At 36.7% G+C, this 1,153,433-nt stretch overlaps 2 protein-coding genes and 2 long non-coding RNA genes across 7 annotated transcripts; 2 read left to right on the forward strand and 2 right to left on the reverse strand.

Annotated features, from left to right (window-relative positions):
• Positions 1-1,772: 1,772 nt before the first annotated feature.
• PAWR (pro-apoptotic WT1 regulator) lies at positions 1,773-112,935 on the forward strand. Its single transcript, XM_087449144.1, has 6 exons — positions 1,773-2,505; positions 71,584-71,715; positions 81,690-81,724; positions 99,922-100,069; positions 102,126-102,230; positions 104,423-112,935. The coding sequence occupies exons 1-6, from the start codon at positions 1,984-1,986 to the stop codon at positions 104,507-104,509; spliced, it is 1,029 nt and encodes a 342-aa protein (XP_087305270.1). The 5' UTR covers positions 1,773-1,983; the 3' UTR covers positions 104,510-112,935.
• Positions 112,936-178,238: 65,303 nt separating this feature from the next.
• On the reverse strand, positions 178,239-701,756 carry SYT1 (synaptotagmin 1). Of its 3 annotated transcripts, XM_087449145.1 has the most exons (12): positions 701,630-701,756; positions 701,385-701,495; positions 591,653-591,765; positions 528,054-528,109; positions 372,390-372,572; positions 324,401-324,585; positions 318,337-318,459; positions 314,021-314,188; positions 310,892-311,059; positions 267,615-267,732; positions 183,792-183,925; positions 178,239-179,303 (listed from the first exon to the last, which is right to left on the reverse strand). In XM_087449145.1, the coding sequence occupies exons 5-12, from the start codon at positions 372,553-372,555 to the stop codon at positions 179,097-179,099; spliced, it is 1,269 nt and encodes a 422-aa protein (XP_087305271.1). In that variant the 5' UTR covers positions 372,556-372,572; positions 528,054-528,109; positions 591,653-591,765; positions 701,385-701,495; positions 701,630-701,756; the 3' UTR covers positions 178,239-179,096. The 3 variants fall into 3 exon arrangements, with proteins under 3 accessions (XP_087305271.1, XP_087305274.1, XP_087305275.1); XM_087449148.1 differs by lacking the exon at positions 591,653-591,765; XM_087449149.1 differs by lacking the exons at positions 178,239-179,303; positions 183,792-183,925 and adding an exon at positions 267,074-267,510 and having other exon boundaries at positions 701,385-701,756.
• Positions 701,757-702,726: 970 nt separating this feature from the next.
• Positions 702,727-708,127, forward strand: LOC147913778 (uncharacterized). Its single transcript, XR_015556400.1, has 3 exons — positions 702,727-702,830; positions 703,043-703,220; positions 705,897-708,127. It is a non-coding gene; the product is annotated as an uncharacterized LOC147913778 (long non-coding RNA).
• A 199,980-nt stretch (positions 708,128-908,107) lies between these two features.
• Positions 908,108-1,012,765, reverse strand: LOC147913779 (uncharacterized). 2 transcript variants are annotated; one of them, XR_015556309.1, is made up of 3 exons: positions 1,012,639-1,012,765; positions 977,547-977,654; positions 908,108-908,166 (listed from the first exon to the last, which is right to left on the reverse strand). It is a non-coding gene; the product is annotated as an uncharacterized LOC147913779 (long non-coding RNA). The 2 variants fall into 2 exon arrangements; XR_015556310.1 differs by lacking the exon at positions 908,108-908,166 and adding an exon at positions 970,549-970,601.
• Between the last annotated feature and the right edge of the window lie 140,668 nt (positions 1,012,766-1,153,433).

The following is a 1,153,433-nucleotide window of genomic DNA, read 5'->3' on the forward strand; positions in this document are numbered from 1 at the left end:
ATTTTTCCAGAGCTCTCTCTGTTACCCACACATGTTCACCCCAACAGCCAGACCAAAGACCAGAACTGCACGACTTCCCCTCTGAGAAATAAAGAGCATGTGAAGCACTTTCTCCTGTTCTCATTCCTGTCACAGGCACACACTGACTGCACACCCACCATGTGCCACCTGGGCGAATACTAAGTAGGAACAAAGATTTGTTAGGTAAGAGTGTGACTCAGGGCTCGCCTACTTTTCACAAAACAGTGACCTGGCATTTGTACATGTGTGCCCTACAATGATGTGCATGGCATTACTCGGATAGAGGGAGGTCAATCTCCTCAGGTGCCTGTCAGTGGCAGCCCACCCAGCCCTGATCTAGAAATCTCAGATGACTTGCAGCTGAGGGTAAGATTTTCCCTATGGTGTGTTAAGGATGGGAAAAGAGTCAGCGCCCCAGCTCATATCAGATGAGCATCAGGGCAGCTTTAGTACTTTGGGAGGGAGCTTTGCTGCTAAATTCACTATCTGTAAAGAGTGGTGTAGAGACAGGGTTAAGAGGAAAACTCCAAATTCATTGGGATCGCCAATACAATACACTGTCGAAATGTTAATTTTTTCGTGCAAGCCTAAGATAATAGTAACCCGGTGATAATTCACTGATAATTTAAGCCTCTCCTTTTAGCTGACGCTTTCACCAGAAGACCACAGACTTTTCTTAGAAGGAGGATGCTGGGTTTGTTTCAATTCCTTCTGCTCTCCTGCCTGCCACCCTAGTGCATCTGAAGAGGGCACAGCGACGAGGAAAAGGGACGCGCGAGCGTTTTCCCATCCTGGCTACTCCGGCCCTGAATCATCGCAAGTTGATGGTACTTTCCCCTCAGCCAGCAGCATTCGAGACTTTCCCTCGAAGAATGTGTCTTGTACTTAAAAGGAAGAGTGGTGGGAGCCGCGAGAGGCGGAGAGGAGGACGGGGTGAGGGCGTGCAGGGCCGCTCCCGCCCCGGAGCCGGCGGCGTCGGGAGGCCGGCCGCCGCGAGGCCGCGAGGCCAGAAACGCGCGGTGCGGCCCGCGGGCGCGGGGCGGGCGGCGGCGCCGCGCACCTGAGCGCCGGGGGCGGGGCGTCGGCGGACCCGACCTCCCCCCGCGCGCCGCGCCCCTCGCGCCCGGCTCGGCCCTTTCCGCCCGCGCTTCGGCGCCGCTCGGCTCCCCTCCGCCCCTCGTTCCCTCCCTCCCTCCCTCCCTCCCAGCCCGGAGAGCCGCGAGCTCCGGCCGGCGGGTTGCTGCCGCTCGTTCCTTGCGCGCGGCCGCCTCGGCTCACCTGGGCGCCCGCGCCTCGTCCCCCCAGCTCCTCCCAGGTAAGCGGCTGCCCCGGCCGCCCGCGCTCCACGCGCGCACTGTCCCTCCCCACTCGGCCGGACGGCTGGTGTCTCCCCGCGTCCCGCCTCCTCCGCGGGCAGCCTGGGGGCTCCGCGCCTCGACCCGGGCGTGGGGTGTCGGGGCGGGGACCCCGGGCCGGCGGCGGCCGGAGCGAGGGGCGGGAGCTGCGACGGGCCAACAGGTGCGGGGTCTGGCCCTGGTCCCCCGACCGCCGCGGGCGCTGACCCGGGTGGGGATGGGGCGGGCGGGCCGGGGGTGGGGACAACCCCTCTCTCCTCCCCTCGAGGGGCGGCGATCGCCGGGCCCGCCGTGTAGGTGCGTCGGAGAAACTTTGCAGGGTGGGGACTCGGCGGCCGCGGCTGGCAGGGGCGAGTGGGCGCGCTCTGGGGGGCTCGGAGGGGCGCGGCCGCGGGCAGACCCTCGGGCCGGGCGAGGACCTGACGCCTCCCTTCCCCGCCCCCTTTTGTGTTTCCCCCCAGACCGGCCGGCCGCTGGGGGAGCCGCGGCCGCCCCCGCGTCGGGGGTCGTTGCCTCCCATCCTCCGGGCCGCGGGAAGGAAGAGGCGGCGGCGGCTGCAGCCGGGGCGGGCGGCGTGAGGTGAGCGCCGGCCGGCCCCGCTGGGAATATGGCGACCGGTGGCTACCGGGCTGGCAGCGGCGGCAGCGGCAGCACCACCGACTTCCTGGAGGAGTGGAAGGCGAAGCGCGAGAAGATGCGCGCCAAGCAGAACCCCCCGGGCCCGGCCGCCCCGGGCGGGGGCAGCGGCGACGCGGCCGGGAAGCCCGCGGCGGGGGCTCTGGGCCCCTCGGCGGCTGCCGTGGCCAACGAGCTCAACAACAACCTCGCGGGCGGCGCGGCCGCCCCTGCCGGGCCCGGGCCCGGGGGCGTGAACTGCGCCGGGGGCCCCGCGGCGCCCAGCCGGGCCGCCCCGGTCCCGCGGCGCCCCGAGGACGAGCCCCCCGCCGCCGCCGCCGCCGCCGCCTCGGGGTCCCCGCCGGCCCGGGGCGACCAGGAGGAGCGGGACGGCTCCCCGGAGAAGGGCAAGAGCTCGGGCCCCAGCGCCAGGAAAGGCAAGGGCCAGATCGAGAAGAGGAAGCTGCGGGAGAAGCGGCGCTCCACCGGCGTGGTCAACATCCCCGCCGCGGAGGTGAGCGGGCGGGCCGCGCCGGACCTGGGGGCGGCCGCCTTGTGAGCCGGAGCTCCCCGTCCCCGGGCCCAGGGGTCCCCCTCCGGCTCGTACTACTTCTCCTTTCGCCGAGTTAGGCGGGCAGAGGGTGATGGAGTTTTCCTCTGGACAAATGCTTCCTGGGAAAAGTTCCCCAAACCCAATAGGACACGTGCTTTTTAGGCTTCTTGGCGAAGGTCTCAGCCCCAGGGTCCTTCTTCAGAGTGGTGGGAAGACCACTCGTAGCTCCGGAACTTGTCCCCCTAGACTTGTTTATGCTTGATCAGTTAGAAAAATTGATCAGTGGTGATGACGACATACTGTAGCTTCCCACGTGACGGTCTGAAGTTATCAGATTGTTTATCTCCTCTTTTCTCTTAATAGTGGTTAGTAGCACCTGTGAAGAAAACGTGGCCTTAGCACTATCCAGGACAGCTTTATCTTTTTATCTTTCTTTGAACCCAAGATGGGTATATCCAAATGAGTATATGCACTATTTTATGTATAAACTAGCTTTTGTAGATGGCAGTCTCCCACACGCACACACACACACTCCGTCTCTTTCTGAGTGATGTTTAGGACAATAGGAACGCTGTAGCAACCCACAGTTCTTTTTGCTAAGATGATCGCCTATTTAAATATTTGGCTGTGTGTATTCTGGAAAACATTTGCGGTAGGGTTGGTTTTTTTTTTTTTTTTTGGTATTTTGAGGAATCTCAAAACATTTCTGCAGGCAGCAGCATCTTCCCATTAGAGTGACTGGTGAAACATTTTTCCTTAGCATATAGCCGCACCTTTCTCTACCTTCAACAAAACAAAACAATCCTAAACAAGTTTTGATTACCTTAATAGCAGCTCACCGGTTTGGGGAAGTAATTCAACAACCTTGTTTCACCCAAAGTAGTTGCATCTTTTTCTCATTGGCTCTTTAGGTTTTAATTTTTTTTTTTTTTTGCTTTTGACCTTTTAATTTATTCAACTTTGACACCCAGTAAGTAATTAATAAGAATTTACTAATTTTAATTGTGGTTTAAGTAAAAGCATTTGCAATAAGTTAGGGTGTGTATATCAAACATACCCAAGTTTTTAAGTCTTAACATGAGTTCCATACCTGGAAAATCAGTGTTTGTCTTTGAGGGGTATATTTTTACATGAATGTTTCAGAGAGATTTTTATCAGCCAGCAAAACTGTCCTCTGCGGTTTGCTACTTGCACAAAAGATCTGTTATTCATTAAATTGCTTTAAAAGGAATTCATAAGAGTGGTAATCAAATTTCTAGGATTTTTTTTTTTAGTTAAAAATAGGAAGGTTGAGGGAAAACTGAAGACACGGCTTTGGAAAAGCTACATTCCTGAACTTTATTTTTAAAAGGAGCTGATGGTCCAAATAAAAGAATTTGTCATTTTCAATCTTTTCCTCATTGTTCATCTGTCAGGGGTCTTATTTTGGGAAATATCTTGGCAGATGTTAAACTTCATTTTTTGTTTGGCTGCTTGTGCTAAAATTGTTGTTTCTCAAGTACCTTTTTTTGTTTCTGTTTTTTAACAAGGGTAATGTTTACTGGGGGAAATAAGTATGGCGTATTTTGTGAGATCCTAAGAAACATCCTTTGTTAATACTCCTGCTTTGGGTAAGGGAACATACTGCTGAGAATGTAGATGACTCCTCAGTACAATTGAGTCTAATACTCTGGAATGTTTTCCGTTTGGGTGTTGGCAACTCCTAAATTTAATCTTCCTTAAAAACAAACAACCCAGGGTACCATTTTTTTGTCTGTGGAATTTGACCCTTTTTTATTGAATAGGGAATTGAGGATTGCTTTCTTTTTGTGGTAACTTTGGCTCTATCGATTTCATGCTGTAGGACCCAACAAAACATGGTAATATTTTACCAGTGTGTAATTAACAGGCTTACTTCTTGAGTGCCTCCTCCCTGTATTTTCAGTTTTTTAAAAACAACTTAAGACTTTCAGATTACTTTAATAGTGGTAAAACATGTGACGCAAAATTTACAGGTGAACCATTTTCATATCTTTAGGTGGTTGCTTTTTTAGAATTGTGTGTCATTCACTTTTCTTAGTAGTTTCAACATTGTAATGCTAGTTGCTGTGGGGTTTATTGTGTAATACAACTTAGTGCTTCTGTTGTAAAAAGTCATATAGTATTTTACCAAGTTTTCAGGTATGAAAATATTATAAAAGCAGAAAATCACCAATCTGTCATCAAAAGTAGACTTGTATTATGTATAATGTTGAATAAGACTTATTTTCAGACAGTATTCCCAACCAAGTTTATATTAGTAGATTAGTATGTATTTTGTATGCAAAGAGCCTATTTTAGTGGTTGATATAACATTAAGTTGCTTCAAGAAATATTTATTAAACTTCATTGAGACTTTCATTAACTTATTTTACTAATTACGGAGTATTATAAAATTGTTATAAAGGTACCTGACAGCAGCTAAAGATATCAAAAGCAACTAGAAGATAGTTTTAGCAAGGAAGAAGGTCAGAAACTGAAAGTGTTGGATGGAAATGGAATACTGGGTATGTTTACTGTAATAAGAATTGGGGATATACAGATCCTCATTAGTGAGAGAAACTTTAGTTCTCATTTACTAAGAGATTTTTTTAAAAGCTTTTTTCTAAATTTTTACTTTTTCTATTTTTTTTGGCATAATAGCCCAAATTGGATAATTGGTGACATACTTCCTGCCAGTAATTTTTGTATATGTTTATTAGATCAAATGTTTATTACATGTCTGTGTTCAAGGCACTATCATAAGCACTGTGGAGGAAACAAGAAGAATAAGGCAGTGTATATTCTCAAGGAGCAAGACTGTGATCTAGGAAGGAGAATAAGGCAAAATTACGTGAGAAAACTTAAGTACTGAGTTAACAGTTTAAAAGTTATCTTAATGCAGTGTAGCTAATTGTTTATTAGAAACATTGTGTGTTTAAAGGGCAGAGGTGATTGGGCTGAGAGAAGCTGTTGAGGATGAGCATCTTGAGCTGACACTTATATTTCTGTACCTATGTATTTATATATATATTCACACGTACGTGTATACATACCTGTTTGTATAGTGTTTTAAATGTCAGAGTGCAGTGGTTCTTACTGTGGCAGCACATTAATATCATGTGAGGATCTTAAAAACATGCTCCTTCATGCTGATTACTTGCCCTCTGCCTGCTTGACCCCTTTCTGATTTAATGGGTCTGGGGTGGATCCCAGGCGTTAGTATTTTGATAAGCTCCCCATGTGATTCTAATGCAAGTCAGGGTTAAGAACTACTGAGCTGTGGTCTGGAGATACAGAAATGAATAGGACACGGGCCTTGCCCACAAGGGGCTTTCAAGTAATATAAGTAAACGTGGTATGTATGGTGTTAAATACAGTGTATTTCCTGAGCAGGATACCTAGCTCAAGGAGGAAAGGGATGGTTGAGGAAGGCTTCCTTTGACAGTTAGAGGCCTGTTTTCAGAGTGCTTGTGAAGTTATTGCCATTGAGTAGGTTTGCATGAAAGGATTAACAGAGATGGTTACCGTAGGAAATATAATCTTTCAATAGGTAGATGTCAAATGACACTGAAGTTTTGATTTAAATATAAAAGTTAACACATATTGAAGCTTACTATTTTCATAGTGGTTGGCTAAAGTGCTTTATGCAAAGCTGTTTTAATTAATGCTCTCAGCAATCCTGTGTGGTGGTTACGGTTACTCTTTATCCCCATTTCCAGAGGAGAAAATGGAGGCTTAGGGAGTGTGAGTGACTCAAGATCACACGGAAAGTGAATAATTGGTAGAGCAATATTTTTAACGTTTTTGTGTTTTATTGTGTATTTCTGCATCTAAGGAGAGGGGAGTTTTTAAGAATTAACCTACTTTGCATTATTTAGTTTATTTCCCTAGATTTTTTTCCCCTAACTTTTTATTAGAGGTTATCTTAAATAGTTTAAACATCTGAATAGGGAAAACAGTTGAAGGTATGGAATTGAATAGAAATTAAGATCAAATTTATAGGCTCGGAGATTGCTGCTGACCCTCTCGTCTATAGTTTGCTTGGCAAAATTTTGAGAACCAGGCCATCAAAATATAAATCTGTTTTTGGCTATCAGTCAAAAAATGTGGATCTTTGGTTTTACTGAAGTGATGTGTTGTTTTTCTGTCACAATGGGTTATAACAAACATAGTTTGAAGGAGTATTTAATATATAAAAAGCACTTTTAAGTGAACACAATTTGTCATAATTATTCAGCATATTTATTGAACATTATATAGGACAAGTTCCACTTAGTGAATCTTATAAATCCAGGTAGATTAAGAAATGCCTTTTGGCATGCCCATTATATTCCAGACTGTCTACCTTTCTATGTGATGAGTCAGGAGAGGAGCTAACAGTGACTCAGAGTTGGAGAAAATTGGACTTGTGAATAGGGTAGATATAGCATAAGCACTGAGGCTGCTTAATAAGATATTAAGCCCAACTTTCCTAAATGTTTGAGCTCTTTGGTAAAGTAAATCGAAATTTTAGTATCAGGATTTTTAATGAGTTGTGTAAGCTGAGATGCTTTTTTCCATAAAAATAATAATTATGTAATTAAAGTAGATGACATGTATGGTGTGCTTATTAAGGGCCAGGCGCTATTCTAAGCACTTTACGTTGGTGCATTTAATTCTCACCACATCCCTATGAAAAAATAGGGCGGAGAGGGTAAGTTGCTTTCTTGCTTGAGGTCATGTATGTGGTAAGAAGCAGAGTAGACGTAGTTTGCCTTCAAAGCCTGGTGCTTATAACCATCTTGTTATATTTCAGTATATTATATACTATATATCTAGTTTAAGAAATACGAAGATTATTTTAGTAGTAAAATATAAGTGCTAATATATTACTAAAGAATTTGAAAATAACACCATTATAGAAGGCAGATGAAGTGGGACTTAGTGGAAAAATTTGAGAGCAAATAAACATATAAACAGTGATTTTTATTTTTTATTTATTTATTTTTTTTGTGAGGAAGATTAGCCCTGAGCTAACATCCATGCTAATCCTCCTCTTTTTGCTGAGGAAGACCGGCTCTGAGCTAACATCTATTGCCAATCCTCCTCTTTTTTTTTTTCCCCCAAAGCCCCAGTAGATAGTTGTACGTCATAGCTGCACATCCTTCTAGTTGCTGTATGTGGGACGCGGGCCTCAGCATGGCCGCAGAAGCGGTGCGTTGGTGCGAGCCCGGGATCCGAACCCGGGCCGCCAGTAGCGGAGCGCGCGCACTTAACCACTAAGCCACGGGGCCGGCCCAACAGTGATATTTAAATTCTTATTTAGAATCATTATCAAGTTAGTGGCCTTATTTATTCTCTTTATTATTTCTACATTGGTCTTTAGTACCTATGATGTAGGCCAGAAAGTAAGCATGCTATTTAATAGTAATGCGGATGTAATGTTTTAGAAGTTTAAAATTGTTGGCAAATATTAGTGTTTGAAATTGTTTAAGTGCTTTTTTTCCGTTTTAAAAATTGAGATATAATTCACATACCATAAAATTCACCCTTTTAAAGTGTATAGTTCAGTGGTTTTTAGTATATTCACAAAATTGTACTCTAAGTGCTTTTGAATTTTCTTTTTAATTTTTCATTATGTTCCTAGAATGTGTAGCACCTAAGTTTTAACTCGGTGTTCAGTAAGATACAACGGTATTCAAACCATGAGAAGCTAGTAAGATAATTTGATATCATCTTTTCTGGCATTTCACGGACAAAATGAAATTATGGTAGAATCTCCTCAGTTTTAAGTTTCTTACAACTTGGATGTGTGCTACCATTTGTTTGTACTGGAGTTTAGTTTAAGAGGTATTTAACTGAATGTAACATTTTCAATTTATTTAAAATTTTATGTATCTTTCATGGAGATCTGCAAAGCTCTACCATCTAAACATTTGGAAACTTTGATTCAGAGTAAAAATGGAGTTGTAGACCACTTACCACCTTAGTAGGTTACTTAAATCAGTGTCCTAAAAGATGTGGCTGGGTCTGGGGGGGACCATCTGTACCAGTATCACCTGTGTTGTTTATTTAAAATGCAGATTCCTGGGCTCCACCTCAGTCTGGGGTGGGGAAAGGTTACCTGAATCTGCATTTTAATGTGTTCTTGAGTGATTGTTGTACACACTAAAGTTAGGGAAGAACTGACTTAAATGCCCTGCACTGTTTACTAATCAGCCAAATGAAATTGATACTGATTATCTAACAAGATTGTTATATGAATCAAATAAAATAATGCTTGTGAAAATGTTCTAAAAATGACCAAATGGTAAATTATAGTTATTTTATAGGTTACATTGATAACTGGTTGTTGATGTCTAATGGAAATTTCTTATTGGGATGTTAAACATTCTCATTTTTTTTCTTTTTTTTTTTTAAAGATTTTATTTATTTATTTTTCCCCCCAAAGCCCCAGTAGATAGTTGTGTGTCACAGCTGCACATCCTTCTAGTTGCTGCATGTGGGACGCGGCCTCAGCATGGCCGGAGAAGCAGTGCGTCGGTGTGAGCCCGGGATCCGAACCCGGGTCGCCAGCAGTCAGCAGTGGAGCGCGCTCACCCAACCACCAAGCCACGGGGCCGGCCCTCTCATTTTTTTTCTAATTAAAAACTATAGATATTTTAACAGAGACAAGTTGAGCTACTTGGAAATTCAAAGCACCTTAAACATGTATGTAATGTCATACATTTAGTGCCAAATGTTGTATCTATCTTGCTTTGTTTTTTTTTTTATAATTTTATTTATTTATTTTTCCCCCAAAGCCCCAGTAGATAGTTGTATGTGATAGCTGCACATCCTTCTAGTTGCTGTATGTGGGACGCGGCCTCAGCATGGCTGGAGAAGCGGTGCATTGGTGCGCGCCCGGGATCCGAACCCCGGGCCGCCAGCAGCAGAGCGCACACACTTAACCGCTAAGCCATGGGGCCGGCCCTGCCTTGCTTCTTGTCCAGAAGTTGTTAGAAGCCTATACTATAGAACAAAACCCTCTAACACTTAATGTGTAATTTGAACTTTACTTTCACTCATTTTTTGTTTTTACATATCTTTAAGGAAAAGTGTGTAATTATGTTTATAAATGTATTTAATAATTAGCAGTTCAAACTCTTAAAACAGGTTTTGTCCATCTTATCAAAATATTCTCAAGTGCAAGACTTTCTTCCTTTTGTTTACTATCACATATTAGACCTGTTGGCGTCCTTGGCTAGCTAATTAGTTCTTAATACATTTGGTTATTGCTGAGGCACCTTTCAGTTGAAATCTTAGGCATTTGTGTTTATAGCCATATACCTACTGGTAAAGAATTGAGCCTCAGTCATCTAATACTTTCTCGTTAGGTTAATATACTAGGCACCATGTCTGAATGAAATTGTGAGAATATTTAATTTCTAAAAGCAGCAAAATTATATACTTCAAAGGTAGAAACAGCTCCAGTGAGTTCAAAACTTAGCGTGTGAATTGGCTAATAAATATTTATTCTGTGATAGTCTTTAGAAATTTCCTTTACCAAATTTTTATGGTCACAGTGTAGTTTTCAATAATAGTCTCATTCATTTTATACAGTTGAATTTAAAGAAAAAGAGTTTTCTGAAAGTCAGTATTTTGTTAGGGTTTTCCTGAAATGAGCATGAAGGACAGAATTTATGTCATAGATTACCATCCTGTGACAGCTAAAAAATTTTGTGCAGTCTCTTTATATAAACTCTAGGGGACTAACTGAATAAGATAAATAAAAGTAATAAAATACTGTTTGAAATACAGAGTGAAAACAGGCTTTGTAATAAAATTAACTTTAAAAAATACCATTTAATATTAAGCTTATCTATGGGTATATAAGTGAACTACTTAACTTATTTGTTTGAGAAATTTGTAGGTTATATAAAGTATGAAATAATTTTCTATTACTTTTGGAATTTCTTGCAGAATATTTTTAGTCGTATTTAAAAAGAATGGAAATCTCAGTTATGAAGAACAAAATTAATATTCAGAAGATGGTACTTGAGGAATATGAATAAAAAGTAACATTATATTAGCTGAAGCATTCAAAGAAGTTACTTTAGGTTTCAAATTCTTGACTTCTTGATATCCTATAATGCAAGCAAAAGTTGATCCAAACCAAATTTATATAATCTTAATTTTTTTCTGCTGGTAAAAGTAATGTGTTAAAAAAAAAAAGTAACATGTTCATTGTAGTTCCCTTGTGGAAATAAAAGAAAAGATAGAGAAAATTATCACCTTTTATCTTATACATATTAATATTGGTTTCTAATCCTTTTTCTTTGTAGCTACACAAAAAAATGGAACCACGCTGTACAGATTTGTATGTGTATTTAGTCATTTATCATGAGTATTTTTTTTTTTTTTGTGAGGGAGATCAGCCCTGAGCTAACATCCGATGCTGATCCACCTCTTTTTTGCCGAGGAAGACTGGCCCTGAGCTACAACCTGCGCCCATCTTCCTCCACGTTATATAGGATGCCACCACAGCATGGCCTGACAAGTGGTGCGTCAGTGCATGCCTGGGATCCGAACCTGCGGACCCCGGGCCTCCAAGCAGAGCGCGCGCACTTAACTGCTTGCGCCACCAGGCCAGCCCCATCATGAGTATTTTTATGGTGTTAGTCTTACTTCAAAAATAAGGATGGATTTTTTTTTTATTGTGGTAAAATACACATAACATAAAATTTAACATCGTAACCTTTTTTTGTTTGTCTGTTGTTTTGCTGAGGAAGATTTGCCCTGAGCTGACATCTGTTGCCAATCTTCCTCTTTTTTTGCTTGAGGAAGATTATCCCTGAGCTAACATCTGTGCCAGTCTTCCTCTATTTTGTGTGTGGGTCGCCCCCACAGCATGACTTGATGAGTGGTGTAAGTCCACACCAGGGATCCGAACCTGTGAACTCAGCCTGCTGAAGCAGAGTTTGTGGAACTTGAACCACTTGGCCACATGGCCAGCCCCTCATCTTAACCGTTTTTAAGTGTACAGTTCAGTGGTATTGAATGCATTTGCATTGTTGTGCAACCATCACCACTATCTATCCCCATCACTCTTTTCATCTTGTAAAACTGAAGCTCTAGGGGCTGGCCCAGTGGCCTAGCGGTTAAGTTCCACGTTCCACTTCAGTGGCCGGAGTTTGCTGGTTCGGATCCCGGGCACAGACCTATGCATCGCTCATCAAGCCATACTGTGGCAGCATCCCACATAGAGCAACTAGAAGGATGTACAGCTATGACATATAACTATCTACTGGGGCTTTCTTTGGGGAGGCAAAAAAAAAAGAAAAAAAAGGAGGAAGATTGACAAGAGATGTCAGCTCAGGGCCAATCTTCCTCAAAAAATAAAAACTGAAACTATATACCTGTTAAACAGTAACTCCCCATTCTCCCCTGCCCCCAGCCCCTGACAACCTCCATTATACCTTCTGTCTTTAGGGATGGATATGCTTGTGTTGTTTGGTATTAAAATACTTCAGCATTACTTCATTGGGAAAGGACCCTACTGCTTCTCTGCCCTATTATGTAGCTTTCTGATTGGTAGATAAGTAAGTTGTCTGAAGATAAACAGCTATTTATTTCTTTTTGTATATTGTGTTTCCTGAAACAGTCTTTTTTTTTTTTTTTAAAGATTTTATTTATTCAGTTTTTTCCCCCCAAAGCCCCAGTAGATAGCCGTATGTCATAGGTTCACATCCTTCTAGTTGCTGTACGTGGGACTCGGCCTCACGTTGGACGGAGAAGTGGTGCCTCGGGGCGCTCCCGGGATCCGAACCCGGGCCGCCAGCATCAGAGCACGCGCGCACTTAACCGCCAAGCCACGGAGCCGGCCCCCCTGAAACAGTCTTCAAGAAAAGTGTTGGGTCTTTCAAAGAGTCTCTTAGGTACTAGGACGTTCACATAATTGTGAATGATGCCTAGAGTTTTGTTTTTTTGTTTTTTTACTCCTATAGCTTTTGATTTTGGTGGGAAATTGGTAATCAGAGCTGTAGTAATTATAAGTGTGTGTAAGCTATAACTTAACATACAACTTATTAAAACTCAGCATGGTGTGCAAAATCAGAAAATAAGAACCACAGGGCAGGGGCCAGCCCTGTGGCTTAGCGGTTAAGTGTGTGCGCTCCGCTGCTGGCGGCCCAGGTTCGGATCCCGGGCGCACACCGATGCACCGCTTGTCCGGCCATGCTGAGGCCGCGTCCCACATGCAGCAACTATAGGGATGTGCAGCTATGATGTGCAACTATCTACTGGGGCCGGGGGGGGGGGGGAAATTAAAAAAAAAAAAAAAAAGAACCACAGGGCATATGAAAAAATGGAGTTGAGGGGGATAACACTCAAAAACTCTGTCAGTGACATGTAGAAAGATAGAAACCTGATAAAGACTAGTACGAGACCTCACATGTTAAATGGTTAAGAAATACATAAGTGCTGCAATAAATATGACACTTTACTTTGAAAAAGACCTGAAGTTTGCTTATGGAAGTGGGTGTTAGAGTGTTGTAAACTTGTAAAGTAGTGGAAGAAGGGGTATTTGAAATTGGACTGAAAGTGTAACAGCAGATGTGGATGGGTGTGGCTTATAACACATGCAGTGTTACCTGGCGGGTGTTTGAGGTGTGTGCATTCTGTGCATTTCTGTGTGGCTGGGTTCCATTTTCTGTGCTTGCTTAAGTGTTTCTTGCGGTTACACATAAACAAATGCGAAATTTGTGTTATGCTCAGCTTGCTCCCTAACATATCAGTTAACTGCACTGGAACAAATGCAGTTTTCTAAACAAATGTTACAGCGTGTGTGTATATACCCATACATATCTATCTATCTTTATATCTGTATGTGTATCCACATCCATCTATCCAAAATATGTAAAACAGTGTCGCAGGAAGATCAAGTAATGAGATGGAGAAAGGGCTAAGGAGCAGACAGTGACTAGAGATGAGAATGCTCCTTTAAGAGTGTACTAATATTGACTGCTAGGGTAGTGGCAGTAGAAAAAGAAAGGAATGGATGGATTTGAGAGGTATTTTGTTGGTATTAAAAAATTACACAACTGGATGTTTTGAGCTGGAAGTCTTTTGAGATCATCTAGTCTGTTATAAAAAAGTATTACCTTGGTTTTCCCAGACTACTTTTATCTCAAAACTTAAGTTGTATTTCAACCTCAGTCTTCTTACCTCTAGCTGAGTATAGTGGTCTTTCCCTCCCCCTCCATCCCCAGGGCTAACTACCCTGAATCCTATCTAGAATCTTGCTTATTTTATTCCTTCTTTCTTAAACACTCAGCCTTTCCCTCTTGGTTCATCTTGCCATGAAGAGATGTTCCCTTATTCTGCTTGACCTTCAGTGTACTTTTGTTTTCCTTAATTGCTCAACTTAAAGGCTTTGTTTTCACCTGGTAACTCTCATTTCACTCTTCAGTTCTACTTTATTGAAATTGATCTCTCCAAGATTGCTTGTGACCTGCTAATTGCCTGATGTCACAGTGTCACAGCTTCTTTTCTATTTTCATCCTGTTTGACCTCTCTGTAGCATTTGCCCTTGTTGAGCGTCTCCCTTGGATGGTACAGCATTTTTGTTAGGTTATTTTTCAGTTGTTTTACTCAGAAACATTTGAGTGCCTGCTTTGTGCCCAAGGTTCGGTGCTAAATACAAAGTGCTAGATACAAAGATAAGTTACATACTCACCAGTCTTTAAGGAACTTCCAGTCTTCTCTCAGGGAAAAAGATAGTGTCTTAGTTCAGGCTGCTGTAATAGAATACCATAGACTGGGTGGTTTATAAACAACAGAAATTTATTTTGCACAGTCCTGGAGTCTGGGAAGTTCAGGATCAAGGTGGCAGCAGAATCAGTGTCTGGTGAGGGCCCGCTTCCTGGTTTACTGTGTTCTCACATGGTGAAAAGGATGAGCGAGATCTCTGGGGTCTCTTTTATCAGGGCACTAATCCCATTCACGAGGGGTCCACCCTCATGACCTGATTTCCTCCCAAAGGCGCCACCTTCTAATACTGTTACACTGGGGGCTAGGATCTCAACATAGGAATTTGGAGGAGACACAAATATTCAGTCCATAACAGATAACAACTCATTACTATTTGACGTAATAAGAACTATGATGGAGAAAAGAAGAAAGAATAGAACTAGCTCTGAAAAGGGAGCCACCAATTACATAAGAGAGTCAAGGAGGGCTTTACATAAGATGAAGTGGTATTAAGTCCTGGGCTACCTTGTGGGCTAGTGGTTAAGATTTGGCGCTCTCACTGCAGCAGCCCAGGTTCACTTCCTGGTCAGGGAACCATGCTACCCATTGGTTGTCATACTGTGGTGGCTGCATGTTGCTGTGATGCTAAAAGTTATGATGCTGGTATTTCAAATGCCAGCAGGCTCACCTATGGTGGACAGGTTTCAGCAGAGCCTCCAGACCAAGACAGACTAGGAAGAAGGACCTGGCCATCCACTACCAAAAAAATTGGCCATGAAAACCCTATGAATAGCAGTTACATCGTCTGATGTAATGCCAGAAGGTAAGAGGATGGTGCGAAAAGACTGGGCAGGGTTCTGCTCTGCTGTACACAGGGTTGCTAGAGTTGGAATTGACTGGGTGGCACTAACAACAGATAAGAAGGATTTCCCCAGGAGGGACAGGGACATACTAACATTCTGGGTAGATCGAACAGCATGTGTGAAGGCACAGAGCCAGGAAATGATAGCATTATGTTGCATGTCTGCTGTATGTATGCCCATCACTATGCTGGGGGCTTTCTATGTGTTATTTCTAATCTTCACATTAACTTGCAAGATAGATTTTTTTATATTCCTCATTTTACAAGATGAGGAAGTTTAGCCTCTAAGAAGTTGTGACTTGCCCAAAGGCCATACTGGCAGAGCTTGGATTTGACCCCGGGTTTGTTTGCGTGCCAGTACCCACACATTGGTTTTCATTGTTGGAAAGAGGGAGGGCTATGTTCTAACAGAGGAAATGTTGATGTGCAGAGAATTCATGGTGGGGAGTAAATGGAGAACAGCTAAAGAGGACTGATATGGACCAATTGTGATGGATCCGAATGTCATGCCAAGGAATTCAGACTTTGTTCTGCTGTTCTTTCTTAGTATTGTTGGCTGGGTGTTTCCTTCCTCTGTCCATACCTGTTTATACAATAACTCTGACAGCTTCTGGAATGGAAGAAGTTTTGCCTGCATGATTTGAAGTCATTAAGAGGATTTTCTTGTTCAGAGACAGGTATCTATTCAAGAAGAGTAAACAATACAAAATCCTGTAAAAATAATGTGCATATAATAGAATAAATAAATCCAAATTTCCACATGCGTTAAAAAGAAACAAGAGGATAGGCTCTAAACAAAGTCGTACCAAGTGATTCTTTTTATTTAAAAAATAATTCTGTATTGAAGATAGATTTGGGAATGCCTTTTTTGGGGAGCAGGATGGAGTGGAGATGGGGGGGCTCTGGTGATATTACATTGCCAGATTCTGTTCTGCGTGTAACCATGGAGAAGTTTATAGCTTAATATTGTCCCTAGGTTTAGACTTTGCCTTGTACTTGATGTAAAAGCAGGTGTTTGTTCCATTCCCAGATTCTTCCAGTTCATCTTGGAGTACAGATGCTTGGAATACAGGTGCTAGAGGATGGACATTGCCTTGAATCTTTCCCCACACGTTATTCGTTCAATTTCTACAAATGTTCCCTCCCTCCCTGCCCCCCTCTATTATCTTAGGGGAAGTCAGGTGCTTCTCCAAACCACCTTTTAGGAATAGTGTTTACTTATTTTTGATGATGTGAGGGTAATGCCTTGTTATTGTAGAAAATTTGAAATAAAACTGTAAAAACAGGATTGTGGAAAGGTCAACAATAAATTACTGTTATCAATTTGACATATTCTTCCATTTTTATGTTTATGCATTTGGATTATATTCTATGTACATTTTTATAACCTACCTTTAAACTTGACGTTGTATCATTAATATTATTTCCCTTTAAACTTTCTGAAAGCACATATGTTAATTGCTGCATAGTTTTTATTTCATGAACATAATTCCCAGTATCCAATAGCTATTACTTTATAGTTTTGGTATATAATTTTTGAGATATTTTTAGGTATCCACATAAATATATTTATATATTCAGAAATTTAATCATTCTACAAATACTATTATAACTTTTTTATAAGTATTTTATGAACATCTTTATGTATTAGTAAATACATAGCTGTGTTGTTATTCTTAATGGGTACAGAATATTCCATAATTTGGATGTTCTAATAAAGCTACCATACATATACTACCTTCTTAGTACATATTACATGTTAGACAGTGAGCTAGGCCTTGTGGGCATGTGAGTCGCTGTATCTGTTCTGTTACCAGCTCTGCCAGGATTTGAACTAACTCTAATTCATGGTTTTGTCCTTGAGGAATTTATAATCTAATTTGGAGAAATAAGATTATACAAGACAATTTTGGAACACTAAAAATATATATAATAAAGTGTTAAATGTTATGCCATACTTTGATACAGAGAAGCGAGAGATCCCTAGAGGACTGGATGGTCCAGGAAGTTTCGTGGAGGGAGTGTGAGATTTGTTCTAACAGAGGAAACGTCCACTGATAAGAAATGGACACATGAAGAGGAGAGTCATATTTCAGACTGAGAGCAGAGTGGGCAGTGGTACACAGGTGAGAGGTAGCAACCTGGTTGGAATAGAGGGTTTATATTAGGAAATAGTAATAGTAGGTGAAATTGGGGAGCAGAATTGTGAAGAACCTTAAAAATTAGGCTGAAAATTTTAGGCTTTGTGTGTCAGCCTATAGGAGAACTTGAGCAGGACATTTGTAAGAGCAGGATTTTAACAAGATGAGCTGTTAGGCAGTGGTGTGCAGAATAGGTTAGAGGAAGGAAAGAACAGAGACAAGGAGATGAGTTGGGAGGTGGTTGTCATACACCAGTTGGGGAGACATATGTGAACCCATTAGAACACTGTGGTAGAATATAGTTCATGAGCATGTTCTCAGTTTAAAGTCTTGTTTAATTGACTTGTTAGTGTCCTCAATTGTCGTGGTTAGGGGAGCTTATTGTTATCTGAGTCACATGATAATTTCAAAGACAATAATTAAAAATCACTTGCAATAAGCTGGCTTTTAGAATATTTTAGTATTTTGATTATGGGTGAAGAAGGGAATTTGTCTTTCAGGAAAAGCAAGCCATATTAATAAGTAGGTAACATTTGCATGTTTACTGGCCCTGGCACTATTCTAACCCTTTATGGGTATCAACTCATTAAATTTTTAGAAAACTGCTAGGGAGGTCAGTGCTATTACTCTTGCAGATGGAAGGGGAGGCACAGAGAGGATAAGCCATAATGGGTTTCCGATTTGAGGAATTAGTTGCCAACTTTGCCCTTGCCTCTCGATGTTTTTTCTCTCCTGTACTCCCAACTTCACAGTGGGGTCAGTGTCACCTTTTAGAGCAGTCTGAGCAAAGCTGACATTTTATACTTAGCTTGCTTTCAGGTTCTTAATTAGGTATTTTGTTTTAAGAGTCTTTTTCTCTTTCCTGCTTATTCTGAGATAAAAGCCACGTGCGAGAGAAGAGTTAAGTCAGAGGCATAGTAGAAGGTTTGGAAAGATATCCATAGTTTGGTTGACAGTGGTTATCTCTGGATGGTAGAATTAAGGAGATTTTTGTCGTTGGAATGTTCTTTGTGGAATCTTTCTTGTTGAAATTTTCTTCATGACCTAATGCATGGGAAGTTTCTATAGATGTCCCAGGGGTGTTTGAAAAGATTGTGTATTTTCTGGGTATAAAATTCTAAATATTTTCTATTAAGCCAGTGTCCCAAATTATGTTATTCAAATCCTCTAACCTTTCTTATTTCTGGTCTGTTTGATCTGTTGTTTTCTTAGAAGATATACTAATGTTTACTATGGTTGGGTGGTTAATTTCTCCTTGAACTTTCGACAGAATTACATCTTATAAGCAGAAGAAAGTTATTAATTGAAAAACAAATTACATACTATAAAATGTCAACTTTCATACACATAGTAGAGGGATGCAGGTATTATAGTTGGTAGTTTGGTTCCATGTTACCTTTGGAGCTCCATTCTGTGGATCATCTGAAGCACTCAGTTCATAGTAACATTTCTTTTTTCTTTTAAAATTAATAGACTTGGTTAGAGCAGTTTTAGGTTTATAGAGAAATTGAGCAGAAAGTAGAGAATTCCCATATACTCCCCCACTCCCCACAGTTTTCCCTACTAACATCTTGCATTGGTGTGGTACATTTGTTACAATTGATGAACTAATATTAACTAAAGTCCATAGTTTACATTAGGGTTCACTCTTTGTGTTGTACAGTTTTTTGGGGTTTTGTTGAATGAATAATGTCATGTATCTACCATTACAGTATCATAGGGAATAGTTTCACTGCCCTAAAAACCCCCTATGTTCTACCTATTCATACCTCCTCCCCTCCCTCTGGCAACCACTGATTTTTTTTACTGTCTCTGTAGTTTTGCCTTTTCTAAAATGTCATATAGTTGGAATCATACAGCAGACAGCTTTTTCAAACTGGATTCTTCCCTTTTAGCAACATGTGTTTAAGGTTCTAATATTTCATTTTTTAAATCACATAATAATTGCTTAATCTAATCACCCGAGTTACCCCAGATGACCTGGGTGATTTAAAAAAAAAAAAAAAAGTCATATTTACCCTCGAATACAAATATTTGTTCCCATTAAGGAGTTATAGCACAAATGAGGTGATAAATTAATGTTTATCAAATGAACAGTTGTTCAGAAGAATATGCTAAAGTTCTAATGTAAATTCCAAAAGAGGAACACCAAAAACATTTTGGTTAATGGTAGTATTTTTATAAAATGTGTACAACTTCAGAAGGTGTTTATAAAGCTTTGAGAAGGTACTATTTTTTATTTGATTGTGTCAATTAGAATGTTTATATTAAGGTATTAATCACATTACTTTTTAGTGTAGATTTATAGTTTTTTATGTGGTTTTTCACTAAATATCTGATCAGATGTTTTCACAAAGAAACAAATCAAAATCTATCCCAGAGAAAAGGATGTTCATTTTTTATTGATTCAGTGAAATGTCAGAAAGGTAAACATATAGAGCTTAAGTGCTTTCTTTCTGCCTGGCTTCATTTCTAGGTGGCAATATGTTTGAATTCAGAGAAGCTGCGTCTACCTTCAGTACATAGAACATAAGGCCTGTATTTCTAGCATATTGATTAAAACCTTTCCTGTGTCAATGAAATCAATCCACATGATTCTCCCAGAGAAAGGATTCAGTCTTGAGATTGGTGGAATATTTTAGCTGGTAAATAGAGAAAAGGGACTTCAATGATATTCTTCCACACTTCTCATTTTGTTGAATTCAATTAAAAGAGTGAACACAAAACGACTTTTTTATTTTTTTTTATTTTTTTTGTGAGGAAGATCAGCCCTGAGCTAACATCCATGCTAATCCTCCTCCTTTTGCTGAGGAAGACTGGCTCTGAACTAACATCTATTGCCAATCCTCCTCCTTTTTTTCCCCAAAGCCCCAGTAGATAGTTGTATGTCATAGTTGCACATCCTTCTAGTTGCTGTATGTGGGACGCGGCCTCAGCGTGGCCGGAGAAGCGGTGCGTCAGTGAGCGCCCGGGATGTGAACCCGGGCCGCCAGTAGCGGAGCGCGCACACTTAACTGCTAAGCCACGGGGCCAGCCCAAAACAACTTTAAGCTAAGGTTCTGAAATGAATATTTGAATGTAACGTTTTCCTTTTTTAAGCTAAGTCTTCCTTGAGAGCCTACTTATCTTAGTATCTTCAGCACTTAGCACATTGCTTGCTATGCAGAATTGAGAATGTTTAAGAATGTGGCAAATATCTGTGGATGGAAAAGGGATTTCATTTACAAATTGTATTTTCTCCTAAATTCCTGCTCTAACATCACAAAATCTTGAAGTAGACTTAACATTTGGAGTTTAACTTGTGATAGTCCCTTTTTATTGTGAACTACAGTTTTTTTGTGTGCGTGTGTGTGGAAGATCAGCCCTGAGCTAACATCCATGCTAATCCTCCTCTTTTTGCTGAGGAAGACCAGCCCTGAGCTAACATCTATTGTCAATCCTCCTTCCCCGCCCCCCCCAAAACCCTAGTAGATAGTTGTATGTCATAGTTGCACATCCTTGTAGTTGCTGTATGTGGGACGTGGCCTCAGCATGGCGGGGGAAGCAGTGCGTTTGTGCGCGCCCGGGATCCGAACCCGGGCCGCCAGTAGTGGAGCGCGTGCACTTAACCGCTAAGCCACAGGCCGGCCCCTGAACTACAGTTTTTAATATTATTATCCATTCCAATGAATAGTTGAACATGACAAATACTAGAAAATATCTGCCAAAAAATTTTTGTGGGCATAAAAGTCAGTTATAGTATTGTTGTTATCTTGATATTTTGTAAAATTATTCCCTTTGCAACATTTGCTGTCTCAGGAAACCTCATTTTTTAAGTCAAATGGAATTTTTCAGAGTGAAACTGAATAAGAGGTATTTTTAGCATATTGAAACCCACTGATTGGTCTCTGAAGAATTTTCACTCTTAATTGAAATATTTTTGTTCAAGAAAAAAATTGTAATAACAACACACAAGATGGGCATTCTAATGGTAGAATGTTTTACTCCTTTAATTTTGTTTTGGTTCTAGGAGCAGATTTGATAGTTTTGTTTTTAATAGACTTTATTTTTTAGAGTAATTTTAGGTTCACAGCAAAATTGAGCAAAAGATACAGAGATTTCCCATATATCTGCTGCCCTTGCTGGTGCACGGTCTCCTGGATTATCAACATCCCGTACCAGAGTGGTAACATTTGTTACAACTGATGAACCTACACTGACACATCATAATTACCCAAAGTCCATAGTTTACATTATGGTTCATCCTTGATGTTGTATATTCTGTGGGTTTGAACAAATGAGCAATGACATGTATCCACCATTATAGTATCATACAGGGTAGTTTGACCTAAAAATCCTGTGTTCCGCCTTTTCATCCCTCTCTCCCCCCAACCCCTGGCACCCACTGATGTTTTTACTATCTCCATAGTTTTGCCTTTTACTCAATGTCATATAATTGGAATCATACAGTATGTAGTCTTTTCAGTTTGGTTTCTTTCACTTAGTAAAATGCATTTAAGTTTCCTCCATGTGTTTTAATGGTTTGGTAGCTCATTTCTTTTTAGCACTGAATAACACTCCATTGTCTGGATGTACCACAGTTTATTACTGAAGGACATTTTGGTAGCTTCCAGGTTTTGGCATTATGACCAAAGCTGCTATAAACATCACTTGTAGGTTTTTCTGTGGACGTAAGTTTTCATCTCCTTTGAGTAAATACCAAGGAGCATGATTGCTAGATCATATGGTAAGAGTATGTTTAGTTTTTTAAGAAACCACCAAACTGTCTTGCAAAGTGGCTGTGCTATTTTGTATTCCTATCAGCAGTGAATGAGAGTTCCTGTTACTCTGCATCTTTACCAGCCTTTGGGATTGTCAGTGTTCCTGATTTTGGCCATTCTAATAGATGTGTAATGGTGTCTCGTTTTAATTTGCATTTCCCTGATGAGAAATGATGTGGAGCATCTTTTCATGTGCTTATTTGTCATCTCTATAACATCTTTGATGAAGTGTCTGTTAAGGTCCTTGTCCCATTTTTTAATTGGGTTGTTTGTTTTCTTGTTGAGTTGTAAGAGTTCTTTGTATATTTTGGATAACAGTCCTTTTTCAGATGTATCTTTTGTAAATATTTTCTCCCAGTCTGTGACTTATCTTCTCATTCTCTTGACAGTGTCTTTTCGCAGAGCAGAAATTTCTAATTTTAATGAAGTACTATAGCTTATCAAGTATTTCTTTCATGGATTGTACCTTTGGTGTTGTATCTAAAAAGTCATCACCATACCTAAGTTCATGTAGGTTTTCTCTTATGTTATCTTCCAGGAGTTTTATAGTTTTATGTTTTACATTTAAGTCTGTGATCCATTTTGAGTTAATTTTTGTGAAGGGTATAAGGTCTGTGTCTGGATAGATTTTTTTTTTGCGTGTGGATGTCCAGTTATTCCAGCACCGTTGGTTGAAAAGACTGTCTTTTCTCCATTGTATTGCCTTCGCTCTTTCATCAAACATCAGTTGACTATATTTGTGTGGGTCTATTTCTGTGCTCTCTTATCTGTTCCTTTGCTGTTTGTCTATTGTTTTGCCAGTACCACACTGTCTTATTGTAGTTTTATAGTAAGTATTGAAGTTGGGTAGCTTCTGTCCTCCAACTTTGTCCCTCTCCTTCAATATTGTGTTGGCTATTGTGGTTTTTTTTGTCTCTTCATATGAACTTAGAATTAGTTTATGAATATCCACAAGCTTAACTGGCTGGGATTTTGATTGGGCTTCTATTGAATCCATAGATCAAGTTGGGAAGAACTGACATCTTGCCAGTATTGAGTTGTCTTAACCGTGAACAGGGACTCTCTCTCCATTTATTTAGTTCTTCTTGGATATCATTCATCAGGATTTTGTAGTTTTCCTTAGCTAGATCTTGTACGTATTTTGTTACATTTATACCTAAGTATTTCATTTTTTGGGTGCTAATGTACATATATTGTGTTTTTAATTTCAAATTCTACTTGTTCATTGCTAGTATAGAGGAAAACTGTTGACTTTTAAAAATTAATCTTGTATTCTGCAACCTTGCCACAATCACTTATTAATCCCGGGAGTTTTTTTGTCAGTTCTTTTGGGTTTTCTCATAGATAATCATGTCATCTTTGAACAAAGACAGTTTTATTTTTCCTTCCCAATCTGTATACATTTTATTTCCTTTTCTTATTTCATTAATTAGGATGATACTTCTGTTTTTTAAGTTTAAATTATCTGATTCCCTGGTAATCTTTGAGAATACCATTTTAAAAACAAAAAAAGCCCTTTTTTAATTTAGTAATTTTCCCTGCATTTTTCTTTTTTTTTTTTTTTTTTTAAGATTTTATTTATTTATTTTTTCCCCCCAAAGCCCCAGTAGATAGTTGTATGTCATAGCTGCACATCCTTCTAGTTGCTGTATGTGGGACTCGGCCTCAGGATGGACGGAGAAGTGGTGCCTCGGTGCGCGCCCGAGATCCGAACCCGGGCCACCAGCATCGGAGCGCGCGCACTTAACCACCAAGCCACGGGGCCGGCCTCCCTGCATTTTTCTTTTAGAATTTTCTTGTATACTATCAATTAGTTCTTTAAAACTTTTTTTTGTTGTTAAAACTGTTTATGTTGTTAGAATGGGAAAAAACTAATAGAAATTTTCTCTGGTGTAAGGGATGAAGTAGTGTGATTAACAGCTTGATTTCTTTCCTATTTCAAACAAACTCCTATCTTGAGCATTTGGTGCCTCCCTAGGTTAAAAATATTGACATTTTTTTCTGTGAAAAGTAACCCATTAAAAACAAAGAATAACTGCTACCTGTGTAGAAATAACTTAAACAGTTTCAGTATATTTTTTTGCATTTATTATCTGATTTTTTTTTAAAGAACACTTGATTACTCAACTGAGGATAGATTATCCAGATATTTGTTAGAATTGCTTTCCTTGGAGGACTTGAAAATGAAGCATAATTTAAGATGGTTATTAGATGGGGAGATATTATTTAAATATGTTTCTTAGTTACTTAAGTTCTGTGGATATGATGACTGTATTTCCCAAATCAATAAACAGGATATAAGAGCTGATGACAAGATAGGATATTTGAAATTTGGATGATCCTGGAAGAATAGACACGGCCCTACTCTGTGATAAGGCTTACCCTTTCCTGCCATGCAGGGAAGTTCTGAGGCCTCTGTGATTCCTAAATTTATTACGAAATTACTTGGGCCGGCCCTGTGGCTTAGCGGTTAAGTGCATGCGCTCCGCCGCTGGCAGCCCAGGTTCGGATCCCGGCCACACACCGACGCACCGCTTCTCCAGCCATGCTGGGGCCGCGTCCCACATGCAGCAACTAGAGGGATGTGCAACTATGACATACAACTATCTGCTGGGGCTTTGGGGGGAAAACAAATAAATAAAATCTTTATTACGAAATTACTTTAAAAAATTCTATTAAGATCATCATGGAAGAAACCCTCAATTTAAGATTAATGTTCTTATATCCTTAATCTTTACATAGCCTTCGTTGGATAGGGAATCCTATATGTAGCTCAAGTCAATAACTTTTAGGGCTAGGCTTTCAGTATCTCCAGGACTAAAGACTCACGCCAAAGTGTAGAGACTAATCAAAGTCTTTTGACATATCTGAAATAGAAAAAGACAGAAGTGAGATTATTTTAACATGCACTCCTTCCTTCCTTCCTTCCACTGGCTCTGTTTTGAACTATTCCTTCATTTCAGGGTCTGGGCCATATGACACAATCAGAAGTGCACGTGTGTAAGCATGCTGCTATTTGTTCTTTTGGGATGAGACTATTTCCTTCTAGTGTCGAGTCCCCAACTTGCTCTCCTGATCTCTCTGCTTATGTTTGTCCCCTCTATAACCTTCTTTTCTTACCAGTTGTTTTTCTTTTTTTCTTTTTGGTGAGGACACTTGGCCCTAAGCTAACATCTGTCGCCATTCTTCCTCTTTTTGCTTGAGGAAGATTGTCTCCTGACCTAACATCTGAGCCAGTCTTCCTCTATTTTGTATGTGGGACACTGCCACAGCATGGCTTGATGAGCGGTGTGTAGGTCCACGCCTGGGATCCAAACCCACAAACCCTGGACCGCCAAAGCTGAGCATGCCAACTTAACCACTACACCACGAGGCCAGCCCCTCTTTTTGTTTTTGTTTTAATGTTTTTGGAGGTGAAGGGTTCAGAAGATACTGGAAGGCCAAAGACAAACTACTCAGGGCTGCCTTATGAAGCAGAAACAACACATCATTAGGCAGCATAATGGGAGGAAACACTGGTTATAATACCCTTCAGCTTAAGAGTAAATGATTCAACTTTATACAGAAATAAGTTTTCTCCTAACTTGAAACATTAAAAAACAAGATCTTTTGTTATAGAAAATCAGACGAACAAGATAAACAAAAAAGTATAATGAACCCTATATATAAACGTATTACCCTGCTTCAAAAGTTATCAACTGTGGCCAATTTTATTTCATCTATTTTCCCCAATCCCTATTTTTTTAAAGCAATCCTAGACATCATTTCATTTGTAAATAGTATGAATTTATAAAAGATAAGGACTCTTTTTTTGGTGAGGAAGACTGGCTCTGAGCTAACATTCATTGCGAATCCTCTTCTTTTTGCTGAGGAAGATGAGCCCTGAGCTAGCATCTGTGCCCATCTTCCTCCATTTTTTGTATATGGGACGCCACCACAGCATGGCTTGATGAGCAGTGTGTAGATCTGTGCCCGGGATCTGAATTCGTGAACCCTGGGCCATTGGAGCGAAGTGTGTGAAATTAACCACTGTACCACTGGGCCAGCCCCAGATAAGGACTCTTTTTGATGTTTACCACAATACTGCTATTACATGTAAATAATAATTCCTTCATATCAAATATCCAGTGTTTAGATTTCCATGGTTGTCTCATACATGTTTTTTATATTTTGCCCAAATAAGGTCTGTGTACTACAATTGGTTGCTCTGTCTCTTGACTTTCTTTTAATCTTTACAATCTCTCTTTTTTTTATTCTTTGGCAGTTTATTTGTTGAATAAAGCTGATTGTTCTGTATTGTTTCCTATAGTCTGGATTTTGCTGATTGCATCCCCATGGTGGTGTGTAATATAATCCTCTGAACCCTGCATTTCCTATAAATTTGTAGATTTTGATTTAAACTAGAAGTTTGATCAGATTCATGTTCAATTTTTTTTTTTTTTGGCAAGAATAACTTCATAGGGGATATTTCATACTTCATCAAGAGGAATAAAAGTCTGGTCAGCTCTCTTTCTATGATGTTAGCAGTAATTGATGAATTGCCTAGATCAGCTGTTGTCTAACTTTTTAGTCTCAAGACTCCTTTTTTTTTTTTTTTTAAATTTTATAATTTTATTTATTTCTTTTCCCCCCAAAGCCCCAGTAGATAGTTGTATGTCATAGTTGCACATCCTTCTAGTTGCTGTATGTGGGATGCGGCCTCAGCATGGCCGGGGAAGCGGTGCGTCGGTGTGCGCCCGGGATCCGAACCCGGGCCACCAGCAGCAGAACGCACGCACTTAACCTCTAAGCCACGGGGCCGGCCTGTCAGGACTCCTTTATAGTCTTAAAAATTATTGAGGACCCTAAAAGGTTTTTGCTTATATGTAAGTATCATTATATCTATTGGTGTTTACCTTATTAGAAATTAAAACTAAGAAATTTTAGAAATGTCTGTTATTTACTTAAAAATAACAATAATAAACCGATTGTATGTTTACATAAATAACATTTTTGTGAAAACTATTTTCCAAAACAAAAACTTAATGAGAAGAGTGGCATTGTTTTACATTTTTTGTAAATCTCTCTATTGTCTAGCTTAAAAGAAGACAATTGGATTCTCATCTGCTTTATCATTTAGTTTGCTGCAATATCACATACATGTAACCTCTGGAAACTTCATGTACACTCACAAGAGCATGAGAAGGGAAAACAAACAGGTAACATCTTAGTATTATTGTAAAATAATTTTGACCTTGCAGACCCTCTGAAAGGGTTTTGGGACCCCCAGGGGTGCCCGGACCATGCTTTGGGGACTACTGGTCTAGATCCATTTTATTAAGGGTTGCATTTAGTGATATTCTAACTCTGTCATTCCCTTGTAATTTATTAGCTAGAGTATTTTATAAAGAGAACTTTTCTTCTATCAACTAGTCAGTTACCCTGAGATATGGTTTATATAAATAAGGTAAGCTAAATGCTTGATTCTTTCCCTTTAGGGAGATAGAAGCTTTATTGTGTTTGTTTTACCATATGAGAAAGACCGAGGACTGTTGAGCCTTATTTGTACTAATTGAAACCACTTCCAGTTAGGGACTCCTACGAGGGAAAGGAAGCCTCTGCTGATCCGTTTGAGTTGCCTTCTTAAATTATTAAGATGCAGTTTGTATCTTATAGGTTGCTTATTTTAGTAGTATCTCAAATAACATAATCTCTTTAAGAAACTGCTGGAGGAGTCTAAAAAGGATTGGAAGCTTCCAAGTTATCTGATGCTTTTCTTTCACCTGTCTGCTTCCTTGTAGAAATGTTGTAAAGACTAACAAGACAGTGTCTGTTAATAGTTTAAAGCTCTTGTATATGTGAGATATGTTACTGTTAACTCCATAGAAGGAAAAATATAGGCTCTCTTATGGGATGTTAAGTTTTGCTGCAGTTGGTTTTAGAAAACTGAACTGTCTAATCTGCTTCCAGAATTGCTTCCAAAATTTGAGCACTCTTGAAGCAAGACTGGGAGTTGTAAGCTGTCATAAATGATAAAACCCAGAGACTAAGACTTGGAATGGAATGAAGTCTGGAGAGAGGAGATGTATGTCAGAGTACTGTAAGCAGTAGATTAATTAGGCATAATAAAATTTCAATTCTTGTTCTTAAACACAAATAAAAGGAGGAGGTCTTCTTATTTCCTTACTTGTGTATACTTGAGATGAAATGTGGAATCAGTTTTCCTGTACTTAACAATTTTTATTTTAATCGACTTTTGGAATTTTTATGATACAATAGAAATATGTTGAGACGAGTTTATTGAACCAAGTATCTATAGATCTTAGAATATTTGGCAGTTTAAAGAGTTATTTAATGTGGGTTAGAAGTGCGAAGGATGTGAGCTGAAGGATGGCAGGAAGCTGAGCCAAATAGAATAATCTGTCAGCAAAATAAATCTTTTCCAGTTAGACTTAATCTCTTGTTGTTTTTGGACCTGATGAAAATTATTTTAGAGATTAGACTTTGGTAAGATATTTATGGTTTGAAGGTATCTGTTTTAATTTTATATTTGTAGACTATAAGAAAAATTAAAAAGTTTAATTTTTGCGTTTATAAAATTTCTTAGAAAAATCACATTTTTTTGAGAATCTTATGAGTAACCACCATCATTACATGGAAACATACCTCAGTTTGGAAATGAAGTTAAATCTTTTCTTTCATTGTTTTAATCTGTTTTTTTTCATATTTATTGGGGTATATATCCAACTTCCTCACAGTCAAACCCTAAAGTATAAGTATTGTTGACTTTGGTAAAAATATTTGGTGAACTGTCCCTCCTTCCAAGCTGAAAATTGAGGACGAGTTGTCCAGTTGTACATGATGAATGCAGTGACTAAATGTTCACTACTAAGTTTAAAAAATTTTTGGCTTACTTCAGTGGTGGTAGATGCATATTGACTGTGCTTACACAATTATCAGTGTGTTTTCTGTTTCCTTTTTTTTTTTAAGTATAAACTTGCAGCTTTAAGAAAAAAATGTTTAATTGGACCTTGAAATAATTTGGTATCACATTTAGGACTTCTTTTTTATGGTTACATTTAAAAGTGTTGACTTTCTAAAAAACAATATATGACCTGGAACAAGCTAATGCCATGGGTTTAAAAATGTAAACAAAAAATGTACATTCAGGACATGTAAATATAGGTTTAGTGTAAAAACTTGTTAATTGTAGTTTATGGTAACTAACGATCTAAAAGCATGTCATGATCCTAAAGGGCCAAAAATTAGAGAAGACTAAAACAGTAAAGAACCCTTTTTGAGTGTTCATTATATAATTTTTTTTAATTGAAGGAGGATTTTGCACAGATGTAGTGAAAGAAGAGTATCATTCTGATCCTCCTCTTTTATCTCCAAATCCTTTTGAGTGATGAAAACTTATTTCAAAAAAGAAAGTTGGAGGCTAGTTGCAGCCTCCAACCCCTAAAGTGGCGACCTCTGGTGACTATTTTAAGGAGATTTGTTTTGTCCAGTTCTTATGAAAATAGTCCTTTATGAAAAGTAGGTAAATAGTCCTAAATTTCTCACTAGATCTGTTTTTTTTTAATGGGCAAATTTTTGTTTAGAATGTAAAATGGACTACTTTATTATAAGTCCCTGTAGACTGAAAGTTTATGCACGCCCTGCCCCCTCCCAAATTTGTATGTTGAAACCTAATCCACAATGTGTTTGTATTTGGAGGTGGAGTCTTGGGGAGGTGATTAGGTCATGAAGGCAGAGCCCTTATGAATGGGATTAATGCCTTTATAAGCTCCTTTGCCCCTTCCACCATGTGAGGAGAGCAGAGACCGCAGTCTACGAACCAGGAAGCGGACTCTCACCAGACACCCAATCTGCCAGTGCCTTGATGTTGGACTCCCCAGCCTCCAGAACTGTGAGAAATAGATATGTGTTGTTTATAAGCCACCCAATCTATGGTATTTTGTTATAGCAGCCCTGAGGATCTAAGGCATAAACTGTTACTCCCTTTGACAATTTCATATTTGCCAACACTTAGTACTTTTCCTGGAATGTGTGTTTGCATATGTTTTGTAGTTGGATTTATTTTGTCATATTATTACATTATAACACATAGCCTAGTTAATCATATCATTCTTAAGTTAATTGGGATATTAGTAAATCACTACATATAATAAAACTTTTAATTCATTTCTCTTGTAAGTTGTTGTGTCAGAAGTTCACACTAAGCTATTTTAAACAAATATTTAATTAAACTTTAGTTTCCAAAGAATCCCTAATGGAGATTTAATGTCTAAGATAGGACCCAGGAATCTGTATTTTAAAGATCTCACCAGATAATTATGATGAAAGTGGACCATCACCAATACCTTTGAGAAAAATTGTGTTACAGAATTTATTAATAGCTTCGTGTTAGCTAAAACAGATTACTGTACTCAATTCGTCTGGTTTATTTTTCTTGACTTTCATTTTAAAAATTCTACTTTTTCTGATTTCTTAGAGTTATTAAACTCTTGGCATTTGGCGTGTGAAGGTGATGTAAGGAAGCATCGAGAAAATGCTGTTTAAAAAATGCTAATCATTAATCATAAGGAAAATGATACTGTGTTATCATTGTAAATAAAAATTGCTACCACTTGTTTGAGAACTGGCACAGGCAGGTATTTTGAGTAAGTACTTTTATTTAATCCTAAATCTAAAGATAGGTGAGTGAATCTCCATTTTACCAATGGAAAACCTGTGCACCTGTCCAGTTTTCTATAACTAATAACTGATGGTGCTGAGACTGAAGTTCAGGTTTATCTTATTCCCATGTCTATCCTTCTTAATAATTAACATCATTAATAATTAACAGTATTCAATAATAATTACTAATAATTAGTATGAATAAATAATAAGAATTAATAATTCTTAATAATTAACATCAAATTAACAATAATTTGTGTGATGGGAAGATGGTGAGGGAGTAGGTGTTCAGTATTGTGAGGCTTGCTTCCTTGATGTTGCCATGGGATCTCAGTCACTTACTCTGTATTTACTATGTTTTTCACATGGGGTATGGAGATCTGCTGAGATTTTTGTTGGTGCTTTGCCCATTTTTCCTATCTTTCTTATGGTTTTAAGTGTTGATTCACACATTTTATTATTATTATTATTTTTAATTTTTTAAAAATTTTATTTATTTATTTTTTCCCCCAAAGCCCCAGTAGGTAGTTGTATGTCATGGTTGCACATCCTTCTAGTTGCTGTATGTGGGACGCAGCCTCAGCATGGCCAGAGAAGCGGTACGTCGGTGCGCCCCCGGGATCTGAACCCGGGCTGCCAGTAGCGGAGCACGCGCACTTAACCGCTAAGCCACGGGGCCGGTCCGATTCACACATTTTGGAACTATTTCTGTACTTATCCTCTCTTCTCTGTCCTCTAGGAATAGACCTGTTGGGAATGGGTGCCATTTTATGACTTACACTTTGCAGAGGCGTGAATGGACTTGATGTGATTTGGTTTAAGCCTTTGTGCGTATCTTACTCTGGAATTTATAAGAGCTGGGCTCCTACTTTGGTCTTTGTGTGTGAATGATGCTTTTGCCTTGAAGAGGGGTTATAGGGAAGCAAGTTGAACTGAATTCTAGTTCAGCTTGGTGATGTGGTCCGTTAGTGAATGGGCCAGAACAAAGATGTGAATGGAAGCAAGAGATTAGTAATCCTAGGTTATCTAGATTTCTACTGTATGGCAGATACAGTAGAAAGTCACAGGCTGAGGGCTAAAAGATTTTTGACTTTTCTGTAGCTGTATAACTCTTAGCAGTTACCTAATTTCTCTGATCTTCGATTTTCTTTGTTAGAATACATCATAACCTAGTTATTCTGATATTGCAACCTGTTTACAGGGTTGTGAGAATCAAATGAGATATCTGTAAAAACTGTTTTGTCAAATATAATGTATTAGCCCTACAAATGATTTTTATTAATATTTCCTGTTCCAAATGTCTGGATCTTTTAAGCTCTACTATACTTACTGACTGAGATTTTTCTGTAATTCAGGTACCATTTCCTGCATTCCACTAGGACTTTTTTGAAAAGATTGGTTTTTAGTTGGAGAATCTTTTCTAGCATTTTTTGTGTGTGTGGCAACATCTGGATTGTCATTTGAGGTGCTTTTATGTTTACTTTTTATTGCTTTTCCATTTTACTTTCTAAATATGATTATCCTAGACTGTAACCCTCCTATATGCACTGAACCCTATAGTCTCTTAGCCCTGCTTAAAGTATGGCCCTAAACCATCATATTATCTTTTGCTGATGACATATGGGCTTTTCATAGGTGCTTACTGAAGTAAGTGTTTAAGGGGATAAGGGGAGCATGGTGGGGGAAAGAGGCTTTGGTTTAATGTACATAATGATGCAAAGGCAGGATCAAACTTTGTAGTTAACAAATTTCCCAGTTTTAATAGGGCTTTAAATTAAGGTGTTACTAATATACATTTTTTTTAAGAAAGTAAATGAGAAAACTATCTTCTTATAGCTAAAAGTGAAATATTACCTTTAATGTAATATATTAATTCCACAGCATGGCTGCTGACGAGTACTATAGGTCCGAGGCCAGGAGCTGAACCCCGGCCCCTGAAGAGGAGTGTGCCCAACTTAACCACTAGGTCATGGGGCCAGCCCCCTGTAATATATTAGTGTTTAAAAGAGTTGTGTGCCCATGATAAAATTTGAAATGATGTAGGCAACCACTGTTGTCATTTTCTTGTGTATCCTTCCAGAGATATTCTCTACTTTTACAACAAATATGTCTGGATATCTCCAGAGATTCATTTTTTCAAGGCTAATAATGAATATCATAATGAATTTGAAATCTTTTCTTGTAAGTTTTCTAGTTAGAAGTATTATGGTTAAGAATTTGAAATATAGGGCCGGCCCTGTGGCTTGGTGGTTAAGTGCGCGCGCTGCGATGCTGGTGGCCCGGGTTCGGATCCCGGGTGCGCATCGAGGCACCGCTTCTCCGTTCATCCTGAGGCCGAGTCCCACATACAGCAACTAGAAGGATGTGCAGCTACGACATTCAACTATCCACTGGGGCTTTGGGGCGAAAAAAAATAAAATAAATAAAATCTTTAAAAAAAAAAAAAAAAGAATTAGAAATATAAATTCTTAAGGGCAGATTTTTTCCTTAGCTGTAAGTGTATATATTTATGTTAGTTCTCTAGTTTGTATGATTCCATCTTTTTTAAAGTACAATAAAATGCTTTTTGGCCATCTTACTAGGTAGGCTGAGTCTGGATTTTAGGGAGAAGGTCTGGCCTAGAGATAATAGTTTGGAGCTGGTCGGTCTGTCTGTGGCAGTGCTTCTCAAACTTGAGCGTACTTCAGCATCAATCACTTGGAGAGCTTGTTAGAACACACATTGCTGGGTCCACCCAAACAGTTTGTGTTCAGTAGGTCTGGGTTGATGTCCGAGAATTTGAATTTCCAACGTGTTCCCAAGTGATGCTGATGCTACTCCGGGGACCGCACTTGGAACACTAATGATCTGTGCTGTTTAAACCACGTGAGACTAGATAGATCACCTAGGCAAGTAGCGTAGATACGAAAGCAGAGTTCTGAAGTCTGAGCACATTTACCTAATGGAGGCAAAGGGTGGGGTGAGGTGGGCTGAGATCCTGGTCAGGAGGAGGAGAAAAACTTCAGCTAGTCAAGTAAATTGGAAAATCCTTTTATAGCGTTCTTTCGGAAGTTCAGAATATACATAGACCTGGTAAAGGGTTTAAGAAGTTCCTGGGGAAAGAAATATGTTTTCAAGAAAAGTTCTAAACATGGATGGACCTTGAGGGTATTATGTTAAGTGAAGTAAGCCAGACAGAGAAAGAAAAACACCATATGATTTCATTCATATGTGGAAGATAAACTAACATGCGGACAGAGAGAACAGTTTAGTGGTTACCAGGGGAAAGGGGGTTGGGGGGTGGGACAAGGGGCTGCATTTATATGGTGACTGACAAATAATAATATACAACTGAAATTTAAATAATGTTATAAACTCTTATGACCTCAATAAAAAAGAAAAGTTCTGTGTGCCTGCCTTGAGGGCAGAAGTAGAGATTGTTCCATTTTCAGGCTGGCCAGGGGAGGTGGGTGTGGTATGGCGGGAAGGTCAGGGCTAGGGGGCGTTGGGAGAAGAGAAGAGGTATTGGCAGTTACCAAAGGGAAGGTCATCTGGGTTTGTGACAGAAAGAACGTAGTACCAGCACAAAGGTCCTGGTGGAGTTTCCTCATCTGAAGTCAGTTTGCCTGTATTTGAATTCCAGCTATGTTTAAGAATCACTGACTGATACTTGTATTTGTATTTTTTATAGATTAATGTTAGACACGGTAGGAACCTCATTAATGAATTTTCACTTTCACCAAATGGTCTTTTTTGATATCTCAATTGTTGATGTACCACTGAATCTTATTAATTTTGCTAGTGCAGAGGTTTATCCTTTTTGTATTTATGTTGTATGTATGTTTGTATGTATGTATGTTGAATTACTGATATCTTTTTACGTTCGGTTTCATGGTTTTACACACTGTAAAAGGAAAGGGAGTAAATAAAGAAAATAAAGGGAGAAAAAAAGGACAGGGAGTAAATAAAGGACTGTCAGGAATTTGTAGCCTTCAGGACAGTGAAACTCTTATATGTGTCACTATATAGGGTTTCCCCATCTAGCAGGTCGTCACTAATCACATGTGGCTGTTGAGCACCTGAAATATGACTATTCTGAGTTGAGATGTGCTGTAACTGTAAAATACACACTGGTTTTTGAAGGTTTTGTTTGAAAAAATATTAATATTAAACTATTAAAACATTAATGTTAAATTATTAGACATTCATATATTTTATATGAATTACATTTTGAAATGATACTTTTGATCTATTGGGTTAAATAAAATACATTATTAAAGTTAAAATTTTGCCTATTTTACTTTTTTTTTTTGTGAGGAGATCAGCCGTGTGCTAACATCTGCCAATCCTCCTCTTTTTTTACTGTGGAAGACTGGCCCTGGGCTAACATCCCTGCCCATCTTCCTCCACTTTATATGGGACGCCGCCACAGCATGACTTGCCAAGCAGGGTGTCGGTGCGTGCCTGGGATCTGAACCGGCGAACCCCGGGCCGCTGCAGCGGAGCGCGCCCACTTAACTGCTTGTGCCACCTGGCCGGCCCCCTATTTTACTTATTATTTTTTTTTCATAATTTTATTTATTTATTTTTTCCCCCAAAGCCCCAGTAGATAGTTGTATGTCATAGCTGCACATCCTTCTAGTTGCTGTATGTGGGACGTGGCCTCAGCATGGCCAGAGAAGCGGTGCGTCGGTGCATGCCCGGGATCCCAACCTGGGCCACCAGCAGCAGAGCGTGTGCACTTAACTGCTAAGCCACGGGGCCGGCCCTATTTTACTTTTTTTAATGTGGCTACTAGAACATTTAAAATTGCATGTGTGGCTTACAGTTGATTTCCATTAGACAGCATGGATCTGGAGGGAAGAAAATCACAATAGAAACATGCAACTTTTAATACTCTGGCATTTGTCAGTAGATGAAAAACCTGTGTGGAAGGAAAGGTGAACTAAATAATGAATCATATAGTTATGAAAAGATTAACACATCTCTTATCTTTAAATTGCTTGGCAACAACAATTTGCATGGGTATTCTAAAGATATAGTGGTAGAGAATCTTCTATAAATGTTAATTATAAAAATGACTTTGGAGAGAAAAGCGTCTATGTGTTACATGAGTCCTTTCCTCAAGGTGAGTCAGTTTTTACAAAACAAAGCAAACATTTATACTAATTTATGTAGATGAGTCTTGGCAATTTGAAGAAAATGTATGTGCATTATTTGATTTGGTCATATTGACCTCATTTTTGGTAATTGTAGAAAAAGATTTAGTGTTATCCCACTGACAGGTTTCTTATACAAACCAGTGCTTCTCCAGCTGCCACCAAATGACTCCTGGGCAGGAGAGGATGTTGTTCTATGGCCCAGGGTCCCACGGTGTACTGGCTGCTCGGTTCTTTGAAGTCTCTTGTTCTGCGCTGCCCCCCGAGTCTTTGAATACATTTGATGCTCTAGGGATAGGTCACATATGTACTGTTTGTCTGCACACCAGGGTGTCATGGTGTGTTTCCGCGAAGGGTATATGTACCCTAAAATGAGAAATATAGCTTCTGAGAAAGTAGAAATAGATCAGATCAAGTATATCTGGAAGGCCTATTTTATGAGTTCTGGACATACCGTAGGAGAAAATAATGTTGCCACCCCTCCCCCCATCACATACACAAAATCTTTTTTGGTAAGTGAGAAGACTCAATACTCTAAGCTTTATAAATTGCAACTTTTTTAAACAAAATTTTAATTAACAGCACTTTGAGTATAGATAAAATAATAAAATTCAACAAACACTTAAATTGAATAGCTATAGTAATTACAAATCCCAAACCCTAATCTCTTTTAGCCTCAATTTCCTCACTTGTAGAATTGGACTAATATTCCTCTCTGTGTTGATATATGGATTAATAGTAATAATGGTGATGATGATAATAGAAGCTAGGTTTTATTGCTAGACACTTTTCTAAGCCCTATGTGTTTGGTATTATTATTATTCCCATTTTTATAAATGAAGAAATTGGCTTCATTTGGAATTCAGGCCCACGCACTACTGTGTTCATTGAGTGTACACCTTAACCCCCCTAACCACCATGTTATTTAGCGCGCAGGGTACTCATTAAATTGTAGGTTAAAAATGAACACAACAAAACAAAACAACGATGGTAAAAACACTGACTTAATGGAAAGATTAACAGTTAAGCAGTAGGTTAAAGGCTAAACTATTTGCCCAAGGCCATTATACTAGGAGATGAGGTAGGAAAAACTGGGATTCAAGCCTCATGCATCTGAGTCTAACAGCAGATGATTTCATCGCTTGTACCCCAGTTTACTTATCTGTGAAAGGTAGAGAATAACTGTCCGGAGGGCTGGATTAAATGTAACTGCTTAATGTAGCATCTGACTCATAGATACTCGATGATGATGATGATTAGGATCATAGATCTAACTAATGGTAGTATATCCATAACAAATTCTCTTCTCCACTTTAATTCACCACTCTTTTTGTTTAAAAATATTATCTTTTTAATAATGTAAAATACTCCCTGATTTTTCTTCTTTTACTTGTAGCTTTTTTGCTCTTTCTGCCTCATTGTCACATACATTTCTCTGGCATATGATCTCCCTATGAAGTTAATGTCCAGTTACTGCCATTTTCATTAAGACTTGGGCAGTTCTCATTGTAAATACTTGTGAATTTATATTGTGCTTTCACTTTCTATGTCTTTGTACTTTTATTTCTCTTTTTAGTGCCTCCCCCACCCCACATTCACTTCTGTTTACATTCCACATTTTCCACAGTGGTCTTTATTCAGTAAATAATATTTGGAGACTATGAATAGGCACTGTGCTAGGTGTTCGGCATACAGTGATGAATTAACGGTCTTGTCTCCTTCCAGACGATAGACATTAAATGAGTGGTTGTGAGTGGGCTGAGTGTTATAAAAGGGTAAGTACAGAGCAGTGCTTCTTAAAGTGGCGTTCTGGGTCTAGCAGTATCATGACCTAGCACCCTGTTAAAAACGCAAATTCTCGGGCTTCACCCAAGACCTGCTGTTTTAACAATCATTCCAGGCAATGCTGACGCATGCTGGAGCTTGAGAACCTCTGGGATAGGCTGTTGGGAAGATATTCTTGTTTTGTGAGGTGATGGTGCTGGTGGTTGTGGTGTGTGTGTATGAAGGTTATCCCAGGGAAGTGATTTTTAAGCTCGGCTTTTTTTCATTCTCTTCCTCTTTTCTCAAACTTCTGTCAGGGCATCCTGCTAGCACTTCTACTGCTTGTTTCTATCTCTGTCATCTTGAATTGTCCTGTGGTACTTAATAACTGTTTTCATTAGTTGATTAGGAAAGGACCAGATTCCTGTTAATGCTACTTTGAAGTTTACCCTAGGAAAGAGCATTTTATCTGTGCTGTTTCCTGTTTCCCTCATTTCATTTCCCTGGCTACCCCTGACCAGGGTCGTAAGTTCATCAGAGACTTGAGCCTGCTCACGTAGCTTGTTGCAGAGCTCCAAGTACTTGGCATTTATAACCCACTATGTCTGTGGTAGATTTGTTTTTAATGCTTTTTAATGGCTGGTTGTCTCTCAAACTGTTAACATGGGCCTAGCACTAAACATAGTGAGGGATGTATTGTTTTCAGCATTTTCTTTTTACTATTATTTCTTGCAGTCTTGTCTAATGAAATTGTTGGTTAAGAAGAGTGAATCTTTTCTTTCTATGTGTCCCGTCCCCCCTTAATTTCTCTTCTTTTGGACAATTTGTAAAACTGCTTTCAAGGAGTATGTAGTCTTTTAAACCCAAATATTTTCTTTTGTTAAATATCAGAAAAGAAAAAAAATGGAAACAAGATAGGCCACAGACAAAATCTGTTCTAAATATCACAGAAGACTTTCTAAGACTTTTGATATTCTGTCTTTATCATTGATAAGTTTTTAATTAATGTCTAGTCTCAAGCTACTATAGCTTGTTTTCCTCTTAAGTTATTTAAGAATGCAGTAAATGTCCTAAATGATTGCAGGTAGAAATGCGCATAGTTGTAAAATAGGATTTACTTTGAAAAATTTTTTTAACATTTTAGTCTCCTTTAGGGATTGGTTGGTCTGGACAATATGTGAACTAGTGGGCTTTCTCCAGTCATGTGTTACTACTGTACACATGGAGATGCCGCTACTAAGAGGAGGTGGAGAGCAGGGGCAGTGATTTAATGACAAGCAAATGAAGCCTGTCCATGTCTGTGAAGGTATGTGGCTGTGTGTGGCCTTCTGCACTGGCTTATTCAATATCTGTAATGCTCCTGCTACAAAATATTACAGAGATTTTAGCTTGAGTTTAGATTAAAACGAAAAAAGGGTCAAGAGACTTAACAGAATCCATTTCATAGCTTTTTTTTTTTCATTTTGAAATACTTAGTAAATTGAATCTGTGTAAACATTTAAAAGAAGCAATTAAACATAACTACTTTTTGGTATTATTTACTTTGAAGGATGAGTAGTTTATTCTCTTGGAATTTTAGTGTTATATAACATAGATAAATCTGCATTTGTTTTGAAGATTGTTCACTAAATTTAATTTACTGAATTAAATTCGTGTGTGTACTGATGATGTGCATCTGTGTATAAACATAAATTTTTATTCTAACGTGAGGCAAAAAAATCTTGTTCTGCTTGGTTGGCTGATAGGAAGAACATAAATAACCCTATTACTTACTAAACAAGAAAAAGTGGAAGAATTTCAAGTATTTAGTTTTCTATTAAATTTAGATGGGAAGATAGACCTCCAAGTTGGACTTTTCCTCATGCTTAGTAGTATATGCATTAATAACTCTTAGCTTGATTCTGATTTAATTTCCTTTAAAGACTCAAGGACAATTAATTACTGTTGTTTATGTTGAATATAGTGTATTAGTTAGGAGGGTGCCAGTGCCAGATGCAAGAATCTGTTGGCATCTGGGATTCGTGGTTTTTCTTAACTGTCAAACCTAAAATAAAAATTTCCCTATATTTCTTAGTCTTTCCAGTTAAAATGACACAAATTCTTGGGTAAAGAATGACAAGGTACTCTTTCTCCTATACCATGTTGCCTGCCTCTTAATCTTCCTCTTTTGTACCTTGCGTGTTTTTTAGGCCTTATCTTACATTTGACATTAGATTGCTCTTTCCTTGAGAAACTCGCTGAGAGAAAACTCTTTTTCCTTTGCTTCAGTGATGCCACACTCTCCAGGTTTCTCCTCTAATTCTTTGGACACTCCTTCACATTCTCTTTCTTTATTACTTCTTTACATGTTAGTATTCCTTATGGTTCTATCCTAGACCTTCTTCTGAATCTATATATGATTGTTTAGCAATCTCAGCCACTCCCATAGCTTCAGTTTCTGTGTATATGCTGATAGTTTTTTTATTTTATTGAGTATAATTGACATACAATAAGCCACATAAATTTAAAGTGTACAATTTGAACAGTTTTGACATGTGTATGCATCCATGAAACCATCAGTACAATCAAGAACATATCCATCGTGAACATATCCATCACCCCCAAAAGTTTACCCATGCTCCTTTGTAATTTCTCCACCCATCCCAGGCAACCACCGATCCGCTTTCTGTCACAATAAATCACTTGGCATTTTCTCGAATTTTATATAAATGTATCTTACAGTATGTATATTTCTTTAAATCTGGCTCGCTTCATTCAGCAGAGTTGTGTTGCCTCGGTCAGCTTTGTTTAGATTTGTTCCCTCTAGTCCTTTCAGATGGTTCTCGCCTCAGCCTTGGGCTGCTTCCTCATGTGTGTGCTCTGGTCACTACTTAGCTTAAATCTAGAGAAGGGACTCTTTCAGCTCTCTAGGATCTCTTTGCAGCTCTCTCTTCACAATTCTGCCCTGCAAACTCTGGCTACTTTGGCCTTCCTGGACTCCCACCTCCATTTCTTCAATTCAGGGAGATTACTGGGCTCTGCCTATGTTCTTCCTTACTGTGCCGCAGTCTTGAAACTCTCTCTAGGCAGTAATCGTAGAGCTTGTCTTGTTAGTTTTCTGTCTCTCGGGGATCATTATTGTGCACTGTCTTATGTTCACTGTCTGAAGCCCATTATTTCACGTATTTGATCTAATTTTTTGTTGTTGTTTCAGGCAGGAAGATAAATCTGGTCCCTATTACTCCAACTTGGCCAGAAGTGGATGTTATTACTGTTAATTTAGGAATCTGTATTTCTAGTGCTTATTTTCCTCTTGAACTTGAGACTCGTGTGCCAGTATGCCTACTGAAAATTTCTGCTTTTTTTCTAAAAATTTATTATCATCTCCTGTTAAACTTTATTGTTCTTGTGTTCCCTAACTTGTGAGTAGTATGAACATGTATCTAGTTTTTCCAAGTTATTGATAGGAATGTTCCGAATTAACATGTGTATCTCCCATATCTCCCTGCCCCACCTCCATATCACATCCATTCATTTACCGTATATTGTCAACTTTAGTTCCTAGCTGTCGCTCAGATTCATCTACTTCTCTCCCACCCTGATTACTACTACACGAGTTCAGGCCACCCATTATCCTTCACTTGGATCACTGTAGTAGCTCCTAATTAATTTATCTGCCTCCTCCAGTCTGTTCTCCATCTTGCAGTCAGAGCTAGACTTCAAAACCAAATCTATTGATACAATTTTCCTGTTGGAAAAGGAGCCAGGAAAAGTCCAAACTTTTTAAGGTAGTTTATAAGATTCTTCATGTTTCGGCCTTTGCTCACTTTCTCCCTAAGAAATACCATCTGTTAGATCCTCTATCCTTCACGTTGTGGACTTCAGAAATAATGAGTAAATGGTTCTTCAGATGTGGCCTGCTCTCCCTTGCCTTCAGACCTTCACAGGTGCTGCCCTCTGCCCTTGAAGGAATTCCATCCCAAATGTGCTCATCTTTTCTATATGTTACTTAAGAAATCTTCCTCTATCCCAGGTCTGGGTTAGGTATCTCCATTAGCGCTCTGATTGCTTGTCTCTTTCACATATTAGACTATGTGCTCCATGAGGGTAGGAGTTTTATGTGTCTTGTTAATTTTTGTATTGGCTTTGTCTAAAACAGTATCTGCCACATATGTGAATATTCTGAATTGGAGACCATATTCACACTTGACTATTGAGAAAAAAAAGTTGAGAGCAAAAACTTGAAATCTTTGGTTTTGACAACCTGTTCCTGAGTTCTTAGACCACATGGACATAGGCCAAGCTGTTCCTTCTCAGAATCTTCTTAGAAATGCAGTATCTTAGGCCTTAATTCAGACCTACTGAATTAGAATCTGCATTTTTACAGACCCACAGATGATGAATGGGTGCATTAAAGCGTGAGAAGCCAAGCTCTAGTTGGTCGGTTATCTGTCCTTTTAGCAGCATGTTAAAATCACCTGGGGTACTGATGCTTAGTATTGAATCCTGTGGGGTGGGTCCTGGGCATCCATATTGTTGTAATGCTCCCTGGAAGATACTAAAGAGAGCCAGGAATAAGAACCTCATTGTCCTTCGAGTCCTCTCGTTTTAGTCTGATGTTGGAGAAGGTGTCAGTTCACGTTCAGATTTTGAGCTGCTTTTACACTTCCATTCTGAAGCTCACAGATGTTTGGAGAGTGGTGATTTATAATGAGGCCTAAGTGCTAATTGGGGATGTCGGGTTGGCAGACGTGGCCACTTGAGACCAGTACAGTACATCTCAGACGTTAATGTGCATATGAATCACCTGAGGCTTTTGTAAAATGCAGATTTTGTTGAAAGAATCAGAGGTGAGGCCTGAGATTCTGCATTTTTAGCAAGCTTAAATGTGTTAGAAAACTAATAGAGATAGTAGGTGACGTTAATAAAAACAAACTTGTACTTCCTTCTACTTCCTTAGTTTTTCCCTCAGAGTACAGTGGCAATACTTCACAAGCTGAAGGGGTTCCTTGATTTTACTGAAGAGAAGAAAGGGCATTTAAGTGCTGGCAGTCCCCAGTACCTGAGTGGTAACTTCCCCTCCCATGGGGTGGTAAAGCACCTCGAGAATTAGGCGTTTTGAGCAGCTTTCCATGTTAAGAGAGGAAACAAACTCTCCCAGAGCCTTCCTTGGTCAGTTGATTTATGGGAAGGAAGAACACATTGCTTTTGCACAGAGGGACAAGAGGGCTATATTTTGAGCCATTGTCTTAGAACTGATGCGAAGACTTGTCTGTTATATGGGAGGGTATCCTTTCTTTTTAACATATTGATCACAGGTCCTACCTGATGATGATGATGATTATTTTTTGTCACACCCATTGGATTGAGTAGTCCATGTCTTCTCTCCCTACATACACATACTTTGCTGGTGTTTTAGTGGAATAGTATTTGTAATTAAGATAAATTTTAAATGTGGTCATATTTAACCAAACATTATTTATGCAAATGCTGGGTTCTGCCATTGTAGGTAGACTTTCATCCATTATTCTAATCACTGTTGTTGTGCCAGTAAGGATGCTATTTCCCTGAGTCATAAGACTGGAATATTTTTCCAGTATTATCATAAGGATCTTTTGGTTTTCTCCCCTATCTATTCTTTAAGGACTGTCAATTCATTTTTGTTAAATCTGTTCATCTTGTTCCCTCAGGTTTACAGCAGCTGTTTTAACATGTTTGTCTATGTACATTAAGCTGATCTGACAATTTGGCTCTTATGAGAAGATTTCATATCATTCTGATAGTACCTCTAGTCGCAGGTGATTTTCTATAATTTACCACATTACAAATAAGGATTCTTTAAAGCAATTTGAGATTTTAGGCCTAAACTAAAAGTTGCAGAATTAAATGAGTGCCTGTTTTCTACAATTAGCCTGTCAAACTAACATTTTTTAAAAAACAAGAATTTGAAATTAAAAATAGAGTGAATTTTTTTTAATAAGCACTGATTATTCAAGTTAAAAGTATTTAAGGAGATTGGAATTGCATCAATTAAAAAAATTATCCTGCTTTCTAGTAAAGAACTCTTGTTCTTCAAAAGTAGATTAGTTAAGAATTTTTAAATTATGCAGTTGAAACAGGATTTCCTGTCATTGGAATATTTAATTTAGTTCTTTTTTGCTAAAAGTAGAAATGTGATTTCAAATACTATATTTTAGACAGATAATGCTAGCACAATACTGTGTAGAAAACTACCAAAAGATAATTTTAATTGAAATTCTATATTGTTTCTTTACTAATGATGGAGAACATAAATGTGAAAACTCATGATAGAATATTTTAAGTTCTTCAGAAAAGAAACTCTTTGTCAAATCCTAAATCCCATTCTTTGCTTTTAAGCCAGGTTTCAGTCCCTTACAAACTAATTTAAATCCTCCCAGGAATGCACAATGTCCCTGCCAAAGGTTTTCACATGGTGATTGATGAAAAGATTTGCTGCAGAATATGCATTCTTTGTAAATACATTTCAGGAACAGGTTAATATAGAGGTTGAAAAATGAAATAAGTGCACGATGGTCCATAGTTTTATCTTATTTTATGATTGAACTCTTTCCAAAGAGCTTTTGAAAAGACCTTCCCAGCAAAATCATCAATCTGAAGCTTTTTCATATAAAAGATTTAAAGTGACTTGTGTTGAAAGCCTTTCTGTAATCAGCTCAAATCCTCACTTTCATCAGGTTGTGGTCTGTATTACAAGTTATATTTAGCCAATGAGTAACTTTGTATTACTTAGCGAATTAAGTGAATTTCACTAATGCTGTTGAAAGTCTTTCAAGGTATTTGCAGTTGTGAGCTTAATTGCTTTTATCTTTCCTTTCTCTTTTTTTTTATTGTGGTAAAATATACATAACATAAAATTGACCATTTTAACTATTTTAAGGTGTACAGTTCAATGGCATTAAGTACATTTACATTGTTATGCAACCATCACTACCATCCATCTCCAGAACTTTCTTATCTTCCCAAAACTGAAACTCCTTTAAACGTAACTCCCCATCTCCCTTTCCTCCCCGCCCCCCACTCCTAGCAACCACCATTCTGTTTTCTGTCTCTATGAATTTGACTACTTTAGGTACTTGACAGAAGTGGAATCATACTATATTTGTCCTTTTGTTACTGGCTGATTTTATTTAGCATAATGCTTTCAAAGGTTCATCCATGTTGTAGCATGTGTCAGAATTTCCTTATTAAGGCTGAATAATATTCCATTGTATGTATATACCACTTTTTGTTTATCCTTTCATTGGTCGAATGACACCAGGTTGCTTCCTTTCCTTTCGTTTTGCAGCATAAGTTTAAAATACTGATCATATCAGTCCCTTCTGGTGTTTTACAAATGGTTCAGAAATCCACTGTAGAACGGAGTGAGGGATTTAAGCCTTGGGACTATTCCTTTCCTCCTTGGTTTTCTCAGTGTCACTTGAGTTCTTTGTTTTGCTGGTCCTGCCTGGATATGCGAATAGCCTGATCCTGTGGCCAGATCTAAGCTGATACACTACATGAGGCAGCTATGTTGAGAGATTGAGCCAAGGTCTGGAAGACTAAGATTTGGGATCTAGGAGTCAGGCTTGTACAGGAAAGCTTCCAATGCAAATTATGTGCCATAATTTCTTTAACCAGTTCTCTCTTTTTTGGTTGTAATTTGCTTTTTTTTGAGATTGTACATGTTTATACTCACTGGGTGTTTGTATTTCTTTTCTGAATTGTTTGTTCATGTTTATGGTGTATTTTCTATTCAGTCATTTACAGTAAAAATTTGTGTGATAAAAAAATACTTTAAATTTAAAAAATGTAATCCCTTGCTTAATTTTAAAATGTGTGTATGTCATGTGATTATGCTTTATGCATTTTCTAGGCACCCAGTTCTTTCTGTTCATGATCATTTACTTCAGCATCCAAGTAGATCGACTGGATTGCGGATTTATTACTGTAGAATGTGTCTGTGTAGGATTATTTCTTCCCATCATGCTGGCCTTATTCACACCGCTGTGCTGTAATACAACGAAGAATTGCCATGTCAGTAAAGTTTTGGATTGGGTCTCACAAGTTGTTCTTCCCTTACAGCACTTGTATTGTACTGTAACTTGCAAATTGAATGTTGGCATAATCAAAATGGAAGGCATGGAGTACAAAAATCAGCTTGTTGGAGTACCCAAACTAGAGAACTAACATCTAATAAGCCTGTTGACTTGTTTAGCTAAATTTTACCTCTGGGTATGGACTCAGTTGGAAACAGTAAAAAGGAATGGATGTTGATAATGTTTAAAGTATTAGTTCAACCCTTAAGTTTTATGTGAAGGGATAATTGAGATAATACGATCTCTTGTTGCTCTACGTACCAAGGAGATTTTTAAAGTTAAATTGTCATTGGCTTCCAGTTAGGGAAGAATGTTCGTCTAGAACCAGTGGTATTTACCAGCTGCGCCTGTGAAAACATTCCTTTTTACCCTCAGATGCTCACTCAGCCTTCTGTTTTCCAAGTGACATTATTATAGCCTTTAGTAGTCAGAAAAATTAAAAGCACATTTTTCAAGCATGAATAGCAAAGTCTCCCTTCAGTTTCACAAAGTTATTACTTTTTATGATAATGCAGATACAGGAGGATTTCTAAAAATTTAGAGAATTTAAGTGTAACTGCTAAACATTTTTTGACATTATAAGGATGCAAATCATAGAAGTGTAAAGCATACGGCCAGATTTGTTTTGTTTTGTTTTGTTAGGCTGTTCAATAACTTCTGACTTTGTTTAATTGGAAAGTGGAAATGTGACCATTTAAGAAATGTTGGGCATTCTTTTTGCTGTGACTCTTCATTGGCTGAACCAGCAATGTAATTAAGTCCTCAGCTAGGATATGAATCTATTCTATCAAACTGAAGGTTTGATACCTTCAGTTGGAATACCTCCTTGGAATGCTGAATGCAGCAAATCTAATTTATTGGCCATTTGTTTACATACTAGTCTTTAGTCATTTACTTTATGGAATTTTATGAGGATTTTCGAAAGTTAGAAAACTATGTTGGGAATTTAATTGTGATACTTATTTGATTGTCAAAGACTTTTTTCCCTTATGTCACACTCTTGTCCCCATCAGCTTTCCCCTCCCCTGCAACTGGGACCACAAGTAAATTAGTTAACTTTTGAGTTTTAGATTTTTAATCTATAAAAGGGAGTTGCATAAAGACTACTTAGTGCCTAGTACATAGTAGAAGCTCAATAAATGGTAGTTTCTATTAATGTAACTTCTAGTTCTCCTCTATCTTATCTAAGTGATTTATTGTTTCTTCACCTAATCTCTTATTCCGTTTTTAGAACTTTAAATTACTATAGTTCAAAGAATAAATTTTATCTAATGTTACATCCTGTTTTGGGAAAATGTCTCTGAAAAATCATCTCTTTGGTCAACCTACGTTATGTCAATATATATCCAGAAAACATTTGCCTCCTGAAGTATGTGTATTGAAAATTACCTAGAATCATATTTGAGGGAATCCTTGGAGTTTGAAGAATTTTACTTGATTTGGCCTTTACTTTACCACCCAGTTTAGTCGTCTCTGCAGTAGTGTGCCTCAAAGTTTAGACATTTACATTCTACTGCCATTTCTGCAGAGTGCTTGTTAGTATTTGCTTAATACTTTTTAAACTTAGCCTTGGCTAAGCAATAACATCTGTGAAATTACAGGTTCAGTATACTAGGTATATTTTTTCTAATGTATTTTAAAATAACTGCAACCGTTTTGTATATTATTTGAAATGGCATTGAATTGCCTCTTTATTCATTGTCTAAAGGATCCCTGGCAAGATTATCATCTAGTCTCTGAAAATAGTTCCCTTTCTTTCTCCTTTTTCTATGTAAACTTGAACATAATAAATCTTTTTTTTTTTTTTTTTTGGTGAGGAAGATTTCCCTGAGCCGGTCTTTCTCTATTTTACATGTGGGATGCTACCACAGCATGGCTTGATGAGTGGTGTGTAGGTCCACGCCTGGGATCTGAACCTGCGAACCCTGGGCCACTGAAGCATAGCACACAAACTCAACCACTAGGCCACTGGGCTGGCCGGATAAATCTTTTTTTTTGATAGTGAACTATGACTTTTTGGTGAACAGGAACCATTATAAGTACTTATTGTATATAGCAAATATGATAAGTTTGAAAATATGGGGAATATTTATTATTTGTTTCATTTTAATATTTTGAGCTCTGTGTGGGGAGGGGCCTGGAAATGCCAGTGTATTATGTGTAGACTTCCCCTCCTCATTGCAGTGTGCTCCTCGCCTCCACCCTTGGGTATCACTGGTGTCTCCGAGTCAGGCACCTCTTTGGTTCAGTATTTGTAGAGAGTAAACCATGTCTGTGGGGATGAGATGCTTGCCTGACTGAGGAGAGTAGGCGGTGGGGTATCCTAACTTCCTCATTATATGGACGTTTTCACTATTCCTCCTGTTTTTGCCCACTCCTCCTCTTTGCTTTTAGGGGCTTCTGATACTTTCAGTTCCTGAGCTTTTTCTGTAATTCCTTGGTATAAATTTTTTTTTCCTGTTTTTAGTTGACAAATAGATTTCAGTTTTCTCTGCTCTGCTAAATCAATAATTGTCCATCTGCTTTCCATATCCCAAAATTTAGCTATCTCTCATTCTGTTGCCTATAGTTTTTTGCAATTATGTGCTAATATCTTTTTAATATTTCTTCCTTGTCATGTTAGTGGTAGCGAACTGAGATTAAATATATTATTTCCCCTGCTAGAATCTAAGTTCCATGAGGAGAGGGTTTATTTCTGTCTTGTTTGTTGCTCTATTCTCATTTGCTAACAAAGTGCCTTGCATATAAATATTTGAAGGAATGATATATCCATGAGGTTGTTTGTGTAACATAACATTTTATGAAGTATTTTAATAAGCATAATTTCGTTTGAACATCACTAAATGTGGTTGTATGAAAATGACCCTTTTATTTTATTTTTCTGAGGAAGATTAGCCCTGAGCTAACATCTGTTGCCAGTCCTCCTCTTTTTTTGCTGAGGAAGATTGGCCCTGGGCTAACATCCATGCCCATCTTCCTCTACTTTCTTTTTTCTTTTCTTTTCTTTCTTTCTTTTTTTTTGTGAGGAAGATTGGCCCTGAGCTAACATCTGCCAATCCTCCTCTTTTTGCTGAGGAAGACTGGCCCTGGGCTAACATCCATGCCCATCTTCCTCTACTTTATATGGGATGCTGCCACAGTATGGCCTGACAAGCAGTGCGTCGGTGCGCGCCCGGGATCCGAAGCAGCGAACCCCGGGCTGCCGCAGTGGAGCGCACGCACCCAACCGCCTGCGCCACCGGGCTGGCCCATCTTCCTCTAGTTTATATGGGACGCCGCCACAGGATGGGTTGATGAGCAGTGTGTAGGTCTGCACCCAGGATCTGAATCTGCGAACCCCAGGCCGCCAAAGTGGAGCGCACGCACTTAACCGCTTTGCCACTGGGCCGGCCCCCAAAATGACCCTTTTAATGATTGAGGAGACTGGAACTCAGATGGTAGAGGGACTTGCTTAAGGTTGCATGGTAGCAGAACCTATTGCAACCTGCTTGTTATTAATTGAGATCCTGGGCTTGGTACTGAAAGCTGCTGCGTCTTTGAATTGCTGTAACCAGATCAATATTGAGCTGGCTCTGTGGGCCTTCAAATTGTGCAAAGAAACACTATAGTTGATATAATGAGGACATTGATATTGCAGGATGTAGCTCTGAAAGTGTTTTGGAGAAGTTCTGTATAATATTAATATTGTTACTAAAACATTGTGTATGTTGTTACTAAGACCTCTGTTAATTTGTTGAAGAATTTTGTTCCTTATCATAAGAATACTAGTTTTTTCCTAAATACCGAAAGAGGAAGATGAATTTGTGTAAGCCCAAATGAGGACAGATGAGTATTCCCCCCAGGGGGAGTTGCAGAGGAGCTGGACTCCTTAGGCAAGAGCTGGACTTCAGTTAAGGCAAGCGGGAGGGGTGGAGAATGTTTTTTGAAAAGGTGAGGACTTCATATATTTTTATATAGAGTATTATTAGCCATATATTTGTATATAGAGTATTATTAGAGCTCACACAGTATCTTCTATATATGGTCTTTTGATGATGATATAAACTAGTCAGTTAATGCTTCATTAAGTTAGTGACAGCTCCAATGGTACTTCAGTTTATACTCATATCAAAAGGTTCCCAAACTTGTTCAATTCACCATACCCTTGGTATGCCAGTAATTTTTTCATGATGCCCTTAGATCCAAAGAAATACCAAATAATTCCATTTCCTTAGTAGTTAAGTCCAAACAACTTAAGTATTTATGTTCTAACAACTTGAATAAATAATGAATATGAATTCTTTGACTTTCTTCTTTAAAAAAATAGCTTTGTTTCGTTCTTAACTAACTAAAATTTTTTTCTAATGGGATATGTGCGTCTCTTGGGTACTACACAATTTCTTAAACCTTGGAATCAGATTGGAACTTCTGTTCTCATTTCCTATTCCATATTGATTTTTTTTTTGGCCATTTTTTTTAAATTACAGAGACTCAGTTTTGCAAAGATATGATCGCATAGAAAGGAATGCAGCAGGATCTAATTTTGAGGTTGAACTACCTTGAGCTAGTGGTTCACTCCGTGTTCCGCAGGTATCAAAATGACTTGTTTCCCTAGGAGGGGCCTGTGAGTTCACTGCATCTTGGTGTACTGTTTGGGAAACATCATCCTTATTTAAGAATTATTAGAGATAGAATGTGTAAACTCAAATCTATTTGAAATCTAAGAGAACTTTAAATTTTAGTTTCACTTTAGACCTCAAGTAAGTTGTCTTTTCTTTACTTTGGGTTTTTAGTCTTTTAAAGTGAAAATATTTTTACAAACAGAATGCAAAGCTTCCTCTCTCTCTCTCTCTTTTTTTTTCTTGTGAGGAAGATCAGCCCTGAGCTGACATCTGTTGCCTATCCTCCTCTTTTTTTGCTGAGGAAGATTGGCTCTGGGCTAACCTCTATGACCATCTTCCTCTACTTTATATGAGATGCTGCCACAGCATGGCTTGACAAGTGGTGCATTGGTGTGAGCCCGGGATCCGAACCAGTGAACCCTGGGCTGCTGAAGTGGAGCGTGCGAACTTAACTCATGCGCCACCGGGCCGGCCCCCAAAGCTTCCTCTTTGTTAATTGACTTTTAAAAAGTGAATCATTGATAGAAGTAAAACCTTTCTTTTTTTTAAACTTTCTGAAGGAAGGGATTATTTAAATACCAGTTATTTGATAAAGGGAATAAGAAAACAAGTGAAGGATGGAGAAATGGAATTTTGTTACCTAGGGTCCTATTTAAATCTTTAACATAAATGATTTGGTTAACAGTAAACATGTTCTGAACACTGAAGGAAGGTATGTAAATGAATACTTCATGCTTGTAATTGTTAGGCATATAATTTGATCTGAACTATGTAATGGGAAAGGCATATTATTATCATTCTTTAAAAGGCTTTGAAAAGTATGCTACATAAGAGCATTTTTCAGTAAATGTCAGAATTAAGACAAAATGAACTTATCATTTTCTGTAGACATTTTGTTTTCTCTCTCATTATAAAAGTCTTGTTCAGTTCTGACATATGAGAGCAAGAACTTGGGATCCTTTTAAAATAAACTAAAACCTAATGATAGGGGATTTTGGCAATTTAAACAAACCTTAAATTTCAATTACAAAGAAAAGAAACCACATAATAAGCACATTTGTACTGAAGGAATGTTTTCCTTTCTAAATAACTGTTGTGTGTTAATGTTCATTGATTCAGATGTGTCAAATCAAAGTAGTGTTATTTTACCATTTGCTTTCCTGCTAAATTGTCTAAATCTATAGAGAAGCCTGGACACAAATCAAATGGTAGACCAAAAATGGTTCACTTTGTTCATGTATCTGTTATTCAGTCCACTGCCACTGAAATATTTTTTATGTGGTTAAGACCCCAACCAAACATTTAGCTATTGCTTTATTTTTGCTGTGTACATTCTTATATTCCTTGACAGCTGAAAAAACCATTCAAGCCTATTTCTTTTCATGTAGCTCTAGCTTACTCTGTGCTTCTACATTTTTTCCCTTTATAGATTGGAGCCACAAAGATAATAAACCAGGGCTGCTGTGCTGACTACTTAGTGGATGGTTTCTGAGTATGTAGGGTTTAGAGTACATATTATATGTAAATGCTTTGTTTTGTGAAGGCTTTTGGGGGGAGAAGAGATAAATTTTTGTAAAAATTTCTTTTTCTTTTTTTTTTTGTGAGGAAGACCGGCTCTGAGCTAACATCTGTGCCAGTCATCCTCTGTTTTTTTCCCCAAAGCCCCAGTAGATAGTTGTATGTCGTAGTTGCGCATCCTTCTAGTTGCTGTCTGTGGGACGTTGCCTCAGCATGGCCGGAGAAGTGGTGGGTGGGTGCGTGCCGGGGATCCGAACCCGGGTCGCCAGCAGCGTAGCGCATGCACTTAACCACTAAGCCACGGGGCCAGCCCCTGTAAAAATTTCTTGTTGAAACAGCTGGCTTCAAAAGCCAGCTTTTGGACTAGTAGACTTCCTAGCAATTATATAGGCCTATAAACTTTCAAAAGTCTTTAAACTGTTTCTGTTTCTGCTTTCAAATAGCATTTAAATGCTCACTGGGGGGAGCTGTACATTTTGTTCATAAGATCTTCTTGCTTTCTACTTTTGTGAACTGTGACATGAAGCTAAGAACCAGCTGAAGTCTGTGTTAGACCTTAAACTTGCTGTATGTATCGTTATACCTTCTTTGAATAAGTATTGTGGTTCAAGTAATCTGCAGGGTACCAGACTAAAAGCAGATAAGAATTAAGAGTGCTGTACCCTAAATTGATAAATATCTAACTAACTTCCTTCTTCTCTCCTTCCACTCTTCTTCCCTCTGATATTTATTGAGCGGCTACTATAAGCCATGCACTTCGTGAGGTGCTCGTGAATCAAAGGTAAGTAGTGGTTCTTATTCTTAAGTAATGTAGAAAATAATGTGTGAAAATTGCCTGAAAGCATGATTTGCCTTTGTAATATAAAATATGAATTGAGGGGCCGGCCCCGTGGCTTAGTGGTTAAGTGTGCCCGCTCTGCTGCTGGCGGCCCGGGTTCGGATCCTGGGCACGCACCGACGCACTGCTTCTCCGGCCATGTTGAGGCCGCGTCCCACATACAGCAACTAGAAGGATGTGCGACTATGACATACAACTATCTACTGGGGCTTTGCGGGGGGAGGAAAAAAAGGAGGAGGATTGGCAGTAGATGTTAGCTCAGAGCCGGTCTTCCTCAGCAAAAAGAGGAGGATTAGCATGGATGTTAGCTCAGGGCTGATCTTCCTCACAAAAAAAAAAAAAAAATATATATATATATATATATATATATATGAATTGATTCTAGTGTAAAGAATATAGCAAGAACCAAAAATAAGGATACTTTCTTGAGGCTTAAACAATTTTTTAAAATTCCAAATTTTTAAAATTCTAATTTATTTTAGTCTCAAATGAAGAGCTCCTCTGGGTTTTTTTTTTTTTTTTTTGAATTGTTCATCCTATTGTAGAAATGATTTTGTGTTGAATACTGTTACCTCAACAGTAGCTTGTTGCAGTAAGAGATAGGATGTTTTGTATTCCAGGAATGGGTGCCACTAAGCAGAGCTATATGTTGTTATGGACTGAATTTTGTCCTAACTCCCCCCCCCAATTCATATGTTGAAACCCTAACCCTCGTATGACTGTATTTGAGATAGGACCTCTAAGGAGATAATTAAGGTTGAATGAGATTGTAAGAGTGGGGTACTATTCCTGTATGACCGATGATGTCCTTGTAAGAAGAGAGACACCAGGGATGCACACATGCACAGAAAAGGCCTGGGGACACGGTGAGAAGGCAGCTGCTGCAAACCAATGAGAGGCCTCAGGAGAAACCAACCCTGCTGACACGTTTCTTGGACTTCCAGCCTCCAGAACTGTGGGAAAATAAATTTCCTTTGTTTAAGCCCCCCAGTCTGTGGTGTTTTGTAACAGCAGCTCTAGCTGACTAATACATGTGCCCTAACCTGGGCATGTTTGGTAAACCAAATTCTCATGTTGTCTTGAGGTTCTCTACAACCACAACTTAAACCCCAGTCTTAGGTTGTTCTCAAGTCTTTAATTTCTTGCAAATATGTAGATTCCCAGAATGATATAGCAGATTTTAGGAAATGCTGGTTTTCTTTTACTTGGTCTCATCTCGTAAGCAACCATATATTGAAGGTGTCCTTGATCAGTGACTGTAGTTCATTGACTAAGTTATACTTTTGTTCACTTTTTATTTAGGGTATGTTTTAGAATAATAATGTATTATACTGTGGCAGAATTTTCTTTCTCAGTGGCACATAAAATAAAATAATGGTATGTTTTCAGGCAATGGCATCTTAGATTCAATGAAATATATTTTTCCCATTATACCACCCCTCCGGCTCCCCTTTTAGCATCTTAGATAAATAAGTATTTATGATTCCTCCAAAAGCTCAGGAAAGAGGTCATTATGCAGTTTCTCTTGGTAAATCATTAAACTTCCTTAATCCTGTTAATACACATTGTATAAAATATCTGCTGTATTTGGGACCTTCTTTATATCAGTAAAAGCGGAGAACGAGCTGTCAGCACAAAATAGTAAATATGGCCTAGTTGTTAGGAGCATAGGCTCTGCAGCCAGATTGTCTGAGTTCAAATCACAGTCCATCACTTGTTAGCTGTGTGACTTGAGCCACGTTGCTTTATTGCTTCCAGATTTGTACAGTAGGGGTAATAATGGTACCTAAATCTTAGAGGGTTGTTGTGAAGGTTAAGAGAGTTATGCTCTGAAAAGCACTGAGAACAGTGCCTGGCACATCAGTGCTGTATAATTGTTAGCTGTTATTGTTACTGTCTTTGAGTTAACATGAGTAGTGTTCTCTCTAAAAACTTTTTAAAAAAAACACCAGTTAACTACCTTTGTATAATCAACAAAACCTGAGAATTAAGGGCACAAAGAGTTTGTTACCTAATGAAAGTTACAGTAAAATGAACCCACCATTTATTGATAGGTGTTGTATGGTAAAGGATTAAATTTTTAGTTCTTTTTTTTACTTTCTTTACTGTCTAACCGTTGTCAGTACAATTTGGTCATTCCCCCTAACCTGAGGCTCTCAAATGCACATATACATATACTCCTAAACTCGCATCCAGGATTCCTACCCATCAAACTATTCTAGGATTGAGTTCCTTTAAGCTGTGCTCCCAGCTAACCAGTTTTCTCCTAGGTCCTTTCTCTTCTTCATGCCCGAGATGTGTGTATCCGAACTATTAAAGAGCTCGAGGCAGCAGAATCTCTCTTGGTCATGCAGGTGGGATTGCCTGCTTGGGTCATAGTAGATTGCAGGCTTGGGCTAAAGGACTGAGTCCTTGAGTCTTGGGGCCGAGTGAGGGATGGGAGAGAAGTGGAGGATTTAGGACTAAAGGAGTGCTAAGAGAAGACCCTTGCTGGGTGGGGAGCATGCTAGGCTAAAGTAGATTAATTAGTTTACATGTTGTTCATTCATTTACCTAATATTACACTGGTGTAATATTAGGTCTCTGTGCTCAGTGGTGGCTTACATTCAGGATCATTGTAGTTTGTTTTATATAGACATAAACTTTTTATTTTTTGTGAAAGGAACAGTTCTTAAAAATGGAATTATGTATTAGTATGAATCATTTATATGTTTAAATTATTTTCAGATTGACTATATTGGTGGGAGGAGGGGATGTGCATAGGGGACAAGGAAATTTAAACAGAAAAGTAAAGTTTCTTGAGAGGGGCCAGATGAATGTTCCTAGGGGAAAAGAAGACTGAAGATGAAGTTGACAGACACTAAACCAAAAACGTTAGGTCCTCTGTAGAATCTGGGCACCAAGCTTTGTGCTGTGCGTGAGGAAACCTTAGCAAAACTATGACTCTCAACCTATTCTTTAGGGTCCTTTTTCCTATAATCTTCCTTTATTTAGTAATTGCTTTTTAGTAGTATTGACCAACTGGGGATGTTTTTTACTGAAAATTCTTGGTAAAGGAGATAGAGAAGCTGTTTGGTGGTTTTGTTTCTCCAAGCATGAATGAGATTCCAGGATAATTGCTCAGTTCCAAAGGATTCAGTGCTATCATTCCTTTTGTTCAAGTATGTATACAAATTATTCTGTCATTTTTGTTTATCCAAATATTTCTGAATTCTCGGAAAAAGCATATTGCATTGGAGAAATCTTAATATGCGGTAGATTGCCTTCTGTTCTGTAGTCTTATCTCTCCCTGCCTCCCAAAATCTCAATAAGGAGTTTGACTATAGGAATTTCTTAGTATTCTTATAAATAAACATTTCCACAAAAACTAGTAAGATATAACTTGTTTTAAAAGTTTCAGGGCTTCTGCCTGCAATCCTTTTAGACTTGACTTAATTTCAGATCCTCTGAATGTATTTATCACTGCTTTTCATTATTTAGGGGAGGAGAGGTTTGAGGTTGAGGGTGATCCATATTAATTATTTAAGACATAGGGAAGTTTTGCTTGTTCAGTGATGAATAAATGATGTTTTACTACATTTGTATAGTGTTTCTTAAAGCATGCTGTATATGAGTTCTTAAAAATTCTATGTTTCTCATTAGAATCTATGGTGAAATTGACTGGAATAAAATAGCAAGTAGTTACCAGAAGTTATTTCCGTGTACATGAGCATTTTTCAAATTGTATTTTTAAGCAAGAGGAATGTTTTTGAATAAGTGAATAAATTTGCTGTTAAAATTGTTTAAAATTTTTATAGGAGGGTCTTAAGAAATATTAAATTAGGGAATATGCATTTGTATTTATGTATTAAGTTCCCATTCTGTAGGTATTACTGACAAGAGACTGAAGAATCCAGAAACAATACTGGATGAGGTTCCTGTCTTTGGGAACCTTAAAATCTGAGTAAGTAAATAGGATTTGTAGACATGAAAGAAGGGAGCAATGCTGTCTGGTATGTAATCAAGAACTAGAATGAGTTAAAAATTAAGAAATTGAGAATTTATAATCTGATTTTTACATTTGAAATAATCAGACAAGGTTTCATTCAATAAATAAATATTCAGTAAATACAAAGTGCCTGCTATGTGGAAGAATTGAATACTTGTAGTTGGATTAGCATAGAGAAGTAAGGAAAAGGTGATTCCAGTTGAAACAGCATTGACCAAAGAAATCTATAAACGGGGTGGTAATAGTACCTACCTGTGAGGATTAAATGATAATCCAAACAAAACATTAGAATAATGCCTATTATGTAGTAAGTGTCCAGTAAAAGTTAGCTGTTATTATTATTAGCATGTTTATATATACATCTGAGTGTTCTTTGATGGGAGTTACAATAATAATGATAATATGATAATATAACATTTACTAAATACTATGTGCCAGTCACTGTTCTTAGCTTTTTGCATACATTATTTCCTTTAATCCTGACAATTTTATGGGGTATAACTGTTGCTCTTATCCTCGTTTACAGATTAGGAAAACTAAAGCGTGGAATGATTAAGTAAATTGCCCAAACATCTAGGAAGTTGAAGAATAACTATCATGAGATTAGATTGCGTTATTGGATGTAGCTGAAGGAAGACTGTGAATACTGGATTGTTTAAATCTGACAATCGTTGAAAGCTAAATATAGATATTTTGGGTTATTTTCTTTGATTATTCACATCACTGCTCTTCCAGGAGTGTAATCAATAATTTGTGAGCTATTGAACTGGAGAGGGTGGTGTTTATCTTTCCCATCTCAGCACTGTGCTTGTTTAAGAGCTGTCATTGATACATTTAAGATAGAATATAGTTTACACATTTGCCTGTTTTGCTAGTTCCTTCTGAAGATAGTCTTTCCTTATACTAGTGCCTAGTTTATTTCTCGAGCATTGTTTCTGTGACTCATATTGAGGGATTTTTATGTTATAAGTACCCAAGTCTGCTACTTTCAACTGCTAAGTATTAAAATGAGTCTAATTAGGTTGAGACTTGGGTTGTAAATAATAAAAGAAAATGTATAATAGAAAGCTGTGGAGAGAATTTGCACCTAAAACTAGTATGATCCTGGAGTTTTTCTCACTAAATTTAGTAACTTAAAAGAAAAAAAATTCCAGTGGGGGAAAGTCAGATATTGATGGAAAATGATATTAACAAAGTTATGTTCAAAAGTTATAATTGCACAGTTACTATCCAGCTTGTCAAGACTTGCTTCTGAGTTACCTGTTTGAACAATTAAGGGGTATGGAAAGACCCTCCTCCACACTCATTCCAAAAACAATTAGACACTTGCTGAAAATATTGATAAGTAAGTTTTCATAGTAGGATTAGACTCACAGCAGTAATGAGCTTTAAATTAGTAACAGCTGATATTATAGATTGGTGGCATTTTGAAGTCTTGGTGTCTTCATTCTGAGTTAGACCCTCAGCCTTGTCTGGAAATCCTTTACGTATTTTTATTTCACTCACTGTCATATTCCCTACAATGTCTATTTTATTTATTTATTTATTATTATTTTTTAAAGATTTTATTTATTTATTTTTTCCCCCCAAAGCCCCAGTAGATAGTTGTATGTCATAGCTACACATGCTTCTAGTTGCTGTATGTGGGACGCGGCCTCAGCATGGCCGGAGAAGCGGGGCGTCGGTGCGCGCCCAGGATCCGAACCCGGGCCGCCAGCAGCGGAGCGCGCGCACTCAACCGCTAAGCCACGGGCCGGCCCTACAATGTCTATTTTAAATGTTAATCCGCCTCCCACCCATTACCTTATCCTAAACTTCCACCCATGATAGTCAGCAGAAGAGCACAATTACATCTCAGAGAAACTAGAGAACCCTCTGTCAGAACTCTGTTTTTGTTTGCCTGTGTCGTCTGACTTACCTGCATTTAGAGCCATCTTGAGAGCCCCCCCTGCAGTTTTAGCAGAAGAGGTTTAGCCTTTTATCTGTACCTTGGTCCTTCCTTTCCTCTTGTACGTCCCACAAATATTTCAAATGCTCAACACCAAACTCCTCATTGTTTCCTTTCTTTACATTTTCTGCGTTCATGAGTGACACCGTGAGCTGGCAAACTAGGAGTCACCTCGTCACTGCTACTTGACTGCTTTTGGCTCTCCCCAGTCCACTCAGATCCCACCTCTTTTGCTATGTCTGTCCACGTACCTGTCTGCTTGCATTTCCTTAGTTCTTGCTCGTCGCTAACCTGGATAGCAACAACCGTATTCTGTGGGTACTGCTGTTGTCCCCGTTTTACAAGGTCACAGCTAATAAATATTGTCAGTTTTTTCCAAATAATTTATACATTAATTCAAATGCATTGAAATAATTATTCTACCAGGAGAATACATTGGCTGGGAATAGCCAAGAGAGTTTTAAAAATGAATACTAATGAAGGAAACTGCTAGATATACTAGGTACTATTAACTTTTAATAATAAAAATAATATGGTTTGGGGCCGGCCCTGTGGCTTGGTGGTTAAGTGCGCGCGCTGCGATGCTGGTGGCCCGGGTTCGGATCCCGGGTGCGCATCGAGGCACCGCTTCTCCGTTCATCCTGAGGCCGAGTCCCACATACAGCAACTAGAAGGATGTGCAGCTACGACATACAACTATCCACTGGGGCTTTGGGGGGAAAAATAAAATAAATAAAATCTTTAAAAAAAAAAAATAATAATATGGTTTGGGTATTAATATAGATAGATCAGTGGAACAGAATAGAAAGCTGAAAACAGCCGTATAAAGAATACATAATATAGATAGCATTTTGAGTTGGTAGTGAGGAGATGGGTTGCTCAGAGCCCCTGGGTATGAAACCTAGAGGGGGTGCTGAACTCCTGGAGTCGTTACTCATACAGGCCACCGCCAGTGTTGCAGTTCTGGATTATTCCAGGTATATAGAGAGAACAATTGCTTAGTGTTAAAGAAAAACCATTAGATTCCAACCTCACTGTGGAACAAATATGAGATAAGTTAAAAAGTTTAAAATGAGGGCCGGCCCGGTGGCTTAGTGGTTAAGTGCACGCGCTCCGCTGCTGGCGGCCCGGGTTCGGATCCCGGCGCGCACCGACACACCACACCGTTTTCTCTGGCCATGCTGAGGCGGCGTCCCACATACACCAACTAGAAGGATGTGCAGCTATGATATACAACTACCTACTGGGGCTTTGGGGGAAAAAATAAATAAATAAAATTATTAAAAAAAAAAGTTTAAAATGAGATAGTAAAAATACGAAAATGTATGTGTTAATTAGATCTTAAAGTGGGAAAAATATTTGCTTAGCATGAAATCACAGGGAGAAAAATTTCCAATGGAAAACTTAAGCAATTCAAAGGTGAGCTAGAAAAAAAATTGACAATGTATGATAGACAAAGGTTACCATTCTTGTTATATAAAGAGCTTTTAGAAATATTAAGGAGTTGAATAAACCAGTATAAACATTTAGAGAGGACATCAGTGTAGAAACTGAAGATACATAAAGAAATACATAAAGCCAATAAAGAGATAATATAAGTTCATCCTGCTAACTAGGATTCAGTGAAACATTATTTGCCTAATATGTTTGGAGAGAGTTAAAAAAATAATAATAAGGATGAGACAACCTTCTGCAACCTTCCTGGAGGAGAATTTGGTGGCATGTTTAAAGAGCCGTACAAATTAGAGATGTACAAAACATTTATATGAAAGGCTGTTTAGCTGATATATGTCCAGAACTGATATGATTAAACAAATCATGCTGTATTCGTAATCTGATATACTGTGCACTACTAAAATTTTTGTTGAAAACAAAGAGATGATATAAGTAGATCTCAAAACAGAATGCCTACAATTATCTGAATTAAAAAAAAAAGTTCTGGTAGAAGGATTTGTACCAAAGTGATAACAATTGTTTAAGGATGATTTTTTTTATTGCGATAGCATTGATTTATAACATTATACAAATTTCAGGTGAATATCATTATATTTCGATTTCTGTGTAGATAAGGATGTATTTCTTCTTTTCTCTATTTTAGAAGTTTCTTTTTGTAATGTACATTAATTAATTTTGTAATTAGGAAAAATGTCATTTCCTGTTTAAATAAAAAGTACCCAACTAGTTTTTTAATTTTTACCGTCATCATCTTTATTACTGTTTGTTGAAATGGCTAAAAGTGAGAGTGCTGCTTCTCTAATCATGAATATTGCTGTTTAGAGGACTTGGTGAGTGGGATCGCCAGCACAAGGTAATATGGTTAGATACTGACCATGGCTGAGTCACATCTGATAGTATCGGTGTATTGGTATAGAATTTTTTTATTGAATAAATTTGATATGTAGCATTTTGTAAGTTTAAGGTATACAGCGTGTTACTTTGATACATTTTTGTATTGTAATACGATTGCTGTCATATTTATCACATTACATGATTATAGTACAATATTATTATCTATATTCCCTATACTGTGCATTAGATCTCCTGTGGCTTATTTACTACTCATTGTAAGTTTGTACTCTTAAACACCATCAATTTTATTCCCAACCCCCAATCCCCTGGTAACTGTCATTTTACTCTCTGTTTTTTACAGGTTTGACTTGATATAGAATTTTGATAATGGGGAAGGTTCTTTAAAATTGAAGAATTATTAAATTCTGTTTTCATTTTCTGTTTCTGGAGAGTTTTTTCAGATTATTTACAAATAAGATTTCTTTTTTTAATCTAAAATGCCAGCTTTTATTGCAAACTCAGCTTTTAAATCCATGAAATCAAAGTACTTTTATTGTTACCAAGTTGTTAGAAAGCATAACTAATTCAGTGTGATAGATTGGTTGCTAATTTACAAAGTTAATCAGGGTGTTTAATAATTAGTCTTGGAAATTCACACATTTTAATTTACTCCATTTAGTTCCCCAACTTTCTAGCATAGGGTTTTGTGTGTGTGTGTGTGTGTATAGCAATTTTTAATCATTATAATATAGACACGTGGCTTTTTTCAGCTACCTAATGAGAGGAGAGAGGTCATTTGTTTATTTTGCTCAGTTCTGTTCACATAGAGATGTTATTAATTTGATCTTATTTCAGTTTTCTTTTCATTATGTTGAAGGTTTTTTCTTGAACCATTTCAAAATAAGCGTCTTGGCTTAGCAGGGAGGGAAGGTAGGGAAGAGTGAGGCAGAGGTTGAGTGATGACAGAGTGACGTATGCTGGGTAAAGGACTAGTGGAGGATGAGGAGAGGGTATTACGGAGAGGGAAGCAGATAAAGGAGCAGCAGTGCTGGTGGGGTTGACGTGGCCTAGTTGAAGAAAGCGCGGAATTTATCTCAGCTCCCCTGATACCTTTCATGGATATAGTAACTTGCATTTTGGAAAGGCACTCATCGATATTCATAATTTGTAATTGTGTGATCCCAAATACAAACTTTTTTTCCCCTCTCATGGAGCTATATAGTTTTTTTGAATTTTCCCTAAAAGCTTTGCTAAGATGGCTTACTTGATTTTCTTTTAAATGCAAAGGGAAATCAGCATGCTTTTAGAGTCGCATTTATATGATTTATTGTACATAGATACAATTAAACTTACTTGGCTGTTTGAAATTTGCATTTCATTTTAGCTTTGTTGTAATTCTGTTACTAATTTCCGTTCATATGAAGAAAATGTTACGCTATTCCCTAGTGTTAGAACTTTGTAGAGAAGTGTTTATACTTTGCAGAAATTTATGGAAAAACTAAAACACCTAAGGAAGTTGCGTGGCTTCTTTATATTAAGATCAGATGTGCGTATGTTACATAGACTGAGGCATTTGGATAGAAGAGAATGATATTAAAATTTGGGGAGGATTCTGAAAACTAAAGGAACTAGCATTTTTTAATGCATTCTGTGAACTATTATCAATATTGTTTGGAAATGAATGAATGATGTTTCATTTATAAGACTCAGCTCTTATGAAAGAGAACAAATGTGAAGGAATAAAAAGGAATGTGAAGCAATGTCTAGCTGAACTCTTCCAAGAACTAGATAGTATACCACACAATTTATTCTGTCAAAATATCAAGGTATCCACAACTTGGCTTAAGCATTTATTTCATTAAAAATTAATTTTAACAATTTTTCAATGACTTGAAATATTTTTTAAAATTGTATTTTCTTGGGTAGTTTAGTATGCGTGTTGTTGGATAAATAATAGCTGTGAGTGATGGTTGTCTATGGCGCCCTACTGTCCAAGAATTCTCTTTAATGTAAGTAAAAAGTCCTATGGAATATGCTCTTCTCCATATATTGGAAACATTTAAAAATACGTTAAAAGAAAATTTGTTTAAAGTAGGCAGATAGTATGTTGATTGCTTTTTCTGACTCCTGAATTTTGTGAAATTCTGTTTTATAAAATTGATAGGGGAAAGCTACCATGATATGGATCCGTTTTAGTTATTTCAGTCTCTGAGCTCGTTAAATTTTTTGATATATTAAAAACCTTCAAGCTGTAGTAATAGAAATTTTAGTAATAGGAAACTACTGCCTTAACATTCCTAAGTCAAGTTTATTTGCACATTTAACATATGTATCACTCTAAGATTAGTCTTTCAAAAACAGTGTGTTATAGCTCTCATTTGTTCACGAAATTAAACAATAATTGGCTGGTTTCTATATATTTAGGACTTCGTCTCAACTCCTCCTTAGCCTCAGTGTCCTTTGTAATCTGGTCCAGTCAGTCTAGTCTCTCCTTTACACACCCCAGGATTTACTTCAGCAAACATTTATTGAATATGTACTATATCTGCCACGTTTGTAATACAAGTATGATATTCTCTGGTAATGCTGCTATTGTGAAGGTGCAGTCTGTTGCCTCAGGCAAGGTCTTCTTTAAAAACATAGCATAGTGGCTTTCAAACTTTTTTTTTGGACTGATAAAAGTGTGCTTTATTAGTGACTCAAATACCATGAATAGTTTCGCTGTTAGTGACATTTTCCAAAATGTTGAGCAACTTTTTTTTTTATAAGATTACTAACAAAATATCACATTCCTTGGATTTATAGAGTAGTGGTCTTCCTGGAAAAATCTGTGTTTTAGAAGTAAAATGTGGTTAGCCTTAGATAATTATAGATTTTTCACCTGCATAACTATTCAGTATTACATTCTACATTTGAATGACATGTGGGTCAGTTCTTTCTTAGAGGGACTGATTTTTCAGATTGCAAGAAAAACATTCCATGCTTCTGATCCATAAACCGGTAGCATCCCTTAGTCATCAGTATGACCAAAAAGGCCTCCACAAAATTCCATGCCTCTTAGGGTGTGGTATTAACTGAATGAGCATCACTGGGCTAGAGCATTATGGCCAAAGGAGAGACCTACTCTGGAAAGGTAGTCAGAGGAGACACTAACCTTTAGTTAGAGGACACTAAAGGCCCGAAGATATGAGAGAAATTAAAAAACAAATAGCTTCCAGTTGAGAGAGCTACAAGGGGAAATAAAGGCCTTGTTCAGGAAGCCAGCGGAGGAGAGCAAAATGTTAATCAGCAGGAATTCCAGAGGGCACAATGGAATGATTGGGAAGGGAGAGGAGGGCTGCAGGATTGGATCAGGTTAGGCAATGTACAGAGTGATGTGGAAACAAGCGTCTGTACAGTGATGGATGAGACCTGGGGAAGCTTACTCTGCTGTCAGTGACTGAAGTAAACATGGAAGTGAAACTTGATACAAGAATTCCTCCAGGAAGTCCCTTTAAAATTAAAAAAAGAAATATAAAAATGTTAATTTACACAGGACTGCAGAGTCGGTGAACCCTTATGTAACTATCATCCAGCTACAATAATCACCAGCTCATAGCCAGTCTTTTTTTCCTGCAACTCCCAGTAATTCTGTTCTACAAAGTAACCCGGTACCCTCACAGATAATCTGAAACAGAAGTTTTACAAAAAAGTGCTAATATTTTCTGTTCTGTTCCTTTTCTGCATAAAAATTCTGTGTTGCAGTGCACTGAATGGATGTCATGACTGATGAATAGATTACACCTGGCAGTTGAAAGATTGAGTTTAGGGTTTATAGTTAGACAGCTTGGGTTGGAGTTCTGACTGCACCCCTCAACAACTGTGTCCGTAAGCCTGTTACTTAATGCTAATCCTCAGATGCCTCTTCCGTAAAGTAGTACACGCCTCCTAAGATTTTTGTGAGAATTATATGAAATGCTAGACGTTAGTGCTTAACAGTGCCCTACACACCTAGAAAATATTCAGTTAACAGTAGATGCTGTTACTAATAATATTTTAAGTGTTAGGCCTGGGATTTGAATCTAGATCTCTCTGATTCCAAAATTTGAGCTCTTATAATTTTCTAATCTCACACTTTACAGACAATTATTAAAAAAAAAAAAAAGAAAAAATCAATCTAGAGATAGTTAATATATATTTTTATTCGTATGTCACTTTTTTCACTCTACATCAAATTGCAAACATTTCTCATTTCTTAAAAACAGTTTTCAAGTAATATTCCATCATTTTGTTCTCTAGAGGCAGAAGTGTTGTTCTACTTAGAATAAGTTATTTATCTAGTTCTAGTTTAGTCAATGCACAAATTTTATTGCTATTTTAAAAACTTTATTATAGGAATTTCAATCATATACAAAAATGAGGATGTATAATGAAGCCCTCCACGTACCCGTCCTTCAGCTTCCACGATTATCCATTCGTGGCCGGTTTTGTTTTGTCTCTACTACCACACACTACCCATTCTGTCTCTTATTTATTTCTTTCTTTTTAATTTTTATTTATTTATTTTTCCCCCAAAGCCGCAGTAGATAGTTGTATGTTATAGCTGCACAGCCTTCTAGTTGCTGTATGTGTGACGCGGCCTCAGCATGGCTGGAGAAGCGGTGCGTTGGTGTGCGCCCGGGATCCGAACCCGGGCCGCCAGCAGCGGAGCACGCGCACTTAACCGCTCAGCCACGGGGCTGGCCCACCTCTCTTATGTTATTTTAAAGCAAATCTCAGATGGCGTATTATTTCCTTCTTAAATATTTTGGTATGTCTCTAAAAGATATGGACTCTTTTTTTAAACAACAAAAAAAATCGCTATCACACCTTAAAAAGTTAAAAATAGTTCCTTAATCTCATGAAACTCCTGAGACTTAATTTCATCATATATTCATTGTTTAAATTGTCTCTTAGGGCCGGCCCTGTGGCTTGGTGGTTAAGTGCGCGCGCTGCGATGCTGGTGGCCCGGGTTCAGATCCCGGGTGCGCATCGAGGCACCGCTTCTCCGTCCATCCTGAGGCCGAGTCCCACATACAGCAACTAGAAGGATGTGCAGCTATGACATACAACTATCTACTGGGGCTTTGGGGGGAAAAAAATAAAATAAATAAAATCTTTAAAAAAAAAAAAATAAATTGTCTCTTAAATAATTTTTAAAGTAGTTTCCTTGAATAAGGATGCGGATGAGGTCAGTACATTTGTACTGGTTCGTATGCCTTTGAATTTCAAATTTATGTTTCTCTTCTACTTTTCCCTCTCTCTCCTTCTTGCAATTTATTAGTTGTAGAAATTGGCCATTTGCCTTTTATAGCAGGAGTCAGCAGAGGCTTGTTTCTGTATGACGTAAGGCTCAGAATGATTTTTATATTTTTAAAGGGTTGTTAAAAAAAAAAAAACAAAACAGACCTTATGTGGCCCCAGAGGACTAAAATATTTGCTCCTTCATCCTTATAGTTTTCTGACCCCTGCTTAGAGTTTCGCACCGTCTGTATTTCATGACTGCATCTCCATGGTGTTGTCTAATATGTTCTTCTGTCCTGTTTCCTATAATTAGTAGTTGGATCTAGAGGCTTAATCAGATTTGGGTTTATTTTTTTTTTTTAACTCATTTCATTTGTTCAGTACTTCTATGATATGTCTTTTTTTGTAAGCATATTTGTTAAGGTGTTATTACATACAATAATATGCTACTGGTTTAAGAGTGCAATTTGATGAATTTTGACATAGGTACATGACTGGGTAAACCACCATAAGAATCAGGATATAGAACGTATCCATCACTCCTTCTGCCCCTTTCCAGTCAGCCGCCTCCCCTCGCACTCAGCGCCTGGCAACCACTGGTCTGCTTTCTGTCACTATTTTCCAGTGTCTTTCACTTAGCAGGATGCTCTGAGATTCATTCATTTTGTTACTGAGTAGTATTCGACTACATGACTGTACTCTACTATTTGTTTATCTGTTCACCATTTGGTTGGATATATGGACTGTTTGCAGTTCTGTGCTATTATGAATAAAGCTGATTTTTTTGTATAAGTTTTTGTACCAGTTTTGAGTAAACATGTTTTCGTGTCTTTTGGTAAATAACTAGGCATAGAATCGCTGGGTCATATGGTAAGTGTATATTTAAATTTGTAAAAAACCGCCAAACTGTTTTCCACATGGCTATACCATTTTTAGTTCCCACCCATTTTTAGTTCTCCTCCCAATATAGGAGGTATTCAGGTGTTTCAAATCCTCATTAACACTTGGTATTGTCAGTCTTTAACTTCAGTCATTCTGGTAGGTGTATGTAGTGATAGCCCATTATGGTTTTAATTTGCATTTCCCTAATAAGTAATGATATTGAGCCTTTTTTCATGTATTTATTTCCCATCCCTGTATTTGGTGGAGTATCTGTTCAAATTTTTCTCATTTTTAATGATGCACCGAAATTTATCCTGGTATGTGGAGTAAATCCAACTTCATCTTTTTTTTTTTTCCTGTGAAGATCAGCCGTGTGCTAACATCTGCCAATCCTCCTCTTTTTTGCTGAGAAAGACTGGCCCTGGGCTAACATCTGTGCCCACCCTCCTCCGCTTTATATGGGACACTGCCACAGCATGGCTTGACAAGTGGTGCGTCGCGTCCGGGATCCGAACCGGCAAACCCCGGGCCGCCGCAGCGGCGCGCTCGCACTTAACCTCTTGCACCACCAGGCCAGCCCCCAATTTCATCTTTTTTAATACAACTATCCAGTTATCCCCAAACCATATATTGAAAAGTCCTTCTTTTCCCACTGGTGTGTTTCCATTTTTATTGTAAACTTGATTTGTCTGTGTGGGTCTATTGCTGAATTTTCTGTTCTGTTCCTATGAAGTGCAGTTTTTTGAATTCTAACTAATAGGACTTTAAAAATATCCTAATTTCCTTTTTATTTGGCTACTTTGTCAGATCTGTAGCAATAATCTGAATAATTTTTTTAGAATATGTTATAGCTTCTCTTTTTTTTCCAACATTAGTAATTTGTTATTAGCAATGAAAATTATACATTTTCTTTTTTGTTCAGGGATTTTGTTTGCTAAAATATTAGCGCTCTAAAATGCAACTTTGGGAAAAGAAAAAGCTTGATGAGAATCAACAGTGCTTATTGTTGTTATCTCTGTTTAGAAGATGTCATTTCATAAAATCTGACTTTTTGGTTTAGATTTCAAATAGTTGTTAACCCACTTCTCATGCAACTTCCCCTCTAATCCGTGTAAAACAACTCTCTCTCCCTTAAGGATACCAGTAGGCTATGTGCTTAGAGAATTATTAATCTTTGTAAGAAATAGAAGTAGAAAATGTCTACCCACCTTTCTCAATTAACTCAGCTCTTTTTTTGTTTTCATTCTTCTCATTTCTCACCATTTCCCCCAAGTTGTTCTTCCAGGTGTATTTATCCTGGTTATACAAGATAGCGTAAAGAATTTGTAGGATACTTGTTGCTAAAAGAACTATACTGGTTGCTAGAACTTTGGAGGGAAGTTGTGATTCATCAAGTAATCCCTGTTCTGAAAGCTGCCTGGAGTGTAAGATGCACACCCTTTCCACAGAGGTTGTATGTGTGATGACTAGGTTCCCAGGTCAGGGGGTGACAGTGTTGCTGTGGAAAAGAACATTTAGAATTTTACCTTGGGGTGTCACAGTCCATATCCCTGATTTGTCTCATCTTGGTTACTCATTTATCAAATATTTACTGATTTTTTTTTTTTTCCTTTTAATGTGCTGGTAAGGGAGTCCACATTTATTGAGGGAGTGGGAGGAGGGAGAGTTAGTGTTGAGGGCTGGGTCTCAGAAAGTGAAAAGAAAGAAATAAAATAACATCCAGTGCTCAGGGAGTTCATGGCTACCTGCCTCAACTTTTCCTTTCTATCTGTACTAACTATGATATAAGAATTCTAGCTTCTGCTACTGACATGGGATCCTACAGTCAGGGATTTTTGCAGTCCAGGTACTGGAGAATGAGAGACGATTGCTTTCACAGAGTAGAATATCAGAGATGAGACCACTTTTTATTTTTTTCAGATTTTATACTCTTGCTTCTCAGCCCCTGCCAAGCATTAAATGGTTGACCTCTTGTCTAAGTGCTATATATTGAAGAATTCCTTGACTTAATTCTCTTTTCTGTTTTAGGACCTCCATCATACAGTTGTCATTATTGTGGTTTTATGCATTTTAGTGTTAACTAGAGTGAGTGTTCTGTCGTAACTCTTTTTTAAAAAGTAATTTTTCTGGATGTCTTATGTATTTATTTGTCCAGATGATCCACCTCTACTTTCCAAATAAATTCCATTAAGGATTTTTTTTTTTGGCGAGGAAGATTATCCTTGAGCTAACATCTGTTGCCAATCCTCCTCTTTTTGCTGAGGAAGATTGGCCCCGAGCTACATCTGTGCCCATCTTCCTCCACTCCATATGTGGGACACCTGCCACAGCTATGGCTTGACAAGCGGTGCGTTGGTCCATGCCCTGGATCCGAACCTGCTAACCTCCTGCCGCTGAAGCTGAGTGTGCGAACTTCACCACCACACCACCGGGCCAGCCCCTCCACTAAGATTTTGATTGCAATTTTTATTCAATTTATAAATTGATTTGCAGATTATTGATACCTTCACAATATTAGGTTTTTCTCAATTTAAGAATAGGTTTTAATTTATATCCCTCACTAAAGTTTTATAGTTTTTTCATAAAGTATTTTAGGTTATTTTTATTGTTATTATTAAAGTTATATAGTCTAACTGGCTATTGATGTTACTTTGGGAAGCTATTTATTTTTGCATACTTATTGAAAAACCATCTTAAGGAACTAATCTAAAATATTTTTAGGTTATTTTCTTGACAAAATAATATCATCTGAAATGATGGAATTTTGTCTTTTTTCTAATATTGATATCCCTTATTCTTCTTATCTAGTTTTATCAGCACTTCCAGAGTGATGTTAACGACTATGTTGATAGTGGACATCAATGTCTTAAGTCTGATTCTGCTTTTAAATTGTGTTGGTATTTTGCCATTAAACATGATACTGTCTATTGGTTTGAAAAAGTTTTTTAAAAAGTCCTAAGAGATTTTTTTACTAATCAGGATTAATTTCTTAAACTCTGGTACCCTTTGCAAGATTTCTTTTATTAGTTCTGTTTTCCAGCTAGGATATGTCATTTTTCATTGGATCAAATTGCCTGCTGTGTTAACTAGTCTCTGCACTTTTTGTCCCTGTCCCTGTTCATCTATGCCCTGAATTGCTGTATACCGGTTCTTTTCCCAAAATCAGTTGCGGTCATGTTTACTTATAGTCCAGGGAATTGTAGCGCTATAACATCTTTCCATGCTATGTAAAGAGAAGTCCAGGCTTCTCTGACTATTTATTATTTATGTTCCTTTGTGATCAGCGCATATGCCTTTCCGTTCCTCACCTCTGTCAAGAATTGTGAAGGGTCTGAGATCTTACCCTGCTTGCAAGCTAACATGTTAGCCTGTATCATTTCATGGATCCTGGCAGAAGACGGTCGTTTCCTGGGCCAGAGTTGAGGACAGTTTATTACTCTCAGCAATAGCAGTAACCCAGTATCATCATTTTTCTTGTAGAGATTACCCAAGCCCCAGTTTCTGCAGGGTGACGTGATGAGGGACATCTGTACACACAGTCAGTTGCATTCCAGGAGAGGACCCTGAACATTCTCTGGAATCTCAGCCTGCTTGCTTCTTAAATCCGCCCTTTCCATTCTGTCCACCAGCTTCCTCTCCACATCATCCTAGTTTAAGACTCTGTCTCAGACAGATGCTTTCTCCCACACCCCCCATTGTAGACCTTGTGTCTTCAAATGTGCTGCTTATCTACCATATTCCTTCTATTCCAGACACTCCAGGGACCCTTCTTGGTTTGCACAGTGGCCTCAGTCTTTTTTCTCGTTTTGCACAGTTAAGTCCTGTTATCTTTCTTGCCATACCATGCTTTATCCGTGTCTTAGTATTTACAGTGCCTGCAGAGACATTTATTTATTTATTTTTTTGTTGCTCTCAGAACCTTTAGGGCAGTGTATCGGATAGGAATGTGTTTGGTTGCAAGGAACAGATAACCCATTCCACAGTGGGTGTAATGGCTAGAGTTTTTCTGTTTATAGTTTTCTTTTTCATGTAAAAAGTCTGGAGATAGAAAACTGCTGTTGTTGATTCCACTTTTTTAGCAATACCCTTTCCTCTAAGCTTTTCCATATGCTCTTCCCACCATCTGAAATTCTCTTTTTTTTATATCTGCAGTTCCTAATTATACCCATCTTTTAAATTATAAGCTCTTCTACAGAGTCTGCAGAAGACTTACTTCCTAGGTGAAAATATTCTTTCTGTATATACTTCTAGGTACTTCTAAGCTAGAAAATGGCCTTTATCATTATCTGCATGTAGGTATATGTGTATGTATATATCTTTCCCACTAGACTTTAAATTCCGTGTCTGTGGTGTATCTTTTGTTACCCTCCAAAAAGTGCCTTGTTTAATGTAGACACAATTTTAGCAGATAATGTAGTTTACAGGAATTAAATGTACATATTGCTGAAAGGAACACCTTTATTGTGTAAATTAGTGTCTTTACGAATATTTCTTTAATGCTATTAAATGTATCTTCACGTACTATCAGAACATTCTATTAATATTATGTGGGAATAAAAATGGAAACTATTCTTTCTTTCAGTGCTTAGATGAATATGAAGATGATGAAGCAGGGCAGAAAGAGCGGAAACGAGAAGATGCAATTACACAACAGAACACGATGCAGAATGAAGCCGTAAGCTTATTAGAACCAGGCAGTTCATATTTGCTACAAGTGAGTATTTCAAAATACCAGGAAGTCACTAGCTATTTTAACAATAATTTTTAAGTCACTGTTAATAATTCTTCCAGTCTCATTTTGATTCCATCTGCTCCATTTAAATATTTTCAATGGATTTAACCACTGATTTTCCTTATATCTAAATGCTTTTTGACTTAAGCAGTGTTTGGTCCTTAGTTCCTGATCGATGAATATTTGCTGACTGACTGACTAAACAGGTTTAAACAGTATCAACTGTAAAAATAAGCACGAAAAATAGTTACCTCTTTGCTGTTAAAAAAGTAAGAATTAGTAAGTTTAAGTGAGCGAACAGTTCTGCTCTAGGCTGATTGATATTTGCGTTAGAATTAGATAGCAAATAAAGAGTTGAGCAGCAAGTTTCTGCAAAGTGAAATGTTTAAACATAATAATAAAACACAGTATGTGGTACTGAATTGCCAAAAACATCTATATGTGTAACTATAACATACTTTTTAAAATAAAATTTAACTCAGTTTCAAATTAGTTGTTATTTTGGGTTCTTCTGGCACAGAAAATTGGGAGTTGGTGTATCGGGATACCTCAGTATAAAGCAAATCCTTCTGCAGAATCATTTTACGTAAACTATAATTTGGGAATGATTTTGATATAATCTAATCTTAAATTATTTTGATGGCATTTTGAGATCTTAAAATACTGTGTTGTCTTTTCAGAGTTCCTGTTTTGACTTTTTAAATGCATTTTCTTGTGATACCACTTTAAAAGGAGTACCCGAGCAGTACACACATCTCCCCATTTTATTGATTAAAAAATGAAATATTGTCTATTAATTTGCAAGGTTATGATAAAAGGCATTTGGCAGAGAGAGCAAAAATTTTGAAGTGGTTTGGAAATGCGGATGCAGAACTTCTGTCTCCTCTGCTCATTGAGGCAGATGCATTGACGTGAAGATTCCTAGAGTGATGCAGGCGTATCTGTCCCCTGTACCCAGGCTGCTGCTGTGAGAAGTAGATCCCTATTATAATGTGGTGTGAGCTAACGGGCAGTGTGTCTCTCAGCATCTATGTGACTGTGTGTGATCTAAAATATCTTTGTATCCTTTGTCTAACAAAGTTGAAGTTAAATCTGAGCCTATTCCAGGTGAAGATACAGACTTAATTTATTGGGATAGAGACAATGTAGCATTTTGATTAAAGGTCTAGACCTGGTTTCAATTCTGGGTCATCCTACTTACTCTGGCATACTCAACATCAGGCAGCAGCTTTCACAAAGAGGGCTGATTTCTTTCTGTTGAGTTTCCTTACTCACTCAAAGCTGGGGAGCCTGGTGTTCAACACATAGCTTATTCCCAAATGTATACCCAGATATGGAACAGTCTCAGCTGCCGTGAGCTCTCTGAGGAGATTTCTGCCTTATCCAGTCTGTTGTCTTTCCTATAGCTTTTCTAATCTCTTCCCAGGCCCACTCTTCATTTCTGTCATTTTTGTTTATTTGTTTGTTTCATTAGCAATTAGGATGTGACTCATTGGTGACTTTGGTTCCAAGTGTCTATTTTGCCAAGCTGTGTGCTCAGGATGAAAGTGAGGTTCAGACTGTCCCATGGGTCCCATATTGCCTCATTGAAATTGGAGTGGAAACGGGAACTCCTCTGTCTACATGGTGATGTCTCACTGAGTTACCACCTAAGCTCGAATTTTCTGTTACTTACATAGGATAGATATTGATTTATAACTCCTTCAAAAACAACAAGGAGAGAGAGAAAATATTGGCATCATTGGTTGTTTTAAGGCTTTTTTGAATAGGACAGAAATATCAATTTGGCATAGCAGTATGCTTTGTGAAAGGTTAGAGTATTTTAAATTTCTGTTTGAAATTTTTCAAATAATGTGGAGTATTGGTAATAAAAATGAGAATTTAAAAGTTTCCCTATGTTTTTAGCTATGATTTTACATATATTTAACCATGTATGTTTTTTAGATAATCATGCCAGTTTTTAAAGTAGTATATTAATTCTCTGATTAAATAACATATGATCAATGGAAAATTTGAAAAATACTAAAACATGTAAAGAAAGGGGAAATTACTTAGTTTGGTCTATTTCTTTACTCTCCATGTTTTTATGAACTATTTATTGTTTTATTTATTTTTTATTCATTTTTTTTAAAAAGATTTTTATTTATTTATTTTTTTCCCCCCAAAGCCCCAGTAGATAGTTGTATGTCATAGCTGCACATCCTTCCAGTTGCTGTATGTGGGATGCGGCCTCAGCATGGCCGGAGAAGCGGTGTGTCAGTGCGTGCCCGGGATCCAAACCCGGGCCGCCAGCAGCTGAGTGCGCGCACTTAACCGCCAAGCCATGGGGCCGGCCCTATTTATTGTTTTAAAATTTAACCTTTATTTATTTTTTAAAACATATACTCACGTGGTAAAAAAAAATGCAAAAAACATAAAAGGGTATATGGTACAAAGTCTTCCTCAGCTACCTGGTTATCGTCCTTGGAGGCAACTAGTGCTTTCTTTTCTTGTATATCCTTCCAGAGGTAGTCCATAATCAAATTTATATCTATATGTATATCTGTATGTCTATTTACATATTCCTGATTTTAAGCATGCTCCTGTGCCTCTTGTTCTTTTCACTTAATATGGTGAGGAGACTTCCACAATAGTACATAAAGAACTTCTCTATTATTTTTTGCAAATGCAGAATATTCTATTTTATAGATGTACCATATTTTTTCTAACTAATTCTTGTTGATGTTTTGCATTTTGAATTATTTTCTTTGGCCAGATTTCCAGAGATAAACTTATTGGGCCAAAAAGCTTAAAGCAATGTAAAGATTTTAAAAATTTCTGATACATACTGCCTTAAATTACTTAAGAAAAAGGTTTATCAGTTTATATGGTTAATGGCATTTTGTGAAAGGGCGTTTATGAGTTGTATGTTTCTTCTCTTTTTTATTTATTGATTGATTTTCCTCTTAAAACAATCTCAAGGTTACTGAAAAGTTGCAAGTACTGTACAGAGAACTTTTTCCTCCTAAATTGTTTGAGAATAAGTTGCTAACCTGATACCCTATTACCCCCAATATTTTACTATGTGTTTTCTACAAACAAGATCTCCTACATAACCACAACACGACCCTTAAAATAGGAATTTAAAATGGACACATTCTTACCATCCCATATTCAGACCTCGTTCAAGTTTTGCCAGTTGTCCCAATCATGTCCTAAATTTATAGCAAAAGGATGTAATTCAGAATCATGTGTTGCTTTTAGTTGCGGTATCTCTTTAGTTTTCTTCAATCTGGGATAGTTTTATAGTCTTTTGTTAACTTTCTTAATCTTGATAACACTTTTAAAAATTATAGGTCAGTTATTTTGTGATATGTCGTTCAATTTGGGTTATCTAATGTTTACTTATAATTAGATTCAGGTTATATGTCTTTGTCAGGAATATCACAGAATTGATGCTAGTTTTTCTCCTTGTGTATGCTGTCAGGTGGCACATCATTTTAATTTGTCCCATTGCTGATGATCATTACTTTGGTTATGAGATTAAGGTGGTGTTTGCCAGGCTTTACTTCTCCTTCTTAATAAGTATTTTGTGGTTAAGTGCTTTGAACCATGTAGATATGTTAATCCCCATCAAACTTTCTATCTCTATCCATTTATCTATCATCTATTTATTTATATATCTGTATCAACTCACTATTACCTATTTTATTTGATGGGTTATACCCCATTACCCTCTGTATTAGTTTTCTGTTGCTGCTGTAATAAATTACCACAAAATCGGTGTCTTACAACAACACAAACATATCTTCTTACAGTTCTGTAAGTAGAAGTCTTACACAGGTCTCCTTGGACTAAAATCAAAGGATAAAATCAGGGATGCATTCCTTTTTGGAGGCTCAAGGTGAGAATTGGTTTCTGTACCTTTTCCGGTTCTTAGCAGCTACCTGAATTCCTTGGCCAATGGCCTCCTTCCTCCTTCATAGCCAGCAACGGTGGGTTGAGTCCTTCTCATATCGAGCCATTCTGACCTTTTCGTCTTAGGCATGTCTCCCTCTGACCTTCTGCCTCTCTCTTTCACTTTTTTTTTTTTTTGCTGAGAAAGATTGGCTCTGAGCTAATATCTGTGCCTATCTTCCTCTATTTTATATGTGGGATGCTGCCACACATGGCTTGAGCAGTGCATTGGTCCGTGCCCGGGATTTGAACCTGTGAACCTCAGGCCGCCAAAGTGGAGCACGTGAACTTAACCGCTACACCACCGGGCCGGCCCCTCTTTCTTCCACTTTTAATAACACTTGTGATTACGTTGTGCCTATCAGATAACCCAGGATAGTCTCCCTATTTAGGGTGGTTGATTAGCAACCTTAATTTCCCTTGGCCATGTAACCTAATATGTTCACAGATTACAGGGATTAGGGTGTGGACATCTTTGAGGGTCATTATTCTGCCTACCACACCATTATTATTTATTTTGATATTCAGATTATCCCAGATTTGGCCAGTGGGAGCCCCTTCAAACTTTTGTATCCTTTGCCACGTCTCCATCATTCTTGGAAAGCTTCCTTGTTTTCCACCATAATAAGATATTATAGGCCCATCTTTAACTTTCCTACCTTAGCCTTAAAAGCAGCCATTTCTCTAAAGAGCCCTGATTCCTTTTACTGGAAAATGATATTTTAAAGCCAAGATCTGGGCTGTAGGTATGTTCCTGTTATTGAGATGTCACCATTCCTAGTTGTTCTCTATGTACAGACCTATAAAATATATGTATGTCTACATGTAAACACGTATGTATATATATCTGTCTGTCTGCTGCCTGCCTACCTAGCTACATCTCTCTGTCTATCGAAATTAATTTATATTGATATCTCAATTCTAATCTAATACCATAGGGTAACTGCCTTTTGTGACATCGAGAAACCTATTTCCCATCATCCTTAATATGTTTTCTCATTTGTTCAGTCCCCCCGTGTGTAACCTATCTCCTATTGCCACCCCTTCCCATACATATGCACTCCTCGCCACAAGTGGGTTCTGACATACCATGTTGGCTCTTCCTGTGCATGAATAGTCTCCTCACTTTCTTCAGGCTTGGGCATCCCATGTGAGGCTGCAGGATGCCCTCTTTACCCTACTTGAGTTGTGACTCCCCACACTGGATCACCCTCTTCTGTGGATTCTTTCCTACCTTGCTTAGCTTCTGCCATCCGGTGACAGGCTCCTCTGCCCTAGGGCCTTTCTTTGTTCCTGCTCAGACTCTGAGACCTCATGCTGGAATGCTCCTCCATGAGAACCCCTCCTCGACCTGATTGGGTTTTAACACTTCCAGGCCAGGCTGTCACTCTGTGTGGACAGTCACTTTATCCTGTTTGGGCCCTGGCACATCACCCCTGTTCATCCCTCTGCAGAGATGCTCTCTCTGTGAATTCCCCATGCCAGGCTGCCTCTTTGAGAGTATACCTTTTCTACCCTTCTGGGGCCCTAAAACCCCAGTTTGGGCCACACTTCTGAATGGATGACCATCGCACCCTGCTTGGGGCTCTCGACCTCCCTTCCTGGGACTCCTGTTCTGACCTTGCCTCAGGACCGATAACCTACTTTCCTTTTCGCATTTTGTAGACACTCCTCATTCTGCTCAGGCTCTGATTTCTCAGGCCAAACCAAGTCCCCATGCTGTACTGATGCTCTCCTCAGATTGCTTGGACTCTGATTCTCTCTGCCAAGCAGCTCTTCTTCATGGGGGGTGAGTACTGTATTCCCATACCTTGGTTTGGGCCACTGTTTTTCCGCCCCACCTTCCTCTGCCCCACCTAACAACTTTAGGACTGAATTGTTCGGGAAAGGAAGAGGAAGGATGAGTTTTTCCTTTTCTTTTTGTTTTTGCTTGAGGAAGATAAGCCCTGAGCCAACATCTGTGCCAATCCTCCTCTATCTTGTATGTGGGTTGCCGCCTCAGCATGGCTGACGAGTTGTTAGGTCCATGCCCGGGATCCAGACCTGGGCCGCCAAAGCAGAACCCACTGAACTTAACCACTGTGCCACGCTGCTGGTCCCAAGTTTGTCCTTTTTTAATCTTTGTTAATTTTATAAAGTTCTTGTTTTATTTTCTCAGTTATTTTATAAATTATACATGAGATATTTTGTTCTGCATTCATCATCAACAGTGTACATATCTTGCTACATTATGTATATCAGTAAAGGTATTTTATGTTAGTCCGAGGGCCGATTAGCATATTATGCCATAATTTTACTGAGGGCTGTGGCTTTGTTGCCAAGTGGTTTATTGGAATAACTTCAGTATTGTTTTGCTATATTCTACTGGGCTTGTATTTGTCTGATCTTATTTCACATATGCTTTTATATTTGTCTATACTTTACAAGTTCTGATCTGCCACTGCACCTGTAAAGACAATGTTCATGGGATTTCCTTATTGACCAGTCTAAGCTTGAATGAAGCAGAATGTTTTATTTAAACTGACACAAAACAGTTTGTGCTTTGCCAGCATTTTCTAAGCTCTACATAGGTCTTTCCCCCTCCCGTTAGTAATAAAAACCATCCCATTGCAAGGAAGATTATTTTAGGAAAAGTATATTTTAAATCAGTTGTGTAACAGCCTTTGGGGTTATTGGAAGGTCTTATTACGTAGTCTTGGAAACTTTTAAGACCACTGTCAGTCTTAGCAGTTGTATTTTTTACAAGCTAAAAAAATACAGTTACAGTGATACTGGTATTTCTCCTTTTTTCTCCACATTTAGAATGGAATTGTCAACTTTAACAGTTGTATTAATTATTAAGTTGTCACCTTTCACTTGGAAATCTTTGTGGCCATAGAAATATCTAGGCTTCTAGTTAACAAACATAAAGTGGAGTTTATATTTGTATAGAATTTTATGTTAATGTGTAGGAACATCAAGCATTTTCCTCCTTAAAATAATAAGGGACTCTTTCGCTGTGCCTGTGGGTTGATTTTGTTTTTTTCTAACATTTCTCATTCAGCATTTGCCAAGTTTTCTCTTTTTGGCAGGGGTATAGAGATCACTGTAAACTCCATCTGTAATTGTCGATTTTGAATACCCATGAGAAGCAGGCTACCGCCCCTCCTAATCTCTACTACTACTAATAGTAATGTAGTCTGTCCAATTTGGGGAACATTCCATTGTTAAGGAATGTAATTCGATTACTAGAATCACTGTGAAATAATATTTAGCTACAAAATGTATTCTAATAAAAGACCATATTCAACTCTTCCAATAAAGAATAAGCTTATGTTCTCTGTTTGCTTCAGAATCTTACTTATTGACATATTAGTTATATAGAAGTAAGCTTAAATTCTAATTGTTTACACATCTTGGGCATTAGCATGGAGTGATTTGATGAAGTATGTCAGAGTTCTAGTTTTATCAGTTGCACCAAACCAGCTGTATAGAAAATACTGTATAAAACTTACTAGTTGTTTTAAAAAAAAGTGACTAGTTTTAAAAAAAAGGCTTAAGAAATGTAGAAAACTGATATTATGCAACTTCCTGTTAGTATGTTTAACTGAAAACTTGTCTGATACTGACTTTAAGTCATTTATAGTTGGGTCAAAGTATAAAATTAGTATAATGTCATTATAGATTAGTGTTGCTGAAAATGCCCTCCATTTCACCTTTCTGTATTTGTTAAAGTTCTACTCTAAATCTGTATTAGTCAAAATTTTACTGTATTCGGGAAAGTGCCTATTTTAAGCCTGAGAAATATTATTTACTGCCAGGTTGTTCATACCATTTCAGTCGATATATCAGTAACCCACAAATCAGTAAAACCAACAGGGCTATTCTCATTTAGCAATTCTGCTTTCTCTATCTCAGTCAGAGTTAGTCTAGGTGATCAAGCTGATGTCACACGTTTTGAAATATTTCAGTTATAACTAAAATGAGAGAGATGTTTTGAAACTCATGGCATTATTAGCATTTTTTTCCTAATGCATATTTAGACATACATCATTTAAGGTACATGCCTTAGCTTTTGTTCATATAGAATAAGATGAGGAAACTTTATTAAAAAAAACTTTTATAAAATGTTAATTGAAATACTGTTTGGGAAGCTCTAAGGGAAAAAGTTCCATATAAAATCATTATCATCTGCATTCGATAAAATGTACTTTGGATGGATACACATAAGCTTAATATTTCCTCCTGCTTTATCTAAATAACCAGTGATTAAACATTTTGATCTAGTTATTATGGTTTCAAAGATAATTTAAAAGCTAGATTTTATAAAGTATATTCTTGGTCGTTATTCATGTTTTTATAAATAGGAGATCTGTTTTATGTGCTTGGTGCACAATGTACTAAGATCTGTCTGCCTCGTCTTTGGTGGCTGCCAACTGAGTGACAAGGGGCTGAGAAGCTCTTTAAGCTGTGCTTGCTAGGCTTTGGTTCCTGTCTTGCTGCATGATCAGCTGACGCCCAGGGGAGGGTGAAAATGCCTTTGCCCAGCTGTCAAAGCGTGGCTTCCCCAGAAGTGATCCTGTTAAGGGGTCAAGCCCACACACACGGGCACTTTAGTGTCCTGTCACCTGGTTACTTCCTGCCACTGCTTAATTCTGAAGTGGTGCTTTTTCCGAAACTGCAGGTTACTAGGAAACTGATTTCCGTAAATTGTCAATATATATTTATTGCATACTGTTTGAGCTGGGAAAAAGGAATCAAAAGTGGGGGTTCCTTCCTTCCAGAAGCTTTTGTTGTACTTAGAAAATAAGACATATGAGATAAAGTTATATATAAATAAGTGATTTAGGCTGTTGTAATGGGAATATATTGAATTGGAATAATTAAGATAGATTTACTAAAATTCCATATAGAAAAATTGATAAAGATTTTTCCATATCCTAGTTTATTTTTTAATCTTAGCTGTCAAATTTAATTGTAAGCCTATTGTAAAGGAGTTGTGCTAATTGTTTTATTATGCACTTATGTCATTTAATCCCCACAACAACCTCATAAAATAGACATTGTTTTTACTCCTGTTTTAGAGATGAGGAAACTGAGACTGACAGAAGTTAAATAACTTACCCGTAGTCTCATAGCTGCTGAGTGGCCTGTCGGGTTGGAATTTGGATCTAAATCTTACTCTTAACCATGTGGTTTGCTGTACTGTTCCCCGCGTTAATGTGTCCTTTATTGTCCCATGCCATCAGTATTTGCTGTTTTACTCTGGAATCTGGTCATCTTATAAAGTGAGCTTATTCTCTGATTTTAACCAGATGAGAAATTCTTTAATTGTGGGGTCTCACTTGGAGACTTTTAGTGATTAATTGGAAAAGTTTATCATCAGTTTTTAAAAAGGCACATCATTTAATTTTGACTGGTTTTATTAAAATGAAACTGCAAAAATAGTTGGAGAGCCTGGAATATCAAAAGACTGAACAGAGAAATGACTGCCCGGTTAGTTGCAAGGTAATAATTGCCCATCCCAATGGTTAATGTTTATTTTCAGCAGTCTTTTTTTTTGGTAGCTTAGAATCAGCATAAAAAGTATTTTCTCTCTTTTTATTTTTAGCTGCCTTTAAAAATAAGCATTAATTATTATATGTATCTGGTGAATTGTAGCTATTTTTAAAAAAATGAGGGCGTTAGAAAGACTGGAAGGGGTATATATATATATTTATAATGGTTGTGTTTTTTAATACTCGTTGACTTCCAAAAGGATTTAGGCTAATTGGTTGATGAATGATACTCCCTTTGTCCATTTCAAAGCTTTTAAAATGCTTCCAAATTATAATTTAAAAAAAATGATTAGTTTTATCTGAAAAATCAGATGCAGGGTCTTGTTTTGTTTGACTAGCAATATGAATTTTTAAAAGTAAAGGTAATTATTCCAAATTAGTTTCTTGCAAAATTAGACATTATCTGTCAACTATTTTATATAATCTGGAATTGTGTGCTTGCATATACACCCAAATTGATATGTCATTATTTTTACTTTACAGGAGCCATCTAGAACAGTTTCAGGAAGATACAAAAGGTAAATATCCTTCAGTTATGACTTACAACATATTGTAGACTTGAGTGTAATGTCTGTCTGAACATGGCGTAACTAACTAGAACTGTTTCAAGCAGCTTTTTGAAAGATAAGAAATCTTAATATTGTGCTCTTAAAAAGAAATTAACATTGTAAGCAGGAGAGTACTGTCTGTCTGACCGTGACTTATTTTGACGTAACCTGCAGTCTTTGAAAACTGCACACACCATGAATTTGCATGGGCCTGATGAACTTAGCAAAATAAAAGCTTAGAATCATTTTCACTTATGTACTTAAACATTGAAAATACAAGCATACCACCTGTATTAGTCAGGTTCGGCTGCCGTAACAAAATACCATAGACAGGATTGGCTTAAACAGACATTTATTTTCTCACAGTTCTGGAGGGTAGATGTCAGAGATCAGGGTGCCAGCATGGTCAGGTTCTGGTGAAGTCCCTCTTCTAGATGGTAGAATGACAACTTCTTACTGTGTCCTCACATGGTGAAAGGGGCTAGGGAGCCGTGGGCTCTCTTTTATAAGAGCACTAATTCCATTTATGAGGACTCTACCTTCATGGCCTAAGTACCTCCCAAAGCCCCACCACTTCATACCATCACTTTGGACATTAGGATTTCAAATATGAATTTTTGGGGGACACAAACATTGAGACCATAGCACCACCTCTACACGAGTATCGCTTTTACCAGAAAATGTGTTTGAGTGTCTGTGCACGTATGTAGGAAGAAAATCAGAATTAGCTATGAGAAGTTGTTTAATGGAGATGCCTGGGATATTAGCTTTCTTCTTCCCTGTTGAAGCCATAAAGGTTGCAGAAGATGTGGTCATACTTGGGCTAATAATCATAGAATAATGGTAAATCTTACCAAGTGCTTATAATGTCCAGGGTGCTTTTACATAGAGATCTCATTGAATTCTCACAGTTATCTTACAAGATAGGTACAGTAGGTACAATATTTACTTTTCATTTCGTAGATGAGGGAGGTGGGATTACAGAGGTAGAATAATTTCACTGGGGTTACAGAGCTAGTCAACAGCAGAATATAGGTTTGAACTCAGGCAGCCTGACTCCAGAACCTGTATGCTTGCACGAGACCGTCTACCTAGATTTATACATATAAAACCTTTGTTTTCATCCATTTGTGTCTTAAAGTTTGAAATAACTGGTTAAAAGTCTTGATTATTATATTCCATCTAAAATAAAACATGGATTAAGAGCAGCTCCAATTTTAATACTAAATTATGTATAAATAAAATTCAATTTTTAATTTTTACCATGGGCCGTAATATCTATTAGTGGTAGAAAGAAGTAAGGCGGCCAAGGTAATCGACAATTGAATAAGTAGGTCTGAAACCGTTTCTGTTGAACACAATATATTTGCTACTGCTTCTATTTTCATTTCTGAGTAATTTTGATTTAGGTATAATGAAACTTGTGATTCTTTTAAGCTTCTAACATTTATACATTGCTTGGTAATTTTTTACTTAACACAAACAGTTTAAACTAGGAAGAATCTTTTTTCTTTTGCCAGAAATCATTGCCATCAAATAGCTTTGATTTGTTGTATTTCCAGGCCACATTCTCAAACCAAAAAAGTTTTTATCAATTTTTGGTTTGGGGAAGAAAGATAAATTTCAGTAACTTATCAAGTTTGTTGTATCAGTCATACATATTTAGTTCTTATTAAATAATAAGCCTTAAGTTATGATTGGCACTTTTCAGATTTGTGTTCTTTAACTAGAATCCATAGAGGCATCATTTTCTTATGAATCCTTATCAAAAGCTTTATTTGCATATCATTGTGGTAAATCAGGAAGAAAATTGGTTTCCCATGGTGTGTGTTTTTCTGTTTTAAAGCTTGTTGGACCATTGATTTACTTGTGACCTGTTCATGTACTTGTACTTCTTTTATTTTCATAGCCTAGAGCATGTGGTTTGTTACTCACCAGCTTTCAAAGGTTGAGCCCTATTCAATACTGTTATAAAAAATATATGTATATTTTTAAGTTCCTAGTTATTATTCACTGACGCAACAACTTGTGGTTTGAATACTGTCTGTAAAAGAAAAAAAAACACTAAAAATAATAAAAACTAGAATCTGTATCTGCAATTATCAATTACTTATCTAGAAGAATTTGTTATATTTTACATCAACAGTTCATTACTTGCATTAATCTGTCAGTAAGTTACAGCAGTAACTAGAGAATGGATGTTTCTTGGTGAGGGTGTCTGCTGACTAATGGGGATGAAGAGCAGGAGGAATGGGCTGAAGGATAAAAATTTGCTATCATATATTAGAAAATATTTTCAGTGAAGCAAATAACATATACATAGAGCTAGACAAACTCTTAAAAAGCCATTAGAGGGCATAAGCACCCACAAGACTAGTTTGTATGTGTGCTCTTATAAATTATGAATTAAATATTTAATTTTGTAAATATCAAGAATGTACTTTTTGAGCATTGAGTCTGTTAAGCACTGATGAGTTATGCTATATTTTATTGACTTGACTCTTGTTTATCTAGAACATCTCTTATGTATTCATTGATTTCCTTTTTAAAACCTATTTAAATAACTTTAGGGAACTATTTGGAGGTGGGGCTCATGAAATTTCTGAAACTCTAGGTTTAGGAAAGTTGGATCATTGTCATATATATTTGTGGATTTTTTTTCTTTCAGTGTGGAATTTTATTTTATTTTTTTCTTCCCCAAAGCCCCAGTAGATAGTTGTATGTCACAGTTGTACATCCTTCTAGTTGCTCTGTGTGGGATGCGGCCTCAGCATGGCTTGATGAGCAGTGTATAGGTCCGGGCCTAGGATCCGAACCAGTGAACCCCGGGCCGCCGAAGCAGAGCACACGAATTTAACCACTACGCCACAGGGCCAGCCCGTGGAATTTTCTTCATAGAATGTTTACTTGGTTAAGTTTATAGTGCATTGGTTGAAATAAAATTTTTTAAAAAGGCAAGACAGATTGTTAGATGTGTGGCTGTGGACCCCCTGCTTGATATGATTTCTAAGTAAAACCTTTGTACACTTTAAAAAACAAAAACAAAAAGTGGTTAAGAGAGTTCTGAATGACTTGCAAAGGGCGAAATTAACCAGGGTGTATAATTTACCACTCTTGTTTCAGTGTGTAACTCAACCATCAGGAATGGTGCTGATTAAAAACATGGGAAGCAAGTTAAGACAAATATTAAGTTTTATCATTCTCACATAGAAAGTAACTGGTTCTTTTGTTTTCACAAATATATTTAATACAGTGTTATTTATTTTGTTAAGTAATATATTTGCAAGTCCTAAGTGCTTATAAGTCATCCTCCCCTCCAGTAACATTAATAGGATACATTTGTATAGCTTTTAACAGTATGCACACCACCTTCACGTGCATTACCTAACAATAGCCCCATTAGGCAGCTGCACAGGCAACCTCTTTCCAAAATGAGGAAAAAGGCTTTAGTACCACATTCTCTCTGAGCATAAATTAGTTAAGAGAGGAAATATTACAAGTATTTGTTTTTGTAAAGAGCATGGACACATCAGGATATGAATGTTAGAAAGAATTAACGTCAAGCTGGCCCAGTGGTGTAGTGGTTAAGTTTGGCGCAGTCTGCTTTGGTGGCCCAGGTTCACGGGTTTGGATCCCAGGTGCGGACCTACACCACTCATTGAGTCATGCTGTGGTGGCAACCTACATACAACATAGAGGAAAAATTGGCATGGGTATTAACTCAGGGCCAGTCTTCCTCAAGCAAAAAGAGGAAGATGGGCAACAGATGTTAGCTCAGGGCCAATTGCCCTCACCAAAAAAAAAAAAAAGAATTAACATCTTAGCTAAAACCTAAGTGCAAAATCTTATTTCAAATCTGTAATGTTTCATGTTATTATTATACTTCTATAACTATAACTCATGTAGCTTCATCAGGACTTTTCTTCCCTTATAATGTTTTGCAGTTACTGAAAAGCATTAGGATAGAATTTTTATACAGCTTAAAAATTATCTTCATTTTAAAAGCAATCCTCACTATTGAAGATTTGGATTATAAAAACCTACTCATAATCTTACCACCCAAATCAATCACTATTAACATTATTTTTATGTTTTACTTCCAATATATTTTTCTAGGCTTTTTATTGTATAACTGTGAGCATAGTGGATGTACAATTTTTCATTCTGATTTGCTCCTTAGATAATGTAACACAAGTATCTTCCACTTTTGTTTTCAGTTGTATAAAGAATGGTATCAACTGAGAGATCTCTGCTGTTCTCCTTTTCAGTGATGTGTAGCATAAGTATACCAGAGACCTTCACTGTAACTGCTCTGGGGGCCCATGATTTCTGTATTCTTTATTTGGATAAAATGTGACTGATTCTTTTCCTTAAGGGCCAACATGCTCTTCCAAAGTCAATTCTGCTATAACACTTGTTTTGAAAACTTGAATTTGTACCAATTGATATATTAGGGAACAATTTGACCATAACACAAATTTTGTGTTTGCTTATGCACAATTTTGTTCACGAGAAACATTAGGTGAATACAGAAAACTATACCCACCTCCAGCAAGCCACGTAGGAATACCAGAATGCACACCGCAGATATTTACCAGCTTTTCTCAGTATGAGCCACAGCCATCCACATGTGGTGTTAACAACTTCCTGTCTGATTTCAGATAATCCTCCTTTTGACACTTCACTCAGAGTGGAAAAAAAAGAGAAGGATCACTTTCAAAAGATACCATATGTTGAATTATCTCAGATCTGTTGTGTTTGAACTAATACACAGAAAAGTTAAAACCTTTAGCCGTCACTTGATTCTTAAGCTCTTTCATAAGAAATGGAATAGAACCTGTTTGTTTGTTTGGAAAGTGAATAATTTATTTAGAAATATAATTTTCATGCAAAGATTTAAGATGCTGTAACACAGCTGTTAACTTTTTTCTAATTGGAACTTTCTTTATAACCATTGTTTTATTTTTATTTATTTTTTTTTTTAAAGATTTTATTTATTTTATTTTTTCCCCCCAAAGCCCCAGTGGATAGTTGTGTGTCGCAGCTGCACATCCTTCTAGTTGCTGTATGTGGGACTCGGCCTCAGGATGAACGGAGAAGTGGTGCCTCGATGCGCACCCGGGATCCGAACCCGGGCCGCCAGCATCGCAGCGCGCGCACTTAACCGCCAAGCCACAGGGCCGGCCCATATAACCATTGTTTTAAAACCAGTAGTTCTTGTTTCATTATACGTGTGTTTTGAGAACCACTGAGTCACAAGAAACTTCCTTGGTTTGTTGGTCAGGAGTCAAATGAAAAAAATCAGCCAAATTCTATAAAGGTAAGAGTTCTAGACTGCAGAAGACCAAATGTATCTGCCAGTAGTTGAGAGATGAATCTTCTTGGGCCATGTAAGACCTTTTCTAAAGAAATGTATTTCTTCTCAAGATCTCTTGTTTCTATATTAGCATATTAGTTCTATATTTTACCAAATGGCTGTAAAGCACACAATAGCTATGGCTCTTCTGGTTAATGATTTTGCAAATGGACATGAAAGTCACAAAATGATAATTTAAAAGTAATTGAGGGGCCAGCCTGGTGGCGCAAGCGGTTAAGTGTGCGCGTTCCGCTGCGGCGGCCCGGGGTTCGCTGGTTCGGATCCCGGGCGTGCACTGATGCACTGCTTGGCAAGCCATGCTGTGGCGGCGTCCCATATAAAGTGGAGAAAGATGAGGCACGGATGTTAGCCCAGGGCCAGTCTTCCTCAGCAAAAAAAGAGGAGGATTGGCAGATGTTAGCACAGGGCTGATCTTCCTCACACACACACACACACAAAAAGTAATTGAGATACTGGTACATTTTGACTAGATTCTTCCCTTGTGCCTTTGTGAACTTTTTTCTGCATTGTAAATATTATTAGCTAAGATTTATATAGTATTTATTATGTACCAGACACTATTCAGAGTACTTTCCGTATACGTTAATCCAGTTAATTCCCCAATAGCCTGATGAGGAACATGTCTTATTATCCCTTTTTACAAGTGAGGAAACTGAGGCACAGTGAAGTTTAATGACTTTTGTGAGATCAGAGAGAGAGATTAATTGGCTGATTTTTTCGGCATATGTTGCTTTACCTCATGGTAATATTACTTTGTCTAGTATGAGTGGAATGTAGAATGTTTGATTCAGAGTTTGATTTAGCTTATTTTGACTCCAAGTGACTGGAAGGTACCAGTAACGGGATTTTTTCTGTTTAACATAGGTTTTTTTTTTGACAAGTTAACTTCTACGTATGTGGCCCTGGACTTCACTGAGTCTACTCAGCTGTGTTTACTTTGTTTTTGCTACAGTACAGTATTGGAAAATAACTTTTCTTCTTATGATCTTGAGGTCCAGCAAGATCTGAAGTATCTTCATAATCATGAAAGAGAAATTTATGTAGTAATATTTGGTATAATTTTATTTTTTTAGTGTATTTTATGTGTTATATTTCCTTGGAAATTAGCCACTAAACTGAACGTGTTATTCCATATTTATTCTCTTTTTTTAAGAATTTTACTTAGATGTAATTCAAATATCATAAAATTCATCCTTTGAAAGTGTATAATTCAGCAGTTTATAGTACATTCACAGTGTTGTACAAGCATCCCCACTATCTGGTTCCAGAATTCCCCCTGCCAAAAGAAAAGGGAAACCCCGTATGCATTAAACAGTCCATCCCCATTCTTTCTGTCCCCCAGTCCTTAGCAACCAGTACTGTGTTTTCTATCTGTAGATTTGCCTATGCTGGATATTTCATATAAATGGAATTACACAATATATGGCCTTGTGTGTCTAACTGCTTTCATTTAACATAATGTTTTCAAGATTTCTAACAGTGAGGTAGGTTAGATGCTGTAGTTAGGAGAGATGCTGTAGAAAAACATTAATTATGTAGGAAAATTATTACTTATTTATGTTAAATGAGGAGAGGGAGAACATTTTACAAAGAGTATTATACAAAATGAAGTCTATCATAATCTATATAAAGTGTGCTTAACTTGAAATCTGTGGAGGAACTGCTAAAAAATCTGTGTAAAAGAATATAACCCTTATTTCTCTGGGAGAGAGCTATATTTTTTATCAGATTTTCAAAGGGATCTGTGATCCAAAAAGGTTAAGAACTATTAATATATTGTAAAATGTATTGGCAGTTATCTCTGGATTGCTGGGATTACTGGAAATTTTGATTTATATTTTATTTCCTAAAGTGAATATGTATCACAGTTTTCATAAAGAGCCTGAGAGTTGTTGCTGTGTGTGTGTGTGTGTGTGTGTGTAAAGGAAGGAGAGAGAGAAGACCTACATGGAGTAAGGAGCTGTTTTGAAGAGTGAGAGTGGTGGATGGGGGGAGAATAAGGTAGTGAAACATATTAAAAATATGGAGGCCAATCATGTACTTGTTGGTTATTTAGGAATTACATGATTTATCCAATACATCTGAATATTTGATATTCATTCTAAAAGTAGGATTTTATGCATGAGTCTTGTATTTCTTCTAATTGCTAAGCTTTAAAATATCTATTTTAGTGGAAAATTCCTCTAGCTGTAATCTCATAATGCTGCCAATCTTGTTCTCATGATAGTTTTAGAATAACAGTGTTTTTTCCCCCAACACAGCACCTCCTAGTCTTTCCACAGAAGATGTGAAAATTCCCAGAGGGGGAAAAACTTCCAGTAAAGGGTGGGATTTATCTTTGATGATACTGTTTTTATTCTTTTCCCTTTTCTGAACATTATAGTTAATATCTTTATAGCTAAGGGCAGAGGGGGATTCTTTTTGGAATCATAGTAGTTAGGGATTTGTGTTAACATTCCTGAGTAGAACATTACAAACTTTTTGGAGTTAATGAAACAGTCTTTTATTCTGGATATTTTGCACTGCACATATCCGGACCTCAAAATAGGTTAAAAACATTTCTGTTTTTAGAATAAACAGAGCTAAATTTGGCAAAAGATCAAATACGATTATTCACAATTATGACAGTATTCCTTACAAACCTAATATGTAAGGGGGATAAATCACAGATTTTGTTTTTCAGTAATGATTATTTCTTGTTTTAAACTTGTATAATAGTATCATTTATGTATTGACAAGCCTAATATGAAGGATTTTTAAATTGTTAATAGGTTAACCTTTTTGAAATACTGTTTTAAGCTTGTTTATCAGGCAAATACAAAGCTATTAAGGGACATCCATATTTCTAGGTTTTTGTTTGTAGTTGTCAACAGTGTAGTTTCTGCTTGAATAATCTTGTGGTTGGTGCAGATAATTAGGCTTTTTTTTTTTAATCGAAAAGAGGTCCTTTAAAATGATTCTAATGCTCGTCTATAATATGGTATGGCTTCAGTGATACCTTAATCTCTTGATTTTCTTCCTACCACTTTGCTTGTGTTTCCCAGTCTTATTTGTAGTTCTTCTTTTCTTGTACCTCTTCTTTAGTGTTGGTGTTGTTCGGCTCTCTATCTTAAACTTTATTCTCTTTTTGTTCTGTGTATTTGTGCCAGAAATTTCCTTCACTCTGATGACTTCAGTTACTATCTGTAGGTATGCTGATGACTCCAAATCACTAGCTGGGTACCTGTATAACCAACAACTTTTAAATATCTACTTTTAGATATCTCAGAAGCATCCTAAACTTGGCATGTTCCAAAGTAAACTTGTGAAACCTAGTGAATTTCAAAAGTTGGCATCAAAATCTGTTCTTGCTCAAGTCGGAAATCTGGACGTTGTTTATGACCCCCTCTTTTTTTTTTTTTTTTACTGCCTCAGCTACATCCAGTCATTTACCAAGACTTGTTGAATTTATTTCCTGCATATCTCCAGTGCCAACACACCAATCCAGGACACCATTATCTCTTTATAGTAGTCTCCAAACTGGCCTCCCTGCCTCCAGTTTTGCTCATCTCCAGTGCATTTTGTTAACGTGATTGTCACTTTCCCTGCTTTAATGGCTTCCCATGACCTTTAAATGGAGTCTAAACTAGTCTCCAAAGTGGGGTGATGCACAAGATAATGAGAGGGTGCAGGAGGAAAATATTAGAACTTCTATTTATATTTACCTTTTAGTCTAAAAAACACTAGGACATTAATACTTAGTAGCTAGTACTGTGTACTAGTTATTTACCCATTATTCCCTTTCTCTCTATGTCAGGTGGTCATTTGGTACTGGCGCTATCCTGAGGGGAAAATGCTTTGTTTATGCACTTTCTGAATGTTGCACAAAACAGTAGTTTGAATTTTTAAATGGATTTATGAATTACTGTCTCATTTAACTAATACTCACAAAATGGATAAGTCTGGGGAGGAATTTAAGGAGAATATCAAACCAAGTATATAAGTGCAAAGATGATCTCATGGTTGTTCAGCTGGCAAGATATACAAAATGAGATCTGTTCTAATAAACTAGAAAAAATATCTTTATGCTTATTTTGGAGTCTTAAGTGGAAAGTTCTTAAAATTTTAAATTCTTGTTGTGAGGCATCTCTTTCTTTGATAGCCATTAAAAGTCAAATATGCAAACTGATCTTAGAACTAGCTCTTTGAATCTCTATATTACAAAGTATTAAAATAAGATCCTAAGAAATAATGAAGCATATTCAGTTACATTTCATTAAAAATATCATAGTCAGGGCCGGTCGGGTGGCGTAGTGATTAAGTTCGTGTGCTGCGCTTTGGCAGCCCAGGATCCCAGGCGCGTACCTATGCACAGCTTATCAAGCCATGCTGTGGCGGCGTCCCATATAAAGTGGAGGAAGATGGGCATGGATGTTAGCCCAGAGCCAATCTTCCTCAGCAAAAAAAGAGGAGGATTGGCCATGGATGTTAGCTCAGCACTAATCTTCCTCACAAAAAAAAAAGTCAATTTTTGTGAAGACGAGAAAAATTTGTACTGTAAATAATGAAAACACATTTTAAATTCTTTTCATCCTTTTATGTTCTATTTTTTGTGATGTAGATAATATTTTAATATGATTATATTAAATCATTTTAATGGTATATTACAGATCATTATTTGATTTAGATATGTAATGTATATTACATATATGTTTGTATAATAATGTATATATTACTGTAAAAATTGTAGATAAACATACGAGCATGGGTATGTAATGAATAAAACTCGGAGACCATTAGTTTAAATATTTTCATAAAATAGCTCTCATGTTTCCTGCTTGCTTTTCCAGTTTCATGTCTTATCACACCTATGTTTACATTTCATGCTTTAGCCATATTGGACTTTTTTGTTTCTCCAATGGGCCACATACTCTTTGTTTCTAGTACTTACACATTCTTATTCCTCTTTTAAGAGTTTAAACATTCTCTAGCATAATGCTACTCAAAGTGTAGTCCTTGAACTGTTTGTCACCAATTCATGACGAGATAAGAACAGAACTGGAGAGTAAACATTTAGAAGTTTGGATTGCGTTTTGACATTGTCATCATCACATCCAAGTCCACGATTAGTGGACTCCTTTCTAAATAGGATATTGACTACTTCAAGTGCCATGGTGCATGTGTGCTTTTTTTTTTTAATTTAGTTTTTTAGAGCAGTTTAAGGTTCACAGCAAAATTGAGGGGAAGGTACAAATATTTCCCATATACTCTTTGCCCACACATATGCATAGCCTCCCCCATTATCAACATTTCCTAACAGAGAGACACATTTGTTATAGTTGATGAACCTACATTGACACATCATAATCACCCAAAGTCCATAGTTTACATTACAGTTCACTCTTGGTGCTGTACATTCTGTGGGTTTGGACAAATGTATAATGGCATGTATTCATCCTTATGATATCATACAGGATATTTTCACTACCCTAAAAATCTTCTGTGCTCCACCTATTCATTCCTCCCCCCATCACTTCTCCCTCCCAACCCTGGCAACTACTGATCTTTTTTACTGTCTCCATGGTTTTGCCCTTTTCACAATGTCCTGTAATTGAGATCATGTAGTATACAGCCTTCTCAGATTGGCTTCTTTCACTTAGTAATATGCATTTAAGGTTCCCCCGTGCCTTTTCATGGTTTGTTAGCTTATTTCTTTTAGGGCTGGATAATATTCCATTGTCTGGATGTACCATAGATTATTTCTCCATTCACCTATGAAAGGACATCTTGGTTACTTAAAAATTTTGGCAAATATGAGTAAAGTTGCTGTAAACATCCACGTGCAGGTGTTTGTGTAGGCATAAGGGTTCAGCCTCTTTAGGTAAATACCAAGGAGCAAGATTGCTGGATAGTGTGGTTAACAGTATGTTTATTTTTATAAGAAATGACCAAACTGTCCTCCAAAGTGGCTGTACCCTTTTACATTGTCATCAGCAGTGAATGAGAGTTCCTGTTACTCCACATCCTCGTTAGCATTTGGGGTTGTCATTGTTCCTGATTTTAGCCATTCTAATAGCTGTGTAATGGGATCTCATTGTTTTAATTTGCATTTCCCTGATGACATAAGATGTGGAGCATCTTGCCATATGCTTATTCACCATCTGTTTATCTTCTTTGCTGAGGTATCTGTTAAGGTCTTTGGCCCACTTTTTAATTGACTTGTTTGTTTCTTATTGTTAAGTTTTAAGAGTTCTTTGTATATTTTGGATAACAGTCCTTTATCAGATGTGTCTTTTATAAAGATTTTCTCCCGGTCTGTGGCTCAGCTTCTCATTCTCTTCACATTGTCTTTTGCAGAGCAGAAATTTTTAATTTTAATGAAGTCTAGCTAGCAATTATTTCTTTCACGGATTGTGCCTTTGGTGTTATATCTAAAAAGTAATCACCATACCTAGGGTCTTCTGGGTTTTCTCCTATGTTAGTTATCTTCTAGGAGTTTTATAGTTTTGTGTTTTACGTTTAGGTCTGTGATCCCTTTTGAGTTAATTTTTGTGAAGGGTTTAAGGTCTTTGTCTTATTTTTTCATGTATTGCATGTGGATGTCCAGTTGTTCCAGCACCATTTGTTGAAAAGGTTATCTTTGCTGCAGTGTATTGCCTTTGCTCCTTTGTCAGGGATCAGTTGACTATATTTATGTGGGTCTGTTTCTGGGCTGTTTGTTCCATTGCTCTGTCTTTTCTTTTGCCAGTACCACACTGTCTTGATTACTGTAGCTTTATAGTTAAGTATCACAATTTGGTAGTATCAGTCCTCCCACTTTGTTCTTCTCCTTCATTATTATTATGTGGCTATCCTGGGTCTTTTGCCTCTCCATGTAAATTTTAGAATCAGTTTGTCAGTAGCCGCAAAATTACTTGCTGGGGTTTTGATTGGGCTTTTATTGAATCCATAATCAAGTTGGGAAGAGCTGACATCTTGCCAATATTGAATCTTCCCATTAACAGGGAATATCTCTCCATTTATTTAGTTCTTCTTTGATATCTTTTATCAGAGTTTTGCATTTTTCCCTCATATAGATCTTGTACGTATTTTGTTAGTTTTATATCTAAATATTTCATTTTTGGGGTTGCTAATGTAAACGTATTGTGTTTTTAATTTCAAATTCCACTTGTTTCTTGCTAGTATATAGGAAAGCGATTGACTTTTGTATATTAACCTTATGTCCTGCACCCTTGCTATAATCACTTATTAGTTCCAGGAATATTTTTGTTGATTCTTTTGAATTTTCTGCATAGATGATCATGTCATCTATGAACAAAGACAGTTATGTTTCTTCCTTCCCAAACTTTGTACCGTTTATTTCCTTTTTTTTCCTTCTTCTTTTATTAGCTAGGACTTTCAGTAAGATTTTGAAAAGAAGTGGTGAGAGGGGACATCTTTGCATTTTCCTAATCTTGACAGAAGAGCTTCTAGTGTCTCACCGTTAAGTATGATGTAGGTTTTTTGTAGATATTCTTTATCAAGTTGAGGAGGTTCCCTTTGTTAGTTTGTCTAGAGTTTTTATCATGAATAGGTATTGGATTTTGTCAAATGCTTTTTCTGCAGTGTATTGATATGATCGTGTGATTTTTCTTCTTTAGCCTGTTGATGTGATGGATTACATTAATTGATTTTTGAATGTTGAACCACACTTGAACACCTGGGATAAATCCCACTTGATTTTGGTGTAAATTCTTTTTATACATTGTTGAATTTGATTTGCAAATATTTTGGGGGGGATTTTTACATCTATGTTCATGTGAAATTAACTAGTTTGTAGTTTTCTTGTGATGTGTTTGTATGATTTTAGTATTAGGGTAATGCTGGCCTCATAGAAAGAGTTAGGAAGCATTCCCTCTGCTTCTGTCTTGTGGAAGAGATAGGCCTATTCAGATTGTCTGTTTCTTCTTGTGTGAGTTTTGGCAGCTTGTGTCTTTCATGGAATTGGTCCATTTCATCTAGGTTATCAAATTTGTAGGCAGAGTTGTTCATAGTATTCTTTTATCATCCTTGTCATGTCCATGGAATTTTTAGTGATGTCCCCTCTTTCGTTTCTGATACTAGTAATGTGTGTCTTCTTGTTTTCTCAGCCTAGCTAGAGGCCTGTTAATTTTAAAAAGATCATTTCAAAGAAACAGCTTTTGGTTTCATTGATTTTTCTGTATTTGTTTCTTGTTTTCAATTTCATTGATTTCTGCTCTAATTCTTATTTCATTTCTTCTGCTGACTTTGGATTTAATTTCCTCTGTTTTCTAGTTTCCTAAGTTAGAAACTTAAAGAGTATTCATTTTAGATCTTCTTTTCTAATATATGCATTCACTGCTATAAATTTCCCTCTAAGCACTGCTTTCACTGCATCCTCCAGATTTTAAGTTCTGGGTTCATTTTTGTTTAGTTAAGATATTTTTAAATTTCTCTGGAGATTTCTGCTTTGACCCATGTGTTATTAAAGGTGTGTTGATTAATCTCGTATATTTTGGGATTTTCCAGTTATCTTTCTCTTAGTTTAATTCTGTTTTGGTCCGAGAGCAGACATTGTGTGATTTCTATTCTTTTAAATTTGTGGAGGTGTGTATTACGGCCCAGAATATGGTCTATCTTGGTGGATACTCCATGTGACCTTGGAAAGAATGTGTATTCCTCTGTATGTGTGTTATTTTTATGTTAGTCATTTGTAACCCAAAGTGTGTAAGAATTGAAGAAAATGTAAGTATTTATTTACTTTAAAAATATTTTGTTAAATCCAATCAGACATTCTTTTTCAATAAATAAAATAACTCAAAAGTGAATATGTAATAATTAAAAATAAACAAGAAATAAAAAGTAAAAATCTTTTTCATTCTTTTCAATTTCTGCTTTTGTTAGTATTTTCTAAATCCAGGAAGTAAAATTTATATACTTTATTTTTAATTCTAATTTACTTATGTTAAAACAAGCTTTACTACACTTTTTCATAAGAAAAGATATACCTTTTCCGAATGTGACATTAGTGGTAAACCAAATGATGATGATGGAAGTAATTTCAAAGAGATACAAAACAAAGAGTTTGCACTACTTTTGTTGGGAAACGTTATCCCTCCTGTACTGAGTTAAAGTTTTTTAAATTAATTAATTTATTATTTAGTGTGTTTGTGTGTGTGTGTGAGGAAGATCAGCCCTGAGCTAACATCCGATGCCAATCCTCCTCTTTTTGCTGAGGAAGACTGGCCCTGAGCTAACATCTGTGCCCATCTTCCTCCACTTTATATGGGAAGCTGCCAGAGCATGGCCTGACAAGCAGTGTGTCAGTGAGCGCCCGGGATCCGGACCCGGGCCGCCGGCAGCGGAGCGCGCACACTTAACTGCTACGCCACGGGGCCGGCCCCCTGAGTTAAATTTTTAGCAGTGCTTAATGGGAAGTGCTAAACCACAGTGGGTTATTTGAGATAATGTATTAGCTACTCAAACAATAAAACCATCAAAATTTAAGTGGCATGACATAAATACATTCACAACCACAAACGCATTATTTGAAAGAAAGAATGTTACAATTAAGAAGGTGACAGAAGCAGATCTTCAGGATTTTATATGTAATCATTAGTGCTTTGAGTTTCTTTTAAAATCTCACTTCAGCTTGCTAACATTACAAAACTATGCACAAATGACAAGACAAAGATGTTTGTCTGGAAATGTTGGATGAATCTGTAGCAGAGAAGGTAATTCATGTAATACTTTCTAGCAACACCATAACTTGATATATTTAGGAACAGTCTAGTGATACAGAAGACCAACTCAGACAAATAAGGATAGCAAAGGAATTTTTGTTAATTCTAACATAACAAATACGATATGAAGGAAGAATTTATTTTTCAGCTTCCTTTCTGACAAACACAACTTGCTCTGAAGTATATAAAACTTGGAAGCGTTCACAAATCAACAAATATGGTTCGGAGTTTTGCTTTGTAGGAGTATATTCTGATTATGTAGAGACAGTGACAGGAGAAACATGCTGGAACTTGTGCCAGAATGTAAATCAATGTCCTGCTTCTTTCATTGAGAAAGTCTTGCAGTGTCAGCTGAACTAAACAGTATACTTGATATATTAGCTAAATTAACAGTAGTTCACTGGACGTGTGACTTACTTAAACACTAAAGTATTAAATTTTAGATTTTTAAAAAGTTAAATGATAATTTGGAAGCTGAACCAATCAGCTGTTATCATATGCTGAGGTATACAGTGATTTTCAAATGGAAATTCTCAGACAAAAGTGTTTGAATTTTGGGATGAACTCTTAAGTGTTTTTGCAAGGTAAGAAACCAGTTTGGTCCCCAGCTTTTTATTTATGTGAATTAGACTTATTTGTCTGATACCTTCATTCTTTTTTTTTTTTTAAATGATCTTAACCTTTCATGCAAGGAAGGACTATCAGATGTATTCAGTGTTTTCTAAGATCAAAGAACAAAAATGAAAGTTAGAAATTTGGGGGAAAAGTTTCTAGAAATTGTTATGATGAGTTCCACAATATAGTAACAATTATCAATAAAGCATGTGGTGATTTTGGTATTGTACACTTGCAAAAAGTTATAATCAAATACCTTACAAATTTTATAAGACACACTTGGAGGGCCGGCCCCGTGGCTTAGCGGTTAAGTGCGCGCGCTCTGCTGCTGGCGGCCCGGGTTCGGATCCCAGGCGCGCACCAACGCACCGCTTCTCTGGCCATGCTGAGGCCGCGTCCCACATACAGCAACTAGAAGAATGTGCAGCTATGACACACAAGTATCTACTGGGGCTTTGGGGGGAAAAAATAAATAAATAAAATCTTTAAAGAAAAAAAAGACACACTTGGAATTTTATTTTCCATCAAAAGAAAACTTATGCATAGGAAATTAATAGATTAGGAATCCATTTTTTTCATCAAAAGTTATTTTTGATGTATAAACGATTGGAACTGGCTACCAGTGGAGAAGTAAAGACAGGTTTTGAAAAGTGTCATTTTCTGCATTTTGGATAAAAGTTAAAAATGAATATTTTGAGCTTGCTGAAATTGCTTTAAAATCTCTTCTTCTATTCCTGTCAACATACATCTGTGCAACTAGTTTCTCTGTTACGAGTTCTATTAAAACAAAACATAGAAGTAGTTTGGATATACCTTATCCCTTGTGAGCAGCATTGTCATCACCCCAACCTAGATTAGGTAAATTAACAAGTGTGGTAGCCAGCCTCCAAGAAACCCCCCTGGGAAGCCCTGCCTCCTGGTACATACACCCCTTCCCGTTGCAACACAGGGTTGATGTGATACTGTGTCACTTCTGAGATTAGGTCCTAGTAGATACTACAGCTTCTGCCTTGGTTCCTGTGTCACTTTCTCTCTGGAATCCAGCTGCCATACGGTAAACAGCCCAACAGAGAGGCCCACATACCGAGGAACTGAAGTTTCTGGCCAACAGCCAGTGAGGAGCTGAGGCCTTTTGCCATCAGCCGTGTGAGTGAGCTTAGAGGCAAGTTTTCCAGCCCAGTCAGGCCTTCAAATGATTGTAGACCTGACCAGCATCTTGACTAAACCCTCCTGAGAGACCCTGAATCATCACCACCCAGCTAAACTGCTTCAACATGCCTGAGCAACAGAAATTGTGAGATAAATGTGTATTGTTTTAATCCACGAAGATTTGTTGTAACTTTTTTATGCAGTAATAGATAACTAATACAGAAGGCAAGAAGCAAGCTCATTTATTACATTAAAAACTTTAAAAATTGACAGATGTGCTGTTGGTTCAGTACGTGTGAATTCGTGTTTTATATGAGTAATTGCAATTTCACTCAGCTTTTGGTTAAATTAGAATTATGAAATGACAAAAGTTACTAGTGTGATAGCCGTTTTCTATAATTGCCTATATACATACTTTCAATGAAACATGCAATTTTATGTAATTTTTTTCTGTTCTAATTTGTATTATTGAAATATAATTTTATGAAACGGAATCTGATAGAACATTTGCACTTGTATTTTGTATGGCCTTTTTACTTTTATTTTTCCAGTACATTTTTTGTGTGTGTGTATGAGGAAGACAAGCCCTGAGCTAACATCTGATGCCCATCTTCCTCTTTTTGCTGAGGAAGACTGGCCCTGGACTCACATCTGTGCCCATCTTCCTCTACTTTATATGGGACGCTGCCACAGCATGGCCTGACAAGCAGTGTGTCAGTGCGCACCCAGGATCCAAACCTGCGAACCCCGGTCCGCCGAAGCGGAGCACGTGCACTTAACCCCTGTGCCACTGGGCTGGCCTCTCCAGTACATTATTTGATCTTTCAAAAGTATTGGTCCATGATAGATTGGAATTTTTAGAAAAAAAAGGAAACATAAAAGGAAAGTGGTTCTTCTTCACAGATAATCTACAATAGGTCCCCTGTGGTAGTTCTCATAGAACCCGATGCTTACCTTATGATGGGCGTCTTGCTTTATTGTAACTGGTTATAGTCCCTTTTAAACTGAAAGCTCTCTGAAGGGCAGAGTCCGTGTCTGTGTTTGCTGTTACATCTTCAGTATCCAGAACAGTGTCTGGTACTCAGCAGCTACTTGGTAGATATTGGTCAAAAGAATTAATGTTTTTTTAAAAAATTTTTCATTGTATTGGAATAATGATTAACTTCTATAGTTATAAATAAGTTGTCAGCTATAACCATGTGTCTTCAGGGGAATGGTAATTGTTTATGGTGAAGATAAACTATTTTTGGCATTCTTGCTGAGTATTAGGGATTTTTATAGAATATATTTTTTTATTTCCATAGCACAACCACTGCCTCTGAAGAAGATGTTTCAAGTAGATATCCCCGAACAGATAGAAGTGGGTTCAGCAGATATAACAGGGATGCAAATGCTTCAGGTAATTTGGTCTCAAGTAGCACATTGGAAAAGAAAATTGAAGATCTTGAAAAGGTATGAATTATAAATTATTTAAAATTGATATAATTAACATACCATTAGGATTCCTTTTTTACTTTCATAGCAGCTGAGAGAGAAAATAAATTGAAATTTGTAGAGGAGAGACTGTCAAAAAATGGAAAAGTATAAGGGGCGCTAATGGAAGATATCATTAGTGTTAATTGGTATTTCCATATATAGTTAAACAGCAGCTTTGAATCACTGTCTTATGTATATAGTTTCTAGATGCATTGTGGCTAAGCAATTTCTAATTTTCTTAATACTTTCCTGTCCAGTTCTGTTGATGTTAAAACTTTTAGAAATGGAGCCCATTCTTGTATTTCTTAATATTTAATGGATACTCCCATTCTGCCAAGTGATAATCTCTAATATATTGAAAGCAGTCTTTGCCTCTGAAGTGGTTAGAAGTCTGTGCTGGCAATAGGTACTACTGTGTGTTTAGTATATTATCTGTACAGATTGTCATTTGTAGACTTTCTTCTGGGTTCCAAATTAGAGCCTAGAGCCATCTTTGCTGTTTGAAATAATTTTAAGAATATACCTGTCTTTAGGAGTACCTTGGAGAACAACTCAAATGAATTTTGGCATAAATTTGTTAACCAAAGGGTCTCAGGTTTGTTCTGTAGACATTCAACCCCTAATATTGATAATGGTGCTGAATTACTTTCTAATTGTTAAAAATCTGTTTTGTTTTGCTGAACTAAAGTTATTCCTTATGATATAAAGATTGTTTTAAGTAGAGATTTAATTTTAAAAAATTGTTTCTATTTTATAACATTTTGATTATTTTTAGTTCACATCTAAGCTTTTACACTAGTTTCTATGGGTTTAATAATTTTATTTGTTTATTCATTTATTTTTCCCCCAAAGCCGCAGTAGATAGTTGTACGTCATAGCTGCACATCCTTCTAGTTGCTGTAAGTGGGACGTGGTCTCAGCATGGCCGGAGAAGCGGTGCGTCGGTGCGCGCCTGGGATCCGAACCCGGGCCGCCAGTAGCTAAGTGCGCGCATTTAACCGCTAAGCCACGGGGCCGGCCCTCTATGGGTTTAAATTAAAAACTTTCAGGAATACGTAGTCTAACAGGTTCAAGGGGGTGCTTTAGGAATGCTTTTCGAGTTGCACGAGAGTTTGAGTTGAGTTGCTAGTAGTTGGCGGCAGCTGATTAATGAGGCCAGCCGGCTACTTTGTCTCAGGGTTAGTAGGAAAGAAGCCAAGTTCTGGGTGAGACCTTTTCAGTTCTGCTTCTCTTTTGCCCCCAAGGTGGCGGACCCAGCCCAAGGCCCACGATTCTAAAAAAGATTTCTTTGAGAAAGGTATTGCATTATTTAAAGAAAATGAAGTTTAAAATCAGTAATCTATTTCAGTTCCTTCATTTTATCCGTTGCCAGTTAACTGGCAGAGTCAGAAGTAAAATTGAGGACCGTTATTTTTCTGTTTAGAGTTTTCTATAAAGCCATCTTCTTTTCTTAACCTCTGTATTTTTAATAAAAATTTTGAATTTCAAACAGGATATTATCCATTAATAAAGTAAAGATATTTCATTACTAATGGTGGTGATAAGCTAAAGAGGATAAGTCATTGAGTATTCGTATTTGTTACAGACTTGTATAAACATAGATTTAATCAGAAACTCCTATATTCCTCTCTGGTTCTTTTCTGGGATGGGTTTCTCCTTCCCTCACCAAGTGATTAAGAAATTCATTGGAGGGCCAGCCCTGTGGCTTAGTGGTTAAGTGCGTGCGCTCCGCTGCTGGCGGCCCAGGTTCGGATCCCGGGCGCGCACCGACGCACCGCTTCTCCGGCCATGCTGAGGCCGCGTCCCACATATAGCAACTAGAAGGATGTGCAGCTATGACATACAACTATCTACTGGGGCTTTGGGGGAAAAAAATAAATAAAATAAAATAAATAAAAAATTTAATAAAAAAAAATTTATTGGAAATCTTCGTATATCTAAGGTACTTCACCAAACTTGGCAGATATGTGCCATTTAAGATTATAAACAACCAATTTCTTTCCAATTAATACTTTGTAATTATGTCTACCAGGAAGTAGTAAGAGAAAGGCAAGAAAACCTAAGACTTGTGAGACTAATGCAAGATAAAGAGGAAATGATTGGAAAACTCAAAGAAGAAATTGATTTGTTAAATAGAGTGAGTATTCACATATTACAGTTTCACGGTTTCCTTTTTTTCTGGCAATTGGATGAAAATACATAAATGTGAAGAAATATCTAATTTCATTATTTAGTTCATTCTTTTTTTAATGAGATAGTAATTTGTGGTAGTAAGAACCATCATTTCATTCCATAAACTGATTTCCTCTGGCCAATTATCAGTTGAATTCACTTACTATTCTTTTTGGGGATGGACTGATGAATGGATTTGTTCTGTGTTTTGTTAGAGCCCGGATGTGAGAGGCAGCTTGGGCACCACCACACAGAAAAAGGCATTGGCTAGTGCCAATAAGAGTTGCTTCAATGAAGAACTAAAATTGCTAGTTTCTTGTCATAAGAAACTCCAGATGTGTTTGTATTTTCACCACTTTTTTTTCCGTCCAATTATACGTATGCATCCCCAACTTTAGGTTTAGCCTTACCCCAAGGACTTACTGCTGTTGGTAGCTCTCTCTTTTTTTTTTTTCTTTCAGCCCTAGGATTTGTTTCCTACTTAAGAAGCAGCTATTAGTGCTAGGCCACATACTTAGGTAATGATGATGGGAAGAGATTCCATAGTTTTGCTGTTAGAAGGATTTAGATAAGACGGAGGAAAGAACTTTGCTTCAGGGGAAAAAAGAACAGATTCCTAATCCAATCTTAATTCTAACAGTGAAAGAAGAGACAGTTGAGCAGCTTTATTGTGCAGACCCATTCTAATAAAGTTCTAAGGCATTAACTATAGGTCATAGATGAGGGCACTGAAACTCAGAGTGTAACTTGCTCAGGGTCATGTGTTGTAATCACATAGTAATCAGCTGAGCCAGTATTGGACCTCAGGTATTCCATAGACCTAGTTCTAAGTGAGCTCTTCCCATTCTTGTAGACTGCCTTTCGTCTTAGTTCAGAACACAGGCATTCCTCTGTTGGTTCTGGAATATGGTTTAATAAAATATGCAAATATTTTTGATGTCTATGATGTATTAGCACCGTCTTAGGCACTGTGTGCATTAAAAAGAAGAAAAAAACACCTGTCCTTATAGAGTTTATAATCTAGTCATGATACATGAATGTGTTTTATCATTTAATTCTAAATCTCAGGTAGGTCTCAGTTGTAGTAATTTTAGGAATCCCATATCTTTATTGTTGTTTTCAACAGATTAATTTCCCAACGTCATTCAGTTTGTAAGTAAATGCAAATTCTGTTTTTGTACAGTTTTAAGTCATTTACCTAATTGTCCAAAGACAGTATGCTAAATTTATCAGAATACCACTATCCAGTAGCACACTTATAATTCAAATTGATTGCACCAAGTTTTAGTATTTTGAATTGCAAGGATAAATCTCTGCTTTTTCAAACATCAGTAAATAGTCTGCCTTGAAATAATGTTTCTTCTAACTAAAACTTATAGTGAATTGTCTTCATATTTACCAAATAGTTGTATATATGGTATTAGGATTAATGTAGAGAATGTAGAGCTGGAATCATATAACTTAAAAGCTGGAGGGGGATTATCTAGTTTAGTGACTTTCAGTTGTTTTTTTTTTTTTAAGCTCTAAAACCTTGCCCTCAAAGAAAATGTCATAGAGAACTCTAACATATAAATTGAACCGGATCAACTCTACATGCCCCAGATCTCCTTTTCTGTATGCCTTGGTTCTGTCAGCTGCCCAGTTTAATGCCCCAACATGTTAAATATCACACAAGGTGGTAGGAGTACATCCAGAACTTGTACCTGGATCTTTCTGATGCCTAGTTTGACACTAGGTTGCAGTCCGGCTCTGTGAACCTCATATTGCCTGCATATGTATTTTGTAAATTTAGCCCTCAATTTTAGGGAGAAGAGGATTTGTTTTTAACTAAAAAGTTAAGTTATTTGTAATGATTAAAAATTGGAAGATTCACATTTAAATAATTCTGATTTCTAGCTTTTCTTGAAAAACTGAAATATCTGGCAAGAGTTAGTCCATATTACCACGACAACAACAATGAGAAAGAGTTAAGTAGTGGATGCCTCCTTTAGGTGGGGCATAGTCCATCTAAAGTTTTCAGAACTTGCCCTCTTTTCCAAGTTAATTGCTTGTATGAACTATCTTTGAATGTGTATTTTTTGAAATGTTTTTATCACCTTCAGAATATGTTTAAGTGTTTAAAAACTCACGTACTATTTTCCTTTTTGTTTCCTTAAGGATCTAGATGACATAGAAGATGAAAATGAACAACTAAAGCAGGAGAATAAAACTCTTTTGAAAGTTGTTGGGCAACTAACAAGGTAGAAGCTTCAAGGCTCAGTGTGGAAAAAAATTTTAAAACTACTGATTGAATGTTATGGTTAATGCTAGGACAATATTCCTATGCTGCAATACATTAAACTAACTAAATATTGTATATTTATTTCTTGAAAACAGTGGATGTTTATTTGCAAAATATTTCTTTTTCATTATTAGTTTCAAAATGTCAACCTTTTATTTCACGAATAAGTAACATCTTTCAGTTATTAAAATGATAGGTTATGCCTCTTTTGGTTTTGTGTGGTATTCAAATAATATGTGGTTTAAAGTCACAACCATTTGAATATATTTTATCTGTGGTAGTGCATTTTTCTCCCTAAAGTAATATACATAGTCTTTGTTTACATGAATTTAAATACTTTTGGGGAGTTACCTGCAAATGCCTTATTACTGATGTGTGCAACCTTTTATGTGTTGGTGATTTAGTCATAAAGGTCTTTGTCTACTGTCATTTGTTCTTGCAATTTATTCTGAGCAATTTAGAGTAATATAGAGGCACACTATTTTATATAAGTCATCTTTAAAAAGGAAAACTATTATAAAAAGTCACTTAATATCATGTACTAGTTGGCTAAATATAGAATTTAAAAGAATACTTGAATTGTGCTATAGTAAATTAAAATGTACTATTTTGTATTTGAATATTGAAAAAAATTTTAAATCATTTTAACTTCTGAAAAATATACAATTGTAATTTTAATGTAGAATTTCTTTTGTGGGTACTACCTTTTTTATTATTCCAAGGTTTATAAGTGAACACGGGATATTTAAAAGTTGTTTTATTCATCAAGCCTGGAGAATGTGTACAATTTCAGTGTATAAGAAAAAAATCCATTTTTTAATTATATGCATTAAAATCAAAACCAAAATATTTATACATACTTAAAACATTTATACTTAACATTAACAAAACAGTACATAAACAAAAATAGTACTAAATACCTAATTTCTAACTTTGAGAATAACACTGTGACACAGTTGTTCTCACGTGAGAGAATTATTCCCCTACCTCAAATTTAAGGGATTTTTTCCCTAACATTGGATTTTTGAAGACAGAGTTATTTTGAAGACTTATACAAATTTTCTCTTCTATTAAATATCGTTAGTGTTTAGAATTGTTTTATATTACATTTTCATATTGAGTAAGGAAACCCCCTCCTTTAAAATACATTAACATTAAGAAATGTCTGCGTGAGAGTTGAGTCTCAGACAGTATATACTGATACCCTTTTATCCGATTAATGTACATAAGTGACTTGAACACAGTAAAATCCATTTTGGGTACCCTGCTGACTCTTTTTTCCTTCACTTGCCAAGCCCCTTCATTATTCACTAATAGAAAAATAGGGAAGGAGAGACAGTTGGAAAAACTGTAGAGTAAATGATAAATATCAGAGGTTGAATTCTAAAACTTTGTGCAGTTGCCTAGATTGGCTCCCCACCTTCCCACTTCAGAAGTTTCAATCTTGGCTGATCAGAATCACTTGAGTTGCTTAAAAAGAATTCCCTGGCTGTAGCTTCTAGATAAGTTTAGGTTGAGACCCTAGACAGAATTTCTTTTTTGTTGAGGTCATAATAGTTTATAACATTGTGAGATTCCAGTTGTACATTATTATTTGTCAGTCACCATATAAATGCGCCCCTTCACCCCTTGTGCCCACCCCCCCAACCCCTTGCCCCCTGGTAACCACCAAACTGTTCTCTCTGTTAGAATTTTTAAAGCTCATTGTCTGATGATTCTGATCATAACTTAGGTTTGGAAACAGCTGCTGTTGCCTCTTTCCTCCTGTATCTTCCATTGGAGACCCTGCAATTAACATAATAATAGCTACCAGCATTTTTTTCCCTTTTAGTTTATTAATAATTTACCTGGTCTTCAGGGAAGTTTTCATATGTCCGTATATATATTTACCAAAAAGTTCAATGTTAGATTACTGAACTTGATATAGTTGCAGAATTACTACATAAAGACATCCTTTTTGGACATTATTACCCAGCATGGGGACACCGATGTGCTGCCCACATGTCAGATGGTATGCCAGGCTCGTCACCACCTCTAGCAGTGAAGCGCTTGTCTCCCTTTAGTTACCCTCAGGTATTGGGCCAAAATCATCAGTATTGCCTAGTTTCCCATCCACACTTTGGATGTTGTGAAAATGCTGTCAGTATCCAGCCTTAAAATATATTAGTATATTGGTTTTTCAGTAAAAGAAGTATTTTGAATTTTCTGTTTAATCCATATGTAAGTGAAAGAATATTTCATTTCTCCTTTTAAAATTATACCAATTATTAATGCTTTTAAAGACTGAAGTGTTTTTAAAATTTTCTTTTTCTTCAGTTTATTGGGAACTTTTCCCATAATGACCTTTTACATAATGGTACCTAGTGCAAATACAGGAGCCTGACAGCTTAAGCAGAACAATTCACATGCATTCCTTCTTCCTGTCCTTAAAATGTATATTTATATCACATTTAGATTTGTACACTGACGAAGTAGGATCTGCTACACTTTCCCTTTAAAATTTATAAAAGGCATTGAGATTTTAAAAAGGTAACGTAAGTACATGTGCACTACCTTAAAAACTTGGCTATTGTCAACAAAGTGCTAGTATTTGTGGAATTATTAGTCTGATTTGAAATAATATTTCTTATATCTTCTGGGAATTTGTGGTATAATAAAGCATATCCAAAGTTGTAATGTGTTTATGATATTATTTTCAAAATAATGTTTATTATCTTTAAAATGAACATGACTTGCCTCCCTGATTTCTGACATGCATTAACTTGAGAATTACTGAAGTAAGCTCTATTTCATTTTTCTAGAATTGTTATTTTATTGCACTACATTAACTTTAGAAAGAGGAAGGCTTTAGGGTGTGTATTTCTAGGTAGTTTACTAAATAGAGTAGATTAGCATTGTCACACTTGCTCAAGTACTTTAAAGCATAGAAAATTAAGTATCGGGGCAGATACATGAAGCAATATATATATTTTTTAGTAACTTTTTAATTGTGGTAGAAGCAATGTATTCTTTTTTGTGTGTGTGAGGAAGATCAGCCCTGAGCTAACATCCATGCCAATCCTCCTCTTTTTTTGCTGAGGAGGACTGGACCTGGGCTAACATCTGTGCCTGTCTTCCTCCATTTTATATGGGACGCTGCCACAGCATGGCTTGACAAGCGGTGCCTCGGTGTGTGCCCGGGATCCGAACCCCGGGCCACCAGCAGTGGAGTGCATGCACTTAACTGCTACGCCATGGGGCCGGCCCGAAGCAATGTATTCTTAAGGTGGAAAACCTACCTCAATTACATGTGGTTTATGTTTTCTGGATTAATCTGGATTTTTATAATTAGAAACTAAAATGCAAGATTTTGAGTCCACTAATATTTTGTTGAAAATAATGCAAGTTAATGTAATAGACACGTCCGTGTGTTCAACACCATAAGACAAAATAGGAAAGACCCTGGATTTTATAATTGATCTCATGTTCTAGACAATATTCATAGGTACAGTGATAGTCATCTTTTATCTTTTTTCTAGTTCTTTGATCTTGTGTTCAGTGCATAGTAAGTTCCATGCAATTTTGGCACCTTTTTAATAACTATTCATGATTTTGTTAATAACCTGTTACAAGATTCAGTTATATATTTTCATTTTGTAAAATAATATAAGAAGCCAAACACACCAGCTTTTCATTGGGGGGAATATATGAAGTGAGAAAAAACTAGCATTCAGGAATCAGAACTTTAAAATAACATGTTAATGTCAGTGCTAAACATTATCTTATTGTATCTGAACCATTCCTAATATGTAACAGTAAACTTCTTTTGCATTGGAACTGTATTCTCATAAATAAGGACAACTCATTAATTAGGATTGTAACTTATGTTACTTATCTGAGAACTAGTGACCCTTTTGTTCCATTAAGCTGAAAGCATAATACTAGTGGACAAGGAACATTTTCTCATCAGGTGCATCAGCAAAGGCCCTTCCCCCCCTGCTGTTAAGTTTCTCCTTGATGTGTAGAAGTTGGTTGTTTGATTCTCAGTGTAAAGACTTGAACCATTACCCAAGAAAACCTGAGCCCATGTTGTTTTTTTATTTTACTTAGCTAGAATTTCATAGCGTGTTAAAGTCATATCCCGATCCCCCACACAAAATAATTACGTGTGAGTATGTGAGAGGCATATGGATGAGAAGGTTACATTAAATTGTCATACCTGTTCTTTCAGCAGGTATTTATTAGTCAACTGGGTATACAGTTATAGGTATTACAGAAGTTTTAAAAAAATGGACGTGGACCAGCCCTTCCATCTAGCAGTGTACAATCTGTGTAGTGTGTGTCGGTAGCACGAAGTGCAGTCTCAACTAGCATTAGCTGGTCTGATCAGAATAGTTCATTCAAGAGTATTTTTTTGTATTAATTATCCAGCCATTGTCTCTTAGGTCTAGTTAATAGGTACTGTTTAATTTGCTGCAGCATTTACTGAATGGTAGAGTGATAGACCTGATGCGTATTGGGAAGTATCTTACCATATTTCTTTTAGATAATTATGCATTATGAAAAGAACATTTTTAAGGAATTTGTAGCAGTAATGAAGTAAACAGAATTCAGTGTATGTCAGATACACCAAACTGTTGATGGAATGCAAATATGATTTTCGGTTAGTTTTTCTGTGCACAGTATTGATTACTGGTTTGTTTTAGGTGTTTAAGTCTACTGAACAGGTCAACCAGTGGCCATCTCTTTGGTGATAATGGAATGTTAGTGGTGATCACTTGGGGGACATTTATTTCCTGCCTGCTTTGTTTTGTTTCCCCCTCTGAATACCTAGTAGGTGTATATTACTTTTTTTGGTGAACTCATTTCTTAAAAGATTTGGTTGTGCTGTTCAGGTTTTTTATTATTATGTTTTTCTTCTAAATTTAAGTATCAGATGGCTGCTGCTACCAGCAAAGACTGTATAAAAGCTAAAATTTACTGTTTTGTTGAAAAATCAGCTAATTCAGGTAATCCAAATATTTGTAGAAAAACGTGGATAATTTTTGATCACGTTAATATTGTGTAGACAGCTTTCATAATTCCCATTGCATAGGTTTTCGTTGTGGAGTAGTCAACTTGATATAGATTTACTTTTAATATGCTTTGCATGTAAAATAATAAATAATCAATAAAAAAAGTAAATTTTCATTTATTTTTCAGCACTGGTTAATTATTTTTTCCTTCCTGTACTATCAGTAAAATGATGACCATGAGTTCTACTTTTGTATTAAAAGATAATGCTAATATTCTAATTAACTTATGTGCCTCTTACTGAAACAGTATGCAATACTTTAAAATCTTTATTTAGCACATTAATTTTAGAAGGAATAATGTTTTAAAAAACAGAAATATAGTGTTGATAAGATCTAAATACATTAGTGGTGGGTTTCTTGAAAAAGTGAGGAAGTGTATACATGTTTAACCTGACTGAAAATTTTAATTGTCTTTGTGTTTTAAAACTATACAAATAATTTCTTAATTCAAAAGTGGAACTGTTATCCACTAAATATGATGATGTCCAAAGAATTTCAGGTCCTTCATAGTTTGAAAAAGATAAGTAGGGGCCTGGGAATGTAAAAGTCCAGTCTTTGTTTTTTTAGTGAATGGTTTACATAACCCTTTGCCTAATGTGTCATTTGTCATACACCTGCACAAGCTAATCAGTCTTCTTTACCTCTAGAACTCCAGATTAATCTTCTCAGTGATGTCATCTCTGTGTAACAAGTGAACAAGCATCCTTCAGTCAGTGTTTAGATAATGTCTCAAGTCCTTATATAGGAACATACTCCATTAGCAAGCCTATTGAAAAAATTTGCAAGGTCTCCTAGTCTTAATTAGGACGAGCCCTTTATCTTAGACTTCATCAAATCCCTATTTTTTCCTTCTAGATTCACATTGTGCATGCACACAGTTCTGTCAGTAGCTGTAAACTGCCCACATACTTTATCTCATGCCTCTAGTTTCTCTTTTCACCTCTACCAGGGGTTACATTTTATCTCCTGTCAGCTTCTTGGAAAGAATTATGTAATGTTGGACCTTCATGTTTACCATGGACTAATTATAATGTCCTTTACAATCCATTTGTTTTGTTTTGATGTCTATCCAGATACAATTGAAAAGGAAACCAGAATGCAAAACTTCCCTCTTAATCCTGGACCAAATACACAGTTTTACTCGCACTTTCAAAAAACTTCTGTGACTGAATAAAGATGCTTTCAATAAAGGAGGAAGCTTTCTACTTGGTGTCAGATTGTTGAGCAATGAAAAAAAATTAATATGAACCAGTTAGGAGAGGTAGATTGGACTTTGACTTTATACATGTGAAAGAAAAATAAGAGTTTGACTGTTGTGGGTGTTTTTCACGTTACAGAGTATAAAATTATTCATTATAAATTATAGTCTTAATCCACATATGCTCAGTTGCTATCTTGCTTTAGATATACTATGGGGCATGAAATTCACAATCTTTTTATTGTGTTATAGGCTTTTCTCCAGAGAAATACTTGGATTTCTTTAAAATATGAACTATTCACTGTGGTTAAACAAAGGTAGATGATGTCACCAGTGGTCATTTTATCTTTATGGAAGCAAATTATTAAGAAAAATTAGTAGAAAAGTTAATAGAAAGGTATCATTTCTTTTATTGTTATTGTAGTGCAGAAGTGTAAACAGAGCTATCAGTCACAGGCATAAAAAATCCCATTCGAAGACCCTGCAAATTGCTTTTGGTAAGAATCCATTCATTTGATGTACTGTTAAGAAAAGTTGGAAAATTATTAGCCTTCCATGGCAGAGTGAAGTTTCACTTATATGGATGGTTCAGGACAATAAACAGCATCACTAATTGATAAAGTAAAATTATGCCAGTAATTTTCCTATTAACTGTATTCTTTACTATTTAAAATAAATCAGTGAGTCAGTGGAAATTGGAATGGGATGAAGAAATGGACACTTCGGAAATGTTAATTGATGATCATAGGTGGCCTTACGGTGCCTCTTGTTTCTTGTAACTCTTTTAAGATCTAGTTACCTTAGGAGGTTCAGCTAGCTGTAGCAACTCAGTTAACAATTTGAGCATAACTAACTCTGATTTAGTATAGCATAAAAACTTTCAATAATTAGTAATTCAGTAGCCGTATGTGCCAGGCATTATGTTAAGTGCTTTTAAAGATTTTATTTATTTTATTTTTTCCCCCCAAAGCCCCAGTAGATAGTTGTATGTCATAGCTGCACATCCTTCTAGTTGCTGTATGTGGGACTCGGCCTCAGGATGGACGGAGAAGTGGTGCCTCGATGCACACCCGGGATCCGAACCCGGGCCACCAGCATCGCAGCGCGCGCACTTAACCACCAAGCCACAGGGCTGGCCCTAAGTGCTTTTAAATACTGTTTTTATTTGGTTCTTTAAAACTTGTGCAAGGTACGGATGGGGAGGGTAGTTTGCCCAAGGTCACAAAACAATGCTTTGTGCCTTATGCTATGACATATTCACTTTATGACATAATCATTGACCTATTAAATATTTTGCTATTGGTTCTCACAGTGTGGGCCCCACACTAGTAGCATTGGCTTCACTTAGAAACCTGTTAGAGGGCTGGCCCCGTGGCTTAGTGGTTAAGTGCGCACGCTCTGCTACTGGCGGCCCGGGTTCGGATCCCGGGTTCGCACCGATGCACCGCTTATCCGGCCATGCTGAGGCCGCGTCCCACATACAGCAACTAGAAGGATGTGCAACTATGACATACAACTATCTACTGGGGCTTTGGGGAAAAAGAGGAGGAGGATTGGCAATAGATGTTAGTTCAGAGCCGGTCTTCCTCAGCAAAAAGAGGAGGATTAGTACGGATGTTAGCTCAGGGCTGATCTTCCTCACACATACACAAAAAAAGAAACCTGTTAGAAATACAAATTCTTGGGCCCCACCCTACACCTGAATGAAGTGAGGCCCAGCAATCTGTGTTTTAGCAAGCCCTTCACTTGATTCTGATGCAAGTCAAAGCTTGCAAATTTGCATTATGCGTTTCTGTTTTGAAGCAAAGATCTTGTTCCTGCTTTTTGGACATTGTATAAATAATTAACATGAACTTGTAAGGAAATAAGTGATCTTTTCATTGTTGCTTACGTTGCAAAAGAGTGTATCAGGAAAAGCCTCAGCATGGACATTGGCAGCTTGACATAACCCCATTAGTTGAGTATTATCTCTGGAACGCAAATGGATTCTTAAGTCCAAGAGACTGTGGAATGAAATCTTTGTTTTTCTGTGTAAAGGTTGATCTCTGTTATTGCCTGAAGGTTTTTTGGTAACAGTAATGCATTTTTGTCAAATTTTAAAACTTGATTGGAACAAATAAATATATGTTTCATCAGAGTTACAGTTTTGTTTTTATTTTTTTTGCATGTATGGACACTGGGGTGGTCCATGGGGAGATTGAATCTTCAAAGTTTCTTGTCTGTGAACTCAGAAAATCAGTAGCATTTTCTAGCTGTTGATCAGTGAGGAGAAATCCAAAATATTGATCCCAATGAGTAAAGAAAAAAATTAAAATCTATGTTTATTGATTTAGATCAGTTTTTTCTTATGAGACTGTTAAATAAGCTACTTTTTTTTTTTTTAAACTTGAGAGCAGTTTTGGATTACAGAATTATTGTGAAGATAGTACAGAGTACTTGAATACCCCACACCCAGTTTCCTGTTGTTAATGTCTTACATTAAGTGTGGTGCATGGTGCATTTGTGACAACTAATGAACCAGTATTAATACATCATTATTTGCTGAAATCCATACTTGATTCAGATTTTTCCCTAATGTCCTTTTTCTACTCCAGGATCCAATAAGATACCACATTACATTTAGTTGTCCTGTCCCCTACGCTTCTCATAGTTGTGAGGGTTTCTTAGACTCTCCTTGTTTTTGATGACCTTGACAGTTCTGAGGAGTACTGGTCGGGTATTTTTTTGCTTCTTACTGTGGACATTTTCAGATATACACGAAGGTAAAGAAATTAATTATCCATATCTTGCCAATCTTATCCCCCATTTCTTTTTTTGCTGGGGTATTTTAAAGTTAAATTTCAATCATCCTGTCATTTCACCTGTATATACTTGAGTTTGTTATCTCTCATGGATAAGGACTCAAAAAAATAACCACAATATTATCATACTTAGCAAATTTAATGTTAACTTCTTAATATCTGTTTAGTTTGCGTTCTCCTGAGAGGCAGGCTTGAAGGAGATTTATTGGTGGAAAACACCTGTGAGGAAAAGGGCAGGAGCTGGGGGGGTGGGAGACCTCAGTACAGGTGCAGCTGCTGTGAAGAGGAGAGGGGAGGAGGAGGGCTGAGCAGGAGGTCTTAGTCCACCGTGCAGTTTGAAGGAGGTTTTAGCAAGGCTGTGAAAGTCCTCACGCAGGCCACGTCTTGCAGGAATGGGCTTGCCGTTGTGTTCCTGCTACGCTGCTTTGTCGGCAGGGAGCAGCCAGTAGGAAGCAGGGCTCAGCAGAACACCCTGGCGGATTCAGACCACAGCAGCCAGAACTGTCAGTTAATTACCCTTCCACGGTAGGAGGCTGGAGAGGCCTAGATTCATGGCTGCCACATCCCGTAATACTTTGTGTTCAAATTTCCCCAGATACCTCAAAAAATGTCCTTTACTGTTTATTCAAATAAAGATCCAAATGAAAGTAATCCATTGCATTTGGTTAGTATGTCTCTTACGTCTTTTCTAACCTATAAATTACACACACCCCCAATTTTTATGCCGTTTTTCAAATTGAAGAAATTAGATAATTCAGTCTGTAGAATTGTTCACATTCTGGATTTGATTGATTGCATCTTTATGATGCTGTTTAACTTGTCCCAGTATTCCTCTATTTTCTGTAAATTGTTAATTAGATGTAGAGACTTTATTAGATTTAATATATATACCTTTTTTAATATATATACCTTTTGGACAGTAATTCATAAGTGGTGTATACTTTCTATTGAATCACATTAGAAGATACATAATATCTGGTTGTCTGACTTTTAATGATGTTAAGATTGATTAACAGCCTCATATGCTATTAGCTTGATTGCTCTATTTTAAAGTTCCCCATCAACGTTTTGTATAATGGTTTTAGCAAGCATTGAAAAGTATTGCCCAGATTCATTATATCATTAGGTATTGATAGTTTTCTAAATCTATCATTCTATTTACACTAGTAATTGGAATTCTTTAAAGAGAAACTGTTCTTCATCAATTACTCAGTTTTCCCTTATTTACCAATTTTACAATAATGGGCTAGAGCTGGAGCAACTTCCAGAGGTAAGTCATGTTTGTTTTATATATTTAATGTGGTTTAATGCATTGCAGTCATTTTTTTATTATTATTATTTTTTATTTTTTCCCCCAAAGCCCCAGTAGATAGTTGTATGTCATAGCTGTACATCCTTCTAGTTGCTGTATGTGGGATGCGGCCTCAGCATGGCCGGAGAAGCGGTGCGTCGGTGTGCATCCGGGATCTGAACCCAGGCCGCCAGCATCGGAGCTCGCGCACTTAACCACTAAGCCACAGGGCCGGCCCTATTGCAGTCATTTTTTATGTCCAAATTGTCTCGTGTTTGGCCAGTGGGACCCCGTTTCAAATTGGCTCCTTTGTCCTTTTGGTCATTGACAAGATTCCTGGTTTCTGACATAAGGTGTTGCAGTCTGGTCTTGTACCTTTCCTTTTCAGGACCTGGAATCAACAGCTACCTTTCTTTGTAGAAAATTAAAGCCTTGATAACCATCTAAGTTATCAGATGATATAAAAACCGGGGGGGGGGGGAGCCGGCCCCGTGGCTTAGCGGTTAAGTGCGCGTGCTCCGCTGCTGGCGGCCCAGGTTCAGATCCCAGGCGCGCACCGAGGCACCGCTTCTCCGGCCATGCTGAGGCTGAGTCCCACATACAGCAACTAGAAGGCTGTGCCACTATGACATACAACCATCTACTGGGGCTTTGGGGGAAAAAAAAAAACAAACTAGGGGGCATTTATAGAGCTTTTATTAACTGTAAAAACCATAGGGACATTGAAACATTTTACACCTCGTACTTTTACTGGAAAATTTTAAGAAGACAGAAATCTTCTTTTGTTGCCATTTCTCATTTATTTTCTCATTTTCTGTGCAAATGGTAGGCATATCTTAGATATATCTTTATTTTCTTTTTTGAAAATTTAAACCTATTCATGCCTGTTGAGAACCTCTGGAGATTGATTATAAAAGTCAAGGTTTTTCTTTTTGAATAGTTAAATCACTTTAAAGTGTTCAAGTTATAATGCAGCCACATAACTATGTAAAGTTGTATAGATATTCATTGAGTTGGATGTGAAAAGACCTCCTAAGTGTTTATATAATAAGTTAATTAAGCTAAATTCCTAATAAAAAACTGGTGCCCAAATCGTGGTCTCCTGCACCCCTCCACACATTTAAATTTGACCCAAATTCACAGTATGGGTTTTAATAGAGACTAGACACTTCTAACTCGAGTCCTATCTGAATGAGGGTCCATGCAGAGGTGCCAGCTGTTGGTAAGTCTTCACAGCTGGTTGTGAGGCTGTCCTCGCAGGGGGAGGAGTGTTGGGTGATGGCTAGAGGCAGGTTGTGAAGTTGCCCTGTGACTGACTGAGCCACTAAAAGTCCTTGCAGTGCTTAGAATAAAGCTGAGTTGCTGGCAGCCATCACCTAGGGGACCGCCTGGTAATATTGGCAAAACCTTTCCTCTACTTGGCCCATACCTGTATCCAGAAAGAAGGATCCACTCTTTCTTCCAGAATGTGGGACCCAGCTGTAGCCTAGAATTCTTGCATTTTGCATCTTGCATTGGTTCACAAATATCTACTGTACACTACCTTGTGCTAGGCCTTTTCGTTAGGATAGGAACATCGCAGTGAACGACAAGACAAATCCTAGCCTACACACTTGATTCTTTGTTACCCAGTAAGAGTAGTGACACAGACTTGAGGAGTGGTTGCTTCTTGGAATGTCCTTTGCACCTTTCCAAAAGATGAGAATTGAAATTCACTTATCTTTTGACAGAACTAATAGCCTCAATACATGTCACGGACTATGGGTTTGTGTTATAAAAGTCATGCTGATAGGTCTAATGTTTGGAAAGGACAAATTTACTCCTCTAATCTTGAGAAATTAGGAGTGGTTGGGGATTTAGAGCATAAATTCATATTTCTGTTAATTAAATTTGTTAGATGAATTTTACCTTTGCCCCCAAATCATGTTCTTAATGGCCAATGCTAGTGAGTCCTCAGTGGGGTCCAGGGCCCCACATTTTCCAGTACCTTCTGATCATCTGAAACATTTGTAGTTATTCACAGTTTCTATCATTAATTTTATAATGGATTTCCAAATAGCTGTGTTCCTGTAGCTCATAAAATTCCTCAAGTCACCTACAGTTAGTAAAACTGTTTCTTCCTGTGTATTTCCTTCTGAGCTCTGCAACTGAGGTGGAACTAAGTACAGTGTACTTGATGAGCTTTTGGTATCTAGTGACTTGAGAAAACTCCCCCTAAGGTGAAATCATCATCCGCTTACTTTTTGTTGTTGTTGTAGTTGAGTGGTCAGGACACTTTATCCTTTTCCTGTGATTCTTGCCTAAAGATTTATTTCATTGGGGAAGGACCTACGTCGGGAAATTAGATCCACTTTTGAGGATTTACCCCTGATTCACTTATAAACTTAGAGTAGCATTTAGTCTTTTATATTTAGATTTTCAAAAGACCCTTAAAATAAAAATAACTTAAATTGGTAAGGATTATTTTCCCTCCCTAAGATCTTCAGGAAGTTTCAAATGGGTTTATAACATCTTCCCAAATAACTTTTAAAAAGCTGATTATCTCTGTGTAGATGGGGAATAAGACTGAGAGGAGGGTTTTATTTACCATGAGGTCACATGGTGTGATATAAATGGAATCAGACATCTTGCTTTTACCTGAAAATTGAGGTGTCCGACCACTAATGAGATTAGTCTGCAACACAGGTCTGGTTAGAGGGAAGGTTAGAGATTACAAATTACTATAAAACCATAAGACATAGGAAGTTATAAAAATCATTCTTTGAGTGGAGGGACAGTAGAAATTAACTTTTATTTTATCCTTCCCTCTTAAAACATGATTTTAATTTGGTGTTATACAAACAGTTGGAGGCAGTGTTTCTTTAAGTGTGGTAGTCGCTCTACTCCTGCCTCAAATCACCTGGAGTCCGTAGGAATACGCAGGTGAATCAGACTCTGTTCTCAAAGAGGTTACGTATGGTTAAAGAATAGACAGGATGTGCACAAGCAAAGAGGAGGAGAGATTAATTCCTTAAAGGACTGTGAGAGACTTTTTTAGGACCTAGCATTTGAGGCAAGCTTTGAAGGAATAGGGGAGGGAGGGTTGATGTCAGTTGTGGTCAGGAATATTTAGAAAAATATATTGAACTTCTGATGAACGATGATATTACATCTGAGGGCTGCATCTAAGGTTCTCTGTACACACACTGCCTAATGAAGTGGTGGCTTCCAAGTTAGAGCTCCTTGAGCACTCCTTTCCAAGTTAGGCCTCTTTGAATTCAGATCTTGGCAGTACCACTACTAGCTGTGACCTTGGACAAGTTGCTTTATAATTTCCTCATGTGCAACAAGGACAGAATAGAGCCTGACTTGGTCGGGTCATTGTGAAGAATAAGAGAATGCGTGTAAAACGTGACACAATGCCTGGTAGTAGCTATGATGGGAGAAGGATTAACATAAAGTACCTTTTATAGTGTGATTTGTACCAGTGAAGGAGTTGAGAAGATTATAATGGTTGTCTTTCCTGAAATTAAAAAAAAAAAAATGTGGTTATCAGGGAGCTCTGGATGAGTAATAAAACTGCCATCTGGTCTTTTATTTTTGCTTCTCTAGGGAGGTTGTCTGTCCTTAAAAGTCCAATTGAAGCAAGTCAGAACTTTGTCCTGAAAAAGAATGCAGTGTGTGTTGATACAAATGTAATGTAATCTCCATAGCCCCTGGCAAATTGTGGCTACTCAAGAAACATTGAACAAAGTCTTGGGTAAAGGAAAACATTTTTTTAAAAAGAACTTCTTGAGTTAGTTTACGTGAGAAGCTCCAAGTGTCTCCCAGTTAAGTTTCTCTTCCTCTCAAATCCCCAGGCTCAACCTGGGCCTGTTTTCTTACTAAGAAATGCCTCTGCCCGGACTGCTGAACAAATATATTCCTGTGCAGTGTCATTAACCAAACTGATAGGGGAGCTAAACAAACAGGGTGAATCAGCTTGAATTCATGAAGCTTGGCAACAAGTCAGTTTCTTTCTCTATTTCTCCACTTGTTTTTTCAGTGTACCTTGATTACTAGTGACGGTATGTCCTGATAGCAGAGAATAGGAAGCATATCAAAGTAAGAGGTGGTTTGTCTCCTGACCTGCTCCTGTTATAACCAGAAGCAATTTTTGTTGATTTGGGTATGCAAACTATACAGCAGCAAAACAGAGGATGGCAGTGCTAGATGCTGGTACTAGGATGACTTTTCTATCACTGTGGCAGAAGGCCACAATGGCGCTTGAAAGGGCTAGAACAAAACGTTTTATCTCCTGGATTTCACAAGTTTGAAAGTCAAGTTTGTCTTATGACCTAGAAAAAGAAATCTTAACTGGAATGTGGATATTTTATTTGTACAATTATATGCATTGGTTTGAAATTGTACATACAGGCTAGTTCCTGTTGTTGTATTTTCTCCTCAAATATTATATTGGATCTTGTCCATTCTTAGACCTTACATGTCTGATGAATATCACTCTAGTAGGATAACACTCTGCTTAAACATGGATGATTTACTTGTCATTATGTGGAATTTGTGGAGTATAAGAAAGAGTGTTTAATCTCTATTTTAATTAAGTTGAGAAACAGTAGGAACTTTTTCCCCCATAAGTGAAATTGATGAGAAAAATTAAAGCAGGCAGTAGAGTCTTTTCAACTAAAAATATCTGGGACTTTAATTTAAATTGGTGGGGGGCCGGCCCCGTGGCTTAGCAGTTAAATGCGTGCGCTCTGCTGCTGGCGGCCCGGGTTCGGATCCCGGGCGCGCACTGACACACCGCTTCTCTGGCCATGCTGAGGCCGCGTCCCACATACAGCAACTAGAAGAATGTGCAGCTATGACATACAACTATCTACTGGGGCTTTGGGGGGAAAAAATAAATAAAATCTTAATAAATAAATAAATAAATAAATAAATTGGTGGGAGTTACCAAAGATAATATGGGATTTAAAGAGATAGGTGAATTTTCGTAATATCTAAAAGTTGGACGACTAAGCCACTAAACAGAAAAAGAGATTAAAAAGTCACCTTTTAAAATATATTCCCCATTGCAAAAACTTTAGTGTACAAAGAAGAAAGCTATTCATGAAATCATGAAGTGCTGCTATCTCTAGAAATAAAACTAGGACATCCCCTTTCCCTTCCTGGTTTGCACCCTTGCCGATGGCCACTCCAGGACTCCACTGGTAGAGGAAGCTTTCCCAGGACTGTCATCTAATGGTACAGAAATAATCGGCATTTGCTGTCTGTGTGCATTTTCCTTTTGAAAGCCTATAGGAGGTTCTCAAATACCTGTTGGATAAGTGAATTCAAGAATGAATGAATAAGTGAATGAGAGACCTTGGTTGCTACTTTTAAAAACAAATAAACAATAGCCTGACTCTTATTTATTGTAAGTTTTGTGACCTTTAGCAAGTTACTTTACCCATGGCTCTGCTTCCTTGTCTATAAAGTGGAGTTAATAACACCTATCACATAAAGTACTTAATAAACATTTATTGAATATCTGAATTAATCACTAGATCCAATTCACATATATGCTGAGTCCAATTTTCTGGGTCTGGGGATTTGCCCTTTTAACAAAATCTGCTGGTGATTCTTATGCATCCAAAGTTTGAAAACCACTCATTTAAACTCTCACAGTTATTGGGCAGGGCACTATGGTAGATGCCCAAGGCGGCACTAAAATGAATCAGACTGTCTCTGTCCACAATCAGTTTACATATAGTTAAAGGATAGACATAATGTGAACAAGCACAGAGGAAGGAGAGATTAATTCCCTTAAAGGACTGGTGAGACGTCTTAAAGATCTAGTATTTGTAAGGATTAAGCAAGGTTAAAAAAAATGCCTAGATCAATACGTGTCCCGTGGTAAATGCAGAACGTTGGTGTTATTTCTTGATACGCTTTGTCCACGCACTCCATTCATTTCCTCCTAACCTGTAGGGAGTGTGTCTATATATTCTCAATAGATCTTCTGCAGCCAATTTATAAATTTCTTTGGGTGAGTAGACTACCTTTTCTGAAAGATTTTTGGCTTTTACTGTTTTGTACTGGTGACAGAGTTCTGACAGGTGTATTTTCCTTCTCTCTTTTATTTTATTTTATTTATTTTTCCCCCAAAGCCCCAGTAGATAGTTGTATGTGATAGCTGCACATCCTTCTAGTTGCTGTATGTGGGACGCGGCCTCAGCATGGCTGCACAAGCAGTGCTTTGGTGGGCGCCCGGGATCTGAACCTGGGCCGCCAGCAGCGGAGCGCGCGCACTTAACCGCTAAGCCACGGGGCCGGCCCCTCCTTCTCTTTTTGTAAATCAATTTATGCATTTTCTCATTTCCATTTTGTGACTCTATGAAAAAAATTTCATGAAAATGAAATTTTATTGCAAACTCACATTGTACCCTGCGGTATATCCTGAGACTCATATGATTTAAGAAAATTCACTTTCTAAACCATAGAAAAGAAATCCCTTTGGTTAACTCCCATCCAGTGGAGTTTTTCGCCTGTGGATTACTCAGTGCTTTGCTTTGCACTTACTGCTTGGCTTTTATCTGCTTCTTTGCTTGTTAGGCAGGAATAGAGAAGAGAAAGCAGCAGATCCCGTAAAAACATCTAGCGTGGAAACCAAAAGAAACTGATGACTAAAATAAGGCTCAGCTTAGATAATTCTGTTGATATTAGGGAAGGTGTCACAGTTCTATCTTGTTAGCAGAGTGTAACCCAATGATCCTGGCATGGTTAGGATATCAATCAGAGATTTTGACCTTTGATCCTGCTACTAACTTACCCGGTAACCTGTGCAAACCAATCGGCCTCTTCGTGTTGTAGGGAAAATGCCTACATGACTTTGGATTCATGGTCCAAAGGGATGTCAGTAAAAGGAATTTAAAGAATTCGCTGAATGTGAACACAATATTCTAGGTATTTGTACTTGTCTCTTAAGATATTGCATGAGATGAAACTGGAAATGAGCTTTTTAGAATTTGTACACCAGTAGCACTAGGTACTATATAAAATATTTCAGAAAGAATGATTTTGTACTGCTTATAAAATTTAAAGGACAATTTGTATACCCATTTAATAGTGTGTGAAACTCTGGCACAGAACTTGAGAGACTTGGCCAAAGTTAACTAGTTAAATAATGCCAAAATGGGAATTAAAATCATTTTTCGGATTTCCTGTTCACCAAAATGACATGCTCTAACTAAGAAGTGAACATTTTTGTTCTATTTATGGAAGTCTGATATATTTATAGTTTGGTGTTATCATGTGTTTAATTTTTGTTTTAAAACCAAATAGGGTAGATGATGTGATGTTAAAGCAAAACCAAAGATTTAGGACTAAGCAGGAATCTTCTGGATTATAAGGAGGAATTTTCGATGTGTTTGTAGCATAACAGAATCCTACTCCCTAGCACAAAGCAGACAAAAACTTAAATTTTAAATGAAAATTGAGGAAAAGTGGAAAAGAACACTGATCAGATAGTGTTAAGGTTTGGATTCACCACTTACTAAGTGACCTTGGATGTGTCATTTCCCCTTTCTGAGCCTTCACTTCCTGATCTACAAAATAGTCATCATAATCTCTCTCCTTCTATTACATGAGGGTGATTTTGAGGATCAAAAATATTGTGGAAGTTTGTAACATGAGCTATAATAATATTAGTGGCTTATCACTAGTATAAAACCATATATAGCTATTATATTATTAGTTCTGATATTGTTAGCAAACAAAATCGACTTTATCCTTTATAGGTAAATCTTCACTTCAGAAGAAGGTAAAAAAAGTCTAAAATCCTTTGCATTAAAAGAATCTGAAAGCTATTGATTGCCAGAATGGGAGGTTTTAATTTCAGCTTCTAAATTACCAAAAGATAAAAGCAGATGAAAAGTAAATCTTATGTTCACAGATTTCACAATGTACAGAAAGAATATTGGAGGCAGCGGGGAGACAGGCTTCTGTGTGGAACGGGGCAGCAGAAAAGCAAATACTCCCCTGAAGTCTCCACTAAGATCCATGAGTAAGATCCATGAGTGGGTGAGGTCTGACTGTATAACAGGTGCTTAATAAATATTTGTTGAATGAATGATTGAACGAATGATGAATAAATGCAAATGCATCTGCTTCCCCCTTGGCTGCTTCTCCCGTTGGAAGACTTGATCTTTTATCATTTGAATTCCACAAGAAACATCTTAACCAAGTCATGTCTTTGGGCCAATCTGTTTCCAGGCTTGTTTGTGTTTTTCACATTCTTTTTTTGGCCTGCAGTATTATTCTGTGACCTCTTTCAAGAATTTCAGTAGTTCATTGACTTGGGACCCAAGGAAGTCAGTACATTAAACTCGATTTGGAATGGAATACTTTGGAATCAAATTATGTCTAGCTAATCTTATTTTGGCTTAATCTATGTGGGAAAGAATAGGAATAGAGGAAAAACAAATAAAAAATAGGGGAAATTATTCTTGTATAATGATAAGCATTTCTTCTGTAAGAAATACTTGCAAGGGCCAAAACTTAAATTATTTTTATTAGAAGTTTGGGGACAAGATTCAGCAAAGGAAAGATTAACTTCTCCAGTCATCATAGTTGGTGTTTACTTTTCTGGCTTTCCCAAGCCAAAATCCCTAGGCTTTTAAAATGTTGATGCTCCATAGACAAGGCGCGTTACTTAATATAGTTCATGCTTTTTAATCTTCCCCAGGGCTCTGGAAATGGATAAGCCCACTCTTTGGGAAACCTCAGCAGCTAGGGAAGCAAAAAAAGTTTATGACACTGAGTTTATAGTCAAATCATCCAGACTCAGTCCTGAGTTTCTTGTGCAGTCCTAAGGAGAAGAAATGTTGAGAAAGTGCAGTAAGTTCCTGCACTAATCATTTCTTTAAGCTGACTGTTTTTTCCCTTCAGTTATTTCCAACTTGCAACGTATTGGACCACTGAAGACTTAACTTTGGTGCTCAGAGTTCAGGAAATCCCCTCTCTGAACTGGCTGAGAGCATTTGAATTAAATGGGAAACTTCTTCAAAGCTACCTGGAAAGAAAGACGCCAGGAAGGAGCCAGTGAAGCCACCCGAGTGAGAGCCATCTAGTTTAGAGTTCTGACGGGCCTGGGGCGTCGTGAATGGGATTGTTTCTTGAGGAGAATTTCGTGTGATTGCCTAGTAAGTTCTTACAAAGAGGAGAATCAGGACTTACCATTCAGGAGTTTCTGGAATGTAATAATATTTATTCCTGACAATTGAATTTCCCTCCCATGGAAGTCAGTGTTTTGCTCATTTAATAGAGCAAATTAAGTTGGCATTTTAAAAAGGAGAAGAGTCATCACATTATTTCTGATTTCTCATATTTGACTTGTGGATTAAAGGTATGAATTAAGGTACTGAAACATGGGGAGATGATATGGAATTTTTCCAGTACTTGCTACAGGGTTCTAAGTACCGTGTGTCCCCACTTAGTTGCCTGGTTTTGGTGAAAGCTTCACTTGCCTGAATGGAGGGGACTAAAAATGGTGTTTCAGCTGTCTAAAGCAGATGACTAGACCACGTGATTTTATACAGTTCTTTTCAGCATTCAGGTTAATGATTCCAAAGCAGCAAATGAATTTTGGCTTTGGTTAATTTTCTGGGAGCAAATTCTAGTTAGTGGCAATCTTCTAAAAGTATAAATGACTTTTGGCTGCTTTAGCAATACTTAAGTATTTTAAAAATTATTTGCTTATGTAATATTTTCTACATGTAAAATTGTACATATATATACAGTTATATACACACACACATATTATACACTATAGATTTGAAAAATAAGAAAATGAAGATCCAAGTACAAGCCAACTCAAGAAATAATGTATTCTGTACTTTTTTTTTACTGGAGTTATAAAGTTCTTAAGAGTGAATGCTGTTCGAACAGAAAGGATACCATCATTTCATTCTCTGTTTTAGAAAAAAAGAAATGGTTACCATTTCATTTGTTCAGTTTTGATTTTCTCTAGTCACTGGCTTTTTTGTTTTTGTTTTTGGAAATGGCATCTTAAAAGTCTAAATTTTACTGGCTCAGGCCCTATTGATAATGCTTCACTTAAAGTAACTGTTGCTAATAGGAAAATGACTAGATTAAATAAGCCACATTCTAATAAATGATGTTTTTAAAGCATTTATAAAAATATGGACACAGGCAGATGCCTTAAATCTTTGTTGAAACGAGGAAATGTATGAGTAAATAAGGCTTGAAAGTGCTCACACTGTTAACGCTGAAAAGGGGGCTCTGAAGTTGTGTAGCTAGTATACTCACAACTACGCATCACAGTAGGAAGAAGAATTAAACATTTGTCCATCTCTCTGGGTGATAGAATTCTCTTTCCTCTTTTTACTGCCATATTTTTCAAACTTCATTGAGCATATTTGTTCTTATAATGGAAAAGTCTCTTTATTTTTATAAAAAAATAAATTGAGGGCCGGCCCCGTGGCTTAGCGGTTAAGTGCGCGCGCTCTGCTGCTGGCGGCCAGGGTTCGGATCCCGGGCGCCCACCGACGCACCGCTTCTCTGGCCATGCTGAGGCCGCGTCCCCCATACAGCAACTAGAAGGATGTGCAACTATGACATACAACTATCTACTGGGGCTTTGGGGGGGAAATAAATAAATAAATAAAATCTTTAAAAAAAAAAATAGATTGATTGTTGCTGAGTTTCCATGACGGCCAAGAGCTCCTTCGTTGCATTTCTAGTGTGCTTCTGCCACCTGGTGCTCTCTGAAACCCATTACAGTGACCAACGAAGAGAGAAAAATACTGCCGGAGGTTGTTATTTCTTTGGAGATAAATTTTCATCGTGTAGGAGGAGGGTGAGAGGGGAACATTTCAAATACATGGAAGATATATACTGTGTGTGTGTGAAAAATCTTTGCAGAGGTTTGGGGGATGGTGTACTAGCAAACGTCAGTATTGAAATTGCGTTTTATCACGAGGACCTGCAACCTGGTGAGGGAGGCCAGTACAGACCTTGATTCCAGAGCTGATAACAGTAAGCTCTGTAAGTAAGGTTTTAAAACATATTTTGATACATTCTATCCTTGTTTTTTCTTTAAAATTTTTTGCATAAAAACCTCAAGCAGACACTTATGCCTAGAAAGCTCTAGGTGGTTAGTTAAATGTGTTTCTTTAAATTAAATCGCCTGCTGTGTTACTTGAACTGTTTTTCTCTTTCCGCATTGTCAGTCCAGACAACATTCCACGTGTTCAGTGCCTCACGCTATTTCTATGGTCTGCTGCCCTGGAGCTACTCGCGCTCCAGAAAGGACGCCTTGACCTGGAACTTGGGCCTTCCTGCTTGAGCTTTGTAAACAAGCCTGATGTGATGGCTTGTCTGAGGAGCTCTCAGACCTTTCTCTTTAGGAGTTCATTTAAATACATTTGATGTTGAAATGGTATTTAAGGAGCCATGGATGCCAATGACTTATGTTTATCATCTGGGCAAACACCTATTTCTTTTTTTTTTTTCCTTTTTTTAATTTTTATTTATTTATGTATTTATTTTTTTCCCCCAAAGCCCCAGTAGATAGTTGTGTGTCATAGCTGCACATCCTTCTAGTCGCTGTATGTGGGACACGGCCTCAGCATGGCCGGAGAAGCGGTGCGTCGGTGCGCGCCCGGGATCCGAACCCGGGCCGCCAGTAGCGGAGCGCATGCACTTAACCGCTAAGCCACCGGGCCGGCCCTGCAAACACCTATTTCTAGGATGATAGCGGAATAGTCTTTCCTAGCGGAGTAAAATATTGACAGTACCAGGCCTACAGCATACCCTTTGGTGTCAGCTTGTGTTGAAGAATTATGGCTGTGACTTTAACTACCGAGTTCCCATCTCAGAGGGCTTGAATGGTACAGAAACCATGCTGACGGAGCACCCACTCCAGGGCAAGCCTGGCGCAAGTCTTCTTCCACATGTAGTCACAAGAAGCCTTCAGTAAAAACTCTGAGATATGTATGCTCTTCCTCATTTCACATTTGAGGAAACCGAGAATAGAAATTAAATGGCTACCCAAGGTCACACAGCTTGGAAATGGCACATTAGGAGTTTGAACTCAAGTGTTTCTGACTCTCAATTCCATACTCTATAAGAGTAGATGATTGTAAATGGTGAGGCTCTTCATGGTCATGGTGGTCTGAAAAGGGAAACCAAGTCTACGGGGGATTGGAGATCAAGTTCGGATCAAAAGCAGGTGCAGGGCCTGCAGGGAGGTGTGCTGGCATCCTCAGTATCAGCACCACCTGCTCACAAAGCCACATCTCCACGCTCCCTGGCGGAGCCCAGTGCTGTTAGGGTTGGCAGAGCATTACAGGGAGCTTGGAAACACTTCCCCAGTACCTTCCAATTTTCCCTATTTGGTCAGTTCTGACTCCTATTAGTGCAATAACCTCCTAACTAATCCCTTGGCCTCTGTTCTTGCTTCACCTCCAATTCATTCTTCACGCTGCATTTGGAACAATCTTTCTGAAGACTAAATCAGATCTTAACGCTCCTAAGTTTTAACTCTTTCAAGAGTTTCCTGTTATAATTAGGATAAAGGCCAAATTCTTCAGCATGGCCTGTTCGCCCCTCTTGTCTCTGGCCTCGCTTCTCTCCACTGCCCCCCACAACACTGCACTTCAGCTCAGCGGGATTGCTTCCTGTTCGTCCCAGCTGTACCACCTGCTCTCTCTCCTCAGAATCAGGCACATTCTGCTGTCCCTTTCGCATTGATCATTCTTCCTCCTTTTCCCTCTTACTCCTATTTGTCTTTTATGGTCTCCGTTTAAAAGTCACTTATTTCAGAAAGCCTTTCTTTTCTTTTTTTTTTTTTTTTTGTGAGGAAGATCAGCCCTGAGCTAACATCCATGCTAATCCTTCTCTTTTTTGCTGAAGAAGACCAGCTCTGAGCTAACATCCACTGCCAATCCTCCTCCTTTTCTTCTCCCCAAAGCCCCAGTAGATAGTTGTATGTCATAGTTGGACATCCTTCTAGTTGCTGTATGTGGGACGCGGCCTCAGCATGGCCGGAGAAGCGGTGCGTCGGTGGGCGCCCGGGATCCGAACCCTGGCCGCCAGTAGCGGAGCGCGCGCACTTAACCGCTAAGCCACGGGCCGGCCCCAGAAAGCCTTTCTGAACGCTCCAGCTCCACTCCAAATGTGTCCAATGTAGCACTTGTCACGTTGCATTATAATTACCTCATTTTATTGAGATATAATTCACATACCGTAAAATTCACCCTTTTAAAGTGTATAGTTCAGTGGTGGCTAGTATATTCACAAGATTATGCAACCATTGTTACTTTATAATTTCAAAACATTTTCATCATCCCAAAAAGAAACCACCCACCATTTGATAGCCACTCCCCGTCCCCCTCTTCCCCATCCACTGACAACTACCAATCTCATTTCTACCTCTATGGATTTGTCTGTTCTAGGTATTTCATACAAATGGAATCATAGAATATTTGTGCTTTTGTGTCTGGCTTATTTCACTTAGCATAATGTTTTCAAGGTTCATCCATGTTGTAGCATGTATCAGTATTTCATTCCTTTTTATGGCTGAATAATATTCCATTGTATGTATATACCACATTTTGTTTATCCATTCATCAGTTGGTGGACATTTGGATTGTTTCTTCTTTTTGGCTATTATGACTAATGCTTCTATGAACATTTGTGTACAAATTTTTGTATGATTATATGTTTTCATTTCTCTTGGATATGTACCTAAGAGTAGCATTACTGGGTCATATGGTAACTCGTGTTTTCTACAGCAGCTATTTATATATACCATTATATACCATTTCACATTCCCACCAACAATGTATGAGGGTTTAATTTCTCCACATCCTTGTCAACAATTGTTGTTTTCTGGTTTTGTTTTGTTTTTTTTTTAATGATAGGCACCCTAGTGGGTGTGAAGTTATAATTGCCTTTTAAATGGCTTGTTTTCCTCATGACTCTAAGAATCTGTGAAGGCAAAGACTATGCTACATCTTAGTCATTATTGTACTCCAGTGCCTAACACATTGAGTAGGTGCTCAATTAATGTCTCCAAAATGGGTGAGAAAACCTAATTCCTTCCTATTTGTGTCTATAAATTCAGGAGATATAGGGGCTGGAATGGGAAGAGATGTTTTGGCTGCCGGTCCACACGCTCTTCACCAGAATGCCGCAGGATTCTAACCACCACACTACATAGACGGCTCCCTGGCTTCAGTCGTCTTACCTGAGAGGTTCCCTGCATGCAGAACGGCATGAGTGCTCATTTAACCAGCACAGAATGGGGAAGAACACTTTTGACTCCGCTGGCATTTTAATCAGTGATTCCAGGGAGTCTTTCGATTTCAGACACATTTTCTGAGGACATGTGAACATTGCCTAAGGAGAAAGCCATTCACTCTGAGTGAAAGTGGAGAAAAGCAAAGCAAAAGTTCCTTTACTGGACACAGACAGACCACATCGACTATACATTCAGAATAATGCAGACTGAAGCCAGGTTGTCGGGGTCTGAAACAACTCTATTTAGCCAGGTTACAGCTGGGGTCTCATCCACTGCTTATCTTTTCCTAGCACTCTGTGTTTATTTGTCCCAGTGTCCCAACATCTTGGATTTGTAAAGGTGAGCTGGAAGCAAGGAGGTGCTAGTTTCCCGATTTCCTGGGGCACAGTCCTGTAAGGAAGGTGCCTGTGAAGGAAAACTCCCTGATGCCCTCTTGGCAATGTTCCCAGGGTTGTGAGTAGGTGGTGAGGGCCAGGAGTGCCATCTGCAAAAGCCCTGAATCCATCTCCACCCTTTGTCAACATGCCACCTAGTCAGGTTTTGCTCAGTCAGGAGTAATCTTCCATAGCATTTTCTACCATCTTTGTTTGTTTTCCTGTACTTTTTCCTCTCTGCGTGCTGTGAAACACAATGTTGGCCCAACCCTGGGAGCCTTCTGTTGAAATATAATCTTTAAACCTTGGGACTAGTTTTCAGCTCCATCTTCCCCTCAATAAATGTGGATTTACTGACTTAGAATCCCCACCTGACTAATTTCAATAAATGTTCCCTCTATTTTATTTTTCCCCTCAAAAACATGGTATGTATTCATGATCCTTTGAAGTGAGAGGATAGAAAAGGAGAAGAGAGACCTTTGGGACAGTCTTGGGTAAACAGTACTGACCTGTGTAAAGAGTGTTAGTGTTATCATATAGCAGTGAAAATACAAAAGATAGAAAAAATAACATAGCAATCTTTGTCCAAGTATGGCCCACTTGAACTCTGGATGGTATTTCTGCACTGTAGGAAAATTCCAGAAATCTCTCTGGCTGCAAATGTTTCCCTCACCTTATCTGTCTCTGCTGATAAACTAGGATGAGCTTGATCTCAGCAGGTATCAGTTGTTCGAGGAAGTGCAGCACCAGCCTAGGGGCAGCAGTATCTGCGCTCATGTTCTGTGCTTTACCTGATTGCTTTAATGCTCTCTGAGTGGTCATCTTGCCCAGGTCTTCAGTCAGCAGGTTAGTTTGCATGCCTTCATAAAATGCTAATCTCAGAGAAGTCAGATACCAGCCTGCCTGTGCCAGGGTGCAAGGTCTATGCTTTGGAGCACTAGTTGAACTCACAGGAAGGGGAATTCTGCCAAAAAAGCCCAAAGCTTCTAGCAACTTTGTTTTCTTTGGCACACTAACTAGGATCAAATTTACTGGGCCCCAGTTTACATTCCCAGTGCCTCCAGCAGAGAGAAACATGTGGCTCTTGGTCCCGTGTTTGCATGCATGACTCATCTTCTGATAGCTTTTGACCAGTTAGGCAACCCTGCTTTTGAGCAAGCCAAACACTTGTAACTTGAAAATGGAAACAAAAGAGAATCTTGTGCAAATAGGCTGTGCTGGATTATTTAACTGTTCATTTCTTTGAAAAGTTCCTTTTGCTCTTGAGGATAGCATGTGAGATATATTCTGGAATTCAGGCAGAAATTCAGAAGGACAGGGCCGGCCCCGTGGCTTGGCGGTTAAGTGCACGCACTGTGCTGCCGGCGGCCCCGGGTTCGGATCCCGATCCCGGGTGCGCACTGACGCACCGCTCCTCTGGCCGTGCTGGGGCCGCGTCCCACATACGGCAACTAGAAGGATGTGCAGCTATGACACACAACTATCTGCTGGGGCTTTGGGGGAAAAATAAATAAATAAAAAATCTTTAAAAAAAAAAAAAAGAAATTCAGAAGGACAAAAATGCAAGTTTAAGCTCTGGATTCTGAACTGTGCTGCAGAATGGGGCGATTGTTACGGATAGACCAGAAACTTCGGCCTGCACCATTCATGCTGTGCTGTAATGCACATCTGGTCGTGTCCACCCTGTGGTTGTTTATTTAGAGAATTGAAGGGAAAGTTCTGAAACATCCTGTCACAGGATGTGCGATGGGCCTGCCTGAATGCTGCAGCCAGAGGAAATCTGGAGGAGCTGCGTGGTTTGTGATGACACTGCCCTCTAGTGGTGTGTCTGAGGCGTACATGAATAAACTGCAGGTGTACCCCAGTTTTCCAAAAAATTTACCCAGATGTATACCGGAGAGAGAAAGGAAGGAGGAGAAGGGAAGGAGGGAGAGACAGAAAGAGGAAGGAGGGAGAGGATTCTTGCCAATGAAGCTCGACCCTGAGGCTTCTGGACAGGGTGTCGGAGATCCAGCCAGGGGCTCAGTGAAAACGTTTTTTCCCAGGCTTCCAGCCGGTGCTACTAGCTAAACACCTTTATTAAGGATTTGTACTAGGGCTCTGGGTTCCTTTTCAGCCTCCATAGCTTTGTACCAGCCTCCCCTCCCCGGCCCACATTCCATTTCAAGGTAAGTCACTAACCACGCTGAGTGGTGGAACCGTCTCTGGCTAGACCAAGCTCCTTTTCTTGCAGCCTCCACCCTTCTTCGTGTTTCCTTGAGGCCTCACTGCCATCCTCCCAAATACTCCTGCTGCCCTTTGCACTTAACTTCATGCTGCCTTCCCACAGAGGGCGCGGCCCAGTCCTTCAGGTACCTGTGGGTGAGAACGTTTAGAGAGCTGCCTCAGCCCCGGGGAATGACAGGAATGCCGAGAATTTCAGGCGCTAGACCCACGGGAAAGATGTGTGGGCCCAGAGGGAGGGGCAGGGGCCTGCGCCACCGTCCGCTCAGGCTGCGGAACTGGCCCTGAGGCCGGCGCCTCATCTTGAAGTCCTCCCTGTCCGCTGACCTGGAGCAGAGGCCTCTGGGACAGGTGGTTGTTGGGTAGCGAACTATTGATATGCAAAATTAATTTGGCTGTAAACCTCGAGATATGAGTTATTTGCTGTAATATTTTAGTTGTATTCCACATAAGTGGTAAACAAAGCGAGGCAACTTTGCAGCTATCAGTCTTTTCAGTGTTGAACTGTGGGGTACTGTTCCTGGGTTTGAGACATCCTGGAACTTCTGGAGTCTTACTTCATTACAGGAAAGGAGGAAAAGTGGTGAGGGTTTGACTCAGAACTGTCACCAGAGCCTCTCTGGCTCTCTAGCCACATTAACTTTTTTGTTTGGATGTTTTTCAATGTTTTACACTTAACTCACACAATTATGAGGAAAACCATCAAGCCCACATCACATACCCAACATTTGTGACAATTAGAAGAAGCTCTCATGGGCATCATGGTTCGGTTGGTTGGGGAAGGTGAGGCTCCTGTTTGAGTTATTTATTTACCTGCTATCCTGAGGCATGTCTGGCTCTTGATGAAGACTTACTATTACCCTCAAACACCGCAGCCACCTCACACCACCGCCCGGCTGCACCTTCGTCTCCACGAAAACCTCCCTGGAAACATAAGCGTGTTGCTTAGGAGAGGCAGCACTTCCCTCAAGCATTCAGGCAGTGCAAACATTAACATGTGTAACCAGTTTAGTGAGATTCTTTCCTTGTGTTAGGGAATAAACATGAAAGGGTTTTATTTTTCCCATAGTTGCTACTAACTGTGTTCTGTCAAAACTCGCTTTGCCTGCCGGGTAGTAAGCTCCCTTAGTGGTGTCTCAGCCCAGTTCCATAACTTGTGTTACTTCCAGTTTATTAAAACTGTGTCATCGAAATCTTAAGACTCAACAGTGTTGGTTTTAGTTTAAAAATCATTTTCTGTTCAAAGGTCTTCTCCTTCCTTCTCTTCCCCCCACCCTGGGAAGAGCAGGAATCTGAAGTGCTAGAGGGCGGGATGGGGTCCTGGTCTGTTCTCCCGCACCTCAGCCCCTCTCCCGGGCTCACCCTCTGACGTAGGAGCTGAAGCCCACGTCGACTCTTCTTACCCGCCTGCTGCTGGTGAGGGTGTCTCGTACTCTCCTCCTCTTTCTGGAGACTGTGGCTGCTTATCTAGCCAACACTGACGGTCCTTTGCTTGATCCTGTGTGGAAGGAGTCTGTGGTTTCTCTTGGCGCACATGTGCTGGTTCTTCAGTGGGCCCTACAGGCTACCCCTGGCCAGGCTTCAGGTGGAGACCTCTCTCAGGTGCAATATTCTCCTTCATACCATGGTACAGATAGCTTCATGGGGAAGCATGATGGCTTAAGCCCAACCACCTTCCTTGGAGACTATCAGAGCCATGTGATACCCTTGCATTCTTGCTACTCCGAAGAGTAGCAATGCAACCTGCCTTCTGGCACTTCCTGTCAGCTTCAGCATCTCTCTCCTGCCCCTCCCCCTACTCTTCCAAGGATCAGATGCTGAGCTAGACCAGTGATTTGGCAACTTTCAGACCAGAGCCCATCTCCAATCCTCAATTTAGCAGTAGTGATGGGAAGCAACATTTCAGCCTCAGTCTTATTGTGTGGAAGGCCCAGGTCAGATTCTAACCTTCTAAACCATGCGGGGTGATGAAAGGGAGAGTTGCCACTCGACAGAGTGCGTGCCCCCAAGAGGTAACCCCGGTCTTTCTCCCACTCCTCTTTCATCAAAGAAGTGGGTCTTCAGAAACATTGACTGTCTCCAATCCCATGAAGGTGTCTGTCCCCTACATCTGTAAGTTATCCAAACGTGGAATGTGGGATAGAGTTTTTTCGTGGCTATAGGCCTTCCTCAACAATTCTTGATATTTGGCACCTGACAACAGTCTTTTTGTTATACCGTGATGTTGTGTTTCTCAGCCTGGCTTCATATTAGATTCAGTCAGTCTGGAAGTGGGATCTGGGTCTTGGTAGTTTAAAAAAAATCTCCTAGTGATTTTGGTACATGGTGAGGGTTAAGAACTTTTCATGACCAGTGCAGAGCCGAATGGGACCCCGAAGGGACAGCATTTAAATTCTGAAGAGAAAGACAGGTTAGTGTAAGAAAAAAGTGGTCTTGAGATGCAACCGGAGAAAGCAGACTTCTGTGTGAGTGATTTGAGGGATGAAGAATTTGGGGAGGAGATCCTAGAATAGGTCTATTTCCCCGAAAATCTTTCTTTCTAGTCATTTTGTCTTTCTCACCATCAAATACCCAATCTCAGTCCTTGAAAAAGATTTATTGGAGTTTTTGCTCTTGAACTTGTTCTTAACACTGCTGATTGGGCTGCACAGGCACTGTGCCCGAGCCCTGGGTTTAGACATGGGCCTCGCCCTAGAACATAGCAGAGAGTAGGGGCAAGATGAGGTTTCCGCAAATACCTATCATACAAAGCAGCTGGTCTCTTTTAAGATATTTGTTTTTTATTTTATTTATTTATTTTTTGTTTTTGTGAGGAAGATCAGCCCTGAGCTAACATCCATGCCAATCCTCCTCCTTTTGCTGAGGAAGATGGGCCCTGAGCTAACATCTATTGCCAATCCTCCTCCTTTATTCCCCCCCCCCAAGCTCCGGTAGATAGTTGTATGTTGTAGGTGCACATCCTGCTAGTTGCTGTATGTGGGACGCTGCCTCAGCGTGGCCGGACAAGCAGTGCGTCGGTGCGCGCCTGGGATCCGAACCCGGGCCGCCAGTAGCAGAGCGCGTGCACTTAGCTGCTAAGCCACGGGACTGGCCCCAGCTGGTCTCTTTTAAGAGGCTTAGCTCCTGGCTATGAGGAGAATGATTGCTACTTCCTCCTATGGCACTGAAAGTCTCCCTACTCAGATATCTAGTTTTTCCTTCTCTCCAGGCCTTCTTTTTCACCTGCTAAAATAGTACCTAGTGCCTCATAGTAAGCCCACTGGTGGGTGGTTGACCCCAAAGTCCAGAGGAAGAGGGGGAGCATCTCTTTTTTGTGTCTCCTTTTTAGGAGTGAGAAAACTTTCTAGTTCTTTCCATGTCTCAGTGACCAAGATTGGATCATATGTCCATTTTTAAGCCACTGACCAGGGAGGGGAATGGGATTCGTGTGGATGGATTAGACTCTAATGTGGAGTAGAATCGATATTGGCGAGTCGACCACGAAGAGCTTTCCTCTCTCACGGCACTTTCCACACCACTCAGTAGCATTCTCTTCACTTGTCTGTTTTCTCTAACAGGTCAAGGGTCTTGTCTTATTTATCTTTTTCTCTCCATGTCCTCCGGGAGTTTATAATCTGGTTAGAGATATAATATCAACCCACAAATGAGACATACACACACATATACATTTTAAGCAGATGCACACCACATTTAGTGGCACCATTTTATTCTTGAATTTGGGCCCCCTGACTGAATCAGCATTATAAAAGGCCATCATAGCAAAGGCGACTGGCAATGCATTTCCACCTACTACACTGGCAATAACTTTTCCAGTCTCTTCGAATCCTCTGAAGTCGTGATATGCCTCCAGCTGTATCTTCCTCTAGCTACTTATCCACAAAAGTGTTGGTCAGTCTGCCTTGGATGCAGTAATGTTTATGAGGCTTTTCATAAAGTCAGAGGACTTCTGTGAGTCTTTGTTGCCTAAGGGACTTTAGTCTCTGTTTCCTTAAAGGTGCCTAGAGCTGCAATCAAACAGGATGTGCAGGTTTCTCGTGATGCTCTTCTGGGTCCTTTTGGCAGGGACAGCACCATGATTTGAACAGCTTTTGTCAGGCGTTATTGATCAGAACTGTTTGCCAGAACACAAAATAAATGGAGAGAGACCACACTGGAATCAACAAAACACTTAAGGGAGCATGGTGGAGCTCTCAGTGCTGAGCAAGTGTGCTGTAGTCTGCTGCACTCGGCATCGGGGAAATACATATGAACAATTATTTATAAAATATTTTTGGAAAATAATTCAGACAAATAGGCTTAAAAGGAATAGATGCTACATGGAATGACGAATTAGTTATCCGTGTGCTAACATATTAAATGGTTGTGTAGTGAACTCGTTTGTGGTGCCTGTTCCACTTAGATCTCCTTTTTCAGAAGTAAACCCACAGCCCCTGCTAAAAGGGTGGCTTTAGGTGGCCAGGTTTGTGCTGTGGAACCCACATCCCTGTCCCCCAAAGATTGCACCAGGGCTATGGAAATCTGACCTAAGCTGAAGGAGTTAGATTTTCTTTCTTGTTTCCTAATGACGCAGAATCTGTGGTCAGGTGACGCTGAGTTAGGCCCAGTGCCCTAAGTGGGTGTCAGTGAGGCTTACGTTTGACTTTGAGGGATAGAAAGCAAAATTATGATGCCTAAACAAGATAGAAGCTCATTTTCTCTCACATAAACATAGCTTGCCGTATGAACCCTGGACTGCCTATCTCATTGCCATTGGGGATTCAGGCCTTTTCTGTCTTATTGTTCTGCCATCTTCAAAATGTGCTTCTGTCCAGCGGTATGCTGGTAAATTGACTCTCTGGGGGAAAAAAAGGCTTGATTTGTAGCATTTACCTGATTCCTATGGTGGAAATATTCCCACCGTGGCCAATTTCAAGTTACCGATGGTTTAATAACCAGCTTGCAGAATTCCTGAGTGTTCAATAATCTGCTCTCCTGAGCCCATAGGAGCCAGCTCTAGCATACCACTGCTTCTCCCTCATGGTCCAAAATGGCTGCCTCAGCTCCAGAGGTTAGAAACTGCATTTTAACCAGTAAGAGGGAAGAAATCGGAAGAGAAGAGCAAACTCCTTCCCCTTTTTGGGAAACCTTCCAGAAGTTGTGCACAGCCCTTCCACTTAAATCCCACTGGACAGAACTTAATCACATGACCACATCTACTTGGGAAATGTGTTCTTTATTGTGGGCTTCCATGTGCCCAGTTAAAATGTGTGTGTTCTGTTACTAAAGAAGAAGATGGGAATAAATTTGGGCGAAAATTAGCAGTCTCTGTCACTAATGGTAACACCCAGTTCCACATAAATGACCAAGTTAATGAGGAGCCAGAAGCCCAAGTTAAAAAGAAGTTAGTTTTCAGAGCGAGAAGAATTGGAGTGGATTTGCAGCAGGGATGGTAAACATGCAGCTTCAGGTAGAGAAAAGGAGAATAGCTGCCAATTATTTGAATTTCAGGGGGAGCAGTGATAATACCCCTGCTTATTCTCCTGAGTTGGAACCACTTGAGAGACAGATAAAGAAGTCGGGCACATGGAGATAAAATTACTGTCTCCTTCAGTACCGATCAAACTGTCTGGAGAACAACTTCAACCCTGCAGTAACCAGAGGCTCACCAACTTCACCCCACGATAAACCTACCCACCTCATCAAGGCAGAGCTGGAAAGTTCAGTCCTGTCCCCTCCGCCCCCAGGCTTCCCTACCGTGAGCACCTGCCCTGAATGCCCCCACAGGAGGCCCCCAAAAAGAGGGAGGAAGGGGCTACACTGAGCCTACAGTTTCTTCTCCCAAATTCACCCATCACTTAATTAATGGAGATTGATTGAGGAGGAGGAAGTGAAGCCAGGATATGTCCATCTGTATTGAAACTGAGGAATAAATGTTCTTATCTAACACTCGTGGTCCTTCGGACCTGCTGTGGTTAGCTAATCATCCTGCAATGGGCTCACATGAAAGCCCTCTGAACCCTCACAGCTCTCTCCATGTGTTTAAATGAGCACAGGTGGCTTATCTTCCAACAAAGTGGTCCCTGACTAAGAAATGGAATGAAGGGCTGATTGTGTGGTCAGACAGTAGATGCTGTAGAGCTCACAAGAAAGGTTATAAGGGTTGGAGGAGACAAAGGATTTTTCACGGAAGTGGTAAAACTGGAGCTTGCTCTTAAAATCTGGGCAGGGGTTCTGCTCGGCTGAGGGAATGGCAAGTGTTGCTATCCAGGGGAACTTCCTAGATGAAATGAGAATGAGGGAGGGGCATGGTATGGCCAAGGCCCGGGGAGGAGACTGCAAAGACACCAGTAGACGGCGGAAAAGCGGGAAATCGAGTTTTGTGTAGCTTGGGACCACGGAATGGACAACCTTAACAGAGGAGTACGGAGTTGATGGAGAAGAAAATTTGCAGCCATTGAAGAAAAGCAAAACGTGGTGTTTCACCAATTATTCTGGAGGAAGTATTACTCCCTGAACTTTTTAGTTGCATGGACCAACAGATTCCCTTTTTTGTTTAATCCAGTAAAAATAAATAGCCTGGACTAATACATTCCACTTCCAGAGTATGGGGAGGTGATTCTGAAACTTTTGCATGCATTCGAATAACCTGGAAGACTTGTTAAAATACAGATTGTTGGGCCGACCCCCACAGTTTCTGATGTAGTAGACCTGGGATGAGGCTCTAGAACTTTCATTTTTAGAAGGCACCAGGTGATGCTGCTGCTGCTGGTGGTCCTGGGGTCACACTGAGACGAATGCTGGCCTGGATGAATCCTGTCCAGTTTGAATGCGTGAATAAATGGGAATGAATTCCCTAAATCATAAAATGAAACATTAGATGAGATGGTGTCTGAGGTCTTTTTAAGTCTATGCTTCTGTGATTCTAAACATCTACAGGATGCCCCATTCATATTTTTTTTCCACGTAGTAGAAATCTCGGTGTTTACTGAGGTTACTCTTACCCTGTCAAGGCATTCATTTTACGTGAGGGATCTCATGGTTATGTAGGCGGGCATCTGAGGCATGTGGCTGGGCTTGAGATGCTTTATCGAGAGGGAAGCCCCTCTTAACACGGGTCTTCCACACTTCCACACTCAAGAAAACAAAAAAGAAAAAGAAGTTGCAGCTAATTCAAATATTGTTCATACTTACTTTAAAAAGTAAGAGAAGGGATGAGACTTTCTCTTTAAAGGAAAAGTGTGGTTTAACCAGCACCCAAAGCTTTGGAAAGCATTCACTCAACCTGTTAAAAATGTTCAGCCCTAAGAAAATATTTACCCAATTCATAATTGTCCAAAACAATCCGCTGATGTCCAGCCAAAGGGGTCAGAGGCTTCCTACCAGGCTCAGACTCTCAACACAGAGGACCAGGCAGGTTGATCTAGCCTAACCGCAGGTGGAGGGACATTTGTCACCATTTGCAGCGGCAGCAAAGCTCTCCCTGCTCTAATTGGCCTTCGTACTGTGGGCTGAGTGAAGGCCAGCCTAAGCAGGGACTGCTGCTGGCAGCCGATGGAGAACTCTGCCCGGACAGGGGGATGTCCTGAATTTCATTTTGAGTGATCTTTATATGCAGCCCCACATCAATGAGATGAGGCAGAGAAGTGATATGTCCAAGGCAGCCCGATGGCAGGGACATGCAGCCCTTAGAAGCAGAGGCAAGCTGTCGAGGGACAGCAGGACGTCGAGATTTCATCTCTTTTTCAGTAAGATGAGTTTTGTGGTTGGAGCAAACAAGGAAGTGGTGACTGTTTTCGCTGAGAACTCTCCCACATGATATAAGCTGCGCGTGAATTCTCCCGTGGTCAGAAAGTCTTCCACGACCACTTAGTAGATGTGTGGAACATGTTGAGTCTCTGTCCCTAGCTGGGATAACCTGATCTTTGGGAGTTGGATTTATTCAACAAACTGGAAATAGGAGGGTGGGGCAGAAGGCAGCCACTTCCACCTACTCCAGTCTCTAACTCAGGCAGGACTTCGTAACACTGACCTTATCACTCGATAGGATTTTAAATGATCTATACACCATTACTTCTGATTTGGAAGCTTGTGGCTGCCTAACTTTATGGCTAGCTGGCTTTATACTCAGAAGTTCACGCTACGTTCTCTCTTCCTCCTAATCAATCTTTATTCTCTTACGTTACAAGCATACATTTCTCTCTAAACCCATTCTATTATGAATTGCTTTGTGGTTGGGCCATGTCTTACTCATCATTATATGCCACACAGTGAATATCCATCAATAATATTCTCAGCACGTATCTATGTTCTCAAAATTAGCCCTGATAGTTGTAACAGAGTTCACAATCCCTAAGGTCAGGATCTTCTGGAGGGGAGAGAGAGGTAAATTAGAAACCATGCTACTAATATGATGCTTTCACCCACCTTACCTTGCTCATTTTGATCCCATTGCTTAAAATGTCCTTTAACCTTGACTGCTGACAAGATCTTATTCATCCTGAGGACTAAGCCCAGCCATTGCCTCCTCTGTGAAACTTTCCCTTTTTTGTACTCATTTGTCCTTTAAATATTCTTGTAATTATTTCCTGAAGGAAAATGAATTGTTTACATGTTTGTGAACTATGAATTAATTGAAGGAAGGATCTATTTTTGACATTTTTAACTGAATTGGTTTAACCACAGTGTAAGCAAAGCAGAGCCAGTCCCGGTGATCTAGTGGTTAAGATTCGTGCTCTCGCTGCCACAGCCTGGGTTCATTTCCTGATCAGCAAACCACACCACCCATCTGTCAATTGTCATATTCTGGAGGCTGCATGTTACTGTGATGCTGAAAGCTATGCCACTGGTATTTCAAATACCAGCAGGGTAACCCATGGAGGACAGTTTTCAGGAGAGTTCCAAACTAGACAGACTAGGAAGAAGGACCTGGCTACCCACTTATGAAAAAGCGGCCATGCAAACCCTACGAATAGCAGTAGAGCATTGTCTGAGATAGTGCTGGAAGGGGAGAGGATAGTGCAAAAAGACTGGGCAGTGTTCCCCTCTCCTGTACACAGGGTCGCTAGGAGTCAGAATCAACTCAATGGCACTGACAACGACAAAGCAGAATAGGCAGGCAGCTGCTGTGTGGTACAATTTCATGAGTTCAGGGAAAACTCCCCTATAGTTTCCCTACCTGTTCTCTTAGTCTTGAAACAGAATGATTCAAAGCTTTGATTCCTATTTGTTCCTTTAGCTCCTTGAAAAAGGTCATCTTTGAAGCTCTTAGCAGAGGTTTATTTTAGTGCTAAGGAATTCAGATCTCTTCCTTAGAGGCTGTTTTGATAGAGAAGGAACTTGAGAGCTAAAGAGGGATAGGAGCATGGGGAGGGTGGAGATAAAGGGTTTATCTTGGGTCACCAAAGATAAACTTCACTTCATTTCTAATTTCACTAAGGGTTGAAGCCTTCTAATGAGTTAGTCCAGTGACAAACCCAGTTTAAAGTGGGTTTACCTCACTGAAGCTAGAGAAGTGAAGATTAAGGCTATGTCTAGCAATCATATGTTGAAACTGGGTCTGAAATGGTTTTACAATTTAGATGGTAAAGTGCTGGAAGCAGTGTAGCTCTTATGTTGAATGTTGCTGTGTTACTAGAAATCAGGTTATGTTTTGATGCCTTGGAGACCCCAAATTGCAATTTATTAAATTCTAAGAAATATTAAAATATTTCTGAGCTTTTCTGTGACAGATCATTAATTCATTTCTGCACCTGATCTCCTGGGAGTTGAGCCAGTTGGACCTTGATTCGAGGTTGCTCAGAACAATTGGCAGCTTCAGGAAGCATATTTTCCCTAGGCAAGGGTCAAGGGCTACTAGTTAGTGAAAACTATTCTTTTCCTCCTAAGAACAGGCAGTGCTGCTTCTGCTCGTTTCCATGGCTGCATCTCTGTGCATCCAGATGTAGGAAATCAGCTGCTTTTAGTTGTCTCATTTCTGGGTCTGACCAGAATTAACTTTGTGCTTTGTATTTGTGATTTTTATACATGTCACAATGTCTGTTGACAGAGATGCATTGCTTAAAAGAGAAAATTGCTGAACAGTCTCAAGCCTGCTATGGAAAGAAAAGAGGTGGGAAGGTGGGAAAGAGAGCAAGTAAATCATCGAGCATTTATTGGCCTGTGGTTCATATTTAATTTTTAGAGATTACTATATCCAATCTAAATAAGAAAAAATACACTTCATCATTCTGATATTTTGTGCGTGTTTTTACAGACTGTCATCACTATACCAGTTCCCAGACTTTCTCGGGGGTCACGTAGGTAACATACCTATATTGTGTTCCTGTCTTCACTACTTTTCCACAGAGCGGAGCTGTAACTGCACTAGGATGAAGCAGACAGAATTCCAAAGATCAAAGACTGAGTAAATGATAGTGAGAATGACCAGAAGTTTCTGTTTATCAATTGACAGGAGAGGGGAAATAACTCTCAGGTTTAGTTTGAAGATCTCAGGGTGTTGAAATCAGACCTTTAGATCTTAATCCAGTGAGAATGAAACATGAACTACCTCTAGTGTCTGCTCATGACAAGTCATTTCTTTACTCGGGGATATGAACCTTATCTCACAGTGGTCTGAGTTATTCCTTTCAAAGAGATAAGTTGTTTGTTTTCTAAACTATAGTGCCTTCCAGGTGTGCTAATCCTGGCAGAAAACTAGCATCTGGTATATGGAAAAGAAGATCCTTTTTTTGTGGTACTCAGTTAGTTATCAAAAATTTATTAATCTGTGCTTTGTGCCAGGAGCTGTTCTAGGCCATGAGGATAGAGCAGAGCACAGAACAGATGGGTCCCTGCCCTTAACAAGCTTCTGCTTCAGTGGAAGGGACAGATAATGAAAGTTAGACCATGAAAGAAAGAAACTAGGGTAACGTGATCGAGATTGACCTAAATTGGTCAGGAAAGATCCCTCTGAAGAGTGACGTCTGAATGTTGGGAAGAAAGCAGCCATTTGACAATTTTGAGGGAATACGTGTTGGATGGAAACAAGGCCAGTGGATTGGGATGTGGTGAACAAGGGAGCGGGGAGGATGAGGTGGGAGGGGAAGGCAGAGGCTGGGTGCTCGAAGGCTTCGTAGGCTGTGGTGAGGAGCCTGGAGTTTACTCATGTTGCAAGGAGAAGTCATTGAGTGTTTTATGCAGGAAAGGGACGTGGGCTGATGTCATTAGAAAAGTTAATTTAGCTGTTGTGGATAAATGGGACAAGTGTGGTGGCAACGGGGACCTGTTAGTGGGCTTAGACTGGGGTGATAGCAGAGAGGGGGGATGGTCAGTTTAGAGATGTTTATTGTAGTCGGAGCTATCAGAACTTGGAGATGGACGGGATGTAGAATATAAGAGAGAAGAATCCGAGATGGCTACTAAGTTTTTGACCTGAGCAACGAGTAAATGGTGGTGCTGTTGACTGAGGCTTCTTGTGGTGTTGGGGAGAGAGGGGGATTTGAGGGAGCAGTGATGCTCTACAGAGTTATTTTCAAATCTGTGTAAAGGAGTCAGTCATTCTGCGCCGAACTGCTCCACTGATGTAATTAGAAAGCTGCAATAATGCTTTTAGCTAGTGATGTCTATGGGGGCCGCTTTTAGGTGATAGTTTGTTTTCCAATACTCAGTGGCCTGCAATATGTGGCCTGGGTGAAGCCTTAATGCCAGTTACATGTGATTTCTTTAGTTAGGTGCTTTTCCCCCCTGACTAAAATGGTATAAGAAAGTGAGTTGGGATTCTAATTCTCCAGGCAATAGAGGACCAGGTTACAATTTTATTTTCAATCAGATGGTTTGCTTATTGGTTCTATAGGCTTTTGGAATGTTAAGTGATAGATAAAAATTATCCTTGAGGATAAAAAAATAACCACAAGTAAATCCCTCACTTTCTTGGGTTCAACAACCCCCTCTGAAGAGAACAACCATGTGTAAAATGACTGATCTTGTTGGGCTATCAGATAGATAGATGGTTTTTTTTCCTGTGCATATTGCATATGTATATTATACACATATTTAAAAATTACAATAAACATTTATTTAAAGTAATACATTTGCAGCCCAAATAGTTCTAAATCATACATTTTAGGTTTAACCAACTTTGTAAAAATACTTTGAGGACAACTGCATCCACAGATTTCAACTACATGATTATTTCTTTGCTCATTCTTCTCTCTCTTTTCTTTCCTGAATAACCTCTTCCAGATACGGTACAAGGTAGACTTTATTTTCTTCATATTTTATATGTGTATATATATATACAGACACGTGTGCCAATATTCACAGAAAAAAAGACATCTATCTGTTTATCTGTCTATTCTCCCCCTTCCTGTGAATATGAGATAGCAAAAACATTCACAAATTTGGATCAAAATAACTGGATGGAATCTTATAAGAATAATGTCTCATTCATTCATTTGTTTCTTCTTTCATTCATTCATCCATTTGGTCAACAAGCATCTACTGTGTTCTAAGCACTCTCTTTGCCTCTGTGGAGACAAAGACTTATAGTCTATTATGATTTTTTGGAATTACTGTTAACCCTTTTTATAGTTGAAATGAGTAATAGCAACAAGTTTACTTTGATTGGGTTCCAGATGGAGAATTTTGTGCCAGATCCTGAAAGAGGTAGACGTCATGTTGAGGGGGTTATCTTGAGGGCGATGGGAAGCTGTTGAAGGGTGTTACACATGGGAGCGGCTTGATCTAGCTTTGCATTTTAGAAAGATCACTATGGCAACAGTATGGAGATTAAAAGTAAATGAATAGGAGTACCTTTCACCAGTCCCCTAGACCTGCACCCTCCCTCCCGGGCCCCCATATACATAGGCTTGTGACTTAGCCACCATTAGTGTATTCAATGCCTCTTAGGAAAGACAGTTCATAATATGTGCCTTCTTGAAATTCCATAAGCAAATGCTTCTGGATCAGAGTAGGAAAATTGCCAAACCAGTTAATTCCAGTATTTTTTTTGATCTCATCATAATGTAATTGCTTTGTTATATGCTATCACCTGAATCATTTTCCAACTCAAAGACATTCCGAGGAAGTATGTGGTTGACCTTTTACGTCACTAGCCTCTTTTCATTCCTCTAAGCCTTTTCTTATGAAGTCAAGCAAATGCAGTCAGCCAGGTAGAGACCGTTACCTTTGGCACTGTGAAGACTTGTGGTCAAGTTTTCCTCCCAGGACTTAAAGAATCCATTCCAAATAACTGTATCTATACTTTTGGGACACAAATTTTTTTTTGGTTTTATTTTGCTTTCTTTGCTTATGTTGATCCTGAAGACTTAGGTTTTCTGGAAATGTCTTGGAAGCAGCCTACTGAATTTTCTCTCTGATGAGTTATGTATCTTTCTATTTGTAGGATATATAGACACTATGACTCAGGTAGCAGTGAGCCCAGCCAGAGAAATTGAAGGCAGAAAAAAAAAAGGAGCAGATAGAAGTTTCCAATTTCTACTCCACAGCGCTTATGTGATATCATCAGGAAAAAGAATAAGAATACCTTGTTGTGGTAATCTAGCTTGTCATTCATTTCCTCAGTAAATATTTATTTAGTGCCTCAGTATGTAGGCAAAGCCAGATGCAGCTCCTACCCTCATCGTTATTTTGGTGCAGGCTTGGAAAAGTTTTGGTTATGCTCATTAAGAAAAAAAAATAATTCCTTACAACTTGAAAGTTATTGGCTTTTTACTCTACTAGTTTGTTTAAAGATTCATTTATTAACTCATTCAGCAAATATACTTATTTTGATTAATTATTGTAGAAAAGACTATGCTAGGTTTCAGGATTCATGAAAGACAATCAAATAAAGATGGAGCTTTCAAAGAGCTATGGAGACCGCTGTATTTCGGTGGTTCCTGTGGTGTCCATAAATGCATCAGTAGAGTTAAATCCAATATAACAACCAGCAGTGGCTTGAAACACTCATTTGAAATGTCCTGGGGCTGGAATAAATAATGAATCATTATTATAAAGTGCTAGGTCCCTGGGGAGTATGATCTTTGGACCAGCCAAAGATGGGATGAAAGGCATTTCTGGTCACTGACGCTCTGTGAGAATACAGCATGGTAATAAATGCAGTCACGTCTCAGAGTACACACTAGGAGACAGAGCTACCACCTCTCCAATGCCTATTGTATTTTCCCTTTTCTTATTTACTATGCTTTTCATTGTCTAAACCCTACTGAGTTTTCCTCTTTGGCTCTAATGAACATTTCCCTTTAAAAATTGTTGACTACTGTCCCTCCTACAGAGCTGCTAACAAATATTACAAATTCAAGGCCAGGAACAACAAACCATGTGCAAGTAGAGCTGGAAAATGTGTGCGAGTCAAATGACCATGAGTCTGCAATGTTTTTGTTTTTGTTAACATAGAAAAGATAACGCCACACCTGCCGGCTATTGGGATGTATGGATAAGATCTTAGCTGTTAGAAGCCCTGTGGTAATCTTCAACATTGAAGATACCTGTTCAGATTTCAGGTCTATTGAAATCTAGAAAATTCAGAGAGACCTCGTGGAGAGAATTTTTGAAGAATAGGTTAAGGTAGAAGACAGGGCTGGGAGAGCATGGTGTGAGTGCCAGAGGACAGGGTGGCGCGTGAAGGACTGTTTTCTTCAGGAGGCGAGTGTGACGAGTGGAAGGGGAGGGAATTGTCGAGGCTTGTCTCCTTGGATTCTTTTTAAACAACTCGGTGAGGTAGGTTTTTAGACTCCCAAGGTATATGCTATTTCCACTACAAAAATAATTGAATTTGAAGTGCAGTGAGTAACTTAACTCGAATGCATGTGCTGAACAGATACGGCATAGTCCCAGGAAGAACTTTCCAGTTGGGCTGCTTTGGCATCCTGACTAGGCTGCTCCTTAGATTTATGTGATCTTGTTTAAGTTATTTTGTTTTGTCCTCTGTACAATGGACCTAATAAAGCCTGTGCTGTTACTGAAGGATTAAATAACTGTATGGGAAGAACTTACTACCGTATCAGGTACATCTTAACCGGTCAAGAAATGGAAACTATTATCCTGACAAACCTACAGAAGAAGGTTGCAGAATCTTTATTTCCTGAAGATAGTGAAAAACTGGACAGATTTTCATTAAATTGTGAGATTAGGTGTGGTCCTAGAAAAGGGGATTTGATAACTGTCCCCACACTCCCAATAAATACATTTTATTTTGGTTTTTTCCTCAATACATAATAATGCATGGTTGATAGAACAATTCAAAATATTCACTAGCATATAAAGTAAAACTCTACTCCCCTCTAATTCCATGCCCTGAGATGATCCCCATGAAGAGTTTGATGTATACCCTTTCATACCTTTCCTCAATTATACTAAAAAAAATACACACACATGCATATATACATGCACTTTTTATAAATATGAAATTATATTGTGCACATATTTTTGCAACTTGCTTTTTTTATATAACAATGCGTCATAGATATCTTTTTATGACAACTCATGGAGTTGTATCTAGTTTTTATTTTATTGTTGTTTTAATAGCTATATGATATTCCATAGTATGGATACATCATTATTTGTTCATTCTCCTGCTGTTTGATTTTTAGATTATTTAGTTTTTTTGCCATGCCATAACAAATAATGCTGCAATGCACAACCTTGCATGTTTTATTTCTGTAGGATACATTCCTAGAAATATGCATGGCTACGTCAATGCATATTTAATATTGTTATAGATTAGTTTTTAGAAGACTTCACTAGATTCAGGTTAGGATTTTTTATTTGAACTGACTCTAAACCAATACGTTCGGTGTGCATTACTGAAAAACAGCTTAAAAGAAATGGCCTATTGAACATGAGTTCAATGGGACATCATTAAGTGAATAAGGTAGAAAATAAATGTTTATTTCTCTTGGACTCTGGAAGTTATAGGATTGTCTTCTTCCTAGAACTTGTTTCAGTAACTCTGATCCTCTGGGAACAAAATAGCAGCTTTGGAAGCATTGGGATTTGTTAAAGAGGAATGTCCTTAGCTAACTTAAAACTATGCTGGTGGGCTCAAGTCAGGTCATTAGTACCTGTCAGTCAACAGTGTCAAAGAGGTGCTGGAGATGAAGTCTGAAGTGTGACCTTTGTTCATGTCCCCGAGGAGACTGTCAAGGTAACCAAGGAAATTTTGTCTCATACTTTTAAGAGTGAAATCAGCTTGGAGAAAACTGGTGTCTTACTTTAATGGGGGGAATTCAGCATGCTTAATTATCTGACTCATTAAAACTGCTACCTATTTTAACAACCGGAATCTGAGAGTCTGTGTCATCTGCATTGTTTGGAGGGAGAGGAAAACCGGTTGCACTCTAGGTTGGGGATTTTTCTCTTCCTTTGCCCTCCAAGCTCCCTTATCTCCTCCTATTTCAGCCACTTTCACTGCCAAGAGCCTAATCCGCCTTTGCACAAAGAGAACACCGACATTGATAGCACAAGGGAGAGCATTAGGGCCTTGGAACTCTTCCTGTGCTAAAAGTGCTTCAATTACTTGCTGATTTGTCTATGAGAAAAAGCCTTACTTTCTCTCTAGCGCCTCCAGAAGAGGAAATTAATTTCTAGTTTTGAATTCATTTTCTTTTTTAAGTAAATTTTAAAACTTTTATCAAAAATAGTACATGCACATAGTTTAAAAATAAAATAGTGCAAAAGGACTTATAATGAAAAGCAACATTTCCCCAACCCTCCCCTCCTCAGCTCTGGTCCCATTTTTAACTTCTCTCTCTTCTGATGACTACCTCCATCTCTCTAAATAGAATTCTTATGCTGCTACTTCTTTTCTTTTTAAAAAATTAATTGTATGTATATTATCTCTTGACCTGCTATTATACATGAGAAATTCCTTTACTTATATTTCCTCCTCCCTTCTTTTTTCCTTCCATCCAGTACACTTATATATATATATATATATTTTTTTTTTTTATAATTTTTATTTATTTATTTATTTTCCCCCCAAAGTCCCAGTAGATAGTTGTATGGCATAGTTGCACATCCTTCTAGTTGCTGTATGTGGGACGCGGCCTCAGCATGGCCGGAGAAGCGGTGTGTCGGTGCGTGCCCAGGATCCGAACCTGGGCCACCAGCAGCGGAGCGCTCGCACTTAACCGCTAAGCCACAGGGCCGGCCCACATCCAGTACACTTAAATCATCATTTTTAATCCCTCAATGGGTTAGCGTATGTTAGGTTGCTTTCACTTCTAGTAAGAGAAAATCAATTCCAAATATTTAAGCAGTAAAGAAAATGTATTTTCCCACGATAAGATGTCCCAAGACAGGTCAGCTGTAAGGTTTATTAATTCAGGGAATGTCTAAAAGAATATGAGTGGCCCTTTCTTCCTTTATATCTCTCCCAGAAGCCAGTGCGGATTTTGCCTCCTATCTCTTTGGCTAGAACCAGCCCCATACTCACTACTAATGATTATAAGAGGTGCGCAGTTATCTTGACTTAGATTAATCATGATTTACCCCTGATCTTTTCTGAGTGCGTGATTCCGAAGAATAATGTGGACACATGAATGCCATCTGGGCTCTGCTAACAAGCAAAAGGCAGGAGGAGGGTGAGAGGCACCAGCAATGTTCACTGTAATTACCTTGGTAGCTTCAACGTATTTATACCTTTATTTATTCTTCCATAGACTCTGGAAAGTATCTCTCGAGTTCTCAACCCTTCTCCTCAGCAGTCTTCCCTCCCTTTCACTTCCCAACATTTGTCATCTGTGCTTTAACATTGTCACTTTGGCTACCATTCACATTCTGCTCTGTACGTTTTTTAAGTTTTCCAAGTTTTATGTAGATTGACTCTAAATGTTGAAATCACCAATCAATGTTTGCATTATTGTGGTTAATTCTCTTTCGAAATCGAAATTCTATCTTCTGTGCCTACCACTGTGCCTGATGCGTAACAGACACTTGTACTGGCTGAATGAATGAATGTGCCTGAGTTATTTATAAATGGGTTCTGCCTGTAATGTCAAGTCCAGTAGGGTGCACAGAGGGTGGGGGAAGGGTGAGGAAATGGATGTAGGGACGCCCCTAAATTTAGGAACCTAATCTTCTCATGTTGGGACCTGATATTAAGGTAGTTAAGCTACTATAGAAACAAAGCCTTTGGCATGAGGGAATTCTTGGCTTGCATGTGTAAATTGCGATACTATATGATTAGTCTTTTCCAGGAATTGGAAGAGTTTCTTCCAAAGACAGTGATAGGGCATGTGTCTAGTTCTGTACTGGTGCACCTGTATACAGGGTGCAAAATAATTTCCTTTGCTCAGTGCTGGCATCGAGGTTACACACAGAACACACAGGTTTTCAATTGGGATTTACCTCAACAGGCCACCTGCCTGTGATAAATGACCCACGGGGAAAGACAAATGGAGCCCGGCACTGGGCAAGCTGTTCTCTGAGCATAACTCTGCTCTCCAGGTATTGTCAGTGAGAATTCCTGGTGAGGGGAAATGGATTGGGTCCCAGGGAGGAAAAAACACACAGGAGTGAGTATTGCTGCAAAGACTGTGGGTGAGGTGGCTCCAAGGAAGAGTCAATAACAAATGGATGGAGAGTTAGAAATGTGAGACTTTATATAGGAAATCTTTGTGGCTCTAATTAAAAGCAGAATATGGATTCAGCTCAGAAGACAGATCTGAGAGACTTGCCAGTCTGTTTCACTATTCATGCAATTCACATGATTTAGCATATTGGTGGGCAGAGCCCTGGTTACAATGATGCTAATTAGAGTTTCTGTACTCACACCTAGTGGACCATTTCTCGGGCTTTGCATCTCAAGTAGTGAATGGAAGCTGGAATTTTAATGATGCCCTATTAAGGCAACTAAACAGTGCAACACATAGTTCTCAGTCCTCAGCTGGCATTGTTGAGAAAATGATTTATTCTCATGGAATTCTAGTTCTTTAACAATTGGGGGTTATTGCCAGTTCTCAGAGGACAACGGATTCAGATACATTTTTGGATGGGTGGAGGTGAAAAAGTGGGAAATGTTTCTTTGGTTTGCATGGAGGAGAGGAATAGTTTTATTCCTCTCATTGAAATTGTTTTTTTTCTTGTGATAATTATGTTGCGATAATTTTCTCCCACTATGGGCCAACTTAAGGGTAACTGTGGAAATTGAGTCACTGGGAAATGGTGAGCCAAAATTCCTGCATCATTAAATCTAGTATCAGATAATAACGTGGGTCCTGTTAGTGAGTTGCCATTTAAACAGCCTGCTGCCATTTCAAACCAAAAATGTTGGCCCTGGTTTGGACTGACGCTTGAGACTCAGGACCTGTTGAATCTGGGTCTTGGAACATCTCTGAAATGGACACAGCTCCTTCCCCCTCCTCCCTCTCACCTTTACCTTAGGCTGAGCCCATCTTAACCCTTGGTTTACCAACTCCAACCTGGGCCAGACCTCCTGCCTTTCCTGAACGAGACCTGAGACTGTGGGTAAGCTGTGTGCTGGAGTCTGCTGGATCTAGTAGTGGAGCAGCAGAGCGCTGGGTGGATGGTATGATTCCCGCCCCTCAGATTCATTTCAATATCAGATTTTTCCCTCTGATAGCTTTGCATTTGTGTCTTCAGCCACCTTTGCCTCCTTTTTCTCGGTAGCCTATGCCTTCCAGTGGCAGGCCCTGTATCAGACAGCTCCTCCCAGCTGTAACGGTGATAGCTAACGGCTGCCATCTTCCTGAAACAATGGGGCCCAGGCTGGCAGGAGAGCTGTAGACTTTGCCCCATCTGACATGGGTTTGAAAGTAACTTGTTTTGCTCTTACTGATGGCTGAATCACCTCTCTTCCTAGGACTCATGCCTGCCATCTGGGATTTGAATTTATCATCTCTTCTGTTTTACGTTTTCAGTCTTTCTCCTCCACTGGCTTCTTCCTTTAGACCCACAAATGTGCTTAGATTTCCCTCATAATTAGCCAAACCATGTTTATTTATATATATATATATCTATGTATTTATCTCCATTTCCTCAATCTGATTCTCCAGTGAGCTGTGGCCAAAATTCCTGAGTCAAGCTGTGCTCATTGCCTTCCTATTTCTTCACCTAGGTACTCTTGGACCCTTTGCAGTCTGTCTTCTCCCCACAACAATTTGTCTGAAACGGCTTCCTTCAAGGTCACTAGTGACTTTTTATAATTTAAAATTTTTATTGTGGAAAATGTCAAATATATATAAAAGTAGAGAAAAGATTGTTCTCATTGAATTCCTGATGATTTCTTTCTTGTGATACTTTCTTTTATAATCATCAACCCCACCCCTTCCCAGTCCCATTGTAGGACAATTGTGTAAGTTAAGGTAACTGTGCCAATTGAACTCTACATCTCCAACAGAAAGACATTTAAAAATATGTAACTACCAAGTCACCGCTAAAAAAATCAGCAGTTCTTGGATATCCTCTAGTTCCTGGTACATATTCAAGTTTTCCTGAAAACTTTGTCTTTATTCCTTTGATTTGTTTTGACAGCTACTGGAGACATTTTAGTATGGTAATATTAAGCCCTGGACATAGTAGTATCCTTACCTCAACTCAACTATTTTCCTTTTTCCTTTTCTCAAGCGAGGGTCAAGAGAATAGCCTGGACATGGTCTCATGGATCCTTTCCAATTCAACTGTCCATCTCAGAGGATGTAACATTTCCTCACCAGGTCCAATCCAAGTGTTTCTTCTCTGTTCCCATAGCATCACATGCACATATCATTTCCATAGGTTCCTGGATTTGTTTAATTGTCTGTTCCTGCTGGACAGTGAGCTCATATTCATTCTTGTATGCTTAATGCCTGGTTGAATAGTACTGAACTCAACTATCTAATGATTCCTTAATATTAACATTGCTGTTACTGATACATAACAATTATTGAGCACTTACATGTGCTAGGTTGTATGCCAAATACTTTACATGCTTTATTTCATTTAAGCCTGTACTTCTGAATAAAGCCCCATCGTCATTATTATTGTCTTACAGAGGAAGAAGCTGAGGCTTAGTGAGGCTGTCACTTGATGAAGGTAAGAGAAAGGGTTGTGCAGAGAGGTGATACAGCAGAGAGGTTTGAGCCCAGCTCCACTACTCCTTGACTGTGGGGGATGGGAAAGCTTTATTCAACTATGTAAGCCTTGCTTCTCCATTTGCAGTACGAGGATTGTGAAAATCTTGGCCTCTCTGACTGGTGAGGACTAGATGGGATAATGCATTTGAAGTCACTTGGAAACTGTTGGGTTTGTGAGAAAATGACGCATAATCTTTCCACTATAATTTACTGTTCTCATATAGATATAACTGCCTTCCTTTCTTTTCCCTAGTCATGTAATGTGCATGGTTGTAAGCATGGCATGCATTCCGTTTTATGGCCTACTTTTCCAGTTATGAACATTATTATGTTGCTATATATTTTTATTTTTATTGTGAAGTGTATCACCCACATAGAAGAGTGTATAAAATGCATATGCACATTTTAAAGAATAATTATAAAATGAAAAGTTGTGAATACACTAACTAGATCTAAACGTTACCAACACTTTAGAAATGACTTTGCATCCCTCTGTGATTGTTACCTCACTTCCCCCTTCTAGAGGAGCTACTACTAGCTCTGTGTTCTCTGTGGAGTTTCTCTTTCTAGCTTTATCGGCTATGCATGCACCCTTCAACAATATGTTGTTTAATATTGAAAAAACTTGAGTAGCAAGCACAAACCTAGCTGTGTAAGGAAAAGACAATGTTGCTACTGTTAGCTAAGCCAGAAAACATAACTTGCACAAAGTCACTGGATCACAGCCTGGCCTCAGCTTTCCTGAAAGTCTTTAAGAACCCCTTTGGGGAAGTCAGGAGCGACTCCTGGGAGCAGGGCTTACCACAGTTGGGGCATCTGGCGAGAGTATAGATGGGCCTGGTACTGGATGCCCAGTAGGAATAGGATGAAGGGAAAAGACTACTTTGTACTTTCCACTTTTAAGTTTACTATAGCCTACCCCAAACTTTCAGGAATAGGTCAAAGCAAAATATTTCTCTAGGGAGAAATGAGTATTCTCAGTCAATCCAAGAGTTGGGGTGTAGAGTGAGGAAGAGAACCATCCGCACAGGGTTCAGATAAGCCAAGTGCGTGTGAGAGTCTGGGCCAGGCTTTACGTGGGCATTCAATCCTCTGATTGAAATGATGGCAAAAAGGCAGGAGGATCTTGCTAATGGAAGTCCTGAGTGTGTCAGTCTTTCACATAACACTGTCTGGTTGCTCTCTACACTTGTTAGATAACTACCATTTTGGGATCTTCCTTCACTTTTCTACTGGAGATTCCATTTGATTTCTTGTGTTGGACGTCCTGTTTTCCTAAATCCCATGTTTTTCTCTTTCTGGTTTACTTCTTCATTTTGGTGGACAGCATTAATCAGTTTTACTTTATCATGAGTTAATGGGAGATAGATTCTTTTCTTTGAGATCATGAATGTCTGAAAATGCCTATATTCCCTCTTCACACTTGTTTGATAGTTTGGTTGAGTATAGAATTCTAGATTGGATATCAGTTGAAGCCATTTCTCCATTGTCTTCTGGTCTCCATTGTAGCTGCTGAGATGTCCAGACTTACATGGACTTTTTCTAGTCCCTCCCCTTCCCCCTCTTCCTCCTTCTCCTCTCTTTTTCCCTCTCTCTCAAAACTTATAGAATCTTTTCTTTGCCCCAATGTTTTGAAATTTCACAATAAGGTGCCTCATTCTAGGTTTATTTTTATCCACTGTACTGCTCACTCAGTGGACCCTTTCAATCTAGCGTCTCACTTTTGGGGAACGTTCTTCAATTATTTTGTTGGTAATTTCCTCCTTTTTGTTTCCCTATTTCTGGAGCTTGTACTACTTAGGCATTGGATTTCCTAGGGTGGGTCCCTTATTTTGATTATCTGTTTTCTCTTATTTCCCATATCTTTGTCTTTTTTATGTGCGAGTGTGCCACCAATGGGAAACTTCCTCCACCCTTCTATTATTTTTTTTTTCATTTTTGTGATCACATTTTTAACTTATGAGAGCATTATTTTTTGTCCTCTGAAAATTTCTTTTAAAAAATAGCATTCTGTTTTTGTTTTGTGGATGCAATATCTTCTTTGATTAATAACATAATGTTTGATGTTTTCTCTTTTTACGTGGTTTCTATTGCTACTAAGTTGCTTTTTTCCTAATTTTGTGCTTTGGGTCTCTACATTTTATAAAGGATTGAGCATATTTTCTTATGCTTAGAGCCATTTGTGTTTCCTATTCTGATTACTGTCTACCCATATCCAGTATTTTAAGATTGGCAATCATAAGTTTTGGCATGAATGCAGGAAAATAGGCACTGTCCAAAACTCTTGGTGGAATATAAATTTATGACACCTTTTTTGGAGAGCAAGTAGACAGTATCTCTCATAATTTTGAACTGTACATTCCCTTTGATCAATAACTTAATGTCAGAGAAATGCAAATTAAAGCTACATTGAGAGGTTTCTGTACAAGAAAGAATGAGGGGACAAGATTTACCTTCTCACCTTAGCTAAAAAACTGGACAAGATATATGAAACAACAGTTTTCAGACATTGGATAATAGGCAGCAAGAAATATATTCCTGAGAGAAGGAAAACAAATAAGCTGAGCTCTGACTGCACCAGCTTACTGCCTGGAGGCAGTTTCCAGGCCACAGCACAGGGAGGGAGGACCTGGCAGTCTCAGTTAATTGGGGAGACAGAGACTAAAGTTTGGGGAGCCCAAGATGGCTACAATTTGTAGGTCAGAGTACCCAAGAGAAGGGAGCTGCAGAGGGGGCAAAAGGGAGGGAGGGAGGGAGAGTGAGCAAGCTGTGGAGTGGTCCTCCTGAGTTGTTGGCTCAGTACTGATCTTGCATGTGTAAGAGGAGAACTCTCTGAGACCAGAGAAACAGCCATCAGAAAGAAGTAGGGAGAACATTTACTGGAACTCAAACAAGGCTGGGAATAGTTCATGTTCCCACTAGCCATAGTGGAAAGACCTCATTATATACAACACATTAGATAGAAACCCCCAAAGAATATTGTCTTAGTACTGGAACTAAATTAGTCCTTGACTAATGACTGCTCTGGACACAGCCTACAAAGCTTAAAAGTCAGTCTTGACAGCATTCAGCTAACTCCAAGTAACTTATCTGTGTGCCAGAAAAATATCCAGTTTTATTTAAAGGAATACAACAAACTCCAGAGATGATAGAACTAGCAGAAAAGGACATTAAAGCATCTATTATAAATATCTCCATATTTTCAAGAGGTAGAAGAAAACATGAGTGGGTTGAGAAGAGAAGTGGAAGATTATATATATATATATATATATTTATAAATATATATAGACTGAATAGGATTAACAGCAGATTAGGCACTGGAGAAGACAAGATTGACGTACATCAAGACAGTAACAGAAACTATCCAAAAGAAAGCACAGAGAGCGAGAAGCCAAAAAAAAAAATTAAATGGAGCATCATGCTCTGTAGGACAATATTAAGCAGTCTAAACTATATGTAATTGGATGCCCAGAGAAAGAAGGGAAGAGGAGAGAAAAATATTGAGAGAGCCCAGCCATTCCTAGTTCTTGGAGGGAGCTTGGAAAATTTCAGAAGGGAGATTTTGGTGACGATGACCCATGTTGGATTGGTCCAATCTTGGAGTGCCCTGTATGGATGACACTGCTGTCTCTGGGCGGTTCCAGGCACCAGACTTGAAAAATTTCAAGGAAGATGCTTCAAAGCCCAGGTTCACTGAGGGGCATGATGCAGGACAGGGGCCCCACTTGCCTCCAGTCTAAGGGTGCGACTGCATGCACCATCTTTCTTATTCCAGGGAAATATCTAAAGCTGTAGTTTGAAGATGGTAGAGCTTCCATCAACTTGAGCCACAGAATGTAGCATCCTTCTTCCCCAGAACTCCCACTCACATCCCTGCTGCTGAGGGCAGGTGATGCCAATAAGAGAAACTTCTATTGTGTTAAAACAGTGAGATTTCAGAATGTGTCTGTTATAGCAGCTACCCAATAATTCCCCCAATTAATCATCCTACCTCCTCCATGTTTTAATTACCTGTGAACTTGGATAACCTCCAGAATGGCTAGTATCCCTGCAGTGGTCTTTTTTTTTTTTTCTGCACTCTTTTTGGATTTTCTCCATCAATCCAGTGCAGTGTTGATTTTTATAGTTCAAGAATTTCACAACATTTCTAGTCTGCTGATGGCACTTTGTTCTATTTTCTCTATATCATTCCTGTCATTTTTGGGATTTGTGGTTAAGAGAGTAATTAGATTTGTGTGCTTAATCCGCCGTCTTGAGTCAGTTTTCCTCTAATTGTTTTAACTTGCATTTTCTGACTCCTAGTAAGACTGAATATCCTCCATATGTTTGGTTACTAATTATTTCCTAATTTTTGAATTTGCTGCACATGTCCTTTGCTTGTTTATTCATTGCAATATTCATTTTTAAAAAATTAAGAACTACTGCTGAGCTGCATTCAAATTTATTAATTCTAAAACATGCCCTGTGCTTTCCTGTTTCCCTGTATTTACTCATGTTGGTCCTTGCTTTGAGTTATTCCCTCTCCTCTGTCCTCTATTTGTTTAAATTGTATCCTTCACAACGTTTCTGGAAAGACTTCCAGTGCAGTTACAGACCCAGCCTTTAGTTATCATTCCTCCAATAATTATTTATAATGGGTAATATTTATTGTGTACTTAGTCTGGCTAGACTCCATACTAAGTATTTCACATATGTTATCATATTTAATTTTTAAAACAACCTTGCAGTAGTTACCATTATTAAATCCATTTACAGATGGGGAAACGGAAGCATAGACAGGTTACGTGAAATGCCTGGAGTTACAAAGGTGGAGTGTGATGGATCAGGGATTCAGGCCCTTTCTTCCTGTTTACAAAGCCCTTAACCACATCACTCTATTTATTCCTTGGAATTCCTGTAGTCCCTGGCTGTGTCACTTGGGTGTAGCATACTTAGTTTATGTATCATTATTTATTTTGCCCTTGTATATATCCTATATTTCCTATTCAGTTGTAAACTTTTTAGGGTCACTTACTCTTGCCAAATAAATGCTTTTGGTATCCTCAGTTTGAATCTCAGTGATAACAAATGGTAGAGCCTCAGTGAAGTTTCTCAAATGTATCAATTGTTCAGGATCTCTTTTGGGTTAATAAATTACTTAATGGGGATTCTTTATGTTTGCAAAGCTGAGAGGTACCTTCTTTGTAATTTATCTCAGATAACTTTTTCCACACATTAAATATCCCTTCTCTTTGAGATCTCTTTTTATGGCAGGTTATTTAGAAAGTCCTTAGGTGATAGCTTCAGCATTCTATAGAATTCCATTTGTAATTATGAAGAACTAATATGCATGAAAATTTCCAGAAGTGGGCTTGATTTTCTTGGCTCTTTTTCAATCAGGTGAAACTTCCTGAAGGAGCCTGGATTCTGTCTCATCACTTTTCCGCAGATGAAAAGTTCAAGTCTCTATAGTTACCTTTGAAAATTGCAGGGCAATTTGCAGTAATGGCAAAGCAGCTCATTTTCAATAGAACCTCGAGAGTGGTTTGGGTTCTTGCCCTTCCATCCTTGCCTAGGCTTACAGAGTTCAATTGTATCTCTCTTCCCAGTCGCTGAATCTGCGTCTAAAGAAGAGAAAAAAGGCTACAATGCTATCAAGATGATGATAATGCTCAACAATTTATATTCTCTTCATTTTCCCACATATTTTAGAGCTATCCATTTCCCAGCATTCCCAAGACCAGTTGTGCTGAGAACTGGGATGAAGTCAGAGTCCTTCATGTGAAGAGAACTAAGTAGACATTAAAGATATGTATCTGGATCCTGGCATCCCAATCCAAGATAATAACACTTAAGGCCCTTTATAGTATTTACAAAAGATGAAATAAAAATCTCACCACAAAATTTATCTTCATTTGCTTAAATTATGAATAGAACTATATTTACAAACAAAATTTATAGGAGGTGATAGCTATGAAATTAAACAAAACAATGGTTTGGATTCTTTTTTTTAAAGATTTTATTTATTTATTTTTCCCCCAAAGCCCCAGTACATAGTTGTCTGTCATAGCTGCACATCCTTCCAGTTGCTGTATGTGGGACGCGGCCTCAGCATGGCTGGAGGAGTGGTGCCTCGGTGCGCACCCGGGATCCGAACCCGGGCCGCTGGCAGCGAAGCGCACGCACTTAACCGCTAAGCCACGGGGCCGGCCCTGGTTTGGATTCTTTAATCAATATTTAGGTTTAGAAAAATTTTTGCAGACCACTTGTATATTTATTTCTAATTGCTGACCTACAGAAGTTTGCAGAGTAGAGCTTGCAATAGTTATAAATACATATATTTTTATTGATTCATATACAATATACCTACGGTCAAGAAGGGTTTGAGGTAATTTACAATAAAAGTACAAGAATAATAAGTCTAAAACAACTCTTTGCAAGATAAAAATCATGTAAAATGTGATCATAAATGTGACTCTTGATTAGGAATGTGTTTGGTTAAAATTAAAAGAAAAACTTGACAGACAATGCCTTAAACAGGAAAGAAGTTTATTTTTCTGAAACAAAAAGAAGTTCTGGAGCCCAGGGCAGCCCAATAATGCCATTGGGGGCCCAGGCGACTTCCGTCTTCCTGCTCCACTCTCCTTAGAGTGTGGCTCTCCATCTCTTGTCATGACTGCGTTCCAGGCAGGATAAAAGGACAGAGGCAAAAGGCTAAATGGGCCCAGCAGCAGAATTTGGATATAAAATACATATAACCGGGCCAGCCGCATGGCGTAATGGTTAAATTCAGTGCGTTTTGCTTTGGCGGCCCAGGTTTGCAGGTTTAGATCCCGGCACAAACCTACACCACTCGTCAGCCGTGCTGTGGTGGCAACCCACATATAAAGTAGAAGAAGATTGGCACAGATGTTAGCTCAGGGCTAATCTTCCTCAGGAAAAAAAAAAAAAAAATATATATATATAAAATGTATGTTTGCAAAAGTAACTGATTTTAAAAATAGGTAGATTTGGGCCAGCCCCATGGCTTAGCAGTTAAGTGCGCGCACTCCGCTACTGGCGGCCTGGGTTCGGATCCTGGGCATGCACTGATGCACCACTTCTTTGGCCATGCTGAGGTGGCATCCCACATGCAGCAACTAGAAGGATGTGCAACTATGACATGCAACTATCTACTGGGGCTTTGGGGAGAAAAAGGAGGAGGATTGGGAATAGATGTTAGCTCAGAGCCGGTCTTCCTCAGCAAAAAGAGGAGGATTGGCATGGATGTTAGCTCGGGGCTGATCTTCCTCACCAAAAAAAAAAAAAATATATATAGGTAGATTTAAAATCTATGTGTCCAAGTAAGAGTATTTTAGAACAAAAATTATTTGGAAAAATCATGCATTACTTTAAAACAAAATTTTCCATATGCATTCTAGAAGATCTTAATAGACATTATTTTTTTTAAAAAAAGATTTCCATGTCAAATTAGTTTGGGAATCCACAGCTAAGTAGCAAGAGCCAATAACATGATAGAAATATGCTTTGTAAATCTCCAAGGGGGAGAATAAGAGGAAATAGTTCCTAAACTTCTTTGGCCACAGAACTCTTTTGTTGGTTTATTTTTAAAATTTTTTTGTGAGGAAGCTTAGCCCTGAGCTAACACCTGTTGCCAATCCTCCTCTTTTTGCTGAGGAAGATTGGCCCTGGGCTAACATCCGTGCCCATCTTCCTCTACTTTATATGTGGGACGCCTGCCACAGCATGGCTTGACAAGGGATGCGTAGGTCCACACCCAGGATCTGAACCTGTGAACCCTGGGTCCCCAAAGTGGAGTGCACAAACTTAACCACTACACCACCCGGCTGGCCCCTGTTGGTTTATTTTTAAAAGGGATCCCAATTGGTATAAAAGGGATCCCAATTTGAGAAATGTTAAGAAGAATTTTATCTTGTGGTTGACCAAAAGAAATTCTTTTTATCTCAACTGTATCCAAAAACTGTAGTTAAACCTCTCCTAGATACTTTTTATGAATACTGTTACCAAAAGGAATTCCAAAAAGGTTTTGAGCAATAGCAAAATCATTGGAATTCTCCCCACCTCGACACACACACACACACTTTTTTTTTCCTTAAAGAACCAGCCACATTAATTTCTATCTTCTTGTCCCATATTATTTTTTTTATAGCATATACCCCTTCGTTAACTCTTTCATGAAAGATCTCCATGTATTAAGCTCCTAGAGAGGTCATAAAGAGAGCAATAGTAACTCTTACTGAAGAGAAGGCAGTGACTTATGGATCATCTAGGATCCCTCTACTCCCCCCTCCTATTTTGCAGGGAGTTGCTAATGTGGTTTGTGTTTCCATATTGCAGAGGAGGGTGTCAGCAAACGTGCAGGTGAGGTTGACACAGAATGGAAGAGAGTGGTTGAATAAACAATGCCTCTGGGATTTGGGGAGGCTGGAATAAAGGCACCCGAGGTGGTTAGTGCTTAGTTAAGCCAACATTTCCCCAATGTCCCTTTACTTCAGGCATTTGTGAGACCCCTGGATACAAAGAATCAAAACACAATCCCTTCACCTAAAATTCTTTTTGGCACAAATTGCCTCTCTTTTGCTTAGGTTATAAACTCGGTGCAAAACCCAGGGCCTGACACGTGTAAGCACTCAGTAATAGCTTTTGTTGAATAAAAGAATGAATGAAAGCAAAGAGTCCCGGCTCTCAAGAAGTCAGTTTAGAGAACATGTTCCTTTTTCTGGACATATATTTGGAATGTAGTCCGGTGGAGACAAGGAGTATATCAAGAATGGTTTTAATACAAGGTAACAATATGAAAAGAGCATCCAAGTACTAGTGTTTCCAGGACCACATCTGAGTGATTTTCACTGTTGCTTCCCAACAGATGTATGTTCTTTTTGCTTTCTTACTTTTAAATTTCAAAAAGTAATAATATATATATATAAACTAAATGAAAACAAAAAAAATGCTCCCATGATCCCATTGTCTCCAAAAATTAAGTCAAGAATAGAAACCTGTTTTGAAAAAACTGTAATCAGTAAAAACAACCACTGAATGTCCTACAGAGAGAGAAACAAAGAAATATGGGGGAGGAATTTAGAAACTAAGTAAGAGAAATTAAATTCTCTGGCGGCTTTGGACTCCAGACCAGAAGTGGATTTTTTGTTTTTATTTTTTTAATGGGACCTCATTTTGCAGGCTGTTTTTAACGGAGTCTTATTTTGCAGGCTGTTACTCAATAGAGAAGGTGGGTTTTGTTCCCACATCTCACTTCTTGGTGGATATGTTAACTAGAAAACTCAAATCCCCTGGGTCTTGCTTCCAGTTGCTCTTGCCTCCTTCTTGAACCCCTTGCTCACGTGGTCCTCTCGTGTGAGTATTTCTGGGAGGATCCATGAATATCTTTCACGTGATACAATCCCTCTGGGAGCCCGCCTGCTGGCCTCTGCTGCTCTGAAGCAGACTTGCTCTGTTCTTAACCTTTGTGGTTCTGAGCAGGGGCAGCAGGCTCTTTCAATGGCTCCTTCCTCTTAGTGTTACAGTCAAGTCAGATAGGGATGACTTCAAGAAGGGTTCCTCGGGCCCTTAAGTGTGACAGAGTGTAGTGGGATGGATCAGTTAGTTTTCACACACAGACCTTTGTCTCCTTAGCTCATGTATGCACTGCCAGGGTGGTTGGGTCAGTACGTGTCTATATGTCTGCTGCCATTTTGTCCTCAGAACCCACTGCTTGCTATAAACGACTCTGTGATCAACATCGTCATACAGATTTCCTGGGCACTTATCCAGTTATGCAATATTCTTAGAAATAGAATTGCAGGGTTGGACATTATAAAGTTTTTCAGATGTTGACAAATGCTGCCAAATTACCCTTCAGAATAGATCCATACCCTCCACCCCATTAGTGGTATATAAAAGTTTCCCTTTACCCTTGTAACAGGATATTATTCTTTTTAATCTTCACAAATCTATTATGTGAAATAAATTTTTGGTACTTAAATGCGTTTATTTTGTTGTTAATGAAACCAAACATTTTTTATGTTTATTGACCATCAGTATTTTTATAAGCATTGCCCTTTTTAAATTTGCATCATTTTTTTCTTATTAATCTCAGAGAGCCTTTAGAGATTAATAACTTCAGCCATTTTTCACGGAAGTTGCATTCCCCCTAGTTTGCTGTTTGTATTTTAACTCAGTTCACAAAACGTTTTGTTGTTAATTCACATGTGTTTTAAATTCATAGGAAGTCAAATTTAGCAATCATTTTATTTATGCTTTTTACTTTCAGCGTAAAGTTTAGAAATTTCTTCATTTTCTTCTAGCATACTTCTATTTTCCATTTTGCCTTTAAGTATTTTAATCATATAGATTTTATTTTATGTCTATGGATTGATTTTTCTCTTGGTTATGCGTTTTTTTCTTCCTTCTATGTCTTAGTAATTTTTGCTTGTATATAAATGTGGTGGATGCTACAGAATTGATTGTCCAGATTTATTTTTTCTTTCTTAGTAGTGAGTTTTGTTCAGCAGGCAGTTAATGTACTTGTGAATCAGCATGATTCTTTCCTGGTTTGTTTTCCAGCTTTGTTAGGGCAGGTCTAGAGTAGTCTTTACTCCAGGTAGACCAGCCATACCTTGAGCATAGTCTTTCTGGGAGTCTCTACCAAATGCCCAGGGTTTCCAGCAAGGTCTCTTCACCCTGACTGGTTGGCACTCAATTGTCCCCCAGGCCTATGCGGGCTTTGGTTGTTGTTCAGCGCACAGAATCCCGGTGGCTGTTCCTTCCCTAACAGTTCTTTTTGCCCCAGCCTCGTGGAGTCTCATCTTGCATATACACACTTTGGCATCTGGCCAAAGCTTCAGAGGGACTCCTGTGCAGATTTTTGGACCTCCTTCTCTGCACAGCTCCCTTTTTCTGGTACCCTGCCCCACAAATTCCAGCCACCTCAGTAGCTGTGAGCTTCAATCTCTGTTTCCTCAGCTCAGCAAGACCACAATATTTGTGTGGGCTCCCCTTTCTTCTGCTGTAGTCCGAAAATTTCTCCAGGAGGAAATCTGGGATGGTCACTTCATTTGTTTCCCTTTCTCAGCGAGCTCAGTCATGTGTATCCTATTGTCCAACATCTGAAAACAGTAATTTCATGTATTTTCTCTAGTTTTATAGTTGTATATTGGGGGAGGGCTAGTCCGGTGGCATTCACTCTCCTGATGGCCAAAAGCATGTATTTGGTATGCATTATGGGGGATCTGCTTGGCTACTCAATATCCATTTCCAGCTCCATTTTCCCTTGTCTACCTCCCAACTGAAAAAGTCAGATACTGGCTTAACCTGCAACCTCTTCAACAAGGAATAGCCTAGCCAATGAGAAAGAAGAGGAGTTCTTTTGGGAGCTTTCTGGAAAGACAATTTAACTCCCAGATAAAAAGAGAGAGACACTAAAGGAGAGCTCTCTCTCACTAGCTGGGCCTACCTTTACCTCTTGCATTTGGTATGTGAGCACTTGGTGTCTTGAGTTATGGCAGCCGTCGTGGATCATGAGGCAACAAGCCCAAGGACAAAAAGCCAACCTGCTGAGGATGGTGAAGAGGAGAGAAAAGAGTCTGGGCACTTAAAAACATCCTTAAGGTACTGAACCAATCCTGAGACTGCCTCCTTTTGGCTTCATGTATGTAAAACTCAACATCGTTATGATTTAAGCCTCTGTTAGTTTTTGTTGTTATTTTATACTTGCAGCCAGAACATTCTTAATTGATGTAGGATTTAAATAATTTTTTTCCAAATGATTGGACAGTTATAAGATATTCTATTTAAAAATATCTATTGAGGGCCAGCCCGGTGATGTAGTCGTTAAGTTTGTGTGCTCTACTTTGGCCGCCCAGGGTTCGTGGGTTTGGATCTCTGGCACGGACATATGCACCGCTCATCAAGCCATGCTGTGGCCGGCATCCCACATATAAAATTGAGGAAGATGGGCACAAATGTTAGCTCAGGGCAAATCTTCCTCAGCAAAAAGAGGAGGTTTGGTAACAGATGTTAGGTCAGGGCTAGTTTGCCTCACACACACACACACAAAATCTATCGAAACGTCTCTTTTCTCATATACTAAATTATTATATATATTTTGGTCTCTTTTTGGACTTCCTATTCTATTCCTTGGTGTACGATGTATCTGTGTAGTATGGTGAACATCTAACTTTCTAATATCTGGTAGGGCAAGAGTTACTACTGCCCTCAACTTATGAATTATGATATTTCTTTTCAACTTTTTAATACTCTTCTTAGGTCCAATTTTCTTGTAATTTTTAAAGTGATTTAGCAGAACAACTCCAACTGCTTTTTGTGTCTTTAAAGATCATGAGACTGGTAAAGACTTGGGCAAAAATGTAGACATTATCTCAAGTTTTTCTGGAAAGAAGATGAAGACTGTTGGTAGTTCGGAAGTTTCTTTAAAACACGACAGTGTTGCATATAGACAATAATATCAAGTGCAATGTGATTTTAAGAAAAATAAAGCAATGGAAAAATTTACTTCAAAGTCATATACAGCTGCTTTCTTTATGAGTTGAGAAAAATGCAATTTGAAAGTTGAGATCAACAGCTCCAAAAGCATTAACAAATAGGGAAATAGAGTTGTACAGTAATAAGAAAACATAATGCCCCTGCTCCCATTCTGCATAAAAGATAAGCAATTAGTTTGCTTCCTGAGACTTTCAATGTGACAGGAGCCTGAGAACAGCAGGCCCTTCTGATTGCTAACTGAAGCTGTTGGTGGGAAGGATGCTTTGCTTGACAGTTGATTAGGGGTTAAATGAACTGAAAATATTGGTAATTTTTGCTGCTTTTCCATTTATTGTAACAGCAATTATTTGCATTTTTTTTCTTCTGCCAGCTCTAAAGTCTATATTTAAACAATTATCCACGTAAGAAAAACTGATTTTGAATGGCAAAAGGCAAACTAGGGTTTGAAACCACTAGGTCTTTGAAGGATAAGATTCACATCTGAAAATTGTCTCAGGTGGTTGCTAAGTCTTGGAAAATGTCTTTAAAGATCTGCTAGAACTAAAGGATACAGTTCTGAAAAAAAATAATATTGAATCCATGGTTATCTAGCTTATTCTAAATTATTTGGCCTAACATTACTAATTATTTCTGAGTCAATTAGTTGATATATTTATTGATCAGTATTTATTAAGTGCTTACTATGTGTCAGGCACTGTTTTAGATGCTGGAGATACAGGAATGAACAAAGCAGATGAAAAGCTTAGTCCTCATTTCTTTGAGGAGAAACAGCCAATAAAGAGATAAACAAGAAAATATTTAGTATGTCAGATGGTCATATTTTATGGAGAAAAATAAAGCAGAGTAGGGAGATAGAGGGTGATGGAATGGGGATACTGAAAGGTGACATTTAATTAAGGCCTAAAGAAAATGAAGGAACAAGATGTGGAGCTCTCTGGAGAATGACTGTTGAAGTAGAGGGAACAGCATTTGCAGCAGGTGCAAAGGTCCTGAGGTGAAAGCATGTTTGGCATGTCTGAGGAACAGCAAGGAGGGAAGTACAAATGAGTGGTGTAAGCCAAGAAGAGAGTGGTGAATGATGAGGTCAAAGTGGTAGGTAGAGGCCAGACCATGGAGGACCTTGTAGAACGTGGTAAGGAATTCAGCTTTTCTTTTCGGCAAGACAGAAAACCACTGGAGAATTTTAAGATGAGAAATGATATGATCTACATGTTTTAACATGATAACTTTGGCTGCTCTATTGAAAATAAACTGAAGGGAAGAAGGATGAAAGTATAGAGGCCAGTTTTGGGGCTGTTGAGTCAATCAAGGTGGAAGACAATGGTGGCCTGGACCAGGTGGAGGGTTTTGAGAATAATTAGATACTGGATGTATTTCAACTGTAGGACTGACAGAACTTGCTGATATATTGGATGTAGGTCAGGAAATAAAAAGAGTAGTCAAGGTTACCTTTGAGGTTTTGGCCTTACTGAGATGGGGAAAACTATATGAGCAGCAGGTGGGATGGAGAGTGGGGATGGTGCTGGAGAAGAGCAAGGGTTAGTTTGAGACACACTGCGTTTGAGATGCCTATTAGACATCCAAATGGAAGCATTGAGTAGGCAGGTGGATATATGAGACTAGAGTTCAAGGGTGAGGTCTGGGCTGGAGATAAACATTTTTGAGTCATCAGCACATAAATAAGCATTAAATTCATTAGGATGAGATCACCCAGGATGAGTGCGGAAAGAGAAGAGGTCTGAGCCCTGAGACACTCAAAGTTCTCAGCATCGTTGTTGACTTGATCTACAACTCTTGACAAGTCCCTTGATCTCTGTGTTTCTAAGTTTCTAATACAGTGTTATCCAATAAAAATATAACGTGAGCTGCAAATGAGAGCCACATATGTAATTTAAAATTTTTTAGTAGCCATATTAAGAGTTTTTAAAAAGTGAAATTAATTTTAATAATATTTATATAATGCAATGTGATAGGCAGAATAATGGCCCCAAAGATGTCCAAGATCTCTGAAATGTAAATATCTTTCTTACATGGCAAAGGGACTTTGCAGATGTGATTAAGGTTAAGAATCTTGAGATGAGGAGAGTATCCTGAATTATTCAGATGTGCACAGTCTAATCACATGAGTCCTTAAAAGTGGAGAACTTTTCCCTGGCTGTGGTCAGAGGGATTTGAGGAAGGAGGAAGGGTAGAGAGGAGATCCTCCTGGCTTTGAAGATGGAACAAGGGAGCCACTAGCCAAGAAATGTGGGCAACCTCTAGTAGCTGGAAAGCAAGGATATAGACTCTCACCTTGAGCTTCCAGAAGGAATGCAGCCCTGCCACAGCCTTCATTTTAGCCCACTGAGACCCATGTCACACTTTTGGGACTACAGAGAAGTAAGGTAATAAATTTGTGTTGTTTTAGGCCACTAAGTTTGTAGTAATTTGTATGGCAGCTATAGGAAAGGACTATCCTCAATATACCCCCAAAATGATCATTTCCAGGTGAAATCAATATAAAAATAATGAAATAGTTTACATTCTTCTTCTTATACTTACTCTTTGAAACCTGGTGTGTATTTTACAGGTACAGTACACCTCAGCTTGGACTAGTCTCAGTTCAAATGCTCCATGGCCCCATGTGGCTAGTGGCTATCATTTTGGACATTGCTCTTCTAACCAGTGCAGAGAGGACAGGGCAAAGCACTTTAGTTTGAGGAAGACATGTGTAATGGTTAGTTTTATGTGTCAACTTGGCTGGGCCACAACGCTCAGATATTTGGTCAAACATTATTCTGGATGTTTCTGTGGAGATACTTTTTGGATGAGATTAATATTAAGTCAGTGGACTTTGAGTAAAGCAGATCACCCTCCATAATGTGGCCCAATCAGTTGAAGGCCGTCACAGAACAAAAACTGACCTCCCTGAGCAAGAAGGAATTCCGCCAGCAGACGGCCTTTGGACTTGAACTGCAACTGTTCCCCAAGTCTCCACAATCATGTGAGCCAATTCCTTAAAATAAGTTTCTCTCTCTCTATATATACACATCCTGTTCGTTCTGTTTCTCTGGAGAACTCTGACTAATACAGCGTGCATCTGAGACAAAGGAAAGACACACACCATGTCTAAACCTCCTCCCCTCCCTGGGTGCAGAGTCCAGAGTGTTATAGAATAGTGATCACTCTGGGGAGAGAAAGGTGTGGACTGGGAGTGGGGAATGCGGCAGGAGGAGGCGCTGTACTGTCCAAGGAGGGGAGAGAAGAGGAGAGTGAGGGGAGGGAGGACAGACTTTGGAAAGGGAGAGCATATTCTGTTTCAAGTCAGGCAGGGCCCGAGAGGTCTGATCTGCAGGCCTGGGAAGGCTGGTTTCACTTGGGTTGAAGGATTTTGAGTTCTGTCAAGGGCTAAAGGGATGGGTCCTCTATTTGTCTTCCAGGGCTGCCATAATAAAATACTCAGACTCGGGGGCTTAAACAACAGACATTTATTTTCTCACAGTTCTGGGGGCTGGACGTTCAAGATCAAGGTGGAGGCAGGGTTGGTTCCTCTGAGGCCTCTCCCCTTTGTTTGCAGATGGCTGCTCTCCTGCTGCCTCTTCATGTGGTCTTTCCTTTGTGTGTGCACCCCTAGTGTTTCTCTGTGTGTCCTAATCTCCTTTTCTTATAAGAACACAGTCGGATTGGATCAGGGCCCACACTAACTGACTCACTTGAAATTAATCACCTCTGTAGAGGCCCTGTCTCCAAATGCAGCCACATTCTGAAGTACTGGGAGTTAGCGCATCAAAATATGAATTTTGGGGGGACACAATTCAGTCTATAATGTGACCCTGCTTCAGTCTGCCTCACAGAATCCCAACCAAATAATCTGCGCTTAGTTCAGACTGAGTATTGAGTAAACACGCAGAGATGGTGTACATCTTCCTAAAGAGCTCTCGGTGAGGTAGGAGAGTCTTTTCAGGGTACAAGTGTGAACTGGGTGAGTCTGCAGTCACAGTGGGTTCTGGGGGTGGGGAGGCAAATAGACCTGATGGCTTCTTCCTGGCCATCGGACACAGGCAGTGGTCCTCCCGGCTGAAGGCAAAGCCAAAGTTAATGAGTCACTCAGCCCATAAATTACTGTCCCCAGCCTGTCTCATCTGAGTCACCTAGGTCTGAGTCCTGGCTGTGAGAAGCCCATCAGTACATATTTTAGCAAAATGTGAGAAAATGAGGCAACTGTGCCCCTGACAGGAAATTAGTCAGGGACCTACCTTCTAATTCCTTCTTATAATTTATAAATCATCTGACTATCTCACATATGTTGGAAGAAGCATTGCTTTAATATTCTGAGATGTGTTCATTTTCCCTAATTAAAAAAAAAAAATTCTTCAATATGTTCAAGGAAAGTGGTGACTCTTTCAGGCATTGTTACTCTAAAGAGTGTTGTTGTTTGCCTAGGGTCAGAGGCATCTGGGCACAGAAGGAACCAAGTGTAGGCTGGAAGGACACAGCAATAATGAACTAAGCCTGAAAGCTTAGGTTGTGCTTCACAGAGAGAGTGACATGCAGTGACATACATCTGGAGATAAATGTCACGTCTCTCTCCTTCCCCAAATTGCCCGAGTGTCTCCACACCCTTCTTTCCCTTCCCACCACACTCACCAGCCTGGACGATTTTGTCAGGGAATTTCAGGTGGAGGGGATAGCCCTAGTGAAGGCATGGAGATGTGAGAGCATGTGGATTGGTTCAGAGAATTGTGTAGCTAGAATAGGGGGCAGCGCTTAAGGAGAGAGAGCGAGGCGGTTAACATCTGGGGCCGGCCTTGAATGGGAGCTAAGGAATTTAAGCATTAATCTGTAAGGAAGAGGAAACATGGGAGGTTTTTAAGAGGCAGAGTGACATGATCTGAATCTAGTAACAAATAACAGCTGCCTGTATTTGTATGGCCTGTGAACTACAAATGGTTTTTATGTTTTTGAAGGATTTCAAAGAACAGAAGGAAGGATGGACAAAGAGAAGATGCGACGGAGAACATATTGCCCACAAAGACCCAAATATTTACAACCTGTCTCTTTACAGATAAAGTTTGCTGATCCCAGGCTAGATTTAGAAAGACAATAACTACCATTTATTGAATGCTTATTGTATACCAGGTTTAATATCCATTATCTCTAATTTGAAAAATTAAAGGAGTTGTCCAGGGTTGCTTGGTGAAGTGGATGAACCAGGATTTGAACCCGGGCTGCCAGCTTTCAAGCGGTGCTCCTTCCACTCTACAGTGAGGGGCAGAGCAGCGGAGGGTGGATATTGGGAGGCAGGTGTTATGAGTCTCCTGTGACCCGGAAGGTGAGATATGATGCAAGCCTGAATGAGGGACGTGAAGGTGGAATCAGAGATCAGGGAGGGAGTGAGAAACTCCTCAGTGCTCAGTCTACGGGACTTGGTGTGACGATAAGAGACAGAGTCACATCTGAACACTCCTCTTCCTTGAGATTCTCTCCTGTGCCCTCTCTTCTCAGGCTCTCGGCCAGTGCTTTTCTCATGTCATTGATTTTTTAACCAAGCTGCCTGGAGTAGTGAAGAGGACAGTGGCTCTGGAATGAAGAGACTCATATTCCAGCTCTGGACCTGTCATCACTGCGGCACGATGCCCACAGTTGGGGAGACTGTGGGAAAACTGGAACATAGGCAGGGAATTTTGGTGGAACCTTCTAAGAAACCGAATTAGAAAATTCTGGAAACTTACTTTAAGAAAATAAATAGATAAAATCTATTTAATAATAGATTAATAGAAAAATAAATACATAAAATCTCCACTAAAGTATCCATTGCAATGTTATTTATGTAAGAGATAAATTAGTAACAACTTAAATATCTAAGGGAAATGGTTGAATAAATTTTTGTTTGTCTACCTGGAAAAAAGTCAGGTGGCCATTAACAAGAAAAATTATAAAGACTGTGGCAATCAGAAAAAAGTCTTGTTTCTCACATTATGTGAAAAAAATTGATACTAAATTGTACACCCACTATGATTAAAACTATGTAAAGGTGACTGTACATGGACCAAGACTGTCAGCCCGTGTATAAAAACAAAAAGGGTATATAGAGTAATTTTTACTTTCTATTACCCTTTCTTCCTAAGTTTCTATAACAATAAAAAGATTTTTTTATGAATTCAGAAATCTAAAAGTGTGTTAATGTCTCAATACTTTCAAAAAAAGGCTACTTAAAATATATAGCAGATGATTGGTTTTCCTGGCAATAAACAGGGACGTGAACGAATGTTTTCAGATAATTGACAGGTGGTGCACACTTGTAAAATTTCCTTTCTGATACTGGTCAAATGGAGGAATGACCAGGCTACTGCTGTGGGCTTGAATGTGTGGCTTCCCTGTCCCTCCTCTTAGGGCGGAGACGTACTGGGGGCCAAAGAGTAGACGCCTGTTGTTTTTGTCTGCCCATATCTACTTTTCTTCCTGGGTAATAGCACTTTGATTTTCCTTTTTTTTTTTTTTGTGAGGAAGATCATTCCATTCATGCCAATCCTCCTCCTTTTGCTGAGGAAGACCAGCCCTGGGCTAACATCTATTGCCAATCCTCCTCCTTTTTTTTTTCCCCACAGCACCAGTAGATAGTTGTATGTCATAGTTGCACTTCCTTCTAGTTGCTGTATGTGGGATGCGGCCTCAGCATGGCTGGAGAAGCGGTGCGTCGGTGTGCACCCCGGATCCGAACCCGGGCCGCCAGTAGCGGAGCGCGCGCACTTAACCGCTGAGCCACGGGCCGGCCCCTGATTTTCCTTTGAGGAACTATCCTTACCCCATCCCTGGGGCTCTGGGGCTGGGGACATGACCTAAGCTTGGCCAAAGTGAACACTGCGTCATCTGGCCACAGTCATTATTCTAAGGAGGGCGTGGGCCCAAGCATGTAAGTCAGGTCTGGGGATTTTAGCGACATAATTGTGAAAGTAACACTCTCTGCAAGCGAGCTGAGCTGGAAGAATATAAGTTCAGAAGTGCTAGGGGCCATCTGTGCTGTCACGTGGAGACACGAGCTTGTCAATGAAGTCAGTACTGGGGATGGTAGAGTTGGGGGAGGGGAGAGAGATAGAGAATAATGACACTGTTTGAGGCTCTTGGTCCAGCTGTTCCTGAATGTAATCATACCTTGAACTTCCTGCTTAGATGAGCCAATAGTTCCTCTCTCTATCTCTGTCTGTCTTTCTCTCTCTTCCTCCCCCACTTTCTTTCCCTTTCTCTCTCTTTTTTCCTTAATCTAGCTTGAATTGGGTTCCTTCTACAGGTAACTCAAGCAATCCTGCCTATAAGGGATGTCAACACTTTGCTGCACTCCCAGTCCAGAGGTAAAGTGGACAGCTAAAGAGGAAGTGAGTCCTGACTTGTTCAGTACAAAATCCTTTCTAACCGGTGTGCATCCTGCCAGGGCAAGTACATTTTGCACAGGGAAAATGGCTTTGCTGGCAGGGTGGTTACTGTCAAAGAAGAAGGATGAGTATGGGAACTCTGGGGATGTGTGTTGGTGGGGGAGGGTGAAAAAATCAATCTGGCTGAAATGCAGATTTTGCAATGCAGCTAATTTACAGCCAGCTTCAGAACTTTGGTGGCACAAATCATCAGCAGGTCTGCGTGGTGTTTTTATTACTACTCCCTCTTGATGGTTCCTCCTGCATAATTATTACTCTGTATGCTTTGGAAAATTCCTTTGTTCATGTAGTATCAGGCTATTTCTCATTTTTATTTTCCTGCTTTTTCACCCTCTTATTCCAGAATCACCGTCTGACTGTTTTACAGTAACGATTTGCATGCAGCTTAAATCAGTTGCTAAACATCAAAGAGTCCTGTGCGTACGTAATAAAGACGTGTCGCAGGGAGGGGGTAACTGCAATCATGGTTGGAATTTTCAAATCTGTAATAGTAAACTCTGCATAAATAGAAGAAGAATTTCTATGCCTCTGTTTTATCAGATGTGGGATGACTTGTGTGGCTCAGGTAGGAACACCTGAATTCTCTGGGGAAGAAACGAGAGCATTTAGAAAGTCTATACAGCTGCTACAAGTTTTCCTAATGTTATAGACTGAATGTTTGTGTCCCCTCAAAATTCTTTTGTTAAAATCCTAACACTCAATGTGATCAAGAAGTGGGGACTTGGGGAGGAGAATAGGAGATGGGGGTGGAGCCCTCATGAATGGGATTAGTGCCCTGAAAAAACAGGGCACAGAGAGCTCTCTAGCCCCTTCCGTCACGTGAGGACACAGCAAGAAGACGGCCCCTCACTAGACACTGAATCTGCTGGCGCCCTGATCTTGGGCTTCCCAGCCTCCAGGACTGGGAGAAATAAATGTGTGTTATTTAAACACACAGTGTTGGTGTTTTGTTGTAGCAGCCTGAACGGACTAAGACACCGAATGTATTGGTCGTTTGGCTGCTTGTTCTCTACCCTCATTCCCACCCTTCTGTGCCCTGCTATGTTCTTGGGGGTGGGCTCTAAGACCCGGAAGACCGTTTCCTAGACTTCCTCACCAGCTGGCTCTCATTAGTTTCTGCCAATGGGAAACACTGGTTGAACTGGAAGTTAGGAGGAGAGGAGAAGGGATCCTCTTCCTGCTTCCAGCTTCTGTTGGCCTTCTGCTAGCCATAGTGAGCTGCTACTGGATCATGACCTTCTGGCAGTTCCAGAACCTCCAACCTGCAGCCTCTTTGTTGGTCCCAGCACTAGCATCTGATACCCTTTGGTAGTCCCAGAAAAAAGGATCCCATGGTACCTCCCATAGGTCCACAGTTTCTAGCCCCCCACCCCCGACAATTCTGGCTACATTAACACTATCTTCTCCATTTTGTTTTCCCAGCCTTAGGGGTGGTGTTATGGGCTAACTTGTGCCGCCCCCATTCATATGTTGAAGCCCTAACCTCCAGTACCACAGAATGTGTCTCTATTTGGAGATAGGGTCCTTAAAGAGATAATTAAGTCACAATGGGGTCATTAGGGTGGACCCTAATCCAATATGACTCATGTCCTTATAAGAAGAGGAGGTTAGGACACAGAGGGAAGACCATGTGAAGACACAGGGACAAGATGGCCATCTACAAGCCAAGGAGAGAGGCCTCGGAAGAAACCAACCCTGCCAGCACCTTGGACTTTTGACCTCCAGAACTGTGAGAAAAATATTTGTTGTTTAAGCCACCTAGTCTACGGCATTTTCTTAGGGCAGCCCTGGCACACAATTACAGGCGGTATCTATTAATCTCTGGGTTAACTCACTGTCTCAACTCTGCTTTCTCAGCCCTTCCTGTGTGGCCAGTTTCCTATATTAAATTCCCTCTTTGAAAAACCTGGAGTGGTTTTGTTTTTCTGACTAAAACACCTAATAAATATCCTAAGTGTATGTGTCTTAGACCTGAAAACCGTTTGGGAAAACAGACATTGACAAAGGGATGGGGTGAGTTTTTGTGTTTTTTTGGTAATTCAGTAAGGAATATTCTTTAAATAGTTTTGTACCTAATATCAAGAGCTATTTAAGAAAAACGAAATGTTCTCCATTGAAAACCAAACAATTGAATTTATAATGATGATTTTTTTTTTCACCTAACCCTAGTGGGCCTTAAATTTCCTTTTCTCAACTTGCGTTTAGAACTCTGCCAATTGTTTCCTCAGAGTGTACAGTAATTAAGTGGTCTTTCTCCTGGCTGTCTAAGCAGTTTTGGCTTAGGCCCTATCCTTATTTGTCAGTGCCTAATAAAAGCTGGTTGAGGGGAGTATGATGTAGCCAGCCATCAAAGATCTTGTCATGAGTAAACTTGAAGCCTTGTTAAATGAGAAAAATTTTGCCACAGTCTTCCCCACTCACTGACTTGGATAATTCCTAGCAGTTCCTTTAGGACATCCCTCTGGTGTTATCTTCTCTAGAAAACTTTTCTTGATATCTCCTCCCCCAAAGAATGTGTTATAGGCTGGGATCCGCAGGATACAGATTCTGAGGGGAAGGGGTTTTATGGGGGGTGCTCTTGGGTACACCACCTGGAAGGCAGAGGGGAAACCATTCTGGGAGAGGGAGAAGGTGAACTGTGGTGCAGTTGCAAAATATTCCCAACCAACCCTCGGGGCTGTGAAACCGAGACAGCACTTCAGAGAAATCCTGCATGGACTCTGGAATGGCCCCAAAGTGGGCTGCCCCCGGGAGGATGACCTCAAGTAAGTAGAGGGCAGAGGGACACAGCTGTGAGCTGTCAGCAGGCGAGGCTTCCAACAGCTGCAGGCTGAGTGCCTGGATGCTCCAGGGGCATCGTGGTGTCCACTAGGGTTGATCTAGTGAGAGTTCTCAGGGACTCAAGTTGCACGTCATAGTGTGTTGTGATTTGCATTTTCACGTCTGTCTGAGACTGTGGGCTCCTCGGGGCCAAGTGTACCTTGTTATATCATTTGTTTTATCTCCAGCATCCAGTAAAAACATGGCACACAGAGAGCACCTGATAAATGTTGAATTTAGTGAAGGAAAGATGTTTACTTGTCTCACCTAGTAATTGCAGTAGGCAGGGGATTTAATGTGTCATGCTGTCCTCTCAAAAAGGGGTTTAAAAAATCTTATTTTCAGTCCCATTCTGGAGAGGCTGTGTGACTTAGGCTGTAGAGTGAAAACTCCAGAGGACACATTTTGGGCAAAGTAGAAAGCTTGAAAGTATGCCAGATGAGTTGCTCATAAACAGAAACAGAGAAACACATGTCGAGAGCGACACTGCCCAGGAATACTGGGCAGTAATGGCCATGCTCCGTGGGCATTGTTTGCCCTCCAGCCATTCTGTATTCCTGGATATGACTCAGAGGTTGGCATTCAGGGCCCGCTTTTGTGTAGTTGCCCCTGCATCCAGCAGGCCACCAGAGTCAGGTAAGAAAAAGAGTCGAAAGGCGGCAACATCAACAGGAAATAAAACATTTTTATTGAATATCCTTGTAATATGTTAAGTCATTTTTAACAACAATCAGAAAACTACTATGGAATTCACTACACAAAGTGAAACAAAATTTAAACCACCTCATCAAAAATGAAGGTAAAATACAGCTAAAGTAGTTGGCTCGCGGGCCACGAGCCATATGGCAGAAGAAAACACCCCAACATTTCTACAAGATACAGAGAAAACCCACACAGAGAAACACTCAAGCAGGCAGTAAATATACACAAAGGCAACTAGGATCTTTCTAGAGCATCAGATTCTAATACTTTACACAGCTTTGTCGGAAAGGTACATGTGGCTTATCCGAGGATGAATCTTGGTCTTAAAGCAGGTTTGGTCACTGACTTGTGAAAGATGGCGTAGTACCAACTAACTCTATAGTGACAATATCCCAAGGCTGGCAGTGTTGCAAGAGGATGCATTAGTAGTACTTTAATGCAAGAAATAATGTGTATTCGGCAGCTCGAACCTGCTTGTTTTAAAGTGTTTTTCAGTGTGAGCAACTTAAAGCTGAATACAGTGGAATTAAATGTCAGTTTCTGGGACTTAAGGAATTATTTACAGTCAATCAACTCCCTCTCTTTGGTAGGGTTTGCTCCTTTAAACTGGAAAGATTCTCATTTGAATCTTCTGTTCAAACTGATATTTAATCTCACATCACGACTTGTGTGTTTTCTACTGTCAATGTTTTTTAAAAAGTATGGACCATCCACAGAAGAGGGCAATGCTCTTCACCTTTTGTCCTTTGCCTCTGTCCCAGTTCTAAAGAGTCTGCTATGACTGGGCCGAAAGACCAAAGGGCTTGCCTCCTCTTTGATGAGGAAAGAATAATGACAGGAATTCTAGTTTCATCAGGAAACAGCCAACCTCATGTTCAAAGCATCCCATCAGCCCTTTTTTGAATTCTCTGTGAGTTTTTAAAAAACATGGCACAATATCCTGAAGTCTGAACATGAGGCTAAGGCTTAGTTTTCCTCCATTTTGTTTTAGTATTTGTGAAGACAAACTTTCACTTCAGAGCATCACTACTATCTGCGGCCTGGGAGTTAAAAGGGGTCACAGAAGTGAGTGGGAGAAAAGACAGATGCAGTGTGAGATAGTAGGCTGCCCTTGCACAAAGTGGTTCCACAGTGGGGAAAAAATGGACTATTGCACAGTGCTTGACAAATGCTGTGTTCCACCCCATTCTATATATCTTCCTTGTCCTATGCATAGCTTTTCAGTTCTGAGTTGGTCCTTTGTAAGGAGAACTGTTTGTGCTACACACACCGAGGGCAGTGCAGTAGAAGGGAATGGCAGTATTGTTACAATATCACTACGGAACAGATTGAGTGCTATCCACTGAGGAAACTACGTGTCTAAGCACACACGGCAGTCACAGTGTTACACAGAGCAGTCCTGAAGACTCTTATGGAATGACTAGTAGCTTCATAATAGTGCCATTTACTACGTAATAACATTGAAAACATTTAAAAACTCCTCCTAAATCAAGCATCTAGTATACATAAGAGGTTGCTTCAGTTTTCTAGAACTTGTTCTTGGTTTTGTTTCACCTTTTTTTAAAGGACAAATTAAAACTTCTTTAAGTAAAAAGAGCATATAAAAAGATCACTAGCTGTCTGTTTTGGCTTAATTGAAGTGCATTCAGAACAATATGGCTAATTGTTTATTTTTTCATCTTCTGATGGGATTACAATACTGTCTGTTTACCACAAAGTAATTTTGTGTAATAAGCACAGATTGCTGTGTTAAAAATATTCTGCATTCCTTCTAATCTGGTTTTGTATAATAAAATATTTTGTTACAAAGTCTACTGTGCAAACCTTTTGGAATTATTATAGGTGTGAAATCTGTAACAGAAGTCACAGGATGCACATTTTGTATAAAGGTGATAACGGAGAGCTACTTTTTTCTTTTTAAATAGTCAGGCAATATTTCAGAAATGCTGACTTCTCCCTCAGCTTCTTCCCACCCACCCCCATCCCTAAACAAATGCACACACATACACACACACACACACATGCACACACACGCACACACACACAGAACACCGACATGTTGTTACTCTACATGCTGTAATATGAAATCATTGACTCCTGTTCAGTTGCTTCCTTGACTGTAAGAGTGAAGCCCTGATTTCAGCTTTGTAGATATGTACAGACAGATGCTATTCTGGTTTGTGGCTATGCTTCCTGGAGGTCAGCCTGGATGCTGCTCAGATCATGTTAATTTGCCTGTGAAGCAATTCTATAAAATTGGATTCACCCACCAAATATGTGGTGTAAGTGTATCTTGGTACTCAAATGATTCGATAGAAAGCTCAGATTTAAGTTGTCCTTTAAGATGTCAGTTTTGCTGTACTAGTGCCTTACAAGTTGATATTTTTGCTGGAATGCAGACAATGCTATATTTACCATATAATATATTATCAGCTCTCCTATATCTCAGTCAATTTACATAGTTTAAAATAGAACATCTTATTAAAAACATCTAGATATACACAGATTAGGAAACGCTTACAACATACAAATACACAAACTAGAAATAAATCTTTAGCATACTGGTATATACAACAGTGTGATACAATAAATAATTTCAGTCATGCTCTATCTACACATCATATTGCTTAAAAGAAGAGTAGATTTGGAGGGCAGTGGTATGATGAAGGGCTTAGGGGCTCTCTACGTTTAAATTTGTGCAAATTAAAACAGGATTTGAAGTACCACTGAATTGTGTTAGAATGCATGGCTGGAACAATGAAAGGACCCATATTACTGAGGTATTTACAGATACTGGCTAAAGAGCACTAAGTGGGCAAATGCAGAAAGGCTTCTTTCCTTTACTTCTTGACTGCCAGCATGGCATCAACTTCCTCCTCCACCTGTAGGGTGTGCCACTGGGCAATGGGTCGCCTGGGATTGGCCAGCATGTCTGACCAGTGTCGCAGCTCCGCCCCGGTGCTGTTGTAGCCCACAAAGACTTTGCCGATGGCATCGTTCTTGCCAATCTTGTCATAGTCCAAAACAGTTACCACCACTTGCACTTTCTGAAAGAGGACACAGAATAAACATTAATCACCCAGCTCTAGAGATAAAGCCCTATTACAAAGCTTCCTCTGGATCTAAGCAATTGGAAGTAAGAAGAACCAATCTCCAAACACCAGGACAAGGCTGAAAATGACTTGAACATGAAAACCTGAGACCAATCCCTTTTTTGTCATGACTACATCATCACTGTCACCATCATCATCATCTTCAGCACCTCCAAAATACTCAACACGTTAATTTTTATGTACTTGGCACCATTCTAAGTCTTTTACATGAACTCCTCAGTTATTCCTCGCGTTAGATCCTACTGATATTGCTGTTATTATCCAGATAAGACGCTGAAGCTCAGAGAAGTTAATAGCTTGCCTGAGGTCACATGAGGAATGAGTGGTTGGTTTCCAGCGTCCATGCTATGAACCACCATGCCATGCTGCCCATGTCGAATTGTGTTCACATTTATTTATTTTTTATTTATTTATTTATTTTTTAATTTTTTGTTTATTGCAGTAACATTGGTTTATAACATTGTAAAAATTTCAGGTGTACATCATTGTACTTCTATTTCTGCATAGAAAGTACATCATGTTCACCACCAAAATACTAATTACAACCCATCTATTTGTTTCAATTGTCTCATCAGCAAAATTTCTGGTATTCGTACTTAGACCTTTTTTTTTTAGTTACAGTTCCCAAACCAACCATGCACTACAATCCTATTTCGGAGGGAAGAGCCAGCATTTTACATAAAACTAATACAGAATTTCAGCTAATCACATTATTATGGGTATAAAATGTGACAATAGAGTGCAAGTCTTTAAAAGGTAGTAACTAACTAAAGATAATTTTTCTCATTCATACACTCTCTCAATAAACATTTATTAAGTAATTACTGTGTATCTGGCACTGACATCAAATGGAAATAACCTTTTAGGCCACACAAGATTTACTTCAGTGATTCGGTTAGGTTTTGAGGGTTTATTTAATAACTTACTTTTTTGAACTGACTGAATTGACAAAAGCAAACCCATACCATTATGATATGAAAGAAACACTTTTTAAAAGCACATTTTAGCTCCGCTTCCTAAGTAATGAATTTGCTTAGTCAAAATATACACTGGCTCCAATCTAGAAACTGAGGGCAAAGATAAAGGAAGAGTTCAGAATAAAGTAGAATGCGTAACATTTGGTGGCTAGAGTTAAGAGGAGCAGAAAATGTAATGATGGAAGCCAGGGCCAGATGAAGATCCTGCTGAGTTATTGCCCTTTCACGGCCCTTGTGCTCTGAGGACTGCGTTATTGTACCAATGTGCTGAAGGACAGCACACACGTACAGCTTCAGATCAGAGAAAAGGATCACTTCTAACAGTGGAATTTAGAATGTAAAATGCAACACATTGGCAATAAAGGAAACAAATTTCCATCTTCCCTTGTGCAGTCTTGGACTGATTCCATTACCAAGAGAATTACCTATCCGCTGGATGGTATTTGGAACCGAGAACAGAATCACCTTGGTTCTGAGAACTTTTCCCAAGCAAATTCATCAGGATGCAACAGTCCTGCAGGGAATGGGGGCAGGGGCATTGGGGGCATTATGCACAAAGGTCACAAGGGTTTTCAGAGGTTGGAGTGAACGATTGGAGTGAGTTTTGATTATTCCACTAGGGAATGCATTGATTAGTAGCATTCAAAACAAAATATCCTTATGAAGGCCTTGGATTAATTTTTCCAGCTGCATATGTAGTTTATACATTTTTGGGGGGAGGAGGGGGGAAAGAGCAACGTTTTCATGTGCTTTTGGAAATCAGCATATTTCGCTTCTTTCATAATATATTTTATAGGGATAGAGACACATAGAAACACAGACAGATAATCTTATAACCTCAGGATAAAGGAAACCTAAACCGCTCTTACAGCATGTAAAATGCTCAATTATTTTCTCTAGGGAAACGCAAAAACTAGGAAAGCAGTCTTCTGGGGAAAAAAAGAAAACAGAAAACAACAAATTGACTCAAGATGCAGAGAAGGAGGGATGCAGTCACAGGTGTGCTCATTATTTCCACGCCTAACATACCCTCCATCTGGCTCAGCTTCTCTCTGTCCTGACAAAATGTTATCTTCTCGAAAATGCTGCCCCAGAAACGCAGCATATGTCTTGTTTTTCATGTGCTTCATTTTCAATATATTTGCATTTGCTACAATTTATAGTTGAAAAGGACATTTATTTTTTTAAAAAAGGTATAGAATTGTAGCTCAAAGGAGAAGGTTTACAAAAGGATTTTTCATCTCAATGCCCTGCCTTATATTGTTCTGCGGAATTAAAAAACAAAACTGCAGGAGGTGTTAGTTTCCATAGGAATAAGGTCTTAGAACTAAAAGAGTTCACTGAACAAATACTGCAAAATAAATTGTGGGAGAAAATTGGATGACTTAGGGGTTTGCCAGTGAGTCCAAAGCAGGGCGCTCACTGGTTCAGGCTAGCGAACAAGTGATTGGTGACAGGGAATCAGTGTCCTCTGCAATGTCATCTACTTATATAACAGCCGTTGAAGGTAAGTACGTACAATTTGATGAGAAAATGTATATGAGAAAGGTTATATAAAAACCATAAACTGATGTGAGGATGGTGGGATTATTGGTGATTTTTAAAAAACTGCCCTATACAATACAGTCGCTACTAGCCGCATGTAGCTATTTAAATTAAATCAATTAAAACTAAATAAAATTCCTTGATTACACTAGTGACTGAGGTGCCCGTTACCCTCCCGTGGCTGGTGGCTACCACACTGGACAGCACAGATGACAAAACTTGTCCATAATTACAGAGAGTTGATTGGATAGAGCTGATTTATATTTTGCTTTAATCTTATTGTTAGATCCATTTTCTAATAAAATGTTAATTTGAAAAAGAGATGACGTTAGTATTGTGGATAAAAACAATGATGGGAACCATTTACTGAGTGTACCCATGTGCTCAGCACTGTTGCAAATTCTTTTATGTGCATAATCTCACTTTGTCATGTGATTCTTTTCTTATTGCTCTTTTATATGTGAGGCAATTCTAAGCCTCAGTTTCCCTAAATATAAAATTGGGATCATAAGGGTACCTCTTTCATAAAGTTATTGTAAGGATTAAATGAGATTATGCATGTAAAAGTGCTTAATTTGGGCCTAGGAACAAAATAAATATACAATAAATATAGCTATTATATTAGCTTTCTTCATGGAATAAGGGTGTGATTCATTCATAAGATACTGTATCCTAAGAACAGATTAAAAGTAAACATATGCAACTGAAGAATATTTGCTAACTTCTGATATTCTGGACCTTTAGAAGGTTCCATGTTGTAGTTTTGATGCCTACCCTTCATTTCTCCTTCAAGTTATAGGCAAACTTTTATATTACTGAAAAGATAGACCCACATCAATTATTTAATAAAATGTAAAAGTAGTTTTGCTTTAAGCAATTTTTTTTTTTAATTTTATTTATTTATTTTTTCCCCCAAAGCCCCAGTAGATAGTTGCATGTCATAGTTGCACATCCCTCCAGTTGCTGTATGTGGGACGCGGCCTCAGCATGGCCGGAGAAGCGGCGCGTCGGCGCGCGCCTGGGACCAGAACCCGGGCTGCCAGCAGCGGAGCGTGTGCACTCAACCGCCAAGCCACGGGGCCGGCCCGCTTTAAGCAATTTGAATCTCTGGTACCTATTAGAGATTAGCAAGAAATAGCCCATAATTATTGGATGTGAACTTTGGATTTCCGTAGTCTAACTATAGATATCAGGTGAGAAAACCTAAAGATGTTTAAAAATTACTCAACAATAAGATCATATGCTATCATTGTGGCTACATGTAGCATCATATTTTGAACATGTTAGCCACAAGGTCTTTTAATAGAATACTTTCCATCATAACAATTTTTATCTAGCAAATTGAGGTTCTATCTTTACAAAAATACACATCCATTCCAACTCAGAAACAGGAAGCTGAATTTAAACAATTACAAATACAACTGAGCCTAATTTTTCTATTGTGAATCATCTTTTAATAATGAAAGATTAAAGATGCTGCATATTTAGCATCAACCAAAATATTTCTCTTATCTCTATTTTTTTTGCTATAGAGATGTGATAAGGAGAATTACATATTACAGCCTGGGAGTAAATAGTGAAAGCTCTTTTTCTCTCGGCCTTTTCACCTCTGTGGATGTACCTTTTGAGTTAGCAGAGTTATTCTGTTGATTTTCTTTTTCCCACTTTATTTCTGCTCAACAGAATGCCAGCTGTTTTTGGCTGATGACTCAGCACATCCTGTGCTGTATATTTTATCATTTCCCTCCTCACGTAGCTTGAGCATCGAATGTGCACGGGAATAAGAATGGCAGTTCTAATGAAGGCATGTGCACTGATAATTTACAAGGTCTGTGGCTGTACTTTATGTGGTCTGAAGAAATGAAATTGAATGGGAAGACAAAATTCTGTTTGACCCTACCTGGATTTGCTCAAAGGGTACTTCAAAGCTGAATGACTCATTGTAGTAGGGGTTAAGTGTGTTCTTCTTAATTGTTGTCTTTTTCTTCTTCAGCCTCTTGCCATTCTGCATCAGATGAATCTTCACATAAGGATCTGAAAAACAGGAACTAAAACTTTAGGAGATTGGAGACACATATTTTAGATTATAATTTAGCTTATAAAAAGACCAAGTATTCCCAATAGGAAAATAATTGTATAGCATATATTTAGTATTTTTAAAAATTTCAAGCATTTTTTATTGAAAGATTTTAAGTAACCTATGGGCCATGTTTTTTGCCATGATATCTCAATATTTATAGTTGGATTTAGGAGATGAGAGCAGTGGTGTGATGGTAAACCAGCTCTTTGGGAAAAAAGTCATGATGTAGTATTTGCCAATGTCTATGGTATAAATACTCTCAGCATGGCCGACTTCAAGCTACCAACAGTTTAACAACTGGCTTACTAAATTCCTTATGAGCTGGCAAAGAACTGGATGCAGCATGCCACTGCATGGGAACAAAACTCTTCACAGAGAGAGGACAAAGGTGCCGTTTTATTTATTCATTCATCTATTTACTCAATCAATATTAGTTAGGCCTTAGGGATACAGCAGTGAACAAAACAGGCCTTCTCTGCCTTCATGAGGGAACTTCAGACTAGTGGGGGAATAGACAACAGGCTTGTAAAGAAAGGAAATACATAGGAAAGTACAAGTTGACAAGACAGCTCTGGAAGAAAAGAGCAGAATAGAGATACTATAGAGAATACTAGGGATAGGATGGTGAGTCTAAGGAAGGAATGGAATTCTTATACTTGGATTGCTCAGGTAAGGCTTCTCTTGGAGGTAACATTTAAATTGAGATGTGAAGGTCGAAGAGTGAGAAGAGGTCACCCGTGTGTGTGTGTGTGTGTGTGTGTGTGTGTGTGTGTGTGTGTGTGAGAGAGAGAGAGAGAGAGAGAGGGAGAGATATCCAGGACCTGTGCCAGGACATCCCTGGGTAGGGAAGAGCTTCAAGGGTTCAGGGAAAAGAGAAGAAGCCAGTACACACAGAGGTGATGAGAAAAGGAGCAGAAAGATTTCCTTAGCAGTTTCCCCGAAGCCTCATTCGGTAAAGGTGAAGTAACAGGGAAGTCAAGGGAGGGGTGAGACGATGCCCAGTTACAGTTCTCGGTACTAAAGGATGACTGACACACCTTCAGGTCGCTAAAACCAACATCCAGGTTTGATAGTAAAACTCTCTACTGTCTTAAATATTTTTCCATTTCACATGTAATGCATGTTCATTATAGAAAATACATCAGAAAGCAATGCGAAACAAAAAGAAGAAAAAATGTTTAATCATCCATGATTTTTCTCTCCTAAAATAACCACTGCTAAGCCTTCCAAAATTTCTTTCCTCTCTTTCAGAGCATGTAGAGCTGGGAGAAACTTTACAGATAATCTAGTCTAACGCCCACAAATTTTTAGAAGATAAAACTGCTGACCAGAAAAGGTTGTTTTTATTTCCCTCTTTCTTTCTCCCAGAAGAATCTAACTCCTGAAGGACACTTTTTCTGTCGTCTTCACTAATTGAATTTACTAAACAGTTCCTGACACTATTCAATTTTTGTTGAATGAATAAGTGGAATTTATTCAGGGCCTCATAATCCGGGTCTCCCTAATTTCAGCCCTGTCCTCTCACTGCCCCAGGGCCCATCTTAGTTGGGGATGTGTGGTTTGGAGTCTGCTTTTGTGTTTGTTTTTAATGCTGCCTCCAGTCAAGGGGCCGGTAATGAAGACTTTCATCAAAATGAAGAATATCTTTAAAAACCAGACCTAGAAATGATAAACCAGCTCTGTAACTAAATAGTAGGTCAGTTAAAAAAAAATCCACTGTAAATAATTGCAAATGAAGGGGAAAAAAAATGGCCTTTTTTACTGACAATGCATCTTGCTGTTTACAGCCAATACTGATTTTTGGTTAGAGATCTTGTTTGCTTATGAAGTTCCCTGGCTCCTCCATCCCAACCCCTAGCAATTTTACAAAGATGCTCAGGTCTCCACTTGCTCCTTGGCACTGCCTAAATACCCAAACACTAAACACCCGGAAATCTATGTTTATGCTCCTACGTTCCTGCTTTGAAACTTCCTCAACCTAGCTGAGACATAGGTTTTCTCAAGAGAAGCACAATGGCTGCTTATTTATTCATTTAACACAGTAAATCACAAGAAAATTCTTTGTGCATCTGCCATTTGAGTAAGCAAATTAAAAACCGGACAAGATAATTTCAGATTTTGGTACGAGCTCTGATGTGATGTGATTAATGCCTTGGGGAGAACAAGGTAATTTGGAAAGGATGATCAGCAAAGTCTTCAGTGAGGAGGCCAGGTCTGAGCTAAGAACCGAATGACAGGAAGGAGCCAGTCATTTGGAGATGTAGTAGAAGACTGTACCAGCCGGAAGGAACAATACACACGAAGGCCCTAAGGTGCACGTCCCTCTGTGTGTTTGCAGAACAAAAGGAAGGCATGAGGGAGAGAGGTACGTGGTGAGGTCAGAGAGGTAACGCTGCTGATCTGCCACTTTCATTAGCAGAATCTGTCAATCCTGACAAATGATTCTGAGGTTTGCTATGATTTCATGATACTCACACGAGAGGAGGACAGAGGGCTGGAAGAGGAGCAGGTTTGGGGCTGCTATGAATGGGCAGAGTTAGTCTTTGCCTTTTCAAATTCACCCTGACACAGCTACCAAAGCAACTTACTTTGCAGGCAAAATTCTCATCTTAATCATAATCAAGGCTGGCAGTAAGTCAGAGGTCTTATTCTTTTTTCCCCCAGCTTTATTGAGATATAATTGACATATAATATTGTGTAAGTTTAAGGTGTACAATGTGATGATTTGATATACATATATAGTGAAGTTACCACAATAAGGTTAGTTAACACATCTATCACCTCCCATAATTACAACTTTTTTTTGTGGTGAGAACATTTAGGCTCTACTCTCTTAGCAACTTTCAAGTATATAAGACAGCAGTGCCAAGTGTAGTCACCATGCTGTACATTAGATCCCCAGAACTTATTCGTCTTATAATTAGAAGTTTGTGCCCTTTGACCAACATCTCACTTCCCTCAGCACCCCCAGCCCCTGGCAACCACCCTTCTACTCTGTTTCTACGAGTTTGGTTTTTTTATAGATGCCACATGTATGTGAGATAACGCATTTCACTTAGCATAATGTCCTCAAGGTCCATCCATGTTGTTACAAATGGCAGGATTTCCTCCTTTATTGTGGCTGAATAATATTCTCTTGTGTGTATATATATATATACACACACTCCATTTTCTTTATCCATTCATCTGTCAGTGGACACTTAGGCTGTTTCCATGTCTTGGCTATTGTAAATAATACTCCAATGAACATGAGGATGCAGACATCTCTTCGGGATAGTGATTTCACTTCCTTTGGATGTATACCCAGAAGTGGAAATGCTGGATCATAGGTACTTCTATTTTTAATTTTTTGAGAAACCTCTATACTGTTTTCCACAGTGGCTGTACCAATTTACATTCCTACCAACACCAACAGTGCACAAGGGTTCCTCTTTCTCCATATCCTTGCAAGCACTTGTTATCTCGTCTTCTTTTTTTTCTTTCTTTCTTTTTTTTTTTTTGTGAGGAAGATTGGCCCTGGGCTAACATCTGTGCCCATGTTCCTCTACTTTATATGTGGGACGCCTGCCACAGCGTGGCTTGATAAGTGGTGCATAGGTCCGCCTCCATGATCCAAACCTATGAACCCCGGGCCGCTGAAGTGGAGCACGCAAACTTAACCACTACGCCACTAGGCTGGCCGTTCTTGTCTTTTTGATGATAGCTGTACTAACACATGTGAGGTGATATCTCATTATGGCTTTGATTTGCATTTCCCTGACGATTAGTGATGTTGAGCATATTTTCATGTACCTGTTGGTCGTTTGTATGTCTTCTCTGGAAAATTATCTATTCAGATCCTTTACCCATTTTTTAAATCAGATTATTTGGTTTTTTTTTTGCTATTGAGGTATATGAGTTCCTCATATATTTTGGATATTAGCCCCTTATCTGATATGTGGTTTGAAAATATTTTCTCCCATTCTCTAAGTTGTTAGGCGCCTTATTCCTTATCAACTTTTGTGCCTGGAGAAGTCTTGACTGTCTAAGCCTGATATGTTATGTACCTGAGGTGAGCACATTTGAGCATCTTCTTGGTCCAGCAATCTGAAGTCTTAGATTCCTTCTCCATTTTCTCCAATCTTCTCCATTTTTATCTCCTCCATGATTGGCTTGATATTCTAAGTGTCCTCTGGTTCTTTCATTGCACTGAAGTCTTGCTCTGAATTTTGGTCCCTTTGGAGATGGCCCTAATCTCTTGATTAGCTCGTTAGTACCTTCTTCTGGGATCTAGACCTTGCTCTTGTCTCCCTCTCTATGGCTGAGTCTTCTAAATGGAAATATATCCACCTAACTATGAGTCACAGCCATGCTTTAAGGGCACACATGTTTTTTTATAGTAAGGATCAGGTCTTCTGCAAAGTAGGACTCTGTATGATGAAATCTTGTTCTGTTTTAGGGCTATTCCACAAAGCAAATCCTCATCAATTCTGAGTTTCTTGGTGGCTTAAAAGTCCTGGTCATTGCATAATAGGACATAATTTTATGGAAATGATAAAATAGGCTGTAATGAGACTCACTAATGTTGCTATTGCTTTTCCTGAGTACAGCTGCTGGATACCATGCATGCATCCAAACGTCCATTAGGCTTTTGTAAACCTATAAACAGCATGGGGAAATAAGCAAGCTACAAAATTGGGCTATAGTTCTCAAGGACTCCATGTCTCCAGGGCTGCGTCACTTGATTCTGTTCCCCCAAACAAGCACTTACTGAACTCTTCATCATCTAAATACTGACAACCCACCTTCAACACCATTTAGATGATCCCTGTTGCCATTGAAACCAAATGTAAGACCCAAGACACTTTGTTTCTTTTATTTGTTTAATTTATCTTTAAAAAAAAAGGTAGGGTCTTTTTGTTTCTCTAACTTTGGTAGAAAGGAAGGTCTCTTTTTTGATGTCTATCTAGTTTCTAACAGTGTATGACTGTAACTTCTCACTTCTGGAAAATAATGGACTGGGATCAGAAAGAAGTTTCTTCATTCCCAATAATAAACTGCAGGTGCAATGAGTGCAGATTCATTGCCTCATTTTGGATGATTTTCAGGTCTGTCATTTGGTTTTGTTATCAATGTGGCACTGCTACCCTTCACTCACCATTTGTCAGGCTTTCTGTTTATCTGAAATCAGCCAAACTGGACTTTATCTCCTTTCTGTCATAATAACTGTTATGATGTGGAGGTTTTTCAGGACACTATAGTGAAATCACCCTCAAACTTTTATATGTTGACAAGCCTTTTTAATATAGAAAATTGGGTTTTTTGTTCCTAACAGTCACAATTATGGTAGGCAGAATAACAGCTCCCCTAAAAGATGTCCACATCCTAATCCTCAGCACCTGTGAATATGTTGCCTTCTATGGCAAAAGGGACTTTGCAGATGTGATTAAGGTTAAGGATCTTGAGATGAGAAGATTATCCAAGATTATCCAAGGAGGGCTTGATCTAATCACATGGGTCCTTAAAAACAGAGAACCTTTCTTGGCTGTGGTCAGAAAGAGATGACAATAGAAGAAGGGTCAGAGACATGCTATATTGCTGGCTTTGAAGATGGAGGAGGGGGTCACAAGCCAGGGAATGCAGGTGGCTTCTAGAAGTTGGAAAAGGCTGGAGCCTCCAGAAAGAAATGCAGCCCTGCTGACACCTTGATTTTAGCCCAATGAGACTTATATCAGACTTCTAACCTACAAAACTATAAGACAATAAACATGTGTTGTTTTAAAAACTAAGTTTGTGCTAGTTTATCATGGCAGCAATAGAAAACTAATACAACAACCAAATTTGAAGAGAGAATTCTATTGTTTACTTAGCAAGGTTTGAGGATGAGAGTCAAATGTAAATAGGTCTAGAAAATAATCTTTTGGAAAAAATTGATATTTTTTCTAATCTTCTAAAAATGATTATTCTGTTCTTCAAAGCAAAAAACCTTTAAAAAGTTTGTCTTTTTAATTAAAAAAATTAACAGCATAAAATCAGAATATAATAGTCACATGCAGATTTTCAGGATCCATGATAAAATCAGTGAAAATGGATAAAGTGCTAGCTGAGAATAATTTTTAAAGTAAGATCCATTACAAGGTTTAGTATAATAATATTCCTTTATATTTGTAGAGTAATTTATAGATTGTATATTTTAAAAAAAATTATATCATCTCCTTTAATGCTTACCACAGTCCCAGTGAGGATACTAGGGCTCAGAAAGGCTGATTTTTTTTCCAAGGACTCAAACCAAGGTTTTCTGACTCTGAACCTGCTACTGTTTGTGATATGTTGGAGAAACAATTTAGTGAAGTGTTTACAAGTACAGACTCTGGAGCCAGACTAACTTGAGTCTTGGCTTTGCTACTAGCTGTGTGGTCTTGGACAAGGTATTTAACATTTTGTGCCATAGTTCTGTCAACTTAAAGTAGTGAGAATGAGACTACTTAGCTCAAAGAATTTCAAGATTAAACTGAGCTACTATGTGGAAAGTGCTTCAAAGTGTGCCCACCATTAGCAAATGGGAAAAAATCTTTCCACTTGCTGCAGAAGTAAGCCAAGCTGTCCCAAGTGTCAGATTTATTCGTGGAAAGAGGCATACCCACTCTAAGCAACTGGTTCATTAATGAAGAATTTAATCATGTATGAGAAAAGAGAAAGGGAGAGTTTCTTCCATTACTACCCGTATGAGGTGGTCTTGAGATGTGAGATGGGAAACTGATTCAACATCCTGTACAGTTTTCTCCCACTCTTGAAGTCTACAGATCAAATTATGCAGAGCTGAAAAGTTAAAATCAAGAGTTCTAAGGGGAATCTTATTACGGAGACTCTAGGATAGTGTGTGTCAGAACTATGATTTATTGAGCTTTCTTTCCAGATACGGAGGCCAGCGAATGTTGATATACTTGGGCATATTATGTATGAAGTATCTACTTCCCTTATCCTGCTTAAAACGAGGAAGCAGAGAAGAGGAAGCCCTCAGCTTTGAGATTTGTTGTACTTGGGGAGGGATAATGTCTATAGCTCCTCTCTCTTTCTGTCAACTTCTTTCTACTGTGAGAAAATCTTATAGCCTGGTTTCTTCCTTCTGGGTTCCACCTTGCCTTAGAACTCCTCCTTTCTTTTTTTCATTCTTTCCTATCTAGAGTGAGGGCTAGGAAGTCATCATGTTAGAGCTACAGTGATGTCATTTGCTAAGTCATTTATCGTAGCTCACCACCAAGGCAGTGGAGACTTGGAAGCACTGTCTATACCACGTGAAAGGAGTGCAGAGGGTCCCAGGACGGTGATCAGATGAATGCTTTGGTCTTGCTGGCCATTTTCAGGGATCAGGCTGTAGACCTCTTTTGACTGGTTCTGTGATGACTTGGTCAGCTCCAGCTAATTAGCAACTTTTAAGGTGGAAGGGCAATTCCACAGCTCTGCCAGCGGGGCAGCCCCTTCTGAATATAACTCATGGGGTGGACAGCCTGTGGTCTGGTGCTATTTTTTCCTGTTCATTTTGTCCTTATTCAGGCATTAACTTTGAGTGGATGACCTCTCACGTATATCTTTCACATTCATTGGTAGTAGTATTCTTTCTGAAGGGGTTTCTTCCAACCACCAATTCTTAGCAGGCTGATCTGGCCCTGATGCTCCAATACTTAGCTCTGGGTAGAGTGAGCTATCACCTACACACAGGCCTTCAGGCATTGCATCCCACTCACCTCCACCCGATATACCCTGGATACACCGAATGTGCCATCCTCTTTCAGTCAGGGAGTAAGAAGGGTGATGACACATATATGCCTCTATTTTCCTGCTGTTCCGATTACTGTTCTTCTCTACCATCTGCCGTGCTATACAAAGGATTGGTTGATTTGAGGACTTTGTCCATGGAAGGGATAGAAATGGGGAGTTTGGGTATGGCAATCAAAAAAACCCCCAAAAGTTCTCTCTCTTCCAGATAATTCTCAACACCACTGTAGCTGGCATTGCCATGGCACTTGTTATGGACTAAATGTTTGTGTCCTCCCCAAATTTATATGTTGAAATCCTAACCCCTAATGTGATGGTATTAGGAGGTGGGGTCTTTGAGAGGTGATTAGGTCATGAGGTGGAGACTTATAAGAAGAGACATGAGAGAGATGATCTTTCTCTCTGCCATGTGAGGATATAATGAGAAGATAGCTGTAAACCAAGAAGAGAGCCTTCACCAAGAATCTGACTATGCTCGCACTGTGACCTTGGACTTTCAGCCTCCAGAATTGTGAGAAGTAAGTGTTTGTTGTTGAAGTCACTCAACTCTGGTATTCTGTTATAGCAGCCCGAGCTGACTAAGACAGCAGTCTTTCCACTAAACTCTCCCTTGTTCCCCTCTCTTTTCTCTCTGAGCATGAGCTGATCCTTCTATATTTTCTCCTTTCCCTTCAGCTGCCCCAAGACTCTCAACGACATATTTTATGAGTTCAATCACATTTGATATTATTTTAACACACATTTAATAGGATTTTTCTCCACGCTACTTTTCTCAGACATCCTACAATGCAAACTTATGCTTCCAATATTGTTGCCACTTGGTTAAGCAAAGTTTCTGGCCACAGAGTCTGGCACTGGAATGCAATGTCTTCACCAACACTGGTGTCACTGGCATAGTTTCAACATATACAGATATATCCCCAAAAAAGGATATAGAGTAACCATGGAGGAAGACTTTGGAACTAAGTACAAAATCCAGTTAGTGGTTTTCCTTCATTTATAGGGGCACGATGCACAAGCTTTGCAGAAACGTAAGTACAGCTCACATGCTGTCCCATAAGGTCATAACCACCTCAACTCTTCTCTTATCCTTTGGACAGAAACCTGTTGAGCTCATTACCTCCCGTTTAAGCCTGTTCTTGTGCCATGATTCCAGCCACTTAGAGCAAAAGTTAAGAAATTTGGGCCGTCTCTGAGGCCTTCTCTCCACCTCCCATGAACAGTTAGCCACCACATCCTGCCAATTTAGTCTCAACTTCAAACTATTCTTCATATAATTCTTAAAACTGTATTTGATCACACCATCCCCCTTATTAAAAACCCTTAGTGGCTTGCCAACTAAAAAAATCCAAACTCTGCCATGGCATTCACAGCCCCATCCTAACTTATTTGTCTCATTTCCACAAACCCTACGCTCTACTCATGGTCGATACTCACCATTCCTCACAGACAATTTCAAATGCTGTGTCTTTGAACTGGCTGTCCTTTAGTCTGAAATGCCCTTTCTTTCTTTTCTCATCTTAAGTTTGGTTTAAAAATGACCAGTTCCCTGAAGATTTTACTGATGATTTTCTCAGTCAGAACCTTCAGACAAATCTTTCTCTGCTCTGCAGCATTTTCTTTTGTACTAGTGCAAAGTACATATCTCTTTCTTTTCTGGTATTGGAGGACTTCTGTGGTAATCAAATAACATAACAACAATATTCCCAGGGGAAAATGTGTTTTGAATTCAGAACTATTGGCTTCAAGATGAACTTTGGGAAGACTCTCCACTTGTAACATGTGCACTGCTTGCCTTACTATTCCATACTCTACTTTAATACCCTAGAACATTGTCACCCCCTTCTTCCCTTAGGCAGTTCTAATGTCAAATTGTGCTCACTTCATAGAAATATAATTGCAAAACAGCTGGCTGTAAGCAATGATCCTTTTGTGTGAGAGATAAAGGAGCCACTAAAGGCTTTTTGTGTTTACAGTGAGAACTAGAAAGCAGCAGTTCAAAGCCAAATAATGCAAGATGCCTGCAGTTTTCATTTTGACAATTTTGCTGTCTTCTTATAATTATACTGTCTTCTTTCTTAACTACCACAGTGACCGTGAGCCCTTGTAACCACGGCCTTTCCATTTCAACCAGAGACTTCTCTTGATAAGAAACAGCCTCATTTCAGCTGTTCTGTTCAATCTCTTCTGAGCCAGTACTCAGCTTCTGAGTAACCTCAGGTATTATTCCTTTCATCCTTTTTTCTTTGGATAATGTTCTCTAAATTTCGACTTACAGTGTTGGATGAGGAAAGTAATACTTATAACAATTAGGGTTCTGAATTTCAAGTGACTGAAAACCCATTTCAAAATGGTGTAAATTGTAAAGGTAACTTATTGGCTTATATGATGGGAAAGTCTAGAAGTAGGGCTGTGTGGCTAAGATTGTTAATTGTCCCCTAACTCCCATTTTCCCCTTTTTTTTTTAAAGAACAGAACTCCTGAAGTTTTACCTGGGAACCAGTTCACCCAGCTAGAAATATTTCTCCCAGACTCTCTTACAACTCAGTACGGCCAAATGACTAACTCCTGGCTATTGGATGTGAATGGAAGTGATGTGTGTAACCTCTACAGCATGTCCTTAAAACAGTGATTCTCAATGGGAGGCTGTTTTGCCCTCCAGATATTTGGCAATGTCTGGAGACATTTTTGATTGTTATAACTTGGAGGGAGGGTGCTATGGGCATCGAGTGGGTAGAGGCCAGGGATTCTGCTGAGAATCCTACAAGGTATAGGACAGCCCTCAACAGTAAAGAATTATCAGGCTCCAAATGTCAATGAAACTGCCTTAAAACAAGCTTCATGCCCTCCACTCTAGGGGGACAGAACAACGAGATAGGAAGATCCTTGGTCCCTAAATGACCTCATGGCCCAAAGCTGCCCCTCAATCTTGCCCACACCCTCCTATGGACATTTCAAACAGAAAGTCTGTCTTTTTGAGCCTCTGTAGTTTGGAGTCTTTTTGTTACAGCAGTTCAGTCTGTTCCCTATCTAAAACAGATTCAACAATATCTCCAAGGTCCCAGGTTTGCCCGTGTCTCTACTCTGTTTTTTATGGAGTCCTCTTCAAATTCCACTGGTGGTCTCCCCAAGATGTCCTAAGCTTTCCTCTTGAGGATATAATGACTACACCAGCTACAAATTTCAGATCATCACACTATATCATCCAAAGGAAAAGAGAGTCTAACATCAGAATTCCCAGGAAAAGTCCCAAGTTCACTGTGATTGGACAAACATAGATAAAAGTTCTACTCTCTGTTAATCCCTGGGGTGAAGAGAAGGTGATGGGCAAGGTTGGCTTAGTCCTGGGTCATACGTCCATCCCCAAACCAATCAAGAGGGTCAGGAGTCCTACCTTTGGGGTTGAGGGTAGGCTCAACTCTATCCTAAGCACAAGGCTAAGAGTAGAAGAATATGTTGGTTACTCAAACAGGAGTTAGAAGGTTCTTACCAAGGGAGGGGGATCAGAAGTTGAGAGGCAACTAAGCAATGTTTATAGAGTTTCTCAACCGAGGGTCTCCAGCATCCCATCTCTGTCTAAACTTGGAAGTGTGCATACCCTTATTTGCAGAGAGATGTTTTCTTCCCACTTGAGATCAAGTTCCTAGGAATGAGCCATCAAGCACTTGTCTAAACTGGTCCAGCAGTAGCAGAGAGCACGGAGCTAAAAAGAGCAGGTTTAGGATTCAGAGTTCCTTTGCCAACTGCAGCTTTTGTTTTGTGCGCTTACCGAGTAAGCCTGTTTCATCAGTAAGCCAATCATTTACCAGTATACAAATAATTAAACAGTAATAGGGTTCACAGAGCAAACAATTTCCATTTCCATCACTGGCACTTACAACACATTTACTTGAAGGGTCTTTATAAATAATTTACAAGTACTTAGAGAGACTACATTGAAGAGCTTCTGCATCTTTATTGTTTAAAATGCTCAGTAAGGATGCAGAATTAAAAATATATTCTGGGAAAATTTTCTATGTGAGCGCACAATTTAAAAATGAATTTAAATTAGTTAAGCACAGTGTTTGCTAGAAGAAAACAACATTACATAAGTGACCGCCACAGAGAAACTCAACCTCATTTTAATGAGACAGATCATAAAATAGCAAAGGCTGATTTAGTTCATTAATGGTGGCAGAGTGCTTTGAGGAGACAAAAACATAAATGTTATTATTGTATTTATGTTATCAAATGCTATTACTATGAATTAAATGGAAAGCATTTTTGGTAGTGGTGGAGGAAGCCACCGAATCCCAGCAATCATTTCTAACGTTGCCAAATGGGCTGTACGTGACTGCTAGCCTCTTGACTAAAAATGTGGGAATGCATGTACAAAAACCGGGGAAGGAGGATATAGGAAGAAAGATTTCACAGACGCGGTGTATTTATGAGCACGTCAAAGAGCAGTGGGAGGGTTTGAGCTCCACACTTAGTAGAGGAAGGAGTACACGTGTTTGCAAAATCCAAATCTTCTCTGTTCCATTTTCAAGGTAAAATTCTTCATCTGTAATTCAACCCTCTTTTTCCCATACTTTGGAAAATCCTTTGGGAAGGGCAAACACACCAGAATAAGAGCAGTAGTAATTATGTGTGATTCTTTCTGGATGACTACCAAGTTTGATGGAAGGACGAAGTATAAACTGTTTGTATGAACTGATTAAACAAAAACAAAAACAAAAACAGTCAGAGGATTCAGTAATGCAAACAAAACTGCAGAAGGCAAATTTGACTTGACTTCTTTTTTTCTGGAGGTTTGGGTTTAGCTTCTTATTTATGCGGGATGAAAGGTCACTAGTAAGATATTTCTTTTTTTTACAGTAATATTAGACATTTCTACTTGATGAAATAACATTGGTAACACTGTTACTTGGTAACATGGCTAGGATTTTTAAGCACATGTAATATGACAAATGGATGCTACTCCGTATCCACATAGAGATAGTTTCCAGGCAATTCTACTTGAGTACAAAGTGAAGGCAATGTGAGAACAGAGAGGGGGCTCTGACACAGAACATGACTAAACAGAGTTAGGGCTATTTAGTGGGCTAACCTCTGGCTCACCCAGTTCTTGGAGTGGTTTAGCCAGAATGTTTTACTCTCATTAACTTCCTTTTCCTTGCATGTACTTGCTTGAAAATGCCTACGTGTCTTCTAAATATTCTGCCATCTAAGCATTACAAAGTTTATGGACTGAGACTGTCTTAGGATAATTGAGGGAGAGATTTGGAAATGTTTCCAGATGCAGTGGAGGAATCTCTCTCCATGTCCTCATTTTGAACTCTTTCTAGAACTTATCAAGCGGTTGGGTATATCGCCTAGGGAGTGAGGGAATGGCCCTAAGCTTGCTTAGCTGGAAATGTCTCAGTGCTTCTTTCTCTGCTTGAAAAAGAAAATTCATTAATGTTTTCAGGAAGGCTTCTTTCCCCTTGCTGTCCCCCTTCCTGCTGTCACCTTTAAGTGACATTGTTGAGCTTGCAGACCTACAAGAGGATGAACGATGCAGCTGTCATTTCCCCTTCAGAAGAAGAGAGAATGATTTTAAGATTCATAGTATTGTTAGTAACTCATACTTCCCACCTTTGGTTTGAATTTTTATAGTATACATAATGCATGTCCTGTTAAAAAAAAACACACTTTGAACACTCTAGTTGGCTTGTTATTAAGTTTCTTTACTTGAATGTTGATTTCTCTTATCCTTCCAGAGAGATATTTCATTTTGGTTCATTGATGGCCAAATATGGTTCCCTTTCATAAAGCTGGGAAACTGTCTGACATCAGCTGGTGCTTTGCACGTCAAGAAGATAAGTAGCTTTGCAGGAGACATCAACTTCTACCTTGGTAATCTGGTTTTCTTATAATATTGTAAGGAGAAGATAAAAAATAAACTGTGGCTTCAATATTACACTGCATATAGGAAAATGACATGGGGTAATATAATTCTGTGGTGATTTTACTGCTTTTTATGAAGCAAACTTGTGATTAAAGTCAATCACCACATACCAGTATTTCAAATCTCAGTAAAAACTCACAATACTGTTATTGTATACACTGATTTCTATGGAATTGACATCACCTAAGATACTTCATCCCTAAATCTGAGAGAAGTGAGAACTGGGGCATTACAGATAATCAAATTTTTTATATAGAAAATTTGGTTTCTATGAAATGGTTTAATTATTTGCAAGATTCCAGAGCCACATACTAAATGGCCACAGAGATGGCCCAGAGGTACAAACACTAGGGCTGGTCTTATTGGTCGTACATTTTCCATTTTCTTGAATCACAGACATTCCACAGGCTGACATCTTTCACCTTGATGACTTTTGGTCTAAGATAAGTGGTTTTTCCATTTTTCTTGATATTATTTCTTAATATCTTTCATTCATTCATTCATTCATTCACTCTCTCACTCAGTTACTCATTTACTGAATGCCTGTTAGGTGCCAGGTATTTATCTTTTAGCCAGTGTCCTGTTCAATCCTGTATCCCCATGCTTGACACAGAGCCTGGCACATGGTAGGGATCCAGTAAATATTTGCTAAATGATTGAGTGAATCAGTGAAGTATAGATATCTATCGAGCAACTCTCAGGGAAAAGAGTGAGGGGATACAGAGAACTATAGAACCCAGTTTATTCTTCAAAGAGCTTGCAGTTCAGTTGGGAAGAGAAGACATAAATAAAAGTTAAGTTTAAATCAACTCATATATTTTTGTAGTAGGAAAGATAGCATAAGACAGTGTATATTTTCTTGCTAAATGATTTGTACAGCAATGACTGTGAGAGGAATTCGGAGCAGACAGACACCCCTCACTCAGCTGGAAATGCTTAGTTTGAATTCAAGGCTGTCCGTTGGGAAGTCCAAGCAAGTGTCACAGAGAGAGAACTAACCTGTCAATTCTAAACATCTGAAAAAACCCCTGAGAGGTAGGTGTTACTACCTCCATTTACAGCTGAGGTACCTGAGACTAAGTAATCGGTCCATGATCACACAGCTGGTGTTAGTGATCACAGAAGTCCTGTGACTTTGAACATTCATCCAAATTCAACATTCATAAACTTATCAATTTTAGACTAAATATACTGCACAAGGAGAGATGATTAAAACATGATATAACTCCTTATATTGTTTTCAATGCAGTAATTATACTGTAACTTAAATGGTCACATTTCTTAACTAGACTACTAGACCCTGAATGATCTGGCTCATGCCTACGTCTCCAGTTTCATCTCTCAGGACACTGCCCCAGGCTGCCTCTGCCCCAGCACCTTAAATACTATGTTTCATCCCTTTTTTGGGGCTCCTGCCTGGGAGGCCTCCTCTTCACGCTCCTATCCCACACCTCTTTAATTAAACTCGGCTCTGATATCCCTTCTTCATGGAAACTCTTTGACTCTCCATTTTAAAGCAGCTTCTCCTTTCATAATCCTCATAAAGGAGAGCTATCATCCACTAAAATGATGGTAAATGGGACTCGGTGAAAACAGCTGATTTACACAACAACTCCTTCCCCGAGCTTCTTCTCAGAAATACTCTAACAGGTGCTGCTCCAGGTTGAATAGAACTTGACAAAAATTACCAGCTGGGATAATTGTAGTGAGTTAATATAATGGTTAGCACTGGATCGCCAGCAGTTAAGGACATGAGTTTTCTTAGAGCAGAGAGAATAAAGCCATGGAGTCCTTTTGGAGAAAAGCTATTCCACATCATTCTTCAGAAGACTGTGAGCTATTTGTAAAGCAAATTTATCTAGCAAAAGGCTATGAAATATGTTTTTCCCTTGAATAACTGCCTGTGGTAGGGATGAGGTTAGAACATTCTGTTCTCATTCTTCCCAGTTTAGCTTCAGGGTGAGAAGGGCTGCTTGTGCTAAATGCTAAGCACTGACATCTTGAGGAGTGAAGATGAGACACAGAGGAAATATTCTAAAGCAAGCTCATGATTTGCCTTGAAAACCCATCCAAGAGAATGCAGAGTAAATTAATGTAGTGGAATTGTTGGGCAGAGTCAGAGATCTGATTTTGAATCTTGTTGGAACTATGCTGGGTGATTAGGATTCCGAGTCTAGTTTCAAAAGGGTTAATTCTCACCGAGCAGGGCTGGATGTGAATATACTTCAGACAACTCACAACTTGTTACTTAATCTGAAGGCCATTCTAAAGGGACCATTAGAAATATCTTTATTGAATAAATGAGTAAGAGGACAGACATTATGTCCTAATAGAAGCTACCATTTATGGGCTCTGAATTAAGTGGAAAAGCTCTCTGTGTTTTTAATGCCTCTTTTAGAAAATGGTATAAATGAATCAAAGGCCATATGCCAATAAGCAATATTAATGCTTTTTATATAAAACTGTTCCTATGCAACTCTGTTAGATGGAGAGAAGTCAACAGTTTACATGATCAAGTGGGATATATTGTGCCAGACTCTTTGGAGTTAAAATTTATCTAAGAAATTGTTAATTAAAATATCAGTGTATTTCCCTTTCAAAAGTATTGAAAGATAAAGAGTTATATTTATTCAAATGGAAGAAAATTTTCTACAATGGCATTTTCAACATGGCAGTCAGACCAGTCTAAAGAATTTAGTGAGGTAATTAACTAAATATAAATATGAATTTGATATTTGCCCTCAGTTCAGAGCAATGTGATTTCAGGCATAAGGACAGGTCTATGGTACAGAAATTGAAAATGGATCCAAAATGAGTTAACTGACCTCGACTCAAGATGCTCTGTGAAAAACACTCAGTGTATATGGTTTAAAAAAGAGAGATTACTACATAATCTTGCTGGAAGGCCATTGTGAATATGAACAGAGGAAAACTGAGTTGGAGAGCACAGCTAAAGGAGTTTTGAAAGTTCTTGGAGGGCAAATTATATGATGAGTCAGGTTTACTAAACATTGGTTCTATGTCCAGCATTTTGCTAGATGATATGAGAAGACAGCAGAAAATATGGACACCTGCCATTACCTTGGAGGAAGTTACAATGGGTAAGAGATGAGAGGAGAAAAAGGAGTGTACCTGAAAACATAAGCACAAATATAAAAATAATATAAAATATGACCTTGTTGGGTTAGAAGGAGGAAATCAGGTCTGTTTGTCCTATTTTGGGTAATGCTTAGCTTATGTCTATTTTCCTGCTTCTTTGATCATAACAAAGCTTTAATTTTTATCACTGGAATTTTTTTTTTTTTCTGGTAAGATTAGCCCTGATCTAACATCTGTTGCCAATCCTCCTCTTTTTGCTGAGGAAGATTGGCTCTGGGTTATCATCCATGCCCATCTTCCTCTACTTTATAGGTGGGTCACCACCACAGCATGGCCTGATGAGCAGTGCATAGGTCTGCGCCCAGGACCTGAACCTGTGAACCCTGGGCTGCCAAAGCGGAGCACACGAACTTAACCATTATGCCACCAGGCCAGCCCCTATAACTGAAATTTTTACAGGTGCATGTTAAAGTAGTACCAAAAATTTCTCAAAAAAAAAAAACCCCACAAAAACCCAGGGCATCAATCTTTTCTATAAGGAACAGGACAATGACTAATGAAAAACGTTTAAACTTAAAAACTTAAAAAAGCCAGATCTGCATACAATCACAAACACAAGTTTCACAGAAAAATGGGAGACCAAAATAGCTTAGAGTATAGACTTTGTGGCACAAAGCTGAGGAAATCAAAATAGCTATCAAGTAGTCACAGTTTATTTAGAAAGTATTAATGGCCAATTTGTTTGTGAAAATCAATCCTCATCAACCAACGGTCAACCACACTCCAGCACCCCTAGAAAATCCTCAAAAAACAGAGGCTGAGCAAGAAAAAGAAACTGTGCAAATGGAAGCTATGTTAACGCTGCTGAGAAATCAATACAAACATGGCCATGCATTTCAAACTGTAGGAAGAGGAACAATGTCTATATGCTTATCTCTGCTGTTGTTTGTACTACCTTCTTGACTCTTAGAGTGCTTAAGGACAAACCCTTTCACAAAAGCCTTTGCAAGTCCTAATTGTGAACAAATCTACACACACACACACACACACAAATACATCTATGGCATTTCTTTGTAAAGGCACTTTCAGAGAAAGAGCATCCTTCATTTGTAAGGCTCTCTCTATGGTTATTTGTTTTCTGGCAAAGCAGAAATTCCTCTAAATAGGTCATCATAATACTGAAAATCATCTCCACGGTAACCAGCTTTCAAGGCAACTGGCTGAGGATTACATTTCTGGATGGGGGAAATTTCATTAGAGGCATGGTAGTGACACAAGAAGATGCAATCTAGTGCCATTCAAATTCCCTTATAAGTACAGCATTTATCAAATATTCTCTTCATAAACTGAATTAAGTATGATTTATTTGGGAGACATTTGTAGGTAATGCTCTTACTGTATGCAATAAAAGGCACAAATGCTTGGTTATTTCTTTTAATGTTTAGGTTCAGCAAATAGATCTCAGTGCTTGGGGTTTCTAATGCAACACAGAGCACATTTCTTGGTAGAAGTCTAGGGATAAGTATATATTCTCACTTCTGTCTCTGCCTGCCACTATCTGTATAGCTGTTTGACATATTCAGGAGAGAGATCGGATTCTTATGGGATTGTGCAAGAACAATCTTGAGCATAAGGTTTCATGAACAGAAGAACTCTTCTGACAAATGTGTTTCCTAGAAATGAAGGAATCCATTTTTCGGTGTCCAGGGATAAGACTAACCAACTTCTTAGAAGTACTCTGAAGTTTAAGTCCTTGAAATATTTTTTAGCCAAGAAAAGCTGGCATACAACCAACCAAACCACTTCAGCTTTATGTTTTTTCATCTGTGTCTTAAAGCACTTGAATAATTCCAAGGAAGGAGCTATTTCATGGCAATCTTATATTTGTAGATGATAAGTAGGATGTTTAATTAGAGTTAAAAGAACTGGTTGAGGCCACCAGCTGAAGGTGATAGAGTGAAAACAGATCATAGAATCTTCCTCTCTCACACACATACAACTAAAAAAGTGGATGCCAACAATAAGAAACACTAGCTCCCTCCTCTCCAATAATAAATCAGCCACCAAATAAGGCAAGGAGTGCAACTTAATAATCTGGACACCAAAACAAAACATGTGCACGTACATACACACATGCAAAATCTTGGCCAAGAAGGAAAAAATATTCTGGAGTGACACAGTGCAGCTCCCTGCCCCTCTGAAGCTTTATTGGTGAATTGATGAATCTTAAGACTTCACTATTGCCCTCAAATCTAGAGAGAATCAAACTGAATGACTATCCTTATTTTTTTCCCTCTTTTGACTGAGGAGTAGTGGAGTGGCTATTAGGCAGAAATGGGCTGCTTCTTTCTGATACCACCTTGTATCAGTAAAGATACCACAATGGATATAAACTCATGAGAAAGGGGATTTTTGTCTCGTTTGTTCACACAGCTATATTCCCAGTGCCTTGATTAGAATAGGTACTTAATAAAAATTTGTTGAATGATTGGGAAAAAAATCCTGGAGTGTTCCGCTTCAGGGTGGATATGAGTCCTGATTGAAGGGAGGGGTTAAAACTTAGTTCAAAACACCTCTCACATCCCAGAGGAGAGAGCAAAACCCAGGAGTTCTAATTTCACACAGATGTCACCCAGCTTCCACAGAGCTTTCCCCTTCCCTCTCTACCCCCTCCATCAATCTACAGTAATGTGGATGGTATTCAACACCAAGTTCTCAAACCGTAGCTCAGGGGGAAAACTAGTTAGATTCAACGGAAATGGAGTCAAGGAGAAGTCATCTCCACCAGATCAGAACAAAGAGAAGGTCTGGATGGAGCTATTCAAGGATGAACAAGATGGAGGGAGAAAAATAGTGACAAATATCCAAATATGCCAAGGCAACCCTCCCAAATAAAAACAAACAAAACCAATCGACCCTTAAAAGAAAGGAACATAGCATGCAAAAGAATGATAAAACTCCCACTCTTAAAGAAAAGATAATCCAAAGAACAAAACAAAATTCCTCAGAAGTGCTTTGTACTATGAATCAAGTTAATGAGAACATGAACTCAGGAAAATATGAGCTCAAAAATGAGATGATAGAACAACAAGAAGGTTACAGAATTAAGGAGGTCGAGGACAAAAACAATATTATAGAACAAAGAAATAAAGGTGACATAGCAAGGAACAAACAAACATGGCTGCAAATAAAACTACTGACCTAGAAGAGAGGCTTGTAAATACAAGGAGAGCAAAGGAATTAGAAGACAATAGATTGGAGTTCCAAAGCACTTAACATAACCAAGATTGGTGTCCCTGAAGAAAAAGACCCAAGAAATGGAACAGGAAAGGTATTCACAAATATTATACAAGGAAACTTCACAGAGACAAAGAATAACCTCATCCATAGATTGAAAGAGTATACCATGTTCTGGGAAATATTGGTAACAGAATGCTCAACACTACAGACATATCCCTCATTGAATAATTGAAATTCAAGAATACAGACATTCCTCAGGCATTGAAGCAGAAAAAAACAAGTCACACACAAGGAAGTGAAAATCAGGCTGGCCTCAAATATCTCCACAGTAACATCCAACACGGGAGCAATGTGTATACCAACCAACACGTCAAGACAGACTTTCTCTCATGAAAGAATTTCAGTCAAGGATGACATATAATTGGGTCTTGTGAATTTCTGGTCTCAATGATCAGGGATGATGGTGTAGCCAACCTTAGAATATCCATGCTGGCATTTTCCAATGTGTGTCTTTGAACACTAAACCTGTCAGGCGTCATGAAAAAGGCAACTGTGGTCAAGCCACTGAGAAACACAGAATCTCTATAACTCTTGCTTTAGAGATTTATAGTAGACATCAGTGTATAAATGACTCTAAGACAGTTTGCATTAGGGAAACATGGTTTTCTTTTTAAAAACATTCTTTAACTCAACGTTTTCACGGAAATGAATTTTACTCCCCAAAACACCTATTAACATCTTGCTGAAAGAGTGTTTGACAGATTCCATTTGGAGAAAGTTCAATCTATGATAATGGTGGGGGAAAAGATTTAATAACTCAAAACAGTAATCAATCCAAAAGCAAATCATATTTATTTGTCTACTTTCCCACTCAAGGACAGCAATAAAAATTTATTATTCATTCATTCATTCATTCATTTTAAAGTATTGACATCTTAAAATCCAGTTTCAGGACAGAAAAAGTACTCTTAGCAAAGTGGTGGTTGTAGGACCACTTTGAAAGTACTACAATAAACTCCCTCCTAATGCAGCCATTTTAAATCTTTAAGAACAGCTCGATTTCACATCTGCTTTGTTGAAAGGAATGCATCTTTGAAGGCTGCATTCCCTCGATGGAACTCTGGACATGGCAGGACTTCAGCTCAGTACAAAATCAGAGAAATTTGAGGAGGTGTATTGAAACCGAACACTGTTTTTCTTCCTTAGGGAACCAGGAACAATGTAATTAAGAAGGCAAAGGAGTAAATATCTTCTGTTCCACAAGAAAAACAAAGCCACCACTGCCATGCAATACCTTTCCCTACTTCTCAGTATTTCTCCAATTTACATAGGCAGTTTCTACTGGTGTGCAATGCCTTCTAATTAGGTTACATACCACTGCTTCAGAATGGTGGAAGACTTTGCTGTCTACTCACATACTCTTATGCTACTTTGAACTGGAAAAAGTATTTTAATTCAAGGCTGACTTGTCTCTATTTCCCTCCCACCCTGTCAGAAGACAGAAATCTGCCAGGAATGTGGAGTGAAAAGTGGGAGGGAGCTGTTAGCTTTCAGATAGTGTTATACTTGTCTGTACTTGTAAGATACTGCCAGCGAGCTAACTAAAGTAAGAGAGTGGGTTGAGGAGTAACTGACTTAGAGAAGGTCAAAAGATTTCACGGAGTAGAGAAGGAATGGACCCATAAACTGGAATGCACCCTAAGAAGCAGTAATCACCAGGATATGCTGCCCTCTGCAGGATTTTTAGGGAAAAATACACCAGTTAAATTTGCTAAACATTTAAAAGTTAACAATATCAGTGTTGACGAGGATGCGAGCAATAGGTACGCATTCTTCTAGTTGGGGTGTTATTTGGTAACGTCTAGAAAAGCTGAAGATATGCATTCCCCACCTCCTAGCAATCCCACTCCTATGTAAATATCCTAGAGATCCTCTCCCACTTTTGCATCCGGAGACATGTATAGGAATGCTCCTTGTTGCATTGTTTGTGACAGCAAGAAATTGGAAACAACCCAAATATCCATCAACAGAAAAATGTTAACATCAATTGGGGTATATTCCTACCATGAAATGCTATAGAGCAATTAAAAAGTAACAAGTTTACATTAATCAACATGAATGCATCTCAAGAATATAATATGGAGCAACAAGTTGCATGAGGATACATAATGTGATACTATTTATATAAAGTTTGAAAATATAAAATAGAGTATAATGCCACTTATATAACTGAAAAGAGGCAAAAACAAAACTGTGTGCATGTGTAATAAAAACATATATAGGAATGATGAATATAAAACATGAACACAGGCCTGAGAATCACAAACATCAAATTTAAGGTAACAGTTAACTCTGAGAAAAGGGATAGGGAAGGGGACACAAGGTATTTTGATTATAGATATTGTGTTTTATTTCTTTTGTGTACTGGGTAAATGAGTATTCATTATATTATACTTATTATTGTAAGGCCTAAATTATTTCATTTAAAAAAATTGAGGAGCTCTGATTCAGATTCAAATAAAATCTATGAAGTTCCTGCCATGTATCTAGCACCGTGCCCTTTCACATTTGGCAGTGGGATAGCCAATACTGGAGGAGTCTGTGCTTGTAAGTGTAGCTGAATCCCATTATCTTGACACTTCTGCATCATACCTTCAGGTCCAGGCAATGTGACCCCACCCGACCTCCTGCCGGATGCTGAGAGCTCCTCACCGCGACTGATGGATGCACGAAGAGAGGGTGCAGGCAGAAAGAGAATGAAAGCAACGGAGATTATGAAGACTTAGAAGAAAGGGAATTAAGCTGATTTGGGATTTTCTTTTCCAAATGAATTCAGCTTCCTTCTATGGCTCACATTCTCTCTCAACTTACCAATTTCTTAATAGAAACTGTGGGACGGGAGATGCAGGTGCAAATAAAGAAATTCTCAGTTATAGAATCATTAGCTCATGCTGCATGAGGAAAAAGGCAAAATGTCCTGGATTGGTTTCCTTTGGCCTATAATGGGTAAGACTCAGAGGCAGTTGGTTCGGTGCTTACATTGTCTAGCTGAGGCTAGACATTCACTTTTGAGGCACCTTTAGAGGACTTCAAACATCCAAGGAGGTGATACCCTCTACCAGTGGTTGTCAATTTTGGCTTCACATTATAATCACCTGGAGAGTTTTAAAAACCACTGACTCGTGCTCCCCCCTCCCCCGCACGGAGATTCTGAATTAGTTGGTCTGGGGTGGGGCCCAAGGTTTTTCATATTTTATAAATATCACTTTCCAGGGGATTTTAATGTACATTCACATTGAGAACCACTGTGCTGCAATTGTTATCTTTGCAGCCCTGATATACCATTGACCAATTTCAGGGCCATTGGCTACCATGGTTGGGATGGTTACTGCTGGCCTATCCTGTCATGTTTGTGACATAATGGAAGAAACCTTGGGCAGATGTTGTTTGTTTCCACTATTTCTCTCTCTACTCAGACCTGCAAACATTTCGATGTGCTATGTCTTGCCCAGACGCTCTGCTGGAGATTATTCACTGGCCTTGGCTTCCCTTTAGGTCTTCCGTGCAAGGCCGAGTGTTTGGAAACAGGCAGGACTGGGCTATGCAGCAGAGGTCGGGGGAGCAGGTGAAGTCACCCACAAGGACACAAAGATAATCAATTTGTTGTCCTGTCTAGCAGATCTGGGTTCTTCAAACTCTTAGCCAGTCCCTGTACTTATATGCTGGTTCAAAGAATAGAAATCAAGCAGTTCTAGGCCTCCCCTTCCCCACCCCATTGGAGATAACTGTAGTAACATAAAAAAAACCAACAATATGAATCTGAGAGCTAAGAATGTAGTTTGACTTTCCAACCCAGCAAAGACATCTTTAACAAGATCTTGTCAGAGGGTCATCCAGGTACTGCTTTAAAAATCTTTGCTAATTTCTGTTCAAAACACTTTTATGAAATGCCTATAAATTTGGGCCCTGATGTTAGTGTTGGGAATACAAGGAAGTAGCAATGACCGTCTGAGCCCTCAGATGACCCATGAGTGGTTAGAGGGGCAAACAAGTTAACCAAGTAATGACAACAGAGTGTGAGACATTTAAGAGGATATTCTACATGCAAGTTATAAAATTAGGAAAGAGGAAGCTTTGTGTAGATCAGCTTTGTATAGGAGGAGTTTTTCACAGAGGGAGAGGTGACAGATAATGTTTTAGAGCCTTGTTGTCAACGTGTGTTTTGAGCAGCCTCAGCATTACCTGGGAACTTGCTAGAAACGCAGAACCTCAGGCCCCACCCTAGACCTACAGAAGCAGAATCTTCATTTTAACAAGATCCCCAGGAGATTCAAATGGACATGAAGGCCTGAGAAGTACCATTTTAGAGGATGAATGAGGGGTCCCTCAGGTTGGAGGCCAGAGGATGACTGATCAAGCAGAGTAACAATACCCACAAAAGCTTTCATGTGTGAAAGGGCGTGGTGTTATACGGCTTGAGCACAGGGTAAATGAGGAGCAAGAGATGCCATTTGGAGAGGCAGGCCTGGGCCTTGTCAGGAAAGGGCTTGTAGAGCATTCTAAGGAATTTAGGTTTCATCATGAAGGCAGTGAGAAGCTAATTAAAGCCAATTAAAGATTTTAAACAGGAGGGTGGCATAGTGAGGTTTTGCTTCAGGAAGACACCACTGGCGGTAGTGTGGAGAGGGGAAGGAAGGTCAGGGCAGGAGCCCAGGGGGCCGGGCTTCGGGAGGCTCCACCCAGAGGTGGAGACGGGGATTATTCAGGAGGTCTGAGCAACAGGACTTGTTATGACATGACAGTTCACATTTCCTCAAAAACCCTTAAGAAATACATTGTATGTCAAATTAAACAAAAGTAAAATTTAAGAAAGCATGATTAGAAGGAAAACACTGGTATCCATGACAAACTGTAGAAGCAGGAAGGACTGAATGAAAATGTTCGTCATTCCATTGTTTTCATGCTGCTTCAAATTGTACTAAACGGACACTTGCTGACGCATGACAACTGATACATGCTTTACAATTTAGATTAAGTTAAAAATATATTTCCATGGTACAGTATTCTAGGAAACCTGAAGGACAGAAAGCATACATACACACACACGTATATGTATATATCAGGATTTTTGTTGTATTTTTGCTGTTTATCACGACAGGGGTTTCAAACATGGTTTTCTTACTGACCAATAAAGGAGCCATTCTTTTCGTGTTTCACTGAAGGTGTAATCATTTTCTAAAGCATATTGTACCTTTTCTACCTCCTTTCTTCATCAATAGTACACGTATAATAGAATTTATTAATCCCCATTTTTAAGAGCAGAAATAAATTTCCAATAGTTTGCTGTTTGAAATATTAACATAGCAGATTATTTTTTACTCATTCTTTTAGCAAAAACAAATTGGATTCAGTCTTTTTCCTTCCATTTTTAGATTTTAATCAATATCATAAATTATGTATGAGAAGGCTTAGGATATTATTAACTGCATTTTTAAAAGATATTTGACAAAACCTGAAATTGAATTACCAATGCTGTCATTTCTCTATCAGTCATATTTTTTATATCTTTGAAAATACAGTGATCATCTGATATTTTACCACAAAACATGAACATAAACCCCAAACTCTATTTAGAAGAGGATCTGTATATCTAAACATCTAAATGGTAATGGAGATGAAGCCGTATGTTTCTGGGAAGCATTTGAACACGAGATGAAAATAGCAAAGAGCTGAACTTTTGTCTTTGCCATTCAGCCTTGCTCCTCCTCAAGGGGCTTTCAGGCAAGTATCTTCCGTACCTTTTCTTTCATGAGACCAGAATGGTCATGTGACTATCACACAGCTCCTTGTTCAATTTCCTGAAATTGTCTCTCCGCCTTGTTTCTTTCTGGCAGCCTGCCTGACGACAACAGCAGCTCAGACTTGGCCTTCACAGCTCCCTCTCTCTTAAGAATTTGCTTTCTTGATAGAATTTTCTCTGGGTTTGGAATGGAAACTCTTTAATAGCAATTTACTCTCCGGAAAGCTAAAACAAAAATGATTCTTAATGCAGATGGGATGATGCCACTCCACGGTTTAGCTGCACTGCTCATGCAAACTGCTTTGAGACATCGCAAGCTCTGAGAAAGCTGAACTTGCATGCATGGCTGGGACTCTAGCCATGTGCAAAATGGATGGGTGACCTTGAGACTTAAGCTGGCAAAACTAGTTCTGTGGCACCATAGCTCAGCACTTTCTACGAGTAAATTTTAAAAAACAAAGGTTGTCTCTCCCATTGACTACAAATTGGAATAACGTCTTGGGAGAGCAATTTGGCAACATCTATTAACATTTGAAATGCACATTCCCTTCCACTCAGCAATTCTACTTGGAAGAATTTATGCTATAGAGTCCCTTGCCTAAATATCCCAAGATATATGTACAAAGAGATTCAAAATGGTATTGTTTATGAAGGCAAAAACCTTAGCTACAACCTATATATCTACTACTGGGGAATGATTAAAAAATTATAGTCCATGGGCCGGCCCCGTGGCTTAGCGGTTAAGTGCGCGCACTCCGCTGCTGGCGGCCCAGGTTCGGGTCCCGGGCGTGCACTGTCGCACCGCTTCTCCGGCCATGCTGAGGCCGCGTCCCACATACAGCAACTAGAAGGATGTGCAGCTATGACATACAACTATCTACTGGGGCTTTGGGGGAAAAATTAAAAAAAAAAAAATTATAAAAAATTATAGTCCATTCACACAATGGAATGATGGGCAACTACTTAAATACTCTCATGCAAATATGCCTAAGTGGTAAAGCCAAGGAATTGCTTCATGGGGCTTTAGTTTTTCCTACTTTCCAGTACCCTCTTTTCCTTGATATGGACAATTGATATTCTATGTTATATAAAGCATATTACAACAGAGCTTCAAGACCCTCTTTCCAACTAGATTGCCCTCGTCAAGTTCCTCCTATATCAACACTATAAAGTTATCACTATAGCACAGTTACATAAAAAAATAAAATCGTATGATAATATTTATACATAATACAAAATCTATGCACACACGTGCATGGAAATTTTTCTGGAAGGATACACCTGAATCAGTCTAACAGTGGTTCCCTCTGGATGGAAGAGTTGGGCATGGGGGTGGAGAGACTTCATACTTCTCGTCTCCTGTTACTGCTTGTCAAGAACACAGATGACTTTTATAATTAAAAAAATGAATTTTAAACCAACAAATAATTCTATATAAACAAGTAAATAAAATAGAAAATATATAAAGGCCATTGAAAAGGGGCACTTATCTAAGACCTTTGGGTGCAGACACCCTAACAAGACACTGAAAAAAAATATAGGCCCCTGTGTTTTCCGTGGTGGTCCATGAGACCAGAGACTCGTCTATGTTGCCTATCACTGTATCCCTACTTAAGAAATGGATCCGTGGAGTCCTACTGCTACTTAATTCTTCAGGACCCTGAAAGCTATGCCTTGAGTCTGGCAGGGGTAGCAAACATCACCTCCTCTGAGAAGCCTTCTATGATTCTTGTAGCCTTCATTGGTCTCTGCCTTCTTTTCACTCCTATTACAAAAAATTCATTGCTTTAGAGTTGATGCCCATCTGCCTTTTCTTATATTGACTGGATTCCTTTTATCTCCAGGCAGTCGATGGCAGGAAGGAGTCTTTGGCTCAATTACAGCTGCTCCTGTCATAGTGTTCACTTTATTACCCTGCAAATCTGCTGATAAAGAATGAGGGTTTTACTTCTCTACCAAGATTGCAGGTACCGAGCTTGTTTGTGCAGTAGAGGGGAGAAGATCACGCAGAGCATGCCCAATTGCGTATAATGGGACATTCCTGGACAGAAGCTGCAACTTTCCAGGGAGATTCTTGCTTTCGGACAAAGTCTCAACTTCTTAGCATGACGTACGAGGATCTATATCCGTCCTCACCCTGCCAACACACTCAGCATCCTCATCTGCTGCCACTTCCTGGTACACACCCATACTCTGACTTCACCAAATTACTTGTCTTCCTGGAATGCACAATGCATTCTTATACCACAGTAATGATTTGTACCAACTGTGGTTCAGTGGCATCCAGAAACCCATTAACCCATTTCCATTTTCTCCTTTGCATTTTGATTTAATGATGCTTGACTCTAAATAGCTTCTCCCGTAGAAGGAGACAAAAAGACTCCAGCTGGACAATTGTAGGAGGGGCAAACCCCGATGGTGTCTTACAATCCTGTGGGTTTATCGTGTTCCGTGTTATCGTCCACTGAATTTTCATTGGAGTGTGCTCCACCCTTGTGACTCCCAGTCATTGTACAAGGCCCGGCCTAAACTGTAAACACAAATGCGTATTTGCCTTCCCTATATATATGAAAAAGACTTAGGCTTACAGAGAAAAAGAGACATTGGGGCTCAATGTTTAATTTTTAGTTTTGCTGGTAGAGGGTGAAGTTTATTTTTACTCCTCCTATTTTTAGTTGCACCTTAGTATTTAAGCATGTAATTATCTGAAGTTTTGTCCTTATGGTCTAATTGAGAATTATCCTCTGGTGTTCAAGCTATGTCTTATATTAACTCTTGATTTACCAAATGGCTTTTGGGCACAAGGAAAAGATTAAAAAGCTGTAGAGAATGAACTACTCCAGAATAATTTATATAACACACAAGCAAGAAAATATATCAATCCCATTCACAGATAGCATGTGCCTAAGGTATTTGAAGTTCTCAACTTAGCAAACATCAGGAAATGATAAAAACACATGTTGGACTGGCATGTCGTGATCTGGCTACTTACTGTACATCACCTGGGCTTCAGATACAGTAAAATGTGACACATCATCAGATATTTAAAAGCACAAAGTTGTTTTCAGTTCAGTTACAAATTTCGAGGGGAAGATATCCTATTTGGTATGAAAGCAGGTGAGCAGATAGATCTTGTGGTTCACTGACTACCTGAATTAAATTTGAGGCCCTCTGAATATTTTTACTTGCCACTCTGCTGAGACAAAGGCTTGACAGTCAACTCAAGGGAATAACGGGTCTGGGAGAAAACCCATAAATCACAGACGAAGCATTGTCCTTCAAGCTCAACACAACGTGAGCCACCATCGGGGTCGCTTCTTTCTTAAACAACATGAGAACAAATTGGGGTGCCTTCCTTGAAGGGGTCAAGTGCCATCTTTTATTGAGTGCCTTTTGAAATGGAAGGATAACTTCTCCATTTACATGACCATTTATGAGTCAGCATACATGACATCTTAACAGCCAGGGACTTGTTCCTTTCAGTCTGAAGTTAGTATTTCCAAATTTGAGCCCATGAACCTCTTTCTCTCCTGTTATATCTTTTCACAATAATAAAGAAGGCTAAATATAAGGTGAGGGAAAATATTCAGCTTCAATAGTAATCAAAGAAATCTAAGTAAAAATGAGACCCATGTTTTGGTCTATCAAATTGGAAAAGACTTAAAAAAATTATATAATGCTCATTGTTGGTGAAAGGGTGCAGTCACATACTCAGAGGGGAGGGTAACAATCTCAAATGTTAACAGTCTTTCTGGAGGGGAGTTTGGCATAGCAAAGCCTTAAGATGTGCATATTCTTTGATCAGAAAGTCTACTTTCTAAGGACGCTGAGGATCTGAGCAAAGACGTAGCGACAAAGATGTTGACTGCAATGTGCTTTATAATACAGAAAAACTTGAAATGACTGAAGTGTTCAACAATTGGACATTGGTTAAATAAACTGTGGATTGATCATACCATGAAATGATCTATAGCCCTTTAAAACAGTATTGAAAAAATTATTGACGCAGAAAGATGTTCACAATATCGCGTTATTAAAAAAGCAGATCAAAAATTAGTGTGCTTTGTATATTCCAATTTTATTAAGGAAAGTATCCAGATACACATGTGTGCCTAAAAATAGACCCGAAACTGTGTACCAAAATATCAACTCCCCTGATTTCTGGGTGGGAATTTTAAGGTTGTTTATAATTTTTTTCTAATTATCTGCATTTTCAAATTTTTTATAATTTATATATATTTACATTAGTGAAACAAAAACAGCTACTTTTAATTTAAATAAATAAAGATGAATATGCATGCAGAAGCTAAGTCATTGTTTGACCTCGACAGTGACAGCAGGTCAAGGAGCCTGTGAGCCTGACTATGGTGGAGACTGTGTGCCCCCTACTCTAAGACCCTTTTCACCCTTTCCCTTAGTTGCTGCACCCCAGGTTTTAGCTGGGCACATTGCCACCCAGAATAAAAGACTACATTTCCCAGTTTCCCCTGCAGGTAAGGTGGTTAAGACCAGCTTCTGACCATTGAGATGTAAGTGGAAGTGCTGTACGGGACTTGAAGAACTTTCATTAAAGGGCATGTGTTCATCCTTACTTTTCTTCTTTTTCCTTCTCACATGGATGTATTGGCAGGAGCCCCGCCGGCCACACGGGTCCATGACGTAGAAGGTGGTGGAAGAGAAAGATAGCAGTCTAGGTCCCTTGTAATAGATGGAGACCCCACGCCTGCTTTGGACTGCTTACCTTCACACTATTTCATATTATAGAAACATCAATGTCTACTTCATTTAAATTACTGTTATTTGGGGGGGTTTCAGTTATTTGCAGCCACTCTTGGGCCTAACTAACATACTGACTAATTGTGTTTGTGGTTGTTGCTGACTGATCAGAACCTTTTACTGAAAGGTCTTCTTAGAATTAGCTGTCCAGAAAAGGGAAATATTTGGATCATCATAAAAACCCTACTTTCACATGTATCTGTACGAGCATGTTGAATTTCTTGGATTTCTAGATGATTCTCTCATTAGTGATTTTTGGATGCAGCAGATAAGCCTATATAAACTCGACCTCAAATGTTGATACAGCCAATTTGGGGGCAATAGTGGCCATATGTAACTCTTAATTATATAAAAGTTAAACATTAATTAGATGCTAATGATGATGAAAATAATGACATTTTTGTGAGTGCATATGTGGCTTATTAAAGTACAGAGGTCTTTAATAAATACATTTAGGGAAAATGAGCCCATCACTAAAGGAAAGTTTATTATCTGGGATGTATTGCTTAAAGAATTTTTACCAAATGAATATTTCTGTGAACTAATTTATGACTTTGCGAGAAAAATTGGACTGAATGCTGAAAAAATCAAAACATGGATTCTTTAGCATTATTTCATATTGCTACAAAAATTAAGAGGAAGACTATAATTTGTACCCTAAATAGACCGCATGATCTATTACTCTCATTTAGGAACATGAAACTTATTTTCTCAGATTTCATTGTTATATAGCTAATTTACAGGCTAGTGTAATTGGGTGCTTCAAAGACTTAAAACCATGATGATGATGAAAAGTTTATTTTATTAGTGTTACTTCTGTAAAAATAACCAGGCATTTCAAAATGATTTTTGAAATGGTCATAAAAATACAAAGAACACAACATTAATTCTTTCCACTCCCAACTATAAGACATTATTAGAAATGAAAGTGGCCCACGTCAAAAAAGGAAAAAAAAATTTTAGAAAGAGATATCCCCTTTTTTCTATATTTAATTTTCTCTTTATCAATGCAAATGTTCATGTTTTCATCTCTGTAGGATTCTGTCCTCACTGCATTCCACAGGCCCAGAGAAACTTGCTGGAACTCATACAAAACCCTCTCCTGCTACCATATTAGGAATTAAAATGTGTAGCAGAAACCCACTGCCAAGTCAAGATAATCAACAGGGAATGTCTGTTCCTTCAAGCCAAATGAGTGCAGAAAAATGATCAAGGCAGCAAAATAAATAATAAAACTGAGGACTGGCTTTAGATTATGGTCTTGTTATATCCCACTCCCTAATAAATCTGGGCTGGAAATTTCTATACCTCTTGGCCATTCAGGTACCAGAGCCTAGTTAGGTCAAATTTTACTATGGATATAATTCACTCTGGGTCACAAGTGGAGCAAAGTGAGAAATAATATAACTTTGCCTTATTAACTACATAAAAATTTTGCACAGTTGGATGCCTCATAAATCTTCTACCATAATACCAAACTGATTCTGCAATAAATTCTAAATATTTTTTTCAACTTTTGCAAAGGGTCTGTAAATGTATGGAAGTTACCAGAAAACTTTCCAGTTATATCGTTTTCACTTCAAGTGAAATTGTTTAAGATTAGTTATATTTATTTATATGCAGCACTTGATCCATCACATACTTGACTAGAAATAAATTTTTAATTAATATGTGTGCCAAATTAATGACGTTGCAAACCACAACACAGTGGTTCTGGAATCCTAGCAAGGGATAGGATGGGGATTATATTATCGTGAAGGCTGAGCAGTTATCTAGTGGATTAAACAGACTGTTGTGGAACTAACTGCCTGCTTTATTAAGACAGTAATGATTACACCTGAGAAGGTAATGCCGTAATGAGGAGAAATTTGACCTTGCAGCCACATTTCATAAGTTTTAAAGGAGGCAGAGGTAAGAACTGAGGAGATCAGAGAACAGGTTTCATAAATCAAGACAACATATGACAGGAGCCTGGGTGAGAGCGTAATTGTAGACTCAGGATGGAGCAAAGAATTTAGAGCTATTTCAAAGTAATTTGTGTGCCATAACTCTCCGGGAAATTATAATTATCAGAGAAATAATAGACGCATGGTCAAGCTGCTTCTGGTCATATTACCTGGACAAAAAAAAAGATAAGAAAAGAAAAAAAGTGGTCTAGGGTATTTGGAGGTGCAGGGATAGACCAACAAAAATGCCTTCCTTGTATGCTTACAGCAAGTCACAGTTTTTACAAGGTAAGTTTTCCAGGCTATTTCCTTATTTGTCCCCTTGTGAAGTCTGTGAAGACTTCCTTACCCCCTTAATCCACTTGAGGGCCCAGGCTGAATCGCCTGTGCTACTTAACTTGCTCAAAGTCTCAGTAAGAATGTGCACTAGATCCCACATCTTTGCTCTTTCCAAAAATCCCACTAATGCCAATGCAAATAGGAATATCGGTGCTTTCTGGAAGGCTCCTCCTCTCCTTTGCAGTGAGACCTAGATCAGCTTCCCATCTTGTTCCCTACCTTGGTTGCTCTGTCTTCAATTTGAGCAATTTTTAGTTCTTCAGTACTCGTGAGACTCCACAAGGTCTGGGACCCTGGGCACATTGTTTACCCACTTTGCCTTTGGCGAGGCAAAACTACGCCTAGTAGTTTTGACAATCAACAAACAGGAAATGCCCTTGTTAGAAGGACCAGAAAAGGGTGCCCAAATACCTTGGCAGCTACTGCCGTCTCCTGTTCAGCATGGCTCACCCAGTGCTGCCTTTACATACGTTTACTTTAAATTCAAGTGTAATACCCAGGCCAAACTGATTCCAGGTGACAGTCAGGAACATTCCCTATGCACTTGAGGTTCCCCATTCAACCTGTTCTGGAAGCATCATCTTTTGGCGGTGGTGGCTGGTGTTAGAAGGCAGTATGAACAGGATTAAGGGAGTGAAGACTATTGTTTCTTGGAGGAAGGAGCTGGGAAAAAGAAGTCCCTGTGAGGTGGAGATGGGGTCAAAGATTGAGGAAAAGAAGACAGCAGTGTGCTTCTAATCTGAGTATACTGGATGAAGGACAAACACTTCCACTCTGAAAGTAAAACCTTCTCCACATGGGCCACGTACAAGAAAGTGGAAGGATCATGGAAATTCTGATCCTTTTCTGATTTCAAGAGGGGCCATCGAAGATTTGATGCACCTCTGAATCACAGACTGTGCTGTAGATACACCCCAACTACAAGTGAGGTTAGGAATTGGGATGCTGGTGGTACACAAAGAAGACTCTGGACCTTCTCAGAGCTTAGTATTTGTACGTCTGAGAATGTGACAATCAGAGCCATCCCAACGGTACAGCAAACGGGGACAACTATTCCAGGATTCAAGCTTTTCTTTGCTCTCATGGCTTCCCAATTGATGGCCAGGAGGCAACTCCAGGGAGCAGCTAGGTACCTGGGTCGTGGGAGGAAAGGGGGTGAGGTGGTGGTACCGCCGCCTGGTGCTGAGTCACGACCGGCGACAGCATCCCAGCTCTGCCATCCTCAAGGTCCTGACCATATTTGTGGGATGGCCTCTCTTCTTCTCAAAACCATAAAAGGGTACACTTAAGAATCTATTTTCCTTTCAAGACAGTTCCTGATGCTAAATTTAACTTGATTTCACTTGTTATTAATGGGAGAGGCCCACACAGTATGACTAGCCACAGGTAACAAATCACCCCGGGGGACTTCTAGTGATAAACCCAGAGAAAAGAGTGAGTCATCGAGAAGTAAAAAAGAACACAGATTACCCGAATATTTGCCCAGAACACTAGCTTCCAGCCATGGGCCTGCTCTTATTCTTGTGGCACCAGACAAACATCAGCTCCTCAATCAATGACCTGCTGGTATAACTGCTCAGTGTGAAACTGCTCTCTACTGCATCTGGACGCAGTTACATACTCCAACTTGCGAGTAGTTCTGAAGCTTACTCACATGGGTCATGCCCAAATATATTAAGCTCAAAGTTGTCATTCTGTGACAGACTGTCACAAAGAGGGTACATCTAGATCCAAGTTCAATCAAAAAGGCCACTTGACAATCTTTTTCTCGATAGCCAATATAAAAAAATTAGGCTCTACAAATAATAATCTTTTTACCTGAAGACCTGGGAAATTCTTGCCATATAAATTACATAAATAATTATGTGTTGAATCTGGTTGTATTATGCAGTGTGCTCTAGGATTTATATTCTGAGAACTCTGCTAGGCAAGGCAGGAAAGCTTCCTGGACATAAGCTCTATCTTTAGTGGCACATACCCGACCGCCACGTAGCATGTGTGCCTCAGATGAAGCTACTTCTCCAGATAAGTTGGTTATGTGTATCCTTCTTTGCAGATCTGAATCCACTGAGGCTTGGAAATAACTCACAGGTGAATTCAATCTACTTGTTCCTGACGCTGTAGTGTAGATTCTCAAAGGGCACAGGGAGAGGCATGGCAGAGGTTTACAGGCCCGTTATTTGCAAAGGCTAATGTTGTGAGGGTGTAGAAGGTGTTTTGGGACCAACTGTAGTGTAGTATAAATTTGATTCTTGCTCAAAAGTGTCCACTTAACAGTTCTATTTCTAGTTTTTCATTTTTAAGAAGGGAAGTAGAATGAATTTTACTAAGTTCAACCATTATAATTTAGTTTGCCATTCATGGGAATTGCATAAGGTAATTGAGGCCTCCAACCAGACAGACAGCAATTAGAATGCTCTGGAATTTGATAAATTAGCTTTATTGGGCACCCACAGTTTTGCTTTCACCCTGTGAAATCTGTACTCAGAGGCCCTTTGCAATGTTGTTACCATGCTTATCCTTGGAGCTCTGGCTTCATTTCCAATTTATAAGAGTAAAATGAATTCCAAGGCCATTTTGGAAATATGACTCAGCTTAATATATTTAAAGAAAACATTCAGATTAAACAATATTTACACCATTTGTTGGAAAATTTCTCAGGTGGCATTGTTCTTGTAATCAAGCAACTTCTAAGGTAGTTCTCAAACTTTCTCACTGGAATCACCTGGAGGGCTTCTTAACAAATTGCTGAGCCTCACAGCTGCAGTAGGTCTGGGGTGGGTCTGGAATTTGCATTTGTAACAACCTCCCAGGTGTTGTTGATGCTCCTGGGCCTGGAACCACACTTTAGGAAACACTGCTCCAACACATTTTTACCAACCTCTCCCCATCTCTCTCTTGCTCTTTTTTTTTTTTTTTTGGTGAGTAAGATCAGCCCTGAGCTAACATCCATGTCAGTCCTTCTCTTTTTGCTGAGGAAGACTGGCTCTGGGCTAGCATCTGTGCCCATCTTCCTCTACTTTATGTGGGACGCCGCCACAGCATGGCCTGACAAGTGGTGCATCCGTGTGAGCCTGGGATCCGAACCCGGGCTGCCAGCAGCGGAGCAAGCACACTTAACCGCTATGCGCCACGGGGTGGCCTTTCTCTTTCTCTCTTTTTTTTTTTGTGAGGAAGATCAGCCCTGAGCTAACATCCATGCTAATCCTCTTCTTTTTGCTGAGGAAGACCAGCTCTGAGCTAACATCTATTGCCAGTCCTCCTTTTTTTCCCCAAAGCCCCAGTAGATAGTTGTATGTCATAGCTGCACATCCTTCTAGTTGCTGTATGTGGGATGCCACCTCAGCATGACCGGAGAAGTGATGCGACTGTGCGCGCCCGGGATCCGAACCTGGGCCGCCAGTAGCGGAGGGTGCGCACTTAACCGCTAAGCCACAGGGCCGGCCCTCTTTCTTTTTTTTAACGTCTGGATTATAACAATACCCATTCAGGCCTGTTATGGGCTGAACTATGTCTCCCCCAATTCATATGTTGATGTCCTAAGCCCCAGTACCCTGGAATGTGACTGTATTTGGGGACAGGGTCCTTTAATAGGTAATTAAGTTAAAAGGAGGTCATTAGGGTGGGCCTCATCCAATTGAAGGCCTTAACAGGAAAAGGCTGACTCTCCTAAGGAAGGGGGAATTCTGCCAGCAGACTGCCTTTGGACTGGAGTTGCAACTCAACTCTTCCCTGGGTCTCCAGCCTCCCGGTCTACCCTGCCAACCTCTTCAACTTTGTGAGTCAATTCCTTAAATTTTCTCTCTCTCTCCACACAAATATACATCCTATTGATTCTGTTTCTCTGGAAAACTCTGATACAAGGTCTCATTCCCATTTGGGTTCTGGTTGAAGCCTGAGGATAAACCTTTTCTTATGAGTATTTTCCAGTAAAGAAAAGCACTGGGAAAGTGAACCTTATTGGCTTTTCTCATATACATCTATCATCTAATGCCTTTATTCATCCATTTATTTATTTATTTGGTAAATAAATTTATTCAGAGGTATTGGATATTAATGTTTTATGGGGGCTGCTCTCTGCTCATGAAAAGGACCTAAATGGCTCTCCATCATGGGGACCAAGTTTTGAGTTGCTTTTTCAATAGTTTTGTTTGTAGTCAATGTTATAACAAAACAAACTGTATCTCCCAAGTATGTAACTGTTCATTTGGACTGTGGTTTAACGAGAAAAGATAATTCAGGCCCTTAATATGCTGGAGAGTCACATGGAATTTCTTGGGTGTATTCTGAATGCTTTGCAGATATGTCAGTATGGGTGGATATGGTGTCTTATTATCTTCATTTTGGCTTTTCCCTGAGTCCTGCCTCACACACTGAGGATTTAATGGGCGCTCACAGAGACCCCCACATCAAACAGCTCTGGGGAGCCATAAGCTTGGCTGAGCTTGCTCTCTTTTCATCTGTTGTTACAGTTTTTCTCCTGCCTCCAGCATCGATGTGATTGAACGTAGGGGGCTATTTAGGTTTGCAGCACAGAGGAAACATCTGTGAAAACCTGCTTCTTAGGCTGCCCATCCAAGAGGGGTATTTCTCGGGCTGCCTTGTTTTAAGTTAGCTCGAAGAACAGAAATCAGAGCCTTCAGAATTGATCAGTCCTAGATAACCACTGTAAAAGACTCTATCAAACTTGAAACCCAGATTTTATCTCCCCAAGCTTGAAACCTTCAACTCCTGTTCAGCCTGGAAGGAAAATCACCCATGTTTAGACAGCAGCACCTACTGGTCAAGTGCGATATGGCGGCTCTAGAAAGGAGCCGACACTTCTAGGCAGGCAGGAGCTGTTCCCGCGGGTTTTGTGGGTAGAGTGACTGAAACTTTTCATGGGAGCAATTCTTATTATCTGAGCTTGCAAGGTGTGGAGTGTAGACTGACTCGAGCTGGAGGGTGAACTCCAGTGCCAGAAGGTTCTGTGAAAGGCTCCCCAGCTCCGAAAGCACTGAAGCCCTCATTCTGTGAACAGTGCCATGAGAGAACCCCAGGAACAGTCCACCTTCTTATTCTTTCTTCCTGCAAAAGTTGAGATTTAATTATTATTGCTTTTAATATCTTCTTCCATGTGGTAATCTCCTATTGATAAATAAATTGAAAAGTAAAATTCTTCTTACAGAAATCTGTTAGCCAGCAAAAGTACTCAGAAAAGACATGTATTCCAAAGCGGAAGAAGTGGCAAACCTGGCTGTATCCCTGGCTGTATCATCGGGGGGTTTATATTACTAGCTTCATGAATGCTAAGTGAAAGCATTGTGGGACTATTACAGCACATTCTTGATATATGGTATATAGGAAACTGATAATTGACTTGATTCTAGTTGATATAATTAGTTCAACTTCACCACCAGTATCACATTTGCCCTTGTTTGACTTTTTGAAGCACTTTGATACATATAATAACAACGGAATGTAGATTAGCTGGCTGGCATTATGTCCATCTTACAGGTGGGGCAATAGACACAAGAAACTCAAGAAGTTTATTCACAGTCACATTGTGCATTAGAGCTGGCACCCAGGTGACATGTCCTTAACTGCTACTATAGTGCTTTTCAGACTTGCTGGGCGGATTGCTTCAATCCATAAATTGTGATATTGTCTAAAGGGGTCAATAAAAAATATAAGATACAATAAAATTAAGATATAATCCACTTTTGGATGAGAGGTTTGGTGCTTTAGGTTCATGCATGGACTTCACGGAAACCAAATACACTGGAGTGTCCTGTGTATACACGGCAATAGCACGGACAACAGCGAGTTTAAAAAGGTGAACAAAGTAATGGCTGCCTTTCAGCAATGTGCCCCTGGTCTGAAACTTACTGTCCAGCATTGTGTGGTCGCATCCCTCGTGTTCTGTCAGATGGCGTGGTTACCTGTAGGTAAAGCTGTGTAGCCAGACGTGATTATGACGGCCACCGAGTTCTACAGCTCGGATTGCTGGCCCTCTACTTCCTTGCAAGCAGCTATGAATTCATCCCCTTCATGTTTCTCTGCCTTCTGAAAATCTGAAAACCCTGCCTGGCATCTTCATTCTCTTGCTTTCTGCCTTGTACACTCTAGGATATTTGAGGAGGGTGTCACAAAGTGCGCTTGACAAGGAAATTAATGTAATGACATGTAGAGGCTGGAAATTCTAGGAAGGATGGAAAGGAAACTAGTTTGGCAGGCAGGCAGTAGGAGAGAAGGCCTCCTGTGTGCTGGGCATTATGCTGATTCTACACACATATCATTTTATTTAATCATCAGCAATAGCCAGGAGAAGTAGATATTATCTTTATGTTTTGATGGAGAAATTGTGGCTCAACTTGGTAACCTGAGTCAGGTCCCTGTGCCCACTTCTGTCTATGATGTCACACTATGTCTGTGAATATAAAGGACAAGTTAGGCGTAGAGCAGGGAGAGAGTTGAATGGGGAGTTTGAACCCAATGGAGAGAGCATGACTAGTGTATTTGGAGGAAAAGTGGAGATCTAAGAATAGGAGAAAAGGTGGGACTAAGTATATTTCAGTTATCTTGGCTTTCGAGAGAAAGATGCTCAGATAAACTCTTGCTTTCATTCAAGTCAATTTGGTTTGTCCTCAAGAATGTGGTTCAAGATCTATAAAAGCTTTTCTTAAAAGACAATGTTCTTGTGGATATAGTGGATTAGCTTAAAAATTTTTATTCCTCAAGAAAAGCAAGGAATGGATAAGCATTCTTTATCCAAGTGGTTCTCAGATCAACATCAGCATCTCCTGGGGACCTGTGAGAAATGCAAATTCTTGGGCACCACCCTGGACCTCTGCATGTGGGGCCAGCAATCTGCATTTTAACCAGACCTCCAGATGATTCTGAAGCACGCCAAAGTTTGAAAGCCACTTCTTTGCTCTGTAATATCTACTACACGAGAATTCTAATTTTTCCTCATTTATATATGAAAAGGTGCCTTTAAAAACAAACCCATCAGCAATCATCAAATGTACTTGATAAGACAGTCTGCTTTCTCCCCTGATATGTTGTGAAAGATGAGATAAAAGTAATAATGTAGACCGTTCCTAGTATAAAGAAAAGCCAATGAAGGTTTTATTTTTCCTTTCTTGCAATATATTTGAACACTTTAATTGACATCTAGAGAAAATTAAATATAACATCTAAATAACAAGAACATTTCATCTAAATTTTTACTCTTTTATCATATTATTATTTTCTTTGAAATTTTCTGAAGACAATGACTGAAATTTTAAAAGCCCAGAAAAATTATTCACATTACCACAGATGACTTGTTACAATGTCGTATAACCATCTGCATTTAAAAATAACACTATCAAAAACCCTTCTACAACTTGAAAAGACCAAGGAAAGGATCAATATTCCTTCTCATTCCTGCCCTATCCCAATCTCCTCAGAAAAGAAATATCTTTGAATAATAGGATTCTAAGATTGCAGGATTTCAAAGGAGACCAGGCACAGCAATACTGGACTGCGTGTTCATGTTGCCGACACTGACTAATTAAGTAGGCAGAAATACAGAGAAGACTGTCTGAAATTATACGATCTAATCTACTGGTTATTTGTAGGGTCATGTTGAGCTAGACAGTGATTTGCAGTAGAGATTTGGAGAGAGATCAGCTAGAAGGGCTGTGACAAAAATATTGTTAAAGGAATCACTGTTTAACAGAAAAAATCGTCTTTTTGGCTCCCAACATCAAGTTCTCCCTTCTATTCAAACTCCATGTCTATAAAACATGCCCATTCCATATACTTCCACCTTTTCTTTCTGAAATAGTAATTTAGATGAGTTCTCCCAGAAAACTTTCCTCATCAATAAATTCTGTTTGCAAATGTTCTGATACATGTCTGTTGTTGATGAAATCTTATCTATGTTAATTTATATAAGTTGACATTAATTCAGCCATATTTTAAAATCTACTTTATTCTTGGCTCGGGAGTAGAGGGACCATATTCTATTAAATGTTTTTGTTCAGCAGATATTTACTGACTTCTCATTACATATTTTCCACCATAATAGGCATGAAGACATGTGCCATATGTAACACCTGGTCCCTATGATCAGAAAAATTAAGTTGGCTGACAATACAAAGCCAGGATATGTTAAGAATTGAACACAATAGTTCAAAAAGATTTTTTAAAGACATTACTTGCTTAAAAATGAAAAAAAAAGTAAAAAAAGTCAGTTCTTAAATACAAGATAGCAATTGCCATGAACTTGGAGCATAGTCCTGAGTATTCTATCTACCTGAAGTGTGAAATTTGAACAATTTCCCCTGGTAGTTCAGTGGAGCTCAGCCTATCTTGTAGCAAGGGCCCTCCTACCGCTATGTTCTCTTGTTCTGTGGATCAGACCGATATTGCATACTGATCAGTTTCTGAAATATAATAAATGATAAATGGAATATAATTGGTAGTAACAGTGAAAATATTTCATATTTAGAAATTAATTCAATTAGGTCAACTTTCAGCTTTAAACAGAAATTCAGAATCTAAGGTTTGTAACATTAACATAACCTAACCTAATTCAATTACAAGACTAAAAGTTCACCAAAATTTTGAGACACAAAAACATCAGAGATTTCAATTTTACATAGTAATATAGAATTTAAGTTGCTAGTATAAAACACTGTGTAAGCTTTTCCTAGATTGGCAGCAGTTGGGATTAGAACATCACATAGACTCATAAAAAGGAGCCATTGTTATATTTTCTATGAATCACGTCCCCCCACCCCACCTCATCTTTAAGACTTGTAGTATGGAGTTTTTGACCTAAAAGTATGATGAAGGAAAATCATCCTTTGTGACATTTAGAGGATTAGTTAGAATCTTTCCTGTACCAAGCCACCATCTTCCTGCTGCAGTGGGGATCGTTGCCTCTGGTTTTGAGCCCCTCCCCAGGCCATCTTCTCTACTGCAATCAGAGTCACATTCCAAAGTGCAGGCAGATCTTCTCATTGTTGTCTTTTCATTTAAAAACCTCTTATGACTAGCTCCCCAGTGCCAGTGGTATATAAGCACACCTTCCCAAGGCCTCTAAGCCCCTACAAGAGCTGGCTCCTGCCTGGCTCTCAGACCTAATTCCCTACACTCTCCCAGTGGTGCACCAAGATCTAGCCACGCCAGCCTTCTAGATATTCCTCAAACATACAAAGCTTCTTTCCATGTCAGGACCTTGGCACCCACTTTTCTTGTTGCTTGAAACACTTTCCTTCAAGTTTTCAAATGTCTCTGTTTACCAGAGCAAAGTCAACCCTTAGCATTATTCTATTGGTCATCTTCATAGCACTGGCCAGTTCCCAAAATTATCATACTCGTGTTATTTTTTCTATTATTATTATTTTTTTTTTTTGTGAGGAAGATCAGCCCTGAGCTAACATCTGTGCTAATCCTCCTTTTTTTGCTGAGGAAGACCGGCTCTGAGCTAACATCTATTGCCAATCCTCCTCCTTTTTTTCCTCAAAGCCCTAGTAGATATTTATATGTCACAGTTGCACATCCTTCTAGTTGCTGTATGTGGGACGCGGCCTCAGCATGGCCTGAGAAGCGGTGCGTGGGTGTGTGCCCAGGATCCGAACCTGGGCCGCCAGCAGCGGAGCGCGCGCACTTAACCTCTAAGCCACGGGGCCAGCCCTCTATTATTCTTATTATCTCTCTCCCTACTAGAATAAGTTCCCTAAGGGCAAACTATCATGTTGAACACTCTAGTCCCAGTATCTGTATGATAGTGCCTGGCACTAAATAAATGCTCCATAAATATTTGTTGACAGACTGTCTGAAAAATATTATCCTTTAACCAAGACACACAAAATGTCTGAGCCACGATTTTCTCCATTTAACCTGTGATCACGTCCCTTAGCCTGGATATATAATTTACAAAATTTCTATTCTTTGAGCTCTAGTCCTTTATTCTCAATCAGAAAAAGAATATGATGACTTATCTAGTTTTGTACTGGATTAGTATCACCTGGGGAAACTTTAAAAAAAAAATCATAGCTTTTTGTGACTTTCAACCAACTGCCTCTGTTGGGATAGAGCCCGGGCATCTGTATTTTAAAAACCTAAGGTGACTCGGACGTACTGAGAGGGTTGAGAAGACTGGACTAATATTCAACTTAATATTTAATATTTACTTTATGCTACAAAATTATCAAATATATTCTCCTAGCATGTATTCAAGTGAAATACAACGTATCAGTTTAGGGCCAAAACCACATCAACCAATCTTCCTGTAGGGTGGGGTGATCTCAGATGATAACTAGCCATCATTATAAAGATCCCTTACTGTTATCTGGAAATCTGTTAGCATGCTCTTTGGACACTATAAAATGATCAACATAATAAATACCCAAGTTTCTAAGGTATTAAAACATTTGGTTTAGAAATGGTTATAGATCACTTCATATCTGAGCATTAATCAAAAATTATATTTCTAGGTGTAGTGACTAATTTAATATACAAAGTATTATTGAGCATTTTGTAGCCATAATATAACAAAAATAGTCAATAGCCATCTTGTGGACTATAAGAATATCTCCCTAAATTTATTACTAAGGATTAATTTAGGAAAATTTGGATACTTGTTTTCTTTACCCAGTGTGGTATGACGACATTTTAAGTTTACCAGGAGTTATTTTATTTTTGATGTGATATGCATCAACTTTGTTTTTTTCTCCCCCCTTCTTCCTGTACTTTTTCTCTTCTTATCATACTCTGAGTAAAATGTATTCTGCATATACACTAGGAGAAGAAATATCTTTACTTCACGAATCAAAGATTACCATTGAAGTCTATAATGTTTGTTGACCTCTCTATTTTACTAATTAATCTACAACCAAATGATTCAGAGGAATTTTTGTGGCGCAGACATGATTGATTGATGTCTCTTCTATAACCAGTCTTCCTCTCGACCTCTTTTTCAGTCACTTTCTCTCATTTATTTGACAAATGTGTTTGATGCCTATTACATATCAGGTCCTTTAAAATGATCCTGGCATTAAGAAATGATAAAATTGTGTGTGTATGTTGTGTGTAAAAACAGTTTTCAAACATTAGGATTCTCATGAGATTCATCTATTTAACCTTAATTCTACTGATAATTATGGAGGTAATTTTATGTAGACAGGCTAATCCATTTCATGACTAAATACACCCAACAGATAACAACGCTATTGTGTAGATATGTTACTGGTAAGATTAATTTATGGCCCAGATGTTTTAGCATTTGAATAAGAGGGAAAAGGTATTGTCTGGTTTTTTTAAATGATGCAGTGGAAATCTGTTTTGATGAATTCTAGTTAGGTGTTACAGTTTATTGATGTGGACTGAAACAAGTTTTCTTTAACATAAAATAAGCCAAATGGATCAATTCCTATCCCAATAGTCAAGCATCTTTAAATGTATGAATTCTAAAATGTGTCAGCCTCTAAGATGAGACATGAGAATTAAGAGTGGGTTATTTGTCATCAACTTCTGATTGGTATTGATCTTTATGAATTTAAATGGGTTCATATTTGGATACTGAATCATTCTGCAGACTTTGTTTTATATACTGCCATAGCAATCTATCTTTATCAGTGTTTATCAATAGCCTACACAGGTTAAACCTGACACACTATTTGAGTTGCTTCTTGTAATTTTTTCTAGCTGCATTTTCACTGTTTTCAATTTTTTCTTCCCAGTGAAAACAATATTATTTCCATTTTGACAAATGCTTCAGTGATATCCCAAATCATATTCATATCTGCTGATCCATTGCAATTCAAGTTAACACCTAGCTATATACACCTACCAGGTGCTTATCACCCAACTATCTGGGCTATGTGAACAGTTGATGTGTTTGTCTGATTTTAAATAATAAACGTGTCCAGATGCTAAAGCATTAGAGCAGACTGCAGCCAAATGATATATTCCCTCTTCAGTGTAGTCCCTGCTAGAGCTCTCGGGGGAGTCAGCAACAAGGCATACATTGAGATGGCAGCTGCTCCTGCTCCTCACTCGCCCAGCATGCAGCAGCATGGAGGCGTTAGGGGTTGGCAGAGGGGTAAACGTTGGTGGAGAAGCTCAGTCTTTGTTCCTTCTCCAAAGGGCAGAGGAAATCAGAGAGGGCTGCCTGGGGGAAGATAGAGGGAGGCCGACAGAGAAATCTAGAGAATGCTTCCAGGATTGTCTATCCAGACCTGGGTAGTCTAGATGTACTCAGATTTCTTTATTAACTGGACAAGATTAATCTTGATTAAACTGACTGAATCATCTCTTCATATTTTATGTACATCAGACATATTTGTCTTTTTAAATTTTGCATCAGCTTAAATTGGTTTATCTCTCTTGATATTCTTTCTGTGCTCTTTTTCTTTGTCCTTTATACTCCAGGTAAATTGTATATGACAGGTAGAGCCAGGAGAGGAGTGAAGAAGTGTCCTCTATCTTCTTGTTCTCATTTGTTGTAAACCAGTGAATATTCTCACTTATGTGTAAACAATCTGTATTATTTGCTGTGTTCTTATATAATCTTTGTACAGCCGATAAATTTCATGATTTATAGTAAAACTATACAATTACTTGTTTTTCCTATTACATGTAGTTTTTCACAACGGCAAAAAGTTGATGTGGTTTTTGTAGGGATGCTAGGAAATGAAAACATTTTTTAGAAAAATTAGTTTTCAAATTGTTGTCCAAAGTATACTCCCATGGAAACTTGTCTATTTAGGGTATTTCAAACATACATTTAAAAAAGATTGAAAATGTGGCGGCCATGGACATGCTTTCACAAAACACTATCTAAATTGTTCCTTCTTCAGAGAAACAATGACTAAAAGCAGGTTATCATATCTCATGTGTCTAGTGGTACCCACTCATTCTTCAAAGAGCATTATTTTTGTGATGATATGTGCTGTTCATGTGGTGTGGATACGGCACATTTTGAGTAAGAGTTTAAAATGTATACGAAGTGGAGAGCTTTCAACAATGGATTATTCACCATATAGCTTACAAAGTTGTTGTATGGATGGGCTCGTTTTTAGTTGTGACATCTAGCATTCTGCCCATTGTCTCCCAAATCCACATGCAGGTTTGTACTCCTTGGTATTTTAAAATTCCTTGGTTTCTGATCACAACAAATCAGCCATCCTGAATAAAATAAATCCATCTGTTTCTTTCTCTCACTTTTCCTAAGTGGTATAATCATGTGTAATTCTTACTGTCATCTCAAAACTGCTGGGGGAAGCAACTAAAGATGCTATTTCAATGATTATAAAAGATAACATCATCTTTTCTTTGCTCTTGGCAATATCTTTTCCATATTCAGAAAATAATGAAAATGGGCCACTTTAGCTCTTGCCCATCTTCCTAATGCATGCTTTGGAGTTAATGACCTATAGATGGTGTCATTCTTTATTAAATTAGGTTTTTCCATTCCTAGGGAACTTTTCAAAAATTTTAAGCAATATGATTCTGGCATCCCCAGATGTACACATTTCAGAACTGGGATGGAATTTTTGAAAACTGCTTTTACTGTTTGTTTCGAAAAACACTCTTGTCCTTTGTTAATTTTGTTGTATATCTTCAAGCTGGTGTTTTCTCCAAGGGTGATGCTTCAGGACTTTGCATCAGAATAACCAGGAGTTGTTAACATGCAGATACCGGAGTCCCTATCCCAGAGATGCTGAGTCAGAATCATTAGGGTGGGTCTGGGCACCTGCATTTTTAACAAGTATCCCAGGAGGTTCTAATGCACTCTGCTGATGGAAAACAACTGTTTAATGACTGGGCCTAGTGACTGTGACTGGTTTTCAAAGTAACAACTATCGCCTTGCTCCGAGGGACATAATTTGCACTGGGTGGCTAGAGTGAGGCACATTATAGACTTTGAATTCAACTTAAAGAGCTTGGAAATTGAGCTAAATTATTCTTGGATACTTCCAGAGTTACATGTAAAATTCTGTGCTATTACCTGTCCTAGAACTGAGAGTTGAATCTCTTCAACCACTAAGATGGGGTGGCAACACTTTATGTGAGATGGCAAAGGAAATCTGAATTTAAATATACAACCAGGGTGCAGTATGGAATAATGATTCAGGAGCCAGACAAATTTGATTTGAATTTGAGCTCCACCTCTATAATCATGGACCATTATTCAAGCTCTTCAAGTTTCAGTTTCCTCGTCCGCAAAATGATGCTAATTACAGTACCTACCTCATAGGGTAGGATTAGATAAGCTGTTCAGGCGATTCTTGTGAAACACTTAGCAACATGCCTGATTCATACCAAGCACGTAGCAAATGGCAGTATCTTAAATTTCTTTCTTAAGTTAACTAAAACTGTTCTTAGTTTTCATTGGCTGTCTTATTTAATTTAGGGCTTATTAGGTCTATCGAAGGACACGATACGGGGAAAAGTATAGATTGCTCTATATCACATTTTAGTTTTAATGTGATATATATTTAATGTCTTTATACAAAACCTATGGTTGACATTTGTGTTGCTAAAAGATTTGGTTAGTAAGATTTTATAGTCTTTTGAAAATGTGCCTTGAGGAAGAAAACTGATATTTCCACATTTTTATTTCTCATCAGGGTTCGTAAATATGAATGAGAATAACTTGATTATGTACAATTCTGTTGCAAGTAGATAGAGTTATGGAGAGTAATGGATAAGTACGATAAATCTACTTACTAAGCATTTTTTCCTAAACATTATGAGATAACCAGATTTCTAGCATTGTGGATATACATCCTTAATGAGATTCAAAGATGAGTTCCTTTGGAGTTTGTCAAAACAGCAGGATTTATGTATGTCACAGGCTTAGCAAAAGACGGCTGAAATCATGTATGTGTATATCATGTCCTTGTAGAATAATTTTCATAATATATTTAGCCCTGGAAATTGGGATTTAAAATAGCTGCTTCTTCCTTAAGTTTTCCTGTGAATAGACCATGGAAATCCTTCTTAGAAATTTCCACCACTACAAAATTTATACTGATTCAAGCATATAATCCTTCCCCTGAAATCAGTAGTTTTTGTTTTTTGAAAGAAGCAAGACAAAGTGTGTGTGTGTGTGTGTGTGTGTATGTTGAGAAAAAGGACACAGGTAAGGCACTAGTGTTGCAAGTTGGTGACTGAGGAACTGGAGAAATGTTACAAAAGCATTGCAGATGTTTTCTGCCCTAGCTCCATCTATAGCCCCTACAGCTACACACACACACACACACACACACGCACACACACGTTTAAATATTTGCACAATGTAGTAGAAGAACAAGTAAGCGTGCACAGGATGTAGAGGCTCTTTTATTTTAATGTAACAAGATGACATTAAGTGTTTATGAGAAAATGTTCTTTATGAGATGTCAAAGATTTTGGATTAAATATCACCTAAAAATGCTCGTATAATAATAAAAAGAAACTTGCTGAGAAAAGGGTTAAAATATGTCCACTTAATGGCATGTATTGGTCAAACCATTCTAATTTATTTGTATGCCAGTTATTCGCATGCCAACCGTGAATAGTCTAGATCAACCCATAATTAGACAACACAGAAATTTCCAATACTAATAGGCATTTTAACCTCTCACCTAGTAACTATTATTTGGGCATTTCTTAGAAATGTATTGTCATTATAAACAACTTCTAAAATAAGTTAAATCTTAATTGGCATCCCCAATAGAATGCACATAAAAAGAAAATTTTGTACATCATCCTTAATCAAATACACATAGAATAGAAAGAATAAGAAAGCAGTGATTATGATCGACTAGAAATATTCCAAAAATGTGTGCACAGCTCACATTTAAATAGCGTCATATTTGAAATTATTTAACTATAATTTTTACTAGTTATTCTTTATAGTGACTTCATTTGATAGGCTGACTTTCTAAACCTTATTTAATAAAAGTAATAGAATCATTGATTTAAAGATGGAAGGGGCTTAGATGTCAAATAATTTTTTCCTTTGAGAGATTGATGCCTGGACAAGGTATGTGACTTGCCCAAGATTATGGTTCTAATTATGATGCAATTGAGACGAGACCTCAGTTTAGTTCCCTCTCCATTAAACTTAACTAAGGTAGAAAAAAGAGGCAGATCTTAAGAATTACCACTAGATTTCCAGTAGTTTCTCTGGGCCAATGCTGTCCCCGAAAGTTACTGTCTCTTCAAGCAAAAGTATATAATATGTGCAAAAATATTCCTCTTACGAAGAATACCAGTTAGATAAAACATTCAAAGATTATAAGGTGGGTAAGACAGTGGAGATAGAAGTGCTAGGAGTGGAGGTAAATTGAGATAAATTAAGATAAAGACAGGTTAAGATATTAGCTAAGATTGTGATTTGCAATAATATGTATGTTCTGATCTCAAACTCATTTCCTTTACCTCCTTCAGGCAGGTGACTGGGCAGACATCTTAATGTCAAATGTGTTCAGAATAACTTGATAAAATGCTGCAACTGGTTATTCTTCCAGTAGAATGTCTTTCACGTATATGAGATTAATATTGGAAGAAGAGAAAGCAAGGAGGATGCAAAGAGTGCAGAACTGTAGAAACATTGGCTGTGTACAAAATGGTGAAGACGACAGGTAGGAAGTGATGGGGCAGCTGAGGAGACTGGGAGGGTGCTGCAGGGGCACCCACAGACCCAGGGATGCACAAAACTCTAGGCATGGAAGATGCCTGGAAACTACTAACTTCAGGAAAGGCCACTGAGAATTTTTGTAAGTTATTATTAGGTTACAGAAATTATGGTCATAATAGGTATTTGAAAAGCCAAACACTAGAGAATTCCAGGAATGCAGAGTAGTTACTAATATTTTTAAGAAAAGTACAATAGGCTTGGAAGGTAGTCCATGCAATAGAAAACAAATGAAGAGAACGGGAAGAAAAAACCTCAATGAGATATTTGGGGGAAAGTGCGGCTATTTCCAAAGGAATCTTATATTTGTGAGCTTTTTTTTTTTAATTGGAAATTTATCATTTCCAAATATAAATATTTTTGTCAAAAATCAAATTGCTTCTCTGCAGAGGGATGTGATACCTTTCTTTGGGAATGGTTTCAAGTAATGTTATCTAATAGAGTGATGGACTGGACAACCCTTACAGGTTAATTCAAGCTCAGGATTTGCCAATGTCGATTTAAAGTAGCAGAGGGGAGGAAGGGAGGGAGGAGGGTGAAAGGGATGATTAGGCACTTGTGTGTGGTGATGGACTGTAATTAGTATTTGGGTGGTGAACATGATGTAATCAATGCAGAAATAGAAGTATAATGATGTATGCCTGAAATTTACACAATGTTACAAACCAATGTTACTGCAATTAAAAAAAAAAAAAAAAGTAGCAGTTCTGACATCGCTAGAATAGAATCAGAGACCACCGCAATTACTTTCACCTGAATCACCTTGGGCTAGCCTGAGTTTCCATAACCAAGTTTGTTTTCCTTTTGACTGCATGATTTTTCTAGCTTGTTCACTTTAGCGATGGATCACTTGATCCAGCTAACTGACAAAAGCAGGAGAAGAAGCAATCTTTGGAGAGTTCTGAATCGCCATGTATGTTCTCACATAAGACACCAGCAGCGCATTCTGCTCGTGGCTTTATTTCCTTCATTCAGCGTGCTCATATAGAACACATTTTCATGAATTAAAAAACAGGTAACTGAATTTATACGCACAGTTGATTGATGCTCCACCCAAATTGGTAACTTTGGCTTAATACACCAATTTATTCTAAAATCCATAATAGCTTGCATATACAAAGTAGCCTAGTTTATAATTTTGCCCTGACACTATATTGAATTGTAAATCCTGGCCCTCTGCCACCAGTAATTTTAGTATCATGACTTTAATTTTAATTGTGGGTGACATTTTTGGGGGGATGAGCATAAAGATTCAAGTTATGTTTTTAAGGCTAATCAGACTTGAAAAATCAATGAATATACATAAACTTTGATTGAACATCCACAAATAGATACAAAACAAATTATACAAACAGTCCTGAGAATCCATTTCCAATAACTGACTATATAGACCTTGTCTATGTAGAGTTTGGAAAAAAATTTTTTTTTGATAGTGACTTGTTCCACACTGAAACCCAACCCCCTATCCACTCCCCCTCCCCCACTCCCTTAAGCTGTTTAGTATAAATTGCTTGATGGGAATGACTGTTACCAGAAAAGAGTAAACAATCAAACAATAATTCAAAGATTTGGGTATGAAACACCTATATATAAACAGATTAGGAACATAAAGTCTACATAATTCAGGAGAAAGCCAATTGAATCTACCATATAACAAATGATGTTTTTTCACATTTGCCAACAACACTGAATCAACTTTCATTCTTGTTTGCTGATATGCTTCTATTCAAAACTTGAAATGATGGAACTAAAAATTAGAATCATCATTGTGGGTATAGGTATATGGTGCTCTAGCTCTCCCAGATTAGAATACCAAAAAATCGGTCAAAATAGTCACTCATCTCAGTGCCACAGCATTTTGCCTATAACCTGTATGGTCAGGCACTGTAAAGCCACTTCAACAAAAACTTTTTAAACTCACAAATCTTACATACTAAGCTGAATATTAAACATTTTTTGTACCTAGTCCAGATACAGACCACTCTGGTTACAGGTCCCTGTAGATGATAAATTTCTACTTATCGATATTAAACTGTTCAATTAGTCTCGTTTTTGATACCCAAGAGTTAGAATTATAGACACAGAAGAGGTTGTCTACGGATTATTTTTGGCATACAAATCTAATCATATAAAATTTGGTTTATATTTGTATAAAATATATGTTAAAAAAGCTTTTGTGTAAAAGTCTTTATATTAGCAATTGCAATGAGCATATGGTTAAGAAGTAGTTAGGGTGAATAACAATACTAGAATCTGCTGGGTATTTTCAAAGCTGGGAACTTTTCCTAAGATGCTGTGTTTATTGCACAGTCCAGCACTCAGTGAAATACAAAAACATGATGTAGATGGAGAATTTGCTTTAACTACCAAAACTTATTTTTATTTATGAGAACTCTTCAGATTAAAATGATCACCTCTCAGCCTACCCTCAATATTAAGTTCTCCCGAGGAGGGTAAATTCTCTAGTTGAATAACCAGGACACAAATACCACTTGTATAAGATTCTAGTTTCTCCAGAGAATTTCTAAATAATAGGTTTGATCCAGGAGAGGTTATATTCTTGGGGGCCATTTATCAGAATTTAGTTTTTATAGTGTCCTAGGGACGAATTCATCGTGTTAGCTCATCAAAATAATAAAGAGGGATTTGCATCCTTTAGAGAGGCACAGGTGTTTTACATGATTAAGAACTGAGAAGTGCAATGTAAAAATTCCTCTCTGTAGTTACGTTTTTTATTTTCATGTCTGTGAGTAATCTAGGGATTCACTCCTTCATGAGATGAAAGAATTTGAAAGCTGTTGCAACAACAAATAAACCTAATTAAATTCTGATCATTCTACTGTGTGTTTTGTCTAACTCTGTAAATTCTGCAAGGGACAACAGCAAAATGTACATAAAGTGTAGTTAAAGAAACAAAAGGAGTTTTGTTTTTGTTTTTAGGAAGAATATTTTATTTAAAAGAACTATATCTTGAATAGCCGTCTGTACCATATAAATTTATTTTGCTATTGTACCATGTTGAACAGGATAAAAGTATCCACAGTTAGGGAGGAAATGAAAACATGTGTTTGTTCTAGGAGGCATATAAGGGCCTCCTATCGTAATGCCAGGAATAAATGTTTCAATAGCTGTATTTAGGTGTGGATAAATTTCCCTTAGAGCATTCCTAGAAGACATGGCGAGTGATCCCAGATTATTGATAGTACCAAACACCACACAGACTACTTGGGAGAAAATCTTAACATTTTATGAGTAGTCTAGAAATGCTTCCATTTTCACAGTATCTGAAATGTGTTTAGTAATTCAAAGAGGGGACTGCACTGTGACATTTATACTTCATCAACACCCAGGAATACCTACTCAGTATTTGGAGTACAAATCATTTGCCATAGTTTTAAAGCGATAAACCTATTTTTTTCTGGGAATCTCTATACTCACAGCAGGGCCCAGTGGGAAGTGCTGAAACCATTCCATTTTAATAAGATGGATCATTTCCAGAAGGGCAGGATGTGCATATTTTGAAATTTTTGATAAAGTTTTATTGAGGTTTCTTCCTTTCCTCTCTGAACTCTGTAATTTTCTGTCTTTTTTCTTCTTCTATAAATTCTCTACTATCTTTGAGTAAATAACAAGGAGAGAGAATAACCACTCCCTTTTCCCTGGCAAAGTCCATCAGGGTGTGGGGAGAGGGAGGAGATTCTCAGGAGGATGTGGAAGGGAGCAAAGCACATGTTTTTGTGTACTTTTGAAAAGACATTCCTTGGGGTCAGCGTACTTTCTAAACATTATCCAGAATCTGGTAGGAACTTGAATCTGAATTAGGAGGGGGAAAGTGATCTCTCAGGGAATGTAAATGTAATAGAGAATCTGGCCCTCTCTTTTGCACCAGGAATAAACTTTAGAGCACTAGAGACATCATATTTTCAAGAAATGCCTTCCGCTTCAACCTGAGAACAGTCTCCTACCATTAGTCACTTCCCTGAAGTAAGACTCCCACGACTGAGAATCACTGTGTCATTCCCATACGAAGCATTTCTTTAACCAGGGATGGGTACCTGAACAACTGTTTGGAAAAACACATTGACTAGAATGGTCTTAATAAGCATGCCTCATGACCTTCCTCCCCTGTGGTCTCATCAGCAGGCAATCAACTAGCCTCACCGTCCTCAATTCTCATGTAAAAACCTATCTATCAGAGAGTAATTACCTAGCCAGATACAGACCCCCCTGAGGTGAAGCCCAGAAATCATTATAATACTCTATAATTAGTGTTTATTATTTTATCTGTTCATGTCAGTGGAAGTACAAAAAAAAGTGCCCCTCAGCTAGACAATCCTATCGTAACAAGACATAAAAAATATTAATGTAAAAGCTCCTCATTGTCTGCATTTTCTTTGCCATGGCAACTTAAAATCAGCTTGCTTCCAAGCAATTTGTAGCTCAGCCACGCTCCCTAACCCACACACAGCAGACCTGACATTTCGTCCAGGAGTATCTAACGCCTTAGCCTGACAACAGGTGTACGTATTATCTTGACAAAGACCTGCATGATAAGCTCCTCATTTTTCTCTACGGGGACAAGTAGTACATTCAGGGCTTGTTCTTGGCAGATGTTATTCTAACAGAAATTCAGAATTCAAATCCTTCAAACCCCCTGCCATGCTGTGGGCTAGGATGGGAAGTAAGTACACAGAGACGCTCCTGCATTTCAATGCAGTGCTGTTTCCTGGACCTTGGCTTTTGTTGCTTTGCACTTTGTAGCCATGGTGGTCCTTTTATCTTCTTCAAGGAGATCTGATAAGAATTACCTGATTTGAAGGGAACTTGAGACAGTCTCAACTACAGGGTTCTACAAAGTTTTGGTATACAGTTTTACCTTTGAACAAGGATAGGTTCCTTTGCAAAAGAAGTGCATCTATAATTCTTTAAAAAATCAACACTGTTGTGTTTTAAAGTAGAAATCAGGGAATTCAGAATAACAGTATTGTAGCTTAATATAGGCCATCGATCGTCAGTTTTTCAAGAAATAAAAACTATTAAATCCTGAGAGGATAGTGTGGTACCTAAGGGCATGGACTTTAGATTGCTTAGCTCTCTAAGCCACAGTTATCTCAACTGCAAAATGTTGATAATGACAGTACATATTTCCTAGAATTGTCAGAGGAATTAAATGAGGCAAAGATTGTCCAGTGTTGAACACAGTGCCCAGTGCGCAGTCAGCTCTGACTAAGGCGCAGTTACTTCTCTTTCAGGACACAGAGAATCGCACGTTGGTGCTCATCCTCTTTCGTGGGTTTGGCATTCTGGGACACACGCTACACTCCTCTATCCGACTTTGGGTTCCTGTGTGGGATTGCTCGAGCAGGATTGGGAAATTTGGGGTTTCAAGAAGGAAAAAGGCATGAGTATGTGTTTCCAGGAGACAATGAGGTTGAGGGGAGAGCCTTTTGCCAAGTTCCACTTGGGGAATTGCAAGGGAAGCTTCTTTCACAAGCCCTCTTCACTTCTAGGAAAGCACTTGGCTTGAGCCCAGGCGTAGAGTGATACATATTTGTAGACTGAATAATGTATAAATGAATAAATATGCTCGAGGAATATATTTCAAATGCTATCTTTGCCAAAGAGTCTAACTCCCAGCTCTTTCTGTCTCTCAGAGTATGCTAATTAGTTCCTGCTGTTAATATTTTTCTCAAAAGATCGAATTGACAGGTGCTGTCATATCTTCTTTTTTTCAGGGGAGCTGAAGGAGTGTTGAAAGAAAGGCCAAGATTAGAGTTAAAATCTTAGCTTAATCTTCATAGCAAATGGAATCTTTTTAAGTAAAATAGGTCAATTCTAAAAGGAGTTTTCCAAAGAGGTCAAATTATTTCTAGAAAGGGGTTTTAGATTCCCAAATCAGAAAACATGATCTGAGTGGGGTTAGAAGGTGTGGCTTAGATTATCGGTTCAGGCATTTACTCTCTGGTGTGACCTGGGCAAGTTTTTAACTTCCTCAGGCCTGTCTCCCCATCTTTTCAATGGGGTAGATAATACCTGTCTCAGGTTTGCTGTGATGATATGATGCCGTATTGCATGTAAAGTGTTAAGCACAGTGAGTGGAAGATAGAAACCCTCAATAATAGCTATTGTTATTTTTATTATATTTCCTTTTGGGTGATTTTAGTATTCTCTTAGCAAGTTTGTCAAAGTTAGAGTTCTATTAGATGATGTTTCAGTACACAAACATCTATGATTACTGTATTAAGAGACGAAAGACACAATACAGAGGTTTATTTGAAATCAGCTTGCAGGGGTTTGCTACTGAACTTGGAAATGAAGATTTCAACCAACCCAAAAGCTTGGGCTGACTAGGGCTTTCCATAAAACACCAGGAAGCTTTATGTAGATTTAGTGTATTATTGTGTATTAGACTGCTCTTTGCGATTTTAAGATGATTAACAAAATTCTTATGTATTTTCAGGAGTCAGAGGACTCCTTGGAATGGTAGACAGCTAGTACCTTTGGGTAACCTTCAAAAGACCAATTTTCTTTATTCCTTGAAAATGTACATGTCATTACCCAGAAATATTTTCAACTGAGGTTTTAAAAAACAAGAGTTTCATTTTTGTGGCGGTCTTGCTAACCTAATTAAGTAATCAAGCGACTTGTTATTTCAAGTATATCCCATTGTCTTGTCTGCATTTTGATTAACTTGCTAAAAAATTCTCTGCTGATATGCTTATTGGGTCTGAGGACCATTTACTAAACCATAACCTCAGAACTGAAAATGAGGATGTCAATAGTCAGAAACATGACAGGAACACTAGTGTTAAATGCATTTCTTTTCTCAGGAGGAGATTGTTACGGAACGATGTAGAAGGTAAGACATCCCTGATTCCTACCCCCATTTTGAAAAGAAACCTTTTGACCCAAACCCTGTTTTCAAACATACACTCATTTTTGTATTGACTTAGCAAGTCACTGTCATGACTTTCACAAATTTCCTAGGCTCTTTATGCAAGTAATTGATGTAAGAGCTTTCCCAATTTGGGCTGTAAATTCATCTAATGACCATTTTTAGTTATGATATTTAGTGTTTCCCCAAGTGGGGTGCTTGGGTTGGATCTCTGTGTGGGCATTCCAGCATGTTCCTTGGGTTAATCACTGCTGATCTGGATTCCAATCTTTATACTTTTGTTCTTGGCATGAGTTCCTGATCTAATGCTAGCATTTCATCAAAAGCATTTGTCCAACCGTAGGTCATGTTTTGTTTGTTTTTATAGTCAATGGAGTTAACAAATTGTGGTTTTGACCTTTACAAGTGGTTCTTAGACCAGAATGGTGTGAAAATCACTGCCAAATTAGGACCCAGACTTGCTTTTAATGCAGTCCATGAGGCCACTAAAATAACCTCTCATCAGTTGATTCTTTGAAAACAATTATTTTCTTTACAAATTCATTTCAGTAAATTGACTCAATGGGCTATGTAATCTAGCCTGTTTAGTAGTAAGAAGAACCAAAAAGATGGTTTCCAATAGGCTATTTTCTTTGGAGTGTTAAGAGTTGGTATTTGTGTGTCACAGATTATATAACAGCAATAGAAGATTCTCTGAACTAGGTCATACTTGTGATATTTCTGAAGGTTTCTAGATCTGTCCTGGAGAAAGGAATGCATCAGTAAACTGAGGCTAGATTGGAAGGATTTCATAAAGGAATTAAGCCTCAAGCATTTTCCAGTTAGTGAGGGAAAGATTTATAAGGGAAGGGAAATTTGAGTTTGATTATAGAGAGACAAGTATTTTCAGCATGGTTTGCGGCATACAGAAGGAAGGCAAATCTAGGATGAGGATTAAATGTGAGAATGAGGGAGAAATTCCATGGTTTACAGCTTGTGTTTTATATACTTAATGGCTTTAAGAGTTAGATAACATGGAGAATAAGTGAGAAAGATACCCTAGCCAACAGCTTTCAATGTACTTTATGTGATAAACATATAGGAGTAATTCTTCATGGTTGAGATGAAGAAAAAAGGCCCTTTCCCATGGCAGGTTAAAAAGTTAAGAAATAAGTTATAACTTTGGTTAACTACAGACTAGATATCTCCATTTGTTCTTCTAATTGGTATCATAAATTAAACATGTTCCAGAGGAAGCCCATAATTTCCACTCTCCTGGAACCTGATCGATAGCCGATTTCCCCATGCCAGTGTTGAGCAACTCTATTCTTCCATTTGCTCTGGCCAAAATCAACGCCCTCACCCTTGGCTCCTCACCCTTTCACAGTCAGAAGCAAATCCGTTTGCTCTTCCTTCAAAATATATCCAGAATCTGACCGCTTTTCATAAACATTCCCTGCTTCATTTTTCTCCCAAACACTTATTATCTAACACACTCTGTATTTTCCTCACTTTTCTTGTTTAGTGTTTTTCTCCCCCTCTAGAATATCAGCCTCATGAGGGAGGATTGCCTGTTTTATTCACTGTTGTATCCTTAGCTTCCAGAACTGCCCAGCACATAGTAGGTGTGCTATGCTTTTTGAATTAATGAGCAAATGAAACTAGTAAGGAAGAAAGAGGAAGGGGCACCAAACACTAATTAGATTTACTCCTAATTGATTCAACAGCTATTTTTGTGTACTTAGTATGTGCCTACTTGAATATTGTCTTTAAATCTTGTGTATATTGTGTCTATTTCACTAAAATGCTAAGTTACCTTTAGGATTTTGGATAAAATAATAATTCCAGAATATATATATCATAGAATACATACACATAATATACATATATTCATAGAATATATATTTATGACACTAAATGAATATATATCTCCCCACTTATTTGGCTTAACAAGTTAGTAATTGAAAATTAAAACTGAAAAAATCCCAAGGGGTCTCGTCATATTTGGATAGAGTTTTCTTAGAAAGAACTCATTTTCAGAAATATAATTAACTGTTTTCTCACGTCCACTATTTCCTGTTTAATTTTATTCAAGACTGGGGTGATGACAAAATATGTGTTAGAATGTAATTATAAGCACTTGTTATAAAATGACAGGGTTTTTCTAAATAACAGATTTGGCATGTTGAGTAAATTGTATATCATTTTAGCATCCTGGATATTCTCAATTTATAATCAGTCTTAAGTGATTGTAGAAATAAAAGGGAGAGGGAACTAAGTTGTTTATACAACAACGGCAATGCAGCCAATGTCTGAATTGTCAAAAGCAACTCTGTCATATGTAAATGAGGTTAGATTTCAGGATGCAGATATGAATTCTTGGAAAATAGAAGGGTGACAAGCTGATGATAGTGCTTCTTAAAATCTGTATGATTTAAATAGTCCTATGAATTTTTATATTTTATCCTATCCCTAGAATTGTTAGGCTTTTTCTATGTAGGCCATTATTACCTATACACATAATAGGAAAAATAAATTGGTTAAAAGTTAAGCTATTTAGAAAGTAAACATGTTAAAAAATGTTACATGAATATCTCTAAAAGGGAAGATTCAACAGTGCATGGCACTTAGGAGGTGCTCAATTGACATGTATTGAATGAATGAACTTGAAAAGTAAGGAGCCATTTGAGCTAAAAAACCAACATGGATTTTGATGCTTTCTGGACCAAGAGTCCTAGAAATCTCATGATTAGATAAATCCTATACGTACAATTTATAATGTGATATGATATTGGATAGTGAAACATGAAGGTCTTTTGGCAATTTACATGAGGAAGAATACAATCATTTGTGGATCATTCACAAAATGGGCCGCTTATTTCTGAGTTTAAGTTAAAAAGTTAGGGGCCGGCCCCGTGGCTTAGCGGTTAAGTGCGTGCGCTCTGCTGCTGGTGGCCCGGGGTTCGGCTCCCAGGCGCGCACCGACGCACTGCTTGTCCGGCCATGCTGAGGCCGCGTCCCACATACAGCAACTAGAAGGATGTGCAGCTATGACATACAACTATCTACTGGGGCTTTGGGGTGAAAAAAAAAAAAAAAGTTAGCCTGATGACTTGTGCATTGGAAAGATTTTGCTTTACTTCAAGTTTAGTGCAATATAAACTAGAAAATTGCCTATTTAGATTAAGAAAATTTCTCGAAGGAAACGCATCTCAGTGGAAGAGGGGGGAAAAAGCCATGTACCAAGATGTAATGTAATTAGAACTCTCTCGGGAAAATAAACTTATGGATAAGATAGTTGTATAGAGAATGATTGATCATTTTTCTCTCAATACCTTTGTTCCAAGTTTTAAAAAAAGTGATGCAACATATTTATCCTTGCAGAACAAGAAGCAAGTATGGACAATGACAGAAAGACAAGGTGGGAGAATGCTGGCTTTCTGATATTTTTTTTCATTTATTCATGAACAACTTTTGAGAACCTGCTCTGTCAGACACCATGCTTGGCACTTGGTGTATGTTGGTTATGACACGTTCCTGCAAACTAGAGGGGGCATCAGTCAAACAAGAAGTTAGCAATGAAACTCATATTACCAGTTGCGACACTATGTGTAGTAAGGGAAGCAAACAGTGCAATAATAGAGCATAACGAATGCTAAGGTAGGGATTATCTTTGGTTTTCAGAGGAGGAGACTGAGATTCAGAGATGATAAGAAACTGGTTTGAGGTCATATTTGACCTCACGCCTTTGGTGAGTGGCAGAACTGGAACCCTAACCCAAGTCAGATTTACTGTACAGCCAGGGTGGGAATGGCCATTCTAGAACCACCCACTGCTGACTATTCCAACACAAACTCCTTGCTTAAACCCATCAGTGGCTACTTACCACCTCCAGAGCATAAAGTTCAATGTCCTTGATCTGGCCCTGCCTACCTCTCCAACTTCATTTCTCACTCTTCTCTGCTGTGGCAACATTGCTTGTGGTTGATCCCTGTCTTTCTCACATCGTCCTTTGGGCCTGCCCCCTGAGCTGCATAATCCCTCACTCATTTCTTTCTCCAGAAAGCCTCCATGACACTCCCAGTGGGGTTACCTACCCTTTCTCTGAGCTCCTGTAAAATCCCGCTAAGCTTGATCAGGGCTCAGCAAATTACTGCCTGTGGACCAAATCTGGCGGCTTCATGTTTTTGTGGGCCATGAGCTAAGAAGGTTTTTATATTTTTAAAGGTTGGAAAAAAAATCAAAAGGAGAATAAGATTCCATGAGACATGAACTTCAAATGTCAGTGTCCACAAATAAAGTTTTCTTAGAACACAGCCACATCTATTCTTTACATATTATGTGTGGCTGTTTTTATGTTACAAGGGCAGAGTTGAATAGCTGCAAGAGACCGCATGGCCTGCAAAGGCTAAAATATTTATTATCTGGTCCTCTACAGAAAAAGTTTGGGGACTTTTAATCGAAATCACATCACACACAATTTTTCTTTCTAAGTGGCTCTCCCTGAGCTGGCTCTGAGCTTCTTGAAGGCAGGAATCACGTTTTATTCATTTTTGTATCTCCAGCTCCTAGCCCACTGTGATACTTAGCAGGTAGGTATTTAATACATATCTGGTGAATGCATGATTTCATACTTGTGTCCCTAGGACAGTTCTTCAAATACTTGTGAACAGCCATCCTGTTACCCACCCTGTCTTCCCTTTACAGGCTAAACATCCAGCCATTCCTATTCCTTGTGTGACATTGCGAGTCCTGAAACTAATCTTACATATGTGTTTCTTTTTAGATTGTGGCGTTATCTCTGAAGTTTATGAAGAATTTACCATTTATTGGAATGTATACCATTTTTACATAAAATTATGTGTCACACTGATAAATTACAATGAGCTGTTCTTCTGGGTTAATAAATAATTGATTTTTAAAGGAAGAAAAATTGAAACAATATATTTTTCTGTCTGTGCTAAGAGAAAAGAAAGGAAGATGCAGTACGGCTGGTAGATTTTTGGTTTATAAACTAGAAACCTTTAAGTGGAAACTTTTAGTCTTCTGTGGTCTCCAGCGTGGAGTTAGATGCTTCCCATGGGGAAGAAAATATTAGAATTTCTACTCTATTTTTTTTCTTCTAAAAATAAGAAAGGATTAGAGACTTACTAAGATTTGAGGTACAGAACCACGGTGGTGCCCTTGTTTGGGCATAATTCACACGCAGTGCTCGGGGGTTCCCGAGGGAGGCCCCTAACCCCACCTAACCGTGGGGTTAGGGTACCCGGGACTCACTTGATTGTTTTCAGTGTTTTGCTCTGGATTGCAGTTTCTGTGAGCCAAGTTATACTGATTTATGGGTTATATTATTTAATTGTAACCAAACTAATCCTCACAAAATGAGCACATTGCTTAAAGTGATTCCTGAAAAACAACAACTGTGGCTTGAAAACTTGATAACGCAAATATATTTCACACAAGTGAGAAAATAAGAATATGACAGAGTTGGCACCTCTTTGACTTCTAAAGTGTGCTGTATCAGTCATGATTAGAGGTAAAAAGAATCTATTTTAGGTAAGAGAAATTGGCTAAAATTTTTTTTAAAACATCAAGAACTTCAAACAGTCAATGTGGTATACTGATTTATATTTACTATAAATCTCAAACTAAGTCCCTATTAAATATTCTGAACATTGTGCTTTTGTGAAGTTTTTTCAGATGTGACACTCTTTAAAACTAAGTGAAAGAAACTAAATCTAACATTTTGAATTGCTATATCACAGTTAAAACTTTTATCTTCAAATATAATGAGGCATATTTACTAACATAATAGTAATACAACATTTTAAAGGAAGAGTAACATTTTTATCATTCATAAATAAAATAATTGTAAAATGTGTATTTTATTTTTGCTTTACTTTTACATTTCTTTACTTTTAAATAAGTTTTAATGTCCACTTTATATTTTTACAATAGTAAGTGAACAAAATTCATAAACCTACAAGTAAATATATAAGGAGAAATGTGCTCCAACAGCTGTACTGATAGGTGAACATCAACACTTGAAGACATCTGATCTCATCATCATTAGACAACTCTCTGCTAGTTAAGCATAGATTGCAAAGAAGGGATGTCTCCGCCAACATCACTTTGAAATGTTTATGAATCTGGTTTATAAATCATTTTTGATGAAAAGGCATATAATTTTGAGAAAAGAATTGCCTGTAACTCCTAAATCAGAGTCTACATCCTTTGGGTGAGGGAAACCTCTTTTCATTTCTTCATTTCAAATCCTGTTGATTTTTTTTAACATAGGACTTGTAATTATTTATTTTTGTACTTGTCTAGTGGTGGTCTTCTTGAGACTGTAGGCTCCATAAGTGGAGGGACAATGTCCATCCTATTGATTGAATCTCAAGTTCCTAATGCAAGGCTTAGCCCAGATGGTCATTGACTTGCTGATTGACTGGTTTTTAGAAGCCAGAGATAACAAGAAGTCAGGATGAGGGTGAGGGACTGACGGTGATTGGACTTCTTCTCCCTCTGGGATCACAGCAAACCTTGGACCAAGAAGGTGACTTAGCCCTGGAAATCAAATTTAAGATCTTCTTGTTTGGGGGATCCTCCTGTATAATCAACAATGTCAGTTCCCATTACTTTATACATGGTTGGCTTTTTCAGAAATACTGTCAACCTTCCGGAGGTTTGTTCTACATTTCCTAGCCACTCTTAAAATACACAGTGAATTTAGACTGTGTCTACCATTATGGCTTCAGTTTAAAAAACTAACTGCAATATTATGCCTAAAGGTTACTGCCCTTTCTATGGTAACATAATAAGTCATCATAGAAGTATCAGTCAATAGAATCATACAATATCATAGCTAGGCTGTGGTAATCAACTTGTCTATAAATAAAATCTGGATAATTTTATTGCTACACAATGTCTTAATATATTCAATTCAGTTCAATTTGATCTGATCCAATTCAGTTGACTTTAATTTAGTTCATACTATAAGCCCAACATGGGGGATAAAATGAAATGTTTGCATTTTCATTAAATTTCAACCCTTATGGGGGCCTACTATGTGTTAGGAATGCTAGATGATGGCCATGCAAAAACGAATTGTCAGGTCTCTGGCAAAAGGAAATCACAGAGAGAGCCACAGATACCTCCAGTGTGTGACAAATCATGGGAAGGGATAACTCCAGCGTGCCATGGGAACACAGAAAAAGAGAGATAGGGTGCCTGGCAACCCTGATGATTAAAGAACTCATTCTCAGGAATGAGAAAAGGCATTTATAGGACACAATCAAAGAAAGACACGTCTGTGATCAAGTGAGATATGTGGATAGTACAAAGACAAAGAATAATGAAGATGGGGTAGGATATCTGGGGAAGCTTCCTGGAGAAGCAGAGACTTAAATTGGCTCTACCAAGGTTTGTTTGTTTCTTTGTTTTTGCCAAACTGAGAAAGGTGTGGGAAAAGAGAAAAAAAAAAAAAAACGCAAGATGCTATGAAGCTTTTTAGCTCATACCTTTCAGGCATGACTTCTGAAATGATGAAAAGTAAATTAAAACTGCCCAGGAACTCACTGGCTGCATATGATTGTCTTCCCACTGAGAAGCCCCAGCTCACTGTTTCATGGCTGCTCTTTTTATATATTATGTAAACTCGTAAACACTAACCTTTCTCTCTCTCTTTTTTTTTTTTAGTTGAAAAGAACACACATTCCTTCTGGACATTGTTTTCCAGCAGAAATAAGAAACACAGAGGAAAAATGAATAAAGAGCAGTTGCTTTTTGCTCACGAGGGCACTGGCTGTTTCTCTATGAAGTCTTGGGGATTTGCATGTGTTGGCATTTGCAGACACGGTTGGATGTCGTTACTTTGTCAAAATAATCTATAGAGGGTATTAATTGTGAGTCAACTGATGATCATTTTGCAGCTCGAAAGCATTTATTATCCTCTAGGGTTGAGGTTTTTATGGTTTGGGGATTATGACCAATTGAAATTACAGTGTGTGTAGTCTAGACAGTGGAATGTAGTGGGTAAGCAGGCTTAGGTAACAGACACAGCTGGAGTGAGGAGCTGGTACCTGCCATTTATTCACTCTGTGACCCTGAGCAAGTCACTTAACTCTTCCAAGCCTTAGTTATCTCATTTGCATGTGGAGATAATGCTATGGATCTCATAAGATTATGATTAGGGTTAAACAAGACCAAAAGCATTGATTAGATTATAGCTATTTCTTCTTCTTCTTCTTCTGATTATTATTATCAGTAGTAGTCTTTCACTCTTATTTTTTTAAGGAAAAAATAAACGAATGGCTCTTGGTGGGGATAAATTTGTCTTTAATAGATGAGCTGTTCCATGAGCTCATGTTAGCTTCAGGCTGGGCATGATCTTTTAGAGCGTCAGTTCTCACCTAGAATGGGACAGTCTTAGGAGATTGGAGGGATTTAGCAAGTTAACCCCCTAACCTATGGTGCTGAGTAGGGCACCATTCCTAACCCAGTATTTCTGCTAAGCCCACCTCTAGCCTTTGCTTAGATACTGAAATTGAAAGAACCAATATCTATCTCCGTCGCTTATACCCATTGATCCCAGTTCAGATCTCTACTGTTGACGAGGATAAGTTTACTTCTTTCCCCACACATTTGCAAGCAGTTACCGTGTCCTCTCTGTCTTTCCTTTTGCAGCTTTAACATCTCTAGTTCCTTGAACAGTTCCTCAACTGAGACTGTATCTGCCCTCAGCGTGACCTTGATTTCCCTCTAGATTTGCTTCAGAAAATAAATCTCTCTCCTCTTTAGTGTGTTTCCAGAAACAAATGCAATATTCCAGACTTCTCAGTATAGAGTATAGAAGCTCCGTTGCCAGAGTCTCGTGTTTGAAATGAATAATGTCAGCTGGTAATGAGATTTCACTGCTGTTTTACATTTCAGATTAAACCATTTTGAAATTTAAATGGAAAGTTAGGCAATGATGAGAACTACCCAGACCAATAGCAGTCAAACAGAAATAAAAAGATATCTTTTTGTTCATTAACCTACTAAAGATTGAAAAAAAAGTCCCATTCCTCTATCTTGCTTGTAAGCAAATACTAAGTTCTAGTAGCTTTAATAACTAGTTCCTCTTACGGCACTAAAGATGGATGGACTAATCGAGATTTTTTAAAAAAAATTTCAAGTGGCAGTTATAAAAATCAAAATCTACATGATATAATTGTGTGTGGGCAAGTTGATTTTAAAACATCTATTTTTATATCAAAATCTATATATATAATTTGGCTTGAGGATAGTATCTTTAGCTTTGGGCTAAACTTACATAATATTTTAATTCTATTGTGTTGAATTCTATTGCAGGAATGCTAAAGATACTTTTATTAAAAAAAAATAAATAAAAGCAGCCCGATTGCAATATATGTCTGTGAAGAGTTTTTTTATTTGAGGATCAGGCTGGAATGTACCTCTTAATTTTTGTGTTTATATCTGCCTTAGCTCCCTATGAAGCTCTGACAGTTTTAATCCCTGGAGTCTGGGATATAGATAGTCTTCAGGTTCACAGCTTCATAGAGAATGTTTCCTAAGCAATTGGATTAACCTTGGGTCAGGCTGGCTAGTTGTCTGAGAGAGGCACAGTTCAACATTACTGACGTGGGCAAATTTAGCAATTAATTAAATAAATCAAAGTGGCATAGAGGAATCATCTCTGCTGCAGGAGTAATACACAGCAATTTTTCACATTCTTACCTAGTTTCTTAGTATTTTAACTGAGCTGCTGCTCCTATTGGCAAGCAGAGCAATGCATTTGATTTAACGTGAAGGCTGTAGAGTAGGTGCATAATCCAACCAGAGTTTTTTCCATTTTTTAAAACGCCAGGATGAGCACAGCATGGGGACATGTTTGGTACAGAAAAGGAAATTGCAGCTAGAGGAAAACAAGCTGAAGTGAGTCAGAGGGCTGCAAGGATGTGGGAGTTTATGTGGGTACTTCTCTTGTCTTGGGTATTGATATTATTCGTGGAGACTTGAGAATTTGTGGAGTTAAGTGAAAATTGGAATCTTGACCACTCAGTCATGTACCAACAATGGGCAACGAATGCTAACTCATATTATATCCAATTAGGTATTCATTTCCTGGGGCACCATTATTCGGAAAGACAAGCGGGGGTTGCTTTGGGACCAGGCCCTGCCACTTCTAGTCGAATTAACCTGCAACGGCAGGTTCCATCTTCTGGTGTTTTCATTTTAGAGGGAGGAAGAGTTTGTCCAGCAACCAGGCATTAACTTGATAATTAGGATGACAGAGGCTCTTTTCTTCCTTTTTATTCCTATTTGTTGGCCCAATTAGCCGCGTTTGCCTTGGGCCTGTTATCATAAAGAACCACTTGAAGAGAACTCAGCTATCTTAGAAAATTCAAATAAGTTGAAGAGTTGAAGGTGGTAGAAATATACTACTTGAGAAATATACTACTGGTCTTATTTCTTACAAATTATACTGAGTCTTGTGGCCAAATAGTAACAGATAAGGGGAGCAGAATTTGCTAGTTAGCTCCTAGGATAGGTTAGCCTAAGCAGATGACTGCCATCCAAGTAATGGAGTTGCATTCTTTAAACATACAAACACATAGTATTTATATTAGCCATATAGGTACATATTTTGTAGGACCCAGGAGATGGTGAGAAAAATAGAGTTAGCCAAGAACTGTCTTTTGCTTAGAAATAACTAACATTTATACAGTACCATCAATTTAGGGTTTCCGCCTGACATTACTTCATTTGCTTTCGCAACAGTGTTGCTGTCATTAATACCCCAATTGTATAGATGAACAGACTGAGGAATAGAAAGGTTAGAGGCTTCAGATCCAGGTTTTCCAATGCCAGTTGCTGTTTCCGTTTCCACTGCGTCCTGCTGTCTCTCAGGAGAGGGTCTGTTTATGGCTGAGTTACAGCTCCACTGGAGGCCAAGGAGGCAAGGACAAAGGCGGGCATTTTCAGATAGGTATTTATTATTAGGCTTTGCCCTGTAATAACTGTTAAAGCATGCCTTAGGCATGCCTTTTGGCAAGGTCAGGGCACGTATAAAGCATTTCTATAAAGTTAAATTCCTGTTGGGAGGCTTTTAAGGTTTTTATATTTTAATGAAGTTATTAAAATGAAAGTTCAGAGTTGCATAATTCATAAGCATTCACTATCTCTTTTAAAATATCTGCCACTAAACTATTTTTTTAAATTTTCAGTGAAATTCTTATATAAAACATGAACACATCTTTCAGCTAAAATTAAAATAGATTTCTAATTATAGTAAACTGAAGCTTCACTGTAATATAGCTCTTTATGCTAGTTTCATTTATAACGTTTTCACTGCACCTCAAGAAGGGATTATAAAATTCAAGAGTGTTTTCTAGATATACACTTTGAACTGGCAACTTTTAGTATAAGCAGGTTTCAAGTGTTTTAGTTCTGTAAAGTCTAGAAATTGAGAAATTCTCTTAAAAATGTTGGTTTTGACTTTTGTAAAGGTATATGTTTTTGCTTTGACTTGTAGTGACTGTTACAGATATCTTCAACTTGCTATCAAAACAATGCTGCTGGATTGAGTGTTTTAATGGATTCAAACTCCTGCAAACATAGCTGATGAAAAATCTGAAAATCTACAAGCTAATGACCTGATTTCTTTTTTTTGTACTCTTTGCAATCAATCGAGGTTGTCTTTTTAAGCAGTACATTTTTAGGTTTGGAACTTAGAGTAATTGCATCTTACTTTAAAATCCTTTCTTACTCAGAGGCATGATGAGACTATATAAATGTAATATTTTACCTTTCAGCAACAGGAACCAGTGGTGGAAGAAGCAGCAAGAAAATTTTAGGAAGATTAAAAAAATGAGACCTTTCCCCTATTATTTTTCTTTCTCTTATTGATATGTAGGAACTCTTAATGGTTTTCTTCCAATCTGTTGTCTTTTTTTTTTTTAATTGATGTTTTAATAGTTTTTAACATTGTGAAATTTTGGGTTGTACATTTTTGTTTGTCCATCACCACATATATGACTCCCTTCACCCCTTGTACCCACCCCCCACCCCCACTGCCCTGGTAACCACAGTCCAGTTTTCTCTGTCCATGTGTTGGTTTATATTCCACATATGAGTGAGATCATACAGTGTTTGTCTTTCTCTTTCTGGCTTATTTCACTTAACATAATACCCTCCAAGCCCATCCATGTTGTTGCAGTTGGGACGATTTTGTCTTTTTTTATGGCTGAGTAGTATTCCATTGCATATATATACCACATTTTCTTGATCCAATCATCAGTTGAGGGACACTTGGGTTGCTTCCACTTCTTGGCTATAGTGAATAATGCTGCAATGAACATAGGGGTGCATAAGCCTCTTTGGATTGTTGATTTCAGGTTCGTTGGATAGATTCCCAGTAGTGGGATAGCTGGATCGTAGGGTATTTCTATTTTTAATTTTTTGAGGAATCTCCATACCGTTTTCCATAGAGGCTGCACCAGTTGGCATTCCCACCAGCTGTGTATGAGGGTTCCTGTTTCTCCACATCCTCTCCAACATTTGTTGTTTTTTGTCTTGGTGATTATAGCCATTCTAACGGGCGTGAGGTGATATCTTAGTGTTGTTTTGATTTGCATTTCCCTGATGATTAGTGATGTTGAACATCTTTTCACGTGCCTATTGGCCATCTGTATATCTTCTTTGGAGAAGTGTCTGTTCATTTACTCTGCCCATTTTTTGACCAGGTTGTTTGTTTTTTTGTTGCTCAGTGTGTGAGTTCTTTATATGTTATGGAGATTAACCCCTTGTCAGATATATGTTTTGCAAATATTTTCTCCCAGCTGGTGGGTTGTCTGTTCATTTTTATTCTGGTTTCATTTGTCTTGTAGAAGCTCTTTAATCTGATAAAGTCCCATTTGCTTATTTTTTCTTTAGTTTCCCTAGTCTGAGTAGGCAAGTCATCCGAAGAGATTCCTTTATGACCAATGTCATATAGTGTGTTGCCTATATTTTCTTCTATGAGTTTTATAGTTTCAGGTCTCAGCTTCAGGTCTTTGATCCATTTTGAGTTAATTTTTGTGAATGGCAATAGCAGATGGTCCACTTTCATTCTTTTGCATGTAGCTGTCCAGTTTTCCCAACACCAATTATTGAAGAGACTTTCCTTTCTCCACTGTATGTTCTTAGCTCCTTTGTCGAGAATTAGCTGTCCGTATATGTGTGGTTTTATTTCTGGGCTTTCAATTCTGTTCCATTGATCTGTGTGTCTATTTTTGTACCAGTACCATGCTGTTTTGATTACTATTGCTTTGTAGTATGTTTTGAAGTCAGGGATTGTGATGCCTCCAGCTTTGTTCTTTTTTCTTAGGATTGCTTTAGCTATTTGGGGTCTTTTGTTGCCCCATATGAATTTTAGTTATTCTTTTTTCTATTTCCATGAAGAATGTCATTGGGATTCTGATTAGGATTGCATTGAATCTGTAGATTGCTTTAGGTAATATAGACATTTTAACTATGTTTATTCTTCCAATCCATGTGCATGGGATGTCTTTCCATTTCTTTATGTCGTTATCGATTTCTTTCAATAATGTCTTGTAGTTTTCATTGTATAGGTCTTTCACCTCCTTGGTAAGATTTATTCCTAGATATTTTATTCTTTTTTTTGTGTGTGTGAGGAAGATCAGTCCTGTGCTAAAATCTGCCAATCCTCCTTTTTTTTTTTTTTTTTTTTTTTTTGCTGAGGAAGACTGGCCCTGGGCTAACATCTGTGCCCATCTTCCTCCACTTTATATGGGACACCGCCACAGCATGGCTTGCCAAGCAGTGCGTCGGTGAGCACCCAGGATCCGAACTGGCGAACCCCAGGCCGCCGCAGCGGAGTGCGCACACACAACCACTTGCGCCACCGGGCCAGCCCCAGATATTTGATTCTTTTTGATGCAATTATATATGGTATTATCTTTTTGAGCTCTTTTTCTGTTAGTTCATTATTAGCATACAGAAATGCTACTGATTTTTGTAAATTGATTTTGTACCCTGCGACTTTGCTGTGATTGTTGTTGATTATTTGTAATAGTTTTCCAGTGGATTCCTTAGGGTTTTCTATATATAAAGTCATGTTGTCTGCAAATAGTGAGAGTTTCACTTCTTCGTTGCTTATTTGGATTCCTTTTATTCCTTTTTCTTGCCTAATTGCTCTGGCCAAAACCTCCAGTACTATGTTGAATAAGAGTGGTGCAAGTAGGCAGCCTTGTCTCGTTCCTGTTCTCAGAGGAATGGCTTTTAGCCTTTCCCCATTGAGTATGATGTTGGCTATGGGTTTGTCATAGATAGCCTTTATTATGTTAAGGTACTTTCCTTCTATACCCATTTTGTTAAGAGTTTTTACCATAAATGGATGTCCAATCTGTTGTCTTTTAATTTTATTTATGGAATTTAATATTAATTTGGGAGGAACTGACATCTTTACTACATTATATTCCTATCCAGGAGCACATGATTCTTATATTTGTTTAGGTCTTGCTTTAAGTCCTTTGGTGAAGTTAAATAGTTTTCCTCATAGAGTTATATTTATAAAGAAATTACTAAATATATTATGATACATCCAAACAAAGGGATGTTATGCAACTAGCAGAAGTCATGGCACATACTGGTCTGGAAGGATCTCTATTAGATATTGCTAGGAGAAAATATTACAGAATAATGTGTCTGATATGATCCCACTTTTGTAAAATGCATATGTTTATATATGTGTGTGTATAGTTTATATAGAGTGAAAAAGAAAATCTGGATATGAAATTTCAAACTGTTTCCTTGAGACAATTAACTGTCTCTGAATGGGAAGGGATTAGAGGGACTAGTTTGGGTAGTTAGTTTTTTTACCTTACATATTAAAATAAGTGGTGGGGGTATAGGTTATTTTTACTTTATTTCTTTTATATAATTTTAAAACTAAAAATCTAGGGAAATATTGTAACAGTGCTATTTGTGAAAGCATTTGTTTCCTTAACTAGGATATGAAAGTCCATAATATTATGAACAAATGGCAGCTGTAATATGGGTAGGCAACTGAAATCTCACAGTTCCATGTGTAGATGTATTAGTTTGGCAATGCGCGATCACTAAATATACGTTCAGCTCTTTTTGGTTCACAGGGGACAATTAATTAACTACACTATTATATTGTTGGCTGAAATCAGTAGCTTGAAATCTAGGAATTTCTTAAGTTAATCAATCATGTTGATTTAGTTTTGGGTAAAAGCAGTTTTAGCATTCCTGAGGATATAAAATAATGTGCTTATTTTAGATTTCTTTAGATGAAAAGTGAATTTTCTAAGTAAAAACTTAAAATTGTTTATTTGTAGAAAAAGAAATTATAGGAAGCCTCCTTATTTTCCAGGGATCACTGAGAATGATGTATAACAAAAGTTAGGCCCTTAGTAATTCAAAAAGGCAACCAGCCGCTATGGTCTCTTGATGTCCTCTTAGAAGGAGCTAGTCTATAAAGCAGTGAACAAGTAGGATGCTGAATCATTGCCCTATCTGTTCATGCTGGGCAAAAGATGTGACCAGGGGACCATTTTTGTCTTTACTTCTTCACTGGAAAATGTCTTTATGACTGTCATTGAGGAATAACTATAGCAATGTGTACATTCTGGGTCGCTCTCTTCCTTTGTCTCCTGGAGATAGTCTATTTCATTGTTTTGTTGTTGTTGTTGTTTTTTTACTACTAAGGGGGGTGAGGAGGAATAAAGGAAGAAAAATCTGAAAATGAGAGCTAAAATAACCAATCGGTTTCAAGAATTACATTTTATGTTATTTCTGATTTTATTTTTTATTTTTATTATTAGCTGCTATTTCTATTATAATAAGATCACTACTATATGATGCTAAAAGAACTTTATTAGATGGAAAAAGTAAGTCAGATCAGTTGGAAGATGAAGACAAAAATAACCAGTTAGATTGGCAGAATTTTAAAATTCACAACTGGTTGTTTAGGCAGGGAACATGGAGGTCTGTTCCCCCAACATATGTGCTAGGTGCTCTGAGAACGCAAGCATAAGTAGACACAATCCCTGCTCTCAAAGTAGCTCATGGTGCAGCATGAGGCAAGACTATGAAGAAGAGGGAAAAGAGTGAGACATTTATAGCAGATATTAGGAATGAGGAATTAAGGCATCAAATATAAACCAAATATCCTTTTGGAAGTGGAAGTGACTATACTAAAGTACAATGTTTAAAAAAGATCGTTTTTGGTGTTTCTATTTCTCTGAGCATTGTTGCAGTGTTTGAGACTCGATAGTATTTTCCATTTTTGTCACCTAACTGTTGTAGGCCAAAAGGAATCTTGTATCTTCATAAAAGGAAGAGAAAAATGGCATAGACATTTGCTATATATTTTAATAGTTTTATTAGAAAAAACTCTCTTTAATATGGATAATACAGATAATAAAAATCTCTTGAAAAGCCCACCAAATATAGTTTTAAGAAAAGGAGTATTTGGGGGCTTTAATCTTGCCAACTCAATTATCTATTAGAAAATCTAACCCTCCTTATTCCTTCCCTGTATACTGAACAGAGAGCAGAGGACGGAATGGTCAACCTAAGGACACGAATGTAGCCATTCTGGGTTGGATTAGTGAGATATGCAGCTGTGGGGTCTGTTTCTGATGCTTACCCATGGAGAGTCATGAGGATCCTATAAGACAGCACAAAGTGAAGTTTTAGAGATGTTCCCTTTTAAGCCTATAACTCAAAACACACCCATACATTTACCTCAATCTATTCCATCTTCTAGAGCAACAAGTTTCTACTGCCCAACTGGAAAGTAGCAAAGAAGATTTGACAAAGGATATTTGAGTAGAAAGGTGCCTGTGAGATCATTCTGAATGGCCCTCTCTTTTATCTTTTTTTTTCCAAACATCAAGGTCGCTTCCTAATTCTAGTACCGTGAGATGTCATCAACAGATAGGTATTGCTCTAGCTCTACCTTTCATGATTTTCAGACTTTAATCATATCTCTGCTCAGCTTTCCTTTTCCTGACTACAAAGTCCAATCTTCTCAGCCTGTCATCACACACAGCCCCTTTATCCCTGTTTCATCCACCCTCCTCTGGCAGCTGATCATCTAATACCATCACATCTTTCCTGAGCTGGGCGACCAAAAACTATGTGCAGTCCACACATGGATGAGTTTTAGTCTAGGACAAAGGTAGGGCATTTCTTCCCTTGTATATTTATAAAACCTTCCATGACAACAGCAAGCTTCTTTGGTTGTAGCAGCGGACTTGGTGAATGTCTTCAATGGATGCCTCTGTGTGACTCTCTTCTTGGTTTGTAATTGACTCTTTTCTACTCTAATTTGGGTTTTTTGTTTTTTTTTTCCACATATTATTTCTAAGCTTGCCCACACTAAAGCTCATATACCCCATTTTGGCTTACTCAGCCTAGCAAGATTTTTTCTTTTATCCACTCAGCTTGGCATTTCAATGGCCAGAAATATTTGTCAGCTTCAAAATTGGGAGTTTAAAGGTGACTAGTAAATATGTCTTAGCACAGACCTCTTTGGCACTCACTGTTTCCCTTTCTCCATCTGTGGATGTCTCTTGCTAACATTTTCCAGCCAAGCTCTATTTTCCTGTTAAGTTATCTATGGCAATGCCAATTTCTTCAATTTTCATATTTAAATGTGTAATGGTGACACACAGAGTCCCATAGCACTTTACAGGGGTAGTAAGCTTTTCTACTATTGCATCATACTGCCCCCCTCTCCCAGCCTCACTCACTGTCTTCCAGAGTCAGCCCTTGATAAGACTGAGGAGTAGATCAAGTTTTTCTCTAGTCTTCTTCTCCCACCTAATAGGCACTCTAATCCCTTAGACTTAGACTTTCTTCCAAAATGTTCTAGCAACATCCCTTCACCTCTATCACTGATATAGCTGAAACTATACTGTTTTGTGTCTCATCCTCTTTAGCATGTAAAGAATAAATCACTCAAATAACATACCAGTTAGTATACAAGGGAGAAACTGAGATGGTCCTTTCAGCATGGAAATCTATTAATATCTGATGTCTGATCTATGGACTCATTGATCCTGTCTTTGCTAAGTAACCAAAAACTAATTAAACAATCAACCAACTAATTTATATTGGTGGTGTCCATGATGGAATTTTAGTTTGGGTATAAAGGAATTTTGGAATTGTTAGAATTTTTGGCCATCTCTCAAACTGTAACATGTAGTTAGTTAGCCATCTGTTCTCCAGGTGGAACCTGGTGAGAAAGGATAAGGACTTAGAAATCATATTTTCTTCATAGAGTCTGAAGACTGCTTGGGTTGACATCCTAACTCTGCCAAATACTAATTCTGTGACCTTGGGAAAGTTATTTACCTCTCTGTGCTTCAGTTCTACCAATAAGAAATCCACCATTAGAAATATTATCTACCTCATAGGGTTGTAATGAGGAATAAATCAGTTCACATATGTAAAGGGTTTAGAACGGTGTCTGGTTCACAACGTGCTATGCAAGTGTCTGCTGTTATTTTCACTGTATACCCAAGGACTGGCACAGTGCCTGGCACAGAGGGGTATTCAAATGATATTTGCTGAATGATTGGATGTGTACTTGCCAGCTAAAGGTCTTATTCAGGAGTTTTTGTGCTAACTCTTCTAAGCTAATACATTTCAGCCTAACACATTCATTTCTTTTGATTTCAAATCTGGCCCGCACCCCACATCTGCTCTTCTCATTTCCTTAAAACCACTGTTAGTCCTTTAAGCACAGCATTTCTATGCGTTCTGTGGTAACAGTGCCTGGGTCTCAACTTACATTGGGCTTGGCTGTGATTGTTTTCAATAACTCAATTTCTAGGATCCAGTTTAAAGATTTGTCCTTTATTTTTTAGACCAATTTGTTCACATCTTAGGGATTCAGGCTATTTACCAATACTGTAATTAAGCATTTTGAAGTGTCACAAAATTTTGTATTGTAACATCCAAGCCTAAAATTGTGATGAAACCTTCTGACATCACAGCCAACTTATTATGCCTATTCCTGTCCTGTTAGCTCAATAAGATGCCAGTTTATTTGCATATTATTGCTTGACCCTGATATCATGGCCAATTAATTTGCATATCCCTATCTAATTGGCTCAAATGAGTTTTTGCCATTTTATTTATTGGCCTAGTTCCCAGACTAGTGGCTTTTAGTTCAAATCAATTGAATTTGGAGTGGTTTTCTTTGTCATGCTTTCAGCACCAGTGGAAGGACAGATAAGGGTGGTGTCACGAAGGTAGAAAGGAACCATCTACTGCTTTTATTTTTTTCAGTGGAAGACACTGAAGGAAAAAATAATTTAAAGATGTGGGAAAGGTGTTTTTCAGGAAAGAGGATACTGGGCTGAATGGAAAAAAATAGAACTTATTTAAGAAAGTTCCAGAATATAAGGCAAAGGATGTATTCTACATCACTGACCAAAAAAATTCTAACTTGGAATTTGGCTGACCTGGATCTCAGCTAAAATTATTATTATTATTATTATTATTTTTAATTTATTTTTCCCCCAAAGCCCCAGTAGATAGTTGTATGTCATAGCTGCACAGCCTTCTAGTTGATGCACGTGGGACGCGGCCTCAGCATGGCCGGAGAAGAGGTGCGTTGGTGCGCGCCCGGGATCCAAACCCGGGCCGCCAGCAGCGGAGGACGCGCATTTAACCGCTAAGCCACGGAGCCGGCCCTAAAATTATGATGTAGCATTAAGTCTCTAAACTATAGTTTTCTTTTTTCTTTTATTAAGATATAATTGACAACATTGTATAAGTCTAACTTGTACAATGTGTGGATTTCATAAATTTATATACTGCAATATGATCACCACCATAGCTTCAGATAACACTCTCTATACACTCACTATAAAGTGTAGTTTTCAAATTTAAGATGCATAAGAATAACATGGGAGAATGTTTAAAATGTCGTTTCCAGGTTCCCATCTCTAGATATTCAGTTATAGTCTGAGGTAGTCCCTGAAATCCTAAATTTTAACGTGGACCCTAGGTGATTCCGATACAGGTAGAATATCACATCTTGATAAATATTGCCTGAAAGAATGATCTGCCTCTGTTGATTCATGGTTTCTATGTGGAATCTATTGGTTCCCTAAGGTGAAGTGAGTTGCTCTTTTTGAGATGACTTCAAATATTGAAATTGACTGTATTTCCCAAGTTATATTTCTAGGACAGTAGACATAAGAAAACAAACCCATTTGGGGCCTGAACAATTTGTAAAAATTGCATCTTCTGGAAAGGGAATGTGTGTGTGCTGGGGGGATTAGGTAGGTGGGCAAGGTCAGCCTTACTGGCCTGTGTCTCTGGCTCATCCACACGCTGGCAGTCTGACGGAAACGGATGGTGACTCCTTCACCAACATGAGCCCCCACTGTTTTCCCCATCTTCTCCCTCAAGTAGCTGCTGCCATTTGTGAATTTCATTGCCCTTTGTTTGGGAGACCTAGATGCTTTGGGGGACCTTTCCCACAGTGATAAGTCAGGACTGGGCATGGCCAGGAGGAAGACTTGGGATGGCGCCTGGGGCGGTGGAAAGTGAAGGGGAGAAAGATGATGAGGGAGAACACTTTCAACTACACTTGCTCCAATCACTATTGCTTCTCAGCCCACAGGACGTCCCTGACCTGACCCCACCTCCTAGCCACCTCTCTAGCTCCTTAATGTTAGGAGACTGCTTGAATACAGGCGTATGATTTCAGTCCTTTCTATATGCTTTCCCAGCATCCTCTTGCCACCATGCTTGACATCTTTTTGTTGTTCTCTTCACTCTTGAGGTGAACACAAACCATATGGAGGGGGCAGGCTGCCAACTTTTTACTCTTGTCAATTTGCCATGGTTCCTAGCAGTACAAACACATAGGAAAATTTCAAAAGGACTATGTGCTAGCCTCAGGGGAAGAGGGAAATGGAACAGTCTATGAGACTGCATTCTGCTTTATACTGGGCCAGGCAAGAAGAGAAATCTGCTAGAAGTCACAAATGAGGTAAGAAAGTCAATTTGTGATTCTGGGAAGAAAAGATAGGGAGTGCCAGGGAGCTCTTTGGGAGTATTCATAGAGATTTATACATATGGAAATTTCCCCAGTCTTCAAGAATGTGTCAATTTCCAACAACCCTTTAAGCTTCCATTTCTAGCCTGATTAACCCTGAGGACCTCATCTGGGTGTTTCAGCTCCAGGCAGGGAGGCACGTTCAACAGGTTAGAGCTGTAGAATCCTTGTTCTCCCATCTTGAAGGCGGTAGGTATGGGGAAGGCAGAAAGGTGTACTGGAAAGGGTTCTGCATTGGGAGTCAGAGGAGCTGGGAGTCAGTCTCAGCTCACCACCTACAAATCAGGTGACTCTGAATGTCAGTAACGACAAAAGCAATCGCCAGTATCGAACACCTCTTTCTATGTGCCAGACATGGAGCAGGATGATTTATGTACATTATCTACTGTTTCTAACCTTCAATTTTCTGAAAATATTACCTTCAGAAACTACCTCACAGGACAATCATTAAGACTACATAAGAAAACCAAGTTAGAAGAGGATTTCTAAATTAGAAAGTGTTCTTACAACTATGTGATAATATGACTTCTTAACAGTTAAAAATAATTTTTTGATTTAAGTTGAAAAATAGAATTTCTATCTAATAAAAATTTAAAAGCTTATAATCACTGCCATTTTGCTGATTCAGAAGTTTGGTCTTTCCTTCTTCAAACAGCTATATCCTTCAGTTAGAAAATTTTCAGAATTTTGTTTACTTTGTGATATAAAGCCCAAACTAAACTTATAGTTTTGACATTCCTCATTAAAGCGGTACTCAGAAGTCTCAAATTTCTGAAATAACCAAAAAGAAAATAATTGAGGAAAGTAATTTTTGTTGTGACATAAACAGGGACAAGAAATTAAATTAGGAGCAAGGTGTCTAATTACTCTCTCTGCCTTGATGGTCTGCACAGGTATAAATTTGAGTATAAAAACTATACAGCTCAAAAACGCAAGACATACAACCTCACACCTTTGGGAATCTTCAACTTTTTTAACACCTTCAATTTCTTAGACTTCTTTGCTTTGGACTGAATGTTGGTGTCTCCCCAAAATTCATATGTTGAAACCTAATCCCCAGTGTGACGGTATTTGGACATGAGACATTTAGGGGGTGATTAAGTCATGAGGGTGGAGCTCTCATAAATGAGATTAGTGCCCTTGTAAAAAAGACCCCAGAGCTCCCTTGCCCCTCTGCCATGTGAGTGATACCAGCTCAAGACAAGGTTGACATAAGGGAAGCCATATTGTAGAAAAGAAGCCTTATTGTAACTTTGAATGACCTCTGACAAACTAACCCAGCTGGATCTGCACCCTCCAGGAGATCTAACTGCTCTGTAGATTTTATGACCCCTGCTTGTGCATGTACCTCCCAGCTGTGACAAGATGATAACTTTGTTCTTTTGTGTTCCTTAGGAATGCGATGACCCTGGAACAGAGAGTCTATGCTGATAGCCATGATCAATGAAAACGGAAAGATCTGGTGTGGCGATTCACCGTCTGTAACACCTGAGGGTCAACATTCCTAACCCCCTCCCCTATAAACCACCAGCCTATATAACTGCTGTAAGATTTTGTGCCCCCTAAAGATGTTTTTTTTTTTTGGACATTAGTCACCCATCTTTCCTCTTGCTAGCAAGCTGTAATAAACTGCCCTTTCTCTCCTACCACCTTGCCTCTTGACGATTGGCATGTCTTGCGGCAGGCAGACGAACCCCCTTTTTGGGCGGTAACAATATTCTTCCTCAATTTTCACAAAGAGAAAACATATTATTTGAAAGATGACTTACTTAAAACATGCAGATGTATAAAAGGCAGTGAAGAGATATGGTTACTAGGCAGAGGGCTTGATTTACTCCAAATACAGGGCAAAAAAGCTACTCATTTCCTACTGCACCAACTTGTTCCTGAAGAACAGTCTTACAGCCTGCAAGATGCAAGATTCTAACACCAATAGCTCCAGTCAGAAGCTCTAGCTGCTGCTCGCAAATACTTGAGAGTTGGAATGTTAAGCATGCAAGTTTAAGGGTCTACTGTGGAGATGTGAATGGTCCCATCAAGTTTGTCACTGGAAAGTAAGAAAGGTTGGGATTTGCATGGCTTGCTGTATGGGTATATGATAGGGGCAAAATCTTTGTGCAATGCATTTTGAATTAACACAGTTGGAAAGAAAGAAACTGATCCTGTTGGAAAGTGTAAGAAATTATTTAAAAAATGTTTCCATGAATGTTTTTCAATATTTTTTGTTGATTAATTCCATATCTTGTCTTAATTCACTGTTGAGTCTGTGCAAAACATGAGTCTACTGATATCATTTTGCCTAAATTGATCAGCCTATCCCATCAAACAGAGGAACTATTTTTTTCCATTGAATCAAGTAATTGAATAACTGTCCATTGGTTACTTTCACATTTGGCATATTGAGTCCAAAATTTAATGAATTTACTGAGAAATAATTACAATAATAGTTAGTGAGCACTTAAGCAGGCCAGACCCTGTGCTTTCACTTACTTCTTGCAATAACTTTATAAACAATGTTCTCTTATTACTCCCACTTTATAGATAATGCAACTGAGACCGAGAAAGCTAAATAACTTGTCCACTGTCAAATTGTTCATAGTGGTAAAGTGGGCTTTAAACTCCAGCAAAACAACCCACTTTAGTTCTAATTAACTAGCCATTTCCAGCAAATGTAGTTTGGCATTTGAGTTACCTGGAATGATCTCATTATATAACTTTGGTCTCCTCGGACACAGGTCAACATACTTTGAGGCAGACCATTCAAGTGCTTAAAGTTATTTTGATGGTAAGTAGGTTAAACAAATTTGAAATGCAAGACTTGTTTTTCAGGCCATAGCTCCTTTGTAAATAATTCATTATTCATTCAGCAGCTCTGTTCAGTGCTACCAGGCAGTGGGGCATTGTGGGAGATATAAATGCAGAGCATGGTCTAGTGAGGGAGAAGCATGATGTTTGGAGGGTGTAAACAAGCTGCTACTGGCATTTAAAAAAGGCAAAAATGTGCTCTATTGGGATAGATCAGAAGAGGCTTCATGGAGTCCCCCCACCTAAAACGTTCTCTCTCCCAGAACCCCCTGGCTCGTTTCCTCACCTTTTCCAGGTCGTTGCTGAAATGTTACCTACTCATGAGGCTTTCCCTGACTCTCCTATTTAGAACTACTCCCCAGCATTCCTTCTCCTACTTCCCTGCTTTGCTTTCTCCGTAGCACTTATCACTTCTTGGTATACCGTATGCTTTTCTTATTTATTGGCTTCCTGTCCGTCTTCCCACATTAAAATGTAAACTGCACGAGGGCAGGGTCTTTTGGCTGTTTTGTCCATTGATGTAAATCTAGCCTCAGAACAATGCCTAACACAAAGTAGAGACACAATACATATTTGTTAAATGGATGGAGGAAATAAGACTTATGCTGGGCCTGAAGAACGGACAGGATTTAGCTAGGCATTGTTGGAAGGAAGAGACTTCCAGGTGAAGGAAATGATTTAAGCAAAGAAGGGAGGCAGGAAATTCATAGCCTGTTTAGAGAACAGTGTGCTAGTCAATTTGGTTAAAATATAGAAATATTATGGGACAGAGTCTGGAAGTATCTACATTATGTAGACCTAAATGATTAGAGTGATTATGATTTAACCTCACAGGCAATAGGAAGCCCCTAAGATATCTTTAAGGATATTTAACCTTTAAATCTCCTTATTTAATATTTGATAATTAAAATCATTCCAGGTAATTCAAATGGAGAGGTGGACCCAGGTTGTGTAGGTCCTGAAGCTAATATAATTTTAAATCCTGACAAAAGCCCACTTTAGTTCCAGTTAACTAGGCATTTTTACTAAATGTAGTTTGGCATTTGAAAAAAGAGGACAAAATAGAATAAAAAAGAAAAATATAAAATTATGAACACTAAATGAGATATACCTCTGGCCTTGCCCCTTTCATGTCACAATGCTGAGGTAGTAAGCACAGCAGGTGGTAGGAGCCATCCCAGAAGTGCTTCCTTCACTGGGATGGCTAGCAATAACCAAACCATGCTTGGTATGAGTGCAAGCCACATAAATATATCCTGCTGTCCCCAACTTCCCTTAGCTAAATCTCAAAAACGTTTGTAGCCTCTTTGATGCCACTGAACAAGAAGTGATGGATGATGGAGAAGAAGCCATAGTGTCAAGAGATTTGTGATTAACAAATTGTTGTTGAAATATCTATCTATGCCCATGGGAACTCATTTCTGGGACCTTGGAAGAAGACAGAACAAATGAGGGACCCTGAAGTTTTACTTGCTTCATGATAAAGCTGCTTCTGGAACTCTGTTGAAGGGTGTACAACGAACTGGGAGGAAGACTAGGGCAGTAGTAGACACAGGTGATGTGGAGATGGTTGGCATGAGAGTTTGGAATGGAGTATGTGAGAGAGGATAAAAGGAACATGTAATAGTATCTGGCTATTGAACCAAAGGAAAGGGAGAGGTAGAAGGTGTCGAAAGTCATCCCTCAGGATACTAAGTAGGAATCTGGGAGTGAACTGTTCTTGTAGTTAAAAATTTCTCTGCATTTTTTTTCACATATAAGCACGCTAAATACTCTTACTTTTTTTTTTTTTGGTTTAAATACACTGTATTGATTATCATTACTGAAGCTCAAATTATCACATCTTTGCCAGTAGAAGCCTTTCAAGGTGACCTCTAAGTCTCTGACATGACCCCAGTTGTCTTTGATAGCTTCCTTGCTTTCTGGTATGATGAGATGTTCTAGGCTTGTCTTATATACTTCCTGTGTCACCTGGAATCTACCATTTCTCTAATAAGTCCTGGGTTCTTTTAGTGAGAAATATTTTCTAAACCATGTGTGGTGCTGGGGATGCTCATTGCTACTGGATCAGTCTTTTTCTAGCCCTTTTCAGTGGACAGAGCTGGGAAAGGTATATGTGTGTGGACATATAAGCATATATTTTGCATCTTAGGCATAATAAACACTTTACATTTTTAGAGGAAACTGCTCATTGCATTAAATTTGCTCTGTTATGCTATTAGGCACTGAAGGCAGTAAGTTATTAAATGGGGTCTTAGTGACATGAAAGAATTAGTGCAGCTTCCTCAGGCGACTTTTTTAATAAAGAGCAATAAACTTATACACGAGGAAAATATGGTTGACAAATTAGTAGTTCAGTAAATGGAAACTCAGCTTTAGTATTTTTTTAGCTGTTAATGCGTTAGAATATAAAATCACCATGCCGCATTAGGGTGACTTTTTGAAGTTTGCAATATTTTTATTAGAGAAAGCACTGAATAACCAGTGATGTTGGTTCTAATTCCAAAGCCACAAACAGTGGCAACTATAGTCTATTTATGATGACCTTGTGGCATATCAAGAAAATTTCTCACACTGTAATGATTCACTGGAAAATTAAAAATGTAATTGATTTAATCACACAGAGAAGAAAATAAAAAAATTATGTCCAACTGTGGAAATGACAAGTCTTTGAGTTGACTTTGCTTTTGATGAAGAGTATACTTTACTCACCCTTTTTTTTTTTTAAACTAAGATTGGGTTGTATACAATTTTAAATCTAAAAGTCTCCCCCACCCCCAATATAGGCTGTAGAAAATAAATGCATTACCATGGGGATTCACCCTCAAGCAGATTTTATTGTTCACATATACTTGAAATGCTGAATCTTTAATAAAAGAGTATTGTTAAAAGCTATGTTAGGCTATAAAATACATAATAAATAAGTCTCAGATAAAGCACTCTTTCATATCATGGGTGAATTTTGACTAAAAAAGCAAAAACACTCAACAAAATTATAATTGGTCATAGGCATTGCCTTTTATAAGAGAAGCAAAAATTTTCAGCTTTCAATGCTATAGAACTGACAGTTGATAGTTTGGCTATGAAGCAGGAAAATAGATTTCATCTTCTGTGCCCATTCCAGTAAATTGAGAGTGGCTTCCTGGGGCGCTGCACTGGGATGAATTCTGAGATGCCTTCCAGCCTCCGTAGGAAAGAGAACTGTGATCAATTAAGAAGTGGGGAGTCGCAGCGTGTATGTTATGCGTTTAGTATCCACGACAGAACAGCATTTTTTAAAAAAACAGTAAACATCACAGACTTACCAGACAAGCCACCCACGTCCATCTTCTTCAGGTTCTTTGCCTCCAGAATGACAACAGTCAGTTTGCCAGCGGTAGGCACGTAGCGAAGGGAGAAGCAGATATCACCCAATTTCTCTTGCTGTGAAAACCAATGAGAAAGTACATGTAACTTTTCAAATAAAGGGGAATATAGTTTGTACATATCCATTGTAAATGCCTCAGGAGGAGGATTATGATAATTAGAATTTGAAAACCCTTAGGTTCACTGGCGTTTACCCAGGGGTCCTTCATTCACTAAGGTAGCATCAAGAATCAGTACAACCCATTGCAGTTTTAAAATAGCTCATCGATACTTTCAAATTCGTCAAAATATATCCATAATTCAATTGTTCAGGAAATGAGACCAAGATGACTTTTTTAGAGACTCCACTCTGAATAGCACTGTGACACTCTTGGCAAAATTTCATAAATAGCTTTGAAAAGAGCCTAACACATTTTTAGTAGAGTCAACCTACCTAAATCTTTGTCTTTTTATATTTCAAATACAATTATGTCTAATACAAGTCTTTTTCTAAATATAAAATATTTGTTCCACTAAATTCTATTTATTGATAAGAAATTCTGAATTCCTAATAGTTGAAAGGCAATAGAGTTTAAGTTAAGTTTTTGTACTTGCAGTTTTACTCATTTTAAGTGAGTTCTAACTTTCTTTTTCCTTATCCTAATATTTGTAAAAATCTAAATGGCAGGTTGGAAAATTGAAATACACAATAATACAAAACACAGCGTCTTAGAGCCCCTCATGTTATTTCACTAGTACTATATTTTAGGCCCAAAGAACATTCACCAATCCTGTACTCAGGCATTTCTAAAAAACTGATTCAGAGTTTAAAATCATAGTATATAGAACTTCTTATACTTTTTTCAGAGAGGACTCCTATGGGCTCTCCACCCTAAGTGTCTGACTCTTGAAGATAACTCATTAAGAACCATGGTACTGTTCAACACAAGTAGAATTCTTGCATCCATATTTATAAGCATGAGAGAGAGGGTGAGAGGGTTTTCCTCAGGTGCTGGAGGCTCTGGAGTGCTCTCTGACACAGGGAATTAGGTACATGGCAAATTAGGATTTATTTCTTACTATCCTCCCCTTCAAAAAAAGTGAATTCTGATTCCAAAGAAGGTAATGGTTGTGTCACACATCAGCAGATAGACTTTTAACAGGAATGAGGTACAGAAGGCGATATCCTCAGGTCCTCTCACGTTATACTCTTATTATGACTGTATTTAGCCTCATCTATAATTTCACGTATGTGCTAAATCAGCCAGAGTCTCCAGTGTGGAAATAACTGCCTAGATGTAATTTAACAATTGAAGGAAATAAAATTCCTTTTTTAGGGTACTCATTATATCCATCTTCAAAAAAGGGAAGGATAGCTACCTGTTCTACGATTTATCTATAGGTGAGAAGTAACATAGTCAGTGCATGTATGAGAGAGAGAAATGGTGCCTCGTTCTGCTTAAGTAATGATTTTGTTGAAAACATCACCCCGTGTGTTTGTAGCCTCAATTCTTTCATTCCTTGAGACCTCCTAGCATCTTACCCATACATTTCTTATGTTACTAAGAACTCTTGTCTTATTGTGCACTTGTCTTAATTTTCCCACATAACTGTAAACTCCTTGAAGACAGAGTCCTTGCCGGAATTATCACTTTCCACACATTTTCAAAAAGTAAATAAAACGAAATTTTGGATAATACTCCCATTTTTAATTATCCAGGTCATAGCTCCCTTCCATTAGTGTAGATAATAGTTACTTCTAATGTACTAAATTCACCTGAAGTGCCTCCTCACCCCTAGGAATTAATTTACACATCAGGAGAATCTAGTGGAATAAATTACTTTTCAGAGTCTTTGACAATACAGAATAGGAGTCAATATCAGAAATTAATACAGAGTGTGGACGAATTCATCTGATCCTTATGAGAAAAGAGAAATGTAAATGAACAAAATTGCTGTTCAAAATGCTTATTGGGAGGAGGGTTCTTTTTGCAGGATTGTCTTTTTGCCACAATAGCCTCCCTGGGTAGCTCATTCTGTTGCAGAACCAGGTTACTCTAACCGTTCTAGTTAGACATTGTAGACATGACTGTTCTCTCTTAAATGACACTTTCTTTATGGCCCATAATCTAATTCCACAATTAACTTATGGGCATCTCAATTGTTTTAAACAAAGAAATGTCACGACTTATCTTTCTTCTAGTATCTTTTTATGATTCAATCCTATGATATATAAAGAATTTAAAAATTTTTATGTAATATTTAGCTTCAGAAGAGAGCAGTTATAGAGTTTGAAAAACCAGGCCTCAAGTATGCGAAATCTGGGAAGTTACCTGTAATTTTTTGGGATGAGGGAAGAATGAGTGTTTGAAAGACAAAAAAATAGCCAAATGGATATTTTGGGAGAAAGGGAAATATGGAAAAGTGCTTATTTTAGCACCCTTTATAGATCTACATTTAACTCAATAATTTAGGAACTTAAACACATAAAATTTCATTTGCTCATAAAATTATAATGGTATGCCAAATTACATGTGTGTTTATATTAATCACCTTAAGTAACTTTTCAATGTTTTAAAATCTTATTACTTCTGGATCCATAAGCCATTTGAAATCTAGTCACTGTTTATTCTGGAATTTGTGTCCTTTATGGCATTGAGCATATAGAGAAAAACTCATTTTCTAGAAAAAGGTGAGGAAAATACTCAATTCATATGAAACTTTATCTTGTTAGTCAAATTTTCTGGGTTGTAACTATCTGAGGTACAAGTATACAATTTTTCTAATTCTTTAAAAATCAGCTTTAGGTGTTGGAATTAGGGCAACTTTCTTCTACTACATGCTGGCTTGATCTTTGATTAATGATTTAGGACATTTCCAAATATGATTGCAATGTGTTTTTCATATGTTGTAGATGATGTGCAAACCTAAAGTTCATGTTAAGCAAGAAGAGCCAGGATATGCATCATGGGGAGGCCCTGAAGCCACCCTCATAAGGACACGTGTGGCAGAACTCTGGACTGCTCTGGTACCTGCTGAAGATGTGTTCTATTCTGCCACAGTCGGAACAAGGCTTACATCTGAGGCTTACATCATAAGCCAATGTTGTTACCCTTGAATATTAGATTTAGGGTCTCATACCAGTATGAACTGTGGGGAAACAATTTCTTTTCCTCAGTAAAGTCTTTCACTGAACTTCTGTGATTAGATGGAGAAGGACTTCTGTCCCTAGAGTCTTGTTCTGGCATGGGAAGGTTTTACTATATCTCTTGTCAGCTACATAGAAGACTTGGAATGATCTGATTATTTTATGTGGACAGTTTTACATCAAACTCTCATTTCATGGGTTTTACATGTCAGTTTGGAAGAAAGATGGTTGAGTAGTAATATATAAACATTTAATATTAAACATTTTATCTATCACCCTAAAGTCCTAGAAACCAAGATTTTCTAAATTTTAAATAAGTTTTCTTTGGAGTTATGATGGGAAAATAAAGTGGTTCTTGGAAAATTTTAAGTAGAAAGATGATACTTAAATCTACCTCTCAGATACTTACTGGTCCTTGACAATTCTGTCTAGTTTTCTCTATTAGCAGCCCTGTGAAGTAGGTACTGTTATGTCCATTTTATAAACGAAGGCTTTGAGACTCAGAGGTTACATAAGGCTACATAGGTGTCTCAGTGTGGAACCGCAGCAAGGTCCTTTGACTCAAAATCATGAGTTTTCTTTACTATCAGACTGCCATCTAGAATGACAAACTAATATTCCAACCAAGCACCCTATTGGATATTCCACTCTCACTTTAAATTAATTATGTCTAACTAAATGGATGTGCATCACCAAACCTTCCCCTAGACTGTTCTCCTTTCCAAGACTCCTTTCTGTCAGGGTCACTAAGTAATCTGTTTCCAATGGCCAACTTACCTTCTCTCTGTTTTCCTCTAGTCATTCAGCCTACAAGTCCTGACATTTCTTTTTATGTAAATGTCTCTCAAACCAGATTTTTTATTTTATTTCATTTTTTCCCCATTATCACCATCATCGACATGACCTCTACCTTCACCACTTCCACCTTCAATATGACCTCCATCTCCACTGTAGCTGCCACTCTCACCATCATTCCCACCCCCTTACACCGTGACCTCCACCACCACCTCTATCACTTTCACCTCCACTCTGAGGTGAAACACTTTGGTCTAAACACTTCCGTCATCTTTTTTTGAAACAGTCTGATAAAGATCTCTTTAGTCATAGTCTCTCCAGAGTCCAATGTACACTGCATACAAATGCCCAGCTAATTTTTGAAAGGTCCAAACTGATTTTTCTGACTTTTAGGAAGGTCTATACTTTGCGTCTGCCTTAACTATCCTAACCATTTTCTTCCACTTCATTACCTACACAACCTTCAGAATATATTTTGAATGTGACCATATTTCCCCACTTATCGGCCTTCACTCTAGTCCAAGTAGGGTGACCAACCATCCTGATTTGCAAAAGACTCTATTGGTGTTAGCCCTGACAGTCCTGTATCCTGAGAAACCTTTAGTCCCAGGCAAACTGTGACTATTGGTAACCTTAAGTCCAAGTCATCATTCCTGGCCTAGACTTCTGTAATAGCATCTCTGCTTCCAATCTTGCTCCTTTCTAGACTCTTCTTCACATAAAAGGCAGAGTGATCCTTTTAAAGATTTTATTTATTCAGTTTTTTCCCCCCAAAGCCCCAGTAGATAGTTGTATGTCATAGGTTCACATCCTTCTAGTTGCTGTACGTGGGACTCGGCCTCACGTTGGACGGAGAAGTGGTGCCTCGGGGCGCTCCCGGGATCCGAACCCGGGCCGCCAGCATCAGAGCGCGCGCACTTAACCGCTAAGCCACGGAGCCGGCCAGAGTGATCCTTTTAAAATGGAAATCTGATCATGAGACAATTCTACTCAAAGCCCTTCAATGTCTTCCCATTTCACTTAGAATCATCTGTATTCCTTACACTAAAAGGCCTTCTATAGTCTGACCCCTCCATCTCCTACTACTGTTCTCCTGATCTTACTTCCTCCTCTCAAGACACACTAGGCACACTTCTGCGTCAGGGCCTTGGCCTTTGGGCTTCCTTCTGTCTACAGTATTCTTCTCCTGATACTACTATGAATTGTTCCATAAGTTCATTCGGCTTGCTGCTCATGTCACCTCTTCAGAGTTTTGATATAGCCATCCTATCTAAAGAAGTCTCATCTGCTCCTAAACACACACACTTCCTATCCCCTCGCCCTGCTGCTTTTTCATCCTAGCACATATCACTTGAGGTTCTGTTATGTTTGTTTAGATTTTCCCCACCAGAATATGAGATCCACTAGAGAAGAGAATTGTTTTGCTCGCTGTTGTGTTCCACACACTAAAATAGTGGCAAGCACAGAGTAGGGATCCATATATGCCTGTTCAACCAATAAATGCAGATTCCCCACTATCGAATACAGTCAGATCGGTCTCCTCAGTATCTTCTATTGCCACAGGTTGGGTTCTCCAGGGAAGCAGACTCAGATTTGCAAGCAGGAGGTTTATTGGGGCATGTCCTTTGGATCAACACCTATTGGGAGTGCAGGAAGAAGGATTGTTCAGGCAGAGAAGTTGGGCTGGGATGCATTTACATCAAAGGCCTCAGCCGACCCTGTGCAGAGCTCTGGAGCTGGGCTACCTCTTCAGAGATGTTCCAAATTCTTAAAAGGGATGAGATTTTATGCTCCTGAATCCACCAGTCATCGGATGTGGGCGGTCCCCACATCTTGGACCAAGGGGTCTCTTCAGCTGAGGGTGATGCTGAGAAGGAAGAACTCAGTTGTGGGCTGTCAGTCATCCACATTCTTGGCAGCCAGAGGAATAAATGCTTTGGTCATGAAGATGGTGCAAGATTGGGCGGCGGGGGCAGAGGGAGTTTCACCACACCAATCACTACATCTCTATGAGCTATATTCCTTCCCATCACCAGATTTTTGCTTAATCGAGAAATACATCTGCAATGTCTTTAGTCCCTTCTGCCTGCTCAAAGTACCCCTAACCATTAAGCCCTAGTCCAAGTTCCATACCTTTAATAAAGTACCTCCTTGCTCTTCTAGCCCTCATTGATTTCTGCTAGTAATTGCTTTATAGCCAGTAGAATGGTGCCTAGGATGATTTTTTTTTTCCTATTTCTTTCATGTATGTGAGTTCTCCTCACTCTAAACTCCAGGAGAGCAGGGATTATACTTTATGTTACTTTTCAATGCCTAGCTCCAGGCACATAATAAGGACTTATAGTTGTTGGTTGATTGTATTGAAATGAGAACCTTACTGGTCTTTTGCTTTGTAAACAGCATGGACGCTACTACCCTATCAACAGTGTCTCCAGTTTCATCAACAAGTCAACGAATGAATATATTTGGAGCTCTTTCTTGGTGCCTAGTGCCATAGTCATTGCCACGTTAGCCCTATCATAAAACTAGAAATGAAAACATTTCTGGGAGTGTGGTTTTTATAAGACAATTTCAAGACCCTGTAGCGTTGCAGCCGACAGATGAGTGCTTCTGCTGGTGTGATTATCTCATGAAGGGGCCTTATTACTATTAGGAATTTCAGCTTTATGTATAATTTATCTTAGTCAATTGCCTTGATCACTAGGTGGAAACTGCCAGTTAGTGTTAGAAAGTTCCAACTGTGAGATTCAGAGAAATTAACCTGCTCTTTTAGAATATGGAGCTGACAATCAGAAAGCACCTTTGTTCTGAGCAGCATGATAATTCCATTATTTTTTTAAAAGCAGCCACTGAATAGAGTAGACACAAATTAATGATTTAATAGAAAACTACAGCAATACCTTTCCTTTTTGAAAAGCATTATAGCTATTAGAACAGAGGTCATCTCCGGCGGATAAATAAAAAGCTTGATTTAAAATGAATATTTGATGGCTTCTGTAGCACTATCCATCATTTTTTGTGTAAAAAGAGGGGTTCACCTTAGTGACCTTTGCAAATGGGGCTAAATTCACAAGCTTGTTGGAAATGCTGTACTTTTGAATGAGTTTTAAAAAGGTACCTGAATTGACTTAATGCTGTGACATTTTAAAAGGACATTTTCTATTTATGTTAATTTTAAGATTTTTCTATGTGTTAAATTGGCAGTAGATTCTCTGAGTAGCAGGTTTTTCTCTGAGGTTGGGAGTCTATTTAAAGGTGACAAATAAAAAATGGCAGTCCAATAATCTCTCAAAATGAAAGTTCAGATTATTTGCATATTCTCAATGTGTAGAAATACCAAGATATTCTTCACTTATAAGAGGGACAATGGCAGGTTTTTAATTTTAATAAGAGAATGGGTGGCTTTAAATATATCCTTTGGGTGGTAGTTGCTTTCAAACTCATTTTCTTCCCACAGCTACTCTCATACCCCTGAACTATCTGCCAAATCGGTATTTACATCTAACGGTCCAGATGGTCACAGTGTGAAATGTTGCTGTGGATGTACCCAGGCTAAAAAGCCTGAATCTGGCCTACTGTACAAATGTACAGTAAATTGCTCAGGTGAATGAGACAGTATGTCTTCAAATAGTTATTTTGTGAGAACACTATATAATCCATTAACTTTGTATTTATTTCTTATTAAAAAATAATTATTGAGTTCTACCATAGACTCTTCCAGGTTCTACTCTAAGTTCCATGGATACTTCGATGAATAAGATGACTTTAAGAAGTTTCAAATGTAGTGGAGAGACAGATTTAGATAGAGAATAACACTATAATACGTTAACTGCACCATATAGGTGGTACAAATGCTATGGGAGCAAAGAGGAGAAAGTTGAAACTTTCTAGGGTCTAGTAACAGAAGTAAAGAGAGGAGGATTTTAATTAGAGATCTATACCCCCAATAACCATGATCAATTTCTCCAGCTACACCAAACGCACATTCTTTGTAAGACTAGTGTGCTTGCCACGCAAATGTAGCTTTAAGACAAGTTTTCTAGCTCTCCCCTTTGAACCAGAGCTAGTGTGCACGGGAGGTTGGTGACACGTAAGTGTCCTGGAAGAGCCAATACCTGAGCTGAGATGTGAAGGTCAGCAGGAAGAGGCGAAGTGAACCCCGTGAAGAAGAGGACAAGAATGTTCTAGACACAGGCATGCAGGTACAAAGTCCTGTAACAGCTTAAACCAAGTTACTCTTCTGTAAGTATAAAATTCATGTAATTTAATTAAAGATGGATTTCTACTTCATGATTTTGATCTTCAAAATTTCCTCATGTTTCTATTTTGATTGAGATACACTTGTAGTCTTATTAGAAATAATAATTAACAATAGAAAAGTGGATATTCTGACATGATCAAAATAAGAATGATAAAAACGGAAAATTAAAATGCCTTTTAACAGCAAGTACAGCACAGAGTGGTGGAAAGAGCAGTGGACTGAGATGTGGGCATTAATTCACTATTTGTTCATTCAACAGACATTTATTGGGTATCTCCTATGTGCCAGGCACTGTTCTAGACACTGGGACACAATAAAGCAAGCAAAAATCAGTGAACAAAATAGAGCAAAATATAAGGCAAAGTAAAGTAGTTAGAAGAGTGCCTGGCACAGAAAATGTAGTATTTGAGTGTTTGCTATTATTATAACAAAAGTCCTATTTCAATCACCCTCTTCTCTAGACAGTGCCACATCCCTCTGCTCCTTTTCATAACCAAACTTCTTGAATGAATTGGCTACAATCGCTGTCCCTATTTATGCACATGCCGCTAATTTCTCTCTCCATCATTTTATTGAAATGGCTTGTGCTAAGATTTCAAATGACATCCATCTTAGTAAGCCATGAATATTTTTCAAGTCTCATTAACCCGAACTCTCAGCAGAATTGTTGACTTTCCTCTCTTCCCTGGATTCTGTAATACAATGCTTTCGGGATTTGTTTATCTGCCTCTCTGGCCACTCCTTCTTGGTGTCCTTTCTCAAGGGTTAGTCCTAGCCCTTTTCTTTTCTTCATAAACTAATATTATCCAAGTCCATGGCTTTAGTTACAATCTAGAAGTGATTCCCAAGTTTGTATCTTCACTTAGATCTTTTATCTGAGCTCCACACGTAGATACCCAACTGCCTACTTGTCATTTACACGTTAGAATATTTCACACACATCTTTGACTTAGATGCCAAAAACTGAATTCATGATCTTTCTCTGAAACCTGCTTCACTCTATTTTAGTAATTGGTACCAGTCTCCAACTAGTTTCTCAAGCCAGAAAACTGGGCATTATCATTGACCACTGATTTCTTTAGAGTTCTGATTTTACCTATTAGAAATCTCTCAAGTGGGTTCATTTGTTTCCATCTCTATCCAATATATCTCTAATATTCCCATATTAGAATATACACCACCCTAATCCAATAATGTGTCATCTGGATTATGCCAGTAGTCTCTTGGTTGGTCTCTTTAAATTGACTCCTGGAATACAGTGGGCAGAGTCACCTTTTAAAGAACAAATTTACTTAAAATCCTCAAGCAGGTCTCCTGTCTCTCTTGGGATTAAGACCCACATCTTTCCCATCAGGTATAATATTCTTCAAGGTCTGATTCCTGCTTACTCCTCAGAATCATCTCATGCCACTTTTCCTCTCTGTGCTCCAGCCACATCAGTCTTCTTCACATCATTAAATATGTCAGCTACTCTCAGAGCCATCACAGGAAGTGTTCCTTTTGCTTGACATGTTCTGTCCTCTTGTGATTCTCCCTTTTACTCAACTTTTACTCATCTTTCAGACCTTGCCTCAAAATTCATTTACTTAAAGAAGCCTGACCTGACTCACGCTATAAAGCTCTTCTTATGTATTCTTTAATAGCTCCCCGTACTCTTCTTTTGAAATACTGATTATAGTAATCATGTATTATAATCATGAACAGTAATTGTAATCATGTACAGCAACCATGTATTGATTTGTGTGATTATTGCATTATATCTCACTTCCACTAATTCGATCATCTTTATGTAGTACCCTTTTATCTATATGCGTAGTACCTGGCAAATAGGAGATGATTAGTACATATTTATTGAGGCAAAGAATAAATGTGTATTTATTGAATGCTCAACTCTAGCAGAGACTACTAGCTATTTGTCAAAATCCATTTTCTTCTTCCTGGGCACACAGACTACATTTCTCAGTCCTCCTTCCAGTTAGATGTAGCCTTGTGATTGACTCTAGCCAATGGAATGTGAACAGAAGTGACATGAACCACTTCTAGACTCAATTTCCCAAAATGCCTACCTATGATCTTTTCTCCTATGACAGTGACAATGACCTCAGGGTGACCTTGGAAGCCACATGCTGAAGATAGCAGAGGTTCAATCAGCCAGGATCCCTGAATGGTTCAATAAAGCAGAGTCCTACCTGCCGATCAGGAACCACCTTGTACTATTAAGTGAGCAAGAAATATCTCTTATGCTGAGCCATTACATGTTTGGGTCTATTTGTTGCTGTAACCTAGCCTGATATAAGTAGTACAGATAAGTGAATGAATTCTAAACAGCGTTTGCGAAAGTATGAGTAGCGATCCATTTCAGTTTGTGTGGTTTGTAGAAAATGAGCAATGCTCAGTCTTATACTGCACTAATTCAGTTTACTAAACCCTTATTTTGTATTTTGAATATGTCAGTCATGGTGCAAGGTACTGGGAAGAAAGGATAATTAAAACTTGTTCTTTCCCTTAAGAAACTTATTCTGTGCTGGGGAGAACAAGCATAAAAACAAAAGTTCAACATAAAATGGTAAGTGCCATTACAGAAACACATATTAGGAAGACCACTATAGAGAAAGGAGAGGAATTTGTTGTGGTTAATTTCATCTGTGAATTTTCAGTAGCGGGTAGGGGGATGTGAACAGGATGTGGAATGGAAAGTGGGTCCCAGAAATGTCCTTGTCAAAAGATTCTTCATGCTGTGGTCCCTGAAATGCCACCATTTCCTTAAAGCTTTCGACCTCTAGGAGTCCTTTAAAATAATATAAAATACTGTTTTGCCCCCTAGTGGGTGACATGGCAATCCATCATGGTATTAAATTTTAGTTGACAGTTTCTTGGGTTATGGAAGATTTATCTAAGTGAGTGGAGATGAGCAAAAATGGGAAGGATGGTGGGTATGCCCCATAGCTTGGGATGCTACTTTAGTTATTAGATGGCCTAAGTGGGAACCCAGGTAATGACCAATTGTATGAGGACACGTGAAGAGGAAGGGAAATACTGGAGAACAGTTTGGGGAAACTATCCAAAACCAAACCTTTTCCAAGTTGCTTTGTCCCTTTAACATTCTCCCTCTGTCAACCACATGTCCTTGATTTTCTGGATCAGACCCAATTTTAAATATTATATTTTCTTGTCCCCATGTGACTTTGAGGCTCTGGGGTAAAGTGGCCTCTTCCAAATAGTTATTTGGATTGTGGGAACCAGTATTATCTACTTTTAAAGTGGAAATGTGGATACCAAGTAATTTTGAAATAAGGGCAACATATTTCTAAATAAAAATGCAAATTTGACTTATGCAGTTATAAAGGAAGCATTGTAAAGAAATATTATGCTGGAAAGTGGGCCTTGATTCTGGAGCATTCATGAAAAACAACGCCAGGTTATCCTCGGAAGGCATTGTGTGGCACTTTTAACTCTGAGAAGTGTCATCTCTAGTGGCAGATATGCATTGAATGATTTATACATAGCCTACTGATAGAGCAGCCATATAGCTTTTACTAAGTCTACTCAGCAACCGCAAAGACCGTGTATCCTGACCTTCCGTCATTCGGCAGCTACGTTTACTGGCACGTCCTATGAGGGGATACTATGAGGGACTAGGTCTTGACAGGGAAAGCTCAGAAGTCAGGCTGCTGTTGTATCCAGAGAACACTTTTCCCTTTTTAGTTCTGGGATGATAGTGACCAAGAGGAAGTCCCGAAGGAATAGCAATGCCACATAGTTAGGAGATATCACTGCCCGAGGAAGGTTTTCCTTCTCCTTTTCAGGGAAGACGGGATGCTCAGCAGACCTGAGTTCTGCCACTAACTAGCTCATGCAGGCGCTCTAAGCAAGTTCTTCCTGCACCATATAAATAGATAAATAATACCTGCTTTATCTTTCTGTGAGGATTACACGAGATCCACCTGTGAGCCAAGGGGAGCTCCGAGTCCTTGAGAGGAGAACCGAAAAGAAGGCTATAAAAGGAGGATGGTATAGATGTAGGCAAGTCACACAGAAGCTGGGGAGGAGAGAAAAGCTACTTAAAAGCCAGGTGAGAGGGGCCGAGCCCAGCTTCCCCACTTCCAGCTTCAGCTGCCAGTGGGGTTTGTCCCTAGCAAATAGCAGCCTTGGAAAAAGAAAGAAGACAGGAAAAAAAAAGCTGATGAAGGGAGTTAGGGAGGCAAGGCAGCGGGAAAACACAGAGAAAGCAATAGAAGGAGAAAAGAAACTTGAGGAAGAGAGTAGAGGGAAAAAAGGCCGGCGTGTCTATTTTGTCTTCCATTAGAGGGGAGAAGGAAGAGAGACGATAAGGAAAATGAAACAACTGGGGCATGGTGAGGGAAGCAGTGGGAGGATTTTGAAAGAGTGTTAATGTGGATTCACTTCGTAAGCGATGGAGCTGTTGCCTGGCGAGGGACTATGTGGTGGGACTCTCATTATTACTTCAATGGGGAAGAACCCAGGAGACGTATTTGCAGTAATTCAAATGCACAGAAATAAAGAGTTCGACGTGAACCTGATGACAGAGAAAATGGATCTATCTTGTAGACTGTATCGGAAGGAAAAACATGAGGCACTGGGGTGATTTCCCCAAGCAAGCTAAAGCTAGACTGTTCTCTTCAAGATTGAAACAGGGGATATAGGTCAACGGCAATTTCATTGAAAAAAATACTATATGTTGAAATTCCATTAACAGCAGCAGAGAGATTTAGCATTAGGATAGGGACAAAGGGTGAAATAGGAAGCTGTTGAGAGTATCATAGGCAATCTACCTTCTAATTGTTTTTAATCCAGAACAGAGATTCGTTCTGGCTGTTGTTGGAACAGCCAGAGATGTCCTTTACATGTGTGCCAACCAATCATATGAGCAGAAAATGCCTGAAGAAAAGTCTTCGATAAGGGCGAGGTAGCATGAGGAGCTTAGCAAGAAAGGAAGGTATGTGTTTTGGGGTAGGTGACCCCTAAAAAAAGGTTGTCATTGGAAATTTTTGGGGGAGATGGAGGAAACTATTATTGATTGAATGGAGGAAAATACTATCAATGTTACATATCATTTATAATTCTTTGAAAAAGGATTTGAAAATGTAGCAGAAATTTAGATAAGCTAGTCAGAGGAAGAGCTAAGATAAAAATGCCTGGAGAAGATGGCTCTTACAGAGGAATGAAAACCGAGAAGAGAATCCAGAGAAGAATTAAGAAAGGATTGGGGATAAAGAAGAGCCCCAGAGAACCCAATGTAAGAAAAGGCCAAAACGCCCTAAAATAACATGCTTTCTATAGATGATAGCAAAGTTCCAGAAAAAAAGAATTCAGGAAAGTCTGAGGCAAGAGGGGGATCATATCACAGAAAGAAAGCAGAGAGTCAATTATATCTCAGTAAAACTGGAAAAAAAAGGGATGCGGGGCGCGATAATTTAAAAGGACTTGGAGGCCTGAAAAAACCACCCCGATCCATATGGAGAAAGCACTGCTTGCAGTAGGACCATGCAATACAGAAGACAGAGGGCCCAAGCGTAGAAGCGGAATGAAATTTTACAATAAAATACACGTACTTCACAACACAATACGAGGGAAGTTAACACTCCTGAAGGGATTAGCTTGCGTGTTCTTGATGCTCATCAACAGGGGCAGAAGATCACATGGAGGCAGGGAATAGATTGTTGGAAAAGGAAAACGTGGGTTAGAGGTGTGAGTGTGCAGTGGGAAAGAAAAAAAGACCAGCTTTGTGAATGTTCCTGGCTCTCAATCTTCACGAGCAAGAAGAATTAAGACAGCAGAAACGGGAGGATCCATGTTAAACACAACTGCCCTTTTGCCAGAGTCTTGGAAAGTGTGGTCTCACTTGAGAAGATTTTTGAAAATACAAAAGGCAACCTATGAAGATGATGCCAGAGTAGAGGCTAAAGCCCACGGACATGAAAAGGAAAATGATAAAAGTATCATACAAAGAAATATCAAAGGAGATTACACTTATACAGCAGAAACGTTGCTACGTGAAAGCAAGTTCATCGGGGTTGCAGGAAATGGAACAAGGAGGACTACTACCTGCATGTTCTTGATTGCACCATGTTCTATTGTGTCTTCAAATCTTTGAACATGCTGCTTCCTTTGCCTGGTATAAACCTGTCTCCCTTTGTTTTTCTACTGGACTCCTACTTATTTCTTAACTGTCATCTCCACTGAGTCTTTCCTGACCACTGTCATGAGAGTTTTGCCCTTCTTCCCTCTTTGTTTCCATGACACCTTTCCAAACTCTCACTATAGCACTTGCAACATTATACTCTAAACGTCTGTTCATCTATCTGCGTCTTTCATTAAACAAAGCCTGTGTTTTTAATCAGTTTTTTCTAACATAGCGTCTGCCATATGGCTAAGGTCAATATAAAGTTACAGATCAAGACAGATTGTGTCTTACTGTAGGAAAGGCATGGGACAGAGAAAAATGGCAATTCTTAGTTTTTAGGCTATAATAAGAACAGTCTGGAGTTAGTTGGTCAAGACTGATGTAAAAAAAATGAAAAGCTATGTTATACGTACTAGTGATGTAAAAAAAATAGAACTGTGTGCAGCACATAGCTGATAATAAATTTTCTTTAGACTTAAGATATCATTTGGGTTTCTTAAAAGTAAAGAAAAAATATGGAAGTAGGATTTTGGGGATCAAACTGGCAGAGGAGAAATGCCACGTACAATGCATGAAAATCAGTGCAGGAATAACTAGACAGGAGAAAAGTAAAAGAGGCAAAGAGAATACAAGCACAATTTGGGAGGACTGAGTAGGTTTTAAAGGTGATACATGAGTCACATTGGGTATTTGGGTATTTGGCTAGTTTGGTTGGAGAGAAATTGTAGCTAGATTTATATATAATAATGCAACTACCTTTTATAATGAAGAACTGGTAAGAATAAAATGAAATAAAAGATATAAAAGAGCTTTGAAACATTAAACATGTTCTGTAAATGAAAGGTATTAATACTTTTCTTGCTAGTTTAATGTCAGTAGAATAACATTTTAAAAGAGACTTTCCTCTATTTCTTTGCTTCATTATTTTTTTTTTTAAGACGAGTGGGAGGATCTTGTAAAGATGCAAAAGAACCCTCGTTACTCGATGACATAATAGCTGAGGTGGAATATTTGAATTTTTGAATAAAACCCAATTATGACTATGGCCATTTTAGTCATTTTCAGGGAAATTATAACCCTCTAAAGATGGAATGCTATGAGAATTATAAGAAATCTTGACTTGAGATACAGAAGAAAGCAGAGTCCATCTTTGGTGCCACAAGCATGTTGCATCTACTTGATAGTTCCACAGTGTCACTGCGAAGACAATATAATCAAATTGTGGGTAATAGAAACAAAATCTTTCTCATGCACAGTCCATTTAATTCAGTTTTTGAATATAGATGAGTATGCAGAGCAGCAAATTATAGGCATATAGATTAGGAATTTGAATTTAGATTTTCATCCTGACTTGAAGCAATGTGAAGAAATTTGCCTAGCTTTAGTTTCCTCCTTCACAAAATAGATCACCCATTCAAAGCTGAACACCTTGAACAACATCTACATTAATCTCATAGTTTCTTAGTGAAGCCGTCCCATCTGCATACTACCTCTTTTTCAGAGTTTTTGACTTTTATCTCTTCCATGGTAATCTTCTGTTTTCATTCATTTCTGCTTAAAGGTTATGCAACTAATTAGTGTATTTCTCTTGTAGGCCTTAAATGCATTGCATGTTGCGGCAGAGTTGCAGAGGAAGTCCAGATCATCTCTAAGTGTATTTGCAATTCAATTTGCCAAGATTTCACAAATTGTTCATTTTGCAGAAACAATTTAGTTTCCATCTGGTTTGCCTAGGGGAGAGTTCACTGGTGTTCATTGTTAAGAAAATCAGAACATCATTAGGGAATTCAATGGTCCCTTGCATGGAAATGTGGATGTCACTAAATCACACAGTGCAAAAATATAGTTTATCTGCAAATGAGTATGATGTGAATTTAAATGGAAGCCATTCTCTCCAGACAAAGAAAGCACACAGGTATACCTTTTTGCTTCATTGTGTGTGTATTCAGACTGGCAGCTGGAGTGACCCTGCTGAGAAGTCAGAAATGTTTTAGTTATGTAAAGTATATCACAGATTTTTATGAGAAATGACTACTAAAAAAATTTTTTTTAAAAAGCCTGTATGCAACTGTAACTCAAGGCATTTTAAACTACGATAATTTTCCTCTTTATTTGTAATGGGATTCTAGCTTTCAACTTTTGGGCATTGTATTTTTATGCAGGAAACTTAGTAAGTTTCCAGAAAATGTAAATGAGAAAACTGACCAATAAATTTCTGGTCAGTTTCACCAGTTGACTTTCATCATTTTATTAGGATTTTGTTTTTATCTATAATTTTATTATGTGATATCCTATTAATGGTGATCAATACTAAAATTTTTAAAAAAGAACTTTTTCACATGTGAAATCCCATAAAAGCATGATTACCAACACTGTATCTTAAATTAGTTTGCAGATTTCTATGGAAATCTACTTCAGAAAAGTAGTAAGCATTGTTGTTCAATAAATTTTGCAAAGGGACAAATTAAAAGCCTGAGGTAATCCTTATTTCCATTGCCTTGAAATGCATATTCTTAGCAAATAAATGAAAAAAAGGGACATAAATTTTTAAAAAGTCATGACAAATTTTAGATGACCCCTAAAAATCTTTTGACTGGGAGAAAGAAGCTGTGAAATCTAAGGGACAGCATTTTGAATTTGAAGTTGAAGAGTATGTATAAAATTGTGTTCTCTGAAAAAAGCCTTTAGCCAGTCAGAGTCTTTGAATATTGGAAAACATTTGGCTGAAGAAGATGAATCATAGATACATATGACTACTTTTGCAATATGCTACGATGGAAGCGTCTTATAGGTTTAAGCTTATGGAAAAAATTACACAAAATGCAAAGAAAATGTGTAATATTATAAAAGGTTACTTCCAAATTTATCTGGAATGAATTAAAGATAGAGAAATGAGCCAATGATGTTGCTTGTAGGTGAGAACGGTACAAGAGCTAGGTGGGAAATCTTTCTGAAAGAAGTTGTTTCCACTATAAATTAGGAGTACTCTTCATTTGTGTGTGAGGGTAAAATTGAACAGCTTACAGGGTTAACCCAGGACAGTTTTTCCTGGGGGCATTGAGAAACAGTTTCCTATCCTTACAGACAAGGTACATCAAGCAAGAAAAATGAACTGGGGGTTAAGTCTTTATTCCTAAGAGGTGTTGGGTTCTCACAACTGATTTTAGAGACAGTTAGATGACTGAGTTCAAATCCTGGCTTATCATGTACTAGCTGTGTGATCTGGGAACATTTTTAATCTTTGTGGGACTTTGTATCCTTATCAGTAAAAAGAGAATAATAATAATAAAAAAACCCCTAAATCAAAGGACTGTTGTAAGAATTAAAGAGTTAGTATATGTGAAGATCATACACCAGAACCTGGCACATAGTAAATGTTTAATAAATGTTAGTCATTGTTGATAACAGGCTATCATTTATGCTTCCATGTGTTAGATACTCCATATAATTTACAGTAGTGCCCCCTTATCCGCGGTTTCACTTTCTGCGGTTTCAGTTACCCGCAGTCAACTGCGGTGAATGTTAAATGGAAAATTCTAGAAATAAGCAACTCCTAAGTTTTAAATTACTAGCCGTTCTGAGTAGTGTGATGAAATTTTGCAATGTCCAGCTCCATCCCGCCCAGGGTGTGAATCATCCCTTTGTCCAGCATATCCACATTGTACAAGCTACCCACCTATTAGTCACTTAGTAGCTGCCTCGGTTGTCAGATCAACTGTTGTGGTATCATAGTGCTTGTGTGCAGGTAACCCTTATTTTACTTGATAATGGCCCCCAAACCAACTTTATTATTAGTATTTGTTGTTAATCTCTTACTGTGCCTAATTTATAAATTAAACTTTATCAAAGGTATGTATAGGAAAAAACATAGTATACATAGGGTTTGGTGCTATCTCTGGTTTCAGGCATCCACTGGGGGTCTTGGAAGATATATCCTGTGGATAAGGTGGACTACTGATTTCATATCTTCACAGCCATGAAATATAGGTTATCATTATCTCCATTTCATGAGTGGACAAATTAAGGTTCAGCCCTGTGAAGTAACTTTATTAAGGTAACATGGTTATTAGAACCCAGAACACAGGTCTGTTAAGCACCCAAGTCCATGCTCGCTCTTCTAAGTGGGGAACCTTACGCAATTTTAATTTTCTTTTTATATTGGATCATTATTCAATAGTGTTTAGCGCTATGCCAGTAAGACACTGTTAGCACAAGGTGCTGAACTGGAAAAAAAATCATATGGCAGGATTTCCCTGGGGTAAGCGTTCACAGCCAGATTCTTCATCTCTAATATTATGCATCATCTGTTAAGCAATTTGTAATTGCTTTCATGTCTTCCTGAATGCACAGGAATCAGCAGGCTACAATTCCTGAATGACCGTCTCAAGGTCTTCCACGGATGTCTGCAGACCATTGAGAGGAAAGGTTTCTCAGAGGAGCAGAAGCATGCCCAAACACAAGCTCCCCAATTTTCCTTTACGTTCCTGAGGTTGCCCGAGTTAAATATATTGACTAAAAAGAGACGTATTACATCGCCTTGAATCAGAAGGGATAATAAAATGTATTCCCCTGTTCTCAAAGGGATTTAGTGAGGTCAAATAAGAAAAAATAGGTAGAAGAATAAGCTTTCTGCAAAAGAGGGGATAAATAAATGCAAGAAAGGGGTTATTTTAATCAATGAATTAGAAAAATATAAAAGCAAGCTACCTTCTCTAAACAAGTGATAAGTGCTAAATTCTCTGTTCTCACACGGCCAAAGGTTAATGGATCCAGTGTGGAGGCTGTGTGACTGAGGCAGCTGGTGGGCTACATGTGGAACAGGTCTAGAGCTGAAGTCCAAGGTCAGACAGACCTAGATCTGAAACCCTGGTTTGCTGCTTACCAGCTAGTGACTTTGGGCAGACTGTTCCATCTCCCTGAGCCTCAGTTTCCTACTATACAAAATGCAGATAATGGAAGTACTGATCTCCACTGGTTGTTGCGAGGATGAGATGAGATGAGATGAGATATATAAAGTGCTTGGAACAGTGCCTAGAACATAGTAAGTGCACAATGCCTGCTAGTTATTTTGTTACTACGCTTAGTAGCATTTCAATCCATAAAAAATTAAGAATGACTTTTTTTTCTTACAAAATCATATTTTATCTATCTTTGTGTGTTGCCTACTCAGCTAGTGTCAGTTACAGTGACTGGCACCTAACAGACACTCATATTTTTGTTGTATTCACTAATGGAAGAATAAAGTCATGTGAATGTTTATACACATTCATCATTCTAAGTCATCCCTCTTACTAGTTTGTTTTTGGACACACGGAAAAGCATGTGAACAACCAGGAGTGGGGCCTGGCAAGACATCCATGTGGAGACATGTCTCTCACTGCACTTGGGCCCTGACCAAGGCTCTCCTTCTGCAGGGAGGCTCAGGATCTCCTCTCACAGAGGGTCTCTCAGAGTTGAAGTCCACTGAATCCTACCTTTGGGTAAAACGTGGTTTGGATTTTGTCCCCCACTGGATCCCTCAGTGGTCCTGAGCTTGGATCAGCACAGTAAGGAGCGGGTGGTTGTAGTGGTTTAGTATACCTGGCTGCTACCGGAATGAGTTGAGATGGAAATTAGGAAGTTCATGAGGAAGCCTGGAAATATACCAGCCTGAACTGCAAGAATGAAGGTCATTTTCTGTTCTTGAGGACATCTCTTCCTTTGGAGATTTTTTCGGAAGAGAGCATATGGCTGTTGGCTTTATTTATGAGCAACTTAGAAAAATCCTAGACTGGTAAGGAGGTAATGGAATCAGAAAAATTAAGCAATGATAGTTGATTGTGGGTATGGTCTATTTAGGAGAACATTAAATACTATGTATAAAACATTTAAATAAACGAGTTGGGGAAAAAAGAGGTTGTAAATATGATCTTAATTGGAAAGGAACTCTGTTTTAATCAACATGTCCAAAATAGAGATTGCTGTTTTTCCATAAAATTAGTGCATCTTTCTATAATTTAATTTATTGCCCTGTTTGCTCACTTCTCGGTCAACCAAGCTAGAGTTGGAATCATTTTCAGTGGTTCTTTGCCCCTTGTCCCTCTATCTAATCAATAATAAATCTGTATCTATTTCTCAAAAGCTTTCTTCAAATTTGAGTTCTTATCTTCACTGCTGTTTAGTTTCATAGATTTTCCAACTTCCTAAATGGAGGCAAGAGCCTCCAGTTTATCTTCATACTGCCAAAGGATTAGCATTCTAAACCACACAACTGATACAGCCACTGGCAGCTTTACCATCCTTCTGGCTCACAACTATGAGAATAAAATGTTAACTCCCACATTCAAGGCCCTAAAATAGCACCCTTCTTTATTTTTCTGGCTTATCCCTCATCATTTTCCTCTCACATGTACTAGATCCTAACCAGATCTGGACATCTTATTATTCTCTCAGTGTTCCAAATGCTCACCCTGCTTCCTCTGCTTGAAGGTCCTTATTCTTAACCTCTTCAATTCCTGATCATCCTTTATAACCCACTTCAAATGCACACTGATCATCCCTTCTGAACTCCCCATTTCCAGACAGCATCATCCCTTTCTCATCCCCTATGAACTCCTTGAGTGGAGAAACAATGTCTAATTTATCTTGATATTACCAGGGCCCAGCACAGAATGATCTGTAGATGACATTTGTTGAATTGAATCATCAGATTAATGAAAAATCTTCCAAGGAGGGGAGCCATTTCCTTTGCAGGTATGTTTTCACTTGAGATAGTTAAATGTAGAAGGTATAGAACATAGTTGCTTAAATACATATAGTCGGTCGAGTGCTGGAAAGAAACAGGACAAGGGTCTTTGTGGTTATGTATCACCCGGAGGGTAGGCTTTGGAGTCAGACTGACCTGAGCTAAAATGTAGACTCTAACTTAACAGTCGTATGACTCTGGGGGTGTCCCTTCACTTTGCCTTTGTAAAGTGAGGATGTTGTGTCCATAATGTGTAGGATGGCTGTGAATGTTAAACAACACGTACAGCCCAGAAAACAGTGTTCTTAATTTTATTAAAATGGAGGAACTTTTATATACAAGTTTAAAAGTTGGGTGGTATATCAATAGGACTCCTGAAAAAAAAAAATTATGCTAACAGATACATGAAAGAAATGTAGAAGCTTATTACTATCGGATGTGGCCTAAATTGTCAAGTTTACACTATGAGGAGGTACAAAGCTGCCTTAAACTATCATCTAGTTCCTCTCTATAGTGACCACCTTAAAAGGGAAATCTTTATTTTCCTTATGATTTGACTTTGGTTGCAACGTTGAAATGGTGGAGCTCAAACAGAAAAGGCAGCATATTACACCAGCCACTTTGGTCATCTGATCCCTGAGTCATCTTAAGATCTTTTCTTTCTAGGTCCAATCTGTATCTTTTAACTGTTTACAGACAGCAGATTTGTCTGTGCTCTTGGCAGGCTGTGTGGGGGAATCTGAAGAAGTCTCTGAAATAGAACCATTAGGACTTTAAAATGCCACTTGACGGTCATCCATTTAAAAGCTGTTACCAATCAGCTGCCTCTCACAGGCAGAGAGGAAAAAAATCAGTGGGTTGAAGACACTTGAAATCAGAGATTAGCAGGGAGATGCTCTTTCATTTCCAAACAGGGAGCCAGGATGTCAAACATCTCTAGTTTCTCTAAAGACAAAATCCCTCTTCAGGATTCTTTTTAAAGGGCAAAATGCACTAAAACAAGACTCTCCTACGTTTGCTGTAATACTATCCTGTACCCCACTTCCTGCACCCCCAAATGCTTGCAGCTGGCTGCCCTGCGCTGCTAAGCACATCTCAGTCAGCCTTGCCACTTGGCTCCTTCTCAGCTCCTGCCTGATGATATTTCGAAATGTCATTCACACTTATGCAGGCCAGTGCACAAAACAAAATTAATTTAACTCACAATGGCACGTTAATATTATTACTTTTGACACCATGGAAAACTTATTAACTATAGCTTGTCACAGGCCTCTCGGACTGAATAGCCCAACTACAGCATGAGAAGAAAAGCAATATGATCTAAAGGCTTTTTGGATTGCCAGACTTTGTAAAAAGTCAAAGTAGTTGAGTTTCTCAATAATTATGCTAAATTAACTGTCTGTCTTTGAATGGCAAGAAAATATCTGTCTCATTTTGTTGGACTACCCTATAAGAAAATATTTTATGGCACATGATTTAAGCTTTATGTATTTTTTTCTCTCAATCAATATGGTCTTTGCATTTTAAAGAGGTAGTAGGAATTTAAGTAACACAATTAATTAGTTATTGTGTAAATTATAATGGCTCAAGTTTAGAAGAAGGAAAAAGAAAAGGAAGCTAGTATTTGTGGCATGCTAACTAGTTCTGGTGTTTTCACGTACTGTTTCTTATTACAATAGACTGTGATGAGGTTTTTTTAAATGGACGTATGATTGACACTGTGATGAGATTTTATATACTCCATCTTATGCATAAGGAAATTAACGCAGTGAGAAGTTCACTGACTTCTCCAGGTTCGCACAGTGCGTGAACGGCAGAGGCCCTGTGAACCCAGGTCCACCTGCCTATGAAGCCCCTTCTTGTTCCGTGAGTCCTCTCTGCAGCCACACTAAATCAGCGTGAAAAGAGGCAATCCTAGGCCTTACTCAACATGGGCAACTCTTTCTCTACTTTCCGTAAACTTTAGGTTTCATGGAAATGATTTTACATAAATTTTTGTATTACTCAAAGCTGACATTTACAAATAGACCTGAATTTAGTGCTGAAAAGGCAATAGCAAGCTCAAACAAGTTCTTTTTTTGATGAAATTAGGTGCATAACAACATTATTTTTCTTTGTTCAGTATGTGATGGTTTATTTTTCCACATCCACCAACAATGAGGTTATATGCTTTTTTTCTTCTCAACCATAACACAGCTTTTCCCCACCAAGAAGATGTACTGTGTTACACTCTGCAACTGTGATTTAGAAAGTGACACAGTAAAGACTGAGAAGTCTCACTCCCGGAGCTTCTGTAGGCCAGCCCGGAAGTCAAATCTCCTTAGCTATCAGAAGCAGGCCAAAGGTCTCACAGAAATGAATGGATGGTTCCGGCTCCCGCAGGTCCCATGCTCCCCTGGGAAGATACTCAATGGGATTCAAATATTACAGCAGAATATCCAAAGGTTACTAGGTTTTATTGCAGTGGAGCAAACATGCCAACCACCACAGTGTTTCCTGCAATGGCCAGGAGAAGGGAACAAAAATTTGATGGGTACTTATTATAGAACTCAGCTGGCATTAAAAATGGAAGGTTTTACAAATCCATGCTTCAAGGAAGTATTGTGATGGTATCTCAAAGGTGTGGAAAGCCTTTTAAGAATATATTTTGAGGGCCGGCTCCGTGGCTTAGCGGTTAAGTGCGCGCGCTCTGATGCTGGCGGCCCGGGTTCGGATCCCGGGAGCGCCCTGAGGCACCACTTCTCCGTCCAACGTGAGGCCGAGTCCCACGTACAGCAACTAGAAGGATGTGAACCTATGACATACAACTATCTACTGGGGCTTTGGGGGGAAAAAACTGAATAAATAAATAAAATCTTTAAAAAAAAAAAAAGAATATATTTTGTGCTGCATTAACCTAAGGTATAACTCTTCATCTTTTTATTTTGCCCCATTCCTTTGTAGGGCATGGAAACTTTCACCACAAAAACTTCCCTTTCCCGGTCAAGGTTTTACTTCAGCCACACAGCTCTTCTTAGCCTTTTCCAGATTTCTCACTTTCTCAGCGACAAAAGATCCGTGTGATGTTGTTGCACATCTCAAACCCCACAGAAGCACTGCAGGGGTGCACAAGGTCTTAATTCAAAATGTTAAATCTATTTTGACCTTGCTATTTTCTAATTTCTTAAGGGCAAAGACTAACTGCGTTTCTGGAATAATCTATGGGAAAATTTCTGGGATAAACTAATTTGGAAAAAGGAAGAGAAAAACTCATCAGCTGAATATAAGAAAAAATGGAAGTCCATTCAATGTGTGTGCATTGCAGTTGGCAGGGGTCTTAGGAGCAGAGAAGGGGATGAAGGAGCGATCATGTGGGTTTAGCCCTATTTTCCTACAACTCATGGTGGAGCAGTTTAAAAAAAACAAACCTGAGCTGAAACTAGAATATACTGGATTGAATTTTGAAAGAGTGGTCATTTGTCATGTCAAATGTGTATGTGTGTGTGCATTTATATTTTTATATTACAAATGAGACCAAAAATATCATCTTAATATCCTAAGACAGTATTGTCATTTTCATAGATCCCCAAATTATCTTTATCCATATAGATAAATCTTAAACCTTTATCCATTTAAAAATATTTTAAAAACTTACAACAAAAGCATATATATGTATATACAAAATTTTATATTTTGCTTTTTTTGGCTTAGCATACTAAAGCATTTTTCCCTATAATTATGTCTAATGGTTGTCTAATATTCCACTAAGTGGTAGTATAAGTAACCATTTTCTTCTTGTTGAACACTGAGCCCATTTAAATGTGGGAAATTATAAGAGTAGGTTGGCATCCTTGAATATAAATATCTGTGTAGTTTAGATATGACGGCCAGAGGCTCAGCTTGTTAGTGTTTCTTTTTGCAAGAACACTTGACAACGTGAAATTTCATATCTCTGGACAGAATTTTTTGCTGTAAGTAACCCTCATTAAAAATGAAAAGAAAGATTTTTTTTTAGCTGGTACCTTTTTTACAAAGTACCTGGTAGCAAAGTTAACATGATATGACTTTTTTTTATTGTATTTGTCTAACTCTACACTGAGAGTCAGCTGCCTGCGGGGACTTGCCCAAGAAAGTTAGCCAGGGGTGATATATGGAAACCCACTCTGCTAAATCAACTCCCCAAATCTGTCACTGTAGTCCAGAGCTTCAGGAATCATTTCTGCTGTTTTTGACTGTCAAAAATTGATTACTTTGGAAGAGACTAAAAACCTAATACTGATATCGTCGTTTGTCAAAGTAATTGTAGAGGGTATGTCCTACTGTTATAGGTCCTATGAAAATGCAGGGAGAGATTAGAAGTTAAAACAAAAAAGTACACGGAAGCCTTGATTTAGATTGATGCTACAGCTCTTATTCTTTCACGGCTTTGCTTTTTTATTTATTTATTTATTTATTTATTTTTTATTTTTCCCCTAAAGCCCCAGGCGATAGTTGTAAGTCATAGTTGCACATCCTTCTAGTTGCTGTATGTGGGACGCGGCCTCAGCATGGCCGGAGAAGCAGTGCGTCTGTGCGCGCCCGGGATCCGAACCCGGGCAGCCTGCATCAGAGCGCACGCACTTAACCGCTAAGCCACGGGGCCGGCCCCACGGCTTTGCTTTTTGAACGCCTTCTTCGATGAACCACAGCGCTGCGAGATCCCAGGAGAGATCACCTTGTCCATTCCCTTACCCTGAAGCAGGACTGCACATCCATGCCCCAGTTCTTATTTTTAAACCCTGCAGAGAGGCAGGCTCCTTTAGACACCTGTTTCAGTGTTTTACACGGCCAGGGGGTCATCTGTGGTTCCCATGCCACATCTGAACACTTTTCTTTCTGTTTGGTCTTCGGTGGCCTCAGAAGGTCACTCTAAGCTCCGTTGAATGGATATTTTACCCCCAATTAGTGGACAGTCATTGCTCAATTGTCTCATTCTGAGAAAGAGATTCTAGTTCTTCTATTATGAGTCCAAATTAGATGGGGGACACCAGCAATGCCACAGCCCTGTGACTTGAGGGAGGCGAGAACTTGGTTCAGAAGCCAAGGGCTCCCAGTGGCCTGTAGAGCACGTGAAAGTGTCATGCAAATGGGAGGCAATGTTAATAATGTTCAGTGATACACTTGTAAGAATAAACTTCTTACAAGTAATGTAAATCTTAAACTTATCACTTGTTTAATGATCTACATTTTGGGGGACAAATAATGAGCTAATAAATGTTGAAATATATGGAACATGAAAGATCATCCAAACAGATGCAGCCTTTAAGGAAAAAAGTGGGTAACCTCAGTTTTTTAATAGGAAAGATGAGCCATAGAAGATGTCAGTGGCAGTTTCCCTTTGGGGGTAGATTAGGTCTTAATTTTCGCAATCTCAGAATATGTTTGAATAACTTATGTCTTAAGCTCTTTGGGAGATTTTAGCTTACCATTTACAAAATCTCTGTTTAGGTATGCCAGAACTTGCATTTAGGAAAGGAACCATTTCCATTCTCAGTTCTGAAGTCAAGGACATATGATTTTATCTCGAAAGGAGGCATTCTGAAGCATTTTCTTAGAGAACACTGGTGGGGCTGGTGTACTGAGAATGGGAGGGGCCAATGGGAGATGGCCGGTCACCACATCAGGGCTGGAGAGAAACAATGGCCTCCACTCTCTCTGTTATGCCCCCAGCCTCTGCTGCCCACCTTTCGTCCTGGCACTCTCACTAACGGCTGGGCAAGTGGCTCCTTGTTCCAATTAGAGGAGATCACATGATGTCTCAAGCATTATCTTTCTGTAGAAATTACACATGATGAGCTGGTTTTTGCTCCCAGTTACTGAAGTTCTAGCCCAGGGCACTGAATTCATAATGTGCTGGACATGAGGATCTGAAAGAAGGTTTGTTCTTGGCGATTGTGTACTGGGTTTTTCCATGAAATCATCCCCTGGTGACTTGTACAACACATCCTGGTAAAGACTTATTTCAGACTCAAACCAAGTGCCCCAAACAGCAGCTCTGGCCTAAATCAGCCTTGTTAAAAATTCAGCTACGTCCCATCTCTTTCCTATCTTCAGGTTCGGTACTATTGTATATGGCATAAACAATTTTCTGCACCAGACCAAGAAAGGAAGAACAAGATTTCAGACTGAATGTATGTCATTTAAATAGGCATCTTTCTGATACTGATTACTTCTTCAGGAAAAACACTAATCCATTTGTCAAAACAGAAAAGGCCACCATAGTCACATGCTATATTTCTTTCATAAGTTAATTATCAGAGTCCCTTATACTTTTCTTGAACAATTCCTAACTCCCAATGCTAGGAATTTGATGGGAAGTCCCTGTTCTAAAGGAATTTAAAAATAGAATAAATAGTAATAATATGGACTTTGGAATAAGGCAAACCATTAATTTAAATGTGTGGCCGTTACTTCCTAGTTATGTGGTTTCAGACAAGTTTCTTAGCATCTGTGAGCCTCAGTTTCTTCATTTGCAAATTTGGCTTACAGTTTGTGAGATTTCATTAATGTATTTAATTATTTCAGATTTAAATTAAATTTGTAAATTATTTTTCCTACCAAGAGAATTGATTAGCAATTAGAATCACAAAATTAGGACATTTCTGAAGACAGAACACAAGCCAGTAGGTAGAAGAGGTTGGGTTTGTGGGGGTTGTGGTGAGAATCAAGGTCTCTAGAAATCACCTGACAGAGATGCCGCCAACGCAGAAAACCAGGTCTAACACCAACTGATAAAGGCTTTGAAAGTCATGACTGAAAACGACAACAGCCACTGCTCATTTAACAAAGGCTAGTTATACCCCTAAAGTTCAGGCCTGACATAAAACGTTTCAAAAAAATTCACTAAGTTGTATGTCAAATTGGTCAAAATAATTCATATAAAGATGATATGAAAATCTTCAGGCGGGAATGCTACAATTTTTTCTTCAAAATAGTAAATATTTGAATTTGAAGAACAGACACATTGGGGACCGGATGACATGCATTTAGTAATCATCTGTTTTGTAAGATGTAGCTCGTGTTTTTTCTCTCCCTCTTTCTCTCTTTTTCCCATAAGAGGCAGAGTTTTAAAATGGAAATCTAGGAGGATGGTCAGTGCCATATTTCAAGTTGTAGTACTTTGTAGGAGTATCATCCATTTTTGGCAGATTTATTGCTCCTTCAAAATTATTTTAGTAATGACAAAAAATTGGGCAATTCTACAGAGCTCAATGTCTTATCTTCCTTACAGGGTGCTAATAAGGAGCTTCTTCTATTGCTTTATGAAACATGGGCTTAGAAAACTCTAAGCATACAAAGATATTTTGTTTTACAAAGAGATTTCTCTTATATTCATACCTATAAGTACAGTCTGGAGCACATTAAAATGTTTCATTGCAGTATGGAGATGTCTCGAAAAACCAAAAATAGAAATACATATGATCCAGCTATTCTATGACTGGGTATTTATCCAAAGAACATGAAATCAATAATTCAAAAAGATACATGCACACCTCTGTTCATTGCAGCATTATTCACAGTAGCCAAGACGTGGAAGTAACCCAAGTGCCCATCAACAGATGAATGGATAAAGAAGATGTGGTATATATATGTAAAATGGAATACTACTCAACCATAAAAAAGGACAAAATTGTGCCATATGCGACAACATGGATGGACCTTGAGGGTATTATGCTGAGAGAAATAAATCAGAGAAAGACAAATACCGTGTGATTTCACTCATATGTGGAAGATAAACAAACACGTAGATAAGGAGAATAGATTAGTGGTTACCAGAGGAGAAGCGGGTAGGGGGAGGGCAAAAGGAGTAAAGGGGCACATGTAGGTGATGTATAAAAACTGGACTGTTGGTGATGAACACAACGCGGTCTATATGGAAACTAAAATATAGTGATGTATACCTGAAATTTACACAATGTTGTCAGCCAATATAACCCCAATAAAATAATTTGAAAAAAGTTTCATTGACATTTGATGTTTTAGGATAACTACGAGGTAGCATGTCCAACTCCACATTCCTCATTGTACCTGGTATAAGGAAAGGTGATGAAAGATGGAAGCAATTATTTCCCCCTTCCAGGAACTTACAGTACAATGGAATGGAACAAATCAAAAGATGGGGAATAGAGGGACTTGGAAACAGAAACATGTGAATCCTATGTGGGATCTTTTGCAGATACATATATCTGTTGCAGAAAGACTGACCCAGAAAGCTTGGAAGCAGCTAAGAGACTTGGGAATAGGGAGAGATGTCGAATCGAGGCAGGCCGTACAGCCCTCCCTTTGCACAGTGTGGTAGTGGCCTTGGAGTTGGGAGAATGGGAGTTAGAGAAACTACACAGTGTGTGCAGAGCGTGTGTGCATTTGCAGACTAAAACATCATCCCTGGGGCAGGCCCTGTAACTTTCTCAGAGACAATCTCATGACGGATGAGTCTTCAGCAACAGACCGAAGTCTGAGTTTCAGCCCTCCCAGTACCTGCATGGCCTCGTGATATTCCAGCTTCTCTGAGTTTCGGCTTCTTTGGGGATACTAACGGTGCCTACCCCATAGTGTTGCTGTGTTAGCTCATTTATTCCTCACACTTAGCACAGTGCCTGGCTCATGCAAACACTCAAGAGATATGAGTTTAAATTAAAGATAAGTTTGTGCTTTACCTGATTTTTCCAGGTAACAGAGTTTTGAAAATACTGTCTACAATAAAGAAACAAAAATAACATTTTTTCCCCCTAAAATTAGGCAATCCTACTGTGACACTCAGATTCCACAGCCTTGATGTCATTTTCAAACATGGCCTCAATATAAACAAAGCATCAGTATGCTAGTGCTTGGAAAGTCAATGACCTCAAACAGAAGCATACATCTCTCCTCAGATTCCAAGTTCAACATTGATGTTGATTTATGGCAGGCAAGCATTTCAAAGGCTGCTGTCTGCATTCTCTCTTTATGACTTAGGCTATCCAAAAATATGTTCTAAAATCAAAACATAAAACTCTAGACTCTTGACCTATTTTAATATTCTAATCTCATGTTATTTTTACTTTTTGACGGTGAGATACAATTAAGAACAGACTATTCTTGGCACTACGCTGGCTCCTGAAAGACGTTTCCTACCCCTTTCTCTAGACATTAGCAGAAAATGAAAATTCAGGGAAGCACCTTGTCAGAGTATTGATTTATTCATGTAGAAATAACATCTTACGCGGAGGAGCAGTGGGTTAACTTTTGGTCAACAACAACCTCTCACCACATTCCAGAGTGCAGCTTAGAGAATGAAGAGACTTGACTAGAAGTATTTTTAAAAAAAAAAATTTTTTTTCCCTTCTAGTAGATGATTGTGGGGCCTTCCACTTGACCCACAACTGCTCTCTCTATACTCTAGTGTTATCTGAAGTCCAGAATTGTTCTTGCATATTAACTATGTTCCACATGAAAAGAAAAATACTGATTTAGAAGGCAACTTTCAGAAAGGGTGTTGAAAGCAGGGGCTCATTCTAGGGTGAAAGGCATCGCCTCTAAGAACACTGCCTTCAAGCACGTTAAGGGTGTAAGCAGAGGGTTTGCCCAAGGCTAGACTGGCTGTGGTCTGGGTCCTCCTACTGCCCAGTGCTCCCTCATATAGTCCAAGCCAGAAGTCGGCTAGCTCCTGGAGCCCAGAAAGACACTCTGATGTTCATCCCTGGTTCGCAGTCTTGCTGTGGTATGTCTCAGGGAGAGAATGAGTGCACGTTATTAGCAACTTGGGGGACATTTAAAGTGGAGCAAGAAAGTAATCTAAATGGCTTATTTGTTCCCTCAGTTCCCTTTCTGCAGAGTTAAAGAAGAGAAAAGAGAGGAGATAAGGCTGGCAGGAGATAACAAGTGCCAGAAGTTGTTTTGTTTCAAGTAGACTGACAGAATTCTTCCCTCAGCTTTCCAGAAGCGTGGGTGCCACTCCACTTTGCCTGTAGGCACCTGAAATCTGGAAATGGCGGACAGGAGTGAGGGAAAGAGATACTGAGACTCACTGGCCTTACACTGAGAGGAACAATACTCCCGAAACTGTTAAATGGTACTGGAAACAATGGATTTTTCCCCCCATAAAATAGAGAAAGTGATTCACTACTCAGTGCATCTGTTTCTTTTAGGAATTCGTTTGGCATCAAACAGAGAAGTGTTTCAAAAATAACTTTTTAAGGCCACGTATTGTAGGATTACACTGATATACAATGTCTAGAATAGGCAGATCCATAGTCAGAAAGGAGATTAATAGTGGCCCGGGGATGAAGGGTGGGGAGTGATTGCAAATGGGCACAAGCTTTCTTTTTGGGGTAATGGGAATGTTCTAAAATTAGGTTGTTCTGATGATTGCACAAGTCTGAATTTACTAAAAATAATTGAAAAAAAAATTTCAAACATGTAAGCATGTACCTTTTTTACATTTTTCCGCAGCATTTTACATATAAGGAAATGAGGCTCAGAGTCTGTGGGATTTGTCCCTCGAGTTCTGTCCTTATTTGATCCATGCCACACTTTCTCCTAAGAGCTAACTACTGTGATGTGCCAAAGTATAAAAAACTTACTTTACTTATAAAGAGCTTATACTCTGCCTGTGTAGACAACAAAACAGGCAAACAAGGCATCTTTTTACGTAACAGCATTATGTGGCCAGGCACTTACACTTAGAGGATAGGGATGTGTGTAATGAGGTGCCAATCGTATGGTACAGCATAGACATTATGCTGCTGAGGTCAAAGATCAAGGTGATTCTGAGCATCATCAGGGAGGCTAGTGAGAATGGGAAGAAAACATTACTGAATCTCATATAGTAAGTATCATAATGCATTCCTATATAGACTATTACCTGGGGTCCTGGTCATTTTAGCTTAAAGAAGCATGATACACACACTTAGACGTGAACTAGCAATTCCAGGTGAAATGTGTCCACATAAAGTTGTCCAAGTACAACAGGAAAGTGGATAAATAAAATTGTGGTATATGCATACAATAGAAGACTATTCAGTAATAATAAGGCATGAACTCCTGCTGCAGGCAACCATATGAAGGATCTCAAAAAATATCATATTAAGCAAAAGAAGCTATACCCAAAATAGCATGAGTCCATTCATATGTAGTTCAAGAATAGGCCAACTAATCTATGGTGAGAAAAATCAGAACAGACATTGCCTCTAGGGGCTGGGGCTGGGGCTTGATTGCAAAGAGGCACATGGGACTTTTTTGGGGTAAGAAATGTTCTGCAGCTTGATTGGAGTGGTGGTTATACAGGCGTATGCAACTGTGAAGACTCACTGCACTGTGCACTTAACATCTGTGCATTATATTATATGTCAATTTCTACCTCAATGAAAAAAGGCATGATGTTGGTAGAACAGGTCCAGAAAAGAGCAAGTAAATGACTTGGGGAATCTCAGAGAAGCTACTGTTTGAAGACAGACTGCAAAAAGGATTAGTTCTCAGGTTCAGAACAATGTTTTTACATAAGGAGAATTAAGCCTAAAACTTCTTACCATAAGGGAGAGTAGACTAGTAGAAAATGGCTTTGGAATCAGAAAAACTGGTGTTGGAATCCTGAGTTCTCAATGGCTAGCCACATGGCCTGACCCTGGCTTCTTCACCTATTAAAGGGGTCTTAAGGCTTGACCTTATATCAAAAGGGGTGGAGGTGACGAGCATGATCTTGGAGACACGTGCTCTGGTTTAAAGGGAGACTAGAATATTTTGATAAATAGCCCTAAATTTTTGAACAGCATACCCGAGTGCTATTTCAAATGGGGCCCCAGTTCAAGCTAGAACATTACGCTTTCATGTCTGGGTTTTAGTGCCTGAAACTTTTTTTAAAGACAGTTTTATTGAGATGTAATTCACATACCATAAAGTTCACCCTCTTAAAGTGTACAATTCAATGGGTTTTAGTATATTCAGAGTTGTGTAACCATCACCACGATCTAATTTTAGAATATTTTCATCACCCCACAAAGAAACTCATATCCATTAGCTGTCATTCCTCATTCTTCCCCATCTACTCCTCTCCAACTCCCAGCTTTAGGTAACCAAGAATCTGCTTTCTGTCTGTGTGGATTTGTCTATTCTGGTCCATCCATGTTGTAGCATGTATCAGTACTTCATTCCTTTTTTATGGCTGAATAATATTCTATTATATGGATATAGCATATTTTGTTTAATTATTCATCAGTTGATAGAAATTTGAGTTCTTTCCTCCTTCTTTGTGGCAAGTACGAAAAATATTGCTATGAACATTCTTGTACAATTTTTTGTGTGGAAATCTACCTGCATTTTTCTTGGGTACATACCAAGGAGTAGAATTGCTAGGTCATATGATGACTCTCTATTTAACATTTTGAGAAACTGTTAAACTGTTTTCCCAGGTGGCTACACCATTTTACTTTCCCACAAGAAATGTATGAGGGTTCCAGTTTCTCCACGTCTTTGCCAACACTTGTTATTGTCAGTCTTTTTGATTACAGCAGGGCCTGAACTTTGAGTTCTTGTTTGTGGTGTCAGAGTGTAGAGAAGTGCACAGTCAGTGGGGTCACATCGTGGTAGTGCCACATTCCATGTGGGCATGCTAAGCCTTACCCTGGATTGGCCTGTGGGACCTCTTTTCATGCCCCACAGTCTCTCATACATGGGGTCTAAGCTCAAATATCCTCCCTTTCATTAAAACTGGGTATGACAATGCCTTATGAACCCTTAGTCTGTCTCAGTCTCCTCACAAAAGGAAGGAGATAAGTCTAGTGGTCAGAGCAATGCTTTTTCAACTGGCAAAGAAATCAGGGCTCTGAAGAGTGTATTCAATAATAAAAACCACTAGTATTTATTGACAGTTTATTAGGTGCCAAGTATTGTTCTAAGTGCTTTACATGAATTATATCATTTAGAGTGTATCATAATTTATGGAGGTGGGTAATATTAATCCCATTTTACAGAAGGGGTAAGTAACCAGCTCAAGGACACACCAATAGTAGGTAGAGTCATGGCTGGATCCACAAAGGTTGAGTCCAGGGCCAGAGCTTTAATCTACTTGCAGTACCATCTCACCATTAAATTATAATTGACTAAACTTAACGGGTCTATCCACTTCACCACTGTATTTCTAGAAACTAATACAGTCCCTGACTCATAAAAAGTGGTTAATAAATATATGTTGAATAAATTAAAGAAAGAAGGAATAAAACTAAGTTGTAGTATTAAGGCCTCTTGTTCATAATCGAAAAGAACTTGAGCCATGTTTAACACAAGTAAGTTTGTGTGTGTGTGTTAATGTGTGTTCCCTTTCTTTCATCCTCTAACTATTTAAGCTCTTTTTTATCAGCAACTCCTCATTCTTCTCCCTTATTGTAGTACAAATAGTACAAATCACTGCTGACATTTCATCTAATTGCAGAGTAACAGATTGTAACGGATTAAAGATTTCACAATACAAACATTTGGCCTGCTCAAAGCCAGGTAGGAGTAAGACAGAAGGTAAAAACATTTAATTTGAAGAATTCACAAACAAGATAATAAAAAAAATTGGTCCAAAACAGAGGATGAACTCACCAGAAAAAATTACATTGTAATTGAATTGTAAAAGATCCAAATGTGTGGAAGATGGAGGACAGACAGAACAAGACATTCTCCTGCACTGATCACGTTGCTTCCCACTCAAAATCCTCTGCACTGTTTCAGAATAAGAACACCAGACGTAGGCAAGATTGCTCTCGTCTGTGTCATTTTTCTCATTCTTTTGTTTTCTATTTGTTTTCATTTCATCTCCCACTCCTCACTTTCTGTTCTGCTAATCCATATTTGTGAAATCCATGCTTCCAAAACACTTTGCTCTGCCTTATTTAAAATTCATCTGAAAACTCTCACTCCTTTTATTCTTTGAGTAAAAAGAGAAACTAACACCTACATTAGCATCTATTAAAACAATTAGATCTCCTTAGCACTCATGTATCAGAATTTATATCTCCCAATGATGATTTTTCCCATAGTGACCCATTGAGAGACTGTGGAATGATGCTAATGCTCAAAACATTTTGGTCATAGTTAGAATATAAGTCTCACAAGAACATCTATCTCATTACTTGACCACAGTAACTAAAACTCTTTTATCCAATTTGATCATCAACTCACAGTCCATACTTGGCCCTAAGTAGTTTATGGCCATTTGAATAAAATTTACCTTTTAAAGTCAAAGGCAAGCCACTACCGAGGACAGAGAAAAGAACGTATTGTACACTGAGAGAGACTTTTGGAGAGAGGGGCTGGAATTTGCAATATTTTGAGGTACCATGTAAGCAGTGCAACTGGAATAATTAGGTATCCTTCAAAGATGACTTCCTTGAAGGTGGTATGACTCATGTTTGTTAAAGAAAGTTTTCATTTCCTTCTAATTTGTCCAACCAATTCACTTGAAAATACTTATTTAAGCACCTTGGATGTTCCAGGCACAGTGTAAGACACTGGGGATAAGAAGGTACACAAGATAGACCAGATCCTTGCACTCACTGAGCGTTAGTCAACTAAGAGGCAATATGGCAGAGTAGAGAGAAAATGGGTTTGGGAGTTAGAGAGATCTGGGTCTAAATCTTTGTTCTGTTGCTTATTTTGTGGGTGGCAGTGGGCCAATTACATTTTCTAACACGAGAAATAGGGATATGAAGAGTTACCACACAGGACTGCTCCAAGGATTACATGAGGTAAAGTCAGAAAGGCACAGAGTAGAGTGCTTGATACAGGGGTGGGTCTGGCTTTCATATTCCAACTCTTGTCCTTCAGAAGAACAAGTTTTACAAGCTTTACTTAATGGCTAAGTCTAGATTCATCAGTCAGAGATTCAAGGGGCAAACTGTCACTAAACTACTTCGTTCAATCTTATTTCTCAGGATATCTGTTCAAGCTTTCTCTCCAGTCTTATCTGGGCTTGTCTTTGGTAGTCTTAGCTCTGTAAACTTGTTCCTGCTGATCTCTTTTCTTTTCACTTCTGGAAAGCATTCTCCATTTCTTTCTGCCTATTTAAATTCTACTCAGTTTTATAGACTAGCTCACTTTTTTCAACTCTTCCATGCAGCCTCCCTGTTCACGCCTTTTCTTCTTGCTTAAAATGTATGGTACATTTTAACTTATACTTTTATTTGGCTCTTTGTGAAGCTTCTTTTGTTATTATTTTGCATTTTGAAATTTTGCTACTATTAGTGACCATTTCCCATATGTGAATCTTAATCTTCCACTTTAAACACTTTGCTTTTCTAATTTCACAGTTTTGAATGAATGGATGGGAATTTATATTCTATTTAATGAAGAATTTTTTTTTCATGGAAAACAAAATCCTTCTGCCTTATTAAATTCATCAGCACTCATGAGTGAATAATAACATGTTTGTGACAATGAGTACCTTTGAATTTAGGACTTTGTATCCTGGGCAGGAATTCATGCTGAGTATTTATGAAATATTATTAACAAGAAACAAAAATGCCATAGCTATTTACTGGTGTTTTTCTTTTGCTATGTTATTTACATTTGCAATGTATTATGATATTTGAAAGGGAAAATATAAATGTAGACTTCAACCAGTTGCAAGTTCTTAAAGCAAACTGACCAAATGTTACGATTTCAAAAAACAAACCAAAACTGAGAAAAACTGGTTTACATCAATTTTTTTTGTTTGTTTTTTGAGGGTTTTTTTGTATTTAAATTGAGTTTACAGCTACACTTTGGAGCTGAAAAGACTAGCGAGACTGTTTAAAGAAGATGGTGAAATGGAAGAGTGTGGGCTTCAGCCCTGTGTTTGAAGGTTAGCTCTGACGTTGGTTGTGTGAACTTGGACAAGTTACTTAGACTTTCCTGGGCTTCAGGTCTGTTTCCTCCTCATTTTGTAAAAGAGATTTAATAATGCCAATTTTGAAGAATGTTGTGAGAATTATTTTGGTTGGCACACAGTGGACTCGCAGTAAATTGTAGCTTTTATTATTATTTGTGTTTATAACTTAGGTAGAGAAGTTGAAGTAAGCTTTGATGAAGACGGACTTTGGAAACAAGGGAGCTGGGCTGGGAGCACAGGCTTTTGGGTGGCTATAGCTGTGAAAGGGAGGGTAACACAGTAGGTTAAGGTATGACAATGGGGGCACAATGAAGGTTATCAAAGGGCATTTTGAAAATGCCCTGGGTCTCTCCCCCTACTTAATTCTTTAAATTAGAGTCTAAATTTATACTACTTTTCAAGGGAATTCACAACCAACAAAAAAATATCAAATTTTCATTTAGAAACTCAATGAAATGAGAGTTTGGTTTCATCCCTTTGTGCCTGAAAAGTCTTTTTAACTAGAAAGGCAATGAAATTACAGTCCTACACACTAGAGGGCTATTTCAAGTTGTTTGCTTTTTCCTATGATGTTTTTAGAAACCATATCATGGAGGAGACAAATACTTATTATGTGTAACAGTATAGTTATAATTGGTGATTGAAATTCTGACCAAAGACTCAGAATCAAGTAATCCATAGGTATGGCCAAAGCCATCAAAAAATCAAATGCAACTCTACTTCTGTACTACTTTGAAGGGAAATTATTGTGAAGTCCCACAAAATGGACACAAGATACTAAGTACACGAAAATATACGATGGTCTTAATACATTTTAAAACAATTCAATACCACTACATCATATCTGCTATGTTATAAATTTGACTAGCAATAAATATTCTAAATATGATAAACTTAGATTTTGTTCGTATTCTTTGAATTCTCCTTGGAACTGATTCTTTCCCGTTTCCCTCTGGGTAAATTTCCATGTTGCAAGCAGAGACTTACATCATAGCTTTAACTAAATCTGAACTTTAAATAAAAGTTAAATTAAGCTAAGTCACAAGCTCTCTGTGCATCATGGAAACAGGATAAAAAGAGGGTTACAGAAAGGAAAGATACCGAATAAGCCTTTACAAAAAAAAAAAGAGAGAGAAAAACTATCATCGTTTTCATGACCATCAACAAAAACAATAGCAACAATGATTTTGTTGAGCATCTATACTGCCTCTCTTTTTAAAGAGCAGACCAAAAAAACAAAAGTATTAAACTATTTTCATTGTTTGGGGCTAAGATATTTGTTGACAGGCTTTCAGAATACTTTAGTCTTCATTTGTAAAACAGGAACACAATTACTATTATTAACATGGACTTTAAAAAAAGGAGTTTTGAACCATCTCTCACAGTAAAATAAACACCTCTCCCCATTCATTCATTCAAAAATATTTTTGCACACCTCCTGCGTGCTTGCCTCTGTGATCAAACTTGGTTTCACAGTGGGGCACAATAGTTATGGCCGCTGCAGGGATGGTGCTGGCAGTCTAGTGGGGAAGAGAGACAATGAACAAGTAAACAAATGCCAATAAGTATACCTTCCTGGAATGCTATGGGTCAAAATGTGTGTCTTTTGTTACATTTCTCTAATGTGATAGACTGTGAGTGACAAGGAAGGTTCTTATTGGCAACCATGTTTAAAGTTCAGTTTAACCTTTTATAAGGATTTCCATTTAGGGCATTGATTTGTTGCGCAGAGATTCCTGGAGGGCATGAGTTACCATCTGACTGCTAAGTATACTTTGAAACAGCATCAGTTCTTTCACCATCCGTGGACAAAAAAGATGCCACAGGAATAATGACTTTAACCCATTCCAAAGAAGTATCAAGTAATTGACCATTGAAAGCTAAAAAACTTTTGTTGTTTGATTGAATATGTATCCTCCAAATGCTTTTCTGTGAAGTAAATGTTTTTCTAATTAGGCTAAAAAATGTGAAATTTTCTTGCAAAATTGATTTTCTATTAAGGCACTAAAGTGGTTTCTCTTCCCTTCTGCTTGGGTACTAATTAAATTACGTCCCAACCTGTTTTAATTCAGCAATCAATTTTTTTTCCATTTGCACTAGATTACAGAATCTCATTTAAAAATCACTCTTTAATGAATTCTATACAAAGCCGAGGTGATCGACTTACTCTCTAACGGAGACAAAACAGTACTGGTCAAATTATGAGACAGACTTGCTCAAAAAAAATAAAAAAGACTCAGTTGTATTCTGGTGGTATCTGTTTCTTATGCTGTTTTTAGAGCTAAGAAGTAGTAGTGGGAGGCATGGGGATGAAAAATAAATTAGGAACAAAATGCTCAAATAAAAAGGGGCTACATGCTTTGAAGATGTACTTGATGCTGGGGTGCAGGACCGAGACAATTTCTAAAATGATCATAAATAAAATTTATAAAAAAAAAGGAAATGGAGTCATAGCTATTGATTGTAACACTTGAAGTAATTAAGTAAAAACGTTAAATGAATGCATTATTCTAAAAGTCTGAAGGTTGGTTTCAAGTTTGACTTTGGGTGGCCTGAATAAATATTTTTGAATGATTGAAAGGAAGAAAATCTCAAAAATTCAGTGCAGACAGCCTGAGGTTATGCATGTTGGAAGCCTTTTGCAAGTGGAAGAAGTGTATATATTGATGATAGAGGATGATTTTTGAGGCCTTAGACTTAAAAGGGGAAAATTAAGAAAATGGTTTTATATGTAATATCTCTCGACTCAAAGGATATACATTTCTGTTTTACAGAAACAAAAGGAAGACAAAGATTTAGCTGTCTGCCAGGACAAATTCCATTTTCATCTGATGGAAGGTGGGGAGGTGGAAGGAGAAAGAATGGTCAATCATGTAACATTAAAAAAAAAATAGCTAGTGAACCTAAACTGGTAAGGTGGCTTTGAATATGTTAGAGAAATGTTATCAAGTCAGGATGGAAACCCCACCAGAGATGTTTTCCCCAGGGGCTAGAATCTAACAATGGGAGCTGTGTACTTGTTAGGGCTCTTCCTGGCACAGCTTCTCTCTTCAACACGCCCTGTGTTTTAAACATGTGTTTAGAAACTTCCAGATAAGGCTCCTTCTATTTTTTTCTAAATTGCGTGCACATTTAATTGATCACTAAAATAACACATAATTCTTTAAGTAACATAATTGCTTCGTCATCTTATGACTTTTACATTTTTAAGTTTCTGGCCACAAAGCCCTACCTTATTCTATCTAAATCGCAGAACTGGATCTCAGTGGGTCAGATTTAACCCATTTAAATCCAAGTCTCTACCTGAACAGACTACTGCGATTGGTGGTTCAGTTTCTAGATTCCAAAGCTGTTTCTTAAATTCTTTTTTTCTCACTTTCTTTAGTGTCTTTCACTTGTTTGACATTAAAAATAACGTTTAGCACTGTTAGACAAAAGCAAACTAAAATCATGAACAAAATTGCTCATGTAAAATGGAAAAACAATTTACTTAAAATTGTGAGAATTAAAGCCAATCTAAGACTTCAATTTATTCACACAACCATAATTTTCTGCAGTTAATGGACAGTAGCATGAAAAGATAGAGCACCTATCAGTGAGAATAAGTAATTCTTCACATATAAGATGTAATTGGAATCTCATTTCATTTATCATGAGAAAGTTTATACCTGGGTGTAGGCATCCAGAGATACTTTGTAAGCTAGACATCTGTTTTATGAGGTTTCCTATATCATGATAAGAGGAAATAGTCACTCAACTGAAAATCAAAACTCACTACTTTTGAGTAGATATCAAAGAGGAAAGGCTCCAGAGTTTAAAAATGTGATTGTAGAAGTATTTCCCATTAAAAACTTCCAGAGACATTCTGTAAGTACAATGGAGGTGAGAAAAAGAATAGAGAAGTAGAAATAGAGGGAAAAGAATAGAATGACTAGAGAGATGAAAACTTGAGAAAGAGAGACAGTAAGAAGACTGGTCAGGAAGGCAGAAGGGAGATCTCTTGCTTGTTGAGCACTTAGCGCATACTAGGCTCTACATCAGGCGTTTTATACTCTATCCTATTTAATCTGTAAGATAAGGGATAGATAATGTTAGGCCACTTTCTAGATTAAAAAATGGAATTTTAGAGAGTGGAAGAGACTTGTTCAAGGTCTCTGAGCTAGTAAATGGATCCCCCAGGATTGAAACCCGGGAGTGTTTGTTCCGGAAAACAGGACTTTTCCAGAAACCAGTCTAGCTGGCAATAAGCCAGGCAAAGATTGGAGTGAGGAAGGAAAATGGGACAATACTAAACTCCAGGAAAGCAGGAGCACTGTTTTTACTCTTTTCACTTTAACACCTAGCACAGTTCCTGGAATATAGCAGTGTATAATAAATATTTGCATAATGAATATTTTTGAAAGAGTTGGGTGACAAAAGTCTTAGAGAAGACATGGCAGAAAAAGAAAGAAATAGAAGAAAGAGAAAGAAGAGGGCAAGTAAGGGGGTGAGAACAAAAACATGATTATTTTTGGGCAGTCTACCTAACCTTCTAGATTCTAGAGTCAAACCTGTCAGCTCAGTGTCAAGCTGCAAACTCTGCCCATATGCAAAGTATTTTTGAAAGAGGAAAATTGCTTGATGGCCTGCATTCCCTAAACTCGGCCAAGAATGTTTACCGACTTTTCAGAACCCAGTTTGTGAATCCCATACCACTTGATAGTTACTAGGTGGAGGTGAGGCGCGTGGGCCGTGCACTGGACAGGTGGGCTTTGTGAGGTGCAAGTGAGTCGTATTCTGACGTTCAACCAACAAGCCAACCAAAAGCCAGTGAACTAATAAAAACGAATTAGTTAATAAATACTTGTTATATTTCCACTTTGCCCCCCAGCTTCAAGGAATTTAAACAAAGCCAAACATCTCAATAAAATATAAAAATTCAATGAAACAGGTCATTACTTTGTTAAATGATTAGAAATATTATGATTGAATGTTTTTCTTTTCATATAGATGATTGATTTAACATTGATATTAGTTTACCCATAGAGAAGAACTGTTTATAAAAAATCATAAAATTTAAAAACTCAATATTATACTTGGGTTGTTCTTGAAAATCCATAGTAGGGCTAAATCTATCTCAAAATCCAAGAATCTAACTCTGACTAACCTATTTGATTAAGTTATGTATATTTCCTTCTAAAAAGAAAGCAAAGCTTAACCCAAATAATTTTGACTCCTTTTGTACAACCAAATAATTTTAGAGCACTACTAAAAATCAATTTCAGGATAGCAATCAATGAGCGTGTTCTAAAACCTCGGTTCATTATATTGGTCACAGCAAACCTTTGGCTGAGAGGATTCCCAGGTGATGGGCTTGGCTGACTTCCTCGGAAGGCTTGGGCCACACTCTGATCTCTCTGGTGGCCCCAAAGTGACCATATCTTATGGAATTCTAGGGATCCTAAATGACAGAAGCTTTTGGCAATCCCTTGGGTAACAATAAACCTATGTCAAGATCCAAAAAATGGCTGGAAAAGGAGCTGCTTTAGGAATTTAGAGATGCTAAGAGTTGTTTGCTTTTCTGACATTGGCCTGTAGAGACATCTGCACAGAAAAACGCTAGTGCCAGGCAGGCATAGCATAATCAAATAGCATTGATTATTATGTCATTTAAATGCACTAAGGATATTGAACTTCTCTTTTTAAATCACAGAAAAATTGTGGGCTAAACTAGTAAAACCAGGAAAAAACAATGTGAAGAGTACTATAAAAATGTGAGTCATTTAAAAAATGGATTTAATATCAGCCTTTGTGAATTATATTTGATGTCTCACCCATCAAGCTCTGCTATCTTCAGGAGAAACAATGAACTGTCTGTGATATGCAGAAATAATCAAGGAAAAAGTGCCATTTTATTTCTATTTAATAGCTACATAAGCTATGTAGAAAACACAAAATGATTGTGAAAAAATTCAAAGAAAAAGATGATTTTTTCACTGTCCTTTTAAAGAAGTAGGTGTGTGTGTGTCATTTGGTAAGCTTTTAGAAACAGACTGTGTGCGCGCGCGTATATATATACGCGCACACACACACACATATATATAGACGAGGGAACTGTCTATAGACCTGGTACACAAATCTTGCTCTTTTCTTTCAAATAACACCCAGAATACCTGTATACTTTTTAACGATGTTAGCAATCCCCTGACCCTATTTTGCCAGCTGTCAGCAGCTGGAGGCCCACATCACCCTTTGTAAAGAGCATCTCTCAATAGGTTATTACTTGAGTAGCAACTGGCGAGTGCAGCTTGTCATATTAGAAATGCTAATGTTTCTCTTACCTCTTCCTTCTCAGCACTTTGCAGATCACGCCACTCCTCAGTTACATGACCAAAATCCACTGTGTTCATGGGGACTTTAAATTCCCCAATGATGTCATGCTTGGAGAAACGATCAAAATCATACACAGCCATCACCAGGGTTTTGCCACCCAGTTCCGAGTATGGTACCTAAATAAAAAGAGATGAGGATAAAATACCTGGTCACAAAAACGCTTAAAAACGTGTTACTTGTTTAGTGTTTAATTTTAATATTTATGTTGGATAAATGGAACAGGCAGATAATTGTGCTTTTGCTTTTTCTTAAATTGAATCATTTGACTAACTGCTTGAGGCTTAAATTACTTGAGAGAAAATGGGGACTTACTATAGTAATTTATTACTTTATCTCAAAGTTCTAGAAGCTGTTAGTGTTATTAATAATGGATCCTACTATTAGTCATGCTGTAAACACTTAAAGATTAATACAAGAATAAACCAAGCCAATTTGACCATATAGATACATTTTTCTTATAGAATATTTTGTTGTTATTGCTGTTATGATAAGTTACCTTGTCAGAGTGTAACTTACTCTGGGGTAGATAACTTCTTTCAAAAGATGTGTTAACTCTTTCAAGCCATTTGGAAGCCATAGTTTAAAGGAGCAACGATTTACTAAAAGGTGTGCTAGGAGTCAGAGAGGAGTTACACGAAAGTCACGAAGTGCCTCATGTACTCCCTAAAATAATTTACTGATTGACAAGAACTGACCAGAAAATTGACGTTTTGAATATCAGGAATGCATTATAATATGGATCTTGAAGTTCATTCTTATGTATGATGTTCTTTAGGACGAGTGGTGGCAAAAAGCCAAGAACTGATGAATTCTCCAGCTGTTCAGATATATCTGGGACAGATGCTATGGGTTGGGATGTTTATCAGTGACATTTTTAATATTCAGGGAAAGCACTGCAATCCAAGTAAGCTACACTTCAGTAACTGGGTAGAAATGCCTAATTAAGAAATTGTTTAGACTTGTATTGAAGGTTTGATCAATTTTCATACACTTTCTTTTATTTTATCAGTGTAAATGGTTGTCTTATGCTCCAGCAAACATTTCTCAATTAACTCTGTATATTAAGAAGGGAAGGAGAAGAAAGAATATTTCACCATATATGTACAAGAAATTTTAGTTTTTCCAAAGAGTTTTTATTTCGTCATGTATTTGGAATCAAATTAAAACAGTACAATTAAAAACTAGGCACAATGCTGTTTCCATTTTAGAACAAAAAAGCCCTTCCGAAGAGCTGAATTTCAAAGGAAGAAATATGAAATTTTAGAGTAGAGATAAACTCTTGAATATTTCATCTTATTTCTGAAATCGCTCTAGATTTTTTGGTGATTGTATTGAGACAGCATCAGTCAAAAACCTGGGCTTGGAGTCAGATAGTCCTGGGCTTGGGTCCCCACTTTCTAGCTGAAGGGCCTGGGGCAAGGGAATAACCCTCAGCTTTTTCATCTGTCAAATAATGATGGTGATAATAGTGCCTACTTCACAGGGCTGCTTGAGGCTGAATGAATATATGTGAGGCATTTAGCAAAGGGTTGGCAGACAGTAGGCACTTAGCTTCCATTCCTGTATCATATTGCCTACTGGTATTTCAAGATGTGTAATCTACATTGTCTACTGGATAAATTAACCAATTCTCTAGAAACAGTGGCATATTTCTTAAATGTATCAAAGTACATTGTACTTCAAATTGATATATGGTTTGATCAAACTTCTTGAAGTCACAGAAATTAGTAATAAAATTATTAGCAGTATTTTTTTTTCAGAAATAACATACAGGTAACACAAGACAAAATTAAAGTCTCCACAATATTACGTCAAATAATGTAAGAATCTGCTTACTAAATTATGGTTAGAAATGGCTGACCTAAATTAAGATTAATACATAGTCAAAGAAAATGATGGTGATTACCATTTGCAATATTTTTTTAGTTTTATTTTCATTTTATGTTCTGTGGTATATTGGCCATAGTGATTAGCTCTTCATGAGCTAAGTATTTCCAGAATGTTTTTACTGTTACTGTAAATTAACTGTCTGGGTATAGAAAAGCATAGATTTTAAATAGGATTATTGACAATACATTAGGGACTTTTGTCTTAAAAACTCAAAAGTTTCAGTGTGAATAGAGACACTACTCTTTTACAAAATTGAAAATAAGAATTGAGAAAATGACTCATGCCCTCAGTTTCATTCATTTCTTTCATACCAGAATGTTTGCTAACATGAGGCATATGCTATTGCTAAGGCTGGCTGATGGATGAGTGATTTTGAATTAGCTTACTGGCATATTCACAGACATTTCATTTTTCAGAAATGTGTGGTTTTAAGTAATGCATTAAAAAATTTTTCACATATAAAAGATATCCACCAAAAGGAGTGGTTTTATGCATGACTTCCAGACAAGAGCTAGAGAACTTGTGCACGCAGAGATGCCTGAGGCCTGCAGAGCACGTTTTCCTGTCGAGTTATTATATGGCCAGAATCCCTCTTTGCTATTGTTTGTCAACTGAGGCGTCTCAACAAGATGAAGAACATCAGGAAAGAGCCCAGGGTAAAGGAAAAATGCTAGAAATGTAGAAATATGTTCCATTCTTTTTATTGATAGGTTACAAAGAATGGCTTTTGAGTGCTCAGTTTGCCCCTGTGCACACAGAATTTTGCAACGAGAGTAATACCTATTTGTACCATTTAAACAATAGAACGTAGCTGACTTTATTCCGTGATTGCAACCGGGTTTACATATATACATATGTTCTGAAACTTAGGAAAATAGTTTCATTATTCTTTTGGCTTTACCTGAGAGAGGGGTAAGGGTCCAGCCTATTGGCACACTTGAAGCCGGCCTCACTCTTTAGATGTAATATGACATCCTAGTCCTGTTCCAGTCTGTAGTCCATTCTGAAAAGGCTGAATCCTACTCTGACCAAATCTAAGTGCATGATAGAATCCTCACTGGCTTGAAGATAAGAATTTTAAATATGCTGAATAGAATTATTTGTGAGTCTGTGAACAAGCAGTCAAGTGTCAGGATGAGCTCAGTCTTGAAAACAACAGAGGACAAGTTATTAGTGCAGAAAAATACCTTGAAAGTAAATTGCTCATTGAAGACAGGGTTAAGGGTCTTCCGGTGGACTTTTGTCTCAAATTTCTTCTTCTTATCGGGCAGCAGAAACACTTTCACGTAGGGATCAGACGTGCCCCCCATGTCTAGAGCGGGCAGCTCGGCCGCCTGGATGATCCCCACCAGCAGCTGAAATGAACGACAAAATACAGCAAACACAAACGTTGGTGGACATTTTGGAAAAGATTGATTTGTTCACAATGCTGCATATTGTGATTCTCCCTCCTCTTTGCTTTCAATAAACTCTCATTCTCTTATGAAACTGAATGCAGAAGGCAAATGAAGCAAGCTGTATAGACTTCAGAAACCCAATTATGACAGATGCAGGCTCTAGGAAGCCTGGTTTTAAGCACAAAGAGGCTTTTAAAAGATTGCTGATTACAGTTAAATATGGAATTCATATTTGCAAAAGGGTTGCAATCAAATAACTTTCCAGTTGCTAAAAGCCCTTGTGCATTATTTTTCTATCCAGGGCATGATTTGTAAGTGGAAATAAATTGTTAAACAATCACAAGTCTGTAATTATAAAGTAGGAAATTTTAATTCTGAACCCAAGCTTCAGAGCAGCTAAACAGAAATTTCTTAGAAATTGGGTGGCATTTTGAGATAAAAAGAAGATCTTCAAGTTTCTATCATATTGACCTTTACTTGTATGCTGGCTACTTTTTGTTTTAACTTACAGTAAAATGATTATTATATATTAAATTTTGTGTTTAAACATAGGACATAGAGTCAAAGAAATATAATTTCGGCTTCATATAAAGGAAGGGGAAATTACAGATAAGGTTTTTAATGCTAAGTGACTAAGTTTCTGATTTTTTTCAAATATAGCAGAAATCTCTACATTTCTTCACGTCGGTTTTCTCAGTGATAAATTGCTATGTTTTATTATGCATGCCAGTGTAGGCTGGCATTGTTAAATGTTTTTGCCAAGAAAACAAAAGGTGTGAATGGACTATTCTAGATGCCCTGTCATCAGACATTTTGTGTCAAGAGACTAGTTTAGATCCATATGGAAGACAAAAGTAGACTCGTTATTCAAGGCATATACTATTCAGTAAATGCAGTCACATCATAGCTTTTCACATCAGGGCCTTAAATTTTGAGTCTATGACTTTTTAACCAATAGAATGGAAAATCAATTCACTTCCCCAAAGAAAAGTCACATCCATTTTCTGTAAAACTGACCCACCATGTTGGTAGGTGCATTTTGGCTAGGTGATTCAATTTTTAACCTGGACAGACCCTGAAAGATTGTTGTTTTCATTTTAATGCTTCAATATCTTTGTGACATCATCATACAACAGTAGCAAAAAGAGTGCTGGATTGTAGGTAAACAAAACACAGATGGTCAGGGCCGGCCCCGTGGCTTAGTGGTTAAGTGCGCGCGCTCTGCTGCTGGCGGCCCGGGTTCGGATCCCGGGCGTGCACGGACGCACCGCTTGTCCGGCCATGCTGAGGCCGCGTCCCACATACAGCAACTAGAAGGATCTGCAGCTATGACATACAACTATCTACTGGGGCTTTGGGGGAAAAAATAAATAAATAAACATTTAAAAAAAAAAAAAAACACAGATGGTCAAAGAATAGCTAAAATAGCCATCAGATTATAAAGACGTGATTAGTAAAGCAGTTTCCTCTTGGTTTGCCAAGTTGGTGTTTGGAATTTGCCTTTAGATAGCAATGTGAATAAGCAAGATTCTATTTTGTCCTTCTCATTTTTTACAATAAATTTTCTTTTGGGCAGGGGCAGCACTAGCAATAGAGCCTAAACTCTTTACAACTAGATCAGGGGTGGAGTTACTTCTACCAACCCCTCTCTGACTTCTGCTTGAGAGATAAGGATCACAGTTCTCCCCCCCCCCCCGCCCCCGTGACAGCCTCTTAGTCAGGGTACTTTAGGGTTGTCTTCTAGTTTTGGTAAGCAAACACGTATATTTGATTACAGCCTTATCTATAAAGTTCCTCAGACTTGATCTTCCATGACTCATAGAAATCATTTTATAAATCAGATGAGCTGACAACATTTGCAAAAATCAATGCATAACATTAAAAAAAATTTCATCAGGTAGAATCTTCTAGATCCTGAGAATGAAATACCTTTTTTTTTTTATTTTTTAATTTTTTAATTTTTATTTATTTATTTATTTATTTGCTTATTTTATTTTTTTCTTTTTTTTCTTTTAATTTTTTGTTTATTGCAGTAACATTGGTTTATAACACTGTAAAAGTTTCAGGTGTACATCATTGTACTTCTATTTCTGCATAGATTACATCATGTTCACCACCAAAATACTAATTACAACCCATCACCACACACATGTACCGAATTATCCCTTTCACCCTCCTCCCTCCCCCCTTCCCCTCTGGTAACCACCAATCCAATCTCTGTCCCTATGTGTTTGTTTATTGTTATTATCTACTACTTAATGAAGGAAATCATACGGTATTTGACCTTCTCCCTCTGACTTATTTCACTTTGCATTATACCCTCAATGTCCATCCATGTTGTCACAAATGGCTGGATTTCATCGTTTCTTATGGCTGAGTAGAAATACCTTTTTTAAATTTGATGTTTGCTAGAAAGGAAATAGTAAACACACTCACTATATTTGAGTAAGAAAAAAATTCAGTGATGTTCTTTTCTTAAAAATACTACTTTATAAAATGATACTTATAGTACTCAAAGCCAATTTAGAAGTTATGACTAACCAGGATGAGATACCACTAGATTTCTACTGGAAAATATGAAAGTAGAATAAATTAGTAGAAAAATATTGGATACATATATAAACAAAGGTTAAATTTCTGGAAAACATGTTATGTCAGGATAACATAAGTAGACCTTGACTTTCGCTAGAATATATAAATAATAGGAAGTTTTGCTCTCAGTCCAGTCCTGGTAATTGAAATTTGGTAGACGTGATAGAAATGACCTCAAATGCCCTTTTTAATTAAGTATAAATGGTATACCTATAAATCTGTATAAATCCATACCTATAAACCTGTATCTATAACCAATATGCAGCTTTATAGAATATATTATGAAATAACTAGCTGGGGCTGTAATGGAGCTGATCAAACAAAATTATTTTTAATATGATAGAGCATATCAATACATTTTTCATGAGGAACCCTCTGGAAACTTCAGAAAGTGAAGACATTATTGGAACTGTCAATTCCAGTTGGGTTAAATAAAACCCAGAATTTCTGCAATTGCTTAGAGCTCTCACAGCCTTCTGACTTGGAAGATTAGTTGTCAAAGCTCAGCATTGGTGTTTGACTCATTTATTGTTCATTCCTCATCAAACTGGAAATTATTCACACATGCTTTAGTAGTAACTGTATTTACGTTTATCAGTTCTTCCTCACCCAAAAAGATGAGCGAAGCAAAACAAACTGGAGAGATTTAAAACTCCCCTCTTTGGAGAAGGGCTATGTCCTAGGGATTCTTAAGAGTCTGATCTCTAACTCAGCTGATTCCACTAATTCTTATCTAGCTTTTTAATTTCTTGAACAGTTCAGGAGGTAAAGAGACGTCTTCATCAATGTCATGGAATCCATAAGGTCTTTTTATGTAGAGAGATTTTTAACAGTTATCTTTGAGCTTCCTCTATAATAGGCAGTCAATAAAAGGTGCTAATATTATCAATCTAGGTGGCACCTCACGGCTTTTTGAGAAATTGAAGCAGGAATCCCTGTTTTGTTATCTCCTGTAGAGCCTTTTCACTTTTTGGCAGCAGTCATGGGCACTAGAAATCAAGTTGCTGGTCTTTCTACTTTTCTAGAATTGCTATCTCATTAGCACTGGGAGTGTCACCTAGTATCATCTTTGATTCTTTATCAAACTGTTACATTACGTTTCAAAACTTTGGCTTGAACAGTGGCCTAACTCAAAGGCCCCTCACCCTGTTTGGATCTAAATCCATGAAGTCCAAGGAAGACTGTTCTAGCTCAGCCTGAGGGACCTTGGGGGCGACAGTGTGGCTGGGAGCTCTCAGAATCAGACCAACTGCTTCAAGCGAATTTGTATTCTGCCCGCCTGCTCTAAGAGCTATAAGTAGATGCAATCGGTTGAACACTGTGAATTCTAATTATCAGAAGTTAAATTAGCAAGTAGGGGACTGCCTGTACTTAGAAATTATTTCATCAATAGCTTTGATAATTGCATTTTCCCCTCGCAGCAAATGAAATATTTCAAGAAGTATCTTGCTTCAATTTCTACTCGGTAATTTCAGAAAACATAATGGAATTAGAAGACATTTTTCCCCTCAGACCTGGTTATTCTGGAAATCATAATCCAGGGAATACTGAAGTTTTCCCAATTTCTCCTCTTCTTTTGGTTCTTCTTTTTCTTCTCCATCAGTCAATCCGGTTTCAGCATCATCATCCTTCAGGGCCTGTGAATAGGGAAATGGATCACATGTGAATTCAAGTGAATTTTCATCAAAACCCAAATTAAACTGGACCTGTGGTTATACTTCCAAGCTGTCAGAAGCAAGCACTAAGATGCTGGAAATCTCAGTTTGTCTGACACACATTCACATTTGCTGCTTACATATTTTTTAAATTCCATTTGTGCACGGAATTTTTCCCCCAATCAGCAAGCAACATGGAAGCAATGGAAACAGCCCCTCAGAGTACTGCAAGCAAAAAATGTCAAGTTGTTGCAAAGAAAATGTCAACTTGGTATTATATTTGGCTCTGATAAAACTGCTTCTTTCAGAGTGTGATAAACATGCTATTAATCAGACCAGATTTCACATTCATGTCGATTAAAGAGATCTAAGCATCATGTAAAACATTATTGTTACATGCGGTGGAGTAATTTATATGAAATGCATGGCCTTTTCTTGCTTGTTTCCTATGAAAAAGATAGTTGAGTAAGTGGTGCTCAGAAAATTTTAATTTCCTATATTTTATATATATGTTTATAATGGTTATGGAAAAAGAGAAAAAAACATGCCACCAGCAAATGCATGTTTAAAGAAAAATCTACCCCCCTTCCAGTTTAAGTTTACCATGATATTTTCATAACAGCTCCACAGAAAGCTAGGCTGAATTAAACTGATTTATGGCTCTATTTGATATCAAAAGATAAAAGGAGTCATGTTTGTAATTTTGTCAAACCGAAATTGGTATAAAAATTCATTTTGCATTAATGAACAAAAATCATGGCACTGAAATCTCAAAACTCAATTTGGGCCAACTGAATATTCTTTATAACCTAAAACTTAAGTGTAATATAAATTAAAATTCTAGAAAGCTCATTATTTCATAAAATACATTCAAATGCTCCTCTTTTTTAAAAATAAAAATTTATAATGTATTTTTCCAGTATATGCAAAAATTTTGCTAAAAAAAAATCAAAGGTAATAAAGATTATAAATATTAGAAGATTTGTTTCTAGGGATGTGCATTCTTATTGCTTTAAAGAACTAGAAAAAAATAATTAGAAATCTATACATAGTTATTTTTCAAAACTAGAAATGATAAAATGTTACATTTCCCTGACCACTAAGGCGATCAAAAAATTTAAAAATCTTTACATTAACCATTTGTATTTTTTCTTCTGGGGACTGCCTGTATACATCCTTTGCAAATTTTTCAATTGTGCTGTGTTGTTTGTCTCTTATTGATTTGTAGAGACTCTGTATTTTAGTCGTCTCAGCCTTTCTGTTGTTGTTATATAAGTAGCAAATATTCTCTCCTAGTTTTTGATTATGGCATTTTCATTGCCATAGTGTGTATGTTACTGTAAAAATCTCACAGAAATCAAGATAAGACAAATAAGTGGTAGACTATATCTCTGACAAAGTAAAGAAATTTTAACTCTTGTCAGTAATCAAATTAAATCTGAGAATTCTTATAGAACACAAATGCAAGAAGTATAACCAGGCTTCAGAGAGGCATCCGAGTCATGAGACTACAGCTCCACCATTCAAGCTCCCCCCTCCTCCTGGACCACGTGTGTCTTCTCTGCTGAGAGACACCTTCACTCAGCCATTTACACTCATCCATTTACACAGAGACCCTCAATGGTGCTTCAAAATGGCACCCTCAGTCCCTGAATGGACAAGATTTTTTACTTTGGCTCTACCTAGCTAACTCAAATTTGATCCTAAAAACTGAGACTTGGTGGTACCCTATTAATGGAACTCATTCGGATGGGAAGATCATATGAACAGAACTGAGCTGTAGTCAGAGATGCCTCCCCTTTTCCACCTCTTGAAAATTTTCAGGAGCCTACAATGAGTTTGGAAAATTGAAAATTACCATTATTACATCTGTGTAGAAACGTTTTCAAACCTGGTTAGCCATACACCATTTAATTTAGAAAGTTTAGTTTATACTTGGATGTTTCCTTGAAGAGTAAAATATTGATTTACTGATAGCCAGAGGTATAAAACTACATAATTATTTAAAAATTTAATCTTTTAACTTGGGGGGGGGGTGTCACTAAAGGGACCATGGTAGTAAAGTGACAGTAGAAAAGCACACTGAGTTTAATTAGAGAACTCGAGGCAGTGAAATCATGTTGTTCTTTCAAAATCTTAGCTGTGTATAAGTCTTCAACATTGTCATAGAAGATGTGCTCAGAAAATTGCAGTTTAGGTAGTTTGCCTCCTTGGAAGATTTAAATTTTTAGAAAATAACAGTGAACTATTTAATGCATATTTCTGTCTGAAATATCTGCATGTTACTCTATCATAATAAAAAATTTCATGGATTAAAATACTTTCTCAAAAGTCTCTTTCAGAACTGACAATTTACATATCATGTTTCAGCCCAGTGCAATTTGAAATAGCTGAGATATTAAATCTCCTTCTCCCCAAGTGGTTTTGCCCTAATAAAAGGTGCAGGACCATCTCTGCAATTATTCTGCATGAAATACGGCTAAATTTTTGATAATTTCTCAGTGCCACTGTTCATCACTGAAGTGATTAAGTCTATTCTTGTCCCAAAGGCTGAGCTTAAGCAAGACATTTTCTGTACCATCACATTAAATTCAGACCTATTAAATCAGTAGCTATTATATTATCTTGAGAGCAATATCCCCTCCCCGTCAGAACAAAATTCGGAGGAAAAAGCTTGTAAACCCAGCAGTTCTGAGTTTGATAAATTGCAGTAGAAAAAGCTGTGCTGGGAACACCAGACCTTGTTTCAAATTGCAAAGATTGATGCATATGCTTCTGGCTTGCTTCGACATTCAAAAGGTGCTTAGTTTACAACCATTAGAAGGAGCATTTGTTCATTCCACGTTAAATTGTTCATATTTGGATTGGATAAGGCACACTGAAGTTCCATGAGGGACTGAATTTTCCTTCTGTGCCCATCACTTAAAAACTTGAGCTTTCTAATACTGTTGTATTTAACCAGGTGGTAATGTTTAAAATGAGAATCCTTTATCTTAAAAAAAAAATCAGTTTAGTTCAGCCTCTTGATATGTGTCAGAATGGGACACCCTCCGCTGGCGAGCCCCAGCTGACAGGCCACTAAACGTTATCGGAGCGCTGACTAGGGGTGTCTAAATAGCAGAGGGAACCTACCGCCAGGGACAGTCCAGAACAGTCATGAGACACAACACAGATAAGGGGGACATAGAAGGAAGAAAAATTAAAATATCCACATACATTAGTGAAAACCATGGAGAAATGACCTTTCCAGACCTATGACTTCGCAAGTTGATGTTGTCCCTCTGTATTATTAGTGTTCTCAAGTTTTAAGGCATTAAAAAAACCTTAAGTATATTTCTGATGCTGTATAAATACACTTATCTATAGTTACTTTTTTGATGTCAGTGCAGAATATTTTAAAATTCTTCCTTGGTTATAAAATCTTACCATAGAGACAGGTAGCCATGAACATTGAAATTTGAATTTCTGTGAGTTCTCATATGGATTGAAATAATAAAAACTTACTGATCGCCCTAGAGCCTATGTATCTTAAGAAATCATATCTAAAATGCCTCTCATGCCTCTCACATCTCTCCTATTTTTAAATGAGAGAGGCATAGATTATCTTTACTGTCTTCTCCATGTTCACATCAATATTCTGTTTAAAATATTCTGAAAATAAAACTAAGAATAATTTTACTTTCTGTTTATGCTGTTTTGACTTTGGATGATTGGCTGATCACCATGTGACATAGCATCTGAAAATCTGTACACTCTATTTTGCTTCTTCATTCTTCCTCTTCATAAAATGATAGAACCCATTATTAGCTATTTTTGTCTGCCTTAAAGAGTATCATAAGCTACTGTTATAAAACTGTTTACCAACGGGGCCTATTTTCACTTGTCCAAATTATATTTCATTCTGTACACTTAATTGTTCATAAAATAAGACCTATAAAAATCCAAAATAGACAAAACGATCTACTTAAAATGATTAAAAACATCTTTTTCAGTAGTTGAAATCCTAAACACTATGTTGTAACAGTAGATGGCTATAAACTATCACTGACTTCCTAGTACTTTCCTGTTTGAGCCATTTTCTCTTCCCTTCCCATCCAAAGGAATAGGTGATCAATGAAGAAGTAACCACCATCAGTTCTCTGTATTGACTACTTTTGAGATCTTGGTCATTTATCCAGGTCATAACAGGGGTAATACACACCACTACTAAGCTATAAATTACAGTCTTACATCATACAGAACAAATCCCACAAAGAAAAATACAAATTTCTTGTCCTAGGAAGAAACGCTATAGTTACTGTTTAACATTATTTGGTGCTTTTAATAGTTAATTCTAGGATATAGGAAGACCACATTTGAGTTTTATTGTAGTTATGAAAATGATAGTTTTGTATTTTCAAATTATTGCTTCACAGATATAGCTGAAATTCACTTAAAATTATTCAGTCTATGTCCATCTAGGAGACTATTTCTACACTTATTCCAATAAGTGGTTTAAAGAAATCTGTATCAAGTTCTGCTTGCTATGGAAATGTTGAAATAAAGCAAGACATGATTGAAAATTTCAGTTTCTATGTAACAAATTAACCACAGAGAAAAATATGTATTAGATAACTGTGGTTGAACGTCTGTGCATGGGCTTCTGTGGCTGTGATTAGATACTTTCAGAAAAATGTAACCCTTGTTACTCTGAGCTCAGGACAAAGTTCTCTGAGCATGAGCATAGGCATTGTACCCATTCTGTAGCTCTGAAACCAAACCAAAGTGCAGCGAGTGAAAAATGAGCCTTTGTGAAATTCTTGTCAGTGGACATTGTATCTTTGAGAAAAATGTTTAAAACTCAAGCTGGGAGAGGGGTTAGTGCCCTGATGGTGTGGTTAACTGGGAGACTATGCAAGTGTACTAAAATGCCTTCCTTGATTAAAGTGTTCTTAAGGAGATTCACATATTTAAGAGTTCAATTAATAGTAACTAATACTATACGAGGAATTTATAAAACTGCCCATGTATGTTGCTACTTGGGAATAAAATAGAACTTTTAAATTATTTGAAGGGAAACATTGATAATTGACATTATTTCTATGAACAATCTCTATATTTTTTATATGAATTAAATGTTCTTTAGAAATATCCAATGTGAATATGATTTCAAAAAATAAATGAAGAGGCATTTAATCACTATTACTGATAGTAAACTTCATTCTGACCCAAATCATCCAGTTAATTTAGTAAGAATAGACCACAGTGTAAAGGACATCCAAATAGCTTCCTCAGGCTTGGGAAGATCACCCAGCCACATGGATTTTACAACCTGCGTTATGGTTTTAGTTGTCCCTAAGTGAGGAAATAAGAATTTTGCTTTAAAAATTCTGCCCTGCTCTTTAGGACCAACTCATACTTCTCTCCCTTCTCCTGTATAACTCATTATTCCTGAGCACTAATTACTGAGCTGGATGGATATGTGGGAATGGTAGCTTTCATCATGTGTGATGAACAGCTATAATACTCAGCTATTGAACATTGATTAGGAAGGACAATTACGTTAGAAAGGTATCCTGCCCAAGAGGGAGGACACTCAGATACTTTTTATTCTGTTTCTCTAACTCTAAACACAATTAAGACTGGCTAAAGAGATGTAATCAAACTATTCAGGCATCCTTCCAGTATGCTGGGTCTATCAAGATGGCGCTGATGGTCACGGAGGCCGTTTTCCGGTTTCTATGCTTAGGAGGCTGGAAGACCCTACCAAATGTTTCCATTGCCCTTTGGGATGTTGCATAACGACCGAAAGGATTTCAAAGCGTCTCTACAATGATGACATGTGTCCAGAAGTTGTTTACTTCTATACTTATCTGGCATAAAATAATTATTGTTTAATTTTCGACAAAATAATGTAAGAATAAATATGGAAAGAATACATTACCTGATCTTTCATGGTCTTCCCTAAGTCTTTCACATCTTTCATGTTAATGGCATTCTTCCCTCCCTTTTCCTTTCCCTTCTTCTTGTTTTTCTTTTTGAACAAGCATTTCTTACAGATACAAAAGCAGCAGGTCAGGACCAAAAGAACTGCGACTATGGCTATGGCAATTAAGGCCCACGGTGGCACTGAAAGACAAATGTGCAGAGAACATTTGTAAGAAAACACTTCTATACGCAAAACCTCTCAACCCACGGGCTATAAAGACACCCTTTCATCTGGATTTATTGAGGGCCTGTTGTGCTCCAGGCGCACTCTTGCGCGTGATGTCAGCCATGTTGTTTCCTCTGCCTACAGTCTTGTCTCTATCTTTTCCACTTTGCCCTTCCAGATATGTCAAATGTCATCTCCTCTCTATTGCTTTCCCTGCTCCTCCCCAACTAGATTTCCATTAATCCATTCCTCGTTCACTCAGAGCATAGCTCTGGAGTTGGACCTTTGAGTTTACATCCTGGCTCCACCATTTACTAGCTGTGTGACCTTGGGCAAGTCATCTAACCTCTCTCTGCCTCAGTATCCTCATCTCTAAAGTGGAGGTAAATTGGTAGGTACCTCACAGTCTTTTGAGGATTGAAAGAAGATGCCGTGCCCGGCACATGGCAAAAGCTTAATAAATATCAGCTGCTGTTACTCATCTATCAAATGCTAGGGGTTCTATTAATATAGTGCTATAATATATTGTGCTCGGCACAATAGGAGGGGCAGATATTCATCAAATAAACAGAAAAATGTAATATCATAGTAATAGTGAAATATAATACCATAGTGACAAAACAATATCAAAGTCAATCCTAGGGACATTTGCCCACTCAGGGTCTCTGGAGGCAGGGCAGTGGTTATATGTTCAGTGCCTCTAAAACCTGGCTTGGATTCCGGCTTGGCCACTTTCAGGCTGTGTGACTCTGGCTAGATTGCTTAACTGTTCTGTTTCCCTTTCTACAAAGTGAAGATAATAGTGGTAACTGTTTCATCTCCTTTGAAGATTAGAGGAGTTAATATTCTAAAAACTTTAGAATGGCATCCAGAACAGAGCAAGAACTCAATGTTAGCTATTTCTTTATATTCAAGACATAGGGCTAAGGATTGTGGGTAATGCAGAGAGCTCAGAGTATATGCAGGGACGAAACACGCACACCAATAAATACACAAAAAGAAAGAGATGAATACTCTGAGAGGAGTTCAGTGGATATGCTAGGGGAATTGAGAGGAGGAAGAGAGGACTTTTAGATAAGAGAAGAGGTTTCAGATTTACAGGCTCTGGTTAAAATAACAAAGCACATATAAATAAGGATACTCAAACATTTTTCTATTACAGTTGTCCATCTACTAAAAGTTAATCTATTTTCTTATTTGGCACCCTCTACACATGTGCTTATAAAAAATAAGGTCTTATGAAAACATTTAGGATTTTACTTTGCCTAGAAAGGAATTATTCAACTATTGAGATTAATTAGAAGAGGTAATTAGATTTGCCTGTTGTAATCAAAGACATTGGGCACTGAAATGGTAAGAAAAAGTGCTATTTTCTTCTAGCTACGTAAACATCATTAGTACCAATGATTGCCGAACACAAGTTAGGAGTACTTTGATAAAGCAGAAACACTTAAAAATTAACCTCTCTTCAAACTGTTGGCTTCATAGTGTAGAATACTTACTATGCATATTATTCCAGCTTATAATTGACTACTAGATGTGAACCTAAGGACATATAAAATCACAGCTTCTGAAATTGTGTTGTCAGCCAAAGAAATATTTCTGTGAAAGTTATAGATAAGCGAACACTCAAAGACATGTTTTCTTATAGTTCGCTAATCTTATTAAACAATCATTTTTTTAAATGTAAATTAAAGTAACCAATGATATCATTCACAATTCCTCATTTAAAAGCTTCACCTCTTTTGATCTAGTTAAAACCCTGCCATGCATGAAGGAGAGAGCCTATGTATTCACTGCAGGCAAGACAGTATTAATAATGACCCTTCATTTTGAACCTTGTAAATTATTCTCCTGGTGGGACTTGCGTGATAGTCTCTCAGAGAGCTACATAAAAGTCTCTTAAATTACACAGGACCAGACAGAGATCATCTGACAACTTCACAAAAAGAAAATAGACAGTGAAAGCACAGGAACATTATTTAATCAAAAAGAGTTAAAGAGATAAGAAAGTAGAATTACAGGAAGAAATTTGAAATAGTGCAACTTGAAGGTAAATTACAACCACTGAAAAACTTTTATTTTGTGACTTTTATTTCTTAAACCTCTGCTGTCTTCTAGATTTGCTTTCAGTTGATCTTCTGCATAGCTTAATTTTAACTTTGAATATGCTATATCAAATATATGAAATTAACAAAGTTTTCCTCACAATTTACTGGCATCTTTTAGATAGAGAAAATAAAAAAAAAAAACCCTTAACGTTATCATTTTGTGTACCCATATGAAAACCTGACTGAATAGTTAATTATAATATAAACTGCCCTTTTTAATTAAATGGAATTACTTGAATGCTTATGTTAAAAAATTTATTCTATTGTGCAGAGCAACCAAATATTTAAAATTTGATAAGTTCTGTAAGAAACAACATCCACAGTATTATTTATTTGTAGTACTTATAGAAATATATTTCAATATTAGCAAATCTCACGGGATTAGGCTAAAAATTTATTGAAGACATTATGGGCCAGCAACTGTGCTACGTACAGTTTTACATATATTATCTCATTTAATCCTCACAGGTCATTATCCCTTCAATTTTATAGAGGAATAACTATAAACAGAGGAAAGACTGTAGATTGAATAATTTGAGAAATTCAAATGTCTTTATGTTATTAGGTTAAAAATGTGCACATTATACACAAATGAAAAAATTCCTATCAAGCTTTGAAGCCTCTTTAATAGAACATTTTATATTTAAAAAACCATTGAAGCAAATAAATAACAGCATGAGATGATGCGAAAAGTGACTTTTTAAATATAAAACAGTTTCAACAAAAAATAGGCTCATCATTTGGGGCCGGCCTGGTGGCATATCAGTTAAGTTTGTGCATTCTGCTTTGGCAGTCTGGGGTTTGCCAGTTCGGATCCTGGGCACAGACCTACTCACCGCTCATCTAGCCATGCTGAGGCAGCGTCCCACATAAAAGAGCTACAACTCTACAACTATGATATACAACTATTTACTTGGGCTTTGGGGAGAAAAAAAAGAAAAAGAGGAAGATTGGCAACAGATGTTAGTGCAGGGCCAATCTTAAAAAGAAAAATAGCCTCATGAAAGGATTGCTACTGGCAGAAAGCTATTAGCTTATTGCTATTGCCACCAAACAATCATTAAATGGAATTTCATAACAAGAATTCTAACATTTAACTTAAAGACCTTTCAGGAGAAAATAATAGACCATGTAAAAACTCTCTATTAAAAATATTTTCATTTTCTGTTTAATGAATTAATTTCACATTTTATTTAACCCAAAGGTAAATTGATGCATAAGAATTAAGTTAAAGTCCATTTGAAACTGCTTCTGCTGTTTTAACTTAGACTTTGTGGTCAGCAGAATAATGACTCCTCAAAGATGTCCACATTCTACTCCCTGGAACCTGTGATTATGTTTACCATAATCAAAAGGAACTTTTCAAATGTGATTAAGGATCTTGAGATGGAGAGATTATCCTGGCTTTTCCGGATAGACCCAATGTAATCAACAGTGACCTTATAAGTGAAAGAGGCAGCCTGGAGTTTCCAAATCAGAGTTAAAGATTCTATGCTACTGATTTTGAAGATGGAGGAAGGGACCATGATCCAAGGAATGTAGATAGCCTCTAGGAGCTGGAAAAGGCAAAGAAATGGATTCTCTCCTACAGCTTCAAGAAAGAATCAGTTCATACAGCCATATGGGAAACAGTATGGAAGTTCCTCAAGAAATTAAAAATAGAACTACCATATGATCTAGCAATCCCACTCTGGGTATATAACTGAAGGAAACAAAGTCACTATCTCAGAAAGATATCTGCACCCCATGTTCTTTGCAGCATTATTCACAATAGCCAAGATATGGAAACAATCTAAGTGTCCAATAACAGATGAACGGATCAAGAAAATGTAGTGTATATACACAATGGAATACTATTCAGCCATAAAAAAGAAAAAATTCCTGCCATTTGTGACAACATGGGTGACACTCAAGGGCATTATACTAAATGAAATAAGTCAGAGAAGTAATTCATACAGACAAATACTGTATGATCTCACTTAAATGTGGAACCTAAAAAAGTAGAACTCATAGAAACAAAGTAGAACTCATAGAAACCAGGGTCTGGAGGTATGGGGAAAATGGGGAGATGTTGGTCAAAGGGTACAAACTTTCAATTATAAGAAAAATAAGATTAGGGGATCTAATGTACCACATGGTGACCATAATTAACAATCCTGTATTGTACATTTGAAATTTGCTAAGAGAGTGAATCTTAAATGCTGTCAACACACAGGTAATTACGCGAGGTGATGGATGTATTAACTAACCTTATTGTGGTAACCATTTCACAATATATACGTAAATCAAATCATCATGTTGTACACCTGAAATTTACACAACTCTATTTCTTAATTATATCTCAATAAAGTTGGGGGAAAAAAGGCATCAGCCCTGCTGACACTTTGACTTTAGCTCAGTGAAACCCATTTTGGACTTTTGACCTCCAGAACTAGAAAATAATAAATTTGTGTGGTTTTATGCCAGTAATTTTTTTTGTGTGTGTGAGGAAGATTAGCCCGGAGCTAACATTCGGCGCCAATCCTCCTCTTTTTGCTGAGGAAGATTGGCCCTGGGCTAACATCCGTGCCCATCTTCCTCTACTTTACATATGGGACACCGCCACAGCATGGCCTGACAAGAGGTGCATTGGTGTGTGCCCGGGATCCGAACCTGTGAACCCCGGGCCGACGAAGCGGAGTGTGCGCTCCTAGCCGTTACGTCACCGGACCGGCCCCTATGCCAGTAAATTTGTAGTAATTCATTACAGCAGCAATAGGAAACTTAAGAGATACAAAGCAGACCTCAAGAGATTTGTAATATATGCTGCATAGAGATGACTATACAATTGGAATACTAGTGTGGGTTATTTCTATATTTTCTATGATCTTTCCTTCTTACCCATACCTTTTATCTATCCCTTCTGCAACCATTCTCATGACACTAACATTGGACTCAAGACTCTCTCAAAGATAACCACTGGTTTTCTTTTGACCAAACTCAAACAACATTGTCTGTGGCATGAGAAAATCTTGATCATATATTCATTCTTGGAATTTTCTTCTGCTTTTGTTTCTACTGCCCTTACCGGCATCTCCTTCGATGCCTCTGATGTTTTTTCCTGTTTCCTTTCCCATTTCCAAGTCTTAAGTAGAGTCATTATTCAAGGTTCTTAGCTCCTTGCTCATCCTCAATCACTCATTGTTGAGCACGTCCTTTCTCAAGCCTTAAACTTTTAGGTCAGTTATTCCATTCTGTCTTCCCTTCTGTATGCTGGGACTGGATTCCCAGCTGCCTACAGAATGTTTCCTAGGATTCCTTCATCTTCTCAAACTAGTTTTCCAAACCAACTATGTGGCGTCTGTCACTCCTTCCATCCTTTCCTGCCTCTTGGACATTGGAACCATGCGGAAATTTTTATTCCCAAATCCGACTGATTGGCAAGTTGGGCCATTTCTTCTTCAATACGTTTTGTACTCCTTTTACATATTTTCACTTGTAAGGTGTGGGCCTGACATTACCTCCCTTCTGATCTCCCTTCCCATCAGGTATCTCTTCTCTCCATTTTACCCATTCATTGTGATCAGACAAAACTTTCTAATACATAATTTTCAATTATTTTGTGTATAGCTTTCAAAGTCCTTGGTCATTGGCCCACCCTACATGTCCATTTTTCTTTCTCACTGGGCCCTACACCCACTCTAGTCTCACCAGACTGATTAACTCAGTGTTCTTTGCTCAATTCTGCACCCATATTTTTCTCAGGTATATTCCTTCTTTTTTGAAATGCTAGTCTTCTTCCTCTTCAGTCATTTAAATGATATTTATTTTTTCCAGGCTCAACACGTCTCACTTAGTGTTGACAGATTTTTAAATACAAATATTACACACATTTGCTAAAATTTCACCCTCCTACCTAGTGGGAAATGTTGACTATGTGGTAGAATACATTGGGTGGTTTATGTTAGGTTAGTATAAAAAGATGTATTATTTAAAATAAAAAGACAAATCTGTACAAATGTACAAAAGATATTTTAATATACCCCCTTCCTATACATGAAATTCACTTCTTACTAACATAAAACTCAGCTCTTGGTAGATTATTCATGACACGAAGCACTGATATTTAATGAAAACATAATAAAAATAAACTGGAACCATTTAGAAATAAATTTACATTGGCAGCTATTCTGTTGGAGGAAAAAAAACACAAACGAATATTTCCCCTTATCAATAGAGGCCTTCCTTTCATGGGAAAGAGGCATAAACTGAGCAGTTTTAAAAAGTCATTATTTAATCAAACACGTATTTCTTGAACATCTACTAGTACCAGGCATTTTTCTTAGGGCTGGAATGCAGTGCTAAGTATGGTTTGTGTAACTACGAAGCTTACTATTTACTTCCCAAGTGTAAGAGCTAGGTGTTATTTACTTTCTTAAAAGAAGTAAATTTCTTATATTTGCCAAACTCAGTGCTCAGAACATAATATGGTACATTTTCAAATGGAATCTACACGGTTTAATATGCTCTTGTGTACAAATTTAGTGCTCCAGGGGTATATTTATTGACGAAATCAATTAGTAAATATACTTTCTACAATAAAAATGTAACTCTCAGATTGGAAAGCACCATTTTCCCCCCACAGTGAGTTTTGGCACTAAATAAACTTAAAAAAAATTACGTAAGTGGGGCCAGCCCAGTGGCATAATGGTTAAGTGCGTGTGCTCCACTTTGGCGGCCTGGGGTTTGCAGGTTCAAATCCCGGGCATAGGCTGACACACTGCTCGTCAAGCCACACTGCGGCAGGTGTCCCACATATAAAATAGATGAAGATAGGCACAGATGTTAGCTCAGAGCCAATCTTCCTCAGCAAAAAGAGGAGGATTGGAAAGAGATGTTAGATCAGGGCCAATCCTCCTCACCAAAAAAAAAAAAATTTTAATAAATTAATTAAGGGGCCCTGACATACACTTTTTCAAAAAGTAGACACTCCAAATATCCTTTTCCTTAACACACTGTGAAATCAAAGATAAAAACTTCACAAAGAGCCAAGGGTACTCTAGAGTATATGTTTATAAAAGGGAAAACTTTAGGATTACTGATAGCATCCATGTCTGTCAAATTTATGCTCCCAAATCTGAAGTCTCCTCATCAGACATGCATTGGACCTCAGAGCTACACAACGAGCAGTAGGGGAGAGGTGCTTTTTCTAATTACACGAAGTACCCTATGCTCTAGGGGAAGCCTGCTCTAGCTTTCCTGATTCTGCACTCTCACTTCTAAATAGATTTTTTGCATTCTCTAAAGTGTCTAACTCGGTGGTATCAGCATAACAGTGCTCAGTAAATGTTGGGTGGCTTGAAAGAAACCCACATAGCCATAGTTCTTGAGCTCGAGAAGTAGAGTGGACAGTCTCTGAGGTATACCACCAGCTTGAGTGAATTTTCCTGAGATCTGCTACTCAATCCCGTTTCCTTAGCTCTGATTCTCTCCTGTCTCATTCCCATTCACCATCAGCTATGGCAGTCTCCTAGGCTAGCAACCTTCTGGTGGATTTACTCATTGGGTTCTAGCTTTAATCTAGGGCAAACTCACTGGTTTTTGTATTTCAGCCTTGATTTCACTTTCAAGGGCAGCTCTGCCTTATCTATCCATTCTATCTCCATTCATCATATTAAGAAACAGCCTGAAGTCTATATCTCCTTCACAAGATGAGCTGTATGTTCCTCTCTGAGAAATATAAGCTTGTAAATTTACATCAGGCCTAGATTTTCGGCTATGAGCCTCAGGATGACACAGGTAATACCGTTGCTATGGCCACTACAAAAATTCAGCAATAACTTCAAGCATTTCTTGCCTTTGACATACCTCTATTTTGTCATGAGTGCCTCACCACTGCACTAATGTCTGTGTAATTTATTTTACGAGTAATTTACGTACTTCTTCATTCTTAATATTTACTTTTTGCCAACTTCTAGTTTTACCAAAAACAATCCATCATCTTTCTAGATCATCATACATTGATGCAAGATGCAGAATACAATATGAAAATAATAATTTTGCTCTTAACCAGTAGGAAAAATGATCTGTATTTGAAAGCTTTGCTTTTAGACTATTGATGAATAATTTTTAAAAACACACAAGGATAATTATTTTTCAAAAATTGGCAAAACACAAAATAAGCCTTGCGTTTTAAAGCTTTTTCTAAATTACAGAATGCAAATGGGAAAAAAAAAGCTCTGGAAATATGTGGATTAGTATACTCATTAACCACCTCTGGAGACAGAGCATTAACTGTGAGACTTGAAACAGTGTACAAAGTCATACAGAATAAGATTTAAGATTAAATCAATCAGTCAAAGGTCAGAATGACGAATTTCTCATTATAAACTGAAATGGCTTCAAAGGCTATTCATTCTTGGCTCCTGAGTATTAAACAAACTTACCTTTCCTCATTTTTAAGAATGGTGGTTTGAAGCCTCCTTGGAATTAAATGCCCCTTTTAAAAAATGACAAAAAGATATGGACTTTTGATGGGTAAATATGTATATGTGTGTGCAATGTGTGTATGTGTTGTGTGTTTAAATTTCCTCACAGTTGGGAGTATGTGGTAAGCTTGTGGAAATTACAGTTCCCCAGGTCTAGAAGACCACTGGACTCCAAATTAAAAAGTCCTTTCCAACAGCATCAGGGTAAAATTCACCAAGATTAGTGAATTAGAGAAAACTTATTCCTTCATTTGGTCATTTAACCTTTCACTTATTTCTTCTTGGCAATCTGCGCTTATTCTGTGCTGGAGGTGGTGAGGGAACAGAGAACACAGAGATGATGGGTCACTTTCTCTATGAAGACTAACTCCCAGGAAAAAACTAAACAGAGATAGGAGGCAATACAGAACTAAGCACAATATTCAGTGGAGTAGGTGGGCTCTGTAGGTAGCAGGTTAGAGAAAGGCAAGATAAAGGATCCTGCAGTTCAAGCAAGGCTTCATGGAGGAGGTGAGCCTTGAGGTGAGCTCCGAAGCCTTGTTGGCTACACAGTGAAATAGCATTTTGGGGACTCCCCTTCTTTTCCTGACTCGCTCTCCTCCTGTCTGTCTCCCTTCCTCCCTTTCTTCCTTTCTTCCCTTTCGTTTTTAGACTCCTTTCAACCTAACTTATCACCTAGTGACTAGTTTGTTAAACAAAGCTCGCAATAAGACACAGACTTATGAAAATCTATGTTAGATTTTTTATTTTATTTTTTTAATTTTATTTATTCACTTATTTTTTCCCTCAAAGCCCCAGTAGATAGTTGTATGTCATAGCTGCACATCCTTCTAGTTGCTGTATGTGGGATGCGGCCTCAGCATGGCCAGAGAAGCAGTGCGTCGGTGCGCGCCCGGGATCCAAACCCGGGCCGCCAGCAGTGGTGCGTGCGCACTTAACCGCTAAGCCACGGGGCCAGCCCATATGTTAGATTTTTTAAATCATAATAAATGAAAAGACATTTCCTTGTGGTAAACACATGTAGTCTTCTCTAAACAGCCCTGAGAATAACCTTCTTAAGAACACATTTCACATTCTCCTCTTACATAGTTCTGTTTATATTGTGTCATTTTGTTTTCAATATGTGCCCCTGACAAAAAGCAAACTGGGAGATGTGTCTGTATAAATAGGCTGTAAAAATGACCCAGGCCACTGCCTCGATTTCAGCTACCAGTGGCTTTTTAAGGCAGATGGATTATACAAACAATAATGTAGGAGAGAGGCTCATTCATTTACTCATCCACTTGCGTGTCTAGTTAACACATTAATGCTCAGCACATTGGAGGAATAGTTTAAAATAATTTACTTACTTAAACAGTTTACAGTCCAGTTGGGCAGATTTGATTAATACACATGAAGCAAATTGTGAACAATACCAGACAGCATGTTAAATGACAAACTAAATGGGGTGTTTTGCTAGATTCTAATTCTACTGTGTAGTCACAGCAATCTTATTATACTTGTCAAATGAACACTTGTTTAGAATTATTTTAAAACACCTTAAAATTTAATAAAATGGAAAATCTGCCTCTCTTTGCCTATAAACTCTTAAAAAACTGGTAATACATAAAAAACTTCAGTGAAATATATTGCTTTGATATGTAGAAAATCACAACGTATACACTGATAAATTTTTACCTGAACCTCTATCCGTTGATCTGATTTCAGAATGTACTGTGCTACTCAACAAATTCATAGCCCTGATGAATAATTTATTAAAGTTATTGATGTTTCTTGCTGAATGCAATGATTGGTCTTGATAACAAAAGTTAGTTGACTGAAGGCCATTTTTTTCTGCACAGGTGTTAATCAAATAATTAATTTTATAAAATGTCTGTAATAATAGTCTGCTTTCAACGATAAGGCAAAGCCATCCATATCTTCACAATATTGGAATGTCTGAAATGTGACGTGGGAAATGATGTTCGGTCTTCAGGCAGAGATAAGCCCCAGCACAACTTCCAGAGGATTTAGATAAGGCTCCATGGTCGACTCAGGAGCTCGCTGTCTGCAGGCTCCAGGGAGAGGTGTGTTGGTAAACATAAAGGGATGTCAGGTAAGTTGGCAGAGGTGAAGGTGATGCACGCGCTAATCGTTCTGAAGCCTTTGGAAGTTTGTAACAGTTTTCAGTCATGCTGCGGACAACACAATTTTGTGGTTAAAGAGGAATCTATTTAGCCTACGAAATTTGCCGCATGCCTCTCTTGAGTTCTGATATTTAGTTCAAAACTAAACAACACTTATGTCTCAGGTTTTTCTTCCCCTAGTGAAAGTGAACTTTCTTCTTAACTTTTGTATTAGAAGTCTTCAAAATAAGGATGTTTTGGATTCTGATCCAATTGGTATTTGGTTTTATTCTGATGCTTTGAATTTGGTTAACAATGTCTTTAATCTGTTTTCTATCTTTGCCAAAGATGCTCAACAAAAAAATCTATACCAAGAATTGAATATGGCACCTGTTGGTAACTTTTGGATAATTCAATATTTGAGTATCTACTTGTTTCTTAGCAATTTAATGTTGTTATGGTTAAATCCAATTATGATAAAAGAATATCAGTTAAAGGGGCAGATACAGTCCCTGCTTCCCTATGTTATTTTACAACTTCAGGCCAAGCAGTTATAAGAAACAAACAAAAATGCCACTTGGCCTTATTACCTGCTTGTGGAAGGATTTTTTTCTCCTGTACTTTCTGTTTATTATTCTAGGAGCAAACGACACATTTTTAAAATTCCGTGTAACTTGGAGAGATTTGATTGTACTGATAGGAGAACTGTGTGGTTGTTATGCATGAGCGAAGAAGAGCAGGATGTTTATGTCTTTCCAGTCATGAAGGGAAGATTCAGGCTCATTAATTTCATTACTATACAAAGTGACAGGTAGACAACAGTGAAAACAAAGCCCTTGCTTATCTAGCTATCCACAGGACATTTTTCCTTGATTATCCAATGGATTCCTGTTGCTACAGACCAAACTTATTAATTTTCCTCTCCAACTGTTGTTTTGTCTGTTTCTCTCAGTGTATTTCTCTCCACGGCAATTTTATCTGTCCAATTTCCAATTTGTAGCATCATTTCTTCTTTTTGTTTTCTGGTTCTTGGATCTGAACTTTCATCTTTATTCGTCAGCTCCCACGATCCCTGATTTATTTTCTCTTCTTGCTTTTGAAGGGGCTTCCCTATGCCAGTCAATCTCATATATTGTGGCTTTTTCTTTGTTTGTTTTTTTTCCTTTTAAATCTTATCCCTCTTCTGCTCAGAGCTGGTACTTCTAAGCACTGCAACTGTGAGCATATGACCTTAAGGCCCTGTAGGAATCTTGCTTGTTTTTGTAGATTCTCACAGATCTCCACTAAGAATGTAGAATTCCCTTTATTCTCTTTTCTTTGTCAAACTCAGTCACTTCCTCTTTTAAAAGACTCCCAATAGACTTCCTCCAAATGTCCCCCTGAGTAATACCACACGTGAGCCCTTTGCGTTATCTCTCATCCACATTATTTATGCCTTCTGACTTGTGTTATCTACGTGGATCCTTGTTTCCTAGTAGCTTTGTGATTTGTCTCTTCAACGTGGGGAGGCAACCTGAAGAGGGCTACTGTTATTTTCCTTTCCTTTGCCTTCCATAAAGTATCATTTGTGTTGGGTACCTGGTCACTCTTAAGCAAATGCTTACTGAATAGGTGAAAGTATAATTAGAGGGAAGGAAAGCCTTCTTCAAATATTGTCTGCACATAGTGAGGGCATGGCTCCATTGGACACCTTGTTAAAACTAAAGGGTACACTCTTTTTTTAATACTATAGATCAAATCCTGATAAAACTTCAGAGATACATCAACATTTCCACATCATTTAGAAAATCTGTGCAAGTCTTTATTTTTTATTTTAGATAGACTATGGAAAAAGCAGTAAGGCTCATTTTTTTCTGTCAATTTTTTTCCTAAATAGTTTTTATGTTGGATAGCCCCTTGGAAGTTGCTCTTAAAATTGTACCAGTAATGCTGATATGGCTTTCCCTTTCTTATATCCAACACCTGCAGTATTTACTAATTCAATTTCTCATTGATTTAGTTCTTTCACTTTACGAGACCATTTCACATTATCTCAGCTGATTTGACCCCAAAAACCAAATCATAGAGCAGCTAAAGTAGATAGCTTAATCTCCATTTTATAGATTAGAACACCGAGGATCTGAAATGTGGCTTCTGTAATATGATTCCTATTAGAGCTGGGATCAGACGTAGGTCTCTGGGCTTCAATTTTCCTGCTCTTTCCCTCTATTCTGGCATTCTTTTGTGTCCACACTGAAAAATGAGCAAATATTCACTAATCATATTACTGCTAAGAAGAGTTTAGTTTTTTGAACATACTTGTATATTGCTCTCAGGCTTCTTTTAGCTGAAATAATTTTTAATTGTTTATGCCAAATCAATGAAAATCATTTGTCAAAAAACATTACTGTTAATAATCATAACAACAAGGCAAAATCAAATATAAGAAAGATCATGGGGCCGGCCCTGTGGCTTGGTGGTTAAGTGCGCGCGCTGCGATGCTGGTGGCCCGGGTTCGGATCCCGGGTGCGCATCGAGGCACCACTTCTCCGTTCATCCTGAGGCCGAGTCCCACATACAACAACTGGAAGGATGTGCAGCTACGACACACAACTATCCACTGGGGCTTTGGGAAAAATAAAATAAATAAAATTTTTAAAAAAAAAAAAAAAAAAAAAAAAAAAAAAAAAGAAAAGAAAGATCATGGATCTTGACTCCAAGTTCTGCCACTACAACTGCCAAATAAAGTTGATGAAGTTATTAAACTTTCTGAACCACAGTTTCACCATCTGTAACATGGGACATGGGTGGAGAGTGGAGATAATGATATACACTCTAAGGGACTTGTGATATGTAAATCTGTCATATGCAAAGTACTTAGGATGGTGGGTAACATGAAGGAGGGTTTTAAATGCCTGTTATTATTATTTGCCAGCAATTCATATTAAATTTCTTAACTTGAAAATGCTTAAAACTTGGCTGAAAAGCAAACTCGAAAAGTTTTGTAGCTAAAAGATGAAATACAAGCAATTTTGTGCGTATAATACAACTCCCAATACACTCAACATGTTCTGCCTTAACAATATATCAGAATGTCAGGGTAACATTCTAAAATAAAGATTGCTGTCAGAAAACTGAAAGGCAAAGCATTTTGGTAGTGTTCAAGCTATTCATGGATAAATAACAGAATGAAGAAATCAAACTTCTGGGGAGAACAAATAATAGTCCTTTAAAATCACAATGGCCAACAGTTGTTTATGTTATTCAAGTAATGCAAGCAGCATTAGAATAATATTAAATTTATACTAATGGGAATAAACATAATATGCGCTACAGTACTTTGTATTATCAATAACGAGTCAGCTCAGCTAACACTACCTGAGGCAAATGTTTTAACACAGCAGTGAAGATATTAGTAGCAAGATTTTCACTCTCTTTCTACTGGCAAATGGTAGGTTTTGCTTGAACACACTCTCAATTCTATAATGCTTACGCATTAACAACAATATGCTCTTGGATGCTGCTTTTTTCCCCTTGAAAACTGGCTACGTATTTTAAGTGACTGAAAAAGCTACCTTGAAATCAACATTTATTATTCAATAATTATTTACCTATGCATTTAAATTATAATGATCATTTTTTAATTAAAAATCAGTTTTGACTTTATACCATGTGTTTCCACCGAATAATTTACAAAATAGTTGGGTTTATTATTTCATTTAGGTAATATATTCTTCATTTATAGATGGTAAATTTAAGGTACCAAAAATAATATGACTGTCCAAAGGTCCTAGGAAAAAAACATGGCTCAGTCTCAAGCTCAGTCCTTGGAACCATCAAACTCTTTCTATTAATCCAATATCTGGTCATTCCTGTTTCAAACCAATCAATGGTGATAGGATTTAAACTTACCTGGGATCAAATTTTTGCCTCTCTACTATGTAAATCATTCCAATGTCATATTCATTAATTTTCTTCGGTCTCTGCTCATAATTTTCAAGAAAACAGGGTTAGGAGTCTATAGTTTTCTTCTGATGGCTTTCACTAGAATTGTAACATTAGCTGAAATTTACATTTTAATCTGATTTAGTAAAATAGTGAAATAGCTATAGGATTTTCTTTAAGGATTAAAAGCTATGAAACTTAATGGAACAGATAGCTGTGTTTTTCTTCAGTATTCTACTTAACATGTAACCATCAAAGTCAAGAACTTGGTCACTGTACCAATACTGTAATGTTTATATCCTTATAGGATCACTAAATCCAGATATTGCCTGGAAGAAGTAGAATTATCTTACTGTACTAGTGGCCTCTTAAGATTCTTTAAAAAACTATAATAGATATATTACTTATTTAGACAAATGCTTTTCAAGCAATGTAAAATTTTATATTTGAAGTTCATCTTAATGCTTTTAAGTGAAAGAATAAAAAAAAGAATCATCTTAATGCTTTTAAGTGAAAGAATAAAAAAAGAATTCAGTGGACTGATATAGGTAAATCTTTTTGACTAAGGGTCAAACCGTTATCTCCGAAAAAGATGTTTACTTTAAATTAAGTATTGATGGACAGAAGGGAAGAAAACAGCAGCGCACTTGACATGAAACAGATCATCAGAAGAAGAATCCTGAGAAAAAAACAACCAAGAAATGAGTGGAGAGTGTTATCTCCTATTGAAAAAGCTGACCGATGACCACAGAAGGAGATCTCATTGACTTGTAAGTGGCAATTGACTGCACTAAATCATTTCTTTAATCAGTGCTCTTTGAAGTCCTTTCATGCATTTGAGACAAATGAAATGGAACTTAGGAATGCATTCTATGGACACTGCAAAGGGGGCAGTGAGTAACCCCACGTTTGTGTGAACCTGGGTCAGCTCCCTCCTTGAACCCTGTGTCCCAAACTTCACTCCAGGTCCTTCTTGAAGCACATGGTGCTGCCTCAGGCCCTGGTTCTCTCTTTTCCATTTACTCTACCTCCTCTGTGGGCTGCTTTCTGCCTATTTGATATGTGGAGGATTTGAGAGGGAGAATAGAGCATGGAGTTGGGAGAAGCTATTTGGAGCTATTTTGCTCTTTGGCACTTCTTCTGATGTCTCTGAGCAGCCATCTAAATTGTGAAATGGGGAGGGGAGGTGGTCAATGATACGAGAGTTGCAGTAGATTCCAGAAAAAGAGCTGAAGAACTAGCTTCAACAGTTCTCAGGAGGTGGGAGAGAAAGCGTTTGGCACCTCCATGTTCCTCCATTGTGAGAAGGGTGTCAGAAGCTTTATTTAAGGGTTGTATGGGTGAGAATCTCAGGTATAATCTCAAATATACAGATGTGAAAATGATTAAGATGAGCTTAAAGATCTACATTCCTTCGTGAAGTACTAGTAATCTGCGGCGTTAGACATGTGGCACAATTATATAATATTTAATGTAAGAAGTGACCTTGGCTCTAGTCCTCATCCCAGTCCCTAGCCATCAAAACCAAGGATTTACAACAGCAGATGCTAACACCTACGGCTGGAAAAATATCAGAAGAGTCATGAGGTTGGAGTTAGATAGAAGTTTCTTTTTCTTCAGAAAGATGGGACGAATACTGTTTATTTTGAGTAACTTTGTAATTTTCTAGGCAAAAGTCCAACTATGCTATAAAACAAAATAGCCTCCTTGGAAAAAAGCAAAGTATAAGGAGAGAAAGTCTTGTTAACACAAATGATCAGAATCATAATCAATATACAACGGAAAATAAGTTTCTCCAAAGGCTAAAACATAATGATTATTTTGTTATTGTTAAAAAGCAAGACACAAGGGTTTTGCATTTCTAGATCAGAATAGATTTGGATTAATTGACCTCAGAGCAGTTATTTTGGCATGATGCAATATAATTTGATTTTAAGTTAAAATGAATGTTTATGTGTTAATTTTAATAAATGTAAAATTTAATTAAAAACAATAAAATCACAGAAAATCAATTATAGTGTTGCATATTCAACTCATCATGGTATACTAGAAGGTACTAGAGGTCTGGAGTCAACCCTGAGTTTAAAACTCAGGCTGTTTCTTCTTTGAGCCTTTATTTCTCTATGTGAAAAGTAAGAATAATAATACCACAATAATAATTGTGAGAATTACATGAGCTGATACATTTCAGCACCTGGCACACAGATGGGGTTTAATAAATGCTAATTCTCTATCCCATTTTAAATAATAAATATATATCAAATTCTTTTCTAAAATTTAATAATTTTTATTTTAAAAGTATTTCTTGCTAACAAATTTAAAACGGTCAGACCCAACAATAAAACTATAGGTAACCTGCAGGCTTTCCTCTAAAGACCTGGTTCCATTTGCCTCTCTTAAAAATTACAGTAAAAGAAAACTGGCCCAATGTAATTTCTGCAACTTGGAAGGAATATAGACAATCTGGGGTTAATCCAGCATAAAACAAAGAAGACATTTAAGTCTTAGACAATGGGATCTAGACTTTTTTCTGAGAAGGGAGAGTGAGAGGAAATAAACATAATGTAGCAGAAGAGATTGAAAATACTGAGGACAGAGAGGTAGAAATCTCTTAACTTTAAGAACTGATACATATTGAAAGAATTGTAAAGCATGGATCTGGCATAGATCATTAAGTCTTAGAGGTGATGAAGGTTGGCAGGGAGTTTTGTTTTTTGTGCCTGACCATTACTTATAGTATCTTACTGGGTTTTAAGCCTACTGCTCTAAAGTACACTGATATGTCTGAGAAACCTGCATACTGGTACGAGACTACTGAGCACTCAGTGGCCTTCATAACCCCAAAGAACAATGACCGGTAGGGGAGGGGGTAGACTCAAGGGACTGCCTGAGATGGCTCAGGTCCCAACAGTGACCCCTGGCCATGCGCAGCAGTTCACAGTGATTGAGGTCTGCAGTGTCTTCAGGTAGAGCGAATCACTAGTGATTTTCCAGATGAGTCTTTAGCCTTTGGTCTCATAATACGATCAGATATTTTAATATAAGGAGATTACTCCTTTTCCCTTTAACAGAATGGCTTGCGACCCAGGTCTACTGAAAAAAAAAATGAACTTTTCTATAAAAGCAGAATATTAAATTTTTCTGTAGAAAAATAATCTAACACTCAGATATAAATGGAAGGATTCTTAATTCCAACTTTTGAATAGATTTGATCATTGGATGAAGAGTGAGTGTGGAGTAGAGAAAAATAAAATGAGATTTAGAAGCTGCAAGAAGGATCTCAGCCACATGGGAAAGTTCAAAGCTGGGAAAGCTAAGGTCATTATTGTTTAGCACCATGCTAGGCACAAGTCAGTTTTCAGAAAGACAAGATTACCAGGACACAATGGAGATTACCAGAACACAACACACTATAAGATGAGAACACTTAATCTTATACGTCATTTTGACTGGCCCAGAGTTAACAAAGTATGGGAAGCTGCTGTCATTTTCTGGGTATTAGGGCAGATTTGACAATACTTGTTATTACAGTCATTTTGATTCCATAAATCTGAATTTCTTATTAGAGTAGCATTACATCAAAATGGAACTTTTATGGTATTTGCAGTTCTCTGAGGAAGCACCTTGTGCATCAGGTTCTGAAGGCATTTTGGCGTGTGTGTATGTGAAGTAAGCCACTGATAAAAATTTCTTCTCAGACAGAAGATTTCTATAATATTATGACTGTCTGCATTATTAACGGCCAGAGAACAGCAAAATCTTTAAAAAACTTTTCTTTGAAGTTCAATGAAATAGCCATTTTCTCTAACTGCTACTTACTTCAACCAAACATGACAAGATATTCATTCAGAGTACTTTCCAATTTCAAAGCAACTAAGAGAACTTGACTGAAATTGATCAAAATAAAGTAAATCTAACAGAACAATAGTAGATAAACTAGAGATTCTACTCTGAGTTTTATCAAAACAGTGCTGTATTTGAATATATCCAAGGACATGGATAAATAAGGAACAGTGAAATTAAAACAAAGGAAAATCTTTTTGCAAATTAGACTCAGCAAGTTTTGCTCTTTCTGGCTATGAATGCCAGAAAAGTATTTCTAAATCTTTCTGAGGTGTGTTTGCCCTTTGCCTCACATGTCTCCATATAATCAAGGCCCTTTAGAAAAAGCTGATTTTTTTTAATGGCATAGTTACGATAGAAGTGAGAAACTTTCCTTCTTTAATCCTTGTCTCATTTTACATGCCTAGTTTAAGCTTTGAGTCTATCGATGTTAGACTATATCAAATTCAGAATACCCAATAAATACAAAATTCAATTTAATGCCAGTTATTGTTTGTAATATTTAAAAACTGTGAATGTATTTTTACCTTGTTTTACACTTAGAGCTCTTAATTTTATTTTCTTGTAGAGCTATGAATGTTAACTCTAGATTCTCATATGAAAGGAAGTGTTTTTCTTTATGTAAAATGATTTGGTGAGTACAGAGGAGAGGAGGAAGGAAATGCCCAGGTTCAGACTGCTTATATACTGAATATTTAAATTGATTTATACTGAATATTTCCTTCGTTTTATGTGAAAGAAGCTTCAATTTTCCTCAGGTTATATTCTCCCTTTCTTGATCATCAAACCTTCAAATCACCTCTCTCATCAATTTCTATCCAAATGTCTCATAATTCTACCACTTTAACAAGTCACCTATTTACATTTTCCCCTCTTGCTCTCGTCTGTACACGTATATTTAGAGCTGCCTTCACAGCACGTACAATTTATATTCAGCTCTTTTCATTATGAATTTTCACATGTTCCTACATGGACTTGTTTAATTCTTTCAAACATTATTATTAAAATTTAAGTCAAGCAAAAAGGAATAAAATGCGATGTCCATTTACCCCACACCAAGCTGAAGAACTATGAGATGATGGGTACTGCTGAGGCCACATATGACCACCTCTGATTGCATTATGTTCTCTCTTCCTGAGAGGTAACCTCTACATGAAGTCAAGTGGTTTTTTATTCCTGCACATTTCTTTAAGCTTTTACATAAGTGTCTTCTTAGGAACTTTTTGGACAACTTTTTATTCCTAAGAGAACTGCAGCACACATCTCAGCAAAATCTTAACAGCTCTTTGAACTTTCATGTGTTAGAGTCAAAATAGCCTAACTTCAAACCCACAGCAGAGTAGTAAATGCACCATACATGATTTGCTTCTCAAATTACCCGAAGACATCCCACATGCCCAGAAACCCACGCCATGTGTGCTCTGTGCAGTTCAGCAGTCGCACTCTCTATCCTCGGAAGGGCTATCATAGTTTACAAAAGTGATGCTGTTCAGGGGGCGTCCCACCTCGTTCTCATTTCATTTGGACTGTTTGGAAGTCAGACAGCATGCTAAGTTAGAAAAACAAAAGAAAAGAAACATAAACCCCTGCCTTCTAACATTGTCACAATCATTTTGAAACCAAATAAATCAGAATCATTTTTCGTTAAGTGTTCTTAAGTGTGCAACCCATAGGGATACGTAAAATAAAAGTGTACTTTAAGCTGGTCTCCTCTAAGAATGAGATATCTTGTTTATTTTCATAGCAAAACAAAATCTTTTTTTACATTCACTGCTTAATTTGCTTCTTCACTGAAGAAGTAGATCTTTTTCTCCTTTTACTAGTCTTGCCCTTAGGGAAATAAAATGCTAAGCATCAGAGGGAAAGATTCAGATGTCATGATGCGTCTTAAAACATTTGAGTTAGGGCCGGCCCTGTGGCTTGGTGGTTAAGTGCGCGCGCTGCGATGCTGGTGGCCCGGGTTCGGATCCCGGGTGCGCATCGAGGCACCACTTCTCCGTTCATCCTGAGGCCGAGTCCCACATACAGCAACTAGAAGGATGTGCAGCTACAACACACAACTATCCACTGGGGCTTTGGGGGGAAAAATAAAATAAATAAAATCTTTAAAAAAAAAAAAAAAAAGAATATTTATAAAAAAAAAAAACAAAAAAACATTTGAGTTAGTTTTCTTTCTACTCTTTGACACTTTGTACAGCAAGGGAATTTCACTTCCAAGGCCATAACCTACTATATCAGAGGGGATGTGGATACTAACATCCATTTTCAAAAGTATTTGAGGTTCACAGTGAGATGCTTTTCTTTCTTTTTTGGTTCACTTAACAGTCGTGTTCCAGTGGACTGATGATGATGGATTCCCAGTTTCTGTTTGTTTTGCAGCAGAACTGTGACCTCATTGCAGTAACCACTGGCAAGATGATAAATAGATTTAGTTAGTATTAGCTACAAGACAAACACATCATTTAACCTCAGTACTTGACTGCTAATCATCAAAATCAAGCTTCCAGCTATCAAACATACTGATCTACAGTTTTAGGAGGATAAGGGTTGACTATTTTTCCACATCTGAACTAATATCACCTTTGTCTACAAGGTTGAAAATGAGTTACTATTTTATTCTAACTTCTAACACATTTTCTTCAGTTTCAGATAAAGCTGAATTTTATTACATGCTGCTAAATATCTGTTAAGGCGAAATTCAACAAAATTGTCTTTGTTGCTCTAAATCTTCAAGGTCATTTATCATAGCTGTGGCCACACAGGGACTCTCCTAGCAAGTTGCTAGAAGCTATTTTTGTTAGTAAAATGGTCTCCACTGGCAAGGGTACTAAAGTTTATATTAGCAAGCTGTGATTTGAGATTTCTTTAAGATAATTTAAAGGTGAATCATGAATATACACAGAAAAATTGTAAATCCTGTTGTAAAAATAAGTTTTGTAATATTGCTACTCAGAGATAAGATTCAAGTGTAGGATAAACAAACAAGAAACATGGATTAATAAATCTGGGTGGGCAGCATTTTTCTTCTTCATCATGCAGAAAAATTGGCATTAAATTTTTGGAAGGATTCCTATTGCTAGTATGTTGAAAGGACACCTACTGTTAATAGTAGTGTAGCTCTCTTGGTCAAAAAAATGCTTTGGGTTTATTGAGCAAGCCCTTTTAAAGATCTTGGAATTATAGCATGAGAAAAATATGCATTTCAATCACCAGACTTGATTAAAATATTCAGTAGAACTCTTGTAACTATAGCACAAATAACTTGGGCACAAACAAGTGTTGGCAGGACATTTATGCTTGAGAAGGTAATGGTTTGATAATTTAAATGCCATTCTAAAGCAAGCACAATGGCAAAAAATTTTAAAAAAGATAATTTCCAGGATATATTAAAATCCATCTACAGCTATGGGATCCTGCAGGCCAACAAAGCCTGAGATTCCTTTTTGGGTTCCTATTTTCAACCCTGAATGGGTTTGCATTCCAATATTCAGAGGCAATTAAATACACCGGTGCTATTAAAAATTGGAATTGCAAATCTTAGTAAGAAAAATGTGCACCATAAGGCAGAATTTGTTGTGCTGTTTCTCTCCCTATTCTGCATATCACGTTATGGAAAGACAAGGTAGTCATCTGCTTTTAGCTTTTAACTAGAATCTATGCTTTCAAACTGCAAATTGTATCATCTTTCAAAGCCATATGGGGTTGCAGAGTAGATCATCATCATTCTCTGGTAAGCTCTTCTCTTTCCACATCTCTCACCTGAGAACACAGTAAGCCACCATTCATTTTGCATTCTAGGCATATATTTTAATTCAAGAACTGCTTAAAAGTTGGGATAATCATAATCTAGGTAATTAATTCATGTTACACATTTCTCCCTATTAACATACTTAAGTGTACGCTAAATTATTAGGCGTCTGTCTAATAATGTGGCTGAGCAAATCTATTTAGAAGTCCACATCACCCACTGTTATTTGCAAGCAGAGAGATTTACTAGTATACCTCGGTGTCTTCTCAGTAGACCTAAAATCCTCTCCTGGGACAACTGCATATACTATAAGTACAGGAGAACCTCGATTTAAAAAGTTCTCTTTCAATTCTACAAGTCTTGTAGAAGGGCATGACTCTTGTGAAAGATACTCTTGGTTGCTTAGACAAACAACCATTCTTCTTCCTCACTCTTTGCTAAGAGAACAATGATTTTGTTCAGGCATCACACAGGGATTGTACTCAAGAACAGTTTGCCCCTTCCCTAGATCTACAGAATGAATTATGATTGAATTTAGTCAGTTTTGTAATTCCTTTCTTTTTGTAACTGATTGGTCTAGGGTTGGGCATAAGAGCCCTTACTGCCAATATTATAAAAGGGAAATCTGCAGGCGACTACTGGGAATTTTTTTTTACCCTGATAAAAGAGATAACACTGTGGGGGAAAAGACCCCTTTTGCCTTTTCTCTCCATCATCCCACTTCCTGATTCGATTGTTATGTATATGAGGTTTGCAGCTGCCACAGCCGTCTTTCAATCATGCAGAGAAAGCCAAGGGAAGCTCAGAGTTGCTGGCTAGAACTAGCTCTGAAACTGCCTACCCCAAACTTTATTTGATCTGAGACAATTAAATGCTTCATTGTGTAAGTTGCCTGTATCAGTCAGGATAAATTAGATTATGCAGCACTAATAGTCCAAAGTCTCAGGGACTGAAAACAACAAAGGCTTCTTTCTCACTCATGCTGGAGGTCTTTGTGCATCAGCAGGGCTTCTGCTTAGAGTAGTCACTCAAGGATCTGGGTTGATGGAGCAGGTATGTCTCCAGAATTGCTGGTTTTGGTTTCAGAAGAAGAGCCTGTGGTTGGGCTCCTGCTATTAGCTGCCACATTACCTGCCCACATATCTCCAAATTATTAGATCCTAGTTTTTACCTCCTTCCTGAAGGTACTCACCACTTACTTACCTCTGCTCAATGTTTTGCTGGCTAGTTGCCTAAAAAATTTACCTTGATCTTTCTCCAACTATCTGATTAAGCAGCAAGTCCCTCGTGATAATTATGTATGTCCCCCAGGATCTGTCTCTTCTAGATGGCTTTGTCTTCTCATCATTCACATTTCCAACTCTTTAGATGGAAGACTTTTGGGAAAACGTGAGGAAAAGAAGGGATAAGTTGCATAGTGGTCACCTTTCAACACCTCTAAGCCTGGGTAAACCATATAGCTCCAGGTAACATGCTTGAGAGGTGGAAAATAGCTGAAATATACAGAGAAAAATGAAATTATTTTATTCTGTCAAGAATCCCATACCTCTAAAAACAGCAAATTAATTGATTTCATGCATTCTCATGAAAATGAGAATTTTCTCATTTTCTCTAATAATCATTTCTTTGTTAGAATTGATCCTATCAACTACCTCCTTGTGGGGCTAACTCAGAACCATGATTTCTTATTTGTCAAGGATCTCCAGTTGACTTCAACTTTTGACCCAAAGATGTTTGTTTCAGCAATATCTGAAACCTGATATGTTCCAGACTCAAACCTGTCTTGCCTGCTCATACCCCAAGTGAGCTGCCTCACAGCGTTCGCATTTTGTTAAACATCTCATCATCTCATCCTTCTTCTGGTTTTATTCTAGGGTTAATTTTGCCTTCTCTATCTTTTTTATCACACATATATATCCTATCCACTGCCAAATTCCTCTCAGTGACATTTTTGGGACTGAAAACGTCTTCATTTTTACAAACACCATATTTCTCCATGCTTTTGATAGTTCATACCTGAATTGCTGTGATGATTTCTAAGTAAGGAGGCAAGAGAAGTCTCTGGTTCTCACACTATTATTCAAATAGTTTTTCTTTTTCCAATATCTTTGCTCTTCCCTTTGAAGAATGTCAGGTGCAAGGGAGGTTCTCTATCAACTGCCCAGCCCACCTTCCCCCTCTCTTGAGTCCTTGTTTCTCCATAGCAGAGTTCTCTTTTAGCAATCCAATCTTGCTGTATTCTTCATTCATCTCACTCCTCTCACTTACTGTTAAATCCTTTTTTTTTTTTAATTTTTATTTATTTATTTATTTTTTCCCCCAAAGCCCCAGTAGATAGTTGTATGTCATAGCTTCACATCTTCTAGTTGCTGTATGTGGGACTCGGCCTCAGCATGGCAGGAGAAGTGGTGCATCGGTGCATGCCTGGGATCTGAACCCAGACTGCCAGCAGTGGAGAGCGTGCACTTAACTGCTAAGCCACGGGGCCGGCCCTAAATCCTGTCTTGAATATAAAAATAACATTCTTAACTTTCCATCAATGGAGAATTCACTCTATTTTCTCAGAAATGTCATTAGTCTTGCACTAATCTTCATGTGACTAGTTCACCTGCTATAATGTGGGGCATCCTAGATGGGATTAAAATGACCCGTGATACTAACTGGGTCAAATGGGCTTAGGTCTGCCTCAGTGAACTTTAAAAATTTGACTTCACCAGTCTGACTACCTTTTGCTATTTTTTTTTTAACCAACAAGATCTTTATTGACCTTCATTTTCTGAAAACTCAATTCAAAATGTACTTTCTCAAGAGGACATTTTCAGCATCAAAGGTGGCTCTTATTACTTTTCCACTGTCTGTTCCCTCAGTGCAAATTCATAGATTTTTTACTTTAGTTTCTTGTGCTTTTTTTGATGTTCTGCTCTGAAAAGTGTTCTCCAAATCTTTGAGTGTTTCTTTCTCTTGTATAACTGTGAGCCCTTTGAGTATCTATGTCTACATGCTATAAGCATCTGTTGTGTTGTAGCTCTCCCCCACTGCCACTGCTGTGTACTCTAGAAGGTCATTTAGCACGAAACAGGCACTCATTAAATATTGAGTGATTAATTGCCAATGTGTAGGTGGTTGCAAAACAATCCTACACGTGTGATGGGGATATATGTTTTTATTTTTTCCAATTATTGGTAAGATGTTGATAACCCTAGTGTCCTTAATAATGCCTCATAATTGTTTCTCTCATAGTGAAGATGGTGACTCATTGATTTTGCTTGTTCTACTTTCCATTATGCACTGCATATCCCAGCAGTAGTATGTTAGTTCTATGCCAAGAATGTTTAAAAACAACATTGTGAAGTCTAGCTATGTGAAAAGCATTCGTACCTCTTAAGTTGCTGGTTTGTAACTTCTGATATCTTTTTAACAGCAGTGAACCAAAAGTGCTAGCAAATGGAAGAAATGAGAATTCATTTGTTATATAGCTATACAAAGATGACTAGCCTTTGACTCCAGAATATCCTCTCTGAAGTCTTAACATCTTCTCTATAAAAACTGTATACTGGAAGGTCACAGGCAACAAAATGATCACTAAATTCAATTATCTTCACTTTTTCTTACCTCTTACAACATCTGGAATTAGAGACAGATTTAAAATTTTTAAATGCAAAAAAAAATCCTCCTCCTTTGAAACTCTTGCTGTTATTCTTTGACTTCCCAGCAAAGGCACATCATTAGTTCTGTCACTTTATCTATGTAACATCCACAACAAATGAATACTCTGTCCCCCGTATACTGAATCCTTATGTTCTAGCCACCAGGCTGGATGTTGGCCATAGAAACTGAAGCCTCATCTCAACCTTCTAGGAACTCTCAGTCGTTGAGAGAAAAGGTGGACATCAATGACTATGATACAAGAAGAATTAATGATAATTGCCTTTGAGGCAAAGGTACAAAAAGAAATTGAGAGAAAGAAGAGAAGAATTGGAACGGCCTCCTGAAGGTGGTATCACGAAGGATGTGCAGCATTCAAGGAGAGTTGATGGGGATGATAGGCAACGTGAACCAAAGAACAGAGGCAAAAATAAGCACCAGTCTGGGAAAGGGAACAACATCTTTTACATGGGTTCCCTCCTTTGAATTTCTGTTTCCACTATCCAAGTCAGGCTCGCACTGCCTCTTGCCTAGAATATTTGAAATCACTTCTTTACTGATTCCCTTTCTCCAGCCTCTCCCTTCCCCAATTCATTCCAAAATACACGCCCAGAGTAGTTGTCATAAGATCTGGTCAGGTTACTTCTCTGCTCAAAATACTTCGCTGGTCCCCAGTGAGGCCTGGTAGTCAAGGGCATCGATGATGGGGCTCTATTCATTTTTATATTCTTATCTCCATTTCCCTTTATGAAATACATACCCTAAATTTCCATTTTTTATCATTGCTTCCCCATTCTCTCAACCTTCCCTAGGCTTAAAGTTTTAATCATTGTTGATTTTCATTTCACCTTTAATTTTCAAGCTCAAAAAAATCACCATGTCCTAAAACATCTATTGCACCCATTACTCCCAAGAGGATCCTTATCTTTTGGAGCTGACCACTGATATGTCTTCTGGTCTCCTAAATCTATCCTCTATTAAGTCTTTAACATAATTTCTATAAAATATAATTTTTAGTGAAACTAGAGACTAGTTTGAGGTTTTTTCCTGAGTTGCTCCTCAGAAAACCTTGTCTTAGTCTTGCTAAGAATTAACAAAATTGCCAAAGATTACTATTATTTTCAGAATTTTCTTCTTCTTGCCATAATTTTTTGTAGTTTTAGTTTTCTTCCCTTCAACATTACCTCTCGTAAAATTCTGCACAAAAATAAAATGTTCTGCTTAAGAAGTCAAAGCAAGGTTAAAAGTTATTTGTATTTGAGTTTTCAAGTAACAAGCAAGATTATATTTTTTAAAGCATGGTTTCTACACAGAGACATAACAATTTCAGGGTCATTCCTCTGGTGGAAAAACTCACTGTTCCTACTAGATTTTGCAGACATAATAGCTGTCACTCAGCGGAAACAATTTCCAGGGATCGCATTTACCTGTTAAGACTGCCACCTACTTCATCAGACTACGTTTCAGAATAACTTTCAGAGTGCTCTTTCCATTTTTGCCATACAAGAAAAGAAACTAAAGAGAGAAATTTCAGCTTAGAAAAAAGGTATTCAAAAATAAAATTAAGAAGCCCAGTTTTCCTAGATCAACAAGCACTAAATTGAAATGTGTGAAAATTTAGGGGAAAAGGTTAATATAGATCCCTTTAGTTTTATGATCAAATATTGGTATTTTCTACAGAAGCGTGTAGAAAGTGAAAGTTTCTATGAAGAGAGAAAAAAATGCAAAAGGACTATGAAGGAAATCAGGTGGAAAGTTCTTGAAGATCAAGGTTACCAAACAGAAAAAAAGCTTTAGCAAATTGTAAAGCTAATGAGGGTGCAACAGTGTGTGAAGCCAATGATAGTGATGAAGGTATTAACAACGGCAGTTTAATTTTAGGCCTGGGAAGGAGCGAGAACTCTGATAATTATCAGTGTAAACTCCTTCCCCGCAGTACTTTAAAGCGCCCAGAATAGAACTGAAATGAACTGATCAATTGTTCCAACAGATTTGAAATGTGGCATAGGAGTCCATTGTGAAACGGAGTAAAAGGATAACTAATTCTTTTCACTTTATGATGGAGTATACAGAATTATGCTTTTATGTCATAAAATTTATACTAGATTCTTAAGCTTTATTAGGTATAATTTCACTCTCCCGAGCACATTTTCTTTGGCTCCCTCCTCTCTTCCTTTTTCATGCTAACTAAATTTGTCACGTTGCCTTTCCCCTTCATGGCTCTATGTTAACTTTGCTTTCCATTCCTGAGATAAGGACACTTAGCACATTTAGAGAGCAGACTTTTGATAATTAACATTTCAATTAAAGTCCATCATTGAAAGCAACAACTCATGCCACTCTGGCGTGGGTTTAACGTCAGAGACCTGCTTGCCAGTCACAAAGCTGCATGATCCTTGAGCTGGGAACCGGAAAGGGGATGAGGTTTTCTGCAATGCGTCTCCAACGTTAGCAATCTTTGCTTGTGAGTAAGCTTCTCAAATCCATTCTTGCTGCACTGATTCTGTTTTTGAGTATTTTTAATAAATAGAGACACAAGAAGGATCTAGCAAGTATTCTTATCTCAACAGCAAAGTTGCATCAATGTGAAAAAAATGCCCTCTGCCTGATGTTTTGCTTGACACTTAAACGTGAGAAAGCATGTGGTTATACCTGAGTAATTTAAGAAATTCTATTTAAAAAGCTGTAGAGAAAAAAGTCATGAAAAAATGAAGAAATGGGAAAATTATTCTCTTCACATTTTGGAGACAATTTTAGGAGAAAAGTGGCAAATGCCCTATCTTAGTCTGTGCAGGTTGCTAAAACAAGAATACCACAGACTGGGTAATTTATAAACAATAGAAATTTATTTCTCACAGTTCTGGGGCAAGATCAAGGTACTGGCAGATTCTGCGTCTGGTGAGAGCCCATTTCCTGGTTCATAGACAGCTGTTTTTGCACTGTGTCCTCACATGGGAGAAGCAGCAAGGGAGCTCTCCGGGGTCTCTTTTTATAAGGGCACTAATCCTGTTCATGAGGGCTCCCCACTCATGATCTAATCACCTCCAAAGGCCCCACCTCCAAATGCCTTCACACTGGGATTAGGTGTCAGCATATGAATTTTGGGAGGACATAAACATTCAGTCTGTAGTACTCTCATATTCAAGTTACATATTAAGTACAACACATGGTCTTACTATGGATGTTTTGGGAGGAGAGAGCACCTTGTAGGAGTTAGGAGCCTGGATGGATTTGGAACCACCAGGCTTAGGTCTGAATCCTCTACTGCTACTTAGTAGTTGAATAACCTTGGTTGCTAAACCTCCCTAACCTTCAATTCCTTATCTGTAAACTGGGGGCAATGCTAGCATCTGCCTCACAGGATTGTTGTATGGAATAAATGAGGTAATGCCCAGTGCCTGTGGATTACTGGGTACAGACTCAGTAAATGGTGGCTATGAAGACAATTAAGCCACAGTACATAAAGCAGCCTTCCAATAAACTCAGCACAGGAGGAGGTCCCTCTGGCCAAAGTCTCACTGTCCCCACATAATGGAAGTAACTTAGCCTGAGGAAAGATGATGAAGTAGATGAAGTCTCTGGCATCCTTAGCCTCTTAGCACCTTTCTCCTTGTCAAGTAACACTCTCTCCTTAAAGAGAAGTGATTGGGAAGGATCTTGGGCAGAGATGGAAGAATGATCCAAGCATTCATTCACAAGGACCCAGGTGATTCTCATGCAACTTGCCCACTGAATTCATTTCTGAGAGCTGCGAAAACAAATTAGCGTAGACTGAATGGCTTAAAACAACAGACATTTATTCTTCTTGGGCTAGACATCTAAAATCAAGGTGTTGGCAGGGCCATGCTCTCTCTGAACACTGTGGGAAAGAATCTGTTCCATGCCTTTCTTTTAAGCTTCTGGTGTTGCTGGCACTTCTTCTTGTTTCTTGGCTTGTAGATGCATCATTCTAATCTTTGCCTCCATTGCCACATGGCATTCTCTCTGGTCTCTATCTTTTTGGCTCTTCTTGTAAGGATATGAGTTGTATTGAATTAAGAGCTACCCTACTCTAGTATGGCATCTTCTCAACATGATTGGATCTGTAAAGACCTTATTTCCAAATAAGGTCACATTCACAGGTACCAAGAGTTAGGACTTGAACATATCTTTTTGGGAGATACAATTCATCCCACAGCCCCTATTATGTACTTTTGCATTTAAAACATACATTTCTAATCTCTTAATGTGGATAGATTATTTTTTTCTTTCCACCAACACCATTTATTTTCAATTTAGTTATTTTCCTGTGTTTTTCAAAAACACAGTTTTTATGTTTTAGAAAAAACACTTAAACGTTGCCAGTTTGAAAAAGTCTTCATTAAATAATTTTTTTTCTTCTGGAATATTTCCCTGTAGTATTTTCTTACCATTCTTTCATAATTGATAATAGGAAAAAACCAAACTCTTTGTATGAATGTGAAGCATGTAATAGATACGGCTGCGGGGTATCAATGTATAAACCTTAGTTATTTGGTTGACGTTGTTGTGGTTTAGGATTAAAGTGGTTTTCAAATAAGTAAATAACGAGTTTTCTCTCTCAGTTTTTGGCTAAAATGAAGTTTTCATTCCTGGAATTTTAAAAGTAATTTACTTTTTTATAATAAGATACTGAATGTTTTTTGAAAACTCACTTTACCCACAGAGATGTCAGTTTCAGGAACGGTGAGAGGCTAACCTCACATGTATTTGAAACAGCTTTTGGATTGTGAGATATGCCAAGACTCTAAACCTTAAGTTTTTTGAATGTCTTTACTAATATAAAGAAAAACGCTTCTTTTTTTTTTTTTTTTTTTTTTAAATAAAGTATTCTCCTCCACATTTTTGTTCATACGCATGTTTCTTTTAAAGGAGAGTGTCAGGAACCTGGAACATATAATCATTTTAAAACATGAATGTGTCAAACTTATAATTTCTAATAATCATGTTGAGAATAACTCATAGTAGCTCACAGTAGCTCATAATTCCAACTCCTACATCTGAGTTCATATGAAGAACAGAAACTCCACTTCTTCTTAATCAATTTTTTTAAAGCAAAAGTTTAGAATTTTAACAGTATTTGCAACCCTGTGGTGTTTTCACAGACATTCTGAAACCTGTGGATGAGAACAAACTACCATCACCAAAATACAAGCTTTGGAGGATCTGTGAGACTGAGAGGTGCAGAGAGCAGACTGCTGTAGCTGCCGCGCTCTCTTGAATATTTGCTCAGACGCCCAAGAACCTGCGCTGGAACGCCTCACAGCCCCGCGAAAATACACTATGTTAGTGGTTACAGTGGAATGCCACCAAAGAGAAGAAAAGAACAGGACGGGAATAAGAGTGATGATTCCCAGTCGAAATCCTCTTAATTTTGTAAAAAAAATTAAATGTACATAGTACAAATTGACATTAGTTAGAAAAAAGGAAATTTCTGTTGCCTTTTCATTAAGTGAAAATTCTTTTGCTCTCTCCCACATGCTCTCTTTCCCTTTGCGTATCTGGGCAGTGGTAAGCAGATTACTAAGATTGTTCTCAAGACTTCCCAGACCCCCTCAGCATCTCTGGTATACACCCATTATAATCCCCTCTCCTTGAGTGTGGGCAAGACTTGTGATATGACAGGTTACTTTATACGGCAAGAGTGGAGGGATTTTGCTGATGTATTTAAGGTTCCACATCAGCTGATTTTGAATTAATCAGAAGGAAGATTATCGTGGGTGAGCCTGACTTAATCAGTTGAAAGCCTCTCTAAAGGGACTAGGTCCTTCCTGAGGTGAAAGAGAGATGTTCTCCAGTGCTGCTCTTGAAGAAGCAAACAGACATCTTGTAAACTGCCTATGAAAGGGGTGCCTCTAGGAACTGAGGGTTTCAGTCCTGTAACTGCAAGAAACTGAATTTCTGCCCAAAACCTGAAGGAGTTTGGAAGAGAGTCCTGACTCCCTCTTGCAGAGTGCACTTGACAGGATAATAGCAGCCTTGTGAGACCCTGAACAGAGGATTCAGTTAAACTGTGCCTGGATTCCTGATCCCTGTAGACTGGGAGATAATAAATGTGTGTTGTTTTAAGCCACTAAGTTTGTTGTAAGTTTTTATGCAGCACTAGAAAACCAATATATCTCTCCACAAGCCAATTTTTGCATATATTTATAATAGTGAAACATAGTCTCCAAAATTAACTAAAGAATTATTTGCTGTCTAATCTATAGGAGCAATATATGTGAGAATGTCCATCTCTGCCCCCAAAGAATTTAGACTAATCTGGAAGATTAAGACAAATAGCTCTAACATAAGAATAAAATCTGCAAGAGCCGTAAGCATGAGGCCTATGGAAAGTGCAAGGACAGGAGACTCTGACCAAGGAAACAGGAAAAATCGTGCAAATAGGTTGGGATGTGGTCTCAGCAACACTTCATAGTCAAAGTGAATGAGTCATTTGAATGCATCAGAAAGAGTTTCTCACGTTCAAGCTATCAGTGGACTGTCACCAACTTCTCTGTCCCAAGTTCACAAGGAACTTCTGTTGCAAAAAAGATGAGGGATTCGTGGTAACCCCAGGGGTGTGGATATGTGGTGGCATTCAGAAGTGGCCAGGACAAAGTTAGCTCTGCCTATGGTAATGACAGTCTATTTCCTCTCATCTCATCCTGTTCACTATCTCAACCCTTCCCCAATTCCCTTCATCCTGTTGAGTGCACGGGCTCTGATCCTGTTGGTGCTCTCACGGAAGAGGCCAGTTCACACTCACTGCTTCCACTTTCTCACTCCACTTTCTCACTTCTTAACTCCTCACCTCACATCTGCAAGCGGGCTTCTGACGCCAGCTCTCTAATGAAACAAGGCTTTCCAAGGTCAACAAAGAGCTCTAAACCCACTGGCCTTTTCTCAGGCATAATCTTCCACTATCTATTGGCAGCATTCACCATGCCTGGATGCTTATATCTATAATTATGTCTTCTCATGGTCAAAAAAGAAAAAAATTAGTTGGATCACACCCTATTCCTTAAATCCAGTAAAGGCTTATGGTTTGCAGAATAAAGTATGACCTGCTTAGCAAAGCATTAAATGTTCTCAAAAATGGGGTCACACGCTTCTCTTCCAACCACATCATTCAATGTATCCTACAATCCAGTCACACCAAACCATTAACCATAAAAGTCTGTGATGTACTCACAACTCATGTTGGTCAGCATGGAATGGCTTTCTATCAATTCTTTGGTTATGCAAATCTTTCTCTGGTTCAAGGCATAATTCAAAGGCCACCTCTTTCTTCAACTCCTTCTGTAATTCCCATACCATTTCTCCTCCCTTCGTGCCTTGCTTGCTTGTACATCTCTTTAGTACTTATTTCATTATGCCCTGTACTAAAGTATGTTTTGCTTAACACCTTTGAGACTCTTTACTCCCCTATAAAATGTGATCATAAATATACACCCAATAGGGTTGTTATGAGGAATAATTGGTCAAATCATAATTCAATATATAGTACTCATCACTCAGCAAATATAGGTAATAGTGATGATGATGACACTCTCTCTCTCTGCTACTGCTCCCTCTCCCCTACTAGAATGAAGCATCGTGAGGGCAGATTGCATGCTATAGTTATTTCTCTTTCTCCCAAACTTCAAGCAGTACATTTAATAAATTTCTTTTGAATCGGATTGGCTACTGTTTCTCAGAAACTCTTTTTCTTGAGCTTCTATGACACTCTCCACTACCACTTCACCCACGACACTCTGACAGCTCATTTATCTCTTCATCAATTTCTCTACTCATCCATGAAATTTATATTTTCAGAATTTATCATTAACTCTCTCTCTTTGTTCCCCTCTATACATTCTTACTAATGACAACTATCCACTTTTACAACCTAAGTTTATATCTCGTCAACTTCTAGACCTCAATGTCCGATGTTGAACGCTCTCTTGCATTCCCCATTCCCTACAGGGCATGACCCTGGAATGCTTACCCAGCTTCTCTGGAATTTTATTTTTCATTTTCTTTTTTCTAGACACTCTCAGATCCAGTTGCAGTGTCTATCAACTGTATGTTCACAGAGTCTGTCACATCTGTGCCTTCCTTTCCACAGCAATTTAGGCTTTCATTATCTCTAGTGTTACTTCAATTGCCTCCTTCCTGCCTTGTCCCTCTTTCCAGGCTCTCCCCTTGCAATCTATCCTACTCACACTGCTGCCAGATTGATGTTTTAAAAACAAAACTATAATTATGTCACTTCTATGTTTAAATATCTTGACTTGTTCCTGGCTCCTCTTTAACCATTAAAGAAAGTCTAAACTCCTTAGCCTGATATTGATGGCTCTCTCTAACCTAATGCCACATAACCTTTCCAGTGTCATCTTTCATGACTCCTCTACACATTTCTTAAGTTTCAGCATATATCACCGTCTTATATTGTTATTGTTTCTATGCATATCTTATCTCTTCTATTAGACTATAAGAATGATAACTTGTTCTATTTTGTATTCTACCACCAAGCCATCCACACATGCCATATACATTTATTGACTGCCTGCTCTTGGTAAGGCAAATAGCATGTAGTGTAGAGTAGGAAAGAATGGGTCAAACTCTGAGGCTATCTTCTAAGAATTTAAAGTCTAGAAGGGAAAATAAGATGTGAGCATAATAGTCCTCCATGGTAGAGGATGATAAGTATATTAAAAGAGTAACATAGGTATTCAGGAGGAGCAATATAGAAGAACTAGCATTTGAACTGAGCCTTAATCTTCTAGGTTAGGGAGGCTTCGCTATGCAGAAATGGGAGTAATGGGCATTTCAGATGTAAGAAAACCAAGGACTAAGGTACAAAGGCAGGAAATGGAGACATGTCTCTGTGGAACAGTGAATAGTTCAGTTCAGAGAAGCTGAAATAAGGTAGGAAAAGTAGATTGGGGCTAGACCACAGGGGGTCTTGGATGACAAATAAAGGAATTCAAAAGTCAGTTAAGGGGGAAGTACTAAAGGTTTCTGAGCAAGGGACTTGAGTGTTCAGATCTGTGCTCCAGGATGAATCATCTCGAAGATTTATGTACAATGGATTGGCCAATAGTGGAAAAGGTTGTGGGAAGATCTCTTAGAAGGTTGTGTAACAAATGTAATACAGACGAGGGCCCAGATACAGCAGTTGCGGTGGGAATGGAGAGGACAGAGAGGACCGAGAATGAGGCAATAGGACTTATTAACTAGTTGGACAATGGGAACAAAAACTGGGAAGAATCATAGAGGATGCCAGGATCTTGTGCTTCAGAGTAGAGAAATATGTGTGTGCCTGTGTGTGTGCTTTGTTGGGGAAAAAGAAGGTGAGGTTAGTTTTGGATATATGGAATTTCAATCACAAATGGCACATACAGATGAATGGATCTTAAAGAGAGGTTTAAAAATGAAATCCATTGTAGTTTTAATTTGCATTTCCCCAATGACTAAAAATATTGAACATCTTTACATGAACTTATCAGTCACGTGTATAGTCTTTAAGTGTCTACTCAAATCTCTTGTTTATTTTTGTATTGGTTTGTAAGAGTTATATACATATATATATATATTTTTTTTTTTTCCTGGAAACAACTTGTATGTCAAATATATGTATTGCAGATATTCTTTCCCAGTCTGACTTGCATTTTTATTTTCTTAATGGTGCATTTTGAAAAGCAGAAGTCTTTACTTTTGAAGAAGTCTAATTTATCAGTTTTTCCTTTTATGATTAATCTTTCTGGTGTTCTTTTAAGAAAACCTTTGCCTACATCAAGGTCATGAAATTATCTCCTATATTTTCTTCTAGAATATTAATAGTTTTAACTTTTACATTTAGATCTACAATTGAATTTGAGTTACCAGGGAAGGGCACATTAAAACCACAATGATATACTCTATACAGCTACTAAAATGGCTAAACTTAAAAAGACCAACAATTCCAAGTGTTGGTAGGGATGTGGAGCAACTAGAACTCTCACACATCGCTGGTGGGTTGTAAGTAATATGGCCACTTTAGAAAAACAGTTTGACAGTTTTTAAATATAAAGTAAAATAAATACCATGCTACCTAGCAATTCCACACTTAGGTACTTCCCAAGAGAAATGGAAACATAAAGATATATCCACTCAAAGACTTGCAAAAAAATATTTATAGTAGCTTTATTCTTAAGAGCCTCAAACTGGAAATAACCTAAATGTCCATAAACAGATAAGCAAGTTGTGGATAGCTATACAATGGAATATTACTTAGCAATAAAAAGGAATGGACTACTAATACACACAAAAACATGGATGAATCTCAAAAACATTATGCTGAGTGAAGGAAACCAAACACAAAAGACTACACAGTGCATGGCTCCATTTTATGAAATTCTAGAACAGTCAAAACTAATTTGTAATGACAGAAAGCAGATCAATTATTGCCTAGAACCAGTGCACGAATTGCAGGAAAGGGACTAGTGGCAAATTTTTGGAGTGATGATTACATTGTATACATTTGTCAAAATGCACAGAACTAGATCTTTACAATGAGTGCATCTTACTGTATATAAACCATTCCTTACTAAAGTTAATTTAACAAAAGCGGGGAGCTCCATAAAGACATCAAGGCAGGGAATTGAGTTTTGGGTATGATTTACATAAAGATAGTATTGAAAGTCCTAAAATTATGAAGAAATCATAGAGGTAGAAGAATGCCAGAAGTAGATCTTTGGAAAGTATCTCCCTGCAAGTCATTGGAAGAGGCAGAGAGAAAGAAAACAGAAAGAAAGGAAGAGAATTAGAGTATAAAGGTTCAGAAATAAGGGAGAAGAGAGTATCAATGAGGGTACAGCACATGGCATTGGGTGCCTTGTACATATAGGTCCAGCTGTCCCTGGCCGAGTGAACAGCCAAACCAAGTAATCCAGATAGAAGCAAAGCTGCATCAGGCTCCAGTGGGAGATGAAAGCCGCAGAGCTGACTTTGGGAAACCGTCTATATGTTTTCCTGTAACTAAAGCACTGGTAAAAAATCATGCAGCGCTCAACTTTTAGAAAGACTATTAAACTCAAATTCTATGGCAGTACCTAGGCTTTCCCATCAGTTGCATTGGTGTTAGTGCTGAAGACCACTTAATGCAAAACAGCAAAACAGATTCTCTACTGATGAGGACCTGGAAAGCAGCCAGTTGAATCACATTAGAGCCACATTAGCAGATCTGGAAAAGAAAGGTGACGGATGACAGCAGCTGTGGAAAGGTGAGGTGACAGGGAACAGCTCCAATTAGCATGGGCAGAAGACGGCTGGCAAGGCCATTTGAAGCACCACTTCAAACAACATCCACAGTTGTGGCGTTATCTGCAACAACAGTAGCTGAAACACTGAAGTGCTGTGTTTTGTGTGGCTGATAAGGTGAAACAAAGAAACTCACAGAAGTTTTCTATAAACAGTTCCTCACCAAAGAAAACCTCACAAAAGTGCCCATTGCAGGAAAAACTGCTGGAACACACTGCCAACTGTCTTGGAACTCTCAGTGAAAGCACAGGAAACCGGGCTGTGTTGTATAGCAATCGTCATAAGAAATGAGTTCATCGTGTTTCTGGGGCATTGCAATACAATACATAACTTTAAAAACTAAAAGATGGAACTAGTACTAAGGCCCAGATCTCCACTTGAATAAAAATGCTTCGGGGGAAAACCGTTTCCCCGAGGACCAATCTGGTGGCTGCTTGTATCTCAGTGCTGCAGGAGACTGGGCTGCAGCCAGGCCAAAGAGAAGAAAACAGACAGGGAACATTTTTATTCATCACAGGCAGGGAGGAAAGAAAACAGAGAACAGAAGATGACCTAAAGAAAGGTTGAGGAAAGGGGGAGAGAACAACAAAAGGAGAGGGAGAGAGGGAAAAGATGGATGTGAAGTGCTGAGGGGTTGAGCGCAAACCAAAATGGCTTTGGAAGGTGGCCCACTTTAGTCCAACAAAATATTGAATTTTGCCTTTAATTGTTATTATTATCCCTTTCCAGTAAGACCCCTTTGGGGACCCTCTCCTTTTTTATTGAGATATAATTGACATATTACATTAGTGGCAAGTGTACAACATAATGATTCGATATTTGTACATATTGTGAGATGATCACCACAATAAGTCTAGTTAACATCCATCACCAAACATAGTTTCAAGTTTTTTTCTTGTGATGAGAACTTGTAAGATTGACTCTCTTAGCAACTTTCAAATATGCAATACAGTATTATCAACTATAGTCTTCATGCTGTACATTACAACTCCATGACTTATTTTATAACTGGAAGTTTGTACATTTTGACTCCCTTCACTCATTTCACCCACCCCTCAGCCCCCACCACTGTCAACCAACAATCTGTTCTCTGTATGTACGAGTGGAAGCCCTTTTCTTGATAATATGATTATCTAGGATCTTTTGAGCTAAAGGAGAATAATAATTTTGCCTACTAAGAGCCAAGTTTTGTGCTGGGGCTAGAGACACAAAAATGAACACAGTCTCTGGCCTCAAGTAGATTGCATAGTACTAAGAGACAAAGCACACACAGTTAAGTAGAATATAAAGTACAAGTTATAAACATATGCAGAAATAAGTTCTGAAGAATAACTAGAAGGAGCCTCAAGCAAGAAACTTGAGGCAGAGGAGAAAGTTTGTACAAAGTCCTGGAAGCATGGAACAATATGGATGATAAACTCAGCAACTCGAAGAGTTTCTGTCCTGCGGAAGCAAACTGCGTGGGGGCAAAGGGATGCAGGTGCGGCTGGAACATGTGCAAGAGCCACATCAAATCATCTCATAAAAAGCCGTCCATGTCTTGCTAGGACCTTTTAATTTAGAGGTACTTCTGGCAGAAAAATTCTGTCTGTAATGCATTGAGGCCCAAAAACAAGTTAGAATTCTGTGCTTTGGTTTAGTTCCTAAGCATGGCATACACAGCCTAGCACATAGTAGGTGCTATATAAATACATACTGGAAGTTTATGAATTTTGAATATGGCCAACATTATATTCCAGACTCAGTTTTAAGTACTTTATGTTTATTAATACTTTACTGCTCACACCTTCCCAGAGGTAAGTACTATTATTAGCCTTATTTTACAGAGAGATTAAACGGTTTGCCCAAGGTCAGACAGTAGTAATGGCAGAATCGGGACTTGGAACTCAGGCAGGCCAACTCCTGAGGTCACACTCTGGCATTTCCTCACAGCCGTCAATGCTCCCCCAACCCCAGTTAGTAACTATTATTGGGCTAGAGTCTCTGGGTGATTAACACAGTATTATGGACAAAGTGTTGACACTTTAGGGCCACTGAAGTATACTGAAGAATTTAGGGAATAATATTTACATGTCTATAACAGCAATGTTTTTAATTCACTGCAAGAGTTTAGTGATTTTAAAGAATTTGATCCAAATCTTTACGAAAAGGAAATTATAATAAAATTTTACTTTCAGGCATTGAATAATATAACTGAATCAATTAAAGTTTATTTCCCTGAGATCCTGGCTCTGTTCTAAGTTTCTGTGGAAAGGTAGGCACTACGTTTCAGTAAATGGCATATCTGTCAGTCAAATATGTTTCTATTATTGGTAGTCTACCATTGCCCTTTTTTCCCTTTTTAACTTGTGTGTGTGTAAACAGCTTGAAAGAGAAAAGAAAAAGGAAGAGAGTTCAAGTGGTTTTGCAATTCCTCCAGGACAGCAGTTTCAATGAAAGTGTTGCTTGGTGAGGAAACCTTTAAATGGGCCAATATCTTCTTAATCTTTATTTCAAAGTTATCTAAGTTCACTTAAAAATCAGACTGGGGAGGCCTACGGACTCAGAAGATATCAAGTTCAAATCCCTTTATTATGGTATTCTCGTAAATGAAAGGCAAAACAAAGAAAAATAAAGCTGAGCGCTAAAAACATAATGGGACATCACATAATTTTCCTCTGGTTTCCAGTTCTAAATTCTTTATCCAATTTAATAGAAACTGGCACAAGCCAGACAGGTCAGCAACGCAGTAAAGGATCTACATCACTCGAGCCAGGAGGAACCAGCAGTCTCTCAGCTTCTCTCCTTCTGCTGTTTTCTTTATAGATGTACATTTGTAGTCAGGCTTCCCCTAGGGAAAAAGTAGCCTGTATTTTGACATGCAACTGCTATGTGGTAAGGAACAGACGTTCAAATCTATTTTAAAATATATTTGTATAATTCCTGAGCTATTTTTAATATGTCCAAAATATTGTTCATTCTCCTCATTTTTCTCAGGTGTGTTTAGTTAATATCTTTGAAATGCTAATGGAATGTAGCTAAATAAGATTTAGAAACTTCACTGAGATCTTAAGTCACTTGGTGGCTTTATGTGTTGTTACTCTGTATTACCTACGCTTTGGAAGTTTATAAAATCCCGCCACACTAGTGGTTCATTTTAAAGCCATGAATTTCTTGGGGGGAGTTTTCTGCATAATAGACTTGTAAGAGGGAAACAAAATTCAAGGTCACATTTAAACAACTTTCCTGAAATACAACATCAGTAGCATATACTTTTATTGGGTTTCCACATTGAATACAGGATGTTGATAGTCATACTGCACACTTGTTCTTTAAAATCAGTATCATACACAATGCCCCAGCTTATAAAAAGTATTTTAAAATATTGTTTTTACTCCCTCAGAGTAAAAATTATAACACAACATACCTACATATATAATTTTTACAAATCAATAAAATGTACTAACTATAATATAAAGGAGAAATAAGAAAGTAATTTATAATGAAATAATTTGTATTTCAGTATAAAAATCTTCAGGCACAACCACACTAGATGACACAATGCAATAATCAAATGCTTGCAACTGCTAGAAAGGACGTTTGGATTTAGAGGTGTAAGACAATCAGATTTTCAAAAAATCAGAAGAAAATGAAAGATCAGAGTTTAGATGAACATTAGAATAAAAGCTAGAATATTCAGTTTATATTAGAGCCATGCAAAAATACTTTGTGTTGTGTTTATATGTCAAATAGTTCTAGGTTTGTATAACTATAAATAGGGTTTCTTTCTATATGCATGTCCTATGGAGATTTTGAAATTTGTGCAGAATCCGGGACAATTTTTCATTGTATGAAACTGTTTCACATGTTGCAAGATGTGTAGGCTCCTGGGCCCATAGTCTCTAAATGCCAGTAGCTGCCCCTCATGCCCATTTTTTAGCACACTAAAAATGGCCCGACGAATATTCACTATATCCTGTAGGGGGCAATGCCAACTCCATTAAGAACCAAACTGCCTTTCTGCCATGGGATTAAGTTTTTAATAATGGTTAACTCTTAAAACACACACACTCACACACTCTCACCCTGTATTCACATACATCTGCATGCATTTCTTATATTTTGAATCAGAATTAAACTTAAAAAGCTGATGAAATAAACTAAACTAAAATGAAATACGTATGTTAAACGTAAGCATGAGTCACTACACTGTGCTGTGATGAATTGCAACCCTCATCTCTGTGTCCCTATCCCAAATAGATTCCTTGAGCACTGCACTGATGAAGTCACTCAAGATTGCAAAGCACTTGCTCAGAAAATAACACTCCTCAGTATTATGACGTTTTTCTTATAGATCTTTCAATTTAGTAGAAGTTAACAGTGAATAATTTCACTTAACATTTTAGCCAATGCTTTTCTGAAGTGTTAGAAGAATTGAGTCAACAGATGATAGCTGAAGCTGAGTCATACACAGAGTTCATTTATACAATGAAAGAAAATCTAAACATTAGTATTTAGGTAGTAATGGGTTATTAACATGACAATCTATTGAGTAAGTCAGTCCAATAATGAGAGAAATGCAGAAACATAAAGTGAATAAGTAGTTGCCTTTAAAGCCAGAAAATGCAATGAGAAACTCTGTAGTATTAAACTTGTGTTCTGAGTACTCACTCATTTAAAACAAATATCAAAAGACAAATATCAATATAAACCAATATCTCTGAACAGGCACACAGAACCCTAATAGTTTCAAGTCTTGGTTGTGATAAGGAATGGTGGAGGTGATTTGCAGCCTTTGTGATAATCTGTTAAGGCATCATAAAACTGCATAATTTTTTCTGACACAACCCTGCACCTACAACCTACACAGTGTATAATTTCCTTGGACAAGTCACTTACCTTACTGAGCCTCAGCTTTCTCATCTGTAAAATGGGGATAATAATGGTTCTCATTTAGTAGAGTTTTTACAAGGCAGAATGGAGGTTGATTTCACAGAATGCACAGCACATACTTCCATGCTAAGTGCTCAATAAATATTGGCGATCATTACAACAATTATTGTTATTCACATGCTATGGGTCACTGTATGTTTCTAAGAGTTCTTTTCATCTGTGCCTTGAAATTTTCTTCTTGAGCTTAACATTATGTTCATGACATTAACATATAGCAATGACATGGCATATGACAATGACATTATGTTAATTCTGCAGCCACACGAAGGAAAGCAAAGTTACTGGACTGCATTTTTCCTCATCGATGACTATTTTCTTGCGCCATATTTAACCAACTATATCACTACTGGCTGTTGAGTTTTATTGACTGTTGTTATGAGGGATAACACTGATATACCTACTACTTTTTGAAGCCACTGCTTTCAAACTGTGTTCCATACAACAGGTGTCTTTGGAGCTGCTGATGTGAGTATTTTGGGAGGGTGAGCAAGGAAGACACCTTTGACAAACCACAGCAGCTCTGATTTGCCTTATCTACCTTATAAATTTAGGTTTCCATATTATATTTTATTTGAACTAAGGGATCCTTGGCTAAAAAGATTTGAAAACTATTGCTTTTTAGATCACAGTTTCTTCAAGCATGGCACAAGGATCACCATGTTTGATATAATGTTAATATTTATAATATGATAATATCTATACAGTTATTTCTAGCATGGTGTCAGACACTTTCAAGGTATGGGAGATACAAATATGGGTAAGAAATGGTCCCTGCCTCTGAGGAATTTACATTTCAGTGAGAAAGAGGCAAAAATCCAAAACAAAACCAGATAACCAAGATAGCGAGAGATTTGAATGAAGAGCTTTGAAAGGTTGGAGGGAGACTCAATAACTCTGCCCTGGGAAATGAGGGAACTTCTCATCCAAGGAGTAACATCTGAACTGGTTCAGGAGTGTTAAAAAAAGTATGTCAGGGTTAATGAGGAAAGAGTCCAGGAAGAGACAAAAGCATGAGAGAAGATGCTGGAGTGGAAAAGTGCTGGGTGGTTTTAAGTGGTTTTTCAGGAGCAGAATTAACAGGACTTAAAAAAATGCAGGTATAGATTTGGAGGTGAAATAGACCAGGGAGACAGGGGCAATAGTGATATTTCTTATTTGAATGAGATAGCCCAGGGAGAGCATGTAGGATAAGAATGGAATAGGATTAAAAATGGAACCCTGTAAAACAGGACCTCCAACACTTAAGGGGAAGCAAGACAATGAAAAAGGAGGAGCAGGCAATGGAAGAGACTAAGAGGGGAGGAGGAGAGGAGGAAAGGAGAGTGCAGTTTTGGAAATCAAGTGTTTTTAGATGATGGCGGCTGATAGTGATAATGATGTGGAAATATCTGACCAAGTGAAGGTGGATAATAACTCTCATAATTGTGCATCGAGAAGTACCTGGTGACTTTAATTAAAACAATTTTAACAGTATTTGGAATATGGAAATCAGAGTGGAGGGAGCTGAGTTGTTGCTGGGAATTGAAGAAATAGATGTCAGGATCTAGCTAGGTTTCTCAGTAAGTTTGATGTCGATATAAAGGAAGAAGATGGAATAGATGGAATAGAGCAGCTGACAGAGGAGGGAGGCTAGGAGAAGGAAAGGTCAGAGCATGGAGGAAGGAAACTGCCACTTCTTCAGCACTTACTGTGCGTGGGATTTCTCTAGGCACTTCCAGGTATGTGAAGCTGTGTGTAGGCCAAAAGGAATGGAGTAAAAAGTGCAATTACAGGAGTTAATCAAAAAAAAGGAATATGAGAGGAAATGATGGGAAGAGGAAACACCATGAGGGAATTTGTCTTTCCCAGAACAGGCATCATTGGAGTGGGTTTAGAGAATGCAATGCACATATATTTGGCTGCAAAGTTTCTGGAATTTCCTTGACTTGGGTATCTGACCTGAATAGAGGGCTTTTCTAAAATAGAAATAGACTTGTTAAAAATGACAGCTTGAGTTTAATAATAGCTAAAATCTAGAGAATGGTTACTCTGCGCCAGACGCTCTGCTAAGCACTTTGTATGCATTGATGACTTTACCCAACAACCCTATGATGGAGACATTATTTTCATCCCAATTTTATACAGGAAGAAACTGAATCACAGAAAGATTAAGTAACATTCCCAAGGTCACGGAGCTGGTGCATGGTAGTGGTTAGATGTGAACCCATGCAGTCTGTGTCCAGAGCTTGCGTCTTTAATCCCTCTGTTACACTATCAGATAGTATTTCCACATGAATTACACAACTACCCTTGGTCTACTTGCTCTTTCTTATTCTGGACTAAGAGCTAGTTCTGGCTATTTGGTTTTCTGCTGTGCTCAAGGAAGGTGCACTCTACTTTAAGAAGCTCATGAATATCAAAACCTTAATCACAGCTCTTCGGATGACACGAGTTCATGCTTTACAAACCAACCATGGTCCTAGTCATATTAAAATCAAAGTTGCAAAATAAAGAAACATTCTGAAAAACCTTGTCTGCTTCATTTAGATAACAGTGTGCAGAATGAATTGAAAGATAAAAATGCTCAGCATTTACCATTTCCTTTTCCTTTTTTATTTTAAGCTCCATGGTGTTATGGATGATATTATCAGGCAATTTGGTTTGAATATGTTCCATGCTGGACTGTGCAGATTACCCAACTAATGACATGCATACTCCTAGCCATTGTGACACCTCTCTTCTCACAAGTGGGAATTTCAAGTGACAGACTAAAGCTGTTTGCTATCAATTTTGCAAAAAACACATCTGCCAGATAGCCAAGATTTAGTTCAGAGACTGAAATCGATTAATATTCTAATTTGTTACCTGTCATTAGTGTCACACTATATTATGTCCAGTCAAAAGTGATAACCTTTATATAACATATGCTCCTAAAGGAATTTGATTTGGAGGATATGTTTTATTTTTGTTTAGTGTTGTTCTCTGTGTATAAATCCCATTAGAAATTTCAATTACACAAGCAGTAAAAATTGTGATGGATTAAAATGAAAGCAGAAAATATGCAGTTATGTATTTTTAATAAAACTGCGTGGCTGTATTTATGATAGAGTTTTTCTGACACTTATTTACCATACCACTTTAAGATTTTAGGTATTTCACTTGTTTCTTCCTAATAAGTAAAGGAGAAAGCTAGCAACATAATATTTCAATAGGTCTTATCCAGATCCTCTGACATTCCATTATTTTAGGTTGCTGGTCAAAAGCAAATCTCCATGGAGGAGAAGACTGATTACCTGGTCTGATTTTCAGTGCCCAAGAAAGGGACACAGGAATGGGACAATGGTTTGGGAAGGAATATGAAATGAGGTTAGCCACGGGAAAGAAAAGAAAGAAGGGAGAGTTTCATAGATAATTTTTTCCAGCTGATTTTTTTCTTGATACTGAACAGGGAGGAAAATATAAAGTAATAGCTGGATCTAGGTAGGAAAGACTAAAAGAAGGAGTTGTCACTATAAAGATGGAAATAACTTGCTTTTTCAACGTGAATGACACAGTCAAGCACTGAAATGATGCTTTCCTTTGTGTTAGAAATTTAAAATGTTTAATATGCTTTAATTTTTCAGCATCTTAAGGCCTCAAGCCTAAGAGGAGTGGTTCAGAATATAAGTTAAATTGACATTCATTCAACAAATAGATATCGAGCACCTCATATATGCCAGGCACCACCAGGGATATACTATGTAAAGAACAGACACAACTTCTTGCCCTCATAGAGGTTACATTATTTTGGAGGGAGCCAGAGCAATTTAAAAACAAATAATAAGATACATAGCATTGCAGATGGCGCCATGTGGTAAGAAATAAAGCAAGGTGAGAACAGGAAATACTGGCAAAGATGGGGTGGGATGAATGGGTTATAATTTAAATAGTGTGGTGGGAGAAGCCCTAACTAAGAAGATGACATTTGGGCAAAGCCTAAAGGAGATGAGAGAATGAGTTATGTGGATACATAGGGAACATTCAATCCCATAGTTATCAATGTTTCCATGCCACTTGTGTTGTTTACTCTTCCAAAGAAGGAGATGGTGTTGAAGACAAGGCAGAATATGCATTTGATCTGGTGGTGTTCGTTGCTTTCTCTGCTTCCCTAAAACATTTCTCTTAAAGCACACATTTGATAAAATATTCAAGTGTGCATTTGCCCCCCGTGATATACTCATTTGGCTTCTGCCTTGTAGTTATGATCTCAAAGTTATATCAAAAGTACCCTGATTATTCCATCAACTCAGCAGCAGAGCAAGGAAGAGAACTGAGGGCTTATGTTTCCCATCCTAGGGTTCAATCTATTGGACCATCTCCATCTCCAGTTAGTTGGAGTTATGGATTTTCCTGCTGAGAATGGTAATTACCAATAACTATTAAGAATGTCTCTCAGCTGAACTTGAATTTGTTAAAGTGGACAGGCAGATCAACATGTTCTTAACTACTGAGGGATAAGAAGTTGATTCCTTGTTTGTTTTCATTTAGTTTCTTAACGTTCTTATAGAATAATTCTCCTGTAAATTTTACAAATCTCTCATCTGGATTATTACAACAGCCTGCTTTATCTTCTGTCCTTGCCCCTCTATAGCCCATTTTCAAGAGCGATCTTTAAAAAAAACTAAGTCAGATTATGGGACACCTCTGCTCAAAACACTCCAAAGGCACTTTATTTCACTCAAAGTAAAATCCAAGTTCCTTAGAACCATCCACAAGGCCCCACGTGATCCGGCCTCTGCTACAATCCAGTTTCATCTTCTGCCACTCTCCACTGTGTTCCTTCTACTTAAGGCAAAATGAGCTTCTTGCTATTCCAAAAAGAGTCTTGTCTAAGGGCCTTTGTCGCTATTTCCCAGGTGTTACAACTTCCCCCCACTTCCTCCAGGTTTCCTTCCAAAGAAAGGCAGCTCTGATCATTTATCCTCCTCCCTATCCCATTTACTCTCCTTTACTTTTCCTGACAGAATTTTATCACCACATAACATACCACACATATTTGCCTCTTTATTGATTTATTACTTCTATTTCCCATTAGAATATGAGCTTTGTGAGGGCCAAAACCTATTTTCCCAGCATATGGAAAAGTGTCTAGCACATAGTATGCGTTCAAATCCGAAGAAAAAACACCAGCCTGTAGTTTAAGATTTAAATCAAATGCCACTGATTGGACTTGGTGCTACACTCCTACAAATAAACTTAGGTACAGATTGTGGTTTTTTTCCTGATGACCACAAAGAAAATTTAAAAACTGTGCAAAAGATTTTGAAATATTAACAAATAAATGAGAGAAAATCAAACTTGCAATATTGGGAAAGCACATTTTAGCTATTGCTTAGGAATAATCTTTACAATGGAATAATTTCATACATACAAATCCAAAATACATACAGTACAACCCATAAACAGTTATAGTCTTGAGAGAAACAGACATCGAGGAAGATAAAAAAAAAGAATCTACTTACATTAAACACAAGATACAGATTTTTTTATAAACTGGATTTTCATTTATAAAGTATAGTTAAAAACTTAAGAATATTCCATTTCCAAGAATATTTCATTTTATTATTGGACTACTACCATTCCAATAACAAAAAAATCAAATGTAAGCTTATAGTATGTTAAGAGGAGTTCTGTTTTCTTTCCAAGGAGTAAGGTGATTTTCAACCATTTATTTTTACTCTAGTAACAATATATAATACTTACACGGAATTTTATGTAACTCATTCATGAACTTCTCCTTCAGCTTAGAAAAGGCATCTTCCTTTCCTTCTCCAGGACTGGCTGGCTCTGTGGCATTGTTTGGTAGAACAGTCGCAACGGTGGTGACTGGCGGGGCTGCCAGGGCCTCATGATGACTCTCGCTCACCATTTTAGGTTCAGGTGGAACTGTGAGGGGAGGGAAGCAGGAAAAGAACAATTCAAAATGGCTTAACTGTTCCCACATCAAAAGTACACCAGAGATGAAAAAACATCAGAGGGTGCACCTGCTCGCTGCGTAAATAGTCTATCATTAGCATATTACTTTATGTTGGTTCATAAAATATTTACGGAACCACAATGGAGAGTCTTTCCCAGAAGGCAAGACCAGATGTAGTTACTGAAAGCATTCTCTCCCAACAATACTACATAAGCTATCAAATCTATTAGTTATTTATACAGGCAATTATTTCCCGTGGAGATTTAACTTCATAACCCATATCTCACTGAAATGTGTATGAAACAATTGCTGACAACATACATGCTCTGTACTCTATAAACATTTTGTGTTTCCTAAAAGGAAAAAAGATCAAATATTTATATTAGAAATGTTGATAAATGATAGCATACATTCAAAATGTTAGTGAATTTTAAAATGGTAATAAAGAATACTATTATAACATTGATACTCTTTAAGATGTCCTGAATGTTATATAGAAATTAGTTCTTGAATCTCATTTATTGATGGTAAATTTTCCTCCCCATCATTTTTTTGACATTTACTGTAGACAATACTCTGATCAATAATTCACTTGTCTTACTGCGTGAATTTTTGAAGCCACGGTAAATTTAAAATGACTGACTATATATATCAAGGCATGGACGATAAAACATGGCTTGTCTGTCCCATTACTTCAGTTTGATTATATTATTGAATTATTTTATTAAATTAATTTATTCAATTATTTTAAATGTTTATCTCCAAAATATTAAAAAACAATTAATCCTTAAGGTAGTCAATGAAAAAAATCTTAGCCTTGAACACAGAAGACATCAGTGCTAGTCTTCCTCACTAGTTAAATAAATTTTGTCAAGGCATTTGACCTGTTAATTTATCTGCCTTCTGAAATATGGAGACCTGAAACCTGCCTTGCCTAGACTTTTCTTAGTACATGTGAAGTGCTCTATAAATGTAAGGAAGGTATTCTAAAGGGGTAGAATTGAAGTCGTAGTCTCCAATCTAAATATATTCTGGACTTTAATAATTTTACTGTGTGATTTAAGATTTTAGGCTATGCTGGTGAGAGAGTAGACATGATTTTTGGGCAGAGATAATTATATACAAACAGGATTGGGCATGAGTAACTTCACAGTCTCAGCAGGAAAGTTGATGGACCTATAAAGCCCTTTTGATTAGTAAAGAAATGGAGATAACTAGCAAATAGATACAGGAGTTTTATAGAATTCAAACCTTTTGTGAATTAATTACGCATGCTTAGGTATTTAGTGGGAGTACAATTAAAAGTAGAATAATCTCAGATGTATGGGATTATTATTAAAATCTATAAAATTAAAATTATTATTAAAATGTAGAGATTTTTGGATCTTCTGGAAGGGGATGATGGCTGAGGCTAATACATACACATAGATAATCAATTTTTATTTTACAATAGATTAGTTCCCTTTTTTAAGCTTTTAATTTTCCACTAGCAGCTACTGATATAATCCTAAAGGGTAGAATCAGACAGATAAGGGTTCAGATCTTCTCTATTCTTATTTCTTCACTTGTAAAATGAGAATAATCATACCAAATACATCAGGTTTTTCTGAGTATGCAATGAGATAATCCATGTGAAGAACTCAGCACAGTGTGTGGCATGTAGGTTTGTTTCATCTATTGATCCCTACCGCTCCCCACCCTGCCCTGCCTCCCTAATAATACTTGGCAGTCCAGAATTTTCCAGATTTTGGAAAAATTTTATTTTTTTTCCAACTCAAGGTCACTTTCCAGAAGCTTTTCCTGATTTTCTGATTCTGTTTAGCTTAGGATCTTGTTTCCCTGCAAAAATTTGGAGTCCTGTTTGCACTGCAGACACAACTTAGGTGAAACTATTGATATTGATGATACCATAACTTTTATATTTCATGTGACTCAGCAAGACTAAAATTATATACACACACACAAACACATACATATGTATGAAATATTAGGATGTATGAGTTCAAAAACTGTATTTGTTCCTCTGCCGTGAGAATCCCCAGATGTAATATGCATTATTACTTGTCTCCATGGGATAGTTGAGGATATTTGAGGAATTATGGTTTACTGTGGGAATTAAAGGAAATGATTGTGTTAAATACAAATACATAAATACATAGTGCTATCATTAAATTAAAGGCATATTGTCTAACTGTGTTTTGGCTCAATTTTTGTCATGTTCTGGAAGTGAGATTTAGTTCCTGGTCATCTAGACTAACGTTCAGCTGCTCCCTCCAAGTGGCTACACAGTTGTCTCTAGCCTTTGTGCACAGATCGTTGGGTCCTTTGCCACTCAGGTTGTTAAATGTTTTCATATAAACCCCAGCTTATTATGGAGTATGAAACATTTCTACATATAAGTTGAATGATTTAAAAGATTATAGGGAAAATAAACTTTTGTTAAATGAAGTCAAGATTTACAAAATGTACTTGAAGTTTACTCAATATTTTTTTTTAAGGAAGCAAAGAATGTTTCTATAATTTCCAAAAACAATCCTCTTCAGACATAAGGTATGCTTGGAAGGTGTTTCATCAAAAAAGGTAAAAGCTATAAACTTTGAACTCTTACCAGCCAATGACATTATTTCTACCATTTCTGATTTTTTTAAAAATCAAGGAAAGATCGTAAGAAATATATAGACAATGTTCCTTTTACTTGATGTATACCACTGTGAAATTAAAAAAGTCATAAAATACAAAAATACAACAGGCAATTAAGGATCTAATATACTGACAAAAAAAGACTGGTTGCTTAATATTTTATTTTTATTCCTTCTTATTTTGAGAGAGAATATTGTTCATCAATTGCAAAACTAAGAATAGTTACATGGCTCTTATATTCATATTTGTGGAAATAAGATGCTTATCAAGAAATTGATTATTCAGTCTTGACTAAAGTGATGACTTTATATTCTTTTACATACTTTAGTGCATGTGACATTGCTTATTCAGATAAAAGAATTTATATTCTACTCAAGTCTTGATAAAATAACAGCCAACAGTTGTTGAGTACCTGTAAATGGTTGAGATCTATGAAATCATATAGTTCTTTTACCACTCCATGAGTTAGGTATAGTTATCACCCATTTACAGGTGAGGAAACTAAGGCACACAGAGCTTATGCAATTCGTTCAAAGTCATATACTAGTAATCGGTGGAGTTGGGATTTGAACCTAGGTGTCTTAGCCACTAGGATATAAAGGACCTGCACACTATGAGACAAGGATCTAATAAAACTGTGTTTTTTGAAGGAGTTTTTGACTATAACCCATAGTAAGAAGTACACTTTACATTGTGCTCCAGTACAATCTCTCCACCTATATGTTACATACTGAACAAAAGTTTTACATAAAAACACTTGCCCTTACCACATATATGTGTGAAATATTCTGATATATTCAATTCGATTCTGTTCTTTTTCACTGAAAAATTCTAGTCGTACTCCCAAATTGTGTACATTAGTTTCACAATTGGTTTGAGACCTACAGTGTGGAAAACCAGTATAATAGGGACGGACACGTGAAGACGCAATAAAACTAAGTCGGGCTAATAAAAACTAAAGATGCCATTTATTAAGAACCCACAATGTGCCAAAATGCTGTCATTGATATTTAAGTATAATGTCCTCAATTCTCATTACAACCCTGAAAAGTAACTTGGTCTTATTTTACAGAAGAAAGTGGCATGTGGAGGGGATAAGTGATTTGTCCTACGCAGATTTAGCCTGATCCAAGGTCCTTTCCACAAGTCTACTCTAGTAATAACACTTAATATTATTAAACAATTAAATCAGCATTGGAAAGGTATTTATGATTTTCTTTTGAATTGGTTTACCAGTAGATGGAAAACACAAGTCATCTTACTAATAGGAAACTGATTGCTTAATTTTAGTGGTGTAGTCATTTAGTTTGTTAAAGTGGAATTTAGCATCCTGGAATATGCCAAGGGAAATACTATTGAATAGAAAAAGAAATGCCCTTCTAGAAAAAAGTTCAGTACAAAGGACATGAACAAGCAATTCTCAAAGGAAGAAAGACAAAACCCGCCTGTCAAAAAAAAAGTGTTAATTTCACAAATAGTCAAAGAACTGAAAGTTAAAATAACAATTAAATAATATATATTCATGTGTAAGTGTGGCTAAATATGGATATGAAAGTGAGGGTACAAAAAACTGGGCAATTGGGAAAAACCATAACTTAGAAAAGTACTTCACAGGGGCCGAAGTAACAGAACATCTCAAAGGCTGTAGCAGCATTCATGCTTTTTCTAGGAATTCACAATAAAGGATTAATCCTACATGTACAAACAATTTAATATAAGGATGTTTACAGTAACTTATTTATAATATTAGAAGACCAGAAACTACCTAACAGAGAAACCTCTTAAATTATGGTAATTCATAAAATGATGTTATTAAAATTATCTAAAGGTAAATATTTACAAATCTGGAAATACATTAGAGTGTTAGATAAAAAATGCAAATTATGAAACATTGTATAAATATGTCCAATTTCTCTAAATAAAAAAACTTTTGTAAAAAGGTTGGAAAGACACGTTTTAAAATGTAACCTTGCGGTAGAATATTCACTGTTCTTTTTTTCCTGTATGTTTATATTGTCCACATATATTAAAAATCTGAATTCTTTTAAATAACACAAAGAAAAAAACCTTTAAAACTGTTTTGCTTTTGAGAAAACCGGATCTTGTAGAAAGAGTTTAATTTCCTAATGCCTGATTTTCAAAAAAAATACTTTAAAATGTCATGTAAAAAGCTAAGTTGGAAGAAAGAATGATTCAGCTACATGTTTAGCAAACACAATATGCTAAATGTCCGCTGGCTAAAATACAACATAGAAAAAATATTAAGGTATCATAAAGGTTAATACTTTTTTGGTATAAAATGAGGAAAATTAGGATTTTGGTTGCCATGACAACTTCTCTCTGTCCCTTATATTTATTCTTCTTAGTAGGACTTTAATTATGTCTATATCTAGGTCTACAAATTAATATAGATTTCTCAGATTATATGGTGAGATAGTTCATCATACTACATAAACAATGATTTCTGGAGAAAGCACTATTTCCATCTCTATTTAGGTATTGTACTTTATAATAATAGCATGCAAAATTAAAGAGCAAACAGGAGAAGTTCAAAGGAATAATGAAAAAGTTATTACTAAACATGAAAAGTATTCTAATGCAGAAATGCCTCAAACTGAAAGTAACTCATGGAATAACTATTATAAAAAGTCTAGGAGATATCATGGAACATGTTAGAATGCATTTTTGAGGTGGAGGACAGAAGGTAGTGACTTTATTCCATCAGAATTTCCCCTGACCTTCTGTAGATGTAGGTGGAAACATAGAAGATCACATGTGCATCCCTCCCCCTTTCAGGAATGAGGCCCTCCATCTCGGGGACTGTTGCCTGCCGACAGCTCACAGCTGTCCTCCTAAAGATTGTCTCTCCTAAAGATTGGCCCTTAGCTAAAGGGAATGGCCTTGCCCAAGGTTGAACCCACTTCCCCAGGGACAGCCCACACCCAGTGGCTGGTAGATGCTGGCATAAAGGCCTGGCCATCTGCCTCAGTTTGGTTCATCTCTGAAGGACCCTGTAGGATCAGCATCTCAGTTCAGCAACTCCCTTGGCCCAAATCTGCTTCTTCCCCTACCTTACAGAGAAAGCATCTCCCAGTGAGCTTCCTCCTAGGGAGTCCAACCTGCGACACCCACTCTGGAAGATTTTTGGAAAAAAAAAATGAATCACTGTCAAAAGTTTCACTTAAATTCTTTCCAAACCCAAGGATCTTTAGGCAGTATGTGAAGTCTAGCAGCATTATCAAAATCTTTCACAAATTTGCAGATATTTGAATGTCAGGCTCGAGGTGTATATTCTCTCCAGTTTAAATAGATACTTTCTCATGAGGGAAGTAAGAGGAAAGCCAGAGATTACATGGTCCCCGTCATGGTGGGTGACGGCTGACTTCTGGCGATAGTCCCAGTATAAGTGCTAGAGATGAAGGGTTGTTTCTCAGACCGTGGAGCAGTGGATGCACAGCAGGCAGCCTACCTTCCTAGTCCATAAAACGTACAGGCTCCTGGGTCCCGAGTCCTTTTTCTTTTTCAAAATAGATGTAAGTACCTCCAGATTTTCTCCATTTTTCTAGTCACACAAGTTCCTAAGAGGTGCAGGGAGAATTTTGCTTAAGAGTATGGTTCTCAGGCAGTACCTCTCATAAACACCTCTGCAAAGTGAATACAAGTGGGCCTGCTGACCTTTACTTTGAGAATAGAATCAACATGCCTCCCTAATCCTACACATACCACACTACAAACATGGAAAATGTGTATAGATTATTATACCGAAGGTGTCTGTGGAAGAGGGTAAGAAGGGAGGAAATACTGAACACTCACCAGCTGCATTGCCCAGGAATGTTATTTATTTATTTGCCACTTTATTGAGGTATGATTGACATTCAAAAAGGTGTACATACTTAATGTATACAACTTGAGTTTGGAGATAAGAATACACCTATGAAACCATCACCACAATCTCTAGTTCCTGGCTCTATAGAAAGTGCTATATGTCTTTTCTCTCCCTTCTTCCAAACCTGTCTCTCTGCAGCCATATTGGTTTCCCTTCTCCTACCTTTCTTCCCTTTCTTTCTCTCTCTTTCTCTCTGATCAAAATCCTCCTGCTCTCCTTATCTTTGCCTTTTCCTTCTTCTTAGTTTCGTTTTTTTCCCCAAAGGAGAACAGTACTCGAATATTGTTAGGTCTCATTTATTGTGTACTGGGCGCTTGATGTCTGTCATGAGTGTCTACTGGGCCCTATGCTTTGTGTGGAGTCAGAGAAAAGGAGAATAAGACACCAATTCTCTGCATCAAGACAGCCTGTGAGTTTCTCCTGGCTGCCTCCTCCTGCCATTATGGAGACTCAAATATGCCCCATGATGGCACCTTGACACCAATAGTGGTAAATTACAACACACAGTTATCTTCTTGACATAGTTAGACAACTGGGAACACAACTCTGATCGCCAGGAATTAGACAGGAAAGCATGAAGAAGAAGCAGTAAGTAGGATCAGGAATTAGGAAATGTGGGTCTGAGGGAATAAGCAGAGAGAGGCGCTGATGTGAAGTGCTCAAAACAGCAGAATAGCTTAAAAAGCAAACATTTGAGGGGGGCGGCCCTGTGGCATAATAGTTAAGTTTGGCCTGCTCCGCTTTGGCAGCCCAGGTTCTCAGGCCCAGATCCCGGGCATAGACCTACACCACTCGTCAGCCATGCTGTGGCAGCAACCCACATACAAAATGGTGGAAGAGTGACACAGATGTTAGCTCAGGGCAAATCTTCCTCAACAACAACAACAACTAAAAAGCAAACATTTGTATTAAAAACCAAACATCAAACTTTTTAAATGGCTAGCTACTCCTACCAGAGGTTGGAAAATTTTGACTTACCAACTTCCAGATTTCATATTTTTAATGTGAATTACTTCCTGTCTTTTTCTTATACAACTTAGTTTTTCAGATTCTCCAGTGTTTATCTCCTCCATCCTTGTCTCCTCAAGACAAGCAAAAGCAGTTCCTCAAGATCCATCTTCCTTAAAGGTGGAAAGACACTGGTTCTAATAAGCATTCAGTTGTTTTCCCATCTCATTCTAATCTTAATTGTTTGAAAAAATATGTCCCAGGTCAAAAAGTGTCATTACCACCAAGATTTATTTCCAAACTGGTCTAACTTGTTCAAAATCTTCCTATCTACATCTTTTAAAACTTTTTTTTTCCCTAAGGAGAGACAGATCTGACCCTGGCTCTCGCAGATGGTGGGTGGGAGATGTATTTGAGATTTGAATCCCCGTGTTTGCCCATTCATAGCTCCTTTTCAGTGAAACTGTCCTGCTCACAGGCTCTAATGATGGAAAAGAATCTATGTAGATTGCATGACCACCCCCTACAGCCGTAGTCACAGTGGATTTAAAGAGAGATGAGTACATGATTCAAGGGCAGGTCACCTAGATGCTGGCCTGAAACCAATGACACCATTTAGGATGAAAAGGTGAGTGAGGCCAATAAGATTCTCTCCTTCAGGAACTGAAGCTATGTAGTACTCCTAAAGAAACTGAGGCATAAGGAAGAGAAGAAACATGCTCATTGTCACAGGATTAGTAAGTGGTGGAGCCAGGATTCCAAACACAGCTGATCCCAGGGCTCACATCTGTGACCACTGTGCAGTGCCGTCCCTCTAGATATCCTGCTTCTTTTGGCTTGGTTTTCAGCTCTGAGTTTCAGTATGCAGTATCCTGTAAATACTAATATTGATAGTAATCTGAGTATCTGTACCTTGCAATCAAGGAAGGATAACGAGAAGTAAAACCTACTGTGTAGGTACACCAGGCTTGGTAGTTTCTGGAATATTTGAATTCATAGCGAGAGGTGATGAGGTCTGTTAGTAGGTCTGCTCTGCATTCATCACTAGATGTACGTGGAAGAGTGACAGAACTGACGGTGTAGAGCGAGGTGGGCGCCTGCCCTGTGGGCTTAGAAACACGCCATGGAAACTAACTGGTAGTTGAGTGATTAAAACATTCAACTGAATACTTTTTTTTTTCACATTTTTACATCTCTGAAATGGGGATTTGCCTTATAATCTATGGCATCTGACTCTCCCTGTCTGCCAGGCCTGTGCCCACTCAACCTCCTTGTTATTTCCACTGATGTTCCAGTTAACAACTCATTGAAAGGCCATTTGAGGACGAGATCTGAATCCTGGTTGTGGTCTGAAGGTTTCTATTGTAAGCTTATACAATTAAAACCAGCAGAACGAGAGTCAAGCAGCTTGGAAGATTCTGGAAGCAATATTTAAAGAAATGCTTTATCCAGCACTCTTGATAGCACAAAGAAAAATTAAAAAAAAAAAAAAGATTGGTATCATCAATTCTGAATTGACAGCAGATTTAGAAATTTTAGGAATTTATTAACCAATCTATTTTGCTTTTATTTTCCTCTTTTGTATGTTCAAAGGTGACACAACATAAAATCTGTCTAACTGAGTGATCTTTTAATAAGTACAAAATAAAAAATTCAAGTGATATAAAACTGCTTTTGATGTAGTTTAATTTGTAGCCTTTTGTAGCATTTTAGTGGTATCTAAAATAATGGTGTATCTTGTAATTAATGGATTCTTAGAGTAAATGAAATACAGATTTCCTAAAGAACGAAGAGAAAACAGAAGCATTGTTTACAAATAACGTATTATAAAGTAATAAACTGTATAAAATTTTAAACAGTGTCTCATTCTCAGAAGATCAATCACCACAATTATATTTAGCAAGTGTAGTCAATATAAATTTCAGAAGGACTAGCTAAAATAAAAATTAATCCATGAGCCAGATGAAAACTATATTCATTGCTACATTATTTTCCCCCTCAGACCTTAATATAAAGAATAAAAGAATGGAAGGAAACAAACAAACATATCCAAATCAAAACCCAAGTACTGAATTACTGTAATAATGATACAGAAAATCAGGAGGTCTTACACAAATTGAAAATTTCCCACCTACAGTAGGGAAAAAAATCTTGGAAATTGGGATATTAGAGCTGTTTCTAAAAGCATTTAGTAATAAATTTACAAATTTAATATTGTTTTTTAATAACCCATTTATTGTGCACCTATTTCTTTATTAATGAAATACTTTGTCATTGTAGTTTCAAAAGTTGTAATTTATTTTCAAAGTGCCACTCAGTGAGAGACAACTTTTATGGCTTTAAAAGGCCTCCCAAGATTTTAGTAAGAATGGCAGGGTCATAATCAAGAAAAAGAGATCAAAATAGTCTTTTCAAATGCATCATAAAGACTTCAAGTGTATTTTGTAGTTTAAAAATGGTATAGTAAAGGTCAAATTCTCTTTTCTTTTTTGATAGAAAAGGTAGATATGAAAACCTAGAGATGGAATGGAAATCTTGCATGGATTCACTTAACATAATTTTCAGCAACAGTGATCATTGTGTACAATATTAACTGAGTTACCTCTCTTCAACTTTTGTATGGTATGATAAAACTAGATGCTTTGGACAGTTATTGAAGAGATACAGCTGGATCAAGTCAATTGGTTCTCAAAATGTTTTCTATAGAAGCAACAGATCAATAATTTGGAATTCCCATTCTCTGTTGCTTTGCTGAAACTCGGCTCTGAACTCTTGCTGTTTCTGAGCTGCAGGCACTTGAGAGAAAATCTAAGCTTGCGTCTCAAAGCCCCCTTTTATCAAACTGTGTTCAAACTGTCATTGTTTTTGTCACACAGTGAAGCAAAGCTTTAAAATCGATCTACACACGGTTCAGATTGTGGTAAATATGATGGAAAATTCTGCAGTCTACAGTTAGAAATAGTACCTTAATAAAAATACCTAACATTTAATAAGCCCATACTAATAGCCAGCCATTTTTACAAGAGCTTTAAACATATAGGCTCATTTAATGCTCACAAAATAAACCCCATGAGTCAAGCAATATTATTCTCTCTCTATTATGGATGAGAAAACTAACCACACGTTGCACAGCCAGTCAGGTGTTGGACTGAGGATTTGAATGGAAACAGGCTAGCTCCAGGGCCCATGGAATTCTGCCTCACTAATAAATGAATAGATAAATGTTGAATGAATAAATAAATTGTGTGCCTACAATGAGTCTGACATGATACTAGGTGCTCTGGATAAATTTCAAGTCATTCATTCACCATCTGTATGCACGGGGATACATACAGATGGTTAAAATCCAATGTGGTACCTGCTCTAGTAGGAATGAATATAGAAGACTCTATTGAGAAAACAAACCACATCAAAAACCACTGAGATTTAAAATATCTGAGTATAGTTGAGCCTGAAGTTTATATGCTAAATATATCAGATATGAAGTATAAAAAGTGGTGATTTGGCCTATTCTTCTTTTTGAAGTCTATCTTCTATTGTGCACCAATGAATTAATTTGGGGATATGAGACATGAGTGAACATTATCCACAATTTAAAAAATAATAATAAACAAGATAATATAAGCAACAAGGTTGCTTACCTAACAGCTACTCCTCCTTTCTGATTTAAGATAAGCCCTATTTTTTTCAGGCAACTACTACTCCTTTTACCCAACTCTTGGGTAAATCTTATTAGTCTATACATCAATCAGGGTAATCTCATTCTTTTCCCTAGTGGTTGGTTTAGGCAAGGGCAAATGATCCAGTTTGGGCCTCTTGTGATATAAAAGGAAGTTTGTTGGGTGACTTCTGGGAAAATTTTTCTAACTCTTAAAAATCTACACGCAGGAAGTAATGTCTCTTCTGCTGGCTGGTGTTTTATTTGTGTGTGGTGCTGAGGACTGCTCGAGCCATGTTGTGATCGTGAGCGAATCTAGTGAAGGAGAAGCTGATGCTTTACAGATGACAGAGCTGAAAGTTGGAAGTAATCATGACCCTGATGAAGGTATTGAGCTGTTGTATTAATTAACCCTACAACCCTGCAACTTCTTGCAATGGGAGGTAACACATTTTCTTTATGGTTTAATCCATTTTGTGTTGCATTTGCTATTGCTTGCAGCCCAAAACTAGCATATACGAATACTTTATAACATGATTTCCACAATAACAAAAGTAAAACTTACTTTTTCTATAGGCTTATTTTCTACTATGCTGTGCCAACTGGGCTGCTTGCTAATCCTTTTACCTGTATGCGCCTTTGACCCAGTTTTTCATTCTCATTAAGTTTAAGAGACATTCATTCCATTTTCTGCTATTCAGAACAGGGCTGTATCTTCCCTTCATCCTATAAATTATGATGAACATCATTGCCCTGCATCCTAAAGTGCTAGATAAATAAGAATTGAATTGAACTGAATTGATTTGAAATACAAGAAAATTGGTTTTGTGATTGGTTTCATCTAATTTAGGAGATTTGAAAGGTTTAGGTAAGGTTCTAATTTTGTACATTGTATTCAAATTGAATGCTCTACTTCTAATGTGCCCATCATTAATCAAAGTGTGTGAGTGAGGGGACAGTGTACAACTATGCTTTGATCCACTTGGATCACTTGAGAAGTAATCAGGGGGAGTCAAAGGATTGGAAGGAATATTTGAAAGGCAGGTACCCTATGTCTATTATGTGGCATAGTCTGCAAGTGTTTCTTAGTGGGTTCCTTTTCTTTTGCTTCTTCTTCTTCTTTGCTGTGGTCTCAGTAAGAAACAGTTTATTCTCTGTCTCTCCACCAAGTTGAGCTTTGATAAAGTTAGGGATACATCCATGAAGAATTTTCACGTCTTCTCTTTCCTCTTGACAAACCCAGATCACGCCACTTTAGGAAAGTGAGCTTAAGAACAGATTTTCTATAAAATGCCATTGAGTCACCATCTCACATTTAAGCATCAATGTCAAAATATGACTTTGATAAAAATTATTATGTGTGGCTTTTTTTTTAACTTTCATTTTGGCCAACAGTTGGACTTAATGCCATTTCCATTTGAGCAGCTCAATAATAAGAGTGATGAATAGATGGCAGTTTGCATCTCAGATTTTCAAAGAGAGTTCATTGTAATAGTTTGCATTGAGAAGGACGATCTGTAAATACCCTCTCATTTGCATCATAAACAGGCATGCTGGCTTATTGACAGCAATATAGGGAGCTAAACTGCCTTTTCATTTTATATTTAGTAATTATACACACTATAATTTCATCGAAATAAAGTCATTTTATAGGCACAGTCCTCTCGCCACTTTAGGCTTTTTTCCAAACTTAGTGATCAATAATTTGATATTATGACATATTAAAAGAAAACTGAAAAGTGATCTAAAGTACTGTGTGCCTAACTTCCTCTTTGAAAGTTAGATGACTTACAATCTCAAAATGCCATCTTACCACAACTCTTTAATATCCTCAAGTAGAAATCATCTCTACCTCACTGTAAAGCAACAGACATAGGGACCGATTTGCAACTTTCCCTATTGTGTAACTCAAGATTGTTTTAGCAATCCCGTTATAAACTATGATGCATTTGTTGGGAGAAAATATGTTTGTTGGGAGAAAATATGTTTATTTTTAGCCAAATGTTTTTTTCTTCCATGTCATTAATATGCAACTGCTTTTCCTTAAAACAGGTAATAGCAATAGCTGAATCTCAATTAATATCCAACTGGCCAAGGAGACATTTCAGAGTGAGGGCACATGATTACAAATTCATGGCTGAATATTATATTACAGATAAACTAACACTTTTACTAAAATCAAAGTATACTGATAGCATGAATAAAATATGAGTGTTGATTTCAAGAATGTGAAATATAGAACAAAATAGAAGATATGACTTAATGTAATGCCCACTTGTTTACCGGAGATTTTGTTTTTAAAAACTGCTCAGGGGCTTTTGCAATCAAAGACAAAATCAATGGGAAGAAAAGTACCCAAACCAAAAGATTGTGTCAAAGTTTTGTGCCTAAAAGAAAAAAAGGAAAAGAAAAAGAAGGAATGGTAGCAAAGCACCACTAAAATTAAAAGAGAAAAACTATAAAATCAAACTGAAATATGAGAAAGATTTTTACAACGGCAACTTACAATCAGAGAATTTCCAAGGCTAGAAGTAGAAAGAATAGGGAAAATATAGCTCTGCTTGAATGTTTAAAGCTACAAAGGTGAAAATAATAGCAACATACCTAAAGGAAGAATAATTCATAATGAAATGTAGGAATTAGGGTATTTAAAAAACGGTAAAACCCATCAAGGGGAGAGGAGACTTGCAAAGGTAAGTGCTACAGGTGTAGCAGGCCCTTGCTGAGCACACATGAGCTCTAGGCCTCCCAGCTTGAGAGGGAGCTCATTTCTGACTCTTGTCTTAGGTCCAAAAATGAGGGTGCATTACTTAGATTCTGAGCTAGTGTTTCTTCATTTGTTAACAAAAGTATAATAATACATAACTTACACATTTGTTATGAAATTCAATAATATGTAAATAAGCACATAGCAGGCACTCAATGGTAGTTGATAATAAGTATTTTAATCAATGTTTATAACAACAACAACAATAATAATATCTTGTCTTGTTCCTGTAGCAAATATATTCCTATTACAGAGCTGGAAGCAAAGAGCTCCTCCTACTCTAATTCATGAAGGTTAATACAGTGTTATTTGCCATGTAGATTTCTCTACTAGGAGAGAATGCACAGATGAGAGATGCCATGTCCAGTCCCTAAGCAAATATTGGCATTCTGGCTTATACACTAGTCTCTTGTGAATTGGTTATTTGTGAGTCACTCTAAAAGATGACTTTCAAAACAATTTTCTGAGCCTATTACTTTGAAGGCCAGATCCTGAAATAGGGCCAAATTTTCTCTCTCTCTACCTCACCACCCTCTGGTCCCATAGCAACATCAATTAGACTCGGAAAAAAGTGAAAAAAAAATTTTTTTTCTGTTTCTTGATGGAGGTTGTTCATCCTTCTCTATGGAAGAAGATCTAAATGGAATGACTGGCTGACCCATGTGGTAATGCTCTGGTTCCAAAATACATTTTCTGGATTTTTTTTTACCTTTTCACCATTTGTACAGGTAGATGGTTCACTAATTAGATATTTATTTGACATACAAAAAAGTTCCCTTTAATAATTGTGACATAGGTGGGGAGGCAGGTTGTGTTACTGTTATGTAGACTGGGACAACACATATCTAGACCAGCTATGGACTACATAGACACATGGGCTCTTAAGCCAGAACATCTGTTTGAATCTTATGTTGGTAAATATTAGTGACTCATATGGATTTTTTGTAAATTGGGCAAGTCTCTCTCCCCAGTTAGCCTCTTCTCTGAATGGAAGAGTTGACTGGCTGCTCAGCGTACCTGGTTGGAGGGTACTGAGGAGCAGGCTGCCCTGTGATGCCGGGGCTGGTAGCAGTACGTAGGCTAGGAATTACCTCCACTATCAAGGTAAGGAAGGCATTTCTCTGGGAGTGGATTGTGTTTTCTTTCTGGCAGAGAGGCTATTCCTATCCTTCTTCATACTCTTTTGAGATTCAGAGAATGCTTTGCTTCTCCTTTGGCCCTAAACACTTCTTGATTCCTTCTCACATTACTCAGGTGCTGTCAGGGTGGCTCTTGGTGCCTCTGTGTGGACTGGAGCCAGTTGCCCAGCTGTGAGGAGGCAGCTCTCCATTCATTACTCCATTGCAATTACTCTCCAGGCAAAACCCTCGATCAATTTGTTAGAATATCTAGGTCCAGCTGGGGAAAATGGTTCTTCTCTCTGGAGAACATTTTTGCCAAGCACTTCTGGGTTGCAGTTTTCTCAGATCTGGTATCTTTATTAATTATTCGAAAATGCTTTCTATCCTTTGGAAAAGTCTCAGAATTTCTGATTTGTTCAGGTACTTTCATGATGCCCAGAGTTTTATGTGCTTCACCCTTTCTTTTCATATCTTTTCTACCATTTCAGTAGCTTTTGGAAGGAAGCATAAATAATCTCTTGTGGTTAGTAAGCTACCAGGAACAGAAGTTCTGTCTATACTACTAATGAAAACATGTCCTCTTTTCTTGAACATACAAAAACACTCCTCCCCTTTATGTTGGAAAAGGGAAAAGATGAGAACTTTTCTGCATTCTGATTGCATTTCTAGAATTATATCCTGATTATTTGCCTATGTATCTCTTTTGCCCATCAGCCTCTGAGTCCCTTGCGTTTTGGGATAAGGTCTTATTCACATTTGTATTTGCAATACTCAGCACAATGTCTTAATCTCTACCACACTGTGCTAGGAATTTGATAGTGTTTAGGATATATATTTACAATATTTGTATAAATGAATATTGCATTTCTCTATTATAAGGGAGTAAAACATAAACTTAGGTGAATTTGCCCATGATTCGTCACGTTTCTCTCATGTCATAAGTAGGCTTTGGATGCATTTCCAAGTTTGTATGTTAGATCAGGTTAAGTTCAACTTTGGAGAGAACTGGTATTTGGAGAGGTGAGAGGGCATTTCAGTGGTAAAGATGGAGGCCTGCTTCAAATCATGAGTGGATATAAAGTCTACGTAATATCGGGCACACATTGTTACGGAATCTTTTTCATCACAAAATGCTGACAGTGGAGAGAGAAGGCAGCTGGTAGTGAGAAAACAGATATAGAGCATTCAGTGTTGAAGGAGGGGAGCATGTAGCTGCAAAATCATGCTGTTATTCATGATAACAAGAAGCCAGCCGGCATTTTGCAGAGGGTCTTAGAGGGAAGAAAAGTCTCTGTAGAAATCAGCTGATTAACTTGGAACTTGGGAGAAGTCCATCATCAGAGACTGAATACCGTTCTGAATGAGAAACAGCCTTCCAGAGGTGCTAAGCATGGTGTGGCATTGATGAGTCCCAAGAGCTTAGGCAACAATAGTGGGAGTCTCCACTGCCCTTGAGACTTCTCTCTTGGCTATGCTGGTTAAAGACAATAAACACTTCCTCAGTGCAGGAAGCCTGGAAATCGATATCAGAATGTCAATTGATTTCAGAATGTCAGCGTACACGGTCTGTAGTTCCAGAAATTCATGCGGTCTGCCTCCTTCTTACAGAAGCCTGTCTCCATGATGTCTGGGCATTTACCGTGTTGCATGTATAATTTAGCCCTGAGTCTTCTGCTATTACCACCCAGATTGAAAGAAAATGACTGAAGTCCTTAAATTCAAGTTTTATTTTAAGAATAGGAATGAAAGAGAGAAAAGATGTAGTTTCTTCCCACCTGATCATCCTGTCATCTTTCACACTTACATTTTGTTTCTGAAAGCTTTTATCTACATCTCCACTCCCCGGACACTTCCAACTGTAGACATTTATGCTACTGAGTAAGACAAAAAACTCATATAAAATTAATGTTCAACTTGATTTAGGCATGAAATTCTAATACTGTCCAGAGAGGGATCATGCTGATTTAAAATAATTTTTAGTGTAATTCTACAAATACTGAAACCATTTATATCAATAAAATACTTGTTTTCTGCGTATTGCATAAAATCAATTTGTATTCAAATATTTGGCTACTGCCAAATCAACGTCTTTTAGAGAGCTTAGAAAGAAAAGTACCGTAGAGATTAACTGTAAAACATCTTGCTCCATGAAGAATAAACAGAAAAACAAAAATGAGAATATTAACAAGATAGCAAAGCAATGCTGACAAGATCACTTTGGTAACCACGGGTTGCTTCTGAGTTAGCAATTTTCTATCACGGTTCTTGTCATTGATGGATTTTTTCCCCTGGTCCTGATTTACTTATTAACTAAAGGGAATAGTAAATTAATTAGATCACAAAAGTTGAAGTACTAAAACACCACAGACAAGGAGCTGAGAATATCAATTTGCTTTTGCTCATAGTTAATTCCTAGAATTAAACTACAAAATGGACTTTTATAACAAATTTCCACAAGAATTTTATTTAAAGGTTAGGAAAACTTGTGTAAGATGAGAGGAATTCTTGCCTGTTTTGGTCTAGAAATGGATTTAATACTTAGACTTAATTTTCTCTGTTAGTATTACCTTGTATTTCTGGGTGATAGTGATGGTTTATTCGCCTTTCTTATTTCTTAGCTGTCTTATTTGTATCCGACAGAGAGGGTTTTAGGAGGAAATTATTTATTCATCAAAGTAGCAGTACTATCTTTTAAAAATGAATTTTTTTCTGAGGAATTAAATTTGAGTCACACTCGAGAGCATTGCTCTCAGAATGTGTTTGGGTTTTAAATATTATACATACACACATGTTAACATCAGCAGCGTGTTTTACTTACTCCTTCCTGAAGTCTGGATGAACCAGTAGACATGTGAAACCGATGGGGCTTTACATTCTGGGCTGAAGTTGCTTTGATTATTAAGTAAGGATAGCCTAATCTCCAAGCTTAAAACTTGGTAGAATTATGGCTTTAAACTCCTTCTTATATCTTGCTTTTAAAAAAACAGAATTTGTATTAAAGTCTTTGAATGTTTTGCTTTTTTCACTATTTAAATGAAATGTTCTTGAGCATTTTTATTCCTTTCTTTCTGCTTTCTCATTCCCTGAGCCAGAGCGACCACATTCTCTTGTCGGGCTCAGACTTCCAGATTATTCTGCATGAGATATGACCTTGGGTTTACTTAGAGCTAGGCCATCACCCTTGATCCACCCTGATTTCCACCTATACCCTGAATTTTATACCTTGATATTGCAACAAAAGCTAAATCTGGGATTCGATGTGACCTGAGGATCCCATCAAATTATATCACTTCAAGTTGACTCATGTTTTCCGAGTTGCAGGTTCATCAGTCTCATAAATCTTAGAATGTTCCTACATATTGCCTTTTTCTAAATATAAATATAAATTAAATATGGACCCCAAAGAAAACACCGGGTGCATTGAATGTTTGGTTCGAAAAATTTCCAACCTAAGTCCCATAGAAGGGGAGTCACAGACTTGCATCCTCTAAATTAATAACGTTGAGCTTTTCAGGAATACTTCAGCCACATCATGTCAAAGCTAAAATCAGCAGCCTTCCAAAACCATGAACACAACTTGACTGGTTTTGACAGTCTATTTATTAATTGCTGCCAAACTGTACTTGTTATTGCATTAACGTCGCCTATTTGCAGAAGAGCAGCGTCAGCAGAGCATCTGTCTCTAAAATTTGAATACCAATTTATTTCTTTAGGTTTCCTCACTGATCTTTAATGTTCTTAATATTTTCAGGCAATTTCATCTACAACCTCAAATAAATTGTAGAAACTGGAACTAATTGTTCCTCTAATTGATTGACTCTCTTACCTCCTGTTGTGTGTACAACGCACGCCATCCGCTGTAGGAAGCAACAGGAGGGAAGCTATTAATCAATCACAGAACAATTAGTTCTGATCTGAAGCTTTCCCCCCCTGCTGAAAGGGAAAATAATCTCCTCACAGGCTAAAGGGATGCATTTCTTCTCCGTAGAAAAGATATATAGGTTAGACTGATTTTTTTCCTACATATAATTTAAATTAAATTCTAAATTAGGGTTCTTTAAGTTTGGCAAGAGCACCCACAAGTTACGATTAGGACTAGGACCTCTTGATACATTGTATCATAGCTCCATGGACTTCTGTTTCCATAGTCAACTGCTATGAGTGGCTTCTTGGTATGCTGTAACTACCAGGCTGAGCAAGGAATATGTGTTCACACTGTATCTCCTTCACCTAACACTTGGACATAAAAGTTGCTTAATAAATATTTGTTGAATGAATGAATGGATAGAATTTATAGTCTTCAAATATAAACACTGCAAGCAATTTTAGATTATTCATGCCACTGGAGACAGTTTTCTATAAGAAATCCATAGATATAGCAGTTACAGTGAGATACACAGTTTTAGCCTTGTCTTCTATAACATTATATAATCTTATTAAAATGGAAAAAGTAGGTAATTTGATTTTATATTTTTATATTTTATTTTCATATTTAAAAAGTTTCTACCTTAGTTCCTCCCAAGTTGGACTGCATAATAAGGTAGATCACGTGAAAAAATTGTGAATTTGGTACATTTTAATCTGCTATACCTAAATCTTTTTTTTTTTTTTTGTGAGGAAGATTGGCCCTGAGCTAACATCAGTGCCCATCTTTGTCTATTTTGTATGTGGGTTGCCCCCACAGCATGGCTTGATGAGCGGTGTAGGTGCATGCCCGGGATCCAAACCTGTGAACCCTAGGCTGCCAAAAAGGAGTGTGTGAACTTAACCACTATACCACCAGGCTGGCCCCTGTACCTAAATCTTTCCTATCTCTTTCCTTATCCTACTTTGGGCATCCTCCTCCTTCCCCATAATCAGTCCCAAACCTGAAGATGACTATGTGGTCATTGTCTTGGGTGTCAAATTGTCCCCATGTTTCTAAATTCTATATTCTCTCATTCCCTAATTACAGCTTGTTTGTATGGTATTCTCTTTTTTTCAGGGTTATCTCTTTTTTTAGGTATATGATTGTACAAGGGATAACTCTGAATTAAACAAAACAGTTGGTACACTGAATGCACCACTTAACCCAACAAAATATAGCATTTCTTTCTTAAATAGTTAATATAGATATGATTTTCATTTTGGTGGAGTGAAAAAGCAAGTTAAAATTTTTGGACTCTGAAAACAGGCTATAGATAAGTATAGGAAAAAATTAGAAAGTTAAGAAAGGAATGACAGAGAGCAAACACTTTTCAAACGTTTTCATATTTTCTACAAACGTAGGTAAGCTGCTACTAAAGTCACATCAGGCATCGACATCTAATATAAAGTGGAAAGGCAAATTCAAAGACCCCACAAGTAGAGAAAAGATTTCATTACGCGTCTGACATGCCCATATAAATTAAAAGGGATAGCAATAAATATGCAAAATGGGCTAGTTAACAATAGGGATTTCCTCACTTATTTGTGTTTTAATCAGGGCTCCAAGGTTAACAGAATTTGTGTTCTTCAAGTTTAGCAAAGCAGCTTATTGAAATGCCAATTTTATATCTATCTTCCTCGCATTAAATCCGCCCAGGCAGGATTCTATTGACAATTTGACCTCAGCATTTAAGGTTTTCCCGCAGCGGAGAATTGGTTTTGCCAGCTTTGCACATCAAAACAGCTCTATAGGGCTGAAGTGGTTATATACACTACCGAATGGATAAGGAAGGACTCATGGATTAAAGAATGTAGTTGGTTGAATGAGGCACACATCTATAGATATCCTAAAAAAAGAACACTCTTCATAGAATTAATTTTAAAAAGTAGATATTTATGTATACACACACACACACACACACAAATGCACACTCAAAATGCACACACACAGTCATTTTCAAAGTGAGGTCCCTGGACCAGCATCATTAGCATTATTGGTAACTTGTTGGAAATGCAAATTCTCAAGCCTCACTCCAGCCCTACTGAAGGTGGAGTTCTGCAATCGAGTTTAACAGGCCCTGCACGTGATGCTGATGCGTGCTTATCTTGGAGGACCACTGCAATAGTTATATAATTAAACATAGGTGACATCAACCATACCCACTCAAGGGGAAAAAAAACCAATAACAACAACAATTATATATTTTTGTCATACAACGTGGCTTGTAATTCAAGGTGATTATTTCATTGAGATCTCACACTAAGAATAGTGATCTCTTTGCGTGCTGAACTAGATTTACCGAGAGACAGGAAGAATTAGCCTCTTGAATTTTATGGGAGGTTTATTTTCAGAGGTTATTTAGACTGTAGATAATTTTTGCTTCAGATGCTCACCTTGCATAAAACATTACTCTTCTGAATGAATTTAAGCACGTGTCAATGCTTAGTAGGGACTTGAACTTTGGGGTCTAACAGAAGTTAGACGATTACCATAAAAGTCTATGAATTTTATAGCTAATTACATTTTTACTTAAATTCCAGGTTTTAAACTAATCTGGGGATCTGATAATTCCAATATGTTCTATAATAATTATTTATCGAAGCATATGGGGATTTAAAAATACCTAAGAACTAGGGAAAAAAATAAAGACAAGATGAATAAAAAAAGCGAAAATGTTTTGAAATTTGATGAAGAAATGAATAGGAAATATTTCAAGTTAGCTTCAGCCATTTTTCACATATTTCTCAAAATAAGATTATTTTGGTCATGATGTCTTGATGGATCATAATAATGGTAAAAAATGAAAATACGGAAATAAGTAATTTAAAGTCAATTCTTTAAAGTCAAATACTTTAAAGAGAATCTAAAGTAAATTCTTGGTGTGAAATAGTCCTGAATTTCTACTCTATTAAGAGATTCACCATATCTACAGGAGCCCAGTCCGGTTCTGTGTCTGTCCCCCTCCCCTCATTCTGGCAAACTTTCTATCCAAACTCTGCTCCCACCTACTTCTTCACTATCCCAATCTTTTTAACGCTTCTAGTTCTAAGTCAACTATTTCTTTCTTCTCTGAACCAGCCCAATCAGAATTAATTTATTTTCCTAGTATGTCTCTTATGTCCTACTGTCTAATATGATATTTATTGTTTATACATATTTTTCTTATACAAGATTGTAAACTCCTTGAGAGTCAGGTAGTGGCATCTTTACATCCCCTTAGGTCTAGAACAATCCCTGGTATAAAGAAGATGTTTAAAAAATTGTTTCCTGGACTCATTTCATTATTCTATGCATTTTTCCTGAAGTTTGTTGGAAAGTTATAGGAACTCTTCCAGGTTATTAAGAAATTGTTTGGGGTCCTCAGGGAAGTCTACTGACTATGGCTTTGTAGAATGGAATGTAGGGTCACTTGAATAGAAGTGACCTTATTTTAGATATGATTTGCCAGTTTGAGAGTCCACAGTTTTGAAAGGAATCACCTGATTCTACAGAATCCATTTGTAAGAAGTATAGACAGTGATATCAACTTACTGGAAAGGAAAGAAGGAGAAAAAAATGCTTATTTTGATTCTCTTAGAGGTCAGTGAGTCTTAATATTTGAATAAGCGATACATGGTGAATGCACTCACATTAATCAATTCTTACACCCTGGGGTGATGTTGGGGGCAGTTACTTTGTCCTTTCAGGAATGGTGAGAAACAGTCAACAAGACTGACCCCTGAGCAAGCCAGAATAATTTTACAAAATATTCACCTATAAGCAAGATCACTCAGGTTCGCTGTGGGGGAAAGCCACCTTTGCCACCATCAAAATGGGTGCCTTTTCCTCCCATGCATCTCTTTTCTTCACATACCAGCTATTCATATTAGTAAACTTCCAGACCATCAACAGGCGAAGCACTTCTTATTTTCCTCAGGGGCATTGAGGAAAATTGAGTAATGAGCACCTGAGCCTCAAATGTCCTATACATGTAGTCAAAAGACATTCTCCTCTGACAGGAGTTGGGTCAACTCAGGCAACAAATAAACTAGACTGCCTTGATAGTGTCAACTGATGATTGTATCAAGGGAGTGTAAAATAATGACTTTCCTACTCTCCTACCCTTTTACTTTTAACTCACTAGAAATAAGATCTTGGTTCTTTCTCTCTTTCACAATCTCTTTTTCATGAAAACATACACTCCTCTTCCTTCTTACTCGCAGTCCTTGCTAGGTACTTCAGATATTCTCTGTCCTTCTGTCTCTTCCCTTGCTCCTTGACCTCTCATCTTCATTTCACATTTTGCCAAGTTTTCACTCATATTGTGTTTATTTAACACAAGAATAATGCTAGTGATACACATCTAAAGGGAAGAGGAAGTCATAGGATTTGAAATGAAATTGGAAATACCCTTTTTCCTTCAGATCTGACCCCAAGGTTACCTTTTTTTTTTTGTGAGGAAGATCAGCCCTGAGTTAACATCTGCCAATCCTCCTCTTTTTGCTGAGGAAGACTGGCCCTGGGCTAACATCCATGCCTATCTTCCTCCACTTTATATGGGACGCCGCCACAGCATGGCTTGCGAAGTGGTGCGTTGGTGCGCGCCCGGGATGCGAACCCGTGAACCCCAGGCCACCGCAGCGAAGCGCGTGCACTTAACAGGTTGCGCCACCGGGCCGGCCTCCTAATGTTACCTTTTATTTATTTATTTATTTTTTGTGAGGAAGATCAGCCCTGAGCTAACATCTATTGCCAATCATCCTCCTCATTTTTTTTCCCCCAAAGCCCCAGTAGATAGCTGTATGTCATAGCTGCACATCCTTCCAGTTGCTGTATGTGGGACGTGGCCTCAGCATGGCCCGAGAAGCAGTGCGTTAGCTCACGCCCGGGATCCGAACCCGGGCCGCCAGTAGCAGAGTGTGCACACTTAACCGCTAAGCCACGGGGCCGGCCCCTAATGTTATCTTTTAAAAGAGCTTTGTAAAATTTCTTCAGGTAGAAGGAACTTTTCTTCTGTACAGCTATTGCTACACATCTCTGTACCCTGCCATGGTAGTCATCATTTTATGTCTTAAGTTATAGCCCTTCAGGGGTATGTCCCATCTTCTGTACTAGATTAGCAAGTACCTCACAGGTTGCTGTGAGGATTAAATGAGGAGGTTTTATGTATGTGTGAAGTTTTTGGGACATAGTAATGCCCAGTACAAGTTTATTGACAGCAAGAAAGAAATCACTTATCACTCATTTTTGAAGTCTGAAAAATGTTCTAAAATTTTTCTTACAATCTCAACAAATATCTCTACCTAGCAATCAACCTGGTATAGTGAAACTCACATATTCTCATGTGTGTAAGTGTATCAGGAGGTAGAAGAAAAGAGAAAATGTTAATTGCATAGCAACTAAAATATAGGACGTCATACTATAATTATCAGTATTTCTGTTAGTAGGAATCATTACAAAGAATGGTCTCTTCTTTATTCCCAAGGCTCCTCCTGTACTAGAATCTACCGCTCCTCAAGAAAATTTCATGCATATGTCTTTGAACAGCAAAATAGTTAGATCTTTTACACATATTCTTGATAAGTAAAATTTAACAAGAGAAAAATCTATTATGTATGTGGATTTAGAGATCAGGAATATCTATAGATATCTATATCCATATCTTTCTATCTATCATGAAGTCATTCCTTATTTTCATCATTGGCTTTTGGTAAAAAAATAGTGATTTATGTTGAGAGACTCTGTGACTAATTTGAATTTAGCAATAATAACGGCTGCAAGAGTAAACAAATAGTAGGATACTTGAGAAACGGAGCAAAGAGTTTACATATACTCAATGTAAATTAGGAGCCAATAATATACGTTTTATACAAGCAACTAAACTCCTGATCCTCTCTGCTCCAAGATGCACACTGTAATTCTCTCATAGGTAAGTGAAAGGTAGAACTTTCTGTGCATAACTAGCATAAGGAACATGAACCTGTTTGCTTTTGTAAGTACCTGCTCTCATTAATAGGGGCATAGACGTATCTTTGTAGATAGAAACATGTAACAGATTATGCTATCAAAAGAATGAGTGTGGGACACAAAGTCCTGGAAAAAGAAGCAACTGGAAGTAAAATGATCAAATGCTGTAAAAATTAGCCTTGCAAACAGAACTAATGAAAAGGTAGGCTTTTTAAGTCCATCAATCTATGATATTAGTGAATGATGACTGTGAATGAATGAATATAAATTGCTTCCCAAATGAAAGGCATATAGTCTAAAATAGCTGAAACTCATTTCTCTCAAAGAAGAAAATTAGTCTGGAGAATGAAACACAGATGTCTCTTCCCATTGCGGTGGAGTATTGCACCAGGAGAACCTGGGGATTGAAATGTATCAATTTCAAATGTCAGAATTTCCACTATCTATGGAAAACAGTGGGGTCATAACTCTGGCTTCTTACATTTGAAATCCAGGTGTGTGTGTGTGTGTGCGCGCGCGCGTGTGTGTGTTTTGATGTAGTTTCTTCTATGGGGCTCTTACAGGTCTTTCAACAATAATTTTATTTAGTTTTAGATGAATTCCAGGCTAAATCTAAAAAGGTCTCTGGGCTTCCCAAGAAACTTGATCCTTCATATGTGATTTTGAAAGGAAAGGGCGTAGAGGAATAACAAGCTGTGGTTTAAAAACACTCTGACTTTATGGGTTTTCATGCTCAAAAAATACATACTTATCATGCTCCCAAGTTCACTGGCAAGTTTGAAAAGAATTAATATAAATCAGATATGGATCGTAAAAATGATTCAAGAGAGGAAAGGTTGATTTTTATTAGGATCTAGTGCTGCATTTAATTAGGCATTGGTCGTCTAGACTGAAGGCAGAAGAGTCTACAATGGAAGGCAGGATAGCACAATGATTAAAAGAGTGGGCTCTGGGGAAAAAGCTGCTTACCATCACCTCCAGCACTTTTTTACTTGTGTGACTATGTTTATCTAAGCTTTCGCTTTCTCCTAGGTAAACCAAGGGTAATTGTGTCTTCTACACTGTGTTATTGAGAGGATTAAATGAGATTTACAAATGAAGGAGTCAATCAATATTTGGCACATAATAAGCACTTGATAAATGTGAGCTATTACATAAATATTTAAAATTATATTGTTTACATTTTTGAGTTATGCTAACCGTTTAATGTATCTGTGATAACTTGAACAAATAATAGAATCAAATAGAATCTTATAAGAAGAATCTCTTAGAATCAAATAATAGCTAAAAATTATTAGAAGCTAACTAAGCAATTACCTCATTTGATACAATTATTTCCAAGGGAGGTAGGTACTGCAATGATCTCCATTTTACAGATGAGAAAAGTAAAGAGATTCGATAGCTTGTGTAAGACTATAGAACTAGTAGAATGGTAGAGTCCAAATTTAAACACAAAAAGAATGTTGCAGAACCATTTAAAAAAAAAATACACTTGAGTTTCCTAATTTTAGAGGAGGAAAATAACATTCAAAAAGGCACAGTTTCTTCTGAACATCAGAAAGCTAGATAGTGGCAAATCAGACTAGACTTGGATTTTTGATTTCCAATCTAGTCATCTTTTTATTCAATTAGCTTTTTTACTCCGTTAGCTGTACTAAAAATTAGTGGAAGTTGATTCAACTATCATAGAAGTAAGAAGTCTGACTGAAAGAGAACTACTTTCAGAGTCTGAGGAACAAGATTTTAAAAATTGGGCTAGGGATTTAATACTCAGATTTTTGGTTGTCATAAGAATAATAAAATGAGACTCTCCCTATTCCTCTACGCATTTTCATAGACTTGGAAAATTTCCAGTTATATCTCCTAGATATCTATCTCACATTCACTGGATTTTCACTTGAAGTTCTACCAAAAGACCTTCATTCATTTGGATTATTTCCTCTCTTCACTCTTTGTGGGAAAAAAAGCAAATTCTCTCCTTAAGTGATGCTATGAGAATAAGACCCTTACTTCAAGATAGAAAAAAGAGTGTTAGCTAGAAAGCCATACTGGGTCTGTAATAGGAGATGGAGATGTGGAACTAAAAAGGTAAAATGGAACAAAGGAAAATGAAGCTTCATTTACAGCTTTGCCTAAGGGCAACCCTTGTGAAAGACTCGTGATGACACAGGATTTCCCTGCTCAGTGCAGATGCAATAGGGATCAAGGAAGTCAACGTAAGTGAAAGCAATATAAGTCTTTAGAAAAGGGTTTAAAATCCAAATTACACCCTTTCTTTCTCCTTAAAAATCAATTTGGCATGGCCACTTTCAGAAAAAAGAAATTGCTTTTAAACTATAGATCTGAATTCTAAAATCCAATCAAAAATCTTGCACTCAGATGTTCCAGATACATTTTTTATAAGTTCCAAATCCATTTTTCATAAGGCCTAAAATGGAAAAAAATCTGTCATTTGTAGAATGTCTCCATTCTAAAAATATGTTCCGGTATTTTGGGCTTTTCACTATATTGCATGCTATACAACCTTATGAAAATCTCTGGATGAAGAAGGGAAATGGAATAGAAAATTCTTTTAAAAAATAGCACAGTAAATATAAAAGTTACAAGACACCAATATGGTGTGAATAAATTAGTTGCAATTGAAAAGGAGTAAACTGTTGTTGTATAGGTGGGACATTGTTTTTTTTTAAAGATATTTATCTCTTTCCCAATGGGGTCTTGATATCTCACTGACAGAAATGTGGAAATAATGAAACATGACACATTCTTTAAATAAAACATATGGGAAGAATTGGAGGGAAAGAGACAATGTAAAGATTAGCTGGTGCCTTATAATAGCTGAACAGAGGCATTGTGGCGGGCTGTCGCGGGGCAATCAAAATTAGATATTCTCACATATCAGGGTGATTCTTAGTGGTCTGGGGATGTTTCCCTTTTGTTCACTAGCAAATATGCCTTCTTTGAAGGGAATTCTTATCTGCCTTCTCAGGAAAAGAAAAAACAATCTACCAGAACAGTGAAAAAGCTATTTGTAGGGCTCTTACTAATCTTACATGAAGCTTCCTCTGCTCTCTGTATTGGGAACTAAAAATAACACGGATGATGCATGAAGATGCAATGAAGCATTGAAGCTGCTCACCCAACTTGGGAGAAGGTTCTCACTGTTACAATCGAAAAATTACCAAAAATGATGTGAATTTATGAAATCCAGCAGGAATTGAATCCCAGGTGCTTGTCAGCTGTTGAGATGTGAGTGACAGACAGGCATAAAAAGTAAAGTCGCGAGAGGAGGCGCTAAGAGCATTGCTTTCTGCACTATACCTGCGGCACGATGATGGGAGAGTTACGCCAGCGCTCCCTGAGGAGCTGCTGCTATGACCGCCCTATTATTCCCACTGTTATGCTCAATGACTTTTAAAAAGCTATTTTGGGCACAGTTCCTGGGCTCCATCCAGTACATATTTGTTTTATTCTTCACTGGTATATTGCCACTTGAATGGGCTTAGAGAGTTATGTAAAACAAGCCAGATGGCTATTGCTTGGGGTTTGAGATTCCTTGTGTTGTAAGTGGGTGTAAAAAAAAAAAAAAAAAAAGAAACAATAAAAAATCTAAATCCGAGTGTAAATAAAATCATCTTTAAAAGAGGTGACTATATGTCTTATATCTAGTTAGCAAACCACTCCTGAAGTTATATATAGAGAAGACAAATGTCAAGTAAACCTCTAAATGAGACCAGATTAGATGATCTTTTAAGGAGGAAAACAACAATAATAATATTTATGTTCATCATCTCCAAGAATTGGTGTATCATCACAGCTAAAGAGCCTGTTAAGTATTTTAACATGACTATTTTTGTCTTTTGCATGGACTGAAAAAACATGAAATTGACATTCACTAATTATTCATTTGCAATGAAAATGAATCTCAGGCCTTAATTGTCTACCACTTAGAAGATGACAAATTACAATTTCAGGAGAGATCTGGTAGGAGGAAGCGTATCCCACAGCTAGTGTATGGTGTGGGAAATCAGGGCGCTGGGAGTCCACCTGTGACTTTATCACTTATTAGACGTTTAATCTTTAGGGAATCAGCCTCTCAGAGATGTTTTTACTAACTGGAGTAGACTTCATGAATAAAATTACTTCCCTTCTCTCAAAGAAAGAATTCTAAAAGTTCAATTTCTTTTCTAGACCTCAGGGAGTGAGAAATGAAAGGAATGAAAGGGCACATGAATAAAAAACAAACAATAATAAGTTACGGGAAGAGGAACACAATCATTTCCAATATTTCCACTCTAGACTTGGGGAAAGAAAGTGCCAAGCCCTGCAGGACTAGAACCCAAGTCTCCCACACTCTCTCCACTATACTGTAGGAATACTTTTTACAAAGTAATGGTTTATGTGCAACAAATACAAAGACAATGCAAACCAACTACAGGAATCATGCATATAAGGTGGAATCAATAAGAGGAAGTTTGAATGTGCAGAATTGATAACGTAACTGAATTTTGTGTCATGTCATTTACATGCATTTTATACTAGATATGTAAAATCCAGGGATACTAGAAAATTACAGGCAAAGAAAGACAAGAGTGAACTTGTAGAAGACATGAATTTGAGGGGATCCTTGAGACTCAAGAAAATCCTGTAGTTTCAGGGAAGAGGAGATGGAAGGAGCTTGTAGAACAAAGAAAGATGCTTTACAAAATGCTATACCAGCAAAATGAACTCTTTTTGAGGACTAAAATGTCAGAAGATAAAACATTCCAATTCCTGACATGCTGTAGAATTGCACTTAAACGTTTTTTGCCAAAATTTTGAAGATTTTTAAAAATAAGAGCATCTCAGATTTTCTAATGAAAATTAATGGACATATTAGACATACTTTATAGAAAAAGCATGTATACTTAACTTTGATATAAATTTTCTAATCATTAAATGATAAATTACTTGGTAGTTGGAATTGGTACATAATCATGGGTGTTTTCAAACCCAGTTCTTCTACATAATATTATTCAACATCTTTAGTCCATACTGCTTATAGATAGTTGGCACTATGGTGATTTGCTATAAATCATCATAGTATTTATTTATTTTTGAATGGGTTATTCCTTTTTTACATGTATTTGTCTTGTTTCTCCAATAAATGTATCAACTCCTTGAAGAATCAGACCATTCCTTCTGCAGTGCAAACCTGTATAACAAGATATAGTGTGGCCACTCAGTATCTGAGTACTCTGAAGAAATCTAACGCAGAAGGGATATTGGAAAGATGGGGTGGTTCTGTAAAATATCACAATAGAATCACACCAACAGGCACCCTCAAAAGTGCTTAATGGAGTTGGAGACTTTACCATAGTCAACAGGATTGCCTAGAAAAATGGTCTGGATAAATTGAAATGCAAATGGATAGGTGAAGAGTAAATGAAGTGACATTTAATTTCATTTTAATGTTCCCTCAGCACCTAGTTATTTGTCATTCCTATAGGTGACTCTTCATAAGCATTGGTGATTGACTTGAGAGCACAGGTAATTAGGAATCCACAGAATCCAGAAATGATCTTTGAGGGCCACTCCTGAGTGTAACTAGCACTCTTGGGGATCAGTAGCTACTGACCCAAATGCCAGTTCATAGTGGAGAGGACTTGGCTCTTGATTCCTCCTTTCTGCTAGGGGACATTTCTGTTTGCTAGTAAAGATATTCTTGCTTTAAGAATGGAGCTCATGCAGTTTTATGTCCAAAAAGAAGAGAAATTCTGACATAGAATTGTCAGAGAAAATGTTCAACCTTTACTAGTCTAAAGAGAAGCATTCAATTTTTAATTTACTACTCGTTTTCTAGTGAATCTAAAATAGAGTGTGCATGTTAAGAAAAATGATATTTGGAACCATGGGGGTGCAAATTACATTTCCACTCTTATACTTCTATGCCTAGATATAGAGTATAATTATTTTACTAGAGAAAACAAGCTGAAATATAGTTTAAAAATCTACCTAATTTTGGCTAATGTTGACATCCTGAATATTGGATATCATCTCCTAGATACAGTTTAGGGTGACTTTGAGTTGTGTCTGTACAGCCAGAAGGTAGATTCGGGATAACTATCTGGTGGTGACAACAGCAGTGGCAAAAATCTTTCTAATGCTCAAATTAATCTCATCTCACTATAATCTCTAAATGTGGGGTGACTCGCCAATGGTTGCACAGCCAGAAACTGGTGATGCTGAATTCAAACCCAGGATTCTCATTCCAGATACTAGCTCAACCCACTTATTTAACATATCACTAAATTCAGCCCTTGAAAGTTGAAATGAGTTATCTAATGTTCCATAAGTAGCAAAGGTATAAATTCCACTTAGAGCTCAACTGTTGTTAAGTGACTCAGTTCATGTCCTGTCATACAGTTATACGGGTAAAATGATGACATTATAACCTAAAAAGTTTAGACAGCATTTAAAAGACAGGGAAAACAAATGTGAATTTCGGACTAACAACCAAGACCGCTGTTAGTTTTCTACCATATGAATTATAATACTAATAATGAATAACATGATTAACTTCTTCCTTCTACTCATGAATTAAATAATAATTTATGGCTATTTTATAGCAACACAACCACTATATGGGAAAAATACTGATCCGTGTAGGTAAACTGGAGAACATTTCCTCACCCTGGGAGGTTTGTTGTTTCTGATATTTTAGGAAGGTGCCTAGAAAAATGGTGGCTGGCAGAGACCGTGATTTGGCTCTGCTGTGGGCTGCTGAGGACACAGACACACTGGAAAGGAATTATAATTTGTGGCTTGTGCTTCTTGTTATGAGATTTAAAAAATGAAGTTGTTTGCTATAATTATGCCCAGCAGGCACAGAACTTACTACCTTAGTGCTTGCTCGAAAACATTCGTAAGCATTGATTGACCCTTGAGAACAGCCCAGAAAACAAATAGAAGGTACAGATCTCAACTGAACATTGTATGTTTACCCAGGGAACAAAAAAGATTGGAGTAATAAGCTAGAAAGGAGATCTGTGTGGTCAGAGGAAGGAGAGAGGCTGTGGGAGAGGCGTGGTTTACGTTCCTCTTCTAAGAGAAGACCCACACCACACGGGCCCTCAGCCTACAGCAGGGTTTCTCAGTCTTGCCACTGGCGACATTTTGGACTGGAAATTCTTTGGGAGGCTGTCCTGTGCACTGTAGGATGTTTAGCAGCATCGGTAGAAACCAGTAGACCCTCTCCCTGCCAGTTGCGGCAACCAAAGATGTTTCCACATATCACTGAAAATCCCTGGGGCAGGATCACCCTTAGTTTTGAACCACTGGCCAAGATGAACAGTTCCTCTTTATAGAAGACAAACATCTTCCTATCTGTCCATCTTAGTGTGTTCACTGAAAGCTGGGTATATAGCACCACTCACTGCAGGAAGAGACAGGAAAAGCTACATATGCCATAACATCTAAGCCAGTCTAATTCATTCAGATGGAATGTGTACGCCCCAGGGGGCAAAGATTTTGTCTGGCTTGAATCCCTAATGCCCAGAATAGGGACTTGCATGTAATTGATGTGCAATAAACATTTGCTATAACCTAGGCAATGGATGTGTGATTAAATATTGTCTAAATTCCTGACTAAAGGAACATAACAGGTTTAGTTCTCATGGTGAATGATTACTATAAAGATCAGGTTATGTCAGAAATTGACCTACATCAATTGAGACTGTAACAACATTATCATTGAGGAAAATATTTAAATATTCAAAATTGTTAGGCCTTTAAAATGGAGAAATAGAGCTGATTTCCAACATAAGTAATGGATGATGATTAAAGCCATACTTAAGGGTAGTTTAGATATAGTAATATGATGCAATGTTCCTTTGAGTATTGGATCAAAAGAAAATCTTTTCAGCAGAAATGCTAAAAGGAGGGTTAAAATTTATGTTTTTAATTATAGTTCAGACTTCTGCTTTCAGTCAGTTAAAAACTGTTGCTGTGATATGTATTGGCCCCAAAAATACTGGCCCCTAAGTATTCTGATATGTAATGGCCCAAGAAATAAAGTCCTAGAACTACATGACGTATAATCTGAACCTATCTGTATTTGTTACCTGTCTATTATCTGTTACCATCTAATCTGAACTTACCTATATACCTGTTACCCTCAGGCTTTACTTAATGAGCTCACCAAAATGTACTATGCCATTTTTCACAATTCAGGAGATATATCCTCATGAATGGTCCTCCAACTTGTTGTTCATCTGGTGAACTACTCAACTAGGGCTTATGAAAGAACTTTCAGGAAATACCTAATTTTAGGAGTCGGGACATATTAACAAACAAGAGAGAAAAGGAATGTTCAGGAAGAAAACCGTGATAACAAAGTGTCCTGAAAATCACCGAAAGGGAGTCTAAAGAAAAAACCAATCAATAGTGGCAAACATCACAGTGAGCTTAAGAAGGATGGAGACCAGTAGGAGACTGCTGGAATTAGAGTTTAGAGGTCAGCGGAAAGTTTGAAGAGAACAGATTTTATGAAATGGAAGCCCGATTACAAGGGCTTGACGAGAGTAAACAGAAGCTGTGATTTTAAAACAAGGACTTGCAGAATTTTGCAGTTGAAAGGACAAAACAAAGTAATAATTCAAGGTAACGAGGCAAAGGAAGCTGTCTTTAGAATGTGAGAGACCTAAGCTTGTGTGTAGACACAGAGAAGTTGCCAGAAGAGAGAAAGATTTAAAAAATTGTAAGCTAAAAAGGAAACGATTTATGGAACACAGCTCCAGAGGAACTGTGTGGGTGTGTCTATGTGTTGTGTGGGAGGGATGGTTAGCCTGGAGGAAGAGAAACAAAAAGAAAGAAAACGAAGATCTTACAGGAAAGGGAGGATAGAATTGGTGGGAACAGTAATTGAATGCCCTTGGTCTTCACATAAAGTAAAAACCAAAGTCATTGCTGAGAGAGAAGGTAATGAGGGGGGATTTTCAGATGTGTGGAGCATGGAGAAGGAAGTACAGCTGAGTGGCCCTGGAAGCCTAGTGGTGTCACCTGAGGGGAGTCTCTAGCGGTTCCAGTCACATGGGTTGGTCTTCCATACTTAGTGGCTTGGGAAGGGGAACTGAGAAATCAGACTGTGGGATCTTAGGACCTGTTTAAATAGAAATATTATAAATTTAGAAAGGTCTAGGGTTGATACGAAGACTAATGAGAGCCCTAGAAGAAAAGTAGAGAGGAGATTGTATTTTGAGTAGAGAGTAGGGTGTATACTATACAGAGTCATATTCTAAGAAATATCAATGTGATATGCATTCAGTGTTTTTTATATTGTCAGTACTTCACTTTCTTCTAACATGATCCATAAGGATAAATCTCTGAGATTTCTTTCCACTCTAAATTTCCATCATATGAATTATTTTGTTTTATTTTATATTTTTAGTCTAAGAGGAAAGCAATCATAAATACTACAGCTTCAAAATATATACCACTAGTCCGGGTTTGTTTAATATCACAGTCCTGCTTTGTTTCTGCGGTGGCATCTATCACTTGTATAATTTAAATTTGAGTTTGGAATCAGGAAGTGGGTGTGTAAGGAATTTTTATTATTATACTTGTCCTATAAAAGCTTTTATTGTTTAATATTATTTAAACAGTTAACATTGTTAATATTTTTAGAGAAAAGTAATGATTGGTTATTTTAAGAAGTACAATGGTAGAAGTGCAAAATGGCATGATATCTATGGAGGGGAATTTGGCAACATCTGACAAAAGCATATGTTTTTGGTAATCCTTGCCTCTGCAATCTCACTTCTAGGAATTTATCCTGAAGATACACCTTCCAAACTACAAAATAATATGCACAAAGTTAGTTGTTGTGGCATAACATTAAAAAAACCCCCTAAATTCCAGATTATAGGAGATTGGTTGAATAAATTCTGTTATATACATAAAGCTCTATAAACGCATAAAAAAGAAAAGAATAAAGAATATTCCTAGGAACTGACACAGAGTGAGTTTCAGGATACATTGTTAAGTGAAACACCTTAGTGTTACATAGTCTAAGGACATATAAGAATAGTTAAAAAGTAGCGAACCTGACATAGTAGGTTTGTTGTTAGTACTGTTACTGGTATAGTAATTCTGAAACTATGTTTTGTGTATTATAGGACAGAGCAAATGGTAAATATATTGATGATGATAGAAACCAGTGTTGTCATGGTGGGAGATGGGATATACACACATGGAATGGAGAAAAGTGAGGAAGAATCCTGTGGTGTTGGATTTGACTCATAGGTATAAGTTTGAGTGTAGTACTTTAAAAAAATCTAACTCTGCCCACCAGAAGAGCCCAGAGGAAAGATAATCCAGTAAAAATGAGTATATTTTGGTTTCTAAATACCATTCCCCATAGGAAAAAAAAAAACCCCAAAAAGCAGGACTTCCTGTTGCTAAGTCTGGGATGGGGAAGGTACAAGGTGGGCCTAGAGCGCCTTGTTTTGTAAGAAAGTAAAGACATGCCCCAAATCTACTGGCGGCGTGTCAGAAAGACACAGAAGCTGGTTTTCAGGGCCTCCCAATGCCCAAATTTGGGACAATGTGAGCATGAAAAAGGAAAATGATGGTAATGAATTATAAAAAGTAGAATAAAAAAGGGATCCGTGGTGCCGGCCCCGTGGCTTAGCGGTTAAGTGCGTGCACTCTGCTACTGGCGGCCCGGGTTCAGATCCGGGGCGCGCACTGACGCACCGCTTGTCCAGCCATGCTGAGGCAGCGTCCCACATACAGCAACTAGAAGGATGTGCAACTATGACGTACAACTATCGAGTGGGGCTTTGGGGAGAAAAGGGGGAAAAAACGGAGGAGGATTGGCAATAGATGTTAGCTCAGGGCCAGTCTTCCTCAGCAAAAGGAGGAGGATTGGCATGGATGTTAGCTCAGGGCTGATCTTCCTCACCATTAAAAAAAAAAAAAAGGGATCTGTGAGCCCAGGGTGATACAATTAAATAAAAGGAAGAGTAGAAGGCTGTCTCAAAATCTAGAAGAAATGATAAAATCAGAAAATCACCTTTTTTGCACTAGCTAATTAAGTGATTCAGGCAAGAATCCATAGATGCTAAAACCATGTGTAAAAGGTATCTGGGGAATAGGTTATTCATGGTAAAGGTAGAAGTTACCTTCACAATGGAGCTATCAAGGGCAGTTTTGGATAATTGGGGAAATTCATATTTAGACATTATATTTTATAGTATTATTACACCAATATTCAATTTTGGGGCATGTGATTGATACGGTGGTTATGTGGAGAGTATTCTTCTTACTCCTAAGATACATACTGAAGTACTTAAGGGTCAAGTGCCTACAACTTATTTTCTTACAGTCCAGCCAAAAAAAGTATATGGATCTATAGACAAAGCAAATGTGCCCGTTACCATTTGGTGTAAGCAAAGGGTATATGTGTGTTCAACTTGTTTTGTAAGTTTAAAATTTGTCCAAATGCTAAAAAAATATAAAACTTAACAACAACAAAAAAACAACCAAAAATGCACTGCATAAAGCAGATTGTAGAGGGGCATAGTTTAGTAAAAATAGAATTCAGTATTAATTTAATATTGATAAATAGCATGAAAGATTTAATTGCGTGAGTTAAGGTCGAATGCAATAACTCAGGAACTATAAAGCATTTCTATTTTGATTGTCATCATCAGTTTTAGCACTCGGTCTGGGTAGCATTAGATCTCTTGCTCCCACACCCCTGAAAATCTGCAGACAGTGCTATCGTTTACATCACGACCACCTTCTTCTCCAGATCAGTTCTGCATTTTCTAAACTGAATTTAAGCAGTCTGAGGACAAACAGTGTGGAAACAATTAAATGACAAATGGCTCCAATCATCTTCAAGTTGAAATGGTTTTAAATACTGCATCAGTCTAACAAAGCCAACCGTGGTGACGCTACCCCTCTAGGTGTTTAGAAACAGTATTAGATACTAATGTACATTTTTCTAGAGTGGTTTAGATATGTTTATGCCTGCTGATAAAGGGTAAACCAAAAGGCCTTCACAGGTTCTCCATGGGCGAACTGTTCAGTGATTCCATGTACCAACAATGATAGGGATGATGAAATTGTCTCCAATCTTCCTTTGCTTCATAGAAAAATAATTAAAGTCACTATCTCATAAACCTAATTTACCATGGAGATTCAAATAAAGAATTTCCGTGGCAGTGGAGAATTTCATTGCCACAGGTTTGAATGTCACAAATGTGATGTCCCTAAAAATTACTTTTAAATATTTTTAAAGAGATATGCAATAATTTGAAAGCAGTGCTTTTATAAAAATTTAGAGAAGGGTTCTTTCCAATGGCATCCTGATTTATCCTACTTTGTCAGCAACCAAATTAAAGTCTCTCAGCCCAATTTGTCCATGTAAACTTACAGACAAACTGAGACCAAATACAAATCAAGTCAAAGTATGTACTACAATGTTACTATACTGATGTGCGTAGTGTGAAGGATAAAACCCAGAGCACCAATAAAATCACAGCAGAAAATATCCATTACTCCCCTACGATCAACCAGGCCTATGTCACAGATGTTATTTTCCATTGTGTTTCTATTAAGAATAAAATTGAATACAGTGTAAGGCCCATTATTTCATGGTTCCTTATTGCATTAATTTCGATGGAAGACAGGCTAAATCATGTTTCCCAGAGCAGAACACATATAGAAAACAAGCCAGATATAACTCCATTAGCTTAGAAGTGGAGAGCAGGTCAAACCCCTCCTATGTGATTTTTGAAGATACATACAATAAAACGCTCTTCATAGAAGCTTGCTGAAACTTAGATGAATATTCAGTCTTAAATAAAATGTATTCTTAAAGAGCAATAGAACCAAACTAACCACTGTAAAAGTAACCAAACTAACCACTGGATGGCATTGTAACTACATTAGAATGTGTTGGCAAGACCATGTATTCGTCTCTAAAAACTCCCACATCGTTAGCATAAAACTGCAATAGGATGACGCCAGTTCCTGTTCCTAATTATAAGGTGTTGAAGGAATATAATTTTTCAACATCCCAAAGTGACTTGGCAATACCATTCTGAAGGACTGAAAATGATTCAATTATGCCACCTCCTGTACTGTCAAGAGTTCCCTGGAGCTTCTCTCTCAAACCAGTTTTCATAATCCCTGTTATTGATAGTTCCCACATCCTTTTTCCTATCTGGATTGCCCTTCTTTCCCAGGTCACTTACACTAATAAGGGAATGGGCCAGAGTATCATGCACAGTATGTTATCGACTGCCTCCATTTTATTGCACCTTGTAATAAATCCTCAAATTTTTCTTCTAAACTCTTTCTACCTTTTATTAACTGAAACCTGATTTCCTCTGATGCTTCCTAGCCTCTTATTTTCCTATAAGTAAGTCCAGGAGAATGGCTCTGCGTAATATTTGCTCCTCAACATTACTTCTACCAGCAGTTACTTAAACTGCTTCAATTTTCTGTCCTTAACGCTATTTTATTCTTCATCTGCATCACCAACAGTTTCTAGGATGGGTGTCCATCTTCCTCCATGGTGGTACTGTATTCTGCCAACATCTCTAGAGGCATCCTTAGTGATTTCAACAGCTGTTGATGATCCTCTGCCATTTGGCTCTCAAAACTCCTTTATTTCTTTGATTCTAATGATTTCTAATCATAGTTTGGATTTCATCTCTGGACATTGCTCCACTTTCCATATTATACACTCCACAATTTCTCTCTTTTGCTATGGCCTTCTGTTTTCTTCTCTTCCCTATAAATCTATTTGTTATTTTCATCATTCTCTATGCCTTCTAGTCTGTGACACAGATACTGATTTCATTTGTCTGGCAATTTAGCCTGAACCTGCAACATCTATTGTAATAATATACTATTTCCATAGAATGTTACATGCACTTAAATATACTCCACATGTGCTTGCTAATCTTAAACACCTTGCAAGGACTGGCTACTCCTTGTCTTTTAAATATTACTAAAGAAAGTTTCAAATCATTCTAAGTTCATTAAAAATTCACTTCAGCGTCAACTGGATCCACTTTGATGCTTGGAAATTCTTCTAGTTATTTCTTCTGGACCTTCTACCAGGCTTCTCATGGTAGCCCCGTTCTTTCATCTTGCCTTCTAATTTATATTCCTCTTTCAAGCCTGTCTCAGATACTATTTTCTCTCTGAATTATTTCCTGATCATTCCAACCATCTGGACTCTTTCTTCTTTGAACCCCATGCATGTTGTCTCCTTTAGGACAAGAACACTTATTTTCACTTTTCATATTCCCACCAAGTGAAGGGGGAATTTCCACTGCACCCCCTAAAGGAAAAATAAGGGAGAGACACTTTCATCATTTTGGCTCCCTTCCTCCATTCATCCTCCCCAGGGGAGGAATGCCTGGCCTGACTGATGAATTTGGGAGAAGGAACTGTGCATGCTTGGCCCTGGTCATCTGAGGTTCTTACTATTTGCCTGCGTGCCTACAGAGAGAGTGCATGATGTTGGATGTGCAGTGAATGTACAGGGGGTACACTCTACACTTTCAGGGGAGCATTGTAGATTTGAATTGTAAGCCCAATTCAAGGAACCACATTAAGACCACACATTGAAGCCCCATAATGCAATTAATATGCTCCCCAATCTACTATTTTGATCTGTGGTAGCTTGTTGCTTCAATCCACCTCTCATATGGTTCTGCATTCTGGAGGAAAAAGATAGGGATGCTATTAATCAGTCCCCTAAAAGCCCAAGAGTTTGTATGGCTTTTATACCACAGCATTTATTCCTTGGGCATCTCTCTTACTAGATGCAGAACTCGTTTTTTGAGGACAAGAACTCTTACTGATCTGTATTATATGTAGCAGCATCTTGATACATATTCATTGAATTGAACTATGATGCCAGTGTGAGAAAGGCATCTAGAATTTGAAACTCTGTACTGTCAAAGGATCACAGTATTTCCAAGGGAAGATGCTTCTGCCATAGGCTTAAGAGTAAATGTCTTACTCTGTAAAAATAATAACTGAAAGAAGTGTAGAATAGATCACAGAAGTTCCAGAATCAAAACTGATTAAAAATGGAGGACTGCAATTCACTAGAAAATTGATAAATCCTAAATGGTATGAATGATATTTTTTAGCTCATAAATTTAATTCAGAGCATTATAAATACATCATATTAAATTTTCCATGTGTAACTAATCCCATTCTCTAGAAAAAAATTCTAAGAGAGGATACAAAGCAAAACAAACAAAATAACAGAAACAATAACAGCAAAAAGCCCACAAAAAAGATCTAGCTAATCTTTTCTAATTACTAAGGCCTGCTTTTAAATAGACATTAAAGTTATCTTAACCTCATCACACAGATATTGTCTTCATAATTTTTCACAATAATTTTATTATGCTCTTCTCCATAATGTCGTACCACTTAAAAAATGAAGCATTTAAAAATGAAGTCCCAATATACCTTAAGTTAAATTATCCAAGGTATACATTTTATGTTTGAAAGAAAATCTAAAATATGTGAAAGTTAAGCATTTAGCTCAAAGCATTTAGAACCATTTTACAAGCAATAGTTGTGAAACTCCAACGAATTAAAGTGTTATAAATTTAAAAATGTCTACATCTCTATTTAGAAATTACTTTGGCACTTGGGTAATTCATTTTGAGTTTTTCAGTTTTGACTATATTTTTCTCTACTATAGAAATCAAGAAAAGAAATACAGATTTGTGTAATATAGTAGTAAAGATACTTTATTTATTAAAAATAAGTGATCTCTTTACATCTAGAAATCTGAACAATAATTAGCATAGATAATAGGCTAAATATTGTATAAGTACTTTCTTGACACTCTATCATTTAATCCTATTGAGGGAGACATTATTATCCCCATTTTACAGATGAGGAGACTGAGGTTAGGAGAGACTAAGTAATTTATCCAAATCACATAGCTAGCAAGGAGGATAGCCAAGATTTAAATCCAGATGGTCCAGGTATAGAGCCTGTGTTTCTAATCACCACTACCTCACCCCTCTTCTAGAAAATCATGCAATGGTATTGACAGATTAACCCCCCACTGAATGAATAATCGAATTCTGGAAAGAATATATGAAAAAAGTAAGTGGGAATTAATTTAAAAGGCCTATTTTATATACAACAATGTGACTACTATGAAGGTTAAATGATTCTTCCTCTTTTATGGTTATTTAGTAACAGCAAGAATCATCTTCCTTAAATATTGATCTACTCATACCACACTCCTCAGGAGCATATGTGGCAAAACCCAACAGTCTTCTTTCAAAGACAGCTGCTTCATCTCACCACACCATTGGTCACATCTGCTTGCAGCCTTTGCAGGTGAATTTCCCCTACGTTTGAACCTTCAGTGATTCCATCTTCTTTCAGAGAGGGCTTTACAATTCCATTTGCCTCAATATATCTGGTAAACCTCTAAATCATTCTGCTCACAGATTCATGTGATAATAATAAGAGGTAGCTAAATAAGATTATATATATTTCTATTTTTTCCTGCACGACTTCTTATATTCTCTTTAGATTTTAAAACATTTTTTCATACCATTTATACTTGAGACTTCTGGAAGTCAGGAATGTAAATATTTTGTAGGAGTCCTCCAGTTACCAGTAATACGTTTAGTGTCCCTTATACAACTTGATGAATATAGCTGGCTAGTTTACTAACTGTTCTTGTGTGAATTTTGGAGCCATAAAAAAAGAATAAAAATTACCTTTAAAAAAATGATGCACTGGGCCGGCCCCGTGGCTTAGCGGTTAAGTGCGCGTGCTCTGCTACTGGTGGCCCGGATTTGGTTCCCGGGTGCGCACCGACGCACCACTTCTCCGGCCATGCTGAGGCCGTGTCCCACATACAGCAAATAGAAGGATGTGCAACATCCTGTATAGATACAACTATCTACTGGGGCTTTGGGGGGAAAAAAAAAAAGGAGGAGGATTGGCAATAGATGTCAGCTCAGAGCCAGTCTTCCTCAGCAAAAAGAGGAGGATTAGCATGGATGTTAGCTCAGGGTTGATCTTCCTCACACACACACAAAAAAGATGCGTTGGCATTAATGAGTTAATATCTGTAGAGTTCTAAGGATGGCATTTTTTAGAAAGACATTTGCAAATGCAGAAAATCATAGACTTCCTGTTGTTCCTTGATTCATCCATAATTTCATTGGGACTCTCATTTAAAAGTTTCTACATTGTTGAAAATCCATTTAATTTCCCATTCACAAAGGCATTCTATTGGTGATTGCTGCAAACAGGGAAAATTGCTGCTCAAGTATTCAAAATGACTTGAAAAGAATATTGAAAACTTTAAAGATGAGGGAACTAATGGCCCAAAGGGATATGAAAAAGCTGTTTAGAAACTTGACTGTTATCATCACTGAGGCCTACTTAAATTAGAAAATGTTATCTGTTAATTATGGCAAACCTATAGATAATTAGCCTCTCATCTCTCTTTATTTTATACACCTTCAGTAAACAATAGCTAGTTGTGACATCAAAAATCACATCCTTGTTAACCTCAAATATTTCTGAGGACAAAACCCTAGTTTGAAACATTTCTTTCAATGAAAAAGAATTTAGGAGATTGTGTGTTATTTTCTAACCATAACAAATACTGTCTCTGTACTGCTGACAATATTTAAAAAATTTAAAATGTAAATTTAAAATGTAAAAAAGAGATGTCTTTATTCTGTAACTATTAATGATTCACCAATAAGAACTAGCACTATTCAGTAGGAAAGGGAGAGTAAGTAAATTTAGTGCAGGGTGTTCCATCTTTGCCAGGTCAAAACATCATTTGGTGGGTTTATAAAAGTGAACATTCCTGACTTATTTAATATAATTCCTTACTTTTTGAGCTCCAGGCATTTGCCTGGCACAGTGTTGGTGACTTTTGTTCACTATAATGCTGAATCCTCACAACAACCCAATGAGTTAGAACTATCCTCATTTACAGGTGAGGAGACTGGGGCTCGGTGAGGTGATTTGACACCTGTCACGCACATAAGGCTCTACATCAGATCTGGTTGACTCCACTAGGCTCCCCGTCTCTTGACATGTCTAAATGAATCACTAGAAGGCTAAGAAGTTAAATGTGTATACATACATTTGTTAGACCTTAACATAATATATTCTTAATTCTTAATGTTTTCATTCTAACTTGTTGGACTTTGGGGAAAGTATAGCTACAAATATTTGGTCCCTGATGTTTTAACATTTATTTTTTGTAAAAATAAAGACCAGTCTCTACATAGCAGGCTCAATAAGTTTCAATGATACATCCTTCAATGATAAGTCATTTGGTATTCATTTTATGTTTCTTCATATTATAAAATCTTGTAAGTTTCACAAGTGTATAAGCTTACTGAGGGGAAGGAAGGAAATATACATTTACACTCTTTTGTAGTATACATTTCAACTCCATCTCCACCTCCCTCTCACACACACACATACACACACTCTCTCTCTCTCTCCCCCTCCCTGCCTCCCTCTCACACACTTCCACAAATCAGGGCATAGGGCAATGTTTTATACCCAATTAATTCTCAATAAACAAGTATTATTGATGCTAAGTGACAGATTTAACCATTAAAGTAGCTTTATAACATGAATAAATTTTTGTTTTTTGTTTATTTTCTTTATATCTTAGAGATACCCAAAGTATGCCTTACTTTTTCTTGAGATGGTAAGATGTTAAAGGCCAGGATGTGTCCACCATTTCTCTGCCCTCTCCATAGGGACTCAGTCCATAGGGAACTGAGATGGTTATGTGATAAGTGTTAGATCAAGAACTCACCTCAATTGCCTAGCCTTCTAAATAAATATTTTAATTAAACAATTGTATTTATTTTGTTATAAATGTGATTCCTTTAACTTCACTGTATTTAATAAGTACTCTAAAATATATTATATTAATATTGTGCTTCATTGTTTACAAAGCACTTTCATTATAGATCTCATTTTGTTTGAGGTGATTTATAAAACAGCACTGTGGTAGAAATTAATATACTTGTTTTACACATAGAAAAGTGAGACTCAGAGGAATTAAATTTAAATGATTTGCTGAAGAGAACATAGCTGGTAAAACTATAATTTTTCAAACACCAAGTCCACGTGTCCTTCTACTGTGCCAAAGCTGTCCCCCGGAATCTAACTAACATTTGTATAGCATCTGTAGTGCTTTTATAAATGTTATCTCATTTGATCCTCACAAAACCTAGGGAGGTAGGTATTTTTATACCTTTTTTGATGTCAATTGCATTTCTAAAAATGTAAGAAAAACATGTTATCACCCAGGGTTTAGGGATATTTGTGATGCTATTGAACCATTATTAGGGCCTCACAAAAATAAAATTAAATAAAATTTTGGTCTAAAGAGATGACCTAGATGGCTATTCAAATACCCTACTTTTTCTCCCTAAAATATTCTTCCTTAGAATATTATTTTTGTCTCCCAGATAGTCTCTATAGTGTATTCACCAGTTAGAGCTTGGTCTCCCCTGTATAGTATATGAAGTGACCACTAATAAAATCAGCTATTGAATTCTATCTATTCTATGCATTGCATTAAACTTTTATAGTCACTACTGATGTAATCTATTGCAATCATTTTGGTAGAATTGACCAGAATTGAATTTTTAAAAAATTATTTACCAATTGAACTTTTTACAGACTCTTGACAACTGGTACGTATTTCAAAATTCTAAGTTGCCTTCTGAAAAATTATTTCTATCAAAACGGAGTTTTGGAAAGTTTGGTTTCATGGCTCTCAAGTTCCAATGACATAGGAACTTATAGGTACGGTTCCACGTTTCATATAATCAAATCTTGGAACTCCCAAGTTGGCAAGTCTGGCGTAATATCCAATTTTGATTATTGTTTCTGGCTTGCCATTTCCATTTGAAAAGAAAAGAGAATGACTTCTTGTAAACAGTAATATGCTTTTGTGTAAGACGGCAGGTAGTCAGAATGAAAAAAGGTAAGGAAAATTTGTGAATTCAGTGGGTGAACTTTTAGTAAGTAATTAGATTTTAGCCTGAAGCAGCTGAAGAAAGATTCCTATAATATTATTGTTTAAAAGAAAATGTGCTTTAGTGCTCAACCTATTGTGTATGTTTAATATATATCTTTACAAACAACAGAGAAGTTTGACAATTCAGTTCCCATTTAGTATTACTCACTAGCTCATAGAAGGGGCTAGCAAAAGATGAAGTTGTGTGACAAGGATTAAAAACAAGCAGATTAATATTCACTTATTTAGGGATGGGAGTCAGGTCTTCAAATAGCAAGTGCTTGATGATAAAAGCTCTTGAGTTATTCTAAGGATAAATAATTGTTCCAAATTGCCATCTTCCACTGCAATCAAGATAAATTTCTTAGGAGTCTGCTCAAAGGATAAATTTTCAGTGAAACACATTTTAATAGAAGAGTCTTCACAGCACAACCATCATATAAAATCAGCAACCATATCTTCCTTAAAGAATATAGAATATTAGAAATTTTGGAATAAGTTTAGTGAACAAAACCTTTCCAACACTATTCTAAATCTGAATTGGGATGGAGCCCAGCCCACAAAAAAAACCTTTTATTTGTGAAGACTCCTTTCAAGCTACAAATATTATAATAAATGTGGCTGTTTATTTACCATGTAAGCTATATAATTAATCAACAGAGATTTTTTTCTACTGTTCAATTATAATTTTAAACCATAAATGACACAAAAATCCAGAGTTAAGAATCATTTCTAAAGATAAATGCAGCAAAACTGTCACCCAGAAAATACTTTCCTTAAAAAAGCTTATATGATATTTGTCTCAAGAAAATTACATTTCTAAATACAAATGGGACATCCTTGAGCAAAAATTTTGAAGATGAAAAAAAACCTGATTATACTTTTCTCTCACTTCCACAAAGATTTAGGTACAAGATTCCTCACTCTCTAACTTTCATCAAAATTTTTGCCCTACTCATTTACAAAAGACTAATAATAGTCAAAAGGTCACGTCTCTAGATATTTGCCTATTTCTTCCTATCCAAGTCTTCACTAAAGGGTTAAATCTCCATCCTTAGAAACTCAGGTACCCAAGAGAGTTCTGACTCCATCACCACTTCCCTTTGTACATTTCCAATTTCTCATTTGAGTATAAAAACCGAATATTTCTTGACCCATTTACAAAATAAATTTAAATCCAACCCATCCATTTTGCAAAGCAAAGAATGCCTGTTACTGCACACCCCCTCTCATGAGAAACTAATATTTTGACATATTAAAAAGTGGTTAAACATTAAATTCCCAAAGACAAAACAAAGAGCTCAACAGAGCTTGCAGCCACTGAGAAAGTCATTACTAAGGATTTCTCTTTACCTTGTGCTTCTCTGGACATCCTCCAGAGCCGGGAAACCGACATGGTTACTTCCCATCATTCTCACCTAGTTTATGACAGCTAACCCTGATGTGGGCAATCAATTTGTGAATATTTATTCAAATACTCACACTTTTTAACTTAGGCATTTTACTCAACTTCTTGTGATGTTTTTGTAAAACAAATGGAAAAATGAGGACTGGGAGACAGTCTCATTTAGATGAATCAATAGTTTGTGGAACATTTTAAGAAGAAAAGCACAAACTAAATTCTCCGTGAATGTGTCCAAGCTAAGTGGTTCTCCACAGCAGTATCGTGGCACACCAATAATTCATCACTGACAGGAAAGTACCCACATTTCCTAATTATTTAATTAAAAAATATATCTGATTTGATGTTGTCTCTGTGATAAAATCATGCTGATTTCTTTTCCTGCTAATGAACTTTTCTTTTCTTTTTTCTTTTTGGTGGAAAAGAAGTTGCAGAATGAGGAGTGCAGTGGGGATTGTGAATGTGGTATAGATGTGCATAACATCATCACCTGTCAGGGTGGAAGAAAGGTAGAAAACCCACCCCAATGGCAGAGCCCAGGCATCTTCCTCATTCAATATTTTACCAACAGCCTGACTGAAGAAATGAAGATGTGTGTTGGACCCTAAAGCAGCAGATTGTTAAGGACTTAAAAAATATTTGAAAAAGTAGACTTTCAGTACATTCCTACCTTAGGGTTTGATACACATCTGCCAGATGAGCCTTCATCTTCCACAGAACTCAGGGCTCCTTAGTGATTATGGGTGCTGCTGTCCAATTGGTAATTTATTTGACTACATCAAAGGAAAGGCCAGATGACCTGCCCAGGAATGAGAGCAATGGCTAAGAGCAGGTTTTTCAGTGTAGACAGAACTAGTTGGGAAAGAGATCCTGACAATTACTGACCGTGTGAGGCTACTCAAGTTTTGTGTGTCTTAGTTCCTTGGCTGTTAAGCGTGTATAATGAGTCCTTCTTTAAGCATTGTTGTTAAGGAATATGACTTACATAAAGTGCATGGCACATAAGGGGATGACTTACATAAGGGGCATGGCATGTAAGGGGATGACTTACATAAAGTACATGGCATGTAGGGGGAAGACTTACATAGAGTACAAGCCATGTAAGGAGATGACCTACATAAAGTGCATGGCATTGTGCTTGGCACATAGTGAACCCTTTGGAAACATGAGCTGCTATCATTATTGATACTGTAGCCTGCAGAGTTTACAGAAAGGAAACCATGTGGAGTCCAAGGCCCCAATCAGTCAGATAAACTGCTACTCATTGGAGTAGTCCTCTTTCAAGCAGAGGAACAAGAAGACAATGTTCTTTCATTTATGATCAAAGGTATATTTGCAGTTACCACCAAGGAATTTTTTAATCAAGACAAATATAGGAGATAATTTAGAAGCTAGAATTCTAATAACGGCAGAATCCAAATAGCTGGAATCACTGAAATTTTACCCTCTGTGTAAGCAGGTGCCAATGTGTGTGGTATCTCTCCATGCATGGGAGTCAGTCAGGCAAATGCAAATAATGTTGTGGTTATTTGTAGGAAAATGGGGGAGGAGGGTTCTTAAGGACTAATGTAATATTCTAATTGTGGATCAGTTCTGCGTTGGGCCTTGTGAAATGGTGTACACCTTGGTGGGTAAGATTTCTCATGAACATTCATTGTGTCTAAGAATAGCCCATGGTGTGAATTGCAGGTCTTTATACTTGGAGCTATGGAAAGAGACAGATGATGGGAAACTACCCAAATCTAGAATAATGCGCCCAAATAAGTCAAATAAGGTTTAATAGGAAAAATGTAAAGTCTTGCATTTAACTTCAAAACAAAATAGCTGCAACTCTACTAGTATTGGATGCGTAAGAATTTTGTTGGAAGTTAAAATGGAAAAATAACTAAGGGTTTTTATTGACTAAAACTCATTAGGCAACAATAAAATGTTGTAAATGCCAGAAAAAAAAAAAAGATCATGCAATACTAGATTGCATTAGCATACACTGCTCAGCACAAAGACGGGAACAGTCCATTGAATGCTGAAAGGGTCAGAGAGAAGCTGCGTGATTATTTAGCTCTGGTTGTCATCTTTTGAGAGGAACACTGACAGAATGGATTCTGTTCAAAGGAGAGTAAAGTAACTCAAGCAACATAAACACCGGAAGGAACTAGCAATATTAAACTTGGAGAATATAAGGCAGGGTGATGTCTTCAATACTAAAGGTTGTCATGTGGAAGCACATTATGGTCATAAACTGGAACCATTTAGACTTCATTTTACTCATAGACAGTTTTTCTTTTACCTGTATGGTGTTTAAAATAATGAATCACATTAAAAATGGAAGGTTTCACCTAACATTTTAAGTTTCCATCTTTTTTTTACAAAATCTAAGATTTGACAACACAGGACTTTGAGGGGTTGCCACCTTTTTAGATGGGCCTTTATCTTCCACTGTGCCACAGTCCTCACCATTCTCTACTGTCCTCAGCACTGAATTCAAGCATCTTTTGCTCTTACCACATTACATTGTTGTTTTCTTATGGTAGAGAAATATTTGTTTCTATGTTTCAATCAAAAGTGGGAAAAATGAAAATAGAGTATGAAGGTCATGTGTTTTAAGAAAACCTATTTTTTTTTTTATAGAAGTGAAGAATACATCTTCATAGCCAAAGGAAGGGTGTCAGTGTCCAAAGCATACAGTTCTAGATACCATGAGGGACAGAACCAGCTGAAGTCTCTGAAACACATAACTTCATTGTGTCCTCTGTAAGCAGTCAGATTTGTGACATGTCCTCTATAAAGAAGAACAGTAATGTATGACAATTACAGGAACATGGACTTTACATAGGCTGGGAGTGCATTATGAAGCATGAGGACTTTCAAGCAAGAACCTTCGATTCAAATCCCCACTCAGCCATTTACCAGTTGTGTGATGCTAGGAAAGGCACTAAACCTCAGATTTCCCTCAATTGTAAAATGAAGATTTGAGTCTCTATCATGCAGTTATCTATAAGTATTATAAATATCAGATGTAAAATGTCTCACACATATAAGCATTCAATAAATCACAGTTGTTTTAATTTCTCATTAAATAGTATTATTTAGTATAAGCTAGAACTACTTCTTCCACCTAAATATAATTTACTTCAACATCCTATGGTTGACTCGTTTCCACTACCCCTTTATAGTTTTCTCTTGGCAATCGTTTATGCCACAGCAGCAACTTTCACTATGAATAGATGACTCTCAAATTTACATCCCTAGATCTGACCCATCTCCAGAAATATAGACTCTACATTTTCAACTACACCTGGGTCATTTTTACTTGCAGCATTTTAAACACAGCACATCTGGAATTCAAATTTTTACTCCTCCCCAGCCAAACTGTTATACTTAACTTGCCATGTCTCTTAATGAACCATCTTTCTCCCAAACATTAAGAATCATCAATATTAAGACTGAGAAATTTATCTTCATAGTGTGTCTTGAATCTATCTCCTTTCTTTTATTTCTAATGGTTTCCCCTAGTTCAAGCCAACATCACGTCTTGGCCACAATTGTTGTAGTTGGCTCCATCCGCTTCCATGGTTTCTTTGACCACATCACTTGGATACTTCCTAAATCAATATCTCTAGCCCTGTCCTCTTTCCTGAGCAGGAGCCAGGCACTTATTCCAACTACCTGCTGACATCCCACATGTATGTCCTGCCTTTATTTCATCCTCAGCATGAAGGGACAATGTCAGCCCATCCAAAGCCAAACTCATGATGTCACAGCCCAATGCTCTTCTTTTTGTGCTTTTGATCTTAAAGAAGTTACCTTGTCAGCCATCTTAGACATTAATAGTTACCCTTAAAGCTCTCTCCCTCACTATCTACCTTCAGTAGCACAACAAATTCCAACAATTCTATTTTCTAAATATCTTATATCCATTATCATTTTTTTCCCTCAGTCACTACTGCCATTTATTCTCAACATCTCCATTATATTTCTATATACCAACATTCAATAAGTATTTGTTCAATTAATTTATGTTCTAATTTACTCAGTGACTGGGACCAGTAATTAAACCTACTTTTGCTTCAGTTATTATACCATATTTCATAGATTCTAAGATGAACTCACTCCTACATTTTAACGTCTGTGAAACTGAAGTGCATTTCATGTAGATGGTGTTTAATTGGGAGCATTTTTATTTCTTAGTGTTTCTTAAAATTATGCACTTAAAAATCGATGGTGCCTTGGATTTGATGAAACATGCTAATGGTTTTCTGAATGCTTTCCCAGCCTCTGTAACTTCTCTGTTTCCTCTCTCTCATTACTCCCCAGTGATTTTTTGTCAGTAGCCAGAACAAGCCAGAAAACAAAATACTGAATATGATATGTTTGTATAATCCTGAAGCCTACCTAATTTCCACATTTTACTTTTTCCATTATTTGGTTAGAATCCACCAGCCTATACTTCAACTTAATATTTACCTCTCCTTACCTGCTTTGGAAACCTTTGCTGCCTCTCTACTGTTCGTAGGATAAAAATCCAACCTTCCTCAGCATAACATAAAAGGCCCTTCCCCATCTGATCCTACTGTAATTTCCTTGCCTTTCTTCATTTCTCCCATACATTTTAAATGCCATTTTCACAGACTTTATCTCTGTTCCCTGAACACACTGTCATGTCTCAATATGTGCTGTATATTTAGCCTTGAAAGACTTTTTAACTAAATTCAACCTATCTTTGAGAGTTCAGTCCTAACGTCATCTCTCAGAAGTATTTCCTGGATTCCCTGAGAGAGTCTCCCCCTATTTTTGTGCTTTATAGCAAGGGGGCTGAAAGCTCGGACTCCGGGGCCAGACTGCCTGAGTTCGAGTCCCAGCTCCAGCACTTACTATCTTGATAAAGTAGCAGTCACTTAACCTCTCTCTGCCTCATTTTCTCCATCAATAAAATAGGGATAACAATTGCAACTTCCTAAAAGGTTGTTGGGAGAATTATATGAGCTAATACATTGAAATCACCTAGGAGAGCTCCAGGTGCATAGTAACAATGCAGTTTTTAGTATAATGTAGTATAATTGTTTTCCTCCCCAATTAAAGAGTAAGTCTTTCCCTGACAGGGACAATATCCTGTTTTCCTTTGCATCTTCAATCCCCAATCTAGTTCCTGACTCATGTCTGCACTCCATAAGGACTCACTGAGTGAAGGGTGCCATCAGATAAACATTGAATAGAAGCACAAATTCATCATATGTGGTCAACTGGGTAAGTTATTTTTGTCAGGTTCTGTGTACAGAAAGAGTTAAACATGTATGGGGTTTCATTTAAAGAGGGGGATTTCTTGTCACCTACTATTTGAAACAGGAAGTCTTAAAATAGTGGCAGGACTGAGGTTGTTTCTGAAGTAGATTATTCAGGTTTTCTCACCTCACGTCAGTCTGTCTTTTGCAGTTTTTAATTGCCTAAGGAGCGTAAGCTGGTGTCATAACTCCAACCAGCTGCATCAATGCCAAAGGTGAATGATAGTCCTGTCTATAGACTATTGTGCTCTTAAAGGTCATAGCTAAAATGTTCCTTTGCAATAAACTGCAAGCAATTCACTTTGTCTTGTAGAACAAGCTTGCCTCACAGCGGAAAGGACAGGCTCCTAGCACAGCAGGTGCAGAGACGGCAGGAGAAGGAACGATGACCAAGTCCCATGACGGGGTAGTGATTCTGCGGGACCTCTTCATCTTCCTCTTCTCAGCAGCCTTCTCTGACACCACTCCCTTTCCTTCCTCTCTACCACTCTGTCTCTCTCTCCTGCCTGAGCCAATCCTGGAGGTGACGTTTTGCACACTTCGTGCCCGTCTTGGTGAGGGGAAAGGTGACCTGGAGGTGTTTGCTTGTGGCAATTGGCAGTAACGCTTGCCAAGGAGGACATTTTTCTGAGTGACGCCACTGACTGCATCTATCAGGACTTTAGGTTGTGTTAAATTTTTACTATTTTTTAAATTAAGTAAATGAATTATAGAAACTGAACAGCCTGAATTTTTCATGCAGTTTAGGGTAAGCACAGCCTCTGAAGGCAAACTACCTCAAAGCATTAAAGACACAGACAAATAATTGCACTGTAAAAGCAAACTGTGTATCAAATGAGTACTCAGTGATTTTCCCCAATAAAAATGAGGCCATGTGGCCTCGTGCATGGGGCATGGGCTTTATAGTCAGATAGACCCTACTGGAATTAGCCTCAAAATCCCGCTCCTTCATTTTGTAAGAACCCATTGAGTCTTGGTTTTGTCATTTGTAAAAGGAGTAATAGTAGTACCCATCTTGCCCAAGGTTGTTCTGAGTACAAGGCTATATATGTAACATACTCGGCACATGGTACTTGATGCAGGTATATAATGACCAAATGTTAGACTCAAATGAATTTTAATATGTGGTTCCTCTAGAAATATTGATTAGAGACTGGGTATGATTTAGTAATCTGCTCTATACATATAAGGATGGATGATTAGGCAACCAAATCATAAACCCAAGTTATATACTTGTTACCCAATTCCCATCGAATGTTAGTTAAAAATACTCACCAAGTTCTACTCTGTAAAGAGAGAGTACTCAACAGGGGCCTGAAAGTAATAGAATTCCATTTTGCTTTCTTCCTGCCGAAAGGGAGTCACCACTAAAAGTTTGCCAGAGAAAAGTTTAATCCATTTTAATGCTCATTCTTAAAGCTAAACTAGATATTTCTAATTTTTCAAAAGAGTGCATTAATGGAATCATAACTCTGATGGGCTCTTTCCTGACATGTAAAGTGCATTTAAGACATAATTTGTATTATTTAAAGATATCATCCTGTGTATCTAGGACACTACTAAATTATTCACAGATTTTCATCAAAATATGCACAGTTGATTTGGTTCTAGATGAAAAGAAAGTTTTACCTTTACTGTAAAAGACTATAATGTCACCAAAGAAATTCAAGTGTGTTTGGATTTTTGATGCCTCAGAGACAATGATTATAGCTGAATATGGATTTTCATATTAAATAGTGGAATCTAGGGAGTCCCTACCGTTAAACATCTGAATTTTTAATAATTAAGGATGAACAGCATCACTTCTGATATTCAGAAATAGAGGCTATGTAATCCCTCATGGCAGCCTATTCTAATATTTTGTTATCTTTTTGATAAAACAATTCTTCCTATGAAAATTCACAATCTTGCTTTATTTGCATCTCTCTTGCATTTGTTTTGTCCTCCATGGCAATAGATACAGTTCTTTAGTATGTTCTTTAGCCAGATATCGCATATTTTAAGTAGAGCAATCTCATTTTTCCATTAACTTGTTGTTCATATACTTTCAATTTCTAAACTTGGCTCACGAATTTAGTCAAATATCTATCTTTACTTTTTCTTGCTCACCAGATCCTGAGCATAAGAGCTCAGAGGAGTGGAATGGCAGTACCATGGCCATATGGCTGTTTTACGTGGGAGTAGAGAGAATTTCCTGGCTCTTTTGTAAGTTTCTTCTTGGTAGGTGGATTCAGTAAGGAGTAGCTCGAAGTGTACAGTGTACCTTCAGTGGCACAGAAGCAGCAATTTTCTCCCTCTGCCTTGGTTGTCATCTTGATTCCAAGAGCTCAAGTGCATATGCGTTTCTTCTGAACTTATCTTCACAAATTCCCAGGTAAAGCTATGAAGCAATATGCCTTCAGTGTTTCTTCTTTAAGGCATTTCAAATTCTCTCCCTATTGTCACTATATGGTCACCATTTTGGTATGGCATGCTCCAAAAGCAATATTCTCTTCAATGCTTCACTCTACAGACTTGTTTCTGTTTTACACCAAAGTGCACTATATAGGCACTCATTGGATAAAACCCTACGATCTTTTCCCTCTTACCCCTACCTGAGAGTGTGTGGAGCACGGACTCTGGAGTCAGACCTCTTAGCTTCATAGCCTAGCTCTAAAACGTACTAGCTGTGTGACCTTGTATTTTACTTTTCTGTTCCTCAGATTTCTCGTTTATTAAAGGAGGAGGAAAAAAACATACCTATGCCATAGAGTTGTTCTGAAGATTAAATAAATTCCTACCTGTAAAGCTCTCAAAACAATGTGGTAAGCACTCAAGAAGTGTTAACTATTATTTCAAGGTAACATTGAACTAATCTAAAATAGTAGCTTTATTTTAGTAATTTCTCCAATCTTAGCTCTTCAGTGGCTCCTTAACGTCCCTCCAAGTGTTTTAATTCTCACTTGCCCCATAACAATTTAACCATGAATCAGGTTAGTATTATCACAAGCTCATAAATCTCAGTCAAGCTTCATCCTAATGATTAGTAGAGGGTAGCTGAAGACCATATAATACAGTGAGGACATCACTGGACTCGAAGTTCATAAAGTCAGGGGCTCAGTTCTCAGACTTGCCAATTAAAATTGGCTTGGCTTCATAAGTGCTTTTCTGAACATCAGTTTCTCCTACTGTAAAATAGAGACAACAGTATTAACAACAGTGATTTAGAGGTGGTACATCTTCTAAGTTCAACTGATAAACCTTCAACTTCATCTCTGAACCTCAAATGTCTAATGGAATACATGAGTAGACCAGAGAGAGAGAAACAGCACCATCATAATGACTCCTTCTAAATAAAGACCTCTGAAACTTCAAAATCCCTAAGAAATTGTGGTGACAACTGAATGATTTTTTATGCTAGAGAGCTTATCATGTGTGAAGTCCACCCAATGAAGTAAAAACATTTAAAGATAACAGCATTTCAGTAAAAGACGGATTACCGATGCCACACAGTTTGAATCAACCTTCTCCTATGGCAGGATAATTTGTATATAAGACATACTATCTCTTCTTTGCTTATGTTTATTTTTCTAGTCATAATTAATGTGTCCCTATTGTTCATAAATTGAGTTTTTAATCATGGCCATTCTATAACATAGATGCATTAGGGTAGCCTATAAACCATTAAAAATTATAGCTCAATTTTTCTTTTAGACAGTAAAATGAAACAGAATTTTCCTGCATGTTCCATGGATCTTTTTCCTACCCACAATTTCTGGAGAAAGTTAGCCAGAGGCGTAAGTTTATTATTAAATTTGAATCCAGGAGAATTTGGGCTGATTGGCATCCTGTTGATCATAGCAATCATAAAGACTATCTAGTTTACAGTTTCCATTTTCCAGATGATAAAAACTGAGAAACCTGGGAAATTAAGTCATTTGGCTAATCCCCAGACCCTGGGCTGGAACCTAGCCCCACCTCCCCCAACCTCTCCGAACTTCCCCCAGTGAAGCTCCCTTTTGAGTCTGATGCACTACAATTCATGTTTCATGTTGAGCCATTGATCAAGACGTGGGAAACACGTGTTTGTGGTTCATTGTCCAAGTAAATGCAGTTACCTTTTAAGTCTTGAATTTCCTTATATATAAATGAGGAGGGTAGTAAGGCTGGATGAAGCTAAGTAATTCTTCAATCACTAAAAAAACTACACTTTTCTTTTATAATTAACAATCCCATGAGATAAATCCACCAAAATTTTCCTCTCTTCCCTACATGAAAGCTTTTTGTTGGCTTCCCTGTTTTGATCTATTGGAGCTTCCCTGGCATTTCTAAAATCTGGGGTTTTTCCTTTGGATCTAAGTGAAGTGCAAACTGGAAAACACACTGATATTCTTTCAAACTTCATATTTATAAAATGTGGTATTTTACCTGCCTAAAATCAGGAACATTCTTTTTTTCCCTTTTGTAGGTTTAAAAAATAGGGTGCAACAAGAATACTTATAGGAAAGGCTAGGGATAGGGAAAGGCATTTTATAACCACTGGGAAAAATGAAAAACAAAAACAAAATGTAACTCCATTTGGGACATCAATTTAATGCCAGAAATTAAATGAGGAAGCTGTTGCTCAGCACACAATTTCAGGCAAAATTGTCCCTGAGAAAATATACCCTAAGAGTATTCAAAGGCAGGTGATGTCATATGCTCCAGAAGCTACATAAGCTGTTCATGAAATTATCCCTGTATTTGTTAAAAACAAAATAGTTATTGGAGTAAAACAAAGAATGTGTTTATTGAGGTATGTCTTTTTTTAAGGACTAAGTCATGAGATTTCACAAGTGAAATTAAGTGTCTATATACTTAATAACTAGGGTGCTTGAAGCCACAGTTTCCAGTTCCTGAAAACTGAACAAGAGGTAAAGATTCAGAGAAAATGATGGATTTAAAAGCTTGTACATGTGGCTGCCAGGCTCTGTGTGCTCTGCTGATCTTGCAAAATAGGCCTCCTGGTAAATCATCTTTATATGTAGATGAAGGCCATTTATCAAGAGGCAGCCGCAGGAGGGAAAGACCTCTGGTGCGGCAGTGGGGGACCCGAGTATGATGTACTGCTGAGCTTTGGGGACGGTCTCCAGTCACCTTATGTATAAATGAGGACAGTAACATGGCTGCATGAAACATAAGGTTTCTCCGAAGTCTAAATGTGTCTTCCTTTTACATTTTTTCCTGCTCTTTATCAACCACCATCAGTAAACTAACTTCCATAGTTTAAACCCAAAAGAAAAGCCTTCAGCTCCTAGCAAAACTTACCACGTCATAGTTCCACTTGTCCCCAACCAGCTCCCCCTCCCATTCTGTTCTTCAAATATTTACCACGCTCACTTCTAAACTCTCTGTCTTCCAAAGTGTGTCCTCACTCTGAGCAGACAGTTCCTCTCTCATATAACAGATTCCTCTAGATAATTCCCCATACAATAGACATAATAGATATTTAGATAATATGAGATTATATGAAAATAGATAATTCCTCACATAATAGACAATTACTTTCATCTATTTTCTCTCAGAGAAATTGAGGCAAGTAGACGATAATTTCCTTGACATTTTGCACCTGTCATCCACTTTTTCCTGCTCTACAAAGATGTGAAATGATTCTGATTTCATGAGGATTCTAACTTCCTTCCCTTCTGCGTCTATCTGCACTTTGTCCCTTTTTGCTGCCACAGGATACCATTCCTTCATCCTTACTTTATTTTTTCTGCAAACTCTTTTCTCTATTTCCCTCCCCACCCTCCACCATAAAAACTGTTCAAATCTCCCCCATGAAGCAGCAACAAGAATGAGATTATCCAGCTTCCTTGATCCTAAAATCCATTCAGAGTCCTGCGTGTTCATCTTCCCCTCTGGTCCAATTTCACAATGTATCATTTCATCACCTAGAATTCTCTTCCTGACTCACTGAGTCTGGTTCCACAACCTTTCCCTACATCATAACATTCTTTTCTCATAGGTCATCTAAGATCTCATATTCAATAAAATATTTACAATATCTAGTTTCCTTGCCATGTATTTTTTTTGTTCAAATTTTCCAGAATTTATTTTACTTGCTTAGCTTTTCAAAGCATTGATACAGTTGATGTTTCTCTTCTTAAATGTTTTCCTCTCATTTCCTCTGTGATTTCATTCTCTACTGTTTTTCTTCGAGCTTTCTTCTTACTCTTTTTCAGTCATCTACAAACTTCTCTTCCTGAGTACACAGAGTTCATTCTAAGCTCTTTTATGATCTACACATTTCCTGGGCTATGTCTCATATATATATGCCTCAACCTTCAATTTTCCTGATGAGCCCCAAAATCCTCTCTCCTGAGCTCTAGACCATTTTCTCCCTTCTCTCAGCAGCATACCCCCCATATTCTTTTTGTACAAATGATAACATTATAGTTCCTCCCCACATCTCCCCTTCTCCCTGCCCTCAGGCCAACCAGAAACCTGGGAGTCACCTGAGATTCCTTTTTCTTTCACCACACGCATCCAATCAGGATGATTCTATATCCTAACTATCTCTCAAATCATCATTCCTTATTACTCTTATAATCTTAGGTTCAGCTCATCATCTCTTGACTGCATTATTGCCCATACCTGGTTGATTTCCCACTAGTCTTGTTGCTATCCAATCCAAACTTCTATTGCCATTAGGTGATGTTTATAAAATTTCTATCTAAATCTGTAATTCCCCTGATTAAAAACCATGAATGGCTGACTCTCTTCAGAATCAAGTTCAAACTTATTAGCTTGATACATGATGCTTTTCAATGAAGTGGCTCCAATCTAACTCTCTTGGTTGAGTAGCACATATGAATCTAAAGCTACAAATTCAAAAGACAAGAAATACTGCACTTCTTATTTTTCTTAAATCTCTTTAAAACTGACTCCAAGCACTTCCATGCTTCCTGGCAAGTGGGAATGTCGATCTTAGGAAATATGGACTTGATCACCTTAAGCTTGTTACAGAGTCCTAGGGATTTGCAGAATGCCAAAATCATGGAAGTTCCTCTGGTCATCATTCATCTGCTCATCCTAGTCACCCCAGAGATGCCCAACGTCTCAGCCAACATGGCCTCTCAATGGGTTTCTCACCCTAGTGGCTCTCTTTTCTCCATTCCATGCTTGGGGCACAGGAATCTTTGGTGAAGCTGGCAGTTTCTGAGTCTGTGGCTCAGTTGTTACCATCTTCCTACGGTACTGACAAACCAGCTCTCCTTATCTGTCTCAAGGAGTCTCTCTTCTTACTCTCTCCTTGTCCTCAAGAGCATGCTTCCCTTTATGCTCCTTTTCCTGGACACTAAGCACATCTCTTCTATGTGTTTGTATTCTTATCAAAAACAATAAGTACTATTGACTTCTGGCTGTTTCTCTTTTCTTCCTTGGAAAGAAAATCCCTCTAGGCAAGAAATGGGTTACTTGCTTAACATGGAGGAAAGTGTTAAGATGAAATAAAAAATAATATCACAACACATATTCTGCCTTACTGTTGTTTCACAACTTCTATACATGTTCTAGCCATTCCAGATTACTTGCTGTTGATCTGACCTGCTCTGTGCTTTCTCACCTCTGGATCTTTGCATGTGCTGCCTCTCGTCTATCATGCCCTCCCTCTCCATGTTCATCTGGACTTTCCTTTATGACTTAGTTAAGTTCCCACTTAAAAATGGTCTGGTCTCAGTTAAATAATAGAACATCCTATTCATACCTTTCATTCATTCATTTATGCAATAAGAATGCATAAATGCAGCTATTATGTGCCAGAAATGGCGCTCGGCACTGAAGATACTATGGTGAACAAGAGAGAAGATAATGGGTCCTTAGAGAGTTTATGGTCTCACAGGAAATCAGAGGTGAAAAGGTAATTGCCATACACTTGAGTGGAGTATTTAACGAGGGCAGTTCGTGAGCTAAGGCAGTATATTGTAAGGGGATATAACCTAGTTTAGCTGTCCCTGAGGCAGTGATGTTTAAGTACCTCACTGATAGCACTCATCACACCATTTTTGTATTGGCCATTTGTCCATCTTTTCCATTAGATTATGGGTTCTTCACGGGCCAGTGCAAGGATTTTCCTATCTTTCAGATTAAAAAAAAATGTGTTATATGTTGCAATGATCCAAGAGAAAGCCTATTTAGAAAATTATTTTATGCTACTTAGCTTTAATAGAGATAATTTAGAAAAAATTATTATGAAAGTCTTAAAAGTGTCATAAAAATGGGTCATTTTGCTTATAGAAATTACATATGGCTGACAAATCTTAGAAAAAAACTACTTTATTCATAGTTGAATTAAAAACTTTTGATAGAAAAAAATATACTTTAGTTATTTCATTTGAAATTTCACACCACTATCTTTTAAGTAATACTTTCAAATAGCAATAAAACTAATATTCACTTTCAAAAATATAAAACAGACATATTCTTCTTTCATAACAACATCTTTTTAGGTTAGAAGGGGTCTATAACTCAAAAGGTCAAATAGAAAATGTTAATGAAAACAGAATGTAGTCCAGTCAAATACAATAAACAGAATGTAGTCAAGTCAAATAAAAAAAGTCAAAAAAAATAAACCAAGATTTTACTTGAGGCATTGCAAATCTGATTTTAACAGCTTTCTCAGAAGATTAAAGCGCTATTTAATGAAATGTAAAGTAATGTTCTTATACTTATTTACCAATAATTTTCATTTTTAATGTCAGAATGTAACCTTCTCCTAAAGACAATAATCTGAAATAATTTTATATGTAGGAACTAATGTAAATGATCATTGGGAAGCTAATTTAAGAACCAGGATTTAACAAAATAGGTCAAAAAACCTTATGAGATGACTAATTACCAGTATTTAATAAAGAAAGCGAATGGGTAATTTCAATATTAATGTCTTCCAATCAAATTACAGACATTTTAATAGTGATTGAATAAGTCTATGATCATTATTATTTCAAAGCTGTAGGAATTAATTTAAGTTTTTGTAAATAGAGACCTAGCACTGCGTGTCCTTGGAAACTATGGTGCATCATTTATAATAGCCAAAGATCTGTTTCCATAGAATAATGGAAAGGTGTACATTCCAAGGTGTGCATTATTATTCATAGAATGATTTTTGGACCCATGATCTTCTCAATGGTATAACACCAGGAACATTCAAATACTTTTTATTTATGTGAAATTGTGTCATCTCTCTATTAGTTACCATGAAGTATGTGCTAGTTAACTAATCTTTAGTTGGACAGGTCAAGGATAATTCAGGAAGGACTTCCTCCTGAAATTAAAAGTGTCAATTGCAAAATCTGATAGCAATTTAACAGTAGAATTAATTTTGTACACTTTTATGAAAAAAAAAAAAGATTATCACTGAAAAATACTTCCATTGTCTGTTTTGAATTGATTATTTCTATCTCAGGGTTTCTAGGCTTCCATAAAGGTTTCAACAGGAGATTGGAAGGAGTTTGCTGCCCACTCATGATGATGCTTCAAAAAAAATGTTCTTCAGAATGGATCAAAGGCTGTAATTTCCATGCCATTTCTGTCCAATTTTCTTTTCTCCTAATGTTTTCATTTTTTGAAATGGCTATGATTGCAATCCAATTTTGCCCACACAGCACTGCATGCCTAAATGAACCATTTATCACAAACTTTTTGTCTTTTTGATGCTTGAGATTTTATTTGCTTAGAAATCTTTTTCCCATTAATGTTTATCACTCAAGCTGCATTACAATTACCTTCAGTAATTACTACCTGTAGTGGCTTATATTATTCTGTTCTCCAGATGTGGCATCAAAAGTTCCTATTTCAAACCGATTATACGTTAGTGCTGGAATTCACTGCTACTTCACCAAATAAAGATTCCCTTATACACCCTTGAAAGATCATAAGTTTGATTCTCATCCTGACTGACAAATACTAAAACTTTAAATTTCCTAGGATTGATTCTTAATATCAATCTGATAGATTTTCATGAACTCATTAGGTGTAACTGTTCCTTTGTATCAGTTGACATACTTTGAATTGTTGTGATGGGACTGTTCAAGTTAAATATTGTAGCAGCTAGTGTATGGCACTCAACCACCTATTTTAAGAAACATAGTTATTTAATTGACAAACTTTTGAATTTAAGGCCTTTTAATGTGGTTTAACTTCACGAAGATTACTTAAAATTGTCCAAATGGGGCGGGACTGGCCCTGTGGCATAGAGGTTGGGTTCAGCGTGCTCCACTTCGGCAGCCCGGGTTCACAGGTTCGGATCCCAGGTGTTGGCCTACACGTCCATCGTCCACTATACCCCTACAGCATGGTCATCAGCCATGCTGTGGCAGCGACCCACATACAAATTGAGGAAGACTGGCACAGATATCAGCTCAGGGCACATCTTCCTCAAGCAAAAAAAAAATTGTCCAAACTTATGTTATGGTCATTGCAATGAGCATTACAATAAACTCCCCTCCCCCCCACTTTCAGTACTCACGAAGATATAAGAAAAAATCAGTTTAAATTTGGAATAAAACAGGTGCTGACCTTGAAGTATACACATTTCAGCTCCTTTCTTTGTCTTTAATTTTCATGGAAATCTGTAATTAGGGGAACACTAAAAGTGTTTGCTAAAGGTTTATGTTCTCTTTTCATGTACTTGGGGAATAAAGAAGATAACTGTTAAGAATAAGTATGATATTAGCTAAGAGGTGCAGGAGGGGAACAAATAGTAGGCAGATTAAATCGTAGTTTCTGGTGATGATTGTAAAGATTCATTCTGTAAACGATATTTACATTCTGACAATTTTTATATTTTTTTAAAGTAAATATATGCTATTTGGTCTCTCTTCTCTACTTTGTAGACATACACAATAATACATTTTTTCAAAAACCCAGGTCAGATCTAAAATCTTGCAGAAAATAGTCTCTGATGAATTTCAACAGGCTCTGATCATTCTACCACATCACTCCATAAGGCCATGTCTTAAAGTTTATTGTTTTTCAGATTTGCTGATGTGGAGACATCTTTTTCATCATTAGTGTCTCCTTCTGGGTTCCGTGGCGAGTCTCTGGAGCATATTTGCATTTCACACTATTCAAAGCATCATGCTTTCTGTACCGTGGTGTGGTAGTGTCACAGGCCTGGACTCAGAACTTGGTTTAAATTCCAGCTCTCTCATAATCATCTGTGTGGTCCTTGGCAGACTATTGAACTTCCCTAAGCCTCAGTTTTATCTTCCATAAAATGATGAAGATTACACGATATAGTATAGGGAAAGGATCTGGCACAGAGTTTACAAACTCTATGTTAGTTCTGTTCCTTCTAATGAACTGTTTCCTACACAAAGGTTAATTTACATTCTCCTGTAACTTGTTTTGTACTTTAAAGTGTATATATGAATATACATCTAAAGTGTGTTGGCTGTCAGTGTGTGAATGGGCAGCCTATCTGTGGGAATATATTTAGGGCTAGGAGGGTGGTTAACATATTGGGCTGTAAATTCTCTCATGATTAAAAGCTCTTTAAGATCTGAAGTGGTTTTTGTTTTGTTGTGATGGTTGTTTGCTTTTTTTTTTTAATTTTCTTTTCCCTGTTCTCCATAGGACCTAAAATACTATATGTATAAAGAGAGGCGGTGTAGATAGCATAACTGTTTAAAGCTTGGACTCTGAGGTCCAACTGTTTAAGTTTGAATTCTTGGCTGTGCGATGTTGGGAAAGTTACTTAAACCTTTTGTGCCCCTCTTTACTCATTTGCAAGATAGGTCTGTTGATAATGATGCCAATCTCACTGGCTTTTTTGCTATGAAGGGTAAATTTTAATACATAAACAGTATTAAGAATGGTGATGGCATATTGCACATTATAAGCACACACACCTGTTAGCTATTACTAATTCTTAAATGACTTATGTTCAGTATGGCTAAATAGTTACCACCATAAACAAAGTGATTTTGTTTAAAAACACTGAATGAATCAGATAAAAATAAACATTAATTTAAGTATTTTTGATGAGTTATATGAGATTATGATCTTTAAAATTTGTGTATAGCAAAATAATAAGGTATAGTAAATCGTATTTTTTAAAAAAGTTAACATTCTAAATGAAGTTAGAGAGACAGATTTTTAATGAAGATGAGTCAAAGCTATATAGATTTAGAAAACTGGGTAATGTACTGTTAGGCATGTATAGTATGTACACATTCTAGAATACTAAGTGAATTTGTTACATCTAAAGCATTTAAGATAAGAATAGAAATGAGCAGATAAGGTCTTGATATTTTTTAGAGTCGAGATTGTTCTGTAAAGTCTGAAATTAATGATTAGTAAACTGATAAATAATAATGAGAAAATAACTTCCAAAAATCCACGGTGCAGAAGCCACAAGCAACGCAGGCACTGGAAAATATGCGGAAAGACTAAGTTCTTTCAGTGCTGAGTTTATTAAATAAAGTATAGATATTATCATTCAAACAAACTATGACATGTAACAAGTCACATAGTAAACACTATACACGTTTACTGGATAGTGACTACGACTGCAATTTTTCTATTTAATAAAGAAATCTCCAACGAAACTTAAAATCTAAGGAATTATATCAGTCAGGTTTTCATCTTCTGGACATCAACAGCTGCAATGATGTTTAACCAAAATGACTACTTGAGTTAATTGACCTGTTGCTTAATCATCATAGAAAGAGTCTAGCTATTATTTTCTCCATGCCAAGCCATTTTCCCTTCTTAAGGTATAATTTAACTCACTCCAGCAGCTTCTATTTCCCTGCTGGGTACCCCTCCATTAGGAAAATGGAATTCCAGTGGTGAGAAATGACTCAACAGGAAATCCAATAGATCCTGTCTAGCCAATATCTTTGCTAAAGGCAATATGAGAAATATCACTAGCTATTCTTTATACATAGATGAACCAAAAGTAAGTTTATGTTTATAGTCCTAGGTAATTCATAACCATACAAGGAATACTAAAAAACGAAGATGAACATAGATTAATTCATCAATTGCTTAAGCTAATGGACATTTTACCAGAATAAACTTGCATATATCCCTTCATTTCTTCACTTGTTCAATAAGTATTTATTATATAACTATTAAATGCCAGACACAGTGCTAGACATATAGTAGTGAGTTGAGATAGAGACATAGTAGTGAACAAGACAGATATAGCTACTCCCTTCATGGAGCCTACAATTTAGCTGAATTCTCAGACATTAAACAAACAAATAATTGCATAATTACCTTTGGAATAGATTCTATGAAGAAAAAATATAAGGTCTTAGCAGAGCATTAAAAGGGCTAAAATCCATGCAAAGTAATTTATAGGAGTACTCATTAAGTAGGCTTACTTAAAAATCTAAAATACTCATCTGGAAGTTGACATGGGAAGTTTGCTAAAGAAATATGAAATTGACACTGGAGTGCGGTGCCAGGGCACATGCAAAAGTGGTTATGACAAATGGTTCCAGGAAAGTAAGAAACAGAGTAAGAAAAAGAAAGGGTAATTGAAATGGAGAAATAAACACCAATAAAAGAATAACCTCTGTTGCATGGCTTATAGAAATATTTCTTTCAGATGTGGTTAAAATAACTTCTGGTGATTCTGTGGGAACTTAGGTAGTTTTTGCTTATAATTTTGTGACTAGCTTTTATACAGCAACCTAAAAGTTGAGTTTAATTGAATCTCACTTGTTAATTGTCTTACAGACAATTTTTAAGTTTCTCTACAACAGTCCTTATTCTTATTATTTACTTTCCAATTTAGCAAAATTTACTAGTTTACCTTCAAGTCTTAAGAAAGTTATTGCTTTTATTTCAACTTTCTATGTGAGAAAATTTGAGCAACTACTATGTGCAAAACACTCAGGTATGTGATTTTAGGCACAAAATAGACTTACACGACATGGTTTCTATTCCAAAGAAGCTTTGACACAGTGTGCAGTGTGTCCTGAACTCAGATGTCAAACTTCTGGTTTTAGAGAGATCTGTAACCTGAGCTAGCATATTCTATGAAAAGTAAACCACGGGCCTGTAATCAGTACCTGTGCAATGTAGTCTTATTAACTGTTCTTTTAAGGAGAAACATAGAGGAGTGTTTCCCAAAGTAGGTTGAGCCGAACTCTTTTCCATTTGATCAGAGTTTGTGATGTTTAATGAAAAATCAGAAAAAGCATGTTTTAAGGAATTTGAGGATGGCTACTTGCTCTGATTTTGTGTTTTCAAAATAATACTCAAGATAAAATGACTGGGTTGTGGCTGAAGCACGACCTTAAATCTGTAGCAGCGCCCACGTTTTCTTTGATTTCCTCGTTTGATTATGGCAGCCCACCAGGGCTAAGCACCCACCAGGGCTGTGACTCCATGTTCCTAATAATGACAGTTGAGCTCAGTACAGCAAAGCTTTTTTTTTCTTATATGCTGAAGAAAGAGAAAACTTCAATGTAACAAAGGGAGTGAGGATTTAAGCTGGCAGTGGGCAAATTTACACACGCTTGCCCAAAAGAGGGCTTAATAAGTTGTACACTACACACACAAATGCTACAAAAGACAATGCTCTTTATGCTACAAAAGACAATGCCTTTTTTTTTTTTTTTTTTACAAATGCTACAGTATAAAATTTAAAGATATTTTAATTAAATTACTTTATGCGTAAGTGATGCTCGCTAGTACTATTGTTCCTATGGTAACAATTCTCCTAGCAACATGAATAGATCTTAGGATCTGCTCTTAAGAATCCATTGTGGAGTATCATCAGAGAAAACTGTATATTACTTTACATCTAATCATCCATTTTTTTTTCACATAAGATTTTCTCAAAATCATAGACCCACAAGGTTACATGAAAACAATCTAGGGTTTAAAGTTTTATTTCTGCTTCTCACATGTCTAAGGACAACTTGACTTTGACCTCCTGTCTTAAAAGGCACTTGAGGCATAGGAATATATCCTACAGTGTCTATTTCAGTTTTCTGTAAGAAAAAGCGACATTCCTCAAGCATTCTGTGGCTGACACAAATCAAATAAACTATTCTCTGATTCAGAACCCTGGATCTTGGACTCATACACAGGTATATTCAATAATAAATGCTAGAACTCTGAAAAGAATTCTGGTTCTCAAGTGATTAAAAGCAGTGACAGTCATTTTATTCCACTCAAAAGAGAAATGCAAGTTCCTATGAAATTGTGATATACTTATAGTGTCTTATTTCTCCTCATTTTACTAATGTTCTTGTTTGACTGATTAAATTTTTCTCCACCTTCAAGCATTTTGCCAAATGGAAACATTCTATTCTATCTGTCTCAGTAAGTGACTGTTTCCTGGCATGTGAGATTAATAAAAAGTCTTATTGCTAACTCTCTCCTGGTTGGTCTATAAAAAGGTTGATTTGTTTTTCTTTTTTTCAATTTCTTTTCCACATTTTCAATTTACTTACCCCAGCCAGCCATGTATTTATTTCCATCTTTAGTACCTTCCAGAAAAGTACATATTTAAGCCCTCTCATAAAAAGATGAATCATGTAAATTTTCAAGTAGTAGCAAAGAAAGGTCTTAACTTCTCAATAATTTTTCAGTAGTAACTTCAGATTATCAGACGTGAAGGTGAGATGCTTACCCGGCACCACAGGGCTGCTTTGGTGTTCCGCATAGATGCGCTGTCACGTGAGTGAGCTTTGCGTCCCCAGGGGCAACACTGACCTGCACGGTCTGTGTGTCAATCACTCAACAATGATTCTGGCATTTTCTAAAGGCCTTTCCTGAGATACCAAACTAGGCACAGCCACACAGGATTACTGCATGATGCCTGGAACCTGTGTCCTCTCTGGTTCTCAGCAAACCTGCTCAGGCCTCACACAGGACAGCTACTCAAGCACATTCAAGGGCATTCCCTGAGAAACTGTATACTAATTCTCTATCTCAAACTGTTGCTAGCTAAGCTGGGTCCTGATGTACTTCAGGAGCATCCTGAAGAAAGAAACCCAAGCCAACGACATATGCTGTTTAACCTAATGAATTATGCATCCTAATGCAATGTGTTCTTATATCCCCATGATCACCTTAAAAAATACGGGGTCAATGAACTACAAAAAATCATGAAAGCAGTAGAAGCAGTGAATATCATATCCTGAGCCCAACTTAATTATGTCAAGTAAAATATTTCTGAATAGCAGTTTATATTGTTGTGGGTTTTTTTTAAGATAATTTTTTAGAGCAATTTTAGGTTCACAGGTATTTTTTAATAGATAACATCTGGCCTTCCACATCCAAATCATCATTACTAATCTAAATATTTTCAATCTTTGCCACAACTATTCAATGATCCCCTTTTCATTGACAATACTAGAACATTAGTATTACCTGTTTTGTACTGTGAAATGCAAAATAATTTAACTAGCATATATTCCTCATGTTTTTCAAATATGTTAACCTATATAACCACAACAGTATTAATGGAAGCAAACAAAAATAGCTTATTTTAGTTAAACCACCCATTCTAGCATGTCTGTCTAATATATGAATATCTTATGTGTCTAAATAAACATAAGCAGCAGCAAAGATACAAATATACATTATTTGTACATTTTCAAAGGAGTACATTTTTGAAGAAATAAGGAATCCATAGAGTGTTGCAAGATACTAAAATACACAATTCTTTAGGCCTAAATTAAGAATAAAATGAAGCATAAAGAATAGATTAATGTACCAACGTATAGACTGAATCTGATCAGATAAAGCTGGTAAGGAAGGGAGATGAGCATGGAGAAACATCACAAGGAGGTATGAAATAAATATTTGTGCTGAATGAAGGACTTTATAGAACTTTGAAATCTGAAAGCAAACAAACATACATGTTTGTTTCCACAGATAAAAATTGTTTTTGTTTCAACGAAACTCAAGATAGAAGGAAGGGGAAAAAGTGGGCCTGCTTTTCACAAGATGAACACTTAGGAAGTTTGCTCTTTACCCTGGACCCTGTGCGGCCCTGACTGTCGGTTCATTCTGATGCAGGCAGGCCGAGCTCAGACTGGGGGAGTGACTAGAGTTTATTGATGCCAAGCAACCATGTGGTTTTTTTGAGGGAGGCAGAGAGCAGTTGTCACAGTGGTGCTGGCAACATTTTTACCTATGGGCTTGTCCCCACAAGACAACTAGAACTTCAAACCCTAAAGGAGTCAATGCAATTCCGGAATGCCCAAACTTTAGCATGCATGCGTCACCTGGGAGTATGTAAAAATAACAATTCCTGGGTTCCATCCCCAAAGATTATGATTCAGTAGGAAATGTAGGGAGATGCCAAGAAATTCTGCATTTGATGAGCATTCCAGATGACTCTCACGCGTAGTAATGAAGCACACAGTCTTTTACAAGTCAGGTAGGCCTGGGTTCAAACTCATTCATTTGCTTTAAGCACTCAACAGGCTTTTAACTTTGCATACAGTAAGAACTAAATATATTTCAGAGAAATTAATTTGTTGTTATCTTCAGACCAAACTGTATATTGAAACCACCTAGTAAAAGTGTACTAAATCTGCATCAAGGGGTCTTCTGCTACAAAACGGTTTTTGGAGACACCAGAATTCTAGAGGCAGATAGACTGTGAAGGGAAACTTGATCTTGCTTTCTATACCAAAAGAAGGTGTGGGCTTCCTGGTGAGATTTTGTAGAAGAACCTGGAGAGTCTAAAATTTGTAAATGTTCCCTTACGGAAGCACATAGGTTATTAGCCTAAGTTCCCTGGACTGGTGTCATATGCCCCATGTTTTCAAAGACTGTGGCACAGGAGGAACTTGGCTGTATTTTCAATGTGAGCAGGGCCTTCCCCAGGTGAAGTGAGTCTCCGGCAGCTGTGTGCCCCTCAGGGAACCCAGGGGCAAGAGGAAAGCCATATGCTGCCTATCTGCTCCTGCTGTGGGGAGCAGCCGTGTTTCCATTAATTTCAGCATACTTGTTAAATAAATCAGGGACTTTCTGTAGGTTCCTATGCTCTTTTCCTACCAATCCATAGCCCACCTGAAATGCTGCATACATGGCAACACTAACTGTAGATATATTTTGTGCATAATTTGGTAACTGAGGGATATAAATGCTGTTACTCACTCATTCTGCTCCGTGACCTGGTTATTCTATCTACTGGGTTGCCTACTGGTGATATAATTCTTTCCTCTGGGGTAAACAAATGAGGGCAGTGTGTCTTGTCTCAGCAAGAGAACAAATCAAAACCAAATAACATCAAGCACTCTAACTTGGTCTACAATTTGGTTTTAGTAGAGGCTTATCTAAATATTTGCGAAGAGGTACAACATGAAATAATAGGAAAACGTTATAGAAACAGAATGTAATCATTCTAACTTTTCAAAAGCTCTATTAAAATCAACTCTACCCACATGTGCTGAGTATTTATATAACTATTAATCGTCAGGGCATTTTCTTCCCAAGTCCAATAAAAAGAAAAATAACTATGGAGTACTCTGTTATATTCATAGGCCTAAGAGGAACCATAAATTGATTTTGTGTCTCCCAAAATCATTATGGAAACATCAATATTTATTCATTGTCATGGTCAGAAATCATTCTTTGGTGAGGAAATTGAAGCAGAATGGGCAAAGAGGCAGTCATTTGTGATCTTGTCAAGCTTGGCAAGTTCTAAGACTGAAGCTCTCTCATCTCTCAATCTCCGTGACTCTCTGGACTCTCCCACTGCTTTCTCCAGTTCTCAGCTCTTACTTCAGCCATTATTCCTATCTCCAATTTTAAGCCTTAAACCTTTCAGCCTCAAACTGGGAAAAAAGAATGAGGCTGTGAGCTACCTGATGCAAGAGGCCCAGGACTAAGATCATAGACATGTTGAATATTGTTTCTGCAGAGAGGCTCAGAGCTAGGAGACATGCTTAGATAATTCTGGAGAAAGCAGTGCTGAGCTGAGCCATATCAGAGCCTGAGGTGAAGGAAAAACCAGTAATGTTGATCTTATCTTTATTTTATATTTTGATATTTTTTTCATCATGGAATTTTGGATGAATTCTGATTTTTTTAAAAAATTGCATTATTTATATTGTTATTTACTTGATTATTGAGGTTTTTTTGCACCATCTTAAATTTTGTGCATGAGGCAAATGCTTCACTTGCCTCAACCTGGTCCCCCCCGAGTGAAAGCCTTGCAAAGTAGCATGTATTTAACAGACATGTACACAGTGTGCGATATATATGTGAAAAGGAAAAAAGGGAGGGCACTCACACTTATTGAGAGCCTACTACATGTATGCCAAGCATTGTTTGTTTTCTGTATCTATATTTTTATATATATAATATCATATAATATATATTTTCTGATATATATATATATATCAACAAATATGCTATATATAATACACACACACACATTCTCATTTAATCCACAGATTTTTCTTTCACAAGTTAAAGATGAGGAAAGGACAGCTTGGAGAGCTTAAGCAACTTGCCCAAAGTTGCAGAGCTGGAGTCAAAAGGAGGAGGTGAACGGAAGTCAGAGAGAGTGATCTGTTTGCAAATTAAGAGAGTAAGTCGTAATGGTAATAGACTACTAGTTATTGGCGTTATCTCATTTGGGAAATACAACAAAATATCATTCAAGATTTTCTTAATGAGCAATAATATTTACGTCTCTTTCATTGAGATTGAACATATAAATTTGATGCAGAGAATTTAAGTTTCTAGTGATATCTTCAAAATCTTACAGGAGATATTCTGGTTTCAGTTGATTTTTCAAGTTCTTAGTTTGAATTACTGTTTTTTTAGCAGTTCTTTTTGTGTACCCCAGTAATATTTAGTGAGCTATGAAACGGAAGTTAAATATTTAAATGTCAGAGAGCTTCAGGTAAAGTATTTCTCTATCCATCAGTCCTAGTAAAAGCTGTATGGGTTAGAGGCAAGATAGGGGAAATCAGTATTAATTATTTATATGCTCTTCTTGTCGTGGTGAAATAAATATCTATGAATGACGTGATGGTTAAATCAGTATGTGTTGGGGCTTGAGAAAGAACATGAATATCTACGATCATATTTTTATGAATTACTGTTTGCAGGGTGGAATAAATACCCGCTAACAACATGACAGCAAAGAGATTTGTGCAGGGATAAAGAAAGAAATTTCCATAGTCAATACAAAGTGTGATCATATACACAAACACCAATGCTGGGAAAGGTCAGCAACGCTAACAAAGGGTTGACATGATACTGAATATATAAAGAAGCAAATTATAGAATTACTGCCAAATTTAATTTTATTTACCTAGGATCAAAAAATATGCATTAAAATGTTTATGAAGTACAAACCAAAAATCAAACAGGCTCAAGATCTTATTTTTACACTGATGGTTTAATTTGCAAAAGTATCTTGGAGGCAGCATGGTGACAGGATAAAAATTTAGTGCTAGGAGGCAGGCAGTCTTGGTTTTGGAAACAGCTTTTGTCACTTGTAATTTATGATTTAGGGCAGTTGTCTAGCTTCTCTGAGCCACACTGCTCTTGTATAATTGTGGGAAATGATTGCTACTTTATGAGATGGTCATGAATATTAATGATATAATGGATATAAAGTGCCAAGTACAAAAAAGTTCCAAGTACCGTACCTGAAACATATCATCAATAAATAGTAGACCTAACTGTTGTTGTTTTGGATGCAAAGGAATAATGCTTTGGAACAAATATTTGATATGACCTACAGAATGACTACCCATACTTTGTATACATAGAATAATGAAATAATTGATAATTTTTTTGCTTCCCAGATAAGTAATACCTATAAAATTAAAAGCGGAGAGGAAAATCAATTTTAATATGCAGAGGGACCCCATATTTAAAATGGATCAGTTGCTATTATAATTAATGAAAAACACAAGAAACATGATTTTTTCCCTAAATATAAGGGATTTACCATTTACATGTAATAACCTCATTTAATAGAGTTTTCTTTTGGTTTAACAAAAGCAATAAATTATTGGCCAAGAAGAAATACTTAAGCAAAAAATGCAATAGATAACATGCTAAAAATGAAAATTACAGAGATAAATTAGCCACCTTCAATAATAATTGTCATTACTAGGGTGTTACGCATTATTAGAAGCTGTGGAAAACAGTGTAATAGTAATGTGTAGTATGAAAAAAAATACTAGGAGACCAGAGGTCTGTTTGTAATCTGGCAATAATTTCCCCAGCACATTCATATGTAATACCTGCTGGTCAAGGATGGCAATATAGGGCGGTAGTTAACAAGAAGACTTTAGAGTCAGCAAGTTTGGGTTCCAATTCCAGCCTCAACTCTAATGAGCTGAAGGATCTTGGACAAGTTACTTAATTTCTCCATGTCTTTTTCTTTTCTTTGTAAAAACGGGATAATTAAAATACCACCTTCATAATATTGTGTGAGGTTTAATCAAGATGATGCAGTTAGCAGATGTCTAATTGTTAATAAAGGCTCAATAGATAGCAGCTGAAAGAATGTCTACTAATTGGAGTGGTATATTTATTTTTATAATAATGGAAAATTAAGTGATTTTCTAAGTGTTAAATTTAAAAATTTACTATTTATTCTAAACATAGACATATTTTCCAGTCTAAGCTGAACTCAACCCAACTCCTTTCAGGCATTCAGGAAATTTCCAGGCCATGTTGTCTCAGGCTACCCTTCCGGGCTTCAGAGAAATGACAGGACTTGGAGTCAAAGCTTGCCACTTTGATTTGCTTCCCCCAGTTCAGATACCAAAAGCTCTTAATTAACAGTTTATTTTAATTGCTCTTGCTAGGATCTTATTTGTTCAGAAACTCAACCACTCCAAAGGACACCCAAATCCCTCAACCCTTCCGCTTCTGCCAAGAGAATAAGCATCCACTCACCACAACCAACCCTTCCGTGGCCCTAAAAGTAAAGGCATGGAGGCGGACAAGCTGATGTCACCATAAATGCCTTTTTCAATCAAAAGCAAGATGCTTATATCAACCAAGGAGGCATTTCCACCCAACTCTTACTCTTCCTGATCACAGAAGGAAATGTCGAATACTGATTTTATGTGTGTCCAATCTTGCCTCCCCAGTAAATTGTAATTTCTTCAGTCCTAAACTTCCATGATGCCCAGCCTTGTGATAGGCATGTGGTAGATACTCATTGAACTCTAGTTATTTATTTATTAGTATCTGAGAAAAGCTTAGAATAATTTTATGCTTACAAAGAAAAAAAGTTAGGGGCCGGCCCCGTGGCTTAGCGGTTAAGTGCACGCACTCCACTGCTGGGCGCGCACCCCGCACCGCATCTCCGGCCATGCTGAGGCCGCGTCCCACATGCAGCAACTAGAAGGATGTGCAGCTATGACATACAGCTATTTACTGGGGCTTTGGGGGAAAAAAATTAATCAATAAATAAAATTATAAAAAAAAAAGAAATAAAGTTAGAAAAAAGTCTGTGGATTCAAGGGATGAAATTGGTGAGTGAGACATATACATTAGTTAAATAACATACTATTAAAAATGTATATATTTAAAAAAACCTTGAATGCAAAATAAAGGAGCATTCTAGTATGTTCTAGTATATACAGGCAATGTCTTTGAAAATTCAATTTCCTACTTTTGTGAAACCACAATCAAATCTTGCTATGTACCAATCATCAGAGTGTGCTAAAGTGTAAAATCTTCATCATTACCCTGACATTTTCATTTAGCTTCTGCTGAATACCCAGTCAATTCTTCCAACATTCAGAAAAATGTTCCTCAACATTTACCTTGTCATTTTGATGATGCTATACATCCCACAATCAAACAGAAATTGTCAGGTCTCCTTTTCTTTTACAGTAATTCAAATATGCCTTTGTAGACCTGAATTACTCTCACTGGTGAAAATGATTTCTTATTATTTTTTTCACACTTCCATATTGCTCAGGTAAAGGAAGATGTAATTATTCAGTTTACATATACACAACACTGTTTTTAAAACTTTTACACTTAAAGTGGAGGTAGATTTGGGTTTGACACCCAGCAACAAAGAAAATGGTATAAGAGATTTGAGGCAATTTACTGAATCACAGTGAAATCAGAACGTGGACTTTTTATTGGAAAGAGCGGCAGAAAATTGCCAGCATGACTGGCACGTCCAGATTTAAGAATAACAGCTAATTTCTGATATCTGAAGCCTGCAATCTATGGACACGGATGACTATCAAATCCATAACTCTAGGTAGGCCTCTCTCCTGAATTCTGGTCTGTTCACTGGGGATTTACACCAAATGGCCTGCTATCTCTTTAAACTCTAAACTTTCTAAAATTGTGCTTATAATTTTTCCCTTCAAAACTGGTTACTCTATTCAACTTTCCTATTTCTATCAAAGTTGCCATTATTTTCCCAGTCACTGAGATGCAAGAGCAGTGTTTAAACTTTTCTGTACATGAATCAGCCATTGAATTCTGTGTTTCTTCTTCCATGTTGCCTTTTATACATATGTCTTTTCCATTCCTGCTGGTTCCTCCCTAGTTCAGGTCCATCATCCCATCCTTGGGGGCAGCGATGGCAAGCCAGGAACAAAAGAAAACCTTTTGTTCAAGGAAACCTTTATGTGCAAGGAGACCTTTAATAACAATTTTCTGGTAGGAACAAAAGCCACTGTAGTAAACCCACACTCCAAATTATTGCAGCATTCAACTACACAATCTCAAAAGAAACCAAATGGGATCCTCAACTCAAGAGAAAAAAAAAAAACTTCAACTAAATTATAATCCCTCCATACATGCAGTTACCTCCCTGCCTCTGCCTTCTCTTCTTCACCCCAACTCATCACACTCCCTTTCATCACACTAATATTCCTGCAGTTCATCGGTGTCATATCTTTCATTTCATATTGAAATCAGTCTCTCAAAAAGATTTGTTGTTTTTAACTTCCCATATAAATAACAGTTAAAAGAAACGTTTTATCAGTGTAGGTTCATTTTAGAAATTGGGTTGTATGGTATTTGCATTTTGTAAGGTTAATGAGGATATAAGTTAGCTCATTGTTTGTCGTCTATGTGTTAGCATTTGGCTTATAAGACATTTGTCCATATACTTTTGTTTCAATTTAAAAACTAGTTAAAATTTATACAAAAATTAAATCAATCAAGCATTTTGGAGTCCCCAAATCTTCTCTGAACAATCCTGGGATTTATCAGAGCATAGTTATGGAAATCTATAGAATAGGTTGTCTCTAAGGAGCTTCCACACTCTAATATTCTGTGATTTTTAAGTTACCACATGCAGCTATACATATATAAATCCTGTGGTGGGAATGAGGGACAGAGTTATGGGATATATTGAAAGGATCACAAATGCAAAAAATTTAGAGTCAGAAGGACCTTAAAAGGCCACCTCTCTCTCCTGACTACTTTATACATGAGGAAATTGAGGACCCAAGGGAAGTGAAGTAATTTGTTCAGAGTCATTCAAAAAGGTTGTAGTCCAGAGGGATTGCAACTTATCTCTGGATGCCTGTCCAGCGCCCTTTCTTAGACTCAGCTGGATTAAATATCACTATCACAGTGGTTATTTGCTCTGCCCTTGCCCTATGCATGTGTGTTAAGGGCTAGGAAGGGGCTGAGATGTTGCCCTACCTGTAAGTTAACAAGTTGGCCTGCTACAGATTCATGGATGCTGGCAGAAGACATGAGACTCCTGGGACAAAGATAAAGGACTTTTATTCGTGGCACAGCAAGCAGCATGAGCTTCATATCTGTGCCACTTCCCCCCGACATCCCAAGTTCCATGAGGGTGACGTGGCACAGTCCAGATGGACAATGTGCACATAGTGGGTTTGTGTCACAGCTGAGGAATCCTAAGCTTTGAAACCCGAATCTTTTATAGTGGGATGCAGGCAAACAAGCCAGACTTCTGCTCTGGATCTCTAGCTTCCAAAGCTGTTTGCCATACAAACATTCTTGGATAAGACTGAGAACGCAGGCAACTGGTTTCTATGCTCTCAAGATGTGCAGAAACATGCCACCCATGAACTGTTTCTGAGCAATATGACGATAAGTGTCCATTAGTTTAGAGATGGTGGACAACAATGCATGGGGTGACATGATATTCAGGTAACTGTTGTTATTCCTAGAGTGACTGTGTTTCAGTTTGCCCACGGCAAAGCCTGGTATAGATCAATTAATACCTTTTAATTGGTTCCAGCACCTTCTCTAACTCTCAGAAGTGTCCCACTTTAGTATATAAATTATATAGTCACGTAGTTAGAGCTCACTGTGAAAAAAACACAATTTTTGAAAAAGAATTCTTTTAAGATGACAATAAAAATTCTTCTTTGGTGACTATAACTGTATGCCCAGGAATTCCTGATGAATCTTAGCGAATTTCCCACATTTTTATGTATAAAGAAAAAAAGTTTACTTGTTTATATAAGAGTTTCTGAGAAAGATCTGTAAACTTATAATCTAAAAATGTTATTTGAGTTTTGTTTGTGTGTGTAATTCTCTCCATCTGTTCATTTGCAGAGGTCTGTACCCATTTGCAAAATAATACATTTATGAAAATGATTATAATATACCCATATTGAATCATGTTTAATATAACCTCATATTCCATCCAAAGCCTTGTGACTTAAATGGAATTTTACTCATTTATACTTAGATTCACTTATTAAAAGCCACCTCCCCCACCTGGTTATGGTATGCTGCTAACAGGTGTCAGTAAGTCTCCTGATCTAATCTGCAAAATGTAACCTAGAGATTCCCAACCATTTTGAATTCTTAGCACATTTTCAAATACTAAATCTTTGTGGACATTCATATTCAAATATGGTGAATGAGGCAGTATACGTTACAATGTAATTCCTTCTGGACTACATCAGTGTTCCTACGTGGCTTTAGAAAAACACCCATGGTCAGTGCATTATTCAATTCCTTCAGCAGTGACTGCTCCTCTCAGTAGAACTTTCATGACCTGACCATGCTCTCTTATAGACCCATGAGGGAAAGTTTCATGAGTCTACTGAGTATTTGGCTTGACATGCATCTGTGCCTTTTATCTTTTACTCATAGCAAATTGTGTCCTGCTCCCCATTGTATCTCATAGCCTGTTCTGCTTAATGTTTCATCATATCAGCATTATCTTAATAGCATGCATATTTAGTTTTAGCAAAAATTAATGTATACATTGCTAAAATAAAAACAAACAGAACAAAAATTGTAAAGAGTTTTTGTTTTAGACCACATCAATTGTTGTGACCCTTTTGTTGACAATGTATTTCTAAAATTTTCAATCAAAGTACCCATAAACGCAAATGAGAAGGAAGGGATACCATCAGGAGAGTCTGGTGGATTGTAACCCACGGCTACTCTTTTCCACCATAAAATCACATTGAAGCTTTGAGTTTCTTCCTAAAAAATACATATGAATTTTGCACCTTGTTTCATAATATATCGAATATTGAAACAGAAACATAAAAAATTACTCAAATATTTGAAGATTATAGAATTTCTAGGAAAACATACCAGGTTTGTCTTGCTACTTGAGCACACCATGCTGCAGTCTAAAGAGCATAGGTCTAAATCATAAGTGTGCTCAGCTGTAACTCAAAATGGAGACAGGGTTCTAAGAATTTCCTTCCTTACCCTAAATTCCAAATCATGATGTTTTTCACACCTTATTCATCCCATAACATATATACATACATCTGTCTGTCTGTCTGTCCATCCATCCACCCAGCTATCCATATAGTATTCCATATGTCTGCCTCTCTTTCTATCTATCCATCCATGTATATAACTACCTATTTGTCGTCTACCTACCTACCCATCCATCCATCCACCCATCCGTGCTCCTATACGTCTATCTACCTATCCATCCATGCATATATTTACCTATGTGTCTGTCTACCTTCCTCTATCTATCTATCTATCTATCTATCTATCTATCTATCCATCCCTCCATGTATCATCTGTCTATCTTCTCTCTATCTGGCTAGATATTTCATTTCCTAAATAGCTGAATTTAAACAATATTAGATGATATTAATCATCTCCATCAACATGTTCCAACATTAATTCCTAAGGAAGGGCCCTTTCTATTAATAAATAAAGACAAGGTAATCATTGTTTTCCAGTCTTCTATCAGCTTTTGTTCTTGTATGTGGCAGATTAAAGACAGGTGGAAACAGAAATAGCCACACCAAGGCAAGATTTTGGTAGCACACGAAAGCCCCAGGAACTGGATCCTCTCCAAGTGAAGGGGGAAGCAAAGGAAATGGACATGTTGGCCTGCTCTGTGATAGTCATTTCCATGTCCACGATTCTACTCAGTCCTCATGACGACTTTGTTCAGAACTTACTTAGTATTCTCACATCAGTCCTCTGAGCTAGGTGTTATCCTTCTTCCCATTTTATAGTTGAGGAATATAAGCTTTAGAAATATTAAGTAGCTTGCTCATTTTCACGTGGCTGTAATTGGCAAATTCAGATATAATACAAACCAGGCTAGCTTCAAAGCTCTTGCTCTTAAGCATTACTAAATTCTTGACTCTCAATTTATTTCATGATGAAAATTGTCCTTCTGTTTTTTCATATCTTTCTTGCAGCCATTGCTAAATCAAGGCAAAGTCAGATTACGGGTGAGCTAGTCAGGCATTTGCCAGAAAACCAAGGTGTGAGTGGCACTAAAATTTATCTTTGAATTGTAAGAATATGGAGAAAATTGTATTTACCAGAATTTGTTTCTGCCTCTGAGAAGAATACTCTGATGAGCAGTTTGAGTGATAGGGGTGAAGCTCTAAGGGATTAAGGGATTATGAGTAAGCAATAAATGTCACTTGTCTGCTCTTAATGGAAGGTAGGTCTACATCATTCCTGAGCCTTTGTTTTGTTGAAAAAGCTATGAAACTTTGGAGCCACATCTTAATTGTGAGAGATAATAGATTTAACAGTGAGAGATGCCACCAGCGGAATTCCACCAGCCTCCTCCTAGTGAAGTGGGGCCCTAGACTGGAAACTCCCATGATTCTGGATGACACAAAATTGTAATCAAATAGCATAGGTGCTAATTTTCAAGTTGAAAACCTGAGTTTTAGTGAATTGAGTACTAACGCTGCAAGTTAACAAACACAGAATTCATGTAATTGGTAGATTCTATCCTAAATACAGTCTTGAGTCCAAGATACGGTGACAGAGTCATCGGTCTTGTATTTTTCACTCTAGTACCCCTCTAGACCAGCTCACTTAGTAATTGAGGACATCTAGAGCCCTGTCTTATTCTAGGTCTAAAAATACTTTTACCATCACCACTTTGAGGTATACAGATAGACACCCTAAATGAGGTCATTTGACACTGCATATGTAAATCCTCCAAAGTGGCTATCTCACTGGAGTTAAAGTGACAATCCTAGCATATTACAAAACACTTTCAAAAATGTCATTCTCTCTCTCTCTCTCTTTGCTTGTCTAAAAGATAATCGTTCTTCAACATTCACTCATTTAACAAATAGTCACTGAGTTCTCCTTCATGCCATACAGTAGTGAACAAAGAACGTTTCTGGTCTCATGAAGCTTTCATTCTAGTGGGGTGAGAATGACACTAAACAAACAGATAAATGTGACACGGTGATAAGTGCTTTGAAAAAATAAAGAAAAAGCTAAATAAGGAGGGTAGGGAGTGATGGGATGGGGGACTTATTTCCTGTGAGGAAGTTAGGAAAGGCATCTGTGATAAGGCAGACTTTGAGCAGAGACCAGAAGGAACCTGGGGGCTGCCTGTGCCAGGAAGAGTGAATGTCCCTGATTCAGGAATGTGATATACCTCTTAACAGAGTGATATTGATATTAGAGCAGTTGAGAGAATGATATATTTTTAGTATTTTAAATTTTGTATAAATAAAGCCAACAACTCTAAACATTTTTGTTACTTTAACAGTCTGCCAAAGAAGAATGGAGTCCTGAACTAGAAAGAAGAAAAAAAATTTTCTACTTAGGCAGTTTTTAATAGTTTCTACCCATTTTTATCGAGGGTTCTGTGATTTAACTTTCTGAGATAAAGCGATCTGCTAAGCCCTAAGACACATACCAAAGAAGGGATGGATTACTCTCTATCAGAAATAACAAGAATCAAGGATGCATATGTCAATGCTATAGTCCTTGTAAAAAAATCAAACAAAGGCAGAGAATGGAGAAGAAATACCTATCATATTTTTTCTTTTTTTTTTCTCTCTCAATTGTCTCTTCTTCTCCCTCCTTTCTTTCCTGGAATAACCTCTAATCATTTTTCCCCTTCAGCTTCATGTGAAATGAATTAAGACTTTTAATTTTACTCAGACTACTCCACACTTAACTTTTCAAACCTTTGTAGGCTGGACATTTGATTTATAATCTAAAAAAAAAAAAAAGAATAGAAATATAATTGTTTATTCATCAAATACGAGATGACAATAACACATAGTTGTATATACACAATGTATACAGCTACTACATGGAGGAGTCTCACTTTCTATTCATTTGCTATTCATTTTCTTCCCCCAAAATCTGAGAATGTACCGTCTAATAAACATGATGATGGTGATGATGATGATGATGATGATGATGAAAAATACTCTGCTATATTATTGGGCTCTTATTTCCAGGTTATATACAGGTTATCTAATTTCTTCCTCATGATAATCCCTTGGGTTTGGTATCCTTTTTTCAGCTGAGGGAATGGAAGTTCTAAGAAGTTGGGTATTGTCTCCAAGATCATACAAGAAAGTTGCAAAGAGTATATTCAACCACTGGGTGTCTATGCTATTCCCATTACACCATGTTGGTACTGGAGAATTCTTCCCTAAGGCAGGCCACATAAATTTGAAAGGCAATATACTTCTGGCTATCCTTAGGGTAGAGTCAAAAGTGTGAAATAGAGATTGGCTTTTAGAGAGTGAATCCTGGTCTCCTGTCTGCAATTTTGTTTGACAATTTCACTGTGGCTTAATTCATGAAAACCTCATGGGGTTGTGGCAAGCATCAAATATGTAAATGCAAGTTCTTGTCACAGTGCCTGGCACATAGTATGTGCTTGATAAATGTTAGCTAAAAGTACGACAAGAGCAACAACAAAATAGAAGCAGGGTAGGGAAAGAAATTTTTCCCATTGGTGTCTGAAAGAGTCCTTAATTACTCTCCTCTTCACTTGAGGGAAAGAGTAAAGCTATTCTGGAGATTTTTTCCCCTTTTTTGTTAATTTACTGGTCAAGGAAATAAAGAACTTTTATTTGTTAACTTTTAAAAAAGCATTCCTATTTGTTTCAAGTTTACAGGAATCACTAATTTGGGCTCATTGAGTTCTAATACCAAAAATGGAAAATTAAACTTTCAGACACCTGCTGTCAATTAAGGAAATGTAAAATGCTTCAATTTTATTTTAGCCAGAGGAAAAAAAATAGTAAGATTATATATACAAAAGAACTGAATTTATGCAGTAAACGTGTTTCTAAACTGTAAGTAAGCAAAATGTTTGCAATACGATAATGCAGTGCTGTGGTTATGAGCACAGGCTTGAACAAGTCACTCAATGTCTATGAGCCTCAGTTTCCTTATCTATAGAATGAGAATGATGTTACTATCCAGAGGATCAAATGAAATGGACATTACGTGTTACCATTTTTAACATAATTACCTATTTTGTTTTCTCTAAGATTCTCGTCCCCGCAGATTTCTGAAGCAATGGCTAAGGAACCTGAAAATCAATTCTATGAATTTGTTAATGGGACATTTATCCTTTTCTATTTTCTCTCTGCGACTACTCCCTACACAAACACACACAGTGCTTTGAGATGGATACCTTTAGAAACAATGGAGTGGCCCAAAGGATTGAACTCGATGATGGGAATTGCAATGCTAAGGCAGCCAACATAAGACACGTTTTTAGATAGATGAGAACTTAAGGTAGGTTTTGCTTAGGAATCCATGAGCTTCTATCTTGCTTAGTGTGAGAGCCTGTTAGAAATATGTGGATTAAATGGCAAATTAATTTGAAGCTTTTGAAAGATGTTTCATTCTTTCCATCATAACTGAATTAAACATACATTTCTGTGGATGGCTGCAGAACTTGTCTCCAAAAGGAAGGGTAAGTGCTCTCTTGTAAAACCAGGCTCTCCTTTAATCATAATTCTTCATTTTCAGTCAAAATGCTTTTAAAAGGGATGGATGTTAATGATTACCTTACATAGGAGGTGTCCTCATTTATTAAAAAAAAATAGAGCAAGTTGGACTAATAGTTAGAATTATAACTTGAAGCCCTAGGCAATATGGGGAAGATAAAAAACCATCTTTCTCAAAATAATTAAGAATTATTTACTAAGGACTTGATGGAAATAAAGCATCACCTTAAACATCATTATGCTACAAATATTTTCATATCTCTCACTTAAACTTTCCAGACTTAATTTATAGGCAATAAAATGAATGGAACTTGTATATGACTAGAAAAATTTGCTTTACTTATCACATTTGGAATCTAAATTAGATATATTCAAGTTCAATAATAGCTCAATTTATAGGAAACTTCTAATAACTAGTTAAAAATTCCCACACTTATTTGGAGCATGAATCTGTTTATTGACCTTTTTCAAAGGAATTTCATATCATTAAAAAATTAGTCTTTTATATCTAATTATACAAGTGATGATGAGTTTGAAGAAAGAGAATGTGCGTAAGGCACGTGCTATAGTTCTGTAATTTGAAGGATCTTATAAATCTCGTCAGGAAACATGATAGACAGAAGACATCTACATCAAAAAGTGCTGAAAAGCAATGACAAGAGGAGAACAGTTTCATGAAAATGTGTGGTTAAATGCAGCTTTTCTTAGTTCCCCTTTACCAGCGAGAGCAGGACTTTTCATTGTTGTATATATCTGGCTACCATGTATAAGGAACTTGAGAAATGCCAGTTAACTTGAATGGCATTGACTATGTTGTATATTATTTAATACCTTGACAGGCTATTGATAATTAAGCAAATACAAGGTTTGACTTCTCCTCTATACAAGGTCTGTCCTTGGGGCATTAAAGACACTATTTGGGTTCCAGAATTTTTCTTTGAAAGCAGCTAATAGAAAAATCCTTTCTAGTCACATCTCAGGTGGCTCAGCACACAAGTTTAGCAGACTCACTGCTTATCAGTGGTCACTCATGGGTCACTGACCTTATGCTTCCCCCCAGGCATCCACAGCCAGGGATGGGAACTGGAGCAGCTTGTGGGTAGTGGTGGAGGTAGAGGGTGACTCTCGGTGGTTAACGAGCCCCGAGAGGGGAGGGGACGAAAGGGCAAAATTGAATACACCATTACAGAGGCCCTGCTTTGGAAATCAACGAGAGACTACCAATGTCCAATAGCAGTCTACCTTTCTTTTTAGATCTACTTAATGCCACTGGAAACCATACTCTACAGTTTATTTCAGATTGTTCTAGGATGTTAGAGAAAAACCCAACAGACAAAGAAATCTTTCACCTTCAATTAGCATATGAGGCTGACTGCTTCCACAGACCAAAAACATTTATATGCCAAGTCCAGGAGTGCCTGGGAAGGAGGGGCTTGAAGCATGTCTCTTGGTAGCTAAACTCAATCCCCACATCCTGGCAGTCAGGTTGGGCAATGAGTGGTGTGGATGTGAACGATGAGATCCTCACAATTGGGAAACAGGTCTGCCAGAGAAGGAAAGGAAAAGATAACCTAGGAGTAACTCAGGGAGTAGAAACGGACTCCAACACTAGAGCGTATATGGAGGACGATGTGACATTATGGACCGAGGCTCCACTATTCTGTAAAGGCTATTTGAGATTACACGTAGACCACACATAATTTCTGCTGATTGAAACATTTTAGCTCACTACTCTGAATCCTGGCTCACACTTATACATAATTACTTTTTGAAAATAGGAGGAGTTTGTAAGGTGCCCTGGAACTTCCTCCCAGGTCAGGGAGTCGGGATTCACAGCTGACACTGGCGGTGCGATCATCGAGTCACTGAACTGCTGCCTGCATCGGATCCTCAGCTGCAAAGCAAAGAATCTGGATCCGATGATGCCTATACTGCCTCCAAGCTATAAGAATGAAACGCTTAAGGAAATTCTCTTAAAATTTGATCACATATTTAGTCACATGAAACATCATATAACTTTTTGATAAACATAAATTTTTCACATGAAGTCCTTTTTTTGATGCTTTTACTTCACTCAGCTAACGTATGTGGGGGAATAAAAGTGTCTTAGGAGACACTGTGCATGAGTGTACGCCATGTAAGTCCAGCTTTACTGATATCTTAGGTTATTTTGGACAAGTTATATACTGTGACTGTAAAACTCGGACAGCTAAATTGAAATTCAAGATAAAAGGGCACCATGAAGCTGTTCTAAGCAGTTCTCCCCCTCAAATTTTGCAATTTGTACTTTAAAAATTATATATAAATTAATTGCTAAAAATTATATATACATTAATTGCTCTGTTCTCCTTAATTGACTGGGCTCCATCACCACATAAGATGTAGGATGTTCTGACTTGGGTAAATGTTTTTCTCGCCTACACACAGGCCCACTGCTTTGTGTGGTACTATTTCCCATAAGCAGTATAATGGGTAGGGAGTTGGGGAGTTGAATTCATTGCTTCTGGGGAGGCATTTGGATGCAAATGTTAAGCTTGGTTGGCTGGCCTGGTCTCTTGGATCCTATTGCCCCACAGCAGGCCTTCAAGAGGCAGCTGGGATCTTCACTACATCTGGTTATACTGGGGATTAAGAAAAGAAGAAGGATGATATTTTCCCATCTGTACCTTGGAGGATGCCTAATTAGTTTCTGTCCTTACTCAAGGGGAGAATAAAGCTATTCAAGTAAGTTAGCTTAGAAAAAAAATCTTACAAGTTAATTCAAGAAGTAAAGGAATCTTCCAAAATGATTTGGAGCTTTCCCCTTTATTTGTTTCAGCATGTCTTAGGCTTTTCAAGTTCATTTGCAAGTGTACATTTCTGCTCACTAAGCTCAAACACCAGTGATGTCAAGTCAACTCTCTAGACTCTTAGTAGCAACTTCCAAATATAAACCCTACCCTTCTGATTTTTTGTCAGACTGCGTTGGAGAAGGATTTCTGGTGATAGTAACATTTACTGAACCTTAAAAGGTGAGGAGGAATCAGTTAGAAAAAGTGAGGGTGTAGAGAAGAAGGACCTTCTGGGCTGAAGGAATATTATGACCAAATAAGAATCATGTTATGTGAGAAAAAATCTAAGGAGCTGGTGTTTCTGAAGAATAAAGTGAGGGTCAAGAATGAAGAGAGATGACGCTTTATGGAAGAAAGTGTGAACCAGATCAAGGAGGGCCTTGTCAGGGGGCTCAGCCTATTTTCTACAGAAAATGGAGAGCCACTGAAGGTTTTTAGAAAGGGGAATGGAATATGTGCATTATTTATATAGAGTTCTCCAGCAGTAATGTGGAGGCGGAGTTGAGGGGGTTAAAGCTGAAGGCAGGAGAGCCTGTTAGGACTCCAAGCAAGTGAGGATGATAGACATAATAGGAGAAGTTAGTGAGGGTAGAGACGACGGACACAGATTCTCTAGTTGTGCTTGGACGATATTGAGGAGGTGAAATTTGTGGAAGGATATTAGGGGTAAAGGAGAAAAATAAAATGACCAGCCTTCTCCTACCTTGGCTGGATGGTGATACCAGCAATCACCAAATAATATAGGAGGCAGAGTAGAGAAAATTGGGAAATCAATAGTGGATATTTGGAGGGAGAAGTGTCTAGATACAAAGAAGGGAAGATATCTGGTAGGTAGTTGGGTATAAGGGTCTGGGGTTTAGGAGAAAAGTTACAGTGGCAAGTAATGGATTTGGGAGGAATCAGAGTATATATGTAGCAATTGAGACCATGTAAAGAGATGAGAGCACCCAGGGAAATTATGTACCATAGAAAAACAGAGTGCTGAGGATGGAAGCCTGTGGAGTTACAGCATTTAAAGAGCCAGCAGGACACTTTGGTAAATTACTTACTAACCCCGAAACTCAGATCATAACTACTCCATTTTTTGTGTTGTGTAACTTAGAGGAGATAACACGTACAGTATTTGACTTAACTTTGCTGTTCACTAAATGCTTTTTCTTCCTTCCTGATTTCTATACTAGTGCTGTTGCTTTATTACATAGTGGAGATGGTAAACTCGATTATCACTTTAAACAAGAGCAGAAAGACAGTATGCCATTTGCTTTTGCACCAATACTAGCACATGAAAATTGTATGTAGACTTAAGGAAAAGGCTTGTCTATTCAAATTACATAAAAATTTTGCTTAATATTACAATTGAAAAATGTCTAACTTTATGATAACATACAACCAAAATTTGAAAAACTTACCCCCAAAGACTGTTGTAATACATTTCTAGAAACATCCGTTTCTATGTTAAAGTCATAATTTTAGCTAGAACATGATGATACATAACCAATAATTCATAAGTACACATTAAATAGCAACATGGCTTATTCCAACGTGCTATTCCCAAGTGCAAGGTAATGGGGTAAATGATAATGTAGTTCAAGAATAGAGGATATTATCAAATAATAGTCTAGATCATTTCTATAAACATCAAATTATTTAACAGAATCAGCATATAGAGAAAATCAGAGACAACAGCTGAGAGGCCAAATGGACCAAGGGGCCCCTTCACTGGCTACAGATTTTCTACCCTGTGTGTCCAGCTCGGTATGAATTTATTTAGTAAATACAGCTATTTTAAGTTGATGATAGCCATTCATGGAAAAACTTCTGAACATTTAGGCTCTAACCCCCTAACCATGAAAATTATGAGTCTTAAGCTGTTACCCTAAGAGTTCTATAATTTTTTCCAAAAGTAAACATAAGCATTTATGATATCTGGCCACCTCCAACTATGTTGTAATAGGACCTAGCTCTTACACGGGATAATGACTGGTTTGAAAATCTTCTCTGTGCAACCTATTTATTTTCCCTTACATTTTCTACAGTTTGTTTTTTAACATAAAAATCCAGTCCTGTGTTAGAGGCGGGTGAGCTGTCTGCAGCTCTTCACCCCATGGGCAGAACCCGGGGTCTCCCAGGCCCGAAGCCACTGCTGCTGACAGGGGACTGAGCACATCCAGGCTCACATGTGGAAGCCTGTTGCTTGACACGAGTTTACTCCCAAAGAGGGACGGTGTGAAACTGCAGTCAGCAGTCATCCACTGTGGAGTTGGTTGCTCCTTCTGAAATTGAAATAAATTGCCTGAGGGAATGTGCAGCACGGCAGTTGGTGGATTGAACACGGAGCACTGTGGGCCCCCATGGATAATGACTGCATTATACTGAAGCAGAGAAAAGCAAAGGGAAAATCCACTTAAGAATATTGTATTTTTTAATACATATAAAGGCATCAAAAACGTAAACAGACCTTTTATATTTTAATTGTAGTAAAATTGAGTGAAGAGGGAATTTAATTAGCCAATGAAGGATTTTACTGGAACTCCATCTCTTGCTAATCTGTCCTTGTATACTGCTGGTAGATTAATCACTCCAGTAACGGGACTCTCAAGAAGCAACTCCTAAGCTCAAGAGTTTATCCTTAGTCCAGATCTGAAAGGCTTTAAGTTTGTACCCTGGCTTCTTCATTAGCCTTTATCTTCCACCAGTCTCCACACGGGTGCTTCTCCGTTTGCAGAGGTGCTTGTGCATTCCAGGGCGGTCCAGACCGAACCCTGGGCGACCTCCTCCCTGGAGCGCGGGAGAAGCGACTTGCCCACCCACTTTAGAGATGGAACACAGATTCAGGTGTAGCCTTTGAGATACAGAGATGAATAAGAAATTCTCTTGGACCTCTTGGAGCTCACAGTTTAGTAGAAAGAGATAGAATACAGCAAATATTTACACTATAAAAAAGTGAGTATAACATAGAATGGGAATTCAAAATAGGCAAGACTAAGAGGTTGACTGGTTGGGGAAGAATATGGGAAGGACTGTGTCCTAGAAGGCAGAGGGCAAAGACTGGTGTAAGTGGACAAAGCACTGACTTTAGACTCAGAAATCCTGGGTTTAAATCCTAGTTCAATCGTGTTGGGCATGTTACATAAATACTCTAAGCCTTATGCTCCCCATCTATAAAGGGGGATACTAATAACATGGTTTTTTGCTTTATCAGAGATTTTGTGTGTATTCTTAGTCAATACCTCATCACCCCATAGAGGAAATACTTTGTCTTCCTAATAGCCACATAACTGTTATGCCACTGAACATAAGGTACATCCCTGCCAGTGCAAAATCCCAACCACTCCTCCCAGCGAACACTAATACCAATCTTTAACTGCTTCATTGGGCTTTTTGGGCCTCCATGCTCTGACATCCCCAGTAGTCACAGCAATACTACTAACAACAAGAACACCAGCAACAATAATACAAACAGTAACTGCAGACATGGACTGAGCGCCAATTTGTTTGGGTCTCTATTATTTGTTTTCCATAAGTTATCTCACTTAATCCTTATTCTACTCTATGAGGTAGGCATCATTATTCCCATTTAAATGACAAGGGACCTGAAACTCAGAAGATAACTGACATATCCAAGGTCGTCTAGCAAATTAGTGACAGAACCAGGTATCAAACAGAGATCTTTCTAACTTCAAAGGTTGTTCACATCATTAGACTCCACCCCTCTGCCCCTTGTAGCTTTCAGAGTGTGAGTAAGAGAGAAACTTTGTAGGAATTTAATACATATTTGGTTGGCAGACTAATATATGGTCTCAGACTGTTCTAGAAACCCTCAAAGCAGCCCTAAGTTGTAGAAGGACAGGCTCTGGAAGGGAGCCTAGATGGTGTGCCGAGTGATAAAAGGAGAACAGTAGACAGTGTGAAAATTTTACAGAGGATATCGGGCATCTCCCAGATTCCTAGTAAAAATTCATAATTATAATTTTTAAAAATTACTAATATTCTGTAACGTGAGTGGAGGAGCTGTGCTTACTTTACGGTTTCTGTGGGAATAACAAAATGTTTTTGTGCAGAGGCTAGATGACCCTATGGCTTTTAAAACATCTTTTTGATATTTCACTGAGAGGTGGGTAAAAATTTGTCTGGGCAGTGCTGTCTTTTAGACAAAAATGGAAATATCAAGGCAAAGAAATGAAAGGGTTGCTCAGAAGTTCATGGGGTAAAGTCATTGACTGATTGATTGATTGATTTTTGTTGTTGTTCAGAGACCATTTAGCTGTGTTGAGGTGGTCAAATGTGAATTTTTAAGAATTTACCTAATACGAACATAAGGAGATATTAAGAAATATGCCATACAGAAAAAAATATTTGTCTCTGTGTAAGTGTAATTGAACCCTGTAGCTAACAAGAATAATTACTGGATCTTCTCTGTAGATAGTTATTTTTCTGGAATTATTTGCAACCCAGTCCTGCCCAGAGGCAAGGAAAATGAGCTAGACATGTTTTTGAAACTCTTTTCAGAGTTATAATTTTATGGTATTGAAATAAATTCCAAGATGACCATGGGGAATGTGCTGTTCTACACAAGCATTTTACTGACACCGTGAATTTACAATAATTGGAGATAATTTACTATTTCATGAAGCATAACAGAATAATTGCACCATTTTCGACTTGAAAGAGAAAAGAGTGGGAGAGGTCTGGTCAGGATGATAAATGATTCACATTGTCCTGTGAATGTTTCCTTTTAAAAATGTAGAATTGTCACATACAATAACATACGCCAGTTTTTCGTTTTTAAAACATTTTAATCTTCATTTTATTAGAATTTTGCCAATTTGGTGTTATTAAGTTCGTGTGAATAATGCTGATACTTTCAGTTTTAGAAACTCTTTCCTTTTGCCTATACATGACATACACATTGATTTCTGAATCCAGTGGACTTTCTCCTCAAAGACAATTCAGAATTTTGACAAGCGGTAAAAAGATCCAAATAGGACTGGCCTGCAGTATCCTAACATATCCCATATTTTGTGAACATACTTCAAATAGCTACATTCTGTCTCAATGAAGTAGTGTTTCTGGCCTTGACTTATGGTTGTAATCATGACCTAGACTCCAATGCTGCATGAAGAACTTCTCCAGGGTTGGAAAAACCACAGAGGAAACACTGGAGGAGGAGTCTTGGGTCAGCTGTGTTGCCCTTTGTAGCCCTGGACTTAAATCATGCAGGAGGGAGGAGGTTCCAGAAGTAATAGCAGCTACCTAATCAAGGAACAGAGGGTCAACCTTCTAAGAGGCACAGAGCCACCTCCCCTCACCTTTGGATTATCCTACAGGTACCAGGGTTTGGATAGTGTTTCGATTCCAAAATGTATTCCACAGAAAAGTCAAATCAAATCTTCACTACCTTAATCTACCAAGGCAGTATGGATGCTCCTAATCTGTGTCTTATAGTGTGAGGTATTTTTCTTAGCAAAAACATATCAGGTTCCTTCCTCGTCTCTTTCTTCCACTACACTGCTGGTTTAGTGAAGGTGAGGACCATGAGCATTCTGCTCACCATTTTATTTCCAGAACATATTATGCTCCCTGTCACAGAGTCAGAACACAGAAAACATTGATTGAATAGAGGCAGCAGAGATAGGGAGAGAAAATAATCAGAGATAATTTTCCATTTTTGAGACAGAACTAAATAGAACTATGGGTATCCCATGAGCACCTGTGTTAAATTTGAGCACCCCAGGGGTTGACTCAGACCAGAACTCCAGTAGCCATGTTTTGTGAAGTGGGATTAGTGGTAAGCAGATTTATTAAAACTTCACAGATCCCTGGCGTGTAATGCTGTCTTCCTTGCTCTCTGGCAATATTTTCTAAAGTCAGCATGGAATATGAATAGACATTAAAGGAAAATAAACAGACTACATGGTCACATAAGTTTGGATGGCACTTGGTTTTTTTTTTTTTTTTTTTTTTTTTTTTTTTTAGTAGAGAGCCTAGCAGGGAATATACAGGCATATTTATTGGTCTGTCATATTAATATGTCAGTTCTTTACTGGTGTTGCTATTGTCACATTCCAAATATCCTCGTTCCTTTTTATTCTCGAATTTTTTTTTTAATTTTTTGTTTATTGCAGTAACATTGGTTTATAACATTGTAAAAATTTCAGGTGTACATCATTGTACTTCCACTTCTGCATAGACCACATCATATTCACCACCAAAATACCAATTACAACCCATCACCACACACATGTACCAAATTATCCCTTTCACCCTCCTCCCTCCCCCCTTCCCCTCTGGTAACCACCAATCCAGTCTCTGTCCCTATGTGTTTGTTTATTGTTGTTATTATCTACTACTTAATGAAGGAAATCATATGGTATTCGACCTTCTCCCTCTGACTTATTTCACTTTGCATTATACCCTCAATGTCCATCCATGATGTCACAAATGGCTGGATTTCATCATTTCTTATGGCTGAGTAGTATTCCATTGTGTATATATACCACATCTTCTTTATCCATTCGTCCTTTGATGGGCACTTAGGTTGCTTCCAAGTCTTGGCTATTGTGAATAACGCTGCAATGAACACATGGGTGCATGTACCTTTACAAATTGGTGTTTTCAAGTTCTTTGGATAAATACCCAGCAGTGGGATAGCTGGATCATATGGTAGTTCTATCCTTGATTTCTTGAGGAATCTCCATACTGTTTTCCATAGTGGCTGCACCAGTTTGCACTCCCACTGGAAGGCACTTGGTTGAATAAAGTTAAATAGGTTTTATTTTTAGGCAGGATACGTCAGCTTGTAATATGCTAATGTGCAGTGTGTATCTCTAAGGGAAAGAGACAAGCAAATTTCCAAAATTTAATTGACAATAGAATTTGTGTTTTGTATATCATCTCATGGAATTTATAACCCTGAGAGTTTTTTGGACACCTGATACTATATAGTTTGAAAGCTATATCTCCTTAGTATAAAATATCTACCTTTAAAGAATTATTTATTCATTGTCCATTAGTGCCAGATTCAATGGTACAGCACCATAACAAATATCTTCTTATTTTATTCGATAAAAACATCAAGTTAAATCATTGAAGTTGATCCCCTAAGGCATGTAGGGATGTCTGTCAATTGTTACAATCATATTTAGCAGTATATACTTAGTGTCAATAACATTAGAACCAACACATAGTACATAAAATATTTTGGTTAACTTATGTGAAATACAAATATTCTAAAATGACTCTTTTTGAAAACAGCAATCAAAAGTGATTTGACTTTTCTGTGGAATACATTTTGGAATTGAAAGCTATCTGGGCCTGCTACTTCAGCACCAGCTACCCTAGACAGACAAGCTCATTATCTCTTCATAGACTTCTGCTGGTGTTTGTGGATGAGTCTAAAGAAACTCTTTTATTTGTCTAATTTATATGTCTTTCCTTTGTCTGCGTTCTGCCACTTTAGATGTCACCTGTAATAACTATGAAAAATTGCTGTGTGCTTCATGTTCTTCTTCTTTTTTAATCTGCAATAGACGTTCTCTGCAATCTACCAAAGGGAATTTAGTTCTAAGAAATAACAAATCTAATTTAACTGCACTGAGTTGCAATCTCTTGCCCTAACAGGCATTTTGTTTAGTATGAAAACTCATCAGTGGGGACTCTCTTCAAATTGTTTCATCTATTTTAGAAGAATAAATGAAAAGAAGGTGTTTATTTTAGGTCACCTAAATATTTTCTGTAATATAATGGTGTAATTAAATAACCCTACTTTATCACCTTTAGCTTAGGAAACTAGAGTTTCTTACTGCATCCTACAGGCACCTGGTAGATAAATCTTTACAAATCCCAGCTCCAATAATGTCATTCTATTGCTCAAAACTCTCAATGGCTCCCCATTGCTTATAAAATTATGAATTAATTCCCTAGGCTGACATTTAAGATCCTAATATTTCATTCTTATTCACCCACTTTTTCCCTTAACACTTTAATTATTCAGGTTCTCTCTGAAACACGCCCCACATGTTTCTACCTTGTAGCTTTTGTTTGTCTCCGTGTCTTCCCAGAATGACCACTCCCGTCCTTATCCTTTGCAAGTCAACCAGCTCTTTAAGCTTCTCTCAGATTCTGCCACTTAATGAGTCTGTTTTTAATCCAGCACTCTGGAAGACATCTCTTTCTTCTGGGAGCCCCAACCTCCTGTTTTAAAATCCTCATAAACCTAGCACATCGCACCAAACTTGGCACATAGAAGTAATTATTTAATAAAGATTTGTCCAATAAATTATTGACTCTCTTGTAGCATCTCTTTCTTACCTTGAGTTACAGTTATTTGTGTTTTTTTCTGATCTTTTCTACTAAACTTTAAATTCCCTCAAAGGCAAAGATTATCTATTATTTACTACCACTATGCTCTGAGAAAAACAGTTACTGAATTGAAGAACACTCTTATTTTGTCCATTTAACTTGAAATGGAAAGTTAAAAAATTTCTGTGGCATGCTACCACTTCAGTGTAGTAAAAATTTTCAGAGAGTGAAATCTGGTGCAGCAGAGGTCCCTCTTGTACTTTTCTGGGAGACCGATTTCTCATCTGAGTTGTAAAAGAAACAACACTGCACGTGGAGTCTAAAGTCATGAGTTTGAGTCTCAGGGTTTCTTTGTTGTAGCATTTGTGACCTTGGACAAGTTTCTTAACTTTTCTGTGTCTTACGTTTCTCGTTATTTAAAAAATAAGAACATTACACTCACCATAGAGGCTCAATATGAAAATTAAGTGATGTAACACATGAGAAAATACATTGTAAACCATGAGATACTTTGAAATATATTTGTTCATTCAACAATACTTTTTGAACGTTGAGTCTGTGGCAGGCATCATGGTAGTCACTGGAGATAAAAACTATAGTCGTCTTTTATTTTTGTCATTTATTATTACATTAAGATGAATGAAAAACTCATTGTCTCTGCTTGGAAATATCTGATAGTCTAGAAAACGCCAACTTACAAACAGAGAATCATAACATGGTGTATGTGTGTGAGACATGATATGACAGGAAGCAGGACAGGGTGCTACGAGCAAGAAGAGGAAGGATGCCCAACAAAGAAGTATGGGGACAGGAAGTCTTCCTGGGGAAGGAAATGTGAGTGGACACCTGTAGGATAAATTTAGCCCCTAAGTAGGGTAGAAGCACAAAGGATCTTTCAGGAAGAGGAAGAGGATATGAAATGGTAGGTAAAACGTGAAAAGAATGGCGAGAAGTTCTGGATTTGGGAAGCGGGGTAAGCATAGTATAAAAATACCCCTCTTTGATTCTGATATATGCCTCTAAAGGTTTCCCTTCTTTGCTCCACAGCCTTCTGTCCCAAACTTCATCAGGAAGACTACTCTAGAACATGGAGACACGTAAGGATTTTCTTTGCAGGAAAACTAGTATTTTTTACATTTTAAGTGAGGATGATTTAGATTTAGAACATTCTGCATATTTCATTGCTATACTATATATAGTGAATATCTTGAAAAATAAATAAGTTAAAGTTACCGACAGTGTGGATGAGTGGCGAGGAGCACTGTTTGTAGACTTAGATCAATGGGCGCATAGTCCAACTTCATCACTTCATTGTTGCATGTCCTTGGGCAAATCACTTAATCATTTGACTTTAAAATAACAATGGTACTTATAAAATTATTGTGAACATTAAAGGAATAATACAGGTGATAACTAAGTATATCATCTGGCACTTGGTAAGAGTTCAACAATTGTTATTTATTTAACAACCAAGCAATTTTTTCTGTGCACTTCTATTTATGCTTTATTTTCGAGCCAATACATGTTTAATTAAATCTGCCTGGAGTAGCTAGTAAATTTTTTCTTAAATTATTGGTTAAACCTGACTGCTAGATCAAGTGTTAAAGTATAAAATTAAAAATCTGTTTTATTAATCAGCGATATGGCTAAGAGGCAAACTTCTAATGTCAATAATTAGCTTTAGAATGAAAGCTTAGAATGAAGAATACATGAATTCGCACCAAAATGTTTTCTAGACTTCCATGGGTTTCTCCTGATTTAAAGAGATCCGATTCTCCAGCTACTCAACGGAAAATAAAATCTACACCCCACAAAATCTTTGTTTCAGAAAAAAAAATGGATGTCTGAAGTCCTTGTTCACAAGTTGCTATGAAATTGAAGAATGCTAGTTCTTTTTCTCAAGTTAATTTTTATTTCTTACTGTACCTTATCACAGAGAAAACCCGAGAGAAAATATTGGAGGTCAACCCACTTTTTTCCCCCCACTGGAAAAAACTGACGTACATCTCTACCTGTTTCTTGTGTAGGACTCTGTTAAATTTCATCACTGATAGTTTTCCAGATATTTATTTAATTGATGTTTTCAAGTTTATTAACATATGCTTGGTGATAGCACTTCAATATTTTATATCAGTTGTACTATTTTTTAAATCTCATTCATAATTTTATTTATATAAATGTCTGCTTGTTTTAAAAAGAAAAACTCTTTCTATTAATCTGAATTCTGGCCTATACAATACAAAGTGAGATATGAAGGCAAACAACTAGTAAAATGAAACAATATATGTCATTTTTATTTGTACTACTTGCTGATTTTCTTTCTACTTTGTATTATGATTAAAAGCAAAGTAGGGGGAAAAGTGTAGTAGTAAAAAAAAAAAAAAGCTATTGTAATAACACTTCATTTAATATGCATTCCTAAATGCCACCATAGGACTTGAGTCATTTAAAGTAGAAGTAATTTCATTGCCTTTAGTTATTATGTCAAAAGAAAAGTTTTTTCATGCTGTTAACAAGACTATTAGGTAGGTAGCTCTTCAGGATCTGAATATTTCACAACTTCCTTAGGAAGTTATACTATACTTTAGAAATGGAACATTTGAAAAAAAATTCCTTCTTATAAGTGCTTTGTAAATAAATTAGATATATACAAGAAAAATGACACAGAGCTCAAGAATTTTTACATCATTTTCATTATGAGTGAAAAGCATTATCAACAATTTTTAAATTAATTGTTTGGCATCCCATAACGGAATGAAAGTATTTAAATTCGTTATTTTGGTAGCATTTACATACAGCAGTTGACATGTATAATCTGTTCATTGTGTTCTTTGGCTGTCCTTTGATGATATAGACCACTCCCTTCCCTTTCTCTTTCTCAGACTCCTTCTTCTGGTCTTGTCAGTGAAATATATTTGGACATTGGGACTATACCTTTGGCATTCTTTTCTTCTATCTCAGTTCTCTCTTGGCAACAATATCCTACCAACAGTCAGCGCTTCAGCTATAATCGGAATGTTGATGATACTCCAACTACATTTCCCAGCAGTACTTTTCCCTGTATTTTAGTTCTACATTTTCCACTGCTGGCTGGACATCTGCTGGAATCTCAAGCCAGCATGTCCACAGCTGAGCCGTTTTCTTTGGATTCAAATGGGTTCTTCCCTCACCATCTCTATTTCAGTTATTTTCCCAGGCTCTCAGTTTTGATGCCTGTACTCATTCACTTAGTCACAAAGTCCTTCAATTTGACCTCCATGATGTCTGCAATCCATTCCCTGGTTTTGGTCCCTATTGTAGAACAAATTAAATTGCTTCTTAATTGATTTTTCTACTTCTGTATCTCCAATATCCAAAATAGTCAGTAAACAACTGCTATATTAATCTTTCCAAAGCCTAGCACTGATACATCGCTTCCTTGCTAAAAGAAAATCAGTGATTCTCTCCTGTTTACGGAATAGACTGGTCTTGCATATTCTACTTATTCCTGTTCCAGTTATATTTGTAGGCTCATCTTCCATGACTCTTCCCCATGTATAACAGCCAACCTGGATTAAACTGTCTTCCCCCAAATGCTCTAAAATGGTCACTTTCATTAGTGCTAGACACTTCTCTAAGCCCTTTACATGCATTATACAAATTAGTACTCATCGCAAACTGCAAAGTAGGCATCATTATTATTTTTGCATAAAGAGATGGAAACTGAGGCTTGAAGAAATCGGTAATTTGGCAAATGCTCAACAATTAGGAAGCAGAAGAGCTAGAACTTGAAGCCAAGCCATCTGCTTGCAATGCCCATGTGTGTTCAACCATTATGACACTGTGCGTTCTGAATTCTTCCTAGGCTTTTGCTGTTCTTACTGGAATATCTCTCCCTTTTGATCCTTCATGATCTGGCCTCTGCCTGCCTCTCTGATCTGACCTCATCCTGCACCACCCGTTTACTCTGCTCCAGCCACACTAGGCTTTTTGTTTCTTGAAGACAAATATTTTTCCAACCTGAGGACCCTCAAACCTGCTATGTCTTCTTTCTGGAATGCTCTCTCCCCTGGATATTTGAAAGACTGGCTTTTAATATTTATTTTATTTTAAATTTATTTATATGTATTATGTTTTAATTATTTCATATTTATTTTAATATCTATTCAAATTTAAATATTTACTTAAATATTTATTCATTAAAATTTATTTTAATATTTATTCAGAGTAACTATTTAACATTTATTCAGTTACCATATTTCCAGAAAGTCCTACCTTACTAAAAAGGCCCTTTTCTCCCCTCTTTTAGCCAGTTCACTCACTCTATTATCCTATTTTATTGTTGTGAAGAACTTATCAATATCTGAATTTCCCTAATTCATTTATTTGTTTACTAGAATGAATGAGAGTTGGGGTCTAGGTAGTTTTATTCAACCACTCTGCCTAGCCCTAGAAAAGTATATGGTAGAGTGCTAAATTAATATTGGTTTAATGAATATAGAGACCTCTATTAAAAGCTTACTAATGCTCAGGATCCAAATTAAATCCACCACTTAAAAAACAGTGATTTTTGCATCTTCAGCATCATTCCCCAATCATATTGGTTATGATCACTCCTTTCTCTGAATTGCTTAGCAATTAGTAACTATTAGGGAACGTGCCATTTATGCAGTGTATATATTATACACCACGTCTTTTTAAATTCCACCCTCTGCTAGTTTTTAAGTTCCTTGAGGACAAGTATAGTCTCCTAGTCACTTCTGTCAGCACCATAAACTCCATATTTATATACTTTCTATAATTTCTCAATAAATCTCCATTAAACTTGAGAAAAGAATTCTTCGCATTTTGAGGAACATTTGGAGATGAATGTTGTCTAGTGAAGTAGACCAAACTACAAAAAATTTGACTCCATTGAATGTCAATATAATATTTTTGATAATAACCTATCATGTAATATTGCAATATATTACCAAAAAAAACTATTTTCCAGTGACAATAGCTCATAATAATACTCTAAACTAATAATTCCTGGGTAGCTATTTTTAATATAATTTAACCATTTTTCACTCTGGGAGCATTCTTGTATTAATTCTCTTCTATTTCCTGCCTCAAGTTCTTAGAATATATATTTGAAATACCTATTAAGTTAAATTTAGAGTTCCAGGAATAAGAGTGCACTATTAGTGTGGCTAAGCATATTGTTTTAAGAAATCCCCATCCTCTGGTATTATCTGTTAAAGATCTTAATAACTCATATTCATAATATGAAAAAATGCTAGACCAGAGCAAACTCCTTCCAAATATAATCAGTGATCATGGATACATTTAAACCAGGAAAGCTGAGTTGGACACTCATAAGTCACATTATTCTTATTTCCCTAAAGATAGCAGAAGCCACTGTGAATCTAACATTAATAATTACTTACAATATTTAAAAAAACTTTTAGGTGAAATGAAGATTATGCTATATTGTTTGAAAACTTTGAATAACTCTTAAAAAACTTTATATGTACTTACATTAAAAAATATACCTACTGTCTACCAGGTCAGTTTCCAAATGAAGTCTTTCAACAAACTCCATTCCTAATTCCAGATTATCAAAGTAAGAAAAGGAATGGATAGGTAAGATGAAAAAAATAATTATCTTGCAAAAGAAAAAAAGTATCTCTTAGGAATTTTCTTACTTTGGAATTTTACAAGTTTACTATTTCCATTTCTCTCACTTTGATTATTTTAAATTGTCTATGCAAAGCAAAAACAAGAACAATCTATTTTAAAAGTAGTAATATCTAGATAGAGAATTAGGGATTATTTTTATTTTATTTTCTTATTTGAATTTTTATGTCTTTATGCTTTTTTGAATAAGCACATTTTTTTATGTAATCAGTAATAAGAAAAATAGATGCCATGACAAAGAAGACAGGTGTCTATGTTTAGGGAAAGCCATATTCAATGCTGCTTAAAAGCATTGGCTCTAGATTCATTGCTGATATTGGAATCCTGTTCAAATACTTACTTGAATTTGGATAAACTGCAATCTGTACCTCAGTTTTTACATCTATAAAATGGGAATGACAATACTAAAATTTACTTCATAGTGTTGTGAGGATGACATGCTACAACGAATGTAAAGCATTTAAGAAAATAACATGACGAATGTCCACACTGAATTATTTCTCAGTGGAGACAAAGGTTAAGTTCATTTCATCAAATTCTATTATCTACCATCAGGAACGTTCTCTCAGAGAACAAAGACCACCAACTAAAAAGTACGTTGATTCAGAAATGGCTCATCTTACTATTGCAAGCTCTACTCCCATTTTATCTACATCAGTAATACAAATAACAGCCAATGTGATATTTTGAATACATTTATACAAACAGTTATTCATGCAATGAATATTTACTGAGTATTTACTTTGCACCAGGCACCAGTCTAAGTGCTGAGACACTGGAAATACAGTGGTCACAAGACAATCAAGATCCTTGCTCTCCTAGAGCTTACATTCCAGTTTGGAAAGAAAGAAAACACAGAAGTAAACTGTAACACTATTTTAGCTATTGATAGGTGCTAGGGAGGAGATACAAAAGCATAACAGAATAGAGAGTGGCCGTGTCTTACAGGCAACACTGTTTCGGCTGGGGCCTTTAGGAGTGGCCTCGCTGAGAAGGAACAGGGAAGTCTGGGGGAAGCTCTCTAAATGGAGGAAGCAGCAAGTGTCACGTCTCTGATGATGTAAAAAGACTGTTAGGGAGGAGAGAGGACAAAGGGCAAACGTGTGCAAACGTGTGCATGTATATTTTTATGCACAGCGGCTGATATTACAAATGATCTTTTATAGAATTTGAATTTTATTCATAATGTGAATGAAAGCCATGAGAAGAGTTCAAAAAGCAGAGATATATTATAATCAAAGACCAATTAGGAGATAAATTCAAGAAAACTATTTCTAAAAAGATGTCAGTGTCTGTCAAAGCATCTTTATGAGCCCGACCCTTATAAACAGGTCATTTCAAGATTTTCAATGTTATCCTTGTCGAAGGCAATAACAAATGGAAGAAACAACATTTAACATCTTTCCATTTTTTCCTTTTTTTATTGTGGTAAATTATACATAATATAAAATTTACCGTTTTAGCTATTTTTAAGTGTACGGTTCTGTGGCATTAAGTACATTTACATTGTTGTGCAATGATCACCACCATCCATCTCTAGAACTTTTTCGTCTTCCTCAACTGAAACTCTGTACCCATGAAACACTGACTTCCCATTCTCCCCTTCCTGCAGCCTCTAGCAATCACCATTCTATTTTCTGTCTCTATGAATTTGACTACTCCAGGTACCTCATGTAAGTGGAATCATACAATATTTGTTCTGTTGTAACTGGCTTATTTCACTTAGCAAAATGTCTTCCAGGTTCATCCATGTTGTAGCATGTGTCAGAATTTCCTTCCTTTTTAAGGCTGAAAAATATTCCATTGTATGTATATACTATATTTTGTTTATCCATTCACCCGTTGATGGACACTTGAGTTGTTTCTAACTTTTGGCTCTTGTGAATAATGTTGCAATGAACATGCGTGTACATATATCTGTCTTTTCCTTTTTATTTTAGGGTGTGATTTATTTTTCTGGATTCTAACATTAAAGTATTTATTGTTGGCAATAAAAAAATATATACCTGCTGACAAATAACCTTATTTATTCTTTTATGAACATAATAAGATCAGAGAACAAAATTTCATTGTTTTCCATCACAGTTATATAGAAGTAGCATATTTATTTTCAATGCCACAATGTGGTTTGAATTTTTTTTCATAGAGCAACTAAAGTAATACAAAAATACAAGATTTGTTTGTAAGGATTAAGCCATTCTTCAAATGAGAAAAAAACCAGCTACTAGATGGATATATTTTGTATAGGTCTAAACGTATTTAAGTTAAGTATTAAGACAGCATAATTGAAAATCTAAATGAATTGATATTTTTATGAAATAGGTCAACCATTACTATATGTAATCATTCTGTAAACGGACTCAATTTTTGTTTTCTGAATACAACAGTGATTCATTCCCATTCATTACCTTATTACAGGGAATTCAGAAAATATAGCAAACATAATAAATCACAGCAGCCCCATCACCAGACACCAAATGTTTGTTTCTACCTTTCCGGTCTTTTGTTTTTCTAGGCATATTTTCACAAATATTTGCAAAGCATTTCTGTCTATACTCTTGTGAAAGATCCTTTCTTTTCTTCTCCTTCTCCCCTCTCCCTACCATCCTCCTTTTCCTCCTCCTCTTTCTTCTACAACAAACAATAAGTTGGGAGCATTTTTTCCACTATTATTATGACTTTCTAAGCAGTCCAGTTTTCAATGACACACATTTAAGACATAGTATGCCCTGGTAGTTAAGATGAAGCTTTGGGAGCCAGACTGCATGAGGTCAAAGGTAGCTCTGCCACTTGCTAGCTGTGTGACCTTGGGCAAATTATTCAACCTCTCTGTGCCTCTTTTCCTCATCCCAAAATGGATGAGGAACACTTGCTTTGAGTATTCAATAAATTAGTATTAATGAATTACTACTTAAAACAGTACCTGGCACCAAATAAGCACTCCAAGTGTTGGTTATTATTATTTAACATAAAATCTATTTTTAAATTCCGTTCTATATCCATAGAGATATATATTATTATCTTAAAGTTGGAAAATCATGTAAATGATTTAATAATTCAACAACACTTGGGAAATTTCTATGGCACCATATGAACTAATGTGATTCTAAAAATTCGACATGCTTAAGGGCCGGCCCCATGGCTTAGCGGTTAAGTGCGCACGCTCCGCTGCTGGCAGCCTGGGTTCGGATCCCGGGCGTGCACCGACGCACTGCTTCTCCGGCCATGCTGAGGCCGCGGCCCACATACAGCAACTAGAAGGACGTGCAGCTATGACATACAACTACCTACTGGGGCTTTGGGGGAAAAAAAATAAATAAATAAAATTATAAAAAAAATTCGACATGCTTAAGAATCACTGGGATGTTGAATGGAAATGCACCCTCTGAGATTCTAACTTGGAGGATCTGGAATAAGACTGCAGAGGATTAGTGCTGGGCCTTGAAAAAGCTAAACTAGATACATCTCCAGCTGAGTTTGGTAAGCAATCACAGCTATAATCAGGGACCCATATCTATGCCCTTTCAATAAAATCACACAGGACAAACCTGATATTTTAAAGTGTATGAGTGTTGTTACCACAGACACAGATTTACAAAAAAAAATTCTTCATCTTTTAAAGATATTTATCAGAGATATTTATCAACACTTTTCTTCACATCATTAGAAATGACAACCTACATAAGTTTTAAAAATCTTAATTTGTATTTTCAGAGGACTACATTAACCATCCAAGAAGTTGCGTTCCTTCAATATTTCTGATTTTTGAATAATTCTTCACTCTTCTATCTCAAGTGCATTTGTATCTATCAAACCAGATGCCTAATGACTATATGGCTTTAAATTATTAATTTTTGTTCTTCTCCGAAGGATAACATTAACCAGGCTTCTGTTTATTCCAAAATGCATTGTTTTAAAACTCCCCATTGCAATGAATAAATAATGGTTAGATAAAAAGAACATTGCGCTAGAGCTTCTCCTTTGCAGGACAAAAGTTTTTTTTAATTAATATATTTCTTTATTGGTAAGAAGGAGTAAGTGACACCATAGAGGAATTAAAATTTTTCTCAGGATCAGTAATATAATGGACTTTGAGCCAAGTAGAGAAAATATACCTCCTGGCTGCATTGCCTTTATTTGGTAAAGTTTAGAAGGTTTGTCATTGCCAAGATTAGACAGAGCTCCTGAGGATAGCACTCAGGTAGAGCATTCATCTTTTCTTTCATTTCCCCCTTTCCTGTGCTCACAACGTAGAAAATTACCATTGACTGCATTTTTTGAAATTATTTCCTCGTTTGTCCTTGAGAGGCTACAGTAAAGCTCTGAAAGACAAAAAAATCAATACTCACACATTGGACCAGTTGAAGTTGCTCTCTGACCAATCTATTTAGTGTGCTGTTCACATGTTCTGAAATAACATGTGGAGAGGCAACAATGTGGGGATCATGTTCTGCTTAAATCAGATCTGTCTTAGGAGCTGCCTGTTAGTTCACAAAGAGATTCAGCCCCTCAGCAGGTCCTGACAGGTGTCTCTGCTGGCGTGTGGTTTTCTCCTACTGCGCCCTTGTAGAGGACCACATGGCTAAGACAGCAGCGGGTCAGGAGTGCAAAGATGGGGACTTACTATGAGCCACCACTAAATAGAACCTCAAAAGTTTTCACTTGCAATAAATTAGACTCCCTGTAAAATAATTTCTTTTCGAAGATCATTTAAAAATGTTTAATTGAAACCACATCTTCACAATCTAAGGTTCTGGGATACCCTTTCAGATGGGTGACATCAGTGATATTGTTTGACCTAGACAAGTTTAGATCTAGCTAGCGTTAGCTGAGTCCCTATTGCTGGGTATTTCATTCTTATCATGCTTTTTTTTGCCAATACTTTGAGATTTTCCATTCTTGTGTTTTATTACTGGCATACAAAAATTTTGCTATTAAATGCTGAATGCTAGAGTTAACAGATACAGGAAACGATGAAATCCAGCCATTTGTGACAACATGGATAGACCTTGAGGGTATTATGCTAAGCGAAATAAGTCAGAGGGAGAAGGTCAAATACTGTATGATCTCACTCCTAAGTAGAAGATAAAAACAACAAACAATCGCATAGAGACAGAGATTGGATTGGTGGTTACCAGAGGGAAAGGGGGGAGGGAGAAGGGCGAAAGGGATGATTAAGCACATGTGTGTGGTGATGGATTGTAATTAGTATTTGGGTGGTGAACATGATGTAATCTATGCAGAAATAGAAGTATAATGACATACACCTGAAATTTATACAATGTTATAAACCAATGTTACTGCAATAAAAAGTAAAAAAATGGAGTTAAAGATTTAAGGTAATTTAGAATTAGTAGGGACTGCCTTATACCCAACTCATTCGGAGATGACAGTGTTTTGGAAGAAGTGGGGGCTTTAGTGTCAGGAAGAAAAATTATTTCAGATACTGGCTCTGCCTCTTTGCAGACGCATGACCTTGGGAAAGCTGTTCAGCCTTTCACAGATTTAGATTTATGTATGAAACTGGATGTTAACATCTCATTGATATAAGTATTGGAAGATGAAATGAAATAGACAATGTGAAACTCCTATGGTTTGGCACAGCATAGAAACTTATTAAATGCTAGCTAAGCTGAAACATAAGCCCAGAGAGGTTAAGTAAAAATGTAACCAAAAAACTTTTTGAGAAAACAAAACAAATTTTAAAAGATCATGGAATGTCTACTAGGTTTCAGGTAAGCGTGTGCATGCGTGTCATTGGAAGTCCTGCTTTACCATTTCTAAACAGGATCCTTGAAAGTTAAAAATTTCTATCATTATTAAATACACCTTTATAGTTGTGACAGTTTTGCTACTATTCTGAGAGGAGAAGGCAAATAGGTTATTTTTCAGAGGTCAAAAGGACTGCTTTCCTCCTTGAATAGTTCCGGGTAGGGCCTTGTTTGACAAGATCTTACCTCCATTTTATGAGCGTTTTGATTTTCCAGAGGGACTTGCAAAGATTACATAGTATCTTATAGTGATACCAGTTCCTATGGGTATTCACAAGAAAAGGGAGAAATTTGTCTCGATAGCCCCTCTGAAAACTGCTTTCAAGACTTCAGAGGTTCAAACCTTGTGCATAGATGATATCAATGACCTGTGGCTATTGGATCGTTCTGGTGGTCTCATTAGAAGATGAGGATATCTTATTCTAATTTTGCAAACCGGAGAATATATACTTGAGATCTCCCAGGAGCACGCCTGATATCCCTTAGACTAGTTTAGAGGGACCTGGCCTATTCAGGGTCTCTTGGACTTTGAGTACAGCAGTAAGGGAATAAACTTGTGCTCTGGGGATAGTCTCAACTGTTGTTTCTGCATCATCCCATGTCCCTTTTTTCTCTACATGTTGAGTAATCGCATCCACACCTATGACTTCAACCTTCCTGCCTGTGTAAAGACTCCCAAGTCTCTAACTCAGTTCATATCACAGGCTCCTTACACACAACACTTTCCAAATCAGGTATATTATCTTCCCCATGCCCATTCAACCCCAGCCAGTATCTCTTTCACTCTCTATTTTGGTTAACGGCACCCGGGAATTACCCTTTATTTCCCCTTCCTCCCTCATCTTGCCCTCCTGCACTTTCTCATTAACATCAGATATGAATTCTGATTCCTGAAAATCTCTCGATTCTGTCCCAGCCTCTTAATCCCCTTGACTTTGTCCCACCTCGTTACGAATATGGCAATAGACTTTTACCTGAACTTGGTACCTAAGTTAGTTCATCTTCCACACTGCTTCCAATGCGATGGTGGCACACCTCTGCTCAAAACACTTTAATATCTGCCCAGCCAGCATGTGGCCCCTCATCTGTATTCACCACCCTTCTTTGCAGTCACAACTAACTTCTTTTTTCCAAAGGAGTCGTATCATTGAATTCCTCCATTCCTTTAACAGACTGCTTTTTTTTTTTTTTTTTTTTTTTATCTAAAATGCCTCTCCTCATTGGCAAACTCCTACTCATCCTTTAAGATTCAACTAACATCACCTTTGCAGTGAAATATTTCTTGACTGACCCAGAAACAGTCAAAGCCCTCTCCTCTGGACAACATCTATTGAAGCATGTCACACTTAGCCAAGTTTGTCTATGTGTCCTGTCTCTCAGGAGATTGGAAAATCCTTGTGAGCAGGTATACTGTTCCACCTGGCCAACTTCTTGTCACCTGGCAAGTATGATTTTCCTACGTCCCAATACTGCTTAGGGGTCTCCAGTAATCTCAAATACTCAATTATGAGGGAGCACTGGGTTGAGAGATAAGACAGAAAAGTGCGAGAGGCATTATGGGAGATCAGAATAATAGGGGGGAGGGAAGAAGGAGTGAGAAACAAGATGGAGGCAGATATTTCAGAATGAGGTGCACCTGCCTGTAAGTGGGGGCTACAGAAACAAAAGTTGGTATCCTACACTTTTAGTCTGATTTATTGTTAACAACATTTGAACAATTTGTACCAACTTAAAATGACATCTATTCTCACATCTTTAAAAACTTTTTTTTTTTGTGAGGAAGATCAGTCCTGAGCTAACATCCATGCTAATCCTCCTGTTTTTTTTTCTGAGGAAGACCAGCTCTGAGCTAACATCCATTGCCAATCCTTCTCCTTTTCTTTTTTCCCCAAAGCCCCAGTAGATAGTTGTATGTCATAGGCGCACATCCTTCTAGTTGCTGTATGTGGGACGCGGCCTCAGCATGGCCGGAGAAGCAGTGCGTCGGTGCGCGCCCGGGATCCGAACCCGGGGCCGCCAGTAGCAGAGCGCGCGCACTTAACCGCTAAGCCACGGGGCCGGCCCCTTTAAAAACTTTTTTAATGGGATAGTTTTCTATTGGAGTAAAACTACAATAAAAGGAAACTTTTCTAGTGGAAAAGACAGAATATGTTCTATCTTCAAGAAATATATCACTCACTAAAAGCTAGAAGGAAGTATAAACTCCTTTTGAAAAGACAAGTCTCAGAGAAGAGTAGAGACGCACCTCAGGTTATTTGTCCATCTCACCAGGGTGTTAGCCCACACAAGACAAGCTACAGAGCTTATTTTCACTCTAACATTCCACAGTTGTTGTTGGAATAATCACCTGGGGAGCAATCAATGCCATACAAATGTTTCAATAGAGATGAATTTTTCTCTGAGTTTTGAGTGAATTACAGCATAAATAAATGAACCTGCACAGGGAATGAGAAACTACACCTCTGTATTTTCTTCAGGTCAACCAGGGTTCAATTTGACTTGGAGTTGAGCAAATTATATGTAAGAGAAAGAGATACATTGAAATGTTGCTCTCGACTTCTTTTGAAACTTCTTTTGAAAATTTTAACTGTTGCCAGTCAACTAGTAAATGTACTTCAAACTGTTCATCCTAGCATTCCAAGCCCTGATCACTTACTTCTGGTTTTAATTCTCATTACAATTCCATGTGATTCTTCCCATTCAGATCCAAACAATATACCTCTTTTATGGGCTTCATTGTCTCCCACTTCTCGCTTCAGGTCTTCAAGCCATAATAATATCTTTCTTCCTTTCATTTCTATCCATCTTTCCTAACCCAAGTCAATTCCTTGGTCTTTTGCAATACCACATCATATTCATCAATTTATTCAGTATTAACTTGTCTAAAATGGAAATTTTGATTTCTACTGGCAATTTTCTTCCTCATTAATCTTCCCCCATCTCAAGAACAGCCAGCTTCAATCTGTCTGCTTAGGCTAAAATTCTGGAACCTCTCTTTCTTGAATACCACATAACCAATCCATCACATATCCAATTGACCACTTCTCTCTGTACCCCTCATCCTCTCCCGTTCTGACACAAAGCTGATACTGGCTCAAGACAAGGTTGACAAAAGGGAAGCCATAGTGTAGAAAAGAGAAACTCTATTGTAACTTTGAATGACCTCTGACAAACTAACCCAGCTGGATCTGCACCCTCCAGGAGATCTAAGTGCTCTGTAGATTTTACGACCCCTGCTTGTGCACGTACCTCCCAGCTGCGATAAGATAACTTTGTTTTTTAGAGTTCCTTAGGAATGTGATGACCCCCGAACAGAGAATCTATGCTGATAGCCATCATCAGTGAAAACTGAAAGATCTGCTGTGGTATTCCCCCATCTGTAACACCAGAAGGTCAACATTCCTAACCCCCTCCCCAATAACCCACCAGCCTGTATAACTGCTGTAAGATGTTGTGCCCCCTTAAGATGGTTCTTTTGGATATGAGTTGGCCATCTTCCCTCCTGCTAGCAACCTGTAATAAAAAGTCCATTTTCTCCTACCATCTTGCCTCTTGACTATTGGCACGTCTTGTGGCGAGCAGAAGGCCCCACGTTGGGGGGTGACAAAGCCACTATTATCTAAATAATCTTCTAACTTATAATAATCTCCATCTTTGCCCTTTTTCAGTCTATTCAGAGTGTGAAGTAATTCTCTCAAAGCATAAGTTAGATCATGTTTCTTTTTTGCTTATAATTCTAAATCCTTGGCATGGTTTTAAACTCCTATGCACTCTGTGCCTTTCCCTCTCCAGCAAATCTTTCAACTTCATTTCCTTTTGCTCTCCTGCTCTATCGCTCCACTCTAGCTACACTGTAAACTCCGTGACAGTCAGCTTTTGTTTTGCTTACAATCAGTGCTTAAAATAGTACCTGGCCTGCTACTACTACTACTAGTGATAATAACTGGCTTACATAACACTGATTTTGAGCCCAACACCATTCTGTTAATAACATGTATTATCTCATTTATTCCTCAAAATAATCTTAAGAGAGAGGTAGGATTATTAGGCTAATTTTACAGATAAAGCTTTGTGTTAAGTGCGCGTGCTCCGCTACTGGCGGCCCTGGTTCAGATCCCGGGCGCACACCGATGCACCGCTTGTCCGGCCATGCTGAGGCGGCATCCCACATACAGCAACTAGAAAGATGTGCAACTATGACATACAACTAGCTACTGGGGCTTTGGGGAGAAAAAAGGAAAAAAAAAAAAAAAAAAGGAGGATTAGCAATAGATGTTAGCTCAGGGCTGGTCTTCCTCAGCAAAAAGAGGAGGATTGGCAGGGATGTTAGCTCAGGGCTTATCTTCCTCACAAAAAAAAAAATGCTTTGTGTCACAGAGAGGCAGTATGCACTCAATAAATACTTGTTGAGTTATCTCATTCAAATGAGAGTTACCAAGTGTGCACACTGAGAGCCAATTCCCTAACTTGAAAAATGAGACAGAGATTGGTTTTTATAAAAGGAACGAAGGAATGAGTAAGTGAATACATGAAAGTGCTATTTAAATATAAAGCCCCATACAAATTTTTCAGTTGCCCTATTTTAATTATTTTTTACTTGGATTTCTTTGGTTAACAAATGACCACAGGTGGACTTCGTATCACTGTCATTTTACCCAATTTACCATTTTACCCAGAGGTCACTTTCTCCAGGCAGCCCTCCTTGAACTCCCCTTCTCTTCTGTTACCCTCTGCCCAGCACATGTTACTACCATTGGGCTTGATGCACCTCACCCACTCCTTGTTGCTTATCTTCCTCCTCCACCAGGCTAGGAACCCCCTGAGGACAGGAACTTGGTCCCATTCACTTCTGAATTTCAAAGGCCAGGCATATAGGAGGTGCCAAATACATGCTTATTAAATGAAGGATAACCCAACCACACAAGTTGTGACTAACAATTTAAAGAAATACAATATTTGAACTTAAGTTGGCATTAAACTATACATCCAGGAAGAAAAAGTTTACCTCGATTTGCTTAGATGGATTAAAATAAATGTCCTATTCAGATTAATTACCACAAGCTAATGCCTTACATAAAGAGACTTGTGATAACTCTCCTTCTGTTGTTTTAGTAGCTTGCCCATAAACCAGACACTGGAGTTCCATTTGCAATGAAAGTCAGAAAACGACCAGGGGCGTTACAAATTTTGGAGATAGATTAAGTGCTCTGTAAACATAACAGCCACAACTTAATTTAAAACAAAGACATAATTTAGAGGCATAAAACTAGAAAAGGCCTGAATTGCGTACTAACACAGCCGTGAAGGTAGTAACTCTGCAGACTTGGTTTTTGGTTTTTCATTTATTTCTGACTGTTATAACTCTGGTTTCTTATACTTAAGTTCAATCCTATCAGGCTATCTCAAGCTTGTGAGAATATAAAGTCAAAAGAGTATTACAAAGGTGATTGGAAAGAACATAAGATTAATTTGAAGTAGAAAGAAGGCATTTTGTAAATGAATGTGATATGCCTGGAGGCCTACCAAAAATACCCCGCCATGAACTAGTCTTTCAGCTTGGATTCTGCTGCACACAGCACGCCATGGCCTTGGGATAAAACCCCACTTCAAATGTCATTGGAAGCTGCTCCGCCAGACACACAGAAAGGCACATTGCTCCAATGATATTTGACAACCCTGGCGGTGATTCTTCTGCTTCAGCGGCCAACTCGTCCAAGTCAGGGCAAGCCAACACACAAACAGCTCATAAAGAACCAGGCTGTCAGAATCATCTTCACAAGGCAGTGACCAGAACGCTTCTTTTAATGAACATTTCACATTCTCGTGTAGTCAGCAATGTTTCCACCACTGAAATATCCAGAAAAGCAGATACTAAACTACTGGGGATGGAGGAAAGTTTCTAACAAAAATACCGTTCGCTCAATATTCATTCTTATGTGCAGAAAAGAACTATTTTTCATCATTGTGTTTTCAGATTGCTACCTCATTCCTCCTTACCTTTTAATATAATCTAATCACATTTTATGTTTCTAGTGCCTGATACAGAATAGATATCTTGGCATAAAAGTAGGAAAAACGATGAAGATTTAATGTATACACACACATGTGCACACAAACACACACTTTTTGTGCCAGGCCACTGCTCGATTTTTCACACATTTGATGCTTTTTATAATAATGATGATGATGATGGTGGTGGTGGTAAATTGATTGTAGATTACTATATTATCTCTTTTTTATGTTCCAGGCACTTTCCTACGAGCTTCACATGCATTATCTTGTTTAATATTCAAAATAACCCTACAAAGTAGGTTATAGGGAACTGGTTTTATACTAGTTAAGTAATTTGGTCAATATCAGACAACTAGTAAGTAGAGAATCTGGGATTCAAAGTTGGGTGGTCATATTTTGGGGCCCACAATTTTCTCCTCAATTAATTTAATCTTAGAGTTCACCTTGTCTACTAATTTTTTCTAAGATATCCCTGGGTTATTCCAAAGTGCTCCTTGAGACATCTCCAAGGATTTGGAGAGAGTGCTCAAAATCCCCTTTCCACGTTCAAATTCAGATATTTGGCTTAAAATTTCAACTGAACAAAGGGATCTAGGACTAAAACACATTTGAAAACCACTTTCTGTTCTTGATCAACGCTGTCATTATATAGTTGAGTAAACTGAAGCCTGGAGAGGTGAAGCTCATAGCCCAGCTCCTGGTTAACAGTAATTGTGTAGTTAGGACCCAGGTCCCCTGACTTAGGTCAGATCTTTCTATGCCACATGGGCCCTCAAAGAGGCTCATACCACTGACAGGAATAGGTCATGGCACTTCAGCAGCCTCCACTGACAGAGCACTTGAGGGGTTCCTGCCCTGGACACGGTCAACTGCATTTTCTACCACATATGAACTTCCCAGATTACTTAAAACCAGAAGAGGCTGGTTTAAGGTTTTCAAGCATAAGGTTCACTATTGTATGTATGTATGTATGCATGTGTGTATCTATATCTACCTATCTATCTATACACACACTGTTATTAAACTAAGAATGCAACACCTGGTCAACTAATTTACCTATACCAAATTCTGTAACACACATGCAAAACAGTTAAAAGATAACATGCTTAGCATATGATTTAGCTAAGGTTTAGCAATTTTGTTCTTTTTCCATTGTACTTGCATTACATTTTATATTATAATTGAAATATTATACTGGTATCAAAGTATATCTTGGCCTTTCTTTGAACATTAGAAAACATCTACTAGTATTCATAAAGGCCACGTGTGTAGAACCCTTGCTCTCAAACATTTTAAAGCTGCCGTAGCCTGTGGGAGCCCAATCTGAATATCACTGCAAATAAAAGAGCTCAGGAGTCAGATGTGGGGTTTAATCTGGGCTTCAGAACTCTCAGGAGCTTGGAGATTTCGGCAAAACACTGAGCCTCGTAGGGCTTGGGTCTCCTTACGTGGGACAATAGAGTCGCCATTACATGGTTATTTGGAGGATTATAGGTAAATTATGTAAAATACTGGAGCCTAGTGGGATGTTCAATTAATGTTCTCTATTTAATTACATATCATTCCATTTGCCCTCGTAATATCTTCATGACATTCTGTTTTTAGCCTGGAAATTTTGATAATGTCTGGATGAGTGAATGAACTATGTGTCCTTCAATACTTATGGAACATTTATTTTGGGCACAGTGCCAATTGTTTTATATAGGCCATATTAGTACATTTTGCTTCACAACAAAACTATGAAGTAGATTACATTATTATCTGCACTTGACAGAAGACAAACTTGAATCTTCAAGAGGTTAAATAACTCTCTCAAAGATTCAGGTCTGGTAAGTGGTGGCATCTAGATTGTTCCACACCTGATCCCAAAGCACACCACCAGCCACTCTACACTCTTGCACCTCTATGACATTTGACCTCTTCAACCCCACCTTACTCCTTGACAAACTACGGTTTTTGTTCTTGTTATGAGGTATGTCTGTTTGTGAAATCTCCCAATATAGTTGTGATTTCATCTAATACAAAAATAATATTACAAAGCATGTCCAAATCCGTGAGTAAACAGATGTTGACGTGTTGACTTCTCTTCATAAAGGTGAGTGCGTGTGCCCTCTCCCTCCCACCCTCCCAAAGCAAATGTTAAACATCCAGCTAAAGAAAGCCCATCCCACTCCTTTCCCCTCCCTTCCTTCTCAGATATAATCATTTTCCTGAAGCTGGCATATATTATATCTGTGGATAATTTTACATTTTATAAAATACGGATATCTACATAAACTATAATGTTATTTTCTAAGTTTAAAGTTTTTATGTAAACTTTTTAGTAAATGTATTTTCTATATTTAATATACGTTTACAACTTTAAATCATTCAATACCTTTTTTTTTCCAACTCGCTTTTTAAAAATCACCGTGACTATTGTAATTTATTCAGGGCAATATATGTAAATACAGTTCATTTGTTTTCATTTTGATTCATTATCCTACTGCATTCATTATCCTACTCCATTTCCCTGCTGAAGAATAATCAGGCTGTTGCTATGTTTCCCTCTTACAAAGGGAGCGGACCTGAGCATCCTTGTATACAATTCCTTATAGAGATGTGCTAAGTTTCACTAGGGAATTCGTCCAGTAGAAAATCTGCTGAGTCATAGCTCATGAACATGTTCCAGTTTACCAGGCTGTTCAAAGGTGTTCCCCTTCGTGGAGGTGCTAATTGATACTTCAACCAGTAATGTATATAAGTTTTACCTTTTTACATCTTCATTACCACCTTGGTATCATAAGATTAATTTTGGTTAATCTCTCAATTAATATTTCAGAAGTTATTAGTGAGCTTTAACATCTTTTGATATATTTATTGGCATTCTAATATTTTTCTTAATGAAATGTCTACTCTTTTGCCCATTTTTCTTCTGGACTGTTTATTTATTTATTTTTCAAATATATTTTCTTAATTTTGGCTTGTCCTTTCACTTTTTAAAGTTTCTTTTCATACAAGTTTTTTTTTATCCTAGTGGAGTCAGCTTTAACAATCATTTCTTTTATGGTTTTTGCTTTTCTGTTTCTTGATTAGAAAATCCTTCCTTCACCGGGAAGATGCTTAAGGCCTGGGGAGACTGGGAGACCTGATGAGGACCATTCTTGTGGGCAGGCTTTGCTCATCCGCCTCTCAGGCCAGATTTTCACCAGAATCTACCGCATTCTCTGGGGCTTCCCTTCAGGCCTCTCTCCCACCCGTCCCCGCCTCTTCCTTGGCTCATGAAGCAAAAATTCCTGTACATGCTCTCTCTTTTAAGACCTCAGCAGCACAGAAGCCTCAGCAGCTGCTTGGGTCAGATATAGAAACAGCAAGGGTAGCAGGGATATATTCAAGCATCATCTTCCCATAATTCCCTCATAGCTATTCTCTATCACTACTCAATTTGTTTCTTTCATAGCACTTATTATGAGGTGTGTGTTTATATGTATACTATTTTTTACATGTCTTCCCTGAATTCCCTACTAGTTATTCTCTGTCACTGCAGAAGTAGTTTTCTTAGAAGGTGTGTGTTTGTATGTTATTTTTTCCTTATTTATTGTCTGACTTCTGCACTATTCTGTCATTTCCTTGAGGATAGGGACCATGTCTGTTCATAGTTACACTCTTGCACTTAAGGTACTGCCTAGGATACAGTAGGTGCACAAAAATTTATGTTAAAACAATACATGAACAATTGAATCTCCTTACAATACCTGGAGGGTTGCTATTCTGTGATGCTAACTGAGGCTACTTCTTGCGGAATGTTGAGCTAGAGATGGGTCTATAAGCCTTTGTGAAAATTGATGAACCAAAAAGAACACCTGTCTCGATGAGAGGCCATCTGACTTCCTCTCTTAGGTGTGTCTATGGAAGAGTCAAAATTTCCTTCCCAAATCTATGTTGAATCTGCACCAGCTCTCCAATATATGAGCATTTGAGGCCCAACTTACTACACCATTAATCTTGGCCACAGTAGTTTCAGTAGGAAAAATTTTAATGTCGATGTATATACTCCTTCTGTTTTGTAGAAAAAATTGAGATACAAAGAAACTAAGGTTTTAAGGTCACACGATGAGTCAGCTATCGTGTAAGAGAATAAGAAGCTTATAATGACAAACACTCCTTTCTAGTTGGATGAATTCAATGGTAAAGCAGTCCCTTGTGGTCTTAGAAGCTCGACAGGAATACTTGAATTGACAGACAATATGCTACATTACAGAAACAAGTTAGAGAAGGCAATTTATAATTTGACAGTTAGAGGAAATAGAGAAATCAGGACCAATGACCACCTACAGGAGAGTAGGCCTCATTTGTAACTTGGACAAAAAGTGAATTTGTGAGATATCGTGTCCATATTGCATTGTGTAGGTAAAAATGTAGTGATATACATTTTTATTTTCTTTGTAGATTTTATGCACAAACTTTAAAATGTTTGTAAGCATATGGCCTTCCCTGGAAGGGGAGTAGAAATGAGGGAGATGAGGAGGATGCAATAGATAATGTCTACAGATTTGCACCAACACATGCATACGCATATGCACGTGTGCATGATTGCTTCTGACATAATATATAGCTCTTCCAATCTCTCTCTCTCTCATTTTTTAACCTTTTCTGTCCCCAACTTTGTCGGTTCCATTACAGATCCATTTCCACCACACTCAGGCTCCTCACTGCCCAAATACATAGCTTTATACCATCTGAATAGCTTTGCAGCATGATTCTAAATCCCCCAACTAGTCACAATAGGTTTCCCTTCAATCTGCTCTTATTATAAAGCTACAACTTGGCTGTAGACACTTTCTAGTCTCATGTCCATTGTCAAGACTCCTAAATTCCCTGACTCATCTGTCATCTTAAACTATTTTGACAAGGTATTGACAGTGGAAGTGACCAACTTAGTTAGTCTAACAGTATCCTTGTGGCTGCTAAGTTGGCTTCCTGGAGCTGTGGCAACCAAGCTGAAGGCTTGAGTGGCCTTGTTAAGATCCCAATGCCTTTATGGTAACAGAGTCTAAGTACTGCCTGGTGTCCTCACTGCTCATTTATATGGGAGCCACAAATCTTTCTCATAAAGTTTTCACTCATGATATTTAGCCTATAAAACCTAAATACTCAGCTCCACCATCTTTTTGTGATTTGTTTTGTCTTAAAAAGAAAATATATTTATATGTACATCCACCAGCATCAATTATGATTTCTTTCAGATTCAGATTTAGGCAACATATTTTTAGTGTAGTGAATGACTTCTTTATGTTGCATAATAGAAAATTTTTTAGATCTCCTTGGACCTGAAGGTTAATTAATAATCATTAAATCTATTTCTCCTTGGTGCCAAAATCATTTAGATAAAAAACGAAATGCTCAGTTAATCATATTGAGGCTGGCGACTGTCAAACATCCAGATGTCCCAAGATACCCAGATGTTTGGTACAATGTAAAAAGAAATAATTTGTATAATTCTCCTTTTCTTGTCCAAATACAATGATGTTATATAAATGGGTAAATATCTGCATAACAAATCCTCAGTCTGTTTTCCTATTGGACTCAACAATATAATATTAAAGTTAAAATGAGTATCATTGAAATGCTTGATCTCATTGAAAGAGCAGATGATTTATTCTTGAAGAAGTTAAGGTTTTACTTTTGTAACAATGACTCTCATATGAGAAATAGAAAATATTATACTGTGAATTTAAGGTTCTCTTCATCCATAACAATCAACAGCCATCTGAAAATACTGATCTTGTTTTGAAGATATTCTCATTGAGTCAGCAGAAAGGATAGATGGCCCATTTTTCATGTCTCTAGATCTGTTCAATGTTAATAGCAGCCACTACAACCTTAAGACACAAAGTCTTTTTTATCACTTCAGTGTATTTCATTTTAGTGTATGTCAACTGCAAATAGTTCTTAGAAATTATTGTGGCCGTTCAACAGAATAAGATTATTTATTTTTATGTTTGTAACATAACATACACATTCCACAGTTTCTGTGGCTGATAGAGAACATTGCTCTAATTAAGAAAGAAAAAAACAAAGCAATTCAAATATCTGAATATGTGATTTCTACCATGATACTTTGATACATTAATTTCATTTGATATATCTATGTATAAAATATCTAGGTAGATAACTCAAATAAAAACATATAGATCTTAATTTAAATGAGATAATAATCTGTATTAATGAAATTTAGATTTAGCTAGATAAAATTTCCTATTCTACATTCTAAAAAAACAATCCTACAAATACATGCCAATTGTCTTATAAAGGTCTAAGGTTTTTGTAGACTAGGGGTAGGGGCCTTTGATATATTTGATACTCCATACATCACAAGAGCCATTTAAGTCACTGTCTGTCTTTAATATGGATTATACATCAAAGTAAACATTATAACTCCATTAATCTCTGCAGTGGGGAGAGGTTAAAATCAGACTATTCTAATGTTCTTTACAGCTTGTGACAATAGTTTCTATATGAGTCTTATTTATATTTCACTGTGATTGTATGTTCTTTATTTTCAAACTTTGTAGGATATTCCAAAATACCATATATCAGAAGGGTTAAATGTGCTGGGGTTTCTGGGTTGTAGCCTAAATCAGTCCCCAGAGAGAAAAGAATTTTTAGGTGGATCTTGTGCATTCTTTTTATTTTAATTCATGTGACTTTTTACTTTCACCACTTAATATAACTCAGTTTATTTATCACTTGCCGTTGAATACAACTGACTCTCTGTGAAGTTGCACCATGTGGGTTAAGTATCCATTAACATCCAGGGGCAATGTATACAAGACCTTTTAGAAATCTAAACCAGGAAAGAGCTCACTCATGTGCGTGTTCTCTCTCTCTATATATTATATGGCTATTATATATAATTATATTTAAAATAGAAATTATATCATTATTATATATAATTGGAGATACGTAATTATATATATAATATATAATGGCTATTATATATAATTTTATATATACAATTCTGAAAAAAATGATTCTGGCATAAAATAGAATCTTACAGGATATTTTGTATCTCAAAAAGTAGCCAGGGGTTCTACCTTTAAAAGGCCAATTATTAGTATCAGATAAAATAGTGGAAAATATAAAATGCTTTTAATAAAAGCATGGGTATAATTAGAATAGATTCAGGCATTGCATTATCAACATGTCTCAATTTTTCCAGAGATATATAATTCATGTTATTTAAAATAATGTTTTACTTAACTCCCTACTATATGTCAGGCACTGAACTAAGTGCTCTACATATATTGTCTATTTTAGTCTTCACAATGACCCTCAAGTAAGGAAGATGTTGACATTCTTACTATTTAGAGATGAGAGAATTGAAGGCTAGAGAGGGTAAGATCCAAGAGCAGAGTGAAGGTTGGTGGAGAAGCCAGAATTAGCTACCAACTCTGCTGACTCTGAAGTCAATATGCTCTCCCCCAACATTGCTCTGCACCTCAAAGGATGGTCAGCAGGCTAAGTTAGGACTGGACAAGGACCAGCGAGTGAAAAAAAGAGGGGGCAATCTTAATTTGATGGTTTGGTTGATAGCATATAGAAACCTCAGAAAACATTCTTTCTTGGGAAGCAAACGTTTTAAAAACCAGGAATACATTGCCAAATTTAGTTTTTTAAAATGTTACTCTGTTCCCACTAACATAAAAATTTGTACAAAAATATTTCAGAAAATGAACCAGAAAAAAAATGTGAATAGTACTTTTTTTAATGATTTGAAATTTAAATGCAAAAAATTACCAAACCAGAAAAAGCATATGATTTTAAAAATGAGCATATTATTTCTAAAAGGGCCAGAAAGATCGAAGTGATAATATTGAATGGCCCAATGCTTATTTTTATGTGACATTATTTTCATTCAGCTTTTCATAGTCCTCTTTGGCTAACAACATGTAGGAAAAGCAAAAACAGATTGAAAAGCAGAAAGTACATAATGCCTCTTGTCAAAGTTTATATATTTAAATAATTTTTATTTATCTTTGAAAACACTGCATAGTTGACCACCTCAATACCTTGCTTAATAAATTTTATTTTAGAAGAGGGGGGCCGGCCCCGTGGCTTAGCGGTTAGGTGCTTGCGCTCCGCTGCTGGCGGCCCGGGTTCGGATCCCGGGCGAGCACCGACGCACCGCTTCTCCGGCCATGCTGAGGCCGTGTCCCACATACAGCAACTAGAATGGATGTGCAACTACGACATACAACTATCTACTGGGGCTTTGGGGGAAAAATAAATAAAAAAAAAAAAAAAAAAAATCTTTAGAAGAGGGATATTCATAAACAGTCTCAATTATTTTCTCATTGAATGCCCAAATCAATCAAGAATGACTCAAATAATGACATAACTTCCCTTGCTATTTGGAAATGTCAGAATGGGTCAGAGGGACATTTCATCAACAAGAGGCAATGGAAAGAGATATGGACAAAAACCTGGAAACTGGAAAGTAGACCTAGCCATGGAGCCGTCCTGTGTAAAACGCCAAATCTCTGCGTGGTTTCTGTGGGTGTTGAATCCAATAGTAAGAGTGGGCTACAGCCTTGAAAGAACAAGCAGTAGTTCAAGGTCGAAGTTAGCTGGGTGGCAGTGCTGTGTCTTTGGGCAGAGGAGCCCATTCCCAGAAGGAACATGGCAATACTGTGGGATAAATAGCTTCTTGTTCTCTAGAGGTGGGGCTGACAAGAACTAAGCGGGGCCAAGGCTTTACCCAAAAGAGCTCAGGTCTAGAAGGAACCTGAAGCAGAAGCTCCATGGTAGGTCGATACAGTGGCTGGAGCTGGAGAATAAAGGCAGGGCTAGAACTTACTGGGCATATTAGCAAGACGTTCAGATCCTATGCACTGCTGGGCTGAGGCTTGCAATAAAGCATTTGAACTCCACCAGGACTGACTTAGGAATTTACAGGGTGGATCTAGCAAGTGCGAGTATAGAGAAGACAAACCTCCTGGTGAACTATGCACATTTATACAGAAAATTAAGAAATCATCCCAGTTAACTTTAAAAATCAGTCATTACAATAATTTGGGATCTCTCAGATAATATGACTGGCTGAGTCTTCATTTTCAAATATGTTCTTTAAACATTATTAATTATAGCCAATTCTGCAGTGTGAGCTTTATAATACAAACATTCCTCACATTTAATATTCTTATAAATAGACTCATCTAGAATGTTTTACTCTCGCAGTATACACTATGAAAAGCAAAAACAGAGGAACAGGGATCACAATTACGTTTCATCTGATCTGCTTAATTTTGAAAAACCTAAAACTATGTATGTACTCGTCTCCAAATAAAGCAGAGTAAGGAATTAACAGAAAGTAAAAAGGTAACAACATATAAAACATCACGGTACTTCTTTTTAGGAAAGGTTAGTAATATTTTCTCTACTCTTAAAGCTGATATAATTTGTGATTGATAATTATCTACTATATATCTCTAATTTGCATAGTTACCTCTTCTACGGTTTTCTAAAAGATGAGTATATCACTATGAAGATAGAAATCCTCATAGGGCGAATTCATGCCTGGGATCATTTTCACTCTGATTCCATAGACTTGAGTTTTATAAAGAGGAGAGGATCTGCCAACTGTGATGAATAGTTGCATCACAGACAGCAGAGGTGTAGGTGACCTTGGCGATCACATAGCCAATGTCCTTCTTTACAAATGAGGAAACTAAGACTTGGGGATTAAGTTCATACAACTAATAGTAGGAATTTTAGAACTAGAACATAAATATTAAAGCATCCAAAGCACTTCCCCACAGCAAAAAGGACAATTAAGTGTTTCATTTTGAGACTCAGTCCAACAGGGCTCTGTTTGTTTACATTGGGAAAGGCTTCTTTGGCTAAACTATGCATCAGACTTCAGAGACAGACACTTGTCAGGAAGACAGAGCTAATGTCTGCCAGAGCCAGACAGAGAAGCCTGCTTGGACTAGCATAAAAAGGAGAATTTCTAGTGGGCATAAAGGGAAAAACTCAAAAGAGATGTAACAAAGGTGGAGAGTGCGTCCATAGACCAAAAAGAGAAAATCACTATGAAATTCAGAAGCCTTGATGATTTTGGCTAGGAAGCAAGGGATTGGATAAATTGAGAGGGAGGCACTCACGTTATGTCTTTTGCAAGAGTAAGTAAAAGTGAAGAGATTAGAAATGTTTTAGTTAAGGTTTAGTTTCTACAAACACACTCTTCTAATGCCTGGTTCCAGAATTATGTAACAATATGTGTGTGGTGCCTCTCATTAGAGATCTTTGAGATATAGGATATTTATAATGATATTTTTGATTTGGGAGTTTGGAGTGAAGTACATAATAATTTTGGTTTTATTCTCACTGTTTGGAAAACAAGAAGTAAAGAGCAATATCCAACCTGTCCCATTACTGGGAACAAAGGAAGAGCTTACCTTATGCCCAAGGGTCCTGGCCCTGCCAAATCCAACGAGGGCAGAAAGTGACAGTAGGATCTGGAATCACATTCATGAATTGAGCTTCAGTGGGCACTAAGAGCAGATCCACACTGCTGAGGCTCAGAGAAACTTCAGTCTCTCAGGCAAACCATGACATGTCAAGAAGTATGACAACAGCAGGACACAAGTCTGAGTGACTAGTCAAGAAGGGGAGTCTGAGAAGTTGATTTTGGACGTCCCAGCTCATGAGTGAGCAAAACTCAGGGATGAAGAATGACTAATACTCGAATATTTTATTCAGAACATTTTATCAGTAGGTAAAATTATCTCAACAACTGGGCCAGAGATCAGAGAACAAGTAGGTTTTTAGAAGAGTTAGTAACAACAGAAACGTAAATTCGGGATTTCTGTAGTCTTAGGAAGCTACCAAGTCACAGGTTTAGGCACCAGGAGGGAAGCAGAACCTGAAAACACATGCTGTACAAATGTCCCTTGGATCTAGAGCTATTCAAATCTCTGGTGTTTAAAATTGGGAGCAGTGCTGAATGCACATGTTGGGGCCACACAGACCACAGCTGTGTGGACGGAACGGCAGCAGGGGCAGGAGCTAGGCGGTATACAGTGTGACATAATGTCAGATGGGGGCCGATTTTCAAAACAACGAGTGATATTAACAAATTCGGGCCTGAGGATCCTGATATGTGGTGTTATTTTGAAGGTTAACCAATTGCTAGTAAATCCACAGGATTTGATTAGAGGTTTCATTAAATAAAAATACTCCCTGTGTCTTGGTCTCTGCTGTAAAATGCAAAATGTGTGGAACTCTAGCATACTTATGGAATGTGAATACATTATTATTTATAGATGGAAGCTAATGACTATAATGAAGGCAGAACATTTTTGTTAAATAAGCAAATGATCAAAATTGATGACACAAGTGTAAATAAGGCCCAGATTAATTAAGTTGTTCATTATTTTTTCTGGTAGCAGACATTAGTTTGTGTTTAGTCTATAAGTAAGATTATATATATATAACACACATACACACATACATACATTTGCAGAGAGGCAGAGATAAAGAGAGAAACAGGTTGAGAGAGACAGAGAGATGTACATGCATAAAACTAAATGCCGTATTTTGAGTAATGCCAAAGAATTATTTCTGGCTAATAATAAATTCTGAAAGGGGCAACCAAAAATTTGCCCTTCCCTTTGCTCGCTCTGCTCCAGTACACAGGACTCTCCTGGTTCCCTGAGAACCCTACAATTTTCCTGCCTCAGGGATGTTCACGTGCTCTCCCTTTAGCCAGGAAAGCTCTTTCCCCAGATGGTGGCATGGATCACGCTCTAGCTTCCTTCAGCTCTGTTCAGATGCCTGCTTACTGGAGAAGTCTTCTCTCTGATATATGTAATGGTGACCCCTCCACTCACAGAATTCCCAGTCTCCTAACCCTACTTCATTTTTCTTCACAGCATTTATCACCATATGGCGTACTACCTTTTTGCATGTTTATTTTCTGTCTCTTTCCTATCCCATTTAGGATTGTCAGATCTAGCAAATAAAAATACAAGGCACCCAGTTAAATTCGAATTTCAGATGAACATGAGAAACTTTTTGGTATAAGTATGTCCTAAATATTGCACTGAACGTACTTTTACTAATAATGTATTCATTGTTTACCTGGAATTTGAATTTAACAGGGCGGCCTGTATTTTATCTGGCCATGCTTACCCCGCCCCCCACCCCGCCCCAATAATTTAAGTTACTTGAGGGCAGGAACTGGGAACGCTGTGTTCGTGGCTGAATTCCCAGTGCCTTGAGCAGTGCCTGGCATATAGCAGGCTCTCAACATAGATTGGTTGAATGAATTAATCATTCCATTTTCCTGAAATGTCCATCCCATCCCGCAATTCTCATCTTGGTGAAATCTCTTAAGGCCCATATTTATACAAATATAGCATGTATGGTAATAATAGGCTCCTTGGTGTCACGGCAAATGTCTTGTTTCTCTGCAAGGTCTAGCACATAGTTTGGAATTTGCCGAATATAGTAAATTTGTAACATGCAACTAAAGTAAGCAAAAAGTTGCAAGTATTTTTACATACCATTCTTAGAGACTACAGGAAACTCAAATATTTAAAAATAGTATATTTTCAGGTTGGACATGCATTATAATTGTAAATACCTTTTACAGATAAAATTTTTCAGTCTTAAACAATGCTGCTTATGTGTTATACTATTTTTAAAAATTTCAAATTTTATCATATATAAATTATTGCCACTGAAGTTACTCCAGGAGGCCATTTAATACCTTTCCTCAGCTGTGGGCAAGATTTCATCATCCTATTTCATTAGTTTACTGATTTAAATGAATCACCAGCAGGAGTGATTCCACAATATCCATGATTAGTCTGCTTTAGAGGGCCATTGCTCTTTTTCATCCCCACCTTTAATTGCTAATTAAATCTAGTCTACCTTTTTCCTTGTTCAGAGAAGATAATCTTTTTCATATTTAAAGACAGAATAATAAATGCTACAGATAATAATAAAATACTGAGGACTGTATATGTAAAAGCCCATATATAGAGCTGTGAACTGGAAAAAACTGATGAATTATTTTTTTGCCTAATTTTTAAATTAAAACATTATTACCTTTTAAACCAAGGAGGGCAGGAATCCAGTGTTTTAGTGAGCCCCTAGAGTTGTGTGTTGAATTGTGTCCCCTAAAAAGATACATTGATGTCCTAACCCCTGGTAACCTATGAATGTGACCTTATTTGGGAGTAGTGTCTTTGCAGATGTAATTAAATTAAAAAGAGGTCATAATGGAGTAGAATGGGCCCTAAATCCAATATAACTGATGTCATTATAGGAAGAGGAAAAGAGACACGGACACAGGGAAGACAGGCAGAGATTGGAGTTATGCTGCCACAGAGCAAGGAATGCCTAGGGCTACCAGAAGCTGGAAGAGGCAAGGTAGGATGCTTCCCTAGAGGGTTCAGAGGGAGCATGGCCCAGGTGACACCTTGATTTTGGATTTCTAGCCTCCAGAACCACAAGGGAATAAATGTCTTTTGTTTTAAGTCATTCAAATTTGTGATAATTTGTTACGGCAGCCCTAGAAAAGAAATTCAGTAGGCATTTAATAAACATTCATTCTTTGGGATCCAGTTTTCTAATCTAAAATGTTTACTGTCCACAAAAGTAAGTACTTCTTGTACTCTCTTAGCACAAATTTATTAGAGTTTCTTTTTTTCTTTTTCTTCTCTTCCTCTTCTTCTCTCTTAGACTGAAATTTTTAAGGGCAAGGTCCACATATCATTTATTATTGTAATTTCTGTGCTCATAATAGTGGCTGGCATAGAAGATAGTAAATAAAATGTTGTGAATTAATCAATAAACTATTTTTTAAATAAACTGGTATTGATTTATAAAGGTTTCTCGACAGTTCAGCCCAATAAAGTACCAAAGAGGAAGAGTCTGTTGCTTTTAAACACCAACACAAAGCTGAACATAGACTGAGTTCCCTTTATTTTTATGTTGTTTTTCTAGTTAGAGTTCAGATGTAGTTTCTTCAAAAAGGGAGGGTCAGGATTTTGAGTGGCTTGCTCTCTTTTGTCTATACTCCTCACTTTTGAAAGGCAAAACCCCTCCTATATTCCGACTGTGCTTTGAGGGGAACTTGGGTCTGAGTTATCTACTCTTATGCACACAGAACCTGAAGAATTTTCTACTACTTGCAGTAATTTATGTCAAGTTTTGGCTAATTTAAAGACAACCAAGCAGTTTTTAACACAACTTTCTAGTTTAATTTTCTGGAATAAAATCAAGCTTGGAAAAAAAAGGAGAAAGCTTTTACAAGCTGTTAGTGACGGAAATAGGAATTCAAAATAGAGGTGTAATCTCAATGACAAGAATATCCACAAGTATAGATTTGCAGTAACAAATGATGCCACATTCTGAAACGAGAAAACTGAGAGGTTAAAGCAAAAGTTAGTGCAATGCCAATAATCAATTGGACATCAAAAATTGCAGTGGAAAACACTAATTTGACTTTCTTTGGCCTTGGGCAAATTAGTTAGCCATCGATTTCTTCACCATAAATTGTCGATAACAGCAAATTACCTCTCAGGGGTCTGGTTAAAATTTCTTGAGGCCTATAATGCATTTTGAAGACAAAAATCCTAAAACTAGACAAATTGCTATTCTTGCCCTGATGTGTCCTTAGGTTCCTAGGTCTGTCCTGGTCAGTTTGCATGTCACTCATTCTGTATATTGGTAGGTCCATTATACAAAACAGCAGGAATTGGTGGTAAACAGCTTTCAAAAGACAGCCTATAGTTATAATGGAAGCGTTATTATTTATCTATGACATCTTAAGTAGCTTTTGAAAAATTTAAGAGGATGAAAATGGAAGGCATTTTGAAAATTCTTACAACCCTGCAAAGCGTTATGTTCAAGGTTATATATGAGCATCTCCTTGTATTTCTTTTTCTTATTTATTGAATCTGTTGGTCAACGAGATATTTAATTCAATTCTGTTTGACTTTTCCATTTTTTATCCCAAAACAGCAGCACATGTATTTTTGGAAAGAGATAAAAATTATCCTTTTACTCAAGCACTTTTCTCCAATTAAAATATAAAGAGTTACATGATACTTATGTTTGCCAAGAGGGCTGAGTTCCAGAAAAGAATTTTAATATCTGACCATATCCACAGTTGTTATTTATTATGTATCCACTGCCAGACATCCTTGTATATTTTTCTGTCACTGTCAAGTCACATACAAGTAGTATTTAGTAGTGATCATTTTATTAACAGGAATTTTTAGATTCCTTTTTATATTTTAATGTTAATTTTAATTACTATTAAAATTAATGTTATAATATCCATAAATAAAATATTAAAAAAGAAAAAACTCACTGAGAATCTCAACACTCAGACACAATTGTGGAAAAACAGGACTATAAACAAATATAAAAAGAATATGTAGGAAAATAAAAAGTTTCTTAATATTTCAAAAATACATTTTAAATAAGAACTTAAGTCAGCTTTACGGTTTTAGTTATGTATGTTATATATTTTGCGAAGCCTAAAAAACAGTAGAAGACAAAGTGTTTAAAAGATGTTCTTGATTAATTTGTCTACTTATGGATCTAAGAGGTTTTAGCTGCTGTGGTTTATATTGTTGTGAAACCCTCAGTAGGTATATTACCTGCATTCTTGGTTTCACATTACTCATTGCCCTTTATAGATGAGCATCTGCCACCTCTGTTCTTTCTTCTGAGAAACACATTAATTCACTATAACAATTTACCCCTAACTCTATAATTATTAGCTGCTTTTCATTTATTGAACTCTACAGCTTTGGTTTTACAATCCTCTTTGGGCTAAATATGCAGGAAAGGTATTGAAATGGTTCATATTTATATTCTTTCTGACATGGATGGGTACAGGAAAGCTATATTGATCTCAGGTGTTATTACTATTTATTATAAGTTGAATTTTTAAAATTTGATTTGCTTTAGGATCTAGGATTTAATGTTTCTAAAAGAAACATTAAAAAAAGTGAGTAGGAATGTAAAAAAATAGTAACATTTTTTCCCCCTTGTCATTCTTGTTCATAGTCCATGAAAGAGAAGATTGGGGAATATTAGTCTTTATGTAACTTAAGAGCCTTTATATTAAAGACAGTAACATTGAGGAGCAGAATACGCACACACAAAGCTGTTGCTCTGAATGAGAAATTTTAGGTTAACTTGTAGAGAGGATTTCTACTATTGCATCTTAATAAAACTGAGAATTAGTCTCTAGAAGATGACATGATGTCTTTAAAAGAAGAGATTTTATTTTTCTATTTGCAATTGGTAAGAAGTTATGTTGTATTGTGTAAATATTAGGATGTGAGGTAATTCTATTTTCCCATCTTTCATATATTATCTCTTTTATATAGCTTTTCTGATGGAAAGTTCTTTAAAACCCCACCTCACTGAGAAAACAACTTGTATTTAGTATTTCTGTTTGATTTCTTGAGAATGTGGCATTAAAATTTCAATTGAAAATAGCTATTTGTCAAACAAAAGCATACTGTACTAGCATATGAAAGGGGCAAAGATATTATCACACCAGGCTTCATGAAGCTCATTAAAATGAATGTAAACCAGGAGCAAACAATATATAAAAGAGAACTCAGTGGTCTGGTTAAAATTAAGTAATGATAATATTAAATGCATAAAACAGCAAGAATTATCTTCTCTAAGAATCATTTGATGAAATAACTGCTCTTGTTTCAGTTGCTCACGTTGGCTCCTTAATGGTTGCTCAACTTATATTTCCCATATTAAACAATGATATAACTCAAACTTGAGTCGTGACAACATATTTCTTTACACCTGTTGATATTATAACATGTGGGGCTTGAAGATCTTAGTGCTTGTGAAAATAAACAGATACAACCTGGAATTTGCAGAATTAATTAAAAATACTCAGGAGTCCATAAGGAATATTCTATGGCCACGCAGGACATGATTTTACAAGCACGAGTCATGCGCAGGCATCTTTCAAAAGGAAAACATCTTCGAGCATCCCTCAGAGAGGGTTTGAGAAATCATGACTTAACAATTGAAGTAGTATTCTATCAAAATGTTTCCAGTTTTGAATGAGCACTGCCAAGTAGCGGTTTTGTATTCATAAATGGTAAAATATATGTACTTATCCTTTTAGATTATTACTGAAATGAAAGGACAGAATTTTTAAAAGTGGTCTCATGGTATTCATGAACCCTCAAGAAAATATGCTACCAGGGCCCCCAATGTGACAAACACCGAAATAGTAAAAATAGAGTGATACAGGCACACCTTGGAGATACGGGAGGTTCGGTTCCAGACCACCGCAATAAAGCAAATATCTCAATAAAGTGAATCACATGAATTATTTTAGTTTCCCTGTTCATATAAAAGTTATGTTTACACTATACTGTAATCTATTTGTGTGTGTGTGTGTGTGTGTGTGTGTGTGTGTGAGGAAGGTCAGCCCTGAGCTAACATCCATGCCAATCCTCCTCCTTTTGCTGAGGAAGACCGGCCCTGACCTAACATCTATTGCCAATTCTCCTCCTTTTTTTTCCCTTTTTCTCCCCAAAGTCCCAGTAGATAGTTGTATGTCATAGTTGCACATCTTTCTAGTTGCTGTATGTGGGACGCTGCCTCAGCATGGCCGTAAGTGGTGCGTCGGTGCGCGCCCAGGATCCAAACCCAGGCCCCCAGTAGTGAAGTGTGCACACTTAACCGCTAAGCCATGGGGCCAGCCCCTACTGTAATCTATTAAGTGTGCAATAGCATTATGTCTAAAAAAACAATATATATACCTTAATTAAAAAATACTTTATCTCGTGCTGGCCCAGTGGCGTAGTGGTTAAGTTTGCGCGCTCCACTTTGGTGGACCGGGGTTTGCAGGTTCGGATCCCAGACATAGATATACACACCGCTCATCAAACCATGCTGTGGTGGCATCCCACATACAAAAAAATAAAGGAATATTGGCAACAGATATTAGCTCAGGGCCAATCTTCCTCACCAAAAAATCCAAAAAACTTTATTGCTAAAAAATGCTAATCATCTGAACCTTCAGTGAATTGTAATCTTTTTGTTGGTGGTGGGTCTTTCCTCGATGTGAATAGCTGGTGACTGATCAGGCTAGTGGTTGCTGAAGGTCGGGATGGCTGTGGCAATTTCATAAAATAAGTCAACAATGAAGTTTTCTACGTTGATTGACTCTTCCTTTCATGAATGATTTCCGTGTAGCATGTGATGCTGTTTGATAGCATTTTACCCACAGTAGAACTTCTTTCAAAATTGGAGTCAATCTTCTCAAGCCCTGCCACTGCTTTATCAACTAAGGTTATGTAATATTCTAAATCCTTTACTGTCATTTCAACAATCTTCACGGCATCTTCACCAAGAGTAGATTCCATCTCAAGAAACCACTTTCTTTGCTCATCCATAGGAAGCAACGCCTCATCCATTAAAGTTTTATCACGAGATTACAGTAATTCAGTCACATCTTCAGGCTCCACTTCTAATTCTAGTTCTCTTGCCATTTCCACCACATCTTCAGCTACTTCTTCCACTGAAGTCTTGAAACCTTCAAAGCCATCCATGAGGGTTGGAATCAATGTCTTCTAAACTTCTGTTAAATGTTGATATTTTGACCTCTTCCCATGAATCACAAATGTTCTTAATAGCATCTAGAATGGTGAATCCTTTCCAGAAGATTTTCAATTTACTTTGCCCAGATCCATCAGAGAAATCACCACTATGGCAGCTACAGCTTTATGAAATGTATTTCTTAAATAATAGGACTTAAAAGTTAAAATTACTCCTTAATCCATGGGCTGAAGAATGGATGTTGTCTTAGCAGGCATGAAAACAACATTGATCTCATTGTACATCTCCATCAGAGCCCTTGCATGACCAGGTGCCTTGTCAATGAGAAGTAATATTTTGAAAGGAATCTTTTTTTCTAGCAGTAGGTCTCAACAGTAGGCTTAAAATATTCAGTAAACCATGTTGTAAACAAATGTGCTGTTATCCAGGCTTTGTTGTTCCATTTACAGAGCACAGGCAGAATAGACTTAGAATAATTCTTAAGGGCCCTAGGATTTTTGGAATGGCAAATGAGCATTGGCTTCAACTTAAAGTCACCAGCTGCACTAGCCCCTAACAAGAGAGTCAGCCTGTTCTTTGAAGCTTTGAAGTTGGGCATTGACTTCTCTAGCTATGAAAGTCTTAGACAGCATCTTCTTCCAATATAAGACTGATTTGTCTACATTGAAAATCTGTTGTCAGTGTAGCCACCTTCATTAATTATCTCAGCTAGGTCCTCTGGATAACTTGCTGCAGCTTCTACATCAACACTTGGTGCTTCACCTTGCACTTTTATGTTATGCAGATGACTTCTTTCTTAAACCTCATGAACCAACCTCTGCTAGCTTCAAACTTTTCTTCTGCAGCTTCCTGATCTCTGTCACTTCATAGAATTGAAGCGAGTTAGGGCCTTGCTCTGGATTAGGCTTTGGCTTAAGGGAATGTTGTGGCTGGTTTGATTTTCTATCCAGATCGCTAAAACTGTCTCCATATCAGCAATAAGGCTGTTGTGCTTTCTTATCATTCGTGTGTTCACTGGAGCAGCACTTTTCATTTCCTTCGGTAACTTTTCCTTTGCGTTCACCACTTGGCTAACTGGTGCAAGAGGCCTAGCTTTTGGCTTATCTTGAGTTTGGACATGCCTTTCTCACTCAGCTTAATCATTTCTAGCTTTTGATTTAAGGTGAGAGACGTGCGACTTTTCCTTTCACTTGAACTCTTAGAGGCCATTGTAGGGTTATTAGCTGGCCTAATTTCAATATTGTTGTGTCTCAGGAAACAGGGAGGCCTGAGGAGAGGGAGAGAGAGGAAGGAACCGCCTGGCGGTGGAGCAGTCAGAACACACAACATTTATCGATTAAATTCTCCATCTTCTATGGGCATGGTTCGTGGTGCCCCAAAACAATTAGAATAGTAACATCAAGGACCACTGATCACAGATCATCATAACAAATACAATAACAATGAAAAAGTTTGAAACATTTTGAGAATTACCAAAATATGACACAGAGACATGAAGTGAGCAAATGCTGTTGGAAAAATGGCACCGATCGACTTGCTCAACGCAGGGTTGCCACAAACCTTCAATTTGTAAAAACATACATCTGTGAAGCACAATAAAGTGCAGCACAATGAAACGAGGTATGGACGCGTTTGGAATCAGACAAGCCAAAATTCAATTCCCAGATCTTGCTCTTATTAACTCTGTGAAATCATTCAGTCTCCCTGAACCTCTATTCCTCAATCTGTAAAAACGATACATCCCTCACAGGATTATATAACTATCATTTTATATTACTGGACTAAATGGGATAGTGTGGGTAAAACTCCTCAGTCCAGTGGCTGATACAACACATGCATTCACCAAAGGTGAGTTCTCCTTGTCTTTTCTTGCACCAATGTACTGATCATTGAAAACGTCTGGGGTAGAGTAGGAGGAAGATCAGTTGTCCACATGTGATGAACACATTCAGACAGAGGGCCCTTTTCTTTTATGAGGCAATTATTTGTTGGGTGATGTCAAGAAGATGTTAAAAAAGGAAGAACACTATAAGCAAAAAATAATTCCAGAGCACAAGGAGCACTCGAGTTCTGACGAATTTATCTACTTCACATATGTGAACAGTTTATCCCTAGAGTATTGTTTTTTCAACCTCCATCACCAAAGGATTAGGTTCAATTATAATTAATTCTTTAATAATGGAATTGATACTCTTTTCCAGGATTTAGACCAGATACTAGATTCGAGTACACTATAAAATATGTTTCTGAGTAATTATGACCTAATTAATTATTTTAGACAGCATTTTAAAGTTTGATTTACTAATTGGACTCTCTGAAATTGAAAGCAGGAAATAGAGCTGTCCAGCCCACCAGAGGCTTCATTCTATTTGGCAAAAATACCAGAGTGAAAGTCGACTTAATTTGCGCTGTTTTGCATGGTTGAGTTTGACAAGTGTGTTTGGGTTTCACAAAATAATCAAAGGTCATTTCTGGCCTAGCTTTTTGGAACTACAACTCAAATTAATAAGAACAAAATTCAAAGCATAGGGCCGGCCTGGTGGCATAGTAGTTAAGTTCATGCACTCCGCTTCGCCCGGCCTGGGGTTCGCAGGTTCAAATCCTGGGCGTGGACTGACGCACCGCTCATCAAGCCATGCTGTGGCGGTGTCCCATATACAAAAATAGAGGAAGATGGGCACAAGTGTTAGCTCAGGGCCGATCTTCCTCACCAAAAAAATAAAAAATTCAAAGGATGGCAGGAGCTCTAGGCATGTAGAGGCAATACTGCCAAATGAGTATGCTCAACCCTGAAATGTGGAGGTACATAACATATTCTATATCAGTTCCTATTTGGTGTGTGGTCTTGAACACAAGTATTCTCTGAGTCTCTGTTTGTAGCCCAGGGCAGTTTGACCCTAGGGGAGGATGTGTGGTAGGATAAAGAATTGGGGAAGTTTAAGTAACCTTTCAAGTCCAGGACCTGGTGCCCACATCCTGAATTCTCCCCTCTGCCTTTCCACACCACTGAGCATGAAAGTACAGGTGACATTGATGTCTTACCTGGAAACCCAACAAGTCTATGTTACAAGGTCTCCTCACAAACTCACTGCCAGAGAAAATCATCTGGGGCCTTGCTTGCGTTCATGTCTTGTTAGTAATTTGTTTCCAAGTTCAAATAAAGCTATTAGGAAAGCTATGGTTTTTATATGATCTTAGCTTTTTAAGAAGTTTTTCTCTAAGGAACTTCCAGTAAAGCAGCTTAAAGGTTAAAATTAAAAAAAAAAATGACCTAGAACTGACTCTCAAAAATTCCTGTATATCAATATAGTTTCCTAATACTTTTAATATTTAAATGGCATTTTAGTGCATATCTTCAGATTCCATTTCCACAGTTCCATGACTGTATTTTTCTGCTTAAATGCAGGAAGCAGAATTTAAAGTCAACTTTAAGAATTCAATAACTGTAAGGACTGTATTTTTGCATGAGGGACATCTGAAAGAATGGATAGGCATGAGCTATATGATTTTAATAACGTAAAACTACATTTAAGCAACATCTATAATGTTATGCTCTTAACATTTCAAAGAATTTTTCAAAACTTCTGGTCTTTTTTTTTTTTTTTGGTGAGGAAGATCGGCCCTGAGCTAACATCTGTTGTCAATCTTCCTCTTTTTGCTTGAGGAAGACTGTCTCTGAGCTAACATCTGTGCCAATCTTCCTCTATTTTGTATGTGGGATGCCACCACAGCATGGCTTGATGAGCAGTGTGTAGGTCTACACCCAGGATCCGAACCTACCAACCCCAGGCTGCCGAAGCAGAGTGCACGAACTTAACCACTATGCCACCAGGCTGGCCCCCAAACCTCTGTTCTTTTTAGAAAGCATGTTTATTTTTATAAGCTGGGGTGAGTCTCACAACCTAACTGGCTTGTCATAGCAGAAAGGTTTCTCCAGTGTATGGATACATGATCTAAAAGCACATTCTTTATTTCAAGAAATAATAGATGAAAACTTCCCTAACCTAAGGAAGGAAACAGACATCCAGGTACAGGAGGCACAGAGAGCCCCAAACAAGATAAACCCAAAGAGGCCCACACCAAGACACATCATAATCAAAATGTCCAGAATTAAAGATAAAGAGAGAATCCTAAAAGCCGCAAGAGAATGTCAAGTTACTTACAAAGGAAACCCCATAAGGCTATCAGCTGACTTCTCAGCAGAAACCTTACAGGCTAGAAGAGAATGGCACGATATATTTAAAGTGCTAAAAGGAAAAAACTTACAGCCAAGAATACTCTACCCAGCAAGGTTATCATTTAAAATGGAAGGAGAGATCAAAATTTTCCCAGATAAGCAAAAATTAAAGGAGTTTGTCACCAAGAAACCAGTGTTACAAGAAATGTTAAAGGGACTGACTTAAGGGGAAAAGAGAAGACCACAAATAGGAAAAATTATCTATTTCCACGATTAGAACGTAATGGACACAAATGCACAAAAAAGAGGTTAGATATGATATCAAAAACATAAAAGGAGGGAGGAGGGGAGTTAAAGAGTACAGCTTTCAGACAGAGGTCAAACTAAAGTGACCATCAATTCTGTATAGAAGAAGTAAGGAACAGAGAAGGACTACTAAAACACTGAGGAAAAAAAAAAAAAGTTAAAAAATGGCAGTAAGTACATACTTATCAATAGCTACTTTAAACGTCAATGGACTAAATGCTCCAATTAAAAGGCATAGGGTGGCTGACTGGATAAAAAACAAGACCCATATATATGCTGCATACAAGAGACACACTTCAGACCTAAAGACACTCACAAACTGAAAGTGAAGGGATGGAAAAAGATACTCCACGCAAATGGCAATGAAAAGAAAGCTGGGGTAGCAGTACTCATATCAGACAAAATAGACTTTAAAACAAAAACTGTAAAAAGAGACAAAGAAGGGCATTACATAATGATCAAGGGAACAATCCAACAAGAGGATATAACACTTGTAAATATCTACGCACCCAATGTAGGTGCACCTAAATATATAAAGCAATTATTAACAGACATAAAAACAGAAATAGACAGTAACACAATAATAGTAGGGGACTTTAACACTCCACTTACACCAATGGATAGATCGTCCAAACAGAAGATCAATAAGGAAACATTGGCCTTAAACGACACACTAGAACAGATGGACCTAGTAGATATATACAGAGCATTCCATCCAAAAACTGAAGAATACACGTTCTTTTCAAATGCACATGGAACATTCTCCAGGATTGATCACATATTAGGCCACAAAACAAGTCTCCATAAATTTAAGAAGATTGAAATAATACCAAGCATCTTTTCTGACCACAACGGTATGAAACTAGAAATCAACTATAGGAAGAAAATCAGAAAAGCCACAAATACGTGGAGATTAAACAAAATGTTACTGAACAACGACTGGGTTAACGAAGAAATCAAAGAAGAAATAAAAAAATACCTGGAGACAAATGAAAATGAAAATACGTCATGCCAGAATTTATGGGATACAGCAAAAGCGGTTCTAAGAGGTAAGTTTATAGTGATACAGGCCTATCTCAACAAACAAGAAAAATCTCAAATAAACAATCTAACAATGCACCTAAAGGAACTGGAAAAAGAAGAACAAACAAAGCCCCAAATCAGTAGAAGAAGGGAAATAATAAAAATCAGAGCAGAAATAAATGAAATAGAGACCAAAAAAAAATAGAAAAAATTAATAAAACCAAGAGCTGGTTCTTTGAAAAGATCAACAAAATAGACAAACCTTTAGCTAGACTCACCAAGAAAAAAAGAGAGAAGGCACAAATAAGTAAAATCAGAAATGAAAGAGGAGAGGTTACAACAGACACCTCAGAAATACAAAAGATTATAAGAGAATACTATGAAAAACTATATGCCAACCAATTCGACAATCTGGAAGAAATGGATAAATTCTTAGAATCATACAACCTTCCAAAACTGGATCAAGAAGAAGTAGAGAATTTGAATAGACCAATCACCAGTAAGGAGATAGAAACAGTAATCAAAAACCTCCCCAAAAATAAAAGTCCAGGACCAGATGGCTTCCCTGGTGAATTCTACCAAACATTCAAAGAAGACTTAATACCTATCCTTCTCAAACTCTTCCAAAAAATTGAGGAGGGAGGGAAGCTCCCTAACTCATTCTACGAAGCTGACATTACCCTGATACCAAAACCAGACAAGGACAACACAAAAAAAGAAAATTACAGGCCAATATCACTGATGAACATCGATGCGAAAATTCTCAACAAAATACTAGCAAATCGCATACAACAATACATTAAAAAGATTATACACCATGATCAAGTGGGATTTATTCCAGGGATGCAGGGATGGTTTAACATTCGCAAATCAATCAACGTAATACACCACATTAATAAAATGAAGAACAAAAATCACATGATCATCTCAATCGACGCAGAGAAAGCATTTGACAAGATACAGCATCCATTTATGATAAAAACTCTGAATAAAATGGGTATAGAAGGAAAGTATCTCAACATAATAAAGACCATATATGAGAAACCCACAGCTAATATCATCCTCAATGGTGAAAAACTGAAAGCTATCCCTCTAAGAACAGGAACCAGACAAGGATGCCCACTGTCACCACTCCTATTTAACATAGTATTGGAAGTCCTAGCCAGAGCAATCAGGCAAGAGAAAGAAATAAAAGGGATCCAAATTGGAAAGGAAGAAGTGAAACTGTCACTATTTGCAGATGACATGATTTTATATATAGAAAACCCTAAAGAATCCACCAGAAAACTTTTAGAAGTAATAAACAAATATGGTAAAGTTGCAGGATACAAAATCAACATACAAAAATCAGTTGCATTTCTGTACACCAACAAGGAAGTAGCAGAAAGAGAAATTAAGAATACCATCCCATTTACAATTGCAACAAAAAGAATAAAATACCTAGGAATAAACTTAACCAAAGAGGTGAAAGAGCTGTACACCGAAAACTATAAAACATTTCTGAAAGAAATTGAAGAAGACACAAAGAAATGGAAAGATATTCCATGCTCTTGGATTGGAAGAATTAACATAGTTAAGATTTCCATACTTCCTAAAGCCATCTATAGATTCAATGCAATCCCTATCAAAGTTCCAACAACATTTTTCACAGAAATAGAACAAAGAATCCTAAAATTTATATGGAACAGCAGAAGACCCCGAATAGCTAAAGGAATCCTGAGAAAAAAGAACAAAGCTGGAGGTATCACACTCCCTGATTTCAAAATATACTACAAAGCTATAGTAACAAAAACAGCATGGTACTGGCACAAAAACAGACACACAGATCAATGGAATAGAATCGAAAGCCCCGAAATAAACCCACACATCTATGGACAGCTAATCTTTGACAAAGGAGCCAAGAACATAGATTGGGGAAAAGAAAGTCTCTTCAACAAATGGTGTTGGGAAAACTGGATAGCCATATGCAAAAAAATGAAAGTAGACCCTTACCTTACACCATACACAAAAATTAACTCCAAATGGATTAAAGACTTGAATGTAAGACCTGAAACTGTGAAAGTTCTAGAAGAAAACATAGGCTGTACGCTCTTCAACATCGGTCTTAGCAACATCTTTTCAAACACCACATCTGACCGGGCAAGAGAAACAATAGAAAAAATAAACAAATGGGACTGCATCAAACTAAAAAGCTTCTGCACAGCAAAGGAAACCATCAACAAAACGAAAAGACAACCTAACAATTGGGAGAAGATATTTGCAAACCATACATCTGATAAGGGCTTAATCTCCAAAATATATAAAGAACTCATGCATCTCAACAACAAAAAAACTAACAACCCAATTAAAAAATGGGCAAAAGACCTGAACAGACATTTCTCCAAAGAAGATATACAGATGGCCAACAGACACATGAAAAGATGTTCAAAATCACTAACTATCAGGGAAATGCAAATCAAAACTACAATGAGATATCACCTCACGCCCGTCTGAATGGCTATAATTAACAAGACAGGAAACAACATGTGTTGGAGAGGATGTGGAGAGAAGGGAACTCTCATACACTGCTGGTGGGAGTGCAAACTGGTGCAGCCACTATGGAAAACAGTATGGAGATTCCTCAAAAAATCAACGATAGAACTACCATATGATCCAGCTATTCCACTGTTGGGTATTTATCCAAAGAACTTGAAAACACCAATTTGTAAAGGTACATGCACCCCTGTGTTCATTGCAGCCTTATTCACGATAGCCAAGACTGGAAGCAACCTAAGTGCCCATCAAGGGACGAATGGATAAAGAAGCTGTGGTATATATACACAATGGAATACTACTCAGCCATAAGAAACGACGAAATCCAGCCATTTGTGACAACATGGATGGACATTGAGGGTATAATGCAAAGTGAAATAAGTCAGAGGGAGAAGGTCAAATACCGTATGATTTCCTTCATTAAGTAGTAGATAATAACAACAATAAACAAACACATAGGGACAGAGATTGGATTGGTGGTTACCAGAGGGGAAGGGGGGAGGGAGGAGGGTGAAAGGGATAATTCGGTACATGTGTGTGGTGATGGGTTGTAATTAGTATTTTGGTGGTGAACATGATGTAGTCCATGCAGAAATAGAAGTACAATGATGTACACCTGAAATTTTTACAATGTTATAAACCAATGTTACCGCAATAAACAAAAAATTAAAAAAAAAAAAATTGGTTAGGTATATGATTTTATATAACGGCATTTTTTATACAGAAGATGTCATAAGTCAAGATGTTATATCTGATTATATTTAATTTCTGGGTGTCAAGAAAATGGTTAAGGTATATTTTACGTGTATTGGTTGTGATTCAAATTGCCTTTAAAAAACTAAGTTTCTGAATAAGCGAGTGGATCATGCAAAAAAGCTTTTCTGGTGGAGAGTGGGCAGTACTACAAGGTTCATGTTCACATCACGGGCCTCCACCATAATAAAAAGCAACGTTAAAAATAAAAAAAAAAAAAAAAAAAAAAGCACATTCTACTGATTGCATTGAAGAAATACACAAGTAACATTATGTAATGTTTTTTTCTGCTCTATCTTTGAGAGTTTTAAGGTTTTATACAGATTTCAGAGACATATTAATGTGGAGTCAGTAGCCCTTATTAATATTTCTTAGGAGACTAAAAGGTGGTCACATTGGAACATGCACTTGCTTATTTTGGGTCTAGGCTAGTGGATTATGTGAGAGAAATCAACCAAACTAAGAGCAGCTGGAAATCAGTCATCACAAAGAGGTGAAATAAGGTGAAAACCCTTCTCCATTACTTTTTTTTTCTGATAATCTTTTAGGTACCAGGCATTGTATTAGGTGGTTACAAACATTATTTCATTTATTCCTCATCAGGCAGGGGTTATGATTCCCACTGTATAAATTCAGACTAAGTATAATCCACAATATTTAATGCAAGGAAATGGAATACTGTTGATGGCTTCTGGGCACTGATTCTGCTCTCTCTCTCTAGATGATGACATGGCCTAAATGTCACTGAGTTTGTTTTGAGAACGAAAAGATGTGACACTTACTGTTAATCTGAAGCAAACAGATTGTAAAGTTTAGATTTTATAGAATGACACTATACATTGGTATATAAAAGTGCGGAGTTGCAAACATAATTGAGCTTTACGTCTGGCTGCATGTCCAGCCATAGGCAGCTGTGAGCCCACTCTGGGGACCAAGGGCAGCGACTATGAGATGTGCTGCTACCCTATGGGGTCACTTTGCTTCTGGTAAAATTTTGTATCCTTAGCTAATTAAATTGGGAGCATAACTTTGCTGTATTTGTGAGTGTGTGTGCAAGTGTGTAGTTTGTGCTTTTGTGTGTTTGGATGATTATGTGTAGTGGAGTCTGTGAAGGTGTACATGTCTTTGTGTGAGTGTGGTCAGTACATCGTGTGTGGGTAATATGTGCGTACATGTGGGGGTGTGTGTGGTCTTTTCCTTCTAATCCATAATCCAATTCATTTTTATTAAATATCTTTTTCTGTCTTGTGAATAATTACTTTGTTCTTTTGTAACTTTTGCAATCCTTTATCTAGAGCACTAACTATTCCTCTCCTCATCTCCCCTCTTTTTTCATCTTTTTCGATTTTCTGCTCATTATCAATTAAACTATAAGATAATGAAAAGAGGGAAAATTCAAACCAATTCATACAGCATCTATCTTCTATGCATATAAAATGCACAAAGACTAATCACGTTGCTTTCTCACTGTATAATTTTGACTGTCCTATAGATTTCAGTAGATAGTGGGACATGTGTTGGTCAGATTCGATTCAGAAATAGGGATGTGATTACGACAAATTTTGAGGTACTATAATAAATACTCAAAAAATCATCCTTTTCTCAAGGTTGTTTATTTTTCTGTTTATCTTCCTCCCTTCACTGACTGCTAACTATTGTTACTGGGGTATTTGTTTTTCAGTAGCAGAGAGATAGGAAGAAAAACAAAATATCAGCTTTATTTGATACATTGTCTGCTCACCGGTACGGCAAGAATTGAAATCAAGTCTCAATCATTAAGCAGAGCAAGAAAGCCTCTTCTGACACACACTCTACCCCTGAGTTTCTTTTTTTCTTTTTTTTGTGAGGAAGATCAGCCCTGAGCTAACATCCGTGCTAATTCTCCTCATTTTGCTGAGGAAGACCGGCTCCGAGCTAATCCATTGCCAATCCTCCTCCTTTTTTGTTTCCCCAAAGCCCCAGTAGATGGTTGTATGTCATAGTTGCACATCCTTCTAGTTGCTGTATGTGGGACACGGCCTCAGTGTGGCCGGAGAAGCGGTGTGTCGGTGTGCGCCCGGGATCCGAACCCGGGCCGCCAGTAGCGGAGCGCGTGCACTTAACCGCCAAGCCACGGGGCCGGCCCTACCCCTGAGTTTCTAATTAGAATGTATGAAGAGCAGTAGACTGGCAGCATGCAAGCCCTCAACACTTTAGAAGCCATAGAAAAATCAGGGGTTTTCTTAGGATTGATGAGGGCAGGGCAGAGGGGAAAAAAAGGAGAAACTAAAGCTAGAGAGTGCCTGAGCAGGAGAATAAATAGTAAATGGTGATTACGTGGGGAGTAGTTAATTCCTATTAGGAGTACTGGTGGAAATTGGCAAAATCAGAGACCAAAAGAAAATGCACACACACACACACTCTCACAATTCAATGGTGGATTTTGCATTATTTAGGAATACTTGAATGCAGTAATTTGTAGATTGGGAGATAAAATTCTTTAGCCTTTTCACTTCATTTATTACATTATAAAAACATATAAAAGAGTTGGTTTCTAAAATTTGCTAGCTAAGGAGTTCTCATACATGAAAGTGGAAATATTTTAGTGGTAAGGAAAAAAAAGCTTCCAAATTAGTGGAAAAAAATATCTAAGATCTGACTTCTAGTCTTATATGAAACTCATTTCCCTCATCTCCACTGTGAGTTCTGAAGCACTCTGAAATATTTATTTTTTCAAACAAATTTCTTTGCTGAAAGAAAACAATAAGTTTTACATGAATAATATTGATAGATTAAATCATTACATTTTTATTTACATCTTTGGCCAGCCTGCCTGCCTGCCTTCTCTCCCTCTCTCCCTCCCTTAGTCTTTTTTTCCTCTCTCATTCTTCCATTCCCAGCTTCTTCATTCCCCTTCCTCTTTTCTTCAAACATTCTCTGAGTATAGCCCTCAGTACCAGCACAGGGTCTGGTACTGCTGAATGACTGAATAGAGTCATCTGCTGTGTGCTAGGCATTGTGCTCAAAGTGCTGGCTTGCCCTCTGGGGTGGTGGAGCTGAGGAGGTGGTGAGGTTGCTGTACTGCTCGCCGATTTTGCTCATATCCCCCAGGTTAGATGGTGCTGCGTGTCCTAGATGCTCTGGGACTATAGGAAGAAAGGGAGAAACTAACTCAGCCTAGGAGGAGGTTAGCTCAGGTAAACTTGGGTCAAACTCTTGAGCCAAACTCTGGTGTTTGAGAGAACATAGTACTTTTCGGTGAGTAGAATGGTTTTGTGTTCCCATGGGGGGTGGAGGGTAGCATACATGTTGCTTTCTCTGTTTTATTATTTTTCTCTATTTAATCTTCCAACTTTTTGTTTCTTGTTCCCATTACGCATTGTTACTTCCCATCCCTGAATTATTTCAAAGAATCTGATGTCATTGGGTTTCGGAACAACTAGTGATGAGACAGAAATATACTTACTACCCATTTTCATGTTATCTTATCTTGTCTAATACTGTGAGGTCTCCTTTCTCTCTCTTTGTCATTTTCCTCCCCTCTTCCCTGTGTTTATTCATGTGTATAAATGAATACGATGCTTTGCTTTATACAGAGAAATGGGAAAAGACTGGAATGTCTTTAAAAGGCAAGGATGCCATGGGCTGGGATCCTAATAGGAGACAGCAAAAAATAGCAGCTATGTATGTATTTCCTACATAGTTTTCTGGGGCGTAGCAGTTTGGTCTCAAAAACATTATTATGCTTTTGCTTCAGGCAACTGTTGGCTGGGTAAGCAAAATCCAAAAAATTCTTCAAGGGCATCAACAGGCAAGTTCTCCAGCCACCTTCCTCCCTGATAAAATACAAACATAAGCTAGTAGTGGTAAAATGAAACCATTTTTACAAATCATGCTAACTTAATAAAGGGTCATATTTTAGCACAAGGAAATCCAAAATTCATTCCTGAATCTAGAACCTCAAGATGGTCTCACAAAGACTAAGATTAAATGCAAAGTATAGACACCAGTTTTGTGAGGTTAAAACAGGTAACATGCAAAACTGCTATGCAAACTGTGAAGTGCTCTGCAAATCCAAACAATATTACTATCATTTTAGATAACTAAAAGTCAAGCATGATTAGAAAGATAGAAGTATTTATTACTATCTTGGACAAGTAATTTAACCTCTCACAGTCTTAGTTTCCCCATCTGTAAAATGAAGTAATGATACCTACATCATAGAGTTGTCAAAATTATAGATAACATGTGAAAATTGTTATGCACAGAGCTTGGCAAGTGGTAGGCATTCAGTAAATGATAGTTATTATTATTAGGATTATAGCAAACATTTCTATCCATTCACAATTTTAGGAGAATTGAACAAAAAAGATTTCTTTTAAATTTTACTAACAAAACAAGTCTTGCAATTCAAGCTAGTTTGGATTCCAGGTGTTGAAAAAATAAGAAAACACCTATGACTTCATATTTCAAGTTTTAGTCAGCATGGGGGATTTCTAAGAATGAAGTTTAAATCTTTAAAGAGTAAGGGTGCATTGGAATGTCTGGAAGAATAAAATAAGTAGGAGAAGAACAAAGAATAACAGAGAAAACACAGCTCTGTCATGGCCACAGCCCAGGACCGTCAGGGGACTCTCAGAATGATGACAAGCACTCACTACTCGTGGCTCAGGGCTGCTGCAACCTCATGCGCAGTGGGGAACCTTCTGTGTCCTTCAGTACCAAATTGTACATGCAAGTTATTTGTAACAGAACATTGAAAAGTCAATGAAGGCAAACGTGGTAGGCAGCTACTGTCAGAAAACATCTGAATCAATAGGACACTATCAGAATTGTCTTTCCCAAGCAAAACACAAAACTGTATTAACCAAAAGCATGACAGCACTGTGAAATTCTCTTACTACAGTAACTTAAAGCAACAGACACCTCGGGAAGCAGGCTTTAGGGCCTCGCCCAACAGGTCAGAAAATAACAACAAAATGTTATTATGGATCATACTATTGAGGATCGCCTGAGGGATGTGATGGTTCTGAATAAGAGGCTAGGTCATACACTTCAATCTTTGCTCATTTCTATAATACAAGAACATTAAAAACTAACACAAGCTAACAAAAGGATTATTTTTCTTAAGCTTATCTTTTTTTAGTGCTCCTATTATTCTACTACTAAAGCTTCTACAGAATGGGAGGCTAAGCAGAAAAAAAAAAAACATTAAAACAATGGTTTTCCACTGGCTAGGGATAAACTTCAAACATTTTAACTTGACCTTCATGATCTCTTTACAGCCTCAAACCTAGCCAGCTGTACCAGGTGCTTAAGTAAATTCGTTAACAATCAAAGTGGAAAACCAGCATGGAAGTAAGTCATGTAAGATTAAAATGGAATGCCCTTTCTCTTGTCAAGCTTTTGCCTTTTTGCCAAGTGGCAAGTGTTAAGCCACGTCCACCTGCTGGCTTCCAAGTACTTCTTATCTTTCTACTATTATATTGCAATTAATTTTAGAATGTCCATCCATTCCACTATAATGTGAATTACTCCAGGATGGGGAGAGTGTCTTGCCTTGCATATAACACCTGTGTCTACCAGTCCTGATCTCAGATTCCAACTCTGCCACTTACTAACTGAAACAATTACTTAACCTTTCTGATCCTCTGCCTCCTCGTCTGCAGAATGGTGATGAGGCCTGTCTACCAGAAGATATATACAGATATATACATACGTGTGTGTATCCTGCATTCAATAAATGCTCGCTATAAAATTATTACTAAGCACATAAGGAATGTTTGAAAATATGAAGGATTGAATAAATGATTTCCTTCTTATTAAGATTCTTCTAGTAATTCTTGAACAATAATATTTCATAATACACAGATTAGAAGTTAAATGGTAGTATCAGAAAAGTTGAAGGCCATAAATTTGCATTCCTATTTTGAATCAACAATCCCCTGCCGATTATTCTATTTATTTTTAGAGAAATGGCAATTTAAAAATACCCCTAGCTTCGCAAATCTTCTAAAGAACAGGGCATGTATAAAAACATCAGATAATCAAATGAAGACTGGCTAATTTTAGTCTGAGCAGTTAAAATGTGGCATATTTATGACTCAGAAGCCTGAAATTATCTTAAACTCATCTATTTCTTTTGCTGATTGCCTATACTGAACTAGTTTTCTGTGATTAATTTTAGGGTTTACGATATGAAAAGAGAGATAGATATCCTAAAAGTCACCAACTCCCTGCGTTTCTATATTTGCATCTTTAGTTAGGAAATTGGCAAAAAGATTCCACTTCAGACAACTATATTATTCAATAAATTATAGGATAAATAGATAAAATGTAGTATATTCATACAATGGACTGTTATTCAGCCTTAAGAAAGATGGAAATTCTGACACATGCTACAACATGGATGAACCTTGAAGACATTATACTAAGAGAAATAAGTCAGACACAAAAGGACAAATACTGCATGATTTCACTTATGTGAGGTACATAAAGTAGTCAAATTCATAGAGACAGAAAGTAGAATGTGGTTTCCAGGGGCTGTGGGGAGAGGGAATGGGGCATTATTGTTTTAGATATGGAGTTTCAGTTTGGGAAGATGAAAAAGTTCTAGAGGTGAATGGTGGTGATGGTTGTACAACAGTGTGAATGTACTCAATATCACTGAACTGTACACTTAAAAATGGTTAAAGCAGGAAATTTTGTGTTATGTATATTTTATCACAATTTAAAAAAGGTCAAAAACAAATTATAGATTTGTAAAAGGCTAAAGATACAGCTCTTGAAAATAAAAGCTTATTGTAATGTAGTGTTTGGGGATGTGGACTAATCTAGCTTTAGTGAAGAAAAATAAAAGAGAACTTTCAATAAAACTACCACTGAGCCAGCCTTGAAGGTCTGGTGGTTAAAGTTTGGTGAGCTCTGCTTTGGCGGCCTGGGTTCGTTTCCTGGTGGCAGAACCACACCTCTCGTCTGTCAGTTGCCATGCTGTGGTGGTTGCTCACATAGAAGAACTAGAAAGACCTACAACTGGAATATGCAGCTATGTACTGGGGCTCTGGGAAGGAAAAAAATAAATAAATAAAATAAAAATAAAAAAATAAAGCTACCACTATGACAGATCTGGGTAAAAAAAGTTAACACTTTGGTTCAACTAGCATTGAGGACCTACTCTGTGTCAGAGTCTGGGATACAAACATGATTTGCCTCAGGGAGTTTAACCTCTCATGCAGAGAGAAACTCTTCAAACATCATTTCGGTGTAAATCCATGAAATTCACACGTTTAAGAGTACAGGTTTTAGCATTATATAGACCCAGATCTGCATCTGGCTCAAAAATTATAAGCTATGTTACATTGAGAAAGTCTCTCTCTCAGAATCTCAGTCTTCTCATTTATGAAATATGGATATGCATATAAACTTCACAGGGAAATTACATATAGAGTGCTCACGAGGAAGTAAGTGTTCAGTTAATAGTGGCCACTCTTGTTGCTGTAAGTCCTAGGAGAGAAGCACAGGCTGGCTGGGGCCACCTGATAACAGCCTGGCAAAATGAGCTGCACTAGGCTGGCCTGGCCTCATTGTGCCACTTCCGTAATTGTTGATGCCAGCACAGAAAGAGCACAGCATTTGTTTGATCATTACTAGTGGGGTTGTTATTGAAAATACAGTAATTATATTTATATCCAGAGTTATGACAAAAATTGAAAGTTAAAATTTGAAGATTATGCCCTTGATCTGAGTTGTCATAGAATGGGTAGTACAGATGGTTGCAATGGACTGAACATTTGTGTCCTCCCCAAATTTACATGTTGAAATCCTAACGCCCAATATGATGGCATTGGAAATGGGGCCTTTGGGAAGTGATTTGGTCATGAGAGGGGAGCCGTCATGAATAGGATGAGTGCCCTTATAAAAGGGAGCCCAGAGAGCTCTCTTGCCTTCTTTCCGCCATGTGAAGACACAACCAGGAGAAGTCTGCAACTTGGAAGAGAGCTCTCACCAGAACGCAACGTGCTGGTGCTCTGATCTCAGACTTCTAGCCTCCAGAACTGTGAGAAGTAAACTTCTGTTGTTTATTAGCCACCCAGCCTATGATACTTTATTATAACAGCCTGAACTGACTGAGGCAATGGTACAAATAAAATAATTTCCTTCATATAGAGGGGACACAAATATTTGTGAATTGCTGCTTTCATATTTTGGGTATTTAAAAGACATCAAAAAAATTAAAATGTAGATAAATAGTATTATTTAAACATGTACTTCAAATAAGTTACATTAAAGGAGAAAAAAGCACAGATAATTTCTATCCTTTTACACCACACCTCATTGATAGGGCTTCTATCACAAGCCTCACAAGAACCAGTGGGAAAACTTGTAGGTGTTAAAATAAAAAAATTCTGGGCTCCTAAGGAGAGGATTGTAACACCTCAAGGGCAATGCAGGGATGCTGCATCCAGGGCCTGTGGTTCCTGTCCTCACATATCTTCACCCAAACTACCTAAGTTCATCACTTCAGGACCTCACACTGCTTAAAATTCCTTATGTCTTTTGCTTATCTGGGTTAACAATTGTGTGTGTGTTTGTGTGTGGGGAGGGGGAGACAGAGAGAACACAGGGTAGGTGTGAATACTTTGAATTGGTTCCTTTTATCTTAGAAGTTTCCTCGTACCAGCCACACTGAAGCATTTTGATCATGAGAAAAGTGAGTTTAGGGAATTTGAAGTCAAAACCACTTTAAAGAAAAGGCAGCTTGAGAATATCAGATGGGAAGCAGAACTATATCAGGAAAAAAGCGAAGGTTAGAAAGAGATAAGGCAGTGCAGAAAGCCAGATTTACTTATTTTTCACATTTCGGGCAGGGTTGATTGATTGAGGGTTACAAAAGCTGGAGAAATATTTTGTTCCCGTCTCCATCTTACGCATCCAGTCCCCACTCACGATGCTGAGAAGATGGTGGTTCAGCATAGACTGTGGGTTTTCATAGTTTGTTTGTGCAGCCACTCTGGGTAAATATCCATCTCATGAAATGGAAAAAAAATCTTAAACTTTGTTACATAACTCATAGGTTGGGGACTGCCGGGATTTTCTCTCTTATTTCAGCTGTCTCACTTAATGACAAATTTGGCTTTGCCTTTTGTAAAATATATTGATAATTGTTCAAATCTTATCATAATTTAAAACAATGAATGTTTAAAAATTATATAATTATGCAAATCCATTTTTTCTAGAATTATGTTAATAGGCATAATTAAGATAAAAAAATCTTGTATTCTATTTTACAGTGGTATTATAAATACTATCACATATATAATGCTCTAAGACGTAATTTGGGGGCATTAAGAAAACCTCTAAAATTAGAAAAAAATATTTTAAAGTCAAAAAAGTAATGCTAGGTTAAATCCCTCATAGTTCAAATATTACATACCTAATACAAAAATAAGTAACTTTCCAGGAGATGTTATAGCAAATTGTGTCAGTGCTACAAGCAAACATAGATTGGATAAGCAAAAATGCTGAGCCACTTGCAAAATTGCTGCTAAAAATTATTTCGTTCCATACATTTCAGACTATTGAAAATTCATATAATATCACTTTGGGGGTCATTGAGTTATCAAACCCATGCATATTGAGCATTTGTTCAGAAACATTGTTTCTTCAGTCTGAAACATTTTATACAAATTCCTAAACATAGGCTTTGCCAGGATTCTTCTGAGAGTGGAAAATAAAAACAATAGCAGAGTTAAGCAATTCATATTAATCATAAGAACAGGGGACACAAATTACTCAAATGTACAATGGAGCATTTGCTGAAACAGATGTTTCATATTTTAGAAGAGGAAAGAAATAAAATTGTTTGTAGTTTATGTCAGGATTAAATTTTAATGAAAAGAGAAAAATGGTAAGATATTTACCATGAATTACATTTGCTGATACAGGAATCATTCTTACCAAGATTGGCATGTATTTATCTTTAGAGGTAGAACAAGATTTGACATTGAAAGGGTAAGTGGTGTTAGTATTAATATTCCATGTCAGTATTGTAAAGGGATTTTTATGCAATTTGCAAAACAATGACTCAAACAATAACGCCAATTAAAATGGTGGATAAACATTTTTTTACCAGAAAATAATTGAGGTACTAAAATGAGAATACTCAAAATATTCTTTATCATGGGGGAAAAAGCAGCAAAATAAGCAATTTTATTGTCTGATATTTCCTTGGTGAAAGAATAACTCTGTAATTTCAATTTCAGATATTACATACAAAATTTTCTTTAATTTTTTAAAAGGAGAGTGTGTCATTTGCCATGCAGCAACATAAAACTGCCTTTAATTTTAAAATGGTTCATGTGATAACATGTGTTATATAACATAAAAAAAATAATTTATTTCTGGAAACCTGCTCAGGCTACATTTTGGTTAGGTTTATTTCTCTGGAGAAAATGACCCCATTCATGACTCCAAAGAAAGTAATTTCATGGTAGGGTAGAAAGTCTTTTTGGTACCCTTCACATCATAATGCATACTGAATTAGCCTACTTACAGGCCATGAAGACTGTCAAATGTCTCGTCTTACTTTTGACCTCTCTGAAAGGGAGTCATGCTATTGAATTTGTCTAATTTCAGCATTTGCTTTAAGGAGGGGAGAGCTCATGGTGGACTCCTCCCAGAGCATGCCTACATCTGACTGTCTCAAAACCAAACTGCACCTTGTGTTCAAGATTTCTAACCAGCCTCCACTTCTCTTCTTTCTTCCTTCACACTTTCCTTTCCTCTTTATTCCTTGCAGACTTGTACATGTTTTACAATTTTAAAAGAATGCCCCTATAATATTGCCAAGGAGATAACTTTAATAGCAAATATAACAACAAAATTACCATTTGCTGATGCTGTTGTAGTAACTTCCGTAATAAACACTTACTAAACATGTATTGGAATTTTCATATGAAATCTATAAAATAGGATTTATAATCTTAATTTTAATAGATGAGGATGTTGAGGCAAAGAGGTTAAATTGTCTTCATCCACTGCCAATATTCTTAATTACAAAAAATGAATAATTCAACCCAAAATAATGCCCTGGTGCAGAGAAATAAGTAAATAAATCAGAATGTTAGAGCAAATCAAAATTAGCATTAATTATTCGGATAGCTGAATCATTTGTTTTAAATTCTTATTAACTTTAGACTTTACACACTATCTTTAAAATCGTATTGCTGGGTTTTAAAGCATTTCCATTTCATCTCTTTTGTAGATATGCAACTTAGATTTCAGAGCCATGAAAGATGATAAAGTTTTCAGAACAAAATAAAGACTAACATCAATGAGCCCATCCAAAGCAAAGATTAATAAGGTTCTAGAAATAATGGACTGAAATCTATCCAATAATTATAATAGCTAACTTGGAAGACAATACCTACTATCAACAAGATACTGTTACATAAACCAACATACTGTGTCTTGAACTCATTTGATTATCACAATCACTCAGTGAAGAAATGAAAACATATAGAGGTCTACTAAATTGTTCTGCAATCAGTAGCTAAGTGGTAGAGCTGGGATTTTAACACAGAGAGTGTTTCGAAAGCCAGTATTATGCTACAGTGAGATTATAGAAGGCTCCTTCTTTAGTGTTCTAAAATGTCATAAGTCATGAAATATGGTTTAGCTTTAGTGTTATCAAGAATAATAATGATTGTGAGAAACCCATCTTACCCAGTGTCCCAAAGAAAGTGACAAAACTCTCAATCATTTGGTAAATAAAAACATAAAGTGATTCTGACCATAGTTAATAAGTATCTTGAAAAGACAGTCTATTACTAAGTCAAAGTACTATTATTCTCTTTATAAAGTGAACATTCCAATATTTGCAATTATCCTAAATATAAGCTACTTGATGACAAAGGCTATGCTTTGTTCACTCCTGTATCTCTAACACCTGGGGCAAGATATACAGTAGGTCCTCAATAGCAACTATTGAATAAAGAATGAAGAATAAATAAAGGAATGAATTTCCAAAGTCGTATCAAAGATTTTAAAGGGAATAAGTCCAGATAATGTAGCAAGCATAAAAATCTGAGAAGCACATAGTGTGAGCATCCATTTTATTGTTAATTACTTTACACACAAAATATAGTTCTTTTCCTTTAGGTGACCTTTTGTATTACGGATATCATCCACTTAGATTTTGGCTCTACTTGTTCTATCTAAAGATACTGTCTTTAATAATTAAATTCTCCTACCATGGTTTAATTTTAGCATCTGAAGGACAAGTACACATGATGCAATCTAATGTTTATTGATGATAAGTAGTAAAGAAAAGTAATATCACATGTACATCAAGTATTTTGCATAGACAAATGACATTTAAAAAAGCAATGTGTTCTTTACTTCCACCTCCTCCCACATGCCATCACTCACACAGGAAAATGAAATATGCTTTGCCTTCTTCACCAGTTATGATGTGCTTAGTTAAGAGTGATAACTTGGAAAGGGGTAATGAGACCTCTGAGTTCAAACGGTAACTCTGCTGCTTACTAATTAGGCTAACTTTATGAAACTTTCAGTTCTCACTTTCATCATCTATAAAACCATGATAATGTAGGAAGAGTTCTTTTGATAATTAAAGGAAATTTAATCGTATGATTAGTAGAGCATCTGCCACAAACTAAGAGCCCAGTAAATATTCCCTTTTCTTTCTGAATTCTCTTCCCTTTATATAAGAGCTCTCTTAGGCCTATGTGTGAGAAAGCTGAGCAGGATTAATGGTAAATTATAAATTCAAGGAAAAGGGAATTTTTTTTTCCAAGATGACCATTACTGTCTAAAATAAAAATCAATCCACAACTTTGATTTCATCAGCAACAGACTGTTGTGAAATGATATATTGGATTCCCAAAACAATAAAGGCAAATTTTCACACAAAATGACATTCTTTTTTACAGTAATATAATGTAAGGTTTTATATAACAATGTGATAATGAAAATTTATCATTAAACATCACTGCAGCGATCCCCATATATCCAATCGGATCTCTGAGAGTCTTTGGAAGTAGACTGGGCAGAGTTTTCTTTTCATTATCCAGATATCAGAGAATGAAAGAGGTAATTGCTTAACCGTTGCTGATGGCAGATTGTGTATATGTATTATTGTTAAGTAGTATTATTATCCAGTAGTTTTTTAGCTCTGTGATCTTCAATGTCTTCACCTTCCCCTACGCTCCAAGACTCTTCATGATGGGGGGGGACGTTGGGTGAAGCCAAGATGAACTCAGATTTCCTAACTTTCTCTCACTCTATAATTCTTTTTACTATAACCAGCATCCTAACGAGCCATATCCAAGTAAAGTTGTAGGCACGTAGAGACTAGGCAAAGAGTTATTTCCATAAAATTTCATTAGCGTTTTGGTGGAAAGAAGTTTAAATTCTGAGAAAAGCCTTCTTGAACTGTTCTGAGATCCTCATTTTTTTACATAAGCACTTTCAGTTAATATGGCAGATAGGAAAAATGATGGGCCGTTAATTAAGCCAGAATTTTTTTTGATTCTGCCACTAGATATGAGAGCTTAGATAAATGACTTGACTTATCTGGCCCTCTAAAATGAGGATATTAGAGGAGGTAATGTCTATAAAAGGAGAATATTACACTAGATAGATAAATTTTTTTTCTAGCTCTATGCTACTATTATACACACACGCACACACATACACAGGTCTATACTTTTTCATTACAGGACTTGGTACTTCTAATAGAGAAAGGTTTGACTAAATGAAACTTGTGAGGAGCATTTGCAAGTAATATTTATTCTCTTATGGGTCACAAAATGCTTTCCTAGTTAAAATCTGCTTTTCCATCACGACCTTTCTTACTGAAAACTTCTTACTCTATTTGGTGTGCCAGGAAAGCGAGGTTGTTAATAACAGTCACGCTTTGAGGGAGAAAGTCAACTCCCAGAAGTATTTAAAGAGATTTAGCAAATCTAGGATAATGTGAGTAGCTTCCAGGAAGCATGCCTGAGCATCTGAATTTTTTTTAATGCATCCTCTTTGTTATTATTATTATCCAGTGTGTTCAGGGTCTATAGAGAGCCAACCCATGGAGTTCTTGAAAGAACCACTGAATGTTCATCAATTGAGAGGAAAAGTATTATTTTAAAATACAATTTCCAAAAGTTCTTTTCCTCTATTTTGCTTATCTTCTTAAACACAAAAACTTTTTGTGACATATAAGTGCGATGTGCTCTAAAGATCTTTAGTAATATTTTAATCAATTACCAGATCGTTCTTAAACTATGCACTTTGAGGCAAAATTACAGGAGGTTTGTATGGCTTTCCTATGCTACAGATCTTTCACATATAAGGTTTTGATTCAAATAGAAAGTGTAAAAACTCATTTTTTATTCATGGGCTTACAACATATTCTATATAGGCACATATTCTATAAAGATAAGAAAAGGCGTCACTGTATTTCCAATGCCTTTACCTTATGTCATGCTTTATGCCATGTACTGACCCCCCTAACTCATGGACTCTTCGGAAGTTAAGACATATACTAAGACACTGATGTTGTGACAGTATCACTTTAATTCAGAGTATCTCTCTTCATAAATATTCTAAAAACTTTTTAAGGAATAAACTACATATTTTTATTATTAGGGCTTGAATTGAGTCTTTTTTTCCCTGCAGTTATTTATGAGTGATTTAGCGTGTAATTGTTAAATAAAAGACAATTAAAAGTTGAAAGGAAAAACTGCCCCAAACCACAAAAATGCACCAAGAAAAGCTATGATTTCTTTCTTGGAAATGTAAGCTATTTTTCCTAGGATTATTCCAAATGAGCAGAAGATCTCATTACTTGGATGAGCTCCCTCCAAAGTGTGCCATACTAAATTCTATTTCAACACACTTATGAAAATTACAATTCAAATCAAATAACTTCTATATCTCACAACTGAATAATAGACGAAATAACTCATACATAAATCAGACAAGTAAAACAGCCATTGATGGCTTTTCACAATGAAATTACAGTAAGATCACTAAAAAATTGTGACGGGTAGGCTAGATACTATTTGGCTCTTGCATAAAGAACTTAAAACAAATATATATGGTTCTGTCATTTAAAAATTCAACCTTTTCCCAAAGAGTAATGTACAAAATTGAAATTATATTTAAAACTGAATTATATACATAAAAACAAAACTTGAAGAGAGCCTAGTCTTCTTGTGCGACAACTGCTATCTGTTGGGAAATGTTTATGTTTTGGTTGAATGACTTAGTTGAGTTTCTCTGGTCAGTAGAATGTTGGAAAACAGCATGTCAACGAGGAATTGCTTATTTATTTCAGATCTTGCAATTCATTCAAATTGGCAGAGTTTTTTTCTTTTTTTTTTTTTAACATGATAGAAAAATCTGTTTCTTAAATTATCCTTCTTATATCCAGAACTATGTAAACAAGTTCATAACCTGTTCCACCACCTCAAAACAGCATTTCACATATTTGGAATTTATTTTTTAAATCAAGGAACAGTTTTGAAAGTTTTGAATTTTGGATTTTATAAATTTCTAATTTAAAACTTTAAAGTGTATGGCCATACCTCACTACAGCATAAAGTGAGCTAGAGTGCTTTGTGTCAAGTGAAGTGGCACGTGAATAATATCCAGACAGGTATGTAACAGAAACATCCCCTTCTCCTGCTCCTCTCACACCTCAGAAGTAAATAAAATAGAGGTAAGATAATTATATTTATATCATCACCATGACTAATTACATTTAATCTTTCAAAATTAAGATGTGATTTATGCATCAAAGTTCTTTGGGGGCTAGAAAATTTTGTGTAAGTGTAGTTTGCATATATCCTAGAAAAAATATTTATGTATTTCTTTTTTTATCGGACACTTACATCCTTTCTGTCATTTTGTTAACTTGCTACATTTGACTTTAATGTTTGTTTTAAATTTTAGAGAACTGCATGTGCAAATTCATTTCAAAATAACCATGATATTAAACGTGATATAACATTAACATGGATTTTGCTTTTCCATCTTTATTTTATTATTTTTGATATTCACATTTATTCAAAATTTAAAAGTGTTTGCATCTAGGAAATCATTATAATTTACCAATTCTACCATAAAGAATGGTATCAAGAATGCATTTAATTTTGTTTAATAAAAACACATTTAGGAAAACTATTATTATTATCAAATAATAGTTGGATAAGGAAATACATGTCATAGTCAAGTTGTGAGAAGATTAGAAATGTACTAATGAGATCAAGCTAAAAATTTTAAGCCTGCTAATGGTTGCCATTTTTTTTATGATTCTAATTTAATGACTAGAAACAAAGCAAGTATATTGATTCTGTTTAAAATTTTCAAAATAAATTTTCTATCACATACAGAGAATGTGAGGCACTTTGATTAAATTTTACTTATTACCTTTTTTCTTGTTTAGAATTTAAAATGATATGATGATAGTCAACAGATATAATGGAATCGACATAAACATTTTCTGCCACATAGACGTGTCACAAGGATTACCATGGCCTCTTACCTAAGAGGATTATAGGATACAGGATTTTCAGTTTACTCCAGCAAATTGAAACCGAGTTTTAGAAGGCTCCAATTGCTTACTATGTTAATTTCTTATCTTAGAAAATAGAAAGCTGACTGTTTCTATACAAGAAATTTGTAAGATCTTCTAATTTTATAGAAGCTCTAGTAAAATTTTCATATCACTAAAGTACTTACTGTTCTGTTGTGAATTCTGGGGTATTTTGTTCTTCGTTTCCTTTCAGATTCTTTTTCTAAAAAAAACAAAAGCAATATGCACAGTGGTTAGTTGACTACACATAGTTCAGAATCATTTCAGATTGTCATAATTATAACTAATTTTATTATTTAATATTTCTACTTAAAAGTCTTGCAATATAAACATCCAAATACAAGATAATGTCATATATTGTATATTAAGTATGTATAGTATAAGATAAATAGATAATGGGGATTTTACAGTCGGTTTAAAGAGCTAGAGATCAAGATTCTGTGAGTAGTTTATACAATGATTTTGTGGAAAGTTAGTTATAGTTCCTATACTATAGTTTTTCAATTTGAAAATTGAAATAATATTAATCTAGGCCAACATTGTTAGAGAATATTACCTTACTATATTCATTAAAAAAGAATCAGAATTATCAGTCAGTTAAATGCCTGGTGCTATATTGAATATCAATATAATTACTATAAATCAACTTTATACGTCTCATATTACTTTTGAATTTATATTTCCACTAAAGTTAGGAGCACTTCAATATATTGCACATATTTGCCTATTTTCAGAGCCAAATCAATGTCCAGATATAACCTAATACTATTCTAACACATAGGAGATTTATATATATATAATTTCCCATCAAGGGTAAGGAGAAAAATAATCTCACATCATTGCATAAAAAAGTACAACTTTTAGTTTAGAGAGTAAGAAAATTAAATCTTTCCCAAGAGTCAGTATCAGGAATTGCTTTAATGTAATAAAGGTGTCAAGAATTTCTGATTTGGTTTGACAAGTTGGCAACTCACAAATGAAAAATTTCACAGTGCTGGAGACAAGTACCTTTTTATATAAGTTCTCATCATTTTTAGTCCTCAAAAAATTTAGGTAGAATGAAAACCAAGAAAGAATGAACTATTTAAAAATAGGTTCATACTAGGCAGGTTACTCTGTTTTTAAGAGTTCTTACGATGGTTATTTTCAACAGAACTACAAAAACATGATGCCAGCAGCTCTGGCGATTGGCTCACGTGGGTACCTGTAGCGGAAAAGATCTGAAGTGACAGCTATATTTCCAAAGCTGCATGTACTGCATCTGTTCAATGGTTAAGCCTCCAAGGTCTGCTTTCATTTTATTCCTGCTGAAAACTCAACTGTTTTCTAGTAAAATCCATTAGAAATAGCAATATAAGAATGCACTTAGATTTGCCCGACTGCCTCTTAAAATACAACTTTGAGCCACAATTAATTTTAGATAAGATTTCTATATATAGTTTCAGTATACTGATGCTTTTCTCATTAAAACAAAACCACAACAAAATTCCATGGGTGTACATATTAAGGTAACAGAGTGACATAAAGCTCTTTACAAGAAATATGGGGACAAAACCTGTCAGAGAAAATGAAGGCTTTCTACTAAAGAACTAAAAGAATACTTGACATGATATGTATTGTACATTATTACTTACCAAGGGGCAGGCTTCCCAAAGGGAGGCAGTGAAAGGACTGAACAGTTTCAGTGACTTATGAGCCATCTGCAGGGATTTGATTTCGTTTTGGTTTTGCATGCGTATCTATCACAAGGATGAATGGGCAAGCCTGTCCTACTGTAGGAGACAAACAACTGTTTTATTTTTAATCTATGTGCTGAATGTGGATGTGCATAGTATTTTTCTGGTAGCTAATGTCTGTCTCTTGCATGTATAAACACCAGTCTTTATTTTAGAGGAAAAAGTTAAAATAGCACATGATGATTTTGCACCTTCTGTCATCTATCTGGCTCTTCAGTAAAGAAATTGGTATCAGTAGATCTGACTCAGTTCCCTGGTATTGAGACTTAGCACTTTTATGTCTTTATGCCATACTTTAAAAAAAAAATCCATGCATCTGTTTAGGTGGATTCATATATTTTTCACAGAACATTATATGCAGTTATAGTCAATAAAGCTGATGACTCTTGCATGTTGTTTTTATCTAGTTTTAGAAGCAGGCCTGACATGGAGAAAAAAGAAAATTATCTGCGACTTAGAGATTGCTTGACAGTGGCTAGAAATCAAACTGGTGAAACCTTGCAGCTCTAATCATAATTCTCTTCCAGATTTAAGCAAAGCATTGCATGCTTTAGGTGTTATTACCACTACAAATCCTTGACTTTTCTTGTCGTTTTTTGGAGAGAAGGAAGTATTTGTATTCATTTTAATGTTGGATATTTAAAAATGCACAGCTGTGTTTTTTTAAAGGAGACTTACTTTCAAGAATGACAAATAACTAATATCTACATCCAAACTTTATTTTAAATATCTCAAGTATTTCATTTGATGAAAATATTGATTTTAGTTGAGCTTTCCCTAACACAGCACCGAGCTAAATATTTATTTAGGGTTGGATTTAAAGTGAGCTCTGTGAATCCTTGAAACACAGCTGCTTGTAAACACTGTCCCATTAGCCCCAGGTAAACTGAGAGGGCAACGGAATCCTATCTCAAGTTTTAAATTTCAAAACTGCAAAATATTAATAAACAGAGTTCTCTTTCTTTGACTCCCTCCTACTGAAATGGCAAAACTCATGGCTAGAGCATAGTTATGAAGTTGATGTGCCATTTCCTCCCTACAGACGTTGCTAATCCTAGGGGATTTTGTTAGATGTCTTTTGGCTTAAACTCTTATTCTTGGAACAGCAGTCAGCAAGCAGAGATTTCTTTAAAAAGTCATTAGTGACTTAAATGTAAACTTTTTGTTTGTTTGTTTGTTTGTTTGTTTTTGTGAGGAAGATCAGCCCTGAGCTAACATCCACGCTAATCCTCCTCTTTTTGCTGAGGAAGACCGGCTCTAAGCTAACATCTATTGCCAATCCCCCTCCTCCTTTTTTTTTTTCCCCAAAGCCCCAGTAGATAGTTGTATGTCACAGTTGCACATCCTTCTAGTTGCTGTATGTGGGACACCGCCTCAGCATGGCTGGAGAAGCAGTGCGTCAGTGCACGCCGGGATCCGAACCCAGGCCGCCAGTAGCGGAGCCGCGCACTTAACTGCTAAGCCACGGGGCCGGCCCCAAATGTAAACTTTTAAACACAAAAATAAAGCATTGCATGACAAATAAAGCATTGCATGATTCTTGATTATATCCTGGACCAACATGAAAAAGCAATTAGCTATTAAGAACATTATTGCAACAGTGAATGAAATTTGAATATGGACTATGAATTAGATAATGGTATTATATCAATAGTAAATTGCCTGTGTTTGTTAACTGTTTTTGTGTAATGTAAGAGAATGTTCTGTTTTTAGGAAATATACTGAAATATATGCTAAAATATTTAGAATAAGGCACACCCTGTTACCAACTTATTCTCAAATGGTTCAGAAAAATATATGAAATATATATATATACACATACATATATACATATTATACATATACATACATATACAATATATAATATGTATACATACATATATACAATATATACATATATACATATATATATATAATATGAGAGAGAGAATGATAAAGGATAAAATGTAAACAATTGGTTAATCTATGTAAAGGGCATATGAGAACTTTCTGTACTATCCTAGCGAATTTTATGAGAGTTTGTAATAGCAAAACAAACATTACCAAAAAAGAGACTACAAGATTATCTGTTAAAAATATTAAAGTACCATTTTTCAGTATCTAAAAAATATTACAGTAAATATTTGTTCATTAAGCACAAGATTGTTTCACTCTGTCTAAACTATAAAAGATAATAACATTTACCTGGATGACTATTGGAGAGTATTAGGCAATAAAAGGAAAATAATCCATCAAATAATACAGTAAACAAACGAATGTTCTATAAATAGTTGCAGTCATTATAGGTACCTGTGGCATTGCTGGTAGGAACAGTATGGAAGGCAATAATACAGAATACATACTCCCCTTGAAAGGAAGGTAGAAGGACAAAAGATTATGCATTTTGTTTAGAGCAAAGGAATTTTTCTATTTTTTCTCTTTTGTGTCTAACCATCGACAGCCATTTAGGAGGCTTAAGGCTACAAGCCTGTCCTCATTATAACAGAAGCAAATGTTTACCAACAAAGATTTTAAAAGGGGAGCAGGATGAATGGTCTACTCATTTTTCTGTTGTGACACGTTATTATACAAGTCAAAACATACTAAAACATTTGTTGGCAGCTGGAATTACAATAATCATACTAGGTTCAACCATGTTTAACATTTTCATTATACTCAGAATAATGATTTTAGAAAGGGGGGCTGATAATGAGGCAGCATGGCACTAAGTCAGGAGAGCCAGTTTGTACCTTGAAAAGGAGGATAGGAATTAATTAAATGAGAAGCTCGGGGAAGTTAATTGGGACTGAGTGAAGATAAGGACACTGGCAATGCATGAAGAAATAAAACTATCAAAATAAAAAAAGTATAGCAGAAGGTTCCAGTGAGCTCGCCTAAGGGAGAAGAAGTCTGCAGGAACGGGAGTGACAGGGGCAGAATCGTGCCTGTGGGAGCCTCTACTGGCCTCCACCTCCAGAACAGTGCCTGTCACAGAAATACACATTTGTTGAATGAATAATATTGTATATTGACGAAAGTACAATTTGCTGTTGTATAATCCTAGTCTGTCTCTGCCTCTATCTACTGTGTGACCTTAGGTAAATCACTTAATCTATTTTGACCTCAATTTTATCAGCTGTGAAATGAGAGAGTGGAAAAAAGTGATTCTCCAAGGTGACTTCCAGCTCTAAATATTTCTGTATATGGTTCTGTTTATTAAAATGGGCAACTGTGAACATTTTTGTAGAAGAGAATAGCCTGATATGAGTTTTAAATGAAGAGAAATGGGGAAAAATAGAAAGGAATAAAAGAGCAATGCATTGATTCAAATAAAGAAAAATAAATCCCATGGGAAGAGACTTTAATATAGAGGAGAGAATGCAAAAGGTAATTTATGGTTTGGGTATGTATGAAGTGACATTTACGTGTACTATTAATACAGGCATGCAGATGCAGAAATCGTTATCTGTTCCTTTTATTATTGCCAGAGTGACTCTACAGACTCCCTGCTTCCACATTTAGACTTCTCAAGTGACCAGAAATGAGGAATGTTCAAAAGAAGCCAAAAAATGGCAGGAGTTCATGTAAATGTTCTCTTTCTACAAGGCCATAGAATTGGGACTGCCCATCTTAGAGAAGAGAAAGCTGAAGTAACTCTTAGGATCTATATTTAAGTCCATGAAGAGCTATTAAATTCAAGACCTACCAGGCACAAATGCTTATACCTCCATCAACCCTGGCTTCCTCATGCATTTTCTTTCCTACAAGCTTGTTGAGCACTTGCATTCTATAAAACATAGTTTAGCCCTTACTCATACATGATCTTGTTATTTTTCCCACTTCCATCTATGCTGATTTTGAATCGACAACTAGAGGTGGCCATGCACTTTACATTTGTGTTTCTCTAAAATAAGGTGATACTTAAAATGAGTTAGATGCTCAATAAACACTTGTCAGTTGATGGAGATGGGCAGGATATATTTTGAGCTCAGAAAATGAACTGGAATGTTGATTGGCAGCTACCAAAAATGACTTCTTGGCCATCAAGCATGCTTGGTGATCTTGGGACTTCTGTGAAGCCTCTCCCTTGCTTTCTTCTCATCATCCTATTCCTCTGGGCATTCTTGGGAAGAGGAGCTAGGGACCTGTCATATGCGGATGAAAGGTATACTATTCTTTAACTAGAAAGATACAGTCAAATAGCTTTAAAGGCAGCTGAAGCTATGACTTGAAATAAACTTGGCCATGTGGGTCTAAATCCACTGCAGAGATGAGCAGGAGCCATCTTCACAGCTTTGTCAGAACAGAGCAGAATTCTATGTTGAAATCAAGACCACTGATCACAGTACCCCTATAAGAAAACTGGAGGGTCTGTGATGGCAGAATTAGCGTCTCTGTGGGCAGGATGGGGTAGAAAAGAAGAGGAAGGCACGGCAGAGAGAACACAAAAGAACTGGGCTATTTTTAGAGGGTGTTGATTTCTATACAGATTCTGGTACTCCAACAGTTAGAGACCATGGAGAATATTTAGACAAAAGAGATACTTACATAATTGCTGGCTTTGTAAAAAGGGGAGGCCAATTAAATATCTTTACAAAGGGCTCCAGATAGCTGTAAAAACTCTGCACATTTCCTAACAGGACAGAGGGTGTTAGCGAAGTGACAAAAAATGAAAATAAGTTGACTCAGCTCTCCCAAATTTTTAAGGTTGGGTGGAAAGAGTAGGGCAGTAGTTCTATAAACACATTTCAGCCTGAGGGAGAGACAATAATTTATTTAAACATTGGTTTGCTGTAAATTCAAACCCAGCAAAATATCATTGGACAAATAAGTGGAATGTTGGGATATGGCATGAGATCTTTATAGCTCTATGCTGATTGGCTCAGCTTTAGTGCTTTGCTCTATTCTGAGTTTAGTTCAGCACCACGGGAAGATACCAAGCTGGAAGTTCAGGGCCAGCCATGACAAAACCATAGCCTAGAAAAAGTGGTCTTCAGTCTCCTCTATTTAACATCCCTGTGGGGAACAATTGTAGAGGCAAAATAGAAAATAAGCAACTTCTCATGTTAAATTTGTTCTCAAGACATCATCCTTTTTTATCTCTCTTTTTTACTGGTAAATATAAAGAGTGTACAAATATAAACAACAAGACAGATTGGTTCATAGGTGTCCTGGACCTTGACAATCACATGAAAACTGGCCTCTTCTAACATTTGCTGTGGGAGGTAATACGCCTATTTTTGAAGAAGCAGCATGATTTAAAAAAATAATTTTAACTGCTATTTAATAAGCTGCATTCAGCTGATTGTGTACATTTATCACATTCATCTTCACAAGGACATGGTGAAGTAGGTGTTAAATCTCTGTATACATATGAACAAACTAGGTTCACAACTTCGGAGTTAGTTAAGTGGCGGGGCCAGGATTTAGATTCAGCTCTGTCTGTATCAGAATCCTGTTTTCTCCTTGCAACAAAGTCCCTGTAATGTTGGAACGGACTATGAGAAGGTAGAAAACCTACTTTTCCAGACATTTCTTTGCTACTTATTAAATGTGTATCACCTGAAGGAACTCAAATAAGGTTTTTGCATCTTAATTGCTTCATTTGTAAAATAGGAGAACCCAATACTTACCCTAAGGAAAAAGACTAGGTTAACTGATTTATTGAGGTATGTTTGATTTCTAAAAGTAATTGAAATATCTAAACTTAGAGGAACAAGAAGCCTTAAAAATAGAAGCGTTTTCAAGGAATGTTCAACATGCAACCTTTTTAAAATTCATCACTACTCCTGGAACTTTTGCCTGCATATCATTATTCCTACATTAAACAAAAGACTCCAAAATCAACATAACACTTTCATCTACACATGAGGTAATATTGGGGAATTACCTTCAGGATATAAGTGTAAAACATTTGTCATACTATTGTAAACTCCAGATATCTACATTCACACAGTTCACAAAGAATTACATCAGGCAGGACAGAAAACCATGTGGACATAGAATTCTAGAGATACATTTTCTCTTAATAAGAGTCTACAAAATTTGAGTGAATATCTAAGTTAAGAGCTAAAAACCAAGGAGATGGCTAAAAGATGCTATGTGATGACTTGAAAACACAAAAGTCCACGTTAACTCAAACAGCCACACTTCCAACTGTTTAAATGGACAGCGCTTCTTTAATTCTAAAAGCTCCAGAAGTTAAAAAACAAAAAAACTTTACTTTGGATAAAACACATTTAAAAGCTAGTTCTCAGATTTAGATGTGTGGGAGTTGGAAACGGTAAGAATTTCTAAGAATGGAATGGGATTTCCATTCTGAAAGTGACTGCATATGAAGTCATAGTTTCAGAACAGTAGCCTCTGGATTCTCCCAACAATGGATGCAAACAAATTGATAAGAAGAAAGACCAAAGGGGAGAGGAGACTAAGAATGGCATTTGCCATAAGTAAGAACCAACCACCTAATTCTGATAAAATTATTATTTTTCTTGAAAGGACCGTAAATGTAATCCCATAAATTCTAAATTAATGATTTATTCAGAGAATTCAAAGATGTTTTAAAAAACCGAAATATATTTGAGAGAAATGGAGGATATCCATCAAGTTACATGGGGAATGTATAGTTCCGTCATACTAAATTTTTCACTAGAGAAAGCAATTGGGTGCTCTAGCATTAGAGATTTGGGAGAGAGTTCAATAAAATTTCACTTAAAAATTTGACACTATTTTACTTGACTTTGAAAAAAGACTCTCATTTCACCCATGAAATGATATAAGGAATAGAATAACAGCAGATCAAGTAAAGCAATAACATGGGTGAGCTGTTCTCTCAGCTTCCAGTCTTTGATCTTTTAGGTGTCTAATGTGAATGGCAACTAATTTTCACTGACAGAAAGAATACGATCAAGATTAATTCCTTAGAACTAATTCCTCAGAACAGGCAAATATCCTCGGAGGTAGGACTCTACGCAGGGATTATAAGGGTCTGAGTTTTGGGCCCTTTGATAGAAAACTCAACTGAAGAGACCAACCTTCTATTTGAAATTAAAATTCTTTTGGTATTACAAACTACAGCAAGCAAATTTTTACTCTGTTTCTCAGTGGTGTCATTGTGGTATTTGCCAAAGAATCCCCTAGCATTGTAATTTCCTCTTTAGTTATAGTTTAAGGTCATGTCTCTTTTGAAAAGAAACTGATTTTATCATAATCACTTTCATATCCTTGATATACAGGAGAATCAGAAAAAATCATATAATAATTCACTTTACAGACTTTAATGGATCTATGTAATACCATCTACCACATGTGGATTTTTAATTTTACTAACAATCATAACATGAACTAAAATGTCAACATAATGAAATCATTTAAATGCTAATTATATTAAGAACAGTAAACTTGGTTGGCAGAGGTTGATGGGAAGCACAGATCTTTTCCTTGTTGCATAGACAGCACAGTCTTATTGTCAATACACTGGAGGTGGCCTCAAGTGAAGCCACAGTTCCATCACTCTAAACACACAAATCTCAATAAACGCTCTTGAATTTCTATAGTACAATTCTAGGAGTTGTGTGGAATAAAAAGAAGTAGAAGAAAGGTCCCTTTCCCTCAAATCCCAATTCATATCTCTATCACAGCACTTAGTACGTTATGTTGAAGTTCGTTTTTGTGGTTGTTTAATCCCCTGACAGCTCTCCAAACTCTCCAAGAGATCCTGTGTAATTAATCTTCAACTCACAGCACCTAGTATGTTGCCCGGCATATATCAGGTTCTAAATAAATATCTGTTGAGCTAAACTCTTGAAGAACCCAATTAGTCTCCTTTGTCTACAAAGCATCCCCCCCATAAGAATCTATTTTGCCAACTTGGTAGTGCAGTGGAATCATGGAGCTACGATTACTCTTAGATCAAATGCTAGCTATGCTGCTGGTTTTCATATGCACATGAAAAAGTTACTTGATTTCTACAAGGTATTTAGTTATTATGGAGGACATGGAAATAATTTTTATGTCCCATGACATTTATTTATTTATATTTATAATCTACCTATTTTCACAAAGGCTTACATGAAGCTTGCATAATTAAATAAATTTTGTGACCCTCAATAGAAAGGAAAAGGGGTACAGGAGACGCTTTGCCATGTGTGGGCATATACTCCAGACATTACCCATAAGGAGGAATTCCAGAAGCAGATTATCTTATTCTATACTATCTATACTTCTTCTCTCTTGCAGGTAGATAACTGCTACCCCTCAGACCTTAGCTTCTTGCCCATTATGTGCTCATTCACTTTTCTTTTAGGTGCTATGAGAAAAAGCCAGGTTAATTCTGTGATGTGTTTAATATGCAAGTTACATGATGGGGAACTAACAAGGACCGTCACCTTAACAGGGAGTAAGAGCTGATTGACTTGGTGATTAGGGATATTCAAGCCAAAAATATAAAACTCTCCTACATTTTGTGATAAGCTATAACAGATTACCCACAATCCTAAGAGGTTGTTTTTATGTTGCACAGTTTTCACGTTCCTCTATTAAAAAAAGCAAATGCCAAGAAAATAAGTTAACATGGAAGACGCAATCAACACATTAGGCACAGTCTACTACAACCTCAAATTTTATACTATTATTTAAAATTGATGATCAGAAGTATTTGCAGGAGGTATATAATAAAATTTACTGCTATTTTAACTAAGTCAAGAGAATGTTCTTATCAACATTTAAAAATAGACTTTTAACATGGGACAAATCAAATAATTGTGTCATTAATAGTTAATTTCATTGCAAATGATACCATTTTGATGACTGTTTCAATTAATCTTGATTTTATCGAAAATTTATTTAGTAGATGTTATTTATGTAAATTAATCCTTAAAATTTAGGGAACTGTTTATTCTGTACTTAAATACAAATGTTTTATTCTTTCTGGTATATATATAATTTATATATAATAATAATATAATAATATTATATATATATAATTTATTTTTTTCATATATATATGAAATAGTTCCAAAAGTCTAGATGGTGATTGTGGGAGGTGAGTGTATATTGGAGATAAGAATTGAAGCAACACTGCTGGAGACACCATATATGCCTGAGGAAAACTCAGGCATCTAAATCTAATCATTATTTAAGGAAAATGTAGGTGTACTTCTAAGACAAAGTAGAGCTGACAGTATCACTCTATTCCTCCATTTATTTAAACACAAAACTGTTTATTCCTATTTATTTTATTTTGTAAAGGCCTCACTAAAGCAACTGATACAATTCCTTCATAATATATATTCATTCAGTATATTTTACTGATGGAGTATTTTGGGCAAGGCACTTGCCAAGCACTGTTCCAAATACAAACATCTCAGAAATCTCAAGAAATTTTAATCCAGAAGATAGAGTGGGGAAGGGAGAGTTGAACCCACTCATAACTCTTACTCAAGGCAGACTGTGATGTGTTCTCAATGCATACAAACTAAAGTCCAATGGAGTAGCAAAAGCCCTAATGGTATAGGGTACTTAGAGGATGGTCTATTTATTTATTTTTTTGCTGAGGAAGATTGTCCCTGAGGTAACACCTGTGCCCATCTTCCTCTGTTTTGTATAGGGGATGCCACCACAGCATGTCTTGATGAGCAGTGCTTAAGTCCGCACCTGGGATCCGATCCCTTGAACCCCCTGCGAACCCCAGGCAACCAAAGTGGAGTGGGCGAACTTAACCACTATGGCACTGGGCCGGCCCCAGGATGATCATTCTTTGTATGAGTTTTGATAGGAAGAAATGTCTCAGTTAGAGGGACCAGTTATGGAGGAGCAAAGTTAGAGAGGGAAAAGCAATGGGCATGCTTGAGTTCTAGACAGTGGGTTGGTACGGCAGGAAAATAAGGTAAGTACGGAAAGAGAGAGAAATAAGGCTGGAAAAGGAGATCGTATTGTAGACAACCTTAGAATGAGACTGCAGAAAGCAACACGGAGCAAACAAACACAGGTTTCTCAAGAGATCAAATGATCTCAGAAGATCAATATAGCAAAGCAATTTGGTAGTATTCCTTTGATTAGGTAATGCTTTCTTTAACTTTGTGCTACAAAAATATTTGAATAAAACACAACAAAATATTCTAAAGCAAATTTTTAAAAGTGTATTATGAAGTATATAACATTTTTGTTTCTTTCATGGAATTGTTCTTAACACTGAAATTCACGACACATTGAAGAGAAAGATACTGCCTGATTTAAAAGCACAAAATTTCCTATAGTTTATTCAATATGGCACTGATAATCCATACCCAAGAGGGAAAAAGAAAAGTAAGCATAGACAGTGAAGCAAGCCTGACATAAAAACTAAACAGGGTGGCACATTAGAATTTATACTATGCAGGGAGTTCGAAACATTGTAACATTCAGTTAAGGTTACCATTGTACACATAGCTGAGTAAAGAAAAAGAGCATCATCTTGATAACACAGTTGGCTATAAAATTATCTTTACTTGCAAAATGCTACTAACTTGAAACTACCATGTAACCTCCTATGTTCACACCTAGCACATCTATATAAATAAAACGTCAAGGTTCATTAGCTAGAGAATAGCATTACATGCGTGGAATAGATTTTAATTTCACTAATTTCGCAAGTGACACTAAATTAATTACCAAGTCAGAAGTTGCAAATGTTTCTGAATCTGGATAGTAGGGAGATGGCAGAGTGTATGTTTGGTTTCATATTCTATTTTATTTTCCCTTTCTGTTGCTCAGTTTTGAGAAGCATTCAAAAAATACATTCGCTACAGCCCTACAACTTTCCAGAACCAATGTTAGTGAGTTAATTTTCTTTCTTTTTTTTTTTTACTGATTTGTACAATGTAGTATACTAGCACAGTATGTAGATTAAAAAAGAAAACAATTTGCACTGTTGATGCTGATATATGGAGTAATTTTCTCAGACTCTTTCAATGCAATCTGCAAATGCATTAACAAAGGCTATAAAACAAAACAATCTGCACTACCCATAACACAGAAGGGCGAGATATTGAAAAGTTTGAAAGCATAATTGATATCTGCATTAGTAGAAATTACCTCGGAATGAGAAAGCATCCTACTACTCTGTAGGACTTCAAAACCCAAATATATCTTGTACAGCTTCCTAAATGAGAGAGTAATGTTCCCAACCACCCAATATAAGAAAAAGAAACATTTGTGTGACCATTGTTAACATAAAAGACTCCTTTGAAATAACTCTTTTAGAAAATCTATTACTGTTATGATTCCACGTTGAATGGCAAAACCCCTACATACATTTTCTATTTCTTATTCCATTTCAACTACTCTTTTGCTCTTCACTCTTGAGAGAAGGTCAGCAGTAAAGTGTAGTTTTTACTAAAGGAGAAGCATAAAATCGTCACCCAATTACACAATCATCATGCTGATATATTTCATTGTTTCCCAATATCATGTTCAGAAAAACAGGCACATTTTAGGCCAAACTAAGACTGCATTATTTTTTTTTTCCCCAAAGCCCCAGTAGATAGCTGTATGTCATAGCTGCAAAAGACTGCATTATTAACCAATAATCAATTATAACTAAATGGCTAATACTCTTATGACTCTTTTTAATTCTGTGGGAGAGGTCATTGATATAGCCTCAAATTTTTTTTGTCTAACAGAGACATATTGAGTGTCTACTCTGTGCCAGATATAGTCCTATGTGCTGTGGTTACAAAGGCTCACATAGACGCCTGGATTTTACTCTCCTGGTGCTTACAACCTCTGCAATGAGCATGGATGCTCTCCTTTTCTCTCTGGAAAAAAACTTGGCTTGGTAATCAGCTCTAGCCATATTAGTTTATCTCTGTGTTTTTGGATTTTGAACCTCTAAAGCACTAGTCTGGCCAGGAACATGCATTATATTACAGTATTTACACTGAAAATTTCAGAAGAACAATAACATAAGAAGATTATGTTTAAAAGTATATTTTTCTTTTGGAGTAAAGAAATATCTGACACAGTCTGACAGGGCTAGCAGAACACAAATAACTCTACAGAAAGGAAATTTGAAGTGGCTTGTCAACATTATTTTTCTGAAGTTTTCTAACACATTTTTCATGGAGACATCTTTGAGATGGTAAAAGTAACCATGTATTTCTACAATATTACTTGAACAAGAAAGTAATAATCTCATCTTAAGGATATGGTGATATTCAACACGCCTCTTTTGCTCTTTTCTCCTGATGAAATATGGAGATCTTGATCAAGCCATACTCGGCCTACACAAAGAAATGGGCAAGCTCAAATGCATACAGCCTGGGAATGTATAAGGAGATCTATCCACACACGGACAGGCAATCTGACCATGCAAACTTGGCCAATGGTTCATGCAAATTCCATGGATAAACTGGTCTCTATTTATTTAAGGCAAATTCAAAATAATTGGTGTGATGTACCTTTAAATTAATTGTTACAAATAGAATTTACCTTAATAAAGCTTCTTATTTATGCTTGTAAATAACTTATTTCTATTGTTCCAAGTTAAAAATATCTATAGCACATTATGTTTTATTTTGACTACCTCTGAGAAAAAAGTAATTCATTTTTTCAGACACTTTGGACATAATACTTTTTTAATCATAAATTAGCTTCAAGTGCATGTGGTTATCACTTGCCTAAATATTTTGGTTTTCGACTTGCCTTCTACATTCATTCAACAGAGGTTTGAGATAGATGAATGGATAGACAGATAGATAGATAGATAGATGGATAGATATAGAAATAGATACACATACTTTTTTACGTTTTGAGCACCTCCGATATGATAGACACTATTCAGAGGTGAATATAGCACACAAGGTCTTTATCCTCATGAAATCAATGAGAGTAAATTAATACAACTCCAGGTAGTAATAATGGCTATGAAGAAAAATATAGACAGGTAATGCCTAAAAGAATTAAGCAGGTAGCAAGCAGGGGAGGTTATTTTAGGTAGAGCGGTCAGGAAAGGTGGCTCTGGAAAAATATTTGAGCAGAGACAAGACTAAAGTGAAGAAGACAGCTGCGAGAGGATCCACGTAAGAACCTTCCAGGTGGAGAGAACTGGAAGCACAGTGGACTGAGGCCTTGGTTGTGCTAAGAAACAGCAAAACAGCAAGAATATAAGTTCCTTTAATACAGCAGAGTAAAGCATTTTCCAAAAATTAAGGTTAGAGTATTGCATGAATAATTTCAAGGAGTCTATATAAAAGTGTAAAAGGAACACATCGGTATCCAATGCTGTGTGGATTTTCAAATAGCTTTAAATATATTCTAATAGCTGAAAACCAATAAATAAGCAAATAAACCAAGTGATTCCAATAAAATAAAAGCACAGTGCTTCATTTAACATGCCTTTTTGTTTTCCCTATCTGCAGAATGGCATTTCTTGTCACCAGGAAGAGATGATGTTAAAGGATGAGAATGGATGATTTCTTTGAGTGATCAATACTATACAAACGCACAGAATACCTCGAGATTGCTCCTGACTCCTTGAGTCTTGTTTCTATAACCAGCCACTAAAGTTGCCTTGATCAGGAAACAATGACTCCTCATACTTGGAATATGATTATGGAACAGACATAATTCTTATCCTTTGTGGATTAATAACTTTTTTCTTTCTTCCAAGTATTCAAACAGAAGCATAAACTGCTATAGCCAATCTGTTAATTTAGAATTAGAAAAGAAAGCAATTTAAAATGCTTGAATAGTAATATTTCCTTAAAAAATTATGAGAAATTAAAATAAACGATGCATAAAATTACAAATCAAGCTTTAAAATAGTCTTCACTATAATAATATGCCAAAAGCATTTATATTTCAAGGGTCTTATTATTTTCTACAGTATCTCACATCTAGTACTGAGGGGACGATTCATTTTGAAATTGCTGTACTTTCATATACAGACATAAGCTACTTATCTTTAGCAACTCAAAATAAACTTCCCAGTAGTGTGTGTGTGTGTCATTGTCACCAACCTCCTCAAAAGGTCACTTATACAGATACAGTGTGTGGTACTAAAAAAAAAAGCTCTAGAGTCAGTATCACTTTCTACCACTAAATAGCTATCTCTGTCTCACACACACACATAAACATATATGTATACATTTCAGAATAAAATACAAGCCTATATACACAAGTATATAACACATATATGTATGTATACCTAAAATGCATACATGTACATATACACATGTATGTTATATACGTATGTGTGTATATACATATATATTTATGACTAAGAAATCAAGAAGTTAAATCACATTTTAATTCTACAATGTAAAATAATAGCCAGACATCTGACACAAAGTGTACTTCTGATTTGTCTCTCTAGATATGTGAGTCTAGAATGACATTCCCAAATCAAGCTATTAAGCTTAGTTTCTAATAAATTTAAAAATGGCTATTGGAAACTCCAAGGTTCAATATAACTTAAGCATCATTTCCAGGCTTCCCAATGCTTCTGTGAAGCTTAACAAGCAAATATCATTATATTTTGGCTTTAAGTTGAGGAGTTTTTAAAGTCAGCTTAGAGGAAACAGAATCATGCTGATGAGGCTCATGATTCACATTGAAGTAAAAGTAATGACGGCTCAGATAATTTTTTTTTTTGCCTCCAAGGGAAAATTACTCTGAATTCAGGCTTGAATGTTTAATACACGTATCATGACAAAACACTTCTAGACAAATCAGAGTTGCCTAAATGGTAAAACCATGAATAGAACTTTGGATAGAAAAACCAACAGGCATGATTGGTATTCACAATAATTAATTAATTAGTGTACACACATGTAGGCTTTAGCTTCTGAGTGCATGAATTCCATCTTCCTAAAGAAACATTTTATAAGCATGTTTTAAATAAGCATGTTCTGCCTTGCAAGTCACTGTCAAAAGGTCACAATAATTGCAAGATAAAGTATCTCCTATCCTGGAGCTACTAAAAAGTAAAATATGTCGCTAACAAGCGGGACTTCAAGAGGACAATACGTCATTACAGGGAACAAAGCTGGACTAAATTCTCCATTAGCTTTATTCTCTGATCCAAATCCTTTTTTAATCACTACGGCATAAAAACAATAGCATGTGACATGACAAAACCTCATTGCACCATCCCCCTTGCAGAGATAATAGTCCAGCTCAACAAGGACAATGGAATGTACCCTAGAAAGTAACTTTCAGGCGAGAAGGGACCTTGCCCATTTTAGTCAAATACTGTTTTCCTAGCACTTAGAAAGTTTGGTACATTATACTTCTCAGTAAATATTTGTCGAATGAATAAATGAATGAATGAACGAATGAATAGAATGTTGAAGAGGCTACTCAGGAATTTATTCCTAGCCCAGGACTTTACAATGTAGGCATTCAGTTAATATTTGATCACTAAATGAATAAATGCCTCTATAGCTCTAGAATGGTAGAGATATGTTACAGATTACATGAACATACTGTCAAGCAAAATTCTGGCTTTGGATAATAATACAGCAGCTAATCTTGGCCACTAAGTATAAAGGATCTTTACTTCTTGAAGAAGAACACTCTGAGTCCTGCGCTCCTCTCTGACCTCAGGCAGAAGGCACAAGCAGGAGGCTGCAGGAGGTGCTCTCCAATCCATCCTTGAATTTGCCTGGCTGCTTGCTGGCCAGCTACCTCGTTCAATCCCATTTCCCAGAAAATAAGCCCTTGACTTGTTCTTCAGTGAATGAGTCCTTTCTATTCCCAGCCCCAATTTGCTAAATGCCTTGCTAGTCACTCACAGCTGGCTTAGAGACCTGTGCATTTTCATCTGTTTGCCCTCATACTTCCTCTCTCAACCTTTGGGAAATCAGCAGTTCTCCCCCTATGTGGGGTCAGGATGCCCTTCCAGGCAGTCTTCTTGAGAAGAATTTGAAACAATTCTAGCTACAGAGTAGGTAATACTATAATATCAATGAGAAATTTCCTGATATTGATAACTGTATTGTGGTTATATAAGAAATTGTGCTTATTCTTAGGAAATGCACAGTGAAGTATTTGGGAGTAAAGAGGCATGATGTCTCCAACCTATAGGCAAATGGATCAGGAAAAAAAACAATGTGTGTGTCTGCATGTATGCATGTGCGTGGAGAGAGCGAGACTGATAGAGATAGAGAAGGAGATAGAGAAAGCAAATGGCACAACATATAAACAATTGCTGAATCTTGTCAAACAGTATATAGGAATTCTTTGTGCTATTCTTGTAACTTTTCTGTAGGAATGAGATAACTTAATTATATAATAATAAATGTATTATTATGAATTCTAAAATATATAATAATACAAAACTTAAAGTTACTAAAAACAACAACTCCAGGCTGTTTCTTCAACATCTGGACCCAGAGGAAATGCCCACCGTTCTTGGCCCTGTCAACCTCTGTGAGCCCGGACGGCTCTCAATGAAGCCTCCTCTTCAGGCTCCTCCATTGAGGGCTGAGCCAGTCACAATCTCCTGCTTCTCGTCATTTCCTCCTGCGGGTCAGGCGTCAGCTGCGGGACCCCGAGACTCCACATGTCACAGATGAGGATCTATAGATTGTCGCTAGCTCTTTCGCAAGAGGGAAGCTTTCTTCATCCCTCCCCCACAAAGACCCAGGGCATACTGACAACTATATTTAAAGAAGTTATTAAATTTCCAACAAGCTGTCTTCTTCTATTTCTAGCCTTTTATATCATCCAGGTAGGAGAAGTGTTGGCAAACCAATTTAAAAACTGCCTTTGAAAATTCTGCGTAGACTCCAGCCCCTCATTTTGGAACGTGCGGGTTTTATCACTTTATCGTTTCTCTCTTGGCCTCTGAGAACTTTGCTGAAACTAAGTCAAAAGAGTTAGATTTAAATACCTGGTAATAGTGACAATTCATAACTCATGACCTCCAAGAAAAGAAAAATGATTACTGATTTCTTTCCAGGATAGGTTAAAAGAAATGACATGGCAGGAAGGTTTTATCTAAAGGTCATTTCTAGCACTAAGACTGATGTACACATAGATTTTCTTGTCTTTTGAAAGATAGGACCTGGGCTGTTTTGCAGTATATTGTAGCTTCCAATTTTAGTCAGTGAGGAAGCTTCATCTAGCATAGTGGTTCTCAACCGTTTTTAGTCTGAGACCTCCTTTACACTCTTAAAAATTACTGAGGATGCCAAGAGAGCTTTTGTGTATGTGAGTTATATCTACAGATATATAACCTATTATAAATTAAAAGTAAGCAATGTAAAATATTAATTTATTACAATAACAACAATAAACAATATATCTATAACATGTTAATGTAAGTAACATGTTTAAAAATATTATTGTATCCCAAAACAAAAGAAATGAGAAGAATGTCATTATTTTACACATTTGCAAATCTTTTTAAATGTCTGATTTAATAGAAGGTAGCCAAACTCTCGTGTCTGCTTCTTTGGTCAATTTGTCGTGTGATCATACATCATGTAACCTCTGGAAAACTCCCTTGTAAAATCATTAGAAAATGCGATTAAAAAAGGTATTATTATGAAAATAGTTTTGATCTCATAGACTTCCTGAAAAGGCCTTTGGGTCTGCAGAGGTCCCCAGACCAGACTCTGAGAACCACTAACCTAGAAGACCCAGCATTGTTGGGAGTGACAACCCTGAGTTTGAATCCCAGCTTTGCCTCTAAATGGTTTTAAGGCCTCAGTGGAATGATTTACCCTGTCTGAGACTCAGTATAGCATTTAGGAAATTAAGACAATGCTTCTTCACAGAGAATTAAATGAAATGACATAAATAAAGCTTCTCTCAATAGTTTAGCACAAATCAGTCAGCACTTGGGAAAAGTAAGTTTCCTCTCTTTCCCTTCCTTCTGCATTTGTTGGCACTCCTAGTTATGTTATCAGTGTCTATATGGATCAGCTTGTGAACTTGGTAAGGCTATATTTTACCTCCCTTTTTTTCAGTGTCCTCAGTGAGGGGAAAAAAAAAAAACAAAAATCAAAACAGAAATATGAATATCTACCTTACTGTACAGCTATGGTGAGGAAACCAAATGACAGATTTCAAGATATTTTGAAAAAGTAAAAGAGACATTAAAATATAAGAAGTGTACTTATTTTGGCAACAGAATAAAAATGTTAATGAACAAGTTTGCTACTTAGACCAAATTCAACTCTTTGACAGATAAAATAAAAACGTGAGTTATGGTAAATCATTTTCTTAAAAAGCCTGGTGCGGGCACTATAAATTTTCTAAATCCCTGATTCTATTGTCAAGTTCCATAGCATGCTGAAGGGTAAAATGCTTTCCTAGGGGGCAGAGGATGGCACACTGTCCATTTTTCCATCACTAGCTAACTTTCTGATTTGAAGCAAATAACTTTAAACAGCAGTTTTCATCTTTAAAATGATTTTTTGGAAGGTTACTCATCCTTTCGGATCCAAAACTGTATAATGCTATTATTCTTTTCTGTGATCACTGAATTTTTTAAAGAAAGGAGGTATTGGCAATATTTTAGGCTCATCTCATCACTACGTATATATGCATAGTTTTGATTGAGGGCCACTGTGCATGGAGGAAAAGTGCAAGGTATCTTGATAAAACCATTCTCCATACAAAGGAAAATAAACCAGTAGTAGAGAGAGAAATTTGCCAGAAGAAGAAAAAGTTCCTATTTTACAGGATCATGATAGAATCTCTATCCTTTAGCTCCATTTCTTTTCTCAATAGTCCAAAACCAATTTTATAACTCAGTTGTCTCCCAGCTAAATGTGCAGCCTGCTGCAAAGATGAGTTTGTGAAGCTTAACCATACAAAATGGTGTATCTTAACAGTGCCTGCATATATTTGCAGGGATGTTTTTATAGCTGAAAGGAACTTTGCTTTAGCTTGTTTTCCTTTCTGGTGTAGGCTTACAAAAACTAAACTAAATTACTAAAACTATTAATAAAAAGAGATACATCAAGAATAGAACATAGAGAAATGAATTGGACTAGAAAAGCTATGGTTTACATGTGCAATTATAATAAACGTCCTGCATGCACCAATGTTGATTAAGCATGAGACAATGTCAGAATTTCTAATCTCATTAAAGTATTATTGAAAAGCTGCATCAATTCCTCCTGAAGCCATTTGGAGTCCTCATCATACTATGTTTTTACTTTACCACCCATTAAGTAGCCTGGTTTAGCACTGGCTTAGGAATTAAACGCTGCAGGTTTCTTCAAAGGGTTCATAGAGGAAACAATACTTAAACATTAGAATAATGCATTTTCTTCAAAGTGTTTCCTTTCTGGAGCACCGGAAACTCATATCTATTGCTATGGACAGGTAACAGCAGGTTATATCAGCAATATAAATTCATGGAAGTGTCCATCTATTTTTCTACAGGAGTGACAGAATTAGGAAAAGAATGTCTAGCACATACACTACCATGTGGAGAAAAAAGAAATCACATTTCTCTAAAGTCCAGCAAATATATATTATTTTCCATTATTTGTATTCATTTCCTGCTAAGACTTTGTGTTATAGGGAAAAAAAGGGACATTGACTTCATATTAACAGTATACAATATTTTCTTCTTTTTCAGAGAGGAGGCAAATCAGCACACACTTTTATTATCCTAACAGGGAAATGTCCTGGGTGTCCTGTTAATTGAAATGGACAACTTCCTAGGCTCAAAAATCTGTCAGGTGGTGCTGTTGCAGCAACATAATGCTAACCACAGGCACAGATGAAATGAGTCACATTCGCAACATGCTGCTGGTTAAATTGATTTAGGGAGTTAGAAATTACACGTTGGAAAATAAACTGATGATCACAGAAACATACATTAAAAAACGGCTATTTCATACTGATGAACTTCCTTAGTATCGTGTTTCATTTGCATTCGAGGTCACAAATGCTGTTAATACCAAGGTCAGGGAAAAAAGACAGTGGGCCTTCCACATAATTTATTTTAGATTTGAAGTGTCAGATCCTATATCAACTTGGAATGTAGTATTCATTCTCTTGCCATATAAATTGACATTGCTTTTGTTTCTCAAAATGAGGTTTTGCATCACCTCTCTGGGTAAGTATCCTATGGTGCAGTATATTACATAAAAGCAATTTGTAGAGGTGTTGAAAAAAAAATAATGTATTTTTGCATCACGGGAAACACCTACTTGTTAAATGGGTTATGAAAATGAAAGCATTTTAATACATATTATAAGAATTGATTAGCATTTTGTTTGACTTCACTTGCAAATTTTGCATCCGGTTTCTCTAGCCAACAATTTTCTCTTTCTCTGACGTGAAAGTTTAGTAGGAAAAAAATCGTATAGGTTATTTCCTCACTTCTAGAAAAAATACCCAAAAAGGCATTTTGCCTAGCAAAGTTAAAAGAAACTAACATAGTACCAATCAGGCAGATGAGTCATAGAAAAAAAGTCTCTCATGTTGGCTACTCTTGATCATTACATCTATTCAGATACCAACTGTGTTAGGTAGACACTCTGAGTTACAACATTTGCATTTAGTATAATTATGATATTAATCATCACTGTATAAATTGATTTATGTAGCTATATGCTCTGTAGGTTTTGTGATATAACTCCGGGACTGCTGATGGTAATTCAAACTAGTTACCTTTTGGGTAACTCAATTGATTTTAGCTAGTTTATGGTGAAATTTGGATCTCTGGTGGCCTTTATCCATCTTACTACCCTATCCCTCTAATAAAAACGAATAATTTTCTCAAATTATGCCTAGTTGGGAGTTATTCATTAAGCTGTTGCTAACTAAATAGGAAACCAAATGCAGATATTTAAATCCTAAGCATACACAAAGCTTTACATAATCACTACCTCCTCCATGACATCATTAGAAACAACTTTTGCTCGGTTTAAAAATCCATTTCAAATTAAGCCACAGAAAGCATTGCTACCTATTTATTGCCCATGGATTTTGTAATTGAGTTTTTCCCGTTTAAATTTATAAATATACCACAGGATAATATTTCTGACACCAGTGCACTTAGTAAATAACTTAATTGATCCCAGTTCTGAAAAACTGACCTCTGTGGGTTTAAGTTACTCTCATTTGCCAAGTTATAAATAAAAATGCAACAATGGAGTTCAGTTGAAATATAATTACAACCAGTATGATAGCAGTAGAACTGAGGACAGCTGTTTAAATAGGAACAATGTGCCTCCAAAGGACAACATAATGCTTACGGAAACACACTCGATGCAGCCTTAACTCTAGAAACAAGTATGAGATTAGAGCATTGAAGAGCCATGGACCCATTCTTTTCAGCTTTTATCTGGACACGATGTGTGAGAAAATTCAGTATAAATGCCCTACCTCACACAGATGAGACAGTGGAAGGATATGAAATCTTTGATGTAATCAAAGGAAATCAATTTCTGTTTTTAAGTTTGTGGGTTTTTTCCCCATTACATACTCTATTTAGAATGGTAACACACAAATAACAGATCTCAACTCTATTAGTTGAATGTGCTTGGGTGATAGAAGAGCTCTCATCTGACCCAATTAATCTTGATTTGGGTTAAGTGCTTGGTAAACGATTCCCCAGGAAGGGAGCCACCACAGCTCAGTGCACCTTGTTTTCCTCTCAGATCTGCTCTGCACTCCCTGTGTGACCTTGGCAAAGTCATTTAACCTCTCCTTACCTCTTTTTACTTGTCAAGTGTAGCTAATCCTGGTCTACCTCGCTTGGCAAAAATAAACACTAGCACTTTATATTCAATAGATATGAACATGGAAAATTATTAATATACAGGATAAACATGGTGAAATAAGAATATTACTCTGTCACTGACATAAGACTCTGAACAAATTGCCTTCATGTAGAACTGAGTGTTTCCGACAACTGTGTACTTTGAATTCATTTAAACAAACAGGTGCTATGATATTTACTTTAGTCCATTAGACACAGATCTGCTGGCTGCACAAAACTGGAATAACATAAATATAATCTTCATTGGCTAAATCTATGTAATGCATACACTTTTGTTCTTTTGAATAATTAGGCTTTGACTCTTCTAGTCCAAACCACTATCAAGGTAGTAAGTGATAGAGGCAGCAAAAATATTAATCAGATAAAGAAATTGCTAAAGAGTATGAATTAATGTGCACAGTTATTGTTATTCAAAATGAAGGGACAATATTACAAACATTTAAAATGGAGTCAAGTCCATGTAGTATAAGCTTATATTAGAGTCAAGTTTAGCTTTGAATCTTTTAACTGAAATTTGATATGAAGATTTTGGAATATGTTTTCAAAGAGAAAAAATATTTGCACCAAATATAGGCACAACATATAATAATTAAAAAGAAGAAAAATTCTAAACACTATTCTAAATGGTAGCAAGTATTTGAATTTTTTAAATTTTTTAAATAATTTTTTTTTTTTTCCGAGCAAGATCAGCCCTGAGCTAACATCTATTGCCAATCCTCCTCCTTTTTTTCCCCAAAGCCCCAGCAGATAGTTGTATGTCACAGTTGCACATCCTTCTAGTTGCTGTATGTGGGACGCCGCCTCAGCATGGCTGGAGAAGCGGTGCGTCGGTGCGTGCCCAGGATCTGAACGCCGGCCGCCAGTAGCGGAGCGCACGCACTTAACCGCTAAGCCACGGGGCCAGCCTCTATTTGAAAAGAGTTGTAATAACCACATTTGAATGTACATTTTAGGTTAGATTTAAGAAAAAATAAGTTGTCCTTACTATGAGAGTTGTTACATAGCATCTGCATTGTTTTTTCACTGGAAGTTGTCAAAAATACCCTAAATTTTATTTAACAAAATTGATATAATGAGGGAATATTCTTATATGAAGAAAAAAGAGGTAGACTATTTAATCTCTCAACATTTTTTTTCTGGCCTTACTAGTTCTAGATAGTTCTCTATAACTATCTAAAAGAAAAGTGCTTTTTATATAGTAAGTCAAGAATTGATCTGAGGTTTTAGTTTGTTTTCTGTGAGTGGGCTTGATTGGATGTTTATTCAGACCTCCTGGAACTGGGCTAGGTGTCATGTGGGAAACAGAAGGAATATAATGGAATATGCCCAAGTTGCTTGCAGATAAGCTGGGGAGAAGAGTTAGTGAGAAAGGGCTACCACTTACACAAAAGCTGACCACATCTACTTGCAAGAAATACTGGCTAGTACCGAAGGTGAATGCTGTGGTTACAGCTCACAGCCAACTCATCTCTGCATTCCTGGTGCCTATTACTGGGTCCAGCACATAGCAAACATTGAATAAATATTTGATGAACTCACTGAATGGACTGAAATCATAGACTGGACTCTCTTAGAGTCTTTCAAACTTTTCATTCACTTCTTAATGGATATTTGTTAAGCACCTACTACGTGTAGGCAACGTGGTGAATAGAAAGACACACGCACACAAAGTCCCTGCTTTCAGTCTAGTGAAGGAGATATTAGGCAAACAAACTTATGAAAGAGTATACAATAACACGCTGAAAAAGCACTCTACAAGACAGAAACAGTGTCAGATAAAAACTGACCTTGACCAGAAATCAAGGTAGAATTCTTGATGTGACTCCTAACTTGACATGTGAAAGATGAGCGTTAGCTGGGCTGATGTGGAAGCAAGCAGAGATGGCAGAGATCTCCAGGTGGAGGTGGCGGCCCTGGAGCGGAAAGGGAATGGGGCATATTTAATGAAGCAAAGAAAGAGGGGAGATGAGGCTGGAGGTGGGTTGGGGCATGTCCTATGGAGCACAGTAGGCCTCTTTAAGGACATGACCTCGTCATAAAGAGTGATGAGAAACCACAGAAGGAACATTACCGTTCTGGCTTCAGGGCACTGACAGTCTGGGAAGAGGCATGGGAAGCAGCTACAAGGTGCACTGTGCTTTTCTCAGAAGGATTGAACACTTGTCTACAGAAATCTGTCAGGTTTTGCCTACATACTTCACAAAGAACCAGGAGATATTATCATAAATTTCTTCTCTCAGCTCTTTTTGAAAGCAAGAGCTATAAAATGGTGACTTGACCACATAGATCTCAGAAGCGTCACACTAACAAATAAGAAAACTGGAAAAGCCTAAGTGCTTTCCTTACATGTTGAAAGCTCTGCACACACGTCTATTTTTATGAACAAAGAAATGTGCTTTGCCATTTGTATATCAGAGTGGTACCTGCTCAGTTGTGCTTGAGTGGGAGATGGCTTGAGCTAGATATGGCCAGAAAGTAAGACACCATCCAGGTAATTGGATCCAATCTTCTAAAACTTAAATCAACATCTAATTCATAGTCTCCTTCCATAACAGATAACATTGTTGTAAAACTTTAGAGCACAGCTTATCCATGTGTGTCCAACTACCCTTGAACCAGAATTAACTGGACTGATTCCCAAAAATGAAAAGTCTGGGCTTCTTGGTTCTATACCTTCTGGGTTCTCAGCTGTGCCCAAGAATCTGCAGATGTAAAACATGCATGGGTGAGTCTCAGGAAAACCTATGTTTAAATCTTAGGCAATGATTCCCAAGAATTACTATATAAAGGAGTCACTGGAGAAGTTATAAAAATGCAGATTCCCGGGATCCACACCCAGAAATTTTAATTCAGGAGATTTGGGATAATGACTAGGCGTAGATATTTTTTTACAAAGCTCAGATGAATTTTAAGTGCGAAGTTAAGAACGATCAGTCTAAAAGCTTTTCCTAGTTTATTTGAACCATTTCTAGTAAGAGCTCTCAGAAAGCATATCCACCCCAGTATGGTAAATTCTTTGAGGTCAGGGGCACTGTCCTTTTCAACTTTCTCTCCTCAGCACTGGGATAGGGTTAACTCTTACCATCATTGGATCTCAGATGAAATGTCATTGTCTTCTTCACTAATGGAATGCTCCTGCTATAGATTCACATCTCTCTCTGAAATTTCCCAAATCACTCATCACACTTCTTTGTAATAAACTGATTAATTATCTTTCTTCTAAGCTAGCTGTAAACTCTTGGAGATGTCTATTTTATGCTCAATAGAATCATTAATATCTAGCAGAGTACTTGCCACTTAATAGGCACTTAATAAATATTTATTGAATAAAAAATATGCAGTAAACATTAAACAAATGTTTTCATTACTTGAAGACTATGATCTCTTTTAACTGCTTCTTCACCAGTGAAAAGATATTATTTCATTTAAGGTTCCATATTAGATCCTAAAGCAACATTTTAGGCTACTATTAAGAAATAGACATCAAATTCTGGTAGAACTTTTCAACAATGATTGGCATAATGGCCCAAATCTGGCCACCTCTCCCCATCGCTGCAGCCATGATCCTAGTCCAAAATGCTTTCATCCTTCTCTTGAAGGGGAAATTAAATAGATTTAGAAAATGAAGGCATCCTCATGGGACCAAGAATGCTCAGGAATTAGATGGGTATTAAATAAAAAGTATATTTAGAGGATCTAGCTTTAGAAGAAAATTGTCTTCAGTGGTTGAAATAAATGATGAAAATATAGATAAAAAGATGGTTAGGATGGGGTCCACAAAAAAATCTGAGCAACCATAGAGATGGCTTAAAACTGACAGCAGAACAGGACTCTATGCATCTATAGTGCAGGAATAGAGGAAGCATGGGTGAGAGTGAAAATGATCAGGATCGGAATCTGCCTCCAAGATTGGAGGAAGCATAGGAGATACTGAAGTTGTTAATCAAGAATCCAGATTTAATAAAGAATATAGCGCAGTAAAGAATAGTTTAGTGGGCTTTGATAAGTGAGGGGTTCAAATATGGGTGCCTCTCCTCCTCACTTTCATACCAAAAGGAGAAGCAAAAGGAATGATCTTCATGAAAGAAGGCAGTGGGAATATGTTATTACAGACAACTTGGTCCCTGTTATGAACACATAAAGAGACATCATTCTGAGAGGAGAGTTTGTTCAGAATGAAATGGAGGATTCCACGGAAGGCAACCAAAGTAAGGAAGGGACATGAGATGAGTGAGGATATATGCGAGATATTCCTCACTTGGTATTTTCCAAGAGAAGCAAGAGACATCTGGTCTAATCTTGAACTTAGACTGGAAAAAAAAATCATTCAATTTGTTTCTGTCCAATTTTCATCTTGTCATGGTCTCTTTTCAATTCTAATTCTATTGATTTTTTTCAACCTCTTTCTCCATTGTACTAGAAAAATATTGAAAGAACATGATAAAGAAACATTAACCTACAGTAATGGGAATGTCATAGTATGCATCTAGCAACAAGAAGAAATCCATAAAACCTCTGGTACAGACTTCACACAGCAGTATTCCCTTCACAGACAGTGAAAAGCAAGTTAAGAAATTTGTAAATGTTATCGGAACTCAGTATCAAGAATCCGGGAGACAGCACAGTGACAGCAGTGAGAGCAAAGTGTCCTGAAGTATACAGAGTGCCCTCTAGGTGCTGAGCTTTAAGGTATCTATGGAGTAAAACACCAAATCTGCATCAGGGAGAAATGATGATAATGAAAGAAAGATAGAATAAGAGGATAATGAAACAAGTAAAATTGATATTGATGGGAAACAAAGACGACATACAGGTTAAAGGACATAAAGGAATTTCAAAATGTTGGAAAATATAAACATTTAAAGTTAACCAAATTATAAAATAACCAAAATATCAACTGGATTGACTTTCTTATGCCAATATGCACTATACCTTACAGTTAAAGAGTTTGAGTTGTGGATTTATATTTATTTCAGTTTTTCTGATTGACAGCTAGGTGATCTTAGGCACAGCCTTCACCCTTTCTCAGTCTCAGTCTTTACCAGTAAAATGGGGATAATTATGCTACTTACTTCATAGGGTATTTATACTGATTAAGTGAAATAAAACATAACAAGTATTTATCATGGTGCCAGGAAGCAAGTAAGAACTTAACATATGTAATTTAGTATTAATAGCTATGATTTGCTTTGATGCCTTTTTCTAATACTTATCAATAACGAAGCAAGCAGACAACCAAAGATTATTCTGGGTGTCAGGGGAAAACTGAAAGTGGGGTTGCCTACTGCTTTAGACAATCTACAGAGTGGATGGCCTTGCATAAATCATTAGAAGTCCAAACCAAAACAAAACAAAACAAATTAGAGAGATCTTTATCTAAATGGTAAAGATAAAGCCACTAAGATTTAAAGTATTGATACAGGAATACACAAAACACAAGAGTTGATAGAGATTGGTTTTCTCATGGAAAGTACTAAAAACTTATAAAGCTTTTAAAGTACCATCTTGTATTTCACAACAGCTGCAACAGAAGTGTTCACATGGTAACAAAAAGAGGTATCTAATGCAAGTTAGACATTTAATGAAAGTGAACAACTCAGATTTTAAATTCGATTCAAGGCTTCAAAATGGAGTAATAATGTTCTAAGTAATCTTGGAAGCATAAATATATTTAGAGCAAAGCTAAAGTTTCTAAAAATTTCACCACAATGTTTTTCCTATGGAAGAAAATTGTTCTTGAATAATATTTTCTTGTTTGAGTAGAAGAGAAAATACATTAATGGAGTTTTTATTGAACCCCTGCTGTGTACTCAGAGCTATGATAGACACTACAGGCACAGAAGACACTGGGGCACCTGTCCACAAGGACATTAGCTGGGGAAATAAGGCTGACAAAAAGCGGGAGTGAGCAGGAGATGACAGAGGAATCCTTTGGAGCACGTTATGCATCCAAACTGCTGCTGGGGCCAGAATCCTTTAATCTTTCCCTTACTCTCAATATTATCAAAATCTACCTATTCTACTTCCACAAAATAGTCCAAATCTGACCACCTCTCACCATTCCTATGGCCACTATCATAGTCCAAAACACCCGCATCTTCCCCCTGGATAAATGCTTTACTCTCTTCACTCTTTTCTACCTACGGTCAATATTCTACCCAATAGCCTGAATGTACTTCTCAAACATAAACTTAATCATAGCATTTCTCTGCTTAAAACATTTCAGTGGCTCCCCATCACAATTAGAATCAAATCTAATCACTTCTCATGGCTTATAGGATCCTACATGTTCTGCTCCTCCCTATTTCATTTAACACTCTCCTTCTCCTTGCACTAAACTTCTCATACTCTCTTTCTCTCTGCTTCTAGAACAAACCAACATCATTCCTGCCTCAGGACTCTTGCATATGCTGAGCCCTTTGCTTGGAACCCTTTTCCTCCAGATAGTCCAGGTTGGTTTTTACTCTTCAGGTTTCAACTCAGAGGTCACCATCTCAGAAAGGCCCTCTTTGACCATCCTATAGAAATGGCACTTCTATCCTCAACTCATTATTTCAGTTATGTCTTTATGTGTTTTTTTTTTCCCCACCACAGTAATAACTATTTATATGTATGTGGGTTTATTTTCTTTTCTACTCCACTTCAGTGTAAATTCCTCGAGGGCAGGGATCCTGGTTAACATATTTATTGCTGTATCCCCAAGTACCTCCTAAAACCAATGCCTGACACCTAGTGAGCACTTGTTAGCTGACTGCTGAATGAATGAAGGGGGTTGTTACTCATACCTCTCATCCAGATACACTCTCTCTGAAGCCATCTACTCCCAGAATTCTCTTCTGTCTCTGATGAGCTTTTGCACTGGAAATCTTTCATTACCTTTCTAATTAGAATTAAGCTCCTACCTCTTCTATTCACCTTCTGCTCCTAAAGCCTTTTCTTGACACCTCCCAGGAGATGAAGGTTGACATATGGTAACAAAAAGAGGTGTTAAGTATTATCTAGTGTCTCCCCTCCACTTCCAACTTGACCTTCTACTACCTTCTGAGTTCAGATGCTCTGTTAACTTAAGAGAAAGAAATCTCTAGATATTGGGACATAGAGATCCTTAGGACATCAGGTTCCTGCAGTACTGTCACTGCTACCTGATGGTTAGTGGTTCTGGGGACCGATCCAGACAGTATTTTCCTAATGACGGTAATAAAGCTGACTAAAAAAAATTACAACAGCCACATGAAACATGTCCCCCCCACCCCCACCCCCGGGAAAATAGTTTTATGTGCCAAATGACTAGCTTATACTCAAACTTAGAAAATACATCTTAATTTTAATTTCAAAACTACCAGAATAAACTGTGAGCTGCAGAAGTGCAGAGGACAGGGAGGCCGTGGTGGCCTGGAGTAATTAAAGAAGCGTCATGTAGGAGGAGGAGGGGCTTGAGATGGGCCCTGAACCACGGCTGGATTTAAAAAGCTGCTATACTTAGTTGTGTAATTTACCCTGACCTAATGTTGAGGGGAAACATGCACCTCCTCTATGCCAGTTGCTCCTGGCTGGCTGCCACACCTGTCAACAGCTGCAGCCCTTTTTGCTGAAAAATGGCCAACAAAGTAACTGTGAATAATTTCGGCTGAAAACATTTAAAACTTCTACAAACTGAAATGTTAATGGGTAGAGCACCTTAGGGGTATATTTGTATGGAGACAAATCTACTTCTCTTTTTTAGATTTCTTTTGGTGGCTTTAAAAATGTACAAAGCAACAAAATAGCAGGAGCTATATATTAATTAAAGTCAATAATCAATGCAAAACATCTTAATCACTTGTGACTAAACTGTGCTTCAAAGGAATTAATCATGATAATGTGTTTCACCATATGCTTTGACATGGCTCCTCATGGAGAGAGTGGGAACTGTGTTGTTGCAGGATCCCCCCTTACCCTCCACCAGAATCAAGCTTTACTCAGTAAAGCTCTGAAGTTTTCTGAGATTATCTTTCTGTGAATATCTAATATACTACATCATACATTTTAGATACCCCAAACAAAACAATACACACAAACAAATAAAACTGGCGGAACAGATGTCATTTCAGGGACTCTCAGAAGATGGCACCAAATAGTCATCCCTACTGACTACCAAAAGACAAGAAAAGTCAAACATCCAAGGCTGCAATGTCATCTTTCTTAGTAACATGACTAGTTTTCCAGAAAGAGCATCTGTTGCCTGCAGCTCATTCATGGTCACTGCCACTTCTGCCCTCCCTTTTTCCCTCACAGTACACTCCAATTACAACTTATTATGGAAACCATTCCTTGCATAATAGCCACACTTTGGCCTTGGCAACTTCAGTAATACAGGTTCCATCTGTTGGCAAAATGCTGCATTGGCTAGTCCTAACCAAATATTCCCTTGAGGACACAGAATCTAATACTTTAATTCCAATGCCTTATATAAGTGATCATCATACATGGCCACAAGTAGATCTGCCTGAGAGAGAAAATCCTGAAAGTAATGAATGCCATCACTTCCTCTCCAAGCTAAAACGGAAATCAGTATTTCCAGTCTATTTCAAGATTTTGGTCTTCCCTAGAAGAGGACCTTGACTAGAAAACCCTTCTAGGTTTTTTACACACAGTCATATCTGTTGGTTAGGAACTCAGACACATGGTCTTTTGTCATCTCCAAAGCCATACCATCACCCTTCAATGCAAACCAATTAGAGAAAAGAAGGAAGGCAAACTGAGTACCAGTCCAAACAGTGGTATTCCCCTAGGAATCCGATACTAATCCATGAGTGCTCAGGTGTTGCTATAGTGGTACTGACAATTTGAATTGGGATCCTCACAAAATATATACCTTCAATGTGACCAGTTCTCAATTTGGAGTGACTCTTTAAACTAAGTTGAAGTTTGTGGAATTATTGATGATTTTAATCCTCTTCCAGCATAGTAATTAGTAAACTGCATGGCCAATGCTTGTTTAACTGCCTGTCTTTCTAGTCCATAACCTCCTATGTCTATGTAGGGGCCATGTTTATTTGTTCTGAAGGATCTTGTATCTGACATATATTAATAATAATGCTAGTACTGAACAAAAATGATCATTTCTGAAGTGCTTCCTATGGGTCAGATGCTCTGTGTTTTACACATATTATCTCATTTAACACATGACTAATGTATAATAGCCCTATGAGAGAGACACTTTATTAGCTCTATTTTTTCTATAAAAAAACTGCAGATTAGTGAGGTGAAATGAGTTGCCTTAGATCCAGCAGCTAATAAAAGGAAAATTGGGATTGCAATCTAGGTTTGTGTGACCTCAAAGTCCATGTGTTTGATCTCTGTGGGGTATTTTTTCTATTAATAAACATCTGTTTAATTGATTTCATATGAATAAAATATTGTCATGTTAAAACATTACTATTAAATGGGTTCAGATATATTGTGAGTTCATTCACACTCCCATCCAAAAGTCTACAGTTGGCCTCTAACACATGATGTTGGCAGTGACGCTTGAAAAAGGTGTTCTGCTGACCTCATCCTGTCGAGCTGGGGCTAGCAAAGTTAGCATAGTCACATAGCAGGCTTGCTATCTGTAGAATACAGAAGCCTGCCAAGATGGTTTGTTGTGCCCACACAGTAAGGATTCCAGACTCTCTGAGATGCCATCTGTCAGAGTTTTCAAGTTATGTTCTAGAGAACCCTTCTTTTCATGGAGGTATAAGTATTACACACGTAGAGTCAAGCTTCATGTTTTTGTGTAAGTTCTCCTTTGAAGGTTTGAAGTTATATGAGCATATTATTCACTCAACCAGTGTTATTGTTGAGTGGAAAGGTTTTCAAGTCAGCTTCATTGATCTATCACTTATAACCATGTGGTCTAAGAATAAGTTACTGAACTTTCTGCTCCATTTTGTTTAGCTATATATGGAAATTATAATATTATCCTCATAACGTTGTTGAGAAATGAAATGAGATAAGGTACTTAAAGGAAACCAGGACATTTCCAGATACTTGAAAAATTCCCATACCTATATCCAAGTTGCATTCTCATTTTCACCCTGTACGTAGTAACAATTGCTACTATATTACTGAAATACCCAAAACCAATAGCAACATCAAATATCTTTAGCCCCAAACCAACAGAACAAAATAGCTTAAATATATTATTGAAATTTAAGTGAAATACATTTACTTATGCTAATTGAAGAAAACAATAATGTAATAATAATGACAAAATTTGCATAGAGCTTAGTATTTCCCAGCATTGTTCTAAGTGCTTTATATTCAAATCATGGAATGGATTAGGCACATAAGAGAAGTCAGTAAGAATTAGCTAAATTAGTTACATGCTATAATTATTTCAGAGAAATTGCAATTGTCATCACTTTTATATTTATGATGATCTAATTTATTTTCAATAAAAATTTAACTTACTTCTTTTTCATTTTTTTGCTGAGGAAGATTAGCCTGGAGCTAATGTCTGTGCCAATCTTCCTCTACTTTGTATGTGGGTCGCTGACACAGCATGGCCGATGAGTGGTATAGGTCCATGCCCAGGATCTGAACCCGTGAACCCAGGCTGCTGAGGCAGAGCGCGCCGAACTTAACCACCAGGCCATGGGACTGGCCACTTTAACTTACTTTTAAATGTCCAAATATATTACTTCAAGAAATTTAGACAACTGGTAACTTGTACCACTAATAACTGTTTGTTTTCTTCAGTATCATTTTGCATATGTATATATAAACTACATGTGATTGTCTTTTCTTGATTAGAATATTAGCTTAAAAAAGGGTTATTAGATATTTGAAAGCATAGAAAATTGAATTCTTGGTGACATCACAGTTACTCTAAAGATGAAAGTTAACTATTTTATTATGGTTTCTGTTCCTGGCACTTTTTCCACATAATTGTTGCTTTTCAAGATGCTGGCAATTGTTACTTTAAAATTGGAACAAAAGAAATTAATCCTTTTAGAGGGAGTGATGATTCAAACCTGCCAGTTGAACAAAAAAATAGCTCTAATCTGACTTCAAAGCCTACATTCTTCTTTGTAGAAGAAGTTTCTATAGAATTATGAAAAATGAAAAGGGACTGTCCAACATACTTATGAATTGAGAAGATAGGCTACATTACCAAAGGATAAAATATGAGTAGGTCATAAAAATTATAAAAAGTCTAATGTTTCCTCACAAGGGAAAATGAAATACACACACATATTTTTAAAATAAATTCACCTATAGAATGATCACTAGCATTCAGGACTTTGGAAAGATCTACAGTATAATGTAAATTAAAGTAGACCTTTCTGTCATCAGAAACCAGGAAGCAACAATCCCTCAATGACACATATTAGATCTATTTTACTAGCACATTATTCACTTGACTCCACTGCATCTCTCAAAATCTTTCTAATTTTACAGTTATGTCTTAAGCATGTGTCTTTTCATATTTACAAGAAATTAGAAAATTTATCTTACAGCCTACAATTTTGCCATCTTGGGTTTTAAAACCATTTGCACTGCAATATTACGAACATTGACCAGGACTGGTGGCATTTGGAAAGGAGACATGAAGGTGGGAGCCCAGGTGCATTAGAAGAGTGAAAATTGGAAAGTCATTAAATGCAATTTTTATTTTTGGGTCATTTCTGGACCAGTAATTATTAAAGGACTATATTAATGAGATGTCACGTGATAGAAACACTAAAATTTCAGGACACCAATCATTGGGTCAAAGGCACTATAATGTTTAGGGGAAACACTGAAATAGAGTGGAGTGTTGGGCCTGAATATCCTAGTCAAATTCTAAGTTGAAAGATTGTAGTCTGCTTTTCCTAAATCCCCCCTGTAGTTCCACTCTCATTCAATTCCTTTCTTAAATGATTTTGCGGTGTTGTTGTGTTCTGTGAAACAACTGCTGTGTTCCACTCTAGTGGAGGACAAAGTGATTCCTGTGCTCCGTATACAGTTATGTAGCACACTCCTTAGGGGGTGAAAGGTGCGGCATAAATGTAAGATCCTGCTACTTTACTCATTTTAAAAGAAAGCTACATACTGATCCTCATATAATAGATGTGTATTTTTCAAAGCCCAATACTGTAGGTTTCATGAAATCATTTTCCAGACAAAGTGAATAAGAGTTCAAGGGTTTTTTTTGGTGCCCATTTTTCTCGTTTTGGCTCATTTTACCCTCTTGCCTAGTTTAAAAACAAAAGAAGGATCCCAAAGGAGTGACTCAGTGAATTTGAGATTCAAGGAATATACAGCCATTAAGCAAAAGTAATGTGTTTAGTGATGCTAAACTAAATTCACAGTTTTGAAGAGACATAGAATATAAATGAAATAAGCTCGGGGCAAGAGTTCAGGGCAGCTCAGTAAACACAGCAGGGGAACATTCTATGTGTAGCTCGCTTGCTACCTGGATACCGAACTTGAAGTTCAAAAGCCAAATTTCATTCAGTTGAAAAAACTTTTAAAACTGTGAAATCATGAGACATTATTCTAAACAAAATTTCCCCTCATAATAAAAAACATGACAATGAGAGAAAAAAACAAAAAAGGAATATTTAACCTTGCAGTCACAAGTGCATTGTTATTCCTCCTGCCAAAGAAATTTTAGCTAAAAGCAAATGAGTTGTTCATAAATGAAAATTGCAGTAAATGAGCGGTAAGCACAGGCCTCGACGACTTTAATTCATCGTCTTCCTGACCAGGAGGGAGCACACTGCACTGGTGCACTTCACCCTCCCTTACATTCACCTTATCCATGCAGTTCTGCCCTTCTTTTTATCCAGTGAAAGATTATAGTAAAATTGTTTAAATTTTTTAAAAAAGTATAAGGAAAAACAAAAGGTATATTTCTATCCTTTTTTTAAAAAAAGGATCTACAAACCTTTCTATGCACCCACATCAGCAGTTTTTTCCTTATGTATTTTAGTTATTTTACCATGCAGATGATAGAGCAGAGAACACTCTTAAAATAGAATTATAAAACCTTGAAATTACCAAAAGCAAAACCTCTCAGTTAATCCAACCACTGTACTCTGTTCATCTTCTTGTAAATTTGAAGCAGGTGCCAAAAAAATTGAAAGTTTATTTGGATAAAGAAAATCAAAGCGAAAGTGAACACTCCAGTGATAGACTTCACATCACGGAGAGCAGATGATCACTTTGCACCGTTCGGTAAGGAGTATTTTAAAATCTGCATCACTTTGACAAAAATACTCTCATCTGAAAAACAGACTTTACAATGTATTGGTCTCTCGGGCATCACTGACACTAAGAATAGACCATAAATTGGTAGTATAGAGTGCCTTTCAGTCCCAGTTTTTCTAAAAGCATTTCACAAAGCAATTAGTCAGATAATGGCGGTGTGCTCACTACTTGCCGCCTTTCTGTAGTTACTAATAGCTCACAAGATTTCCAACCAATGGACTGGATTGTAGGCAGAGCAGTGTAAAATCTTAGTCTTCTCAACCCTAGTCACATTCCTTAAGTAACGTGTTTGAACTGTCTTCTTGTTTATAAAATAGCTTAGAGTTAAAATTTGTACTAATATAAAAAAAACCCTAAGCATTGATTTTTTTAATTCAATTTATCATAGGATCTACAGTTGATGGCCTCTAAATTATCTGTGAATGATGTAACTCCAGAATGTTCTACTGTCACTCTAGCGAGATATTTTTTTAAATCTTTTTATAAAAAAGGGGACCTTTTATTTTACCTGAAGTGAACTTTATAAAGTACAAAGGATTTGTAAAATATCACCATTTTAGTCTATCAAATATAACACGTAAAATAGAGGAACTGATTATCATACTTTTAGCAGCTTTTAGCTATTGCAAAGGTTAAATAGGAATTGTCCTATAGCCTCTTAAACTTACCGTCATTCACACTAGAATAGTATAGAATTAAGCTGTAGACAATAGTGGAACTCTGCTATAGAATAAGGATCCCATGGGCAATACACTGGAGTCTGAACTTTCAGAATTCTTTACAAGGTCATGTTCAGTTATTTAATTTATTTGAAATGATTTCTGTTGATAATTTGGCTAAGATGATTTTCTGTTTATTGTTCACTTATTATTTTCAAGTAAAGACATATTCGGGAGTTTAAGTTGGCATTTCTTGGAGTGTTTCAGTACAAAGATATTGGACCAATAAACATTGATATAAAGGGTAAACCACTTGGTTGAACAAAAATATTCAATTCACAAAAAGATGTGACAAAAAAATTTCTATGGAAAACAAAATACCGATTGGAGTCTTTGGCCCAGGATAACGTGTGTAACCAAGGCGTTGTTAGACGATCCAGCCTCAGCGTTACAGCTTCATTGTAGAGACAAAGCACAGCTTTCCTTTAAAGAGAGAGAGCTCTATATATTCAAAATTAAAAAGTGGTTAAGGCAGTTCTAAAAAGTGGTTTTTTAAATACCATTTATGTTCAAAACCAGGAGAGGTATTTTGTTTCCAAGGAGCAAATTTATAATTTTTAATCTTTCCACTGCTTACCTGAAAAAGAAAAACAGCACTCTACTTTCCATTTTGCTTGCTTCTGAATCACAGCTTAGTAATGGTGAATTAGTTTTGAATTACTTTTGAAATATACCGTCCTATATTTTAACATACCCTAATCCAATTTAATATAATCTAATCTAACATCAGCAATGTTTGCATTTATTTCATATTCCAAACATTTTGTGTATTTCCACTAACCTCACTGATACGTTGAAAATAGTCAGCACTTCTCAGCATGCAATATCCAGTTTTATAATCAAAACCCTGACACCTATTAAGTGCAAGTGCTTATTTGAAATGTGTGGTGATTAGAACCTTTTCTCTCAAATCACATCTTGTTGAAGTTAATAAATTCTCTGTAGGAATATTAACTAGCTTCTGCATTTCAGTGACGATGCTCCCCCACCATTAACATATTGAACACTTAACTACTGATTCCTGAAAAATCTCTGATACAGTGGACACAAGTACTGCACTGGACCCTGCAGTCCATGTACCTTTCCTCTCTATAACACACGGGCTCAAATTTTGAGTATGGGATTATTTTAATTCTAGTTGCTATTAAGCACATATGTTTGCAGACATAAATTTAATCCAAGACAAATTATTTCAGCCAGGCTGGAGGGATTAGAAAAAGAAGGGTGACTACAAATCAGAATTGAACTTGTCATTGGAAGGGCTGTCAGAAGCAGTTTACACCATGGTTATCCTGGTTTTGACCATCACCATTAGTGTCCCACTTTTAGACAAAAAATATAAAAATGCGAAAAATCTAGACTCTTTAAAAATAGCCCCCAGAAAATGAAAGTATAGGTACACAAAAGAATCTCCCTCTAGCAATCGCACCATCACGTTGCCTCCAAATGACTCGCTGCCCTTCTAGGGAGGGTGTTACAAATGAAGGTTCCAGAACATACGATCACAGCCAAGAGCATGCTAATGCTTTTGAATCATGCCAATGCTGGAAGAAAAACAGCAGATATGAATTTCTAAAAGTAACTTGGTGGATCAGAGCTCACTATTTGCATATTTTATAATTTATTTATTGGTCAGTTGACACAACGGAGAACTATAATAAGCCACGTTCTGTCACATGGTCATAGAACGTTGCTGTTCTAGAATTTCAATGTTATTAGCCAAGAACAGAACCCTTTTACCACCTCTCTTCACTCTATCCATCCCTTCATAAGTAAGGAGAGTAACATAGTGAAAATTTCTACCAATACTAAAACTCAAGGTATATACAAAATTTGCTTGGATTTTGCATATAACTCCACATGACAACTTGTTATACTTGATATTTCTGAGCACTCGTGTGGCAGGAGATGTGCTAAATGCCTTATCCAAGAGCTGATTTATTTTTAAGAACTATCTTAGGAGGAAGCTCCTATTATTACCCCAGTTTTGCAGAGAGGGAAACCGAGTTCGGAGAGGTCAAACAAATCAGCAGAGATCACAAAGCTAGAAAATGGCAGTCATGATTTGAATCAATTCTGTCTACTCGAGGGTCTCCTCTCTTAAAAACTGTGCTGATTCTATACTGCCTCCCACATTTCCCAAAGGTCACATTGTTGTTGAGACAGTGCTTCATGATTTATTATCCTTTCAGCAAATGTTACTCTGTGCCTCCGTGTGCAGGTCCTGTGCTAGGTGCTGGGTATTTAGTTGTTACCCCCAAGACATGGCGGTTCTCCTTATGGAGCCTGCTGGCGAGGACAAAGCAAGCAGTACTTGTCCCTGGCAAAGATTTCCCTGGTGTGATTTCAGATAAGGGATACGGGTTGCACTGAATTCACACATTTAGGGGTACCTTCTAAGAAGGGAGAATGAAATGTGTTTCTTACTGAAATCCTGATCCCTGTGCCCTTGCCCTCCTAACTCTCTCTTCAGCTAATTTAAAGGTGGGTATCTGTAAAATATCTTCATGCTAGGTCTTAATTTCAGTATTTTTACGTGTTATAGGCAAAAGACATAAAATGACTTCTAATCAAGGAAAGAACCAGGCCAACTATGAAGAAAGCAAGGGTTTTTTGGGGGGGGCTCTCAGATTCGGTTCTTTTTCCCTTTCTCCTTTTGAGGAATTATAATAAAATTCTTCTGTTCTCTTCCTAAATCTTTCAAAACTTGGTCTTGGGCAAAGACTTGATTGAGTCCATTTCTAACTTGTTTTGAATTTAAATCAACATGGTTCTTCCTCATTAAATGTGGACTGAAGGCTCTGAGCTCTTGCCAAGTCATTTTAGGCATAAGTGGCACTGAAGAGAGGGACTGGGGTGACTGTAAGGGCCAGCCTCAACTGTCTAAAATTATTTCTTGAGGCAGTTGCTCCCTCTAACTCTCCATGGGTTATCTGCTGAGGAAATACGTTGATGGAACGTAGGGTCCTCTGACAGATACACTTGCTTCTTCCCCATTTGTTTCTTCTTCCTCATTCTTTGCTCTGTCCTCATTGCCTTTCTCTTTCTCTTCCTTCCCACCCATCTTCTCATCCTAACTTCACTCTTTTCTTCTCCATTTTTCTTTCAAAATAGGGAAAGAGAAAGAGGGAAAGGATGTATAAAGAGACAGATTTAGGGTACAAGTTAGCTTCTGGGAAGGAAGATCACCTGAGTGCACACCCCTCCTCTAGCGCTCACTCAGAAACTCAAGAGAAAAGGAACAACTGCCCATTCTCCAGACTGTTCGTGCTCCTATTTTTTAAAAAGCAAAATATCACCACCTTCTCTCAATGCACAATTACTTAATATCCAGCAGTCAAGAAAACAAGACAATTTAGGCAAAATAAAAAGGCCTGAGACTTTGGGAATAACATGATCCATAAATGTCCCCATATTTTGATTCTCTCTCCTTTTGTTTTTCAGGACTCTGAGAATACTCATAATAGAATCTTATTGGGTTATCTGTCTGGACCTTCCTAATTGAGAACTGCCACAGTTTCCATAGGAATGACTCCCAAGGGCCATGTTTTTGTTCCAGGAACAGCTTTCCTGGTTATTGCTAATTAATATAGGATGGGTCTTTCACCCTAAATGGGAAAATCAAATTACTTTCCTGCTAATTTGGAATTTGAACTGAGAGATATGGGAAGTTAAGCTGTTGGGCCTTTAGAAGACTTCTAGAAGCCTGAAGAACATATTCCTGCAATTGAGATCTCTGCTGATGCATTGGATCCCACTCCCCCTGAGGTGTGAAAGCTTAATGCTTCCTTTGATTCTGTGGATTCCCCAGTGTCTTTCTGATAATATCACTGAGATTCATGCAAGCAAATGGTTTCCATGACTTGTTATTCAAGGATTCTTACTTAATACTTTGACCAGGCCTATATTTATCTGGTGAACAATCCAATCCCTGTTTCTCTGAGTTTCTTTTAAGCATTGTATTTCCAAGGCCACTCGTGTGAGTTTATCTTTGTTCTTTATCTTTCTAATTTATTTGGTCCGTTTTCTGTATTTTGCCAAACTGGACTTGGGTGGGTACAGTAAAGTAGATAGACGGGATTGTAGGGTATAAGACTCTATAGCGTCCTCAAATCTGACTGTGCTTTGGGTTATTCTTACATATGCTATTTTATGTAGTATTTAGAAACTGATCTGTTGACCATCTAAGAGTGTCAATGTGGTCTTTCTGAATTTTGAGGACCTTCAAGAATACCCTTTACTATTAGCATCAAAAATAACCACTAAGGGAAGTTTAAAGCTCTTCCCTAGGGCTTTAACAAAAGCTCTAGTAAAACAGAACTTTCAGAAACTTAGCAGAGATCCCATTTCATGCTTTCTTCTTAATTGGTATCAATATAGTGTAGGTTTTAGTCCAAAGGAAAGGTGTTTTTGCAAGATTCTCCTATAAAATCCTGGAACCAACCTATCCCTTAGGTGCAAATCAGTGCTTAGTAACATTTCCCTAAGCCAAAATCATGGCTACAGAGGTGATCAAGGGATTCTCTTGAGAGCACTGGACTTTGATATGAAACAGAAATGTTATATTCATTGAAAATTACTATTAATGCCTATTTTTTATAGTTTACCAAATGCACTCTGAGGCATTAAAACATACAAGTTACAGCAAAAGCTGCAAAGATCTTTTAATTCTCTTAAAATAAATTACATGAAGGTGGAAAGAAAGAGGTAAAATTATCCCCATAATTATATCAGTAGACCTTTCTGTAACAATAATGGATGGAGGTAGACCTGGATTATTAGTGAAACTGACATATGGGAAACAAGTTCAGTTCAGGAACTTTAGGTAAGTTTTTGACTCTAAAAGTGTATAATGTATAGTAAAAGAAATCTTTCTAATCGAAAAGATGTCATTGTCAATGTAAATTAAGACTGAACCCAAATAACAACACAATTCATTCAAATAGCAATTACTTTGGGGATTGCTTACATGTTTCGGGCTACTTTTTACTCTCTTTTTTTTTCCTTCTGGTAAATCTCAGCAGCAACTGCAGGAATTGTGCAGAGTCAAAGGAGATTGGGTCAAATCCTCCATTAGTCTTTCCCAGCCTAATCTACTTTGGAGAACCAACAGATGTAGACATTTAATAGAAATTAATCTCTTCTGCTATTCAGCCTCACAATACTTCATTCTAATACTGATTACACTGATTTTCTAAGATACGCTGGCAAAATGCTGCTGTAATATAATTTCTTCGCCGCTAGAAACGAAAGCTCTTGAGATTGCTCTTGCTTACATAGCTGCTTCAGGTGATTACATCTTTACACAGATGTTAATTACTCTCAGGAGAAAGCTGCCCAAATCATCAGGTGAGTAGAATAATCTTGCAGTGGATACCAAAGAGCGACTTAAGGGCTATTATGGCTATTGTTTCTCTTCACATCTGAACTCCACTCTGATGAATTTAGGGCAGATGGCAAAAACTTTATTAATGGTAGCCAGCTAATCACCAAAATGGGTTACTAAAAGTGGATATAGACATTAGCTTTTAGCCTATTCTAAAGTTCGGGCTTGGCTTCAATGAGATCAAAGATACACAGCTAAACCTGGGAATTCTTGTAAAAACTTCAATCAGTGCTTCTCAGACTTCACTGTGCATTAGACTCCCTCTGGGAGATTTAAAAAATCTTAATGCCTGGGCCTCAGTTCAGACCAATTTAATCAGAATCTCAGGAGCAGAACCCAGGCGTCAGTGTTTTTCAAACTTCGCAGGTGATTCCAACCTGCAGCCAAGGCTGAGAATTCCTGGCGTAGTGTCATTGCCCTGCTGTAGTCAGCCTATAGTCTGGTGAACACCAGCACAGTGATCGCAGGTGGGATGTTCAATCTGAAGAAGCAAAATGAGGGCTCTCGGAAGAAGACAAAAGCCCTGCGGCATTGGATATTGATGGTTGGAAGCAATAGTTTCAAAAATATCAACCTCAGAGCAAAGGACTCCCTCCAAATGAAACACAAAGACAGTGCAACTTCTAAAGTAAATGTGAAAGAGCTAGAAATAGCAACAGACAGGGCCATTCAGTGGATATCTACAAAGGGGCAGACTACACAGACATCCATTTATTCTCTCCTCAAAAATGAAGGAACAATAACATATGATCAACCGTAACATTTTTCTGATCGTAGTTGGTGCAGTAAAGATGTTAGACTTACCTTGGTGCTTCGTTATTGCTTCAAGACACAGGGAGACTTTAGATGGTTAAATTCTTACACTAGATCGTCAATATTAAAGACTGGGGAACAATACCTGGGAAAGACTAGATTATACTGGCAGGTTGATTGTAAGTGTCTACTCAGGAGGAAATAAATATAGGGACAATGTAGGAAGGAATTTGATGATGGTAATACCAACTGAGGCAATATTTAAGAAAAAACACACATTTTAATGGGTTATCAAGTTTCGTGTCACTTTATGAGTGAAAAGAAGCATTTAACTTTCTTTGTTTTGCCACCAGCCTACTATCAATCTGAAAAAATATTGCATGATTCTTAAGAGTCTGTTATCTTTGTCTTTACCACGTGCCTCATGCTCTGAACATAGTAGGAACTTACGAAAATATTTGTTACATGTAAGAATGAAGAAAAATATCAGACCACATCTAATCCTGGCTGAACTCAGAGAGTCTGGATATTTAAAAGGAAATTAATATTGGATATAGGATATTGTCTTCTTAAAAAGTAACATTAGATTGAACTATATGAAATCACCATCTTTATAGGTCAAAATGAGTCAAACAGCAATTTCATATGCTCAACATATATGCTTTTTCTTTAAAAAATTTAGTTTAGCATAAATGAGCACAGTCTGTTTAGTTTGAAAGCTTGTCTTTCCAGAAGCTGGACGTTATCAATGTGCAACTACTCCCAGAAAAACAGAAGTGGGGTCCCAGTGAAACAGCTGTATTTCTGACTGGGCATCCACATCAGTAAGCAAAATGTAAAAGAGCACTGCAGGACCTAAGGTCAAAGGCTTCAAATATTCAAGGAAGGCTGATCTGATGCAGCAACCTGATTTCATCAAGAATGTGGAAAATGATTATTCTGAAGGGAAAATACCAAACTCACAGAAAATAAAAATACAGCCATTGAACATTAACGTCCTTCCTTACAAGATGTACTATGCCCAAAAGATTATGCAGCTCAGTCAATATTTGAGCACACTTGCTTGTTTTGATAAGGAATATATTTTTCCTATGATTATGTGTTCTTTCACAGATGGGGTCCAGGATAATTTAGGCTCAATAGTTTTATATTCTGCTTTAGGAAATAGAGAAATATAATAGAAAATTTAAGTAATTAGATAGAGAGCTATCAGAATGGTTGAGTTGTGGGTTGATGCACAAGGATTTTATTAGCATAAAGTAGCCATCTTGTTACTCACAAAAAAATGTCACAGAACAAACATCAAAGTGTATAGAGGAAACGAATAGAGAATTCTCTCTGCAGTAGTCTTAGCTCATGAATTTTGAGGAAAGATGCCTAAAAGCAGTTCTTAAATAAACCAAATAAGGATGCACTAATCTACATGCCTTCTTCCCACAAGCATCCAACTGAATAGGCACTGTGAGTTTCTATATTTCACTTGCACGTGGACATCTACAGCTCAGCTACTTAATGCAACAACTTTGGTAAGAAATACACCTTATAGCACAACTCAGTACACACAGTGCAAATATATAACTGAAACAAACGTTTCACAAAGCAATACTAATCCTCACTGCATGCGATGTAAACTTATATTTTTTATTTTATCCAATTCTACTTCATTTAAAAATGCTTGTCACAAACCACTAATCTGATTCCAGGATGGACTAATACATCACCATCCACTGTTTAACAAGCACTATTTTAAGTTATATCTTAATAGAACCTCATGCCACTGATAAACTGAAGTCAAAATAGTTTGGAAAATCATATTGATCTTCACTTCTTGTCTTTGAGATGGTGTTGGGAGGACTCTTTTACATTATTGCATATGAAGGACAATATCTGAGAGGTTAGTCACCTGGCCCAGAGTCACACACAGGTAGCCGGCAGAGATAGGATCCAGGTCTAGGCATAACCACTTCTAAAACTCTCGAAGATTCCCACCCTCCTCAATGACTTCGAGGTGATATTTGTCGTTTGTGGCTCTCAGGGCATAGATAAAGAAGGAGCTATTCTTTTCTTTTCCCTATAAATGAATCTTCCTGACTTCAAGGGTGACTTTAAGTTAGAGAAAGGACAATGGTACCAGCAGGACAGTGACCTTGGTGAAAAGCCTGGTCCTCAACTTACTCAGAGCCCCCAGTCTACATTCTGAGGCCCCAAAATAGAGGTTCCAAGAAATAATGGCTCTTCATGTAATGACCCTCACTACAAAATGAGCAGCCTTTTTCTCAAACAGTAATCCACACAGAACCAAATCAACTTGGCACAAACATGCTTATCCACAAAATAATTCAGCATGATTTAAAAAATTCACATATAGATTTAGTGCTTATGTACAACTATTAATTTTATAAACAGCACCAAAAATGAAAAGATCAAGAAAACTTGTGAATATAAGAAAGAGTTCATAGAAAGGGCAAAGCTGAATGTCTGAGTTTTTCTAATCACATTTGAAAATCAAAATTATTTCTCTAGAGTTTTCTTGAATAAAAATGTCTGATTTATGATTTTAAATAAATGATGAAAAATGTTCTTTTACATAAAATGATTCCAAATGACTAAGTCTTCCCTTCTTTTAATTACAAATCAAATTTTACTTTCATCTGGGAAGTGCAAAGGGAACAAAATTAATTATCTAGGGGTCCACAATTTTTAAATGTCTGTATTAATTAACTGTAACGTTTTTGGCATTGTCTATTGGCCAAAGAGACGTGATACTCTACTACAAATTTTCTAAGAGAAAAGGAAACACTAGGTTAATATAGAATATAAAGGATCTGAGATATAAGGAAGAGTTTCTGTAAGACGTTGTAAGATTCCCTTTTTAGAAGGTTTTTACAAATTACAAAACTGCCCAGAGTCAGGCAAGAACTACATGCATTATTTCTTAGGGTTTCCTTTAACATTATGTTTTCTCTCAAATATTCCTTTAATTTTGATAATTTGAGATATATTCAATGGAGTAAATAGAGTAAAAATCAAAATGAAGTAAAGAGTAAAGTCTTTCCTAATGTTCATGTCATTTCTATTCATAAATTGTTAGATAAGAATAAAAACGCTGTTGTTCTGAAGTGAAAAAGAGTAATATAATTCAAAAGGCCACATTCATGAAATTATTATACCTTAAAAGTAAAACAAAGACTCTCTTAAGACCACTGGAGCTTGTTTTGTTTCAATAATTTATTCCTTCACGTATTTGTCAAAGAGGTGCCGTCCCTTGCTGGTGGTGCTTGTCTTTGATACCAGCGAGCCTGCGCTGCAGCGTGCATACCATACTTCCCCAATATTAGTTTGATAGAGAAGTTGGACGGATGCTTGAATAACCAGTACATGTGGCTGTTACTTTGTGTTTTCCTTATTACATTTTCAGAATCAAAAGCAGATAAGCTCTTACACCAGCCACTGTTCTCAATATCAAGGAGACACACACAAAAGATATGTGAACAAAATGAAATTTGACACGTCAATAGGAGACAGATTGTTGTAGGAAAGTACCAGATAATTAAATTTAAGAAAGAACCCAAATTTCAGACTTCTCACAATATAGTGTGATATGGCAGAGAGAGATAAGAATTTTTACTCAAAAACACATGCAGATATCAACTCACATTGTTTTTTTTTATAATAGAACAAATAGAACAAAGTAACTGTGTGGAAGGACTGTGTAAACCAGATAGTCATGATTTAAATGCCAATGGGTTGCTTGGATTATTTTTCAAAATCAGAAAAAATTGCAATAATCGAGTTGTTGCAAATATATTTTGTCACATTTCTTCTTTGCTTATCTCCATCAGAGACTAAGACCTTTTTGAGGACAGAGGCCTCTGTCTTTTATTTGCTTCTGCCACAGTGCTTGGCATATGGGAGGTTCTCAGTAATCAAATGAACAGTAAATACCTATTAACCTGCTCACAGAGGCTGCAGGTGAATGGCAACATTCACAGGCCGCCTAACACTTTCACCTACACAAGCTCACGTTCAAAGACTATCCAGTGACCACTCGACTAAAGGTCGAGGAACTTATTTTCTGGAATTCAGTTTCTTCCATTGTCCCGTGAATTTTCTAAGCTCTCCTTCTAATATTTCTGATTGTCCCATTTCTAATTCTTTAACTAGTCTGTCTATGCCCCCCCCCCCCTTAGGCTGATCTAATCTCTCTGTTTCTTACTGATTTCATTAACTTTCCAGCACAGTCCCTGGATCAGATATGTTTATATCTGAACTCTCTCTGTTTTCTTTCTCAGACATCTTTCTCTCTCTCTAGGTCTCGTTTATCCTAGACTCTTCCTGTCCCCTCTCTGTTTATTTCACCTCGCATACCATCTGTAGTCTCCAGCTAGGCTGTGGGACACTCAAGTACATTGATCACATTTTATTCATCTGAAAAATTCTAGTATCTAATTCAGTTCCTGCCACTTAGCAAACGCATCTCGAATAACTTAATCAAGCATTCTTCCCGGGATGGGTCAACAGGCCAAATGATGTATATATCCTAAGGTTATGGTTTTTTGAAAAAGGGGATTGGAGGTAGTAAACAAGAAAACAGTGTTGTGTAGACAGACAAACTGAGGAGCAGATGGAGAGAATCCTTGTAATATTAGCTACCTTTCCTGTCCATAGTCCAATTCATGTCTTTTAGACCCATAAGCCCAGAAATATAGGTACATTTTTTACAAGAAATATTTTTATTCATATCTTGGCTCATAGACAAATGATTAATTTCAAAGTCATAAAAACATAGTATAAAATTGTGGGCCATAAATTAAATTAAATTCCTAAATTAAAAGGCAGTGGAAGACATAGGTTAAGATCCTCCAAGTATAAGAATATGTGCACATAAAATCGTTACAACCGTATGAAAAAGTTTCATGATTGGCTCATCTTGCATTTAGTGCCCATCCTTAGACCAATTACTATGGCCAGGAAAGCACAGTCATGTACTATTGTTCATTCTATAATTTGAAGCAGAAAATGTAGATTAAAAAGAAAAAAATTGCCTAGAAGAAAGAAGGAGAATACCTAAGTCATAAGTATTAATGGAATAGTAGGATAGGAAGGATTTCTACATGCAAGTTACTTTCCCAATCAGAAAAAAAATTCCAACAAATGTCATTAAAAAAAGATGCTTTCCAGGAATCACATAATTTAAGTGCTATACATATTCTTAAAGAGGATGTAGACCAGTTATTTTCAAAGTATCCTCACTTAAGGAGGAGGAAATGAATATTGACTATCTACTATTTTGCACATACTGTCATAGGTGCTGGGAGCCCATGGAGAAGAAAACAGAAGACCCTGACCTATTTGAGGATGGGGAGGAAACAATGTACAGGTTCAAGCAAAAATAAATACAATTTTCAGCTAGTGATAACTTTTTTGCATTACCTATTAAATATGGAATGACTTGGTGGAGGTGTCCACCTTAACCTTAGGTGTAAGGTGCTCCACCTTACTTTGGTGGAGGTCAAGGTAAGTAGCTCTAAGAAAACAACATTTTAGGGGAGACCTGAATAATGAGAACTGGTTGGCCCTGTAAAGATCTAAGGGAAGGAAACTCCAGGCAGAATGGAGAGGGCAAGAGCAAAAGCCCTGAGTCATTTCAAAGATGAGAAAATTATGGCTTATAAAGGTAAAATGGATACTATACAGAGCTGCCGAATTTAGTCTGCAATAAATATACATAAGATTATGAGATTCTAGGCTGTGTTTTTCACTAAGCTAACATGAAAACATGAAGTTACTGGAAATCATGTAGCGTGTGTGTGTAATTCTCATCTGTGATGAGAGATAATTCTCATTATTGCCAACTTAAGTTTGCTGGGTTATGGTTTTCTTTCACTTCTAGAAACAACTAATTTGTAGGTGACACTCTAGAGTAGGTGGATATATGATTTTGTTCTTCCAGTGGCCACATAAAATGGGTATTGTAGAGAGAGGGTGAAGATATCATGAGTGTACAGTGGATATATTTTTGGTGACATTGTCTTGTCCTGATTTTAAATACCATCTCTAAGCCAATGCCTCCTGTAGCAGACATGGATGGTTACCTTCCCAATACATCCTAGCTTTTTCATTAATGATGGAAATTCACCCATAGAAATGACTCACACTTGTCTTATCAAATTTAGATAATACCCTTTCTTTTTGCAAGGGATGGTTTGGAGATGGGCATTTGATATTGCTCTGGACAAGAATATACTGGCGAAGTCTGTTGGTAATTTTCTGAAAAAGATTTTGCTCCCCAATCAGAAGAGAGAGCTAAATTAAAACAAAGAAAAGCCTTTTTCTGCTACACTCTCCTTTCAGCTACCCTGCCTTTTCTGTTGGCATGTGAGGACATGATGCTTGGATTGCTGCACCAATACTGCCAACCTGGGGGACAGGCCAAGAGACTCTCACAGAAGCTGACTCAGGTTTTTGATATCAATTATCTGCTGAATCAATCCTGGTACTCTCTAAAGTTAGGTTTAATAAATAGACATAATAAAGTGACATAAAAAGTTGTTCAGTTCTTGATTATTTTTTCTGTCTTATTCCCCATAACGAATCCATCAACAGATCATATGGGTTCTACTTTCAAAATATGTCTGAGGTCTCTTTACTTCTCACCATTATACTGCCATGAGCCTAATCAAAGCTACTAACCTCTGATAGCTGCCTCACCTGCATGACTGCTTGTCTCTCTGCTTGTGCTTTTGACACCTAAGTATGTCTTCTTCACAGAAACTATAATGAATTTTTAAAATAGTCAATCAGTTTATGGCATTCTCCTATTAAAACCCTCCAATGACTTCCCATTACACTAGGTAGAAGAATCCAGACCTCCTACCATTTCCCACAAGGTCCTGCATGAGGCGGTTTCCACGTAACTCTTCAACTTTATCTCCAAGCACATCCCTTTTCTGCCCCTTCACTGGCCTCCTAGCTATTGTGTTGTCTTGTTCCTTCTGCATTCTCTTTTCAAGGAGACATTGTTAAGATTTTCTCCTTCACAACCTTTAAGGTTCTACATAGTTACCTTCTCAATGTGGCCATCTCTGAACAACCTATGTAAATTTCACGCCATGCACATGTTAAGTTCTCATGTCCTTAGCACGTATCACTAACACGTTTTACATTTCACATATTTATCTTGCTTATTGTCTGTTTCCCCAACAGAACGTAAGCTCTACAAGGGCTGAGATTTGGCCTATTTTTCTTACTGCTGTATTTCCCAGCACCAGGTATAATGCCTAGCACATTGGACATGTTCAAGAAATATTTGTTGGATGAGTGATTTTATAAGTGACTGACCCAATGAAGAGTGGCAACAGTCTGATCTCTTGACCACACAGAATAGTGCTCAGAACAGTAAATGTTGGTTGAATAAATGAACAGTTTGTAGTAGAAGGCAGAACATCCCTCCACAGATCCATAACCTTTCTCACCCGGCATGACAGCTTATGGGCTGGCTCTGTTGAGGATGTTTGCATTGATATTCATGAGAGCTACTGGTCTGCAATATAATGTCTTTGTATAGTTTTGGCTTTAGGATAATGCTGGTCTCACAGAATGAGTCAGGAAGTATTCCCTCTGCTTCTATATTCTAGAAGAGATTGTAGAGGATGTGTATAATTTCTTCCATGTATGTTGGTAAAATTCACTAGTGAACCCATTTGGGCCTGGTATAGGCTGGCTTTTTAGGGTGCAGTTTATACATCCCTAATGCAAAGTGAATATCAAATGGTAACTAGGCACGCAGAGTACTGTGGGCTCCAGTAAAGAGTTATATCTCAATAAAGAGAGGTAACAGGGGCAGGTCATGTATAGCCCTATGGGTTCTAGTAAGGACTTGTCTGGGATAAGGATATAACTAGATGATATAATAAGAGGTAAGTAAAACGACGAGTCCACACTCATTGATCCAGCCTAGAAGTTCGACTTCCCTATTTTTCATTTTGTTTTGTTTTTTTAATATCTTGAAAGAGTCTAATATTTTGGGCAGAGCCTATGAAGTCCTTTACCCAACACGTGACCTCATGAGCCCATTAGTCTCCGAGCCCTCCTTCTATGTTTTAGATATATCTTTTTGTCTAGGGGGAAAAAGCACTATTTAGAACAAAAATATACTTGCTGAATGCCTATTTTATTTGAAGAGGTCACAAACTTATTAAAAGAAACGTCTCAGAAAGGCTGCCTCCACATTTGCACTGATCATAATAACACAATGTCTTCCCGGTGTTTGTTGAGAAATGCTTCCTGGTGCATAAATGGGCTCTAAAGACAGTTCCAAAAATGTCTTAGCAAAGTATTTTGAACAACGGCAGCATTTCTGAAATCCAAGGTGAACACAGTGAAGGACAACACTCATTTGGATATGAATTTCAGTACATGAGATTTAAAAAAAAAAAAAGTTTTGTTATTTCATGGTCATGCTTCATAAAATTTTAGTATTTCTCCATTCTGCACTGTGACTATTTTTTAATAAGAAATATCAGAAACATGGAGGCAGTTTTCCACCTGTAGTCAGAGACTGACAATGCTGATGGCATTTTTGGAAAGAAGAAAGATATGTATCTAATCCTTCCTGTGTATGTGGAAAACCACTCATCACAGTCCAGAATCCTATTACAGAGAGACAATATAAACTGATATATATTCTGTTTCACGAACTAAATTTCAGCATCCATACTGAATAAATAGATGATTTATATTCCACGAGCTAAGAAATGTCCATTCAGTACATGAACGGAAAGGCTTTCTTAATGTGGAAGAGTAATTTTTCCCCTGCTAGGAGAAATCTAAATTCCATTATATATAAACAAGAATTATTAGTACAAGAAACCAAACAACCTTTACTCTACCTTACAGATATAATCGTTAATTACTAAATATATTTAACTATTACTTCCCGAATAATAAATAATAAGCGAAGGCAACTTTCAGTCACTACAATGTGTTAGCTAAAACTTTGCAAAAATTGTTGTAAACATGAAAGAAATTCTCTGTTTCATTAAAAAAAGAAGAAAAATTACCAACTAAAAACATTTTTGAGAAAACACAATAGATTTATTTAAACTGTCATATGTTCGAAAGTATCAGAGTCCTACAAACCAATGGTATATTAGACATATATAAAAAGAACCAGAATAAATGTTTGAAAGCAATATAAATTCAACTTTATGATGAACACAAAGATTATTTTTTATAAGGTCGAGTATATGCACATAAATCATCTTCCCTATTCGCCAGAGACAATACTTTCAGAAGAAAAACAAACTGTTAGATTTTTGGTTTGAATGCTCTTGCCTTCAAGAGTTGAGGGGGGAGCTCTGGCCTGCCTGGCCACAGCATAATGGAATCGGAGAAGACCAGGTAAGCATTGGACACTAGGCTACATGAAAAGAAGCCACAATTGCATATAATTTTTAAAGTTGTATATAATTTTCCTCCCTTTTCTTTTAATTTTTCTCCCTCCTCCAATGTGCTTTTATAAAGAAAAGGACAAGGATATTGGTAAATAAAAATAGATTAATGGAAATTTTCTAACTACAGAGAATTTTTATTGGATGAATGCTTTTTGAAATTATTTCCTTTGTTGATTTCAATAGATTCCATAAGGATAACACTTTGCATCCAAAATAAACTTGAACCACGCTGACCATTAATCAGTTTATAAAGACTTATTCAAGAGTCTAAATTATAAAACTGAATTATAAAAAAGGAATTTCCTTATATTTATATTCAGAAGTTAAACAGCAGTAGATAGAAGCCTCCAATATTTTTAGAATGAAAAGTCCTAAAACAACATAAAGAATTCATTATCATGTCTTCTACCTGGAATGTGCCCATTAATTTGAAGGGGGTTTGTGAAGAACTCTATCCCTGGAGGAGTGCTTTCTTGATGCCATCAGAGCGTGATCATTTCTCTTTCTATATAACAGCAAAACAACCACCGAATCCAAAGGATTAATCTGGTCATTCTCTGTACTCAGCTGCCATCTTGACAGAAGCCATTTTGGAAACATTTTTTTTTTCTAAGAGATTTCTTTTTGGACTCTCCCTTGCTTATTCACAGTGTAATAACAAAATCATAAAATAATATCACCTAGAAAATTGTAATGTTGTGCTTATGTTTCAGAAAACCTCTAGATTGATTACCCTAAGCCTTCCAAGTATGGTTTCAATACTTATCTATAAATATGTGAGATTTAGGAAGTATTACAAAAATATGTTTCTCAACTGTCAGGCAGAATTGTATTAAAAATTTTCACAAAAGATAAATATCGGTCCTTAAAAAATTTTCAAGAACAGATTTCAACATTCTCCTCTGCAGAATATTACATCATTTCATCCATCACTCTTTTCTACAATTTAAGCAAATTTCTCTCTTTGTAGTCCTCTGTGTGCAATGTTTCTTGTAATGGCATATATTTACTTTAAATCCACATTTGATGCTTCTTTTTTTCTCCTTTTAACATCTTGAAATATCTTTATTCTTTTCTTGCAAAGTTATGCTACAAACTTTAAATAATTTTGGTTTTGTTGCTCTTTCTACCTTTAATTCTTGATATTCTTTTTCAGTTATGGACCTAAATTTGAATTCAGGCCTCTAATGAAGAAATCATACCTAGGATTATTTTTGTTGTGCTTCTGTCTGAATACCTTAGAATAAGGCTTGTTTTCAACAGTAGCATGTTGCCAACTCATCAGCTATTGTAAACTAAAAACTCCATCTAATTTGATAGCAAATTTTAATTCTTTATACAGTGTTTCTTTCATGACTATAATGTTTCAATACTGTTTCTATTAAATTCTATCCTTTATTGTTTGCTAATTAATGATCATCTTAGTAAATAAACACATTAGCTTCAAGAATTAAATAGAATGGGAATAATATAATGGTTGTATGCCATTGTATTACTAGGATGCTCTGAATTTTTAATTATCTTGGTAAATTCTGCCCAGGGCATAAGCAAACATCACAGGTATGTGAAGGGCTGTAATTGATTTGTTAAGGTTCTATCTTGTTTAAGAGGTAGAGAAGGTATTTATGCAAATTTCTTTGTCTTAGTAGTTGGTCTATCTCTAGGAACTCTTACGTTTTTGTCCTGGGGAAAGGCACACTCTTGCTAAGCCGCTCAGTCATTGGTAGGTCTTTCCCTATGCTAGGATTCTCTAGTGACCTCTTCACAGAGTCACTTTTCAACACGGAGAAGTTGTTAACTGTCATAAGCTGTCTGGCAAGAATTTACTTCAATTACCTCAACAACCTTTTCTTGTTTCTCTGGCTCAACTAGCCTATATTTACTAAGTGTGCTTGGCAAAAAGAAGGTATAAAGGTTTAGCTGCTAAAGTACTTATAAATTTTTCACACTATTCCAGAATATTTGAGCAAGACAGGCATTTACATGTGTACACATCTAAATGTCTGGATATGCGTTTTGAAATGTAATAGGCTACATCTAACGACGGTTCAAGAATTAGAAGAATGATTTTAGGAGCATATAAAGATTTCAAATTTGAAGTTGCTAATAAGAAAGGCAATGTTACAGACTAGATAACTGAAGGAGTAAACGATCAGGACAGTGCAGTTCCTATTATTTCAGGCCAGGTGTCTAGCTATCAAAAGGGCACCTCCTTGACACCATTAAAATTTTGAATATTTGGTGTATATCAGCAATGAATTTGGTCTTTAACAATACTTCATTGATGATAACGTCTTTTTAGTTTAGTGAATCTTAGAATAACCAAGTTTTCAACGCTGAAACATTTAAAGCCAGGGTTTCACCAAAATGCAGAGACCATATATTTTGAGTGGTGAATTTCTTTGGTCATTTTCTGAAAAATTGCATTTATTTTGTTCCCATTCTTGAAAAAATAGTTTATGTAAATATGGAACTTCAGTTTGCTAGTTATTTTCCTTCAACACTTGAAATTATTTTTTTCGTTGTCATTTTGTCTATTTTAGTTGATGAGATATTTATCTTTTTCCTTGCTTCTTTATATGCTGTTCATTCCCTCTGATTGATTTTTTAAGATCTTTGCATTATCTTTGGAGTTCTGTGGCTTTGTTATAATGTCTGTTTCTGAATTTATTTTCATTTTTCTGGTTTGTGGCTGGGAATGATTCCCTATATGGTACTCACATCTTTCTTCAAATATGGAAAATTCTCAGCTATTGCCTTGCAATTCTATCCATTTGTAATTCCTTGTAGAGATTTGGTGTGCTTTCTTATTCTATTCCTCCATGGCTCTCAATTTTTCCATCTTTTAACACTCTGTGCTCAATCTAAAAAATACGTTCAGATATAATTCACAGTCCATTAATATTCTTTTAGGTCATTTCTCTTTTCCTCCTAAAAGTTTTCATTAAATTTTTAACTTTGAAAACTGTATTTTTCTGTATTATTCGGTTCTTTTTCAAATCTGCTAATTTGTTTTCATAGAGTCCTACTGTTGGTTTCTTTCTTCCTTTTTTTCTCTGTAGTTATTTTTAAAACAGTTTATAATTTTTTCCATATTGTTAAGCTCTCTCAAATTTTTAGGATTCTAATCCTCCTGCTTGTGATTCCTATTTTTAGTTATGTTGGAAAATTCTCATATGGGGTGTGGGAGATCAAAATTGGCCACCCTGCAATATATCTCTTTACCTTGATTATTTTCTCTGATGGACATTTGGCCTCCCACTGACTGCCTAAATAATTTAACATACAAAGCCTGTTTCAGGAAGAAGTTACTATCCTATGATGGCTGTAATATAATGCAAAATAGATGTTACAATAGGAAAGGTACCAACAAGCCCATCGTATCAAAAATTTTCTCTCTCCCAGGCCACATTCTCTAGGTGGCCCTGCAAAGAGTTGCCAGACAAACATTTACATTTATAAGGGAAATCTCCATTTGTAAAGGTATCTCCCTCTCTGTGCTGGGGGAAGGGGGTATGGCCTCTCTAGAAACTTATCAGTGTGGAGGATGAGGCCTTAAATCTGTATACTCTTGATTACTGTGATTTCTGTCTCCCTCCACACCCCCAACATCCTCCTTTGTCTTTAGCTGAAGATGGTATTTAAGATGAGAATCGCTGCTACTCTGTTAAGAAACTCAGTTTCCCTGGTTTCTCCCATGTATACATGTCATTAAACTTGGTATTATTTTCTCCTGCTAACTTGTCTTTTAATTATTTGGCCAGCCATAAGAACCTTAAGGGAAAGGGTGGAGGGGGATTCTCCCTCTTCCCCATCAGGGGCTTTATCATTATTTGTTTAATTTTAAACTCATTTTCAGTTTTTCTTTTTTTTTTCTTAAGAGGTCCTGTGTGTTCTGGTTCAGATATGTTTCTATACAGAATTGTAGGTTTCCATTAGTTTATATAAATCACATTTTGGGGTATTCAGGCACTGTGAATAATATTAATTTAAGCCCCATACTGGTACGTGCCAAGGTCTGGTGTTTTGATTTGTCACAGTAGAGCTATTTTTTTCTCCATTTCATCTAGATTCCTAGGCAGACAAGCTCTAGTCACTTCCCTGGATCAGTGGGTGCAGTTTTCTTCATCAAGGAGGAAGCAGCTGCTCTAGGGTCTTGAATTTATGTGAGATTTTCAGTTCCGGATCTGCTTCTACGCAGGTCCTTTAGCATTAGAGACTTGATAAGGGACCAACCTCTCCCTGTTGAGTCATGACATCAGCTCTTAGTCTTTAACCTTCGCCTTTGAGTTCTTCTTTTCTGACCCTTGGGGATTTTCAGTTTTTTATTTGTTGCTGATACATATATTTAGAAATATTTATAATGGTATTATTGTTAAGATACATAGATATGAATGGGAAGTGGTGAGTGCCTCATCTCAGTCCTATGAAACAAATTGGTAATCAGCGATTAATCAAGATGCATAGAGTGAAATGAGACAATGTTTCAAGTAGTTCAATGTGAATTTTACAATGTTAAGAAAAGGACAGCTTCCACAGCTCATGACTATAGCATCTGAAATGGTTTCTGTGCTTCAACACGTCCTTTTGTTGCCTCACACTCTTAGTGGGTTTTTGAAAATACTCTTCCATCGGTTTTATCCATTTCCTACTGTGGTTCTGTTTCTCTATAGGATTACATTCATGTGAACCTTATTATCCTCCTGGGTATAGGTTCAATATATGTTTAACTGCACATTACTTAAGGGGTTAAATATATGGCAAAATGAAGATTATTTCAAATGCCTAACAATTGGTAAAAAAATATATTCAAATAAAAAATGAATCAACACTAAAGAAACTAATAAAAGCAACACTTTTGCTTTTATTAAATCACAGTAAAAAATATTTACCTTCTCTATAAAATATTTCATTAGACTTAAATAAGTATCAGTATAAGCAAATGTAAAAATCATTTTTATTATTAGAGTGGTTTGACTCTAAATAAATCTTGGATTTCAATACTATTAGTTTATTTTCTGATAATTAATTTAAGGGGAATTATCAAGAATTAATGTCCAATTTCTATAACTCTTTCAGGTTATGGTTTATCTCTTCTTAAATTAAAGAATATATACATTCTTAAAAGTTGCTATATATTCTTTTCTTATCTATTTTCTGCTTTATATCCAGTATCCTCAATTAAATCATTTTCCTTCCTATTACCATAATGAATTCTCTGAAGTCTATTGTTCTTCTTATACTGACTAGATACATACAACCCTTATTGAATTTAAGAGTGTATAGTCCAACTTAATCCACACCAAAGTTACTTTGCCAGACAGGCAGAGCAACAGAGCAGAAGATTTATTCTGATGCGTCCCAGAATAGGACAGTTAGTCACTGGAAAATATAATTAAGAAAAATCTCAGGATCAGAAAAGATGCCTTTTGAGGCCTGGGCTACAGGAAATTTGACTCCATAATGACCACAGTGTAGCCACCCTGGCATTACGTAGGCCTAGCTATATGGATTACATTTCTCAGGCAATTCATCTTTATCTAATACGTAAATTTATGCATCTCCTTGTTCTTTCCCTTTAAGAAGATGGAAAGCCTAAAACAAGAGTTAAAATAGGTGGATCAGATTGATTTTAGTGCATGGTTGACAATAGCGAGAATCAATGAGATTAAAATGAAGAGCAGAATCATTGACTGGAAAAAAACTTGAAGGAAAAAAAGGTAGAGAAGAATACGATTAGAATTATTGGATGACCAGTGTTTTAGTGGGTGTGCATACTTATGTATTTGTTCCTTGTAATAGTCTGCCACTCCCATAAAATGAAGTCTCCATGAGAACAGGGGCCTGGACACAGGGCTTGGAAAAGTGACTGGCATAGGAGGTGCTCAACAAAATTATTGTTGAATAAATAAATGTGTGAACTCAGGTTTCATGATGGACAAGGTTTGTTCGGCCAAGGGAGAGTAGGAGACAAAGACATATTGATTGTAAATCTAAGTGTAGGTAACATCGAACAAGTTTATATGTGAAGGTAACTGATGATATAGCATTGGTCAGGCAATTTTGAAGTGTCACTTCAAAGGGAAGGGGGACAAAAGCATTTGGGAAATTCACACATGAGTGGTGATACCACTGTTGTCTTATTACGCCCAGGTTTTCATAGTAGTTTTTGAAAGCTGCAAAATAGAGACTGAGCTAACTCAGCACAGGCATTGGCCATTCCTGTCCTAAGACTCTCCCCTGAATGTCATCAAAACTTCACCTTATCCTTTGCTCTCGTTCCTTGAGAATGAAATGGAAGAGGGGTGCTTTACATTTAGAAATCTCTTTTAACAACTTTCTTTGATGGAAAGTGAACCATTTTTTTCCCCAGTTGAATTTCTAGAGTGGAGAGGGATTTTAAAAACTTACATGATGATTTCTGTGGTAGCTCAACCTAAATACTAATTGAGATTCTGGAAACTTTTCTTTTAGACATTTTATTTTACTGACAATTAGAACTGATAAAGAATTATGGCCCTTTTTCCAGGATGGCTTTCTAACTTCTCGCTTCTTATACTGCAGGGTAGCCTAGTAGTGAGGCTTAGGTCAAATCAAGAGATGCTATCTATCACAGGCCTTTTATTTTGAAATTATTTATTTTTCTTTGGAGAATTTTAGTCACGACGAAATAGTTCTGTCTGCTTTTCCAGGTCTAACACTCGTTCTTTAGGTTAAATGAAAGTAAAGGGGGTTCTACTTACAGCTGCTAAGACCTCCTTGAAGACCAAAGAAGAGAGGAGGAATAAGATAATACACCTTTCTTTGGGCCTTATTCCCCTTATTCATTATTCACACTCCTGGTCCTCCATCCCCAAGCAGAGATGCTGCTCACTCTCTCAAACCATCCAAATTTCATGAACAGAAAATAAAGAGAAATAGTAAAACACAAAATACTAAAATTCAAATAGTACAAAATATTCTTTGTGGTCTAATGTCTGGCCTGAAAGTAGCAAATTTAGCATAGTGCCTAATACACAGTATTCAATAAACAGTAGGTATTCGATAAATATTTGGTAAATTAAAGGTGCAACTGTATGGGTAAATGCAGCAAATTGGTAAATTTGGTCTCCTTGAACTCTTGATGCTGAACTTTTTGAAAGACATAGAGGGTAGAATTCCTCCGAAAGTGGAGTTCAGTAAAGCCTTGAGTGGTGGGTTGAGTAATTCAGAGAAAAAGTCGTTGATAGAAGGTTGGGAGACTCACCAGTTCTCTCTTCACACCCTTCATTTGATGCTCATTGAATTAGCATTCGTGCTCATTGTCTCTCCTTAAACGTTTCCTCTATTCATCTGCTTTCCAAATGGATGTGTAACGACTATACATATGTAGTCATTTTAAAATAATTGAGTACACCTGTTCCCGTAAATTGTAAACATAACCATTAATGCGCATCCTCTCTATTTGAGAGCTAGTTGAATACTGCTTGGCTTCTCGTATTTGAGACCATTTTGCCCCTCATGCTCTAGCACTACCCAGCATCTCCTCCCTCCATCTCCTCTTACTCTACTCAGAATACTGCTCATGTTATATCCGCTTTGTCTGTATGTTAGAAAAACCTCCTACCATCTCTTTCAATTTTTCATTTACTTATAATCAAATTTGCTTTCCTCCAGCGTTGATATTCAAAGTAAACAAGAACTTAAAAAAATATTTTGTCTAATTGGTTTCCTTTTTAGAATCATATACTACTGTTTTCTACTATTTTTCACTTCAAAGCTCTAGTTTTACAAATCATATGATTTGACTATAATTTTGTGGATTTTAGAAAATTGAATCTGAGCATCTAACATCATTTGTAGTATTGTTTTTGTGTGAAAAAGTGTTTTGATTCCTAAATATTTAACTTATAATTTTTTTTTTTTTTTTTTTTGTGAGGAGATCAGCCCTGAGCTAACATCCGCCAATCCTCCTCTTTTTTTGCCGAGGAAGACGGCCCTGGGCTAACATCCGTGCCCATCCTCCTCCACTTTATATGGGACGCTGCCACAGCATGGCTGCCAAAGCAGTGCGTCGGTGCGTGCCTGGGATCCGAACCAGCGAACCCCGGGCCACCGCAGCGGAGCGCGCGCACCCAACAGCTTGCGCCACCGGGCCACCCCTTAACTTATAATTTAAACTTTTGAAACACAACCCAACTGAAATTAGTGCCTGCCTGTATTGTAAATGTAATCTTTGAAACTTGCTGAAAAGAAAGGATTTTTTAATTTATAAAAGGATTCTTATGGATTTGGAAAACAATTATTCCAATCATTTTAAGACACATTTATTTCATAAAGTAAGTTCACCTGAAAACCTAAAGATTTTGACCATTTTCCCTTTTTAGACCCTTGTCTCAGTGGAGTCTACCACGTAGGAAGCAAGAATTAATTTTTTGGGTCAAACATTCTCTGTAGTTTTCCTACTAGAATGTTGCCGTTTGCTCTCGCCCAGTGCCAGAGGTAATCACAACATTCTGTCTTTTCATGGTTCAGAAGACAGTTCATTGTCCCCTAACTCTCACTTAAGTGTATACTTGCTTCACAGTTTGGCATAATAAGTTGGCAATGTATAACTTGTTTGCACTAAAAATAAAGCTATGAGAAAATTCTCTTACTAAAATTAGATAACACAGACATGTTCACTTATGAATAAATGGGGAAGCCTCAGTCCAAAAGGTTTAACTTATTTGTACCAAAAAATTATCTTTTGAAAGTTCAACACCCATAGGAGCTATCTCAATGGAAACCTTAACAAAAGTACAGGTAGAATTCTTAAAGAAGTAGTGCTTATTAGATATATCTAATGTTGAAAGAGTGACTTGTTATTTAGAGAGCTTTGCAAAACTAAAGATTCAAATGTGAAAATAACAATTGTACAAATTATGAATTTAATACCTTTTACTATTATAGAGATCATTTATTATTTGGCAACTTTGGGAAGCTTGTAAATTAATAGACATTCATTTCCTTGACATCCTTAACTTGAATTTTTAATTTCAAAACATTTAAGACTCACAAGATAGGGGAAAAAAACAGTCTAAAATCCTTTGAACAGTCCCAGGAAATATAAATATGTAGGAAAAAATCCAAATCTAAATTTAATTTCAATATTTTTATTTTTGACATCAATTATATGTATAGTTTTACACTGGTTTCCTCTCAGCTGTTTCCTTGCTCTCATAGTGTAGAGTAGTGGTTCTTAACTTTGGAGGGCACTGGAATCATCTGATACACATACTTAAAATGCTGGTTCTAGAGCCCACTCGCAAAGATTCTGATTTAAGTCAGCATGGGATAGAACCCAGGAATAGATTCTGTAGATTGACTTCAGGTTATATTTTGAGATATTTCTCAAAATATCTGCAGAATAGAAGATAAAATTGTTCCTAAAAGGCATCAAGTAGAAGAGAACAAAATGGAAATATTTTAAGAACTGTATGGTAAGAACCGCACTGCCAGAACATCAGCACATGCCCTTCATTATAAGATGATGAAATGACCATTATACGTGAGCACTGTGACAAGTATTTCCTAGGAAACTAAAGTACTTTTGATTCTGAGTCTATGCATTTTCAGAACCACTTTGTTTTTGTTTTAATAATCCATGTAAAGAAATTATGAAAATTAGAAGAAAATATGTTTCAACAATAACAACTGTGATCCTATACTGTAGTATCATACCGCAAAACTTCTAGTATTGAAATAGTTCATACCCAAAAGGTGAAGGACTTGTGATATAACACAAGCCTACTGGACAGATTTATTTAATAAGTCTGTGAATTTGTAGGAGGGTATAGTTGATTTATTTCTATATGACTTTCGTAATGGAGACCCATTGTAGTCAACTTCCTCAGGAAAAAACTAAGATGCAAATAGTGGAATGAAGTCTTCAAGACACAGTCTCACAGTGAACATTATTTCTTTGTATACAATGAGAATAGCGTGAAAGGAGATTCTTTAGAAATCCAAAACTTCACTAACACGGGGCTCTAAATAATGATGAGTGAGATAATTAATCACCTCCAATTAACTTCATAGAATTGTGTTTATGCCGATTCAAAGTGTGTTAGAAACGTCTTAGACCAAAGAAGCAATTTGATTGGTTAATGAAGAGTCTAAGAATGATAATTGAATTTAATGGAATTCATTAGTTAAGACATTCAAGCGGATACTTTACACCCCCAATTATGTACTCTAACATATGTACTAGTCACAATGTGATATATGTACCTCATTGTTGAATTAGGCATATATGAAGGAATGAGACATAGTAGGGCACAAAGAAAGACTGAGACAAATTCCACCTTCACTCCCACCCTCTTACTCAATACTCTTGCTAAAAATCATCTGTACAGCAGGGCTCAAAAGCACAGAGGCAGATGCCATGGCATATTCTTTTAGAATGCAAGGCTGCTCAAGATCATCTACAGATAATGAACCATGACAACTTTGGATTTGATGAAGTACAAAATGAGAGTGGGAGAAAGCAAAAACGTTATATAAGTCATCAGTGCCCCATAAACTAAACTAGCACTTCAAAGGCATTAATACTAGTAATAATTTCAAAAGATGTGACAAATACTAATATTTCCTTTAATATCATAAAAACAGTTTTTTAGAGTAAGAGGTACTGTTCTCCAATCTTCTGCACAAATGCTTTTTTTCCCCACATATCACAAGATGTGTATAGGGATGGGGGATGATCATCAACAAAACCTATCAATGTTTCTGTTTTTCCCAAATACCTTAATCAGGCAGTTGTAGTGCAATTTCCAGGAACGAAGCAATAGGCAAATGAACAGTCTTCCAATCTGAATCCAGGCGTTTGTCACTCAAGCTCTAGCTAGTTCTCGTTTTCCTTTGGGACAGAGAGAATAACAGAAATAATGCATGAAAATGCAGGCTTGCAACTCTGCACTTGCCTTTACTACTGACTGGGTACACAGACTTCTGCTTAAGCAGCCTATTCATTATTCACATCCTGCTTCCTCAATTCCTGGTTGTGCTAGGTGCTCCAGGCTAAGAACCAATAGGTATGAATCATGCTGACAAAAAGAAAACTCTAGAAGAATAAACGTTTCAAAAAAGCAACTTTTTCATATTTCTTCTGACATATCCTGTTCAATGGCATTGGTCCACAGAGGAGAAATAGCCTGTGCTGCCACAGAAGGCCCCCGGTGGAATTAACAACCGTGGGGAATTATCTCTAAGCAATTCATACTTTGTTTTGCTAACAAGACTCCTTGTTAGGATACTGGAGTGCCATCCTTCTCTGGCAGTGTTCCCCCACCTTTCAGAAATATTGAAAAGCTAACTGAGTCTATTTTGATTTGTGAATCTCTTTGTAAGCAACAGCAGCTGCAGCAGTGCTAATAAAAAGAAAGGCATTGTTATTTACCCAGGAAGGACATTGAAATACTGCACATACAAAAGCATCCGAGTTGTGGAGGAGCTCTATCAAATATCTTAACAGTCCCCTTTCTTCCTTGCTTCCTTTGTTCTTTCCTCCTCCTCTCTCTCTCTCCTTTGTTTCCCCTATTCTTTTATTTTTTTCTTTTCTTTCCCCCTTCCTTTTATTTTTTCTGTTTTCTTTAATACACTCTTCATTGCATTTATCTATTCGTTGATATAGAGCAACCTACCACCTTATATTTAAGATTTTTAAGTAATGATTTTGGAATATGAAATCTCAAAGAACTAGGTAAGAAATGTAGAAACACAGGTGGGGAGACTTTAAGTTATCAGCTGAATCTTGTAGTCCCAATTAAGAATGAAGGCTTTGCAGATTCCAGTGGCTCTGATACTAATCAGACCATTCTGCTCTCTTTACAGTTTGGGTTTCAGTTCTCCTGAGGAAGCTAACATGGCAACACTCTGTGATTTGAGGATTCAAGTTTTCCTACTACAAGATAAATGAATACACAATCCTCCGCAGCTTTCACTATATTCTGAATAGAATTTTATAGTTCCTTTGCAGTTATTAAGGAATCCTATTTGCCAACTAATGGACCAGAAATATTCTGGCATAAATCCACTCAGGAAAATCTTCTGAGGGTATATTGGGGTTGGGAAAACCTTAGTCCTTGGTTTAAAGGAACAGATGCTACATAAGAGAGACTTATTCCCTGGGTGGTTTCTGAGTTCCATTGTGCCTGGCTGACATAGACAAGGGATGGTTGACTCCAGTTCAGGCTGTTTCCATTGTAAGTACTTATTGTTATCTGCGATTCATTCAATGAATATTGAGTGTCTATTATGGACCCTTTTTTTTTTTTTAGCCAGGTCTTGGGGATAAAAAAGAGAAAAGATATTTTCTTGCCTCTGAAAGAGTTGGAGAGACAGGTATGAAAATAAAATGAAATATTACTACGAATTGATAAGTGCCACAATGGAGATTTAGGATATGCTAGGCACTGAAGGAGGATTCTTCCCATCCTCAAGGAGAATTCTAATCTCCCATGTTGAAAGAAGTAGAAAACATCACCAACACCGTGCGTGTTTATGCGCATACTTGCGTGTGCCCTTCAGAGTACTGGGTGAGGTGATCAAACAATCAAGTCCTGAGCTACTGCTACCTGGAATTATTTAACGGTTTACACAAGTGTGGCTTTTCATAATTGGATCTCTTCTCAATGATTCCAAGCATAAGTGGCTTTTCCCCCCAGAAAGCATTTAAAACCTTTCTCTATATAGGTCCCAGAAAGTATCTGATTCCTCAGAGAGCATGGCCACCCGAGTCATTTTCTGCATGTTGGAGAGAATACGAGTGAGTAATAAACACCCATTCTGGAAGCCAAATAGCGAAGATTAAAAACCATCTGTCATTGGGACTATGAGCCTACGAGCAAGCAATAGACTTCCAGCAGAGTCTGGGACAGAAACAGTGTGTAACATAGATTTAAAAACACAAGATCCAACTAGAATCATTTGCTCAGTCACATGGTTTAAAGGATATTACCAGCTCCCACCGAAACCCACTTTGCCACGTGTTGCATAAAACCATGTGTTGTAAACTGAACACATTTTTGAGGGAAATTCATTCTTTCTCTCAGAAACAATTTTCTAAATGCTTATTTCATGTCAGGCAGGGTGCAAGACACTGAAAGTTCATTGGCAAAGGAGAGAAACAGCTGCCTCAGCAACTCTCTCACTTCACCCCCGGGAGCTTGCAGGCTAAGGAAAGGGACAGACGATAAATGCATCCACACAGAGAGTATGTGTCATTACATAATTTAAATTGTAATAAGTTTCTAAAAGGACAGGTAAAGATGCTAGGCAAGTGAGGGCAAGGGAGCCCCATCCAGAATTGGCTTCTGTGCAGAAATCACTTTTAGGAATTAGTTGGATGGGGGGGTGGGGCGGTAAAGGATTAGATTCAAGGTGGAACGATATGTGCGTGAAGTCCTGAGAAGAAAGGAGCTTTATATGTTCGAGGAACAACAACAAAAGGTCAATGTGGTTGGAACATAGTGAATGTGGAGAAATGTGGAGGGTGTCAAGGCAGTCGGGGGTCAGCCCCTGCTGAGGATCCCAGGGGAGGGAACCTTGGGAAGCCACCGAAGGATCTAATCCCTTTAGTTACTCTTTGAATAGTAGATTGGGGTGGGGGTGGGTGAGGACAATTATCATGATTCAAAAAAATTCTTTTACCTGTTCTCAGGAGTAAAATTTATCATATTGCTTTAAAAATTAATTTTCTTGCTCCCTGATGATTAGTAGGTTGATTTATTTTCTTAACTTATAAGCAATGCTGTATTTTTCTTGATAGTACTTATCATTACTCTACATATATGCTTGTTTGTTTCCTTCTCTTGCCAATACCACCTCTTCAGAAATCTATAAGAGCTAGAGTTTTTTTAGGTTTGGTTCACTGATGCATACCTAGGGCCTGGAACATCATTCTGTGTAGAAGTAGCTCCATAAATACATCTGGAATGTATAAATGAAGGGAAAATTTAGAAAATTGTCTCCCAGAGGCTACCAATCATTTATTCCTCTTCCAAAGTTACTTTCAAGCAAGGCCAACTTTGCATGGTAAAGGGGAGCATATTAGACTAATAAATGTGCTCCTGGTGATTCATCATTAAAAACAGTATTTAGAGTTGTTGTAGCTTATGGAAAAGGTATAAATAAAACCAGTTTGGGAAAAGCAAATATATGAAAAATAAAAGGTGAGAAAGTTAACTTGAAAGCAAAATACATTTTGTCCTAACATACTTCCCTTAGACTCTATGTTCAATGATTATGGAGTAAGATCCAATCATTTTTCAGAAAATTCTCTTGATAACTCTAGATCCTTTAGTTATTATCAATTTAGAGATGGAGACAGATACAGGAGTCTCTAACATCCTTTATTAGACAAGCGAACTTACAAGAATATACCATAAACCAAATGTATATACTTCAAATTTTGTAATATTAAAAGATTATATTTTTATGGCATAGATGTGAATTCATAAAAGCTCATAGACAAAAGAAAATGTCTAATAAGTTAAGAATTTTAATAGACATAGACTGCTTCCACAGGGTGAGAAGTTTCTTAATTTATCAATGATTTTCTTCCATTAAATATATGTATTACAAATTTTATTGGATTAGATACAAATTGTTTCAATATACCAAACAGCTTAAATAATCTAGACGACTGTGTTTAAGATATGGTTTTCCAAGGAAAACTACCAAAGGTTATTTGCTTATGATGGCCTTCATTTTGACATATGTTCATTTTTTTATAGTGTAATTTTTAAAAGACTAATCTGAGTATTGCTCTAATATGGAAAATTAACTTTATAGTAGTCAATGTAGGTTAAAAGATGCAGTGAACCTTGATAAAGAAAATATAAATGATTAGTTTTTGATGCATTACTTCAGATTTTTGACCTTATGTATAAACAAATCACAGATCATACACTAGCAAATTACCTGAGACATGGAAATTTAAAGAATAATTACATTTGAATATTCCTTGTGCCAAGTTGCTCAATAGGATATTTGTGTAAGAAGAATCTTGTTTGCAAAGGGCAAAGGCAAAAAGTCAGGGAAAAAGTGGTAGAGCTAGCCTTCTACTTGTGCGATTCAAATTTTTTTCCCAGTTAAAAAATAATTTAGGACACAATGTTTGCAAATTGTATTAGAAACATAGAATGTAAAAGTACTTTAGGGATGATCTAGTTCTTGGTTTCATTACCTATTGGTGGGGACTATAGCTCCAAGAAGTCCACAAACTCCCTGAAATATTATGTAAAGTTGTAGGCATTTATGTATTTGTGCATTTTCATCAGATTCTCAAAAGGGGCTAATGATTCTCCTCCTTGAAAAATATTCAGAAATGGAAATTCACTTGCCCAACTTCTCATAGCTTATTAGTAGCATAGCGGAAGCTATCATTTGTAGTGCCTTTCTCATCATAGACTTCACATTTCCTTGCTACAACACATGGTCCAGGTCAAACCAACATAGCACTTGACTTCTCTCTAAGAATGCAATGTTAAAATAGCATAAAATACTTAGAAAGACAAGTTTTTGCTTTATTATTAGAATTAGGATTTGTTTGGATTTTTTTTTAAGCAAAAATGTCAGGGAGAAATCCTTTACTACATTAGTCAATGTGAGATGAAAGCCACAAGGAATTTTATATAATTTTTCATTGTGAATTGATCACAAAAAGTGAGTCTGAAAAGCTTGGCTCTCTTGTCTGATTTAATCCACAAAACAATGCATCTACTTTCATCTTTTTTTATTTCTAAAATCTCAACACAGAATACACTGAATTTTAACAACCTGTTTTTGCTCAACTAATTGCCTTCAGTTTCTTTATTCTTTTGTTAGTGAGGACAAATGAATATATTTCTTTTTTCTTTTGTAAATTTATTTTCAAGTTTGATTTTAAATTATTCAAAGAGGTGTAAACTAAATTTACAAGATAAATTTAGTTAGGAAAGGAATCTAGTCTAGAGGTTTGCTAAAACTAGCCATCATGCACGTGTTCTGTTGACCATTGTTAGTGTTATATTAATTACTAGATAACTAGATTAATAACTAGATTACCAGCAACAGTTGACCACTGTGGGAATTTAGGTGAACTCTGGTCTGAAGTGAAGGTAAAAATCATTGGGAGAATAGATTTAGGAAAAGCACACAAGCGTGGAAGGCACATATATAATACATTATAGGAGACTAAAGCCGAAGTAATTAATTTTATGGCACTGAGTCAGTCACAGCCTCAATTTAACAATAATTCTTGGATTGAATAAGCTAAGACTTTAAAAATTTACTCTGCACAGCAATCAGTTGCTCAAGTTCCAGCAGACTTTCTCACATGTATGAGTGGAGTAGGAAATGAGAACGAGCAATAATGTGTAGGTGAAGTTAGAAATCTAGATACAAAAATGTTAAAACCAGCAGAACATTGACATTTTCTTAGATTTTTAGTTGCTTGTTTCAAAAGGTACTCTTTTAATAAATTTTTCAATAAAGCATAATTTATTAACATTTATTCTATTTAATACATTTAAACTTTAAATAGTTTGAAATAATATTTCTATTGTTATGATTATATATAAGTATTACTATTTTACTATAAATCCAATTTAAGAAAAAGAGAATGGAATCTTGTATGAAAAAAATACGTGATATTTACATTAGAGGACTGAATTTATCTTTTAAAGACTTATTTTTTGGTTGTCATTGGGTTCTGTCTTCAGACAGCTTGAATTCAAATCCAGCCTGCAGCACTTCCTAGCTATAATCCTCAATTTCCTCATCTAAAGAAGGTGGATATAATAATAATTCTTCAATAGTGCTGTTACAAAGATTGGATACATTAATTCAATTAAAATGTTAGCACATAATAAGCCCTATTGGGTTGGCTATTGCTAGTGTTACTATTATTGATATAATTATTCTTTTTAATATAAAGTTGATACAAATTCAAATTTGAAAACACTACATCCTACAGGTTCCCAGTCTTAAATGCTGAAAGCACATATAATTACAGTATATTGGGGTATACATTATTGTACTGATTGTTATTCACAGTTTTTTATGCACATGTCATATTTTCTTATCTTGCCTCTAAGTCTCTTGAGGGCAAGAACTCTTTTTTTTTTAATTGAAATATAGTTGACATACAATATCCTATTAGTTTCAGGTGTATATCACAGTGATTTGATACTTATATACATTATGAAATGATCACCACAATAAGTCTAGTTACCATCTGTCACCATAAAAAGATATTACCACATTATTGACTATATTCCCTATGCTGTACATTACATCACCATGACTTACTTATTTTATAACTGAAAGTTTGTACCTCTAAATCCCCTTCAATTGTTTTGCCTGCCCTCTCATCTCATCTACTCCCCCCTCTGGTAATCACCAATTTGTTTCCTATATCTGAGTCTGTTTCTGTTTTGTTTGGTTTGTTCATTTGTTTTGTTTTTTAGATTCCACATCAAGTGAAATTATACGGTATCTGTTTTTCTCTTTTTGACGTATTTCACCTAGCATAATACTTTTAGGTCCATCCATGTTGTTGCACATGGCAAGATTTCATTCTTTTTTTATCACTGAGTAATATTCCATCATATATATATACCATATCTTCTTTATCCATTCATCTATTGATGGACACTTAGGTTGTTTCCATATCTTGGCTATTGTAAATAATACTGCAATGGACATAGGAGTGCATATACCTCTTTGAATTAGTGTTTTCATTTTCTTCAGACAAATACCCAGAAGTAGGATTGCTGGATCATATGACAGTTCTATTTTAATTTTCTGAGAAACTTCCATACTGTTTTCCATAGTGGCTGCACAAATTTACATTCCCACTACACTGTACAAGGTTCCCTTTTCTCCACATTCTTGCCAACACTTGTTATTTTTTGTCTTTTTATAATAGCCATTCTAACAGGTGTGAAGTAATATCTCATTGTGGTTTTGATTTGCATTTCCTTGATGGTTAGTGATGTCGAGCACCTTTTCATGTGCCTGTTGGCCATCTGTATGTCTTCTTTGGAAAAACGTCTATTCAAGTCCTCTGCTTATTTTTTAATTGGGTTGTTTGTTTTTTGATATTAAGTTATATAAGTTCTTTATATATTTTGGATATTAACCCCTTATTGGATGCATGATTTGCAAATATCTTCTCCCATTCAATAGGTTGCCTTTTTGTTTTGTTGATGGTTTCCTTCACTGAGCAAAAGCTTTTTAGTTTGATAAAACTGTCTTATTAATTCATCTTTCTCTTTATCTTGTCTTTCTATCTCTCCTTTATATCAACACATATTTATTGAGCACCAACTTTGTGGCAGGCACTTTTGCAGGTCTGAAGTCACAGGGGCAAACAAGACAGATAAAGTCTCTGCCTCCATGATGCTTAAGTTCCTGTTAAATTCAATTAATACTCTGTTACTATTTGCTAAATTCAATACCATTGCCAATGTTGGAGTGTCAAATACAAAAATAAAGACCTGAAGGGCCGGCCCTGTGGCTTAGCGGTTGAGTGCGCGCGCTCCGCTGCTGGCGGCCCGGGTTCGGATCCCGGGCACACACCGCTTCTCTGGCCATGCTGAGGCCGCGTCCCACGTGCAGCAGCTAGAAGGATGTGCAGCTATGACATACAACTATCTACTGGGGCTTTGGGGGGAAAAATAAATAAATAAAATCTTAAAAAAAAAAAAAAAAAAGAACATTCAGTTTGTAAAGGACAAAGCTGGAACTCAGAGCCAGCTTGTCACAGTGCCCAATGAGTAAAAAAAAAAAAAAAAAAAAAAAAAAAAAAAGACCTGAAGAAATATATACATAGTAAATATTTTAGAAAATGTATTTAAAATGCAAGAAATTGTAAAAGATATAAGCTTTCATAAAAAGGCAACAAAATCATCAAAAATTAACTACAATAATGAAGGCAGAGTATACTGCCATTGGTTGAATTGCTATGTATTGTTACTAAGGAAATAAATCTAAGCTTTGTTCATGTAAATAAGCACTAAATAAACCAGGTTATAGTTAAGCCACAATAAAAATTTTTATAATTTACGGAAGAGGCGCTATATTTTAATGAGAAAAGAGCATATCAATAAACAAATAAATGAAGTAAATTATACAAATTTTTAAAGTTTATTTTACGGTATAACAGTTTAATTTGATCAAAATATTTAGAATCTTCTACATTTTTGTATCACATTGTCAGTGTCAGAAGAACCTAGATATGAGAAAACCCAGACACAGCAAGTACAATGCAACGGAACAAGGAAGGCCCTATTGAAATAGCTTGTTCACGTATCAAATCACAAACTTTTGATTCTAAACTTCATAAATTAACTATTTTTTAAAAATGACATATCTTCTATGTATTATTTGGGAAATATGAAGATAATATAAATAGACGACAACTGTATCAACAATCAAGCAATTAAATTAAACAATTATCTGTTTCTTAAATCAGATGTAAAAGCCTATAATTTACAACAGTTAAAGCTACCCAAGAATCACTAACATTTTGAGTCCATCAATTATATTGGGGAAAGGGAGACTAGGATATTTATTTTTAATTCCTAGAATTATTTTATATTTCTAAAAGCACTGTGAACTAAAGAGAGCCATTCAGAAAATTGAAGTTAGAAATTTTCTAAAGTTTAAAACCAAGCCAAATTAATGACTGAACCATTTATTCATGATACACAGATGAAATTTTAGAATAATATGTAAAACTAAAAAAAATTATGCTACTTTAATTTCATTTTCTTTAAAATATGTACATATAAATCTGTAAAATATGTTTATTTCAAAAACTCTTAGAACTTTAGGCACTGTAGAGTAAGAAAATGTATACAATTATCTAGACCTACTATATTAGAAAATTCCTATTTCAATGTGAAGCATTGTACTCAACACAATGTCTTGTAAAAAGAGATAAATAATCAGTATCTCTTGGAAGAGATTCTTGGACAATTAAGTTATCTAGTGATGTCTTTGATCTGCAAACCTCAGATTTCTAGTGTATTGTTGAAGGCTAGTAGGTAGTGGATCATTCATCAAGTCCTTACTATCCTATGACAAAGATAATACTACTATCCCCATTTTACAGAATAGGAAACTCAGGAGTAGAGTGATTATATAACTTGTTTAAGGTCACAACAATAGTGAGGGGTTGAGCTGAGATCTGAACCCCAGCTATTAGGCTTCCAGGCTCATGCTCATTGACATAACACTCTGCATATTTCTTAGTGTATGGCTAAAAGATAGGTGAACCTAGCTAAATTGGCTAATTTTTATAATACTGCTGAGATAGTATAGGATGTGAAATAAACATAGTGATGCTGATGACTTGTTTTAATTTAGGCAAAGATCTTTGCACTTTCTTTTCAGACTCAAAATACCTAAAACTAAAACCCCAAGCCCCTTCAGCCCCCTCCAACCTTGTTTCCTCTCTTTCTCATTTGGTCACGTGTTCATTCATTGATTCATTTAAGTAGGGTTTATTGAGGTTTATAATGGACTAAACACAAATACAAATGACAGTTACTTTAGTCATGAACAGCACATGGAGTCATCTTTACTTCCTTCCCTGTTTCTGTAATCTGGCACAATTCTATCCATTCTTTCTTAATGTCTCTAGCAGCAACTTGCCTTTTTCTCTCTATTTCTACCATTAATACATGGAGACCACTGACTCAGGTCTTTATCACTTTATACCTGGATTACTGCAACAAACTCTGGAGTAATCTTCTACCTCCAAACCATCCTACACACAAATATCAGATTAACTTTCCTAAAATACTTGAGTATTTAACAAGTTCCATTATTAGAAGAGAAAGTCCTAGTGGAAAGGGCAGCAGACATTGAGTCTGAGGCCATCTTTTGAAAGTTTTCTCCCTGAAGATAATCTTGATCCCCTGCCAAGGGATTCTTCATAAAATACCCAGTGAAAATACAAAAATGATGAATTATGTCCCTCCTCCATTTAAAATCTTCAATGGCTCACTTTTGCTCTGAGGGTAAGTCTGAACTCCTTATGCTTACAAGGCCCTTTATTTCCTGGACCTGTTGACTTCTCCAACCTCATTTCCCCACACTTCCCTTAGTTTTTAAATCACAGTCAAATCAAACTTCTGGAATGAGTCAAGCTACTCCTTCCAGTCCTCACTTGACTTATTCCTATTCCAATTCCTCACCACAGCCCATAAGGCCTTTCCTGGACTCATCCACCATTCTCTGTCTTCCTCAGTCTGCTCTAGACACACCGGCCATTCTTCCAGCCCAGAAGCCATGTTCCTACCCAGGGCCTTGCACTTGTTCTTCACTCTACCTCTCATGATCTTTCCCTGGATATTTGCACGGCTCATTCTCTCAGTTTATTCCAGTCTTTTATCAAGTGTCACCTTTGTAGGGATGACTTCCATTGCCACTATACAATTTCCCCATATATATTTTCTTTATAATACTTATCAAGACCTGACATTATAGACTTTGTTTATTTTTCCATTTGTTTATTTGTCTCCCCCATGCTACAATGCATGAAGGCAGGAATTTTTGTCTTATCATGACCATGATACCAGCACCTTGGATAGTGTCTGGCCCATATGGGCACTCTATAAACATTTTTTTAATGAACATATTCTTCATGTCTCAGCTTAGATATTATGTCTGCTAAAAATATTACTAAATTCCACATTGGCATGGTTCCCTTAAAAGCTAGGTTAGGTGTCCTGCCTAATTGTCTGAGTCTACCCTGCAGTATGCCTGGCACAGATTAGGCAAGTGCTCAGTAATCATTTATTGAAGTAATGTACACAGTGAAGATCATTTTAGGTCTATTTGCTTTTCAAAATTGAGAGTAAATTAAGAGATGATATGGGTTATTCTCTTCAAATTTGTTATAAACATACACGGAAAACTTTGAAATTCGCAGATGAACTTTTCAACGAAATGATGTAGAATACACATCCTCTCGAATTAATTTCATTCTGTTTCCTTAGGCATTGCCCATAAAATCTTCCCTCTGTATATTTCAGAGATTCCAAAGTTTCTTCTTTGGGGGTTGCAGTGGGGAGTATAGATCCTTACGAGAATTCATGACTCTTCCAATAAAAATTCACATACACTTAATATATTGTTTATGCTTTTAAAAGAGAAAAAACAATCAAAAAATAGACTCCTACTCTATGGACCTTGAGTTAGGAATCCTTATTCTTTTTCTTCTCTATTTCTTTTTTCTACCAGTTTACAAACAAGTTCAATTTTATCCATACTAAGCCAAAATATTAACACCACATCACCTACCATTTTAACCATATACTCACCTTTCTCCTCTTTACTATGAAACTTTCATAGTAAACTTTTCTGCATTTACTTCCATATATCTATTAAATCTTTAGCAATCTGGCTTCCCTGTGCATTCTACTAACATGATCATGAACCTCAAATTGTCATTGTCAAATCCAACACCTAATTTTCAACTTCTCTACATCATTGAGATTGTTAAGCACCATTCCACTGTCTGAAAACTTTGGTTCTGTCTCAATGCACACTTTCTGATTTTTGTAGTTCTGTGTTTTATTTTAGTCTCTTTTTCTGCTTACTCTTCCTTTTTCACATCCATTTTAAACCCCCCAAGGTTTTATCCTCAGCTCTCTACTGTTTCTGTATTCTCCCATGTACTCCAATAGTTTCAAATATCACTGCTTTGATGATGACTCCTAACACTACATCTTTAGCACTGGCCTCTTTCCTATGCTCTAGACTCAAATTTCCTCCCGATGGCTATCTACTTATAGATGTCCTGCTGGTATATTAAACCCACAAACCTCAAATGAAATTTTGCACACTTCCCTCACAGCTTTTTCTTATTTTGTGTTCCCTAGCTCAGTATCTGATAAGAAAACTTAATTCATCTTTGACTCCACCTTATTTCCCCTCCCACATCTGATTAAGTGTCACATATTATTGATTCTTCCCCTGAAATGTCCCTGATATTCTTTCCCTTCTATTCTATCCGTCCACTGACGAATCCAGGCTCTTATCATGTTATTGCCTATATGTGCTTTAGCTTCATAACGGATGTCTTCCCTTTAATATCCTGCCACTTCAATCCAAGCTCCACACTGCTCTGCCCTCTTGCCTTGCTCTCTTTATACTACCAGAGCGCTCTGTTTGCTCTTAAAAGACTCACTTTATTCTTCCAAACACTGCAGTTGATTGCATACATGTCTGCCTTCGCTATCAGATGATTAATTCCTCAAGGGCAGAAATGATATCTTAGCTTCTTTTATATCCTCCATAGTGTCACCTTGCCCACAGTATACATTTAATAAATATTTGTTAAATTGTACATAAGATGTGTGAGAAAAAACAATTCACAAAATATGTCATTGTTGTACTAGGCTGGCTAGGATGCCATTCTCTACTGTGACACAAGAACATAAAACTACATCATTGTCCCTAATAGTGTATGCTGAAATGTTAGCTAATATTTCATTTACTATCCTTGATATTGAGGGGTTTTTTTGAGGGGGGTGGTGAGGAAGATTGGCCCTGAGCTAACATCTGTGCCAATCTTCCTCTATTTCATATGTGGGACGCCACCACAGCATGGCTTGATGAGTGTTGTGTAGGCCCATGCCCAGGATCCAAACTCACAAACCCTGGGCCACTGAAGCGGAGCACGCGAACTTAACCACTATGCCACCAGGCTGGCCCCTGGTATTTAGTTTTTGAACAAGGAATTGTTCAGTAGTATACTGGAAAAATTAAAGTGAGTAGAAGCATATACTTACTTAATAGTCATATGTAATTCAGAAATCAATGATTATTTCACTTGTTTGTCTCAATACTTATTTGCAAGACAATGCTTTTATGAATATTAACTTTTTTGAGTATTTTATATGTATAAAAAAACAAAGAAGGAATAAGTACTTTCTCCAACATCATATCAAAAAGATATAATAGGGGATTAATTCACATGCTTGAGTTTTTGAATCACGCAGCTGGGTTCTGTCTAAGGCTCTATAAATAGATACATAGGTGACTTGCCTTGTCAATGCTTTTATTCTGACTTATCTGAAACAAGTGATTTGACAGAAACGTTTGACATATATGTTGTGAAAAGCTAAAACTGTGGTGTAAGAGGAAACTGCTCTCTCTAGATTGCCAGGCAAAGTAAATGAACATCTCGTGTGGTAGAAAGATTGCGTGTCCTTAGAACTAGACAGATTTGGAACTGAATTGCGACTTTTAACACGTACCAGCTCAGGAATCTCATCATGAAAAAAATTAAAATTATCCTTTATGACAGAGCTTCTGCGAAAATACACATTCAGTTACCTGTTCATTCATACTACATATATATATTCCTGGGCACTTACTATATGCCAGCCACTGTGCTGAGATCTAAATTATAACTAAAAATTAGTTGAGTGAGGCCTGGAGGGAAAAGTGTTCCAGGGAGATGGTTCAGCACACGCAAAGCTTCTGCAGTAACTGAGCATTGACCAGGGAACTGAACCACAGAATGCAAAGTGGGAGTGAGGAGCCACAGGCTGGGAACATAAGGAGGATTCAGATCCCAGAGGCCTTTGTATATCACAGCAAGGATTTTGGACTTTTTTCTTATACTTTGTAAAATCATTAAAGAGCTTTAAGCGGGATAGGAGGGGGCAGTAACTCGATCAGAGTTGAATTTTCAAAACACTACTTTGGCTGCAGTATGGTGAAGAGATTTCAGCAAAACAATAATGGAGGAGTTAAGTTACGCAGTTATTTATTCCCAATCCTGATTAACCAAATTCATTGTTCCATAAGCCAATTATTTTTAACAAGTTTGAATGACAGCTTGCTTTTAGAATATCCTATATAGATTAGGACTGAGAACACACACAGGCCAACTCCCCACCTCCCTGTCTCAAACACACTCACATAGATACACTCAACACATTTTCCAGTCTCTTTGCAAAGTTGACATATTTGGTTGATGTAGTATTTAGGTTATAAACTTGGAGTTAGTTTTCTAGTAGTGACGTTCAGTTTTTATTGATCATTTATAGGTTACAAAAAGTAGGTTTACATGGAGAAAAGTAAAGGTAATTGATCTGCGGAGTGAAAATAATATTAGTTATAATTCCTAAAGAGAATGCTATTGGGCGATTATTGTAGACCAGGCAGTGTCCTAAACACTTTACCTTGTATTAAGTTATTTAAACTTTGTAACAATCCTATAAGTTAATTCCCTAAATTAGCTAAGTGGCCCAAGCTTCTGCATAAACTTTCCAAACCACACAGTCAAAAAGTTTGAAATAAGCAAAAGAAAACCAAAATAATGTACCTTAAAACTAAAAAAAGGAGAAAACCCTATAAAATAATAAAAAATACAATCCAGTACTTTCATCTCAATACACTTTTGTTATAGGAAATAATGTGACATTAAAAAAGACAATAGGAATGTACCAACATTACATTTAGTCTCTGATAAGTTCTGAATAACATGAGTCAGAAGGTTTTACTATGAAGTTGCCAAAGTACAGCATCAAGTACTTAGTAAATGATCATGTCCACTTACCAAAATATGACACGTGAAATAGAAAAGAAAGAGATGCAGCATTTAACAATTATTCCAGTTCAATTACACAGCTTACATCTTCTGGAAGGATGATCATTTTATCTGGTGCTAAGTGTCCTTCTGTCTAAATAATTTTCAAATTACCATTAGTAATGCATAAGTACTGCTCATGATTTAAGCAAAGTAGCCCACAACTGCCTTCTCATTTCTCTTATATGACAAACTGCTTGTGATCCAGAGACAAAGAAGTCTGCTACAGGAGATATGGTTGTAAAGATAACATCTCCATTTAGAAACAAAAAGAGGATATAATTGACTTCTACAAAGACATGACGGCAATTGATTGGGTCAACATGAACTTGCTCACAGAAATCTTGAATCACTAGATTTAACGGACTAACAATTGCTTAAAGATTGAAATAGCAAACTTAAGACAAAACAACAAAACAAATACTAAATATTCCACAAACTGGGCAATTCAAGTATAGAAATGTGGTACTTCAGAGAGGTAGAAAGAAAATATAAGTATTGTTAAAGAAAACTTTAGATAATTAATGGATGACAGATCCATATTGGGCTATTAAAAATAGAATTCCAATGGTTTCATACTGTTTTCTGCCTCCACTCTATGTTTCTTAGCCAGTATGTGGACACAGACCATGAACTAATAGAAAGTTTTATATAGTTCAAGTATAAACTAATACTTTTTAGTTCTATAGGGAAAAACATGGCAGGTCCTTCTGTAGATATTTTAGCTAGCCTACTTTTTCTCAATTGAAATTCTTCAGAAGTGTTCCTCATTCCAATTCACATCTCCCAGAAGCCATCCTTAATCCCATTGATCTAAGTGAGAATCATTCCTGTGTACCCAGAGCATCCCAGGACCCTCTCTTCATGTGACATTAATGCTACTGCTCTGTACTGGCATCTTTACTTGCTGGTCATTTCCAACAGACTGTGGTGTCCCAGAGACAGGAATCGTGTTAATCTATCTGTCCATTATACCTACCTCACCAAATGATTTCATTAGTTGCTAAAGGAACTTGCTTCTTTTTTTAGATGAAGAACTAAGTGAGAAAAATTGATTCAGAAATGTGTTTCTATTTTCAAAATTATTAAACATATTTACTTAGTCATTCAAAAAATGAGCATTGACTTTCCAGATCACCGTATTGCCAGATTCTGTATATATTTAAATTATAGTAGAAAATATTTTTAAAATTCCTAAAATTCATGCCATTACTTAAAATGCTTGTTAAGAGAAAATCTGGAAAGGCTAAAGGTAGAAAGAAATCTAAAAGAATGGATTTGAACAGGGTTAAAACACAAACTTAAGATTTCCTCTTTTACCTTCTTCCATGACAAGCAAAACTCCCAACGAAGCATGCAAGTGGTAAAGCTGCCATTTTTATTTTTTCTTTACTAACATATTGACTATTAGACTATAAAGTATATATAAGAGTTTAAAAATTATTTAAATTAAATTACTTTGAAATCATATGACATTTTTAAACTACTCTGGAATGCAGTTCTTCCCAGCTCGGGCTTTATATGGTTTTTCAAAATCACCAATAGTGTTTCTTTGTTTCGTGATCCTATAGTTCAAACTCTTTAGAAATACATTCCTCAGAAACAGAATGACTTCATGCAGCCTCCTGATCACAGTCTAACATTCAAATGAACTTAGTTCCACAGGACATGAAAGCATTTCCAACTGTTATCTCCCTTTTCCACTGAGTTCCTCCCTAGCTTATATAGGTGGCTTTGCAACCGCATTTTTCGTAGTTTGAAACAGGGCAGAACTCAGCAGCATTCCGTGATGGGCTCACATTTTCTTAAGAAGCTCTGACATCTGTTGTTCTCTAGTAAGAATTAGAACCTATATGTTTGATTGATTGTTTCTTTTTAGGTGCCTCTTGTAAGAATCATCCATCAGAATTATTGCATCTATTAACCTCTCTCTTTTGTGTTCATATGGAAAGGTCTCTCCAGTGGAATACACCCTCATTTACGTTTTAAAGTAGCAGCATCGATTCATAAACAACACGTTTGTAATAACAGATGGGTACAGAAGGACTAAAGGCCATCTGAAGCACAATAAAACCAATATTTTTATGTAAGGAAGCTTTTTGATTACAATTTCTCTTAAACAAGATTATAATTTTAATAATTCTGAGCAAACATCTTAAAATACTGCATTTGCAGTTACGTATAAATTTTATTCTAAATAAATTTATAACATATATTTAATGAGAAAATCTCTTCTAGCTGATTCAATACTTTGTAATACTGCCTAAGTTCCACAAAACAGATCTTATACTAGTTAATATATACAGCTTTCTATCATTATGTAAAAAAGTAAGAAAACAAATTGAACAATTTGCTGAAAAAATTGAGAATAAAGTTTAAAATTAACCCATTACAAGAATAAATATTTACATATAAGATAATTTCACATATATTATATATAATAGACTTAGGCCCTATAAATATTCTTCTCAATTGATATCAAATGGATCTCGAATGTTTTTCACACTTGTACCAATGATACAAAATGAGATTAAAGCATAGTGCACTTGCCTTTATTTAAATTATAGCTGCAAGTAAAAACTCCATCACTAGAAAGAATAATATGTCCTATTTTGAAAGATCTTTGGTATGTGCCTGAGCCTGCCTGATAGGGACTAGGTAAGAATTATAACACTGGAATATATAAATGGAAAGAAAAGAAAACATGGCCAGGAAGTGATCAACAAGCTTCTGCTGTGTTTGGATTTGTGAAATAAATTAAGCAGGAATTGGAAGCATCTATTGATTCCTTGGTTTCTAAGTGACAGCTCTTCTGGCGGTGTTTTTGTTGTGGTTTGGAACTACCTGGGCCTTGGAAGCATAATCCATTTATTGAAGGGTGCTTGGAGAAGAGAGAGAAAGCTTTAGCTCTAACTATAACTTTCTTCACAAGGAAAGATGAAAAGGACACTCAGAAATGGCTTTTCTTTTTCTTAAAAATTGCAGTTTGAACAGAATTAGAAGAGGCTATGATCTCAAATGAAGCTATATAAGGACTTAGGGGATAAGAGAGGAAATTGAGGGAAATGAAATTTCTAAGTCATTTCTAAAGATGTTTGAAAATTATCTGAATGCTAGAATGTAAATAAAAATGCAGGCTGATTAAAGTGATTTTAATATCTTAAATGATTTCTTTACCATATAATATGGTATAAAGTTACTGCTTTTCTACATTTTGCAGGGTTTGCTTATTTATTTATATTGGGAGTATTATTTGAAAATACCTTATAAGATTAAGATCTTCCATGTTTTGTTATTTTTTTTAATGTACACATGACCTTCCAAGTTCATTTGAGTCAAGGAAAAAGTATAGTGCATTAGGGCCAACTTAAAGTATTCTGACTCCGAAAGCAAAGAACAGAGGCTTTTCATTTAGAAAGACACAAAATCCAAATCTGGCTCTACCCACCTACTGACTGTATGATGGTGATCATGAGCAAATTATTTAATCTGAGTCATTTAGTTGCAAAATACAATTAATAAAATCAATCCCATAGTTTTTCTATTAGTTGAAATAAGTATTAATCTCAATGCTTGAATATAGTAAGTGCTTCAGCAAATGGTAGAATGAGAAAGTAGGAGAGTTTTTGCTCTAGGATATTTAGAAAGCATTTTCATTTAAATAGAAAAGAAAAACCCACAAATACTTATTAGATATTCTTCCCGATAATCAAGGTACACAGCCACATTCTCCGTTAAGTTGACAGTGATGGATATACTAAGTAGACGTTTGTCCATTGGTTTCCCTCAGTCAGTGGGTACCTGGTGAATCGAGTGTATGCAACCTTCAGCAGCAAGTTTTTTTCTGGCGTTATCTCCCTCGTCCTCTGATACAGTGGCCTGAGGATAGAGTCCATGTTCACTCTGATGGACATTTTGATCGAAAAATCACTGATCTGGGTCTCCTCTTTAATTTTTCTCTTTCTAGTCAGGAAAGGCTTTGGAACCCAGAGGGGTTTTCAGATGTGTTTTAAAAACGGGCTAAATGTGTTCCAGAGAAAGGAGGCCTGGGCTAACATGCTTGAGCAGAAAATCTTCAAACATACTGAGGATAGAGGCAGGCCATACAGATAGGAGAAGGGACACAGTTATGACATATAAGATTTGATATGTGGAATGGATTTCAGAATAACTCCATAATTCCAGGATTCTTATATCTAAATACCAAAAAGTCATCAACAGCAGACTCTTGTTTATCAGTGAAATATGGTATCATCTTAAGTAGAAATTCCATGTACCTTCAAACGTATAGTTATACAGAGCTTGCTGCAAAATGTAAAGTGTTTTCTTTTTCCTCACTTTTCACTTATTTTATTTCACTTATACTTTTGGTTTTCTAACTTAACTATTTTAGCTAAGTTTTTTCACATACTCTTTTGGTTTTCTAATTTAACTATTAATGAAGTTAATCAGCAGTGCTGTCAGTAAGGTAAAATCTGATCGGCCATAAATTTGAAATTGTAGTTATCATGTGTCAGCAAATGTGAGTAATGCATAATTCTCTACAATAGCTGCCAATTTCCATCGATCTGAGCCATGTCTAAGTGATGATCATCCTCTGTCACCACATAAATCTTCAACCATACCTCAACTTCTAGATTTCCTACCACTGTATTTTTAGTGAGAGTCTTAATGTCAATTTTATTACTCCTTAAAATTAACTAAGCACAATAAAGTAAAAATAAATTAAAATGGACTGATACATTTTCATTCATTACCATTTGTTCATCCAACCACCATTTATTGAGAACCAACTGTGTGCTAGGTACTGTGCTAGTTAGGAAGGTGCAGCTATGGAGAGAGATCTCTTGCTGGTCTACAAGTGGATGACATTAATAGAGCCAAGACAGTTTGATTAAGGAACTATAGGAGATTACAAAGTACAAAATAGATTTACTATTGGCACTAGAGCAATGACTTCAAATGTTATGCAATCAATGGTGAATAAGGTTGGCTATCAAGCTTACTTAAACTGATATTAGTATTTAGCAAAACAATTACTCAAGAAATGATTAACTTTTAGTAAAATAGACTTCATGGTTCTGAACAACAACAAAACCTTTTAAAGTGTCTGTCATTAAAAAAATAAATAAATAAATAAATAAATAAATAAAACAAAAAATTCTCCAACTTTCTTAGTCAGTAAACTGTGATGCTAAGATAATGTTCCATTGCCATTTTCTAAAATGACTTTCTGCAGGTAAATCAAAAGGAAACTCACCATAATACCCAAACTTTGATAAGGATGATAATTTATATTTTTTTCAGAGTTCTGTAACTATTCTTTACTGATTAATTTACCAACTATATGAGAGGTTAAATCTCAATAAATAACAGAGTAATCTTGGAATCAAGTGCTACTAAAAATGGAACCTATGCATAAATGTCCTTGCCAGTAGTTAATTTTCATAAGAAACACTTTTTTCATTTTTGATGGGTATCTTAAATTTAAATTTAAATTTAGGATACATCCTTTAAAAACACAAAAAACCTCCTGAAGTATTCTTTCTAACAAAGGGAGGGAGAGGAATATTAACTACTTAATCCTCAAGACAACTTAATGATGTAAATGCTGTTATTATCCCAGTTTTACAGACAAGGAAACTGAGGCACAAGGAGGTTAAATAAATTGCCCGTCACAGAAATAACAGATGGAGAAGTCAGGGTTCAAACTCAAGCAGTGTGCCTCCAGTTTCTCTCACTGTGTGCTTGATATTAATATATTACCTTAAATTGTACCTTAAATTGCTCAGAATGTTATTTCACTTATGGGAAATATTTATTAAACACACACAAACATACACACAAAACCAGTCATTCTAGCAATGCTAGTACTCCATTATTAGTAAGGCACTCTTTCCCAAATCACTACACAGCACATTTCATTCAGAAAAATAGTCTTATTTTTCTGTTCAATACAGAGTAAAGTAACTTCATTTTATCATAATTTCTCATATTATGGAAGTTTCCATCCTTACCCACAGACCCTGACCTTACACCACCCCATTCTACACTGATCTACTCTTTGACTTTCAGCCAAAGAAAAATATTAATCTTAAAATATGAATTTGACCTTGAAATTTTGAAAGACACAAGAAAATACAATTGATCTGCTAGATGGCTATACAGCAAAGAGACACTATATTTGAGTCTTTCTCTCTCTCTCTCGATCTACATACATACATATATATATACACACACACACACACCCATATTTACATACATACACACACAATATCTTGGCAGAAAATAAAAGCATGGTCTCATAAAACTCTTATGCAAAGGGCAAGGAAAGATTATTTTCCTCCTAGTCATTATAAAGGTGTAGTTCAATGACACTAAGGCTACCAATAACACCAACTAAACACGTATATGACAAATAAGCATTATTTCTCCCTGAGGCCCAACTAGTATTACCCCACTCAAGATATAATGACAAAACCTGAATGGTATGTTTGAAAATTAATCTAGCACACTTTTCTCATCTTCTGAATTCTGATCCCGCTGATCATCCAGAAAGCATCTTAATGTGACATGTTGTATAGTAGCTGGGCAAGACTAAATGGAACTCTTAAATTATTGTTAAATACTTGAAAAATTATGTTTTTCCCTCTTAAGGTATTCCAAAATATCTTAGAAATTCTGTTTAACTGTCACTTTAAGTTGAGGATGCATTTAAAAATATCAAGAAATACTGCCTTTATAGGATAAAGGATAAAAAACTAGAAATGTGAAATTACAAAATTGAAAAGAAAAATCTCAAAAGGCATAGGAACTCAGCACACGCATTCACACAGGTTTTGCATCTTCAAGGTTCAGATAAAGATTTTAATTAGCTCCCTTGAAAACTGTTGTTAACACTAAAATAAAAATTCCATCACTACTTCCTTTTCACATAGTACTCAGGATACCATGCCCCAAAATAGAATTTAAATTCCTGATTAACATTGCAATAAAAGAGTAGAGAAATATAATGCAGGCAATATTGTATTAGTGTAAGTGCATTTTAGCAAATAGGTTTTTAACATTTAGCATTCATTATTATACACATATAGATGAGTTATATATTTTATTTTTCCCTCACATGCTTTTAACATCTCAAATGAAAAATATACATTTAAAATTATTTATAATAACAAACATGCCATTATTGAAAAAAATGCTCTAGGGTAATTATCAAATGTACAACAAATTGATGAAACTGAATTGGGTTCAATATTAAGAAGATATTTACATACAGTCTCTCTTTCTCTCTCCGAGTTTTCATTAGGTCTAGCCTGCTTTATACATGTATATCTTCCCATGTATATTCCTATCATAAGGAAAGGTGGATACGGTACATATAAGAGCATTTTTAATCTGCCATTCATTATCTGTTAATTATATATTATATCTTTAAATATAAATTTTATGTTAAAAAAATAAGTAAAAACAAACATCAAATGCATGCTCATTCAAGTTGGAGTACACAAATAATGGAAGATAATGTTTGATTTAATTCTAAAGCTATAATTTGCAGCCTTATTTTCATGGTCAAGGCGACTTCTGGATGCACTGAATGAATCCTTACACAGAACTGTACCAAAGAGAAAACAACATGTGTCAACCCTGTAGGTGGAGGTGACACACAATTGAAAATGTCTAATTACGCGTTTCACCTTAGCTAACCATCCTGAGAGATGACATGATCTAATTGCAGATTAATGCATTATTTCTCTAAGACTACAAATGAAGCAGGGAGAAGCAATATCTCTCTGATTCTAAGTAGTCCAAGAATTCTATTAAATGCCTTTGTTTGCTGTGTAAATCTGAATAATTCTCCTGAATATCACTGACCCTAAATATACTAATTAAAATATTAGTGGACATTAAAATACCATTAAGGATTCTTTTTTAAATTTGAATAGGTAAAAATCACCCCTCGATAGGGGCCCAAAGCAAAAAAGGCTAGACCTAATGAAAAATCAGATATACTGTCTTTGCCCTTTCTGGTTCCTCCCACATGGTCCCTACTTCTTACTCTTGCTTTCCATGCCCTATATTCTTTTCTTCTTGAATTTTCCATGAAAAATTTCAAAAACATTTTCCCTCTGGCAAAGTATATTTGTGTTTTTGAATTTTCAAATTTCATTAAAATTTGTGTTTGCTGGATGCCTACTTCTTTCAGACACTGCTTCTGGTGGATTATACAATTTGCATAACTTCTCAACACAATACCTCAACTCTCTTTAGACCAGGCAGGACTTTAGGATTTGATGGTAATGATACTGTGCATGCATTGGTTTAGTCCATCCATAAATGCTGAGTACTTGTTAAAGTGCCACACTCAGTGCTAGAAATGAAAAGATGAAAATACTCCATCCAAGTACCCCTGGGAACTACAACAAATAAATAAATGTACTGGGTGCAATAGGAGCACATGAACAGTATGTTCTCTGAAGAGGGAATGTTCATTTTGAGGTTGCTATAGATTGAATGTTTGTGTCTCCACAAAATTCATATTTCGAATTTGAATACCACCACCAATGTGATGGTATTAGGAGGTGGGGCCTTTGGGTAGGTGATTAGGTCATGAGGGTGGAACCCACGTGAATGGGATTAGTGCCCTTATAAAAGAGACCACAGAGAGCTCCCTGGCCCCATCCATCATATGAAGACACAGCGAGAAGAAGGCTGTCCATCTGGTAATTTGTTATAGCAGCCCAGATGGACTAAGATAGAGGTGGAATCTTAGGTTGGATACATGGATATCCTTTTCAGTTCTTCTCTATATCCTCCAGTCCTATTCTCATACTTTACTATTTTTTCTAACTTTTTCCAGCTTCCCAATGACTTAATCTGTCTTCCAGAGTCTTACATTCATGCATCAATTCCCACCACCAATCTCAAGACTGCTCTCCCTACTCTGCAGTTAAATGCTGAGGGTACAGTGATGAAGACAGACTGTTCTGCTTTCAGGGGGCCTCTGGGGTGAAGTAAATTAAATATCTATTTAATTGCAATTATCAAGTGCTAAGCACGACAAGTAAAGCAATTCTGTCTTCATGGTTTTGTCATTTAAGGTTAACATTTCCTTTCTTTAATCCAATTCTGATTCGCTTTGTTTTTAATAGTCAGTCAGCTCAAGAAAAAAAATACCTTAGGATATAGAATGTGACTCAAGAAATCTATGTAGTCTTGACTTAGGCAATACCACAAATGTTGGTCTCTTTTGATGATGGAAAAAGAGTTGTGTCATCCTGAGCAATCTCGTACAGCAATGGCCATTTTAGGAGACCAGAATCTACACAGTGTTCATTAAGCCATTGATTGAATTTTGCCCTGTTAAAAAAAAAAGATCATAAGAAAATATAGGAGTAGAATGATTTTATGGGGCTAAAAGATGACACGACTGTAGTCTGGGAATATTCCAGAATTACCAATAAATTAATAGTGACAACAGTGCTTTTTGGTATAACTACTATACAGTATTCGTCTGAACAGAGCATGAGTCACAGCACCTTGACAGTCTATGCCAAATTTGAAACAAATTGGAGCTATAATTTATAGTACAATAGAACCCAAGACAGAAGCACATATAGTCCAGGCTCTTTAAATATTCTATAAATAATAGCTCAGAGAGACACAATTGACAATGAGCAGAGGCTGGATGATGAATCATCAAGCAGTTTAAGTAAAACCCTGCCTGATTAAATGCTTTGTTTTTAAACCACCTGCCTCAGTGTCTGCTGTAGCAGGACAGATCAAATTGTTCTAAAACGCAGACGGGCTTACAAATTATAAGTTTTATTATATTATGAAACTGATGCCCAACCAAAGTGCTGAGCATTGTGTAATTCCAATGATCTGTATTTTGGCCCAGGATTTAGTGCCAGGCAATGTTAAAGACACAGCTAATGTAAATGATCAAGCTTCTCATGGCTTTGGGTTGTATGCTTGTAATTTCATTTTGGTCTTCATGGCCTGGAGAATTCATTTTTCCATCCTTCACTTCAGGAGTCTCTTTTGTTTATCCCACCAACCAGTTACCAGATGCTACATCAACTAAGCTAATTAGTGGAGTCTCCTTCGAAAGCTGGTGCTTGCTGAGTGCGGTCATTAGAACAGACCGCAGAGCAGAGGCTAGAGACATCCTGAATGACACATAAGCTCCAGCGGGGCTCTTGTAGCTGAATCACCGGGAGCTGCATGGCGGCTGTGGCTAGACTATGGCAAAACACCCACTCAGGTGAACAAAGAAGCTGGTCGCTCACCTGGCTTTTGACATGACGCCACACAGTGGGATGACTACCTTGTTCACGGCGCTGACTCGTAACACAGACCAAGAGAATCTTATTTTAATGTTAACCAGACATTTTATTTGTTTATCTAGTTACAAACTGACATCACATATTAAATGATACATTTTAAACTAACGGTTCCCCTCTTGGAGTATCCTAATTACTTTAAAAGTTTTATATTATTAAATCCCATATTTTTGTTGTCCTGAAAATCTAAAAACACCATTTCTCATATGTCTTCTGAAGACCCAGAATTATCACTGGGCTGTCCATTCACCTGACATCATATTTTGTATCAATTATTTGGTCATGTACCTTTCCTACCTATGACTTTGGTAGCTCCTTGAGGACACGGACTCTACGTCTAATTCATTTTGATATCCTTAAAGTTCAGCATAAATTTAGTAAATAACAACTGCGCAATAAATTTTTGCTTAAAAAACTCCTGGTCTCACAATAGACTGACAGATAGATAATTATGAAATAATTGGAACTTTTTATCCAAAGGAAAATTCCTTGTTTTGTATAAAGTTAGATGTGAGGCTTTATTATGAAAACAATGGGCTTATACTGAACTGTGGGCAAAGAGTTAATCAATATATCGAGAGTCTAGACTTAACTATTATTTTGGAGGAAATACATGCCTATTTACACAGATGATTACCCATTTCCCATTCAAACCAACCACCTCCAAGATAACATAAAGATGTATTAGATGTAAAAACTTTATCTTTTGATGTCCATGGGTAATGTTGCTTTGTATTTAAAATTTAAAGATATAGAAACACATCATTCCCCATGAAACTATTTGTAAGTTGGTATTTTGGTGATACTTCAATGGCTACTCCATTTTGGTTTGAGCAACCAGGTTTCCTATTATGGATGTTAGGGGAAAAATAGAATGGCACAATTTTTGTGCAATAATTCTCTTAAAAATAAAATCAGGGGTTTTTAGTTAAGGAAAAAAATTTGAGAGTCAAACTGTCTGACTAAAAAGACATGATTAAATATTGTATATACTTGAAGTGACTTTCTCACAGTTTTGTTGGCATGGCAAGAACAAGGAATCCTTCAAACATAACTGGTTTTGAATATTAGCTGTCATTTACCAGCTATACGTCTTTTAATGAACTTTTTAACCTCTCTGAAACACATTATTCTGTGCTGTAAAATGATTTCTACATCCAAAGGTGGTTGTGATTGCATGAAATACTATATGAAAAAATGCCTGGCAATTTGTATATACTCCACTGAAATTGGTCCCTTCTCATCACTGGGGCTTATCAGAAACTGTGTCCAAATGTAAATTTCACTAGAAATACGTGTATTGCATGATTGTTTATATTATCATATTAAGAATATACTTCATGGGCCGGCCCGGTGGCCCAGCAGTTAAGTGCACACACTCCGCTGCAGCAGCCTGGGGTTCGGATCCTGGGCGCCCACCTACGCACTGCTTGTCAAGCCATGCTGTGGCAGCATCCCATATAAAGTAGAGGAAGATGGGCATGGATGTTAGCCCAGGGCCAATCTACCTCAGCAAAAAGAGGAGGATTGGCGACAGATGTTAGCTCAGGGCTGATCTTCCTCACAAAAAAAATAAAAATAAAAAAATAAAAAAAGAATATACTTCAGAAAAGGATTGCTTAAATGAATTATAGTGCATCCACTCACTGAAACACTGTAGTGACAAAAAATTAAAAATAGGTTCACATGCACTACATTATTTTATATCTTATATGATTAAGTGAAAAGATAATCCATAGAAGAGTTTTATAGAAAAACTCATTAATTTAAAAGTATATATTTATATATAATCAAAAGTCTGAAATGATTCACACCAAACTGACAATTGTAGTTACTTTCAGGGGGCATAATTCCAGGGAGGCTTTTACTTTCTTTGTGTTTTTGAAAAATTTTTTGAGAGTTATGATATAACAGAAAAATGCAAAACATCTGTAACTTTTGAAAATAAATCTTATTCTGCTGCTATGTACAAACATTAATTACAATATTCATTTACATCTACTCTGTTCCTATTAAATTAGAGGCAAATTCATATCCCAAAGGTTTTCATAGTTCAGATAATTCAATGTAATTTAGGTTGCCCAGTTTCACCTTTGTCCCCTGTTTGTCCATTTGGGCTAATGAGAGGGAACTACCTTACTCTTCTCTCTAGCATCTCCATTTTTCTCATATGCTTCCTTCTCAATGTGAGGCATATGCCAAAAAGAGAGATTCGAAAGTCTTTTGTATTTGCTCACTCCGAAATGAATTTCCCTACCTGGTTCCTTTTAATTTTCTTTTTTTAGAAGAACTGCTCTATCCCATCTTGGCTATTTTTCTCTAGCAATGACTCAAAAATACCTGCTATTGTCAGCCAATTTCTAGAATACAGACACTTAAAAGTGAATTATAAATGAATTGGTGGTGTGATTGAGGTCTTTCAAACTGTGTATTATTTAAGGTTTTTAAAACTCAGCTATATTATTTAGTGACAACTCACACCTTCTAAACTCACTAGGAACTCTCATGAAACTGGTGTACACATTTTACTCATTATCATAGTCTGTAGATATGGGTTGGCATTATTTTATGAAAATAATAAGCTATTTCACAATCATTATTAATGTAGATGTCTTGACTATTCATACATGTTTATCAATATTCCTGCAAGTATTCTATAGCAATTCCATATTTCCAAAAGTATCTTCTACAATAAAATTATTAAGACATTATTTCTAGTATTTTTATGTCTATGGTTCCAAAAATAACTGTGCCCATATTAGCCCAGGGACGTACTATGTCTTTCCTATTATTGTAGTCCTCGGTTTGGAGAAGCCCTTAGCCAATCACTAGCCACTGGTATAAAAGACAACCACTGAATTCCGTGGGACTAAAGAAAGAAAGAGATGACTCTATTTGAGGATCTGGAATTTTACAATTGAGGTACTACAACGTGAGAGACTGGGCTTTTTATACAAGAAAAATGGATTTTAACTTAAGCCATGTAAGGAAATTACATCTGAGACATCAGAACTGGAGTTGTCATGCATTTACTATCAGTCCATGCTATGGAAGCATCTTTCTGTGGACACTATGCAAGTACTTAGCTCGCTTTTGGCATAGTGAGCGGGAAGGGAATGGATACTACTTAAGATGCTAACATGTTCAGCCTAATTTAAGATGCTCATATATCTGTGATAAGACGAAAGGAAAATGAATTCTTGACCAGATTAGGATCTTGAGGAAACTGTCAGTCAAACACCACTTGTTATGCCTTGGGTTGATTAAATTCATATAATCCTATATATATATGAATATAATGAATGCAAATTTTACTCCATGTAGCATAAATTAATAAACAGAATGAATATGGCTTCATTTTATAGAATTACATAGAAGAGACATAAAATGACCAGAAATTGGTATATATTATATCTGTAGAATGTGTATCATTAATAATAGTATATTTTCATTAAAATGTGGGTTATGAACTATGCTAAATACTGCGAGCATCATTAATTTTCTGTCACAGTATATTATAAAATTTTAAAAGGCAGTAATTAACCTGACATAAGTGTTTCTTATAAGCCAGCTGCTACTTTCTAGATGAAATAACACATTCTCTAAATTATATTTTGATTAGGAGTAAAGATAGCAATATGACTAAATAAGAAAATTAAATGTCATTAATTGTAGAAAATGTTATTCCATGACTAATTCTCTCATTTTGAGAGCCTTTAATATAGTGAGTTATAGTAATATTGACTTTAAAACAATATCTGAGAATTGGTGTTCTCTCTTTTCCTAATTAAATGGTTAAAATAATCTGCGGACCTTTCATGTATTGTATTTGCATCTTTATCACTACTGTTAAATTTATCCATTTTTTACTTACAGTGTCTCTATGGTTCTTTAAAAGCTCTGAAAAAAATGAACTTGACAATTTATAGCTGATATTTTAAAGTACTACTCGACTATGTGGCTATTTTATTAGATTAAAATAAAATATCTATGAAGATTTTTTAGAGATTGGTTTATATAAAACACCTGCCCTAACTTAGCTATTTTTCTCTCATCCATACAGAGACTCAACTTCTTTAAATTCTATCATTTTTTTAGACAGAATCTCTTGCGACAGGCCAAGCTTTTCTAAACCAATGAAAATAATCCAAGCGGTTCTATAAAGAACAACAATAATTTGAATAAAACATAGAAACAAGAAACAAACAAAATCCCTGTTATCCTCCAGAGCCACACCAGCTATTTCCAGCCTTTCTGGGGTCTGTTGGCACTGAGGATATCATCAACATGAGCAACAGCAATGTTAGTACAGGTTTAAAAATTTTAATCTATTAGCCATTTTCTCTTAAGTGAATCTGTTTTTCTTCTCTAGGTTCAGTCCAACTTTTGTCAGGCACCGTTTCATCCGGTTGAATTTGATAGCCTGTGTGAACAGTCCATGACTCTAACTTAAATTGTTTGGCTTGTCTCACAGAAAAGTCCCAATTCGCCAGCCACTGAGTTTTCAATTCCAGGTCATGATGTATAATCTACCTTAAATGTGAGTGATGTTTCTTTCAAGAAAAGGGCTTCAGCAGTGAAAAATTTCCAATGCAAAAACACCCTCCTCTTTCCTCTCCATCTTTTGGTATATTTTCACTTTGCCAAGTTGTGCCTATGAAAGAGGCTCAAAAATTGGGTAGTACATAAGGACACCACCCTCTAAAGTGCCTTCTTGAAGGTTAATTCCTAAATCCACAAGCTTCCTCCCATTTGACAGGAAGCTAGGGCTCCAGGGGAGAATAGAAAGAAGCCAAGCTGGTGGGGGAAAGGAACTGCAAATCTTTAAGGAATAATTAAAAAAAAATCCAAAAACACTTAGGTGGTACTCCATCAGAATATATTAACAAACCATTTATCGTTAATAAATAAATGCCATTAAACATTTTGGAAAACAAAACTTGTAAAGGTGTGTTTGTGGAAAATAGATGTAAAATAATTCTTACGTTCTTTATACTAAGAGGCAGATTCATAACGAATTAATATTTCTATCCTGCATTCTGATCAAATACAGCGCTTTTTTTATTCACTCTAAAGCTGAGAGATTTTAGCTAAAAATATATTTTCACTGGCCTTCCAATTTGATGAGTAAATATATCATTAAACAAGTATTTATTATGGATTTTAGTGTAAGATGTTATGGGCACTACAGAATTACAGAGTCTAGTGGTTTTAAGAGTAGCTCTGGTTTTATAAATACATGCTTTTATCCATTCAATATTCCTGGAATGGAAGCTCTCTGAAGGCAGGAACTTTGTCTTTTGTGTTTTCTGCTGTATCTCTGACTGGGAGATGCCTGGCACATACCAGATGCCCAGCAAATTCTTGTGGAATGAATAAATTTGTTCCCCCCTCATAAGAGAAATGACCTCTTAGAAAAATATTTTTTCAGATTTTAAATAGTTTTAAAAGAATGTTTTACTGAAATAAAACTAAAAGGATGTTTATGTTAGAATCCTCCAACCTCTAAACACAGAGTTCTCTCATATATAAACATAAATCCGCGGTAACATTATGTACCTGAGTTATAGCCTAAAACTTCTGCATGGATATTACTCCTTTAAAAAAAAGGGTCTGAGTTTTTCTTTGAACAATGTCAAGCAGAGTGGTGACCTTAAAGAGGAAACCACATATTTTGAACTAGACTTCTTCTATTCCTCCTCAGATCTCCCCTACAAGGCTAAAGAACATTAGAAACAGTAGTAAAGCCAAGAACGGCCACCTTCAGCGTTAGGTAGCATACGGGAGGCGTGCTGGCTGTGGGCGAGTGGGCAGAGGACTGAATAAGGACAGACTGAGCACAATTATCCATGCTTTACTCTCTACACAAACAGAAGCGATTTCCCATTAATATCCTTAGATTTGCATCTTTGACTTACACTGCCAAAACCCACATTATTAGTGAAGCACAACGCTAATGTGACTAGATTAGCACCAAAGACTGATGATTCCATGAGTGTTTCTCATACGCACTGCTGCTCTCTTTTCCTGAACAGAGGAGAGAGGGTTGGCTTGGTAACATTTGCCTAAGCACATCACTGAATAACCAGAAATTGTGCAATCCTACACAGAAAAAAATATATACACCTAATATGTATGTTAGCTATGTGTGAATGTATATGTATATACACGTATGGATGCTATACACATACTATATGAAATAGTCACTTATGTATTCTGAAACAAATCCAACAGCTGAGTTGTTGTATTATTTCCAAATTCCTTTCTGTTCCACACATATCTGTGGCTATGCATTCTTTTCAACTGGCTTTAAAAGAAACTGTCAAGGAAGAAGAACTAATGTGTGAGGAGGTGACTAAAGTTGTCGTTTTTCATGCGTATGTCTCCAGACTTTGGCAGATAAAAACAGAAATTGCTCTGAAAATTTTATTTTGAATTTCAATACAATTTGTCTCTGCAACATCTTTTGCAAATTTTAAGTTTCAAATGATGAATCATGTCCCATATCTAAGGAAAAAACCACTTTTGCTTCAAATTATTCTATTTTAATCTCACGTACTTTTGCCCACTGGACGTTAATCTCAGTTATTATGATGAGGGCTACACTGTCAACATGTATATGTATATATGTGTGTGTATATATTTATTAAAATAAAATTTTAGCCAAAACATGATTTCTCCAAAATCACATTTAAAGGAAAAATCAAATACTGAGATAAATAATGTAAGCTAATTATAAATAAGGTATATTTGTTTTGAATTTATTAAAGATAATTTTATTTCGTTTCTATATTTAATACAAATGAACTTTATTTCTCTCACATTTTGATCACAATAATCTCTTGTTTTATTTATTGTAGTCAAGAAAACAACCTAACTTTTAAATAATTCTTTAAGGGAGTTTTGATCAGCTGAAATTTTTTCAGAAATTTTGTTGTTTTATTTGTTTCTAAACTCCCAGGATAAACAAGCCTAAGGTGAAGTCCACTTACAAATACTTATTAGCTGGTACACAAATAAAATTAAAGTCCTGAGGCTGTTAGTAGCTTATTTTCACTTTTTAAATAGAAACTGCTGTTTGTAGTAAATTACTTATTAAAAATATTTCTTTTACTTAGTCTTTATCTCTAGGGCAAAGACAGATGAAATTAATCTCCTTAACAGCTTACAAAATCATTCCTTTACTACACATTGGGGATGGGGGGACGGATGGCATTTGCCAAGATTACTGATTTAAATATTTTTTAAAAATCTGTCCTCTGGGCATTGGATATATTTGGGATACACTGAAAATTAAGCATCTCTTGGCATATATCCCTTTTCAGAGATTCTTAAAATTCTGAAGTCTTTGTAAAAATAAACTAATTTTTTCAATGTTGTTTATTAATGTATAAATCCAAAAAGATATGGATTTTTGAAAGATATAACTTGCCATGTTTACAATATATCATCATTTGAAGAAAAATCTATATAATTATGCAAAATTTACAACTATAGGCAACCAATTCAACAGGAAAAAGTTATAACTTCTGATTTACTATGAGGTTCAAACCAGATGAACCATGTGACAGGTCTTTGTTAATGGTGAATAACAAGGTCAATTTTACATAATTTTATTGGATAAATATTCAGGAAGGCACAAGAACCATAAGGTGAGGTTTAATCGAGAGGTTTCGCAAAGTCTTTTCAAAGAAATCGTGGCATTGTAACATTGTACAACTTGTCACTAAAACTTAAAAGTGTGTTTTTCCAAACCTGGCAATCTATGCCTTTTATACCAGTTTTAATCTTTGCCATTGGCTAAAGATGTGACCAGGACGATGGAGCTTAGCGGGGAAGTCCAGTCACAGATGCGATGAAAAGAAGTGGATTATTAACTCCTTAAAAATTATTATGCTCTATACAGGAGAATTTAGTAAATACTCACCTCCTTCTTATTCAATGAATGTCCACTATTTTTAGGCTACTACACAGAAAGTGATGTGGAAAAAAGTAAACATAGAATGTCCTGGTCAGTTTTTCCCATGATTTCATAGAACACATACGAAATTCAAGACACCATTTTATCCGAAACCCTCGTATTACATATTCTACCACTGCAGTTCAGAGGAGTGAAGTGAGAAGTCATAAAGAACTCATTAGAGGCAGACGCTGAACCAATGCCCTATTTGACTGACACTGTAAGCTGGTTCTACCTTCTAAGTAGTTAAGGAGACAGATAAATATACAGTGAATCAGAAAACAAAGAAAGAAATGCTTTCAAATAGTGGGGCACAATTCTGCAGAACTTCTAAGATGGACATGGACACTTTCATATGGACAGGTCATAGAATGCCTGGTAATCTGGATCCTAAAGGAGAGTGTTTTTGGGGGGAGAGGGTAGGACAAGGTGGAGAGAGGTCATGAGAATGACTTGGAGTCTGGGAAGTTAGTCATATTTGGAGAACTGTTGGATTGATTAAAATCTTGTGCAAGTAATAAAAAATGTTTAGAGACAAAGGTTGAGGACTAATTTTGATGGTCTTTGAATACCAGAATAAGAAGACTGAACATGTGGTAATGGGAATCAGTGATTGCACGGATTAATGTGGTGCTTTGGGAAGATTAAATTGGTAATTATAGGGTTGAAGGGCATGGGGGCTGAATGGACAGAGAGAGATTCTAATAAGGAGTCAAATGAAAATTAATTCTTTTCTTTGGACCTGAGCTTTGATGAGGTTTGTTGAATAGAGTGTCAGTGAAGAGTGTTGAGATAAATTGTTAGGGCCTCTATAAAGACATTGAGGTTGTACATAATTTGAGGTCAAAAGGAAGATAGTAAACCAGATTCCAGTGTCCCCAGTGATTAGTAGACAGTGCTGGGATGTATGTGCAGAGGAGGAGTTTCGCATAAGAGGAAAGTGATGGTCTTTGAGGGCAACAGCAACTTAGAATGTCATCCCTGCTTTCAGCCCTCCCCTCCCCACTTCCTCACTGCCCTCCAGGTGTAATGGAATGAACAGCCTCCACTTGAGTTGCCTCTGTTTCTTGGCAGGTAAAGTAACTGGGTGTTTATTAGCTCAAGGAGGAAGAAAGAACATTTTGTGAAGAAATGTAGGATGTGTGTCACAGAAAACAGCAAAGAGATTGTGAGGGCAATTGGTTATAGAAATAACAATCAAAGGGAAATATTTCCTCTAATAGAAATCTTGTATTTTGACTAGTAGTCAAAGATGGCAGAATTAAAGGAAATATTATGGGTCTGAATAGGATGCAGTTCCATATGGTGGCCCAATGTTGAATATCAACTAAAAGTTCTCTTCTTTTTTATTAAAGCATGTAGTAAATGTAATATATTAAGTTTCCTTAAAACTTTCAAGTATCCTTGGACTAATCCACTAATCTAACTCGACACATTACTTTAGAGTTTTTGAATTCTACTAATTTCCAAAAATTTCGAGAACCATTGGCCTTTTCTTTAGAAGAAGAATATCTAAAAAATAAAATTAAACTCCAAGGGACCATCCAAAATCTTTTGTTGTAGAATAATTTTGTCACATTAAATTTTATCTGAAGAAAGTGGAACATTAATGGAACTTGGAAATATTTGTTTTACTTTGTTCTTATGATGTTTGACCTTTGTAAAATAAAGAGCCTTACAATGGAATAAATAAAGAGAAACATAATATTAGTATAGAGAATTGAAATCAGCCAGGAGACTTAACACTTCTAGTGATTGTCCTCACTTTCCCTGAGGACAGAACAATAAAGAGAATTAGTTTCAACCAGATTTAAAGATTTTTTTATTTATTTTTTATTTTTTTCCCCCCAAAGCCCCAGTGGATAGTTGTATGTCGTAGCTGCACATCCTTCTAGTTGCTGTATGCGGGACTCGGCCTCAGGATGAACGGAGAAGTGGTGCCTCGATGCGCACCCGGGATCCGAACCCGGGCCACCAGCATCGCAGCGCGCGCACTTAACCACCAAGCCACAGGGCCGGCCCTCAACCAGATTTAGTAACAAATATTAGTCATTACTCAGCAAATGCTGGTTCATAAGTAGAGAACATTGTGGTAGGCTCCGGGGACTAGCATTCAAGGACTTCACATTAAGGTGGAGAGATAGCAAATGCTACTTTATATGGTTATCTATATCTCTATTATGAAGTTATGTATATACCCTAAAGCCTTACTAAATAAAGGAACCAAAAATAAAATAACCAATGGGTATTGAGATTAATAAGGTTTCATGGAGGAAGTTGCAGTTGTTCTGAACTTTTAAGATATGACATGAGACACTAAAAATGGCAAAACATCTTAGTAGATGGGACAGTGTCAGAAATCCTAAAATTTCTGTCAATGTGATATGAAAAACAAGCCATCACTGCCTTTCATTGCTAATCTTGGGACTGTCGAAGACTGCCATATGACGCTTACATCATGCTTATAAAACACTAAGCCACATTTGCAGTGTTATTAGTAAGTGCAGAAAGTGAATCTGGGGTCCCCATTTCTCTCATATAATCTGAATGCCTGTGTGGAGCTTAGTTTAGACCAGAGCTGGTTTCTCCTGGAGGCAAGGGACTGGATTAAGTATCTGCAGATCCTTCTAGCTCTGTAATTATTTTGTATCGATTTTAATTATCCACAAAGCATGAAACTGCTGAGAGCTCTGATTCCAAAGCCATGACCTAAATGTTCCAGAGTCCTACTCTTTCCCCTGTTAATTCAGTTCCCTTGTCTTTACGGGAAAATTAATGCTGCAGACAAAGCTTTAGGTAGCATTTGTCTTTTAACAGTTAAAATAAGGAACTTAAATCCTAACAGTAAGATTTAAGTTTAGAAGCTTACTTTGCAAGTTCAAAAGGTGACTTTGATCCCAGGTGTCTAGAAAAACAAGAATATGAAAAGCCACATTCTCTTTAATAACTCATAGTCCACATTTACATTTAAATGAAATGTCCTTTGAAATGCTTTCTTTTACATTAAACTATTCAACAATTCATTTTATGCACTAGGTTTATTTTATTTAAAAAAACTGATTAAAAGTTTTAATCTGTGGTAGGAAATTCAGCAGTGCCACAGATCTTAAGGTCTTTCCAGACGCACAACGTGCCCTTCCGTCTGTCATTTGGCAGCTGCATGATAGATGCTCTCCTGCAGCAACAGATGTTACACACAAAACACTTTTGTCCTGTAAATTCTCGGATGAAAGAAGAAAAGCATTAGCCAAAATACTATTCATCTTTAGTGATACTTAGGCAAGGTATCCCTGATTTCTGGCAATTTCTAATCTGCTAATTGGTTTTGTCATCATTAGGGTCTACAAAAGCAAACTATGTGTGAGCTACACAAAGATAGCAGCTGTTCCCATAATGTTACTGTGCAGAGTTACACTTCCTGGATAGCTCAGATTTATGCCTCTGGTCCAATCTGTCAAACTGTTTCAAAATTATTTTTTAATTTGTATTATGAAGTAAATCATGAATGATGAGTCACAGGACTTCATAACATTTACTTTGTTGATGAATTACTCTTTTCTATAATTTAGTATGCTTGGCACGCATATGTGTGTGTGCGAGTCTGTGTGTACATTTTAGGGCTTTTTTTTTCTTGCACCTGCGCAAATAGAAGGAGGGTCATTATCCTAGGTGACATGTCCATAGAAGCAAAAGGATAAAATCAGCACTATAATAGCAATGAAACACTCCAGAAGTAAATCTGGCGAACTGCTGCTAATTTATACTTTATGGCGAGGTTTCATTATCAGTAGAGCCACATTTCTCAATTCCTATTCCACTCCTCGCTTTATCCCATTAAACCTGGAGGAAAGGCTGAGTCTTCAGACATGGCTTACTGAGTACTGGCATGATTAGGACTTACTCCCTGATGGCTGTTTGAAGTTATACATTTTTTCAGTGTCCTATTTTCCTAGAGAAGAGCAGTGTTAAAGGAGAAAGAAATAGAAGGAAAAGCTTGGAAAGGAAGAGAGAGGAGAAACCCCAAGAATTCAGCTGCTATACGAATGGAGGGAGGAAACAAAGAATAAAAAAGAGGAATGCAAAAACAAAATGATTTTTAGCCTCTGCTATAATTCTTTCAAATATAGTTCAAAGACTCCCAGTTCCAAATCTTTGCATCTACTGTTAACTGCCTCACCTTCACATTCCCTCGTATGGTCAGCATCACATAAGCAGCAGAAAATTATGATCTCAGGAATACCGGTCACATCTGCTCTTCCCCAAGTAACTGGAAAATCATACCTAATTACCCTAAACTGCACTCAAAAAATAGGTATTAGAGAGCTCTAGCTTTCAGAGAATTAAGAATTATCTATGTAGCTCTCTTATCAATATTTTTATGAGCTATTATATTCTGAATAATGTTTCAGCACCATAACACTGCAGAATTTTCCAGAAAGTAAGGCTTTTTGTTTAAAAGATTCTGAAGGAGAAAGAAAATTTATAATTATTGCTGTCTCCTTAACAAGATGACATATAAACACTCTTTCTCTCTTAATTCCAAGACAGAAAGAAGTTTGAAGGTAAGCTACCAGTAAAAGAATGTGGCTATTCTATTTAAGTAAGTAAATTATAGTAAGTCATGCTGAATAATTATCTTTATCATATAACCCACATCCCTTTTCTACGCATCATGATGGTTATGTTCAATAAAGTACTAAAAATACTACCAGTAATTGTGTTGCTATGATAATCTCTGTGCAATTCCAACAATTTAAGATATTTCATTATAGTCTGTTACTAGGATAAATATCTAATTTCTTTTCAACTTATAGAATTTAAAGGCCACAAAGGCAGCTTATCAAGAAATAAATAATGGGTAACAGAGAGTAAAGAAGAATACTAAAAGCATCATCATTATTGTTCTTTCCTTGCCCAAAAGTCCAAATGAGTCACACCCAGAGGTCCACAGTCAAAGAACTTGGGAAAGAAGTCCAAATTATAACATAATTACAATATATTGATCAAGACGGTCCCCCTCAGCTTGACCAAACTTGAGACAGTCTTCTTCCTGACTCTATGCCCTCAGATCTCTCTTTTCTTAGAGCATTTACTTTAGAAAACTTCTAATTGTAAAATTTTTCTACTTTCCTTGGAAATCTAAATTTTTTTAAAAGCTTCTTGCCAGTTTTACAACCCAGAAATGTCTGTCTCAAGGACCTGGGAGCCATCCTTTTGAAATGTAATCATCAAGGAAGATACTGCCATCTCCCAATGTCTGTGGGAGGGTAGGAGCCTAACTTTGATGGGTGCCTTGCTCCAAGTTGTAAAACTTTCTCCTGTCTTGAAGATATGAGAAAGTTGTCTTTTTTTTTTTTTTTTTAAGGTAAAGCCAATTAGCAAACAGAGACGGCCTAAGAGCTCTCCTCCCCACCTCTTAAAAGTCTCCTGTCCTTCGTTACAGTCTGGTCTCTCTACTGTTGCAACAGCCTTGAATCAAGGCTTCCTTGCTTGTTTATGCAAAGTTGTCAGACTGGGTTACATTCAGAGAAAATTACTGTCCACATGTACTGATAAATAAAAAATTTACACTTTTGTTATTTAGTGAACATGGAAGTTTGGCTTCTTTATAAGGAAAAATTCTAGTTAAACCTATCTCCTAATGCTACCTATAAATACTCTATTTAAAGATAGAAAAAAATAAACAAGCATATTGGCAAAATCAATTCACAAGAATTATACTGAAACCTGTTTAAAGGATGTAGCATATATGTAATGTCTAAGAAACCTTAAATAGCCAAGGTCTAATTTTCCAATTATATAATAGCAAGCGTACAAGTCATCATTTGAACTTGACTCCTTAGGGTTCAAGTTCAAAATCATAGTTTTCAAGTTACTAGCAAACGTAGAGATAATGCTAATTCAATTACCATTATAGATAAAGAAACATGAATACTATGTCCTTACCTAAGTAAACATTTCCAAATAGAAGATATTCTATTCATCAGTTAACCTTTTCTATATTGAAATTTTCCTTTTAAACTATACATTCTGTGAAGACAAAGCTTAAATTGTCTCCTAACTATACCATTCTAAGAGAAGTGACATAAATACGGTAGAACTAATAATTGATTTTGACGATAATGGAAGAATTTTCTTCCAACTTTTTCCTATTTTATATCCAAAGCCTTGCCTAGTTACTATATCTCTATTTACTTCAAAGGCAATTTGATACTTTATTCTTTGAAATATTTTATGAGGCTACCAAAATACTGGTTTCTAGACGACATGATCAAGATGGGCTTACTCTGCTCTGAAATATATGTAGCTCAGGCAGCTACAGATAAGTACACCCCTTTCAAAAGATCTTACCGCAAATTTCTTTTTTTATATATGTTCTTAGCTCTAACAGTTTGGTATACTAAAAAGGATTGCCTGTTTTTTTGTTTTGACTTACACAAATTTCTCTTAACTGCTATCTAAAAACCCTCATTGGCAAATGACAAATTGAAATCAGTATATAAAAGCATGTTAATCTTAGAAAGGATTAACATGGGAGGTACTCTGTTAATTCCCAACATAAAAGCAATTAATCTCATATTTTTATTTACCCAACCTGAACTCACACTTCAATGTCCATTCTTGTGTATTTGCTTCCTTTTATGGAGAGGTCTTCTGTTCTGTTCCATAATTTAATATTTAGCCTCTCTTCTGATGAGTAACACTATCTCTAGCAAAGCAGTGAAGTTCAGGTTGCACAAAACACGAGCCACGCCTATGCTGTAGCTGCACAGCCTCGCATGCTGCCCGGCTCACGGCAGGGCTCATAAATTTACTAACTGAATGAACGATTCAGTAAATAATGAGACCCAAAACTGGCCTCTCAGAACCTTAGCAGCAGAGAGTCTGCTTCCGACTTTAGAGCAAGCTTCATGAGAAATGCAACCAGAGCCACCCAGGGGATGAGACGTCTCTGACATCATCACAAGAAGCCTAATTGCTCCCCAGTGTTGCCCTTGTGTTCAAAGACAGAATCCAAATTATCTAGGCCCAGAAGCTACCATCTTTAGAACCAAAATTTTTAAAATTATCTAAGGTTCAAACTTAGGGATTTTTTTTTTTTTTTTTTGGTGAGGAAGATTAGCCCTGGGCTAAAATCTATTGCCAATCCTCCTCTTTTTGCTGAGGAAGATCCGCCCTGAGCTAACATCTGTGCCCATCCTCCTCTATTTTATACGTGGGATGCCTGACACAGCATGGCTTGATCCAAACCTGCGAACCCCAGGCCGCCAAAGCAGAACACGTGAACTTAACCAATATGCCACCAGGTTGGCCCCTCAATTTTAGTTTTTTTAGGCTTCTGCCCTTCATTTACTGGAAATGGATCCAACCAAATCTAGGCTTACCAGGCAAGGCATTATTTCTGTGAAGTACTAGCCAGAGCATGGTCTTTTCGTTTTTCACACTTTGGTTACCATCATGCAATATGCTGGTATGACACAGTAGAATCCATAAATTCAAAATACTATTTACCTCTAGAGAATTTGGGGGTCCTGTGGCTGCTCCCTGCGCTTGTACTGTTCTCTAAAGACAGGGGTTGTATACCAACTAATGAGAGATAATCTTGGCTGCTTTCTGTTTTTCAAAAACAGCTCATACAAAGTTTTAATTTTAATCTACATATTTAACTCTAGATTTTTCACTTCAACATCTAGTTTATTACCACATAGGCAATTAGTCCATGTTTTGACTGGTTGACAGTTCTTCTCAATTCCAGAAGTGAGATAAAACAGTGGTTTTAACATTTCAATTCCTGCTGGTTCAGATGACTCTTAGGTCTTTCACAAGTGGAATGGATTGGTACTGACTCTGGGTCAGGAAGCCAAGTTAGCAACATTACCAAAAAGAGCATAATAATATTGCTCTCACTCATCCCAAAAGATTAATGCGAGGATCAAACAAAATATTCTATAAATTATAACTGTTATTCAAATCCATTTATTCAACAAAGATATATTAAATATTCTTTTATTGGAGAGACCATGACCAATAATAAGACATACAAACTGCATCCCTTAAATATAGCTGATCCTCAATTTCTAACGAATTTCCTATGTTTCTGCAAAAAAAAAAAAAAAACAGACAAACACACAAAGCAGGCATATTTCTTTAACTCTAAATCTGATGGAATTCTACTGCATCTCTCTTCTATCTCTCTCTTTCTTTTCTTTCTTAAGGAGGCAAAACAAGGATATATAAAGAAAATTTGCCCTGTAGATTTTTTTGCTAATATCTGTGATGGAAGTTCATGAAACATATTCAGAAAGTATTAAGCTATTCCTAAAATGATTAGTCTCCAAGGGCATCCAAAACATGAAGCTGCAGACATTTCACCCATATCTCTACCCTTTTAAATGGGACGGATTTAATAAACTGTATTAGAAAAATACTAATGACAAGTAGTTTAGGATAGAAAGAAATGGTACCTCAAGAAGCAGGACATTTAGCAACTAGAAGGATGTGCCACTATGACATACAACTATCTACTGGGGCTTTGGGGGAAAAAAATGAGGAGGATTGGCAATAGATGTTAGCTCAGAGCCGGTCTTCCTCAGCAAAAAGAGGAGGATTAGCATGGATGTTAGCTCAGGGCTGATCTTCCTCACAAAAAAAGAAAGAAAGAAAGAAAGAAACAGGATGTTTAAATTTAAATCAAAATTAAAAATTTTATATTGCTGGATTCAAGGACTTAGAAGCTACAAGAATGGTTTTCATGGGCTGCTCTTGATAATACATGACACAATTTTTATTTAGCAAGTTATAGGTATTTTTTTGACCTTTTCACTTTCCCTCCCCAAACTTTAGTCTTCCTTCTCCAAGTTAGGGTTTCTTAGAGGCTCTATTCCTCAGCCAACAAATTCTTTTGAGAACAGCAAGGCCCATAGAAGTTGATACACTGGGCTGAAGATTGCTCTAATATTAGTCACACAGATTCATCTAACCATGTTCATCCCACCCCACAGAGTATAAAACAAGATGGTAGAAGAGAGATGAGTATATTATCTATGACCTTGATACTTCTTCACAGGTGCACCCTTTTAAAGCAGAGAAAAGCAAATTAAAAATATTACTCAACTTGACTGATTACAGGCTTTCCTCAAAATCAAAAAAATAATTTCCAAAGATACCAAGAGTGATGGCTGATCACTTTATAATTTTGGACATCTTGATGTAACAGAGATTTGTTTTATGTAGAACTTTTAAAATGTTTTTTACATGAGTAATACTTTCTGAGTTTTTGTGTTTCAGAAGGCTATGACAGATTATTAGCCTATAATTGAAGTGATGAAATAAAATGAATAATTGTTTTAATATAAGAACCGATTTAGCAGAATTGAATGGACTGCTTCTTATCCAAGTGAATAAAGTGTTAGTATAATCTTTGATTTTTATTGGTAAAAATTGATAGGAGTTAAATTAGCTCTAGAAGATTTCTCATGTTGTTCCCTAAAGGCAACTGAAAAGAAAATTACAAGGACAGTCAGATAAAAAATAAATGATGGCTATAAAATTGAACAAAATGTGATTTCCATGTGCTGTTAACATTCACACAAATTTCTAAAATTTCACATAGCAAACAATTTGCAGTGGATTTTGCTTTTTAAATAAAATTGAAATAAAAATATTTTAAACTGACAGCTGAACTATAAATCTCATTACCACAGGGATCCTTTTAAAACTAGTATTTTTGCAAGATTAGATAATTTTGGAGGCACAAATAGCTTTGTAGATGTTTTAAAACAAACATAATTGACAGTCAACATAAGCCTAGGAGACAAGTAAAAAATACTGACATTCTCCTACCAATATATCTGAGGAAACTGAGGTACAGAAAGTATAAAGGCAGCAGGCATATTTTCCCCTGGTTGCCAGTATCAGGCGAGTATACAAGCTACAATTACTTTCTCATTAGGGAAGCCATTATGGTAATAAATAAATAAATATAAGATGAAACCAAACCAAACCAAAACCTAAATTTGGACAGTCAAATTATATTCTGAAGATGTTTTGGATGTAGAGGAAGAACCAAATTTAATTTCTTACAGTTTCACAAACAAAGGCAGATTTCACAAACAAAACTACCACTAAGGATAAAAGGAAACACACTTGCAATAAGGGAAAGTGGCTGTCCAAACACACTGACAAGACTCAGCCACGCATAGACTCAGACAGGATGATATCTGTGAGAGTCATCCTTGTCAAGTCATGTTGAATTTTGGGACTTCTTGTAGAAAGTGGCTCTTGTGCTAGCTCTTCCTACATGGATGGGAGAGGTGGGTACAGAAAACAGACTCTGCTTTTACCAACACTTCTTCTCCTGATTGCTCGGTTCTCTACCGCATCAGATTAGGGAAGTCATCTGCATGACAGGCACACTTGGCACCCAAAGTACCTCTCTCTCCCACAGAGGCAACATCAAATAAATTGGCCCATCTCTATTGACAGAAAGTAGTCACCAGCAAGAGGCACAGACTTCCTGTAGCAAAGCTACAGAAAGTTTATTAGAATTCTCAAAAGAAAATTGTTAAAATAACTTCTAGAAGAAGAATAAATAAATCTACATCATGCCCACACATTTGTTCACTCATTTCTAAGTAACCAATTTGAATTCTCAGGATGTGGATTAAAGTTCTCAGTTCCATGGGCAGAAGCAAGCTCTCTGAATACTTAACTTCTTGACCATTTAGTGAGCATTTTTTCAGTCGCAAGTATTGCAACACATTTTTTCTCCTGACAGCCTACGAGATATTATTTTTACTCTCATTTAACAGATGAGAGAAATGAGGCTCAAAGAAGATAAGTAATGTGTACAAGATTAGATAGCTATGAAAGTGGTAGAACTGGGATCTGAGCAACAATCTCTCACGCTAAGACTTATGCCTTGGCTTTACCTGTTGCTCATTTTAACCGGGAGCCATTGAGGAAATGAATTGTGTTCAGTAGATCACATTTTGGTTATATCATTTAAATATGTGTAAGCTTCGACCACTCTCTAACCTCCAGCTATATAGCATAACTAAACGAAGAGTCTTAGAAAATATTTTCATCCTGTCTTACAGTCATTGTCAGCACGTAAGTGTTATAGAGGCCTCAACCATCCTTCTCAAATCTAATGACCATTTTTATTTTTAGGCTTCAGGGCTTAGTGCTATTTCTAACAGTCTCTTAGTCATTAGCTCTATCTATTTTTTCCCCAACTTCTGATTTTTTGTTATGTTAATTTTTCTTTAATTGTCTCCTCCTTATTCCCAGCACTGCATAGTTCTTCCATCTTGTTTGAAAATGTGTTCTGATATGTTTCCATTGTAGTTTTCCTCCCACCTCTGCCTTCGGTTTTTCAATATCAGCTTTCTTTATACAATTTTGCTATTTTTTACAAATAGGTCTACCCCATATGTTTCTCTGTCTCTCTCTCTGAGTTAGTTCCTACAAGTCAGATAAAATTATACATATATAACTACCAACTGTATCTTGCTATTTGCAGCTTATAAAGTGCTTTCTCATAATTGCATCTTAATCTTCTCAACAACGTTCTAGCTTGGTAATTTTATTATCAATCATATTTTACGGAGAATACTGAAGATCAGAAGAAATACATGACATCTAATAAGTCACATGGCTAGACAGTTGCCATGTTTTCTGACTATAAATTCTATAACTTTCCATTACATTATTTGACTTTTCTATAAAATTTATCTTTTGAAAACTGTTTTCCTAATCAGATAGGTAACAACTGTTAATTGATAATCATTCAAATACTACAAAGTTGCTAAATTACAAACTAAAATTACAAAATTCTTCCTACCTTCTGCAAAATAATTGCTGCTAATTAATTTTTTAAAACCAGCTTTCCTCTGATTTATTATTATTGTTAATTATTTCAGACATAGGATAAAACTATATATAATTTTCTGCAACCTGTTAACAATCTTAAGTTCCACCTTCTATAACTAACAGATACTCACTTGAATCATGTTCAGAATAGAACTGAATTAGAGGTAGGTTGGGATATGGTACCAAATGGTCGTTTTGTGTTGGCCCTTTATGTGGACATAGAAGGCAGTGTCATATTCAAGCTACAATGTTCAGATTATGGAAAGATCAATTGAAACTATTATGGTAAAATAACACCAGATCATTTAACAGAATCCAACTGATAACAGTTTTGTACTATTTTTCCTCAAGTGCAGGACTTAGTAGCATCTTTGAGCTCTGGGATTCTGAAGGAGAGCTGTAGATTTATGTTACATTCCTGGTTCATGCTGGTAGTATTTGACCTTCAGCTTCCTCAGCATTATTTCCATTTTATTCCTTTCTTAGACAGGAAATTTTGGATTAAAACTATTTGCCATATTTCCAGATGATCATAAGAGAAATTAAACACTAGCTTTCATATTCTTTGTTCTCAAAATGTAAGTGTGTGCTAGATTAGGATAATTCCTGTTAGATAACCCCACGTGGTTGGATTCATGATTCAGAATGTGTTAGAATTCACTATATACTTTAGCACGACTAGCAATAATAACAGGACATGTCTCAGGACATTCTCAGCTTCCCTGAGATTGCCCTATTTGTTATATCACTTCTATCTCCCAAATTCTGAATTTTGTAAACTTATGTTTCCTGTTTTTGTTTTTTAATGAAGTCACAAACTTTTCTAAGGTCATAGTTTTTCTCTATGACCTTTATTTTACTTTTTTAAAGCTTCATTGAGTGGTGGACATATTAAATTATTTAATTGACCGAAGAGTAAAACAAGCCTAGAAATAAATATAAAATCATCTACATTCTTAAATTGTATCATCTTCTAGAAATGATTAAATGCAGGGGTAATGATAGATGCCCAGAGGTAAAACATTGTATGATATATCTTATGTAAATTATTCCTAGTTGAATATGAGTCAAATATTTATACTTTAAAATGGAGTGTCAAATGATTCTTACAGTAGTTACTAATGAGATCAGCCAAGAAGAGAAAATGTCCAAAACTCTTTTATTGCTGTTATAAATTATATCTTTCTAAGCTATTACTTTACCCCCATCTTATACCAGCAGAATATTTTTTGATTTTGTGTCAATTAGTATTATTTACTTCGAGTTCAAATGCATATTTTCAAATCCCAGCAGGGGAAAATGGGGAGAAATACAGAAAAATAAGTTATCAAGGAATCCATAGATTCTTTGAGTGGAAACATACAGAATAGCATTAGAATAAATGAATAGAAATGCAGACAGAAGCATCTTGTTAAAGGTGTACACTGTGCTGTAGGAGCCTGGTTGACTGGAGGCTATGGATGCTTTATTCCTAATAATAATTACAAAATTAGGTGAGAGAAAGGCAAGCTTTTATAGCAATAGGGGCCTTAAATTTTCCTGATATCTACTGGAAATCTTATTGTAATAAAAGTGGAAAAGCTAAAATGTTTTTCCTTACCATACTAACTATTTCATCTGGAGAAGGATAATAAAGTTATTAGGATAATTTCTCTTCAACGCTTAAGTCAGACCAACAAGTGGGGGAAAAATAATAACTAGCTAGAAACATACTCCAGATATTTGGGAAGGTCATTCCACAAGGGCCAAGAAAATTTAGGCATGATCCATGGTCAGAATTACAGAATGGGACATATCTCACAATGGATGGGAGATACGAAATTAAAAAAAATAAATGACCCACAGTAGTCTTATAGTAAAATTTATAGTTGAGTTGTTCAGAACACTAAACTCAATTTCTCATAGAAATAACCTTACATAAAGATTAGGTTTCCAAAGCATCCCAAGGAGGTCCTGGGGTTCAATACGCAGCTAGAACCCAAATGCATCCTGGTGATGATAAGCTGGAAGTTCCAATTACCTCACCAGCAGCAAGGACAGAGGTGGACATATAAAGGATGCAGGAGTGGTCGGGAAAGAAAGAAATCTTCAGGAGGGGAGGTGGTGCAGGGAAATGAGGGGCTTTGGAGGCCCCAGCCATGGCCCAGAGAAGACTTCGGTTCTGAGGAGCTGCTGCTGGGGGAGGGCTGTTGTATTTACCTCATTTGGAAGAGGAGACCCAGAAATATGAAAATTGGATACTAAAGAAGCAGTAAGCAACTATGAATCGCTTAAAAAAATTTCCTGGTGAAACTGAAGATATATTCAAGTTTCTCCATATATGAATAAGCACTTTCTAACATATCTGTGTTACAGGATCATATGTTAAATTTTCTCTTCAAATTGAGATATAACATTTACTAAAAAATACATTATAAATGGATAATAAACTAACATTATAAATGGATCCAACTTGCAATTTAATTTAACAACTCTAAGTTCACACTGCTATTAAGATAGGGACAAGAAAATAAATTTCTATAGACTATCAAGAATACAGAAAGTATATTTATTTTTTTTTATTGAGGTAACATTGGTTTTTACAAATGGTTATTACATTTTTTATCTTGATATATCATCTCTATTTGCTTCCCACCAATATTTAAGAGTCATAGTTATTTTTGTCATTTATGTGATCTCTATAAATATACTTTTCCTTTGTGTTTCTTCCTTGGCTTAGTTATGGTATTGTAGTAAAATTAAATGTATTTTTAAATTTTTTATGAAATTCAATAACTTTTATACATGACGATCAAAAGAAATGAAAGGGTATTTTATTAAGAATATATATATTTCTTCCAATGAAAGAAATTCCTCAAACTTGATCCAGAAATTTTATTGCAAACATTTAACCTTGAGAAGAAATCTGTTCTCTGACACATTTACTGAATATCATTAGTATACACATTAGAATCACTAGTTAAGTATGCATAGAAGAATTCATGAGGAAAATGCAGCAATATTAGACGACGTTTCCAGAAACAAAGCTTTTTCTTAAAAAAAGAAAATTAAAATAAAAGTGATTCTAATGAAGTAATGCTTCCTCCCTGCTCCCTTTGTGGAGCGTGACTTAATCTAGAAACCTTATCTCTCAGAATTAGTTAAGCATGTAATCCGCTCATTTATTCAGACATGCCTCAGGACTCTGTATTTGTTTTCACTTCAATCTAACAATTATAACCTTCATACAGAATTATAGCTATTTTCCTCACATTTAAGGCACCATTGAAAGGAGGTCTGACTCGGATATGTTTTCTGCATTACTCCTGCAATAACATCATGCTTATCCTGCATGCAGTAACCATTTTAACTTTTTAAAGAATAAAATAGGCCAGTGATTCTTAACTGAGAAACTAAACACAATGTGCTTTGTAATCAACTGTGACAAGGAGGCAAATAATCTGTTCCTAATGAGACTTCAAATATCAACGTTTGAGAAGAATTTCATTCACACATTTGCATATTCCAATTTGGTTTCACAGATAGGAGGAAAAGGTACGAAGTATTTAGGGCGAGTAACTGAACATAGGTAAAGCAATATTATTAAATGAATAGCTAGACGAAACTTTTTGGAACCTAAATAGGTCCCAGGTAGTGTGTAAAATCTAAACATTTATAATCTTATTTACTCCTCAAAACAGTTCCCATGAAGAAAGGGAAGGTGGAATAACACTTCTCTGAGTATAATTTCTGGTACAGTTATGGTTTGTGGAAATTCTTAAGTTTCACATACTTAAAAAAGAAACAAAAATAGACAAGATTGGGGGGGGACCCAAATCTAAAAATCTAAAAGAGAAACATGAACAGACTCACATTTCAAATGAATAACATAGCCACATTGGGCATGGAGGCAATGGGGAGAATTCAGGTAACTTTTAAACTATTTGGACTTTGAATATTTGGATTATATATCCTCAGTCTGAAAACACAAAGAACTCTAAACATATATTGAATTCTACATAGTGGGCATCTTTTTTCAGATTCATGGGTTAATAATTGTGAAGCTATTTTCTAGGCATCCTAGGCTAGAATAAATAAATTAAATCAATAAACAAATAAAATGGAATGAATATTGTGGATAAAGGGAGCTAGGTTTTGTACTATCAGAGAAGGGAGTTACAAATATGGGAAGGAGGAAGACAGAATGAACTCCATGGTGTTGGTTGGAATTGGAGGTATCAGTTCGAACTTACGGCTTTTAAGATATAGATAGATAGCTAGATAGATATAAAGAAAGAAAGAAATATACATAGATGTGTGGTGGTACATAAACCCATATCTCTGTACGAGTGTGTGTGTGTTCCATCTGTCTGTGTCCTAGTTCTGTCTGCTGAGAAGGTCCAGAAGTAATGACATCCGGTAGTAACAACAAGTACACCCGGCTCCAAGATCTTGCTTTCAAAATACCTTTCTTTCACTAAAAGAAATCTACACATATTGATAAAATTACTGATTCCAGGGCTAGTCAGGGAAAGTAAAAAATGAGTCTGAAACCACTTCTTGTGCCAGAAATTAGGAACGTACTCAAATAACAATGGAGTCATGTCAAAAGGATGCAGGGGCCAGCTTGAGGGGGCTCTCTCTGCCCAAATCTGGGACAACTGAAGCATCAAAATAAAGGATTATAAGCTTAACTAGCAAACCCCTTCCTGGTAGACAGCACCTTAACAAAGTGATAAAGTGATCAAAGTTAACATCACCACAATGGGGCAAATAGACATCATGTGCCTCCTGATATGACGCACTGCAAAGGACACATCGTCATTTTGTTATTCCTACCAAAAGTGCAGAAAACAAATCTAATCATGAGGAAACACTGGACAAACCTAAACTGAGAGACCGTTTGCACACTAACTGGCCTACATCATTTAAAAACGTCTATGTCATGAAAAAAATCACGATTCAGGAATTGTTTCAGAATAAAGGAGACAAAAACACATGAAAATTGAATGCAAAGCATAAGATGGTATTTTCTTTGGATATAAAAGACATTATTGGGACAACTGCCGAAATCTGAATGAGGTCTGTAGATTAGATAACAGTATTATGACTAGTAAATGTTAATTTCCTGATTTATGTAAGACAATGTCTTTAATTTTAGGAAATATACACTTAAGTATTTAGTAAAGGAAAGGTGAATCATGCCTGCAACTTACTCTTAAACGTTTCAGGGAAATAATCATATACACACAGACAGAGACAGAGCAGAGATACAGAGACAGAAATAGAGAGAGAGAGAATTAACCTTTGGGATTCTGAGTGAAGTATATACAGGAATTCTTTATACTATTTTTGCATGTTTTCTGTAACTCTGAAATTATGTCAAATAAAAAGGATTTAAACAAAGCTCTATGATGTAATTCAATTACAGTCATGCACCTAATGACGACATTTTGGTCAATGATGGGTTGCATATACGGCAGTGGTCCCATAAGATTAGTTTCATATAGCCTGGGTGTGTAGTAGGCTATACCATCTAGGTTTGTGTAAGTACACTCTATTGTGTTAGCATGACGAGATCGCCTAATGACACATATCTCAGAACATATCCCATTGTTAAGCAAAGCATGACCGTATTATCCCAATTTATGGGTAAGTCAACTCCAGACTCAGAATCACACACTAAGCACTACAGCCAAGACTTGAGCTTAAGTCCGCTTAACTTCAGTCTCTAAACTCTTAGCCACTACTTTGTCTGTCTTGGCTCCATCTATGGGAGAGTATCTCACACATAACTGCCAGCTGTCATACATACCAAGGAGGAAAAAAATGAAAAACATTGATCTAGAACCTAAAACTGCATTGTTCAATAAGTGGTCACAGTGTGGCCACTAGCCACATGTACCTATTTAAATTTAAATTATTAAAATTTAAAAGTTGGTTTCTCAATCACACTAGCCACACATCAAGTGCTCAAAAGCCAAATGTGGCCACTAGCTACCATATTGGACAGTATAGATAAAAAACATTTCCTTCATCTCAGAAAGTTCTATTGACTGTGATGGTCTAGACTCTACACTGTTATGAAATTTAAAAGGATGCTGCTTACACCCATCCACAATTGCAGGCGGGGAAAAGAGGAGATTCGCACATCCCACTTCACCTGGGAAGGGTACACTGTGCTGGTTATGAGTATGGACTGTGGAGACTTTCTACATCCTGACTATCTGGGTTCAAGTCCAGGCTCTACAACTTACTGCTGTGAGTCCTTAGGCAAGTAACTTCACGATTCTTTCTTTAAGTCTCCTCATCTATAAAATGGGGATAGTAGTAGTGTCTACCTCATGGAGTTCTGTAAGTTTTAAAAGAGTGGAGTAAATTATGAAAATAACACTTCTTTATAACTTAAGGGAATGTTCTTAGGCATGTGGGGGCAGAGTTAACAATCCCTTACATGTAAGATAAAACATGCATTTCATATCTATCACATCCCTATTTAGGAAGATAATCAAGTACCAATGGTGTGGCTGAACTTGATGACTTTTAAGGTCTCTCTCAATAAGGAGATTCTATGATTCCAAGATATTAAGACCATTGTCATTCTGCCTTAGAAATGGCTTTATAATGATTAGCACTTATTATTTTCAAAGATAATTTACATATGTCTCCTTAATAAAGTCTAAAAAATTATTTTTTAAATTTTACAAATAAATAAATTTACATTCTAAGAAGTTAAATCACTTACCCAAAGCTAAATAATCAGTAAATGGCAAAGCCTAGGATTGAAGATAGGTCTTGCAATTCCAAGTCCTTTATGCCATTTAACTTCATTAGTTATGCATTCATTATACATTTGTTGAGCACACAGTATGTATTGGACATACTGGTACATACTGGGAAAATGGTATTGAATATGGAGAACTGTCTCCTATGTTCAGTATAAGGGACAGTCCAGTTCAAGATCTCCAAATGGATCACAGAATCTCATAGTTCAGAGAACTTTATTTGATTTGGGATTGCATAGAGAAAAGTCAAGAAATTCTGTACCTCTCCGGGTTTGTGTAGCCCTAAGGAAACTTTTATAAAGAAATATTTAGATGCAACTTTTTGATGCAAGATAAAATATATTGAAATTTCTGTAGTGTTGGTAAAAGATGTGTTGGTGTTAAAATATTATCTCTTATCTTCTCTTAGACCTAAATTTGCTAGTATACTGTTTTCATCTAGTACAGAGACATGCAAAAAAAGATGCTCTTTTGCTTATTTACAAAATCTAGGCATTATTTATTTCAAGTTTTCATCTCATTCTTACCACCGTTCATCTTTTCCTGACCCATGTCTCTGCAATATTTTGTGATTCAAGCCATAATACAAATGCCAAATAAAATTAGTAAAAAACATTGTAATAATTTCAGTAATGCCATGAAAACACATTGTGTATGCATATAAATTGGCTCCAAACACAGTTCACCATTAAATATGACTGTATCATGGTAGCATACTCAAAAGGAAGAAGTCTGGTCAGGTACATCTTTGTCAATAGCACTTTTTACTTATTCTGTCCATCCTGAGCATTAGAATCATGACCTGAGCTGCATAAAGCATATTATTGAGATGTTCCAGAGTTTTAGGAATTGCAGCACACACACTGGAATTTCTTGCATAGATAAAAATCTATTTTAAGAATTCAAAGAATCCTATTTAAGAATCTTAATGAACATGAATTTCAGTATTCTTTTACTAATGATATACTATTAGTATTCTCTCTTTAAATATTTTGGATTAAAAATAATAGCCAGCATCTACTGATTGCTTTCTACCAGATACTGTAATAAGCATATCTTTAGTTGTTATAACAATCCTAAATATAGCTTCCATTATAATATTTCCATTTTATGTATTAGATAATTGAAACCATAGATAACTTGTTAAAGTCATAAAGTGGGGGAGAAATAATTTGAAAACAGGTATGTTTGACCAGAATTCCTACTCTTAACTATCGCCTATCCTGACTTCTAATCATTATAGAATATTAGGAAAACATATTAAAATAGTAAAAGGATGAAACTAATTACTTAAAATCACACTATGTAACAACTGCTCTGAACATTTTGATTTATTTACATTTAATCTTACTTATTTTGCAGTCATCATGGTCTTAAGTATTACGGAAGTTATAGTACTAAATAAGATGGATGCCTTTACTTCCAAAAATTAATGATCCAGAGAAGAAAATATGTGACCTATTAGTGTAGGGATTGAAAGTATGAGTTCTTGAGTTCTAAAGTCAGACTGCTGAAGATTGAATCTTAGTACTTTATTTATAAACTGCTCGACCTTGAACAAATTAGCTAACTTGTCTAAACTTTGATTACCTAATCACTAAGTGTTCATTATTATCATCACCATATGATGCAAACTTGAATGAGATAGTACAAGTAACAGCCAAGTTCAGGGGAAACAGAAAGGGAGAGGAAGGGAATTAATTGCAACTGAGCAAATCATAGAAGGCTTTGAATTGCCAACTGAGACTTAATTTACACACAACAAAATAATAACAATATTTAAAGGGCTCTTCCTCAATAAAAAATGCTTATTCAGAGACCTTTGGGTACAAAAGTTTATCAGAATGCATCTGGCTAGATAAAATGAAGAAATGAAAAAATATGTGAATTGAAAACTCAATTGCTTCTTGAATTTGTATTAGAGTAACCTCACTGTGTTAAAGCCATCCCAATATCCCTTAGCACACACCCATAAATATATGAGGTGTATTCCGTCTTTTCATTTTCATTTGTTTGAATGTCATCTATTAGCTCATAAAACAACTCAGTGGCAGGTACTACATCTATAACTTTCTTTGTGACCTTGTAAACCATCTTATAAATGTTCAGAGAATATCCTTATTAAATGTTATTGTTTCACTAGTAAGAGGTTGTCACTACACTATTAATCTAATCATGGATTTCCATGAATTTTAGTTTATATTTTTCTTTCAAGTCTATTAATAAAAGACAGGTTCCTACGTATCACTCAAAAAATAAAAATATTTATATACTTTTTAAATTTGTATTTTGGCAGTTAGTTTAGTAATTCATTCTGCCTTAATATTTCAAAAAGACTAAATGTCATAGTTTTCTTGAGCAAAAGACACCCTCATGATGCTCTACAATATACTGACACTAATATGTGGTGTCTGAGGCTGGCAATGCATGCATAAATTAGTTCTTGTGTTGATCTCCAGGAGAATGCATTTCCATTATGCCTAAGCCACATAATACACATTACTGAAATGTTCCAGAGTCTTAGGAATTGTGGCATACACGATTAGACTACCTTGTACCGATAAAAATCTATTTTAAAGATCCTATTTAAGGACTTTAAGGCTCTCCAGAGGAGTATTCACACAATAGTTTACTATCCCATTCCAACTGCTGATGTACAGAATATTTGCCACTACTTAGCATCCAACACCCTTTCTATTGGAGGGAGGTGATAGAAATCCCAAATAGAAGGTGTGCTTCCATCTGAAGCCAAGGGAAGGAGAGAAAAGCCATGTAGGGCCCTGGAAGCTTGAGCATGGACATATGCGATGAGTTACGGGCCAATAATATATACTACCCCACAATGAACTTTTGTATCTTCAAGTGAGGCAGAGATATAAGGAGAGTTAGTGATTGTTCTGGGCATGGGAGCAGAAGTGTCAAGTGACTACGGCACAGATCAACTGTCCAGTGACAAAGGTACCAGTGGAAGAGTTCTAAGCAGACTATTCCCTTGTTCTGTCTGATCTAGCTCTGTATTGAGCTGTCCTGGCCTCCCTTGATACCCAGCTTTTCTGGACGTCTTTCTCAAGCTTGGATCCAGCAGATTTGGGGAGTTCTTTGATAGGCTTCCAACACATCTATTTTTTTTGCTCAAATTCCCTAGACCTAGTTTCTGTTGTTTGTAATCTGGAAACATTACTTTTATACCTGTCATAATTGTTTTTTAATTTTTTAAATTATATATGCTTTTATTACAAAAGTAGTAACATTGCCTGTACAATGTTTGCATAACACATAAGCAAAAATACAGAAATTAAAATAATCAATAAGACATCATTAACTCTATCATCTGGCAATAACTCCTTTAAAATTTTGGTTTATAATCTTTCATTTCTCCTTCTGTCTCCATATCTCAGTCTCGATTACTCTGTCTCTCTCCAAGTATATCACTTATGTATTCTAAGAATGAGAGGGTCGGCCCTGTGGCTTAGCGGTTAAGTGCGTGTGCTCCGCTGCTGGCGGCCCGGGTTCGGATCCTGGGTGCGCACCGATGCACGGCTTCTCCGGCCATGCTGAGGCCGCGTCCCACATACAGCAACTAGAAGGATGTGCGGCTATGACATACAACTATCTACTGGGGCTTTGGGGGGAAAAATAAATAAATAAATAAAATTATAAAGAATGAGATACCATTATACATACTACACTGAAATTTGATTTTTGACTTAGTATCTCATCAATATTTTATGGAAATACTGAAGGTTTTCCTTTAGCTTCACCATACATGGATGCATAATATTTCCTTGTATGGATATACTGTAATTAATACTATCATTGTTGGCCATTCAGAATGTATCCTTTTTTCTTCCCATTATGAATAATTCTATGAGGAATATCTTTTATATAAAATTTGGCTGCAACTTGTCTCTCTATACATTGTTTTGTTTGTTTTTGTCCAGAGGATGCTCCGGTGAATAATGCTCTGGTGAATAATGCACCTGTGATGAGGGTCATTTGCAATGTTAGGAGAGCACTGTCAGTTTAGCCAGTACAGCCTTGCTGTACTTACCAAGAGCTTTATCTCCCTAGCTTGAAAAAGGACCAAAATGTAACCAGCTCATATGCCCACAGGGCAGCCTTCTTGTCCCAGATTCTGTAGCTTTCGGTTCTCTCAGTCAGTCAACCCTGCCCTGATACAGCTCCCCAGAAGAGCAAAGTACACATGCACGCTTCACGGACTGATGCTGGCAGTTTCACAGTTAGGGATGAGGCTTTGGCAGGAATCAAGCCCACTCAGAGCATGCAAGGTGCACCGTCTTATTTAAGCAAACAAACAAAAAATCTATGTTATTTTTACTTGTACATTCTGAGCTAAATTATTTTACATAGTATTTGATATGAGAGTACTTAAAAACCTTACAGAGGACTTAAAAATCTCTTCTTTGGCTTTTAAAATTCCTAAAAGATTTGTTCAATATAAACATGAGTTCTTAAGATTTAACTAATTTTTTTTTTGGTCTATCCAAAAACTGATGCTTAAGTTTCACCTCAGGCCCAAATTCTAGTTAACTTTAATATGAACCAACATTATGAAACAATCATCTTAAAAGCTAATCTGATCAGGTGGGTATGTGTATATGCGGCTGAGTGGCGAGGGGTGTTAATGGAAATATATTCTCAAGAACAAGGTGAGTGTGGGTCCTACTTTATTCTGGATGTTCAGACTAACGCCAGAATCCTGTAGTCAAGTCTGGGTACACAGAGTAATTGAGATTATATTCACAAGACAGAATGGTAAAGAAATCAAAGCCATGACTCATGAAAAACTGCCTAGAGCAGAAATGAGGTAAGAGTATGAGGATAACCATCTTCAAATACTTGAAAGGCTGTTCTGTGGAATAAGACTTGTGTGTATAGCCACAAGGGATTGAGCTATAGGTAAAAATATCAGAAAACATTTCAATTCAGGACAGGAAAGAACTTTCTAATAAAGCACAGGGTCAGTTGTACTGCTTTCAGAATTTATATTGAGACTGTGAAAAGAAAGGTCTTCATGTTTATATTTCTTGAAAAGAAGTGAGGTAGAAAACAGTAATTAAACACTATGATTTCATAAATATTAAGCCCAGAGACTTCGACAGCGAATAGATTTCTACACATAATTAAAAAGGGGTTTTCATGGGCCGGCCCAGGGGCTTAGCGGTTAAGTGCACGCGCTCCGCTGCTGGCTGCTGGCGGCCCGGGTTCGGATCCCGGGCGTGCACTGTCGCACCGCTTCTCTGGCCATGCTGAGGCCGTGTCCCACATACAGCAACTAGAAGGATGTGCAACTATGACATACAACTATCTACTGGGGCTTTGGGGGAAAAAAAACGGAGGAGGATTGGCAATAGATGTTAGCTCAGAGCAGGTCTTCCTCAGCAAAAAGAGGAGGATTAGCACGGATGTTAGCTCAGGGCTGATCTCCCTCACGAAAAAAAAAAAAGGGGGGTGTTTTCATAGTTTCAGTGGGTACAACTCACTAAGGTACTTATAAAAAGAATACTATGCTCATTTTCTGTGTACATCAATAGAAAAAGAAAACTGCATAGCTCAAGAGAACAGAACAATAGTGAGCAATAAACTAAATATATTTAGTTGCCAGTACACAAAAAGGAAGATAGAAGAGAAATAAATGGATTTAGCAAGGCTGAACTTTGGAATAAAAAAGTGGAAATGTCATCAAAAGAACGTTGGTTTCAATAACCAAATTTGAGCCCTCCTCAAATATTCTTTATTAAAAAAAGTTTTGAATGAACTCATTTGCAATTACCTTTATCATCATTCACTTCATAGAAGAATTTTGGTTTTGCCATGATTCCAACGTTATTTAATAGAAAACCATACATTTGACTAAGTAATTTATTCAGACATTTCAATGAAATTTTAAGAGAAAATCCTGGCTCAACAGATGGGTCCTATACATGATTTCAAATCGTGTCTGGCTGGCTCAGCTAGAGAGTTGAGCTACTTTACATTTACAAAATCAACAACTGAAACCTGAGTCTTCCATTGGGGTTCTTTTCTTTTAGCTTTTCTCATCACTTTTAGCATAGTCTACCATTTAATTAAAATAACACTGGATTTCATTTAGACCCAGAAACATCTGATTAAACTCGAGAATAAAACATCCCTATAAACATAGCATAATTAAATACCATGATGTTAAATGTACTTTTAAAAATAAATCACAGTCTCTATCTTTATGCAGTGGGGAATCTTAATAAAAATATATAGAATTTGGAATGCAAAGTGGATAACAAAGCCCTGAAAACTGTTTCAAACATAATGGTTTTCTTTCTTAACCAGCTAATATTATTCTTTCCAAAAATATCTATGGTAGCAAGTAATTTTAAATATTCAGTGTAATTGTAAAAGATCCTAACTTCAGAATTACTGTCAGCATATGTAGAAGGAAGAAACACTTTTGAAACTTATTTTGACAAAATACGATGTCAAATGAGAAAAAAATGGCAGGAAAATAGATATTAAATGCACTATAAATGCAGTAATAACACAAGGCAGAAAACTTTTCACAAGTGCATTTTACAAAATGAAAATAGTAAAAACTGTCATTTTTAATGTTGGGCAATTAAAAGCAACTAAAATACCTTCTATATGATTCTTACACTTTTTTCTTTCTTGCCCCCATTATCTTATCCTAATTCCAGTTTCTACTAATAAGACCCGAAGCTTTATCATTGTGACCTGTGGTTCCTAACCTTGCCTATGCATCAAATTCACTTGACGGGTTTTCAACATTGTTTCTGGGGCCCTACCTAAGACCCACTGAGTGAGAGTCTCAGGAGGGACCTGGAAACTTGCTGTTTAAAAAATCTCTGCAGATGCTTCTGTAGCAGGGGGCTCAGTGCTTGGGAACCATTTACCTATTATGAAAATAGTGCCTTAACCTCATTTTTATATGCAGATTCATCCTCTGCTTTCTAATCATTCTGGTTCAAGCTACCACTTCAATTTTCCTAAAGCATCTCTCTAATGATATCATCTTCCTATTCTAAAACTTTCAGTAGCTCATAATTAATCTCCAGTCTATGTTTTTCAAGAGATTATCAGTCATCTTTCAAGGTACAGCTCAAAAGGCACCTCCTCCAAGATGCCACTTTCACTACCTGTGATAAAAGTCATCACTCCTTATTCGGAACCCCCGAGATTTTCTGTATTACCCATGTGGTATTTATAATGTTCACTTTTGTATTATAAATATCTGTACCTGTTTTATTTTTTGCATTAGATTGCATGTAAATTGGGAATAGGTACAATGGATTATCAAACTCTGTATACTGCATACCTATCTCACAAAGTAGATATTCATTTGTATGAATTAATGCATGAAAAGACATAAAAACAAAATAGCATTCAGAGTTAAATTCAGAGGTTTTATAAGGAGAGAAATAAGAAATGTTTCTAATACAGCATTCCATCTGTATGCGTCTTTAAGCAGACATCACAAGGTGTAGGGACCCATACACTATTGCACATCAGCCTTGGAGCTGTAATTCACATGCCTATTTAAACTTATGCAAATGAGGACATTAAAGTGGAAACATATATATAACATGTGCATCAATAAAAGAAAACAAATTACTCTGTAATTTGTTGCTGTTAAAGTAGGCTTAACTCATTAAACTGCTCGGTGGCTAAGATATATGAAAACATCTACTACAGAAGGTCATAGGCTATTATCAGAATAGTCTCCAGGGACAAAACCAGGAAATAGAAGTCTCTTTTCATTGTGTTTCTAGTCCCCAGTTATGCACCTCACTCTTCAATATTAGCACAGCTTCCTTCTTTTTCCCACCCAAAGAAATACTTTCCAGGGTATCTTTACTACAGTCCCCATTTCTCCAGGGTCAAACTCCCACAATCACTTTCCCAAAAGCCCTTTGAATACTTACTTATGTATATCTATTTCCTCAGAATTTTACTAAGGCATAGATTTGATAGGTGATCAAAAGAATAATTAATTGAAGATTAACATCATTTTTCTAGTTCAAAAAAGCCACATACGATATCTTACTTAAGAGTCCGAACAAACTGTATGATAAGTAAAAATTATCATCTGTATTTTGCAAATGAAAAAACTAAAACTAAATAAGATTAACAGATTTTCCCAAGGTGAGTCCAATTCAGTGCCTTTTCGAACAAACCTGATTTTCCCAAAGAATTTAAATTTTAGAGGACTCCTGGAGAGACATTCGATATTTTATAAAGGAAGATATCATACCTTTTCAATCTCGCCACCTATATAACTAGTGATATATCTATATCACTGGTGAATAATTAGACTTCAATTGCTTTAAGTTTAAGCATTTCCTGTATACATCATTATGAGTCATTGTGAATCACATATTTTACTAGATCAAGTAAATATTGCAAAAGATTTGATTATTAGTCAAGCAAAGCAAAAACCAAAACCAAAACAAACAAAACAAAAACCTAACAACTCACATATTGGGAAAATCTACTTAAAGATTTATTCAGAGCGAGGAATGAAGGAAAAAATTTGCATTTTTATAAAATTCATAACTTCCATCATCTGAGGAAATTTTTCAGATAAAGAATTTGGAAAATGAGCATAATAAAGCATTTCTCAAGGATGTATGAATTTTAAATCATTATGAGATCTAGAGAAAAAATATATAAAGTTTCATAAATATCAATAAAGTTTTACACTACATTAAGTAGAAATTAAATATTTTTTTGAAGAAATATTGTTCTCTAAACTTTAAGTCTCTACTGAAATGTTTACTCAACTAATATGGAAAAAAGTGTATTTGGCTTAGTTTAAAATTGCCTAACAATTCTTGGTCACTGTTAGATCTTACAGTACGTATAGATTGATCCAAAATGAATATGCTTAAAAATTATTTTTCAAAAAAACCCAAAAGGAAATACAATAAACAAATCAAACATATCTTTAAAGGATCAAGAAATAAAATTTAGAATTTGCTTCCTTAAAAATAAGCCTCTTTATAAGAACTTTATATGGGAAATCAAAAGTATTGTGTCCATTTTCTTATAACAAACTTGAGATGTTTGACTTATGTCATCTAAGAACAGACTCAACACATACTAGAAATGAACAAACTTAAAATGATTCTACTTACAATTAAAAGTAAAATTCAACTCTCCAATCTGATTAAGTAAATATAACTAAATAGATTGGTAACATATTTTTGATCAGGGAACTAACTTTCTCACTTGTCTTTATCAATCTAAGGCATATGTTAAAAAATGCTGGTTACTTAGTGAGCCGTCCCAGGAAGCATTTGAGGAAATGTTTAGATAGCCCCACGTAACTCTCAGTCTGTTTGTATTTTCTTCTGCCTTGGTATACGTACGCTTGGATGTCCTACCAACACGATGCCTAATGAGCCAACACTTATACTTTTTCTTATTAAAAATATCTCCCTTTTAAAGTATCTTGCATGTAAAGCTCCTTTTGACTCCAAATTGACCGCCTTTCACTTGGACATGTTCCCAATGATTACTGAGTCTTGAGAATACTTTCAATGCGTAATGCCTTTTGTTTATATTCTCTCCCCAAAACTGATATCTAGATTATTACAATAACAAATGTCTCTTTATTTTTAGTCCCGTGCAGAGCTTCTAGGATAATCTCTGTTAAGTTTTATATTTTTAATAGTGCTCTACTCATTACATCACAGCCTTGCATTCAAAAGTTATCTATCACACCTATTCTCTCAACCCCATTGTCTTCAATCTTGCCTTTGTTTATTCTGACATTGCCTTCCTATTTCAGCAATTTCAGTGTATTTATCATTATCTATTCATTTACCTTTTCTGTTTATCAGCTAGTGTCTTGTATAGTATAGAAAAATCTTAAGTGGAAAAGGAAGGAAATAGAGTGAAGGTATAATAATAAATCCGTTTTCATTTTCTAAGATATCACAATTGACTCATACCTAATATTCCATCCCTGATACTACCTTTCTTATGTATCCCAATTCTAAATTCCATTTAATAAATGCTACAGAGGAAACTTATAGAAATATCACAGAAACTCACCCAGGAAGTCATGGAAATAGGAAGTCAGACATAGATGTCATCAATTATGTTGTACTTTGAGCCTTGTAGAAGACTTTATGATTCTATTAAGGCAATTAGGTAGCATCATGAACAAATATTCACGTTTAGTAATTTAACAAAGTGACCAGTCCAGGGGAAAGGCACTCTAGGACTCCATCACTAGCTTGTTTAGAATAAAGAGAGAACCAGAAATAAGGCAATGGCAAAGAGTTTCTCAGGAATTAAGTCATCTAACTTCCCCAGGGCGTCAGCAACATCATAATTACAAAGCCTTAGAGAGGCTGGAGTTGTCTGTACCTCTCTCCATTTTAACTTCCACTCACTCCTCACCCATCATTCTTGCTTCTGGTCTCATGAGTCCATAGAAACAGCTCTTGCTGAGATTCCCAATGATTTACATGTCACTAAATCTCATGAACATTTTTCAGATTTTAGGTGATGTCACAGTAGTTTCTGACACAATGTCTTCTCTCCCTCTCAGAACATATTCTTTCCTGGTCTTCTGTCAGACATTTGCCATATTTCAGTCCTTTCTCTGTGCCAGCTCTTTGTCAATTGCAGGCTCATTCTTGTGTACATTGACCTTAAATGGTGGAGTACCTGAAAGTTCAGACTTAGGCTTTCCCTCCTTTTATTCTATACTCTCTTCCACATCCACAGCTTGAATTACTAACTGAACACAAATGATTCTTCTGAGCTCTAAGCCAATATATTCAATTTCCTATAAGACATCTCTTCTAGGATTTATTTCCAAACACACATTCATGTCTAAAATCAAATTCACGATCTTCCCACACACACAGTGCATTTTCTATCTCGATGAATAACACCCACATCCATCTAGTTGTACAAGCCAGAAAACTCATCTTGATGACAAACTAATCTATCCACCTCCACGTTAGTGCCCTTTAGTTCCCTCACAACACTGAAGCTTGGGTGATCATTTCAAAATGAAAATTTGATCACTTCTCTCCCTTATTCAACACTGTTCAGTGGCCTCCCATCACTCTTAGACAAATCTCGACATGACCTAAAAGGTCATGTCTCTCCGACTATCTCTACTTCTTCACTCTTTTCTTATAGCATACTTTTCTGCATTCCCTGCACTTCAGTACCTTGTCTGCTCTCTCGCAAGAATTATCCTGGATTCTCTCCTCCATACTCATCACCTAGTTAATTTCCAGTTTGTCCTTCAGATATCAGCCCATGTGTACCTTATACAGGAAAGCCTAGCTTCCCAAATAAGGTAAAATTTCCTTACTATGAGCTCTCAGAACACTACATACCTTACCCTCTTTGGTAGCATTTTTCTTTTTTTTTAAAGATTTTATTTATTTATTTATTTTCCCCCAAAGCCCCAGTAGATAGTTCTATGTCATAGCTGCACATCCTTCTAGTTGCTGTATGTGGGACGCGGCCTCAGCATGGCCGGAGAAGCGGTGCGTAGGTGCGCGCCTGGGATCTGAACCTGGGCCGCCAGCAGCGGAGCGCGCGCACCCAACCGCTAAGCCACGGGGCCGGCCCTTGGTAGCATTTTTCAATTGTAGCTTGACATTTTTGGCAGTCATGATCTAACTATTCTCTATTTCCTTTTGTAGACTGTAATTTTCATGAAAGCAAAAGCTGCACTTCTTTTTGCTCCTCTTTGTCTCCAAAATGCCCAGCACACAGTAGGAAATCAATAAACACCAACCAAACAGATGAACAAATGAATGTTTGTGATCTGAACTGGACAGGTGTAAATATCCAGGGATTTAAGCGGGGGTGAGAATTAATAAGAGGGGCAGAAAAAATCCCCAATAAGTTTTACTATTTGACACCTAGAGAATAAGAAAGTTTACCCAGGTTTAATGTAAGGTTTCAGGCTTTGAATGTTTGCGAATTGTGACCCTAAATATGTGGTAAAGGAACCAGCAAGCACTAGGAAGGGAGGTCAAGGTTTGGGGTTCATACTTTTATTTATTCAATTACTCATCCATTTACTTAAAAAAAATTTATTCAACACCTATGATGCACTGTGGACTATGCCAAGCATTATGGCTACAAAGATAAGATGATGCTTGCCCTCAGGAAGCTTTCAATCTAGTAGATAAATGGCTCTGAGGCCCACCTAATGGCAAGGAATGAGCTTCTAATCTATTTCTGGGTCTGAACTGCAATGATTCTGGTATGCACATGACAAAAGCAGAAAATGGCAGGATTAAGGACTGATTAATGCCTAGCTGGATACATGTGAACAGAGGAGGAAGAAGGGGTTCAACCAAGCAACACTGGAGATGGTCCTAGGGCATCAGTAGTACTTAACAACTTTATGAATGATTGTTTGAAGAGAGAACATATTTATTAAACATTAAAATAACCTGCTGTATGTAGTATTTGACACTTTGAAGACTAAGCTAGAATGACATACTATTAGATTGTAGAAGAATCAAAAGTAAAATGGATTATACTGAGGTAGGTGTTAGTTATTGAAGTGCCAATTTGGTAATGACAATATTCAAGAAAACAAAGAGAATTACAATGATTATAGTCATCTGTATTTTTTCTTCATGGAGGACAATGAAAACCAAATCTATATCTATATCTATATCAGCTCAAATTACAAAAGAACTAAGGTTTAAGTATAAGGAAAATATGGCAGCAAATAAATCTGGTTAGAATGATTTTTGTAGTATTTCTCTGGCGATACAAGGATGAAATATATATGTCCCTGGATTTTTTTTTTCCTATGTCTAAAGCCTAAGCCTGTATTCGAGATTTTTGTGGCAGTCAGAGTTTAATTAGAATCTTAACAGTAGAAAGCAATTATATATCCTGAAAAAATTTGAAGACAAGATCAGAAAAAAAATCAACTTTCTACTTGAAAAATAAGAAAACAAACAGATGAAGCTAAACAACTGAGAAGTAATTCATGCTGAGAGATATTTCATAAATGAGTGGCTGATAAGAATTAATGGCATACCCTAATTCCAGAAAGTCACTAAACCAATCATACACTTATACAAAATAACCACTCACTTTTGAAATATTCACAATGAGTTAACGAAAATGTCAATGAGAGCATGGAATCTGCATGGAGGCTAAAAAAAGGGGAAATATATTTATTGAGTGCTGTGCCAGTTATGCAGACACTTCTGGATGGAAACAATCATTCCATACCCACATGGAGGAGTGGGTGTGCCACAAAAGGCAGCTCCAGGGTCTCTGTGTCCTGCACAGACTATGAATCTTTTGGTTGATCAAAATGGCCTTAATTATACATTAATGAATTATGTTCTGATTTTTAAATCAATTATTTGTGAAAATGTATAATACAGATCAGCGTTCCAGAACCTGACCAACCCTAAGTGAAGTAATGAAATTGATTTCCTGGAAATGCCAGGAAGGAGGTGCAACCTGGACACGTAGAGATTCTCCTGAGGGCCAAAATAGTGGACGCTGCCTTCAACCTGCCCATGAGTCCTTCTTTCCCCATTTTAATTGCAGAATTTTCTTGAAAATGTTTATTTACAGAAATAAGGAGTGTTATCACACAGGATAAGCTGGAAACATTATCAAAGAACTGAAACATGGCACAACTGTGTTTTAGTGATTAGGGGGAAAAACGGTAGCTTTAAGTTCTGATCAGTAGATCAGAATGATTGATACAGATTCTGGTATAAGAGTGAAGGTTGAGTTCTGTTCAGTTTTATATTGCTGAGATATGTGATTATTAAAACTGGCAGAGACTGTGGCCCGAGCTTCTGGTATCTCTGAAGTTGCACCAATTGCCTTTAAGATAACAACATAGTTAGAAGTAATATAACCAGTACTCAAAAAAAGAAAAAAACCAAACTCTTCAATCTTCAGATTCTGCAGGTTTAAATATAGTATTTGAACGAGTATAATGGAATAAGAAAGATCCCCTGTGTCTGGAAATTATAACTTCCATGAATATTAGTTGATGAGTAAATAAAATTTTTATAGAATTATAGAGATTGTGAATATGAGAAAATTGAGGCTGAGGGAAGTGAAGTGATTTGTCCCAGGCTGAACTGCCAGCTAGTGAAGGTTAGTTGAGAAGTCCAGAGAATCTTTGATAGATTCTATTCCCCAAATTTCTGAAAGCTCTGGCTTTCTATCATTTGCCAGGGGAACAATGACTTCATATATATATACACACACATATACACATATATATATGAGAGTGATTTATACAAAAGGTATGTGTGTCTTTGTGTAAACAAGCAGATAAGAAAAACAGAAAAAAATAAGACTATAGTGTGGTCTGAAATTTTCTATTTCTAATAAACCCAATTATTTTCACCTTTTGGGCATAAAATTAAATTTGCATAATTTTCCATACATGGAAACAACATGGCTGCTGGCTGAGCAATTCCAGACATTGCAGACTATAGAAAATGGCTGAAGAAAAGTCTTTCTCCCCTCTATACCTGAGAAGTAAATAAAATTACTCATTCCCTTCAAAGCATAAGGCAGAGAATTGGACCAATGTTTTGTATCAACAGCCATCTTGATCATTTTGCTTCTGGTAAGTCCCAAGAACTTGTGGTTTTGATGGTGTTTTTCTGGTTGTAAGGCATAGGCAACTCACATTTTTATTTCATTTGACAAAATAAAAAGTAGCTTTGTGACAGTAATAACTGGGAGGCAGATCAAAGTGTTTGACCTAACTGCATATGGCATTTCATATTTTGGCTTCAGACAGCTTGCCTTTTGAGACTTCCATCAGTACATAAAAGGAGAATTTAGTAGGTAATGCTCTAATAAGTAGCAACTTCTGCTTGAAGGACTGCTTGAGGATGTAAATCTCTAAGCATCATCACCTAAACTGAACACTTTGCTTGGAGGGGTTTGATCTCTTGGTCCTTCATTAGAGAAGCATTGTTCCAAATATATCTATATTTTATTTATATATATATATACATATATAATATATATTATATAGCAATATATCTATAGCATTATCTTTTGATGTAACAGATTTTCACATAATTTAATTGATTTTCCATATTATACATGTGATAATATGGTATCCTCAAGCTACAAAATGAATCTCTTTCATGGGGTGCTTTTTGTACACACCGTATTTTGACACAAAGAATAAATGAAGACTTTGGACTCAATTTAATTATCTACTCTGCTAATAGCTTACTCCACAGACTTGGATACCTTTTTTTCTTATCTTAAAATGAGAATAATAATACCCAACTCCTGGAAATATTTTATTAATTTTATTAAGTAAGGTACATGAAGCACCTACCTCAGAACCTAAACACGAGAAGGTCCTCAGTAAATGTTCAATTCCTTTTCTGACAACAATTTACCATAAATGTATGCTTTAATGAATCAAAACACGAAAATCTAATCTTTAAATAATTTACCTCAAAGAGTTATTCCAGTAGACATTACTAAGGTGCCAGAATATAAGCTTTTCATGTGCAGTTATGAAGTCTGAATCATCACTCACAAGATACAGCACAATGCCTGGCACAGTAGGCTTTAAAATGGATGTTTTAGTGACGAGATGAAGTGAAATGACAGAATGATCAACATGACCTAGGGACACCATGTGCTCTGGCACAGTGAAGAGGAGCCCAGAACACTGCTTTCTCCTGGCAGGACTCGCATCACTTCCTCTGCCAGGACACTCCCAGTTTGATCAGGACATGCATCAAGACGGCAGAACTAATTCTCTGCTCTAATGTCACTTCTAGGTCATTCTTCTAATCACCTAAGTCACTCAGATGCTAATCACCATGTAACTGGTGGCCCCTGACAACTCGCACTCCTGCTGCTGGTATGCCTTTTTCCTTTATTCTTTTTCCACAGCACTTTTACCATCTCACAGGCTAAATATTTTACTTTTTGGTATGTCTGTCTGCCTCCCTCCATTAGAATGTAAATAAATTCCATGAGGGCAGACATTTTTATCTGTTTTGTTCACTGTTATATCTTCAGCATTTATAACAGAGCCTGGCACTTGGCAACTACTCATAGTTATTTACTAAATGTTTGAAAGAACTTCCACTTATGAGGAAATGCAGTTCTACAGTATAACTTCTTCCTATTCTTTGGATATATACACAAATGCCTAGAATAAAATCAGTCATCAGCCCTGAATAGGACTAATATTTTATTTTTTGTGTTTTTTTTCTAGATTTTAAAAGACCTTCTCAATATCATAAAAATAATTGAATCCATCCCCCCCCCCCTTTTTTTTGGTGAGGAAGATTGGCCCTGAGCTAACATCTGTGGCAATCTTCTGCTATTTTGTATGTGGGATGCTGCCACAGCATGGCTTGGTGAGCAGTGCACAGGTCTGCACCTGGGATCCAAACCCACAAACCCTGGGCCACCAAAGCGGAGCATGCAAACGCAACTACCATGCCACTGGGACGGACCCCATCCCCTTCTTTTATTAAAAGAAACATCCTAGGGGGCTGGTCTGGTGGCGTAGTGGTTAAGTTTACATGTTCCGCTTCGGTGGCCCAGGGTTCAGATCATGGGCACAGATCTATGCACTGCCCAACAAGCCATGCTGTAGCAGCATCCCATATACAAAGTAGAGGAAGATTGGCATGGAGGTTAGCTCAGGGCTAATCTTCCTCAGCAAAAAGAGGAGGATTGGCAAGGGATGTTAGCTCAGGGCCAATCTTCCTCACCAAAATAAATAAAGAAATAAAGAAATAAATAAAAGAACCATCTTCTATAATTTTATTTGCTAAACATACAAATTTCTTTATTTAATTCATATGTTTATTCACTGGCTTGATTAAGAGTATGCTAAAAATAGTGCTTTATCTGGATTCCTTGAAATACCCAGCAAGGAGGAGTACTCCTAAATTACAAATATTTTTATCTTACATCAGGGAAGGAAAAATTCATGTGTTTAAAAAATATGAGAACCACCCCCCCCAAAAGCTTCCTTAATGCTACATCACATTTAATTAGACTATTTTTCTCCATATTAGAGATTTAAGTAGGTTTAACATTATTTACAACATTTTTAATAGCACTGTAATGTGCTGTAATTTTTTAATTGTTTATAAAGATCAAGGAATCTATCTTTCCTTTTCCAAGGTCATTTCTCTGAAAAAGAACAGTATTCCTCACCTCACACCTGTTAGATGGCTATTATCAAAAAGACAAGAAATAACCACTGTTGGTGAGGATGAGAGAAAAAGGAACTCATGGGCACTGTTAGTGGGAATGTAAATTGGTGCAGCCACTATGGAAAACAGTATGGAAGTTCCTCAAAAAACTAAAAATAGAGCTACCATATGATCCAGCAATTCCACTTCTGGGTATTTATCCAAAAAAAATGAAAACACTAACTCGAAAAGGTATCTGCACCTCCATGTTCATTGCACCATTTTTCACAATAGCCAAGATATGGAAGCAACCTAATTGTCCATTAATGGATGAATGAGTAAAGAAAATGTGGTATATAAATACAATGAATATTATTCAGCCTTAAAAAGAATGAAATCTTGCCATTTGTGACAACATGGATGGACCTTGAGGGCATTATGCTAAGTGAAATAAGTCAGACAGTTAAAGACAAATACTGTATGACCTCACTTATATGTGGAATCGGAAAAAATATATTTATGTATTTTTCTCCTTGTATCTTCTTGTTCTTTCTTTTCAAGACTTTACTGTAGCAATTGTACTTCTGGTGTTTTACTGGACAGTATGTACATTATGCCAAGGGATGAGCAAAGGCTACCTAGTAGCCATTTAACAAACTCCATCTTGCCTGCTTCACAGGACTCCTACTCAAAACACTTGCCCTCCCTGCCAAAAGGAATCGTTTAAAACAAAACACAACAAAAATATCCATGTTTCCTTACATTAAAAAAAAAAAAGAGATAACGACACATTTCTGAAAAGATTCTTAGGATTACATATAATGTTTGCGAACCTCCTCCAGCAGTATTTAGCACAATTTGGCACTCAACAAGCCACGCCTATAGGCTCTTAAGTGGAAGGCCATTGATTAGACGTCTTCCTTCCTAGAGTGGAAGCCCCTTGAGGCCTCTGAGTCTATTTCTTTACTACTGTGTCCCCAGAAGCTAACTCATTGCCAAACTCATCATAGACTCTGACTGATTCCAGGAAAAAAAACATGGGAAGTGTTACCAAGTCAATGAAAGCAAAAACGTTTTGACTTGCATGTCTTTTAAAGAAAGTGTGACAATGTAAGAACAGTAATAGGAGAGGGTTCAAGTACAAAAAAGCACAAAAAAAACTACAGAAAATATTATGCAGGGACTGACTTCTAATATATTGGGCCCCAAATTCTACTTTGGACAATGTATTATGTAGAAGAGCATCATAATCTTCTAATACGGATAAAGGTGCGGGCAAGAACACTCTTAGTTTTCTTTAATGGCCCATTTTATTTTTTAATTTCTTAAATTTTTGTCCAGTTTTATTGATATATAACTGACATGTAACATTGTATTAAGATGTACAACATAATGATCTGATATATGTATATGTTGCAAAATGATTACCACAATAAGTGTAGTTAACATTCATCACCTTATATAAATTGTTTCTCATGTGATAAAACCTTTTAAGATCTACTTTCCTGGCAACTTTCAAATATACAATACAGTATTGTTAACTATAGTCACCATAGTATACATTCCTGGAGAAAGATATAGAGGATAAGCTCCTTGACATTCATCTTGGCAATAATTTTTTGGATTTTACACCAAAAATAAAGGCAATAAAAACAAAAATAAACAAGTAGAACTACGTCAAGCTAAAAAGCTTCCGTGCAGCAAAGGAACCAACAACAAAACGAAAAGGTAACCTACAGAGTGGGAGAAGATATTTTCAAATCACGTATCTGATAAGGGGTTAATATCCAAAATAGATAAAGAACTCATACAACCCAATAGCAAAAAACCCCCAAACAATCCAATTAAAAAATGGACAGAGGAACTGAATAGTCATTTTTCCCAGGAAGACTTACAAATGACCAACAGTCGATGAAAATGTGCTCAACATCACTAATCATCAGGGAAATACAAATCAAAACCTCAATGAGATATCACTTCACACCTGTTAGAACATCAGAAGTCAAAGAGACAAGAAATAAGTATTGGCAAGGATGTGGAGAAAAGGGAAACCGTGTGCACCATTAGTAGGAATGTAAATTGGTATAGCCACTATGGAAAACAGTATGGAGGTTCCCCCAAAAATTAAAAATAGAACTACCATATGATCCAGCAATCTCACTTCTTGCTATATATCCAAAGGAAATGCAAATACTAACTAGTATTATAGTTAGTATATCTGCAACCTCATGTTCACTGCAGCATTATTTACAATAGCCAAGATATGTAAACAACTTGTGTCCATTGATGGATGAATGGACAAAGAAAATATAAAATATATATATGTATACATATATATAGGTATATATATGTATGTACATGGGTATATACATATGGGTGTATATATAGATATATACATATATATACACACACATACAATGGAATATCATTCAGTCATAAAAAAGAATGAAATCTTGCCATTTGTGACAACACGCATGAAACCTGAACACATTATGCTAAGTGAAATAAGTCAGACAGAGAAAGACAAACACTGTATGATCTCATATATGTGTGGAATCTGAAAAAACTGAGCTCTTAGAAACAGAGAACAGATTGGTGGCCGCCAGAGGTGGGGTGGGGGTAAGGGGGATTTGGGCAAAGGGGGTCAAAAGGTACAAATTTCTAGGTATAAGATAAATAAGTTCTGGGGATGTAATGTACAGCATGGTGACATAGAGTTTATTAGCTCATTTTAAATACACAACTTTGGAGTACAATGCACACTTTCAGCCTTTTTGTCTATAGGCACAGTTCTATAACTTAATATAATTTCATTTAATGTCTTCATTTGTCCAAAAATTATTTTCTTTCAGCCTCTTCTCAATATTGGAATGGAAGTGAATAATGTCTCTATCCACTCTTCATAACTTTAATCATTTTCTAAATAGTCATTATATCTTTTCAGCCTGTATGTTTCCAGGATGGATCCCTAATTTTTGGAGCTTCTCAATTGATAATATTTTACATATGCCATCAATAAACTCTCTGCATTGGAGAAAATGGCTTTTGTCTTTCAAAAAATAGTTTAGGTTAACTTAGAAACACAAATTTTTCTGTAAGCACAATCATTTCACTTAGGGACCCCACTGTTAACAATTTTTCATCCAGAGAAGTTCCCCTTCCTAATCCTACTCTACATTTTTAAGCTAGTTCTTCTACAGCAAAGCATCTACTCTAATACAATGCCAACTCAGGTTTTGCTTTTTGAATTAAACAACTTTTGTGTGAAACCATATTGTAGGCTTTATAAAAGTTAACTTAACAGGTAGGTTAACTTTAGATTTCATTCAGGTCCTGCCAGATAAAAATGCCACTTGTGGAAGTAAGCATGCATAGACAATAAAAACTAATCACACAGGCTTTATCCTGTAAATCTCCAAAAGCATATTTTTAAGTAAATATAACGGATCTTGCGTTTTCTTTATTAATACAAATTAATAACATGGATATAATTTATTTTCATGACAACTGTAATTTCAAGTAAGCAGACTTTCAAAGAAGCTGATGCTAAAAGCTGATAAGCTGAGCAACTTTCAGAGGCCATATAAATGGTTACAGAATTTATCACCTCATATGAACAAGTAGCCTGTGCAATATTTCGTATTAAGAAACTATCAAAGTATCTAACACTCTTATCTTCATCAGCTAAAATTTGATTTTTTTTTTTAATTAAGAAGAGTCAGAAGCGGGGACCCTGAATGATGACTCTTGCTCCCTAGGAGAAGCTAAACGATTTGGGATACTTCAAGAGGGGCTGCCTTTGAGAAAACTACTGTTTGTGTTTTACGTGCACTAAGGCTTAAAGTTGTCATGGAATCCATAAGACAGAAAGAGAAATTTAATGCCTAGCTAATAGATTCATCACATTGAACCAAAACCACTACAAGTGAGTGATATCAAATTTCCTTAAAAATTCCCATTTCATTATATTTTACCTTTAAGTATTGAAAGTGGTTTTCCTTATTTTATTATTCTTATAATTAACAGTGTTTATTTAGTCTGATTTTACCTTAAAAATACAGAGCAATTGCTTCTTTTATGATAGTTCTTATTTACTTTTTACAGAAATAAGACAATCACCACTGTTTTTCTATGATTTTTAACCTTATTTTGCTATATTACTTACTATATTACATTATGCAATATATCATTAGGATCCAAGGGGTTTGTAAAAAGAAAGGAAGAAAGTTGATCCATTGATTCTTCCATTTTAATGATGCAAAAAAACTGAAAAACCTGTAATCTCCTCTTAATATACTATACTTTGCAAAATTTTATTAGTATTCAAGGAGCTTTACAGAAAGATGAGAAAATGATTTATTAATTCTTCCAAGTTTAAGAATATAAATAATATTCAAATGTCTAATAAGAAATTATTTATAAAACATTTAGCCAACTTTTGGGAAATAAAAGATCTTTCCTTAGATTAACATATACAAATTGAATTAATTGCAATGTATGAATGTCATCCTAATTTTGAAAACTGCTTCAACTTCACTTAACCTCTGCGTGCTTTATTTGCCTCATGTGCGTGTGTGTATGTTACATATATATATATGATGTGTTCTGAGCAATAATGAGTTTAGAGCAGCACCTGCCTCATATAAAGTGCTCAGTCAGCCAGCAATACATATTAATATCTTTATTATTTTAAATTAAAACATAAAAAATAAATAGTTAAAATGCAGCTTCACTTAAGTTAGAACTTTCTTTTTCTTCTTCTAACATCCCCAAAATATTTGTGGAATTCTGTATACTTTTAATATGAGAATTAAAATTGGGTAGTTTTAGTTGCTTATCATCATATTGCATACATCTACTACCTTCTTTTCATCACTTCTTTTAGGATAATGCACACCATTAAATAAATGCATCATGCCAACATTTTGATTCACTGATTCTCTTTACCATAAATTCAATATATTGATTTGCCCAGAACAGATGTGCATCAAATACTTACTGAACAATAAAATTTTATGTTTTTATGAGGTAATGGTGGCTCTCTACAATGCATCTCAACTTTGCATTAGCTTCCTAATGGATAAATCACATATGCAAATTAATATACAATTACCTAAAGGGCTCAATCACATGCAGATAATGACTGATTTGAAATCTTACAATATTTATAGGCAAACTTCTCTAAGAAAAGATTAATTAAAATTTAATACACACTAGTATTTCTAGTTTGCTTTTCAAACCATAACACTTTAGTATAAAAATTAGAAGTTGATAAATATGATTTATCACTGAATTTTAATTAGGATTCTGATAATCATATGCATAACTACTTAAATTATTGTTTTCCTGAATACACTAGTTACTTTGTTCCATTAATCAGGTCAAGTTTTGTATTAAATAGATTCAGGTGATATAACACATTTTGTGATTTTTTAACAGGAAAAAAGATGAATAGGGTATCATTATTGCCTCCTAGTTTAAAGGACACAAAGAATTGTTTTTATAAAATATGGTTAGGAGACTCTAAAAGTTCTTGACACATTTATATATAAATTTATGTATTACTATTTATGTTATCTACTTTTCGATTAAATTAACAACATATGAAATAAAAAAGACTATCATTCAAGATTATGAGAATTTTTTGTTTGTTTTTTTGTGAGGAAGATCAGCCCTGAGCTAACATCTATGCCCATCCTCCTCTTTTTGCTGAGGAAGACTGGCCCCGAGCTAACATCCATACCCATCTTCCTCCACTTTATGTGGGACGCCGCCACACCGTGGCCTGACAAGGGGTGCCTTGGTGTGCGCCCGGAACCTGAACTCGGGCCTCCAGCAGTGGAGCATGCGCACTTAACTGCTACGCCACGGGGCCGGCCCCAAGATTATGAGAATTTTAAATACATATGTGTATATATAAATATATACCTGTAAACTAAGTATTCAGAATATCCCAAAATATCATTTTCACTCAGCAATTTTTGAAGTTGTTATATTTGTATATCACTTTAACCAATAAACAAAAAATTTAACAAATGCAGAAAGAATAAACTAGCCACAATATTCTATATATAATTATAATACAAGTGTTACATATAAAATATTAAATTTTGAGATTTTTTCCCTACTTTTTTGATATAAAATGCAAAAGATGTACCCATGTTTACCTTGAAAGATTGATTTGGGATTTAACGATTTTTTTTTTGGTGAGGAAGATTTGTCCTGAGCTAACCTTCATTGCCAATCTTCCTCTTTTTTTTTTTGCTGAGGAAGATTAGCCCTGAGCTAACATCTGTGTCCATCTTCCTCTATTTTGTATGTAGGACGCCGCCACAGCATGGCTTGATGACCAGTGCATAGGTCCGCACCTGGGATCTGAACCCACGAACCCCAGGCTGCCAAAGTGGAGTGTGCGAACTTAACCACTACGCCACTGGGCCAGCCCCTGGGATTTAACAATTTTATATTTTACTTTCAGCTTTGAACTACCATACTACTTTAATACTATATATAATATAAATTACTATTTTCAGTTCTCTGAGTTTAGAATTGATTCTACAATTGTGGCCAAATCCAGTTGATTGAATATTTTAACCCCAATTGAGCTCCCAGAAACTATGTTACTAGGGTTTAAATACTAATATCTGAATTTCAAGGTCCCTGTTTTATGGTACAATCCCACAAATTACCTTCGGGAAAATGGATACACTGAATATTGTACACTAGATACATCCAATGTTTATTTGAGACTTCAAATTGTCAATAATATCTTATGATAAGAGTCTTTCAAAACAGGCTACAAATTCGATGATCATCAGAGAAAAGAATATTATTTCCCTGAAGGGTCAAGATCAAACAAAACAAATAATTACCAGTGAAATAATCAACTATCATCTTACTTACTGCTTTATGGTTAATATATAGGTGCCTATATAGATAGAAAATAAATTTAAATTTCTTATCTATCTTTACTTGATATCTATTCAGTGATGTTTATTTGGTTGTTAATTAGCTCATGGTCTTCAACCTTCTAGAAAAACAGAAAATTCCTGGGGGAAAAAATCAACAATATCAATATTCATTAATAATATTGCTAAATTTCAATAAGTAACAGGGATTATAACTGAAAAACATTTTTTTACTGTTCCATAATTTCAGTTTGTCTGCCAGCTTATATTACCTAGGCCAGTTTGCTTCATAGTTTATAAATAAATAACACTCTGGGAGATGGCTGTATATAAAGCCTTATGAACCATTTGCCTGATGTAGAGGGTACAGAGATGTCCCTAAAGTAGCTTGCCTTCAACTGGGTCCTTAAAAATCTATGTGAGAAAATATATTTTCATTTTCCAAGAATCAATGGGCTTAGTTACACACCTAATGTTAAGAGTAAGCTTCTTTATATGATCAGAGTTAAAAAAGATTGGTTAAAGCCCATAGCTAGAATAATTTTTAAGACATAGAAGTAAAGAAGCAGCACTCACATTTCTTTCATTCAGAGTATTCTCCATTTCAAAGATGCTGTTTCAAGCATGTATAATGAGATGTGATCATATGAGCATGAAGGCCAAACATTCAACAAGAACCAGTTGGTGGCTGAGAAGGAGAATTGGTTTGGCCTGATGATCACCATTTTGTTGACAACCATGCGAAAAAATATTTGGACATGTTTTCATAACAGCAAATTATCTCTTCCAATTACCCTCCAATTTACATTTCTGTTACTTTTAACAGCTAGATTGTCCTTTTCCACAAATAATAATGGCCTCAACCACTAAAATGGAAATCAAAAGCATGCAAAAGCTTAGTTTTATTAATGCTGAGACAGAAATGTTAATTACAGAGGATACTGAAATATAAAAGAACTCCGTTTGCTGTCTCCAATCCCTTTTGAACTTCTCAGGGGTTTAAATACAGCGTTTGCTTGGCTGACATTCATGTCTGGAAAATAAAGAAAAACAAAAAGACTACAACAAAATAAAATCTCAAAAACTCAGTAACCAACTCGCATCTTCATCAATCAAGGAAGAAGACTCTCTTTTTAAGAAAAATTCTTTTAAGAGGTCCAAATTCAATTCAAAATTACTGTTTCTGGAAGATACATAATTTTATCATCATGAAAAAATATTGATATTCAATGGTCGAACTGAAAAACATTGTTCATGACTCTTCTTTCTAGGTAGAGAAGCAATGGATTCGTATCAAGTCAGCCAGATGGACATACATATACACACACCTTTAAACACATGTGTGAAGTTTTTATGCAGAAAGGATAGTTAAATAAATGGATTGGATGTTGTTTAATTGAAGCACTTTATTACAAAAGAACTTAAAAATGCATTTATGAAAATAGATGAAAAGGAAAATATTATGTCAAATGATTTTAACTGCCTTCTAGTGTTCTGACAAACCACAGTAAAAATTATGTACATTATGAAAGTGCTGAGTATTTAAATTAAGAAACATGAATGTACTGCCAACAGAGATCCAAATGCTCATAATTTTGAAGAGTATAGAACAAATATTCTTTCACATAAAAGAGTTTTCTTCTAAAATCATAAATGAGACCCTGACACTGCTTTTTACAATTCTTCATGGTACTTGGAGCACAGTCCAATCCTTTCCACAGTCTACAAGATCCTACAGGGTGTTTCTTACCATTATCTCTAAACTCCTCTCCTGTCTCTAGTTCTACATGCTCCAAACATGCCTTCTTTCCAGCCCTCAAACACACCAAGCTCAAGTCTCTCCCTTGGAGTCTTTAGCTGTTTCTTCTGCCCAGAGCACCTGACACAGATCTTCCAATGGTTGGTGTCTTGTAGTCATTTAGGTCTCAGTTCAAATAAGATTTCTTTGACTATTCAATCAAAATTGGCTCTAACTCTCCACAGTCATTCTCCAGCCTGTTTTATTTTCTTCTCACTCTTAAATCCACCTGAGTTCACCATGTTTATTTACTTATATGCTTATTAATATCTGTCTTCTCCTCCTGAATGTAAGTTCCATGAGAGAAATATGCTGTCTAGCTTGCTCACACATCTAGCCCTAGCAATAGAAGGGTGCCTGGCAAAATGTCCAAATTAATATTTCTTGAATGAAATAACGAAACAGGAAGTAAATACACATCTTTTCAGTAATTTTTTTCCCATCAAAATATTTATTTTACCAGAAAACTATGGAAATATAACTATCCTTATCCACTGCCTCTCTCAATCACCACCAATGGATCCATTAGCAACTTTCAGCGACCGTTTATTTAACTTGTTTTGTCACATTTGTGTTTGGTCTCACTGTACTACAATTACAAGATAATGACATTTTTAATTTAGTAAGGAGTCTATCTATTCATACAATTTCCTTAATTTGTGTTTCTAAAGGTAGCTTAGATTAAAAAACTAGGAGCTAAATTTAATTATCTAACAAAATTAATGACTTTTTTCAAAAGGTCTTTTGAAAAAAGAATATTCTGTTTTACCTATAAAATAATCTAGCTATAAAATTATTTTAGAGTTTCATTTAAAAGCATTGATAAAAAATATAAAGCTTCTTGAACTAAGTATATGAGAGGGAAAGTTTTCACATAGTGTTTTAAGAACCAGGTTCAAAAAGTCCAATTATATTAAGTTTGCCGATTAAACAGAGAACAGAGCATTTTTAAGAGCTACATTAAATTTCGAAGAAAAAAATCTCCTTGGATAAGAAAGCAGCAAAAAAGAAAAATCTCTTATAGGGGAAAAATGTTAATATTTCATAAGTGTATTTGAAAAACTTTTAAATGATATAGGTAGTATCCATCCCCACCCACACATATAGACACACATCTTTTACCATATACTACATTAACATATAAAATACATTTTTAAATATGAAGAAAAATTATATATGGAGAATATCACATAGATTTTGCAATGAAAACATTTTTTCCAGGGTTTGTAATTCTTCATTATTAGTTTAATTCCTCTAATTGACATTCTGTATTACTTAGATTTTCACATTTATTCATTCAATTATTTATCGAGTTGCACTTTTCACTTGTGCCGGGCACTGCTCTAGGTCCAGGAATACACTGGAAGACAAGGTAAAGTCCTACACTAGACACGCACGAGGAATTCACCAGTAACCTCACATATTAAGAGAATTAAATGAGAACTTGTAATCTCAAATTTTATTTAAAAATGGTGATATTTAGTGAGCAACATTTTCTATTATTAGTCTAATATAAACAACAATATCACCACAGAATTTGCCAACTCAAAGCCACCAATAATGAGTAAATGCAGTCTCATGCTGAGTACTGGGCACATAGTAGGCACTTGCTAAATCTGTATTGAAGAGGTGAATGAAAAGAAGGAATGAATGAAACATTTCGGCATTGATAACTACATCATTTTGTATCATTACTGGATCTGCTGTTAAGTGTTGGAAGACACACTCTTTTAGAAACGTCTGGTTTTAGCTGATAATTTGCCAGTATCCATTTTGAAAGAATGTATGTAAAGAAATTGTATTTTTTTTATATTAAAGGCATAACTTCACTACATGTGAAAATGCTGATAAAGGGTTTTTTCCTCATTGTCAGTTGTGCTTGAATTGGCCTGTAGAATCAAAAATATCTGTGCTCCTGTTCTCCAAAACCCAGAGTGCAGTGGAAAGCCAGCTGGCAGGGCCCTCTGGCAGTCTGCCATTCTCATCTGTGGTTGCAATGCAGTCCTAGGGGAAAAAACAATCATGAATTCTGTTTAACTAGGGCTATAGAATGGCATTTGTTTCTTGATGGACTGTGAGTCTATTACTAAGACAAACTAGATGAAAGCTATTCAAATTCTACTTTCTGTGACTCTGGGAAGATCAGAGGGCTGAGGAAATTTTGAGAATAGAGATTATGCTGTTTGTTATTCTTTGACACAATGATAAAACAACCAAATGGAAAGTAAACGTTCCAGCACTAACTCATCATTTTGACTGATATTGTCCCTCTCAAGTTGACTGAATTGTCTTGGCGTGGTATAAGGACAGCCTATATATAAGAAAAGAACAACAAAAACAATAATAATAATTACCATTTATTGTTATCTTTTCCCAGGCATTGTTCCAAGAATATTGGCATTTAAGTCACTTCGATCCTCTAAACAAGTCTATGAGGTAGTACTATTCTTATTCCAATTTTGCAGGTAAGAAATATGAGACAGCAAGGTTAAGTAATTTGCTCAAGGTTGTACAGTTGTGAAGCACAGCGTTAGCATAAGAGTCACTCCAGACAACAACATTTTTACTACCATATAGACAGGGTAAAAGATTTATAAACTAGCGTTGCTGACATTCAAGCATTCATGAATGCCTTAAGAAAATTTTGGTTGGTTGGTAAGGTTAGGCGTCTTGGTTAGCAGGATTTTTCAGTCTGAGATGTTCCACCCCTTTGGGAGCTGAAGATGAGGAAGGCTGCCTGAGCACAAGCTCCGAATGGACTCTTGTATTTGCTTCATTTCCTAACTTGGGAATTTCAGCTCTGCCCAGGCAGAAGTATTGTGCGGACTAACTCCATAAAATAAAAACCAAGGAGAATGCCGGAGCCTCAGTACTGTATTCCCTAAGCAACGTAACATTCCAAAACCACTGCGAAGGGAAACCTCCCCTCTACCAAATTTTCAATTTGTAGTACCTGCTTATCAGTAGGTCAGTTATGATCTTTGTGAGATGACAGATATAAAGCCCTAGCAGAGGGTGGCACTCAGTAAATTATATAGATCATTATTAGTTGTATAGAGCAAATTAGTGGATGGGATCTCATCTGAATCAGTGTCAAAGCATCATCTGTCCGCTCCTTTTAAAGGATCAGGACAACCTACTACATATGCCTCTACACAACAGTTTTGGACTGCCATTTATCAGGCTTACAGAGTCTTATGCAACAATGAAGATTCACCTCCAGAATCTGGACAGCGTCCAAGACCTGGTCTAATAAAAAGCAGTTTAACTTCTGGTCACCAAGCATTTAATACTCCCCAAAGTACTCTAAGGATACTTTATTAAGTAATATTTCTATGTTGATACCAACGGACTACAAAGAAAGGAAAGTAGCTTTTCTCTTAAGCTCAGAAATCATTAATAATATCCTGATATTTGGCATTCAATAAAAATAAATTAGCCTGAATATTTTTAAAATATTTCACAGAAAGTACAAAAGCTACTCTACGGTACGTTTTAGTTATATCAATGTGAAGGTATTACATATTTAAATGCATGGCCTGCTACTTCTGTAGTCTATATGTAAAAAATATTTAAAAGATTTAAAATAAAATTTTAAACAGTTTTTAGTTGACTGCTAACACTGTCATAAATCTATTTAGATATTGTATATAGGTCAAAAGGATTTAAGCGCATTATTGTAAGGTTCTGAGGTTTAAGGAAGTTAAATTTTCTAATTATAGGTTTCTAATCTAATTTTTCTAAAGAAAATGATTTTTTAACATGTTGAACTTTAAAATTCCTAGTATCCTTTGTAAAATACATAAAATTACTTATTTATTTTTGTATCCCTCAAGGAGAAATGGATCTAATTTAAAGATATCTTCTTTTCATGTAATTTTTAGTATCTTAACATATATTATATTTCATACTTTAAATAAAAACAGAATTAAATGGCTTTGGTACCTACATTATAAATAATTAATAGAAATAGAAGAAATAGAAATATCACTGATACTGCAAAGTACTCCTAATATTGCAAAGTTCCATTTACATGAGGATATACAGTTTGGGGATATCTCCCCCTTGGGAAGGGTGGTTGCTGTTCATTCCAAATTAAGCTCACCTTGTCTATGTTCCAGAATATGTTTGTTCTCTCCTTTATTAAGTTTCAGATAAAATTTTGGGTGATCTCAGACAAATTTCTTTTCCCAAGAGATTTATACTTGTTCCATTGACCACATTTTCTTGTTTATTCAACAGAAAACAGTACCTAAAGTGTTCTCCTTCATAATTTACCCCAAGGCATTTTCCTAGTTTGTTTGTTTGTTTTTTTTTTTTTGTGAGGAAGATCAGCCCTGAGCTAACATCCATGCTAATCCTCCTCTTTTTGCTGAGGAAGACCGGCTCTGAGCGAACATCTATTGCCAATCCTCCTCTTTTTTTTCCCCAAAGCCCCAGTAGATAGTTGTATGTCATAGTTGCACATCCTTCTAGTTGCTGTATGTGGGACGCAGCCTCAGCATGGCCGGAGAAGTGGTGCGTCGGTGCGTGCCTGGGATCTGAACCCGGGCCGCCAGTAGCGGAGCGCACGCGCTTAACTGCAAAGCCATGGGGCCAGCCCTCCTAGTTATTTTTTTATCATATATTTCCAAATATCCCTTCTTTCAAGTACATTTCCAACGCATTTTTCTTATAATTCCTGTGAAGACACTATTCATTCACTATTTAACACAACTGTAGAAACAGCCAATTCTTTATTTGAACAGGGCAAATAGCAATTTAAGTTAGTAGGAAAGAATAAATGCAGTTCTAACTTTACACCAAATGTTTAGGAAAAATAGACTAGTAAAGGGATTTTGTGATACATAGAGTTGGATTTCTAGAAACAAATGCTTTCATTCATTTATTCACATATCAAAGTCACAGACTATGTGCCAGAAATTGAGCTTGGTGCTTTATGCGCCACTACTTTGAAGTCAGTAGAATCTTTCCCAGTTTACATTTGAGGAAAGGCTCAAGGGTAAAGGAACTGCCCACTGCATGACAACTAAATAGCTGAGCTTGGCTCCTGTAGGTTTCTTTCTCCTACGTCATTACGTTTTCATAAGGTCCCCAGTATAGTGGGAGACCTGATTTCCCTAGGCTGGAACTCCAAATAGCCAGGCTATAAACTGCAATGCAGTCCATAGATCCAGATATGGAATAAACTTAAGAAAGCGTTTGACACAGTTACTGTTACTCTTGTATTTTATTGTCCTTTATAGACTAGAATTAGCTTTCATTATTCAAATACTTTGCACAGATCATAGTCATTCATTATTGTGTCCTATGACTTCAAATAGATGCTCTTATTTAAAATATTTTGGATTTAACAAAAGACATGGATCAACAACAACAAAAAGAGTGTTTTTATAGAATTCCTTCAAAGATATTTTAAAAATAAGTCTTAATCACAAAGAAATGAAAATGTTTCTATGATAACATTTTATTTCTCAAACAAAAATGTCATAGTTCAAGCCACCAAATGCGTTTTTTTAGAATCTATTTATGTGGGAAGCACAGCAATGCCTACTCTTTAGTAATTGCTAAAACACATATTATTTTACATTAAGCATTTAACAGAAACATACCAAAGAATTTTTGACTGTTTTAATATGTTGATAACTTAATCCTATAATTCTAAATGTCATAAATTAGCTTTATGAGGAAGCATTTTGCATCTTATTTTGTATTTCAAAATGATCCTTACGTTTTGAAATAATCATTCCCTTATGAATAATTCATTTCAGTACTTATTTATTTTCAAGGTATTTTACTGGATGCTGTGGAAACCAAAAAGGAAGGTATATCATAAATTTTGATGTAAATAGTCATAATTTTAAGAGCTAACTAGGAGTTTTTACTATTGTTCAAGCTTTCCAGTAAGCACTTAATATGCATCATCTAATTTACTCCCCACAACAAGTCTATGAAGAGAGTACTATCATTTTGTTGCTCATTTGATAGTGAGGGACTGAGGCTCAGAGGGAGTAAGAGAGTAGGTGACTTGTCTGGTGTCACACAATGAAGAAGTCATGAGGCTTGGGAGCGAGCCTTCATCAGTCTAACTGCTAGGCTGGAGCCAATGGTCACCAGAACACGCCGGTGGCGAAAAGCGAGAAAAACCATAGACCATAAATTAAGACTAAGATTAACAGTGAAAATAGATCTGACCAAAGTGCTGCAAACAAGTCAGAACAGCTGCACAGAAAAAGAGGTGTTTGGGATAGGCTGGAGTGTGAGGGAGGATTTTAACAGGCAGCGATGGAGGGGAGACAGATGGAGGCAGAGGGGAAGCACAGAGGAGCAGCTCCAGGTGTTGAGCCTCCTGACACTTGTGCAATTCTGAGGACACTTGTGAAGAAAAAAATAACAAAAGCAATATGAATACAAAGTTAGGTGGAAAGAACAGACTTATCTCACTAGTTTGGTTTAAATATCTTATCTTTGCAAATTTTACCAAAAAACATATTCACTGCTTGCCTCCCCACTCCCCGAAGACCTTGGAAGGGTCTGCGTGCATCAGGGGCCCTCAACCTGAGGTCTTGAGCAGAAATGCAGAGGACACCTTATGTTTTATATCATTGCTTTGGTTATGACAGGAACGTATGTCTAAACAGTATGCATTAAACTCATTTCTAATTTATTAAGTTAATGCAGCACGGGTTTTGTTTGTACATTTGTTTTGGTTATTATCTCTATAACATGACATAAACTGTAACCTACCTTTAGGCTTAGGTTTTAGTTTCACTTAAGTTTGTTTTCAGTAACATATCATCAGCTACTGGCCTAGTTTTAGCAGAAATCATAGTGTATTAAATTTTATTCAGGTAGAAGTCTTAACATCTTTGACTCAACTTTTCTATAATTTCCCCTTATAGCATGGATTTCACAAGTTATCTAAGTTTTCAAGCGTTTAATTTTTTTGGTATTCAGTGAATGCTGGTACTTAGACATTCCTCCTCTTCAGTACAGATGGGGAGGAAGGTATGTGCCTGGATGAGCTAAGCAAAAATTATGCTTAGTATTGAAATCAAATCTTACAAACTTTTAAAAACGTTTAATTTATAAATATGTATATTATTATATTCAGAAATAATAGATGCTCAATAATTTTACCATCAGTGTTAATCTATATATTCTGATAAATCAGCCAATGGAAAGACAAAAAAAAAAATTAAGGCAAGAATCATTATTAGTAGATTTGAAGAAGTAACCTGTCATTTACTATTAATCACTCTTGCTTTTGATGTTGCAACTGCCCACAAATAGTCTGGAATTGATTCTCATTTGTCTGCTCATGCTCAGTGCATTCACCCTCACTGCAGTAATGGCAGTCATCCATTTCTCTGCACAATCCTAGTAGAGCTTGGTAAAACACTTTTGATGGCAAAGTCTATCAGCAGATCAACTTAGATGGGCAATTTAGTTACTAATGAACACAAATCACAAGGAGAACATTGTAATAATACTTATACTTGCTATTTTTTCAGTTTTACAATTTGACTTAAGTTGGTCTCTATTTTCTCTGTTAAAGTAACTCTTCCCAAACTAGGATTCATATCGAGTTATCTCACATATATTGTAGAATTCTCAAAAATAACTCTTCCCCCTCATTGTTATTTGTCATCAAACTTTTGTTCCTTGGGATAATTTTGGGAGATAAAATTTGTTGCTAAATCAAATAGATATTTGTATCCTTCAAATACAAATCAATCCTGACTTTCTTTTGCCCAATTTCTTAGTATGCATTTTTTCTTTTACTAAATTCTAAATCAGACCTCCAGAAAAATGCAATAAATGTTATTTCCTATGGCAGACCTATGTCTTCTATCAAAATCTAAATTTTTTTGGCACTTATTTTAAAGTGTGTGTGCAGGCAGGTAGGGAGAGAGCATATAAACTAGTTATTTGGGGTGCACACTGGTAATTTTTTGTATTGCTAGAATATTTTCCCTATTTTTATATTATTGAAGAATAGTTTAAAATCTTTTAATAGCAGTTACTGATGCCCTGGTTGAGTATGACTAAGCTAATTTCTGAGGAATATGTGCAAAACTCAAAATGTACTATAATTTGAGAAATGATAAAGTTATTTTTAAAATTAGTGGTAGGCAGTAGGTAGATTGTTTTAACGTTAAAAACATGGAAAGATGATGTTTTTGATATTAGTGAATCCGAGAGGTTAAGGAGTCCATCTGGTTTTTATCAAACCATGTAAAATATTGTCTCGTTAAACCTCTTAACATAGGTCGAGCTTGGTGAGGATTCACCAGTTCTAGAACTCAAGTAGATCACACAAGGTATGGAAAGAAGGAAACGAAATAGATCTCAACCCTTGATTCATAAGCACTAAGACAAAAATAACATAGATTACAAGGAATAGGATGGAAAACTGCTAATATGTAAAATTATGATATAGCTATTAACTTATTCATAGTTTTCTTAGATCTATTATCTCTTAAGTATTTGTCATGCATAGGAGGATTTATTTGAATAATCCTCAGTACTTAAGCTTAATAGCACTGGCTTTGTGGATCTAAGAAGACACGCATGAGATGCGATGCATCTCATTTTGAGGTTTGTTTATTTTGGTACCCACTATTTAGCTTTAAAAGAGAGGAAAGATTGCCTAATGGATATCACTGAAGCAGTGATTTGTGACCTTCCTGAACATAATTCAAATTGTCACAGGTTTCTGGGCATTTCTGACCAAGCTTCCTTTCATCCTACATGTTCTGAGGTATCTTGAAGTTTTATACCTTACAAAGCAGCTGAAAATGCCGCCTTCCACACACAATACCAATTAGCTGTCATTTCATGGTGGATACTTTAAAATTCAGTAACATCTAGAACTTCTGTTAGCTATCTTGACAGGTCTGTTCCAGATCTATTTCCCTTTGGTCAAACAGATATTAGAAACTATTCAGTCTTTAACTTTCTTTTATAAAATGCAACCTTAGAAGGCAGCTATGGTAACATGGAAAGCTGGGTATAGAGCAAAGGTTTTGAGTTTAATGCTCAGCTCAGCCATTTACTAGTTTCCTATTCCTGACCAAGTCTGTTTCCTTATCTGCAAAACGAAGAGAATGATATATAATAGTGTTGTTATGATTAGTAAACAAGAAAAAGTATAGGAAAATGCTTTGTATACTGTAAATTACAATGTACACTGGGATAGATTATGTGTCATTTCTAAAATCTTGCCATTGTTTTAACAAATAACTATATATCAAGAGCCCATTTTGTGCTTAATCATCTGATGGATGAAAACAAAACAAAGCAAACACACAAAAAACCAACAATAACAGACTCGATCCTGCCAGCAAGAAGATTACAGTTCAGGTGGGAAGATAAGTAACATCTGTATCCACGAAAAATCAGTAAAATTAATTCTAAAAAAATCCATAAGAAAAAGATAGTATAAAATAGAATACTGTCTACATTCCTAAAATCTAGAAGTATTCATGTTAGGAGCACAATTACTATTGCATAGTTCTTATTTAGAAACTATCTAGCTGATAGTTTTTTAACTAGACCTTGAAGGTAGGACAAGATTTAAATTGATGGAAAGGAAAGAGAGTCTGACTCTGGATAGGAGATCAGAGGTAACGGAAATGCAAGTAGAGTGGGGAGCGAAGGTAAAAAAAATACGATATAAGGGGAAGATAAAGAAAGAGTTCCGGGAAGAAGGGGTCAATTTTGGGAAAGATGAATGAGTTAGAGAATGAAAGTCTCACTGCAATTGATAGAAACTGTGAAGCTTGGAAAAGAAAGGAAAGAAAAGGAAGATGATGTGAGTAGAAGGAAGACGAGGGTCATGAACAGTCCAGTTTAAGGTATATTAATTTTGCGAGAACACTGTGATATTCAAATGAAGATGTCTACTCTAGGAAATTTAAGCTATGAAATTTGAACATTTTTTTTCCTTCTAATTGGATAAAACACAGAAGCCCCAAAACAAAATGCACTGGATACATTTAAGAAAACTGAAATTTAAATATTCAGTCTAGGTCAGCATAAACTGCTATAATATAATTTGCTATTGAGGATTTGTACTTAGTGTCTTTGTGAAATGGACCACAGTGTCTTTCTGAAACATATATCATGCTGATCATTATTAAGAGTTATTTTACAAAAAAATTCTTGAAGCATATTTAAGGTTTTCAGAATGTAAGTGTTTTTATGAAAACACTCAGATTTTTAGCTAATCTTAGCTAATCTAAGGAAGATTAGCAAAAGATAATATACCATGTATCTTTTTACTATTCATCATTTTAAACCATGGGAATTATTAATATCTCATGTATTCAATAACATTTTTCTTTATAAACCAATATCATTCAAGACAAAGGCTCTTTATTATCTTCCCAAACACTCTAATCAATACTAATTTCAAAGCCTTGCTCATGCTCTTTTCCCCACAGGATGGAAGTCCCATGAAACTTTAATAAATAACTTATTTCTAAACCCAGATCAAGTCCCAGTTCTTCCCTCCAATTTATTACTAAGTGATTTTTCTCTTCTTACCTATCGTATTATACACCACTTCACCTTTATTTTTATACTGCCATTTACTGTGTCAATTTCACTTATATTGCAAGCTCCTCAACCAGAGGAATATGTTTTATGCATTTTTCCCTCTCTTGTTGGTGAATCTTAATCTTTTTGGCATTTTCACTCTTTGACACTCTAGTGGAAGCTATGAGCATATTCCCCCCACCAAATGCATATGCAAACGTACACACCACATTTTGCATATAATTTCAGAAAAAATATTCTGAAACTCTTGAGGCAGCATGGGTGTCAGGATAAGATATCCTGACTTAGTGTTTAACAAACATCCCTGGACAAAGTAGGAATTTAATACACGCTTGTCAACAGATTAACTATAGGTACTCAAATAATTTTTGATTGGTTTAACAAAAGTAACTAGACCAGGCACTCGGGAAGAACTGGGGCAGAAAATTGATAATAGTCAGTCCAAGGAGGGGAAAGAGTCAGAGATTTAGGGACAATTAAAGCTTTGGCCTTAGGTATTAATCCAGCTACAGCTGTCTTTTTCTAATAAAAACTTGTTACCAAGTACACATTTCTTATAGAAAAGCAGGTAGTATATCTGTGGATGCAGGAAGCCTCAGAGTGCAAGATGCCTTAAAGAACCTTGTGCTCCAAAGTAAAAATACACATGACAGTGAACAGGAGGAAGGAGGAGGATATGCTGGAATGCAAATCACACCCTTGGTTTCCTGATGAAGCATGACTCAGAAGCTACCAAAGATATTAACCAATCACCAGGCAGAGGTATGCCGAACCGTGTAAAGTAGAGAAGAGTTCAGAAGGTAACTGGAAAAGTGATATCTGAAGCATTTCAAAAAGTGAACAACTCCAACAAGATTAGTAAGAATAACAGCCATGATAGATATAATTATCATCTATTGAACATTTCTCTGTGTCAAGCACCATACTAATCACTTTACATGCATTATCTCTCAGTAAATTGAATATATTTTATTATCTCAGCAGCTTGAATATGTTTCATTAAAGCTTAGAAAATGGAGATGGGTCCATCCATCTACCCAGGACATTGTACACCAGGATATCCAGGAAAGGGAAGTAAGATGTAAAATATGAGTTGAAATATAAGCAATCTACTTAACATCTACTTTCCAGTAGATACGTAGTCAGATATGCAGTCTTCTACATACAAAGGCAATACTTAATCTTCCCAAATCACAAAAATTTTTTTAAAAGATTTTAAAAATACTTTTCTATCTGAGGTTCTACTAATTTATACTTTTTATTACGACTACTAATGATACTAATTAACATCTCACTTTTATCACAAAATAAGTTTGATTACTAACTATAATCTCAACACAACTTAGTTTAAATGCTCTACTAATAGTTTTCAGGTACAAAACTTGAGCAGTCCTCTTTGGAAATAAAATTTAGTTAGTTTTAAATATTTCTATTTCAAAAGGCAAGCTTCCTTTTAATAAGCCAAAAATATCACTTTTGAGAAACATAATCAGTGCTCTCAAACAAGCAATAGTAATCTGCTTCTCCTAATAAAAGGTCGAGATATTGAAATTACGTTTTAACATCTTAGAAGAAAGCACATACTACATTCAATCAGTAAATACTTATTGAATATTGACTATGTGTAAGATATTGTTTGGGATATAAAGACAATTAAGACATTCTCCTTGCTCTCAAGGAGCTCATGTTGTAACAGGGAAGGTAAACAGTATACACAGACAACTCTATCATAAGGCAGAAGGTGCCAGTGTCTTAGGAGATCATTATCTCAGTTCCACCAGCTGGCACTGTGGATCACAGATGACGTGACTCAACAGCACTTACAGATCATGAAGTCTTGTTGAATGACTTAACCTTAAATAGTTTTTATCTGTTTATCCATCATGTATTTTATTTAAATATTCACTTTCTTTACTTTAGAAACAATAATACATGGTCTTATAATTTTTACCAAAAGTATTTTGTGGATCTTTCTTAGTTCTTTATATTATATTCTCCTTGAAAAAACAAAGCCTTTAAAAAAATCTAGACTATCTGGCTAAATGCTCATCTCATAGTAAGCAAAAGAAAAATATTTGCTCACTGGATACCTAAAACTACAGGAATATGTACTGACTAAAATATAGATCATCACAGCTATAACGGTTATAAATATCTTTTAATTTTTAATTTGTTGCTATGCATTTGACTATGATAAGCAACATTTAGGCAATGGTTAATTTTAGAGAATTACATCAAATGTCTTATAACTTTCAAAATCAGCCTTCAGCAGAGTGGGTATTATTTGGAATGTTGACATTCACATATTTTTGTTTAAAGTGAAATTAAATGTAAAATAGTGAAAAGCAAAAGCATTTTGTCTAAAAACAATTTTCTTGAAAAGCAATGCCAATCTAGGTATTTTATGGAATATGGCTTTTAGAACCGATTGCACTCATTCTATATTCATGAGCCTTTAATGCTTCTCTTCCTCTCTCATTTGAGAGTGCATTAGTAAGTCTTTCAAGCATAGGAAAATAAAGAGATTCTTCTCTGCCACTTTCCCAGATGCCTTGAAGTTACCGCAACTTTTATCTACTTGCCCCAAGACAATGAATTAGATGGCAAGGCGGCAGGGAAATGCATGTATAAAATGCTAAAAAAATAAAATAAAATCAATGTTATGATAAACTCTAGCTTGTATGATGGAAGTAAAACCCATTTTTTATAAACATTCTGTGGTAACATATTCTTGAGCTCTCACTGCTCTCTTAATGTACTTAGAGGCCACAAAATCAGGAAACACAGAGAGAGAAGGTATGGGGCAATTTTGTTTCAAACATAAACCTACAAAGAGCAAATGTTCTCCTTGTTTCCACCCCTGCCCCACTCAGTCTATTCTAGCAAGAAGGGTTTATTCAAAATGACCCTTTAAAACATCTAAGTTGGAACACGTCACTCTTCTGCTCAAAACTCCCCAATGGTTTCCCATCTCATTCAGAATAAAAGCCAAACTCAACCCAGTGCCCTACACCATCTGTCCCCATGCTACCTCTCTGAAATAAGCTTTTGGTCCTTTCTCAGCCCACTCCACCCAGTCCATAATAGCCTCTTTGCTTTCCTCAAGTCAACAGGCGTGGTCCCACACCTCTTATTGAAGCTCAATTCATCACCTCCTTCAGATCTATGCTCCAATGTGACCTTCACTGACACCCTATTTAAAAATGCATTCTGCCTTTATCCCCCCCAACCTGGCACTCCCTACTTTCTTTCCTTGTTTTTTTTTATTTTGACCTTTTTTTTTTTTTTGGTGAGGACGATTGACCCTGAGCCAACATCCATTGCCAGTCTTCCTCTTTTTGCTGAGGAAGATTGGTCCTGAGCTAATGTCCATGCCCATCTTCCTCTACTTTATATGGGATGCCATCACAGCATGGCCTGATGAGCACTGCAAAGGTCCATGCTCGGGATCCAAACATGCCAACACAGGGGGGCTGCCGAAGTGGAATACATGAGCTTAACCACTATGCCACTGGGCCAGCCCCTATTTTGACTTTTTTGATAGCACTTACCAACTTAAAACATACTACCAGCAAAGTCCTTCCCTTCCTTCCTTCCTTCCTTCCTCCCTCTCTCTTTTCTCCTTTCCTTCTTTTCTCCACTTCTTTGCTACCCCCACTAAATGGTAAGCTCTTTGAGGGCTAGAAGTTATTGATACTGAGTAATTTTGAGTTAATGCTCAGAGTTTTTTGAATTAATGAAAGAATAAATAATTCTTTAGATCCTATTGGCTCTAACTCTGAACCCGACCTCTCCTGCACTGAGTCACAGCCATACGAGTGTATGTAAGTAGCATCATTCCTCTGACACTTAATTTTCTTGTTTCCAAAATGGGCATAATAATAGTGCAAACTTCACAGAGGGTTTAAAGTAGGATTAAATGAATAATGCACAAAAATACTTAGAATAGCACCAGGCATGTAATTAAAACTCTCTTACATGTAAACTCTTATTATTAAATTTAACAAATTTTTTAAAGACCCCCTAAAAACTTCATATTTCTTCAAACATCTTCCATATTTTCTTTTTGTTTTAAAATATTTGTCATGTAGCTAAAATGTGCAGATAATTCTTAAGAATTTTACATTTTGAAATATTTTTAAATCCTTAAGATTAATATATTGCAGCCCCAAACCAAAGACATATTAAATGCAATTATAAAATTTTATTTATAATAGTGTCTGAACATATATAGGAACTCAAATATTAAAAATACTACAGAAGATTATAATCTCTAATGATAATTATTGATGAAAACAATATCTGTTAACACAAGAATACTTTGCAATATGAGAAAAGTGGAACTTTATAAAAATCCTTAAATATAATCAAATCTATAAAATAATTTAATATATCATGTGTATTGTTGCAATCATTACAAATTATACTAGAAAATACTTAAAATTCTAAAACTAAATTAAAGTTAAAGTAAACCAAATCACTTGCAATTAACATATTTTATAGGATTATCTCATGTTACATTAACCAAAAGTAATAGATATAACTCTTAATATATAAAATATATCATGTACAAAATAAATGTAGTTTGGATGAAACAAAATATTATCCAACATAAATAAAATCATCTAATAACTTAAAATGTGCAGAATATTGCGTATATAATAAGACATTGATTTTAAATGTGATGTATGTTTCCATACGCACATAATGTTTCTATTAGGGGATTTAAGAGGCTGTTAACAGTAGTTGCCTCTGGGAAGATAATAAGGTATCTGAAAGAAGACATTTTTCAATTCATATATTTTTGGATTATTTGAGTATTTTAAATATTTTTAGGGAATACTTTATCATTTAAAAATCAAGTTAAAATATTTCCTAAAAATCATTGTTCTTTACTAGCAATAAATCATACTTTTCTAAAAACTACCAGTTTCCAATGTAGGGTATTAAGCATATATTGAAAATCTATACAGAAAGAATATCTATGTTTTTCAGCAATAGAACTTTTCTGTGCTTTGAATTCAATTTATGATATAATTGAGGAAATGGTTAAAAACAGAGAAGGAAGAAAAGGTAGAGAAGAGGTGAAAGGGCAAAGGTAAAGCAAAAGAATGATTCTCTATTTCAAAGATAGTTAGCATTGACCCAAATCATCCAAAACAGTGGTCCCATTACAGTGGAATTGGTATATATTATTATATAACATGTTTTCACTCTTAATTATCTATCACAAAATGAACATTTAAATTAGCACACATTCATTTGGAACTTAACAGTGAGCTACCTGGCTGATTTATTCTAGGGAAGTAAAGACTGATAAAAGAAAGAAGTCATATTTTACCTTGTATAGAAATGAGAGTTGACTATAACTAATTCCAGTTCATGAAGACTTTTATTACCAAGGCCACACATTAAGTTACCATATTAGTTTGAGGACAAACAGAAATGAGTAAGAAACAAATGAAAAAAACCTCAACAAGGATGATTCATTCAGCAATATCCACCAAAGATTTTTAAGTGCTTACGTAGTAACAGCTAAGCACTGCTGGGTCAGTCAACACAGAGGATATAACTGGAAACAACATAGAAATGGTTCCTGCACTCAAAGAGCACTTAAGTTCAATGTGACTTTTTGCATTGTGACGATAAACATTAATTTTTCATTGCTATAATTTTATAATTTAATGCATTATTGTTTGAAGAAAAGTATAGAAATATACCCATAAATCTCAGATTTTCTGATACAGTTATTCTCAAACGAGTAATCAGTAATCAGAGATTTTTAAAGATCATATCAGCTTGTATTTCTGTTACAGTCTCACTATTTTATCTTTAGCCAGAAGATTTATTTTTCACTGCATTTTTTTTCAGATATTTTCTGAAAATGTGTTTTCACACCCAGAGGATGTAAGATCACAGAGTGTTCCCATTACAAAGAAAAGAAATAAACAAGAAAAAAAAAATCTGTGATGCCATATTTTGAGAAAATATGTTATCAAAACAATTGGAAAAAATTCTAAGGTTAAAATTTTAGCAATATATATTTAAAGTACCTCTCTACATCCCACTTAAGATTTCCTTCAATTAAGTTTAGTCCCATTAGTATTCTCACCTGTAAGATATGAATTTATAAATACATTTCTTTTTTAAGAGCAAATAAGTATTAAACATCTTCAAACTTAAACTCTACTTAGAGTTTCCCAAAATATAAAAAAAATTTCAATTTTCAAATCCCTCTCTACCACACAAAGTTTGCCAATTTTTGACAGTTCTTCAGTAATTTTGAAAAGTGACAAATTTATACTTTTATAATATGGAAAAACTGAACATTTACTCAGATATAAATAATAAAAATTTATTTTTAAGCAGCCAGCCACATTACATTGCTAAATTTACAATGTTAGTGTCTGCCAATAGTAGATACATTCCACAGTACTCTAAGCATAGGGAGCAGCATGTGCTAGGGTCCTGAGGCAGGAAAAAGTTTGGAATATTAAAAACTTGAAAGAAGGCCAATGTGGCAAGAGCATGAGAATGAGAGGAATAGTATGAGAAATTAGGCTGGTGAGTAGCAGTAGCCAGATAATGCATGGACTGCAAAGTCAAGTTAAGAAGAGTAGACTTGAGAAGGCAAGTTGGTTTGATCATGGTTTGCCAATAGAGGTAGAGGAAAGTACACAGATTTAAAAGATATTTATGAGCTAAAAATGATCAAGACATCATATATTTTGGCTTAAGGATGAGAGACAAGTGAAAACAAGGATGACTCCCAGGTGTCTAGATAACACAACTAGATGGATGGTGGAATCATTCCTTAAGATCAAAGACTTTGGGGAAGGACTAGATGCATTGGTGAAGAGGAGGAGTTTTGGATGTGGTGAACGTGAGGTGTCTTTAAGACACCAAAATAGATGTGTTAAATTGGCAGTTGTAATACACCTCAGGACTCCTAGCAAGACACAAATCGTTTAGTTCACCCTCCAAATTTGGCAGGAGTGCTGGCATTCTCAAACAAATACATATCCATTGTTTGAGATTGAGGTAAAGAAAAGAGAAGCTTTCATTAAAGAATGAACTAAGCGTCTCTCATGATACAGGGGCCGCTCAGAGTACAGCTCATGCATCACCTCCTCTGTGAAGCCATTGCTGTCTTTGACTAATTGATCATTCACTCTCATGTGCTTTCAAAAAGCTTTGCACTTTCCTGTTGCAACTTACAGAAGAGGCTTCAAGAACTGGGCAATATCTTCTCTTTCCAACCCGGGGAAAGAGAAGGTGCGGAGCGTTATACTTGCTATGCCCTTGTAACTGCAGGCCATGTAGACTGGATCTGGCTAATGGTCTGTCACCAGAGATTTTGCCTCTTATAGGGTCAAAGGTAGTTAATTGCTGGCGAGAAACCTTCCAGTACTTTCCTCTCTACTGCAGTGAATCTTTAAACATTATGTTGAGACGACCATGTTATAAGTCATTGAAACCCTCATCAAAGTCCCTGAATGACTGTAAATCAGAGGACCTCCCCCTGCCCCTCACCACGCACACACACACTGATCCACAATAGTTATGTAGTATGAGCAAGAAATAGGCTTCAGTGTTTAAGCCACTGAGATTTTCATTTGTTATCACAACACATCCTCCCCTGTCCTGAATATTTCATGCTCACATCTGAGTCTATTATCATCACTTATATATGGTGTCTCTCCCAGCTAGACTGTACTTTATTCTTCTGTGGGTGGTTGATAGTGTCTGGGAGTTTGCGCTCTGTAAATATTGTTGAGCAGACTGATGAATGACTAAAAGATCGAGGACAAAATCCCCAACCTTATCCACCCTTATAAGAAAACTCACGTGGATAATATGGAAGCCAAAGGAGCGTTTACGTGCTGGGCCACTTACATGTCTACTTACCTTGCAGAAAAATACCGTGGTCAATTACAGATCCTCACGTTAGCACTGAAAGGTGTCAGCGATGTCATCTGGTAAAATCCCCACGTCATGAAGTTAGTGACAGGTTGAGGGGTTTTATATTATTTGCTTGTTTTTAAATTTGAAGAAAGATCTCTAAATACTTATGCTCAGTCTTCATTGTCTGTTGGTTCCATAGACTAGTTCCCTACTCACTACATTAAAGGAAGAGAAGCAATCTCCTTTCACATCTGTGTATCTTCCTCTACTCTACAAGAAAGTTTATCCACAACCAAGAAAGGGAGTGCAATGTATTGATGCTGGTTCAACAAAAGAAAGCTTAACAGCTTTGACCTGATAGCCATTATAACTAATAGCTATTAACTCAATTCCTCAGAAGGCAGCAGATCAACATGGATCTGCTTGACTGAGAATGACCAATTGCCAGATTCATTGTAGGCTTTAAAAAAAAATCTAGTGTAAATTCACACAAAATCACCTATATGTGAATATAGCATGAGCATTATAATTTTGGTATTGGAATTCTAATAAATTTCATGCATTTAGAGTATGAGGATATCATATATTCAAAATAAGCCACTGTATGGGCCGGCCCTGTGGCTTGGGAGTTAAGTGCGCGCGCTGCGATGCTGGCGGCCCGGGTTCGGATCCCGGGTGCGCATCGAGGTACCACTTCTCCGTTCATCCTGAGGCCGAGTCCCACATACAGCAACTAGAAGGATGTGCAGCTACGACACACAACTATCCACTGGGGCTTTGGGGGGAAAAAATAAAATAAATAAAATCTTTAAAAAAAAAAAAAAAATAAGCCACTGTAAATCCTGTATATCCATCATACTATACTTACATATGCTTAATGGGATCTTAAATGTACTATAATTCCTTGAAAATTGGTAATAATTTTTAGAGAACTTTTAAAAACTATAAATTATTACCCATTGGTAGGTTGCAACATTAACTTAGTTGGTCATGACTAGTATTTTTTAATGAAATAGCAAAAAAGAGAATTGAAAAGAAAGCATCAGAATGCATCACCAGTAAGAAATAGTTCACAGAACTTTTGTTCATATTGTGTTTACGTGTTTGACTGTGTACCGAGTTTGGATGTCAAATGTTAGAGAATATAGATTTAACGGATTCATTCACTCATTCAGCAAACATCCTATAGAATGCTCTCTTCCTACTGTCTGTCAGGCACTGGAGAGTCAGAGATGATAAAAAATACCATTGCAAAATCCTGAAAAACTCGCATTTAGTGGAGCGATCAGACAAATTAAAAAATCAAAATACACTATATATGCAAGTATATGTGTATATATGTACTAAAACATAAAATATTTAGGATACAAGACAGCCTTGGTTCCACAGATAAGGAAAAAACAGAGCATATCGCTTAGTGACCGTATAGTCCATTATAACACCTTGCTATATTCATATGTAGATGGTTTTGTGTGAATTCAGCAAAATCTCCATTTTCAAAATATGTTATTATCAGAATATAATGTCTATAGGAGTCTTAGGGGAGAAAGAGGGCCATTTAAGATTGATGCTTAATTATTACTTCATTACTGCTGCAGCATATTGAGTGGTACTGCAGTCTCACAAAAGTTAATATGCCTCTGTAAGCACCTAGTTTACTATCACAGAGTGACCGAGGTAGACTCGGGTTATTGAGTTCTTGAAATCAGGATATGAAGCTAGATAGAGGAAAAATAATTTCCGGTTAATGCTCTGAGACCTCTGTTGTCTAATGATAATCGACACAAAATGATTTGTTTCATTATGTTTTCAGTGTTTATTTACTTTTGTTTCAAAATCTAAATTAGAGTTTTGTAGGATATAATCAAATATATACTCAAAAGGAAATTACATTGAAAAAATTCATTACTGTGATAAAAAGCCAAGGTGTTCATTTAAATTTAAAGAAATAATAAAACTGGGAGTAGGCCCTGTGTTCAATTCCCTTAGAAATGAGGGCAAAAGGAGAAAGGTTATTAAGATTTAGTAAAAGATATATAGAAAGTGTCAAGGAATATATGCCATAAAAGAAAAGGAGTTACTCTTCTAAAGATCAAAATGAAGGATGAAAATATACACCTATAAGACACCTGAGAACGCATTTTGAAAGTCAGGGTAGAGATAGTATTATTCCATGATCGCAACCATAAAAAAATGTAAGCATATGAACACAGACTGGAAACGTATTACGCAGAAACGAGATACCACATGTATTTAAGTAATGTTGAGGTTATGTGTGATCGTATTGTTTTGAAAATTTCCTTAATAATGTTTGTAGAATGTTTTTAATTAAAATATTAAAGCAAGGTAAAACCCACGAAACCAGTATCTTTACACTTCAGCCACATATGCCTTTTGTCTCTTCCATAAGTGGACCAAGCTCGTTCCCACGCAGAGCTTCTGCAGTGGGCGCTTCCTCTGTCTACAACGCTCCTCCCCTGATATTTACAGACCTGGCTCCTTCTCCTTTTATGTCTCAACTTACATATTTTTGATTGACCAGAGTCCCTAATATTACTTTTTTAAATTTATTAGCCTGTTTTATTGTTTTATAACATTTCTTACTATTTGAAGCTACCTTAGTTATGTTTTATTGTTGTTAATTTTCTGTCTCCTTCTCTAGAATGCAAGCTCCCTAGAAGCAGGGAACTTGTCTGCTATGTTTGCTTCTGTCTTCCCAGCATCCAAAACAGCACCTGGTATGTAAGAGGTACATCCTGGCACTTACTGAAAAAATACACTATTCCTAAATAATTCCCTTTCAGTTTGGGGAATAGCAAGGGGAAAATGTATAGTGTTTTTGCGCAAATTTATTCTGTTGCATCTGTAGCAATACCTAGGTAGTTAGGGCAATTATAAAATAAAACTTTATAAACTCCTTGAAATAACCCCCCTTCCATAAAACTAACAAAAATTTGAAGTATTGACATATATATGGGTGGCCCTATACATGGCTTCAGTTGGCTGCTCTCAGCTCTACTGAGCTGAGAATCTAAGAATCCTCAAGTCCTATAAGCGTCTTCCCACTGCATTAAAAAAGAGGCAGCCAAGGCCAATAAGGCAAGGACCCAACTAGAGTTAAATGACACTCAACTCAGCCCTCAGCCTCTCATAGTCAGCCTTTTGACACTGGTATAGTCACACCAGTTGTTAAATTATTGACTACTTCCACACCCGTTTGTAAACAATCATTGCTTCAAGCCTTCTGGGTGCCACTTCTCTCCACATCCTCAACTACTATAAACATTTCCCTAGAATTCCCTGGATCTTCCCCTGACCCATCAACTAAGGGGTCAGTGCCTGGAACAGTAAGGGCCCTCCAGGAGCCTGCCCCAGCATTAAGGCCAGCCGGCATCCTTTCTGATGGGTCAGTGCCCGTACCTTATGAGCCAGGCATTTGTTGCCTTTGCCTGTCTTAAATCTAATCACTTCCTTCTTGCAACAGCAGAACTCTCTTTCCCTGTAGTTAAGTGATGCTATGTCCAACTCTCAAATCCAGGGACGACACAAGGCCTGACTTAGAAAAATATCATATTCCATAGCCCTAACCACAGTGATGGGTTCAGGGCAAGTGATTCAAGTTGTTCCAGTCAACAACAATTATCCTGGAAATTTTTAGGAAAAAAAGACGCTCTTTTTACATGGAGATTTCTTACATAAGCCTATAGTCAGTGAGAGCATTCTTACCACTGTAAAGGAGAAGCCTGACTCCAAATAAACGAATGGCAGAGAAAAGTAGAACTAAGACAGGAGGTGGGGAAAGGTTAGGGGTGGGTTTATATAGGCCTGGTCCTGATCATATGGTTTGATTTCCCATTGTCAGCTATGCCTGAATCTAGAATATTCCTGGACTTTATGGTAACATGAGCTCTAAAATTCTTTTTCTTTCTTAAACCATTTTGAGTTAGGTGACATTTTTACAAGTGAAAGAGTTCCTGACTAATAAAAATAGGGGGCAAGGATGGTCAGATCTATCACTGATTAACAGAGTACCAGACAATTTGCAAACATTATTACATTTCCCTTCCTAGAGAAACAAAACTTTTAGTGGTGAAATATCTTATTGAAGCTCACCATGCTAGGAATTTGTGCCCAGGACTCTAAGACTCCAAGTTTCATGCTGTCATCACATTGCCATGATGGTCATATTGACTCAAACTATAAAGTGGATAAAGTTTGCCTATGACTCGTCAGTCTCTTTTGGTCACATCTTTGCCACCATCTGTTCCTCCTCTCCTGCTACTGAGGACCTTAATGATTATATGATTACTTATGCTTGAGGACTGGCTCTGGAAATAGACTGCTTGGGTTTGAATCCACATCCTACTCCATAATAGTTGTGTGACCCTGGCAAGTTACTTCTTTTCCACAATTTTCTCATTTAAAAATCATAGCTAAATTAGTACCACTCTCATAAGGTTATTGGGAATATTAAATGGAATGAAGCATGGAAAGTACCCAGAAAAACGCCTGATGTAGGAAGAACACAAGAACACGATCACCTTGTATTTGTCCAAAAATCCCCAAAAATACCTATTCTATGTTCTAATCTTGCATTCTTTCTATAGGCCTTTCCCAATTAAATCTCCTGTTTCTTTATACCAGATCAGCTAGAAAGTCAATTACCTTAATCCACATTACAACGTGTATGGCTATTGGCAATCACTTCCAAATGTGTTTGACTCTTAACACAAAGAATTGCCAGTTGACAGACTTCACATCAGGGTTGAATAATAATTGGGGCTTGGATATGTTTCCTGCTTAGCCTTCTCTATCTTGGAATAGAAGAGAAAAAGCATCAATAGATTCAACAACTTCATTAACGTTAGGTTCAGGAAACAGTGAGAAGTTGTGCGTGTGAGCACCAATGAGGAAGAAGATGCGAGGTGAGGCTGGAGAGGTGATGAGGTTGTGGATGAGGTTGTGGTGAAGCTGCAACACTCATTATTCCAATCACATCTCTGTGTACTCCAGGAGGTGGCTTAGGACTATGCAGTTTACAAATAAGAAAACAAATGAGATGACATCTCATATCACAGTGATAAAGCAATGACTAAAGGCCAGCTGAGCCTAGTGACTCAGGCTTAGTGACTTCTCTTATAGATTAGAGAACTGTTCCTTAAATAATTTTAAAATACAAATATAATTTATTTCAAAGTTAGAGTCACAGAACTAATGACAGCATATTAAAATTTCCTTTTCAATGAGAAGAATAAAGACTATATATATCCAATATTCAGTGATATGTTAGATTTTTGTTTTCATTTTTGATAAGAAATAGCAAACTTTTTCATATATTGAGAGAATTACAAAACATACTTTCTTTCTGTATCAAATGTTGGGCAGTATGATTCAGTGGGTGAAAATTATAAAAGGCTTCCTAAGTGTATAATTGCAGGCAGGTAACAACTTCTGAGTCTCCTTTTTGCATCTGTAAAATGGAGAATCTCTTCATTATCAAAATCAAATAGGCAATATAAATTTTTAAAAAATATACTGCTTTACAACTGTCATGAAAACAATGCTTTAATTGTTTATCGCACCTAATAGTAATGCCATTTGTTTGGACTTCTAAACATTATTGTTCTATCTTTCTGCAATCAATCCTGTTCAAGAAATTACCAGTAGGCCAGTCTTTACAAGTAAGATCTTAAAAACATTCAAATCATGTCCCATTCCATTTAAGTATGCCAATTCCATAAACAAATTCAGAGGCTGCTCCCTTATTTATCTACATGTATGTTTTGTGAAGCTAACCTAAAATGTATACAAACTAAGAATTAAATTTCTTGGTTGGCAAAAAAAATAAATCCAGCTGGTAGAGATTAGTATGGGGCCTAGAGTACCAAGCTCCTTGTTCGTGATTCTATAGGAAGCTAAGTCATTAAGATACGAAAAATAAAGAAAGAAGGAAGGAAGAAAGAATAAGGAGAGGGTGGGAAGGGAAGAGACGAGAAAGGAAGAAAATGCAAGGGAAGCAAGGGAATTCAAGAGAATTACTATATTACTCTTTTAGCTGGAGAGCTGAACAAATTTCTGCTCTGGCAGTGAGTAGTAATATGCTTCAATGCATACAGGTCTAAAAGTCCAGAAGTCAAGAGAAATAAACTGTTGCTACGTGTTCAATATATAAATGATGAAACAGATTCTCAAAGGCATAACAGAACTTGTCTACTCCAATTTTTCCTGAAAGAGTCAGCTCTCTCCTATCATCAATATTCATTTCATGGTGTCTAGGAGTGGTTCAGAAAGTATCTGATTCCCCTGGGGAAAAACATTGGAAACTTACATATCAAGTACTTTCTGTTTTTTGGTTGTTTTTTTTTCACAGTTTAAAAGCAGGGCAGTTTTGGTCAATTTAGGAGTATGTTGACTTTTTGTTGAAATGTCACTTTCTTCAATTATTAAACGCAGATGTATCTCAAGGTGACTGTTTGGCTTTTTAAATTTAACATTATAGTTTAACAATAACACTAAAAATGGATACATTACTTGTAATGTCATATTGTTAACTAAGCTTTTTAATATAAGAATTTCCTGTACACAGACAGATAAAACTCAAGCACTTTTAGGCATATAATGGTCTAGTTTATACATATTTAAATATAAAAACTGTGGCTTTGGATTCTGGACATTGGTTACAACAGTATGGTGATGTTATTCTATTTATAGAAGAGATTCTGGTGCTCTAGAAATATGCTCTAATGCCCAATGGTTCACTTTATTCATTCCTCAAATCTGATGAAAATGCTAGGGATTAGGCGGAAAGCCAGCCTTGTAAACCCGGATCTGGCAGACACTCCAAGTCAGAAACAGATTCGATGCTTTGCTACCTTGTCTTTCTCCTGAGAAACTGTGTCAACTTTTCTTCTTAATAATCTTGCTAATTCAAAGCCTGATTGCTAGAGTTCAGCTAGGCCTTAGGAACCTGCCTACCACACGCCCTTGTTTCAAAGGCCATTAAGTCATTTGTCTAAAAAACACTTGTTGATTTTTTTGTTTCAAAAATAAGCAGTTTACATATTTTATAGGTGGTGAACAAAGGCCTATCCACCATTTATATTGCATAGAATACTGGGGTGCAGGACATCACGAGGAAAAAAAGACCCTCAAATAGGCTCTTTGTCCTTCTCAAGGAGAGAGTAACTGATTCCAAATTGACACTTTAGTGAGTGCAGTCTGCTGCTGTGATGCTACGTTGTTGTTTACACTTACAGTCCCTCACATAAAATTATATCTGAAAATACATTATTAATAATCCATCCTAAAAGCAACCTATATGATGTTTCACAATAAAATCCAGAGAGTCCATAGGAAAACGAACCGGTTCCCGATTATCTGTGATGATGAGGATAACCTATGTGATTGTTTAAGGGCCTCCATAACAGACACAGGTGGATTTTGGAAGTACTAAAGCCAATAGAAGGATCTGAACTTCTCTTTAACAATTATTTCAGTTTTATCCACCGGTGTTAATAAGTAAAAAAAGTTATACTGATTCACAGTTTCATAACCTCAGCATTTGCTTGGATCACTTGTGAGTAATCAAAAGAAATTTTGTGAAAGAAAATCTATTTTATCAATTATCCTAAGACTTATACGAGATTCAACATCACATTTTAAAAGTGCTAATACTAAGTTTAGTATAGCTGTGTATGTTTTGTCTGCGTATTTCCATGTGCTTTTGCCTTCATGCTGATGAAAACATGCCAATGAATCTCAAAGTAGCAATTAGGAAATCCAATTATCTGCTTCCAAGCTAGAGTGAGGCCTAGGGTGACAGGCAAGGAGGCTGGCCCAGAAAGGAAATGGTCCTTAGGGAAAAACAGAAGGCTGTTTCCAGAATGCCACACCCAGGGAACTCTCACCAGAGGCATGAGGTGGGTTTGCCTACTTTCCTCTCTGTTCCCATGTGACTGACAAGATGGCTGTAGTCAGGGAGGGTGTGGGAGGCCCACAAGAGGTAGTGCATCTCATTTAAGCACTTGCAGTATAAGAATGTTTCACGTTTAAATAACTCTCTGATTCTATTTGTGTTCAAGTGACTGTGCATTTTATCCTTGATTAACCAGTTGAATTATTTAGAAAGAAAAAGAAAACATTTATCTATCGCAGGAAACAACACACAATTCCTTTTACTATGTAACATCCTTTTGCAAAAATAATTATTTAACTCTAAGCACTTTAGAATTACAAGCAAAGCTTTATTTCACAAATAAACAGGTTCACTAGGATAAGGTAAGACCAAGTTTCAGTACATACCTGGATTTCATTAATTGGATATTTCAACCAAAAATTAATTCCTGCCTGAGGCACTTAGCTAAATATCTTAGGCACAGTATTTGGGGGTGCTGTAGCAGAGTTGAAATCTGGTATGTGCGAAGAAATGTTGTCTGAGGGGCTGTTAGGAAATTTAGGAAATTATATCTTAACCAATTAGTTTCATGAGATTCTTATACTAGCTGAAAAAGGCCATCCTCTTTCTACACCGAAATTTTCCAGCTCCCATTTTGTACGAACAGCTAAGAAATAGAAGGCATTTATTATCTTCATCTGCTTTATAATTTTCCATAGCTCCTCTTTAACAAAATGACTCCCCATGTATATAATTAATATGTTCATCACACAACATGTGAAACTGATATAGGAATGACCAGCATTGTTTCTTTGTATCTCCACAATAGCAGTAACCAAAAAGATGAACTTTGGCCTCCCTCGTTTAGGTTACTGGTAAATTACAGAAACCAGTGGGCCGCGGCCTTCCAAGTATTGAGTGTATTTGAAGAGACAAAACAAAGAGAAGCAGAATGAGTTCTAAACAATTAGAACTTGTGAGTTAACTAAATATAAAAATTATAGAAATTACAGAAATAATTTTTTTAAAAATCTGGTTTGCATCTTTCAAAGACATGGCGGAAAATTCATTTCTAACACAATCATAAATGTGCTATTTTTATTCTAAATTAGGTTTTAATTTGTTTTAGAACTCTCTTAAATATTGTTTTTAAATTAAGGAAACAGGTATTTTTAAAAAGAGGCTTCCTTGCAATAGGACTAAAATTATGTTTAAAACTACAGAAATAGCTTCTGTGTTTACCCTTTCTACAAATTAGCAAGATTTCTCCTTGTACACTTTAAAAGAGAAGTTTTCCCTTTTTTTATTAAAACAGCAAAGGTTCAAGTTTTATTCATATATACGAGAAAGGATGGCATATTCTCTTACTTGCAATAGATAGCATGAATATATGCAATATAATTTAAAATAAATTTATTTTCCTATTACTAACACATACGAGTAGAATGACGTTCATATGCCCTGCTTGCAGTTGATGTTATAGTCAATATAAAAGTAGCTCTTCAAGAACTTTCTTAAAATGACAGAGAAGCTGAAGGAAAAATGCTGTTTCCTTCAGATTAGAAAAATTAAAATTCCTGCTTTAAAAAAAATGGCCACACTTAACGGAGAGGTTTTATCAAGTTTAAAAAATATTTTGAAAAAATATTGATCATTCCTAGAGGGATTATTAAAGACACCAATCCATACCGCCTTACCTGAAAAAGCAATGATAATCATGTCAATTATCTAAAAGATTAAGAACAAGTTTACCTTTATGCAAATATTGAAAGAAATCTGTCAAAGCCTTAGAAAGACAGAAACTTTATCACCCTGTTATGTCCAAATCATGTGAAAATATGATTTCAGCTTGTTACCTGTATATAGAAATGCATCTTGTTGTACTGAGTTTTTTTAAAATCCACGATTCATATGAAAATTACTTCTTTCCAAAGCCATAGAAGGGCTACATAAAGGGAAATATCTAGACCCCATTAATTTTGCCTCTGGGTGTTCTCAGCCTTTCAACTAGAGAACTATTAAAAGCATCCCCCAGACATTGTCATCTTTCTTTGAATGGTACTTTTTACAGGAGTATTCCCCAGTTTCAGCAGATTATATGCTACTATCCATTAGTCTCTAGTCCTTTTAGAAATAGTTACATAATTTAAAATATATATATACATATATATGTATATGCATATATGTGCAAATGTATCCTTCAATGCTAGTTGAAATTATTTATTTAGACTGCCATATACTTTTATCCCTATTTAAATAGCATTGGTTAATTTCAATGAAAAACAAATTCAGCTAGAAGCGTCTCATATATTAAATTTCTGATACAGATATATTTATGATAACTCATTTAAAAATTTTTTTAAAATCACAAGCGGATCAGATATTTAATTTTAGAAAGCATTATTTTTTAGAAAACACTTGCAAGACCTGCACCTACATTATTCTGTGGCAGAAAGTCTAACTTTGGTCTTGGTTTTCTGTAATATTAGACCAAATTTGCTCCATTATGTAATCAAGCTGTTTTATTGTTGCTTTCTCTTCCCAAAATCATTTAATCACTACCATTAGGAAAAGAAATATTATGTTCCAATTTGGAATTAATGATATCTCTTCCCGGCTGCTGCACAAACTGGAAATCATAAGAGCTATAGGTATTTCAGGCTCATATAATTGTCTGTGTTAAGTGTAAGTTGTTTAAGATCAGATGGCTCTAAAAACCTGTTTTGGGAATTCACTCTAAATTGATTTAATATACTGACCTCAAAAGAGATAAATTGATATTATGTCTATGGTGTCATTAGGCTAACGAGAAGTTCAAATTAACTTTCAGATTTCTAACACATTCTGCATTTTATTTATTAATCTTCCACTTCATTTTGAAAATATAATTAGGACAAGCTACTATATTCTAGTTTTATTTACAGTTAGCACCAAGTCTAATATGCAAATCTTATGATGTAAATACCATGTTATCCATTTTCATAATTTCTTGATTAGAACTATCTGATAATTTGACCAGATAGAATAACTAATATTCTCCATTATGAAATGAAGTTCAAAACTATTCTGCAACAACAGTCTATTGTGTGGTATTTTACGGAATTAGTATTTTAGGATTTCCCCTGTATAGTAGTAGCAACCCTAAGTTCTGATAAAAATACATTAAAGTCTAATTACTATATTTGCTCTGAAACATTAACAGGATTTACTAAGATTTTCTTTTAAAAGGAGAAAAGATGAAGATTGTATGAAATTGTTATATTAGAACATTTTGTGGAATGACTAGGGTAATAATTTCCTATATCATTTGATGTCTCTCCTCCATCCACTCACTGTATATTGGAATTAGTTCTGACTTTCAGTACATAAAGCCTTAATTTTTTGGAAGTATGTGAAAAACTAAATACTCATATGCATCTCTTGTAAATGTCACTGCTATAATTCACATTTATAAAGAGTAATGAAAATAAATGTCACAAACCAAGCCCAAACTTTTACCTTTCCTAAGACAGTGGAGAAATAAGCAAACAAAATCTTATTTTGCTCACATGTGAAGCAGTGGGTTTCTTTTTTGTACATCTTTTCACGTCTAAACTTGTTAATTCAGTTGTACACACATAAGGCAATTAAGCGATCGTCCTTTTGTCCTTGTAACCAAAAGGCGGCACCTCTAAAAATTAGAGTTAGCTTTCAACAGAGATACTACATTAAAAAGAAAAAAGGCATTTAAATGTCAAAGCCCTAGAAAGAAGATCTTGTTTTCGTGACTCTAGGTAATTCTACTCAGATAGGAGAGAGAAGTGCCTCAAATGGAAAACGGTTTAGAAAATAACATACATTACATTGACGGGAAATGAAACCAGCTCTTCCCTAAGTTGGTGTAGAAACTTATACACTAAAGATATGTGGTGAAAAAATACTCTCTGGGGTGCATAGATTAGTGTGGAAGATCAGGCAGAGTTGAGCAAGAAGATTCCCTTTTCTTATTCCAAGTGAACATGCAGAAAAAAATGTAAGACTTGGCATTTCACTTGATAAATCAAAGGAAAGGATTTATCTGGACACTAACATCTGCTGGCTTCTCTGTGCTCATGTAGGACCCACTTGGAATGCTTTCCCATTACATTCAGCTGGGCACTTCTCTCCACCTCCTCCCATCTGACAGTAATCACTTAGCTGTGTCTGATGAGTAATAGGAAAGGAAAGCTTCTATCATTGATGATGGAATTAGAAATTGCTGAAGCTGTCCAACAAGTACCTTTTACGTGACCTATTATACAGGCAGCCAAGGCACATAGTTGCTTTGATATCTTTCTCTTTCTTATAATAAGACATGAGAACAAAACATTTTCCCCTTTAAGATTTTTAAAATTTGAGACTATCTTCCTACCATTACTTTTTAAACTTTGTTCCAGTATGAAAGGATTCTTGGCCAACAGAGCTTCCATGTGCCTTCTAAATGGAGTACTGAAATTGTATAAACATCATGTTTACATCTTATTAAAAGAAACTAAGGCAAGGTATGAATTTGATATCCAGGCAATAAAATGCAAACAGATAGGAGAAAGGTAGAATGAAATGACAATTCATACACATACATAACTTTAACACAAAAGTTAAACGGTTGCTTTATTTCACCAAAGGGTTAATATTCAGGAAAGTGAAAATCAACATGTACACAAAGCTAACTAGAAAATTAGCTTTCTCAAAGCAGAAATCCAAGCCTCCTGATAATACTGGTGTCACTTACAAATGTTTTGAAACTTTACATTTTTTTGCCTCCTCCCTCCTTATGGCCAAATAAAGGCCATACCAGAGAACCTCAAGAAAGTAATAATCTGTTTTTAATTTTTTGCTTTTACTCGAGAAACCCCTCAAAGTTCAGACATTTGCACTGATGGGCAATACCAAATAGTCAGCCCCACAGGACAGATGGAAACAAGCAAAGTCAGATGGTTGGCGCTTAAAAGCAACAGCAGTTAAGCAGTTGAAAGTGAGTTGGATCAGGGGTTTATCTTTGTTCCATTTGAAGGAATCAAGTGCGAGATACAGCCTCTTGCAAGAAGATCCAGTCAAACTTGATGCTTCCCCTCTCTGACAGCCCGGGCTGGACGGCTTGTCTACTCCCTTTATTCAGGGAGTTAATTAATTATTCAGTTTAATTGCTTTCTATACTCTAATTTCACAGAGCTTGTACTCTATCTTCTTTTTTTTTTCCTCTGAGCAGAAAGAAATCTTTCTCCTTTCTTCACCACTCCCCTTATCTATGAATAGGAAATCCTCTCCAAGAGGAGAAAGAAACCCTGTGTGTGCTTAAGATGGGAGGAGGGTGAAGATGAGAGAGAGATTGAGAAAGGGGTGGCGGGAGGTGAGAGATTGGGAATGAGGGTGAGGGACGGAGGAGAGAGAATGAGAGAAGGGGAAAGAGAGAGCAAGAAGATGGGGGATGCCCAACATCAACTCCAGGCTCTAAATCACTGGCGGACGCTGTGCAAAGTGCTTTTCCAGGATATGCACATGTGGTCTCATTATTATTTCTCACAATAGGCCACGCGGGGCTCCCTCCCCAGGTTTCAGTCTCCCACCACCAAAACCCAAGTGTACCGAGAACAAAATCTTGCGGAGGGATTCAAGCAAACAAGCACCACCGAGGTGGCCGTGCAGCCAGTCCCGCTGCCTTACCTGGAGGGCGGACCAGGAGGTGGTGCAGGTCTCCGTCCCCACTGCTCTCCCCGCGCGGACCGGCGCGAGGCACACGCGTCCTCTCGCTGCCTCTGCTCTTGGAGGGGCAGCCTGCAACACAAAAGGGGTGTGTGGGTGTGGGTGTGTGGGAGGCTTTCCAGGGCCACCAGCTGGTCCCAGCTGGCCGCCCCCACCCTACACACACCCCTTCGGGGCACTGAGCCCCAGTCTCAGCTGAGCAGTACCCTGGGGGGCTTGCCCAGGGTGCAGCCTCAAGTTGCCCCTGCTAAGTGCTGCTGCCGCCACCGCTGCAGAAGAAGAAGGTGGAAAGACAGTGGGGGCAGTACTCGGTCTAGAGCATCCCCACACTGCAGCTTCTCCAGGAATCCCTCCAGTGAGGAGGCGGCCGCCCATCATCCCCCAGCCCCGGCTGCCTGATTGGTTCCACCTCGGGTACGCTGCGCCAAGGAGCCAATCCGGGCTCACTAATAATAGGTGGATCCGCTCAGCCAACATCGCCCATCCCAGTTCTGTTAGTGTCTCTCCATCCCCACAGCGGACAGGGACCTGAGGAGGGGGGTTGAGGAGGGTTGGGGGAGGGGGGTGAACTAAGAGGGGGACAGATCCCAAGGAGACACAATCAAGGGCATCCGGTAAACCCTCTGGGTAGGCGCAGGGATGCCCCGAAACCTGTTCTGCAAGCCATATGCACAGGAGGAGACAGCATAATACAAAGCTTTTTTTTTTTTTTTAATTTCAATCAAAACCTGTCCTGATACTGAGCATGCCCAGACTGCAACAGCGCCTTAGGAGTTCCGATGTGTGTGGGTTCGCAGGCTGTGGGTTTTCGAAAAGATGGAAACGGGGAAGGAGAGGCAGAAGTTTGTCTTTGGCCATTTGACCCGGCGGAGTTGTGAAGGCAGAGCAGGGCGGGGATGTGAAAGGATTCCGCGGGAGTGTCCTCACACTGAGCCACAGGGAGCTGGCCCTCTGGACTACCGGAGACTAACAGTATTATTCTGTCGAGCTCGGGGGAGTGGAAGCGGGGGTAGAATAACCTGAGCCTGGCTGGATGCCTGGAGACTTTTCGTGAAGGGTGCGGTGAAGCGGGGATGCAGGGGAAGCTCCGTCCCATAGGTGGGGCCGGGGAGCGCGACTCCACCCAGCAGCCGGCTGCCAGGCAGTGGCGAGTGCGCTGGGAGTTTCCACTGCAGCGACCAATAAGTTTGTAGACTTGGGTCAAGTGCGACAGTGTTGGGGATGCAGTTTCTGCCAGCCCCCTCCCCCATCTCTCTCCACCCCTTGCCAGCGCAGCGACGGCTAAAGCGTGGGCTCCCCCCACCCCCTCTTTCCCTTGAACGATTCTGCTCGGAAGTAAGAAGCTTTTCCCTTGTGAGAGCGGTGCTGACCTGATTGTCTCTAAGCCTTGGAGCAATTTATAGCTGGGTAATAACGAGAGATACCAAACGGGGAGGTGCAGCGGGTGGGGGAAGGGACTGCGAGCGAGGCGAGGGGCGGAGCGGAACCGAGCCCCGGGCGGGAGCAAGTCCATTCTCTGCTCCACAGGTGAAAAGCTTTCAAAGTGAAAAGAAGTATTTTCGTTTCTCACTTACTGACCTTGTTTAATGGCCTTTGAACTTCTGCTTTGTTTTGCTTAGAAATCCTAGCAGTTTGTGTAAACTTGATCAAATGAGAACTACAAATGAGAACTCTCCTAATTGGGCTCTTTATTTTACCGTGAAGATTATCATGGCATCTCAAGGAAGGAAATAAATACCTCAATTCCCCAAACCCATCTACTTTGAACTGGAGTTTCATTAACATTGGTTTGCAAAGGTAACTGTAGCAAGAATTCAATTAACAGTAACACATTTCTTCAAGCTTTAATTAAATCTCTCCTATTTATGTAATGTTTAAGATTAAGATCCTTATTTAAGTAGTATAGGGGAAAAGAAGACAACCTTGATATAAACTAATCCTTTTAATGACAAATACTTGTATAGTCTCAAAAATTGTAATTTCACGTAAATATGTATCTTCCATTTTCTAAAATATTCCTCAAATCTTATTTTGGAATAGTTTTGTAGTTGGAGAAATGTTAATTTAAAATCAATTTTAAATATTTGATGAAGGAAAAGAGGAGGAGGAAAGAGGAAGGAGGAGGAGAAAAAGAAGGATCAATTATCTAATATTGTTTTCCAATAAATGTCTTAGTATGAGAGGATTATTATAATATCTACCTAATGGAGATCTTTATTCTAAAAATACTCCTAGCATTTCAATAATTAAAGCTGCATGTTTTTAATAGCTGCATCCAGTAGCTACATGTAGAAACAAGTAAACTTATTTTAGAAGAAATAAGTAGAATATGAATCCAGATTAGTTATCTCTGTTCCAGACTTTGATTCTATCATCAATATTTTAGCCAATTTCTCTTCCTGTCTACCTCACATTCTACCCAACAATCACTCTTTCTCAGTGGTCAGAATCCGAGACAACGTTAATGGTGTTAGATGTTTGTATCCCAAAGTTCCTTGAGGGAGACTGCTGGCTACCCTCAGAAATGAGTTTTATGTGTATATTGTAATTAACTCCAGAATTAATAGCATTTCTGTTCATGAATATTAAGACACTACTTATATAGTGGGTGTAGATATACTCTAGTTTTTGCAAGACTAAGATTTTTATTTTCTCCTCCATTTTTATGTTGTCCCCAAGCTTTGGGAATGGGCTGAAGACCTCTCCCTGGTCCTACTGGGTTGCCATATCATAGTCTTCTGTTGCAGAGAGTGTGTATCTTCTCTTTGCCCTTTATAGCACACTTATCTCTGTGAAAAGAAAGATTAGGTCAATTGTCCTTTCTTGCTCTTTATCGCATTTCTCAAATACTTTTCAATGTAGAGTCTCATGTCTTATGCTACTGAGATGTAACTCATCTCCTGGTTGCATGGTATTTTAAAAAAATTATTTTCTATTTTCAGAACTGTGTTTATTTATTTTGCTTAATGTTTTGATTCTTCATTCTTAAAAAAAACCAACTTTTGTTCATTTTTTCTTCACATTTTTGCTCTGATGGAGATCTCATTGTTATCATTTTCTTTATTCCTTTTTCAATGGATTTCTCTTTTTACGACTTTGATGTTCCCTTTGCCATCTATTTTGGACTACAGGATTAGAATAGAAACTAAATTAGATTGGGGCACTGAGGAGAAAAGTGTCTCTTATGGCAAGAGTGGGAATTAGAGACTTTAGAAACTAGAAATTCATTAAGTGCAAACTTAGTGAAGGTTTTCTGTAGACCACAGAAAGAATGCAGGAGAGCAGTACGAAGAAAATTCTCTGTGTTGGTGGAAAGGCTTGTATATCCTCGTTGATCAATGGTTCTGGAATTTCATTTAATCAAGACTCTCATATATCTTTAAACTTTATATCTTTAAGGACCACACTAGTTGCCTGGTAAAATCTATTCATAAGTATCATTACCCAGAGTTGTGAAAAAATAACCAGCTTTACTAAGTTTTGCCTATTGTTTGTATAGATTCATCTTATTTGTTTTATTTTGTATCTATACATTTTCTGCCATTGCCTTTCAAGATACAACTTTTTTTTTATTTTTGTCTTTCCAGGACAGAGGATTAATTAAATGTTTGTTTTGTGGACTAAGAACTTGAATAGAATTCCGTCTTCACCACTAATTGTCTATGTGATCTTGAAAAATGTACAAAACCCCTCCAAGCCTCTATTTTCTCAGCTATAATATGTACATAAGGACAGAACATATATCCTTAGGTTTTCTGTAAAGATTAGGTCAAGCAGTGCGTATAAAGTACTAGTTCCAAGTACATAGCAAGGACTTAATGATATTAACCATTATTATTATTTTATTGTTATCATTCCTGCTGCTATTGCTACTATTTTTTTTCTTAAGATTTCTAGGACATTGGATTTCCTTCCATCATCCAATCCATTTAAGCTAATAGTGGGGCCTATACTTTTCACCTATGAGCACTGAAGTTAGAAGAGAGTTAATCCATGTTGTAAGGACTTGTTTATACATAAAATGTCAATAGTCATCCATCTTGCATGTGTTGGTCTTGACTGCAATCTTCTAGGAGATGAATAATTTGATTTTTAGAGAATGTGCACTTAAGTATTGTTGTTTTCATTAAAATTTAGTTTATATTACTCTTTTTTTTTTTTTGGTGAGGAAGAGTGGCCCTGCGTTAACATCTGTTGCCAATCTCCCTCTTTTTGCTGAGGAAGTTTAACCCTGAGCTAACATCTGTGCCCATCTTCCTCCATTTTATATGTGGGACACCACCACAGTATGGCTTGATGAGCAGTGCATTGGTCCACACCTGGGATCCAAACCCGCGAACCCTGGGCTGTGGAAGTGGACCGTGTGAACTTAACAGCTATGCCACTGGGCTGGCCCCAATATTACTCTTTAAAATTAAGAAAAATGTAATTCCGGTGATGAAAAAATCATGAACGTGATGTTTTTTTCCCTAGCAAACAGGTGGAGCCATCTGCTTATTTTAAAGACAGTGGAGGGCCGGCTCCGTGGCTTAGTGGTTAAGTGCGTGCGCTCTGATGCTGGCGGCCCGGGTTCGGATCCCGGGCGCGCCCCGAGGCACCACTTCTCCGTCCAACGCGAGGCCGAGTCCCACGTACAGCAACTAGAAGGATGTGAACCTATGACATACAACTATCTACTGGGGCTTTGGGGGGGAAAAATGAATAAATAAAATCTTTAAAGACAGTGGAGCCATTCATTTTGGTTTCCCTTCCACTCCTTTCTCTCGAGACCATTTGGCCTGGCAGTACTGCTAATGATTTTATAGCCAACTGTTAAGGAAAAACATTAGGACTCTCTGTATCAGAATTAGATAAAGAGAAATTAACCACAGGGACTTTTAAACTGGACACCCCACAGTGTTAAATAAAGAGAATCTAGAATTGAGAGAGGGGAAAAAAGAAAGTGAATACAGATGGGAGTCTAGTCTCTGGGGCAGAGAGTAAAAGCCCCATAATTGAACTATAGTACTTTACGATTTCCAAAGAAAAGAAAATAAAGACCTAGCAGTAGTCATCGTGGCTTTACAAAAGCCTTTTCTTAACGTTATGGCTACGAAAATGTTGGAAATGAAAAGGAGGACAGTGGCTCCAAAAGTAATACACTGTGTCAGCCTTTTGAGATTAGTCAGGAAAATATTATTTAGGTGACTCTATCTCGAGGGCAAAATAAAAGTAGTTTGAGCTAATGTTAGCCAAAGGTCTTAGAAAGAAAACAAATGATATATTTTTCAAATATTCTATCATACAAGGAATATACTGTGGTGAAAACAAGTTTGCTAATAAAGCAAACGCAACATTGAATTTTATATTAATTCCCTTTAAAATCAGAGGGAGGATTTCTATTTAACTGAACAAAAAGAGAATCATAGTTCAAGTGCTTCATTCAATTTATGTGAAGAAAGTGTGTCCAGAGAGATTAATTCACTTACCAAAGCCGTGGAGGAAGTTAAGGTAGGGTGGGGCAGGAGAGAAGGAATATTCTGTGTTTTCAACAAGCTAAAATGGTTTAATAATATCATTTGGGAGAGAGGCATGGCAGACACTCAAGACCTCTACTTTAAAATTTGATTCGGAAATGGTCCTTAGTGTTGTGATAGAGGACAAGAAAAACACAGATAGGTCTGATTCATCCTAGGACACTCCTGGAAGGCCTTTTGCAGAGTGGATTATATGAGTTTGCTTCAATAATTTATATGTACCCTGGTCCACTTGTCTCTAATTCACCTAATGCTAAATTAAGCATCAGAAATTGGTACGCTCTTGAAGGAAAGTTCATTTATTGGATATTGAACCAAAAGGAAAGATAAGAAGGATACCAGGTTCTTTACTCTGGCCCTCAGCATAAAAGTCTCTCATGGATCTGGGCATGCTTCCCTTTTGGATATTCCAGACTTCTGACAGAGGTGATAGGGGCCTGAGTGATTGGCCTGTTGGTCTGTGAGCATGCTTCCATTCCAGGTAGTTGTAGCCTATTGTGGATGCAATGATAATGACACCTCCTGGACCATGGTTGTCCTTTATCTGTGCCCCCATGTTTGCTATCTTAAGCAGGGGTGGAGGAATAGATTTGGGTATCAGGAAATCAATGGGATATAAATAATAACAAACATTTTTGAGAAAACTGAGACACAAAAATGTAAAGTAACTTCTCCAATATCACACAGCAGGTAAATGTTTCACCTTTCAAATCTCAACCCCCAAGACTTGACAATATTAATAGAAATTTCAGATGCATGCAAAATAACTGTGACTGTTTCAAGGACTCCAGTCTTACTGTAGTAGGCTCCAGAAATACAGAGTAACTTGAAGGATTTATGTAGGAATAGCTTAAATAACATTTGTTAATATAATTGTCTCATCATCACCAAGGGAAATGCATGAAGCCGGAACAGAGATATTGTGCCAGCCACTCTCCTTAATGAATGAGGTTACTGAGTTTTAACTGTCGGTTTTAAAACCCTTAGAAATTTTCATTATGAAATGGTATGAATGTTTTAAAGGTTCTTAATAAAGCCACCAGTATACTTACCATCCAGCTTCAGAAATCATTAAAAATTACCTTTGCCATCACCCATTTGCTGTCCCCCCACCTCCCCCCCATCTGATCCTCCTTCCTACTGTATCACCACGATAACCCCTGCCCTGTATTTTGTGTTTACCATTATCTTGCTATTCTTTATAGGTTTACCATATATATATGTATCTCTAAAAAATATCATTTTCAGTTTTTCCTGTTATTGAAGTTTTTATAAATAGAATTATGCTGTAATGTATATTTCTCCAACTCACTTTCTTAAGTTTAAGAGTAGGTTTTGAGATTTATCCATGTAGCTGAAGTTTATTCATTATATGTTATATTCAGTTGTAGGTCTATATCATTGTTTTTCTTCTGTCTGTAAATATTTGCATTGTTTTTGTTCATCTGCTATTACATACAGTACTGCTATAATCATTCTCATACTTGTCTTCTGTTCTGCATGTGCCTGAGTTTCTCTTGAGTATACACCTAGGGTAAGAAATGGATCCAGGCTTTGTAGATCTGAAGTTTTTATAATTAGGGGCCTTATTTTAAAAAATAGCCCCAAATTGGGAAGAGAAGTGTGTATTTCTTTGGAATGAGAAATCACAACAAATTTTAACAATAAAATTTTAATAATTTTTCTTAATTTGGTGGATATGAATGATATATCTTTGAGTTTTTAATTTGTATTTTCCAGATTACTGTGAAATTTGAGAATAATATATGTTTATTGGCCATTCATGTTTTGTTTTCTGTAAAATGCCTTTTCAGAAATTTTTTGCCCATATTTTATTTATTTTTGGTCTTTTGATTCATTGGAGTTCTTTGTATATTCTTTATATTAATACTTTGTTGGCTATATGTATTAAAATATCTTCTCTCAGCTTGTGGCTTGTATTTTTATATTTTTCTGTTTTCTTTTCATGAAGAGAAATGCTTAATTTTACTGCAGTCTAATCATATCATTCTTTTATATTCTCTATATTTATAAAATTAATAAAATTTTACGTTTTAAGTTTGAGTACTTAATCTATCTAAAATTAATTTTTGTGTATGCTTTGAGATAGAATTCCCTTCCATTTTTTTCTACACTGATGACCAGTTGTCCCAGCACAGCTGTTGAGAGCCTGGCCTTTCCCCCACCACCCTGCAGTGCTGGCTCTGTCTAGATCACTTTTTCGTATATGCATGTCTCTGTTTCTGAAGTTTCCCTCCTGTTCCGCTGGCCTCTGTCTCTCCCTGCATCAGCAGTACACTGTCATAATTGTGTAACTGGATGACAGACCTTGAGACCCGAAAGAGCACTCCCAGCTCCTCCTGCTCCTCTACTTCCTTCTTCTGCTTCCAGAGTGCCGTGACTGTTCTTCGTCTTGAGCATGCTCACACATAATTTAGAATCCCCTGTACATTTCCAGCATAAAAGTCTTTTAATAAAATTGATGACATTTTTACATTTTTTATTAATTTGGGGGGAAATTGGCATCATTATGACTTTGACTCTATCAAAGGCATTGCATGTTATTTTCCTGGATCAAAGTACCAGTTTTTATTGTTGAGGTAAATTCTACCATTTTAAAACTTATGTTTCCTCATAAAAATGCAATTGACTGTTGTAGCAATCCTGACAAACTATCTAATTAATAATGATAATTTGCAGGTTATTTACTTTTTCTCTGGAGACAAACATATAATCTATAAATTATATAAACATATAATCTATAAATGTATAGATGATTTTTAATTTTTCCAACAGCTATCATTTTCATTTCTTTTGCTTGATTATGGTATTGGGTAGATCATCCATTTAAAGATCCTATTATTTTCACTTTATGGAAAACACTTTTAATATGTCACCAATAAGCATATTGTTTACTGTAGAGTTTTTGACAAAATCCTTTATTAGGGCAAGAAAGTTCTCTTCTATTTCTGGTTTACATTTTAATTTTTTTAATTGTGGATGGATATTGAATTTTGTCTAGGTTTTTTGCATCTACTGAGAGGGCAATATTCTCTTAATTTGTTAATGTGATTTATATTAATAAGTATTTTAATATTGAATTAACCTTGCACTTTTGGTATAAATTAACTCAAATATAATGTACTATTTTTTTAATAAGTTACTGGATTTGGTTTGATGATATTCTGTTGAAGATGTTTGCATTGTTGACTAAGATTTGACTATAATTTTCTTGAGCTTTTACCTGCTGGTTTTGATATCAAGGTTCCCATGGCATCAAATAAAATGTATTGGGCCTGCATTCTTTTTTCTGTGTGGCACAACTTTTCACATCATTCCATTATAACTTGTTTTATGTCCTGTATAAGAAATCTTTGCTTTTTCCGAAGTTATGAAGACAGTTTCCTATGTTTTCATCTAAAAGCCTTGCTTTTTACTTTTAACATTTAAATAGGTAATCCATTGGAATTGATTTTTATGTATGGTATTGGGTTGGGGGTTAAGATTCATTTTTTCCCTCATGTGGCTATCTAGTTGATTCAACGCATATTTTTACTATTCTTTCAGTGATTAATATATAGAATGATAACCTTTACTTACTCCAATCTAATACACATTATTATATTTACCGCTCTCTCAATAATGCTATAAGCTAGGAACACTTAACTCCATTTGTTTCCATGTCACCATCAGCATAATTTTGGCAGTTCATTTTAATTATACAAATATTTTAAATCTACATTATTATCATTAGTTTTGTACAATATTCACTTACTTTTACCCACAAGCTTTTGTTCTTCTTCTTCTTCTTCATTTTTTCTTACATTTGTATGTTTTTATCTGGGTTTGTTTTCATTCATCTTGAAAAACATCTTGTAACATTTGTCGTGGTACAGGTCAGCTAGTCACAAATTATCTGAGCTTTAGTTTGTTTGAAAATGTCTTTAATTTCATCTTAATTTTTGAAAGATATTTTCACTGAACATAGAAGTCTAGGCTGATAATATGTGTGTTTTTCCCCAGGGCTTTAGAAACTTCATTCCATTATCTTCTAGTTTGCATTGGTTTTGAGAAGTGAGTGATATTTCTTTTCTTTCTCAGCCTGCATAAAATGTGTTCATTTTCTCTGACTGCTTTGAGGACTTCCATTTATCATTTGTTTTTACCAATGTCAATATGATTTGTTTGGGTGCAGTTTTCTTTGTGTTTATCTCGCTTGGGATCACTGAGCCTCTTCAAACTGTGGATTCAGAGTTTTGATTAAATTAGGAAATATTCTGGTAATTAATTTTTTAAATATTTCTTCTGCTCATTATAACCACCTTTCCTTTTCTCTAGGATTCCACTTGTATATATGTTAGACTGCATAATACTGTGCCACGGAATCCAAAACTTAGGATTTTTCCCTGCCTTTTATTCTGTTTGCTTCTATATCCATAGTTTTGTTGCCATGTCTTTCTATGCACAGTTCTTTTTCCTTCAGTATCTCATCTGTTATTTAGCCTATCAATTTTCATTTCAAATATTGTGCTTTTATAATTTACCTTTGAACACTTGAATTTCTAATAGCTCTTTTGAAATCCTTGTTTGTTAATTCTATCATCTATTATTTCTGAATTTTTTTGTATCCATTGATTTTCTTCCTGATCACGTGTCAAATTTTCCTACTGCTTCTCCTATCTAGTCTTTTTTTTATTGGACACAGGACATTGTGAATATTACATTGTCAGATGTCTGAATATTGTTGTCTTCCTTTAAAATGTGTTGCATTTTATTGTGGCATGCAGATTAACTTTTCTCAGTGCAGTTTGTTCATTTGAAGGTTTATCTTTATCCACAAGCCAAGGTCTGATTGCCTGTTTTTGTAAATAAAATTTTATTGGAACCCAGCCACACTCACGTGTTTATGTGCTGTCCATGGCTGCTTTCACACTCACGGAGCGGAGAGAAGGAGTTGGTACTCATCGAGTTTATATGACCTGCAAAGCCTAAAATATTTGCTGTCTTGTCCCTTTACAAAGAAAAGTTTGCTGACTCTTGGCTTAGGCAAGTATGTTGGCCTGAATGAAGTCAGTAATAATGAAATGCTTAAGATGGGACACATTTGGGAGATGTTTAAAACATATATTTATTTTTTTCCAGGTTTGAGGTCAGAGGTGGTGGAGAGGGAGAAATCTAGGCAGGATAGCAGATTTCTGAGTTGGTTAATTGAATAATTATTAGAGTCATTGACTAAGAGAGCAAATACAGAAAAAGTATGTTTTAAAAAGAATGTGAGTTCACTGTGGGATTTTAGAGCTTAAGTTTCCTATGGAAAGGAGGTAGGGGATGCCACTTACGTCAGTAATACTCAGGTCTGGGAATTGGGTCAAGGTTGGAGACAACAATTTTAGGACAGTTATTGTTTATTTGTGACTGAATTCCTAGAGAGAAACAAGAAAGAAAAGCTCTTGCCATTTATCCTATTGTTCCAGCATAAAATTTTCAACAAGGGAATGAGCAAGAATACTGCTATCTAAACAACTTTAACCCTGCTTTAAAAGTTCCTTAGTGGGGCCGGCCCCATGGCTTAGCGGTTAAGTGCACGCGCTCCGCTGCTGGCGGCCCGGGTTCGGATCCCAGGCGCGCACCGAGGCACAGCTTGTCCGGCCTGCCTTGTCCGGCCATGCTGAGGCCGCGTCCCACATACAGCAACTAGAAGGATGTGCAACTATGACATACAACTATCTACTGGGGCTTTGGGGAGGAAAAAAAAGAAAAAAAGTTCCTTAGATTTTAATTTCATATAAAGAATACCATAAAGAGATACTTATACTAAATAAATAAAATTAATTAATATAGTATAATATAAAGTTTATTTGTAAGGCAGTTGTTTGGAACTTATATATATTTGAATAGAAAATTGTCAAACTACTCCTTTAGACAATTGACAAAAACCTATATAATCTATTATACACCCAAAATAATCTCATATTGAGTATTCCAAACTACCACTTTTAATACTACAGATGGTCCCTGACTTCCAATTGTTTGACTTATGATTTTTTGACTTTATGATGATGCAAAAGTGATGTGCATTGAGTAGAAACTGTACTTCGAATTCTGATTTTTTTCCTGGGCTAGTGATATGCAGTATGATACTCTCTTGTGATGCTGATCAGTGACAGCAAGCCGCAGCTCCCAGTCAGCCACACGATCACGAGGGTAAACAACTGATACATTTACAAATTCTGTACCCAGACTACCATTCTGTTTTTCCCTTTCAGTACAGTATTCAATAAATTACATGAGATATTCAACACTCTATTATAAAATAGGCTTTGTGTTAGATGATTTTGTCCAACTGTAGGCTAATGTAAGTGTTTTGGGCACGTTTAACACAGGCTAGGCTAAGCTATCATGTTTGGTAGGGTAGGTGTATTAAATGCATTTTCGACCTATGATATTTTCAATTTACGATGGGTTTATCAAGACATAACCCCACTGTAAGACGAGGAAGATCTATATTTCTAAAGGAGAAAAACATCAGTGCTATATCGCAGAATATTACAAAGATATTTTCAAAATCAGTATATTTTATAGTGGCAATACTTTGTGTTTTATAGAGTATTTTTACCCATATCATCTTAACCTCATAGCCCTCTGATGTCACTTCCATTGTTCCCACTTAACAGAGGATGAAATTGAGAGTCAGATTGTTTAAAAGGCTTGCTAAACATTACAGAGCAATTAAGGGTAACAGGGAGTAGAACTGGTTCTACTGATGCTGTGTCTGTTGCTTGCCCATTCTCCCTCTATCCTGCATTGGTAGTGTCAGAGCACACAGTGATGCCAGGCAGTCTAGACCGAGTATCTAGAACTAGGTTCAGAGTAGGCCAATAAGCATGAACAAAACTTGGAACAACTAGGCAAAGGTAGTTCTTTTAATTCAATGATCAGAAAAGCTTTTCCCAAAAGGTGAAAGAACTGTGGTGGTATGTTAAAGAGTAAGAATTTAACATTTCTGGTGTTGGGATGAGCAGATGGAGAGCAGATTCTGTGCATGTCTAACAGATCAGAGGACTTTGGAGTTGATTAGGAGATCAGTGAGAAAGAATATGGGCTACTTTGAAAGGAAAATCAGAAAACAAGTAGCAAAGAACCAGCAAGCTTGAATTGACCTAAAGTTTGGGAAATTATCTTTGCTGTGCTACCTATTCCTGAGGCAGTAGGTTAGATATTTGTTTGTAAGAGAGTGACTGTAGCAAAAATTAAAGTGTATGCAATTGAGATTTCTATGATTTGACTTTAATGTTAACACTGCTGCAAGATGTAGCTTTCTTAGGTCTTTTATCAAAATGAGGCTGAATGTTTTGGCATGTCTAATGTAAACATTCATGCTGAAAGAATTAAGAACGTCATACAATCTCTTCAATGATTATTGCTTATTATTGTTTCATTCTTTTAAAAATATCTCTATTTCCCTGCTTAAGTATGGGTTTCTCAGCTGAACAATCTATGTGTTTATACTTTCCTTTAAACTAAAGAGTTTTCAAAACATTAAAAAATTGAACTGGGGGCCGGCCCCGTGGCTTAGCGGTTAGGTGTGCACGCTCCGCTACTGGCGGCCCGGGTTCAGATCCCGGGCGCGCACCGACACACTGCTTCTCTGGCCATGCTGAGGCCGAGTCCCACATACAGCAACTAGGAGGATGTGCAGCTATGACCTACAACTGTCTACTGGGGCTTTGGGGGAACAATAAATAAACTAAATAAAAATTTAAAAAAAAAAAAAATTGAACTGGAATTTTTATTTAACCTTAGTTAGAATAGATGTATTTAATCTCAAACAAAGCATAGGATTTTAAGTTTTATATATAGTACTTTAAATTTTTTGTAGCATTTTATCTGTTTGCAAACCACATATTAAATAGTGCTAATATAAAAATGATTAAGCAATCTACATTGTTAATATCCCCAGAAGTTGACCAACATTTAACTTTTAAATATAAAATAAATTGTTTATGGTTTTAATTATAGTGATTTTTTTCTTTAATTATCTTAAATAAGTATTTCTTTATATACTGCCTCAAGCCTCAATTCTGGTATTTTCCAGGCAACCTATCGTAAGGTAGAAACTCATTTCATATCCTTCCTTCATTAAAAATATCTTCCTTCTGAATGCCTCACAATATTTTTGTTTTTTTTGTGTGTGTGTTTTGCAAAGTTGTTAGAGGTTTAAGTTATTTATTCTTTATAAGTATAAGTTTAAGTCTTAATAGGTATTTAACGCATGAAGCTTATGGAGAGATTTATGGAAATTGTTGCCTGTCTACTTATTATTTCTGTAGGTCTGCAGCCAAGGGTCTGGTTATAGGTCTGTGAGTATTATTGAGAAGAAGAACCTGCATGGAATAGAGAGATGCAAGGACGAGCTAGAAACTGTCAGGTTCTTTCTGTTACACATCTGCCAAGTTCTTTCTGATAGCATATGTGGGCATGAGGACCTTCAGTGAATAACAGCTACAGCTTCACTTCTGTCTTCCATATGTCACACAAGTACCTCTGGACCCACTCTATTTTGGTATCATACATAGAAGAAGATTCTGTGAAACAGAGTTCTCATCTAATCACATTGACACAGGAATATGTGAGAGAGATATGTGAAATAAAGAGATCAATATATCATTATTTGCAAATTATATGTTTCCGTATGCAGAAAATCTAAAAGACTCTACAAAAGTCTTAGAATAAATGAATTTACCAAGTTTTCTAGATAAATGATCAATATAAAAAGTAATTTCTATATATTAGAAACAAATAATTAGAAATGATATTTAATATGATACCATTTACAATAACATCAAGCGATATTAAATACCTAGAAATAAATCCAACAAAATTATGGTTATGATATCTACATTAAATATTATAAACATTGCTGAGGAAAACTTAAGGAAACAAATAAATGGAAAAAATATACCATATTCTTGTATTGGAGGAGTAAATATTAAGACATCAATTTCTCCCATATTGATTTATTGATTTAATTCAATACCAACTTTAATGTAAATTGACAACTGATTAAAAATTCACATGGAGCTATAAAGATTTTATAGTTTCCTTGAAATTCTCAAAAAAATTTGAGTTGAAAGTCTTACACTATTAGATATGAAAATTATTGTAAAGCTTCATTTTTATAACTTAATGGTACAACAATAGACAAATAGTTCAAAGGAACTGAAAGTAGAGTCGAGAAACACTCCCCCATATATAGAGTCACCTGATTTGTAACAAAGACACATCTTCGATTCAATGGGGGAGAGAATTATTTTCAAAAAATGATGCTAAATGAATTGGATATATTTATCTAATTGGATAATTGGAAATAGATCATAACCTAAATGTGAAAGGGAAAACAGTAAAGCTTCTGGAATGAAATAGAGGAGAATATCTTCATCAGCGTGAGGTAGGCAAAGAATTCTTACATGAAACACAGAAATAGCTAATCATTAATGGAAAGATTGACATAATAGATTTCACTAAAATAAGAACTTCTAATCATCAAAAGATACCATTAAAAGAATGAAAGGCAGATCAAAAACTGAAAGAAGTCGTTTGTAATGCATATATCTTACAAAGAACTTAACTCCAGAACACAGAGTGTGCCTCGCTTCTTAGAACACACTAACTAATAACTATTAAAGGAAAATACTGACAAATTAAACTTCATCAATAATAAAAATCTCTTCAAAGAAACTTAAGAAATTGAATAAGCAAGCCCATATTGAGAAAAGTTAGTCACAATTCCATTTATAATAGCATCAAAAAGAATAAAATACATAGGAATAATTTTGACAAAGAAAGTATAAAACTTGTACACTGAAAACTACAAAACTTTGCTGAAAGAAATTAAGAAAGACAGGTAACTGGAAGGACATCTCATGTTCATGGATTGTAAGAAAGACAATTTTGTAAAATGGCAATACTCTCCAAAGCGATCTATAGAATCAGTGAAATCTCTATCAAAGTCCAATGACCATTTTGTAGAAATGGAAACCTGATCCTAAAATTAATGTGGAATTACAAGGGACGCTGAATAGCCAAAACAATATTGAAAAAGGAAAACAAAATTAAATTGGAGGACTCACACTTCCTGCTTGCAAAAGTAAGTATAAAGCTACAGTAATCAAAACAGTGTGGCACTGGCATATGGATAGAAAACATATGGATAGGTTTTTTTTTTTTTTTTTTTTTTTTTTTGTGAGGAGATCAGCCCTGTGCTAACATCCGCCAATCCTCCTCTTTTTTTGCTGAGGAAGACGGCCCTGGGCTAACATCTGTGCCCATCTTCCTCCCCTTTATATGGGACGCTGCCACAGCATGGCTTGCCAAGCAGTGCGTTGGTGCGCGCCCGGGATCCGAACCAGCGAACCCCGGGCCGCCGCAGCGGAGCGCGCGCACTTAACCGCTTGCGCCACCGGGCCGGCCCCTGGATAGGTTTTATATGGATATAAAACAATGAAATAGACTTGAGAGTACAGAAATCAGTCATTCATCTATGACCAACTGATTTTTGACAAGGGTGTCGAGACCACTCATTGGGGAAAAGGACAGATGCTGGGACAACTGTATAGCCATGTGCAAAAAAATGAAGTTGTATCCTTACCTCATACCATATATAAAAGGTGACTCAAAATGGCCTAAGGATAAGAGATAAACTATAAAACACTTAGAAGAAAACGGGTAAATCTTCATAGCCTTGGATTCTTAGATATGACACCAAAAGCACAAGCAACAAAAGATAATAGATAAATCAGACTTCATCAAAATTTAAAGCTTTTGTGCAAAGAACACTATCAAGAGAGTTAAAGACAACCCACATATTGGTAGAAAATATTTGCAAATCATATATCTGATCAGGGTGTTTAGCATCCAAAATATGTAAAGAACATTTATAACTCACCAACCAAAAGACAAACAACCCAATTAAAATATAGGCAAAAGAATTCAATGGACATTTTTCCAAAGAAAATATACAAATTGCCAAAAAGTGCATGAAAAGTGCTCAATATCCTTAGTCACTAGGGATTTTAATTAATCTCACCACAATGACATACCACTTCACACTCTCTAGGATGGCTATAGTAATTTTAAAAATGAAAATAAGTGTTGGCAAGGATGTGGAGAAACTTTCACCTTCATACATTGCTGGTGGGAATGTCAAATGTTGCAGCTGCTATGGAAAACAGTTCGGCAGTTCCTCAATAAGTAAAACAGAATTACTGTATGATGAAGCAATTCCACACCTAGATATATACACAAAAGAATTAAACACAGATATTCAAACAAAAACTTGTACAATAAATATTCATAGCAGCAATATTCACAATAGCCAAAACATGGATACTACCCAAATGTCCATTAATTGATGAGTGGGTAAACAAAATATGGTATCGAAATACTGTTCATCCATAAGAAGTTTTGAGGTACTGATACCTGCTGCAACATGGATAAACCTTGAAAATGTTATGCTAAGTGAAAGAAGCCAGACACAGAAGGCCACATGTATGATTTCAGTTATCTGAAATATCCAGAATAGTTAAATCCATAGAGACACAAAGCACATTAGTGGTTGCCAGGGGCTGAGGATAGGGATGAATGGAGAACTACTGTTTAATGGGTTTAGAGATTCTTTTTGGGGTGATGAAAATGTTCTGGAACTAGATAGTGGGGATGATTGGACAACATTGTGAAGGTACTAAATGCCACTGAATTGTACACTTTAAAATGGTTAAGATGATGAATCTTATGTTATATATATTTTACTACAAGAAAAAGTCAGTAACAAAAAGAGATGATCCCATGTGCCCAGAAGGTGAGAGTGAGAAAAGAGAATGGTATTATATGTTTTATGTGTTAAGAATGTTAATTTTGATAGCCATATGTAGTATGGTTAAAATGAATCAAGGGAATACTTATGAGACTCTTGGAATATGTATTCTAATTGAACGTTGATGGGGTGCTGGAATGAAGTTTCTTCTTTATGGAAGCTATTTGCAGTCTAGTATTTGTATATAAAATTTACTGAAACATTTTAGACTGAATCTCACTTCTCTGAAATGTGAGATGGTTTCAGAACATCACAGTACAGATGCCCCTCCTCATTGAAATATTTATGTATTCCCTCAGTCTCCACAACATTAGACAAATTAAGTCCGAGGAAGAACTACAAGATCTTTTTAAATTCTATTTTTTTAACATTATAACCCTGTTCCTTTAGCCTCCTCTTACAATCCCTAATCATCCTGAGTCCCCTAAATTTTCTATGTGTTTTCGAAATTGTACTGTCCAGCACTTGCACAAGCTCTGACTACAGCTAAGTAGTGCTCAAATCCAAGTCAGAGTTTAGAATATTTGCTTCTGGGCTATTTTAAAGTTATTTTAACTCAAACAATTGCAAACTCTCTGGATTTACAAGTTCCAGCTTTACAGGACTATACAGATGGGGTATTTTGTATTTCGTGAGATTCAAGAAAAGATGAAAAAACACACATATGCCAATTTCTCTGTGTAACCACAAGTTCATTTTTAAAGCATGCCAATACTGTGCTTTTCTATAGTCTTTCAAAATGTATATTAATGCTTGTGCTGAAGAGATGTCATTGCTCCCAAACGTATAACATTTAGGATTTCTCTTCTTTTGCTCTCATTCCAATGGATTTTGGGAAGTTTTCTGATTAAAAATGATTATGACAGCATTTTCTACTGTAAGATCTTCAGGCATGTTCTTTAACAAGTTCTTTATTTTGTACATTAGAAAGGCTTCAGTTGCTAAAAACATTTATAAGATTTCATTTCATTTCTTCACTGTACATTTTACATAAATGCCTTTCCTAATGTTTTAGAGTTTAAAATTGATATAAATGATATGATTAACTTGTATTTCCCCCTCATTCCATAGAATATGAAATTCTGCATTATTATGATTCTTGAAACTGTATACTTTTTATTTAGGCTCCCAAATAAACAAACCTCCACTATTTAATCATCTAGAAGCAATAGTAAAATTACAACTTATTGAGTATTATTAAGTGATGATATTATACACATTTAATACTTTATTTCACCTAATAAAATATCAGTATAACCTAAAGTGGAAGATACTGGTACTTATAAATTATTTAAGAATTATAAGAACAGAATAATAAAGCCATGGTCTTTGAATAGGTCCTTTTACTTGAACTTGGAAAACTATTCCCTTATAATCGAAAAGTATAACGAATTTGTATCAATTGGCAGAATTGAAAGTATGACAATTAAAAACCCCATTATATACATGTTATTCTATTTAGAATAAGAGAAGAGATACTGGTTAATTTTCATGCAAGATGGGGAAATAATCTAGGTTAGGAAATAAAAAAACATTTTCAGAAAGGATAAAAACAGAGGAAACATTTCAGTCAAATATAAATAATACAATTTTACATTTTTAAGGTATATAGCACTCTAGACATTTCAGTAAAAGATTAAATGGGTACTGGGTGGGGAAAATAAAAAATAATTCCATATAGCAACTGGAATAACTAATTTTTCTTATATATCATTTTGTTTTTTTCTATCTTAATCAAAGCTATTTAGACCATATGAATCATTTAGATATTGTATAAATCATCAAACAAAATGATTCCTCATGAAATTAAGACATTTTTCTCTGTGTGTAAGATGCAGAATCCATTTGTAGATAATGAAAACTGTTCCTCTGGTCGTGAAGACAAACTTACAAGGAACTAAAATTAAGGTTCTTGAATGTCAACAAAATTTGTAGGCCATATCAACAAGATAAGACAATAAATTCCAGGAATGGAATTCTAGACTCCATTACTGTGACTTTTATTATTAAATTTAATAATTCTTTTAAGAGGTAATTCAGAAAAAAAGGTCACAATGTAGAAATAGTAATTGTCTAAAATTATCTGGAATTAAACATAAACAAGAAGTTAAATGAAGTGTTAGTTCATAATATATAAGAAGACTAAAATCATATCAAGCATCTTTTCCAGCCACAATGGTATAAAACTAGAAATCAATTACAAGAAGAAAACTGAAAAATTCACGAATATGTGGAGATCAAACAACATGCTACTGAACAACAAATGGGTCAATGAAGAAATCAAAATAATAATCAAAAAATAACTTGAGACTAATAAAAATGAAAATGCAACATACCAAAACTTATAGGATGCAGCAAACATAGTTCTAAGAGGAACATTCATAGCAACAAACACCTACATTAAGAAACAAGAAAGTTCTCAAATAAACAACCTAACTTTACACCTCAAGAAACTAGAAAAAGAGACATAAAATAAGTCCAAAGTTAGTAGAAGGAAGGACATGAAGATCAGAGCAGAAATAAATGAAATATAGACAAAAAAAGATAATAGAAATAGAGACTAAAAAGACAATAGAAAAAATTATTTTTTCTGAAAAGATAAAATAGACACACCTCTAGCTAGACTCACAAGAATAAATGAGAAAAGACTCAAATAAATAAAATCAGTAATGAAAGAGGAAATGTTACAACTGATACCACAGAAATACAAAGAATTATGAGATTACTATGAACAATAAAACGCCAACAAATGGAAAAAGTCCTTTTGTTCTTCTGTGCAAGTATAAGTAGTGGCATCTGTTGATATCAAGAAGAGTCTTGATACTTTTTGTGCTTGTTCATAGTTTTCTTTATACTCATAATAGATTTAATTAAAAAGGTTTTAAGTAGAAAAATGTCTGTATGTCCTAAAATTCTTGCAAATGAATAATCTTTGACTTAACTTCCCATTTCATGCAACATATTCTAAAAAAAATAATTTGATAGATGTATGAGGATGCATGTATAAGGATTTTTATGGCAGGCATTCTTTGTAATAGTGATAAATTGGAAACACTATCAAAGTCCATCAAAAGAGAGTTAGTTAAATAGTCTCCGGTATATGTACTCAGTTGGCAAATAATACAGTAATAGTATAAAATACAGTTATAAGATTTTATATTATATTACATTATATAAAATACTATGTATTAGTTGCTTTACAACAGCCATATGAGGTAGGTAGTGCTATTATTCCCCAATATAGAGATGAGGTTCAATAGAGTTATGCAGTTTGTCTTGTGTTGCACAGCTAAGTGGCAGCCCTAGATCAGAAAGCCAGGCAATCTGACTCTAGAGACAATGCTTTCGATTACTATGCTACTGATTGGTGTCTCTCTACATTTATTGACATAGAATATGTTCTTAATATATTATTTAATTATCCCAATTATTCAGGATACAAATTGGGAAAATAAAATATATAGCTATATCTTAATGTATTACCAGCTATATCTTAAAATAGTACCAGTGTCTGAGAGCAAGAATTTATAGTAATTCCAATTTATTACATTTTTCTTCCATTTCTTATAATTTTCTGTATTTGTATTCAATCAGAAAACATAAGATTAAGGCATATAAAATATCCTTAACATATTGGTGAATGAATACACAAATGTTTGGGGGAAAATAAGGCAAAGAAATTACATATTAGTCATATAAATATATCTGAATGGTGAATGATTATTAACTAAAATATTAACAGTATTTTAATATTTAAGTGCTAGATTACAGAAAAAATCTTCCTAAATTCCTTCTTGTCTTAAATGTACATTCTATTTTTTCTTTAGTGACAATATGCTATATAAGCAGTAAAAATGTAATGAAAATTTAAAACAAAAAATATGGTACATTTGCTTGCATTGAATAGTCAGTGTTTATAGGCAATGATGATGGCAGGATGCAAACCTAACTGTGAGCCTTCCACCCCCCTCAGCAACATAAACTATTTAAGTAGTGCACAGATAATTTAAGGATGGTATAGTCAGTGTTCCCAGAGTAAGCAATTTTCATTCAATTACCACAGCTGCATAAAGGACAACTTTCAACCACCTGCAGAAATTTCTTTAAAATATGTCCTAGGAGAATCTCAGCATGTAGCTTAGCAGCTTTCTCTCAATACATAAACCAGGTTAAATTATTGAGGTTCTCCTGCTTTCACTAAATCAAGGAGTCTAGATGTGTATTTCCACAGAGCAAAGAGAAATATCCACCCACTGAACATGAAGATCTTAAAAATCTATATCGCAGAGGAAATGCCATTCTGAAATTAGGTTAAGTTAAACTCAAGATTTGCCTTTGTGAGTGATCTGAACACATGACTCTAAGACATGAAATTCATAAATATAAATAAATACACCATCTATTACTCTTTCAATTCCTAATCAAATCCACCTCTTCAAGCTATATTTTATTGGAAAAGATCATAGAGCTGGAGAATCACAATGAAAACTAGATTAACTAAATAGCTTATTTTTTTTAAATTCTTGTTCAATCTAGCATAGTCTGTGTTCACTTTGTCACTTTCTTGCTAACTGTAGGGAAATATATTAATAATGCATTTTGAGTTATTTCTCAGAGGAGCAGGAAAAATGACTGAGAACTGTTACTACACAAAGTCAAAAATGTCATTGAGAGTGATTTTGATTTCACAATATTCTCGATCATCATAATGTTTATTAAAAGATTCATTAAAAGTCCATCATGCTAATTAACTGGGAAAATCTAATAGATTGCCATTGGGTAGCTTCCACTAAATTAATGTAGGAGAATTATAACCAAAGTCTTAGCTATTGTCATTAAGAAATAAATAAAAACTGTAATGGTGAATTAATTACAAGGAGAAATTGATGACATCATTAATGAGTGAAATAGATCTTTATTTGAGACAAAATTTAGTAAAATTTTTGATTCTCATTTATTTTTTCTTATAATTCATTGATATTTTGGTCTCCGTATTAGTTAATGCATCTCACTCATCATAATTTAAATGACTTGCATACACTAATTTGGAGTGTTGTGGGGGTAAACCACTTCTGTTTTCTTCTTTCTGAGAGTAGAAGTAAGAGAAGTGTAGGGGTAAACCACTTCTTTCTTTCACAGATATCCCATTTTCTCCATATTGGTCTGGTGGCAGGCTCTTTTGTAAGGGGGCTGGCCCAATACGAAGCTGCCCAGGTGCTAAGTCAGTCTATTTCTGTGGGTCCACTGAGCAAAGCAATTTTGATTCTTCCATTATGTTCTTCCTCTTAACCTTTATTAACAATAAAGGAGATATTTTGGTTCTCCATCTGCTGGAGAATCTTGCCTCTCAATTTGTCCAGGAGCCAGGCAGGAAAGAAGCATACTATTTATTAGACTTCATCAAGGAATCACACCTAGAGCATTTTGTGCATTGGATATGTTGTACTGGCCATTCTATCTTCATCTTTCCTACAGGGAATCTTTCATATTTAGGAAAAAGGTGCTTAGTAAACAGAAAAGGACTGTTGTTTTTTTGAATGACTATGTGATTCATTAAATCAATTAATAGCACAAAAATCTCAATATTGTATGATTTCCTATCATCAATCCATAAGCAGTAATTAAGTGCCTAGCATTCTGTGAAGTGCTGGCAGAAAAACAAATAAGACTCTGGTGGCATCAGCAAGGTGACAGAATAGGAAGCCCTGCACTTTCCTTCCCCCATGGACAAGCAAATTCAACAATAATACATAGATCAATTTCTTTTGTGAGAAATTCAGACACTAGTTGAGAGGTTCCTGCAGCCTGGCTGAATGTGAAACCAGCCACATCAAAACTGGTAGAAAAACTGGAGACATACTTTTGCCATAATCTCCACCCCGACACAGTGCCATACAATCAGGAGGAAACCCCCAGCATCCACCTTAGCCCAGAGGAGAGAAAGAGTTAGACCACACATACTACATTCCAACTGTTTTGGGGGTTGCCTGAGGGACTGTCTTCTATCTTACCTGTCTCAGAGTGTTGACAGAAACAACGTATGCCAGACTCCTGGGGTTTAAGAGAACAAAGACAGAAATATGAAATGGAATGCAGGCACTCACCACAGCTCTTCCTCCAGCTTAACACAGGGCAAGTGGGTGGAGAAAAACCAAATAACCCAGCTCCCGGCTTCTCCCAGGGGAAGAAAAGAGTTGGACTGCATATCCAAAGTTCCAACTTTTTGGGTGCCATCCAAGGGATTGGGTGCTATCTCAGCTGTCTCGAAGCACTGACAGGACCTGACATACACTAGACCCCTGGTGCTATAGAGAACAAAAGTGGTGGTTTAAACTTGTGTGTGGGCATTCACCACAGCTCCTACAGGCTCAGCACAGAGCAAGCAGGCAGAAAACAAAAATGAAAACAAACCCAGCTCCTAGCTTTTCCCTGGGGAGAGAAAGAGTTGGACCACACATTTGACATTCCAACTCCTCTGACGGATTGGTTTTTGTCTTACCTGTCCCCGAGTGATGATGGGGCCTAGCATCTGCTAGACCCTTTGGGACTACAGAGAACAAAGGCAATGGATTGAACTAGTGTGTAGGCACTTGCACAGCTCCTCCCCCTGGCTTAACATAGAACAAGCAGGGGAAAAAACCCAGCTCAATGCTTTTCTCTGGGGAGGGAAATAATTGAACTGTGCATCAAAAGTTCTGACTTTTCCGGGAGTTGCCCAAGGGACTAGCCTGTCCTGCCTTAATCAGAGCACTGTTGGGACCTGACATATTTTAGATGTTGGGGCCACTAAGAATGAATTTGGTAGTTTGAACTATCACATAAACAATCACCATATCTCCTCCTCTTAGTCCATCACAGAGTGAGCCATTGAAAAACTCCAGCTCTCAATTTCTCACTGGAGAGGGAAAGAGTTGGGCTGCACATTAATGTTCCCATTGCAGTTGCTACCCAAGGGATTGGCTTCCATCTCTCCTGTCTAGGGGCCACCAGGAATAAAAGTGGTGATTTGGACTAACAAAAATGTTTGAGACATCTACACAAGCTCTGGCTGGCTTGATTAGTGAATCTCATCTCCTGTATGAGGCCATTCTGTGAGGACAGAGAGGTGGAATTTCTTTCTAATGTATAGATACTAACACAAAGAGTCAAGGAAAATGAAGAAACATGGAAACACAACCCAAACAAAGGAACAAGATAAGACTTCAGAAACTAACACTAATGAAATGAAGATTATGAATTACCTGACAGAGAATTAAAAATAACTGTTTTAAAAGTGCTCAGTATGCTCTGAAGAATAATGCATGACTAATGTAAGAATTTCAACAGAGATAGAAATTTTTAAAAAGAACCAAACATTAACACTGGAGCTGAAAGTTACAATAACTGAACTGACAAATTCAATAGAGGAGTACAACAGCAGAGTAGAGCAAGCAGAAGAAAGAATTAGCAAACTTGAAGACAGGTCATTTGAAATTATACAGTCAGAGGAGCAAAAAGAGAAAAGAATGAAAAAGTGAAGAAAGTTTAAGAGATTTATGAGAGGTCATCAAAAATACCAATATGTGCATTATAGGAGACCCAGAAGTAGAATAGAGAGGGAAAGGACCAAAAGCTTATTCAAAGAAACAATGACTGAAAAGTTCCTACATCTGGAAAAGGAAATAGATATCTAGATTCAGAAAACCCAAAAGTTTCCAAATAAGATAAACCCAGAGAAATCCATACTGAGACACATTATAATCAAATTGTCAAAAATCAAAGACAGAGAATTTTCAAGGCAGCAAGAGAAAGGTGACTTGTCATATACAAGGGCTTCCCCATAAGATCATCAATGCATTTTTTAGCAGAAATCTTGCAGGCCAGAAGGGATTAGGATGATTTATTCAAAGTGCTGACAGAAAAAATATTGCAAACCCAAAACACTACAGTCATGCATCACTTAACGATAGGGATATGTTCTGAGAAATGTGTTAGGCAATTTTGTCACTGTGCAAACATCATAGAGTTACTTACACAAACCTAGATGGTGTAGCCTACTACACACCTAGGCTATATGGTACTAATCTTATGGGACCACCATTGTATATGTGATCCATCATTGACCAAAATCATTATGCAGTGCGTGACTGTATACTGGCAAAACTGTCCATCAAAAATGAAGGAGAGAGAAAGTCTTTATCAGATAAACAAAAGCTGAAGGGGTTCATCTTCACTTGATCTGCCTTACATGAAATGCTACAGGGAGTTCTTCAGCTTGAAACAAATAAAAAAAGCTAAGCAGCAACAAGACAACATAAAGTATAAAACTCATTGGTAAAGGTAAATATATTGACAAATCCAGAATACAATACTATCGTAATGGAAATGGGTACATTTTAAATTCTATTATAAAAATTAAAAGACAAAAGTATTAAAAATAACCATAACTAAAAATATGTTAATGGACACATAATATAAATATATGTAAATTGTGGCATCAATAATATAAAGTATATATGGGGGAAAATAAAATTGTAGAGTTTTTGTATGAGATTGAAGTTGTTCTCAACTTACAATAGACTGTTATAATAATAAGATATTTTATATGTTTCAAGTTACCACAAATAAAACACCTATAGAAGCTACACAAGAGAAAAATAGAACAAAAAACATAATACAAAAAAATCAATGAAACACAAAGGAAGACAGCAAGAAAGGAAAAGAGAGACAAAAGAACTACAAGACAAACAGAAAATAATAAACAAAATGGCAATATTAAATTGATTTACTTCCCTATCAATAATTACTTTAAATGTAAGTGGATTAAACTCTCCCATCAAAAGACATAAAGTGGCTGAATAGATTAAAAAAATAAGACCCAATGATATGCTGGCCACAAGAGACTCACTTTAGATTTATGGACAGATATGCACTAAAAGTGACAAAATGGAAAAAAACATTTGATGCAAATGGTAACCAAAAGAAAGCAGGAGTCGCTATACTTATATCACATAAAATAGACTTTAAGTCAAAAATGGTCGCAAGAGACAAAGATGTATATTAAATAATGATAAAAGGGTCAATTCAACAGGAAGATATAACAATTATAAATATATATGCACCCAACATCAGAGCACCTAAATATATAAAGCAAACATTGACAGAATTGAAGGGAGAAATACACAGCAATACAGTAATAATAGAATTCAATGCCACACTTTCAATAATGGATAGAACAACCAGACAGAGAATCAATAGAGAAACAGCAGAGTTGAACAACACTATAGACCAAATGGATTTAATAGACATAGACAAAACATTCTACTCAAAAGCAGCAGAATGACAATCTTCTCAAGCACACACGGAACATTCTCCAGGATAGATCACACATTATGTCACAAAACAACTCTTATTAAATTTAAGAAGATTGAAATCATACCAAGTACCTTTTCCAAACACCACGGAATGAAACTAGAAATCAATACCAAAAGAAAAAATGGAAAGTTCAAATATATGTGGAAATTAAACAACATACTTTTGAGCAACCAATGGGTCAAAGAAAAAAATCAAAAGAGAAATTAGAAAATATTTGGGGAAAAATGAAAATAAAATCACAACTTACCAAAACTTATGGAATGCAGCAAAAGCAGTATTAAGGGAGAAGTTTTAGTGATAAACATTTTTAAAAAAGGAGAATAATGAAAAAAGAAGAAAGATTTTAAGTAAACATCCTAACTTTACACCTTAAGGAAATAGAAAGAGAAAAACAAATTAAGCCCAAAATTACCAAAATGAAGAAAATAATAAAGATTAGAGCAGGAATAAGCAAAACGGAGGCTAGGAAAAAAACAGAAAAAAATCAGTGAAAAGAGTTGATTTTCTGAAAAGGTAAACAAAATTGACAAACTTTAGCTAGACTACTGAATAAAAAAAGAGAGAAGACTCAAAAAAATAAAATCAGAAATGAAAGAGGAGACATTACAACAGATGTCACTGAAGTAAAAAGGGTCATAACAGATTGCTATAAATAATAAAATGGCAACAAATTGGACAACGTAGAAGAAATGGATAAATTTCTAGAAAAATACAATGTACTAAGACTTAATCATGAAATAGAAAGTCTGAACAGAGGTATAAACAGTAAGGAAATTGAATCTGTTGTCAGAAACCTCCCAACAGAACCCAGAACCAGATGACTTCACTGGGGAATCCTACCATTTAAAGAAGAATTAATGCTAATCCTTCTCAAACTCTTCCAAAAAACTGAAGAGGGGGGAACATTTCCAAACCTACATTATGAGGCCAGCATTACCTTGATATCAAAGACAGATAAAGACATCAAAAGAAAAATAAAAATCACAGGCTAATATCCCTGCTGAATATAGATGCAAAAATCCTCAACAAAACTATAGCATACCAAATTCAACAGCACATTAAAAATTTCATACACTATGACCAAGTGGGATTTATCCCTGGGATGCAAGGGATACCATCACCATACACAAATGCAAGGATGGTTCAACATATGAATATTAATTAATGTGATATACCACATTAATAGAAAGATAAAAATCACATGGTCATATCAATAGGTGAGAAAAAGCATTTGATAAAATTCAACACTCTTTCATCATAAAAGTTCTCAAAGAAATAGGAATAGAAGGAAATTATCTCAACAAAATAAAGGCCATATATAAACAGCCCACTTTGAACATTATACTTAATGGTGAAAACTTAAAGTTTTTCCTCTGAGATCAGGCACAAGGCAAGGGTGAGCACTCTAGCCCCTTCTATTCAACATAGTACTAGAAGTCCTATCCAGAACAATTGGGCAAGAAGAAGAAATAAAAGGGATCCAAATCAGAAAAGAAGAATTAAAATTTTCCCTGTTTTCAGATAACATGATCTTATATAAGAAAATCCTAAAGACTTCACAAGAAACTGTTAGAACTAATAAATGTATTCAGTAAAGTTGCAGGATACAAAATCAACATATAAAAACATTGTGTTCCCTCATGCTAACAAGGAACTATCTGGAAAGGAAATCAGGAAAATAATACCATTTACAATACCATCAAAATAATAAAATTTTTAGGAATAAACTTAAGTAAGGAGGTAAAAGACATATACTGAAAACAACAAAACATTGATGAAAGAAATCAAAGAAGATACAAACAAATAGAAAGGTATTTCATTTTCATGGATTAGAAGATTTAATATTGTTAAAATGTCCATACTACTCAAAGTGATCTAGAGATTCAGTGCAATCCCTATCAAAATCCCAAAGGCATTTTTTACAGAAATAGAAAAAAACAATTCTTAAATTTACGTGGAACCACAAAAGAACCCAAATGGCTAAAACAATCCTATGAAGGCATAATAAAGCTGGAGGCATCTCACTTACTGATTTCAAAGTATATTACAAAGCTCAAGTAACTAAACAGTGTGGTACTGGCATAAAGACAGACACACATAGATCAATGGAACAGAATATAGATCCCAGAGATAAATCCAAAAAACTATGGTCAACTGATCTTCAACAAGGGAGCCAAGAAGACAAAATGGGGAAAGGACAGTCTGTTCGATAAACGGTGTTGGAAAAACTGGACAGCCACATGCAAAAGAATGAAATTGGACCCATGTTTTGCACCACATATGAAAATCAACTCAAAATAGATTACAGACTTAAATGTAAGACCCGAAACTGTAAAACTCCTAGAAGAAAACATAGAAAAAAAGCTTCATGAGTTGGTCTCGGCAATGATTTCCTTAATATGACACCAAAAGTACAGGCAACAACAGCAAAAATAAAGTGGGGACTAGACCAAATTAAAAACCTTCTGCAGAGCAAAGGAAACAATCAACCAAACAAAAAAGGCAACCTATGGAATAGGAGAAAATACTTAATTTCCAAAAATATAATGACCTCTTACAACTCAATAGCAAAAAATTCCTAATAACCTGACTTTAAAAATAAGCTAAGAATTTTAATAGACACTTCTCCTAAGAAGACATACAAGTGGCCAACAGTATATGAAAAGATGCTCAACATTATTCATTATCAGGAAAATGCCAATCAAAACCACAATGAGATATTACCTCATACCTATTAGAATGGCTAGTGGTTAAATTCAGCACACTGTGCTTCATCGGCCAGGGTTCGATTCTCGGGCGCAGACCTACACCACTCGCCTGTCAGTGACCAAGCTGTGGTGGCAGCTCACATACAAAACAAGGAAGATTGGCAGAGGATGTTAGTTCAGGGTGACTCTTCCTCAGCAAAAAAAAAAAAAAAAGACAACAAATATTGGTGAGGATGTGGAGAAATGTGAACCCTTCTACACTGTTGATGGAAATTCAAAATGGTGCTGCCTCTCTGGAAAACAATATGGAAGTTCTTTAAAAAAATTAAAAATAGAACTACCATATAGATCCAGCAATTCCACTTCTAAAACGATTGAAATCAGGATCTTAAACAGATATTAGCATGTTCATTGCAGCACTATTTATAATGGCCAATGTGAGGATACAACCTAAATGTCCATCAATGGATCAACTGATAAAGAAAATGTGATATATACATATAACGTAGTATTATTCAGCTTTAAAATTGAAGGAAATCTGCAATCTGTGACAACACTGATGAACCTTGAGGACATTATGCTAAGTGAAATAAGCCAGTCACAGAAGGACAAATACTGCGCGATTCCACTTATAGGAGGTATTGAAAATAGTCAAACTCATAGAAGCAGAGAGTAGAATGGAGGTTGCCAGGGGATGAGGGAGAGAGGAATCAGGGGGGTGCTAATCACAGGGTATATAGTTTCCATTATTCAAGATAAGTTTTAGAGATGTGCTGTAAAACATTGTGCCTATAGTTAATAGCACTGTATTGCACATGTAAAAATCTGTTACAAGGGTAGATCACATGTTAATTGTTCTTGCCACAATAAAATAAAATAAAAGATTTAGTCATTGCCCTCAAAATATGTCAGTTGTAGAGAATTAAGTTTATGTGAATACATGAGCAGACATTCTGTTCTCTCTAGAAAGCAATTTTTGTGGTGTTATATAGTTTTACAAGCACAGATGTCATAAAAAGCACTGTGGTTGTAACTGGGTAGATTCCTCTTTGACATCTTCTTCTTCTCTCCCATTCTATCCTCCTCTGTTTGTTTCTTCTTCAACACTCCTTTTCCTTTACTGACCTATAGGCATTCTTCTGCCATTACTCCTTTAATTAATCTTCTTTACTTCTAAAAAGTTGATATCTTTGGGCTTTTCTACCTGCTCCATGACTTCCTTCCCTGAGAACTGCACCGCAATTCATAGGTGGAAGACTAAGTAATCTTAATTTAACCATCACTCCCTGGCGAAGGCTGATCAAACCTATTACCAGGTGTGGATCCTTGATCCAACTGAATTAAACAAACTTCTTTGATAATTTGAGATTGAAATTCAGAAATCCTAGCCAGTCTCTCATGTTGGTTGTACTGAGCAGATGAAAAACTAGCTACGGTAAGAAAACCAAACTTCCAACCAGAAGCCAATCTGCAAAAAGGAAAGAATGGAGCAAATATATAAAATCAAAACTAGAAAAAGAGTCCTTGACGCTGTCAGCTTTCCATTTCCTGGGGCTAGTGCTTGGAAAGACCTAGTTGAACTTCCACGTCTTGTGTTCTCTGAGATAATTGTGTATTCTTAAGAGATATTTTCTTCTAAGTTAATTGCAACCTAATTGCAGTGGGAGTGTGTAACTTTCAGTCGAAAGATCTTGACTTGGAATTTCTCTTTCTTTTGCCTCTTTCTCTAGATTTTCTTTTACTTCCCCTCTTTGCCCTTTCTGATACCTCATTTTTTAGAAAAGAAATTTTTGAGGCCTGACGTAATTCTCTCTACTGACATTTATTTTCTCTTCCTTTACCTCTTGCCTCTTTATTTCTGTCCACTCTGTATGTCTCCTTTTCTACTTCTCTCTCTGCCTTCTCTTTCTCATGGTACTTCTAACCCTTATCTGCCCGTTCTTAACATCATTTTCCCCTATAGTTTCTAGGTCTGTCCTCACTTTGTTGTTTTTCTCCTCTTTCTTACGCACCATCTCCCGCTCTTGAATTTAATGTGTCTCCCATTTGAGGCATATACATGTACCTAAGTGTTTGTTTAGGTTTTTTGAGCTCTGCATCTTCCCACCTATGTGAGACAGAAACCTACAGTGCTATATTATAAAAAAAAGAAAACTAAAGGAAAAATGCTGTTTTATCTCTAAATATATAAACATAATACACAAGAATAGATACATAAATATTGTATGAATTTTTCTCATCAAGACGACTCACCAAAATCCATTTCATTTTTTCTTTGAGTCAAAGAAAATTAAACAACCGTCAAATGCTTTGAGGCCAACATGTCATGTTTTTACTGTAGCACACAGACCAAAATTACCAGCTTGCACTATGTGAGAATCTGAGAAGTAAAGTTTAATCTTGTCCTCCATTAAAAACACCACTAGCTAATTGTCATTCAGTGTTCTCCTTACAGAAGCTGAAAATATGCATATGAGTGAAATTTCCATGAAGGTAATGTTTATAGTCATTTCTGGGTTAAAGAACAAGATTTATTTCACTTTATGGGAATGTATTTCCTGACATTTGTCCTATTGCATTATGATCAAGGGCTGTAGTGCTGAACGTGGGAGCTTCTCCAGGGAGTCTGACTGCAAGTGATTATGTAAACTTCTAAGCAAAGGCAGCCTCCGTTATGCACCCTAACTGTCAGAAATCCTTTGCAGGTTACGTATTGCTAAATATAACAGGTTTCCGTCTATTGGGATTCGACAGGATATTTTGGATTTTTTCATAAGTATAAAAATATGTAGGCATGCTTTTGCCAATAATTTGAACCCAAAGAGATGAGCCTGTTCGAATCGTACCCATGGATGTTGATCATATTTTCTTTTATAAACAGATGATGAGAACTTTGCTGGTAAATATAAAACCAAGGTTGGTTTTCAAATTCATGACCTCTAACCTACCAGGCAAGAAAATTGGCCTAAGTAATCACATAACTCTCTGAGCCATATTTTGAATCTCTGATATATCAACCGGTGGGCCAAATATGATTATTTTGCTATTTTTAATAAGGTATAATGTTATTGATTTGTTATACTAAATGCTTGCTGGGAGTGACTTTAGAATATGACATAAAATTATTTAGATTTCTTGTATTTATTGATTTTCATCCATGTAGAGTAATACAAATATTCAAAAAGATTTGCGATAAGAAGTTTTATGCACTAAAATTTTATGACTTCATCATCATTTCATCTAGAAATCTATTCAAATATCTCGTCATCAGAGAGGCTTTCCAAATTCAGCTTATCTAAAAGAGAGCCTCCCTATCACCTTTTATACCCATATCTTGCCTTAGTGTTCTTTATAGCACGTCATTCCTTTATAAGTATGTAGAAGTTACTATTTATTGCTCCATCCCCAGTTAGAATATTAGCTCCACAAAGATAGGGATTCTGCCTCTTTTATTCCCTACTGTATCCTCTGGCCAGAGAAGACTCTTACTTGGTGAAAGAATGAATCATAGCATTACTTTTAATGATAAAAAAAAAGAGATGAAAGTAAACTAAATGATCCACAATCGCAAGATTGTTACATAACCTAGTATATATTTATAACTGAAACCATTAAAATGTTTACTTTGTAGTAAAGAAATTTTGTTTGTTGTAACATTATGTGAATAAGGCAAGACCTAGAACTATACATACAACATGATCATAACAGTATATATATATGTATACCTAGTGGGAAAAAAGGGACTGAGAAAAAACACCCGAAAATATTTATAGTGCATGTGCTTGGATGGATATATTATGGATTTTCTTTATTTCTAAATATTTTGAAATTAGTATTTATCACCTGTGGTCAGAAAAAATGAGGGAAAAAGAAAAGAAATACAGTAGTGATTAATTGAATATTATAGGTAGATCAACTATCATGCTAAGGCACTGAGAATATGAAGACTTTAACAAGTAATAACAGTATATGATGGTTTTTTGAGTACTCACAGATATTTGCAGGTATTGTTTGAAGGGCTTTACATAAACGAAATTGCATAATTCTCATAGTTACCAAATGAGGTCAGTACTGTTATTGTTATTGTCCCCATCGTATAGCTATAACCCAAAGAGGTCACACTGCTTCTCAGTTACCCAGCTAAGAGGTGGTGGACCTGGAATCTGAAGCCTTGTCTGATTCAGGATGTGTAGTCTTAACTTCTGAATAAGAATAAGAAAGAGGAGGAAGATGGGCACAGATGTTAGCCCAGGGCCAGTCTTCCTCTGCAAAAACAGGAGGATAGGCATTGGATGTTAGCTCAGGGCTGATCTTCCTTACAACAACAACAACAAAAAAGAATAAGAAAGGGAATAACTCGGAGGGTTTCTGACATAAGGATAAAGAAGAAAACATCATTTCATTCATAAATTCATATCTTAGTTTTTTAAAAGACAAAGCAGTGTAAAATGTGTTGTTTATTATTTAAAGTGACTCATTTTGTGGTTAGTCAAACATGTAGAGCAATCTTGACTATTTGGACATAAATGAGTAAGTTGCTGCTAGAGTGTAAATTGGTGAGTTACAGGACACATACCACGTTATAATTATAGAGTTTTGGTGACATGCCAGGCTACTCTGGACAGCAAATGGCCTTAATAACTCAGAATTCTGTATATATAGAAACCTTATTAAGTCTCACTTTTTTTCTTTTACATGTATATATAATATTATTAGGGCTTTGTGTCCAGATGCCATTTTGAAGCGGTCTGAAAACTCTTGTTTCTGTATTTAACTTTATAATGTTCACGCTTTCCATAAAAATTAACAAAACACCTGTGACTCTACCATTACGTAGTGGAAAGAACATGAGCTTCGGAATTAAATTGGTTTAGGTCTGAATCTCAAACGAACATTTCACTCTATGATAGTATTAATGAGGCACAATATCTAGCATATGATTTATAATAGGAGTTCAGGTGAGAGGTTTTAATATTTCTCCACTGTTCGGAGTACAGGCCGTCGCAGTTCTATACAACTGAATGATCCAATTGTCATTTTCGAAATTAAGAATCCTGGGTATTTATTATTCATTAATTATAACAAATGAGTTAATTATATAACTATAAAAGTGATTGAAGTCACAGCTGACAGTTGAAAATGCCTTTACAAAACAATATACTTGATTCTGTTCTCAGTGAAAACAGTTCAGGAAATTTAATTGAGGATGCCAGGTAATACAATAGGTTGTACATTAACTTGTCCCCTCTGGAAAATTAAATTTGAATTTGGCTCTGGTCACAAATGAAATGAGTCATTTGGTTCACGCCACTAAGGATACTCACAAAGCCAAAATGACATTTCATTGAAAAATCACCTGTTAAGAAAAATGTCTGCAGTCACTGGGGAGTTTTCAAGAAAAATAAACAAGTGCACGGGGCAAAAAGAAAGGGACCTACGGGCTCCTGTAGATTACAGGCTTGCTGAAAATCTGGAGGAAGAAGAGTGCTGTAACACTTACAAGCTTATATTCAGCCAGAAAGTCTTAAATTTTAGCCTGTACTTCCTATTTTTTCTAGGAGATTATTCACTTATTTTCTAAAGAAAATTTGCTTGTTTCCTTGTCACAGGTTTAGCCAAATGTCAGTTTGTATTAGATTATCATGGATTACTGAGTTCACTGCAAGGAACCATCTAACTGTGATTTTGAACCATGTGTTTAGATCTACCTGTGCTTTCAGGTAAATAAATAATATAATTATAAGTCATAGTCTCTCCTCATTTAGGGGACTAACAAAATGTTCAATTGACAGACTTCAAAGATAACTTTAGTTCAGAATTAATGCTTATTCTTTTCATTGTTACATTTTTGCCCATAAAATAATCACCTAGCAAGCATTTAGACAGATGATGATATTAATAAGAGAACAGTCAAATTCCCAGAACAAACAATAAAAGCCTAGTTCTCTCATACTCACTATTGGAGAAATATAGTATACAAATATTAAAGTCATCTTAATTCCTCATATTTCAGGTGCTTTTTACTGGATTCTAAGTAGACACTTTCAATTCATTGTTTTGGGGCCTCCGAATTTGAGGAGACTCTGCTCTCGGAGTCAGACCACGCCCATTTTACTTTCTTCCAAAAGTAACCTCCAGACCATACTTGGCTGTCCCATGACTGCTCTCACGCCTCTGCCTGACAGTTGACACCTTCAAGGTCTGAATGGTTCTGGGCACCTAAGCTGTCAAGCCTGTTCATGCTGGGCAAACCGAGGTAGTCTCTAGCCTACAGTTCTACCTCAGCAGGCAAATTCCAGACCATTCCACTCCATCATTGGAAAGAGATTATGATAAAAATTTATAGCATGACTAGGCAATGTTAATGACAAAAATTTATTCACAGGCTTCCTGGATTTTATTCCCAGCAGTACTTGCTAGGCAAAGATCCTTGCTTAGCAATTTTATTAGACCTTAAACAAAGGGACAAACCTCACTTTTAGTAGATTAAGACAATAGGGGCACACAGCAAGATCTACAATAAAAAAAGTCATAGGATTTGCATGTATTAATTCATCCTTCCTTAGTGCAAACATGCAAATGTATTTTTACAGAAAACAATGCATTGACCTTCTGGAAAACCTTACTTAGGAACAATGGCCCTAAATTTATTAATACTCTCTATTCACATAGAAAGGAGAAGTCATTGTAATTAAGATGGTTGAAGAAAACTCCATAATAGCAAATCACAATAAACAGGCACACATGAAAATGAATATACCCAACTCTTCTATAAAAAAGGGGGAAAAGAAAAAGAAAATATAATATAATATAAAGATTATAAAATATATAAAAAATAAAATATAACATAAGCATAGCTTCTGTGTTTTATATGGCCTAAAAGAAAATTACTTTCCTTATATTTGACTAATCTTTTATTATCTTAAGAACCCTAAAAATTAAAAATTATAGTTGGTTTTATGTGATAACATCTAGTCCTATATTCTCTAGGAAGGGCTCAATACATGCAAAAAATAAAGAACTCTCTGCAATTTTCGAGTGTAATGGGTGAAATTGTTATTTTGCTTTGCTTATTTTCAGATGTTTAAAATCCAACTTGAAGAGTCTGGCAATTATGGAAACAATGAAAGACAAAGTTGGCAATATGTATTGTCTTACTTCTAGGAGATAGGTATTGAGTTTGAGCCACTGTAAATAAAAATTTTCTTAGGCCTCTGCATGATTGAATATTTCTATCTTAGATATTCTGGAGACAAATACTACTTTTCAATGACAGGTATAAAAACTTTCAATTTATTGTCTAAATATCTTTTCAGCTACAAATTGGAAAGCAATTGGCAGTTTTATTAAATGTTAAATCCAGTTTTAGTTTTTCAGAGCCTCTTTTGTTACCTTTAAAATAGACTTCTACACATTTGAGCAGAATTTTTGAAAACACTTTAAAATCAATAGTGAATAAAAAAGTAGCTCTGTGGGACTTTCTGAATACATTTCCCAAGTCATATGATTATGGAAACCATTCCTAAGTATTGGAAAGAGTGTACTGTATCTGAGTTGGGATTTATTTGAGGTTAGCATCATAATGAGAATACAATATCACTATATTGTATTTTTTTAATATTTAAAATTATCGGAGATTTATGACTCAGTTCTTTGGAAATTTTAAGACATTTACCAATTACCAATATCTTTATTTTTAATCAATTAATACAGTCACAGCTAACTTTAATCAACACCAACCTTCTTATTGCCTTTACATCATTCATTTCAGATACAACACTCATGGCTGACCTTCAGATATTTGCATATACCTTTACTGCAGTTAGATACCATTTTCCTCAGTTTCCATCATGCGAAATGGGATAAATATTGTACATGTTGATTGCTGGATTCTAGGCTCACTCTAAAAGGTCCAGGAACATCCCTCTTCCCCTAAACCTCTCTTAAAAATAATCTTGCTCCTACAAATCAACATACAAAAATCAGTTGCATTTGTATACACTAACAACGAAGTAGCAGAAAGAGAAATTAAGAATACAATCCCATTTACAATTGCAACAAAAAGAATAAAATACCTAGGAATAAACTTAACCAAAGAGGTGAAAGAGCTGTACACCGAACACTATAAAACATTGCTGAAAGAAATTGAAGAAGACACAAAGAAATGGAAAGATATTCCGTGCTCTTGGATTGGAAGAATTAACATAGTTAAGATGTCCATACTTCTTAAAGCCATCTATAGATTCAATGCAATCCCTATCAAAGTTCCAACAACACTTTTCACAGAAATAGAACAAAGAATCCTAAAATTTATATGGAACAACAAAAGACCCCGAATAGCTAAAGGAATCCTGAGAAAAAAGAACAAAGCTGGAGGTATCACACTCCCTGATTTCAAAATATACTACCAAAAAAAAGCTATAGTAACCAAAGCAGCATGGTACTGGCACCAAAACGGACACACAGATCAATGTAATAGAATCGAAAGCCCAGAAATAAACCCACACATCTATGGACAGCTAATCTTTGACAAAGGAGCCAAGAACATACAATGGAGAAAAGAAAGTCTCTTCAACAAATGGTGTTGGGAAAACTGGATAGCCACATGCAAAAAAATGAAAGTAGACCCTTACCTTACACCATACACAAAAATTAACGCAAAATGGATTAAAGACTTGAATGTAAGACCTGAAACTATGAAACTTCTACAAGAAAACATAGGCAGTATGCTCTTCGACATCGGTCCTAGCAACATATTTTCAAGCACCATGTCTAACCGGGCAAGAGAAACAATAGAAAAAATAAACAAATGGGTCTACATAAAACTACAAAGCTTCTGCACCGCAAAGGAAACCATCAACAAAACGAAAAGACAACCTAACAATCGGGAGAACATATTTGCAAACCACACATCTGATAAGGAGTTAATCTCCAAAATATATAAAGAACTCATGCATCTCAACAACAAAAAAACTAACAACCCAATTAAAAAATGGGCTAAAGACCTGAACAGACATTTCTCCAAAGAAGATATACAGATGGCCAACAGGCACATGAAAAGATGTTCAAAATCATTAACTATCAGGGAAATGCAAATCAAAACTACAATGAGATATCACCTCACGCCCGTCAGAATGGCTATAATTAACAAGACAGGAAACAACATGTGTTGGAGAGGATGTGGAGAGAAGGGAACCCTCATACACTGCTGGTGGGAGTGCAAACTGGTGCAGCCACTATGCAAAACAGTATGGAGATTCCTCAAAAAATCAAGGATAGAACTACCATATGATCCAGCTATTCCACTGCTGGTATTTATCCAAAGAACTTGAAAACACCAATGCGTAAAGATACATGCACCCCTGTGTTCATTGCAGCGTTATTCACAATAGCCAAGACTTGGAAGCAACCTAAGTGCCCATCAAGGGACGAATGGATAAAGAAGCTGTGGTATATATACACAATGGAATACTACTCAGCCATAAGAAACGATGAAATCCAGCCATTTGTGACAACATGGATGGACATTGAGGGTATTATGCAAAGTGAAATAAGTCAGAGGGAGAAGGTCAAATACCCTATGATTTCCTTCATTAAGTAGTAGATAATAACAACAATAAACAAACACATAGAGACAGAGATTGGATTGGTGATTACCAGAGGGGAAGAGGGGTGGGAGGAGGGTGAAAGGGATAATTGGGCACATGTGTGTGGTGATGGGTCGTAATTAGTATTTGAGTGGTGAACATGATGTAATCTATGCAGAAATAGAAGTATAATGATGTACACCTGAAATTTATACAATGTTATAAACCAATGTTACTGCAATAAACAAAAAATTTTTAAAAAATAAAATAAAATAAAATGCTATAAGTGTACTTCTGACAGTTTCTGAGGAGTTGAGTGAGACTTAAATGTACAAAATTCTGGCAAACCAAAAAAGTTCAAGAATAGTTTCTGAAAGGAATATTAAGGTTCATATGGATGATTTTTATTACATGTCAGAGTTAAGCTATTCTTTTTCTAAAAATTAAAATGAAAGACACTAACTATATTACATACCAGTTGATTTTACCACAATTTTTTAAAAATTAAATATTTTTTCCCTATTGTGTGCTGACACCATTCTTTCTAGCACATTGTAGATAATAAATATGTGCTGAATGAATACATGGATGAATAAATGGATGAAATAAATTAAAATGAAATTTAACTCTTATAGCATGAATTCATGTCAAAAATATCTCTTACTCTATAGATCATCTCCATGGTTAAATGAAAAAAAAATACTTAAATAAAATATACATAAGAAAAGAAAAGGCTCCTATAAAACTTAATACTTAAATGCAATGCTCTCTGTCTTTTTCTTTAGAACGTGTTGTAAAAGAACTTCAGATTGGTCTAATAATTAAATTAACTCTAGCAAAAATCTAAAAAGTGTAGTACCACAACTGGGATAGGTAAGTGCATAAATATTATGTAGTTTAAATGAAATAGACTGCATTTCCATAACATATTATATACCAGAATTTATATCTTTGGAGGAATTTCCTAAGGGAAATAACTAGAGAAGAAATGTAATATGTAAATGTGAGAGGATTTAGATTCCGAAGCTGGCAGAAAGCTTCAAAACACTCTGGGATAACTGACTCATTTGGTCCTTTCATATTCTCGAATACAACTATCATCCCACTTCCCCTCCAACTGAGGAGACTCGTCCTTTCTCCAGTGCTTACAGGAGAGAAAATTTTACCTATATTCAGGTAAATGCAGGCAAATTTCCTCCACATATTTATATAATTAACTCTTGCATTTGTTCATTTCTTCAACAAAGTTTTTGGTTGCATATATTTTATTTTTCATAGTTTTATTTTTTTTAGATATTATTGACATATAACATTATATTGGTTTCAGATATACAACATAATGATTCAGTATTTGTATATACTTCGAAGTGATTACCACAGTCTAGTTAACATCCATCACCTTATATAGTTACAAAATTTTTTTCTTGTGATGAAAGCTTTTAAGATCTACTCTCTTAGCAACTTTCAAACATGCAATACAGCATTATTAACTCGTCTCCATGCTGTACATTATATCCCCATGACTTTATAACTGGAAGTTTGTACTTTTTGACCCTCTTCACCCATCCCCCACCCCTCGTCTCTGGCAATCACTAATCTGTTCTCTTGTTTCCACGAGCTCAGATTGTTTTGTTTGTTTGTTTTTTAGATTCCATGTATAAGTAAGATCACATGGTATTTGTCTTTCTCTGACTTATTTCACTTAGCATAGTGCTCTTAAGTTTCATCCACGTTGTTGCAAATGGCAAGATTTCTTTCTTTTTTATGACTGAATAATATTCTGTCTTGTGTATATTTATGTGTGTGTGTGTGTATACCACATTTTCTTCCATTGCTCCATTGATGGACACTTAGGTTATTTCCATATCTTGCCTATTGTAAATAATGCTGCAATGAATATGGGGGTGCAGATATCTTTTCAAGTTAGTGTTTTTATTTTCTTTGGATAAATATGCAGAATTGGAATTCCTGGATCACATGGTAGTTCTATTTTTAATTTTTTGAGGAATCTCCATACCATTCTCCATAGTGGCTGCACCAATTTACATCTTCATCAACAGTGCACATGGGTTCTCTTTTCTCCACATTCTTGCCAGCACTTGTTATTTTCTGTCTTTTTGATAATAGCCATTCTGACAGGCATGAGGTGATATCTCATTGTGGTTTTGTTTTGCATTATCCTAATAATTAGTGGTTATGAGCACCTTCCCATGTACCTGTTGGCCATCTCTATGTTGGCTCTGGAAAAATGTCTATTCAGATCCTCTGCCCATTTTTTAATTAGATTGTTTGGGTTTTATTTGCTATTGAGTTGTTTGAGTTCTTAATATATTTTGTATATTAGCCTCTTCTCAGATATATGATTTGCAAATATTTCTCCTATTCTGTAGGTTGCCTTTTCATTTTATTGATGGTTTGCTTTGCAGTGCAAAAGCTTTTTAGTTTGGTGTACTCCCACTTGTTTATGTTTGCTTTGTTGCTTTTGCTTTTGGTGTCAGATTAAAAAAATCATCGCCAAGATCTATGTCAAGGAGCTTACCACCTGTATTTTCTTCTAGGAGTTTTATGGTTTCAAGTCTTACATTCAAGTCTTTAAATCATTTTGAGTTAATTTTTGTGTATGGTGTAAGATAGTGGTCCAGTTTCATTCTTTTTATGTGGCTGTTCAGTCTTCCCAGCACCATTTATTGAAGAGACTGTCCTTTCCCCATTTTGTACTCTTGGCTCCCTTGCCAAAGATCAGTTGACAATATATGTGTGGATTTATATTTCTGGGCTTTATATTCTGTTCCATTGGTCTATATGTCTGTCTTTATGCCAATAACATACTGCTTTGACTACTGTAGCTTTATAATATAGTTTGAAATCAAGGAGTGGGGTTCCTCTGGCTTTGTTCTTCTTTCTTAAGATTGCTTTGGCTATTGGGATCTTTTATGGTTCCATATTCAACAAATATTTATCAAGCATTTTCTGTGGGTGAAGCACAGTTCTAGATCTGTGTACATACTAGTGAGATAAAGACACATAGTTCCTGCCCTCATGAAATGTATAATCCCCAATAATAAAGCCCACATTACAGTGTTGGATAGAGTAAAAGGAGTGAATAATTTGGCATTGATCAATTAGAAAAGCTAAACATTAGATAATTAAAATTAATATAAAGAAGAGATGAGTTTCATGTAATGAAATGAGGTAATAGATGTTTAAATCCTATTTTCTCTGCTTTTTAGTATCCAGAGGGGTGTGGAAATGCTAGAAAAATATTACAGATCTAAAAATAGAAGCTAATTTGGAAGGTAGATATTGTGAACTCCATTAATTCATTTATTCAATCTGCAAATATTTATTGAATTCTTACTATGGGCCAAACATAGAAAGATTAATAAGATATTCTCGATATTCTCTAGATAAGAAATAAAATAATTATAATACAATGTAATCGAATTGTAAAAAGAAACACAATGCTAAAAAGAGCTACTTAATACAGGTGAGCCTACATCCTAATTTAAGAAAACTTGGACATGTAAGAGAAAATTTTCAGAAGAATCGTTGTCTGAAACAGATATCATACAGAAAAGGGGCCATATTTGGACTAGAAATTCAAAGCTGGCAGCTCATTGTGTGAACTTGGGCACATGACATCTATTCTCTGGGCCTCAGTTTCCTCATACGTTTCAAGGAATTACACCTACTGCAGAGGGTTGTTGCAAGCATTTAAAATATAGGCCAAGGATCTGGTGAATAGTAGATCTTCTGTAAATGGAAACTAGTGTTAGGATTATTTATGGAGTTTTAAATTCAAGTAAGAGTGATTAAGAATCTTCCAGAAGAAGAAAAGCACAAATGGCATAGGCTAGGATAATAGGATGACTTTATATGAGGTCCCCAGGTAACAGTTGAGAAGGTGCTAGGAGGTGAGTTGAACAGTGAAAAGATTAGTAGAGAATGACTCCAGAGAGGTAAAGTGGTAAAAGTTAGATAATGAAGGACTTGTATGATACATAATCAGCTTTTTGTTACAGAAAAATTATTCTGGTGGCAACTGGAAAATGAATTGGAGATGGTGCAATATTGCAGTTAGAGAGATCATATACAAAGCATCTGGAGGCATACATCCATTCCTCCTATGTACCAGACACAATGATAGGTGATATTGGTACATAAATGAAGAGATATCTACTTTTAAATCCAGGAGAGAAATTATGAGGCTAGAAACAGCGGAAGCAGAGGGAATGAAGAGTGAACAATAGATTTGGGAGAACTTTGAAGAGATAATTGACAAAAATATATGACCAAGTGGTTGTAGGATATGAGAGAGAGAGAGAGGTCGGGATGACTGTCAAGTTTCTATCTGAAGCACCTGGGTGGGCTAGAGGCAGGACAGCCCTGGGTGAAGAGCATGGTCTCTAGAGAAAAGGCTGCTTGGGTTCAAATCCTGGTTTCATCATTTTGTGGCTGACACACCTTGAGTAACTAGCTGGTCCACTTAACAGCAGATATGCCTGGGGTGGAACAGGGGAGACTTAAAGCTCAGTAAAATGGAGAAATGTTCCTAGAGTAAAACTTTTTATATTATATTAAAAAGGTTGAGGTAGAAATATAAACAAGGGATGAGATTAATGGTTTGGCTGCTGTACTGGCTAATGCAGTAGCCTCAAACTACATGTGGCTATTTAAGCTTAAATTAAATTGTAAAGTTGAGCTCTTGAGTCACACTAATCATACTTCAAGTGCTCAGTAGTTACGTGTGTCTAGTGTCCACCATCCTAGACAATGGTCCTATAAAATATTTCCATTATCACAGAAGGCTCAATTGGACAGTGCTGACCCCTTCAAGGACTTACAAGGAGCAAGATTTTTTTTTTTAATTTTTTGGTTATTGCAGTAACAATGGTTTATAACATTGTATAAATTTCAGGTGTACATCATTATACTTCTATTTCTGCATAGATTACATCATGTTCACCACCCAATTACTAATTACAACCCATCACCACACACATGTGCCCAATTATCCCTTTCGTCCTCCTCCCACCCCTCTTCCCCTCTGGTAACCACCAATCCAATCTCTGTCTCTATGTGTTTGTTTATTGTTGTTATTATCTACTACTTAATGAAGGAAATCATAGGGTATTTGACCTTCTCCCTCTGACTTATTTCACTTTGCATAATACCCTCAATGTCCATCCATGTTGTCACAAATGGCTGGATTTCATCGTTTCTTATGGCTGAGTAGTATTCCATTGTGTATATATACCACAGCTTCTTTATCCATTCGTCCCTTGATGGGCACTTAGGTTGCTTCCAAGTCTTGGCTATTGTGAATAACGCTGCAATGAACACAGGGGTGCATGTATCTTTACGCATTGGTGTTTTCAAGTTCTTTGGATAAATACCAGCAGTGGAATAGCTGGATCATATGGTAGTTCTATCCTTGATTTTTGAGGAAACTCCATACTGTTTTGCATAGTGGCTGCACCAGTTTGCACTCCCACCAGCAGTGTATGAGGGTTCCCTTCTCTCCACATCCTCTCCAACACATGTTGTTTCCTGTCTTGTTAATTATAGCCATTCTGACGGGCGTGAGGTGATATCTCATTGTAGTTTTGATTTGCATTTCCCTGATAGTTAATGATTTTGAACATCTTTTCATGTGCCTGTTGGCCATCTGTATATCTTCTTTGGAGAAATGTCTGTTCAGGTCTTTAGCCCATTTTTTAATTGGGTTGTTAGTTTTTTTGTTGTTGAGATGCATGAGTTCTTTATATATTTTGGAGATTAACTCCTTATCAGATGTGTGGTTTGCAAATATGTTCTCCCGATTTTTAGGTTGTCTTTTCGTTTTGTTGATGGTTTCCTTTGCGGTGCAGAAGCTTTGTAGTTTTATGTAGACCCATTTGTTTATTTTTTCTATTGTTTCTCTTGCCCGGTTAGACATGGTGCTTGAAAATATGTTGCTAGGACTGATGTCGAAGAGCATACTGCCTATGTTTTCTTGTAGAAGTTTCATAGTTTCAGGTCTTACATTCAAGTCTTTAATCCATTTTGCGTTAATTTTTGTGTATGGTGTAAGGTAAGGGTCTACTTTCATTTTTTCGCATGTGGCTATCCAGTTTTCCCAACACCATTTGTTGAAGAGACTTTCTTTTCTCCATTGTATGTTCTTGGCTCCTTTGTCAAAGATTAGCTGTCCATAGATGTGTGGGTTTATTTCTGGGCTTTCGATTCTATTACATTGATCTGTGTGTCTGTTTTGGTGCCAGTACCATGCTGCTTTGGTTACTATAGCTTTTTTTTTGTAGTATATTTTGAAATCAGGGAGTGTGATACCTCCAGCTTTGTTCTTTTTTCTCAGGATTCCTTTAGCTATTCGGGGTCTTTTGTTGTTCCATATAAATTTTAGGATTCTTTGTTCTATTTCTGTGAAAAGTGTTGTTGGAACTTTGATAGGGATTGCATTGAATCTATAGATGGCTTTAGGAAGTATGGACATCTTAACTATGTTAACTCTTCCAATCCAAGAGCACGGAATATCTTTCCATTTCTTTGTGTCTTCTTCAATTTCTTTCAGCAATGTTTTATAGTGTTCGGTGTACAGCTCTTTCACCTCTTTGGTTAAGTTTATTCCTAGGTATTTTATTCTTTTTGTTGCAATTGTAAATGGGATTGTATTCTTAATTTCTCTTTCTGCTACTTCGTTGTTAGTGTATACAAATGCAACTGATTTTTGTATGTTGATTTTGTATCCTGCAACTTTACCATATTCATTTATTACTTCTAAAAGTTTTCTGGTGGATTCTTTTGGGTTTTCTGTATATAAAATCATGTCATCTGCAAATAGTGATGGTTTCACTTCTTCCTTTCCAATTTGGATCCCTTTTATTTCTTTCTCTTTCCTGATTGCTCTGGCTAGGACTTCCAGTACTATGTTAAATAGGAGTGGTGACAGTGGGCATCCTTGTCTGGTTCCTGTTCTTAGAGGGATAGCTTTCAGTTTTTCACCATTGAGGATGATATTAGCTGTGGGTTTCTCGTATATGGTCTTTATTATGTTGAGGTACTTTCCTTCTATCCCATTTTATTCAGCGTTTTTATCATAAATGGATGCTGGATCTTGTCAAATGCTTTCTCTGCATCTATTGAGATGATCATGTGATTTTTATTCTTCATTTTATTAACGTGGTGTATTACATTGATTGATTAGCGAATGTTAAACCATCCCTGCATACCTGGAATAAATCCCACTTGATGATGGTGTATAATCTTTTTAACGTATTGTTGTATGCGATTTGCTAGTATTTTGTTGAGGATTTTTGCATCGATGTTCATCAGTGATATTGGCCTGAAATTTTCTTTTTTTTGTGTTTTCCTTGTCTGGTTTTGGTATCAGGGTAATGTCGGCTTCGTAGAATGAGTTAGGGAGCTTCCCCGTCTCCTCAATTTTTTGGAAGAGTTTGAGAAGCATAGGTATTAAGTCTTCTTTGAATGTTTGGTAGAATTCACCAGAGAAGCCGTCTGGTCCTGGACTTTTATTTTTGGGGAAGTTTTTGATTACTGTTTTGATCTCCTTACTGGTGATTGGTCTATTCAACTTCTCTACTTCTCCTTGATCCAGTTTTGGAAGGTTGTATGATTCTAAGAATTTATCCATTTCTTCCAGATTGTGGAATTGGTTGGCATATAGCTTTTCATAGTATTCTCTTATAATCTTTTGTATTTCTGAGGTGTCTGTTGTTTTTTCTCCTCTTTCATTTCTGATTTTACTTATTTGTGCCTTCTCTCTTTTCTTGTTGAGTGTAGCTAAAAGTTTGTCAGTTTTGTTTATCTTTTCAAAGAACCAGCTCTTGGTTTTATTAATTTTTCCTATTTTTTTTAGTCTCTCTTTCATTTATTTCTGCTCTGATTTTTATTATTTCCCTTCTTCTACTGATTTTGGGCTTTGTTTGTTCTTCTTTTTCCAGTTCCTCTGGGTGCATTGTTAGATTGTTTATTTGAGATTTTTCTTGTTTGTTGAGATAGGCCTGTATTGCTATAAACTTCCCTCTTAGAACTGCTTTTGCTGTATCCCATAAATTCTGGCATGTCATATTTTCATTTTCATTTGTCTCCAGGTATTTTTTGATTTCTTCTTTGATTTCTTCATTGACCCAGTCGTTGTTCAGTAGCATTTTGTTTAATCTCCACGTATTTGTGGCTTTTCTGATTTTCTTCCTATAGTTGATTTCTAGTTTCATACCGTTGTGGTCAGAAAAGATGCTTGGTATTATTTCAATCTTCTTAAATTTATGGAGACTTGTTTTTTGGCCTAATATGTGATCAATCCTGGAGAATGTTCCACGTGCATTTGAAAAGAACGTGTATTCTTCAGTTTTTGGATGGAGTGCTCTGTATGTATCTACTAGGGCCATCTGTTCTAGTGTATCATTTAAGGCCAATGTTTCCTTACTGATCATCTGTTTGGATGATCTATCTGTTGGTGTAAGTGGAGTGTTAAAGTCCCCTACTATTATTGTGTTATTGTCTATTTCTCTTTTTATGTCTGTTAATTGCTTTATATATTTAGGTGCACCTACAGTGGGTGCGTAGATATTTACAAGTGTTATATCCTCTTGTTGGGTTGTTCCCTTGATCATTATGTAATGCCCTTCTTTTTCTCTTTTTACAGTTTTTGTTTTAAATTCTATTTTGTCTGATATGAGTACTGCTATCCCAGCTTTCTTTTCATTGCCATTTGCGTGGAGTATCTTTTTCCATCCCTTCACTTTCAGTTTGTGAGTGTCTTTAGGTCTGAAGTGTGTCTCTTGTATGTAGCATATATATGGGTCTTGTTGTTTTATCCAATCAGCCACCCTATGCCTTTTAATGGGAGCATTTAGTCCATTGACATTTATAGTAGCTATTGATAAGTATGTACTTACTGCCATATTTTAACTTTTTTTTTCCTCAGTGTTTTAGTAGTCCTTCTCTGTTCCTTTCTTCTTCTATACAGAATTGATGGTCTCTTTAGTTTGATCTCTGTCTGAAAGCTCTACTCTTTAACTCCCCTCCTCCCTCATTTTATGGTTTTGATATCATATCTAACCTCTCTTTTGTGCATTTGTATCCATTACCCACTTATCATGGAAATAGATAATTTTTCCTATTTGTGGTCTTCTCTTTTCCCCTTAAATGAGTCCCTTTAACATTTCTTGTAGCACTGGTTTCTTGGTGACAAACTCCTTTAATTTTTGCTTGTCTGGGAAAATTTTGATCTCTCCTTCCATTTTGAATGATAACCTTGCTGGTAGAGTATTCTTGGCTGTAAGTTTTTTCCTTTTAGCACTTTAAATATTACGTGCCACTCTCTTCTAGCCTGTCAGGTTTCTGCTGAGAAGTCAGCTGATAGCCTTATGGGGTTTCCTTTGTATGTAACTTGATATTCTCTTGCGACTTTTAGGATTCTCTCTTTATCTTTAATTCTGGACATTTTGATTATGATGTGTCTTGATGTGGGCCTCCTTGGGTTTATCTTGTTTGAGGTTCTCTGTAATTCCTGTACCTGGATGTCTGTTTCCTTCCTTAGGTTAGGGAAGTTTTCATCTATTATTTCTTGAAATAGATTCTCTGCCCCCTTGTCTCGCTCTTCTCCTTCCGGGACACCTATAACACGGATGTTAGTGCGCTTGATGTTGTCCCAGAGGTCCCTTAGCCTGTCCTCACTCTTTTTAATTCTTTTCTTTTTTACCTGTTCAGCTTGGGTAATTTCTTCTAGTCTTTCGTCCAGCTCACAGATCCGTTCTTCTGTATCCTCTTCTCTGCTTTTGAGTCCCTCTAGTGAATTTTTCTTTTCCAGTATTGTATTCTTCATTTCTGATTGGTTCTTTTTTATATCTTCCATTTCTTTGTTGACATTCTCACTGAGTTCATCTATTCTTCTCCCCAGATCAGTGAGCATCCTTAACACTCTTAGTTTGAACTCTCTGTGGGGTAGGTTGCTCATTTCTGTTTCACTTAGTTCTTTTTCTGGGGTTTTGTCCTGTTCCCTTACTTGGAATGTATTCCTTTGCCTCCTCATTTTGCCTCTTTCCCTGTGCTTGTGTCTATGTATTAGATAGGTCAGCTACGTCTCCTGTTCTTGGATAGGTGACCTTATGTAAGTGATGCCTTAGGAGGCCTGCAGTGTGCTTCCCTCAGTTCTCAATGTTCCAGGGGTGACCCCTATGTGGGCTACGTGTGTCCTTCTGTTGTGGCCTGTTTGCTCTCCCTGTAGGCACCCAGGGAGGCCGAGTTATGCTCCTGGCCAGCTGCTGTAATGCTCAGCTGCTTGTAGTTGTTGTGGGCCCTTCAGTCTCTTTATCAGGTGTGGGGAGCCCCAGCACAGTTGGCTGCAAGTTCTAATACCACATTTGTGTTGCAGTATTTCTTTTAAGTGAGTAGGCCCCCAGTGTGTCAGGTTGTTATGCTCAGGGCCTGACAAATGCTATAAGCCTCCAACCTTTAGGTCTCTTGTCAGCTCTCTGAGGATTGCAGCTGGGTGGGGCTGGCCTCAGGCACAGGAGCACCCAATTGTTTCAGGCTTTGGAAGGTGGGGCAAACCCCCTATGTGGGTCTTTGAGAAGCACAAGTCTTCTGCAGCTGACAAGCCCTGCTGCCCACAGGTCCACACACACAGTCAACACAGTCCTTCCCCATGTGCACGCCCCAACCTCCCGAAGCGGACCCAGTCTCTCCATGGTGGGAGCCCCACACACTCCACCACCGCCCCACATTCTCCACCCACTCCTTGTGCACGCCGTGCCCCCTTGAAGCAGGCTGAGTTGCCAGGCTGCAGAGAATCCCGTCACCAATCTATGCAGGCCCACCAGTTGCCTGAGGGCTTGTTGTTGGGTGGGGCCAGCTCTGGCTGAGCTGGATTAAATCGGTGCTCTAGTGGGTGGGGCAGACCCTGGGCTAGCAGGCCCCAGGGAGAACTCCAACGGCGGTCTGTGTATCTTTCATTTCTAGGAATATCATAATCAGCTTAATTGACATATACATTACATATAGTAAAATTCAAATTTAACTGAATTGCATGGTAAGTTTGAGACAAATGTATATGCTCAGGTAACTATCACCACAATCAAGATATAGCATATTTCCATCACCCCAAAAAGTTACACCGTGCAGTAATCCCCTCCACACTCCTATCTCAACCCTGACATTGATTATTAAAATTGCCCTTTGTGACATTTTATTTAAGTGGAATTACATAGTGTATGATTTTCTTGTTTCAGTCCTCTTTTACTGAGAATGCTTTTAACATTCATCCTTATTGTTGCGAACAAGCAGTCTGTTCTTTCCGTACAGATTTGCCACAGTGTGTTTATCCATTCACCAGTTGAGGGACATTTGAGTAGTTTACAGTTTGGGGACATTATAAATAAAACTTTATGAACATTCATTTACAAGTCTTTGAGTGGACATATATTTTCATTTCTCTTGGGTAAATAGGAGTGGGATTGCTGGGTCATATGGTAAGTGTGCCTTTACCTTTATAAGAAACTGCCAAAGTATGTTCTAATGTGGAATTCAAACCAGCAATACATGAGAGTTTAGTTGTTCTACATTCTCACAGACACTTGATATTGGCAGTTCCTTTCATTTTAGCTGTACTAGTGTGTTTATAGTGATATCTCATTGTAGCTTAATTTGCATTTCCCAAGCGATTAATGGTGAAGAACATATTTTTATGTGCTGATTGGGCATTCATATGTCTCCTTTTGTCTATCTGTATTTAAATTTAAATTAACTAAACTTAAATAAAATTTTAAAATTCAATTCCCTAGTCACACTTGCCACATTTCAAGTGGTTAATAGCCACATGTGAAAATGCAAGCTATAAACTGGGAGAAAATATTTGAAAACATATGTCTGATAAAATATTTTAATATAGAATATACAAATAACTCTTATAACTCAATAACAGGAAGAAACCTACTTTAAAAAATAAGAAAATTTTGAACACACACTTCACAAAAGAAGTTTTATTCATACCAATATCTTCCTTTCATAAGTGACTTAGTTTTTTTTTTTTTTTGTCTGGAAGCACAGATTTTCTAATAATTTCACTTTGATATATTTTGGAGTTGACCTCTGGTTAGAAATAAAGATGGACCCTTTGAATAGAAAATCAGATGTGCTTTTATTTCAAGAAAATTTAAAATATTTAGTTCTGCTGAATTGTTTTGTTTTCAGGCCTTCCAACTCCAATTGTGTGTATGTTGGATCTCCTGTGCTTGTCTTCTATATCTTTTTTTATATTTTAATCTATTTTTTCAAATTTTGTTTTTGTTCCCTTTACTTTTTTATATTCATATTCTCTGTATCTATCACCGTACATTCAATCATATTTATTCTCCCTTGGGCACTTTTTATCTTAATATTTATTTGAGTTGGTTTTCTCTTTTCTTCAATAATTTTCCTGAATAATGAAGTTTTCCATTTCTATTTTCAGTTTTCGAATTTCTGATTCATTGTAGTATATTTTATCTGCAACATTTAATTAAGTTTAATTTATATTGATCTTATGTACCAGTTTTCCTCTGCTTCATGATTTGGAGTATTTCTTCAGCTGAAAAGTTTTGATTTGTACTTTATCTTTTCTTCTCATACTAGGTTTTTATGAACGATGGGCTCCTATTACTGTTGACAAACTTTGTAATATTTTTCTAGACCAGCAATAATGGATTATTCTGTGGATGGAGGATATAATAGTTTGGGTGATTTTGTCTATTAGTTCAAGATTACCTGCTTCAGAGTGAAGGACAGTTCATTTAATAAGTGGTGTGTTGGGAGAGGTTGTTTTTTTATATTACCCAGTGAGCTCATTTGCTCTTAATATATCAGCTATTTATCAGACAATATGGGAAGGCCATGACAGCTCTAAAGAGCTAAAAGAATAGAGAACAAATGAGCCCTAGGATGAAAATCCAGTCACCAGAAAACCACGGAGAGATCACTCTTTACCACCTAAATGCAGACAAGGCTTTACCCTCACCTTCTCTCCCACAAAACATTAGAAGGATACCCTGCTTAGATTATAATTTATCCGTCCAGTAAATTTAGAAAGGGAGGAGTGGAGAAGCACTGCCTAAATTTAGTCATTTTCACCTGTTTTAATCTGATTCTTAAATGCATGGGGCTTCAGATTTACTCCTGACAAATTCATGACCAGTGACCAGTGCTTTAAATCATTGCCAGTGTCAGGCAGGCAGTTTGCCCCAAGGCAATGGCAGGGAGAAGCAAGAGTTGTATTTCTATTTCATCTTTCTATAGCATTGCCTCCTTACCCCCAAGCCAAAAATTCTATTCCCTGCCCTCTCCCCTGCTCCCTCGAACAAGACACAAACACTAGTTCAAAACAGAACTCTGGAAGCTTTGTGTGGTTTTCTCCATTTATGAGCATTTTCTATTTATCACCCCACATTGATCTGGCAGGAGGAAACCAGCAAAATGTGAGCACTAAAACGGTGCTTTACAGAGTGAAAACATTAAGTCCTTGTAACATTCATGAGGGATTCCTGCAACTGACATAATTCTGAAACTTTTATGAGAACAACTTATTAAAATTTATTTTAATAAGAGAAATTCATGATAGAAATGATCCCTATAAATTCTGGAATTTTCATCTTTCAGATGATTTTAGATTAAAAAAAGGATGTTTATTTTGCCAACATATTTGCTTTAGTAGGTAATCTTGGAAAATAAGTTTTAAATTATATTTTCCTTCAAAAGAGTAAATTATGGACTGAATTTTTAAAAGTATAATTAGAGGAAGGAAAAAACAATGCTTTTGGATGACTGTGAAGTTAATAAATTTTGTTTTACTGAGGCACTAAACAAACTGCAAAACAACTTCACTTAACCTTTATATAAAATTTTGTGCAACAAGTGATTTTAAATTTGGATCAAAATTTCAAATAAGAGTATATCAGGCATAAAGACATATAACCAGATAGTTATTCAATTTCAGATTTGTTCATATCCTGTTAAGAAAAAATTAGAGTTTTGTGATCCTTAGTTTGTTTTGGATGCTATTTAAAGGTCCTAAATCCTTTATTTTGAAAATCAAACACTGAGATGTAAATATAATAAAGGATGGCAGTAATTTAATTTATGTGCACATACGTCATTTTCCTCTTACATCCATGCATGCTGAATGAGAAAACAATGTTAGAGTGGTAAATTGGGAGACAGAAATCTGACACTGATCCATACAATGGACTAGAAAATTTACCTAACCGTTCAGAATCTCCATGTACACAATGAAGATAAAACCATCCCTAAACCTCCTGGGTAGAATTCTTGAATGGCAGGTTTCATTAAAAGAAAAAAAGTTAGCATTCTCTTAGAAAGCTCCTCAAGATCAGTTTAAAAGAAATTTTGTGTGAGTAAAATAGAATGGGTTGAAGCTTTTCAATAAAGTGGAGATTATTTTTTTATACCTTCCATTCCGAAACAGAGAACCTTGATGAGTTAGAAGACTGGCGCAAGGATAGAGCTTTTATAGACAATGGTGCAATGCCGAGTACCTAGCAGAGAGCCATACATCTCTGTTTAACAATCCAGTCTCTAAGGGCCTTGGGATTTCAGGTAAATTTAAATAAATCAGCCTTGATTTTTCAGGCAGAATTAGAGAACCTCTGATTTATGGGCCACTCAAACTTGTACCTGTAATAGTGTAATGACAAAGTAAGAGACAATTTTAGATAACTGTCAGCTAAAATTACAGTTAAAACTCATGTTCAATTGGGTCTTGTCTGTGCGATATACTCTTTGTAGCTTTGTTTTATCAACGTATCAAGCGGCACTTGGATTTTACAGAACATTTCAACATTTATTACTTTCACAAAGGAAAAAATATATAAAAATTGAAAAAGTTCTGTGCACTGGTTTAAAGCCCATACTAAAGTTTAAAAGATAAAATCAAAATATTATTCTATCTCGTACTCTGTCAACCCTGTTAAAAAAAAGGAAACTTTTTTTTTCTTTTTTTGCTACAGAGCTAGAAACCAGTAACTCTTTCTAAGATAAAATTTTATCAACTTTGTCTTCATATTGAAATACTCTAAAGTTGACTGGCTAGGGTTTTTTCACTATAGTTTTTTAAATTGGAGATATAATTAAGAGAAAATGGAGTAATTAACTTTTCCTTAATTTGTGATAGTAAACAAGAAATTTACCTGTACTTTCCATCCTTGATAGAGGAATGAAAGGTGCATTCTTGTCTCTGGGCATAAGATTTGATCGAATATGAAGGAATGCAGTGATCTTCAAAAATTTCACACTAAATTCTGTTAGTTTTTAAAATAAATGTATTGTTCAAAATACATTTTTAAACATGATTAAATGCATATTAATTGTAAAATTAATACATATTCACTGTATGTATTTTGGAAAATAAATATGTAAGGAAAAAAACAGTATTATCTTTAATCTAATCTTCCAGCTCCCAACATTCTCAGCATACAGAAAATTATTTTGGTGTATTAACCTCCAGCATTTTTCTATGTATATGTATATATTTCTATACGATATTGAAATTATATTTGTGATTACATAAATTTTGTATCCTGTTTTTGGTCTTTTTAGATTATTTTTAAAATGTTTTCCCATGTTATTAAGTATTCTTCCACAGATTTTTAATATTCACATAAGAGTCTATGATATATCTGTAGCATTATTTATTCAACTCTTTGCTTATTTTAATAAAAATTATCTTCCTCCACTGTGTAAAGCACAATAGAGTGGGCTAAATGAGAAGACCAGTTGAGGAAGACATGGCTTTTGCTGGAGAGTGGATAAATTATATAAGACAATAAATAAAGAATAAAAATGATACGAAACCAAGAACTAGAAATCAATGGTGGCTACAAAGAAATAAACTTAGAAGTCACAAATTAAAGAAATTGTTGTACCCATATTGCATTATTTTACTGAATTGAGTTAAAGTTGATTTTTTGTATTCTTTTTATTTCCTAAACTAAATAAGTTACTAAGTTTAAGCCATACATACAAAGTTTCAGTATATTAATTTATTAGTGTATTTTAATTCAAATAATAAATCTTCCATATGGTTGTGCAATTTGTATTGCATTCCGATGTGACATGCAAATTAACATTACTTCCACATTATTCTATTTAACTAGACATAAACAGAAAAAAATCTCTTTCCCATTTTGTGGCTCTCATAGAAGGATGAAAATATTAGGGAAAGATTTTAATAAATCCTTTTAATAAACAAATTTCTGCCAATTAAGATTGCCCTTTCAGTTTAATAACATAAGGCGACAGAAATAATCATTGATCTAAAGCATGCAAATTCACTCATAATAGTGATTTGCAATACAGCTGTATGTGATGGAAAAGAAATTAATCTGGTACTGAATGACATAAGGAAGAGAGAAGAAAATCTGTTCGTGAATTTTATTGGAAATTTAATTGGATATTGTTTTTTATTTTTTAGGTTTTTGGGGTTGTAAATACATTGGATCACAAAAGTAAAATAGTAGTTATAAAGTTGTAAAAGCTTTAAATGACTACAGCAGATGAAGAAAATAAATCCATAATTTTCATTAACCATTGAAGTACTTTTTCCTTTAAGTTTTCTTACCAATATTATTATATCTTATACTCTTCACATTAGCCAGTTGTATAACATCTTCTTTTCATTTTTTAAAGGTAATCACAAGTATAAGAGCTAATTTTTACACTTAAATATGTAGTTTAAAAGGATAAATAACCCCACTTACATCAGTGGATAGATCTTCCAGACAGAAAATCAATAAGGAAACTTTGGCCTTAAACAATACATTAGACCAGATGGACATAACAGAGCTACACAGAACATTCTATCTAAAAGCAGAAGAACATACATTCTTCTCAAGTGCACAGGGAACATTCTCCAGGATAGATCATATGTTAGACCACAAAATAAATTTTAATAAATGTAAAAAGACTGAAATCATATCACGTATCTTTTCCAACCACTGTGGTATGAAACTAGAAATCAATTACAAGAAGAAAACGGGAAAATTCACAAACATGTGGAGATTAAAGAACATGCTACTGAACAACAAATGGGTCAAAGAAGAAATAAAAAAATACCATGAGACAAATGAAAATGGAAACACAACATATAAAAACTTATGGGATACAGCAAAAGAAGCTCTAAGAGGGACGTTTATAGTGATAAATGCCCACCTCAAGAAACAAGAAAAATCTCAAAAAAACCTAACTTTACACCCCAAGGAACTAGAGAAAGAAGAACAAACAAAGCCCAACGTTAGTAGAAGGAAGAAAATAACAAAGATCAGAGCAGAAATAAATGAAATAGAGACTAAAATAACAATAGAAAAGATTAATGAAACTAAAAGCTGATTCTTTGAAAAGAAACAAAATTGACAGACCTTTAGCTAGACTCACCAAGAAACAAAGAAAGAGGACTCAAATAAATGAAATCAGACATGAAATAGGAGATGTTACAACTGATACCACAGAAATACAAAGGATCATAAGAGACTACTATGAAAAATTATATGCCCACAAATTTGGATGACCTAGAAGAAATGGATAAATTCCTAGAAATATACAACCTACCAAGACCGAATCATGAAGAAATAGAAAATCTGAACAGATGGATTACCAGTAAGGAGATTGAATCAGTAATCACAAACCTTCCAATAAACAAAAGTCCAGGAACAGACAGCTTCACTGGTGAATTCTATCAAACATTCAAAGAAGAATTAATACCAATCCTTCTCAAACTCTTTCAAAAAATAGAAGAAAAGGGAACACTTCTAAACTCATATTATGAGGCCAGCATTACCCTGATACCAAAATCAGACAAGAACACACAAGAAAATAAAATAGCAGGCCAATATCCCTAATGAACCTAGATGCAAAAACTCTCAACAAAATATGAGCAAACCAAATTCAGCAATACATTAAAAGGATCATACATCACGATCAAGTGAGATTTATTCCAGGGATGCAAGGATGGTTAAACATCTGCAAATCAATCAGTGTGATACACCACATTAACAAAATGAAGGATAAAAATCTCAATAGATGCAGAAAAAGCATTTGACAAAATTCAACATCCATTTATGATAAAAACTCTCAATAAAGTGGGTATAGAGGGAACATACCTCAACACAATAAAGGCCATATATGAAAAGCCCACAGCTAGCATCATACCCAATGGGTAAAAGCCAAAAGCTTTTCCTCTAAGATTAGAAACAGGACAAGGACGCCCACTCTGCCACTTTTATTCAACATAGTATCGGAAGTCCTAGCCAGAGAAATTAGGCAAGAAAAAGAAAGAAAAGGCATCCAAATTGGACAGGAAGAAGTAAAACTGTCACTATTTGCAGATGACATGATATTATATATAGAAAACCCTGTAGACTCCACCAAAAAACTTTTAGAACTAATCAACAAATTCAGTAAAGTTGCAAAATACAAAATCAATATACAAAAATCTGTTGAGTTTCCATACACTAATAATGAACTATCAGAAAGAGAAATTAAGAGAACAATCTCATGTACAATTGCATCAAAAAGAATAAAATACCTAAGCATAAATTTAACCAAGGAGGTGAAAGACCTGTACACTGAACACAGTGAGACATTGATGAAAGAAATTAGAGATACAAATAAATGGAAAGATATTGCATGTTAATATATCAGAGATTTAATATTGTTAAAATGTCCATACTACCCAAAGCAATGTACAGATTCAATGCAATCCCTACCAAAATTCCAATGGCATTTTTCACAGAAATAGAGCAAACCATACTAAAATTTGTATGGGACCACAAAAGACCCTGAATAGCCAAAGTAATCTTGAGAAAGAATAAAATTGGAGGTATTATACTCCCTGATCTCAAACTATTTTACAAAGCTATAGTAATCAAAACAGTATGGTATTGGCATAAAAACAGACACATAGGTCAATAGAACAGAATAGATAACTCAGAAATAAACTTATACATATATGGTCAATTAATTTTTGACAAAGGAGCCAAGAATATACAATGGGGAAAGGACAGTCTCTTCAATAAATGGTGTTGGAAAACTGGACAGCCCACATGCAAAAGAATGAAACTGAACCACTATCTTACACCATACACAAAAACTAACTCGAAATGGATTAAAGCTTGAACATAAGACCTGAAACCATAAAACTCCTGGAAGAAAACATAGATGGACTTCAGTCTTGGAGATAATTTTTTGAATCTGACACCAAAGCAAAAGCAACAAAAGTAAAAATAAACAAGTGGGACTACATCAAACTAAAAAGCTCCTGCACTGGAAAGGAAACCATCAACAAACTGAAAAGGCAATCTACAGAATGAGAGAAAATATTTGCAAATCATATATCTGATAAGGGGCTAATACCCAAAGTATATAAAGAACTCATACAACTCAATAGCAAAAAAAAATCCAATTAAAAAATGGGCAGAGGACCTGAATAGACATTTTTCCAAAGACAATATACAGAGGGCCAACAGACACACAAGAAGGTGCTCAACATCACTAATCATCAGACAAACGCAAGTCAAAACCACAGCGAGACATCACCTCACGCCTGTTAGAATGGCCATATCAAAGAGACAAGAGATAACATGTGTTGGTGAAGATGTGGAGAAAAAGGAACCTCGTGCGCTGTTGATGGAAACATAAACTGGCACAGCCAGTATGGAGAACAGTATGGAGGTTCCCCAAAAAATAGAACTACCATATGACCCAGCAATTCAAATTCTGAGTATATATCCAAAGAAAATGAAAACATTAACTCGAAAAGATGTATGCTCCTCCATATTAATTGCAGAATTATTTACAATAGCCAAGATATGGAACCAACCTAAGTGTCCATGGATGGATGAATGGAAAAATAAAATGTGGTGTATTTTATTTACACCATGGAATATTATTCAGCCATACAAAAGAATGAAATCTTGCCATTTGTGGGAACATGGATGGACCTTGAGGGCATTATGCTACGTGAAATGTCATACAGAGAAAGACAAATACCATGTGATCTCACTTATATGTGGAATCTAAAAAAACCCTGAGCTCATAGATATAGAAAACAGATTAGTGGCTGCCAGAGACAGTGGGTAGGAAAGCCAATGGATGAAAGGGGTCAAAAGGTACAATCTTCCAGCTATAAAATAAATAAATCATGGGGATGTAATGTACAGCATGGTGACTATAGTTAGTAATACTGTATTGCACAGTGGAAAGTTGCTAAGAGAGTAAATCTTAAAGTCTTCATCACATGCACAAAAAAATTTTTGTAACTCTGTATGGTGATGGATATTAGTTAACTAGACTTATTGTGGTGATCGTTTCACAATATAAACAAATATCAAATCATTATGTTGTATGCCTGAAACTAATATAATGTTATATTTCAATTATAACTCAATAAGAAAAATAGATAAACAATGTGGTTTTACAGACAGTACTCACCTACTGGGTGTCTGGAACTGTGCTAGGCATGGTGAGAGAATTCGGAAATACTTCTAATTTTCTTTTTTTTTTCTTATTATTTCTTTTTAAAAGTTCCTCATAAACTTCAGCTTACAAACTGATTTACTAAATGAAAAACCCAAGGCTCAGAGAAGTTAAACATTTACCCCAAATGAGACAGCTGGAGTGTGAATTCCAGAGCATGAACCATGATCTGAATTCAACTCCACAGCTATGAGTAGTGAGTTCACTGTTTAAGGCCCCTTGAATCAAATTGGAGACAGAGAAACTATGAATGCATGAGAGGAGTACAGCCTCAGAGTGGGAGATTTTAAGCATGATGAACTGTTTCTTTTATTAACTCCCCTTTCTACTAGAAGAAGAACATTTCTAGTTACCTTATAACTGAAAATGAATTCCAAGTTATTCAAATGTATTTTTAATGAGCTTATTTACCATGATAATAGTATATACTCTGCACGTAGTCTATTGGTTCAATCTATCTTTGATTATAAGCATGTGGAGGTCCAGAATCAAATCTATGTATGATTCACTTTGTACATAAATGCATTTTGTCCTCATAACTCCCCCAAGTATGTTCATTTTGAGCAATGGACTGTGGTGATGGGTTGAATAAAATTCTTCTCACATATTTAATATAGTAGATGCTTTAAAATTAATATCAGTTGTGAAACTGAGCACAAATGTGAGTGTGGAACTGAATTTTCCTTAATGCACAGCTGCATGGGCAATGCATGGATATCTATGGATAACCTGCATACACAATGCATGGATAATCTATGGATAACCTGGATTCGCGAAACTTAAGCTAGTGACCTTGGCAGCATCATCACGGTCAACCACTGAAACTAACTAGCATCTTCTATACCTTCTAGGCCAATTAACTTAAAATACATTATTTTGAGCAGTGTAGAAAAGATCTTTTTGGATCGTTATAATAAAGTCTTACCATGTGACAAAATAAGAGTTAGGTATAATATGGAGTCCAGAGGGAAAAAAGTAATCTTTTATTCAAAGTAATAACTTAATAATAATTGAGTAAAGAAATATTGAGTAATAATTGAGTAAAGAAATGTTTTTTATCTTTAGTTGTTTATTTGTTGCAGACCATTTGCAATGTAGGTTAACTGAAAATTTATTTTATACAGTCAACTTTTAAAGTGCAGTTAATAATTTATATTTGAAAACATTCATCATATATGAAAAACAAATTATCCCAAGAGTTCCCGAGCCTTCACTTCATTTGCTCAGTGGAGAGCCTGTTGGCATCAGTTCCCCGTGGATGGTTTGCAGAAGACCATCCTCCTAAATCCCTAGCAATCACTGGATATCCTCCAGAATCAGCCTTAATTTAAGCATGAAGGAGAATTAATGCCGAGGTTACCTCCAGCTCCAAAGCTGTGAGTTATTTAATCACTGCTTTGGCCCAGGGCAATCAGCGCATCAGAGCAGTGAGTCACTCCAGGGTGAGCCGAGTCTGAGTCTGGTGTGGACCTGGGTGGGATGAGAGCTTAATTATACTCTGTTTTTTTCACAGCAGGAACAACCAGTATATTTAGAGTCTTCTGTATTGCCTGAGATCATATTTGATCTACTGACCTGAAGATGAAAAACTTCCAATATGAATTGCCGAATCATGTAATACCCAGTCTCTCCTTTTCTCTCCTCACCTCTTTATATACTTTATAAAGAGATGGTGGAGGGTAACACCTCATTTCAAATACCTGTCACATTTTTATTCTCATTTCGTAGAAATAAAATTATTTTTCTCTTTGGTTTGATTGTCCTTATATCTTAGATTGTCTTAATTTATTTTTGAATATGAACTGATTAAACTTCCTGATTTTAGGTCAATACCACTGTTGATATTAGAGAAAACAGCTAGGGCGAGTCATGTAATTATCAGGTAAATCTGTTTCTTCAAGGTTTAATAATATTGGTACCTGGCCATCCTGAAAATTTGGGCACAGGTTGTTAAGAGGCATATGTTAATTTCCCGACATAGTACAATGATATTCTGTATTAAGTTTGCAATTGATCTGATGTTCTCTACTTAGATTGCAATTTAATCCATTGTAATCTAAATTTTACTTTTGATTTGTAATAATAACAGCAGCATCTCATATGTACCAGGCACTGTCCTAAACAACTTACTTATACTATTTAAACCCTCATAAAAATTCCTATGAGATACATTTTTATCTTCATTTAATAAATCTGAAAACCAAGACTTTATGACTTTATGAGATTTGTTCAGGCCCAAAAAGCAAGTAAGTGGTACATCATAGAATGAAAGTCAGGTCAGCCTGAATCCATATCCCATCATCTTAACCAATAGTATTTGCTACTTACTTCACAAAAATTCCTACTGACTAAAAACTGTGAAAGTATTTAGACAGATTGTCTTCAAAATAGCTAACTTCTCGGAAAACTGAAACATATTTTCTGTGAATCTCAGGTAATCCATCAAGAGTTTGAGAGTTTTGGTCAACTACAATCTTTTATATGAAGAGCCAGATCTTTGAGTCAACTTTTATCAGAATCTATGATGATTTGATATTGTTCAATACAGATAAAATAATAAGGTATACCAAAGATCTTTAGTCTGTATTCACAAAATTCTTTGTCAAATGTGAGACTACAATTTTATAACATAAATATGGTACAGGGATCCATTATTTCACACATTGGAAATCCTGGTGAATATTTTATTCATGAGATTTCTCAACATAAGTTTTCAAGATATTAAGCAATTATTTTCAAAAGTAGATACATGCAGTAACAGCAACAGGGCTATAATTTTAGAATTAGGCTATTTTCACAATAACGTTGTAGCACAGACTTTAGAACACACTTGAAATGTGAAACTTGTGAAAACACGTATGGAAAAGGAAATAAAGTGGTGCATACACCCACACTTGTAATGGAGAATTGCCAGCAGCATTCTGAAATATCCACATAGCTGGACCTTTCCCCCTAGGCATAATTATTGTTTAATTCCATCAATTTCACATTCTGATTGTTTTTTCCATGACAAAGTATCCTGAAAGAATTAGGTGTATATTCAACTTGACTACTTTTGTGTATTTATATTTACTTGTCCTCTTTCCTGTATAACTACTGGCCCACTTGTATGTAAGCTTTCACATACCCCAAAGGGGAAGTGGGTGTGTGGAAACTGGTGGCTCTAATTCACAGTGTGGGCCACAGACACAGACCTGGCTAAGCTACCACTTCTGTGGCTACCTTCAGGACCCCCCAAAACTGGAGGCTTTAAAGCTTTCACACCTTCCCATCTTGCTTCCTGTATAGACTCAACTAAAATAATGACAATAATAGTGGACTATCCTATGAAGAATGCAGCTAGAGTCAGAAATTAGCACTGGTTTAGCGTTCATGTAGGAGGGCTCACAAGCCTTGATATAAGCGATAACCTATCTGATTGTGTCTAAGAAATACTAGGGACAGCCTTTCTACCCAGCCTTGAACAGTCTACCTTGGGAATTGTGTGTTTATAGCTAATTGCAACCAGGTACAGAACTGGTGGTTGGGCTGAATTCACATGAGCAGCCAAAGGGGATTTAAACATTTGTATTGTTGAAGAAAAGGGCATGCTGATATATTGATATAACAAAATTTTCAATATTTATCCAGACCAACTGAAAATAGATTTGTATAATTGGACTATTCATGTCATCCCAAACAAAACACATTATATCCTGCAATTTTTCCCCCTTTGGAGGAAGAGAGAGAAAAACTGAAAGCCTAGCATTTAGTTATCATAATCAATTATTTCATTTTAATTATGTAACATTTAGTCATGACTCGTGCTAGCAATAATATTCTTAAAACTGTTACTTTTGGAAAGTAGATTATGATTTTCCCTTAAGCCATTTGCTTATTCTTGTCATCACTTCTTTACTATTCCAATGCTTGAAATTCAGATACAAAGATGTATTTTTAAGTGTTCTTGTCCTTGGAAAAATATGAGTAGGCTCCCGGTGAATCTCTTAAAGCAGTGAAACTGCATTCATATTTTGCATTAAAATGACAGATGAAAGGAGACAGACACCGATGCGGTCTAGGAGCAAGGCAGCCAGGTGCTTAGTAAGGATTATGTTTGCTAATTTAAAAAGGAGGGGAGAAAGCTGTGCACATTACAGTCTAAAAACAGGAACAGAAGCACACTGAATTCAAGCTGTGTCATTTATTCCATCGCTGCAGTGCGTGCTACCTCCCCCTCCTCCTCTACTTGATTCTTCCATTTCTTCAGTGTCCGCCCACATGGATTGTTGCTACCACCTATTCTCCTCCAAGGGAGATAGGAGGGTGGACTGGCGGCTTCAGCTCCCTGGAGAGCTGGTGCAGCTCCAGTTCTGGAAATCAGCTCACTGTGAGTGCTGGATCCCTTCTGAGCACTGAGATTACACACTGTGCTAAGATACTTGCAGTTCTATATTTTAAGCTCCGTGTGATTACAAATGTTTAATGGGCTGGTGAGATCACCCATAGAAAAATGTTTGTAGAAACTATATTTCAGAACGATTTCTAAATGCATTTTTTTTTCCTTTCTGAAAATTAGGGCAGGATTGAAAGGCTATTCACTTATACTAGGATAATGGTAGAGAGCTGTTTACTTCTAAGGCTTTTGGATCAAGCTTTTAAGCAGAGCAATTAAAAATGTATCCATGGCAGGATAAGGATGTACACTGATAATACAAGGACGTGATTTTATTTTCTTTCCCTACACTCCAGATACGAACGAGGCTCCTTGCACAATTCTCTCCAAGGGCCTTTGAAAGGCATTCTTTCAGTTGCAAAGTGCCTTACACCAACTTAAAAGGTGTGACAATAAAATAACAAGGACAATTACGAACAAATACCACAATGAGGTTGACCTAAGAGATCACCCTGGGAGACTGTGTGTTAATTACAATGATGCAACCACAACTTGAAACATTTTTGGAACTCCTCCTCTGGAATTGTGTTCAGAGAGCCCGTTTTACAAACCACCTGAGAAAATGAATTTCATTACCTTGTGGTCACACCTCGTCTATTCTCACTGCTGTGAGTGTGTTCAGGATGAGTTTAAAAACTGAGATGTTTCATAACAGGTTTGAATTTGGTGGGACAGCGTTTGTCACCAATGGCACTTACCAATTTCTGATTTTTTTAAACAGAATCTCTCAATTTAAGGATTCACAAACTGCTTATTGAATTTCAACAAGCAGTTCATGAATTGTTCAGCATCTAGCAAGACTGATTAAATAATATCTAGACCATTTCCATAGAAATGGGCTTATTATTATTACTAACTTCCAATATTTTCACATGACAGGTCAAAAGAAAATAATGTTTTAAAAACTCATAAAGTATGGTTCATGAGTTTTCAGAAGTTCAGAAAATGAGACTGTCAACTTGGAGTGAAAACTGACATAGTGAACAGTATAAACTTTAAAAGAAATGGAATGCAAAAAACTGAAAAGACTATAATTAAAAATAAAACAATGGCTTTGTGCTTTTGACTATTATAACCAGTGAAGGAAAATGAAATTTGATTTTTCAGTTGCATACGGATAACTCAATCATAGCAGTGATAAATAAGGTTCTTAATTTAAAAACAATCCAAACACCATGTGTTTAGTTTCATTTTTTTCAAAAATTTTATATGCTTCTTAAAAACTTTGATTATGTTTATTGTTAAGTAACCATTGAAAGCAACTGAACACAATTTTTAAAAGCCAGGTTCACTGAAGTACCAATATAATGCAAAATCTTTCATAAAATTAGCAGTGAGTTATTCTAAATAATACTCTAAAATACTGTGTCATTAGCTATTATCAAATGGATAACCTTATAATTAAGCCAAACAATTTAACAAAATCTTTAAAGCACAGGTAGTAAGTCACAAATGGGTTATATTTCAAACATTTATATGCTAAAGTTGCAAAATTTAACTCACAGTATATCTCAGATATGCAGGGGAAAAATAAATTATTTATCTAGTTTTTCTCATGAGCACGTACTTGATACTTACTAGGCAGTTATCAGGCAGGTATGTGTCTGTCTGTGTAGCAGGGGGAATGATATCTAGGCAAATATATGAAAACTTTCAAAATTAGTTCAACACAATGATTTAGGCAATCCCACCCTATCAAGCTCAATTTCTGCAGGAAATAAGAAAATTTATATTCTTTTGCATTTTATCTTCCTCCTCAGTAACCAACATGGCATCTTGGTCTTTGTGAAGAGAAGTCATGGCCAAACCCTGCTAGAACTGATATAGAAACCAGATACCACAGTCTGCTGAAACTTAAAGGCTTTCTAACCACACTCCCTACTGCCCTAGGGGAGTGTGATATGGTATAGTTGATTGTTGTCATTATCAATCATGATATAAATGATTATTATAATTTCCTTATTTTTGTTCACCTTGTGATTGTTTCTATTAGTAGAAGAGTAATAGAAAGGTACCTGCTGCATACTAAGATTTGCCATCGTATAGTAGGAAAAAAAGGTGAGATCTCAATTACTCCTTTTGTAATGATTCCAAGCATTCAAACGGCCTAATCTTGCATATCATCTTTTCAATATCTCAGCATTCAACTCTCTTTAAGATCTTGCTACTCAAAGTGTGGAACATAACCACCATCACCTGCATCACCTGTCAGATTGTTAGAAACAAAGAATCCCAGACACCCTTTAGACCTACAGAATCAAAACCTGCCTTTTAACAATACAACCAAGTGAATCTTATGCACCTTAATGTTTGAGATACACTGCACTAGGAGACAGAAAAGTCTGGGTATAAATTTTGGCTCTACCTTTGTGACCTTGGCCAACTAAGGATCATATTCCTCGTTCACAGAATGGGAATAATAATATGTCTGTAAGTTTTTTTATGCATACATTTTGGCATTTAATAAGGTGTCTTCCACCCCTCTCCCTAGGTAACCAAAAGAGCCCTTCATGTCCTCTTGGGGTATCCACCTGTGCTATCCCTCAAAACATTGTATCTGACAAAACTCTGTGCTCCATAGTCAAGCAGAGCTGAAATTCAACCCTGGTGCCATCTCTTAGAAGATTTTTATGAAGATTAAATTACATAATTAAAGTGAAATTTTTTATCAATTTTTCTGGAATATAATAAGAATTTACGATGTTTCCCTAATGAATTTGAATTTTCTCTACTAAAACAGATGAATGAAATAAATGCTAGATTGTTTTGTTTGTCTAAAATCAATAGAATCTTAGTTCTAAGGTCCAACTCACTGACCAGAGTTTGATGAGATTCTCAGAGGCATATTTGTTTTCTACAAAGCAGGTGTAGCAGCTAGTCTTGAGCATACATTGGTCATGAAGGCCTGCAGGACTCACATATTTGATTCCTTGGTTATCTGCCCACACTAGTTTTCATTCTCCTTTCTTCTCCTCTTCCAGCTATTCTCATTCTCATCCATTAATTGAATCTTTTACTCCTTCAAAGTTGCTGGTTTCAGTTCTTAGATAAAAAACAAACGTAAGAAATAAATTTCTGGTACTAAACAACCTTCCTATAAATAATCATATATGAAAAGAGAATATTTCTTAATCTAAATTAATTTTTATTTTGTTTTATATTATTGTGACACAAATACATACACTAAAATGTATATTCTTTCATTTAAAAATATTTATTGAAAGCCTACTATGTGCCAGGCACTTTTATAGGCAATGCAGATTTAACAGTTTAAAAATAGACAAAAAACCCTGCCATAACAACTGAACATCCATATGAAAAAACATGAATCTAGACAGAGACCTTAAACCCTTCACAAAAATTAAATCAAAATGGATCGTAGATGTAAATGTGGAATGCAAAACTATAAAACTCCTAGAAGATGACATAGGAGAAAACCCAGATGACGTTGGGTGTGGCAATGACTTTTTAAACACAACACCAAAGATATGATCTATGAAAAAACGATTAATAAATCAGACTGCATTAAAATTAAAAATTTCTGCTCTTTTAAAGATACTGTCAAAATAATGAAAAGACAAGCCATGGACTGAGAGAAAATATTTGAAAAAGGAGCATCTGATAAAAGACTGTTATCCAAAATATACAAAGAATTCTTAAAACTCAACAATAAGAAAACAACCCAAATAAAAAATGTCACCAAAGACCTTAACAGACACCTGACCAAAAAAGATATACAGATGGCCAATAAGCATATATTCCACATCATATGTCACATTAAAACAAAAATGACGTACCACCAGAAACTTATTAGAATGGCCAAAATCCAGAACACTGACGATATCAAATATTGGTGAGAATGTGGAGCAACGGAAACTCACATTCATTGCTGGTGGGGATGCAAAATGGTACAGCCACTTTGGAAGGCAGTTTGGTAGTTTCTTAATAAACTAAACATATTCTTACCATACGATTCAGCAATAACATCCCTTAATATTTAACTGAAAGAGTTGAAAACATGTTCACACAAAAACTTGCGCTCAGATGTTTATAGCAGCTTTATTCATAATTGGCAAAACATGGGAGCAACCAAAATATCCTTCTGTAGGTAAATGGATAAATAAATTGTGGTACCTTCAGACAATGGAATATTGTTCAGTGCTAAAAAGAAATGAGCTACCAAGCCATGAAAAGACAGAGAGGAAACTTAAGTGCATATTACTAAGTGTAAGAAGTTAATCAGAAAAGACTATGTATTGTATGATTCCAACTGTATGACGTTCTGGAAAAGGCAAACTATGAAGACTGTAAAAAAATCAGTGGTTGCCAGGGGTTGTGGTGGGGAGAGGCGAACAGGCAGAGCACAGAGGATTTTTAGGGGAGTAAAAATACTCTGTATGATACCATAATGATGGATACATGTTATTATACATTTGTCCAAATCCACAGACTATACAACACTAAGAGTGAACTATAATGTAAACTATGGACTTTTGGTCATTATGATGTGCCAACGTAGTGTCATCAATTGTAACAAATGTACCACTCTGGTGACGGATGTTGATAATGTGGGAGGCTGTGTATGTATGTGTGGGGAGAGGGTGTATACGGGCCATCTCTTACATTTCTCTTAGGGTTTTTTTTTTTTTCCTGAGGAAGATTCACCCTGAGCTGTCATCTCTTGCCAATCTTCCTCTTTCTGTTTGTGAGGCACCGCCACTGCATGGCCACTGACAGACGAGTGGTGTAGGTCCATGCCTGGGAACCAAACTCGGGCCACCAAAACAGAGCATGCCAAACTTAACTACTAGGCCAGCTAAGCTGGCCTTCTTCTTAGTTTTAATGTGAACCTGCAACTTCTCTAAAAAAGAGTCTATTTTTTAAAAAAAGTCTTACCCTCATATTCTAGTGGAGGAGAGACAAAATAAAAAAGCAAATGAGCAAAATATATTGCATATTAGATGGTGATAAATTATACATAATTAATTAAGTGAGGTGGAGGAAAAGGGGGGCTGTGTGAGGAATTTGAAATGTTAAATGGGGCAGTAAGGGGAGGCTTCATTGAGAAGGCAACTTTTGACAAGGCATGGAAGATGTGAGGCCTTGATCCATGGAATCAGATGGAAGTGCATTTCAACTTTGGGGTTTTAAGTTCAAATGTCTTGAGGCAGGAATGGATCTGGCTTGTTTCAGGAACATCAAGAAGGCTAGTATGTCTCAAGCGGTATACATGGGGAAGAGTGGACATATGGTGAGATCATTTTGGGAAATTTATCAGACAAGATAAAATCAGGTCACATATCAGTAACACAGTAATATAATATCAGAAGCATGGGACAAACAAACATTTATTTTTCATTCATTCTGCACGCACATTTTAGGTCAACTGAGAGCTCTATTTTACCTTCAAAGACACACATATACATAACTACCATAATTTTTAGTTTGTGTCAACATAAGCTATTTCATAAATTAGAGTGCACAAAACAAAAGAAGAAAAGAAACTCTGTTAAGAGTGATCAAAAGAACATAAAACATAGTGGGGAAGGTGAGTAAAAATGTAGAGCTTTAGAATGTGTTCAAACTTAAGTTGTTATCAACGTAAAATAGACTGTTACAAATATAAGTTGTTATATGTAAGCCTCTTGATAACCACAAAGCAAAAACCTATAGTAGATACACAAAGATAAAAAGAAAGGAATCTAAGCATATGGCTAAAGAAAGTCATCAAACCACAAAGTAAGAAAGCAAGAGAAGAATAAAAGACACAGAGGAAATACAAAACAGCCAGAAAGCAATGTAAAAAATGAAATAAGTACATACCTATCAGAATTACTTTAAATATAAATAGACTAAATTTTCCAATCAAAAGACATAGAGTAGCAGAATCGATAAAAAAAACAAGACTCATATATAGGCTGCTTACAAGAGACTCACTTCAGATGTAAGGACACATACAGACTGAAAGTGAAGGGATGGAAAAAGATATTCCATGCAAACGGAAACCAAAAGAAAGCTAGGGTAGTTACATTGGAAAAAATAGACTTTAAAAGAAAGACTATAATAAGAGACAAAGAAGGTCATTACATAATGATAAAGGGGTCAATACAACAAGAGAATATAACATTTGTAAATATTTATGTACCAACATAGGAGCACCTAAATATATAAAGCAAACCTTAACAGACCTAAAGAAATAGACAACAGTACAATAATAGTAAGGGACTTTAGCACCTCACTTACATCAATAGATAGATCATCCAGACAGAAAATCAATAAGGAAACATCGGCCTTAAACAATATGTTAGACCAGATTGACTTAACAGATATATACAGAACATTCCATCCAAAAGCAACAGAATACACAATCTTCTCAAGTGCACATGGAACGTTCTCTAGGACAGATCATATGTTAGGCCACAAAACACATCCTAATAAATTTAAGAAGATTGAAATCATATCAAATATCTTTTCCAACCATAATGCTGTGAAACTAGAAATCAGTTACAAGAAGAAAATTGGAAAATTTATATATATATATGTGAAAAGTAAACAACATGCTACTGAACAACTAATGTGTCAATGGAGAAATCAAAGAGAAGTCAAAAAATACCTTGAGACAAGTGAAAATGGAAATATATCAAAATTTATGAGATGCAGCAAAAGCAGTTTTGAGGGAAGTTCATAGCAATAAGTCCTACCTCAAGAAACAGAAAAATCTTAAAATAACAATCTAACTTTACACCTTGAGGAACTAGAGAAAGAAGAACAAAGCCCAAAGTTAGTATAAGGAAGGAAATAATAAAGATCAGAACATAAATAAATGAAATAGAGACTAAAATGACAATAGAAAAGATCAATGAAACTAAATGCTGATTTTTTGAAAGATAAACCAAATTGACAAAACTTTAGCTGGACTACCCAACAAAAAAAGAGAGAGCACAAAAAAATAAAATCACAAATAAAAGAGGAGACATTCAATTGATACCACAGAAACACAAAGGATCATGAGACTACTATGAACAATTATGTGCCCACAAATTGGACAACCTAGAAGAAATGGATAAATTCCTAGAAACATACAACCTACCAAGACCGAATCATGAAGAAATAGAAAAATCTGAACAGATAAATGACCACTAAGGAGAATGAATCAGTTACCAAAATCTCCCAATAAACAAAAGTCCAGGACGAGACAGCTTCACTGGCGAATTCTCCCACACATTCAAAGAATACCAATCCTTCTCAAACTCTTCCAAAAAATACAAGACAAGGGAACACTTCTATATTCATATTATGAAGCCAACATTACCCTGACACCAAAATCAGACAAGAACACCATAAGAAAAGAAAATAACAGGCCAATATCCCTGATGAACACAGATACAAAAACCCTTAACAAAATATGAGCAAACCAACTTCAACAATACATTAAAAGGATCATACATCATGATCAAGTGAGATTTATTCCAAGGATGCAAGGATGGTTCAACAGCTGCAAATCAATCAGTGTGATACACCACATTAACAAAACGAAGGGTAAAAATCTCAATAGATTCAGAGAAAGCATTTGACAAAATTCAACATCTATCTTTGATAAAACTCTCAATAAAGTGGGTATAGAGGGAACATACCTCAACACAATAAAGGCCATATATGAAAAGCCCACAGCTAGCATCATATCCAACAGGAAAAAGCCAACAGCTTTTCCTCTAAGATCAAGAACAGGACAAGGATGCCCACTCTTGCCACTTTTATTCAACATAGTATTGGAAGTCCTAGCCAGAGCAATTAGGAAGGAAAAGAAAAAAGGCATCCAAATTGGATAGGAAGAAGTAAAACAGTCACTATTTACAGATGATATGATATTATATGTAGAAAACCCTGTAGACTCCACCAAAAAACTTTTAGAACTAGTCAATAAATTCAGTAAAATTACAAGATACAAAATCATGTACAAAAATTGGTTGCATTTCTATACACTAATAATGACCTATCAGAAAGAGAAATTAAGAAAGCAATTGCATCAAAAAGAATAAAATGCCTAAGAATAAATTTAACCAAGAAGGTGAAAGACCTGTACACTGAAAGCTATAAGACATTGATGAAAGAAACTGAAGAAGACACAAATAAGTGGAATGATATTCTGTGCTCATGGATTGGAAAAATTAATATTGTCAAAATGTCCGTACTACTGAAAACAGTCTACAGATTCAATGCAATCTCTATCAAAATTCCAATGGCATTTTTCACCATCGTGAATAGAAATAGAACAAACCATCCTGAAATTTGTATGGAACCACAAAAGAAACAGAACAAACCATCCTAAAATTTGTATGGAACCACAAAATACCCCGAATAGCCAAAGCAATCTTGAGAAAGAAGAACAAGGCTAAAGGCATCAAGCTCCCTGATTTCAAACTATATTACAAAGCTATGGTAATAAAAAAAGTATGGTATTGGGATAAAAACTGATACATAGATCAATGGAACAGAATAGAGAGCCCAGAAATAAGCCCACACATATATAGTCAATTAATTTATGACAAAGGAGCCAAGAATATACAATGGGGGAAAGGACAGTCTCTTCAATAAATGGTGTTGGGAAAACTGGACAGTCACATGCAAAAGAATGAACCTGGATCACTATCCTATACCATACACAAAAATTAACTCAAAATAGATTAAAGATTTGAATGTGAGACCTGAAACCATAAAAATCCTAGAACAAAACATGTGTGGTAAGCTCTTTGATATGTAGCCCTCCAGCTACAGCTGGGGTGTTCACTGGTTAGTTCTAAACCCTAATCCTGGTTTCCTTAATGTGTGAAGACTTCTAGAAATTTTTCTTTGATTTTTCAGAGCTTGTGCTTGGTTTCTTAATCTTGGGCCCCATGCAGCTTTAAAATTTGGCAAATATCTTGAGTGAAAACTGACATAGTATTGATATCAGTGATGCACCACCCATCACTCTGGACCCTGCCCCTTACGTTGTTATTTTTCTTTCTTTCTATTCCCACAGAGCTGCCAAGAGCTGTGCTGCTTCTATACCTATGAGCAGAGGTCTTCTGCCTGGGTCCGTGCTGTGTCCATCAGTCTCCTGCTCTGTGTTTAGACTTCTGAGGGAAAGAAGCAGCTGTAAATGTTGGTTGATGAACCTTACGACTGTTCGTTTCTCAGGGACTCTGTTCCCCAAGTCCTCAGCAGCTCTCCAGTGCCTCAGTAGTTCCCCAGTGCCTATAACGCATTAAACATTTTTTTGAAAATCAGGCTTTTCTTTTTCTTCTCTGGTGGAATGCTTTATCTGTTATAAACTACTCCATCTTAGCCAAAATCATGAGTCTATTTACATAGCACTTTTTCTAATTTATAAGTTTATTAATTTTCTGTCTATCCTTCTAGATTATAAACTCCGTGGGAGCAAGGAGTTTATCTGTGTTGTTTATCACTGTATCTCAAGTGCCTATCAACAGGAACTGTCACGTAATAGGAACATAATAAAAATGTTTTGAACAAATGAATATACAATACCCACAAAAAATACACAGGTCCCAGATAAAAGCCACCTACTCCTTTCTTACTTTCTGTTGTCAGAAGCAGGTAAGGATTGGAAAACAAAGCTCTTTGTTTTGGGAACCAGAAGAGTCATGTTAAATTTATCTTCTCTGACTATCAGATTTCATTACCCATAAATGTCCTTATTTTCTCACTTGCTTTTTCCAAAAATGAAATGGCACAATATTTATGAAGAAGCTCTTAAACCTCACAGCAGAGTCAACCACTGGCAATATTGCATTTCCCCATATCACTGAATAGTAAACACACTAACAACTGCTCCTCAATCCATTGTCATTGAAAAGTCAAAGTTAATTAGAAGAATAAAAATCAAAAGTAATGAGTAAAATATCTCTTTCTAGTTTCTACTATTTCCATTTTTTCCTCTATATTTCAACTCAGTTTGGCTTAAGCCATAGGAACACAGGAAGAATGGTTTTATAATGACTGAATTAGACCACTGGTGCAGTGGTAAGGGAAAAAAATTGACTCAACCTTTCTGAATGGTCCATTGGATTTTACAAAACAACAAAAGCTCTATTTAAATTAGTGACACTTGAAAGATTTCTGATTTTAATCATGATGGGTGATCACAGTAAACTCAGTGTTTAGAAGTTCAAAACCTAATTCTTCTACTTGACTGCTAGAAGTTCCTCTTTTTTTTTTTTCTCTTTAGATCATTTATGATACTTGAGGAAGGAATAGCTGTTCTTCACAGACTTAGACCCAGGGAGAGCTGTATCAGTACGAGATAAGAGTTTATATTCAGTTTATATTTCCACTGATAAAGACTGTCCTTGAAGCAAAATAGATATATCTGGAGGACTATCAAGAGAAAAAGTCATTTTTATTTCCATTGAATTGAACTGAAACTTATAGTCAGATTGTATGATCCAGGCATTCATAATTTCTAGTTTTTCAAAGGAACAAATTAATCAATTTTGAAATAAACAAAAGATTAATATGAAACTAAGTCTTTCATTAATGGTTTGTTTCAGAATCTTCTCATCAAAAAATATACTCAGCTCATTTTAATAAATGTATACATTCATTCTTTAATTCAACAAACTTTTATTTAAAATCTATTATACCACAGTAAAACTGGCAATCAATTAAAACAAACAAAAGTACATATCTGTCTCAAGTCTTGAGAACTGTTTCTGAAAGCAATGTTTCAAGTATGTATATATGATATTATCAATGTAGTCCTCATTTTTAATGTCTCTTGGGCTACTCAATCTTTGTCTAGAAAAATAATGCTTTTTTAAAATTAAAAAAAAAAAACTTTTCGTCTTATTATCTAAAGTCAAAATTTCAAACGATATAGTCTTGGATGTAAGTTGAAAAATCTTTCACATTATCAGTATTTTTCTTGCCTTGCTATACGTTTAACTACTGATAGTATGTATTCAACAAAAGCCTTTCTAATTCATATATACTTTCCAGTATACAAATTTACCTTTGACTAATCTCCTAACGTTATTTAGTTATCTAAACTCCATAAAAACTGTTGTTTGGAAAATATAACCGACAAGGAAGGATACTTTAGAAAACTAGTTTAGCTATATAAAATTATTTTTTAATTATATTTACTTTCTCAGAAATCTCATTTCCTAAGAATGTCCTTTTACCTAATGATTGTTTAGAGTAAAATTAGAATAATCTCTTTGGATTAGCACTTTTTCTGTGTGATAAAGTAAAAAATTACTACTAAATAATTTAAAGCTTCAGGCCAAGGGCCACTGGAAAGCTTTACAGGAATGATAAATACGGTTATATAAGGTAATTAGAAGTAGCAACAGTAACTGACGTTTACCCCATGATGTATTTGTTCAGAAGAGCATACTCTTCACTGAATATTTCTGAAACATATAGGAGAATAATTGAAAAAGGAGCAAGAATTTTCATATGGAGAAAACTGAACAGAGAGACATAACAAAATGCTGATAATGAAGTACCTTAATTCATAAGGGCTAGTGTAAGTAGTGGATTTGAACTGAAGCACTGGGGATTTCAGTGAGGTATAAAGCTATTTCCTGATAAGGAGGGTTATTAATTATTGGAATGTGTTCCAAAAGATCTGCTGGAATTCCCACTTTTTAAAATGGGCACTAGTAATAGGATAGCATAGAAAATCTCCAATAGTAAACTAAGAGTAGATAGGTCTTCTCTTACTATGAAGAACAGCCAGCATCATATTTAAATGCAAATCTGAAAGCATTCTCACTATAATTTGGTTCAAGAAAAGGAGAATTACCAGTCTGATGTTTTATTAAGTCAGTAAGGCACAAATCAGATATATTAGTTGTAACTTTTGGAAACCTGACATCTTAGTCATAAATACTTGCAGACAACATGCTTTTCTGTCTATTAGAACTAATGAGAATGCAAAGTGCCTGGGTAGAAAGTAAACAAACCAAAATAAACGGCTGTCCTATATAACAACCAGTACAAAAATAGAAAATATTCAGAAAAGTTTTAACAATAAATGTGATGAAACTATATTATGAAAATTATGGAAAAATATTGAACTATATGAGAGAAATCTTACAAATAAAGAGGCATACCATGAGCTTCTGCAGTTAGAACAAATAATATATATCTCTAAAGTCTTCTCTAATATTTATTGCTTTAAGCAATTTTAAGCAAAACCTCAAATGGAAAAAGGGTTCTTTTTTTGAAGGAATGACTTGGAATATTAAGTAAATAAACAACATTAGCCAATAGTACAGTATTCATCTTGTCAGATCTTAAAAATACATTACAGATAAAATTATTAAAATTTCATAATTTAGTGTGTAAATTTTTGTTAGTATAGTGCAAAGCTTCTCCATTTTTTTTTCTTTAAGATGCCCATGAAGAGATAGAAAAAAAACAAAAAGAAAATTACCACATTGAAAAAGTAAGACTCATAGTCAACCTACTGTCAGAGTATGTGAACAATTTCCAATGACCACAAAGTCAATAAAATTTCAATTAAAAACAAATTGGTAGTGTGACCTAAAAAGGATGTGAACATTTTCACTTTAAAAAAAGTAGAGATGCTTTTCCCTTATTTTCTCCAGTGATCCTATGCTTAGTCCAGAAATGTAAGATTTGTAACAAAAGTAATTTTGGAATACTAAATGTATTTTGTGACTCTTTTCACTAAATTTTCTATCTTATTGGTATCTATATTTGTTATTTTTGTAAATTTACCCATTTAATGATTATTTTTATAAATGTAAGAAAATATGTAAACATATATTCATATATTTCTTACACAAAAGATGGCATACTTTGTATATTGTTTGGCATCTTGCTTTTCTTTCCTGTGAATTGCTCCAAAGCAATTTATAAAGATATTCCTCATTCCAGTTTGCAGCTGCATTGTACTTGATTGTGTAGGTAGACCATAATTTATCCAATCAATCCCAAACTGATGGATATTTGTTTTTTTCCCCAATAATTTGCTGCTACAAATAAAACTACAAAGAATAAATTTGTGCATAAATAATTTCATATTTTTGCTAGTATATCTCTGGGATAGACTCCTAGAAGGGAGAATAAGTAAATACCTAGCAATTTTTCTAGATCTTGCCACATTCTTCACCATAAGTGTTGAACCATTTTGCATTCTCATAAGCAATGTATAAGTATTCCTGTTTCCATACAACAGAGTTTGTTGTCAAATTTGTAATTTTTGTCAATCAAATAGCTTAGAAATATAATTTTAGTGTTCATGGTTATGAATAAGGTTGACCATCTCTTCATATGTTTAAGGGTCATTTTCATTTCTCCCTCTGTTCAGACATTAGAGCAATTAGCCTTTTGTGTGTATTATATACCTCAAATATTATTTCTCAGTCAGTACGTAGTTTAAATTTTTACTTTATTTATTTATTATATTTATTTATTTATTTATTTATTCCCCCAAAACCCCAGTAGACAGCCGTATGTCATAGCTGCACATCCTTCTAGTTGCTGTATGTGGGACACTGCCTCAGCATGGCCAGAGAAGCGGTGTGTCGGTGTGCGCCCGGGATCCGAACACGGGCCGCCAGCAGCGGAGCACGCACACTTAACCGCTAAGCCACAGGGCCGGCCCTAAATTTTTATTTTTTATGGTGTTTCCTGGAATGCAAATTTTAGTGTACTCAAATCTAGTAATGTTTTGAGGCATAGTTAAAAGTTTTCCCCTTTTTCTGGAGATAAAACAATTTATCCATGCTCTCTTTAAGTACGTGCTGGTTTAAGATTCTACATGTTCATCTCTGATCCATTTGGAACTTATTGTGCGGTATGGCATGAGATAGGGATCCAATTTTTATCTCTTTTCAAATGACTAACTAGTCAAAACAATCTTCAGGAAAAGTCCGTTTTTCTTCCCATATTTGAGATGTCCCATTCTTCATATACTACATTTCCACATGCATTTGTATCTATTTGTGGACTTGGGAATCTGTTCCATTGGTAGGTCTGTACCAATAATACACTATAATAATTTTAGAACTTTTATATTTTAATATCTGATAAGGCTATATCCCTGAATAGTCCTCTTTTTTTTGGTGAGGTTTCCTGGTAATTCTTATTTGTTTATTTTTCTATATGGATTTCACAATTAATGTAGAAAATAAACCTGTAGATATTTTTATAGAAATCATGCAATTTTGCAACTTAGGAAGAAATGGCATTTTTATGATGTTGAGTTTTCATATCCAAGAACAATATATGCTTTTGTTTTTCATTAGTTTAAATCTATTATGTGTCTGTTTTGGGTTTTAAACTTTTCCTCATATAGTTTTTACACAACTTTATAAAGTTTGTGCCTAGGTGTTTTTTTGCTTGGTTTGTTATTGTTATTATTGTCACTATGGAAAATTGGATTTTTCTATGACATATCTTTTAACTGGTTACTCATTGTATTGATTCTGTATGTTTATTTCCTGTTATTTTACATATTCTCTTATTGTTTGCAGTTTTTCCACTAATTCTCTTGGGTTTTCTAGATACATAATCACATTATCTATAAAACTTCTTTCAATTTTTATTCTTATTCCTCCAACTGCATTCTTTTATCTAAACTCATTGGCTAGCAGCTCAGTACCATGTTAAATAATAATAGTAATAGTGGCATACTTGTTTCAAACTTTGAAGAAATGCCTCTAATATGTTCTTGATGTATGAGTTTTTCAATATATTAGTCAACTTTTTCTACAAACAACCCTAAAATTAAATGGCCTTCACAATAAACATTTATTTCTCCTTCTCAGATTGGTGAGTTGACTGTGGCTTTGTCTCAATCCTTTGGTCTCAGCTTGGCTTGCTCCAGGCTGTAGGTTGAGTTCAGGTCTGCTTCAAGTGTCTTCTACACTAGGATCCAGGTTAAAGCAATGGAAATTAAAGGATTAAATATTTTACTATTTGGAATACTGTTTTCATATGTAGGTCAAGAGCTCAAGAAAAGAGAGTGTAAACATGTAATGTCTTTTTTGAAGCATCTGCCTGGGACTGAAATGTGTTACATCTATCCTTATTCTATTGGTCAAAAGAAGTCTATGGTCAAGTCTAAAATCAAAGGAACAGGGAAGCATTCTCATCTCACAGGTAAATCTTGCTCTTGGAAGAAAAGATTTTATGTAAAAAAATATATACAGCATACCATAACTATGCTAAAAACATATCCATCAATTCTTATTTTATTGAATAAAATTTTAAATCAAGAATAAAGGCTAAATTTTGCCCAAGGACTTTTTTTGGGCATATATAAAGAAAAAAAATGATTTTTTCTTTAGAACTAGTAAAATAATATAATTAATTATATTAATGATTTTCTACTGTAAAACAATTCATGCATTCTTGCAATGGACCACATTGTGTCATGACATATTATTTTGTTAATGTGCTATTGGATTGTATTTATTAATATTTTAAAATTTTCCCCACCCGTATTCATAAATGAGATTAGTTATTTTAATTTGTGCAATCAATATCAGGTTTAGACTGTGATAATATTCCTTTTCCTATTCTTTTTAACATTTAAGAAACATTTAGGTAAATAGATATTTTAAAGTTCTCACAAATGTACAGTGTGTAACCATATATACCAAGCTTATTTTGTTGTTGTTTGCTATTGTTGTTTTGTGTTTTGCAGAGAAGATCTTTGACAACTTTCTCAATTTTTCCTATGATATTGTTCTGTTGCAATTTTTGTCTTTCTACTGGTGTTATTTTTGATAATTATAGCTTTTAAGAAAGTTATACATTTCATCCATGTTTTCACTTACTTACAAATAACTATACAAAGTTAGCTGACATGATTTTCACTAAATTTCATGTTTCAGCAATATTTTTCTTTTTCCCTTATTCTTACTTTTTATATTTGTACTTTTTCTCTCCATCTTCCATCCTTTTCTTTAAAAAAAAAAATACTGTGTTAGATAATTGTGTATCTATTTCACTGGTTTAAAAAATATGTATTTCTACTGTTTTTCTGTTTCTGTTTTTCTTCATTTATCTACTTTACTAATTCTTTCATTTTACTTTTCTCAATTAGTCTATTTTCTAAATTTTTGAATTAAAATTTAATTCATCTATTTTCATCTTTATTAATATAGGCATTTAAGGCTATGAATTTTACTCTGAGTACTGCTTTAACAGCACCCCACAGATAGTGATAAATAATAATAATTTCTACTATTATTATTGAGAAGTTTTGTAATTTAATTTTGTATTTCCCTTGGTGTTAGAGGTGATTTTTAAAGAGGTTTTAATTTATTTTTCCAGTGGAAGAACTTTGCTGCGGCTGCTTCTCCTCCTCCTTCTTTTTCTTCTTCTTCTAATTATCATTAAAAAGAAAATTCTAACAAATGGAAATGAGGGATGTGAAAGAAGGAAAATGGAGAGTAAATCAAGAATTATAAATGTGGATGAAGAATTAATAAGAACAGAAACAATATTAAAAAACAGAAATGAGGAAAATTATTTTGATTGGAACTAAGTATGTAGATAAAAGGGAACCACTGTGCTCCCCCCAAAATCACTCAAATAAGATCCATATCAGGCATGTCCTGGTAAAAGTTTTTGAATTTCAAAAAGAGATGAGGACCAAAGACTATAAACTTTGAATGAAAAGGAAATAGTTTTGAATTTTATACTCATATATAATAAAATGCCAAAGGCAGTGGAATAACAGTTAAAGGTGTTGAACAAACAAGTTTAAAACTCAAGAATTTTATAGAAAACCAAGTTTCTTCCATGTTAGAAGATAATGGAATTTCCAGATAGAGAAGGGCTCAGAAAACATACCATACACTATTAATACACATATACTACACAGACATAAGAAGTTAAGGTTTTCTTGTTATATTTAACAAATATTTTAATATGACAATGCCAAATATTGGGATAAGTTGGTGATCAAAACAGAATTGGACTCTGTCTTCATGGAGATTTACAGAGAAGAATACAAGAAAAATCATAACCCAAAAAAAGGAACTCATAGTATAAAAGAACTTTTTAAGATTTAATACAGTTTGGTTCTTGACTTTGGTAATTCATTTGATTTTTTCAGGTTTTTTTCATGTTGATTGGATAAATTTTGTTCCTGAATTTTTATTCTCCCTAAGGGAAAATGTGACTTTTGTATGACATCCTTAATCTTACAATTCACATGAAATTTCTTTTCATTTTTTAAAAAACCACTTAAAATTATTGTGCTATGAGAAAAGCTAAACAAAAAATATTTATTTTCCCTCTCCAAAAAGGGAATCTTTGACAAAGATAAAACCTATAAATGTTCCTGTGTTGGTCATTGTTAAAATCATATGTAAAATAAACTCAACTAAGTAAAGTAAAAATCTGCAGAGGAATAAAAGATTACTCTTTTAACGGTCTATTTGTTGCAGTGGCGAGTCTACTGTAACTAATATAATGTGACATTAGTATACTTAATATACAGAGAATTCTTTCACATTTATAAGCGACATAATGGAACCTATTTTATGAAAGATCAAAGACCTGAAAAGACGATTTACAAAACACCAAGTTATTTTATGAAATTATGTTCAACCTCACTGGAAGAAAATTCAAATTTACTTAAATATTGAGATGTAATTTTTAGGCTATCAAAATTTAAAAAAAGACAGATACAGTCTATTTATAGAGGACTTATTTGACATTACATTTCTGGAAAGTATTTTGATAATACGCATCAAAAGATTTCAGCGTTCATAATTTTGAGCCAATAATTCCACTTATATAAATTTATCTTAGGTATTACAATCAGTAACATGAGTATAGACATTTCTATAAGGATGCAATATATAACACTGCTTAAAATAAGTGCTTTTAGATGTCTGGATAAGCTTGTTGTTAGAATATAGATGGATACAACTCCCTCCCGATTTCCACAGACATGGCCACAAAAAAAAAAGACAAGAAAAAATGAAGGAAAAACCTGTATCAGTGCTGACAACTGGAACAAGAGCCGTCAGCCTTCTGAGGCTTTGAGGACTCTATGTTAGCATGTAGGCAGAATGAGCTTCTTCTGGGAAGGCACAAATGCTGGAGAAGCGACAGAGAAGACACTCATATATCACTACCACTACAGAGGCAAAGCAGGGGACCAGCTCATACAAGATATAAGGAATTTCAACTTGCGTGTAATACAGCTCTCAAAATGAGAAACAAAATAGATGAATTAGAAGCAGTGATCAAATAAATGTAAGAAGAAAACATTTTTGACATGAGAAAAGTTCTTGAACTTATTTCTAAAGCAATTTTAACTAAGAAAAAGAGACCTAATCCTAGACAAAACCTGGTAGTAAAAGGGATGAAAGAAAAACAAAACAAAAAAACTCTGCAAATACCCTTAGAACCATAATCATATTTTTGGCAGACATCTGTACAATATTGAGTATGAGAAAAAAGTTTTAAAGGTAAAAAGATTATGTAATCAGAAAATATCCAACCAAGTTGTCATTCCTATACAAATGCAATGCAAAGTCATTCTCAGACATTGAGACCAATATACTTTCTTTAAAAAATTAATCAAAGAGAAACTCTAATCAAAGATGACTGAGAGATACATGAAATGAAGAATGGAGGAACAAAAAGATTGTGATTTTAAAAGGATTTAAGTTGAGACATAGAAGCAAAGAATTCAGTTTAAAAATTAACTCCTATGGTTAAAAATAATGTAAAGATTAAACATTATTCTTAATAGGGAATCAAATAATTTAAAAAGTATTATTAATATTATGTACATCTCAGATGAATTCGAATATATGCAGAAAGTAAAAATAAACCTGTCACTTATGAAAATAAATGGATCTAGATTTAAAGATATAGGTATGTATATTGAAGTTCTGGCAGTCAATATATTGAACAAAATAAACTTGTAGGAATGCAATTATTAAAATATACTTTTTCATGTGCCTGCTCCTGAATACCATCTAGATTTCACAGATTTTGAGTCACTCTCAAATATCGAGGAAAAGCCTCATTTTCTAATTTATAAAGTTCACGTTGATCTAAAGCTAACGTTGACTTCCTCTTTCCTTTCAAAGCTTCTTTCCGTCCTCCCTCGTTGCTTGACGCAACCTACCGAGTGGAAAGGGGATGGATTCCAAGTTTGGTGTCCGCCCCTTCGAGCCAGGCCAGCCTCAGCAAGAGTCAGAAATTACGAGTGTACAACTCTTATGGGGCAGGTGATATTGTAGTCCAGCAACCTGGAACCATCTTTGTGTCTGATATTTAGATATCACTGTATTTGTTTTTTCTGCCTGTGAGGTGCTTTTGTAGGCTCCTTGGAGATCCCTGCCACTGGAGTCTCTCACCTGCAGCACACTGACGTGGTCAGTGTTTCCTCTGGTGACCAGTTTTGGCCTCCTGCTCTCCTGCCTTCAGGAGGACCTCCCTACACAGACCAAATTAACTGAGACTGTTGTTTCCCATCAGGCTGGATCTCAACTAGCTATCTTCCTCAGAGGTGTTCCGCAGGAAAACCCACAGAGTTGTTACCTGCCAAACTGAACCTCAGTCCACTTCTAGCACATCTCACCTCTGTCACGCCAGGCCCCTCAAGCCAGCCTCTGGCCTTCAGGCATTTTTCAGGCTTTACCAGGCACCAGTTGCATGCCTTTCCAATCCCAGGACACTTGTCGATCTTTCCGAACATGCTCTTGTAAGCTTTCTTTCTTGGCTAGAGGGAGGGACAGGTCTGTGCCTATGGGGAGGGAGGAGGAAACCAGTGCTCTCTTCATAGAATTCCTTATTCTCTTCACAGAAATTGCTCTCCCTAAGGAACTCTTAGCTTTTGCTCATATAGCATTGTGGTGGGAGATGGATTAACAGTGGTAGAACAAGTTTTGGACACCTCTTTTGCATGTTCTGCATAAAAGTTCTATACCTAGAATGATAGGTTGCTTTGCACTGATTCTTCTCAGATTTGAGGCCAGGCTTTATGACAGAGCAGCCTTATTTTAATATTCTGTTACATACTTAACTCACTTAACAAAACCCAAAGGCCTTTGTTGTCTGGCTCCTGCATATCCTTCAACCTCCTTCCCACTTGCTCCATGCAATCCATCTATAGTGGCTTTGTCTCAATTCCTAAAGCTTATGCATTTGCTCTTTCCTCTCCCTAGAACACTATTCTCTTAAATCTTTGCATGACTGGATCTTCATTCAGGAATTAGCAAATGCCACTTACTCAGAAAAACCTTCCCTGCTCACTTATCTAGAATATCTCATGTCCCTTTTACCTCATTCAACTGCGTTATTGTCTTCATATCACTTACTACTATCTAAAATACGATCTGTCTCTCCCCACATGAAGGTCAAGTCCGGGGAAGTGGGAACATTGGACATGTTTTACAACCTTTGTCCCCAGAGATTAGAAAGCTGCCTGCTCCAGGCTGTGTACCAATAAATAGTGACTGCACAGAATGAACAGATAAAAATAGAACAAACAATAATATCTAGGGTATAAAAGAATGGTATATTCTCTATAAAAGAGACAATCAACAAAGAAATGGGGGCAAGAAGTAAAAAAAAAAAAATCAAAGTATAGATAAAATTCTACCAGGCAGTACAAACTTAAGGAAGTAGCAGTGCAAATATTAAAGCTGACAACTTACCCAGATAGACTGTCCTTCTACTAATAAGAGGACAAGCCAGAATTAATACATACCTTTCATTATCTTTTGTATCAAATATCAGAGCATCAAAGATGGTACCATGATATTAGAAAATGAGCTCAGTGAGAGAAGGAACTTTTGAATTTTTGTCTTTTTTATTAACTAATATCCACAGTATCTAGAAAAATGCCTAGAATGTGGCAGATAGTAAATATTTGTTGAATGAATGAATGACTCAATCAGTCTAAAGCAAAAATTCATTATAAATTCAACAAAAATTGAAGAAAAAGTCACTGTAGTTGAATTGTTCAAAATACCATTCAAAATTTAGGCAGACCAATTAGGCAAAATAGGTAAATCAATGGAAGTTTAAAAAATAATGTAATTATTATCAATGATAATATTCCCTTGCAATTACCTTTAATTCTTTCATCCTCTCTTTTCTAATGTATTTACCTGGAACAACCGCAACCTTGGCATTGTCACGTGCTTTTTTGAATGAACGTTATATGAATAATGTGTAATGAATAAATTATTAATATAATAAACTGATTCATATAAAATATTTTACTTTGCAAGGAAAGACTATACATTTTTACAAACATTTATGAACCGTATTATATACCAGGCAACACAGAATACTTCAATAAGCTCCTGAAAGTCAGATTTATTCAGGTAATCCTCCAATTACAATGCAAGAAATTGGTTATTAATGAAGAAAATTAAATAAGAAATCTTCATCCACTATTAAATTAAGAAAAGAAACAGTTTCAAATAATCATTGTTTCAAATGAGAAACCAAAACAAAGAATTTGGAAAAATTGTTAATTAAAAATTACAAATTATGTAGTAAAATCTACAGTTGGGAACTAAAGCATATGTTTAAATTAATATATTACTTAATAACTAAAAAGAAAAAATAAGTGAATAATCATTCCATTCAGAATTCTATAAAAGGAAGCAAAAATGGTGAAAGAGAAATGAGAACTTTCACTACCTTGATTCACATTTATGTTTGTATATATTTTGCAGTGTCTATTATTTTGTATTATAAGCAATATATAATAAACAGATAAATCAATATGGGAGGCCACTTTTCATATCTGAATGCTACTGTTTCTAAACCACTGTCTAAAGCACTGCTTTATAGTACATTTATAGGCATGTTTTTGTGTGGTGGGAGAAGTGTCAATGTTTGAGTATGTTTGGGAAATACCAGGTTAAACAAAAATAAGAAGATATTTTGACTCTAGGATTTTTCAGAAGAAAAGATAGGTATATTGCTAATTTCTAACTTGCCTATTATAATATGAAATTTATTTTATTAAGGAATACTTATTTCTTGGCACATCTGTTAATTTCTGAATCCAATATCTCCAAAAACCCATTTTTAGGAATACTATTCTATGCTGATATACATTTAAAAATTTATTAAATTGCCAATTTTCTAGGAAAACATAAATGACCAAAATTGAATAAGAAACAAAACAAAGTTTACCAATAATAATAGAATAAATAAAAAGTTTATTGAATTACAATCAAAGCAGTTATCACAGATCATTCAATGAATAACTTTTTCAATCATTTTAAATGAAAAGTCCATACGGTAGTATAGGAAATAAAAAAGATAGGTTGTTTCCCAGTTAAATTTATGAATCTTGCTTACCACTGATACAAAAATCTACTGAGACAAAAATCTATTTATTTATCTCTTTAGAGATATCCAATATCAAATAAAATATCCAGCAGTATAGTAAAAGAAAAAAAATCCTGGACCAAGTAGGGTTATTTATCATACATTCAAATATTGCTTATGTTTTTTGAACTGTATTCATATAAATCATCCAATCAGTCAGTCAGAGAAAAAGTGGTTTAACAATCACATTTATTTAATCAAACCAGGAACAATATCAACTATAAGGTCGGATTCTAACTCTTGTCTCTCTCCCATATTTCTTGTCTATTCGCTTTATCATGGCACAATCTCCTCTGTAGTTTGCTTTGATCAAGGTTACATGTAGTCTCTATACTTATGAGCATGACATCATTTGAAGCACATTTCTTTAATAGGAAGTTGCACATGAAGAGGTTGATGAAAACCTTTCCTCAGTTACTTAAATCCTTCATCACCTTCTATACCTGATCTCTTTAAGGTGTTTCTAACTTGGGTTGTCATTTAATTTTTTCCCATAAACTGCACCAACTCATACTCATGTGTGATGGGTAGTAAAATAAAGGACATACGTCAACAAATAAAATAATTAAAATCATTAAAATCAACATTCATTACTATTTCCCAATGTAAGATTATCCACTTAAGGGTCATGACCAAGAAATATGAGAGTCAGAAGTTTTAAAACTTTTCTTTCTCTACCAAGATGGTGTCTTTTAAGTTTAGAATTCATGAAAATCCAAATGTCCTTAATTTTCCATCGTGGTTTTGTGAGATAGATTTTATTCATTTTTAAATATATCAAAGACATTTATCTGAGGAATCATAAGAGTCAATATAAAGTTCATGTTATGCAAATATGCTGTTACATCTGGGAAGGCTAAAGCTAAAATATAAAGTTCCTGTTGAGATTAGCATAGTCCCAACATTTCATAGTTTAAAGAAAGCTAGGAAGCGAGAAGACTGAACTACAATAAATATCAAAAAGGTCAATTATAAGCCTTGATTCAGTATTTTTCTGGAAGATTATTGCTCCTAAATCTCCCATTTGGCCGACTGGCATCCTGGTAAGTGAATGCTTGTCATTGCAAGGAATAGACTTTGTTTCCAACATGGGAAGCTATTTTTTTTAGGATTTGGGTGTTTTTCTTCCTCCTAATCCATCAGTCCATCCATCTATCCATCCATCCAGCCAGCCAGCCAGCCAGCCAGCCAGCCACCCACCCACCCACCCATCCATCTATCCATCCATCCAGTTAGTCATATATCTGCATGATATACAGATTTACACATAGAAGAAAGAATGAACATGGCTGAATGTGAAAAAAAAACAAAAAACAAAAAAACGCTGAAGCATATTTATGAGTAACATTAAGGACAAAATATTGCAGATGAAGGACACCATACCACTCAATCTTTTTATAATAAGACATATTTGTCAACATATTCCTGTTGGAATGGGTGAGCAGTGTAAAGGAATGAACACTACCCCTGAGCATCAGAAGATGTAATTATGGTACCTGAACAAACTGTATCCTTGTCTTTAATATAAAGGTGCTATCAGAGAATATGCCGAAATGTGGTACATCTGTGAGAACTCAGAGAAATCTCTCTTTTCTTTTGGGACCAAAAAATTAACTAACTAACTAATTAATTAACAATGTTCTCCTAAACATCTAGATTTTGTTTTAGCGTTATGGATACTGTGTCCACTTTTCTTCTTTCCTTTGTTAACCAGAATCTCATAGGCAAATGTGTGGCTCCGTTAACATGGCCTTGGATTTTAATATTTTGACTTAAATTTTATTTTTCCTTATCCTTGATTTAGTAATTTATTTTTATTCTATGCCAGTGTTTACATTTCTATAACCTTTAGGTAAAAGAGGTTTTTGAAATGAAGTGTGGTAAACAAATAAATACATACAGCAAGCCAGCAAAGCCTTCCTACCTCTTACCCTCTAATTCTGTTTATTCTCACATCATGATGTTATTTAGACTCTCCAGTAACCTCCACACTGTAATGTCCCCTTCAATGGGTTATCTTGATGTCATTCCCTGTAACACTATTCCCCTGTTATCATCATAATTTCTTAACTCATCTCTCCAATATTTAACATCACTTTTTGCCATTTTATTGCTACAGAATATAATTACTGCTCTTCAAGGAGTTTCTAAATTGTCTTTCTAAATTGATTTTTAACCAACAATATGCTTCCTAGAAAAATATACAACAAAGCTAAAAAATTGGGATACATATGTATCACCCTGCAACAAAAATATTGCAAGGAGAGAGAAAACAATATTTCTATGAATATCAATTATTATCACTGTACAAAACGGTGTGATTGTTAAATGATAAAAGGTCCCTAATCAAAACTTCTCTTACCTGTTATGTAGTAACAAATACTAGACTTGCCCTTGCTCTGCAGACAACTGTAATACTGACAGAATATTTGAGAAAACTTTACAGACATCAGACACAGGCAGCACGTGTGATTCTCTTGAGAATCAGTGAGGGAGACACACTAGGTGAACTACACATTTACCCTGATTTCTGCCTGTGGTCTCTCTCTGGACTATGCTATAAGGAGATGGAGTCCAAGCAGAGCAGGCAAATATCAGAGATGCTGCTGAGATAGCCGGGATTTACAGGGCAGGGCACCAAAGCGGAGAAAGCTGCAGAGAGAGGTGGGTCCAGAACACTGTATAGAAGTTCCCCAGGTGTCCTTGGGTGAGAGCTGTAAAGTCTATGTACAAACAAGTAAAAATAAAACAACACACAGACACACACACACACACACACACACACACACACACAGTCTGTCAAGTGAAATTAATTATCTGCTAGTAATTGATCTGCCTGACTAAACAAAATCTGATACCCTTTATGGAAGGCACATTCAGATCCCCAAAGCATCAACCACACTGTCCAGAATATAATTTTAAAATATTATTAGAAGTGTAAAAAAGCAAGAAAATATGGCACAAAATAAAGATAAAAGCAGTCAATAGAAATAGATATCTAAGATTATATAGATGTTGGAATTAGCAGGCAAAGACTTTAATATAACTATTATAAATATGTTCAAGGACTTAAATAAAAGATGGATATAACGATTAAATAGAAAGGAAATCTCAGCAGAGGAAGGAAAAATGTAAATGAGAATCAAATGAAAATTCCAGCAGTGAAAATTATTATATCTAAAAAATTTTAAGTGCTAAATGGGCTTAACAGCAGATTGGGGACTAAAGGATCTTAAAAGACAAATTAATAAAAATAATTCCATCCAAAGCTGAAGGAAAGAAAGATGGAAAAACAGAGGAATACAGCCCTGGTGGCATATAAGGCAATGTCAGGCAGTCTGTCATTACATACTTGGAGCCCAAGAAAGAGACTAGAGAGAGATTGGGATGGAAAAATAAAGTATTTGGGGTGGGAGGTGAAGAATGGGAAGTGACTTCTTAATGGGATTGGGGTTTCCTTTTGGAGAGATGAAAATATTCTGGAATTGCAGTGGTGATGGCTGCAAAACATTGTGAATGTACTAAATGTCACTTATGGTAAATTTTATGTTATATGTATTTTATCACAATAAAAATAAAAAGACTGCCAATATCAAAAGTTGCCATGGGATGTGGAACAAGAGAATATATATATTGCAGGTGAAAGGGTAAAGCACTTTGGCAGCAATTTTTTGCTAATATTTGTAATAGCCAAAACTTGGAAACGGATATAACAAATATCCTTTGTTAGGGTGAGGGTTAAAAATTATTTTATATTCATACAATAGAATACTTCTCAACAATAAGAAAAAATGAGTTACTGACACATGCAACAACATATATGCATCTTAAAAACAATATTTGAGGGGCCAGCCCAGTGGGGCAGTGCTTAAGTGTACACACTCTGCTTCGGCGGCCCAGGGTACACAGGTTCAGATCCCGGGTGCCCACCGATGCACTGCTTGTCAAGCCATGCTGTGGCGACATCCCATATAAGGTAGAGGAAGATGGGCATGGATGTTAGCCCAGGGCCAATCTTCCTCAGTGAAAAAGAGGAGGATTGGCATTGGATGTTAGCTCAGGGCTGATTTTCCTCACAAAAAAAAAAAAAAGAAAGAAAAAAACAATATTTGAGTAAAAGAAACCAGATAAAAGCATATGTACAAAAAGGTATATATACAAAAGTATACATACTGTATGATATAATTTATATGAAATTTAAATATAAGCAATATTATCTATGATGGTAAAAACCAGAATATGGGGAGAGATATACTTGGAAGGTAGCACAAGTGAACCTATTGGGATGATGGAAATATTCTACTTCCTGACTGGGATATTTGTTATGTGGTTCTCTGTACATTAGTCAAAATGTATAGGATTGTAATTTTAAGACTTCTATTTTGCACATATATAAATTTTACCACAATGAAAAGAAATGAATATGTAAAGTATGACCCCAGTTTTTGTTTGGAAAAAGTATGTATCTTTATAAACATCACTGTGTGCATTAAAAAAGATGGAGGAATATACATCAATCAGCTAACATTGGTTTCCTCTAGTGGCAGATATACGTAGGATTTTCATTTTCTATGTTCCAAATTTTGTGATGTATCTATTTTAAAAAATACTGTTTTAAGTAGAAAATAAGTCACCAATTAAAACATAGCAACGTTAAATCTAGTTGTGCTAAGCAATGCTAGGTGGTCGTAAAAGGGGAATAAATGGATTATATGAAAAAATTAAGAAAAAATATGTACAAAAATACAATGGAAGTGAGAAATTTTAGTTATTTTAGATATCCATTATCAGTCTGACAGATCAAGCTGACAAAATCAAATATATAAATTAAATTAACAATGTTCTGCTTCATAATGTGGTAGAATTAATAGACATTACCTTTAATATTTATCAAAATTTATCATATAGTAAAACCGCAAACGACTTAAATTAATACAGAATTTTTATTATGTATTAATTTAAGCAGAAATAGCACTGACTTTTTTTCCTGACTACTACATATCTTTGAAATAATAAAAGAATGTATCTATAAACAAAAAACTCAAGACTACTAGAAATAAAGTCATAGTCTCCCAGTATCAGATTTCTTAGGAAGTAAGGAAGGAACATACCAAGTCGCTATTCAGAAAATAACGATTAAGAGAATACAATGTAACAATCCTAGGGGCACATAATGAAAACATCATTTACAGGATATCAAATGGTAAAAAGTGTAATCAAGCACATAAGGATTAATACGTATAGTATATAAAGAACTCATTCAAATTCATATGAACGTCAAGGCAGCAATAAAGAAATGAAATAGTGATTTGAGAAAACACAAATGAGAAATAAATTCAGTATAAAGAAAGTATTATACATTACCAATCAAATAAACATAAGATGAAGAAAAGATCAGGTATAATTTTACTTTATTAAATAAATTAGTTATGCATATATATTAACTTTGTTTCTATATAAACAAATTAAATACATAGACATACAAATATATAATAGAGAGAGAGAGAAAGGCAATGCTGCTGGCATTAGTCGCCACCCTCCTGTAACTCACATACCTGGTGACGATGTAAGTTGTGATACAGATTATCATTCACTAATCTTACTCTTGGGAATGTATTTTAAAATACTAATTCAATTTATTTACAACTAACCTTAAAGACTCTCTCTGAAGCTTTATTAATAAGAGAAAAAATTAGAAGGAACCTAAATGACCTATAATAGAAGAATCATTAAGTTAATTAGGGCTTATTGGTTCAATGCACTATAATGAAGACATGACAAAAAATAATTGCACTCACTGTTTGATAATGTGAACTATGCTTACTATGTTACATTGAGTTTAAACACAAAAAATATATTATGTGTAAAATTTGATTTCAGCATATTTTTTATTTATTTATTTTTCATGTGTGTGAAGAAGATTAGCCCTGAGCTAACATCTGTTGCCAATCCTCCTCTTTTTGCTGAGGAAGATCAGCCCTGGGCTAACATCCATGCCGATCTTCCTCTACTTTACATGGGACACCGCCACAGCATGGCTTGACAAGCGGTGTGTAGGTTGGCGCCCAGGATCTGAACCTGTGAACCCTGGGCCACGGAAGTGGAGCGCGCGAACTTAACCAGGCTGGCCCCAATTTCAGCATAATTTAAAATGTTATATGAATGTGAAGTCAGTGAGGATGAGCAGAGAATAGTGTTTGAAAGGATATACAGTAAATTCTTTATAAGGCTATCTTTGTGGCGTGAGATTACAGGGAACTTTTACTTTTGATTATGTATATTTCTTCATTGCTAATTTTCTTTTTTTACCATAAGTAGATCTCTCTCCTGTAAATAAATATACACGTAGGTATATATAATACACACATTAAATATATATTTAACACACATATATATAACACATACTAAATATATATATATACACATATATATATATATTTTTTAAGTCACAGTTGCTGTGCTCAGCAATGGGATATAAAAACAGTCAAGTTCTTTGTCTTCCAGAAGCTCTCAGTCTACATGCAGAGGACCAGGTGGCCTGTGGACACATCGCTATAAGGGACCCTGAGAAGGTCAGAGAGCTATGGAAACACAGAAGGAACATGTAGAAAGGCAAGGAGCCACTGTATTGAAGGAATGATATTATGGTCAGTTTTTAAAATGGTCTTTACCTTGTTATAACATTATTTAACAATAAGTAATGAATATTTCTGAATATTATAACTTTGCTTCCACAATAAATTCTAAACTCTCAACTCTGACATTCAAGGATCTCACAGCTTTCTCTCCAACCTTACTCCACATTTTCCCTATCCCAAACCATCACTCTAGACAATATGCCCTATTTATTTCTAAAAAAATAAATCACTGTGAATTCCTACCCCCTGCAGCTTTGCTCATGTTATTGTCCTAGACCACAGGCCAGCAAACTAGATCCACAGGCCAAATTGAACCCATCACCTGTTTTGGTAAGTAAACTTTATAATTGTATCAGAACTCATCCATTTCTGTATTGTCTGTGGCTGTTGTGAGCAACAGCAGAGAGTGGTAAGTGTCACAGAGATTACCCGGCCAGCAAAGCCTGAAGTATTTACTCTCTGCCCATTACAGAAGACGTTTGCCATCCCTGCCCTAGACTACTGTCTGAGACTATAATATTCTCTCTACTTGTAGAGATACTACACTCCTTCCTTCTCCAATTTAAAGGTAAAGGTACAAAATTGGGAGAAGGGAACTAGCATTAATTGAACACTTACAGTGTGTTTCAGGCACCATACTAGGCTCTTCAGATACAGTATTTCACACAATCATCACAACACTATGATTTAATTTTTATCACTAGCCCATTCAATAGTTTAAAAAGAGGTGGTCCAGAGAGGTTAATTTACTCAAGTTTAGCACATTGTGCAAAATAATTTACAACCTAATCTGTCTTGCCTACTGTCTATATATTTTACGTAAAGCCTTCCTATATTATTCCCTCCTGAAAATTCCCATACAATTTATTATCTTTTCACACATTGTACACTTTAACTATGCTTCCTCAGCCATCTTTTTATGTATATTCTGCCACTGCAATTCGTTGTAAGTCATTGAGGATAGTCTATTACATCTTTCCTTTCCCTCTCATAGAACTCTATGGGAGAATGGCTGTATTGATGACAATAATTTAATTGATTAAGACTATACTGCCTATCTTTCTTCCCTGGCAGAGTTCTTGTATGAAAATTCTCTCTTTTACTATAATCTCATTTCAAGGATTGTTCTGGAGCAAAGGTAGCTAAAGGATTTCTCTCAACCTTGTCTAACAGTCACATAGATGAGAGACTAATTCACTTGCAAGTAAAGGAATTACTATGCCTCATAGGTTAGTTTTCTCTTTAGGTGAAGGGATCTAGAATGCATAGATGACGTCAGATTTCAAAACTCTCAAGGAACCTTCCTTGATTTTTGACCTTTTCTCCCATTATCTCTCTTTGTCCTGGATTCCTCTCCAGCATCATCACTTCCAAGGGCTACGCCCTATTCGTTGCCCCGAGCTCAACTGATTTGAAGCATGTGGGCAGAGCCTAACCCAGATAACTGCACTAAGAGGCCTCGGAAGCACAAGGAAAATTAGACCACTGGTCTATTCTAGAGCAGCCAGTATTTTCATTCCACAGAAAGTACTGAGGCTAATGTTTCCACCTCTGAGGTGTGAGCCATTGTGGAGGTTTTAAAAACATTTCCACAAATTCTTTGATACACTTCCATCAACAGATAGAGTATAATCCCTCTTTCCATGGCTATGGACTGACTTTAGTGACTTGCTTCTAATAAATAGAACTGAGTGGAAGTGACCTTGCCTGCTTTCTAAGTCTAGGCCATGTAAGCTGAGACAGCTTCCACCAGGCTCTTTCGCTTGGAGTGCTCATCCTTAGAAACCACCTGCCACAACGTGAGGAAACAAGCCCAAGCCACATGGAAAGATCACGTGTACGTGCTCCTGTGACAGCCTTTGGCTGAGGTACCAATCAACAAGTGTCAACCAGCAGACATGTTAATAAAAAAGCCTTTGACAAACTATGAGTAAAAAGAAACTACCTCACGGGGCTGGCCCGGTGGTGTAGCAGTTAAGTTCACGCGCTCTGCTTTGGCGGCCTGGGGTTCGCAGGTTTGGATCTGGGTGCAGACCTACTTACAGCTCATCAAGCCATGCTGAGGTGGCATCCCACATAGAACAACTAGAAGGATGTACAACTATAACATACAACTAACTATTTACTGGGGCTTCGGGAAGGAAAAAGAAGGAAAAAAGGAGGAAGATTGGCAACAGATGTTAGCTCAGGGGTAATCTTCCTCAAAAAAAAGAGAAGAAGAAGAAACTATCTTATACAAAGAATTTATACAAAAACCCTACAACTAACAACATACTTAATGGTGAGAAACTAGGCATTTCCCCCCTAAAATCAAACACAATGCAAGGATGTCCTCTCTTACCTCTGGATTACTAGAATTTCTAGGTTATACAGATTGTTAAAACATCACTTATTCACAACTTGATCTGTAGATTCAAGGCAATCCCAGTTAGATTCCCAGCAAGCTATTTTTTAGATAGCAGCAAACTTATTCTAAAGTTTAAGTGGAAAGGAAAAGGACCTAGAATAGCTCACACAGTACCGAAGAAGAACAAAGTTAGAGGACTCATACTACTGAATTTCAAGAGCTATGGTAATCAAGATGGCATGGTGCTGGAAAATAAAATGACACAGAGATCAATGAACAGATAGAGAACTCAGAAACAGGCACACAAATACAGTCAACTGGTCTTTGGTAAAGGTGCAAGTGCAATTCAATGGAGTAACGATCTTTTCAACAAATGGTGCTAGAACAATTTGAAGTCCATATGCAAAAAAATTTACCCAAACACAGACCTCATACTTTATACAAAATTAGCTCAAAGTGAATCATAGACCTAAACGTGAAATTCAAAACAATGAAATTTCTGATGGAAACATAAAACAAAATCTACATGATCTTGGCTTGGCAATGTTAAATATAATACCAATAGCACCATCCATGAAATTAAAAAAATGAAAAATTATACTTCATTAAAATAAAAAACCAAAAATCTTCTCTGCAAATGACACTGTTAGGAGAATGAAAAGACAAGCCACAGACTAGGAGAACATATTTGAAAAGCACATATCTGATAAAGTAGTTGTATCCAAACTATACAAAGAACTATTAACACTCAGCAACAAGACCACAGACAGCCCAATTTAAAAAAATGAGCAAAAGGTCTGAACAGACACTTCACCAAAGAAGATATAAAAATGGCAATTTAAGCATGTGAAAAAAGGCTCAACACCGTTTTCTATTAGGGAACTGCAAATTAGAGCAGCTGTGAGAGAACACTACATATCTGTTAGAATGGCTAAAATCTAAAAACATTGAGAATACCAATATTTGTAAAGATGCAGAACAACAGGAACTCTCATTTTTTACTGGTGGGGATACAAAATGGTATAAAGAATTTTAGAAGATGATTTGACAGTTTCTTCCAAAAGGTGAACATATTCTTACTATACAATCCTGCAGTTCTGCTCCTATGTATTTACCCAATTGATTTGGAAACCTATGCCTACACAAAAACCTGCAGATGAATGTTTATAGTATAATAGTATACATATGGTATAATTATGAATAATTTATTCATAATTGCCAAAAACTGGAAGCAACAAGTTGTCTACAATAGCAAATGGGTAAACAAACTGTAGTACATCTCTACAATAAAATATCTTTCAGCCATAAAAAGAAATGAGCTATCAAGCCATACAAAGACACAGATGAATCTTAAATGCATATTGCTAGTAAATAAACCAGTCTGATAAAAGTTACATTCTGTATGACTCCAATTGTATAACATTCTGGAAAGCCAAAATTTCAGAGAGTCAATGCGTCATTGGTTGCCAGAAGTTCAAAGGGCCGGGGCTAGGGTAGGTGGAATACAGGAGCTTTCTTAGGATGATCAAGCGGCTCTGTCTGACAGTCTAATGGTGCTAACAAGACATTAAGCTTTTGTCAAAACTCACAGAACCTTTTAGCACAGTGAACCTCAATGTATGCAAATGTTTGTGAAACGATTTGGGGGTTCAGAGGAATCCTAGGATGGAATGCTGAATGTGACTCTACTATAAATATATGAAACAACCTCACTGAATAGGATGGGAAAACAAGTTGCTGACCTAAGTAAGTTTGGAAATGAGTGGAGTATATTAGACTAAAGACAAAAGGAACTATACATAACACTGTACTTGAGTTGATAAAGTAATTTCCCATGGCATATGGGTTAACGATTCTGAACCCACTATATATATATACTAGAATTGAACAATTAGGGACATGGAAGAGGGTGGTGGCAATAAGGTATCTCAATGTGGGAATGGGAGGGTACAGATAAGGAAGGAGAAAGCTAGAATGATCCATGTAGTGATTGATTAGATTGGGAGACAGTATTAACTCATAGTTAGCTTACTATAGATACAGGTGGTTACAGATAAAAATATTTGTAAATATGTGCATTTGCATAGGTTAGTATACACACATGTGTCTTCTTGCTCTGTCAGCTGAGAGGACCTGGGCGCAATGCCACTCTAGTAGCAACAAGCACACCTAGCACCCAGACCTTGCGCTTTAGTAAGAGGAACAAGGGCTCCTTACAGAAATGGCTGATTCTTGGAATGAAAATGAAAGTATATAAGCTAAGCTCAGAGCATCTTATAATTGCAGAAAGTAAGACAGTGCTCCACCCCAAAAACCACAATTATGAGGGTATGTCAAAGGGATACAGGAGTCACCTGAGAGAGCTCCCAAGCTGGAGAGACTTGAGGAACAAAGTAAACTCAGTGGCATTGGATTATAACCCAAAGTATAAAGCAAATATCCCTGAGTCCATAATGATAAATAATGATTGAATAATAAATAAATGGGGAAAAATAGACAAAAACTTCCTTTATTATTCAGGTGGACAAAATGTAATCAACAAAGGTCCTTAAAAATCAAGGAGGGAAACAGAAGAGGAAAGTTAGAAGGCGACGTGAATACGGAAGGAAGGCACAGAGAGATGCAACATTGCTGACTCGAAGGCGGAGGAAATGAGCTGGGAGCCAAGGAATGTGGGCAGCCTCTAGAAACTGAAAAGGCAAGAAAACAGATGCCACTCTAGAGCCTCTGGAAAAGAACACAGCTCCTCTGATGTCTTAATTTTAGTCTGTTGACACCCACATTGCACTTGCAACCTATGGAAATGTAAGATAATTTTTTGTTGTTTAAGCTTCTAAGTTTGTGGTCAGTTTTTTGTTTGTTTTGTTTTTTATTTCTACACAGCTTTTATTTTTTATTTTTTATTTTTTGCCACCTGGTTCAGAGCTATCATGTAAAAGGAAACTCTAGCCATCCATTTGTATGTGAGACATTAGTCGGGGAAATGGGATCCTCTTCCTGTCACAGTAATAATGGAAAATAAATACAGGTAATATCAACAGGGAGAAGCCATTTTGATAATACGTGCCCTTGACAATTTGTGATGAGAATGGCACCTCATTTCTGTGGCCTTCCCCCAAAACATGATCTCAGTCTAATCGGGAAAAAGACATCAAACAAGTCCCAGTTGAGGTACATTATACAAAATACCTGACCAGCACTCCTTAAAACCAACAAGGTCGTCAAAAGCAAAGAAAGTCGGAGAAACTGTTGTAGCCAAGAGGAGTTTAAGAAGAAATGACTATCCAAAATATATTAAAAACTCATACAACTCAATAGCAAAAAACCAATCTGATTAAAAATTGAGCAGAGGACCTGAAGAGACATTTTTCCAAAGATGACATACAGATGGCCAACAGGCATATGAAAAGATGCAAAATATCACTAATCTCAGGGAAACGCAAATAAAAACCACAATGAGATATCACCTCATAGCCGTCATAATGGCTATTATCAAAAAGACGAGAAATAACAAGTGGTAGCAATGATGTGGAGAAAAGGGAACCCTCATGCACTGTTGGTGGGAATGTAAATTGGAACAGCCACTATGGAAAACAGTATGAAGTGTCCTTAAAAAAATTAAAAATAATACTACCATTTGATCTAGCTTTCAACTTCTGGGTATTTATCCAAAGAAAATGAAAACACTAATTCAAAAAGATATATGCACCCTAATATTTACTGCAGCATCATTTACAATAGCCAAGATATGGAAGAAACCTAAGTGTTCATCAATAGATGAATGGATAAAGAAGGTGTGGGGTATGTGTGTCTGTATAAACACACATGCATATATGTATATATACACAATGGAATACTACTCAGTCATAAAAAAGAATGAAATCTTGCCATTTGCAACAACACAGATGGACCTATAAGGGCATTATGCTAAGTGAAATAAGTCAGACAGGGAAAGACAAATACCATATGATCTCACTTATATGTGGGATTTAAAAAACAAAACAAACAAACAAACACAAAACAGAAACAGGCTCATAGATACAGGGAACAAACTAGTGGTTGCCAGAGGGGAGAGGAGTGAGGGGAAGGGGGAAATAGGTGAAGGGGATCAAGAGGTATAAACTTCCAGTTATAAAATAAATAAATCATGGGGATATAATGTGCAGCATAGGGGATATAATCAATAATGTTGTATAACATTGTATGGTGACAGACGGTAACTAGAATTAATGTGGTGATCATCTCTTAATGTGCAAAAATATCAAATCACTATGTTTTACACCTGAAATTAATATAATATTGTATGTCAATTATACTTCAATAAAAATAAATAAATAAAATGATCCTGGCACAGCCAAATCCCCCCCAAAAAAGACATGACTATGTATGTAATGTAATGTGTTTCCAGGATGAACTCCTGGTACAGAAAAAAAGGACATTAGGGTAAAACTGAGGACATTTGTATACATTATGCACTTTAGTTAATAGTAATGTATCAGTATTGGTTTATTAATTGTAACAAAAGTACCAAACTAATGTAAGATGTTATTAATAGTGGAAACTGGGTGTAGGGTATATGGGAACTATCTAGTATCTTTGTAATAATTTTGTTAATATAAAACTGTTATTAATCAAAAAATGATTTTTAAAAAAGAAGCCTTTGGGGCTGGCCTGGTGGCATGGGGGTTAAGTTCATGCCCTCTGCTTTGGTGGCCCAGTGTTTGCAGGTTCAGATCCCGGGTGCAGATCTACACACTGCTCATCAAGCCATGCTGTGGTGGTGTCCCACATACAATAGAGGAAGGTGGGCACAGATATTAGCTAATGACCAATCTTTATCAGCAAAAAGAAAAAAAAAAAAGAAGCCTTTGTGATGACTCTAGTTCCAGTCACTGTCTGACTTCAATCATGTGAGGGACCCTAAGGGAGAGAAGCCAGACTGAGCCCAGTCAACCTAACTATGAGAGTTATTTTTAAAAATTTAAAAATTTTTATTGTTATTGTTGAGGAAGATTCATCCTAAGCTAACACCTGTTGCCAATCTTTCTCTTTCTTTTCTTTTTTGCTTGAGGAAGATTAGCCCTGAGCTAACATCTGTGCCCATCTTCCTCTATCTTGTATGTGGGTCACTGCCACAGCATGGCCGCCAACGAGTGGTGTAGGCCTAGGAACTGAACCCAGGCCACTGAAGCGGAGCACACCAAACTTAACCACTAGGCCACGGGGCTGGCGCCATGAGAGATATTTTTTTAAATGTTTTTAACGCCACTAAATTCAGAGTGGTTTGTTTTGCAGCAATAGCTAAACTAGAACAGTCTTGGGAACTACCACATCTCCTTCACACCCCCTTCCCTCTCCCTCACTAAGCTGCTTTCCTTTGCAAACATGGCCAGTCTGCACCAATATGAGCTCTTTACAAGAGGCCTGAACCCTCTCACTCTGCACTTTCTTCTGGTTTTTCTGTTCTGAGGAGAGATTTCTATAAGCTAATTAAAACCAATTATGCTATTTATGAGTGAGTTACAACAACTTTTTACTAAATATTCTGTTTTGAACCTTAAATAAAAGTGATCATCTTCTTATACATACAAAAATAGTAACAGTTAAAGCAATACACAACACTTAGCAAGTGCTTACTTTGTGCCATGTCCAAATCTCAATACCTTACATATTATCTCAATTAATCCTACAGCTCTATGATGGGCATGCTACATTGATCACCTTATAGATGACGAAACCAAGACTTAGGGAGACTAAGTAACTTCCTAAAGTTGCACAGTTAGTAGGCACTTCACTATCCATGCATTTAATACAATATACTTCCTTCCAACAAGCAAGCCACCTGAACCACCTGGACTTCAGAAACACTGAAAAAAAATTAAACCAGAATTCTTTGGGGATCTTGAAGATCAAGCTATCCTATAATAGCCACATACCTCATCCTTGGATGCTTCCTCAAATGCCTTCTTTCCAGACACATATCTTCTCTTGTGACCTCATTCATGTACATTTACGTGCATTCTCTCCCTAGTTCATTTTTTCACTGTTCCCTTTCCTTCTAAGTCTTCCCTCTGGCTTTTGGAATGACCCTTTAATGGTAAATAAACTTTCCTCCATACTCAGCTATTTCACAGTTTGCTCACTCCAGTTTCTTTCCTGTTAATTACCTCGCATATTCTTGGCTCCATTCAGCTCAGTTTCTCCCGTCAGTGATCAGCATTGTGTTGGTGGTGATGGTGATAGTGGTAATGTCAGCATTCACTTAGCTCCTGTCCCCCTGTCAACTTTCACTTTGATGTTAAGAACTTTTTATTTGAGATTTGTGATACGCATTGATATAACCTTGTTATCTCTCTTTGATACTGGTATTTGCCAACCTGGTTAAGTCTATAGTCATTGAAGCCTGTGGCGGGCTGACCCAGAGTGTCTTTCCATCTCTGCCCCCAACACAATCCTGAGTGACTCTGACATCTATGTAAATATCTAGTCTTCTTACTTTCCCTTAGAATTCTTTGGTCTCCTTAACTCAAGAGCCATCAACACTTCTTTAATAAAATCATCCACACCCATGGTGAAATATTGGAAACTGCTGATTTTCCTCACAGTTCTACCTCCAAATTTTAAACTCTAGTAGTCCATTCTGTGAATACATTTTTTAATAAATTCAACCACACTCTTGTAACATAATCAATGACCTTTCTTCTTTTTGATCTTTCATACCTGCCTGAAAAAACAAAACAAACAATAATAATACTCTAATCCTGAGTAATTCTAACATTCTATCTTCTCTGGGATTCTCAGTACAGTTGAGAAAGTCATTTAATTGTGTCATCTTTTTTCACTGTAGATTTATAGTCCCTCAAAACTACATGGAAATCTTTGCATATGACACAGTTTGGCTCCCTTCCCCATTCCTCAATGCTTAACTACACCTAAATACACACTGCAGGTTCTCTAGGGCCCTCTAAAGTGCTCCTCAAAATGGTACAGCTGCTCACAATTTTGATATAACCTGCCACCCCTATTACACAAAGGAGGTGATTAAAAAATATATTTGGAATAAATGATTGGCTACATATTTTCTACTCCTAGATACTATTTCCAGACAGTTTTTCAAGTACTTTATATGAATTAAATTATTTAATCATCACAAGAATCCATCAAGATACATATTATTTTCACCATTTTCAGATGAGGAAAAAGGTTTAGAGACAATAATTATGGTCACATGAGAATGAGTATTAGAGTCAGGATTTGAACCCAGTTCTAACGTGAAACTGAAGCTTTGGTCCACTGTGCCCCTTGTCTTAGCAGCCTCAAACACACTGACCAGTGTATTTCCCTACTGGTCACTCCAACATAAACACGGCTGGCTGCATTTCACTGCAGCACGGAGTGATAGAATTTGCAGGCCCCGGGGGAAATCATTCTGACATTTTTGAATTTTAGCAAAGTTTCAGACTCCATATTTTGCTTCTGTAGGCTTAGAAAGTTGTTCACTATATTTGTTTGAGAGTTGCACAACGGAATCGGAAGAGCAGAGGCTAGAAGTTTGCAATTGCCCCGGGGAGGCCCATATCCACAAACACCTGACAGGAGACTGACTTCTGAGCAGGAGTTACCTGTAGAATACTTGCCTTCTACTCCCTGTCGTCCCTTCTATTTTGCAACGCCCTGACAGTTCAACTAGGATTATGTAAACCTCATCAGTTTAAAGTGATAGGTTCATGGCATTGACGGGGTCATTAAACAAACCAAATGTCACAGGTTAATGCATACTTTCCTTAAAATAAATTCTCTTGGTTGTTTAATGTTATAGACCATTTCCGAGGAGACAGGTGGAAATTTCACAGCATTACTTAGAAAAGTTTGAATATTGGGAAAGATCCCCTTCCATAAGGACTAGATTACATATATAATCAATGTTAAATGTCTGTGCTGCACATGGACACTGAGTTTTCTTTTCACCAATATCCAAAAACTTGAAGTGTGGGGTTTCTTGAGGTAGATTTGTTTCTTTCGTGTTATACAACTTTAAAGAAAAGGAAGAAAAAAACAAAACAAAAAAGTACCAGTGGTTTCAGAGAAGTGAAATCTTGTTTTAGAGGCAATTACTTTTCTGGAGTTTTTTTTCATTAACATAATTTTTGGCACCTTTCACTTTATATAATTGCTGAATATCCTTCTTCAATATATACATGCTTCATTTTTTTCATATAAACTTATTGTTTTCCAACCATTTGCACAGCCATAGTCTCATTTCCCTCACAACAAGCATACCACAATTTGCATTTGGCATTCTCGTATAAGACTACAATAATTTTTACTCCTTATTAAACTCTCTTTTACTGAGTCGTCTAAATATCTGAGTTAATATCTGTTCATCTTCGTAAATTCCAGTCTTCTAGATGACATGCATACTTTAATAGAGAATTTAACATTTTAAAAATTTATATGGTTCAGGGCCGGCCCTGTGGCTTGGTGGTTAAGTGCGCGCGCTGCGATGCTGGTGGCCCGGGTTCGGATCCCGGGTGCGCATCGAGGCACCACTTCTCCGTTCATCCTGAGGCCGAGTCCCACATGCAACAACTAGAAGGATGTGCAGCTGCGACACACAACTATCCACTGGGGCTTTGGGAAAAATAAAATAAACAAACAAACAAAAAAAATCTTTAAAAAAAAAAAAAAAAAAAAAAATTTATATGGTTCAGTATGCTTCAAAGAGGCATTCTTATTCTTACTATAAAATTTTAAAATCAGTTTTCCAAATTGATACAGCAAGGTTTTTGTTATTTGATCACCCTAATTCTCAAACTTTGGGGTGCACCGGAAATGTCTGTGAAAGTTGTTGAAAAGGTAGATGCTACTTTCCCTCTTGAGACCAACAGAGACAGAGACTGGAGCATTTATATGTTAAACAATCTTCATAGGTGATTTTGTGGCACATGAAATCTGAGATCCAGTACACTGTGTTTCTTTCAAATTGTCTCTCTTCTCAACAACTTTGAGTTTATTACGTGTCACTTTCATTATACTTTTTTTGGCAGAATGAGAACATTAAATTCTGTGATAGCTCCTAGAAAACTTTTGCCTAAGAACTAAACTTTTAATGTGAGCCTGTCTAGGCCATTGGGGTGGTTAGTCATCCAACAGTAACACATAGAAGGAAAGTGACTGACAAAATTAATCGGGAAAGTTTTTATTAAAATTATTACTCTATTGCCTAAATTGATGACAACATGTAATTTTCTTCTTCATAGCCCTCACTATAATTTGCTTCATTTAATTCACCAAGAGGAAAGTTATATTTTTCTGTGATCACTGTAGCAACATCAAAAGAAGGTGCTTTCATGTGTTAAGCATTTTATAATGCCAACCAAAAGGCACATCCCTAGCAAGAAGAAGAAACCAAAAGGTTAATTTCAACTATAATCATCCTTTGCTTGTGACCACTGAGTGATCCTGCTCAGATCATGCAGGGTATACAAAATACACTCCTCCTACACATGCCAACCTGTTATGGTGATATCCTGCTCTTTAAATGTTCCAGTCCTTAAAATAGACATTTCTAAAGATCAGCCTCAGAACTCAGAATTCACAGCCCGAACTTTCTTGTTAAAAAAAAAAAAAAGAAAAAGAAAATTACTAAGATATTTCTCATTGTATTTATTTTTCCTTGAGCCCTTGGTATCTCTCCTTGGCATTTGTATGATGTCAAGAACTTGTTTTCTTAACCTTAAACTCTGGATTTCTTCATGGATTAAGAGCAATACATCTCCTATAAAGAGAAAGTTGATTTCTGAGGTTGTAAGATTCTCAAGGAGAGGAATACATCTTTTACCTCTAAATCTGACATATAATTCTCCATCTTAAAATCCATGTACTATCCCCATAGGATAAAATTAAAGTGCATAATATGTTTTAATCCTCTCCACAATCTTGCTTCCTCTTTTGCAGTCTCATCTCCTACCATTCCTGCCTTCCCCTGGGAGTAAGGGCCACACTAAACTACTTGTAGCTCCTTGCATATTCTATTTTGTTTCTTTTCTTAATGTTCATACTCTCACTGTGTTACATGTCCTCACTTCTTATATTCTTTCTCCCTGCTTCTGGAGCCAAATTACCTTCTTAAATTGTAGAGCTCAGAAAGGCATGTAACAAGAATCCTCCTTGGCCTTCAGGCTAGGTTAGGTGATATGCCCCAGAGTTCCATAATGCTTTGTGCACATCCACCAGAGTGCATTTAAATTTTTTTTTATTGTATTTCTCTCCCATTATACTGACCTATTTAAGGATAGGAAATATGTCTAATTCATCTTGAAAATTTCTAGAGATAGTCTCATAGTTGCCCCTCAATAAATGTTGAATAAGGGAATGAATGGATATTTCTAACTCCTAGATAGGATATATATAGCATTATAAGTGTTAACAAGTATTTGTTGACTTGAGTACATAATTGGATGAATGAAGACACTGTAGTTATCAGGCTGGATGGGAAAGAAAGGATGTATAGGCAGTTGTCAAATGCCAAGACAAAGAACTTAATACTTTTTCTTGTTCTGAAATTTTGTCCCAGAGTAATAACATTTTCCTTTTACTTGTTTTAGAAGTATTTTAATATATTAAAGAAATAGTTATATAGTATATATATAATTATTTGTTTATTGAATGTTTTCCCCATTAGTCTATAAGGTCAATGACATTATTGATTTTATATCCCCAAGGTGGAACATTCTTGGCTCACTATGGACATATAATAAATATTCGTTGAATGAGTGAATGAACAAATGAATGAATATACTCCATTGTTTAAGATTTGTTATTTTGTTAAGTAAAGTATGGATAACAGCCAATAATCAGGACCAGATCAAGATGGCAAACAATAAAAATGGCTTGGATTTTAAAAGAAAGTTCAAAAATCACAAAAAGTTCAAAAATCACAATCAGCAATTTTGACTATTTGTACAAAGGCCCTTTCAGCTGACAGAGCAAGGAAATACATGTGTGTATACTAATCTGAGTTTATACACATATCTATATTTATATATGCAAATATCTGTATTGACATTAAGCGGGATATGAGTTGACATGATGTCTCTGCTCTAATCCATTACCACATGGGTCATTCTAGTCTCTTCCCCTTGTTTCCATGTAACCTCCATCCCAACCCTGAGAAAACTGACACTCACCATCCCTTTCCATTTACTTAATTGTTCAATTTCAGTATATATAGTGGTTTCAGAATTGCTAACCCGTAACCTTGTGGTAACCAACTTTATCAATTAGAGTAGTATCAATCAATTTATGCTCAGTTCCTTTTGCTTTCAGTCTTACAGATACCACTCAGTTTGAAAAGTTACTTAGGTCAGCACCTTATTCCTCTACTCCAATCAGTGAAGCTGTTTCATACCTTTCTAGTACAGTTAGGTTCTTTTGTTACATTCCTCATTCCATCCTGAGATCCCTTGACCTCTCTTGCATGCATGCAAGTTCACCCTTTGTGCAGTAAAGTTCTGTGGGTTTTGACAAGTGCATAGTCTCATCTATTTGCCATTGGAGTATCATGCCCTAAAAAAATCTCCTGTACTTTACCTATGTACTCTTCCACCACCTCCTAAGCCTCTGACAACCATTGGTCTGTTTACTGTTTCTATAGTTTTGCCTTTGCAGAATTTCATTTAAATGCAAGAATACACAATGAGCTATCATCTCATGCCTGTCCGAATGGCTATGATTAAAAAGACAAGAAATAACAAGTGTTGGAGAGGATGTGGAGAAAAGGGAACCCTCATACCCTGCTGGTGGGAATGCAAACTGGTGCAGCCATTATGGAAAACAGTATGGAGATTCCTCAAAAACTTAAAAATAGGACTACCATACGACACAGCTATTCCACTTCTGGGTATTTATCCAAAGAACATAAAAACACTAATTCAAAAAGATATACGCACCCTTATGTTCATTGCAGCATTATTCACAATAGCCAAGACTTGGAAACAACCTAAGTGCCCATCAATGGATGAATGGGTAAAGAAGAGGGGTATATACATATGTATATATACAATGGAATATTACTCAGCTCCAAAAAAATGAAATCTTGCCATTTGAGACAACATGGATGGACCTTGAAGGTATTATGTTAAGCAAAATAAGTCAGATGAAGAAAGCCAAATATTGTATGATTTCGTTCATATGTGAAAGATAAAACAACAACAACAACAAGCACACACATAGATAAAGAGCATAGTTTGGTGGTTTCCAGAGGAGAAGGGGGTTGGGGGAGAGCAAAAGGGGTAAAAGGGCACGTGTATATGGTGACGGATGGCAACTAGACTTTTGGTGGTGAACATGATGTAGGCTATATAGAAGTTGAAATATAATGATGTACACCCGAAATTCATATAATGTTATAAACCAGTGTTATTTCAATTTAAAAAAAGCAATAATAAAATATGTTGCCTTTTCAGGCTGACTTCTTTCTCTTAGCAATATGCATTAAGATTAATCCATATCTTTGTGTGGCTTGATAGTTCATTCTTTTTTATTGCTGAATAATATTCCATTACATTAATGTACCACAGGTTGTTTTTCTATTATCTCTTGCAGGACATTTTGATTGCTAACAGCATTGGACACTCATAAACAAAGGTTCAGGTTTGTGTGTACTTGTGAGTTTTCAAATCAGTAGAGTGAATACCTAGAAGTGCAATACTGGAGCATATGTCAATGCTATGTTCTGCTTTGTAAGAAACTGCCAAAGTGTCTTCCACAGTGGGTGCACCATTTTGCCCTCCCATCAGCAAGGACTGAGGATTCTTGCTGCTCCACATCCTTACCAGCAATTAGAAATCTCAGTTTTTAAGCATTATTTTACCCATTCTAATACGTATATAATAGTGTTTTATCATTGTTATTTTAATTTGCATTTCACTAACAACTTGTGATTGAACAACTTTTCACATGTTTATTTGCCGTAGTCATATTTTCTTTGGTGAGGTATCTGTTCAAATCTTTTGCCCATTTTTAAAGTGGGTGGTTTGTTTTCTTATTGTTGAATTCCAAGTTTTTTTGTGTATTCTGGATACAAGTCCATCATTATGCATTTTGCAAATATTTTCTCCCAGTCTTTGGGCTTGTCTTTTCATTCTCTTAAGTGTTTATTAGTTTACTATTGCTGCTGTAACAAATTACCACAAATGCTTAAAATAGCAGAAATTTATTCTCTCATGGTTCAGGAGGTCAGAAGCCCAAAATCAGTTTCACTGGTTGAAATCAAGGTGTTAGCAGGGCAACTCTCCCTCCAGATGCTCTAAAGGAGAATCTGTTCCTGGCCTCTTGCAGTCTCTAGAGGATGCTAGAATTCCTTAGCTTGTAGCCACTCCAATCTCTCCATCTGGTTAGATTATGGTCTCCTCCTCTGTCTGTGTCAAATCTCTTTCTCTCTCTCTGTCTTTTTTTTTGTGAGGAAGATCAGCCCTGAGCTAACATCCATGCCAATCCTCCTCTTTTTGCTGAGGAAGACTGGCCCTGAGCTAACATCTATTGCCAATCCTCCTCCTTTTTTCCCCTTTTTCTCCCCAAAGCCCCAGTAGATAGTTGTATGTCATAGTTGCACATCCCTCTAGTTGCTGTATGTGGGACGCCGCCTCAGCATGGCCGGACAAGCGGTGCGGCGGTGTTTACCCAGGATCCGAGCCCCGGCCGCCAGTAGCGGAGCGTGTGCACCTAACCGCTAAGCTACGGGCCGGCCCCTCTGCATCTCTCTTAAAGAGACATTTGTGATTGCAGTTAGGGCATACCAAATAATCCATGATAGTCTCCCCATCTCAAAATCCTTAATCACGTCTACGAAGACCCTTCATCCATATTAGGTAACATTTACAGCTTGGGAGATCAGAACCCTATATCTTCGGGGCAAGATTACTTAGCCTACTATAACTGTCTTTTACAGAGCAGAAAATTTTAATTTAGTCTAATTTATCTGTTTTTTCTTTCCTTAATTGTGCTATTGGTGTTATATGTAAAAACAGTACTAAACACAAGATCACGTAGATTGTATCCTATGTTTTCTTCTAGAATTTTTATAGTTTGGCATGTTACAATCTAAGATCCATTTTGAGCTATGTTTGTAAAAGATGTAAGGTCTTTGTCTAAGTTCACCTTATTTTTTATTTATTTTTTTCATATGGATGTCCAATTATTCTAACATCATTCGTTGCAAATATTATTTCTCTATTATATTGCCTTTATACATTTGTTCAAAATTAGTTTACTATATTTGAGTATGTCTATTTCTGGGCTCTCTATTGTGTTCCAATGATCTTTGTGTTTATTATTTCTCCGTTACCACAGTATTTTGATTACTGTAGTTTTCTAGTGAGAAGACAAAAACAAGTAGTGTGAGTCCTTTCTTTTTTTTGCTGAGGAAGATTCTCCCTGAGCTAACATCTGTGCTAATCTTCCTCTATTTTGTACACGGGTCGCCGCCACAGCATAGCCACTGACGAGCGGCATAGGTCCGCACCCAGGAACCAAACCTGGGCCGCCGAAGCGGAGCATGCCAAACTTAACCACTAGGCCACGGGGCCGGCCCCATAAGTAGTGTGAGTCTTTTAAATTTGTTGTTCTTTAGTATTGTTTTGACTAGCCTAGGGTATTGCCTTTCCATATAAACTTTTGAATCAGTTTATAAACTGATTCAAACTACAAAATAGTTTGCTGGGATTTTGACTGGAATTGCATTGAAGGTACAGATCAAGTTGGAGAAAATTGCCATCTTAACAATATTGAGTCTTTCAACCTATGAACAAGGAATACCTCTCCATTTATTTAGCTCTTTGATTTCTTTCATCAGTGTTTTGTAGTTTTATACATACAGATCCTGTACATATTTTGTTAGATTTTTACCTAAGAAGTCCTTTATTTTTGGTGACATTGCCAATTATATGTATTATATATAATATATATAAATATGCATAATTATGTATATAATTTGCAATATAAACAACTCCCATTCTCATACTTTCCTTTCTTCTTTAGACGTGGTTTCTTTTAGCTCTTTGAACATATTTAAAATAGCTGATTTAAAGCTTTGTGTAGCAATTCCAATGTCTGGGCTTCCTTAGGAACAGTTCCTATTGATTGGTTATTTTTAGTGTTTATGAGCCATACTTTCTTGTTTCTTTGCATCTCATTATTTTATATTGAAAACTTGATATCTAAAATAATATAATATGGCAGTTCTGGAAATCATTTTCTCCCCTTTCCCCAGGGTTTGCTATTGTTACTGCTTGCTTTATGTGTTGTTTGTGTTAGTGACTTTTCTGAACTAATTCTGTAAAGTCTGTACTCTTTGTTGTCTGTGGTCACTGAAGTGTCTACTCAGTCATTGGTCAGTGAATATTGGACAGAGATTTTCTTAAATGCCTGGAACTGATACATCACCCAGTCTTTACAAGGGCTCTCTGTGCGTGCTGAGGCACGCCTTCTACACCCAGCCAGGCAGTTGACGTCTCTGTCATGGCTTTCACGTCCTGCTTTCACTGAGCCTTAAGGTCAGCTAGAGGTGAGAGCTTACAGCCTTCTCAAGTCTTTCCAGAGCATGTCCACAGCCCTTAGCATGTCCACAGCATGGATGTCACTTTCTAGATTCCTAGGACTATGCCAGGGCTTTACAAAGCCCCTGTGGATATATTATTCCCCAGAATTTCCTTTTACACGTTTCAGTTAGTCTATTGTTTGCCCCAGCTGTTAACTACCCCCTCACACAGCTATAAGGTTGAAGTGCTTGCTGTAATTGTGTTCACAAACTCCTCCAGAGAAAGACGCCTTTGGCCCTGGGCGTGCTTTGTCAGGTCAAATACAGATAGCCTCACAAGAGGGGTCTTCCAGGGAACCACCAGGCAGCTCAAATAACGCATTCTTGTGGAATAAGAGTTGGAAAGAGCACTAGCTAAATTCTGTTTCCCCAGGTGGCTGCCGGGCGGCACTGGGAATTTGGGCTGTTATTTTTTAAGACTGCTACATAGCTAGAGAGAAGAGATGGGACTGGGGCAAGTGAAAATGCCACAAAGCTCACTGTTATTACCAAGATTTAGCTGTTTTTCTAGACTAAATGCTTCCTGGGCTTCTTCAAGCCTTTGGTTAGTTTCCAAAGTCCTGGAAACATTGGTTCTGACAAACTTTTCAATTTTTGGAGGGCTGTACTTTCATGGAGGAGAGGATTTCCCGAGGTCCTTACTCCACTGTTTTCACCGACATCAACTTCTATCGGTTGTTGCCTAACAAACTTTGAGGCTCTGTTGTTGATAGACAGTTAGGATTGCTATGCCTTCTTGGAGAATTGATCTCTTCACCATTATGTAATGCTAATCTTTATCCGTGATGATTTTCTTTGTTCTGAAGTCTTCTTTGTGAAATAAAAATAGCTACTTCAGCTTTCTTTTGATTAGTGTTAATATGGTAAATCTTTCTTCTTCCCTTTACTTTTTACCTGAATCTTTATTCTTAATGAAGGTTTCTGTAGAAAATATATAGTTAGGTCTTGTATTTTTATCCATTTGGAAAATCTGTCTTTAATTAGTGCATTTAGATCATTCATAGTTTAACTGATTATTGCTTTAGATGGATTAATATCTTCCATGCTTGTAATTGTTTTCTTTTGCTCCCTCTTTTTCTGCCTTCTCTGGTTTTAATTGAGCATTTTTATATTTAATCAATTTCATCTCTTCTCTTAGCATATTAATTATACTTTTTAAAAAGTTTTTTTAGTGGTTGCCCTAGAATATACAATATATATTTTTAACTAAGCTAAGTCCACTTTCAAATAACACTATACCCTTCACATAGAGTGCAGTCAACTTAGAAGAATGTATTCCCAATTCTTCTTTCCTGTCCCTTGAGGTGTGGCTATCAGTCACTGTTTCATATGTTATAATTACTCAATACCCTGTCACTATTGTTAATTCAGTTAAACAGTTATATCTTAGATAAATTAAGAATAAAAAATAATATATTTCCCCAGTTCTCTTCCAGTTTTTATATAGATCCAAGTTCTGACTTGTATCATTTTCCTTTTGTCTGAAGAACTGCTTTTAACATTCTTTGCAGAGCTGGTCTGTTGGTGATTAATTCCCTCTGCTTTTGTTTGTATGAGAAAGTCTTCATTTCTCTTTCACTTTTTTTTTTTTTTTTTTGTGAGGAGATCAGCCCTGTGCTAACATCCGCCAATCCTCCTCTTTTTTTGCCGAGGAAGACGGCCCTGGGCTAACATCCGTGCCCATCCTCCTCCACTCTATATGGGTCGCCGCCACAGCATGGCTCGCCAAAGCAGTGCGTCGGTGCGCGCCTGGGATCCGAACCAGCGAATCCTGGGCCGCCGCAGCGGAGCGCGCGCACCCAACTGCTTGCGCCACCGGGCCGGCCCCTCTCTTTCACTTTTGAAGGATAGTTTTGCTGTGTATAAGATTCTAGATTGGTGGTTTTGTTATTTTATCACTTTACATATTTCACTCCACTCTCTTGTTTGCATGACTCTGACAAGAAGTCCACTGAGATTCTTATCTTTGTTCCTCTATAGGTAAAGTAGTTTTCTTCTGTGGCTTTACTGAAGACTTTCTCTTTGTCTAGTTTCCTTCAGTTTGAAAATTATATGCATAGGTGGTTTTTGTTTGTGAGTGTTTCTATTTTTATGCTAGTTATTTTTCTCTGAGCATCCTGGATCTGTGGTTTGGAGTTGCTCGTTAATTTTGGAAAGTTCTTGGCCATAGTGAGTCAAATATTTCTTCTGCTCCATTCTCTTTCTTCTCCTTGTATTACAATAACATTTATAGTATACTTTTTGAAATCGTCTCATAGTTCCTGAATGTTCTGTTCTATATTTTCATTCTCTTTGCATATTAGTTTGGTAAGTTTCTACTGACCTATTTTCAAGCTCACTGATTCTTTCCTTGGCCATTCTAGTATACTGATGTGTCCATCAAAGGTCGTTTTCATTTCTATTTCTGTGTTTTTGATGCATAGCATTTCCTTTTGATTCTTTTTGAGTTCTCATCTCTGTTTACATTACTCATCTGTTCTTACATGTTGCCTACTTTTTCCATTAGAAGTCTTAACATTTTAATCAAAGTTATTTTAAATTCTTAAATCTTAATTCCAATATCTGCATCATATGTGACTATGGTTCTGATGATTGCTTTGTTTTGTTTCTTCATATTGTGTTTTTTTCTTCCCTCTTGGGGTACCTTGTAATTTTTGTGTGTGTGTGTGAGGAAGATCAGCCCTGAGCTAACATCCGTGCCAATCCTCCTCTTTTTTTTGCTAAGGAAGACTGACCCTGAACTAAGATCTATTGCCAATCCTCCTCCTTTTTTTTTCCCCTTTTTCTCCCCAAAGCCCCAGTAGATAGTTGTATGTCATAGTTGCACATCCTTCTAGTTGCTGTATGTGGGACGCCGCCTTAGCATGGCCAGACAAGTGGTGCGTTGGTGCGCGCCCGGGATCTGAACCCGGGCCGCCAGTAGCAGAGTGTGCGCACTTAACTGCTAAACCACGGGGCCGGCCCCTGTAATATTTTATTAAAGGTGAGACATGTATTATCTACTAGTAATGGAGGTTAATAGGCCTTTAAAATGAGAATCTGTGGTAATCTGGTTAGGGGTCGGCTGTGTTAAAAGTTGCTGTAGCACAGGTCCCTGAGGCTTCACATTCTTCTAGTGCCCTTGTTTTTGTTTCCTCTCTTGACTGCGGACTTCCCTAAGTATCCTCTTCAGAGAGAGCCTGTCTTGACTTCTTTTAGCTATGATTCACTGTTATTACACTGGAGCCCTGTTGGAGAGGGATATTTCTATAACCTTATGATTAAATATCAGTCTTTTAGGGCTGGTCAGGTGGCATAGTGGTTAAGTTCGCACTCCACTTTAGCGGCCTGGGGTTCACAGGTTCAGATCCCAGGCACAGACTTATGCACCGCTCATCAAGCCATGTATGGCGGTGTCCCATACACAACATGGTGGAAGATGGGCACAGGTGTTAGCTCAGAGCCAATCTTCCCCAGCAAAAAGAGGAGGATTGGCAATAGATGTTAGCTCAGGGCCAGTCTTCCTCTCACACACACACAAAAAATTAGTCTTTTAGTGGCCTTCTGTGGGCTGTGACCTTCACAAGTGTTTTTCCAGAGGTAAAGCTCTCCCCCTAACACACACCTCTACTCCCATCCCTTAGGAAAGCATTTCCAATTTCTTGATCCAAAGGATCTTGCAACCGTGATCCTTTTTGACCGTTCCACCCCTTAGGTGAGACAGAAAGGGTACAGAGGCTGGAGTGGGAGAAATGCTCTTCTTCCAGATAAGACAGGCTCACAAATTATTGTCTCCTGGAGAGCAGGCCTTTGTTCTGGAGAAGTACTGAGTATCTTTCATAATGAGTATGTTTCCCCTCCTGCTGCCAGATCCAGGCGGGGCCCTTTCTCAGATCCTCCACAGGAGAAGCTGCTGGGAGTCCTGCGGGTGAACCCACAGTGGAGTGGAGAGCCCCCAGGATTGCAGCCCCAGCAGTTTCTCATTCTCACGCTAGTCCACACTCTGCCTCTATCAATTTGTCAAAATATGATATAAGTGTTCTACTAGTTCGTTTACGACTCTAGTCTTCTGCTCTGTGTAAGCCTATCTCAGATCTGACTTTCAGCACGCCTCTGTTTCTCCAGATTTCAGAGTGTCAGTTTGCCCTGCACTTTTATTTCTCTGATGGGTCCAAGAAAAGTTGCTGATTTTCTGTGTGTCTAGCTTTTCTTTTATAAGGACAAGAGAAAGGACTTCCAAGCTCTTTACGTGTTGGAACTGAAAGTGAAACAATCTCCTCCAGACTGTTGTTCTCTGATTTTCCTTGATATTTCTATGATTCTGATTCTGGCAAAGCAGCAGCTGGTAGCTTCTCTTATTTTCTCGTTTTAGCTCCTCATTTCTTGTTCACTGGATTTCTGATTAAGGCCTCAATTCTCATGGTTGTGTTGATGGAATAATTTTATGTATTTGATGGTCTCTGGGTCATCGGATTGTTCCTCAGTACTTAACAACAAACAAACAAGCAAAAACCCCCATTATTTCTGGGGTTGTTTACTATATCTCACTGTAGCTGCTTTTTTAAATCTAGGGGGATTTAAAAGTTGTCTCTGATGATGTGAAGACAAAGATTTATGCCAGTATAAGCAAATTAGAGATGCATACCTCTTCCTTGAATTCAGTCATAGGAAGGCTGTGTTCTACTCCAGGGTGTCTTGAAATGTGGTCTTAAGACCACCTGTAACAAAATAACCTGGAGGTTTAGTCAGAATGCAGATTCCTAGGCCCAAATCTTGCCTATTTTAACTGAACATCAGGGTGTAAGACCTGGGAATACAAATTTCATAAGATCTCCAGGTGATTTATGTATACACTAAATTTTGAGAACTACTGTTTTTTTAACATTCATCATTACCTTTTGCTATTAGCTAGGGTAAGTTAAGAAATATCTAAGTCTACCTTTCTCCAAAGAAATGATTGTTCAGGGCCGGCCCCAGGGCTTAGCGGTTAAGTGCGTGCACTCCGCTGCTGGCGACCCGGGTTCGGATCCCGGGCGCGCACTGACACACTGCTTCTCCGGCCATGCTGAGGCCACGTCCCACATACGGCAAGTAGAAGGAAGTGCAGCTATGACATACAACTATCTACTGGGGCTTTGGGGGAAAAAATAAATAAAATTAAAAAAAAATGATTGTTCACTCAAGTATCATTCTGCATAACTAAATGATAAATGTAACCCAAATTATTATGGGCTGCATGAATCACCAACACAACACTTACTTTTTAAATTCTTTAATGTTTTAAAGATTCATCCCATGGAGCTGTTTATTTCTTCAACCAGGGCAGAGGTGTGAAAGCTTTCTTCACAGTTCTTCTAATTACATAATCACACTATCAACCATGTAGAGTGAATCAATAATGCAATGTTGTTTCAGTACACTGCTTTTGGAAGAAATGTACTATGCAGCTAAGCTATATTGTCAACCACTTAAAACTAATTCTAGACTGAAATGAAACAGAGCATCTCAAAATCAAATATAGAAGATATCCTACTTTTTTGCCTCATGCCATCCTCAGAAGGGAGATAAAAGAGCTTATAAGGGACCACTCAGTATCACTTTTAATATTCAAGTTTACTCTCTTTATATCTTAATGTGAAGTTACCATGCAATACTCTCCTTATTCCATTAAAATCTATTAAAAAAATAAATCCTTGCAATTTTACATTTTTCAGTCCATTTTTGGAACATAAGTGTAAGTAAAAATTGGGTGAAAATGTTCTCTTAGTCCTACTTCATCTTTCATTTTTCCATCCCAACCTGCTTTTCCCTGTGATCAATCAAGGACTGTGTGGGAATAATGTAAGAGTTAGTCAAGGTCAAGATGGAAATTCTTCAAAAGGATTCAGTATAGATAGAACTTTGCCGAGAAATAACATTTATAAATTGATATAGTTCGCTCATTTCAGGGAAGGTCAAAGGACATGTGTAACATGGAAAGTCTTCCTCTGATTAGGCTGAAAAAGTTCTCTCAAACTAGATTTTACCTTGTTTGTAATTTATTCACAACTGGTCTTTGAAAGGCAAGAAAGATTCCCACTTTTATTGGGTAGAATTTCAGGAAAAGAAAGAACTTTCAACAACAAGAGATTCTATGGCACTCAAAAGACTAATGTGTTAGCAAATATGATGTTTCTATGATAATTAACACTGTTGTTTTCAATGTGCTGCTAGTGAAATTTGGGGTATATGTGGGGGAAAAAAAAACCTGTCCTGCTGCAGTAATGCAAAATGCTATCTGAACACAGGATAAACTGCTTTGCAAAAAGAGTAGAGAGATAGCAGGCAGGGAAAGATGGTATCCATGCTGGAATTTGCATTTATTAAGCGTTGACTATGTCAGACTCAATGCCAGTGCTTTATATCAATATTTTATTTAACAGCTATACCATCTGGTGAAGTATTATCATCATGGAAATGTACGCATGGTGAATTTAAGGGTCACAAAGTCAGTGCTTGGCACAGAAAGGATTGGAATCCAGATCAATCTAACTTTAAAGCACATCCTACTACGCCTAAAGGATCATGGATTTGTGCTCACTTTGACCTTCGTGGTGTCTAGACCTTTGTGTCTCCAAGGATCATCAACCCCCTCAACTGACTTCTTAATTTTGCTGCCCATTCTCTTTTTTCCCAATTCAGTATTTAGTAATTTTGTTGAATATAAAACTCTTTCAATTCTAACAACAATAACATTGAATAATTATAATTCCCTTTGATTTGCAAATCACTTTGGCTAGAATAACATAAAATTGGTAATTAATAGCAATAGGGAGTCTCGAAATATATTTGCTTTTGTAAAAATGTCAAAAGATTCTTGAACATCTCCAGCACGCCTTATTAACCGTTTGGAGCAATCTTGTGTGGGCCTAACCGATATAGCCTTATCCATAGCTCAGGGGTAAGGAAGTCTCATTATATCTGTTCTTACATTATTTATGTTATCACTGTAATCATATAATTTACTATCAAGGCCATAATCCAACATTGTAAGATTTATTAGAAAAATCATACTCATCCTCCCTTCCTTTTCTCTTTCTTTCCTTCTTTCTCTGTCTCTCATCAAAGATTTAATGAATGCCCACTGTGTGCCACACCCAGTTCTAAGCAAGGACATATAGAGTGAACAAAAGAAAGTTCCAGTCTTCAAAGAGCTTTCATTCTAGTGGAATTTTATTTATATAAAAGTAGAAGTGAATTTCTATTTAGATTTTTCCTTTTAAATTTTGCATATTTTTCAGAAGATCAACATGGCAAAATCAGATCTATGAGTATTCTTAATAATGTTGCTCAGATGGAGATAAATTGAATCTTAGTCTCATGATGGAAGGAGTGAGGTCTATTCAACCGCTCTTGTATCCTGAGAAAGTAGCATCGTTCATGGTACTTAGTTGGTACTCCATAAATATATTGATGAATTTAAGATATTTGTGTCTGGGATTGCATTTTCTAATATAGTAGCCACCAGCTACATACAGTATTTAAATGGGTTAAAATTAAAAATTCACTTCTGTAGTATCATTAGTAACATTTCAACAGATCAACAGCCACATTTGACTGGTGCCTACCATATTGAAGTGTGCAGAGAACAATTTTCGTAATTTATTTTCGTAATTTATACTTACTTAGAAAATAGCTACATTTATTGAGATTTTCCCAATGTATTAGAAGAGATTCTTTTTTCCTTTAAAAAAACCTCTTTGCATTTTGATTATACTATCTTTCTCATTCCTGATGTGTGACACTAGTAGCTTCCCTCTTTTACTTAAATATCCTGCCTGAATTTGGATTTATTTATAAATTCTAATGCATTTCTAATTTTAACAAATCAATTTTTAATTTTAATGTTGATGTCTTTTTTTTAATTTTTGGAGCTGAGTGCTTAGTTTATTTGTTTCCATTCCTTCATGTTTAATAATGTAAGCATTTTTCACTATGAATTTTCCTCTAAAATTTAGTTTTGGAGGACATTAGTGACATATCAAGTGCTAGTACCAACACGTGGCTAGAGGCTACCATATTGAACAGTGAAGAAAACATTTCCATCATTGCAGAAAGTTCAGTTGGACAGCATTGCTAAGAAATTTCACTATTAAACTTGATGTCTACTGTTGTCCAAATAGATAATCTTAACAGCATCTCATAATTTTCATATTCAGTGTTCTAAAACTAAGTTATAAATAGTTTTTCAGTGTAATTTGAATTTCTCTTTCTGCAACTGAGAATTAAGACTGTATTTTTAAGTTTTTGTAATTATTTATTTGTTAAATTTAAAACTTGTACTCTAGTGTTATGTTACTATGGCCAGAGAATGGGGCTAGTCAAATTTCTACTTTGGGGAATTTTCTAAACTGTTTTAGCTAGTTTAGTACGAGATCTTGTTTGTAATTGTTGCGTCAACATTAAAAAAAAAGTTCTATGAACATTTGAAAAGATTACATATAATCTCTGTAGGGTGCAATGTTAATATTTTACAGATACATTTTCAAATTGTAGTAGTATATCAAAATTCCTGATTATCTCATTTAAAGGCTCTATTATTCTTTCATATTTTTTCCTAGGGTGTCTACAATTGTCTGCAGCTACATGTAAAAACATACTTTCTCTTTAAAAATTGACTCGTTAGTACCCTGAGCTATCTTCCAAGGTGGTGGGGAGGAGTGTGTGTTTTGTTCCCTGGCACACTAAATGAGAAGTGGCCAAGAGTAAACTAAAGACGTTCAGAGAACTCACAACCCAGATATTTCTAATCCTCCATGTAATCCACAATGTGAGAAGGGTTTATCAACCTTCCACATTTTTCTTTTAGACTTCAAAGCTCCCTTCAAATTTCTAAGCCACTTTTAAGTCTTAGTCTAGGGAGGCTGTTTGATTTGAAAAGGAATAAGTTCCTAAAAGCTATTTTATATTTTTTGCTTAAAAATAGAACATACCTTCCTGGGCTGAAACTGTTTGACCATATCTCTGTGATGTTACTGCAGGTGGTCTTGCATTAGGAGAGGGAAGGGACTCTAAGATCCATTGTAATTATATTTACTCTGTTGGTAAATACAGGATAACCAGCTCATATAGCAGCACAGGAGTAGGGCAGGAGAAAGAGGCAATTCTTCGTGGGGAATTTGGCACATAGTAGGTACATATTGCTTTTTGCTAAGTGGATAGATGAATAAAATCAGGGAATTTTTGGACCAACAAAAGATATCCAACTGAATAAATTACGAGCATCTGAAGGTTAAGGAAAAGAAAATAGTAGTATAGAGATCAATGTCTGAAAAGAATGTTAGAGAATGAGAGAAGCATATTTTCCACATCCATCCAAGCGTGTGGTAGTAGCTAGCAATCTCACTTTTAGTTATAAATGCTTAAATTAAACAATTCAAAATACTGTAAAATTCAACTTTCTTTAATTGAGCCAAAAGGCTAATAGATTGTATTTGCATTGATTCCTATAGTGTAAAAAAGTACTATATATGTATCCCTAAGTCTAGGGTAGTCTTAGCATCTCTGCCCTTCTCTCATAGTAAAAATATAGAGAAAAAAAGACAAGAGGTAATATGGAGGAGTATCTATGGATAAATTTATTATCAGTATAGATCATTAATATGTAACACTAATAAAATTGAGGGCCCACATGGTCCAGAGTTTATGGAAAATTATCTTAAAATAAGTAACAGAATTCCATCAGAAAAAAATTAAATCTTTGCTCAGCCTTTAAACATACTCAAAAGTCAATTAATTGTGAAGGCAATTTTTCACATGTCATCCTTAGATATTCTCTCTCTCTCTGTCACCTACGCCATACAGTAACTCCAGGAAAATATATTCCTCTCCCCTCTCCTTCTGGTACCCCAACCTACCCTCCCCACAGTGTGTGGTGTCTCCCTGTCCCCAGCAGTGTGTGGTCTCTCTTTCTCTCCCAAGCTGTTCTCTTACACCCATACTGTTCTCCATATCACCTCTCCCTTCCACACACCTTCCCATAAAATGCTCCTGATTCCTTAAACAAAATTTTCTCCTTATGGATGGCCAGCCCTGTGGCCAAGTGGCTAAATTTCCACATGCTCCACTTCAGTGGCCCAGGTTCATGGGTTCAGATCCTGGGTGTGGACCTACTCCACTCATCAGCCATGCTGTGGAGGCAACCCACATACAAAATAGAGGAAGATGGGCACAGATGTTCGCTCAAGGCTAATCTTCCTCAGGCAAAAAAAAAAAAAAAAAAAAAGAAAAAACGAGAGAGAGGAAGATTGGCAATGGATGTTAGCTCAGGGGGAATCTCCCTCACCAAAAAAATAAAATAAAAAAATAAAAATTTTCCCCTTCTCTTTTCCTTGAAAATTTTAGAAGCTATCTATACACTTGTAGACTATTTTGCACAAAGAATTGGGGAAAGCTTCAGTTATTGTACAGGTATTCCTGAGTCTGGGTCCTGAATTTGCCTATAATTTGCTGTGTGTGGTGCACAATATTTTCCCTCTTTGTGCCTTAGATTCCTGATTTGTAAAATGAAGAAAATATATGCATATCTTAGAGCTGAGATAAAAATAAGTTATGTGAAAATACCTAGCACCGGGTTCAACAGTGTTTTTTCTTCTCTCTTCCCACACCCCTCCATATTCTAACAGACCTTCAGTGTCTACAGAGAATATCATGGGAGAAAATTTTGTAAAACATCAACTGTTTTGAACTCGGTTTATTCAGTATTCTTTTCTATACACATCTGCAGCAATAAAAATGATGCTTAAACGGAAGGCTTAAAAAAAGCAGGGTAGATAGAATGTGGTTCAAATAAGTCTATTATGATAAGCTTGTAATGAGTCCACTTTGGACTTTCTTTACTACTTTCCTACTTGTCCTCACTATGAAAAAGAAGGAAACTAACCAGACTGGAACTCTTATTGAATTCATTTCTTCTACTTCTGAAGGCTGTTAGGGAATTCTGTGCTGAATTTACACTTAGCTCAATAGTCATAGGAATGTGAATTCCTCTGAAGAATATAAAGAATGTTAGTCTATGAGAAGGTAAGTATGTTAAAAGTTTAGGAGACGTTATTGACTAAGGTTTCATGAGAATTTCTTACATTTTAACAATAAAAAACATCCCTGAAAATGTTTAAAATAAATTATTCATGTTAATGAAATAAAGTATACGTATTTAAATATTTTTATATAAAATTTAGTAAAAGAAAAAATTAGAAAAGGGGCAGCATTTTCAGGTTCAGCTTTTTTGAGAGCCTGTCTAAAAAGGCAGCGCTGTATTGGTTAACTGCACTATGCAGAAGTCAGACTTCACTGATTGGAATACAGTTTCAGCCTTTACTGGGGTAAAGTATTAATCTCTTTATGCCTTAGGTCCCTCATCTACAAAAGTGGGATGATAAGAGGTGACCAGACATTGGAGATCCTCTCAAAGAATTTATATAGCATCTAGCAAGTGTTAAATAAAATGGCTTCGGGTGCCAATGTCAGTGGAGAAGCACCATGTAGGTAGAGGCATCGGCCTGGCCCCACACAGCTGCAGTCCAAGCTCTGCTCTGCGTAGGAGCATCCCTTCGCAACTTTGCAAGGCTAGCTTCATCTCTCTGGGCCCGGATTTTCTCATCTGGAATTAGCTTTAATTTTTAAAATTCCATGAGCTATTATGTTTTTAACACTGTGGGGAATAAGATGATTGAATCATAATCTGACGTGTATTCAACATCTGTTCTTTGAACCCACACTTAAATAACTAAAATAAATTTGGAAAGTAATGGGGCTGTAATAGTTAGGATTATATTCAGAACAACATATTAATGAATACATTATCCTCTGACAGAAGCTGAAATCGACTGAATATTGAATAGAAATAAATAATTCTCATCTGTTCTATATATTGCTAATCATCAAAAAGGAAAAAAAATGAGAATTGCGTAAAAATGCAATTTGGGATATGCAAGGATATGTTTCTTATCTTGGTTCTCTTTAGAAATAAACAACTTTGTGGCCAACTATGAAAACTAACTAGATTTTTGTTTGGTTGTTAAATGGAAATGTCTTACTCTGGTTTAAATTATGTTGGGAGATGGGATCAATAAACCGATTATTGTGAACTGACTACATTTTCCAGGAAGGCTACATAGGAATAATGCAAAAAAACCCCAAAAAACCACATTTAGCATAGATTTTTAAAAGGCCAACTTTGTTCTTGCATATATGTTTACCTATTCTGTTTCCATTCTGCTACCAAATTAACAATTATATGAGCCAGACAAAACCATCTAATTAAAGAACAAAATGTAATCTGTGCTGTTACACTCCCCTTGGTCCTATTATAGAATTATCTGTGAAGATGATGAAATACTGCTCACTGCTAAGTGATTTATGCCTATATGGCCATTTATCATTAGAGGTAATTGTGGCTTAGTGTAGAGCCTTGAGTCCTAGAATAACGCTGTATTAGCAGTGGATCTTTGGAATGGTCCAGTGTAATCCCAATAAGATAACCTTCCTTATCTCCCCCATCCTTCCACCCCACTTTTCCGGTGTTTTCCATGTTAGTAAATGGGAACATTTATCCAGAAGCACAAACTGAAAATCTGAGAGTCATTCCTGACTCTACCCTGCCTTTCACCCCCCTTCCCATATCCAATTTATCACCAAATCTTTTGTGTTTTATCTCTTAAATATTTCTTGAATCTTTCAATTGCTCTCAATCTCCAACACTCCACCTAACCCGAGCTGCCACCGTTTGTCTCCTGTCCTACTTCACTTGTCACCTATAAATACTTTTTCTTCATTTGCACTGTTCCTCTTCAGTCCATTCTTCACCTTTAAACTACTGTCTTTGTTCTTAGGCTAAGGCACAGTGACCTTAACATGACTGATTCCCGCTACTAGAATATGCTCTCTCCATCACTTCCACTTTAGATAAATAGATACATCTTCAGGAATGTCTTCCAATTCAATTACTTTCCTTTATAGTATTTATTTCACGATGTATTGATATATTCATTTATGTAATTATTTGATTAACGTCTGTCTCTCTATTACTATGTAAATTCTCTAAAAGCAGCCTGGTTTTGCTAACCACTGTTTGTCCAGCACAAAGCACAGTACTTGGAACACAATTGGTATTGAATATATATATATTTTTTTTTGCCGAGGAAGATTCTCCCTGAACTAACATCTGTTGCCCATCTTCCTATTTTTGCTTGAGGGAGATTGTCCCTGAGCTAACATCTGTGACAATCTTCTCCATTTTGTAAAATGGGTCGCCATCATAGCATGGCCGTCGACAAGTGGTATAGGTCCGTGCCTGGGAACCATCCTGGGCCACCAAAGTGGAATGTGCCAAACTTAACCACTAGGCCACGGGGCTGGCCCCCTGGTATTGAATATTTTTTGAATGAATGAGTGAGTAAATGAAGGAACCATTGCCAACATTATAAACGGTTTTCTGGTTCATGGCTCAGCCTTTGACTTAGATAGATAGCTATCTTGTGTCAGCTGATTTAGGATAAAAAAAAAAAGAGAAACAGTCGAACACATAATTAAACAATCTAGATAAAATATTTCATGTCATCAGATTATGTTTGTGTTGGTGGTACCATGTGGCAATATAATTAAGTGATTAGGGTGCTTTTCATTATTTAAATCTATTTCTTATTATCTTAATGTAAACAAAGTTTCCTCAAAAGTTGTGAGCTTTAACTTAAAACTTCCATCAGGCTATAGTAAGGTTATTTTATTGTATATTACAAAGTGTTGAATAATGTATAATTTTTAGTCGGATCTGGAATAACTACTTTTCTTATTTCATCTCTCTTGTATTCAAGTTTCTTTCTTTATATTTCTTATGTTTTAACTGTAAGCTAACATTAAGGGTGCCAAGTAATAAATTTTCACTAGATACTTCACATATGTTCCTCACACAATATTACTCAAAAACAAACTTTCAAGTAGGCGTCTATTCTTTGGAGGCAGAACCCTAACAGATTGTTCAGTCAAACCAAAAGATTCTTTTCTCTCACTCCATCCTCGTCTTTCTCTTATTCTATCTTCTCCTCTCCACTTCCTGGCTTCACTTCCCCATATTCTCCCAAACTGTCCTCAGAGCATCCCTCACGCAATCTAAACTTCTGCCAGTCCCCTGTCTACCCCTCAACCTGCTGAGTACACAAAGACATGCCTCTCTGGGCTGCAAATACATATAATTTATTTTTTTCTTTTATTTTTCTCCATTACATTGGACATTTGATCTGTTTTCCCTGGATTCCTTATCCATAGTTGTAACCCTTGCATTTCTTATCACACTTACCACATCAGAGCAGGAATCCTGCTCTGTCACTAGCTGTGTGACTTTTGGCTCCGTGCCTCAGTTTCCTTTACTGTAAGTCAGATGTAACATCAGTATTCACAGAGAGAGGCCTTAACTAAGACAGTTTGAGGGGACTGTTTAAAAAATAATACAAAATTAAGAGTAAAAATTGGTACAATGTGGTTATATGAGAATAAGAAAAGAAATCAAAATAAAGTACAAATTATTAAAAGCTGATTAAGACTACAAATATTACAAAAAATGAGGAAATAAAGTAATATTGGTGTTCATTAACTGACACTAAATAATACTTCTTTATATATACTTTCTTTCTACAAGTTTTGGCCGCAAACTTCTTGATTGCCTCTTCTTATGATAACAATATTGTAAATCACTTTCTGTAGAGAAAATAAAAAAAAAACTTCAGTTCTTCTACCAAAGTAGATCAGATTTTTTTATTGATAGTTTAGAAACTATTGTTTTATATTTACAATCTATTATTGGCAGTATTACATAGATTTTTAGAATCACCATCTAATTTGGGAAAACATTTGTCAAGTCTCTTTCATGTATGAGCTGTAAGATTGGAAGAACTTTTTGCAGACTAGCTTCTGGCTCTGTACCTTCCAACCGTGTTTCCCCTCTACTCTCCACACACTTGCAGGGCTGGAAGTCCTAGGTGCCATTGACATCGTGACACCGTCTGTGGCCCTTCAAGCAGGATGTTATGGGTTGGGTACAACCATCTCAGACCACCTTAAATTAACCCATAAGTATATGGTTACAAATAAAACAACTTAAATATTCTATGGTGTAGGGCCGGCCCCTTGGCTTAGCAGTTAAGTGCACGTGCTCCGCTACTGGCGGCCTGGGTTCGGATCCCGGGCGCGCACCAACGCACCGCTTCTCCGGCCATGCTGGGGCCACGTCCCACATACAGCAACTAGAAGGATGTGCAACTACGACATACAACTATCTACTGGGGCTTTGAGGAAAAAAATAAGGAGGGGGATTGGCAATAGATATTAGCTCAGAGCCAGTCTTCCTCAGCAAAAAAAGAGGAGGATTAGCATGGATGTTAGCTCAGGGCTGATCTTTCTCACAAGAAAAATAAATAAATATTCTATGGTGTATAACTATTACTTCTACATTAAGATAATAAGAAATATAATAAAAGTTACATAACATAAAAAATTCAGTCTATTTTGTCTCATAGTCATTCAAAAAATATGAGTGTTTAGAATATCGTAATAATGATGATGATTATAACAAATAACATTTTCTAGAGTTTACTGTGTGACAAGCACTCTTTGAAGCACTTTACATAGATAGTAATCCTTTCTATAATTGTAAGTGGTAAGGAATTTTGCATTCCTATTTTACAGATGAGGAAACTGAGGTACAGATGATTTCTTTTCTATCACCTTTAGTCTCTACAGTGCATATATTTTTCTCCTTTAAATTGCAAATTGTGAGAATTTTACATGCCATTTTATGGTGGAGTAAAATGGTAAAAATCTATCTGAGATAACTTAAGAAAACTTTCCCAAAGACAAATGTGTAGGTAAAAGGACTACATATATTTTTCTCTTCTTTTTTAAACTTTTCTAAACTTCTAGTGATAGAATTAGCTAAACTTAAAAGCTCATGGCAGAGAAATGTTGTTACATAGAATTTATTGCTTAAAAATAACATTTATACTCTATATCAGGTTATTGAAGAGTTAGAGTCTTAGGTGGGCTGCTTTCTAGTTTGCAGTGAGATTCCAGTCAGCATCTTTCTCTTTTAAAGGACTTCTCTTTGTTTGAAGATGTAGGCCAAAAATTTCTTCTTTGCAAACTTTTTCCCCATTCACTTAAACGGGTTGATTACTACTCCTTTAAACCATACCTGTATCTTGTATAAACACTACTGTGTATCGTCATTTTCACTCAGTCATAGAATTATTTGTTTCCTGTCAAACAATAAAAGCTGCTATAGATTAGGGATCTTTTCTATTTGTCTTTATATCAGCACCAAGCACAGAGCTTGGTATGTAGTGGAAACTCAAAAATTAGATGTTAAATAAATGAATGAATTTTGGAGGATAGGTTTGGAATTTGACCTTCACAACACATAAAACATTCCAGATATTAGAAAATTATCTGGTAAAAAAGGACTAATAATTTCACAAGAGAATTTTTCTATTTTTTTTTTCTAGGATTGATTTATGAATTCTTAAATGACAAATGAGTCCAGCCTCACTCAAGCAAGTTTCGCTAGAATGGACATGTAAATTTACGCATTTGGAAGATAGATTGCTATTTTTATTATTTTCTACTACCTTTTAAAATCTTGTGCCTTTTGAACTCTTTTGTATGAGTGACAATACTCTCTATGAACATCAGAATAATACAGACCTATTTGGGAATCACTGTAATATACTTTACATAATTTTAAATCTAATATGTTATTTTAAAAACATCTTTGAAGATTTCTTTGGAGGTCTTTTTATGTGTCATAGACCTGTAATTAATAATTTGCCTCTCTTTAAAAGAGTCCTTCTGTCTTTTTTCATATCATTTACAACTTATTGTATTTTAATTCCTATTTTTATTTATTATTCATATTTATATACAGATGTTATTTACTTTAAAAGTTTAGAACTAGACATTCACATTGCCCACTTCAATTCAGCAAAGCCACAGTGTTATACTCAGCTAATAAAAGATATTAAGCAGCACATAATAGGATGAGGTTTATGTTTGAGAAGGTCATTATGAGGTCATTACATGGTGAGGTAAAACTGCAGGTGGAGAGACCAGTTAAAGCCTGTTCTAAAGTTGAGGCTAAAGATGATGAGTCTTCAGCCATAGCACTTGTGGCCAAGGTGAAAACTAAAGGGTGGATCCTAGAGATGTTAAAAAAAAAAAAGACAAAAGAAGAAAGAGAGATTTGGGAGCTAAGGAAAAATATGATCATGAGATGCAGTAACACGCAGCAAGGTTTACTGGATGGCACTTAGACAATCACATAAAAGGACAAGTCCCTCACAAAGGAGTCTATCCAGAAGCTCATGAGCTTCAGGGGTTCACCATCTAGAAGGGGGAGGGAGAGCAACATGGAAGAGGGGAATCAGAGAGGGGGTTTTTGTGTCTAGGATGTTGTTCAGCAACACGGTGGTGGAGTCTCTGATTCAGAGAACTCTGAAGGACCATAGCAGCCTGGGCTCTTTCAACCACAAGGCTCTATCATATGAATGGCCAGCAGAGGTGGGGTGAGGTTTCATGGGATATGTAAAGCAGATAGGCTCTAAATGGGCAAAAACTGCTTCTTTGGGCTATTTTTAAAATAATTGGATGTGTGAAAATTTGAGTTTGTTGCTGGTAGGCTTTTGAACCAATGGGTCTCAGCCTGCAGTGAAGAAATAAACAACCAAGGAGCCAATGCACAGAGGGCATCTTTGGGTCATTTGTGTCATGCTCAGTGACCAGTTAGATGTGCAAGGTGAGAGGGAGAAAGGCTGCCAGGGTTCTGGTTTAGATTTCTCTTGGATCATGACACAACTTTGTATGTTTACCAGCAAAATTAGTGGCACTTAGTGGGTGCTCAAAAATAACAAGTGTATATGGGTGTATGTGTATATATATATATATATATATATATATATATATATAGATAAATAAACAGAATTCAAGGACAGCATTGATAGCATTTTTCAAGAATTATAACATTTATTTTATATATCATCTTTACCTAAACTATAGCAAAATGGGAATTATAATTTTATGTAATTTTTCTTCTTGAATTTTGACAATATGTCCCATTCTCCAGGGTCTCATCTGAACCTGATATCGCTAAGGTTATGTTGTATCCCTTTACTACTTTTTGATAAAATAATTGTCATAAAAATGGGTATCAATTTTATTTTCTAATGACCAAAAGAGTGCTCTCAACAACTATTTATTTATGTCTCTAGAATATAGTTAGTTCAATAATTGGTTTATTTATAATTTATACTTCATCTATTTCAAAAATAAGATTTTAGCAGCTCTGAATGAATGCCTTTAGAACAATAGCTAGTATTATTGAGTTATTACCATATATTTGGCATTGCTCTAAAAGTTTTTGATGTAGTAACTTACTTAATCCTCAAAACGGCTCTATGAGATAGGTACTATTACAATCTCCGTTCACATATGAGAAAGCTGTGGCACAGAGAGTGGCACAGCTATGAATTTGTAGAAATAGATTTTGAACCCCAACAGCCTAATCTCTTAAATACAAATTTACCATTTGCATACACAGTGCAGCTAGAGTAAAAGGAGATGATTGCAACCATGAGCAAGACGAGGCACTTCCCATAGTTGAGCACTATTAGCAATATGCTTCACTCAACTATTCAAACTATCAGTGTCCCTGGGTGCTACACTACACATGGAGAATAGAGAGCTATGGAAAATGTAGTTCTTACCTACACACTTTCTATTGTTTGGGGAATCCTGGCTCTTACAAAAATAATAAGACAATATAGTCAAAATTTTTCCAATACATACCATGTTCTGGCCAGTTACAAAAATTCCTTTTTTTATTACATGCAGCCTTCACTCATCATTCATCCAACACAAATTTATTGAATATCAACCATGAGCCGGACAATCTGCTGAATGCTGGGGTGACTAAGGTATACAAGAAAAACTTAGTCCTTTAAGCCAGTTTTTTGCAAGTAACCAGGAATTACTAAAAACAATTTCTACTTTTCTGCTTTTTAGATTATGAAATTGAGGATCAGAAATGTGAGGAAATTTTCCCAGGATCAAAGAACCTTTAAGTGGTAAGACTAGGACTTGATCAAGATACCTGTCTTTAAGAGTCAGATTCACTCAGTCAAAATGTATTGAGGGCTTACTATGTTTCCAAGCACAAATGCAGAGTGAACCAGGTAAAGAAGATAGCCGTGGCTCCTGTCCTTTTGATACACATGGCTCTATCCATTGCACCACGTTCTAAGTACTGGTCTAGGTCCAGACAGAAAACTGGAAACCACAATGAAGAATTTTTTTTTTTTTTTTTTAAGATTTTATTTATTTATTTTTCCCCCAAAGCCCCAGTAGATAGTTGTATGGCGTAGTTGCACATCCATTCTAGTTGCTGTATATGGGACGCGGCCTCAGCATGGGCGGAGAAGCGGTGCGTCGGTGCTTGCCCGGGATCCGAACCCGGGCCGCCAGCAGCGGAGCGCGAGCACTTAACCGCTAAGCCACGGGGCCGGCCCCACAATGAAGAATTTAATATAGAGAAATTGCTAAACATAGAGTGCTGAAAGGGAAGTGGGAGTTTCGCAAGAAGCTGGAGACAGGAACCAATTGCTAGGGCAATGTATGATTGCTGGACATTACTCATGGAACAAAAAACGAACAGAAAGGAATGAGCACCATATAGTTCCCTCAGCCTTGCAGTCTCCCTCTAGTGCCTCCTATGGTCAGTATCTAACAGGAAAACAGGTGGCAAAAGAGAAATGTGGTTTGCGGAGTCCTAGACTTGAGCACCACAGAGCACAGGTATAGAGTGGGGAGTTTGGAGCTGAGAGACAATAGGTAGATGACAGACACATGCCATCATCCTATATCAGAGAGAATATATTCAGTAATTTATGAAAGTTTGGAGCTAGGAGAGGTGGCAGGATCTACCTGGTCTGACTTCTTTTTCAAATGAGAAAACTGAAGTCCAAAGGGATGAAGTGCCTTGTGAAAGGTTACAGCACTTGTAAGCATCAGAGCCAGGTCAGGAATCTAAATTTTCTTAATCTGCATTTCACTGAAATTTCTGCTATTCAATACTGTCTCTAAGGACATTCAACAAATTAATGGGCAATGTTTTCGAAAGATGATCTGTGAAGGATGCAAGAGATGAAAAACATACAATGGGCAATTCTTATATCCTCTCTAGATCAAAATAAAGAAATTATTGCCTGATGAGTTTATTTAATATGAGGGCAAACTTTGAGAACTTGTTTCTGTCAAATTCCATTTCTTTGGTGTGAATTTGAGTACCACTCAGTTTGAGATTAAACTCCTGTCAGGACTGATTAATGCTTCTAGTTTAATTGTAAATTTTTGATGCTATCCAGTTGATAACTTAGTTCTACCCATCGATTTTCAGATATGAGATTACAGAGAGTGACACTGCATGCAGTGCAAAGAATGTTGAAGCAACATAGCCTGCTTCTTCATTCCTTGATCTCAAAGACTCTGTGCTAATTGCATTGCCATGGACACATCGTTGTTAGTCAGGGCAAAGAGAACAGTTTGATGAGCAACCGTTTTACAGCAATGTCTCCTCCTTACTGCAGAGTCAAGCCAAATCAAGGGTCTCTGTGAATTACAATCTGTTGGAATGGCCAAGATTTGTAAAATCTTGAAGGTCTGTGAAAAGGTGAGTTTTATAAAGATGTGTAAGTCTTCCATTGGTTGTTTTCACAGATAAACTATTGAAGAAAGACACTTACACTTCAAATCCCTTTTAATCCATTTTATGTAAATCAAAAATATCCCACCGTATATTAAAACACTCCAATACATTTTGTCTTTGGTCAGGACTTTTCAAGGATTTACGGACTCACAGTGCACACGCCTTTGTTTGGGCATTTTCACAGTGATCCTCTGATGTCAAAGCCTTTTGTTTAATTTACTCAATAAGAGCTGGCTTTTCTTTTCAACTGTTTAAAATGAGAATGGCATTTAATTTTAGCACTTTACTGTCTTAGCATAAAGCTGAACTTTGGCAGTTGAGAGAATGTTTTATCTTCGAAAAGCAGAAGATTCCAGAAATGTAAGTGGTTGCACCAGCTAATTTCATTGGGAAAATTATACAGTTGCAGACTGATTAGCTTTTTTTGAGATGAGTTGCTCTGAAGTAACAATCAGTAGTGCCAACTTGGGAAGCTGCTCAGTGTCACGAGGTGGACTTCTTCCATGAATAATGTTTATTCACTCATCAATGAAGTACTAAATAGTCACATTAAGCTAGAGAAGAAATCATCTAATTTTACTCCCATGATAAGGATAGACACAAGATGCTGGTTGACTGTAGGGAATATGCAGTATTAGTGGAGCAACTCAAACTTTGCATTTAGGTTTAATTATTTGATTTAACCCCTTTTTGAGAAGCAAAATAAATATCAAATTCAAGGTAGAATTATTTACATAACACACTGGATCTCTCATTTTATTGTCTCGGGGATTTAGTTTTTAAATAAAACAAAAAAACTAAGACAGCCTCAGAATCATAAAAAAAATATCATTTTCACCTTGACATTCAAACCTTTTCCCTTTGGACCTACTCTCTTGCTTCTAATTAAATCTTATATTTATCACAGAGACATGAATTATTTTCAGCATCTTCAGAAATCCCTGGGTTGTCAAGATTATTCCGAAGATAATATATAACATTAGCTAGAAGAGAGAACAATTAGGTGCTTAGAAATGTGGGGTAAAGGAGAATTATGAAAACAAGGAAGGAAAGCAAAAGGATGGGAAATAAAGTAGATAACTACCCACAGATTTTAGAGAGTTACATGCCAGGTAAGAATCAGGTGGATCTTCACAATTTTATAATGAGTTGTTCAATATCAAATAAATATTTAACCTATTAGGTGATGTTAATCTAAAATGGTTTTTGCAATTTGTGGATATTTCTTCTCTTATTTTAAACCCATTAAAACAGGAATGTTATCTATGCTAGATGTAGTTAGTTTTTCACTTTGAAACTCAAATATTCTGTTCCTGATTCAAGCTTTTGGATCAGTTTAGTGAAAGAATATCCTGAGATTACAAAATCTACTTTAAAATTCTTTCCATAGGCAAAACTTACAAAGACGCAATAAGGACTTTTCTTGTGAATGTAAAACAAAATATGGAAGAAGCTTTTGATGTCAAGACTGATGAGTGCTTCTAGTACCATACCCCCTAAGTTGGAGACATGCTGAAACAGTCACCACAGATCTTTCTAGTTAAATCTCATAGTGGCCATTTGTTCGTTGAACACTCTTACAAATAGCTTGTCATCTGAGCATGAATTTTGGAATACAATTATATAATTATTAGTCCTATAATCCTAGACAAGTATTTAGTCTTTCTGATAATCTGTTTCCTTATTCGTAAAATGGCAATAGTGCTAGCTACTTTTTAGGAGTGCTGTGGGGAAATCATAATAATATATTAAATATAATGCGCTAAGTAAATAGTAGCTTTTCTGATAGTTTCTATGTCCTATCTAGGTGGAATGCAAAACATTAATCAAATATATTCTGTTTTTTCAAGGAGCAGGAGAGAAGGAGAGTAAGTATGGAGACTGGACTGTAATTAAATTATAACAATGCTATACTATTAGTACATTTTGTCAAATTAAAGATGATTTGATAATGAATATTTTGTTTTGCAGAAAGATTTTTTTAGTAGATTGAAGAATAACTTTTACTTTGGAAGTCTTTTTCTCAGACAAATTGTCTAATAATAATTACTTATACTTTCTGAAAGCTAAGTTTAACTTCATGAATCATGAGAAATTACTGGTCTGAGTGATGGCAATATGACCCAGCAACGACAACACTGACCACCAACACAACAGTGACAACTAATATTTATTGAATATGTGCCATGCACTTTTGTAAGTCTTTTACATTAATGATCTCATGTGATTTCTTAACAAGCCTATGAGGTGGGGTCTATCAGTAAGACCATTTTATAGACAGGGACTAGAGAAGTTAAATAAGTGATCTAAGGTCTCACAGCTAGTGGGGTGACAAAACCAAGGTTTGAATCCAAGTAGTTTTAACTCCAGTTGCTGCTTTTTTTTTACTATCAACTCAGTTGTGGTGTCCAAGGAATCAGTGGATGGACAGTGGGACCTCCACAACATCAGAAAACATCCTCAAACTAGACCAAACCAAAAAGGTCAAAGTGATAAGGACATAGCCCACCTTCTTGGGCTAAGATGCAAGTGTTTTCTTAAACTTTCTGTATACTTCTTTCTAAATATAAAAATCTAACAAAAATAATATGTAATGTATGTTTAACTTCCAACCAACATCCCTTGATACTCAAAATATTTAACAAAGATTATGACATCAATCAACAGGAGCTAAAGCAGAGTCCTAGAGGGCCCTACGGCTTCACATGTTACTCCATTAGCCCTCAATCTTGCTGAATGGACAGAGAAAATGCTGGGGGAGATGCTGAGGTGGCTCTTTTTCTTTCAGCTGAGAAATCTTCGAATATTCTAATATCTGGAACATCTGACATGATTGAAAATTGTGCATATGAACTGAACAGCAGTCTAGCTTTGAACATATATCATTTGTCATAAGATATGAGAATAAAAAGCTTATTGTTTATAAAATTACATAATAAAGAGTAACGATGGTATTGTTTTGTGAAATCAGGTGTTGCTGCTTTTGAAAGATTTGTAAAAGACAAAGAAGAAAATTCTGTAATCAAAAAAGAATATCATATGTAAGCCTGCTATAAAGAAAATCTATTTTTTAAAGGCTCCTTGGAGATCACAAACCTGCAATATGTTATGAGAGAGACACTGCGTCAGAAGTCTCGTTTACGATAGTAGCTACCTTACAATGCCTCTCTGGACTCACTGGAACTTGAAGTAGGCTTGTGTGGGATCAATTCTTTGCCTATGACCACATGCAACCTAAATAAAGAAAATCATTGCTGTCCAGAACTTGTTACTACTATGATACACTTCAGTATCCACAATAGACTATCATGTTTTCTTTCTTTTTTTTTTTTTTTTAAATAACAGTCTTCTTGGTGAGAGGTTTAAAATCAATATTTCAACTGAGACATAAAGAGGCATAATATAATAACTAAAATGAGAAAGTAACATGATTTTTGCCTCTTGATGTAAGAGACTGATAGATCGTGTAGAGGTATTAGGGGAGAGCAAAGAAGGAGATCACTGCATGAATTTAAAGACAGTTGGGATTATTAAGAAATTCAATGTTTTCAAAGTCAAAGAGTAAAAGACAAAAATTTTGTGTTAGCTTATGTATCATTTTAATAGTAAAGTATGATATACTATTATGTTAGTATGTCATGTTATAAAAATACATTAGTACAGAAATGTATACAGTTACAATGACCACATCCCTTCCCCTAGCTGCTATGCTCTTTCCAGAGAAAGCAACTTTCTTCATTTGCTGTGCCTTTATCCAGATATTTATTTCTGTGCATGCACACACACACATACACACACACACACAGATTCAACCAGAAAGGAAGAGCAAATTATTACAGAACCTTAAAGAAAGCATGGATAATATTAACATGTCAGAGAAAAAAAAAAGCCTGGGTGAAATAATGACATTATCCCTTTATTTATATTAAAGATAACTTGGGCTATTAAGAGACTGATTAGCAAGGGTAAAAAAAATGTACAATATACAAGAGATTGGCAAGAATTCCATTCGTATATCAAACAATATTTTAAAGTATTTATTGAGAGCAAACAATGCGTCTAGTATTTTTCATACATAATAGCATAAATCTCAAAAGACTCTGCAGACTAGGTCTTATTAGTCCTAACTGATTGATGTTGAAACTGAGGTTTGGAGGGCATGATGACTTTCTCAAGTTTATGTACACAATGAGTGGGAGAACCAAGTTTTGAGTTCATTTTGTCTAATTCCTAAGCCCATATTGTTTCCCCTAAAATATATTATTTCCCTTCTAATTTTAACAGAGATGATTAGAAAAATGTTAAAAATTACCAAATTAGGTCAAGGGTAAAAATATGTGAGGAATTTGCGTTAGCTGATCCTAGGTTGAGAAGTATCAAGTATAGAGTGCTAATGTTAAAATCACACCTTCCATTTCATCTTAAATAGCAAAGTAATTTGTATCACTGGTAGATTTATTCTTATTTTTCCCCTTTATCCCGACTTCTGCAGAGGAGTTTTAGAACTAAAATTTTACCTTAATGTAGTAACTTAAAAAAGTTATAGCCTATACATCAGAGATCTTGAAATAATTAAACAATAAAACCAGTGCTGTGAAGTGAGGAAACATTGCTAGAACCAGAAGAAATGTAAAATATAGTGATGCACAGGAAATCAGACTTTTGTGTGCATGGTGAGAATTTTCAAGTTGGGCCTCCATGAGATTATGTCTCCTTCTTAAAAATGTCCAGAGAAGAGAAGAAAAACTCACCCTCCACCCCACCCCCCATGGATTACAGCAGCTTAAGTAGATGACAGATTTACAGGGAAATAGATCCGCTGCAGTGATTTTGCAAATATAAGCAAAGCATTCACAGAGAAGGAACAGAAAGTTAGTGTCCCATGGAGTGTCCAACAAACCTTTTTGGTGGAGGGCAAATTGGCCCTGACATTTTGAAAACTATATTGAAAGGGGAAAAGCCAATCTTACCTTTGGGCAACTAAGAACACAATTAAAAACAGAGTTACCCAGTTATATTAATTCAATCTGTAAGAGTTCTTTAATTAAAATTAGATTTTTGAGTAGCTTCAGATCTAGAGACAGAATTCCCTCAAATTGATATTGAATGTTTTTCTAAAGAAATGATACAGATACAGAAGAGAACACGGGTGCTGAAAGCTTAACTATACTTGACCAACACGGACATAATTTACCTTAGCCACACGTAAGTAACAATTTCAATAATTCCTACAAAGGAGTGATTGGAAATTATAAGAGACTTACATTATATGGCATATGCAATTTTTTGTGTAATTGTCATTTAATTAACCGTATAGTAAACTATATACTTCAGTCATAATTAACCCTATGTTTGTGTATCAGGGGAACTCTTCTCTCTTGGAAGGGAGATCTGTACTCAGTTTGTTTTAGGCAATGAGGATTTATTCTATCAGTGGGGGGAGAAGTGAGCAAGTGTGGAGAGCCATCTCAGAGGATGTATAGCCCCTGGATCCCACTCGCAGTTTCTGTGACTCAAATGTGTACTAGCCTCAAAGAGAATAGAAATAAAATGTCTTAGTGTGATTCAGGCTAACAACTCAGATGACCATGTCATGTTCATTCTGCTCAGAATCAAGCATCCCCTATTTAAATCTTTGTGTGTGTCTCGTTTGAAAATCACAAGAGAGTATCCAACTGAGCCATTTTAAGTCCATTCAATGAAGACTGCACTTAGAGGCAAAGGCTTAGACCAAACATTCTATGGACAGTGGTTCTCTGATCTCCAGCATTTCCATCAGTGTTCTTGGCTTGAAGACCACTCCCTAATAATGTCTTTATGTCCCAGTGCTGATATACCCTGATGGTTCCTACCGATTGATCCCACATTTCACAGGCAAGACTAAGTCAACAGAATACTGAATGTTAGGGCGCAATACCTAGGACAAGAACCACATCTGTTCACAGTTTAGAAGCAGGACACCGTGCTTTCTAAACTATCTAAAACAAAGAGCTAACCGCCCATCCTTAGCACATGTTAAATCCTCTCTCTGAGTGCCCCCCAAAATATCAAATATTAGCCATTTTCAGGCTCTGTTATTTTCATTCCATTGTGTATTTTAGCTTTTATTCATACCTTCTTACTTGTATTTACATTAAAATATGCTTGGTTTTAGTATAATTCCTTTTCAGTTACGTATTTTCTTAAAGCATAGCTGCTGATCAGCATTATCTTAAAATTAAGAAAATATTCTTCTGAACATTCACATTTAAGATACCTTAATCAGCTTAAAGGATTTTTAGCAGACCCTTTAAGAAATTTAGTTCATTAACAGAGGGACAGATGGCTGTGGATTTTTGAATTGTTCCTTTTCTATCCATTGTTTTAACCATGGCTGACCACTTTTAATCTTAGAATCTCAGTATTCCCAATGCAAAAATTTGCATTAATAACAGCTTCAATAAGAAAGAAATTAACTGGATTTCTTAAGAAAGGAACTTTGTAACAGACACAAGACTTATTAAAACTAAAGAAAGATTACTGGTTTATGTACTGTTCAGAACAATAAACTTTCCCTTGATGTAGGAATGTGAGGATTTTTACACATAATGCCTAAATTATGGTAAGTGAATTGATGAATTAGCTTAATTTTGTAGGTCTCAATATCCTGAGCCTTCTAAAAAATTTTAGTGTCAGTCACATGATCAATACCCATTAGAGGAGTTGACTATTTAGAGTAAAGTTACATGCGTAAGAAAATACTACTGGGAGACAATTCTCCACGGGTCTTGCACATTTTTGCATGTCTTGAGATCAGAGGCGATGCCTTTTTTCCAGACTACATTTTCCAGAGTAGCAAACAAACTTCAAAGAAAAAGATAGTGTCTCCTTCCAGAATAAATGTCAGGCACACTTACTGCCCACTATAAAATATCTGGGTTCCCCAAGCTTAGGGTTCCTCTCCTGTAATGCAACCCACTGCATATGCAGGTGTTAACTGGTATTCTCTCTCACGTCCCCCTGTGAGAATTGAGGCTCAGGGAACCAAAGCATAAATGATATCCTATCTACTGCTATTGCTAAGAAATACACTGTCATTAGCCTCTAATCCAGAAGTCTTGTGCCTTGTACTAGCACTTATAAAACTGTGGTAGGCTAACTTGTTACTTTGGAAGAGGTTAAAATCTCAGTTCCTTCAAAATTTTTGATAAATCCACTATTTTTATTAAAAGTTTCCTAGTAAATACATTATTTCCCCCAATGGTCCCTGAGGTTTATTAATATATGTTGGTTGATCTATATTATCATAACTGGTTTAAAAGCAGAAAAACAATTCTGATATAACTGTTGATAATTTTCAAAAATATTAAGGTTTATAAAATGTTGACCAGTCATCAATATACTTAGAAATGGGGCTTTTAGAAGATTAATTTGAATGATCAAAAGTAGACGTTATAACAGTTGTTCTAATGCACTTTTCATGGGGAAATAATTATCTCTATTAAATGTGTCTATTTAAGTTAGACTTTTTGTTTTGTGGAAAATTTTCAAAACAGCTCCTCAGTATGATGTACATAGATGAATTGGAAAGACAGAATAATTTGTCTAATAAATTAAACTTCCTGAAGCTTTCCATAGAAACTTCCAAGAGCTATTAAGTGCTTTAAGACTTAACTACATTATGATAATAAACAAAAGTCCTCAGCTCCAGGACATCACAAATGACTGATAATTCACACTTTTACTGTAGCCTGCTGCTTGAAAAAAAATGGTTACTCTTCAGTCCGTTGATAATTAGCTCCTGTTGTCAAAGCTTGAGTTACAATTCTATTAAAAAAAAATCCTAAATGTCAAGAACTGTGTGGTCTGATAAATATGGATGACATTTAAAAAGCGAAGTAGGTAGTATCTACAAAAGAAGAGGATATGGGTCTTGTGCTGCATTTATTAGTAAAATACCTTATAGCTCATTCACATAATTATTTGCTCTTCTATATGGATGATACCTTCTAGTTATAGAAGAATGATGTAATGCCTTATTTCCCCTACTGGGTAGGCAGGTGACTTAAATACTAAAAAGTTTAGAAGTAATACCTTAGACTTAAAAATAGACTATTCAAAAGAAAAATTAGAGTATGTATAAGAAATCCTATTTATTGTTTGGAGTCAGATGCAGAGCGCTCCCCAAATTGTGAATATTTTTCTAAATTTATTTTATTTACTAATTAAATCCTTGAGACTACATCAGTGCATATTCAGTAATTATTACACTATGCAATTCAGACCTGCCATTTGGGTAAACAGCCACTTCATACCAAATCAGACGCTTGCTAACAGCTAGGGGGTATGTTGCTGAATCCAGCGCTAAACAGCAGGTGGAACGCCTATGTACAACATCTTGGGAGAAACAGCTAGTGGTGAATTTTTTAAATATCACAGAATTTAACAACTTAATTCTCAGAGATGTTCACCAACTCTGTGTTGCATTCCATTTTGCTCGTGGTCCTTGAGGCCAGCTTCCCTCTATACTGACCCTGCTACTTCTTGTTAGAAAGTTATTACGTAAAACCACCAGTTGTGCAAACTAAACTGAAATAATTCGGTTAGTCATAGACATAAAACACAATTTTTCAAGGTTTTGGGTTAACATAGTAAAGGAACACACAAATTTAATTAAAATAGATCCACAGCTATGAGCCAATTGTTTTTGTTTTTGTTTTTACTATTTCTTCATTTTGTTGGTTGGATTTCAGATGTTTCTTTTGATAACACATATCATTTAACAAAAAGTGAATACAAAGGTAGATGCAAACTTGCTGACTTTTACTGTAGCAGGCCTCTACTCATTAGGTGACCCTGCTCACTGGAGATATACTTCTTAAACGCTTGTTTCTGATTAATTTTGCTTGCAACAATGTTCTTTATTGATTTCCTAAAAAAAAAAATTCACCTGCGATAGGTCTTGATCAATAAATTATATGATTGTCATACATGCATATGAAAACCCGTCATCATTTTTTTCTCATTAACACTTTTAGCTTTATTGAGGTATATTTGATATACAATAAACTGCAAATATTTAAAGTATACCATTTAGTTATGACATTTGTATACACCCCTGAAACTATCACCACAATCAAGATAATGAAAATAATCTAACCTTGAGATGGTAATTTTATGTGTAAATTTGGAGGGTGTTTTTGGAAGAGATTAACATTTAAATTGGTGAATTTTGGGTAAAGCAGATTGCTTTCCATAATGTGGGCAGGCCTCATCCAAGCAATTGAACACCTTAACAGAACAAAAAGACCAGCCTGCCGGAGCAAAAGGGAATTCAGTGGACTGCCTTCAGACTCCATCTGCACCCTCAGCTCTCCTGGGTCTTGAGTCTGTTGGCCTAGGGTGCAGATTTTGGATTTGGCAGGCTCTGTGATTACATGAGCCAATTTCTTATAATAAATCCCTTTCTATATATGTACACACATCCTACTGGTCTGTTTCTCTGGAGAACCCTGACTAACAGATTTTGGTAACAAGAAGCGGGGGTACTGCTGTAACAAATACCTAAAAATATGAGAGTGACTTTAGAACTGGGTAATGGGTAGAGGTTGGAAGAGTTTTGAGATGCATGTTGAAAGAAGCCTAGATTGCCTTAAAGGGATTGTTGACAGGAATACGGACATTAAAGGAGATGCTGGTGAAGTCTCAGATGGAAAAGAGGAGGAAGTTATCAGCAACTGGGGAAAAGCCAATCCCTGTTATAAAGTGGCAAAGTACTTGGCTGAATTGTGTTTGAGTGTTTTGTGGAAAATAGAAGTTAAAGTGATATTCCTTCTACATCTTCAATATTGAGCTGAGGATATCTCCAAGCAAAGTGTTGAAAGTGCAGCCTGGTTTCTCCTTACTGCATATAGTAAAATGTGAGAGGAGAGAGATAAATTGAAGGAAATGTTAAGTAAAAAGAAACCAGAACTTGAAGATTGGAGAATTTTCCAGGAGAAAGTGTGTTCTGGAGAGAAAAGGATGTGGCTGGAAAATCATTTGATAAAGAGATCATGGATGTGACTTATGGATTTAATCAGCCATCTCAGCAGAAACCAGGAATAGAGATGGAATCATACCAGCAGAAACACTGCCAGCTGGGACTAAAGGGAACAGAGATGGGACAAAATGAGAGAAGGCTATCAGACTTTTTGGATTCTACAGGATGGGACAATTGAGCTACTAGGCTGTGAATGTACATTATCCTTCTAGAAAAGGGAAGAATGATCTTGAAGCTTATTCAGAGATCAGCAGGGCTGCCACTCCCACTGCAGGCGTAGAGTGCACCCACCTGATGTGGGGCAGGGGGTCAAGACTGATCTTGGTTTCAAAGGGCAAGGCTGCCACCTCCCAGTGCCTCAGGGATGAGGGAAGCTACCCAGAGTTGTGGGGGTGGGACCACTGCCCAGGGCCATGGGAGTGATGCTGCCTCCCCACTAGGCCCAGAGGGCAGAGCATTGACCAAAGAGGATTATTCTTGATCCTTAAGATCTAATGGAATTTGCTTTGCTGGGTTCTGAACTTGCTTGGGTTTTTGCAGCTCTTTTTTTCTTTCTTTCTTTCTTTTTTTTTTTTGATTACTCCCTTGTGGAATGGAATGTCTATCCTACCCCTCTCCTACCATTGTATTTTGGAAGCATGTAACTTCAGTTTTGGAGGCACAGAGCTAGTGAGAAATTGTGCCTCAGGATGAATAATATCCTAAGTCTTACTCAACTTGATTTAGATATTTATATGTGACTTTGGACATAGAGTTGATGCTGGAATGAGTTAATACTTTGAGGCTGTTGGGAGGGAGTAAACATTTTGTATGCGAGAAGGACACAAATTGCGGAGGTGGGAGGGCAGAGAGTGGAATGTTATATACGGAATCATGTCTCCCCCAAATCCATATGTGGAAGATCTAACCCCCAATGTGACTGTATTTGGAGATAGGGCCCTTAAGGAGGTGATTAAGGTTAAATGCGGGCTCTAATCTGATATGACTGGTGTCCTTATAAGGAGAGAGAGAGATATCAGGGATGCTCACAGGCACACAGAAAGGCCATTCAAGGACAGCAAGAAACAGCCATCTGTGATGCCAGGAGAGAGGCCTCAGGAGAAATCAAACCTTCTAACACTTTGATCTTGGACTTCTACCCTCCAGAACTGTGAGAAAATAAATTTCTGTGTTATAAGGCACCCAGCCTATGGTATTTTGTTAAGACAGGTCTAGCAAATCAATAAAAAAAACCCAAAGTTTCTTTTGCCTCTTTGTAATCCCTCCCCAACCCGTCAACCCCATTCCTAGTCAACAAATGATTTGCTTTATTCCACTGTAGATTGGTTTACATTTGATAGCATTTTATGTAAATGAAATCATATGAATTATTCTCTTTTTCTTTTTGACTCCTTTCACTCGATGTTATTATTTTTAGATCATTCATGCTCTAGCTGTGGCTCAATAGTTCATTCCTTTTTATTGTTAAGTATTATTTCATTGCACGTATGTACCACAGTTTGTTTATTCATTCACCTTTTGAAGAATGTTTGAGTTGTTTCCAGCTTTTGGCTATTACAAATAAAGCTGCTGTGAATATTTGTGTACAAGTCTTTTTATGGACATACACTTTCATTTCTCTTGGGTAAATGCCTAAAAGAGAAATGGCTGGATCATATGTCAGAAGTTTAATTTTTAAGAAACTGCCAAACTGGTTTCCAAAATGGTTAAAATTTTAAAATGCCATTTATAATAGTACCAAAAAATATGAATACCTAAAGATAAATCTGACAAAAGATATGAAAGATCTGAAAACTTCAAAAAATTGCTGAGAGAAATTAAAGACCTAGAGAGATATACCTTCTAAATGGGTTGGAAGATTCAAAATTTTTGAGATACCAGTTATCCCCAATTGATCTATAAACTTAATTCAACCCTAATCAAAATGGAAGCAATAGTTTTGTAGTGATTGGCAAATTAATGCTAAAAACTACATAGAAATGTAAAGAACCTAGAATAGCAAATACATTTGAAATAATCAGAGGACTAACACTACCTAACTTCTTATAAAGCTACAGAAATCAAGAAAGGGTGATATTGGTGTTAAGATAGACAAATAGGTCAATGGAACAAAACGGAAAGTCAGAAATAGTTCCACACATATATGGACCACTGGTTGTCAACAAAAGTGCAAAAGCAATTCGATGGAGAGAAGATAGTTATTTCAATAAATCATATTGGAACAACTGGATATCCATAAGCAAAAGAATAAACTTCAATCCACACCTTGCATGACAAAAAATTAACTCAAAATGGAGCATAGACCTAAATGTAAAACCTAAAACTACAAAATTTCTAGAAAAAACTTAGGAGAAAAACTTTGTGACTTTGGACTATGCAAACATTTTTTTTTCTGAAAATTCAATTAAAATCATTGTAGGGCCTATGATATTTCCTCTCAATATGGAGTAAACAATTCAGTGAAGTTGAATTTTTCTTTTCTTAAATATCTCTAAAACTAATTGTCCTAAAATAAATTTAGATATTTTATTTCTCTGTTTACCAAGAGTTATTTTGCTTAAATATCCCTCAATATCTTACAATGAATTACACGAAAACAAAAATAGAACCTATTTGCTTTACTATTTACAGCTACTTACAACTATGATCTCATGGGCGGCAGAGCAACCCTCTGGGGAAAATGCTGTTATTTTCAACATATGAAGATGTCAGTGGACATCATAGAGTGATTTGCTCAGGATCACTTAGCTGGCAAAACAAAAGCTGTGATTCAAACCAAATGTCATTGACTCCGCGGACGCCAGTGCTTATACATCATCACTGTACCACATGTGATGTTTTTATTTTAACCTCCTACTATTTGTAAGCAATGGTCTAATAAAATGCTATTAGTACCTTACTTTTTCTATATAATTGACTTTTTTAAAAGGGTAAGTAGGCAACTTAAATGTATGGTGTGAATTCACTTCTGCCTGCCTAGAAGAAAAGGAAGTATATGAACGTACAAGCTCTATTGCTGAATAGTTTTGGCTATGAATTCTCCATTATCTTGTTTAACATTGAGATATAATAAATTTAAAAGAAAGTTCACAGTGTAATTCCTACTAATGTGACTGTGTGTGCATGGTCCTTTTAAAGTTTACATTTTTAGAAGCTAAGCAGTTCCCTTTCCATGAGAAAGTACTCTATTCCATCCCATTTCTCTCCAAAGTACACAGAACATTTTATTAAAATTCATAGCCTCTTTATCGAATTTAAAAAAATCGAGGAAAGTAGAATATTTCAATCTAATCAATTATTACTCATCTTGTACCTAGTATAATAGGTCCATAGATGGTGCTGCTGGGAGGACAAGCAATTACCTAAGAGTCCTTCCATGGAATACAATTATAATATAGAGTAGGAAGAATAAATTCATAAAAGAAAAATTAAGGCAGGATATATTACAGTAATACAGTAAATAAATTCCAAAGTAATTCAGAGATGAGAGAATTATTACATGAGAACATGGTCTAGGAATTCTTTGTGAAGAAGTGGGATCTGATCCGGGTTATAAAGTAAATAGTAATATTTAGGAATGGCATATGGAGGTAGAGACTACAAACACTGATTTTTAATGTTACTAAATTATATCCATTTTAACTAGCTAATCTGTTGGCAATAAGATGCACATCAATTTAAATAAAGAAGGTGAAAAGATTGCAGCAACAAGGGGGAAAATAGCGATTATAATTTGTCAAGTAGTGAATACTACCACTATATTCTCCTTGTTGTTGTATTTATTCAAACCAAAACAATTCTTTAAAATCTGTGTTGGGAAGGAGAGAACAGGGCATTTCAGGCAAAGGGAAGTCAACAAGGCATTCCATCAATTCTTTCTTTATAACTCTCTAGTCTCTCATCTCCTCTGTCTGGCTTATTGCAATAGCCATCTCAGTGGCCTTCTAGTTGGTAAGCTCTCCCTGCTTCCAATACACTCTATTCACAACCACTGTGTTTATCTCCCCCAAACACCCATTTGCTGATGCCAATCTTTTGATCAAATGACCTAAGGCAGCAATTTTAGGGAATGTTGCTATAGTTTGGGCAATATTAAAAGTTGTTTCTCAAAAAAAGTTTTTGCAGTCAAATATATTTGGAAAATACTATAAGCTATACATGTTTGTGTGGAATTTCTTAAGACTATAATGTGCTAATATATGAAATGAATATTCAAAGTAGGGATGAGAGAGGGTATGGCAAGCATTGATTTTGGAACATCCAGTTGGGAAAAGTTGACATCAACTAAGGACAGATTGTAGTAAATATTTCACAAGGTCCTCATATATCAAATCATCAACTTGTATACCTTAAATATATACAATTTTAAACTGTCAACTCTACCTCAATAAAGCTGGGAAAAAAAGAAATGGATGGGAATCCGCAGAAAAAGCAAAGTTGCAGGGTATAAGTTCACTATAAAACAATGTATTTTATTTCTGTGTACTAGTAACAAATAATTGACAATTTAAATTTCAAATCTAATACAACTAAAATATAACCAATAGCATTAAAATATGAAATGCTAATGGATAAATTTGATTAAATATTTGCAATTCATTTACAATGAAAATAAAACATTGCTGAGAAAAACTTAAAAGGATATTTTTTTAAAAACACAGAGATATAGCATGATCATAGATGGAAAGACTCATTGTTGAGCTATAATCTGACCTATAATTCAACACAATCCTAATGAAAATCCCAGAGGGCTTTTTTGAGTAAAAATTGACAAGATGATTCTAAAATTTACATGAAAACACAAATGTCCTAGGGCAAACAATTTTGAAAAAGAAGAACAAAGTTGGAGGAGTTATACTACTAGATTTCAAGATTTACTATTAAACTACGGTAATCTAGACAGTGTAGTACTAGTGCAAAAATGGATGTATAGCACAATAGAACAGAACAGAGGGTCTAGAGTAAGATCTGTCTGTATATTGCCAATTTATTTTTGACAAAGGTGCAAAGGCAATTTTCAATGGGGAAAGATTAATATTTTCAAAAAATAGTGCCGGAGCAAGTGGTTTTGCATATACAAAGTAATGAACCTGGGCCCTTTCCTCATACCACATGCAATAATTTACTTGAAATGGATCATAGATCTAAATATAAGTGCTAACACTATAAAACTTATATTAGAAAATGCTGGAGAAAAAATTTGCGATTTTATATTAAGAAAAGGTTTCCTACAAAAAACTAAAACATGAGCATACAGCAATTGATAAATGAAACTTTATCAAAATTACAAACTTCTACTCTTCAACATCCCTTGTCAAAGCCATGAAAAGGCAAGTCACAGACTAGGAGACAATATTGGCAAACATATAACTTATGAAGAACTTGAATCCAGAATAAATAATTTTTACGACTCAATAATAAAAAGACACATCTCAATTTAAAAAGAATAAACAGACCAAAGATTTGAACAGGCACTTCACCAAGAAAGATTCACTAATGGCAAGTAAACACGAGAAAAAATGTTCACGATTGTTAGTCATCAGTGAAGGACAAATTGAAAGCACAGTGGAATACCATAAAATAAAGACTGGCCGTAACAAGTGTTGGTGAGTGTGTAGAGCAACCGGAACTCGCATAGACTGCAGGCGGAAACAGTCTTACAAAATTAAACATACAACTACTCTACGACACAGCTTTTCCACTTCTAAGTATTTAGTCTAAAGAAATTAAAGCCTATTTCCACACACAGGTACACAAATGTTCACGGGAGATTTATTTCTTTGGGATTCTTTATTAAAAGCTAGAAGCTTTTTAGCTAAAAGCTAGACACAACCCAAATGACAACTAACAGGTGAATCAAATTGTGGTATAATCACACAATACTATTCAGTGATAATTTCTAAAAAAGGACTATTGATTGACATAACATGAGAGAGTCTCAAAATAAATGTTAATTGAAAAAAAAACCACGTTCTCTTCCTCCATAAAAATGTATATAATTCTATTTATATAGAATTCTAGAAAGTGCAGATTAACATATAATGACAGAGGGCAGATCAGCGGTTGTTTGGGAGTGGAGGTGGCAGAAGAGTTGGATTACGGAAGAGCACCAGGAAACCTCAGGAGTTCATGGGGACATTTGTTATTTTAGTTGTGGTAATGGTGTCATGGTATATACGTATGTTGAAATTTATCACATTTCAATATGTGCAGTTTATTGGATATCAAATATACCTCAAAAACGCTATAAAGAAAAAGTACGTAAGGAAAAAAATAAATAAGGACAAAATTTCTTAGCTTGGCCATCTGTGTTTGCTAATTGACCTTACCCAAAGGAAAAATGAACTTTCTCATATCTTCATGACAAGAGATAGTTTTACAGCTTAGAGCAAGGAAGTTAGGCTTCTACCCTCCCACAGAAATTGGGAGATATGGACGCTCTCTCCCTTGATGACTACATTTCAAAGAGAGTATTTATTGCTCTCTGCAATCTGACCAGTCTCTGAGAATACTCAAATCACATTGGACCATACTTTCTGATGTCTGTGGTCTGAAGGTGGCCTGGCTAAATATTTCTCCCCCTTTGGAACTGTATTATGTTTTTCCCCTGGAATGTGCGGGATTCTTTTTTTTTATCCTTCAAGTTTAGTTATTTCATCAAGAGAAGTCTTGGTATTAAACTTCCCTAGAACATGATCTGAACGTATCCTGCTCCAGGTATTACTTGATTTCAGGAATTACTCTTCCATTATGTCTTTGAAAGGTTTTCTGTACTTATCTATGCATTGAATCTTCACTGGCCAGCCTTCCGTAACCACTAACTATATTATCACCTATATTGACCAAGACAACCTTAACGTTTCCTTCATCTTGACTAAACTTTGGACAGGCTTCTTCCTGCCTCTGACCTACCTCTCACCTGCCTTACAAAATCCAGATGGCCTAAGCTCAGAGGTCCCTCCACTCCCTTTTCTTGGAGCACTTACTTTAGAAAATTTGTCATTATTAATTCTTTTTCTGTTCCTTTGAGATTTAAATGTTTTTAGAAGCTTCTTGACAGTTTTACAAGCCAGGACTGTTTTTCTCAAGGACCTGGGAGCCTCTTTGAAATGTAGTCATCAAGGGAGAAAGCATCCATATCTCCCAATTTCTGTGGGAGGGTAGAAGCCTAACTTCCTTGCTCTAAGCTGTAAAACTATCTCTTGTCATGAAGATATGAGAAAGTTCACTTTTCCTTTGGGTAAGGTCAATTAGCAAACACAGATGGCCTATGGTCCCTCATACCTCAGCACTTAAAAACTCTCTTGCCCATTTTATCAGGAGAGTTGAGTTCAGACTGCATTCGTGTCTTTCTCCTCTATTGTGATAGCTTTCAGTAAGGGCCTCCTTACCCGTCTAACTTTGTCTAATATAATTTTTGCTAGAAATATTCTTCATTTCTTCTCCCTTTCCCTCACTGTTTACTTATACTCCTCAAGTCTGTCTGGCATGCCATAGAATGAACCCTAATATAATTTTGCTCTTTTTTAATATGCTTTTGAAATTGTCTATTTCAACTTACTTTATTAGTTCTGGTAGTTCGTTTTCCAACTGATAGTACATTTGACACTTTGCATCTTACCTTTGATGTCTTTAATTTACCCGAGAGGGTTAAGCAATTCTTTTCTAAAATTCCAAAAACTGTACAGTCGGCCATCTGTATCCGTGGGTTCTGCATCCATGGGTTCAATCAACTGTGGATCAAAAGGTCTACAATGGTTGTGTCTGTACTGAACATGTACAGACTTTTTTTCTTATCATTGTTCCCTAAACAATATAGTATAACAACTATTTACGTAGCATTTACATTGTATTGGGTATTATAAGAAATCTAGAGATGATTTCAAGTACGATGATTGCGTATTATAAGAAATCTAGAGATGATTTCAAGTACGATGATTGCGTAGGTTATATACAAATACTGTGCCATTTTATACAATGGATTTGAACATCCATGGATTTTGGTATCCAAGGAGGATCTTGAAACCAATTCCTCACAGATATGGAAGGACAACTGTATCTTCTTTCATTTTGATGGAGAGCTTCTGCATCAATTTAATGCTGCATTTATTTTTAATTTTGCCTTTAATATAAAAAGTCCCACTGAGGCCAATATTTGCCCCTAAATATTGTGCAGAGATTCTCTTTGACTTTCCTATCTCTTACGATGGCATCGCTTCGATATCTTAAATTGGAGGGCTCAATGTTACTGATGATTTTATCCTTCCTCCAATTGTTCAGCTTATTCAGCTCTTTGGAGGGGTGCGTACTAAGGGAGATAGGACAGTAGGCAGCGACTTGTTGCCAGTTTTTCCTATAGATTTATTGAATTCTATCTCCTATTGGCATGTCTGGTCAAATAGGTGTGAGGTCAGGATGAGATCTGATCTCACATCTATTTGAGATCTCCAGTTCTAGGCTTCCAGGAGTGAATACCACCTTGGAAAAAGTCCCATCCCACATGAATCTCTATGGCTCATAGGATTTTGCTATTAGATTTATACACAGAAGGCTTTGTTGACCCCAAATGTCCCCACACTATTGTTCCCTTGTTTTCTCTTTGACCTAGCTATAGCTACAATCTGCCCTTTTCTTTCTAAATTGGAAATCATGGTTATTTTGTGTAGTCAGAAGATCTCTTGCACAGTCTCACTCCCCTTCCTGTTCTGTGGAATGAGAATGAGTCCACAAATATCTCCCACTATTAACTCCCAAGCTTGAGAATTTAGTAGTATTCTTCAGAATGTTCCCATCCACCTTCTCAACTCTTTGTCATATTTAGGATTACAGGTAATATTGGTTGAATTGTGCAGTACTTCATCTAGGTATAAATTCTATATTATCTAGCAGATACCCTTTAGAATTTGAAGTATGGCACTGTTGCCACTGTTAAGTTCTAGTATATACATAGTTTACATCCAATTTGAAGTTGTTTTTCTTTGAAAGAGGTTGAAATAGATTAAAGTATTGTACACTTTGCCAACTTTCTCGGAAGTCTTCCCAAATTTGCATTAAAATCACATTCACATTTTCTCTGTGTAGCACAACAAAACATTTGATCAACTCAGATGGGACATGATTAGCAGCCATTTGCCTAATCTCTTTTAATAATTTGACAGGTAATAGCCTCCTAACTGGTCTCTCTGCTTCAGCTCTTGTTCCCCTCTTCAGTTTATTTTCAGCAGAGCAGCCAGAATTATTCTGTTAGAATGAAACTCAGATCATGTTACTCCTCCACTCAAAATCCTCCAATAGCTTCCATCTCATTCAGAATAAAATCTGACATTCATATTACAAGGACTTTCATGGTTTGGACTCCCTATAGATCACTAACCTAAGCTCTTACACTTTCTCCCTAATTCACACCAGTTGAGACACCTGCTCTGTTGCTGCCTTAAACAGAACAGCTATGCTCCCCTTAAGGTCTTTGCATTGGCTCTTCCCCCAGCTTGGCGCATTCAGATTACAAGTCAAATTCTCAGAAGATTTTCTCAATCACCCTACCCAAAATGTCATCATCCTATATATCCTAGTCTTCTTTCCTTCCTTTTATCGCTTAGGACTTACAGTCTATTTATTTTACTTATTTATCTTACGTATTATCTATCTTTCCCACAAAACAGTAAGTTCCATGTGTGCAAGGCTCTTTGTCTGCTTTGTTCATGCTGTATCCCATGCCTACAGCAGTGTCTGGCTATTATGGATGAAATGTTTGTGTCCCCACAAATTCATATATTGAAACCCTAACCCCCAGTGTGATGGTATTAGGTGGTGAGGCCTTTGGGAAGTAATTAGGTTTAGATGAGGTCATGAGGGTGGAGGCCCCCTGATGGGATTAGCACCCTTATAAGAAGGGAAGAAATGCCAGAGCTTCCTCTCTGTGCCATGTGAGGGCATGGTGAGAAGGCGGCCATCTGCAAATTAGAAAGAGGGCTCTCAGCTGACACAACCAAGTTGGTGCCCTTATCTTGGACTTGTAGCCCCCAGAACTGTGAGAAAATAAATGTCTGTAGTTTAAGCCACCAAGTCTGTGGTATTTTGTTATAGCAGCCCCAGCCGACTAAGTCACAGGCCTGTGACAGATAGGCAATAGTTAAGGAGTATATAAATAAATCAGGTCTGGACAGGAAAGACCCTGTTAGGTTGAGTCTGGGAAACTTCTCTCTAAGCAAGAGAACTCAGCTGCCAGGACCACTAAGATGATACATATTATACAATTTGGTGGTAAAAAATAAAAGCAATGACCTGGAACTATTGTTGACAGTGTTCAATTCAACATTTATTTATTCCATAGAAACACTACAGTGTATTGAACATAAGGGCAGACTCAGAGCCAAAATGCCTGGGCTGAATTCTCAATTTGACCACTTAGTGCAAGTTACTTAATCTCTTGTGAGTCATCTGTAAAATAGGTATTACGATAATAATACCTGCCTCAAAGAATTGCTGTGAAGATTACACTAGTTCATATATTGGAGCATTGGAATTCTTGGCACATATGCAGTGGTTGATAAATATTAGATGTTAATCAATTGTTGTGAAGTTGTTAGCTTTATTATAGGATTCACAAATAGTAAAGATGTATCTCTAAGCCAAATAGCTACCATTTTCAAACCACCTTGGTTTTTATACCCTTTTTAAATAAACAAACCTGTACAGAATGTCAAAATTCACTCTTTACAGGGAATGAGCAATGCATGCTAATCTTAAAAAATAAAAGACCATCAATTGTTCCTGATGCTCCTAAATCTCTCAAAGGTCACAACTGCCTAGAGACGAAACCAGCAATCTGAGAACTTTTAGAAAGGACTTCTTTAGGTAAAGATACTATGTCTACTTCTATCCTTTGTAATGAGCAATATCTACAATCATACAATCAAGGAATATTAAAACTATTAGAGGTGTAGGAGATCATATAGGTCACACTCTTCATTTTTCTGATTAGTAATTTGAACTCCTAGTAGACAGCTTTCATAATGGGTGTTCAATATGTAACACAGCTCTTAGGATTTAATCCAAATCCAATTATATTAAGAAGAAATAACTCATGGTGGTGCACTTTCTATTCGCTTACACCAAAACTAAAATTGTTCCAGCTACTAATAAGTAGACTGTTAAAAATTCAACATATATTACAATACTCAAATGCTAGAGAACACTCAAACATTTGTGAGTAGGATGTCAAGTGAATAAATATCTATTGAATGCATGTGTTTTACATAAAATCCCACATGCCTGTGCATAAACTTGGTTATGTTAACACGTGATGAGGACAGTGCATCACTTTTACGAATTAATTTTTTACCTTTAGATGCAGAACATCATCCCAAATTAAACTGAAAGTGGATATTGCTGTGGTTGAATGATAGAAAGGGTATCATATGATTTTTATATTAGGAGTATTTGGTAAATCAAAATCATTTTCAGACTTCTGTATCTTCATGCAATCGCAAGCAATTTAACATTATGGTTCTCTGTTGTAACTAACTAAAATGAACCATATAAAGAAATAGTATGTAATTAAGTGAAGAGAAGGTATTTTAGAAGACTTTTTTGGCACTGATCACTCATTACTCACACTGAGGGCATTCTTATCCCCAACTGACAGTGAATCTTGCAAAAACTGCTCTGCTCCTTACCTGTGCGAGAACTCTACCTCCAAATCTCATGCTGCTTATTTGTCTTGCTTGCTTTCTTTCTCTCCTCATCATTTTCTCTCTGCTCGCAGGACTTGAAATACACAGCATGGCAGTGCCTTTACCCAACACACTACTCATAAAAAAGAAATAGCTCTTGGGAATCTTTGGCAAAAATACCTTACGTGGGAAAGCTTATTTCCTTTTATTAGGATGTCTGAATGCTAAATAGTAAACAGCAGTCATTGAGTTATTTTTAAATGGCATCACTTAAATATTTCTAATTCTTTAAGGGACCTTGGGAATATAAGGCTGATTTCCAGGCCAGTGATTTATTTTCTCATTAGCACATATCATCATTTGCTATAATACCCAAGTTGATATTCAGTAGCACCTCATCCCAAAACTGTCATGTTTTCAAACGTCTATGTAACATTGATGAGGCTAAAGCCAGTGGTTAGATTTTTAAAAATGGTCATATTTTATATCAAGTAGGTATGAGTATATTTTTATATGCAGTAATAGCACTTATGCATGATCCTTGATTGAATCCCAGTTCTCAAGCACCAACTTTTTTCTAGATTAGCTGAGTGCAGTGGGCCTATTGAGCCATTAGCTTTTATTGAAGGATAGATGAATATCAGTCCCTACAGTATAGGAAATTAGCTCTTGCCTTGTAGCAAAGCCTTTTCCTGGTTTCTCTTCATAATGGGACTCCTTTAACCATGCCTTTTTCTAATGCAACCAGAGAGTAAAGTGGCAGTCAGAAGAAGAAAATGAAATCTATTGAAATAAAACCATCAAGTGAGCATGGCTTTAGCTTCTCACCCAGTAGGGTGATCTGACATGATTAATCTACAATGATAAAGGTGGCCCTTTGGGGGACCATGGCAATTTCTCTAAGTATTGAAGCATACATGTTCTAGAATTGAAGTAATAATAGCTGTCATTTATGAAAAGATTTTTAAAAAGTTACCTGAAAGGATGTAATATCTGATAAATGAATCTTATGATGGAATAAAATCTTCCTTCATTCTTCAATTTTTTAAAGATATTTTACACTTATCAATTTATAGCATGTTTTATTGTTTAAAACAAATTTTTTACAGCAGAAATAAAGATAGATGTGAAATAAATGCTCTGTATAATTAAAAAAATTAGAATTTAAAAAATTAGCAACTCATTTAGAGAAAGAATTAAAATGGTTAGCTCGTTGTTTTCTTGCCTGGAAAGTCTAAATCCCTTATATTTATCATTTTGTTTTTTAAAGTATTTTTTTCTGAGATCTTTCAAAAGTAGTTTTTGAGGTTTTACTTAGAGCTAATTTAGGAAAATGGGGAAAGATGCTAAGAATATTTGAATTTTTTTTAAAGTGGACATTAGCAGAACCTTAAGGCATCTACTCTAAAAAACCATTAAGCAGACTTCCACTACCAGGGAAGATGTAGAGGATAGGAAAGACCTTTTCTCCCATGGTAAAAATAAGAAATAGCAAGATAAAATGAAAATCATACTTCTTTGTGGGATTAGGAAAAAGCAGCATTTGCAAAGAAACCTTGATATACTGAATTCCTGGGAGAGATCAGCCTTCATAGTTGAGCAGAGTACAGTGACAGCTTCTACACAGTTCCTAAAGGAAATGTATAGACCTAGAAAAGAAGTTCTAAAATCTTTGATCCAAGTTTCCATCATAAGAAACTAAAAGAAAGATATCAAATTAAACCCCAAGTAAGCATAAGAGAGAAAATAAAAATAAAAGTAGAAAACAGAAGACAATAGAGAAAAAGCAATGAAACCAAAAACCAGTTTTTGGAAAAGGGAAACAAAACCGACAAAACTCTAGTACAGTGAACAAGAACAACAAAACAGAAAATGCCAATTGCAAATATCAGGAATAAAGAGGAAGAATTACTGTAGATTCTACAAGCACTCAAAGAATAATAAGGGAATATTAGGAACAATTTTATGCCAATAAATTTGACAACTCAGATGAAATGGACAAATTCCTTGAAGGACACAAGTTGCCAAAACTAACCCAATAACAAATAGAGAGTTTGCATAGCATTATACCTATTAAATAACTTGAATTCATAATTTAAAACTTTCCAGCAAATAAAATATTAGGCCCAAATGACTTCAAGGGTGAATTATATAAAACATTTAAGAAATTGTATAATCATTTCAATAGGTACAAAAACAGCATTTGATCAAATTCTATCCCCATTCATGATAAAAATTCTCAGCAAATAGAAATAAAAGGAAAAGTCTTCGATCTGATAAAGGTCACCTATAAGAAAAAAATCTACATTTAGCATCATACTTAATAATTAAATACTTTCTTTTCTAAGGGAACCAGGCAAGCTTGTCTGTTCTCATTACTTCTAACAATACTATAATGGAGTTCCCATCCAATGTAATAAAACAAGTAAAATAAAAATAGTACAGATTCAAAAGGAAAGCTAAAATTTTTTCCATAGACAACATAACCTTGTTCATAGTATATTCACAAAAATCTCCCCCTACCAAAAAATGAAGAAGAAATGCTAGAACTACTAAACAAATTATCCAGGTTGTAGTTCATAAGGACAATATATAAAAATCAACTGCATTTTTATAAACCAGGAAAAACTGGATAATGAAATTTACAAACCAATATCATTGATAACATCATGAAAAAAAGGGAATATATTTAGTAAAAAATATTTAAGACCTCTACAATAAGAAACTACAAAACACTGCTGAGAGAAACTAAAGAAAAGTTAAATAAATTGAGAAATAAACAAGTTTATTAATTGCATAATTCAACCTTGCTGTCAATTCCACTGAAACTGATCAAATCCCAGATTGAAACTGATGGATCAAAGTCCCAGCAACCTTCTTCCTTCCTCCCTCTCTTCCTCCCTCCCTTTCTTTTCTCTGGTAGAAATAAAACAAGCTGATTCTAAAATATGTATGAAATTTTTAAATGCAAAGGACATCAAATAACCAAAATAGTCTTGGAAGAACAGACTTCTGCTACTTACTCTTACAAATTACTATTAAACTACAGCAACAAAATTGTATGGTATAGTGTAAGAATTGATAAGTAGACCAGTGGAACAGAGAGTCCAGAAACTGACAAATACATATGGTCAATGGATTTTTGACAAAGGGACAAAGCAATTCAATGGAGAAAGGAAAATTTTTAACAAATTATCTGGAACTGGATATCTACATGTAAAATAACGAACCCTAATTCATATCTTATACATACACAAAAACTAATTCAAAATTAATAGGACAACGCATTCATGATCTTGGGGTAGGCAAAGATCTCTTAAAACAAAAAAGGTAATAAATATAACAAACTGGACTTCATCAAAATTTGAAAACTTCTACTTTTCAAAAGACAGTATTAAGAAAATAAAAACACAAGCCATAGACGAAGGAAAAATTATATATATTTATTATATACAAATATATATAACTGTCTTCTCACTTATAACTCAAAGTCACAAATAAGTCAAAAAATGGGCAAAAGATTTGAACACAAGACACTTCACAGAAGAAGTTATATAATAGACAATAAGCACATAAAAAGATGCTTATCGTCACTAGTATTTAGGGAAAATCAAATTAAAACCACAAACTAAAACTCACTAGGATGGCTAAAATTATAAAAATCGCCAATTCCAAATGCTATGAAAATGTGGAGCAGCTGGAACTCTCATATCCAGCTGACAGAGGTGTAAAACCTTACGACTACTGGGAAAACAGTTTGGCAATTTCTTATAAATTTAAACATATACTTACTATATGAGCAAGCAATTCTACTCCTAAGTTTCTACCCAAGAGAAATGAAAGATACGTCCACAGAAAGATCTGTGTGAGTTTTCGCAACAGTTTTATTTATAACAGCCACAAATGTGGGAGTGGGGGTGAGGGTGGAAATATCCACCAACAGGTGAATGTATAAACAGATTTTGTTATGTTTACATTCATCTAATGGAATGCTATTCAGAAATAAAAGACTGCTTATTGTGTCCTCTCCCATTGCTTTCTCTTTTATTCTCTAAATGATAATTTAATTAGTGCTGAATATGTGCTGGGTATTATATCAGGCAGTAGATACAGGAAGTCCATTAATATATGGTTCCTATACCCAGAGTATTTAAGGTCTGCAAAAGCACCATTAATTAACTCAAGTACCCTCTACACCACACAGCTCACACCACTTTGTGGATTTCAACTAACGTTATTTAGGCAGTGTGTCACCAACCCTCCTGGATCCCCAGCAAACAACTCCCAAATGATGGGGAGCTAGTTCTGCTTCATTCCTTTGTTTCCGGAAATAATTTGGTGCAATAGGAGGTGTCTCAAGTATAATTCTTTGTACTGCCTGAATCCAACTGCTGTTCTTGATTTCTCTGTCAGAAACTATACTGTGACCTCAGGGTGATACTGCAGGTGGATACTGCATGTGCACTCCAGTGACGAGACAAAGAGGCAAGGGCAGAGTGTGAAACTCCCATTTTAAATTTTATCTTCAAAGCTGTGGGAGGCCATTACAATTGTGTATGTGTGTATGTGTGTGTGTGTGTTAAGGGGGAGGGAGACCACTACAATTTTTTTTTTTATTGTGGTAACACTGGTTTATAACATTGTATAAATTTCAGGTGTACATCATTATACTTCTATTTCTGCATAGATTACATCATGTTCACGACCCATATGCTAATTACAATCCATCACCACACACACATGTACCTAATCATCCCTTTCGCCCCCCTCCCTCCCCACTTCCCCTCTGGTAACCACCAATCCAATCTCTGTCTCTATGTGTTTGTTTGTTGTGTTTTTATCTTCTACTTATGAGTGAGATCATACTGTATTTGGCCTTCTCTCTCTGACTTATTTCACTTAGCATAATACCCTCAATGCCCATCCACCATTATCTTACACATACACAAAAATTAACTCAAAATGGATTCAAGACTTGAATGTAAGACCTGAAACCATGAAAGTTCTAGAAGAAAACATAGGCAGTACGTTCTTCGACATCAGTCTTAGCAACATATTTTCAATCACCACGTGTGACCGGGCATGAGAAACAATAGAAAAAATAAACAAAGGCGACTACATCAAACTAAAAACTTCTGCACAGCAAAGGAAACCATCAACATTACAATTTTTAAGCAGGAGAAAGACAAGTTCAGTTTTGCCTTAAGAGAGATCACTATGGTCACAACGTAAGGAAAGACTTGAGAACAAGATATTAAACACAGGGAGACCACTTGAAGGCTATTATACTCAGTCAAGAAGCCATGGGGGACTAAATTAAAACAGGGTAGTGGATTAGAAACATGAGAAACATTAAGGAAAAAGAATATATAAGAGGTGATAATGGAGGTACATACAAAGCAATTTTCTCAGATGTTTCTTAGGTTTCTGGCTTGAGTGACTAGGTGGATATAGTGCCATTTTCTAAGGTAGCATGTAAGGAAACATTCTTTACCTGGGGTGAGTGTTCAGTTCAGTCCTGGACTATTGAGTTTCAGATGATTGTGGGATATCCCATGTAGGTTTACAGCAAGTAGCTAGTTAGTTTTAAGTACAGCAGAGAAGGCCAAACTGGAGATCGTTGCGTGTTGGGAGGAAGGTGCTTATAAATGGTACTTGAAGCTATCATGATCATCCAAGAGGAAGATAGACTATGATTAGCAGGGACAAGGAAAGAACACTGAATAACTTGGACTTTTAAACAGAGGAGTTAAAAAGAGATAAGCCCACAACAACTATCCTAGAAAGAGTGGCCAATAAAGTAGAAGGATAATCAGAAATGTTGTTATAAAAGCCAAGGGAGAAACATGCAGAGAAACTTAGTCAAGGCTGCACATTGTCTAATTAGTCTTCCCAAGGGACATTCTGAAAGCAGTGCCCATTCAGCCCAGATCAACACTTAATGGATTGCTTGGCAGGAACTGATATTTAGTAGAAAGTAGAAATGGAGATATACATAATTCTTACCATGGCTGAACATACATCCTACCACGAACCTCCTTCTTTCTCCCTCATTGGTGGAATTGGTTGTGCTATTGCGATGAATTTTGGTGGGTCTTTTTTAGGATTATCAGTTTGTTTTTTTTTAAATACGCCATTTGGTTAAGTATGAATAAAAGTTATTTTCCATATACCACTGTGACCCAACAAAATGGGCAGCTGCTCCCTCCATTTCACAGAAGACTAAGTTAAACTCAGAGAAATTTAATAAACTGCCTAGATTTTAAGTGGCAGATCCAGAATTTGAAATGTCTTATAAAAAGTCCAAGCCTTCTTCTACTATATCACAATACAGCATCTCTCCTGCCTCTAGCACCATCTTGGTAAGAAGTGAAAACAGTAAGTTTGGTAGAGGGAATTGCAAATATATGAACCGACAAATCATAAATCAAAATTTTAACATATATCCTTACTTCATAATAATAATGATCTTGGGAACTGATACCAAAATTGATGCCAAGCATCTTTCTTTTTTCCTTTAGAAAAACTGAGAAAAAAGGTAGAAATACACAAAATAACAGCTAACAATTATTGAGTGCTTGCTGTGGCCAAAATGGTTTTAAGCACTTCACATGTAGTAACTCCTTTAATTCTTTAACAATCCTTTAATCTATTACTATCATTTCAGCTGTAGAGATGAGGAAACGCAAACCACAGAGATGAAGTACTGTGCCCAAGTATGTTTCCATAGCTGCATCTGACTGTATGCATGCAGTGAGCCCGGATTCAAGTCCAGGCAGTCTAGATCCAGTGGCTGTATTCTGAAGAATAAAGTCACGCCGTATAATTAGCATTCAGTGAGATCTAGAAGTGCCTAGACTCATCTGCCTCAAAACAGTATGCTGATCCAGAGTTTATACCGCCTGAACTTCATTATTAGAGACTTGTTCTTTTGGGACAAGCTTTGCTTGTTCCAGACTCATCCATCAATATTGACTCACTTTTACCTTTATGTGAATTAGATTAAAAAAGAGGCAGCTGGCGATGGAGCAAGTGATGTGTAGAACAAAGAGATGCGGAGAGGGACTAAATGAAGAGATAAACAAGGCGAGACGTTTGCCTGGGGCCTTTCTTGCTTAAACAGGGTGTCTCATAAACAGATAGGAAGGGAGTGGCAGGGCTCAGCCCTAGAAGTGAAGCCTCATTCTAGTTGTTAATCTACCCAACAGAGCAAAACTTCTTTCCCTTTTTATTTGTTCTGCTGCTTAAGTTAACTGTGGGGGCATATTTATTCACCTTAATTTAATATTCTGCTTGTGAGACTGGATTTTTGGCAAACCATGACTAATTACCTTTGGTCTCTAGGAAGCAGAATAGCCGAGTCCATAGCTCCACAAATTTCAGCTGCAGAATAAAAGGAAGCTCATAAAGTTTGGCTGATTGTTTATAGTTAACTAAGAAGGGAAATGGTCTAATTTGCCAAATAAGAAAACATGATCTGTCTCTTCAATGTGTATCTGCTAAAACTGAGCACGAGCAAAATCCTATTGCCAGTGTTCTGAAAATGATTCAGCTCTATCCTTTATGCCTCTTTTCACATCTTTTGGTCATTTTGGTGTTCTCCAGAACTCCTCCTTGGAGGGAGAAAGAAAAATCAAGGTCTGAAACTTCAACCAAGTCTGTTTTAACACTTAATAACTCTAGAAAAAGATTTTCTTGAAGAGAATTAGGTAGAAACTGCAAATTACAATTTAAAAAAAGACTGTTATATCTCCAAAACTTTTGTTCTATATGGTATATAATACCATGGAAAACCAAAAAACAGATTCCCAGGCGGACAAGCAATAATTTGCAGATCTGGAAACTGACACCTTAAATTATATCCTTGATTTTATGTTCTAGTATATTTTCTAGTAAAATCATTATGTATTCCTCAAGGAGGGAAGATGAAGTTAAAGAATACATTATATTTGTCATAATTCTAAAGCAGTAAAAAATGACTGTAGCCAAGTAACGAGAAAAGATATTCTCTAATAAGAGCTATTCCCTCCAATAGTAAATATGCGCTCCTTCACTTAATCAGCTGTACCCACTTAACCTTTAAAGATAATGTCTCATTAGCCTGCACCTTCTTCAGTTTCTACAGTATGGCCAAGACTACCTGGGCAACACAAGAGACAGGAGCAAGACGGCCCTCCCTTTTGCTGGTGGCAAAATCCCTGAAGCCATTGAGATCTAGACAAAGGTACATAGCACCTGTCCTAATATTTTCCCAACTTATCCTGGAGTGAGGCTCAGATTTTCCTGCTCCATCTAAGCTGTTACTACTGTTAATGTTCTTGTTGATGCCCTTGTCTCTCTAAAAACAAGTTAAAAATATGACGTGAAGAAAAAATTAACAAGAAATTTCTCACTTTAAAATTGGTGATGCCAATATTATGGATTGGAAGTCCACACAGAAACTACATCTTCCTACTGCTTAAAGTCCTTCTGTGGCCCCTGCTGCCCACAGGATAAAGTCCAAATTCCTTGACGAGGGATTAAATGCTTTTTATAATCTATCTGCAACTTACTCTCCCAGTCTCATCTCATCTTACACCAACCCTCTACTACTACTACAGAAAACATCTGGCTCTTTCTTGAGTAGATCATGGACTTTTATCCCTCCGCCTTTGTGCATACCTCCTGCTCAGTCAAGTCCTGCTGGGGAGAGGAATCAGCATCGTCTGGTGATTCCAAGATCATGAGCTCTGTCCTCAGACGACCAGGGTTTAAATCCTGGCCACATCACTTATTAGCTGTGTGACTTCAGACAAGTTATTAATCATCTGCATCTCAGGTTTCTTATCTATAAAATTAGGGAAATAATTAGGCTTCTTTCATAGGACTCTCAATTCGTATGAACATCTTAGAAGGGTACTTCCTCCTCTATGATGCTTTTTTTGAATTAATCATTTGTTTTTCTACTATTTTATTCATATGTCTATTATTATTTTTTTATTCATACCCTATCAGTTTGTACATTATTGGTATCTGTGTCTTGATAACCATGTAGCTATAATGCCTGAAACAGATTGTAAGATTTACGACTGACTTGATTTTATGCCAAATATAGCAGTAGTAATGTTATTTTTAAGAAAAAATAAAACGAATCATATTTCTACAAATGTGATCTTTAGAATAGATCAGGGATGTGCATGCCAAAAAGCACCAGTAGGCTTAAGTATGAAGTAATTTGGGATTATCTCAGAGTCATGGAATTATGAGTGATTTTTATTTTCTTTTTGGTTTTCTGTAGTTTGCAAATTATTTACAATATTGTTAACATGAAAACTGTATAAATATTTTTAAATTTTATTTTGTTGTTAGAATGTGTTCATGTTAATACTTTATGTGAGATCTACCCTCTTAATGAATTCTTAAATGTACATTATTGTTGACTATAGGTACAATATTGTACAGATCTCTAGAGCTTATTCATCTTGCTTTATTGAAATTTTATGCCCTTTGATTAGTAACTCCCCATTTCTCCCTAACCCTAGCTCCTGGCAACTACCCTTCCACTCTTTGGTTCTATGAATTTGACTATTTAAGATACCTCATATAAGTGGAGTCACACCATGTTTGTCTTTCTGTGACAACCTTATTTCACTTAGCATAATGTCCTCAAGGTTCATCAATGTTGTTGCATATTGCAAAATTTCATTGTTTTTAAAGGCTGAATAGTATTCCATTGTATGTATATACCACATTTTCTTTATCCATTCATCTGTCAATGGACATTTAGGTTGTTTCTATATCTTGGCTACTGTGAATAGTGCTGCAATGAACATAAGAGTGCTAATATGTACAGAATGAGAGAAAATATTTGCAAACCACAAATCTGATAAGGAGTTGATCTCCAAATATAGAAGAAAATGGTATAAACATTTTCAGTGTTTTAAAATTCTGACTCATTGGCACCTCAGCTAAAGCAGACTCAAGTAAAAGAGGCTAATGAGAAAAATGGAGGAATTGAGTCTATAATCTGCTTGGAACTGGTGGGCAGTCAAGATTTATTATGCCTATTTCATTTCAAAATATAAGCTTGTCCTGTTCCTTGAAGCAGGTATTTTTACTAGCATGACACTATAGTGCACAAACCATAACTAGAGTAAAATTTAGGTTCATGAATGGAACAAAGAAAGGAGAAAACATTTAGGCCAAAAAGAAAGAGCAAAGTGTTTTCTGGAGGTAACTGGAGAAGTTAGAAGAGATGGGATGGTGGGGAGTTATGAAAAACATACACTGGAATGAAATGGTCTGTCAATAGTGCAATGTGTGTAGAAATGGAGTAGAGTGACATGCACTTGTTTCTACCGACCTTATTTATTTATTTATTTATTTATTTATTTATTTATTTGTGAGGAAGATCGGCCCTGAGCTAACATCTGCCAATCCTCCTCTTTTTGCTGAGGAAGACTGGCCCTGGGCTAACATCCACACCCATCTTCCTCCACTGTATATGGGACGCCGCCACAGCATGGCTTGACAAGCGGTGCGTTGGTGCGTGCCCGGGATCCGAACTGGCGAACCCTGGCCCACCGCAGCAGAGCGCATGCACTTAACCACTTGCACCACCGGGCCGGCCCCCATATTTATTTTTTTTAATGACACTTTTTCTTTGCTTTCCACTCAATTTTTTTTTTTATTTCTGTTTTTACCTTGTTTTCTTCCTTGGATATCTCTGGTTTTTTCTTTTCTTCTTCTGCAGCATTCTTATTCTGTCCAATGATTACTCTATGCTTCTCTACTCTTCTCAAATCTCTGAATTTGCCTCCTTACCCTCACTCTCAGCTGATGCCATTGAATAAGAACTACCTCGACTTGTAGTTATTAAACCTTCCTTTTTCTACAGCTATAATTTCTCTCCTTCTTTGTAGTTACAATGGAAGAAATAAGAACAACTCCTCTACCTGTGTTTGGAATCCCATCTGTTCTCTCAAAGACTTTGTTGTTTCACTTACACCTTTATTCTCCTATTTTAAAACTGACTTTTCTTTTTAACCAGCTCCTTCCAATCTGAACATGATCACATTTCACCTATGTTTAAAAACAAATAGCAAGCAAGAAACATCCCTCATTTATCACCATAGTCTCTTCCACTCATTGCTCTATTTTCTTATTAAGAGTCAAACTTAGCAATAACCAAAAAAAGCTGTTTATGCTCAGCGTCTCAGCATCTTCACATCTCAATAAGTCCCAACTCAGCTTCTCCTCTTTGCATTCCACTGGAACTGCTCTTACTGACTTCACTAACCAGCTCCACATTACTAAACCAAATAGATGTCTCTAAGGACTCATCATTCTCACGACTCAGTTGCATTTGATACAGCTGATCACTCTCTTTTGCTAGAAATACCTTCTGCCCTTGGCTTTCACGATACCACCTCTCCAGATTTTGCTCCAGTATCTGTCATCTATTTGTTGGTCTCATTATTGGTTTTTCCTTCTGAACTATACCATTAAGCATTCAAAAATATCAGGATCCTTGTCTAGACTCTCTTCTCATTCTATACCCTTTCATCTAGGGAATGCCAAGCACTTCCATGACTTCACTTATTGTCTGAATGCTGTATTTCTAGAGCTCTCACATTGCTTCTAATTTCAAGATTCTCATATCCAACCATCTGTTTGACATTTGGATAGCTCACAGTCATCTCAGATTTAATATGTACAAAACCTCTACTCATTCTGTAAATGACACCATCTTCTACCAATTCAAGCTAAAAACCTGGCACGCTTCTCTCTCCCTTCCACTCACATCTACTTAATCACCTGGTATTGCTGATTCTACCTTGTAAATGTCTCTCAAGTGCATCGACATCATTCGATCTTCACTGCTAATAATATTTTCTGTTATCAACATTTCTATTGTATTACTATAATAGTCTTTTAACCGGTCTCCAGAATTTTCCTTAACCTATTCCTTCTTGGGTATCACCAAATTCCCATGACTTCCATCCAGCATGAAGCCCTACAATGTACTAAATACTATGCCCAACACTGTAGATACTACAGTAAATTCGGCTATGAGAATGGGCTGTGCTACAGATTAATTTACAGCCTTGCTAAGGATGTTGGAGAATACAAGGAAAAATGAAGATAGACAGACAAATAAATTATTTGACTAATAATTTTGCATCTAATTCAATATGTCTCATGGTTTTGGACCAGAATAGCCAGTGGCCTATGGACAATTCTAATTGTATCTAAATGTCAGTAATCAAGCTAATTCTCTTCTCCCTCAGATATACTAGCACCAGAATATGGATTAGTTTATTGAATCTTTAGAACAACTCTGTGAAAAAGGAACAACTTTTTAAAGGTGAGGAATTAATGTGCATAAAGCAGAAGATTGGAAAATTAACTAATGTCTCATTTGACATGAGCTACAATTGTCTCCATTCAAAGCAAGAGCCTACAACTTCTGTGTGGGTGGCATGTGAGAGGCGTAGTTCACAGGTTGAATTGGAGACTGCAGTATGTAATGGGTCATTTGTTTTGATAAATGGGTCATATGTGTTGAGGCTGGGTGCTCATAATTCAGGGGGTGGTTTAAAACATAATTTAGTAAAATTTTAAAGCTAATGAGAACAAGGAGATTACCTGATCCAACATTCCAGTTGGAAAGGACAAGAAATTAGAGTCAAGAGGTTAGATGATTTACTTGCCTGAGATTACACAATAAGTCTTTGTGAGAGCTAGGACCCAGATCTGACTCTTCAAACTCCCAGTCCAACGCTTATTCCAATTCACATCCTCCGTTTTCTTTCAGGTGTCTTTGCCATATAAAACAACTCTCCATACATTTCTTTTAAATTGCAAGCCTGTCATGTGAGCTTTAAATATATTTAAATATTATAAAATTCAACTTGAAGTGGCTTATTTAAATTTATCTTGGAATTTAAAATGTTTATATTAGAGAAAGATGGTAATTGACAATGTCTTCCCAGGGTGTCAGGAACAGACTAATGATATTAATAAAATAAAAAGAATCAGGAAGTGATTTTGAATGACAAGAATCTGGCTAGGGCTGCTTGTCTAACTAAATCAGGTCCAGGATTAAGGCAAACAAACAAAAGGCCAGGCCCAGAAACAGAGTGCTAAATGGGTTAGAGATACTAACAGAAAATTCCGTGCTCTGGCAGCTCCCTGAGAGACAAGCATGAGGGCACATTGAAAGGCTCCTCAGATCCCCTGGATGACTCAGTGGGCCCTGTCTTCTCTGATATACTTCATGTTAAAGGAACCTTACCCTTTTTGTGCCAGATGGAATATTTTCAAGGTTAGTTCATTAATAATTTTGGTAAACAAGCCCAGAGAATGCACCCTTTGATTGTGGTCATTACATTGTTAACATTTTTAGAGAATGCAGGAGTCTGATTAGATGATATTTATCTACCTCTTCTTATTGGCTATTGCATGCCCTGGAGGACCTCTCTTTCATGGAGCTGAAGCCAGAATTTAGCCTAATTTGAGGGCCCTTGCCCCTGCTCCTCTCCCAGATCTCCTCCCTTGAACAGGGAAAAGAGTGGACTAGAGACCTAAAGATAGGTGAAACTCAACAAAGAGCAAAAGGACCAATCAAGCTTATCTTTGAGTCTTAACCTCTTTCATTCCACCAGATATTGCACTTGTCTCAAGTTCCACTATTCTACAGTTTGTATATTTTATCTGTTTAATTTATATGTCCTGAGGTCAGGACTATGCAGTTTCCCTGTGTAGAGGTGATTAGTCATGTTTGACAAGCTTGATGAGGAAAATGGAAATATATTATTGGGTACCAGACATTTAAAGCTTAAAGGCCTTGGGATTGATTGCTTTCCCAATGAGGACAGGCATGACAAATTGGTTATGTGGTTTTAGTCACAGTAACACTTTTCAGAGTATCATATAGATAGACATGATCTTAGTTGCTGAAATTTCCATGAATTTAATGTGATGGCCCTTGTCCTTTGTATGTGACTTATGTCTGAGTTAATAATGGTTAAGGCAGAAGCCATATTAGGTAGCCTGCATTTTAGTCTTATGCTAATCTACTATTCAGGTGGAGCCTCTCCTCTACCAGAAGAAGCATGAGAGATCACCGAGAATCTAGGGGAGGGGCAGCTGACCCAGTCTGCAGGGTCAGGGAAGGTTGCCAGAAGGAAGTGGTACCTGAAATGTTTAGGTTTGGGAAAAAACTAATTAATTTAATTATTTAAAAATTATTTAATTAGATAAATTAAAATTAAACTAAATTAATTTTAATTTAAACTAGCTAAATAAATGAATTTTTAATGGAGGAGTGAATTGAACCATTGTACATTGACAGTAGAGAGAATCATAGTTCATTTTTTGGTATGTCGAATAATGATATAATCCCATTATTAAAGAGAATCTAGCTTATTGTTTTGTTGATGATATCAGAATTGAAAAAAGGGTTTGACCAAAACAAGATGTGAATTAGGAACCTGTTGTATAAATAATTTATTTAAAGAGATGGTGGAAATGGAAAATATTGTGGACAAATGGTCAGGATTCCATAGCATACTTTGAAATTAGCTTTTCTTACCAAGGCTTACTCCAGGATGGAGGTGGTAGTTCACAGTTATAAAGTAACAAAATCAGATGTAAATGCCTCCTGGTTCGTGGAATAAGGAGTGTTAAAATGAGTAATGGTGTTTCAATCCTTCAATTAGGCACATATTTCACTATAAAAAAAATGGAATTCTGCCCTCCTTTAAGAATAAATTGGCCAAAGAAGATTTGGATGAGACTACTAAGCAAAAATTATCTATAATAGTTCATCAAATATAAAAGCATATCAGAAGTCTTTGGATTTCTTAGGGGGCTAGTCTAGAACAATATAAATAGATTTTCTGAGTATCTATGTTAAATATCTAAGGTGAGATGATGACCCTGATAAGGATGATGATGATAATGATGATGCCCTAACATAATAATTTAAAAGCTCAGAACTGTAATTTTTCTTTACAGGAAAAAGTAACAAAACTAGATTAAAGTGAAATATAAAGACTACATATTTGATGGGGTTTAAGGAGCTACTTAGCATATCAAAGACATTTATGATTGTGCATTTATTGAGTAGGTCATGGAAGGTGTTATACCCAGAGAGCTGATTGCAGAGGATAATTGCATTAATCATTCTTACTTTTACAAATATAATTCTCTGCCACACTCATTGAAATAAAAGGTCAGATATTTTCCATTATAAAATTCACCCATGCAAGAGATTGTGAGGAAAAAATACCCAATTAAAGAAATAAGGCAAAAGCAACTATTTTCCCTTCACATAAAAATAGCCACAATTAATACTGGTTGTGTATCCTGGTTTTCTACACGTTATGTTTTGTTTTTGATTTATGTTATATAAAGAGTTATGTTCATATTGTATAAAGAATTTAGTATAGCATTTTTTTTAATTTGTCATAGCAACGTTTCCTACATTGTATTAAAGTATTTTGAATGAATATGAACATCAATTTTTACAGCTGTGTAAGAGTACATCAAGAGAATGTTTATCCATTTGGTATTGCTAAATATTTGTGTTGCCTCGCATCTTTCATTTGTATAAATAAGGCTAGAAAAACATCATATGCTTAATGCTTTTTCTATACTTAATTTTTTTGGCATGGAAGAAGTTCCTAAAAATAAATAGTCAAATCAAAAGAGTTACTTTACAAAATATTTCCATTTAAATTCAAATCAGTAAAATATGAGACAGTAAATTTTTCTAATAATATATAGGAAAGCTATTGAATTTTGTTTGTTTATGCCACTTTTCTATTGAATACTTTAGGTATATACACATTGCATGAAAAATAAAATAGTGCCTCAATTTCCAAGAGTTATATTTATTATTTCTATTTCCAGTCTTAACCATGCTATTGGCCAGAACTTCCAAATTATTGTTATATAAGGTATACACAGGTGTAGTGCACAAAGACCACGGATTTTGGCTTAAGAAAACCTGAGTTTAAAATGTGAGTGTGATATTTAGCAGCACGGTAGAAGCTTGGCCAAATTGCAAAACAGCCCAAGTTTCAGGTCCTTATTGACAAAATAGGGGTAATATCAGTTATGTTAAAGATTAATGTGAGGATTAAAACAGATCTTTCTAAGAGGTCGGCATGTGGTGGACGCTCGATAAGTGGTTACTTTTATTATTCTGAGTCTTGTATTTTTTGCTGTTGTCATTGATGTCTTTATTGGGATAGCCACAAAACATGGCAGGGATGACTAGGTATTGACTACTGTGGAGTTGATTTTGAGCTGTGGCCTCCCAGCCAGGAACTATGTTTCCCAGCCCTCCCTTCCACATGTCCCTTTCATCTAGGTGGGGCTGGTCATGTGATGCTTTCGGGCCTGGCCCATTGAAACATTCTGTACACCCTCCACATGCACTCTCTTACCATTCCTGATGTTTGTGTTTGAATGTTGATTCCCAGGTGACCTGGAAACCAAATGAGGATAGCAAACCCTTTGACAGCCTTGGTCCTTGAATGACTGTGTAAAATAGAACTCTCTCCATCTCTGCTACCACTTGGCTTTTATTTGGTTGAGACACCATGTTACTGTGTTAACCCTAAGCCTCGGGACTTCCTGTTACACTTCCAGTGTTTATTTATACTGATAGAGAATTGGTATCAGAAGTGGTGTCATGTCATTAAAAAATAAAACTAGGGGCCAGCCCAGTGGTGCAAGTGGTTAAGCGCGCACGCTCTGCTGCGGTGGCCCACGTTCGCCGGTTCAGATCCCGGGCGCGCACCGACGCACCGCTTGTTAAGCCATGCTGTGGCGGTGTCCCATATAAAGTAGAGGAAGATGGGCACAGATGTTAGCCCAGGGCCAGTCTTCCTCAGCAAAAAACAGGAGGATTGGCATCGGATGTTAGCTCAGGGCTGGTCTTCCTCACCAAAAAAAAAAATAAATAAAAAGAAATAAAAAAAATAAAAATAAAAGTAAAACACGTGGCATTGACTTAGTAGTTGGGTAGCGAGGGTAACAAGTAAACTGATATTTGTGTCTGGAAAGCTGTTGATCAATGTCATGCAGTGACAAAACTTTGGTTAAATTGTCACATACAATAATTTGGAAGGCAGACAACTCGTTGCCTGTAGCTCTTAGAAAAAAGGACAGAAATAGAGTCTTAGAAGTTGCTATAGGCTGAATTTAGCAAGCATTAGATGAAATTGGCCAGTTTGTAAAAGTCATAAATTTCAAATGTTGCAGGTGGCCGTGGTGGGGATTTCTACTCCACTTAATCAGAAATCCAGCTGAAAGAAGTTTGCCGTCTTCTATACACGGTTTCCATTTTTCCTGGATCTTGACAAGTTGGACCTGGACCTTGAGGAGGAAAGACAGAGAGTACATGAATATGTGAAGTAGGCTGTTTATTTTTTAAAGGATAGGCCCAGTAGTGGGATAAGTCATTTCCACCAACATTCCATTGGTCAGAACTCAGTCAGACGCCCCTTCCCTTCACTCCACGGGGCTGTAAAATAAAGGTCTTGCCTGGACAGTTTCTTTCCAGCAACAACTCTACTCCAAGGAAGTAAAATCAACATTTTTGCTTGACAGATAGCCAATTTCACTATAGCTATTAGATTAAGCCTCTAATATGTCAAGGTTTATCTGTTATGAAGATAGTGCTTACTTTAAGCAATACACAGAGTTTATTGGGATTTTTATCAGCAAGTCAGTAACAGAGGGGAATAATTGCAAAGGCAACTGATCTGTCCTGGCACACTATTACCAGTGTTGAAGGGTACGGGATTGTGTTCCAGTGTCGATGGCGGCTGGTTTCTATATTGTAAAGGCAGCTCAGGTACCTGGTTCCTAATGCTCAGTTCTTCCTCTGTGGCCATGACACATGGTTTCCTCATTAACTGTGGTTGTGATTCTCCCTCTGGCTATGCTGTCTCTCATCAGCCCTCAGTAATCTTATATAGCCTGTTCATGCTGGCATCTACCCCTTCTCTATTTGAGCAGTCTCTTATAAATGGTACTCTCAATGGGTTTGCCCTAGACACCCATACTCAGATTTGTTCAGGGTTTTGTAGTTGACTTCATGAAGGCAAGAAATGAAAGGTCTACGGTCAGGATATATAAAGGAAACGAGGTTTTTAAAGTCTGAGTTTTCCGTGAACTGAAGAACCCTCTTTCGACTTTGTCAAAGAAATGTCCTTCCACTGGAGAAAAAAATAAAGCTCCATTAGGTGCTGTTGCTTTGACAAATTTAATAGTAATAGGCCTACAGACAGGAGACAGATGCTCCTGTACTTGAAATACACAGCTGGTGTGCCAGAACTAACTTCTTCCTTTGCTACCCTTGGTTTCATTAACCCTCAGAACTCCTTTCATTCCTTTGTCTGAAACTAATCTCATTATTCCCTTAAGAGTCTGGCGTGAGCAACAGATCCTGTGCAATATCAATAATTGTGTTAACCAATTAGGTTATCACTTCATGGGTGCCTAAAGTTTAACCACAAATCTTAGATATGTGTGGACGTAAAACTACAGGATCTCATCTTAGCTAATGGGATACAATTTCCTAATATATCTTGTTCCCCATGTCAAGATAAATTTTGTTCAACCTGCATGAAGCACATTGTCATATTTCCTAATGATGTTGCATACTTGAGCTCTCTTAGAAGCACATTGGAAAAATGGAATGGGAGTCTCCATTATTTTAATCTCTCCTCCACAATATTATATTGTTATCGAGGCTAAAAAATATGACTTGTTCTAATAATATTTTCCATTTGTTAGGAATATGGTAGACAATTCGTTAGGAAGTAGGATATCAAAAAATATAAAGACCTCTGAGTATTCCAACTATTTATTTAGCCTTCTTATTATTCTATTCCTAATCCTTGTTTCAAGTGCTTGTCTAGCTATTCTGAATATTTCTCTTTTCCCTCAATTTTATTTGTATAGGTGGATATATCTCAATGGTGTTCAATATCAGATATATTATAAAATGGAATTAATAATCAAATCAACAGGCTTGATCCTTAGGCAGAAACTTTATGTGTGTATGAAGAAATTGCTTTGTGGATGTGTCTGTCTGTCTGTCTGTCTCTGGTGGCCCAAGCCTGTCTGTCTGTGTCCGGAGGTCCATCCCTGCCTGGTGGTCTATCCCATTATCTGGCAGCAGTTCACAAGGTGTTTTGATCAAGAATGTGAGTTTCATTTTGGAAATTTCATAATCTTCACAATTTAAAGCTACATACCATTGAGAGTAGGTCAGGAAATATCTTTAAATATTAAGATCAGAAGCAATTTTCTCCTGTTTTCTAACAGTAGAAACATATATTAGAATAGTTGAGGACATTTTTATTATTTCCTTTCACTTAATTTTCATTCTTTTCATTATTTTTTAATTTTATTCGTTCCTTTCATTTTAATCTTTTTCCTGTTCTCTGTACTTGCTTTTCCCTTCATTTCATGCTCATAGCACTTTCCAGTATAGCGATAGCTGCTATTCTCACTTTCCATTCAATAAAAATGTTCCTTTTGTGACCGACATGCGTGCCTGTGGAATACACTACCATAACCAAGGAGCGCTCAGCTTTTTCAGACCAGAAGTTCATTCTAACCCATCAGACTTGCCATTTATTAGAAAGTAATCTAGACCCCCCGAGTCTGCCTTTTCTGCTCTGAAAAAAAGGAGGAAAAATAAGTGCTTTGCATAACTCAAGGTTGTTGAGAAGATTAAGTAAAACAATGTATTAGCAAGTAATGTGCAGTGCTAATAATATTTTTGTTATTTTATTATTGGGATGAAGGAAGTTGTTGCTTTATAGGCAATCAGACCGATACAGTCCCAGTTTGGGGACCAAACTTACATACACCTGGAGTAAGTCATCTGTTCATGTCTGTATTTCTGGGATGCTGAACAGGAATCAGTGCCCTGAAATTTATTTCTCCCTCCTGCTCACTGGTGCCTGAAGGTAACTCCCTATAGTGTCATTATTTTGACTTAAGGTTTCTTGGTTTCCATTAACATGCAAACAGCCCTGGGAGCATAGACATATTTATGTTGTACAAGTATGCATGATATTTTCAGTACCTTTCTTATGCCTCGGTTTCATTATTAAGGAATTAAGACCTTGAAGGGACTGGGAAGGTTTAGAGTAGTGTTCAGTACCATAATACTGCTATATTTCAACAAGGTTATTTGCTTCTGAAGTTTAGAATCCTGTTTGCTAGTGACTTTTAATTTTTTATGTCTGTAACTAGTCATTGTAACCTCTGGCCACTAAATAACATAACAATTTAATTGAATGCAAGAAAGAATTCCAGTAGGAAGTCACAGCATTTTACCATGTCTTTAAGCTGGAAAGCAAGCATTAGGTTCAGATGCTAAATTGTGACAGACACATTTCTAGCGGCATATGGCTCTTTGGAAGGCTTCCCTGTTTGGGAAACTGGCAGTTCTGAAGTCACCTCTGGTTAGTCACATGGCTAGCTTGCTGATGGGCTGTCTGAAGCTTCCAGCAGACTTCCAAAATCATCAAAACTTACTTGATTAACAGTGAATCTTTGGTGTCACTATAAGCAATGGAGTTACTTTCTTCTTCTATCAGAAGTGTTTAAAATTTTAGTGTGAGGCCTAGTTGAATATTTTGCTTTTTAAATATCAGAGCCCTCCTCCCCAATTTCCATTAAGCATCAGATATCCAAATATTCTTCCGTTGGATGGAGGTATCAAGACAGATTTCCCAACTCAACTAGTGGTAATTGGGCTGAAAAGTACTTCCCTCCTGAATCATATCATATAAAGGCCTAACTAAACCTTTCTACTTCAGCCCAATTCACTTCAAGAGAAGAGCTTTTCACAGCTGTGTGGCTTGTGAGGCCCTGGGGACTCAACTGCACAATATGTTCAGTTTCTCTGTGCAAAGTCCATCTAAGAGACAGAAAATTCTGAAAGTATAATGTTGATAACAGTTGAAGTCTTAATGATGTGGGATGTTTCTCAGAGGGTAATTTGTAAGCAGTTCAATATCCTTACTTTTGGAAACAAAATGCATCTGTTCTCATTTGCACCAAATGTTTATTTTATAATTTGCTTTATGGCTAAATATTGGGCTAAAGGATTAAACCAATGAGAAGGGTAAAGGTTAGTAGCAGTACATATACAGCAGCACAGCAGATTTGTATAATTACCAACTGCAAACAGAGCTAGGGTCTTTTATTGTTTTTAAAAGAAAATCCACTTTCTCACATGCATATTTTCCTCCATAGAAGTTGAAATAGCTTTGTATTCTTAAAATGGGTATAAGTCCCTAAATCTGATTTTGTTGGTAAATTTTAGGCAAGATAACTATTTATAAATGAAGTGGTTCTAGTGAAAAGGGTCACTTTGGGGTATCAGAAGGACTGAATCTTCTTCTGGCTTTATCACATAGAAATTAGTAATTTTGGATGAGTTCTGTAACTTCACTAGACCTCTGTTTATTCATCTGTCAGTTGGGTGTTACAGTATTAACTCACAGATTTCTTGGAAGGCTAAAATGAGATTAAAGCAGTAAAAGTATTTTAAATTTGTAATGTGATATCCAAATGCAGTTATTTAGTATATTATACATCATTAGCAAATCACTTTTCTTGATTATTTAATCATAGATATGGGACTAGAACTAAACATAATTATGACTCTCAGACCAGATTTCGTCTGGATCTAGCCTATGGATAAAAAAAACATACCAGGACTTCCCATCAGAAAACTGGTTTCCAATAAACTGATTTCCATCTATATGAGCCTTTATTCTTCTGAGCCTCAGTTTCCCTCTCAATAAAAGTATCATAATGGTGGTACCATAGTAGCCTCACAGGGGTCTTGTAAGGATTGATTGAGTTTGTGAGTTGGTATATAAGCATATATACATTCACTGTATTTTGTAATTTATGAAGTGTTATGCTAATCATAATAATTACAATTGTAAAGGACCCATTCCTCAATATATTCCATGATATCACGGTTAGAGAATAATGGATATAAATCAACAGCAGCAGTTGAAAAAAATTAGCCTCTAGCCAACCATATAGTATAGTTTATTTCCTGGCAATATTTTTAGTTTATTATATTTTAAGCCTCTGGGTTTAAAAAATCAGAGCTAGTTTACACAAATGTTCCAAAGTACCCCGATCTTGTATATGTTTTTGTTTTTTTTAAATCTCATTGTAAACTACAAAAACAAAAAACCCACTTGAAATTAATTATTATATTTAAGGAGCTTACTTTCATTTGAAGCACATTGTTTAGATATTACCTCTCTGATTACTAGATAGAGTGCATATTAATTTATTATTTGCTTTTCATGTGGAGAATGACAGAACATTTCACTGGAGCAGAGGCAGGCTTGGAGGGTCTGGGAAGTCACATGAATTCGTGTTGTCTTTATCCCATAAGCATTGAGGAGACATTGAAGAGTTTAGACAAAGCATGGTCTATTTTGTGTTATGGTGAGATCACTCTGAAAGTAGTATTGACAGATTTAAGGGCAAACAAGGGGGCTCTTTTAATGGACAGAGAGGATGTGGGCTTGGCCTTCAAAGAAGTAGCAAGCATATCATTATCAAATGAACCATTCTGCATCATTAATTTGAATCCCTGTTTCAAAACCATGAGTAGATGCTCATTTCCTTCAGAATAAATTTCAAAGACCTCAGATCAGTATTCAAGTTCTTCATGATCTGATCTCATTCCAAGTTCTGAGTTATAATTCCTACCATTGTATTACGTATTCCAAGACAAACCGGACTCTTCTCGAGTTTGAGTATACTATCATTTTTCAGTTTTTCCTGCCTTTCCTCTGTCACTCTCATCACAAGGAATAACCATGATTGTGAACTTCACTACTGGCATTCTACTAATTCATCAAGACCCTGCTCAAAGTTCACCTTTTCTATGAAAACTTCCTTAATAACCCTGGATGGAAAAAATTATCTCCTCCTCAGAGTGACTGTAAGATTTTTAGGTTTTCTTTTCCACTCTCATGCTACTTATTAATACTATTTTGTTTTATTTTATTTATTTATCTATATGTTTAATCTCCTCAACTAGGTTGTAATTTCATTATGGGTAGCATTCTTTTATATTTTCTGAGAACCCAATTCAGTCTTTTGCTCATATGAAAGAGTCAAATACTGTTGGTAGATTGGAATAATGTTTAAACACAATGGCAAATTAAAGATAGCTCAAAACAAAGGTCAGGTGCAAATATCATCATGTGGAAGCTAAAATTAAAATTAAGTTATACGATTTAGACTTGTTCCAGATCAACCATACTTCTAGGGGGTTCCTAAGACAAAAATAATCACTGGAAAAGTATGCACAGAATGATTTTTATTCCAAGCTGGGGCTCTATCTTCAAAACTCAAAGCAATTCCCTAGTGAAAGACTTGCCCAAGCCAACTTGCTTGCCTTCTCAAAAAAACAAAACAAACAAACAGGGGGAAGTCAAAACTAGACAGAACATTCCTCCCCAAGCCTAGAGAAAACCTCCAAGAGCCATTCTATGGATGCAATATGGGAGTCAAAGAGGAGTAAGGAGGAGTGGGGAGAGAAAAGATAGACAACGAAATAGCTAGACTTCTCAAAGGAAAAACAGCTCTCTCTAACCTCATTTTATCTCTCCACCATCCTTTTAGCCATTGTACCGGAGAAAAGAGAGAGAGAGAGGAGAGATCACCCTCATGTGCACTGGACTTTTTACCCCTTTGTCCACAAAGCTCAACCAATTAGCATAACCACCAATAAAATTGCCAGATCTTGGTTCACAGTAGTGAGAACGTTTCCTGAGGTTGTGTAAAGGGATAGGGTAGGAAGGGCTGCTCCTCTCAACTTGCCTTAACGAACTTAGATTCTCCACCTCCCCTTTACCTTCTGGGGAGACTCAAACCTGCTCTGATCCTTGAAGTTTTGGTTTTTCTAGGGTGAGACTTTGGATGGACAATGTAGGAAGGCTCAGGTTACGAAGTGACAAGGAGAATGTGAGGCTGAGCAGAGAGGGACTACAGGAGAGCAGGCATTCATTTGAGATTTGGGGTAGCTAATGAAAGGAGAAAGAAAAGTCAGGTCTTTACATTATTGCTAGCTCATCATTTCAGTCTTTTTGGTGATGAGACAATTTAAAATTTTCTGGGAAAAAAAGTCAATGTAGGCTTTTGGGATGTTATGACATATGATGAATATTCAGTAGTGGTATCTCAAGGATATGGATCAATTATGTCAGCCTCAACTCTGATCTTTGCTTTTAATCCTGCCTCACATAGTTATGAAATACTGGTTAGTTGCCTCTGATTCTACTGAAATATTTTTCCAATTCTGATCTCCCCTCCCCTCAAATTTTTCAAGTACAAATTCTACCAGCAAGTCTTTTACCATATAGGAAATTTTATAGAATTAATTGCAGAAAATTTACTATAGAATCTTTCTCCTAATGTTATTTGTTCTCTATTGGAAATTTAACACATTTGCTAATAAAATCAGTAATATAAAATACAGAAAGAAAAAGTATTCCCACATATTCTAATATTTAACTAGTTAAGCCCCTATTAGCTTTAGGTTTGCTCAGAAGTCAAGCGTCTTTAAGATGCAGAAGTAAAAGATTTAAGAAAAATTAGAAGAAATATATTAGCAATGACAAAAATACTAGATTGTTTTTCTTCTATCAAAAAGCAGCTGCCCAAGAACCCGAGAATATCTCCAACATAGCTGACCTTTAAAACCTCATTTCTTGCAAAAGAAAATGAAAGATGTCTGCTTTGCAAATTTAAGAAAACCATTTGGGGGTGTGTGGGAGGCAGGCGGAACATCAGGGCTCCTGTTACAGGCCTCAGTGCAGTGGGCTCCAAACCCCACTAGGGAGCCTGTGTGGCTTTCCTCCTCACTCCCTCCATCCTCCATCCAGATGGCTTCCTTGTTAAGTATGAGAAAATCACTTTTCCTTCACGCTTGACTAAAAGTAGAATTTGTTATAGAACATTACCTTCTCCAGGTAAGGTGAGAGGGAGATGGCTCCTTGGATCCCCTGTGACATCACTTTCAAAGTAGAGGCCCATTAACCACTGAGTAAATTGGACATTCTGAAAGGACCATCTGTGACGGGAAGTAGAAGGTGCCAACACAGAGCAGAGTTCACGGGAATCTTTCAGAAATCTTATAGCCACCGTACTAACAAGAACAGTTTCTGATATATAAAGAACTCATACAACTCAATAGAAAAAAAATCCAATTAAAAAATGGGCAAAATATCTGAATAGACATTTTTCCAAAGAAGACATACAGATGTCCAACAGGTACATGAAAAAGAACTCAACATCACTCATCATCAGGGAAATGCAAATGAAAACCACAATGAGATACCACTTCACACCTATTAGAATGGCTATTATCAAAAAGACAAGTGGTAACAAATGCTGGTGAGGATGTGAAGAAAAGGGAACCCTTGTGCATTGTTGGTGGAAATGTAAATTGTTACAACTACTATGGGAAACAGTACGGAGGTTCCTCAAAAAATTAAAAATAGAAATACCATATTATCCAGCAATCCCACTTCTGGGTATTTATCCAAAGAAAATGAAAACACTAATTCAAAAAGATATATGCACCCCCATGTTCGCTGCAGCATTATTTACAATATCCAAGATAGGGAAACAGCCTAAGTGTCCATCAATGGATGAGTGGATAAAGAAGATGAGGTTTATGTTACATATGTTACATACATATGGCAAGATTTCATTCTTTTTTATGGCTGAATAGTATTCCATTTATATACACTTACATTAAAAACATGTATAATGTATACATTTACATTATATACATTCCATTTATATACATTCCATTTATATACAATGGAGTTCTATTCAGCCATAAAAAAGAATGGAATCTTGTCATTTGCGACAACATGGATGGATTTTGAGAGCATTATGCTACGTGAAATGTCAGACAGAGAAAGACAAATACCATATGATCTCGCTTATATGTGGAATCAAAAAAAAAATGAGCTCACAGATACAGAGAACAGATTGGTGGTTGCCAGAGGAGGGAAGTAGGGAGAGGGGGGAAACGTGTGAAGGGGGTCAAAAGGTGCAAACTACCAGTTATAAAATAAGTCATGGGGATGTAACGTATAGCATTAGGGGGGAGGGAGGGCGGTGAAAGGGATGATTAGGCACGTGTGTGTGTTGATGGATTATAATTAGTCTTTTGGTGGTGAACATGATGTAATCTACACAGAAATCAAAATATAATGATGTACACCTGAAATTTATATAATGTTATAAACCAGCATTACCGCAATAAAAAAAAATACTGTATTGCATATTTGAAAGTTGATAAGAGAATAGATCTTTAAAAGAAAAGAAAAAAATTTTGTAACTATGTATGGTGATGGATGATAGACTTATTGTGGTGATCATTTTGCAATATATATAAATATCGAATCATATTGTATACCTAAAATGTTATATGTCAATGATATCTCAACAACAACAACAAAAAAAGAATAGTTTCTGCCTCCAGGCATCTATCTGTTCACTTAACAATGAAAATAAATAGATGGTTAGAGGTTTAATTAAAATCATTAATGAGGATTAGTTTTGCGTTAGTACTCAAACATTTTTCAAATGGGATCTTGCTACAGAAATCCTTAATTCATGTTTCTACTGTTTCTCTCAAAATACAGGAAATTATCTAATTACTGATTCACCAGTGACTTTCGTGTGTGGAAGCAAAAGTCCTATGGTTAAACTGTGTCTCTTATAGTTTGATAGCTGAAGGACAAATACTCTTAAGGAGCTGGTGGATTAGGACTGGCGGCGTTATCACATATGAATTGCAAAGAAGTCTCCCAGGGGTTTTTTGCCTTTTGTTTTAGGAAGAAAGATGTTTATGAAGCATATCAACAGGAAGTCACAGAGCAAGAGAGCTTTGTTGAACATCTGTCTGTCAGCTTACTGCACTACAGAGGGAGACTGGCGGTCTTTCAGCATTTAAGCAGGACTCTTTGTGTTTGTCAAAAGTACTTTCCAGTCTAAGACAATTTTTCATGCAACTGGGAATGCACACAATGCACAATTCAGAGAAAATTCTCTCTTCCTACCTTTATCTGTTTATTTATTATTTAAGAAACTTTGGGGCAAATTCTAAGTTGTTTATTGTATGTTTGTAGGCTCGAAACTTTCCATGCCCTTTTTTGTATTTGAGAAAACACTCCAATATTACCCAGTGTTTTTTAGTGTATTTCATTTTTGAAAGGATACAATCTTCTGGAAAAAAATAAAATGGACTAGAGTGTCTATTCCCCTAGGAAAGATCTAGGCATTTAGTTTTCAGGGCTAGCATGAAAATGTGCACAGAAAAGATATTTCTGTTTGAGTTACCTTAAAAGTAATATATCTGGTTGTTTTGGTTCTTTGAATTTATTTTTAAAAGCCCTATGTTTGAGTCAATGAAATTCTACCACATTCAAGTACTAAATGAAATTAGCGATTTCATGGTTCCTGAGTAAAATTATTAGTATCCACATTCTCAGGAGCAGCTTTTAATTGGAGATTAATCTGTAAAGGGTAGAATGCTCATCAGTTCATCCAGATCAAAGGCATAGATGGAAGAATGCAGAAAATGATACTTTTTGTATAATCAGAATTATTTCAAATTAAAATAATAACACTACTGCCATTTAATTTCATTTATACAAAAATAAAATTCCCCAAGTATTATCTGTGAATTATTTGGTAAAATTTATACGTAATTCTAACCATTTTACAAGAGACAAATTTAAAGAACATCATTATTAACTTTTAGCCATATGAAAACAAAAAATGAGTATGTGGTTTTGGGAATCAGATCATGGATAATCATGGCAGAGTCCATGCTCAAGCAGCAAACGTACATGATACAAAATCATTTCTCAAATTATCTTTCTAAAATGATTGCCTTAGGTTCTGGTTCAAGGTGAGCTCACCTCTTCCCATGGACACACTGAATCTACAGCTACATATAGAACAATTCCCCCTGGGAAAAACTAAAAACTAGTGGAGCGACTCCTTTATATCAGGCAAATGACAAAAAAAAACACATAGAAGTAGGCAGGAAAGGCTGAGACACAATCCCACCATAAACCCCATGCCCCCAGCATGGAGACCACAATCTAGAGGGAACCCAAACCCGGAGCTTCTCCCTGAGGAGTTAAGGGTTTGCACTCCACATTGGGCACCCCAACTTTTAAGACTTGCACCTGTTTTGGAGACTCATCTCCAAAACATCTAGCTTGAAAACCAATGGGGCTCAGCCCATGAAACCCACGGGGCTGTGGTGAACTGAGAAACAGCTCCTAAAGGACTCACTCGTCCCAGGGCCCGGCACAGAGGCAGCCATTTGAAAAGCACCCAGACTTTATGTGAAAGAGGTTCATTTGCTACGTATGGTGACAAATGTCATCTATACTTATTGTGGTGATCATTTTATAATATATACAAATATTGAATCTGTTGTACACCTGAAATTGGTGTCCAAATTGGTGTACAATAACAGCTATGCTGTTATATGTCAATTATACCATCATCTTATTGATAGCATTTTAGAGTCATGGAATTGAATGATATTACACAGGGAGTGAGCACGATAACGTGTACACAGGTATCTCTTTCAAGGAGTTTGCTGTAAGAGAAGCTCTCAGAAAAGGAGCTGTCTAAGCACCTGTGATATGTGATGATGTGGGTAAACCAAAATAGGCCTCAGGTGACGGGACAAGTCATTTTTTTTAAATGTGGTAAAAGGCTTTTTTTCTTAAGGAATATAATATCCAAAGCCAGTTCTAGTTTTCCCCCAATATCCCCAATTCTAGTTTTTTATCCAATCATGTCACACAATTTTCTAAACAAAATCAACAGTTTCTGATTCAAAATGGTCTCTGATTAGAAGATTGCAATACAGCCTCTCTCAGCCTATCACTGATACCCATAAAGACAATTTTCAAAAAGATTCACCACCACTTTGGAAACCAAGACAGTCAGAAAACATACTAATAGCATGTGAGAGGAACTGACACTAATTTTTAAGTAGATAGAAGTAGAGTAGGGAAAACTCACACAGCATAGTTCGACTTTGCTTCAAGTGTGAAAATTAAATACAAAATGGAGATCAGAGTTGGGAATTCCCAGAGCCCATGTAAGTATTTTGAGTCAAAATGTCTTCATCTACTCTAATCTTGTAACTTATCAACTCTGTGACAATTGTGTAATTACTGAGGCCATCCAGGCCCACCTCCCCAAATGCCTCCTGAGCTTCGAAGTATTTAGAGATACCACCACCACCTGTCTAATGCTAAATATATCTTCTCTCTGAATTCCTCTCAGTTCTCAAGTTTATTTTTCATTTTTCTTACGCTGCATGCTTTCTATGTCCTTCCCTATCTTATCCTATTAATCTATCACGTAATATTAATTGCACCCAATGCTTCAAGTATATTTCTTTTGATGTCACTCTACTTCAGGACTATATCACATCAATGATTAATAATAATAGTTCTCTTAAGTGCACTCAATGCTTAAAATCAACCTAGATGTCAAACAACTTCTGTCTCGCTCTGCCCAAATCTTAGGAACAATCTTGAATCTGGAGCTGAAGAGCATGTCACACTTCTGCTAAAATGCTTCTGTGGTTCCCCGTTATATAAAAGATAAAATCTCAAATTCTCACGTTTTCATAATTAAGACTTAACTTTCCTTTCTGAAAGCTCTTCCATTAAATCTCTTACTTGAGTCATCTGCTTCACTGAGTTGACTTCTCTTCCAGGGCCTCTGCCTTGATCATTTTACTTTCCACACTTTATGCTTCACATCTTTCATTCTGAGTATTACTTCCTCTCACCATCTTGCTACATCCTCATACATCCAAATGCAATACAACCTTCAAGCTTATGTAATTTCTCCTCTAATTAAAAGACTACTTATTGAGCATATGGTTTGTGCTAGGCACTGTTCTATGCTATGAAATAGCACCGATGAGTAGGACATCATCTCTCCTCCAAGGAGCAGACAGCTCGTTGAGAAAGTATTGATTACAACAGTGTAAACAATGAAGAATGAAGAAGCAATGAACAATGAAGAAATGATGCAGAAGAGGCACAGGAACCAACATTCATTGACCACTTGTATCTGCCAGGCATGTTACATGCTCTCCAGACAACCCTGTGAAATCGAGATGGTCATCCTTACACTTGGAAGAGTGGAGGCTTAGAAAGGTTAGGTAACTTGTTCATGGTCACTTATCTAGCAAGCGGCACTCTGGTCTGTGTGAACACAAAACTTCCATTGCACTGTGATGCAATGAAATCTTTGCCCAGCAATCTTGATCTCCTTTGAATTCCTACTGTATTTTGTTCTGTGTCATATATTTGGCATTTACTATACAGGGGATTAATGATTATTTCTTATATTTACTTGAAAAAACATTGCTTGAGTAGCTGCAAACTGCCTGACATTGGACTAAGTGCTAAGAAAAACAAAGATCAACATGATAAAATCCTTGCCTTCAAGGAGCTCCCAGTCTAGTGTGAAAGAAAGATAGCTAAAGGGACATTTACCCAACAGCCTACCAAGGGCTCTATAAGAGTGATGGTTCTACCTTTGAAATGTCAAACCCTTTGTCACCTCCTGTTTCTTTGTTCACCCTGCTGCAGGACCTGGTCCCTCCAGGCCTGGCTGTGTTTGGTCTCTTTGGAGCAGAGTGGGTAGGGGCACTCTGCCTTAGGGTATCAGAGAAGGTTTACTTAGCCAGGGACTGTTTGATAGAATTTTAAAGGGTGACTAGGAGCACTCCAGGTTACAAGAGAAGAAAGTGCCTTCTTTCAAGAGAGGAGAATCACAGGTAAATGCAGAGTTGTGAAATAGGATGGCATATTCAGAGATGGCCTAAAATCCAGAGTCTACTCAGAGGAAGTGGTAAGAGACGGGACTGGAGCGGTAACCACAATCATTATACGCGTTGTAAGGTACTTAATTCTGGAGAGCTTTAAAAAATTTTGATGCCTTGGCTCCACCCAAGAATAATTAAATCAGGAGTTCTGAGAGGCACTGGACATTTTTTAAGCTCACCATGGTGATTCAAATGTGCAGTCATGGTTGAGAATCAGTGCTGTGGGCAAAGGGGGACCAAGAAAGTTTAGGAAGCAAAGGGCATGATCCAATTCAGGCTGTAGACAGAGCATTCTCACAACAGCACAGAAAATAAACTGAAGGGTGGTACAGCAGGAGGTAAGGGATGTAGTAAGAGTCTGTTATAATAGTCCAGGCAAGAGACAATAAGCCCTTAAACTTACTTTTTCTGCCTTTTTGCCTTTATGTTAACTGGATTGCAAACATGTTGTCCAATGGGTTCCTGTCGTATTGGTTTCCCTAACAACCTTCTGCCCAGTGCAGTGTAGATAACTCATAATACGTGTTGAATCAAAGCATTTAATAACGGGACAAAGGTTAACTGCAATGAAAAATTAAAAGTTATCTTTTTAAAAGTAGGTTTCATAACTGTAACATAATGCATGATTTTTTTAAAAACTTGGAAAATACATACCAATATCAACAAGAGAATGAAAATGGATCATTAGCGCACCACTTTAAGATATGCACTCTTCCTATCTTGGCATGGTCCCTTTCTCTGATTATTGAGCACATAGCTGATGTTGTTCTCTATATATAATGAGGAAAATTGGGTCAAGCTGTATCATAAGCATTTTTTCTACATCATTAAAAGCTCTTGATCGAGTTTAAAAAATTGCATAATATGCTGTGCTATAATTTACATAGTAATTTTCCAGTTGTTGGACATTTACATGGTTTCTAGTTTTTACTGTTGTAGCCAATGGCCATATTTGACAAATACCTTTGTTTGAATTTCTAATTATTTCTTTAGACTGGATTTCAAGAAATAGATTAATTGCAGAAAATAGAAATGGAAGGTTTTTGATAAATATTGAAAAATTATTTTCCTCAGAGTTTTTTCCAATGTCTATTCTTCTCAACCATCTAATAGACTTACATTTTACCTACAACCTTGCCAGCATTATGCGTTTTCACATATACACGTGTTTTTTCAGAAGTACTGAGAAATATTAAAGTAAAAACCCCAAATCCTTGCTTTCAAGATGCTCTTAGTCTAGTGTGCAAGATAGGTAAAGGGACATATACAAAATGATGTACTGAGGACTTTTTCAGTGTGGTGTTTCTACTTTTGAAATGTCAAAATCCTCTGTCATCTCCCATTTCCTGGCAGTGGTCCATCCGACTGCAGCTCATAAACTTTCCATGCCTGGATGCTTGGATTTCTTTGAAGCAAAGAATAGTAGGTGACAATATATTTCATTATTCTAATTTGCATTTATGTGATCTATAACTTTCATCATTTTTTAAATTGCATATTTCCTCCTTTATAAATTATATGATATATACTTTCCACATTTATAGAGTAGGACTTTAGGATTTTTCTTCTAGATGCATATCAGGTGATTTATAGTTTTTAAAAAATCATTCTCTTCCTCAAGATATTTAAATATATTAGTATACAAGTTTGCTAATTGTATCATTATTCTTTTACAAATCATCTTTGTATATCTTGACATAATCCCTGTCTTCTTTATATATTTTCTGCTTATAAATCTTTTTTCTTAATGGGATTTTTCAGTTTTGTTTTTTTAAATTTCAAGAATAATTTTCTTAATCATACTGATTTTCAGTGTCCTAATTCAGTATTTACTACTGTTTAGGACTTTCCTCTTGCTGTCCATGAAGCTCCATTTTTTAATACTCACATTTTAGCTTCCTTAGTTGAATACCGTTTCCATTTTCTTAATTATGTCTTTGATGATTGCAATTTCCTTTTATTTTTTTTATTTTTATTTTTATTTTATTTATTTATTTTTTTGTGAGGAGGACCAGCCCTGAGCTAACATCCAATGCCAATCCTCCTCTTTTTTGCTGAGGAAGACTGGCCCTGGGCTAACATCCATGCCCATCTTCCTCTATTTTATATGGGACGCTGCCACTGCATGGCTTAACAAGCGGTGTGTCAGTGCGCACCCGGGATCCGAACCGGCGAACCCCGGGCCGCCGCAGCGGAACGTGCGCACCCAACCGCTTGCGCCACCGGGCCGGCCCCTCCTTTTATTTTTTTTAAATCATGACATTTTCAAGTTCAGAGAAAAGCGTAGAGAATGACATGACATGCCTACATGTAATTATCATTCAGTTTTATCAATTGTTAAATTTTTGCAATACTTGCTGTAGATAATTTTTGAGAAATAAAAAAATGACTGTGTATTCCTCAAAAAATCAACGATAGAACTACCATATGATCCAGCTATTCCACTGTTGGGTATTTATCCAAAGAACTTGAAAACACCAATTTGCAAAGGTACATGCACCCCTGTGTTCATTGCAGCCTTATTCACGATAGCCAAGACTTGGAAGCAACCTAAGTGCCCATCAAGGGACGAATGGATAAAGAAGCTGTGGTATATTTACACAATGGAATACTACTCAGCCATAAGAAACGACGAAATCCAGCCATTTGTGACAACATGGATGGACATTGAGGGTATAATGCAAAGTGAAATAAGTCAGAGGGAGAAGGTCAAATACCGTATGATTTCCTTCATTAAGTAGTAGATAATAACAACAATAAACAAACACATAGGGACAGAGATTGGATTGGTGGTTACCAGAGGGGAAGGGGGGAGGGAGGAGGGTGAAAGGGATAATTCGGTACATGTGTGTGGTGATGGGTTGTAATTAGTATTTTGGTGGTGAACATGATGTAGTCCATGCAGAAATAGAAGTACAATGATGTACACCTGAAATTTTTACAATGTTATAAACCAATGTTACTGCAATAAACAGAAAATTAAAAAAAAAAAAAATTCTCTAAGTACCCATTTTACCATTAAGAAAAAGATAATCTTTATGACTTATAAAATGTAACAGGAGTAATAGTGATACATCAGTAACAAATTGCAGAAACATATTTTCGATGTTGTAATTTTATTTAACAAATAACTAATACACTTGATTAATGTGGAATCTTGGTTGAGCATCAGATTTTTCTAGCTCGTTTTTCTTCAAATTCATTTATTAATTCATCAAAATTTATACTTTTAGCAACTTCATTTTCGATATAATTCAAAGTGACATCAGTAGCTTTTGGCAAATGCAAGATGGCAAATAATTTTTGATAATTTTTAATTTTGAGAAAGATCTTTCTGTTGACGATTCTTGCGGAACATTTTTCTAAAAATATTTAACTCTTCATACAAATCAGTTTCATCTACGTCTGAATTTAATTTTAAATGTAAATTTATACAATGGCATTTTAATGTTTCCTCTGACATTTTCTGTAACTTGTGGAGATCGAAAATGACTTCATGATTTGTTTATAATTCAAAATGCTTGTTTATTCATTCTCTTGCTGTACATTCATTTACAAAGAAAAAGTAATTTAAAAAAAAAAAAAAAAAAGACTGTATTAGTTTGCTAGGGCTGCCTAACAAGGTACCACAAACTGAGTGACTTAAGCAACAGAAATTTGTCATTTCACAGTTCTGGAGGCCAGAAATCTGAAATTAACCAGGCCATGATCTCTCTGAAGACACTAGAGAAGGACCTGTTCCAGGCCTCTTTCCTCGCTTATGGTAGTTCCTTGGCTAATGGCAGCATAACTCCAGTCTTCATACGACATTCTCCCTTTGTGTGTGTGTCTCTGTGTCCAAATGTTCCCTTTTTATAAGGACACTAGTTACACCACCCTATTCAGTATAATCTCATCTTAAGTAATTACATTTACAAGGACTATATTTCCAAATAAGGTCACATTCTAACTAGAGGTTAGGACTTCAACATACGAATTTTGGGAGAACAAAGTACAACCCGTAACAATGACAAATATCTTTGAAGCCTTTTGTATAATTCTTCTTGAATGGTGTTATCCCTCTTAACCTGAATTTCTAAAATCTTTTCCAGTATTTTTTATTATTTTTCATATGAATGGATTCATAAGCAAGATATGAATCTGCTTGGCATATTCACAATCTCTGTATAAATACATTATATTTACCACTTTGTAACTTGTTTCTTTTGTTCAATATCATGTTTTTGAAATGTACTCACATTGACAGATTTAACTCTAATTTAACTTTAATTTATTCACATATAATGTTGCTTGATATCCTTATACATAAACATACTAAAACTGACTTATTCAATCTTCTGATAATGGATATTTTGGATGTTTCTGATTTTTATTACTGTAAACAGTGCTGTAGTAAGCATTGCTACATGTCTTTCTATGTGCATACATTGGAGAATTTCTCAAAGGAACATACCTATAAATGGAATCACCGGGTAGAATATGTATTTCTTCAATTTACCAATTTATCAATTTGCTCTTCAAAATTGTTTTACCAATGGACACCCCCATCAACAATAAGGGCATTTCTTCATTTTCTCACAGCACTTATTTTTTATAGCATTTTGAACAATGTTAATTTGATGGGTGAAATGATTTTCCTTTTTTGTTTAGCTTCTTTTTATATATTTGTTGGCCAACTGAGTTTTTGTTATATGTATTGCCACTTTTATTGTTGTTCATTTTCCCAGTGTTATTATTTGGGGGGCGGGGAGGGTTGTTTATAATTTGAGAGTGTTCTATATTCATTTTGGATTCTATTGTTTCATTGGTTTTGTGCATTTCAAATATCTTCTCCCCATTTATGGCTTCTCTTAACTCTTCATTCATGGGTTTTTTGTTGTACAAAAGTCTTTCATTTTATTTTATTTTATTTTATTATTTTTTTGTGTGTGTGAGGAGGACTAGCCCTGAGCTAACATCCGGTGCCAATCCTCCCCTTTTTTCTTGAGGAAGAGTGGCCCTGATCTAACATCCGTGCCCATCTTTCTCTACTTTATATGGGACGCTGCCACACCACGGTCGGTGCACGCCCGAGATCCGAACCTACAAACCCAGGCTGCCGAAGCAGAGCGCGCTCACTTAATCGCTTGCGCCACTGGGCTGGCCCCAAAAGTCTTTCATTTTAATTAAGTAAAAGACATAGTTTTGAAAATGATATGTACTATTGGGGCACTTTCTAAAAGAAGAAACCTTGTCTAGAAATTATAAACATGTTTTCCTTATTTCTAAAATTTTCAAAGTTTTAAAATTTTTAATCCAATTAGAAATTGTGTATGTGTGTGTGTGTGCACGCATATGTATACTACAAGATCAGAATCTATTTTAATGTTTTTTCCATTTGGATAACCAGTTACCTTGGCACTATTTTCTGAGTGATCCCTTCTTTCCACACTGATTGGTAATTCTATCCTATTCATCCTTCAGCTTTCTGTATATATGAGGACATGTTTCTGGGCTCACTATTCTGTGCCTTTGCTATTTTGGCTATACCAAATTGTCTTAATTACTATGACATTGTAATAGTATATTTTGATATTTTGCAGGAAAAAAAATCATCATATTCTCTTGTTTTCCAAAATTACCGTAGCTGTTCTTGGTCTTTGGTACATGTCTATGCTTTTTTGGGTCAGCTTGTTCTGTTCCTTGAACACTCTTGTTGGAATTGCATTGAATTTATAGATTAATGAGGATGATTTCACATGTTCAATGTATTGAGTCTTTCTATGCATAAAAATTTTACAATTTCCATTTATTGAGGCGTTCTTTTATGCTTCTCAGTGTTTTAAAACTTTTCCATACAATCTTGTATATATTGCTAGATTTATTTCTATGTAACTTAAGATTCTGTGAACAGTATTTTTTCAATTATATTTTCCAGTTTGATCATTATTAGTATACAGAAAAATAATTAATTTTAATATTTTTATATAATTTTTTTAATCTAAAAAATAGGTTTAATAGTTTATATAAATTCTCCTGGATTTTCTATGAAGACAATAAAATGGCGGTGAATTTCTTTTTTTTGTGCTGAGGAAGATTCGCCCTGAGCTAACATCTGTTGCCAATCTTCCTCTTTTTTTGCTTGAGGAAGATTAGCCCTGAGCTAACATCTGTGTCAATCTTCCTCTATTCTGTACGTGGGTTGCCACCACAGCATGGCTGACGAGTGTTGTATGTCTGTGCCAGGGATCTGAACCCGTGAACCCAGGCTGCCAAAGTAGAATGTGCCGAACTTAACCACTACGCCACGGGCCGGACCCGGAGGTGAATTTTTTAATCTAGTCTTTTGTACAGATCTTTTAATAAATGAGTTTAATGCTCACTTATAGGACAATTAAGTATATATTTACTTTTTCTGCCTTTTGGTGGCTTGACAAAATTTTGTCACCTCCCTCCCCTCCTGTTTTTCTCCTGCTGCTCTGGGAGTTATAGATTGTATTTCTAATTTTTTGTTACCCTTTTGAAACATTCCTCCTTAATTATAAATTATAAATGGTAAAGCATTTAAAGTTATTTTACATTTTTCTAATGTAAAAGAACAAAATTATTTTTGCAATTGTACTCAAAAATTTTAGCTATTTATTTCAAACACAAAAATTATCACTATTTTACAATTCATTTACAAAATATTTTATCAATTTATGTACTCAACTTTGTTTCTTACATTCTGATTTTACTTTTTTCCTAAATAATATCCTTTAATACTTTTTTGAGTGAATCTCTTAAGTCTGGTATGGCTGTAAATATCTTTATTTCACCTGTGCTCATAACTTATAATTTATCAAGCTATAATATTTTAGTTTAGCAAATACTGTCCTTTACCTTTTTAAGATAATATTTCTTTTTTTTCTTCTCAAGAAATTATCTGTTGACACTCTAATATTTTTTATTTGTTGGTAATTTGAATTTACTGTTAGCTTTCTAAAATTTGTCTCTATATCTCTGATATATCTTGGGTTTCAATGCAACATGTCGGATGTGACTTTTCTTACTGATCCTGCTTGGTACTTATTTACAGTGAAACTTGAAATCTGAGAACTTGTGTCTTTACTTTGGGAAAATTCGCAGTATGTAGACACTTAAATATTGCGTCTCTACTATTTTCTCCATTCTTTTATTTGGGAATTCCTGTTAGCTATTTGTTGGAGCTTTTCAAGCTATCTTTCAAATCACTTCTCTCTTCAGTTAAGAATCTGTGCTGAATATCTGGCACTATACTCTTCAAGTCATTAATTTTCTATGATTGAGCCTGATGGAATATTTATTTCAGGGAATATAATTTTCATTCCTAATATGTCTAACTGCTTCTTCTTCATATATAATTCTTGTTTCATTTCTACCTACTTTTGCTTTGTAATTTCTTGTTCATTTTAATGAATACCATGACTTCATACGTGTCTCTCAGACTATTAAACACATGTACTTAAAGTTCTTATTGACCAGTCCATAAAATTCATCTCACCTGCAGTGGCATGCCAAGGGAATGGGGCAGTGGGAGTGGTCTGCCCTGAGGTGCAGGCAATGGGGGGTACGTTAACTCTAGAGAATTTAAAAACAATTTTTAAAAAACTGACAAATTTAATCTGCTTTTTATCATCATCATAGTCTAGCATTTGTAAACAACATCAATGAGATTGACTGAGAGGCCCTTAATGCTCCCCTCAGCTTGACTAAACTTCAGACAGGTTTCTTCCTGACTCCAGGTCCCTGAACTCCTTTTTCTTAGAGCATCCCCCTTTAAGATGTAAATCTTCTCCTAGCCTCTTGCCATTTTTCCAATCAGAATATCTTTTATCTTTCTCAAGGACATGGGAGCTATCCTTTAAAATGTGACCACTAAGAAAGATAGCACCCCTACCTCCCAGTCTCTGCGGGAGGGTAGGAACCTACCTTTGATAAGTGCCTATTAGCAAACAGAGATGGTCTAATCACGTTGACCAAGCTCCCCTAAAGCAATGCCTTCCTGTACCCTTCCATCAGCTCACTCCAGTGCTTAAAACTCTCCCACCTCTTGTTTCGGTTCTATCTGTCTCCTCTATTGCAATTCGCTCGAATAAAGTTTTCGAGTTTATTTCGAAGTCTCGAGTTTGTTTCGAGTTTAAACAAGAATTGCTTGTTTGACTCTGTTTGGTACAATTATTCCTTGACTGCTCCCACAGTCACCTGGAGTACTCTACTATTCTTATTAAATGAGATTGTATTCCAGTTGCTGATTGTGTTTGTCTTTCTTAGCATGAGATGTTCTCTTACCATGAGTTTCCAGGACTGTTGTTGTTGGATTAGCTACATGACACAGTGTGCTAATTTCCTACTATATATCCATTTATCTTTTCTTCCTTACTATTTAGTTGAGTGTGGCAATATTTTCAATTAAAATATAGTTCCCTGCCGGTAGCATTGGCCAGGTGGCTAAATTCTGGACAATAAGAAGTAAGTGGAAGTTGGGAGGGTCTACTCCCCAACTTATCTCTCTTGACAGAAAAATAAACTCCACCTTGTTTAATCTGCTATATTTAGGTTTTCTGTTACATTCAGCTAAGCTCAAACCTTAGCTGATAAAACTTCCATGGCACATGTAACTTGCCACAAAGGATTACTCCTTTAAGGAATGAGAATTTTCGTTTGAAGAAGCAGTACGTTTTGTTGCAGATGGTGACATGACTGTAGGCCACTCACTGTGTCTTTCAATGATGCATCTCCTTGCTAGTCAGTCGATATCCTTTCCCGGAGTTACACAGCATTGATTTTATACTTACTTTTCAGACACCCAATATGAACTTAGACCAGAATTCATCAAAAAGTTTTTTGGAACAAAACTAAGCATACAAAGTAGCAATAAATCCGTACACTAACAGTAAAAGAGAGAGATAAAACAGCAGCAGAGTGACATCTGGAATGAGAGGAGGAGTATCAGACTGACCCCAGAGTGGTACTGTGTACTGTAATGGAGTCTATTAGCTTGTAATCATATCAGCTCATTATCTTGCATTACAAGGTATTTTAAAATGCTATTTTCTTTTTAGATAGACAGTAGTGCTTTCACTTAATTCTCTCTAGCAGTCACAGATGTGCAGGTGCATTACTCTGCATGCTCAAATTTCTATCCATAAGGGAGAGCACTGAGAATAATTCACATTGACGGATCATCGGGCTTACTTGTTTTTCCTACACATATTGGAAATTTTCTTCATTCCAGGTCTTGGTTTCCATATTTCATTGTTAATTAGCATTCTTTTGATGTCTAATATATATTGTCTGCTCTCAAATGAAGTACTCTTTTAAATATTAAGCCTTGATATTAATATTAATTAAGTACCAATTACATATTTAGTGACCCAGAAGAATATTACATTTGTGGGAAAAAATAGTTACTGCTGACTGAAAGTCAACTCAATTATTTTATACTTACCAATGTAATTATTTGGAGACCGCCCCCCCCCGCCAAATTCGGTTTCTAATACGAAAAAAAAGCAACTAAAAGTCATTCATAGTATTATTTCCAGTTCATATTTATGAAAGTGAATGTTTTGGTGAAAATCTTGGTTTAAAAGATACTACAAGCCAGGAATTTGGAATTAGAAAAAAAATCTACAATTGTTACATCCTAATAAAGATGATATTACTATTTTTAAATTATATTCCTAAAAAAATCATATGCTATAAAATGATCAATGTTTCCTATAACAAAATATTCTTAGAGAAGATTTCTGAATCAGGATTTGGATTTACTAAGGTATAGTGTAGGCCGTTGCCTCCTGACATCATTTGAGGATCTCACCTTTGTTCCCAAAGACTCTCTCCTACACACGCATGATGTCATATTATTTGAAATGTCACTGTTTGCTGAAAAGTTTAAGATGCTCACCAAATCAACAAGAAGATTGGAGACACTGTCCAGCAGGAACTGAGGGAGTTAAGGCTCAACCAAGATTCAGCTACGGAAACGTATATTTAGGACGTGTGGAGGATTATATTATGGTCTCAATTCTCCATTCCCTTATAATAACATTACACGTTCATACCCTCGCCATGGTCTCTTGGTAGAAAAAGCGTATTTCCTAGCCTCTTGGCTTTAAGCTTAGCCATGTGACCTGCTGTGGCCAATGGGATGTTAGTGGGCATGATATAGCAAAGGCTTGGAATGTGTCTGAAATGTGCATGCACCAGGTATACTGCTGTCCCAGAAAAATGTGAGCCATATGGAGAAGACCTAAACACTAGCATGGCCTGGAGCCAAGTCCAGCCACGCGCAGTCTAGATCAGCTGAGCCCCAGTTAACATGCAATGCATGAGTGAGAAGCAAATGCTTTTATTGTATGCGACTGAGATTTTTGTCATTTGTTGTGCAGTAAAAGCTGAATGACACAGGAATACAGTGACCCCAATACTACTGGACCCTGGTGGCCATAGATGTTGCTAAAAATAGCAATAAATATCCTTGTACTTTCCTGATTTTCCCTCAAGTATCAAATTCCCAGATGAAAATAGGTAATTAAGCATCATGTGTCAAAAGGTAATATAGCTGCTTCTGTTTTCATGGCAGTGACTGAAGTCCTGTTTCCCAAATATTTAAGGGTTATTCCAAAGCAGGAAGGGTATTCCAACATTGGATGGCCAAAACAACAAATATCCACCACAATACACAAGTGAAAGGTGTAGGCATGGAAAAGAATCGCAATTTAGGGATGCTAACAGTGCAGCATTTTCAAAATAGTTTCCTTAATAAGTACCACAGAAAAATAATGGTTCGATGTTTATCTTTAAAACCTGGCAAGCAAAAGAAAAATTGCCATCTTTCTTTCAGGTCTTCTCTGACCCCTTAAAATGTTAATATAATTTGTGATTTTCCTAAGTAAAAGACGGCATTGTGTGTAGCATTCCCCACATTTGTCCACAGTGACCTGGTTTTTTTTGAATCTCATAGACTTCTGTTCCCTATAACACAAACCGAGAAATACACAAAGAAATCACAAAGTACTTTTGGAGTACAAGGAAATGGTAACTAATTGCGTCTGCCAGGACTTGCATTTAGAGAGGGGCGCTAGTAAGCAGAATCTAGAATAATGTATAGGTCTTTTCCAGGAAAACTTTTGAGAGAAGAGCATTTCGAGTACAGGAAAGACAATCTAATATGAAAGACAGATATATAATGAAGTCGTTGAGAATTTTGGTAAGTGATGCACAACAAAGGCGAGAGAGAATGATGGAAGTTTCAATGGTTGTGGTGATGGTTATAGCAAAGGCAGTCAAGGCAGTGTGGCATGGTGCTTAAGAGCAGAACATTTGGCCTTCAGCACACCAGAATAATTGACCCCAGTACTACACAGAGCAATTGGCTCTGTGAACTTGGGCAAAGTATGTTACTTCTCTCTGCCCCAGTTTCTTCATTTATGAGGTGCTAAACTTGATGGTACATTCAAAGTAAGCTAAGTAATTCAAATAGGCTGAAGTGAAGCACGTGAGGTAGGGAAGGGTAAGTAAAGTGAGGCTATAGAACTAGATTAGGAGCCAGATTAAAAAAATAAATAAAAACAAAATAACCTCCAAACAATATAGTTAACATTTACTGAATACACACTTTGAGTCAGGCATTTTCTACGTAATTTATATATATATATATATATATATATATATATATATATATATATATATATAGAAGATAGTATATATAAACTCATTTATCTTCAAAATAATCCCAAGGGTAGATATTAGTCTTTGCCTCACTACAAATGAGGAAACTGGAGCACAGAGATATTAGGAAATTGCAGAACTGAATTTGGAGCCCTGATCATTTTGCTTCAGAGTCTATGCTCTTAACTGCTATGCCAGCGGCTTTTGAAATAAATTATTATTTACCTCAATCCACAGTAACAAATGTATTTTATGTCATAAATTAGTGTATGTATGTTTGTGTGTGCACATGTGCATGTGTGAATGTGTGTATCTCAAGTTCCACAAAATGATAGCTATCCTTACTATGTGTGATTTATTTGGATATTTCTATTCTAGTAGAGCCTGTTTAATTTTTTTAGAAATGCTGGCCACAAAAGAGTAAATTTATTTTGGAACCACTAATTGATCATAGTCTACTGTTTGAATACTGCACTGTACCATAATTTGCATGTCTTTCTAAGGAATCTAAAATTTATCCTACATAAAATGGAGAGCAAGTAAAGGACTTTAAATAAAGGAATAATCTAATCAGATTATATGTTTTAGAATATCACTCCCAGCAGTGTGGAGGTTAAATTGGTGAGCGTTGGCACTGGAAGTAACAAGCCTACTCAAGAGACTACTGTAATACTACAGAAGACATTAAAGTGTGGAGAACAGAAGACAGGAAATATAATCAAAGGACATAGTGACTGCTAGAAGGTGAAAGACGAATGAATCAAGAACAACTCCCATGTGTCCAGTTGTGGGACTAGATAGACAGTGGAGTCATTAATCAGGCTAGAGATTACAGAAGAAATAGATTATAAGAGAAGGATAATAAACTCAGTTAGTTAGAATTTTGCTGAGTATCAAAAATTAAGTAGAGTCACATTTTGAAATGACAGTCCTTGTAATGTTTTAACATAGTTGATAAAAAACAGATTACTCTTGAACTTGACCTATGGTTTAAGAACAGTTAACTTCTTTATTATGATTTCACATTGTTGACTTACACTGAATTTACAGTCTACTGACATGCCTATTTTCTTTTCAAGGACAATGATTTTATCTCCTTGTTCCACTTTATTAAAAGATTTTTTTCCCATTATTTCATTGAGGTCATAATGGTTTATAACATTGTATAGTTTCAGGTGGACATTGTTATTTATCAGTTTCTATATAGACTGCACGGTGCTCACCCCCAATAGTCTAATTTTTATCCGTCACCGTACATATGTGCTCCTTTACCCCTTTTGCCCAACTCTCAATCTCCTTCCTCTCTGGTAATCACTAATCTGTTCTCTTTATCCATGTGTTTATCTTCCACATATGACTGAAATCATGCAATGTTTGTCTTTCTCTATCTGGCTTATTTCGCTTAACCTAATACCCTCAAGGTCCATCCATGTTGTTGCAAATGGCATGATTTTGTCTTTTTTTATGGCTGAGTAGTATTCTATTGTATATATATACTACATCTTCTTTATCCATTCATTAGTTGAAGGGCACTTGGGTTACTTCCATGTCGTAGCTATTATGAATAATGTTATAATGAACACAGGGGTTCATAAATCTCTTTGAATTGTTGATTTAAAGTTCTTTGGATAAATACCCAGTAGTGGGATAGCTGGATCATATGGTATTTCTATTTTTAATTTTTTGAGAAATCTCCCTACTGTTTTCCATAGTGGCTGCACTAGTTTGCATTCCCACCAGCAGTGTATGAGGGTTTGCTTTCTCCACATCCTCTCCCAACACTTGTTCATTTTTGTCTTCTTAATTATAGCCATTCTGACAGGTCTAAGGTGATATCTCATTGTAGTTTTGATTTGCATTTCCCTAATAATTAGTGATGTTGAACATCTTTTCATATGCCTGTTGGCCGTCTGTATATCTTCTTTGGAAAAATGTCTATTCATATACTCTGCCCATTTTTTGATTGGGTCATTTGTTTTTTTGTTGTTGAGTTGTATGAGTTCCTTATTTATTTTGGAAAATAACTCCTTGTAGGATATATGATTTTCTTGCAGTTGGTGTGTTGTCTTTTTGTTTTGTTCATGGTTTCCTTTGCCTTGCAGAAGTTTTTAGTCTGATGTAGTCCCATTTGTTTACTTTTTCTTTTGTTTCTCTTGCCTGAGTAGACAGGGTATTCAAAAAGATGCTGCTAAGGCTGAGGTCAAAGAGCGTACTACCTATATTTTCTTCTAGGAGTTTTATGGTTTCAGGTCTTACATTCAAGTCTTTAATCCATTTTGAGTTAATTTTTGTGTATGATGTAAGATAATAGTCTATTTTCATTCTTTTGCATGTGGCTGTCCAGTTTTCCCAACACCATTTATTGAAGAGACTTTCCTTTTTCCATTGTATGTTCTTGGCTCCTATGTCGAAGATTAGCTGTCCGTAGATTTGTGGTTTTATTTCTGGGCTTTCAATTCTGTTCCATTGATCTGTGTGCCTGTTTTTGTACTAGTATGATGCTATTTTGATTACTATAGCTTTGTAGTATATTTTGAAGTCAAGGATTGTGATGCCTCCAGCTTTGTTCTTTCTTTTCAAGATTGTTTTGGCTATTCGAGGTCTTTTGTTGTTCCATATACATTTTAGGATTCTTTGTCCTATTTCTGTGAAGAACGTCCTTGGGATTCTGATTGGGATTGCATTGAATCTGTAGATTGCTTTAGGTAATGTGGACATTTTAACTATATTTATTCTTCCAGTCCATGAGCACAGAATGTCTTTCCATTTCTTTATATCTTCTTCAATTTCTTTCAATAACGTCTTATAGTTTTCAGTGTATTGGTTACCTTGGTTAAATTTATTTCACCTCCTTGGTTAAATTTATTCCTAAATATTTTATTCTTTTTGTTGTGATTGTAAATGGGATTATATTCTCGACTTCTCCTTCTGCGAGTTTGTTTTTAGTGTATAGAAATGCAACTGATTTTTGTAAGTTGATTTGTACCTTGCAACTTTGCTGTACTTGTTGATTATTTCCAATAGTTTTCTGGTGGATTCTTTAGAGTTTTCTATATATAGAATCATATTGTTGGGAAACAGCAAGAGTTTCACTTCTTCCTTTCCAATTTGGATATCTTTTGTGTCTTTTTCTTGCCTTATTGCTTTGGCCAAAACCTCCAGTACTGTGTTGAATAGGAATGATAAGAGTGGGCACCCTTGTCTTGTTCCTGTTCTCAGAGGGATGGATTTCAGTTTTTCACCATTAAGCATGATGTTGGCTGTGGGTTTGTCATATATGGCCTTTATTATGTTGAGATGCTTTCAATTCTATACCCATTTTATTGAGAATTTTTATCATATATGGATGTTGGATCTTGTCAGATGCTTTCTCTGTGTCTATTGAGATTATCATTTGGTTTTTATTCCTCATTTTGTTAATGTGGTGTATCACATTGATTGACTTGTGGATGCTGAATCATCCCTGCATCCCTGGTATAAATCCCACCTGATCATGGTGTATGATCCTTTTAATGTATTGCTGTATTCAGATTGCCAATATTTTGTTGAGGATTTTTGCATCTATGTTCATCAGTGATATTGGCCTGTAATTTTCCTTCTTTGTGTTGTCCTTGTCTGGTTTTGGTATCAGGGTGAAGTTGGCCTCACAGAATGAGTTAGGAAGCATTCTGTCGTCTTCAATTTTTTGGAATAGTTTGAGAAGTATAGGTATCAAATCTTCTTTGAATTTTTGATAGAATTCTCCAGAGAAGTCATTTGGTCCTGGACTTTTGTTTCAGGGAAGGTTTCTGATTACTGTTTTAATCTCTTTACTTGTGATTGGTCTATTCAGAGTCTCTATTTCTTCTTGAATCAGTTGTTTTTCTTTTTTTACGAGCAAGATCAGCCCTGAGCTAACATCTGATGCCAATCCTCCTCTTTTTTGCTGAAGAAGATTGGCCCTGAGCTAACATCTGTGCCCATCTTCCTCTACTTTATATGGGATGCTGCCACAGCATGGTGTGACAAGCAGTGCATCGGTGTACGCCCAGGATCTGAACCCATGAACCCTGGGCCGCCAAAGTGGAGCACACACACTTAACTGCTTGCACCACCAGGTCGGCCCCCTTGAATCAGTTTTTGAAGGTTGTATGAGTCTAAGAATTCATCCATTTCTTCTAGGTTATCCAATTTGTTAGCATATAGTTTTTCATAGTATTCTCTTACAATCCTTTGTATTTCTGTGGTATCCATTGTTAATTTCTCCTCTTTCATTTCTAATTTTATTTATTTGAGCCTTCTCTCTTTTTTTATTAGTGAGCCTGGATAAGCGTTTGTCAATTTGTTTAACTTCTCAAAGAACCAGCTCTTTGTTTCATTGATCCTTTCTACCATTTTTTTAGTCTCTATTTTATTTATTTCTCTTCTAATTTTTATTATTTCCCTCCTCTGCTGACTTTGGGCTTTGTTTGTTCTTCTTTTTCTATATTTCTGTTAGGTGTAGTTTAAGATTACTTATTCGAGATTTTCATTGTTTGTTGAGGTGGGCCTGTATTGCTATGAATTTCCATCTTAAGAGCACTGTTGCTGCATCTCATAAGAGTTGGTATGTTGTATTTTCATTTTTATTTGTCTTTTTTTTTAATTTCTCCTTTGATTTCTTCATTGATCCAATGGTTGTTCAGTAGCATGCTGTTTTGTCTCCACATATTTGTGAATTTGTCAGCTTTTTCTTGTTGTTGATTTCTAGTTTCATAGCATTGTTTTTGGAAAAGATGCCTGATATGATTTCAATCTTCTTAAATTTATTGAGGCTTGCCTTGTTTCCCAACATATGGTCTATCTTTGAGAATGTTCCATGTGCACTTGAGAAGAATGTGTATTCTGCTGTTTTGAGATGGAGTGCTCTATATATATCTACTAAGTTCATCTGATCAAGTGTTTCATTTAAATCTACTATTTCTTCATTGACTTTCTGTCTGGATGATCTATCCATTGATGTAAGTGGGGTGTTGAGGTTCTCTACTATTATTGTGTTGCTGTTAATTTCTCCTTTTAGGTCTGATAATAGTTATTTTATATACTTTGTTGCTCCTGTGTTAGGTGCATATATATTCATAAGTTTTTTGTCCTCTTGGTGGAATGTCCCTTTTATCATTATTTACTGCCCCTCTTTGTCTCTCATCATCTTTTTTATCTTGAAGTCTGCTTTGTCTGATATAAGTATGGCAACACCTGCTTTCTCTTGCTTGCTGTTTCCTTGGAGTATCATCTTCCATCCCTTCACTCTGAGCCCATGTTTGTCTTTAGAGCTGAGATGTGTTTCCTGGAGGTAGCATATTCTTGGGTCTTATTTTTTAATCTATCCAGCTACTCTGTTTTTTGATTGGAGAATTCAATCCATTTACGTTTAGAGTGATTATTGAAATATGAGGACTTAATACTGCCATTTTATCTCTTGTTTTCAAGTTGTTCTATATTTCCATTGTTTCTCTTTCCTTGTATTTCTGACTGCCATTTCAGTTTGGTGGTTTTCTGTGATGGTTTTCTCTTTATTTATTAATTGTGGCTCTGCTCTGATTTTTTGTTTAGTGGTTACCATCAGGTTATATAAAAGATTTCATAGATGAGATAGTCCTTTTTCTGATAGCCTCTTATTTCCATTAGCCTAAGCAAGTTTCGTCCTTTTCCTCTTCCCCTTCTGAGTTATTTTTGTCACAAATTATTCTGTTTTGTGTTGTGAATTTGTGACTAAATTGAAGTGTTTACAGTTATTTTTGATGCTTTCCTTCCCTTTATCTTTTATGTTATGATTAAGTGTTTGCTACCCTGTTCTAAAAAATAGCTGCAGTTTTCTGATTTTGTTTATTTATCTCCTTGCTCAAAGCTTTGTAGACCTCTGCCTTTTTGTTTCAGAAATGAGGACTTCCTTCATCATTTCTTGTCAGGGTGGTCTAGCAGTGATGAATTCCCTCAGCTTTTGTTTATGGAGGAAAGCTTTTATTTCTCCACCATATTTGAAGAATTGTTTTTCTGGATACAGTATTCTTGGCTGAAAGTTTTTGTCTTTCAGTATTTTGAGTACATCATTCCATTCTCTCCTAGCCTGTAAGGTTTCTGCCCAGAAATCTGCTGAAAGCCTGATAGTGGTTCCTTTGTAGATTATTTTCTTCTGCCTTGCTGCCCTTTACATTTTTTCTTTGTCATTGACTTTTGCCAGTTTTACTATTATATGCCTTGGAGAATGTCTTTTTGCATTGATGTAATTAGGAGTTCTATTGGCTTCATGTACTTGTAAACCCAGTTTCTTCCCCAAGTTTGGGAAGTTCTCAGCTATAATTTCTTTGAACAAGCTCTCTGCTCCTTTCTCCCTATTTTCTCCCTCTGGAATACCTATAGTCCTTATGTTGCTTTTCCTAATTGAGTCAGATATTTCTTGAAGAATTCCTTCATTTTTTAAAAATTTTAGTTCTCACTTCTCCTCTACCTGAAGCATTTCTATATTTCTATCCTCTAAATCACTAATTCTGTCCTCTATAATGTCAGCTTTATGTTTTAAGGATTCTAGATTATTTTTTATCTCATTAATTGTGTTCTTCATATCTAGAATTTCTGTTTCGTTTTTTTTTTTTATTGTTTCAATCTCTTTGGTGAAGTAGTCCTTCTTCTCCTTAATTTGATTCATGAGCTCATTGAACAGTCTTTCTGAGTTTTCTTGTAACTCATTGAGTTTCTTTATGACAGCTATTTTGAATTCTGTGTCATTTAGATTGTAAATTCTTGTGACTTCTGGGTTGGTTTCTGGAGACTTCTCATTTTCCTTTTGCTCTGAAGTGTTACTATAGTTTTTCATGGTGTTTGATGAAATGATCCTTTGCCAGCACATTTGTGGTTGTATCAGGTCACAGATTCCATCTGCTACCCCTGTGGGGAAGCAGGAGCTGTGTTTCGGATACTAGCCCCTCTCCTGGAAGCTGTGCAGGTATGGTGGGCACTCCCACAGGCTGGGATGGCATGTGCATGGACACACAGGCCTGCCGCCACCTCCTCCTACAGTTGCATCAGGGTGCATTCCTGCTGGCAGTGCTGCTGCAGCACGGTGTGCACTCCTCTAGGCTGGGATAGTGTTCACGTGCAGTCTGGGCTGTCCCCACCTCCTCTTAGTGTAGCACCAGCTGCTGTGCAAGGACCCACGGCCTGGCTTACTGCTGCCAGGGAGGGGTAGGGGAACACTCACCTATCTCCACTGCTTCCTGGGGATCCAGTCCATCCACCTTCAGATGTATAGCTGCATGGGTCTCTCAGGAATCCTGTTGTGCTGTGTGGGTATCCTCCATTGGTCAATGAATGCCCATTTAGTTGTAATTCGGAAGGGGAGAGACAAAGGGAACAGTTCACTCCACTGTGTTGCTGATGTCACTCCTCATTAAAAGATTCTTTAAGCTTAATCATTTTATCCCCTCTATTCCTGTCCATCTCAACCTTCTTTGATCATAAACTTATTTGATAATTATGCCAACCATGCTGACTTCTTAGTGAATGCATGTTGGCTCCTAGATATCACCACTTACTTTTGGGGGGTTTATAAACCATCTGTTTAGTCATCTCTTCTAGAGTTTTACAGAGAACTTGTAGGTTTCCTGGTTTGATTTTTTTAGAATTTGTCTTTTTATCGCGTTCAAACAGATTTTAAGGAAACATTTCCCACCTCAATTCTTTTGCCATCATTTCTATTTTTTCAAAACTTAAATATGATTACTCTTAATGACTCCATAATTACCCTTGTAAATTCCTTACATAATATGTTTGATTAACTTAGGCTGGGGATTTGAATTCACTTAAAGTGGCTCTCTACTTTAAGCATTGTATCAAAGACTGTCTAAAGTGCTCACCACACCATTTCCTCTTCCTGGGCATACTGGAGGACTACATTTCCCAGCTTCCTTTGCAGTTATGTTTGAACCACGTGACTGAATTTTGGCCAGTAAGATGTGGAGAGACATGATCTATCTATCTATCTATCTATCTATCTATCTATCTATCTATCTATCTAATCTTACAATTCTGGCCGTAAAACTCTTGTTTTAGCCTTCCTTTCCATAGTGAACTTGGACACCATGTGGTTAAGATATCAGTAACATAAGACAGCCTATAAAGCTGTCTCCTGTGAAGGAGAGTCCCAGACCCACACTGGACTATAAAATTGTGGGCTTTATTTGTACTCCAGTATAGACGGGTCTATCCTGACTTGTGCAAAGATTAATTTCCTTTTTAATATGTGCTCTTTCCATTCCATTTTGAAAACATTCTCATTACGGAAGAAGATAAATGTAAAGATAAACAGTTGTGCTTTCTTTCTGTTATCAGTTAACTTTATATCACTTTCCCTAAGCAATGAATTTATTCCATCTTTGTTCTACTTGATCTATAATTTATTCATTCATTCAACAAATATTAGCACCTACTATGGTGCAGGTACTGATCTAGGAGCTTGATGGAAAAAAATAAGAAAAGAAGTGAAATAAGGGGTGTGAGGGTGGGGGTGGGAGGTCGAAATCTTAAATTCTGTGGAGACCTTGCTAGGAAGGTGAGACTTGAACAATGACGTGTGGGATATGAGGTTGTTTGCGAGCCTTGTATTTTCTTTAGAACATTTTCAAAGTTTCACCATGTTTGATACTTCAATTTTTCTGATTTTATTCATGTTAACTTTTATGTTTATCTTCTTTAGGTGACCCTCCTACTTCTTTATGACCAACAGTATTGAATGCTTATTATTAACTGGGCATTAAGATAATTGCTTTATCAGTATTATCTAATTTAATCATTAAAAACCCTTTGAGATAGGTAATTTTATTATTCTTGTTTACAGATGAGGAAACAGAAGCTCAGATTGCTTAAGTAACTTGCTCAAAGTCACGGGGCTGATGAGAAAGGAGAATTTCAAACCCAAACTCCAAAGATTTAATCACTGCGAGTCTTAACCACTGTACTGTATATACTAACTTGTTTGTACATATCTATTTGAAAACCTTAATTTATCTGTAAATTTAATTTTAGTATGTTTGGATAACACTCCAGTTCTTCCTCATTGAGAGTATTTGTAATTGTAGGGTCAAAATTTCATTTTTTGATCATCTGATACTTCTTCAACTATATTTCTTTTAAGATTATCCAGGTAGAAGGATTATGAAAATTTTTGTCAAAATATTTTATTACTAAAGTCTAAGGCACATTTCTAACTGTCTTCTTTGCTATTATGAATTTCACAATGATGTAGTCATTTTCCGCCAAGGGACCCAGGACTACACAGGTAAGTTTAGTGATCCTGATTGAGACCACAGTGAGTACCAAAATAGATCAGTGAGAATTCTGACGGAAATAGAAGTCTATAATTCTGTGTATGTGCTTGTGAATGCGTTACTAGAATGTTGCTTAGAGATGCAACAGGCTACTTTTAACTTTGAAATTTAATAATCAGAAAACAAGAGGAGATTTAATAAGCAACAGCTGCTCAGGAGCTATGTCTCAGGTGTTCAGGATAAATCCTTGCAACTTATAAGAATACTGTCTGAAAGAATGTGATAAAAGGAGCTGGAAAGAATGGTTATCACTTTGGAAATCAAACAACAAAAGTAAATTAAAGTAAAAAAATCACAAAGATAAGGAAGCAGACTTTCTGAAAAGATGAAGTTTCCAGTGCTGGCAAAGCTGTCTTCAACTTGTCAGGCATGACCACTTTCACATTTCAGACATTAACAGGAACATTTGAGCAAATGTGTATAATGTGGAACATATAGAGTTCTGAGACCTATAAATGTTGTGTCATGCAAATTTTTAAGAAATTTCCTTCCTACATTTTCAATGATTCTATCTGGTGATAAATTATCATTTCATCCCAGTTTTCCCACTTGAATCCAGTGTAGAAGTTGCCTTCATTGTTTCCACTGTCTTTTGAAAATTTAAAGTATAAGCAAAATAAATGAAGATTTACCAGATACTCTCCTGTTAGTGGAATAGTAGTTTTTGAATGCCACTGTGATATCAGGCTCCTTTATTAATTAGTAGATGATTACTAAGAAATTGTCATTTTTTTTCTTTAAAGAAATACAAAAAGGTAAGAAAAATTCATCTCTGATTTCTGGTTGAATAGAAGTGTGTGGGGTGGTGGGGGCAGAAGGAGGGCAGATGGGCTAGACTGGAAGGCAGCCACATTTACTGCGTGGGATGACATCTGATCTTCCACACTTGCTAACATCTACCTGGGATGCGTCTGCTACCTGATAGCATGCATCATGCCATACCGCATGATATTTCTGTAACATTTAAGAGTAAGACCCCCAACAACACAGATACCAAGTCTTAATTACGCAGCAGCAATAAAACTCTCAAGGAAGTTTTATCATGTTAAGAATCAAGGAATAAGTGAGTCTTTGTCTATGAGTTGAATTTTTACAGAGATGAACTCAACCTTAACAGAGTCATTTTGAACTGTTTGTGCTCCTAGGGGAGATAAAATGTTCATCTGAAGAAATGTTGTATTTTTATGTGTACGTGTGTGTATTTAATTTTTTTCCAAATTTATCCACAAATATATATTACCAACTTTAAAGATAAATGCTCAATTTAAAATATCACCTTACCTAAATACGTACAGCTTACCAGTATAGGCTGCCTTTACCTCATGACGTCTATAATCTAGATTTTACCTATGAAAGAATTAGAGAAAGGAATGTGTTATTAAAAATGACATCTCAAGACCTATGTGCAAAATTTTAAAGAAAATGAGACAATAACAGAAATTCTCTCCATCTACCTATCCCATCCTTATCTCTTAATAAAGAGATCTAGTAATACCAGAAAATATCCAAAACATAAATTGCACATTGAGAAAAACTCTCCAACAGTGAGCAAACTAGAGGTATCAACCAGAGAGCTTTACTTGAAATGCGTTGTGTGTGGATTCATGTGCATAATATGCATTGAGTATTAACAAGGATCCATTTTGAAGTCTTGAAGCTGTACTATTGCCTAAATAGCAATTGAGACTCACCATTGTATTATTTTATAAAGGAGATAATTTAAAATTTTAAAAATTTTATATATATATAATTTTGTAAACACACACACATACATATACATGTATACACATACACAGGACTAGAATCAGGGCCTTATCAAAGTCTATCTGTGACTCAATTTCTGAGGGCAATGACCAGAATGTTTTGTTCACCACTCTATCTCAGGATAGTAAACTCTTCATAAACCCAAGGAACTGACTTGCCATATCAGGCAGCATTTTGCATACATTTACTAAAAACTTCTTATTTTAATTGCCTATTTACATTTTTGTTTTGCATTATACTATTAGAATCTTAAGCCTGAGATTTGTGACTTGTTCACAAGTGTATGCCTCGTACTTAATAAGTACACCTTGCACATAGTAAATGCTCAGAATTGTTGTTGAATGACCATCCCAGCAGGCATTACTACTCCAGGCCATAGCTAGACATAGATGGCATAGTGATGTGATAGCCTTGTTCCTGGTGGTTTCTGACCCACTTAAAGATTTGGCTCTCTACTAGGCAGCAGCTTTGTCAGTCCATTTTTTTTTTATGGAGTGAATTATTTTGGTTAAATTATTTTATTTGTTATCAAATTATTTCAGATTAAATGTCACCTACTCTGTGAAATTTTGGCTGCCTTCTACTTCTGTCTTCCACAAGTGGAATGTATTCTCCCCTCACCATGTGTTCCTATGACACTAGTCAGCGTTTATCATACTTTATTGTGGTTATTTGATTATATGGCTGTATCTTACACTAACTTGCTACTCCTTTGAGGCTTTTTACTTTATCATTTTTTAATCTCCAGCCTTAACACAGGGTTGGACACATGTGTTGGTCTCCATAAGTGTTTGTCTAATTTAATTACAAAAGGACCAAAGACCTCATGGTTTGGGAAGAAGTGTGTTTTATAACCTTTTTTCTGTTAAACAGTATGATTGTGGGTCCTTGCCTATGGGTTAACAAGGGGATGTGGCCTTAAGGAAGCACATGGCTCTCAGCAGATAGAAATTCCCGGAGAGTACAATTGGGCCTTTCTTGGAAGGTGCCTGTCAGTCATAGAGTCTAAGACGCTTGAGAGTCACTGTTATGCTCTCAGTCCCCTTCTGAGCATCTGCTGTTGCACAGATTACCTCTTAACCAGAGAAGACCTGAGCGAAGCTAGACTTGGCATCTACTATGAATGAATCTGGCAAGAGACTGGCCAGTACCCTGTGAGCTTTTCTACCTCCATATGTTTCCATCTGTTTTTTCAAAGACCTATTTCCATCTTTCCCAAGGTGTTTTCTGGAACATTTGTTTCAGAGGATGTCAATAGTTGTTACTTAAAGAAAGCATTTCATGATTAAATAAATTTGAAGAATGAAGGGTAAATTAAAACAAAGCAAAGCAAACAAAACAAAAAAATTTAGTATTCTCAAATTAGGATTTTTCGGAGCCTGAAATATACAAATGAACACTGAATTTTCAAGGGAGATAATATGTAATGTCTTCCAAAATTTATTGAACCATGGAACCTTATTATTTTTAACTTTCATGACACAACTGTAGGAATACACTTTATGAAATATGAATGAATACCATTGAATTTTCCTTACTCTTAGGTACCCTCATCAAATGTTTCTCATATTCATATATGCAACTCTCCCTGCATGACTCAGATCCTGAGAGAAGCTCAGGAATATTTCCTCAATTGGCGCTAATGGCATTATAAGACATGGCACATGAATATTCTTTCTTAAATTAAGTTTTAAATGAATATGTCAACTCAAAAGCAATTGCTGCATGCACAAATAAAAAAGTTATGCTAACGTACAAATTCCAAATCTATTAGACTTTCAAATAATATTATATGTTATTATAGTGATTGTATGTTCTCCTTTTATTCCTTTGTCCTTTTCAGAATCAATTTGCAATATCCTTAAGTATATCCTTATCACATAGAAAAGTAGAAATTTAGAAATGTGAGGTGCAAATTAGCAAAGGTACAGCAATAAAAAATGCAGAATGGGCTTGTGGTAACGTGTGAAAAATAATTTTAGCTAAAATCCTAGCTTTCATCTAACTTCTCAGCACTCAGGAAAAGTTGATGAGTGATTTCAGAATCTAGCTCTGTGAACAGGGATACCTTACAATTATTATCCAAGATACTGTGTGATTCCACTTACATTTCATTACATGCAGTTCTTATGTATTGCTTTTGCTTGGCAAGAATGCATGTTCTTAAAATTCTGGAATTATTTAATATCACTGTGCTATATTTTAGAATTAATGGTGTACTAATACAATAAAATGGTTGATAGAACTAGGAAAATAAGAACACGACTAATTGTTAGATTTATTAAGCAAAACAGATATTGATAAGGAAAGATTGAGCCAAAACCCATGCCTTAGATATTACACAGATATATGCTTGAATGTGATAAGGTCAATGAAATTTATTGAGAATGTCAAAAGAGTTCATCTGTTAACTCATTAACAAGAGACTGGTGGTCTCTTTAAAATAAGATATATCCTCTCTTTAGTTGCTTCAAGTTGTGTTAAAAAGGAATAAAAATATTATTCTTCAATGTTACAATTTTAGAATTTGTCATAAATTAGTAATTTAATGTGTCAGTTTGGGATGCATAAAAATATTAATATAGTTCAAACCCCAAGTTAATAGAATAAACCTTGAAATTGACATGTTAGTATGTAATAGTGTATATTACTCTATTTCCTCAGGCTTACTAAACACCTATAATATATTAAATTTTAGTCATTTTCAGTTCAAAAATACTGGCCTTTTTTTTCAGAAATTTGCTTGAGGGCCGGCCCAGGGCTTAGCAGTTAAGTGCGCGCGCTCTGCCACTGGCACCCAGCTTGAGATGCCTGGCGCGCACCGACTCACCGCTTCTCCAGCCATGCTGAGGCCGCGTCCCACATACAGCAACTGGAAGGATGTGCAATTATGACATACAACTATCTACTGGTGCTTTGGGGAGAAAAAGGGAAAAAAAGGAGGAGGGTTGGCAATAGATGTTAGCTCGGGGCCGGTCTTCCTCAAAAAAAAAAAGAAATTTGCTTATGAATTTTGATTGTTGGCATCTGTATTTAGTGTGCAACTTCTCCACTGTCAGTGAGTATGAGGCAGAGCTGCTCATATCCACAGCTGGAATGTATCTGCTTCTATAAAAACGGAAAGTAGCTGCTGCAAGGAACATAAATTGTGCAATTGATTTGATTTTGCAAAGCAAACACATTCTTCGTGTTATGATTTAGCTTGCTAATTAGGCCTTGCATAATCAAAGGAACTTTGGAAGAAAATAATTCCAGATTAAGCTCAACTTCTACACTTTCTGCAATCTCCTTATAACATATTCCACATTTTCAAGATCAGTATATCTCAAACTGAATGCCTTGAACAACAAAAGGATGATTTGCAAATAATGTCCCTTTGGGTGACGTGTCCAGTGTCAGACTCCTATTACAAGTGAATAAAGGGAGAAGTCAAAAAGAAGAATATCAATTGATCTAGGACACCTGGGTCTCAAGAATGATACAAACCAAAAGCATTACACTTTTTCTTATTTTGTATCGGGTATCAGCAAACTTTTTCTGTAAAAGGCCATAGTAAATATTTTACGCTTAAATATACTCAATGATGCAACTACTCAAATTTTCCTTTTAGGAGGAAGCAACTATAGACAATATGTAAACAAATGCATGTGACTGCATCCCGATAAAACTTTATTTACAAAAACAGGTAATGGGTCAGATTTGCCAACCTTTGGTTTATTTAATTCTCAGAAATGAGAATCATTGATAAGCTATGTAGTAGTAGTAAATGTGACTTTATGTTGTCAAACCAACACTGTCATATGTATTTCGTATCTGATATAGGTTGTGTATAGACAGAATCTGCATATGGTATGTATATATGTATATGCAAATACATATGTATATGTGTATATACATATATACAGAGAGAGAGAGAAAGAGAGAATATGTACAGAACACATTTTATAAATCATGTGTGGGATAAGAGAGGAAAATGGAAAAGTATTATGGGACAAGCCAAATCTTGACTAACGATGGACTAAGAACAACTATATTAGCAAATTCATGAATTGTATTTGTTTATAATTTATACGTAGGTTTTTAATCAATCAATATAAATATGAGTATATATTATTAGCTGACAACTCTTCTGGTGTTAATGGAAATAAAAGAAGTAAATCATTCTTGCCTTTCAGAAGCTCACAATATATTTACACACATGCATATATTCTCATAGCTAGAAAAATTATAATATAAACAAATATATATGTATAATGTTATATATCACGTTATGTTATATATATAAATGCACGCATCAATTAACAATAGGGATACGTTCAGAGAAATGCATTGTTAGGCGATTTCATCATTGTGTGAACATTGTAGTGCACTTACACAAACCTAGATGGTATATTCTACTATACACCAAGGCTATATGGTACTAATCTTATGGGACCACCATCGTATATGCCATCCATCGTTGACCAAAATTATTATGTGGCACATGACTGTATAAATATATATGTATGTATCTATCACATTATCAGTACAGACAACAAATGTTATTGAAATTGGAAAGGAAGAGAGAGAATTATGAACTGTGCAGAGGTAATGAAAGGCCCTTAAAAAAACATAGGCTTTGAAATATGAGTAACATGGATTAGATTTACGTTAGGAGGAGGGAAATATTATTTTAGGTGGTGCAGGTAATGGGCAAGAAATTCCAAGCTGCGCTAACATGGGAGATAAGAATTTTAAACAGTAGGTTTGCAGTTGGAAAAAGAACCTTGAATATCGGATAAGAAAGTTTTGACTTTATTCTGTAACCAACGTAGACCCAGTTATTGATCAGAAAAGCAATTAGACGAAACTGCTTTTCACGGTGATTACTCCAACTGGGGTTGTAAAACGTGATGAACCCAGAAGGTGGCAGAAGACAGTGAGACTGAGTGGGAAGGTGGTTCCAAGATGAGTTGAGGATGATTGAAATAGTGTGGAGGCAATGCCAATGGAACTAAAAATACATATCGCTGAGCTAGTCTGAAGGAATTATCATAATAACACCTGGCATTTCATTTCCTTGATGCAAATTTACTATTATGAGCCAGGGAATAAGCTAAGCAGTGACATTTTTACTTGCATTCACATTTTATCTTACAAAAAAAAAAAAAAAAGAAACTTGCAAAATGATTGGGACGTTGACGTAAATTGTCTAGCATAACACATCAATAGGTGTTTAAGGAAAAACAGTCCCAACAATAACAAACAGTCTGGAATCAAACAAATTGGAGAAATGCTAGCAAATTTTTAAAAAGATGTGTGGGATATGAGGGGAAAATGGAAAAGTATTAGTCCATACTTTAAAGCAGGACTTGTTAGAGCTTTTAATATGCTGTTGTGTGTTGTGAGTCTCCATAGCAGGACTGCTTCTGGCTCAGCATCTTTGTATTACTTCCGTTACCTAGGATGTTCTTTGCTAAGGATCATCCCCTCACTTCATTCAGGACCCAGCTCAGATGTAACGTCCTCTGAAGCCTCCCCTAACCATATACCCTTTCTCAACTAGCCACTCTCCCCATTACTTTCTATCCCAGTGTTCTACTTTATTTTTTCACAGTTCTTAACACTATACAATGTTATTTATTTTTTGCTTTTCTATGATCTTTGGATGTAAATTCTTTGAGAATGGGGACCTTGCTTTACTTGGTCATTGCCGAATCTCTGGTGCTTACTATAGAACTTGGCCCATAGTAAGCACTCAATATACATTAGCTGAATGAATACATGAGTGAATAAATTTAAAAATAACTATGTATGTGAGTAGAATTAACCGTTTCCCATTACCACTGACACCACCAGGAGGCTAGGTTCTAATCACTTCTTAGATAGTTTAATGCAAGTAGCTCCTGTTTCTCTGGAGTTTCCAACCTCCATTTCAAATAGCGTTTACACACTAAAGAGAAACGAATCTTAGTGAAATACAGCTCCTCCTCTTCTGTGAGACAAACGTGGAATTCCTCATCCAGGAATTCAAAGCTCTCAGGAATCCCACTCTACTTCAGCCACCCAACGTCATTTCTGAAGACTACAAAATACCTGCTCTTCTCAGTCAGGCTTCTTTCTTGGGAACTCTGGGATTATTCTTGTCTTTGGGCTTTTACATGGACTGTTCCTAACATACAGAAGACACTTTCCATTCAAATCCATTCATCAAAATCCTGTGAAGCATTCATAGGCCATCTCACGTTACTTATCCTCCCTGAAATCTTCTCTGACCTATTATACGTTTTGTCTTCATCCTTGAGTTAAATATATTTTTTAACGTTTTCTGTTAATATGTTTTAGGATAACTCTACAAATGTTTTTTCTTTACAGCAAATTTAAGAACATCTCAAGGGAATCAATCTTTGGGAATTATAAGGAAAATACTTCTCTTATTCTCTGCAAGGAATCTACCACAATAAGGGGTGCTTATCTTTAACTACTTCTTAAATTCGATTGCAATTTAATTGTTAATTTTCTTTTGTTATGGTTATTAATTTGGGTTTTTTTAAATATATACACACACATTTCTAGGACCTCATTTAGATGCACATATAGGAAATTAAAAATGATTTCTGTTCCCCAAGTTAAAATGTCTAAGGAATACTCCTCTGTAAAGTCCTACCATTAAGAGAGCCCTTTGGGTCACAGCTGCATCTGGTTTATAGGATCCACCATGACTTGTATCTTTGCCTCTGTGCCCCATGGTGTGATCTACTTCATTTTGTATTGCTAGACACAAACTGATTGGTTTGCCCTTATTTGTTACCCTACAGCTAAGCCACATCATGTCACCTTGTGCCACAGCATGCTTTAGTCTTTTTTGTTTCTGCTCCACAAGCAGGAAAATGTATCACTTCCTCATATGTCACAGCTGTTTGACAGTTTTTTAACAATCTAGCCCCTGCACACACACTGCACAGTTGAGTTGTACCAAGTACTAGGGTAGTGATTACACACTGCCCTAGTATTCTTTAATCCCATATTGGGCCCTCTATTGCCATTTTATTGTACACAAGTCTTATAACTCTCTGAATGTTGTATTTCAAAGGAGAAGTTTAATCAACACCTTCTGAGTCACACATTATGGATCATCTCCTCCCCATTACATCTTTAGTTTGGTGTCCCTGCTCTGTCAAAGATGCTTGTTTAAGGTTTGTTCTTTCTAGTTTTTTGTAACAATAAATCAATTCTCCCATATAGCAACATTTAGTGCCTTTAGATTACTAGTAAAATTATGAATGCTAGATTCCTCTGTTGAGCCTATATATGTTTTATTCTTACTTTCATGGTTTGTGGTTGCTTGTATTTTTACAGACATATTTTAAAAAGAAATCATGTCACATCTCCTCAATCACTGCACCAAGCAAGTTTCATTACTTGCTTACATCACTGGATATATTTACTACTCTCAATTAAATAGGGCAGGATGTGCTGTATATACACACTTTAATTCACTTAATGACAGAGAATGATTGAACAGGGCTCCACTAATTCTGTTTTCATGGAATAGCTTTTGGGCTTTAGAGTATTTCTCTAAAGAGCCAAACTGCTTCCAGAGCTAGGAGCTCAGACCTATTCTTGATACCAATCTTTGAAACTTATGGATATAATTGAGAGATCTTTATAGTGCTCTTCAGTTTTTCCTGTATAGCAAATATTCCACTTTCTCTTTCACACCATTTGCTCAACCGGCATTGTGAATCTGGAACAATATAAGAACTAGAAAGTAAGAATAGAGATATATAGACTAAACATCCATGTAGTGGAATAGTTACTCCACTCAGTTTCTCCAGAAGAAACTCAGCCAAGATTTTTCTGGGGATGAAAATCAAAAAAATGGTGGCATAAGCTGGTAAGCCACACAATAATATAGAAAAGGAGACTGAAATACTTCAGCAGTTGTTTTCTCCTTCGTTTACATATTTTACTCTGAAAATTTTCAGACAAGAGAATATATAAACAATATAGTGAACACACCAGCCAGTATAAGTATAGAGTATAATCCTCTCTTATTTCATATTCTCCTTATCCTTCAGAAGGAAACACCAACCTAAATTTTTGTCTGTATTTCCCAAGCACATTTTATTCTTTTACTATCCATAAGAAATAATGTTTTCATTCAATATAGTTTGGGAAATTCATCAGTGTCAATATATGTGGCTCTAGATCATTTATTTGCACTGCTATCTAGTATTATATTATATAAATGTGCTACACTTACTGATGGCTCTTATACCATTGCTACTATGCTTGCCTCCTTGTGCAAAGTTTCTCTAAACCATATACCTAGAAGTGGAATTTCATAGGCTACGTTCATTTTTGATTTATCAGATAGTGCATAGTCAACTTTATCTCAAAGGAGGCTGTACCAAATATATTCTCGTCAGCAGTGTAGTTGTCACTTATCCATTTTTTTGAATCATTTTTTTTGACCAATTTGGTGTTAAATTATATATGATTGTGGTTTCAGTTTGGATTTCCTTTATTATTAGTGCAACTGATAATCTTTTCATAATATTTTTGGGTTATCTCTTCCATCAAAATGTATCTTTTGCCCACGTTTCCCTAGATTTTGTCTTTTTGTTATTAATTTGAAGATGGTTTTCCTACAGTCTATGCACTCATCCTTTGTCAATTACATGCATTGCAACATCTTTTCCCTGTGTCCGCCTTGTATTTATCACATTTCATAAATAGAAGTTTTTTTGTGTGTGTGAGGAAGATCAGTCCTGAGCTAACATCTATTGCCAATCCTCCTCCTTTTTTCCCTTTTTATCCCCATAGCCCCAGTAGATATTTGTATGTCATAGTTGCACATCCTTCTATTTGCTGTAGGTGGGACATGGTCTCAGCATGGCTGGACAAGCAGTGTGTCATGAGTGCCTGGGATACTAACCTGGGCCGCCAGTAGCGGAGCATGCGCACTTAACCGCTAAGCCACAGGGCTGGCCCCCAGAAGTTTTTAATCTTAATGCAACAAAATTGCATTGAAAAAAGAACTGTTTTTTCTTTCATGGTTACTGCTTACTTTCTTGCGTCCTAAGAAATCCTTTCCTAACAAAAGCTATTGTAATATTTTTCTACGAATTTTGGTTTTCATGTTTATATTTTTAATCAACCTGCAATTTGTGTGTGTGTGTGTGTGTGTGTGTGTGTGTGTGTGGTGTGTGTGTGTGTTGCAAGGTAGAAAGCTAATTGTATTTTCTTTTCTATCTGATTAACCAATTGACTAACCCCCACTTTTTGCTAAATAGTTCATGCTCTCTTCTTAATCTGTAATGCTTCTGCTGTCGTAAATCAAATTTTCATAGATGCATGGTTATGATTTGCTCATAATAAATTTTAGTATCTTGGTAACTGGAAACTCTCATCACGTTTTATTCTTTTTCAAGATTGAGTTGTCTATTCTTGGCCATCTCCTCTTCCAAATAAATTTTTTTTTTAATTTAACCTGTCAAGCTCATGAACAACCTGCTCAGAATTTTGATTTGTATTGCACTGAGAAATAATTGTCACATCTAAGATAATGAGTGCTGCTACCCATTGATATGATATATCTCTACATTGTTTTTTTAGGTATTTTTAATGCCTTTAAATAAAGTGTTATCTTTTCCATACAGATGTCGAGCATCATTTGCATTTATATCCACATATTTTTATATTTGTTTCTACTGTAAGTAAACTTAAAAATTATATTTTCTAAACATCGTGTGGAAAAGCTGCTGAGTCTCCTTCACCTTCTATGCAGCCACCTGGCCGGATTCTCACTCTTCTCATATTCTTTCCAGATTCTGTTGAGCCTTTTATGTGGATAACAATCTGTGGATGACCATAGTTCTTCTTCATTTGTAATCTGTACTCTCCTTCTCTACTCCCCTTTCTTTTATGCTCACAGAGCCTTCAATCCCAGGTAGAATTAAGGTGGTGACAATAGACCTGGTTGTCTTACTCTTGACTTTAAAAGAAATGCTTATAAATTTTGCCAGTGACACTCTTTAATTTTAAGTAGTTTTCCTTTATCAGAGTGCTAGATTTATAATCTCGTCCCAGGTTAATAGAAATGTATTATTATTATTTTTATCATTAATGGTTAGTATTAATGAGTATTTAATTTTATCAAATGCTTTTCATCAGTCTAGTGGGATGGCCATATTGCTATTTGCTTCAATATCAATGTGGAGAATTACGATGACAGATTTTGTCATGTTAGACCATTTTTACATTGCTGGGATAAACCTATATTTGTTTGCCATATTAATTTCTTATATATATTGTTAGAATAAATTTAGTAATACTCATTTCATATTTTTGTATGTCTTTACAAATTAGTTTTACCTATAACTTTCTTCTCATGTCTTCGGCTGGTAAAGTCATCAAGATCACACTAATCTCATAAAGAATTTGAGAATATTATTTCTCTTTATCTAATCTATACTATTAGGTCTCTCTGTAATCTGGATGTTTGTTAGAATTCATTTGTAAAACAATTAGGCCTAGGAATTTAATATTTTAGAGTATTTGATGGGTAGATTTATAGTTAGATTTATCTGATTAAATTTCCTTAATGATCCAAAACAAATCCAGATTTTCTATTTCTTTTCTAGTCATTATTAAATGTTACTTTTTTTTAAAGGAAATTGACTATTTCATATGTTTTAAAATTTAAGGGCCTACAGTTTTTCCTGATGTTGGCTTTAATATATGTATTTTTTTAATTGAGGTAGCATTGGTTTATAACATTATGTAAATTTCAGGTGTACATCATTATATTTTGATTTCTGTGTAGAATACAATGTGTTCACTACCCAAAGACTAATTACCATCCGCCACCATACACATGTGCCCTATCATCCCTTTCTTTCTCCCCTCTGTCCTTCCCCTCTAGTAACCACCAATCTAATCTCTGTATCTATGTGTTTGTTTGTTGTTGTCTTTGTTGTTTTTATCTTCTACTTGTGAGTGAAATCATAACAGTATTTGACCTTCTCTGCCTGATTTATTTCGATTAGCATAATACCCTCAAGGTCCATCCTTGTTTTTGCAAATGGCAAGATTTCATTTTTTGTGGCTGAGTAGTATTTCATTGTGTATGTGTACCACATCCTGTTTATCCATTCATCTGTTGATGGGCATTTAGTTTGTTTCCAAGTCTTGCCTGTTGTGAATAATGCTGCAGTGAACATAGGGGTGCATGTATCTTCACACATTCATGTGTTCATGTTCTTTGGATAAATACCCAGAAGTGGAATAGCTGGGTCATATGGTAGTTCTATTCTTAATTTTTTGAGGAATCTCCATAATGTTTTCGAAAGTGGCTGCAACAATTTGCGCTCCCACCAGCAGTATATGAGAGTTCCGTTTTCTCCACATCCTCTCCAACACTTGTTATTTCTTGTCTTGTTAATTATAGCCATTCTGATGGGCATGAGGTGATATCTCATTGTAGTTTTGATTTGCATTTTCCTAATAATTAGTGATGTTGAACATCTTTTCGTGTGCCTGTTGGCGATCTGTACATCTTCTTTGGAAAAATGTCTGTTCATATCCTCTGCCCATTTTTTAATTGGGTTGTTTTTTACTGTTGTTGTTGAGTTGTATGAGTGCTTTATATATTTTGGATATTAACCCCTTATCAGATATATGATTTGCAAATATCTTCTCCCAGTTGTGAGGTTGTCTTTTCATTTTGTTGATGGTTCCCTTTGCTGTAATACTTTTACTCTCTATTCTATCTGTAATCATTTTTCCCTTTTCATTTTTACTAATATTTGTTCATATCTTTTCTCTTTTCCCTTGACCATTCCTGTCAAAAATTTGTCTATTATATCAGTCTTTTTTATTTTTAAATAAACTTATGGCTTTACTGATCTTCTCTAATATTTGTTTTTATCTTTATTTTTCCAGTTCCTTCACTTTATTTGGATTTATTTTGTTGCTTTGTTTCTAAGTTCTTCGGTTGGATACTTACCCTAATAATCTTACCCAATGCAAGTGGTTAGGTGTGTGGTTTCTTCATGTACCACTTCAGCTTTTTTCATAGGTTTGATATATAGTGTTGTAGAATTCAAATTATTTTCTAATTTTTATAATACTGCTTCTTTGTAGTGTGTTTTTAAATTTCCAGTTGCTCTTTTTATTTTCTTTTGTTATTGGTGTCTCATTTGTTGCATTCTGTTCAGAGGAAAAGTAATTGTTTTGCACTGTTTCCTATGTACTGGAGAAGAATATATTTTTTAGTTGTTGGATACGTTTCTCTTTTTGTTTATTTTGTTATATCCTGTGTAATTTTTTCAGATTAATTTTTCCAGTTCACTAATTCTATTTTCAGCTAAGTCGCATGCGTTTTAATTTATCCACTAAGTTTTAATTTGAAAAATTATAGTTTTCATTGCTACAAATTCTTTTTTGTTCTTTTCAGATACACCTTGCTTACATTTGTGATTTCTTTTTTCTGTATAGTTTTAATAAATGTTTTATACTCTTTTCCTGATATTTCCAATTATATGATATTCTTGCAAGTTTGACTATACTGTCTGTTGCTTCGATGACTCCTATTCATGATGGGTTATTTCTTTATGTGCTCTGTAATTTTGGTTTATGAATCCATGTTTCATGGGGCTTTGACTGTGCAAATTCTTTAAGACCTGGATGTGTCCTTCAAGCAGGAATTCACTTTTGCTTCTGCCACATAAGTCTGGGGGCTACAAACTTGTGACCACTGCAATTTATTCATTTTTTCTCATTTTCTGTACCTTGTAGGTAATATAAATGCAAACCTCAAACTTGCATAAGAACAGTACTGCAGATTTTAATTCTCAGGAACTTCCTTTTTTCCACACTGCAGATCAACACAGACTTGTTTACTTGTCACTTCCTTAGGGCAATAAATAGGTTTTCTTCAGTCTTCCTTTTCACTGCGGCTGTAGTCTTTCAAGGGTCCCAGGTTTGTGTGGGGACCTTGGTTCTTTATCCTCGCACAGCCCAAGACTTTTGTTTTGAGTCTGAGTGGCCTTTACCATCCTAGGTTCTAGGTTTTTGAGATCTGTAAAGGCCCTTGGGGCAGATATAGCCTCAGTTTCAATTGACAACTGGTTTCCTGACTCTGATTTTGAACCCTGGGTATTTTCCTTTACTTTCATGTAAACTCAGCTGTGCATATGAAAGATTGTTTGTTATATTTTATAGAGTATTTCTAAATGTTTTATAGAGAGAATAATTTTTTTTTAGCCTGCCATATTACCGAGGATTAAAAAAAACCTGTCTTTTGAAGTTCTCAGAATGTGGGCTTTAGACCTAACATCCACTTATGAGAATAAAATAAAGGCATTTTCACTCTAACTCAAACACTAATGATAACAAAATAATAACAATAACAATAAAACCCACAAAACCTCAAACTTCATAGGTTCCCCCCTCTTTAAACAAACAAACATATAAATAACTCATCAATTAATTATATTTGTTTTATTATCTATTTTTATTTCTCTGGAATCAAAGATGTTACTATTATCATATTGTAAATTTACTTCCGAGAAAATAATCTTCTTCTCCAATAATCTGCTTGATATTCAGGCAATGATTGATTACCTAGTTGCCTTTGTCTTCTTGAGGCACTTTTGAAATAATTTACTCTTACATCCACCAAGATATGTAATACATAGTTCTACTTTGAGTCATATCCTGAAAATCAATTGATCAATTTCCTGATTAGATTCTTATACCTAATGTCTAATAAACTAATAAAACCAAAACAAGCAATGTTACAAATGACAAGGATTAAATTTATTTCTTATGCTTATTTTCAAAGACCACTGTTGCAACTATTGTTTACTTCTTTGATTTTAGACAATCTAGCCAATGTGACAAAGTGCTTGAAGTGAAATTTCCCATCCTCAGGCATGAAAAGATTTTATTGGACACAGTGATCTTTTCCAGCCTCTACCTACTTACTAGATCATAAAGATGCATGGAGATGCTATATTTGACTATCCACTGATCCACTGGGAATGTATAAGAAATTTGAATGGAAATTTATTTTATTAGAGGAGAGAACAGCATCAGATTTAGTTAGTAGAAAAAAGTCAAGGAAATGAAATTATAGAAAGCAGCACAGGTCACCAAAGTATTGTAGGGAAAAGGTAAAATAAATAGAGTAATTATAGAAAGTTCGAATTCTTGCAGTTGAAATAATGGGGCAAAAAGCACAGTTTAGCCAAGAAGAGTTAAGGTTTTAGCTACTGCTAAAGAAAGTAGCTATGCCTTTTGGTTGTCTCAGCAATTGAACTAGTCACTATTTCAAGGATATCTTAATGAGAATACTCATATAAAACTGAGGAATATGGTTGTTTCCATCTCTTAGGGCAAGCATTGGCAAACCATGGTCCATGGGACAAATCTGGCCTGTGGCCTGTCTTTGTAAATAAAGGTATATTGGAACACAGCCACTCTCATTCACTTAGGTATTGTCTATTGAGGCATTCGTACTAAAAATGGCAGAGGTGAAAAGTTGTGACAGAGACCATCTGGCTTGCAAAGTGTAAAATAGTTACTATTTAGCCCTTTACAGAAAAAGTTTGCCAACTCTTAGCTTAAGGAATGCCTGTGGAAGACTTTGGGAGGATTTTTACTTTCAGGCAAAGACAAGTTATGTGTGAAAGAGTTAAATTGCACTGGTTTGATCCAGAGATGATTAGATAACCATTAACATTTCTTGAACTTATTGTTGATAATAAACACTCAGTTATGTGTTCTATACCTCAACATCATTGTTATGGGAAAGTTTCCACTTTCCCTGGCTGGGGAAGAAAAAGGAAGGAACTATAAGGGGGCAGTGCAGTTCTTATTTGACTGCTAATGTCATAACCTGGTTTCAAGTTGTACGACCCTGGCCAGTGTTTAAACTGACTCTCTCATCTGGAGCATTTTTGTATGTTCTTCAGAAATCCCCCTTTGCTGGGGCCATCTTTTCTGCATTTCCCTTGACACAAGTGATGTATATCAGCTCATTTTTTAGTGTTTCTACAGTCAGTAGACATCTTGCAACGTTAGTTAGGTTTCTTCTTCTTTGTACAGGATCAAATATAACCCATGCTGCTGTGCTCACTTATATAGCAACAATTGGTCTATGCATTATTTTCCACAACCTGATCATAATGCAGCAGCAACTTTTACTTACCTTCTGTGATCAAATCCGCCATCTCTGGCTATTGAGATTCTCCAAATGGGACTCAGGAGACAAATGTTTCCTGAGTTAATCCTATAGAAGCCATTCTTTCTTTCTAGGCTTTTGGTGATGGGTCAATAGCTATACCCCTTTACCTTCTGGGAGTGGGCCTCAGAGCATAGCTTGCAAGAAAGAAATCCTTCTTCCAAAAATAACCCTTTCATTCTCAATTATTTTATAACCTCGGTATATGTGAGGAGTTAACAGTATTTAACTAGTTCTTGGAAAATAATTTTAAAATTTATGTATAATGATCTATCTCTGCTACCTGATAGCTGTCAAACCATGGTGGCTCCGACAAAACTGGATGAGTCTCATTTACACACACCATTCTGGGTGCAGAGCTCATGTCAATCCAGACCTCCAACTTATTGCCACGGTTGCTGATGATGTTGTAAGTTAGGAACTGCCTTCTGACGTGGCTGTGTTCTTTGAAAAGTACCTATGATGTAATATAATCGTGAGGATTTAAAGAGATAACATGTATAAAAACTACTTCTACAATGCCTGGCATGGAGAAGAGATTTAATAAATGCATATTCCTTTCCCTAATGCACAAAATGATTAATATACCAAACAATTTTATCAAAAGCCTCAAATTTACAATTTGTCAGCTGAATTCCCTGCATGATGATAACTAGCTAGAGCTTGGTACCAGAAACCCCCTTTTGACAAGGCCTTTCCTCTCAGGTCACTAGAGTTTCCACAAATACGCCTTACACATTTTGGCCAGTCCAGATATGTATTTACATTCAAAAACTTTGTCCTATAAAATAAGATCCAAAATTCCTTTTCTCTCTGTTCACTAATAGAATCACCATAGCAATGTACATGAATATATAGCGTGGTTCCCTGAATCCCCAACCACAACCTGTTCCTAGCTACCTCTGGCCTCGTTCCTTGCCTCTTCTCTATCTTTCTCTCTGCTCTGGCCACATTGGCCTCTGCTATTCCTTGAACATAGAAAGTCAGAACGATTTCAGGACTTCTCAACTGCTAGTCTCTCTGAATAGAAAACACTTCTCTCAGATATCTGCCTAGTTGGTCTCAACACTTCTTTAGGTTCATGCTGAAACAGAAGCGTCACCTTCACAGACAGGCTTCCCTGACGACACTGTCTAAAATAGTTCTCCCTACTAATCTCTCTTCTAATACCCTGCTTTATTTTTCTTCATGGTAGTTATTACTATTTTATCTTACATTATGTGAATTTATTTATTTATTGTTGACTATGGTCCTCAATAGTATGTAAGCTCCACAAAAACAGGCTGCTATGGTCAGTAGCTGGAAAAGCCCATGGAACCTAACAAGCACTCCATATGTATTTGTTGTTGTTGTTTATTGAAATAATTAACATATAACATATTAGTTTTAGGTGTACAACACAATGATTTGATACATGTATATACTATAAAATGATCACCACAATAAGGTTAGTTTACATCTATCACCACACATAGTCACAATTTTTTTTCTTGTGATGAGAACTTTTAAGATTTACTCTCTTAGCAACGTTCAAATACACAATGTAGTATTATTAACTATCGTCACCATGCTGTACATTACATTCCTAGGACTTATTTATCTTATAACTGGAAATTTGTACCTTTTGACCATCTTCACCCACTTCCCCCATCCCCCACCCCTCACTTCTGGCAACCACCAATCTGTTTTCTGTATCTATGAATTCAGGGTTTTTTTTAGATTCCACATGTAAGTGAGATTATAAATTACATGTCTTTCTCTGTCTGATTTATTTCACTTAGCATAATACCCTTGAGCTCCATCCATGTTGTTACAAATGGCAGGATTTCCTTTTTTATGGCTGAATTATATTCATTGTATATATCCACTACATTTTCTTTATCCATTCATCTGTTGATAGACACTTAGGTTGTTCTATTTGTTGATTAACCAGCATTAGGAACACTTCAGTGAATAATACAGAGCCAACATCAGAGTATGTGGTGTTTGTGATGGGGTGGCAGTAGTGGGTATTGTGACTCATGAGTCGGTACTCAAGTCACGTGAATTCAAAAGATGAACCTTGGACACAGTTCCCTTCTTAACTTTTAATGAGGTCTAAAGTAAGGCAAAGAAGGAAGCTTTTCACTACTATGATGGTTAATTTTACGTGTCAACTTGGCTGAGCCGTAGTGCCCAGATATTTGGTCAAACATTATTCTGGCTGTTTCTGTGAGGATGTTTTTTGGTTGAGATTAACATTTAAATTGGTAGACTTTGAATAAAGCAGATTGCCCTCCATAATGTAGATGGGCCTAATTCAATCAGTTGAAGACTGTAATAGAACAAAGGAAAAAAAGAAGGAATTCTGCCAGCAGACTGCCTTTGGACTTGAACTCCACATTGGCCTTTCTCTGGGTCTCCACCTACTAGACCACCCTGTAGATTTTGGATTTGCCAACCTCCATAACTGTATGAGCCAATAGCTTAAAATCTCTCTCCCTTTCTCCCTCTCTCTCTCTCTCTCTATGTATATATGTATATACACACACACCTATTCATTCTGTTTCTCTGGAGATCCCTGACCAATATAACTTCCAAAATGAGGCCATCAACTTAAATACCTAAAACTAACATTTAAGCCAAAAACTCATATATTTATGCTCTGCAGTTCATCTGAGACTTAACCACTCTTGAAGTTGGCCTGCAGATGACAAAACAAATTAAGGGGAAAAAAATAAAAGAATCAAACTATGTTAATAAAAATAAGTCTGTCCATCCATATAGACTAAAGAGTCTATATCCTAAAACTCTGACTTTTCAATGTAAGCTTTTACTTGTCTTAAAATAATTTACTCAATAATATAATAATCATAGCAGCTGTAATTTTGTGTTATATTATATATTACCTGGTGTAGGAATCTGGTCCTAAGCTGGCCTAGAGAGTCTGCTACGCAGAACTTGAGAAAAGAGAGAGAAGGCCTCCTCCAACTGAAGATGAATTAGCCCTGGCTCTCCAACTACAACATCAGCAGGGATCCAGGTAATGAACAAGATAAAAGACCACAAATACACTGGGAAGCAAGGTAGCTTGGTCTGAAGAGTGAATGTTGGACTAACTTCTCCCTCCATCTGCATTCTCAGAGGAGGCAGGGGCAGAAATGCACAAGGAGCATGTCTGCCCTAAAGATCTGGACTTTACTCAGTGCTCCATCCCATGAAAGCTGCCAGTGGGCAGTGCAAATGGGAAAGCTGCACATGGGGTGACCTCACTCCAGTGTAAGTATGATGCAATCAGTGTCTCAAATTCTCATCAACTACGTTAAACAGTTTCTCCTCTCCTGGGGATGAGCTGGAAAAAGGAAAATACTCTCTTCTACAGAACATACATGGATGAAAATGCAGAGAGAGGAAAACAATGAGCAAGTACTAAAACATGGAAATTCCGCATAATCACAAGGAATGATGAGGGAAAAAAGCCATTCAGTTGTCATGGACGTAAGGGATGAACCAGAAATATTGTGCCTTGGACAAAAGAGAGTTTAATGAAGAAGAAATGATGAATAGTCAGGAATGTTACTGGAAGACTGAGGATAATGAGAAAAGGGCATTGAGTGGGTGATTATATGTCTAAATTTTATGACCCATGGAGGTTCATAATATTTATTTAGTTTCTGAGACCATCAGGTAAATTCTAAGTAATTCTATAACATGCAATGCTTAGCATGACATCTATTTAGAGGAATCAAATTTCTGAAATAACCTTACATTCAGCAAACCTGCCCACGACAGAGAAAAATGATTGTGCTAACATGGAGTTAAGGTCGAGGTTTTTAAGAACCACATTTATATTCTGACATTCCACAAAATTTTTTTATTTCTTTATATTAATGAGATTCTTAATCTTGTTTCATCCTTCCCAGAAATTCCTAGTGTGTCTTTCGTGTGGTTACACACAGGTTAAGATGAGGCTGCTTCTTTCAGAAGGCTTTACCTGACTTTCTTCTACACTCACATAACACTTTGGTCTTAACTCCAGAATTTAAGTATTCCCCCAAATTGGAACAGTTTATTTTCCATTTTTGGACTCAGAATTTAGCAATGTTCCTGACATATAGTAATTAAGGAAGAAACATTTATTGAATAAACAAAAGAATGAATGCTGGTCAAGTCATAGGAAAACAAATATTAAAAAATGCTACCACTGTTATATTTTGACTCTAGTTTGAGGCATCGAACTTAGAGAAGTAAAATTCCCAGTGCAGAACATATATTTAAAAATAGTACAAAGTATGAATTGAACAGAAGTATTCAGAATCAAAATTAATAGGACTATGGTTAGTCAGGGAAGGCTTCCTGAGGCAAGCCAATTGCAAAGCTGGTCTAAGAGAATTCAACAAGCATGACACGGAAGTGTATGTGGGATTGTGTAGCTTTGGGAATAAGGAGAACACTCAAGGCTGGAGGAGAATGAGGAATAAAAGCTTAAAACCAGTTTCTAGAAAAAAATTATTCAGAGAAAAGCAAGCCAATCTATTCGAATGGATTGAAAACGGCCTGTTTGCTGGTGCAATAGAGGCAAGGATCAGTTGGAGAGGACCACTGGGGATGCCAGGCTGAAGGGTTTGGATTTTATGTGGTAGACACCAGGGTGCTCTTCCCTAAGGGTCCTTGAGTAGGAATGACATGATGAAAATGGTGCTTGAGAAAGATTATTCGTGCAGCAGGGGGTCAATAGCTTAATACTATAAAAGGGAACATTTACACCTAACACATTCACCAAAACATTCCGCTTGGCCACCCTAACAGGCCTCAGTGATTACAAGAGACTACTTTGACAGGCCCTGCACTTTTGGTGGCGTATTTCATTCAGGCTCTTTGCCGAGGGATTTCTTGCCCCTTTCTTTTCTCTTTGTACTTTAACAAATGCCCTGCCACTGGCAAAATTAGAAACCACAGTCATTTGTTTTCTGCGGCCTGTGGCAGATGGATGAAAACAGTTGCATTTTAAGCTACTGCTCTGTGTTTCCTTGACGGTGACTTCAGCTGTGACAGGGGCATTAACCTTAGGGGTGAGGAAACAATTCTTACTTCATGCTCTCTCAGTTCAGAGCTTCTCCTCAGCAGGGAGAAAACAAATCACGTACCTTATTTGAAGCAATTTTGTGATTTATCCACCGGGTACTGACCTACAATCAAGTGAACTTTGCTTAAGACCTCCGAATGGATTTTTAACGGCTGCTTGGGGCGAAGGGAGACACGTTCATGCAGCCACCTTCTCAAAAGAAAATTTCTCTAAAAAAAATTGTCCCAAAACCCATGGAGCACACTACATTTTTAACCTTATATTGGCTTGTACTTAGTTTCCAAAATAGAGCAAAATCACAGCTTATTTCTTAAAAACAAGTGCCAGTAATATAAACAAACCAAATACAGTGAAGAGAAGACTCTGTGACTTCAGTTTTCTCAAAATTTATCTGATAGACTTAAACACTATTGTGATTTTATAAATGGAGACTAAAAATTAACCAGTGCTAAATTGTTTTCCATACCTGCCCAAATGAATCTTACTAGAGAATTTGAACTGGAGATGTTTTAAGAAACTCGCACCTTGGTTGTGGATTAAGTTATCAGATTATGATACAAACTATATTGTCTGCTTCACTGACAATTTATTTGGCTGAAACTGAATCAAATTTGAATGAATCAAATTGATTAATTTAATGATGAATCAAATTTTTACTAATAAATTTTAAATGGGAATATATTGCATCCTACATTGCTCTCCAAAACAATGGTTTACCACCTTCTGGAATTGTACCAATCTAATACTCTTTAATCTCATGTCAATTTTTTCTTCTTCTCTACCAAAAAAAAAAATTGAATTGAATTAAAAGTAACATTATTTTGAACTTAAAAAAACTTTTGCTGCTTTGAGGATGGAGACCTTTCAGGATGTCATATTACAATGTTGGATATCAGAGCCACTGAGAAGTGGTATAGCCACTTCACAGCAAGATGTTTCTGGGCAATGTGTCAGAGGCTGTCATTTTAAGAAGGTGTGATGTGGATTGGAGCCTGGCGGGCAGCAGATGAAGAAGGAAGCAGCTAAGACAGTGAGAAGTGACAGCCGTGTAATCCAGGATGTGATTGCTTTTCCACATTCTCAGTGGTAAATTTTATGATCGCCTGAGTGACTGGCTAAAGTCCTGGATAAATGAAGACTTAACAAGAGCAGAGAGACTATATGTAGAAGGAAGACCTCACTCTTAACAATGCCAGAACGAATTGTTCATGTCCAGGAGTTCGGGCCACAGGCGTAAGAACTGGCATGGAATCTTGGAAGTAATAATAATAGGTAACAATTATTTATTGCTTACTAGCTGCCAGATATTGTTCTAATTGCTTCACATGGGTTATACTTCAATTCTTATAACCAACTTATGAGGTAGATATTTTATTAGCATCAGTTTTTTTAGATAAAGAAACTGAGGTACAGAGAAATTAAGTAACTTATCCTAAGATCATATGACTATTAAGGAATGGAGAAGTCTGTGAAACTAAATATTACAAAAATAAAACATACATATTAAAAAGAATTATATATGTGTGTGTTTATGCATGTATATGTATATCAAAATAGAATAATATTTGAAATGCATTGAAGGAAAAAAGAAATAAGAGAAATTGATATACAGTACGATGATATTTATGTACCAAATACATATATTTAAATACATAGAAAGATAAACATTCTTTCGTAAAGTAGCAAAATTCTTGGCTGAACTCTCTCCTGCTGTTGGGTGGAAAGCAGAACTTCAAGCAAAGAACTTGGATGATGAGCTGAGGAGATTTCCTAGCAAAGGGTTGGAGATGCAGCTTGGTTTCGCCTTGTTGCTTACAGTAAATGTGAGAGAAAAGAGACAAGTTTAAAAAGGAACTGTTAAACAGAAAGGAAACAGAACTTGATGATTTGGAAAATTCTCAGTCTATCCAGATAGTGTGATCTGAAATAGGGGCAAGGTATGGCTGTAGAAACTTTTTCTGGAGAGTTTAAGTGTGCGACTCCTGGATCCAATCAACCACTTAAGCAGAAATACTGCCAGCTTGGACTGAAGGGGACAGATATGGGAAGAAATGAAGAAGGCTGTCAGACTTCTATGATTCTATAGGTGGGAAATGGGCCAATAGAGCTAGTCGGCTGTGAACATGTGTTATCCTTCAAGAAAAGGAAAGAATGACTCTAAGGGTGGCTCAGAGGCCAGCAGGCTGCTGCTGCCAACATGCGCCAAACGGGGCATGTCCAGGGTGCTGGACTGCCTGCTCTGTTAGAGAGCATAGGGCTGCCACTGAGGACCCAGCAGAAAGGGCCACCTTCAAAACTCAATTGAAAAATAGGCATGATATTTGAATAGAGATATCACCTAAGACATTCAGATGGCAAATATAAACATGGAAAGATACTCAATATTATTAGTTGTTAAAAAAATGCTAATCAAAACCACAATGAGACTTCACTACAAGGTTTCTAGCACAACTGAAACTAAAAAGATGGCCCATACCAAAAGTTGGTGAGGGTGTGAATGCACTGGAAATTGATAAACTGCTAGTGAGAATATAAAATGCTACAACAACTCTGGAAAGACATTTGGCAATTTTTATTTAAAAAGTTATACATAACACCCACCATATGATCCAGCCATTCCACTCCTAGGAATTTACCCAAGAGAAAAAAAGCACACATCCATGCAAGGATTTGTACGTGAATGTTCATAGCAGCTTTATTTGTAATAGGCCCAAACTGGAAACAACTCAGATGTCCATCAATAGATGAATAGATAAATAAACTGTGGTATATCCATATAATGGAATACTACTCACCAATAAAAAAGAATGAATTATGATACATACTATGACATGGATTAATCTCAGAATAATTACACAGAGTGAAAAAAAGCAAAGAGTACATATCTATAAAATTCCATTTATATAAAACCATAGAGAATGAGAATTACAGTGACAGAAAGCAGAAAAATGGTTGCTTGGTGATGGGCAGCAATGGGCATGTATTATAAACGGGTAAGAGAAAACTTTTGAGGGTGATTAATTTGTCTATTGTCTTGATTGTAGTGATGGTTTCATGGATACATACGTTTATCAAAATGTATCAGTTTGAAAACTTTAAATAGATGCAGTATAAAGTTTATCAGTTACACCTCAATAAAGCTTTTGAAAAAATGATCAGGATAATTTTCTCAGCTCACTAAATATTTTTCCAAATATTCTGCATAATATATTACCATATGGATATACCATAATTTATATAACCATTCTCCTGGCTATTTAAAAATATTTTTATTTAGTATTTTTCATTAATATAATGAACAACAAAATATACAAAAGAGATTGCTTTTTATATTTAGAGAATCTCGCAGAGTTTTTTACAACAAACATAGAAAAATAGCTATATATTTTTGTTTAGAGGTCATTTTTCTCAATAAATGTTTTTAAAATCTTTGTTAGTGCTGCTTAAAAGTAAAGCGTAATGATACAGACATTTGAGAAATATTTGTCAAGTAGTTATGTGTCGTGGAGATTGCTAGCATGAACTTAGGTCTATGTTCTAGTCTCCTTCTTGGCATAATTTACAACTATATTTCTAAATGTTCTTTTTATTTATTTATTTATTTATATTGAGATGACATAGGTTTATAGTATTGTATAAGTTCCAGGTGTACATCACTATATTTTGCTTTCTTTGTAGACAACATCATGCTTATCCCTCAAAGACTAATTACCATCTGTCACCATACACATATGCCCTATCTAAATCGTCTTAAAGTTTTAGGTGAGGACACATGATTAGGTTTTGTGACCAATGGATTGCCACAAACAAAAGTGATGTATGCCGTCTTCAGGCCTGGTCCACAAACATCTCCTAATATGATCCTTCCATGCTCTCTTTCCTGGTTTGCTGCCTGGATATAAAGGACCTACTGGAAGACTCAAAGGCCGCAGAAGATGACGTGGCCATAGGTGCAAAGAGCCTAAGATCCTAGATGACTGTATGGAGCACAGCTTTCCCTCTCCCAGCTAACCCCACAGTAGTCTACGACGTAAGAAAGAAAACACAACCTTATTGTATTAAGTCATGGAGATTTTGGAATGGTTTGTTATTGCAGCTGGCATATGGTGACTAAATATACCTCTGTCATGTGTATGAAATTTTAACAAGTGTATAATCATGTTTTAAAACAAATGAGCTTGGTCCTAAAGAGAATTAAATAGCAAGTGTAAGACAAATGAGATGAATTTGGATTCTAGTTTTCTAATTCACTCCAGTTATTTGCTGCTTCCTCTTATTTCTGCGATATTGAAAGACAGGAAATGCATGTGGATGGGTAGTAGGATAAGGGTGATATGACTACATTTGATAAGAAACAATGCTGATTTTACAGATGTTGGGGAATCAATAATTGAAAATACTTGTAAAGCTGGAAGAAACAGAGGTAGCACAGTTGTTAAGATGATATAAATAAGAGATTAGACACGTTTAAAGTTATTTAAATGTTTATTTTCTACAATTTAATTTAGGTTTTGGTTGTCTTTATTGAGCTGGTTCAAATTTATTTTATTTTTATTACTGATAAAAAATATGAGTGTCAAGTAACTTCTACAAAATTCTTTGCCCTTTCAAAGGACTGTGACATTCTCAGATACATATTGTCAATTTTGTATTCCTAGTAACTAGGCTGTTCTTTCTCTTTCCACAGGAATACACATTGTAAATGTTGAGTCCTCACTATTTGTAGCCTGTTGGTAGTACTGTATAACACTCCAGTGCCCATACTGAGGCAACAAATTACCCCGAAAGGTTATTTGTCAGTCACACGTGCTGCACAGTGACAGCGCTGGACCACTTAAGCCTTCTATTTCTTGATGCCTAAACATGCACTGCAGAGGAGCTTGCAATATGGTCTGGGATTCAGGTACTCCCAGGAATGACTGTGGAATCTTAGAACAAGCACTAGATTTGCAGTTAAACTTAAGTTGGAGGCTTACTCTGCCATTTACTTGGAAGAAGTTGCTTATCTGGACCTCCTCAATTTCTGATCTATAAAATTTTGATAAAAACTTACAGAGAGAAAATGAAATCTAAGTAGAGTAATAGATTTACATATTTTTAAATAAAACTGTTTTATGGGGCCAGCCTCGTGTCATGGCAGTTGAGTGCGCACGCTCCGCTTCTGGCAGCCGGGGTTCGGATCCCGGGCGCCACCCATGCACCGCTTGTCAGGCCAAGCTGTGGCGGCGTCCCATATGGAGTGGAGGAAGATGGGCACGGATGTTGGCTAGGGTCCAGTCTTCTTCAACAAAAAGAGGAGGGTTGGCATGGATGTTAGCTCAGGGCTGATCTTCCTCACACACACACACACACACACACACACACACACACACACACACACACACTAAATAAATAAATAAATAAATAAAAATTTAAATAAAACTGTATTATAAATATAATATATAGACTGAGTACTAGGTTTTCAGAGGAAATCCTATTGCCCTTTTGCAGACACGGAGGAAATTCTCTAGAACCTTCCTCCTCTCTGGCTGCCAAGGGCCTTTCAGATTAGAGGTACTGGAATAGGGTGTGAGTCATCCACTGAGACCTAATTTGGCCCCAAGAGTCACCATCAAAAACTGAGGGAAAACCAGCATCATGTTGGTAAAATCTAGCTCATAGATGTGTTTTGTTTGATGTGCACAATTTAAAAACATATATTAAATAACATTGATTTTGGAATATTAATAAGAAAGTTACTATAATAGTAAATTAAATTAAATTGTAATGCCCCTGCTACGTTACCTACTATAGGATCCTTCCTGTTCAGAATCCCCATTGTATCAACTGTAGCCAACTTCACATATTCTTATTATCTGATTGTCCCCGGACATAGGTGGGTTTGTTGTTCCTGTTAGAGTTACCACACCTGTACTACACAAATCAATTGCAACCAGCCCAACTCTTCCAATGGACATGAATATTTTAGTGGAATCAGAAGATAGGGACTGAAGAAGAGAAATAGTCTAGCATATTTTCACTACAGGAAATGCTTGTTCATTGCTCCAGATTTCACACAGGAAATATTATTTTTAATATTTAAAATAAAAGTTATGCTTGGATACTTAAATCCTATTGTCAAAATAGCAATGAGCAAAGAAATTGTGGTTGAGTTGCTTTATATATTTGCTTGTATATTTGTTAAGAACTTATGTTGACACTGCCTGTTTGAAGGACAATTTGGCAATAACTACCAAAATTTGAAATGGGTATACTCTTTAACTAAAAGGAATCCATCGTACAAAATTATTCAGACCTGTGCACAAAGATCTTTCTATAAAAATGTGCATTGTATCATTATCGCTAAATATGAAAACAATAATTGCATGCTACTTAAGTGCCCATTAGTAGCAGTATGGTAAAAATAATCATCGTACATTATATTATGGAACATTATACATAGCTATAAAAAATAATAAGATAGATGTACATGTACTAATGTGATACATTTCCTATAGTATATTACGAAAGGTTAAGAGCAAATTCCAATATGAATAAACATATATATATATTTATGCTGCATATAAAAATGTCTAAAAATACACAAATAAAATGTTCATAGTAACTTCCTATTTACTTTATACTTTTGGTTTGAATTTTTTACAATAGACATATATTATATCTGTAATTTTATTTTTTTTATTTTTTATTTTTTTATTTTTTTTTATTTTTTAAACAAAAAAACCAAAATTTAATTATTGATGATATCCAAATTTCTCTCTTATACCCTCTTTTCTGTGCCACAAATAAAGAGGAATAATGTAAGAGTCTATTTATTTAGGATTTACTAAGAAATTAGTCTATTGGAAAGGGAAAATGAATGCAGGTGGGAAATCTTTGCATCTTTTTGTCCCACTCTTATTATTCAATATAGTTACAGGAAGCCTCTCATCTATTTTCTCATTATTTCTTGCACTTAAGAGTGTTTTTCCCCCTACATCTACTGCTCCTTATAATACCTATAAGAAAACTCCAGACATTTCCCCTGAGCCACCATCTTGATGTTCTTTTTTTTTTTTTAAGATAAAATTTTTGTTTATTGCAGTAACATTGGTTTATAACATTGTAAAAATTTCAGGTGTATGTCATTGTACTTCTATTTCTGCATGGACTACATCATGTTCACCACCAAAATACTAATTACAACCCATCACCACACACATGTACCGAATTATCCCTTTCACCCTCCTCCCTCCCCCCTCCCCTCTGGTAACCACCAATCCAATCTCTGTCCCTATGTATTTGTTTATTGTTGTTATTATCTACTACTTAATGAAGGAAATCATACGGTATTTGACCTTCTCCCTCTGACTTATTTCACTTTGCATTATACCCTCAATGTCCATCCATGTTGTCACAAATGGCTGGATTTCGTCGTTTCTTATGGCTGAGTAGTATTCCATTGTGTATATATACCACAGCTTCTTTATCCATTCGTCCCTTGATGGGCACTTAGGTTGCTTCCAAGTCTTGGCTATCGTGAATAAGGCTGCAATGAACACAGGGGTGCATGTACCTTTGCAAATTGGTGTTTTCAAGTTCTTTGGATAAATACCCAACAGTGGAATAGCTGGATCATATGGTAGTTCTATCGTTGATTTTTTGCGGAATCTCCGTACTGTTTTCCATAGTGGCTGCACCAGTTTGCACTCCCACCAGCAGTGTATGAGAGTTCCCTTCTCTCCACATCCTCTCCAACACATGTTGTTTCCTGTCTTGTTAATTATAGCCATTCTGACGGGCGTGAGGTGATATCTCATTGCAGTTTTGATTTGCATTTCACTGATAGTTAATGATTTTGAACATCTTTTCATGTGTCTGTTGGCCATCTGTATATCTTCTTTGGAGAAATGTCTGTTCAGGTCTTTTGCCCATTTTTTAATTGGGTTGGTAGTTTTTTTGTTGTTGAGATGCATGAGTTTTTTATATATTTTGGAGATTAAGCCCTTATCAGATGTATGGTTTGCAAATATCTTCTCCCAATTGTTAGGTTGTCTTTTCGTTTTGTTGATGGTTTCCTTTGCGGTGCAGAAGCTTTTTAGTTTGATGTAGTCCCATTTGTTTATTTTTTCTATTGTTTCTCTTGCCCGGTCAGATGTGGTGTTTGAAAAGATGTTGCTAAGACCGATGTCGAAGAGTGTTACTGCCTATGTTTACTTCTAGAACTTTCACAGTTTCAGGTCTTTAATTCAAGTCTTTAATCCATTTGGAGTTAATTTTTGTGTATGGTGTAAGGTAAGGATCTACTTTCATTTTTTTGCATATGGCTATCCAGTTTTCCCAACACCATTTGTTGAAGAGACTTTCTTTTCCCCATTGTATGTTCTTGGCTCCTTTGCCAAAGATTAGCTGTCCATAGATGTGTGGGTTTATTTCTGGGCTTTCGATTCTATTCCATTGATCTGTGTGTCTGTTTTTGTGCCAGTACCATGCTGTTTTGGTTACTATAGATTTGTAGTATATTTTGAAATCGGGGAGTGTGATACCTACAGCTTTGTTCTTTTTTCTCAGGATTCCTTTAGCTATTCGGGGTCTTTTGTTGTTCCATATAAATTTTAGAATTCTTTGTTCTATTTCTGTGAAAAATGTTGTTGGAACTTTGATAGGGATTGCATTGAATCTATAGATGGCTTTAGGAAGTATGGACATCTTAACTATGTTAATTCTTCCAATCCAAGAGCACGGAATATCTTTCCATTTCTTTGTGTCTTCTTCAATTTCTTTCAGAAATGTTTTATAGTTTTCGGCGTACAGATCTGTCACCTCTTTGGTTAAGTTTATTCCTAGGTATTTTATTCTTTTTGTTGCAATTGTAAATGGGATGGTATTCTTAATTTCTCTTTCTGCTACTTCGTTGTTAGTGTACAGAAATGCAACTGATTTTTGTATGTTGATTTTGTATCCTGCAACTTTACCGTATTCGTTTATTACTTCTAAAAGTTTTCTGGTGGATTCTTTAGGGTTTTCTATATATAAAATCATGTCATCTGCAAATAGCGACAGTTTCACTTCTTCCTTTCCAATTTGGATCCCTTTTATTTCTTTCTCTTGCCTGATTGCTCTCGCTAGGACTTCCAATACTATGTTAAATAGGAGTGGTGACAGTGGGCATCCTTGTCTGGTTCCTGTTCTTAGAGGGATAGCTTTCAGTTTTTCACCATTGAGGATGATATTAGCTGTGGGTTTCTCATATATGGTCTTTATTATGTTGAGGTACTTTCCTTCTATACCCATTTTATTCAGAGTTTTTATCATAAATGGATGCTGGATCTTGTCAAATGCTTTCTCTGCATCTATTGAGATGATCATGTGATTTTTGTTCTTCAATTTATTAATGTGGTGTATTACGTTGATTGATTTACGAATGTTAAACCATCCCTGCATACCTGGAATAAATCCCACTTGATCATGGTGTATAATCTTTTTAACGTATTGTTGTATGCGATTTGCTAGTATTTTGTTGAGGATTTTTGCATCGATGTTCATCAGTGATATGGGCCTGTAATTTTCTTTTTTTGTGTTGTCCTTGTCTGGTTTTGGTATCAGGGTAATGTCAGCTTCGTAGAATGAGTTAGGAGCTTCCCCCTCCTCAATTTTTGGAAGAGTTTGAGAAGGATAGGTATTAAGTCTTCTTTGAATGTTTGGTAGAATTCACCAGGAAGCCGTCTGGTCCTGGACTTTTATTTTTGGGGAGGTTTTTGATTACTGTTTCGATCTCCTTACTGGTGATTGGTCTATTCAAATTCTCTACTTCTTCTTGATCCAGTTTTGGAAGGTTGTATGATTCTAAGAATTTATCCATTTCTTCCAGATTGTCGAATTGGTTGGCATATAGTTTTTCATAGTATTCTCTTATAGTCTTTTGTATTTCTGAGGTGTCTGTTGTAACCTCTCCTCTTTCATTTCTGATTTTACTTATTTGTGCCTTCTCTCTTTTTTTCTTGGTGAGTCTAGCTAAAGGTTTGTCTATTTTGTTGATCTTTTCAAAGAACCAGCTCTTGGTTTTATTAATTTTTCTATTGTTTTTTTGGTCTCCATTTCATTTATTTCTGCTCTGATTTTTATGATTTCCCTTCTTCTACTGATTTTGGGCTTTGTTTGTTCTTCTTTTTCCAGTTCCTTTAGGTGCATTGTTAGATTGTTTATTTGAGATTTTTCTTGTTTGTTGAGATAGGCCTGTATTGCTATAAACTTCCCTCTTAGAACCGCTTTTGCTGTATCCCATAAATTCTGGCATGTCGTATTTTCATTTTCATTTGTCTCCAGGTATTTTTTGATTTCTTCTTTGATTTCTTCGTTAACCCAGTTGTTGTTCAGTAGCATTTTGTTTAATCTCCATGTATTTGTGGCTTTTCTGATTTTCTTCCTATAGTTGATTTCTAGTTTCATACCGTTGTGGTCAGAAAAGATGCTTGGTATTATTTCAATCTTCTTAAATTTATGGAGACTTGTTTTGTGGCCTAATATGTGATCAATCCTGGAGAATGTTCCATGTGCATTTGAAAAGAACATGTATTCTTCGGTTTTTGGATGGAATGCTCTGTATATATCTACTAGGTCCATCTGTTCTAGTGTGTTGTTTAAGGCCAATGTTTCCTTATTGATCTTCTGTTTGGATGATCTATCCGTTGGTGTAAGTGGAGTGTTAAAGTCCCCTACTATTATTGTGTTACTGTCTATTTCTGTTTTTATGTCTGTTAATAATTGCTTTATATATTTAGGTGCACCTACATTGGGTGCATAGATATTTACAAGTGTTATATCCTCTTGTTGGATTGTTCCCTTGATCATTATGTAATGCCCTTCTTTGTCTCTTTGTACAGTTTTTGTTTTAAAGTGTATTTTGTCTGATATGAGTACTGCTACCCCAGCTTTCTTTTCATTGCCATTTGCGTGGAGTATCTTTTTCCATCCCTTCACTTTCAATTTGTGAGTGTCTTTAGGTCTGAAGTGTGTCTCTTGTATGCAGCATATATATGGGTCTTGTTTTTTAATCCAGTCAGCCACCCTATGCCTTTTAATTGGAGCATTTAGTCCATTGACGTTTAAAGTAGCTATTGATAAGTATGTACTTACTGCCATTTTTTAACTTTTTTTTTTTTTTTCCTCAGTGTTTTAGTAGTCCTTCTCTGTTCCTTACTTCTTCTATACAGAATTCATGGTCAGTTTAGCTTGACCTCTGTCTGAAAGCTGTACTCTTTAACTACCCTCCTCCCTCCTTTTATGTTTTTTATATCATATCTAACCTCTTTTTTGTGCATTTGTATCCATTATGTTCTAATCGTGGAAATAGATAATTTTTCCTATTTGTGGTCTTCTCTTTTCCCCTTAAATCAGTCCCTTTAACATTTCTTGTAACACTGGTTTCTTGGTGACAAACTCCTTTAATTTTTGCTTATCTGGGAAAATTTTGATCTCTCCTTCCATTTTGAATGATAACCTTGCTGGGTAGAGTATTCTTGGCTGTAAGTTTTTTTCTTTTAGCACTTTAAATATATCGTGCCATTCTCTTCTAGCCTGTAAGGTTTCTGCTGAGAAGTCAGCTGATAGCGTTATGGGGTTTCCTTTGTATGTAACTTGACATTCTCTTGCGGCTTTTAGGATTCTCTCTTTATCTTTAATTCTGGACATTTTGATAATGATGTGTCTTGGTGTGGGCCTCTTTGGGTTTATCTTGTTTGGGCCTCTCTGTGCTTCCTGTACCTGGATGTCTGTGGGAACATTCTCGTCACCTCTTAAGGCCCAGAGGAGAAAACTTTAATCTTAGATAAGGTCAGGCCCCTCCCCAAGAAGGAACACGGAGACCTAGGCACCGACCCACAGGTACCTTCTCCAGCCAACGTTATCTACCAACTTGCAGCCATTCATACCCCCTGCTTTCCTATTTTGATTGTTAGCTGTTCCTGCTCCCTGCAAAGATCCCTCACCTAATCTGCAAGTCTAAAGCCTCCAATTTTGCTCAAAGGCTACATGCCCACCAAATCTTCCCTGATATTCTTTGACTGTAATATTTTTTCCCTTGGCAATGCTATCACTTTTGATGGCAACTTTTATGTGGTACTTATAATTTTACTTGTATTTTAGTTATTCAAATAGAAATCTTATTTCCCTATTGCACCATCAGCCACTTTATGGCAGGATTCACATCTTATTCTATGGATAGCTCCTTGCATGTACTAAATATGTTTTTAAAGTAAATGGATAAATATAGTTTCCATTAGAAAATAAACTATATATTTAAACAGCTTCTTGGAAGAGAAAATAATTAATCCTTTTCCTCTCTAACATTAGTTCATCTTGCATTTTACGTCCTTCCCAGTTAGGAATTGTGTACATGCTTAGTGATTGAAATTTTCTTATCATCACTTCCTAAGTTATCCAATAGACCCAATTAAAATTATAATCAAAACCAAGACTTTTTAAATCTAAACTTCTGATATACGGAATTTTGATCAAGTAATATAAAGAATGAAATTAACCATTTATTAAACTAGAATATAACAAGCATCTTCAGACGAAGGCTTCGATAGCATTTTCATTTATTTTTTAGGTCTCTTTCATCTAGTATAAAAAATTTTTAATGAAGAGACACAATTCACAAAAGAAACTCTACACCCACATTTTCCAGGTCAGGTATAAAAAAGATTTTCTTCACTTTGCCTAATGTATAGCCAGCGAAGAAAAATAACATTTTGCTGCTATCTCATCACTTTTAAACGGCTGGACTCCCCAAGCAGCTTTGCTAAACTAGAAGACTTGCTTCCATGAAGCAGCCTGAGTTTAAATTCTGATCCACCTTGCTGGTTCTAATTTGCGAAACAAAAGATTGCCAGCAGAAAGCTTCAGGCTTGTTCCCCTTTCTGAGCACCTCTATAAAGCAGGAGCTGTGAGAGCATTACTTTCCTGCCTGCTTCTCAGTATTACTGCTGCATAAATCGTGTTCCTGTACAACAGACTCCAAGAATCTACATTGTTTTTTGAGCATGCGACTTTATGATATTCTCCTGGACCTCTAGGATGGAAGGAAGTCACAATAAAAAAGAGGAGATCTCTTATATGAGTGACACTCCTCAGACACCTAAAGATTTGAGGTCACCAAGCACGCTTTGGTCAATTGTTTGGAAAGAAGCAATATCTTTATCCACAAAAGGGAAATGAGGCAGAAAGATAAAGAGTTTTCCTTGAGATTGAATGAAATGTCATGGAGGCAGACAAAGCTGGAATCGAATCCTGCATTTGTTAGATTACAAATAAATTACATAATCTCTAGAAACTTCCATTTCTTCAATTGCAAAATGGATATAATCAGGTCACCTAAAAAAAGAGTGTTATGATGATTAAATGTGATAATTCACATAAAGTGGCTAGCACTTTTCTTGATACATTACTCTATAAACTATTAAACTATGAATATTTATAATTTAGAACTTAAGCACCTTGCAGTGGACATCGCTGACATTGACCCCCCTAAACAACCACTCCACTTTATGCTTTCCTAAAAGATCCTCAACTTTGCATACATTTCTACCCTCTCTCACAATACCCATATGGCCGAGAGAACCTGACTTCACCCCTCAACTCTAGAAGTGGGTCTGATTTGTGTAAGAGTAATTCTCATCAAGTTATCCAGTGCTGGCCAATGACACTAACCTCTCCTCAGAAGAGAATGCCCTCTGATGTGGGCATGGAAGTATGTAATCTTGTTATCTACTGGCAGCCATCCTACCACCATGAGGAATCATTGGGGGAACTGGCCTCAGGATGAAGCCAAGGTCAGAGGGTATAGATGGAAAACACTTGTCCTTGGTGACATCACTACATCACTAGATCAATAAGCCTTCCCTGCCACTAGTCTTTTGGTGACGTGAGTCAATACATTTCTTTATTGTTTAAATTACTTTGATTTTGGTTTTCTATTCATTGCAGCTAAAAGAGTTTTAACTCATATATTCCGTGTAGAGAATGGAGAATCTCATTTTTAAGCAAATATAAAAAAAATTAATTCAATGATCTTTTTAAAAATTTTGACCTTTTAAATCCATTTCCAATTTGAAGCCTGTTAAGGGAAGGATATCCTGAGTTTCTCTTGAAAATTGTACTGTTGTAAAGAGGGAATCGGAAGGATGGGACAAGTCAATTGCATGCCACTTTGTGAACAAATATCCCTAACAATTCTTTGCATCCCATAACCATTTACTATTCATGCAAATTTCTTAAAGGCCTTTGCTTGAGCAGCCTTAATATTTGAGGCATATAACTTTCTTAAAATGTGATCTCTACGTGATTTTTCCTCAAAAACAAAGAATGACATTTCCTCACTCTTCCAGTATAACCTCATCTCTCTCATATCTTTGGTTATTATTTAGGCTGATCATTTTCAAATGTTATCTCTAGCCCAGACTTTTTGAATTCCAAAGGTATACATTCGTCTGCCTCCTGGAAATTTTTACTTGTGATTTAGCAGCTTAAATCTAGTGTCCAAAAGTGGGTATCATTTTTTTTTTTTCTAAAACGTAATCTGTTTTCTGTTATCCCCTTCTTAGTGAATGCTATTGTTACTCATCCAGTCTCCCAAGCTATTCTATATTCCTTCCAGACTCTTCCTTGTCACCAACCTCCAATGATGACCAAGTACTGTCGGTTTTATCAGCTCATCATCTCTCTTTGTTATCTCCTTTCCTGCATTTCCACTGCTTCTATGTAAGTCAGGCTTTCATCATTTTTTTGGCTTATCTATTAAAATATTCTTCTAATTTGTCAGATTGCCTCTAGTCTCTTTTCTCTTGCACTTATCATCCACAGCATTGCCAGAGCAAACTTTTCACTCATCAAACCAGTTGTCATGCCATTTTCTGCGCCCTACAGCCTGTTGAAAATATCTAAATAATTACAGGTTTTTTTAATGATCCATGCCTGGCTGGCTTTACAACTTCAACTCTTACAGGCTCTCAGCATCCACCTTTCACACCCTTCATTCTTAGGCCACAACTCTCTCTGATCAGGATCCTACTATACCTCCCACACCATTTAATTGCCTACATACTCCAAATAGATCATGAAATCTTCTTATTCATCTTGAATATATATCATCTAGCCGAGTGATGGCACAGAAGAAGTGGTCTATACTTGTTCATTAAATTAATAATGAATAGACAACTTCCAAAATTGTTAGAAATGATAGCAAAACCCATAGTTAATCAACTATCAAAATAAATGAGAAAAATTTGAATAGTGTTCATATATTGACAAAACAAATTGAGAAACTAACCCAAAAATTCTAGCTCTAAAGGCATTCTGAAAAGGAATTTACCTTCCTGAACACCAAAATCTTGACTACAATTCAGACATCTGATTTTAAGAATATATATTGGGTCTTTTACTCAATGTTTCCTGTACAAAGAAACCAAAAGGATTAGTTGTGCACACCTGCACAATTGAGTAGGTATTTATTGTTTGTTGCCAGATCACTTCTTTTACCTTCTGTAAGAGATTTAAAAAATTCCTTTTACACTATGGATTTTATGACTAACTAAATGTGTGAATATAAATGACACCTGATTTTTACAGAATGCATTTATAAGAGCTTACATATGCAAATGATATTGATCTGTCAAAGTATGCAACTAGATTATTTTGCTTAAAACATCTATGGAATTCTATTTTAAAATTATTTTCACTGATGAAATTCAAACCCCAAAAGGAACCAGCACTATTGCTTATTCCAGAAATACATTTCTTTGATCAGATACCATTCTCTTTTCATTCATTGAACAGATATTTTCTACGAATCTACTCTGTGTCTCACTGGAGATAAAACAGTGATCAAAATGGACAGAAACCCCTGCCTTCAAGGTGTTTATCTTCTAACATGGGTCAATATTGGCCTCATCTCTTCTGGTCCCTGAGTCCACAGACAAAACACACTCATGTGTGCATGTACACACAAACACTGGATGGAGTATGGAGAAAGCTCTGGGTCATATTGATATTGGCTCATTTAAGTAAGGCAAATCAATAAATTTATATTGATTGATAAAAGTTTATGGTTCTTTTTACTAATCTAGTCATGAAATTTGAATTACTGCTGTTATCCAACTTGAGCAATGGGTTTGTTTATATAATAGTACTCACTGTGACTAACAGGTAAGAGAACAACCATTTTTTGTTAATTGCCGTAATCCTATACACAAAATACATTTAAAACAGAATAAGTTAATACTTTTTATGTTTTTTTTGTGTGTGTATGAGGAAGATTAGCCCTGAGCTAACATCTGTTAACAATCCTCCTCTTTTTGCGAGGAAGATTGGCCCTGGGCTAACATCCATGACCATCTTCCTCTACTTTATATGGGACACTGCCACAGCATGGCTTGATGAGCAATGAGTAGGTCCGCACCTGGGAGCCGAACCTGTGAACCCCAGGCTGCCGAAGCAGAGCACGTGAACTTAACCACTATGCCACAGGGCCAGCCCCTCTTTTTATGTATTTTTAATAAGTAACTTTTACTTTTATTTACATTATACATTCAAATATTTCACTATCCTATAATAAGAAATTGCTCATAGTTCTGGTTACCCTGTGGTGAATGATGTTATGTGGATAATACTATCAACATATTTCCTGACACAGAATAATGAGAAAGTGTGCAAAACACTTGGCTATTCTGTGGTAGTTATTAATTGCCTGTGTAATACAGTAGTTGGTCCTTTAACTGAAGCTGATTGAGTTAATAATTGAATGTTTGGCATAGTGATTCGCAGCCAGCTTTCTCTATGTGTTTGAATTTACCATGGTAACCATGAATTGGTTTTGTGACTGTGTTGTGTATTGCTTTAAATTAAACTGATGGGATTAAGAATTGAATGGCAATTATAAAAGCTGTACGGCTGATGTTTCATTATCTTGGTTATTTTCTATCTATTATACTCACATACAGACTCTATAACTTCCCATCTGCCCATCACCATTGACAAAGCAATAGGTTATGCCTGTTAAACATCACATATCTTAATCAATGTACTAATGAATGTCATTTTTACATTTTCATTATTTTTAATTCTAGAAAAGTATTTGAGAAGCTGTAGTGTTAAAACTACTACCTGTGTATATTAAGAATTTCAGAAGTTCATTATGCTTTCACCATAATTTTTGTTACTTTATCTTTTCTTGGAAGGTATAACACATTTATTTTGAAATATCACATAAATTCATATATTTGTTTTCCGTGAAATAGTGGAATCTCCCGTTTCATAGGCTGGCAAGTAGAGGATTACATTTTTTATATTATTTGCCCCAGCCTATCAGTGATAGAGCAAAGAGAAAAGTGAAAATTTTCTATTTGATTTACTTCCAGTTTACCTTTCGTGATTGTTTTTCTGTCAGGCACTACTAGAATGATCCTCTTAGGTCAAAATTTTTATCATTTTTGTTTTCTGTTCTAAAACTTTTAATGACTTTCCATTGCCTATATGATTTCTCCCAGCCTTTGACCTGACATTCAATGCCCTACATTATCTGACCAATTTTCTGAATTCTATTTATTTTTTTAAGTAATTCTAACTCAGGTTCTACCAAGAGCAAAAACAGAGGAAGGTATATGTTTCAAAAATAACCATATTGTCCATAGGGAGGATGAATTGGGAAAGAAAGTTGAGGCAAGCAAGCTAGCTAGGTTCTAATATTAGCTTATGTGAGAGAAGATAAACTGGGTTTACAGAAGCAAAATAGAGACAAGCATAACTGTGTGGGACATGCCTCTTAGAATAGTCTTCAACTGCAGGGCATTTTTAATGTAGTAAACATTAAGAGATGTCAGATGTAATATAGGTGATGAATTTAAGGGAGACATAATCCTGTGGTCACTTCATAGCTGGATCCTTTTTGTTCTATGGCAAAAGACCATCTCTGAAAACACAAGTCATCTGACAAATGTACATTAATGGTCACAAGGTATCAGGCAAGAACAGCATTTATACACCTTACTACAAAACCAAGAAAGGTTAATTAAAAATCTAACTATACTTTTATTGGTCAAACTGTATTGGATTTGTTTGTTGTGGTGGTTGTTGTTGTTCCAGGTGTAAAATTTCAGGCAAGCAAGTAAAGAATTATATTTAAGAAATCATGGTGAAAACTCCATAAATAATTCAGCTCATTTAAATTCATTTCAACAGGTTATCTTTGAGGTCCCACTGCATTCAGCACATACAGAATGATTGATGGAACTGTTTTCACTTGAAAAAGGAGATGTCAAGTTGAGGGGGGTGGAAGTGTTATAAGAGCCAACTTTTACTTTTTGAAAGAAGATGTATTCTTTTTTGTACTAGATCATAAATGCAGAAGCAATGAATGAAAGTTGTCCAAAGGCATCTGTTAGCTTAATATTAGAAATAATTTAACAATTTAGAAGTATCTAAAAATGAAATGGGTGATGGTGTGCCAAATCTCTGTTTAATCAGTGAAGGAATGGTCTCTTTTTCGAGCTACTGTAATCTGAATTCATATGAGTGGAAGCGTGGCCTAAATTGTCTCTAGGCTCATTTTATGCATGGTAACATGTGGTAGAGAAGAGAGCAGAAAACTGAGAGCTTAAATGCCTGGTCCTGGTTATGATATTTACTATTATTGAATTAGGCCAGGTACTTCAATTTGGAGCCTTAAGTTCCTTCATCTGTCTCTATTAAAGAAGTTACTTCTTTAACAATGAATTAATGGTATTATATCTGAGAGGAAAAAAAGAAAAATTATTTAATAGTCAAGAAAAAAAACATGTAAGCAAAAAGGAGACTAATTTGGATATATCATCTTCACGATGATGTTTTAGTAGAATACTTTTTTTTTTTATAATTTTATTTATTTATTTTTTTTCCCCCAAAGCCCCAGTAGATAGTTGTATGTCACAGCTGCACATCCTTCTAGTTGCTGTATGTGGGACGCGGCCTCAGCATAGCCGGAGAAGTGGTGCGTCGGTGCGCGCGCGGGATCCAAACCCGGGCTGCCAGCAGTGGAGCGCACGCACTTAACCGCTAAGCCATGGGGCCGGCCCAAGTAGAATACTTTTAATTATAACTGAACTATTTACAACCTGATGTACTAGCATTCTGCATATGTGACAAGCAATAGTATTATTACAAAATTATTTTAAGCAATTCATAACTGGGTAATCTAAAAATATTCATTTCTGTACATTCAAATTTTAAAATTCCAGAAGAGTTTTTCATTCTGATAAAATATAGAGTAAATTTATTTGGTTTCTTTGCCTATATCCACGTAAATCTTAATTGGATTTATGCCTCAGGGTTCTCATCAAAGATCAATTAGAAACATTAACCACCTGATCTAAGGCTGTTATCTGAGGAACATGAAATTAGCCTTTTTTCAGGCCCTTCATTTAATATTTTTAGAACTACAATTATCTCTATGGATTTATTTAGTCAAAATTTGTGTGTTATCTCTGCAAAGAACTCAATCCACTTCAGTAAGGCAATTTATATTAAAACCATAATTGTTGTTTACAACAGCCATCATGTTTCCTGCTCCTTTGTTCAGTGGAGAGACAAGATCTTTTAAGAACATCAGTGATTCCTCTAATCCCAGGCCATTCTCTAGGACCTGAAGGGGTTCATTCCAGAAATAAACAGTATTTGTTACAGTTCATTTCCCTATTGCTTCTTTAGGAAAATGAATACAACACATCAATGCCAGAAAAGAAAAAGCTGTGTGTGAGGCGGGGTTGGGGGTGGGCGGAGACCAGCTACATTTTCAAATGGCAGTAGGCCCATATGGCATCTGAACTAGGAACAATTTCTCAACTAGAATAATTCTCCTTGCCCCACGCCATCACTGAGCACTGACCTCCTGCTGCTCTTGCTGGTCTGTAGATAAGGAATACTTTCCTGCTCCTTGAGTGAAATATTTTGCATTTAAAATATCCTGAATTTCACTCTACCTTGGTAATTCAGAGCTACCAAGTGAATACTTTTAGAGTCAGATTGAGGAAAACAGATAGTTCCCAGATAAGAGTGAAATTTAAGGCAATTATTTGTTAACTACTTTTACCAACTCTTCTTTTTATAATATATAATCTTTGATATATGAAAAACATATTTTCTGATGTTTGCTAACCAAGATTTATAGCTCTGTATTATTAATCAATGGATAATATCACTACAGTCATGCACCACAAAGCAATATTTTGGTCAACAACGGACCATGTATATGATGGTGGTCTCATAAAATTAGTATCACATAGCCTAGGTGTGTAGTAGGCGATACCATCTACGTTTGTGTAAGAACACTCTGTGATATACGCACAAGGATGAAATCGACTAACGATGCCTTTCTCAGAAGGTATCTCTGCCGTTACACGATGCATTATGGTAGTGGAGAATCCAATTTAGAGAGTGTTAGTGGATTACTCTGGCAGCTGTAACTTGTATTAATTGTGATATTAATTTGCCTCTATAATATAATATGATGTGAGAATTATACCTGCACTGCATCATAAATTTTTAATTTGTCTCTTCCATGCTGTATGTTCCAAAAAGGTAAAGAACACCCCTCTTTGGTTTACTGCCAATGACCCTACACCTACCACAGTTTGTGGCACAGAGTAGGTGTTCGCTAAATCTTCATAAAAAGAAAGCAAAAAAAAAGAGAGGTAGGAAGGAAAAAAAATAGGTCTACCATTGGTCCTAATTCAGAGACAGGGAATAAGTACAGGAGACTAGATTATTGCGAATACTTTAAAAAATAGAATAAAAATTGTACAATAGCCCAAAAAATACCCGTCATGATTTTCTTAAGTGTTCCTTGGAATACATTCTCTTTGAATAAAAACCAAAAGGTTCATAGAACTTTAATACAAAATAAAAGTCACTTTAAAAAATTCTAGATAGTCAACCTGGACACAAAATATATACAAGTTTATCCTTTTAGTTTTTCTAATGTGTAATATAGTACATACAAATTACATGAGCTGCAGTCAACGTTAAAAACTGTATCTGATTTAAGGTGACCTTATTAACAGCTACTTCAGATTTCAGAACTATCAGAGCAAGCAGGACTATATTCTTAAAATTCAGTTTCAATGCTTTGAAATACTCAACTTTAATTTACTTTCTTTTGCAGCAAAAGAACATTCAGCTCTGTCATCACTTCTCTACTAGCGATCCTTGAAATGATATTCATCTAAATAACTTAGGACAAATATTGCTTTAACTTGATCTACAACAACTCCCTGCAAAGAAGAATGAGTGCTTCAAACACCTAATGGCCTGAATATGAACACTTTATTAACATATATTCAAATCTTCTTGTTTTCTCAGTAAGATGAGAACCCCTTGGGAATGTTTGGACATTTGCTATGATGCAAGATTTGACATTAACTGTTTTGATTTCTATAAAGCATGCCCACTCTTAGACATGGTATTAGCTTTGAGTACATCAAGAAATAAAAATACTGGTTTAGTGAATATCTGCCTAAATGTGTATATACATGTTTTTTCAAGATTATCGTAAGGTTTAATATTTTACCTCTTCTTTTCTTGCAATCACAATCATCCTGGCACCTTAAACAGACTTTCAAATTTTTACCTTTCATTTGTTTACAGATTATTCTCGTGGGTTAAATATCCATTTTAATCCATTTCAATAGAATGAATGTGAAACTTGGTATTTATGTCAGAAATCTGTCACCCTAACATTAACTTCATGTTTAAGGGGTATTAAATTTTCTACAGCCAGAGACTCTTAAACAATAATTGGTTATAAATGATTAACATTGAGTATCAACCTTCCTCTGGCCATGAGGTCTTCTTTTGCCAAACAAAGCAGGTGTGTGCATGAAGAGGCATGTATGTGATTAATAGCAGGTTTGTGTTATTAAAATGTGGTTTTCCATAGTGAAAAAAGAGGTTTAATAAAGTTAGCAAAATTGTAGGGTCAATTCAACACATACTAGGCTTCTCTTCTGTCCACAGTTCCTTTATAACGCTACTTGAAACTCTAATATTATTTCCTTTTCAAATATCTGAAGGTTACTAAAACTTTGGGATCTATCGGCACCTAAGAGCAGCGTTGATTATATACTATGTATCAGCACTGTCCCATAGAAATTTTTCCAATGAGGGAAAGGTTCTACATTTTCCAGTACTGTAGCCACTAGTCACATACGGATAGCAAGAACATAGAATGTGGCTAGTTGGGCTGAGGAACTGAATTTTATTAAATTATGTAATTAAATTTATATTTAAGTAGCCACACGTGACTAGTGGCAACTGTGGTGAACAGTACACACAGTCACAGAAATTCTCAGTCTTTGGAGCCAAGCACTGTTCTCTCTCTCCCTCTCACCCTTGTTCTCTACTCATGTTTCCTTCCTTTGTCTTTCTTGCTTTCTTTTGTTCTTCAGTCTCTAAAAATTGTATAGCACAATTTCATATGTGTTTAACACTGTTACCCATCGGGACAGGACAAGAATAAATCTGAGTTGTAGGTTTTGTTTTTTGAGCATTTAAAAAATCTATTCTGGGAGTCAAAAATCATAAACATATACCAATACACCTACACACATATAATATCTATATCCTGATCATATCAAATAATTTTGTACATAATTATATTCAGAGGAAGAGATGATTATTGCAAGCGCAGTCTTTGTTATGGCTGAAGCATGAAGCGTTAAGTGGATCTTTAAGAACAAGTTTAGACAAGTATTCAGGGTCTAGATCACAGACAACTCACAAGGAGTCAACTTTTATCCATTTCAACAGAAAAATAGTTAAGGATTTGAAACTGGAGTGTAATATGGTTAGTTTTTTTTTTTTTTTTAAGATTATTCTGGAAGCATTGATCTGCATTATAATAAGACAGTGTATTTCAATTGTCTCTACATCGTGTTGTAATTATCTATATATTTATGTCTGTTTCATTGACTAGAATTCAAAGATTGTTGAGAGAAGAAATTAATCATTATTTTAGTAATTAAAGTACCTACCATGATGTCAGGCTCATTGTAAGGATGCATAAACTATTATAAATTATTTCTTGAATGCATGCTTCATATCCCAAACTACAAATATCTGTCTATGAAATCCTTAAATAGTTTTATAAGATGCTAAGGTTAAAATTCTACTTTTCTTTTTACTTTTTTTCCTTTTGTATGGTAAGAGTTAGAATGCAAGTCTCATTTTCTGCATTAAATATTTTATCTTTTGCTCAGCAGCTGTAGAGTGAGTTCTTAAACTTGGGGTGCAAAAAAAGAGAGATTATAGTCTAAGTTTGCTGATCATAGGTGCTGGTCTTCTTAGTAACACTATATTCCTTCCTGCTCCAAATCACAGGGGCAGAAGAATTTGTTCATTTCTTATGCCTAGATATTAGAAACTTGAAGATTCCTTTTGACAAAAAAAGAGACAATGGCAATACACAATTTAGGGTAAGCTACACCAAGGGAGGCCAAGGAGGTCAGAAAAAACAGAACCAGGACATGCTTTCTAAAATCACTACTCTTTTAGCCAAGCAGCAGACAACAGAATATAACAGAGCAGAGGTGTTCAACATTTTACTTTTGTCTTGATATCTGAACGATATCATTCACGTGAGCAACATGCTACCTCTAGTAATGGTTACTCATTCTCCCAGTTTTTATGGAAATTTCTGTGCTAACTGGAATGGTACTATCTTTTTCTTCCCCAGTGAACCCAGACTTACCAGTGAACCTCAGCACCACAGGAAAACCAACAGACCTCAGCCTGTCATTAGCCACATGAGCACAAGTGGGTACATATATCAACACAAGGAAAACACCTTGGTTAACACAGAACAGCAGGGAAATGCAGCCTCAAAGAATTCAATTCAGAGATGCCAAGTGAGTTGATTAAAAAAATAAATAGGGGTTTCCATGACTAAATAGAGATAAATATCTCTCAACAGCAGGTGGTGCAATGCACAAAACATGCAAAATGCAATTGTTTCCAAAGTATTTTTCTTATACTTTGATTATGAAGTTTTGGAATTACTTAAAATTACTTTCATAAAATGCACAAAATATGTAAAGAATAACTCATGCTACTCATCCTAAGGGAAAATATATTCCAAAAAGTAGTCAGATATGCAAACCTTGATCATTAATGTGATAATTTAGGTGTTGTAATAGAGTTATATACAGGATTCACTGAAGGCAGTAGGGAGCGTTGATTACCTAAACGCCTCTAGGCAAAAAGTACAGCAGGGAGGGCTTTGGAGAAAAAAGGAGTCTGTTAGTTGTTTGATGGATGAATAATGAGTTTCCAAGTGGTCAAGGGGAGAGAGTATTTCAGATGGTGAGAGCAAAGTGCACAAAGGCATAGCAGCATATAAACCTCAAGAAGCGAGAAGCGTCTAGGGAACTCCAAGTAGCTTCATCTGGCTAAGCTGTAAGGTATGACCACAGAAGAAAGAACCTGAACTTTGAAGTTAGACAAGCTCATAGCACTGGCCCACCACTAAGCAGCTGGGTAATTTGAACATGTTAATTAACTTATCTGAGTCCCATCTGTTAGGAAGAGAAAATAATAACTACCTTGCAGGATTTCTGTGAAGATTAAAAGGAAACAGCCATCTAAAATATCTTCATAGTGTCCATGTAAAGAAGATGCTCAATAAACAACAGCTGTTATCATCCTCCTTCTCCTCCTCCTCCTCCTCATCTTCAGATTGGAGAAGCAGGCTCCTGGAAGGCCTTGTGTTCCACACTGACTGTATAGGGAGGAGACATTTAAAGACTTAAAGCAGAGAAAAACAAACTCAGACCCACGTTTTAGGAAAATCACTCAGTCAGCATCATGAAGGAAGAATTGAGCCTAGAATCAGAGAGAGCAGTGAGAAGACAGTGACCATAGCCCTTGAAATATGAGTGCAGAACTAAGATGCCAAGGGTTGAAATGCAGAGAGGATGCTACCATGTTTACTTTTCCCCTTCCCTCTTTCCTTATGTAAAGCTTAAATGCTGTACGGAAGGCTTCAAGTACAAAGTCACAATTGAGGTTGCTGTGGTTACAGCAGGAAAGAAGAAAATACTGTGGATCTTTCCTTCCTGCCCCATTCTTAAAACAGTAATTTTATCACACTGTATTTCAGAATATTGTGTTATAGGTAATCTTCTGCCGGGAAAGTTTTCTATTCTAGCTTTCAAAGCAAATATAAGATAGAATAGGAAGCCTGTCCCTCAAACTATATCCCTTGCAGTCATCCAAGGTATTTAAGATTCTGTACGTAATAACTGATAAGATGAGTTTAGAGCCATGTAACAGTGGGTAAAAAAAGTCAACAAAAACAGGAATGTGGTTTCTGCTATTCTCACTCATAGAGCACAATCACTATACAAATTCTCTGTCATAACCACTGCTGTTTCTTGTCAAGGAAGTTTAGTTTTCATGAAATAGCAATATAAGACAGACTTTTAAGGAAACTCATCCATATCTCTTCTCTAAATCTGCTGTAAGTTTGTGTGATTCTTCTAAGCATTGTTTTAATTTCACAGTAGTTTTTGTTAATATATTCCTACTCAATGGGGCACAATGGCTAAAATCAACACCTAACCCCATTGTTACATGACATTGACCTGGCCTCTTTTTTTATGGTCTTTGCTCTCAAAATGGCTATATTCTAATAGCAGGGGAGGCTGTTAATAATTGAGTGCAAATATAGTAGACAAGGGTAGTTACGTCCCTGCTACCTGTATACCCTCCAGAGCAACGTACAGGAGTTCCAGAGCTGATTGCTCTGCTTTGTTAGATGGATGCTTAGTTATTTTAATAGTATTTCCTGTAATATCAGGAAAAAACATAATAATCTCTGCTGTTTTTATAGCGCTTTATTTTTCACAAAGTGCTTTCTTATTCATTCATCCATTCCATGGATAAATATTTATTGATTATTTATTATACCATAGATACTGTTCTGGGAATATAGCAGTGAACCAAATAGACCAGGATCCTCACCCTGATGGAGCTTCATTCGCCTTCCTGTCAGGGGAGTCAATGATGCATGTATAACAAGGTGATGAGTGTAACCAAGATAAATCCAGCAGGGGAAGGAGGTAAGAAGTGCTGAGAATTTGCAATTTTTAAAAGGCAGGTCAGGGAACAAAGAAGTGAAGGAGACAAAGCAGCAATCTGCGCTCATCTGGAGGGAAAGCATTCTATGGAATGGAAACAAAGGTATCAAGGGCTTAGGGAGCAACGTGCTAGAGATATTCGCTAAACAGCAAGGAAGCCAGTATAGCTGGAGACAAATGAGAAAGGGGAAGAGTGGTTGCAAAGGAAGTCTGAAAATTAATGCCAGACCAGATTATGTAGGGTTTGAAGACCATTTTAAGGACTTGACTTTTAACTTTGAGTAATGGGAGTCATTGGAGAGATCAGAGCAGATCAAAAACATGATCTGACTTATAGTTTTTAAAAAATTACTATACTTCTGGATTGAGAAGAACATAGGGAGACAAAAGTAGGAATAGAGAGACCACTTAGGAGGATATAACAATAATCCAGAATAGAAAGATGGTGGCTTGGACTAAAGTGATGACATGTCCCTTGTGGCTATTTTTAAATTTGGAGCTGAAAGGATTTCCAATTGCTTGGATTACCAACAATGACTTCAAGGTTTTGGGCCTGAACAGCTGGATGGATGCTGTGGCCATTAACAGAGATGGGAAAAACTCTGGATAACGAAGGTGTGAGAAGGAAGATCAGGAGTTCAATTTTGCCCCGGTTGTTTAAGATACGTATTAAATACCCGATGTAGAGATGTCCAGAAGGCAGTTGGATGTTCAAGTCTGGAGAGTTCAGGAGGGAGTACAGACTAGAAAGAAAAAACTTGGGAATCATCAGCATATAAACGGTATTTAAAACTATGTCACTGGGTGTGATCACCAAGAGGGTAGGTGGACAGAGAAGAAGTCCAAGAACTGAGCTGGGAAGAAACTGGGGAGATGAGAAGTAACAAGCAAAAGACACTGAGCCTGCAATGAAGGAAAGAAGCCATGAGAGCTTGGTGTCGTGATAGGTACACAAATAAAAGTGTTTCTAGGAGAAGGAGACATCAGCTGTGACAAGGTGAAGATTGAGCATTGACTATTGGATCTAGCAATGTGCCCATGACAGCAGATATGACAAGAGCAGTTTTTTTTGGAGGGGGTACAAGCCTTATTGGAGGGAGTTGAAGAGAAAATGAGAGTAATTGAAGATTCTAACTATAGAAATCTCTTTCAAGAGGTGTTGCTGTAAAGGGGAGCAGAGAAAAGGGGAAATTGTAGAAGTGGAAATGGAGCAGATAACTTAGTTAAGATGAGAAAAATAACACGTTTCTGTGCAGATGCATTATATAGTTTAATAATTCTAACAACCATGTGAGGTAGATATTATTTGCTCCCATTTTACAGGCAAGCAAAAAAAAAAAAAATATGACAAGATCAGCTTTGGGGACTTGCCCAAGATGCCTGCCATTGAGTTAGTGTTAACAAAGATTGATTCCCAAGCCCCTAGTCATTTTGGTATACCAGGGAGCCTTTCCCACTAAGAACAAGCACTGGAAGAGAAGAGGGGAAGGGATTCTTCTCCCTGTGATGAGAGGCCACGACCCGCCAGTGTATAAGGGACACTACTTATGTAATCATGCATTCTCCACTGACATTATTATTGATGTGTATGTTTATTTTCTATGACTAACTTGTGTACCCATATTTAAGATTCTGTCCTAATGCAGTACCATGCACAAAACATTGCTTATATTTATTGTTCATGATAGTTACTGTTTATGACCCTGAAATTTTTTTTTTTTTAAAGATTTTATTTTATTTTTTCCCCCCCCAAAGCCCCAGTAGATAGCCGTATGCCATAGCTGCACATCCTTCTAGCTGCTGCATGTGGGACACGGCCTCAGCATGGCTGGAGAAGCCGTGCGTCGATGCACGTGCATGCCCGGGATCCGAACCCGGGCCGCCAGCAGCGGAGCGCACGCACTTAACCGCTAAGCCACAGGGCCGGCCCATGACCCTGAAATTTAAAAAATTACATCAATTTATAGAAACAATTGCTTGCTACTCAATAAAAACAGAATCAGCAAATCCAAATGGAAAGTAGTTTTGCAATATCATACATTGTAAGGTGAATCAATATATTTAAACAACTGAACATTTTTATTTTTAATATTCTTTTATTTAAATCTTTTATTTTATTTTAATGTCATATTCTTTTTAGGAATTAATATGGATACATGCTAAAATTAATTAATTCAGTTTCTTCCTCCAACATCGTTGAATTAGGCTAGCCTGCTTGTGAGGAGTGTGGAATACCAAAAGAAAATAATTCTGAGATGGTTTAAATTCATACTTGTGAAAATTAATGACTGTGTAATGAGAAAAACATGCTTCCAGCAAAGAAGGGAACACAGAGATAATTAGAGTGCATTCAATAATATAAAACTAATATTTTATGACTCATATTCATGTTCTTCCATTTGATGATCATTTCAAAGCTTGGCAAAGGAAATGTTACCAATTAGTTGCTTTGAAAAGTACATCCAACTGAAAAGAAACTATCAAACAATTGAAAAAGATTATAGGTGATATAGAAAAATGTTCATGTAATAATGGGTATTCTTTATGATGTAAATAAGATTTCCTTTGATTTCAAAAATCACATTATATCAAAATGCTGTCAGTCCTAAGTTTATGTACTCTATGCATGAAAAAAAGGCTTAGAAAAATAATTATTTCCAGTTTCTCTTTTGACTGTATAAATGATGCATGTATGAATAAAAGAATATATTTAAATCTCTTGATTTAAACAATCCACATGAAATGATATAAAGGCAAAGCTGAATATTACCTTACATATACATCCCTTATTTCCATTCCCATAGAACAATGAGACAACATTGTTAAATATTCTCATGTGCTAATATTCTTACACCTTTTTTCTTACCTTGGTAAATAGAGACCTCTTTCTTTTGTACCTCTATTATCTCTAATGCACATATATACTTATACACACACACATAAAATTTTACATAAATGTGATCATATACACAATTTTGGTGCTATTGTCTTTTATGTAGTTGCCTCCTCTTCCTTATTACTTCTCCCCATTCCATCCCCCCATCTCTCCCCTTCAGCATAATCATAACCAGAAGCCCTAGGTAACGTGTCTAAATCATCTGAGTGTAAAAATCCCTATTTTCCATGCTCTTAGAGCCATACACACACAGATGAACTTGCATGGGGTATTTTACATTATTTATAAGAGTATACTCAAAATAATTATCACACCTCTCTGTGTATATTTTCACTCAGCAATAGCATGGGAAAATTGCAAAACACTCCAGGTAATCTGAGTCAGCTTCATTCTTTTGCATGGCTACATAATGTTCTATGTTTTAAATGTACCATTATTTATTCAACCAAATTTACATAGTTCTAATTTTGTAGAACAGTAATAGCAATCTAATTTTTAAAAGATTTGGAGATACTTATCTAGTAAAGCATTTGCCCAGGTGCTCATGTTTGAACACTTCTGTGCCCTGTCCTGATCTCCCAAGAAGGACCTTCTGTCACCAGGCCTGCACCCAGCCTGGGAGTGAAAGGAAAGGAACTGTATGTAATTCTAAAAGTAAATAAAACCTTTGCAGATAAACTAGAGTTGACCGCAATAAATTTCATCTCAAAAATTTTATGACCCAATTCAAAATAAGATTGATATAAAATGAAAAAATAAAAGAATATCAGTCTAGAATCCATATCAAAAAATTCCAATAGCTATTTAGATTTTAGAAATCTCTCCATCAGTTTTTCAGAAGGTTCTTTTTGTAATTCCTCTCTTCCCCATTTTAGATTCTGTGATCATTTGCACTTAACTTTTAAACCACCATCACATTACTTGAGGAAATTGAGCATATAGGCATGTCTAAGTTCATTAAAGTGAAGAGTTAATAAGATTCTAATCATTTTATTAATTGTTAGAGTGCTAATTTTGATGTAAAATTATATATTCAAGTTTTAATAAAATTTCAAAGGAATTTGTTTACGGTTTACAGAATTAACAGTGTGCATGTAGAACATGACAGAGAAGTCTGGCTCTATAATTCGGTCCCTGCAATTAAGTATTTGAATAAATTTAAGCAAAGTATTTGTCTTCCATCCATAAGTTAAATAAACTCTTTACTCAGCTGTGTGAGTAAAATGAGGTAACGTATGTCAATCTGCTTCATCTATCTACAAATAGTGAATTAAGAACAGTGCTATCACAAAGTAATTATTTCAGAAAAGATATAAGAAAACTATTAATCTTTCATTCGTTCATTTAACAAATATTTTCTAAATATTTCTGGATACCATAAGTGGGAATAGAACTAGAAAAGAGAGTGGGCCAAACAACGACGAATAAAGAAAAGTGCCTCCCTTCGTAAAGTGTCACATGTGTATATAAAATGTCATAGGAAACTAAACATGTTGCCACGTCAACTTGCCAGTTCAGCTTGAACTTATTCTGTGTACTAGTCAGTCACCATATTCCTCTAGCGTGAGGGATTATAAGGGGCTACACCCCAGGTAGTGTGTGTTATGCAATATACAGAAGAAGAGCCGCAGTCAGTCAGATAGAATGAAACCAAAGCTCTAAACACCTAGAAGGATAATTTACTTAAGCTCCTTGAGTCTCTTTCTTCAAACATAAAAATGGGGAGAATAACACCTTTCTTAAGAGTGTTATTTTAAGAGTGAAATTAAAGGCATGGTATCTATCTATCTCTGCCATATAATGGAAAATAAATGCTGGGTCATTCTTCTCTTTCCAAATACGTCTTTAATTCTTAGCGTACACTTAAGGACAGCCAGCAACAAAACGAACCTATAAAGGAGAGGCCTATGCTAGATTCCTCAATAGGCAAACTAACCGGACATTTCAGTCACTAACAAAGCAAAGGCACAAAATATTTTTAACAATATGGTTATTTCTAAAAAGTATCTAAGTACTTGCTCATACATGGAAATGAGAAACCTTTGCTGAGTTTCTTTACACATATTTTCATGATTTATTATTATTGGGTGCTGTAATCTTTTCAGGGTTTAGAGATTCTAAAAGACTTAATCTGGCCCTAGGAAAAGACTTTATTTCATGTTATAGAAAAAAACTGCATTTTATTCTAATCTCCAAATGCTAGGTCGATATATGAATGAAAATATTTTACAAGCTTGAATTTTGTTGAAAGCATTGGTTTAAATTTTTAACCACTGGCTCCCCGTTCAGAGGGAAAGCCCTGATTGGAAAGTAGTTGCTGAGTTTTACTTCCACTATGGCTGATTTCAAGATGCCAACAAGACACCATTGAACACAGAGCTGGGTCAGGAATAGATACTAACGGTCAGCTCCCATGAACAGGTGCAAGCCAACTCCAGCACAGCAGTGCTGGGACTATACTACTCATGAAATTTCACACTTCATAATCTGGCAGGGTTATCAGGGTTATCTGCCTTACTTTTTCAATCAAAGCTAAATCTCTTCTACAACATTTCCACCCACTGAAGTTGTTTATTTTTAAACACTTTAGGGACTAGGAGCATTGACTTCCCAAGGCGACCATCTATTCAATTTCTGGACATTATTTACTGACAGAAATTTCTTTCCTATATAGAGCCAAAATCTGTTTTGTCAGACCTGATACCAATAAATCTTAATCCTAAGTATTAATTCATGATTTTCAAAGACATTTAACATATATCATCTCATTTGTTCCTCAGGAACTTCTTAATTATAAAAAACTCATTTAAAGTTCTTCCATAAGCCTCCAAATAACCATCCTCCAAAATTCCAAACAATCTACAAATGTTACCTTACATTCTAGGTCTTTATACAACAAAACTCTCAACTTTTTAGCCCTTTTTCTTCCCTAATTTCCGTAGGTTTTATCATTTGAGATCTATAGACTAATTATTGTAATAGTTCTACAGGCTTTTACTTTGAATTATACTTTCCACCATGGTTGTGCAAACGTTTTAGGCCTTAAAAATAATAGCCAAAATTTACTGTCAACTTATTATATACTGAGATTGTACACCATTATCATTATATTGACTTTATGAAATATCCTGATTTTCTTCTTTTTTTGTTCCTAGATTTTATAAATTTTATTTTGTCAATCACAGTATATGCTTTATGTACTGTAGATAATAATATTTTTTAATGTTTATTGTAAATGTTTCCAAATTGGTTGATGGCCTTTGAATTTTGTTTATAATTTTAAATAACATTTTCTTTTATGACAGTAAAACCTGAATAAGGGAGAAAACTTGAGAAATGAAAAAAAGAAAAGAAAAAACCACCTAAAGTTGCATTATCCAAAGATAATGTTTTAGTGAATTTCCTTTCAGTTATTTTATGTGCATATTTTAATAATAAGTGTGATCATTCATAGCAAAATTGTACGTATTTATTTTTATATGTCTATTTTGATATTTGTCTTAGCTCAGGCTGCTATAACAAAATACCACAGATTAGATGACTTAAACAACAGACATTTATTTCTCACAGTTCTGGAGGCAGAAAGATCAAAGTTTCAGCAGATTTGGTTCCTGGTGAGGGTTACCAATGGCTGCCTTCTCACTATATCCTCACATGGTAGAGAGAAGAAGCTCAGGTGTCTCTTCCTCTTCTTATAAGGGCACTAATTCCATCATGGGGTCTCTATCCACATGACCTCATCTACACCTAATTACTTTCCAAAGGCCCTACCTCCTAATACCATCACATTGGGGGTGAGGGCGTCAACACATGAATGGGGCGGGGGGAGGGGAGATAAACATTCAGTCCATAGTAATATTATAAAATAATATATGTTTATTGTCTAAACTTTGGAAAACATACCCCCCAAAAGTTGAAGGAATAAACAAAAATCATTCAGAATTCTATTGCTCTTTGCTAACCATCCTTAGTTAAATGGTAAAACTAAGTTAGGGAAGACCCTCAAGTCCTATTTTACCTTAATACTCCCATTCTTTAGTTCTTACTTTTGGTTCTTCACTCAGGTTCCTGAAATAAGTCTAAAAAAACTCTTTACCAATAGTATATTCATGGTATATTTTTTTGCTTTCTTTTTGACCTTCAAAAATGAGCAATCATTTGGACAGCTAAAAGATTCTTAGATTGCACTCCCCACCCACAACCAAACACACACACACACACACACTCACACACCTCTGGGCATTTATGTCTTTGATCTTTGTTATTACAGAGAAGAAATTTGAGAACTTAATTTATGTCTCTTTGACAATGTGACTTTTCTGAAACTTAGTTGACTGTATTTCTTAATCCTTAAATCTCAAAACATTTCATAAAATATTTCTTGGTGTGGGACTCTAGAACCTCCAGAAAGGAATAAAGCCTGCTGACACCTTGATTTTAGCCCAGTGAGATCCATTTTGGACTTCTGACCTCCAGAACTGTAAGAAAATATATTTTGGATGTTTTAAGTCAATAAATTTGTGGTAATATGTTATAAAAGAAATATGAAACTAATACGTAGAGGGACGCGCAAAGAACCCAGTGGTCTTGCTGAACTGAAGTTAGAGACATGAGTTAAAGGAAGACAAGGCCGTCAGAAATTTGAAAGGCCAAATACTGTGTATGTGGTGGTGGTGGTGAGGGTCCACCAAGAGAGGGCTCTGGACTTCTGCAGAGATTCTTTTCAAGTCTTGTGTGAGTCCTGACTGGCACATGACTGGAAGGAAACTACCTACGATCAGGGAAAGAGCAATCAAAGAGCAGTAAGCTGAAAATTCTCCACAACTCCTACAGGATTGGGAATAGCTTGTGTTTCCACCAGCCAAGGTAGAGAGACATTTGAGAGGCCAAATGCTCGGGGGTGAGGAGGTGCTGTCCTCACACACAGGACATGTCCTCACATGCAGGTAGACTCCTCAGATAGTTAGCACCTTAGAAGCAGTTCTCTCAGCACGGGGAATTAAACTAGGAATCAAACACTGAACGATCTCTGTAAAATCCCCATGTATTTGGAAACCAAACAAAAGACTTATAAATAAAACATGAGTCAAAGAAAAAATCACAAGGTAAATCAGAAAATATTTTGAACTGAGTGAATTGGAACACAGATATCAAAATTTATTTAATTCAGTTAAAATAGCAATTTGAGAGAAAAACTTATATCAATAAACACTTGTATCAGAAAATATGAAAGGTCTAAGACTCATAATCCAACTTTCTACATTTACAATCTAGAAAAGGAAGAGCAAATTAAACTTAAAGCAAGAAGAAGCGATAAAATAGAAAACAGAAAACAACAAAAAATGAATGAAAACAAAAGTTGTTTCTTCAAAAGAGCGATAAAATTAACATACCTCTAGCCAGACTAATCAAAAAAAAAAAAAAAAAAGGAGAAAAGATAAAATTACAACAGCAGAAATGAAAGGGAGGCTATCTCTACAAATCCTAAAGATATTTTAAAAAGATTATAGGAAAATATTATCATCAACTTTATGCCAATAAGTTCGACAATTTAGGTGAAAAGAACAAAATCTTTGAAAGACACAAACTCCCAACATTATTCAAGAAGAAATAGTTAACATATATGGCCTTGTATCTCTTAAATAAACTAGATTCATAGTTAAAAGCCTTCCCACCATGAAAAACTCCAGGCCTAGATGCCTTCACTGGTGATTTCTACTAAGCGTTTAAGGAAGAAATAATACCAATTCTACACAAATTCTTCCAGAAAACAGAAGAGGAGGTGATATCTTCCAATTCATTTTAGGAGGTCAGCATTACCCTGATGCCCAAGTCTGACAAAGACATCACAAGAAAAAAAAATAAGAGACCAATATATCCCTCCTGAACTTGGATGCACAACTCTTAACAAACTATTGGCAAATTGAATTCAGCAAAATATGAAAAGGATAATACATTATGTCCAAATAGGCTTATTACAGGAACGCAAGGTTGTTTAACATTCAAAAACCAATCAAAATAACTTACTATATAAACACTCTAAAAAATAAAAACCTTATGACCTTATAAAGAAGATCATATATTAAAAAATCATTTGATAAAATTCAATACCCATTTATGATAAACTCAGTAAATCAGGAATATTAAGAAACTTCTTCAACCTGATACAGGATATCTACAAAAGCCTAGAGCTAACGTCATATTTAAACATCAAATACTGAATGCTTTTCCCCTAAGATCAAGAACAAGGTGTGGGAGATCAAAATTTGGCCACCCTGAAATCTATCTCTTTACCTTGGTTGTTTTCTCTGAAGGACATTTGACCTCCCCCACTAACTGCCTAAAGAATTTGACATGGTGGCTCCTTCCTAGAACAGATCTATCATGACTGCTATAAAGATAATGCAGGATAGAGGTTACAATAGAAAAGGCACCAACAAGCCCATCTTATCGGGAGTTCTGTCTCTCTGGCCACATTCTTTGGATGGCCCTGCGAAGAGATGCCAGACAATCATTTACAAGGGAAGTCTCCATTTGTAAAGGTATCTCCCTCTCTGTATTGGGAAGAGAGGGGATGAGCTCATTTCTAGAGACTTATCAATGTGGAAGGTGAGGCCTTGGGGCTGCATAATAAACCTTACTCTTATTTACTGTGCTTTAGTGGTAATCTCCTGTAACTGACTCCCCCCACCCCCAAAATCCTCCTTTGTCATTGGCTGAACATGATATTTAAGACGAGAATTTCTGCTATTGTGTTGAGAAACGCAGTGTCCCTGCTTTCTCCCATGTATACATGTTATTAAACTTGGTATTATTTTCTCCTGCTAACCTGTCTTGTTAATTATTTGGCCAGCCATAAGAACCTTAAGGAAAATGGCAGAGGGAGATTCTCCCTCTTCCCCGGACAAAGGCAAGGAGTTTTATTCTTACCATTTCTATTCAACATTGTTCCAGGGTTCTATCTAGTGCAATAAAGTGAGAGAAAGAAACGAAAGGTATATAGATTGGTATGGAAGAAGTAAAATTGTCTTAACTTGCTAATAATATTATTGAATTTGAAGAAAATCCTAGGACATCCATCAAACGGTTACTAGAGACAATAAGTAAGTGAGTAAGGACACAAGATACAAGATCAATATACAAAAATCAATTGTATTTCCATTTACTAGCAAAAAAGTATACAAAATGTCATTTACAATTTTTAATAAGCAATAAATTCCAATAAAAATCAAATACCTAGCATGAATTAATAAACTGTGTGCAACAGTTGTATTTTGAAATCTATAAAAGATTGGTCAGAGAAATTAAATAAGTGGAGATACATATCATGGTAATGGATAGGAAGACTCAGTACTGTTAAGATATTGTTTCTCCTCAAATTTATGTCTTATATATTTTTTTTAACAATCCTGATAGAAATCCAATTTTTATAGAAATTGACAAGATGATGCTAAATTTTATCTGGAAATGTAAAGGACCTAGAAGTGTCAAAACAATTTTAAAAGGCAGAACAAAATTGCAAGACTTATACTAACTGATTTCAACACTTAAAAGACACAATAATTAAGACCATGTATTATTGAGATAAAGAAAGGAACACTGGTCAGAAGACAAAAGAGAGTTCAGAAACTCACCTATACATATATTACCTTATTTTATTTCTAGCTCAACAATCTTTTATGTTTGTATCAGTTTTTCTGTTTTGTGTTTGTGCATGGGAGTAGGTGTGGCAGTTTGAGAGAATGAGTTGAATTTAGCTAACATTTTTGGGGGGCATTTATCTAGATGAGCATATGGTTTTCCTTTACCATTAACTTTATACATGAATGCATATGTGTGAGTGGACTTCTGATCGTACTCCATTCTCATCATGTCTCATCTCTCAGGCAGACATCCGCTACCGTATTATTTCTGGGCCTATGACGTTCTCATGGAACTTTAGTCACTGGCAGTTTTGAAGGCCAAGTTTCTTAGAAGTCTGGCGTTGTGTCACTTGGCAGCATCAGAACAGCAAAGCATTAAAAGCCCTGCGTTGGCGTCAGTCAGCCCTGAGACGGAGTCCTGCTTCTTCCGCTCACTAGAGGGCCCTCCTTGGATGAGGGAGGTACTTCATTTTCCTAAGCCTCATCTGAAATTCGGAGTCAAGTCTCACAAGTTTACTTTGAGAATTAAATGAGATAATGAGATCGTTCAGATAAAGCACAGAGGAAGGTATGTAGTAAATGCTGAATAAACGGTGGTTATGGTTAGCATTTCATTGCTTTTACTGCTGCTGCTGAAAACTGCTCACGCTCAAATGGGCTCTCTGGATATGATAACATCCATCCCCAGGTCTGTCTATTCTTGCTTCAAACTACATCTAGGGAGAGGTACCCCGCTTGTGACCAGCGGTACACGGAGTCCCTGTAGCTAGCCTATATGGTACCTTTGCACAAATTTCAAAAACGTCCTCCCTCTTGGATGACAAACCCCTAAGACAGTGTTCATGTTTTGGCAAGCAAACTACAAGCTGGAATTGATTGCCTGTATGCTCGCTTGTATGGCCTAGTGTCTTTGTACAAGGCAAGAACTTCATAAACATACAGATGGTTAGGTGGTGGCCCTCATGGCACAGCAAGACAAAATGGTCCCAATGCAAAAACCTTGTATCAGTCACCACCTCTCTTTTGCTGTATGCTCATGCGAAAACCAAAAGGATCATTTTCCTTTTTCATCTGAGCACGGGGCTTTTGGCAAAAGAAGGACACGTTTCTTGTGGGGAAAGGTGTTTTGGAAAGTGCAAACTGCTCCAGGAGGAGCCCATTCTCTAACTTCAGACAGTGGAGGAGGCCAGGGATCCTGAGGAAGCACCAATTCCTGAGGCTTGTCCTTGTATAGAGGAGTAGGGCTGGGGGGAGGGACAAGAGGAAGGAGTGGGGGGTAAGTGTTCTGAGGCTTGTCCTCCTACCGAGGAGCAGTGCTGGGGGCAGGGCTCTGAGAGGGAGAGCAGTGGTAGGATTTCTGTTTTGATTACAGTTCACTAAATTTGAAAAGCAAATAAAAATTAAACATAGTATGTGAAGCTTATTGATGTTAATCTAGATCACAAATTAATTTTGCATTAGATGGTATTATGTATATACACAAAACTTCTGTCTTAACGTAAAAGAAATCCCGGATTTTCACATTTTATTCTTTCTTAAACAAGATCTGTACATGATATACACAAAATGTACCTTTTTTCTTCAAAAAGTTATCACTTTGATGCATCTTTCATCCACTGGTATCCCAGAATTAAAAAATATAACTCTTTTTGAAAAAATTAAAAAGGCCCACACACATGTATTTGATTACTGTTTCCATTAGATACAAAACTTATATATTAGACCATCTGCATCAAATCCAGAGGTATAGCAAACCTGAGATCCAGCTGTTCAGCCCTTGTCCTTCTCCCCCTCTAGAGGTGGCTTTGCAGTAGCCCAACCCCAGTAGCTTGGGGTAGGATTCTCTACCTGGACCTGGCTCTCCCCATGAGCCTGAAGTACTACACGGACTACTCTGGGTTTGTTTCAGTTGGATTATGATCTGTTGCAGCCAACCTCACTCTTCACTTTTGGTTTTTTTTTCCTTCCAAATTAGAAAGAAAATAAAACTCTCTCCTGCCACTCTGATCCTATCTGATACCACTACATAGTATTTTCTTCCCCATTAGTATCTACGTTTACTTCTTGTTACCATGGCAACCAACTACTTTTAGCAAAATCCTTGATACCAGGTTTCTCATTTTCAATAGATAACCTGCATTGTGCATCCTCCCCCCCAATTCAGGCCTGAAAATTTCAGTATAATCCAACTCATGCTCTTCTAACAGAGAGAATCTATTTCTTTTTATTTTTTAACCACTTTTGAAAAATTGTAAATTTGTTTATAAAATAGCATCATGTTTTTAAACAAACATAAGGAAAGTAATTCCATTTTTTACTTCTAGAAAAGCCAGTTCAGTGGCCAAGGGGTCCCTTTTATTTCTAGAAACAAATATTTCATGGCTTCTAGAAATCATACAACTGTTTTTATATTCCAACAACATGCTGATTTTTAAAACAAGCACTATGACTCATTTTTGGTTTTTGGTCCACTAGCTAACTCTATTCTTATGCTATGTTGATGTAAAAACAGATCACTTAAAAATGGAATTTAGTTTTGTTCCATAGAGGACAACTTATACAATTTTCTCCAAAAATTTTACTGAAATTCACCTGCTTTGTTATTTGGAATTTTATTTCAATTATCAAGATGCTGCACACCCTATCTAATCAGGCATGCAAAAATTATCATTCAGGTTGGAGAGTAGGATATTATTGACTTACAAGCTGGAATTTCAATAGTTTTGTTTTACAAGAAATCCAACAGTTTATCTTTAACTACAAGGGAGAGACAAACAGAATTTTTCAAGAATGATGTGAACTCTCAAAGCAAATAGCCTCTTCTGAGAAAACGGTTTATATGGACAAGTGAGATGATTAGATTTTTACAAAGAACTATGAAGCCATTTGCCATAAAAGAGAAAAAAAGTAGAAGCATAAGGAAATTGTAATTTAAGCTTATATAATAAAATATAAAGGACAGTGAAGTAACAAACTAAACTTACACAAAAATGCCAAAAGCATACCCTATCTAACCGGGATATGCAAACTTCACAATTTTTAATGGTTTCTGAAATTCCAGACAACTTTTAAAAGTGGAAAGATATTGTGACCTTATAAATATCTATTTCACCAGAAAAATATTCTAAAACACTATTTCTGTATAGTCTAGATAGAGATTTAGAATAAATAATGTCTAGATATCTAGATTATTTTTCAGATCAATATTCTAGATGTTTTGCTGCATGGTGCCAAACTGAAGTTTCCAATTAGCGTCAGGCATGGAATATCTATACGTGGAAACTTCCTGCCCTATCAGGTCAGGGGTCCACAACTGGAAAGAGTGTGATTTGGCACACTTATTAATTACTTTGTCTGGTTTGAGGAACTACTAGTCTGAGAGATGACCTTCCTTCGTGCCAAATTCTCAAGCACTGATCACCAAGGACTCGCTGGGAGTAATAAATGCATTTTTGTACCTACTTTCATTCTAATATATAATATAGTGGCTCTCATCAAGCTTGCAATTTAGAATGGGGAAAGAGAGTATACATATAAATAAATAAGCCATATTTTCTGGGAAACATTTTATTTATCCAAATTTTGAATCAAACCACAATGAATTAGCCTTCCCATAATTTTCCCCCATATTGAAAAGTGGTAAAACATCTAAATAGTTTACTTGAAACATCAGATGAAATCCTACTAGGAAAGGGCAGATGTAAGATGTCTCAACAGGTTACAGGACCTACCTAATTATGAACATGTAATATTAAGTGTTAAATATAATTAAAAACTAAAGTAAAACAAGTCAGAAAAATATGAGCTTGGAGTGAGGATCAGGAAAATCCCATTTTTTATTGCTTCCATCTGATCACATTTCCCATAAAGCATGAAAAACACGAAATACTTGAGCATCTCACTGCAACGTTAATAAATGGTGTTCTAAATCTTGTCTCCTGAGAGGTCATTCAATCTTTAGCACTGAATAGTTTTGCTTTTGTCAAATGAAAGCAGATCGTTAGATGATTAAATGAATGTGTGTGCATGCACTCGTGTGGGTAGTTTATATGTATTTTGTTTCCAACCTTCCCTGAATCCTTTTACATAATAGAGGCAGAATAAAACACGTTGTCCTCCCACTGGACCATCCATAGCACTCAATACAGATACGTCCCTCTTCTAAGAAACCAGGACGATGTGAGACTGACTTGAACTATGTATTTGACCCTTTACAGAACAACATATCCCCTCAGGCTCCTCTCATGTAGTCTGTGCTTGGCTTGTATTTAGCATTTAGCTGGGGCAGGTCTAACATGCTGAGAATTCGATAGAAGGCATTGTTTTTTAGAGCCCTATGGCTGAAGGCTGCCTTAAAAATCTTCATTTGGCTTTGACATTTGGACCTTAGAAAAAGAAGCAAATTCTATATCTTTAGTCTTATCATGAATAATTCGATACACTTCCCTTTAGACCTGGTTCTAAAGAAGTCCTGAATTAAAGTCAAAGACAGATGCTCTCCTCACATCTCGCTTGACTGGTTAAAAAAGGAATTGTTTCACACTAAAGGTTGTTCAGTTGAAACAGATCGATAAATAGAAGCATAAGATCTATCTTTGTATTCAACCAAATTGCGAAAATAATTAGCTGGGGGACTTAAGACTCCTTTAGACAATTTTTGTTTTCTTTAAAGGTCAAGGGAGAAGTATAAGTATATGAAAGACTTTCATATTCTGAGGGGGTGAATGTCCTGCTTGCTGGTGAATTGACACAGAGTTCATCAAAGTTATTGCAAAAAGATGGCACTGTGAAGCTGTGCAGAACAACTTCCTGCCTCCTAGACCAAAAATATGTGTGAGAAGGGAACAAGACCTACTGCGTTATGAAGATAGTAGTGAAGTAAGGCAGTTCACCCAAGAAAGAAAGAGTCTGATTGGAAGGCTACAATTGGGAAAATCCAGAGCGCAGAGGGGTCATTCAAATACAGGGACAATGCACATCTAAACTACATACCTATTGGCTGTTTCCTCTGAGACATTGCTTTTTTCCAGCAAAACCAGGCACCCTATGTTGGAAAAATGTAAAGAAGTGATAATAAAATTGGAACTTGAAATCTAAATATATTTTTCTCCTATTAGTATGTCTAGAGGTTTATTAAGTTGCCTCAAGTCTGATTTCTAACAACCAGAAATTGGTGAGGGCCTCAGTTAACAATTCTCAACTCCAAAAGAACTTGATTTGTTTCTGCTGGTATTTGAAGTTATTATTTTTATGCCAAGGTAAGACAATCATATAACTCTCTTTCCAATCTTCACCACTGTCTGGCCACACGCCCAGTTGGGTGAGCAGTGCAGGATGGGTTGTGGAGAGACCAAACACCCGGAGATGGTGAACGAGACATAGAGGTTTACTGGGAGTTACTTACAGGGAGTTCCGGTGGTGGCCGGCTGGACAGCAACGTGCACCCGCAACTGCGGGCAGGGAGGGGGTTGCTTGTATAGGCAGGGGACACAAAGGCTATATGCTTGCCAAGAGGGGCTGCCCCTGGTATGACCAGTGTTCCCAGGAACAGTAGCTCACGTGGAGGGGCTCTGTGTCCCTTTAAGACGTGGTGTTCTTTAAGCGAGATAAGGTAGGATCCCGGCTGGCCCAGCTGTGGATTGTTACAGATCCCAGCAGCTGGGCGTCCTCCCAGAAGAGAGCCAGAAGGGCACATGGTTGCAATGGGCTTGTGGTCTCTTGCTGAACAAGCAAGGCCCAGGCCCTACAACCACAAAGAATACGTTTTGTCCATAATCTCTTCATAAACTGTTAGAAGATCTACTTATGAGGAAGGTGGAACAGTAAGATATTGATATATTTATATTTTTATTCAAAAATTGGCCAGTGAATGCCTAATACGTAGTAGGTGCAATACCAAGCACTCCAGATTCAAAGACAGGGTCTTACATAAGAGATTACAGTCTACTCCAGAGTTCTAATTGGCCTCGTGTAGTAGCTAGGATCAGTGATTCAGGAAATGCACTCAACCAAACTTAAGAAAAAGCAGGTTTATACTCTAATACTTTCTTACGGTATACACACACACACACACACACACACTAACAGAGGCAGCCCAGAGATGGCCTCTGCTTTGCTCTCTGCTCCTCTCCTTCCTTCCCTCTCTCTACTCCCTAAGTGTATGCTCTTTCATTCCCCCTTTGCCTACTCGAGTCTTTATCTTCTATGCTTCTTTCCTACCCTCTCAAAGCTTTAGCTTTTATGAGGCTTTGCATCCATTTACTCACTCAACAAACATTCCTTAAATATATACTATGTGCAGGCACAGTATATGGGATATTAAAGAGAAATTACAGGGATGTTAAAGAGAAATTGCACTGGACACATTAAAAATGGCAAGACAGATATTACTGGTGTTACCACAGTAGAGGAGAGAACTTCAGTACAGAACTGAACTCAACTCCATCGAAACAAAAAGCAGGCGAGTTTTAAGCACTGGAGCAAGCTAGTGGAAAGTACTGGAGGAAGTGAAGGGGGAAGCTGGTCGATGTGATGAGGCCATCTGTGTTTGCTAATTGATGCTTATTTAAGTTAGGCTCCTACCCTCCCACAGAGACCGGGAGACAGGAGTGCTATTTTTCTTGATGATTACATTTCCAAGGGATGGCTCCTACGTCTGTGAGAAAGACATCCCTGGGTTATAAAACTGGCCAGAGGCTAGGAGAAAATTTACATCTCAAAGGGACAGAGAAAGAATTTACAATAGCAAGTTTTCTAAAGTAAATGCTTTAAGAAAATGCAGGTCAGGAGCCTATAGTGAGGAATAAACTTATCTAAAGTTTAGTCAAGTTGAGGTGAACATTAAGCCTGTAACCATCAGAGATATAGCAGGAAAAAAATTAGACAAAATCCTTGCCCTCGTGAAGCTTAGATTTAAGGAATCTATATTAATAAAAAGATAAATAAAGTTTAAGTAAATAAATAAAAGAGTGTATCTGACCAATTAGGTGCTACTGGAGAAAGCAAAGCAGGGAAGAAGGCATGGACCACAGTGGATGAGGGGGTAGTTCAGTCTTAAACAGGGGGTCATGGGCATTGTCACTAATAAGGTAATCTCTGAGCCAAGTTCTGAAGGGAATAACAGTAAGCCAAGGAAATATTGAAGGGAAGAGAATTCCAGGCAGAAGCAAGAACAATTCAAGCAAGAATTCTTCCATCAAAAGCGTGCTTGATGGGAGTCCCGAGACCAAGAAGAAGGGCAGTAGAAGATGAAGTCCTGGAGACAGCAGGGAGGAGGCGGACCAGATCACATAGGGACATTTAGGTCACAGCAAAGATGTTGACTGTTACTTTGTATGAGAGAGCTACAGACAAAGGGTAATATCCTTTGACTAACTTTAGAAAAAGGTTACTCTGGCTACTGAATAAATAAAAGTGTTGTTGGGAGGAGTAAATGCAGAATCTGGGAGACATACAGGTGTATATGTCTAGGGGGCATTTGAAATCTGGAGTTGAGGGAAGTGGTGTGAACTGGGGACTAAAATGTGTGAATCATCAGTGTATAGGTGTTATATAAAACCACCTGACTGGATAAATATACCAACGGGACCAGTATAGACAGGAAAAAAATTGCTTTGATGCATGCAAACAAAGAGAAAACAGCTAGGGAAGCTCCAAAGGAGGGTCGGGGAGGCAGAGGTAAGCCCAGGTGAGTGTGATCTCCTGCAGGACAGTGGAGGTGTTTCAAGGGGTGGGCTTGAGCACCAGCATAAAACTTCTGATTTGTCAAGGAAGGGGATGATAAAAATCTCACCTCTGCGGAGGCTGGAGAAAAAGCTGATTACAGAGGGTTCAGGGAATTAGAGGACTCCATTATTATATCTATTATAGATGACTTTTTCCAGAAATTTTATAGAACAGTAGCTAGGAGGGGGGATGTGGAGTCAAGAAAAAACTGGTTTTTTTTTAGATAGAAGAAATTACAGCATATTTGTATGTTGATGGGAATGATTGATTAGAGGAGGGAAAGGATAGAGTAGGATAAAGAGGAGAGACTTGCTAGACTAGTGTTTTTGAATAAATGAGAGAGGCCAGGATCAAGTGCACCAGTGGAGGGGTTGGCCTTAAGTAAGCATGCTCGGTAAGTATATCTGTGGCGAAGGTGGGAGGCAGAAAATATCGGCACAGAGGGAGGCAGGTGAGTAGATATTGAGGTAGGGACTCCTGAAAGTACTCCTAGAAATTCTTTCAGCTTCAGGTTATTACTTACTTCTTTCCAACTCAGTTTGCCAAGAGAATCTGATCAGCCGAGCTCAAATATTCATACTTCATTTGCCATTGGTCACAAATCATAGGTCACTGAGCATCCTTTGGATTAGCTGCTTTCCTGTCGGTTGAATACTCCTGGTCAGAAGACCTTGCCAGTAGAACAGAATTATGTGATCCAAGTCATGGGTCTTTATACAGCAGGGAGTGAGGGAAAACAGTTTCCCTTGGAGGAGTTTATGACTGGCAGGTTCTGTAAATATGTCTTAGTGTGTGAAGGAAGACAGATATAAACACAAATAGAGATAACAAAGTGCTGTGGGCTATGACATAAATCATTATAAGATACAGAGCTTAAATAAACTTAGGAGAGGAGAAAGTCATAGCAGAATGACATCAAAGCAGAAAAGAGCTGAGTCCGGAAAGCTTAGTGGTAATTTTCAGAAAGATATCCCAGGAATAGAAAAAATTGGAGCCATAAAATATAGATGTATCACATTCTAGGAACAGCAAGTTGCTCAACACAGCAGGTGCATGAGGGGCGGGGTGGGGCAGAGGGAATGAAATGAGAAGTCGGTTTAGTGAGAAATAGAGCTGAGAGCATAAAGAGCCTTAATACCCATGCAAAAGAGTTTTGACTTCACCTTGTGTGTGACAGGTAGCTCATAAAGGTTTTTAGTCATATTTACATTTTATAAAGATCTCTCTGGAATCAGAATGGAGGTTAAATTGCAGGTGAGAAAGACTAGAAACTATTTGGAACAGTCCAGGTGAGAAGGGATAAGAATCTATATTCCAAAGTGGTAGCAGCAGGGATGAGAGTTGAAGAATGACGTGAGAGACAGCAGGACGTAGTTAAGGGATTTCTTGGTCAGATAGAGGACAGAGTCTACACTGACTGCACCCGTGAGAGCCTGAACCACATGTATGTGCTTCAAATATGGAGCTTCATAGAATGAACATAGATACATAGACAGAAGTATCTTAACTGAAAATGTTCGCTTACCAAAAAGAATTCATGAGAGATCAAAAATGACCCAAATTGTCTAGAATTTAGGCCCTAGATTGAAAAATACAAGAAACCCTTGTAAACTCAGATAGTTTTATAGCCTCAATTCTAACTAATTATTTTGACATTAAAACATGAATTCTCTCATCAATGGGGTAATCCCTCAAAAGCATTTAGTAGTAATGATTATACTTAATATTTTGAGGCTATTTATGCATTTTCTCATTAAATTCTTACAGTATTTCTCTGGGGTAAGTAACATACTCCATTTTACAGATGAAAAATCAGAGACATAGAGGAGTTAAGAGACTTGTTCAAGCTAATAACTGGTAGAGCTAGGATTTCCTTTCTGATTAATAAGACAAAGTCCCAGTATTTGAGTAACAGTCTAGAAGGAAGAGATAGGTATATAAACAAATGAAATTATGTAAGGTCAATGATATAAGTAAGAGCAAGGTATATACAGTAAAGACCCATGGAGAGAGTAGTTAATAATATCTTAATACACGAAAAAATTTAGGAAAGGTTTCACGAATCTTGGCCAAAAATGAGTCTTTTGTGTGTGTGTGTGAGTGTGTGTGTGTGTGAGGAAGATTACCCCTGAGCTAACATCTATTGCCAATCCTCCTCTTTTTGTTGAGGAAGATTGGCCCTGGGCTAACATCCGTGCCCATCTTTCTCTACTCTGTGTGAGATGCCGCCACAGCACGGCTGGACAAGTGGCGTGTCGGTCGCACCTGGGATCCGAAGCTGGGAACCCCCGGCCGTCAAAGCAGAGCACGTGAACGTAACCACTAGCCACGGGGCCGGCCCCAAAAATGAGTCTTTATCAGGGTATTCTAGGTAGAGGAGAAGTGTGAGAGGAGCCCAGGATATTCAGGAAATTGAGAGTACAGGATTTGTAGAGAGCAAGGATGAGAAGGCCAGAGCAGATTAGAGATAACGGTAGGAGAGGAAGGCAGGCCGCAACTTGTAGTAAGCCTTATTAAAGGCCAGACAGCGGTTCTCAAATTATGGTCTTGTGAACCCCCGGGGTCCCCAAGACTCTTTCAGGGCATTCTATAATGTCAAAACGAGTTTTTAATACTAAGCCATGTTTAGCAGATATTTTCTTGAAAATGAATGAAGTGAACTTGTCACTGTGAAGTAAACAACTGACTGTATTTGTTGCCAATGACAAAATTAAAGTTTTAGAGAAATTTAGAATTTTGGAAAACTTGTATGTGCCACCAGACAGCTTCCCAGAATTTAAAATTTTTTGATGCGATTTGGGGTGATGTCAGTGAATGTGATTTTTTGATATTGCAAAATAAAATGCATAAGCCTTTGGAATATCTGTATAATTCAGTGAGCCAATATTTTCCATACAACCAAAACATGATATTACAAAATCGTACATGGGTGAAAAAGCTCCTCTTAAAGTGCAAGTTAGATCAATAGATCTTAACTTAGAGTAAAAAAAGCTCGCTGATATCATTTGAGATCACATATTTCAACTGCCCTGTAAGAAACTATCATTCGTTGAGATTTGGAGTAGTATCAAAGAACAATATCCACAATTGCCTGAAAAAGACTATTAAAACATTCTTTCATTTTCCAACTAAATATCTCTGTCAGATATGAATTTTGTCACGTACTTCAACCAAAACAAGATATCACAACAGATTGAATGCAGAAGCAGATATGAGAATTCAGTTGATTTTTATTAAGTTAAACATTAAACAGAAGGAGATATGAGAATTCAGCTGACCTTTAAGCTAAACATTAAACATTTATTTACAAAAATATTAAGCAATGCCACTCTGCTCACTATCTTTTTTTGTTTTGGAAAATATATTTTTTCATAAAAATATGCTATTCGCATTAATATATAATGGAGCTGTTGTTATTTTAAATGAATTAATAAATATTCATGTCAGTTCTAGTTTCTAACACAGTAAATACTCATAGATTTAACCTACATAAATGAAAGCTTTTGGAGGTCATCAATAAATTGTAAGGATGTAAAGGGGTCAGGAGACCAAAAAGTTTGCAATCCACTGTACTAAGTAAGTTGAGAAATTTTATTTATGGTGATGAGTAGAAAAACAGATTTATATTTAGAACACGACTCAGTAAGCAGGCTGGAAACGGGCTAGGAGACTACTGCCTTGGTAAAAGTTTAGGGGGATTATCTTATGAGTAAAACTTGGAGGAGAGGTTATTTTCTGATTTCAATTACTAAACAGATTTAAATTAGGTACAAAATGTTCCATCCCGTACTGATTCCCACTCTAGCGTAAAGGGTTTCTTAAGGCTCTAATATAGTCATTACACTTAACAAAAAATAGTTAAGTAACAATAAAAGTTCACTGCAGATGCTGAACTGGGAAAAAATGAAGACGAGCAGAAACTCTGTTCCGATATCCTAAGCGTGTTCGTGTGGAAGAAAGAATTAAACTGATCTGCTCCAGTGAGCATAATGAGTTCCAACGGCTGGAGTTTGCAGGCAGGCAGATTTCAGAACTTTGTGACAATTAGAACTGTTGAAAAACAGAATGAGCTGCCTTACTTGGCTGTTAATTCCTTGAAAATAGCTACTATTTATAACGCCGACTCTACCCAAACCACTCTATTAGGCACTTGACATGATATCAATTCATCTTATTCTCACAATAACCCCAAGTGATAGGGATTATTACACCCCTATTTTATAAATTAGGAAACAGCCTTAAGAGCTTCATTTTACTGACTTACCCAAGGCTACTCAGCAAGTGGATGACAGAGCCAGAATTCAAATTCAGGTCCTCCGAGTCTCTACCAGGGCTTTAGCCACCAGCCTTTCCATGACGTATGCACCAGCAGCTGTGAGGACAATTGTGACAAACCGGATTAAAAACTCTCTGCAATTCCTTTTAAGCACTAAGATTTTTTAACTACTTGGGGAGGGGATTCTGCTATTTATTTTTATATTCTCAAAACTTTTTCACAATGCTTGGAGCATAGCTTATTTTCAATAAGTATGTATTAAATTAACATGAAAATTTTATAATTATAAAATAAAAAGGAATATAAAGTGCTGTATATTACTTGGTTTGACTAAGTTAAAAATGACTGAAAATCAATAGTATTGTTGAAAAACCTTCAATTCATCAATTCTACATAGATATGACCTTGGACCCAGAAAAAGTGAGTCTTTAAGAGTTTTACTAAATTGTTTTTGTATGTTGAACCGATATGATCAGGTTGTATACTGGAAAAGCCAGAGCAAGTCTTCTCCTAAAGTACTTTTCTCAGAAGTGGAGTCATATGAATAACAAGTCATTGGCTATTTTCAGCTTCCGTGAACATCTCTTAGGCAGCTCTTGTGGGGTTAGAGAGGGAGAGATCTACTAAATACTTGTAAAATGATGTGGATTGTCTCCAAATTCTTTACTTTACTGTAGCTATGGTTTATCATATTAAGACAGTATGATGGAAGAAAAGTATCAAAATAGTAGGAGTCAGAAAGATCTGTGCAATTCTTTCTCTACCACTAGCTAGCATCGAACTGTGGCTACCAGATTAATTAAAATATAAAATTAAATGTAACCTCACCCTGTAGAAAAAGGAGACAAACAGAACAGCAGAGACCCCTTCTGTCCATTGTGCCTGTATGCATCATCCAAAGCTTGACCCTCTGCTAGTCACTAGGAATGTGCTCCCTCCTACCCCACTCTTCCCAAGCATCATGGCACAACCAGTGGTACCTTTCAGATGTCCAGACATGACCACTGAGATGAAACATGAAAGCATTAAGTTCAGGATGTCGCTTAGTTTTCCCACTTTGAGTTAAGACCGCTTTAATTCTATATGCAAATTTATGCACACAGCATGCAGATTTTATGGTCTCTAGATTCTCTGACAATATCTGTAGCCTTATTGCATAATGACCTCTGTTGGTGTGGGGTTTCACTGAGCAAATTTGGACAATAAAACCTGTGGCCAACATATTGGCTGCCTGTCTGAAGTAATGCCAGGTTATCTAGCCCTTTAGTGACAGGTTTCTGAAGTTAGATCTGTCACCTTAAAGCATAAAAAGAACTAATACAATGATTTTGTATGTGTGTTTTGGTGAAAGATAATTTGGCAAATATATGTGTATATATTTTTAATTTCTGAGAGGGAAAAAATATTTGAAAGAGCACAGTGTCCAGCTGTGCAGTGAATGATGTATCTGCAATTTAGCAAAATTGAAAACAAACAAGCAAAAAACCAGTAAAGATATGTATTGTTCATCTTAAAATCCAATTTCGCAGATATTTTTAACTTTGGTGACAAGGCTTTCTGAAAATGACCAAGAGACAGCTATGCACAGAACAACGTAACTTGGAGATATAAACTGAAGGAAAGGTTCTTCCCCTCTGTTGAAAGCTTTGGTGGCAACTATTTTAATTTATATTAAAAAATACATACATATGCTGAGTGGTGTCTCCCAGCTTATTTAACAATGCTATCAGACTGAAGGCACTTCAGACCCGTGCGTATCAGCAGAACAGTCATTTGTAACAGATTCCATTTTGCTTAGTGAAAATTGATGATATAGTTGGGCAAGCATTCAGAGACTGGATCCCTCAAATTACAGATCACTTGGGTTAGAACAGATCTCTCAATGGCTCTTCCTAAGTCACTCTGCTAGTCCCTGACCTCTTCCTCATAACCCAGCAAATTTCAGTGGATGGCCGTCTCAGGCCCCTGGAATGCCCTTCCCCTTCAGGGCCACTCTTGTTATTACCCTGCTACTGATGCTTCTCAACAATGTGCCCACTACAAGTCAAATGAGCTGATGACACAAGGAGACACCATGGGGGACAACTCCTGAAAGCTTATGGCGCGAGGCACAAATATTTGGTGTGAATTTTAAATACAGTTCAGCTTACAGTACTTCATTTTTGCAAGCTCTGTTGCTCTAGGACAAATCTCTCTTTTTTAAAACAGGGAATTCAATTTATGTCCAAAATGTCACTTTACTTAGCCATACAGAGCCACAAGACATTTTATGTCACTTACGAAACTTACGATGTTAGGGGAGAGTCCACGAACTAGCTTTGATTCCTTCATTGTGTTCTTTCTATCCTTCAGATATCTCCAATCTGTGTAGCTTTCATTAAAAAAAAAAAAAAATCTGACAGCTTGAACACATCTAGAGGCTGACACCCTGTAGTTGGCCTGAATTCAAATACTGAGGAAAGAACTAAAATCTAGACATTTCTCCTATATTGTTGCTAAAATTCCTATGGAACTTGTAGGCTTACTTTAGCATCTGTTGAAATAAACAAAATAATATAAGAATGTTAAAAATGAATTTTATGTAAGTACTGAATGATGTTTGAGGAACTGGTTATTCCAGTGAGCTGGCTTATAATATAAGCATATTTAAAATTGGTAGAGATATTGTCCTATTTCAGACAGGTTTTTATCCTAATTAACAAAAACATTCTCATTAGGACATTTATCCCCAGTGATCAAATCAGGGGGCATTGGAAAGACAGAAGCAATAGGGTCGGACACTTGTCCTAAATTAAAGCTGGAAGATGACTAGAATTGCTGCTGAATTTCAAGATATTTCCACCATAGTAAGAATGTTGATGGAATTAACAAATATCATTTTCTTTTGAAGGATTCTGGCTGGGAAGCTAGGCAAAACTGAGGGTAGGCAATTTGGATTCCAGCATCTCATTCTGGATCTTTCAATCATTCCCCCTCCTCCTAGCTACTCCCTAACTGTCTCTCTAAAGCACAGGCCTTGGTAAATGTGCTCGGTTGGCACTAAAGACTTCTACTGCTGTCCTGGTGTCTGCTCTGCTATCCCTGCCACATGGGTCACCTCTTGGTCTTCTGGTTGATACCTTCAGGAAAACAAGCCTCCAAGTTCATATACTGCAAAATACCTTTACAATACATGCAAATGTAAACTGACTATTTCAATCTTCTCAGTTCTTTGGGACATAATGCGTTCTCACTGGAACACCATCTAAATTTATATATTCTTAAAATTTGTGTGCTTAATTTCCAGATGCTCAAATATTTTAAAAATTCTTTACCACCCCCATTTCCATCTGAACTAAATACTTAACATTTGTATAATATGTATATATATACATTTTTCAAAGAACATTGCCCCAGTTAGCTAAATAGTGTTCAAAACACTCTTAGGAAGTGTTTTCAGATGTAGAAAATGTGGTTGATCTCAGAGCTGCTGGAAGATTCATGGAGTGACTTGGCATTCAACTTCCTCTCATTCTCAGACAGTACTTCTGCCTTCATAACAGAAATACTGACTTACTGTCTGTGAATGATGTTGCATGTGAATAGGCTTCCTTAGACCTTCACAAGGAACGCAATGTGCTGTACATTCAGCCTCAAAGACTATTCAGAAATGAATAATATGAGCTTTTACAGTCATCTGGAATAATATGTGTTCAGAAGGCATCCGATTTCCGCCATTTCTTTATTCACTTGTTCAGCACACCCTTGTTGAGCATCTACTATGTGGTAGCACAATAACCTGCTAAAAGAATTTACTGATCATGTAATTATAATCACTACTATTTACTGAGAGTTTTAAACACATTATTTCATTTAATCCTAACTTTAATCAGGTAAGATTGGTTTACTAGTCAGGATTCTTCAGAAAAAAAGAACCAATGGGGGGCCGGCCCTGTGGCACAGTGGTTAAGTTTGCGTGCTCCGTTTCAGTGGCCCGGGGTTTGCAGGTTTGGATTCCGGGCACAGACCTACACACTGCTTGTCAAGCCATGCTGTGGCAGCATCCCCCATATAAAGTAGAGGAAGACGAACACGGATGTTAGCCCAGGGCCAATCTTCCTCACAAGAAAAAAAAAAAAAAGAACCAATATGATATGGTATGTATGTATGTAAGTACACACACTCGGAAAAAGGATGTGAGGTAGGTGTGTGTGTGTGTGAAAGAGAAAGAGAGAAGTGGGAGAGATCTTAAGGAATTGGCTCACACAATTGTGGAGGGCTGATAAGTCCGAAATCTTTAGAGCAGGCCAGCAGGCTGGAAAGCCAGGGCAGAGTTGATGTTGCAATCTTGAGTCTGAAACCTGCTAGCTGGAAACTCAGGCAGGGTTTGTTTCTATGTTATAGTCTCAAGGCTGAATTGGTTCTCCTTCAGGAAACCTCAGTTGTTCCTCTTAAGGCTTTCCCTTGATTGGATAAGGCCCACCCACATTGTGAAAGGTAATCTGCTGTACTCAAAGTATATGAATTTAAATATTAATCACATCTAAAAAATAACTTCACAGCAGCATCTAGACTGTTGTTTGACCCAATAACTAAGCACCATATCCCAGCCAAGTTGACACATAAAATTAATCAGCACAGTGGGTGTTGCTATTTTTATTTTATACATAGAATGCTGAGGCTCAGAGAGATGCTTACTGAGATTCATTCAGACAATAATTGAAAATTTGCGGATTTGGGCCAGTTTTGTCCAAAAGCCAGCATGTTTTCCTATATATCACAATACATGGTAGTATGTTACAAAATGAAAGATACAGTCCCTACATTTCAAGTATTTAGAATTGCTTTTGGTGGGGGATGTCAGGTTACAATTTATTCATTTATGCAACCAATAAATATTGATTGAGATTCTACTATACAAAGGGCACTGTGCTAGGAGCTGGGGAGACAACAGTGAACAGACAACGGCCCCGCCCCCTCGCAGAGGAAAAAAGGCAACAAATAAACATCAGAGCTATATCAAATGCTGCAAAGACAAATGAAACAATGGAGGATGACGGGGGTGATTCTCTGTGGTGGTGATATTCCAGCAGAGGCGTGAAGGACGTGAGAGCTAACACCATGCAGATATCTAGAGAAAAAGACGTTCTTCGGTTAAAGAGAAAAGCAAGTACAACGGCTCTTACAAGGACGAACGCTTGGCATGCTTCAGGAACGGTAAGAGACCAATGTGGCTGGAACAGAAAGATTTAAGCAGGTTTACGGAGTAACAGATTCAACATAACACACACAGAATATAATTGTTCTAAAGGCAGAGGGAATACAAGAGTGGTTAGTTTAGGAGCACTTGGTAAGGGAAACGTTCTTGAAAAGAGAGTTCTAAGCAGGCTATTTGAAATTAGCAAAAAATAAAAAGTAGAAAAGTGGAATGACTTAGGTAAATTCACTGTATCTGGAGCTGTATCAGATCAAAACGAAGAAACACAGATAAGTACAATGGTTTGACTGAGACAGAGTCTATGTGGTGGAGAAATCACATGGGTGGCTGGAGGCCTAAGGATCGTAAAGGAGAGGAACTAGGTGAGTGTGTATGCAGGCTGAATGTGCGTCCTTATCAGGCGTCAAAGAACTTAGTGTGAACTGATTAAAAGAAAGTTAACGGAGAACTCAAATGCAGAAGTTGCAATTTTATATAAAATGAAGAGATGGTCATTGTAGGTGTTCAAAATGGGAAGCAATGCTGAAGGAAATATTTGAAGATAATTAAAATAATAAGAATTAACAATTATGAGTGCTTTCTACATGTTAGGCATATGCGTATGTGTTATCTCCTTTATTTCTTATAACAATCATTACGACATTATGACAATCATTATGATACTATTATCATATCCTTATTAGAGATGAGGAAGCTAAGATAAAGAGATAATAAGTAACTTGTCCAAAGTTACACAGCTAATAAATTGTTGAGCTGGCATTTGAACCCAAGCAACCTGGCTCCAGAGCCCAACCCTTAACTAATAGTGCCTTGCTAAGGAGACTAGCAACCGTCTTTATGATATGGCCTAGCAAGAAGGCCATATGGCACATAGTAGGTTCAAAATCATGTTTGCTTAATTGAAAGAAAATTGAACTATATCAAATGGGATAGAAAAAGGTAAAGAAATTTGGATATAAAATATAGCAGTATGCCTGGTTTGTGGTGATGGTCTGGACCAATAAAAAATGTAGCCATGGACACAGTAAAAGTGGAGCACCATAATTAATAGAACATGGTGATGGATATGATTTAGAAGGTAAAGGAGTGAAAAATTAAGGATAATTCCAATGTTGGAAGCTCACAACTATTAGAAAATTGGCAGTGAGAAGAACAAATCGTTTCTCATTTAGTATATCAAATATAAAGATTCAATTTCATTTAACCTTCTAAACCTGTGAGGCTTCTAAAGAATCATTATTTCCATTTTATAAATTATATAGGTCAAGTATATGCCCTAAAGCTATGCTGACAGCAAATGGCACAGCCAAGTTCAAATCTGGTCTGTCTGAATCCAAGAGCCGTGCCCTGTTATCCTCCATGCTACTTCAACTTTTTGACAGGCTGGGTCTCAGCATTTAGAGGATTCTCCAAGTAGTGCCATAAGATTGCCCAGATGTTTAAGCCAGAAAGGCACTGAGTTCAGGGCTGGAAATGCATGTTCAGGAATTATCAGCAAACCACATAAGTCAATGTGCTTACCAAAAAAAGAAAAAGTTCAGACAGGGAAGAGTTGTGGTCCAGAAATGATACTGAGGAGTGGATGCTCTACAGGAAATGGGAAGAAAGGTGGACACCAGCTGCTGATGGAGAGTGAAGGAGACCGAGAAGCTGTTCCTCTGGCATATGAGTTCTTCAGAGCAACAAAATCCAAAATCTAAGCAGTGGAATGACACCTCCACCGTGCATTTTCAGCTGTGTCCCCTGCATAAGGGAACACCATCTGCCACGGAGGCGGATCAGTGGTAAATTGGAATAGCAGTCCAGACTCATTTTTGAAAACTTGGCAATGACTTTACATGGCAATGTGACTAAAGTTTGCAGGGATGTAAGAGCTTCCTTGTACTAGCCAACTTACTGTACATTCTCAAACAGAAAACAAACAAACAGAAAACCTGCCCAATTCACAAAAGATTTCCTGTGTCTTTATCCTAGGAAACAAACCTTCAAAATGACATAATATATTCTTAATACTGATTTGGTATGATTCCATAATACAACATTAATTAGTGGGTTGTATGGGTGTAGAGGACGATGGGGTATTTGGAGGCGAAGGCTTAACTCAATGTTGGCCACAATCTGTTACATGGTACACCCATATCTTTTAAGTGGACTAATGTATTTTTTAGCATTTAATTCTGGCTTTGGAATATTCTATAACAGAATAAACCAAAATAAGTCATGCATTTAAAATGTGAGTGGAATTTCATGAAAACAGTTTGATCTTGTTTCTTAAAGATAAATTCAAAGGAGCTAAGTTATCCCTTTATAGCAGTCAGAGAGCTGTAAAATAGAGTAAATATTTATTTTCTTACTTTCCCCACTTTTTAGAGTGACAGCCAGGAATTATCTGAGGAACCAAAAGGTAGGCTTGTGTGAGGCACACACCCTGGGCAGCCAACAGGCTTGGTTAAACCCCTAAAGCACCATTTGAGCAGACAGAAAATTTCGCTCACCTTAGAAATCACTCATCCATCCCTGGGGCTTAATTGTCCTAGGTGTTGTGGCCATCTGCCAGACTTATTTACAACAAATGCTTAAAAAAGGGATACTGAAATCTCACAGCTTTCTTAGGACACAGTCAAGGAGCATATGGAACTGGAAATTAAAGCTAAAATTTTATAACCTCCACTCCTACTATAGCAGTTTCTGCAATGGAAGTGACAAGCGAGATTGATTCGGCAGGGTGAGTCGTGCACATAAACTGAAAACGAGAGACTGTCTCAAGGGTAGAGGGTGAAGAATTCAAGGATACATTGGAAATGGAAAGCTTAGGAAACAGCGACATTTTCAGAGAGAACTATTCATTCAATATTCCTGGTGAAAACTGGTCAGTTAGGTTTACATGAGCATAGATTCCAGAGAGGAAAGCAGAAGGAAGAGGGAGGAAGTGATCATTAATGAAAAGAAACACACATTTCTTAATAGCTTAAGTCCTTATAATATGTGAATATTAAGAGTAGGATATTCTTGAAGCTGCTCCTGTGAGCAACTTGTGCTACGGTGTTCTGCCTACAGGAGTGCAAATGCCTGCAACACAACTAATTAACCAAGGCTGTCACTTCAGCCAAGAATGGGATATTTGGTGGATCATGAATAAACAACTTCATAATCAATTTTCAATCTGCTTTTAACAAAGCTAAGAAAACTAATACAAGTCCAACTAGTTTCTATTTTCTTTTAAAAGAAATAAAGTTTAGTGATTTTGAAAATAAAATAGAGATTGAAATGAAAATTAAGAAATATTAAAAATAAAAATAAATACAATTAAAATAAAAAATAAACATTGAAACCCACTAAGTACTCTAGTCTCATTAAAGAGTTAAATGTTAAACTATAAAGACAAAACTCTAGCACTTCATTTCTAAGCATTTCTACAGGAGAGCTGTTGTGTTTTTGCTTCATTACTCCAAATGTTTTCCTCAAGCAGCAACCCCTTCTCCTTCCTCCACCTGAAAACTGAAGACCTGGTCATATTACAATGTCTGCTACTCGACCCTCCTAGTGTTTCTATTTCTTTCTCTGCATGGGCATTTAAAATAACCTCTGCTTTCTGCCTAAAGGTCCTTACAACATAAACAATTCATGCTCCCACCTCCATTTGACTATAACCTTCATTTAAAATGGCAGTGGAATTCTTTTTAAATGTGAATGGAATTCACGCTCCCACCTCCATCTGATCACAGCCTTCACGGTTTGAGAAACTCTAACCTGACGAAGGTGGGGAGCAGTACTATCCTTGTGGTAGCTCCTAATTTTGTCCAATAATGTATACATCAGCAGCTCCCTCTGGCACATACATCAACTCCTATTGATTAATGGTCCTCACTTTAACAATAATTCATTTTGGTTGTGGTCGATTTACTACCAGTCTTAACTTCAGCTATAGCAAACAGACTTTGTAAGGTAGCTTTCTGCTACTTCACTGCAATAATTGTGGAGCATCTCCTAAGAGTTCCCTCTCCTTGTTAAACTCACAGTAGCAACTACAAGTAGCATAGCCTTTCAGGAAAACAATGGTTGCTGACTTGGGTTGCCTGGGAAAACAGCCTGTGTGGAACTGTAACAGGTGATCCAACCTTTCCACATTTCTCTCTTTCTTTTTATGCTTTGTCCTTATATCCACATGAATTCTTATATGCCCTAAAGATTTTAAAAATAAAAATGATCAAATACAAACACTCTCCTGGAGACCTTAGGCATGGGGCACAATTAGAAGACTATGACAGAAGCTGTCCCTGTGGCCTAGTGGTTAAGTTGGGTGTGCTACACTTCAGTGGCCCAGGTTTGGTTCTGGGGTGTGGACCCTACACCACTCATTGGCAGCCACACTGTGGCAGCGACCCACATACAAAATAGAGGAAGATTCGCACAGATGTTAGCTGAGGGCAAATCTTCCTTAAGCAAAAAGAGGAACACTGGCAACAGATGTTAGCTCAGGGCCAATCTTCCTCAGCAGAAAAAAAAAAAGAGAAGGCTATGACAATGATACAGTTTCACTCCTTGTAACAAGAACCGGGAAAAAAGGTTGGTGGTGGCAGAATTTAAGGAATAGGTAAATGAAAGATGCTTTGAAGGATATAGTTTCTGGGCTTTCATTCCATTTTAATCATGAATACATTCCAAGTTTAACTTTAGTGTGGATATTGGGTCTCTTTTGGAGAGAAAGCCCAGTGTAGTAGAAAGACCAGGGGTTTAGAAGTCAAATGAACACTGCTCTGCTCCTTATGTCATTTATATGACCTTAAGAAATATATTTATTCTCTCAGCATCTGTAGTAGTTACTGTGGTGCTCCACAATGAACTCCCTCGTCAGCGCCTTTGCATTCATGCTCCAGCTGCTGCCCTCAAGGAATTGCCCTCACACAACGTTACATCCCCTCCCTGTTGCCGGAGGCCTATGCCAATGACTAGCTGAGGCAGGCATACAAAGTCTCCGTTCATTTGACTCATTTGAGACAACTCTGAAAGGCCAAACCAACTCCAGGGCTGCGCACAGGCTCCCACTGCAGCCTTAACCGCAACTGCACTGTGGATCTGCTTTCCCCTCTGCCTAATCCTGCCCGCCTCACTTCCTTAGAGGAGGAAATCCTGAGAGCTCTCCACAGGACCACAATAACCCTTCTGCAAGCCACTCTCCAACTGCTTCAGAGTCTGCATCTGAGCCCAGTCTCAGAGACTGTCCTTTATTCCTAATCTGTAAAATGGAAAACAGCACAAAAGCCACAGACAGTTGTGAAAACGAAACGAGATCATGTGCTCAGCACTAAACTGTGTTCAAGAAATGATGGCTAATGAATGAACCTTGAGGACATTATGCTAAGTAAAATAAGCCGGTCACAAAAAGACAAACACTGCATGATTCCAGTTATGTGAGGTACCCAGCGTAGCCAAATTCATAGAGACGGAAAATAGAACAGTAGTTGTCAGGGGCTGGGGGAGGGTGAAATGGACAACTGTGTAATGGGTATAAAGTTTCAGTTTTGCAGGATGAAAAAATTCTGAAGATTCATTGTATAACAGTGTGAATTTACTTAACACAACTGAAATGTACCCTTAAAAATGGTTAAGATGGTGAATTTTATATCATGAGGGTTTTTTTTTTTACTACAATTAAAAGAAAGAAATGATGGCTAAAAAAAAAAAAAAAACACACTCTCCTGGATTATATGGAGGATATAAATTTCAATGAAACATGGTCCATACCCTTAAAGGAGTTTAAAATCTAGTTGTAAAGACAGATATGCACACAATTAATAGGAGCAAATAAAGGTCATAAGGGAGAAATTATGGAATGTAAAACTAATTCATCTCAGTCGGCCTACTGGTATATTGTGAGGGGGGAGTATATATTTAATATAATACATAAAATCTTGGTATCTTAAACATTAGAAATCTTTACTACGAAGGAAACAGAGCAGACCAGACACTGAGGATGCTCTTATATTTTAACCCAACAGCATAACAAATGCTACAACTCCAATTTGGTTCTGGGGGTCATAATATACCTATCATTCCTTATTGCAAATTTCAAACCTGAATATGCAGAAAATTTAGAATCCAGTCAACATAAGCAGAAAACATAAGCATTATGACCTTAAAAGATAAGGGTAGTATTATTTAAATAACATACTGGAAGTTATACACCCAGATGGGTGATGAGGCACTTCCAAGTAGCAAAGTCTGAAGACTGATTCCAATTCAAATAATTTCATTGAAATTATATCCTTAAACATGTCTTTCAAAATTATCTTTAGGTTCTATTGTACTTTATTTTGAAATGTTTTGATGTGGCCAAGTTCCATCCTCTGTGTCTGTCCCTATCTGCACCAGTCTCATCTGCCCACAGGCAACAATAATCATATCTCTTCTTGGTTTGTGAATATTGAGAACCCAGCTAGAAGCATATCAGAGCTCCCTTACATCTCCCTAACAATCGGAATTATGTTCTTGCCAATGCTTTCCTGCTTCCAGCTTCGCTGGCATCACGGTAGGGAGAACTCCCAGAGTTATTACTGGTACACTGCTGGACTTCGAGAAAGCCTGCCATCCAGAAGTCTTGCTCCTGTGTCCCACTGCTTTATGTTAGACTACTCAAAAATTGACAAGGACCCAGATCTCCCTAGAATTAGGTTTGACTTCTTGGCCCTTGAAATTTGGAGTTTGGACCTTTTTTTAGGGGATGGCTGGGGTGGAAGTGGGGGATGGATTTTCTGTATTATGCAGTTAGGCCATAACGGATATGGTACTTTGGGAGTATAACAGACTTGTTTAAACCGCTAAAGTATTTTGACAAATCCTATGAATAATATATGTGACAGATCTTGGTAATACAGTTTATGGTCTCAAATATATTGCTTTAATATAAAATCTAAATTTCATGTGAGAGTCTGATTCTGAAGACATTCCCAAAGAGAAATTCACCAAACTATTTATATTCCCAAAATGATTACTTTAAAGATCATTTTAAATTTAGAAATATATTTTATTTTCTTCCCAAAACATATGACTTTATTGTCGTATATATCCCAATGTAAATAAGTAAGCTAAACTCTAGCCACAATACTAAATTAGATTGGTATTGATTATCTTCAAAGAGTTTTTTGAAATTTTTACATATCACGAGATGTTCTACTATACATTTAAAATATATTTTCTTCGCAAGTTCATTTTTATTGTTGAGGATATCAGAGGTATGAAATCAGATTTTTTTTCTTTTGTACTGCTCAAAGAGATTTGCAGAATTAAGGCAAATATTAATTAATGTACATATTAATAATTTATTTCTCTAATTTTAGCCTCAGTAGCTCATTTTTTTACTTTACACAAATATCAAGAAGATGCAAAGTAGAAACTTTATTTTTCTTTCAAAAAGCAAGATAAAGTTTCTAAGTTTCCTCCCAAAACTATATCTGCCCTAATTCTGTCCTGCTTTTTGTAGTAGGAGGACAGTTTGGTCTTCCTATCTACTAATTACTAGACCTGTTTGTGGAGACTGTCAGGGAGCCTGCAAGTGAGAATGCAATCAGAGCTTCTTTGGGTAAAAGTGTGATGATTGCTCATGATAGTCTCACAACTGTGAGACTTAAAACGTGAGACAAATGTACCATAAAAAACAATCTAAAGTCTTCCTACATTTTAATCAATACTCTGACTAGTATGTGTGACCTGCAAATACTCAACCATTCTCTTTAGCCTGGAAAGATTCAACTGTTGTAAAACTTTCCTTAAGAAATTCATTTCTGGCTCTACAGACTGAGGCAAACTTCTTAGGAAATATGGCTCCGTGAGAACAAATATAGCCACTATCAACTTTCAGTGTGATGTATTTCACACTGGCAAATGATTTAGTGAGTCCTTTAGCAGGTGTTCAGAAAGAAAATTAAATTTACAACTTTAGGGGTCAAATAATCTCTTTCTCAAGCCCCATGGTATGCCCATGATAATTGAAGTCCTACAAATAATTCAGGATCTATCTGCTACAATGGCAGCTAGGATTCAATTAGCAATATTCCAGGGAACTAAGAGAAGTCAGAGCTTCCCTATAGCGGTGTAGGGACCAGGCTATTTGCTGGCATCAGAAGATGACTTAATTCCTGCCCAGTGTGCACACCTGCTACATATCCAGGCAAAGACAATTGCTCTTCGGAGATCTTTGCCAACAAATCCTTGCCTTGACTGTTTTGCTGTGCTTTGTTAGCTCTTTGATAGGGGCTTCATTATTCCCTGCATCAGTTTCTCCAGCTGCACACACAGGACATTTGGTGATGAGTTTGTCTTGAACATGGTTGTGTAGATGATGGATGCTTTAAAGGTCAAGATTACCGAGGAAGTGACTGACATGGTGGCAGATTATTATTTCTGTCCATTCCTCTGCCTCCAGCCTAAACAATTTGGGGTGGATTTATATGGCCCTCACCTATGGGAACATGAAAATTTAGATAGAAAAATATTGAGCTTCTAGAGTCAAGACTCTCTACAATAGTGCAACCCAAATTTTCATAACAGCTGCACAAATCATTTGTAGATCAGCTGGGACACTTCTCTCTTTCCACCAAACTTATTAGAAACTTATAGAAAACCCTTTCTCACCATTACATTGCCTTACACAACTCTAACAGAACTGATGGAGAGGGAATGCACTGAGCAGGAAAAAAACAGACACAGCTGGCTTTTTAAAAGATCCCTCCTGGAGTAAAGTATACCTCCTTAGGAATAAAACTGATGAAAGCTCTGTACTGGAAGTATAACCTCTGAGCAATTGTGGAGAGAGAAAGACAAGCATTCTTAATTGGCATAAAAGAAAATAGCCATTCCAAAATAGACAGTGGCAGAAGCCAGATTACCTATTACAAACTCGTTTCTATTGCCAAAACCCCATGGAATCTGCCCTTAGCAAGGTAATCAATGAAATCTTTGGTATTAAACCCAAAGGTTGCTTTTAATTCATCAGTTTACTTAATGTCTTTAAAAATATGTTTAACTTCTTTAAAGAGAAGTGGATATTTCTGTATCCTTAAGTCCTAGTGTTCTCAGGTTCTGACCTGTCTTCTCTCACCCTAAAATTCTCCATAGACTGCAAAGCCTCTAATAGTTTCGATTACTATGTAAACATTGATGGCACCTTGATCTAAATGGCCAGCAGAGAACTCTCTCCTGAGTCCAGACTGCTGTCTCAGACTTGTTATGACAAAGCTCCACCTGCATGTTTCACATATGCCCATAGCTATCATTTTCTTCACCCAACTCCAGCCTGATCCTTCTTCTGTGGTCTACATCTGGGCGAATGGTGTTTATTCACTCCACCAGCTGCTAAAGACACTGTGGTACGCAAGACAGATGTGGTCCCTGCCTTCTTTCAGGTTCAATCCAACGGTGAAGAATAAAATTTAACAAGAAATAACAAATATTAGGACTGTTATGTAAATGGAGTGCTTAATATTATTGGAGGTGGGAGTGGGTCATCAATGATTCTCCCTCTTGCTTACCCTCTAATCTAGCACCAAGTCATATAATTCATAGCTCCTTATGTACTTAAATCCCCTCATTTCCCTCCAATCCCACTGCCCCCATCTTAGTTCAGGCCACCATCACCCTTTATTTAGATCACAACAAGCAACTCCTCAGCAGGCATCCTTTCCTACCCTCCTTGCCTTTTCATGTTTTGTAATGTAAGAGAAGCTTGGAAAATGATTGTTATCATTGATATTATTTAGATATATAGAAAAACTATTTTGGTTGTGATTGGAGAATCACCCTAAGCCATGTCTATCATCTGATTGAAGAACAGTTGAGTGTACACCAAATGGCCAGCTGTTGACAGAAAGCCTGAGAAAGCATCTGTCGTGTGGTGTTAACAAAGCAAAGCACAACCTTCTCTGCCACACAAGCAAAAAGGAGAAACACTCAGCTGGCAGGAAGGCAACTTCACACACCCACAATGTTGTCACCTCTCTGAGTCTAATTAGAAACTTAAATCCAGAATAGCATAAAACAAATTAGATTTTCCCATCTAAAGATGTCACGGTTGTCTTGTGTTATAACAGCAGCAGCACAGAAGTTAGTTGTGAGATGTATCCAGATAGAGGGAACACCTACAGCTTGCTATATGCAGGAATGCATGGAAGGAGCAGTTGCTCATGTCTGTGCTCTGAATGTCCCCATTAAAGCCAACGGCACTCTTGAATGTTGCTGGTGGAACTCTGCATCTCAGAAGACAGATGAGCAGCAGGCCGCCTGAAGCAGGACCTCCAGTTGCAAGTGGGACCACCCCTTGATTGAGCAATGCACGTCATGGAAGAATTCACCATGCTGAATCTGGTGTTAGCAGATGGAGTGTCTCCAGGAACCAGCCCTGATATTAAGAGTGCAATTTTTGATGAGCTTAAAAGAAGAAGAGCTGGGCAAAGATAAGAGTCATGGCAGCACAGATTCCTTTTTCTTCAGTTACTCCTTAAAATTTCCATTCCTTAGGGACATATTTTGTGTACATACTGCACAGAACGGCCCACCCTGAACCCATTCATAGAAGCAATTACACACATACATTCTCTTTCCCAACCCTCTTTGCTAAGCTCCAATCTCATATATGATACTTGTACCTACTATTTACTTAGCACCTACTATGCAAGTGTCTCTGTGTTTTTGGTGATTCACTTGAGTCAATATTTATGAGTGCCTGCCATGTTCCAGGCACAGTTCTAGGTACCAAGATACAGAATTAAACAAAAGAGACATAGTTCTTATTCTCAAAGAGCAGACAATTCATTTGGGAAGATAGACCATAAATAATTATGTATGAGCATACTTAATCTTCAAAACGAATTTTAAGATAGTTATTTTAAAGCCATTTTTACTAGGTATGAGCATAAGATTGTAAGATGTTACATAAATCATTTGTCTAAGGTCATGTAGCTGGTAGGTGGTGAGCAGGGCTTAAAAGGTAAATCAGCTTAGCTTCACAGACTGCAGTCCTAAATTGTGGGTTCTGCTGCTTCCTCGACAACAAATGATTGCTAGACATCTCCCCTTGAGCACCCCAAGGATACATCACATCCAACACAGGCCAGCCTAAACTCACTGTATCTCTTCTTCAGACATGCCCAACATTTCTCTCTCAATAAATAGCAATATCATCTGTTGTGGTTTTCCAAGCCATAAGCCTGAGAATTGTCATAGATCCTGCTCTCTTTCTCACCTCAACCATGAAATCACTTCTGAAGTTCTACTGATATTTACTGGCCTAATCATCCATGTCCCTTCCTTTCCATTTGTACCTCCATTCTTGTATGTTAAACTTGCTTTCCTTCTCCCTTGGGTGATTGCGATGGCTTCCTTGTGTCTGTACCTCCAAAGAATCCTTGTCCTCCCTCCAAACAATTATCTACTGTGCTGCCTGAATGAAGCTCTCAAAATGCAAATTTGGTCCCATCACACTTCTGTGGGGTCCCCACTTCCTAAAAAAAGAGATCAGATTTATTTTCAGAGTCCATCAACCTCTTTAGGAGCTAACATCTACCTGCCTCTCTAGCTCAGCTCCTTCCACTCCTTCATTCACGATATCAGTCTCACTGCAGTACTTCTCATTTCCCAAATGCGTCCTGTCTCTTCTTACCTCTGGACACATACACACTTGGTCCTTTCTGCATGAAGGCAATCTCTCCAATCTTTCTCAAGCTAGCATTTACTTGTTCTTCAAAATCCAGCTTAAGAATCAACTCTTTCAGGAAGTTTCCCTCTCATCTCACTTCCTAATATTATAGCTCATCCTTTTTGGATCTTAGTTTGCTTTGTGCATACGTATACTGCGAGTTTTATAAGAACACTGGAAATGTGCCTGTCTCCAATGTTAAACCCAGCTTCCTGAGGTCAAGCTTAATCAATTTGATTGTGAGTCTTATAGAAGAACAAAGAAGGATGCTGTTGAAAGCATATGTGATTTGTAGTCAGAAAACCCATTTTGAAGTCCATGCTCCTCCACTGAGTAGCTGTGACCTCAACTTTCATGTAATTTCTTATCCTTAGTTTCCTCATCTGTTAAAAAGAATATGATAAAGCCCGCCCTGATGGCCTAGTGGTTAAAGTCCAGCACTCTGCTTCGGCGACCCGGGTTTGGTTCCCAGCTGCAGAACCACACCACTCATCTGTCAGCAGCTGTGCTGTGGCGGCAGCTCACATAGAAGAAGTAGAAGGACTTACAACTACAATATACAACTATGTACTGGGGCTTTGGAGAGAAAAAAAAAAAGTAAATGATAATGATAAGAAATAAATTGTAGAAAGAAGGTGAAATGAGACTCAGTATATGGAAGTATTTTCTTACCTATAAAATGCCATAAATATATTACTATCCCATGACCCTGAGAGCTCCTTGGGAGCAGACACCATGTTTTGACATCTTTGTAAGATTTTTCCCCCTTTATAGAAATTTTTATAAAATTTCCCCGGAAAGGGAAACACACTGTAAGAAGCATGGAAACTTAAACACTGAACTTAGCACATTAATTAAACTCCTAGAGAATAAAAAGAGTAAGAGGAAGGAAATTATAAAATTCAGTAAGGTCTACTACAATGTGCTTTTGATGGCTTTTTTGGAAGGCGTATTATTCAAAGGAATTTGAATTTGAGGACCCTCTTCTCAGAGGCTGCCTTGGGCAGAGTAGAGAAGCAGGCAGTTTGTTTTTTAATTTCACCTAAAAGTCTGCAGCCACATTCACCACCCGGAAAGGCTTCCCCTCATTTGGAGGTTGCTGGAGTCTTGCTTCCTGGTGTCCAACTAGAACTGGTGTTCTTAAAGATTTCTCATTCTGTCCGACTTCCCGCGTTACTCCCTCAGCATGTTTCAGTCTCCACACTATTTTTAGCAAATTATGATACGAAAACTATTATATCCATCAACTCAAGCAAAAACATCTGTTAGAAACACAGTACATGCTAGATTTTAGGAAATCCAATATGGGTAAAATATAGTCCGTGTTTTTAGGTAGCTCAACACTGTTTTAGGTAGCTCAAAGCTTGTTTTAGGTAACACAGACAAATTCTGATACATGGTCTGATAAGCGCGTTACAAAGCAAAGCATTGTGAGAACTCCAAGGAAAGGGCAGCTCATTATACTGGAGGATTCGAGGAAGGCTCCACAGAGGAAGTGATTTTCAGCTGGGTTTTGGACGGTGAGTACAAGCTTGTCAGATAAAGTCTGTAGTGGGCAGGAAGGAAGAGAAAATGTGCATTCCAGGCAGAGAGAATTGCGTTTTCAAAGGCCTAGAAATATGAAAGGGCACCACATAATTAGAAGGTAGTTGGAAAATGAATTATGTTTTAAGTTTCTGAACTCAACTAAGGCTGTCTCTAGTGGTAGACTATCAGGCTACTTGAAAGAGTACAATGGGGAAGTTTGGATTTATGTGTATAAGGAATATTTTTGGGCTAGCGGAAACTGCAACATGAGTAACTGCTTAACCCTGTCCCCGCAGCTCGTCTTCCTCAACCACGCCCCTACCTCCAGCCTGGAACATCTCCCCTGTCAATGCATTTTAGCATCACAGTCGATTTTATATTGTCACTGGTTAACCTCATGTCTGTCTCTTCCATGTATACTATCTCACCCTCCCTGTCCTCTCTCCCGTGCCTAGCATAGGTTTCTAAACATACACCAAATTCAACATAAGTGTCTCTCATGCAATTAAACTCTAAGGAACAATAATAAACATATGTATTGCCATTTAACAAAGCACTTATGCTTTATAATTATTAATTAATCTTTTCAATATTCAATGAAGTAGGTATTATTATCAATCTCATTGAATAGTTGAGTAAACCGAGACACAGCAAAATCTTCACCTTGTTCCTTGTAAAATACTTAATCATGTTAAAACACTATTTATTATTTTCATTTTTAAACTTATACTCCGATACCAATTTATTTGAAAACAAGGATGCTCTTTTTCAAATGTGTGAATCCACTTTGCTTTTGTGTATGTGTAAGTGTTTGTATGTTTTACAATGAAAATGATCTTTAGTAGACACATTATACTAAATGATTCCTCCAAAGAAAGAAATAAATGCAAAATTTTTGAAATGATGATCATACATTACGAATTCCTCTGTGTCTGTTCTAGGAACTGTGAACCATCTGTACCATGTAAACAGTTCAGGTTGTGTCTGCAGACATGCAGCAGAACAGGAGGTAACAGAATGTGCAATTTGTTGTGACCTGTTTACAAAGTTTCTTGGAGTCAGGGATGCAGAAATTTCAGGGCTGAGCCTCTCCTGAGAGTCATCTTAAAAACCATAGTTTCTTACCTCTTGTATTTCTATGGTGTACTCTATCAGTGTATTATAATTTCATCAATGAGAACAACTTACTTAAATTTTTTGATTATTTAGGGTTCAAACTAATGTTTAGATTATCACAAAAAAGACACTAATAGGCATAATAGTAGGTTGCAATTCCATCAATATTTTTCAAACCAAGAGGGAAAACAAACTTTTTAATCATAAATGCATCTACTGAAAAGTAATACCTCTATAAATTATAATTTATGCTCATCTACTTGTTGAAACAATTTGTTTTACAGAATAAATGTACTTTTTCTTCTGGCAGGGTCATATTTTATTAAATTTTTTATTTATTGCCTTATAAATTTTTATTTAAAATATCCTATAATTCAATATTAGATTTTTTTCTCAATTATCTAAATAGATGAGATATAACTTTGCTTTCAATGCAATTCATGTATGTTTTTATAGATTCATCCTCATTTTCTCCTTAAAGTTAGGTGATATCTACATACTCTTTCAGTAATGGCGTGAAGCCCCTGTTAGGTTAAGTCCAGTTAACTGTTTCATTCAACTTCTAAAACTACCTGGGGAACTTCTAAATAAGCCTTGTGTTTCTCTTAGGTACGAACCTATTCCCTAGAACTTTGTTGTGTACTGATGAGAAAGAGCAGAGTTAGTGTACACACTAAACTTGATGAGAGTTTAAGCATATTTGGTCATTCAAATAGAATTAAATGAAACAATTGATTTGCTCTATGGTTTAGGGGCTACTCAAAAGTTAACCAAAATACTCCTAGCCTCTAAGCCTTACAGCGTGAAAAAAGCTTATGCACAGGTAGATTAAAGAAACATGGAATCTTAAAGCTGAAATGGACCTTGGAGTTCGCTAGTGTAAAACAACAAGGACTCTATGAAAATCCTCCAGTTGGTAAGGAGCTCTTATTTAACTATTTTCTTTAACTACAGTTGGTGAAGGGGAACTCATTGCTTCCTGAGATGATCAATTCCATTTGAAAAGCTCTAACTGGGAGAGGGTTCTTTATGTTCCAATCCAACTTACTGTAATTTTAGAGACAAACTAAGTAATTTGATCCCTTTTCTAGTTGACAGCTATTAATGAATGAGGATACCTATCCTTCAGCACAAAGGTACATATTTGATAACCTCGAAATCTGTTTATTGTGAATTTGTTATTTAATAGGAACTCCTTCCCTATCTCAAAATATAATATAGCTTATTATAAAGAAAGTTCAGGAATTATAAACATATTGGTTTACAGTGAAGAAAAAATAAAAATCACATTTAAAATCTTTACACAGTTAATAAATTAATAAATATAAAAGAGGCTTCTCAGATCAATGGAGGGACAGTTATTTAATGAATGGATTTGGAACATACAGTTAGCAATCTAGAAAAGATTCAATTTGGTTCTTTACATAGCATCATATACCAAATAAATCAAGTTTGAACTAAATAGGTAAATATAAACACTAAACTTTGGCCAAACAAGAAGAAAATACTGCCTATTAAATATCTTCAAGGTAAGAAATTTCTTAATCCAGAAGTGAGAGGAGAAATCCAAAAGGAAAGTGTCTACAGATTCAAAGAGATAAAAAGTACAAATTTCTGCACGCAAAAAAAAAATAAAGAAAAGAGTTAAAAGCCAAACAGAGTAGGAAAAATAGCGGCAGCAAATATGATAGACCTAAAATTAATCTCTTTACTATACAAAAAACTCATAAAATCAACAGGAAAAAACTTGTCTCAAAAGACAAATGGGCAAATAAACATATTTTTCAACAGCAGAAATACAAATAATAAACAAACATACAGGAAAATGTTCATTCTTACAAGTAATCAGACACAAATCAAAATAACAACAAAAAAACATATTTTTCTATTAGCAATAATTAAACATTATAAAACTTAAGCTGGGCAGAGCCCTTATTGTACATCAATGTAATCCTTTTCAGTTTGTATTTGGCATTATGTACCAAAACAATAAATATATGCATGTCGTGGGATAATACCTCTCTTTTGAGATTTTCCTAAGGAAATAATCTAAATACGGAGAAAAGTGATATCCGATGGTGCCCGCCATAGTATTACTTATACTAGTTAAAGCAATTTAAAATAATCTAAAATAAACCAGCATTAAAAATAATTATAAGCGAGTCAGTTGTTATCGTGATGCATAGTAGTTAAAATATAACTATTAAACTATAAGGAACGAGGGCTGGCCCAGTGGCATAGTGGTTACGTTGGTGCGCTCTGCTTTGGCAGCCCCAGGTTCACAGGGCTCAAATCCTGGGCACAGACCTACACACCACTCATCAAGCCATGCTGCAACAGCATCCCACATACAAAATGGAAGATGATGGGCACAGATGTTAGCTCAGGGCCAATCTTCCTCACCAAAAAAAATATATATATACATATATATAAAAGAAACAATTATAAAAATAAACATTTACTAAGGCCCTATTTTGTGACAAATATTGTTCTAAGTTATTTACATGCATCACTCATTTCATTTAATTTCCTCACAGCAACTCGGAGAGAATAATCGAATTTTGGAGATGAGAAAACTGAGAAACAGAGTTTAAATGGCTTACTCTAGGTTACACAGTAAAAGAGAAAAGTAGAAATAAGCAATCTGACTCCAAGCCTTGAGTTCTTAATGAATAGTGTAATATAAAAACTATTTATTGAGGCTGTAATAAGGTTAACTACTTCTGATAAGACATTAAATGATAAAAACAATGCAAAATCAGGCATAAAGTTTGACAACCATATTTTAAAATATGAATTAAAATTACATAGCACAAATTGTAATGCAATAGGATTTGTATTAGTGTGGTACATTGTTGGGTGATTTTACACCTTTCCTTAAATTTCTAAATCTTTCATAACATTTTTATTCTATTTTATAATACTTGAAAAGAAATGTTTAAATCCTATTTTTATTAATATGATGAGGCAAGCTAATTGGACTATCTCTTCTGTTGAAAACAACTAAAATGCTTTAATCATTGTTTTAAAAACCATTTTTAAAGTTATTAAATATGTGATGAGATAGTAAATCAAAGGGAAGTTAGGAACCAAGTGAGGTAAGCACATCAGTGAAACCACATTTGCCTTGAGAGCATTCGCCAAACTAGCAAAATTGAGTTTTGCTTACGATGGCCTGTTGGAGAGTGGGGACCAGAATCAAACACAATCACTGGCCAAGCTTGAGAGTCCAATGGAACAGAAAGTTGAAACTCCAAATGTCTACACACACTTTAGTGAAAGGGCAAACCATGAGTAAACTTTCTCCCACCTACACCCCAAGAGACTGCATGAAAAATCACCTTGGCTCCAAGCAGAGCAGGGAAAAAAGAGTTCCTCAGGTGGTGCTCCATGGATCTCTATAACAAAATCATATCACGCATGTACTCCAAAACACCCCTCACGTCATACATTGAGTTTAATGAAGTCTAGAGAATTAGTGTTTTAGGCGCTTGTCAGAAGAAAATGCAAATGCCCTCACAGTCAAAACTAAGCACACGAGGAAACGACACTATCTTCGAGAACCAACAGAAATACGGGAAGAATATAAGAGAATGAAGAGAGGTTACACGTGGGACAGAGGTGGGAGAAGGAGATCCTGAAGTGTCTTGATGGTCCTAGCCAGGACTCGGGCTTTATCCTGAGTAAGGCGGATAGCATTTAGAGGGTTTTGAGTTGAAAAGTAATGTAGTCTGATTAATTTATATATTAAAAATTTTGCCCTTACAGCACTAGAGTGGAAGCAGAGAGACCAATTAGGATGGAGACTTTTTAAAATAACCAGGTGATAGATGATGATGGCTTCAACGAGGGTAGCGGCTGTGGGGATGGTAAGAAGTAGTCAAATTCTGGATATTTTGAAGGTAGAGACCAACAGATAGACTGGTTGTAGGAAACTGAGAAAAAGAGCAGGGAGGATGATACCAAGCTTTTTTGTGGAATTAGGAACAGAAAAGTTGTAAATAAAGGTTTACATTCATGATTTTTAAAATAATACTCTTAGCAAACTTGAACAGAAAGAATCTCCCTTAACTTGCTAAATGGTACCTCCATTATAATTAGAGCAAATATCATATTTAACAGTGAAATATTGAGAGCTTTCCTTTTCTATGTTAGCAACATTTCCATTCAGCACTTACCTTGGAGGTCCTCACTAAACAGTAGGGAAAAATGATAAATAAATAGATTAAAGATTGGATGGAAAAAACAAAACTCTCATTGTTGAGTGATGGTATCTGTATTTCGTGATTGTGATCGGTATTATCAAAAGAATGTACAAGTAAGTTATTAGAATTAATAAGAGAGATCAGTAGATTGACTAGAGGAAAATAAAAATATAAATACCTATTGCTTTTCCTTAAACCATCAACAACTAGTTAGAATATGAAGATTTTTAAAGATACCACTTATACTCTAATCAGAAATGCACAATACTTGTGACTAGATCTACAAATGTATATAATACTTCTGTAAATAAAATTATAAAATTTAGGTGCCGGCCCCGTGGCGCAAGCAGTTAAGTGTGTGCGCTCTGCTGCGGCGGCCCGGGGTTCACGGGTTCAGATCCAGGGTATGCACTGACGTACCGCTTGTCAGGCCATGATGTGGCAGGCGTCGCAGATAAAGTGGAGGAAGATGGGCATGGATGTTAGCCCCGGGCCAGTCTTCTTCAGCAAAAAGAGGAGGATTGGCAGATGTTAGCTCAGGGCCCATCTTCCTCACACACACAAAAAAAAACTATAAAATTTAACTGAGAGACATTAAAAAACACCTAAATAAAGAGAGAGATATACTGTGTTCACGACAGGCATACCCAATATTGAAAAAATGTCACTTCTCCCCATATTATTTTATGTATTCAATGGCATCCCAAATAAAATCCTTACTTTTTTATGGGCAAACTTGCAGGCTTATTCTTTACTGTATAAATAGTGAAAGAGGTCTAAATAGCCAAGGAATTCATAAAAAAGAACAAAGTGGGATGAATTGCACTAACATATATCAAGGCTTACTGTAAACACATAATCACTGGACCAGTGTGCCGATGGTCCTGGGGTAGACACATAGACAAAAGGAACACAACAGGAAGCCAAGAAACTGACCCACACATAGAGACACAACATATCACAGACATGGCATTACAGATCAGTGGGAAAAGACAGACTTTTCCATAAATGTTCTGGGGAATTATGCATACATATGGAAGAATATAATTAAATATTTACTTCACACTTTACATAATAACCAGTTCCATGTGGATTAAAGACCTAAATGTGAATGGCCCATGAGAATTGCAATAGTCATTAAGTGTGGTGCCCACACAAAAATGTGCCTGAAGAAATTAGCCAACAGATTGTCTATCATCAATCAAGAGCCCAACAAGTTTCTCCCATCCAGATAGATAGAACTAAACAGATCAGTTACAAAAACAACTGAGGAAGGTCCCTATAAGGCTCTGAAAATGTGACACAAGGCCAACTGTGCCCAAAGGATTCCTGCAGAGACTTTCAGAACTTGTTTTGAGGACAGACTTGCTGAGTTTACGCCCATATTCTGCCTATTGTAGCTTTCTTATGGATTTGCAATGTAAATTGAAAAGGACAGACAAAACAAACAGAAGTGTTTGCAGTCACAAGATAAGTTGCCACCAGAATAAGTGATTTCAAATCTGATCAGAAAACCAAAAGACGCCTCTAACCCATCCTACTTTCAGGGATACAAAATACAATTAACATTCAGAGCTCAAAGAAAAGAAATCAGTGCTGAGACCCACTGTGAGACTAACTCCACAGAGCCCTGAGTGACAGGCTCCCAGGACATCTGTGGAGCACAGTACTTTTGAGTCAAGCCTTTGGAGCACAGCAGTGAGGAAGTCTTGAATGGCTCTCAGCGGGACTCCCCAAAAGTTCCCCAAGTTTGGTAAACTCCCCATAGCATCATCAGACAACGTGTTAATAAAGAAAAGCTAAATTTATTAGAGTGACCACAGTAACGGAAAACACCGCCTTAGCAATGTCTTAACAATGATTCAGAAGGCGGGAGTCAGAAGAGGGATATGTATAGGATCTTGGTGTCTTGGCACAAGTAGTACAAGGTGAGGCTTTAGAGTCAGGGAATTGATTGGATTGTGAAAAGTCTGTGACATCACACTTCCAGATTAGTAAACATAGTGAAGTGACGATCTTGAATTGTCTTGAGCAGTTGTCTCATAAATTTTTTTGCATAAATTTTCTGAAGCAAGTTGTGCTGCTATTCATTTGGTTTATAGTTCTATCTTTCCTGAGCAAAGATTTCCTGGAACAAACAACTAAGTCATGTTGACAACACTTAGTCTTAGTCCTTAGTCCCAATAGCTATGTTTGATGCAGTTAGTTGTAGTTCTCATCCCAAATACTAAAAAGAGTGTGACACTGTTCATATAATGTTCAAAAGTAAGCAAAATAATTCTATAGTTTAAGGGTTCATACACAGGTGGCAGAATTACTTAGAACAATAAAGAATTAGTTAGAACAATAAAGAAAACAGGGTAGTGGTTACCTCTGGGTTGAGTAGGAATGTTTTGACCTGGAAGGGGCACTTGAAAAGTTTCTAGAGTTCTGACAATATTCAATTTCATGCCCCTGATGGAGGCTATACTAATACTTGCTTTATAATCATTCTTTAAACTGTACTTATATTTAACCCACTCTGCTGAATGTATGCTATCCTAACAATTTTAAATTAATTAAAATGTATGTTCTAAATTCAAAGTTAAATTCTTCTACGCCACTTGATGTCTAAATTCCAAGATAACTTCCGTCTCCTTTTCAGTTTTTTGTACTAAATGACCTTGATAACGTCACTTACCTTTCTCATCTTCTTTTTAGTAAAAAAGCATGAATAATAATTTTACCATTTTTGTAAAGATTAAATGCGTATAACTTAAATAGTACTTGTTTTGTCATTTTCATTGTTAATAATGATGATGACGATATCTCATCACATTTCTAAGTATCCCTCTCTGTATTCTGTATGCTGATACATAGAGTTATGAAAATATTTCTTTCCATCTTCTCACTTATTTTCACTTTTGAATTACTGGAGGTTTCTCCTGTGTGTGACTGGGAGTAATTTATCCCTGAGAATTACTATAATTATCCTTTCTTACCTTACTAGCTGTTCCCTCCAAGTTCCTTTGTTTGTTCCTGCTCATTTCCTCAACCTCTTGATGTTGAAGCATCGCAGGACTCAGTATTTGCGCCTCTTCTCTTTTATATTAAGATTATCTTATCCAGTCTCCTGGCTTTAAACACTGTGTATAAGCTGGTAACCTCCAAATTTATATCTCCGTCCTGGACCTTCCATTTGCTAAGCCCCCAAATCTTGGAATTATATTAATTTCTCTCACTTTTTCATATCCTATGTTAGATCCATTAGCCAATATTTCCATCTCTATCTTCAAAACGTACCCAGAATTCAATTGCTTCTCACTGTCTCCACTGCTATCTCCTTAGTCTTCTCTCACCTGGATTTTTTTAATAGTACCCTAATTGGTCTCTGCTTCCACACTCACTCCATTTCAATTTATTCCTAACACAACAGCCAGACTGATTCTCTGGTAACAGGAGATCATGTCTTTCCTTTGCTCGAAACCCTTCCAAAACTTCTCATTTCACTAAAATTTAAAGCCCAAGTTTTTTGAATTATGTATAATCACCACCTGATTTACAATTGCACCTGCATACACCACACACACACACACACACACACACACACAGAGCACTCCCCACTCCCCTTCTCTGATCTTCTCCAATTCATTTTTCTTCAGAATCTGCTCCTCACCCTCCAACCCTACCTCTCTGACCTCATCTCCTATTAGTTTTTCCTTAGCTCATGATGCTACAGCCACATTGCCCTTTTCTCAACACCCCAGGCACCCACACGTTCACACCTCATAAATCCTCACACTTTCTTCTACTTGGACCTCTGATCTTGGTTGCATATGGCTCACTCCCTCACCTTCTTCAGTCTTTATTCAAATGTTACCCTCTCAAGCACACCTCCTTTGACTACCTGACTGGCAATTGGGACTCTCCTCAACCCAGATTCCCAGAACTTTCTCATCCCCTTTTTCTGAAAAAATTTTCTCCATAGACTATATTTACTATATCATACTGTATAATACAATATAATTTACTTATTTTTATAAATGTCTATTTATACACACACACACGTACATTAAGAATGCGGAGGTTTTCACTTTTGTTCACTGCTATTTCCTGAGAACACAAAATACTGCCTAATACACAGTAGGCATTCAACAAATGTTTGTTGAATGAACGAATGGCTGAATGAATGAATATATCTTGTCTAACATCTCCCACAGTGTATGATGTCTCAGTTTTATATGGGAACATTTTCATATATATGGCACAGTCAAGACAGAACTTTTCATGTTCAGAATATGCAGTCATGTTATCTGGCATCATGCACATCGTCTGCTGTTTATTTCCCATGTTCTTTTTCTACCAGAGTACCCTAGTTGAACTGGAAGAGGAAAGGGAAGCATCTGCCGTGCATTCCTGTCATTCACATCTTTACAACCCTTAAAGCATCTCCTAGATTTGTCCTAATGGCATCATTCACCTTGTGTCAGAGGTGGAAGGGGACTATCTGACTGCTGTCAACTTAACTGATACTTTAAACACATTTTCCTTCTTAATAAATATACAACCTCCTGGAAATTGGTCAGTTCGGCAACTAATAAATATAAAACAAAGACCACAAGAGCTTTAAAAGTAGCTAGTGTCTTAATCTGTTTGGGCTGCTATAACAGAATACCATAGACTGTGTGGCTTACATACCACAGAAATTTGTTCCTGTCAGTTTTGGAGACTAGGAAGTCCAAGGTCAGAGCGCCAGCATGGTCAGGTTCTGGTGAGAGCCCTCTTCTGGCTGCACACGCTGACTTGTCTGTGTCCTCATACGGTGGACAGCATGAGGAAGCTCTCCAGTGATCTCTTTTATAAGGGCACTAATCCCATTCATGAGGGAGGAGCCTAATGACCTACCAAAGGCCCCACCACCTCCTAATACCATCACATAAGGGATTAGGATTTCAACACACGAATTTAGGGGTAGCAAACATTCTGTAGCAACAGTTTATTAACTTCCTGGACAAGGGGAAAATTCAGGAGGTTTTAAGTGTAAGTGCTACAAAGAGTGAGTTCACGGTGGTTATGCCAATTGAGAATTGAAAATTTGCACTCCAGATATGACTCAAATGAGTTTATATGTTTGAACACAGTTAATTAAAACAGGTTCCATGGTTCATTGTTCAGGAAATCTTTATTTAGTTGATTTAGAGTAAGGGTCCGGTGTCTCAGAGTTTCTCAAAGTTCATTATCCTTTATCAGCTTCAGCTGATTTGAACCTGTTACGATGAAACATAACACTGAGTTCTGACAGCCCTAGACAAATGCTATTGTGAGTGGAAAATTTCCCTTTTATACTATCTGTGGCTGAATGTCTAATTTTCAGCACCGAGAAAACAAACACTACACCACATAAATTATTCCTAGGGTTAAATTATTTGGCTTTCTCGGTTGTAGAACAAATGAGTTTCTTCTCTAAAAACATGGATTCAACTCTTTTGGAGAAGGATAATAACAGTTCATTCATTCAGTCTTCAGGGCATTCCCTGTGTAGCTGATGCCACACAATGACTTTTATCTATTTTTTAATTAGCTGGAATTTCTTCTTATTGCCTCTTCTCTAGATTACCTTCTTCCCTTCGCTAACTTCTTATCACTAATTGAGTTATCCTCTCTATCTTTCATTTGCTGATTTCTCTCTTGGATTATTTCTGAACAGATCCTTTCTAATAAGTTTATATAGTGATAGTCTTTCAACAAACTCATTCATATATTCTGGGGGGAGAACACATCTTTTATTTAATACGCTGATATACGGAAAAATATGCCTAGCAGGAAGATTAACTTATTCAAATCTATGTAAGCCATTGGTTATCAATAGCTGTTAACAATGAGAGATTATTGCATTCTTTTATTCATTGGACATTTACTGAGAAATAAATAAATGCCAAACACGCTGCTAAATACTAGGGATGTTCAGATAGATCCACATTTCTTTGTGGCTCTGCAATAATAAGGCAACTATGAAGCAAATTATTGTGCCAAATTTCTTATTTTGCTGCATGTGTTCTCCAGAATTTAGGAGCAAGTCTCCTCAGGCCAGATTCCTGGGACTGCTGGCTCTTCCCATTAGAATTTGTTCATTGCCAATGGTTAAGTTTCAGCAGTTATGAGTAACTACTACTGGACACAAAGATATCTAACAACATATACATTTTTAAACAACATATTAAACTTTACTAATCAGAAAACGAGAGACCTAAATCTATGGATAGAAGTCTTGTGGGTAACCTTTAGCCTTGCAGACCACTGAAATATTATTCCTTGCCACACAAATTTTGATGCACAGACCTGCAACATCAGCATTAGCCGGGATTTTGTTAGAAATGTCGAATCTAGGGTAATCCCCAGACCTAGTGAATCATAATGTGCATTTTCACAAAATCCCCAGGTGATTTGTAGATACATGAAAATTTGAGAAGCTGCTGTAAATCACTTTGACTTTTTGAGCCCTTCCTTGTAAGTGATTAAAGTTCTTTCCTCTCCATAGTTATATTATTAATTTCAGTGAAAATAAAAACATAGGAAAAAGAAAGAATTAAAATTTTGAATCCACAGAGGCCAGTATCAGGCTTTGTTAGACACTGTAGATAAATTGAGGGTTCTAATGGAATGATGGCAAAGATAAGTGGCAAAATCACCTTAAAGTTTTGTCACCTGTCGACATTTTTGAAAATGCCTTCAAAGCAATTTGAAATCCTCACACAAGAATAATGTAACCTGCCAGTCAGGAGCCTTTCGAACACTTGTAACTAATTGATGTTCACTCCTCCAGGCATCAGATGGAATTACTGTGCTACTTGGGGTATATTTTAACTTGAGGTTGACGTATTGAATGCAGAGAGAGTCACCACCAGTGAAGGCACGAAGTTCACTTAGAGGGAGAACTTCCTTCAGTCTGGAGCACACAGGACACTGGCCCACTGACAGGAGGCCTGAATCATACTGCTGGTCTGTTGCAGAGATGGAATAAAGAAACATGAAATCCTATAATACTATGTTTAAGTATGTGTGATGTGTGAAAAAGTAGTTTACAATGGAATTAGTCCTGGGACTATGCTAAAAAAAAAAAAACCTAAGGACTTATTTGCCACTATTTAACCCTAAGAAAAATAATTTTGGACCTATGTTTCATCAACTGCAAACTTGGATGTTTGCCCTTCCTACTAGAGTTTGTTAAGTGCCCAGGGTTGAGGTTTGGCAATTATGAGGACGGTGTGAAGATAGTGTATGCGCAAATGCCTTGCAGACAGACAGAAATGGGTTAACCTGACATCGTGTTATTCATTAGACTTAGACCAAACTATCTATTTTATTTTGAAATTTAACTTCATTTTTCTGTAAAATAAATCTCATTATTGTGAAAATTACAGCCCAAACTGTGCCAACATCAAGCAAATCTATGTTATTTACTCTTCACTTCTCCAGCAATGCCTGTACTCACAATAAGGTTTCCTATATTCATTCAATAGAACGTCTGTATTGCTTTTTTCTGCTGCTTCCAGCTGCCTCAAAACAGAAATAAGATTATTTATATGACACGTAAATTGCTTTCACTCATAAATCTCTTTACTTTTGAATCCTTAGGCAAGTGTGATTTAAAGTTCTCAGTGCTCTTTTTTTAGAAAAATGAGCAAAAACAATATATATGTAATATTATAGTCATTGCCTCCAAACTATAAAATGAATTTACTGAAGCATAGCCTGTTGATGTCATATGGAGACATCTGAAAAGTATGTGATTAGTTACTGTTATGCTTTTAAAGAATATTCTATCAGAATTTCTCTTGTTGCTTTATATGTGCACACACACATACATATGTATGTATATATGCATATGAATATAAATATAATCACTAAAACTTTCTTCTTGCAACCTCTAGGTAGCATCATTTGTACTTAGTGTGGCTACATGTTCAGCAACCCAATTCCCTTTTCTCCTGGGCACATGGCTAGAGTTCATTTCGTAGAGTGCATTGGAGTCAGAATTGTCCATTTGAATGAGTTCTATGCTGAAGAAAGTAGAGTCTCCAACAGCTTGAATTCCTGAATGACTGTGCAGAGCAGAAATCCCCTCTACTGCACATACTACACACATTCACCCTCCCACACACCCACCACACGCTCATCCCACCTTCCCCCCAACGTATAAACTGCCAGTTGGAATTTATGTGGGCAAGAAGTAGACCTCCATTGTGTTCAGCCACTGAGATTTTGGAGTTTACTTGGTAGTATAGGTAGCACTACTTTTTCTAATATAGAATAAGCATGCATCTGAGAACAAGCATGTATAAGTCTCAAGAAATTCTTCCATTTTTTTTTTTTGTGGCGAGGAAGATTGGCCATGAGCTAACATCCATTCCCAATCTTCCTCTTTTTGCTGAGGAAGATTGGCCCTGAGCTAACATCTGTGCCCATCTTTCTCTATTTTGTATCTGGGACACCACCACAGCATGGCTTGATGAGCAGTGCATTATGTCCGCTCCTGGGATCCAAACCTGCAAACCCCAGGCCACCAATGCAAAATGGGCAAACTTAACCACTCTGCCACCAAATTCTTTATTAGTTGTCGTCTCTTACTCCCTCCCCGCCCCATATACTTTTTTTTTTTTTTAAATATGGAAGAAGAATGTGAACAAGAAAGAAAGAACAAAGAAGAAATATGAGTAGAGCCATTACAGGGAAGGGAAATGTGTTTTATAAAAGCTTAGTTTTATTACTAGACTCTTAATTTAGAGGCCATCCTCTGTTGCTAATACTCACGTGCTGCTCTCATTCCTACCCTCATTTGTCCAGTCTGGCTAGCTGTTCACCAAGCCTGTTTCCCCCTCTACATTGCAACAGGACCCCCTCCCCAAGGGCAGCCTGCACTCCAGGAGGCCTGCTGCTTCACCCTCCGCACCCTGTTAATGACATCTGTCTTGATTTATTAATATTTCTGTGAGAAAAATTAAAGTTCAATAGCTTTTAATCCTCTTGGATCTGGTTCTCCATCCTCCCTTTGAGAGAGTTGGTTTTTCTATGTCTCTCAATATTATGAAATAGTGATTCAAACAATTATTGAGAGCATGCCAATTTCTGTTACTACACTTGGCACTGGGGGCATAGCGAAACAAGGCACATCTACCTGTGAGAAGCTCTCAGTCTTTTATAAGAAGCCAAGTGCAAAAACAAATCCCTACAGTACAATGTGATGAGTTTTATAATACACAGGTCTATGAAAACTCAGATGAAGATAAAAAGTGATTTTGACAGAGGAATAAAGCAAAATTACAGGAAGTGATGTTTGTGCTATACCCTCAAAAATGGGTAAGAACTTATAAACTGGAGAAAGGAGTGAAATTGTGTCCTGGAAATACGGAAGATCCTGAGAAAGGAATAGAGACAAGAGGCCCAAAGTACACTCTCATCGATAAAGAGTACATACTGCGGGGCCAGGCCAGTGGTGCAAGCGGTTAAGTGCGTACGCTCTGCTGCGGCGGCCCGGGGTTCGCCGGTTTGGATGCCGGGCACACACCGACACACCGCTTGGCAAGCCATGCTGTGGCAGCGTCCCATATAAAGGGGAGGAAGATGGGCATGGATGTTAGCCCAGGGCCACTCTTCCTCAGCAAAAAAAAAAAAAGAGGAGGATTGGCAGATGTTAGCACAGAGCTGATCTTCCTCACAAAAAAAAAAAAAAAGTGAGAGAGTACATATTGCTAGGAGGAGAGGATTTGAGTTTGCTCTGAAAAGGAATTTACAACAAGCATGTTCAGAGCCTTGTCTGGAATGTTAAGAAAGCTCTGAAAGAATTGGGTGCATGCTATGGTTTTAGACTCTTTGGCATAGCAAGATAGAAAATGAGAGACAGTGTAAGAGGGTCAATTAGAAGTTGATTTCAACAATCCAGAGAGTGATGATAACAGTACAGCCTATAGTAGCAGCAATGGGGGCAGTGAGGAGTCTTTATGACATCGATTGGGCAGGATATGGTTACAACTTAAATATAAAAGAGTCAAAGATGGCTAGGTAATCTCTACCCAAGGTGGAAGATTGGGGAATCACTAGCAAAGAGTGGATGAAGACATGGGAATTGACAACATTCTTTAAGTGGTATAGAGAGTGAAAAGAGGAGGCCGACCAGATGTTCACCAGGTAGTGCAGAGTGATAGGAGCAACACCATCAGTATTCAATGTCACTGAGGTTAAGTGAAAAGAGAGTCCAAAAATAGGACAGCATTGTTTCAAATGATGTCAAGAGAACAACTATGACGTATGATAAAGTAGAATTATGTCCAAGGGAAAGCAAATTATTAGTAGATTTTGGAAGGGACTAGATTTCCTTTACATGTAGACATATTTTGACAGCTAATTTCCCAATAAAATTGCCAGATTTTTTTGTCTAATGCAGAAAAAAATTTATACCATAAAACTACACACAGAGTAGGAAGAGCCTGGTACACTGAAGACTTAAATCATTCCAACAGTTTACTGTCTATGCCGAAGGCCAGATCTAAATAAGAAGAAAAACATTCCCCAAATGCCTCTTGAATTCTTCCTAAGTAATCCTAACTTTCTGCCTCCAAACCTTTGAGACCATAAAAAGTTAAAAGAAATTTTCTGTGTTCTGTCATTAATATATTCATCAAATTTCTGAACGATCAAGTTATTTCAACAGATATCAAGGTAATGCTATACCAAAGTACCCTATAAATACAATGGAACAGAAAAGAAATAAACATCTTTTAAATATGTCGTGGAATAATTTGAAATTCCTGAGAACAAATATCAGTGAGTCTGAATTCAAGAGTAAAATATAAATATGGAGGGGGGAAGTCAAGATGGCGGCGTAGGCAGACTCGGAACTCACCTCCTCCCGCGGACACAGCCAATTTACAACTACTCGTGGAAAAATTACCCCTGAGACAGAACTGAAAACTGGATAAGAGGAGCTTCTGCAACAAAGCACAATCCTAACTGAGGTAGAAGAGGCAGAGACTCCCTTCTGGAGAGGAAAAACGCCACCTTCACAAGCCGCCAGCGTCACGGCCGCCGGGAGCAGCTCACAGGTACGCAGCCTCCCTGGAGGCGCGGGGTCCTGAGCCGGGGAGCGCCCCCGCTGTGGGCATTTTGTGGACCCAGCACAATCGACACCAGTGGCATAATATCTGACTTTGCCTGCTACTAAAACATTGGGGAGCACCCCCAGAAAACCAGGTTCACAAAGAAACTAAAACCGGCTCTTAAAGGGCCCGCGCGCAAACCCACCTGTTTCAGAAAGCATCCTAAAATCACCAGAAAGAAAGGTGCACAGTGCTGTGGTGAAAAGAGACTCACCTAATAGACCCTGGGTGCATCTCGGTGAGGGGTGAGACCTCTCGGGGACTGGGACATTGGCGGCGGCCATTGTTGTGGCCTGGTGTGGTCCTGCTGACACAGACGCCATTGGAATTCTCCCTGCGGCCTGCTAGCCCAGGGTCTGCCCCACCCGCTAGAGCACTGATTTAATCCAGCTCAGCCAGGGCAGGCAGCCCACCCTAGAGACTGGCCCCACCCAACAACAAGCCCTCAGGCAACGTGTGGGCCTGCATAGATTGGTGACTGGAATCTCTGCAGCCTGGCAACTGAGCCGACTTTAGCTGGACAGGGTGTGCACAAGGAGCGGGTGGAGAGTGTGGGGCCGTGGCGGAGTGTGTGGGGCTCCCGCCGTGGAGAGACTGTGTCTGCTTTGGGGAGTCGGGGCGCGCACACGGGGCAGGACTGTGTTGACTGTGTGTGTGGACCTGTGGGCGGCAGGGCTTGTCAGCTGCAGAAGACTTGTGCTTCTCAAAGACCCACATAGGGGGTTTGCCCCACCTTCCAAAGCCTGAAACAATTGGGTGCTCCTGTGCCTGAGGCCAGCCCCACCCAGCTGCAATCCTCAGAGAGCTGACAAGAGACCTAAAGGCTGGAGGCTTATAGCAATTGTAAGGCCCTGAGCCTAACAACCTGCCACGCTGGGGCCTACTCACTTAAAAGAAATACTGCAACACAAATGTGGTATTAGAACTTGCAGCCAACTGTGCTGGGGCTCCCCACACCTGATAAAGAGACTGAAGGGCCCACAACAACTACAAGCAGCTGAGCATTACAACAGCTGGCCAGGAGCATAACTCGGCCTCCCTGGGCACCTACAGGGAGAGCAAACAGGCCACAACAGAAGGACACACGTAGCCCACATAGAGGTCACCCCTGGAACATTGAGAACTGAGGGAACACACGGCAGGCCTCCTAAGCCATCACTTACATAAGGTCACCTATCCAAGAGCAGGAGACGTAGCTGACTTACCTAATACGTAGACACAAGCACAGGGAAAGAGGCAAAATGAGGAGGCAAAGGAATACATTCCAAGTAAGGGAACAGGACAAAACCCCAGAAAAGGAACTAAGTGAAACAGAAATGAGCAACCTACCCAACAGAGAGTTCAAACTAAGAGTGTTAAGGATGCTCACTGATGTGGGGAGAAGAATAGATGAATTCAGTGAGAATGTCAACAAAGAAATGGAAGATATAAAAAAGAACCAATCAGAAATGAAGAATACAATACTGGAAATGAAAAATTCCCTAGAGGGACTCAAAAGCAGAGTAGAGGATACAGAAGAACGGATCTGTGAGCTGGACCAAAGACTAGAAGAAATTACCCAAGGTGAACAGGTAAAAGAGAAAAGAATTAAAAAGAGTGAGGACAGTCTAAGGGACCTCTGGGACAACATCAAGCGCACTAACATCGTGTTATAGGTGTCCCGGAAGGAGAAGAGCGAGACAAGGGGGCAGAGAATCTATTTCAAGAAATAATAGATGAAAACTTCCCTAACCTAAGGAAGGAAACAGACATCCAGGTAGAGGAAGCACAGAAAGCCCCAAACAAGATAAACCCAAAGAGGCCCACACCTAAACACATCATAATCAAAATGTCCAGAATTAAAGATAAAGAGAGAATCCTAAAAGCCGCAAGAGAATATCAAGTTACATACAAAGGAAACCCCATAAGGCTATCAGCTGACTTCTCAGCAGAAACCTTATAGGCTAGAAGAGAATGGCACGATATATTTAAAGTGCTAAAAGGAAAAAACTTACAGCCAATAATTCTCTACCCAGGGCCGGCCCTGTGGCTTAGCGGTTAAGTGCACGCGCTCCGCTGCTGGCGGCCTGGGTTTGGATCCCAGGCACGCACCGACGCACCGCTTCTCCGGCCATGCTGAGGCCGAGGCCCACATACAGCAACTAGAAGGATGTGCAGCTATGACATACAACTGTCTACTGGGGCTTTGGGGGGAAAAAATAAATAAATAAAATCTTTAAAAAAAAAAAAAAGAATTCTCTACCCAGCAAGGTCATTCAAAATGGAAGGAGAGAACAAAAATTTCCCAGACAAGCAAAAGTTAAAGGAGTTTGTCACCAAGAAACCAGTGCTATAAGAAATGTTAAAGGGACTGATTTAAGGGGAAAAGAGAAGACCACAAATAGGAAAAATGATCTATTTCCATGATAAGAACGTAATGGATACAAATGCACAAAAAAGAGGTTAGATATGATATCAAAAACATAAAAGGAGGGAGGAGGGGAGTTAAAGAGTACAGCTTTCAGACAGAGGTCAAACTAAAGTGACCATCAATTCTGTATAGAAGGAGAAAGGAACAGAGAAGGACTACTAAAACACTGAGGAAAAAAAAAAAGTTAAAAAATGGTGGTAAGTACCTACTTATCAATAGCTACTTTAAACGTCAATGGACTAAATGCTCCAATTAAAAGGCATAGGGTGGCTGGCTGGATAAAAAAACAAGACCCATATATATGCTGCATACAAGAGACACACTTCAGACCTAAAGACACTCACAAACTGAAAGTGAAGGGATGGAAAAAGATACTCCACGCAAATGGCAATGAAAAGAAAGCTGGGGTAGCAGTACTCATATCTGACAAAATAGACTTTAAAAGAAAAACTGTAAAAAGAGACAAAGAAGGGCATTACATAATGATCAAGGGAACAATCCAACAAGAGGATATAACACTTGTAAATATCTATGCACTCAATGTAGGTGCACCTAAATATATAAAGTGATTATTAACAGACATAAAAACAGAAATAGACAGTAACAGAATAATAGTAGGGGACTTTAACACTCCACTTACACCAATGGATAGATCATCCAAACAGAAGATCAATAAGGAAATTTGGCCTTAAATGACACACTAGAACAGATGGACCTAGTAGATATATACAGAGCATTCCATCCAAAAACCGAAGAATACACTTTCTTTTCAAATGCACAGGGAACATTCTCCAGGACTGATCACATATTAGGTCACAAAACAAGTCTCCATAAATTTAAGAAGATTGAAAAACTAGAAATCAACTATAGGAAGAAAATGAGAAAAGCCACAAATACGTGGAGATTAAACAAAATGTTACTGAACAACGACTGGGTTAATGAAGAAATCAAAGGAGAAATCAAAAAATACCTGGAGACAAATGAAAATGAAAACACGACATGCCAGAATTTATGGGATACAGCAAAAGCAGTTCTAAGAGGGAAGTTTATAGCGATACAGGCCTATCTCAACAAACAAGAAAAATCTCAAATAAACAATCTAACAATGCACCTAAAGGAACTGGAAAAAGAAGAACAAACAAAGCCCAAAATCAGTAGAAGAAGGGAAATAATAAAAATCAGAGCAGAAACAAATGAAATAGAGACCAAAAAAACAATAGAAAAAATTAATAAAACCAAGAGCTGGTTCTGTGAAAAGATAAACAAACTTGACAAACCTTTAGCTAGACTCACCAAGAAAAAAAGAGAGAAGGCACAAATAAGTAAAATCAGAAATGAAAGAGGAGAGGTTACAACAGACACCTCAGAAATACAAAAGATTATAAGAGAATACTATGAAAAGCTATATGCCAACCAATTCGACAATCTGGAAGAAATGGATAAATTCTTAGAATCATACAACCTTCCAAAACTGGATCAAGAAGAAGTAGAGAATTTGAATAGATCAATCATCAGTAAGGAGATCGAAAGAGTAATCACAAACCTCCCCAAAAATAAAAGTCCAGGACCAGACGGCTTCCATGGTGAATTCTACCCAGCATTCAAAGAAGACTTAATACCTATCCTTCTCAAACTATTCCAAAAAATTGAGGAGGGGGGGAAGCTCCCTAACTCATGCTATGAAGCTGACATTACCCTGATACCAAAACCAGAGAAGGAAGACACAAAAAAAGAAAATTACAGGCCAATATCACTGAAGAACATCGACGCAAAAATCCTCAACAAAATACTGGCAAATCGCATACAACAATACGTTAAAAAGATTATACACCATGACCAAGTGGGATTTATTCCAGGTATGCAGGGATGGTTCAACATTCACAAATCAATCAACGTAATACACCATATTAATAAAATGAAGAACAAAAATCACATGATCATCTCAATAGATGCAGAGAAAGCATTTGACCAGATACAGCATCCATTTATGATAAAAACACTGAATAAAATGGGTATAGAAGGAAAGTACCTCAATATAATAAAGACCATATATGACAAACCCACAGCTAATATCATCCTCAATGGTGAAAAACTGAAAGCTATCCCTCTAAGAACAGGAACCAGACAAGGATGCCCACTGTCACCACTCCTATTTAACATAGTACTGGAAGTCCTAGCCAGAGCAATCAGGCAAGAGAAAGAAATAAAAGGGATCCAAATTGGAAAGGAAGAAGTGAAACTGTCACTATTTGCAGATGACATGATTTTATATATAGAAAACCCTAAAGAATCCACCAGAAAACTTTCAGAAGTAATAAACGAATATGGTAAAGTTGCAGGATACAAAATCAACATACAAAAATCAGCTGCATTTCTGTACACTAAAAACGAAGTAGCAGAAAGAGAAATTAAGAATACCATCCCATTTACAATTGCAACAAAAAGAACTAAATACCTAGGAATAAACTTAACCAAAGAGGTGAAAGATCTGTACGCCGAAAACTATAAAACATTTCTGAAAGAAATTGAAGACACAAAAAAATGGAAAGATATTCCATGCTCTTGGATTGGAAGAATTAACATAGTTAAGATGTCCATACTTCCTAAAGCCATCTATAGATTCAATGCAATCCCTATCAAAGTTCCAACAACATTTTTCACAGAAATAGAAAAAAAAATCTAAAATGTATATGGAACAACAAAAGACCCCGAATAGGTAAAGGAATCCTGAGAAAAAAGAACAAAGCTGGAGGTGTCACACTCCCTGATTTCAAAATATACTACAAAGCTATAGTAACCAAAACAGCATGGTACTGGCACAAAAAACGACACACAGATCAATGGAATAGAATTGAAAGCCCAGAAATAAACCCACACATCTATGGATAGCTAATCTTTGACGAAGGAGCCAAGAACACACAATGGGGAAAAGAAAGTCTCTTCAACAAATGGTGTTGGGAAAACTGGATAGCTACATGCAAAAAAATGAAAGTAGACCCTTACCTTACAGCATACACAAAAATTAACTCCAAATGGATTAAAGACTTGAATGTAAGACCTGAAACTGTGAAACTTCTAGAAGAAAGCATAGGCAGTACGCTCTTCGACATCGGTCTTAGCAACATCTTTTCAAACACCATATCTGACTGGTCAAGAGAAACAATAGAAAAAATAAACAAATGGGACTACATCAAACTAAAAAGCTTCTGTACAGCAAAGGAAACCATCAACAAAACGAAAAGACAACCTAACAATTGGGAGAAGATATTTGAAAACCATACATCTGATAAGGAGTTAATCTCCAAAATACATAAAGAACCCATCCATCTCAACAACAAAAAAATTACCACCCCAATTAAAAAGTGGGCAAAAGACCTGAACAGACATTTCTCCAAAGAAGATATACAGATGGCCAACAGACACATGAAAAGATGTTCAAAATCACTATCAGGGAAATGCAAATCAAAACTACAATGAGATATCACCTCAAGCCCGTCAGAATGGCTATAATTAACAAGACAGGAAACAACATGTGTTGGAGAGGATGTGGAGAGAAGGGAACTCTCATACACTGCTGGTGGGAGTGCAAACTGGTGCAGCCACTATGGAAAACAGTATGGAGATTCCTCAAAAAATCAAGGCTAGAACTACCATATGATCCAGCTATTCCACTGCTGGGTATTTATCCAAAGAACTTGAAAACACCAATGCGTAAAGATACATGCACACCTGTGTTCATTGCCGCGTTATTCACAATAGCCAAGACTTGGAAGTAACCTAAGTGCCCATCAAGGGACAAATGGATAAAGAAGATGGAATACTACTCAGCCATAAGATACGATGAAATCCAGGCATTTGTGACAACATGGATGGACATTGAGGGTATAATGCAAAGTGAAATAAGTCAGAGGGAGAAGGTCAAATACCGTATGATTTCCTTCATTAAGTAGTAGATAATAACAACAAGAAACAAACACATAGGGACAGAGATTGGATTGGTGGTTACCAGAGGGGAAGGAGGGAGGGAGGAGGGTGAAAGGGATAATTCGGTACATGTGTGTGGTGATGGGTTGTAATTAGTATTTGGGTGGTGAACATGATGTAATCTATGCAGAAATAGAAGTATAATGTATACCTGAAATTTTTAGAATGTTATAAACCAATGTTACTGCAATAAACAAAAAATTAAAAATATATATATATATAAATATGAAGGTGACTAATGCAAAAGCAGACCTAGAGATGATAGTAAGCAATTAATAAGATTTGAGTAAAAGATACAATTTAACAATAGAAAGTGTCTCTAAAAATGAGTGTAAATACTCTTAAATTACAACAGATAAGATTTAGATTATAAAAGCTACAATGGTCATTTCTTGACCATTCCAATTTTAAACATGAATTGAAATTGTCTCCCAAGAGATATTTAAGAGAGTAGATGTCTCTGACTTAGGAACAGAAAACATGCATTGTAAGCATCTCTAAAGTATTTTCCAATCAGATTTATCAGCTATCTAATACCATAATTTTAAAACAATTTTTTCCTTCACCTTCCTAAACATTCCTATTCCCAATATACACTGAATTGCAACTACATGCTTATCTAAAAATAAATAAACTCTAAAAAGAGAAAATGCTCTGTGTTCTTCCCTAAAGAAATTCATAGTCCAGATTGTATTTTCCAACTTCTCTTCGATTTCTCCACTTGGATACTCTATTAAACCTCAGATTCAGTATATAACAAGCTCAATTCCTTTTCCCTAATCCTGTCTGTTTTCTTGGCTTCCTTAATTCTATTACTGATTCTAGGATTAAGTCATCTTTGACTCCTTCCTCTCTTTACTTTCAAGTTCAAATTGGTGACTAAATCCTACTGGATCTCATTCTGACCTTCATTTCCTTCTCACATCCTGCACTTATTCAGATTCTCTTTACCTTTCTCCCAAAATACTGTCCTAGTTTCCTAACTCATCTCATTTGGACTCTCCCCATTCCAACCCACTCTAGACTTTATTGTCAGATTAATATTATTGAAGCTCCATTCTGACCATATAATTCTTTTGTTCAAAATCTCCAATGGCTCTCCACTGAATACTGAACACACCCAAATGTCTTTGCCTGGTATTCAGTATTTCCCAGATTTATTTTTTCCAATTTTATCCCCATTACTTCCTTTTATGCATCTCAGTTCCCAGTAACAGCAAAATATTGCTTCCTATGTATATCCTTTATTGCTTCTATTGATTTATTGTTTCTATTGATCTGCTCACGTCTTGTGCCAGTAATGCCCTTCCTGCATATCCACCGTTAATCCAAATTCCAGGTAACCAGTTGAAATACTATCTCCTCAGAACAGTTTTTCCTACTCTCCATCACATTCCACCCCTTTAGAAACCATAAATCTCTTCTCTGAATTCCAATAGTGCTTATTTTTCATTTCTAAATTACACTCATCATTTTTACCTTATCTTATAGTTATTTGTGCACCTATCTCACCTCCAATAATGAAAGCTTCTTTAAGACAGGGCACTTGATTTATCCTTACAATACTGGATACTTAGTAAGTATTTCCTTATTAAATATGAATTGATGTAAGGGTAAAATGACTTTTCTTCTCCTGCTTCCTATTTAAAGCAGTATATCACTTCAAGCAGCAGAAGTCTAATCATGAAGCAAGATGACATCAATATTAGCAAATTTAGGATCTTAGTAGCATCAAGATTTTTGAAAAAATAAATTGGAAGATAATCAGCACCCCACCTTTTGAGGGGAGAATACCTCAGAATCTCAGAGAGTGAGACTTGAGCAGCTCTGGGAGGTCCAGAGTAATCTGCTGTGTTCACCTTTGCATTGTTGACTTTAAATTCTTACGGTGCAGTGATCTAATTTATTCTGCAAGAGACTATAAATACCACTTTGTGTGGCTTAAAACAGGGGTAATCAAATAAAGGCCAGAAACTTTATGATAGTCTGATAAAACTGAAATTTCTGAGTGGAATCACCCTTCCCAATACTTGAGCAGCATTAGTGGAAGAGGAACTCAAAGATGGTGTCAAGAACAGAAAGGAAGAAAGGAGCAGAAAGAGGAGAGTGTAGGAATAGCTTCCAAGGAGGATTTTAGGAGTTAAGGGATAAGAATGGGAGGTGGGCGGAAAGATGTAGATTGCAGTTAAAGAAAAACTCTGGAAACCAAGAGATATAGATTCAATTCACAGTTCTACCACTTACTGGTTGTGGCTGTATGACCCCAAGTTTCCTTAGCTGTAAGGATGGAATAAGGTAAGTACCTGGTACCCTAAAATGAGAGTAATGATTCCTACTCCAAAGGTTGTTCTCAAGATCAAACAATTATCTAGTATCGTAATCATTATATAGTCGGTGCTTAATTCATGGGAAGCTATTATTGTAGGAGACATTATAGGAGTAATACAGATGTAGAGTGGGTTGATATCCTAGTTCTGTCCTCATTACCTTGTGATTTTAGAAAAATACCTAAACCCACCTTAAGCCTCAATCCCATCATCTGTACAGGGTCCTTACGAGGATTAAATGAAATAATGCATATTTCATACACTTATCAATTGTGCCCTGAAAGTTAGATGAAATTGGCTAGAATTCCCATGCTATGTCCTGTGAAAAATCCAATACCTTCATCAATACATGTGCTAAATTGTGGGTAAGGAGGAGAGGAAAAAGGATAGGAGAGTAATATTTTAATGTCGCTAAAGAAGACATTTACTGAAATTATGCTTTTTATTATCTAATATTTTCCTAAAAAAATGAAGCAGGCTTTATCCCAAGCATGTAAATTTTTTTTTTTTGCGGGTGACTTTTCTTCCTTTAGAATAAATAAATGGTATGTTAACATGCTCCGTTATTTGGATCAAATGTTTGTGAATTAAAAAAAACTCTATTTATGATGAAACACAATCCAACTGGAGAAATATTTTACTTCAATAAATTTATTTCCTTATGTAAAAAATAAAAATGTTGAACCAATAGATGTCAGACCTTGTCTCCTCTGTTGGAACTGAGGAGGACATAAACCAGTGGGAGACAATAGTCGTTAGTTTTAAAGGAAACAGCATAAGAGAAATGCATTATCTTCTGATGGAAGGAAAGAGAAGTGGTGTTTGTGTTGAAGGTGGGTGGGAGGGTGAATAAAAATTTTGAACAATTTTTCAAGACAGGAGCTATTTGGGTTGACCATGTATTCATTCCATGCTTATGATCCACTGAGAGTCTGCTACCTCCAGAGGAGAAAGATGGAAACTTCCAAGACTGAGCCATGGTCTAGAAGCTTCATCTATCCCTAGGGGAAGCATGACAGACTCATGAAAGTCTTCTACCCTTAGGGAAAAAATGAAAGAATGAAGAGTCTAGGTGTTTGATGACATTGGTATCATTTCCTTTTTTGATCTCTTGCCCAATAAACAAACTTTTTAGTAGTTTCTTTTTTTAAATTTTTTAAATTAATTAATTTATTTTTTATTTTTATTGTGGTATTGTGGTTTATAACATTGTATAAATTTCAGGTATACATCATTATACTTCTATTTCTGCATGAATTACATCATGTTCTCATGTTCACCACCCAAATACTAATTGATATCATGGGATGTAAGCAGCTAACACTGGAGTTGACTATGAATATATTATAGTTAGGCCATAGGTGATATTCTACAGCATTTTTCTCTGGCTTCTATTTCTGACTCTACCATTTATATTCTTTTACCTCTGCTATGGCGTTGTCCTCAACTCCACTCTTTGACTTCCAAAAAACAACTGTAACCATAAAGTAAAAATCAAAGGCAAACACCAAAACAAAGAAAAAAATATTTACTAAGGTTTCTATGTGACTGAAAGTTTGGAGGAGATGAATATGGTTTTACACCAGAGCGACAAAAACATCTTTAAATTGATTATTATTATTGTTTCTTGTCCTTGAGCTACTATGACATTTAGTGATTCCATGGAACTTAATTCTTCTTTCTCATCTCTTTCATGACAGGACAAAAGCAAAAACATACAGGCATAAACTCAGTAATGATGCTAACAATATCCTTCCCATTTCCTAATGCAGAGCAATTTAGCTGTCTATTGCCCTGCTGTCAACTCAGGTCAGGGCTTCCCTTTACATGTCCAAAAACTTACCAGAAGCTTTGAAATGACTACTTTGAAGAACCTGGATAGCTTCTGAGACCATACAAAGTGTTTCATCTTTTTTATCTATAAGCATCTGAGATAATGGGGGATTGAAGCTAAAGAACAGTTTTTAACTTTGTACTGACACTGGTCTAAGAACCATAAATATATTAACTAGTTTAATTCCACAATTCCCCTAAAAGGTCAGCATTATTATTACCCCCAGTTTGCAGACAAGGATGTTGAAGGACGGAAAGATTAAAGAACTTGCCCAATGTTAGCTAGCTAGAAAGTGGTAGAGCTGAGAAGAAGGCAGATTTTTTTTGTTAGAATGGGCTAGATTTTGCTACAATAAATTAATCAATCAATAAATTGATTCAGAATTTCAGCAACTTGATCCAATAGTCCTTGGTACCAACTTATTTCAAATACATAGATATTAAATGGAAATAATTTGCAAACGGCATAATTACATTGAAATGTAAGCCTGTGTGAGTGAGCTTGATTTTAAGAAATCCCAATTATATGTAGCCACAATTTCCATGCACCTTGTTTACTCACCCATTTGAAAATAACTCTCTTAATTGTGTAAAAATGAAATGATTCTTTACCTCCTCACTCACAGATTCACTAGAGTTTGGCATAGGATTACCACATCAAAGCTACTCTTGTAGAAAAAAAGACTATGCACAGGACTGAAAAAAGACCAAGGTTCAAATCCCAGCTGTACCATTGACTGGGGTATGGCTTTATGTTACTTATTGAACACTTCTGGGCTTCAATTTTCTTATTTACAAAATGAGGATAATGATACTGTCTCTACAAGATTATTATCAGGAATAAATAAATTAAATAATATGTGCTAAGTGGCTCAGAAACTGCCTGGTCTTTGGGATGCAATTGTCCTGGGTTCAAATTCTAGCTCTGACATAGAATGTGTATGTGACATGGGGGCAGTTACTAATTTCCTCTCTTCAAAATGGTAATAATAACACCAACCTAAATCTCATAAGGTTATGGGAAACTTAGAAATAAAATATAGAAGCTTGTGGTTGAACAACTGACATACAGCCAGAGCTTAATATGTAGTTGATCTGAATATTTAATACTAACAATTTTTCACATTTGTAGGAGACAGAGTGCTTGATATTTCTAAATCTTTTCGTGTGTGTGTGTGGCATTATTAATTACTCCTGACTTCAATCAGCTTAAACTTCCAATGAAATAATCACACATTATTCATCTCTTCTTTTAAATCCCTTCACTGACTTGCAGTGCCTTCTGTGTAACATTTTAACTTCTATTCCTAACATTTCATGTATCTGCACAGCAGGCTTACTAAGCAGCTCTTAGTCCTTCCTATATGGGTTCCCTGAGCACAAGGAGGACTCAGTTCATTCAGGCATATAGGATGCTAGATGCTGAATAGAAAATTGAGAAAACCAGTTCCTGCAATCTGACTTCTCAATTTGACTTCATTATATAATATAGGATTGATTGTTCAGTTTCCTCATCATTTTTTTCTTGCTCAGACACTCAAATGCCCTACTTCTGTTTTTCTCTCCCTTCACATCTTTCTGCAGCTGTCTTAATTGGAATAGCTCTGGAGCTTAATTAAAACAATGAGTACTAGTTTATACAGTTTGTCCAACTGAATAATATAAGCTTGCAGTGATTATTTATTGATGCGGGCATTAAACTCATGCACTCTCAACTGTAGTGGGCTAAGCAACATTTTCCATTTTAAATACCTTGATATCCTTGTTGAAGGACTTAATTGATATAAGGAGACAAGAACAATACAACACATCTCTGGGTCTTAACCATTATAGCCTAATGAGAAGGAAGAGAGAAGTGTTATACCGTGCATATAAATCTATGATGCATTTCAGAGTATTAGACTTTTTTTTAAAGCATATATTTACTGAATATTTTGTAAAAGCATTTTACAGATTTAACTAAAATATGATATGCTTACATCTTATTTGTGTTGGTCATTATAGTTAGCTGCACAGTGATAGTTTATTCATTTGTGCAACGAATATTTTGAACAAGGAATTAACTAGTTACTGGGTTAACAGAAAAGACTCTGTGCTCTGAGAGAGGACTGAAAGATGAGAAGGAATTTTCAGGGAAGGTAGAAGAATTTTTCAACTAGAAGACGTATTACGGCCAATAATCCCAAGGCTGAGATGAGGCTGGAATGGCAAATAGTAGTTTGATCCCTAGGACCTTGCATTCCATATTTAAGAATCTTAGGCTTTATATTAGATGAAATGACTCAGAATCGTACAGTGGACAGAGATTTAAAAGATCAGAAATCTCATAATTTACAACAAAATATGGCTATTAAAGCGGGGTAAGTACGCAAAAAGAACACATAAAAACTCACCTAATGTCAACCTGGTGTGTCAGGAAAGGGTCTTCTGAGAAAGTGATGTTGGTCCCAAGAACTGAAGACTCAGGAAGCAAGGTGAAGAAGTTATAAAGGGTCTTTCTGATAGAAAGAAAAACATGCAGTGGCCTGGCAAAGAGAGCTGGATTCCTTAGGTGTGCAGTTACACAGCGGGCATTGGTGTGGGGCAGAGAGCAGAAGTCTGCTGAGAGACAAGAGCGGAAGCAAGATAGGTGAAGGTTTGACCCAGGATGGGCTTTAACCACCATGGGTACTGTGTTAAGTTTATTCTAGCAACAATTAGAACAATTAAGGGAATATATTCTCTCCTGCCCTCACAGTTCTCTTCCTCTTATGGTCAACACAGACAGGTAAAACCACTACAGTACACTGGATTTGCTCTTCAACACATATTTCTTATTAAGTACCTAGTCTGTGCTAGGCAGAGTATTAGGTACTAGAAGAGACAAGCAAGAAAACAGGCAATGTTCTCATTCTTGTCTTCCATTTGCTCAATTATTTTTTTATTAAGCATCTACTGTGCAGTCTGTGCTGGGGATGCAACGACGGGGAAAACAGTGATTCGGCCTCTGCTCACAATGAGCTCTAAGGAAACGCGTGTTACTACAGGGAGAGACTTATGGTGCTTTGGGAGCGCAAAGGAGGGCCACCTGAGGTGATTTCTGTCTCTGTGTACTGTCTATGTAAGGGGGCAGGTAAGAGATAAAATGTATTGTCAAGACAGATTTTCCAGAGATGAATAGGAGAAAGAGGGAGAAGCTTCACCAGGACAAAAAGAAAGACCATGGGGTGTTCAGGAACTACTATAAAGGATGTCAACTATACGACTGACTCTAGGACAAACCTGGTGAAGAACAGACAAAAAGGCCCCTGTTCAAAAAGGTTTCCTCTCTACTTCACAGAAAGAACCAGATTTATTCCTTTGTTAAATATAAAACCAGTCACATTAATTGACATTAGGTTAAACTTGACCAGATTTAGGGACTAGAAGAGGAGACACTACTATTTTAATCTTAAATGACTTTATTTCTATACCTCTAATAGAGAGCAAATTAAAGGCTTATGATAGTTCTGCAGCTGGTAAAGGGAAGCATGATGCAGATAACTATTTTTATGTAAATCAATGTGTTGTATTCATAGAGAATAGGGCAGAATGCTGCAGCTGCAAGAGGGGATTTAAAATTAGAGCATCTTCAATAGTGCTGGTCACAATTTCATCCAAATTCCCAAGCCTTGCTTTTTTTTTTTTTTTTTGCATTTGTGATGTGTGTGCAGATGCCATGTACACACGTTTAATATTTTCATGGGAAATTGAGACTAAACTGCTCTAGAGTCTGAAAATAACATTATTTTCTGTCTGATAATAATCTGTCTCTCTCTTTCTACTTATGTCCATAGCTTCATAGTCATGTCCAAACTGCCACCTCAGAGCTGCTGCTTCTACAAATAGCAACATCATTCAGTTTCCAGCTCCTGAACAGGTCCTGTTTGTTCCACACACACAACAGAATTATAAAAACTCTCCTCCAGTGTTATCTGATCAAAAATAATTGCTACATTTCAAAGAGTTGCTTATGTAACCGCAGATGCCCCAGATTTCTCCAGGTTTCAAGGGTCATCTTTTCCTTTCAAGTCCAAATAAGAATAGTCCAAATCCTCACCCTGCTTGTCCACAGGGGTCTGATTTTTCACTGAGTTTCCTTCTTCATACATTTCTGGGAATCTTTACAGACGTCCCAGGTCACATAGATAATAGCATACAACCGTGCTTACTAGCGTATTATCCACTTCAATGATCATATCATTGCTTTCTGTCTGCAGAGCCTTTACAAAGCACTTGCTCACACATCATCTCATTTATCCTCACTTGCACACAGTGCTACTCAAATGCTAATGACACACAGATTTAATTGTGGCTTGGATCCACATTTTAGGATTCCCAATCTTGTGCTAAGCCACATACCACATTGCTCAAGTCTCACAAGGTTGTTACAGTCAAATGAGCTAAAACATGTAAGAAAGCACTGAAAAGGATAAAGGGTGTTCCAAATAGATTGTTGTTTTATTTTGTTGTTATGTTTGACATAGTTAAAGGTGTGCCAGGCCAGGCTCTCCCTTCTGTTCTATTCTTCGGATAATGATCAGATTAATCTCTCTGTATGTTGCATCTTTTACACTGTCAAGCATACAAGGATGCTTTATTCTGAAAATTCCTTTGCTTATGGTCCAAGACACTGCATCATAATAGTGTTTGAAGTTTCTTAGCTCTAGGGAGAACTCGTGGGGCTTGACAATTCTGGCTGTGGTACATGTTTCTGCAGACTGCCCAGCCCCCTCGGCCAGGCTCAGTATCTCTGGGGAGAGTGGACCTGCCATTAGTAAAGTTAGCAAAACAACAAGGCCACTGATTGCTTTTGGAAGTGACAAATGTGTCAGGATTCCCCTACGGGAAGCTGTGGAAATCTGGCTTGTCCAAACATCCTTGGCAGCTGTTACAGAGTCTTTTCAATTGTGGTTAGTTGTAGTCTAGCTGACTAATTCAAAAGGAACTCACGCGTGGCCCAATTTTCCACCAGCCTTGGATAGAAACACCCAGTAATAACCCCATGGAAGTAAGTACCATATGCTTTACAATCTCTCAAAGGTCACAATTAGAATTCTTCCTTCCTGCACAGTCAGGTGTATGGACTGAATCACCCAGACAGCAAAGGGATGACTCTGCAGGGAACATCAGCAGCTCCTAAACGGCTTGGGTCTGGAAATGAAATTGAAGCGCACTCCTTCCTTCCATGTGTTCACTCTACGGCAAACAGCTTCTTCTTTAATGATCTTCCTCCCTCCACCAAAATTTACCCACAGTTCTTCAACACAGTCACACATCCCACTCTGATTCCGACTCAGGATTGTAGCCTCACTTCCTGCCTTTCTTTAACAATGACCTACATAATGAAAGTTCTGTTCTGAAATATCCTTCTTCAGGAAAGATATTTCACTACAGTTTTTGACTCAGTTCCATTTTACTTACATGAGGTAAAAAAAGCATTATGAAATAACCCATTATTTATGTGCACTTGACTTCTTTATAAATATATGTAAAGTATTTAAATGAATAATGCATATATTTAAGAATTCTTGGTAAATACTTTATAAATGAGAACTATTAAAATTAGATTTAAGTTGAGGAAGGAAGAAAAAAAGTTAAACAGAAAATATTATCATCCATAAATGAAAATATATAGTTCATAAATCATAACTAAAATGTCTACATTGATGTTCATAATATATAATTCTACAACTGTGACTTTCATAATAGTTGGATATAATTTTTAAGATAATATCTCACTCAGTCATCACCTAATCTTACCAGTTGTAAAGGAGAGAGGAATGTATTTTTTAAATCTGTTTCTAGGAAGGAATAAACACATTAAAAGAGAGATTGCAAAATTAGAGTACCTAATTCCCATAGCATATCAAAATCTAGAGTTTTATGTTTACAACTGGTTTGTAATCTTCAAGAAAACTTTTCTCACCTTTACTAGATATTCAAATATAATCACCATGAAAACCTTTATCATCATCAATATCAATCGATTTTCTGTGTTTGTCCTATGTGAAAGAAAAATTCATGTTGCTTGAAACACTAAAATGTTCCAAAACCCTGCTATTGAAAGACGCAGAGCTATGCTCTTATGAATTTGAGAAAAAAATCAATAATTAAGAGTAAGGTAAAACATAAAAATGAGCTTATATGGCTCAGAAGCTAATCAATGATTCCTAGCTGTAATGAGTATTTGTCATGTTTGGTTTGCCCCAAATCAATTGAATGCCTTTTGGGTATTTGGAGAATTTCCAACACTGTGAGTCCTAGCCTTCTAAAGTAGATCTCAGGACTCATTGTGCCAGCTTCCCTCACTGCTAGGGCATAGCAGGTGACTTATATTCTGCCAATTAGACACACCTGTGTGAGGCAGCTAGCAGGAACAAGAGGAATCTTTATGAGACAAGTAGGAAAAACAAGAAGTAGGCATGTGTAGAATTCATGAATAATGTGATGAAGGAGTAAGATCCTTTGAGAGCAGCAGTGGTGGAATTTTGTGGTCTGGCCATTATTATCATCGTTAGTACAAACCATGCTGACTCAGAACTATGCTATTTGTGAAGGTTGGAGATGACAGTGATTTCTTTTCTATAACAGTTCAGATGGCACCATTGGGGACTTTTCCTGGCTAGTCTTTGGCTCTCCTAATGAACTTTAATAAATTTCTACCTCGTTTTCACCTGAGAACATTGACTGATAACACTAAGCAACCGTTTTCTCATTGTATCCGAATACAGTGTTCTCCTAGTTCTGGTCTCATTTCTGACCTCCTAGTCCACTGTGTAGTGTAATCTTAAAGTCATCATCCACGGGTCAAATGCAACCCATCTTCTTTCACAGTATTTGAGCCTCCTCTTACCTGCTTGTCTCTCTTTTCCAAAGCATCGGTCACCTTTAAGCAAAGTATGTACTTTATTTATTATGTTTAATATTTATACCTATCTAAGCAAATCTTCTTGTACAATGTAAGCTCCATAGGACCGGGGATTGTAGCCTGTTTGGGACATTGATGTATCCTAAGTATCCTAAAAGTGTCAGGCACATAGTTGGGACTCAGTACATATTTCTGAGGAAATGAAATAACAAAGAATACATCAATTGCACTTCTAGAGGATCTATGGAGAGATGAGTCCTGATGACATTTTAAATAGAAGTATGCTAGAACTTGTTTCCTCCTTTTTTTCTCAGATTTCTTGGCCTTCAGGTGAGCCCAGGAACTTAGATCAAATGAATCTTAAATGTGAATGAAGGAGATTCCTCTCTTTCCCACTAATTTGCCTTAGTTAGAGGAAAATCCATATCATTAGCCTGCTTTTCATCTACTACAATACTTTGGTATTATACAGATGTTCTCCTTAATGTCCTTATGCCTACTTACCAATGGTCTATGTAAAAATGTCTTATTATCATTAAAATAGCATTATCAAGTATTTCCAATAAACACATTATTCAGACAAATCCACTTTTACATAAAAATAAGTGGCAAGAAAAAATTTGAAGTCAGTTGGCATCAAAACAACTAGGAAGCATTTACTCATTGAAAGTGGAAAGCTATTAAATATTTAAAAATTATGTTCAGAAACAAAACAAACGCATTTTGAGGAAGTTTATGAATTTCTCCTCACTCACAGGAACACAAAATAAGTTTCTTTTAACGTGATTCACAATTGGATCAGGTTTCTTTTCTCTTTCAATACAGAATGGAAAGTACATTCCAAGGAGTTGGAGAAGACATCCACAAAGTTTTCTGCCAAGTACAGAATATTGACAATTAATATAATTTATTTTAGTAAGGACTTCATAAGTTTGAGAAAGGGAAAGAAGAGGAAATGGAAAAAGAGGAAGATATAAATACATTTATTGAATGTCACTATGGGTCAGAAATTGTTCTAGGTACTTTATATATGCCCTTTTACATATGTCATTATACATCATCTTCATCAGAGTTTTAAGAGATAATTATTATTGCCAATTAAGAAAACTGAGTCTTTGAGAATTGTCTAAGTCCATGCAGCTAGTAAATGGGACACTTAAGAAAAAACTGACTTTAAAGCTGCTGTTGTTTGAACTGCACTGCACTGACATGCTAAAGATAGGACTAACGGAAAATCGCCGTTAGGATCTTCCTTGCCTCTTACTGATGATGGGAAAAATAATCTCTTACTGGACTTGAAAACTCTCAAAAGACTTGGAGAAAACTACTGGCCTGTTTTAGACATGTCACCTGTCATGGCAAAAGACAATTGTGACAAAAAAGGAAGGTCGATTATTCAAATCCTAAGAGAATAAAATTGATGGAAAGTTTAAATTTAATTTAAAAACACATTTTTGTACCTGGTAATTTGATTTGCATTGTTGGACTTGATTCTTTTATTAACATAAATAGTAAATCAGTTAACATGAAAAAGAAGTAAAGAAGAGTGAAAGAATGAGAGAGAGAAAGTACATATCTTTGTTTACTTCATAAACATCATAAACTAGCTCCTAAAATTTCATTTCTTGGTAAACAACTCTCTTGCTGGTTTCACGAAGCACTGCTTCTAAGCAAAATCTTCATCTGAATAACAAGTTCTTCTTTATGAAATTTCCTGTGTAAGTCAAACTAATTTTCTCCCCAGAGAGAGTTCCTGTCCCAGCATGACCTAAGCCCCATAATGTACGCCTTTGGTCCCAAAGAGAATAATCAAATTGCATCAATTTGTGACAGTCAAAATTTGACTTTCATGAGAAAAATTTATAAAGTTGTGTTTGCAAATGTAACTAATATCAATAAAACCATGTACTACGGTACATTTCCACTGAAACTTTAAGAAATTATTGAAGATGTTATTTAAAAAATATTCTTACATCATAGGCCATTTTTAATAAAAACTATATATTCCAAGAAATATATCATCAAAAGGAGAAATATAGTCCATTATACAAATCTATTGGTTTTAGGAATGTTTTGTGCCACAGTTCAATACACTTTTGTCTAAAAAACAAACAAACAAAAAGCTATTTAAAGAGTATTCAAGTGTAGCAGAATTTTTCTGCAATTGACTGAATGAGAGATTGAAATGTGTCACCTATATTTCAAAACCAAAAGCATGACCCAGAGATTGATCTTGTTACCAAAGCCAATGAACTCCCTCTAAACTAACTTTTCACTAATCAAAAAAATCAGAAGCTATTATTCATATCACAAAATAGCAATATATTGACTTTGTCATTAAAAATCAGCCATGAAACAGATGAACAACTATTGTTTGGTGTTTTTTTTGTAAACATAAAAGAAAAAATAAAATGAAACTCATAGGAGACAAGATATCCTTTTCCCTGACGGTTAATTTTATATTTCATATGATCTTAAGTCCTGAGCATCTTAGTGAACTATAAATAGGTCTTTTTTTTTTATTTTTGGTGAGGAAGATTGGCCCTGAGCTAACATCTGTGCCAATTTTCCTCTATTTTGTATGTGGGACACCACCACAGCATGGCTTGATGAGAAGTGTGTAGGTCTGCGCCAAGGATCTGAAACCGCGAACCCTGGGCTGCTGAAACAGAGCACGTGAACTTAACCACTACGCCACCAGGCTGGCCCCTATAAATAGGTCTTTTGCCACCACCAACTTCTTTCTAGTGAAACTTGGTTTCTATATATAATAAATAGAAGAGTTTCAAAAATCTGTTTGAATATTTGGGAGTTATTCATATATGAATATATTGGTATCGCTGGGAGCACTGGCTGAGCCTAGAGAGGTTGAAGCACTTTCCCAAGCTCACACAGCTGGTAAGTAGCCGAATGGGGATTCAAACTCCAGCAGGGTGCTCCAGAGTCTGTTCATCTACTGATGAGTTTGCTCATCTACTATATTATATGCAAAGTTCTTTATATATTATGCATATTAATACCTTGTTATGTAAATCACATTTTCTCCCAGTATATTTAGTCTTTGAAGACCGTCTATGTTTTTACTTAATCATATATTTTAGTCATATATATCTACTAATTATATTTGTCTTTTAATTTAATTATATGTTGGTCTAAAATAGACATATAATTAGATAGATTGATATATATGATTAAATAAAAACATAATAGATGTTCAAAGATATATATAGTTTTATTTCACGAGCTCTCTACTAAAAGTCATAAAGATTTTCTCCAATATTTTTATCTAATTTTTTTAGCTTTGCTATTTATATCTTGGTCTTCAATCATGTTCTTTTGAATAGTGTAACATATATTGATTTTTCTACGTATACTTTGTAGCCAGCCAGTTTGGGGACTGTTTTACTATTTCTAACAGCTTTTCAGTTTATTCTTTTTGGTTTCCTACGAAGACAATCATTTTAACTGCAGTGATAATGGGTGGCCTCATTTCTCTTTCATCGTTTACGGCATTATATAGAACTGCCAGAAAAACACTGAATAATTTTAGTGATCGCAGATATCCTTGTCTTGTTGCTGAATGTACTAAAAAATGTTTTTAGTGTTTCAACTTTAAGTATAACGCTGTTTGATATTTTCTATCTATTTTAATATAGTGGTTCAATTAGTTGAGCTAAAATAAAATATAATTTATTTATCGTTTGTAAATACAGCTCTGAATCCTCTATTTATATACTCCTACAGATAGTTAATTGTGCTAGATAAAGGCAACTCTGTTATCTTGGTGTGAGCCACAGATGGGGAGAAATTTGGTCCAAAAGCTGGCATCTGTATTTCCTGGTTTCCATTAAAGCACAGCTCATCTCTTCTGCTCAATATTATTAGAAGACACCACCTATTATTGCTGTGCTGTTTCAGTATGGCCTGTAATCACAATATCCTCATCTGGATCCTAGGCTATTTTTGGTCTACTTTTAAAGACTCCCACGCTACGGTGAGATTGGGAGTATGTCCCTCTTCCACCAGCCGGGACAGCCCTATTTTTCAGGCCCCAGGTGGATCTTGTATTGCTCTACAAGGTTTGTTGTCTGCTGGGTTATACCCTGGGAAGCCAGACAGAGTCTGTTTTGTTCTGTGAATTCCCTAACCTTCTCTGGAATTTCTATCACTGTGACCTGGGGTTTCAGCAGGAAGAGGCAGGATGCTGGACATTTTTCAAAAACCACTACATTGGAAATCTAGTTTTATCTTTTCTAAATCTTCTTTGCTTCCCAACAATTGATCAAACTCACCTTTTCTTTCCTTCTTTTCCTCCTTTCCTTCCTTCCTTGCTTTCTTTTTTCTTTCTTCTTTTAATGTTAAAGGAGTTTGCTTAATAACTCAAAGAACTGAATCTCTGAAAACAGAATTCAAGCTGAGTTCTTTTAGTCAGAGGAACTTTTCTAGCTGTCCCTCAAGCTTGTATTGTGGACTATCTTGTTTGTGCTGGCCCTGACCACAAGAGGGCCAGCTGTTCAGTAGGCGAGCACTGAACAGTGGGTGGCATATGGAAAATGGGGGACGGGTGTTTCTCGTCTCAAAAGAAGACAGGGAGAGGAAGAGGCACACTATATCGCCAGGATTCACACCACAGCCTTCCACTGCTTCTGTGGACCCGGTATCTCTTCCTCCTCATTTTATGCAGACTTTTATGCAGGCGGGCAATTTATACCTACTCCTTCCTCCACACTTTTGATATTTCCAGATCCTTCTAAATAAAATTTGTTCTTCTTATCTGTCTGAAGACAGTATCTTTCATGTTCAGATTAGGACATCTAGTCTGTGGTGTTTTTCGCTAAGGGTCATCTAGAATTGTTATACTTCATTCTTTGAAAAGCCTAAACCATTCAGAAAAACCAGTCCTTGCACTTAGAAGCTATAAAAACCAAAGTCATGTTGCAGAATTACGATCTTCTCCCCTGTCCCCTGACTCTAATTTTTGTGGTGTCTACTCCATGATGTGTTCTTAAAAAGTTTATTTTCTCTACATATCCAAAGACCTTGTCTCTGTTGGTTAACAAGGCAGGCTAAGGATGCATGAATCATATATTCCTGATCAGTCTGAACACTGCTTTGAAAAAAAACGAAATAAAAATACAAGATTCTTTCAAGGCATCAAGGATTTATTAGTAGGCCCTTCTTGACAGGTTCTGGTGCCTTTAGGAAAATAGAGGGATTCACGTTAAAAGATGTGCTTAACTATAAATATGTGTTCATTAGCTGTGAAATGGAGTCTCTACGTGTATTTCCTGGGTTTCAGTAAATTCTTTAAAGTTCACTTTTAAGAAAGGTGAGTATACATCATGCTATTTTGTTCAAAGTACTACAATTGTCCAAATAACCTTTGTAAAATTATTGATTGTTATACATGCCAAAATATTTGAGAGGGAGGGAGAGAGGGCAGAGAGGTGAGGAGGGGAGACAGAGAGTCAGGCATGTTTGTAATGATTATTTTTCCAAAAGAAGTGTCTGTGAGGTCCATTTTAAAACGGATGCTGAATATGATTTAACAATGTAAGGTAAATAATAATCACGTTCAATAATCATCTCTTGCATTTGTTGAGTTCTTTCATTCCTAGATCTTTTCATGTACTTTACAAACAAAGCCACCCTTCTCCTTATGTCCCCATTGTAATCCTGTTGGAGTCCACCTTTCACACTAATCCCCATTAATACGAATTGGATTAACTGAATTAAATCAAGAGGAATCACGAGATTAAGAAATAAAAACATAGGAACACATTTTATACTGACTGTAATGCTGTGTTCACTTATTCACCTTGTACAAGAGACTTGTCCTTACCACATTCCACAATGTCTCTTTCCCTAAATCTTGATTTACACACTCTGATTATTGTAAATACCTTAATTTCCCCAAGCAAATTTGTTCTTTAATTTTATTTCTTAGAGTTCACACTTCCTTACTTAGAGCACTCTCTGACCCAGACTGTCAACAGCGGTTTGGAGTAGGAAATGTCACACATCTCTGGAAAATGGGTAGATGCCTCCACTTCTTTTCCTGCAACTATCTGTATTGTGCTGTACAGTTTATAGAATGTGTTCTTATATTTCTATTTATTTGTGTGTTTTCTGCCTATTTCCAAGATTGATTGCAAATGGCCTTCTTCACATGTGGCAATATTTTATTTCTCACAACAACCTTGGGGGTTTGGTATCACCATATCCATTACATAGATTAGGAAATTGATAGATAAATAGAAAAGAAATATCACACAGCTGCTATGTGGTAAAGTTAGGATTTGAAACCATGAACGTCTCATTCCAAAATCCATCCACTTAGTGGGCACTCAATAATATTTGTTAAATGACTGTACAAATGAATAAATGCCATTTCCACTTACAGAACACGGGAGAGAGCAAGAGAATTAAGAAAATGCATAAGTGATGAGATGGAAGAGGGGGATGAATTAAAGAGAAATTCCACACTTGAATGAGATGATGAATGTGGGAACAAAAAACAGAAAGGAAAAACAAAGTAATCAGGTGTTTTGAATTTACTTACTAGCGTCAATATTGAGCCAACATACCAATCTATTTCCATAGGCTCCAGACCTTCTTCACCAATTTCACTCTAGCCCTACAGGTTGATAAGGCTGTCACTTCTTTAAACAATTATCAGTAATATATGTTATTACCAGGTAGTTATGATATTGCAGTTATTTGGCATTTGTATTTACATATACTAAATGTTAAGCTACCAGTATATCAGAGTTTTTTAAATATATTCCATTGTCTGCCATTACCTTCCTTGAATTACATTACTCTCAGGAAACACATTACTGCTGTATAAGCCATAATTGGACAAAAGAGATCTTTCTTTGCAACCACTGTGAAATAAATATCTAGGCTTTATATCTGTGAGTTTCTGAAGGTTGCACTTTTAGGTAGATCTATTGTAGACAACGTCACCAGGAACATTTTTATACACTCATCAATTTTTAGCATTTCTCAGCTATTTTAATGATCCGAATTTACCAGTCTTCATCCCTTATTGTAGAACACATGGTATATCCCATGTTAAGAAATTTTAAGGGGCATCAAATTCTTCCATTCCATTCTTTTTTCCATTAAAGGTTTAGTTGTAATATGGAAAGTATAAAGTAACTTCAAAGCTAGCTTTCAACATACATGGCACTACTTAAGCAATTTTTTCATTTCTAATTGGTTCAACAAATATATGTTAACTAGCTACTAGGTTCTAGCACTATGATACACATCTCAAGTACAAAAATAAAAGAAAACAAATCCTGTCCTGTACCTATAATAAAAACAGATAGCCATGTTACAATGAAAATGAAGATAATGATAATAATACATACTTCATATTTTACTTAAATTTAATACACAACTAAGCTTAATATATAAATAAATAAAATGTATAATAATTAATAGTAACTACTATTTATTGAAAAAATGCTTTGTGTCAGGCACAATAGTAATCATCTTAATAAATTATCTAATTTAATCTTGACAATTCTGAAATTTAGGCTATATTATCCACATATTACCAATAGCGACAATGGGACAGAATAGTTTGAGTTCCTTGTTGACATTGAGTGGTACAATGTAGGGCTTAAGTGTTTGGCCTCTGTAGTCAGAGTGCCCGGATTCAAGTCCCTGCTCTGTAACCAGCTCATGCCTCAGCTTCTACATCTGTAAAGCAGGGATAAGAAGAGAACTGGCCTCATGGGGTTAAGTATGAGGAATAAGAAAGCCATCACTTGTAACGTGCTTCACGCAGGGCCTTGCATGGAGTATGGGCTGAACAAATGCCAGCTACTATTATTTCTCTAACAAAAGCAATGGAAGTAATTGGGATAAGAGAATGAAGCAAGAATGATAATTACTGCACAGAACCAAAGAGCTGTGAAAAGCTTAGCTTTTGCTTTTCCTTAATAAACCATCAGGTAGTTAGGAGTGGCTGATACATAGACAGGGACAAAGTGAATGAGGGAAGCATTTATTGTTCAGGAAATTCACTGATCAGGGTACCATGTTATAAGATTAGCATGTGATTAGATTGTGATTCTCTGTTTGTACCTTCCATTATTCAGGTAACAAGACAGAATTAGCAGTAAGAATGTGGATAGCAGAGAATCATAAAGAAAAAAGGGCCAACACTATTTTGTTAACTTTTTTTCTGCCAGATTCATTGCTTTCACTTTTTATTATCAGGAAAACTGCCTGTAGTTTATTTTCTCTGTTGACTACCAACAGTAGTCACGAGATCCATGATTCCAGACTTATCTTATGACTTCTTATGAACAAATAAAGACCCTAATCAGTGTTTTGGGTTTTTTTCCCATTAAAGCAATTGATAAGTGACTGTCTCATGGTCCATAATTCAGAGCACACCCTTCAAGAAAAACATACCTTTCACTGAATTATCTCAAATAGACGTGGTCTTGAAAAGACCAATTTAGTTTTAATCTTCTAGACCACTGACTCTGTGGTGGCAGGATTTTGTTTGAGTAAAGAGTTGTACAGAGGAGGGAACAAAGGTTTTGGAGCCAGACAGACCTGGGCTCAAATCTGGCCTCTGACATTTACCTACTGTGTGCTCTTGGGCAAGTTGATTAACCTCTTTGATTTTCAATTTTCTCATCTGTAATATGGAGATAATCTTTCCTTACTGTGGTTGCTTAGAAGATTAAATGGATGTGTGCATGGAAGGCATCCAGATCAGTGATTATCAAGTAGTTTTTGCTTAATACATATTAGTTCCTTCCACTATCTTCCAATATGTAGAGTGGGATTTGTTATTGTTCTGTTATTCAAAAACACTTTTAGGACTTAAGAGTGAGGGGGAAAATTACAGTATCATAGGAAAAATAAAAGAAACACTGCAAAAGTAATCAACTGATTTTCTTATATTCAGTTAAGTTTAATTGATTACCATATATGTGTATGTATACACACATGCGTGTGTGTGTGTGTGTAGATAGAGAGAAAGAAGCAGAGAGACACAGAGAGATAGGAGAGGAGGATAAGAAGGAGGAGGTGAAAGAGGAGAAGGAGGAAGAGAAGGAGAACATGTTTCTATGTGTTTTAAATGATTAGAAAAAAAGACGCTCCAATTTTAGAACAGTATCAAAGTACAGCCATCATGAAATACACCAATCTGTCATTAATATAAACTTTTAAAGGATTTAAAGTCATCATAAACATCTTATGTTTGACTCTATGCCTTACTGCAATAGGAGTGTGTAAATAATCCAAAGAATCCATCACACCTAGACTCTGTCTGGTTTTCCAAGTCTTCCATAATCCTGGCTGCATTTTGCTGAGGATCCCTCAAGTCCACTAATCAAAAATACGTATTTTTACTTAAACTGTTCCCCCCTCATCATAGTTCTATAAATGTGCTGGATTCTTCCTGGATTCTATTTCTTCAAACATTTCAGTCCCCTGACCTGAAATGTCTTCTGATCCTTTCTCTGTTTACCAAAATCCAATTTGCTTGAGAAATTCAGCTCATTGTGTCTATAAAGCCATACTGGATTACTTCAAACACCAATTTATCAAATGTTTATCCATGATAAAATTTTCACTAACAAAGGGACAAATGAGAAAAAACCTTTTAGGTTGGTCCATGAGCATAAAGGCCTGAGCAGTAGGGTTCCAGTTTTCATTATTCTTTGTTATACTTGAATTTCCTAAGTACATTTATATCTCAGGTTTGAGGGGACAAATCTAATTCCAAATATCTGTTTGTTGTCCCCATAAACCATTAAAGTGTCCTGAAAATTCCATTATTGCAGCATTTAAACTACCCTTCCCAGTTTCTCACACCCAATAATGAAACAAAAATAATTTATTGGAACATAAATAGGTTTTGGACCATATGATTACATTTATACAATATAACTCTTAAAAATAGATAGAACTTGCTTAACTTGCATAGATTATCTTACATGTTTGCCAATTTCTTCAGGATCTTCTGTATTGTCTCCCTTACACGTTAAAATTGTATTGTTTAGGAATCATACCTAGAGTTCATCAGGTATAGAAGAGATAGCCAATAGTCACTTACTGATTAGCTGTGATGACCCTTCATCCGACTGAATAGAAAAACAAAATGAGATTTCTATTAGAGGAGAGCTTCATAAGGACAATGATTTGATGAATACAGAGATAATAACATGAACTATTCTGAACATATTCAGCTAAAGTAACAACACAAAAAAAGATGAAACACCCATTTCTGATTCAAATACTTCTTGAAGATTTATGAGTTACTGATCAGCTCTTTAAATGTTGAAACAGTGTTTATTTGTGCAGACTTAGGAGAACTTGCTCTCCTCTGCACTAAGAAGTGCTCACTTCAGTTTCTCCAAGCTTCACACCAAATTGATAATATACTATGCTTGTGATGGAAAACAGTTCTCCTGCTTTCAAGGATACATCAGAAATCTTTCTTTTACATTTCAAAAATAGTAAAAAAATAGCCTAGAGAATTGCTATAGAGGGGAAACAGCAAGACCTTTGTTTATGAGGAAAAGGACCAAGAGTGTAATCCTCTCGCCTTGTCCTGGGCCAAACGTGTTTATGTGTTGAAAAGGGAGGAATCTTCTCCTTCTTCTTACATAAAATGTAAACCTTTGTACACGTGTCTCATTTAATTTCCCCTCGGGTTAGAGCTGCCTATACACAGTCAATTTGACTGTTTTCACTCAACTGCTTCCCATTATTTATATATTTTTTAAAGTCAAACTAATTAGTGCATAATGTTAAAGTTCAATGCAACATTAATTCTTCATAAAATTATGTAAAGTTGCTTATAGTTTCCTCTACATCAACAATATTTTTACCTTAATAACAATCTCCCAAATTCCCAAGAAATCCTGTCTTTATTCCAAAAGGAAAATATGTTGGTTTGACGTGAGCCTAGGATGTGAAAGAAAGATCCTTCTGTGGGAAATATTTTAGGAAAGCAGCTTTGAAAATTTCATATCAAGGATGATTCTGTAATGACTTTTTCTCTTTAAGATCTATAGGAGTGCTTATCGTTTATTTAGATTAAGAAATGATTACTTGAGTGCAGAAAATCTGAAATCTTGTTTATTAAGTTCATGATTCACATAAATATTAAAATTTATATTGTTCTCTTGTGGAGTTTAATAAGAGCTTTATGATTAATACAACAAGGATAGAAGTTAAGGTGTAAACAATATTAATCAATTAAATTGAACCAATTTAGTATGAAAATTTTAATGACCTCTTTCCATCTTGTTGGAGAAACAAAAACTTTATGAAGTTCTATACTAAGAAAAACAAGCTGTTCTATGTCTTGTCTGAAGTATAGAGAACATTCATATGAAATAATTATCCCCAGCAGATCCAAGTGAAGCATATAGTTTTTAAACTTGGAAGCAAATCTTGGAATACATGGTCCACGGATTTCGATGTTTAAATTTCACCCTAATTTTACCTGATTGATTTTTTTAAATGATGATACTAATGGACTAGAAAGAGAGATTACACTTTTGAAATTAAGGAAACCATGAATAGTCAGACTGTCCCCAAATTTACCCAGTCAGCAAGCAGTGATGAAATGTCAGGTTTTGACTCAACTGTAGACAAATGGTAAAGAAGCAAAAGCGGTGAGCTTCAAGTGGTTGTCCCAAGGCTTACAGGAAGATAAGCTGCTTCAGGAAGCAAAAGAAGAAAATATCTAATTCTTTTCTCATAAAATTTTAAGAATAACTGGAGAACATAATAAATTAGTTCAACTCCCACAAAATTCAATCAACAGTTATTTACCTAATATCTACAATATATACATACTATTTAAAACAAAGCAAAGCAAAACAATTAGTTGGAAGATGGATAAACTTCCTAATAGTATTCAGGGCCCTTTTATTCTCACTGTAAAATTGAGGAAGTTGTGTCTGGATTGGCCTTTTCTCCAAAGATTTAATAATTAGAGTTAGGTGTTCAAAAGTGTTAGAGAAGGAAAAATGGAAGCCAGAAATTTTATGGGTTTTTTTCCCTTTCTTCTGTATTTTTTAGCTTAATGGGTCTATAGGATTTGCCCAAAGGCAAATTGTCCCACCTGAGTAACAACTAAGGTTAACAGTGGACTAAAGACATTACCAATATTTTTCCCCAGAGTGTGAGATTGACAATCTTATTAACACAGACATTTTTCAGTTATCTGGATGAAATATTTATGTTACTGACTTGGATTTGAGTAACTCTGCAATAAAAGAATTGCTAACGTTACAGAATATAAAAATATATTTTAAAGTCACCTATATTGGAATTAATTTTCTTGTAAGGTTTTAATTGTATAAAAATAGGCGTAGAAAGAAATCCCCAACAAATAACACACAAGTATAATAAAATCAACAAAAAGTTAAAAAAAAAATGTATCTATGAAGGAAAACTACATTTTATGACCAGAGTATTATTGTTCCCTATAGCATACAGGGGACAGTGCTTCATTTTATCATCACACAAAAAAACAAAATATTCCTGTGTGTGATACTGGCCCTGATATCAGTTCCCCTACATTAAACCCAGAATATATGGGGTTAAAAACAAAAGCACTCATCCTCTTTCCCTGCTTCTCTAAGTTGCATTCAGATGTAACTACTGGTTTTTTTGTATCCCTGAACTTCACAAGGCAGATAGAAGTTACTAATTGTTAAGAGCCAAGGTGGCCTCAAGCGGGGCTCACACTGATGTTTTGGCTAATTACCAGTTCTTGAGGTTTGTTACAGGGAAACTGATATCAAGAATCTAAAGCTTCTCAGACCTCAACTCCTTGGCTTCCTGGCGCTGGAATCCACTATCCACCAGGGAGATGGAGACAGTTGAAGGACACCCACCTGCGATTCCCTTATCTCGCCCTCCTCCTCCCTGCCAGCAGCCTCACCAGGCCAACGCAGGCTGGTGGCAAAGCGCTGACCAGCAAGGCCACAGGCTCCCTTCCCTACAAGCAGCCACATTCCTCACAACCTTTAAAACCCCTTGCCTCCCATCTTTCGAGGAGACCGGACAAATTTGAGAGCTCTCGTCTCCCGGCTGATGTCACCCGAAATAGTAACTCTTTCCTTGCAATAAGCCTGGCGTTCTAGTTTTATTTGGCGCCTCTTGTGTGGTGGGTAAAGAACCTCGATATGTATCCAGTAACATGAGTTCTTCTGGAAACAAGGGACTTGTCTCTTGAAGACTTTATTAAAAACAAGTTCAAGGAAAAACCTATTCCAATACATACTTTATGCCACTGGCCCACGAGATCACTGACTATTTTTCAGAACACTTTAGAAACAGGAATTCCAAAAAAGCCTGCTGGATGCCAAGAAAAATCATGAGTTGCTCATACAATTTGATAGCTAGAATTGTTGCATTCAAAAAAAGAAATGAATTCAGTAATACACAAAATTCCTATTTGCTTTGTTTTATAATTTTTTAGGGTCAAAGTAGCCAAGATTCATGAAATCTATCTTTTAATGTGTCTGATTCTTAGAACTCAGATTTGTATGTGCACATAAGGAAATTCCATGAAGTAACATGTGTGAGGTTAGAATCAAAATAGACCAATACATTTTATTCTTCCCATGTATGAGTAGATAATCTCTTTATAGCATATATTCCTTTGTATGTATCAAATATTACATAATAAAAATAATTTAAGAATAAGTAAATGATTAACCATTTCCAGCACCTTTACATAGGGAAATGTTGTGGATACTTCATACTCTCAGGAAGGGACCCCAAGCCAAGTAGTGGAGTAAAATAAAAGGAAATAGAATTTAGTGCATTTTATATTATACAAACCTCAAGCCTGCCTGCCCATGGACCCTGGTACCAGGCCCGCACACTCATGGACTCTGCCAGTCAGCCTGTCCAGAATTTCTGGCTGGGCTGACTGGTGAAGGACTTTCCCTGCCAAAGCCAGTCTGCAAAGACTAGAAGAGATGAGTGTTTCCTCAAATGTGCAAACACCAATGCAAAGCTGCAAGGATCACAGAAAATCAGGGAAACATAAAACTGCCAAAGGAACAAGATAAAGCTCTAGTAAATGATGCCAAAAAAAATGGAAATTGAACTGCCTGACAAAGAATTCAAAGTAATCATCTTAAAGAAGCTCCATGAACAGAGAAAACACAAATAGAAACTAAATGAAATTAGGAAATCAATACATTAACAAAATGAGAATTTCAACAAGGACATAGCAACTATAAAAAAGAACGAAACAGAAATTCTCAAGCTGAAGAATACAATGACTAAACTGAAATATTCAATAGAAAGCTTCAACAGCAGACTTGATCACTTAGAAGAAAGAATCAGCAAACTCAAAAATAAGTCATTTGAAATTATCCAACAGAGAGACAAAAATAAAAAAGAATAAAAAATAGTGAAGAAAGCCTACCAGAGTTATGGAATACTATCAAGAGAACCACTATATACATCATGTAGGTTCCAGAAGGAGAAGAGAAAGACAAAGGGGGAGAAAGCTTATTTAAAGAAATAATGGCTGAAAACTTCCCAAATCTGGGGAGGGAAATAGACATCCAGATTCATGAGGCCCAGAGGACTCCAAAAAATCTTGAATCTAAATAAGTCTACACCAAGACACAATAGAATTAAATTGTAAAAATCAAAGACAAAGAGAGAATTTTGAAAGTAGCAAGAAAAAAGTAACTCGTCACATACAGGGAAACCCCCATATAATTACAAGCAGATTTTTCAGCAGAAATCCTGCAGGCCACAAAAGAGTGGAATAATGTATTCAAAGTGCCGATATAAAAATAAAATGCCAATGAAGATCCAGCCAAACTGTCCTTTAAAAATGAAGGAGAGAGAGACTGTCCCAAACAAAAACCGAGGGAGTTTTTCACCATGAGACCTGACTTACAAGCTAAAGGTAGCTCTTCAAGTTGAAATGAAAGGACACTAAACAGCAACATTAAAGTGTATGAAAGATAGATTTCACTAATAAAGATAAATATAGAGAAAAATGCAATACTGTAACAGTATTGTATAAATCACTTTTAACCCTAGTATAAAAGTTAAAAGACAAAGGTATTAAGAATAACTATATCCACAAAAATTTTTTATGGATACACAATATAGAAAGAAGTAAATTCTGACATAAATAACAAAGTGTGAGGGGACAGTAAAAGTGTAAAGTTTTTGTAGGCAGTTGAAGTTGTTATCAGCTTAAAATAGACTGTTATAACTAGAAGAGGTTTTATGCAAGCCTCATAGTAATCACAAAGAAAAAAACCTATAATAGATACAAAAAAGATAAAGAGAAAAGAAAATATGTCACCACAAAAAAATCATCAAATCATAAAGAAAGAGAGCAAAAGAGGAAAAAAAGAACAAAAGAACTACAAAACTGAAAGCAATTAAAAAAATGGCTATAGTGCTTACCTATCAATAACTACTTTAAATGTAAATATATTAAACTCACCAATGAAAAGATTTAGAGTGGTTGAACTAATTTTGAAAAAAACAAGATTGAACTATATACAACTATATACATTGAGTCTGCAAGATTCACTTTAGATTTAAGGACACTCATAGGCTGAAAGTGAATGGATGGAAAAGATATTCCATGCAAATAATAACCAAAAGACAGCAGGGGTGGCTATACTTGTATCAGACAAAATAGACTTTTAAGTCAAAAATTGTAACAAGAGACAAAGTTGGTCATTACATAATGAGAAATTCAACAGGAAGATATAACAATTATACATATATATGTACCAAACATCAGAGCACCTAAATATATAAAGCAAACATTGATGATCTGAAGGGAAAAATAGATAGCAATACAATAACAGTAGAAGACTCCAATAACCCACTTTTAATAATGGGTAGATCATCCAGACAGAAAATCAATAAGGAAACAGCAGACTTGAACAACACTATAGATTATTTGCACCTAACAGATACATACAGAACATTCCACCCAACATTCTTTTCAAATGCACACAGAACATTCTCCAGGATAGACCATATGCTAGGTCACAAAACAAGCCTAAACAAATTTAAGATTGAAATTATTCTAAGTATCTTTTCTGACCACAAAAGAATGAAACTAGAAATCATAAAAGGAAAATGAAAAAAAATTCACAAATACATGGAAATTAAACAATACATTCTTGAACAACCATTGGGTCAAAGACGAAAATCCAAAAGGAAATTAGAAAATATTGCAAAACAAATGAAAATGAAAACACAACTCCACTTCAGGATATATACCCAAAGGAATTGAAATCAGGAGATCAAAGAGATATCTGTACTCCCATGTTTATTGTAACATTATTCACAATAACCAAGACAAGGAAGCAATCTAAATGTCCATCAACAGACAAATGGATAAAGAAAATGTGGTACTAATATACAATGGAATATTATTCAGACTTAAAAGAAAAGAAGGAAATCCTGTCATTTGCGACAACGTGGATGAACCTGAAGAAACACACTATACTAAGTGCAATAAGCCAGACCCAGAAGGCCAAAACCACATGATACCCCTATGAAGAATCTAATATAGTCATAGAAGCAGAATAGAATGGTCGTTGCCAGGGGCTGGGGGTAGGTAGAAATGAGGAGATATTTGTCAAAGAGTACAAAGTTTCAGTTATACAATATGAATAAGTCCTAGAGATCTACTGTACAGTAGATCTCTCTGTACAGCAGAGAACCTGTAGTTAACAATGCTGTATTATATACTTGAAAATTTGCTAAGAGGGTAGATCTTATGCTAGGTGTTCTTATAATAATAATAATAATAATAATAATAATTAAAAAAGAGGGTGGGAAGACACTTTTGGAGGTGATGGATATGTTTGTGGCATGGATTGTGGTGATGGTTTCACATGCATGTCCTTATCTCCAAACTCATTAAGTTGTATACATTAAACATGTAGAGCTTTTTGTATGTCAGTCATACCTCAGTAAAGTGGCTTTAAAATATAACAGATTAAACAAACTTCTATTTAAGGTCATAACGTTGTATGGACCTCCTCATATAATATTGTGTTTTTATTTATTTTGATTGAGAAAATATGTAATAATACACAACTACTAGGAATATATGCTTTATTAATCACAGTGACATGTACAAACCTTTAAAAATAATACTATGTATATTGTAAGATATTATGGATACAATTACCTTTAAAATTTAGTAAATTGATAGACATCTGAACCTCTAGAATAACTGTTGTATTAAGTCTGAGGCTACAGGTTATGGACTATAAATTTGGAAACTTGGTTTCTATTCCCACTGAGTGGGAATCCATGGTTGTTGGAAAAGATGTTCCGATGGTGCCTTAGCATTTTATGCTTCCAAGACTCTAAGTGAACACTAATTTGGCCACGCACAATGTTACTGTAGATTTTGGATGCATGAATACCTATACATATTTACAAAAATCAGAATGTATACTTTATTCCCCTCTTACTTGACTCCTCTGCAGCATTTAACAGTCAACTATTGCCTCCTTTTTGAAACTCCTTCCTCTGCAAGATACAAGTTTACCTTGGTTTCCCTCCTACTCCTATGAGTCTCCTGTCCAGATTTCTCCTCCTCTACCTTACTTCTTAATTTTAGGTTTCCCAGGGCCTCCTTCTTGATCTCGCTATGCTATCATTCTGTAGGTCATATCATAAAATATATTCCATTTTATGGGAAAAAAATCAAACAGATCATCATTAATTTAGGCCTTTATTCAGAAGGCCAGGGACTGTCTTTGGGAAGCAAGGCAGAATTTATAAGTCTTCAGCAAGGCAGTCATCTGAAGTTCAGCTAGTTTCAGGAATAATTGGCCAAAATTTGCTCTCACGAGAGGGGAATTGTTCTGTGGTTTAATGCCACGGGTTGGCAATCTGATTTACCAAGAAGGTGGAAGGGACAGTTAGTGGCTGAGGTCAAGTTCAAGACAGGATTGGGAGGAACAGCTGCAGGCACCAAGGGCACAGAAAGGACATGGTGGGGAAGTTTAATCCTCCCAGGTCTCTTTCAATGTATGTATTCTAACTCCGTTAAGTACCAATATTCATTGCTTCCACTATGTTTGCTTTCAGTTACTTTTATTTATAATTGTTTACTATAATAGACTATTGAAATTTAGGCAGAAATTTTTATTTATAATAGGATTTTATTTTACAGTATGTTGTAATTAAATTAATAAAATAATTTTATTCCAAACATATTTTAAAATCTCTTTGATGGAAATCAGTTGTTTTTTTCCTAAAACAATATTCTTGTAAAATTGAGATGCATCTAATACATGGCCTAAGCATTGGAAAATTATGATAGTTAGCCAACTGGTAAGAACAAATGAAGAAGAGTAGTGTGTGTAGAAGCCAGATTGTAAGGGCTCAGTTAAAATGTGGGTAGTGAGGAAGTGGGGGCAGTAAGTGTAAATGTTTATGTTAAGAGGTATGGCGGAGAAGGGAGGGAAAAAGACAAGAGTGGTAACTTAAGGGATCAATGGGAATGTCTTTTAGAATAGAGGGGTTTAATCATGCTAATAAGCAAAAGGAAAAGAAGGTTGAAGGATAGATTAGTTGATGGATTGATGTCTCAGCAGATATAGGAGGTGATGAGAACAAGAACACAGACTAAAGATGATGCAATCTATGTCAGATGAGCTTCAGTTTCTCAGGGGAGCTGTAAGTAAAATCATTTGCTAAGAGTGAGAGAGGTGGGGAAGAGGAGTGAATCTTCGGGAAATTGAGGGAATGCAGATTAGCAACAGATGTCCTTAAGACTCCTCTTGGGAGTCTGACTAGCTCAAGCTGTGCGTTGACTGCCAGCTCCTGTTAAATAGGGAGCTGACTGAAGCAGACAGTAGGAACCTTTTCATGGTCTAGGAAAATAGTGTGCCAAGCAAATTAATACAAGTCTAGGTGTGAAAACCTCAAGTTTGTAAAACTGTGCTCAAATAGACATTGCAATAGACGATTATGCTCATTTCAGCTGATTCTTAAGTGTTTTAAAATCTATGCAGGATCCTCAAAATCCTAAGAGATGTGGGTACAGGTTCTATTTTGCCCTATTTCTGTCAGCAGTATATATATTTGAAGAAAGAGACCACTTTTCTTCCATGTTCTACAGCTCGCACAGACCACTATGCCGAAAATTATTCTCCCACCAACCACACACACACACGTTGATTTTTATTATACTTGGCTTTTATTTGATAAGTTTAAAAGGTACCACTTGGTAAGTTATAGCTGAGTATATGTATATTTCTTCAGGACAATATATTGAGTAATATTCTAAAAGCTGAGCCAGGGATAGTATTTATGAATGTTATAGATATTAGAATGTACAATATCTTACTAAAATTATGAAAAGCTGTATATTTTGGTATAAATATACTACCAACAGAATGCATAAATATGATGTGAAGTAATCATAGTTAATTTTGGAAGGGATCACATAAAAAAATCAACAGATTTTTCAGGAGGAACAACTAGGACAAAAGATTAAGGCACAAATATGGTGAAGAACACTTGGGGGAGGGGGTCAAAGTGGATGTGAAATAAATATTGCATCTCCTATAATGTTCTGAGTCACAGAGCTCTTCTTTAGACATTGGGATGTGAAGGGAGAATAGAATGCTTCCTTTATGGTATCAGCCTAGCTCATTAAGACCCTTTAATTTAACTCCTCAAAAACATGAAAAGGAAGCAACTAAGGAATCATGTTTATAGTACATATCCTTACCTCTACGTCCAAACTTCACTGAACTCTTGTATACTTAACCCCGGCTTCTCTCTCCTGAGTTTCAATGCCCGAGGGAATCGAGAATTAAAAAATAAAGAATTCTGGTGAAAAATAAGCCAATTTTTAAAAATTTCTTTTAAGTATGGATAAGTAGATGTAAGCTAGCCATCTTCCACAAACCTAGGCCAAGAAATAGAAGTAGTCAACTTTTAAGGGTAAAAATACAACAAGTAGACAAAGGTAAGCTACAAGATTTCTAAAAGTGAGCCAATTCCTGATTGCAATCCCTCTTTCTGAGTCTTGAGTGCTTTCCTACCTTTGGTTCATGAGGTGTCTCTGTCCTATATTTTCTTGTAATATGTTTCCTCTATTCTAAATCTTGTTGAAGTTGATTTCTCATACTTGTAATCAAGAATCTGGACCCATCTAGGGAGAACTGAAAACCTAGAATGGCAGAACTTTTTATCTAAGTAAAGATATGCCTTTCAGATAAATCTCTCCATATTCATATGTAATCAAATAAGGAAAAGTACTGGATTTGTTGGATGTGGTAGCACATAAATAAAATGCATTATGTTGCTTGACTAAACAGTAAGGTTAGTACAATTCCACAAACACATGACTACTCCATGAAAATATTCCACTTCATACCACTGAAAGATTCAGACTTGGCATTCTGAATGTATATGCACACACACACAAAACCATTCTGAGTATAAATCCCTTCACATAGGAATATGAAAAGAATGGGTCACTGAAATATTTTGAGGGGTAGATCTGATTTCTTGATGATATGATCACCATTTACTGCTTCCACTGAATGTCAAATTGTAGAGACACAGGCTCAGCGGGCTTAAACACCAAAATAGGCTTCAAATGAATTTCTTGACATCTCTCTCCTTGGAAGCCATTAGGAGGACTGACAAGTACTTACTTTCGGAAGACGTATTTAAAGCTCATGAATAATCAGGGAAGTGGATAAAGCAGAGTTCAGATAATAGAAAAAATGTTCAAGAAATAATTTTTCCACAGTTTCTTTAAGCTTATGGTAACATTAATCTATGAAGTTACTAACAGTAAAATTTGGAAAAGTTTAAAATCAGAATTTGGCTGCTATGACAATCTTTTTGTCTTATAATAAAAATAAATGAAAATAAGTAGTAGCATTTACTGAGAACTTAATATGTGCCTGTCAGGCATTGTGCTGAGTTCTTTCATTTTTACTTAACTTTGATGATAATTTATTTACTTCTCACTCTTCATACAATAAACAATTACCCTGTGCCATATACCCCATGTGGGAGATAAGACTTAGATTAAGTAACTTGCCTGCATTTATCTAGTAAATGACAGAGTTGGGATTTGAAGCCAGTTTCAGTCTGACCATGAAGCTCTCCCTCTTCTAACCACACTGCTCTATTGCCATTATTCACCTTAATATCTCTGAACAATTAGAATTCATTTTGATAAAAACACATACCACTCTGACCTCTATGTACAGCAGAGTCCTATCAACTTCTCCAACTTCAATATCACTTAATGAAGTGGAACAAATCAGTTCATCCATGCCGTGTTCTATTCAGGATTCGTGGCATTCACTTTTGGTATCTTAGCCTTGTTTACTCTCTTCTTTTCTTACTGAAACTGCTTCTCATCTTCAGACAGTTTTCAGTAGCAATAAAATCAATCTTTCTGAGGCCATTCTATAAAGAAACAATTGGGAGTTAAGATACAGAAAAACATGTTTAAGTCACATGATATTTTCCATCCCTTCTCTTCTGCCTTCAAAGACCAGAATCCAGCCATATAGACATTTTCACCATTTGAAAAAAAAAGTCCAATCTGACACAGTGTATGCCAAAAGAAATATTCGTCTAAAATATCCATTTTCCTCTTCTAAAATGTTACTTTGAAATGCCAGCCCATAATTTCCAGACAGCATAAACTATTGTAAAAATCAAAGGGAATTTAGTGTTTTTCATCTGAGCAACACATTCAATGTGCAATTTTAGTGCTTCAGTTTTGGATGTATGGAGATGGATATTCTGCATATTTCTTTCCCGTAATTCAATATGGCATGTCTAACAACGCGAATATTCTCTTCTTTGGATGGAGAGACAAGATGTGGGGGTGGGTGACAATAGTTCCAGTGACAGAGACTATGTGCAGTTAAGAACACATTGTGCATAATTCATGGAATTCCATTTTTACTTTGCAAATGTGCCACAAAATTCCAATTGGGTGCTCATCAGCCTGTGAGAGAAAAAAAAGAGAAATGCTTCAAGATGTATTTTTAATCCTTAAAGTATTCCATTTCAGATCTCTTAAATCTACATCAATATCTATTTTATTGATACAGGTCCTATAAATTGCCCCCATTTAGTCAATTGCTTTGATTGACTTTGACACTGATTTGACGTTAGGCCTAAATTCCATTCCTCTTTCTTGATGTCTGTGATAAAATGCTTGTGTATTTGCCCTACTCAGAGAGCTGACAGGTCATTTTTCAACATCATTTCATGCAGCTTAGTGTTGAAGAAGTCTTTCACTCAGAGAATGGTGCTGTTTATTTAATCCACTGTAAAAAACTTAAAGACACATGTGTTTCAGATAACAAAACAAATGGCAAACATCATGGAAAACAAACAAAATTTTTGATTATAGAAATTATTGAATTATTCCTTATTCCCTCTCCCCAAACAATCCAAGAAACAAATAAACAAAGGCAAACTATTTTAAAAAATGAGCTGATGGAGATTGGAAAGGTCTGACTAGACAGGTGAAAATGACAGATGCTCTGGGGGTGAGGAAGAGACTTGTGAATAAATGATAAAGTCTGACCCAGATAATGAGAAGAAAATGCTCAGTTTAGACAACGGCTCAAGCTAAAGAGAAGCATCACACAGGGAACCCAAGAAATAGGTGGACGCCCCCCACAGAAATGTAAAGCTGGCATCTTCTGTGCCCATGAGGGGAAGAGAAAAGTCATGTAAGAGACTGTGATTGGCCAGGGGTGGGTGATGCAGAGAATGTCTTGTTAGGATGGCATGACTGTGAGCAGTAAGTTGGACCAGAACTACCACTGCCGTGAGGGGAGAGATACAGGAGGTTAATGGCAGCAGTAGGAGCAGCCTGTTCCTAACTGACAAAGTTTGCCAATTTGTTGAGGCTCGCTCCAGGTGTCTAGATCCCCTTCCAAGGAGGAGAGTCTTCTCTACGAGGTAGTGTTACCCTGGGCCTAAGTGTCATTGCAGTGGCAAAAATAGCACCTACATATTTCAGGCAGTATATGAATTTCTTGGAAACCATACAGATTCCCTGGATGGCGCATGAGTTATTGAGAAAAGAAGGAAAAGTCAATTTAACCGCTTGAGAGCCAAAGATCATAAGGACAGATAGACAGGAGATGGAAGTTGTGAGATGCCCCAAGTCATCTCTACGCACCCCCTACCACCACTCTATACACTTTGTTTTGGGAACAACAGGAGGAATTTTGAGGAGTCCAAGTTCAACATAATCTTATGTTATTAATATAGGTACGTATTCTTCCCCTAGTTGAGCAGTCATAAGAATTGCAGCATGACTGGGTTCTCCACCTACACAGAATCTAACAGGCCCTAATGATTCAGAAAGTACACACCTAACTTCTCTATACACTGCACACAAAGAAGCCCAGTCAATTCCTTTGTTTGGTTCCCAAGCCTCCCTGTTGCATATCTAGTTCCTTTAAATGGTGCAAGGGTCATTTTAGTCTAGCTTGGTCGTCTCTGGATGCAGTTGGTGAATTACCCCCTAACTACAAAAGATGAGTTGTTTTCCAGGCTTTCCAGGCTTGTCTACTCAGCAGAGGGCCAAGGCATCTTTGTGGCCTGACTGCCACATTTTCAGAGGGATGCTCTTTCCCAGTCTAACGTCCATTGGAGAGACTATGCCAGAACTGCTCTGAGCTTTTTGATTTAAAGATCTTTCCACTCTCTCACTGTCAAAGAAGAGGGGTGGTGTGGGAGGCAAGAGTGGGTGAGAAAGTGAGAAGGGCTATTAATAAAATTCTACAGTACTCTTGGGGTTAAATCACTTTTAGGAGTATGGGGTTTCAGAGGAATGAGGTAGCTGTGATTTGTCTGTAATGGACAGAGGATTGGGCATTAAGTTGGAGCTTCTTGAGTGTGAGGTAACTCAGGAACCTGATGGTTAATTTTCTCTGTCACTATCTAGACACATCATAGGCACAACAAGTAGACCAAAGCAGACTTTTCAACAGTAAGAATAGAAGCCAGAAGAGAGCGGCATAGTGCTACAGAGTTCTGAATGAAAATAACTGTTAATCTAGAATTACGTACTAACGTAAACTTTCATCTGGAAAGGGGGTGAAATAACGACATTTCAGAAAAACAAAAACTGAGCATTTACCACCAATAGACCAGACCTTCAATAAAGGAACTTCTGGAAGAAAATTGAACCAAAAAGGAAAAAGTGAGATGGAAGAAGTAACGGTGATCAAAGAAAATCGTAAATGTGTGCATGGATCTAAGCAAAAGATAACTGTATAACGCAATAGCATTAGTAATAATTTGGGGGGTAAAAACCAAGACTGTTCTGGTGGAACTAAAATACTGAAAAATAATACTGTGTAAGTTGGAAGGAAGTAACAGGAGTCACAGCACACTGAGTCGTTCAGAAGGAGCACAGAGATATTGAGGAACTTTAGATTTTGTTAAATATGCACATTAAATATTTAAGGGTGGATATTAAAGAATAGAATCAAGGTATAACTTCCAAATCAGTATAGAAAAACATATAATGTAAAAAATATCTCAAACATTCCAAAAGAAGGCATCTGATATTAAAAAAGAATAAAAAGCAGGATAAATTGAAAGCTAGAAGTACCTATTAGAAATAAGTACAAATATATTCATAAATACAATAAACATAAGATAATTGAATTTATCAGTTAAAAAATAGATATTTTCAGATTGTGTTAAAATATTCTAGCTATATTGTTTAAACAATATGTCGCTTTAAAGCGACATATCTAAAACATAAGGAGCCAGAAATACATTAAAAACCAAAGTTTGTGAAAATTAGATATAGCTATATTACTATCAAAAAAAATACACTTAAAGGTTAAAAAAAAAGAAAAACATTGCTAGAGATGAAGTGGGATAAAATATAATAAGTAAATAGTTTAATTCACCAAGAAGAAATAATATAATAATTCTAAATTACTTTGCACCCAGTAACACAAACCTCATAGAACATAAAGCAAAAGGTGAAATAATTGTAAGGAGAAATTGACAAAGCTAAGTTAAAGTGAGGAAACATACATACTTGGATGAAGAAAATTTTAAAATATCTTTCTTAAAAGTTGATAGATCAGCAGACAAAATAAATGTGTGAGTTGATAGAAGATTGAACCAATAGGATAAAATGTATGCCCATGTATCACACACATATAGAGAGCAGCATTCAAAAATTGGAGAATAGACACATTTCAGGAACAAATAGGACATTTATGATAATTAACCACATATTAGGCCATAAATTAAATCTTAACCAATACAAAGACTCCCACATCAGGAAGTTGTGAGTTTGCCACTGACTCCAAGATTTTTTCATCTTGATGGCCTTGAAAATGTTAACATAGAAGAACTCACAAGCACACTATTGAGGGGGAACCAGGAGCACAGACAGACACATGCAGCATCGTACCATTCACATAAAACATTCATGTCGTAAAAATACAAAAACCTTTACGTGAAGATTTGAACTTGAAGAGATGCCACCTCATAGAGGTAGTGGATGAGGAGTAGGAGGGGACTAGGAAAACTGAAATTGATTGTGATGTTTTCTTTCTTAAAGCTGGTACTTACACAGTATTCATTATATCATTCTTTATGCCTTTTTGTATGGCTGGAAATTTTTTAATCAAAAATAAACAAACAAATAAATTCTCTGTATATTTCTTATTGTGAGTGAATACAATTCGTCACAACTTATCTTTCTTGTAAAAAAGATATATTGGTTCAATCTCTCAAAAATAAAAAGAAAGCAATGGAAGATAATATTATGTTTGAGGATATAAATAAATTTTGAAAGGTGAACCAAAACAATGTACAGGTAAAATCAGAGAAAACCAACCATTGCAGAGTATTACATCTTACTTGAACGTAATAGCAGAAATCTCTCATATTTTTCCTCAAACTCTATTATGCCATGTGTTAATGGGAATTCTTGGTGAAAGTTTAGGAAACATTACACACTGTTTCTCCTCCTGGAGAATTACAAGGCACCTTATTACATGAAATGGCTCTGAGAAACTAGTGGTAAAATAAGCCTGTTTAATTTTAACTTCAAGTTTCCCAAACTCATTTAATTGAAAAACTCTTGTTCTAAGGAATGCCTATTAGCAAACTTTCAGGATATTAATGTTTCATTGAACACGGTTTAGGAAATGTTGCCCTAAACCTTTATTTCCTAGAGTCATAATTAAATGGGAAATACTTTACTTTGCCATTTATATTTAATTTATGTAAAGAGTAAAGTGTACTCAATCATTCTTCAAGTGAGCTATCCCAAATGATATTTTTTTCCTTCCTCTACCTGTCTATTGTCATTTCTGCAGTTAAAATTAAAAGAGAGAGTGTTCTAAATACAGAACAGGACTTGTTAACCATCAGGCCTTTATTCTTAACTATTTACCAAACAATAGATATCTTTCATTCAAAATATTTTTGATTCAATTTTATTTTTCACTGATTGCAATAGAAAACTAATTAAATATAAAAATAAAAACGAAGGAAAAAACCTATTTGAAATGCAGATAGAACCACTGTTGTGGTCATATAGGTATGATGGACCTAGTTCTATATATATACACATACATATTCTTTTTTTTTGTAGTGACTGGAAAAAACTTATTTAATAGTAAAACACTGGGCAGTGTAAAGTATCTGGAGAAACTTTTTTTTAAAAGCAGTAAAACATAATACAGTTGCAAATTCTATGGATAATTATACTTTTGTGTGCAGCATGAAGTTTCGCTATTAGAGCATTGTTTTACTTGCGCTAATAGGTTGTCTCACATTTTACGTTGTTTTTTGTCTGTTTGTTTTTGTCACTGGGCTCTGAAGATTGAAGTTTACTTCTAATTGCCAAGAAGGACATAAGTGAGTATATTTCTTTTTTTAAATTTAACAACACCAATAATGGATATGTATTTATTTAAAGATGTGTGGTTATAATTAAGCAATGTAGCTGCCATAAGATTCTTCTAGGATTTTACACTTGAGAGCGGCTCTGGTCTAATCATTGCTAGATGATTCTTCTGATTCCTAGACATAAAGAGTGAAGGAGTTAAAGGACTAGGACCATTCTGGGTGTGGTGGGAATAAACTCATGCAAATTCTTTTCGAGAGAAAAATCACACATTTCCTAATCCTTGAGGTTTCTTTTAGTTCCGTGTTTCCTCCAGACCAACAGTAAGATGTTTTCACTTTCTTTTTCCTTCCTTTTTTTTTCCCCCAGAAGAGATGTGGTGGAAGGGTCTGCCAGAACCAGAGGCTAAGCACACAGCAGTATAAAAAAATTCTTTACTCCAGCTTCCAGAATTCATCCTCTCGGCCTTTCCTGTTCACTGGAATAATGAAGCCTTTAAACAGCGGTGTAGAGAGGTCCCATCCAGTGGTTGACGCTCAGTAGAACAAGGAAGTAGCTGGTGTAGATCAAGCAGACCATCTGCACTCAGTCCTCCCCACTTCCACTTCGAATTGCTCTCAGGCCGCCATGAAGCACGGCAGGTTGCGCACATGGCTTTTTTTCTCTCCAGAAGGGAATTTCTGCCTCTTCCACCTCAGTCAGGCCTGTGGTTTGTTGCAGGGGTTCCTCTTACCCGGTTTTCAGTTCTCTCTCAGGGGCAATTGTTCCAAGGGTAGTTGTAAATCTGTTGTGTTCGTGGGAGGAGGTGAGTTCAGAGTCTGCCTATGCCGCCATCTTGACACCGTCCCCCTGGCCAATGTTTTAAATTGAACAAGCAAAAACTTAAATATACAGAAAGTGGACCTTTCTTTTTTAATTTATTTCAATCTTTTCTTGATGCTTTGCATAAAGACCAAAAGGTGCTTTTGCTTCTCTCTTCCCCCACCAGAACTGTCTATACATACATGCTTAATGTGCTATCTCAAAGACCTTTGCTCAACTGAAGCATCCTCAGTCTCCATCTCAAATAACCTGATTCTATTCTAATAATAACTTTTTATCTTCTCTGAAAGCCAGTGTTTTCATGATTTAACACACACCATCTTGGATTCAATCAATTTAACTTCTTCATGTGGGCCAAGTGGGCTCAACATCAAAGGCAGAGTCCAAGGGAAACATCTTCGTCAGGCTTTCACACCAGGGTTAAATCTTTCCCTCACCAGAAGAGCACTTCAAGAGCTCCATTGATCAGTACTGTAGTCCTTGTATTGACTGTCATAAAAGAGTATCCAGCAATATCTCCATCACTGTTGTGTAACCTTCATGCATTTGTGAACTCATTTATTCATCCACTTAACCAGAAATGCCATCCGTTTAACTAGAATATAAAGATGTATGCTCCTTCTTTAAATTGAACTGGATTATACAGGCCTGGGTGTAGCATGGTAAATGTGTAGGGAAAAGAGAGGGAGAGAGAAACAGAGAATTCACTATTGCACTTTGGCATTGGCTCTCAAGTACAACTTACAGCAATTAGAGCCAAATACTATTTCATTAATGCTATATTTAGTCCAGTGAAATGCTATTTTGTGGAAACAGAGAATATGGTTGAAAGCTGTACTAAACAGCCAGAGTCCACAAGCAGTCCTGTGCCACAGGGACCTGGTGAGAGACACTCCCTTCTGGGCCCCTAGAGATCCTGAAAGGGCACTATACTCTGCTCCAGCCTCTCCCAGCCCCAGTTCACAAACAGTCCTGGTGGCCCAAGGTCTTGCCAGGAAGCATGCCTATCAGTAACCTAGAGGCAGGCCAGCCAACCTCAGTTCAACAGTAGATCCTAAAATGGACCTGTGTCAGCGTCAACCTTTCCACAAGCAACTTAGCCCACCCTGAGAACCCCCAGGAAACATGCCCACTTGTGCCCCTGGAGGTAAGCCTGCCAACCTTGGTCTGACTGAAGATCCTGAAATGGCCCCGTAACTCAGCCCCAGTCCCTCTTAGCCATGGTCAGGGAGCAGTCCTGTCCATCCAAGGACCTGTGGGAGACAAGTCCATCTGTGCCTTCAGAGCAAGGTCTGCAGACCTCAACCCTGGCTGTGGACCCAAAGTAGTCCTGGGACTCAGTTCCAATCCCTCTCAGCCATGGTCCGGATCCAGTCCTACCCACCCACACATCCAATGACCTGGTAGGAACCCTCCACATCTGTGAGGATTCTGGAGGCAGTGCCTTCCACCTAGGGACCAGACAGGATCCAGGCATGCTCAAGCCGCTGGTAACAAGACCACCAACCACCAACCCCAGATTGCAGACCCAACAATAGCTTCATTTAAAGCAAATATTAACAGAAGTGCAGGGAGAAATAAATAGCAACAATAATAGAGAAATTCATTACCCTACTTTTAACAATGGATAGCTCATCCAGACAGAAAATCAATAAGAAAACAGTGAACTTGCATAACTCTATAGACCTAATAGACATACGCGGAACATTCCATTCAATAGCACCAGAATACACATTTGTCTTTTATTTTTTGTCTTTTATTTTTGTCTTTTATTTGTCTTTTGTTTTTTTTAATTTTTTGTTTATTGCAGTAACATTGGTTTATAACATTGTATAAACTTCAGGTGTACATCATTATACTTCTATTTCTGCATAGATTACATCATGCTCACCACCCAAATACTAATTACCACCCATCACCACACACGTGCAGAATTGTCCCTTTTCTCCCTCCTCCCTCCCCCCTTCCCCTCTGGTAACCACCAATCCAATCTCTGTCTCTATGTGTTTGTTTATTGTTGTATTATCTACTACTTAATGAAGGAAATCATACAGTATTTGACCTTTTCCCTCTGACTTATTTCACTTTGCATAATACCCTCAACGTCCATCCATGTTGTCACAAATGGCTGGATTTCATCATTTCCTATGGCTGAGTAGTATTCCATTGTGTATATATACCACATCTTTTTTATCCATTTGTCCCTTAATGGGCACTTAGGTTGCTTCCAAGTCTTGGCCATTGTGAATAACGCTGCAATGAACACAGGGGTGCATGTATCTTTACGCATTGGTGTTTTCAAGTTCTTTGGATAAATACCCAGCAGTGGAATAGCTAGATCATATGCTAGTTCTATCCTTGATTTTTTGAGGACTCTCCATACTGTTTTCCATAGTGGCTGCACCAGTTTGCACTCCCACCAGCAGTGTGTGAGACTTCTCTTCTCTCTACATCCTCTCCAACACTTGTTGTTTCCTGTCTTGTTAATTATAGCCATTCTGACGGGCTCGAGGTGATATATCTTTTCATAGTTTTGATTTGCATTTCCCTGATGTTGAACATCTTTTCATGTGCCTGTTGGCCATCTGTATATCTTCTTTGGAGAAATGTCTGTTCAGGTCTTTTGCCCACTTTTTAATTGGGTTGGTAATTTTTTTGTTGTTGAGATGCATGGGTTCTTTATATATTTTGGAGATTAACTCCTTATCAGATGTATGGTTTGCAAATATCTTCTCCCAATTGTTAGGTTGTCTTTTCATTTTGTTGATGGTTTCCTTTGCTGTGCTGAAGCTTTTTAGTTTGGTGTAGTCCCATTTGTTCATTTTTTCTATTGTTCCTCTTGCCCGGTCAGACATGGTGCTTGAAAATACATTGCTAAGACCAATGTCAAAGAGCGTACTGCCTATGTTTTCTTCTAGAAGTTTCATAGTTTCAGGTCTTACATTCAAGTCTTTAATCCATTTGGAGTTAATTTTTGTGTATGGTGTAAGGTAAGGGTCTACTTTCATTTTTTTGCATGTGGCTATCCAGTTTTCCCAACACCATTTGTTGAAGAGACATTCTTTTCTCCATTGTATGTTCTTGGCTCCTTTATTGAAGATTAGCTGTCCATAGATGTGTGGGTTTATTTCTGGGCTTTCTAATCTATTCCATTGATTTGTGTGTCTGTTTTTGTGCCAGTACCATGCTGTTTTGGTTACTACAGTATTGTAGCATATTTTGAAATCAGGGAGTGTGGTACCTCCAGCTTTGTTCTTTTTTCTCAGGATTCCTTTGGCTATTCGGGGTCTTTTGTTGTTCCATGTAAATTTTAGGATTCTTTGTTCTATTTCTGTGAAAAGTGTTGTTGGAACTTTGATAGGGATTGCATTGCCTAGGGAAGCATGGGCATCTTAACTATGTTAATTTTTCCAATCCAAGAGCACGGAATATCTTTCCATTTCTTTGTGTCTTCTTCAATTTCTTTCAGCAATGTTTTATAGTTTTCGGTGTACAGATCTTTCATCTCTTTGGTTAAGTTTATTCCTGGGTATTTTATTGTGTTTGTTGTAATTGTAAATAGGATTGTATTCTTAATTTCTCTTTCTGCTACTTCGTTGTTATTGTATAGAAATGCAACTGATATTTGTACGTTGATTTTGTATCCTGCAACTTTCCCGTATTCGTTTATTACTTCTAAAAGTTTTTTGGTGGATTCTTTAGGGTTTTCTATATATAAAATCATGTCATCTGAAAATAGTGAGAGTTTCACTTCTTCTTTCCAATTTGGATCCCTTTTATTTCTTTTTCTTGCCTGATTGCTCTGGCTAGATGTTCCAGTACTATGTTAAATAGGAGTGGTGACAGTGGGCATCCTTGTCTGGTACTTGTTCTTAGAGGGATAGCTTTCAGTTTTTCACCATTGAGGATGATATTAGCTGTGGGTTTGTCATATATGGCCTTTATTATGTTGAGGCACTTTCCTTCTATACCCATTTTATTCAGAGATTTTATCATTAATGGATGCTGTATCTTGTCAAATGCTTTCTCTGCATCTATTGAGATGATCATGTGATTTTTTTCTTCATTTTATTAATGTGGTGTATTACCTTGATTGATTTGTGAATGTTGAACCATCCCTGCATACCTGGAATAAATCTCACTTGATCATGGTGTGTAATCTTTTTAATGTATTGTTATATGCGATTTGCTAGTATTTTGTTGAGGATTTTTGCATCGATGTTCATCAGTGATATTGGCCTGTAATTTTCTTTTTTTGTGTCTTCCTTGTCTGGTTTTGGTATCAGGGTAATGTCGGCTTCGTAGAATGAGTTAGGGAGCTTCCCCCCGTCCTCAATTTTTTGGAAGAGTTTGAGAAGGATAGGTATTAAGTCTTCTTTGAATGTTGGGTAGAATTCACCAGGGAAGCCGTCTGGTCCTGGACTTTTATTTTTGGGGAGGTTTTTGATTGTGGTTTCGATCTCCTTACTGGTGATTGGTCTATTCAAATTCTCTATTTCTTCTTGATCAAGTTTTGGAAGGTTGTATGAGTCTAAGAATTTATCCATTTCTTCCAGATTTTTCAATTTGTTGGCATATAGCTTTTCAAAGTATTCTCTTATAATCATTTGTATTTCTGAGGTGTCTGTTGTAATTTCTCCTCTTTCATTTCTGACTTTACTTATTTGAGCCTTCTCTCTTTTTTTCTTGGTGAGTCTAGCTAAAGGTCTGTCAACTTTATTTATCTTTTCAAAGAACCAGCTCTTGGTTTTATTAATTTTTTCTATTTTTTTTTTAGTCTCTATTTCAATTATTTCTGCTCTGATTTTTATTATTTCCCTTCTTCTACTGATTTTGGGCTTGGTTTGTTCTTCTTTTTCTAGTTCGTTTAGGTGCATTGTTAGATTGTTTATTTGAGATTTTTCTTGTTTGTTGAGATAGGCCTGTATCGCTATCAACTTCCCTCTTAGAACTGCTTTTGCTGTATCCCATAAATTCTGGCATGTCGTATTTTCATTTTCATTTGTCTCCAGGTATTTTTTGATTTCTTCTTTGATTTCTTCGTTAACCCAGTCATTGTTCAGTAGCATTTTGTTTAATCTCCATGTATTTGTGGCTTTTCTGATTTTCTTCCTATAGTTGATTTCCAGTTTCATACCGTTGTGGTCAGAAAAGATGCTTGGTATTATTTCAATCTTCTTAAATTTATGGAGACTCGTTTTGTGGCCTAATATGTGATCAATCCTGGAGAATGTTCCATGTGCATTTGAAAAGAACATGTATTCTTCGGTTTTTGGATGGAATGCTCTGTATATATCTACTAGGTCCGTCTGTTCTAGTGTGTCGTTTAAGGCCAATGTTTCCTTATTGATCTTCTGTTTGGACGATCTATCCATTGGTGTAAGTGGAGTGTTAAAGTCCCCTCCTATTATTGTGTTACTGTCTATTTCTGTTTTTATGTCTGTTAATAATTGCTTTATATATTTAGGTGCACCTACATTGAGTGCGTAGATATTTACAAGTGTTATATCCACTTGTTGGATTGTTCCCTTGATCATTATGTAATGCCCTTCTTTGTCTCTTTTTACAGTTTTTGTTTTAAAGTCTATTTTGTCTGATATGAGTATTGATACCCCAGCTTTTTTTTCATTGCCATTTGCATGGAGTATCTTTTTCCACCCCTTCACTTTCAGTTTGTGAGTGTCTTTAGGTCTGAAGTGTGTCTCTTGTATGCAGCATATATATGGGTCTTGTTTTTTTATCCAATCAGCCACCCTATGCCTTTTAATTGGAGCATTTAGTCCATTGACGTTTAAAGTAGCTATTGATAAGTATGTACTTACTGCCATTTTTTAACTTTTTTTTTTCCTCAGTGTTTTAGTAGTCCTTCTCTGTTCCTTTCTCCTTCTATACAGAATTGATGGTCACTTTAGTTTGACCTCTGTCTGAAAGCTCTACTCTTTAACTCCCCTCCTCCCTCATTTTATGTTTTGATACCATATCTGACCTCTTTTTTGTGCATTTGTATCTATTACCCTCTTATCATGGAAATAGATAATTTTTCCTATTTGTGGTCTTCTCTTTTCCCCTTAAATCAGTCCCTTTAACATTTCTTGTAGCACTGGTTTCTTGGTGACAAACTCCTTTAATTTTTGCTTGTCTGGGAAATTTTTTGTTTGTTTGTTTTTTGTTTTATTTTTAAAAATTTTGTTTATTGCAGTAACATTGGTTAATAACATTGTATAAATTTTAGGCGTACATCATTATATTTCTATTTCTGCATAGATTACATCATGTTCACCACCCAAATACTAATTACAACCCATCACCACACACATGTGCCGAATTATTGTCTGGGAAATTTTTGATCTCCCCTTCCATTTTGAATGATAACTTTGCCAGGTAGAGTATTCTTGGCTGTATGTTTTTTCCTTTTAGCACTTTAAATATATCGTGCCACTCTCTTCTAACCTGTAAGGTTTCTGCTGAGAAGTCAGCTGATAGCCTCATGGGGTTTCCTTTGCATGTAACTTGTCTTTTTCTTGCAGCTTTTAGGATTCTCTCTTTATCTTTAATTCTGGACATTTTGATTATGATGTGTCTTGGTGTGGGCCTCTTTGGGTTTATCTTGTTTGGGGCTCTCTGTGCTTCCTGTACCTGGATGTCTGTTTCCTTCCTTAGGTTAGGGATGTTTTCATCTATTATTTCTTGAAATAGATTCTCTGCCCCCTTGTCTCGCTCTTCTCCTTCTGGGACACCTATAACATGGATGTTAGTGCGCTTGATGTTGTCTCAGAGGTCCCTTAGACTGTCCTCACCCTTTTTAATTCTTTTCTCTTTTACCTCTTCAGCTTGGGTAATTTCTTCTAGTCTTTCGTCCAGCTAGCAGATCCGTTCTTTTGTATCCTCTACTCTGCTTTTGAGTCCCTCTAGGGAATTTTTCATTTCCAGTATTGTATTCTTCATTTCTGATTGGTTCTTTTTTATATCTTCCATTTCTTTGTTGACATTCTCACTGAATTCATCTATTCTTCTCCCCAGATAGGTAAGCATCCTTAACATTCTTTGTTTGAACTCTGTCGGGTAGGTTGCTCATTTCTCTTTCACTTAGTTTCTTTTCTGGGGCTTTGTCCTGTTCCCTTACTTGGAATGTATTCCTTTGCCTCCTCATTTTGCATCTTTCCCTGTGCTTGTGTCTACGTATTAGGTAGGTCAGCTCCATCTCCTGCTCTTGGATAGGTGACCTTATATAGGTGATGCTTTAGGAGGCCTACAGTGTGCTTCCTTCAGTTCTCAATGTTCCAGAGGTGACCCCTATGTGGGCTATGTGTGTCCTTCTGTTGTGGCCTGTTTGCTCTCCCTGTAGGTGCCCGGGGAGGCTGAGTTATGCTCCTGGCCAGCTGTTGTAATGCTCAGCTGCTTGTAGTTGTTGTGGGCCCTTCAGTCTCTTTATCAGGTGTGGGGAGCCCCAGCACAGTTGGCTGTAAGTTCTAATACCACATTTGTGTTGCAGTATTTCTTTTAAGTGAGTAGGCCCCAGCGTGGCAGGTTGTTAGGCTCAGGGGCTTACAAATGCTATAAGCCTTTAGGTCTCTTGTCAGCTCTCTGAGGATTGCAGCTGGGTGGGGCTGGCCTCAGGCACAGGAGCACCCAATTGTTTCAGGCTTTGGAAGGTGGGGCAAACCCCCTATGTGGGTCTTTGAGAAGCACAAGTCTTCTGCAGCTGGCAAGCCCTGCCGCCCACAGGTCCACACACGCAGTCAACACAGTCCTGCCCTGTGTGCGCGCCCCGACCTCCTGAAGTGGACCCAGTTTCTCCATGGCGGGAGCCCCACACATTCCACCACTGCCCCACACCCTCTACCAGCTCCTTGTGCATGCCCTGCCCCACTGAAGTGGGCTCAGTTGCCAGGCTGCAGAGAATCCAGTCACCAATCTATGCAGGCCCACAAGTTGTCTGAGGGGTTGTTGTTGGGTGGGGTCAGTCTCTAGGGTGGGCTGCCTGCCCTGGCTGAGCTGGATTAAATTGGTGCTTTAGTGGGTGGGGCAGACCTGGGCTAGCAGGCCCCAGGGAGAACTCCAATGGCGTCTGTGTCAGCACGCCCACACCAGGCCACGACGATGGCTGCTGCCAATGTCCCAGTCCCTGGAGAGGTCTCCCCTCTCACTGCAATGCACTCAGTGCCTATCAGGTCAGTCTCTTTTCACCAAAGCACTGTGCACCTTTCTTTATGGTGTTTTAGGTTGCTTTCTGAAAAGGGTGAGTTTGCACATGGGCCCTTTAAGAGCTGGTTTTAATTTCTTTGTGAACCAGCTTTTCTGGGGGTACTCCCCAATGTTTTAGTAGCAGGCAAAGTCAGATATTATGCCACTTGTCTTTATTGTGCTGAGTCCACAAAATGCCCACAGTGGGAGTGCTCCCTGGCTCAGGGCTCTGCTCCTCTAGGGAAGGCTGTGTACCTTTGGGCTGCTCCCCAGTGGCTGTGAGGCACTGCGGCCGTGAGGCACTGCAGCTTGTGAAGGCCGTGAGGCACTGCGGTTTTTTCTCTCCAGAAGGGAGTTTTTGACTCTTCTACCTCAATTAGGATTGTCCGTTGTTGCAGGAGTTCCTCTTCTCCAGTTTTCAGTTCTGACTCTGGGATAATTTTTCCACGAGTAGTTGCAAATTGGTTGTGTCTGTGGGAGGAGGTGAGTTCAGAGTCTGCTTATGCCGCCATCTTGACTTCTCTCTCCTCTACACATTCTTCTCAAGTGCACATGGAACATTCTCCAGAACAGATCATATGCTAGGCCACAAAGAAAGTCTTAACAAATTTAAAAAGATTGACTTCATATTTATTTTTTCTAAGCTCAATGATATGAAACTAGAAATCAACAACAGGAGGAAAATTGGAAAATTTACAAATATGTGCACATTAAACAACATACTCCTGAACCATCAATGGATCAAAGAAGAAATCAAAAAGTAAATCAGAAAGTATATTGGGACACACAAAAATGGAAACACAACATACCAAAACTTATGGTATGCAGCAAACGCCATTTTAGGAAGAAAGTTTATAGTAATGAATGCCTACATTAAGAAAAAAGAAAGATCTCAAATAAACAACCTAACTTTACACCTCAAGGAACTAGAAAAAAGAAAGAATAAACTAAGCCCAAAGACAGCAGAAGGAAGGAAATAATAAAGATCAGAGCAAAATAAATGAAATAGAGACTAGACAGACAATAGGAAAAAAATCAAACTAAGAGTTGATTTCTTTAAAAGATAAAAAAAAATTGACAAACTTTAGCTAGACTAATCAAGAAAAGAGAGGACTCAAATAAATAAAATTATAAATGAAAGAAGAGACATTATAACCGATACCACAAAAATGTTTGTAAATCATATAGCTGGTAAGGGGTTAATATCCAAAATACATAAAGAACTCATACAATTCAATAGAAAACAAAAAAACTCAAATAACCAAATTAAAAAATGGGCAAAGGTTGGCCTGTCCAGTGGCATAGTGGTTAAGTTCGTGTGCTCCACTTCAGTGGCCAAAGGTTCACGAGTTTGGATCCCGGGCGCGGACCTACACACTGTTCATCAAGTCATGTTGTGGTGGCATCCCACATACAAAATAGAGGAAGATTGGCAACAGATGTTAGCACTGGGCCAATCTTCCTTACCAAACAAACAAACAAACAAACAAAATGGGCAAAGGACCTGAATAGATATTTTTCCAAAGAAGACATACAAATGGCCAAGAAGTACAGGAAAATGTGCTCAATATCACTAATTATCGGGGAAATGCAAATCAAAACCACAAGGACATATCATTTCACACCTTTCACAATGGCTATGATCAAAGAGACAAGAGATCACAAGTGATAGCAAGGCTGTGGAGAAAAGAGAACACCTGTGTACTATAGATGGGAATGTAAATTGGTACAGCCATTATGGAGTATGAAGATTCCTCAAAAACCTAAAAATAGAACTACCAAATGATCCAGCAATTCCACTTCTGGGTATGTATCCAAGGAAAATGAAGTCACTATATCAAAGGAATATCTGCATCCCCATGTTCACTGCAGCATTATTCACTATAGCCAAGACATGGAAATACCCTAAGTGTTGAATGGATGAATGGATAAAGAAAATGTGGCAGATGATAGATATAGATAGATAGATAGATAGATAGATAGATAGATAGATAGATATAGATAGATAATGGAATATCATTACTCAATTATAAAAAGAAAGGAAATCCTGCCATTTGCAACAACATGGATGGACCTTGAGAGCATTATGCTAAGTGTTATAAGTGAGAAGGAGAAAGACAAAAACTGTATGAGGCTTACTTATATGTGGAATCTAAAAAAGCCAAATTCACAGAAACAAAGAGTAGATTGGTGGTTGTCAGTGGCTGGGGGTGGGGAAGCGGTGGGGAAAATAGGAAGATGTTGGTCAAAGAGTATAAACTTTGAGTCCGAAGATGAATAAGTTCTGGAGATCTAATGTACAGCACGGTGACTACAGTTAACAACACAATATTGTATACTAGGAGTTTACTAGGAGAGTAAATCTCAAATGTTCTCACCACACACACATGAAAGTAACCATGTGAGGTGATGGATGTAGCTAACCTTATTGTGGTAATCATTTCACAATATATATATGTATCTCAAATCATCATGTTGTGCACCTTCAGCTTACACAATGTTATATGTCAATTATATATCTCAATAAAGTTGGGGGGAAAAAAGAAAGTCATACTAAACAACTATAATTCGGGGTAAGGGAATGCTGGACTAAAACTGGCTTAATTTGCAATTTAGAGGTTTTCTTACTGCTTAAATATATATCATAAATCAATAATTCTATCTTCAGAAAGTATTGTGTCAGCAACCTTGTTAGATAAATACAGTTTTCAACTACTCTAACACTTTTATAACAAAATATTGATTTCAAATCATTTAAATGGGTATAACTGTGAGTATGAATGGAAATAAGCTTGTGTATGGCAACTGTTTCCCTGAATAGTCTATATTTTTTTCAGTATAAGTTTATTTAACATGCTCCTTTATTCTCAACTGTGAACTTCATAAGTCATAATGCACATAATCTACTGCCATTCATAATTAACAGTACAAATTAATTGCCTAAAATTTTGTCTTTTAATTTCTCCAAACTCTTAGTCATGGAAAAATTTTATGAATTTGGAAAGAATAGTTATTTTTCCCCCAAATGGGAATTAAGTCAACCATGAGTACCATTTTAATATTGCTTTCAGAGGTAGGGAACTACAGACATGAGAGCTCACATTTGCTTTTGCCAATATTTCTATATTAGAGTTGTGTTCAGGAAATTCCAGAAATGTTTTAAAGAGGCAAAAAAAAAAAAAAAAAAAAAAACCTCAGATAAATATAAATGAAAATCAAAGGAAGAAAAGTTCTAAGTGCATACGTAATAAACATGCCATTTGAAGACTTTAGGAAAAAGAAATTGATCTATTTTTAGCAGCTGGGCATTATTTCTTAGCCATTTGCAGAACTAATGAGTTTAAAATTTAATCCTCCATTTTCTTCCAAATGTTAGCACATTTAACCTAATGCACAAAATGTTCTCGGGTCTGAAGCTGTCAACAGATTTTTAGAGACTCAGTCACTTTTCTTCTTGCTACTCTGATAGCATTGCTATAACCTCCAGTGTCTTTTATAACACACTGATTCCAGTTTATAAATGCAGTAAAAAACAAAAAAAAAACCCAAAATAACTAAGTGTTCTGTCTATTGATCCTATACATGATCAGCTTAGTTTATAATATACAAGAAACACTGGTAAGCAAGTTAAGTAAAATTATAAATCTGTTACTTCTCTAAACCCCACCACAAAATAATGATGTTATATTTTGAAAATACATGAAAAAAGACTATTTTTGGCAAAATCAAAATTAGTGTAAAGGGAAAAATGAGAAGTGAAAGTCTACCTTTGACACCAATTCCATTTTCTCTCTCCCCTCGCTCCTCATTGCTCCTTCTTTTCCTCCAAGTGCCAAATGCTGATTTTCTGCAACCTTCCCCCACCCCAAATCAACCAATGTCTCAAGATTTTCTTGATCCTCTCTACTCCGTCATCTAAGCTTCCCACATAAAGTGCCATTTTCTAAATGTGGTATTTCTAGTGTGGTATGTCCCCCAACATGTCTGAGTATCAGAATCATCTAGGCATCTTTTTAAATATACACATATCTGGACCCCACCCTAGATGTAGTGAATCCAAACAGTTGAGAACAAGGCCCAGTGTGTGAATTATCTTCCCTAGTGATTCTGATAATCAAATTTGGGGAGGAGTAGAGCTCTAGTCAACCAGCTGAGATAGCTGATGAATTTTAAAAATAAATCCAAAGGGCATCAATAGCTAAATTTCTATTCTTCAGGATCTCATTTACATTTTAACAGGGCATTCAATGGCAAAACTCCAAAAGTAAGATGATATTCTGGATATTTTGGACATTATTTATTCATCACACACCTATAGAGTACCATAGTGAGCTTTCCCAGTTACTGTACTAGGCAGTTGAGATATGAAAATGAGTAAGGCGTTGCCTTTGCAATAACGGAGCTGTAAGTAGAGGAGAATAATGAGAAACAGATGAATTTCAAGCACAATAATAGAAATATGAGCAAAGACCTTCGGGAATCAAAAGAAGAGAGTAGATAACCCCTCCTTGGGGAGTTATGGAAAATGTTACCGGAAAGGTGATATCTGAACTGGTCAAAGGATGCGTAGTTTACCAAGTGCACAAAGACAAATATTATTAAAGGATAGAAAAAGGTAAAAAGTGCAGCCTGCCTGGGCAGTGGGTTGTACTATTGAACAGAGAGACATGATACTGAGAAAGAGTAAGTGATGCCTCATTGAGAAGGGATTTGAACGCCCTGCTAAGTAGTTTACACCTTAAGTCTAAAAATGGATCAGTTAGGGTCTATTTGGTTGCCAGGGACAGAAATCTCAAAGAAGATTGTCTCACAAGGGTAGCTTTAGTAGCTGGTTGAACCAGGAGTTCAAAATGTTCCCCCCCAGGACCCTCTGTGGCATCTCTGCTTTCCTCCACGCTGCTTTCTTCTCAGGCTCCACCTGGTGGCAAGAAAGCTGCCAAAGTTAGAGCTACGTGCTTTCCATGTACTAATCCAAAAGAAGACAGTGTCGGGGCCGGCCCCGTGGCTTAGCCGTTAAGTGCACGCGCTCTGCTGCTGGCGGCCCGGGTTCAGATCCCAGGGGCGCACCGACGCACCGCTTCTCCAGCCATGCTGAGGCCGCGTCCCACATACAGCAACTAGAAGGATGTGCAACTATGACATACAACTATCTACTGGGGCTTTGGGGGAAAAAAGGAGGAGGATTGGCAATAGATGTTAGTGCAGACCTGGTCTTCCTCAGCAAAAAGAGGAGGATTAGCACGGATGTTAGCTCACGGCTGATGTTCCTCACAAAAAAAAAAAAAAAGACAATTAAAAAAAAAAAATACGACACTGTCAGTTTTCCATAGCTCTCTTTGGAATCTCAAGGTTCTTTCAAGTGGCCAGCCAGCTACCAACCACTCCAGGGCCACATCCTCCCAGGCTCTACTCTACGCAGAATGAGAATGCTTCTTCTCAGTAGTTATACTACACATTCCAAGATTCACTCTGACTGTACCAACTTGGTTTACAGTCCCATCCCTGAACAAATCACTGTAATGGAGGTGGGAGGGGAAGTTGGTTGGTCAGCCCTGGCCAAACGGCCATCTAAAACAATCCTGTAGTCAGGAGAATTTGGTGCCTTCATTGAAAAGGCCCCAAAAGGGGGAACTGAATGCTGAGTGTCAGAAACAAACAAAATATATTTATACAGAAGTATAAGTAATTCTGGTAGCAGACTGAACTGGGGTGAGGAGAGACTGAGAGCAGAGTCAAAACACAAGATGATAGCCTGAATTAAACTGATAGAGTTTAAGAGGAGAAATAAAATACGAAGTCATTTATTTAGTGGAATCTATGGGGCCTCTGAATGACTGGGTGTGTAAGGAAAGATAGAGGAGTTGATGCTAACTCTGGAGTTTCTACCTTTCACTGCCCCTAAAATCAGCATTTACATGCACAGCTGGGCCTGATGTTAAGAGATATTTTCAGGATATAACTCACACTTTCTCCAGACAGTCTCTGTGCTCACAAGATCCAAATGAGTAAATGCTAAATCTTCCTGAAATAATTAAAACTATGAAAACACTGAGAAACTTGCACTAATACACCCTCACATAAACACATACGCATACATTTTCTTGGATTTTAATATATGTGCTGCTAATTAATGCAACGTTAATTAAAATTGTGAATTTGTGATACTGTTATTGCCATTACAGCTGATTTTTCAATGGAAACTTTTAAAAAAGGTATTCCTATGAGCCCTTGAAAAGAAAAATGACTAAATTTAAAGTATTTCTATTTGATTTTAACTATTAAAAAATATCCTTAATTATAGCTTGAAAGAAGTTTCCATGAAAGATATTTTAAGCAAATTAGAATTGCTAGAACAAAACTAATTCAAAAACTCTATCTGCTTATTTACTTTTAAGAATACTAAACATAAAATGTAAATTTTAGATGCTGTTTATCGAAAGATAGGTTGGAAATGGAATTTTTTGTCTTGCTTAATCCATTAGTCTTTCAACTTGTTGCTCATTATTAAAGAAGACAGAATGTTTTATCCACAGTATGCAAGCAATTTAGATTACCTAAATGAATCCCTTTAAGTAGCTGTCATCTGTATCTGAAGACTCCCTGTCAGAGCAATTCCAGATCCCATTTAACTAGGCTACTCAGTATCTTACTGACACCACTTTCATGATTGTCTACTCACTCACAACTTACTATTTCTAGACCTCATTCAAAAAGCATAGACAACAAAAGTCTGCTTTGTAGTTATTTGTTACATAAAATATACTCTTTTTTTCTAAGGAAACTATGTTTAAAATGTGTTTTATGTTGGGTTGAGGGCAACTACAAGGAGACAGAGCAAGGCAGAGGAAGGAGGCGGGTTTTAATCACATTCTTGAGATTCAGTGACTTAAAGGCTAAAGTAAGAAGGTGGACGAGCCAGGATGCAAGAAGACTCCACAAATCTGCACAGAAATGGGCAATACTCACAACATTTTCATGGGGAGTTCCAACAAGAAATAACCACTGTCCTTTAAGTGGACACTCACCCAGGAGGTGAGCATCATGCAGGCCACAGTCCACACATACAAAGAGTTCTTGGCCATCAGTAAACAAGTTTCTTTTCTCCCACTGGGGCCGGGAGAAACAGAGAACTGGAAGCTCCAGGAGAGAAGCTGAGGGAAGCTTTTAAGCTTTTTTGTTTGTTTTTTTTATTGTGAAATTTTGGTTGTACATTATTGTTTGTCAGTCACCATATAAGTGCATCCCTCCACCCCTTGTGCCCATCCCCACCCCCCTAGCCCCTGGTAACCATCAAACAGTTCTATCTGTCTATGTGTTGGTTTATCTTCCACATATGAGTGAAATCATGCACTGTTTGTCTTTCTCTTTCTGGCTTATTTCACTTAACGTAATATCCTCCAGGTCCATCCATGTTGTTGCAAATGGGACGATTTTGTCGTTTTTAAGGTTGAGTAGTATTCCCTGGTGTATATATATACCACATCTTCTTTATCCAATCAGCAGTCAAGGGACAGTTGGGTTGCTTCTATGTCTTGGCTATAGCGAATAACGCTGCAATGAACATAGGGGTGCATAAGCCTCTTTGGATTGTTGATTTCAGGTTCGTTGGGTAGATACCCTGGAGTGGGATAGCTGGATCATAAGGTATTTCTATTTTTAATTTCTTGAGGAATGTCCATACTGTTTTCCATAGAGGCTGCACCAGTTTGCATTCCCACCAGCAGTGGATTCGGGTTCCCATTTCTCCACAGCCTCTCCAGCATTTGTTGTTTTTGTCTTGGTGATTATGGTCATTCTAACAGGTGTAAGGTGATATCTTATTGTGGTTTTGATTTGCATTTCCCTGATGATTAGTGATGTTGAGCATCTTTTCATGTGCCTATTGGCCATCAGTATATCTTCTTTGGAGAAGTGTCTGTTCATTTCTTCTGCCCATTTTTTGATTGGGCAAAATTGTTTGTTGTTTTGTTGTTCAGTTGTGTGAGTTCTTTATATATTATGGAGATTAATTCCTTGTCGGATATATGGTTTGCAAATATTTTTTCCCAGTTGGTGGGTTCCCTGTTCATTTGGATCCTGGTTTCATTTGCCTTGCAGAAGCTCTTTAATTTGATGAAGACCCACTTGTTTATTTTTTCTTTTGTTTTCCTTGTCTGAGTAGACATGGAATTCGAAAAGATCCCTTTATGGCTGATGACGAGTAGCCTACTATCTATATTTTCCTCCAGAAGTTTTATAGTTTCAGGTCTCACCTTCAGGTCTTTGATCCATTTTGAGTTAATTTTTGTGTATGGCGAAAGAAGATGGTCTACTTTCATTCTTTTGCAAGTGGCTGTCCAGTTTTCCCAGCACCATTTATTGAAGAGACTATATCTCCACTATATGTCCTTAGCTCCTTTGTCAAAGATTAGCTGCCCATAGATGTGAGGTTTTATTTCTGGACTTTCAATTCTGTTCCATTGATCCGTGTGTCTGTTTTTGTAGCAGTACCATGCTGTTTTAATTACTATCACTTTGTAGTATGTTTTGAAGTCAGGGATTGTGATGCCTCCAGCTTTGTTCTTCTTTCTCAGGATTGCTTTAGCTATTTGGGGTGTTTTGTTGCCCATATGAATGTTAGTATTCTTTGTCCTATTTCTGTGAAGAATGTCCTTGGGATTCTGATTGGGATTGCATTGAATCTGTAGATTGCTTTAGGTAATATGGACATTTTAACTATGTTTATTCTTCTAATCCAAGTGCATGGAATATTTTTCCATTTTTTTATGTCATCATTGATTTCACTCAATAACATCTTATAATTTTCATTGTAAAGGTCTTTCACTTCCTTGGTTAAATTTATTCCTAGATATTTTATTCTTTTTGTTGTAATTATAAATGGAATTGTCTTCTTGAGTTCTCTTTCTGTTCGTTTGTTGTTGGTATATAGAAATGCAACTAATTTTCATAAGTTGATTTTGTACCCTGCAACTTGGCTGTAGTTGTTGATTATTTCTAATAGTTTTCCAATGGATTCTTTAGGGTTTTCTATATATAATATCATGTCATCCGTAAACAGCAAGAGTTTCACTTCTTTGTTGCCTATTTGGATTCCTTTTATTGCTTTTTATTGCCTAATTGCTCTGGCCAGAACCTCCAGTACTATGTTGAATAAGAGTGGCGAGAGTGGGCACCCTTGTCTTGATTCTGTTTTCAGAGGGATGGCTTTCAGTTTTTCCCCATTGAGTATGATGTTGGCTGTGGGTTTGTCATATATGGCCTTTATTATGTTAAGGTAGTTTCCTTCTATACCTATTTTGTTGAGAATTTTTGTCATAAATGGATGTTGGATCTTGTCAAAAGCCCTCTCTGCATCTACTGAGATGATCATATGGTTTTTATTCCTCATTTTGTTAATGTGGTGTATCACATTGATTGATTTGTGGATGTTGAACCATCCCTGTGTCCCTGGTATAAATCCCACTTGATCGTGGTGTATTATCTTTTTAATGTACTGTTGTATTCGGTTTGCCAATATTTTATTGAAGATTTTTGCATCTATAACCAATTCATCAGGGATATTGGTCTGAGGTTTTCCTTCTTAGTATTGTCTTTGTCTGGCTTTGGTATCAGGGTGATGTTGGCCTCATAGAATGTGTTGGGAAGTGTTCCATCTTCCTCTATTTTTTGGAATAGTTTGAGAAGGATAGGTATTAAGTCTTCTTTGAATGTTTGGTAAAATTCTCCAGAGAAGCCATCTGGTCCTGGACTTTTATTTTTTGGGAGGATTTTGATTACTGTTTCAATCTCTTTACTTGTGATTGGTCTATTCAGGTTCTCTATTTCTTCTTGATTCAGTTTTGGAAGGTTGTATGAGTCTAGGAATTTATCCATTTCTTCTCGATTGTCCAATTTGTTGGCATATAGTTTTCATAGTATTCTCTTATAATCTTTTGTATTTCTGTGGTATCTGTTGTAATTTCTCCTTTTTCATTTCTAATTTTATTTATTTGAGCCTTCTCTCTTTTTTTCTTGGTGAGTCTGGCTAAGAGTTTGTCAATTTTGTTTATCTTCTCAAAGAACAAGTTGTTTGTTTCATTGATCCTTTCTACTGTTTTTTTTATTTCAATTTCATTTATTTCTGCTCTGATTTTTATTATTTCCCTCCTGCTGACTTTAGGCTTTGTTTGTTCTTCTTTTTGTAATTCTGTTGGGCGTAGTTTGAGGTTGCTTATTTGGGCTTTTTCTTGTTTGTTAAGGTGGCCTTGTATTACTATGAGTTTCCCTCTCAGAGCCACTTTTGCTGCATCCCATATGAGTTGGTACGGTGTATTTTCATTTTCATTTGTCTCCCGATATGAAATTGTCTCCACATATGAAATTAAAGGACAAATTTGTCCTTTAATTTCATCAATGATCCAGTGGTTGTTTAGTAGCATGTTGTTGAGTCTCCACAGCTTTGTCACTTTCCTGGGTTTTTTCTTGTAGTTGATTTCCAGCTTCATGGCATCATGGTCAGAAAAGATGCTTATTATGATTTCAATCTCTTTAAATTTATATAAGCTTGGCTTGTTCCCCAACATATGGTCTATTCTTCAGAATGTTCCATGCGTGCTTGAGAAGAATGTGTAATCTGCTGTTATATTATATATAATATATATATATAATATATATATATATATATATATTAAGTCCATCTCATCACGTTTTTCATTTAAGTCCATTATTTCCTTATTGATTTTCTGTCTGGATGATCTGTCCATTGATGAGAGTGGAGTGTTAAGATCCCCTACTATTATTGTGTTGTTGTTAATATCTCCTTTTACGTTTGTTAATAGTTGCTTTATGTACCTTGGTGCTCCTGTATTGGCTGCATATATATTTAAAAGTCATATGTCTTCTTGGTGAAGTGTCCCTTTTATCATTATATATTGCCCCTCTTTGTCTCTCATTACCTGTTTTATCTTGAAGTCAACTTTGTCTGATATAAGTATGGCAACACCTGCTTTCTTTTGTTTGCCATTAGCTTGGAGTATTGTCTTCCATCCTTTCACTCTGAGCCTGTGCTTGTCTTTAGAGCTGAGATGTGTTTCCTGGAGGCAGCATATTGTTGGCTCTTGTTTTTTAATCCATCCCGCCACTCTGTGTCTTTTGCTTGGAGAGTTCAGTCCATTTACATTTAGGGTAATTATTAATATATGGGGACTTGTTATTTTATTGCTCTTTTTCTGGTTCTTTTGCATTTCTTTTGTTTCTCATCCCATGTGTTTCAGACTACCAATTCAGTTTGGTATTTCAGTATGGGGGTTCTCTTAGTTTTCTCTTTCTTTATCATGTGTGATTCTGTTCTGATTATTTGGTTAGTGGCTACCATGAGGTTTGTATAAAAAATCTCACAGATGTGATAGTACATTTTTTGATGGCCTCTTATTCCCTTAGACTAAGTTGATTTGATCCCTTTCTTCTCCCCCTCCTAAATTATCATTGTCACATCTTATTCCTTCTTGTGCTGTGGGTTCATGTTTAACATGATGAGGTTATATTTATGCTTGGTGCTTACCTTACCTTGATCTTTGGTTTTATAATTGTTTGATAATCTATTTTGATAGAGGACTGCAATTTTTCTGGTTTTGTCGACGTATTTTCCTCCTTGTTCAAAACTTTGAATCCCTTTTCTCTTTTTTTTCTCAGGGATGAGGGCCTTCTTGAGCACTTCTTATAGTGGGGGTCTTGTGGCAATGAACTCCCTTAGCTTTTGTTTATCTGGGATAGTTACTATTTCCCCATCATATCTGAAGGATGTTTTCACTGGATAGAGTATTCTTGGCTGAAAGTTTTTGTCCTTAAGAATTTTGAATATATCGTTCCACTCTCTCCTAGCCTGTAAAATTTCTGTCAAGAAATTGGCTGAGATCCTGATAGGAAATCCTTTCTATGTTATTTTTTTTTTGTCTAGCTGCCCTTAATATTTTTTCTTTGTCGTTGACTTTTGCCAGCTCTACTACTATATGCCTTGGAGAGGGTCTTTTCATGTTGATATATTTAGGAGATCTATTTATTTCATTCACTGGTATTTCCAGCTCCTTCCCCAGGTTTGGGAAGTTCTCAGCTATTATTTCTTTGAACAAGTTCTCTGCTCCTTTTTCTCCTCTCTTCTCCCTCTGGAATACCTATAATCCTTATGTTGGATTTCGTAATTGAGTTGGATATTTCTCAGAGAGTTTCTTCATTTCTTTTTAGTCTTAGTTCTCTTTCCTCCTCCATCTGGAGCATTTCTGCATTGCTGTCCTCAATATTGCTAATTCTTTCCTCCATATTGTCAGCTCTGATGCTTAAGGCTTCCAGATTTGTCTTTATCTCCTCTATTGTGTTTTTCATCTCTAAGATTTCTGATCGGTTTTTTTATAGTTTCAATCTCTTTTGTGAAGAAACTCTTGATTTCATTGAATTGTCTGTATGTGTTTTCTTGTATTTCATTAAGCTTTTTTATGATGGCTATCTTGAATTTTCTGTCACTAAGGTTATACATTTCTGTGCTTTATGGGTTGACTTCCGGGTGCTTGTCATTTTCCTTTTGGTCTGGAGATTTAATATATTTTTGCATAGTGCCTTTCGGTGTTGGCTGACTTTTCCTCAGGGTGAAAGTATATGGTCACAGTTTCCTCTTGCTGCCACTGGCTGGGGCTCAAGGGCTGTGTATTTTGGCCAACCTCAATCCATGGGCACTCTCGTCGGCCCCTGGCTGATCTGAAGTGCAGCTGAGTGGAGGCTGCTGGGGGGGAAGCGTGGGAACAGCTGGAGCTGGAGCAAGGGAACAGTTGGGACTGGAGCGCAGCTAGGCCGAAGCAGCTGGAGCTTGGGTGTGGGTGGTTTGAAGCAGCTGCAGCTGAAGTGCTGCTGGGCTGAAGAAGCAGGAGCTGGAGTGCCGCTGGGCCGAAGAAACTGGAACTGGAGTGCACTGGGCCGAAGAAGGAGGAGCTGGAGTGTCGCTGGGCTGAAGAAGGGGGGGCTGAAGCACTGCTGGGCTGAAGAAGGAAGAGCTGGAGCACCACTGGGCCAAAGAAGCTGGAGCTGGAGCACCGCTGGGCCAAAGAAGCTGGAACTGGAGTGCAGTGGGCCGAAGTTGCTGGCACCAAGTCAGCTGGACCCTGAGCACAGGCCAAGCCGAAGCAGCTAGAGCTGGGGGTGGGGGCAGTCAAGCCGAAGGGGCTGGGGGCGGGGCACAGTCAAGCTGATGCAGCTGGGGCCGGGGCACAGTTGAGCCAAAGGAGCTGGGGAGGTGGCACAGTGGAGCCAGGGCAGCTGAGGCCGTGGCTTAGTCCAGCCAGAGCAGCTGGGGCTGTGGCATGGTGGGGCCTGAACTGCCACTGCCTCTGGTACGGGGGCGCAGGCTCACCCTGCTGCTGGTGTGGCCCTGGCACCTGGGGGCCACTGCCTGTGGGGGTGGGGCACAGTCACGCTGCCCCTGCTGGTGGGGCCCAGGCACCTGGGGGCCGCTGCCTCTGGGGACAGTGCTGAGCTGAAGTGCTGCTGTGTCGAAGAGCCAGTCGGGCAGGCCAGGTTGGGGAGGGGCGCTTACTTTCACCTCCCTGATCTCAGAGGTTTCTCACCTTGCTGTGGCTCTCTGCTCTCCTGAGGGGCTAGCTTGTTGAAAGTACCCTCGCAACAGTTCCGCTCCCTCCATAGGGGGATCCCTATGGGCTGTGTGGGGTCTTAGAGAGTGCCGATTTTCATGTGGCGAGCTGCCCCTCCCCCTCCTCTGAGAGCTGCATGGTCTCAGTCTCTGGGTCGCAGTCCTTGGGGAAGGAAGGGAGCTCCTCTTACCTCCTTGCACTTATTGTGGGGATTCCAGCACCTAGGTCCTCAAGTATACGGCTGCCTGGGTGCCTCAGACGTCCCCTGTGTGGTGTGAGTAGCTTCTGTTGGAATATGAATGTCCTCTTTGTTGTGTCTTAGAGCTGGAGAGTTCAATGGGGGAAGATCACTCTGCCGTGATTGGAAGCTTTTGAGTTTTGATGGCATAAATGTTCCACAGGTTCACGTCTTGGCTGAAAGAATTATAAGCTCTGGGACCTTGAACTTTCAGTCTTTGAGCCTCATTTTCCCGGTTTGTTAAATGTGGCGAATAATGCCTACCTTCAAGGGTGATACTCAAAATAGTTAGCAATTAGTAAGGCACAGGTTCCAACCAATAGGCACAGAAATGTGACCAATTAGAACAGACATAGATGGTGAATGCCAGCTGAATATCTACCCTCCTTCCCCCGACAATGTTGATATGGCAGTTAAATGAGATGGCTGTGAAAGCTATAACAGCACAATATCAGTGGGAGCTCAGAATATTTATCCTCTTCCCTGGCTTCTTCCTATTCTTTGCCCTTCACTCATGCACAAGACTGACTCCAAGCACGTTCTTTTGATCTCAATGGCACCATTTCCAGAAGGTTCTACATCGATAAGGGCCTAAAAGTTGTCTTCCTAACTCTAGGGCAGATAAATTACAAAAAAATAATTGTTGCCTAGGAGAAAACATAGGTTAGTTCAAAAGTTTGTCATTCACTCTTATAACTTCTCTCTACACACATTCTTTTTAAATTTCCATGAATTACCACCTAAGTACTGATGACTCCCAAATCCATGTCTCCAGCTCAAATCTCTCCAACTATATCTTTAATAGTTCCATTTATGCCTTTTATTTATTCATACATTCATTCAGCAAATATTTATTTAGCAATTAGTGCCAGTCGCTGCTGAGCATTGGTTACATTGGTTATTTAGTAGTGAATAAAACAGATACCCCAACCAGAACATGTCCAAAAAAAGCCTCATCTTTCACCAGAATCAACTCATTTTCCTGTCTTTTCTAATTCAGTGAATGGCATCACCAATTAACCAGTTGCCCAAGTAAGAGTCTTGTCTGACCTTAATTCCTCCTCCTTACTCTCCAACACCCCATATAAAATCAGCCCCATCAATCATGAAAGTTGATTCTCCAAAACAGACTATTCTCTAATAAATATCTGTTAGGACCATATTAGTACTTGATGAAAGAAAGAATATTTGTATTTCTATACCCCTTTTAGTAATTTTTATTTTAAAAAAACATTTTTGCAACTGCTAAAAGTATGGTGCTTTATATTTGAGGATAAAAATTTTTAAAAAATAAAATAAAGGCACATTTACGCAGCAGACAGCTTTTCCTCTCCCATCTCTTCTTTCAGCATCCTGAAGCATTATTGCTCTGGCCCTCTATGCCCTCCATGCTACCTTTAATGATCATTTTGATATTGATTTCACCTTGAGACATGTTTCACAGCAATTGTGACCTCTGACTTCCCATTTTCCCATTGCAACGTATATCTTTCACTCCTGCTAAGAAGCAACCCACATGTTTTGTCTTTTGAAGCTGAAGTCTCAGCCTAAAATTTTCTTTGCTATTACACTTTATATTCTATCAGCAAGAGGCAAGGTTCAGGAAGGGAACACTGTTCTTTTGGTGGTGTTATACTCGACCAGAGTTTGCACATCTGAAATTGCAGGCTGAAACAGAGGGTCAAATACATAGTAACAATTGCTGGGCTTTGAAAAGCCTTTTTTCACTTTACTAAAAATTCTGCAAGGCCCATGCTGTCCTATCATAGTTACAATCTTTCTTTGAATAATTTATATTCAAACTTTTGCTTTATTTTATGGCTAGGACAATTACACAGATCAAAGAAGAAGATTCAGGCAGGCCAAAAAAAGTACCTGAATATCTAAGTGCTAAGATTGTCATTACAAGGCAAGGAACAACAGAAATACTAACATACGTCCCATGAGAGCAGCTGCATTTTTTTAAACCTGTTATCAGTTCGCAGCTCTTGTGCTTTTCAGAGCTTTAAATCAATACATAATCCTACCAAGATTTACTCATTCATTTAGCAAATGTTTACTAAGAACACTGTGTGAAGCTTGAACCAAGCCCTCTTTTAGGTACGGGGGATATGAAAGAAAGAAGTCAAGCTCATGGTGCCAATTAAACATTTATTTAAAGAAAAAAATACTCATAAAGATCTTATTAAGTTTGATTCTAGAAAGACTGTCATTCATAGTCCCTAAATTAAAATTTACTCCTAGTTTTCTTCTGGTCACTGCCTTAAATCTAATAGTAGAATGTTGGAAAGGGAATCATTCCTGCATAAGGAAGGACAATAGCAGAGAAAGGCAGAGTTAGGCTGCCCCATGAAACCTCAGTGGATTTTGCCACAGTCTTTTGTTTACTCACTAATGCATTCAATGAATATCACACAACTGCTTAAAATATATCAGACCCTGTTACACGCTGGGGTTATAATTGTGGTTAAAGCAGAAAAAGACCCTATCCTTAGACAATTTAAATTCTGGTGGAAGAGGCAGGAATTAATCAACTAATATCACAAATATCCAATTATAAAATGGGAAGACTTCTATGAAGAGATAAAGGACCTAATTTTGAGCCACATAATCCATGCTATGCTCTTCAGTTTTTTGTCTACACTGATTATTTTTCTATTCTGGAAAGTAAAGAGCCATTAAGAAGTTGGAAAGTGCTGACTTCGGTCAGGGGAAATATTTAGAGGGAAAACCCAAGAATGACCCATCTTTATTCCACAAACCCCTGCATAGACTCACACTCTGAATACATCCCCATAAGAATGGGTGAGATTTCCCAAAACTTGTAACCTGTTTGTTCTTTTCGGTTGTCACATTTCATTTTATCCCCAACTACACTATAATGCTGCTTTCCTTCATTGTTGAGAAGGTCATTAGATGTCATGATAGAAACACAGGTTTTAGAATAACAAATCCACCACTTGACATTTTTTAACCACCCTGCACCTCAGTTTTCCTGTCTGTAACATGCGGATACTACGTTCCCCTTTAGGGTTATGAAGAGAATTAAATAACGTAATTGAAGTACTGAGTCCATTCTGGTACCTAATAGACTTAAAATACGTTATCTTCTTCTAGTAGTGTGAGTGCGTGTGTGCGTTCTTTTCCTATAATATTCTCTAATTGATCTCCTTTGTCTATAGTTTCATCTTTAATTCAAATCATATACAATTGCCCAGTTGACACCTGTACTGGGTTATCTAATATGCATTTCAAATTTAACATGTAAAAAACTGAAATTATCCCACCGCCATCAAGTTGCTCCAACCCCATGGTTCCAGTGTTTCCCATCCCAGCCCCAACATTCACCTAACAGCTCAAAACCTTGAAGTTATACTCACCTTCTCTTTTTCTCTTAGATTCCACATAAATTATCAATAAACACTGTCAGGTTTACTTCAAAATATATCTAGAATCTTACTACTTATCGCCACTGTCTGCTATGAAAATCTTAACACAAGTCATTATTGTCTCTCCTCATCTCACCAACCTCTCTGCTTCTACTTTCGAGTCTATGCAGAATAGTCAAAGTGATCCTTCTTAAATAGAAAACAAACATGCCGCTTACCCATTCAATGCACTCCAATGGTTTCCCATTGCAATTAGAATAAAAATCAAAGTCCCAACCACAACTTACAAGAACTCACAAGAGTTCTCTTGTGATCTGGTCGCTCTGGACCACCTCCATGACTCTATCTCCTGCAAATCTTCCCCTTAATCATACCATATCATCCACTTCACCTACCTTGCAGTTTCTTAACTTGTATTTACTCTTCCCTCTGCTTGAAATGCTATTCCCAAAATATCCACTTGGCTCACTCCAACTCATTCAGCTCTAAAAGTGTACTCCAACACTCTGTCCTTTTTCTAACATAATCACTACATTCTACTATTTAAAAGCCTCTGCTAACTCCTCCCCTGACTTCACAATACACGTAAATATACCATACAAGAGGCTCTACAGTCTGACATCAGCATAAGTCTTTAGACGCACCTTCCATCATCCATCCCCCTCTACATTTCACTTCACTTTGCGTTTTTTCTTCCTATGACAGTTTTCTCATGAAGACTGCAAGAAATCCTTCAGGTTATAACTACAGTGTCTGAATTCAAGGCAATTTGATACCTGTGGTTCTGCTTCTTTGCATCCATTATTGGACACTGATCCAAAAAAAAGAAAATATTTGTCCTTCTTCTGATCGTGTGTATTGGCTTACTATGTACACTGCTGTTCTCTCCCAACATTTCACAGCCACACTCTATCGCCTGAAGTTATGCTCCAGGATGTCCTGAGGACTTTTTTTTAACCAAAGAAAAAATTTCCCTTCTTACATATTAGTAACTTCTTGGATATCTTGCTGTCATCTTTCCTTTGCCCATATCCAGCTCAGTGGAGTTCAAGGGCAGCAGGGCTGGCTTCTCTGCTGGTAGACATTGCCATCCAGGATTCCACCATTGCTGTTTCAGCTCTGCCATTTACTGACTCACAGGTAACTGATGTAACTCATCCAGAAGGCCATTTGAAGTCTCTGGCAGTGAACTGGAGAATGTAGATGATAGATAACTGATAAAATCATCATGAATAAATATATTGCTTTGTTTTAGGCTTATTGCTTCCACTCAAGCCCATAATGATGATTGGGTTTTACTCAGCCACATTTATGGCTCCTGTTTATTTCATCCATTTGATTGCCTACAACATATTTATTTATTATCAATTTCTATTCATACACGGCTTGGGCCAGGGGATTAAAAAAATGTGAATGAAGCACAGTGGCTGACATGTAGTAGGCACTCAACCATATTTTTAAATGAATAAACAAATTGATGGCTGAAAAACACAGTATTTATCTACAAAGACATTATACTTAGCAGGAAAGATAGGAAGACAAACACAACAGAAGAACATTACCATTAAGGAAGTTATAAAATGCACCCAGAGCAGTACCTGGCATATAAAAGGTAACAAATATCTGTGGAATGAATGAATATGACTGAGTAAAGAGGTACTAAGTATTGTGAGTTCACAGAAAATGAAACAACTAATTTTGACTGAGAGATAGGGAAGGAATCTCTGAGAAGGTGTCGTCTGAGATAGATCTGAAGTTCGCTCAGCTACATGCCAGGCGGGCCAGGGAAGCCTGGCTTGCTCACTATAGGGACAATATGCACTAAGCAGAGCTACATAATTTGTGGGGCCTGTGCAAAATGGAAATATGGGGTCAGGTCCCTTGTTCAAAATGTAGAAGGGAAAATGTTGTTAAAGGTACTAAAATATAAAGCTTTTCCTTTCTTCCACTTGTCATCATGTTTATTATTTGCTATTTAATGTCATCCTAAGTAAAGAAAAATTAAAATTTTAAATTATGAGCATGAATTGTGTCATTCGCCTTCATTTTTTGCAATAATCAGTTTTCAGTGAAAATATAAGAGCATTTAACTTGTGCGGAATCACTGAATTCACAATTTGTATTTCATAGCTCGTATGTGCATATATATATATATTTTGTTCTTACCAGGACAATGGAAGGGCTGCAAAAACCTAACTCAACTGTTTTTATTTCACTTATTGATGCACACACATTCTACCAACACTGTCTACTTTCAGGCTTACTGAGGAGAAGAGGAGGACTCAAAGAAATAGGAATGGTGGGTTATCCTATCTTTCCCTTTCCTTCTCTGTCATCATCTTTAGCATAAGTAGTTGGCTAATACAGGGAATTAACACATGTAACAAAGGATATAATAGGATTCCTTGGTATTCCAAGTTTCTCACAATGCCATTGTCTTCCTTTTGCGTTTAAAGCAAGTTCTGATTCACTAGGAAAGTGTGGCTTCTGAGGCTGTCTGTGCCCCTGCTGACCCAACTGCAGACTTAATACATGTACCTTGCTTGGAGTTGCACTGAACTTCAACACATTGTGGGTCCATTGGAGTATCTTGAACTCTATGGGTAAAGAGAGCAACAAGCAAATTCAGACATACATAGTGTATTAATTCTCTCTGCTCATGCTCATGCTCCCTTGTCTCTTTGAACTTCACTAATAAAACACATGTTCAAAGATAAAATTATTAAGACTTTTCAAATGACTACAGCACAGCATCCAATCAAGCACGGGGCCCTTCTCTGTGTGGGACCCCATGCAACTGCACAGGTTGCATGCTCATGCAGCATGCCCTGGTTCTAAGGCACAAAAGCATGAGCCAGAGGTGTGTCCAGGAACTTGGCATGGTCCAGCTGTGAGGGAGCCTGGAATGTGAAGGGAGTATAACTGAAGGTGTGGCCAGAGAGGTAGAGATGGGCAGGTTTCCCTTTCCCCTAGAAATTCAAAAGAAAGAAAATATTCCCAACTCAGGTCTGTAGGGACAAAGGATGTAGAACCCAGCTCAGTACAGGCTGCTGAGTCAGGTTGCCAGGGTTCAATATCTGCTCCATCAGTTTATTAGTTGTGAGACCTTGGGAAAGTTACTTATATTTTCTGTGCCTAAGTTTCCTCACCTATTAGAAGTATGAAATAAGAGTTGCAAAAGCATTTAGGACAGTGTTGGACTTTTAATGAGCACACCATGGATGTTAGCTGTTATTACATAACCTCTGGAATCATTCATTCAAACACCAATCAACAGCTATGCACCAGGCACTCAGCTAACAGACATTGTAAGACCAGGACTTATGAAGAAACCTGAATTGTAGCAATAAAGGGCTGTCAAAATAACTTTGTGGCAAGAGAAGGGTCTTAAGAGAGTGCACTAAAGTGACACTCATCACACCAAAAGATGCTATTGGAAATGCACCATTAATTAGAGCTGGCCAACCAAATGTTTAATTTATCAAGAAAGAACTGGGGAAATTGCCAGCAATGTGGACAAAAGCAGCATACTCAGATGGGTTACACAAACCTTGTGAAAATTTGATTCCTTAAGAGTAGACCACGCTCTCAAGTGTAGGGATTATGTCTTAAGCAATTTCATATTCCTCCTGGCCAAAAAAGTACTTGCTTTGCCCAAACACATCCAACAAATATTTTTAAATCAGATTTTGAGTAGAATCTTGGTGATAGGCTTCAATAAACATTTCAGTGAGATTTCAGTTATGATAGATGTAGGTCCATCTTCTTATAAATGTTAATAGCCCATATGTGCAAATCGACCCATTTGCCAACATGCAAATTAATTTGCAAAGTGGCCAATTCTCTCTACCCCAGAATTCAAGAAAACGTTTAGATTGATTTAGAAGCATAAAAATTATTACCATTCTTACTTCCCACAGTTAGTACAAAGTATTTCTACCTATAACAGGAATTAATTTTCACCTGCAATAGACTTCCACCTTGGCTCAACTACCTTTCATTTTCCACACAACAACAGAGTTTACAAATTATAAGTCAGATATCACTTCACTGCATGAAACCTTTCAATAACATCCAATGCAATTAGAATAAAATCAAAACTACTTAACATAAGGTTAAAAGATTAATACTATCTTCCACCTTAGTTTATAACCATCTCCTTCTCTTTTAGTAAGCATATTCCACTAAGCAGACTTTCTTCCTGATTCTGGAAGACACCACCAAGCTTCTTCAATTTTATTTGATATAACCTTGGCCCCGAATTCTCTGACTCCAGGTTTTCCCACAGCTGACTTCTTATACCCATTGAAATCTCAGCTGAAATATCATTTGTCTCAGAATAGCCTTCTCTGGCTGTCCTATCAAAAGTGCTCCTCTCTGTCCAGCTCACTGTCTATCCCATTACCATAATTTGTTTTTTTAATTTTTCAGAGCACTTTTTATTCTTTAAATTCTTATTTCATGTTTACATGTTATCATTTGTCTTATCCTAGAATGTAAGCTCTAGTAATCAGGGAATTGTTTTACTCACCACTATATCTCCATCGTCCAGAACTGTCGCTGGCACCTAATAGGAGCTCACCACGACAAGTATTTGGCTGAATCTATAACTGAATGGATGAAGACACTGCCTCTGTGACTTTATTTTCAGCCTTCTTGTTCTTTCCATGAGAGTTTGTGGTGCTTTTCAGAAGTATAAACAATTACTCATTTGATGTTCTAATTGATTTCTGTCAAAGAGAGTTAATATTTGATCTGGTTTGGAAAGCTTTTGGGGTTTTATCTTATTTGGGCAGAAAAAATTAGCTTATTCTCTAAAATGTACACTCAGAAAACAATCCAATTCTCACAGAAGAATTGAAACAAATATTACAGCTCCAAGTGCTGCCTTAACTATGGACTGTTAGAAACCACAGCTATAAACAAATCAATCTAGCGAGCAGAAATCACTCATTCGTGCTCCAATCTTACAAGGTCCTGCTCAATCTCATTAACTCTGTGAAGTGTCCCCAGAGCCCTCCATTCTTCTCAGTTAAATTAATCACTCTTGAATCTAAGTTTCCATATCTACTTGCTATACCTACCTTTGCTAGAGTGGGGAAATATATTTAACTGTTTAGGTATCTGTCTCTTCTGCTAGATTGATAAATCCTTTGGGACATGCATCATAATCATTTATCTGTCTAGCCCTTATGCCTAGTATATAGTAGAAATCAAACCTTTTATTTAATACATATAGTCAATCGTTCTTCAAAAATGAAATGCTTCTTGAGACTTTCACTGTCTGAGGACCTTCAGAGTCCTTAGAGATCTACAGATGATGCTAATATTGTGCTAATGACAGTAGGGAAACAATATAGCATAAATTTCAGTTTTGGAGGTAGAAAGCCTGTCTCATAATCCAGATCCACCCTTGTTAGCCATGTGGCTTTGGGCACTTTCTGTAACCCACGGAAGACTCGGTTTCATCACCTCTAGAGTGAGAATTATAGAAACATTCCTAAAGGCTTACTGTGAGGATTAATTGAGGCGACGGTTCTGAAGTGTTTATCACAGTGCCTAGCACAAAGTGACGACTCTTTCTCAAGCAGAGAAAGAGCTTATGTTTGAAATGAGTGGCATGAATACAAGAGACTGTGTGTAATTGTCTTTACCGCCTGTGGGAGGTGAAACTAAAAGTTCTGATATGTATGTATTGAGGAGGAGAGTTCCTCTGTATATTAAGAGCTGATGTCATGGCCATCAGGGCTTAAAGTAATCCACAAAAGGCAAGAATTTTTCTTACTATTATTTTTATTGGGCCACTGAAAGTTTAAACTTTTGCCAGACTGACTAGTAATAACATAGACTGTCCATACTGAAGTTGATTTTTTAAAAACTCAACTCACATCCAGTTGAGTTTAAAATGTATTGATATCCATCACCAGTCTTCGCACATAGCAGTTGTTGCCCTAACAGGAGTGAGCAATCCATGGCTCAGCTTGTGGTCTAAATCCTGGGCTTTATACAACCCATGAGCTAAGAACGATTTGTACATTTTTTAATGGCTTAAAAAATAAAAAGGGAGGATATTTCATGACACATGAGAATTATATAAAATACAAGTTTCAATGTCCATAGACATTGTTGTTGATTGATGTTCTACTGGAACCAGCCTCCACAGCATAGTTTCCATAGAGTTGAATAATTGTGAGAAACCCTCTGGCCAGCAATGCCTAAAATATTTACTATCTGGCCCCCTGCAGAAAAGATTTGCCAACCCTTACTCAAAAACAGAGGATTGTCTTTATTTTCATGCACTGTGGTAAAAGACTGCTCTCTCCAAAACTTCTCCACCTGCCCCAGCCCATGCCCCCAACCTCCCTCCTGGAGTGTGTGGTCACTTCGTATTGCTCAGACAGATCCTCACACAGGAAGATGACTTTGTTAGCTCAGCACATCAGTCTTCCTCTCCAAAATGATGTTATGTTTTGGGGGCCAAATTCAACACTCTCCTAATTTACTATACTTGGAAAAATGCTTCAGAATCACTGCAATTGCCTTTAAAACTGAGAGCACTCTCCTTATTGTTGTTTAACTAATTTATCCTGACTTTTTAAGAAATGGACGATTTGAAAGAGCAGCTAATGCCTGACCCAGACAGTGTGCTGTTAATCCGCTTGATAGACCTCTTGAAATAAAGTCGATTTCCGTTTTAGCTTTGCTTAAAAAAAGAGAGAGAGATCTGTTTGTTCTTAGGCTTCATGAAACACTGGAATAAGTAAGTTGTCGTTTCATTTATTTGATGATAAACTTCAGGGAGAACAAAAATGTAATACTCAGAGAGAAAATTAGCACGTCACTGACTGTACCCGAGGGTCCTCCTGAGACAAGCCTGTGCCTTTTGTATTTTTTTCTTGTTATTCTTTGACTTCCTCACCTCCATTTTCAGTGCCCAACACACACGTAGAGAAATGTTAAGTGCTTATCCACAAACACACCTTTCCATTGCTCATTTTCCAGGTAAATCAACAAATTTGAACAGAGACAGAGCCAGGGAATTGCTACACAATACCACTGCCCTCAATTAACATCTCCTCCGGGCAAACCAGCTGAAATGAAGTTCCCCTTGTCTCCAGTTGACATCTTAAGGAAAACGAGGTGTAAATTGATGAAAGGGAGAGGAGTCTTTGGGATTGGGTTTGTTAAGATAACATTTAAGTGGCCATCTTTTTTCTCCTATTCAACTCTTAAAAGAAGAAGCAGAGTCCTTAAAATGTTTCCCATTTGTTTTGAAGTAATCACTGTCCAGGTTGATTGGAAACACTGCTCTGTGATGGTTAGTAGACCCTGAATATTGCATCCTGCATAAGAAGCAAAGTACCACATCTCTGAACAGAGTTTGCACCCTTCCAGGATGAAAACAATTAAAATACTCTTCCAGGCTTTGAAATAAATACTAAAGTCCTAAATGACAAATTCACCAAATACACACACACACACATATGTGCGAGCCAAAGGTATTTACACACACATCTCATTGGAGAACGCTGGATATTTGCACACTAGTCCGATGAATTAAGACAATCATTTTCATTAGTGAGAAATGTAAAAATTTCTATGCTGCGAGTTTCTCCGTAGCTTGCTCACTCTATCTTAAGAGAAATAGCATTTAGATACTGTTTTCCTCAGACTTACAGCCAGAGAAAAAAGCATTTTACAATTTCAAAGCTGAAAAGAAGAGCCACAGTATAGAGATATATCAGCTGATAAAAGTAATGCTGACCAGGAAGCTTTTAAATTATTTTCAAAATCTTTTATCAAGCTATATTCTATTATAGAATATGGCGGCTTTTTAAATTGGATTTCCCTCAAGCTGCAAAAGTGAGCTTGTTCTGCCACAATCTCCTCTGAGGGAGCCTCAGGGTTATTAACCTTCTCCCTTAGGAAACGCAGACAATGTCCCAAAGCCGAGTTCTAAGGGGAGTTTGCATCTGCAGACCTACAGAGAGTCTAGCTGAGTGTGTGTTTCTTAATTCAACCAATATTTATTGAGCCCTACTAGGTACTGTGGATTGCAGGGGAGGAGGAAATATTTCTCTACCTTCTAGGTTCTTCAGGTTGGTCTAAGAATTATATTGACATAAGACAGAATAACAGGAGAAAAATCAAACAAAGTTTAATAACATGTATACACGGGAGAAACCCAGGAAAACTGAGTAACTCACCAAAATGGCCAAAGCCTTCACCTTAAATACCATGTTCAGCTAAGACAAAGGAGGATGTTGGGGGTACAGGTTTGGGACTTCAAAGGGTAGGAAGGCAATTCACAGGGAGATAGGAAAGCAAATGTTTGGTAAACAAATGTTTGCCAAATAATATTGAAAAAATAAAATTGAAAAAAAATGAAAAAAAAAAAAAATGTTTGCCAAGCGTTGCAGAAATAATGAGACATGGAGAGGACTTTGATCAAATGGACCTTGCTAGGTTCCTCCCTGTCTACCATACCTAGTTCGTATTGCTCTAGAGTTATCTATGGTGATAGCTCCTTCCTGGAACAGGCCTTCTACCTTAAATTCTTTTACGCAGTTAGGGGGAAGATCAAAGTTTCTTCCTGAGTCTTTTGTTCTTAAAAACACTCAAGCCAAAGAGACACATTTTGCAAATTCTGCTCCTCTACAGGATATATCAGCAAACAAAACAAACAAAAATCCCTACCACTGAGGAGCTTACCTTCTAGTTGAGGGATACAGATAACAAAAAATAAACATGTCAAATAAGTAAGTAACACAGTAGATTAAAGATGATCAGTGCAAAGGAAAAAACTAAAGCAAAGTAAGAAGGATTGAAGCGGTGAGGTTTAGAATTTTAAAAGAAGTGATCGACAATGTAGGTCTTATTAAGAAGGAAATATTTGACTATCTGAGGGGTTACTAACCTGGAGAAGAATGTTTAAGGCAGAGGGAACAGCCAGTACAATAGCCCTGAGGTTGGAATGTGCTTGGTATGTTTGAAAATTATCAAGGAGGCCGGTGGTGGGTAGGTGTGGACTGAGTAAGGGTAAAAGTAGTAAGCAATTTGCAAATTAAGGGAGAAGGGAGCAGATCATGTCAGGATTTAGGGTAATCATCTGAATAAAATGAGGACCCATTGGAAGATTGATCTGACATCTATCAGAGTGGCCTCCTGTCAGCACCTCCACTACATTATCACTGCAAAACTCTTATACATACTTTATATCCTATCATTCTCACAACTATAATGATCTTCTGAAAATTTGACTTTTCAGCCTCAGCATAGACACTCTGGCTCCTGACAGAAAGGACTATAATCATTGTGACAACCAGAATGTACACAAGATCATCATCAACTCTTCAGCTTATAAGACACCTTATATTGATCTGACACTTTATCTTTCCTCCATTATTTCCCCAGTCTCTCAAACCATTCTGAGAGCTACACACAGCAGGTAACAGTATTCTTTATGACCTCTTGGAGGCATAGAGAGATTAAATGATTTACTTATCACACAGCACACCTGGAACTAGTCAGTTCTCTTGTGTTCTAAACAAGGAATTTTAACTGAACTATCTTTATAATGCTCCATCTCATATGAGACAAATCGTGCTTCAGGAGAATAAATTTCAGCTTCTAAAATGCTCATACCATCTTAAAGCAATATGCTGTGCAACTCCAACATCACAATATGCCTCTACTCAAAATCTGCCAATGGGTCAAAGTCAACAATCTCAACAACGCTGAAAAAAAATGTGATATACACACAGAGAAAGATACATATATACACAAACACACAAATGATTGCATGTAAAAACCTATGACAACTGAATATGTTCTGTAATCTAGTTAACATTATCGTACCAATGTCAATTTCCTGGTTTTGATGTTGTGCTACAGTTATATAAGTTGTCACCAGTGAGGAAAGCTGGATGAAAGATTAACAGACTCTCTGCGTTATTGTTGCAACTTCCTGCGAGTCTATTATTATTTCAAAATAAAAAGTTAAAAACAGAAAAACAAAAAACAAAAACAAAAAAGAGCATAATTCAGAGGAGGGTTTCACAGGCCTCTGCAGGCTGCCAAAGGGGTACATGGCACAAAAAGGTTCAGAACCCCTGGCTTAATCCTTCTCAGTACCCACAAGAAGAGAACAGGCCTGAGGATGGGCCTGGGCATCCTCCTTAGAGCTCCTCCAAGTTGACAAGATTCAAACAGATCCATTTCCAGGAATCTTTGAGAATCTTTGCTTCTTCATCTAGACAGCGATTCATTCACAATTTCCCCTGATCCAGAAGAATAGCAAGAGAACTTTTGTAGTGTTTCCACTGACTGTCTGCACACTATCTTTATGGACCTCTCCCACTCCTCCCCTCTCTAATTTAGTAAGGAGCTAAAGATAAATGAGATCAGGTCAGCAAGAGCTATGCATCCAAGTTACAAAGAAAAAGAAAACAAAAACTGTGATTTGTACAACAGTTGATCCCCTTTTACTTCTTCTACCTAATTGACTAGTTTTTTCTAAGAGTAAAGACAGAATCAGGAGCACAGCTTATTTCAGAGGATGTAAGAAGTATTTTTCTCTTTCATTTGATGAGAAAATATTAGTATTATATCAAAAATATTAATGTCATACATTTTACTCACTAATATATACCAAATATTTTAAAAATTAAATTTTAAATCTATAACAAATTACATTGAATAATTAAGTCTATTACTAAGATAATGCAATCTGAAGAATGTATTTTTCAAAATTATTTTTGCAAATTATATAGTGCTAAGTAAATAAAATAACTACAAGGTTTGGAATATCTATGCATACCAAAAATGAAACTATGACCATATGGATTGTTTACTTGAGAAGGGGTTGAAAAGGAACTTAAATTTCTTCAAATAATTTTTTGCTTAAACTGCAATGATGGGATATAACTTTGTACCTCCAATATGAAATGTAACTTTTAGAATTGAAACTTAGCCTACTTGGTTTTTGAAGGAGAGAGAACAAATTTCAATATCTCCACAATAAAGTTGTTGATGCAAATAACCAAATATCATTCTATAGATAAGAAAGATAAGGTGAGTTTTACTTGAGCCAGGCTGAGAACTATAATCCAGGAAGGCAGTCTCACAAAGGAAGAAAGCTTTCTGGAGAAGTATGGTTTTTGGTATAGTTTTATACCTTTTTAGAACAAAGAATATGCATTAAACTGCCTAGGATACATATTCATCAAAGTTTCAAAGAGATATTCAGTTGTAAATCAGCAGGTCAACATAACCCTAATGTCTGGGAGAGGGAACTTATCTTCAGGAGGACTGATGTGGGCATTACCAATACCACTGTAGGAGGGGAAGAATGCATCCTTATCTTCAAAGAGTGCATTCTTTTACTTTGAGATAATGTTTAATGTGTTCTTTAATGGTTAAAGCAGATGTACAATGTATGCTTCATAGGTCATAAATTAGGCTTCTTCAGTTCAAGTCAAATCAGTTTTAAAACAGGATGGCTACCCCATCCATATTCATCAATATGTGAAAATTTCTCGTCAAAGTCATTCAAGTTAAACATTCATATCCTTACGTCTAAGAGTGGAATGTACTTTGAAAAGCATCTTGGAGCCCTTTTTCCCTCTAATTATCATTAACTTTGAATCCATAGTATATTCAGTAAGCTCCAAAATAGTCCAGACTGGTCACTGTAACAATGCCCTGATGACACTTAGGTATTAGTTTGTATTAGTGTTAGTTTGCTAAGGCTGCCATAACAAATCACCACCAACTGGATAGTTTAAAACAACAGAACTTGATTGTCTCATGGTGCTGGATGCCAGAAATTTGAAGTCAAGGTGAGTGCAGAGTTAGTTCCTTCTGAGGCTCTGAGGAGAAATCCTTCCCATGCACCTTTTCCAGCTTCTGGTGGCTGACAGCAATCCTTGGTATTTCTTGGTTTAGGGCTACATAACTCCAATCTCTGCCTCTACATTTCAGCTTCTCCTTGTGTTTCTCTGCATCTCCAATCTCTCTCTATCTTTCTCTTATAAGAATACCTGCCATTTGATGTAGAGTATGACCCAAATCCAGGATGATTTCATCTCAAGATCCTTAAACTTAATCACATCTAAGAAGACTCTCTTCCAAATAAGGCCATATTCACAAATTCCAGGGATTAGGATTTGGACATATATCTTTTGGGGGGGCCTCAGTCAACCCACTATAGCAATGATCTATTTTAAAAGTAAACAGGAAAAAAAGGGCAACTTCCATATGATCACAAATAATATGGGCTTAAGGTTTGGCCATACAGTAACAGTAAATCACTCTACACATCTATAGTTTTCTTTAATAGTTTAAAAGGGGGTTCACGTTCATTTTCCCTTCAATATTTATAATAACTATTAAAGACAGTTTTATGATTATTTTCATCTTACAGATGACAAAGCTGATGCAAAGAACAATTAATGATTTATCAAAGTCAAACCAAGAGAGGGTGTTAGGACATGTCAAAATTAACCTCAGCCTTGGAACCCAGGTGGCCTGAATCTAGGATAAATGCTCTAACCTACGAGAATTTTTCTCCTTGAATCTGATAAAAAGACATAAAAAAATCTGGTGTCTTAATAAATCCGCGTGGTCAGGTAAGCGCTGTCAGTAGTAAGAGTTTGAGCAACACAGACAAAAATCATTCAAACCATTTTTTGCAATAACTGGATAATATCACGAAAATAAATTGCTGATTCATGCCAACCAAACTGTTGATAAAGCCTCAGTAAAAGGCTCATTTTGTTCTTTTCTTTTCTTTTTAATTTTAATGTATACATTACAGAGCAAATGATCAGTGTCTGGATAATCTAGCTCATGAAGGCTGAATTACACTTTGTCAGGGGAAAGCAGGTCTATTGACCTCAATATTTCCGCCTCTCTCTTATGCCTTGCTGCAGGATTCCTTCCTTACCTCCTGGACAAAGCTGATGCTATATTTATCATGTGAGATTTTGAAAAGAACCACAGATAACATGTTTTAACACCTTACAAGATTGTGTGAGATGTTGGCAGGATAAGATTTCGGTTCTTTGATGTTTTTGGAAATCCTGCATTTTTCCATTGCAATTGAAATAATGGCCACAGAGCCTTCCTTTACGTGAGGAGTTTTAATGGTCAGGGACTTGGAACACCTGATTTCGTGAAGCATGCCTTTTATCTCCCTAGAAATAGTGCCTTACCATCTGACTCTCCATCAAGTCACAGGAATCTGAACTGTTCAAATCTTAAATTTGGACCTCTCTGCATCAGACCATTCCAAATGATATAATGAATCTATCTAAACCTGCATTCACCTTGCACACAGCAGACTGACTGGATGAAAACTCAGATAGTGCCTATTAAGTTCTGGTCTAGAAGCATTCTACAATGAAGTGAGTCCACTGGAGTTGACTTCCACAGTCAGCTACATTAATCACCAGGTTCTTGGCTGTTATGTTCTGCATGCTTGCTAGCTAATACGTAAAAGAGGCTAGGTAAATCTCACCAGTTCCTGGACAAGCAGCTATAGTTTTTTATTTTTTATTGCAGAACAAAAATCCCACTGAGAAATGGATTATTTTTTTGATCACTCAATGTCAAGCAAGTCAGAAAGTATTATTTCATAATATACCTCTTACTGCTTACACATTAAAAATGGCAAGGTGCAAAGCAATATGGAACAAATTGTGTGCAGAGGATAAGGTGGGGAACTTAAAAGGATGTGGGGAGAAAAGTAGCCTCAGCAGCCATGAGGCATTTTCTTTCCTTCCTTTCTCCCTCCTTTCCTCTATGGGGGATGAACAATAATTTTCCCTCCACCCTTCTAGATTCTTGGCTGAGACCTCCTGTAATGAAAAGACAAACTGACAGGAGAAAAACAAACAAAAGTTTAATAACATGTATACCTCCTGTATACATGGGAGAGACCCAGGAAATCTGAGTGAGTCCCTAAAACGGCCCACGCCACCATTTTAAATACCATATTCAGCTAAAGACAAAAGAAAATGTTGGCGTAGGGAGAGCCAGCTATGTATGGCTGTTATATAGATCTAAGTCATTGCTTTCTCCCTTGATAGGAGTTTCTAGAGATTTAGAGTCATCTTTCTCTTCCTGGTACAGAGAGGGAGACACCCTTACAAATGGAGATTTCCCTTATAAATGTTAATGGCTCTTACAAAAGGGTAACTTCTACTTGGTTTTCAGAGTTTCTTCTATGTCTATTGTTTTTTAAAAAATAACCAGCTCAAAATAATCCTTATGCCAAAGAGTCATATTTTGGGGTGACAAATTCTGCTCCCCTTCATGATACTAATATTGTCTGACACTCAAAGAATTATTTCATCAACTAGAATATCTAATTATCCTGGACTCATTATTCTCTTACGCCAAATAGCATTAAACTGACTGTAAAAGGGTATTTTCTACATGTTTGACTACAGTATATGTGGCAGCAGAAAACTGTTCCCATTTCTGCTCTAGGTTCTTTGGTTGGTCTAATAATTAAATTGACATAAGACAGATTAACAGAAAAAAAATTTTAAATTCTTACAGAAACCCCATAAAAATGAGACTCCTCAGCAGTCAGGTAATCGAGGCTTAAATACCTTCCTGAGCTAAGAAGAAGGGAGTAGGGGTCTGGGGCTTCAAAGGGGAGGAAGACAATTCACAGGGAGATGGGAAGACCAGATGTTTGATAAACAAATGCTTGTCATGCCAAGCAGATACAGTTTCCTGATACAAAAAGTTATCTCTGGTAATAGCTCTCTTCCTGATACAGGCCCCCTATCTAAATTCTTTCAGGCAGTTAGGGGGAGGTAAAAAGCTCCTCCTAAATCTGCTGGGCCATGGCTGTCTTTAGCTTGAAATAATCCCTCTCCGTACCAGGAAGAGAAGGATGATTCTAAATCTCTGGAAACTCTTATCATTGCAGAAGGCAAAGACTTAAATCTGTATAACGACGTTATCTTTGTTTACTGTGCTTTTCCTGAACCTCCGATAATTGCAACCCCCCCCCCAACATCTTCTTTTGTCTTTAGCTGGAGATGTTATTTAAGGTGGTGGCTTGGGTCTTTTCGGGGACTTATTCAGTTCTCCTGGGTTTCTCCCATGTATACAGGGGGTATACATGTTATTAAAATTCTGCTTGTTTTTCTCCTGTTAATTTGTCTTTTTATTACTGGGGGGGCTGGGTCTCAGCAAAGACCTAGAAGAGCAGGGGCAAACTATTTTTTCTCCCCCACAATCATTTGCCTAAAGGAATATAAAACCATACTCTGACAAATGCAGGTTGAGTATCATTTATATGCAAAGTATTGGTTATTCACCCTAAGTGATACAGAGCTAAGTAAGACCTAGACTCTTACATTTGTGAATTTTTAATTTAGAAGAGGAGACTTATACACAAATAATCACATTACAAAAAATCAGCTTTGGTAAATGTCATATGAACTGTTAAAAAAGGCTACAGAAGATCAAAGGAACAATTCTTTTACAACGTGAGTCAGATTATGTCACTCCTCTGCTCAGCTCTTCTAATGGCTTCCTTCCTCACTCAGTATAAATGTCAAAGTCCTTGCAAAGAGCTTCAAGGTCCTACACAATGTGGCTGCTATTACATCTTTGACCTCATCTCCTACCACTATTCCCCCAGCTCACTCTGTTCAGCCACAAAGGATTGCTTGCTGTTTCACAAATCACCAAACACCCTCCCACACCAAGGCTTTGGAAGGGGCTCTTTCCTCCAGATATCCACATGGCTAACTCTCCCACCTCCCTTAAGACTTAGCTTAAATCTTACCTTCTAAAGGAGGTCTAATGACTCCTTATTTAAAACTGAGATACTGTCTCCAACCCATCTTTTTCAAATTCCTTTACTCTACTCTATTGTTTTCTTTATCCTATTGTACTTATTATCTTCTAGTGTACTATGAAAGTTACTCAGGTACCATGTGTGTCGTTTACTGTCCATCTCTGCCAACTAGAGTGCAAACCCCATGTGGCTAAGGATTTTTATCTGTTTCATTCTTTCATGTATTCCAAACATCAGATCAATATCTGAACTATAGTAGGTGCTCAATAAATATCTATTAAATAAATTAATGAGTGATCAGCTTTGGTTGGAGGGTAAAGGCAGTGATAGAAAATCACTAATGACTTAATATATGAGGTGGTACCTTGATGATGGAGAACTTTGACAGGAAGGGATGGTCTTCCTGGTTCCTCTATCCCACTTCAGATTATTACTCTTCCAGCATGTAGAGGATATTTCTCAAACACTGATAAGTTCATAAAATTTCTTTATGTAACTGGCACATTGGATAAGTATGATTCACGAGATGTCATCATAAAACAAGTTTATTTTAGTCTCCATTGTCTTTGAAATGTATTTAGTTGTTTCCTCTCAACTGGATGAAAACTCAGACAATCTTATGATTCTTTTGGTCATTCTAAGGAAATGGTCACTTTAAATCAAAGTTACTATCTCTGTTTTATAAGCAAAATATCAAATCCAACTTGATTTAACACTAACATGTATCCTTTCCTCCCATCCCCAGATCCACTGGGGTGGGGGGTGGGGGGCAGAGAGGAGGAGGAGGCTCACAGTAAGGAAAGGAGGATGGTGGAGCTTCTCTCTTCCTCTTCCCAGCTCGAAAATATTAGTTTCTGACCACTGCAGGGTTACGCCCAGGAAGGACAGAGCACAATGGAGGACAAGACAGAGCCTACTGTCCCCAGCTGCATTCAGTGGGTCTGGCAGCTGCCGAGGGCAGACTCCTTCCCTCCTTAGTGCTTTCATGGGATCTTGGAGATTGCTCAACCACTGATGATCTCTCCCCTGTGGTTCTCTAAACCAGAACAAAAGCATCTCTGTTCCGAGAGGTCAATTACTCCTTCCACAACCCACATAATCTAGATTCCAGAAACTGATGTCTGCTTGCTCCTACGGGCAGCTCTTTACACAGGACCTAAGATAATACCATAGACTTTCTTTAATTCCTGACCTAGCTGTGGCCCAGAGAAAACATCCAAGCATTCAATCATTCTGTGCCACAACAAAAACAGCTTCTCCTTTGCTCTAGCAATTAGAATAGCTATTTAGTCATTTTTCTGCTTTTAGAATTTTGAAAGTAGGAGTCAACTATCTGCCCACTCTGTCTCTCCCCCAAAAATTACAGAAGGTGCCTACTAAAATATTGGAGTGGTCTTAAAACTCTGCTTGTTTGACTTGAGGCAAAGGAAAAGCACCCCCAGCTCTCCCTATCACAGGTGGAACTGAGCCTCACACAGCAGCTTTCTTCCCCACTCTCTCAGTCTCCACTTGATGAACCTGACGTTCTCTTGATAATCTTTTGACCAGTTTAAGAGCTGCACACCTGGCTGGTGGCCAATTCTTGTTTGTAAGAGTTCTACAGGGTGGTCTGTCTCATTGCTTATTTCAAAATCTGGTATGGTGTCTGTATTCTTAAAATTTTGGCTGAAACTTTCATTTTAACATGCAATTCCATATGTAAAAATCTTCTATGCTTCCCAATTGTCCATAAGATAAAGTGTAAACTTCTGAGCTAGCATCTGCACGCTTACAATATAGCTTCACACTTGCTTTCCAATCCTGTCTTTCATTATGCACCTTTAATACTTCCAGGTCCAATAGTCTTTCATTCACTTATCCGACAAATACCTATTAAGCACATACTACTCCAGGCCACGTTCTATATCTTATTGTATGTACACCAAAGATGAATATGCCAGAGTAGTTATCTTTTCCCAAATACATGATAAATTGTTATACTTTTTTTTTTTACTCTTCTCATGTTGTCCCTACTTTATGGAATACCGTTTCACTCTTCTCGGGATAGTAAACTCAAATTCGTCTTTTCTATTACTGTTCTAAAATCACCTTCTCTGTGGAGCCTACCCTGAATTCTCTAGACAGAATTCATCACTTTCTACTCTGTGCTCGCACTGCATTTTATCGACTTGGGCCAGCACATTATTACATTGTATATGAGTCATCTGTTAGTAAAGAAGATACATTATATTTATATATAAATAACTAGTATTTCTATGCTAGGCATTCTTGCCTCAAAATAGAAGCTCAAGGGGCCAGCCCGGCGGCGCAAGCAGTTAAGTGCGCACGCTCTGCTGCGGTGGCCCGGGGTTCGCCGGTTTGGATCCCGGGCGCGCACCGACGCACTGCTTGTAGAGCCATGCTGTGGCGGCATTCCGTATAAAGTAGAGGAAGATGGGCATGGATGTTAGCTCAAAGCCAGTCTTCCTCCACAAAAAAAGAGGATTGGCATCAGATGTTAGCTCAGTGCTGATCTTCCTCACACACACAAAAAATAGAATCTCAATATATGTTTGTAGAATTAAAATGAACTGGGAAGGAAACGCCTTCTAGGAAAACAAAGATGGGCAGCCACAGACATGATTGCAGACTAGTGGGTCCATCTAGACGTTAGTATGCACTGACGGAACAGCACAAATGTAAAGGAACAGCACAAATGTAAAGGAAACACCACATGAATCATTGTGGAATTGGGAACTTGTCCTTAAGAGAGGGTCAAAAAGAAGACAAGTAAAAGATACTCCAATTAATACTGGATGATTGGCAGAATGATAGTGTAATTGTTGTGGAGGTTCAGAAGGGGAAGAAGATGATTCTTCATCTAGTTTGGACATGTTAATTTTATGTGAAAAGTGAGACACTCTATCAAGATTTTCAGGAGGCAGACTGAAACATCGGCAACTTGGTGGGGACCTCTATGAAGGATCTGGATAGAGAATTGTTACAATTTGTGACAAAACCCAAAGCAATTTATAATTGTAAAACTCTATGAAATGTATATTTATTTTTTTCAAAGATATTTAACAACAACAACAAAAAACAATAAAAAGCATATGAGAAAGGGTTTCAATATAAGAAAAGGAGAACAGTGTCTGACTCAGTACATTCATATTCTCCTTAAGAAATAGAAGAAAGAAAAACAAATCAGTGAAACATTGCCCCTATGAAATAGAAACAGATGACAAAGATGAGGAAAAACTGTTGATAAACAGCACACTTATCGAATTAAGAAACAAACAATTTAGTCTGAATCAATAATTAGCAGACGATATCACAGAAAATTTAATTAATGATTTATAGGACAAGATTGAGAAGAAACTGAGGAATCCAGAGGAAAAGCGCAGAGAGTATACTGACAGAGAAAATGAGAAAAATGGCAAGCCAAATGGAAATACAGCTTACATAAGAGAGATCTCTAAAAAGAAAGCAGGATAAGTAGATTGTAAATAATACTCAAAGAGGAATTCTAGAAAATTATCCAGTTTTAAAAAATAATCTGTAGTTTGAGATTGAGACACTAGTCATGTGCCAAGCAAATTAATAATGAAAGCCACACAACAAAAACATAGTTTGGTGACAATGGCAAATTCTAAGCATGAAGAATGCTTCAAACACAGAAAAAGTAAGATGGAGATGACCCAACCCTCCTTTCAAACACCAAACATCAGAGCATGAAGGAACAATACTCCTAGAGGCTGAAGGGAAAGACTATGACCCATGATTGCAACATTCTGCCTAGCTGCTGTTCAAATGTGAAGCCAATAGCTGGACAAGGTCTCGTAAAATAGACCATTATTTTGAAAAATTTTCTCTAAAAAGATTCATAGGTAATTGACAGATGAACCAAACAAGATCAAGGATGGTAAAGTGTGGGAGGAAAGGCTAGTGAAGGGCACTGAAGAGAGTTAAACATACAGAAAATATATAGAAATAATTAAAAGTGTGGCAAATGTGTTTCAAAATATTACGCATTCACAGTTTTTATTGAAAGAGATTTTTAACATTTTTTTAAGATGGATATATCACCTGAAACCAGGCAGAGGGTAGTGTAGAAAAAAAACAGAAGTTTTAAATTCTTTATATTTCAAAGCACTAAAGAGTCTTCCTTCATTCAACGTGAAAAATAAGAAACCTAGACAGATGAGAGATAGATAGATGATAGATAGACAGACAGACAGATAGATAGATAGGTATAGACATAGTGTAGAGGAGGAGGAAATATTTCTCTACCCTTCTAGGTTCTTCAGACTGGTGTAAGAATTAAATTGACACGAGACAGACTAGCAGGAGAAAATCAAACAAAGTTTAATAACATGTATACATGGCAGAAACCCAAGAAAATTGAGTAACTCACCAAAATGGCCCAAACCCTCACCTTAAATACCATCTTCAGCTAAGACAACAGAGGATGTTGGGGGCAGTGGTTTGGGGCTTCAAAGGGGAGGAAGGCAATTCACATGGAGGTGGGAAAGCAAATGTTTGGTGAATAAATGTTTGCCAAGCCTTGCAGAGACAATGGGACGTGGAGAGGACTTTGATCAAATGGACCTTGCTAGGTTCCTCCCTGTCTACCACACCTAGTTCATTTTGTACTAGAGTTATCTATGGTATTAGCTCCTTCCTGGAACAGGCCTTCTATCTTAAATTCTTTTAGGCAGTTATGGAGAAGGTCAAAGTTTCTTCTTGAGTCTTTTGTTCTTAAAAACAATCAAGCCAAAGAGACACATTTTGGGGTGGCAAATTCTGCTCCTCTACAATAGAATTAAGATTATTTTTAAAATTTGGATTAGAAATAGGATACTAATTTCAGAATATATGCATAATATAAAAAACAAATGAGCCTTCATAAGGCAAACAAAAACATACAAGAGGAAGCAAAAATAAACAAAAGGAAGTATTGAAATATAAAATACAGAAAGGGTAAAAATTTAAAATAATGTCTATAACATACAGAATATGTTATTATGTGCCCCGGCTTCTGCATCAGTGGCTTATCTCATTTAGTCCTCAAAATTACCATATGAAATATATACTATTATTTTTTTCATCATTACAGATTGTATAGTAAAGTTTGAGGAAGTGAGCTAACTTGCCCAAGGTCACACAACTAATAAAATGTTGAGACCAGGATTAGAAAACACAGTCTCAGTCAGAGTCTTGACTCTTAACCCCCAAACGATGCTGCCTGGAACTTACACACATTCATATACGCCAACAGAAATATCAACATTCACACCACACACATGCGCACACGCACACACACTATCATACGTGTGTTCATAAACGCCTATGTTCATACAAACACATTTATTCATACATCTATAGAAACATATCCATATAGATACACATGCATACTCAAATAAAATTAAGAAGACATAACATTTGAAAACCATGAAAATTATTTAAATCTCTCCTTAAAACGGCAGAATCCCGAAGATAAAACAGAAGAGCAACATTTAATTCTTGACTTCTCATCACCAAACCTAAAACCCACATATCCCTTAATCACTCTTTCTCCCTCCAGCTACAGTGGAAAGTTGTAAGAAGTGTCGCAATTTCTGTCTGAGGGCGATGCTCATACGTGCTGAGACCCCTTTCTTCTTTCACAGTGACTTGTTTTGTAGATTATACCTTATTTCCCTCTACTTAATCCTTTTCCTCAGGAGTTATACATCCTCAAGTGTTTCCCGCTTTAAGAACAAACCTCCCTGATTCAACCCCGCTTCCCCTTTCAGCTATCTCATTACCACTCCCCTCTCTTCACCTCCAAACTCTGCCCTCAAATATTTCTTCATCTCCCGTTGACTATTCAATTCCGCACTCCCTACTCCAAACTTCTCTGGCTAAGACCCCTCTATTGCTCAACTCTTAAAAACCTACCTACGTCCTTTGGTCAGCCTAAAAATTTCACTCATTATTTTTAACAATAAGGTCATTTGAAATTTCAAAAATGAATGGAATAGGACTGGAAAGAAACAAAAGCAAAAGAATAATGTGCTGTTTGTTTTAACTATAAATTCGCCACTCCTTCCCTGAGCATTGTCTTATGCCTGGGAACCCCCAACCCACCACACCACCTCCCCTCCTCTCTCTCTCTTGAGAATCACTGCCTTAAATCTTTAAATACTGTCACTCCCTGGGATTTGGTCTTAGAGCCTCTACTCTACACAGTCTCCTTGGGCAGCTTATCCATCCACATAATGGCTCCAGTTAGCATCCATCACACATGCTTATGACTGTCAGATCTTGATCTCCTGCTTAGATCTCTTTCCTGAGCTCCAGACACATATATTCAACTACTGACAGAATCTCCATTTAGATGACATTCTTCCTCCTAGATATCTCTACAATGCTTCAATTCTCTCCATTCCCTGAGCCACCACCTAGCTTAGGGCAAAATTACTTCCCTCCTAGATTACTTGAATAGTCTCCTATAGTTTTCCCAGAATCTGATCTAGCATTTCTCCAAGTGATTTTCCACACTGCAACCAGAATGATCCTTTCTAAAGTGCAATTTTCATCATTTCACTCCTTTGAATGAACCCTTGAATCATGGTTTGTTTCTCTTTGTCCTTAGGATAAAGCCCAACCTTCCTCACACAGTGGAAAGCGTCAGTCTAATGTTTACTGTTCTATTCCCCACTTGCTGCACTTTCTTTCCCTTGTCCCCATTCTAGAAACCTTTTCCTAGTCTTTCCATTCTAATTCAGAGACACATTGCATGTTTTCACAGCACAGAGCATTTCCCCACTACCATGTTTATTAATTGTATTATAATTACCTGTTTACTTGTTTATATCACCCACTAGACTGAAAGCCCTGTGAAGGCAAGCACTGGGCCTGTTTTATACACCATTATATCCTTAGTGCAGACACAAAATTGACACAAGAACAAATATTATTTGATGGAATTAATGAATAAGTGGATGAAAGGAAATAACAGAAAATGGCATGCAAAAAGTTAGAATTAAAATAATGGGCAAATCTACACAAGCAAACAGAATTTTAAAACATCAGAAGCGACAGCATTAATAATAGACAACATGTGGTTTAAGATGCATCAAATATACAATGTGGTATTTTATAAATCAAAGGCATAATATAAATGAAGGCAATAGGAAAGAATATTATGCTCTCGTTAAATGGCAACAGAATGCATTAAATAATATCCATAGTAATTCAAGGCTGACAGATACACCATACCATTGGCATATTTAATATACATTATTTTGTTCATATTAAATAAAAGTTAATAAAGTGTTTTAATAATACACTTGGTAGGATTGAGTTTATATATATTTTTACCTTAAAAACACACAATAAAAATTTTTTATAACTATGGAAACATTTTTAAAAATAGATCCTATGAGGGATTACAAAAAATACCTGAACGAGTCATCATAACTTTATCAGCGGTTATTTTCAATCTTATGAGCCACTTTAATGACTTTATGTATATTCCAAAATTTTTATGGTTATTGCATGTTATTTCTATAAATATGGAAATTAAGCTTAAGTTTTTAAAAATTGGACAAAAAAGCAAAAACAAAGAGTTTAGACTGGTTCAGGCAAATGATGACTATATAGACTATATTGTTTGGTGATTAGGAGATCATTTGTGACTTTTGAGAGAATATTGAAAAGATGGCAGATCACATAACACTATGGAATAGTGAGAGAAAAGGAACCAGCAAGTCAAATCTCTTCATGCAAAAAATTCAGTAATTAAAGAAAGAAGAGGAAAGAAGCTTGAAAGTAATCAAGGTTGAGGTAAAAATTTTATTTAGGATGAAGAGACATGAATTTGTTATTATAGCCAAAGAGAAAGAGTTCAATTAGAAGGATAGCTGTGGATAAAGAGAGGAAAAGTTGCTCAAAGTCTAAGAGGAAGTGGTCAAAGATAAACTATGATTATGGTGGTGGATGGTAGCATGAACAAGGGATGGATGCTACTACAATACAAAAGGAAGAGTGAGATTATCCATACATGGAGATCATATCAAAGTGAAAGAGAAGGAAATCATTGAGAGCAGTGAAATCTGATCAATCAGATCATGCCAATCTTCTGAGTCAGGTGGGAGACAAGGTCAAAGGATAAAAATAAGAGTTGAGGAAAGGCAGAGGAAACAAAAGTGGAGTGAGAAAGTAAGGAGAGTAAGGGAATTCCGTGACTGAAATGTGATACGGAAAAAGTAAGACACATTACCTTTCACTTTCTCTTCCTCTACATTCACAGCTCTCTAGAATTAATGACATCATCTGAGCCTACTTATTCCTCAAAGTAATCCAACTACTCTACTCACCACACTCCTGAGCTTTCTACATCCATCTACAGCCTTCCTAGGTTGCCGCGTTTCATCTTACTTGACTTTTTAGGAGCATGTGACATTGGTAATTACCTCCTCCCTCTTTCTTCAAACACATGAGTACTTTTTCCTCCATGACAACTCTATCTCTTGATACTGCTCCTACCTTGACATCCAGGTAGGTAGAGAGGCAAGTCAGTCTAGAATTATGATGCTGAGAAGAGAGTTAAAGTATATAAAGATTAAGACGCATACATGATCATAACCAGAGAGGGGATTTCGATATTTGACTTCTTGGAGTACAGAGATTACTCAGGTACGTAGGCGGCTAGGATGAAAAAAAGAAATGGCAGTCCTTGGATAGAGAGAATATGTCCTTAGAGATTTTTTTAAAAGTGTCATCAAGATGCTTTGCTAGTTGGGTACAGGCTAAGCTGCTCTTACAACAGATCCCAAAATACACTCACTGAAATAAGCGTATGGTTCCCCAATGTTATAATCCAAAGGTAGGCAGGTATTTGCGGCAGCTTAGCTCCACAAAGTAAGCCAGAAATTCAGGTTCTTTCTATTGTCTTCCTCCACCACCCCCTAGGGTGCTTTCCTCATCCACATGGTCCAAACTGTCTTCCATCACCATGTTCTTGAACCAGCCTGCAAGAAGAAGCAAAGGGGAGCTTAAGGCAAGCAGCTGATCTGGAAGTGGTGCAGTTCTTATGCTCATGGCTCACTGGCCAGAGGTTAGTCACATGGCACATTTGAGGAAGGTGAAAGAAAGGAATAGCTGCAAAAAAAGTTTAGACATATATCTCTGGCTGGTTGACAGTGTTCTGATAAATCTAATGGGGTTCCTTATTAAAGAGAAGAAATGAAGACTGCATATTAGGAGGCTGCATAATTTGGAGGTAATTAGCAGTCTCAGGTACAAAGTCAAAATACAGGATAGAAAAAAGAAATGTGAAACAAATGTTGAAACCAATGAGGAAAGAGGAATTAAAACCGTCTCTGGGTGTAGGTAGGTGACTTCAAAACAGCAAAAGAAGTGGTATAAGTAGAGTGCGTGAATTTTATTAAAGAAAAGATCCTAGGTTCTCCCTTGAGAATATTAACTCTTTTTTCTGATATTGTGAGTTTTAGTGACTTTGAGAAGAGGGAAACTCAGGAGATACAGTATCTGTGGAGAGTAATGACATATATTTACACATTCATGGAAGAATGTGTACCCAAAGTTTTGATAGGAAGGAGTTAGCACAGAGAAAATTAGAAGTAAACAGAAATAACTAAGTACAAAGGATTACGAGTTCTGGAGATAAAAACTAGGGAAAATGAGAAGGAAAAGATGTCCAGTTGCAGCACTCATGTTAATATCCAGGACAGGAGAAACAGGGTGGAGTCAGAGTACACTGACAAAAAGGTAACGGAAATGATATCTTCTCTCTTATATATGATTCCTTATCTTTCTTTTTATCTTCATTTTAACCATTTTTTGTAAAATATGTTATTATAAGCATCTGAGTAGAAATTATAAATATATTCTAATTACTTAAGATATAAAAATAACAAATTGGGAAAAATTTTAATTAGGGGTGAATTTGTAAAACTAACCAGTTTTATCTGGGCTATTGGTATTAAAAAAATGTACCTTAGAAACCCTCATTTCCCAATTGCTATCTCAGTTTCATGGTTACACCACAGCTCCTGTGTTGGGGGGCCCATGTGAAGGGCAGCGTGACAGCTGATTACATACACTGCCTGTGTCCAAGTAATTTTCCCTAGTCAGTTCATAGCTTCTGGTGTTGGATTTTATTCTCTTGGAAAGAGTGACGACTGAAGGATTTGAAGCAGTAGGTGACATGATTTGGTTTGCATTTTAAAGAGTTCACTGTGGTGGCAGAGTAGAAAATTGATGAAAATGGGATCAAACTAAAAACAGGGAAAACACTTTAGAAATTAACAATATCAAACCAAATGAGAGAAGATACAAAAGGAATTACTCTGTCTTATGGGCTGGTAGGACATCATAACGAACACTGCTTATTAATATACTATAAATGTACAGAAATACAACTTAACTAAATGATAGACAATAAAACATATACTTTGTTTTATAATGGGCTTGGAAGAACCCACAATCATTGACTATTATGGCCAATGTCACTGAAACTTTTTCTAGATGGTAATATTTTTGTAAGTTCACAGATTTTTTTTGAAATGTCTGCAAGGTTGGTTAACTTTTACTACAACATGGAGGAATCATGACCATAGTAATATGCTCATGAGAATGTATTTTGTTAGTCTTATTTCTGTTAGAGCCAACCCTGGCAGTCTACTGGTTAAGATTTGGCGCCCTTACTACCGTGGCCCAGGTTTGTTTCCCAGTCCGTGATCCACACCACCCATCTGGAGGTTGTCATACGGTGGTGGCTGCGTGTTGCTGTGATGCCAAAAGCTATGCCACTGGTATTTCACATACCAGCAGGGTCACCCACGGTGGACAGGTTTCAGTGGAGCTTCCAGATTAAGACAGACTAGGAAGAAGGACCTGGCCACCCACTTCTGAAAAACTGGCCATGAAAATCCTCTGAATAGCACTGGAGCGTTGTCTGATATAATGTTGGAAGGTGAAAGGATGGCACAAAAAGACCGGGCAAGGATCCACTCTGCTGTACACAAGGTTGCTAGGAGTCAGAATCCACTCGACAGTACTAACAAATTTCTGTTAGAGGAGCTTCGGTGCTATACTTTTAGGAATGTAGTACTTTGGTATGTTCCATCAAATTTTGCATCAGAACACTTGAAAAGTCTTATTTCTGCTATTCAGTGACCTCTTGGCTATATACTTAATAGATTTCCAATCCACTGAGAAGCAAACCCTCACAGACACTTTTCAGATTTTCAAAGCTATGATTAAATGTGCCTTTACATCCAAAATCAATCTTTTTTAAGGCATGCAAGGGATTTGCTCTGCAGAGTAGAGACTAACGTGCTAGACACTCTCCTAGACCTTTAAAATATCTGGCTTTGCCCCTTGTGGGAAGTCATTGTTCCAGGGGCAGATTTTTAAAGGCCCCTAAGCCTCAATTAAGATCCTGTTGGCTTAAGCACATGCTCTCATTTATTATAGGATATTATTTAATTACACAAAAGTGACATGCTAGAAATGTAACAATCAGCAATTAGTAGATGTGCCTTTTTGATACTTTGGTTGGTTAGCTAAACAGCACATAGTCTTTACTTTTCAGAAACTTCCAAGTAATATATAGATTTTTTCAGGTAGTTGTACCATTACCACAAAGTAAATAATATCTTGCTCTCTGGAAGTATCATATCAATAAAACAAAATATTACAGGTGGATTTAGATAGCATTTATTTATTGAATTCCTCATGTGTAAGATACATAGGTAATTGATTTTATTTAGTTTTTTTATAATTTTAATGGTTTTCTGTACTTGTTAACTTTGCCTCTCATAAGAGATACATAAGCTCCCTGGGACAGGGATCCCATCTTATATTTTCCTTAATTTCCCCACCACATTTAGCACAGCACTAGATTTGTTAGTAGGTAATCCTCAATAAATACTAACAATGAGCCTTTGATACTAGAACAAGTCCAATTACAATTTATTTTTACTTTGTGAGGTGCAAATAATAGCTCCGGTCAGTTCAACAAACAGAACAGTAGATTGAGATTAACAGGCTCTATTATCATTGATCTGACATTATTAAATCGTTCACAGATTTTTGTTATGGCCGAACTACACTATTGAAGAAGTCAATAAAACCTTTTCACAATGTCCCAGATGTCATATTGACCTCTTACAGGCTTTGTGACGTCATTGTCTATTACATTTTCTTTGGTTGTATCATTTTGTTATTTCCTAAACGTTCATTTGTACCACTACTTGTTTATCAAACATCAGGTCTCTGAGTGGTTTCCCACCATGTCTTCACAATGTTCCAATGTTTAATTGTTATGTTAATTTGCTAACAAACCAGAAAAGTAGACATGAGCTAACGAAAGAGGTCTGCACACGATCACAGATTACTTGACAGAGGCTGGCACAACACACGCCAGAGGAAGACATATGATATATCAGCTTGCAAGAAGTATGTCCTGAAAACTGACAGATACTCAACAGGGTCATAGAGTAAAAATTCAGAGGAAAAGTGATAGTGATCCACATTCCCAACAGAATGATCTAGAGTAACTCGAACTCAACCAAAACCAAACACCACATCTTCTATCTCACATCTGCTATATTCCCCAGATTGGTGAACATACATCTTCTTGTGCACTCCAGCAGCGTGACTTCTTACACCTTCTCACAGTCCACATTTAGTCAACGGGTAATATTGATTCTCTATTCTTGATATCTTTCAAATCTCCCTACTTCTTTCCACCTCCAGGGCCACCAGGACATGTTGCCACTACCATTATCCTTTTCCTAGTGTACTAAAATGCCTCTTGACTCATTTCTCTGCCTCCAGGCTTGCTATATAACTCCCTTCACTGCATTGCCTCCACTATTTACTTTAGAAATTCAACTATAATCAAGTTCCTCTTGGGTTAAATATTCCCCAGATTCCTCATAGCCTCCAAGATAAAATTCAAATTTCCTAGAAGGGCAATCACACCCCTTTACAATCTAGCTCATGATCCTTCCCAATCTCATCTCTCATCCCTGCTTGATTTACATTGTCTGTTCCATGATCTTCCACTCAGCACTTTGTGTACCAGACCACGTTGTTGTGCCTGGCTGCCTGGACCATACTCCCACTTCCTCTCCTCACCTAGGCAACTTCTACCTAAAAAACTTCCACTCAGTTTTTATATTTCACCTCCTCCAGGTTTCGTACCATCTAAAGAAGACTTTGTTACCATGTCTTCTATTTCCTTTGGCTAAAATAAAGTTTGGAAGCCTAAATTCCAAAGAAGAATAAGGTTTGTTTTTTTTTTGTTTTTTAAAATGACAAATAAAATGGGCAGTGAAATTTGTTAGGAACAAGAAGAAACAAAAATACAAATTCTGCTACTTGGAAGTGTCAAGGAGAGGAAAAATTGTGAAACAGAGATAGTGGCAATGTCACGTGTCAACTGACACATCAATCAAGCATAATAATTTTCAAACTGGAAACAGTGGAATAAGAGATAATAAAATGTCAAAACAGATGTATTAGTTTCCTATTGCTGCTGTAAGTAATTACTGCAAACTTAGTAGCTTAAAGCAATACAAATGTATTATCTTACAGTTCTGTGGGTTAGAAGTCCCAAAATGGGTCTCACTGGGCTAAATCAAGGTGTCAGCAGGACTATGTTCCTTTCTGGCCGCTCTAGGGAAGATTCAATTTTCTTGCCTCTTCCACCCTCTTGAGTCTGCCTGCATTCCTTGGCTCATGTCCTCCTCCCATCTTCAAAGCCAGTAATGGCCAGTCAAGTCCTGCTTACATAGAACCACTCTGACATTGACTCTTCTCTCTCTCTCTTCCACATTTAGAAGACCCTTGTTATTACACTTGGCCCATTGAATAATCAAGGATAATGTCCCTATTTTAATGTCAATTGATTAGCAACCTTAATTCCACATATGAGCTTAATCTCCCTTTGTCATATAATCTAACACATTCATAGGTTCCTGGAATTAGGATGTAGACATGGGGGGGGCATTATTCTAGCTACCACAACAGATAATATCATAAAAGTATACATCTTTCTTCAAAGGAATACAGATTTGTATATAGCGAGGTCTTGTGATTAATTTGGGAGATTCTGTAGCCAGAAACACCTGGCTCTCCCACTTCCAGGAAAGTTACCAAAACTTCCTATATAAGAGCTCTCTACTCTTGAAACCTCGGGAAAATTAGTTTTTATCTAGTAGTATTGTTGGGATATACAATCTTTTAAAGCTTATAGCCTCTTCTCACAATTACCATAATATAAAATGTAAAAATAATGGAGTTATTTTGAGAATTAAATGACTCAAAATATACAAAGTGTAAAACACTTACGGTCAAGCTCAATAAATGATAATTATGACTATTTTATGTCTTAGTGAATGGTAGCAGTTATTATTACAAAGCTGGAAGAAAGCTGTTCCTTTCAGCCTACCAAGAGTTTGAGTTAGATGCCTTGGGAAGACATCAGAATCTTTCTAGGCAAAGAACTACCTTTAATTGATAAACATCTAGATAGAGGCTTGTACTATGAAAGCTAAGGCCTTATGGATGTGATCTAGAAGGATAGTAGAGTGCTCTGCATAATAAAGAAACACATCTGGGAACAGGAGATTTTGTGGAGATAGACAAAGCCATGGGAGGAGAGACCCAGCATGATGACAAGAGAAGAGGCCAGATAAGAACATTCGTCAATTATATATTCTCCAACACAGAGAAAGCTAAGAAAATCTTAAGAACCCTGATTATGACAACGAATATAAATTGTTCTTTGTTGAGTACTGTGCCACAAACCCCTCTATTACCTCCTAAAATTTTAGTATAAGGTGGTTCCCATCAGCAGTCTTCTTTCAGTGGTGCCATGGAGGGTGACATGATGCAAAAAGGGGCCAGTGATCAGCTCAGGGCAAAACAGCCTGAGCATGCAGTGTGCATGGTTAGATCAGGCTACACGGAGAAGCAAGGGCCATATGGCGAATGACTCATCAAGGATATGAGGCAAATCTATAAATCTTTCTTTCCAAATATACTAGAGGAAGGGGAATCTTTTTTTTCCCTCTTTTTGAAGAGAGAGAAAGCAGAAGGAATTGTTCATTTCTGATCTCATATATTTCCTGTTACAGAAATTAGAGCTATCCAGATAGCAGGTATTATTTTTATGAATTATTCATGTTATGATGATGATGATGGTTTTTGCCATTATTATTTCCAGATGATCTACATTGTTTGAGCATTAAGAAATATTTGACAATTATTCTCAGAAGCACCATAAGGAATATTTAAGAAATCTTGGAGCACAAAGAGGTACAAGAATAATAAAAATGTAATACGGTATTTTTCTAAAATGAGAGTATTTCTGTTTCCACTATATAAAGACAGGTTAAAAATGCAAATCTTCACAAAAATCTAATACTTGTTACTTAATTGATGAATCATACTTTGAATATATTTACTAGGTCATGGAGAACCTGAATGGATTCACTCTACAAAGATGTCATGTGCAATATTTTTTCTATTATGAAAAGATTTCTAAGCTTTTCTTAAGGTAACTGAGAAGTTTTCTGAAAAGACAACTTTTGCCACAAAGGTAAGACACAGTTGAAAACTTTCTTCCAAAGGATAAACTTTTTCCCAATGATAATGTTTTGGGGGATATTCATTAATCTCTTCAGATTACTAACTTGTAAACATAGCAATATAAAAGTTCTATAGGAGTCTAAAAGATTTAACATATAGTCTAAAAATATCTAATGTAAATAAGATGCAATATTTTCCAATCTGCTTGAATATATCTTATTTTCTATGTTAAAAACGGTCTAGACTCCTTCAGTTTGATGATCTACTATAAATGTAGAACATAGCTGATAATTCTTTAAATAATATTGTATAGCTGCCAAGTATTTAAGAAAGTAGTGAACACATCCCCAATTAAATCAAAACCAATGCTTTTTGAAAGGAACATGTATAAACATATGTGCAAGAGACACTCTAAGATAGCCCCAATCATCCCTGTCTCCTGGAACACAGGACCTTGTGCTATCCCCTCTGCTTGAGTGTCAAGGGACTGTGACTCGCTTCTAACCAATAGAATACAGCAAAGGTGATGGGATGTCATTTTTATGATTATCTTACATGAGATTATGACATTTGTCCAGCTAAGAGTCTCTCTCCCTTACTGACTTTGATGAAGCAAGTAGCCATATTGGGAAAGCTACATGGCAAAGAACTGACAGTGGCCCCTGACCAACAACCAGCAAGAAACTGAAGCTTTCAGTCTAACGATCCACAAAAAGTGAATGTTTCCAATGGCTACCTGAGTTTGAAAGCAGATTTATCCCAAATCAAGCTTTTAGATGAGAACCAAGTCCTGCATGACACTTTGATTATAGCCTTGAAGAGGATCCAGTTAAGCTATGCCTGGACCTCTAACCTACAGAAAATGTGAGATAATAAATGTAAATATTTTTTAATTAAATGTTCAGTTTTGAGATGATTGTGGATTCCCATGCAGTTGTATGAAATACTGCAAAGAGATACTCTGTACCTTTTGCCCAGTTTTCCCTAATGGAAACATTTTTGCAAACCTATAGTATAATATCTCAACCAGAATATCGACACTGACACAGTCAAGACACAAAAAATTTCCATCACTATAAGGATCCTCTTGTTGCCCTCTACACTATAGCTATATAATAAGTCTTAAAATCTAGTAGGCTGATTCCTTCTCTTTATTCATCTTTTACGAAATTGATTCGCCTATTTTAGTTTCTTTGCCTTTAATATAAACTTTAGAATAATCTTGTCTATTCCTACAAAATATCTTGATGGGATTTTGATAAGTATTGCATTAAATCTGTATATCAGTTTGGAGAGAATTGATATCTTTACTTTGTGGATCTTCCAATCCACGAAGACGATAAATATGTTTCTCCATTAATTTAGTCTTAGATTTAGATTCTATGATTTTTTTTATTAGCCTTGTGTCATTTTCATCATACAAGTCCTGTATACGTTTTATATTCTTTTTCTTGTTGTTTCAGTAATTCTGTCCATGTGTTAATTGCTAGTATTTAGAAATAAAATTTATTTTTGGACATTTATCTTGTCTCCTGTGATGTTGCCAAAATTTTTGTTTGTTTGTTTAAGAGTTCTTGGAATTATCTATATAGACTATTAAGTCATCTATAAATAGAGACAGTTTTATTTCCTTTTTTTTTTCCCAATATGTATGCTATTTATTTCCTTTTCTTATTGCACTGGCTAAAATTTCCAGTACCGTGCTAAATAAGAGTGATGAGAAAAGACATCCTTGTTTTGTTCTTGAAATTAAGAAGGAAGCATTCAGTCTTTCTTTATTAAGCATCATTTTAGCTGTAGGATTTTTGTAGATATTCTTTATCAAGTTGAAGAAGTTCTCCTTTATTGCTAGTTTTCTGAAAGATTTTATCATAAGTGAGTGCTGATTTTGTTATAAATTATTTTTCTGAACTAATTTGTATGATCATGTGGCTTTTGCTTTAGCCTGTTAATATGGTAGATTATATTGATTTATTTTCAAATACTGAAGCAGCCTTGCATCCTGGAATAATGCCTACTTGGTCATGATATATAATTATTTATGACTAAATTCTATCTGCTATTCTTTTCTCAAAGAATAGTACATTTAATTCATGAGGGATATCAATCTGTAGTTTCCTTTTCTTGTACTGTCTTTGTCCAGTTTTGATATCAAAGTAATATAAATTCATAAAATGAATTAGGAGTGATCTCTTTTTTTCTGTTTTCTGGAAGAGGTTGCTTAGAATTGGGGTTAATTCTTTAAAAGTTTGGTATAACGCTCCAGTGAAACCATCTGGGACAAGATACTTCATTTTTTGTAAAATTTTAAACTGTGAACTCAATTTCCTTAATATTTATAGGGTTATTCTAGTTAAATATTTCATAATAAGTTGTGGTAGTTTGTGTTTTTTGAAGAATTTGTCTTTTGTCAAATTTGTATGTGTAGAGTTGTTCATTTCAGAATGTTCAGTTGTTCATCTTAGAATACATAAAGAACTCTTAGAACTCAACAACAAAAATAAAGACAACCCAATTGAAAAATAGGCAAAAGACTTGAATAAACAGTTTTCCAAAGATATACAAAATAGTCAACAAGCAGATGAAAAATGCTCCACATCATTAATCATTAGGGAAATACAAATGAAACCACAATGAGATACCACTTCACACCCACTAGGATAGTAGTAGTAATAATAATAATAACAGACAAAAATAAGTGTTGGTGATGACATGGAACTGTCATACATTGCTAGTGAGAATGTAAAGCGGTGCAGCTGCTGCGAGAAACATTTGGCAGTTCCTCAAAAAATTAAACATAGAATTACCATATGACCCAGCAATTCCACTCCTAGGTATACACCCAAAAGAATTGAAAACAGGTGTTCAAACAAAACTTGTACGTGAATGTTCCTAGCAGCATTATTCACATTAGCCAAAGGTGGAAACAACCCAAATGCTAATCAACAAATGAATGGATAAACATGTGGTGTATCGGTACAAGGGAAGGTAATTCAGCCATAAAAAAGAATGAGGTATTGATACATGCCACAACATGAATGAACCTTGACAACACTACGCTAAGTGAAAGAAGCCAGTCACAAGAGACCACATATTACATTAATTCATTTATATGAAATACCCAGAACAGTCAAGTCTATACAGAGAAAGGAAGTAAAATAGTGGTTTCTTAGTGCTCAAGGGATCCGGAAGTAGGGGATAAGAGCTAAATGATATGGGGTTTCTGTTTGTGGCAATGAAAGTATTCTAGAATTTGTTGTGGTGATGGTTGCACGTATCTGTGAGTAAACTAAAAACCATTGAATTGCACATTTTAAACAGATGAATTGTATAGGAAGTGAATTATAGATCAATAAAGCTGTTCTTAAAAAGTGAATGTGATTACATTATAAACTATCATATTGAGAGATAAACAATGGTATCTTAACAAACAAAGAAACAAAAGGAAACCCAGGAAACTCACAACCATGTCTTTCTCTAGGTCCTGAGTTCCTTAGCCAGTCTACCTTCCTCTCTCCACCTTTCAGTCTTTTCTGTTTGCTTTATAGATAATGTTCAGGGATTTTACTTTTATTTAGCAGAGGGACAGGAAAAAATACATCAACTCCATCTTCCTGGAGGTAGAATTCCCCGAGGTGTGTTATTTTAAGCTGATAAATTTGTAGTAAGATTGTTATGCAACAATAAATAATACTTGTAATTGTATATGTGTTCATTAAGCACCAGGAGGTAAATATTTACCACAGAGCACTATTGTGAGCATTAAATTACATAACGTCAATAAATAGGTAATAACATACAAAGCTAACCTATTTCCCAACTTTACATAGTGGCAGAGCACAGACAGATGAGAGTTCAAATACCTGCTCCTCCAACTATTAAAAGTGTCTACTAATCAGTGTTTCTGAACCCTAGTGGCATGTTAGAATCACCTGAGGAGGTTTAAAAAGTTACAAATCCCTCAGGAAAGATTGATTAAGTAAGAATATCTGGGCATGGATCCCTTGAGTCAATATTTTTAAAAACTTGTCATGCAATTCTGATGGTCAGTGAGTTTTTGGAACCACTCCTCTAAGACTTTCTGAAATTGTTTCTTCTTCTGAAAAATGAGGATAATAATGGGATAATAATAAGACAATGATATCTGTCACAACTTGCTGTAGGACAGAAATAACTTAGTCTAAATCAAGTTGCAAGCACAGTACCAGCATTTCCATGTAGCAGGAGTTCAAGTTTTGTAACCAGGTTCGTGATTATCTGCACCACTTCTTGAGTCTGTCACTGATCAAGTCACATGACCTTTGAGCCTCAGTTTCCTTATTTCTAAGCTGGAGGACACCGTACCTAACTCACGAAGTTAATGTAAGGATGAAATTAGATAACACATATAAAAGCACTTTACACATTGTAGGTGCGTTAGTTCCCATACCTTCTTTCTTAAATGTTTCTGCAAAGCACAAATGAAATCATCCTTACCATAATATAAAGTTTCATATGGAGTTTCAAATGTTAGCAAGGAAAAAGACACCTTATATTGGTCCAGCCATCTGGATGCTACTTATAGTTCTTTGACTTCTTCTGGGCCTGGCCACTGGTATAGTATGGTTTTCCAGGAAAGAGGTTGCATAAGTTTGCCTCCTTAAGGAACGAGTAGGCCTATTTTTCAGGCATTAATTACTGGACTTTACTTATTACTTCTTCCACATTATCTATTTTACCTCCCTTTCCCAAGATTTCTGCATATCACCCTTGTCCCAGGAGTTACTTAGTTCAAAGAGCCAAGATGTCATCCCCAAGATGTCTCTTCTGACATTCTAGAATGTTGTACATTTAAAAGAAGTCCTATTGTATCTGTGAAATTGAGACTGTCTCCCCAAAGTTAGCAACTTTGTAAGATTTCTGGGATATGCAATGGAGGAATTCTCAGACAGTCTCTGCATTGTCTATCCTTTATTTTAACCTCATGAAACTTTTTCAGACTCCACCCAAGTGGGTCATATTCTAGAACGTGTGAAACAGACTTCCGAGGATCTGAAAGATATATTGCAAACCCCATAATTGCCCTGTTCCATATATATATATATATATATATGTATGTATATACACACACACATATATATTTCAGAACTCACAAATTCAACATGTTGACTCAGTAAACACAATGGTTACCCATATTCCCACCAATCTGAAGGTTTGGTTGATTGCAGAAATCAATCATTCATTTTCAGAACTTTACAAAATTGTTCTCTTCCTGGTGTAGTTAATTAAACTATAAAATATTATTTGAGCTGTCATTTTATCTTTAGACAATTAGAGCAGTGAAAGCATGATTAGATTCTAGAGCCTAACATTTGGGATTACACAGTACACCAAATCAGAAGTTGAAATAACCCATTAAACCCATTACAAGAACTCCAAAGACAAAACTCCTCAGTCTGCAACAAATAGACTTAATATAAGATGACAAAAAAAATCTAATGCCCCAAAAAAATCTAATGCCCAAAAGAAAACAATTTTCTATTTATGAATACCACTAGAATAACTATGTCATATTGTGAAAGTAAGATAGTAAAATGGCTTGTTTTAATAAGCTATTGCCAACATATTTTAGGAAAAGAATATTTTGCGACAATAAAACTGAGTCATCCATAAGTACAGATTATATTTTCTAAACAGATTCTTTTGGTCAGGGTCTGGGTCTAATTTTTGGCCAATTTTTAAATGTTTTCTTACAAGAGAACTATTTTTAACTGAGTCATGATATTTTTTTCATTCTCAGAAGTAGTTTTGCAAGATCAGAGTTGGAAAGGCTGAAAACAGATGGATCAGATACTGATAACAAAAGCATATAGCAGGAGGACAAAGATGGCTAGCATTTAAAGCAGTGATTTAGGGTTCCTGGATTTCTGTTGACTTCTTTACCTTGAAAAAGTCTAAGTCTTTTCATTTTATTGAATCTAAACAGAAGCAAAATGGACTCTCAACTATTCCAATCTAAACTAAGCTCCTATTTTCCTACTAGAAAGTACTATTAACTTTTCCCTGAGAAAGATAGGTTATATAAGAGCCAAATAAATAAGACTCTATTTAGACGACCCTAAGACTGCATACAATGAACACAAAAATCAATGTGAGCCCCTTTGACAGCTGAAATTAGATGTCTCATATGTTTTGCCGGCTTCATAGAGCATTCTATATTTTCAAGGTACCCTCTCTGCCTTTGTGCTCCCTTATCTTCCTTTGCCTCTCTTGTTAAAAATACAATTTTGCCCTTCTGCTAACATTTCATGGGCTCAAGCACTATCTTTTAAGATCTGGCCACAAAACCTTGCATTGGTGGCACCAACATTGCTAACAGCAAATTAACCTGGAAGAATATGCACCTTGGGGTTATTCAATAACACATTAGCATCAATAATTTTTATTTTGAAGTTTGGTCTTCTTTTCCACTTATGTCACATGGCATCTGGACAAAAATGAACAAAGACTACAGAGAGTTGCCTGGAAGAAACAAATGCCTTGTGATTTTGCAGCATCAGTGGCATTCTCATGTCTAAAGACATAGAACTGAAATGTGAGGCACAGGTTTCAAGTTAGGAGAGGGAGATGAGAAAAGAGTTAGCTAGATGGTTCAAATCAGGTTTCTGAGACGGGGACAATGGAAAACCAGAGGAGTAAAGCAGTACCATTTATTCAACAGATGGACAAGGAAACATGCTACTTAATAAAAGATCTTAAATACTAGATGTGCTTTGCTAAATTTTTTATACCTTACTCTGAGAGCTGATTTTATTTCTAAGGAAAAATTAAGAAAATCATTCATTTCAGGCAATATTTTTTCTATTATTAAAGTGATATGGCTTACAACAGCCTTTGAGGCCCTATCCTGATGACTCATTTAAAATCCAACCCCTCATCCCCAACACAGCATCCTGATTTACCTTAACTTGCTCTACTTTTTCCTTTTTGCACATTCCGACATAATTACATAATCTACCTATTTTTTTGTGTTTATTGTCTATTGGAGATCTCCTTATACTAACATACAAAATCTACAAGGGCAAAAGTCTTTGTTTTATTCATTGGTGTATCCCAAGAGTGTAGAATAATGCCTAGCACAACATATTTAGTGAACGAATGAATGAATGAAAAGTACCATCACATGAATTAATCAGGATCTTTTTTTCCTGCCTTATAGAAATCAGTCCACTGGGAGCTGACTTAGTTTTTAGTGTTGGCTCTTAACATTTTATCTCTGTATTAGCTATTTGCCATAATTTACTCTTCCTGCCTTCATTTTACAAACATAAATTCCATGGTTTGAAAAATACGGCATTTTCTCCCAGTCTCAAACAAACTATGCAATAAAGCCAGAAACAGACTTAGGACCACATAGCACTATTATGTATACTTTCTGGTTGCAACACAGTGTTAAATACTGGAAGGATTTATCCAACCAAAAGTCTCCATTCTTAAACAAATAACAAATAAAAGAAGAAAAAGGAAATAAAAGTAGTAGGCTATATCATTTTGGGTTGGCTTAATGAACCAACAGAATAAAATATTAAGATGCTAAAAAAAAATTTGTATATAAAAATCAACTCCACAGATCTAGAGAGAGCTTGCATCTCATTGCCAAAGTTCTGAACTTCAATATAGAGGAATGGCAGATTTCTGTTTAGAAAATGATTCTCCGTGACATTTCAGTGAGTTGTCAAATCTATAACCTCCATTTTTTGAACTGTTGCTGGAGGACAGATGCCTTTCCTGTGGGGGTTATACCTCTGTGAGCAGTTGAAAAAGGAAGGGTGAGTTTTCTGCACACGGCACCACTATTCACTGAAGAAGGTTATTTTCGTGCTAAATCATCTGCACAAAACCATATGGTTAGAAGAAAATAGACTGCTCGCCAATATAGAGCATCTCCAGAGGGCACTAGACTGGCATTAGATGCCTGCTGATTTGTTTGCTATCTGAATAGACGCATTCCTTTCCTTGAGTCATTGAAGGAAATTGTGATTTAGAATAATAATTCCACTTTGAAAAATAGAATAGAACAGATGTTCTTCAAATAAGAAATACTTTCCAGTATATATATATATTTTCATACTTTATTCTGTTTTCTAGGTATCTAATGCCATTTGCTCACCTTTGCCACAGAAATTATATAAATCCCTCTCAATCCATCATAATATATGTTATAGGCTGAATCATATCCCCTCCCTCAAAATTCATATGTTGAAGACCTAACCCCCGAACATCAGAATGTAATGATATTTGGAGATTTTGCTGTTATCATTAGTGTCATCGAGTGGATTCCAACTCCTAGCCACCTTGTGGACAGCAGAGTGGAACTTGTCCAGTCTTTTTGGCCATCCTCTCACCCTCCGTTGCTATATCAGACAATGTTCTGCTGCTATTCATAGGGTTTTCTCGGCCAGTTTTTTTTTGGGAGTAGGTGGCCAGGCCCTTCTTCCTAGTCTGTCTTAATCTATAAGACTCCACTGAAACCTGTCCATCATGGGTGACCCTGTTGTATTTGAAATACTGGTGGCATAGCTTTCAGCATCACAGCAACATGCAGCCATCACAGTATGACAACAGAGGGGTGGTGTGGTTCCCTGACCAGGAGACAAACCTGGGGCCACAGTGGTGAGAGTGCTGAATCATAACCACTAGAGCACCAGGGCTGGCATGTTTGGAGATAGGTCTTTAAAATGGTCACTAAATTAAAATGAGGTCATTGCAATGGGCCCTAATCCAATATGCCTCATGTCCTTATAAGAAGAGGAAATTTGGACACACACATACAGAGAGAAAATCATATGAAAATACAGGGAGAAGATGGACATCTTCTCCAAAGAGAGAGGTCTTGAACAGATCCTTTCTTCAGAAGAAACCAACTCTGCAGACATCTTGGTCTCGGACTTCTAGCCTCCAGAACTGTGAGAAAATGAAATTTCTGGTGCTTAAGCTACCTAGTTTTTGGTACTTTGTTATGATAGCCCTAGCAAACTAATAAATACATGAAAATCCAAAAACTGTCTCTTCTGGAATTGAGGATAACCAGCAAACTGATGGAGGACAGGCGATTTCTGCTCCTGTAAAGACAGCAATAATCAGAGGTCACTACCTTTGTGGAAAAAAATTTCTATTTAGGGATAAAGATAAACATAATATTAAACATACAAGATTTTTGGAGAAATAATAATGATAAATACAAAACAACTAATGTTTGCAATGTACTTTTGCTAATATTCTTTTGTTTAATCCTATCCATCTTGTGAAGTGGGTTTGTAGATTTCAGTCTGTAGGTTGATGTATCCAATTCACACAGCTGGGATTTGAACCCAAGTCCTTTAACTTTAATTCCTATTCTATCACAATGTCACCTCTGTGTGCTAATTTCATCTGGGCTTAATTTCTTTTGCATTAATTGCCTTTAGTGAAGGAAATTCAAAATTTTTTTTACTGTGGTGAAGACCAAGTTCCTTTTAAGCAACCGAAATACTGGCAATCAGTATGTATATTAGGTGAGTTCTTTTTAATTGCCAATAATTTTAAATTATTAATTATTTTATTCTTACGATGACAATTAATTCCGCTCCTCGAAACATTAAGATCACTCAGCCTTGTGGGTTTGTAATCTGTGTTTTAAAATTGATGGCAAAATGTGTTACTCACTATTTAGAGTACGTAAGACATAATACAGAAATACCTCAATTATCTAAGCAGAATCCAGTTACTCTCAGCATGATTATTGTTGCCTGATTTGTTATGGGGTCATGACTGATTCATTTCAATTTTTGTTATTTTCTATATTGTCGTGTAATGAGAATTGATGTTTAGCATGAGGGAATTGTAAATTTTCTAACATAAATAGCCAGTTATATCAAGTAAGCCTTATTTACTAGTCAAGAAAATGGAGATAAATGTTTCCATTAAATTTTTGATCAAAAACATTGAAATAAATAGCAATGTGTGTTTTTATATGGCATTTATTGCTTTCTACTTTCACTATAGTTTTGTATGTACATGTTTTATCCTCATGATTTGTAAATTCTTGAGATCAAGATTCATCTCATTCATCTTTGCAACTTCATTGTGTCTTCTTTATAGTATGTGTTCAATAAATATTAATTCACAAAGGAATGAATTAAAATCAAAATAGTTTTCTGTGTATCACTCAGATATTAAAAATATGAATTAAATCAGAATAATCTGCTAAGTAATTACAATCATGTGCCACATAACGGCATTTCGGTCAACAACGGACCGCATATATGACAGTGGTCCCATACGATTAGTACCATAGAGCTAGGTATGTAGTGGGCTATACCTTCTAGGTTTGTGTAAGTACACTCTCTGATGTTTGCACAACGACAAAACTGCCTGAAGACAAATTTCTCAGACCATATCCCTGTCATTAAGCAACACTTGACTGTATTTCATAGCAAAGAAACTTTGTGCATCAAGAGTATTTATACCTCAGTCAGATTCTAAAGAAATGAAGTACTAACATATGTAGAATCCTTTTCATTTGTGTTAAACAGATTTTTTATATTAATTTATGAATGGTGTTTATCAAATTTTCACAGCATAAAAAAGTTTTCTTCCTTAAAATCTCTGCATTTGGTGTCTGGCTTAAGAAACCACAGTCTATTTGTCTAGCTTATTTATGCCGTCACCTTGGCCCACAGGACTCCCCTGGGATATCTGGAAAGTAACCTTTCTCTCCCACTGTTTCAATTAGCACTCCATAACACTCATTATCTTTAGTAGAAACTATCTTTGAAACCGTGAACACCCTTCAGCTTGAGGTATATATCTTGAGGGTTCAGAGGTAAAAGGTTCAGGACTTTTATTAAGGAACTCACATGCGGATGAAAATTACAAGTGGAGAAAGACCTTAGCCAAGACATTCAGAGGAAGTGATCACTGGTCCCTCCTGCTGCTTAGGAAAATAACAAAGTCCACATATTAGGGCACAGCTGAGGTTAAAATGCTGAGAACACACATTGCCAGCTCTCCAAATGAGAGAGTCTCTGATTCCTAAGCCATCCCCCACATCAGCTCCAGTTACAAGACCTACTTTCTCACTCTGCTTACCCCTGAGTTGAGAAAAGTACAAACATTTCTTTAACCCCCACTTGTCTACGTGGCTCCAGCCACCAGTCAACAAGGTTTTTGGAGCCTGTTTTTTAAGAAGAGCCTGTGTTGCTGTGCTGTGTATCAGCACAAAAGAATGCGGGGAAATTACTTTTGCCTTCAAAGATCTCCAACTATGAGGAACCTAGGGAAGAAGTTAATTCTTACATCACTTAATTATTTTATTGGACTGTACAAAGACAGACACAGAAATTAATATGAATAAGTGCTGCCAACGTCATTTTCTTCTTCTGATTTGAGTATACTGTAATGAGAAAGACACATGGGATAAAATAAGGATACTCAGCTTACACAAATTGGCCTTATTTTTAGGCAAGTACCCCACACGAATTTGAAAACACATGCCATTTACTCAAAGGTGACCTTATTAGGAAAATTAGCAACTACATGCTGTAAGGCATGAAATGTATGATAAAATGATTCTAAAAATATCCCAGTATAGGCCTCACATTTTCAGGCAGAGGCTACTTGATTAATGCAGGTGAAATCAAGGTTTATCAAAATCCCATCTTTTAAGCAAATCATTGTTTTAATATAAAGATTTGCAGGAATTCTTATCAAAATGTTTTATTTCCCATTACAAGCTTACTGGGGATTTTAGTGTTTGTTTGTTTTTTCTGTTCCCTGCAATCTCATCTGGTGCTGGAAGCACAGTGCTTTGATAAAGACAATGTGCAGCTCACTGAGGGGGAAGCCGATTTCTAGAATGTTTTGTGATAACTTTAATCTCGCCTAATATCTTTTCCCTTGCAATGTTTTATATGATTGATAAACAAGTTTCTCAACGTTCCTGAGATTGATTGGTTTCATCACAGGACAGAAATTTATTCTACCTACGTTCACTGAGCGCTATCCTCAACACAATTTTTGCTGTCATTTCCCCTCTCTCTCTGTCTCTTTCTTTTCATGACACATTTTAGGTAAAAGGGGAAAAACCTAGACTAAAGGTAATTAAGTACTATGACAGGAAATTCTTTGCCAAATACTGACCTCTGGATAGTAGGGATGTAGTTAATTTGAGTTTCTGGCTACAGAAAAGTGACAACCTTTTATACAAGTGAAAGGTCAACATCTAAGTTGTTTCATCTATAGAGTATCAAATAATCAATACATGCTATTAAAACTGATTATTAACGGGTCACACTTTTACAGACCTCTATTTTAGTGAAATAAAACTCCTAAACTTTTGTCCTTTCTATGTGGAATTATGCGAGGTTAAAACAGCAATGGCTTTCCACTGGCAAGATATTTCTTCTTAACATTCTACAATAGTGTTCCCTGGAACATCTTCTCCTGAAATATTCAGCTACTGCAAACAAAGAGAGTTGGGACTCAGAGCAGATCAGGGAGCGTAGTTTGTGAGGAAGGGAGTGGGTGGTAATTTGATTAGGAAGTTAGGACAGTTAGTTCTGAAACAAAAGTTATTTCACAAAAGAATCACTTTAATGGACCAAAAGCAAAAAGAGGAAAACAATCACAAGTTCTGTAGTTAATATTAATGGTAGTTTTATTACTTTGAAGGCAAGGTTACCTAACTTTATAAAACGTACTCTGACGTCTTTTATTTTAAAAACCCCACAAATCTGAATTATTTTCGGACACTTTATGCATGCATAGGCTCAGACACTGACTTAGGTGGTACATGAAGTCCATTGTATTTTGTTCTGAAGGAAAGGGAAATATTTTATTTATTGAATTTGAATTTCTGTATCTTCCATGCCAGAGAGCATACTGTAAGTTCTCAGTATAGGATAGTATAGATGTACACATGACTACAAAATTAGAGATTTATTTCTCTCAGCAGCTAGAGAGTTGACTGGAATCATTCAGTACTTCAACAAATATATATTCTGCTTTTTCTGGGTTTTAGGCACGCACAAAGTTGAGAAAAATGTGGTCCTTGACCCAAAGCATACACACGAATCCTTTTTGTTAAATAAAATATATGCAAAACCTTAGAGGTTACAAAGTGCTATGGAACTGAGAGGAGTAAAAAAAAAGAAAAAATAGTTCTTCATGGAGAAATTAGCAAAGGTTTCATTGAGATACTAGCCCTTGACTTGGGCCTTAACATTTGGGCAAAATTTAGATGAGACGAATTGGCAGGAAGAACTTTGGACAGAGTGGTGATATTAACAAGAACCCAGAGGAGTGAGAAGGTGGATGTGGTCCTTGAGAGTGAATAATCCAGTCTGACCAGAGAGCAAAGTGTAGGAAAAGGAAGACAGAAAATGCAGCTTGATAAAAATTAATGCACGTTCTTGAATACCAAGCTAAGGAATTTGGACTTTATTCCTCAAGCAATGAATGAAAATGAGAACTACTCCATATTGCATGCATTGTACACCTTCCAGAACCAGTACTTTACTTATGCTCTATCATTTAATTTCCCCAGCAGCCCCATAAGGTAAGCAATTTACATACAAGAGTCTGCAAATGGGATTTAAGCAGGTCTTATTCCAAAGCTCTTTCCTCCACATGACCTCCTTGTGGTCATGAACAACTTGGAGAACCTCATCAAAGCTACGCACTTCTTTGCAGAATAATACATAGCACACATATACACAAAAATTTTCTTACACTTTGGGGGTATTCACTAATTCTCATTTTCATTCCCTGTTAGAAACGCTTGCACTATCCAAAGATATCACTCAGTGAAGGAATGAATTTCCTTCTAATTCCATGATCAAGTAATATTTCAATATGAGAATATATCAGAGAATGTTAACGAAGTAAGTTATTGAGTAAGGTCATTATTTTTTCTTTTTCTGTAGATATGAAGTGCCTATTAAATTAAATGATTTGCTAAAACAATGTAATAATTTCATCCCAAATTTGGAAACATTTCTCTTATAAAGTGAAAACAGATCAGTCTAAATCCACACTACTCCACAATCATTTAAGTCCCTTTAATTTTTTTAATTTTATTTATTTTTTCCCCCAAAGCCCCAGTAGATAGTTGTATTCATAGCTGCACATCCTTCTAGTTGCTGTATGTGGGATGCGGCCTCAGCATGGCCGGAGAAGTGGTGCGTCGGTGCGCGGCCGGGATCCGAACCCGGGCCGCCAGCAGAGGAGCACGTGCACTTCACCGCTAAGCCACAGCGCCGGCCCTTAAGTCCCTTTAAACTTTAATTTCACTTTAGTTTTGCTAGTTTTTGTTCTATTTGTCTTAATATTTTATCTAATGCTCTCTCATTTTAAAAAACCCAAATATCATATTAACTTTACCCATATCTTCCAATTCAAGTATCAACATTTTCATCAATTAAGAATAGAGGACAAGGCCTTAGGGACAAAATATGCAAATCTGAGTCCCAAATCCACACTTAATAACCATGTGAACCTGAACACACTGTACCTTCATGAAGCCCACAAAACTCTCTCAGATTCTTCTCTCTAAAATGGGGATAATAATAATTACACGCTTACTTAAAAGGTTATTATATCCACAAAATTCCTAAATGATAGAAACAGCATATATATATCTCCTTTACTATTTGATTCATCGACCATTCTTAAGAACCTAGTTGGTATAAGAGAAATAAAGAAATAATTTTAAAAAGGAAAGAGTTAAAATTAAAAACAAGCTCAAAGTATAGGGAAAGAGAAAGACACAAATAATAAACAGTCTAAGTTATATAATGAAGGCATATATAAAATGCTAGGAGAACACAGACGAAGAAACAACGAACGATGCCTAGAGTGGTGCAATGAAGAGACAGTACTCTAGTGGAGCCTTCCAGGAGGGGTTCCTCGGTTGACCTAACTTATTATTGAGGTGATTCTCAATGTAAAACAGCAGCTTCCCATTCTGATGTAACATATTGGCCCATCAAACAGTGTTTATGCCTCACAATAAAAATATTATCTAAGCAAGAGAGAAATACTATCTCTATTGGTTTAAACGCTGCTTACTGATCCATATACATGGTTGTAAAAGTACAATATCTTTATGGAAATATTGTAAAGTACAATATGTAGAAACATTTTGCACTTGTTTGAAATTCATGTATGAGAAAAAGATGGATCGTGTAAATGATGTTTATAAAACAACAAAACGAAAGTGAATTCAATTGTCTTCAAGAGTTTGAAATTCCATTATTCATAATATGAGGGTATAGGCAATGGTTCTTGACAATCATCAAACTATATTAATCAATTTCCTTTCCTTGGTTATAAATACAATTTTTCAAAGATTTTATTTTTTATTATCTTTGGGAAAAGATCTTTTTTCTTTTGTTTATCATGAAGTGATTGCATTATTTTAGTACATTCATCAAAAAATTTTGTATAGTCTTTATAAAAGTAAAGCCTCTATTACATTTGGACATTTTTGTGGAGTAGGAAGCATTTGAGTCTGCATAAACTAATATCTTTCCTACCAATATTTTCCTGAATCAATCAAAATATTTCTGTTATTTTCTGCAGACGGTTGTGGAGTTGATCATTGTAAAATTCTGTATTCATTTCCCTGGTGCATGCTGTCATGGACACAACCACCCAGGCTGAGCACTGCCAATTCCAGGAGGGCATTTGTTGGCCTATGACATGAATGCTGTTTACTGGAATGACACAGAGCTAATGCTCTGGCACAGGCATAATTTGGGGGACCAAATATATTATGTATCATCAGTTAGTTTGAAAATTCTTATTACCCATAGTAATCAACTTTAAACCATGCAAATGCCATTATTTTAAAATTTGTATTCCAACCAAGGACATGTGTCTCACCTTCAGATGACATTCCTGGTCCTCATCTCTTCTTTTCCTACTCTGCCAGGAATCAGGATAGTCTAGCTAACATTTATGGAATCTTTAATCTGTACCAGTCTCTGTGTTAAGCATTCTGTAACCTTTTACTTTTATTTTCTTCCATTTTACAAATGAAAAATCCAAGGTTATTAAGAGATTTGTCAAAAGTCATATACCTGGTTAAAGGATAGAACTGGAATTTGAAAGAAGGATATACTATATACCCATTTTTCACCCAGGAAATGAATCCTGGGATGCTTAATGGAGAGTGATGCATATATATAAGAGAGCCAATCCAGGCTCTACATATTTCTATGGGAGCCCAAGCTGTCCAGGATTAATAAATAAATCAGCAGAAATAAGACCTTCAATCCCATGCTCAGTAACAATTGTTTATCCAGCAGAGAAAGCCAATGCACCTTTACTAGTTAGAACCAAGGATTAGATAGTAAAGTTCTCCTACTCCTGGGTGATGGGCTTAAACAGTTAGTGTAAGGTCAAGGGGCCAGCCAGTTCTGAGGAGCATCAAATCTCTTCCACCTTAAACTATTATTCTTTACTCAATTGAGAAGTGACATCATCACTATGACAATCAATTGACAAGTGCTCTACCTACCAGCTACCTGAATCCAACTAGATGGTTCTTCTCAATGTGCAATTTCCATCAATGTCACAGGAAGTAGGATTTTGTGTCCCAGAGTTTTCAAACAACATGGAGTTTTCCACATTGCATAAAATCTTTCTAGCCTGGGGCTTTTTTGTTAGGCGGATCTGGCCATGACCTACGAAAAGTGTCTTCTGGCTTGAACCTAGGATTACAAGTACAAGAAGTACTAAAATGTTACTTGTTACTTGTTTAATGAAAGAAAGAATGACCTAGTGAGGTCAAATTCAACATATGTTGATGATCACCTATTACAGCATGCCTTAAGGCCAACGATTACATCTTATTTACTCTTGTGTCTCCCAAACCTAAAAAAGTGACATCACATTGTGAGTACTCAATAAATACTCGTGGAAGGATTCTTTGGCCCATATTCATACACCACCACCTGTTTAGACTTCACAGTAAAGCTTTGAGAAATGTTATTATTATCTCCATATTTTAAATGAGGCAGTTACCTTTTACCCAAGAAAATCCAACTAGTAAGTGACTGAGTTGAAATTCAAAACCAAAATTTCTGACCCTAAATCTAGTTTTGAAAGTGACATCAGTGAATTCAATGATTCAAAAATTCGTAACCAATGACAAGGGATTTAACACATATCTCTTATCTACAAACTGTGAGAAATATCATTAGGCAATGTCAATACTCATTTAATCCTCATAACAATCTTGAGAGGTGGGTATTATTACTCCAATTTAGAAGATATAAAAAGGCGGGGCCAGCCCCATGGCCAAGTGGTTAAAGTCCCGCGCTCCACTCGACAGCCCGGGGTTCTCCGGGTCGGATCCCAGGCATGGACCTGCTTCACTCGTCAGCCGTGCTGTGGAGACATCCCACCTTCCCACATACAAAACAGAGGAAGATCAGCATGGATATTAGCTCAGGGATGGTCTTCCTTGAGCAAAAAAAGAGGAGGATTGCCATCAGATGTTAGCTCAGGGAGAATTTTCCTCACCAAAAAAATAAAAAGGAAAACCCAGAAATGCTGAAAACTTTGCCCAAGGGCACATGACTAGAAATGGCTGCTTACTATATGTCAAGTGGTTTACATGTATTAAATTCTCAATGAGCTAGGGAAGGATTCAAACTCAAAAATCAGACTCCTGTGTCCATACTACACTATGCTGCACATACTTATTCAGTGAGATTTATTTTAATTTCCTGAATTTGATGTTAAATATTGGGTTTCAAACAGATAAGCAAAATAGCAATATCCACAAGACACAAGTGCCCAAGTCCCTTGGGTATAAAGACTTAGGGTGGTATCCACAATATTTGTTAAACTTCACAACCTGAAATACACGTCTCATCTTCATCTCCCAAGTCTCCCTCTTTACTAAGCTTGTTTTGAATATTTAAACCTAAACCTCAACTTTAACAACGTCTCATTTGATCCTATGTTTATAAATAAATAAAATAACATAATTCAAACCAAAACATTCAAGAAAGCAAAAGGTTCACCTATTGTATTAAAGACAAATTAGCCACTGCAGATTAGATGCTTGTGAACTGGTTTGATGGTTTAAAAATCAGTTTTACTTCATGCAAAGTAAGATAAGGAATAACTGTTCTAATGAGAGTCAACTTTTAAATCTGAAATTGAGGATAACAAGACGAGGCCCTGCTTTGATAACCTTGGATGTTTTGGCAAAAGGAAATAGTTATCTGTCCTTTCCACAACTCTGCAGGGAAAATAAGCCAGAAAGAAAGCATGACAGCATATATTTTGCACAGAGATGATTTAAAAGAGATTCAAAAAATTAAAAGTAAATCAACAGGGTACCCTTTTCCTCATACTACATTGATATTTGCAGGTCTGTCATTATTATTATTATTATTATTGGTTTCTGAGATCTTGAGAGTAGAGATTCATGTCTCATATATGCTATTATAAGTCACCAAGCACCCTAGCCATGTTCCATAAATATATAATAAGATAAACGGGAACAGAAACATCACAGCAAGAAAATGAAGTTCACGGTGACTCAACTTCTTAATCCATGTGTGCCCTTCAATCTCTTTTGGCTCCGATCCAAACTCCCAGGACCTCTGAGCTTCTCCCCAGGCAGTAGTTCTTTCCATATAGCTAAGGACTGACCTAACCTTCAAGTTCAGCACTTACAAACACTAGCTAATTCTTACCAAGTAATTATCAAATGGCAGCTATTACTAGTGCTGAATTTATGAAGTACAAGAAAGCTCCCTACTCCATCAAGTAGTAAAAAATATCTAGAGCTAAATTGATCAACTTTAACATTATGCCCCAATTCCATGAAGATCAGGAAAAGAGTAAAGACTTATGAATCCAGAACTGGAGAGGGAGTTTTCCCAGACAGCACTCATACAGATTACTTGGGACTAGCACATTAATGCCGAATTACCTGAAGTGATTCCCATATGAAGAAACGGAGAAGTAGGAGAACGTGTTCCTCCAACTGTGAATAAGTTTCTCCAAAATTTCCCAATGTTGGGCATAGCTGTGTAAAAATATATTGATGATTGATTAAGAAATGTCAATAAAAGTGTATAAATTCTTCACAGCCTCTTTCATAATTATTATACCAAATACTTATGGTAAAGAATCAGAAACTCCTGTGAAATTGTCTCCCTATTTATTTCTCTTCAAAATAAATGTTATTAAATAAATAATCCATTTTATAACCCCAAAATATATTGGACTAAGTAAAGTTCTGTTATAATAAATAATTGTGTCTAGCTTTTAGCTGATCTGGCACAGAAATGTGCCAAGATTTTATTTGGTGAATTGGCCAATAACAATTTGATCCTAATGTTAATCCTAACGGAGGGACAGTCAGATTCTGTTTCCCCTTCACACTTCAACTTGCCTTTTTTCCTACTCCAAGCATTTGGATATTATATACTCTTTTGTTCTGATTTAGGTTTTACAAACACAAACATGCTGATTTCCTTTTGGTATGTGCAGTTCAGGCAATTAGGTACTTAAGGTGAAAAATAGTAAAAGAAATTAGTTTTTAAAACTTAGAAAAGCATCGGCTCTTGCTTAGTTCTTATCTCCTTATCTGAGGGAGAGTATAATTTCTGAGGTAGATGGGATTACTGTTCACACATATTTGGTGCCCCTTTCAGAACCCCTCCTTGTGGAAGGATGTTACACCTCCACCCTGTTTAACAAACTTGGCCATGTGACTTGCTTGGGCCAATGAAATGTGAGCAGGATGCCATGTATCACTTCTGAACCAAACGTTAAGAGTGTGTGGTTTGTGTGCTCTTTATTGCCTTTGACAACTCAATCAATGGGCAGTGCTCCCGAGAACGGTACTTGATCATGGATCCTAGAAGAAAGATAATGTGGAGTGAGGCCACAACTGCCCTGCAAAGGACATGTAGCCTGAAAAAGAAAGAAATCCTGTTTTCTTTTTTTTGGTAAGCCAATAAAATTTTGTAGTTGTTGTTACCACAGAATTACCTAGCCTATTATCCTGTCTGATATACCTTCATCAATATGCCTTGAAAATCGTTAAGGGTTTGTTTTGAGAGAGTGACTGGCCATTATTCACACATCAGAACCCCTAAAAGAATTTATTCAATGCGATCATTTATCACAAGAAATTAATTTAAACAGATGAACAAGTCACTGTTACTGTGGTCATATCACAGGACATAGAAATAGTTTTGCTTTAAAAATTCTCTTTGTTAGCCAGATTTTATCCAAGCCTGTGAAATAAAATTATCACACCCAAGTTTAATCCATGTCTTTGTAATAATGTGAGCTTTTTCCTTTTAGAATGTTTTCACATAGAGAAGCAAGAGTGAAGAACATAATTGGTGCAACTGCATATAATTATTCCCGTTTCTGTAAGAGCACGTACATTTTTTTTTTTTTTCTAACAACAACGAAAAAGCACTGCTTCCTGGTCCAATGAGAAAAATCAAATGCAGAGAAAATGTTCTTTGGTTCAAAGCCTAAATTTCCCACTTCACTTCTCATTTTGTTCTTGAAGTGCTGGTACTGAGGAGTAATTTTACAGTGTAAACAGCTCAGTATTCTCTTCATTTCTGGTAGTTGCTAATGGCCTTTTATTGTGACTTATGAGAATTATTTGTTCTATTTACTGCCACATAACATGTCTGATATATCGTATCTAAACTAAAAGGAGGTGACTGGGTGCCATGGCATCAAGGGTGTTAAATTCTTAAATGCACAATCGTGGAGTGCGGGCAGGAAATGTTATTAGTATCAGTAATCCTGAGAGAGCGAGAGCGAGAGGGAGACAGCGAGAGAGGAGAGAGAATAGCCATAGCAAAAGGCTGCCCAGTAGCCTCTGAAGGGGACTGACATGTTTCATTTTATCACCTTTCCTGTTAAAAATATTAAGAACTTCAGGGCTGGCCCTATGGCTTAGCGGTTAAGTGCTCACGCTCCGCTGCTGGCGGCCGGGGTTCGGATCCCCGGCGCGCAGAGACGCACCGCTTCTCCGGCCATGCTGGGGCCGCGTCCCACATACAGCAACTAGAAGGATGTGCAGCTATGACAGACAACTATCTACTGGGGCTTTGGGGGAAAAATAAATAAATAAAATCTTTAAAAAAAAAAAAAATTAAGAACTTCAGAACACACTTTCTGAGAATGATCTGCAATTAGAGAAGTCTTCTTTTACATTAAAATATAGACTTTCCAGCTCAATAGGTTTTATAAAACGCCCGGCAATAAAACAGCAAATTGGATTAGATTAAGGAAACAAAAATATCAAGATATTTTCTCTAATTGAGCTAACAATGTGAAGGCCTTAACTGTATGCTATGTTTAAAAAGACTGTCAGTGCCACCAATCATTTCCATCTTCTGTCTTTAGACGGCAGATGATCAGTCTTCCAGACGACTGTGGTAGAGGTGGTAGACACCCTGCTGGACTGGGTACCTCATGTCTGACTGCAGATATGCTTTGTTTTCACATCTGTATCAATGCGATATCTTTATTTGCAAGATCTATCATTCTGACCTGCCCTGAGAAATGATTTCTTCTTCAAGAGATAGTCTGTGCTCATCTCCCTCAGACACAAGTCATCAGCAGGGGCAGCCAATGGAGGGGAGAGTCCATGCCAAGAATACACAAACATCTTGTCCTAGAAAAGCATGGTTTTAGTGATTATCATTCTAAGACAGGCGGGAAAAGTAGTTAGAAAACACTCGCAGTTCAATCAACCACTTCCTACCTTTTCTCTTTCTAGAAAAATAAAATATACATGAATGAAAGATATAAAAGCAGTCAGGTATAGCCATGCTGTTTCACTGTTGAGCGATTAGCCTTCAGAAGCTCTTCAAAAGCAGTCAGGGCGAAGGAAATTTCTTGGTCTTCAAGGAAATTATTTGAAATTACAATGATTAGAAATAAAAAGTATACGCAGAAGAGAAGCTAGACTTTTCTTCCTCAAAAACCAGATAAAAGACAAAACAGAGAACTTCAAACAATGCTGATTAGACACTATCCAGGGCAGGCACAGAAACCTAAAAGTCCCAGTTTTTGTAAACATGGAGAAGATACTTAAGAAAATAAAATAAGAAAGTCATCTCAACCCTCAAAAATATAGATATACTATTCTGAACTAAAGGGGACAAAGCTTCCCATTTGGGTGATCAATGATAACATGTTTACAATAAAGATGTTTTCCTAAGACAAACTGCTATAGCCAGGAAAGTATTTTAACATGGTAATATTATTTTCAATAATATCTGAATTGATAAGTATAGCCACTTGATAAGCATGCCTGATCTCAGCCTAAGAATCAATCTTAGTTGTTCAGGAAAGATACAGCCCATGAGGAGCCATCCGTCTAAATGTATTTTCTTCTGTGCTATCTTTAGGGTATCATGACATGCTGATCTTAATCCCTAGCCACGAATATGGCATCTAGGAGAAGCTAGCCGATGAAACCTTGAACAGGCAGTTTTCACCTCTGAGACAGGCACGGTTGCCCCGGCCTTTAAATGTCAGGGGCTGTGCAGGAAAGGTCGAGACACTGCTCTTAAAGATCTAGCAGCACCAAGAGCACCCCTGCTGATGAAGAAAAAGCAAGAATCTCATTTCTTTCAAAATCTAGAAAATTTATGCTCCTCAAATTACACAGCATGGGCAAACATTTATCTCTTTTGTCCTTCAACCAAGACAGAACTATCATACTTAGCAACTTTCTTAAAGGTAGTCTTTAATCTACAAAGGATGTGTCTGAAGCATGTTCTTAAAAGGAGAAAAGCTAAATCTAAGATAAGTGGCCCTACCTGGAGTTGCAGAGCACACACTGATTAGCAGTAAATGTGAAGAGCTTATAGCCCCAAGGAAAGTGATATTTTTACCCCTGTTCATCTAGAATATGGGTTCCCTCTTATGAAAACTGCCTTAATGTTTAAAATGGGAAAAAGAAAAAATATATATTAATAGAAAGGAGGATAGATATAGCTCATTAATATCTCTATTGAACATTTATAGCCATTTTTATAAATAATCCATGGAAGTAAGATAGTGAATGGAAATTATTTTTCTAGAATAGCACTGTCCAAAAGAAATATAACGAGCCACATATGCAATTTCAAATTTTCTACTAGCCATGTTGAAGAAAAAGTAAAAAGAAATAAATTTTAATATGTTATTTAAACTAATTTCATTTCAATAAGTAATCAATATTAAAACAAATTTATGCTACATTTGTTTTGAACTTTGAATGTAAAGGAATTAAAATTAAATTAAATTAAAAAGTTCCTCTCTCAGTTGCAATAGCTATATTTCAAGAGCTCGATAGACACATGTGGCTAATGGCCCCCATACTGCACCATGCAGCCTTGGAACACAACAGGTTCAATGTAGACTCATGTAAAAGTTTAGGAAAGGGAGGCTAAAATCCGGTTAATGAACTTCTCAAGGCTACCTAGCAAGCAACCTCAACTAGAGCCTTTTTCTCTAGGCTTATGATATTTCTGCTCTGTAAAGTTTCGTTGAACCCAAATGAGCTAAGTTTAAATTTTACATTCCAAAGTAGAAAACTTTAAGGAATATCCCTAGTTATTATTTAATAACTCAGATCTATGAAAAGTAATCCATTAATTACTATAAAAGTCAAATGTTTCCAAATGGGGGCTCTTTATGACATATTCAGCAGATCTACAGCCTGGTTAGGAGAAATGGGCCCTCTGAGGGCTCACATTGTATTCTTTTCCTGAAGTCAGTCAAATGTCTAAATTACCACAGCACCTTCCTACGGTTTTGTTTCTCATTCTACTTGGCCCCTAGGTTAGTGGGTTTTACTAAGATTTTTGTGGCAGAGTCAACCACATTCCAGAAATAAAGTGCATGTCTTGCCGTCTCCCAATTCTTTTTTAAAGTGTGCTTTCAGACAAGTGGCCACAGGCAGAGTCACTTCAATTAGCTCAACTGTAACAGATGATGGATCTCCTTCACTGTGAGATCTCTCATCCATCATAAAGCACACCCTGCCCTCTGTAGAAATAATACATCATTACAGGGCTCAGGGCCATAAGATCAAAGAATCACAAAGAATAATATACAAGAGAATGTGTTTTGTCAGTACAGGAGACGGCCACATCAAACACGAAAACTTAGAATCCTCTTCAAGTGTGAGTCCACTTTCCTCACGAAAATCCTCTTGGTTGATGTCCACTTTTGTCTGCTACAAACATGCTTTGTTGCTGCTTAAAATTAAGAGTCGTCCTTTGCTATCTCAGACTTTCTCTCTCTCATTGAATTATCCTCTAATACCCTGCACTGAACTGGGAACTCTCCCAGTGCCTTGTCAAATCCTTTTATTTCTGTTATGAAGCAGGTTTTACCTGAAGGAGATACCCATTTGTTGCCAAACTCAATTAAGGAATGTTGGCTCTTTTAGAGCAGGAAAGCTTATGAGTTGCTAAATAGCAAAGGACAATTTCTGTGTTTTTCTACCGCACTAAAACAACACCATGTTCTTTCCATCTAAGCAAACAGACAAACAGGAACACTTCTAACCCCTGTTTACCTTGTGCCTGCTATTTGATCAGCATTATCCCCATTTAACAGGAGGGGAAATTGAGATAGTGAAAGATAATTGGAGCTACCTAGTGTTAGGAAATAGAAGCCAGAGCTAGAAGTCCTTAACTTTTGTCAATTTCCACAGCACAGCTGAGGCGCTGCGGTTTTGAAAAAGAACAGATGGTAAGTGAAGGCAAGAACTAAGACCGAGGCCTTCCTTTAGTAACTTGGAAAGCTGTCGGGTGCTATTCTGCATGCTAAACAGGAAAGAAATTCCAGACGTTGAAAGCAAGCCATACTGCCTTACATGAGGCTGTAAAAATAGTTCTCTTCGGAAAAGGTGGCCTATATTTAAAATATCCTCAGTGTCCTATTTTCAGGGGGTTCAATTCAAACAAGTTTTTTTAAGAGCAGGTGGTCTTCTCAGTGGTCTAACACGTATTACCCTAAGTAATAGGCTACAATTGCACTTTTTAGATGAAATTTCTCTGGACTTGCTCCTTTTTTGTTTCCATTCATTTCTATAGAGCATTCAGAAAAGTCTAACCCACAGATTAAGTCCACCCCTTTTTTCCCTGGGGAATAAACCTATCCTATCAAGGTTTTACTTCTCTCTCCAAAAACTTAGCGGAAAATTTCTTCTGTAATGTAAACTTGAGGACCAAGAAGTCTGGATACTTTGCTTTTATGATGTTATTTTCCACGTGCCTATGATGTTCTGCCTCCTTGATACATCAGAGAAGGGCTGCTTTAAGCTATGAGCTATAATTTCCTTCTGCCATATTCCTATCACTGATATTATTTAATTTTAAGATTCTAATAACTTTCAATTTCATCCTACAATTAAGATAAACTGAATTATTCAACTTTTAATTACACTCTAAAGCTGCACTGTCTACTGTGGTGGTTACCACCCATATGTGCCTATCAGCAGTTGAAATGCGGCAAATTCAAATTGAGCTGTGCTGTAAGTGTGAAATACACACTGGATTTTGAAGACTTAGTACAAAAAAAGAATGCAAAATATTTCATCAATAATTTTTAATATTGATTACATATTGAAATGATAATAATTGGGATATACTAGGGTAAAAATATATTTTTAAAATTAATTTAATCTTAGTTTTTTTTTTTTTTTTTACTTTTTTTTAATGTGCCTATCAGAAAATTTAAAACTACACATGTGGTTCATATTATATTTCTACCAGACAATGGTACTATAGAGCAGAAGTTGGCAAACTTTTTTTGTGAAGGCCCAGATAGTAAATATTTTAGGCTTTGTGGCCATATGGTCTCTGTTCAAATTCCTCTCCTCTGCCACTATATAGCATGAGAGCAAGCATAGATAATACACAAATGAATGAGTGTGGCTATGTTCCAATAAAACTTTATTTATGGACACTTAAATTTGAATTTCACAAAATTTTCATGTGTCATGAAATATTCTTCTTCTTTTGATTTTTTTTCCAACCATTTAAAAATGTAAAACAGATTCTTTCTTCACAGGTCACAAAAAAATGTATAGGGGATGGTCAGTCCGACTTGGCCCATAGGACATAGTTTGGCGACTCCTGCTATTGAGTATAGGTTACAGAAAGTGCAATATAGGGATGATCCTATCATCCACCAAAGCCTACTATCCATGCTAAAGTGGACCAAGTTATGTTACACAATTAGAACAGAAAAGAACATCTTAAATGAGGTTTGCAGGGATGAAAGTAGAGGGAGGGTTACTGGACTGATTCTGCATGTACCACAAACCACAAGAAATTTTTTTTTATCCATTTTTAACCCTATCAATTTTTATTACATATTCTTATACTAGTAAATTTTTTTCATGCAATTTTAAAAAATGCATGAGATGATGATGCTGAAACAGAATGTAGAAAAGAATTCACAGATGTTCACTAATCCTACATTCATTTAGGTTGCCCTGCCCACTGGGCAGTAGGTGAATCAGCTGGGAGACTGAAGAGAGGTCTGTGAAAAGTGAAGTCTGTGCCTTGGCAGAGCTGAATAACAGATGAAGTTTGTCACTAACATTTCCCCATCTCTTCCATCTTTGCCAATTAGTCCCTGACCTCATACAGCTTATAGTCTAGTGGGACAAACAGGCTTTAAACAAACCAACAGACAGATACGTCATTTAAAAATGTGAAAATAGGGGCCAGCCCCATGGTGTAGTGGTTAAGTCTGGCGTGCTCTGCTTCAGTGGCCTGGTTTCATGGGTTTGGATCCCGGGCACAGACCTACACCACTGGTCAAGCCATGCTGTGGTGGTGACCCACATGTAAAGTAGAGGAAGATGGGCACAGATGTTAGCTCAGGGCTAATCTTCCTCAAGCATAAAAAAAGAGGAAGATTGGCAACAGATGTTAGCTCAGAGCAAATCTTCCTCACCAAAAAAAAAAAAAAAAAGAGTGAAAATACTACAAAATAGAGGACAAGTACACTAGAAGAGTGTTTCTCAAACTTAAACATGCATGTGGGTAATCTGAGGATCTTGTTAAAAGGTAGAATATGATTTAGTTGGTCTGGGTAACTCCTACATTCCTTATTTCTTACAAGCTTCTGGTCCTTGGACCACACTTCACTAAAATGTAAGGCTTATGATGGCAGGTATTTTTCTCTCTCTGGTTCACTCATGTATCCAAAGTACCTAAAACAGTGCTTCGCACATAATAGACACTCAATAAATATTTTGAATGAATGAAAGTTGATATATAAGAAAATCACACGGAGCGACACTTCATTTAGATTGAGACATCTAAAAAAAGTCTATGATGGAGAAATATTTTAGTTGAGGCTGTACTCAGAGCCCTCTTACCTTCTGAATGCTACCACTCTATCCCTACCCCCTCCACTGCTTACTCTCAACTATAAGAATGGGTTCTCATAAAAGACCTCAAATAAAGATGGAAATTATGGATAACAGTCAAATATGTTGCCTCTCCTGTGACATCTGCATTCCTAACATTGCTGCCCAGAAAAGAACATTTTCAAAGGAATGACTCTCTAATGGTGGATTTAAGGACTACTCACAACCAAATAGGGAAACATTTGGTGTCAATGTCCTTTTGATCACACCAAATGATAAAACAACTTACTACCAGTCTCTGCATAAAACTAATGATAGAATCATTAACAAGTATGAGTCACATTTTTGTTTAATTAAGGCATTTGTGATTAACACCATTTCCTCTTACAGAAGAACTGATAAAAGAACGGACTCTTAGAGTTGCAAAGGGTATGAGAGATCATCTACTGTTCAACCACTTTCTTAAGGTATGAAATTTTATTCCATGTTCTGCCTTGGAATGCTCATACAATCCAAGCTTCCTCACAAAACAATCCATTCCATTATTAGCACCCGGTAAATGACACTGAGTTGTTTCTTTAATAATTTCTCTCTCTCTGAAACTTGTATTTACTGATTCTGGTTCATTTATTGAGCAGATATTGTAGTGCCAACAATGTGCTGGGATGTAGCGGTACAGTCATTTGTGGGCCCTGCTTATTTCACCCTGCCCTCTGGAACACATCAGAATAAGTCTGATCCGTCTTCCCTGTGACAGCACCTCATAATTTTAGAAGACAGTTATTCTTAAAAATGTGGAAAACTGCCCATTCATCTTTATGAGAAGTTATTTCATTTGGTCATTCTTTCACAGCTGCCATGTGCCAGTTGCTGTCCTAAGCATGGGGGATATTGCTCTGCACAAGACAGACATGGTCCTTGTCCTCATGGAAATGAAGGTTTATTTGGAAGTTTATGCATTGAACAAGTTAATACAAAATTGAGTATTATGACAAGGCAAGAAATGATGATGAGGTCCAGGTGGTCAAAGGGCATGGTTCCTAACAAAGTGACATTTAAATTGAAGTCTAAAGGACTGAGGTTGACCAGTGCAGGGGAAAGAATATCCTAGGCCAGGGACAGCAAGTGCAAAGACCCCATTTGAGAAAGAGAATATCACATTTGGAACAAGATGGCTATAGCGTAGTGTGGGAAGGGAAAGTGTTATGAGATGAAGCTGGGAAGGTAATCAGGAACCAGATCTTGAAGAGCTTGGTAGTTTAATTTGAAGCTCTTATACTTTAGCCAAAGGACAAGGAGAAGAAATTGAAGGGTTTTAGCAAGATAGTGACATGATCAGATTTGAATTCTATAATGATTTCTCTGGCTTCAGTGATCAGAATGGAATGGAGGTGAATAAAGCTGGAGGCAGGGAAAAATGTGTTTCTTAAAATGTAGCATGCATATAAATCATCTGGGATCTTTTCAAAATGTAGATAATAAGTAGGTTCGGGTGGGGCCTAAGATTCCATATTTCTAACAAGCTCCCGAGTGATGCTGATGCTGATGAACTGAGGTCCTCACTTTGAGCAGCAAGTAGAAGGCTCTGGAGTGAGAAACCATGGAGACTGGATGAGGCGACAGCAGTGCAGGTGGAGAGAAGGAGATGGCTTCAGGTGAGGTATAGAAAGTAGACTCAGCAGGTCTTCATAACCAATCGAGTGTGGGAGACGAGGACAGGATGCCTCCCAGATTCCTGGCTTAGCAAATGCGGATGTGCGGGTTTTGGTGTCTTTAAACATATTATTTATAATTCAAAACAAAACAAAACTCTCAATTATTTTCAGCTGTTCATAAATATAACAAGTTTTCTCTAGTCAGTTGTCTCTGGTCCATGAAATCTGACGTATTTATTCTAAAATGTGTTAAGTGGCTTAGAAAACGCATAAGCTTAGGCATATTGCCTTGATATGGTATTTGGGTTCTTTAGAGACAAACAATCTAGGGATTAGCTTTCTGTATACATAGCAACATGCACATTCGGTATTTATAGTCTTGCAAGCATGCAGATCACTGTGCACTGTGAACTTCAATGGCCTGCATACCAGTGAGGTCTCTTTTGGCTTTAGCAGCAGAAATGGGTAACTAGAGATAAAAAGGCTCATTTCCTATATTTTTACTACTGGTGTGGTAGTAACAGTGGAAATCACATTTCTGTGATGGGCCGACATGGTTTTGAACAGCTAAGATTCCTTCTACACTCCCACAGCATATTCCCTGGCAGATTTCTGTTAAACAGAAGAGGTAATTTAAAGGTTTGATTGTTATAGATTTCTTGAAGTTTAGTGCACATAGCAATTGCAGCCAGCCTTGCTAGAATAGTTGAGGAGGGTGGGGGGTAGGAATCTGATGTATTAAAACAATGAAACCTCATTTTGAGAGACAGCTCTGTTCTCTCCTGTCTGAAATATCACATCCATTTTTTGTTTTATGAACAAAGTGTTTATTTGTTGAACTATTCAGGCATAGAATTGATGAGCAGGTCCTAGGCTTGTCAGCTGACTTAGAAAGCTGAAATATTCCTGGTTGCAAGCTTAAAAAAGACTGTTGGTTTATGGCATATATTCCATAGTTTTCTACCTGCTTAAATTGAAGCTGACAGAAATTCAAAGTCAATGCCTTCCTTATAAAGTGATCCTTTGTGATGTAATACAGAAAGAAATCTCTGGGCTGAAATAGGATTTTCTCCCTTAAAGATGACATAAGAAATAGAGATTACCAATAAACAATCTGAGAACCTAGATAAGGAGCAGTGAAAGGAAGTAAAGTCATTTCTTTAATTCTCTTGAATGCTGTCAGAAGATAACATCATTCAGTTGAAACAAGCAGTTCAAACTAGGCTGCAGGAATCAAGCAGGCCAACCAAGCCCCAGGAAAAGCCAGGCAGTTGTCTCATCATTGAAGACATCTTTGGGGTATCTGCCCAGCACCCAACACTGTTCTGACAACTTCTCTGCTGACTAACAAGGAGGGGTCCCTGTGGCAAAGACAATTCCATGTCCTTTACTCCTGGGCTCACGTATTTCCCAGCTGAATTTCCCAGCTCTCTGTAGACGGGGTCTGTGACTGAGCTTCGGCCACAGTGAGTGGAAGTGATAAGTGCCACTTCTAGGACTGGCACCTAAAAATCCTTCCAGGAGCTCATCTACCTGCTCTCTCTCTTTTGGCTTCCCAGTTGCAGAAAATCCAATGGAGAACTTGGACATGGTAGGAGAAGCCAAAGTCATGAAAACCACTGCTTTTTTTCTTTTTTTTAAATCACAACAGCCATCACACCATGACTAATACAGTCCCTAGGAGCCATGTCATGTGACTCCAGGGCTCAAGTTAATTGGACCAAGAAAGAGTAGCTCACTCTTGCTGGGCCAGGTTCTCATCTCCTGCCGCTGACCTCTAGAACTGAGGACAGGTCAATTTAGAAGCTTGGAGCAGCCTCCTTTGGTCACAGGCGGGTGGAAGTAGATTAGGCTGCCTGAGGGAATAAGCAGGTAGAGTGCCTAGCAGAGAGGCCATGAGACCACAGGGACAGAAGGTGAGATGTGATGGAACAGCTTGGTTTCTTGAACGTTTGCTATTTCCTGGTTCTCTTTTCTCATTAAATAAACCTTTTCTTTTAACTAACAATCTTCTTCTTCTGATCGAAGCTAGGAGTTGGGAAAGTTCCTATAGAAGGCCTCAGATCAAGGCCATTTATCGTTCTTCTTCCAGAGACTTATAATTGAATTCAATCTAGGGAAGATTCAAGAGTTCAAAACATACTATTTCTACTCAGTAATTCAGGCTATTCTTCCACAATTGCAACAGGGAGCAAGAATCACTATCCCGTCTGGACTGCCTGTTACTCTATTTCAGATCGCATTGTTTGTTCAGAACAGCGAGGCCCGTTAGCTAAACGAAGCCCCCCTGGCTTCAGCGGTGGGAAGAGAGAAGAAAATGTTAAAATAGTTTGATTCAATCTAGGAAGAAGGAAGGGAAGGAGGACAGAAGGTGATGGTGGAGGATAAGGAACAGATCAGAGGCAGGAGGAAAGGGAAAAGAAGGCAGAAAAAAAGAAACTAGAGGAAGAGAAAGGGAGAAAGAAACACTGTACTCTCTCCATCTAACAGGTCTCTGGCTGGCTAATCAAGTTTATCACTGGTGGGGGCATCGAAAAAGAACCAAATACAAAGACAGATTGAGGCTCTTGTAAGCCTCAATCAGTTCAATCTTCCCCAAAACAAACTGCAGTTATGAGGAAAAGATGAAGTTCCTTCTGGGTTTGGGTCTGGAGTGTTCAAGAAGCGAGGGAGACGGCCTGTTGATAAATGTAGCTGTTTCTGTACAGAATCTTTAAACGCTGCATCTGAAATGCTGTGTATGTGGGAGACGGAGTGGGAAGCTGCACCCTGATAGGAAAGGCAAGTAAAAATTTACAGGCTACTGGAAGGGCCTTCGTGTAGACAATGCAATTTTTAAATTGGTTGGCAAGCCAACCAATCATCATTTTTAAGTGACAATCATGGCTACTCCTATTGTTCTGGATTGTGTTGCCTTTCTCTTTCCTGCTTTCCCTCTCTCTAGTTCCTTCTACATTCAATTTCTCTTTCTCAGTGCTACCAGAATGATATGTTTACAGCATAAATCTGACTGTCCATCTCTTGTGTAAAAACTCTTCAATGATATCCCATACTTTTTGATTAAGCAGTATCTCCCATTTAGCCCAATGCAAATGGTCCTTAACATATAAATTTGGGCCTACATTTTCCTTCTTCATTAATTATTTGCAGCCAAACCGAGCTACTGCCTCTTCCTCTAACATTTGGCACGGTGCTGTTTTAGGCTGAAGTGTCCTTCCCATTCCCCTCTTTAAATAAATCCTTGACAATCCTTAAAGGGCATCTTTAAAAGCTAATGTCAAGTGTTAGTTCCTTTACTGGTCTTTCCCTCCTTTTAACCCCAGGACATTTTTTTTAACTGTTAATGAATTTGCTAGAGGCCAAGCACTTCACTCAATTAACTCATTTTCTTCAAAACAACCCTATGAGGTAAGTACTCTTATTATCATCTGCTTTATCTTAATTGAGATATAATTGACATATAACATTATATTAGTTTCAGGTATACAATATAATGATTCAATATTTGTATATATTGTGAAACGATCACACAATAAGTCTAGTTAACATCCGTCACCACACATAGTTACAAAAATTATTTTTCTTGTGATGAGGACCTTTAAGATCTACTCTTGTAGCAACTTTCAAATATTATTAACTATAGTCACCATGCTGTATATTACATCTCCATGACTTATTTATTTTATTACTGGAAATTTGTATCTTTTGACCTCCTTCACCATTTTTCTCCACCTCCCAAGACACCCACCACCTATGGCAACTACCAATCTGTTCCCTATATCAACAAGTTCACTTTTTTTTCGATTCTCTTGTAAGAATTATATAGTATTTGTCTTTCTCTGTCTGACTTATGTCACTTAGCATACTGCCCTCAAGGTCTATCGATGTTGGCAAGATTTCCTTCTTTTTATGGCTGAATAATATTCCATTGTGTGTCTATATATATACATATATATATATATATACACGAGCCACATTTTCTTTATCCGTTCATCCATTGATGGACACTTATGTTGTTTCCATATCTTGGCTATTGTAAATAATGTTGCAGTGAACATGGGGGTGCAGATATCTTTTCAAGTTAAGTGTTTTTTTCACTTTGGATAAATACTCAATCATCTGCTTTATAAAGAAACCAGAAAAGTAATCTTTCCAAAGCTAAAGAAATATTAGAAGGCAGAGCCAAGATTTTAATCCTAGGATGCTGGCTCCAGAGCCCACTATTCTTACCACGCTGTCTCTTTTACTGCTCCTGCTCTGTCCACGATTATTTGCAATTTGCTTGTCACCCCCACTAGAGTATAAGCTCATTAAAGGCAGATATATCTTATTTTCCTTTGTATTCCAAGGAGCGATTAGAATATTACAGTGCATATATGTATTTTTCCTTAATTGAATTGACTAGAGAAATATAGTACTGTTTGAAAGACTACATACAGAAGGATATAGAATTTTATACTGTGGTTAAGTATTCATCTGAGATGCTTCTGGTAAAGGTAGACAATCAATTCATAAGCAGCAGATCTAATAAGATAACCCAAATTCTGTGGTTAAAAAAAAAGAACCTTTATTTTTATTACACACAATCTCTGTGGCATGAATCCTTTTTCTTACTAGGAAATACGAAACTAGAGACGACTACATTGAACCTAAAGTAAAGGAATCTCCAGAACATAAAGATGTGACCACATTCCATACTCTGTCCAAATGAAATCTCTCTTATTTTTAAGATGGTCCTTCATAGCCTTTTAAATTTTGTTTTTCTATCTTTACTTATGCTACTTTCATAGCATTACCAGTGAATATTGCTTTGGCATTATGAATCTATAAAATTTAATTTCCCCAATGTATAGTGGAAACCTAAAGGATTCACTCTAGTCTGTTTGACCATCATACAAATATCCAGATGTTGTTTTGATCCAAATGGTTCCACCGGCTTTTTATCATAAAACTGAAATGTGGCCCCTCCCCTGGCTTCTTTTCACGCTCACCATGTGAGGCTATTTGTTTGTTTTTATATGTCTCATGAGCAAGTCTCAGCAACCATAAAAATGTAAGCTGCTTGCAGTCCTTTAAATGAAGGTTATGGCAGATGCTATCCATTTCATTTGTATCTTTTAAAAATAATTGCTGAGCACTTACTTAATTCTATTACACTTAGTAAATGTTTTCAAACATGTAAAATAAAAATTAAAAATTTCGGTGATTTGTTTGACCTAATCATTTTTTAAACCCCCATTATTTCATTAGATTACTTTGATTATTTTACTTGTTATTTATTGGACAAGCATGAAAGTGGATAGCTGCTATGTTCACTTTGAAATGAACTATTTGTCTCTGATTACTCAAGTCTTATTACTTTGGAATCCTCCAAAAGGAAGAAACATGGCTCATAAATGTGCCAGAGACAAGCTTGTATTGGCTTTTTCCAGAGCACTGGACCAGACCGTTCTGGACTTGGAATGCTGCACTGCCATCTGGGGGATACAATTTTAACAGTACATTTGCTATTGAGCTGAGATGGAGGGGTGAGATTCCACAACAATCTGCAGAAATTGGGAGCAATGAGTAGGTTTCTAAGATACAGTGTGAAGTCCCGCACTACACTTTGGGTTGTTTCCCAAAAGCAAAATAGATACATCCAAACCCATCCCTTTCCTTCAAAACAGGATTGTGTCATTATGATGTGTCACTTTCTTTTTTGATTACTTTTATTCCCTTTAAGTCATAATCTGAACCTGAAGGAGTTCTAGGGCTCATCTAGCATAAGCCCTTCATTGTAGAGATGATGAAATGGAGGTCCAAATATTGCTACAATTTGCCCTGTCATATAACCCATTCATGGTAGATCCAAGAGATACAAGTCTCCTATTTCCCAACTGAATGTCGTCATTTCTGCAAGATCCTGTTCCCAATAATATCAGAACATAGATGCTTCCCAACGTTGTAAATAGCCACTTAGCCAGTCTCCCAGGAGTAAAACACATGTACAAGTGAGTCAACAATAGTGTTGATTTTAAGGTTCTATTACATACATTCCTTTGGCAGAAAGCAAATAAATAAGATATTAAGGTGGAATAGTGAGTGGCACTGATTGATTTTTGTGCTTATTTTATAGACTAGTGTACTTATCCTTTATTAGTCTTTGATATTTATCTCCCATAAGGTCCAGAGCTGTTGCTGTTGCATTTTAAAAAGGAAATTAAAAAAACAACAACTTTGGTCCATGCTTAGTTAACATTATAATATTTTAAAAAAATGAAAACACATTAATTTGACCTCTGCTTAGTAAGATAGCTAATCATCAGATTATATGAGAAGTAGAAATAAATCATGTTATCAAGAAACATGACTTCATATAGTCAAGTGTTTTTTATTTTTTTCTGTTAATTTTATATTTGCTATATACAAGCAACAGTGACACTACTTATTTTTAATTTATTCATCAATTCTTATATTATTCCTATTCCAAAAGGATTGGGCAATTTATTGATATGAGCCAAAATTAAGTCATCCTTACAAGTATTAAAATTCAAAAGTCCTAAATCTTACTTTCCAATGAATGGGATTCCCAAGGGTCTTACCCTTATGTACAGGGAACAGCTCAGGCTTCCTGTGAATTCCTCCATGGGCCTTCCTACATCTCCTCATTCCTTTAGGCATAATAGATAGGACACCTTACTCACTAGCCAAGCCTTTGGCAGTCTGCATGCTAGAGTCTGCATACTTTGAATTTGGAGTAATTGATAAGGGGAGCAGGATTTGCCACCCCAAAATATGCCTCTTTGGCATAAGAATTACCTTGAGTTGGTTATTTTTAACAAACTGCAGATATAGGATAAGCTCTGAAAACCAAGAAGTTACCCTTTTGTAAGAAAAATTTAGTTATAAGGGAAATCTCCATTTGTAAGGTGTCTCCCTCTCTGTACCAAGAAGAGGATGACCAAATATCTAGAAACTCTTATCAGTGGAGAAGGCACAGACTTAAATCTGCATAACAACCATACCCTTGTTTACTGTGCTTTTCCTGGTAACCTCCCATAATTGGCCTCCCCCACCACACACATCTTTTGTCTTTAGCTGCAAATGGTATTTAAGGTGGTGTCTTGGGACATTTCAGAGAGTTCCCCAGTTTTCCTGGGTATCTCCCATGTATAGAGAAGGTATACATGTTATTAAACTTCTGTTTGTTTTTCTTCTGTTAATCTGTCTTTTATTACAGGGATTCTCAGCCAAGAACCAAGAAAGGCAGAGGGAAAGTTATCTTTCCTCCTTTACCTCGACTACAGAAGTCATTTCTAGAGGAGAATGACAGCATGATTACCATAGAGAGGCATTGAGTTTATGAGCCCTTGATCTCTTGAGTTGGCATGAAGAAGAGAATGCTTGGGAGAAATGAATGGACATCAGATTTAAAGAATATTAATAGAATTAATACAATGGAACAGTCTTGTTACTGCACCATGTCTGTTTTTGCCCACCGCCCAGAAAGCCAAACACTGAGATGAGATTGTAGCAGAGACAGAGGGTTTATTAATCACAAGGCAGCCGAGTGAGGAAATGGGAGAATGAATCTCAAATCCACTTCCCCGAAAATAGGGGCTCAGAGATATTTATGGGGTAGGGGGCAAGGTGGTCTGAAATGATTGGAGGTGAGGAGAGATGAGGTAATTGATGATCTGCGCAAGCGTAGTCAGGCTTCATGCCTCTTTGTAGGATACATGTTCACAGAATGGCGGCATTAGCATGCCCTGAGGGTGGAGTTTTAACCTCTTGACGTCAAAAGGTCACTTATTGGACGTATGTCTGCATGGGCCCAGTTGATGGGTTGGTGGTCTCAACCTGCCTGAAGTGGATAAGGGGTTCCAATTCCTGAAAAAAAATAGCTCAAGCACCCATTACCATGGTAACCCAGGCTCCAGGGAGATGTTATCTATAAGAACCTAGTGGGAGCCAGATAGCATATTGCCTAAACAGCACAGTTAACAATGGGTGAGTTTATCATGCAGATTTAAGTCCTCGCCTTCCATTCTAAGTTTCTAGGTAAGACCATCCCACCCTTTTTCCTGGTAGAAGGAAGAGGATACTTTTACAAATGGACATTTCCTTTACAAATGTAAATGTCTCTTACAAAGGGTAATCAGAACTAAGAATGGGCTTAGCAAGGACCCACCCAGACACCCGGAGATGTCTATGGTGATGGCCTGTTCTAGGGACAGGCCTCCCATCCCAAACTCTTTTGGTCAGTTAGTGGGGGTGGGTGTCAAAATGTCTTTCAGGCATATTTTGAGGTGGCCAATTCCGATCCCCCATAGTAACTAGCTGCTTAATCATCAATAGCTGACTGTTTGCCTGTTTCAGTCTACTTAAACTTATTTTAACTACAACCAACTGCAAAAATAAATTTTATTGTCAATTATACATATGTATACGCATAAAGTAAGCTACCTGTCTATATGCTATAACAGCAAGACCTGTTATACAATGATGAATTAAATAAGAAAGAAGTCTATTTCTCTCATGTAAAGTTCCAAAGAGGAGGCCCAGGCCTGGAATATTGACCCACATTCCTATCCAGGTGTCCTGCCTTCCTGATCAGACCTTCAGGGAGGTTCTTGCATGTCCATTATCTCCATAGCCAAACATGAAGTAGATAAGAGAGTCTTTCCAATTTGACAGCTTCAGAATGTTGGCAGGCTGCTTCCTGCTGGTTGGACAGGATTAGGGAGACAAAGTTTGCTTTAAGGGGTGAACTGTGACAGAATTTTGCAAGCCTGGCCTGTGCATTCTTTGGTAACACAATGCAGCAAAAAACTTTAGAAGGTCCATAGACTCTTTATTTCCATCAATTTTGGTTACTGTCAGGAAGGAAAAGTTTTTCCTCTACCTTCTAAATTCTTCTGGCTGGTCTAAGAATTAAATTGACATGAGACAGATTAACAGGAGAAAATCAAACAAAAGTTTAATAACATGTATACCTCTTGTATACACGGGAGACACTCAGGAAAACTGAATAACTTGCCAAAATGGCTGAAGCCACCACCTTAAATATTGCCTTCAGCTAAAGACAAAAGACATTGGGGGTGAGGGGAGTCAGTTATGGGAGGTTACCAGTAAAAGTACAGCAAACAAGGGTAAAGTTGTTATGTAGACTCAAGTTGTTGCCTTCTGCATTAAGAGTTTCTAGAGATAAATCATCTCCCTCTTACTCGAAGGAGATACCCTTGGACATGGAGATTTCCCTTGCAAATGTAAATGTCTTTTCCCAAGGGTAATTTCTACTCGGTTTTCAGAGCTTCTCCCATGTCTGCTGTTTCTTAAAAATAACCAGCCTAAAATAATCCTTATGCCAAAAGGACATATTTTAGGGTGACGAATTCTGCTCCCCTACACAAGTAAACAAAGTTCTCATCTGCATGTTGCTTTTTAGCCTGAAAATTCTGGTCTTCTGTTTGCCTGCTTCTGTGCCCTGTCAATCACTCTCTTGCTCAATTTAATAGTGACTACCTTAAGGCCAAATAAAACAATTGGCTTCAGTAGGAAGGCAATGTCCTTAATCTAATGTTTCCCACTGGACTGGCTCCCATTGTCTGGCAGTCTTAATGGTTTTGTCCAGTCTTATCTCCTGCTAAGACTATTTCTTGACTTAGAGACTCATTTTATCACTGCCTCAGTTTGGGCACAAATGCCTTTGTTTCCTGTCGAGACTGATTTATAAGGCTCTATATTATAAGACTCTCAGTCAATTGAGATTGCAGGCCAAAGAAACAGAAAGCCTACCTTGCCAGAGCTTCCTTCTCTTCCTTTTCTTCTTGCAAGTGGCTAGTTCCTAACTTGAGTTCACTTCTCTGGTAGGACTTGTCATGTGGCAAAAAAATTAAAAAATTTAAAAAAGAGATAAACAGCCAATGGGTAATAGGAGTAT

Source organism: Ceratotherium simum, chromosome 25 (genome assembly GCF_057802395.1).
Source record: "Ceratotherium simum simum isolate JZ-2026a chromosome 25, ASM5780239v1, whole genome shotgun sequence".
NCBI classification, from domain to species: domain Eukaryota; kingdom Metazoa; phylum Chordata; class Mammalia; order Perissodactyla; family Rhinocerotidae; genus Ceratotherium; species Ceratotherium simum.

Excerpts from the sequence above, each read along its gene's own strand:
- PAWR (XM_087449144.1), top strand. The coding sequence starts at position 1,984 with ATGGCGACCGGTGGCTACCGGGCTGGCAGCGGCGGCAGCGGCAGCACC. Across the intron at positions 71,716-81,689 it reads GCAGTTCATATTTGCTACAA|GAGCCATCTAGAACAGTTTC; the intron begins GTGAGTATTTCA and ends TTTACTTTACAG. Across the intron at positions 100,070-102,125 it reads AAATTGAAGATCTTGAAAAG|GAAGTAGTAAGAGAAAGGCA; the intron begins GTATGAATTATA and ends TATGTCTACCAG.
- SYT1 (XM_087449148.1), bottom strand. The coding sequence starts at position 372,555 with ATGGTGAGCGAGAGTCATCATGAGGCCCTGGCAGCCCCGCCAGTCACC. Across the intron at positions 314,189-318,336 it reads ATGATTTCCAGAATAACCAG|CTGCTGGTGGGGATCATCCA; the intron begins GTCTGAGGGGAA and ends CGTTCATTTCAG. Across the intron at positions 179,304-183,791 it reads TACCCTTTGAGCAAATCCAG|AAAGTGCAAGTGGTGGTAAC; the intron begins GTAGGGTCAAAC and ends GTCCTCTTTCAG.